The 1,114,080-nt window shown below is 36.7% G+C and overlaps 5 protein-coding genes and 4 long non-coding RNA genes across 22 annotated transcripts; 4 read left to right on the forward strand and 5 right to left on the reverse strand.

The window, feature by feature from the left end:
• Window positions 1–20,640: 20,640 nt before the first annotated feature.
• GK (glycerol kinase) lies at window positions 20,641–57,912 on the reverse strand. Of its 12 annotated transcripts, XM_085549703.1 has the most exons (22): window positions 57,678–57,883; window positions 49,153–49,226; window positions 48,419–48,525; window positions 47,799–47,876; window positions 46,729–46,808; window positions 45,600–45,737; window positions 44,755–44,864; window positions 44,126–44,192; window positions 43,262–43,279; window positions 41,613–41,648; window positions 40,955–41,022; window positions 39,331–39,373; window positions 38,573–38,653; window positions 36,473–36,551; window positions 34,503–34,599; window positions 32,763–32,847; window positions 29,856–29,976; window positions 28,644–28,787; window positions 27,565–27,645; window positions 25,980–26,066; window positions 23,965–24,035; window positions 22,911–23,078 (listed from the first exon to the last, which is right to left on the reverse strand). In XM_085549703.1, exons 1-21 carry the CDS (start codon window positions 57,753–57,755, stop codon window positions 23,992–23,994), a joined length of 1,716 nt encoding a protein of 571 aa, XP_085405829.1. In that variant the 5' UTR covers window positions 57,756–57,883; the 3' UTR covers window positions 22,911–23,078; window positions 23,965–23,991. The 12 variants fall into 12 exon arrangements, with proteins under 12 accessions (XP_015740619.1, XP_015740624.1, XP_015740642.1 ...); XM_015885133.2 differs by lacking the exon at window positions 23,965–24,035 and having other exon boundaries at window positions 20,641–23,078; window positions 57,678–57,882; XM_085549709.1 differs by lacking the exon at window positions 43,262–43,279 and having other exon boundaries at window positions 57,678–57,882.
• A 5,692-nt stretch (window positions 57,913–63,604) lies between these two features.
• On the forward strand, window positions 63,605–64,444 carry LOC107324801 (uncharacterized). The gene is made up of 2 exons (XR_001559567.3): window positions 63,605–63,890; window positions 64,042–64,444. It is a non-coding gene; the product is annotated as an uncharacterized LOC107324801 (long non-coding RNA).
• An 11,568-nt stretch (window positions 64,445–76,012) lies between these two features.
• On the forward strand, window positions 76,013–85,118 carry TASL (TLR adaptor interacting with endolysosomal SLC15A4). Its single transcript, XM_015885176.3, has 2 exons — window positions 76,013–76,219; window positions 83,168–85,118. The coding sequence occupies exon 2, from the start codon at window positions 83,172–83,174 to the stop codon at window positions 84,039–84,041; it is 870 nt and encodes a 289-aa protein (XP_015740662.1). The 5' UTR covers window positions 76,013–76,219; window positions 83,168–83,171; the 3' UTR covers window positions 84,042–85,118.
• Window positions 85,119–101,826: 16,708 nt separating this feature from the next.
• On the forward strand, window positions 101,827–120,822 carry LOC116652417 (uncharacterized). The gene is made up of 3 exons (XR_004305417.2): window positions 101,827–101,970; window positions 119,764–119,912; window positions 120,524–120,822. It is a non-coding gene; the product is annotated as an uncharacterized LOC116652417 (long non-coding RNA).
• A 46,580-nt stretch (window positions 120,823–167,402) lies between these two features.
• On the reverse strand, window positions 167,403–170,154 carry LOC146762635 (uncharacterized). Its single transcript, XR_014946886.1, has 2 exons — window positions 167,724–170,154; window positions 167,403–167,626 (listed from the first exon to the last, which is right to left on the reverse strand). It is a non-coding gene; the product is annotated as an uncharacterized LOC146762635 (long non-coding RNA).
• An 8,157-nt stretch (window positions 170,155–178,311) lies between these two features.
• On the forward strand, window positions 178,312–180,357 carry NR0B1 (nuclear receptor subfamily 0 group B member 1). Its single transcript, XM_015885190.3, has 2 exons — window positions 178,312–178,902; window positions 179,826–180,357. The coding sequence occupies exons 1-2, from the start codon at window positions 178,356–178,358 to the stop codon at window positions 180,068–180,070; spliced, it is 792 nt and encodes a 263-aa protein (XP_015740676.1). The 5' UTR covers window positions 178,312–178,355; the 3' UTR covers window positions 180,071–180,357.
• Window positions 180,358–204,537: 24,180 nt separating this feature from the next.
• On the reverse strand, window positions 204,538–208,240 carry LOC107324862 (uncharacterized). Of its 2 annotated transcripts, XR_014946890.1 has the most exons (4): window positions 208,009–208,240; window positions 207,721–207,825; window positions 205,820–206,035; window positions 204,538–204,933 (listed from the first exon to the last, which is right to left on the reverse strand). It is a non-coding gene; the product is annotated as an uncharacterized LOC107324862 (long non-coding RNA). The 2 variants fall into 2 exon arrangements; XR_001559579.3 differs by lacking the exon at window positions 205,820–206,035 and having other exon boundaries at window positions 208,009–208,209.
• Window positions 208,241–299,707: 91,467 nt separating this feature from the next.
• Window positions 299,708–952,622, reverse strand: IL1RAPL1 (interleukin 1 receptor accessory protein like 1). 2 transcript variants are annotated; one of them, XM_085549854.1, is made up of 12 exons: window positions 952,444–952,622; window positions 872,015–872,120; window positions 704,250–704,291; window positions 604,780–605,059; window positions 551,112–551,298; window positions 550,143–550,296; window positions 462,197–462,271; window positions 326,638–326,770; window positions 324,605–324,750; window positions 314,188–314,331; window positions 302,597–302,767; window positions 299,708–301,230 (listed from the first exon to the last, which is right to left on the reverse strand). In XM_085549854.1, the coding sequence occupies exons 4-12, from the start codon at window positions 604,917–604,919 to the stop codon at window positions 300,512–300,514; spliced, it is 1,869 nt and encodes a 622-aa protein (XP_085405980.1). In that variant the 5' UTR covers window positions 604,920–605,059; window positions 704,250–704,291; window positions 872,015–872,120; window positions 952,444–952,622; the 3' UTR covers window positions 299,708–300,511. The 2 variants fall into 2 exon arrangements, with proteins under 2 accessions (XP_085405980.1, XP_015740688.2); XM_015885202.3 differs by lacking the exon at window positions 704,250–704,291.
• Window positions 952,623–1,039,134: 86,512 nt separating this feature from the next.
• LOC146762636 (rho GTPase-activating protein 32-like) lies at window positions 1,039,135–1,043,108 on the reverse strand. The gene is made up of 6 exons (XM_085536246.1): window positions 1,043,048–1,043,108; window positions 1,041,664–1,041,701; window positions 1,041,389–1,041,587; window positions 1,040,716–1,040,917; window positions 1,039,875–1,040,020; window positions 1,039,135–1,039,631 (listed from the first exon to the last, which is right to left on the reverse strand). The coding sequence occupies exons 1-6, from the start codon at window positions 1,043,106–1,043,108 to the stop codon at window positions 1,039,135–1,039,137; spliced, it is 1,143 nt and encodes a 380-aa protein (XP_085392372.1).
• Between the last annotated feature and the right edge of the window lie 70,972 nt (window positions 1,043,109–1,114,080).

Raw genomic sequence — 1,114,080 nt, forward strand, 5'->3', positions numbered from 1 at the left:
TTGATTTTTGACTGGGAGCTTAGTGATTTTCAAAAGTGTTTTGAGAAAAATTGAGGGATGTGGGTGGATGTTTCTTTTTGAGTGTGTTGCTGTTATCAATACGTTGTTAACAATTAGTACCAAATTCTGATGTTAAGTTGCAAAGGTGTGGGATATCAGTGCGCCTGCAGCTGCTGGTGGTTGACTTGGCTGAAATAACATAGACTGTGCCTTTGGGAGGCATTGAACAACCATGTACATAGGTCACTCCAGAAGTAATGCCTCCATCAAAACTAGAAGGAAGAGCAACAGTGCAGGTAGGGTATAACACTCAAAACTGAGACGGATGCATAGCTTTCAAGTAAACAGAGTCTGAGGAACCTTTGATGTGTCTTTATGATGATTTTTTGAGTCCTGTCCTCCAAACAGATGTCTGTATAGACTTTGCTTTCACCAGAATGAGCAGCTATTCAGTGAAAGGCATCGGTTATCTTACGTCACCACAGGTATGGAGGCCTTGCTGATTGACTTAGTCGCTGCTCCAAGTAACTGATTGTAGCTTTATTACATCTGTACCTCTACCAGTTGTTCTTAAGCCAAATGGATATTTTGTCATTTCCTTTTTTCTTTTTTCTTATTTCCGAAAATGGAATATGACTGTGGCTCTGTTGCTGATCATCACCTTTTGCAAACTGAAAACTTCAAAGCTACATCGCCCTCTTCCAGTACCTGAAAGATTCTTACAGTGAGAGTGGGGCAAGTCTCTTCTCACTAGTGACAAGTGACAGGACGAGGGGAAATGGCCTCAAGTTGCACCTGGGCAAGTTTAGGTTGATATTAGGAAGAACTTCTTTACAGAAAGGGTAGTTAGGTACTGGAATAGGCTCCCCAGGGAGGTGGTTTAATTGCCATCCCTGGTTGTGTTTAAGAGCCGTTTGGATGTGGTACTCAGGGATATGATTTAGTGTAGGGTTGTTAGAGTTAGGGTACTGGTTAGACTGTGGTTGTACTTGATGATCTTCAAGGTCTTTTCCAACCTGGGTAATTCTATGATTCTATGATTCTACAGAGAGGAGGTAATGAGTGTATGCTGATACTCTTTGCAGTTACTGATACCTCAGGTCACTGTTACACCACACAGGAGGAACAAGAAACATAAATTACAAATCTATAATGCAAATCCTCATAAGTACGGTTTTGAAACTTGCTTCAGGCTTTACCATTACCTAAGTGAAACTATTTAAAAAATAGACTGACTGGTCATTCTGTAGAGTTTGTAAGGAACTCAGACCAATGCTACTAGTAAGAATTGTCATCTTAGGTACAACACCAGCTGCCAGAGAAAATTTGCTCATCTTGTACAATTACATCAAATACAAGAAATAATATGCATTTTAAAAAACATAATATATACATATGTATGTTACATAAAATAAAAATATTTTAAAAAATAAACAAAGCTCTGTTGGAAAGAGTCCAGCAAAGGGCCACAAAGATGGTGAAGGGCCTGGAGCAGCTCACTTATGAAGAAAGGCTAAGTGAACTGGGTCTGTTTAGCCTTGAGTAAAGAAGACTGAGAGGGGACCTCATCCTGGTCTATAAATATCTGAGGTGTGGGGGACAAAGTGGTGAGGGCAGACTCTTTTCAGCAGTGTGTGGAGACAGGACAAGGGCAAATGGCCAGAAACTGGAGCACAGGAAGTTCTGCACAAATGTGAGGAAGAATTTCTTTACGGTGAGGGTGACAGAGCACTGGAACAGGCTGCCCAGGGAGGTGGTGGAGTCTCCTTCTCTGGAGATATTCAAGACCCGCCTGGACGCCTACCTGTGTGACGTGGTGTAGGGAGCCTGCTTTGGCAGGGGGTTGGACTCGATGATCTCTGGAGGTCCCTTCCAACCCCTACAATTCTGTGATTCTGCGAAACAGATTACCTTAATCATAATTTGATTAAATAAAATACTGCCTGCATAATGTCCTCATCTATTTGTTCATGCATTAATTACAGCCTTAAGACAGGCAGCCATCTGATTTTTCGAGAGACTGATAAGATGATCCTTTTTATTTTAAATTGTAGCGTTATTAAACCTACCAGACATCTGATGTTCACAGCAGTGTTCCATCAAGTTTTCCTGGCTCACTGACCTCTAATTCAACTCCAAGATGAAACATACCCTTGCTTTACTAAGTGTTTTCCCCAGATATTTGATGCTTCCTTGACTGATCTTGTTTTCTGGATTTCAAAAATCTTCCAAATATCCACTTTTTAAGCCCCTAACGCTTCTTAGTGCAATTGATCGCCTTGCGAGCAGTGCTGCTGTAACTGAATCAGACTGAGAAGAGAAAGAGTCCAGCTAAGTTAACTATGAACCTCTGTCACCCTAATCTGCTAACTCTGCATTTGACTGCTTAACAGCCACATGCATACAGGGTTTGTCATGAAGAATACTCTTCACCATTGAGATGTTATGCTGTGACACTATTCCATCAATGGCGATTCCTGAGGCAGCTGGTATTTTGGTGCATGAGCATGTCTTCTCACCTAGATCATGTGTGGCTCCCTCTCCCAATTAAATCCTTTAGAAAAGCTGTAGTTTAGCTGTGTCACTCTGCTTTTTTTTTTTTTTTACTGTATCCTTCTTAGGTGGCTAGTTAGTCCCTCAGTTTGAAAAAGACTATATTCTTCAATCAGAGAGAATGTGGTGCAAACCTTTGGCATTTAAGATGCTTTACAGTATTTCCCTTTCCTTTCCTTTCTTTTTTTTTTTTTTTTTTCTTTTTTTCCTTTCTTTTTTTATTTATGTGAGGCTGTTTCAAATCCCAGCTGCATGTTTTCTGTATAGAATTGAGAATCATGGCAGAAAAATCACTTGAGTTGGAAGTGGCCCTTAAAGGTCATCTGGTCCAACTCCCCTACAGTGAACAGGGACACCTACAGCTACATCAGGTTGCTCAGAGCCCCCTCCGGCCTGGCCTTGAGAGTCTTCAGGGACAGACCTTCCACCACCTCAGGGCAACCTGTGCCAGTGCCTCACCACCCTCATTGTTATAAAAAACACAACCTTTTCCTTATAACTAGTCTCAATCTCTCTTCTTATAATTTGAAACCCTTTCACTAGGATGCTCGCAATCCATCTGGACACTGAACCACTGTCCACTGTTCTCTGTATATAATTGTTGTCAGCTGTGTAGAGTCATCATCCTGTATGAACAGAATTACCACCGTTTGAGAATAGAGACTCTCATTATGGTGTATCCACCTGCTGGAGAGCCAGGGTGCATGCACCCATCAGAAATGATGTAGAAACACCAATGGAGTGTCTAGGCCAATGTGTAGCCATCCTGGTCTCCTGCTGCAGAGTGTCTGAGCCTTTCATGGGCAGATCTGGGGCATGGAAGCACTGCACCTCAGCTCTGCCAGGCTGTGGGTCTGGCAACCCCAGGTAGCTGCTGGTAATGCAGCAATGGAAATTCACTTTGGGAGATACAGTAGTATCAGAAAGAGCACAGAAAATAAAACGTAAGAAAGAGGCATAATGATAACGCTGACCGCAGAGTAATAGCAGAACATCACATTAAATATGACTGAGCTATTTAAGTGTATTGTGGTTGCGACAGAAATTACCTAACCACCAAAGGAGGAAATACAGATGTTTTCACGCACTATAAAAATCACCAAGTGTGTGAAATTCCCGCATGCTGTTGCCTGGCTTTGAAAATGAAACTGGGTTTATTGCAACAGCAAATGTGGGGTGAATAAATGTTTCCCATTGGTTTTCAAAACTGTTCCTTAAAGCTGGAAGCAAAAGATAACTGCGTTGCTCATTTTCTGGCTCACAAATTCTGCTGACATCAGATTTGTTCAGTGAGAGAAACCACTTCGAAAGACGTTCTCTATCCAGGGACCTGTACCTTATCCCAAGGAAATTGCTTATTGTGTCCTGTTTTATATGAGAACGCACATGCATGCACACAAGTTTTCAATATATGTACGTCTAAATGTATATGAAAAGAACAATCCTAACTCCTCAGTTGTAACAGCAAATAATGTGCTGTGTTTCTCTGCACTGTGTCAGGTTTGTGTGAATGGCCAACAAATCTCTACAATGGAGAATCTTCAGCAGCTGGGAAAGGATGATGTGCTCTTGAAGCTCAAAGGTAAATATAGGGAGTGACCACATCTGTTGTAAAGGAAGATAAACTTAGCACTATGGGGACTGGAAGGTGGCTTGCTTTTTCTATGTAGATAAGTACTTTTGTCAGTTAATTTAGTCACGAGCTGTGTGAAAAGCCTCGCTTGAATTCATCAGGAGAGCATGAATGTCTTTATGAGACAGCCAGAGCAGTATGGGCCAAGTGGCTACATGGCTCAGTCCAACACTGAGTGCAGAAGCCACTCAATCTTCAAAATTAACTTGGAAGAAAGCAATGGGCTTGAGCCGGCTTCAAGCCACATGCTCCTTCCTAGCAATTAGGGATGTCCAACATCCTGACAGTGGGCGTATAGAGGTCAATAATGGGAATCGTGTTATCGTTTTTTTACTTTCACTCATCCGTATTGCAATTGCTATACTGAGTTGTGATTTCAGTAAGTTTCTCTGCTACATCAAGATCCTGTGTTTCATCAGATACCTTCAAACAGGTGAAATGAATATTGAAACATTAAGCCCTCCTCATGTGGACTGTCTGAAAAGGCCTGGCTAGAGAGTGCTGGGCTCTGGCATATTGCCACTCCTCTCCCTGCGGGGTTGATAGCTGTGGGGCTGTTTGTTGCCTCAGCACTAACAAATCCCCCTCCTGATCAGAGCTGACGGGTAACAAACTTACTAAACAAAAACTCAGGGAAGGAGAGATCAGCTGAAAGAATCAGAGTTGACTGTTGCTGCACAAAACAGAATGTTTGGATCTGCTTTTAATATTCATTTGCAACAAATTGCAATTTAAAGGCCTTATTTTGTCTCTCTCTTTCATCACCTTGACCTTAGTTTCTTCATTTTTTCCCCCTACATGAACAGTACAGACTGCAACCAAATGAATTTTCTGATAGTCTAGGGTTTATGTTTCTCAGACATTGACAATGTAAACATTCTATGAAGAGGTCAAATGGATTTCAGATGTATTCTCATGCAAAGTGGTGATGAAGGTGCAGTGTATACCTTCAGTTCTCCACAGGATCTATAGAATCACTGATATTGGAAAAGACCACTATCTTATCATCTAATCCAATGGCTGATCCATCATCACCGTGCCATCACTAACCATGTCCCTGTGTTTGTGAACGTATTGCTTCATGTATAAGGGGTTCATTTACAGGTAAAAGGAGGGCCAGAACAGAACCATGAACAACTGGCAGGAAAAAAATGTTTGGACAGGTGCTTCAGCGCCATCCCAGCTTTGGCTGTTAAGTGCATCTGAGGTTACTGCCCCCACAGCTGGTTGGGCATCCAGATACGGTCAGCCTACAGTACTGCTGAAGAAACAAAAGTGTTACGATGCGGCATCTTCTTTGCCGGGTCCTGTCACTTCTGAAATGGCCATATGAGCGCCCATTCCCCAGATCACTGAGAGGCGGGAGACTGTGCTGTGCTCTGCAGGAAGCTCAGTGCCCTTTGCGCAGAGGGGAATAATGGAAAGACTGAAAAAATGGAAAGCAACAGGTAAGGAAGGGACATGCAGATGAAGAACTGGGGGTGGCATTGCTTGTTTTATTTAGGTAAATGTAGTGACATTGACGGTAAAGTTTATCTCACCTGAGCTTGGATAGCTACACAACTGAGCTACTCATTTTGAGTTTTCTTCTAAAATGGAGAGGAGCAGGCACAGGAGCGGGATCCATCTAGCCAGTGTTAGCAGCCACCTGTAAAACAACACTTATTTTACCCCAAAAGTGCCTCTTTCCCTTTGTAGCAGAAAAGCAAGCCACCTATTTCTAATGAGATGATGAATTCTACCTTAAGACCAAATTTATCTTCCGGTTGCTGTAGGCTGCTTCTTCAAAGATGGCAGCAGTGAAATGCTGTGATCAATTGACACTCAATGAAGTGGCTGTGAATGAGGAGCAGAGTGAGGTGGAAATAAAGAGGGCATTTGGTTAATTTCTGGTGCTGGGTTTGTGTTTGTAGTCACCTAAAACTTAAATTTAACCACTTTTTATGGGTGTGGTAATGATGATTCATTTACCCTTGAACATGCCAGAGCAAAGAAATAATAGCAGCATAATAATACCCAATTCCTTTACTTGCCATTGCCCTCCTGTACGAACAGTCACCTCAGGCATGATATCCCTTTCTGTGCTCAATTCAGATTTATCATGAAAAATGAGGAAAATAAGTTTAGAAACTGCTATCTTTTTGTTTCGTTTTCTCTTCTGAAAAAAATAAAAAGCATTTATCTGCCTGCATCTCATTTTTCAGCAATGTTATAGAAAGAGCACTCTTCACTGCCTATTTGTACCACATCTATGAGGAAAAGTTGAGGGAACTGGGCTTGTTTAGCTTAGAGAAGAGAAGGCTCCGGGGAGACCTCATCGTGGTCTTCCAGTACTTGAAGGGAGTGTTTAAACAGGAGGGGAAATGGCTGTTTACAAAGGTGGGTAGTGATAGGACAAGAGGGAATGGTTTAAAACTAAGACAGGGAAGGTTTAGGATAAATATTAGGAGAAAGTTTTTCACACAGAGGGTGGTGACACACTGGAACAGGTTGCCAAAGGAGGCTGTGGATGCCCCATCCCTGGAGGCATTCAAGGCCAGGCTGGATGTAGCTCTGGGCAGCCTGGTCTGGTGATTTTATAAGGGCATGTAGCAACAGGATGAGGGAAAACTTAAACTGGAAGAGGGTAAATTTAGACTGGATAGTAAGAGCAAATTCTTTACTGTGGGGGTGGTGAGACACTGAAACAGGTTGCTCAGTGAGACTGTGAATGTCCCCTCCTTGGAAGCATTCAAGGTCGGGCTGGATGGGGCTTTAGTCTAGTGGGAGGTGTCCCTGCCTATAGCAGAAGGGTTGGAACTAGATGGTCTAAAAGGTGCCTTCCAACCTAAACCATTCTACAGTTCTACGAAATGGCAGGCAAGCTGAGCATAGCATAGTGGGGGGAGAGCGGCTCTTCTGTCTTATTCTAGTAGACTGTGGACTATGATGTTTGGCTTTTCACTAGCTGAAAAATCAGAAATGGAAAGTCTGTATATGAAGACACAATGTATGCTGTCCAAAGAGATATAGGCTATAAATTTCACACCATCACTGGAAACCTCATGAAACCTTGGTGACCAAATGTGCAATGCTGATTCTTATCACTGCCAACAGGTGCACTAATTGCACTAAACCTGCTTGACTCAGTTTTGCCTCTCAGCTCTGAGTGGGCTGTTGTGCTGATGAAAGCCCAGGTAATCCTTTGATATGTACCTCTTAATGATCATATTACATCTGTTCTCACCTTGCAGTAGTACAGAATTTCTAACAGGTTCATCACAAGGCCCTCTTCAAGGACTTCAACCATGTCCTACAAAGCAGCTCTATTATCACATGGTGGAATGATGGCCCTCACCTTCCAGGAGCAGGAGAGCAGGGAGAAGAAGCCAAGAGCACAGCTCCTGTGGATATGGAAGCAATTATAACCTAATGTACATTCATCTTTATTGTCACAACAATTTGTATAAGTAACAACAGTACAAACTAATCTGCAGTGATGTTGGTGCAGGGCACTTCTTGCAGCACATCATAATGTTTCGATATTGTTTCTTGCCTTCCAATTTTCATAACTGATGTTCTTGTTAACTACAATTAATTCAGTGAATTTAACAAAGAGAAGCTGCCTATAAGGAAAAATTCATGGTACAGCCCACAAGGTGGATAATCACAGCTGTTCTATTTTCACCTGCCAGCAACATATGGATAAGCACACTGTTTGGCATGGCAGAGAGCTGTGTGTGTGTGCACAGACACAACAGACAACCAAGCTTATGGCAAGCTTACAGCATAGCCCAGGGGAGCTGCACACTCATATACTTACATGTGCTAAAAAAAAGTAAGAAATGCATTATGGTGTTGAACCTATTAGAAACCTACAACAGCTGTAGTCATACTGTTTTACTGTATCACATACTGTATCACATACTGTATTATAACCATTATTAGTCTGGCTTTGTATATTTGACCAAACATACTACACTGTAGATTTTTTTCTGCTTTTGCCTGGAACAAAAAACATGTTTAAGAATTATTTATATTTGCTTTTTTAATGTTATCTCTATGTTAAATCTTTTAGCTATGTAATTTGCCACATTGTTGTGAACCACTTAAAAAGTACAAACCAGCCCTAAGTAATTGAGACAATGGTTGGAAGAAAGATCCCAGAGCGTTAGGAAGGTTTCTAACACAAAATTAGAAGCAGTTCCTGTGTGACCTCTGTAACAGCCTCTTCTGTTCAGTAAAAAAGTGCCTGGCCTTCTGGATCTGAAGGTAACATCCTTCTTTTCCTCCCATGTTTGAATGCTAAGAGCACCAAAGCAGTGGGTGGTCAGCTCCAGCTTGACGACAGCATCATTTATCAGTTATCACCAGTTTGTGCATTACCATCTGCTCTAACTTCTCCAAGTGCCCAGATAGATCTAAAACATCCTGAAGACCACACTGGTCCAGAATATCAGGAAAGCTTCCCTTTCCCACAATTCAGCCTTCCAGAAGTCCTGCCCTAGGATAACAATTACTTTTGCAAAAATAAATTTAAAAGTGTAACAAAGGGCAACCAGCACTGAGGTAATTTGTAGGAAAGTGTTATTTCACAGCTTCAGAATTCACGCAGGAATAATATTCTGTCATGGTTTAATAATTTTGTAATTTTGCTATCAGTATTCCACATAACATCATATAAAGCATGAATAATTTTACTGGATGTGCAGCTTACAGAAGAACACTACATATCCCAGAGAACATCACAGTCAGAGATAAGTCACGGGACCTGGACACTATATTATCTCGCTCCCAGGCTGGACTGATGTCTTTCGAGTTCTGGCATTCAGGAGAGCATGTGGGAGCCTTCGCTGTTTCGCCTAGAGTTTACAGTAGGCCTCTCGGTTTTGGGACTCATTCTCTCTCCTATCTTGCTTGATTCGTTAGCTTAATTTCAATTATATTTTATTATATTGTGTTATTCTGTATTTCGATATAGTATTTAGTAAATAAGTGTGCCTCCTTAGATCATTGCTGCTCTTTTCTTTTCCTAATTAACTTTTCCTTTTGGCCTAGTGGCCCTGTGGGGCCTGCGGCCCTGTCACGGACGCAGGTAGATTTTCGTTTAAACTGTGACAATTCCCTCCTGAGCATGAAAATCCATCCAGGTAACACCAAGAACAGCTGGTAAATCTGATAGGGTGATTTCCCCTCTCCTCAAGTGTCAAGAGACAAATGTATGAAACAGCTGGAAAGCATATTCAAAGTATGACAGGCACCACATCACAGCAGAAGCATCAGGTAAGTTCAGTGCAAAGCAGTACCGTCTTTCATTCTTTCCTTCACTTGTAGCAAGATTCATGAGTGGATGGAAATGCTTAACAAAGTGATAATGAATCTCTCTGAATGTTCACATAGTTTCCATCAATGCAAAGACTCTCCCTGTCCTAAAAGTTATTTTCTACTCTGTGTAGAAAAATGTTTGATTCTTCTTTTCACTGCATTTGGTACTTTCAGCTCCCTCTGTTTAAAAAGGCCATGGTTTTTCCTGTATGCAGGGTTTGCGGATGGCTTGTGCAATAACAAAATGTTGCAATTGCTGCTACAAGTCAAAAGCTCACAATGAAAAGACATCCTTGGTAGCATCTTCTTGCAGAGAGAAATGTAGCTAAGGTTACCTTCAGAAGCAGTCATCTCTTTTGCCACTGTGCTCTTTCTAGCAAAACCAGTTGTGAAACATTTGCTTTCCTGAAGCCTTCTAGGGAGTCCCTGCTTCACAGCAGATACTGCCTCGTCTTAGTCTGGAAACACACAACTACATCTTTCTCACTGAAGTCTCATTGGACATTAGAATCCACTTAAACACCTTTTCTGAATGGAAATATTTTTCTGGATCAGAGCTATTGCATCCAGCACTTTGTTCTGGGTATTATTTTTTTTTTTATACTTGCCTGCCCTGAAAATGTGAAGAAATGAACATTGTCAGTGAAAACTAAAAACTCATCCTTCAAGTTAAGGCTCAGAGGTGGGAGAATGACAGGAGGAAATAAACCTGATGACCAGAGAGAGTGCTATCCCCATGGGCCAAGAAGACAAGTTTCAATGTACAGATACTTTAGCCAGATGCTAGAGTGGGCTGCCCCGGAAGGTGGTGAAGTCATTGTCTCTGGAGATGTTCAAGAAATGTTTGATGTATTGAGGGACATGGGTTAGTGGGGAAATATTGGTGGTGGGAGAATGGTTGGACTGGATGATCCTGAAGGTCTTTTCAACCTTGGTGATTCTATGATTTATTAAGATTAAATTGTACTTAAATTATAAACTGATAAACAGTTCCTTTCATTGCATTTCTATGAAGCTTTCAAGCTCAAAAACAGCAACATAGAATGATAGTTTTGAACAGTTGCAAAGTTGAGGTGTCATATATTCACAATTAATGAAGACTTAAGGTATCTGCCCCAGTTTTTATAGTTCACCTTTCAAAAACTTATACAAAGTTCAGCTGAAATAGACAAAAGTGCCCTGAGTGCCCAGAATATACACGTAATGGTCTGTTTTCAATTATTGCTGGAAAACAAAGATATGCTTGGGCACTGTCAAACTCCTACTGAAGAGAACAAGGAGAAAGCATCATCACTTTCAGTTTTGGTAAAGGCAAGAGTAACCATCTCTTCAGATGTAGTGGTATTTGAGTCAATGTTTGAACAAGTGCTCAGGTCCCTAAATCTTCTCCACTTGTTCCTGAATATTCAGAGACGCCATCAACAGCCCACTACATAATATTTGTACTGAAGGAGCTACATAAACAGCACTTTACTGATTTTAAATGACTAATCATGGCTTGGAATAGCAATATTCTCATCAAAAATATGCTTCTTACCAGCAATTATGTACTGTGTTATTAACTGCTTCAGGGATACTGAAGCATGTAAGCACTGCTTATTAGCTCCATCAGAGATCAGAATGAAGGTTATTTCAAAACTAAAATGAATGAGCAAGAGATCAAACTCCGGGGCTGAACACTTTGGCTGGAGCTGATGGGTCATCACAGTCAACATGTAGTATATCTCTGAAGATATAATATAAATAACCCAGGTTCCACCATGCAGTCCAGAGAACAGAATAATTACAAGGATTACGTGTACTTAACCACATACTCTTAATTTGATTTCAGAGCACTCTGTGAATGTCTTGCATACTGATAACAAAGCTCTTTATCCACTGTTTCTGCTCATCTACATTAGGAAAAACAAGCAGATGAAAACAGACTTTTTCTGTCATGTAAAACATAAAATGCTAAAAGATGAAAATACCATTTTATTAAAATCCCAAACCTATCCAAACCTATTCACTGTTGATCTCTTCATTAAAACCTGGACCTTCTTTTTTATTTTTTTTTTTAAATTATTATTATTATATATATATATATTTTAGTATTAAAATCCCTGGGATCTCATCACTGGTGGCCTTTTTTGCTGGTATTTGTGGGGGAAACTTTATATGTCAATTGCAGTGTAAGCATTCTCCTGCACCGAAGGACACTCAGAAGAGCAGAGATTGGGCACCACTGGGCTTCATATTGAGGTGTATCCCAGCAGCATCTCAGTACCACACGGCCACTTGCTCACTACCTCCAAATAGGATGAGGGAGAAAACTGGAACTGAATTATAACTTGTAGGCTGAGATAAGTGCTACTTACCAAGACAGAAGGAAAAAATGGAAACAGAAATGCAAGTATAACAGCATAGATACCTGCAGTGCAGTGCAATTACACACCACCATCTGACCAGTGCACAGCAATAAATAACAGCTGTTGCTGACTGATTCCCACCAACAGTGTAAGGACAACCTCAGGGACTTTGTCCACTGCAGGTTGGCTTGGCAGAGCTCTTGAGGTGTGGAATGATCAAAGGATTGGGATGGCAGTGTTAAAAACACATTATGTTAGTACCTATCTGCTGTGGGTTCAACTTAGACCAGAGAATTGTGTCTCTGCTGGTTCCTGAGCAATGTGCTGCATGCCAGTAGTCAGCAGTGGCTGCGCTGGGCCTTCCTTCCTCTCTTTAAAATAAATGCCATAAACATTACAATGCTGCAAGAAATCTGCAGAGATATGTCAAAAGCTTTTAAGGTTCATAGACAAAGAAGTCTGTGGATTCTATGGGACCTGTGGGTCTTTTGATTACCTTGCGCTAATCAACTGGACCACCATGGAATAATCTGTACTGAATTCTTAATGCTCTGCCTGTGGATGTTGGGAACTCATTGTGTAATAACCAAACCAAAACAGAAAACCAGAACAGGAGGATACATTTCCTCAAATACACTAAAATGGATTTCCCATCATATGATTAGCTTTCTACAAAAATAGTATCTATTTGATTATACGTTTTATTCAACCCTCTCATTCTGGACTCTGTAGACATAGGATGTGTCTCACTTGAAACATTTTGTTCTAATTAGTTTTAGATCTACTCCATGATGTAAGAGCTCAGGTTAGTGCAGAATTAAGAGAATTTGCTTAAATCCAGTGCAGTGATAGCAAAAATTCACATATTTCTACTGTAGCACTATGGCGTAGGCTCCTCTTTCAATACTTCACAAAGGAAGGCAGTAAAAAAGTAGTTCCCTTCAAGTGGGATAATCCTGATGCATCCACGTCACTCTACAGAAAGAACAGAAGGTATACAGAAATGAAGATAAGCTATAGGAGACCCAAAAGACCTCCTGAGAGCTGTCTTCCAAAGCCCAGTTAGAGGAAACAAATATGTTGCCGAGCCCAACTCAAACACTGCTTGATTTGAAAAATGTAATTATTTTTGTCTTCTTCTTGAATCTGAGTGAGAAACATCTAGATTTTAAAAATATATAACTATACTTGCAAGCAATAATTTTAATCCAGAACTCTAAGTACTGTAAATCTTGTATTAAAGTAATTAGAACTGACAACAGTGGCAATGCCACTAGAATTGTAGGATCTCAGAAGGGTTTGAGTTGGAACAGACCTCAAAGATCATCTAGCCCCAACCTCCATCCATGGAGGCACTCAAGGCCAGGCTGGATGGGGCCTTGGGCAGCCTGAGCTGGTGGGGGCAGCCCTGTCCATGGCAGGGGTTGGAGCAGCATGGACTCTGAGGTCTCTTCCAATTGAAACCATTCTATGATGCTATGATTCTGTGAATCTTTGTCACACAATGTCAATGGATGCACATGTTGACAAAAACTCTGCAGAGTTGTCTACAGAGATGTAGACTGAGTCAAAATCTTGTGGAAAAACACACATTCTGAAAAATTTCAGTGCACTTGGCCACCACCACTTCTAGCCTGCCCCCAAAATTCAGATTGTTTTCCAGATTATACGCCTTTGAAACCCAGATACCAAAGAATCAAGCCAACACAAGCCCTTCCCACTGCCATAGCCTTAAGGAATGTCAGTGGAGAGGAGGGAGGCTGCAGAGCTGAATACACCAAGGTCTGGAACCTCAGAGCCAAGTTTTGTGTGTGAAAAAAGAATGAAATACAACAGTACAGCTAACACCTGATGCAGAAGCCACAGCTCCACAAGGAGCTTCATGGCGCACATCACTCTGGATTTTTAAACTGTTTTTATTTTGTCAGGAACACCTATTAGGTTTTCAAATGTCACTTGGGTGGAGGTGACATGATGTGAGAAAAGTTGAGTGAGAGTCATCTGGTTGCTGTGCTGACTAAAGGCTTATTCTTTGACCAAACTGCTTTTATCTATAAAATAGACTGTGAATGAAGGAAAGAAGGTAGTTGGGTGGGATCTAGAATGCCTGGTTATCAGACAGGTCAGCTGCAGGTTGCTGGTAGAAGACCCATGTCCTTGGAGGGTGTCTAGAAAACAGGGAGCTATCAAAGCACAGAGAGTTGTCTCATTGGGCACCCTGATACCAAAAGAAATGGCAAAGATTTAGTTGGTGTCCAGGAACTGCTTGTGTGCATGGTGCATAGGGTAAGAGAGAAAGATTTTGATGTCCATGCATGACTTATTTTGTGAATATAGAAAGGGCTTCTTTTTGTCATACTGTCAAGTAAGCACTCGTAATAATACATGAGTTCAGCTTTCCTGAGAAATTAATGCAGTCAGTCTGTCTTGTTCATTATTTTAAACAGGTGCTTTATGCTACATTTCAGCAGGGGCAAAATGTTACTAAGAAAGCCAAAACAGTTCTGTGCTCCTTTGTTCAGGAAATGCAGTTTATGCTTTAAATTTCTTGTCAGTCAAAAGCTTCAGATTTACCATAACCATATAAACATCTTTTATCCAGCCATTTTTTATAAACTGCTCAATAATTCAATATTTTCTCTCTTTACTTGTGGTGTTAATTAATGTTCATGTAGGCAGAGCTGGCAAAAGATGGAAATGTTGAAAAAGTGAAACAAATTTATGTTTGTTGAAAATGAGCGTAATAAATACTGTATCTGTTTAAATGGATTCTGAGTACTAAACATGCCTTAAATGGATAGTAAGAGCAACGTGCATGGCTAGCAATGCCTAGTTACTCAGCAATTAACAGACACCTACAGCTACATCTGGTTGCTCAGAGCCCCATTCAGCCTGACCTTGAGTGTCTGCAGGGATGGGGCATCCACCACATCTCTGGGCAACCTGTTACAGTATCTCAATACCCTCACTGTAAAAACAAAACAAACAAACAAACATAAACCAATTTCTTTCTTATATCCAATCTCAATCTCTCCTCTTTTAGTTTGAAACCATTTTCCTTGTTCTATCACCACAGATCCTGATAAAGAGTCTGTCCCCTTCTTTCCTGTAGCTCCCATTTAGATACTGAAAGGCTGCCATCAGGCCACCTCACAGCCTTCCTTCTCCTCTCCAGGCTGAACAGCCCCAGCTCTCTCAGCCTGTCTTCACAGGAGACGTGTTCCATCCCTTGGATCATTTGTGTGGTCAAACTCTGGTCACGCTCCAACAGCTCCATTTCTCTCCTGTACTGAGGACATCTGGATGCAGTACTCCAGGTGAGGTCTCACCAGTGCAGAGCAGAAGGACAGGATCCCTTCTTACAGGTACACACATCCAAATAAAGTGATACAACCATTTAAAGACCTTTTTTTTTAACCCTTGCCTGTAATTTCTTACTGATAGTCTTTAAATGTTTGTCTTCACTGAGGAGATATTACTTTAAATAGGTTATATTTATTCTACAGTGTTTAAATTAGAAGCACTCTCTGACTTGGCCTGAGCAACACGCTATTGAGAGTGTCCTGCTAACAGTCTGGTTTAATTCAAGCCCAAGTTGCCAAGGCTATGTCTGCAAATGCAGGATTTCTTAACATGCAGAAATAAGATAGCAGTAAAGCAATTTTGCTGTGGTAATGTAGAGATTTCAGACCAGTGCCCACCTAAATGGGCCCATGTTGCCAATAAAAGCACAGCATTGCCACTATCTCTGGTGTGTGGGGGTGCTAGGATACCATCCAAGCAAAGCATCCTTACTTCTGTGGGTAGCAGAGCTGTGCTGGCAAAGGGCTGCAGCGTGGGCCTGCCTTCAGCACTGGAGTTGGAACAGAGAAGGAATGTATACAAACACAGCTATACTGTGTACCATATATAACTATTTTTTTCTCCTCTTGGTCCTCCTTTCCTGGCCAGGGACCAGAAGCAGTATTCTACTATTGTCATGATGTAAAACAGACCCATACAAAATCCTACAAGTTGCTATCCTGAATCTCAGCAGACATCCAGTATGTGGACTTTAGCGCAATTCTTCATCATATTACCCCTCTGCACAGTGCATAGCAATGGGCTATGGCTGCCTGACAAGATGTAAAAGAACACCTCTGCAAAGTCAGATAAGGAGTAGAGGCTCTGCAGAATAACCCAACAACATTAATAGCCTTCTGAGTGGATGTAAAATGCCCTCATTTTTGCCAGGGTCAGAGAAGAGAGAAGGCGGTAATGAAAGACTGTGGGGAAAAAAAAAGGCTGTTTCCCACAGTTCCAGAGGGAGATGTACAGGGGAGATCAAACAGAACCTGCAGAATCTAGAGACAGGTGAAACTCAAGGAAAAGCAAGCAGCAGAGAAATCTGAAGTGAACTAAGTGTTTTCTTTTAGCTTTTTATCTCCCATAAAGTTTTAAGTTTCTGGTGTGTTTCAGTGTTAAAAAAAAAGCTGTTTTCAGAATAAAAGTCGGGAGACAAAGGGAAGAGAGAGGGGGAGGTATCTCAGAGACACCTGTGCAGAAGTTGTAGCTCAATGCAATTGCCCATGAGCCTACAGAAAAGTGCTGTGTGGAGAGAGAAAAACTAAGGGGAACCATCATCATACAGAGAATTTGTGCTTCACATACTGCAAAACATTTAACTTCACTGAAAATGTTAAAAAAAGAGGTGTGGGTCTCAGTTCCATTCATTTTCTTCCCTAGGGAACATCAGCTCACTATGAAGTCAAGGCGATGTCCAAGATAAGGATACAAGATATGGTTTAGTAGCATAGTGGTTAGTAATGGTGATAGGAGGATGGTTGGACCAGATGATCTTGTAGGCTCATTCCAACCTCGTGATTCTATGTTTCTATATGAAGATGCCAGAAGGAAAAAGAAATTACCTTGTTCTAACAGCTCTGCTGTGTCGTTGGACTGTTAAGCCCATGTATAACTTTTTAGTGCTGGAACTTTGTGACTCTGGCTTGAAAAATCAATGCTTAACATTGATAGTCTCAGGGTAACTCCTGCAAAGAGTTGCCACTCCTTGTTTTGTGTTTTTTTTTATTATGAAAGAGCTCACTGCCTTTCTTCATATGTGTTTAGTGCTACATACTTGCTGCAAGCTAGTTTGGTGTTACGATATGCAGCTTGTAAATGAGCTGCTCTTACGCTGATGTTATCTCTGTTTCTATTGTAAGGTAATATGACTGTGACTCACGCTTTTGCATCAATATTTAAATGATGGTTTCAACATTTTCATTTGGAGGACGCTGTGCCAAATATTGCAGCGATAGCTTCCAAACATGCCACTTTGAAAGGCAAGTAGGAATAACTGATTTTCTTTCTTTTACATGAATCTGTAGCAAAATCTTTCAAGATTTTCAGATTACATGGGCATTCTGTAGGGCAGCATCACCCCACTGTTACAGCCACCAGCCGTCCCATTGCTTGTTGCAGTGACCCACTGTTGCGTTACACTGGGCTCTGGCCTGCTGAAATTCTTGTGTTTCTTCTGCCTTTCGTAAGAGCTTGTCACACACATCAAATAGTAAGGCTGTACCGGGTATTCCAATATAAAGGGTGCCTCATCTACTTATCAGTTGAGATGTTTCACATACTCACTAATAAAAAGATAACACACTTCAAGATTAGCAAACGAGATCTTTCAGCACTATTATGTTTCATTTAATGAACTGATGCATTCAATATGGAGATTCTTTTAATTAACATAACTGAATATTTAGTAGCATGACACTTCTCATGCTGTATACTTCTGTTTGTTGGTCAGTGTCAGCAGGCAAACAAAAAGAACAGCAACCACTGAAAAATGATCACACGAGCTGAAATCCAAACCAAATGTGGATCAGAGAGCAATGGAATAGAAGCATCATGTTGCATGTGCAGCGGTCTAGACTTCCTTGAAGACGCCAGAACACAAATAAGACTACAAGCCTCTTTCCTGCGGGGAGTGCCCTACGGTGGCTTAATAATGTGTTTCTTGAGTTCGACAGAGACACAGTGATTGTCATTTGGAGGACAGTATTAGAGTTATCATCTCATATTTTCCTTCATGATGAGGAGGAGTTTCTTGCACATTCCAGATTGGTCAGTAACCACCTTTTTTCCCTTTCTTCATTAAAGTAAAACCAAAAAGGTTGTAGAGCAACTGATGCCGCCAGTATTTGTGATGTGAAAGCACTAAAAGCTTTTCTTCTTGCTAAAGCAGTTTTTCTTCAGAACTGACAACTGAAGAATCAATGATTCCCCTGAAGAATCAATGCTCTTACAAACCTGGCAGCAGTTTGTTCACTGACCTTTCTTGGAATCTCTTTCACAAAGCAGGCCCTGTTTTGATTTCTCTGGAAAAAAAAGGATAGACAAATGAAGAGGAATGTTGTAGATCACTTTGGGATCTGATGCCTGCTGCTATATTTCTGTGGAGCAGTGAGTTAAGTGGGTGTTGTGCTGAACAGTGTTGGAAGTACGACACACAACTATGAGTAGGGAGGCCACCTCCAGGAGCTGCCATAAAGGTGAACAAGCAGCGCTGGTACATTCATTTATAGAAACCGTTGTCCACTGAAGAGAAACTTTAGATTCTAGTTATAAGCAGATAGAAATTGAAGCCATGTATTTATAGTTTTTCAAGTGACCTTCCTTAAAGTGAGGCAGTATACTCAGCTTTAGTATTTATGGAAGTGAGGTTGATACTGAAACATGAAGTGTGTGCCTTAATATTTGTGTCACTCATCTTCTCAGTTGTAAGTGGATCCTGTTGTTTGACACACAGTAATTATACAGAAGGCATTTCTGTATTCATAGAAGCCAGTGGCAGTCTATGAGTCTTGAGCCTTTCTGTATCAAACAGCACGCTTTATGTCAGATTTTCTATAACCTCTTCACCTGCAAAGCAACATATGCAAGAAAGATGGATAGGACTGATGTAGTCAGAATATTTAGGGGGGGGAAAAAAAAGAGCTGAAGCGAAATCCTCAAAAAATCCTGAAGCTGTTTGTGAAGTATATGAAATGTGGGTGCTGTTGAGCACACTGACTCATCCATCCTGTTGCCAAAACAAATAGATGACAAATCCTTTAGAGCAGGGAGGGAAAAGCACTAGACAGAGACAGCCAATCACCAAAGTCACCTTCTCTGCAAGCTCTTTTCTAGTTGCTCAAGGACCGAGAAGTTTATCAGACGATCATCATACTGCTTGCTCTTCAGTTCTCAGAGCACTTCATCTTCACAGAACCCCACAGTAATGATACAGAAGATTCTTCTAACCAAAGTCATTGGGCTTTCACAGACAGTCAGATAGGAAACCCCCAGCTCAGCATTCCATAGATTTCAACTAAAACACAAAAATAAATGAGGGCTAGCCATAATAAAAATGTAAGGAACATGTATTTTTAGCTTTCGGCAAAGCTGCTTCTCAGCTTGTTGGTCCCCAACAGCCTGAGCTGTTGCTTGAGATTATTTCTTCCAAGATGCAGGATTTGATGCTCCACCTTGTTGAACTTTCTGATGTTCCTGTCAGACTGTTATTTCTCCAACCTGTCAGGAACAAACCATTCCAGCTATGATCCTGTGTCATTTTTGAGCTTAGGGTCACTACCCATCTGCCTGCCCTTACCTCTAGCACTGATACACATTACTTCCATAAACTTCAGTCAAGTAATGATAACTAGAGAAAAACAAACAAGCAAACAACAAAAAATAACATACTTGCACTTATATCACATCTCTTAATGGGACAGCATTCCAGTAGCTACATGCTTCAGCAGATGAGGAGGTAATGGCTTGGATGTTGATACGGATGTTATGAATATACTGTTCCATGTAGTTCCAATAATAAACACTGTATTAGCTTTTATTGAAAAAATATACATTAGAAGTATTATCACACTAATAATGTTCTTGTATCTTAATATTCCAGTGAATGAATCATGAAATTTGATTATGCTCTTGCTGAGTGCAGCTAATAGCAAAACTGTAATTTTGCCATGTGAAAGGAAGATCAGAACCTCATGAGCAGAGATGGTCTGATACTGAATAATAACACATTACACAAAGCTTCTATGTTGACATGGTATTTAAAGGATTTTTGTGTTTGTTTCTGACTCATACAACCAATGTTGATGCATGGAACTACAAATTGTGTAAAGACTATGGATGAAAGCCATATCCTTGGTATAATTAAGCACCAGCAGATATGTAGGATACAACTGGGAGCTACAAAGAGACAGAAACAAGAACCTGGCAGGCATGCTCCATAAATGCTCCCTTCACATACATGCATTCCCTCACGCTTCTTTCTTAAGATAAGAGAAATAACTGCATGATTTGAAATAGTGAAGCCAGCAGTGGTTTCTACATCATGAACACCCTTCCACCCTGGCTAATAATGGATTTATTTGTAGCACTTACCAGAGAACACTATTAGACCATGGGCCATTTGGCCTAGTGGTCCATCAACGTTGTTTGAGATCATTGGCACATACCTGCATCAGGTCTGTGCTCCTTTTTGCTGTTTCCCTCACATCCTCTTGCTTTTCCCTCAACACGGAGGGACTTAAGGAGCTGTGAGTCATTCCTAATCCAATCCTTGACACTGAAAAGAATACTGAGAGCAGAATGGACTAATGGATGTGTCTTAACTGTATATTTCAGCAACCTAAGGCATATGTCTGTGATACTTAAACAAGGGCTTTGTTTAATATGCCTCAGCATATACGAATGTCTCATGCAATAAACATTAGTGAAAATGTTTCTTAAAGATAATGTGTAAGAATAAACTGACAGTTCAGAACAATTTATTTATGGTATTTTAATACCAAGTAAATGCATTTCTCAAGTAAGAATTTATAAATCTGGCAATTTATAGAAAAAAATAAATCACAGCTTCACAAAAAGCTAACTTTCAACAGTTTGCTCCCCCAAATCCCCAACACACAATTTACATTATAATTCAACTGTTGGTAGAAAGTTAACACCGGTGTGAAATTCTTAAAAAATATTTGCAACAGCAATTGAAAATAAAATTATGATATTTACTCAGTGAAAAAGTAATAGGAATTATGTTTCCCAGTAAAGGATATGTCAGAAAAGCAGCAAAAAATCCTCCTTATGTGCTACCTTTCTCCCTGCCAGATATCACTGGCAAAGGCAGTAATCATTGCCACATTCAGTGTTTTTGGCAAGAAGTCATACTCAGAAGTCCAGTGTTTGAAACATGTTCTGTCCTCACCCTGTGTGCTCCAAAGGTTGCTGTTATTCCTGATCCTTGGTGCAAGACCAAATCGGTGACAGCTCAGAGAAAGGTAAGAAGTATAATGATTTTCCTGTGGGTTCATGTCCACTCTTTCTTCACCTCCCCAGTACAAACTGGAAAACCCAGAAATTTTAGTTGCTACACCTCACATTTGGGTACTTACATGAGATGAGGGATTTGAATGTTGGAGTTATATTTTCACCTGTGCACGAAAACCCCATGCAACCACAGAAGGAAGAATGTTCCTTCTCTAACTTAATTTAAAATCACATTTTCAAAGGTCATTGAACTTGATAATAAAAAGGCAATTCATATGCATTAGATATTAAATATATTGTACAGTCCTAAATATCTGTGCTATCCACTGATTCAGACACACACATATTTAACTTTTTTTCTTTTTAAAAGCTAAGATCCTAGTTGTAATTTAATGAAGAAGAACTTTTTAGAGAGTATTTTTTCAAAGACAAAAGTTTCTAAGAACACATACACACACACTTACACACTCCCTTTAACTCCTAGTGCATTTAAACACATCTTCGTAATTTGTTTTGAAATTCTCCACGTTGTTCACTCATTGATCTTTGCTCTCGTTCTAAACCGATCAGTGACACTACACAAGAACGCTTTTCCTCTGGTCTATCCAATAAGGCTGGCATTTATCACGCTGTTGGTACAATTGTGAAAGCTGAATATTATTGCCTCACCCCTTTACCTGCGGAGGATTTAACGTTCTCCAAGTGGACGCAACTCATTTTTCGCTTCTGTTGCCTGCAAACTCCAATGGCCAGTCTCAGGCGCCAAGTGTTTACTATCCCAAAGCCAGGGTTTGGGGTTGTCTCTGCAGATTTTGTGACAACTTGCTGTTAAAACTACAGACGTGGAAACTGAGAGGGAGATTTTGGTCCCTGAGATATACTAAATGAGAACAAGAATAAATCACCAATATTTAATTTGGAGTGGACTCTCTTGAGGGAAAACTATGTTAGTGTCAGCTTTCAAGAGTTTAACAGATAATCACTAAAAATACCCTTAAATCAGACAACAGAATGTATACAGTATTGGTCAAGAAAAGTAAATTAGAGTAGTTTTAAGAGTTATCAGTTACTGATAACTACAAATATGTCCTGTGAATAGTGTGCTGTATCAAGTTTGTCTTTAAGAACAAACACAAAAAGGTGAGAACAAGAAGCATGGCCTTAACCAAAACATCTACTTACTCCTACCTCTTTAAATGTACAGTTAAAGGACTTGGTGTCTTAAGTACTTATATAAGGCAAATTGACTACAATTCCCAGAGGCCAAACCAAACTTTCAGACTTTTCGATTGATGAAGTCAATAGTGCTCTGCGTACCATATCGGTAACCCTTTCATTGCCAAACCAGTGGTAATGTTTCTTACCGACAATACATTTTGAGCTAGTGTTTGGAGAACGTCTACCACCACTGAGGGTGTTTCAGAACAGAGGCGACTAAAACAAAACATCTTTGGCAACCACAGACATATGAGAGATAATTCACAGCAGCTGGAAGAATAGTAAGACTCTTATGAAGTCCCATAGTGCACCATTCACTTTTTGCAGTTTGTTGTATAAAGTACCCAAACGTTTGAAATTAGCTATGAAGTTGCAGGGTTGTTTTATACCAACTTTCTCAAACAGTGTTAGGGCTTGTGGAATTTGAAAGGGTGATGTGAGATAGTCCACACAAAGGCCTCCAGTGCAGTTGGAGTTGACTGGGAAGGGAGCAGAGAAGTGAAGGGTTGAAGACTTAAGTTTCAGAGTACCACTTGGACGTTGCTCAAGGATTGACAACAGATATATTCATGAATGAATTTAGTCACACAAGCAGTATCATCACACTCGTGGTGGAATCTCTTCAGACAAGAAAATCAAATGAAACAAACAAACAAACAATTCAGCTGCATCCAGAGAGTCCATTAAGCAGTCTCATTTATCTGTACCTTAAATAAGAAAGAATATCCATTAGTAACATAGAAATTACTCTGAATTGTTTTTAACACACTCTAACACAGCTGAGCTATAGGAAGAACTCAGTATAACCATCTTCTATTTTCAATTAAATCAATTATAAATTGAATTATGCAAATATAAATTAGCACTCTGTGTGTATGAGAGAAAAAAATGCACTAATAAAGACGGGTAAACTTTTAACAAGTAGAAGAATTGAAATAAGGTACACTTAAAAAATGAGCAGAGAATAAGAACTTGATAACCCAGATGCAGCATGAGATCCCATTTATAGCCAATCCTTTGGTTTCAGACCTCACTAGAGAGGTGATAATTTAAAAGCATATAAATGCTTTTCTTTCAATTTGAATCTAATAAAAATTAATGCCACATTCAGCTAACCCTCATCTCTCACAGAAAGCAAAACAAAACCAAAACAAAAACAGAAAAACACCAAACAAACAAACAAAAAGCCAGCTATAGAATATGCTGAAATGTCTCAGGTATCTAGACCCAAAACACTTAAGAGAATCCTAAGGATCCCAGCTGCTCCGTACAACTTATTTTAGTAGCTAAATGAAGCAAAATACTGTCCCCTTCTCTACTAGGGGAAAAGAACGAAGATGATAAAATAAAGCACAGTAACTGATCTGATTTTGACGTAACTATGAAATACAGTGTTGTTCTTCGTATTCAGCCATCAGAGGTGCTGCACGAAAAAGCAGTTAGTTTAGCAATTCTCTAAACAGGTTTTTGCCACGTTAGTGTTCTCTATTCTGCCACAGCAGATTTCTGCTTCACATTTCAGCAGTTGTAAAAGCATGGCTCTGACCTACAGAGGCATGTTCAACAACAACGCTGTTGCCATGCAAGACTTACTGCTGTTTCAGCACATGAAGGATGAATTCAATCCTCAGTAGATTCAATCCTCAAACTTATTATACTGATGACTGTGTTGGAGTTCCATTGTTTTGTTAAGAGATAAAATGTAACAAGTTAATTAATGGAGTCACAGTACAGAAGTTAGAAGGAAAGTCTGGTCAGCTATTTCAGGCATTTAAAAGCGAAAGGGTATTTACCACAGAAAATGTCTCAGGGGGACGCAGCCTTGCTTCAGTCAGCAACATAAACGTAACATACCATGTTCTACCCGAACTACACAGCTGAGCAAAACTACTACTCGTGGGTATCATTGTTAATGCTACTCCTATTTAGATACCACCATTTTTTGAAAAAAAACCCCACAAGAGCTGGAATTTTCTTGCAACTTCTCCTGCTCCAAGCTTTCCATGTGGAAATAAAACAAAATACTCAACAGATACTGTGTGAAAACAAGGGTAAAAAAGGGTTCTGAAGGCCACTGTTTGTTGAGATGTTTTCCACTCGTGGGTCTTAAAGGCACATACAACCTTAGGGAGAAAAAAAAAATCTGCTTTTTTTAGAGATCCCACAGTGTAAGTTTAGATACATATGCAGGTTACTGATTAGTTGATTTTAAAAAGCAGTAATCCCAGAATTTCAGTTGCCTATTTGCCCATTTAATATGGATCTTCATATTAATTCAAGCATCCCCATAGGATCCTCATCTAGAATTAATACTCAAGTTGCTTAGTTCAGCTTGTTAAAAATTTACCCACTTATTCATGGATGGCTTTATGTTATATTTCATACTCAAGACTGTTCTCATTCGCAGATACAGTCCACAGTTAGTAAATCAATGTCATTGTTCAATTTAATTTTTACTCAGCATTTGTTTAGCTTTATTTTAGTTCTCCTATGAGCTCAGACAGTCTCTTCCATGCAAGGTAAATTACAACTGAGTGGTTAATTCAGGCTGAATTGAGTAGAAACAAACACATAATAACAGCAGCATGCCAGAGTTCTCAACGGCCTGTTTAATAAATACCCCATCCCCCCCCTAAAAAAACCCCAAATAAATCAAACTAAATAACCACCCCTAAACAGCCACCTAGCATCAGTGGCTGTACTGTAAAATATTGTCCTTGGAAAGATATTCTGAAACAGAACAACAAAGAACAAATAACATCATCATATAAACTTCTTTCTCTCACCAGATGAGTATCTTAATGCAATGTTTCATTTCTGGCATAAGCACCATAATCCATATTAAGAACTTTCTTTTCAGTAAGTATATTAATAAAGTTGAAGATGCATCTTCATTGCATATGCACACACAGTCCCTATACCCAGTTTTTGGAGGTTTAAACCCCAATTTATTGGGGTTTCTTCTCTTTATACCTAATCAATTCATTTATCCACCAGAGTAAAGCACTAAAAGGATGTTCTATAGATTAAGCAGATGTAGGTTTCTAACCACACAATAACTCCAAGGACAGCAGAAAACAAAGGGTTACTTGAAGATAGGTTCCAAGAATAGAAGTGAAGTCTTCCCTTTACTTGGACCAGAGCCTCAGAATAATTAAAAAGGTTATGAGAAGAAATACAAGACAAAGGATGGAACCTACTTCTAACTGCAATGCATAATAATGCACTTCTAACTGTAGTGCAGATAATGCAAAATTCTGCTAGGTTTCTCCAATCTATATCTGTTCTATAAACTGTATACAGTCTGTATAGTTAAACAAAGGCAAGTGGTAACCTAATGTTTAAAATCCATCCAACAACTACGAATTACATGGCACGTAAAGATGAATTCAAGATGGTATTCACTTTGTTCCCTTAGGCATTATATGACTAATTAACACCCTTAAACATTTGTGTGCATGAACAACAAAAAAGCATCATTTTTGCTGAAAATAAACAGTGGGAAAAAGAAAAAAAAAAAAAACAAAACAAGAAAACAAAAAACAAAACCCAACACTTAAACTAGTGTAGATAGCTTTTTAAGTGATCTAGTTCAAATAATAACTAACCTGAGACGAACTTTGATCCGATTAACATTATCATGCTACACATAACAAAAAAACCCAAAGGCAGACTACAGAAGATACTAGTGTCACCTGATGTCATCCAGGGGAAGGTGTTTCCAGTCAAGCAAATCAAAAGAGAAATATATATATAAATTGCAATATTTGTGTTAAAAAAATCATATGAACAGCAGAAAGTAACAATAGCAGTGACATTTGTAGAAAAATTTAAAAGTTCATGCATAACCCCCCACAATAATTCAAAGCAGGATCTCAGCAGGAGATAAAATCTAAATTCTACCAGCGGAACTATCTAGGTTGAGCCCATTTTCCAGTATTATTCAATCTTAAATGCTCCAAGCAGGCAAAAAAGCAAAGTTTCAAAGCAAGATCTAAGAAAAATAACACCTTTTGCCCCAGTGTTGAAACAAATAATGACTGAGGTTATGTTCTGATAAACATAATCCTTTTCTAATTAGCTGAAGAACTAGTTCAAATTTCTGCAAGGCAGATTTTCTAACCTTCAAAAGAAAATATAGATATATAGATAAGATACACATCAAGCACTTGGGATTTCTGGAAACGTAACAGACAGTTTAGATATAAGGTGACTAAATCATATTGCAAAGTGAATCTCCTCAGTCATGCTGCTACATATTTCCCTTCCAAACAGCTTTCAGGGAACTGTTTGTATAAGCCTGATGTTAAATCAAATATATAAACCTATACACAAAATTTTAAAATATTTAGCTTCAGTTTTCAACAACAATGCAAGAAACTTTATGAATCTTGAAGGCTGCAAGTGTGGGTTTTGGGGGCTAGGTTACATTTTCAAGATTCTTTACTTAAATCTCTTAGTTTGAGTAGTTACTCCAACAAAACTGAAATGAAAGATAAGGCCCACAAATTGTGTGCTGTAGGCTGATACAGGCCTGAAAACTTAACCTGAAATAGAGCTTAAATATAAATTCAAATCATAGATCAAAGAAACCAGCAAGTTTTATTTAATTGAAATCTAACAGACAGAAATGAACTGTACTTCAAAAGAAAGATCTTCCTAGTCTCTCAAAAGTGTTTGTAAAGTTCTATATGTGTGAGCAATAAGTCTTTGCAATTCTTCACTTTATGATAACTTCCTACTCTTAGTCCTTGTGGGTCAAGCAGTTTGTGATGTTGTTATCAGTTCCTCTTTTATATGCGGCAAATAATAAAGGCAAAATACAGCAAGAAAAAATACTGGATGAAATATCTCTTTTGCAACATGAGTAGAACAAAGTTTCCAAAAATCCTGCATCATCTCTTCTTTTAGGTATGATTTTTTTTTTCTCTTGTAAAACATCACTATTCTGTGAAACTCACAGTTAGATTTAATGCCCTCTGATTCCAGAAGCCTGAAAGATATTGCTTGTATCATCATTTCAAGAGGAAGAACTATATTCCTGCTTTGTTTCCAAAGTGTTTTTAAGTAATAATTTTCAAAGCAGTGTAATAATTGATGAATGGTAGGTATGGAAAAGGTCACCAAACTCAAGATAAATCACCTAGCCTAGCTGACTAATTAATATTTGATCTGCCATAATATTTAGTTTACCATTTGAAGGAGCTTCAGATGTTTCCCAGCCCATAGATTTCATCACAGCTTTCTTCCATCTGGCATAGCGATATTCACTTTCTGATATTGAGAAAGAAACAAGCAGAAAAGTCTGTTAGTGCCTATGAATTCAAATTTAAGTATTTAAGCTTCAAGGACTACACTATTGGCTTTTCATCCTTTTCCATAATACAGTTTTTCTGCTCTAAAAAAGTACTTACAAAACATTATTTTGAACATATTGTGTTAAAAAAGTAATACTTAAAACAATAACAACAACAAAATCAGTTATGTGCAGTAAACAAAAATAAACTTCAAAAACACTTTTCTGAATGTTCAACAGTTAGAAGATATACAAGTAAGACAAAATGAAACAATTGCTATCCATGCAGAAGCCCTTCAGAACTAAAAATACTGCTCTGAAGTAGGAATCCTAGCAGTAATTATAGTCAAAATGGTAGGACAAAATTCTGCACAAGAAGTTAAAATCTAATTGAAAAGACAAAATGCATTTATCACGCACATGGGTTAATTATGTCAAGTATTCTCTTTTTGCTTCTGTAAGCACATAAGAATGATGAAAAAGTTAGCTAAAACCTTGATCAGTGTAGGCTTCTTAAAGACAAAATGGGAGTTGCCCACAAATACTTTGTCCTTTCCAAATCTGTGAAAACACTTAAATTCACGAGAGCTTTATGAGACATTCTTCTCCATTAAAAAAAACCTTCAAGATTTCTTTGATTTCCTTCCTGAAAGTCAAAAGCCGCTAAATGCGGCACTAGGTACTGAGTTCCTTTAAAAAAAGTAAAAAGAAAAACAGCTCAATCAAGTTTTGTTTTAACCTTTTCCCAATCCTACTAGTCAAATGCTCTCTACTAGACAAACAGCTCTAAATGATCAAAACAGCATGTGGAATGTACTTCCCTAAAACGAGCACTACAAAGCCAATCTTTAACATTTGTAAGTATATTTACATATAGTTGTTTTTATATGGATATGTTAGAATGCAACAAAAAATAACCCGATCTGTTGAACATTAAACAGTTTACAGATTCTTAGAGTGTATTCAAGGGTTTTACCCTCTGGGTTGATCTGTGGTTCAAATCGTTCACATGTCACTGCTGTCAAATCTCCGGGATTCAAACTCCAAACTCCAACTCCTTCTGCAGCTCCTGCTGCCATAGCAGCTCCTAGAGCTGTTGTCTCAGGCATTGATGGCTTCACTAAAGTAAATCAGAGAGAAGGCCATGATGGTTTTTAACTGAAAGTCAGATGACATCAGAACTAAAGACTTATATATATATTTATTTTTTCCATAACTGCTATAATAGCTTCCCTTAAGTTTACCAACTGCAAACCTCATTTTTTTGCCATTCACGTAGTTATTAAGTTAGTTTCAACTATGAGTCTTCCAACTCTTAGAAATAACTCAGATCACAACTTCCCTCAATACTGAGTCATGCAATTGCTCCCTTTCATATCATGTGTAAGGCTTCTAACCTCTACCAACAGTTTCTTCAGCATGCTTCTGTTAACACTAGGGTTATTTTGTTGTCCTTTCCCTCCCTAAAGCAGTAACCAGTGGCAAAGTTATCCATTTTTTTCTCACAGTCAAGATGTTTTGGTATTACAAACAGTTTTATTTAGAAAAGGCATCTTAAAACATGTTACATGCCAATACTTAATAGCTTGTTTGCTTTCTACTGTCGCTATGGAAGAACATTCAGCCCCCAAGCTATAAATCTGTGCCATTCTCTGTTTCACGTAGAGTATTCCTTAAAAGCTGACCTTACTGATCATGCCCTTTCAACTGCTAACATTTTAGTATGGACCTTGTGCATTATATATTATCAAAGGCAAGCTATAACATCTCTATTTACAAACTTGCCAATACCTCGCTATCACTGAAGTGTCTCACATGTTCATACATAAAAGCAGAAGAGGTGAAAAGCTCTGACTGATCTCTGTCCAAGACTCTCAAGGTCAGCAGGTCAGAGTTAATTATTTCATCAGTTTCCAATTTGTCAGAGGGTTAGAATTTGGTACGACAACTTCAGGGTTCAATAATATCGTAGCGCTATAACATTTCAACACAAGAGTCAACGATGTTCTAGAAAAATGAACCTCAGCATTTGATATAAGACCTAACAATCTTTTCTGAAAAGAAAAAACATAAAAAGTCCATCACTCGCCACACTGAGAAGAGCAATCTGAATGGCCCTCATTAGCCATTGTGAATGAATGCTGTTTTAAGCTTTAAAAAGAAAATAGGAGTTGTAATTTTATCTTACCTACTGGAATACAGAGGATGTCTGACTGGAGTTGCATGAGAACTTTGTTATTGGTCATTCCTCCATCTACTTGCAGCTGATTTAATGGTATCCCACAGTCCTTGTTCATTGCATCTAAAATCTTAAGTGTAATATATGTTAAGATTTAATTGCAGAAAAATCCATGAAATCCTCAGAATGTAAAATATTGATAAGTCAACATACGCTGCAGTGTTAAGCAGATAATTCTCCCTCCCATATACATCAAAATGGCAAAACAGAAGCAGTAACAATGCATTCTTGTTTCACGTACATCAAATGCATTTGATTTATCACAGAAATCCTATAGCTAGTCTATCTTTGCTTGTATGGCCTGAAAAGAACATTGAAAAAAAGCTGGTAATCACTATGAAGTTTGTTAAAACTAACAAGAAATGAAGTACATAGAATTACCCTACAATCATCTAAATACAGAATATTGAGTTTTAGACAGTTTTGTAAAAGTATTAAGTCAAATGGCTCACTTATATTTTTGCTGTTAGCATGTAATTCTTGATAAACAGGCAGTAACGATAACAGAATGAGTTTCTCTTTGTCATTTTTAATTTATTTGAATTAAAATAAAAAAGCAAAAATAAGTGTGCTTTTCTCAGCTTTAAATGACAAAGTAAAATACATAAAACACAAAAAAGGAAACTAAATGCATGTTACTGCCATTCTGTACTTCACATGGCACTCAGTTATACAGCTCTTACTAGGAAAAGTTAATCTATACAGAAAAACAAGCGGGCTTGTAGATTTTTATCCAGAAAGTAAGCCAGGAAGGAACCAGAAGTATTGGCATGAGATAAATAGTAGTTAAAAAGAAGGTAAAAGGTCAGTTTTTATTGTGGCAGAAACTACATACAGGCCCGCACATTACATTTACATTACAAATAACCTGGAAAATAGGATAAACAACAGATCATGAAAGTCTGATGACAGTACTAAGTAATACTACTCCTCACCATTTGTTTCCTTTCTGTGTACCATTTTACATTCAGCTATGCTGAATTTCTCCTGATTTTCTCTGCCATTCAGAACTTCCGCAGTGCCTCATAATCTCAGATTAACATATACTGTTGAAGGCTCCAATTTATGATAACACATCGATTTGTGAGACCATGCTGAATAATGTGGTGCACTCAGCAGAGATTAAAAAAGTGAAAAGAATGCTAGAAACGCGAAGGTGATGAAGGAACAAAACAAATCATGATCACGCTGCTGCTATTTCTATTGTAGCGAGGTTAGATTAAGAGCACACAGGTAAATTGTGTCTAATAACAGCTGTGTGCAGCTCGCAGAAAGGAAAAATTATTTTTCTACAATGCTTTCTGAGAGAAAAAAAAAAAACACAACAAGGGACATCCGATTGCACAAAGGAGGAACTTTTTGGATAAAAAAGGAAAAGAAAGTGGACGGTACAGCAAAACAAAACAAAAATACCCCAGCCAAATTTTGAGAGTATTCCTGAAGGACAGGGAAGACTTCTAGTTCAAGCGGACTTAAAACAGAATAACTTTGTTTCTGATAAGACAAAGCTAAGAGTATGTTTCTGAAAAATGTATGCTTTATTTATATCACTATGACTTAATTTCCTAATTACTAAATTATTAATTAATTTACTAATGTACTGAGTACTTCCAGAGACATAATAAGGCACTTCTCCACCTGTGACACAAGCACATTGACTAAGGAATGAAGTGCTAGGTATGTCCAAACCACTAACTTCACCTTCAGCTTGAAAAGATTTTTCCCCTCCCTTCTACTATGAGCCACATGCTGTCTCTTGTTGTGACATTTGCTACAGTCCTCTGCGAGGCAGCTGAGGTCATTAATCCAGCAAAAAAACAGCTCAGCAAAAGAGGGATAATTTTTTGCTGGAAAGTTCACTGAGCTGTCACGTGAGATGGAATGGATAGGAGGAGGGATAAGGAAAGAGCGGAGCAGACAACAAACTAGGTTATCACTTCAGTTGGCTGTAATTTTAATTTGACTTCTAGTATCAGAATTAAGAGATATAATACTAAGTTCCTTTCATGACTTTCTGAAGACTCAAAGGGTGTTAGCATAGCTTCAAAGACATCTGCCTTGCTAAAGTTTCTGGCTTTCTTTTTCCACAGGAGTATTTCTTACTTTACTCATTGTTACAAGAGAAATAAGAAGCTGTTTTCTCCCTCTTACACAGTGTCAGGTGCATACTATTTTAAAACAAATTATGTTTACATAACATCATCTTAAAAGCATGAAATCTTATTAAGGTTTGACTCCTACCCCATGACTTTCATTTTGTCTTATACTTTTACAGAATTCAAGGAGCATAAATTGATAGTAGATGGTGATAAAAATATTTTAATGCTTACAACATACTGATACCGTGCTCTTTGATTTGGTTGAAGGATTAATTTTGAGTTTGAGAATTTAGTTTTGTTTTTGCAGAATGGTGGCAAAGACAATTAGATGTGTTGTGGACAAGAAGTGAATATGGATTTCCCTTGATATGTCTCCTGCTCTTGTGTTCGGAAAGTAACATCAGTCATATCTGTCAGAGCACAGAATATAGAACGTAGTCTTCTAATCCTCCATTCGTTTTGGCACTGCCTTCTCTTTTTAAAGTTTCCCTGTCCTACATCTCATGATATTCACAAAATATGTTCACCTTATTTTAAGTGTTGAGAAAACCATAAAAATAATATACTGTCCAACCAGATCATTGTAGCTAAGTTTACAGGAGCAGTTCTTCAACACAAGCATCATGTAAATTAGCATACAAGTGTGGTATGAAGCACCTGATTTTCAGTCTACCTTTTTAATCCTCTCTTTCTGAAGACTCACAGTTACTATTATCATACTAGTTTACAAAGAATTTAACAACTAATTTGCTTTTACCTCTCGTGTTTGGAAGCAGACTGCTTCTAGTGCAGCAAAGGCAATGTGGTTTTTGTTTGTAAACTGGGTAAGGCCACAGATAATACTGTTCAACAGAGAAAAAGAAAACCAGCAGTTAGAACATCTTTTCCATAAAATACTTCAGACTTAGGCCATTTAATTCACAGCTCATTCAGTTCTGTCATATAAGGACTGCTTTTTAATGCTAAAAAGCTTGTTTCTTTTTAACCTGAGTTCTCTTACCTCTGTAAGCAGCTGTTTTCAGTGTTCAATCAACACAATTCATTGCCATAATTTACAAAGTTATTGTCAATGTGCATGCATAAGGGGTGCATATTCACTCACACACACATAAATTTGAGTGTTCTTCCCTTAAGGAATGTGTGATCTAGGATAACTTGTATATAAAAATAGTAGCAGTGGTCACTAAAATCTTAATAATTCTCTCATGCTTTCAGTTCTAAAGGAAAAGCCCAGCTGTGTATTTGGTGCTGGATACATGCAAGAACTGAGATATTAAAGGACATTTAGTTACCACCATTTCAAAGATCAGCTTATGGTAGTTAAGAAGCTAAGCACTGTGATCTAAAAAATTGTTAGAATACCTGTGTCAGAGCTTTCTTGTTCCTTAAGTACTAAAAGCATTCAATTTCTAAGTACACAACTTCCAGGCCTTGGGAACCTGATATTCTTAAAGATTTCTTTTTTCAATTTAGTAAAGTTTTTTTATATGTTTTATGCTTCTGTGACTCTCATGCAATGCTCTGATTCCAGCAACAGCAGACAAGCTCACAATAGCAGTAAGGAACTACTACTTCAGAAGGCTACTACTTCAACTAGTAAATCTAACTAGTACTAGACTGTTAAGTCTTCACAAAAGGAAGGGATTGGAAGACATTACACTGACGAGTGTTTAACAGACAGAAATCAAAGAGGAAAGGGAGGTGAAATAGGGAAAAATTTAGAAGGTTGAGTCACTTGACATAATGAATGCAACAGCTGTGGGAAAGTGAGCTCTGAAAATCACAACTAATTACTTAATTTTTCTGCTTTTGTTGCCCCACAGTTCACAGGTACACAGTACCAGAAATGCGTGAAGTAAAAAAGGCTGGCTCTTTCTGTGTCATGAATCACAGAATGGCCTGGGTTGAAAAAGACCACAATGATCATATAGTTTCAACCCCCCTGCTATGGGCAGGGTTGCCAGCCACCAGACCAGGCTGCCCTGAGCCACATCCAGCCTGGCCTTGAATGCCTCCAGGGATGGGGCATCTACAACCAATCCGGGCAACCTGTTCCAGTGCAGCACCACCCTCTGAGTGAAAAACTCCCTCCTAATATCTAACCTAAACCTCCCCAGTCTTAGTTTATGAATGATAAAACTATCCTTGTGGGTCCCTTCCAACTCAGGATATTCTATTACTCTGTGATTCTGTGAACTGTCCTCTGTAAAGCACAACTTTGTCAAAGTGTTTCCCCCCACACCCTTCCTTTTTTAAATTTTTAGAGGTGGGTGGAAGGATCATTGGCTGAGTCAGCTAGTTCTTGTACTTTGATCATTAGCAGTTGCTGTTTTGAACAGATTAAATACAAAGGAAAAACAATGGTTGATTGATGATGCTCTAGAGAATCAAGAAAAACAAAAACAATGAACAATTTCTCATACCTGAAAGGACTACTGTTAGTATTTGTAAAATAATTACATTTTCCTTCAAAGGTGGTGCTTATTCAGATCCTTACCCCCTTGCACTGGGTTCCCAGTAAGGTGCATAAAGTCCTGAAAATGCTGGCACAAAGTAGCAGCCATAAGAAGTTCCCGCTTCTGCAGCCAGTGTTTCTAATGCACACACAAACAGTCTTTACTTAGCTTTTCACAGCTACACCAGCGATAACTAAAAGATATATAACACTCAAAGATATTATTATTTGAAGAGAGAATATTTATAGTATGTTAGGTAGTTACAAAAGCAATCAAGTCATTACGATTAGAAAACACAACTAACTGGCCATCTCCTCATCTGTAACATGATGTCCACTTGCAATAATATGGACAGAAGATGGGGCATAGGAGGCTGTGGTAAATGTAAAATCAAAAACCAAAATGATTTACTTTACATTTTGACCTAGATTCTTTGAGGTTTTCAAAGGGTATCCTGTAGGTAAAGAATTCTACCTTCAAAGCTTTCCAAAAGGTCACACTTGTATTTAAGTCAAGGCAAGCATGTAAAACTGGATCAAGACCAAAGGGATTTAAGAACTAAATTCCCATTAATTTCAAATGGATTTAGAGTCCTAAATTCTTATCTTAAGAATATAATCACACGGCCAACTACAAGGAAATATGAAGTTTCTTAATATCTGAGTAGTAATTCCAGATATCTGAACTCCCCAATATTAAAACATGTAATTTTAAAAGTTGTATTAAAGCATCCAGCATGACAAATAAAGTAATGTTAGTGCTCAGCTCCTTCCTATAACAAGTAAAGAAAGTCTATTTTTTCAGCTTTTGAAAATTTCTTCTGTTTGCATTGATCAAACAATAGCAACAGAGATGAAAGTAGTATAGTCAAAAATTATTTTTCAATTGGCACTTTCATACAGAATCCACTTAAAGGAGTGAAGGAAGGGGGAGACCATTTTCAAAGAAACAGGAAACGATGATAGAAGTCCCACAAGATTTTAACATCAATGACAAAATCAAAGTTCTTGAATCCCTGACCTTTCAGAGGTCTAATGAAACTTATGAAGCCAACAGGTACCACTCTGTTTCAACAACATGCTAATTCTGGTATTCTTCTGTATACAAGTAGAAGTGAGAGAAAAGCTTTCTCATAGAAAAACAGATTGTTCTGAATTTCTGCTTAGCTTTAAGTCCAATCTGAATTCTATTTTTTCCCTACTTTTAAAAAATATATCAAAGTATTTAAAATTTTAATGAATTGCTTTTCATTCCTAAATCTCATTATATCAACCACTTTGAAACTGCTATAACGCATATGTTTGATGTCTGGTGTATTTGTAGTTACTGTGTTACACACCAGCTTGTTTTAGTTCAAGCAAAAAAAATCAGCAACACAAGTTCTAAAGGAATTGCAGCCAAAAAAGGCAGCCCAAACAGGTACCTTCCCAAGGATGGAATGGGGCTTTCAGCAAACTGGTCTAATGGGAAGTGTCCCTGCCAATGGCAGGAGGGTTGGAACTAAATGATCTTTAAGGTTCCTTGATTCTGTGATTACCCACCATTCCTTTAAGAGACAGCTTTGCAAACTGAAGTTTCTACTTCAATGGATATGAATTCTTTTGCAACAATCATTGTAGATTTAGCGCTTCAGATTGTCACGTTTATGACAGCAAAAAATACATTTGTTGGTTTAAGATCCAATATGTTTTGGGTTTCATAACAGTCTTATATACTCTTGGCTCTGGAAAACTGAATACTGTACAAATATTGCAAGTTCAGCATCTTACTGAGAATCTGCTTGCTAGGGAAAGTTGACAAAGGCTTATCTTAGTGATATGTTGTATAAAATATCAGTGAAAAATATAAATAAACAGGGGCTGCACAGCAAAATGTATGCATCTTTCAGCTCTTCTTAACTTGAATATTTTGAGTTTCATTCAACAATAACACAGCTGTCAGAATTCAACAACTCATCAAGCAAGTAAAAAAGAACTCTTGAAATTAACAGCTGCAAATTGCAAATACTCACCAATTTCCTGTGAAGTTTGAAGAATACCTAGGTTGTCCCTCAGCCAACGAACTACGGCACCAGCTATTGCAACTGACCCCTGAAGAAAACAAAATCACTACAATTACATGCAATTTTCTCCATGGAGAGGAGCTGCTTCCTAAGCAATATTCTGGGTTCCTCTAATTTAGGGACAAAACTAATTATGTCTAGGGTCTAAATACAAACAGCCAGAGAGACAGAAAATTTAGTCACTTTCATTTGACACCAAAAGTCCTCTGTTGCCTCAATAAACATCCCTGAATGGTTCCATCAGATAATTTGCATGCCTCCCATCCCACAGCAAAAACCCATTTGGGTTTCTATACCAAGCTTCGAGTGAAATGGAAACAGCATTATATTCTCATTATAAACCATTGCTAGAAGGAAACAGAGGTGTTTTCTAAACAGCTAGCACATACAGTTAAAATATACGGGTTTAAATAAAACAAAAACTTGAATCCCTATTTTTCACTCTAGAAAGTGTCTTAACCATGGCATTATTCTAGTACAGATGTAGGAGTAGAAAGAACACAGTGTCTTCTGGTGAAGACATTTTTTTCAGACATTATCATTAAAGATGACAAAGAAGAAAAGTGTGCATAAATGTTATGTGAGCATGTAGAAATAAAAGTTCCAGTTCTTCCTTCAAGGTCTAAAAACAAACCAGACCTCTCACACATACATACAAAATGAAAATCCCAAAGTTGCCCGAACATGGCAAACACAACCTCCCACATCCTGGTAACTGTATGTCATGGTTTTGAAATTTTTGCTATTGGTATTCCACATCATGACATCATGAAGAGCACAGAGAAGAACTATATGTCCCAGAGGACCTCATGGTCAGAGAGGGAAACACGTCATGGAAGTGATGCTCACTCTTAATCTCTCACTGACTAGCAGTGGTTGTGAGTGTGTTTACAAGCTGTGGCGTCTTCAATTTCAAAGTAGGTTTCTTGGTTTTTGGAAAATTCTCTCTTATCTTACTTGATTTATTAGCCTCAATTTCAATTAGATTGTATAATATTGTGTTATCTTGCATTTCAATATCATAGTTAGAAAAAATAAATTTTCCTCCTGAGATCATTGCCACTGCTCTGTTTGTTTCCTTGAGCCCAGCTCCCATCTCCCTACCCCCTTTCCCTTCCCATTTTTGGGGGCCGGGGAGCCCATGGGCCTACTGCCCATCTGTTATGGACAGAGATTGATCTAGATAACTCTGTGACACTGTAAGCCACAAATTATTTTTCCAGAGAATAAAATCCTGTGTGTTGTCTTGGTCTGTTCAACATGGAAAACATAGGCTCTCTTCAAAAGCTCAATGGTAGCAGACAATTCAATATGCATTTTTAAAAAATAACTGTGAGATCAAGCCCACAAATAATAGAAATGGAAGAATAATTCTACTGATCCCAATGAAGCAGTGGTGACAAACAGTTGTTGAGTTGTCCTGTGCTTCAGAGGCAGAGTTTTAGTATGATGAAACTTAGTTATAGGTAAAGTTATAGGTAAAGTGTGATTTCTTACAGAATTTGGATATACTCACAGTTGTGTGGAGAACTGAGGAACTAAAGGAATTGGAAACAGGCACCTATGTTTTAGCAGGTAAAAAGAGCTTAACTGTTCGATGTAGCTTGTCTCAGAAATTTGGCTCAGACTTTTAAGTTTGAAGTAAAAACCGTTAGAATGAAATTAAAAACAGAAGATATCTAGTGACGCATTTTGTTTTGCCAGAATAGCTAAAAGACTTACTCAGTATATCCTCCTTTTTAAACTCAATCTTGGTCTATTTGTTTACTTAGAACATTTATGAAAGATTTGAGACTGTGGAAATGAAACAATCTTTCAGACATCATGCTCAGAATTCAGAGTAGAAATTTTTTTTTAGATTAAGTGATCTAGATTGGAGATAAGATGGCCAAAACCACACATAAGCCTTGAGGCACAAAGCTATATCAAAAAGCCTTTTTAACTTCTGTGCAACTGAATGGTTTCACTGGAGATAACAGAAAGATCCCAAAAATCAAATGTAATCATAATCACGTATCAGTATAAAAAGGAAGAAAATATTTTACTTACTTCTAATGCATAACAAACAGGTTTGTCTCTGCCCAGTTTGTAAGCTATCGTGGTTAGAAGACCATGGTCAGAAAACACGGACTAAGGAGGGTAAGAAGAAAATAAAAAACACAGGCAGAAAATATTTACTTAAGTACATGCAAATGATTTTTTAAAAAAAAAAAAAAAAGACAAAACTGAGAGGGAAAATATATATATATATATATATATATATATATATAGTAAGTTTAAACAAAGTAAATTATCTACATAAACAGGTGAGATAAAACCCTTGAATTGCTGGTGTTTTAATTTTAATCTTCATTTGCTGCCCTGGATCTTTCCAGACTTTCTATATCAAATAACTGGGGGATTTCAGAAGATGTAAATGTGAAGTAAGCCAAAGATATACTTTATTTATTCAGCTGGAACTACAGAGAAACAAATGTGAAAAAACAAGGAATAAAATAGTCAAGACAAGAATAGAGCATGTAAGTAACACAACACTCACCATTTTTTGAGTGAGTTTAAGAATTATATACAAGGGAAGAGCAAGAAACTTGCTATGAGAAGCTCACTTGCAGCTAGGAAAGAAGAGTCTTACTGAAACACCTTAAACAAACTATTACTTTCTGTTCTTTTTTATTTCAATAAGCATTTTGCCTTACCTCAAGCAATACAATTACTGCTAATAAGTTTCAGGTTTATTTACAGTTATACTTAACTACTTAACTGAAAATTGCGAAAAACATGTGAAAAATGAAAAAAACACAACTGACCTTCTGACCTGTATTGCACAGCAAGAAACATCCTGTTCCATACCTATCCAGAGATCAAAGAAAAGTTAAAACTAGGTCATTTAAAAGATAAGCAGTTACTGCTGTTCCTGAATCCACGACTCCCCTACGGAGAATCAAGATATCACTTTTTTTTTCCCCTCAGAATTTATGTTACCATTAATGGATGATGAAACCATTCTCACACAGTTTATTTAAATGCAGCCTGAGGCTGAAAAATCTGGTTCCACACTTTCTCTCTGATCATTTATTGTACAGTACCTATCAAGGAGCAGACAGAGCTGAAAACTGAGTACGAATTCCTCTTTGCTGGCAGTGTTTACTTACTTCAGTTTATGCTGATTATGAAAGCCACTTTATAAAATAAATATTTCACAACTTTTAAACTTTTTAAACTTTTTAGTTCAAACTTTTAAAGGTGAAAATGCAACAAACTTTGTTCCTGTCACAGATTGTTGGTTTTTTTTTTTTGTAAACAAATTCAACTTCTAAAAATTGCATGTTTCTCATTTGAAACACTACAAGTATATGCACGCACATGCATACAAAAACATAGTTTAACAACATCATACTCTGTGCTCATTTATTCTAACTAATTAAGAATTGGTTTTTATGTAATACTCTGAAAATCCAAAGCTTACAAATAGTAACAAGAAAGTCTTAAATTATATTTGTAGAATAAAAAGGACAAAGTAGTGTAACAAAATGGCTAGAAATCTCATCTGATTTTTTGGCTCTAGGTGGATATTTTTCCAAGCATCTCTTATTTTATATAAATATTTCTTATAAAAGTGCTTTGTGACAAAATTGCTCAGAAGCATGTTTGTTTTAACAAAACTAACTTTGACTTGTGCAAACTTGTAAATTGACTTGTGCATAAGTATAAAAGATAACTTAGAGGTTAATTAGCAACAAGTATAGATTAATGTGTAATTACATCTATGAAAGTCCAATGCTGTGTATATATCTAGATTCATTAAAGCAAGAAATAGCAGATGAAACAATAACTTAAGCATTGAGCTTTTCCTCAAGTAAATATTTGATTACATTGCATGCCTGATTTAACTGATTAGCTTTTTTAAACAAGGGAAACTAAGTTGATGAGAACTGGGGAAAAAATCAGATTTAAAATTCCCCAATGACAGAGACACAGAACCAAAGCTAAGCACTTCAGCTTAAGTGATCTTTCCCTATCTAGCTGTACTGTGTGGTTTTTGTCATTGAAATCTATGCAATCTTAATTCACATTGCCTGTATTTGTTTTACTTTAGACCACACAATTTAAGTTACAATAGCAAATACTTTGCTCTGTGTTTTGGTGTATCTTAAAATTAAAAACTTTAAATTAAAATTAAAAAACACAGATATTTTCTCACAGTGACTCTGTTCCAAACTATACATCACAAACCATTATGCTTTAATAACTCCAGTATTTTATTTGGAAGTCAGGACACTGTTCAATTTCTAGATCAAAGTTGAAAGGTACAGCTGTAGTTATGTGGTAACTACAAAAATATTTGTCATTTAGCTCAGAAGAGAACATAATGCTAAATTTAAAACAGAGCAGTGACCTACTGTTTATCTCACAACATTCACCATAACCTACGTGTTTTTTGCTTGCCCATCTTGGAAGCACATTTGCCCAACAAGAGCAGCAGACTGGTCACCTAAGCACTGAAAAAAAGAATTATATTTTTTAGCAAATGTCTGCATATAAATCACATTCACAGACAAGTAGTATGAACAGGTATATTTAACTATAGCTCTAGCCTATTAGGAACACACAGCGAATTGAAAGTGAGGAAAAACCTGTAGAGATAACTCTCTTCCCTTTGTAAGAACTGTAAACAAAATGTGTCATGATCCTTGTGGTAAATAAAAAATATCAAAATTAAAATTTATTAAATGTGTGTTGTGGGAAAAAAGATGAGAATCTTCCTCAAATTTCTGGATTATGTATATACTGAATCCCTTTTACATACAAAGCAGAGCTTGGTTCCATTCTGTAATGCTATTCATTTCCTTAACGATTCTCAGTTTTCAACATAACTACCTATATGCATTACAGTTGACAGCTGTATTTCCACGGCCAGATCTTAACTCCTTCAGTATTAATTCAACTTCAAAATTCATTTCATGTTAAACATGAAGCTAAATAACATGGAAACCAACAACTTTCTTTGTATCAAGATTCACTCTTCTTAAAGATTTTTGCAGTGGAGTTACATCTCGATCTAAAATTTGAGTTAAAGAAGTTGACTTACCCCAGAAATTGGTACACCTGTCAAAGCTCCCATTTTCTGAATCACAAAAAGAGAAAGGAAAGCTCCAGATTAGCTTTCCATGAATACAATTTAAGGCAATCAAAAAGAAGCTCAACTTATATTTGACTGGGAGATAAAAATTTGCATGCATAAGAGAACAGATGAAGTCATACAAGAATGGATAGTCACTAAATGCTAAAGTTGGCTTTAAAGAATGTATTTTTCACTATTTCAATTCTATTAAAATTCTCTACTAAGAAATGGGAAATGGATATAAAATATTGATAAGGAAAACAGCATTCTGGAGAAAAATACTTCTGGTAGGAGAAAATTTATTTTAGGTATTTGTTGCAAAGAGCATGAAGTGAAGAGCTACAACTAAAATACATAAAGACAGATTCCTGGGAGAAAACAAACAAACAAACAAAAAACAACAAAAAACAACCCACATGAGAGAAGTAAGAAAGTAAGAAAATAAGTAAATCCTGTTATGTTTTATATATGAAAAGCAGAGATTCATAGCATAGAGTCACTACTATTCACTGTTTTAAATTAACTACATCTTAGTTAATACGAAGAATATAGAGGTAAATAAAACCCAGAGCTTTCTTCTTTTTATATCACTTTGAATAGAAATCCATTGAAGCTGGTTTAAGGTTGGTGAACGAAAAAAAAAATGTAAGGAGGCTTTAATGCCTAAAGGGTCAAATAAATATGATTGAGCTGAGCTGCACATTGGACGTATACAGCCCATGAATAAAATCAGGCAGGAAAGAGTCACATAAACTATATGGTTGAGTTGCGCACTGGACTTCAGCTTCATGCAGCTCATTCCTAAAATGTAGCAGGAATTTTACCGGTACGCTCAATGTCATCTCAATAGTTCTTAATACATATGATGTTTTTTTAAATCACAGTGTACTGAAAGCAAGATGCAGTGTAACATGCAGTCTGTGTCAAGACTAACAGTAAAGTGACTCGGAAAAAAAAGTAATTGTTAGGCAAAGACGGATGCCTCATTTTAAGATAGAGCATTTCAAGCGCATAAGAACCTCTTCCAAACACTATGACATAGTTGTTCAGTTGCATTCTTACAATAAGTATCATAATAAATATATATCTTGACAACAGTTACCTCTGTGGTAATTTTTTTCTCTGTGGAACTGTGAAAGTGAATTTTCAGTGAAGCCATGCAAGTGCATTTCCAATCTGTTTTTTTGTTTTGTTTTTTTTTCTAAATTCACACTTAATTTAACTGGATTGAAGGTAATTCAGTTTAAAAATGGACTGAAAACCCCAGTGTAATCTGATGTTTCAGTATAACAACACTTACTAGACAATAGCTCTATTCTTTATTTCAATATGAAAGTAAATATTCAGTAGCCTGCAAACTAAAGCACACACATACAGAAACATTATATTTTAGAATTGTATGTATTTTATATATAATATTTAAATATTTAATATTTTATATTTTTAAAACAATTTTGTTGTGAACAGTCACTGTAATATCTCAAATTTGGAAATACTTGCAAGTTTATAGGACTAGGAAGTGTGCTTTTACTAATTCTAACATCAGTGGAAATGCACAGCATATAAACAGAATGGATGACATACAGGTGGTCAGCCTAATAGAAGCCTTTACTCACCAGGCTAGGACAGATTTTCTAGTCAGCAAAAGGAGGAAAAGAAAAAAATAGTAGGAAGAAATGGGAAAAGAAACACAAGTACAAATTTAAAGTAACCAGCTATTCTGCTTCAGGTGCCACGTTGTAGTATCTCATTTCTTATTACATTATTGCCTAGTAGTATTTCGTTTGCTCCACTCCTTCAACTTAATTACAACTCACACTTATCTGACACTTCTAATTAGTGAAAGCCAGTAATGATTTCTAGTGGCATCTTTAATGACACACTAGTAAAATTACTTACATTTCAGGCAAGTTGGGTTTGCATTTTAAATAAAAATATTTTAATTTATCTTAAGTACAACATGTTTTTATGTTCTTAGTAAACAATGGGGTAAAATGTCAGGGAAAAAATTAGAGAAATCACAATATCCAGCTTATCTTATTCTGAAGGTTTTAAGAATAAATTAACTGTCACTTTATCAGAAGAGTTAGTGCCACATCATATTAAATCTGCAATCTCAGGCCCATGACAGAAATCCATATTTTACTCCTAAATAATCTTCAGTGCAACCTCATTACTTCTGATCTACTAAATATACCTTGCATTTTGACTGGTAGCTTCCACAGTACTTGTCAACAAAAATCAAATTTTTGTGCTTATCAAAAACCTCTCCCATCCTGTTTTATCTACTTGATACTTAACATCTGGCAGACATTTACTTTCATATAATATCTTACAGCAGGAGATATTGACATACTAGTCTAGTCCTAAGTCAAACAATACTAGTCCAGAAAAAGCCATTAGTTTGAATGAAAATTCTCTCAATTGATTCTGACATATTTTTACAAGATCAACCTACACACACGCACAAGGATACATACCATCAGGCCATAAATCTCAGATGAGCTTCGTACTTTTGGAAGTATTTCCATCGGAATATCGAAGAATCTGAACACAATACAAAATAAGTTATATATGTGGTCCGTACTAAATCAGGAAGGATTTTGCATTTATTTTCTTAAACAAGTTTAAGGTATAAAGAAAAAAAATATATAAAGGGGAATTTAAATACCTAGGATTTCATGCATCACTGTATGTTTTTCAATTACTCATAAAATGTGACACTGAATTAGAATATATTTGGGTACTTCAAAGACATATCTAACTCTTCCAACACTACCTTTATAATATAGTGATCAATAAATTTAAACTCAAAATAGAAACTCTATCATTGTAACTGCCTACAAATGAAATTAATGAATAGACAAACTATTAAATGTAATTGTTTTCATGAAACAGTCTTCTACCCACAGAAAAATTCAAGGCTCTGCTGTTAAAAATTACTTGTAATTTAGACATTTGGTTAACAACAAATCTTACATATTAACAGTAAATACAACAGTAATTGTGATTATAAGCTAGATAAGAAATTCTTACTATTGAGTGTTTTTTTAGGACAACATTTACAGAATCCACTTAAATAGCATTATTACTATAAAGCTGAGCTTACTGGCAGAGCTCAGGATCCCAATCCAAGGAATGAATGTTGAACAACATCGTTCTACTGGCATTAGTTACATCTGTACAGTGAACACCTCCATTCTTACCACCTGTCAAACACTGAATAAAGAAAAAAAATCAACAGTATTTGGCATGAGAAGATACAAATTTATTTCAACAAATTACAAACAAAATCTAAATTCACAAAGCATTCAGTTTGGGAGTGGGAACACCGATGCTTCTGCAACAACTAAAACCAGATACAGTAGAATAAAGGCACGGGAAAGATAGTAAGGGCACAGAAATACCTCCTGGATTCTTATTTTACAAAGGCAGCTAATGTATCTTTCTAAAGTTCAAGTTTGCCCAAAAGTATGAAAAAAGTTATCCAGCAACCTATAAATGGGAAGTGTTGTCATATGCGTCATGCACATATGCAAAAAATACATAAAAATAAATAAAAATAAATAAAAATAAAAAATAGTGTAATAGGGACAGTGTAAGTTTATCTTTATTAGGAATTTTAATGGAGTTTCGTTAACAGCTTATATCAACATCACTGTGTGATCAGTAGGTATCAGTGCTCTTGCTAGGATCCTAAAAGTTTGGCTACAAACTACACAGCTACAATCAGCAAGTGAACCTGCAGAACTGTAGGATGCAAAAAGTCCTTCTCTATCAAGAAAACTATGCAGTTGTTCAGAAGAGGACTGTATATTGTTACAAGCAGACAGTAAATAACTAAAATTTTGGTTTTGTCTGCAACTTTGGGAGAAAAAGTTTTATTTAGGAACTTGCAAACAGGAAATTGAAATTCATTTTTAGAAGAGTGAAAATGAACTCATAAATACATACCCATATGAGCCACGAATCAACAGTTCCAAACATCGCTCTTCCATCATCAACTGCTTTCCTAATCTCTTCGACATTATCCAAAAGCCACCGAAGTTTCACTGCACTGAAGTAGGTGCAAAGTGGAAGACCAGTCCTAAACTGTAAAATGAAAAACATAAATTAGAAAAAAAAAAATAATCAAACATTTAATATAATGCAGAGATATTTACCACAACTACTGTTGTTAAATAAAAATGGACCATAGTAAGTAAAAAAGTCAAGACTCAAAACTCGAGAAAATTCATAAGCTTTTTATGAAAATAAATAGTAAGCATTCAGTAAGCAAGTCTGAAAACATTAAACCTGAAGAACTACTGCATAATGGACAAAGATCAAAGCTGAGCTAAACCCGGATCAAAAATCCTTTATGTAGGAACAGTTAGCAGAAATCCAGAGTTATCTAGGATATCTCCATATGGCTTTACAGAAAACGAATTTGACAAGGATAAGCAGCATGCCACACAAAATTTGTATTCTACTTGAACTTAAAAGCAAGTAAGTTTATATACTTTCCTCCTGTTTGCTAGCTATAGGAAGATATATAAAATATTTGTATAAGCAATCAAGGAAAATGTATATCCAAGAATTATGACACTATTCTGCAAGCATTTATTTCCAACCTTTGATATATACTCATTAAAAATATATATATATTTTTTTAATAAAATATCTTTGCACTTTTCAGACTGGTTGCAACTGAATTTAATACTACAACATATGAGGAGAAATGATAATGAAACATTTCATATCAATTAATGATTTATGAACTTTTTTTTCTACTTGCTCTTTTTGGAAGAATGTTTAGTTATTAGACAGGAAGCACATAATGAAGTCTCACAATTGCCCATCGAACTTCTCTAGCAAAGTATTTAAGGTATATTACCAGTTTATTTGAGGAAAGTAACTATTTTCCAGTCTCAGACTGGTGCGTATAACATTATGTCCATTTTTCATTATTTGACAAGCTGGAAGCTACAACTGACTTACTTTGTTTTAGGCAATTTTTCAAGAAATACCTCATGACACAATATACTATACATTGTAGCAGTAAGAGTTCAGCTACAACTTAATATTCTGTAATCCCTCTTACCTTAAAAAAGGATTTGTTATTTCCTGGAATTCTCTTAAGAAGCCTGTCAACTGTTGACTGAGTTCTTAGGTCAAGCCACACTAGAAACATGAATAAAATAATCAAATGATCTATTACAACAACAGTGACATGAGTAAGATGCATTTGTCAGTAATTTCCTGTCTTTGTCTTTTTTCTTCTTTTTTTTTTTCTTTCTTTTTTTTTCTTCTTTTTTTTTTTTTTTTTTTTTTTTTTTTTTTTTTTTCCCCCTTTTTAATACTGAACTTATTTTACAGAGGCCACATAAATGCATTCAGAAGAACTAACGATTTGCGATATCGGACATGATTTTCCACATAAAATAATATATATTTTTCTCTGCTAGAGCACAAGTGAATGACTTATACCACTTCGTTTATAGTGGATGAGTGCTATTAATTTAGAAGGTTAAAACAAACAGTAGGTTGATTATTTACTATAATTACGAAACTTTGAACTAAAGTGCTATGCCAGAGTTATCGTGGTAGAGCTTACAATAAAGCTGTAAACGACATGTATTTAAACACAGAAAAGTCCTAGTCCTTCAATAGTACAATGCTAAATTTCCTGGCACTTGACATAAGCTGAGAGAACAATTCTAGATAATCACAATTTCTAAGGAGGCATAAGCAGAAAAGCCAAGGAAAGTAAAAAATTCAATTCCAAATCATTAAGTATTTTTTTAAACTCATAAACAAAATGTTTACTTTATGGTTAAATCCCAAGAATCCTAACCATTTAGTAAGCTCCTTCATTTAAAATGAAGTGGTTTTGCACAAGCCAGGCCTTCAAGGCTTGCTAAGATGTCCAAAACACTTCAGGAACTTTGTTTTTTGTTAAAAGCTTATTAGGTATTTTATTAAGTTATTAGGAAATAGTTGTAACAGAATGTGGCACTCATGTATATAAACACACAGCTAATGATAGATCTCAAACACTCAAAAGAAGTCAGTAGGCCAGGCCACAGCAAGATGCACACAGAACTAGGACAGCATTTTTTCTACAACACACTCACTTTGCAATATTACACGTTATAAAGTTATAGTAGTTACCAATAGCATTATAAAGAGGTTCTCCAGTCGTCTTGTCCCAAACCACTGTTGTTTCCCTCTGGTTGCTAACTCCAATGGCTTCAGGACAAAACAGAAAGAAGTATCCTTTTCAGAAGGTTTATTTTCCCCTTTTTGGGGTGTGGGAGGGAAAGGAGAGGTGGAGATGAGGGAGGAACATGTAAGGAGAAGAGGCAAGTAAATGGGAAATAAAATGCTTCCAACTTTTTCACATTACAATCTAGAATAATTACTTCTAAAAATTGAGCACTCAACTTATACTGCTTAACCAGTGCTCTAATTCCTTTTTATTTTTCCACAAATTAAGGCAACATTAACACTGACAGATAAACTAATTTTCACCAATAGCACTTGAACAGTTTACATTTCAGAATGATTTTGCAAGATTACGTAAGTCTATTCTGCAGATTTTTGCCTTGCTAACATATCTGAACAACATCTTTTCTCATCATTCCTCCCTAACAAACTACTCTCAGTGAAATTTAACATTTTCTTTGAGGCCAGGGTGAGCTGCCACCTTATTTTTTATTGACTTAAAAACTAGAGAATCTGACTTGCTCAACTATGAGCATGTTAAAGCCACTGGTTTCCTTTCAGAATACCTTTTATGTTAGTGATGTCTATGTTCAGCTGCTGTAGTTTCTCACAGGTTTTTTCCACACATTCAAGGACTGACTTTAAGATTTCATTTGGATCTTGTTCTACCCACCTAGAACAAATAGGAAATATCAGTTAATAAAATGAAAAATGCAAGTCAGAAAGTTACATTTAGAAAAAAAAAAATCAATTCTGAACTAAAATCAGCTGAGCATTTTGTCACAACCACAGCTATGGATACGTTTTACATATCCATAAAATGTTTAGTAAATTTCAAAGCCTTCTTTAAAGAGTAAATGTTATTTCATAGCAAAACTGACTGCAGAAAAAAATAATTTTCTTCTATCACAGGCAGAGGGCTTAGGGACAAATGGTAGACACATCAAAAGAAAACAAACACAAAACATCTCAGAGAACACACTAAGCAACCTCTCTGGACAAAGCTGAAGAATATGATTAAATTGTAAAAATAGGCAACTTAGCCTCTTTAAACAAGACTGCAAGTGTGTGATTGGCCAGAAAGGAAAAAACTAAGTCTTTATGAATTTCATAATTCACAATATATACTGGGTACCCAGTCTAGTTATTTTACACCATGTTTCCTACCACAGTCACTTATAGCAGATACTGTTTTCTCAGTAGTTATTCACCAACTTAAGTTTTGGTCATGCGTAGATGACAGTATATACAGTCTATCAAAATGTATGCAAATGAATAAAAAGCCACAAAAAATTCATACCCTTCCTTTGGAAATTTCTGCTGTATCTCAACTTGATGGTGACTCAGGAGCTCTGCTGTTTTTGCATTAAATACCTGAAAATAAATTACACAATTAGATTTTCTATGAACACAGAGGTTTAAACAACAATAAATGAACATTTATGATTTGGAATAAATATAGTTAAATGATAATTGATAGTTATTTACTCATCTATCATTAACAAAACCAACCAACCAACCAAAAAAAACTCCAAACAATTAAGGAGCAAAGAATATTTTGGTAAGCTTTGCTGCCAATTATGGGAAATAGCCATATTTTTCTTTTCTTGAGGAGGTTTTAGAACTTAAATTAATGATATACATTAGAATACACTTCTCAGTCAGTAAAGCAACAAACGCTAGTGATAACTTTTCTTTGGCTTCTGCTCTGTTACTCTGCTGCCACAGATATGGCAAAAGGAGAGATCACTATCACTGTGTCAGTTTTAGGAAAAGCAACAACTTTTAAGAGACAGATAATCGCAACCAGTTTAGAGCCAGCAGAAGGGATCTAATTGTGAATAATGAAGAAGCACCTAAAAGGAAACTATTTGTTTCAGTGCAAACTGCATATACAGAGCTCATAAACAATCTGAGAAGAAGAAGAAAATTACTGTGGCAACACAGTGTGTTAAAAAGGAGAAGAATATGCAGAAAGGTGACTTAGATTTGGATACACTGCAATAGAAGAAAGAGAGAAGAGAATCCTGAGTGCTATACTAATGGCCATTCTTTAGGAAACATGAAGTGGAGTTTCTGCCTTGCAGTAGAAACTGAAGCAGAAGACACAAAACTTTTCATTAACTTCCATTAACAGTGGCCTGATTCTGAAAGTAACCCACTGTGCCAAGCCAAAATGACACCAAGTAAAACATTCAACTTGATTGTATAATGAATAACTGACATGGCAATAACCATGTTCCTAGGAAAATAGCTCTTTCTCACTATCACCATTCAGAACCTTTTACCTAAAGAACATTCAGAAACCTTGGAAGTAAAATCTAACCAGAGAATCAGGTCAATTGCAGAACATGCCAGCAGGACAACACCCTATCTTTTCCCAGTAAGCAGAGTGGGATTAGATTTAGACAATTCCTCTCATACTGAAGGTATAAAATTCAGTTATACCCTCCTATTCCCTAGGATATGACTGAATCCTTTCTAAACTTGCTTGGAAATCTTCTCATTCCACAAATTTTAGTAACTTCTCTTAGAGCTTTCAATCAATAAACACTTGATTTCATTAAGATAGTACTGTCTACTTTCATAGAATCATAGAATCACCAAGGTTGGAAAAGACCTAAAAGATCATCCAGTCCAACCGTTCACCTATTACCAATAGCTCCCACTAAACCATGTCCTTCAACACAACATCCAGTCATTCCTTGAACACCCCCAAGGTCGGTGACTCCACCACCTCCCTAGGCAGTCCATTCCAGTGCCTGACCACCCTTTCTGAGAAGTAATACTTCCTAATGTCCAGCTTGAATTTCCCCTGTCGTAGCTTGAAACCATTCCCTCTGGTCCTATCACTAATGACACGAGAGAAGAGGCCAACCCTCAGCTCACTACAACCTCCCTTCAGGAAGTTATAGAGAGCAATAAGGTCTCCCTTGAGCCTCCTCTTCTCCAGGCTGAACAGTCCCAGCTCCTTCAGCCTCTCCTCATAAGGCCTGTGCTCCAGACCCCTCACCAGCTTTGTAGCCCTCCTCTGAACACGTTCCAGGGCCTCAGTGTCTTCCTTGCAGTGAGGGGCCCAAAACTGGACACAGTACTCAAGGTGTGGCCGCACCAGTGCTGAGTACAGGGGAACAGTCACCTCTCTGCTTTGAAACTATTGGCCAAACTACTGCAAAGAACAGATGATGTTCTGATTCTCCTGTTTCTCTAAGACTTTAAAGTGTATCTTTAGAGAGAAACTGAAGTTTAGAAACATTTTAGTTACAAGTTAAAATCTCAGAATACTGCAGGCCTTAGAGATTTGTAGCCACCTCGGGTACAACCACCTGCTCAAAGCAGGGTAACCTACCACACTAGACCAGGATGCTCATGGATTTTTTCCAAGCAGATTTTCAAAACCTCCAAGGATGGAAACAACACCGTGTCTCTGGAAAATGCTAAAAGCTAATATTCCCACACAGCTCCCCAGAAAGGAATTCTTAAAGAGATACACGTTCTTTATTTTCTGTTACCAGCTGGAGACATCACAGAGAAAAGCACCACTCTATTTTTTTCACTGTATTTACTTAGCTGTATTTCACCTGTAAGCTCTGCCTTGGCATGAAGCTATCCTAAGAGGGTAAGCTCTATCAGTACTACATGCTTGGAAGGAAGCAGTATAATTGGATAAGGGTCTTAAAATGCTGAGCAATAGAGTTAATAGGAGAGACTGTCTTGCATGTATATAAAAAGATAATTTTACTTGACATTCCCTTTATACCAAAAGCGTAGTAACATCTACGAAGCTTTTATAAAGACTGAAGACATTGTATTAAACACAGGTTCAGTATATATTTATCTGACCTACTACCAACATTAAATATCACTTAGTAATCATTCTCCGTTAATCACTTTAGTATTCCTTGAAACAGGAGGCAGTACATAAGGATTCCTGCCTCTAACAGGAAATAAATACAGACTCAATTAGACAAGGTCATTCATTAAATCTAGTGTATGCCCTGCAGATAACAAAGGGCGAAGCCCTGGCAGAGAAAGGCTTTTTGTCTCCTTCTGTTCTAACGGGAGTAATTTCTCAACAAAGCGAGCGTCACTACAAGTGCATAGATCTTTTCAATGCCCATAGAGAACTAGGTAAACGCTCTCCTAATCTATCACAAACAAAACCACAAACTTCTAACATATTCAACAAAAGCAGTGGACTCTCCTTGTACCTTATCGCAAGGGATTAAAAAGTTTCACCAAGAACAATATCATGTTATACTGTGATAATACAATTCTGATACATAGAAGGAAGCCAAACATGAATGAAATGTTACATTTAAACCAAGAGGAAAATGGTAAGCAACGCAGGGAGTAAGCTGAGGAAAATGGGCCTCCTGCCCCCCACAAACTGTAGCCAAAAAGGAAAAAATACATCCTTGTTTTCACTGACAGTGATAAGAGAAAGAAATTGGTGACAATGACTAATTCAGATAAGGCCAAACACACTCCTGATGAAACATGTTTGAAGTGTATTTCCATCACTGCTTTCCTTCCTTTCATATTCATTAATAACTGACTTCAATATACGATAGAGGTCTTTCAGACAATTTTGCCCTCATTGTATCAGCAGTAGTTACAGAGGAACTGCCTAGGCCATTTGGATACATGGATATGAGGACTGCTCTAAAAGTAATGCCTCCCATCCATTATGTCAGCCCATGATGTCAGAGGCGGATGATGGTGGTGTGGCAGTAGGGGTTGGACCTCCCCACCAGTATCCCATTACATGTTGTTGCTGTGTGAAAGATGGCAGCAGAGGGGCAGTCTGACACAATGGTGCCTGAAGTAGAAGCGGGCATGAAGCAGAGGCGCATCATTGAACTCCTCCATGTGGAAACAATGGCATCCGTTGACATTCATCAACATTTGCTGAACGTTAATGGATGTTAGCACACTGAGGTGGTGGATGGTGCATTCCTGCAGCAGTGACAGCAATGGTACAGATTTTTTTTGAGCACAACATGCTCAAAAGGCTCTTATTCATCACTGGTGAAAACGCACAGCTAATGGTGGTGACTGCTGGAAAACAGTATTTTGTAGCTGAGAACTTATCAAGTAGTGTTATTATGCTCTTTGTAGCTGTTGTATTTTCAGTGGAAAGTAACAGGAGGCATTATTTTCAGAGCAAGTTACACATCCTGCAACAGAGATAATTTGATGGAAGACAGTGAAAACATCCAGAAATATACTGAATTCTCTGGTGGGAGATCAAAGGAAAAGGAATATATACTTTCGTTCCACTAGCAACAAATTTATCACCCAAAGAATATGAGCTAGAGCTTTGAATCTTAAAACAACGAGGCAGAAGAAGAACACCTAAACAGCCACACTGTATGTAAACAAGCAGAAGAGCTGATCATTTAACAAAAGCTCTTTCTAGAGTCTCAAAATAATGGCACATTAAGGAGTGTAAATAGTTGCATGGCATTACATTCACTCTTCTTAATAGAAAAGAATCCATCAGTTGTAATGAATTTGAAAGAATGAACAGAAATGTGAGGCAAACAAATATAAGGCTCATACACAAGTAACTTACAACTCCTCATAAGCTTTGCTACTTAAGACAGCTGCGCAACTGCCTGCAGAAAGCTATGTTAGCCTAAGCTGTATTTTCATCAGTTTCCATCAAGCTGAAGCAGCTATTATAACTTTGATGGCAAATAAGCTCAGAGCCAGAGTTTTGAAATTGCAATGAAATCAACCCAAGTGGGGAAAAGATGACAGACAAACGGTAATTCCACCTCCAGCATTTAACTAGAATTAGTAGGTCAATTTCATGAATGAGCACAGTTTAACTTGTCTCCTAGAAATTGTTGGAAAAGCTCCTTGTTTGGAAAGCTCCTGCTGAATAGCTGCTCTCCCCCTCCACCCCTGGAAGCACTTATGATTATGGGAATAAAACCTAAACTATAATGTACTTTCAAAAGCTAAGAGTGAGGGAAATGTTAAAGCATTTGCAATAGTTTCATCCCATTACCCCTATTGCATAGGAAGTTCCACATGAATGTGTGGAAGAACTTCTTTACAGTGAGGGTGACGGAGCACTGGAACAGGCTGCCCAGGGAGGTGGTGGAGTCTCCTTCTCTGGAGATATTCAAGACCCGCCTGGACGCCTACCTGTGTGACGTGGTGTAGGGAGCCTGCTTTGGCAGGGGGGTTGGACTCGATGATCTCTAGAGGTCCCTTCCAACCCCTACAATTCTGTGATTTTAACCCTTGTTAGCTATACAATCAAATTTTGCTCTTTCCCAAAGTGCTGGGCTATTTCTGTGGACAAGCAGTATGGATTCCTCTCCACAGGGCAAGCTCAGTGGATGCTAAGTGTTTCCCTAAGAGGCAGTTTTTGCTTACTGAAAAGAGTTGTAAGTGTGATATATTTTTATTTGCAGTCTTTCTTCTGGAAATGAAGTACAGGCAACCAAGGAGGTGAGAAAAAAATATCTGTGGTTGACTGACATACTGTACATGTATTTGAACTGTGCAGGCCCTCCAGTGAATATTTCAGTTCTTGCTGCTTTTGGACAAAATGCCAGAAAGACTATATCTGGAACAAGCCTTTCAAGAAATAAGGCATGGGTTCATATGGTCATTAACTCAAAACTAAAAGATTTTTAGCAAAAGTAGCAGAAGTCACAAAGAGTTTTATGATATAATTATTGAATAAAATAAAGTAAATCAAGAGACGCAAATATTTTATGAATGCATTTGGTAAAACATCTAAATCAGAATTTAATCATTCAAGTATACATGTTTAGCCTATCCACTTCGTTTTCCAGCTTGGTTATCTTAAGAAAATCAGCCAAAGCAATTGCAATGCCATTCAGAGCACTGTGCTCTGAAGTCCAGTAACTAACACTGAACTTATTATCCATGTTCAGCCCAATTGAACAGAAATAATAATAATAATAATAATAACAACAACAATAATAATAATGAGATCTCACGCGAGTAACTACAGTTACTCTTGCAGATGAAAGTAGCTTAGAAAAAAAATCCAAGTCAAGGTGCTCTGATGGCAAGACCACAGCACGAGCTATAACTGTTCATGTGTATTATGTGTGTAAGAAATACAAGGATAAACAAGGAGCTATGGCAACAGGAATGCACTTTCCTCGGTTCTGCTGTTTCACACAGCCTCATTCACGTGAGCAGAATTTCACAAATCTTTGCTTCTGTTCATATATAGAATCTCAGCTGGAAGAAATCTCTGGAGTCATCTATCCTGACCCACTGGTCAATTAAGGTTATATTCAAAGTTAGACCAGGCTACACTGGGCCTTCTCCAGCCAGGTGTTAATGCACCTGCAAGATGGAAATTCCAGTCTTCCCAGGTGTCTGATACAGTGTTTGAGTCCTTCACAGGGAAACATTTGTACTTTACATCTATAGGAAATTTCTCTTGCTGCAACTTGTCATCATTGCATGTTGTCTTTTCCTGTGCACCTCCAAGAAAAGTCTGATTCTGTATTCTCTACAAACTGTGTTTAGATAACTGAACCAATTACAATGTTCCCATAGATTTCCCATGGACAAATAACCCTTGGTCTTTCATGTTGCATGCTGCAGCCTACAGACCATGTCAGTGACCCTCTGCTGGACTAAATGCAGGTTTTCAGACACTCTGTTCCTCTGTGGGGACAGAAACCAGACACTGCACTTTCAGTGCTGTCTCATCAGAGGCACAAAGACAGGAATAATTAGTTCCTTTGATTTGCTGGCTGCATTCTTCCTAACGTGGTTAATCTTTGCCAGCATGAGGACAATCTGTTCTCTCATGTTCAACTTGCTGTCCAGCAGGACCCCAGATCTGCTTCCATTAAGCCTCCTTAGCCTTCTGTCCCAAGTATTAGACTCTGCTGAACTTCATGATACTTCTGCCGGGCCACTTCTCCAGTCAACTGCTCCTCACAATCCATGGCCACCTGCAAACTTGAGAGTACATCCCAAAACATCATCCAGGCTGTTGATGAAAACTTGCTACCATCCTCTGTGGAACACCATTTGTAAATCAGCTTCCGTTTAGACTCTGACCTATTGATAGTACCTTAGCCAGTTTTTCACCCAGATATCTTTAAACCACTATCACAGTGAAAAGATCAAAACACAAGAAGAGAGCCAAGGAAATATCTCAGATAGAAAGAACACCACATTACATTTTGGCATAACGTGTTTGAAAGAAAGGTGTCTCTTTTGACTGTGGTAATCTCTTCTAATGCAAGATTCTCCAGGCGCATGCTTTATTATCTGATTGAGTGACGTAGCTTGTAGCAGATCCCTGCTTGCTTGGCCCTCTTCTTCCTCTCTATCCCACATTCTGATTTTAATTCAGCGATAAAAAAGCATCCTCAAATTCATGCAACTTTATTATCGTAACAGTTTGCTCACACCGCCAAGTCTAAGAGAACACCGTATTTTGAAAAGAATTTAGGGAAGCTGAGATGAATACATGAAGAACTGAAAAGACAAGAAAAGTGAAAAAGCATGGTTTCTTATTTGTGAAAGCATCTTGATATGTTTCTGTTCAAAAACCAAAGTGACAGTGTACAAACTACTGATGAATGTATCTAGTATGAGAAAGTTCTTGTTACAACCTATAAACAGTACTTGTCAAAAGAGACTGAGTATAAATCTAAGGCTGGAATTGTCCCTTTTAATTGCACTGGCGTTTTATTTTTACACTAAGAGTTAACTCAGCTGCAGATATAAAGCAGACAAAAATGATTTTCAGGCATTACAGGGAACTTTTCCAGTGTGGGTTTTTTTGTTTTGTTTGTTTGTTTGTTGTGGGCAAAGGGCTCCTGACTGCCATTCCAGATAGCCCACTGGTGTCATTTGTCAGTTTGGAGTTTCTCTCCACCCCCGGATCTGTGCTTTGTCATTTGACAGTCCCGTGAAGGTCGTGATATTGAGAAATAATTGTAACACAGGTCAGGAAGACACTCGGTCCCCTGCTTCAGGGAAGAAAATTTCCATGCAAGGGATTCACGTTCTTCTCAGATCAATGTGGCATTTTATATCTAGTCGCTATTTCACTTGCACAGCGGAAGTTATCACCGGCGTCAATATCAAATTGCTACGACTTACTGACTGGGAGGCAGGACAGCGTTTGCAGAGATTTGCAAGCAGGAAGCTTATACAGTAAATTACATACACGGGAATAACATTGCCGTCTATTGCATAATACGGAGATAGATCCTTAAGCTCAAGGGCTGTTATCAGCCATACCCTCCTTGCACAAACCGTGCCTTCCCGCAGCGCTCGGACCCCTCGGCTCACACGGGGGGAGGGAAGGGGACGGCATTAGGGCCAAGAGCGAGTACGGGATGCGCTGACACGGAGCCGCGGGCACTGCAGGCCCGAGGTTTCAGCTGGGAACTCAGCACAGTCACCGCGTGCTTTAACGCTACAGCACATCGCGGTCACCCAAAGGACAGCTCGCGGGGATCTTCCCGCAGTTCCGAGTGCCGGGCTGAGACAGCCGTCCCACTCACACCCAGCCGTCACAGAATCACACGGAATCACAGAATGACCCGGGTTGGAAGGGACCTCAAGGATCATGTAGTTCCAACCCCCCTGCCTGGCAGGGCCACCAAACGTACACATTTACTACATCAGGTTGCCCAGGGCCCCGTCCAACCTGGTCTTGAACACCTCCAAGGACGGGGCCGTCCCACTCACACCCAGCCGCCCCCTCCGCATCCCCTCGCTCTCTCCCCACGGGCAGAACGGAGCACCCCGGCACCGCCTCCGCCGCCCGCCGCCCGAGCTCCGCGATGCTCTCACCAGGAAGCGGCTGGAACTGGTGCCCTGATCGATGGAACCCACCAGCGGCCCCAGCACCATGCGGTCCGACGCGGCCATGGACCCCTTCCGCCGCCGCCGTCGCCGCCGCCGCCACCCGTCGGCACGTCAGGGCGGGTAACGGCCGCTCACGCTCCAGCACCGCCTCGCTGCCACCGGCGCGTGGCTGCCGGACTGAAGCCGGCGGGGCGGGGCGGGGGGCGCTGCCGCGCGCAATGCCAGAACGCAGCCAATCAGCGGCCGGGGCGCGGCGGGGGCGGAGAGGAGGGGGCGGGGTCAAGGGGCCGGGAAATGGGACACGGAGCGGAGGGGCGGGGGCGGGTGTCACGTGATGGGCGGCGCGCGGCCTCTCCTCAGGGCCGCGGTCAGTTGGGTGCGGTGTGGTGATGGCCGTTGGGATGGGGGTGCTGAGGCGGTTCGTGAGGGGGACTTGAGAGCAGCTCGGCTGAGAAGGACCTGGGGGTTCTGATGGACGAAAGGCTCAACATGAGCCAGCAGTGCGCTCTGGCAGCCCGGAAAGCAAATGGGATCCTGGGCTCCATCAGGAGAGGGGTGGTCAGCAGGGATAGGGAGATGATTGTCCCTCTCTACTCTGCTCTTGTGAGGCTCCATCTGTTGTACTGTGTCCAGGTGTGGAGCCCTCAGTACAAGAAAGACATGGAGATTTTGGAAAGGGTCCAGAGGAGGGCCACAAAGATGATCAGGGGGCTGGAGCACCTCCCCTATGAGGACAGGCTGAGGGAGTTGGGTTTGTTCAGCCTGGAGAAGAGAAGGTTGCGGGGTGACCTCATTGCAGCCTTTCAATACCTGAAGGGAGCTTACTCCCAGGAGGGGAGTAAACTCTTCGAAAGGGCTGATAATAGCAGGACTAGGGGAAATGGTTTTAAGTGAAAAGAGGGAAGATTTAGGTTGGATGTTAGGGGGAAGTTCTTCACTAGGAGAGTGGTTAGGCCCTGGAACAGGCTGCCCAGTGAGGTTGTAGATGCCCCGTCCTTGGAGGTGTTCAAGGCCAGGTTGGACGGGGCCCTGGGCAACCTGATGTAGTAAATGTGTATGTTTGGTGGCCCTGCCAGGCAGGGGGGTTGGAACTACATGATCCTTGAGGTCCCTTCCAACCTGGGTCATTCTGTGATTCTGTGGGACAGTGTTGGGTTCGGTCGTGTGTCGAGCATATGCTGGCAACTCGGGATGAGCCTCTCTGAGGTGGAGTCTAGCGGCTAACGCTCAGGATACAGTGGGGGGAGGCTTCTCCACCGGGGGAAGATGTCCGCTGAAGCTCAGCTGCTCTGTGGGCTCGCGGCCGAAGAGGCGGCTGAGGGCTTCAGCCGGGGGACGTGGGGTCTGCATGGCTGTGTGCAGCCTGATCCAGTGTCTCACAGAAATACCGAAGGTGTGTGATGTCGGTTGTCTTTTCTCAGTGCTTGTTGCTAACCAGTGCTTCAGGAAAAGCTGCCCGTGTTGCAAGGCCCGTGGTGGAATTGCAAAAGCTGCAGATGCTGACTAAATTGTACAAGAAGTCACCTCATGAAGCCTTGCAGTAAATGGGCTTCTGCAGACTCCAACAGATAGATGACGCTTGCCTCCTTGGAGCTACAGCATCTCTGTATGCACTGAAACTCAAGGAATTAATCTCAAGGGATCTTATCCAAGCCTCAATTCATCAGTATAATTATTAGAAAAAGTATGGGTTTTGTGTTGCTTTTTTTTTTTTCTTTTAAAGCTTGCCATATGTGTTCTGAGCTTTAGGTAAGGTACAGCTGTTTTCAGCAAAGACTGAGGTATGTCAAGATCCAAAAATATGAGGAAGCAACATCATGACTAATACTTATGCAAAACAGTAAATACCTATGTTTGCAAGTTTTCACATTTGCCTGTGTAAAATCTATGAAGATCACTGGCTTGCAGAAAATTCATTGGGGGAACAAGTGGTCAGTTTTCACAATCACAGAATGGGCCAGGTAGGAAGGGACCTCAAGGATCATGAAGGTCCAACCCCTCCACCACAGGCAGGGCCATCAACCTCCACATTTAATGCTAGATCAGGTTGCCCAGGGCCCCATCCAACCTGGCCTTGAACACCTCCAGGGATGGGGAACCCACAGCCTCTCTGGGCAGCTGTGCCAGCACCTCACCACTCTCATAGTAAAGAACTTGTTTTTGTACAGATGCTCCAGCAGAGTGTTCTCTTTATTTTCATACACCTGGAAAAGTAGTGCTGGCAATGATAACCAAGGCCATTTTTGTAACCTGCTCAGACCCTTGAGCAAGACAGGCAGAAACAAAGAGCTTTGGCAGACGCCAGAAAACAGGGTCAGTGGGAACAACTTATTCTTCCCATGTCATTCAACAGTGCACTCTATTGTTCACCCTTTATTTAACTGTTAATTTAGAGTCTGAACACTTTTATTTTTTTCATAGTTACTATTTGCAGACCTGTTAGTGGGCCCTGTGCTAAGAAGGCTGTTTGCAGGGAAGGAAAGGTTGGTGACCTTACCTTTATGGTAAGGTGGTGTGAGGCTGAACTGCTGAGATGCTGCTAGAGGGATTAGCTTGGAAATAGCAAATAACTCTTCTCAATTTCATGCATTTATTTATTTATTTTATATTTAGTATCAGCAGTATGGAGGGATATTGGTAACTAAATTCTGCTCTTTCTGGCTGGTTCTTTTGTATTGACCTCAAACTGAGGACAAAATGCAACTCTGTCGGGCTACTTCAAGCATGTGATAATGTGTGAAATAAAGAGTGCGTGCCAGATGTCCACTTCTTTCCATTCCTCCAGTCAGTGACAGATAACTCAGCAGGCTGAATGCTGCTGTACCTTACTGATGTCTTTGTGTTCCTGTAGGAAGAGCTGGAGTGGAATATTTGGAGTTAGCCCAGAGCAGGTGTACATGCGTACAGTGTGCCAGGACCTTAAGTCAGGCTGTCACATACACCCTTTTGCCTACTGGGAACGTGTATGGTATGTGTGAGTGTGCAGATGGTTGCGTGTTTGTATAAATCTTCTCTCTCATACCAGCCCAGGGAGTAAACGCAAATAGACTGTGACCTTGGGTGCCAGTGCCCTACCATCTGAATCAAGGGTTTGTAGTACCCCTATGCAGGGAGCCCTTCCACAGATATAAAGGAAGCAGATCTGAAGGAGTGGCTCTGTGTTCTCTATACTAGGCTTATTTTGGAAGGTGTCCACAGCGCTTTGTCACCATTTGGCAAGAGCAGTTTTATTGTGAAGCCATGGGCTGCAGTGATGCAATAGATGTCTTGTAGGATGTGTTTTGCTTCTGACCTGATATTAAACAATAGTTTTCTCTGAATTACATTTTATATTTAGAATCACTCTCACATTGTTCAAAGCCAAAGCAGTCCTTGTTGTAGTTACTGTTTGTCACGTGGACAGAAGTAAAACTTGGATTAAGTAAACTCACCTATTAAGACAATAAATACTGACAGCTGTGAAAAGCGGTTTGCAAACCAATAAATCTTTATGCACATCGTATAAATCAAAATGGAAAAATTGGGAAAAAATCCTCAAGACTTTTATGTAGATAATAGTAAGCATTCTTGAGAAATAAAATGGATAATTCAGAGAAATAGAAATACTTATGTATAATGGCAGGATCAGGTGAATTTCTCTATGTACCAGTATTTATTACTTTTCTATCTAAATGCTGAGTCAGAATTGAAATTCTATTGGCACACACTCCAGGCCTGTATCTCCAGCTGTGGGTATGAAGAATTGCAGTGCAGCTATAGTGAAAACACTAAGAAACATTGGTGCTGTTGCATGAGAATCTGGAGGCTATCACTGCACTGGATTTCAGCAATTTCTCTTAATTCTGCAGTAACCTGAGCTCTTACATCATAGAGTAGATCTAAAACTAATTAGAACAAAATTCTAAGTCTCAAGTGATGATGCATCCTGTGTCTACAGAGTCCAGAATGAGAGGGTTGAATAAAACATACTATTTTTGTAGAAACCTAATTATATGAAGGGAAATCCATTTTAGTGTATTTGAGAAAATGTATCCTCCACTTCTGGTTTTCTATTTTGGTTTAGTTATTACACGGTGAGTTCCCAACATCCACAGGAAGATGATTAAGAATTCAGAACTGATTATTCCATGGTGGTCCAGTTGAGTTACTGATGGTAATCAAAAGACCCACAGGTCCCATAGAATCCACAGACTTCTTTGTCTATGAACCTTAGAAGCTTTTGACATATCTGCAAAACCTCTGGCAGCAGTGTAATGCTTATGGCATTTATTTTACAGATAGGGAGGAAGGCCCAGCGCAGCCATTGCTGACCAGTGGCAACCAGCAAATGCTCAGCAGAACAGAGGTAAAGGGCAGTGCTGCCTCTGGTCAAGAAGCACTGCTCTTCTTATCCACTGCATTGCTCAGGAACCACTACTTGCATTCCTGTTGGCCTCACAGAGAACAGGGCTGAATTATCAAATAATAACCAGCAGAGGCACAATTCTCTGGGTTAAGTTGAACTCACAGCAGATAGGTACTAACAGAAGGTGGTTTTAATACTGCCGTCCCATTCCTGCCTTTGCACAATTTCTGCCTCTTGTGAAATGGGTCTGGTTTTTCTTGGATCCCTTTTTGATTTGTCTGAGCTCATTAATATGGCAGAAAAGAAAAGTAGAGAAAATAAAAGGGCATAGTTTTCTGCCAAGAAGCTGAATTGGCTTACTTACAGTGACGAGTGCCAGAGCTGGTGCAAGAGCAGAAATTGCCACAGCTACGAGAATGGGAAAGGCTAAGAGCAAGTAGCAGATGGTGTGGAGGAGACGAAGGACTGGATGAAATATCAGCAACCGCAAGCTTTATTATTGCTGCTGCTTAAGGACCTTCAACCTCCATGTCATCAAATCAAATGTTAGCTGCCTGCCAGGAAATTCTGGAGTTATGAACAGATACATTATTGTCAAGAAAAACTGAACTACACTGTCTGTTTTTTACTACACTGCTATTTTCAATTTTATGTATGTTTACATCATATATCACAGTACTTGTGTTTCTCTATCATAAAACCAGTGGAAGAGCTTAGTTTTGTCTAAAAGTTTTGTCTTCTGGAAATTCTTTATGACCTAGTTATATCTTAAGGCAAAGCAAGGATTGCTATCAGTAGCTAGAATTCCTTGGGGCTGATAGATAGTGAATGAGGAGAGGCTGAGACTCTTCTGTTTGCTCAGCTGTGAAACAAGAAGGCTTGGAGACATCTTACTGCTGTCTGTATTGAGTGGTGGGAGAGATGGAGGGGATGGGTCCGGTCTTTTCTCTGTTGTGGTAGTGGGACAAAGAAGAACAGACACCAATCAGAACACATGAAATTCTGAGCTGATATAAGGAAAGACTGGATGTGGCTCTGGGCAGCCTGGTCTGGTTGTTGGCAACCCTGCATATGTTGTCTTAAATACCCAACTCAACAATATCTCTGTATGAGAGTGAGTGTTAGTAATGGGGACAAATGCTACGTGTCAGAAGGGATACCCCATCTGAAAAACAGACTTGTTGGGCTGACCTTCTACATGTGCCTGAGTGTTGGCTACTTTGCAAGCACAGCTGCTGATAATCGAGCTGGTTTCTTCCATACATAAGTCACCAAGGACTCAGAAGTGATGGAAATATCAGTCTCAGATTTCATGATATGAAGAAATGTCTCACCAGAAGCAGAGTGTAGAAACATGCCTTTGTTTCTGTTTCTGACAACTGAGGGATATGTAGAAATTGCTAGTAGATTAGTAGTAGCTCTATTCCTCAACCTAAGCAGATCAAAATAAAGTAAAAAAAACTTGGAGCAAAACCTGCTATGGCAGTTGGATAGTACAGACTTAAGAGGAGATGTTTTTTTTTCCTGCATTTACAGCTCTAATCTCTATGCATTTTTGAGTTTTCTAGCAGTTTCCCCAAATGAAAGTTCTACCACAGTCAGGACTGAAGAAGTTTAACAGCTTGTGTGAGAAGAATCTGTGCAGTGATAGAGTCTGAGTCCTAGGAAGAGGAGAACCCCTGACAGTCCTATCCTCGATGCCAGAGTTCCTGACATCTCTGCCTTCCACTGCTCAGAAGGGAACACTGACAAGTATTTTCCTAAAAGCATGGATGGAGAGATGTGAAGTGTCAGATATGATTCGAAAGGATTGCTGACGACTGAATCGTGCAGAAAACCCGAGAATACATACTGTAAGTCCAGGGAAGGTTCCACGACCTCTGTGCAGCAGTACAAGCTGACAAGGGCAGGAATTTGCTATTAGTGATGCTGACAGATCTGTAAATAGTTCTAGGGGCTGAACCAAGTCATACACTTGGACCTTCTTCTTTGCTTCTCCTTCAGGCCTTCAGTGTTAATGGCAGAGTAGAAGCCTACCCTAGAGCCTCCTCAATGGATGACCAAAGAATTTCAAGCAACATCCAGGAGAAGTTCTGGGATGAGAGGTTGGATAAGATCTTAGCTTGACTGATGATTCCTGGAGCCAGGAGCAGAAATAGACTGATTCAGAGTACGGATCTTTTCTAGTTCTGAGGTCTGACACTGACGTGATGGCACACACCAGTAGCTATTCATGAAGCTTGTGCTCTCTATTTTGGAGTGCCCGATGTGCAAAGCAACGCTGACAGACAATTAAAACACACAGGTTTCTCCCTGAGATAGAAAAACTCACTTGCCTTCTAAGCTGTCAAAAACACCTCACTGAGGACACTGAAATGAACATCAATCTTTTAGAACTTCACAAAAAGTGTCTTGTTGTGTTTAACTGGGAATTGAATTGGATGTGAGTAGAATTGGGAAGATATTGCATAGATTTCTTTCTTATGTTGCTAATGCAGAACCAAAAAGCTATGTTTATTGAAAAAGGTCAACAGCAGAACAAACTAGAAGGAGAAGAAACTCTCAAAATTGGAATAAACTAAACTACAAGAGAAGGTAGGAAGGGAGCTGACCGACCTCTCAGTGAAGCTGCCTAACAGAAAGGTGCTCTTCAGCAGAGGAAGTTGTGAAGTAAAAAACAGGATTAGAATATCCTGAGGAGAGTGTGAGAGAGTTGAAACATATCTATAACATACCAATACAGCAAAAAGCCCAGTCACCCAAAGAGAAACTGGATGTGCAAACTGTTCTTCAAGGTCTGAGTTTGGCAGATTGATAACTTGATCATCTTCAGAGACTACTTGCTTTAAACATTACTTAGGATAGCTAATTAAAGATTGCACTTCCCTAGTGTAATGGTGGAGAAGGATGACACACAAAATTAATAAAATCATTTGTTTCTGAGACCAAACAGTTCAGCTGTCCTTGTTCCTCTCCTGCAAGCCAAGCATGACCTGCATCAGACCAGACTGAGCAGAGGAAATGACTGACTGCAGTCAAGGAAAGCTGGTCGAAACATCCCATTCTGCAGGATCCATCTGGACTGCAACTAAGCCTGAAGGCAAGAAGCAAACCGAAGAGCTTCATGATGATTACAAAATACTTATGAAGCATCATAGGGGACTAGAGTGATCAGATTTAGGTACTGGACTCTGAAGCACTAAAAACTTGTGCATCAATATTTTTTTTTGTTACAGATGCATATACACAACATAAAGATGGCTCCACCTGTGCCATCAGATACGAGCTATTTCAGAAGGTTATTATGTGGTTAGATACAAGGTCAGATTACATGACTCATGTAAGCTACCTAGAATCACAGAATCATTGAATGCCCTGGGTTGAAAAGGTGGTTTTCCAACAGCAGGTCCCTGTTTTTCTTCTCTTCCCGAAGACAGTTTTCTGCTCAAATTTCCAAGAGTAACTTTCTGCAAACTGCAGCCTGCTGTTGTCACGTGTGGTATTCCCTCATGTTTTGGGGCTTTTGCAATTTCAGTCTACCCAGCAGTGGTGCACTAACAATATATATTCCTGTTGCAGCTATTTGGTATTGACTTCTGTCTAATTCCAGTAATGCTCTTGGTACATTTTCAGAAGAGTTTATTTATGTGCATTTGGTTCTTTTCAGGTCATGACACTCGCTCTTCTACATGAGCAGAAGCTCCTTAGTGGCAGAGTTGAGAGCTGGGATGGAAGCTGCTCCATCTGCTTAGCTTGATTGGCCCATGGTTGTAATTACTGTAGGTACATTAACTTTTAGAAGCTAAGTTGATTGTTCTGCAAAATTTAATAAAATTCTCATAAGTATAAAAGAGTAATTTGTCTATATGTACTTTTTATGGAGAGTTTTAGGACAAAACATATATTAAGTTCATAGATAAAATTGTAAGACTAGGCATTCAGATGATGAACGTCGTAGCAGTGGTAAAATTCTGCAGAAATAGAAAAATCACCTCTCTAATGGCACTAGAATGTTCCTATTGTTATAAGTTAAATTCATAGCTGACTTCATCCTATATGAGATTATATTTTTTGTATGATAATACAAAGAAATTTAATTGCTCTTTTATACATTCATTTCTACCATATTATTTGAGATAGGAAGTCAGCCTGAGGCAATGCACTGCTCAGTGGAATTTCATACGCTGTGTATAGAGAGTTTTTTCTATCCCTTCTATGCAAAAAAAATTGCTATCTGGTTAATGACCAGGATAACACAAAGCATGTGTGTGTGCATCATTGCTCAATGTTTCAAAAATATTTCTAGGAAAATTCTTGCTCTCCGTGAAGTCAGAGGGAGCTTTCGCAGTGAATTTAAGAGGGAAAGAAGATGGATGTTTCTCCCATGGATGCCCTAAAATGTGCTTGGTGTTTGTGTATGCACATATTTTTTTTTATACGTGTTGCTTTATCACTGCTTACTGAACAAACTAGATTAAAGTTCTAACATCAGACCACATTTTTTCTTGGATGTCTTTTCCTACTATCTTTGTTTGTTGTATTTTTGTAAACAAGATAAGAAATGAGTAAATAGGCAATTCTACTTCCATGATGCATTTTGTAGCAAGTGCTCCGATGATTAATGGTGCAGCATGTAAGCCTGCTAGAACAGGAAAGGACGGAGTATCAGAAATCTCAGGGGCATCTGAAATGTAGGAAAGTACAGTTCTGGTTCATTCACAACTATCTGAAAAAAAGACATGAACTTTGAATATAAATGGCACCAATTCTGAATGATTATAATTGCAAGGTCCCTTCCAACCCCTACAATTCTGTGATTCTGTGAGTGCTAATGATAAACATATGTAGATATACTAAGCAGTTATAATTATTTAGTATGTGTAATGTTCATGTTTTAGCAAATAACATTACATGTATATGAAATACATACGGACATGTATTAGATTAAGTATAATAATATACTTTATCCAGACATTGTATTTAAATAATACAATATACATCAGCTAACGTGCAGTAGTAAGTGGTGGTGTTTTCTTTTTAAGAGTGTAACACCACTGATTTTCAGGGAACAGTATTAATTGAGGCTAGGAGGGAGCCCAGTACATCAGCTCATTACCCTCTTCATACAAGAGTTTTACATGAATGGACCAAGCCTTAAATCTATATTGTGCTTCTCTGAAAACACCGAGTGCTTTCAACTCCAAAAAATTCAATGTATGGATTAGAAAATGCTTTTTCTCGTTTTAGCATCATAGTCCATATATCTTAAGTCAAATGGTTTGGTCAGGAAAGTACTGAATAAACTGAGGATATTGGATTTGACCCTTCTTATTTTAAAGTACTACTGACTCTGTGATCTACAAGAAAAATAAAACTCATGTAGTTGAATAAAAAAAAAATAGCTTTCCGTTTCAGTGGTAGAAATACAATAAATTGAAAGAATGCAAAGATTGCTGATTGTTTGAACAAAACAGTACTTGAGGATACCAAATGACAATTACGTGAGCAAATGGGGCATGTCTGCAGCTCTCACTCATGGCTAATAGAAGTGCTTGAATCAATGAAAAAAAAAGGAGTGGAGAACACTTTGGAGACCTTGGGAATAATTACTCAGGCAGTGGATGAAATTGGTCAGGTATCGGAAAGCCAGAAGATACATCATAACAGCTTTTAAAACAGTACAATTGAAGCACTACAACACTTGTTCAAAGCAAAGTAGCAGTGTTAGTTAAACTTCCGAAACAACTTCAGGCTTTAATACTTTGGATACATCTTTTTCCGTCATCTAATTTCTTTGTGGTTATCCCTTGGTATCCAGACGCAACTGATGGAAACAAGATACCAGCCTCAGTACTTTTTGTAAGATTAGAAAAATCAAAAACATACAAAAAACAACAAACCAACCAACCATTCCTCCCCCCCCCAGAGTTTCAGTTATGCTATTGTTTATTTATAAGGGTTGGATTTTTTTTTGAAGCCTTCTGGAAAGACTGATTCTGCTTTGCTTTTTGCTCGTTTCTTTTGAAAATGTTGCAGTAATTAGAAGGCTGATGTAAATCAAAGAGCACCTCCCTGCCTGAACTGCTATGTTTTCCTTATACACCTCAGCAGGAGGATTTGCCTTTTTGTCATTTTGACAGCTGAGACAACGTCAGTGGAACAGGTGATCCCAGCTAACAAAGCACATTTCTCATGACAGCTTACAGGGCAGGAGAGGAAGGATTTAAGAACTGCATAACAGAAATATGCGCTGAACATTTCAGATACTTTAAAATCAGTTCAGAGCTATATAGTTTGTAGAATAAAGGAGAGACTTTCTTCTTCCAAATGGATTAACTCAAGTAAGTTGTTTTTAGCATGGAACCTCAGACTGTTTTTCAAGTGTGTTTCTAATATTGCTATCCCAATCCTGCCTTCAGCCCACACCTGGAGAGCTCTGCTGAGCCCAGCTGTGATGTAGAAGGGCAGAGCTGCCACCATGATATGCAGCAGCAGGGGGCAGGGCATGGCCACATGACATCGCATAGATATAAAGCTATTGCAGTTGGCCATGGGTTGAATGATTTTCAAGGAAGTCCCAAATATTTTCCTCTATTTTTCCCCCTTACATAGGTGGAACCACTGCTCTCCACCAGATTTTGCTTCCCTGAAAGGGCTGTATCAGTATGTGTTTGAGAACACTAGACAAGTAACCAAGGCTGCACTTCAGGCCAAGAAAGACCCTTCACTTTCTTTGCTTTTGCCATCATTTCTGTTCAGCGTTTATGGAAACCAAAACACTGGGGAGGCTCATCTAGAGCACGTGACTCTTTGAGAGGCAGCTGCACTGAGATCTCCTCTCTTAGAGTAATACTACCCACTATGTGACAGTAGTGATACTGCAGTGACATCATTGCTACTGTGAAGGAATGTATGTGTGGAAGTTGGTTGGGGGACAGATGCTGCTTGGTGGGTTGTAGGCCACTGATGGGCAGGGATGAGTCCTTGTGTCACTGGTGGGCAGGGATGAGTCCTTGTGTCACTGGTGGGCAGCAGTAAGCAGATAGTTGTATCGCCACCTGCTGCCTGTGAGGCCATTTTCCTCAGGGCTGACAAGCCTGTGCAGTAGTGGAGTTTTGGTCCTAGAAAGAGGAGAACCCTGGACAGTCCTATCCTTGATGTCAGAGGTCTCTTATATCCCCACCCTTCACTGCTGTGAAGTATTTTAGAGTTATATAACAGAATGAAGCACTGAACATTTCAGATGCTTTGAAGTCATTTTAGAGTTATGTACTTTGGCAAGTAAAGGAGGGATGTGTTTTCTTTGAATGGATTATCTCAAAGAAGATATGTTTAGCTTGCAACCTCTTTTTTTCCTTTTTTCTTTTCCCCCAAGGTAGTCCCATAAAATTTGAAGACAAGATTTATGGCACTATACAGAAAATATCTCCTGAAAGAAACAACCTCTGTGCTACTGCTGTACTATGCAAATACTCCTCACCAGGTACACTCTAACAGCCAGCCTTATGAATAAATCTGATATGCATTCACTCACTAAAGAGCAGGCTGCTGTGGAGGGAAGCTGAGACGGTGCTTTTCCTGAGTGTGTTGTGTTCTTCTGCAGGCAGGGAGGCTATTGTACGTATACTGTGCTTGTTAGTTTGCATCTGTTTGGTTGGCTAAGGTTCAGAGGCTATAAAACCAAACTCCCTGTGCATGGGAAAGTTCATTTTATAATTTTACGAGCAGTACTCGATTTACTTACTGCAGAAGGCAAAGAATGAGTAACTGGAATGTGCGCTGCCGAAGAAGCAGTTCAAGGGTGGAGTGTCTGTTTCTCAGGTAGTCTTACAAAATGTGTCTTACCTCTTCACTGCAAATCTTATGAGGCCTGAACTGCCCTTCTTCCTTTGTGCTTTTACATGCATTCCATTTGCAGCAGGTAATCCTGAGCACCTTTTGGGGTTGTGAGCTGGGGAAGCAAAAATGTAAAAGAATGATTTATACCAGTCTGAGGTAAAAGAGATTCTCAGGTATGACTTCATAGCAGTCATTTTTTTAGGAGACAAAACAAAGTTTCCCCTCCCCTCACTACTGATACACCTGTTGTTCCTCATTTCAGATGATCACATTAACAAACATCTCACTGCTTGCAAGATATGTCCAAACTCTTAATACTCATGACTTTAGCTGACCAAGTTACATAGCAAAGGAGATAAATTAGATGTTTGATTATCTGCTTCCTCCTTTCCTGCTAACCACAGCCTACCAATACAGATTAGACCAATCTGTCCCCTCCAGTGTTTCAAACTGGGGTGCTGTTATTTTTTTTCTCTTTCCTGGGCTGCTTTAAGAGCTGCATATCGGATGGGTAGTGCCCTTCTATTGTCAGGAAGAGCTGGTAAAACCTGCTCAGCTCATCCTAGAGGTCATTGTACTTGGCAGGGAAGCAACAGAACAGCTGAAACTATTTCTTTACAGCCCTCTTCTTAGAGCTGAAAGGCAGCAAGAGAGTGACCAAGCATATTCTGCTTTTTAGGAGAGCTCGTGTTTGGTACTTGATGTTTCACCTGGGATCATGGAGAGGCTGTGAGGCATAATAGTAGAGATATGGATATAAGCCCCTCCACTTGCCAGTCTTTTCTTCAGGGTGATGTACCCAATTTAAACACTTCAGTTTAAACACAAGAAAACAGCAAGTCCTACAGAGAAGTCTTTAGGGATCTGTCATCTCAGTTGACCTCAGCAGTGTCAGTATAGAGCCTGCAGGACAATAGTACCTACAACATGGCTACCTTTCTCACCCTACAGAATCTGTAAATGATCAGCATAAATGATAAGCAAACAACATGCTTTATGGGCAGAAAGCAGCTATAATCCAGAGGAGGAATGAGTTTTGCTTTGACATAACAGTACTGAGTCCAAAGTGCAGAATTCTAGTCCACAGATACATGTAAATTACTGTGATAACTGCATCACATATCACGCGTGGGTGAGTCTAGATTGTTGTGAAATATTTCCTACTTACTTTCCTGTAGTAGTAGTGAATTCATGGCAGAATGTCAATTACACTCTGCTACAAAATGCTTCTCAGTCTGGTATCTGAGTGTATATGATTATGTTATTGTCTTTTTCTTGACTGACTTTGCATGAAAGGCTGCTCAGTTTTTAAGATGACGCTGAAGCACATCCAGTTTGTGATGATTTATCTACTTCTTTCCTTATGAAAACATCTACCAAGTCATTCAGATGCCAACTACCAGTCACACAAAACTTGAACAGCAAATTAAAGGGAAAAAAAAAGAAAAAAAGGAAATGATACATATAGCCCCTACGTTTTTCAGCATTTCTAGAATACCCAGAGCAGTACGAGCATTACTTAATACTGACTTTAATTTAAACTTCTCAGTACTATTCCTACTTCTACTTTTTGGTTCCTTGATGCCAGCAGTCAAACTTGCTCCAGTAATATCTTTTGCTATGGAAATTTGGCCTATGGCTTCTCATTTTGGTTTGCTTTCTGTTAGTTTCTAGTTTTGCTTAGTGACAACTGAAATCACTTTTTGTGTAACCAAATCCATGAGACTGTCTTTTTTTTCTTGATTTTTTCATATGAGCTAATAGTTGCTATTAAATGATTTTAATAAACATATGATACCTGGTGGCGCAGTGGTAGGAATGCCGCTTTGCAACACCGGAGGCCCTGGGTTCGAATTCCCCTGTGGCACAAGAGGTAGAAGTGCTGCTCTGCTACACAGGAGGCTCGAATCCTGGGGGTTGGACTCGATGATCTCTAAGGTCCCTTCCAACCTTCAGGAGACTATGATACTATGATACTATGATACTATGATACTATGATACTATGATACTATGATGATACTATGATATTCTCACTCTAGATGCATAGAAACACGTAATAGGCAGAATAGCCTGACTTGTGAAACATCCAAAGTTGCTTTGATTATAAAAATCAACCTTTGACTTTAGTCTCTATATTTCTCCTCTGTAATTGTTCTGTTACTTCTTTATATAATTATGTACCCAGCTTTTATCTACTGCACTGTTGTGCTTACAGTCCCATGTATTTGTGTACTGTGTTGGTGCAATTTCAACGTCACTGTTCTTTTGTATTACCGTAACAACAAATATTTACAGGGAAGTATTTGTTGTCTTTTGTACTGAATGCTGTATTTTCTACCTCCTTCCTATGTAGAATCCCAGAGTAGCTGAGGCTGGAAGTGCCTCTGAAAATTGTTTACTACAGGTTCTGCACAGGGCAGGGTCAGCAAAACTGTTTGTGATTATTTGAACACCTCCAGGGGTGGGAACTCCCCTGACAAGTATTTATGCACATAAAGAAATTGACCTGAGCCTCCTCTTCTTGAAGCTGAGCAGTCTCTGCCTTTCCTCTTGTATCAGATGCTCCACTCCTTTCATTGCCTTTGTGGCCCTGTGCCGAACTTGCTCCAGTGTGCACTGGGGATCTTTTACCAGGGATCCCAACCCTGGGCCAGCACACCTGATGTATCTCACCAGGCCTGAGCAAAGGGCAAAGATCAGCAGTCTTACTCTGTCTAGCTCAGAATAGAAAGTCACTATCCTTCTTTGTTAAGGATGTATTAATGGCTTGCTTTTTTCCCCCCCATGTTCTAGATTATTCCTGAATTCTTGTATTGTTCCTATCCTACTCTTCCTGAATGTATCTTCTGCAAGTCCTCCAAGGAACACAAAATAGAACGTAGACTTTTTAGTAATGTACTGAATCTTACTTAAAAGCAAGTATGTTTGTTGCTTTCAGAAATCACCCCGAATCCATTTTTTTTTTCTTTCTTTGCTTTCCTCATATTTATGCAATTTAAAACTCTTCTGCTATCACCTTTCCTTGCAATCTCTCTTTTATTTTTCACCTGAAAAAATTTCCTTAGTTTACTATGCATATATAATTTCTTTTTTTATTTTTTTCCTGCTCTGTAGTGGCAACCATCTCATTCAAAAAATTAACTCAGCTCCCTTTGGCTTTCCAACAGCTTATCAGATGCTTCTTCCTGATCTCTTCAGTGACAACTGAAATCACTTTTTGTGTAACCATATCCAATAAAAGCCAGCGCCTGAGAAAAATACACAAGAAATACAGCCAACTGCCACTGGGTGGCTCTCCCTGGAAAGTACAGACATGTGCCAATACAACTAAAATAACCAGACTTCTGCAATACCTTGGATTTCTGCAATTTTTCGTGGCATTTTGTTACAGAATCAGAAAATCCCTTCTTAGTAGCCTGAATGGTTTCAACTTGGTTATGTTATGTTGGCATATTCCAAAAAACTACAAAAAAAAAAAAAAAAAAGAGGGGGGGGAGGGGGGGGGGGGGGAAGAGACTATCTATTGCACAACCCCACTTTCCAGATAAAATCTCTTTCCCTGATATCTTGAAGCCTCACCACCAGTGATTGACTGTCAGTAAAACAAGAAGTAGTTTAGCAGCATGAGGCATGATTTAGTTTCTTAAAACTAAAGAGTCAATAAAACTAAAAGAATCAATGCAAAATTAAAGCATGTATCATGTTCTTGTACAGGCAGGCAGTGTTGTAGCCAGTTTCTATTGCCATTGGATATAGATCAGAAGTTTTATAATTTACTGGTTCTTATTTTGGTATTACCCAGCTAATCTTTGTTTCTGAGAGAGTCCATCCAGCCACAGAAGAAATCTAATCAGTGGGAAGCCAGGAAACAAAACCTGCTGATACTGCAGAGAGCTGGTCCTGTGGAGATGAATGGTATTTCTTGTCCTCAAGGCACAGCGGACAAAACAAGCTGCTCCTCTCTACAGCTGGGAATTGCTGAAGGTTAAGCTTATTAAATCTGGAGGCCTGCTGAGAAGGGAATGAAGAGCTCACCCAAAGGCAAATAGTCAGAGAAAGGTTCTTGGGAGAAGAAAGACAAGGGGAGGAGAGAATGGCAGGCTACACCCTGCTCTGGTAACACTGGCAAAACGATGTTGGCATTCTCTTTTAGGACTATGTTGTTGGCTGTGGGAGTCCCCAATCCAGACACTGCACTATACAAAATAAATATCATATATTGAATAAAAAGTGGAAATACATTCCAAGCAGACAAAGGGGTTCCTCCTAGACCTACTGATAAGTCTTATCAGGGATCTAGTTCTGATGCCTTTCTCTCTGATATATAGGATATAATTACTTAATTAACTGAGCAGATAGGAGTAACCATTTTGGATGTGTGAAGCAAAGGATGCATTGCAATACAGTGTGTGCCAAGAAGCCAGCATTCCTGCAGTAGGATATTATCTGGCATTATGGAATTGAGATACAGACTCAAGCTTTTTTTATTCTGCAGTAGCATTTAAGTGTAGTGATCTGGAACGGCTGCTTAATTTATTTACACCCAGAAGTACATTTGCTACATGCACTGAGACTTACAAACAAAGAATGATAATGAGGGTATATTTTTCACCTTGTTTTCAGAAAATATTTATATGGTTTAGAGTGTTCAAAGAAGTTTTCAGTGTATGCAAAGCATTAAGCAAAACTGAGAGAACCTGCTCATAAATCTTCATTTTACTCGGGTAATCTGAAAGTTTAAGGACTTACAAAGGAAGAATATAACTTGGGGGAAAAAAAAGCAGGAAAATAAAAGGCACGGCTAAATATCCTCTGTGCAAACTGACTTTCTAAAAAATGGACTGGTTCCAACCACAACACAAACTCTATGGAAAAAGAACAACTGACTGATGTCTTTGCATCCTAGAAAGCTTAAAAAATGACCACAGGGGACTCTGCAAGGTGCAAACACAACAGGTATAGCTGCTGATAGCCCATTTTAGTCAAGTTGGCTGCTGAGATGGAAAATGATAAGCTCCATTGCTCAAAGAATAGGTACAGTTTGCTTTCTGAATAGCACAATGCAATTTCAAGCTGTTCTCTGCTGCTGACTGAAATGCTCTGATGTTTGACAGTATTTACTGTGTACTTCGCTCTCAGTAAGTATCTGTCTATCAATCTGTCTGTACACTGTGGATCACCTTTTATCCTCCTTATTTGAGTCTAGAGAGGTGTAAATAAAGCAAGTGACAATCAGATTTTTGTTATTGTTAGTGTTTGTTCACAATCGTCTATACCTGAATTATCTGTCAGAAAAGAAGAAAAAATGCAGTGGAATATGGATCCTCTCAAAGTCTCTTCATTTATAATTCCTTGAACAGGCATCTCACCGACAGCTGGTAGGCAGCTGGCTGCCTCTGAACTGTTTGACAAAGCAGGCCCAGGCTAAGTAGAGAATTATGCTAAACCTCTTTGGTGGAGCAGCTCACTTGAAGCATTTCTTTCTTTTGAGGATGGGAATACATTCCTGATGTGTTGGACTTGCCATTACATCCTTCAAACAGGAAATGTCCTTTGACCCTTCAGGAATACTCCAGCACCATTCACAAAACCATGGTTGTTGTTCGTTCATCTCAAGCTCAGAGAGTGAATTCCACTTGTCCAATGAATTTTAACACGCTGCCCCTGCTAAGAGATGCTATCTGCCTGGAAGTGACAGGCACTGAGGTACTGAGCACATGCTGGGTCTAACCTTCCTCAGGACAGTGTTTGCAGACACTCCAAAAGCAAAGCCACACTAACCAGCTAAGCTATGCTGTTTAGTGGAAGCTGAGATGTCAGAGGATCTGAAGACAACAAAATAGAGCTGCTGTGAAGTGCATTTTTGCTTTGACAGGTGTATTTGGCATGTCCTCCTTGAACTAGATGTCTCGATGTGTCTGTTAAAAATAAAATGATAAATAATGGTTAAAATGGGGTGTGCCACAAATAGGAGTACTTTCTCTAGCACAGTTGAGTTCACTAGGGTTTTTTGTTTTATATAATAGTTAATAAAGAGAAGTGCGGCTGCATGGACCAAGTGTGTTGCAATCAGCTATTTTAACAATGCACAGTTTCACAATAAAGTTTCATTTAGACATAAAAGAGGAAGCGAGTCAAGCATATTGAATTTCAGTCAGTTATAAAAACCCCTTTCTTTTTATACTTCTGCATTACAGAGGATTAGATGTAAAACACGCCATCTTAGAAGTGCATTTGAATAGGAAATAAAAACAGAAGGTTGTGTTTTAGGGTAGGACGGAAAGCTTTAAACTGACGGCAAGACAACCAGTATTCTGTACTGATCTGCTGCTGATCTTCAGTGGTAAGTACTAAAATATACTACGTGTTATAGAAAGTTCTGAACATGTTGCTCTTGCTTACCAAGGCGGCTTGGTTCTGTTTGTGTAGTATCACATCTGGTAGCTGGTAAAATGAAGATACGCTTTTTCTGACTGTTCTGAGTGCATCTGTATGTTTGCAGAGTCTCAGCCACCAGCTACATGCAATTTCTGCTGCCTTAGGATGAGTTCAGAGCATTTCAGACGTGCTGTCTGTCTTCAGAGCCTTGACTGACTGTGTCTGTGCATTTAAAATAAGTATTGATTGATCCTCTGATCTTTCGAAAGACTGTCATAAAGTCATACCAAAATAATATACTTCAGAATACTTTTAAAGGGAGCCTTACCAGGTGTATTGCTTTTATTACAATTACGGTATTTATCTTGGTCTTTCTTTACATGGTAGCAAGCTGTCCAAATCATCTTAGAAGTGGAGTAGTCTTTTTGTAGATGAGAAATAAAAATAGGCACCATAACTGACAAAACGGTATTTATATTAAAATATGTTCTTAGTAAACTGTTGAGTCCTTTTTGGGAAAACAAACAAACAAACAGACAACACCCTAAAAATAAAAACATTTTGTCCTCGTATTTTCCTGATTAACAGTCAGCGTTCTGGTTCAATACAAATCCACACCGTGACATGTGTGTGCACACACAATATGCACACTCTCCTCCTTTTTTTACACTCTATAGTAGATGTGATTAATGTTTCAAGGCTCGTTAATGCACTGTTTCCTCCCTCTTCTCCCAGGAAAGATGCTTCAGCATTTTCTGTCTTGCTTTACTGTTCATTCTCTTCTCTTCTAGAAAGTTTGTTCTCTTCTATGTCAGTCCCTTGTACTTCAACTGCTCAGATACTTAATACTTCAGTCCAAATAGTTCAGTCACAGCAACAGCCAGCAACTCATTAAAATAAAAACAGAAATCTAGAAACATGAAATGACTTCCACCCTGAGGAATAGCACAGTGTAGAACTACTGTGTAGTCAAGTTGCCCTTATGAATATGGAGCTTGATCTGTTCCTGCCCCAGTTTGAATTGATGCTTACAGTTTTGTCTATTAGATGTAAAACACCATCATATAAAATAGTTGGTGTCCTAAATATCTTCATGCAGGTATAGATGATTAAGAAAGGGAAGAGTGAAAAGTGATGAATCAGGCTTACATTGAACAAGGCTTCAAGGAACTTCAACTAATAAATAGAATAGATGGGGAGAGATCTACGAGCTCAAGAAGCTCTGTTTACCGCATACAGTTTTTGCTGTATTTTTATGGAAGCCTGCCCCACAAAACTCGTCTTAAGGGCATAACATCAGTCAAACAAATATGAAAGGATTTTTTTTTAAATGAGAGATGCCAGCTGCTCTTGGAGTTCAGTAGGTAGACATTGGGCAAACAAGAGCATTCAACATTACGGTAAACATATAAAATGTACTGTGTCACTGGGGAAGGCGAAGTACAGGACTATAATCCTCTCAAACTTTATTTGTTCCCCACAAAGTGGCCCATACATCCCTTGCAGGAGAGGCACTCCTAGCTTTCCTGTATCTCTTGAACTGTGGAAATGTGAGCAAAGATGGGCTGGGCTCAAATTTTCTTTTGGGAGAAGACAGAAGGACGAGCTAAGAGAGCTGCAGGGAGAGGGAATGATAGGCTTGTCTCATAACTACTGCTGTTGCTGACAGAACCCTGTGGTGCACGCCTGCAGGTTCCACATCTTCTGTATCAGAGGGGAGAGGAAGACACATGCATAGCGGGTAGCATTCCAATGCCTGTGTAAAAAGCCTTCTTTGCTAGCCCTCTTCTACTGTGAGCAAAGTAGGCCAATTTCAGCCTCAAAGAGCAGCCCCCATTACGTTTACCCAAGCCATCTCTGGGCACTGGACATAATTTTTATCAAACAGAGTTCAGAGATTAAAAATCCTTGGGTTTTGTGCATTAAAGAAAGGCTATACTTATCCATATGAACAACTAATTTCACTACCTTCTTCACTGTCCTGATTTCCTTATGCTGGCTTCCCAGGAGCTGGTGGAAGGTGACCTTTGAGTCCTGCAGGATATGCAGGCTCTCTGCTCCAGCCTATCTTTCTTGCTGGTGGAACTCTTGCATCCATGTGATGATGTTTGAGGTGGATCGCAAACCCTGATGAAGGAATCAGTTTCTCCATAGACTGTACGAGTGTCTATTGTGACTGGGGGGAAAAAAACACTAAAGGTGGATCCACAGCATTTGGGTTCCCTTGAGACAGAGACTTTAATTACAGTCCAATCTAGTAAGTCAGCTAGAACTCACTTCAGCAATACCGACAGTTTAAGTAAGCTAAACTTAAAGCTATAACTTGTGCTATAACTTGAACTAAACAGCACAACTTGAGTACTGTTCAGATTCTCATTCAGAGAGATAAAAGCCAGACATACTCCATTTCAAAACAGGCTTGTCTCTTCTGTGAGCTTACAATTCCCTCCTTTTGCATTGCAAAAGAATGCACCTTTCCCTGCTGATCTGTGATCCCAGCTGGCACCGTGCTCTTTCCATTCTCCCTAGCAACTTTTGATCATGCTCAGGGTTTGTATATAGGTCACCATTCATCATATAACTTTGTGTACGCCTCTCAGGCTTTCCTTAAGCTTTTTGCTTGTCCTGAGCCAAGAACTCCCATTCTATTTGCTTGCTCTCAGACTCTAATAGGAGGTCTTCAAGCAAACAGTGGCACCATCTCCAAGCATTATATTCTGGCAAATTTGCTGCCACTTAGGAAATAGTAGCAATACCACTATATTCTCCACATGGCTTTAAACATTCATCCTGCCTTCAGGCTTTTATTCCTCTGAAGAACTGAACAAAAACCCCAGGGAGGAAGATATGACTTTTCAAAAGCTTCTGAGGGTAATAAAGACTATAGTAACACAGCAAACACTGTAAGTCAGACAGCGTTCTCCCTGTGCTTCCACTGCAATCTGTGCTTAGGTAAGGTGCAGATAGCTCCCATTGCTGATGCAGTATCTGCACAAGGAAATACCTGTTTGTTCAACTCATACACAAAGTGCATCAGATCAATATTGTAAACAGGACTGCTTTTCCTTGTGCAATGACAGTCACGCAGTTATTTTCAGGACAAGAGAAATGAATGTCAAATTTAAAGAGCATGAAATATTGAAAGGCAGTAGATACAATTCCCATGCACTTGGAATCTTAGCATATACACACATCCATGGTGCAAAAGGGGATTAACAGAAGGGACACAAGAAAGCAGAATTAATGAGAACTGTCATCCTTATCTGATAAAGATTAAGGATGACTCAGCTGAGTGCCCAGCCATCAGCAGTGATGGAATAATGTGACATGGTTATATTATTAGGACCAGAGAGACACACGTAGCTCACTTAGCATTCCAGCTCTGAACATCGCCTATCAAAATTTCAATTCAATTTCCTTGCAGTTCTGTGAGTGTTGTCAGATGAGCGACACAGCTCTTGCAACCTTCCAAGAGTAGCCCTGTAACTCCGAGAGCCAAACATGCAATTCCTAAGCATGATGGAAGCCTAATGTTTTTGAGTTTGCTATTACTCCAGCTGCAGACTGTGTGCTCTAAACCTCTGATAATAAGTACTGCAGAAGACAACATGAAGAAATGAAACCAGCAGTTTCATTTCCTTAATGCATCACCTTATGACAGAAACAAGATACATCTGTGCAGTAGGAAAGACAGATGTGTCACATGCTACCTGAGAACACTTTGTGCATTTTCGTTAAAAAGTGAATAGGCCACGTGTTGTATTTTCACTTATTTATCAGAATCAACATTAAAAATATGTGCAGGAATAAGTGTATAGCAATTCCAGATAGCCTAAGTTGGTGATAATTTGACACTAAATCACTCTGGCACAGGGTGAGCAAGAGAGAGGAACAACCTTTGCACTGCACAAGGAGGGCAAGGAAGGAGAAGGAGGGTAAGGAGGTGGGCCTACAACCTGAGCAGCTCAAGCTCTTGGGTAAGAAAGATCTCTGTGGCGGTACTTCATCCATGTAGGCCTCTCATGTAAACAGATCATATTTCACTAAATGTTACCTGCCTGTGGGAAATCTCACACAACTTGCAGCGGTAGAAAGGGTCCAGGGTCACCGAAGCAAGTGTTTGGATACATTTAATTTTCATGATCATTTCCTTCTGAAGGAAGCTTATTTTTCTTCCATCTGCCTTCTTCATAATGTGGAAATGATTTATTTCCCCTCTGGGGAAAGTATTATGCTGACTTCTTGCCAACATCTGCATAAAGTCTATAGTCAGGATTTAGCCAACATTTATTGCTACTACAGCATTTTGCACCAGCAACTGCAACACAAGAAAAGCCTGACTAAGAAATGAAAATCTTTTCACTCTTGTAAATGAAGAATCTAATAGTCAACAACAGCATGGAGGAGTATGGCATGTGTCAGAGAGATCCCACCACCCCACTCACAGTGTGAGGTATAGTGCTCCTTCACAGCAGGTGTTTTGACAAATAACTGGGACATATGCTCAAATGCTGCACAGACAATACCCAAAAGGATTAAAATGATATGAATGGATTAAACAGCAAGCGAAAGAAGTAATTACTGTTTATACAAAGACAATCTGTTTGCTTCTCTATCACAAGGTATTTTGTACTAAGGAAACAACTCTGTATGTAACTGAGATTTGTGTTCTCTTTGCTGGACCACAAAATTTCTTGATGACATCTTTCCTGTGAATCATTTCCTTGACATCTGTTTAGGTTAAAGACACAAAGGTGGACTTAACAACAATTATATTGTAGTGGAACTGCTTAGACTTGGGCAGAACATTTGGTGACATGCAGAGACATTTCCGTTTCTGCTAGTGAGTCTTATTTGTCATTGACAACGTCCACACAGATTCTGGGATTAAACTACCAGATCAAGTACCTGGAGAGAGTCAGTGACTGCTAGAACCAAAAAGATGATTGCAGAGCTTATTGAATGCATGCCTCTGAAAAGTCTTGCTTATGCCACTGACATTTTAGCATCTAAAACCTGCAGACAATTCCATCCAGCTTATCATGGAATCATGAAATTGTTTGTGTTGAAAGGGATCATTAAAGGTCATCTAGACCAAATCCCCTGCAATTAACAGACACCCACAGCTACATCAGGTTGCTCAGAGCTCCCTCCAGCCTGGCCTTGAATGTATACCTCACCAGCTTCATTGTAAAAAACCCCAAACCCTTTCCTTATATCCAGCCTCATCTTTCCTCATTTAATTCAAAATTGTTCCCCTTGTCCTATCACTGGAGACTCTCATAGAGTCTGTCCCCTTCCTTCTTATAGCCCCCCTTTAAATAATAAAATGCTGCTATCAAATCTTCCCAGAGCTTTCTCCTCTCCAGGCTGAACAGCCCCAACTCACTCAACCTGTCCTCGTACAGGAGCTGTTCCATCCCTTGGATCATTTTACCCTGCTCTGGGTACACTCTAACAGCTCCATTTCTCTCCTGTACTGAGGACTCCACATCTAGATGCAGTACTCCAAGTAAGGCCTCACCAGTGCAGAGTAGAGGGGTGGGATCACCTCCCTTGACCTGCTGACTGTGCTTCTTTTGATGCAGCCCAGAGTACAGAGCTCTCTGAGCTGTGAGGGCACACTGCTGGTCCAAGTCCAGCTTGCCATCCACCAGGACCCCCAGGTCCTTTTTGACAGGTCTGTGCCCCATCCTTTCATCCCCCAGCTTGTACTGACAGTTGGAGTTGCCACCACCCAGGTGCAAGACTTTACATTTGGCTTTGTTGAACCTCCTGAAGTTCTCTTGGGCCCACTGCTCAAGCCTATCTAAGTTGCTCATGCAAAAGTTCTAAATGCTAATTTCACAATCTGAGAATTTTTAGTGAAAAGGGAACCACACTTGTAGTCACTGTTCAGTATGAAAAAGACAGGGTTACGCTCTAAATATGAATCTAAAATTAACTTAGTTCAGACACAGATAAACCACACAAAGTAAAAGTTGCTTCAAAGCATTTGGAAAAGGTGAGGAAAACCCTTGGATTCTGAACTGAAATCATGAGCAAAAATATGCATATTTAAGCATAAACTATTACAGAATTTATTACCATAACAAAACACTTGTTCCTCTCTTCCCAACTCACTTGCCTTTGGATGGATTATCCATACAGGACAATCACTACAAGAAAGACATTGAGGCCCTGGAACGTGTCCAGAGAAGGACAACAAAACTAGTGGGAGGTCTGGAGCACAGGAGAACAAGTCTTATGAGGAGTGGCTGAGGGAGCTGGAATTGTTTAGCCTGGAAAAGAGGAGGCTCAGGGGGGACCTTACTGCACTCTACAACTTTTTGAAGGGAGGTTGTGATGAGGAAGGGTTTGGCCCCTTCTCCCAGGCAACAAACAGGACATGAAGAAATGGCCACAGGTTGTGCCAGAGGAGGTTTAGATTAGACATATGGAAAAACTTTTTCTCTTGGAGAGTGGTCAGGCACTGGAATGGCTGCCCTGGGAGGTGGTGGAGTCACTGTCCCTGTCAGTGTTCAAGAGGTGTGTGGATAAGGAGCTACGAGAGATGGTTCAGTGGCTTGTGGTAGCAATGGTAATGGGAGGATGGTTGGACTAGATATCTTGTAGGTCCTTTCAACCTTGTGACTCTATGATTCTATGACATAACATATATAAATATATAAATATATATATATATATATATATGTTATTTTATACTTTGATAAGATTGAGTTAACATCACAATAGGGAAAAAAAAAGTTATTTCACTATGTCGCCCAGAAAGACAGACACTTGTAAATGCTCAAATTGGAAAGATATCTCTGTAGCTAGTAACAGAACTGTGGATACAGTCACCTCTCAGTTACTTGGTAATGAACTAATGATTTCTTGCCATTTTTCTGTTTGTTGGTTTCTTTGCTTTCAGAAGGATGCTGTCAGAAGGTTACCTTTACAGAATTGCCTACCTCTGTGAAGACTCTGAGCTCTGCACCAACGAAGCAGTGGAGGAAGTGGTGTATGAAATGAGTTCCATTAATTGTTCCTCCAAGGATGAAGCACAAGGAAAAAGCCTCCTTCAGAGATGCAGATCTGCTGGCAAATGCATTTCTTCAATTCGCTCTAGAGGTAGCAAACAAAGCAGGAGGCAGAAAGACAATCTCCAACAGCCTGTGCAGCACCCACTGCCTGAAGGGCAGACAGCTCCAGCTATGGATGTCTGCGAAGGACTGGCAAAAAAAGACACCTACCTGGTTCCATCCTCCTGCAAAAGCATTTGCAAGAACTACAATGATTTGCACATAGCTGGGGACTGCGTGGTGCCTATTAGCTCAGTGGCAACTGATTTTACCTGTGACAGTGGCATAGGCCCCTTCCTGGAGTCCTCAGAGATTCCTCCACCTATGGAGTCTGTGCGGGTCCCCCCAAGCGAGACGGGCCGCAAGCAGGCCCAAGGCTTCTCATCATGCTGGCGTGTGGCAAGCTTGGTGCCACACCAGCAGCCCCTCTCCGACTCAGCCCTCAACGATTACCTAGAGCAGAAGCTGATGGAGCTGTACAAGCAGTACATCATGGACAGCACAGCCAACAGGGCATCCCCCACTCAGATCCTGGCCTCAGAGCTCATCATGACTAATGTAGACCAAATCAGCACGCAGATATCACGAGAGAGAAAAATGGAGACCACCAAGGCCAAGGACATTGTCATCAGCCGCTTCTTGCAAATAGCCAGCGAACAAATATTCTCAGAAATCAGCACGCCAAGTTTGCGTATTTCCCAATACAGCAACACTAATGCATAGCATTAGAATGTCTGCAGTTAGAAAGCTCAATTCTTAGGTTTTTTTCTTTGAAGACATCTTTCTGCTTCATAAAAATTTATTTACTGTCTACCAGTTAAACCTTACAGCACATATTAAGTAAAAATATCTGTACTGCACAGATGTCCCTCTATCACATGCCAGATGATTTACATTTTAAAAAAAATGTACCCCCTAAGACTTATTTCAGTGAGCCATGGACGTTAAAAGTATTTTGGTAGAGAATTTACTAAGAGTGCATGACACTGTTCCAGGTGTTCTCCTTCTTCCCCCTGGCCTGACATCTCATTTCAACTTTCCTCCCTTGGTACCTGCCTTACTACCTGAGGGCCTGCGAGAAGCTATGGCTTACAACACTGAAAGCAAAGGGATTGAAGAGCCACAGAAATTGAGAATTCAGACTGTTCCACCTCCCTGACCCAATCAGCTGCACTTATGTCACCCCTTCAGGTGTTTTTCATAGTTTATTCTATACTAACTCTAATTATTCCATTGGTGTCTTCCTATTTAAACAGTTCTGCAAGAAAAAGCTCTTTCCAGACAGACATCATCAATGGGAGTGTGCGTGTGTAGCTGTACACTTGATTGTATGAACTGAACTTCTATGGTGGATGCTGGTGACCCGTGTCTATGACAGACAGACACAGTATTGGTCAGCAGCCTACAGTCCTGCATCTTTGGAGTGGCCACATAGGGATAGTGGTGATAACAAAATGAATTTTACTTCATCTTCCCGTCTTTTTGAAGAGAATTCCAAGTTGTAAAATAAAGGCTAACTCAAAGCCTCAGTGATTAACACAAATAATTCCTTTGACCCTTGGTCAAAGTCATCTGATCCTAATATATTTCTAATAGAAAGGTCCTTTTCTGTAAAACTTTAGAACTTAAGAAGAAGAAAACAGTAATTAGCTGCCTCACAGACAAGGATGGTTACCTGATTTGATACGTAAACACACTGGCAATGCCAGTCCATGATTCGTTGAATTTCCAAGTGTAAGTATAGTGTAAATACTAATTTATAATAAATATTCATCAAATGTTTTTATGTCAGTAATTAAACTCTGTTGTTTTGGCCTCTGTGTTTCTTTTTCTTTTTCTTTTTCCTCTTCTTTTTCTTTTTCTTTTTCTTTTTCTTTTTCTATTTCTTTTTCTTTTTCTATTTCTTTTTCTTTTTCTATTTCTTTTTCTTTTTAATGGCAATCATGCATTTATGTGTATTTCAAAACATTGTAGTGTAGTAAAAATCTCACTTTACAGTTTCTCACTTCCTAGAGGCTGCTGGGATAGCTCAGTACACTTTCCTGCTTGTATGCTGAAGGGGTATCCAAAAAAGAGATACTGTACAAACATTTAATGTGTGAATCTGGAAACCGTACATCTGTTGCCATAGCAGCCTACCCCAATACTATTATTCAGCAATACAAGATGGATAATTTCTGGCTTACAATATTTCTAGAAATCGATCACATGCAAGTTACAGGTAGGAAAATGATATTTTTAAGGGAAGCATTCAAAGTAATGTGTAGTTACACATATACACCTGACACCTCAGAGGCTATACTTGATTCTCACGCTCAGCTCGACTCACTGCACAGAGCACATACTGTGTGAACAAAGTAGCATTTTTATCATCTCTGACTCAGAAGGTCTTGATTCTCCTAACTAGCAGGGCTGTGACTGAGAGCTACAGGAAACATCTGTTTGCCACAGCCTCCATTCTGAGAACAGATTTAGGAAATAGTAACAGCACCTGGGGAACAGGGGCTGAGCGGCTTGCCCACAGACTATCATGGAAACATGGTTTCATTTACTGGGCTGACCCTTAAGCTGCTGTGTGAGTGCTGCAGTCAGGTTTGGAGCTGGGTATTACAGGGGAAGAGCTACTTCTGCAGTGCACTACAGAGCAGTGTAGACAGATTGTCCGTGTAAGAAAGACAGCAATGTTGCTGCATTCAGAGGGGAAGTTGGATACTTACATGGAATTAAGCAATCAATGACAAATCATCCCGTTCATATGGAGCTTTCTCCGAAGCAAATTGCTTTGTATGATCACACCTGCTTTCATATAAAGGTCCTACTTTGTGTTTTTGAACTGACATCTGTAAATTTTATTCATGGGAGGGTAAAAATCTTTGTGGAAACTGATTTATTCTGGAAAGAGAGCATTCAACCATTTCCTCCCAAAACATGGCTATTTTCCCTTGCCTAAAAATAAATCCCCATTTCACTTTGAGCTCTGGCATGTACCTGTTTCTGACATGAATTATGCTCCATCCCCAGTACCATGTAGCTCTTGGACATAAGGTGACTTTTGCACAAGCAAACAAATATTTCTTACTCTCCACAGTGCTCAGATGAAAGTTCATTTCAACCTCTGCTCTATTCCCATTTAAAACTAATATTTCTCTGCCTGAGTGCCTCTCCAGGTGTGTCTGTTTCCTGCTAAAAGCCCTTGGATAGCAATTAGGCTGCTATTACCATGACTCAGGTTGTTATCTAAAGCGATTACCATCTTCTCTCTCCTTCTCCCTCCCTCCCTCCCCTCTTCTTCTGCCTCAGGGTCAAACACTTAAAGAGAGAGATCCCAATTCTTGTAGTATCTCTGTTAACTAATCAGTTCTTAGCCAGAGGCACATAATTTCTGGACATAGGCTTAACACAATGCTGGTGGAGTCCCAGTGGCTGAGCAGTGTGGTTTGAAAAGAGATCATGTAGTCTGGCCTCATGGTGCTTCCTGGCAATACGACTAAGTGACTAAGGTCACTTGAGAAGGCAAAAAGAAGTAACAAAGATTTCAATAATAGGCTGGCTGGTTGCTATTTTGACCAACTGTCAAGAAATTAATCTCAGAAGGACAGTTTATAACCACCTGCAGTATATTCTAGCAGCTCCCTCTGGCATGTTTTACAGAATGCCTTAGTCACTGCTGGTAACATGACTGTTAGCATCTAGGAGTTTTATTGTTGGTATATAGTGCAACTGTGTCCCTAGGAGTCCAAGGCTACCACAGCAGGGCCACCAGATAGGCCAAGGAGCTTCCTGGAATGCTGGGCATGCAGTGTGACCGGCACAATCCTCGGGGAGGAGAAAAGAGGGAAAGGGAGGTTGTGCCAGCTCCGCTTGCTTGCTGGTCATGTGCCAGGATGCGATGGCTGGGGAAAGGAAATGGGATATAAAGCGCAGGCTGAGCTTTGTGGTGAATGTGAAAGCAAGCATTTCATGCTCTGATTGGTGTGTTCAGAAGAGAAAAAGCTAAGCACCTTAAACTGAAATACGTGAAGTTCTGCAGCAGCTAGACGTGGTGCTGGAGCTTCAGAGCCAGGGAAGCTGCTGGGATCAGGCCTGGGGTAAGATGAGGGCACCCCGAGGTCTGGCTCATTCCTACTGCTGCAGGCCTTCCACAGCCAGAGCAGGGGCAGCTAGTCATGGTCTTCCCTTCCCTGAACCTCTTCTTATCACGGCTTTCTCAGAGATGGGACCATCAGAGAGTGCCACTAGGTGTTAGTCTGGGCTTGGGGACAAAGTGGAAAAGGGACTACGTGTTTTGCTACCATGCTTATCGGAATTGCTGTAAAATGTTGTTTGTTCTACTGTGGACAGGGGAGAGGACACCTTGTCCTCCTTCAGAAGGAATAATCACTGACTTAGGGTGATCACTGTGCTTGAGTGATGAACTGCCTAAAGATTTTAAGCTAATACCCAGATATGAAAGGCCCAATTGGGAGAGCTATTGACTTGCTACAAACCTCACTAAGTGAGTGCCCTCTGTTGGGTTCAGAAAGAACACTGTGTGCCTCTGCCAGCTGCTGTGCACTCACTTTGCACCTATGCTCCCAGAGCACAACACCTCCCACAGACTGGTACAGTGGCTGTGGAGAGTTCAGGAGGGGCAGGAGCAGCTGCAGCAGCATTAACTGCATACAGTATCTCTGCCTGCATGAGTAGGTGGGGCTGGCTTCAGCTCAGGGAGTAACACAGACCAAGGGACGCATTATTCTGCATAAAAGCATCACTGTTGTAGAAATGCCTGCCTAAAAATACCTAACATGTAACAAAACAGAATTTTAGGCCAAAGTGGAATTATTCAGTGCATTCTAACCCTGCTTCTGCTGTATCAGGAAGAGCTGGCTTGCCATTTCCCTGCTGTTAATACTGACAGGATTAGGGTGACTTTTCAGAATATTAAGCAGGCTTTGCAAGAGCTGAATGGAGCAGTGCTCCCAGGGCTTGTTCTCAGACCTTCTTACATCTCTGCCAGGGAAAAGGTCAGGTGAACTACCTTGTCTGAAGTGGAAATGCCCTTAAGGAAAATTAGAAGTGGCTCATTTTGAATTAGCATCTGATTACTGCTGCACTCTGTGGTGCCTCCAGCATTACTTTCCTGCTTTCTCTCTAAAAAAGGCTGGTGACCGCATACTCCTACACTACATGCCCCCATGCCAGAGCCTTCAGGGTTCCCTGAGGCCTCCTTCCCTCCCCTCCTCCTCCTGCCATGCAGCCTTGTCTTTGTCTCTGGTGGTTGGTGTGGTCCCATAGCAGCTCAGCAGCTTCCCTGTGGCTGCACTGAAAGTAGAACTTAGGTAACTTCAGTTGATGCAGTTTAACATTTTTCATGTTTGAACACAAACTCCTTTTCCTAAAATTGGATCCCCTTTGGAGGCTAGGAGCAGAACAAAAAAAAAAACCAAACAAACCAACCAAGCCAACAACGAAACCAAGTGGTAGATATTTAAACACTCCCATTCTAACACAGGCAGCAAAATTCCAATCATTTCTAGATAAACACTGCTCATCAAAAGAAAGAAGCATATGAACATGAAAGGCAAACTTAGCAGCAGTAAGATCACCTGTTTTAAGAAAGAGAGGTTGGGGCTGTCTGTGCAAGCACTTTAAACCAATTAATCTCAAGGTGTGAATGACCTATTTAGCAAAAGCAGGCTGAAGTGTCATTCCAGAAGCACAGTGCTTGACTAAAGCAGTACAATTTGAGGAAAAAAAACCTGATCCATGGAGCAGTCAGTTTTGCATTAGTAAAGTCATATTGAAAAAGCATAGCAGATTTCTTTTAGATCTGAAGGGTTCAAGCAACACTTTGATTATTCGGTTATATGAACCTAGAATCCATTATTAGTAAAAAGCATAGTCTAACAGGCAGGAAGAAGATATAGACTATCAAAGATATTTTTTTCAAATATCAGCACTGATGGTGCCAGCAGCTGACCCTGAGGAGATCTAGGCAGTCACAAATCACTGTGAATTAAGTGCTGAGTATCAGAGTGTACATAGTAGAGTTTAAAAAGTGGTCGCTGCTCATGCATCCATCTCTGGGGGAGTGAAGTGACTCAGGAGCTGTAGGAGGGAGTGACAGCTTTTAGCCTCGGGAAGATTGATTTTTGCTGATTCACAGATGAGAAATACCCAAACAGCATCTAGAAACATCTGTTCCTGACTTCTTTAAAAATGGCACCAAGGATTCCTTGGTTTTGTCACTACGACCAGCTAGCATTTCTTCCCAGACCACAGCCAGATTTGGTACTGAGGTGCTGTGCTGCTGCAAGGCCCAAAGAGACCTTCCATGTCTGTGTGGCTCACTGGAAGCCCTCATGGGCAGCTCTTTCCCTGGGTGTAAGCTGCTCACCTTCCTAAGAGCCCATCTACATACTGAAAAATATGGATGGCTGTGGTTCTTAGTCCCAGTATCTTATAAACTCAAGGAGGGACTTCCATGTTTGACAGAGCCATGGCTCAGGACAGTTTCTTAATATTCACAGTCAGACAATGCACAACCCCTTATCACTACTGCATGCATACATCAGAAGCTCTTCACTTTCCTTCAGTAGGAAGAATCAGAAAAAATATGTGCTGAATAATGTACACAGATTATTTGGAAATATGCAAATGAAATTGCTGCAGAGACATTCCGTTTCCTATGAAGCTGTGTGGGTCATAGCAGACAATGAAACTGAGACTAGGATAGAAAATTTGCAAGGTGTTTGTTAGCAGAAAAAAAAAAAAAAAAAAAAAAAAGAAAGCTAGGGGACGTTGCTTTCAATTCACACAGTTACTTCTGCTTTGCTTCAGACTATCTTCTAAAACCCACGGTGGTAAGTTTATAGTTTAAATTCCAGTGAGGCTACCAACTCTTTGTAGACGTTTCCTTTAAGAACTTCTCTTAGTATCTTTGATCTGTCACCACTTGTTTAATTTAATTTCATTTCCCTGACGTAGACTTTTTAAAAATCATTTTTAACTTTGCACCTTTGGTATAACACTCTGACCTTACAAACTTTTAATGTGCTCTTCTTTGAAGCAATTGCACCATAGGCGCATTAACAATTAAATCAGTGATATACTGAGAAGCTCTAAGTTGGGATTATTTTTCTTCCTTCTTTTAATTTAGGCCTCACCAACTGAACTTGGGAAAGAAGCTAGAGATCTGATCATTGGAAAACCAATTAGAATGAAACAATTAGAACAATATGCAGCTTGTAGAGCACAACTGCTAATATTTCTTCTGCTAGCCTATGGCCTATTGCAAAAACATTTCCAGAGGACACACAGAAACCTTCAAGATTTGCACAGAATGTCTGGTTAGAAACGTATTTCAGCAAGCCAGAAAAGGAGGAGAATGATAGTTGCTAGAATAATATTCACTAAGTCAACTTGAAACTATTAAAATAATAGAATCATCCTTCTATAAAATAGCACATTACTTCCCAGGCAGGAACATGATTATTTCCTAATGACTTCATCATAGATCTAAAGTACTGTGTAAAAGTCAATTAATTTGATGTCAGTTGTCATTATATGCACTGTAAAGGTTATTGAACCATTTGTGTATTCAAAATAGAGTACCGTGTTAAAAGTTCAAAAGCAGTTGTAAGAATAAATAGTTTGAGGTGACATTCAGCTTGTATCCCAAATGCGTACAGTGAAATAAAGTTCATTAGTGACTTGTTTCTTCATTCTGCTCATGCCATGATTAGCAGTGTATTGGAAAAATCCATGATGCATGGTCATGCAGCCTCTGATCCTTTTCTAGGAATTGTGACCAGCATATTTTAAACTGCAATAGAGCAAAAGAAAATCAAAAAGAATATGTGATATCACAAATAAAAATTAAGGAACATCTGTGAGTTTTATCACCTTCACTCCAATTAAACAGAACTTTGATGTGCAAGTCATAAACTCAGTGGACTTAGTTGTGAAACAAAGTGCTGTACGGTTTAAGTGATGACACCACATGAAAGACTTTAGTAAAGAAAAGGAAGCAAACTTGACAAATAATTTGATCAAATAAATTTAACTGAACAGTAAGTTCAAGTGATATGTTTGTAGAACTATGTGTTTAGGTGCTCCTAATTAAAGTTCCAAATATGAGGCATCCAAGTCTTCTGATTTGTTGGGAGCATCTATCTGTGTGTCTGCTGTTAGTCTTGTTATAGTAATAAATTATTATTAAAATCCTCCATCCCTGGAGGTGTTCAAGACCATGCTTGGACATTCTGGGCAACCTGATCTAGTGGATGGCAGCCCTACCCATGGCGGCAGCGTTGGAATTAGATAATATTTAAGGTCCCTTCCAAGCCATTTTATGATTCCATGATTCTATGATTCTATTATTTTGTTCTTGATGGGTGGGATAAGGATAGACTGTTAGGAGTGACACTGTATTTATTTTTATTTGTGTTTCACGACATGGAAACAGGATAGCAGTGGAGAAATGAAGTTAGAAGAACGATGTAGTCAAAACAAGAAATTAGAAATGAAAAGGAGTTTGGGAGAAGATGTGAAAGGCAGGACGTTGTAGTGCTTGAGAATGCAGAAGTTGAGAATGTGGCTAAGAACCATGTGTATCTGTTGATGGACAGAAACTGGAAGTTGTGTGCAGAATAGAAGAGAAACAGGTGATTAATGGTGAAAAAAAGTGGAATTTAACTTTGGCTTTCTTTTTATTTTTATTTTTTTTACCCTGAGATATTTGTATCATGAAAGTGAAGAGTTAGAGAATTTCAGGAGGAATGCACAAGAAATGATACCAGAGACATAAAGCCATGGAAACGTGGAGGAGATTAAATTTTAAAAGTAAATGAAAGTGTAGTAGAATTGCAGCAAGAAAAGGTATATTGTCCTGGAACCTGAAAGGCTGAAATCTAATTTTTGAGGGGAGATGAACAACGGTTCTGTGAAAAAAAAAGATACAGGGGAAACAGGAAAAAGATGGCAAGGAAAATAACATGTCTGGAGCTTTGGTCCAATGAATTGCAAAAGCAGAGTCATTTAGTTGCAGAGGCTGAGAGGACCTGATCAAAGCACAAGGAAAATCAATGGTTATGTTATAGGAGAAGAGAAGGAGAGAGTAGGAGATATTTTAAGATTTAAAAATGTTATCAAACTGGATGAACCAGGTGGCTGTTAAGAAAGTTGTGGTAGTGTTGGTTAGGGACAGGTAGGAAAGAAGCCCAGGTGGTGACCGGACTGGAACACAGTGAAGATCAGAGAAGGATCAGCATTTAGTGAAAATAATGCTGCAGAGCTGACCAGAGCTGCCAAACATTGTGGATAAATATACAGTTAGGGGGCTGTGTGCATAATTAGCATTGGATGTGCAGGTGTGTAGGAGGCAGTGGGGAGAAAAGTGAAACTAAGATGAAAATTGAGGTAAAGACTGAGGAATTCATATCACAGAAACTGGGAGGTATGAGAAGACCTTAAAAGATCGCACTCAGGAGAGGAGAAGGAGTGCAAAAAAGGGAGTGACTGAAATAAAACCCTTTTGTGCCCAAGAAACTCTAAAAGCCTTGTGATCCAGAACACACAATGAAAATTTGCAGAAAAAGGCAGCTATGTAAGTAGCATCAATTGATAAGACATAATTCCTATAATCCCAAGCACATTTTAAAGCAAAAGGAAATATGGATACACTCTAAATGCATGCTAACTTTGAGAAATGGAGTGGTCATTCCACAGATGGTAAGAGCAAGAGAGGAAGTAGAAATGAGGTGTAGTGGTTCTGATGCAGCCTGACATAAGTCCTATCCAGGTTCCTCTTTTTTTGTCTAAGATTACCACATTTCAGTATTTCCACTAGATCTTCCTCTAGAGATTTTCCTACTGTGCTATGAATCAGAGAGACACAGTAACCAGCGTAAAGAGATCATATCACGCTAAGGTTCTCTACATACTTATGTATATGACGTAATTTTGATTTACGTAGTGAAAAACAATGAAAAGAAAGAAATGCAATTGGGTACTATACTAATTGTATGTGGAAAAACCCTTGATATGCTGTGATGGGGATTTTCTGCAAAGCTTATTTATTTATTTATCTGTTTATTTTTATCTGCACAGTAGTTTGACAATGAAAATGTGTGTAGCCCCACAGCTGACTCTCTCAACATCCCTGTGAACTGGATGAGAGCTGGCAACTTTCCTGCAAGCCTCTTTTTCCTGGGTCTCAACTCTTCTTCATCTTAAAAATGAAGATGGAGGAGAGAACAGATATAGCTAGTCATTTCTCATTCCTTACCAGCATTTAAGAGAGAACAGTCACAGAGATGTAAAAGATTTTCCTAGGCAGAATGCATGGGAAATGTTTTTTAACAAAGTGCAATCAGATATATTTATTTTATTTGTGCCACAGAATCATAGAACCATAGAATCACTCAGGTTGGAAAAGACCTGAGAGATCATCAAGTGCCATGTACCGCCTAGTGGTATATGCCACTATATACTGCATGTATAGTATGCGGTATATGTCCACAGACATACTGTTGCTTGTGTATGCTGTAGTGGAATCCAGAAACATGAGTGCTTTTGAAAATCTGGCCTGTAGATTTGAGCTGGACATTAGAAAAAAGAAAATGGGGAAAAAAAAGAATTTTTGACTTGGTTGAAGGCACACTTCTGCAGCAGCCTTGGTATCCAGTTTCATGGGTCCCAATCCAGCATGCATACGGTCCTTTAAGCCTGTGGTGTCTGCATGCTGTTTCTAACCTTTGAAGGCATGGGTTTATGAAAAGCATACATTTGAGATGTCTCTTCATCTCCAGTAACTAATATACAATCTGAAGAAAACAAAACCAAAGACATCAGGTCCAGCTCCAATTTTGCAGAAAAGGGAACTGATCTTGATTGTAAGGTAGAGAAGTCTGATGAGTCTTTGACATAATGTTCTGGGATTGCTTGGGCTGAGTGGTAAGTTAACCTAATTTTGAGATTTCATCACACTTACTTTGTAAATAAGGATCAGTATCTTTGACAGAAAGAGTGGTCAGGATTTGGTGCTTGTTGGTATGCTTCTTTGTATGTCATGGCAAACCTTGTAAGGGAAACATGTTCATCTGAGTGCTTCTGCACTTCGCATTTCTTCAAAGTCTTATAAATTGTTAAAAAATACTCTGTAGAAACTGAAGACCTGTTACAGACTCTACAGAAACAAGATGGAACTGGTCCACTGTGCCTTGGGGTCTAAAAGACTTTGGATCATTATAGGGCTCTCCTAATTGTCCAGTTCTGTTCTTGAGCTCACTGTGAGTAAAGGAAGTTGTGGAAGTTCTTCAGAAAAAAATAATAGTGTAGATGTATCAATCAGTTTCTGTAAATTCAGTTGTAAATGTAGTTTTGCTTTGCAACAGAAAAAGAAGGACAACAGCCTAAAAAAGAATGACATGAAGATTAAGACTGAGGCTTGGCAGTAGCCACTAAGGGTTTTAGTGCCTAATTACAGAAGTGAAACAGACTAAAATCCTCTTTGAAAGACTCAACGGTGACTGGAAAACTAGCAAACATTTAGTCTATGAAAGACTGAAGGCCAAGCAGAACAAGATAAAAAGCCTTTTCAGAACAGTATTTTAAACAATTTGGTTTTACTTGGGTTTGGAGATTTTTTATTGGGTCATTTAACTCACGCATCCAGTGAACATATTGAAAAAGGGCATTAATATTAAACAGGCAACAGCTGCATTGAACTTGAGAGCCAAACGACTAATTTTCAGGAAATATGTGAGTAGTATTACTCACATTAACAGCCTCATTGAATGTTGTGGCTATATTTAGGGTAGTGAAAATATATCTAAATTTATTCATTTTTGTGTTTCAATAAATTTGGTTTTAAATCCTTTTTATAAGGTTTAAGCTGTAATGCACTGAGGAACATGTTAACTAAATGGGCCTGTGCGCTGGTAACATTAGTCCACAGCTCCTGTAATTGAAACACACTATATAACATGCTTTTAAAGATGGCATATGTTTTGTCTTAGACGTGTCTTGACTGTAAGATCTGATTCAAGTCAATTTCCACTGGGAGCTTTAGTCTCAGATGGATCACAGTTTTCAAACAAACTTCTGTTCCTCCCCAAAGCCGTGTGAATCTGACATATCTTTTCATTATTTATAAGCTCATAAAGAAATTGACGTGTTGTTATGATAAATTCATTGATTAATGTGAAAGTTTGGCTGAGGATAAAATAAATGGTTGAAAATGGTGTTGATTTTAAATACTCTGTACGCCTATCAGCAATCAACAAAAAAAGAGAAGGCAATACCAGAGGTGATACATGTGCAGATGAAAGAAGAAGAGGAAGAACAGCTACTGTCGGCCATCACTCATGGCAGCGGGATGTCTGCTAAGTGCAGCTCTGAGCCCAGCAGCACAGGCTGCCAGAACAGCTTTTAAAATTCCTCTTTTTCAGTCCCTTTTGCCTTTGTAAGCCTTGGTGCTGGCCGTCTATCCTGACACAGGCAGTGTTCTCCTGGAAAGCAGACTTCCTCCTTGTCACTAAAGGCTTAGCATGCCCTGGTGCAGAGGCTTAGAGTTCATTATTTGTACAAAAGTAGCTGGCAAATTACAGGCATTCTCAGATATCTTTTCCTTTTGTCTCCATGGAAGTGAATGATGAATGGCTGAAGTGAACACAGAACAGAAAATGTAGGAACATGCCTTAGACTAAGGTGTGATCATGCAAGAACTTCCCATTAACCCAAAGAGTAATTTTTTATACAGAATGGTTGTGAAGGAAAGATTGAAACTGGATGTGGTACTTGCTTATCTGTCTGAGTATGGAGACTGAAACAATGGCTCCAAGCAAAGAAACCAGCATTACACATGTCGAATGTAAGCCAGTATCAATTCTCTTTTGATGGATGGAATAGAAAGTGAGAGAGAGAGGCTGGCAAACTGAAATCTCTCCTGTTGCTGTTTCAAATTCGGTGAATGAAGCTCAGCTGCAGGCTTTCCCTGGGGCTCAGCCAGTACCTCCACCAACTGCTCTTGTCCATAGTTCACATCCAGTCAGGCCCAGTCTCCTAATTTCTTGCTGGTTTTACCTCCTCAGTGGCAGAGAGAATGACTCATGATACTGTTTATTTCACCACAGGCAGAAAGGTGTTTCCCCCTCTCTACTTGCACATGTACTGTGGCCCTCCAGGCATGGCAACTGAGGCAAGAATGCAAAGGGGAATGACAGACTGCAGCGCATGCATGTGAGGGCTTGGAAGTGAAGGAGAAAAAAAGCACCGATCAATTTTTGAACAATTTCTGTGTCCCACTTCAAGCTGGAAGATTTGGGACTGTGCCATCCACTTACTGGCCAGATTCAAATTTCACACAAGATAATTTCCCTGAGCTTTTCACAGAATCACAGAATCACAGAATCACAGAATCACCCGGGTTGGAAGGGACCTCAAGGATCATGTAGCTCCAACCCCCCTGCCTAGCAGGGCCACCAAACATACACATTTACTAGATCAGGTTGCCCAGGGCCCCGTCCAACCTGGTCTTGAACACCTCCAAGGACGGGGCATCCACAACCTCACTGGGCAGCCTGTTCCAGGACCTAACCACCCTTCTAGTAAAGAACTTTCCCCTAACATCCAACCTAAATCTTCCCTCCTTCAACTTAAAACCATTTCCTCTAGTCCTGCTATTATCAGCCCTTTCGAAGAGTTTACTCCCCTCCTGGGAGTAAGTTCCCTTCAGGTATTGAAAGGCTGCAATGAGGTCACCTCGCAACCTTCTCTTCTCCAGGCTGAACAAACCCAACTCCCTCAGCCTGTCCTCATAGGGGAGGTGCTCCAGCCCCCTGATCATCTTTGTGGCCCTCCTCTGGACCCTTTCCAAAATCTCCATATCTTTTTTGTACTGAGGACTCCACACCTGGACACAGTACTCCAGATGGGGCCTCACAAGAGCAGAGTAGAGAGGGACGATCACCTCCCTATCCCTGCTGACCACCCCTCTCCTGATGGAGCCCAGGATCCCGTTTGCTTTCCTGGCTGCCAGAGCGCACTGCTGGCTCATGTTAAGTTTCTCATCTATCAGGACCCCTAGGTCTTTTTCAGCCGAGCTGCTCTCAAGGACAGCTCCTCCCAGCCTGTACAGGTGCCTGGGGTTCTTCCGGCCCAAGTGCAAAACCTTGCACTTTGCCGTGTTGAACCTCATTAGGTTCACCCGAGCCCAGCTTTCCAGCCTGTCAAGGTCCCTCTGAATGGCATCTGTTCCCTCCACCGTATCGACTGCACCACTCAGCTTGGTGTCATCAGCAAACTTGCTGAGGGTGCACTCCATTCCCTCATCGATGTCATTAATAAAGATGTTAAAGAGCACCGGTCCCAAGACAGACCCTCGAGGGACGCCGCTTTTCCTGTGGCTGTATTTTGATGTGAGGATTTCTGAGCTTTAGCAGCTCTTAATTCTAGTTCAAATATTAGTGTGAGACAGCCTATGGGGAGGAAAGATCTCATTACTTTTTTGTTGGGATTCCACATTTGGCAGGAGCTGTAGCAAATGAATTGTACAAGGCTGGAAAAGGGCACGTCATCATTCTGATGTGTGGTTCACACATCTCCTATGTTAAAATGCCATTACTTCTCAAAAAGCTTTTGTTAGGCAAGCAGATTTTGGAGGCTTTCTGAGTGGCTGACAAGCAGTCTCACTGATGTCTGAAGCTTTCGGCTTCCAGATACTTCCAAAAGCAGACCTTCTAACCCCCCCTGTGCTACCTTTAGGACCAAGGGAATCCAAGAATGTGGCAAGAAAACAGGTAAGAAGAAGCAAGTGTCTGGGTACTAATCAGAAATGAAAAAAAAACACAGGTAAAGGATTTTAGCAGAAATCAAGATTTCTTTATCTACTCTTGTTTTTAAGGTGATAAAACACTGAAATTGCAACAGGTGTAGTCCAAAGCAGAGACAAGGAGGAGTTATATTAATCTTCTCCAAACTCTTAGCAGGGACAGTTAATTCTCATTTGTGGGCTGTGAAAGCACCAGTTTTTATTATTTCCTATGACTTAACAAACAGAATGTGGGAGCAAAGGAAGAAAGGAAGACTCGTTTGTTTTTTTTTGACATAGAAACTCATGTTCATCAGCTCCCTTTTTCTAAGGACTCATTGAGACAGCAACAAAGTTAAAACACCTTTACTCTGCAGATCAGACATAAATATCCTCTGTTTTTTTCTCCCATGAAGTAAGAGGGAAACACTGCACATCTCTATTTCTGGAGTTATCTGGCTAATCTACTGTGTGTAAACATAATAATTGTTATGCGCTGTCGCTCAGTGATATTTTCTTCAAAAAAGATATGCAGGCAAATGAGCTCCATTGTTTCTACTGCAAATGCAAATCTGGAAATCTCCATGGAAAGCAGTAAAGTGGTGTAAATCAAGGTGAATTTGAACAGAGAAGTGTTGGGATCCCACAAATAATCACACTGCTGCATCTCCTAATGTCCATGATACAGCCCCTGATTTCACAGAACATGCCAGGGTAACTGTGTGTGTGCCAAAACAGCTGTAGAATAGGTAGGAAGGAAAAGCCTGTGAGCTTTGTAGCACTGCTGTTTGCAAGGGGTATTCTAGCACCTGGGTGAGCTGGGGTGCCAATGGGACACGAGTAGACATAAATAAATGGGAGTTGAGAAGAGGCTTGGCTGAGAGGAACTTGTCCCTTGGCTTTTCTGCACTTTCACAACAGGAGCTAGCAGAGGAGCAATGTAATCAGGGACTGGTTTTAGTCTGTGCGGTGAGCACGTTTGCCAATAATGGAAAAGGGAGGTGCAAATTGTCACATCTTTGCTTCTCCAACAAGCAATACTGCTCTTACCAGACAAGAAATCTTCCAGACACAGTGCATCTTCTGGACCTGTGTTGATGATTTTGGATTCCCCATGACTAAGGGATAGGCTGTAGCATGGGGCTCCACGGGTCATGTTGATAGTTGGACTTGATGATGTTGAAGGTCTTTTCCAACCTAAATTATACTTCTGTGATTCTATGACAAGCTGTGAAACCTGAAAGTTGGGAGATGTGGCTGGGCACATGCCAGGTTCTTACTGCAGAGCTGATGCTGAGTGAGGGGTGATATTTAGGGTTCAATGTGTGTTAGACAAGCCCTGTGATTTTGTGGATGTGCGCTGCCCACAGTAGCAAGCACTTAATGCATCATTAGATTTTGCAATAATTGGCTATCACAAGCTCCTTTACAAGAGGAGAAGTGATTTTCTTGGCACCACATTTTGTGTAAATGTGCCATCAGTCATGTGCCAGTGCCGCTATTTTTGGCTTGTTTGTTGTCTAATGTTTCAGGTGAATCCTACTTAAGATTTATCCTTTAATTTTCACCATGCCAATGTAAAACATATAGTTTGAGCATACCTTTTGCCATCAAGTTGGAAAAAAAATGCATCTCGATGCAAAAAGGGTGTAGAGATTTGAAACTTCTCAATGACAAATGACAGAGACACCAAATACCTTGTTCCTGTATATCACTACTTTGACTATGATGTGCTTTTTATAAAGCACCGTGGGCTTCATTCTTGTCCCCAGAATACCCTTGGAACTGAGGCACACAGTCCCAGCAGCATTATTATGCTGGCAAAAAAAAAAAGATTTTAATTTTTAGACAGTTATAAAATACATGAATGCAGGCATAACGTCTTAATTGCATAATGTAATACCAGGAATAGCTCACCAGTCATGTTAATCAGATCATCATTCACTCAAAATCCCAATCATCTGCAGTATCTCTTGTCTAAATGGAGGTCAGAAAAGACGCTGGTAGGTCAGTAATTAGTGTTGCTACTGAAAGCTCAGTGGATGGGACAGTAATTGGGAGCTGTATGAAACTTGAAATATTTTACATGAGTGGCTGGTACAATCTTCTTGTTGTTTTTTGTTTTTCTCTCATGTTCCTATGAATTCTCATCCACTTGACTTTTTCATACTTTCTGATTTGAATAATCCACAGACTAAAGGAAGAACTGTCTTCAAATCATTAGCTCTTCAGTCTTCTTCAGTTAGTGAAGCTGATATAAAGTCCATGTTTTCAAATTAATCCAAAGTCTGTACAGCATCGCATCTGTTCCATTCAGTTCTGTCCATTTAAAACAATTATGACAGAAATTCCTCCTTGTTGAGAAAGCTCCACACAGCTGGAGTCCTCCTGTTGACCTGTATAAAACCAATAGGCAGCACATCTTTCCTGTTAGCAATTCTGCATAGTGCCAGTACATTTCAAAGCACGTTGATTGCTAGAAGTAACATCAGGAAGACTGAAAAGATGAATAAGAATTTTGTGGGCTTTTTTCATGGAAACTATTATATTAAATAAGTGAAGAATAATTACAGGTCTAGCAGAATTGCTATTTTCTTGAATAAAGATTGTCTAAAGAACTATGCCTATCACTGGCGAGGTTCTTATAAATGTTGCGAACATCAAGAACCAAGATCTAAGAAAAAGCTGGTAGCAAAAACTGAGCTTATCAATAATTCAAAATAGTTCTGAGGGACGCCATCTATTTATGGGAAATGCCTTCCTGGAACTGCGAGGCTGCACGGGTGTGATCGCTCCTCTCTGCCACAAGGTGTCATTGTTTTACCAAAATCAGCTTTGAAAATCCACTCTGCGGGAAAATACGCGAAAATTCATTTGCCTGGCATTTTAAGAACTGGGAAACATACACAGATAATTATATAGGTTCTAGCCGCATGAGGAATGTAGAAAATGGCAACCTGTCAAAGACTAAATCAGAAAGAGCTCCTTGACACCTATTAATCTACCAGTGAGCTTTCAAGGTCTTCAGGCTGGTTTGTTTCCTCCTTCCTTCTATAAAGGCATGCAGAGTGGCCATTTGATTCCTGTACTTTGTTATATGGTAAGGGATTTTTTAAGCAATTATTTTTGTTTCCACGTTTGTGAAGAGTAGGTGTGGCATCTGGAACAGATCAGGTGCTCTCCCTCTCAGGTGTGTGTCAGACTCACAGCCACCACATCTGCCCCTTGCTGCCTTGCTTTTCCTTTGTTGCCCTGTTGACTTCATGAGGACTGGTGCTGATACGCAGCACATCCCAGGATACTGATCTGTTACAGGTAACAGTGCTGTTACAATACGGCAATGCAACTATTAAACATATGGGCTCAAGCGTTAATAAAACAGTTTTCTGCAAGAGCATCAGCCAAATAAGACTCCACGATTATTAATCCTTTTGGGAGATTTTCCAGATAGATACCTAGCTCACAAAACATGGTTAAATTTATCAGAGAAAGCCTGTAGGGGTATTCATCATTTCTATGGGGCTTCTCTAGCACAGCGCTGAGAGCTGGCTGCTCAGCCAGGATTTCCCCTCTGCTCTGAATAGGGACTACAAAGGGAGCTGCTCAGGAACTGCGTTATTTTTTCTCTATGCTCAAGGCAGCCAGAAACACTACTTCTAAAGGAGTTCATTATGCAAAAGCCTTCAGAAAAGCTAGGGGATGAAAGAGAGAGGGAAAAAGAGGGAGCAAGCTGGGCTGGCTCACAGATCCCGTGGGAGAGACCTGGCATTCACTTGCAAGGCTGGGAGAAGCCCTGGGAAAAAGGATGCACTAAGAGAGTTGTAAGGCATAGCACAAAGGAGGCAGCACAGTGGGAAGGTAGGTATTTGTTGGGATGTTCTGCCCAGGTGCTTATGCCCTTGGAGAGGATGCTTGAATTTCTTAACATCAGATGTATCTCTGAATGGTTGAGTAGGAAAGTTTGCTACGTTAGCAGGAGCCTCCTGGTGTGTTATGCAGACATTTGCCATTAGACAAAAGATTACTGAGTTCTGAGCCATGAAAGCCAAATACAGCTGACCTGTATATATCTATGTATTATGAATGAATGATCTTAGGTGTTACAACTTCTGTAGATAAGCAGTGACGCACTCTGAAGAGCATACGGGTATTTGAAGAAAGGGAATATACCCAAAGGCTTCTGCAGGATTATAGGAAGATGTTAAGGTGTGTGCTAATTATCAGTTGGGCTGCCATAGGGAGAGGCCCTATCACCTCGACTTTTCTTGTAAGTTTCAGCACTGGTGAGTAATAGATATGATATCTGAGTAGTCAGAGAGCAAAGCTCCTATTATCTTATGCACTGGGCAAACTAAACTTTACGTGATGTTTCCTATAGGGATGTCACCTCACAGAGCATGCTGACAGCAGCACCAGAGGTATGGCATGTGCTATGTTATGTCCTGGAATCCCACTGTTCTTGCTTTTAGCCTATGCATGTACACATCTTCTCTGGCAGGTTTCAGTGTCCTTGGATATTTCACTCTGCCTTTATTTATGCTTTAAGTAGTTTTCATTAGCTAGCATATGTATACTAGTAAGTATTTAACTGAAAATCAGTCTTCACAAAACCAATGTTTATAGCAGTAACAGCTAAATCTAATAAGGGCAGACTAAGACTCAATCTACTAGGACAGGAGCTAATATAAGACATAGCTGAGCTGTGTGGAATCTATTCTCCAAAATATCAAAGATGCCTCTCACCTTTGCTGATGATTCCCCAAATATGAGCTAATGATCTCCAGCTCAGATGATCAGCCATGACTGTTTCCCATGAGGTTAGTTGCTTTCTTTGTGAATAAACTGAACTTCAAACAAAATGGAAAATAATCAGTGGTAACGATGGATCTGTCTTTCACAAAAGAGCTCCAAGTGTCAAGTAATAGAAGAATCTCTTTCATTAAAAAAACACCAAAGTGGGAGCTTTCACTGTGTGCTTGACCTTTCCAGCCTTGAAGGATGCACAGCTCCATCCCTCCCTTTTGGCTCCGCATGTCTCTGCATGGATGCTCAGCCACAGCTGAGCCGCCTCTGGCAGCCACGGCAGTGAGGATGAGGTGAAGACAGGTGAAGGGCCCCTGGCACTCAGATGGCTGCACTGCCAGGGCTGCATGTCCTGCAGTGGCTGGACAAGGTTTTGGAGAGCATTCTGAGAGCATGCTGCAGCCTCTCTGAAAATGTTTTTCTGACGTTCAGAGCAGCGAGGCAAAGAAATGCTAATACTCATTTCAGGGCTTGACAAGCCTCATTTCATAAGAGTTTTCTGCATCTGCCAGATTTACAGAAGCTGCTCAGGAGCTACTTATGCAGGCACTGTTTGGTCCCTGAATACCTTCCAGGCAGTGTGTTATCATGTATTTCGTTTGTATAGCCTGCTTTTTACACAGTGGGTATTCAGTAGATTCACTGAATACAGTCAAGCTGTCATACATCAAAGAAAGGGACAAATATCAAAGCACTATTTGTCTTTTCAGAGTCCATCCAGGCTAAATAGGCCGCCTCTGGTAGCATGCAGTGACAACACTCAGTGCTCAGTCAGATCTTGTTCTTAAAATAGGTATCCTTGTATAATTACCACTGACCACAGTCAGGGCTAGCATGAGATATGATAACACCATGACAGAAATATCAGGGCACTGAGAGTACCCATTTCTGCTGCAGTCTTGATTAAATACTAAAGAGCTGTTTGAGCACTGGATGCAGAAAGAAGAGGGATGCAAAATATCTTCCAGGAGGTGGGAGAAAAAAACAACAGTATTCCATTGGACTGCCCTGGCTATCAAATGTTGTACTCACCAGACTTAACCTGCTTTTTCAGCTCAAACCAGACTGTATTGCTTAAGTGGCCAGGTGAGTCAAATCGAAGACTGTGGATCTGTGGAAAAGATAAATTGAGGAGATCCCCGAGGATAATAATTCTCAATTATTATTGAAGCTGCTTTGGAAGACCACTTAAAAAGCAGATATTTAGAAACCGAACTACTTTTTGTTCTTTCCCACCAGGTCATTATGCTAATCAAAAGAGATGCAGATGATGTCTACCAACCTCTTCTTAATATTGAGAGGCACGTAACTCCTATTTTTACCTTTGAAAATCTTCCTCCATGATAGCAAATACATCTTCTCCAGCATCTGTTCTGAGAAATGTACTCTCTATATTTAAAAATAAATAGTAATAGCCACAGGGAGACATTTTAATTTAACAGAAGCTCAGGATTGTCTTCGTTTCTCACAGCAACCATTGGGAATCCTAGAGGAAAATGGGTCAAATGAAAACATTTTATAGCAAAATAGTGGGCGGACTTACTTGTAGCAGACTTTTTTTCTGGAAGGTGACTTCGTGGATGTTAAGATGAGCTGTGTTGTACACAGAAATTTGCCTAAAATATTATAATTTGAGGAAAAAAAAAACAAAAAAACCCAACCAGACTGGAGGAATGCTTGACCCTTTATGTGTGGTGAGCAAAATGACTGGGTAAAAGGAAAGCGACAAATTATTTCAATTCTGCAAGACATTTTGGCCATGAATTTCCTAGAATCTTGTGCTAAAAACATTCAGATTTTCCTACTGAGGCACTGTCATAAAGATTATGAACTCAACGGATAGTTAGAAATTATTTATGATACAGGTAACAGCAAAACATTGATCTAGGAACAAGTTTAGGCCAGCCTTCTTTAACACCATCCCTGATTAAGTAGCATGTGAAAACCATACAGTTTTCTATTACTTTTCTTGCTGCTATTTGTTATTTCTGCACAGAAACATTTGGGAGAATCTACAGTGCTCTGGAGAACTGTTGTATGGAATACAGGGAGCAGAGAAGATTTTTTAAGATCCTTATGGTCATTCCCCAAAGACAATCTGTTCTTTGCAAGCAGTAGGATAAATTTGGTAGTGAATGATGCTGACTTAAGGAAAGGGTGAAACAAAACAAACAGGCTTTAAATAAATCAGATTCTTGGACGGAAAATGAAGTAGGATTAAATTTAGAAATATTTTTGCCTCAGAAATCAAGGGGAAATCCCAAATTTTCAGTGAAGTAAATTAAGATTGAGACAATAACGCTAGTTGAGAAGGGATTCATCGCTATAAATTGCATTCAGTAACAAGAATAAGTGTTCCTCCCGATGTTATCTTTACAAGATCAGGATGACAAAACTCTTATTTTACTTCTAGCTCTATGCATTACAAAACAAAGCCAAACATGACCCCCTCCCGCTGCTGATTCTGTTAAAAACAGATTGCAGACAAATGCGACACTGACATTTTTAATCATATTTTTGCTAAACACTTCCTCAGTCCCTTCTACCTTTGCTGTCCTCTGAAGACAGATGCTAAGGACTGCCTATAGACCTCTTGCTCTTTCCCTTTGGCAGGTCATGGAGATGGGGCAGCCCTCTATCATGGTGCCAGGCATGATGCCACAAGGCCTGACCACCTCACTGCTACAGGCCCCAGTGGCAGCAAGTGAGGCCTTGAATCTGAAGCTCTCACCCAGGCTCTCCTCATAGGTTATATCACAAACAGGCAAGTTTATTCCACTCTGCATCACACTGGTATTTGGTCCTGAGGTTATTTTCTAGGCAAAATGTAGCGCAAACAGCATGGTGTTCTGCTTTTACAAACAAACAGAAAAGAAGCACTAGGTACCATCTGTTTAGCTTACCATCAGCTATTTTTTAGAATGAACGGTGGCTAAAACTATGCACCAAGAGGATTGATATAATTTACTTTATTTTGCATTATAGTATAAATGTCGTGTCCTGTGATTCCAGCCATTGTATTTTATATCAGAATAGCTGATAATGCAAACCATATTTCCCTACTGCTGAGACCTTGCTCCCTGATCTTTCTTCCATTCATTTGGGGGAAAAAATAAAAGAACGCTGCAATTTCCTTCCAAATTTTCCCCCCCAAAGCTTTTAAGATTTAAACATTACCCCCTTCCTTTATTGTAATGTAAACTTGAGCCCATAAAGTTTTGTTAAAAGAGTATAAATCTTTCCCCTCCAGAAGTTATCTGCCATGTTTCTTCTTATCCTTTGGTTGACTGCAGTAATTTTTATACTATGCTGTCGAGAGTGTAATGTTAAGTGCTTCATTAATGATGATTTGTGCCACTGAAAAGTTTAAAATGGGCAGATCCTGGCAAGGGCCTGACATTATTTATTTTTGCTCTTTGTATTAAACTCAGCAAAGAACATTTTAAGAGCAGTTTTGCATCTACTTGGAGGTGCTATAAGCAATATTTCACATGCCATTGCCTCAGAGACAGCATTAATCAGGAGAACAATAATAATGGGTACACACATCAGTAATAAATATTTGCATTTATTTGTAATAAAAGGGATACATTTCACTGTTTGATAAGAAGGAAACAAGCAGAGAGATGCTTGTCTGCATTTGGAAGTAATGATGATTCTGGAGATTTGCTATCAGAAAAGTTAAGAAAGAATAATTGCACCTCAAGGACCCAAGCCCTACAGAGCATGATACAGCAGGGCAGTAGGCAGAAAATGTCAGCGGGACAGGTTGGCCTCCCTGGAGTGCACTTCTTCAAAGGAAAAGCACAGCATGCAGCTCACTCTGGGGATGGGGAATCACAGAATTGTAGGGGTTGGAAGGGACCTCTAGAGATCATGGAGTCCAACCCCCCTGCCAAAGCAGGCTCCCTACACCACGTCACACAGGTAGGTGTCCAGGCAGGTCTCGAATATCTCCAGAGAAGGAGACTCCACCACCTCCCTGGGCAGCCTGTTCCAGTGCTCCGTCACCCTCACTGTAAAGAAGTTCTTCCACACATTCGTGTGGAACTTCCTATGCTGTAGTTTCATCCTATTACCTCTAGTCCTATCCCCATGCGCTACTGAAGCAGTGATGCAGCACAGGAAGTAGGAAAGGACAGCTGGATGCTGTGATGTGCTGGTGGGCCTGATTCAGGACCTGCTCTTGGGCATGAGGCTGGCCACCTGGGTATTGTTGGGAGAGTGGGCCAGGGATGGAACTCACAATGAAATACAGCTGGGGTGAAATAGTAATTACATAGCTCAATGTCCCAGAACTCCAAGGCTTTCTTTTTCCATTGTCTATTTAAATAGCAGCCTTTCCTATTTTATTTATTTGTATTTTTTCCCCACAATATTACACAGTATAAGAGGAAATAGAGGCCCGTTTGCTAAGCAAAATACTTTCTGCTGAATCCCAGTTCTGGATGGTATAAACCAAATGTGTATTTGTTGCTTAACTGCAATTTTTGTCAAACATATGAAAAATATGAAGTTTACTGGAAACAAATGTGGGGGGGATGTAATTTTTTGACTACTTGATATGTGAACAGAGATTTTTCTGCAGCTTAAATTTCATATGACCTCACTTAAGCCCCAGACATAGGCAATGTTAAATGCTTGGTAATCTCTTTTGTGTGTTTGAGTTCACTCTGAGTACGTTTCTCCAGTGGCAGAGTGGTGCATAAGTGTGTATGTTAGTAAACTGGGGAGGTGAGGCTGTTTGTGAACTCCAAGATGGTTTCTGGAAACAGAGAATAAGATTAAGCTACTTTTCAGGGTCAGGAGAAAGGTTAAAAGTTCAGAGTCCCAAAAATCAGTTTTAGGAGTGGTATTAAATATCCACACAGAAAAGGAAAGGAAAAGTCAAAGTATTAAAAAGCCTGAATTAAATACCTTGGAGAAATAAAATTGTTCATAAAGATTTTTAAGGCCCCTATATGATTAGTGTTCCTTGGAACCCTGAGGGAACCAGAATTATTGTACAGTGTATATAAAATGTCATCAGAAAAAAATATTTAGTCAGCATTAATTAATAAAACATATGATCTTATTTTGCTTGACTCCATTTTTTCAGCAAATGTAGAAACCAGATTCTAGCCTCACTGCATTAGTTCACAGCTCTGCCATTCACGGTTAACCCTGTACTGTAAAAATCCATCAATATACTTTATAGAGTGAAATTTTACAGAAATTACAGTTCCCACAATAGAAATAAAAGTGCAAAGCCAGATGTATGGGCCCCTCAATGATTTCAGTAGCAAGACTTCTGTTTATTTCTGTATGACTGGGAAATAAAAAAAAAGCAACCAACCACTTACAAGCTAATGACAGCAGCATTATCTACCATCAAATTGCATTTTATTTTATACTTATCCAACAACCATGATTTAATTTCTTGGCAGAGAAGCAGTGCAGATGCAAGGGAGGCAGCGGCCCAGGAGGCATGGAGGCCACAGAAGGGAAGAGACAGGGTGAGGACTCAGCCAGGAGTCCAGTGTTGTCTGTGCCCCTTCTGATGGAGCTGAGCAGCTCCTCACTCCCCAGGCAGTGTGCAGCAGCCTGAGTACTGCTGCTCCATGGGACGACATGAGAGACAATAAAAGAAAGGAACGTGGTTAGTCAGCAGGAAGGAAAAAGCACTGAGAAGTAAGGATATTTTTTGAGCAAAGGCACATCAGGAGACAGGCCCACCTCAAGAGTTCTCCCAGCAGTGGCATTCCCAACAAATCTCATTAATCTGCTGCATTGACATTTATACCCAGGATTAGGATGACCTTGTGTCTGCAACTGCAGTTTGTCTGCAGTGTTAACAATGGCAGAACTGACGCTCAGAAAATCCCACAGTATTCAGAGCAGCGCAGATGTCATATATTCACTCCCAGTTAACAGCACAAGATGTTAACAAGCTCAGTGATCGCTTTAAAAAGCTTTATAAAGCCTATATAAATCCACTTGCCTTTTGACTAATGAAACTGCCTCATGGATTCATTCTCCCCTCCCATCTTCTCCACCTAAATGTAGGAGTTAGGAGTTTCATTTCCATTTCAGATGCTGTTGGAGCATAAAAGGAAAAGGCCTGTAGACAAAGCTCTGGATTAGATGCACTGCGCTCCCTGTGGAGTGCTGAAAACCCATTTCTGTTAAAGATTTGAGAAGTTTTCCCTTTGCAAAGAATCATTATGCAAAATCATGCTTCAGTTTGTTTGCAGGATTCAAAGTCTGCAGTCAAAGATATATTGTGCTAAGAGAAGCTAAAACAATGCTGGAAAAAGGCTAAAGCATAGGACTCACTCAGGAGATAACAAAATCACAAATAGAGCTATGTGGAGCTTTTCACTCTAAGAAAGCACTGATTTGAAATGTATCTGTAGATCAATCTAAATAATTATTCAGCACATGCTGAAATTCATGACCATTTCAGCATTCAAAACCTTTCCTTCTCTTAAATTAGTACATCAAACTGCAATTTTTTAAACCCTTTTTAGCTGATTCATCTCCCACCATTAACTTGAATCTGCTTGCGTGTTTAAACTGGCCATGCTGAAGGAATCTCGTTTATTATAATCTAATATTTTGGGGAGGTAGGTAGATAAGAAGAATCCTCATAAGGGAAACCTAGACTCATCTTGAAAAATAGCTGCAGTAAACACACTGTTTATATAAAGCACACAAAACACCCAAACCAAACAAAACAGGGTGTGTATCTCAAAGCAGGGAAACATTTCAGTAGAGTTTAGTTCCTTGCTTGTACCATAGACTCAGCTATAAGGAATTAGTCCTTTCATCAGTTTCCCTCCTCAAAGGACTGAACGCTAAATAAAACGCCCTGATGCTTGTGTGCCTCTCTCACAGACCTCCATCCACGTATGGACCACAGGTAAATACCCTGAAAAGGAAAGAAAATGTTTAGTCTCAAATTCAGTTTTTCCTGGTTTTTACTTTGGGAAGAACACTGAAAAATATTTCTTCAGGGGGTTCCAAAAATATTTTTTCTCTCTCTTTTTTTTGTTTTTATCATGAATAAAATTCTTTTATTTTCATGGAACTATGAAATTCAGAAGCTGGAGTTTTGTCTGCTTTGCTGCAGTTGGCACAGAATAGCATGGACAGCAAAACACGCCCTTTATTTTGTGGAGCTGCTATAAAGAAATAACTGTTTCCTCACATGAAACTAGTCCGAAACTGCTTCACATTTGCAAATCCCATGATCCAAAAGATGTCAACAGCTCATCATTATATTGAGCAGCCTCCAAATCTAGGTCAGCACGTGTTGAGTAAAGCTGTTCTATCAGATCTGGTTCTGCTGCTCAGATAGAAAATGGAAGAAAAGACCAAATGATACTGGTGATGTAGTATTTTAAACACCATCGAGGGCTTAGGAACACAGAACTAAGGGGGACTTTTGGCACTCACATTTTTTGCAGTTGACACATTGTGGTTTTCTACATGTTGATGAAACATTGCTGGAAAATTTTTCTCTGCAGTCTGGAACCTGATTGGCTCCATTGGTGTCCTTAAACTAAGAAGGCTGTCTGCTGGAAGGGTCACTGCCACACTGATGCTTGTATGAAAGTAACAGACAATATAGATTTTGGCTTATAGCAGAAATTGGGCAAAGTGACATCATGCCTGTCTGCAAAAGTCTGTCCTTTGTCACCTTCATGCAGAAGTCATCTATCAGTCTTAAAATTATGGAGGTTTTCTTCTTCTGACCTTACAAACAATTGGAACATTATTCTAGAGTCTCTCTGCTCTGGAAACATGGTAGAAGAGCAAGCAGCAAATGGGGAAAGCAAAAAAACCTGGTGAGTGGTCATGAAAGCAAAAGGTAAAAGTGTTGTTCTTATCAGAGAGAAAGAACGTGGAGGAACTGAGAAAGGTGCTAAAGTGTGACACAGCTCAAAAGGCAGACAAATGCATATATATATTGTACAAGGAGAAACTTCGGAAGCCAACCTTTATCTTTTAAAGTCCTTTAGAGGGGATGAAGAATGAAGCAATGAAAGCTGCATACTGCAGTGTGATCTAAACTGGATATCTATTATTATTTTTAAAGAGAAGTTATTTCTTAATTTTTATTTCCAGGGACAGCAGGGTAAGTCATTATTTCGTGGCAGTGTGATCTAAACTGGATATCTATTATTATTTTTAAAGAGAAGTTATTTCTTAATTTTTATTTCCAGGGACAGCAGGGTAAGTCATTATTTCGTGGCACATCCAGGAAGTCTGGGTTTGCCAAAATCAGTGATGACATTGCTGGATGAACTCAAATATTTTCAGTCACACATTAAAGAAGGGAAGGAAATTTATTAATGAATTTCTTTCTTCCAGTGTTTTGACTTAGTCAGTATTAATTCAGTGCTTTGTAGCAGTTTGATTAAAAATGCCATGTACTGTTTGGATCAAATTCCTATCAAACACAGAGTGTTTTTCTTATGAAAAATACATCTGCAAAATTCAAGTACTTTTCCATACTTCAGCTGTAGGAAACGTAGAAAGCCACACAGATCAAGTGTGTCAACTTGCCACACCTATACAACAACCACGTGTCTACTTCATTGTTTTATTCTGAATCGAGACTGCATTTCTATCTCCAATTACTGTGTCTCACATCAGCAAATAGTCTTGGAGGACATGAAATAGGTTCCTTCGGGAAAGTGAATGGCAGATGCTCTCCTGGTGTGTACAACAGGTCCTTCAGCTGCTAATTTACATTTAATCCATAAAGCCAGAGTAAAGCTGTCTGGCATAACCTCCTCTGATATGCCAATGGTACTTTTGTCAGGTGCTCAGTGTCCACTGGGCCAGAAGGTTTGTCATTATGCAAAAGTATTTCTCCTGAGATTCCTATGTGTAATTCTGCATTGTTTCCACCTGGCAAATGCAAAGCTCTCTGCCTTTCATAAGTCGCAGAAGTCTTATATCAAATAAACTCTCTCTCTTTGCCTCCATATGAACATACATTAAACATTCTCATACACTCTGCTTTAAATTCAAATTAAACAGGCGATGTATGAGAAGTCGTAACTTACTGTTCACGAGTACAAGAATATTGTACCCTTTTCTTCACGTCAGTCACAAATTTAAGGAAGAACATAACGAGGAATCCTTGCCCAATTTACTAAAATAAAAATAATTATTTCTTCCACTAAAAAAAAAATAAAAAATGTCTGCCTTCTCAGGTATAAGGCCTCATTTCAAGGGCTTTATTTTTAATGAAGAGAAACAGCTTCAAGGTTACCCTTGAAAAAACATGTAGTAGTTTATAATCATACTAGTCAGACAGCTTTATTAAGTGATTTTTCCCTTCACTGATTTCTAAGGCTTATTAAACTGTATGTGTGAGCAGCGCTGCACATACAAAAAACAATTTCATTCTAGACACAGAAAAAGAAGTAGGAATGCGTGCAATCATACAGACGTTTGTACTGACTCATGAACATATATACCTATACTCACATGCACTGCCAAATACCCTGAAGCATCTGTACTTTGACATTCAGGTGTGCACACAGCTACGGAAGTATCTGTGTCTGTATCACTTTGCCCATCTATATTTCTTTTTATGAATGATAAATAATTAGTGGTGTAGCTATAAAGCTTATGTATTTCTAGCCAATGACACCTTCAAGGTCCCTCTGCTGCCTACTGCTTGACCTTGGTTTAAAAGCACACAGAATAGAAACCTTGAAACCAAGATCAGCAAGATTCATTCTGACAAAAAAACAGATACAGCACAATAGAGAAAAATACACATTTAATTTTAATCTTCTTCTTCTTTTTCTTTCTTCTTTTTTTTCTTTTTTTTTTCTTTTTTTTCTTTTTTTTAATAACACTTTCCCTATTACCATCTCTTTAAAAAATGCTAAGGTACAGATTGTCCTTCACACAAGTAGCATACATTTTAATCCTTCGGTTACATTAGGCTTGGTTATCATTGTAACTACAGTAACTATAGCAGTCTATATTATTCAGACAAGGTAGTGTGAGAACACACACATTCATACCTGCAGAGATAACAAAACAACGGGTTATTGCCTTAGGACAAGTCTTCCTATTGAAAGATTCCTGACATCATAAAGATAAGATGATCCTTTTATTTCATAATGTTTGAACTGAGTAAGTTATGGCGCTGCAATATAATCAGATGATACAGACAATGGAGTGATTTGACCTTAAAGACAATGCTTTTGTCCCATGTTACTTTAAAATATAATATAAAAATATAATAAAATAAAGGACTGGTAGTATATTTGGATGAACAGAGGGGACACACTAAAAGAGGAAAAAATAGTACCTATGATGGTCTCTGTGAAAACAGTACAAGAAGACAGCGTACATATCCCAAGTCTGTACTTCATTACAATATGAAGAGATGGTTTGTGAAGACCATAGAATCATAGAATTGTTGAAAGGGACCTTTAAAGGCCGTCTCGTCCAATCTCCTTGCAATGAACGTGGCCACATACAGCAAGATGAGGGTGCACAGAGCCCCATCCGGCCTGACCTTGACTGTCTGCGGGGGTGGGGCATAAACATAAACAGGAAGATCCTCAAAGCATTTCTAATGACTTGAGTAATTAACAAATCTTAATGCAAGCATGCAATTTCTGGAGACACATGAAAATTAAGTGCATTCCTCAAATGGTTGAAGACTCATTAATAATAACAGCCGTTGATCCTACAAAGTAAAGATGATGACAAAGTTTAAAATGGCATGGAGTGGATCACTCTGACAGCTGAACTTGGTTTTCTATCTTGATGCAAGAGATTCCTGCAGTAGGAGAAGCTATTCTTTCCTTTTGCATAGGTAAGCATTACAGAGTCTGTTAATTCATGACAACCTATCTCAGTTTGTGGACACAAACAGTTTCCAGTGCACATGCACAGCCTTTTAGAAATTTCATGCATGTAGACGGTTAAAGAATTTCTGAACTTTATCCCTTCTGTGAATTACATAGGGACAGCAAATACAGGCTTCCAGATGTTTTGTACTGTCTGATGTTTTGTACTCCCTTCCTGTATTTACAGGCTTTGCAACATCACGGTTGGCCTCCCAGCTGAGCACAGAACACCTTTCTATTTTTGCCTTTTTATAGGAAAACAGTAGCTTTAATACTCTATTTTCTTAGGGATCACTATCCTCATGCATAGCCACTGAGCATCATATTTCATACCTATTTTTCATCTTTATTTCCATTCCTACACACATCCACAACATAAATTACACCTATTTCTGAAGCTCAAACAAGTCTGATTGGAAATTAAGCAAAATTTAGGGGGAAAAAGAGGGCTAACTTACTCTAGAAATATGGTTACTTCTGGCAGAATAGAGAGCTTGCCTGCTATACTATTATACATTGCTTTTTTAAAGATACATTTTCTTCGTTGTAAATTTAAAACTTTTGTAGACAAAAATACAGTAGAAAATAGAGATCTTTAAGCACAAAATGTCTGATAATAACTGGAGCAGTGAGAAGAGAAACAAGATGGATAAGAGAATAAAGACAGTGAAGGAAAGGCATAGGCTCCTGGAAGTCTGCACGAGTGTGCTATTGAGTCTGAAGCATAAGCTGTCTTTAATGTAATTTTATCCATTACAACCAAATACAAAGGTGAAAGCAAGCAGAGATGGAAGACATTTCTATGAATTATTAGTCTTACTATTTCTCACTTCCATTTCTTTTGATTCTTAAACACTTCAGATGTAATTAACTTTTCATTAAGATAATTTTGTCTTTAAAACTGTAAATGCCCTACAGTGTGTTCTTGAAGGCAAAATAAGCTTGTAACATGAGGTATGATTAAGAGGAGCCTGAGGTCTTTTCATCAGAGCAGCCTAAGAAACAGTGCATTGCAGACTTCAGCTATGATAGTGCAGTTAAAGTCAACAGCTTACAGGAAAAGAATAATCACATCCACAACCTTTCTGGGAAGCCTGTTCCAGTGTCTCACCACCTTCACATTAAAGAATTTCTTCCTAATATCTAGTCTAAATCTACCCTCTTCCAGTTTAAAACTATTTCCCCTCATCATGTCACTACCTGCCCTTATGAAAAGTTCCTCCCCAGCCTTCCTGTCAGCTTCCTTCAGGTACTGGAAGGCCACTGTAAGATCCCTCCAGAGCCTTCTTTAGTCTCCATGCCCTTCTTGTGTTGGGGACACCAGAACTGAATGCAGTACTCCAGTTGGGGTCTCAACCTGCTAGTCACACTTCTCTTGATGCAACCCAGGATATGGTTGGCTTCCTGGGTTCTAAGTGGACATTGCTGGTTCACGTTGAATCTTTCATCAATAGACACCCCCAAATCCTCAGAGCTGCTCTTGAGCCATTTTCTGCTCAACCATTTTCTGCTTGGGATTGCCCCAACCCAGATGCACTTGTCCTCATTGAACTTCAAGAGGTTCGCATGGACCCACCTCTGAAGCCTGTCCAGGTCCCTCTGCATAGCATCCCTTCACTCTAGCATTCCAACTGTACCACTCAGCTTGGTGTCATCGGCAAATTTGCTGAGGGTGCACTTGATCTCACTGTCCATGTCACCTACAAAAATGCTAAATAACACCAGACCTGTGGACTTGGCAAAAACCTTTTTCATATTTCAGCTGTAGACTGCTTCTATAATCTGCTAAATCATACAGAGAAATTTCCCCTTGGGAGCTGCTTATGTTGTTTTAGAAGAACTATTCATGAGTGGGCAGGTGTTAACTTCTGTTCTTTTGAAGTGGTGTATCTCAAGGAATCTGTTTCAGCTTTGAATTAACCTAGAGTTCTTGCAGGTAAGTGCAGCGTACTGACAACTGTATAAATTAAGGAGCCTATAAAGAAAAACTTTCTCCATACTCCAAAATGTGAACTGGTCACATAGGAATAAGAAATGAAATTCAAAATACTGAAATAAATAAACTCCATCTTACTAGATTTCTGTATCAATGTAGAACATAGAAAAACATTCTTAAAAGTCATGATTTGAGAGGAAAAAAGTATATAGCATATACATCTCTGATTTTCTGAGTTACAGCTGACTGTCATTTATTGATATCTTCTGGATCACAGTTTGGTATCAGGTTGCTTTTCTCTTTTAAATGAAGAACTACGTTAAGTCTCACATGTCATTTGAACGAAATAAGACCATAGCTTTGGCCCAGTTCCAGATCTTAAGCCAGAACTTGAATTTTTGATTTATGATTTTATGACTTTTGCAATAATTAACATATTCAAACTACAGTTTAGACATTAATTACTGTTGACTTTGTGTCCAAAAGAATACAATTTATGTAACAGTAGAAAATAAGTAAAGTCCTACTGAATTAAGTCATCGAGTAAGTTAGACTTCTAATATTAGGGAATTTTGAAGAAATGAACAACTAGAATTCATACTTGTCAGCAAGTATGTAGATGCAGTCTTTGCTACACCTCTTTAGTGACAGTGGAACAGTGATGAAACTGCTATACCAGCTGAGTTGGAAATTACAAGTAAACTATGAGGCCTGGTTTGCAGAGGTTTTTCTGCTGGTCCTTGCCAGGCATCTTCTGGGACACATAAGTTGTTCTATGGAGCTCCTGCTCTGCTTGAGAGCTTAATCAGTTGTATCTCCAATAAGCCCAGAAGAGCTTCATTACACTGTAAGACACATCCCTGGATAACTCCAGCCATGAAACACTACCAATTCGGTTGCCAAAGCAACTATATATAATAATGGCCTGAGACAGGGCCAACATACAGAGCTTCAGGGACCTCAGGTAACAGACTGTTTTGCGTGTGCTTACCTTCAACCAGATAACTGAGGGACTTGACACATGAGAATCTGTAGTTAATGGTACCATTACATTTGTTCTATATTTGTACAATAATCGTAAGTCACTGTGGGCAATCCATTTTCAGGAGATGACTGCCTTGCTCCATGAACTGAAATCTCTATTCCTTCAGCCTTGTGACTCATACCGCACCTTTAGTCATATTTTAGCCTTCAGAACTGCGCTGTCACATCTTATTGCTTAATGCATGTTCTCACAGCATCACACCACCAGACAAACCTCAGTGATTTTGTTAAGAAAAGAACGTTCATGTGCCTGATTTTAAAAAAGAATTCCCCTTAAATATGTTTAATATCATTGCTCCCCTTTAATATGAATGTTCCATTCATGCCCTTAACATGATTGTGACAAGAACAATCAGATCTGCATATGTAAGGGTAAAACATGGTATTTGCCACATGTAAACATCTGTTTTCTGAGTTTTCATCTGGCTGGATTTAATAGATTCTTTTTTTTTCCCAAATCAATTGCACTATGAAAAACAACAGATTTGGGGATCTTTCAGGAACGCCTTTATTCCCTTGAAGTTCAAGACAAATTACCTACCTTCTATGTACTTTGTACAGATTCTAGTGACATAACAGTAACTGTGAAAAGGGAAAGTAGCTCTGAAATGCAGTTGGCATTTCAGACATACCAAAGTTGATTCCGTGGCTTTACCAACCATATGGCTCTTCAAAGCCCTATTCTATGGCAAACAAACTCTCTCCTGTGCTCTTTCAAAAAGGTGAAGCTATTGAGAAATATGAGACTCCACCAGTAAAACATCACATTACTAAAAAGAAAATAGGAATCAACTTTATGTAACTGTTAAAGGTATATATATATATATATATATATATATATGTTAATTTTTCACCATTTGGTAGGTCACTCAGGGAGTGACCACCTCATCTACAGAGCATTAGGGAGCCACACCTCTAACACAAATGGATATAAGAGGTGCCTAAATCTAGTCCAAAGGAACATATCTTCTACTGAGATCTTAGACAACAGTATTGTAACTACTTTAAGATATGAACACTGTTGTTATTGCTGCTATGGCTGCAAGTGTATTGATCATAATAACAGTATAATTCCAATTACAGTAATAGTAAGAATGTATAGCAACAGTAGTAGTTGCTTTATCTGTTTAAAGACCTTATATTCCAAATATGATGACATTTATTTTTCTACTGTAGAAGAATAGATTGCCTTAACTGTAAGCCAAGATTTTTTCCTAATGGCCCTTCTAGTAAAACACTTCAATCTATTTCTTAAGAAGATGATGGCAGGTTTTTTAACTTTTGGCAATGGGATGGGAGCACTTACAAGTTCACAAGTAGATCATTTTTCTGAATTTTAGTTTCCATTTTTAAATACCTAGAATTCACTATAAACATTTCAAACATAATTATCTGTTTAGAAAGAGTACACCATATACATTCTCGAATGAAAATGGAATGTATTACAGTTTTTTAACTGAAAAATGTCAGAATAATATATATATATATATATATGTGTGTGTGTGTGTGTGTGTGTGTGTGTGTGTGTGTGTGTTTAAATAAATAGTAAACAGCTCTGGGCAGGGGAAAAAGAGCAACATAATATAATGTATTCATTCCAGGAATGTTGCTTTTTTCTCAGATAAGCAATTCTTATACTTCAGGTTGATCATTTTATGCATCATATTTCACTACATGAAATACGGAGAGATTTTAAACTGTATGTCATATTCTAAAAAGCAACAGAGGATACTATTAAGCCAAAGAGCCATTCAGACCTTCAATAATAAAGGAGAAATACAGACTCAGTAAAAAGTTTAAAGTGAGTAGACTTGGCCTTCTGCCATTTAAAATATTTAGTTTTATGCATTTCCTAATGGAGAATAAGAACATCTGTTGTATTGGTTTAGTATCAGACTGTGCTGGTGGGCCTGTGACAAGACCAGTAATCTGGGAGAAATAATCTGGGTGACACCATTCTAGTAGGTGGCCATTGCATTCCAGCCTTTTGAAGGGCACTGTAGTATCAAGTACTCTCTACTTGTCCATGTACTGTCAGGGAAGATAACATTTTGGTCAAGGTTTACCTCAAGTGTAATTACACTTTCTGATTTCTGAACTTACTCATAAGGATTTCCAATAAGAAACTCTCTTCTTGAGAGTTTATGTCAGTGAAGACCTCACTGAGGCAATAATTTTTACCACATTCTGGTTAGAGTTAATAAGAAGGTTGAGTGGGACACTAGCAAGCACACAGTTCTCTCTTCAACTGCAGCCAAGAAAAAGCATAATTAAATCTATCTGTAGTACTTCTTGTTGTCTTAGTTTCTCACCACAATTATCAGGAATGAAACCCCGACAAGCCCTTGTGGAAGTGAGCTGTGGTGTGGAAGGCTCAAATTGCATTGCTGCTCCTTGTGTTGCCAAGCAGAAGCAACTCTCAGTTACATCTTGTTTCAGTCCTGTCCCCTGTAAATCCAAATGAGGCTGCTCTGAGGAAAATGGTGATGGAGACAAAGATGGCTTCCTGGTAATGCAGACAATAGTCTCTTAGCTGAAACCCCAGTTCTGGTCATCAGAATGGAAACCAGATAGTGGGAAGACACTGAGGCTTCTCTTCTAGCATAGGCTACAGCACAGTAACATATGCCTAAAGCCAACTATGATAACCTTCTTGGTAGCCCTCCAATTAATCACAGAATTTACAAATACCTTTCTTAGCTTTATTCTGCTTGCATTTTCTCTTTTCCTGTTTCTTTAATGGACTGCCTAGACAGGGCAAGCAAGTAACAAGACAAATACTTTCAGAGTTGAGAAAGAAACAAGTTCACAGTGCAGAAATTGCATGTCCTCTACTGCTGCAGTCTGAATTTTAATTTGGGAACTCTTAAATTAAAACATGTCACCATTCATCTTACCTACCGTATATGTTTAAATTACCATTTTCATTTGAATCTGAACTTAATTTTTAAGTGCCTCTCTTCAATGCTCTCACTTGTTGTGCTTTTGTTTGCACCATAGACAATTTCAGTGTTCCCAGACCGGATTCCTTTCATCTCAAGCCAAGCCTAAGAATATGGTGTGGGAGCACACCCATAGTACTCCAACCACCAGTGGGCATTAGTGGGCTAACAACAGTGTGAAGGAAACATGCCCTACACTCACAGAGGGTGAGTTTCCAGTCTAGAGCTCTGATGGTTTCAACTTGATGGATCAACTCTTATTAACCCATTTGACTTGCTATGTGACTGGAAGCAGACGTATTAATTGTGAATTTAAAGCTCAGACAGAATAAACGGTTCTTATTCATGCTGTAACAGTGTTGTTGTGCTGTTTAGGTGTACATATGTAGAGTGAATATATATGCCACCTCAGGCTGGAGCTGCTTCTGTCAGAGACAGGCTGCTGTGAGATAAAAATCCTAAAATAAGCAAGAAAGGCAGAATTCCTGCATGGGACATTCATTCAAGGCTGCCCTGTAGTAAATTACAACCGAAGAGATTATTAGGTTTGCTGCAATTGCCTTAAGGAGAAACACTCACAACATTGCAGAGACTAGGACAAGAATAGTAGAGTGTCAAATGCTGACATTAGTTTCTCTGACCACTAATGGCAAGGCTAGAATTCGGAGACTCCTGTGTGAGATCTGAGCTAATTCTGGGCTGCCTATTCTTCTATCTTGGGCCAAAAGGATGGAAAGAAATGTACAGGAGTAACTACAGATAAATCAACTTCCTCTGATAATGGTTATCAGGGTAAAAGGCAAACATTTTATTTACAGACTCCCTGAGAAGATCATCCTGCTTGCCTTGAGCCATCAAAGAAGATATCATCCAGACTGTCTTCACATCCACAAGATATGTGAGTGCTCAGCACCTTTCAGAAGTCCAGAAGGGATCACACAACCTGCAGTGGCCTTCTGGTGATTAAATAAAAGTATGTAAAGTAGCTCAAAAATCCTCTCCAAAATCTACTTTCATAGTAGAGTAATTCTACTCAGTACTGGAAATAAGTTTTATTACTTCATCTCAAGTTCATTAGGGTGCTAATTAATAAATAAAACACAGCTCATTAAACAAAGACATAGCCAATGTTATTTCATTCAGTTTCACCTTGGAAAAAAATATCAAAGACCTTGGAAGTATGGGAAAATGCAGAAAGTGAGAACTAATGAAAATCATTCAGGTTTATTGTTTCACTGCATATCCTTCCTAACAGGAAATAGCATACCCAGAGCAAGTCTTCTAGCAGCAGTGTTAATTAAAGAAGAAGTTAAGTGTTTGCTTAGTTTCAGACAGACCTCCAGATCAGGGGTCTAAAGAGTTATTTACTAAATGGAAATTTTATTCTTTCTGTTCCACACACCAGCAAATCAGGTAAGAAGAAAACACTCACTTTAAGCACGTGCTTACATTCTTTGATGGATCAGGACTGTGATAGGGGTTCTTGATCTTCAGCAGAGAAATACTGCATAAGGGAATAATAAGTAATAAGGGTTGAGGGAATTGGGCTTGTTTAGCTTGGAGAAGGCTCTGGGGAGACCTGGCACTGGCCAGAACCGCAGCAACCAGTCCGAAAGTAGGAAGCAGTCTGTGGCTTCCTCCGCCAGGGAAACACCGAGACAACGGAGTGGCCCTCCAACTACAGGCAGCTCTGGTGAGAAAGGCTGGCCAGGAGTGAGCTGTGTCAGGGCACCAGATGCTGTGCCCCACCCTTGAAGGAGGCCTCGGGTGGGTCAGCTGCTTAGAGAAAGGCCAAGGATGAAGGAGGCACAGAGAAATGAGAGGAAGGCAGGCAAGAACAGAATGCATCATCTGACATGGAGAAAGATGGGCGCTGCAGGGCTCATTCTTTGTCTGCAAATGCAAGGCAGGTTACCTGCAGGTACTGAGCTTCTTGCTGTGACTTCCTGATCTTCAGCATCATCTCCGCTGAAGGGTGGCTCACGATGTTCTTGCAGCACAGAACCAGCATGTCACACATGTCATTGCTTCCTAAAGAGGGCTTCAGCTTGCTGACAGGAGGAAAACAGGAAGAGAAAGTAAAAAGGGCCTTTACCAGTGCTCTCCAGGCTGGTTCAGACATCAGAGTTTCTCTTAATGGACAGCTGCAAAGCCAACACCCCCAGGTGGTGCTGCTGAGCTCTGTCTTTAGTTTCAGCAGCACCCGCATCCTCAGCAGCGGTGAACCACCTCCTGCTCTGAGGGGTAGGAGATCCTAGGTCTCCCTTCTCTTCCCTGCCAGAGGACAGGAACACCAGGGCCTTTTTCCCCGCCCAGAACCTCAGTTTCACAGGGTACAACAGCCCAGCCATCTCTCCTGTTGTTGTGGCTCCTCAACTCCTGCCTGATCCAGGCCTTCAGGTGGTACCCAAAAGGGGAACCATCATCCTGCCTGGCAACCCCAGAGGTTACTTCAGGGACAGAGAACCACGTTGAGGGACACTGGGGAGACAGGTCTGCCCAAGTAATACTTCTTAAGCAAGTCCTGTACCAGAGAGACATTGTCAAAGTGGGCAAGGGGCACATGAGAGCTCTTCTGTCCATTCCAGAGACAGACACAGCTGCCACACACCAACCCCATCACTCCCACATTTCCTACTGAGTCAGTGCAGGATGCAGCAGCTCCACAGCTGGTGGACCTAGCCCACAGCTAGCTGCTTCCTCCCAGCACCCAAGGTCCCCACCAGCTGGAGTCATGTGGCTGAGGGAGACCTGTATGCCTCTGGGGAAGCAAGCATCGTGGTACATCCCAGAACTCTGTTGCAGACAGCCTTGGCTCTAGGCACTCATCATCTGGATCTCCAGCAGCTTGCCCTTCAAGGAGGGGTTAAAGCAGGCAGAATCACCCACAGCATGGAAGGCAGAGCTGAAATCTGTGATTCTCTGCACCAGTGTGAGCTTGTTCTGCAAGTCTTGAGGCCCAAGAGAGAACATTCTTTGAATAGTGGGAAGGGCCGAGGGCTGCATGGGGAACATGTGGGGGCAGCAGTAGGGGAAGGACTTGGATCTTCATCTGGACACAAACCGTTCCTGATGGACTTCAGAAAGAGAAGGCCCATCTCAGCATCCCCCCACATGGAGGGGCTGTAGTGGATTCTGTGACACCCTGGCTCGCTTTGAGCTCTCACCCAGCAGCTGCAGCTGTAGAGCAGCAGGATGCTGCTCACGATGTCTCCCTCCAGGCGGGTGAGCAGTTGTTCCTTGGAGGCTCTCAGTATCAAGCTATCATGGGCGAGGATAAGAGCACTGTGCGGCATGAGTTCCTGTGCTGCCCAGCTCCTCCTGCATGGGGAGAAATGCCTTGAGACACTCGCTCAACATCCCCCAGTGCCTCACAATGCACCTGGGCTCCCAAGGCAGGAGCTGTTGTGAAAATAAGGCAGAAGAAAGCCAAGATGGAAACGTATAATGCTTTACCGTCCTCAGTATGGAAATCTTAGCATTCCAGCCTTTGCACAGCCTGGATGCAAGCATGGTGAGTGTGTCCAGGACTGTGTGGAAGTTGCTCTGAGAAGCATAGCTGAGAAGAGAGATCATTCCCTGCACAAAAGCACAAGGGGTGGTTGGTGCAGGCCTGAACTTGCTGGTGTGGCCAGCCACAGTGGCCACGCCTGCCCTCGCCTGAGGGAAGCAGCAGCAGTGAGGAGATTGAAAGACTCAGAGCAGGGCCAGGAGAAGCCCTGTATGCCAGCAAGGGACCAGGGACATTCATAGAAGCTGGTTGGGATGGCTCCTCAGTGTATGTTTCCTCCAGGTGTTGAAGCAACTTCTCTTGGACATGGAGGACTTCCTTACAAGCTCCCAGTACTGTCCACAGAGCCTTGTACAGGAAAGACTGCATGGGAAGGGAAGAGAAGGGATGGGAGGGAAGAAGCTGAGATGTGGTAGCAGCCTGACCTACTGGGAGAGGGCCAGGTGGGAAGGACCCACACTCCCTGGGAGTCACTGAGAGCAGCTGAAGGGCTAAGCTTTAGCCAGCCCCTGGGGAGACTGCATAGAAAGGCTCTCTGGGGGGTGCTGGCTGGGGAAGCAGTGTGAGCAGCCCACGTGGGCAGAGCACCAGCCACAGCCCTAGTTGGGTACCTGCAGCTGCCCTGCTGGGTAGAGCCAGGGGGAACCCACCTTTTCTCCAGAGCTGCTGGGAGAGCTGCTCAGCCATCGGCTCAGCTCACAGCTCAGGGCCTCTGTCCAGGCCTCATCCTCCATGGTCTCCAACGATGCCCTCAGGAACTGTTGGAGAACAGGAGAAAGCAATGTTTCCTTGCTCTTTGCCTGTTCCCACATGCCCAAGTCCCTGTAGCCTTCTGGGTACAGGTGACTTGAAGAATGGGAGCAGGGCTCCTTGAGGCAGGCAAGCGCCATGCTTCCCAGCAGTGCTGTACCTTTAGCAGACGGTCCTCCTATTCTGCAGAGTCCTCTCATCTTTCCCTGCACAGCAACAAGAAGCAAATGATGCTTGCTTGGGATCAAACCACAAAAGAAGAGCTGCTGCAAATCTGGCTTGGCCTGGGCACTTGGCACTGCCAAGCTGTGTCCTGCACCCCTTCCACAATGACCTGTCCTTCCCCACAAACACAGTCCCTGCAGGAGCACAGAACTAACTGCTCCAAGACTGCTGTTTGGGGGAGACATGAAGGGTCCATCTGTGCCCTGGAATGGACAGATCCCCAGGGGCAAAGGTCCCTGGACCTCAGTGCTGTCTCCCTGGAATGGGAACAGCAGCAGAGCAAGCACTGGGCTGTAGGCAACACTTCCATCTGCAACACTGAAGAGCTGCATGTTCACTCTCCCCCTTCCCTGCCTCAGCCCCTCCCTCTCCACCAGCATTTTACCTTCAAGGCACTGCAGCAGCAGTGGGATCTCAGCAGTCCACATGGCCACCACAGCTCTGTGGGGTTTTGCATGGTCAGCAAGGCAGCAGCTTGGATTTCACTGCCTGCAAAAGGGCTCCCTGCTACCACCTGAGTGAGAGTGAGGAGAAGCAGGGTCACTTCTGCAGCAAGGGCAGCAGTTTCTCCCAAGAGGGAAGCAGCTTGGCTCTGCCCTGGTGGACAAGGAGCAGCCAGCAGCTTTGCCCATGGTGCTGCAAGCTCATGAAGAGAACAGCATCCCCAGGGGTGAGACGTGCTAGCATGCTCAGCCATGCTGCTTCCTCCTCAGGGCTCATGGCATCAGCCTCTAGAGCATCTACTTACCAACAGGTGTGCCAGCAGTGTCTGAGGAGTCAGCAGTGGGCCTGTGGGGAGAAAGAAATGCTGAGTAAAATGCCAAGACACACCGTGTCCACCCACATGCACTTCTGTTGTCCCTTCTAGGTGCTAACACAGGTCAGCAGAGCTCACTGGGACAGTTTCTGCTCCTACCTTGAAACATGGAGCTGAGGAAATGGGGATCCAGTTCTTCTATGTCCCGCACTGTCAGGTCCCCTCTCTGAGCCTGGGCTCAGACACAGCGGGAGACTGGGATCAGCATGCCGGTGAACTGGGCTGGCACCACATACAGCAGCAGCAGCGACCACAGGAGCTGTAGGGAACGAGGCAGTTGAGCATGTCAGCATTCCTGCTTCTGCTCAGAGATGAAGAGGACTCTGTGAATTTCCCTGAGCCTTGTGTGCTTCAGAGCACGCTGAAGGAGAGACCTGAGGTGTTGGAAGGGGCGAGGAACACACAGTGCGAAGTCAAGGAGTGGCAGAAGTGCAGACTGTGACTTACTTTGGTGATCCCTCTCACAGAGACATCCAGTGACCCAAAGATGTCCATACACAGCTCTTGGAGATCTGCTTCTTCCTGGGTTTCCTGGGCAGAAAGGTCTCTGGCTGCCTGCACAACAGTGTTGTTGGAACACTGCTTATTCTCAGTTCTCAGGAGCCTCTCATAGGTTCAGGTGTGGCCCCACTGGTGTTTCTGTGCCAGCCTCTGAGCAGCACGGGTCTTCCAAAGGAGGATGCTGCCCACTGTCATTTTCCTTCTTCCCGTGGTGCGGCTGAACTCACTGAAGATGAGCCCCATCACATCCCAGGCTGAGCAGCTCCAGGCATTACCACTGAGCACATCCTTGATGAAAAGCAGAACAGCCCTCCTCACCTGCCAGGAGTCAATTGTGGGTTTGATTTTTTATTTTTTTTTTCCCCTTTGGGCACACACAGAGACACCAAGAGCAGAGGAGGTGAAGGCCAAGCCAGTTGCCCCTGAGACTCAGCCAAGAGGGAAACTGCTGTGGGCACAAGGATAGGCTCCCCTTACCTGGTAGAACAGGACACTGGTGATGGCCAGAAACTTGTCCTTGTGTATGACAGACTCAACTCCCTCTAAGACCTCCAGGAAGATAGTGAGGCTCTGCAAGAGACCAGGAGGGTAAGAAAGGGCTGAAGCCACATCTAGCCACTTGGGAGCAGAGAAACTGATTCCCAATAGTTTGTCTGCTGGGAGAAGCTCCTGCACAGGCTGGTTTGTGCCCCCCTCCTTGCAGCACCAAGAGAGTCTCTCTGCTCTGAACTGAGTCTGGGCATCATTTGCAGGCGTTTCACACTCAGCAACTCTCCTCTCCCTCATCAGATGCAACTGGCCATAATCCCCCTGGATGTTAGCACAAAGCTCCTCATCCCCAGTTGTGGGAGCGGGATTGTGGAACTCAGAGACGACTCAATGTGAGTTAGCAACTGAGTACAACTTTATTATGGCGTGAACAACCTTTTATATCACCCAGCTGCAGTTGTGGCATAATACAATTGGATAACCCAGACATGGCACAACAAATGATTGGCTGCCTTCCACCCCCAACTAAACAGTTTAACAATACCCTGACACCATGACAACTCAAGACCCTCGCCGCCTGGTCCCCACTCCTCTGCTTCTCTAGGTCTTCTCACAAGGTCCTTATATCCTTGAAGCCATCATGTCCTCCCTGTTCTCTCAACCAACTCCCCAAACCCAGTGACTCCTGGCTCCCTTCTGGCCCTGTCCAGGTTGTTCCTTCCTTGACTGAAGAGCTCAAGAAGCCTCAGACCTCCCTTGAATACCTATTCCTTCTTTCTCCCAGGGCTCCCCACCTTCTGCTTCTGTCCTATTGACCTGTCTTGTCATTGGCCCTACATCCATGCAGAGCCTTGCACAACATCTCACCTTGGTTGCCCTGCAGGTGTCTTGGACCTCCTGATACTGGTGCACAAGCCAGAGGAGCTGCTCCCAGACATGCTCTTGGTGCAGCTCCTCTTGCAGGAGGACAGACATCATGGCCACCACTGCCCCAAGGATGGTCTGTTAGTCCTGGAGAGGGATGGCAGAGGCCCAGAATCAAAGACTGAGGGTCTGCCCTTCCTACAGAGAGGGCTTTCTCTTCACCTTCCTGATATCCCTGTGCCCAGCAGGAGATGAGCTCGCTCTGGAGGGCAGGCAGTTTTTCCCCACACCCTCATCTCCAGCTCTCCCTGCCACAATGCTGTGACATGCAGCTGGTCCCTGGCAGGGAGATCCAGCCCCGAGCACAGAGCCAGATCAGGGCCCTTTGCAGAGCCAGCCCACTCCTTCTCGTTACCCCTTTGCTCTCAACCTGCTGGGCACAGACAGAGCTGCCAACATGGATGTCCTCACTGCCATCCCAGGCTGAGAATGCAACAGTGATCATTTTTCCCTCCTTGCAGTCCTGCCAGTTCCTCAGCACAGAGCAGAAGAGCTGGTAAAGATTCTCACAGATCTGCTCTTTCTCTATGGCAGGCCAGGGGCATTGCTGTCCAGAGGACAAGTGAAACTTGACTCCTTCTGACAACTGCTTCACAACTGAAAAAACAAAACAAATAAATTTTGCAGCTCAGAGGGACCGCCTGCTCCTGTGCCCTTAAGACTTCCTTCTTGAAGAGCAACCAACTCTCTTGGACCCCTTTACTCGCTAAGACTGAATGCCAGGGGACTCCCCCTACTAATCTATTGAACAATTCAAAGTCTGCCTTCTGGTAGCCTTGGAAGGGCTAAGCCACCACTGTCCGCCAGCAGAACACCAGTGTGGGCAGGCAGCTCCCTTTGCCTTTGGGAGTGACCCCTCACCTGGGCTGCTGTCAGGTCCTGGGACACCTCTGCCAGCAGCCGGTTCACCACTCCACATGGTGGGTGGCTGTCATCATCTTCCCACAAGACGCTCTCCAGCTCACAGTACGGCTGCACTCAGTCACCCTGGGGACAGGGATCAGTCACGTTTTGCTTTGCCCTTGTTTCCGGGGAGCCGCCCACTGCCACCCATCACTGTGCCGATGAGCTTCTGGGGCCTGGCACCCATGGGACCGTGGCACTGGGCCAGGGCAAGGACTGATGGTTGGATATCCCCAGCTCACCTCCTGGTCTTGCAGGCGCTGCAGCAGCAAAGTCACGGCACAGACAGGGACAGGGCTTGCCTCCCTGCCTCTCCCCCTGCGATGTGTACATCTGGGCATGCAGCCCATACAGACAAAGAGACCTGGAAGGAAAGAGCAGAGCAGCTGGTATTGCTTGGAGCCAGGGCTGAGCATCCAGCCAGCTCTGGGAGGAACGCTCCTCCAGCCCCACGGAGTGGGATGGGCTGTGCTGGTATGTGTGTGATCATTAGGGAGGTAGGAGAGAGCCTTCCTGTTGCTGGGGTGCTGGGGAAACCATAGTGGGTGTCTGCGCTCAGCAGAGCAAGGTCCATGCTGCTAGCATGTTCTGAACGGATATTGGTGTCACACATGTGCTTGGGCAGCATCACGGTGTCCAGAGAGGTGGAGTGACTTCACCTTGAAGGACTCTCAGCTGCTCCATCACAGCCGGATATTGCCAGACAGACACAGTGCTCTCTCTGGGTCCTCTTCCTACACGTCCCACAGGAGACTAGCCAGAAATTACATGAGGGGAAGAAACTCTTCAGAAGAACCCCCTGGGGCCTGCTTGCTGAAACGCTTCCTGGCTTTCTCCCATCCCCTGCAGTGACTGGACAAGATCCTGATATCAACGGTCATACTATGAACCACCTCTGAACCCATGGTGGTGACTATCTCTCTTGCTTTCTATAAAGACTTCTTCTTTTATCTCTGTTCTATCACCTGTCTTTCTTTCCCCTCTCCCTAAGTAACTAGGACTTCTAATAAACTGGATGGGCTAACATTTGACCCGTTGTGTCTTAATCTCACTGTTGATTATACATATACTAAAAGAACCTTCTTTCCCTCCTATAAATTGGAGCTTAAGATCAGTGCATCCCTAAGAGTAAGTAATTGGGGAAAGGTGGCAAGAGGCCTGCGGAGATGAGCAAGGAACTCATGGATAAACTAAAAGGAAAGAAGAATGTCCGTGAACAGTGGAAGAGGGCCTTTCCACCTGGGAAGAATATAGGCATGTTCTCAGTGCCTGTAGGGATGCAACGAGGAAGGCTAAGGCCCTCTTGGAGTTAAACCTCACAAAGGCAGTAAAGGGTAACAAGAAAGGTTTTTTTTAAAGTATGTCAGCAGTAAAAGAAAGACTAGTGAAAATGTGGGATCCCTACTAGACGAGGTGGGTGCCTTGGTAACAGGGAATGCTGAGAAGGCAGAGATTCTGAATGCCTTCTTTGCTTGTCTTTAATGCTAAGACTAGCCCTCAGGAACCCCAGGCCCTGTAGGGAAGAGAGAAAGCTGGGGGAAAGGAAGGCTTGCCCTTGGTTGAGGAGGATTGAGCCAGAGAGCATCTAGCCAAAATTTATGCACACAAATCCATGGGCCTTGATGGGATGTACCCACACATGCTGAGAGAACTGGCAGAGGTGATTGTTGAACTGCTCCCTATCATCTTTGGAAGGTGCTGACAAACAGATTTTGATTGATAATTTGACAACGGGTAGTAAGATTGTGTTTATTATTTTAAAGATAGAAGGTCCTTTCTGTAGGAGTTGTGCTTTGCTGCCATAATTAAGGAGAACAGCACACCTAAAGTTTTATATAGTGGGCATGGCACTGTCAAGAACACAGCTGTAACTATAAGAAATGCTTGAAACAGAAGCTTGATGCCATGTATTTCAGTTATAAAGCCTGACATCTGCAGTACACCCATTATTTACTACAGCACAGGGTCCTCTAAGGAGTTCAGCCTCCAGGAAGGGTGTTTTTCCAGGATCCCTTTAGCAGTGAAACACTATTAGAGCACTGTGACTCCTACAGTGCTACTAACCTGCAGAACATCACTTATGTAGTAAGTCAGAAGAGAAGTTCACGTTTCAGTGGAAAGCCACAGCAAATGGCAGTCACAGCATTAATTCCTATCTATGCTTTGCTGCCCTTAACATCTCACCCATACATCCCAATTAGGTGCCTCTCAGGGCCACAGCCATGCTGTGGGATAGAAGGAAAGCAATGTAAATTGGAATGCAAAACCTTTTGGTGTCTGGAATAGAAACACACCATTTGCAGTTACAAGATGAGGTAGAAATTGGTGAGGTAGTATCAAATTTGTAGCAGTTGTCTTCATTAAAATATGCTGTTAAAGTCTTCTGTGATCTTTATATATATATATATAAAGAAACTCCCCTAAGATCTTTTTTCTTGGCACTCCCAAGTACTATGGTTTGAAATATAGCTTCAGTAATGTTCTTTACTCCAGTCAAGTACTGAGAATACACAATTCTCAGTACTCCACTGGACATAAATAAGGAGATTAAAAGGTTACTGATAAATTTTGAGAATTTTAAGGACTTGAAGAGCATTCAGGCCCTGCTTATGAGGCTAAGAAAGAAATACAGGAAGAAAAATACTTACTGTGTAAGCACTTTTTATAGGTCAGGATTATCTTCTGAGCCTTAAGCATTTGCTTGCGCATCACTTTAGCCTGCTAACCGTGGAGAAAAGGGGAAGAAGGCAAGTAGCTGACTCCCACTTTTCTTTCCCTGGAACTGACTCACTGCACAGCCCTTAGTCCTGGAGGCTGCCTGGACAGAACTCCTGCTTAGAGCAGAATGCTTGGGGCATTGACTCGGTTTGCTCGAACCTTGACTGGCAGAGTTGAGAACAAAGCCCTGGGCAGCCCCTACCAGCAGCCACCACAGAACGGGGCCAACATTGGCCTCCACACACTGCAGGTCACAGATGCCTCTGAATGAGTCTCCCAGGAAGGTATATATCCTTTCCCTAAAGGATCAGAGAAGGTTAAGCCCAACTTTCCGTCTTTTACAGCACCCTTCAGGATGTTTCTCCACCTCTGTAGGCCATGTAAAGCATGAATTTATTTGAAGACATTGCCTTGGGAGTTCCTCATGCCTGGCCCTTCCTAAGCTACAGAGGAGTTGGTCCTTCTGATTATGCACAGAAATGTTCTTTGCTAGATTACGTTTTGAGTTTGAAGTGGCAAGAAATTCAGCCTCCAGTGCACTCATAGAGTCGCACTTTCACTGTCAGAATTGTGTTTTACAAACACAGCTTTCTTTACACAAAATTCATAGCTTTACTCTGCTGTTGTCCTGATAGAAATTATGCACAGACCCACTAGTATAGTTGCAACTGATTTCTGGCAGGGAAATCAATAAACAAGTATCTGTCAGATAAACAAGACAGCTTATTCAAGGAAAAGCACGCCCACACTGAGAATTAGAGGCAGATGTACAAATGGAGGAGCAATTTACTTCAAGATTGATTTTCCACTGTACTTTCAAGTGTGGCTGCCTGAAGTTAGATCCTCAAATCTACTTTCTGTCACACAGACAAGTGACCTGGTATTCAGAAGAGCTCTGCATTTAAAATATTCCCCTCAAAACAGCTTACTCTTCAGTCACTACTGACGCTTTCAGAAATTCTGCGAGACAGACCTTTCTTTATCAGGTCTTCATAGAACTTTAACCCAGGATACTTTAAAATGAAAGGTGCCAAAGTTATGGAGAATGAAAAATACAAAGGGTTCTTTTAATGGCTACAGATCATCACCAAAAAAAAAAAAAAAAGAACTTTATATTGAATAAAACCAGCATTTGCCAGGCTTATGGCTGGTTGGTTGCTAACAAATTTGTATACACACACACACAGATGTTCAAGCAGGACAAGTGGCCTGGAGCAGCAAGTGTGAGAAGTGCTGACTTCTGGCTTCTTCCCTGCTCTGGGGCACCGGTCAGAACAAGGGCACTGCTATGGAAAGGGGAACATCATCTGGGATGTTCTGGCTCCTTGCCTGGAGAAGCAGTGATGCTGCTCTGACATGACTGGGGTCACCAGTTTGCTCTTTAGCTGCTAATGTGATGGTGCTCACGCATGTTGCCCTTCATTTCAGACTTCTAGCACTGTCACAGCTTGATCCTAAGAAAATATGATAGAGTGCACTGCAGATTGTTTCTGCACAGTGATTTTTGAATGGTAAACTCATCCTTTTAATATAGTTTTACTTGCTGCTGCTTGAATACAATGAAGGAGTCTGTCTCCCTGCTCTGCTTATCATTTTGTTGTGTTGTGTTGGTTTTTTTTTAAGTCATGTCTGACCTTGTTCATGCTATTTTGTTTAGTGGCCTTGAGCTTAGCTTTAATCTTAAATAAAAGCACAAGAAATGCTACGTTTTCAAAGACAGAGCTGAAAAGCCATTGACAGCAAATATTGTAATACTTTTATTCTGCTTTACTGAACTCTTCTACTTGTTAGGAGCTCTGATTCCACCGAGCTAACAAGGTTATCAGATTATGTGTCTATTGTCTTGTTATGACTTCCTTGGCTGAGTTCCCGCAGTAAACAATGCTGATGGGATGTTTTGTTCAAGTAGCAGAGTGGGAGGCAGCGGGAGGGAGGGGAGCAGCGCGAGGATGAGGGTCATGGAACTGTCAAGGCCTCCGCAGTGGTGGCGTGGCAGGGAGCGCTACCTGCGGTCAATATTAATCAGCCTTCAGCTTCATGTGCTCCTGTTAGTTGCTGAGAGCCTGTGGCAGCAGAGGAGCTGGCGCTGAGTCTGCAAAGCATCCTTACAGGGTAACAGAGGTGCAAGCAAGCGGGACTTTGCAGACATTGTTGAGGCTGACACATGCTGAATGTCTTTAAAAGAAGGTAAATAAAATGATTTAATGGCAATGAACTGATGCATTAGCTTGAGAATACATTTCCGCTCGCACCATCACATGCCAGAGTGCTCAAATTACAAGAGTAACAGTTTAAATAACAGTTTAAAAGGGCACATCATTGTACACTGCCTTCTCTCCTCTGTGTTAATGATATGCATTCAGATTTCCTTTAAGCCATGTTATAGACGTGCTGCTGATTTAATTAATGCATGCCACCATTGCTATTAAAATCACCATGGATGCCAGGGCAGCAGCTGCACGTTTGGAGGACTTGCACCAGCATCATGCCAATTGGCTGGTAATTCTGGTCACTTTTTAGACTGTCATAGTAGTCTGAGAAACAGAAAATGTGTATGGTATGGTATTGGTATGTAATATAGAAATAACAGCCCTACCTAATGGGACTATAGCATAATTTACAGCAAAATCTAACGTTATATTTTTCTTGAATGCTATACATGGAAAAACACAAGATCTCATGGAAACCCTTCTTCTCATTTCTGCTCCAAACAATTTTCAAGCAGCAGAGACAGAGGGAAAGAAGATGATGACGGAACCATAGAATATCCCAAGTTGTAAGGGACCCACAAGGATCATCGAGTCCAACTTCTGGCTCCACATGGGACCACTGAAAATCTGGACCCTATGTCTGAGAGTGTTGTCTAGACTCTCCTTGAACTCTGGCACTCAGGGCTGTGCCCACAGCCCTGTGCATCCCGTTCCATGCCCACCGCCCTGTGGTGCAGCCCCTTTCCCTGACCCCCAGCTGCCCCTCCCCTGACACAGCTCCATGCCGTTCCCTCGGGTCCTGTCGCTGTCACACAGAGCAGAGCTCAGCGCTGCCCCTCTGCTCCCTGTGAGGAGCTGCAGCTGCAATCAGGTCTCCACCAGCTCATCTGCTTTGCTCTGAGCAAACTAAAGGACCTCAGTTGCTGCTCATATGTCTTCCCCTCTAGACCCTTTGTAGCCCTTCTTTGGATGCTCTATGAAAGTTTTATGGCCTTACACTGTGGTGCCCAGAATGTACATCCAGACATGCCTGTTGCTAGGACAATTGTTCCTCCAGCCTGCAGTTTAAAAGAAATCTTACTGTAAAATGCTAAAAAGGGTGCTGCCATACTGCTTTTTTGGATAGCAAGGTTCTACAACTGTGTGCATATTGCGCACAAGAATAGCTTAACTCTAGCAAAAAATCCTGACACTTCTGATAAAACCTTGCTGGGTCACACTCATCTTGGGCCTTTGCAGGCAAGCGTTTAACTCTTATACTGTTTAATGCTGCTTGCTTCCTAACACTTCAGAATCTGTATCACTTTGAGGTCAAACAATATAAAATGGGCACTTAGTATTCATTACAAACAAGCATTTTTTACTAGCATTCATAGTGAGTCAAACACAACTCTTTCAAAGGGGAATGTCAGCGGATCCAGAAGTTTTTGTCTATGCATTTTTCCTTCAAATGCTTTTTTCATCTGACCTTCACCTCTGGCAATTCTTTTTGTACAAGTCAAGTTTCAGTGAACACACTTAAAACATCTCACACTTGGACTTCACCAAAATGCGTTATCCCTACAGGAGCTGGTAACTGAGTCCAGCCACTGTGATTCAGGAAATCTTTATATAAAGGGCTCCAAATGCTCCTGCAGCATCTTTGAGTTTCCAGCCCCTTTATTTTATTCACAAAACAGAGGACTATTGTGGTGTGAGAGATGCATTATAATTACAGAGATCTGTGTGAGTCATTCGTACCTATGAGTACAGAGATATAAAAAGAAAGGAGAAAAAAAAAAAAAAAAAAAAAAAAAAAAAAAAAAAGGAAGATAGAAGTACAGGAAGAGAGAAAATACCTGAGTGAGACAAAGGCAAAGCATGTATTAGGGTGCATGAACAATGCTCTTGTTTTTAAGGCACAACAACTAATCCTTCCTCTTCGTTTTGCATAGTATGAATGCAGCTGTACTGGCTGGGGACACTGTGCTGAAAACATAGCAGCTTTTGGTCTCTCTGCATCCCTCAGTATAAAGCCTCACTTTGATGGTGAGCAGGAAGGAAGATCCAGGGAACAACATGCTTGTCAGTCTAATCTTGGTCCTTGGAAAAGCTGGGGAACCAACCTTCCTAGAAGGAATTTCCAGCTACATGAAGGAGAAGGTTATTAGGAACAATCAGTATGGATTTACTAGGGCAGATTGGGCATGACCAACCTGATTGCCTTCTTTGATGAGATGACTGATGCTGTGGATAAAAAGTGAATGTTTTTCCCCTGAGTCATAGTAAAGACCTTTGAAATGGTCATCCTTATACTTAAACCAGTAAGTTATAGATGTTGAGATGAGTGGAAAATTGGCTGGAATGCTGGGCTGAAAGAAATGTGATCAGCAGCACAAAGTCCAGCTGATAGCGGATTAGTGGATGGGGTTCAAAAAGGAGCCAGTACTGTCCAATGGCTTTTTTGACTATCATCTGGAACACGTATTCAGGAAATGAATACATATTCAGTAAGACTGCCAGAATTCAAGAAGCATCTGGACAATGCTCTCAGACAGATGGTCTTAATTTTTGGTCCAGTGTGGAGCCAGGAGTTGGACTCAACAATCCTGATGGATCCCTTCCAACATGGGATATTCTCTGATGCTGTGATTCTGTGACATCTGACTGGGGAGAACAATCAATGGGGAAGAAAAGGGAAGGTTCATTCAGATGTTCTCTGACAGGCTGTAGGACTTCATGAAGTCAGTAAAAGCAAAAGCATCATCCTGAAGCTGTTGATCAGTCATCTGGTCAGAAAAGATGGAAGTGGACAAAAAAAGCATGGGAAGCAACAGGAACTAGGGAAATTCTAGCTGCATTCAAGGAAAAACTTCATTGTAAGAGTGGCCAAACAGTGGATCAGGAGCCCAGGCAGGTTCTGAAATCTCTGTCGACAGAGACTCAGACTGATGTGACTATGAAAACTGATATGGCCCTGAGCCACTTGCTCTAGTCAAACCTGCTTTGAGTGGTGGGCTGGGCCAGATGGCCTCCAGCAGTCCCTTCCAGCCCACAGGATTCTGCAACTCTATGAAAAACACTGGACTAGAATCCTTAAAATTCTACTGAACATGAGCATTTGGTCCATAGATGACAAAAGGACAATAATATCAATGTAATTTTTTCATTTGAAATTAAGACTTAAATGAAAACTAGTCACTCAGCTCGAGATTAGCATTCATTTCTGCTATTTTGCCTGCTATCTTGTGGTGTAAGTGAGCAGGGAACCTATAAGCAAATCTCCCTGATCGTTCACATATCTTAATGACACTTCAGTCTCATGTCTCCTCCCTGGCTGCTTGCCAGAGAGTTATGAGGGAACCAAAAAGAACTCTTCAATATTAGATGTTTTCCTTTGATTTTCGATTAGACATCCTTGAGTTTTTTAACCTTTTCTGTCCTGGCAACGTGTTGGTGTGCATCCAGTTTTGCAGGGGGCAGTACATACTTACTAAATGTCTACCCATTGCTGTGCTTTCCTCCTTCACTTCTGTTACAGAACAACAAACAACCTGATTTTACAGTTTCATTAAGATTATTGCATACATTTCAGAACACAATTTGGCTGGTTTGTCACAGCTACACTTAACCAGTCTCCAGGTTTCAGCAACTACAAAACTTTTCTGTGACGCAAGTTTTAATTTGAATCACAGCCTCTTTCATGTCTGATGTATCAGCAGAGTGTTGTAGAGTATGGATATTCAGGAGTGAATAACTATAGAATTAAATCTCTGCAGCATCACCGGCTTATTGAAATTATGCATATCTACCCATTGGGCATTTTGAGTGTACTGCTAAAATTCCAATGGACAATTCCACAGCATGCAATATTATTAAGACGAGATGGTGTTTTATTTGAAGTTCATGCCTGTCAGCCATTACACCGCACCTAGCACATGGCTCTGAATGCAAAATGATTTTTAAAATAATGTTTTCTCCCTGAAAAGTTTTTGAAGGACGACTAACATACTGATTTATTTGCAGCTGGACATGGAGAACATGCTTTGTCTTTATCAGTGAAGATCACTGCTCCAAATAACAGTGTGGAGCCCAATAAAATATCAGCTGGAATAATCAAAACTCTGGGTTTATAAACTGCAAAATTCTGGGCATGTAACTCTTTATTGGTAGAATCCCCCTTCCCATATCTGCCTTGCCTACTTTACCTGTAAGCTTTTCAAGAAAGGGAATTTCTCATAATATATATTTTTGGAAAAGGCTTAGCATCTTGATGCTGGTCACCTAGGCATATCAATAATAATAAAATACCAAATAATAGATTTTTTCTGACCCTATAATGTGTGAAAAGACAAATCATTCATGTAATTAGGATTAACGAACGTGTTAGGGTGGTAAAATCATAGTTCTGCTGTATGTGGTTGACACTTTATCTTGAATAAAGTGAAAACAAACAGACTTCTATGAAAAAAACAAAACAGAAATCTTAAATTGAACCACAGAAAAAAAAGTTAATGCACCCTTCTGTCTTACGATCTGTATATTTCAGAAAGCCAAAATATTTCTAGGCAGTCCCAATAGTTCTGCTTAGTGATGTTACCAAGAATTAAAATATAAAGGTAAGAAAATGAGGAAGAATTTAATTGAAATGATCTCTAGGACATCAAAGTGTTTTGATGAATACATTTAAACCTTTCAAGCCATTACAACTAAGAGGTGCACCTTCTCTGAGGATTATTCATCAGAAGCATGACGTGCAAATTTGACCCAATCACCCAATCAGCATCTTATGCTTTTCATTAGTTGTTTTTTAACAAATTACTTGATCTTAGGCTGCAAACTCTTTGGGATGAGAACTGTTTTGAAGTCTTCAGTGTTTATGCAGCCTAGCAATAAGCAATACAAATAATCATAATTTAGCCTTATCTGCGTGGTTATAAAGAAAGGTAATAAATTGTTGGGTCATCCTGTCCCAGAAATATTTTTCTTACCACTGCTGATTTGAAGCATTTTTGGCATTTTGCTATCACTTTTTTATTTTTTTTTTTCCTGATTTTGTTGGGAGTCATTTGCCTGGGAAGATTTCTTGAGAGGTTTTGGCAGCAGGATTGGGTTCTGGGAGGTGGGAATGACTTCTTTTCCTATCAGGGAGATAAAGGAATGGGACAGTATGATTTCACATCACCTCAGCTTTGTGGGACCAAGACCCGGAAGTGCGGTATTTAGGCAAGTTAGGAAATTGTAATGTGCTCTTTTACACTCCTGAGAAATGAAATAGCTTCTCTAACTTCGTATAGGGTATTAGGAAGTTGGGATGAATTAAAATACAGTACCCATGCCTATCTTTTGACGTTGGCCTTTTTTTTTTCAGTGGAATTTGATATGCTGGGCCATGACTCAGATAAAGTCTGAAACATTTAATGTGATTCAATGCAAAGACCATTTTAGTTCTGAATCTGAAGGTCTCCTGCAGCATTCTGGGATAGAGGTGTCTTAAGTGCTTTCCTGACTTTGGTGTGTAACCAGTGATGGTGACAACAGCAACAACAACAGCAGCAGCAACAAGAGAATACCTGAAAACCCAAGGAGGAGACACGTCTTCATGCTTGTGTGTTTGTCAAGTTAAATCTTCTCCCTTGCAGCACAAAAAGTCAAAGGTCAGAGGATCTGTGTACACTTTAAAAGGTGTTGAAAATGCCTATGATGTCACTGGATGAGTGGGATACATTTCTCTGAGATAACATGCTGCGGGTCATGGTGCACTGTTATACCCTTATAGACGCGTGTTCTTTTCTTTGCGATACGCACTGTAGTGCGCTATCTTTTTCTTTGTCACTTTGATTACCATGTAGGCCAGTAGAGGCAGGTGGGAGGCTAAGTGTATGGTTAGATAATAACAAAATGTTCTTTCTCATTTTTTGCTGTGTCCAGCCTTTCTCTGGGAATAGAAAAAATGGCAATGAATTAAGTTCTATCTTTTTCTTTTCTGTTTTGCACTTTACACATCTTTTTTCTCAAGCGATATAACAGAGACAGACATAAAACTTTTTTCTTCTTCCATGGTTCAAGACTCATGAATGCTGGGTACATTTAAAATCAAAACTGTTTCTCATTATAATAACTAATCCCTATTTTTTTCCAAAAACTCAAATGTAAACAGGTATTCAGCTGGAAATGCGTACAGGATTGGTATTGGGAAGGATGGAGCTTGGGGATGAGAAAAACTGTCTCATGCTATTTGAAGGCCTGTATCTCATACTAAAATCAGTCAGATTGCATCTTGAAAGCCAGATTCATACTGGTGGCTTGTATTTATCTCATGTTTTGGTGAGTGAAAGTTTTAACAGACAAACTTGACTATTTAGATCACGAGTCTCTTTAGTGTCTTGATTACTATTGTATGAATCCTAAAAATTATTTTGTTATATGTATCTTGGAAGTTGCAGAATCCTGTATCTTCCAGTCCAGTCCTGAAAGCTGAACCAAAGTACACATAGACTATTGGTGTTCATGTCACTAGCGGTATATGTTTGCCTGGCTACCCTCACCTTTTGGCAGGTTAACAGCAGCTTCATAGTGCTTCAGTACTGGAAAAAGTACTGGAAGTACTTTTTATTTATTTTGTGACCTTAAAGTCCATTCAGAATAGCATTTACTTTGGTTTAAACTGTGAGTATAAGTAAAAGGTTAATGGATTATCAGCTCACTTTCCTGCTTATGCTAAGCGTTTCAGCTTTAATTATTTCCTGCATCTCACAAGATTAACTATAAATGAACAAATGGAAATACCAAAGCTCAATATGCAACGGTGTTAAACAGCTAAGTTTCTTGTTTGTTATGCTTCACAATTTTTATTCATCTTATGAGATGGAAAATCATACAGGTACAGATGTTTAGGCATTAGGCAAGCCTATGATACGGATATTCATTCAATTACTTGCTCCAAAAAACACCTTTTGCACAACCTTAGGCTGTTACAGCATGAAGAAAATAGCACTCTGCACCTCACAGAACATTCTGAGAACGAACACATTAAATGTTTTGAGATGCTTCAAATGAATGTGGATTGGATGGGTAATGAAGGTAAATAGCCAGGTGAATTTATATATTGCTTTCTAATGAGGAAAATAACTCTTTAAAAGCATTGATTACCTAATATATCAGTAAAGCTCAGGTTCACAGTTTCAAGTGCGTGTAAAGAAACTGGGAGCACAAATTCTGCCACCACAAGGTAACAAGGTTTAAACTTTCCAACTGTGTGGAAAAACATATATTTGTTTTCTTGTCTTTCTCCCAGCAAAATGTGAAAGATGTCTTTATTGCAGTGTAAAAAATCATTATCAATTTTTAGGAGGAGCTTAATGCAATTTCAGTTTTTCTCAGGGAAGGTTTTCTATGACACCAAAGGTAGTTAAAATGAAACTTGGATTTGTGTTCCAGATCAAGGAACTGATGCACATTAAAAGGTAAACCCTGGCTGCAGATTGGAAATAAAAGATGTTTTATTCCTTCCTGCTAGCACTAAGTAGCAAAGTCGGGAGTGCCACAGGAGACCAATGAACAACACATTACGTAAAAATGAGAGTTCAGTGCAAAAGCCTAAAGCAAGTGACACAGTATGCTGGAGAAACATGATTTGTTTAAAAGACAATTTCATTTGAAGGAGTTCTGCTAGTACTGTTAGTACTTGTAATTGATTAAGTATGTCCTTAGCATATTTATCAGCAGGAAAAAACAGTAAGCTTGTTTTCATGGTATCTAGGTGAACAAGGTCAAACCAAAGCATGTAATGAGATAATACCAATCCCAGCGCAAACATGGGAACACTTCAGAGTGTAGCTAAAGAATGATAATGATTTCCAAAACTCACACTCCTATGAGAGGTTTCAAGGATATTTCTCTGCTACACGTAAGGGTACATGTTATCCACCATAAAAGCAAGAAACAGTCAATAATAAAAACAAGAACTTGTTCCAGGAATAGTTGACATCTATTATTTGAGTAATAAAGTCTATTTTTTTCTTCCTTGGAAAGGAGAAGTGCTGTTTATCACAGAATCACAGAATAGCCCGAGTTAGAAGGGACCTCAAGGATCATGAAGCTCCAGCCCCCTCGCCACAGGCAGGGCCATCAACCTCCACGTTTTAATACCAGCTCATGCTGCCCAGGGCCCCATCCAACCTGGCCTTGAACACCTCCAGGGATGGGGCATCCACAGCCTCTCTGGGCAGCCTGTGCCAGCAGCTCACCACTCTCAGAGTAAAGAACTTCCCCCTGACAGGGTTTCTTTCAAACCCTTCACATTTTATTACAAACAGTGCTGCTGTTACTCTTGCAGGGTGGCTGTTAACAAACAAAATAAAATAGGCTGTGCTGTTTCTTAACATTTCCTGTTGAGCAAGTACTGCTATTCATTAGTGTGGGAGCTGAATGAGGGGGACTGCAAAGAAGTCAGTGCATTGGCAGCCTATTGGCATTGACAACCCTGTAACACCATAAAATTCTCCCCATTAAGGTCCAGTGCCTTATTCTACAACGTCAATAATATTTGTATATATAGTATATATCATAGGGAGAGGGCTTATTTTTGAATCGTGGCACTGAGTTTATTTTCCAAAGTATTAAAATCTTAGCAAAGCAATTGTTACCAAAATTACCATCTCAGCTGCTATTCTTTGTATCCTGGAGCATTTTAAAGATCTTTTGAAGGCTTTTGCCTCAGGCCTTTTCTATTTTCTATTCACAACGCTATGTTTTCATAAAATGCCCTCTTGTCCTTCAAAACAGGAAGGCCTGGTTGGCCCTCTCTGTTCTCTCCATTATGTTGTGTATCTTGCTCATATCTTTTTTGTGCTTTCTTTTACCAAACTGGGTAATTAATGTTTTTATTCTTGTCTGAAATGGGAAATCATGTTTTCTTCTTCTCAGAGCAGCATCCCACAATCCTTTTTTTTTTTTTCTTTTTTTTAGCTTGGTTTCCTAAGACTTGCATTTTCACTCTCTTTTTGTATAGACAGCTACCGACCCTTATATGCCAATTTACAAAGTCCTTTAATTCACTGACAAACTTTATCTAAATTTGTCAGGGGTGAGAGATCTCAGGGACAATTAGTTTCCTTTAAATGACATTGAAATAAGTGGCTGAGAAAAGGTAGCAACGTGACCTCACTTCAGCAGATGTCAGAGAATTACTGCCTGGCAAGACTCAAGGGTGTCTGTGGGGAAAGCTTCATTCAGAAGAGTTTGGATGTCTGAAGCAACAGCAGCACATGGAAGCCAGTCTTGAATGAGGGGGCTAATAGAGAAGAGTGAGGATCTACCATTGGTGGCTGCTGTGCCCACTACAGAATTTGCTCTGTGTGTCAGAATCAGGAACCTGCTGGCAGCATGTAAAACCTCTGCTTCTACAGGAGAACTGCAGCAGCAGTACTGTGCTACAGGGCGAGTGTGAACTGAATGAGTGTTAGGCCTTCTTATCGTATGAAGATAAAAAGGGAATTATAATTAGGAAGACTTGCAAAGAAATTAGTGCCACCTCAGAAGCATAGATCGATTTTAGATAAGCCAGATATATTTTTTTAATAATTTTATACTGAATTTTAACGTTATACTCTGTTAATTATGTAGTAAGAATACCAATTATATTCTGTGTGTGCAGGAGAATAGAAAGTGTCCAAACACAGAAATCAGTATTGTCTAGCAACAACAGAAACAGAAATACCAGCAGAGGTCACAGAGGACAGTAATGGTCTGTGCATTTCCTAGATATAATCTTAAGGAATATTTTGCACTTCTTTTGATTCTTTTCACTTTTTTGTCTGTTATTTTACCTGTTCTGAATTTTAGTTTAGGGAATATCCCTGATTATTCCTGGTACTGCTACAGGCTTCTTTTTGTTAATGTGACGTGAGAGGTGACACCAGTAAAAAATGGGTTGGGATCAGATCCTGTGAAACAGAACAATCCCTACTCATGTATGAAACCTCAATGAATCGTTATAGCAGGTGAGTACACAAAAACTTACTGATTTCCACAAAATATTTTGTTTGCCAATGCTTGTTTCCATCCAAATCCCATCCTAACTGCACGTGGTTGTTGACAAATAATTCAGTGATGCTAACAGCCCACAATACAAACTCATTCATAGCTAAGAAGATGTTACTTTCATGTAATTGAGAAAACAAACAAACAAACAAACAAGCTTGTTTCCTCTTGAAACATACAACCTACTTTCACCATCACCATCACCAGTACTCACTAGGCGACATTATCAGTTACTAAGGTAACATGGATGAGGAAGCATATTTACATATCTTTCATGGCTAAAAGGTTTTGCCAAGTCAGCAGACAATGTTACATTAACCTGAACTTCTGCCGGACACAACAGCAAACAATCTGAATTACGTTTGGAATGTGTGCTATTAATTAAACATAACAATACAGTTTTTACTCCAGTGACATTTGCCATTATAAGCACTTGTAGCAGAGAGTGCATTTAAAACTCTCTTTCATCTATTCTTATATAGGGGAATATATCAGGGCAATTCTTACTTTGTATACGTCAGTGTATTGTTCAAGGTCTCAGCAGTCAGTTAAAAGGATCATGGTGGCCACAGTCCCCAGTTACCTGGGCAGTGTAAGAAGCTGTCAGCCCTCCATGGCCCAGCTTGTGTGCTCCTGGGTGTGCTGTGAAGAGCTACTGAACTGGAATGGTAAACTGCAGTTTGGTATTACCTCACCCATTACACAGACTTCCACTCTTCCTGCTTTTTTGATCCTAATTACACAGAAGTTTTACCTTTTGATGCATGAATGATTATTTTAATGTAGAACTTATTGAAATTCAGCTGCGGTTAAACCAAAATGGATACTTGTTTCTTTTCTGTCTGCCTATATCTCATACATCTCCACAAAGAGATTAGAATGCTCAGTTTAGGAAACTCAGACAGAAATTGTATAGCACATGCTGTATAAGAGATTGCCTTAGGAGCCTACAATGGTTTGTTTCAGCTTCTGTGAACACATGAAGCTATTACTTATAGCTGTAATAGATGGTAAGACAGCCCTATACTTTCTCTCATTATCTGTTTTTCAATAAATGTCAATGGTTTCAAGATGGATGTTTCCCTCTTGAAGAATTAACCATTCAGTACAGTACATTTCAAGTTCAGTATAAAAGTCACTAGCACTTCTAATGAGTAGGGAACAGAAAAAAACCTTATGTTCTTGCTGATATAAGAACAGTTTTGCAGCTGTTTACTTGAGAAGATTCAACTGATTTAATCTTGGAATGGTGACTTTAGAAAGGCCTGGAGAGCAACTTTGCTGTCAGCTTTGCCTGCTATGCACACAGCATGCCCCAGATTCTCTAAATTGAACAACAACAATAAAATCATATGTACACATGTTTCAAAGGCATGTTAGTCAAGATGACTCCACTCGTCTGGATTATTATTATTTTTTAATGTTCTCTTGATCAGGGGACACACTGCTGCCCAGAGATCTGAGCATGGGCCTTCCTAATAGTGCTTGTCTCTGGCTTCAAGCATCGCTCTGCTCCGGATAATAAAAGTAGAAGGAAGATATCTATTTCCACTGTGCACTCATCCTTCTCCCTGCCATGATTTGAGCAATAAAGAAGAAGAGAGGGAAGAACAGGGAAGGGCAAGGAAAGACGGCAGGAAAGTACAGCAAAAGGAAAAGGAAGGAGTGTCTAATTCTTCAGTGTTTGACTTCTGCAAAGAGCAAAAGATGACATTTAAAGTAAAGAATGCTGGAAAGGCTCAAAGTTATGAAAAGGTGAGCCAACAGCGTTCTTTCTTTTTCATTTGTCACTTACTAGGAAGAACTAGCAGAGTACTTCTTCATTGGTGATATTGCTCATCAATTGCTATTGAAAGTCTGATCAGGTCCTTCAGCCTGCAAGAAGAATTGCAGTGACAATGACTGCTTTTGGGACACAAAGTAAAATTAACTTCTAGGCTATCCCCGTCAAGGGCCATTAAGTCCTGAACTATGAGGGACACTGCGAACAAGTCATATTTTAACCTCCCACGAGCACAAAAGCAGGCAGGTTCTTCTCCTCCCCCAACAAACCTGACCTTCGCTGAAATTTATGTGGAAATGAAAAAATAAAAGGCAGCTGTAGCTCTGCCAAACTTTGATGATGTGACTCATTTTAATTACCGGTATTTGGAAATTAAATGGCCTGAGTTTCATTCGGTAGTTTGTTTCAGGAAGAATGATTTAAGCAAGCTCCAGAGTTGCAGCTCCTTTTACAGCAGGTGTGAAGTAAGGCACTCATTTTTCTTTTAGCAGTGTCCTTGTAAGCATAATAACAATTAGGGAGCTAGGTCTTCACATCAGGATCTCCTGCTCACTGTGACATTGCCTCTGTGGGCTACTTCATCACTTCTAATTTTCTCAACAAGTTTCTCAAATACAAGTTTCAGTGAACTGACATTGACCAGCATCAGAGGTACATGATTTCTTCAAAAGCAAAACACAGACAGCTGGAGCATATACCCTGCTTCTTAATTAACTGAACAGCTTTCCCTTTGAATGCCTTTCCCATATCAGCTTCCTTAGATCAGAATATCAACTACCAAAAGAGTAATTCTTCATCTGATATATAGAAGAGCTGAGGAAATGAGCTGTCCACATCCAAATGGTTTTTAAACACATCCAGGGGTGGTGACTCAACCACCTCCCTGAGGAGCCTATTCCAGTGCTTAACAGCCCTTTCTGTAAAGAAGTTTTTCCTGATATCCAACCTAAACTTACCCTGGTGCAAATTGAGGCCATTTCCCCTCGTCCTGTCACCTGTCACCAGTGAGAAGAGACCAACCCCGCTCTCACTGTAAGCACCTTTCAGATACTGGAAGAGAGCAATAAAGTCTCCCCTCAGCCTCCTTTTCCCCAGACTAAACAGCCCCAGCTCCCCCAGCCTCTCCTCATAAGGCATATTCTCCAAGCCCTTCACAAGCCTTGTTGCCCTTCTCTGGACCTGCTCCAGCACCTCCATGTCCTTTCTGTATTGAGGTGATCCGTATTGAGAAATCTAAATTAATTTTATAAAAAATAATGCAAATGATGCGTAGCATTTAGATTTCAGGTGGGATTTGAGATTTGTAAGGTTACTCAATATCCTGAAGTTACAATAGGTTTAAACTATAATTTATACTGATATTTTCAAGTTCGATGGTAATAATTTCTACTGTTTTATTACTGTGAGGAGACTGCACCAGTTCAGACTGCTGAACAGATCATACTATCAGCTTTTGAGACTATATTTTCTGCATTTGGATAACCAAGGTATTTCTAACCATTTGTTTTGTAAACTGTGCTTTGCAAGTGATAGGGGAAATGAAGTCAGGACTTTTTGTAGAGTCTTGTTGCACGTCAGACTGAAGGACAAGACTGAAAGACTGAAGTGCATATTTAGATTGTTCTTCCCCTCCTCCCCCAGTAAATAAATAAATAAAACAGAAAAACAAAACAAAAAAAAAACACAAAACAAAACAAAACCAAACATTCTTAAAAATAAATTAATAGCAAATTGGATTTGTAAATGCAACCCATGAAGAAATATCGAGAATCTTTAAATATGAGAGAGAAGGGAGTTTATTTGTCTGATGTGTGTCTTCACTTCACGTTGGAAGCCTGTTATCTTGAACATCCATCATGGCAACAAGCAATAAATATTTGGATATGGCCTATTTCAGTTGAGTGCTATAGGTGTAAAGATTGCAAAATCAGCTCATTTCTTGTATGTGAACCTGAGAACACTAAGTGAAAAAAGCTCATTAAGAAGGTAAGATAAAAGGGAAAGGCTCAAAAACGAGCTCTGTAAAGACAGATGAGGAAATAGTTCCAGAAGGTATGTTCTTATGGAATCCAGTAAGAATTCTTTATTAAAAGAAAAAAAAATTATGTAAAAACAAATACTTTTAAGAGAGCACATAGTCATCTCATTATAAAGAAGGAATTTCATCTCAGTTCCATATAGCTTACAACTCCTTTTCTTTAAATGTTTCTCAATATTTGTGAAGCATTTAAAATTACGTTCTGAAGGACAGCTCATTTGGTATCACCAGATCAGGCATAATCAGTGGAATAATACGCCTTGTACGCGGCTCCAGCAAGCTGCAGAATCTTGAAGGATACCATTTGGCTATCGTAATGCAGAAAATATAGTTTCAAAAGCTAATTCCATACCAAAATTCAGATTTACAGTTTGTCTTTGCAGTATGCATAGATTAAGGTGAGGTGCTAACAGCTGTACTCTGGAGTGGACAAAATACTTCATCCATTTTAGTGGGAGAACTAAATGGTCAGCAAATACGTAAAATGTTATAACTGGAGTATTATAGCCTGCCTCTATCAGAAAACTGTTGGAGGAGATTCTAGTTGGAAAAGGTGGGAAAAGGATGGATATTTCAGCAGTGTTTGCTACAGCTTTATTTCTGAATGTAAATGCATTTTCTGTGAAGTATAAACCAGGAAATGGGGCAGCAAATATGTCTTGAAATCATTGCTAGAAGAGAGAAGTTTTCTTCTTTAGAGAACAGACCCTGTAACTACCATCCTGTAACTACATTCATGTTTCTACTGCATTTTTGGGGCACCGATATTATACTTCTGTAGAATAAGATTTTTGGGGGGGAAGGTTAACAAATAAGCATGAACAAATACATCAAGGAAATGAGGTAAGGCTTTCGTGTGGTAGATCTTATTTCAGGTTGATGGCTCTTGACACCCAGTGAGTACCTGGTCTGCTCCCCATCACAACTAGTACTTGGGAAGAAAGAGAGGAGGGAATTAGTTCATTATCTTTTGGAATGAAGATTGATTAAGTAGAAGCTTAATTTCCTGTATAGAAATTGTAGTTTAATCATTGTTCTGATGACTCTACTTTGACAGCTGCATGCTCCGTTGATTCATATTTTACTTGTGTTCTTTGGCAGAGTGAATTTGATATTAAATTTTGAGCTGAGTCTATAGATTGGAAAGAGTACTAAGTCTAATGATTTTGTTCATATAAACATTCATTAGTGTCATTAGTCTTGTGATGTACACACCTGTCCTCTAACATTGTAACTCATCTCTCAGATTGGATAACCACAGAATCTACAAAAAGCCACCATAAAATAAGTACTGGGGGAGATGATTTCCCCTTTGGTGACTCGCAAATTAAGTCATCGCATTAAAAATCACACCACTGTGCATGCTAACATTGGGAATGTCAAAAGACTGATACATTTAGCTTTTTCTACAGTTTCTCATTACTTTAAAAAATATATATTTCAGTCCCTTTAATGCAAATCCTATCAGGAAGAAAAAGTAGGGAATGTGTCTGGCCTGTTTATTGACACCATGCTAAGATGAGATATAGCCTGTCGATGTTAGGCGCATACTTATACGGCCATCCTGATGACATGCACATGAAAAGAATGATTTTTCACATGCAGTAATCACCTTGAATTATTCAAAGTGCAGCTTCTTCCTTCCATATCTATCATATATTATTGCTAGGCCGGATAAGTGAGCGTAAGATGGTGGGGACATATTTCAGTCCAAAGTGGGCTTTTAAAGATGAATTATTAAATCCCTAAAAATAAAACAGGGGTTTATCATGGGACCTTCAACTACAGAAGCACTAGTAAGCATAATTAATACTCAGCTAAAGAATGGGCAATCTACTGCCATCTCCCACTGGAGAAGCAACATTAAATGAATTTAAATGCCTCATGTAATGAATAGGAAGAGATCTATTATTACTATAAACTCTTTCTGGTTCCATTATCTTCACCTCCAATTATGTATCAACTACCAGAGTGATACGTAAATAAGGAATACTATAGTCATACGTGTGATTGCCTCAAGAATTCTCAAAGAATTACATTCTGTGCCAAAGTTATAGTATATAGTGAGATACTTGCAGTTAAGGGTCAAAAAAGATGCAAACACCAGAAACTAATGAAAGGTTAACATCAAGGATGAAATTGGGGTAATTCTACCTGTGCTGTACAGCTTTACAGAGGGATAAAATTGGACTGGCCTTTCCACTCAAGCTACAAGGACTCTGATTAGATAAACTGAGAACGGGTAACCGGAGAAGAGCTTTTAAGATCTGGCTGAATCATAGCTCTTTGGAAAAAGCACTTTTAACAGTAAATAACTTGTACAACCAGATTTATAATAGAGGAGTATCTACAATTTGGCAACACTGAAAGTCTGAATGTCAAACCTACCTTGATTCACATCCACGGATTCCTGAACAGCGGATTCCACTGATTCCACAGCTTCCATCATTTACAGCTGCAACATCTGCAAAAGGGCAAACATTGAAGTGGATAAATATGCAGAATAAAGAACAAAGAATATCAATCATTTATTGATATTTATTCCTGAAGAGCATATTCAATATTTATGTCATACTGGTTGACTGTGTTTGTCATATATACCGTATCTCTTACAACATCAATAACTTTCTAAAGTGTTACTGTTATTTTATCATCTATTTTTTCCCCCCTTTTTTTAGGTCACCCAACACTTGAGTGTATAAAGACTGAAGTATGAACTTTGGTAGTGTTTGGGACAGCGTTCTTTTATTAGATGAGCATAACTTAACTGCAGATACACACAACTATATTATTTTTTAATTGTTTGAGTTGGAAGGGTTCCTTAAAAGTTATCCAGTCCAACTCACCTGCAATGAACAAGTAAGACCACAGCTTCCAGGGTGCTCAGAGTCCTGTCCAGCCAGACCTGACCCTCCACGGATGGGGCACCCACTACATCTCTGGGCAACACAAGCTAGTGCCTCATCATTTTATTACAGCAGTTATTATTCCTGTAATAATTCCCATTTATCCACAAATATAGCAAAATCTCTCCTGTTCGCTGCAAAAGGCTGCATGTCCAAGAGTAATTATTAAATGCTTAAAAGCTCCATTCAGGAAACTCGCTGACCATGTACCTTACAGAGGAGGAAGTAGAAATGGGCTTTCTTATGCTGGGCCTATTTTACATACTAAAAAATTTTAGAATTTTGATTTAAAAATAAATTATCGAGTCTCTTATTCCATAGTATCATAGAATCATCATAGAATCATAGAATGGCCTGGGTTGAAAAGGACCTCAAAGATCATCTAGTATCAAGCCCCCTGCCTTGGGCAGGGTCACCAACCACCAAACCACTTGTATTTTAAAATGTTAGAGCATCTTCTTGAGGGCTTTAGAAACAATCAAGGAAGAAAAGACAGATGAATATTCAGATCTGTCAGTCATCTCATGTCAAAGTTAAAAAAAACATGAAAAGCAGCAATTTCCATTCTCTTGCAGATAACATGAGAAGTGAAATCTCAGCCAGTGCAAAACTTCTGTGCTGGCCAGAAATTTAATATGTCTCTGCAGCTTTAATAAGATGATCACCAAGCTTCTAGAACTGTAACTCTGCAATGTCTTCACTAACATCATCAGTAAATGGAGTTTGTGCAAAGCCTGCTGGAGGTACCACACTGAAAAAGGTGTGCTCCATGTGCACTATAAGACAATTTAGACAAAAACATTTTTTTCCAGAACAAGTTCTATGAGTCTCTGCTATCACACAAAATATTTGGAAGTCTGCATTGGAAAATAGGAACATTTCTTAAATTGCCACATCTGAAACTTAAATCTCTTCCTTACAGCACACATGAAGGTATTAGTCATATCCTGTTACTGCCAGTCAGATCAGATCTATATGTAAGGCTGGAAACCACAGTAGAAACTATACCTGCCTAGTTGCTTCTGTAGAACAGGCGTTACATACATCCTTGGCCATTATCACAGAATCACAAAATTGTAGGGGTTGGAAGGGACCTCTAGAGATCATCGAGTCCAATCCCCCTGCCAAAGCAGGTCACACAGGTAGGCATCCAGGCAGGAATTGAATATCTCCAGAGAAGGAGACTCCACAACCCCCTTGGGCAGCCTGTTCCAGTGCTCCGTCACCATAATGAAGTTATTACTCACATTCATGAGGAACTTCCTATGCTCCAGTTTCTGGCCGTTCCCCCTTGTCCTGTCTCCACACACTGCTGAAGAGTCTGACCTCACCACTTTGCCCCCCACGGAGGCTTTAACGTGGGTATCTCAGAAGCTGTGGAATCTGCATTCTCGTAGGCTCATTTTGACATTTAAAGACAGTATTGAGTCTAATTTGAGCAGGAGACTGGACTAGAGATATCTTATGGCTCCTTCCAACACAAATGTTGCTAGAGTCAGTGACTGCTGTACATCCGTTGTGGCAGTACTTCAGAGCAACCAATGGGCCTGTGCAGATTAATCTGCTAAGCATGTGGTGTTCTATCCTGACCAGAATTATCAACACAATATTTGGCTGCCTCCATAAGTTAGAGAAGAGACTATCGTGAGCAAGGAAAATGGAGTATTCAATATGCTCTTCATGTACACAAACCATCTGACCAATAGAAACAACAAAACAGATAATCTCCCACTTACAAACACACTTGTAATCTTAGAGATATTCTGCTCTTCACTTTCTGTCTGCCTTTGCTGCCCAAGTTCTGAGTGGTGCTGGACCAACAGCCCACCCTCTACCACCCTGGCATGCAGCTGCTTCTTGTGGATGAGCTCATAAATATTACTACTCTGTGGGCTCTGCTGTGGACTGCTTTTCTCCTATCTGCTGGTTTTGTGTTGAGGTTTGTTGTATTCTTTTAACTGAGGTCATGTTTTTCTTTTATTTCTTGACATGTTTTTGAACTTCTGCCTACTGTTCCATTTTCCTCATTTAATCCATTCTGTCCTCCATCAACTGATGTGTTTGCCTTCCGCTGACTATTTCCCCCTTCCTATAAATATACATATAGTGTTTATTCAGCTTTCTTTCAAGGATTTTCTCTTTTTCTTCTACTTTTTCTGTGTAATTTTTCAATCACATCAGAATGTCAGAGAGTCAGTTACATATAAGCGTTACAAATGTAGGAAAGCTGTTGAACTTGTCACACTACTGGAAGTATATCACCACCTGTGAGAACATATTGTGTAGACCATACATAGCTGCAATACTGCTCAAATTTTACCACACTGTGGGTAAGATGCTGTAGGCCACAGCCTTGACTACACCATTAATAATGCAATGTGACAGGAGAGATGGAGAACCCTGTCATCCTTGTATTCTATATTACACATTGTCATCCTGTCAAGTCAAATCTAATATAAATGAATCACATTAATCAGAAAATGTGAATTTGTATTTGACAAGCTAAAGGAGCATAACATCTTCAATTAGACTAGCTACCTAAAATTAGCTACTGACTCAAGCACGTATACATGGTCAATTTGCCTGACTGAAACTCAAAATCAAATAAGACATATTAGATAATAGATAGATAGCCTCAGAGTGAATGCAAGGCTTTAACTCATCCAATGAGCCATGTTGACGTCACATGAAACTGAAGTGAATTCAGACATATATCCAGTTTGGGGTCATCTCTTGGCATATGATTTATAACATAAATTTCAAGCTTAAATGCTTCAGACTCTGCTCATCAATAATTCAGTTCTTTGGTTGGGAAAGAAGTAGCTGAGTTCCATCTTAAAGGCTTTTAAAGACTTGTGCTGTTCTGGGATCCAGCTATGAAAACCACATAACAGGCTTCATAAGCCTTAGGTTCCATATGCAGTGAATATATTCTACAGGTTTATTAGACTAAGATACCAGGAGGAGAGGCAAATATGAAGAATATACTGCAGATACACGTGTGCAAGAACATAAAGTGACTTGAGTGCAGAAGATGAGGAAGGATGATTTCTATCTGTACTCATGCTGAAGTTCAGGCTAGAATTTGTTCAACAGCCTCCTAAGGTAAGTAGAGGCTTATGGTCAGCTGATTGCCATGTGGCTGCCAACTACTTTTCAGAGCCATCTCCCTGGGAAGCTGTGACTACATGTTCTGTTTTCAAAAGCACAAACTAAGACCTGTTCTTGGTATCCCTGTACTCCATATGTATCAATGAGTAGATTACCCATAATCAATTACTGACTGAGGTGTGTAAATTTGCTTCTCAAAGGCCAAGTTACCTCTTGTCACTTGAGTTGCTGAAAGCAACCAAATACACACTAGATTCTTAGCAAAAACTGTCAGCTCTATTTAACTTTCTTCACAGGGAAGCCAAGAATTCAGAGAATAGCTTAATTCCTTTTTTAAACACTTGCTTTCTGGACCTTCAGAAACTAAGGCAAAGCTTAAGAGACTTAAAGACTGATTAACTTTTCTAGTTTTGAATAAAAATAATCTTTCTTTCATAAAGATCAGAACTATAATAGTTATAGAAATAATAAATATCAATTACAAACAAACCGAATAATAATAGAAACACTGAATTAATTTATTAATATTAATTGTAAAATTAATTTATTTTAAAATATTAATTAATTAATATGTATCTTTCTTTGCCAGTAAATGTTGTCACAGAACATGTGTTCTTAATTAAAGATCTCTTCACTTAGCCAGGAGAACTTTGTTATTCTTCATTTCTGACTGACTAATTATAATCAGCCATAAATACAACTCCCTGCTGCTGGCATCTGTCAAATGATCGCACCCAATGTCATCTATGTAGTTTTCTGAAAATGGGATATGCAATAATATAGGTAATTACTCTTACTTACTTAAAGTATTGAACTTTAAAAGTTCTCTTGCAATTCTCACAAACCCATTTCACATTTTATCAAAACAGACATAACTGTTTTAATAAAGTAACGCCCTAACATCAAGTTTTGATTTTCAGACTTATTAGATTGACAATACAATTAAAACTATATTAAGATAAGGAGCAGTTAAAATCAGAGCCAAGTGATGTTTTTGCATTAGCTCTTTGACTTCTATTATGCACAGAAAGGAAGGATGCTGTATACACAATAATCTATATAAAAGATTACATGCAGATTATATACAGATAAAATGCATATACCTGTTATTTATTTATTTATTTATTCTGTGTGTCAGATAATCTTCTCCATGACAGAAATGTCAAAGATATTTCTATTTTCTAATGAAAATTATAAAGGCTCTTGCAATAGGGATCTTCAGGTTTTCATTGCTCTTGGATTCATCCATTTCTAACACTTCACAGAACTGCCAGAAATGAGAAGAAATGACTATGAAAGGTTTACTTCAAATACCTTAAGTTAGCATTAAAAGAAGAAGATCAGGAAATGTTATTTTGGGGAAGAAACTTGTTAATGGTGTCATTTACTTTACTATAAGGGTAGGGTAATGAGTGCATTCAGTGTGACACTAAACAATAAAAACACCTGCAGAATTTCAGCCTGCTAAGTGATACAATCTCAACTGTACATGGCATGGAAGATCTATTACGTCTGCTGAAATCAACAAGAATACAAGGCTTGAACATCTTAGCAAATAAAGCCTCCATGTCTATGCCTTGATTTCTTATAAGGAGAAATGGACAGGCCTGCCCTATTCTAGTCAGCTCCCTATTTTTCAGCTTAAAAATATCCCCCTCCCAGAGTCTGTGTAGATTGCTTAGGGACTTTATGCCAGTTATTGTTTTGAGGAGAAAAAAAAAAGGAAAAAAATTGTTCATTTGACCAGTACTGTCAGTCACCGAGCTGTCAACATCATCACAAACATTCAGACAACAAGGGATTTGCACACCTATCTCTGTTTCACAAGTTTATCTTCTTTTTAGTAGTACTCACTACCCACAAAATTGTAAGGAAGTTTAGATTTCCTTAGCCTCCATTCCTTTAGGGATCCAGCTGAGACCTGTTCATTGATGTCTGCAGCTTTGCTATCAGCCTTAACACTTTGGCAATAAATTTTGTTAAGCAATTTTTTCCTTTTTTTTCTGGAACCTTTTGTATCTATTTAACTAGGCTTACAAAAGGGCAAGGGTTGGAGGGACAAAGCTAAAAGGCATAAAAATCTGTCCAAAGTCACAGGAAACCTGGAACACCACATGCTGATGTAAGATTACCAAATGAGTTCACAGGCTGGATGCATATAAGCCACTGATAATGCAGAAGAGATACTGGGCCTGTTTGCTAAATAAACATCACATGGAAGTCATTGAAAACCACGATTCTGCTTATGCAAACATATCTATTCGGTTCACCTTGCTCAGGAATTTTCCACAGCACGTTTACAGGAAATGGATTCATTTAACGGTCTTTCCATTCCTTTACAATATGATTTTTAAGGAAAAACAAATCTTTTTACATGTTTCATTTTCTCAGTTTATTTTCTTGAGGCAATATACCACAGAATGGCTTTCAATTCCGCTTAGAATATAGCATTTAATACATAGGAGAATAAACAGTGGTGGAAAGCTGTAAGTAACAGTTAACAGCTTACTTTTCCAAATGACAGCTTGTCTGTCTCAGGCATTGAAATTTCTCTCATCTCCTCACCCTGCAGATTGATGGGAATTGTAATGGCAGCTGCACTCTTCCTTCCCTCCAATGGCTATGAGTGCCTATACAAACACTTTTGAAGTGGTTAGAATTTATTCAGTCCTGCAAAAACAAAGCACCAGGTTGATACACGGTCTTTCTTTTGACCAAAACACATGGTTTATCTTAGAAAATGCAATGAGCCACATACAGTACATTATTTCCTAGCTCAGCCTTCTCATCATACCAGTTAACATACCATTTATCATATATTGATGCTTAGTAATTTTTAATGTGTGGTAAAGAATTTGGACCTAAGATGGAAATAGATAAAGCAGATGTTGTGAGTAGCTTAGACTATAGGGCAATAGCTGTCTGGAGATATACAGAACAATGGCATCATCAAAATCTCTGTGAAGTGCTTAAATTGTTGTTTTACTCTTTCTGTCCAGTTCCATAATTCCATGTGGAAATTCTCAAGGAAAGATTTTTAAGGAAGTAACTGAATTTATGTTTTACAGGAAGCCTATTCAGCAACTTCAGCTGCTGAACTGATCTCAGGACATTTTAATACATATGTATCTATGTCAGATAACCTCTAGGTCTATTTCATGAATTCACTTTATCCCTTGATTTTAAATAGGATGATAAAAGCTCTCACTTCTTATTCCACTGCAAGAAGCAGTTTGGTCCAGAGAAAGACTTCTCTGAGGGAGTTACACAATGAAATGGAAGACAAGTTTTTTCAGCAACAACTGAGTCTCTAGATTTGTTTCACCCGTACTACTGCATTTCAGACTTCACCTTCGTTTCTAAAGAGCAAAAAGGATATTTACTGTCTATTTACGATTTTCCATCTAGTTTCTAATGTCTTTTTTAAAAACAGGCCTTCAGAAATCACTAGGTCTTTAGGTGTATTTTATTTCCCCTACTATCACCTCATTTTTTTGTAAATTGATGTAATTCTACTGAAATCGATGAAACTATGCTAAGCTTGCTGAGGGATCATCACAAGAGCTTTCAAGTTACAGTGATTCGAAAGGAAGGAGATTACATGCAAGTAGGAAAGAATTATATGGTGTTATACCTTTCTTGTAAATAGAATTGCCTCCTCTCAAAATAGAATGTAATTTTCTTTTATGCCCTATCACATCAGACAGAGATCAATTATAAGTTCATTAACAACACATAGTACCTTACATAACACAAACTAATCAGGGTAGCACATGAGAATTTTATGACCCTGGCAAAATGCATCCTATAGTGTTTATCAACATTATATAATTGAGCAAAGGAAGAAGGCGCAAGTAACTCTTGTAGGACACTGCTGCTTGCAGGAGTCGTTTATCAGTACACGTGCAACCTATTGAAAGATAAGAATATGAAGCCTCCCACAGCACAAATATAGCAGCAATTTTTGATTAAGGCCTGGGCTAAGTAAAATTTCTTCATTATTTACTCAGTCAAAGAAAATCAATTGCTACAACATAATCCTATTGCCAAAACCTGCATGGACACATGGCCTATGAAAAGCATAAACAATTTCAACACTAAAATAAATAAGCATTCAGACCTTGAAAAAGACATACTAGTCATTTTACTTTCAGCATTAAAACACTTACTTACATTCCTACACCAAATGATCAGAAGGTTAACAAGTATTTATTTCAGTTAATTCATGAGAAAGAAAAGAAGCCTGATTCATCTCTGCTGTCCTTCAGAAATACTCCAGAGTTCGACCAAAGGATTCTTAACCCTCGTTCCTCTTACAAGGATTACTATTGTTGGTAGTACTAGTATGTGTCATGGAAAACAGGTGAGGTTATTTTTGCTGGGTGCATTCTGAAACAGCTAGCACTTTCCACATAAGAACTGTCATGGTCAGCTTCTAGAGTGGATTATCCAACACTCAAATATTTTATGCAACACAGGGCCTTGACAATGCAGAATAGCCTCATAAGTTTACAAATTAACATGTATACTATAAAATATGTGCTCATTATGCTACAGAACATAGTTTTTTTTTAAATTGCATTTATTCAGCAATCCCTAAGAATACAAATTTCAGAATTAAAAGTGCAGTATTAGAGAAGCTAAGAAGCAAGTCTGTAATTTAATCTTCAGAAGGGTAAGGTGACAAGGGCAGTGCTTCAGGAACATCACCACTGGAGATACCAGGAACACATTTGTACAGTACAACACCTGTAGAAAGAGCAAGATCACTTGGATAAGTGAACCCTGTTCATGCCCATTTAGAGACCTTTATTAGAAAGTTCTGTATCCATCTGCTGATGGATATTAGGCCAATGTCACTGTCAAGGTTACCACTCTGAATACAGATTTTATATGAATCTTACAGGAAAGAATTATGCATGTTCTCGTTTGACAAGAATTTGCTAAAATTAGAGTTTCTTTAAGGGCCTTCACAGCATCAGTGTCATTTGTTTAATCCATCTATTACAGTTGTCACATACCTATATATATTCACCCTACAACTGTCTGCCATTTAGTGCAGATTCCTTATGGACAAGCAGTACATACTCATTTCCTTAACTACACTTGTGTAGAATGCTTTTAATTAGGTAGGTTAGGAAATACCATATGTAAAAAAAAGCATCTGAAAAATATTAAATTCTCAGGTCAGTTATCAAAAGAATTTTACTTGCCAAAGATATGTTTTGTTCACAGTAATCATAATTTGAATATTATTACTTTTTTTCACTAGCACTCAGTCAGAGTGTATTTACCACTGAGTAGCTACTATGTTGAGTTTACCCAGTGGAAAAGTCTAGTTCTACGCTACTCATCTCTGGATTTCACCACATTATTAAGTGAAGTATAATAATCCACAGTGAAGCCAGACAGCTTACTTTGCAAAATGCACTGAAATAGCAAAGGTTTCGTTGCCCATTTACTCTTGTTAACCACTTTGCTTCCCATCCTATGATGCTAGGCATATGTTTCTCTGGAAAAAATACAACTGTTGTATTAAATCAGAAATGTTATATTCTTATAGTTCCAAAATGTCATAAACTTTTAACTTAAGTGCCAAAAAGGTTACTGCTCATACTGTTCATTCCATATTTTCAAACATCCTGCTCTTACTTCAGAATAATCCAGAGAAAAGCGTCAGGTTTCATAGAGTTGTCAGCTGAGGATATTCTGAAGGTCTCAGTGATGCCAGCTTTGCCCTCCCAAGGAAATGTTCCATGTTTGCTTTTCTCTAGAGGCTCTTCACTGGAGTACAAATGCTATGTGACTGGGCAAAAAAACATTTCTTAGAATTATAGAATGGCCTGGGTTGAAAAGGGCCACAATGCTCATCTAGTTTCAACACTCTTTGCTATGTGCAGGGTCGCCAGCCACCAGATCAGGCTGCCCAGAGCCACATCCAGCCTGGCCTTGAATGCCTCCAGGGATGGGGCATCCACAACCTCCTTGGGCAACCTGTTCCAGTGTGTCACCACCCTCTGTGTGAAATATTGATATATTTTAGCCTTCTCAGTTGCTTGGCAGGTCACCACACAGCCCAACTGTGTATGTAAATGGGGATACTTTTCCCCAGCCTTGATAAACATGGAAAATGAATTTTATTTATTTATTTCTTTGACATATAGTGAATAAATTTATAATAAACTATACATGTTGATTGATGCCACAGAGAAAAAATGTCTGCTGTGGAAGAACAAGTATTGTTCTTCTGCTCTTTCCTCTAACAACCTTATTCTTTCCAAAATCAAAATAGAAAACAAGAGAATGCAAAGACATTACCTATTTATGCCTGCATGCGTCCTTTTTCTTCTCTACCTGTTCCTGAATCCTCACCTGGTCACTTAGATTGCTCGTTTGCTGATGAGCTGTCTTCTTCACTCTTTTAGGAGTTCAGTGTAGTCTCTTCATACAGGATTCTCTATATATAATTTCAAGACCATCCTTTACACTAAGTAGTTACAATTGTTGACATGTAGCCCAACATTTCTTCCCCTGTAAAAACTTTTCTTATCTACCTCACATTGGGACCCTCTACTACTGCTCTCCTGAAACACCTACATGAGAGATCAACAGCACTGCATAAAGGAGGAACAGAATCAATCTGTATCAGTGCTGGCAAGTGCTGCAGTGCAGCGCAGAAGGAAGCAAGAAGCACACAGAACAAACAGGTGGTGCTGAGGACTCCACATCTATACTGTGTATACTTCTGGAGCACAGCAAAATTAATGTCAAAACCCTTCAGTTTGACATTTATCATGCCCATGTACTCTCTCTAGTATTTCTGAAGCGCAGATTGGAAGACCTATACATACCAGTGAAACTGCAAGGCTTAGGGCAGTACTATCAGAGATGACCAAGTTAGTGACCAGGTATGCAGTGTCTCTGCTTGTGCTATATGTACAATTTCACACTGAGAACCTTAACTCTATTATGGTAAGTAGTTGGAACCCAAATTCAAAAACTTCCATTTCTGGAGAATGTCCAAATAAATTCTGAAAACAAGGTGGATTCAGGCAGACTCCTGGTTTTCAGTGAAATTTTATTCCTTTCATTATTGTGCATTTTGTGGTTTTTGTTTTGTTTGTTTTGCTTTGTTGTTGTTGTTGTTGTTGTTTGTTTTGTTTTTTCTTTTTCCCTACTTAGATCTATTTGTTAAAATGAAACAATATTTTTGACAATGTCAGCCGACAGTTTGGCAAATACTGCCAACTGTTAACATGTTTTGGCGGGATTCTAAAGGTGTGAATTATAAGACCAATAGCAAACATTTAAAGAATGCCTAGGGCTATTAAAGCTGTAATAGATCTCATGTATGCAATTCTGGAAGCACTGTTATGAGCTAAAGGCAGTACTGCATCAAGGTTAGTATTCAGCTCAGCAGCTGTGATCAGAATGCACATAGAATTGAGTTGTTGAGTGTAATGTTATTTTTAATGTTGTCTTTCTTCAGAGCAGAACTGCATCTTCAACCACATTTCCTTCAGAAAGTCTACCGAATGTTTTTCTCACTGTACGTGCTCAGCTTAAGAGACAAATACCCATAAGTATCAACCAGTCATAGTATACAAATTCTAATCAGTAGAAATGACTTTAAAATTTTAGTCCAGCCCATTTGTGTGTCCTACTAGCAGCTTATGAGCAATACAAACCATGGATATCACAGTGACCCATGACATCTTTTGCCTAACTCCCAGTGAAAGGAAATTGTGGCTTACTGATGAGAGAAAAATTTACAGTTAATGAGTAACTAAGAAGGGGAAATCATGAGGTTATCCATTGTCAGCCAAATTTAGAGCATCTGAGTACATTATCTTTCACCTTTGTCCATGACAGGATACACACTGTTCCTAGATTTACTTGTAATGCTTAAAAAGAAAGGTTAATGAAAACCAAAGGTTTATAGAGATCAGTAACTGAATTTGCTATAATTAATATATCTTTTAATTTAGGCACTGTTAACACATAATTCAGAATCTTAGTTCCAGTTAGAAACCCACCCTGAAATCTGTGTATTTTGTTCCACCTTTCAAAGTCTCAGTCCTTGGTCTCAAATGTTTCAGAGAAAAGACTGTGACTTTTCATGTCTAATGATCACAAAGCAGAAAAAATCTTGGATAAATGAACCTCCTTTCCCCTCTTCTCAGCTGTTTCTAGCATGGGTTATTTCTGACCTACACTGACAGACTAGCATGTACTTAGCCCTAATAGTAACAGTGCTAAATAGAGAGCTCTTCGGCAATGTTTGAAGTCAATCATTAACAAAAAGAAAATATAAAACTTAACAGTTCATGTTTAGAGAGCAGTCTGCAAAGACACCCTTTTAGATTTTAAAGCCTACGCATAACTCCCACAACTGTTACATGCTGCTCATAGCTGCCCTTTTATGTTCTTTTAAACACGATTTATTGGTGATCCGGAGCTGATCAGCCTGAAAACAAACACACTTTTAAATTTATCATCTATGGTTTAACTTCTGCTCTGTAATTGATCTTTATGTGGAATGGTTTGCTAACGCTGTCTCCTATTATTATGACCATTAATGTTTTATACACTAACACATCTTTCCTATGCCAACAATGGCACCTCTCAGCCACTTACAGCTCTGTTCTCTGAGACACTGACTACCAAAAACATGAGGCAAAAAAAACAAAGCTGCCAAAAGATGGTCTCTCCATTGTAGCAAAATAATTGGGGGTGCTGTCTGAAAACAATCAATCAAGCCAAAACAAAACAAAAAACAAACAAAAAAAGGAAAACCTGGATGTTAAAATGCCATTGTATTTGAAGATCAAAATTCTCCACTGATGCTTTTAAAAGGCAGAGGATTTCCTACTTCAACGATGAATCCTCATCACTTGCACTAGCTACCACAAGCTTTTACACATTTCAGCATCTCTGTGTAATTTATGTGTAAATCTGTAGACTTAAAAACTCATCAGTAAGAGTAAATGCAGCTACTACTTCTCTGAAAGAGTAGCCAGGCAGTGGAAAGAGCTGCCCAGGGAGGTGGTGGATTGGGACCCTGGAGGTGTTCAAGGAACCTTTGGACGTTGTGTCTAAAGACGGTTTAGTGAGAGCTATTGGTGACTGGTGTATGTTTGGACTGGATGATCTTGTAGGTCTTTTCCAACCTTAATGATTCTGTGGTGCTGTGATACATCTGAGAAACAAGGAGCAGAAATATCTAGTGAAAATGGCTATATATATAAAAAAAAAAAAAATTTAAAAAAAAATCAGAACAACTCCTAAAAGACTGAGTATAAATATAAATACAGATGGTAAAGCTGGAATTCAGTGATGCTGTGAAGCACTGAACAAGAGCAACCTATTTTAGTAGCTTCAATGCCTCCTCCCTAGGTAGGCATGCTGTTCATAATCTATGTCACCACCGGGCATTTGAGCTGCTGAAACTATCTAGTGTCTATCTAAACCTTACAGGGTAACTGCCTCATTGACATGAATAGATATTATTTTCACAACATGCCTCTGTGTTAGGAAGATATTAGCCCCCTTTCACAGACGGGAAATTTAAGTCTCAGAAAGACTCCTTTATCCAAGGTCAGCCACAGTATTTGTTGTCCATGCTGGGAAATGAGCAGACATCTCCACTGTCCTACACCCGTATTCAGCCAACATGGCATTTAATTCTATCATTATTTTTATGTCGACTGTGACCTTAACTTAGACATGATATCAGCTTAAAATAAGCTGCTGCTTGCAAGTCTCCTTGAAAGCTTGCAAGGAGTTAACACAGCTGAAGCTAAAACTTTTAGTAAATGTCAGCTGTTTTATTACCCACATCAGGTTTTTTCCCAAACAACAAGGACTTTTAAAAATAATTAAAGAGAAAAAGTAGGTCAATGTCAAGGATTAAGAGGTACAGCAGCATAAAGTTAATCAAAGTTAGTATTTCATTCACAGTCCCATTTTGTTGTTTTCCAGACTGTACTTTTAAATGAAATACTAAAATGGAAATAGAATGCTTTCACTTCATGTCAATTCTTAGTGTTTCTAACATGAGCCACGTAATGTCGTATCTTCCATTGCTGATAAACCACATCACACCACAGGGATCTCTGATTTATACAGTACAGCAGAATGTACCAGAGTCTGAAATTTAAAAGCAGCAAATATATTGCCAAATGAAACCAACTATATGGACTTTTATAATCAGGCTAACAGTTCTAACACTTCCAGTTTGTATGGCGGTAGTTCCCATTTTCTTTGCATGAAGAAAAATCTCCATAAATATAGAAAACTTTTTACTTTATGCCTTCAGATGGTAATTATCTAGAAACAGTATCCTGGGCTTCATCAAAAGAGGAGTGGCAGCAATGAGAGGGAGGGATTGTTCCCCTCTGTCCTGCCCTGGTGAGGTCCCATCTAGAGTATTGTGTGCAAATCTGGGGTCTGCAACACAAGAAGCATGTAGAGCTGTTGGAGCTGGTCTAGAGGAGAGCCACAAGGATTATCACAGGGCTAGTGCACTTCTCCCATGAAGGCACACTGAGGGAGTTAAGCTTGTTCAGCCTGGAGAAGGCTCTAGGGTAACCTCACTGTGGCAATACTTTAGGAGGCCGTAAGTAGGAGGAGGACTGACCTTCTACACAGTCTGATAGTGACAGGACAAGGGGGAAAGACTTTAAACTAAAAGAGGGGAGATTTAGATGAGATGTTAGGAGAAAATTCTTTACCTAAAAGGCAGCGAAGTGCTGGCACAGCTGCCCAGAAAAGCTGTGGTGCCCCATCCCTGGAGGCGCTCAAGGCCAGGTTGGATGGGGCCCTGGGCAGCCTGAGCTGATAGGGTCAGCCCTGCCCACAGCAGGGGTTGGGCTGGGTGGACTTCAAGATCCCTTCCAACTGAAACCATTCTGAGATTCTATAGTTCTGTGCTTTCTGAATAATGTACATCATGGTTTTAAAGGCCACAGATGAACTTTTAATAAACAAACTTTTGTTTAGACAAAATCACTTTAAATAGTTGCACAAAGTTATGAATGTTTTTGTGTTTCAGGTTTGTTTACCTTGCAGCCAAAGCATGGACAGAGTTACGGAATGAGTTGTCTGCTTACATTTCTGAACAGCCATTTTAAATGTCTGAAAGGTAAATTCACAAAGCTAAGTAAAAGAAATCAGTAACACCAAACAATAACGAAAGTACGCACACGCTGTTTTCACTGCTGAGTTACAAGGAAAAAGACAAGTGACAACTTACCAATGGAGTCCTTATCTTTCACTGTGTGTCAAGATGATGTGGATAATGAAAGTCACAGCAATAAGCACAGCATCTAAGCAAAGCTTCATTAAAACTAAAAGTGCCAGAGTAGCCCAAGACAGCTATAATATATGCTATAAATTCTGGAGATTGGCCTACACTTTTATACATCCCAGAATTATCACACAAATTTATAATTTAACACCAATTTAGCAGTAGCATATTTTAAATATAAAACATCTGTGCTGTCAGTGACTGCTTGTTCATAGAGAAAACAATTCTATTTTGAACTTCAAATCTTGAAATTTAAATCTTTACCCTTTTCCCATTACAGCACATAAAAGTAAAAATGAACACAGCAGCGCATGCCTGTGTGGTGTACTTGAAACTGTTACACTGTCAACTAAACTGCAGTCTAAAAATGTCATTGTTAATTTGCTGGGTCACTGTCTTGCTGTGGTAACTGTGAGCTGTAACAAGTTTCCCCCCACCTTATTCACTTACCCCTGTGCACTGTGGTGCAGTCTGTAAGCACCACACTGCTGCTGTCCAATGATCATCAAGAAAGCGTGCATACAAGAAGATGAATTTCAAAGTAAAAAAGAAATGAAAAATTCACCCAAAGAACTGTATCACAAAGAACAACGGATGTATTGCAGCAGAGATTTACGTGATTCAGCATGTGCAAATTAAACTCAAAGAATAGTGATTTTATACACAGTTCATGCAGTACAGACAGACATAAAAACAAAGTGTCTTCAGCATGTAAAAAGAATTTATTTGTCTCATCTACTGCTGAAAATCCAGTTCCTAAACTAGTGGAAAAAAATGTGGTTTTAATGTCGTTCCACAGGACATACAGATTAAATTATTTGCTCTTATTTTTCAAAGACAAAGAGACTCTATTCCTAACAGTGCAGAAGCTGGCACTCTAAAGAATTTAATGATCTACTGTGAGATACTATTTGTGTGTATCTGGAGGGATACGCACTGAGAAACATGAAACCCTTCATCCTGTTGTTGATTGGCTTTTAATAGTAGATAAAACACATGCATCTATTTCTCTTTCCATAATTTGTTGTGAACAGAACTGAGACAAGACAGGCTTTACCAGTCACTCATTTACAACAATTATAGAAGGAAGTGAAAGCAATTAGCACAATGAGGCTCTGTTTTACAGTTTTGAAACACACACAATAGCAACAGAGGTGGTAGTTTGGATGTTTGTGTGAATAAAAAGAGAATTACTGAAGTATTTAACCGCTACTTGCTACCTTGAGTATTTCTTCTAACTGCAGTTAGTGTAATGACTAAGACCCTGAACCTCACTGCATTTTAGGAGGCATGCCACCCTCTTATGAATGAGCTACAGCTTTCGTTGAGCTGTGGACAAATTCTTTGCAAAAGGAATTTCATCAGGTTAATTTCGATAGGTATAGAAGACTGGGCACCAAGAAAAGCTATGTCTGTGCCAGTGCCATGTGGTTTAATGGCACTGTTGTTTCTGTATGTACATGCTGAGAATTTGCCCTTCCTTTGCTGCTGTTATGAGAAAAGCCTGACTTGTAGAAAAAGAGAAAACTAGCAGTTTCATTCTATGCAGCTGATAAGACTGTCTGAGCTATTACAGTCTATTTGGAAATGTCCTTGGAGCTTTTACTTAGGGTTCTCCGGGGGAAAGAAAAGTCCTAATAGGCCATTCTTTTAATAGTAATGATAACAAACAGAACTGATATCAGTCAGCTGTTGTATATCAGGAAAAACTGCCTTCTGTTTGTTTTAAAATGACAGAATCTAACTACATCAGCACTGTTACACGTTTTCTGGAAAAGAGTCCTTTCCCGTTCGTTATTTAGCAAGGGAATAAAAAAAAATTCATACATAAAAACAGTGGAAAACTGGAACTAGTAGCCTTGCTGAAATAATACATGGATACGCATAGTCTCATCAGCACTAGACTATTTGAGATACTAAGTTAAAGACACAATGCAATCATGTTTTAGCACTGATTCAGGATATTCTGAATTTCTCTTCATTTTCTATCAGAAGTCCATACTGTGGTATGGCAATAGTTTTGAGATGAACTGAGTGTGGCTTGGCTGAAACAACATGGGGAAATGCAACCTTCAGCAGTGAAAGGTCCGGAGTATTCTGAACAAAGAATCATAAAGGGAGAGGAGGCTGAAAATAACGTTGCTCTCCTGCACTGTTTTCTGAGAATCACTGTATCATTTAAGTCAAACTCCAGGAAATGAATGTTTGTCATTTAATGAAGAAAAAGGGAGGCTTTCACAATACCGTCTGCAAAGACCACAAACAGTATTTGTTACATATACCATTCCTGTTGAGATGATCTGGTAAAAAGGAAGAAACTTAATTACACAAACAAGTTTCCCAACAGCTACATTAACTATAGGGAAGAGCAGTCTGACGTTTTTGTTATTGTTGTTGTTTATTTTTGGGCAAGGATGTGGAGAGAACCTTTCTTAAAATTAAGAAAAATAATTAACAATATTAAGTATAAAATAATTCAGAAGAAGTCCTCTAATCTTGTTCTTATCTCTGTCACTAACACAGCATCCCATTCGTAGGGCTGAGACAAATCCTTCCTGTGGAGACATAGAGGAAAATAAATTCTCTTACTGAGTATCTCATAATTAAGCCCAGGACCCCAGGACCATGGCTTAAAGCAATCTTTCCCAAGATTTATATCCAGTAAAAATTTATTTCATTCACACTTTGCATGGAAACTAATAGAAGTATGTGGACTTTATCGTCCCCAAACCTGAAATGTAGGAACAGTATGTTTTTCCTATTTATGTACTCCATGGCAAAGTTCTATTCATTTAATTACATATTTTCCATCAGAGGAAAGGCTAAAATAAGAAAAATATATATTTGTAATTATATATCAAGAATACAAAGAAATAGTTTATTTGTCTCATGAATACACCTGGTATGATGTAACCATTGTGAGCAGACAATAAAATTGAAGGTGAAGAATACAGTATGAAAGTGAATGGAAAGATTCATCCTGGATGCATTCAGGGCTGGGCTGGATGTGGCTCTGGGCATCCTGGTCTAGTGGTCTGTGACCCTGCACATAGCAGGGGGTTGAAACTAGATCATCATTGTGGTCCTTTTCAACCCAGGCCATTCTATGATTCTACGATGATTCTATCCCAGGATACCTTCTGACTCCCTTACATCTTTTGAAGTACAAGCTACATTATGCATTTCAGAGGAAAGATATGGAGCATAGATTACTAAATATGGCAAAATCCAGCCTTTAAAAAGAGACAGGAAAAAGAAGATTTTCGATTGTGATAATTTTACAGGACAAAAACTGCAATCAGGTGGAATGGATTATCTATACACATTTACAAGTGCGTATATATTTGCATTTTGAACAAACTCTATTAACAGTTTTTAGAAAACTGAAAATCTAGTCAAAAATCCTTTGAAGAAGAACGAAGTGCTGAGAAGACAGAGAAAGGGAGCAGAAGAAAAACTGAATGCTGAAGAACTTAAAACATGAAGACAAGACAGTTAATTCACCTTTAATGAAAATTCAGCTGTAACATCAAAGAATACAGAGGAAGCTGTAGGCTTTGTCATCTGAGCTTTGAGATGCCAAATGTTTTCAAGGTCTTTAGTGTGGATACATATTCCAGCTGCATTCTGAAACCTAGACGTGGTGACGATGTATCAAGACGTAGTAATCACAAATCATCCCCGTATCTCCAGGGTCTTGATTTCTGTAGAGAGAAAATTTCAATGCATAGGCTTGATGCCTCAGTGGCACCTGAGCTCTGCAACATAAAACAGATTGTACTTGTTGCTCAGTGTAGCTACCTGAAGGTCTTGATGCCTTCTTTCCTTCTGTCCAATCTGATGTGCAGCAGAACCAAGGCAATTTGTGTGTAAAATGCAGGCCTGGATCACACTCTTGAAACTGGTCTCCTCTAGCAGTGCTACAGCTGCTGAAATCTGAAATCTCAAGAAAATGCTTCATCTCCACTCTTTTGTTCTACAATCCTATTTGTGGCAGTCCCATATGTTCCCAGTGAATTATGCCAGACCAAAATGCTAAATAAGAGATGTAGATTTTATCTATTTGATGGGTACAAAAAGGCTGATAGCAAAAATGCAGCCAAGAAATTAGGAATAAACCAAATCAAATAACCAAATACGTTTGATTCATTTTGAATTTAATTATTACAGGACTAAGTTGCAGTGTTGTGATAAAGATCTGAACTGAGAGAGAGGTTTTGTTTAATTAAGATTCACAAAGGCAAGTTTTCCAATATTCTAAGCCTGCAAATACTGTGATCAGATCAGATTTCTTGAATCCAAGGAAAATAATTGTATGCCTGACATCAGACACTGACTGAATTTTCCACAAGTTTGAGCCCTAAGTGATAAACTATGGGATATGAAACGGCAAATTAGGTAACAGCTTGACCCTAGAAAGGTTGGATGCAAAGAATAGTAGTCAAGATTCAGCTCTCCTTGACTGCTGACTGAGAACCTTTAAGGATGTGGATAACCTTTGATTTCTTTGAACAGTACTGACTCTGAATAAATGAATAAAAAACTCACTATAACAAGAGAACAAAGTAGCAACTAATTCAGAGACAACACAAACATTAACCATAGAGGAAAGTACCACTTGTTGAGGGAAAAGAAGGGATGGATGTCTCTGAGTCAAAATAATAAGAGCTATACAGCAAAGCAAAGCGCTTTTTTCCATTATTTCTACAAACTACTGCCATGTCCCCCACCCCAACAATTTCAAAATCATTTGACTTGACTAAGGGCTCCTATTTTTCAGTCAAAAGATTAAGCGCACCCCTGGAATGATGCACTGAGCTTATACAGCAACTCATACATCCAATTAAAAAAAATACTACTCCTGTAACCAATAGGAAGTGGATTTGTATTCTTATTACACATTTGTATGAAATAAATAAAAAGATACAGTTGGCAGAGAATATTGCATGAAAATTTGTAAGACTGATAGGAAATCAAATGAATATATCTTACTATGTTTCTGCATTGGAAAACTGGAGTTTTAGCTACCTCTTTCCCTCGGTCTTCAACCTGTTTGTTTATGCTTTCATTTAACTTGGGCATTTTTAACATGAAAGCTAAAATATCACTGTAGTGGTGTAAGATGAATGTGAAAGAACAGGCCCTCCTATCCATTTTTATAACCACATTTTCTTCTCCTCAGCCCTCTACCCACAGAAGTGCATGCTTACAAGAAATAAACACAGATGGGATATCTTCTATGCTTTGGAGAAACTTATTAAAATATGACTGGATTCTGAAGCTTGGGTTCCTAAAATTGCTAACATTTTCAAAGAAAAACTCTGAATTTAGAGAACAACCACCTGCAAAAAACCACAAACATACAGAAACAAAGGAGAATAAGGAAAGACTGGGGGGGGGGGGGGAGTCACTGCAGAATTTAACACTGGATTTTTTCCTGGGTAAAAAGGCATCAGACACATAATCGGGGAGGAAAATGATCCCAAACAATGAACCTGATGCTGGTAGTAGAAATGTTGTCTTCTCTATTGATGTTAACTTCCACAATTCCTCTGCAAGTGGTGCTTTGATCTAAAGCCAGCATGCCTCAGGTCTTTGTGAATAGTACTTGGATTTTGATTAAGAAATTGGATAACCTCTATTTCAACTTATGAGAGAAACAAGTTTACAGTTTGTTTCTGCATATTCACTAAAATTTATCATAATCTCTGTACTGTATGTTGCCTGTGACATTTTTATTGAAATTAAGGTGAATTGTACTAGGCTGGGTGTGGCATGGGGAAGAGAACATGGAAGTTGTAATATGTGGGATGAATCCTGGTCTTGTTAAATCTAGCAGAAGAACAGAAGAAGCTGAAATTCCACTGGTTGTTTCCCTTCCTAATTTTGTTTTGGCTCTGATAAGTAGCTTCAGGTAAATAATTTCACCTCTTTGCTTCTTACCCTCTCAGGCTTCAATTCTCTTCAGTCAATTGTGATACTCCCTCTGCCGAACTGCTGACTCGCTTACTACTAGGTACAGAGTCCTATACACAATGGTATTCTTATATCAGTCTGTAGTTATCATATTCCTACATAAGTGACAATATAAAAGAAGACTACTATGAAATACATAAGCAGTCCTTATTTTCATTGGGGCCAGATGAAGAATTGCTGGCGTTAACGATGAGTACTTACACATGTACTCTCACTGAAGAGAATCTTTGATAGCTACAGAAAGCATCACATGCCCAATACAGAAAACTACAGTATTCTGAGATACGTGGCACTGAAATCATTGCGTTGATACAGAGTACCTATAAACCAGACAAGGTATGAGAATCAAGAATAAGCTTTCACAGTGCATTCTTTCACTTGCACTTGTAGCATAGCTTACAGCCGATATGCCTGTTTTTGTCTCACAAAGCCTACTGCATGTTAACACTTAACCCAGAACAGAGCAATTTAGTATGTCAAGTGCTACTTGAAAAATGTCCTTTAACTTCCCTTAATTGTCAAACTTTAAGAGTTAGCTTAAATTTAATTTTGTTGCATTTAAGGTCTAGTTTTACGATGATATAATTTATTTTGGACATTACGGGTGACATTGTTCTGCCTGTCAATGGAAACATGAAAGAATATCATCATAATGAATATCCATGGACTCACATAAATCATTCAAAACTTCAGATATGCATGGAGATTTTACATTGACCCTGTAATGACTTTAATAAAACTGTTTCAACCTCGGCTGTGTCAGCAAGGGAGACGTGAAATGATGGTGTTACAGACACAACACCTCAACACTTAAATATTTAGGAAAAATACTGATAATTTTCTTTTAGCAGACATTATTCCTTCCCAAAGTACAGTCCCACAATACAGTACCATACGCCAGAAACACAGGGGATTTTCTGTAGCTATAATAGCTATCGAGCTGTAGCTATTACTCGAATCAAATCATTTAACAACAGATATTAGGAGTATGTCAATTCAGCAAAATGAAAGTGTGAAACTTTAATTTAGCTTTAATTTAGTCTTAGGAATGAAGGTGATATTGTTGATAGTTTGGAGGACTTAAACGGTGACTATAATTTCCATCATGTCATTGATACTCCTTCTAGACTTACTAAACTACTCATGATTAACTTCATCGGGTAGACAGATGAAGTTAAGCTTTTTTTTGAGCAATCCAAGGCAAAATATTTTTACATTAGCCCTGTGACTGGTGTATTTCACTGATTGAAGAAAAAATCCACAAATCAGGATGGAGTTCAGCATCTAGAGTGGTAAAGAACCAAACTCTTCTCATCTCTTGGTAGGTGAGACCTTGGAAAAAAAAAACCAAACACACAGTTTCAGTCATAGAAGAGTTGCATTTTAAAATTACAGCCTGACTGTTTCAAAGTGAGCTGCTTTTTGCTTACCAGGAAAGACTGTCAAAGATCTGGGAAGGCTATGACACATATAGAAACTTTTATAAAAAGTGAACTGCTTTGGGATTTGGAGGTGGAAGGGGAGAACACTGCTGAGAGAAAATGATCTCCGGGGAACTTTTGGTCTTCGTGTGTGTAAGGGATTAACCCTTCTCAAGTTTGATACAGAAAAGCACTCAAATCTTCTCTATGAGAATTAAGCAACTATGAAACACCAGATTAAATTTTCTATGTTTTATGTGGGAACTGTAAAGACAGAACACAGATAATGAAAGATTAACAAGTCAGAAGTAAACACAGGTGTTTTACACTCACGTAATTGATTAAGGTTTTAGATATTAAAATCTAGAAACAGCAACATCCTCATCTGTCATTCTCAGACCATGGTCCTGCAGTTCTGAGATTAAAAGTCCAAGGTAATGATGTGATTTACTGTCTTACAGGTATACAGAGAAAACATGTCCTTGAGAAGAGTGAAAGATTTAAACTGAACACATTTCTGGATGTAAGAAAGAGACAATGAAGTGTCAACAATGACATTTTAGGTATATATTTTTTCTCCTTCTGATCTGGATGCTCTGCACAATGCAAAAAATAACTGGAAAGCAAAAGAAATGATGGAGGCATGAAGGAAGGAATTGCTAATCTTCCTATTCCAAGACAACCATACTTTCAAAGCCAAATCCTGGAAAGATGCACCTTGAGATAACAGTGAAATCAATGCAATTAATGAAATAGTGGAATTCTAGTGAATTTGACCATAAACAGAAAGCTACATGGAGTACAGCTTCCATGAGCTGAAAGGAAAACAAGGAGTCTTTCTTCTCTAAATCCATGCTGGATGCTGGAGTATAGCAGTTTTCTACTCAGTAACTTTTCTGTTCAGTGCCTTGCATTTTTCTGAATGTACAAGGGAAACCAAACAAATAAGCAAAACAACAACAACAAAACCATAAGAAAACCCCCACCCCTGACAGATGATTTTGTAAGACAAAAAAACCCTTCCCTTCTTCTAATTCAGCATTCAATGACTCTACCTTCTCCTTATCGTGGTCACTGAAAAAAGCCACACGTATAGCATTCACCAAATCCAAATCAAGACTGAATGATTTTAGGCAGATACATAGAGATGAACAAGCCGCACTTCAGACAACAGGAGCTCAGTGTATAGCAGCAGAAATAGTGCTGTTAGGCATTGACAGCGCTAGCCCTGGGATTCTCTGATTATCAGACAAACCAAGGATGCTATCTGGCTGCAGGTGAGCTAGATTAAGATGTCAGCACTGTTCACTGTACACTGGGCTATCAATTAACTGTAACACACCAGATGTATTAACACAACTGCTGGATCACTCCCTTATCAGGTTCTACTGAAAGGATCTAGGCTGGAAAAATCCTTTATTTAAATAGTGTAAGTGAGCTCCGTTATTTTGACAAAACTGAAGATGAAATCTATCTCATATGCCAGCAGAAGAGGATGTGAAATGACTTTTCTGTTCTACAAAGAATACATACAGATTTTAGAATGGCAGTCTATGATTTAAGCAAAGGGTGTAGCCAAAAAACTGCAGAATTTACTTGAAGATCATAAATATTTGGATACAGACTTTAGATTGCACGGTGAACCTGTAATTCCTTTATTTATCTGTCAAATTCATGTAAAAAGAATGATAAAAAATGAAATGGGTATGTTTTCTAATACCAAAATGTGAACCTGACAATGAAAAATGAAATACTGCCTCAGCAGGAGGATGGTATTTCTAAATATCCAACTTGAGTGAAGAATGTCACAATTAAAACCTATGGAAAAATGTGTGCATTTAAAATACCCTCACATTGTTTTTCACATAAAATATGTGCTAACTTACAAATCTATCTGAATGTATTCTTTTTATTAGCAGCATATTCTTGCACAAATGTAAATGTATTTGTGTACTTGTCAGTATCAGATGATCAGTTACAATGACATGTATTTCTGCAGTAATTTCAACTTCAGAATTTGCATAAGTTACATAGTGTACTATTGCCACAGCAATGCTGGATTGCATTTTATTCCCACAACCTTGAACAGTGTATTTAAGAGCTTAATTTGCCAGCTTTTATATTTTATTCAACTGTTTTTCTCTACCTTTTCTCTCTCTTGAGCAAGAATTGTAGCTAAGTTCCGTAACTCAAAATTCTTTCTACACTAATATTTTACAGTACACATCTCTTATCCAAGTGTCATTGGCAAGAGTACAGATCAATTTCAGGTGGTATTTAAAAGATCGATTTAAAGACAATGACTGCTCAAAGCCTTCTGTCTCCTAAGCTCAAGCCTTAGGGTTTTGTTCCCATTGAGTGAGGGGCTCCTTGCGGTGGCTGAGTAGAAAGAAGGGTGTACAACAGTGATCTCCATCTGAATGAGCTCAGATCAGTAAACTGGCAAAAAATTACCCTTTTCTTCTTGATGGTAGAGTTTCTTGCTGATGGAAACAAACAAAAATCTGCCATGACATACCATTCTTACAGCTTTTTAAGTTAGGTGGGACCTCAGAAAGCATTACTGTGGAAAACAAATCATGGAGAACACATTGCAAAGTATCTTGTTTCTTTGCTACTTGTCCTGTAATGACTATTCCGAAAATGCTGCCAGGTTTATGAAAGCATTTGGCTCACTGGAGTCAGATGAGTGCCAAAGCTGGCACAAGGAAAGAAGCAGCAGCAAACACATATCTAGGAGTCACCTTTTTGGACTGGCTCAGCATCTCTCACAGGATTGTGACCTTAAACATGCCACACTGGCAGATGTTTGGGAGCAGATCTCACAGACTCATGCGGGTTGGAAGGGACCTTAGAGATCATCAAGTCCAACCCCCGGGATTCGAGCCTCCTGTGTAGCAGAGCGGCACTTCTACCACTTGTGCCATAGGGGGGATTCGAACCCAGGGCCTCCGGTGTTGCAAGTGGCATTCCTACCACTGCGCCACCGTGGAAAACAAAAAAGTCCTCCTGAAACCTAAGTGCATAACCTACGATGAATTAGCATATGAATGTGAAAAGATGTCTGTGATGTGTGAAGGTCTTACATTGGTTATCTGCCAATGGGAAATATGGCAGTAAAGTCAAGTAACAGTAAATCTAAATTCAGGACTCCTACTTCTGGATACAAATTGCTGATCCAAAAATAAATAAATAATAATAATCACAAGTTCAAATTTATTTAAGAAATGTAGAAAGGTTGATCATCATTATAGTTTATGCTGGATCAGGAATCACCTACTTTTCATCAGTTTGCATAAAGGACTAAAATTGATACAAACTATCATATAGTCCAGCTAATCCCATAAAAAAATGTCACCATATGCTCATCCTGATCCAAAACAAACACACTCTCCTAGATGAGCTGGCAGTAAATACAGTAAAAATTCAGTAAAAACAGACAAACAAATACAGCCTTAGAGCTACTGCAAAAGCTTTACAAATACAGGCTCTGCATCCCCTGACCATGTACAGATAAAGAGCCTTTGGCTTACATGGAATCGATCATGCTGTCAATATGTTCCACCCAATGAATCTACTACAAGTCAAGGAAGGAGGCAATAGCCCATCAGGAATACTTGCTAGAATATGCAGGTAAAAGCACTGTAAATGGTGATACTTTTCCTTCAATCCCCACTTATTTTCTAGTAAATATCCCTGTAAAATACAAAGAATGTGAATGGTTGTCATCCTGACAAACGGACAGTTGCCAAGAGATATATGTGTAAAATGTAACAATACACCCAAATCCCAAACCCTGTTTTAATGAAATACTTCTCTTATACTAAACGCATCCTGCTAATCATACACTCATAATATTTCACATTCAACTCTTTTTTTCCCCCAATGAAAATGTTAACTTTTCTTGTGCAAGTCACTGAATGGAGCCTGTTTTACATCTGATCTTAAGATCAAATTTTGTTTTTCAGCCCTTATACTGGGAGACAGTAGATTTTAGAGGATATCATTACCAATTCTCATTGGAAAAAAAGCATTCTCTCAAGCTAATGGTGCACTACCCACTGATGGCACAAAAACAAATGCTTGTTTGGTCTTGCTCTGAAACTGAAGTCCTGCCCTCTGGACAAGAACCAAATGTACTACCAGATGAACGATACAGAGACACTGAAGAGAAACATGAAAGCGTACAACTGCTGCCAAGACTGCACTGTATCACCTTCATATCCAAGGCTGTTGTCTGAGTTAAAAACAAAGCAAAACATAAACAAACAAGCAATCCTTTTTTTTTTCCTGGAAATATGTAAACCTATTCATGACTGAACAAGACAGAGCCAGGTAACACCCACCTAAGATCTTCTAGCAGAAGTGGGGAAATTTGGTTTAAGTTTTTGTTTCTAAATGGAAAGAGTTGTTGCCTTTTGTTTAACTTGAATGCTTTCCTCCAACATGAAAAACTAAGCTGATCAACCATTAAGTAGAAAGGTTTCTAGGGCACTTTTGATGCTTTAAATGGGAAATAAATTCTCTGCCTTCAATAAAAGGTCATGTATTTTGATACATTAAGAGTCAGAAAGAGAGAAATGAATGTGTAAGTGCTATTATGAGAGAGGAAGTTGATTTTGACTATATTAGTGTAATTTCTGGCACTACATAGTAAATTGGGTTTAAGTTTCAGTATAGAATACCTATGCTGGCATGGTTATCAAAGAAAAATCCTTTCTATATAACTAAGGTGAGAACGAAGAGTCAGCAAAGTCATTATGTGACAGTAGAGTTGCATTCACATTTGAGCCTTGGTTGAAAGAGAAATGCCTTGAAAAACTAAACACTTGCAACCCACATTGCTACATCAGGAAAAAATTCCATTGTAGACCTGATATAAAAGTTTCACATTGCTCTTACATATGGCCTTGCATAAGCAGCATCCTCCCATAAGAAGCAAAATGCTCCCACAAATAGAGTACAAGTTCAAAACTGCAAAGGCAATGATTTGAGTCTCAGCTGTCTCATAGTTTCGCACAGACACATTCCAGGTTGCAAACTAATAAAAAAACAAAATTAGATTTTATTGTCAGACCAATAACAGATACCTCATGAAAGATGAGCTACTGATGAGAACTGAAAGCTTAGGGGTACTTATTTTCTGAACATTTATCTCTGAAGTCAGTGAAATAAAAAAATAAGAAGGAAAAAGACAGGCAAGAAAAACCCTCTAAAATTGTAACACAGCAATGTTGAGAAAATACTGATGAATATAGCATGGAACAGTCGGGAACAGCAAGAAAATGTACTAAGCAATTCAGCAAGTATTTTCCAGTTACTAGAGAGACTATTCAAAAGACAACATTTAATATTATTAATTAAATTTGTTTTGGAATTCTAAACATTTTTTTTTTTCCTTAATGAATGCCTGGCGAAACAATGCTTTCTGCTCCAGAGACAAATCTCACCTGTTAATAACTATATACATTAGTCCCTCAGTGTAACATAACAATTCTCCACTACTGTGAAACCAGTAAAGGGCTTTATCTTATTTGGATCCATGAAAAAACACAATAAACAAGGATATTAGAGGATCTTAGACTAAAATCTGAAATTCTTGCATTAGAGAACTGCAAGATTGCTTAAGGAGACACCAGAAAAATTAATAACATGGTAATGAAACTAATTTAAATTATGTGATGCATTTCACAGGTAAAATCAAGTATAATTATAAGAATTTTGGATAACAAAATTTACTTGAGGGAAATAATCCACTTGTGCTTTATATTACACACACATATTTTATGCCTTTTGTGAAGAATGCCCCTCTTGTGTCCAATTGTAAAGAAATGTGCAAAGTGAAATGACTGTATGACTCTATACCATATGTAAGCTAATACGGTGGCACTAGCTTCACGCAGGGAAAAGAAATGGCTGAGATCTGGCCTGGGATTTGTAAGAAGTCAAAGCACTCAGCAGTACTGCTTAAAAAACCTGCTTATTTTACTGAAAGAAGTACTTCCAGAGTGATTTAAACATCCCTTGTTATTAATATTGACAGAGCAGGTACAGAAAGCTGCTTGCAACTCGCTACTTTCTCTAAAACTGTGCCAAGGTTCTTCTAGTTCAAATAAAACTTAAAATGTTTCTGTTTTGGCCCACGAGGCACAAAGATGTAACCCTCCACTTACTGTAGGGAGTATTGCACTCTGCTACACTCACTTCTAGATAGATAAGTCAGCTGAGAAAGCGAATGTGCTTTTCATTCAAGAGCAGTATCAAATCTGGGCAACCACTATTCTTCTGTCCCATCTCGGTAACTATGAAGGCCTGCTATGGTAGTTTCCTCGTTTTAGAGTCCATATGGCACCATGACAAGATGGGTCACAGAAAAGCGGAGGTGTAAGTTGAGGGAAATGCTTTAGGCAAATGGGTGGAACGTATCTAATTGTGAGATTAGAAAGATGGGCCATATACTGAAGGGCAGAGGAAGGGTAGAACACACGGGGGACAACTTTATGGATGATCCACATTGTTTCACCCATAGGATGGAACACGGGTGCCAGCCCCAAGGCATCCTGAAGAGCCCCATTCCTTGGCTGAGCAGGGGCATCTCTCCCTTCCTCGCAACAGCACTGACGCAGCATATCTACCCACAAACGTCCTCTGAACCAACAGCGGTGCCCAGCCGGCTGTTTACCCACGGTACGACCCCGCCCCAGTGCCCCCATCTCCCCGCCCCAAGGCCCGGGGCCGCCGGGCGCCATTTCGTGTCGGGCAGGATACGCTGCCTCCTGTCAGCCGGCGTCTGGCGGCGGGGCCCGCGGCTCCCTCTAGTCACCGCCGTGTCAGGAAAGGAGGAGGAGGAGGGCTCTCTCTTTTTATTATTCCCCTCCTCTTTCTCTTTTCCAGCCAGTGAAGAGTGTCTGCCCCCTTTGAACCGCACACCGGCACGCAGGCACACGCGCTCGGCCGCCGGCTATAAATAAGTTAAAAGGCGGGCAGAGGGCGAGCAGTGCTCGTCTCCCGGCGGGCCGGGCGGCTGAGCGGCCCCATGGCGTGTGTGGAGCGCTGCCACTGCTGCGCGGACGGCCGGCGGCACGGCAGCATCCTCTACAGCATCCTCAAGAGCCACGAGCAGGCGGCCGAGGGGCCGGGGCAGCGGCGAGGGCAGGCGGGGCGCGGCTGTTCGTGCGGCTCGCAGAGGCGGCTGGCCCTGAAGAGCCCGCAGGTGGCCTGCAAGGCGGCCTCGGCAGTGCTGGTGAAAACGCTGCGATTCGTTCAGAACGTGCCCTGCTTCCAGGAGCTGCCCCTGGACGAGCAGCTGGTGCTGGTCCGCAGCTGCTGGGCGCCTCTGCTCGTGTTGGGGCTGGCGCAGGAGCGGGTGCACCTGGAGACGGTGGAGAGCGCGGAGCCCAGCATGCTGCAGCGGATCCTCACCACTCGGCGGCAAGGCGAGCACGCCCCGGCTCCCGGCCGGCAGCACCCACCTACGGCCGGCGAGATTCAGGCCATCAAGGGCTTCCTGGCTAAGTGCTGGAACCTGGACATCAGCACCAAGGAGTACGCCTACCTCAAGGGGACGGTGCTCTTCAACCCGGGTGAGTGGCGGAGGGGCTGCGGGGGTCTCCCGAGGGCGGGTTAAGCGGCGGTGTGTGGCCAGAGAGCCGGCTGCGAGGGACCCTGAGTCCGGCTGGCAGCTCTCGCAGAGAGATACGCACTCGGTGGGGAGAAACAGCAGGAGCCTCCTACATAGATAGATAGGGAGCGGCTGACCTGTCTGTTCCTTATCCTGGAAGGCAGCTGGCCGGTTGTATATGGCATTTAAAATGACGGCGCTGCCACCTTAAAGCTGTGTTCAGCGCTTCTGCATTCCCGCTGTCAGACTGAAAAAGCCCAAATCTGTTTTCTCAGCCCTTCAATACCCCTAGTATCTTTCACCAGGAAACTTTCACGTACTGGACTTACCTTTCTTGCTGCTTGTCATATGGAGCTCCTTAGAAACCAGTCAAAGGATATCATACACGTGAATACTTTTGTAGGAGTAAACAAAAGCAACATTGTTGTTTGTTTTCTTATCTTTGCCGTTTACAGATTGCATTTGTCTCTGCAAAAGTATTTTAGATATGAAAAGGAGAGGTTGGAACTGGGTGATCTTTGAGTTCCTTTCCAACCCAAACCATTCTATGATTCTAGGTTTCATTTTCTCCAGTGAAAGTTTGTTATCGGTGAAGTTTTTTCCCATTTAAATTAATGTTACTACTTTCATATGACTGTTGTAAAATACTGCATTTCAAGTTTGAATAGAAAAGAATATTGACTGTCCAGAATACCAGCATAAAATGTTGAACTGTACTGTAATGTCTGGCACATTGGTAGAGGACTTCTTTTACCAAGAAGCCATTTAGTTTGTGTCATTATCTCTGATCTCTTACTTAGCATACTGCAGTTACTACTCTGTAAGAAGAAAGTTGTGTTATAGACAAAGAGTATGTAAATAAAATAACAGTATTTCTCTCTTCAGATCTACCTGGCCTGCAGTGCACACAGTACATTGAAGGACTGCAGAGGGAAGCACAAGAAGCTCTAAATGAACATGTTAGACTCATTCACAGAGGTGACCAAGCCAGATTTGCCAAGCTGAATGTTGTTCTGTCTTTGTTACAATCTATTAACGCTAATGTGATTGCTGAACTGTTCTTCAGGCCCATCATTGGATCAGTGAACATGGATGACATGCTTTTGGAAATGCTTTGTGCAAAATTATAAAGGTGTGTAAAGTAATGCAAATAAATCCAATGCAAAGGAACTCTTAAGAGAAGAATAGTGTAAAGTACTGTAAATAAACTAACTTATTGTTTTTACATAGATAGTATTTTTGTATTCAATAATAAAATAGTCTTTAAGTTCTGGAGTTTTTATTAAACACGGTGTTTTTTCATTAAGATTACGGTCATCAGATTAAAATTTAAAGTTGCGAAGAGTGTTCATATCCAAAGTCAACTGGCTATTCTTTTACCATGTCTATGAATAAAGATCATACATACTACGTTGTACTTTTGAGGTAATGCCTGTGTTTTCAAAATTAAAAGCTAGTCAAGGTTTACATTTTAACCATAGCTATCATGCAGAAATGGGAACGAACAAGCCATTTGCTTGACTTGTTTTAGTGGTGCTGGGATACCAGGTATTGTGATCACAATATCTGCTCATATTTCCAGTACTGGCTCTGAAGAGTTGGTGAGCTATTTCAATTGACTTTAACAGAACTGAAATATGAGGAGTATTTAAAGAAAAATAATAATAATTTTAAAAAGTGTTTGTTTTTTTTTTTTTGTTTTTTTTTTTTTTTTTTTTTTTTTGTGTGTGTGTGAATATTTTGAGTTTTAATGATAACTTCATGAGGCTTAGTTGGGTAACTGATACTTGTGGTAAAACATTCCATTCAGCACACGTTGGGTGCCAAAAAAAACAAGATAACTTCACTCCCCCAAACAAAAAGCAACCAAACAACAAAACAACTCTAAAAATAGCCAAAAAAAATCAAACAGTGAGGCAGGGCCAGGGGAACTATGGATGTATATTCCACACTTTGGTTTTCATTTGGTTTTCATCTTCTTATTTCCTAGCTAGGATTTTGATAGCTAGTTTCTTCAGAGTACTTACTCCCATAGAGATTGAAAATTATGTTGAATCATGGTGTGCTACTGGTATGTCAGAATTTGTCAGCTAACATGAAGATGTCAACATTAAAAGCTGAGCTTATGTGGTTGTTTTTTTTTTTTTTGTTTGTTTGTTTTTTTCCTGGCTTCTTCCCCTAAGGAAAATTGATTTAAAAAATAGACAAAATGGGGAGAATAAAAGTGTAAGTAAAAAGTTTTCTCGAAACAGAAGACAGTAGCCACTATCTATGGATAAGCCACTAACATTAAGATGTGTGTTTAAAAACTAGTATGGTTGAGGTAGTCATTATTCGTAATAGGAGGTGTGTAAGGGAGAGAGGAAAAAGCTTTCTTTTGCTGCCACCTTGCGCAGAGGATAATTACAGCTCCTGCACTTCGGTTGAGAGCAGAGTGGAGTATTGTTTAGTACCTACTTGGGTAAAACTTGGGCCCGTTACTCTGAGTAGGGTGGTATGTCCTGAGAAGAGTCTCAAAAAATCCCAAAGAATAAAAAGAATGTAAATTGAGTTCACTACCCATTCAGACCTAAGCTGGTTCACATGACGAAAGAGCAAGCTTAGTCTCTGCTAAATTAATTTTTACATTTACACACACATACAGTAAACATAGATGTATGCATGTGGTGTATACTTCATGCATAAGTGTTGTATGAGCTCACAATAGCTAATAAGGTTATCAAACACCTCTGAACCATATATGTATGTGTATGTTTCCTTCTTTCTGTGTAAATGGCATATAAGCTCACCGTGGTTAGCTTTCAACACCTGACAGCTCTCTTTTGCAAAAGCACAATGATGAAACATTTACACAGTAGTTAGGCAGCAGATGGATCTTGGGTAAAGACAAATATAAATACATTAATTAATTAAGCAGCCTCAGATTAAAACATCCTCACGTAGCACTGAATTTTTTAATATACTGCTCAGACTTAGGGATGAAAATCTATTTTCTTTCCTGCTGAGTGGTAGAAGAGACTTGGCAGTATGTAATAGCTGAGCCTTGTTAGCAGGCAAGGATTTTCAGCTGAGCAGTCACCTTGAGATGTTTTGGATCTATTGTGCCACTAAACACAAAAGTTTTCATGACTCAGGTGGAGCTGCTTATATCTCCCGGTTTGATAAGCAGGAGTATCTCTCTCTGAACAAATTCTGCATTCCATTCAATTTTCTGGAGTTGCCATGAAAAATACTGCTTCTGTGCACAATGAATTCGCCTTGAACTCACTGTGTTCTATCATATTTCTCTTGGACCAGCTATACCGTTAGTCATTTAGTTATTGATGGAAGCACCTGGGAACAGTAAATAGGAAATCTGAATGGTAAAAGCAATTTATCAAGGCTTTTTGCAAAGACATGGCAAAAATATGTCTCTTCATAGGTCAAAGGAACAGGAATGACTAGGTAAAAAAATTAAAAATGGCTTACAGGATAAACCAAGATAAAAGTTTAGGATCCAAACGGGAACAGAAGAAGAAACTGTTATGATTAGGGAACGGGATGGGAAAACAATTGATTTTGGTGTGGAGACAGTGTGCCAAGAGCTGACTGGAAGTAAATCACCAGACTAACCAGAGGTGGAGCAAAAGGATGACTGGGTGATACTCTCTGTCACGTCCAAAAACCATCACGGAGTTACAGAATCACAGAATCACAGAATTATCAAGGTTGGAAAAGACCTAAAAGATCATCCAGTCAAACCATCACCAATACTTCCCAGTTAAATCATATCCCCCAACACAACATCCAAACGTTTCTTGAACACCTCCATGGTCGGTGACTCCACCACCTCCCTGGGCAGTGCATTCCAGTGCCTGACTACCCTTTCCAAGAAGTAATACTTCCTAATGTCCAGCCTGAGTCTCCCCTGGCATAGCTTGGAACCATTCCCTCTAGTTCTATCACTGTCTACATGAGAGAAAAGGCTGACCCCAAGCTCACTACAACCTCCCTTCAGGAAGTTATAGAGAGCTATAAGGTCTCCCCTGAGCCTCCTCTTCTCCAGGCTGAGAGTTGGGAAGAACCTACCCAGGAAGCTGATGCAGAGGGCACCAATATCTCCTTCTGGTTCAGAACACATTGCTCTTTTCCCCCACTGTCAGCTGAGCTGAAGAAGGTGCCAGAGAAGCAGCTGTGCAGTAGTGAAGAGCAAGCTGCCCAGTCTTCCCCTGTGGGAACATAGTACTCAGTGAAGTAAGCAAAGCTGCTCTGCTGGCCCTTAGAGCTGTAAAGTCCAATTTTCTGCTGGGAATAAGTATTGGGACAGATCCTTTTCTGCCTCAACTTCGTCCTCTGCAGGGTGGATTGGATGTCTATGTGGCCATCTCTGTGACATGAGAGAAGATTCCTTCGGATGTCTCTGGAAGCAGGGAAAGACAAAGCTTACTTCCAGCTACACCTCATGCAGAGCAGTGCTGTGAACTCTGAGCTCTTATAGGAGTAGCACAACACAGGCTAAAACCGTGCCTTTTTCTACTATGCCAGCTCTGGGGCACTGACCCACAGATAGTGGTTGGCCTGATGGCTGCTTGCTAAAGCTGAGCACAGGTAGTTGTACACCCAATGGAGTTATGTGCCAGAGAACCACCTTGTCTGGTGCTGTGAAATTGCCAAGTCACAGCCTGAACCAATAGTTGAGCACCAGGTGAGAAGGCATGGCTAATCCAGGGAACTCAGGTGCAAGCAGTGTACCCGGGTGACCTGAAGGGGTGGAGTCTGGTTCCACCCCTCCTTACTCTCAACTAAAGATTAGCAGCCAAGGAAGTAACATCTTTTTGGGTAGAGATTGTATTCCTTTGGAGCTGTTATTGGTTGTTGGGAGGGATGCACTAATTTTAATTCTTTATCGTCTTCTGTTACTCCATAGTGCTTATGAGCATCCCAGTGAAAGTGCTGTCACAGCCTTCTTTTGCAGCACACCTGGCTTTCTTCATAGTGCTGCTCCAAACTGTATAGGAGATCTGCAAGGGGATGTGTAGGGGCAGCGTTGGACTTTGTAGTACGGTTGTGGCGCTGCTGCTCAGCATCATAACAAAGAACGGGGTGCTGTGGCTTTTCTCATCTGTTGGAGGGAAGGAACAGGAGGGGAAAGGTATTATCTCAGCTGCTGTTTCAGCAGCTTGTGTTTAGAGTAATTCAGCCCCAAGATCTGTGCTGTTCTGGTGGTTGCGGGACTGGACAGTACCACAGAATTACTGAATATGGCACTGTGATAGCGTACCTCATGCTTAATCTGCTAAATTTTGGGGCACCATTATAGACATGTAGCATCCATATATAAAATTACCTCATAACACATCCTACAGCCCTGGAAAAATTGCTTTGTGTGGGAAAGTGGCCTCCATAATCAGTGTTGTGTATGGTTTCTCTATAGTTCTGTGCCATGCGCTGTAGTTTCTGCACACTTTGTGGTTGTATCACCCAACTGTATATTTACATACAAATTTCCCCCCACCTTTTAAAAATGTATCAGTAACTTTCCAATTTAATTATAAATATGATTTCTAATTTTTAATGCATTTTCTCTCTTCGTCCCTGATGAAGAAGGGTGTGAATCTTCTTAGCACGTTTTTTTCAGTCCTCGAGTTATACACATCTGAAGTAAATGTAAACTCCCTGGCCATTTAGTTACTCAGTCCTCCTCACTACATAAAAACAGGGCATTACCAGATATCCATTCCCACCTGGCCCAGAGCTCCCCAGCACGAGCTGTCTGCACCAGAGAACCTGCAGCAACCAGCCACTAATCACAAAGCACCATTCCTACAATATCCTTTCCTCTGAAGAGATTTGCGAAAGGGTAATTTAGAAACCAGCTTGCACTTGTAGTTAATGTGGTTGTGAGTGTTTCTTTCAGATAAGAAAAAAGCATGGCTTTTATTCACTGTCTTTTAAGTTTAATATATAACCTTTGTTTAGGTAGACTTTAATAGTTTGTTTTGAACTTTGCAGCAGTTTGTTGATGTGGATACAAATACCTCTAAAGCCTAATGAGCAGTAACTCTGCTCTCGAAGGCATGGTTCTGCAACCTCAGTTTTCTCATTGTGAGATGGCTGCATATAGCCGTTAAACTGGCTGAATCTGTTATACTGTCAGTCTTTTAAAGATAGAACTTCTTCCTCTAGTGGACTTCCTAAGCATTGCAAGGAGCAGCAAAAATAAAGGAAAATAATAATAATAATAATAAAAAAATAAACAAGTCAGAAAGCCAACCAGGAATCTGCTTTTAAGTCTGTAAGGTAAGCAGTGAATACTCAGCAGCTGATGTCACAAGAGGTTTGCAGAGGAGCTTGAACTAAAACGTCCTTAAATCAACCAGCACTGTAGGGACAAAGGCTGAGGCTTGTTAGCTGGCACCGCAGGCTATAGTCGTTCACATTGCTGGTATAAATCAGCAGTCCTTTCAGTGCTTATGCCAGCAGTGAAATTGGCCAGGATTTTTTTTAGATATTCACACTGTGTCTAGATGAAGGTAAATAACCTCACAAGTGTTTTTATACAAGCACACACGGCATACAGGCACCTTTTCTTCTGTGTATACTTATGTTATTTACTGATTTTACATAAGAAAAATGCCAGTAGTTTCTAGTTCAGATGAAAAGAGCCTGTCCTTTCTTTTTATATTACCTGTCATTAGTTTGTCGCAAAGGGGGAATTCAGTCTTGCTGAAACTGAGCTGGCTGACAATTTTCCACGCAGCACCTAAGCTCCGTCTGGAGGGAGCGGAGGCGCACAAGCGCCTCCAGATGGCGTCTGATCCCGGCTCACCTGGCTGAGGAGGGAGGCAGAGATTCCTTCTTCACGGGGTAAGGCGAGACTCGGGCTGTGTGCTGTGAGCTGTTAGTCACTGCGGCTCGGTGAAGTGAAGCTTGGAGTCTGTGGTATCACCCTTACTTCCAGAAGAAAGCTAGCTGGCACTCAGTTGACCGATCTTGTTTTTGACAATGAAATCCATGCATAGGGATGAATGAAGAAGGGATCAAGATGATTGGTACAGGGACTAGGATTATTTCCTTCCCCCCACCTTCTCTGTACTAGGAAGGCATAAGAAAAGATTGCTCCGTATAGCAGGACACAGTCATCCAGCGTATGACTTGTTTGCCTAGGACTCTGGTGTCATGATGAACAAGAACTGGAGATCCTTTTTACAGGTGACTTCTGGGATGCTGGGGAGCAGTACCACATTTCTAATGTCCAGAGGGATCAGTATCTGAAGATCTGAGGATAAAGGAAATGGCTTCAAGTTGTGCCAAGGGAGGTCCAAGATGGATATTAGGAAAAAAATTCTTAGAAGGAATGATGAGACAATGGCAAAGGCTGCCCAAGGAGGTGGTGGTGTCACCATCCGTGGAGGTGTTCCAGAAACGTGCAGATAAGGCACTGAGGGATGTGGTTTGTAGGCATGCTGGGGGTGGGCTACTGCTGAGATTATGTGGTCTCGGAGGTCCTTTCCAACCCAATGATTCTATAGTTCTGTGGCTCTATGAACATCACCTCTTCCCAATTAAGGGCAAATGAGTGAGGAAGCATTTATTTCCTGCGCTTTGAGTTTTTTGTGTCTAATTTACAGATCAGCTGAACTGTACTGAAATTGAGGAATACAAGAATGAAGGCTGAGCAGGCTTTGATAAGCTTAAGAAGTTACCACTTGCAAGTTGATTGATTTGCAACTGCAAATATCACCTCCGTGGTATTTCAGTTGTGAACAGAAACCTTTCACTGACATTTGCTACAGGAAAGCTATCACAGCTCAGTTAACATGCAGTAACACTTAAAACTGAGGTAACCGGATCATACCTCTAAGATTCTTATGGGAATTGGGTGCAACTAATTACTCCATCTAGAATTTCTTCTTGGAAAGTGTTCAGACATGAAGAGCTCAGTTAGTAGAGCTGGAAATACTGCTAACGCTGCCGTCCAGATGTACGCCCTCTGCTCCACTTTCCTCTTTTTAGGAGGGAGTGAGTTGTGACTTCTAGCTGGGTTATTGAGCTGGACTACCAAGGTCTGTCATGGCACACTGCAGTGTGTGCTGCTTACTCAGTATGCATCATGAAAGAGGTAGACAGCTCTTCTGAGTACTGTGCTCATGGTTCTGTTAATCTGTGCATATTTATATTTATTGAATGTTAGGATGAACATTTAACTGCATTTGATACATTATTTGTGGGACAGACTTGGAGTCCTAATAGGCATAAAGCAGATTTAAATAGCATGAAATAAGGCACCTGAAGTTTAACTTGGCTCCCAAAAAACCAGTAGGCTTGGACTTGGTATGCTCTCAGTATTCCTTTAATGTAAGACATAGAAGAGTAATTCAACAAAGAAACACTTTTTCTATCAGTTGCTTTATTACAGAACAGTAAAGGTGACAAGAAAAAGTAATGAAGAGAAGCAGTAAAGCTGAAATAGGTTATAAATTACAGTAGGTGTATATTTAGTTCTTCTAAATAGTCATATGGCTGGAAGGGATTTCAGGTGATCATTTAATCCCCCCTCCTTCCAAACTGACAGGATGAATTATATGCGCATCAGACCTGAGAAAAGCTTGTCTAACCTGTCTTTAAAAGTTTCAGTGAAGGGGTAGAACACCCACATTCAGTCTATTTCTGTGTCACTACACTTAAAATTCAAAAGTTGTCCAGGCATTTGAGATGACTCTTATGTACTGTAACAATCTCCTGTTTTCTCAACTAATTCACCAGCCACACAGAAAAACATTATGGCAGAAGACCATTGTATAATTAAGGCTAGTAATTTTAAACCTCATTTTGTGGAAAGTTCCCTGTCTGATTTATTGCAGCCACTTGTGTTCCCTAGACCTCCTACCTCCTCTGGACACCTATTTAGCCAGCACTTTTCCTGAGCAGCAATTCCCAGATTTTCTATTCAAACAAAAAAGTGTATTATATTCCTGTACAGCCCATTTACACTGTTTTGTCATAGCTTTTTAAAAAGCATAGTGCTCCTCTATAGATAACATTTTATACTTTTGAATCAGTGTGGCATTTTCTGAAAGTCAACAACCAGCATTAAAACATATTTTCCAGCTGCAGTTCTGAATATTCTGCATAGATATGACTTGCATTTTGGTAAACGAGAGCACTTTTCTAACTTCAAGTTTATACTATGTATATACTATATGTATATATAAATGCGTATATATTTGAAATACCTCTTTGATTTTCTTTTTTAAAGGTAATCTTGACTTCTGTGGAATTTAAAATCTGGAGCGGTCAAAACACTTAGAGATGTCCTGGAGGGACTGTTCTTAAACTGTCAGTGTGGGTGGGCAAGCTCTGCGGATGGGTAATTTTCAGTGCCTAATTGCCTCCAGTCTATGAAATGCAGTGAATTACATCAGTTCATTACAGTATCAGCATGTGCCATTGTCTCAATGACCATTATTATGTTTTCCTGAAAAGAACGGGTTTCACTTAACGGTGGATTTTTTAATTTACTTCTTTAGAGTGTCTTAAAAATAGAAAAGAAAGAAAAGGAGAAAAAGACCCGTGTACTTGCATAACATAGCAGTTTTAGTGGAATTAGTATGCAGAGAATATGAAAGGAGAACAGCTAATCTCTTGTTTGCAACATGTCCAAAGAAGAATGCTTTTTATCAGAAGGAAAACACTATCATTACTGTATGGATTTCACTCTACAAATAACACAGAGTTTTATACATCAGCGATTATGTTGCAGAAGAGGAAAAAATAAAGTAAAATAATATAAAAAAGGCAGGAAGATTTAAGGCAGCATATGATGACTGTTACTGAGCCTGGCAAAATCTGCAACACAGCAGGTCTGTGTCTGCTATGCCATACTCTGTCAAAAGCAGCACCCAAATGTGGTGAAAGAAACATTAACATTTCTAATCCTGGAAACATCCAATGATGCCATCTCAGCTTCATCAAAAACCTGTAATGAAGAGCACCCAGAACACTCTATCTCACGAAAGCTCAGAGAAACACATATATTGCAGTTCCATATTTTCCCAGAGACCATCAATGATTCCATTCACAGAGAGCCAGGTCTTCCCATCACCGCCTCTAACAGCAGCACAATATTTCCATCAGCATTTTACTCTGCAGAATCACTGGCGTCGTGCTTTTCTGCACATTAAACTAGTTAAAAATAAGGCAGCAGTGAAATATCATTGCTGTGGCTGGGGAAGAAAGCAGATACTGTTCATTTGTATCCTGAGCAGCAACAGAAGAAAAAAACCCTGGTCACTGAAGCCTGTTTCAGAACTTCCTCACAGAAATGTAAAACAGCATAACCCAGAAGTCAGGGGAATTACACTAATCAATATTCACCTTATGCCCATGAAAGAGGGACTGGGATCCATGCTGACATTATCAAAAGCTTTCTTTCCTTCTCCTGTACTTATCAATAGCAGGCTTATTTCTCCTCTCTCTTGAGACTGGAATAGCCAATTAAGGTTTTTAAAGGTTTATGGATTTTTCCAGTAATCTGCACAATGAATATTAATAATTTTCTTACAGTTCTGCTCCATGGAAGTCAGCATTTTTAAGCTATTATGTTCTGTGACATCCATCTGTTTTCCTTGAAATCCAATTCTTCTTCTTCTTCTTCTTTTCTTTTTTTTTTTAATCTCTTATTGAAGTAGTATTTTTTTTTTCTTCATTTAAATATTTTACTTGGTCAAAATGTTTTGCATATGAATGTATAGCACAGTAATTCCTGTTGAGCAATACTTTCCAATATTATCCTATGGCCATGCATTCAGACAAAGCAAGTTTTTGTTAGTGTGATATTTATCCATCTAGAAGAGCAACCCCTGCTTATGCGTGCAATTTTGAGTGTTAGATATAGAAGGCATTATTTGTATGTTGCAGAACCTTCTCCCATTTGTAACTCAACTCTGCCTGGCCTTACATAATCTAACACTTAACTGACAGGATAAGATTAAGATGCATTGTTGTATTTGAATGGTTTTAATGGGAAACTTAAAGTATGCAAATTACGGTTGCCAGCACTGATTGAGGATCTCATGGTAATCAGTGGACTCCTGTGGTAGGCATCGCTTCCAACAGGTGAAATAAATCTGTCCTGTCAAAGTACAGGACTGCCTGCAGGAAAATAATCATCCCTGTTGTAAGTTGTTAAAAATTGATGCTCGTCCTATTAGAGGACAATACAAGAGCTGCTCCAAAACAAATGCCTTCTATTTTATTATAGTGCCCCACTATGTCAAGCAGATGTTGGTGGTATGGCAGTAGGGGTTGAACCTTCCTTCCAATATCCTGTTCCATGTTGCTGTCGTGTGATAGATGGCAGCAGAGGGGCAGTCTGCCATAATGGGTGTCTGATGTGGAAGTGTGGATCAAGCAAAGGTGTGTCACTGAATTCCTTCATGAAGAAAAAATTGCACAGTCATGCCTGCTGAGCATTGATGGAGACCAACCAGTGGATATGAGCATAGTTAGGCCGCGGGTGGAGCGTTTCACAAGTGGAGACAGCAGTCTGCACCAGTGGAGGTAACCCATTATGTGTGGCTCTTTCTCATGACTGTTGAAAACGGGTAGCTCATGGTGGTGACTGTGTTGAAAAATTGTGTTTTGTATCTGAGAATTTGCTCTATCAAATAGTGTCATTGTGCTCTTTGTATCCATTATAGTTTCCACGGAAATAAATGGAAGACGTTATGTTTGGAACAGCCTACATACATTCTGCTGGATCTGAAAGTCCAAGGCTGCTGCCCTATTAGTATTAGTACCCCTAGGTGCCTCCAGTAATAAGTCTGAAAATGTATGCTTGACAGACACCCACACACAGAGCACACATATGTACTAGATGCATACACACGTATACATCCAACTGGCCGCATGAATCCCAAACCAACACATGAACAGAACACCAATGGCCTCATCTTTTCCCCTTCCTGGTGGAGTGAGTCCTTCTCTGGGAGTGTGTATGCCCACGTATCAGTAGCTGGTCTTGTGCTCCCCAGCTTATGGCACTTGGACACATGAACCCCGGGGCTGCAGCCTCATTCTAGCAACTGGTACCACAGCCTCCCGGACACACATCCCACCTCCAAAGCCTTTTATGAGAAAACAGTAGTTTGTCATTGTAACACTGTAATAATCAGTGCAGTCAGTAGGTCAAGGGAGTTGATTCTCCCCCTTCACTCCACAGTTATGAGAACACACCTGAGTACTGTGTTCAGCTCCAGGGACACCCAGTACAAGCAGAACATGAAACTTGTGGAGCAGATCCAGAGGAGGCCACAGGATGATTAGAGGTGTGGAGCACCTCTCCCGTGACGACAGGAAATGAGAGTTGGATTTTTTTCAGCCTAGAGAAGAGAAGGCTCTGGGGAGACCTCATTGCAGCATTGTGGTGCTTACAGAGAGCCTGCAGGAGAGATTAGGAAGGATTCTTCATCAAGGGTTGTAATGATAGGGCAAGCACTAGTGGTTTTCAGCTAAAAGAGGATAGGTTTAAGTTAGATGTAAGAAATAAGTTCTCCACAATGAGAGTGATGAGGTCCTGGCATAAGCTAACCAGAGAAGCTGTGGATGTCCCATCTCTGGAAGTGATCAAGGCCAGCTTAGATGTGGCCCTGGGCAATTTGATCTAGTGGAAGGTGTTCACACTCATGAAAGCAGGGTGGGAACTAGATGGTCTTTAAAACTGCATCCAATAAAAACAATTCAGTCACTCTCTGATTCTAGAGCAGAGCAGGGCCAGACAAGTGCATTCGATAGTACTTGCTTGAATACAAATTAATCCCTTTATTTCCTTGTGTCTTGGTTTCCCCCAGTTTACCCTACCCAAATGACCTAAATCCCTCCTTTTTTTCTCACCTTTGATCCTGCCCTTAAACATCCTACAGTAAATCCTGTGCAATATCCCAGCGTCCTTCCCTGCATCCCATAATGTGTCCCATGTCAAGGCAGTGACTGAAGTCCAAGTTGTTTAAGAGTACTGAAACTCCCAATGTCTCACAGTAGTGAGTTTCACAACTGGATGCCATGGCTCCAGAGCTGCTGGTACAACCCTGTGAGGGTCCCAGACAGGATGCCCCTTCCTGTGAATCTCTTAGTCCCTGTATCTGCCTTTGATGAGTCTTTGATGGGCTGGTGGCATCTGGGGCAGGCCTGGGAGTGGTTTGTAAGGATACCCCCCTCCTTATTCTGCCTGAGGTTCATTTGTAGGTCTGCAGACCAGCTTTTGTCATATACCGAGTTTGTCTTGTAACTACACTGAATTAAAATTTAGTAAGACAGAAAAAAAAACAAAACTCAGCTGCAAGAAAATTGCATCCTAAATACCTGCCTTCTCAGATAAATTTGATATCTGGTGTGCTTTGGTTTTAAGTATATATTCTATATATTATAGCTCTGGCTAGTGTATTACAGATGTAATTTACATGTTAGGTCTCTTCATATCTATCTGTCAGAACACACTGTCATCGCTACACAAAAGATGTTTTCCTGTTTCTTTGGGAGAGTGCGGGATGACAACATCTTTTGAATAAATTTTGGTGGATGATAGATAATTTCATCACCAAAATTAAATCAATTATCATCCTGTCTACATTTGTTAGTTTTGGGGGCGAGTTAGAGAGGAAATGTGATGATGTTATGTCAGTGGGTGTAAAAGCAGCTTTCAATCCCTAAGCATTTCATAAAAGTAATGCTCTACCATTCAACTTCACAGGGTCATTCTTAAGTTCTCCGTTATGTTTTGTACAACTCATTTTACCTGAAAATAATGTGAAGTAAAAAAAAAATAAAAAAAATTCAATCATCCACTGTGTGATTTCAAAACAATGTCAGTAGGATAGAAAATTTAGGACAAGAAGAGACCCTTAGTATGCATTTCTGTAGCCCCGTTGATTTTTCTACAGGCAGAAGTGACTTCAGCAAGCCTTATCCCAGGGGGTAACCAGTATTTCACTAAACCATGCTGACATATCACCTGGCTCCCATCCCCAAAGATATATCAGCATTCTGAGCACCAAGCTCATCTTCCAGGTTTTATGCACAATTATAGTGTGATATAAATTGTTAGTAAAAATTTCCTTTGTAATTGGAAATCTTAACAGAATTTCTGGAAGTAGAAGTGTTGGAAGTAGATCTGAGATCCTTAGCTTTGATTGCAGAATACTGTTAAAAGTGATGAGCAAGGCATGCTGTCAGTACCTGAAAAAATGTCTTACCTACTGTGTTTCACAGTGGCCCACAGCAGTTCTTGCTCAACATCACGTCTAGTGGATTATCAACTGCTTTATAGAAGAGTGAACTGTAAGTAACCTTATATTTGCCTACGTAATGTGCTGAAAGTATGCCCAGCTGCAGTGCAGCTTGAACTTGCAATTGATATCTTCAAGTACAATTGATGTCATAGTTCTAGAAACAAAGCTTGACTTGAACTATAAGACCTGAGAAAATTTGTAGAGATTATAGAGTTTATCCTGACAAGCAGTCTCATAAGTAAGAGTTTCTCAACAGATAAATGCATGTATGTTGCTCCAAAAGCAATGCTTCTTACTTATTCCCACGGAAACTGTAATAGATATAAAGAGCATAATAACACTGTCTGATAGAGCAAATTCTCAGCTACAAAACAACATTTTTCAACATAGTCACCACCATCAGCTATGCAATTTTACCAGTGGTGAACAAGAGCTTTCATGCCATGCCCACTGCCTCACTGAGCTCACAACCACTGTTAAGCCTCAATGAACTTATTGCTTTTGCATGGAGGAGTTCAATGACACACCTTTGCTTCATCTGCACTTTCAAATCAGACACCGTCGTGTCAGACTGTCCCTCTCCTGCTGCTTTGTATTGCAACAAAATGGAACAGGATATTCTCAGTAAGGTTTGACTTCTACTGCCATATCACTAACATCTGCCTTTGATGTCTTGGGCCAGCATAAAATGGGAGGCATTAGTTTTGGAGCAGTCTCATAAAATTGAATTTCTGCACTTTGTCACTACTGCTTTTGAGAGTAAGGCCCCTTTAACCTAGTTTACCTTGACTCTCTGCAAAAGGCAGTCATAACTGTGGACATCAGTTCTAATTTGCTCCTTTTGAAAATGAAATGGGGAAAAGTCACCAGAATGTAATGCAACTGCTTGAGTTGTGAGCTAGACATTATATTAAGGTTTATATTGGAGAACTTACAGTAGGATTTGCAACAATTAAGGAACTTGATCTTATTTCTTAGCTTCAAAGGCAATGCCTCTGGCAAGTTACTGTTTCCTGCCATAGTGAAAGGGAGGGTTGTAAAGAGCAGACCTGAGGAAAGGTGTGCTGCCTGGTGAGTTACCAACACCTACACACTGCAGCAGTTAGATTTTTTTTGGATAGTATCTCACTCAGATACTATCCATCCCCATCTGTGCTCAGCTTGAGAGCTCTGCTGTTAGCCAGAGCTCAAAGCTGCAGGCCAAATTGGAGATGCATGATCTGATCAAAATTTCCTTTTATCCTACCTCGAGAATAAGTGACTGAAATGAATTCCATCAGCCCTATACATTTGTAGAGGTGTCCCTGGCGCATTCAAGCTGATTGGCTTATTGCCGTAATGGTTTCAGGAATGTAGTGCGGTATAAATGCATGAGTTCTTTGCAGTAGCACATTACAATCAAAATTCCTACACATTGACACCTGCTATTATTGAAATTGCTTACTGCAACTCCATTGAACATGGCACTTTATTACAATGGATGCTTAGCAAGAATATCAAATAGGAGGGGACAAAGGGATAAAATCTCAAGAAAATGAGATCACATAATCAAAGAAAAAATATATAACGTTTTGGGATCTCCACTGTTATCCTCACAGTATTAAATCACTCTTTTCTAGTCTATAGGGGCAGAATCTGAATCACTCAGAAACTAAATGCTTGTTTGCAATGCTGAAATAGGCACTAACAGGTGAAATCACGATTACGTAAAAATCACCATAAAGCTTCCCAGCAAATTCAGCATGGCCAGAAATTCATCCCAAGTGACTAAAAGTATCCAAAAAGAATTATGTTCAATATATTTTCTTACTCATAACTTACTCATATCTATTCAAGTCATACCCTCTAGAGAGGCAGAACATTAAAAAACATGCAATACTTTTCAGGGCTATGTAAAGTAAAATGTGTCTAAAGAGCCCATTCAACAATCCATCTGCATGAAATTTTCAACACAGAACTCTGACTCAAAGGATATCATCATTTTTTTTCCTAATATCCAGGCCCTAGTAGCTAACTTTATTTAAGATGGAACTCCTCAGTCAGAAGAGCTAAATCCTTTGAGAATGTGCAGTTCTATCAGTGCTAGAATTCCAAGAATTGTGTGCCATTCATAGTAATTTTATTGGAAATAAATGCTTTATCTTTTCTTTAAATGCCTGACTTACTTCTCAGTGTCACTGAGACAAAATAAATCAATTTTTGTTTTTAAATTTCTTGTCTAGTTTTGTCTTTATATTATAACTTTTATGAGCACCAATACGATGCAGAAAGAAATAGGTTTGACACACAGACAGCCTTATTCCCCTCCTTCTCAATGAGCTCTCTTGCAAATTACATCAAAAAAATGCTGGGTTTTGTTCCAGTTCAAAACAAAGCCAATTTTGAATTTCTCAGTGAAACAGAATTTCCGTATTTTGTGCAGTTTTACCATTGGATTTTGCTTTCACTAATGGCAGGTGAAATGTTTGGAAACGTTTGGAATGCATTTCCCATTTGATTTTTCTTAGTTAATGATTTCTCCAGTCAGCCAATAAATTACCTCTCCTTGGCCTCTCTCAGGCATTCTACTCTTGGAAGAGACTCCTCAAAGTTCCACGGCAAAAGAATTTATTTAATTTAAAACTTGACTTAATAAAGCTTCCAGTGACACGTTAACACTTAAATAATAACAGCCATCTCTATACTGCCTCTTCATAGACTCTGCTGTTTTCCAGTTAATTACCTTGCTGATTTATACTAAAAGTTGTTAGTGAAATCTAAATTCACTATATATCTAATTTCAGTGCTCTCCTTACATGGACTAGCAGAGAACTGCATGACTGTGTAATAGCCTGCTATTTGCATCTTTCTGTGCTATAATTGTCCCCTCTTTTAGCAATCTGTGCATATTTTCAGATGCATACAGGAACATACCAGATTCTTGGTATCTTTGTCACTATTACATTTCCATTTTCATCACTGTTTTCCTTGAAGACCCAGGGGCCAAAATCACTTTGCACCTGTATTGTCTATAATTCCTAGGTTGGACAGATCAGAAAGATTACAATTGTGCATATTAAGAAGAACATTTTGTTCCTATTTGGATATTAAGAGCAAACAGCAGAATATGTCAGACTCTTTCTCCATTACAGTGTAGAATCCTTCTACAGACACATTTAAACTCTTTCTCTATAGGCAATCCATATGGCATTATTTTTCATGTCTGAAACTGCTGGTATTTATACCTCAACTATGTTCAAATAATCACCCTGAAAGCTGGAATATTTCTTAGTTTTAATGTAAGTCTCCCTCCAGGAGCTGAAGTTACATCACAAAAAATGTATGAAAAATTTCTCTATTGTCTCTGCATTAAGTGAAATCTTCACTGTACTTATTCCTTATCTTCCTGCCCCACTTTTATAAGTGCTTGAGGGCAGATCAAATGCTTGACAGTTGAATTGTTTAAGCTTTGCCATGAAAAAAAGATGATACTTGTACCTGAGCAAGTGTACTTTGTGACTTGGCGATAAAAGAGGGCTGTAAGAGTGAGATCCATGAACTGCTGTATATTGTTTGAATTATGCATGCAAAATTTATGGAATACCCTATCAACTGAGCATCTTCTTTTTGTCATTTGATGCATATTAATTTTATGCTCTACTGCTTCAGCTGCTATTTCATTAGAATGTTTACTGCTGTTTAAGGTATATTACTTCACAGCAGAAATAAAAGTTGTTATATGCAAATATTCTTTTCCCCTTCAGCACTGTAGCCTGTGTAAAATTTATTCTCTTCAAAATTAAATACAAAGAGATAATAACTACAGTGTTGTAATTCTTGTGATCATGTAGGCACATTGTTTTCTTTTATTCTAAGTCTTCTTGAATCATTTAAAAATCAACAATAGGAAAAAAAATAACTCCCCTGTCTTAGAGTATGGGATCATATAATCGTAGAATGGCTTGGGTTGAAAGGGACCTCAGAGATCATCCAGTTCTGACCCCTGCAGTGGTTGTTGTGATGTGTGTTGGCAGGGTATGTTGTGATTTCTTTCTTTCCAGAAATAGAAAATGCTGGGAACCTATAGTTGACTTGAGCTAAGCAGTGCATTAACTTGATGAAAATTGGTAAGGTTAATGCATTCTGTTTTGAAAAAGTCAGGTTTTTTTGTTTTTTATTTGTTTTTTTTTTTTTTTTTTGTGTACTCATTGGTCAGAGAGATTATTTCCAACTACCAGCTCCGATTTAAATGCTGTACTAACAAACCTGCATGACCACAGGGAAATTCAGTCACAGAGTCCATACAGTTAGATGATACCTACAGTTGCGCTGTCAGTGTAACTAAAAGAAATAACAAATCAGCTACAGAAAACACATAGAAAACGCATGCAACCTGGAGAATGGAGTTTTCTGGGGGAAGGAAAGGGAGATTGTGCAGCTGGCAGTAACTGAGCAGCGCTGGCTGTGAGGGCTGTAGGGCAGGTGCCTTGGGAAGCCCTGTTACTGGGTATGTGAGCTGGGTCTGCAGCTCACCTCAGGTTGGCAGGTGGCTGACTCTCAGGGATGTCCTCCTGAACTATCTGCTGATAGGCTCCCAGACCAAGGGAAGCATCCTGGGAGAAATAATAAAACAATAATTTTAAAGACTGTGTTCTTTTAGTAGTTATGCATAAACCCAACACGAGGGAGTTTAACTTTTTGTTTTGTTTCCTTATGCAATATTTCATGACCACTTTATCTTTCACTTCACTGGAGTGCTAAAATCCATGGAAGTCTGCCTTTTCCTTTCCAGCTGAAATATTAGGCATTATACATCACAGTCTGTTTCAAAAATAAAATAAAATAAAATAAAATAAAATAAAATAAAATAAAATAAAATAAAATAAAATAAGAAAGGCAGGGAGTTTTTTTTTTTTTTATTTTTTTTATTTTTTTCTCCATCAAATACTTTTCTAAAAATAAGATTTGTGGTGTTTTTAGTCCACAGAATACCACATGGTGCTGTTGCAATTATTTTTACTCCTGACTGACTTATGGTCTCTGATGCTGTATCAGTAGTGACTATCAGGAGTAGTAAGAAAGCTGATGATCTTGTTCTGGCCTTTACACCCTGGCCAGGTGCTGTGGCTGTGACCAGGTCTGGCTGCCCAGAGGCTCAAGTTGCTGCCTGCACCTTCATGCTCCTTCACATTTCTGCCAATTGCTGAGAATGCTCCAAATCCTGTCCAGTCACTCTCTTTGAGTCTTGAGATGTCTGTTTCAACTGCTATGTCCCTGAGCACTTGCTTTGCAAGTAAAATGAGAAGATGACTTATTTCCTGCTTTGGGAAATCGAAGCCACAGTTTTTGTGGCTGAAAATTTGATTCATGCCTTTCCCTGACTGGGGAGCTGCCTTACACACCCAGCTGCATCCCACAAAAATATAGAAATGAACTGACTGTGCACAGGTGTTTGCTGCTTAAATTTACCTGCATAGAGGAACAGATAGGGATTTTTAGCACAATCTTACCACATAATCCAAGTCAGGATCTATTGAATGGCACCTCCCTGCAGACAAGCTGCCAAAGAGCAGAGCACCTGAGTGTGTGTGTGTGGGAAGAAGTTAGAGAAGGTGATTTGAGGATGTCTTTGAAATCTATGTCTAAATTGTCTGAGGACTCATTCCTGTTCAGCATCCATTTATCATCGTTATCAGAGTCTCCTTGCCTGTGAGACGCTGCACTCCTAAGACCTAGATTTAAATTCCATTGTTGTGCCCTCTTGCCAGATTGCAGACACTGACATGCCACTAAGACTCTTTCAAGACACTAGTTTTCTTGTAAGCGCTCTGTTGCCTACTGAGAATGTACAATGTGCGGTGATCTCTGCTGCATTTGTAGTAAAGAAAATAAAAATGCATTCAGGAAGTGGCAATGGAGTGAGCAGGTAACTGCTTTTGGGAAGCACAATTAAACAGCTTCCCTCCTTGTCCGCTTTGTCACAGCAGATGTGAAATGTGAAACTGACAAAATACAGTTTTTGTACCTTAGGCTGTGTTTTGAAACCCTGGCAGGTGAAAGAGACATCAGAGCACTGCTTGAATATATATATAAAAAAAAAGGGGGGGGGGGGGAGGGGGGGGGGAAGGATATCTGATATCAGTTTTTGACTGCATGTGAAGGTATTGTGCTAGTTTCAACCTGATGGCCAACTTAACTCTGTCACACTACTCTCTCACTCCCTCTGCTCAAAGGAAGAAAAGGGAGAAAATATGATGGAAAGAATAGGCTTATGAGTTGAGGTCAGAAAGAGAAAAATTAAAAAAGCAGAGGCTATGTGGAAGCCAAGAAAGAGAAAATTGTTCTCTGCTTCCCACCAGTTAAAAGCCACAATGTGGGAAGCAGAGCCTCAATGAGCGTAATAGTTGTTCACAAGGACAGGTTTTTTTCACAGGAACCCCCCTTATCCTTCCCCTTTCCCAGACATTATTGCTGAGAGTGATGTGATATAGAATGAAACATCCATTTGGTCAGTTTGGGTCAGCTCCCCCCAGCGATGTCCCCTTTCCACCTCTTGCCCACCTCCTGACATAGGGGCTTCGGAGAGAGTTTTGATGCTGTGCCAACACTTCTCAGCACTAGCAACACGCTGGTATGATATCAGTGCAAGCACAGCTCTGTGTGTGCTGCTGCAGGGGAAGTTAACTCCATTGCAGCCACACATAGTACACCTGCGTAAGTACAATTTTGAGATAACAAAGGAGCAAACAAACAAATATATCCTGAAACAAAATTTATGGAAGACTGGCAGAAAGTGGCCATTAGCATGTGCAAATGATAATTTTGCAGATGTTGTGCTGTAGCTGAAGTAAACAGTGTTATTCAAATAGATTATTTATCCATCACCTCATCTCCTCTTTACCTTTTTCAGTGCTTTTAGCTTAGTAGAACAAAACTTCTGAGCTCTCAGAAGGATATAAAATATTTCTTTGACTTCCTAGTCTTAAGACTTTAGGACATTACTCAGTATATGCAATATTACTCAAGTGCTATTGTTTGTCAGGAATCAGTAAAATATTTCACACCTCACTTATTTCTTTTTTCTTTTTTTATAAATTTCCTCTTGATTGGTCGCACTCCTATTTTTTTTTTTCCAGTTGTCTTAAAAATGGTCACTACAAGTTACCCTTTTTTTTTAATTTTTTTTTTTATATATATAATTTACTTATTACCTTCCATAGTATTTTATTAGGCCAGCTGATTTCTTTGATTATTTATCTTGGAGCCGTTCTTTTTATACTATCTCCTTCTGAGATAATATTATTTCCATATCTACTATTTAAGCTTGTCATTTTGTTTTTATATTAGCATCATGTGAACATAGAATCATCTAAGTTGGAAAAGACATCCAAGCCCAACTGTCAACCTGACCTACCAATTCCCAACACTAAACAGTGTCCCTCATTGACAAGTCCACATGTCTAATAATTCTCTAGGGATGGGGATTCTATCATTTCCCTGGGCAACCTGTTCAAATGCTTAACTACCCTCTTCAAGATGAAATTCTTCCTGATATCCAGTCTAAAACTCCCTTAAAATCTCAGAATCATAAAATCACAAGGTTGGAAAGGACCTACAAGATCTTCTAGTCCAATTGTCCTCCCTTTGCCATACCTACAGAAAACCACTAAACCATATCTCCTAGCTTCCTATCCAGGTGCTTCTTGAACACTGCCAGGGATGGTGACTCCACCGCCTCCCTGGGTAGGCTATTCCAGTGCCTGACTACTCTCTGTGAGAAAAAGTTCCTTAAGTCCAGTCTAAACCTCATCTGATACAACTTGTGGCCATTTCCTCAGGTTCTGTTTGCTGCCTGGCAGAAGAGGCCAAGCCCCTCCTCATCACAACCTCCCATCAGGAAGTTGTAAAGTGCAATGAAGTCTCCCCTGAGCATCCTCTTCTCCAGGCTAAACAATCCCAACTCCCTGAGCCGCTCCTCATAAGACTTGTACTCCAGACCCCTCACAAGTTTTGTTGCCCTTCTATGGACACATTCTAGAGCCTCAATGTCTTTCTTGTAGTGAGGAGCCCAAAACTCCTTGGTGAACATGAAGCCATTGCCTTGTACCCTATCACTTGCCACCTGAAAAAAAAGAGACTGACACTCTCCTTGCTTCAACCTTCTTTCAGATAATTTAGAGTGGTGAGGTCTTCCCCCAGCCTCCTCATCTTCAGACTGAGAAAGTCCAGTTCCCTTAGTTATGCTCTTAGTTGCACTTGTTTTTTTTAGTCCCTTCATTGGCTCTGTTGCTTTTCTCTTCACACTCTCAAGCAACTTCATACTCTTCTTGTACTAAGTGGCCCAAAACTGATTTCAAGGTGAGGTCTTACTGGTGTAAATCACGTACAAGGGGACAATCACTTCCCTAGTTCTGCTGGCCATGCTATTTTTCTGATGCAAGGCAGGGTGCCACTGATATTCTTGGTCTGTTGGCTCATGTTCAGCCAGTTGTTGACCAGCACATTCAGGTCCTCTTTTGCCAGTCAGCTTCCCAGCCCAATGATCCAGCCTACCTACATGCTTCTGCAGACCCTTGCTACTCTCAAGCAGGTCAGTTATCCTGTCTAACTTGATATTTTCTGTGAAATCACAGAGAATGCACAGAATGGTCACATACAGATAACTGATAAAAATGCTAAGCAAAACTGACGCCGGAACTGAGTCTTGAGGAATGTCAGTAGTGACCAGATGCCGGTTTCATTGAAGCCCATTCACTGTAACATTCTGAGTCTGGACATCCAGTCAGTTCTTCACCCAGAGAAATGTGCACGTGTGCAAGCCATGAGTACCCAGTCCTCCGGGAGAATACTTTGTGAAACAGAATCAAATTCTTCAATAAAATCTAAGTAAACAACATCTGCAGACTTTCTTTTTTTCTTTAATAAAGGGAGCAGAATTTGCACATACCAGGAACATTTTCACAATGCGGTAAGCATGCACTTCTGAGCAGTGAAGTAAAATGTCAAAATATAATAGGAACTTAAAAATAGCTTACCATTTAGATAGAAAGAGAAGCAGACCAACCTACAGCAATCACATAGGGCAATCACCTTGCTGACTGCCAGATTTAAAAGGCACCAATAAGAAAAGCACGCTGGGAAAATCCCTGTCAGAATACAAAGCCATACTGAAACGTTCAGTGATACCTGCAGGGAAAACTAATAAAGGAGCTGTTACTGGGGTATAGACAATCTAACTTTGACAAATTGAAAAAACTGAGATAATTAGGTCACTCTGCTCCTAGATGCAATTATGATTGTGTTGCGATAAAATACATATCATTTTTTAAAACTTCCTGGTACTTAAAATTTAGCAGCACTGTAATTCTCTTGCTTTAGCATATGAAGCTTTAATTCAAACAAAACAGAGCAAATCAACATCCTTTCCTATTCCACAATGTGCTTAAATATACTATAAAAGTACCTACTTATGTAGTGCATTTATTCAAATATGCTATAAAATTGGACTTGTCATTTCTGCAAGAAAAGACTATTTTTAATCCTTATTTCTAAATAATTATAATCATGATTAAAACTATATATATATGCATACATTAATTTACTATAATTAAGCAACTTAAAAACCTATTTTCATCAACTGCAGCCATGATCCCGAGGATCTACGCAGATGAGCCTAAAAATTTGATAGCATATTTAAAGAAATAGAGTGATGAACAAGGGAGCTATATAAAAATGAACCTTGTCATAGCAAGCTTATAATTTTTCCCAGTAAGAATAGATCTATAAAGGAAATGATGGATTTCTTACACCATCTGAACTTTTAACTTATGTTCCTGAGTATTTCAGTGCTTGCAGTCTTTATGGTAATTGGTTAGTTATGATCATATTTTTTTATGGACTATTGTATACATATGTTTTTCATGACCAATTACTGCATGGGTTTAATTAGTTCCCATCTTTTGGGAACTGTAGAACCTCTAGATTTTCAGCTTTATAGAGCCAATATACTTTGGCAAATTACTGTCAAATATCTGATCTTCTGGAGAAAAACATAAAACACATGCACTGTATGTGTTACCACATCAAGGCTTCTATTTGACATCTTACCTGTTATGCGGGCTTAGAAGATTTGTTGGTAAATCTTTTGGATATAGTAACTAAAAAAGGGGGAAAAAAAAAAAAAGAAAGAAAAAAAAAAAAAAAGAAAAAAAAAAAGGAAAGAAAGATACTGCCAAAATATATTGAGTGAGAAAGATAATAAACTTCAGCCAAGCAATTCATCCAGACCATCCAGAAAGGCTTCTTTGTAGGAATATATTATTTAATACATCCCCTTGGTACATTCAAAACCTCACCATGACTGACAAGGGTTCACACTGCTGTCTCTACTATAGTGGCCCAGCTTATAGCCCATGAACCACAATCAGCCAATGAACCTATGAAAGCACTGAGTTTATCCCTTCAGAGGCTTCAGCTTCCAAGGGGAACATTACTCTTGGCTTAGGGGGGCACCTAAAAACTGCTTTTGAAATATCTTCCTTTGTTGAACCCTGTTAGCACAGGGCTGAGCTATGTGAGGCATGGCCACATCCACATGAGAAGAAAGGGTGGTCATCATATGATACCAGACACACTCCCAAAATTGTCACCTAGTTCTTCCTAGGTGTAAATGATTATTGATGAATAACACTAACTCTGGTATAACCCAGAATGCATAGTATGCTTTGCAAAATTTGCTCTTCCGTATTTTCACATTTCCAGTTTAAAGAGAGTGAAATTCTGATGGTGTTGAGGCTGAACACATATATTTTACTTTTGCTTCAGGAGGGTGAGATATTATTCTCCCTATTTTCCTTAGGAGTACAGCTACATTCCTGTCTGGATCCAAAGTGCGGGTTTTCAGTTTAACTTTAAGATAAAATTTCAGAAAGAACATGCATTCACCCACACAGTCACAAGCACCCACACAAAACTAGTGTATATTAAGCATGATTGTGGTGTCATTTATTTCTGGATAATGAAGAACATTTTAAAGAGGGAGGTTTTCTGCTGTAAAAATGGAATTATAATAATGACAGGGGAATAGAAGTAGAAATTGATGACTAGTCGGGAACATATTTGGGTGTGGTGAAAAAGATTTGACTACCATTTATATCAAGGTTAAACTATTAAGCGTTCAAATATGACTGCATCTGACTCAACAGCATTATAGATGAATAGAAGCTATGCGATCAGAATACATGATATACCTACTAAGGCAGTCCATGAGGAATGATGCTAATAAACACACCCAGATCAAGAGAAGTGACAGAATGACTAAAAATAAAAGTTTAAGACAATGTCAAACAGCATTTTTCTAAATTCTTTATTAAAAAGCCATATTGCATCTCCCAGCATAAAAGATTATGCAAAATTCATGGCTTTAAGCTTCTGTTCCTTGTTCTGACAAAGCACCTGACTCAATTACAGCACCAAGCAAGGACAGAAATCAGGCCTCAATAGAGCTTAAATTGTCCTCCAGCACTCAATGTGATACTTCTCCCACTCTTCCCCCACTCTTCCACTTGTTCTTAGGAAGGTTCAGAAGAAGGTTGTTTGAGGCTTTTTCAGCTGATTGTAGGCAGCTGCTGAGCACTCAGGTCTGTCTTCCCTAAATGACACCTGGCGCTGCAAAGGCTCAAAAGGGACAGAATTGACTTCTACATTTTCTTTCTTCAGAAAGCAGACTCGGTAGTGGTATCTCTAGTCTGAAAGAGAGTATCAAAGGGAAATGTTTATAAGTAGGTTAATTTGACTGGTCTGAACTTGTTGGAAAAGTGCAGCAGAAGAAATGTAGACCCTGAATATTTTCTGTTGATTTTTTCTTTTTTTTTTCTTTTTTTTTTTTTTCCCCATGAATTTTCCCTTCTCTTGCAGCCTATCACCTTGTATTTCAATTGTAATAATCTTACATCAAACAAAATAGTATTACATTTAATTTGGTGTAACAGAAAGATTCCTTTCAAGTGAAGTATTCTTCCTGGAAAGTGTTCTCCTCAGAAAGTAGCATTATTTTATGAATACCAGAAACATGCATTGAAAAGTGAACAATAAGTACATATGCAGCAGGCAGTGGGATAAATCAGCTTAATTTATTACCACTTCCAGACCAGATATATACATTTCATAATAAAAAGTATACCTTGCATTAAATTTCCATGTGGTCTTAAAGTCCCTTGTAGGGACAAAACAGTAAGAGGAAAGGGTTAATGTACTCTGCACTTGTCAGCTATAAAGATGGTAATTCAGTACTACTACAATGTGATCTAATGATAATATTGAAGCAAATATGAACATTATCAGTAATGATGATAATGGGGAAGGGAAATAGGGTGGTATCTTACAAACAGTGTAAAACTGAAATATTTCTACAACAGAAGAAGAATCTTGGCATAACCCTTGTCCCAAAGTAGTAATCAATTCTGTTAATGTCAAACAGAGATAAGGCAGTAAAATTAACATTCTTTTGATTAGGAGGACTCAGATTAACATTGGAAGCTCTCTTTGATTATATCTGAGAAGAGGGGAAGTCATCTGAGAACTCTAGAGGGAATGTGATAGCCTTTAAATGAACACATTTTAGATGGAAGCTACCTGGTCTCTCATTCCTTTGAAGGCAGAAGAAAAGAAGAGTGCCAGACTGGCACTGTGTGAATCTCATACAGCTTCTCTGATGCTCACTGTGCACTTCAGGACTGCTGCCATTCTAAAGGCCATAGCACAGTGCGGTGGTAAGAAACAAAAAACAGTAGAAATCACTGATGGTGGACAGCATACCCATCTCTGTTCAGGATATGAAAAAATCCTGAGCTGAATAAGGGGAAAATATAAAGTCACTTATATGGTTATCTGTGATGACATATTTCAGTGACACTGAGAATTTGGCTTTAGTCCTAAAATGAAGGAAACCTCTGAATACACAAATCCTCCCCACAATTTTGATGAGAGATTTTCTGTCTCTTCAGTGATTAAGTCAATTACCAAAAACACACACAAGCTTAAACAGTATTGCTAAATGTAGGAAGCCTTCTGTTTGGGTTCTTAAAAAGGAGACAAAACATTCATTAGTGTAGTGTTCCTTTTGTCACTGTGAAACTCAAATTCAGCGCAATGAAATCTCTTACGTTCTGAAATCTTGTCTTGCAGTAGTTTTCCAAACTGCCAAGTTTATATGCCTGCATTGTGTTTTTTGGTGTTTTTGTTTGTTTGTTTGTTTTGTTTTGTACAGCAAAATAAACTGGTTCTTTTTTCACTATAACAAGTGGAGAAAGTCCCAGGCATCGCCTGTTATATTGCTTGACATTTGTTATGGCTTACTAGACCTATATTGGCTTTTTTGTTTTTGTTGTTTGTTTCATTGGAGATTGTAATACACTATGAGGAATGATTCCTGTAAGCATGTATGGTTATTTTCTTTTCCCCCTGGAAATATGTGTAATGGATTCACTGAGTCTAGAGAAAGTCCATTGCACTTAGTTATAGCATTCCCAGAAGAAATAAATGCAGATGTCAAGGGAATGAATACATGAAACAGTGCATAAGATCTTGCAAAGGAGCTCAGAAATTTAGGGATTTCCTAGAAAAAGAAATGAAAGGGTCCACAGTACCCTTGCTAATAGCAACCAGGGGCCACCCACCATCCATGCAGTGGTCTACAGCATTTCTGAAGCCACACAACCCAAATTCTACCGTAACCCCTGTCAATAAGTTCCACAAATCAACTGTGCTTTTTGTATATTGTTCATAATCACTGTTTTGGTGCCTTCTGGGAATGTTTTTTCTCCAGGTAGGAAATCATAGACAGTGTTACTGATTTTACATCTCACAGATTTTTATGTCCTTTCCTTCCCCTTCCCCTTCCCCTTCCCCTTCCCCTTCCCCTTCCTCTTCCCCTTCCCCTTCCCCTTCCCCTTCCCCTTCCCCTTCCCCTTCCCCTTCCCCTTCCCCTTCCCCTCCCCTCCCCTCCCCTTTGTTATGGAAATAATTATTTTCCTTTCACCACTCAAGACTGCTTCTCTCAGAGCACCCTGTTGTCTTCAGAGGTTCTGATCCACAAATGCAAAATGAAATGCTGTTCCTTCTCCAGACAAAGCCTGAGCATGTAGGCATGCTAGAGAAGGATTATACACAAAAGAAAAAGGGCAAAATGTAAAATGTGTTCTAAGCATCTGGAACAGGCACTCCAATATATACCACAGAGTGGGGAGAGAGACTATTTTAGACTACGTGACCGTGCGTGGAAAGGTTGACCACGGTAACACGTTCAAGGAATGCAGGAACACATCCTGCAGATGGCACTCTTCCCTCACTGTTAGCCTTTTCAATTGAGCCTCGATTCTCGGCCTGTAGTGAAGATATTATTTTTTCTCCTAGGGATATGTTTAGTTAGTGCATCCCGAGCCACAAACAGAAAAATGAGCTCTCCTTCAGTGTGATATTAGAAATGAAAATCCCGTTAAATCTTTAAAGATCAGTCTGGGCCATGTTTCTCTTACCTTTTGCTGCAGAATGCTCATACAGCTTTAATAAAATGGCTCTTCCTGGTTCAATGGGCTAAAGATCTTTCTGTCTGTCCAATTTAGTGTGGAACTCCTTTGTTTCTGGAAAATAAAAAAGAAAAAAAAAAGAGAAAGAAATAATAAAGAAGGCTTGCAGGAGCTCACTTTATGAGCTTACAAACATCCAGAAACATGAAGTAATCTGTGTTTCTTTAAGAAAAATAATGCAATCTTTCGAGTAATGAGAAAATAGATTAACTAATGAGGGAATAAATTTATACACACCCCAAAAAGAAAGGTAGAGAAACATGCCCTACTTCAAGCAGCAACTCATGTTTGATCAGACCTTCACTGCAGAAACACAGTAAGCTGGATGAGGAAAAGTTTTCTTCTCTATTTTCTGTGCTGTGTTATCTCAGTAAACAGTGCTGGGTAAAGTTTAACATGAGATGATGGCAAGGGAAACGGCACACTGTAGACTTTGCTAGCTGCCTGTGCTCCTTTTATTTACCATAAGTAGAGATAGCAGTAATGCTTGCAGTTAATGTTTCATTATGTGTACAAGACTAAAGTGAGATGAAGAGAGAGTTTGCCTGAGTCACAGCATCTCCAGTTCTCCCTTTGAAGAGCCCTACTGTCTTTGTTTTCCTTACAGTGGATTTCAATTCTAGCAGAGGACTCATCTTGAGGACATAAAAGTGGCCATTACTTCTGCTTGATTATTTACACTGATTGGCCAGCCCATAAAGTCTTTCAAAAGCAATGTTCTTACATGCTTAGTGGAACTCTACAGAATTGTTGTAAAAACCTTGCAGTATTCAATTTGTACTAGGCATACACTCAGCTGTACAGCAAGCTCTACAGGCTGTCTATCTCCATTTTACAAGGAGGCATAACTAGAAAGGTGCCTGACCTTTTTGTAGGTAGTGCTCAGTACTAAGGCTGCAGCCACTTCACCATGCTGCTTTCTAATGTGAGTTTGCTAAGTTCAGGCATACAGAAGGTGAAATATAACCCCTGCTTCTTTACATTTATTTCATGTCCAGTAAATTGGAACCCGCTGGCAAAATGGGAGACATGTCTGCTGTTATGGACACACAGACACTGTAATGATCACATTGTCCAGACCCCTAGTTAGCCAAGTCATCATTGAGGTTAATTAGCAGAAAAAAAAGCTAAAAGTAGCTTTACTTATCTAAGATACGCTTACTGAATCTCAGTCATTCCTGAGGAGTGGCTGGATAATTCCATCCTTTGCCTATTCTCCTCACAATCCTGCCACTCTTTTTCTTCACTCTCCTTACTTTCCTTCCTGTTTGTTTTGCTTAATGATGACTGTCATTTCCCCTGTTCCTGCTTCTTACCACGTGCAAACAAGCTCACAGTTTTCTTTCATGCTCCTGTTTGAATTTTCTTGGTGCAAATTCACCAGGAAGGTGAATCTACCCCAGATGTGAGTCTTGCTGACTTAAGTATTCTAAAATGAATCTTAGATGATTCTTCTTTGTTCTATTGTCTCTACTGAATTCATTTTATTATCTTTGTATCCTTTGAAAGAAAAAAGATTAATATTCCGTGCATGAAATACACTTGGATAAAGACAGCACCTCATGTGTATAACACGGAGATACTAATCCAAATGAAAATATGTCTATTAGACATAGGAAGACATTCTACATGTTTCTTTTTGAAGAGCTGACCTGGTCTCCCCAGCCCACATTGCTTCCCTCTGGCTCATTTTAATCTGACTCCTCTACAGTTTCCTTGACTGTCCATTAATATTCTCTGTCGACTTTTATATTTCATGCCTTCATATAGAGCAGATGAACGCTTTTTTGTGCTCTGACAGCTTTTTTTATAACCAACCACCCCTGTGGTTTTGAACAGTGTTTATCTCCTGGCAAAATGGCTTTTAACTGGATTATTTAAAAACAGAAAAGCAACAATCCAATTGCTGTGATGTTCCAAACTGAGCTTTTTAAGCGAGAAGCAAAAGGAAAATATTTAGTAGAACTGAATGGTAAGCACTTCAGGTATGAAGTCTGATTGACAATCAGATTTTGTCAGGTGTGTATCCAGAGTTGGCTTTAAGCATGCAGAAAACAGGCAGTAGAGTGGGCCAGCAGACTGAGAGTAGGAAAGAAGGGAATAGTAAAACAGCCATGCCCCACTGGTTGCTCTGCCTTGGTCAAAATTCTGCAAGTCTGGAAGATGTAAGATGTTTGATGTGGCCATAAAGAAGTAAAACCTCTTGGAAGTATCAATTATTTCCATCTCTCCTTCTTTACCTCTTCTGGTTGCAGAAGGATCCAGTTCTCCAGCACCCATTCAAATGTGACACTTCCAGAAAGAAAGAAGTTTTACCTCCAGCCCTCCTCTGAGGTTGTCCTCAGGGCTCTGCCTCTTCCTTCTGCTGCTTCTGTTCCCCTGGCAAAGCAGCCCAGGCTTGGCTCTATCACCATCCAGACCCATAGCACTAATTTGGCTCGATTCGGGGCTTAAATCTTTGCAACTGCTGTGAAAGCATTACACACTACACAGAAATAGATTTTCAAAACTATCAAGCAAAGGGCTGTCAAATGACAATAAGAAAATTAATGGCAATTGTTTGGACTTGAATCTTTCTATGTTAGAAGCCCAGAGCTGTCTGCAGAATGAGCTTTGTTTCCCTCTCATCTCAGCCGCCACTGTGATGAACACTGTGAACACAGTAACTGCCTGGCACTGAAATATTACAATGCAGACAGCTACAGAGAACCCAGAGAGAAAATTAATAACACTTTTTTTATTTTTTTTCTCTGAGCAGGGTTTTAATGACATGCAGTAAATGAGACACAAACCACTGTTACACTGGGAAGATAAATATTTAAGTACATACAAATAGGCACACAACGCACCTGTATGTCTATAAAATAGGTCAGTTACAGGACCAGCTACAAACCACCAGTGTTCCTCTGCAGCTAGTGAGGTTGGTTTTCTGTGGGAAAAAAAATAATAGCATGTGACACGTAGAAAAAAATAAAAAGATAATCATATCTGCAATATCCACAACCAGCAGAAAGCCAACTAAAATTATACAGGATACTCGGTTCTTACATCCCCTGCTCTTAGCAGTGATTGCTTTTAGTTTTCTGAGTTGAAATTGCTATCTTAAAAAAAGGGAAAAAAAAGAAAAATTATCATCTGACTGTTGCAGCCTGCATCTCTGCTCCAGGGACAGAGGCACTCTGAGCTGACAGAATTTTGGATACAGAAAAGCTATCCTCTCCTCAGCAGAGAAACTCTCAGCTAGGGGCAAGATGAGTTGCAGCAGGTTTCACAGTTGCTAGCTGATAGGAGAGAAATGCTAAAACAGGAGTCCTGCTTTCTGCTTTGAGCTCTGGGCATACGTTTTTCAGGGTATCTACTGCTCTGCTTGTTTTTGTCTAGCATAATCCCCTCTCCCTTGTCTTTTTAAAAAATTCCCTGCCCTTTACTGTCCCCTTCTTCATCACTGATGTCCCATTTTGAGGACAGCTTTTGCACCTCCAGTTCCTGGACCCCAGGATACCTATTCCTGTCATTTCCTCATTCACTGATATGAATTAAGTCTTCCTCTTGCATCTTCTGTATCTTTTTCAGTCTTTTTTTCTTCTCAGACTGCCACTTTTTCCTTGCCCTTGTAGAAATGTAACCTAATGGCTAGCATTAGACCTCTGAGATCTCTTTAGCACCTGTACTTACCTCTTGCCCTCCTGAGTTGCCTCAGCATCCTCCTGCAAGCAGTGCTCACCTTTTCCCTACTGCTCTGGGCTCCCCACTGTCACACGTATGGACAATCCCTCTGTGGTGCAGCATGGGATTGTGCCCTCCTTCCTACATTAGACTATCTTGCACTGGACTCTGAGTTAATACTTCTCAGACAACGGAAAGTTTAGGGCAGGGAAGTATATATTTTGGAATGGCATGTTTTAAATAAAATATGATAGACAGAGAGAAGAGGATACATTTTCCACATGTATCCTCATTACCTGAGTTCTCCTCCCGTTACCTGAGTTTTATTGTTCACCACTTTTTGTTCTGACAGTAGCAGAGGAATTCTAGGCTAAGCTTAGTCTGAGCCCTACTGGAAAATAAATAATAAATAACTTGCAAGTAGAAATGAGTCTTTTGATGTATGCCTATATAAAAACTTCACAAAAATGAAAATGTATGTTTTCCCCACAAGAATATGTATGTCTTCAAAATGCTGTCACAGTTTTAGACATTCTGCATTTAGTTATGTCCTCAGTGTCTTAGGTCTTTCAGTCTCATCTCTTCCAAAACATCGTGCCTTACTGCATTAAATTATAGTATCAAAGCTGACTGTGTGGAATACCACCTAAGAGAATAATATTGCAAAATCATTGCAAATCAAATTGAAATCTGACAAGTTCATAAGATTTAACCCATCTGATTTCTGTATTTATCTACCCTGTGTGCCATACGAGGTAATATCTGAATTCCAAGAAAAGCAGAAGATTTCTATAGCCTGTTCGGTCAACTATACTATGTCTAATATTGAGATAAACCTTTACTGCATTTCTGCATTGTCTGCAAATTACTTTCTTTGCTTTATCTTTAATAATACCATTACAAATAATGACACATAATATTTCTCTGGGAGAGACTGAGACTGAGAAGAATTATGTAGAGCATGATAAATTAGCCAAGTGAAAGGAACCACCCAGCTGACACAAGTAATCATTGGCCCAAATGACCTTTGGTGTCTCAGTGCTTTTGACCAGAGGATTTGACAATCGCATGGGGTGGAATGCTAACACAACCTACAAATAATGCATGTATTAAGATTCTGCAGGTAGACTATTTTTCACTGTAGAGACAATGTGTTTTGGAAGTCAGTGAGTTGATATAAAGCCTGTTGGACATAGTACACTAGTAAAAGAAAGATGAATCAGTACTTCAGTTTTTTGGGGTTTTAAAATATATTCTCCATTTCCACAGTAAAAATGTATCAAAAATTTTTTTGTATAGTTAAATATATTTATGAGATCTGGCATAATGTTAAATTTGTGTGATGTTAAATCCAGCCACGTGGTATCCAACTGCAAAAGTGATATACTTTTTAATAATGATAAGTCAGTTTTCATTGAAGTGAAGTACCACATAGTTTAGAAACAGAAATGTTGACAGGCAGGAGCTTCAAAGTCAAGATCATATGTGCACAGCTGAAAGTGTATATGGATGGTGTATGTAGGGGCTTCATAATGCTCAGAGATTTCCTTTTGGTGAAATTTATAAATAATATAGACAGTTTCTGGATAAACAAATGAAGGGATATAAAGTCAGTTCTTAGTAAAAAATTCATATCTATCCTAACAGGAAAGCTTTGGATAATGTTATCATTATATTATACTATAAGGACAGTATCAATTTCACCTAACCTTGATCATTTACTTCTGTTTTTAATTAAAGGAAGATGTGTTTCTGAAACTTGAATCAATGTTCTCAGATGCACATTTGAGAATGCACTGAAAAGATTTCTGGAGATGCATCTTTTAATCTTCACTGCTCTACAGACTAGATGAATTACCAAAATTAGCTACCTCACTTGGCATAAGTTAAGTCTGATGAGTTGAATTCATACACAAGTACATTAGTACATGGATCTTTAATGCTTGTATTTATGTGTATATACATTTTGAGACAAGGCTATGAGCAACAGAGTGTTGACATGACACTCATTTTCACCACAATACATACAGGCAGATAGAATGTAGGAGTGCTGATTTTGCCAAAATGTCCTGAAAGAGTTTACAGGAATTGTGCTGGGAAATTACTGGGGTATCCCTGTGGCTTCTATTACCCCAAAAGCCAACTGAAACCACTACTAGGTGTTTCTCACTGGAGTTCAGTTTTGGATAGACAGTGTGCTTTTAAGATTAACTTTGCGACCATTCCCTCCTACTACCTTTTTTTTTTTTTTTTTTCCTTTTCCTTTTTCTTTTTCTTTTTCTTTTTCTTTTTCTTTTTCTTTTTCTTTTTTTCTTTTTCTTTTTCTTTTTCTTTTTCTTTTTCTTTTTCTTTTTCTTTTTCTTTTTCTTTTTCTTTTTCTTTTTCTTCTTTTTCTTTTTCTTTTTCTTTTTCTTTTTCTTTTTCTTTTTCTTTTTCTTTTTCTTTTTCTTTTTCTTTTTTTTTCTTATTCACAAAGCAGACTCATCACACGAACTGTATTCCTATGGGAGGGAATTAAATGTGAAAATAAGCTCCAGGAGTGCTCCTAATGTACTCCAGCCATTACAGGGGAGTTATTATACAAGGCTGGAGCAGAGCTAGCCTGAAGTAATAAAGCACGTTCTATGTGGTAGATGTTAGCCTTAGCACCAGCTGGTTTTGCTCTTTTGCTCTTATAGAGCTATTTCTATGGGGCTGAGCCAGGTGATGATGCTGGCACAGCCATTATATACTGTAGATCATGTGTGTGCAGTCTTGCCCATTTACAAAGTTCTACTCAGCAATGTACCTGTCATTCAAGATTGTTTTACTGGAGGAAATGTGAGTAAGGAGGCTGGAGATCCAAAAAAAGCCAGTTAGTACTACTGAAGCAGTATCTTGCATTATGTTAAAATAGCATCATATAATCGGTCCTGTATATTCCACACCACCCTAAATGACACTCTTGGTTGTTCTCTGATCTGGGCATCACTGTTTGGATGCTACTCTTTCCATGGATAAAAAATGGTGTCTTTATGTGATAAACATTGACTCAATGGTTTGCCTTGGTCAACGCCTCCCCTGCTCTGTCACTCAGCTGCAAGCTATTAACCACATCTGAAATTTAAACATTTTACAGCAGATGCGTAAATCTCAGCTTCTTGCTGCCAGTTTTCTATAAAATCACAATTGAGAGAGTAAAGTGACCTGGAATGCTGTAAATCTGTGTATCTCACCTACTGTATTAAATAAATGTCTTGGCTTATATGTTGCTACTGGCCTTTGCCTTCTAGACTGCATTGTGAAATGCAGTGACATTGTAATCTGTAAGCACTGAAACATAGGAAAATGGTAATGTTTGTGTCAAGTGAGATAAAAAGTGCATCTAGCTTAGGTTTGGGCTGTGAGAAATAGGTTGCCACAGTTCATATTCCAGCACCTCCTTTTGTATAAAATTAGTCCAGGAATGCATGAACATAAGTGTATGTATAACTATATATACAGAATGTAACAGACTTAACCTCATATTTTTTAGGAATGTATAACTTAAGAAGTACAGCTGAGCCTCATTCTTCCCTGACACAGCTCAGAAACCTTTTTGCTATAATATAATTTGTTTTGAGGGAAGGGTGTATTTTTACTTTACAAACTGTAGCAAACAATAACTTTAATCTCTGAATAACACATTGATGGAACAAATAATTGCAATATCTCCATAGGAAAACCCACTGCCGTGATTATATACTTTATGTTTTCTGTGTTTTATTTTTCACAAGGACGTAGATATTATCTCAAGGCGAACAGATCCAGAAGATGTGCAATGCATGAAACATTTATGACTATTTTAAAGCAAAAAGTGAGAATTCTTTTCTTTAGGATTGGAAATGTAATTATGGTAATAGAGATTTTCAGAGAAACTGAAAATGCAGTGCACCCACTGTTACTGTCTGACACAGATATCTGCAATCCTTGTGAAACTGACCTGTTTTGGAAGACTTATGCCTCTCATTTGCTATCAGGAATGCCTTAATGACCAAGAAGATCTAAATACCTGCTAGGTATTTAGGTAAAGGCAAAACATTTCAGTTTGTGTTAAGATGGTCTCTTCAAAACTGTAACAGTTTCATTGATAGCACTGAGTCCTGTGGCACAGCTGAGATAGATCACTATTGTTAGGCTAAGAAAGCTGTTCCTCTCTCCCAACTCATATTGTCCAAGAATCATGGCCCTTTTTGTTGCCCAGTTGGCCTTACTACTTTTCCCCTTTTAGAAATATCCTGAAATTACATAAATAGAGTTAGAAAATACTGGAGTTAGAAAAAGGCTGCTATTTCACTCACTGTAGTTGCATTTCTGAATTCTGATTACTAGTTCCTCCCACAACAAATGGATTCTCTCAAATCTACAGCTGAGATTTCTTTTGGAAACTGTAAGAAGTTTCTGAAGAATGTTTGATTTTTTTTTTTTTAATTTTTAATTTTTATTTTTTATTTTTTTGCTGGTTAACCAAAGAAATATCTTGAATATTCTTCCTAGTAAGAAAAAGATTGGAAAAGACCTTTAAGATCAATAGTCCAACAGTCCACCTACCACTAATATTGCCAGCTAACCAGGTCCCTCATCACATCTGTATGCTTCTGGAACATATCCAGGGAACATCTCCACCACCTCCCTGAGCAGTCTCTTCCAATGCTTCACCACTCTTTCTGTGAAGAATTTTTTGCCTAATATCCAACTTCCCATTCAGGAGCACTCAAGTACACACCCTTTCTTTACCAAAAAGGATTAACAAGAAAATGACAATTTTTGCATGTGATTCTGGAAAGTATGGTATTGTCAGGTAAGGAAAAAGTCCTGTATACCTTCAAAGTATCTATCTTATGAGACAAGTGACAGAACAGAAGGATAATTAGGAACTAAAGAAAACCACTATGCCAGTGTTATTCCAAGCAGCAATATCTAATGAATGAGAATACAGAGGAATGCTGCAGTTGTCAACTGAATACATGACACAGTGCACAGCAGCTCTATAAATGTTTCTGAAAGATTTATGGACTTCTATTTCTATCCTGGTATTCTGTGAGAGTATTTTATTTGGAGGATAATGTAGGGGGAGATGGGATAAGAGTGAAAGAAAATGAGATCCCAAATTAGATCACAGATTAAGATGAGGAGTAAGTCTGCTCATGAATTATCGTGGTCTCATAATGGAGTTACTGTATATTTCACACCCCAGAAAAACAATACATTCTACTCAGTGCCAGGGTGCTTTTGGCTTAAAAATTAGATGGAATTCCAGCTTGGTTTAGCTAAATGACACATTCAGTAATTAATGCATATCTGGCTTTGTTACAGTTGTGAAAATGTGCTGTTGTTCTGGAAGCTCATATACTGGAATCTACAAACATGATGCAGTATGCTTTCTCACTCTCTCAAACACTGGAACAGGTGTTTGTGCATGCAGCTTTGTCTCTAGCATGATTAAGACTGTAACTATAGTATATGGATCTGAAAGATGTATTTGCTTCTTCTGAATTTTATTTCTTCATATTTCTGTCTGGCATTGACTGTCAAGTTTCCACGCTTAGCTTTGTCAGTCTTCATTTCCCTACTAAGGTTTGCTGGGTGGAATTCAGCTTTAGAAATCATCCTTCAAAACTCACTAAATCAGAGCTCAAGTTAACTATGTGCATTTGTAAAATCCTTTTTTCTTTTTTTTTCTTTTCTTTTCTTTTCTTTCTTTTTTTTTTTTTTTTTTTTTTTTTTTTTTTTGGTGGCACTGAAATAGTAGCCTAATAACCTAAATTAATTTTCCTTCTTCATGTTTCAGCTAATTACTCCTTATTATTTTACTCCTAATGACGTTAAGTAATTCCTCCCCATCTTTTGTGTTACTTCTTCTGAAGTATTTAAACACAGTTATTGTAAGTGTTCTTTGCCATCTTCCTCTCAAATGTACTTGTTAAATTCCTTTCCTGTCCCTTCAAAGATCATGCTTACTAAACTATTAATCATTTTTTGCTACCCTTCCTTCCATCTTCCCTTATTTATGCACATGTTTTTATATTTAGGAAAGACATGGTACACAGCTAAATAAAACCTGCTAAACAAAGGAAAAGTGAATATGAGATCTCCTTTTTTTTTCCCATGGCCATTATATAAAATTGTTTTGAAAGTTTATCAGGGTATTGCTTACCTAATTAGTTGGTTTTATGAGTACTGAATCACCATGTTCTGTGGCAGTATAATTAACTTGCATTAATGAATCTAATAAGTTGTCTGAATAATCAACATTCTTAATCTATCACTTAATACAAATTTTTAGTTTGGTGTCATGGCAGAAACATTCAGAAACTAATTTAGTCTCACAGATGTTGCTAGTATTGTAATCATATTGAGTTATACAGATCTTAATGGAAAGAACAAAAACTTCTGAATCGAGAAGGCTGTAGATGACACTTAACAGGAAGTGCAAATTCACAGGTGACAAAAGTCTGCCGGTGGCGGTAAATGTAACTACACCTACAGCTCTGAGGAAGCAGCCCTCATGACAAGACTGTCTTTCAACTTGAGAAGGAGTCATATGTCAGAGAAGTCTTGGTTAAAAAATAAATGTTATATAAAAGTACAACTTTGATAATCTTATTTTATATAACAATATTTTGTCCTCAGGCAGTTTCAGAAATCATTTTTTTTTGTTCCAGAAATGGTGGTTGTGCTTTAGAACTGGACTAGAACTCTAGTCAACAAGATTTCTGATCTACATCAGTCCAGACAGAGAAGAAGGGCTCTAGAAACGAGGTGGTTCTTGACCAGTTTATTATATTTTTGAGTGTAATTCAGAAGGCTCAATCAGGAAAGTGGCAACAGTTAGAAGCTCTTTTGTGTTGGTGCTGGATGCTAACATCAGAATACTCCACCGAAGAGTTTATAGTCCAACACATGGAACAACACACTGAGGACGGGCATGTGGAGAAACATGCATGTGTACTAGGTACACCTACATTGCTTTCTTGCATTTTGGAACATACTATGCTGTGTCTCTGTGTTAGCAGAGGAAAGATAGGTGGGTGCACATCTCTTCCTTGCCTTACAATCTTGGTTTCTACTGCCAGAGAGGATTCATGGAGTACTTATTGTTTTCTAGTGCTGGATCATGGTGGAGCTCAGCCAGGACAGGTGGTCTGGCTGCCATCTAGAAATGCCACTGTGCCATTGCCAAGAACACCTGCTAATTCTTCTCTTGATGGAAATTACAGTGAAGTTTGTAGAAGAGACTTCAGGGATTTCTTTTTCTTGTATTCCAATAACAAAAATGATAGGAAGAAGGAATCACAGCTTTACACCAAACTCTTTTTTCTAGTGGGAAATCTGTTGGCTGCAGAATACTTCATTGCATAGCTTTGATCTGAAAAAAGGATTGCATTTTGTACTTTATAGACACAAAATGAGTGAGAAATAATAATCAGGCCAAGTTTAGTGAATTTGAACATTGATAGAATATTTTGATAAAAATCATTGTAATGAAGTTGTTTGCTGTTTGTTTCTTCTGTTTTGAGAGAGAAAGAGAGAGAGAGAACTAATGCAGCTGGAGACTCTCACGTAGTCTTTCCTTCAGTGAGACAATAGCATTGTCTAAAAGGCACCTTTTAAAAGTGGTGCAATCACATGTGCAGTCATAGAAGCATAAAATCACTAACGTTAGAAAAGACTTCCAAAATCACCCAGTCCAGCCATCTACCCAGCACCAACATTTCCCCACTAAACCATGTCCCTTAGTACAACATCTAAATGTTTCATCAGGCCCAGTGCCTGATGACTCTTGAAGAATAATTTTTTTCTCATATCCAACCTTTTTCTTCCCTGGTACAATTTGAGGCCATTCCCTCTTAACCTATTTCTAGTTATGTGGGAGAAGAGGCCTCCACCTCACCACAGTATCAGTAGGGAGCTGTAAGACCTCCCCTGAGCCTCCTCTTCTCTAGACTGAACAATCCCAGCTCCCTCATAAGACTTGTGCTCCAGACCCTTTGTTGCCATTCTCTGGATGTGCTCTAGGGCCTCGATGTCTTTCTTGTAGTGAGGGGCCTAAAACTGAACACAGCACTCAAGATGTAGCCTCATCAGAGCTGAGAACACCCTTGGCTGGGTAAGCAACTGACTGGAGGGCCAGGTCCAGAGAGTGGTGGTGAATGGAGCTGAATCCAACTGGCGACCAGTCATGAGTGGTGTTACCCAGGGGTCGACACTGGGGCATGTCCTCTTCAGTATCTTTATTGATAACCTGGATGAGGGCATTGAGTGCACCCTCTGTAAGTTTGCAGATGGCACCAAATTAGTTGGGACTGTGGATCTGCCTGGGGGTAGTGAGGCCCTACAGAGGGATCTGGACAGGCTGGAGAGCTGGGCTGAAGCCTATAGGATGAGGTTCAACGAGACCAAATGTCAGGTCCTGCACTTTGGCCACAACAACCCAGTTGTTGTTGGCAGTGCTACAGGCTTAGGGCGGAGTGGCTGGAAGACTGTGTAGAGGAAATGGACCTGAGGGTATTGATTGATGCTTGGCTGAACATGAGCCAGCAGTGTGCCCAGGCGGCCAAGAATGTCAATGACATCCTGGCTCACATCAGGAACAGTACTGCCAGCAGGAACGGGGAAGTGATTGTTCCCCTGTACTCAGCTCTGGTGAGGCTGCACCTCGAGTATTGTGTCCAGTTTTGGGCCCCTCACTGCAAGAAAGACATTGAGGCCCTGGAGCACATCCAGAGAAGGGCAACAAGGCTGGTGAGGGGTCTGGACCACAGGTCATATGAGGAGCAATGGAGGGAGCTGGGATTGTTATATCTGCAGAAGAAGAGACTCAGGGGAGACCTCATTCTCTCTATAACTATCTGAAGGGAGAAGTTTAGTGAGCTGGGGGTCGGCCTCTCATGTAACTGGTAATAAGACTACAGGGAATGGTTTCAAGCTGTGTCGGGGAGGTTCAGGCTGGATGTTAGGAAATACTACTTCTCAGAAGGAGTGATCAGGCAGTGGAATGGCCTGCCCAGGGAGGTGGTGGAGTCACTGACCCTGGAGGTGTTCAAGGGACATTTGGATGTTGAGTTGAGGGACATGGCTTAGTGAGAACTATTGGTGATGGGGGGATGGTTGGACTGGATGGTAGGTCTTTTCTAACCTTGGTGATTCTGTGATTCTGTGAGTACAGAGGAATGATCACTTCCCTCCTCCTGCTGGAAACGCTATTTCTGATACAAGCCAGGATGCCATTGGCCTTCTTGGTCGCCTGAGAACAAAGAGTTTGTATGACCTCATTACAAAATAAATTGCAGCTTTACTCTCAAGATCACTTAATATTGCATTAGTTACATTGCCCCATGCTTGGAAGGTGACAACTGTATGTGACACTTTGTGATTCCTTAACCAAAATCCAAACTGTCATAGTTGCAAATGCTGTGCATGACATTATAGCACAATAATCATTTCACTCTGACTGAAACAATTCATTTGGGAGACATCTGCCTGTCTGTCTGCTTACTGGAGTTTGTCTGCTCAAAAGTGTATACTGTGTGTAGAAGGGAAGCAGGATGAGATTGTGTGGGTGGGACACTAGACCAATTATTTTATCTGGTTCTATTCCTTCACAAAAGCAGAAAGACCATTTCATCTAATCTAATGGCAGTGTACTGTTATGGCAGTTTGCACTCATTTCAGAAAACACAGTTGTGAGAAATGAAAAATCAACAATTATTATTGTCCATTTGAAAGCAACTATAATTCTGACAGGGCTCAGGAAATGGATTGTTGTTATTTGGAATCTGGGGGGTGACTGTGTGCAGTGTAGAGCTGAGCTATACAAGCTGTTACTCCGCAATAGCTGCTGCATTTCACACCTGGCCAGATCCAGACTCACATTAAAGAGCAGATAATTCCATCTAAACCCACGAGTTTGATGCTTCTTGTACATGTGGCATTAAAAAAATGCTCTTTGTCATACTAGAATACTTCCTGACATGACTCAGAAATTTATATCTCAATAATGTCCCAATTAGTCTTCTTACAGAGAAAGATATTCAGCAAATAGCATACCTGAAATTTTAATCCAGACTGAAGTGAAGCTCTGTAGGACTTCTGAAACTGAAGTTATGGCTAGAAAAAGATCTCTGTCATTACATTGTTTTGTACTGCTTCTAGATGCAGATCTGAGATAGCACACATCACAGAATAATCTGAAGGAAAAATCCATGATGGAGATGATGTGAACATGGCATAAAATTCTATTTAATTTTATTTACTCATCTTTTTTTTAAAATGTAAATAGCATATTTTACATGAAGACAATGAAGATTTTCCAGAACATAAAAAATAAATATATTAATAAATAAACCATACTTGGATGTTAAGCTCTTTCAGAATCATAGTCATAATTGTGCTCTCATTTATGCTCTTATCAAGGCAAATTTATAAATCCAGATTTTACAGCATATATTATTACCAGCTTACATTACAGAAGAAAAATTAGTATGATTGATCATTTACAGTTTTTCTTTTCCAATGACATTACATGGAATCCTTAATGATCAATTCCACAGTAGCATCTGGAAGTCTCAGTTCAACAAAGCAGGGTTGTGTTAGGTCCCCTACAAACATATGGCTGGAAAAAGTCCAACTCTGAAATATTTTTCACTCTTTGAAATGCTTGAGGAAGGAAAAAATAATGATTCACTTTTCGTAGGTGCAGAAATGCATCACTGAAAGGTGATGTGACTTGCCCAGGGATGTACATGAAACCTCTGGCAGAGCTGGGATTTACGCTTTCATTTTGCTGCTCACTGCCTTAATCAGAAAACCTTCATTCCTCTTACAGTCTGAAAGTGACCCAGCTCAGCTGCAAAATATTTCTAATTTGTAAGAAATAGATTGTCTGGACCTTCTGAGCTCTAGTGTACCTTATGATCAGTTTGTACAAATTCTCAGTCTCAAAATACCCCTAGATGAATTGGGCAGAATTTAAATTTGAGGGTCAGTTTGTGGGAATCAAAACACGAGTTCCTGGGGACTGAAATATTTTTGCACAACAGTTTGAGTGTATTTTCAACACATTCAATAGCTATAGGCACAGTTTGAGATCTCTCAATAAATTAGAAAAAGGAACTGAGATTGTTTTAAAAGAATTCTTTTTTTTTCTTTTTTTTATTATTATTATTATTTTTAATATATTTACTTATACGGCTCTTACTCTGTGTTCTTAGCAAGCTACCCTGTTCTTTTTTAATTAATACATTTGTATTGTGCTGAATATAACAGCTGGGTGGTGTTTTAATTATTACAGTATTTCCATTGATTACCAGCCATCACTGCGCAATGGGGTTTGCTATCATACTGGAGGTGTTGGATTTCTCTTTGTCTGTCATGCTAGAAGCAAGACTTGAAAGGGCAGATTTTTAAAACAGTGAGCAAAATGATTAACATGAAACTGAAGGGCAAAGTAATAAAACTTTAAAACCACTAACTAAGCCTGGAGGCCATGTAAGAACATTGTAGTAGAGACACAGATGGTGTGCATACAGATAAGCTGGAAGACTTGAAAGGAAGAGCAAAACTGTATGGCTAAATGGAGAATTATGTAACTTTATTGGGGCAAGAGAAGAATTATTTTCTATAGCAAAAACCCACTGTAGACAGCAAAGAGAAACATATACAAAAACCTACAGTATGCTCACTACCAAGAGAAAATTGAGGATTGAGGTTGTGGAAAGAACAAATAGCAAATGATGGAAAATAATGCTATGGCAAAGGGTGATTTGGAGGCACAGAAAAGAGATATGTACACAGTTTGCACTACTGGGAGTCTCCATCTGTGATTTCAGAATCTCTGACAGTAGCTTTGGCCCTCAGTGCATCTGTATATGTTCACCTTGCTGGATTGTCATGGATGAACGCTGAACTTCTGTAGATACCAGCCCAAGACCTCCTTTATTCTCATCTCCTGAAGCTAGTGAGATTCTTGTTGTCTACCTTTGTCTCTGAACTATGTGTGCTGATCAGTAATGGCACACACAGTGATCACTTTGGTGATAAATTTCTTAAAGATTCCTTCATTTTCTGTCCAACTAAAGAAAGGATCCATGTTATAATAGTAACAAAAGATTCTACTCTCCTATCATCTTCTATTAGTGAATTCTTCTCTGTTTTTTAAGGTTACAGCTTTTGCCACCTACGGAGACAAAGCTAACTTCAGCAGATAAAGATATAATTTTTCTGTCATTCCCCTGGAATACCTTACACTGAATCTGAATTTTCATACTAAATTTCAAGGATGCCTGCAACATTCACTGCTCTTCTACTCCCAGGTGATTTATTTTGAACTCATGCTGACAGAGAGTCCTCAGACTCCCTTTTCTACTTGAAAAGCTAAGGTCTGGATGAGAATATCCCACTGGAACTGTCAGCTGGATGTGGGAAGCTGAGCAAGACAGAATCTCAGACAATCACAGAGGTTGCTGATTAAGCATTTCACTTTTTTTTTTTTTCCCACCTAACATCTTCTGAAGCACCTTAAAAACCTCGGCTAATCATTTAAACTAAATGATTGCTGCCTCCAAAGAAAACCATCAAGAGATTCTAATTGCTACTCTTGGGTTGCTACTACTTTATCTAAGCTATCAATTGCACCACTTTGCAGCAATAAAGAATTATTTTCCTTAGAAAATGAGAAAGGATTCTCTGTCCTTCTGCACAACTCCTTAGGTGAACTGTATCTTGCTTTGCAATCATTCTTTGAGATATCCTGTTCTGGGCACCAGCTGTGTTCAGATCCTTGAAGTCAGAACCCAACTTACTTTCATTTTTCAGCTTATTGCTATTCTGCCAAAATGTAATCAATTCTTTTATCCTCGTCTTTGCTGTACAGTGCCTATGTGGAGCTCTTTTTGCATCTTCAGTTTAGAAAATAATAAGCTTTAGCAATATCACCTTCTGTTCTCAAGCTGACACCTTTAGTATTCCTTAACCCTTGAGACCATTCTGAGTTTCTCAGCTCTGCATCTGAACTCAGCATGAAATAATACTGAGCACCACGGGAAAAGGAAAGGCAAAAATAATTCGATTTCATATTTGTCTAAATACTATACTGACAGTAATTAACCCATGCCCTCGCAGATGATGCACTTGGGATCAGCAATTGGCTTATTACCTAATAAAGATGGCTCCTGTTTCATTATCCTTTAACCGTCTGTGTTTGCAAAACAATTGTGTAAGTGTATGTGGGTAATAAACAGTACTGTTGAAAAGATGCAAGAACTTTAGAGATGTCATTTCTGTCTGTGTTAATGGATATGTTTTCAGTAGAATTTTATCTGTATGTGTAGCTTCAAATTTCACTGCATTTTAGAACAGATTAGCAATGTTAGAAACATGGATGGAATATACTTAACAAGGCTATTTTGTGCCAAAACTAAATCTTTGATTCAGTGGCTGTAAGTTCTGCATTCCTTATGTATTTTAGGCAGGAAGTGTAAGATGCAGTGCCACAATGAGGCTAATGACATTTATTTAACTTTCTGCCATTAGGAAGCCATGTGATCTAAGCATAACCCCCAATCCCTGTGTTGTCAAAGTGCAGCATCTGTAGCCCTCTACCTTCTGTACATGGTGAGAGCAAAGCACACTGCACAGCAGGGACAATACATTGCTGGGTGTTGCAGAAGGTTGACAGCAAAACCAGGACATTTTCCCAGAAGCCTGCTATAAAATATAGCAGCCAGCAGTCTGAGGTGCTCTCAAATAATAAAACTAATAAACATAATTTGCTCAGTCTTTGGCTCAGAGCTTCAAGGGATAGCCTCCCTACACTGCCTAGACAGCAGTCCTGTCACAGTGTAGCGTATGGGCAGTGAGCACAGTCCACAGAACTAGTGAATGTCCCTTTCTTCCTGCTCTATTTTTTCCTATAGAGTGTATTTCTTCTGTCTGACCAGTCCATGATCAATCATGCAGACTCCTGAGGTGCTTTTGAGAAATCCTGAGTTGAACTCATTCCTGCATGCACTGCCACGTGGGAGTAGCTCTTGGAGGGTCCTGTCACCGTCTTTGTCCCAGCTCCACTCCTGACGGTGGGCTGTTTCAGCCATGCTGTGCCCTGACACAGGTTGCAAATGGGATTCCAGAACTGATGCTGTTAGGTTGCAATTTCTCACAGACAATGAGGCTTCTTTAAATGTGGAACAGAATACCTTGTGAGACTGTCTGATAAACTTGCTTCATCTTCTTCTCCCCTTCAGAATTTCTTCTTACGCTGACAATAACAGAAGCAGGCAATCATAACAATCTTAAGTGCTTCAAAGAAACAAAAGTACAGAGGGAATAGGTGCAAGTGGATACAAAGGACAAAGATACTGCATTTTAGATCGGATTTTTCTGCTTGGTTCATCCAGCTCATTCTCTTGTGTCCCTGCATGAATCTCTTTCCCAAGAGCAGCTCAAAACCATCTGCAGCCCTGACAAACTTCTCTGCTGGCGGTGGCATCTCATTCTCTGTCTTTTATTTGTCCTGGGGGTCTCATGATCGCTCTTGATCATATGTCATGCCGAGAGAGGTAGTCATAAAAGAAAGAGAAATAAAGAGCATTTAGTAAGATAAAAACTTGGAAGGAGCTGCTTCTGCCATTGCCAAAGCAATTATTCTGAGTCTTCCTACTTTTTGTCTCTGAGTAGTTCCCAGAAGAGAGAGGAGATTGCAGCAGACCATGTGAATTGCTTTGATGGCTGCAGTTCTTTTTTGGTAGTTCTCTGCTCTGGGACATTTCAGATGTAGGTGGGGATTAATAGAATTGTGAGTGGACTTTAATGCCAGTCATCATCTCTGTAACCCTATAATGGGTCCATGCATACAGAGTTCTCTGTGGAAATTGGTTGGTGCTTCTTTCAGGTGAAAATTGAACACCACTTGCCTCTAGCAGTCCTAAAATCCAACTTCTGTGTGGATCACAACCCATAGACACAGCCAAAGTTCAGCATTTTCTTAATTTGTGGGGTGTCTGATAACTACATCCTGCTGAACTTCTTAGCTGAAGAGGAACTGAACCCTAAAATAATTATCTTCCATAAAGTTGCTTCTATCGCTTAACTGTTTTCTAAGTACTTCTTGTTTCTACTGAAATAATGTAGTACATTCCCACTAATTTGCGCTATTTCACTTCTATTGGTAAGTGATGTAACCATCACTTGGCCTTCATAGGTCCTTACTTGCTAATATAAATGCTACTCAACATAATTAAAATTAAACTCAGTGTAATTCAATAAAAGCGGTATATTCCTAGTGTGTCTGTGTGTGTATTATGCATGCATCTTGTTTTCTTGATGTCAGATATTTATTTGAATATGTCAAGATATTTCAGAGTGATCTCATATTCACTTTTTAAAGAGAAATTAATGAGCCAAATAATAATCATTCTAAAAACATAAAGCACTGCAACTCAATAAAGGAATTTTTATGACTAGGGCTTTGCAGAAAAGATAAATAAGACTCGGGCTGAAAAATGTTTGTGGATCATAAAAAGAGAGAAGGAATCAAATAGGCTCAGAAATGAAGCGTGCTTACCTTCTAATTGGTCCAAATTATGTATGAGCTAACAAAACCTAACTTGCCTGAAAAGTCTACATATTTGGCATTAGATAATATTATATTCTGCCGGACACAATTACTATTTTCAGCTGGTTCATGCCAGAACTACATAACTGTTCACTTTCTCATACCTCCATTTTTTCTGTAGCTGAACTTGCAGTATACTGAATAAATAGAGCTAATATTTAAAATATTTTATGAGATAAATAAACAAATTATCATTGCTTAATTAATGTCTATACACTTACATGTAAATCTGTAAATGTTGGAAAAAATATAAGTAGTGGTGACAGGTTTGGCAATCACTTGTCTTAAATTTTATAGGGAGCATTAATGAATTGCTTACCGAATGTTTCAGTTACCTGAATAGCCTGCCACTGTATAACAGGGCAAGGCTTGAGCCTCTGCAGTTCCTATGTTCCTTTGAACAGTATATCCCAACTTAAATGCTAAGATTTAGAAAAAGCAGAATAAAAAACATCTTGAAAAACATTATTTTATGATGGCAATATCAAAAATTCCAATATTAAAACAGATAATTTCATCTCTTCATAATGAATTCACAGGTGAAAAGTGTTACAAGATGCACATTGTATATCCAAATATTTGAAGACGTATTTTCAACTTTTTTCTTCAACAATATTATCCATATACTTATTTTCAGTGTTTACCTATCACTCCCTTTTTATTTTAAACATCAGGGAATTCATCAATGAGGTTTGCTTCTCCTATGCATTTATAAACATTAATGTTAATTTCATTAATGCAATTTATAAAATCTTCAGCTTTTCACAAAGAAGCAACTCTTTAAAAGTAGTTCAGAATTATTCATAGAAGAGGAATTAATTTTCCTTGAATATTGTTGCAGAAATTCAAGCTCCTTTTGTAAGATGTTAATTATTGTTGTCTGAAATCTTTCATTATCCCTACCTTTAAATCTTATAATTAGAAAAGTCAAACCTTTCTCCCACTTCATAAGGCAAAATATTACAATCTTCTATGTTTGTGATTAGTTTGAAAAACATATCCACTTCAAAAAGATAAAGTAAGTAAAGCCAGCTCAGAAGTGTTGGAAAAATAAAAAAAACCTTGGAAACCTGTCCTGTTAGCGGCAAAAATATCTCTTTTGTTAAGAAGTTTGTTGTCTCTTAGTTGCTGAGAATCATCCCTTATGTGAAGGTAATGGCTCTGTGGGGTTTGGAGAAGGAGTGCTCCTGAGAGCACCCCAAAGGCTGACTCAAACCAGGTTTATACCTGGCTAGTATAATTTCTGCCAATGCTTCCAGCTGGGAATGGGGACTGTCAGTGTGACACAACCCACACAGTTATTCAAAATGGCCCTACTATGTGCAAGACTGTCAGCACTCCACCTGCCAGTTTCTGTGGCAGGAGCACAGCTGCCTAAGTGGGTGTATCAGGAAGAGTCATCAGTTGGCAGTCATGACAAATTCATGTAGGAGGATCTGGTCTTTGTCTCCCTCACAAGTGTGGACCTCTTCAGTAAATTATTTTGAGCAGATTTCCATAGGTCGAAGTCAGAGCTTCAAGCACAGATCATTTAATTATCAGTGAAAGCTCTGTATAATGGTGGACACTTCTGATAAAGGATTTCAAATGCAAACAGACATTGACTGCAAAATAATGCCTTGTGTGGGTCTTATGATATCCTAAAGATGTGAATCCAAGACAGAACTATTTCTCTCCTGAGCAAGTTCATCTGTGCTCCAGGGTGAATCAGCTGCTGCTGCTTTTTTTTCTGTTCTTTAGTGGAACAAAAAGCAAACAAAATAACAGACTCTGTTCATCTCGATCACATTTTTTCAGAATAAATTTAATTATATGGTAACTGCTGAGTTTATTTATGTTGCTTTATATCCAAGTGGCTACCCTGTTAAAAACAAAAGTATACTCTACATTCTTTTTCATTTAAGCCTTAATCTACCAAAACAGAAGTTCAGCAATTAAGATTTCAGTAAATTATCACACTAGGGTTTATCTGTGTTGCACTGAAAAAGTGATAATGAACTGACAAACATATATACACAGGAATACAAGCAAGGCCCGCTCCCTCAAAACCACTTACAAAGAACTGCAGAAGTAAGAGCAAATGAAACAAAGCAAAACCATCATTATAACACTCCCAGTCTGAATACAAGCATAAAACCCAATCATCCTGCTTTTTAAATCAGTAGATTTTGGTACCCTGCCAAGATAATCAAGATAATTGCCAGCTCATTTTTTTTTTTTTTCTAACATTAAAATAAAATTGTTCAGCAAGCTTCTTCATAGTAATTAGGAACACCTCACATCTGCATTGTGAAAAGGACAATTTAGAAATATTTAGCTTTAAAGCCACAAGGCAAGAAAAATGGCATTCCATGCTTCACTCATCAAAACAACAGGAAACTTAACTGAAAAAATAAGGTCATCATATCAAGTAGGACAGCTGGCCACCTTGCTCTAACATTTAAATTACCAATCTGCTTCTTAGCTTCAATATTATTAGGTAAAGACCAGGAAAATCTTCTCTTTTATTTAGTTTTGGAAATGAGAAAGCTTTGTCCAGACTTATGGGAGGAAATCTTGATATTCTCTCTTCTGACTGCTTCAGGACGCTGTGTACTTGTGGCAGGGTGAAGGGAGGGGCTGACTGATTTATCAGAAAGACCAAAAGTAGGCTTGTAAGATGAGGGTACCACCTCCAACTCAGAAGGAACCATACCCAGCTGAGAAGAAATCTGTAACTTTCTCCCAGCCTAAGGAACATTCCTTGCTGCTATCAGACATTGCCCCAGTTCAGTTTCTGATATTAGAGAGGGATACTCTGGATTTTGACACTGAAAGATGCATGAAAGGCCCACCACTGCAGGAAGACTGTGGTGTCCATTTGGCAGTTCTCCATGCTACCTAAATGCTTAGTTATTTCTTAGGTTTGTGAGGAATTCTCACCTCCTCACTCCGTATCTTGATAAATAAAACAACTTCTGGATGTAGAAGATTTGATCCCCAAAAAAGGGAGTCAGTCCTAGCCCTACTGTTTCTCATGAATGAGTGAGAGACAATCATCAGACATGCTGTTGCTGCATGAAGGCTTTTTAAAGAAATATTCATTACATTTGCAACTTTCTCATAGGAAGTTATGATTAATTAATTTCCATGTCTAAAGGACTACCAGGGCTCAGTATACTCTATATACACTATATACAGTATATATAGTGGGCTGTGGAAGGGTGGTGGGGCAGCATGGGCCTCGTAAGTGGCCCCATCCTACCAGACTCAGAGGCAGCAAGAAGAGCTGAGCTGGGGATGGTGAGCAGGGCCCCAGTAGATAATGCAGGGACAGGTGATGGATGGGGCTGGGGACGGGGCTGGCAGTAACATGGCTCTGTACAGGACTGGGGAGAAGTCTGAGCTTAGAGGTTGACAGGGTGAGGGTGCATGACAGGAGGCCAGTGGTTGGACTGGTCAGGGCCATTAAGACCAGTTTATGTATTTAGGGCCCTGTCAGTAAGCTTGGTTCAGAAACACTCATTAAAGTCATCACTATATTAAACACTCATCTTATGTGGAAGAATGATGGCAAAAGAAGACTGAAACCACAAATGCAATTTGAAATATGTACGAAGAAAAAGATTCACATTAATAAAACATGTCCTACTGAGATAATGCAGCATATCAGATTGCCTATAGGAGAATGAAACTCTCAAATTGTCTTCTTCATTTTCATGTAAAATAAATAAATTAAAGTCTTTTCAGAGCAGTATGTAAATCAAAACCTAAACAAAATCATGCAATTGCTGACCATCTGCTTTCAGAGAATAATGTTTTTGACTGTGATAAGCTGTTTAACGATGTTGCCAATGCTAACAATGCCTATAAATTAGAGGAGTCATGTGCCTTGAAACCATTTACTCTCACATGTATTTTTCTAAATACCTTTATTGTCTTCTTTAGACCTTGCCATTGGAATTAATCCAAAGTAGAGTGCAATTAAAGCTGGCTGACAGCTCTCAGAGCAGAATGTTGAGCGTGGTCAAATGAATGCTGTTTCAGGCTCTACCGATGACCAAATGATGTTTCAGAAAAAGGCAACATTTAAAGTAATATAAAGGTACCTGGTCATATTTTTACCAGGAGTCTCAGGGGAGACCTTATAGCTCTCTATAACTTCCTGAAGGGAGGTTGTAGTGAGCTGGGGGTTGGCCTCTTCTCTTGTGTAATCGATGATAGAACTAGAGGGAGTGGTTTTATGCTGTGCCAGGGGAGATTCAGGATGAACATAAGGAAGTATTACTTCTTGGGAAGGGTAGTCAGGCATTGGAATGCACTGCTCAGGGAGGTGGTGGAGTCACTGACCATTGGAGTGTTCAAGAAATGTTTGGATATTGTGTTGATGAATATGATTTAGCTGGGAAGTATTGGTAATGGTTGGACTAGATGATCTTCTAGGTCTTTTCCAACCTTGATAATACTGTGAATCAGTGATTTTGCAGTGTTGAACATGGCTTGAAAATATTTCTTTGAACCCATTATGATTTGTCTTCTGCCACGCTAACTGTAATTATTGGGTTGATCAAGTACCAACTTTGATCATAAAATTATCTGCTTCATTTTAAAATAAGCTGTAGGACATGAAGCCTTCAGCTCCTCCAGCAATGTGTAATGGAAAGGTTATTGAAAATTCATGTTATATGACCTAAATATGAACTCTTATTGTAAAATGTTTATCATGGCTTAAGTGATTAGAAAATATTTTGGGTTTTCTTGTCAAGACACATCATGAAAGAAGGTGATATTGCTGTGAACTCATGCCAGCTGTAGAAGTGAGTCCCAGGGTGGGGGACCTAACTCCCTGAGACAAAGAGGAATGCTGATTCCCAGCTTATGAACTTGCAGATAGCGCATCAGCCAAAATTCTCCAGATTAATTTCAAATTGTTCCTGGATACTTAAATTTGAATGTGCAAAATTCAAATCAGTGGGTTTTATGAAAAGGCTGGTTTCATCACAGTGTTGCTAACAAATAAGAAGCAAAGCAAAAATGAAGGATCCAGCAGAACTCTTCTCTGAAAGGGTTCCAAGGCTAACAGCATCTCAAAGGCTCTATAGTAAAGTCCTGGTGTTAATTACTTGGCTTGCAGTAAAGCTGAACAAAATGTTCCCAATAATGCTCCAAATTATTTGAAATGAGCTTGTTTCTTAAGTTTCATTACAAATGAAATCATTACAGTAGTTTTACTGAGATTCACAAAAACTTTTTGAATGAAAATGGGTCTTTGTTGAGCATAGGAGAGTCAGTTTTTATAGTAAAAGCACTGAAAAAATTCTACTCTGCCATTTGGATTTGAGAGACAGTAAAACTTGCTTGAGCTTTATTTTATACTCTGTAACACTGAAGATGAAACTCAAGAGCTATAAAGATAGGTGGAAAAATGAAATACCAGACTCTAAATAATAACTTATCACATTTCACCTTGCTATATTCCTACTTCTTACAGCTAAATTAGTAAGAGAAGAGAATTAACTAATTAAAGGGGTAGAGATGATGCCTTCTAGAACTTGAAAAATCTCATTACTTGCATACAAGATAGCATGGGCCTAATTTGCATTTATGTAAATCCAATGGAAGAAATGCAATTATACTAGCATAACTTAATGTGAAGATGAATCAAACTTTATGTCTTTCATTATAGCTGTGGTGAAAAGTTTTGGTAAGTGCTGGGTTTCAAAAAAAGCCTTTTAAGGTGAAATATAGGGTCTCTAATTGGTGGATTATTTTTCTGCCTCAGGAGAACACTAAGAAGTTCATTCCCTTCCCCCCCCCATCCCCCCTCTTTTTTTTTTTCTGATGGTGAAGTATGGGATTTACTGAGAGTTACCTTCAGCTTGTGTGCATGTTACTATTTCATATCTTATGACTGAGCGAGGTGGCCATGAAAGCTTGAGTTTGCTTGGGCTGCCAGACAGATTCTGCTCTTTGCAGCTGGTTACATCAGTCTCATCTAGGAAGCACTCAGAAATTCTAGCCCACCTGATATCCACCACATGGCATCACCTCAAAATCTGATCAGAGTCTGTAAAGCACAGAAACTCATTCTCACTGATGGGATCTTAATAAAAGTTCTCCTCAGAAGTTTACTACTACAGTTTAACTGAACAAAGCATCACCTCTGAAGGGAAATAACCAGGATTTGTCCCCATCCTTGGGCTGTCTTACTTGGCAGTAGGGATGCAGCCTTCGGTAGAGATGATACTGCCTGGAAGACAAAATGGTGTCATTACTGAAGAGGGTTCATGAGCCCAAGGCTCTGTGTTGCAGCCTGGGTGTTATAGAGATTTTTTCTATGTTGTCCCACTTCCTCTAGCGGATCATAAAAATGAAGTAGACAAGGCTTTGGGGAATCTGAGGAGAGAGAATGAAGGAGCAGATAGTAAGGGATTACTGGATAGGTGCATGTGGTTGCCTCATGCTGTCCCCATTTAAATTGTGTACTAGGATTAGGCAGAGGTGGGTATATACCCAAATGCCCTTGACCCACACTCAGCACTCCCTCTCTACTTAAAGTCCTGTTTCTGCCCTTGTTCAGAACAGCTTCTCTGCTGAACTCTCTGAGCCTCCCTGAAGGCCTTTGCATTGATTGTGGCTTTTCCTACCCCTCCCTGCTCACAGAGGTTGCTAGTGGTCTCATGTCCTGTTTCAGTAGCTCACCCACATTATCATCTCACTTCTATCCCAAGGGATATTTTAAGTCATAACATGAGTATTTATGCAAATTGTTAACTAATAAGATACAAAAAAGGTGAGGATTCCCTCACCACTACTAGTGATTTTATTAGTGTGTGGGTGGGCGATTGTCCAAGATTTTTTTGCACTAATAAGAATCCTATAATGTATATACTTAAAATAAAACAGTTAGAGAACAATAATGTTGGGATATGTCTCTTTCTTCCACAAATTGCCACTGCCAGGAACTAAGCCAAGAAAACTTTGGTCCCTGTATTCTGTTCTGAATCTTATAGAGGACTTATTTATTAAAAGAACTGTTCTTCAGGACCTTCCTTGGTATTTTTTGCTTTCTGGATTTTTTTCATTGCTGTTGTTACTTACAGTTCTATAGTTTTCTGAGGAATTTTTGATGTGATGACAGAATCAAAAGACTTATCACTCACTGAAATGTCTCTTCAGAATCAGCAAGGAAGTGGTTATCTGGAGTTACATTATTTTCTGCATTTCAGGCTAGATTTCTAAATCATCATTTTTCAGAGCAACTATGTTATCACTCTGTTAGAAGCAAATAATTCAGTAAGTAGGTTTGGCAGTGGAGTATTCTAGAAATAAGGATCAAGAAAATGGTGCGTTGTCTCTAAAAGTTGTGTAGTACCTGGTTGCTTTTCATACATATATATAAATAAATATTAGAAGTTCTTTTTTGGTAATATACATATATTACCACACATGTGTATCTACAAATACATATACACACACATATATCAAGAGTGATAAAACGGTATGTGAAAACAGAATTCGCATAATCAGCTTTGTATTAATTTGTCTTGCATACCGGAAACAATCTAGCCATAAGATACAGAGAATAATCTTTGATTTCCCTAAGCTATGTGTTTCTGACGATGTGTTATTTGCACCACATAGTTGTGTTTACAACTATATCTGTCCCTTGGTGAGGGTGCGGTATAGAGAGGTTCCATACTTTGGTACAATTGATTCAATGTATAACCTATGAAACGGAAAATCTGATTGGTTTTCTTCCCAGTTATCACAACACTGCAAATACATCCTTGAAGGTACTAGAGAATCCAATTGGAGATTTCTAGCCCTTATTACTAAATCAGACTGATTTTGAGCAAGATAATTTTAGCACGTAATCAGTCCATGGATGGTTTGTCCATGATGTTAAAGCCATAATAATGCTTATAAACATAACTAGAATACTACAGAGTACTGTAGTTAGTTGAGAATTAAATGTGGATTAAATTAAGTGATAGTACAAAAATCCACAAAAGAAGCATACAAAACAACTGATCATAGATCACTTTTACTCCATTAACTTTCCACATTATCCATACTTTGAACATATATTAAATGGCATATTTAATCAATTACTCTAGATAAAAACTTTTGTCAACTTTGTATATCCTCTTAAATTCATTTACCACTCAAATATAGCAAACAACATTATGAAATATATAGAAATTTTCTCATAGAAATTTTCTTGTTCTGCCTTAAACAGTCTGCTTTGACTTGTGAAATATGAAAATACAATGTGGAAATCTCTGTGGGAGAATAAATATAATATCCTGCAATATTATTTTTACTGCTACTTTTCTATTACTGAGATTTAAAGATCCCCTGGTTTAGATTTGTGACAGAAAGACTGTTTAAAAAACAAAATTTCTTTCTCAAAGAAATTATTGTTTTCAGGCAATTTGCCTCTTGCTACCTTGCTATCTCTCCATATATATAACAACATGTGAATAAGGTAACCTGGGAAACCAGTATTAACAGATGAAAAGGTCTATTGCTTTCCACCTTTTCCTTTTTTCTCATCTCAGGACCACTGATACAGTACATAATGCCATTCTTGCTATTGAACCAACAGATCTAATGTTATAATACTTAGAGGAGCAGAAAGGTTTCTTCTCTGGGTGTAAAGAGAAGACATTAAATACATGGGGGATTCAGAGCACACAAATCTATGCAACTATCTCAAGAATGAATAGAGCTGTTTTTAGAGTAGCAGTATACAGTTTTAGCGACAGGAAAAATGTTGGGAAATGAGGAAATAGAAAAGGTTTTAATGTAGCTGCAGCTATACTGCAATAAACTAGGGGCAGTCTGATTAGTTTGGGCACTGCACGCTAAAATTGCTCATGGATGAAAATATCTCTCTATTGATGAAAAGACAAGATTCTGGTGTCTAGGCTGAAATGTTGAATTGAACACTGTTTCAAAGACAAATGCTTTTGAATAACTAATGAATTTAGTGGTCCAAGAAACAACTTGGAGGTTTGATTGAGCGACCTCTTGCTTTCAAGGGAAGGTAGAGGGAAGTTAACAAATTTACTGTCTGATCCTCATTCTTCGCAGAGGGAAGCTGGCAAATTTACTGTTTTCCCACTCCTAGCACAGTGAATTATTCATGAGTGGAAAAAAGAGCTACCAGTTTCCTGACCTGTCCTCTTAGTGACAATATGTGTGTGGAAGGTTTCATGTGCCACAGTGAGATTACTCTGGAAGTGGCTACATCACCACAGCTATGTGCTAACCAGGATCCTTTTGCTTCTGCTCACAGTAGTAATTACCATACAACAAATGTCTGATGTCTGTGGCATTGTGTTACAGCTTTCCCCTTCATTTTTGTTGTAGGTTTGATTTCTCTTGACTGAGTGTGCAAGAATTATATAGAATTTCATTGAATTATCCATTCTTGCTGAAACATAGTTCTCACTATATATTATTTCCTGGTGAAAAAGAGTGCATATTATTTATTGTCAAGGCAATAGGAAAAGATTCAGGTAGTCATTCTGTGACAACAATTCTTTGGTAGATTTGATCTCCATAGAGTCTCTCCACGTTACAATCCAACAGCCCTGTCAACATCTTAGAGTCAAGCACTTCTGAGGCCTAAACTTATAGTTAAACAAAAGCATTCCAGTAGTAGCTGCAGTCAGAGATCCCTTTTGCAACAAAATTTGAAACAGTCCAGGAGAGAGGTGAAGTGAATATATATTGAATGGATTGTGAGCTGCGTGGTTACATGCTGAATTTGAGGGATTTCTTTTCCATATTCTTTTAGGTATGTGCTTTTTCCTCTGGTGGGAATTCCCATGGTTCTTCTACTAGCTCAGGTATGTGCATTTCCTACAGTAAGTGTCAATTGTGCATTTTTATTCAATTTTATTAACCTCAATTCCTCAGTCACCCACTGAGTAGATGATTTAAAGATCTCCTTATCTTTTCCATTTCTCCTAAACCCCACCTAATCTCATCTTTTTCTCCCTGCTATAACTTCAGCCTTATTAGAAGGATGAAGCACACACAGCTGATGAAAACAAAGGGAAAATGGAGATGAAAAACACTAATTTGGTATAATTCATTGTCAACTTCAGTCACTTAGAAACTCATCGGTGGGCAGTATATTGCTTAGGCAGAATTTAACATAATTTTCAAACTACCTTAGTGCAGCTGAGCCTCCTGAGTTATTCTGAATGCTTCCAGTACCAGAAAGGAACCAGAAAAACTAAAGAATCTCCACGTGAAGAACCTGGCTTAGTATTGACTGTGTACAGAAATGTGGAACTTCATGAATTTTGGGTCCTCTCTTAAGGCTGAAAACTGAGATGAAGGATACCCACCAGAATTCTGCTTGCCTCCTAGCAAAGTTCTGAACTTTCTTTCCATCATACCAGGAAGCCTGATTCCAAAAGAAATGGGTTTTTTTATTTGTCTTAGGAGAGAATGCTAGTCAAATACAGAGGGAAAACTGAGTTCATATAACAGTAAAATAAAAAGTACTTTGTCTTCAGTTTAAGAGTCAGACACAAATATCTGCACTGCATCTATGGACTTGATAACTGAGATTTGTTTGATGAATTATAGATAGCATAAGCAGAAAGATACAGCACTTTTAGTACCCTTCACAGGAAGAACAGGCAGCATGTATTGGGCTATGTTGTTGCAAAGGAGGCTGGAACCCCATAAACCTAGAAATCAAATACAGTACATTTATGTTCTGCAGAGTAGTGGAGAGTTTCTTTCCTTTTTGGAAAGTTAGAGCAGCTGAACCAAGCCATGAGGTGCTGTTTGTGCATTTTATTTGATAATGTGAAAATAAATGCAGAAAACCCTAAGGAAATTGGGAAATCTTGCGGTACAGTGCTGGAAGTGGGAACTACCTTTAGAATGACCATCTCTGCCCACCATTTAACAAAGAAACAAACAAACAGTCTCCTCCCTAATTGCATCTCCCCACAGAATCAGAACCACAGCACAGTAAGAGGAGGCTGTGGGAGGAAAGAAAGATCTGGTTCATGGAAGAAATAAGAAGTAATGCAGAAAGAATGGACTTTATATGTCACAATAAATATACCTCATATATGTTTGATTATATCATTACAGAAGGTTGTAAAGCAGATAAACCTTTTTTATTTGCTTGATACCACTAACTTATTAAATCAAATGGCATTAAAACAGAAAGCAGCTGCTCTTGATGCAAGCGGTGTTGTTAGGATGTTGTTCTGAGCAGAAGTGGAAAAGAAGGATAAAGGATGAGAAAAAGAAGGGATTTGTAAAGGGAACTAGAAAGATGAAATGAAATAATGAGTTTGGATACAAAAATAGAAGGGTATACAAGAAATGTATAGGGAGATTACATTACTGACACTATCCTTTTATATATACATTTGTATTCCTGAATAGGACTTCTTTTTCCATATCCACTTTTACTTCAGGTTAAAGAAATACCTCAGGTTAAAGGGAGATATTTACTCCTCTGGTTCTTTCTTGGCCACACAAGTGATTGCAGGGTTTGGACTCAATGCTTTGGCCTGATTAGCTCTTGCACAGGGGTGAATTGCATGAGTTCCTTTTTCCAAGAAAAGAATGTCCCACTCAAGAGTAGATATAGGACTTCTCCCAGTATTTTTGCTGTATGGTACTCTCTGCTGTTTTCATTTGCAATCAGAGTAGCTGACACTATGAATACTGAATAAAAAAGATATAAAAAGGGAAGATTTGTTTAAAAAAGAAAAAAGTCTAGAGTAAGGAAGATCAGGATATTTTACAGTTCTTTTCTACAGGCAATGTTGCCATTGTGCACCAGACGAAGATGCGTGATACAATGCTGATCTACCCCTATTATGAATTATAAATTACAAAGCTGACATGCACCTGGAAGGGAGCATAGAACTTGCCTCTCATTTGAGGTGTGCATTTTTACACAATGCTGTGAATAGTAAGGTGAAAGCCTCAGGGATTGACTTGTGGACAACCTCTCCAGTTTTTCAGCATCTCTGTCCCTGTGCCTTGCTACACATTCACTCCTGTAAAGGGAAGATCACTGGTCAGTTATTGAGAGAATATGCAGCATATGAGGAAAGTGGTATCTTGTGAATGTATGGTACTCATATTTGTAGTGCAGAGAACTGCTGTGCACTTCATATTAAACCAAGAAGATCTGCAAGAGCCCTACAGTCTAATACTTCACTGCATTTGCTCTGCACTGATTTGTAGAAGCTGAGAATAAGCAGTTGCTGAGAAATGGTGAATTCTATGTTATCCATGTGTAAATAACTGAAAGGATGAAATACAAATGAGAACAGGATCCCACAGCCAGCAGTCTGGATTCATTAGACCTTTGCAATCTCTACACATATTGCATTTGTAGACCTAAGACAGGCGTAGCAACACCTAGATCTTAGCTTCTATTTTATTTTGACATTTCCCTTTCAACACTCCCTGTTATCATTAGAGAATTTACTCAGTGACAGAAAGGCCTGAAAGAATCAAAGTCACCCTTACATAAAAGAAAAATTATGTTCACACAATATGTAAGCCTATAATTTACACTGTATGTGCAGAAAAATAGTTTAAAATTAATCCCAACTGAGAATTCAAAGTGTTGCGGTTAAAAATAACAGAAACTATTCTCAGAATTTGAACATCATCTATTGGATTTACACTAATTTATAGAATTTGAGATTACTGTACACTGAATGCTGAAGTTGAAAGTTATATCTTAAAAATCCCCTCTTTCTTTATTCATTCGGGATTTTTTTGGTTTTTTTTGTTGTTTTTTTTTTTTCCTCCTGGTACTGCCTGAGTAAGTATGGAATTTATATTCAGTCCTTGCATAAGCAATTTAATTTAACTTTTAACTAAATGGGTTACGCATGCTTCATGACTCTCAAGAGAAAAGAAGCTCTTCAAAAAGGAAAACATAATCTGTAGAGTTGCCTATGAATATGCCTTTTTGCTCCTTCTATTTCTCCACTCTTGTATCTGTCAGAAAATGCAGACAAATTGACTCTTCCAGTTTATCCTGTCGCTAGGGACTAGTGTTTAACAGGTGCATCCCATTCATCATATTACAGTCATAACTACCAACCCTTCTTGTATAAAACACTGTAAATTGTTGTCTTCTGACAGCTATTGGACTTGATAAACGTAGATATATTTATTACTATAGCCAAGAAGCAGGATCCAGCTCTGCTGCAGCCCTAACTGTGGGATGTGAGCCCGCTCTGTTTCCATATCCCACCACATGAGTTAGGGCACAGCCCAGTAACTACACCTCTGAACTGGGCTAACTTGCATTCTTTCAATTTGGAGTGCTCTTTAAGCTAGCCTGAAACTGAAAGCACATGCTTTTGGGGAAGAGGTTGCTCATGCTCCAGTCGCTCATACTCTTATGTGTTGCATCCTGTCAGACAGCATTATAGACTGCAGAACTGGAGAAACTGAAAAAAGCTGAAGAGATCAAGGAGGCCACTGTACTCAATTCTCCCCCATCCCAGACTCTATGTCAGTATCACTTTTACCTTAAAAACAAAGGAAAGGAAAGAAAAGGAAAGGGAAGGAAAGGAAAGGGAAGGAAAGGAAAGGGAAGGAAAGGAAAGGAAAGGAAAGGAAAGGAAAGGAAAGGAAAGGAAAGGAAAGGAAAGGAAAGGAAAGGAAAGGAAAGGAAAGGAAAGGAAAGGAAAGGAAAGGAAAGGAAAGGAAAGGAAAGGAAAGGAAAGGAAAGGAAAGGAAAGGAAAGGAAAGGAAAGGAAAGGAAAGGAAAGGAAAGGAAAGGAAAGGAAAGGAAAGGAAAGGAAAGGAAAGGAAAGGAAGGGAAAAGGAAAGGAAGGGAAAAGGAAAGGAAAGGAAAGGAAAGGAAAGGAAAGGAAAGGAAAGGAAAGGAAAGGAAAGGAAAGGAAAGGAAAGGAAAGGAAAGGAAAGGAAAGGAAAGGAAAGGAAAGGAAAGGAAAGGAAAGGAAAGGAAAGGAAAGGAAAGGAAAGGAAAGGAAAGGAAAGGAAAGGAAAGGAAAGGAAAGGAAAGGAAAGGAAAGGAAAGGAAAAGGAAGGAAAGGAAAGGAAAGAAAGAAAAGAAAAGAAAAGAAAAGAAAAGAAAAGAAAAGAAAAGAAAAGAAAAGAAAAGAAAAGAAAAGAAAAGAAAAGAAAAGAAAAGAAAAGAAAAGAAAAGAAAAGAAAAGAAAAGAAAAGAAAAGAAAAGAAAAGAAAAGAAAAAGTAGAAAGGAAGAAAGAAGTAGATCTGCTAGTCCAGAAAAGCTCAGGTGCTTTTCTTTTTCAGAAGAAAAAGAAAAAAGTATGCTTAGGTATGTCAACTTCTAAAAGAGCTCTTCTTTAAATTGTGCATTTCCTGGGGAAATGCTAGGAATTTTTAACGACTTTTGAAACTAAGGCACACAGTAATCCTATTTCAATACCTGTGACATTAAGAAAAGTAACATGGAAAATGTGAGATAAATACCGAGGGCTCGATCCTGCCCTTTGCTACAATAGCTGAGCATCACTTCCAGTTGTTCTGACAGCGTCTACCCTCAAAATGTGGGAGGCAAAACAGGAAGAACTCTTTTGGCTATGCATATCTCAGCACAAAAGGTGATGGCATTTCTTCAGGAATTGCTGCAAGTGATTTTACCTTCCTTTGTTATGTGGAAATGTGATGTCCAATTTTATACACAGCAATAAAGCCATTAAAGCAAAAAGGTAAGAACAAGCATTGTAAAGAAAACAAAACCAACCAGCCAAGTGAAAAATAGCTACACAATAAAGAATCTCTCAGAACCTCTGGAACTGTACTTATTTTCTCCCCTGCATTTTTTTTTCTTCTTCTTCTTCTTTTTTTTTTTTTTTCCAGAGATGTTGGTTTGGCTTCAGATTTCTCTTTGGCTTTCTTCCTTTTTCACACAATGCTCATTCCTGACACTGAGTTTCACAGAGGTCTGTATTTTCAGAAAAAAATATTTTAAAAATAATTCATAAGCACTGTCTATGTGTGACTTTTTATATGCCTGAAGCTTTCTTCTGTGTCTGGTTCTATTCACCCAGAAACCTCCAAAAAATTGTGTTTTTCCTACATGCAACCAGGAATCGATGATATCTATCTACTGCAAGAGAAGAAAAATAGAGTGAGGTAAAAGGAATGAATTCGAGAAGTGAAACAAGGCAAATTAAGATAGATTCAGGCAAATGTTGCTGAAAAATAATTAAAGAAATAAAGGGGAGATATATGAACATATTGTAAAGCAGAACAAATAGTCTGCTGAAAGAAGCTAAGCAAATGAGTTGAGAATCTGTTGAGGGAAAAAGAATTATGAAAATAAATGCAAACAAACAAACAAAAAGAACAACTAATAATTATTATTTTAAAAAAAAAATCCCCAAAGAGAAGCAGAAATCCAAGGACCTCTTTCCTCTTGTGTAATACTGGCAGTACTTTCCCACTGTTTTTGATGGAATAGGATGAGGCCCTTAAGGAAAAGTATAGAAATACAGTTTTATTGAAAATAAAAGAAAGGTAAGATTAAAATTCTCCTGATAACTATAATTAATTCAGCTTTTTGAAGATGTAGTGTACCCTAAACCAGATACATATTATTGTTGGGATTTGTAAAACTTACTGAAACTGGGAAACATCATGATTCAGTTTGTTGTAATGATGTACAGCAGTGTCTGCCATAGGAAAAGGGCTCTCAGGAAGCTCTGGAGTGAAAGAACCACAGCTTGTGGTTCTGCATCTTAGGAAGTTTTTTTCCTTTTGTCTCTTATTTGTGTGTGTGTGTGTGATAAGAACCATTTAAAATGGATATCACTCTAAGGAATTTGCGTGGTGTGTAAAGCAACAAGGTACTTCTAAATGTTTCTAAAGTATGCTCAGAGAGCAAGGGAGAAATACTTGCCAGTTAAAGATACTTCTCTATATTGAATCTGGAAAAAAAGATTAGACCATGATACAACTTCTGGGCTGAAAATATTATTTTTGTATTGTTTTTATCCTCCCTACTGCAGTGTGGCATGTAAATGTGATGAGGGAGAGGCACTTTGTTGCTGTCAAGAATAGCCTGTGATATTGTGTGACTGCTTCAAGTCTTGATGATTCAAAGAGAAGAGTGAGTGAAAGATCAGAGGGAAACATAGAGAAGTAAAAGGCTATACATAACTCAGTGCTGAAATGCAAAGCATGCACTAGCTCAACTCTCCTACTGACTCACGAATGTCTTCTGTAACTGTATAATTATTTGTATTTTTAAGTTTTATATATTTATACTTGTATGCTCTTATATGTATATGAAACTTCATGTTTTCCCTTCCCATTTATCTTCCCTCTCCATAATCTCAGTTCCCTGAAACTAATCACCTGAGAAGATTTGCAGGATTGCCCTGGAAGGGGAGGAAAGAAATGGGCATCAGCACAAAGGGCAGAAGTTCAGGGGGTGGTTGTGTATTAGCTGCGAAGGAGATGGAGAAGACAAAGTTTGGACCAAATCCTTTTGCTGCGAGGAATGAATATGAGCCAAATTTAATGACAACAGTATTAAGTGTAGAAGCATGTTTTGCTCTCAGGGAGAAATTACTAGATTTCTCAGATATATAAGAAAGAACAGCAGGATTTAATAGCAATACTGAAGGGAAAAGAAATGAACAGAGAAGTTTAAAAAAAGCACTGGCTTTGTGGCACTAATATCTACAGGAGATGAGAGAGCTGCCAGTGGTGACAAACAAAGGAGAGGATTTATGTGAAAAAATGAGTAAGTCAACCTCCAGCAAAATGTGAAGTATCAGCAAAATCTGGGAAATGAGTTCTCTATTAGATGATTTATCTTGCTGAGAATCATCTAAATGTTGTCATAATTAACTGCAGAATTCCTCAGCCTCAAAACATCATACATCCTTGTATTTTACTTTTTCCCTGGATAACTAACAAAACTGTAACTTAACTAATTTTGTTTTTATCCATGTGACTTTTTTGGATTTAAGTGAATTGATAAAAAAAAAGGAAAACAGTATCATATAAAGTTGAAAATGGAAAAGTTCTGTGTTGTAGAAAAAATGATTTATTTTTTATTTTAAATAAATCCTGTTGTTTCCAGTGCATTTTAATCTAACTTTTCCCTAAAAGTCAGCCTCTAGTTAGTGATTCATTTTTGCCGGGTTTCAAGTTCTCCTTGTTGGCGTCCACCTTCCATTATTCCTGTATGAACTGTTGTCTCATGATAGGAATGGAAAGGAGTTATCCAGGAAAGGCTCAAAATGGCATCCACAAGAGAGAATTTCACTAGTACTGGGTAACTGGACTCTCATGTAACAGAGACCATGGATCGATGCTTTGGCTCTGGTATGTTTCATAGCTTGCAGTGCTGGAGAGGTATGAAAGTGATCTGAAGTCCTTCCTGGATAAGATCCCCTAGAGCAGAAAATGCAGAAATAATCAGTTGCTCTGTGAAAACAGTTTTAATCAACTCTTGCCTCAGTTCACTGTTTGAAAAAAACCGAATAATAATCATAGAATTATAGAATGGTCTGGGTTGAAAGGGACCTCAAAGATCATCTAGTTTCAACCCCTCTGCCACAGGCACGGTGGCCAGCCTCTAGACCAGGCTGCCCAGAGAGTTCACCTACACTTCAGAGATACTGTGGGAGGTGAACTACTTTGAGTTTGCAAACCTGTTTTCTTTGCACTTTCTAAACAGTGTTATTTAGCTGGAATGAGAGCTTTTGTAAGCAAGTGCAACCGTAATCGTAAGACACTTTTTGTTTAATAAATTCAACCTGAGAGCATTTCTATCACCTTTACTGTTTTCAAGTACCTTAATGAAGACTCCAAGCCAAAGATGTACCTCCATCATAGGGAAAGACCTTTCTCTCCTCATTGTTGGTCTATTGTCTACCCTGTAGCTACAGTAGTAGTAATACTAGTAACAATAATAGTAGCAATAGTAATAGTAATAAAGAAAAACTCTGATTTTAATCTTCCCATTGGTTTCACTAGATGTTGTATCTAAGACTGAATCATCTAGATATAAGTTCATTAACTGAGTCACTGTATAAAACTTTGTGTAAAACTGTTGATGTCACTAGTAACATAAATTCATAATGTACAGCTTCTGAACTCTAATGACCTCCAAAGGTACCGAAAGCCAGAGGGTCAACTGAGATATTGGTTTTATGGCACACTGTGATTTCCCCCAAGCCGTCTCCTGATAACTTAGTGTTCCATAGGTGATAATTACTAACTTCTCTTTTTGTCCCACAGGAGCTGATGACCTTTTCATCTCTTCGTTTCCTCACATCCTCTTTACCTGTCTAGTGTCACCCACACTTTACGCTTGGACTGTCTAATTGAGCAGCATAATTAAATTAAACTCAGGGCATCAATTTCCAGACTAGAATGGTTTTGAAAAATCTGCTGCCTTTTCAGACATAAAAATTACCAGTTTTCCATTTTCTTTTTTTTTTTTTTTTTTTTTTTTCTCTACAGGTTTTATATGTGATATTTCAAAAGCTGTTTCCATCTTTCCTAAAAAATCTCAGGTCATTGTCACCCTAACTGTATAAAGGAAGAAAAGAAAAAGGAGGGGTAGAAGTAGCATGTTTCCACATTTTAGACTGTATTCTGAGTTTTTGAAATGTATTCTCTGTTCCCAGTTGTAGTCTCAACCGTATTATTCCAGATAAAGCTGGGAAGATTCTGCAATGTAAGTATTTAGACTTTATGTAAGGCTGACAAAAAAGAAAGTGGAAATGACTGGAGATTGACTGCCGTGCAGATGCATCAGTGAATCAGTTTAGGATGAAACCTTTAAAATTTTATACCTAAATTGAGATTTTTTTTCTTTTTTATAGAACTGTGCAATTGTGGAAAGAAAGAAATATTTAAACATTTATCTAACCCCAAAATGTTATCTCATTTTTCACCTAATTAGCACTTCTTGGAAGTCTACATGCATAAAAGTGTCACCTCATTATGCTGTATTACTTTACACATTATGACCTGAAGTTAACATTTGTGAAACCATGTACTCTGTCTCAAGGACATGACCAATAATGAGATCTGTTTTGTAAATGAATGTCGTGTCTTATATGAAGCAACTTATTTGTCTATTTTTCCTCTAATTCACATGACACTATATTCTTTTCTTTCTTTTTTCTTTTTATTTTTTTCTATTATATATCAAAATTTAAGTAAGTGACCTGTTTTCCAAGCTATGACCTTTGCACTGTTCTTCTTTGTTTCCAGGAAATATTCTTTCTGTATTGTTTCTCGGGAAGCTAAAGAGCAGAAAACAAGAAGCTGCGGTTACACCAGAGCACAGCCCCGCAGGCAGCGGAGAGAGTCTGACTTGAAGGAAACCAGTGAGAACAGTCAAATGCCAGGGAAGGACTAGACCAGGCAGTGTTTCTGCCCCATGGCTCGGTCGTAGTTCATAGGAGCTTGGAAGTGCTGCCAGCATGGCAGTTCCTGCTGTCAGCAGATCTCTCAAAATCAAAATACAGCCTTGTGATTACTCTCATTATATCTATTATCCTTGATCCAACCAACTCCACACAGGAATAGAAAAAAAATGATGCTAATTACTCCCTACTTATGACTGTTGTGGGATAACAAATTCTCTCAAATAGGAAGCCAAAACATGAATGATATTGAAAGTTTTAAAGAATATAAATTAAGCTCTCACTTCCCTTGGAAAAAAAAAAAAAAAAAAAAAAGTCTCATTCAGCTTTTTAAACAGAAAATAACAACTGAGAATCTCTGCTGTATATTTCTGCATGCCAACTCCATTTGTTTGCTTTTTTTTTTTTCCTAGCAATTGAATACCTACTAGACCTGCTTCTCAAAGATTGTTTTTATTATTATTTTGTGATTAGTCTGTAGACCAACGTCCTAATAATCATTTTTTTCAGTGTACTATAAATGATGAGTATGGTCTCGATAAGGTAGCAGGTAATTCAGATGCTAGGAAGCCCATGTGTAGCAGCTAGAGTCCTTCTTTTCTTTCACTTTTGTTACATTAATATAATTAAAATCTGTTTTGTGGAGGCATCAACATGGGCAAAACGTTCTGTGGTGTATTAATTATTAATCTATAATAGTTGCCCTGGGCAGACTCCTCTTTCATAGTGCATTTGTGGTAGCAAAGGCTGTTCTCACTCAAAGGCAATCAACTAAATGTGAATTTGTATTTACCAATGAACAATTGTGCAGATGATCTGCTTCTCTGTAAATTCACTCTTCAGCTGGCTTTGTTCATAATTTCATACAACTGACTGCACATAAAGCTTCACATCTTCATATCTCTTACCCGTGCAGGAGGGTTGCTTATGTCAGTTTATATGAGAAAGTGGGCAAGTTGCATCATTAGGAAGTACCGGTACACAGGAATTACTATATTTGCACTCAAACTGTAGAATGTACATTACTAGCTCCTTTGCTGTTGCAAACAACATAGGCTAATGCAAAGCCTGTACATAGATTGGATCTAATATATATGCTTTTGTAGAATAGAAAGTTGGTCCTCCTCCTCTGCTTAATAAGATTAATAAGATTGAATAATAGGAATTCAGATCATCACTCTAAGCAGAAAGCCCAGTGTTTGGCTTTTGAGTGGCCTCATTATTGCTGGAACAAAGATGCATTAGAGATTATTCACACTTTGTCATCTTTACAGAAATTGACTTTCATTTTTCATGTGTTAATATTTTTGTAAGTTGAAATTTCCTAGAAATTGATCCTCATTATATTACAGTAAATGAACAAACAACTAATGAGCAAGTCATTTTTCCTCACTGAAAAGCAAGCAAATAACAAATAAATTATTTCCTCTATTATTTGAAGGCTGACTAATGAACCACATTATTTGAAATGCAAACAGTTTTACACTATATGGTCCAAGAACCAGGAAGTTACTGATAGCCACAGTCCTGTTTTTAGCTGTATTGTTTAGTCTAGCAAAATGTGCAGAAATGGAGAAATATGACATTCTTTGTCATCATGAAAAAATACCAAGAGCTGAAAAATTTTAGAAAAAGTATATAATATATATATATTGCGTGTGCCCTGGTGGTGCAAGTGGTAGGAATGCCGTGTTGCAACACTGGAGGCCCTGGGTTCAAATCCCCCCTGTGGCGCAAGTGGTAGAAGTGCCGCTCTGCTACACAGGAGGCTCGAATCCTGGGGGGTTGGCCTTGATGATCTCTAAGGTCCCTTCCAACCCGCACGAGACTATGATACTATGATATGCTAATATATATATATATTTGTATATGCTTAACACCTTCTTATACACAGTAGATGCTGCTATCATTGCTAGCTACAAATATTTATATAAAGATAAATCAAGGGTACTGTGAAGTGCTTTGAGTTGCTGCCTTTGGTATGGTTTACACAGATCAGAGGAACAAGCAGTTGCATCCATGCTGAATAACTGCAGTTCTCAGTTACCTGCCCTGAGGAAGCTAATCTCCAGCCAACCCAGAGATCAGTTCAGAAGGAACTGTACTTCTGAGAAGCCTGAGATGCTCTGATATATCCAATGTGTTCTGACACTCAAAAAGCCAGGCGTGTACAGAACACTGTTGATGACAGTGGCAGGTACTAGGTACCCTGAGCAATCAGTCCAGAAGATATTCAGCTTCTCTTAGTCTTCCTACAGGTGGGTCATGTGGGACAGAGGCCTTTAATAGCTCACAGCTCTTAGAGGAACAGTTGCATTTTCTCACTGTTTCAGTTCTTCACTCACTCTTACTTTGCATTTTTGAGATGCTTTCTAACTAAAAGCAAAATAACCAACCTATCTTTCAAGGTGGCTTGTAATTTATTTGAAAGCTTTATTTCAGCTTTGCCTGCCTTGCTTGTGCTCACTGGGAGCAGTTTCAGAAAAGAATAATTATTTTATTTTCAATCCCACCATTCATATTAAGGTCAACAACAGAAGCAAGGGCCAGTGGAGGAACAAGGAAAACAGATTACGTTCCAGCTCCAGTCGCTTGTATTAATTTTTAAATTGAGACAAAATTATGCAAAAAGCTTTAGTATTGTGTGGTGTATATTAGATTTTATTGACAGAATCAAGTGCATTAAAAATGATTTATTTATTTATTTATTTATTTACTGCACTAGAAATTAAATAAATAATAGATGAATTAACCAATACTTTGTTTTGTAATCAATTCAGTGTCATTTAGGTTTAGTTCTGGTCTTCCTGCTCTTGGTGTCCCTGCTTCCGCAGAGAATTTTGACAAGATGACCTCCAGGGTCCATTCCAACCTGGACCATTCTGTGATTTTTACTGATTTAAAGGCAGAACATGAAATGAACATAACGTAACTTCTCAGCAATCCATGCAGACCTCTCCTGAACCTGCAGATGTCAGGAAGGGAACGGGGAAGGACAGTAGTAGCACCACTGGCCTCGATGAGTTGTTCCCACGGAAGTCCATGTGGGGACACTCTGATTCTATGAATGCACAGAAAGTGATGATGAGCAGTGACAAACAAAGGCTAGTAATAACAATTATGATTTTATTCTGAACAATTTTGCTCAGGTGAAGTCACTTTTCACTTCACAAAACAATTACAAATGACTGCATTTAATTATGCAATTAAGAAAGAAATGAAAGACACATTGCATGACATAAAGCCATGTTCTCTCTTTTGAGTACTGAGTACTGCCTGCAATCACACACCAGCTAATTCTGAGACAAATCATACTGAGGAATCACTCCTACAACATCAGATACTTCTCACAGTGTTTGAGGAGATAGAAATGACTTTGGACATTGAAAAAACTTTCTTTTTCCCTCCCTTTGCAGTATAATTAGTTGTTCTCAGCATGTGATCAATATAAAGGCTTTTCTGAATGCAAAAATTTATGCCATTGCTCTGCATCAGGAAAGATTTCTTGCCCCAATACATCCCCCTTGCTACACCCCTGCCTGAAGGAAGAAGTGAATGGAACAGCCTTCTTGCTTCTTCTTTCTCCTTCTCTTGCCAATAATTTCACATAAAGCTGGCACAAAAAAATGTTCTGTCCTTCATTTGTTTTTGCTCTGGGCTGTACTTTGTACCTGGATTACACAAAATGCCTTGGAACGGTGGGCAAAACACATCTTATGCAATGGGTCTGCCTTGTACAGTGTCAGGACCTACTCTCATCATAGTGCAGAGCCTGAACATAACATGTACTCCAAAAGGAAATTTGCTTCAGAAGTGGAAAACCATGTGAAAATGGTTCTTCATTAGAGCTAGTAAGCTCTAATAGCTCTCACTAAAACAGGTTTTGTTACCTCATGGCTGTTCTCTTTCTTTGACAGTAAATGCTGAATGTGCTTGAGGACTGACAAGGCTACCTGGACAGGGGATATCCAGTGTCAGTATACAGATGTCTTTAGTGTCCCAAATACACATGCAGCATATGTATAAAATCACATATATCTGTATGTACACTTACAAGAACATACATAAGAATACAACCATACACTAATGCAAACATGCATACTTGCACACTCCCTGTCAAACAAATCCTCTTATGATCAGTAAGAACGTGTTGTGGTATAACCCAAGAGCAGCTCTGTACCACAGTTATTTGCTCATTCAGTGCAATGGAGGAGAGAATCCAGAAAAAGGAAAGGAAAGGAAAGGAAAGGAAAGGAAAGGAAAGAAAAGAAAAGAAAAGAAAAGAAAAGAAAAGAAAAGAAAAGAAAAGAAAAGAAAAGAAAAGAAAAGAAAAGAAAAGAAAAGAAAAGAAAAGAAAAGAAAAGAAAAGAAAAGAAAAGAAAAGAAAAGAAAAGAAAAGAAAAGAAAAGAAAAGAAAAGAAAAAAGAAAAGAAAAGAAAAAGAAAGGAAAGAAAAGAAAGCACTCATTTGTTAAGATAAAAAACATTTACTACGACATAATAGGAATATATATATATATATACAAATATATATATATACATACACGCACAAAACAATTGCTGACCACCCCTCAACCAGTGACCAAACAGTCCCCAGGCAGTGGCTACACCCCCCAGTCAACTAACCTCAGTTTTATAGATTTTTCCACGCACTGTAATATGTCATGGAATATCCCTTTGGTCAGTTTAGGTCAACTGTCCCAGTTCTGTCCCCTCTCAATTCCTTGTGCCTCTTCAGCTCACCTCACTGGCAGGACAATACAAGAAGCTGAGAAACTGAAATGTCATAGACTCTGTGCAGCACTGCTCAGCAATGACAAAAACATCATTGGTGTGTTACTAACATTGTTCTCCTTCTAAAGCCTCAACATAGCATCATACCAGACACTATGAAGAAAATCAGCTCAGTCCCAGCTGAAGCCAGGATGGACAGATTAAACACACATAACATAAGCAGAGACATTTATCAAGTGAAACAAAGAAAAAAAGTAAATGTGTTGATTCAAGAAGAGCATCTTGCTGTGCCTAGTAGATTAGGCATTTTGTTTCACCAACTCTTCTATAATACAGCTAAGTCTCTGATCGATTTGTACTTGGAAACATCAGAGTTCATTTAAATAATGGTATAGAAGAGGGGAAAACTTTTCAGAGAGAGGATTTAAAAGATTTTACAGGATTGAATCAAAGATGATAGTAGGAGAATTGGCTGCAAAGGAAAGTAATTTCAGTTCAAACAATACCTACCATAATTGTGAAAGAGGAACATTTTACAGAGGGAAAGCATTTCTGCAGTCCAAAAAATTACTTATAAAATTGAATCTATGAAGTGTTCTGGTCTGGGAAAGTTACCTGCTTTCTGAGAGCTTTCCCTGACCTTTACTTAAAGAGGAAGTTTAGCTGGAATGAGCAAGTGCAGGTATGCATTGCATTACATTAGGAAATAAAATCTTTTTTTCATCCTTCTTTTTGTGTTTGTGAATTAAACATTTATGAAAAAGAATACCACTTGAATAGAGGTGTGATTTGTGTTTTGTTTCGTGAGAGAGACTGCAGCTCAATTCATCCTCCATAAAGCTGCCAGATTTGTTAATAGAATCTGCAAATATAAGACCCTGGTACATACCAGCATATATTTTCTACAGTGGCACAGAAATTTCAGTGATAAATTCAAACTAAATCTTCCTGTCCTGTAGACTGAGTAGATATTACAAACAAGCTGCTTAAATGCAAAGAGCTGTTTCCCTCAGGGGAACTTTCTCCAATCCCCATTGCTTAGTCCATTCCAGGCATCGTCAGAAAAACACTGTTAAAGTTTGGAAGATAGGAAACAAGCTGGCATGAAGCAGTGAACAGAATGCTTAACTGGATAACCATTTCCAACTCTTAGATGAGTTGCCATGAAAAAGATCCAGGAGAATTCACGATGTAATTAGTGCTGAAGTATATTTATTTAAAAAGTTTTAGTGAAGAAAGAGGTGATAATAGAGTCATTATCCTCTTAGTCTGTGGGTAGAAATTCAATGTAACAAATAACTTCACAACTTACACAACTTAACAAGTGTCTTGCTTATACAAGAAGTAACTTTGAGAAACATGGTGAAAACAATGAAGTGTTTCAGATTCTGTCTTTGATTTGAGATTTCGAATCTAGTAAATTTTTTGAAGTCAAAAATAACATTTTTTTATTCCACAATGTTTAATCATTCTGAAAGCCAAACATAAAAGTTTCAATATTTTACACTTCAGGTTGTGTATCCTACCACTTGATTTCTGCGGTAGTGACAGGTTTTCCCATCTAGCTTCCCACTGTGTTTCTTCTCAGATTTCCCCTCTAGTAAACATGCTCAGAGCAGAGTGGGGATGCTACTTTTGCTTCATATCGATCAGTGATTCCACATTGATTCCTCCTCCTGTTTCTACCTCAGAAACCTATAATCCTTTCCACACTAGGATCAGTATACCTTCTCCCAGGGTGCTTCCTGCATGCCCTGAGTGTGGTCACATCCTCATAGCAACAGATCTCTGCTCACACACTGTTCTTCCCTCTTTTCCAGACTGTTGCACCTTTCTGCCCCCAACTGCTGCAACCTCAGTTTACCTTCTCCAAGTTTTGCCTGCATAATTTCTAAATCATAAAATCATAGAATGGTTTGAGTTCAGACAGACCTTGAAGATCATCTACTCCCAACCCCTGCCGTGGGCAGGGCTGCCCCCCACCAGCTCAGGCTGCCCAGGGCCCCATCCAGCCTGGCCTTGAGTACCTCCAGGGATGGGGCAATGCAGCTTCTCTAGGCAGCTATGTCAGGGCCTCACCGCCCTCTGAGTAAATAATTTCCTCTTAATGTCTAACCTAATTTTTCCCTCTTTTAGCTTAAAGTAATTCCCCTTGTTCTATCATGATCACACCATGTAAAAGTGGGTGCCCCACCTGTTTATAATCTCCCTTCAAGTTTGGGAATGCCACCACAGTGACGTTGCCCTAGAGCCTTTACTTCTCTGGGCTGAACAAGCCCATCTCTGTCATCCTGCCTTCATAAGAGGGGTGCTGTATCCCTTGGGTCATCTTTGTGGACTCCCTTGAACAGTTTTGTATCCTTCTTGTGTAGCTCCAAGCCCTCAGGTTCATTTCCATGTCCTCTGTGTTTCCTTTGCAGGTGGTTACCTGTCTGGGCAGCCTCCTCCACACCTGCCAGCCTGCTCCACAGCTCAGCATGGCACTGTTGTGTTGGGTGGTCATGTATATTCCATAACATGCACACATATAGATCTTCTTTGGGATTGACTGGAGGCTGGAAAAGGGAATAAGGCTGGGAAATGTAGTATATATGCTAGCCCTGCTCTCACAGATGCTACAGGCTGCAGATCAGACTCTAATTCAGTATACTCAGCATAGTGGCCTTTTTTATTCTACTGTGGCTTTTGAAAACTTTTGGTCACGAAGAATATTAATATACATTTTCAGACCTTCCTGGAGTGCGGTTAGATGGAAAGGAAGGAGAGGAGGGAAACTGTGAAGCATCAGATACTCCCAGTCATCAGATAAGATGTGACACAGCCCACTGGAGAGGGAAAGGTAAGTTGTAGCTCAGTGGTCTCCTAGTAGATTTCTATCTACTTCCCAATGAGCTGGCACAGCTACTCTGTACCAGCCCTGCAAAACCTAAGTGACGTACACACAGGAAATTTGTCTTCATCATCCAAAGGATTCATCACATAAATTCTACTGTAATAAAATAGGGCTGATATCCTTACACAGTAAGATGTTTTTTGCATATTCTAAAATCAGGGAATAATGAGTATTAAAAGTTTGAATTAAGTAGTGCTGAGGCTGTCATCTTCACTTCCTTCATTTATTTTAGTAAACTGACATAAAATCTTTGTGTTTGTTACAGTTTATTACAATTGGTAAAATTTTCAGCAAGTTTCAAAACTTATTTTCCATCAAAGAAATCACTGATGGGAAAACTATGACCAGTCTCTAACAATTAATTTGAACTGCAAAACAAATGTTAAATATTAGCTGTAAATAGTCTAGAACAAACATTTTCTTTCATCAGCATAGAATCTACAATTGTGCAATTCTGTAAAGTGGAATAAAGAAGAATTCTCCAGATTATTATTTTTTATTTATTATCCACATACATTTTTACCTTGTTCATTTCCACACAGTCAGCTGCCCTAGTCTTTTCAACTGCTTTTGTCTTCTTCTTTCGTTATAAGAAATCTTATTACGTCTTGGTCAGTCTTGGTTTCTAAACTGTTACATTTAGTTTGGATAACCAGAGCCAAATGACAAATTTAGTGTGCTGTGTTGCAATTTAACATGAAGAATTTCATGTGAGTTTCTATGCCACTTGCAGATTTGCATGTGGATACACATGTTTTTACCTCCACAATCACAGCTGGACTGAGGTTCATTTTGAGTGTAAAATGGCTCCTTACATTCAGCTAGGAGTTTAGCTAGCTTAGATCCCACCAAATGCACTGGTGTCTATCCAATTATTGCTTTGCATTTGTCAGTGCTGAACTACAGCTGCCTCTGTGCTCCATAGGAGATGCAGAGAACAGCTTAAGGTGTCCCTAGCCTAGAGATAAGTGTCCTGTCTGACACTTGCACTGCCTCCTTGTCTGGTCTCTTCTTCAGCTCACCAGCATTGATACATATGTCTGAGAATATCCCACCTTTATCCTCTTGCTCTGCTGAAACCTGTTTTTTTTCTATTTTGTTTTCTTTATCTAGCTCTTTGCAAACCCTGATGGTACTTTGTCTTTCACATCCTGACAATTTACTTTCTTTAACAGCTTGCTGTAATGCATTTGTTCAGAAGCTCATGAGCAATATCTGATGAATCACATATTTAAACTGCTCTGAACTTGTAGGCACTGGGAAACAAAAAGACAGTCAAGAGATGAAAGTAATTTTGAAATATGTCCCTAAATCCTGAATTGACAAGGCTCCACTTGGTGCAGTAAACATACTCATAAACATGAAATGGTATCTGGGGATTATATTCTGACACTGGCATTAATGCTACAAAATTTTGGTGTGTTTAGAAGCCAACTGGAAAATATTGCACTTAAATGTCCATGTTGAGTCTTTGTTTCTAAACTTACAGACCTAGAAATTTATCTGATGAGCTGTGAAAGTCACAAAAACAAGATGGAAAACAGAAGGGAGGTTAAACAAAGTTTTCATGGACTGTAAGGCTTAGCTCTGTAGGTGTAGAATCATAGAATAATTTAGGTTGGAAAAGACCTCTAAGATCATCTAGTCCAACAATCAGCCCATCTCCACCATGCCCACTTAACCATGTTTCTCAGTGCCACATCCACCATGTTCTTGAACATCCTTGGGGATGGTGACCTCACCTTCTCCCTGGGCAACCAGTGCCACTGCCTCACCACCCTTTCTCAGAATACATTTTTCCTTATATCCAGCCTGAACCTCTCCTGGCACAACTTGAAGTCATTCCCTCTCATCCCATTGCTATTACCTGGGAGAAGTGGCCAACCTTCATCATCACAACCTTCATTCAGACAGTTGTCGGGTGTGATAAAGTCTGCCCTGAGCCTTCTCTTTTCCAGACTGAACAATTCCAGCTCTCTCAGGTGGTCCTCATAAGAACTGTTCTCCATGTATAAGAAACCAAAATCCTCTGACACGAGAAGATTTACAGAAAAGTATTAGGAAATAGAGTTACTGCTAAGGTCTTGCACTTGACTGACCCATGTAGAACTGCTATTATATACAGCACTGTAGTACTTAAGGATGTTTCTCGGAAGCCAAGCCTGTGTTTCACTATGTGCCTGTGTAGAAATATAGAAAATCAGTGTCTGGAGGAACATTTCAACCACCTAAGATTTCAAGTCACTTCTCATTCCCTTCCTCACCTGGGCACAGAAACGGGAGCTCCACACACTGTCAGGTTAAGGAGAAAGATGAGGTCACCAGAAACCAGGCTGATAAGTCATGATGATGAGTCAGGTCTTTCTTCCCTTAGTCCTCTTCACTCACTTGTCAGAGAAACTGCAGGGCTTTGGTAAATGAACAATGAACAAATTCATGAGGAAACAAAGTGCATTTTGCCATGAGGTGATATTATCTGAAATCTTTCAAGCCCATCTGTATCTCATAGACTTGAAAGACGAGGTGTCCCTCCAGGGAGTAGTGAAGCATTAAGTTCTCCTTTGCAAAAATTCCACTGTAGTTTTCTTACTGTGATGGCTTCTGAGCTGTTGCCAGCCCTGGAGTCCTCTCTAACATGTATGTGTGCTAGAGAGGGAAATCCAGCTCGCCATGGAGCCCAGGCTTCAGAAAAGGGCAGAATGAAAGTCATGTGCCCAGCTCAACAATTTTCCTAATTGAAAAGATGTATGGAATGGGGATAAATGACTGAAAATTTTCTGAATTTCATTTTCATACAAAAAGGTCTAGACTTCTGAAGGAAAGATGACTCCTTATAAAACAGTAAAACATTCTAACAGAACTTCAAGATTTACACCAAAACCTGGGTTTAATATTTTGTTCTTAACAATTTATTCTGGGAATACATTTGTCTTTCTTCTATTTATCCTTCAGGGCAATTTACAATTTCTTTTAAGCCCCAAAATAGTGTTTGTCTCCCTTCAACTGTTCCTTTTAATTTTCATGTTTAATGCTTCAGCTCTCCTCCTGGATTTTTTCCCCCTTGTTTCCCTAGTATTCATTAATACAAACCAGTATTTCCCTATTATTTATCTACAAAAAACAAGAAAGACACAGAGATGGCTGTCAAAATTATGTGTCTGCACTGGAGAGACCATAGTAGCTGAATATTATACAGACAGACCCTTAGTATATACAAAACTTGCAAGTTTGGGTGTCAATAACAGCTGTTCCAGCTGCTAGGAATTACTGGGTGAGTTTTATAATCTCTGCAGAAACTTTAGCTGCTGCTTCAGCCTCACCCTTGTCTAATGCTAAATTAATAGTGAATATTAAAGTGGATGCTATGACAGCAGTTCTAGGAGGTGCAACGATGCCATTGACCATGGTGTAGACATAACCAACAGTGAGTAAATTTGACCTGTAAGTTATGAATACAGAGAGAAACTGTTCTCACCTGCAAATTTCTATTACAAGGATGAGAGCTTTTCTAAAACATAATTTTTGAAGGATAAAAAGACAGTGGTTCCCATGGTGATGAGAAAAAGAATATTGAAATGAAAATATGGAGTATCGTGAAATAACCAGCAAATGATTAGTTACGTTGATGGAATGGTGAATAAGCACAAAACTATAGAAATGTATAGTTGAATCAAAATAAAAATACAAGATATGCACTTCTCCAAGGGGCAGGAGATACCTCATGTTCTGTGGTAGTTAGGAACAGATGTATCTTCTGTGGAAAAGCTATCCTTGCCGTAAAATAAAAAGCATAAACCTATTTTTTATTGTTAGTTGTAGCTCTATATTTTTCCTTACAAATACTTTTTTTCTTTAATTGTTTTTCTTTTAAAGAAAAGAATAATCTTACTTTTATATGAAAATGGTTTTTATTATGATATTAACAATCTTTTTTAATAACCTCTCAGAAACAACCATATTTTCTTTATTATATTTTCTTGAAAGGGATCTGATATATCGAATTTGAATTATGCATGTAGGATTTCTAGACAATATGAGTAGTAAATTATATTTAAGATCAATCCTGACTTCTTGAATCTACAAAGTTTTCAGTATACCACATTCAGACTTAATGTCTATGAGCAGTTATGTTAGCATAACTTTTTCCATAACTCTTTTTTTTCCCCCCTCAGAACCTGAGTATGTTAAGGGTTGTATGTATTTAGACTTTTTACTTATACAGCTGCAGTATGGTAAAACATAAGCTAGTTTTCAACATTTTGGACTTGTTTGGTCACCAACTTTGAGGCGTAATTAAAGGAAGACATATGAATCTATGATTTTGCCAGAGAATCTGGCAGAATAATTTGGTAAAAGAAAATCTGTCTTTAAAGGAAATGTAAAGTCCCTTCCTGTGTAGATGGGAAAATAACAGAAAAAACTGAGCAAACTGAGTTCACATTTGTACATATATAGCAGGTCAAAAATTTCACTGATGAGCTCATTTTTTGACTCTATGAAAGCTGATTACTACAAAACATACTTCCCTGTGTTGAGTCCCCAGTAATCTGGAGAGAACAGCACAGAAATTTTGTGCAACATGGCTGCTGTATTTGGCATTTTAACTGAAGTTGGATCAAAATGCAGCCTCTTTAAAACAATAGCAACTTCCTGGCTTGTCTCATTGTTCCTCTCTTATGAAAAATCCACCCAATTTTGTTCTGGGGGCTGTCAGCTGCAGATGAATTTAACCAGTGGCCTTATTCATATTCTCCTGCTTGTCTGTTGTCCAGATTTTAGGATCTCATGCAATTCCTGAGAGAGAATTTAGAGTTAAATCTATCAAATGACCTCACACAGGAAATAATCCATTTTATTCTATTTCCTTTACCATGGGTTTAGCTTGCAGACGATATACAGAATCCTCATTTTACTGTACTAAACAAGATCAAATGTGACTCTGACTCTTCCAAATTCCTTTGAAAATGTAATCTGCATCATTATGCTGTAGACAGCCTCTCTCCTAGGAGGCTTTCTTTAATGAGCCATTATTCTATGTAACTCAGGATCTGCTCAAATAAAATGAGACCTTAGAATTTTACAGTTATTGCAATTAAAGATACATCATCAGGCCACATTTTTATAAAACCATGAGGCAGAGTATTTTTTTCATAAGACATGTTACATATCACAGAATCACAGAATGGCCCGGGTTGGAAGGGACCTCAAGGATCATGAAGCTCCAACGCCCCTGCCTGGCAGGGCCACCAAACTTCCACATTTACTAGATCAGGTTGCCCAGGGCCCCATCCAACCTGGCCTTGAACACCTCCAGGGATGAGGCATCCACAACCTCCCTGGGCAGCCTGTTCCAGGACCTCACCGCTCTCCTAGTAAAGAGCTTCCCCCAAGCATCCAACCTAAATCTTCCCTCTTTCAACTTAAAACCATTTCCCCTTGTCCTACTATTAGCGGCCCTTTCAAAGAGTTTACTCCCCTCCTGATTATAGGTACCTTCAGGTACTGAAATGCTGAAATGACGTCACCCCGCAGCCTTCTTTTCTCCAGGTTGAACAAGCCCAGCTCTCTCAGCCTGTCTTCGTAGGGGAGCTGTATACATATATATATATCTGTTGTACATCTGGCGGGTCAGTTAAGAATCCTTATAGAAATACTTTAAATCTCATCGCTTCATTCAAGTGGAATGCAAGGAAAGATCTGATGGATAGGTCTTGATCCACTAGAACTGAACAAAATTTATTGAATAAAATGGCCTAAGCCATTTGCTTTTTAGCAGAGGACATTGTTGTTCATGCTAGCACTAAGAGAATCTGTTGGTCTCTTTTTTTTTTCTTTCCCCTAAAATTTTATCTGGGCAAGCATGTCTTTTTAGTTAACCAAACATGGTAGCTGTAGGTACTAAAACATTCAGAATATTGTCATGTAAATATTCATAAAACTAGTGCTTGAAAAGACAAGAATCCATTTTCTGTCAGAGAGACAGATTCCATTATCTGATTTCCTTTAAGAAAATATGTGGGTAAGTTTTCATGTTTATTTATAGCTGCAGCTTTCATTACATCTTGCTTTCCTATGTGTCATTTCATGCATTATGCAGGAGTGAAAATGAAACAAGATAGATTCAGTGAAAATTTGGCTATAGAAAAGCCTGGAATTACACCAACTTCCATCTACTGAAGGTGCCTTGTCTTTGAAAAAGGACATATTTTCTCTGGTAGGTGAGAAAGGTCTGGGGTGAGCTCAGCTGGTACCCAAGGCAGGCTAGAGGCAGAGGAGGCCACCAGTGTCTTGGATCCAGTGCAATAGAGGGCCATGTGTCATAAGGTCATTGTTATGTGCAAAAGTGCAGTAAATTTGACTCTCCAAAAGACCTTCAAGTATTACTGCATCTAATCTGATGTAGAGAATTATGCAGAATTACAGATAATTGAAACTTTCTTGGAAATACTATCAGTATGAAGCCTGTGACAGGATGTGTATGGAGAAGAAAAGCACTGAATAACAGACAAGAAGCACAAGATAACACTGACCACTCTTTCATCCCCTTTAAAAGATTATGGACATCCTTTATTTTTAGTAACTTTTAAAGTATACATTTTCCCCAACATTTTTTTCCCCACTGGATTTCTAGAAAGTAATAAGTAAATATATTCACATGCCTTATTTGCATAATGATTTTCAGTGCTTTTTAATTTTGTTAGTCTTCTGCTATGTTAAAGACAATGTTATTCTTTTAACATTTGGTTTCACTGGCCTTCTGCAACTTTTTTCTCAGCTAAGAAAACTCCGTAAGACATTTTATTACAGGTGTTAACATGACATCTAATTAATCCAGCCACCACTATAATTATAAAACCTTCGTTTAAGAAGATAATTACATTTCATTTTCTTTTGATTCAACTGTAATTGTATATTTCACTTGCATTTTAATTTTACTTCTTAAATGAATAAATAGTGATAAGATGTTTTGATTTCATTGCAAGTTTGGATATTTTTAAAGATTGCATTTGGTCCTACCAATTGGATAATCAACAGAAAAATATATAGCTGTATGTAGATAACTGTACTGTTATTGATATTACTATTTTTGTAATTCGTTACTTCCAGATTTTGGCCAAAATCCATATGAGCAAATAGTGAGCCCACTATAATATTGAGTTACTTTCTGCTACTTGGAAACACATGCTTTTGGAGACAAGAGACAATGTTTGAGGACATGGCAACCTTTCGCGTGGGCTCTGTGAATGGTGTGGGTCTAAGTGTTCATTTGAGCTGCTATCTGTTAAATTCAAGAACATTATTATTGACAACTTAGCCTAAGCAAAGTGATACAGTCACAGAGAATGATCTAATGTCTCATCTTCAATTTAAGTATTCCCACCATGGTTACCTGTATTGGGTAAAATAATGATGTTTAAATGGTATATGCACACATGGGAAATTTGGGCAGAGGCCTTAACATAACCCCCATGAAAAACGTCATGCAAGCATCATGCACTTAAATCTCTTTCTCAAGACACTTCTGACCATGGCAAAGCTTTACAAGTCAGGGATCTCATGAGACTTGATTTTTTCTGGGTAGAATTCTCAATGTCAAGAATTATTTAAAGTAGCACAATAGCCAGATGATTGATGAAAATCAGGCTGTAAGCATCACACATAAGTTAAATTTCCTTCTTTCTTTCTTTTTTATTATTTTGAAGCCCTTTCCTTTTTCCTTCTGCCTACACAATCATCTTTGTTAAAATCCTTCCACAGGGTGTTCTTGAAAAATACAAAATTTATGTCTTGGAGACATTATGGTCTCTAAATGTGCTCAGCATTAGAAACAGCACAGAAACAAAAGTACAAATATCAATGCACTGCCCTGGAAATGAAGTGTCAGTCCAACTCTGAAGTTTTATAAATCAAAGAAGTGTGAGATTACTATCCACCCTGAGTTTGTCCCTCCAGGGTACCCAAAAGCATGCCAATTAGTGCCAGTTGTGCTGACAGCTATTCATTAAGTCTATCAGAAAACTGCTCTGAGATTTAGGGGTTTCGTTAATTCTTGTAAAAGCATCAGAGCTGGTGCTTTATCCATAGTGGGAAATTCAAATGCTTTCTTTCAGAATAGCTCATGTATGCTTCAATGTGGTCAATAATATTTTCAGTGAGGGGTAGAAATGAATGAACACGCTCTGCTTTGCTCTGCTCTTGCTTGCTGAAGCAAAGCAATGATCACTTTCTGGCATGTCTGGCCCTAACAGGGCACCCTCTTTTTTTTTCTACTCATCATAGCAGAACTTTGCTATACACATAACACTCTCTAGAACAAGGTACCATCTGCAGTTTTCATAGATAAGCTCAGATCATACAGGCAAGCAGGAATGACAGGAAGGAAATTTCCACTCTCAAGAGATGTTTTATATCTCATAGAGAAGAAGCTGGGACTTCGAGACTTAAAAGGTCTCCTGGGTTTTTGAAACTTAAAAGATCTCCCAGGATTTCATGGTATTGATAGGAGTCAAGACGATTTGAATAAAGCTCCTTCTATTTCTACTTGAATGTACACTAGAGTATTATCAGAGATCAGGAATACACATCTGAAATAAACCCTCCAATTGCCCAAACTTCCCATATTCCCAATTGAGTCATGGACTTACTGTGGAATGCTCCAAAAAGGCTGCTTTTTGAAGAATCACAGAACTGTAGAGGTTGAAAGGGACCTCTGGAGATCAACTAATCCAACTCTCCTGCTAAAGCAATTTCCTTACAATAGGTGGCATAGGAAAGCATCCGTGCAAGTTTCAAACATCTCCAGAGAAGGAGACTTCACAACCTCTCTGGGCAGCTTGTTCCAGTACTTTGCTGCCCTCAAAGTAAAATAGGTTTCTCCTCATGTTCAGATGGTGCTCATATGGAACCTCCTGTGTCCCAGTTTGTGCCTGCTGCCTCTTGTCCTCTTGCTGGGTAGTGTGAATAGAGTGCGACCCCATCCTCTCAGCACCTGCCCTGTAGGTATTTATAAGCACTGATGAGATCCTCTGTCAGCCTTCTCTTCTGCAGGCAGAACAGTCCTGGTTCTCTCAGACTGTCAAAATAGAGGAGCTCCAGGCTCCTCATCATCTTTGTGGCTCCTCTTTCTATGAGATCCCTGTCTGTCTTGAACTGAGGAACCCAGAATGAGATACAGCACTCCAGATGTGGCCTCACCAGGGGAGGGATGGGGAGGATCACCCCCCTCGACCTGCTGGCCACCATCTTTTTAACATACCCCAGGATACCATTAGCCTTCTTGACCACAAGGGCACACTGTTGGCTCATGGCTAACCTTCTGTCCACCCAGGACAATCATGTCCTTCTCTGTAGAGCTCCTTCCAGCAGGTCAGCCCCTAACCTGTACTGAAGCATGCAGTTACTATTCCCTTTCAGGTGTAAAACTTTACACTTGCTCTTGTTGAACATCATAGAGGTTCCTCCATGCCCAGCTCTCTCAATCCTGTCCAGGACACACTGAATGGTAGCACAGCCTTCTGGCATATCAGCTGTTTCTCTCAGCTTTGTATAATCAACAGACTTTCTGAAGGTGCCCTCTATCCCTTCATTCAGGCCACTGGTGAAGATTTTAAACAAGATCAGGCCCAGCACCAAACCCTGGTAAACATGGCTAGATACAGGCCTCCAAATAGAATCTTGGCACTGCTTGGGGTGAAAGGTGGATCAGTGGATGGTTGGACTGGATGATCTTGCAGGTCTTTTTCAACCTTGGTGATTCTGTGACTCTGTGATTCTGCATGCTCTAGGAACAGACAGAATGTCAAGCAGCTTCTCAGATGCTCTGAGAAGTTCCACACCAGTTCTCCCTTACCAATCCCAAATGGTTGCTCTTGGCACAAGCTGGGTAACCTTACCAAGCCTCTTCTCTCCTGAAGCACTATTTACTGATGCTGTCCTAGACTATTTTCTGTTCAGGGACTGAGCTGGCTCAGTTCTTCCTAGAAATAGAAATTACTGTGGATGATTTGTTCTTTAGTTTATGTCACGAAGGATGAGAGTTTAACACTTGATACATTTCCCTGACTGACACAGTATGGATGACATTATTATCCATGCTCTAAGTTTTTTGTATGCCAGTTTTTTGAGCTTTGTCCCCTAATGATTGCATTTTATATTAGAAAGAAACTCTGAGTACAGTATGCATTTTTTACTTAATAACTTGCCATTTTTTTGTCACCACTTATTCTGTTTCATGAAATATGTACATTTTTGATGATATCTGCAATTTTATACACCTCTATCATTATATTTGCTTCACATGTTTCTCTACTTTTCTCATATGCATATTAAACAGGCTTGGCCATTGAAGTCCTACATAAATGATTTCATTCTTAGAAAATATATTTTTTCCTCTCCCTCACTACATTCTTATTTTCTGTTCTATAACTTGAGGCAGGATGATAAAACGGAAAATAATATTGGTGCTAGAAAAACACCAATAATTGATCTAAGCAACAGATCTCATTTCCATTTCTTTCTGTCTTTGCATTTACATAACATTAGAGATACAGCTTGAGACAGAGAATAGAATTTGCCTCAATGCAAATAATGTATGCATGAAAAACTATTTTTTTTAATATCAAGCTTTTTTTTTTTCTTTTTTCCTTTTCTTTTCTTTTCTTTTCTTTTCTTTTCTTTTCTTTTCTTTTCTTTTCTTTTCTTTTCTTTTCTTTTCTTTTCTTTTCTTTTCTTTTCTTTTCTTTTCTTTTCTTTTCTTTTCTTTTCTCTTCTTTTCTTTTCTTTTCTCTTCTTTTCTTTTCTCTCTTTTTTTCTTTTTTCTTTTTTAAGAGGTAGAAAAAACAAAGCATTTCAATTCAGTTTTATTCATTCAAATCTTAGGAAGCAGGTTTTAAAATGATTCCCTCTTTTTTTGATTTATTATCGTTCAAATGTTTCCAAATGGGATTAGCCTAGCTATTATTAATAACTCTAATTTTACAGCCTCCCTAATTTTTACATTGCTGTGATCTAACATTTCTGAAATGTGTGTATATATAGAAACATACACATACATGCGAATGGATTACTTGAATCCTAGAACCTAATGAAAGAGTATTTTTTTTTCTCTTTTTTTTATTTTCCTCTGAGAGTATTAGGTATAAGAATGTATCTTGATTTTGTGGTTTCAAATGTCACTGTGTCAGTCTTTGAATGCATTGTGAAATTTCTTTTTACATTGGTGGGAGCAGAATTTTTCATGAACTGAGCACTTCTGAAAATGTGAAGCTTCCATGTGTGCAGGGGGTCTAGGAGGGACTCGGAGCTTCCATTTTCTCAATTTACTAATTGCTAAGTCATTAGGTTGTTTTAATTATGATTTTTTTTCTCCCTTTTTTGATGCTTCTAACAGATTTTTCTATTGCTTTTCCTCCTGTCTGAAAAAAATAAGACTTGAGAAAACTTGTTACTGTTCAGGAAAGTATGTAAACTGATGTAATGTGTAAAGATGTAAACTAATATAACCTGGGTCTTTTCAGCCTGGGGAAAATAAGACTTTTTATGGGGATCTGCCATAAAATACTACTGGGGAGTATGAACTCTTTTCAAACTATACATAGGTACAGCTGCCAAAATGTCTTTTATTTAAATAGAATTAGAGCCTACATTTAATCATATACGTGCTTATGTGGGACAAAAAGGCTTCTGTAGTTGCACTGCCTTTCTGATCAACACTTCCCAATTACAAACCAAACTTATCACAGATAAGGAATTTTATCAACTTCAAAGTTATTAGAAAAAAAAGTATTTACAGTACTGTAAACCTTTCATCTCCTCCTAAAAGAGTAAAAAATGATGTTCAAAATAATAAAAGCTATAATTTCTTAAGTTCAATTGATAATAGACACTTAAACATGACCAGAATAACAACAACAAAGAGAGAGAGAGAGAGAGAGAGAGAGAGATGAAGAGAAAGAAAAAGAGAAAGAAAAAAAAAAAAAGAGAGAAAGAAAAAAGGAAAAGTGGATCCCTATAGAGATTTAAGTTGTCAATCTTTTATCCACAGCCTTGAATTATGTTTGTGTCCTGAGATCCTTTTGTCCCAAAGGGCCAAGAGTCAAGTAAAACTAAGTCTGCTAATAAGAGATTCTGAAAAGTGGGCACCTCATTCTGACTGTGATCCTTCATCATGAAGCAGGTCTGAGGTTTTGGGCCTGTGTTGGCCCTGTCTTTTAATGAGGTGTATATCTACTGAGGAAGGAAGAAGGGAGAGATGGGTTGAGGAATACTGCATTTAGGCAATTGTAACACCATGCTGTTTCACAGAATCATAGAATCCTTAAGGTTGGAAAAAAGTCATTAAGATCACCTAGTCCAGCCATCAATCCATCAACCATGCCCACTCATCATGTCCTTTAGTATCACATATATCTTTTTCTGGAACTCCTCCAGGGATGGTGACTCCACCACCTCCCTGGGCATCCCATTCCAATGCCTCACTACTCTTTTACACAAGCACAGATCCACTGCCTGTGTTCATGTGCATGACTTAACATAACACTATCTGTAGTCTTTGCTCTTTATAGCCTACAGGAGTTTATGCACTGACTTTAATGGAAATGGGTTTTTTGTCAGAACAAGGAAATCAAGTTCATATATTGGATTGCAGTATATCTTCCTGTAGGAAGTGTCAAATGTTATAATACTAATTCACTTCAAAAGTTTTTTCCATTCAGTTTCTGTAATCCTGTGAATATTTTTGCTTCCATTTCACTTACACTAACACATTTTTAATATCCTAATAAATATCATTTATTTATCATTTAATATCCCTAATAAATATCATTTATATCATCAGATTAAACTAAGCATATTTTTGTTTATCATGAGAATAATAAGAAAATTGGTAGTATGTATGTTTAAATAAACCACTGCTATATTCTTATGGCCATGATTTTTTTCATTACTAAATGCTACACAGTATGGAGAAATGAATGACACAAACTTTAGGTCAGATCAGCAGCTTTGTGAGTATCTCTCCTTAAAATATTAAAAACCTACAAAGTTGAAATAGTTAATGAACCAGGACTAAATGGGAATTTGTCAGCAAAGTTCCACTTACCAGTATCTGTCATTCAGATTCTAGGAACACTGGAAACACTGGTGGAGTCACCGACCATGGGAGTATTCAAGAAACGCTTGGATGTGGTGCTGAGGAATATGATTTAGCCTGGAAGTACTGGTAATGGTTGGACTAGATGATCTTCTAGGTCTTTTCCAACCTTGATAATTCTGTGATTCTGTGATAGGAGTACAGAATGTTTCAAAGTAAGATTTTGTCTTTCAGAATAGCAAAATGCACCTAAACCCAAAAGAAATTAGATCAGAAATTTTCAGGACAGACTTGTGGAAGGTGTCACTTTGGTGTTCCATTTGGCCATTTCCTTCCCTGACTTATATGTTCAGAGCTCAGGATGTGGTGGTGGGGCAGCCGCTCATGCTGCTCATGAAAACCAGAGCACTAGCCCCAGCTGACAAGACAATGTGGTAAAATCCTCTAGGATGTCATGGTGAAATTCCTGAAGATGCAATACTAAATGAAGGATTTGAATTTATACCCAAAGAAAAAAAAGCAAACACATTTTTCTGTAGGGGAAATAATAGGTCCAATTTGACAAGTAACAGTATTTGAGAAAACTTCAGTCATGAAGACCATTAGTCTGACCTCATTTACCAGCACAGAATTCACTTGAAACTGATTATTGTAGCAACTTATCTGTCATGCTCTTTTTAAATACAAAGGACAAGAAAAATTGAATCAGTGTAGTAATTATCCTAAAATTATCTTCATTTCTCATAATTTTCTATATGTTAACAAGAAAGAACAATGTAACCAATGAACTAATTACTTGTTTCTATCTGCCTCCTTTTTTTGCAAGAAAAAGTAGTTCTGAACTAATTATTTTAAAGCTTTGATTTTACTCTTCCTCATATTTTACATCTTGGAGAGCAAAAATTGATGAGTTAGTGAAATAATTAACCTAAATGCTCCCCTTTTTCTGGATGTATTCATTTACTTGGTGTCAAACAAAGGAAACAAATGCAAGTCAATAAATTTGCCAGTGCAGAAAATGGAATCTTTCTATTCTTTCCCTCTTAGATGACATATGCAGACTGGAAGAAAATATGATTTGATGCTGTTTCCACAGTGTTGTTAGACAGAGTTGCAGCTGGGCCTCTTTAGCAAGGCTTTGTATTCTGCTCCCTTCCTTCCTCCCATGAGCTGGTGCTCTCAGAGCAGAGCAACACACTGCAGGGCTTAGACACTGATGTGGGGATCCATGAATATACTGCTCAAGGCAAGTGCTCCTGTGAGCTCTTTGAGCTGGGGTGAACAGAGTTTTACAGGCTGTCGCTGGTTTAAGCTAAGGCTAAAGGCAATGTTGCTTTAGAAGAGAGAAACATGTCTCAGGAGAATGTGATGTTCAACACAGAATGGAAGCTGCTGCTTGTGTTCACTGATTGTTGAACTGTGTTGTTCTGTTCTGCGGTGAACAGAAGTCAAGCTATGGCTAAAAGTGGCATATTTTAGACTGCATTTTCACATGTAAAAACATGCCAATTTACAGCAGTATAAGACAGAACTGTAAACCATAATCTCAGCTCCTGCTAAGATCCATACTCCTATCCTTATAAATTTAGGAGAATACTGAAGAAACTGAAGCTCCTGAACTGCAATCCAAGTCTGGATGCCAAGTACCACCCTTTGTTTACCTGTATCCCAAGAATACTTTCTGGATCAAAAATGCCCTTCAAACTGCATGCCAAACCAAAACAGTTCAGCTTAAATCTGCATGTCTTCTGCTGTTAGTAAAGAAGGAAAAACTTTTCCTCTGTGCCTTTAGATCAGAGATCATTATATTTCTTTTTACTAAATGTAAGCCTTCGTCTTACCACAGTGATAATCCTAGGTATTCAGTCTTTTCTGTCCTGAACCTTACACTGAAGCTAAGCCATACTCTCTGTCTAGAAATTACTGGATATCCATTAAGTTTATTTGTAGTTTTCATCGTTTTAGCCATAAGGATATAAGGTACTTTAAGCAGTTAATATGTTTCTTTAGACATTACTGCCTCAAATCCCAACCCATATGCTTTGATGACAAGTAGTCTGCTCCTGGTCCAGAGACAGCAATAAACTACTTACTCTTCACAGCCAGAGACTTTGTCCCAGCCTTGTATAATCCAGTTTATTAATTATTTTTATTTTATCTGGATTTCATTCAAACCAGAAACTCTGTTACAATATTTATCATAATCTAGTGACCTAAACACTCTAAAAATTTAAACCTAGACTACTCCCAGCCCAGAAACAATTGCATATCTTAAACCAATAATTGTCTTTTACTTCTCTGAATGTTCTTCTCTGTTTTGACAATCAGGTGAGCATTTAGTGAGAAAAGACAAGGTCTTATTGCTGAGATACCACTCTAGAGATTACATTTACTTCAGAGGTAAACCATTCAACTTTTCAATTTGGTTAAGAAAAGGTTCTGTTCAATATGAATGGTTTCAGAACAGAAAGTCTTGCTGCCTGCTGTCTCTTTTTGATCCAGCAGTTATTCTGGTCCTTTCACCTTTTTTGCCTCACAGTCAGAGCTCTAGCCAGGCTCCTACTTAATTCCAACCACCCCCAAACCCTTTAACTACATGGGGCTAATTTAAAGTTGACTTTCTTTATCTTAGACGGTTCAACAATAATTCTAAAACTATCACTTGTTATCATATATGAGTCCTTTAACTCCAAAGCTGACTGTAGTTCAATACCTCAGGCAAATGACAATTACTAGACCAAAAACTAACTGGAACACCTTTACCCTTTATACCCTCGAAATTATAACTGCAGCTTGCAAAATTTCCACTATTTTAATGTTAACTTGAATTCTAGCCTTCAAGTAAGGAAACACCAGTTTGTTGAAGGGGAACTAATAGGCCACCACTCTCTTTACATAACCACTCAACAGATCTCCAAGGCTATATACTGTGCTGAGAAGCAAAGAGATCTTCAAACTCAGTGCTGTTCTATACCCTAACCTGGTTCCTGCTTTTAATTGTGGGTTAAATGTCAATGCCCATATATCCTGGACTGTTCCTGAATTGGCTATAATTGCTCATCTTAGTCCTTGCTTACTAGTCTTTCACAATCCCTTGTAAAGATTTGTGGCAAACCCATGGTGTCTCATGGGTATTAACAAATCCCCATAATTTTAACTTTGCTCCTATATTTCATATCAGATCTAAAATGTCTCAGGTTGAGTAGGAAACCTGCTCTCACAGGAGCTGTTTCTCACATTCAGAAGCTTAGTGAGAATGGTGGTGATGGGTTAGTGGTTGGACTAGATTATTTTAGAGGTCTTTTCCAACCTTAATGATTCTATAATTCTATGATTAAAATGTTTGTCTCGGAATTAATATTAAGCCATACAGATTTCCTGGAAAAAAATAATTACATTCTGACTCTGTGGGCCTGGCATGTTAAGGAGGCACGTGTTTCTTTTAATCCTGCTACTTCTAGTTTTAACTCTAATGAAATTATAGCACCATTACCTATCAAATCCTAACAGTGTTTCAAAACATACACCTGTGAAGAAGACCTGTCCTAGCCTTACAGGACAAGGCAACAGATGTCCCAGTGCCTTTTTGCTCTCCTGTTCCATAACTCTAGTCTTAATCTATCTATGACAGTATACAGCAGAATCTGTCACTACCTCAAGAATTAACATTAAGCCACCCATTTTAGTACTGCAACTGACTGCTCTGAAATGGTCTGAGCAATTTTGTCAGGCAAGGAGCTAGCAGAAGATACTTGCTTGTGTTGAGTCTGCTATAAGATTTAAAACAGCATAGTTGGCTGTATTTTTAAGTCCTGCCAAGATCAATAACAATTGTTGCTGACATGGGCAAATAGCTTAGGCTGAATTTGGGAGAGGGATGAAATACAATGTTTTTCATCATGGCTGGAGTCAGGTTTCTAACAGTCCTGCGCTTTTGCCTGCAAATACTACATGTCTAAATGAGATGAGCAAATGGGGCAGCTGAGGTAGAAGAATTAATGTTAAGTGTGAATTATGTATGTCATACAGAGCTAGCCCTTATAGAAATATTCAGTGATTAGGGATGGGCTATATAGAGTATATATACATATACTATATATATATATATATATATATATATATATATATATACATATACTATATACATATACATATATATATACATATACTATATACATATACATATATATATACACTATTCAGTTAAGTGATGCTTTGGCATTTGACATGATCAACAGAAAAAAAAACCAAAAACAACAAAAAAAAAACACCAAACCAAAACAAAAAAACAACAAACCATCAGAATCCTTGTATCTTATTATCTTTCCAGGCTTACTGTCTCTACTGAGGCAGATGTATTGTCATTTTTGCCAAAAAGGAGGGTTGCTGCTTGAGTTAGTTTAAGGCAGGATTGCATATGAGTCAGAATTAATGTCAGTAATTGAGAAACCAACATTTAACTGGGGGTTAGTTTAATTGCTCGCCTGTATGAGAATAAGCTAGCATTAGGTAGAACACATTGTCTTAGTGTGACTGGAAATACTGAACAATGGTGAGGAATAGATTCCTTATTACTGCTGGAGTTAGTCAATGACATTTCGGAGTATTATGTTTTTGTAGTAATGTCTTTAGTTTAGGATTAGCATCAAGTCTGGGTATGATGGTTCACTGATGGGTTCTATTAGGACTGAAAGATGATAGTATCAGTAGTGGCACTGGGCATTTCATAGATACTGGGAATGAGGAAGGATCTCTACACTTGTATGTTAGGGCAAACATTTGAAAGAGCATAGTTGGGTTTATTGAATTTGCAACATTATCAGGACTGGGATAATGTTTTAAAGAGGTCATAATTACTTCAAAAACTAACAGGTGTTGCTGCTCTACTGTTTCAGGTACGTGTTTAGAAATTGCTGTGCCAAGGAATGAAGACTGAAGAATAAAAATAGGCTTGTAAATTTCAGATGTAATATTTGGATAGGGGGATATTTGATAAGATATATATGTAGAATGCCTGCATTTTTAAAATAACATTGGAGTTGGAATTGCACAGATGATGGAAAAATTCAGACAACTTTTCATAGCATACCTTGGCATTGGTTGCATAATATTACTTCTAGTCTATTACACTTTATAGAGCTCAGACTACTCTTAAACTCCTTCACTTTAGTGCTGGAAATTCTGCCTAGCTCATATGGAACATAGCAAAACAGATTTATCCTGCTCAGGTGCAGCACTGAAAACTGGCTAGTATGCCTTCCAAAAATCAGAGTGTTGGACAGTTGTGGCTGGGCATAGGCTGGTTCTGCACCTGAGGCAAATCAAGATCTATTATTTCAGACTTAGCTGAGATTGTTCTGAAATATTCTTCTCTTGTTAAACAAAAACTTCTGGTGAGTTCTAGTGCAGGTTCCAGAGAAAACAAATACCTACATGACACAAAATTTGAAAACTCATTGCAAATTATTTAAGAAGAGATGATAAATGTATTGTGACTACCTTAACTAAAATACAAAAAGCATTATTAAAAGAGTACACAGCGATGATTTCTATATGTATGCATGTGTTTGAAAATAATAAAGAGGGGAATAAATGGTATTCAGAATATTTTTACTAGAAATGTGACTTTTTATAAATAGAACAAATATTGCTAACATCCTTCTGGTTACAAAGACAGCAGCGGCCACCTTCCTTTTAACTTTAATAGCAGCACCCACAGTCCTGCAAGGAAATCAGTACAGAAGTGTAGGCCCCATTATGCACTGCAAAATTACACTACAGTAAAAGACACTGCTACTTGATGGCCCATTAGAAGTCCAGAAGGTGTTCTTTCACTGACTCTGGTCTCATGTGAGCATCAGAGAGCTCCATGGAAGTGAGCATTTTACCTGACAACAAGTTCAGAAAAGTCTTAGTCCAACCCCCCCCACCACCAATGAAAAAAAAGAATTCCTTGCAACAGGAGATTGTTTTTATTCTGCACATAGAGATATAGAGTACCAGCTAGGCCTTCTGCAGCACACTTCATGCCTCTTTCCCATAATTAGTGCATTCATCAACTTGCAAGAGTATGCGAGTACTTTTAAGAATGTACTATGAGAGCTGATGGCGTCTACTCTGCCTATGAAACCATTTTCTCTGACATTTAATAACACCTGCAACAAAAGTGTTCCCATGAGACCGTACCCATTTAAATTAGGTCTGCATGTTTCTGTTGCTTTATGGTAAATCTACTGTTTTAAAAAGTAAATTGTAAGATAATCTTAAATGGTATAGTGCAACCTGTAGAAGTGGTAGTAATGGCTCTTCTCCAAATAAATTTGACCAATTTTATTCACTTAAGTGAAAAGTAACAAGTATATGTATCAGATAAAATCCTGATCTTTAATAGTTCCAACAGATCTTAAGGCAACATGCAGCCTTGCTAATTTTATGGGCACACATTTTCATTTAATTCCTTTCACATTAGTGTAGAATGATTGACATCGATGTTTTCCAGAGTTCACACCAGAACACAATATTTCACATCCATAAAAAGTAAAGCAACTTTTGTTGTAAATGCAAAGAAGGCAAAGGAGAGGTTACAATTATGTTCCCCAATCAGGTGTAACATTATGAGCAGGCCTAGGAAGCAAACCACCAGGTGCAGAGCACTCTTCCCCACAGTATGCGCATTTCAGGCAAGGAGAGCAAGTGGCTTTGGGCTAACTCTTGCCCATGGTCTTACCTCCCATTCACTTTTGAGGTAGATGAAGTGAGCTACTGCGGGGTATATTTCAGTGAAGTTATATTGAAACAGAATCCAGATTCAGTACTCTAAGCCACCTTTGTGATGTGAACCAAAGCATAACAAATGGAGAGCATCGGAGGAACACTTTGAAAGAGTATTCCTTATTCGAGTAAAACACTAATGCAGACACACAATGAGAATAGGCCTCAGGAAACTACTAATGGCTATAAAACAAACATTGTTTTCGCCCACTTTCAATTTTGGAGAAATAAGAGTCAATTTACCTCTCACCGTCACCAGCTGGAAAGTGAGATGAAGCAAACAAGTACCTTTCCCATTTACCTATAAACAACAAATTCTCTTAAATGTCTTCTTAAATTCTGCTCTCTGGGATTATCATGGGAGATTTTGAGACTTAGACTAACACATCTAGGCATCATCAGGCACGATGCCAAAACATATCTAGACTGGAAATACAGTCCTTGTTAGGCAAACAGCTGTAGAAATAGTCGTCTTCTTGCTGAACAGACTGCTGATGCAGAGAATCAGGCAATCAAAGGGGATATCAACAGAAAAAAGGCTAAGAGCAGCATGGAACTTTTGGACAAAACTGGTAGGCACCCACAGGAAGATTTTTTTCTTTGTAAATTGTTGAGAAGCTAATGGCACTTATTCTATTTTGTTCTCACAAATCTTTGGGGAAATCATCGATCTTATGGCAACTGAGGAAATATGTGATATAAAAAGCAGGATGTCATTTGAATTGGGTACATACCATCTTCCTGTGGAAAACAAACAGACAAAAAATGAGCAAATGAATGAATAATTTGAAGGTGCATTTAGCAAGAAACTTGTTCTTGGTATTTTGCCACTGCATTCTCTGAACAGGTAAAATATCTTCAGTTAACCACCTAGTCCTGAAAATGCAAATGGATTTTGAAATGTTGCCATTCAGCAGGCCAGCCAATTAGTTTAAATGCTCTCATTTATTTAATAGTGAGATACTATAATTTAATCAATGCATAAAAGCAATTGTTTACCATTTGTGATAGTTAGTATTGCTTAATACTGAGAACAAGTGACTTGGATAAAATGAAGAGTAAAAGGAAAACTGTAATTTGTGAATAAGTCAAGTATCAGTTTCATAAAACTGCAAAATGTTCAGAGAATAAAAGGCAGATGAAAATGTTACTTCAATCACTTCAAATGGGTCATTTCAAATTACAGGTATTTTTAAAGTATTGCAACAAGCAACAAAGAATGATTAGAATAAAATTGTTAGCCAGAGGAAAAATTGGGTTTTTATCAAAGTACAACAAAGTCTAAATCTAATGTGATAACTTCCTCACTCTAGATTGTCATTGTAAACATCAGTCAGAAATGTGCTATTTCTAATTTTAAAAGGATAAGACAATAGAAGACAATTTTGCCTGCTATAGGTCCATGAGAATATACAAATAAATCAATTTTTGTCTGAAATGCAGAGGAAAAGCAAGAGATAAAATTGTGGTTAGTGAATTTCTGATACACATTATGGTTATGTTTTTCAGGAGCTAACAAACCTGTACATTTTGCTATTTTAGGTTCAAACTTTGGAAAAAGAAATTCTTATGAAACATAAACACTGGAATTAACAGAATTCTCATTTGCTTTCTCCTTAATAAAGATATCAACACCACTTTATGGTAAGTAAACCAGTGGAACTTGGGATGTCAGCTTCTTGATAGGAAAAAAAATTGGTGGCATGGTACCAGGATTTGTTCTCAGTATCCCTGCTTCATTTAGATGTTGTGCATGTCCTTTGTAATGTGAATGGTCAAAAATGTCCAATTCCATTGGAAGCCATCTCCCAGGTGGGGTCAACAGCAGAGAAAAACAGATGGCTGTGTGCAACCAGGTATCAACCATTTTGAGGCACATGGGGTTTCCTTCAGGACAGAATACCTATGGGCTGGAAATAAGTACCCATTAAATTCATGTTCCATAAATCTAGGGCAGAGTGCTTTCATTCATATCTTCCCTGAAGACTAGTCTACAATAAATCTTGTCATAAGAACATACTTTTTTCAAAGTCTTACATATCTACTTAAGTATCATCTTTCTCTTCCTGTTACAGTTTTATCTCCAGGAAGAAAAAGACAAATGCTATTTGACAGACAGGAAAGATCATGTTTTAAGTGATGATAATAACTTAAATTCTTTTTAAAGTTGTTGTATTCTTTTATTATTAAAGTAATAATCATGAAAGCTTTTGTATAAAAGTAATTATATTCTCAATAAAAGTGATTAAATGATTACATTTAATGAAATAACGTTTTAAGCAGACTTTAAACATGAGGTTTGCTGTTCTTCTAAAAGAGATTACCAAAAATTGCTTAGGTCACATGTGAGCTATAATTTGGCATTTGCTGCAAAATTACTTTGAAACATTGAATTAAAGATGCTCCAGAAACACAATGTTCTGTTCATTCATGTGAACACAGTAATGATCACAGGAGAAACTTATGGCTGTGTTTGTCTTGCTTGTGAGGGTGCTAACTTAAGTTCTATTTTTTTGGTTGCCTGAGAATTACTCTCCATCACCAAAATGGAATTTTTCTAACTGATGAGCAGATGACATTGGCAGATATGGATTATGAACAGGGAAATGACAGACAAATCCATGTTATATAAAAAATAATGCAATTGAGAAAGAACAGACTTCTCATAATAGCCTCTCCTGAATTATTTAAAAAGTCTCATTAAATTTCACTCTGACCATATTAATTGTCTGAATCCAGTGCTCCTGGGAGTTGCATTCATGTTCATAGAATCATAGAATGGCCTGGGTTGAAAAAGACCTCAAAGTTTCAACCCCCTGCCATGTTCAGGGTTGCCAACAACCAGGCTGCCCAGAGCCACATCCAGCCTGGCCCTGAATGCCTCCAGGGATGGGGCATCCACAACCTCTTTGGGCAACCTGTTCCAGTGCGTCACCACCCTCTGTGTGAAAAACTTTCTCCTAATATTTATCCTAAACCTCTTCTGTCTCCATTTAAAACCATTCCTCTTTGTCCTATGTTCATTACAGCTGAAGCATCAACCATCATACACAGAGTGAATGTGGATGTTGAGACTGTGCACTATGGAGACTATGAAAAAGAGTCAGTGAAATTTGTGTGCACATATATTTTAGAAATAATTTTGCCATAGACTGCAATTAGGTGTCTATACATAAAGTTACTCAGATCAACGTTAAGAGTTTTTTATATTATTCAGTTATTTACCAAATGGTCATTTCATGTTTAGGCTGCTTTAAGTTGGTGCTGCATTTACTCAAATCAGGGACTTTCTATTATTTTTTGGATTTAATCTTTCCTTCTGTGAGCTTTTTGTATCTTTGCTATAATAAATTATTTCTTTGCAAGATATACTATATACTCTACATGCAACAGATTCTTGAAAGATATAGCTGAAGAATGCCGTGCTTGGGTTATGCACTGGTGAATTTTTTCTGCCATAAAATACATAACTGTCAGATCTGAGTTTGCTTGATAGCACAGAGCTTAGGCAGAGCATGTTTACAAGGATGTGTGTATAAGATATGCAAAACACTATGCAAGAAACCTAAGTCTGAATGTACTTGCTTTTCATTTCTATACTTGTGAGACCATTACAGTAATCATCATTAACTTTAATACAGTTTTATACAAGAGAACAAGAAGCTAAGGATTGTAAAAAAATAAGGATTTTTTCTGTAGACAATTACTAAGTCAGAACCCTATTCTTAAAGTCCACATGACTGTCTTTTTAATGCATATGCCATGTGTCAGGATAAGCTTTAATAAGTAATGATTGTTGTGTTTTCCCTGGTATCTTAACCTAATAACAAAGAAAATCACATTAAAATATGTATCTGACTCACAGTAAATTACAAATTATTATGTACTCATCTTCACCCACTTTAATTTATCAGTTCTTGCCTTTGTTTGTATGATTATTCCTGACACAGTTATAAAGTGTTTGTTCTTGGTAGGCATATTTTTTGCCCTTTAATCTTTCACGAAGTTCAGGAGGGGGAAAAAAACACAGAAATAAAATCAACGCCCTTAACTTCTTTCCAAAAAAAAAAGAACTACAAAGATATTCTGAGGTATTAAAGAAAAGAAGCACATATGTCAAGTGAGGGAAAAGCAGGGAAAAGTGTTTTATTAATGGTTGTGAAACATTCAATTGAGTTTTTATTTTAAAGCCTGAGCAACTACATCATTTCTTCTCAACTGTAAGGTTGCAAATTAATAAATAGGTGCATTTGCTAGGATTTAAAGAAAACCCTCTACTTCATCAAATCAGTAAATAAATTAAATGGAGGAAAGCAAAATGGTTTGAACAACGAATAGGAACACAAGGGAGAATCTAACCTTTAATATCAACTGTAAGAAATAATTCCTGTTTGAGACAAATTCTCAGGGGTACTTCTCATGAGGCAAAAAATCTCACTTTTCTGGATCCTCACCTCCAACCGAAATCTTTGCATGCTTAAGTGCCTCCTCCTTAGTATTAATCTTCAAGTTTATCCCATTCAGACATGCTGCATAGTTGTACAATGAAGTCATGAGGGACTTCTGGAAACAGCAATGATTTGGTGTCAAATCATTAAAGAAATTGTATCTAGTCTTCTTAATCTCTAAAAAGAAGCAAAACGCATCCCCTCCCCCCCCCCCCCCCCCTTCCCCTAAAACAGATGCAACAAACAAACAAATAACCCCACACAATAAAACAATGCCAAAACCCAGTGAACCCAGTGGTATGTAACATCTTGGTCTTATAGAGTTAAATTTTGCTATTAATATTAGGTTTTGGAATAGTTCATATTGGGGAAAAAAAAAACCCAACCAACCAAAAACCCATCCAAAAAACAAAGGAAAAACTAAATTCTCTGATAAAGTAATATGAATAGTGATTACCACTGAATAAAGCATTATGCTGGAAGAATAGCTTTATAGCCCTCACATAGTAACATGCTCAGGTCAATTTTCTGATCTGGTGGCCAAAATTTCATGGAATGAAACAGCAGAATACACTGTCCACTTCCTAATTGTCCTTTAAAGCATTGTAATCTAAAATGCAAATGTTCAACAGCTGATCAACTCTGAAGATATTTATGAAATTCTATTAACAAAAATGCAGGTGATAGGGATCTGTTTTCCTTTCTGGCTGAGGCAAGGGAGGCGGATTTGAAACCAGAACTATCTGTATGGAACTCTAAATGTAGGTTATGAGATATTCTGGGATCCAATGCTTTTATCTGTCTGAATGTATCTGTGAAAAAAATAGTAATTAATTGGCTGGAGCAAGTGAACCCGCAAACTTTAAGCAAAGTGGTACTGGAATGGGGTATTACCTGGAGAAGGTATATGAATTCAGACATCCTCTTCATAAACAAGCTACACACCCATAGGCTATAAAGTCATTATCTGTACACTCTCTTTGGACTACTGAATATTTAATTACTGTTTGTGAACTGGAACAGCTTTGATGGAAGAGATTTAAGATCCTACCTCAAAAATCCATACCTGACAGTGATTAAATCAGTCCCCTTGCCACAGGCTGGAAAATGATCAGCACAGAGCCTCCACAGCCCTTGAACCAGTCTGTGGTGGAGTTTTCACAGATGCTGAACTCGGGGGCTGCAGTTCTGTTGGGTACAGACAACCTATGCTGGCCTGGAGGTAAATGTCTAATTCAGAGAGAAAGGTACACTTTATTATGTGTGTTTGTTCTCATTGTTTTGTGTCCTCTGGCTCAGACGTTCATTACTCTGTGTACTATTTTCTGTGATTTGCTTTCTTAAATATGAGGTTTTCTCCCTGAACTGTGCAGAGAACATAAACCCTTAGGAAAAGCAGTGAATGCCACTAGGTAACTGTGCATCTGAAAGATGAGCCATGTCTTGGCAGTTTGCATCCTGAGAGTAATTTCACTTACACAATCTCAGATCCCTTCATGAGGACACACTGTTCGTCTGTGTTTTGGCAGATGGCAGTGAGCTTGTGGCTGAAGGATCCAGTGATGGACAGAGTGTGCTGACAAAATGGTACTTTGTTTTTCTCTCTCCATCCTACATGAGGTATCAGAGTCAGTCCTCTCCTGCCTTATTCTTTGTTCTTTGTAGCAAATGTTCTACAGGTCAGAGCATACCCTTGTGTACATTTTTGCAACCCTGCTGATATTCTCATTCCCTTGGTTACAGCTGTGTAGTCACATTGACATCATTTTATGTCAGATATGGCACCTGGGTGACCTGAGGACATTGGTAAATTGAGTCATTGCCTCAGATTGCTTTGGACTGCTGGCAGCATTACTTTAGCTATTTTTATGGAGAAGCCTCCACTTGCACTCAGCTGGAGCTGGCTCTGCTGGACTGATAGCAGCAGATGTGATAAAATCTTATATGTGCTAGCACGTTTACCAGGTATTACTCTGAGTATGTGTCAGGAGTGAGACCATTTCATAGGACAAAAGAAACGTTTTTAATTTAAGAATTTCACAGAGCCTCCTCCTTGCTCTCTGCCAAGCAGATTTCAAGAATGTGATATAAACTGACAGAAGGTAAGAAGATTTAAAATAATGCCTGACACTTCATCCATAATCCTCACTGTGGTGCCTGTTTTTTGTCCTCTTTTTATTTAGTTTAATACAGCGGCAGGTGGCAAGGACATGTTAGGCACCTTCACTTTAGATTTCCTGATTGTGTTAGACCACTTTGCTTGTCATTGGCACACTTAATAAAAAGAAACAGACTTTCTTCTGTGTGGATAGACAACAAACCATCATAAAGAATGCACAAATTACTTCTAATTTGTGGGTATGATATTAAGCAAAGTAGGAAATTAGATAATTGAAAGGTTCTTCCCTCAGCATACCAAGACAGAGATGAATGAACTGTGCATAGATTTTGCAAGTGAAGCAGTAAAGAGTTTAAAATAATTTTAAATGAATTTAGTGAATTGATATTTCTTTGGCAGTGATTATTTGGTCAATATAAAACATAAATAACCAGAATAAGCACACTTTATGTTTTCTAGAGAACATCAATCATCTTTCAACCTAATGCTGACAAAATTTTAGCCACTGAGACTCAATAAATTGACATTGTTTTCCTCAGGAGATATGCACAATGACAACTTACTAAAATAAAAATTAAACCAAAATAGGCAAGCAAAAACCAGGAAAGCTTCCAAACAAATAATAAGATATGATTTCAGATGATGTGAATGAACTTATAAAGAAAATTCATGATTATAAAGTAATATCTCCATAAGGAAAAGAAGTCTCCATGGCACTGTAGATATACATGAAATAAAAGAATATTCAGAAAATCAGCAAATCCAATCATAAGTACAAGCAAATACCTTGAGTGGTCTGGCCTCAAAACTTGCCTTGAAAACCACTAGTACTGATAACAGTTATATGAAGTAGATTCTTGGTAGCTTCACTGCAGAGGAATACCTCAGGGAAGAAGAACAACAAAAGGATCATGTCATTGTTTGGAAATTCTTTGTGTGTTAATCCAAATCAGGAACCTTCTTAAGATACTTAGATTTCTTTTCAACAGTAGTCAAATAATGTGACTAGAAAAAGATTGAATTCTTATACAATGACTACCAGGAAGAATAAATCATGTCTCAAAGAAGATTATTAGATAGAAAAACAACTAAAAAATACATGGAATGTTGTGTCAAAGGCAAAAGGCAAGATGCAATAATAAATTTCATCTTAGCTGACCTAGATAATCTCCTTTTCTCATTTATGTATCACCAGTAATAATGAATCTTTATTTCACTCTGTGACTTAGCTCAGTCTTAGCATACAATACATCTCATGCTTCATTTTTTTTTTGTTTGTTTGTTTTGAATGTTGTTACAAACCCATTAAAGCATATTACCAAATATTATTCATGTTGCTCTTTTCTTCCTTCAGTTAATTCATTAGCTTTCGTTGTATGATGTTTCACACAAGAGAGTGATGTAGACTTTGAGAAGAACATGTGCTGATTCATGTCCAGATCAGTTTTCTCTGACAAAAGCTGAAGGTTCCAATTAAATTAAGTGACTGGTTGAATTGAAAATAGACCTTGATGAAATCTACTAATAATGAAATGAGAAGAAAGCAACAGAGTTCAGAATACCATCTATGGAAAGTTTAGGGAGTAAGTAGTGGGTAATCTTTTTTTTTTCTCTAGTAGTAAATTAAGATAACAACAGAGCAACCTATTAATGAAACTGTACAACTGAGTTGAAGTATATAGGTAGCTACATCCTATATACTTTTGAATGAACACTATTTTTTCTCCCAGATAATAAAATGTTCAAATATCTATATAGTATAATTTCAGATCCTATGAACAAGGAGAATGTCAAAGATCCCCTAGGCCATCACAGACTCCTTGCTGTCTATTTGGAGACAAAATACACAATGGCCTTTGTATTTGACTATGAAAATGCAAGTGTCTTGACTGCCTAGAAACTCTTTAAAAAAAGAGCTTGCAAGGTAAATTGAGCTTAGCAAAGTTAAAGTTGCATGACATATGCTAGTCACAAAAGGTCTACAGTCTGAAGTGCTCAAAACTGAAAACCAGGGCCTTCTTGTCAAATTCACATGACATTTACTATTAAATAGGGAAATATTTCAGGTTTCTAAAACCTTAGTTTGTTACTAAGTGTTTTCCAAATGATTTTTGAAACTGTGAGGATTGGGCATCTTTTTCTAAAAAAGATGGTAAAATTACCCAAAATTATTTCTTTACGAATGTTTAAGTTTTAAGAATTACTCCCAGATGTGTGAAACTCATTAGAATTAACAACCTTCTGTCCTCTTTTTCACTGAAATTGAAGAGCCAGGGAACACAGTGAGTCATCTGCACTAGTTAATTAAACGTTGCCTGTGGTTCTCTATTACTCATATCTCACTCTCACATTGTTAGAAGGATCTTTGGCATGATTTTCACTCTGGGTAACCAAGGGCTCTTCTATTTGGTTTCTGAGCAAGTCTGTGTGACTTTTTGCAGTAGATAAATTAGATTGGACGTTTAGAGTATTGAAGCACCTGTTGGCAGCAGGGTCAAAGTAACTGTTGAATTTGGTAATTTCAAGACAACTAGTATCAGGAAGACTTGTGAAAACATATGTGGAAAAAGTGTTGGGAAGAGTAGCAGGCTCCCTGAGGAAAAAACTTCCCCAAATATAAGAAAACCAAAAATCTGTCTAAGGGTCAGGAAAAAAGAAAAAGTCACTGCAGTCATGCTCTTGCCCTGTAACACAGTAAAGAAGTAGTGAAGGTTAAAGGTGACATTGTCATGAACCAAAATGGTAGTCTAAGCTTAGCCCCTTTTTCTGAAATGATTAAGGTAACTAGCTTACAATCTCAACAGATAATGGGAAAGACAGTATAAAAATTGAATTAGTAAATCAAGGGCTGAAGAAAAAATCAATTTGGAGATTTCTATCCTTGAAGTCTAAAAAGCTACATGTAAAATTCAGATTGATTAGTAAGAACTATTAATACCTTTATCAGGTACAACCAAGATAACTGTACTTTATGGTTAAAGATTTAGTTTTCAAGTATCTACACTTTAGAAATGGGGAAAAAATGAGAATGCTGTACTTAGTTTTTTCTCTGACTTTGACAGTACGGAGGTTTCTGTAATCTTTTATAGCAGTGATAACTAAAACTCATGGAGGCATATGAAAAGGGAACCGAATAGTATGAGACTATCACACATGCATTTTGCAACATTGCCCAGGTAAGATATCTAATTTTCTAGAAATTTAAAATGATCTGATCAGTCCTGGCATTAGCACTTAGTCATAAACTTTTAATTTGATGCCACATGGAAAACTATTAGTCAATAAATGAATTGCTTTTTAGTTGGATAAAATATAGGATAAAGAAGTTTATAATGGATTATGTAGAAAAGAAAATTTAGGGAATAATATGGACCGGCAGTGGAAATGTCAGTCAGTCTTGTGAATAATCAGTGCCCTTTCTGGACTGTTCTAATGAAGAGTTCTGGCCTATAACTTTGAGATGCACTGCCAGTAAGTAAAGCTAAAAACAGGACATACTAACTACAGAAGATCTTAATACTTAACTAAAGGCTGAAAATTGATAAGTGTTTATGTCAATTGCCTCCAAAAAACAACAGCAAAAATGTTTTTGGCTTAAAAAAGTACTACTTTGGATACTGATAGAGAAGACTGGACTTGACAGACAAAAGAGTGTCATGTTTTTATACTTACAGAACCATCCTTTATTTCTACTTACTGGCATCTTCTGAGAGCTGTCTGAAGCAGACACTAAGTCTTTTTTGGACATGTCTGAGCTACTTTCATGGCATGCCATTTTTATACCTAATAGAGGAGATTAACTCTTCTACTCCACAATTTCATAATACATTTTGTACACTGGCCACAACTTATACTATTGTTGAGACAGTAAGGATCTCAGCAATGAAAATACTTCTCCAGAAATACTTTTCCAAATGAACAAAGGGAGAGAAAACTATTTCACACTCCCTCTAAAAATGTTTACAGCTGTGCAAAGAGTGAAGGTCTCTCTTTTCTGAGGTTAAATCACCTGTAAATAGGAGTGAGGAGGAACAACATATTGTATTATGCTGTTTTTGAGTGGATATCTTATTATGAAGAGTAATATAAGGATGAGCCATTGTATCAATTCATTATCTTTTAGCAGAAGGGTCTTTCAGCAAAAATAGCTAATTGCTTTCTACATTAAAATAAAGCTACATAACACATAAAGTCATGCTCCAGATTCTGCTGTTGCACAAAGCAGATTAGAAAGCAAATCTTACAGAACATCTACTTGAAGTTAATTCAGCTTAAGGCTACAGTTGTTTTTGTAAACTGGTCCACATAAGTTTGAAGGCCAGACCTCATTTCTTAGCCCCAATGGACAAGTTCTGAAGGGAAACTTCAGTAATTGGCATTTATTTTGTTTTAGTAATAAGAAAGAAATGAAAAATGAAATAACTCTCATTTTTAAGTCTGATGGCTTTTGTCAGTTTCTGAAACAAAGCCTTCATGGTATTTAATTATTTGTTTTAAATAATTTTCTCTTCTTTCTTTTTAATTAAAAATTATAAAATGTGTTATTTACCCAGGAGATTAGATCAGAGCCATTCCACCCCATTTACAACAAAGACAGCGTGTAATAAGTCCTTGAAACCACTTCTAATCTGTAATATAAATATTTATTTAATCAGTTTAAAAATGCTAATTATTTACCAGAGGGACTAAAGCAAAGTTACTATGGATGCATACATAGCTTTTGAGTTTTCAAAAATCTATATACGTGTGATGTACTTGATAGCTTGTAGCAGTTCCTTTACAAAATACTCATATCTTTTTGGCAAATAGAAATGAAAGTTTATATTTTTTTATTGTATTTCATATAACTATAAGGAGATTTTTTTTTCTTTTTTTCTTTTTTTTTTCCCAAGGCATCTATTGATTACTTTACTAACTAATTATCTGCTCAGAAGTGTACATTCTGTGACTACAGTCACTGAAAAACCTGCATCTTTTCACAGGTTTTTACACCTTCAAACTCGATTTGTTTTTCATGCCATCATGTTTATATACCCAAATAAACATACACTCTTCAACTTTACAATCACTTTTCCATTACAAGAATATCCTCTAAGATGTAGTAAAAGAAATAAGCTTTCCAACACAAGAAGTATCTTCCCGGAAAACAACAAAACAATATGATGTATTGATGAAACAGCACGAAATGCTGTGACTATGTAGAGCGTATTATCAGTAGTCACATCTATGAGATACTTAGAAGACACATATTGCAATAGGGATTGTAGAGAAGGATGAAATAGCACTCCGTGAAAGAATTCAAATGGTGTGACTCAGCACTGTCACTCCCATCTGTTTGGTGCCTGAATCTGGTACCAAGAAAGGCCAGATAGAGGCGCATCTTATTGGGATGAGATTTGAACAATCAGAGGAGGAATAGCTCTGTTCTTTCATTCTCTTTCAAGGTAAATTCCCCCTTTAGTGATTTTACATTCTTTCCAGTCAGACTAATGGTGCTCCTACAGAGTGTAGAACTACAAATGCTGGAAACAAAATCTCATGGCTGTCACTGTTGGCATACCCAGTGTTGCAGTCAGAGAAGCCATAGTTTATTCCCACACCAAATATTTGAACTTTTTGCTTCTGACAGCTGTCACCATTATAGCCAGTACTATATCTCATGATAGACAACATCTGGTTTTTCAAGACAGAATTGAGTGACATATAAAGGGCAGATAATCTGTCCTAGCTTTACTTTGGTGCATAATCCCCTATAATGTAAATATGGAGAATATACTAAACTGGTTAAGTTCCATCAGTGATTATGACTTAGTATAAGAGCAATTTGATTTTGCTGTGTGTATATCACTTTATGCTGAATGTAAGTGGAAAGTAAAGCAGTTTAGAAATCTGAGTAATTTTCTGAAGTCTATTTTTCAAATATAGATACCACATCAAATTCCTACACAGACAGAGCTTTATCTTAAAGATACAAAGTTTTTCATTAATTACCAATTCAATTACTTCTGGTAAATAAATATGAAAAACAAATAAACAACCAAACAAATGGAAACCAAACTAATATAGAAGCATGCTGGCAAAAACGCAGAAAAGAAGTAAGTACTGAGGAAAGAAGAGGGAAAATTTTTATTGTAAAACAGTAACTAATAATCAGTGATAATGATAATATGGCAATCTGGGAAAGTCAAAAAAGCAGTAGTTCCTAACATTCAGGAACTTCATTGTCTGCATTTGAGTTTCAGTGTGCTGAAGAGGAGGACTGTGTGATATCTGAGCTCATTTCAATAGAAAAGGAAACAGGAATGATTCTGTGGTTTTATCAGTCGTGAAATGTGTAGTCTCAGTGTGCCCCTCTCTATGGTGCATGTTAGGAGTCTCCAGTCAAGCTTGCCAAAAGCACTCTAAGTATTTTCATCAGAACCGGAGCTCGCTGTTTCTTTTTTTTCCTTTTCTGTTTGTCTTTTTACTCTGTATTTATTCACATTTTAGAACCAGAATTTGAGTGCCTTCCAAGAAATCTTGTTTACTTACTTTTTCCTTTTGTTGCTTCTCCTCGAGTATGCAGCATTATATGTTGTGCCTCCTCATTTACATATGTATAATGTTGGGAAAAAATATGATAAATTAATATAATTCCTACATTTGTATTCATCTCAGTAGTATGTCTAAGAGCAGTAAGGAATGCAGAGTAATGTAGTAAAGAATAGAGTCCTCTGTTATTTATTTTTTTATTAATGTCTGTTTAATAGCAATATTTTAAAAAATGTAACTAAATATACATAAAGATTTTGAATTTACAGTGGATCCCATAGTTCTGTGCACTTAACATGCTGACAGTTGAGCAATTGTAATTAATACGATGTTTAACAAAATGCTAAATATATTTCTTGCCACCATACTAGGCCAATGAATCATATTGATGTTGGTTAAACTATGGTTTTTTAATCAGATGGTCTTACTGATATTTCAAATGGCAAATATAAAAATTTCATGAGAAGTAAATGTAACAGACAGCTTCAAAATACAAAAAGGTGACTGTCTGTAGAAACAATATCCTGTAATGGATAAAAAATGGTTTTAATGTTTAAATATATGTTGACATGTTGGATCCATTTGTCATGTCTTCAAAGTCTGACACTCATAAACTAAAACCACATCATCAGATCTATGGTCTGAGCCCCTGGATCAAGAAGAATGTTATCATTTCCGCAGACTTAAGCTCTAGCTATGGTGTATGTTCAACCATTGTGAGAAGTACTGTGACCTGGTGCCTATCCCTTACTGCAGTGTTTAAAGTTCTTGGGTCACAGAGTTTCAAATGTGGAGCAATCCTCTTGGAATCTGAAAGTTTATACAAACGAAAAAATAAAATGGAAAATTGGAAATAAGTACAGTGTTTCTTACATCTTTCAGAAAGTTGAGGAGAAGAGGGTCTTGGTGGAAAAGCTAAAAAGACAATAATCCAAGTCAAGTGACTGTAAGATGAATGCTAACCCATTGCACTGAATAGCTCCTGATTTATGTCACTGCAGTAAAGAACCACAGACCTTGCAGTTTGTTCAGAAAATCAAGGATGGAATTTTTCTTGACTGAGGCATTCAACAAATTTAAAAAGGAAAAGCAAGAATTCAGGTTTTCAGTAATACCTGCTTGGATATTTTCTTGTTAGCTTTCATATGTACATTGGTAACTTTGCTGTGATCTAAGCTCATTCTGTTTCTCTACAGTTCCATTATCGCTCAGGCTCTTCCACTTTGTTCGACACAAGCACCAAAATACCTACTCACTTCCATATTTGTCTGTTCCTTGTGTGGTTCCAGAGTAGCTAAACAGGTAGAAAAATGGAGTAATGCAGATGTCCAACACAGACTTGCACTCAGTCTTTCCCTCAGAGAGTCGTGAGACTGTACTACTTCATTTACTGTGACCAAATCCATCACCCTTTGTATTTTTAATAAAATTATACATATAGAATACATACCCCATAAATAAGAAACAAAACAGTACAACAAAAGGAAAACAAAATAAAATATTAATGGAGTAACTTTTACTGTTATATATACTCTTATGCAAAAGGTCACGTTTCCTGCTGATGTAAGCCTGAGCAGTTCTATTGCATCTGGCTGAAGCTGCACCAATGTAACCCAGGCATAATAACTCATGCATCTCCAGCCCAGTATGTCATGCAAGTCAAACCAGAGAACTGGAACCTTCCAAGCCTTCCTTATTATATCATTAAATTCATATTGCTATTAGAAAAAAAAAGAAGAAAAAAAAACCTTTCAAAAAAGTTTGCATACGCAACTTACTCACATTGCTTTATTGTTTAATTGGTTCACAAAAAAAAAAAAAAAAAGAAAGAAAAAGAAAAAGAAAAAAAGAAAAAAAAATGTATTTCAAGCTGTCATAACCTTGCATTTCACCAGTGAAAGAGTAATCGTGAAAGGAGAACACTTTTTTTTTTTTTTTTTTTACAAACTGGACACATACCCTGTTTATTTTTCTCTAAAAGTTGCACACCATAAAGCAGGTAGGTTATATTTTTTCTTTGTTTCTTTTAAAACCTTCTTCAGATATTATTATACAAAAATATTCATATTCAAGTAATAAATATATTTTTTGAACATCCAACTTTTTAAACCTAAAGCAGTCACACAAAAAGTTTTTTCTTGTTTCTTTTTTTTTTTTTTTTTAAATCTAGACAAAGTACACCTTGTGCTTTAACAAACCTACAGCATCATGTGCTCATATACTCTTTACAAGGATTCTAGTAAGTATGCTCATGTGTCATTATTCATTAAATAATACAAAAAATTATATCTGGTACAGAACTTGCCTACTTTTGTGGATTTTATTTCCCTCAAATTTGTTGTGTTTTCTTTTTTTCCCCTACAGATGTTAATCGTGTTTGTATATATGTGTGGAAAAGTTAAGGCAAGTGCAAAGTTACAAAAATCAATATTTCTATTGCTAACATGTGCAGCATTCATATTTAGTGAGTGATATAATTTCTCTTGTAAGAATAAAAATTGAAGAAAATACAAAAAGTTTTAATGTGCTATGCTTGTTACAATGAGCTGTTTTGTTTAATATACCGGTCTTGTTGATTTTTTTCTGAAGGTTTACTATAAGATCAAACATGTTTCTTTTTAAAATAATATACACTGAAACTGAACATTTTGATCACACCTTTCTTGCTTCTCAGCAATGCGTACGTTATTATTACAAAAAAAGCAGTAGTTCTTAGCTATGATCCATCTAATTTTTTAAAAAATAAGTTAATCTCTTTAAGTAAAATATCTTAATATACAATATCTATAAATATAGATTGACGTGTCTCAACTTTTGTGTTTCTATTCTAACTTCAGTGATTCTGCACAAAGTTTATAAAGTTTCCAGTTTTCCACCATACCTGCAGCCTTAAAGAAAATCTTGAAAGGTATGCATACGTTGATCTGTGGTTTATATGGCAACAGTAACGGACATTTAGAAAAGGCAATGATTCTGAAATTGAAAATTAAATTATGGAATAATCAGAAATCTATGTTTACCAGCTCTCGACCTAATTATGCTGTTCTTCATACCAATCTGACACTGTATACTGTATGTAATACTCCTGATGTGTGTAGAATAATTTCTGACTTCTGTTAACCACAGAGCAAATTAGGAATGCTTTCAGAGCTCAGGATGGTACTTGCTTATTTCCACCAATGCAAAACTTTGTAAAGTTGTTGAGTAAAACTTTATACCTTTAATGTACATACAAATATTTAGCAGGAGATACAGAGCACTTCACCTACTGTTCTGAGGATGACAGAAGGCCAACAGAGCTTTTGGAATAAAGTGCTTTCCAGGTATTCACTTTGAATAGTGCACTCTCAAGAAAAGACTGTTACGTGAGTTCTATGTTGCTCTGTGCTTATGTAGAACCAGCCCCTCCTGAGCTAAATAAAACCAAGAAAGCTAAATCCACTGAACAAATTGTTTCTAGTAAAAAGATGCTGCACTTACACTAGAATCAAGTATTTCTCTAAAGATTTAAGTTTCTTTGTTTGTATTGCATTTGTATCTGTTTTGTAAAAGTGAAACTGGTGCAATATTTCTTTCACTATTGCAAGTAGGCACTTGTTCTTTCTTGTAAAGTTTTTGGTTATTTTGCTTTCTTCTGAAGAAAGTGCAGTTACAAGGGCTGCTCTGAAGGTAATGCCTCCTATTTTATGACTTTGGTTCGTGACATTAGAGGTGGATGTTCGTGATATGACAGTTGAGGTGGAACTTCCCACCAACATTTTGTTCTTTGTTGCAGTGAGAGAGATGGCAGCAGGGGGGAAGTTGGACACAATGACGTCCAACACTGCACTGAGGATGAAGCAAAGATGTGGCACTGAATTCCTCTATGTGGGAAAAAACTGACACTCACTGATGCATGCTGAATGTTTCTGGAGACCAAACAGTGTATGTCAGCGTGGTGAGATGGAGGGGTGATTTGCTTTGGCATGCCATAAAAGACAAACCACATTCTGACAGCTATATACAGCTGTATGAAGGTCTCCATCAGCTCATCTGCACTAATGGGTGGATTATGACCAGGAATCTGTGTATGGAGCTGAATATTGTCTTCAGTGCATTGGGAATGATGGTGGCAATGTTGGAATATCACAGAGTTTCCATCATGTGGGTCCCAAATATGTTCAAACAGGAACAGAAAGAATACCATATGAGAGCTTGTCAGGACCTACTGAATCACGAGGAGGCTAAAGGTGACAGCTTTCCTGGACCACATCATAACTGGTGACAACACGTGGTGTCACCACTACGAGATAGAGCCAAAATGGCAGACTGTAGACTGGTGACATGTGAATTCCCCATCAAAGAAAAAGTTCAAGGCATAGCCCTTATTGGGTAAAGGAATGTGCAGTCTTTTGACATAGGAAAGGGGCAATTCCTGAAGGATTTCCTGAAACCAAGACAAAACATAACTCTGACTGCTACATCACAATGCTGACTAAGCGCTGAACTTTCAGAATCAGCACAAAGACATCCTTTCTACTGCAACATGATAACACCACAACCCCAAAACACCAGCTTGAAGACCATGAAGCACACTGCTAATCTTGTCTGGACTGTCCTATCACAACCACAGTCTGCATTCGGCACCTTCTCTCTGTTTGGGCTGGTGAAGGACTGACTACATGTGCAACACGCATCCGAGAAAGGATGCTATCATAGCAGCCTTGAAACAGTGGGTCACCTCTGCTGGTACAAAAAATGCATAGCTACTGGTGATGACTATGTTGAAAAACACTGTGTTGTAGCTGAGAATTTTCTCTCTCTTATTATTATTATTGTTATTGTTCTCATTGAATTGTTGTAGTTTCCATGGAGATAAATAGGAGGCATTACTTTCAGAGTGATCTACATATGTATTATACATTAATAAAATATTTACCTATGAGATGGTACATTTACTTGAATTTATTGTATTATGAATAGTCACTACAGTTGTTGCTGCACAGACTTAATACTGTGCTTTATTTGCAAAATTCACGACTCAAAATTGATTTAAGCTACATCACTGGATTTAAGATGTAATGTTGGGAGGAGTGTTTAATTTTATTTATTTATCTATTTATTTTGTATGATCTAAGATTAATATTTTGTTTCTTATTATCTTCAGTTCACTAACTGTGTTGGTTGTCACACCACTGCCCAACATTGTGCAGTTACCTACTTTAATATTATTTGCTTCTAGACAGGCATAAGATAAAAGCATTAACGAGTCTGCAAATCCTCACAATGAAATCAAAATGCTGTATTTAATTATTTCTGTGCTTGCTGATGCTTAGTAAAAAGGCTAGATCAGATTTTTACTGGACATATAGAATAAGTTATAAATGGTGATTATCTAGGGCACAAGGACAGGAGGAAGATAAGGAAAAAGGTGCAAATTAATTTGGTCTAGTCTGCTATTTGAAAGAATCAGCGATGATATTGTAGGTGATCATTTATTCACCTCAAGATATAACTGATTTTGTCTTAGTCTGTGGAGAATCTTAGCAAGCCAAAAGAAGGCAGTCAGAACAAACAGAGAGAGAAAGAAATTTCAGGTTTCTCACAGAATCTTAAACTATCTGTGAGTGCGTAGCATCAAACTCACTGTGTTTGAGCCCACATGTTTTGGAGAGGAGCGCCTGAAAGCACTGTTTTCCCGTTTGAAACTTCTTTGTTGAAGTGCCTCTGAAGTGGAGAACTGACCATAGGGGGAGCAGAGGAAATACAGCAGCTCTTTTGAACTGGTGACCTATACACACTTTCAGTTCTCTGGAGCTCACCTCCTTTCTTTTCAAGGTGTTTATGCCCTTGCTAGTCTAATGTAGTGCAATGATACCTCAGTCCTTCTGTCTGTCTCCTTATGAAAAACAAACCGAATGAAAAAAAAAGTATGGAGCGCAACAAGGAATTAAAACATCGTTGCAAATAATATGTATGGGTTGTTCAATCAATCTGTTCCCAGCCCCTTATTTACTAGACTGCTCTTTTTCAAGATCCTAAAAGAAGCATATCATGCCTAAGATGAAGGAACAAAGCTGTTTTCTCCAACATTACATAAAGATGAAGTTGTCAAGTGTCATTTCAAGTGTCCTTGCTGATGCTTTTCTATCTTTAAAAATATCAAACTGTAAAAAAAAAAAAAAAAAGAGAAAAAAGAACAAAAAATAGTAGAAATGCTTTTTCATATATGGCATTGACATATTCAGAATTTGTTTATGAGATGAGAATAGTGAAAATGTAAGTGGAGAATATAGGAGATGAACCCAACAGACACTAACTATTATACATAATGACAGGAACACTGGCAGATACTCCTGTGATTCAGGTAGAACTTGTCATGTAGAAAGAGCATTTCCTACCTCTAGCAAGATTATACAAATGACTTCAGATAGCACCCAAGAAGGGAAGGAAGTACCTGAGAAATATGAGTATTTCGTGTCCTACAGGCAAAAAATGTTTGTAATGACCCATGACAGCAGGACTGGTTGAGTGTTCATCACATATCACCATGCCACGAACAGGAAAGGTCAGCATTGTGCTTCTCACCCCCTCTGTTAGCTCCAGCTACCCAACTATGTTACAGTACCACCTATCAATGATCTGGCTAAAAGTTCATCTTCATTTTGCAACATATAGAGGATATGGTTCTCTGAACAAACCGAGATGTTTGGGGCTTCCTTCAATTTTTATGAAAAAGGCTACCCATTTTATTTTGTTGCATTTTTCTATGATTAAACAATTACACTTTTAAATCCTTATTTGCAGGCAGAGAAAAGCATGAAATGTGTTTTGGGATGTAACAAATATTTGAGTGTGCCTAGTGCAACAACTTTTCCCCAGATGTCTACACAATATGCAATGATTCATGTGTTTTGCTGAGGTAGACATTGGTTGGTAATCTCAAAGAAAGCACCTGATGTCACTGAACAATTTTGTTGAAACAGATGAAGAGACAGTTTTGTAGCTGTTTCCCTCTCTGCTTTGTATTTACATAAGTGTTCCATTTTAAGTCGCTTAGGTTTTAAGAAGACAAATATCCAACACTCTAATGTGATTCTGACATTACGCACATAATACTAATTGTTTAAGTTGTCTACTGAAATGTCCCTAAGAACTTAATTAGAGTTGCAGTGTTCACCCGAGAATATTAACTCCAGCAATTTCTTCTCAGTCTGTATATTCATTGTCATTTGCATCTTAAATTTGCAATGAAGGATGGGACTTTATAAAAAAATAAGTATAATCTCCCTGTGATTTACCTGTCATGCAAGCAATGAAAAGAAAATTTAAAACTTTTTCACATAATTTCTTTACAGAACTGCAAGAGAAAACAGTCTGCTTTGGAAAAAGAAGCCCTGAAGAAGTGGTTGAAATAGGACTTAGGAATTGAATTGCTATTTATTTGTTTATTTTTATTTATTTTTTTGAGTGTCTGTTCATAACCTGGAGCTATATAGCAGAAGTGTAAGGATATTTTGAGCCTAAACTGACCTTTTAAAATCTCCTTTTCTCTTCACGGCAAGAATCAGGATATTACTTCATATGAGGTTTCTGTGGGAATGTAAAAAATGACATATGAACTGAGAGCGTATACACACATACATATATATATACTGTTTTGCTCTTGCTTTGCTTTGCTGTCTTCACAGGAGAGGAAAAATCTACTTCCTGCAAAGACTTTTCACATCTACCCCAATCTAAGGGCTCATGGCAAGCTTTGTACTTCCAACACACCCTGAAAGGCAAGTACAGCAAGTACAATGGGATGGGCTGGGCCAGGATGCTATGGGATGGGGAGCTGCTGTGAAGGAGTCCAGATCTGAGGTTACCTGCTCCACACAGCAACTACCTCTAATTGTCTTTTACTGAACTGCAATATAACCTGATAAGATAATCTCTTTCAATGCTCATCTTTGTTTTCACTCCTACAGCAAGAGAAACATGGTGGTGTATTGAGAACGTAGTTTAGTAGTTTGCCCTACTGAATAAGCATGACACCAAAAGGATCCTGTGGGTGCTCCAGATCTGCAGAGCTCCTCAGCTGTGGTCATGTGCTGCAGCCCCTTGCACCATCTTGTGCTGACTTATCCACCACCAAATGTACTAGGGACTGAGGGCTTAGAAGGCATTTATTTCATCTGAATGACTGGAGAGGAAGGAAAAGAGCTAATATTTGATTTTAAAAAAAATAATAAAAAAAAGTAATGTAGTAACACTATATATATATATATATATATATATATATATGTATATATATATATATACGCACATTTTATTTCTGGAGTAATTTTTGATTTCATTCTGTCATGCCTCAGTTGGTAAGAGATAAAGATTGTCTCCATCAAATTCCTGGCTGTGACATTTAACTTCAGGCTGTTTACCCAATACTAGTGACCAGGCAAAGTGGTGTTTGTAATTTAAGCCCAGTAAAAGGTTACCTATTTCATATATAATTTAGTTCTTAGAGAATCGTATTACTCATACTGTACCAAAATATATATTTTTAACTACTGAATGCTTCTGAAATTATTTTATCTAGGGTACTGGTTTTTTAATGTAAGAATGTTCTTGAACTGAAGATAGTTGTAGGATCAAACAGAACACTTGTCTTCAACACTTCTATTTTGCAGTGTGCTTAATTTTTAGTAATATGATCAGCTGCAGAATTTATACCTGTTTCAAACAAGTTATCAGACCTGCTTTTGTAATTTATGCTCTGACTGCTACCTAGCTCAATGGACTCTTGACCTCTCACTTAAAGTGCTTATTGGTCCAGAGCAAAGATCAGAAATGTCACAAACATAATTTAAACAAACAAGAAGCAAATAAAAACTCTTGATACCAGAAACATTTAAATTAGTTTTACTCCCCAGGGCAACAGCTCCAAGTTCTGGACCATCAAACAAAGGCCAGCTAGAGGAGCACAAGGCTGCCAACACATTTTCCTTGAGGTTGAGGTTATACCCAGAGCCAAAAGAAAATAGCCCAGCAAAATGACATCACAAGTGGCAGTTTGGTACTAAGTCCAATATGCAAACTCTGTAATGAATCTCAAATGACAGATCATGTCTCAAATGTCCATCATTCATTCTCCACTCAGTGGGATATTTAGTATGTGAAGAGCTGTGACTGATAGAAGAAGAAAAAGTTGCAATCATTATACAAGCAGATTTATTGCTGTGAAAATGCTTAGTTTTTTTCTGATTCTAGCCAAACTGATCTCTTGCTCATCTGAAAAATGGGTTATAAAAAGTGTTCTAATAACAGCAAATCAGATAGGGGGTGAGTTTGAAGGCATATAGTCACAATGGATAATAAACTAAATCTGCCATGGAGACTGTTTCTAGCACTGTCAGATTTCTGCCATCATCTCTATTATGACAATAGTGGATGCAACAGAAACTCTCTGTGCTAGACAACTGGCAAGTGCAAATCATTCAGAAGTCTATTAGGCACATGGGGATACATTTGTGTCGCTCATCTATCTGGATGGGCCTCAAAAATACCAGTTGTGTTATGTAGGTCAGCCAGAGTACAGCGCATTGCATGACAAAAAGAGCCACAATAAGTCAAGGTGGGAATTTTTACCTTTATTCTCCACTGGCCGTTATCCTATTTTTTAGCTTACTTTACTGCTGTTATTATTTTTTTTCTTCTTTGGATCTTAATTAAATTCTCCTTAGTCTTGATAGCTTGACTATTTTTAAGAATGAAAGATGTCTGTTTACCAGGACAGTTTTCTACAATCTCAGTGATCTATCTATAATTTATATGTAATTTATGCCTAATGTAAAATTTTTTAAATTTTAGTCAAGCAGGTAAAACAGGGTTTCCAATTATTTTGAAGTTGATTATCATTAATCACATAGCATACATGTGATTTTCACAGCTGTATAGTAATAGGAAAATTTTAGTTTGCATCTAAAGATAGGAGTATTTAGCTCTGAACCAGATCACATTGGAAGCGCTTGATGTTCGCAGCTGGGTGAGAACTGGGTTCACACTAAAATTCATAAGACAACTTGCAACCATGCCTTGTCACAGCCTCCAAATGAGAATTCTTTTTCTTTTTGCATTTAGACTTTTCTTTTCTCACACAAATTCATCTTTTACACTCATTCAGCTTTATTAGATTTATTCTCAGATTGCACTACTACAATTGAGAAGAGAATCAGACCTAGCAATGCAATTTGTCTTCAAAATAATTAGATTCATTTTATACAGCTCTCCATTTATGTCAAGCTGCATGTGCTGCCAGGACCTATAAACTGTTTTTTCCATAGGTTGTAGAGCTGAGTCCTTTAGTTTCACATCCAGAATTACCCTGATAATACAGAGCCTCATAAAGTGCCATATTTGTGTTAATCATGTACATAGAATCCATGTACAGATCCCAAATCCTTGACCAGCCAGAGTAAGTTTATCCAATCATCACACTGTGCAGTTTTAAAAATAAAGTGCTATTTGTTTATGGCTAAATCTTAAATGTGTCTATTGCATGCACACTTCAGACTGTAGGGTCAAAACTGGAACACCCTCACCAATAAAGGATGAAGCCTAATCCCTAGGGCAATGAAAGTTTTTAGGTTGTTTTTTTTTTTCATTTTATTTTTTGTTCCAATAAAACTTTTGTCAAACATAGAGTATGTTGAACGCACAACAGTTTCCTTCACTGTTTCCCACACAGAGCTGTTCATAGAGGAGGAATACTAAGAAGGAACATTTTTGTAGTAATTGATAGCTTCTCCATTTCTTTCTTTCTTCTTTTCTTTCCTTTTCTCTCTTTCTTTCCTTCTTTCTTTCTTCCATTTTTTAAAATTATTATTATGATAAAAGTATTATAAAGAAAATGTCTTTTTTTAAAAAAAAAAGTTTTGTGAATATCAAATGGTATCCATCATTCCTTGAATCATGCTATTCAAAGTGCTTAAATCTGCATTAAAATAGAACAGAAAAGTACTCCCCTTGTGGGTAAGGAAAAAGCTACCTAACACTGCCTAAAAATGACTGTGGTCAGATAGTTAGATTCTACATTTATTTCACATCCCAGTCTTTTCTCCAGGGCATGTAAGAGGGAGGGAAAATGGGACAATTAAAAAAAAAAAAAAAAGAAAAGAAAAAAGGATTGTTTTTAGAGGGTACTGGTACATTCGGCATTCAGTTGAATGAAGAAAAATGCCATTAGTGCCTGACAGGTGTCTGTAAGAGTGAATAAATAATAGCTTTCTTACACTACAAAGAAAACAAAAGTGCAAAGCTCTTTTAGAATTTCATCTGGCCTGGCAGCTTCATTTCCATTTTGTGGACATTTGGCGTGTGTCCAGAGGGAGAAACCATGATAGATTGTAGAAAAGGATTTGAGCAAATTGTCAGAGAAATGAACATTTTAAAGCAAGCAAAAATCAGTGCACATCCCAAAGCTCTATTGGCTTGTTATGCACATACTGAGACTTCTTGACTTTCACAACACGATCATTGTTACATCCTCCCACACTGTCAGTTCTGGATTACTCCCACAAACATCCCCCGAACTGCAGTTTACCTCTTCTCTACCCATTACTTCTCATTAAGAAGACTAAAATATCATAAACTGTACTTTTGCTGTACTTTTCTTCTTGAGACAGTTAAGATGAACAAACACAACACATTCCTTATATTGGCCAGTATCAGTCAGCTACCATAAAAATTTCTATAGCTAATTAATTGCAGAAACAGACAATCAGGTTTGTCTGCCAGGCTAGCAGCTACACTTCTGCCAGAGTCAATCAAACCCACGACTCTATGGGAGTGTGCTGCAAGCAGCAGTTCTGCCTCTGCTCCTCTGCTTCTGCTAGCAGAGACTGGCAGACAGCTTGGCCTGAATAGCTTGTACATCTATAGCAGTGCTCTGTGCTCTTTCTCAAACCAGAAAGGTCTCTTCCATTATTTAAAATATAAGACGCTTGTTTCATTTGCCTTAAAGATGACCAGTTATAAAGACAGCGGTTTGTTTCTTCCCTGGCAACCGTGGTAAATGCATTATTTGCAACTCCTCAAAGATAGAATCATACATAAAAAATAAAACTAATTTATTTGTTCATTAGAGTGAATAAACTGTTTTTAATACCTCAAAGTCTTATTTAAATATTAATTTTGTATAAATAAAGTTTATTCTGAAAACAATTATATTTGTTGGTGTTCATGTTTCTTTTCTTTATTTTTTTCTTTTTTCTTTTTTTTTTTTTGCCTGAGTTCTTACTGAAATCTTGTCAAAATTAAGCTTTACTTATCATTCCAAGATAAAACCAAATTAAATAATATTTGTTTTTCATCTAAAATATATCATTTTAAAGCAAATACAATTTTGAACATTAAAATACAAGGGGACTCTGCAATCCACTGCAAAATAATGTTTTGCTCTTCCTTCTTCAGAAAGTAATGCTTACTTTAACACAAAGTGGCAACCATCTATGATACTGCTTTTTTATTCCCCTTTGGTTTGGAAATAATCTCTGTAAATATCAGCAGGACTCACTGCATGTCAGTGCCTATTGCCTCACTTGTCTCACTCGCCTAAAATTGGAAATTATCTTATTTTCAGGGTTTTGAAAGGGAGGAAAGAAAAAAAAACAAATGCTTCAAAATAAAATCCATGACCACATTAATACTTTTCCAGGAATTGTTAAAAATAGGGTTTGCTTTTATATTTATAAAAGGGGTACAATTGACTCATTCTTAAAATAAAAACAAAAAAATCAAACCCCCAAGAAAGCAAAAATCAAACCATCTCTATTTTCTACACACTCTGTAGTGACTACTGTGAAGCAACTGATACAGATTGGGTATATTCTGTTGTTTGACAAGTTTCTACCAAGTTAAATGTTAGATGATCAGACGGTAGTGTTACCCCACATGGGGCCATTGGAAGGGCAGGGAGGGAGAAATGCACATTACAGGAGAGGAAATGAAACAGAAGCTCTCAGTGAGGGATGGGGTCATTCTAAGAACAAATATTACCCAAAACAGGTGAACTGCAGCAGGCATGGCCTTCAGGAATCAGGCTAGGCAGGCCAACAAAATGGATGGCGCTTCTGATATCAACATAGCTTTGTCCAAGCATTCCCAGGAGAGGTTAAAAACGAACAGGAAAAAAAAAGTCTAAAACTATACTAATGAAGCAAAAAAGTTTCCTATCTATACAGCAGTCTCTTTGTTTAAAAAAATGTAAATATACAAATTCCAATGACATATAAAACAAAGTCGAAAATGTGTATGGGAAGAGAACATGGGTAAAACAGGAAGACTGATGCTACAAAGAAATTGCAAAAAACGTATGTACAAGACCCTGTTTTTCCTCATATATTATCGATTGTAATGCATGTTTAACAGCAGCAGTCGAGGATGTAGTTCCAGGCACCGGACTGCAGACTTCAGCTTCTACTCAAGGGGATGGACAGCCCCTTGCATTTCTGTCACCAAATGACGCTTGATATACTGGTCTCCCGTGGCAAGAGGGGCAGTATCGCACTGTTTGTGTGAGCCTCTTCTGGATTCTGCTCCCTGTTAGTTTTTGTCTGTGGCCGCTGCCCGTTTATAAGTGTCATAGGGATGTTGCAGTAGGTATGCTGGTTACCTATTGAGGTAAGCGGCAGGGTGCCGGTAGGAGGTACATCATATTCGTAGCTTCGATAATAGTGTTTCTGGCGCATCTGTGAATGATATGTATTATGAAAGGTGGAGCGTAGATCTGGATGAGCAGTGGCAAGAGCAGTAGAAGTGGCAGCAGCCATTGAAATTGCGGAGACTGTCTGCAGTTCCCCAAAGGGTCCCTGTTCACTGACATCTAAAACCTGCTCGTGTGTGATGGGTTCAGTCCTCTTAAAAGGCATTTCGTACTGTAAACGTTTCCAGAATTTGGAATTCAACTTGTTGCATTTTGGTCCATGCCATTTAATTACAGTGAGGAGCTTGATGGTATGTTTCAGGGCCTCAACCTCCTGATAGTTCATAACTCCTCGCAGTTCACTGCATTCAATCAGTATCACTTTGATTTCTCCCGTGACTAACATGTTCCGAAGCCTTGTTTCCAGTTCAAAGATGCTCCAGCCTCTTCTTACCACATAATTTGGAGTCATGACAATGATCAGTCGCTTGCTTTGGTCTACACATCTTGCCACGTCTTCAATGTAGGCTACAAAATAAAACATTTGCTCAAAAATCAAAGCAAGAAAATATTTAATTCCCATAGGCTGGAGAGAAACATCAGAAGCAAACTCCCTTCTGAGAAAAATTCACAAAATGCTGCAAAAACACCACTTTCAAGTATAAATAAATATTAAATATTAAATAAAACTCTGATTGCCAGGACAAAGTTTTTGGATAACCTTCTCTGGGTGACTCTGCTTTAACAAAGCAGCTGGAGCAGATGTTTTCCAGAAGTCCTTTCCAACCACAAACATTCTGTGATTCAGTGAAATATTTATTTCCCCTTGGGCTACATCGTCAATTTGTGCCTATATCTTTACTGGAACAAGTGTGTCCATCATCATTTTATCCATCACCATTTTATAAAAAGAAGTCACCCAGATAGGCAACAGAGCAGAAGCTGTGTTTTATTTTCAGCCTAAAACTAAAATGATATTCCAAGGTCTACTGATGCATTAGATTCTTCTTATCCTTTCATGCATTCACAGAAACAGAGTTGCGTCCTGCAAATTAATGTTCAGGATGCTGTGGATCTGAAAATATCCATATGCTTATGATTAAGGTTGTGTTTTACTTATTTCAATCATCCTTTCTTATGAATATAAATTCAATAAAATATGTTGAACTTAGTAGTTTTATAAATGGCTGCAACTGAAGTTATGAACTGCAGCTTACAAACATTATTGAGCATAGGCTGGAATACGTTAAATACATACAAAATAGATCTACTTATTTCAGTTGGAATCAATTCTCACTTTCAATCTCTGAAAATTATTCAGTGCCTCCACTACATGTTTATCTGTAATGGATACCACCAGCAGTCTTTTATTTACTCTGCTGCAGATGTCTTCTCTTAGATCTTGCCTTAGCCCAAAAGACAACAGTTTTCTTCCTGGCTGAGTTTCTGTATAGATGAATAGTGATTATTTAGTTATTTTAAAATTACTGTGATGGATATATTTCCAGGGAAACACTTAGAAATAGAAAATAAAAACCTCTTTATTAGTTCCTAGATGGGAAAGCTCTCAAAAAATCTAACAATAAATATTAATCTCATTAATTTCCATTACATATACATGCCCTATCTGCACTGTCTCACCTTCAATGAATATAGTACACTATGTAATATAATATATAATATATAATATAATCATAATAATATAATAATATATAATATAATCCTCTTATCTAGGAAACGCACATCAAGCACATTTGCTGGCTTATCTTATTACATAAGATGATGGAGTAAAGACAGCATTCCAAAGAAGCAAGCATAGAATTAATACTTGAATAATATATGCAACCACAGCGTATGTTATGTAGGAAATACACAAACATAACATATGACTTACTTCCTGTGGGAATCAAATCTCTGTCTGGTATGAACAACTTGTATCCATAATGCTTTTCAAGCATATCTGGTAAGATCTCAAGAGCAAATCTTTCTTCTTCTCCAGTTTCTTGATTCCACTGATCAGGATCCACTTTGGTATAGGATAGATATGCATCATAGTCCTTGTTGTCTAAAGAAATACAGGAAAAAAAGCAAATTAGATTGTTTGCTGTTATTGCGTATTGGTTAGATGGTTGCCAGGAATTATTCCTCAAAGAATTTCTCAGGAATGATAAATTGTTTATATAGAATAGCAAGACTTTATCTAATCTCCAGTTATTAAACCATTCATCTTTCATGTTCCACCTAGTGGAGCTAATCCTTATTTACATGGATGCAAGGCAGAAGTGATCCATACCCATACACTGAACTCAGTTTGTGCATAAATATTTGTGTGAGGCTATGTATGAAGAAAATCCACTCAGCTGTCTGGTGGCAGCTTGTGAGCACAGAAGAAAAGTCACTAAAAGAATACAGATTGTTTCTAGATTTAAAATGGAAAAGCATCAAAATACCCGTACAAATGAACAGTTATTTCTCTTGCACAGTAAAAATGTTTCATTTTTGTCAAATCTTCACTATAAATTTAAGGCTTAAAACATTCTAAACATGTGCATAGATTTACTTGTAAAATTCATTATTTTCCCAAGACTGGGATTATTGCCAAACTTAGATCTCTGTAGCATCAGATCCCAATTACGCAGTTTAAATATCCTGAATTCTATGTACTTAAATATGCTAATTTAATGATACATTAATGTTCATTTTGGTCTTTAACAGTGTATTACTTCATTTCAATTAAGTGAAATATATGTGACTGTATCTTAAATGTGCTTGGTGTGCTTACTTGAAAGACTGAATCAAAAAAGTCATCATTAATTTTCATTAAGAGGTCGATAACACCAAGTGCTCTGGAACTAATTCAGTGGAATAAGAGGTCATGTTTTGAATTTTGTTGTGAAGGATGCAGAAAAAAATCAATGCCAAGATTAATGAAATGTTAACATCCTTCTAACTCTCTTGACAACATTCTGCCCAGGACATCGAGAATATCAATTGCTCATAAAAGAGACCTGATTGAATGCTCTACCATGTGGTGTAAGTGATGTTACACTCATTCAGTGCTGACTTCATTCTTTTGCTCAGCCAACTTTTTTTGATTTTGCATTTTTTTGTACTTTGGATGCACTACTTGGAAAAGCCTGCCAAAAGTAGGAAGGGTGCAAAGTATATTAAGCAAAATTAAAGGGCAGGCAATAGACTTGAGTTGTCCACTCTTCCTTCCAAGGAACCATTCATACTGTGCTCATTAAAATCTGCAGAAAACAAAATTAAAATGGTAAAACTTCTTTCAAACTTTCAAAACCAGTGAAACGACTGCATCCTTCACTTTTCTCTTCTACACAATGTATGTGACATTATCGGTTGGATTTTTATGTTCACAATTCATAATGAAACAGCAAAAACCAGCACCACCAACAAACGAGATAAATAATGCCTTCCTCTGATCCATTATTTCATCTTTAGGACTTGTGAAAACTTAATCCTTCACGATAAAGAAACTCCTAATGCCTCTGATATTGCCACTGAATGGATCAAATGCAAACTAGTGTGAGATTACAGAACATGTTCTGTCTCTACTTTAGGATAGTCTTAATCCAGCAACAGAGTTAACACATAGAAAGGTCAGGAGATATATGGAGAAATCACCTCAACTGACATAATGATGATGTGGTCATGCCATTTTCTTTTGTAGCCTTAGTAATGATTACAATGATATTACATGTTTTAGAGCAGCATTAATCCATTGGAAGCCTTGGAATAAGTATGAAAATGTGTCATTTCTCAAAGGGATGAATCTTAAAAAATAATGCAGCGTTCAAACTGTTTTTAAGGCTTCAGGATATTGTCTGTGAAGACAGTTTGCACATTCTTAATTTGAGGGAAACTTATTCACACTATGCCACAACTTTCTTGCACACGTAATTATGAATCTAATGCTTTTATTTGTTTGTTTGTTTGTTTGTTTGTAATATAAATTTTCATAATATGAAGGATACAGTATTCCTACTGACTTTAGCTGTGTTATCCATGATTGTAGAGAACATTCTTTCAAACATGGTTACCTAGTTTTAATAGTATTTGAAAGGCTAAGAGAGCGAGGATCTAGAGTATATATACATAGTTGGGTTCAAGCAATGATGAATTTATTTAAACTCCAGTACAGCTAGATATGCAGTCCAGTCTGGGAAACTGCTGCTCTAGCACAGTGGTTTTCCTGAGCTATTATACTCCCCATCTGTCAGCTATTTTTAACTTTGATGAAAAGTAGAAAGCTCAGTTTACAGCAGAATTACTTTATGTGGTAATTTTGTTATCTAATGGGCTGACATATTGGCATAAGCAGACAACTCTAAAAATGTGAGATGACTGGGATACACAGGGTATGATCACATGCCACCCATCTCCAGGAGAGTATTTTAACACAGAGTAGATGACCTCTCTGATCATGGTTTGTGGAACTGATGTCTATATTCTAAAGATCTTTCTGATCTTCACTTTTCGTTGTTGTTGTTTATTTGTTTTTATTTTTGTTTTAAATGTGCTGTCTCAATGGATTGAGAGAGAGAGCTTGCTGCCATTGGGCTCTTGTGGCTGAGTCAAAGCCTGGCAGCTGGGGTTCATATCTTGCCAGTCTTTTGGCCATGTCACATGGAAGGAGGAGGCTCTGTCAGGCTCTATTCCATCTCTGCCTTCTTTTGAATAACAGCCCATCCAGGCGACCCCAGACTTAGAGCAAGTATGCAGTAAATACACCATAGCTTTCTGTTTTCTTGACTGTTCACTGGAACAGATCTTTTACACTTGAAAATATTTGGTCTCAGCATATATTTTTTTCCCACAACAACCAACCAAACAAACAGAAACAAAATTTAATCAGAAATGTCCTAATCTTCTCCTAATCACAATCAAGCCACAAAGGACTTGATATTACTGTGTAATATGGTAATAACCAAACCCTCCCAGATTTGGGTACACAGTCAGTTCATATATTGTCTGGAATGAACTTTTAGCTATAGAATAGAAATGCAAAAATCCAAAAGTGAAAAAAATTTGGTAGCATCCGAAAATTAATTTTACAAAGAGAATTTTCTCATTTGCCCTTGTCATCAAACAATGAAGTGTTCTATCCAAGTATTCTCAGAGTGACTGACTGTTGCTGCACTTTCTTATTCAAAGATTTCTTGTTGTCAGGCTCTGGTGCATTAGCAATAAGCAGGAACATAGTTTCTCACTGCCTGTTTCCAGCCAGACTTAGGAAGAAAAATACCTGCTAATTATCAAATTCAGGGATTTTGATCATTTCATCTAAAAATTTATTTTTTCTGTGGAGATTCAGAGCAAATTTCTACATAGTCTTTTACCTGAAAGCATTGTTTTTCCCTTAATTACTTTGGGATTCTTTTTTATAGAAACATATCAGAATAAATTCTTCTAGCTTTATGTCTAGGTACTTCGCAGAGCTGTTTCATGCAATAGCTGTCCTTTAATTCAGTTACTGCATTTCAGTATGACATACAGTACTATACATTGGCAATACTTTTTGCTGTAGAGGGGAAGAGGCTTTTTTTTACCTCTTCCCATTCCTTGTGTATGGACAAATAATCCTTTCTGGTTATGAGATTTGTAATTGTTTTCTGCTGCTTACTAGGTATTATACAACTAGGATGGAGCTCTTCAGCTCAACAGCCTCCATTTTTGTGAAGCTCTGTTGTATTCATTAACTGAAAAGGCTGAAATGAAACATAACACAGACCTTACATGGGCAAATGTAATGAAAAATAATAATAATTCATGCAATCTTGTAAACAATTAAGAAAATACATTGAAGCTCTGGATTAGTTTAGATCAGTGAGGTCAGATATGGCCCATGCTACAGGTACAGTGCACGTCAGTCAACCAAAGACCATCTGTACTTCAAGACTCTGGTCAATCAGGCTGTAAAGCACAAACTTTGCCATAGCATTCTGATTGTTGTATAGAGTTAAAAGTAAGACCAGAAAAAATTGTTTGGATCAATCTTAGGGTTAGACATTGAAGGTGAAATGCCAGATCCATTAAGAACAAATGGAGACATGATTTCATTCAGTGACTCAGGATTTTAGCCAAAACAACTGTTGCATCATTGCAACATGCATTCTTTAATGCTGTCCATTTATTTCAGTGATCATCCAAATGTAGAAATGATCATCTTCCCTGTAACTACTAGAGGGTTAATGTTGCAGAAGTGATATAAATTTTTAGAGGATGAAGTCGTAAATGCTGGTTGTTATTCTGGGGATGTGCTCAGCAGCAGTCTTTTAAAGGCTCAAGCATAAAGCATAAAATGAAACCCAGACTCCATATACATCGACTTTCCTCTTCTGTAGGGATGAGCAGACAGATTCAACTTTTAATTTTTATTATATATGTACATATTTTCTAACAATTTGCATGTTGCCCTCCAAGGGGATGGCAGTTTGGGCCTTTGAGGTTTCATTAACCTTAAGCATTGCATCTATTTCTGCTAATGGAGTACAGAAAACTATTTATAGATGAAAAATTAAAAATAGAAAAGTACCTTCATAAAGTATTTTTTTTTTCTTATCAACCTTGTTCAAACAGTTGACAAGTCTGGATTCCCAGCTGGCATGGTATGTTTAAGCACAAGACAGACTGATCAAAATAAAGAGAAACATACAATGCAATATTTCATAGTGTCGATAGATCTGAATATTATTTTAATGAAGCTGTACACCAGTGTCAGCCCACATCTTTTTATGTTCTATAATCCCCCAGAATCATTAACAGCGACTTCAGAAATACCCAGTCCTCCAATGAGGACTGACAACACATGGGCTGCTCTGTAGCCAGGAGTAGCTGGAGACATTTCTGGCTTTCCCACATCTTACCTTTAGGAATCAATGGAAGATTGACAGCTGATGTGCCAGAGCATGTGTCAGACCTGTAAAAACAGGTACTCATCTAGGAGCAATGTACTGATTTAATCAGGTGTTTCAAATGGGGTCCTTAGAAATGACAAAATGGATTCTGCAAGTACTGCAGGGAACTGCTGTGAGGCTTTCTTTGAAAGCCCCTTTGAAAACACACTGTGTTCAGCAAGAGTTGCAAAGGGATGAGTTTTCAAAATTTCACACAGAATTCTGTACACGTTTCATTATTTGTGGGGCCACATTTAATGTTCACATTGAAACAGTGCTCATCACCCTCAAAACAATGAAAAAGATAACCCAAATTCTTGGATGATTAAAAAAACCAAATCATTGCGAGTCTTTCACACTTTTATTGTTCCTCAGACTATTTACTGTTGATTGTGATGCTCACCTTATCATTTACTTTAATTTTTGTTCTTTAAATGCCAAGTCTATTTTATGGTTAATAAAAACAAAAAACTGACAACATCAGCTTTGCCATGGTAAAGTACCTCTTAAATGGAGTATTCCTAATGATATTCTAGAGCCTCGCCTGAAGTGGGAAATGGTGAACTGAAGGGAGATTACAAATGCAGCACTGGTAAAAGGGCTAGAGAAGTGTAATTGGTTCTAAAAAGGTTCTTGAGTATTCTCAGCACACCACAGACCAGGAAAAATAAAAATGTCCTTTGCCCACAAGAGGTACATTTATATAAGTACTAAAGCAGCAGACATGCATTTTTTTCACTTCCCATTAATTTGTCAGCCACCCTTAAGGTATATTTTTCCTTATTATCAATAACTACAACTAAAATTTCTTAATAATTGGTGCATAATATTACTACTTATTTAAACTGAATAATCTGTTATTAAAGGTGATTTTTTCTTATTTACTTACTCTGATTTCTTATTTGTAGCTAAACGAAGAGGAAAGGTTCAATGTTTTTAAATCATTCTCATTAATATGGAAGTTAGTATCTAAATTAAATACTACTATTGAAGTAATTCTTCTTTTAATATAAAAAGCTGGTGCAGCATTAATCTCAAAAATTGCTCTTGACATGAAAATGCAGATGTTTATATATACAATTATCAGAATGTTAAAATTTATGAAAACTAAAACATGGTGATAGAAGATATTCTCTTGTATATGCTAGTCTGAGAAAAAATCATTAGTAGTAGGTACTGAAAGACTGAATGGAAACTACCTAGCAAGGAGTCATAGCAAAGCATAGCATACACCTATGAAAGACTCAATCAATTTTTAAAGATCAGAAAGTCAGCAACTGTCATGTCGGGTCTGAAAAGGAAGGAATGTAATTTTATTTTATGGACAAAATAAATATATTAAACTGACAAAGTGTAAAGTAGTAACTACTTGTTGTTATCCTAATTAAAAAACAAACAAACAAACAGAAAACAGCTAATTACCTGTATAAAATACATGTTTACTTGCATGCTTCTTAGTTCAAATAATCTATGATAGTGCTTATATCATGGGGTTATGTAGTGTGAAAGCTGGAGCTGGGATAGCCTTGGTGTAAGTAAAATTAAAAAAAAATAAGAAGTCTTTGTAGGTACAAAAAAAACAAACCCAATCAACCAACCATCCAACCAACAACAACAACAACAACAACAAAAAAAAACCCACACAAAAAAAACAAAAAAAAAAAAAGCAAAACACAAAAACAAAACACAATACAAACCTCAGGAGAGAAATGGCTTGGAAAAAGGTTTTCAACCTAAGATTCTAGACATTGAATGCCAACATGCTGTATTCAACTTCCTTACCTTGGAAATCAGTCCTTTGAAAACAACAACAACAAAAAAAACCCAACAAACAGAAAGCCATCAACAGCAGCAAAACAAGAAAAACAACTTCAAAGCTCAGAGGCATTTGACAGATCTGCTGGCTGAGGAACAGGAGATATCTCAGTCTTCAGTTATAGACTCTGCTTTCTTCCTAGTTTACTTTTTAAAAAATGTTTCTATATGCCATAAAACAGGGAGATAGTAAAATAAGGAAAGAGGTAAAAACAGAATCTTTTATTTGAATTAGTAAGTTTCAAGAAAGCTAGGAAGTCCCATATTCATTGGAGACATAAACTGAGATTTTATTCTTTGAACTTCTCCTCAGATGTAAATAAATAACATAAACAAAAAGAATTATGAGTTAATGTAGGCAATTATCCAACAATAAAATTGTAATTAAATTAGGAAATCACTGTTACATGACTAGTAAAATTTAGAAAGCTGAAGACCATATTTTTTTCTAAAGGTGATTTTAACAGAAATTGAAATTGATATTCATAAAGTAGGATTTCTTATTGCCACAATTTGCCAGTAGCCATCAAGAATACATACACTGTGCTGAGGCTGCTACTGCAAACTTGTTCCATGAGTCCCTAGAGAAGACTCTGTAATTGCAAAGTCACTAACTTCAGCAGTAATTTCAGTCTAGCTATACCTGCATATCATGATCATTAACACAAGCACTTCAGCAGGTGCCTAGGCCACAAAAAAAATATATATTTGAAAGTTAGCATCTAAGTCTCACTGAAGCATTAAGAATCTAGAAGCATTATCTTTCTTGGCTTCACAAGAAGTTTACTGGGGTGAAACACAGGAATCCACAGAGAAGAGTGCCTTACGTCATCTTAATTTGTGCAGTGAATAAGGTATTTTTGGGGCAATCCCATAGGCCTGTCTGTGAGCCATACAAGTCTTTTGCTGATAAATAATGGTAAAGATGAAAATCATAACCACTTAAGTAGTCCCAGATGCAACAGAGATTTCAAGGCAGAGATCATTTTATCAATTTCTTAATATGAGAATTGATTTACTTCCTCTCAGAAAACAATAAAACTCATTTTTATTAGAGTGCAACACTTTCAGCCCAGAAACAACCACTACAGATGTCATATATAGAATCCAAGGAAGATTTCCTAAATTTAAAGAGCTTAGCAATGACACTTCTCAACCACCTTAGCAACATTAATAAATATAAAATAAAATAAAATAAAATAAAATAAAATAAAATAAAATAAAATAAAATAAAATAAAATAAAATAAAATAAAATAAAATAAAATAAAATAAAAAAGGAAACAAAATGAAATCTCCAGGGTCTTGGTCCCCACACACCAAGCCTGGCTGAGTGTAGTCTGAGACCTCAGTCCCCCTGTTCTCCTCTTTTTCCTTTGCAAGTAAATTTGAGAATAATGTGAAAGACACCAATGAGAGAGCCTTGTCCAACACTGTAGAAATAGTTAATGGGAACTATATGTATTGAGAGACATTTTGAAGGTTGTCATATCAACTGTCAAACAAAAGTCTCTCTAGTTATCAGCTGAATATTTTTATTTTTATTGTTATTGCTTATAGCTCTCAAACTGGGCTTCTAGTCAGACTGATTGTGACAAGAGATATTTATGAATTTTTATTACAGAACTGTTTTCATAGCACATTTGTTCAATTTTCTTTCTAATTTCTAAATCATTCTGCTCTTGTCAATTTTAATGTCAGCCTCTTCATGCAAAATTTCTTCTTTCTGATGATAGTGCTTATTTATTCCTTCACACAAAAACTTTAATCAATTTAAACGGTTACTAACGTATCCAAAAATGGCAGTGTCCGGTGCCTGCAGGCATTTTCTACTCATAAATGCATTGTGTACTCTTTTCTCTGAAACTGGAAGCTGCAATATAAACATGCATATAAATTCATAATATAAATTTTGTTTTCAGAATATTAGTGAACATTTGAAGATGATATTTAAGGGTATCATCTTTATTATGTATTTTGTCAGATCTTAAATTGACTTGCTGGTCAAACAGGTTTGGGGGTTTCAGACCACTTCACCGATAGGGATGAGCTGTCTCTTTGAGAGGCAACGCCAGGCCAAGCACCTTCAAGTGGGAAAGTTGCTTGGCCATCGGTCAGAGAGCTTTGCTTGTGCTTCACTGCCCAGGGAGATATGTGATGAAGTCCACTAACCAAACTCCAGCACACAGTGTTAATTTGATTATGTTCTACTTCAGTAGGAAAGGGAAAAAAGAGGGCTTTCCCAGAAGACAAGTCTGAACTGAAGTGTTTGCTGAAGAGAGAAAAAGAGGAAAACAGAGTTACTGAGATGAGAGGAAATGGGAAATTCAAGGATGCAAGTAATAGAAATGAGGAATCAGCATCTGTGAATACTTATTTAATCTCCACCACTCTCAGATAAAGTAATAATTTAAATTTTAAGGGTTAAATACTTTGTTTTCAACTATTTCTCACAATTTACCCGTGCCTCTCACAGACTTGTGCATGAGAAAAACTAGAGTCTAAGGAAAAGAAAGAGGAATTGTGATGAGATTCAACATCCTGAAGGCCTTGTGCAAAAATGAAGGATTGCATTTTATAAATATTTTTAAAGGAAAATTTCACTTGGACCTCACTCCTGTAGTATTTCAAATTCTCTCTGGATACATCATAGTGAACACAAAAAGCCCTGTGACATTTTGATGTTTGCTTATCTACATGCTATCTTGAAGTACACCAGCGCATGATGTAAATGATGAATAACATGTAGGTGCTTGGCTGTGGCACTGCAGGAGTTCAGGTCAGAAAAAGATTTTACAGTTCAGCATTTTGTGTCTGTCTGTAACAGGCAAAGCCAAGGGAAATGGCCTGAATTTATGTTTACAATTTATTTCCACACAAACCATGGCTTGGCATCCTGTGGGGTATTTTCTCTCTATCTTCTTAATTCTGCAAGAGCATAGGTGAGGGAGACAGAGCAGAAGTCCAGCTGCAGTATCTTCATTGTCACAGTAGGTTTTATCCATGTTTCTAGTATACTGAGTACAGTAGTAGCTACAGTATTCTGAGAATCTGCAAGTAGTATTTCTCCCAGTGTGATACTTCAATTAAGCACTCAAAGAATGAGCTGGCATTGAACATGTAAGGAGAATCTAAGCTTTATCCTGTAAATTAAATTAAATTTGCCCAGAAAAACAAGCCAATGTTACTTTTCTTTCTCTTGAATTCCAGAACAGTTTAGTTTAAAATCTAAAATTTTGTTACTTATAATGGATGATTAAAGCATTTCCATTCGTAGGTCACTGATGTAAAGAGTGAGAGGAGAGAGAGATGGGTGTGTAACATTTGCTAAGAGTAAGTCTTCAAATTAATTGGAGAGATTTGAAGTAACAATAATTGACAGCTGTAAAAGGAAGAATTACTGCAACACAGAGAGAAAACGTTAAATTTCAACTATTTAAACAATTACTAAATGATATATATTTTTTTCTTTCATAATATGATATGATTGTTATTCAATTCATACATGCAAGTAAGCATGTTCCTATAGACTGTGGGCTGCATTTTGGATGAGGGGGGATCTCAGCTTCTGAAAAAAAGTAGAAACTGTCAAAATACTTCATGAATCACAGTCCTGATGGGCCACTGTTTCCTCTTCTGTAAAATAAGTAACCTGTTGTGTTTATTTTTTACCCACTGAGTTGCTGCACTAATATGCATTCTTTTCATCAGTCTCATAGGATACAAAATGTTCTAATGTTATGGGACTTTTCACTGTTCTGAGCGTTTTCTATTTTCAGTTCTTGTGAATTTTTACATTGGAGACAGAAGTGGGTATTTCCTTGTGATCTTATTATGGAAGCCTTTCCCTTACGTAGAGACCTTTAATTTTGCTGCCACTCTTGTCCTGTATCAGTGACAGATTTCTTCAAGTACCTCACACAGCAGCTGCTATCCACAGGCTATTACCTTGAACTGCAACATAACTTTCAGCAGTATTTCAGTAAAAAGGAAGGTTCTGTCATCAAAGATGTAGTGGTAGCACAAAACATCAAGAACTCTGACCCAAGAAACCAAATCTAATTAATCAGAACATGAAGCTCAACTGCTTTTGCTGTCCAGCAGCAGTTTTATTAACAGGCAGTGAAGACCTTCTTTGTTTATTAAAAAGAGAAGAAAAAGAACCCACATATGTACATTTGACACAGTCCAGAGCATACATTGCAGATTACTTTTGTTAAAACTGGCTTTCCTTGAACCACAAAACAATGTTAATGATCATTAGCCGCACTCCAAGTGACTAAGTAAATGAACTCAAGAAAATGGACTGTTGGGTGCGCTCCCAAACACTCAGCACAGATTATTGAAACTGATCCATTTAAACAAGCAGTATACTGAAATTCTGTACAACCTCTTACTATTAGTGAAATACAATTACACTTCCATTCTTAAGAGGAGGTGAAGCTGGCTTTCAGCAGTGATGGAAAGAAATAGCCTTGAAAGCCTCAGTGTTGGTAACTTTCATGTGGTGCTAGGAGTATGGATCTAAAAGACAAGAGTGTCACCTCGAGAACCAGAGAGCAGCACAAACATCAGCTGAGTAGTCATTGCTGCTAATGTGCTGCATGAGGAATGCATATTAAAGTCAGTGCCTAATGCAGTGGGAAATAAAAACTGCAGTTGTTAATGCATCTTGAACTGAAATTAAATTTGGGTCTTGATGTAGAGAAATAGGCACATTTAGAAGGTAAGAAACAGACTGAAAAGCTGCCTTACCTCCATCTAGTTCTTCAGCTCCAAAATGATTCCTGTAGAAGAGCATAATCTCTATCTTGTAACACTTGTAGACAGTCACTAAACAAACAAGCAGCAGCAGAATAGCACCAAGCCCACCAGCAAGCTCAACTGTATACATCAGCTCTGCAAAGAATTAAAAAATACAATAGCCACATTCCAAACCAGAAAAGATTAACAACAGACTTCATAGTTATGTTAATTACTAATATAAAATAATGAGGGGTTTTTTTGTTGTTGTTTGTTTTGTTTTTGTTTTTTAATTTGAAGATCCTATAAAAAAAAAAAACAAAAAACCTAGTAGGTAGAAATGTGTTCTTTATTAACATACTTTTTCCTTTGGTGCAGTATCTGAATTGCTCTTTGGTAAAACAACAGATATTGGAATATGTATGTGTGCACGCATACATATAAGAGAGATTTGATAACCCTCGTCCATCTCTCTCCCTGCAGATACACAACAATTCGTTTTATGCACATAAATGTTGACATTCCATTTACAATGAAAGCAGAGGTGAATGGTTTTTTATTTATTTATTTATTTATTTTGGGGGGTGGGGGGGGGGTAGGAGGACAGGTACTATAATGAAAGCATATTCCCTCCCTTACTCTGCACACAAATAAGAAAAAGCTCAGCTTTTGGATGAATTTCAGTCCACTGGCTAAGATTGTACTAGGGATTTTTTTTTTTAAAATTTATTTATTTTTTTTCCCAAAAGCAAGCAAACAAATAAACAAAAAGCAAAGAGAAAAACGGTTTGAGGGATGTGAAGATAAATTTACTCCAAAACCACACATCTCATATATCTGCTAATATCTTTGACACAGTTTCCCAAGATCTGCAACTCATCTTCTCCTCTCTTTCCACAAGCAAGGTTGGCTTATGTTTAGTCATTGCATACCATCCCAATATGTCAGTTCTGACATCAACATTCAGACCATGGGCACCCCCTGGTGCACTCCCAGCTGGAGATTGATATGACTGAGAACATGTCACGTAGCTCCCTTCCTGAGGATGGGGACTCTGATCAAATGTAGCCACATCTAACAGTAACCTTCTCAGTGGAGTCACTTATCAGTGAATAAGTAATGTATCATCATGGACCTTCATTTCTCCGTCTAAACCATGGCATTCTCAAGAAAACTCAATGTTATCCATTTTCTTTTTACTTCAGTTATCAATAGGAAACTGACAACTGGCAACAAACAAAAAGTGTGGTAATGTTAGCAATGTTGTAATTTGAACTAAGTAATAAATGGCATACCTTACAACCCAACCCCCTATATTTTTCCAATACTCCTCAGTGCTAAGGAATGCCAAGAAATCACATCTTGGAAATCCAAGTCATATAGTTTTGCTTCATAAAATCTGTGCTGGAGAAAGCTCAGTTGCACGTTGCTTTCACACCATCCTCTTCTAGTGGGCTGAATGAAGCACTATAGCCCTGATGTAATCAACTAAACCATCTAACAGGTTTTCATTTATTTATTTATTTATTTATTTATTTATTTATTTATTCATTCACTGTGGTTATGCAGACTTGACACAATATGATTCAATTAGAGAAACAAAAGGTTATAGAAGAATATGATAATTCCATTTATTTTGACTACATTTATTGAGAATCACACACTTTTTTTATTATTTTGAAATGACTGTAAGAAGATTTCATTGCTCTCTAGAAGACACTAAAAGCATAATAAAATAAAATAAAGAAGTATTTATGTCCTGTGTCATTCTTACAAAAACTGTGCTGCAAGAACCTTTGTTTTAGATATTTTTTACTCTTCTGGTCCAGAGAGGGGAACGTTATTAAAAACAGCTAACAAAAAATTGTTTGCATAGACAAATAATACAGTATTTTACAATATCAATAGAAATGGAAATTACTCTAGGCATACTATAGACTGTTTATCATTTTGTACTACAGGTGATGCAGCTGTTCAGTAGGGACTAGGAGAAAGGGTTTTAATACATTGGGTTGCTAGGTACCAAATACTCTATTTATGCGCCTGCTGTTATGACTCATTAAAAGTGAGGGGAAACTTTACAGCTGGAAAACAGAAGTTTTTGCTAAATTAATGATTTTGAGATTAGATGAAAAAAATAACTGCAGGTAGTTACTCGTTCTCTAACACTGTGCATGAAATCAAATAAATGGACTGCACCATTGCATTGCAATCACCTTTGCTATTAAAGAGGCCCTCCCAGGTGATTTTTTCCCCATGAAATAATTCAAGACTATTCTGGTACATTTTAATTGATAAAGTCCATCTGAATACATATGAACCTATCCTAAACCTACTAGATCACCAAACAAGAAACAAACTTCTCAATTCACCCCAAAAGTTTCTAGAAATTTCCTTTTTATCTGCTGCGATCACAGTCACTGTTGAGCACGGGAAGGGTAAGATGGGTCTTTCTTAAACAGATTTGTTTGCAAAGTCAGTTTCTTGCTATATGCTTTGAGCACAGCAAGCTGGTATTTTTGTCCATGCTGAGCCATGATTATCAGCACATGCTCGCCCTCTGTCTCAGGTGATGTTTATCAGGCCCTGAGGCAGAGACACACTGATTAGCCCAGCAGACTGCTCTATTCTAACATCCCACTGTGCCAATGCCTAAGCCAGCCCCCAGAGGACCACAGCTGGTACAGTCCCATCTGCATGGTGCTGTGAAGGGCACAGATTAGCCTGGGCACAGTGCAGCACGCAACTGTGAGCTTTCAGGCCTTGAGCTAGTGTTTCCCAGGTTGCTAAACTGTAAAGGGAAGCTAACAGACTTTGTATACCTCAGGATTTTTTTGAAGAGCATCACTGTGTGTTACACGGAACTGAAGGTGTCAGAAGCAGCCGGCTCAGTCCAGTCATTGGTGTTGACCCCTTGGATGGCTGCCATCATTTCATTCCCGTGTCTTGGATTTCCTTGTGTGAAGTGGGAAGGAGTACTCAGACTCCTTCCTGGGAGAAGTTATTCCTGAATGGTGCCTTATGAGAGTGATATGCATGAGAGCAAGGCGTAGTAAACATGTCATAGCAAGGACAGAGTGTGAGGCTGCCTTTGTAATAACATGGTGGTTTTTTGGTTTTTTTTTGGTTTTTTTTTTTGTGCTGCCTTATTCTGTCTTTTGCTTTGCAATTTAAGTATGACTGCTACAGTAGGCACTGCACTGCCTTTGATCTGCTTTTCCTGCTTAAACGCAGGTTTCCTGTAGTGGCTGGCTGCTAAAAAGATTCAGTTTCAGCACAATACCACATCAGAGGGAAGAGACAAAAAGTGCAAACCTTTTAAAACCCATTTAACCTCTGTGTTACGTTGCTCAAATTACAGTCCTTGCCCTCCTTAAGGAGCCAAGGCCGAATGTAGAAAGTAGTAGAGGAAAATTACTCAGCTAACCCTTAGGGGGACAAGCATTCTGTTAAACACAACAAACGAGCAAGCACCAAGGAGCTACTTTCCGAAGCACAGCAATCATTTAGTTACAGGCAATTAACAACAGTCCTCCGGTAGCACAGGAACAGTTCTACTCCAAGGGAAAACACATTGATTACTGCTGCAGTTGTAGATTGGTTTCTGAATAAATAGCTTCAATTTAAAATGAGATTTGTTACAAGCAGTTTGACCAATGACTACTTTTTTTTTTTTTTTTTTTTTTCTTTCTTTTTCCCTTATCAGGAGGCTTTGGTCTGGAAAGTCAAAAAAAAGAAACAACTAATTAAAACAAAGTACATGTCGTCTCTAAGCATCTGCATGATGCGATGGCAATAAATGTACTCCTTTTATACTGATCCTACCCTAATTATTGAGCATATCTTTGATCTTCACCTAGATTTATTTTTTTATAAGCTTCCCTTCTCTCTGACACACACGTAATGCACTTATCTTAGTTTACAAGAAAGTAAATAAAAGGGTGCCTTCAGTATTCATATCTTGTGGCTTATATGATGTGCTTCAGAGACCTTACATTTAATGATCTGTGATAATTTAAAATTAATCTTATTCTATTCATTAGTCTGTATACAGCTGAGCTACTAAGAAAAATAATTATAGTTCAAGCATCCTTTTTGGTGATTTATAACTCTTAGAGGATGTGTGATTTATAGCTATGTATTCAATTTCTGAAGCTTTTTCAAAATCCAATTACAGTCTATCTAAGCTTTCAATTTTGCAACCACGCAGATTGCTTAACTTTACGGACTATAAGTAATCCTTATGAAGTCAATGGGACTTTTTACAGAGTTTCAGGTTATCCCACACTTAAATCTTTGTAACTTTGTGCCTTGACTCATTTTCTTTCTCTGCTTGTCTTGGTCAGTTTCAGTCATAAATCTAAATACCTGCTTAGAATCAATATTCAGTTTATCTAGGTATAGGTTCTTAGACTTCGAATATTAAGTAAACATTGAGATAATGGATATAATTAGGAAGGGGAGCAGTTAAAGATGGTGCTTACTAAAACTCTCAGCTATTGTTTTCTATGAGAGAATGGAAAATAAGCAGATACTGGTTACCGGGAGCGATGAACTGTAAGATGTAGTTTTGACTGCAGAGATGTGTGTTTGCCGTAAAGGAAGGAGGAGGCCAGCTAGGCTAGATTATTCATCTGAATCTCATTTCACACTTCAGCAGTAAATAGTAGACAGATATGACAAAGAAAGAAACCTGTACTCACAGTTTGAGAATGGAGAAGTATGCTGTTTTCTTTTCCTTTCTTTAATGTATGCATGTGCGTGTACATGTATATGTATATTCAATTCCCTGTATTTTGCAAATTGTTTTCATTTGTTTCAAAGTGCCAAATAAATCTGTTTGTATTTAAGGAAACAAGATTGCTTTATGGATAATGTTGTGAGTAACTACTGACAAATGTTGTCAGAGGGTCACACAGGACAGTAGAAGTCTGCAGAATTCACTTAAGATGGGTAATTTAAGTTAAAGGTGCTTTTTTGTCTTGCTCTGGTTTTAGCTTCATTTTATCTGCTAGAAATACTGAGGCTTAGTTATCTCACCCTATTTACTAGATCAAAATATATTTCTTTACAGAAAGGGTGGTTAAGAACTGGAATAGGCTCTTGGGGAGGTGGTTGAGTCACTGTCCTTGGATGTGTTTAAAAACCGTTCGGATTTGGTGCTCAGGGACATGACTTAGCGGAGGGTTGTTAGAGTTAGGGTACTATGGTTAGGCTGTGGTTGGACTTGATGATCTTTAAGGTCTTTTCCAACCTGAGCAATGATATGATACTATCTATTCCCTACTCATATATGTATGTATGTATGAGTACCAATCCAAGACTGGAATCTTGTCAACCCATTCACTGGTACAACAGGCAGCACATCCAATGCTGTTGAGTTTCCCAGTGCTAACAAAATAGAGAAAATCACGTATGATAATGGTTACTATATTCCTAGTTATGACATTTTTTTATTCCTTCTGAGAAGTGTGGGATAACTGTTCTCAACTGAAGAATAATTGCAGTCTTGAATATGTTTGCCAAAGAAAAGACAAGACTGGAAAAAACATAGATGCTGCAATAGTGATGAAGTATACTAGATTTATACACAGAAAACTGCATTTTAAAAATAGTTTATAATTCAAACTGAAGGAAAGAAAAAAAATCATTGTGACGCTGAATTGCAATAATCTCTAGTTGGCTTACCAAATAAGTAAATTTTGTGTGACTTAAAGCATTACTGATTAGTAGTGCTTCTATTTGCTTACTGCATTACAGAAATAAAGCATCCCACACTATTACTTCTTTTAGATCTGCTGAAGGAAATGAATATAAGAAGCAACGGGAGGTGCTAAAATGCGGAGAAAATAGAGTACCAAGTTCTAAGGATATAAAATCATAAACATGCTGTTTACATTTCTTTCTAAGGATAGCATTAATGAATAATTTACATCTGTGTGGCTTATAAAACAATTTGTGACATTTAATTTTCAAATATTTTCTTCCTTGCTAATCAAAATTAGAATTGAAGTTATATATATAGACATTATATAAAAGGAACATATCTCAAAAGTGGAACAAATGCTGTTTTAAAATGGAATATGTTAAACAACCAACTTGCTTGACAGATATTTAGAGGAGAGTTGGATTTAGACACATGCTTAGTAATCTGACTAATCTTTTCAGTGGAGATGTCTTACTCCAGTTTTTAAAGGATGAGAAAAACCTTGCTGATGAAGAAAAGAGTTTTATGAATACTATCTGTCCAATACTATTCAATAGTACTTAGTTAATTTACTGATTTTAGATGAGATATTGAGTGCAAAAAGAGCAGTCATTTTTTGTTAGACTCGGGGAAAGTAGGCAGGATGTATCACATTTTTGGCTCAGTGTCATGAACTTCTTGAGTGACTGAATCTTTGTACTGCTCAGTAGAAGACATCCTGTAGGTTTCTTCAATGGCCATAGGGGAGGAAATCAATTCCCATCAAATCCAATCAAATTTCACTTTCAATACTGAAATGTAGAGAGGAGCTCATAAGAGCTTTTCCTGCTGTGCAGAGTAAAAGCTGAATGCATTATATCCTGGAAGATACATGTGTGAGGTCTTAATAAACCACGTGGATCTGAGTTTCAGAGAGGTTTTGATTCCACTGAGACTTAAGAGTTCTGCTCTTAAAATTTGTGCTTGAAATTTTCAAGTAATTAAAGGCAATTATCAGAAGCTGCATTATGACACACCTTTCTCTTGTATCTCATGTGACATGAACCATTCAGAAATTGCAGAAGCTTCTGTATTGACATTATCATACTCTGCTTCCTCTCCTCCATTTCTATGTTAAGTGCTCCCTATGAACAGCACTTGAGGAAAGTCCAGTGTCTAAAACTGGTTAGCCAACTGTACAAAAACATTGATTGTAGGTTTTACTCTGGGGCAGTCAGAACATAAGAGAAGATCAGGAGAAAACCAAGATTACACTTCCAGGGATGCAGAGTGCCAGTACCTGGGCTCAAGGAGCCCAGATCTCCCCCTAACCTGGGGCAGATTTTCTTGCACCTCTCTGTGAGCTTTCTCTTAGAACATGAGAGGCTCAGGATTTTTATTCCAGGGCTGAATCAGGGAGAAAGCAGAAGCCCCCTCACCTGGCTGCATGCTCTGGGTGCTGGTGTGTGAAGGGAACACCATGAGCTCCTGCTCATGTGTAAGATAAATGGCTGCCTGCTGGACTGACTGGCATGAAGAGGATTCATGCAGGTCTTTCCTGGGGATTCAGACTTTCAACCGCTTGCCCTTTCAGGATGTGTAATTGTAGGCATATCCAAAAGCTCAAGCTGGAATTTCAAGTTTGTGAAGAATCACAGAATTGTTTGACTTGGAAGGGACTCTTAAAAGCCATCTAGTTCAACTTCCCTGCAATGATCAGGGTCATCACAGGTAGATCAGGTTGCTCAAAGCTATCACAACAGTCTCTGCTAAAGAGTCTGTCACCTTCTTTCTTACAGCCTCCCTTTAGATACTGAAAGCAGCTTCAGGTCTCCTCAGAGACTTCTCATTCCCAGGCTGAACAGTCCCAGCTCTCTGAGCCTGTACTCATAGGAGAGGGGTTCCAACCCTTGGATCAGTTTGTGGCCCCTCTCTGAACTAAGTTCATGTCTCTCCTGTACTGAGTACTCCACATCTGGATACTGCAGGTACTCCAGGTGAGGCCTCACCAGCGCAGAGTAGAGGGGCAGGATCACCTCTCTCAGTGTACTGATTGTACTTCTTTTGGTGCAGCCCAGGATAACGTTGGCTTTCTGGGCTGCGAGGGCACCTTGCTGACTCATGTTCAGCTTGCCATCCACCATCACCCCCCAGGTCCTTTTCTGCAGAGCTGTGCTCTATCCTTTCATCCCCCAGCCTGTACTGATAGTACTTGAACAGCCACCATCCAGGTGCAAGACCTTACAGTTGGATCTGTGACAAAATAAAAGGCAGAAAGGCAGTTGAAAGGCTTAAATTTGGAACCTGAATATCCACTGCAACATTTAGCTCTTTTCACAAAAACATTCACTGTTCAGTTACAGTTTCCTGCTTTTTTTTTTTTCCCTCTCAATCTGAGTGATAATGTGCCGTGCCATGTATGATATATGAGTGATTATCAAATTTTCTTCAAGTAGATGGTGAACATTTAAGATTTATAATTTCTGCTTTTTTATGCTAGCTTAAAAAAAAAAAAAAAGAAAAAAAAAAGTGAGATCTATAACTAGAAAGCCATCCAAAATGAATAACGTGGTGTTTGAAAGCCAATTTGCCTCATTTTAGGGCCCCATTGTTCTATGTGAGCAAATAATCAGAAATTAATAAACAGCTAACTCATTCCTAGCAGAGAGTATATGTGGATCTGAACAGGGAAACCTAAAACAAAATGTTGTCATGGTAATATGGTGATATGCAGGAGACTAAGCAAGCAGTACAAAGCTCCTCTTCCTAGGAGACCTGAGAGACAAGCTTGCATTTCTGTCTGTCACAGTTAGTTTATCATTTCACCAAAACGGCTGTCAACATGCAAAGTATGTAGAAGGCTTGTAACAGGTATATTTTGTTTTTTATGGGCAGAACAGATTTTTATTCTAAATCACAATTTCAGATTCAGCCTTACTTAATCCTTTTGAGGAGCTTTTAATATTTTCACTTCTTACTATTTATAAGTGCAGATAAATATTGAGATTACTTCCTCTTTAGTATGTTGTCATGAGGCCACTGTAGTGAGTTTCGCATACCAATTTCTCTGAAAAAGTATGACCATTGCAAAATTTATGCATGCACACTGATAGATTTAAAAGTTGGTGGTCACAGAACAAAAATGGGTTATGTGCCATGTCAGTCTTGGTGTTATTGTTTGTATGGAAGGGAAATTAGGGACTAAATATCAGCAAATGACGTAATAAAAGTCAGTTAGTTAATTATTGGTTTTAAAGTAATTTAAGCTTAAAAATTCTGTCTTCAGCATTTCATGTAATTACTTTGCTATTAAAGGGCAACACATTTGATTTGAGTGGTTTTTGTTTTATTTATTTTTAAATTTTTGCTCTGAAATAGGGGTACGTGGCTACCAATTGGTAAATTTTTAAGTTCCAATTACTTAAGTTAATTTTCCATTTCAGTCCATTCAGGAAAATGTGCCAAATGCCTACCTAAGTGGAACATTGAGTAATTACATCCATATCTCCCGAGAATCATTGGGAAGAGTTCAGAAAAATAGCCATGAATTATTTCTTTTCAGTTCACTGGGGGTACAAGAAAGCCCACATGCTTAAACAGATGAATCACACCATCTTGGTTTATGGCTCCTTGCTAAACTTTGACAGATTTTGCAACTTGCAAGAATAAAAGTAGGGAAGGCATCATTGCTATGATATAAATTGAGATGCCACAATATTTTAGTACCATAGTAAGAACCTAGTTTGCTTGCCTTTACAGTCTAAAAAAAGCACAGTAATGAAAGCAGAGTATGGACACTCTTGATTACTCCTTGCTGTCTTAAACAAGAGGTATGATGCGTGATGTGTCAAGCCTAGGCATGTGAAGCACCATCTGGGAAGTAAAGTGAAGAAAGAGAATGTGGGAACCTTGCTTTGTAAGTGACTCTCCTCTCTCTATAGGAGATCTCCCTCACCATAGGATATCTCTGTGGGCATTAGGCTGACATCACAGAATGTGAGTGGTGAGTAGAAATAGGAAACAGGTGTGCAAAATGTAGAAATAGGGTGCAAAGAGAAACTGAGCCAGACTCTTCTCAGTGGTGTCCAGTGACAGGAAAAGAGGCAATTGGTGCTAAATGGAGCACAGGACACTCTGTCTGAACTTTAGAAAGTTCACTACTGTGCAGGTGACAGAGCACTAGCACAGGCTGCCCAGAGAAGTTGTGCTGTCTCCTTCCTGGAGATCTTCAGAAGTCAGTTGGCTGTGGTTCTGGGCACCCTGCTTGGGTAGGGGTTGGGCTGGGTGACCTGAGGCCTGTTCCAGCCTCAACCGTGCTGGGATTCTATCAGGTGACTAAACTGAATATGAATATAGAATTAATATTCTATAATAATAGAATTATTATTTTTTTAATCTTTGTTTTCATTTCTTACAGAAAATGATTCTGGTTTTATTAACTTCCTACGATTTTTTTTCTTCCTCTACTGTGTCTTCATTAGTTTTAAAGTTCATGAATTATTAAATGCATCTGCGATAAAAATATAATTAAAAGGTGTTACTGTGTTTATCCCAGTGACAGGCAGAATTAACAGCAACCTTTCTGTTTTATTTTGAAAGTTATATGTATGCCTGGGGAAAACAATCATTACCTATTAATATCTCAGGAAAACAAAACTAACATTTTCATCAAAAGGAAGCTTTACAAATGTAGTCAGGTTCCCCTACAATGTATCATTTAATGGGGAAGAGATGTATATTTACCCCTTTTATGTAGGAGAATACTAGCATGCCGGCGTCCATTTCCATTCTCAACATAGCATGAGTAATTGCCAAGGTCTCCTTCTTCCACAGAGTTGAGAATCAATGAGATAGAAACTTCCTGTTCCCCAAGATGCTCCTTGAGAACCCTAATAATAATAAAAAAAAAAATTAAAAAACATCATATCTGCTATTCTGTTTGTGTCACAATATGTGATTAGATAATAATGACATAATAGTGCTACTTACTATTCACAACTCTCAGGCTTCAAATTTACCTACAGTTTTATGAAATCCTAATTAAATTTTATCATGCCCTTTTCTCACTTACTTCTAATGAAGAGGTTTAGTTCTGTAAATGTTAATGAGAGCTTCATTTAATTGTATTTAAGCATGATGATGCACACTCTGATGGAGACCCTTATCAGTAGTATGTAGAGTCTTGAAACGTTAGAACAGAAAAATGTGAATACAGTTATTTTCAGGTTTAGAGTGATACTAGTAGTCTTGACCAACACATAATTTGAATACGGAAAAAAAATAAATAAATTACTTGAATGTATTATAGAATTTAGTATTGTAAGTCAGTAGAATAAGCTAGAATGCCAGATGCCACTCATTCAGACATACGATACAGAAAAGCAAAGACCAGCATAACTTTCTACTTGTCTTTCTGTTGCTTTCCCCCTTATCAAGCCCAACAGTGGTTTAAGAAACCTGGAAAAGCAAATGGGAAACTTCTACATGCTGCTCCCTTACTTCATACCTGACAAAATACGTGGAAGCCACTCTTCTGGGTCCTCAGTCCACCAAAGAAAAAAGTGGTAATGAGGTTTTTGTTATCTTTTTGTTAGCTTTCCTAAATGCCAAGTCTGCTTGAAAGGCTTATGAATATTTTTTACATAAGAAACGTAGCTGATCTAGTTGTCTTGTGCTATTTAGTGTGTTGATCTTGAAATTTATAAAATGAACTTGACGTACACTGATGAAATGTATCTCAATTTTGCCTACATCTGGAGACACAGAGACCCTGAACATTTTATGCGACCTTCTTGAATTCGGTAAAGGAAGTTTTTCCCTCAGTACAGAAGTAGTCCGGGCCAAAGCTGAAAATGCATGTGACTTTTGTCTTTTGATGAAGTAATAAACTCTTATGTAGGAGTTTAGGTGAAAATAAACTTACAGTTCTATTGTAGACAATCATTGTGGATACAATATACCTCTGATTATTTAACTTCCTTGATAGTACACAATTAGATTTCCAAAATCTCTGTGTTTTTTGTATATCTCCAGGATATACAAAGAGAGACATATACACACACAGAATTATAAATGAAAAAAATAATCTCTTTAGATCCAAGTAATTACATTATATTGGAGTTGGAAAGCTATGTGAAGTATGTTATTCAAAATACAAACTCTTTTTTTTTTTTCTTTTTCTTTTTTTTTTTTTTTTTTCCCTCAGTATCCAAATGAGATAACACTTTTAGAAACAGGAAAAGTACATGTGAATCACCAGATCCTTTCTATAACAAATATTTCAGCAGCTATAACCAGCCCACATAACAGGAGGCTTGGATCTCACAGGCCAAATAACATCCCAGGAAACTCAGTTCATTCTTTGAAGAAGAAAAGTCAAAACATTCAGAAAGAGAAGTCAGACTTCAGCATTTATTTAAGAGCCTGCGTTTTAAAATACTTATTTTGACCTACTTTTCTTGCTATATTTACTTTTCTTTATTTTTTCTCGGTTACTAATGGTAATGTTTAGTAACTTAGTGCTACTGGCTTCGGTAGTTTTCCACAGTTTGGAAAAGTCATTATGATACTAGTTGGGCAGCCATTCTGCTTTTGCAGCTCTCTTTGCATTAGGTCTTGCTATATTTTTCTGTTCTTTATGAATGAAACTGAACTTGAATGAAAATTGCAAAAAAAGGGGCCAAACCCCAAATGTTCCTGAATTAATCTATAGTAACTACTACACTAACAGTCAAAAAAGATATTGTGTAAGGGACTATGTATATATATTTTTTAACCTGATATCACTTTCCCAGACTCGACTATCATCCAAATCTTCAATAAACTTCTCCCCTTTCATCCAGTAGATTAGAGGACTGACATCTCCACTATATCCAAAGAAAGCTCGGCACGTTAGATTAGCAGAACCCCCTGTTACAAAGAAAGAAAGAAAATATGTTATTTCAAAATTTATAAAAAAGATTCGTATTTGAATCAGTAGCTGTTTTAAACCATGTACATCTCTAAAGACCCTCAGCTTCCAATCACTGTTGGAAATGTTCAAACATACCTATTTTTCTTGCAGATGGTTTTCATTGTTATTTCCCGAAAATAAAGATAATAAAATTGAGTTAAAATGTTGCATAAAAACAGAATTCAATTTTGTATGCTTTCTCAAATCTCTGAAAATATTTGAACTTTTTGTTTTTTGTTTTGTTTTTAATATGGAAACAAATGCCAGATGCTGTATTACAGGAAGATGAGTAATTATGAAACATGTCTTATCTGAAATGATTCATGATTTTCTATGAAAGAATCTGACTCCTCTGACTGGCTTGAATTCTCATGTCCACACCAGAAAAGGTGCAGAATCACATTAGAAACTGAGCTGCTTTTAATAATTTTAATAAAGCTTACCTACAGTTGGTGCAACAATATAATTTGTCAGCAATGTCTACTAAGGAGACAGGAGTATACCAGAATTTGAAAATAGGAAAGGAAGGTCTCATTCATAATCAAAAGGTATGAACCTGCATCTCTGGTTAATGAGACAATTTCATCTCATTCAGAGAAAAGTTGTCGAATATAAGCTGGAGATCTTCAAAAGTGGGCAAAAACTCTTTTAAAGATATTTTCCATGCTCCTGGGAGCAGTGGACAGGACTGCTCTTTACAAAACCATCTTCTTACAGCATTGCTTCCTGAATGGTCAGCACACCTCTCTAGAAACACAGTTCCTTGGTCACTATACAGGGACCATTGGAAAGCACTGGAGAGTTTTTGGTGGTTCTGAAGCCATTTGCAGGGAATGAGTTGATCATTATAATGAGTCAAGGGCATGAAAAATGGGATGTGATAAACTTCCCAATGGTTCTCAGGACATTTAAGTAGATGCAAACTTGCTTTCTCAGAGCAAATGCACAGCATATATAAACTATTATATACAAACATGTTGAAATGAAAAAAAAACAAAACAAAACATGAAGGATTATGAATATACTAGCTACAGTCATCCAGTCTAACGTATGTTTAAGGCTGTGAAATGCCTAGTAATTACAGCTCCAATCACTTTCAAAATGGGGGAAAGCCCCTGCATAATTAAAGCCAAAGTAGGGTTCTATGGTGTATGGATAACCCCTTGCTGACACCAGTGTCAGAAGGAAGAGTTCTATTTAATTCATCACTGCCACTTCTTGGGCTTTTCCTGAAGCTTTCCTACCAAATCAGAGTACAGCTGTAACTCTTAGAAGCTATAGGAACTGTGGCTTCTGGTCAATTTATCCAGGATTCACAGAGATTAGGCAACATGGGTCCTGAACAATCAAAGCTCTCCAGGCTATTGCAGCTAACAGGCACCCACTAAGCGCTGATTTTTATACTGTGCAGGCCTCTAAGACTAACAGGCAAATACTAACATAAGTTGATTTTTTTTTTTTCCTTCTTTTTCTTAAAAAGAAAAAATATACTGAGGGCAGAATGTGAAAAAAAAAATAATAACAACACACAAAAAGAACAACAAAACAATCTTTGTAAGATAATAGACTTTCTTAAATTCTTAAATAACTTTTCCCCCAAAATAAAATATTTGAATACCTTTTTAAACAGAATATCCAAAGTTTCCTTTCAATATGAAATATTTCACTTGAGAAATAGATTGGGAAGGATGTACTGCCCCTTAATAGTGCTGTTATCAATTAGAATCGCTGAGCAAATGCCCATTAATATGCCAGGTGTTCAGCTATAAATTACCTATACAGTCTACCTTGACCAATCTTCACAAAATGCCAGTGGGAAGTTCATTAGTAGGTCATCAAGAAAGATCCAGTGATCATTTAATGACCAGCTGTGGCCATTAATGAGGAGGTCTGTACTCTTGAGCTCACAGCTCTTAGCAGAGGGCAGTGGAGCTTACTTGCTGGAGCAGAGATGCTCACAGCTGTAGGTGCATGTAAGTAATGGGTAAAGATTTCCTGAAGAGCAATGTTATATGCCAATAGAGTGTTCTGGGAGCAGATCTTGATCTCTGTTCCAGGGCTACCCTCATATGAGTGTCACTACGCTAAAGTTTCATTTCTCACTAGAAGCACACCTTTGAAGTGAGTAGTTAGAAAAAAACTAACGGTTTAGAATGCAGTTCAGTTGTTCTATATGGGTAGTCTATTTATGAGAAGCCTGCAGATTTTTGAAAAGTGTTTAAAAATTAAGTAAATCAATACAATTGCTGCTTTGTTTTGTGTTTAAACTAATGTACTAAACAACCTGTCAGCCATTTTGTAGGTATCATTCATAGTTTACTCCAAGCAACTATTTTCCTGTGTATTTTTCATGCTGAAAAAAATCATATTTTCTAAGAACTGTAAATATTTTTTGAGTGGGTATACATAGTGCTTTTTATGCCATTAATTTAAATTTTACTGTAAATGCTGGATTACTGCAGTTTTAAAGTTCACCTTTGAAGGGATTTAAATACAAGTTTTAAATTAACTACTAGGAAAATCCATCTCTATCACCTTTGTGGTGAGATGCTGTAAAATTTTGAGAATATTCTGTCTCAATCTGGAACCTTGTTAAGTATGTTATTATCAATATTTATTTAATTTTAACAGACTGAAGTCAAGAGTCATGAGATTGGAGTCCTTAAATGAAACTTAAATTCATTCATTTATTTAAAAAGTCAAAAAAGGATAAATAGTAAAATGACACTTTGGAGCTTCTCAGTATAACTCCATTGTTTTGACCTTGAAAGAAAACCATAAAGACATGTAAAATGACACCTAAAATGCAAGCTTCAATTAAGTATTTCTCCATCATCCTTATTTCTGAAAATTTGAGTTGATTTTTGTAAAAACGGGAATAAATATTGCTAGTTCTGTTTCCTGTGATAAATTCTCACTGTCAACTCTAGCTTGATGAGTTCAAACTAAATTAACCCAAAGGTCTTCACTTTTTTAACTGGAAATAGTTTTTGTTGCACAGTCTCCTTTTGAGTAGACTGGAGTGTAAAAAAGTACTGCAACAAAATGTACTTCCTTGCAGCAAAGAAATGCCTACAGCAGGTTAACGTGCTGGTTTATGCCCATTTTTTGCTAATAGGCAGAATCTGGGGCACTTTGTAAACTACTGCTTTGGGAACCTCTGTCCAGGAGATGGCACTGCCTAGCATCTTTATTTTTTATTTTTTTTAATCAAATATTGTATAAGCTCTAATTAAAAACATTAGCTTGCTATGAACATGCTAGTTGTAATTAGCAAGAAGTGAATATTTTGTGGTTAGTGAAATGTCATCCTGTATGCATAGTTTGAATTGCACTCTTAATCATATAAGTTATCATACACTGTGATGACACCAGTTTCAACTTCTGATTCAACAGATCCTGCAAGGGAAAGGCAGTGATTTTGTGAGAAGCAGTGATACTTATCAGAAACTTTCTTCAACCTCTTTCTAAAAGAATTCTTAAAGATGTGTTAAAGAAGTGAATTCAGAGCCATGAACAACATCTAGAAATGCTGAGAGCCGAGAGAGTAGAAATGTTAAGTGTGCTTAAATATGGGACTTCCTTTTACTGCACAATGTAAAGCAATTATATCACTTATGCATAGACAATGCCTACACACTTACAAGCATTCAATGTATTTGTAATATTGACACTTCAAAATGAAATTGTGAAAGGCCAAGGCAGACAGAATCAAAATCTTTCACAACAAATACAATTATTTTTGTTCATTTCAGAGGAAAAAGTACTGATGAAATATCTTCAGCCTTCCAGGTGGTGGGATGGCAAAAATTACTAAATTCCTACGTCTGATGGAGAAGTGGATATTCCTAACAAAGTCAATGATCCACTTTGATTGCCAGTGTTATCTGCCAAGCCCAGCAGGCAGGTAGGTAGGTAGAACATATTCATGTTTTCAAAGTTTCACATCCTAAGGCAGTTTCTGAAAGCCTTGTTGTAAACATGACTAAAAAGGAAATTGAAGAAAAATAAGTGTGTACACAGCTTTCAACCATGATACTTGATCATATGGGACATGTAAATCTTCCCTTGGAGCAGAGTGTACTGCAGGGATTCCTCTAGACTGCTTCCTTGCCTACGCAAATCATCACTTGCTTCTGTGCTGCCCAGTGGTTCACATGACTATTTTCATGTCTTGATAACTTGTACTCTTTTCCAGATTGTAGCTGTCTATTCATATCTTTCATATAGTGGGTTAGACCAAACTATAAAATAAAGTACTGTTTTCTGAAATATAACTGCAAGCTGGGAACTGATAAATTCCAATCTTGTCACTTAGTGGTATGTTGTGATGTCTTTGGCAAATCATTGTGTCTTACAGAATCACAGAATTATCAAGGTTGGAAAAGACCTAGAAGATCATCTAGTCCAACCATTACCAATACTTCCAGGCTAAATCATATTCTCCCTTGCCACAGCTTGGAACCATTCCCTCTAGTTCTATCACTGATTACACGAGAGAAGAGGCCAACCCCCAGCTCACTACAACCTCCCTTCAGGAAGTTATAGAGAGCAATGAGGTCTCCTCTGAGCCTCCTCTTCTCTGGGCTGAACAATCCCAGCTCCCTCAGCCTCTCCTCATAAGGCCTGTGCTCCAGACCCCTCACCAGCTTTGTAGCCCTCCTCTGAACATGTTCCAGGGCCTCAATGTCTTTCTTGCAGTGAGGATACAATTGCAAAGGCACAATGTGCAATATTCCTCTACTTACAATTCAGTGGATGTAGATCTGGAAAAGGCTGGGTATTATCACTGCACTAAATACAAGTGTGATACAAACTGGCTGAATGTGATTACACAGCTATACCTCTTCATTAATAGGCTTGTCCCTATTCTACTATGCCGCTAAGCAGAAAGTTGATTGCTTGGGGCTTACATGTTGAATGTGTTCCTCAGGCCATGAATGTGTAAACTTAGAGTACACACAACCAGGCCTCCAAAATAAAATAAAAAATAAAAAATCTGAAGGTTTGCAAGAAGATCAGAGAAAGTCTGATAGCTTTTGAACCTGTTCTGAACGTGTAGATATTGCTACTTATCAAAAAGGTTAAAAATTACTTATTGAATTTTTTGACTCTTAGTGTTTATTTTGTTTTGGTTTTGTTTTCTAGAATAAAGCTTATGTCTTGCTCATTAGTGGTTTTCTTGTGTTTTTTTGTTGTTTTTCTTTTTTGTTTTACAGAGAAAGTAGCCCAGATTTAGCAATAGGGCTGGACTAATTTGCCCATGTGTAGTCATTCACTGTCACATGAAAAGCCTTGTACTGCACAGGGCTTCCAACTGCTGAATTACAGTTCAACAGTACAAAAATCAGTGTAGGTGTCTGTATGCCACTCCTTACATGTTGCCTGCCAGCCCTGAGCTCTTAGAGTCTGTCGTACTTAATAAGGTGCTATACTGAAATATACATGGTAAGATCTAAGATTAACCTTAAAGTATTAAATTTTTCGGACAGACTGCATCATAGCTTGTGAAGGAAAAGAAACTCAAATCCCTTTTGCTTGGAATGGAATCTTTAGCAGCAGGACTGCTATGGACAGTTAATGAGAACAGCGACTGCTACAGCAGACTGCAGAAAAAGAAGCGATCTATAGGACTCAGGGCTTAAAATACCCAGGACATCTCTCAGCTATGTACATTGTCTCACTAACCTTCATTTCACATGAGGAAACAAAACCCCTGAACCAGTAATCTTGATTTTCCGAACAGCAGGACTCTCCTAGTGATAGATGATAATGTCAGACTGATAAATTAGCTGTTCAGTAAGAATTTTTCATTCTTTTCTCTTCATAAGTAGTGTGTAGAGTGGGAGACAACTATCACAACCATAATGCAAGAATCACTAAAGAAAAGCAGATTCACCAGAACTGCTTTACAAGCTTAACTTTTTCTCCAGAAGTACTCTCTCTCTTGTTTTGTTTTTGTTTTAGACAAATGCATTTCTCTCTTTATTTTTGTGCTCTCTGCCAGATCAAATGACAATTTCAGTTTTAAAAGCTTAGCTGTTTTTAGATATGTCACAAGAAAACATCCTTTATAACAAAATATCTCCAATAAAAATATCAAAGAGGTGGCTTTAAATGTCAAACACTACTTGTTTTTCAGCTCTTGCATTCTTACAACTATTTATGCTTAAATCTTACTGTACTGTGCATAGCTTAGCATTCTTTAGTCTTTTGTTTCTTTATTCTTCATTGACCATACAGCTTTTGACTATGGTGCTACAGCTTTTGCATTTTAATAGTGCTACATGGCAAGAACAAGCTTAGATGAAGATCCCTTTGCACAGAGGAGTCCTATATGGGAAACAATACTCTGGTCTATACACTTTGTAAGTCAGGCATATAGTTCACAGATCTATGAATAACATTGTCCTGCAATGACTGTCAGTGATGCCTCTCGTGACCTTAGCTGCGTGAAGTTCCATGTAACAGCGAGGTGGTGTTTTGGGAGACTTCTAGGAGAGCAAAAAGGGTTTCCTGTTTACCTTACATTTCAGAGAGATTACATGAGGCAAATTTAAAAATAATTTGATGTGCCTCCAGTTAAAAATACTTACTGATGTTCTCATACATGAAGAGCTAGAAATTCAGATTTCATTATATGGTTTGGAGCCCCCAGGAAACTGTCAGGCACAACTCAAAGAAGATAGTTTCAACCCATTACAGCTCTCACATTTTCTTCATTACCATTGAAAATCCGAAGTCCAAACAAGAGAATGAAAGTGGAAATTAGACAGCTTCTCTGAGGCAGAACATCAGTATCGCTAAACATGTTCTGTTAAAGAGCTACTGGTACATAATGGGTAAACCTCAGTCCACCCCGTGAGTCCTGAAATCACAATAATTTTGTAATATGCTTGCAATTCTATAGCATCCTTTCCATTTTGCCTTTTTTAACCTATGCAAACATTAAAAAACAAAACAAAACATTTTTAATCTGTTTTTTTTTGTTTTGTTTTTTTTTTTTTTTTTTTACCTGAAGATTATTGACAAAACAGATGACACCATTTAAATCTCTTACCATGGAGGTTTTGTTATAAATGGTGCTCTTTCTGAACAGAATGCACTGGTTTTGCTTTGGTCTCTTGTGGGTGTTAGTCCGTATCAAAAAGCACTGAACATCAATCATGGCAGCCAGCTGCAGCACCAACACCTTCCCTCAGCCTCCTGCTCAGGTGCACCATACAGTGCTTTCCATGTGAGGGAAAGGCAAACTCTGTCCTGGATTCTAGATAATGATAAATTACACACTTTTTTTTTTTTTTTTTCCCCAAAAGAGTTTAGCTCTGGGGAACTGTAGCAAACAGCTTACTGTGTCAGAACACACTTAAACGATATCAATAGTCTTAAGGAACAGATCTGGCAATTCATTTTGCATAAAAATTATCACCTATTCAATGTCTTGTGGCAATTATAGCCCTGGACTATACAGCACTTAGCAAGCAATGACAGAAACGGAGCTTTACTCTGTGGTTTTGTAATACCTGTCCCTTCTCTGCTTTGGAAAGAGAGACTGTAGTGTTTGTGTAATCATTAGACACATTAGTGTTAATATAGCAAATGCTCAGCTTTTGAGTCACAAATATATACGTTGCTCTGAAAGTAATGGTTCTTATTTATTCCCACTGAAACTACAATCAGTACAAAGAACACAATAACCTTGTTTGAGGAGCAAATTCTTCCTGTGCATTCCTGCTTCATACAACAATTTTTTCCCTCTGGTTCCTTTTCACAGGAGCTTCTGCTCCACACAGAAGCCTGCCTAATGCTCTCATCCCCAGAAACATGCTTTTTCTTACTCTTGCTTTCTGGATTGATGAAGGCCTGTGATCCCCAGCCCAGTGGTGCTATTCTTGCACCACATGTGCCAGAGAGGGGCAGTTAATCTTGTTCCCCTGAATAAAACCTACTCAAGGTCTGTCTTTAGGTTGAATACCTTTCCTAGACAGAAAAATGACCTCACTGGATAATGGATGCAAAAGGAAGAAGCAGAATCAGATATGCCCATCAATGTTTGAAGCAGGTGCAATGCTGAGCATCTTTTATTATTATTATTTTATTATTTATTATTTATCACTTTATTATTATTAAAAAAAATAATTTCCTCATCAAGAGCAATTAATCATCTGATTATGTTTGTTTCCTGTATGTTTCTCTCGGGAGAGACATGAATGCTGGGAAACTGCAAGACTTATATAATTTATCCTTTCATAGCAGCTATGTGGGCCTATAGGCCTCCTGCATCCTCCTTTACTCACAGTTTCTACAGTTACACTGAGTAGGGTCCTACCAACAAAGATCCTGAGAGGTTTAGGGCTCCTGCGTACAAAGCCAAATATCTGAAGTTAGTAAGCAGGACAATAATCCTCATAATTTACACAGTTGTGAGTTTCCTTATTGGTTTGTATGATGTAGACTTGTCTTGCTGCACACCCACCAACACCATAATTTTTGTTTCACTTTGTTCAGTTTTGTTTGCTCTGAGGAGTATGGGGAAGAAAGTGAAGCAAAAATTTACCTTGCTCCATCAAAGCCCTAGGAATGCAGAACATTGTTACACTGACTTTTAACTATTATTGCAGGCCTCAAAGTAAGGAATGAAACCAACTATGGGTGACAGTAGAAATGTAAAGTACAACAGCTACTGGTTACAGGAACAGAGACAAATGTGCATTATGTGGTATTGCACAAATTGGAGGCCAGCATGTCTAACAGTGCAGCTTTCTGCAGAAATGGAGGGTACCTACAAACATCAGCCCCGCTACTCATCCCATCCATGCCTCCCCCATGGCTTCTAGCATGGGCAGCTCTTCATGATGGAGCTGTCAAATCGACCGTCACTTGTGACATGAAGCTGAAGTTTTAATTCAGAAGAAGAGGCTTTTTTAACTCTTGCACTAGCATAATTCACATCTATAGTATACTTTTGCAATTAAAGGGTTTGCATTTTAGTGCTGCGAAAATTTGTATGTGCTGTTACCAATTACTGATTAATTAAGCAAAGATGCAGTTTTAGAAAGAGTTTGGTATAGAGTTTACTTTCAGTCCTCTGGCACCAAAATGTCATCCTTTTTAAAACATGGTAATTACAGACATACAAAAATGAGCTCGAGGAGTTCTGCCACTGGGATATGTGATCTCTCCATGGATACCAGGAATAAGGATGGTAGTAATGATGTGTCCTCTTAGAGGCAGGATGCACCTGCAAACACAGCAGTAGCCAAGGAGAAGATTCCAGCAAAAGGTTGAGCTGGGGGGAGGGAGATATTGTTTTTTATCTTCAAAGCAAAAGCTCTTAAAATGCCTGGTGCTCTGTGTTCCCACTGTTATCCTTTCACATCCCATGTCCTCCTCCCCATCCTAGAAATTGCCTTCTCTGGAGATGGCTGCAGGACAAGCACTCCAGCAGCATCCTGCTCAGGTGACAAGTAGCCTGAACTGTATTGAGATAGAGGTACATCTTACACCTCAGCCTTGATACGAGGGCTCTGATCTGCCAGGTCCCTTCAAGACCACTTGATATTTTGAATTTACATTATCATCTAAGGAGTCATGAAGAAAACAAAGCAAAACACTTTAAATGAGATTTGTGGGAACTGGCAGACTGCAGCTGCTTTTCTTCATTGTAAAGATGAACCTGCTGCAGCTTTAAGAGTAGCTTTACAAATTAGAGCTAGCTATGAGAAGCAGTTGGCCATCCTGAATAAAATGATTCATTCCTAATATGATTAGCACGTGTTACATATTAGAATGAAACTGAAATGTAAGTTTGAAAAGAGCATTTGTTGACAAGGCAGAAGAAAAAGGTTGACGTGACATTTTCTGCATAAATGAAGACTTTCAGGAAAAAAATCTACTTTTAATGTTCATTTTCAAGATATTTCTATTGAGAAGCTATTAGTGACTCAAATGTCACTTAAAAAAAAAATAAATTCTATTGACATGGAGGATATTGCAGATGAGCTGTTTGAAGAACTGCAAGCCCCTGAGACTTACAAAGAACAGAGAACACTTAGTAATTCCTTTGACTAAGTAGGTGACTACTTAAAAGTACTACAGCAAATCACTGGTTAGGCAATAAACAAAAAATACTCTACTATGTATCTCTTACATAATTTTTACAGATTTATAAATGAACTGAGCATAAATGATTGATTACTGGAGGAAACACGCTGAACTAGAATAGGATTAAATTTCTGTAGTTTAGCCAGTGGGATGGAAGAGCAGAGATACTTAGGACACAGGATTTCTGATAAAAATGGACTACCATTCTTTTTCACAGATTTATTTATTTGTTTACTCGTTGTCCTTGTTTCATCAGTTTGAATAGCCTTGTGCCTAAAAGGTGCTAGCCCAGGTAGTCCCAAATGAATGCTGGACTGTTAAGCCAAGATGCTGGAATCTCTCCCAGGATTTGCACATCGGTAATTCAAGTACTGCAGGAGGAGGCTTGGAAAACCCTGTGCAACTTGGGTTTGTCTGTACTTCTGGGAGCTTTAAAACTCTTCATAAGGGAAAGCAACTTAGTTGAAAGTCCCAAGGTTTTATGGCTAACAAAGTTTAAATTAGTGACCTTTTTAATCGCTTCCCGATTGGAAAAATTGTGTCCAAAGGCACATCTTTCAGTATGACTTCCCTCTTCACATCTCAAGACCAGAGATTCAGCAAGATCACTGATTGTACACCAAAGCTGATTTATAGATGAAAACTGTAGCTTGACAAGAAATTCAGACTTGCAGCTTTACTGCAAAAAGTGTAAAAGGCTTTTCATGATTGTCCATATTCAAGATGAGGGCACTGTAAGCTCGAGGAACTCAACTGACTTCAATATCTAATATGTCTGATCTACTAAAATGCTGTAAAGCCCACATGATCTGGGTGAAATAACTTTTCGCCAGAAATTTCTGACCTTGAAATTTAGATGCAGTTCCATCTCTGCTACAAATTTTGTGTATAATTTTGGGATAGTTACTAACATTTCTATCCTAATTTACCTGCCACAAGCTCTCAAAGCAATTTTGTCCTCTAATCCTCTGTTTTGTTTAATTAAACTGCAAGGGCAGCAAGTCAATGTGATTCCACATTAGAGACTCCCCAGCATCAGTTGAATGAATATGTAGTCTTGAGTACACTAAAGAGTGAAACAAAGTGCAGGCATAGTAGCTAGAGCACAGAAAGCAATATAGCTGCAAAAGGTTTTATGAGGTCAGCTGTATTTCTGCAATACCAGAACTTACTCATTCTGAACCAAATCAGTGATATAACTGTAGGATGTGTTGCATAGTGTATTTCTGTCCTTACTATATCTTGTATGCAAACCAATGCAACGGACCCTCCTTCTGGTGGAAGCCAGTAAATGTCACTGTGATAACAAGTATAACTAATTACATTTCTGATTGTCATTCCTTCATTCACTATTTCTTCATCTGTTTATGAAAGAGGTTACTCATTTTGGCAGGCTACAAAAGAAGGTGTGAAGAGAAGGGAAGAGTTATTAATGTTTTTATGTAAAGGATGTCAAGTTTAACTCAGTATAAGATATAGGGCAAACTTACTTGCAGCTTATTAGGAAAAGAATAAAAGCTTGAATGGTAACATAGTGGAGAGGGTTCTAAACAAACTGCTAGTGAAACCTTAGTGAAAAGGACCCCTGTTATCACTCCAGTCTGGGCTATGCTTCTGCCATGAGGAAACTGCATAACACTTTGTAAGCTAAGAGATAACTCATATGCTTCATATTAAGCATTTTACATAACCATATATAGGCTGGAGGAATTGGATCATAAGCTTCATAGGAGAAGAGAATAATTTCTCTTATGCTTATCACATGCCTAAAACTTTTTTTCTGTATCAGAAATCGTCCTGCTTTTGGTAGAGATATCTTTGAAATTATTTTGTAGTTGTGATTTTCCTGATCTTTGCTTTCCTTTCCCCCTTCCACTTCCCTTTTCTGCTCTTTCCCTCCTGACTTGTTGTGACCACAGTGCTTTCTGCATGCTCTTGTAGGAAAAAAAAGAGAAGAGAAGAGAAGAGAAGAGAAGAGAAGAGAAGAGAAGAGAAGAGAAGAGAAGAGAAGAGAAGAGAAGAGAAGAGAAGAGAAGAGAAGAGAAGAGAAGAGAAGAGAAGAGAAGAGAAGAGAAGAGAAGAGAAGAGAAGAGAAGAGAAGAGAGGAGAAGAGAAGAGAAGAGAAGAGAAGAGAAGAGAAGAGAAGAGAAGAGAAGAGAAGAGAAGAGAAGAGAAGAGAGGAGAGGAGAGGAGAGGAGAGGAGAGGAGAGGAGAGGAGAGGAGAGGAGAGGAGAGGAGAGGAGAGGAGAGGAGAGGAGAGGAGAGGAGAGGAGAGGAGAGGAGAGGAGAGGAGAGGAGAGGAGAGGAGAGGAGAGGAGAGGAGAGGAGAGGAGAGGAGAGGAGAGGAGAGGAGAGGAGAGGAGAGGAGAGGAGAGGAGAGGAGAATCTAGAATCATGGTGAAATCTAGCTGCCTGTGGTGCAGAAAGAAATGCATGTTCTTCCATGGCTATCCAGGTGCTATTTAATGGTCCAGATATTGCAACTATTTCAAGAGATTCCAACTTCATTCACCCAGAAAATATGTAAATCTTAAAGCCTAACATCATAGTTCTATTTGTCAATGGAATAATAATAGGGATGAATTTGTATGCAAATTTTATATGCATTTTTTATTTTTGTTTTTTTTAAATTGGGTAGAGATGATATTTGGTAGAAGATGCTGATGTGAAGAAATTGAAAAATTCATTGAAGAGTTTGAATACGTATGTTTTCTGTCCAATTATAATTACAGTATTTCTCACTTCCATGATCAATGAACACTGCGTCCCCCATATATTGATTCAATTTTTTCTGTAATCTAGTGCGAAAGCTCCAAACATATACTTTAACCCACTTCTTTTCACAATATGATCCATTTCACCTCTACTTTTATGGATATTATCTTGTATTTCTGTACTACCTTCCATCTGAGCTTCTCACTGTATCATAAAGCATTGGTAAATAGCATTACAACTTTTCCAAAACTAATGATTGGCTTTATTAATTTTCACGATTGTTAGCATGATGAGAAACCAGTTGCTGAAGTACAACCCAGGCTGAGAGAAAAATTCCCATCCTAGTCTGGGATTTCACCCACTACCTTCTCAGTACTGTGGCATTCTACACAGTAATATGCCATCTGTTGATGATTGGCAAAATAACCCTCATCATTACCACTGCCCAGCTCAACAGCTGTAGTAGTGTAATGAAATACAAAGCTATTTATGGCTCCTACTGCCATGAGACAAATGCATGAGGACAGCACATTGTACTCGTCACACTCAAAGGTGTGTCACCTTGGAATGTTTTATTACAGGTTAACAGTAAGCAAATGGAATTTGAATGTTTGCATGGATTAAAAAAACAAAGTTTGGTCAACCATTCACCCATGGATCACTGAACAATTTTCAGTGACTGAAACAATCACTGACGTGTTTCCTGTATTTCTGACTTGCACTATCAAGAGAAACAACACTAGCAAACACTTCCTGTCTTCCATCCTCAAATGAGTTTTACATGACCACATATAAAAGTTGTATGATAAACAGGTAGGAGTAATCAAAGAGTAACTCCTCTGAGAGCTGAGATGAAAAGGTGAGTCTTAGTCAGCTGGAGACTCCTGGAGTCTTCTCCAAGCTTATCTCTTCCCTAACACTGCCAGTTCCCTCATTTATTCACAGGAGAGGTACTCCAGATACTCTTAGTGGCCCTCCTCTGGACCCACTCCAAGAGCTCTGCATCTTTCTTGTGCTGGATGAATGCAGAATTATTATTATTAATACAAAAGGTAGTTATGGAAATGCAGCCACTAAAGAGATCTTTCAGACCTCTAAGTCGCTGTCCTTAGTGTGGGATATAGTTTTCATAGTTCTAACCTTCTAAGTAGACGTTAAACTCTTGTTTTACTTGGAGGTTAGCCAAAAGACCAGAAACAAAACTGCATAATTATGTGAGTGATTTGGATAGATGCCAAGACAAATGTGTTTGGATTAAATACTATATAATTAGTTTTTATTCGCTGTAAAGCTTTATAATTCTCCGGAATGCATCCCCATTATTGGTAGATTGAAATATATTCCCCTTGGAGAATTTTGAAGGAAATATTTACCCTCATGAAATAAATGCTTATTCTCATTTTCTTCTGAGCTGCCTGTTAAAATAGTTATGGTAATGGTTCCTTTGCCTACTTTGTCAGTAATCTCACTGGTTTGCTTAGATTCAAACTGTATCTTTTTGGGGAGGTATGGATAACAATTCAGTTTAAATATTTATTCTTTCTTTCTCTTCTTCTGAATTCACAAAGCACATAAATATTTGAAAAGTTAGAGTGAGATAACCCCCTTCAAAAAACAAAAACAAAAACAAAAAAACATACATTGGAGGACTATCCAGATCCTATAACATCATGCGATTTGACCTACTTAGCAATACTTCTTCACTCATTCTTATCCTTCTAAGAAAACAATTTAAAGTGAATTAAAAGATTCATGTATATAAGCTGCCTGGAACTATTCAAGGATGGTGATAAAAATAGGATAAAATTTGGACCTATCTTGGTAGAGAGAGGAAATTCTTTACAGATCAGAGAAACTGGAGTTAGTAGAAGGAGGAAATACCTACTGGTCATGTAAGATAAGAGTACAAGGTCTTCTCAAAACAGAGACAGGCTGGATCTTTCCAGTGGCTAAACAAAGGGTATGTACAGTATCATTCAGCACAGTGATAGCACATCCACATCCCTGCCAGTTACTCAGAAAACTGCAAAGGACAAAATTCTCAGTTTGCCTGGTCCTAGACTGTACAGGCTATCACTGTGGCTCTCTCATTTTTACACATTTCTCTTATGGCCTCAAGTTGTGGTAAAGGAGATTCAGGTTGGATGTTTGGAAAAACAGCTTCTGTCAAAGAGCGGTCAGACACTGAGATGGGCTGCCCAGGGAGGTGGTGAAGTCATCATCCTTGAAGGCATTCATAAAATATTTGATGTTGTATTGACATGGTTTAGTGGAAAATATTGATGGTAGATGGACAGTTGGATTGGATGACTTTGGAGGTCTTTTCCAACCTTGCTGGTTCTACAATTCTATGACTCTTTACTTTGATCAGAGCCATGTTTTTCATGTTTTTTTGGTTTTTTTTGTTTTTTTCTCCAGTGAATATTCAGAAATTAGAGAAAGAAAGGTACAACATTATTTGTGAGTTCAAACAGGATTTAGCAGAAAGACTAGGGAAAAGTAGAAAATATCAATACTCCTTTTGACATTTTCAAATGAGCTTTTGCCAGTGCTTCCGATTTTAATTTGTTTGAGAACTGACCTACCCTGACAAAGGAAATGTTCTTCAAAAGATGTTAGACATTCTCGAAAGGAAATGTGACTTATTGCTTTTTGCTGAATAAAAAGAGTTGGCTAATCAAAAATGAAATATTTTCTTGCATAATTCTTGCACTAAATGTTCCTGAAAAGTTTATTTCACTCCAACTCAAATTTTCACTCATTTCTTAACCCTTGGCAGATTCAAATCACAATGCCTGAGCTTTGCTTATGAATGTGTGAACAGATTTCTTTACAGTATTAAGCTCCTCTGTCAAAATTGTACTTTCACCATCTCCTAACCTTTCAAACAAATTGTATTTGGTAGAGCAAGACATTTGAATTGGGTCAAGCGGTGAGACATAAACACAACCTGTAGAATGTTGTGTGCCTTAAAGCTCTACAGAAACATAGAGAAAATATGCAGAACTTCACTTAAAAGTGTTTTTGTTTTTTTTTTCCGACAGCTTTTTTATAATCAGATGTATTTGCTCTATCAAATAGGCTTATTGTGCTCTTTCTACCTCTTATATTTTTCACTGAAATAAATAGAAGTAATTACTTTCAGAATGACTGATGCGTGTATACATATAGATAACCACAATTATTTGCCTCCCATTGATTGACACCCAGCTAAGAGTACAACTGCCTGCTGACCAAAACCCCACCTACAGTACAAGTTCTCAAACAATGCCCAGCAACCCTAGAGCAGTGGCTGCCCCCTGGCAAACTCCCCATAGCTTTAAAGTGGTACAGAGTAACCCTTGGCCTAATTCAGGCCACCCATCCTGGCTGTGCCCTGCCTCCTGCTGCCACTCGATAGAGAGAGTGGCTCTTTCCCACCCATTGACCTGCTACTTCCATCACTCAGCAACAATGGATGCAGCAGTGTGCCATTAACACTGTCTTGGCTGAAACCAAGATAACACCTAAGCAAATATTTGGTTCAAGAGCATACAAAGAACGTGCTTTACTTTAAACATTTCAGTTCCACCTCTGATGCACTTACTCAAATTAGTTAGGCAACACAATTTTTATAAAGGTAACTGAGTATTAAGGGCTGAATTGAACTGACATCAAATGATCTGAGGGGAAAAGATCATTTTCATAGACATGATTCAGTATTGGTATGATAGTTAGCAACACTAAAGATTTATTTTTTTTCTTAAGTATATTTCACATACCTGCACTTCCTTGTAATAGTTCTTATCAAAGCTGTTAAAGTCTAGATACAGATTGTAGATGTACATAGATATGCATTTGCTTAACTTTAAATATCCAGTGATCCCTACTGATCCCTACTGAAGTGGAAGAAAAAAAAAATGTTTATTTGGGCAAGAATCTCACTTTATTGATTTTTGCTGATACAAATCCTCCACGATTAAACTATACCAGGCCTTTAATTCTAATTGGTCTTTTGGAAAGATCCTTTAATCCTTTTCTAAAAGTTTCTAAGAGTGTTCTCATTCTCATTCATGACAATGACCTAATTAAGACTAATGGATTTAAAATATTAAGACTAGAAAACTTATTCCAATAGGAAATTATACTAGACAAAAATAAATTATAGGCTACTTCCAACACCATGAGAAGTAAATACTATTTTTAAAAAATAATTCTGAGAATTATTTATTCATGAAAACATTAACATTTTTTTTCTTGTATTTTGAATTTAAATAGTGAGAAGATAGCCATGGGGAAAAAAATTAAGCATAATTTACCATGTTAGACACATTTTATATCTGAGTATAGTCAAGTAGCACAGTCTTTCAAAAGGGTAAATATGATATGCTTGGCAAAATTACCATTTTAATGATGCTCACGTTATCAGAAAATCAAAATACATCAAATTAAGGAAGTAATCTAGTATAAACCACAGTGTTCTTTCATTAATTATATTTAAGTAGTGATTACTATGAAAATATAGATAAGTAGGATTAATATTCTAACTGCATTATTGTTATTTACTACAGATTTTTATAGTAGCATGAAATTCCACTTGCCAATCACAGCCCCTCCAAACTACTCCTACTACTCCTACTGTCTACTGATGTTCATTTTCTTGAGTGGATAATAATTAACAAAAATATAATGTAATGCAGTAAGACTAAGATTTTAAAGATTCCAGATATGAGATCTAACAGGTTCAGTTCTGCCCATATTCATCCCTTTGATTGGAAATAGAAGTAGTAGATGAAGAGAGAAAGACACAGACTGTTTACATGCAAATTACTCTGAAATTTTTAATCTTTAGACTTCTGGATTTCAGGGATTAAAGGCTAAATGTTCAAGTTATTAGTATTCAAAGTGTTATTTACTAAAGTGTTATTCAAATGAATGACAAAGATTTAAAAATCCACTTAATTCTCCTCTATTCTTCCATGACATCCTGATTCAGTTCAAATAAAATATGCATATGACACCATTCAGACAACATTAGGGTGGAGGGCCATCACCATTAATAAAATTCAGAGTGGAATGTTATATGTATATTATAAAAAGGGGATTTTGGGTAAACAAATAGGAAATGTTTTCCATCACTTTAAAGTTATTACTTTTGCTGTTGCTCCATTATGTAATTATTTATTTTTAATGCCCACAATCAGGAACGTCATTGATTTTATTCTGTTATTTAAACAGAAAGTTCAAAATAGATTGGCATACTACCATAGCTACCACTACAGTTCTGCTGAGACCATGCACTTGCAGGAATGAATGGTTCTTCTGCTAATGTAATATTACATAATCTGAACACCAGATAGAGTTTGGGCAAGCATGTGCTAACCTGTCCCTTCTGCACAACACTGAGGTTTTTGAATCCTTGCCTGTCACTTTTGAGCATTTCTGTAAAAGAGTTTGCCAGGAAATAAAGACTGAAGACAGAAGTCCAAACAGTTTTTGTTTGGACTTCATTTATTTTGTCAGATTCTAGATTATGAAATTGTAACAACAAAATAATGTGGTCAGACACCGTATAGCTCATGAAAATAATTAAAAATTCCATAGTATGGAAACTAATTTTATTCAAAGTATATACTGCATAGCAATGGCTGTGATTACCTTCATTAGAAGACTTGCTAATATGGATGCAGAGTAGAGTAACTCCTTTCCATAGAAGTCTATTCAATCATGGTCAACTGAACAGAGACTCCATAATAATTTGAAATCAATTTACATTACCAGACACTGGACTTCACTGCATTCTCATTTATCACTGAATAAAGAGAGCTAATATACTGCCTTCTCAGATGTGCTACTTCAATTATTTGACATAAGTTGCAAAACCTTTTCTATTTCTAGATTTTCTCTGACCTGTCAGTTAGGAGGAATAGTAATTGTTAATACCCTGAGAATTAAGCCTTTTGAAATAAAATTCCATAAACACATAGCTCACAGAAGCTATTTATTTATTTACTTTTTTTAATTTAAATTTTTAAAAGAAAATTCTACATAGGAGTGGGAAAATAAAAGGGGAAATTATATTAAAGAATTCACAAAAAAAAAAGAAAAATAGCTCTACACTTTCAAAGAGTTGGACATTTAAAGATTTCTACAAAGGGAGAAGTCAAAAGAAAGGCAATTGTGAAACAGCTTCAGCAGTTTCTTATGTCATGAATGTAGAATGTCTAAACCTATCTATTTTTTTTCCACGTAATTTGTGACTATTTGTCCTTACCTGACATCTCTCACATCTGAAGATCCACAACATTTCATCCAATTTTTACAGCAGCCTTTTCTCTTGCAGTCCTATCAAATGTTCTCACCTACTGACATAAAATTATGACTAGCTAAAGTAAACTTATTTGAAAGCAGCTTTGAATATCAAAATCCTTTATATCTCCACCAGCAAGGACATTCAAAACTCCTTATTCAATTAGTTTTCTAATATTTAGGCAGTGTGTCCAAAATTACTCCAAAAAACAAAGGCTATCACAATCTTTTAATAAAGAAAGCATTATATAGAATCTTTTTTTTTTCTGTTGTGAAAAATATTAATAATAAAAAAAATTAAAAATCAAATAAAAAACTATCTTGAAAAGTTCTGACTGATTTCATTTATCTTGAGATTTTAGATCTTAGACGTTTCTGTGATTTTTAATTTGTTATTCTGATTGAAAATGTTAGGGAAAAAAATGAATTATAGGACACAAAAAATGTCACTTGGCCAGCTATGGCTTTTTGCATGGATACTTGATTTTAAGCAGATATGTACATTGCCACTTGACAGAAAGTGCTTTTACTACTTCCTTTTCAACTTAATCCTTCCTATTCACCAAATTAGGAGGATTTACAATGTCAGAATAAAAATGATTGATGTATTGCCATGATTTCAACTGATAGATCACAAAGGCATAAAAATACAGTTTGTACATTTAACTCTGTCACACTGTTGGTCTAAATATTTGTAACATTAAGTAACTTGTATTTCAGTTTCAAATCTTTCTCAGACAGAGTTTAGATGTGATAAAGTTTAAAAAAAAAAAAAAAAAAAGGTTAAACTTTTCAGTGAAGCAAAGGATTTGCTGGAGATTTAGAAAAAATCTATTAGACACATTATTTCATCTTTGCCTACTACTGAGTTTTCATCCTCATAAGCAAATGGATGACTGGATATAATTTTTTTCTATTTATTTATCTATCCAGGATATTTTATTATATTTGAAATTTTTTGTGCTTATAACAAGTATTTTAAAATTAAAATAACCCTTTCTGTAAAGGTATGATAATCAGAGCTTGTGAAGGGAGACGAACAGGGAGAAGGGAATATATTGCACAGGGCAGAGATGGGAAAGAGTTGCCAATTTTAGAGTAGCATACTGACAGTCAATGTTTTGCTCCTGCTTGGATTATCGGCACCTTGTAGCCCAGTTCCTAATGTCATATGAGAAAACAAATACACGGTCTTTGTTACTTTCTGAGAATTTGCAATTGACTGTGGAAGCTGACTATCATCAACACTTTCTTCAGAGCGTGGGCAGTAACTCAGGAATTAAGATAACATGACTGCACCAGAAATAACCAAGGGAAACTGGCAAAACCTGATTAGCTGTGATGAGTCAAAATGCCATTTTTCTCTGAATAGGATATTGTTAGTTTGCATGCACCTTTCAGTCTCTAGGTCATACTGGACAATCTTAGAATAAAAAAGGCGCTTCTTACCTAAATTCCTAATCTTTCAGACTCACAGAGGGATCCACCACACCATTTTTACATTCTTATTTTTCAAAGTGAAACACTGTTTGGAAGGTTTTCTTGTGAACTGAACATGTCAGGAAAAATTCCGGGTAAGCCTCCTGCTGGAAGGTATTTATCACACAAAGTATTTGGCTTCTCAGCATAGAATATCAGGTATTTTTATTTTTTACTTAAGAGGGTAGCTCTACTGGCTCAATACAGAGTTTAACTTACACAGATATGTCATGCAGAAGAAAAATCTGATTTGTTTAGACTAGTGGCTTTAAAACTGTACTGCATTCGTTATTCTGAAATAATGTTTTCTTCATAATAAAACTCACACAAAGCGCATTAATATCCCCCCCACACACCCCACCCCCTCTTTTTTTTAACATTGACTTGCAATTTGAATAAGATACAAACAGCTACATCCTGAGAAAAAGAAGAAAACTAGACGGCTTTTATATTTTACAGCACAAGTTTGAAATTAAATGTGCCATTTTTCACCAAAATATTGTTTCCCATTACTGAAGAGAAGTGATGGGCCTGAGGGCCTCATGCATTACAAATCTCATGTGCTTTAAATTGCTAGTAAATCACTTGCATTTTTGCCTTTAGTAGTTTCTGCCGAGCTCAGCGTTTATTGCTTACAGCTGAATATAGCCACCTAAATCATCCATCAAATTTTTATAACCTACTGTAGCTTTCTATTTCATATGCCAAGGAATTGGCACATTTTTAGAATAGAAATGGGTGAACAAACTCCAAACACACCAAGTTGTACTATATCTGCATTTTGATGCATTTTGTTGTTGTTGTTTCTTTTCTTTTTTTCTTTTTTTTTTCTTTTTTTTTCTTTCTTTTTTTTTTTTTTTTTTTTTTTTTTTTTTTTTTTTTAATAGCACAAGGAAGAACAGTGGAATTTTAGGCATTGGGAGCTCAGGAAGTTTGCACTCACCATTAGCCATAGAGATCCAGCATTACACTTTCCAGGAAAAGCCTTCCTCACAGTGTTAAACTGTCAGCTTTAGTGCTTGCTAGCATTGTATTGTTTGCTCCATATACTTAAACACGTCTCTGTTACAGTGGTCCCCCAAAAAGAAATAAGACAAAGCTTCATCAAACTATGATGGAAACTCTAATGGAAAACAAATACCAGACAATCATATTTGCATCTGTTTTGTATGCTCGGCCAAGATTTGGCCTTGCTTAAACATTACATTATCTTGTCAATACTCAAGCATGAGCCAGAGTTGCTCACTAGATGTGAAGTTTCTTGTGGCTGCAGACATCACAATGTCTATTGTTACCGCTTAAAGCCTAGAGAATGTAGTATCTTTGAGAGAAATGAACAAATACAGAGCTGGATAAAATTCAGCCCTGTAAAAGAGGCTCACTTATTTTTATTCATTAATGAATATGATTCAAATCATGAATTACATGGGAGTTGGATCGTTTAGAGACTCTGGAATTCTGGAGCATGATTGAGCGGTAGAATTCAGAAGTCTCAAAACCTGTGTTTTGCCAGGACCAAATTTGATGTAGTGCTCATAGATCTAATTTAGCTTCATCACTTGCTGTTGAAAGCTCTCTTGCAATTTATTTTCTTGGGATCCAGCCAAGTTAACTTTAAACCATATAGATTATAGGCTTATTACAACAGCATTTGATCCAAATTCCTAAATTTGATTCTTTTCATCCTCGAACTGCGATTTACCCTTGCATAAAAGCAGTTGAGTTTGGAACTGCCTTTTGCCTTATTACTCCAACTCTGACTTTTTCAATGAGCAAATCAGGGTGTAAATTTTTTCAGATTTTTTGTTTTTTTTGCAAACTCTATTTTAAAGCCTCATCTACTACATTCTTCATGAGATGTCTTTTCAAACTGTGTTAGAATGTTTTGGGTTTTTTTTTTTTTTTTTTTTTTTTTTCTAGGATGAGAAACTAAATGCACAGCTTAATGGAACCTTCCATGCTTCTGTTTTAAAGCCTTGATTTTTGCAAGTACATTGTCTTTTTGTATATATTTCCTTACTGAACAGCAGAATCATGTACTGTTTGCTTTGAATTGGTAAAAAAATAAAAATAAAAAAAATTCCAATGGGAATTACAGATATTTTATATCCCTTCAAGCATTCCTTTTTATTACTGTGAGAAGAAATTCAGGTCAAATCTGACTAGTTCAGTACTTGTAAATCACTGCTACATTTACTGGAATGTCTTGCATGCAGAATAGAATTTGATTTTTCTTTACTGTAATGGTAGAATTTCAATCATTTTCTAAATGTATATTTCTTCAACATTTCTGCAGTTCTGTACAACATCCATTAAAATTTAGGAATGCATAAAAAGATGACTCAGCTAGGAAAACCTTAAGTTAAATGTTACAGTACATCCAAGAAGTTAATACATTACTTATTCCATGGCTTACATCACCTTTCATAAGTCTGGGACAGCATATTTGGTCCTTAGCCAACTCCTGCTTCACTTATCCAAGAAGTGCAGCACTGTCAGGGAATGTCAGGGAATTCTTTTTTCCTTTTTTTTTTTTTTTTTCATATGAGTGAAAAAATTGATTCTACTTCACTCAAAGTATTGGTCAGGAAAGGGTTGGAAATCTGATACTCTGGAGTAATGCCTCCTTTGAAGGTTCATGCAGCTCTTCCTAAAAATATTCAATAATCAGACTTATACAAAGGAGGGATAAAATTTTACTTTATGCTATTTCATCTACCGTTCTCTCTTCATTCTCTGTGAAAGGCAAAACACTCCTTCTGGACACCAAATAATAAAGCAAAACAGAACAAAAAAAACCAATCATCCAAAAAACAGAGAAATTCTAAAGTAAAATACAGGGATACTTTGTATAGCAGATTAAGGATCACATGTTCTAACATTCCCCAGTGACTTCTAGCTTTTAAAATTGCTTATACCTATGCAATATTCCAGTGTAATAAAACCAAAGGCTCCCACCTAGTATTTTGCAATATTTGTCAAAATATTTGACAAATATTTCATAAAATTTTGACAAAAAATTGACAAAAATTTTGCAATATTTGTCCAAATATTGCAAAAACAAGGGGCTTAACTCCTTGTAAGTCAATTGATCTGTCCTTTAGATGTTATTGGAATAGATACTTAATGGATATCTCCTTCTACTGCAGGTCCATTATCAGTTTATAATCGTCATTATTATTCATTAGTCTGCAATCAATCAGTATTAATGAATCATATTTAGCATTTAATCTTGTTTACCTAATTATGAATGCAACAATACAGTGACTGCTATAGGACCAGGTAATAGTTTATAATAAATTATTTTTAACTACTTAAACCTAAAAAGATCTTTCTTCATAAAAGAACAGTTTTGATATTATTCAAAACTTATTTCACGTTTATTGTCTTATCATAATTTTAAGAAGAGAATCTCCACTCCCAACTATATTGCCTCTGATTTTTGGGTGCACAGTCTGTTTGGCAAAGTATTTCCCTATCACAAAAAAATCCCTTATCTATCTCCTTACTCCAATAGACAGAGATGCACTGCACATAACTAACTAACTAATAAATTCTAAAACCAGGAACTAAGTCAGTACTTCGGTGTTTGAGTAAAGCCTTTGGCATACTCCAAGTAGCTGAGAATCAGTTCACAAAATTCCAAGATATCTGCAGTCAAGGCCTTTCAGAAGTCTTTCTTGGTCTTCTGGCACACAATTTAATCCTTATGAATCAGAGTATTGAAGAAATATCTACAGAAGTGGTAAGGGGATACCTAAGAATTAGGATCCCTTTTCATCAAACTGACAATACCTCACAGAGGCAATCTTATGTTTAAGTGACATTGCAGATTAGTGTGTAGAGAAATAGGGAATATCTATTCTTTCTATCTGTATCTGTATCTTTGAGTGTGTATCTTAATGTGTAGAAAACTTATCAGGGAGTACTGTCTCATTTGCACCGGGCATGATAGAAAAAATAAATGTTAAGGGGCCATGCTGACTGTTCAGATTGTAACTTGTTTGAGGAAATCTAGGAGTCTTCATCAAGAAGACTTACAAGGGATAAATAGTACTATTTCTTTAGGAAAATAACATTGAAAATCATTGCCATCTTTTAGTTTGAACTGCTTTTAGTCACTAAACTTATACCAGACAAGATAAAAACAAAAGAAAAATTAAAGAAATAAGACGCAGAAGTCTGTGATTTCAAAAGCTAACATAGTATTCAGTGTTAGGAAATGTACATCAGTGCTTCACATTTTAATATGACTAATGCCATTTCTTGATACTGGAAAACTCTGAGTTAAAACAAACAACAACACATAAGTGTGAATGGTTTACTGATTTGGGAAAAACCAATCAAAACAAACTGACAAACAAGCAACAAACAACAGAAAAAATCACACACTAAATTTTCTCAAAACAAATTCTCATTTTTAGTTTGTTTCCTGCAGTAGAAAGAAACGTTCAAATGATCCTGAGCTGTATATGGTAGGTAGTTAATGACACATAAAGCAATGGAGATCATAAAATCTCCAGTTAACTGATTTCTAATTTTTACTTCAGGTCTTCTCGTTTCCTTAAAATAATAGAAATGCTACAGCTATTTTGGAACAGTTTCAGACTATGTTTCTTCATCTGCTCTTTGGATTGTCACAGCTCTTCTGGCTATATCTTCATTCAAATACATGAAAAAAAAAATAGAAAAAAATAGCCCAACACAGAAGAAATTAGCATGCCTGGTCCACAGATGGTATAAATCATGGCAGTTTCCCTGTCTTCAGTGGAATGACACCAATTTATAGCAGCTGAGGATTTGGCTCCTGGAGTCAAATAACGAGCCAGATGAGCACAATAGGATGCAAAAAGAAGGCATACTGTGGTCATAAATTTATTCAAAGGCTCTTCACATTTCAATGATAGTCTCTGTGTAGAATTCAATTAGCACTGCTGTTTCTACTCACTAAATATATGTCCTTCCTGAATAATTTTTCTTATTCTTTTACACTAATCCAGAGGCCAAATCTTACAGCTGCTACAGAGACTAAATTTGAGTGATTTTACGATATGCCTTCAGTATATAGGGTATAGCATTTGAATATCTGTACTAAACAGTATGAACTTGGAGAGCAGATTGGAAAGAATGGAGTGCAGAATACCTCAACCTCTCACAGTTTCAACTTACAGTGATGGCTTACTGCAGTTACCTTATTTTTGCATTTTATCAGTTACATTTTATTTCATGTTATATTTTATGTGCTGTTTTTCTTATACTAAAATGCATACTTGCACATGTAAAACAATATTCTGTAAAGCAATATATAAATAATATAAAGAAAAGTCAGAATCAGGTAAATATTTACCGTGTGGTAATGCTGACAAAAAGTGAATGAAAGTTACAGAAACAGCTTTCTAAATCATTAGTTGCACAGTATGTATGAATGTCATTAAAAAGAACCAGTTTTTGTTAGTATTCCATTTGCAAATATCACTACCTTATTAGAATTCTCAATAAATGTGATGTTCAAAAGTAAGAGGCAGAAATAGCAATAGGTCATTATTTTTTAATATATTTCCCTGACCATTTAGTTTTAACGTCCAGTTTGAACCAACTGACTGAGTCAACAGCTTAGGAGAAGCAGTAATTGTGACCAAACTGTTGTCCCTTCACTGTCATTCCTGGGCTGAAAAGTCATAGCAAATGCAAAGGTCAGTTTGCCTTCCTTCCTAAATACTACAATTAAATAACTATTTAGATGCTATATCAAGATTCTGTTTCCTGTCTACCATGATGATATATGTGTCCTGAAAATGTCTTTCTTTCTCTAAACTGTTCTATGTATCCAGAAAATGTTGCAAAACTATCCTGTAGAAAGTCGAGAAAACATCTGTTCCTCATGCCACTCAATTTAGGGTACATTGCATGCTTGGCCTTTTTCCCATCACAGCTCAGTTTTCATCTTTACATTCTGCTTGTGCAGCTTTCTTTCCATTTTTTCCACACTGTTCTGAAGGCAATATGTACCTGGGCTGTCCACTTTCTTTTCAAATATAAATGCAACAGCCATTTCTTGACATCAACCACAAATTTTAGCCAGATGTTGTGACAAAATTACTAAGAAATTGATGCAAATAAGACAAATATTACATTGGCAGAAGACTCTGGATATGGATCTTACTTATTGCATCAAAAAGGAAGATTATGCATCATTTTTATGTCAAATGTGTATGTTCAATCACTGTCTGGCTACTACATTTTTAGGTCAGAAGCTGTGTTGCATTTATGTTGTAAAGAATGTGGAGCTGGTTTTGAATGGATAACCACAGTAAACAACAACCAGGGTTTAGCTTTATAAGTCCCTGGGTTGGGAACATATATAGATTCCAACATTAAGATTCCAAAAGAAACCAAAAGATTTTTAGGACATGACTGGGACCCCGCAACACAGGACATTTAACTGTTAAAGAGACAACAGATCACAAAGTACAGCATTTTGTCCCTCAAGGACAAAACATTATAGTATACTGCAAAACACTTGCTTAGCATGAAAGCTTCACAAGAATGTTTTTTAAAACGTTAACTGAAAAATGGGAAAAAAAAATATTTGAAACAAATATGTATAAATAAGCATGATAGAGTTAAAAATTCTAAGAGGAAAAATAATTTAGAAATTATAGTGCAGGAATTAACTATCAAAATCATAGTAAGTTTTAAGATGAACTCAATATAATTCTGTTTCATGTGAGCTGATAAAAAAAAATTCTCAGAAACAATGTAATCCATGAATACAAACTTAAAAATAAATAAATACAAAAAATTCTGATTTGAAGGCATAAACTCTCATTTGGTTTTGTGGTTTTTAATTTTTCATTATGTCTGATTTACATTTTTTCATATTCAGTCTTATAATATTGCATACACAGCAAAACCTTACAAAATTTGCATGCTAATATATGCTAAACAAGCATTCAAAGTGAACCACTGTTTTTGTTCCACGCTGTTGACTTTGGAAGTGGCCAGCCAACTCAAAATGAATTGCAGCAAGTGCTAGATGTTTTTCCCTGGTCTGAATTTTAATTTGCTACTTTAATCCTATATCAGAAATGGTATTTTTGTTCACGTTTATGACAATAGCTGTTACATACATGAGCAAAGAGATACTTTATCAAACAAATTGGTGGTAAACGTGTTCCATGGCCTTAATTTTTCATTGCCTGTGGTCATTTAATTCTGTAATAAATGAGCATGACAAAACTGCTTCATTTGGGCAGAATTTTATCCTGACACTGCTTGGCTGACAGTTTTCAGCCAACAACAGAGAACTGAGCATGTTTTCTTCCCATCTGTTTCATCATAGAGTTAAAGTGCTCAGGTGTCTTCAAGAAAAACAGAGGGGTTTTTTTAGTTTGTTTTTTGTTATTCTTTTATTTATATATGTTAAACACTATGAATTAGGGCTAAATTTTAGTTTCCATTTCTTCATATATCTTTTTCTTCTTTTAATACTAGTTTTTGTCTCAAAAAAATGAAGCAAAAAATTCTTTGCTTCAGTTTCCAACAATTAAAGCTTTAATCCCATGCCATTCTCTAAGTGGATTTATTCTACCAGCACTGCCTACAAACCTGGGAAGAAATCACAGGAGAACCGAAGGACTGACTTTCTCTTCATTGGACAGAAAAAGGAAAAAAAAATAAATCTTTTTCTCTCAACTTGAGCTCCCTTAACTGTAATGTTTGCCAGAAGAATGTTCAACAGTCCTATTTTTTATTTTTTATTTTTTTTTAAATCTGATATTTCTAATTATTGTCTAAATTACCTAAGGAGTTTGGAAAGGCTAAAGCTGGAAAATGAATTATTTGCTGAAAGCATTCATGACTCAGAGCCATGGGAAGATCTGATTTTTATATTTTGGTGCAGGTTATCAAAAGCTGTAAGTAGATATCATTACTTACCATATTAAATAATCAAGGAAATAAAGACTTATTATTATTTATTAGCAGGGCCATAAATAATATGTCAAATAATATTTGCTTATTACAAAATCAGTTTACCATGGGTCTGCATTTTGATCATATAGCAATTTTGAAACAGGAATTCTTCTCACTTTACAAAGTTTCTTTGCATTTACTGTTATAAGTAAGTTGAATTCTGAAATGAAAATAAAGTGATCAGTTGGAGAAGGATTCTGTCACCAAAATGTAGAAATAATCTCATTTCCTTTCCCCAGAAAAGGCAATAATAATAATAATAATAATAATAATAATAATAATAATAATAATAATAATAATAAATCATAACTATTTTTAACATAAAATTTTATGTAACAAAAGCATTAACAAAGTCCTAATCTATCATTGCTATATGAGATTTTTGTATTATGGCTCACCAGATTTTAGCAGGTTTCTTTGGTATATATTACAATAAATATCTTTTAAAGAAAGCGTGTACAGACTGCTGTGCAGTTATTACAATCTACCACACATTAGAAACAGGTAAATGTGAAGCAAAAAATTAATGCTCCTGAGAAACAGTTTCTGATTAGTCATTTTTATATCCTTATTATTACTGTGGCAACTCAACCTCTCATCTGAGGTAAAATGTTCCCTCCATTCTGGTTTTCCCAGCGGGCCTGCATTTGGAGAAGAATACAGCATCTGAAAATGCCTTCTGAAGCTCATTTGAGTCCATTGATACCTCTGCAATGCTCAGAAACAGGAGAAAATCTCTCTCTGGACACCAGAGCCCCTCCCTGGCAGCTTAGAAATTGGGCCACCATGATGAGCCCCGCATCAACAGAAAGTGTCCCTGTGCAATACACAGAGTCACCGTCCCTCTTCCCCACTTCTTCACCTGTGAGCCTGTAGAAAAGCTGCTATGTTCAGAACTCTTTGTTGTTAAATTGTTTTAATAACTCAAAAATAGCTTTAATATTTTCAGCCTTGGTTACTTTTTGGTTGTCTTGAGTGGCATTATTATGGAATACTTCAAAATGTACCTGATGTAATTAATTTCTTCAGATAGAAACATTTTGGTCAGTGATTTTTTTAATTTAATTTAATTTAATTTAATTTAATTTAATTTATTTATTTTGAGCAGGAAGATCATTGTACCTGAGGGATGCATCATTCTGTATCATCTGGGATTTGAAAGGAGTATGCTTTAGGTCATGTTTATGCTTAAACGCATTACAGAAGTAAAGAATATTAGCCAGTGCTTTGCCTTTTAAACAGATTCCAAGTTTCTAAAATGAAAGAGGAATTAAATGATGAATTGATATGGGAATATTTGAGATTCTTACATTTTTCATAAGCAATATTTTTATGTAAGTATAGATAATAATTAAACTATAGTTGGTTAATCTGCAAGAGATGGTATGGGTTTAACTACAAGATCTGTGAGTTAACTAGTAACTGCTTTAAGGATTTTTTCAGTAATGTTCTCACATGTTCTACTTTACATGCTTATGTTCTCCTTGCATTTTTTGTATCCAGTTCCACAGATAAACATTTGGACACAATTAAGGCTCAGAAACTCTCAGGTCAGAAAGCAGCAACATGTAAAGCAGAAACTTCTATGTCTATGATTTTTAGTGCTTCCCCCCCCCCTCCCTTTTTTCCGTTGTTAATTGTAGACTTTTTAATGTATTCTGAGATCTTCTTTTGGAAAGATGCAGCTCAGTGACCAGTGACTATATCTTCTTGTCTTATTTATAACGCAGAGATTTCTGAAGAACAGTAATATCCATAATGTACTTGCAGGTAGTCTAATACAGTTGTCCCAGGGCACTAACATAACATGGAAATACATGAATAAATAAACAACAGATATATTGTTTCAATTCTGTTTTCTTGATGTGTTTCTTTTTCTCTTCCCTTTTCTTTTCTTTTCTTTTCTTTTCTTTTCTTTTCTTTTCTTTTCTTTTCTTTTCTTTTCTTTTCTTTTCTTTTCTTTTCTTTTCTTTTCTTTTCTTTTCTTTTCTTTTCTTTTCTTTTCTTTTCTTTTCTTTTCTTTTCTTTTCTTTTCTTTTCTTTTCTTTTCTTTTCTTTTCTTTTCTTTTCTTCTTTTCTTTCCTTTCCATTTTTTTTTCTTTTTCTTTTTCATTTCCTTTCCCTTTTTTCCTTTTCTTTTTCTTTTTCTCTTTCTTTTTCTTTTTCTTTTTCTTTTTCTTTTTCTTTTTCTTTTTCTTTTTCTTTTTCTTTTTCTTTTTCTTTTTCTTTTTCTTTTTCTTTTTCTTTATCTTTTTCTTTTTCTTTTTCTTTTTCTTTTTCTTTTTCTTTTTCTTTTTCTTTTTTTCTTCTTCTTTTTCTTTTTCTTCTTCTTTTCCTTTTCTTTTTCTTCTTCTTTTCCTTTTCTTTTTCTTTTTCTTTTTCTTTTTCTTTTTCTTTTTCTTTTTCTTTTTCTTTTTCTTTTTCTTTTTCTTTTTCTTTTCTTTTCTTTTTCTTTTTCTTTTTCTTTTTCTTTTTCTTTTTCTTTTTCTTTTTCTTTTTCTTTTTTTCTTCTTCTTTTTCTTTTTCTTGTTCTTTTCCTTTTCTTTTTCTTCTTCTTTTTCTTTTTTTTTTCTTTTTCTTTTTCTTTTTTCTTTTTCTTTTTCTTTTTCTTTTTCTTTTTCTTTTTCTTTTTCTTTTTCTTTTTCTTTTTCTTTTTCTTTTTCTTTTTCTTTTTCTTCTTCTTTTTCTTTTTCTTTTTCTTTTTCTTTTTCTTTTTCTTTTTCTTTTTCTTTTTCTTTTTCTTTTTCTTTTTCTTTTTCTTTTTCTTTTTCTTTTTCTTTTTCTTTTTCTTTTTCTTTTTCTTTTTCTTTTTCTTTTTCTTCTTCTTTTTCTTTTTCTTTTTCTTTTTCTTTTTCTTTTTCTTTTTCTTTTTCTTTTTCCTTTTTCTTCTTTTTCTTTTTCTTCTTCTTTTTCTTTTTCTTCTTCTTCTTCTTCTTCTTTTCTTTTTCCTTTTTCTTTTCTTTTTCTTTCTTTTTTCCTTTTTTTTTTTTTTAAATTTTTTTTCTTTTTTTTTTAATATTTATTTTTATGTTGTAGATCATTGGAATTAATAATCAAGTTTTGCTTCAAAAATTCAGATAAGTGTTCATGTGCACTGTCACCTCACAGAACACCTCATCTCGATCTCCACATGTCACTATAATTATTTCCAGTCAATGAGTGTCAAGTAATCTGTGTCATCATGCACCAACCCTGCACTCAGAATCTTTCACAGAACAGCTGGTTTTGATGCATAGGCAATAGTTTTCAAACAGGCTTCAAATGAACTCTAAGCTCTTTCATCTTTGCAATTATATGACACTTGTGTGATATGCTGGGTAGTTTACTTTTCCTGATGAGACATTTTATAACTTAAAATATGCGTGATATCCCAGCACCAATTTTTAGCTATAAAAGTGGCCCAAATTAAAAATCTGTAGGTGTTTTTTGTTTTTTTGTTTGTTTGTTTGTTTGCTTGCTTTTTGTTTTTTTCTTTTTCTCACTGTTTAATTTAACTTCTTGGAGGTAAAGTAATAATATATAACTAGAATATTTAGGAATAGCCTTGAAGGAAACCAGTAGCCTTGGTTTCTTTCATTATGTTGTCAGAATTTTCAGTTTCATGGACATGGACATTTGAAACCATCTATTCTTGATGTGGAAGTGCTGGATCAATTTGTGTCTGTAATAAGGAAATATATTTTTAAGGAAGTATAGATAAATGATGCAGTTTTATCTTTGATAGTTGTTTATTAGTAGCCTACCTAAGGCTATTGATGGATCTTCAAGTATTGAAAGCATTTTAATCTTTAGAGAAGGGATCACATGGTGAAGATGCAACAAGCTTTAGTAGGTGAAAATATATTTTTCTGACACATTCACATTTATATGAGATCCAATGGCCAGGGAAGAAAAAAAAATGTTAACAGGAAAGAAAATGATGATGTTCAGTGAATAACACATTTCTAAATTTTATAATGTTTTTTGTCACTACTAGTCCAGATAATCTAAAAAGAGATGTTTCTTCTTGCCTCCAACCTTGCTTAGCTCTTGACAGGAACTCTGAGATCTTATATTGTGCAGGATTCAGCATTTTGGCAATGCTTGATCTGAAAATACCAAAAATACCCCACACCTGTGGGGGTGGAGTGGTGGCCTTTTGAAGGATGATACTGTACTCCTTTTTCTTAAGCCCCTGCTTGTTGTTCCTGTGAAGCTGGGTAACTCAACCTGATGTAGGTAGACCCTTTCTTCAGGGAGTGGAAAGAACACACTTGCATTTTACCACAACAATTGCAGAACTGCTAGTTCTACCTTGGAAGATGTCTACTTCACTCCACAAAGCCTCTGGCTTTGATAACAGATTTAAAATTCAGCTTTCACTGCAGAGGATTGGTAAGCAGAACATGGATACAGAACAGAAGGATTATGGAGAAAAATACTGAAATGTATAAAAGGTCTGAAGGGATTGACATACAAGAATAGATTAAATTTTTAATATGTGTAGAGTAGCTAAACAAAAACTAAGAAGGGATTGATAGTCATGCAGGGAGTAAGCACAATAAGTTGAGGCAGTTGCAGGAAATTAATCAGAAGAAAAATTAGTCAGAGAAATATTAGAAAAAGTAAAATCGATTAATTTCCTGGAACAAAAGGGGAATTCCCAACACTTGAAGTCTTAAATCCAGTATAGAAAAAAGCAATAGAATGTTCTTTTGAGAGAATCCCTGCATTGCAAATAAATATTGCTTTCTCACCTACCAGGTGATTTTTATCACTAATTTGCCTGTGTATGCAATTACTTTTGGAAGAATTATGAGGAAAATATAACAGCAAATCCATAGAATATTGTCCCTTTATTTTTATGAGTTCAGAGGTGACATACTATCTGTGACATGCTCTGAGAGTCTTAACCTTAATCAATATTCAAATTAAATTATCTTTTTTTCCTCATCCACCCTACATTGCCACCTGTACATTGTAATATCTGTTGCTCAAGGGGTTACCCAGAAATGAGCTTTGGCAATGTATTGTCCCTCAAGAAATGTAATTAATTACTATTGTTTCCCCCAAAGGATTTTGCTTTCAGATCATTTATTTTCTAGAGTCACTGATGAGCTGACTGGGAAAATGAAACACTCGAGTTTAATTACCAGCTAAAATTACAGCTTTCTAAGCAGGTACTTCATCTCATATGCTTTTTATAATTGTCTCTTCTTATGCTATAATACACAGCTATATCTTCTGGCTTTCACATTGTTAACAATGTCTTACTATCTTTTTCAAGACAAAATGAATATATGATGATTATAAGATGACTTAAGTGTGGCTTTAGAGTGCACTAAGCATAGAACAGTTTAATCTCTCACAGGTGCTTACATATTTCCCAACATGGGTGCAGCAATGAAGGAAATTAACAAGTAAATTACGTGAAATGACATACTGACATTAAAAGCTTCAGGCCTTTTCAACTTTAGTGTATAAAAACTAATGCAAAGGAGACAAATGAGTATGAACTGTGTTATTAATTTTTGTGATATACTTCAGTAGTACTGGCACTTAAAGCCAGGTTCTCAATGGAGAGACCATACCCTCAGGAACTGAGCTTTGCATTGCAGTGTGAGCATCTTCAAGGTACAGATATTCAAAACAGAATACATAACCCTACTGTTTGCTGCTAAAATAAATAAATAAATAAATAAATAAAAATTTAAAAAAAAACAATTAAAAATGCAAAGAAGAAATATTTATTCACCATAAGTTTTATAAGACCTGACTTTGTTCCTAAAAAGAGTTTACTTTTTCCTCACTAGCTTGTTCAGGTATTTACAGAGACATTATTCTTTAAATTTCTTATGCTGGATGATTAAGTGGAGTTGCAGCTGATTAATTAGCTGAAACCCTAATTGATCTGCAGCCTTTTGACCTCCATCTTCCTATTTTGCTGCTCTGATATTATCTGGTACAGTCACTGTAGCATTATTCCTCTTCCTAGAAGATGGGAGAGGAATTCAAGTGTAGATGGAGCTGTGAAAAAATGATTTTGGAATGGTCAACATTAGAAGCCCAACTTAAAATGTAACATTTTTTCTACTCCAAGTAAGAAAACATTGATTTTTATGACGTATATTTGATGAATCACTGTAAAGTATTGTATGTATCTGAAAGCACTTCAAGAATCTTAGCCAGTAATTTTATTTTATTTTACATCTGTAGTTATGAATTAAAATTACTGGAGCTAAGTGAACTAATGTGATGGAATTATCATAAAGCTAATAACTGCATAAAGATAAAGATTTTCAGGCATGGATAAAATTTATTCCTGTTAATAACATGTGAGATTTAATGGGGCAAATACTATGATTTGAAAGCACATTTTCAATTACAGAATCACAGAATCACAGAATGACCTGGGTTGGAAGGGACCTCAAGGATCATGTAGTTCCAACCCCCCTGCCTGGCAGGGCCACCAAACATACGCCTTTACTAGATCAGGTTGCCCAGGGCCCTGTCCAACCTGGTCTTGAACACCTCCAAGGACGGGGCATCCACAACCTCCCTGGGCAGCCTGTTCCAGGAACTAACCACTCTCCTAGTGAAGAACTTCCCCCCAGCATCCAACCTAAATCTTCCCTTTCAATTGTGTTATGTGCTGCCTAAGGAGACTGATGCCTAAGAGAAAGATGTAAGACTATGCAAGTCAATTTTTTGGATGTTGACAAACCATCCAAAAACTTGCAGCTTACTGAGCTTTGACACGCACACATGTAAATGAGAACTGAAGATCTTCAGCACCAACACTGGTCATCTAAATGTCTTTGAACAACACTTGCTTGAAATTACTTCCACAAATAAGAAATGTCTACAGTGCTTACTTGTTTGCTTATGTGTCAGCAGATACACATTTTATTTCTTCTCTCCATCAGTACATAGCAGAAAAAATGCATCTGCTTTGATTCCAACCTAATTCTCTATCTCTTTCAGTCAGTAAAAACAATCTAAATTCACCAATGACACAAATTTCTCTCCAACATATTTTTTTAGTATATTGACTCACATTTGTTATTATCTTCCTCTTCTGACTAACACACATGGTCACAGGCCTGTCTCAGCAACCTCTTGAATTTATTTTTGTTGGATTAGAGCTAATAGTACCAGCTCAAAACTTTTTGCTGGAATCAGCTATCTTCAACTCAATCTCCTTCTTTCCTGTTTATTTCTTTAATTTAATCTTATAATGTTATAATTATTTCTCACAGTTTTGTTTTGTTTTGTCTCAGAGAAGATATTTCTTAAAGTTTTCATACATAACCTTTTTGTTTGTTAATTATATTTGCTAGATTTGAGACAGTGTATATTTGTTTCAAGTAAGCAAACAATAAGAAAGATTTCTCGTGGCAAATAAAGGATTTCCTGGACCTTTCTTTTTTTTTTTTTTAATTTCCTTTTTTTTTTTTTTTTTTTTTTTTTAAATTTTTTTCTTTGTAATCCCTCATCCTGACCACAATATTCCTTTAGATCTTTACTATACTATTTATTTATGGGTTTGTAAAGATTTTAAATGGTTTGAATCCCAATATTTTTTTATAATTTTTCATTAGCATTTGTAGTCTCACTTTCAGAAGACAGGATAGATAACATTATTCTAACCTTCAGGAAGCATAATAAAATGTTAAGAATTCAAAGATCCAAATTAGGAAGAGAAGAAGTACTCTGCACATGAATGTATTTAATTGAACAGAACCTCCTGAAATACAGTTTCTCAAGATACAAGATTATAGAATACTGTGCAAAAACAGTGTGTTTAACATATACTCCAGTTCTTTATCCATTTCAGCTTGATCAGGGAGGACTTAAGTAGGGTTTAAAGGACTTGAGGGAAAACTATACTTAGGTTTAGATCAGGAGTAGTTTGTGAACAGAAAAATGACAGAAATATCTTAGGTCAGCAAAATTTCTTGTCTTGTGGGCAAATAACCAAATAGTCAAAAGCCAAAATGCAACTCTGCTCTCCACAATGTAAGTAGCGCGCCACTTATCAAACCTGTTTTCTCTGTGGTGCATTATGCCAGCATCTGTTGACTCATGATTCTCCTCAATTCTCAATATGTAAACAATTTCCTTGATTATAAAAAAAATAATTAAGTACATATACATATGTTAAGTAGTGTTTTCTTAATTTAGTAAATTCAGTTTGCCAGTTTACATTATTATTATGTAAGGAGGAGAATGGGGCAAAAAGCGGCTCTTAACATGTTCATGGTATTACGAAGGACAGCATGAATTATCACTGAGCAATTCATGATTATAAAATAAGTGCAACCGGAAAGACAGAACAGTTTAATGACAGAACAGTTCATTAATAATTCCACAAATTACACATAGAACTTGAGCAGAAGGAAATCATATCTAAAACCATTTGGGGTTGGATTTAAAACACCATTTGAAAATACAGAGTAACTCTAAACTACTAGACTGAAAAGAGAATTGGAAATGTGCTTGCTATCTGTTACCAGCTATAACAACAAACATCTTTTTTTCAAGTTTGTCTAAGCCACTATCCAGACTTAGTTCAAAACTCTCAGTGTGTTTTATTCTTAGTCAGGGAATGTTCTAGACAGACAGGAATCCAGCCAAACATTATATATATATATATATATATATATATATATATATATATATATATATATATATATATATATAGTATGCACACACACATATATGTATGTATATATATATTTGTGTGAGTGTGCTTATATATATATCTTACATACACACACATGAATATATATACAGAATATTTGGCTGGATTCCTGTCTAGAGCATGCACTGTACATTAGAATGTTTTATATAATACATAAAATATTAATATATTAATATTTATTAATATTATTCAGTATGTTTTATTATTAGGTATGGGTACATTTTTTTTTCTTGTTTTCCCACTATAATGATGAAAACAGGGGGATATTAATTTCATCTTATTAATTTTACTATGGTAACTATGCAATATGACTGCCACTTTTCAGCAGTGCATAAAATCAGGACTAGGCATATTCTCTCCCTTACAATGTCTGCACACAGAATTCAGAAGCTACTAATTGGCAGTCAAATCCAATAAATTTCCTCCTTGAAATCACAGGTATTTCAAATGATAGGCAAAGCTTAGACCTAACAAATCTTTCTTTTGCCTCCTGTTTTCTGAACACAAGCTTCCACCACCTGCAGTGTCTTTCTGACCTAACTGGTTTCCTGTACAGCTCACAGAGGGTTGAATTTTCCTTATCCCCATTTGAATGTACTGCTGGCATGATGCTATATCATCCTCATTAATAATTAATTGACTTGGAGTGAGTCAGTGTTTTTTTCTTATTATATTTTCATCTCGGATCTTGCCCTGCAGAGGCAGCTAGTGAGCCATCAAAGGCAGCAAGATGTTATGAGACCTGTAAATGCCCCACAACTTTGATCTTCAGTTCTCCCTGCCACCTCATTCACACGATAAATATTTTAGAAGGGAAGACAACAGATAAGTGAATTGCCTCATAGATCCTTATTTATGAAATGCTTTCTCCCAAAGTCTCTTAAAAAAAAAAAGAAAGAAAAAAAGAAAGAAAGAAAGAAAGAAAGAAAGAAAGAAAGAAAGAAAGAAAGAAAGAAAGAAAGAAAGAAAGAAAGAAAGAAAGAAAGAAAGAAAGAAAGAAAGAAAGAAAGAAAGAAAGAAAGAAAGAAAGAAAGAAAGAAAGAAGGAAAGAAAGAAAGAAAGAAAGAAAGAAAGAAAGAAAGAAAGAAAGAAAGAAAGAAAGAAAGAAAGAAAGAAAGAAAGAAAGAAAGAAAGAAAGAAAGAAAGAAAGAAAGAAAGAAAGAAAGAAAGAAAGAAAGAAAGAAAGAAAGAAAGAAAGAAAGAAAGAAAGAAAGAAAGAAAGAAAGAAAGAAAGAAAGAAAGAAAGAAAGAAAGAAAGAAAGAAAGAAAGAAAGAAAGAAAGGAAGGAAAAGGCCTATTAGAGAAATAGAAATTTGTTTTCATGAAATTACCATCAGCCTCACACCATCACAGAACCGCTGCTGTGAGCAGCATGCAGGCTAGAACGCAATCTCCTCTTGAAGAGAGAATACTTTTCCTGTGTCAGAGATTGAAAGCCCTTGCAAAATTATTCCAGCCTCATCACACTATCTGTGTGAATAGATATATATGCCTGTCATCTAAAAATATTTTAAGAAATGCAATTTATTTTATTTATGGCTTGTATTCCTTTGTCTTTAATTAATGGGTAGATGGTCAGAAATCTTGTTTGTGCTTCAAACAAAGCTGCTTTACCCATTTGAGATAGCTGGTCTCACTCAACATGTTCTCTGAAAAACATGGTTACATTGAGAACATCCTCATGCTAAATACCATTTTTTTTTTCCTTTCTCTGGCTTTCCAAGACTTCCCTCAGATGGAAGAATTTTATTCTGCAAAATGTGCAAGCTCTATTACTATTTATGATCCGCCATGGAAACTGAATGTATTTGTATTTCTCAAATTATTTACTAGTCAGATCTAACAAATGATCCTCAAGAGAATTTCAGACTAACATAGTTTAAACCTTGTGACATGAGCTGAGTGGAACAGAATCTCTGACATATCTACATTGTGCATTGTAGAAACATATTGCCAAATGGGAGGTGTTATCTCAGTGCCACGGCTGTGTAGGGATGCTTCTAGATGTACCATAAGCATGCCAGCAGTCTGTGAAGTCTCCCACCATGAATGCTGCTGCTAATGATGCTAGCAGATTTCAGTCTGGTTCAGACCTGTTTGTGCAGATGCTGTAACCCACGGTGCAGATTTGCTCAGAGAAATGCCATTCCCAACTGAGGCTATTTGCATTGGTAGCAAGTAGTATTAATGTAAGCAACACATTTGAAGCATTACAGATTTTTTTCCTCGTCCTCATTTGGCTGTTGTCTGTGCTCCATAACATCTTTCTATCATTTGTTCCCACATCAGTCCTCTTTTTCACTGACATTTTTTCCACCTCCTGATATTCTTGGGAATCTCATATCTCCCTTGCCTCCTACCACCTTCCCTTAATTTGTAATAAATGCACACTGCACACATTGTTCATTAGTCCTGAGAAACAAGGTTACTGATCGCAGTTTCTCCCTTTGAGGTCAGTACCTCATCAAAGAACCATGCTCCTTCATTTTCTCTCTGTCTGACCCAGTAAATATTGTATTATTTCTTGAAAGTGTTACATAGTTCCCAGGAGATTGTTACTAATGTTCAGAAATCTTCAGGAGACAAAGGCAGGTTAGTGTCCAGCCCAACCTAGAATGCCTGTACTCTAGTCTCACTCCTTCCAGTGTACAGCAGCAGAGGTAAAATAAATGGTCCTATCAGCTGTCTATGAAAAGAAAACATTGATCGTTCACTGAAGTGATTCTTTTTTCTCCCTTATTTATTTATTTATTTATTTATTTATTTATTTATTTATTTAGAGCAAGCAGCTTAAGTGGCAAACTGTGGTAGAGCTTAAAGCTGCAAGTCCCAGTCTGACAGGAATCCCTCTCTGCAGCTCTGAGTTAAGTACCAAAATCTCTGAGAAGAGTGACATTTAAGTTAAATCCTGCTCTTCAGTATTCACATGAGGAACCTGAGCTAGCTCTCTGCTGCTATGAAGAGTGTAGCAAACACCTCAGTTCCTGCAGATAGGGAGATTATGGGACTATATTTTTCACTTTGGATTCTAGTAACTGAAAAATAAGCCATGGTAATGTTTAGCTCCACTATCCTTAAGTTGTTTTTGAATTGTTTTTTGAGTATTCATTACACTCTCTAATCTTTATATTGCAATCAGTGTATCCACTTATTGGTGCCACAAGTAACTGAAAAATCTCTATACCTAGTCTATCTGCTGCACCTCATTTTTCAAATCAAAATGTATTACTCTATAATCAGTTTGATTAATACAAATAATTAGCCAAAAGAAATATCCACAGAGCTCCAATTGACCTAATAATTAGGACCATATATTTTAAAAAGAATGAAAATGGAAGGCTAAGAGGCAGATAAAGAATTTAACAATTTTTTAGCTGTACTACAGTTCATTTTTCATTTTTTTTTCTATACAGAACTGAAAACAGTAGACTAATTTCCTATTGACCTTTAACATTTTACAGCCATGTTGCTAAGTAGATACAGAAGCATTATTTCTGAGAGCATGAGTTTCTAATTAAAGGATTATATTTTGTGATCGCAGATACACTCCACAGTAACTCTAATCCAGAGGATACCCTAGGATATCTGGCACTATTATGTCTACGATATATGCAATATTTCTCTATAAGCAAATTCACTGTGACTAATATTCTATTCCTACAATTCAGTGATTCATCTTTTGTAACAAGGTTTCTAAATATTAAATATATTTTAAATAATTTAAATATATTTAAAATAATTATTATTTTATATAATATATCTAAATATATTTTAAATATATTTAAAAAAATAAAATAAAATAAAAAGTGAATGAAGATCCTGGAGGTGAAAAAACTTGAGGATGGGTCTTCCAAAAGTTTGATTCATTCTCTAACTGGCTATTTCACCTGTCCTTTGCATTTTGTAAATGGATCAAAGAACTTCTTAGCCATTGTTCTTCCTTTTCAGTTCCAGTTATTTCCTTATGTATAAGTCAGTAGCACTGATGATACCACCTGAATTCTTGTTCATAATAATAGCCATTACTTCTTTATCAGCCAGCTATTTTTCATACTTCAGCTGTAGCCATTTTCCTCTATAGAATACCTTCAGTTGTAACTAGAACATGTAGCTGGAATAGCTTTGGTATTGCACTACTGTTTTGGCTAACGCTGCACTGCGCTGGCACAGCCTTAAGGCTCTCTCTGCAATATCTTTCTCTACCTCAAAGATCAGGGACACAGCCAAAACAGCTGATCCAAAATGACCAAAGGGACATTCTGTACCATGTGCAATTGTGCTCAACAGTAATATCTGTAGGGGAAGGGGGAGAAGGAGGAACTCATTATGAAACCATCTTTCCAAGCAAGCAACCACTACACTTACTGAGTCCCTGCTTCTCAAGATGAGACTGAACATTACTTGGCATTGGAAAGTAGAAAATTGTTTTTTTAACTGTTTCCTGATGACCTTTTCTTTCTCATTGCATTAAAGGGCTCTTATCTTAAACTTGCATTTTTTGTTTTTATCTCCTTCCATCTCAGTTTAATCTCATTCCAGTCATGCCAAGGAGAGGGAGTGATAGAGCAGTGGTTTGGGTGTAGAGACACAGTGCACTGTAGTGCTATGCTTTCTAGTTTTGTGTTCTCTAGCAGTCTCACCTGAGTTCTGATTCTCCAAGAGGAAGATACACTGAGATGTGCTACATTTCCCAAGGGCCTCCACTTGATCTGTGATCCTGGGTGATGGGGAGGGGGAAGCTTCCAGATTCTGGTAGTGCAGCAGGCGACAGCATGGTCATAGCTTTCATGTCTTTCTCATTTGGGTTATTAATTGTAACTCTCTTTCTCATTATTATCTTACATTCTTTTACCATTTATAGTAACTTTGTTATCTTAATTGAGTCATTTTTCTTTCCTTCTCCCTGAAATGGGAGAAAGGGGATCCTGCGCTCTGTTGTGCATGAAACCATGGCATCAGTGTATTCAGGAACTGTTGAAATGATGATGTGAAGGTTTCTGATGCCCCTTTATGGTGCTGCGGGTCTTTCTTTCATATCCCACAGGGTATAAGCTGACATTATAAACTAAAAATAGAACAGTCACTTGGATCATCTGAGCTGCACAATGAAGTAGAAAGCACTGTATTCAGATTGGACAAGGATCTTTGTTTCAGTGGTATGCAAAGCTATAAGCAAGAATAAATTATTTGTAGCCAGGTAAAATTACTTGAAGTGAAAAGCAGTACTAATAGCTACTATGACCGAAGAGAGAATGGCATCCACATTTTTGAGTCATTTAAAATTCCTTTTAACAATATATTGTTTAAATGCATGTTAGTGAAATTGGATGGATGCAACCACAAGCCACTTGGATCTGGGTAGAAAAACTGTTGTGATGTGCTGAATGGGAGAAGAGCTATGGCAAATTTAGCCTTCTCCCTCCATATTTGTAAGTTACTGCTACAACTAAAAACCGTCTACACACCAGCTGTACTTTTAGTACAAACTCTCTGTAATTTTAAAATTGGGAAGATGCTCTGCTCCTTTTTTTCCTGTGGTACTACAAGGGAAAAAGCAAGCAAACAAACAAACAAAAAGCCAGCAAACACCACAAAACAAAGCAGTGAGACACAGTGCAATGCTAGAAAGTAAAATATAACCTACAAGTGCATTACCAGTAATTAATACATCATTGTAATTTCAATGCGATATTTCACTTGAAGTATTCTCAGATTTTTGAAGGCCAGAACTGACCCATAGTTAAAAAGCTATAGGATTATAGCTGCAACTAAAACTCCAAACTAAACACGTTGCAGTTTATTTAGGGATACCAGCATGTACCATCTTGTCAGCTTTCAGACTAATGTGCTGAGAAAAATGGGTGTGGTTTTCCATTAGAGGTCTGCTTTAAGCCCGGTCATTAAGCAAATAAAATGATTGCTTAAAGATGGTACCTAAATCCTAACTATGAACTTCTTAGAGCACTGATGATATTCTAAAGTGTTGAGCACTTGGCAATCTCTTTAAAGTCATAGCTTGGTCAGGTTAAAATATATGCTTAGTGGTTTCTGTGTTGTCCAGCTTTAGCTGCCTATACAAATAGGTGCTTCTGATATTTAGGCTATGTTTATAGTTACTTAAATAATGACATTTTCTCCTTCTTTTCATTAAGGTTGTTCTGCAGAGCTCTCTAGACTACAGTTTTGTAGACTACAAATTTGCTTTCTCCATACTCAATGCTGGGATGGTCAGCTAAAAAGCCTTGTTAAAAATGTTTGGATGAGAACTCCAGGAGCTTAATTAAATTGAAAACATGCAATAGAAGCATAGTGGAGGACAACTGCAATTTGTTTCACTTGTTTACCTAATGAGATTTGAGTTTGCTGATATTCAGAATGCACACAGGTGTTTACATCTGCTTTCCAAAAGCAAGCTATAAGATCTGTATAGTGTCCTTGGTGATTATACAGGAAATTTTACAATCATATTGCAAGGTGTTTTCTGAAAGAACCTGCAGTGACAGTTAACTCAGAAAACTAGGTATCCAGATGGGATAACATGATAGCATCTCATGATAACAAGAAAGGACTGTCTGAAGGAAGCTTGGCAGTGGCCTCTGAATGCTGGGAAAGAACACCTGGAATGAGGAGAGTGAGCTAGCCAGGGTAGAGGAACATGACTGGAAGTTAAGTCAAGAGGAGACAAAACCAAGAGAGGAGGAGTGAACGTCAAATGATTGGCACCAATTGTTAGATGACTTTCTAACCACGTCAGGAACACTGGAGGGAATGTGAAGAAGAAATTAGGAATAGAGATATTAATGAGATTAGAAAAGCTTGTGACATCAAAAATGAATAACTTTACCATGATACAAATTAGTCCATAAAGGAATTCAGAAAGGAGAATTATATGATCAGAGTGAGATAGATGGCTTTGGCAATGGCACTTTATAAAGAGATTAAAATAGAAGAGGCTGGTATGAATTAAGGATTGATAACATACTCTAGATGTCCCTGCTTGAGCAGAGGGGTTGGACCAGATTAATTTCATACATGCCTTCCAACCTCAGCCGTTTTGTGATTCTGTGATTCTGAACTTCAGGGAATCAAAACTGCCACATGCATAACAGTGATATCAGCAATGTGACGTTATGCAATCAGTGACTCTTAGAGACATTAGAGGCAAAGAAGTCACTTATTCCAAGTCTCTGAATGCGTTTATACTTTAAAAATGCATTAAAAACATACCCTCAGTGTGTCTACACTTCACTGGAAGGCACTGAATGTCTATTGCAGTGATAAATTTCTTCCAAGAACCCTGAATCAAGGACATGCTACAGTCTCTCATACTGAATTCTAGTCCTCGTTACCTTAACGGGTTTAAGTCAGACTGTTAATCACATGTAATACTCTCTTTTGCTGTAATGATATTTTCTCAGTCATAGGAGGAAGATACATGTTTGGCAGCACAGTAACAGCACTACTGACCATTGTAAGCGGATTTGGTGAGTGCTGAGTCTGTTTGACATGAGCCAGAGCAGTGCAGCCACCCTCTGACAAGTACTGCTCTTCAGCAAAGATGATAAAAAAGGAAGCTAAACTCTGTTTGGTGGCTTGGAACCTCATGCTAATTCTTTGAGACCAGATTAGGGAAGCTCTGGGAGAGTTGTAGTCTTTATCTGCAAGAGGTAATGCTGCTGCTGCTACTGATTTGTGCTCCCGTGTGCTGAATGAGCAAGTCCTAGGTAACTGGCCATTGTTCTTTACACCTCAGAAGCCAGCTGCCCTGCATTGCTACTGTAGTGGGATTTATTACAATGAAAAAGACACCAAGAGAATGAGGTTAATTGGGCATGCAATATAATATTACCAGGGGTCATAACTTCTGTCCCAAACAGCAAAGCAAGTGGCATAATGAAAGTCAATGTAATGAGTCAAGTAGGACGGATTTTGATAGAGTGATCATATCAAGTGGGTAAAATTACACTCCTTTCTTTTGTAAATATTAAAAAAAAAACAAAACAAAACAAAACAACAACTACAAAAACCTAACAGAAATCTTAGTTTAATGTAATTCTTACAAAATATAAATGTGTTTTCCCTCTCATTTTTAATGCATTTAAAAACCTTTTTCCCTTCACTTCAAAAGACAAACAAACAAACAAATAAAGCCACATGAAATAATTGGTTTAGCAGGACATTTTCCCTTTCTATTCCAACAGCACATGAAGTGACTGTGGAGGAGGAATAACAATCTAACGGCAATTCTCAGCTAATGGTACTGAGTAGTTTTTGTAGATCAGGGGAAAAAATGCAGCAATACAAAGATCATCACAAAACAAGTAGCAAAATTAACATCTGAGATTTACCAATTGTATTGACAACAGAAAATACTGTCAGGTACATCAGGTAGCACCACTTTATTTTGTAAGGGACAGAGACTCAGCTGGATCCAAGGAGAAGGAGGAGCAGTCACAGAAGAGATGTGAAGTGAAACTCACACAACATTAAATAGCTCTCTGTCAGTATGCAGCATCTCATGTAAGGCAAGCTGTTCCATATTTCATACACATCTTTCCTCTCAACAGAATGAGGATATGTCTGCAGGTGAACGGAAGATTGGCTTTTGCATGCATCACTTGGTAAAAAGCAGGGCTGTTGCTGCAGGGACTCAATCCTACCAGTCGGTGGTGTGGATAGTTATATACTAGCCAGCATTTTAATGTTTGGGAAACCTCAGTGACTTAAACCATTCTGCCATGGTGTTTTGGCTCCTTTAGCTCTACTGATCTCTACAGAATATTTATGGCATTAAAACAGACTTTCTAATTTTTGAGAGTAAAATTATCAAAGCAAAACAGCAAGGTAATTTAGCTAACATAGTCTATCACTGTTGAAACAAATAAGTGGTCTGGCCTTAGCATGAAGCTACACAGGGAAGTAAGCATTTGAAATATCTGAGGTAAAGTCATTTCAGCTACAATAAATGTATGAGACCAAAGTCTTGGACAAAGCTGGCCTTTGAGCATTGTCTTGGACAATTCAAGAAATCATAGAACTTACTGTGGTAAAGCACTAGTATGACATGACTGCTTCTGTTATATTCAAATCCAAGTCAGGTTTCAAGGGTAAAACTGTATTTGTGTTCTCAGAGTTATTTTTTATCATAATTGAAAAGGTTATATCTATGAATATTATAATATGTAATCTGAAAATTTCAAATTGGTTAAAAGACAATCTATCATAATCTTTACAATGAGATGCTAACAGCTTTATACTTAAATTAGGCCATGAAAAACGGCTAGAGGTTGCCTATGAAAAAGCTTTTTTTATGACAAAGATAATTGAACTCTTAGAGAGGAAAAGTATAAGCTGAAAATGACTTAGAAAATCCTTCATGTAAATGTGTCATTATATTAATTTAAAGAGAAAATCTTTATTTATTTATTTATTTTATTTACCTATCTGTAATGAATTCATCTTTCTCAGTTCAGGCAGGCTAAGAGAATGTCAAAATGTTAATGACGAACGTGCCAAAAGTTAGACTTAACCTAGCTACATTCTGCATATGGCTGTGCAGTTAAAAACTGTTTCTAACATGCCTGTAATCATAAGGTTAGATGGTTCTTTGTGAATCTTTTTTTTTTCCATTTGTTTGTTTTTTTAAGGGTAAGAAAAAAAGTATTTGGGAAAAATTGAATTCAGATGATTTGCTAGTATTGTTTTCTTCTTATTCATATCAGTGTATAAGGCAGTGAGTATTCTAAAAGCACTAAAACTTCCACATCAGCCTGCATCTAAAATGACATTAACTATTCTCAAAAAATAAAAAATAATAATAAAAAAAAGGTGATTTATCTCCACCCTGAATATTAGTTACAGTGCACACTGAAACATTTTCCACTCTAACATCGTTCATCAATTAATTTATAGTCAGTTCTATTAATTGACCTGGGAATAAGACCAATGAGTGTTTCTTGAGAGTGAACTATAATGGAGCAGAACATCCTAAGTTTGGATGATAACTATCCTGTGCCAGATCCAGGAAACCATTAATTCTCTTTTAAATGAGTCTTCATGTATCATTCAACTTTCCCCTTAGATACTTTTCATAACAAATCTTCATTTCAGCTCTTGATTTTCTTAGTGTTTGAAGGCAAAACACCATTGAGTATATTGACCCAGTTCATATATATATAACAACCAATATATATATATAACCCATGTATTAATAGACAGAAGAATTTTTTGGATAATTCTAAAAAACTGCTATTGTCTTTTTGAGTCACAAGAAGGTATTCATACAACGAATAGCAGTAATCTCTCTCTCTCTCTCTCTATTTTCCTCCATATAACAAAATAGTTTATTGAACTTGTTTATTATAGCAGTATTCATCACTCATTAAATGACAAAATCGTTATTATTTCTATTTTACTGAAGTACAGCTTCAGCCAGAAAGCAATTCTCCTCCTGAAAATGTACTTGATAGAATTTATCCTTGCACTGGTATTGTAAATATTAGTAAAAGAAGCAGTGCATGTATCTGGGGGTTCTTAAAGTTGTCTATCTATCTTAATAATTCCATAAGCACTGCCATGTATTAAGATGTACTGTTTATTCATAAGGGAAGAAAACTGGTGCTGCTTTTGCTCTCAATTTCATTGGCTTTATATTGTTATATACTGCTTAATTCTGCTTAATTGCTCTAAGCTTAAACAAGTGTAAGTGAATGTTAAAACCCAAGTATCCATGAGTTATTTTTTTCCACTCCTACATGCAGTCCTATAAATTTCGTTGTAACCAAATCACAGCTAAAGACCTATGATACTGTTTAAGGTCAAAATTTCAGCATTCTAATGCTGTGCCTCTTCTTCCCATTTCCATTTGGGAATGAAAAGAACAGACAAAAAAATGTGTTCAGAAAATGACAGTAGAATAAAATGCATTGTTCTGGCTATGCTACTGTGGCAAAGCTGGATGCAGTGTACAGGAATTACTGTAATGATTCCATAACACCTGTATTTCTTCACAGAGAGGAAATCAATAGCTTGACCAAACCAGCTATTAGGATAGCAGAGAACAAGCTACCAATATTTTACTGGAAAAACTGTTGATCAAATATGGCTCTACCTGTGCAGTGCATGACTTCTGGGGTGGGTGAAGATGTGAATAAAATGACATAGAAATAATAGAAGAATAGAAATAATAGAATATGTCATGTACAGTGGATTTAATTCTATTGTTTCTCATTGGTATACCCAATTAAGAATACAATTTTAAACAGACAATTTTAAACATGCAGAAATAAGATATAGAACAGCACAAAAAAACAAAGACCAAACAACAACAGAAAACCACCCAATCCTGTAAAATACACTCAATATGAGAATATAAAGCAAAATTATTAGCTTGGTTATTTAAAATAGTTCAATTAAAGACTAATTCATTACCATTTTCAAAGGAGATAAAACTGGAATGAACTGAGGGCCAGATAAGTAAAATATCACAAGTATAATGTGGGAACAACTTTGATTTATTTTCATAATAAAGAACCGTGTAATAAGGACAGAAGATGTGTTGCACCTCATACTTTAAAAGGACACTAGCTATAAGGGAGAGCTAGCTGCAGATGCTGAATCAATATTCCACTGGTTTATGAAGCTAAGCTGTAAGTTAACATACTCAGACACATATTTTTCAGTTATGTATATAAACGTAAGACACACATTTAAAAATATTAATTCTGTTTATTGTTTTCATATAGAAAGCAATAATATGACTTAAAAAAACAAACTGCATGTGAAGTGAAAAAAGGGACTTGTCTCCCTAAACTTAAATTCACCCAGCATAGTTCACAATGCAAGAGAAAACCTGTCTAGTAGTCTACATCAATTCTCTTCAGTTATTCCAGAGTTATAGAATGTTTGAACTTTTTTCAATCATTTGGCTTTTTAATTAAGAAGTAAATAACCTTAATAGATTATTGTTCTTCAAGAATTAGTTCATATTGGTTTTCTCCAAAAAACATCATCACTAAAGTTACATGAGTTACAGAGACCATTCCACCAACCAAGAAACAAGAGCAAGGTCAGCTTTTATATTTTGCATTAGGTATACTTTGTTAGTTCTGTTAAATTACTTTTCTATAGATTAAATTCCTGATAAACATTTCTGTGTTTCATTAACTCACATCATTATTAATGTCATGATAAGCACTCACAAAGCACTGCTTCCTTCACTAATATACTGTCATAATGATACTCTGATAGATCTTTTCATTGGCAATCCTTCTTTGATGTATGTCTGAGATGTAGAATAATCAGAACAAGACATGAACAAGCTAAAATAACTGGAAGATGTCCCTTACACCTAAGACTTCTTTCATCAAGATCAGTACAAAAAAGATCATGAAACCTCTAACTGCCTCTCCTCTTGTTCCTGGCTTCCTTTGCTGCTGGCAGGCAGTATCATGAGGCATTTGCCTTGCTTAGACAAAATAGCTTATCAACTAAAATTATTTTTCTAAGTTAAAAAATAGGCCACTGGTAAAACCAGTTAGTACTACTGTGAAGTTCAAAATGTGATGAATATCTCTCCAGACTTCAGTGTGTTGTCTATACTTGTAACAAGTAGGTCAGACCCTGGCTCACATTAAGACACCCACAGATAGGCATCTTAATCTGCAAATTAAATAGCAATAATAATACTGCAATATCCAAACGAGTGAGACAATTACTATAAAATCTGGCACTACTCAGAAAATTTGGTAATAAGCATAGCAAAAGTACTTGAGCAGAGTAAAATGGAGCATTTATTTCTCAATCTGTTAAATCCACTGGGCTTTTTATTTTGTTTGTTTGTTAGTGTTTTTTTGTTTTGTTTTGTTTTATTTTGTTTAGTCAGAAAAATCAAGTAAAGAACACATCTGAATACTCCCAACCTCCAATCTGTTAAAAAACTGAACACAGAATAAATCATTCAATTTTCCCAGGAAGGCAAACTGTGTTTGGGACAGTCCCAAAACACTTACGGAAGAAATCACAACCTGCAGCACATCAGAACTATTTATTTAGAAATACTACGTTTCTTACAACTTCGTTAGTGACAGAAAAGATAATAGTAACTGTTAACTAATGCTCAATCCAATAAATGCACATTCCCCATATCTCTGTACAACTAACTCAAACCTGTCTCTTAGAGGAATCATTTGGACGTATTACTAACAAAGACACCTAGAAACTCCCACTTTCTTGAAACAGATAAAATTTTAAATTGGTATTTTTATGTTCTTTTATGGTTTTTTTTATTATTGTTATTATTTTATTTCTATCCTTGCTTCTTTTTCAATTCCTCATTAGCCTGACAAGCCACAGGAACAAAGGAAAGCTTAATAATATGTAATACACTAACTACAGTTATAGAACTTTCTCAAAGCACTTGTTATTCAAACTCTTTCACTGACAACTGAAACCATTGTAATCATAATTCTCATAAGTGTATTGCTTTTTTTCCTTCTCTTACTCAGATATCATGCTGACAGTCTAGATAGCTGATGCATTTTGTAGCACTTATTGAAGCTTTTCTTCTGCTCTTATCTCCTACTTTTCCAAGGGCAGCTTTACTACTTTTTCCCAGCAACACAAGTAATAATGCTTTTTCTGGCTTTATTTCAGTCATACTATTTTTTTCCAGACTTAGTAGCTCTAATTTACTGTCTGCATTTCAGAACCTTGTGCCTGTCATTCTAATCAAAGAACAGTCTTAAAGGTATTTATGCACACCAATCTTAAAATATGAATCCTGCATCTATTTGGGATAGATTAAGAGGAATTACAGTGAAGTACTACTGTGGAACTAGGCCAAAGTATTTTTGTTTTACACTTGAGGTTTTAAGAACCAAGTTCTCCATATCAGTTTATAGTAGATACATCAGCAAAGACCAGAGTGAAGTTGCTCTGAGATGAAAATCAGTTCAACAGAACACACAAAGCTTTGTTTAAGTTGTGTATTGCATTATATATGAATGCTGCTAACATTCATGTAAACTTTTCGGTAGTTTAATACTTTCTACATGTCATTATATTTCATAATGCGTAGCATAGCACTCATGTTCTCAATCTCCCTAATCCCTTTTCTTGCCCTTGCATCAACCCAAAGCTTTTAAGATAGTACAATTCTTATAAAACTTGAGGGGGAAAAAAAGAAAGAGAGCTTTTTCCAACTTTTTTTTTTTTTTTTTTTTTTTTTTCCCCACAAACTTGCATGCTCCAACTAAACATGTTTAAGCAGTAAATGCTTTACTGAATGGCCAAACAACATCTCTATCCAACTGATGATGACTTTAAGTAAGTGAATCCAAGCCAAAAAACAAGCTTATTTGGTGCATATCTCTATCATCTATCTTATATATTTAAAATAAAAATATTTAGGCTAAAATTCACATTAACACATGTTTTTATTGAGAAAATCTTTTAATTCTTGTTCACACAGTTCAGGCTTGCAAAGCATAGAGAGACCTAAGTGTAACATTGTCTATGATTCTTAAATCACTCTCTAAACATACTCTGTGACATGCATGACAGTTTGCTCATTTTCACATTTGTATTTTTCTCATGTTTCTACTTCTTAATCCACACTTGACCTCAGCCATGTGTTCTATGACTGCAAAGCAAGTTAAATTGAATAGCAAAGGAGATGCACATTACACTATACTGAAAAGAGCTTGAACACAACATTAGAATTCTTTTCAGTGTTGGATCATTCCATTATGGCACAAGGAAGTGACTGTGACTCAATATGGATGCTATTGCATATGCATCAAGCGCTATTTCAGTTGATTGTATTCAAAACACTTTATGGGATGGTGAAGTACTGAGGTCTGAACAGTAGGGCTTGAACCAAAGTTGACAACTAAATGAACCTCACAACACAGCATTATATATCATTAGTACCCAATCATTACTGAAATATTGTATGATCATTAGCAAAATATGTATCTTGGACAAAACATCTCATTAGCAGGAGATGTAGCTCAGACAAAGCGTTATGAGAATGTACCAGTCTTTCCTTGTTTAGAAGCATTATGCCAAGGCCAACTGGTACACAACCTTCATTTGTTCCTCCTTGAGCCCTGGCCAGGTTTGAGGTAGAATCCAAAGAGAGAATGAAGCCAGATGTTTCTGCCTAATTGTCATGTAAATTTGTTTATTCAACAATAAAAAAGCTGAATTCACTTGTGGTGAAGTTGGGGACCTCACCTACAAGTGAATGCACTGCATAGGACCTCCTAATTGCCAGGAAGGGCTCTCCAAAACCTCACTGCAACTGATGCTCCTCAGCAACTGCAAATCAGGATGATGGATAAAGTATTACTGCAGTTGGTGATGTATCTTTCAATCATTGTTAGTATCCTCATGTAGTAACGGTTAGATGCATTGCCTTGTTCTGTATTATTCTAGCTGCATCATTTCACTTATTATCTCATTGCTTTAGACTTAAGTAAAGATAAATGTACTTCTTTAAGTTAGTGTCTGTGACCTTTGTGCTGACCCTGTCCACTGGCAGAACAGATGGGTGGGTATGACACAGGAGGTTTTGGAGACCTGTGCCCTTGCAGTTGGAGGACAGTTGGGTCTGCCTCAAATTTAATAAAGATGACTGAATTGTTCTCTAACTATTTATAGTATCAGTAACCCTCAATTTCTTCTAAGTCAAGAGTTATAATTTTAAACCAGTTCTTCTGTTTCTATTGCAGAAATTGCAGTATTCTATTTTACCATTTCAAAAAATATGACCAGTGTCTAAATCTTCTCACGGAGGCTTTAAAACTCATCACCACATATCTTTTCAAGGAAAAGGTTCTGCACAATAAACTACAGCATACATTTTTTTATCTCTTTGTTCATTTCTGAGATACACAAACTAGAATATGCTGTAAAAGACACCAAACCACCTTTGGAGATATAGTCATTGTACAAGTGTAATAAAAACAAAACAAAACAGTATAACTGTCTTCTCTGTAAAGGACTATATTGTAAGCGAAAAGCACAGGATATAAATTATAGACAGCTCATATTCTAACAAACTTTGGCATTTCTGATGAATTTTCAGATTTACAAAGAGGCAATACTAGTATTTCACTGGTAACTGGATCTCTCCAGATACAATTGTTTTTAAAACAACTGTATAGGTTATCTTGAATGAGTAGGGCTAAGACTGTTCATGCTAGGTCAGGTCAAAGTTCCCTCTAGCTGAGTACCCAGTCTCCACTGGGGGTAAATAGACGGTATGGAGGTCAAAACTGAAGCAGAGTCTGTAGTTGTACTGAAATTAGGAAGATGCTCCAGTGCATGTCAGGCAGTGTAGGTGCTTGCCTGACCCTGCTCTCTAATTAAATTGGTTAAAGTCTCTTCTTCCCTCTGCATTTAATTTCGGATACTCTGTTTCAGTTCTTCCTCTCCTATTTATATTTGGGTGAAGAAATACAAGGTGGACTATATTAATAAACCATGAATCATTACAAAATTCTTCCTCAGGACCTAAACAAGCTGTTCAGAATTGCAGTGCAGCTCAGCAGGTATTTCTCTGCTTTATTTCATCTACCAAGTACTGACAAAGTTTGAAGAGAAGTCTTGGTGTAAACAAGACTTTTAAAGAGAGCCCCAACTGTGTATCAAAACTGCTCCATTTGGACACTTTTGAACCACAGATTATGAAGATGCCATGAAGACTTGGGGACTGGTCTAAACTTACTCAGAAGCAAAGCCTGAACAGTAAATGCCAGAAATTCAGGTCTCAACACAACCTGCCTCACTCAATACACTGGACTGCTGATACTGCATCACATTATTTGCAAAGGTAAACATATTCAGTGATTCCAGACTTTCAGCTTGTGAGATCCAGTATGAAAGTGAATTCCAGCTTCTTAAATTACAAAAATCCACATGCTGGAATGAAAACATTAGGACTGCATGCATTGTATCTTTCAACTGTCAGTATTATTAAACCATTCTAGGCACAAATATACCTTTAAAGTGCAGACAAAAAAAAAAAAAAAAAAAAGATAAGTGGAACTCTTGATGGCAAGTCATAGTAATAAGAAACGAAATGAAAAGATGATTTATTAGCTGAAGTCCTTCCCAGATTACTGGATTTGTTCTCCATTTTTCTGCTCCAATTTGAACACAAGGCACAGTGTAATTGTGCTAGCAAAGTTTTACTGGAACAGATCATTAGGTACAGATATAACATCTCTAATAGAAACAGATAAAGCTAAAATTGATGCAGAGTAGACACGGAAGCACTGAGAGAAGCAAGAAAACAGTTTAAAAGCCTATGTGTGAAGAGGTCTATAATTTTCCAGCAACATTTTGTCTAAAATGTGTAATATTCTTCCACGGGAAAAGAATGGAAAATATAGTCATTTGAAATTATAGCAGATGTCAAATCACTGGAGAAGATGATTTTCTCTACAGGAAAAAAGCACTGGCAAGAAGAGTGGATTACATGAGCTAATTCTTTTTTCCCTCTATTCTCTAATTTCTATAATTCTGTTATCAATGTATAGTTAAGGAAACAGCACTTACCAGCTTGCTGGTAAACCTGGTATATTCCAGTAAGAGCTACAGTGCACTTTCCTTCATAAAATTAATTAAGCCTTCTTAGACTTTAAGTAATTTATTTCAGTAAAAGATGTTTGGTACCTTGTGAAATAAATCCATAGAGATGCTGAAGGAACAGCAGTTATGAACAATTATGTATGGTTTAAAATAAACCATCAATATCCTGCAGAAATTGTCTGACAGCATGTAAAGGCTCATATTCCCATTATTTTGGCTGGTACTACTTCACAGGGCGACAGAGTGAGAGACATTGCAACAGGATGTTCGTATGCCCAGAGGAAAAAAAAGTCAATGTAAAAGTGACAGAGCAAAAGATCACCAAGTATTGACAGTTACAAAATGGTTTTTGAATCTCAAATAACAGCATGAAGGAGAAAAAACAGGCTGCTGTGGACCCTGGTCTCAGATTCCATCAGTAACTGAGAAACAGGAAAGGCCAGCAGAACTCAAAAATGAACAGTGATTTTCTTGGCACCAATGAAACTGATTTAAATGATATCGTTGGAAAGCTGTTTGCTTGTTTACTGTGCTGGTGCTTTGGAGAAGATGTTCAGAAATAATTCATCTTCGTGTTAGGAACTTGCAATTTAAGATTTACTGTGCTATTTAGACAATGATACATTGGTTTACTTTTAGCCTAAACATGTTAAAGCTTGGAAACATTTTTTCCATTTATTTTTTTTTTTAAATTTCTTCAAGAATTCTTAATTTTTTTTCTCTCCATTTACTTTGTGTTTCTCTTTTAGACAAACTCTATCCTCTATAAGATTGTCTCTCCTCCCCACCCCCTCCTTTTTTTTTTTTTTTTTTCTTTTTGTAAACAGCACAGCTGTTTGCTTCAGAGAATCCACAGAACACCTTTACAAAGGTGAGTTTGAGAGCAGACTTACTGACAAGTAAGTTTTTCAGCTAGGTAATTTCTCTGCAGGGTACAGTTATTTTTTGACAGTTCTAACATGGTTTATAATAACAGTGTGTGAAATTTAAATAAGTTCCATACAAACATGAGGAAAATGTTACTGCAACACAATAGAGCATTGGAACAAGCTGCTCTGAAAGGCAGTAAAGCCTCCTTCTCTGGAGAGATTCAAGACCTGCTAGAACACTTTTCTTCTCAACTTCCTATGGGGAACTGCTTTTAACATGGGGATGGGACTCAATGATCTACAGACATCCCTTCCAGTCCTATGATTCTGTGATCCTGTTATCCTGATCCCATGACTCTAATTAAGTTTTGGTGCTTAAAAATTGTTGAAGAGTCTCTAGCTAAGTCAGAGGAAAGAGAAGCCATACCTCTCAACTTATGCATTTTCTTCTGTCTTCACTCATTGCTAAAATAAATTAAAGCTACTCTTCAGACACATAAATATTCATTTCACAACACTGATACTAATGCTTTCTTTTACAAAGAATTTTGTGATGTTTTACTTTGGACTGCAGTGTTGTTAAGATGTCACAGTTAAGCCAATAGTTCTAACCATTTAAAAATAAAAGTTAAACAAAAAAAAAAAAAAAGGAAAAGACAAAAGTTACATTTCTACTAAGACACGCCAGCTAATCCACAGTATCAATCATCCATCCATGTATAGCTGTGATATGCCTCCTTGTTAGCACCACAGTTATCTCACTTTCTTTTATAATTAATATGATTTAAATCTGGGAAAAGAACAGTTTGGCATTGAGAAGATCTAAATTAAGCTGCAATGCTGATCTGTCTATGACTGTCTAATGCATGGAATGAGAGTGGGTTTATAACAGTCACTCAGAAAATCTTTAAGAATTAAGTCACTTCACCTAGGAAACCCTTTATATAGTGTGTCTATAGATGTTTTTAGGCTTTTGCTGTTTGATGCATAGACAAGTACTGAATACATATGGGATGAGCCAGCAGATTTACTATGGTAAAAACAGATGTTTAAAAGCACCAGATAGCTGAATGCCTAAATATTTGGATATCTAAGCTTATTCAGTTTCTCTACAGTGCATCTTGTCAGAACTTTCTGGAAAATAGCCCTGCCTTTTCCTGAATTTACTTTAACAGCAGCTCCTCAGTGTAAGCACACAGCATGCAAGTAGTGGCTTTTGAGCACCCAGACCATAATCTTTATGAACTCTGAAGCATTAGAATGAGTAGTGATAAAAGCTTTAAATTTAATAAATTAATTCTACAAAACAAAACTTCCTCTTATTTATTTATTTGTTTGTTTGTTTGTTTGTTTCCATTCAGTACTCTTAGCCCCTCCTAACAGGGAGGTACTAGAAAAATAATGGGTCATTCTTAATCCTAATGAAGAAACGAAAAAGAAAAAAAAATAAAAAAAATAAAAAAAAAAAAAAAGAAGAAGAAGAAGTAAAAAAGAAGAAACAAAGAAGAAACAAAAGAACAGATTCAAAATTTAAGGTCTTAGGAGGAAAAAAACCCAACAATTTAAATGTCATCTCATTACTTCATATTATGTTCAGACTCAGTAAAATTACCACTAGAAAAAAACACCACAAAATAACAAAATAATCTGAGGACAGAAAGATTGGTCCTAGAACAAAGTTCACTGTATAAGAGTCAGTGGCTCAGACATCAGAAACAATAATTACTATCAGTAGTAGGTTTCCCAGCAGCATCAGGCTTTAAAGCAGACAAATTTGGAAAAGAGACAGTAGTAAATGGCCAGCAAAAATGCTAGTCTTCCAGGCTGGTGTCCAGATGTTCAATGATGCCATGTCAAAATCAGCCTTACCTATCAACTTCTATTTCTGATCTCTGAAATCAGAGATCTCTAATTTTTAAAGTGTAATTCAAATCCTGTATACGAATAAATTTTACCCAATCTCATGTACCAGTACTGAGTCCTGTGGAGAAGGGCTGTGGGGGTCCTGACAGATGAAAATCAGGACTTGTGCCAGCAATGTGCTCTTGCAGCCTGGAAGGCCAACATTATCCTGGGCTGCATCAAAAGAGGAGTGGTTAGCATGGCAAGGGAGATGATTGTCTCTCTCTACTCTGCCTTTTTAAGGCCTCACCTACAGTACAGTGTCCTAACCAGGGGATCCAGTACAGAAAGGAAGCCAAGCTGCTGGAGTAGGTCCAGAAGGGTCACAAGGATTATCAAAGGGCTGGAGCATCTTTCCTGTGAAGACAGGTTGAGGGAGCTGCAACTGTCTAGATTGGGCAGACTGCCCAGAGAATCTGTGGATACCCCATCCCTGGAGGTGCATCCAGGATGGATGGGGCCCTGGGCAGCCTGAGTTGGTGGGGGCAGCCCTGCCCATGGCAGGAGAATGGAACTGGGTGATCCTTAAGGCCCTTTCCAACCTAGGCCATTCTATGATTCTATGATTATACATAGTATCAGGCTTACTGTAGTGTCTATTCAGACATTATCATTATCAATTCAGACAGTAAATGTGTGCTATGATTTATTCCATCCCAGTATCTGACACTATAAAAAATTTAGAACTGAAATGAAATGACAATGTTTATTTTCAAAACTATTCTTTCATTAATACATAGTTTGATTTAGCAGGCTGGTTAACTGTCTTTAAAAATCCTCCAGGCATATGATCCAAAAAAGTCTCCTCAGACATTTACATAAAATCTCCACGTGGGGAAGAAAGGAAGAGAGACCCCTGAGTTTTTAAGTCATAAAGCTTATGACTGCTTCAAGAAAAATATTTTCAAGTGCTAGGGAATATGGATTTCAATTCCTTTCACAGTAAAGGAATAATTAGGATGGGCTCTTCTCATAGAATGGTTTAGGTTGAAAAGGACCTTTAAGATCACCTAGTTCCAATCCCCTGCTATAGGGACACCTCCCTCTAGACCAGGCTGCTCGAAGCCCCATCCAGACACCTCTCTGGGCAACATGTTCCATAGTCTCACCCCTCTCACAGTAAATAATTTCCTCCTAATATATTTGTCTAAATCTACCCTCTTCTAATTTAAAGTCATTTCCCCTCATCCTGTTGCTATATGCTCTCATAAAAAGTTCCTCCCCAGCTTTCTGGTACGCCCCATTAAAGGTACAGGAAGGCTGGTATAAGGTACCCCTAAAATCTTAATTTTTAACAACTGCAAAATATATGTTTGTACTTTGAAGCTAACCGTTAATGGAATTAAATAAAAAGGTGTAAGATGGCATATTTAAGATACCAGTAGCATTAACTCCAAAAGGTATTTAGATCAGCAGGACAAAAGCAAATACCTATATTACAGATTTTTTCAATTCAGGTGACTTCCTCACCTACTTTGGATCCTAAAAGACTTAAGTGTACAACGATGACAGACTGGGGCAGTTGAGAAAACATGGTTGTGACTAGTAAATAAAACAAATAATTGCTGACGTATTCTTGGATAAGATATCAATGAACTGACACCTTGAAGGCTGCAGTTAGTTTTGTATAAGAAGCCTGATGATCTCCCTATATATCTCAGTGCCTTAATTCTTGAACCTCTTTTGAAGGAGGCAAACCTTTTTTTCATTTGTTTATTAAACTATGTTTTCATTCTCAGTAGAAGAAATAGATGTTTTTAGGGAGAATAACACTTGGTAATGTGTTAATGCAGCTGAAATGTTCAGAATTAATGATTTGGTGCTTTCTCTATCCCAAGTTATATTCTGAGACTGTTTTGCAAGCATGTTTTTACATTGCTACATGTACTTATAAAAACCGCATTGCTTAGCTTTAATAGCTGAGTTGAAGAAGAACTATAAAAATCATTCAGCAACTGGTGTATTTCCTGCTATCAGGCAAAAAATCCATTTTTATTATTTTTATTTTAATATATAATAAAAATTAGAAAATCATTTTTCCCACAGAGATAAGTATACTTTATAATTGTCACTTCCAGAGTTTGCTGTAGATTGTAAAGAAGACAGAGATGCCTCATTTGGTTTTAAAATGGATACACCAAATATAGCACATGTAGGGAAGAATTAACTAACTGAAGCAAAATGCTTTTCTCAACTGCTTCTCTCCCCTGGAAATCCCACTAGCATAGTTAAAAAACCCCTAAGTTAATGAGAAAGCCTTTTAGCTGGAAAAGAGCTACCTCTCATCATTTCCATCTCAGCTTAATATTCGATAAAACAGAACAGCCTTCCTTATCCTAAATTCAGATTGAAATATATTCTTTTCAAACTTTAATCTATTTTTTGTGTGTGTTGCAATGCACTCAATATCTACACTGGCACTGAATAACAGTAAATCAGCTCTTGAAGTATCCAGGAGAAAACAGCCCAGTAAAAAAGTTGGAGGTAAGACATAAAGAATATGAAGAGATGTGACAACAAGCAATACGTATGCTTGCCAAATATGGCATGCCAATAACCGACAATGGAAGGATAATGTAGGTGGAAGGATAATAGGAGGATCTAGCAGCAATGGGAAGGGAGAAATACTGCCAACTTCAATAGCAGTCCTATTTAGCCAAAAAAAGTTTCAGCCAGAGGCCCACAGTACTCCAGTTCTGCAAAAGTGATGCTCTTACCCTTTGACTTATGTCACAGTGTAGTGCTAGGGATAAGTTAAAAAAAAAAAAAAACAAACAGGAATTTCTGAGTGTGATATTTATATATATCATTTTAAAATTGAGTGCCCAGTTAAAAAACAAACAAACAAACAAACAACTGGATTCCCTCTGTTATCATCAGTAAAAAAATCTCTATTCTGCTTCTTGAGGGGAACTTACCCTTTCTTAGGTGCATGTAGCCTACCTTTGGGTTATATCCCTCTCCTGCCCTAACACACAAAACATTTTTGAGACATTTAACTTTTAGATAATCAAATTCAGGAAACTGAATTTTGTCAAATCTGATGAACAGGGAAGTTGTGGAAGAGAGAAGGAATGCTCTCATTAATTTTTGTATACTTCTTCTTTAGTTCCTAATGCTCAACTAATAAAGATTAATATTCATTTACCCCACATCCCCACCCAAAAGCCAGTTTGTAAAGGTTTGATTTTACACTATATTGGAAGAAACTATATCACTGAACTGAATTATTTCATTATTGCAAAGGCTGGTAAAACCGTACTTTTTTCATAGTCTGTATGCTGTTTCATTACTACTTTTGCAGTGGAGAAAGTTAATATATGAACACACTTTATGGAGTGCAGTTTCCATTGTGCATGTAGCCAAGCCTTTGATGGATAGATCCTCTTAGGCACTTGTTTGGAGAGTACAAATATCAGTTCATATTATTTTATATAATTGTATAAGAACATCCAGACCCATGGGGATTACTATTGAATTCCACTCCTTTCATAACCAGTGTTTAATAAGATCAGCTCTTTATACAACAATTTGAATATTCAGATTTATAAAATAAAGTAAGAAAAACATAAGTAAAAAAAGAATTAAAACAGCAATTTGGCTCAATACAAAAAAGATAACTTCTATACCTATGAATATATTGTATATAGATGATCCGAGTTACGCTGTTTTGAATATTACATGCAGCATTATAATGCAAACATAAAGCATATAGAAGCGAGTTAATAACATTTGTGCAATGTATTCTTTTAGGAAAATGTAGATGAGCTATTTCAAAAACACATTGGCAGTTTGCTAGTTACAGCTTCTGGAAATAGTCTCATAAAATGAGTGCAAGCTGCTCTCTAAATTATAATGTAATTTTTTGTATTTTAGAGGAAGTTAAGCATTTGGAAAACCATTTCGTTTACCATAAAAGGGGAGCAATAATTTTGTTAGATGGAAAATTTTAATCAGTTAACTTATGTATATGAATAAAATTTAACCTTTTCTAGGAATTCTTTGTAAATATTATACTACAGAATATTCTGATATTTAATCGATGAAAGCGAATTGATGAGAAGCCCTCTGCAGAATCATCCTCACTGCACATGTTAAGTTATGAATTGTATAAGAATCCTTTGTACAATCTAACATCAACTCTATGCACTGGAGTTATTTGAATCAGTGGCAAGGAGAACAATCTAGACTACAAATAATAGAATCTTTGCACTAAAGGCATTAAGATCAACTAGATGTCTTGCATCTAGTTTCTCATGTTTTTGTCTAGTGAAAGAAATAAGAGTTCTGGCCATTTGTCTGGAGCTGGTTGCAAGAATTAGAGGATTAAACCTACATGCATCTAAGATATGTTGTACACAGTGTACTTGTATGATACTGAGTAATTATTATGAATAATACACAGGTAGCCAATCCAATGTATCTTCCAAGGAATAATTAATGAGCATTCAAAGATGACCTTTACAATATACAGACAGCTACATATCTCCCCATTTATGATGGATACTTCTGTGCTTTGTGTATGTTTAAACATAAGAACTAGGTTTTGTATGTCTCAACACAAAACCCTACATGTAAGCACTGTACTGTTCACATATGTACGCTGAAAGCAGAAATATGACAATACTATTTAAAGAAGGTGAGTCACTATCCTAGTAGAATCACAGAATCATATAATGGTTTGGGTTGGAAGGGTCCTTTAAGATCCTCTAGTTCCCACCCCCTGCTATAGGCAGGGACATCTCCCAGTAGATAAGGTTGCTCAAAGCCCCATTCAACCTGGTCTTGAACGCCACCAGGGTAGGGGCATCTATAGCCACCAGTGTCTCACCACCCTCACAGAAAAGAATTTCTTCCTAACACCTAGTCTAAATCTACCCTCCTGCAATTTAAAGCCATTTCCCCTCATCCTGTTGCTACATTCCTTTATAAAAAGTCCCTCTTCAGTTTCCCCATAGATCCTCCTTCAGGAACATGAAGGCTGCTATAAGGTCCCTGCCGAGCCTTCTCTTTTCCAGACAGAAGACCCCAAATTCTCTCAGCCTGTAGGGGAGGTGCTCCAGCCCTTTGATTATCTTCATGGCCCACCTCTGGACCCACCCCAACAGCGCCATGTCCTTCTTTTGTTGGGGGTCCTATAATTATTTTTTCCTTTCCTGTTACATTCCAGATTCCCTACATACCCAGTCTTCTCAACAGATCTTGTGCTAAAGTCTGGAGGAAATGAATTTTATTCCTTGTAAAAGGGGTGGCTCACTAGCTTCAGTAACCCTGTGCACTCAGTGCCAAAAAGCTCTCTATGGCCTTTCTTCTCAGTGAGCATTGACCAAATATTTCCCTGAAAAAAGGCATAAGCATATAATGAATTAACACTAAAAACAGTACAATGGTCTGTCATAATCACAGTAAATGTGAGAATAAATTTTAATGTAATTTATTTTAATGGAATTTTTACTAGTGCTAAAACACAATGATGCTGGAAAACAGTATTCTTGAGAGCTAGAATCTGTTTCTTATATTGGACATGTAGTGCCTCTGAATTCTAAAGAGATTAATTCCAAAGGGAGATAATCTTCTGGATGAGAAAGAAAAACAGATTAGAAACTTCAGAAATTTAGAGGATATTTATCCAGAGGGAACCACTCCTGAAAATTTCAGCCACTAATTCATTTACTGAGCCTACAGCTCTGGTGGAGTTTGCATGGATCTTACAAAAAGACAGCAGGTCTTAACTTAAAAGACTTAAATGATGGAAAGAGCACCAGAACACTCTGCAAATTGTTTTGCAGTTTAATTACATTTTACTGTTAAAAAAGTCTGCCTAATTTTGACACTTAATTTACTAAGCTTCTAATTCCAGCCACTGGGTCTTCATTCTCCTTATAAATATAAGATTAAAGAGCCTTCTATTATAAAAAAAAAAACTTTTTTTCATGTGGGCAGCTGCAGACTACAAACAGTTCACCTCTTACCCTTCTTTTTATTTAGCTAAATGGATTAACTTTTTCAGGTTTTTCAACCTAACAGTATTCTTTGAGCTCTTCCAAATCATTTCTCAGCAGCTGACAACCCTTTTACACTCTTGAAATTAAAACTGTCCAAAGAATTTCAATAAATTCTTTTTCATATATCGCAGACAGCACTACTTACCTTACACCTACTTTCTACTCTCTCATCTTTATAAAACTGAAGATTTTTTTTGGCTACAGTATCATGTTGTGACCTCAGGTTCAGACGCCTTGTGGCTTCCAACCACTCTACTAGAACAGATGAAGGTACTTTTGAAATACTTTAATATTTAAACAGAGGTGTTATTGCACTTTACTTTAAACTTTCTAAAAGTGCCATAAATATATAAATATATATATTCACATAAAAATTTGAAGGCATGGAAAAAATAAATTGTTGTTATGCATGTATTATCAAAATGAAAAAAACAAACATTCTTTAGCTGAATAGGCAATAATCTCATTCTAATATTTTTATTAATTACCAATACTTGCTCATTCGATTAAAAAAGCTCACCAAGTGGTTATAAATAGTTGCTTACTAGACACAATATTTACTTGTGTAATTTTAAGGTTAAAATCAGGAGGTTTATCTGAATCTCTTACATACACAGCTCATAAAAAACTCTGTGTTTCCTCAGCTAAGCACTGAAGTATATTCTGAAGAGTTTTGAATAATAGAGGTGATAAACTACAAATGGTAGTGTAAGAAATCAACCTATGATTTTAAAATATATTTGATATCAAGAATATATCCACTTAGACTGAAAGCTTTCCTTATTCTCCAAGAGAGTAAACAAACTAAAAGCAAAGCAGATGTTCTCAGATTTTCTCTAACATGTTTATTTCCCATGTTCTGGTGCCCAAGATACTACTTAGAGTGGTTACTCAGAGCAGGGTTAGAGCAGAATGTTGATGAGAAGATAACACGTTAATCTAGAATTAAAATTTGAGACATAAGCAGAATTGGTTTTATTCCAATGACAGTGGTTTTGAACATGATTTTTACAAATACTAGTATCAGGGAAAAAATTACCAAAACAATCTAAACAACAGAAGCAACAAACAAACAAACAAAAAGCCCATTTTCTTCTACTGCAATGATTGTCCATTTTCCATAGGGCTAGCCTGAATCTTTCCAGATCATTATTTTGGGGTTTTTTTCCTCTGTCTCCCTGATTCCAACTTCTCACTCCACTGTACATTTGTCTTTTAGAGATGGACAAAAGCTAGCAGTTAGCCCTGTTACTGATTTGCATCCTATAAGCTTGTCTCCCTCTGTTAGACCTTTATCTTTGTCAACAACTGGTAAAAAGAGTCATCTCCCTTATTTTCTGTTGGATTCATTATGGACATGCACCCAAATGAACCACAATAGAAGAGCCACCACAATTATTATTCTTTCTATTTCTACTTTCCGTCTTGTTGTACAAATCCAGGAAGATCTTATGGGTTAGAGAAGTCAGGTTTGTGCTGTTCCATCCTATGCTGTTCTATACTAGCCCTCAGAGACCAACACTCAGCTGTTCAGCAGCTCATACTTACCTTCATTGTAACTGCTGACATCTTGTTATTATGACATAATCTCTTATTTCAACAAGGATGAGAGAATCTAAGGGAACAGTGACATTTGGTAACATTTCTTGCATTCTACTTACAAAGAAATGACTAGAAATTATTTAAATACCACAAAAACTGGCAAAATTCTTCTTTCCTTCCCTGTGTGTTTTGGCAAATATTTAGACGTTATTCACTGCTTTATCAACAGTTTGTAGAGCTGTGTGAATCTGAATTCCTCACTTGCTGAAAGTGGTGTATTTTGTTTTTATTTGTTTAATTTTCTTCATCAATGTTCTGCTTGTACCTATTGAGATCTGTGAAGGTTACGCTACAGAAGACTCCAAACCTCAAACAAGAAACACGCAAAGACCTGAATAGCTCACAAACCTAAATGGAATCTTAGTTCTCAGTTCCCAGGCTCTGAAGATGCAAACATGGTTGAATTCCCAAGGTCTGAACAGTCCAGAGGCCTTTAACGTTTATGATAAAAAAAAAATAAAAATTAAAAAAAATATCAGGTGATAATTATGGCTCTGAATTTTGCTAAAAGTTATCCCTTTTCATAAATAAATATGAGATTCACAACCCTGTAGAGTTTAAGGAAACCCCTGCGGCACCTATTTCGCAACTATTACTTACAGTAAAAAATAAATAAATCTCAATTAAAGGCAATGTTCTAATGGAAGAGATACCAGTCTTGACATTTCTGTTAAGAAATAACCAAAACTACTCAAGGAATTCCAAGTACAATTATTTCTACAAATTACCTATAAAAACATCAGAGTATTCTCATCTCTTTGGTGTTTTCATAGCAGTAACCAAAAGTGAATGCAAATGCTGCACTGCACTGTGTTTGGAAATATCATGCTTGTTATAGTCATAATAAGGTTTTCTTAGCCATCTATACACCTATTTTACATGGTAGACTGACCTTACAAGCTTTTCATCATGGAGACTGCAGGAAGAGTCTAGAAATTCTAGAAACTACTATATTTTGCTTGATATCTTTAAATGATAATATGTTATTTTGCTGGAAATGTATCTGTTCACATTTTCCTCAAGTCAACATTTTTAGGCCAAATTTCTAGTCCCTGTATTAAACAAATAAATACAGTGCATATTATTACTTCTTCATAGTAATGCTATCACTTTTATTCTTTCTCTATCCTGTTTCACATATCATCAGTGTATACCATTCATGTGAGAATGATTCCACCTTATGCAGCAAAAATTAAGGCAGTAATCATGACAAATAATAAAATTCAGTCCTGTAAAAAAACATAAGATACCTCCAGTCAGCAAAATGCTATTTATCCTGATGATTTGCTCAGCTGTCTTTTGAACATTAAATGATTTGTTGATGTTTCCTGCACAGAATCTTCCCCTTCATTAAAGTACCAACATCTTTTATTAGGAAAAAGAAAGGAAAAGCATTTGTGAGGGTTATCACAATTAGCTATTTATAGTTACTATGGAAACAAAGCAGAATTAAATAAGCACCAGATTATTTGTGATATTTTTGTTCATTTGACAGTGTATTGAACCATAGGCCTGCTTATAATCACATTTACTTTCAAATATTAATACAATTTATTTTGATGAATTTCACATTTGGGAATATCCCATTTAATGGTAATAAATGAAGTGGTAGAATGAATTGAATTTTGCTAGAATACAAACAATAACAATGTATAATGTAAGAAATTTAACATATCTTACAGAAAAAATAACCCAGAATAGGTTGTGAAATAGAAATTGGTAGTGTTTTTTGCAATATTTCCAAATAAAAAATATTGCTTTTCTAGTTTATGAAGATGACCTCACTGTTCTGAAAAGAAATTAAAAAAATAAAACTGCATACAGTTTTGGGGGCCACATGGATTAACAGTGTAACCAATATATAAATGATGAAAATAATACACCAATAATATTGATTTCACCAAGTTGGGAGGTAGTGTCGATCTACCCAAGAGAAGGGAGGCCATTCAGAGGGATCTAGATAAGCTGGATCACTGGGCTGAGGTGAATGGGATGAGGTTCAACAAGGCCAAATGCTGGTCCTGCATTTTGGCCATAGTAACCCCATGCGGTGCTATAGGCTTGGGGCTGAGTGGCTGGATGACTGTAAAGAGGAAAGGAACCTGGGGGTGTTGGTTGATGCTTGGCTGAACATGAGCCAACAGCGTGCCTAGGTGGCCTAGAAATAGAAATATTTTGCGTTAGAAATAGTGTGGACAGCAGGAGCAAGGAGTTGATCATTCCACTTTACTCAGCACTGGTGAGTCTGCAGCTCAAGTATTGTGTTCAGTTTTGGGCCCCTCACTACAAGAAAGACATTGAGGCCCTGCAACGTGTCCAGAGAAGGGCAACAAAACCAGAGAGAGGTCTGGAGCACAAGTCTCATGACGAGTGGCTGAGGGAGCTGAGATTGTTTAGTCTGGAGTTGAGGACGCTCAGGGGAGACCTCATTGCACTCTACAATTTTCTGAAGGGAGGTTGTGATGAGGAGGAGGGGATTAGCCCCTTCTCCCAGGCAACAAACAGGACCCGAGGAAATAGCCACAAGGCATGCCAGAGGAGGTTTAGATTATACATAAGGAAAAACCTTTTTCCTCAGACAGTGGTCAGGCACTGGAATGGCTGCCCAGGGAGGTGGTGGAGTCACTGTCCTGAGCAGTGTTTAAGCGGCGTCTGGATGAGGAGCTACGAGAGGTGGTTTAGTGGCTTGTGGTAGCAATGTAATAGGAGGATGGTTGGATTGGATGACCTTGTAGGTCCTTTCCAACGTTGTGATTCTATAATTCTATGATAAAATTGGAAGCTTTCCAAGCTATGCTGGGTCTAGAAAAGTATTTTATAAATAACTTAATCAGAATGCACTATCATTTTTAACTTCTCTTATTTAGTAGTACAAACATCATAAATGGAGCAATATATTGGGGGAACATTTCAGACTATGCTTTTATTCCAGAATACATTTTTCCTTGGCACTGAATCTGATCACCGTCTGATTGCATGACAGACACTCATGAAAATAACTTCTTAGCTGTTAATTAATAAACAGCAATAAAAATAGCATTTCTCTTAATAAATACATATTCTCTAAAAATAGGATATTCTAAAATTTGCTTTCAGATTTTAAATGATTTTTTGCTTTCTCGTAGCTTATATTCTTTGTTTATACTATATTTCTGTATAATAATATGTATTATGTCAGATTTAATTCTTTAGGTCTGTAATGTGAGTTGTCCATTTAAGAAAAAATCTGGAAATGAGGCAACAATGTGTGCCTAGGTAACCAATGGAAAATTCATCCAATTCATCTGTCACTTTCACTGATATCACAGTCTGTCCCTGATCCCACTTATCTCTGTTGATAGGGTGAGTATTTCAATGATGCAGTTTTGATAAATTGTACTTCTAGAATTTTGCAGGTTACCTGTGAGATTTGCACACAAGAATCTTAACTACAAACTGCAGCAATTGTTATCTACCAATTATATTAAAGATTGATAGTTTTAGTTTTATGCATGCAGTATATTCCCTTTCAACATTTTAGTTCTATCATAGTTTATCATGCAAAATTTTCTTTCATGAAGAAGCTACATTGGCTAATTTCAGGTCTGATTCTTGAAAGCTTTTCCTACTTGACAGCACTGAAATAAGCCCATATACTATAACAAAATATTTTTGTTGAATTGAAACATTTTGGTTGAAATATTTTGCCCTACAATATTTTCATCAACTCTTCAAGAAGGAATTTTACCTTCTAATATATATTTTTAGTGTTTAGGTAAAATATGTTATTCTAATTCCATCAAATTACGTCAAATGTAGTCATGAATATTGTATCGGATGACATCAAGCTGAGCAGTGCTTTCAACACACTCGAAGAAAGGGAAGTCATCCAGAGGGACCTGGACAGGCTGGAGGAGTGGGCCCATGAAAACTTAATGAGGCTCAGTAAGGCCAAGTGCAGGGTGCTTGGCACCCCATGGGTCAGGGCAATCCCACGTATTTATACAAACTGGGGGAAGATCTCCTTGAGAGCAGCCCTGTGGAGAAGGACGTGGGGGTCCTGGTGGATGAGAAGCTGGACATGAACCAGCAGTGTGAATGTGGAGCCTGGAAGGCCAACTATATCCTGAGCTGCAGAGGGGTAGCTGGCAGGGAGAGGAAGATGATTGTCCAACTCTACTCAGCTCTTGTCAGGCTCCATCCACAGTACTGTGTCCAGGCCTGGGGCCTCAGTACAGGAAGGATTTAGAGCTTTTGGAACAGGTCCAGAGGAGGGCCACTAAGATAATCAGAGGGCTGGAGCACCTCTCCTATGAGAAAAGGTTGAGGGAAATGTGTGTGTTTAGCTTGGAGGAGAAAAGGGTGTGGGGAGACCTCATGATGGCCATCTAGTACTTGAAGGGAGAATATAAATAGGAGGAAGAATGACTGATTACAAGGGTGGACAGTGATAGGACAAGGGGGAATGGTTTTAAATGAAGACAGGGGAGGTTTGGGTTAGATATTAGGAGGAAGTTTTTCACACAGTGAATGCAGTGGAACAGGTTTCCCAAGGAGGTCGTGGATGCCCCATCCCTGGGTGCATTTAAGGCAAGGCTGGATGTGGCTCTGGGCAGCCTGGTCTGGTGGATGGCAGCCCTGCACATAGTAGGGTGTTTGAAACTAGATGAACATTGGGGTCCTTTTCAACACAGGCCATTCTATAATTCCGTGATTCAATACTTTAATTTTTGTTTTAAGTTTTTCTTCCTGTCTCAACAATGCATATATATTTTATTGCAATGAAAGACTGAGAGTTCATATTTACAAAAAGTTAAAGCTTTTTTGTTGCTCCTTCTCACCACTTCTCCCCCAGAACAAAATAAAACAACAACAAAAAAATCCTTATATAGCACTTGGGCAAGCTAAACCCACAGAGAAACAGAAAGCTTGAAATTAAAAAAAAACCAAACAATTAACCATAAGCAGCTGCTACTTATTATAAACATTAGCTTGAGCCCTCGAATATGTCATTAATCTGAAATGGAACACGAACTATGTATAAAGAAAGAACATCTTAACATCAACCTACAAGAGGACTGTAGATTGGACTTACATGTACTGAAAACATAATATTTTCTGAGCTTTCAATTACATCAGTTTTTTGCACTCAATAATTTTAATGTCAAAATTGTAAAATTACTTTATAGCTTAAGCTGAAGATCGACAAAGGCCATGGAGACTGGGAAGGCAGCTGCTTCCAAGGATACAACTTGGAAAAATATTAGTGTATGACCCAATGTAGAACACACAGTACAACTATTACCAATTACTCACAATTCGAGTATTCCTCACACAGTGTTATTCCCTATCACTGACTGGGTCCACACAATTAGTGAATCTCCTGATTTGACCTGAATAAAGGATGTCCAGTTTATGGAAAACCAGGACAATGTCATTCTGTTTCCTTTTGCTCCAAAATATTTCTATCATACTCATTTTATGCACTATGCTTTTGCAAAATAGAACAAAATAGTAAGTAGAAAACAGCATGCAAATAAGAAAATAACAACAGCAACAACAAAAAACAAAACAACAACAACAACAACCCACATCAACTCTTATGAAAAAATACATCCATAAACCCTTGGAATATTATTTCATATTGCCCTAAAAGACAGCTAACTTTAAATAAATGATTTGGAAATCATTGAAGTTTAACATAATTGAAATATTAAAAATATATTAGAGTCAACTTACTGCCATTAATGGACCTGTTACAACAGCATCTCTTACATTTGACACATTTTTGGACATAACACACCTATTTACTGCTCTCACTATTTTTACCATTCATATTGTTGACATGATAACCTCTGGGACTCTCTACCATGAAGTAGGACTTCATTGCAGCAGGCAATCCCTTGCTCTGTCCCACATACATTATCCATCAATTTACTTTACTGAACCTTATTCCAGCATCTTAAGCAGCTAACAGTATTTCTCCTTTTTAGTTTTTCTTACACTTTTTGAAGAGCTTGTTCCCAGCACAGATAGAGAAGCATGAAGCACCAGGCTGCTGCTGCAGTGCTTCACTGTTTCTTACTCAAAAGATTACGCTATTAAAAAGACCAAGATGTACGTGAAATTTTTTTAACTACATACACAAAGGTAACAAGATTAGTAATGGAAGTCCTAATGGTAGCTTTATGACAAGAAGAAAATGAAGCTCTTAGTTTCTAGAGTCCTGCTTCTTTCTGCATCCAGAAAGATCTTGACTGCAACCTATTCTGTGTGCAAATGTTAATTTAATGCAAATTACGGTGATGGCAGTGCCATTTGAACTACAAGGTACCTGTAGGTATTAAGACTGTTATAAAGGTTTTATTTGTTTGTTTGTTTTTGTTTTTAATACTTTGGTATAAGTTATACTATACACTTGGTACTGTTGTGTAGCAAAAAGTCAGTACTGATATGACTTTGGAAGGTGTCCTGTCTCATTTCCACTAAAAAAAAGTAATAATAATAAAAAAAAGATCTTAGATTTATTTTCCTTTAGCACTGCTCCTGGTTCTAGCTCCTCAACTGGGTTTGTGATGAGTTCTGTATTTAAAGCAGTTTTTTCTGTTCAGAAGGAAATTACTTTATGGATGACATCCTTGCTCAATTTACTGCAATATTCCTCTCCCTCCATTGGAGCCAGAATTTCCTAATACAAGCTCAAAGTAATTTAAAAATGATTACTGGAAGAAGTGCAGCTTCCATAAGTAGAATTTCTTTCCAAATTCTTTAAATAATATAATGCTGCATAATTTTGAAGCAATTTCATGTAAATCTTTGTCCAGAAGAAAAAAAAAAGAGAATGAAATAGAAAAAAAACACCTCAATTTCCTATGCTGATAACAAATGTTGGGGAAAAATATGAACTTAAAGAATAAAATCAACCTAACCGTGTACCACAATCACTGCAACATGATAAGCTGATGTCATCAGTGTGCAATGCTATTTCAGGAAAATGTCATGATTTTGTCTATGATGTCTGTAAATTCTGCTTTTCCAAATTTCAGTATGTTACCTTCCTTTTGAGTAGGATTAAAACTCCTGAATTTTCTCAGGCTAAAACCTTGATGCATCCCTGTGATGCACTTAGATAAGTTTCCAGTGGCCAAGTGCTTCCAGAAATTTATTCAAATTCTTCATACTTTGATCTGGAAACATATTTTTGTTAATAGTTGACATAAGTCAAATCTGTGTGCAAATAAACTCTCTAATATTTTGGTGATATATCTGCTTTGGAAATATTGTTAACACTTGAAGAATTAAATCCTTTAATATCAGATTTTTAAAGGTTTTTTGTTTTGTTTTGTTTTGTTTTTACCAAATTGGAGATGAGATGCACATAAAGGTCTGTAATTCAGTAAAAATAGCTGCATCACTTAAGACTCTCTTCCATCTCTTTTTCACATTTGGTTCACATTTTTTTTTTTTTTTTTTTTCGATCTTTCGCCTGTAATCTCTGACAGCATCATGTTTTGGTGAAATTAACTGAGTGAGTCAGTAAGAATGAATGTGTTGCAGACTTCTGTTTATAACTCATCATCTGACTGATTTATAATATTAGAACAACTCGTCAGCTGTGCAAGGAAGCTTGTATTTGTTCACTGGATTCTTCATTTAGAACATTTCTGGTTTTGTTGATAAAAATAATTATTTTTCCAATTATTGTATCATCAAGGAAAGGAAAGAGAAATGCTTCCCCATCCTATTACAATTAAAGACAAGCTTCTGCTGCCAACAAACATGCGTTTGCTTCTAAAGGCACAATCCTTATGAAAGAATTACAATAAATACATTTTGGTTGGTTTAAACAACAGATGGCTAGCATGTTTTACCGTTTTTTGTTTTTTGTTTTTTTTTTTCCCCCAGTGATATTTTACTACCATCTGAAAATCTTGAACTGAAGCACTGCTTGCATTTTTTGTTGATTTTGCGTTAGTAACCAGACTGAAAAGAGGTAATGACATCTTTGTGATGGGTAAATATTTTGAAGCAGTTTTCTGCATATGAAGTCAGAGACAGTAAAAGAGAATAGGTAATCTGAAGGATTTAGTTTTGGTTCTGAAGCTCAGCTGGGGAGAGACTGAAGCAAAGAAAAACTATGTTGACAAGAGATAACAGGAAATGTCAGTCTACCTCCTTTCTCCTTATTGAAAAAGAATGTAAGACGTTGTAAATGCCCAGTTCTTATTGCTATGCGAAGACCTTTGACTTTAGAAGTAATTGACATTGTAAAAGCTCCTTTTTGCCTCTCTAAGCAATTTAGAAAACAGAAGATGTGATGGAAAGTGGAATACAGATAGAAAAAACATAAATAAAACTGAAATGTTTGGTATAAACTCAAAGTTTTTACAACCAGAGTCCCCAGTGAAAACATTTCAATCAGGAAATATGAAAATCTAAAACTTTTTCCTTATTAGCAAGCATTAGTAATATAAGTTTTCCTGTAAAAGGAAGTAAGGAAGTAAATCATGCTACACTTTCACCTCATTCTTCTAGCCTGATCCCAAGTGAATTCCTCAGCAAGCAGAGGTGCCACATGTCACCAGAAAACATGGGCAGCAGTGACACACTGGGCTGGGCTGCATGTGCAGTCAGGAGAAGGCACGCTGCCATCTCCATGTCCTCCCACCCCATCTTTCTCTTCACACCTCCCACTTCCTCCTTCCTCTTGAGACCACACTCAAAATGCCATACATGCTTCTCTAGGATTAAAACTATACCTACGCCCCAGGTAATTCAGCTGGATCCTGGACAAGGTTACATTGAGCAGACCATAAGCAAGAGCAGAATAGATTACTTTATAGTATAGTTAGTGAAATATTCTTGGCAAGCAAAATTTCAGCAAAATGTTATTTTTCATAAATCTGAAAGGTTGTCCAGAGATTTTTCAGCTGATGAAGGATGAACTGTTAAAAGAAAGAACTGTTCAATGTGAGACAGAGATGATATAAAACACAGAAATGTACCCACATTCTCACCCTATATGCTCATTCAGCATAATTCTGTGCCTTGAAAATGCTCAGAGTTCTTGTTTAACCTTATAACAAGTCATTTCAGAAAGAAAAAAAGGAAAAAAAAAAAAAAAAACACCTAAAAGTTGACACAAAACAGAACTGAGACTACTCATCTTTTGGACAACTGCAGTTTAAGGAGGCATCTGAAAAGAAAAAAAAACATCAGACTTTTTTGTTCAGCTTTCAAAAATCCTTTAGTGGTTTGCCTCTAGTGACATTAAAATAGAACTATTCGTGTTCAATTATGTCATCCCTTAAAACTAGAGTTTGAGAGAAGAGCTTAATTATCTTATTTTCTTATGGTAAACAATGAAGACAAAAACATCCAAGTACTTTCCTGTAAATGAAAATTAACAGAAGACTGTGTTAAATTGGAAAACTGTGTAAGGAGTTAGAATAAAATAAGACTGCACTTGAACACAGTGATATGTAGCTGCTTTCCGTTGTTTTTTTTTTTTCTCTTCCTTATTGAGCAGTGTTCCTTATTAAAGATACATGATGTTATCTGAGCTGAAGAACAAACTGGAAAAGAGCTACATATATATCATACAGTGTATGAATTGTCAGCCTCAGGGGAAGGAAAACAAGAAGATCGACACACTGTGAAGTGCTTCAGTATCAAAAATATCCATATTGATTAAATGAAAAGATATGCTAGTAGTAACTATGGTAAGTGATCTGAATTTACAACTCAGTCAGCATAGAAAGAACTATATTGGATCTGAACTGCTCATTTTTCCACTTCTCTTAGATGTATAGTGACATTTTGTAATGAAAACCAATTGGCTTTGAGGACACTGGATAAAGGAGAGCATACAGTAGAGTCAATACACTGCATCAATGTCTGAGAGGCACAATATTTTGCAGAAGTGAGGGGGAAAAAAAAATGAAATGTCCTCTTAAAAGCACAAGTGAAAGCCTCTTCTTCCCTCTTCTTCATTTTGCAGGATTTCTGTAAAGCCTGACTATTACAACAGCTAGAAACCTGGCAGGAAGCGAGGTAGGGTTCCTACTGCCAGCCATAGCCAGAAGCATCAAGGAAAAACATCAGTTTTACTCTCCCATCTGCTTCCTTCCCCAAAGTTTTTGAGGAAGAAGTCAGCTATGTTAGTAGGGAAGGCAAAGAAATGAACTGCCCAATGGACAAAGTGATAAAGTCATCTTACATGTATTTTAAGAATCAGGGCAATGTTTTGACTGCTCCATATATACACATATGTTGTAATGCACATGTATATTTTTATGTTTATTTGTTTGGTTTTGGTCAGTGGGAATTCAGGGTAGTTCCTAATGCTTATATCAGCAGCAAAGACTCATTCTGCATTAGGTTTGGGATTGTGCTAATTTGTGATAAGGGTGCTGGCATGCCTCCTTTCTTTTCAGAAATTAAAAAAAATGAATCAGCAATGGATTTGGAAGGTGTTTAGAGGTTCAGCATGAGTGACACCTGGAGGAGTGGGGAACCCAGACTGCATGCCTAAACACTGACAACATAATATTTGCTTAAAAGGAGTAAAAGAAAAAAGTCTGTGTTCATACCAGATAAACTGTACCTATGTGAAGCAACCATCGGAGTGACTGCGAAATAAAACTGAATGGGATGCCTAGAAGCAGCCCTGTCCTTAGGGACACAATCTGCTTTCCAAAAAAAGTGATGGATTTAGCAAGCCTTCAAAGAGAAGTGCCAGGACCTGAGTTTGATAGCTCTGTGCATATGATTCACTGAATACAAAAACTGGCTCTTTATTAGCTGTTAGACTTGCAACTAATTCTGCTTTCCCAAAGCAAAGCCCACTTTGCCTATATATTTCACAGCAAAACCTTCAGCTTCTCTCTTTCACCCTGAGAAGGTTCCTTAGATCATATGAAAGGAGGATATAAGAAAAAGTGTGAGGCAGCATTCTGGAGATAGTATTTCTTTCATATTTCAGAAACCATTTGGTTAAAACATGAATGCATTAGGTGTATAGTTTTCTTAATACACAACACAAAAAACAGATTTTGCAGACAGCTGAAAGCGTGTCTGCTGCTACCTCTCCCCTGATATTCTTCTGCACAACTCTGGGGAAAAAAACGCATTGTCTTGCAGAGCATACCCTTTCAGGTACAGCACTGGGGTGTACTTGCCTCCATCACCGTAAACCCAAACTTCTACCTCTGGGGTCAGCACACAGAATTCGAATTCATTTCACTGCTACCTAAGCATGAAACTGAGAAAGTGTGATAGAACATGTCATTTAAAAAACATTTTCCTTTCTTCTCATTCAAGCTCACAACTGTCCCTATTCTGTCCCTCCTAAAAAGGCACTGGGTGGAAATTCATAATGCAAATAATCTCCACTGAGATAATAACAGAGAGACATGTTCCTTAGTCATTTATTTATTCTCAGCTGCCATTCTTTCAAGTGTTTGTTTTAGAGCATGGGAAATAAGGGAGGTTTGTTTTTTGTTTTTGTTTTTTAAATTAAGTGGCTGAGACAAAAATGTACAAATTAAAAAGACATTAAAAAGTAGATACAACATAACAATAAGTACTCATGGTGGATATCCAGGGAAGGAATATTTTGATTTAGGACCTTAGAAATGAACTAAATGTAGTGTACAGAAGTTATTAAAATGATTAGTAGTAGCACACAATTGGTATTGTATTTGCTTTAGTAGTCATAAGAGACACTACGCAACGTTCTTTAATGTGAACATTATTTGCATGTGTGCTGCCCTTAATTAATTAGATGCTTTGTGCAGGCAGAATGATGGCACACCGGAAGAGTATATTTATTGCATTGGTAATAAGAACTGCTATAAAATATGTTCTTCTAAGCTTGGTGATGCTGGAAACCTGCTAACTTTGTTGAACACAGAATGCTGTCATTGCCCTTCCCTGACAACAGAGGAGAGCAATGCATTCTCTGTAGTGACTGACTTTAAATGGTGACAAGAGACATTTATGGAGTTAGGAGAAAATTACCCACAACACTTATCACAAATGACATTAAGCAAACAAATATTAGGAACAATGGGCAGATACAGGCTGTTGAAATTCATATAAATAATATCCTCACATTCCTTTCTTTTCAAGAATGAAAGATGAAACGCAGTAAGTTCAACTACACAAAAAAGCTTCTTAAAAGCTTTTGGTTCTAGGGAAGAATTGCATCACCAGTAGTGAGCAGAGGGATTGTTATATTCAAGCCATTCCTGCAGATGTAGGCTACCTTCAGAGAACCACTTGAAAACCTCAAGGAGATGCACAAAAGCTTTATGCTCTCATTCGACTCTTCAAACTACTCTCAGTTTGGCAGAAAGCATGTCAACGTTAAATTAAACATGCATGCTTACTATTACTTTGAATAAAAAGTTCACTATTATTGCATTTAATATTTTAATAAATTTCACTTAGTAAATGATGGAAAGAACATTACAGCAAATTCATTGCTGTTAATTACTCCTCTTATAAATTATGTGAGTGACACTGCTCAGCTGCCTGGCAGCAGGTAATATGACATTTCTGTATTCACATGTTAATGACTGTGCGTGACAATTTAAAAAAATGTTGATAACAGAGAACATAATTATTGCAATTAACATTACACTTTAAAAACAACCAAGGACTGAGTCAGACCTGTTAAAAGACAAAAAAGAGAAAAAATAAAAATAAAAATCCAGTAGATTATTACATGTATAATGAATGCAAAATAAAAACTTATATGGAAGACAAAGCATTTTAGAAAAAGTAAGAATATTTTCATTTGTCTGGCAATTATGTGGAATGAGGTCTGAGTGCTGTAGTAAAGATTTTAATTAGCCTGTGCTGCATACAAAATGAGGATGAGAGGCAGCTGCCTTTTCCATAAATCTTGCTTTTCTTTTTGATTTGCTAATTCTCTAAGCTTGTGAGTAGGCATGAACAAAACTTCTGTATCTGTGAAATATTTTGTTAATTCATCTTCAACAAAAAGACTGCTTAGATTATAAAAGTATGTGTTTAGTGTTTATAGTCAGAAAATTAACATGTTTACAGAGCTGCATTAATTTGTTTAATTGTTTTGAAGTTTCTTCAAATCTAATTTAAAGAAATGCAAACAGAATTTATTAAAATCACCACATTTGAATACGATGATCTCATTTCCTCCTTCATTTGATAAAAACAATAAATAAATAAATAAAAGCAGTTTTTAACTGTCAGGAAACCTATTACTTAAACTTATTTACATCTTTGAAACCCCAAGATTTTAATCATGGATAACTGCAGCCAGAGTCACCTGCATCAGTTGCCAAACAGTGAGGTTTGTTAAAAAGAGTCAGAGTCATCATATATGATGACAAGTGGTATGAAAAGGTAAATAATTATTTTCCTCATTAATCGGCTGCAGTAACATCAACTGCTTTTTTTTTTTTTTTTTTTTTTTTTTTTTTTAATTCTAAGATAATCATTTCCAATTGATCAAATAATTCACAAATAATTATTGGTCATGGGGTGAATTAACCTTGTGTGTTTGGAGGATTTTATTTTTTTAAATAGCTTTTCCTAGCTGAAGTGAACTTTTCTAGTTTTGTTTGTTGTTTTGTTTTTATTTTTTTTCCTGTAGTCCATCCCTATACATGTATAGGAGATACATGCTTTATACTCACACCCCAGTCCCACTCTGGCTCTCCCCTCACAAAAAAAAGTATGAAGTCACCATTTCTTTCTGCATCGCTCTAACCTCACCTGCATACAGGATGTCCTAATCGATTCTTACTATACCCACTATGTTATTTTGACTCATATATTATTTATAATCTAAAACTTCTGCCCCAACCTGTCTCACATTTTCTCAGTTGCCCCGTGGTACAGAGCTGTGCTGGGGCAGTGCTGGGAGAGCTGCAGCCTGTGGGAAGTCCACATGGGATTAGTTCAGGAAGGATGGCACCCATGTGGAGCATGGGCAGAGTGACCATGGAGGTGTTGCAGAGATGTTATAGACTGACAGCAGCCCTCACTCTTGTTCCTCTGTACTGTTTGGGAAGCGGTAGAAGAGGATGGGTGAAGAGGAAGTTGTTTTTACTTTGCTTTTATTTCTCTGTTTTAGGCAATTACTAATATGCAATGAGCTATATTAGTTTCCTGTGCCAAGTTTTCTTTTCTTGTGATCTTAATTGTTGAGTAATCTTGTCTTTGTCTCAACCCTTGAGCCCATTTCATAGAATCACAGAATATCCTGAGTCGGAAGTGACCCACAAGGATTGCTGAGTTCAACTCCTTGCTCCACATAGGACCACACAGATTTCACCATATTTCTGAGACCATTATCCAAACACTTCCATCATATTTTCTCTCCATCTTCCATTAAGGAGGGAATGTGATAAAATGGTTGTAGTGGATTTTAGCTATCCATTAAGGTGAATCCAACCTGAACTATGGCAGTGGCATAAGTCTCATATTAGTTTTACCTTACTATTAGTGGTATCTGACTTACTTAATGGGTTTCTAAAAGTCTTTTATTTTTATTTATTTATTATTTTTTTTTTTTGAAGACTTTATTTACCTTAGCTTTTACTGTAGATTCCTTAAGTTTGGTAAAATTGAGAACCCTTGGGAGTGGGCAAAAACGACAAAGCAATATATATCAATAATATGCTGTCAAGCTTCATAGAAGTTTCAAATGCAATGGAAAAGAAAATCAGAGTAAATTCTACTAGTAAACTTTCTGTAACAAACATCCTAAAAAGTGTTATTTTCATGTTCTGCCAAGATTGAAAGAGATCATTAGAATAGAAATATAAAAACCAGCATGTAAAGGACTGTTAGACACCTCTGCAAACAGTGCATAATAAATCAGTGAACAAAATCCATAAAGACTCCACTGTATCTGGGTGGTCTAGCTTGAAAAAGGGGAAAAGCAAAAAGAGAAAAGGCTTTTCCCAGCAGCTGAATCTCCTCATTATTTCAGAACTCAGATTTGAGGCTGCAAGAAGCAGCAGAGGGGTTATTATCCTCTCTAAGATTCAGTCTCCTGTGACAATTTTTTGACAAACTATAACAGGATAACAAGGTATGCAGGGCTGACACAGGAGGATGATAATATACTTGAGATTGACTTTTGAGTAATTATGTGATCCCAATTAAATTATTCTAGCTAAGAATGTCTTAAAAGGGAGGTCAAAAATTGGCATTCATTGTCCATCTTTCTCTAAGAGTAGAAGTACTGCTTCGTACACAGCATAACTGCCATGAAAGTTGTGGTTACAGCCTCACTGTCAGGCTTCATTACTGAACTTCCTTCCCCACATACACAGCTTATGTTACTCCCCAGATTTCTTTCCTTCAAATGCAGGAGATTATAGAAGTAAATGCCATTTATGAATTCATTAAGGTATTGTCACTTCAGAGTTAACTTCAATTTTAATTAAGCACTTGAGATATCTCTAGGAAAAAGAAAAAAAAGAAAAAAAAAGGTTACCTTTTATGCTCAATAGTTCAATAATTTATCAATCTTGGCTCTAAACAGTCAAATATACTTTCTGATGTTAATTAGAATGACAATGAGAAAATATATCCTTTGGTTAAAAAGGAATTACTTTGCTAACTTTGCCTCAGAAGAGTTTTTGCCTACTATATGCAAGAAATAATCTTTCAAAGATCTTTTCTCTGCAGGTGGACAGCACAGGTGCAGCCACACTATGCACCGAAGCAAGGAATCAGGCAAATTCCTGCCAGCCAGAAGTTGCCTGGTATCACTGCTCTCTATGTAGCAGCGGCTCTGATTTGGCAGTGGGGAGGCCAGGAGCAGTGGGCAGGGCAGAGTATCCCTCGCCACATGGGAGAGCAGCTCACCTATTTGCTGCCTTCCAGACAAAAAAATGAAGTCATGCTCTCTGCTCAGAAGAAAGCTTCTGTCAGAGAGAATGGCTATCCAGATGGAGTGCCTGCCCAAAAATGCAGCTGTTCAGGTCTCTGGCTGCTAGCAGTGCTTAAGCCTGTTGCTGCCTCACTGGATGGTGGCAGAGAAACCACTTATGTGAAGAGCAGAATGATCTGCTGAGCCTCGTGGCAGAACTTGGGAAGGTGGATAGAATAAGGAGCATCAAGAAGTATGAGCAAGGGGCAGAATGGTGGAGCAACTCCCTGCCCTACTAGAAAGGCACCAGAGGGACACACCCTCAACACTGGTGGACCCTCTGCCCTGTTGTCATCAGTCAGAGGGAGGGGACCTAAGAGATGGGGAAGAATGGAAGCAGGTCCCTTCTTCAGCATTGCTGAAAAACCCCATCCCTATGTACCTCACCTTCCCAGGTGCCACTACATAGTAGGTTGGAGGCTCTGGAACTTGAAGAAGAGTTGAGGAGACAGTGTAAAGTCCACCTAGGCAGTTGTCTAGGGAAAGGAGGTCAACTTCATGACTCAGGACTACCTCAGCCATGAAGGAACGAAGGGTAATTGTTGTGGTTAACTCCCTTCTGAGAGGAACTGAGGGCCCCATATGTCAGCAAGACACAGCCTGTAGGGAAGTATGCTGCCTCCCTGGGGCGCCTGGGTCAGGGGCATTACTAGGAGACTCCATAGTATGGTTCACTCCTCTGATTACTATCCCTTACTGACAGTTCAGGCAAGCATTGGCGAAATTTCTGAGAGAAGCCTGAGTGTTATCAAAAAAGACTTTAGGGGGACTGGGGAGGTTAGTAGACTGAGCAGGAATACAGGTGGTGTTTCCCCTCTGTCCCTTCAGTGTCAGGGAGGGATACTGAGAAGACCAGGAAAACCAACCTGAGAAAAACATAGCTAAGAGACTGGTGCCACTGGGGCAATTTTGGCTTTTTTGACCATGGGGTGGTTTGCTCAGCACCTGACTTGATATGTGCTTTAACTACCCTTTCTGGAAACATTTCCTTACAGAAAGGGTAGTTAAACACTGGCAACAATAACCCCAGGAGAGACATGGGCCTGTTGGAGTACATCAGAGGAGGGACACAAAAATAATCCAAGGGACGGGACACCTTCCCTATAAGGACAGGCTGAGAGAGCTGGGGCTGTTTAGACTGGAGAAAAGAAGGCTTTGGGGAGACTTGATAGAAGCCTTTCAGTATCTAAAGGGGACCATAAGAAGGAAGGGTACAGACTTTTTATCATGGTCTGTTGAGATAGGACAAAGGGAAATGGCTTCAAACTAAAAGATTTAGTTTGGACGTAAAGAAGGAGTTCTATACAGTAAGAGTGGTGAGGCACTGAAACAGGTTGTTCAGAGATGTGGTGGATGCCCCATCCCTGGAGACTCTCAAGGCCTGGCTGGATGGGGCTTTGAGCAACCTGATGTAGCTGTAGGTGTCTCTGTTCATTGCAGGGGAGTTTGACTAGATGACCATCAAGGATCCTTTCCAACTCAAAAGTTTCTGTAATTCTATGAAATAAGCACATTTCACCATGCAGGCATTCTTGATTACTTTTCTACATTATTCTACATTATTCTAGATTATTTGTCCTAAAGGACTGCAGCTGACAGTAAACTAGCTGTTTCATTTACTATAAATAAAAGGCTTAGCATTCAAAGTATCAGGGGATCTTTGACTCTCTCTCTTTTTACTGAGACAGTGGATGGTTTGAATATATGCATAACTGCTATGTGATTATTTTTATCAGTGAATAGTAACTAATTCAGACCTACAAGAAATGTAAGCCAAAGGTGGTCAGTTAATATTTTTAATAATTAATTGTACTTCCAATGATTCTACTGTCTTGCTTCTACAGTTCTAAAATATTCTTCTATTTAGCATCAGGTATATATAGCTTGTCATTCAAGTAGAAGAAATAGGTCCTCGAAACTGCAATGCATTTTCAGATCAGATGTCAGAGAATTGAGATGGCTCCCTGTTACTCACTGGCAGATTTGTTTCAATTCCCACTAACCACTGTCAAACAGTGGCTCACAGTCCTTTTTTTTTTTTTTTTTTTTTTTCCCATTTAAACAATGTCTTTCTATAATTTGAATTCAAAATATTAAAAACCTCTGTATCATGCCAATATAAATGTATTTGAATAATGTTCACACTTTAAAAAACCCTCAAACCTTATCCAGACTAACAAGAAGAAAGAAGAGATATGGAAACGTTACTGAAAAAAAAGCTATGAGAGAAAAGCAGAAAGCATTGATTAAAATTTGCATTAAATAAGGACTTCATGAAGCCTGATGTTGATTCTTTCTCAAGCACAAAATGTTGCAAAATTATTTGCGTATTACAAAAGCCTAATGAAATAATACCTTTATTGGCTGAGATTGCTAATGTTGTCTTCTTGGAAGGAAGGCATACTGAGCCATTTTGTGAATAATATTGTAAAGTTGACTATTTAATAAATAAAGTTGACTATATATCCCTTTATATGAAGTAGATTTCAGCAATTTATTTTGTGTATATATCTGCGTACATAGACTTATGTGATACAAACATAATTCAGCAATGAGCTCTACTGTTTATGAAATAGCTAACTATAAAGTTCACACTTCGTAAAAGGCTTTCATAGTCCCAAATATCCCATTAGGCCAAGCAAAATAATCACAGCACCATTTAAACAGAAGGTTTTCTGAACGCACATATCCAGAAAAAGACTGCATAACTGGAAGCTTATCTGAGATATATGACATAAAGGGCTCCATGACTCTGAATATGACTCACTACCACCCTTGAAAATGAATTGTCACTATTAATTTTACAATTCTGTACGAGTTGAAATCCAGAAATGAAGCCAAAGCATCTTCTAACTTCAAAGCTGTTAACAGTTGGAACACCACGTTTGGTAAGCTATTGCTGTTTACTTTAATAATTCTTTCAGTTCTATTAGAATAAATACAATGCATCCTTTTAGGAGCATGTGGGATGCTGGAATTTTGTGATTGAGAGTGTATGGCATAACATTTGAGTAGATAGATTGGCCTTTCCCCAAGAGAAAATTATAGATTTTTCAACCAATCGCAATGTAACACATAGTTTGCCAAGCTTAAAGTGCTTAGCCATATTCTTGGCAAAGGGTGATATATAATCATCTGTCAATTACACTACTGCTGTGTGAGGGAAAAATAATTCATCTTGTCTGCATTAAAATCTAAGCTCCTTAATCCAGGCCTTGGTGTCTTTGTTCTAAAGGAGTACATTCTTCTTTGCAAAATAAGATTCAGACTTCCAGATTATTCCTACAATGCATTACCTGGAAGGAAAATAAAATGTGAGGGGAATACTATTTTACACCAGTTACAATACAATAAACTGTGAGAAGTATACTTTGAATTTTCTGTCAATAGAAAAATACATCATGTTCAACGTTTTAGTCCTAACCTGGCCTAAATAAGGACATAAAAATGATATCCAAAATTTATGGGAAAAAGCTGTTATTCACATTACTGTTTTGCACACAACAGATTTTTTTCTGCCACAACAATAAAACACATTTATGCCAGAAAAGTAGCTTAGATCCTCTTAAAATTAAATAATGTTTTCTTTAACATACTTTATGCCCCTTGGTAGCTATAGAAAGCATTTTGGTTTTTTTGGATTTTGTATTTACATATGCAAGCATTCTTATGTCCACATCTCTAATAAGCTAAACTTTTTAAAATTATACTTTATGTTAAATATTCTATCAGTTGAAGAGCTTCTAATTCAGGCATATTGGGTGCTTGCTAAACTTCTGATACAACTTTTTGCAATGAAAAGTATTAATGTGTCCTCAATATAATGTCATTAAGGAATTGTGAACTCTCCTGAGCCTCCTTTTTTGAAGATTTAGATTTGTCTGTTCTAATCTAACATAGCAGTCCTTGGAGTTTTGAATTTGGTTTCTTTAAGCTTTTTTCTTTTGTGATGTCTTCTCTCCTTTTTTCCTTGAGAATCATAAGCTCTCTAGAGCCCATAGTCTTAGTCAACTAATGTATTTCAGTGATCAGAATCAAAGTGAAAAGAGCTTCTTGTCTCTCCTTCCTACCATTAAAGAGCAACAACTTCAAGAACTGTCATAGACTTTGTTCCTTGTTGCATTCTTCATTTGGTGGCTGCCTGAGTATATCTATTTCCCTCTCACTATCAAATAATCCATTTCTTTAATTTCTCAGAACATTACAGTATAACAGAATGGTTTGGGTTTTTATGGAGCTTAAAGATCATGTAGATTTCACTAGATCATGTTACTGAGAGCTCCATCTACCCTGGCCTTGAACACTTCCAGGGATGGGCCATCTGCAGCTTCTCTGAGTAACCTAATCCACTGCCTCACCACCCTCACAAGTGAAAGATTTCTTCCTAATGTCTAATCCAAATCTACCCTCGTTTAGCTTAAAATTGTTACTCACTCCCTGATAAAGAGTGCCTCATCATATTTCTTTTAGGCCTCCTGTAAGTACCAGAAGGACTCTATAAAGTCTCCCTGGGGCTGTCTCTTATCCAGACTGAAAAGCCTCAACTCTCTCTGCCTTTCTTGTTTCTCTTGATGTCCCTGGGAAGGTTTAATTTTATCAGTATTTTTATTTCCTAGAACATTATTCCATATAAGGCTGAGTTCCACTGATTAATTACATGCTGTATGAACTAAAACCTCTCATTCTAACTGTTTTGTATTTTAATTCCTTTTGCCTTTGTGTTACTAAAAGGGGTTAATAGAATGTAGTCTATTTCATTCATTATTTCATATATCACATCATGTAAGATTTTGCTTTGCTTCTCACTGCAAATAGGATTAGAATGCATAATCTCATAAAACAAAAGCTTTTGCTGCTCCTGCCTCCAGACACCAGCATTTTCCTGCAATTTTCAATACTATTTATTTGTGAGATTAATTAAATTCAAACATGTTTTTAAGCAAAACTTACCGTATTTTAAATGTGTATCATAACATTTGCACAATATTTCTCAGTTCTGTTTTAAGATGTTTGTTGGTGTGGGAGGGATGTAAGATAAAAGTTTTGTGACATTTGTTTAACTAACCAATTTGTACGTCTAAACGTCATCACAAGTTGGTGAGACTAAGTATTATTGAAATCGTGGCCTCAGATATTCCTCTCCTTTGAAGCACTCAGTTTCCAATAATCCTAATCCTAACAACTTATCATCTTTTGTCATGGACTGCCAAACTTTGTTTCACCACTAACATGTTGATTTCAATTGATCAAGGTTCAGATATAACTTGAAGAAGGAAGATATACTTCAAACTCTTTTTTTTTTTTTTTTTTTAATTTGCCTCTGTCTTTAAACCTGTTTAAAAGGTCCCTCCCTGCTGGACCTTTGGTTTAGTCTTTCCAAGATAGTGTATTGCTGGTCCTTTAACCTGAACCTTATTTCTCACTTCCTAGCTCTGAAGATGGTTCTGTCCCTTTCTTTTCTGTAAGCTTTATTTTCTGACCTTCTCAAAGAGACGACCTCACTGAACTCAGCTAAATGCTAACACCATGCAGGACTACTTACCAGAGATACGACCTACAGGATACTTATCTGTACTCAGTCACACATGCACAATTTCCATATTCTGTGTATGAAAGCTGCTCTGAAAGTAATGCCTCCTGATGCCAACATCAGATGATATGGATGTTGGTCATATGGCAGTAGGGGTTGAACCTTCCCACTAGTATTCCACTACACATTATTGCTGTGTGACAGATGGTGGCAGGGGACAGTCTGACACGATGGGTCTGATATGGAAAGGTGGATGCAGCAAATGTATGTCATAGAATTCCTCCATGCAAGAAAAATCACACCCACTGACATTCATTGATGCTATCTGAATATTTACGGAGACCAACCTGTAGATATGAGCACAGTAAGGTTGTGGGTAATGTATTTCAGCAGCAGTGACAGCAACAGTGGGTTGTCTGCTAGTACAGTTTTTTGCCAATGCAGTATGCAGGCTCTTCTTCATTGCTGGTGAAAATGCATAGCAAGTGATGGTGACTATATTGAAAAATAGTGTTTTGTAGTTGAGAATTTGCCCTATCAAATGGTACTATTGTCCTCTTTATTGTAGTATCCATGCAAAGAAATAGGAGGCATCATTTTTGGAACTGACGCAGTATCTCTACACAAACCATGCACCAGTGAGGCTGGTTCTAGATCAGTATTCACTGCATCGTGTTCCACTTCTTTGTTGGCCATTAAGACTTGGGAGATCTTGCACAATTCCAGAAAATTGTCTGATCCCTACTCTTCATGACTCAATACAATTTAAATCTGTTCTATATAAGTGCCGACATCCTAAGAATAAATTAAGTGCATATTAATATCTAAAAAACAGGTGACAATCAAATACAAATAAAAAAAAATGCAAATAATATATTAAACAATCCCTCCTTTCACAGACATGAACACAAAAAATGCATAACATGCACTAAAAATCTTGGTTTTGTCTGCAAGTAAAGCCTCCATGAATTCTGCAGCTCAGTTTGCTGCATAATTGTCTGTATATATTTACCCTATGCACTTTGTTAAAATATAATAAAAGCAATCATTATTTGGCTTTAAGTAAGTCCCAAAAGATGTTTATTGTTTCATATTCTGTCATCACTAATTTTATCCTTCAATTAATCCTCTACCATAGTTAAATGAGAAAAAATATTTGTATGAAGTCATCTTGTATAATTCATTTCATTTTCCAAGCTGAAACAGACCATCTGCATGAACATGCTGAGAGAATGAAAGGAAAACTTCACATATTTAATTTTACAAATCAGAATTATTCATACGATTAAGCTTTTTTGAGTTTAAATAACAAGCTGATTTGACATGCCCCTAATCAATTTGCATAACTGTTATCTGAGTAGAGTAACTGAGATACAGGCTGTTTGGCTGTATAAGGAATTAAATACAGCAAGACTCTCTGGAGGGGCAGAGTGAGGGAGAGGACCCGCCATGCTTTCTCATGTTGCAGGATTTTTTTTTCCCCAAGGTGTGTGGTTGCTAGGAAACAGTAAATACAACTGAAGAACTGGATTCCTTTGACCTGAATCCCACATGCAGTGTGAGAGAGCAGAATACCATGCAGTGACTAAGCTGAGGATCAGTTCCAGAAATCCAGATTTGTTCAGGTGATTACTGGACAAGCTACATGTAGCAATTTATTTTCACATCCTTTCCTACCCTGAGTTCATCCCCTGCAAGAAAGGAAGATGACTGTAGTCATCAGTGCCGCTTGGGACCAAGGAAGCATTTCAATCGCTTTCACCATATGCAGGGAGGGGACAAGCAGTTGAGTCCCTGGATGTTTCCTGCATCCCCAGCTGTACTTATACCTGTTCTGTCCATCCAGCTCTGGTTGTTTCTTTTTTCTCAGTTCAGTTTACACAACATTCATTTCCTATGCACTGGAATGGCCTCCCCAGGGAGGTGGTGGAGTCGCTATCCCTGTCAGTGTCCAAGAGGCATCTGGATAGGGAGCTAGGAGATACGGTTTAGTGGTTTTACTGTAGGTATGGTAAAGGGAGGATGGTTGGACTAGATGATCTTGTAGGTCCTCTCCAACCTTGTCATTCTATGATTTTATACCTGTCGTTCTATGATTCTACAGCTCTCCTCACCTAGTGTAGGGAAGATGCTTTGGCAGGGGGATTGGACTCGATGATCTCTGGAGGTCCCTTCCAACCCCTACAATTCTTTGATTCTGTGATTCTATGATTTCAACCTGACTGAAAGCTGCTGGATACAAAGCCCATCTCCTACCTGCTATATATATATATATATATAGTCTGGTACAATCAAGCACTGTTCTTGTTTGTTTCTATGCCTTAATGCTTCAACAAACAGCTTGTGCAAAAAAGTTTGTGCAAATTATCTGTGATTAACTGTTTCTGGTGTGAGATTATCAGTTCTTTGGGGTCATTAAAATGATTCAAAAATGTCAAGGCAGAAAAACTTCAACAAGTGATGCTGAAATCTGTGACTTAGAACTGCTCAGACGTTTTTACCTAAATATATATTTCAAAATGCATTTTAATTGACAAATTTTATAAACCAAACTTTCAGATATTCTTCTCTGTTAATTATAGATACAATTAATTTAGAAGTTTGACGAACAATAGAATTAGTGCAATTAATTAATATATATTAATTATATATATTATATAATATATATATTGTAACAACAGGTGTATGTGGAAATATATAATTTAAGACAACGTTCAAAAATATCCCACTTTTTATATTTACCTAGTTTTGAAGATGACAGTGAGAAATTCTTGTGTAATGATTCATATTTTTGATTTATCTTTGCTGTAACGTTGTAGACATAATATTCTAGAAAAGGACTTCTGAGTTAAGTAAAGTGATAAGTCTGGCTAAATATCTAAGAATACAACTACTCTTGTTCCCAGAGTAACCACATTTTATTCAAAGACTCATAAAATTTAGTTAGTAAAATTGACACAAGATAGATTAAATATCTTTCATCTTTTCAACACATATCTCTAATTTCTACAAGCCTGAGGACAAAGGGATCTTTCTGAGCTTAAAATATTTAATCTGAGAAGTGTCTAGGGCAAGTAACAGTGATGATTTTCTCCACTTTAAAAGAAAAGCTATACTAATTCTATAAGAAACCACATTTTCCAGAGAAATTGGAAATTCAAATGTATAAAAATATTTTGCTCTTCATCATTTTTAACACTAGTGCCCCGGTTACTGCACATATTTCACAGATTGTAATACAATGGTATCCTAGGGTAGATTAAAAAAAAACACAGCCAGCATGGCAAGGGAGGTGATCCTCTGCCTCTACTTTGCTTTGGTAAGGCCATATCTGGAATCTTCAGTTCAAAGAAGAAAATTTCTAGATGTGGCAGTGCCTGGAGCATGTCCTGTACAAGGAAAGGCTGAAAGACCTGTGGCTGTTCAGCCCAAAGAAGATCAAGAGCAGATCTTATCAACACTTAAAAATATCCAAAGGGCAAGTGCCAAGAAGATGGGGCAAGGTTCTTTTCAGTGGTGTCCAGCAACAGGACAAAAGCTAATGGGCACAAAGTGGAACACAGGAAGTTCATCTCTACATAAGGAAGAACTTTATTTTGAGGGTTACAGAGCACTAGAATGAGCTACCCAGAGATGCTGTGGAATCTCTAGTTCTGTCCACAGTTTTCACCCTTTCTGAACTCAGTTTTTATTACTGAGCATGGTATAATTTGGTGTGGAATATCTCCTTGGCCAGTTTGGGTTAACTGTTACATGTGCCCCCTTCCATGTAGTTATGTGAGTGCAAAAATGCAGAATCAGAAAGAGAAACTGTGATTATTGGTTATTGAAGAACTATTTTTCAATAAGGTTATATCTCCAAAATACAACATTTAGCAAATTCACCAGAAATACATAACTGATTAGTTTGTTTGCTTTTAATGACTCATGAAATGAAAACAACAAAACCCAACAAAACATAATCAGGAAAGATACATTAATGTAAAGACAACAGACAGTGGAACTTTTCCAACTGTAGAATAATCTTTTAAATTTCATTTTCTATCACCTGAAAGAGATCTTGCAATACTAGCAAAACAAAGCTGAACTGATAAACTGTACAAAACCAAGTGAAAACTAATTAGTTAGTCTTCATACCTAAGAAATATCTAAATATTTCTTCTTGCGGAAGAAAACAGAAGTGTCAACTCATTTTGCTTAGGGTATATAAAGAAACAGATCAAAAAGTAAAATAAAATATTTCCATGATCAGTATTTAACTCCACATTCTCCAGTACATTTATTTCTCCTAATTAGAGTGTTGCAATACTATCAGAATAGTAATTAAATTACACAAAATACAAGTATATCTTGTAAATAAAATAGCTGATTATGATATTATGCATACTATAATCATTAATGCTAAGCAGCAAAAAACTTATTAAAATTTTTTTCCGCTTAAGTAATGCATGCTCTTGTAAGCCCAGTAAGGAGACATTCAAGGACATAACTGAGACAGATTATTGTTTTATTTTGTTTTGTTTTGTTTTCCTTTAGGTTTAGAAGACATTTTGTTTTCATATTAAATGTTTGTTCTTTTTTTATTAAGGATTGTATTAAGTGCTACCAACCAGTTGCAAAAATAATCTGAATTATTCTTAATCATCTGGGATATGGCTAGAATTGGAACAGAATGGAAAAAAACATATGAATATTAACTCAATAATCACTGCTTGAAACCATGGGCAACTAAAAACTGACTCCAGTCTCTTTTCTTAATTTGAGAGTATGGAAATGCTCACATGAATATGCATAGAACATTCTGACCCTTCCACCAAGGCTATTTTTGTCATCAGCCTTTACAACAGAGAGGAGAAGCATGGACCTTGATGACTTCCCGTCTAGCCTCTGTGTTTTTTCCTTTCAGCCTCTATTTTGTTAATCTGAACAGAACATGCCAATAAAGAATGACACCTATGAGCAAGGTTTCTTCTACTAGAACAAACAAACAAAAACCAAACGTTTTTATATCAGCAATTTTAGAACATTTCTGGATAATTAATTTACATTTATTTTCTGGTAATTTCTTGTTTCTAAAGAAAATGATTAATTCACCTCCACAATTATAGCTACAAAATAATATGAAAGGGAAGAGATAACAATATTTTTACAAATTGGAGCTAAAAATATATTCTAAGATAGAGCCAATGCAGAGATGTTTCACTGCTAGTAAAACACAAGAAGTGTAATACCATGTAACTAAGATATTCCTTCTTAAGTTGGATATTATTTATGGAATTATGTTTTCAATTATCCCATCATTTCTTTCTTTCTTTCTTTCTTTCTTTCTTTCTTTCTTTCTTTCTTTCTTTCTTTCTTTCTTTCTTTCTTTCTTTCTTTCTTTCTTTCTTTCTTTCTTTCTTTCTTTCTTTCTTTCTTTCTTTCTTTCTTTCTTTCTTTCTTTCTTTCTTTCTTTCTTTCTTTCTTTCTTTCTTTCTTTCTTTCTTTCTTTCTTTCTTTCTTTCTTTCTTTCTTTCTTTCTTTCTTTCTTTCTTTCTTTCTTTCTTTCTTTCTTTCTTTCTTTCTTTCTTTCTTTCCTTCCTTCCTTCCTTCCTTCCTTCCTTCCTTCCTTCCTTCCTTCCTTCCTTCCTTCCTTCCTTCCTTCCTTCCTTCCTTCCTTCCTTCCTTCCTTCCTTCCTTCCTTCCTTCCTTCCTTCCTTCCTTCCTTCCTTCCTTCCTTCCTTCCTTCCTTCCTTCCTTCCTTCCTTCCTTCCTTCCTTCCTTCCTTCCTTCCTTCCTTCCTTCCTTCCTTCCTTCCTTCCTTCCTTCCTTCCTTCTTTGTATTATTCTCAGAGTAAAAACATTCAGTGGAATGTACGATGGAGAAATTAATGCATTGTGCATATGCTGCTGTACATGACTAAGTCTGGAAAAACAGTCTGTAGTTACAAAAGCAAGAGAGTGGAGGAAATAATAGACAAAAAATAATCTATTCTTTTCCTATACTATTTTCCACAATTGTTCTCAAAGCGTTACATGGTCTGTGAAAACCTGCAAAAGCTGCAGACCAAGTGCAAGTAGTCTAATAGATCGCAAACCTTTCATTTCACAGACTATCAATTGTCAAAGGTGTGGACTTGACTATAATCCTTACAAGGTGATAATTCTATTGCAGAGATGTTTTAGAAATGTGGCAATATCACCTGTGTTATTTTTGTTGTTGTTGTTTTGTTTTTGTTTTTTTCTTTACTTTGGGTAGTCTATCTAAAATTTCAAAGCTTTTCCATGATGCAGCTGTAATCAATAAAGTTTTTTGTATGGTGATCAGCAATATATCTAAAATTCATAGTACTCTTCCATGCAAGTATGCAAATGAAGTTTTATAATTATTGCAGAAGAAATAATAAAATACTTAATGAAGTGACTGGGAATCTGTACCAGGCTCACCACGCTCCCAGAGAAGCTGTTCAACAACTACTAAAATGAAAATCAATCCTATACATCTTTAACTTTATGGTCCACTGCTTCAGCAGTCTTTGAAGATAGCATCCTCAAGGGTCAGCGTATTTCCATGCAGTGTGGGTACTTCTCTGAGAACAGGCTATATTGCAACACCTAAAACAAACATTCAGGCTGTTTAAGCTCAAGACTTTCCTACTTTCTTCATTTTCCCTTCCTAGAAATCCTGAAAAGATTTTAACAGTTATATATAATAACTAAGATTAATTATACTTGATTTTACAGACCAGACTCCCAGAAGATGTAATGAATGTTCTTCCTTTTCACATGTGGATAAACTAAGATAATTTGTTTTTTACTGGGCTTCCTCCTGAACCCTTGATGAGAATTAATGGACAAGATTTTATTCAGAATAAAATAAAGCAAAAACCAAAACCAAAACCAAACCAAACAAAAACAAAAACAAAAACAAACAAACAAAAAACAAACAAAAAAAAAAAAACACAAAAAAAACCCACAACCAGATACTACTCATTCTCTTTCAGTAAAAGGTGCAGCTCAACCACAGTCAGTTTAGACAAAATGATCTTCCCAGGCACAGAGGTGACGCTCGATGGCCTTTAATTCCTAGGTCTTCCTTTCTCCTTTTCTTAAAATCTGGAGTGATATTTCCCTTGTTCCAGTCACTGGTGACTTCAGCTGACAACCATGACTTTTCAGATATGATGGAGAGTGGTTTGGCCATCACAACAGCCAGTTCCTTCAGGAACCTGGGAGGCATGTCATTGGATTCCATAGACTTGAACACATTCAGTCTTATGAAGTAGTCTTGGATTGCTCCACTCTTACACTATGAGGGATTTTGCTCAGTCCAATCTCTGTCTAGAGATTCAAGGCCATGAGAGATATGGGAAGCCTGATTGTGAGTTAACACTGAGGCAAAGAACTTGTTGAGAACATCAGCCTTCTCCATGTCTCTTGAAGCCAGATCTCCCTTTTTATTTATCAGAGACACATGCTAGGACTTTTTCATGGTCAAAGACCCTTGCTCTACATTCTGTTTATCTCTTTCACTAAAGCAAAGCAAGATAAAGTGAGATAATTGATGGAGGCATCATGAGATTACTGTACTGGTTTTAAACATTTTCTAAGTAAATAAATAAAAATTCCCTTTAGTGCATCTTTAAGTTTCTGCTTTAAATAGAATTGGTAAAGAGTTAAACAAACTATTGTTCATATCTATAAAAGCTTTTTTATACCTGTAATATTCTAGATATTTCCCAAAATGAGATTAAGTTTTTTATTTTTAAACAAAAAAAAACCCAACCCCAAATATGGAACTTCAGCAAAAATTTCTTGTCTAGGTCAAATTTATGTAGCATGTAAACACCATAAAAAACAACAGTTTTCAAAAAACTTCAATATATAAAAATGTTGGAAATTTTATAAAGGACAGAGAAACAGCATTGTTCTGACTGATAGGGAAGCATCTACTTAAGAATTAAGAACAGTTAAAGAGAGAAGAATGTTTAAAATCTTCATACAAGATTCCCCACTAGGAAATGAGTGCTGAAGTCCAGAATCTGCAAAACAACTTCTTTTCTGAAACTTAGAGTAGTCTTCAGGAGAAAGACATCTCCATGTCAGGAAGATTCAGATAGTCAACTGCCTTGACAGTTACAGAACAAATTAATTCACTCAGAGTCAAACAGAGAAGGTTTGTTAAATTAGGATTTAGAGTTCCCTGAATTTATCTGGACACACTGCAGGCATTTACATGGAAGCTAAAAAACCAATTAGACTATCAATTATCTGACTTAGTCATCTGCATTAGGATGAAATGTATTTTTTCCTGTTGACCAATTCACACAAGCCAAGCTTGGCTTTGCAGATGTTCATTTTTTGTCTGAATTAATCACATCCTTTATTTCCAAGATCACTTTCCATTTGGTACTGTTTCTCACAGTAGCTAGACATACAGTTCAGAATTGGCCATTAGCAAAGAGACTGGTTTAGACAAAGTAGAATACAGTAATATTTTTCACATTTTAAAATTTTGAACAACATATGGAACATGTTGAAATTCTTGTTCAGATTCATAAGACAATTTTGCAGATCCTGTCATTCCTACAGTCATATTGAAAACTACTGAATTTGTCACTACTATTTATGTGCTTTTATCTGTTTGCATGAGGGATGCTGCGAAGTAATGCCTCCTGTTTTATGATGTTGGCCCTCAATGTCAGAGGCAGATGTTGGTGGGATGACAGTAGAGGTTGAGCCTTCCTGCCACTATTCCATTACATTTCGTTGCTGTGCAGAGGGACAGTCTGACAAAATGGTGTCTGACATGGAAGTGTGGATGAAGTAAAGGTGTGTCATTGAATTCCTCCGTGAAGAAAAAAAATGCACTCACTGACATTCATCAACACTTGATGATTAATGAAGAACAAGTAGTGGGACTGAGCATGGAGATGTGGTGGATGGTGTGTTTCAACAGCAGTGACGGCAACATGAAAGACAAGCCATATTCCAAAAGGCCATGCAGAGATTTACAAGCACAGCATGCAGGCTCTTATTTATTGCTGGCAAAAAAATGCATAGTTACTGGTGGTGAATATACTGAAAAACCAGCATTCTGCACCTGAGTATTTGCTCTATGAAAAAGTGTTATTGTGCTTTTGTATCTGTTTTATTTTCCATAGGAAAAAAAATAACAGACACAACGTTTAGAGCAAGCTACTTATATACACTTCTAATTTAATTTAATCTGCTTTTACAAAATCAGGTTTTATCAGATTATTTTTTGAGTTTCACTAATGTTTGGGCAGTATTCCCGCACTTTTAAATACATAGATTGATACAATAGCAAAGTATTCAGTGATAACAAAGATTGTTAATTTAATGTGCAATGAAGCAATACTTATCAGACGCCTGACAAAGGTCATAGAAGTGGATGCTAAAGTATTCCCGGTTTGATGTACACAAACAAGAGTTTAGAATGTTTTGAGTGGCCATTTCAGATGTTACACAAGTATACTCCACTTTGAAACTTTCATTCATTTGAAGAATGACAGTTTGTTTGTTCTTCAGTGTCTCTGTCTGTGGAATAAATATATGAATCCTTTACTCTGTGGTACTCCTAGAAGTCTTCAGTGCTTTTAAAACATTAAGATTCTTGGGTAAGTAGGAAGATACTGCTGTAAGGCACTTTTTCCCTAACTAGGATAATGTGACAAATGTGCTACTCTGAAGAGTATTCTCACAGTTTCAGCACACTACAACAGGAGGTGAAGAGACACCCTGATGTCCAACCTATACATTTCAGTGATAGACATCAGCATGATTTATTACAAGAGCTTGAACTGAGCCTTCAGCAAAAGAGCAGTAGTTCCTGATCACTGGGGAGGTCTTGGCTGGGCTAACACCTTTGCCAGAGTCAATCACTCTTACACAAAGAATCTGTCAGGACTCTGCCAGGAGACACTCAGAAACTGTGTGGATTGTCGCAAGGACAGAATACTCAGTTTCTTTTTCTGTTTGTTGATGGTTGGTTCCTTTGTCTTGTTTTGTTTTGTTTGTTTGTTTTTCCTGGCTGAAGTTAGTAACTAGATTAATTGTATTCAGAACTCTTATTTTTCACCATGTTATCCCCTCTTTTCAGTGAATTCAGAATTTCTCACAGCATAGCCAAATTAATTCAAGTCCTTCCATGATTTTGCTTATGTAGAACTATGCAAAAGTCTTCTGGGAATGCACATACTGAACTTGTTTAAGGCACATTCACAGAAGTCTTTTTTTCCATTGCCACCTCTGCTCAGTAAACTGATTTCAGTTTAACTCCAGAAGCCAAACTTTGCCATGGATCTGGCTTCACAGGTCATGGCTGCATGAGAAACTTACTATATGGTACCAGCTACCTAGCTCTCACTACAACGTATCACGATTTTTCTCTCATTTGCCAAATCCTATGTGTTCCTCCAGTTTTTTTTTTCCTGTTGTCTTTTTCGCTTAGCAACTTCCGAATGTAATAAAATATAATTATACATAATGAGATACAAAGTACAGCACTACCACTTTATGAGGGTTGTCAAAATTGCACTTAGAGAACAGTAAGGGATGCCTATATGAATATGCTTATATTACCATCCCAGAGAAATTGGCACTAAATTTTGCTACTGATGCTTTAATGGAAAATCAAGAGATGAGATATTGAAATAGAAGTTGTATGACATCCAAGTGTTTTTAAATAGAAGATAGGGAGTAGGCCAGAGAATTTTATGCCTGAAGTTAAGAAACATGGCATTACATACTTGAAAAGTAGCCACACACAAATCTAATGAGGTTTAACAAGGCCAAGTGCTAGGTGCTGCACTTAGGTTGGAGCAATCCCAGATACGAGTACAGACTGGGAAAAGAACTAATTGAGAGCTGCCCTGTGGAAAAGGATTTGGGGGTTCTGATGGAGAAAAAGCTGGGTCTGAGCCAGCAGAGTGTTGTTGCAGCCCAGAAGGCCAATTGTATCCTGGGATGCAACAAAAGAGGGGTGACCAGCAGGGTGAGGGAGGGGACTGTCCCCCTCTGCCCTCATGAGGTCCCATCTGTAGTACTGAGTCCAGGCCTGGGGTCCCAGTACAGGAGGAATGGGGAGCTGCTGGAGTGGGTCCAGGGGAAGATTACAAAGATAATCTAAGGACTGGAGCACCTCTCCTATGAAGGAAGGTTGAGGGAATTGGGCTTTATCAGCTTGGAGAAGAAAAGGCTCCAATTGTGGCCCTTCAGAAAGTGAAAGATGCTTACAAGCAGGAGAGGGACTGACAAATTTTTTACAATCTGATAGTGACTGGAGAAGAAGGAATGGCTTTAAACTAAAGTAAGGGAGATTTGTGTTAGATGTTAAGAAAATATTTACTCAGAGTATGGTGAAGCACTGGAACAGCACTATAAAATGTGCTATACTTTCAGTATTTTACTTAACAGTTTTCTTATGTTTATTTGAATGAAAAATCATAAGATGAGAATTAACAGGGCAATTCCATAATCACTGCAAATGTGGTGCATATTTTATAATGCAAAGTGTCACATACTTGTCATGCTAAATGAAACAAATGTACCTATACAAACTTTGAATGAGTCATGATGCATATCATATTCTTGATGTTATCAAGTCATTTAAAAATTATTTCAACGACAAAAAGAGACTGTATTTTTAAAAAGCATATATTTACCCTAGAATGAGTATGAAAATGACACTTAATTTTTGCCATTCTTATACTGAAAAGTGAAAAAGACAGAAAAACTATTTAAAAGGTATTACTGATGGATTCATAAATTGTTGTAAAAAATAGACAAGTATGAATCTGCCTGAATTACAGATTACAGCCCACTGTTTCTCTGGCGAGGTTCACAGAAAACTTAACTCATTCTGACTGTAAAGAAAGGGAAAAGGAAACAATTGGCGATCCTTATGCAACATTTGCCAAACATGAAATGTGCTCCTTGCCAAGAAGTGCCTTTTCAATTTAACCTCAAAATGTCAAAATCTGTTTCCCAAGTTTCCTGATCCCCCCTTTAACCACTCAGGCCTATTCACAGAAAAAGAATGGAAGGAGGAGATTTAAACAACAGCTAAATGATCCTAAGAATTAATATTCTGACAATGGTTTCAAAAGCTTTTCTACTGTCTCATTTACACCAGTTTTATAGTACCATGTTATGTTCAGCAGTGATCTTTTGGCCATAAAGCATAAGAGCTCTGAAAATAAATAAATATATATTTGTCAGAAACTAAGATTATGGAGTACAATCTTAAGATCTTTTCAAGAGCTAGATGAAGGTTTAGAGAAATATGTTCTCTAACTGGCAAAAGTTCTCTAACTGGTATGCAATGAAATGTCAAGAACAGCATCCTGATGTCAGCAAAGATATCACATTAGTTCAAGACAATTATCTAATTAACCTTCTTTCAGCCCATTTGGGATGAAGCATTCATCCCAAATTAAGACAGGAAAATACGGATGGCAGCCAACAATGCTGTTTAAGAGTTTGTTTTGTTTATTTATTTATTTCCCTTAGTAATGAAATTGACTCTCCTCCTGTTAAAGCTTTAGTAAAAAGCTTATGTGACAGTTAATCTTCTGCACTGACAGACTGAAAAAGTAAGAAATACAAGAGATATGTTCTTAAGCATGACCCAGAAGTCATTCTGCATAAGATCTTAATTAGCAATAAATAAAAAAATGATAGACATGGCAGCTGCTGAAACAGATTTTGTAAGTAATTCAACTTTATCATTATTAAAAGATACAGCACCATATTCCTTCTGAAAAAAAGAATCTTTCACATACAAGTCTTAAAATGAAAATAGCAGAAAGTTCATTTTAGAAAGAGTTTGCATGTTCTGAGTGTAACCTGAATGTCAATGCAGTCAAATGTAACCAATATATGTTTTGTATAGATGATTAGTTTTGTGTGATGGAGCCAAATTCTATTTTTCTCTGTACTGGAAAAATAGGTTGTAGCTGAGAAACACAAATTTCAATGCATTTTCAACACTTATAACAGCTAGGAATGTCTACTAGCTTTTATTAGACTTGCAATAAAAGAGATTTCAGTATGTCTCCTTTAAGTTCAAATATGGGTCACCTTATATAGAAACATCTCTACTAAATCTTCTAAACTGGTTGTTTTTCATGAGGGATATATCATGCATATTTTTCCTAAAAGGACATTTGTGGAATGGGCTGATGCACCATGTGTCATTATTATTAGTAGTAGTGATAATTAGTGATGATTAGTGATTGTACCACCACCAATATGTATTTGTAAATCTCTGGAAAGTTCATAGTAAAGTTGCTGGATCACTAATGCAGGCCAGCCCAAATGTCCTATGGTTTTAGACTGTAGTTTGAGTTCGTGCTCTTTCCTCTAGCCCCCACCTTACCAGTTACAGTGTATGCTGGCTATATGCGGGTATTGGTGGATGCTACATACATAGTTTTTGTGGCAATAAGGAAACACCTCCAGGGGACATTTATTATCTTTTTTTTTTTTTTTTTTTTTTTTTTTTTTTTAAACTCAGCTGTTCAATCCTAAACCTCATGGATCCCAGTCATAGATTTTCTTTACAGTATGTAGGTGAGCATGAAACTTGATCCCTCTGAGCCCATGTGAGAAGCTGGAACGATTTTTGGCTCAAGGGTTGTTCAGCACCCATCTGAGATATAACCTACTTGTCAAACTTTTGGGGTTAATGGTTGTCATGAGCAAGGCGGTAAGAGAAACGTACGTGGCTGGGTGATGGGGAGAAACCATTTTCGGCTGTTGTTCCTTTTGGGCATTCAAGCTGACCATTTGCTAGGTTTTACTTACCTTTTTTTTTACTATCACCTTTCCCACATTACTTAGGTGCTTAGAATTTGTAATAAATCAATTGGATGGCATTCGGTCCCTTGCTGCTTTAGTCTTCCTCCAGGTATATATATCTGTGTCGAACAATCCTCTCCAATAACTGAAGCGAGACAGCCTCTACACTACGCCATGAGCATAAGAACTTGGGGAGCTTATGATTTTGATTTATTTTGTCCAGAAGTCCAGCACACTGGCCTCATTCTACATGGACTTTGCAGGGGTGAATTATCTTCATGAGATCACGCTCCACCATCTTTGATCTGCCTCTGATACCAGGAAAGACCCTTCACTCTACTGGGAAGTCCTTCTAGCTATTTCTCCTATTAAAAATAATGTTATTGTTAAAAATAATTGTCTTCACAGTGCTGAAGGGGTTTACCTTTCATCATTTCCTTTACTGCTTGATAGATCTAGTTTTCAGGTGGAACTCAAAGTCTTCTGTGTATGGACCTCAGGAGGTAGTATCACCTCCAGCCATTAAATAAGTCTTTTTTTAAAGCTAGTTATGATGCATCTATAATGGTGTACCTATAGGTTACTGCAATATTAACATCAGGTCTAAATAAGTTATAAGCAAATGTATGCAAATCCATGTTCCATTCCTTTTAGCTTAAAGACACAAAAAGTGTGATTGAAGATTAGCCACTTAAACTATGGCACTTCCTCTGCCTCTGCCTGCAGGCAAAACTTGTTTTTCACCCTCAGTCAGAAAGTGACTTCCTAGAAAGGAAAGCTATCTATAGTGCTGCTTCATTAACTTTCCAGAGGTTTCCTTCTTCTATGTTTTGTGGACATGTGCTGCTAAAGACATTCCTCTCATTGTCTTGAAAACAGGACGTCTGAATATAGAGCTAATCCTGGTCTCCAGGAGAAACTGAGGACTTATTCTGTCCATATGGATAGCAAAGAAAACAGAAAACTCATATTACGAACATAAAACCCTTGACTTCACTATCAAAGCACTATGTTACACTGTATAGGGCTACAGCTTGTAATATCAAATCAAGTATTGCACAGTGGAATGGAAACAAAGGGAAGATGCTGGTCACTGCAAAGAAAGTCATCTGAGAGGTGCCCACGGATCTGGCAGGTGGCTTGGTCTAATATTAATGAGATCTTATTTTCACTTCACTCTGATAAACTTTAAGTAATAGCTAGTAGTTTAAATAAACTTTTTTTTTTTTTTTTTTTTTTTTTTCTGCAGAAGCATTTAGTTTATAAATTGATGGGGAAAATGTTGTAACAAGCATTTCTCTATTCCTGTTCAGAGTTACTTATTTTTGTTTAATGAGACTACTGATCAAAGTAAAAAATGAAATTTTCCTTCACATTCCATAACAATCAATTCTGGAGAGACTATGTGCCTGAGGTTAAAAATGTGCACAAACATTCCTCTCTGTTCTCTAAGAAGCATCTTAAATCCAATGCAAAGACTGAGCACTTGGGCTGGGGATGCTGAGGTGGACTTTTTATACACTTCAGACTTAGCTTGCTTTAGGTTATGGCTTTAAGCTTGGAAACAATAGTGAAGACTATAAAATACTTCCTCAAAATCCTGCAGGAGAGGGGTTAAAAATGCATGGTCACTTAATTAGGATTCCTCACAATCACTGTCTAGAGTATCTCAGCAGATGCTCTGTGATGAAGTTCAAAAGAAACTCTCATTCCTCTGGAAGGCTAAAAAACAGTGGGAAAATTAGAGGATCTTATGACCTAGAGGAGGTACAAATATTTTCTTGCTTAATTGTGAGGTCATAATCATTTTTCTTCAGAGCAAGCTGTAGTGCTATTTTTTGACTAATGGTTTCTTCAACAGAACAAAACAAATTTATTTATTTGTTTGTTCACTTTCTTGTTGTTTATTTATCTATTTTTCAATTGCAGAGATGGAATTCTGGACAAATAAAACTCTGACACTTCATAATAGCATGATAGATTTATCTTGATTCTACTATCTCACTCCCCAAGTCTGCTCTAAAGACATTTTATGATGAGTGAATTATATATATGTATAGATATAAATTTTTTTTTGTCTTTAAACAGAAAGAAGAACTGATCTCCACATCTCACACCAGTCCTTTAAGAATGAGGCCTATGTGATGTGACATGACCTTCTCATGTTACTGTCTTAACTAAAATGTTATAAACAGCATTTCTTTCCAGTTGATGAAACATTAAAACATTTTATGAGACAGATTTCTCATTTTATATTTTCCCTTTTCAGCTCTAAGTGTAGGGAAAAATCTTTTAATCTCATCTCAGATAAATTTCAATAACCATCATTAATATAATGACTAACTATTCTAGTCATACAACAGAGCATTATCAAGACAAACGTTTTACAACATTCTCAGATGATCCAGATTTGATTATCTTAAATCTGTGTTCTACAACTAATTTGGAAGGCAAAAGATTAATACAGGCAGATGGAAAAATGCAAAAAAAGAAAAAAAAAAAAAGGCAATGGCATTAAAAATAGCAGGTTTGCCACACTAGTAAACTATTTTCCTGTTTCATTATAGTACCACAGCAAAAAAGAGTTTTAGAAGGAGTTTGAAATAAAATGGTAATAGCTTTTCAAAACTCAAAGCACCAGGACACCAGAGAAAAAGAAAGCCGAAAATACTCTCTGGATTACTTGCACTATGTAAGTGAAGCATTCAGTTGAAAGAAGAAAATACCTGAATTTAGGGCAAATGCAGGGCAGTTAGTGCATATGTAGACAAACCTACAAATTTAGATGGTGACAGATAGATGTAGATGAGCTGGAGAATGAGGCTTGCAAAAGAAACCAAAATGAGAGAGGAAACAGCAAGAATATAAAGGGTAGTACAACAGGATCAGCTTATGACTGAGGAGAAAAAAAGTCTGGTGCTCATCAGATCTGGTGCCCTACTCCTAAGCCAAAAGATTCCATTCCATCCATCACCATTTCCTATATTTAAATATAGTATTACCAGGGATACTGATGTTGCTCTGCTCTTGGTCTTCCACAGCCAGATGAAAACCCAGTCAGAATCAAATGGCAAAATATACTAGCTTACTCACTCATTACGCTAATTGCAGCTTCATTTTTTTTTTTTCTTTCTAACTTGGCACTGAGACAGCTAATGTTAGAATTCATTTAAATTATATCGAAGATCATAGTATCACAGAATCATAGAATGGCCTGGGTTGCAAATGATCATCAAGTTTCAACCCCTCTGCTATGAACAGGGTATGCTTCTTCTGAAAAGATCACACAAACTGCAAGAGTGCAGATTACATAATGTCCAGATTACATTATTTGTGTTTGGGATGTAGCTTGCCTCACAACATAGATGAGGAAAGCACACTACCAGTACCCAAAACAAGAATATCCTTTTTTTTCCCCCTCAGTTGTATGCACTAGTAATGTGACTGTGAACACTTGGCAGAAAAGTGTACAATTTGACTTGGTCTAGAGGTAGGATGATATCAGGTCAACCATTACTTTTACTCCTTAGATGGTAGCAAGGTTTTTCTTTGATTGAGTATGGGCTTACCAGCTTCATCTGAACCTGGGAGCCTTCTGCCAACAGACAGATGTGGTTCCATAGAAAATACACTATGTCCTACCTAAATGTTGATCTTCAGTATGAGAATATTTAGCGAAACTTTTTAGAAAAGCCCAAAATAGCTTCTTGAAAGAGCATTCACCTTTCCTCCCCTACTCCTTTTCTCTCTTTTCTCTCTCTCGCACTCTTATTTATTTATTTATTTTTAATAGTATTAATAAATACACTTCATGTAAATATACTTAGTGTAAATACACTAATTATACTTAGGGTAAATATGCTAAGTTAGAGGCAGTTTGCTCCCCTCTTTCATCCTTTAGTATTTACTTCATTTGGCAATTTGTAGAGTATTATTTTGAGTTCTCAGATAACACTGTGTGGATTGGAAGGACATGCAGTCAACCTTAGGGCATTATCTGGAGAAAGACCCACAATGTGTCTCCAAGGAAGCAGGTCACTGTATTACATAAGTAGGTGTTGCCACAGAGCTGTTTACAAGCAAAAGACAACCAAGATAAATTTACACGTGCCTTCATAGAGAGATGGAGAGGAATATGTGCAGAGTTCTAGAGGAAGAAATCCCATTAGATAACTCACAAAAAAATAAGCTTCCTTCAAATGCTTATAGGATGCTAATATAATAGCTTTACTGAGCAAAACAGTTTTCAGTTATACATACATAAGCATACACAAATACACAAAGATAGACTCTGAGGGTGCGGTGTTCACCATGTTTGTCTGCAGACAACTTATTTATCAGCATGTGTGAGAAGAGAAATACTCTGCCCACAGCACAATGTCTCTGTTTATATATATAAATTTTCTAACTCTTGTGTATGAAATTTGTACGTTACTTAGTAGAAACATTGATAAAATTGGCCTACAGCAGAAAGCCTGAGGTAAAGTGTAAAGAAATTTATAATTTATGATTTTCATCTCCAGTGAGATCCTAATTTACATTGGTATTTATAGTTGTGATTTGAACTAAAAAAATTTTAATAAAAGACAATGAAAAATATATTTATATACTAAGCATACTGTTAATATTAAAAAGTCTACATTTACTCAAATATTTAAGTAACTTCTAGTTTTGCTTGCTTTCCTTGAAAATTCTAATAGATGTTAAAGTAAACATATGTATAACCTGTTAATTAACACTTTGTACTCTGACTAATTCAGAGAACATTAAAAACACCTGTGCTTATTGCACACAGTTCCACTCGTATATCTGAAACAGACAGGATTAGGATACTCTAATAGGTCATAAATACTAAGAAATATTTTCTTGACTTTTCTGTATTTAAACTGTTAATTAGAAATTTTTTGCTGAATTGAAGATTTTGATTCACTTGATTTGATTCATTTTGATTTGAATACTGATTCTGTGATTCTATGATTTTACAATTTTATACACAGAGGGTTAGATTCTGAATGAAACATTTTCAGTCTTCAATGGAAACACTGGTTCTATGCACTGTCAAATCACATTACAGTTTATATAGAAGCTTGAGAGTATCTGGATATTTTGTAGATATAGTTAAATAACGAATTTAATTCTTCATTGCCCAAAGGAATCAAATAATGCCTTGCTGTGCATGGGAAGGTCCTGTAAACATTAACTTATATACTCATATAAAGATAAAATTCTTCTTACATTCTTACGCAAGTTACATACATTATCTTGCATCATTATGACCTGGAGCATTTCCTCATCTCCCATATGAGGGAGAGAACTGAGAGAACTGAGAGACCTGGGAGTGTTCATCTTGGAGAAGAAAAGGCTGAGAGGGGATCTCATCAGTGCTTATAAATATACAAGGGGCAGGAGTCAAGTGAATGGGACCACTTAACTCTTTTCTGTGGTGCCCAGTGAAAGAAAAAATATATTTGCTGTGAGAGTGACAGAGCACTGGATCAGACTGCCCAAGGAGGCTGTGGAGTCTTCTCTTCTGGAGAGATCCAAAACCCACCTGCATGCTTTCCTGAGTAACCTACTATAGGGAATGTATTTTCAGCAGGCATTGGACTAGATGATCTCCAGAGGTCACTTCCAACCCCTATAGATCTGTGATTCTGTGAAATGTATGAGATATGCAGACTGAAGCTTGCAGGTGAAGTTGCAAAAATTATGTAAGACTTCAAAGGCACAATTTATGTGAACAGCTTGTTCTTGATATTTGTCATCCACTCCCACAAACTCCTACTAAGAAAGGTGGCTGGCTTTAAGCTTATCTCTTATCAGCATTATTATGTATTACTACACGCTGGATGTCTTCCATCTCCCTTTCGAGCATTTCAAAGCTGACATCAACCATTCTTGATAAAAGATGCTCTACTGTATTCTTACATATGCCTAATTTTCTACTCTTTTCCACCTTGCCTCTTATCTCCCTCATACAGCGTGACACTGGTATGAGCTCTTTTGTGAATTTAAGTTAGCCTTTTCTAGTATGAAAGAATGGTAATCTTGCTTTAAGGCTTGTCTATAGCCAGCTACACAGACTGTAGTATTGCTTTATTCATGCACCTCCAGAGCCGAATTTCAGTCCATGGTTTCTTAGTACACCATTTTCTTTCCTATTGCCACCTTGCTTCATGTTTCCTTCACAACTCCAGTTGAAGAAACAGATTTGGCATCTGCACAACCTTTCAACTGAAATCTGATCTGACCTTGGAGCTCTGTGCAAAAAATGATGAATTCCCTCCAGCAGGTCACTGGAGGAACAAGAGATGAAGAAAACAATATTCTTTCATTTCAGATCCCTATGTAGTTTGTTCAGGATGGATAAGTAATGTGAGAAGGAGTAAATCTTCAGGCTGTTAAAGTGGGATAAATAAATAGCTGTAAAATTCATGGATTTGATCTATGAAGGGTATGATACAGGGATATTTGGTCTATGAATGGTATTTCCAGTCTGTGACTTATAATAAGAACTCAAAACATTCTCAACAGCTTTTTGAATATGATTGGCTCTCAAGGGAGATGAGCTGTACAGCGCAGAGAAGCGCAGACATTCAAAATCCTTCTTAACTCTGAAGAAGAAGCCAACAGCACACCCATGAGTAAGAGAAATGGGTGAAAAGATCACAAACCAAACACTGGATAAAAGAAGACTGAGTTTTCCTAACAGTAACACCATTCACTACTGACCGAGAATAAACCATACACTTTGCTTCCCCGAAGACATGAATCTATACATTAAAAATAAAAAGTAGATATACAGCTAGAGCTTGTGGTGTGTTTCATCTTCTGTGCTGTTGTTTCTGGCTATTCTTCTGAACCATGAAAGGAGAGACTGTCCCTCTTGCAGTATCAGCATGTCTACTTATACTCATTAACTTATGTTCTTGGACATTAACCATGATTAAATCTAAGTCCTAAACAACAGCAGTTAGACCTCTGCTAAAAAGTCACTTATAAATGGAGTTTCATTCACATACCAGAATATTGCACACTGTCAGCAGTAAAATGTTATTCTCTAATCAATGAAAGTTAAAAAATACATTTTTAGTGTTGCCAGAAATTTGTAAAGCAAGATCTCATAAAAGTAAGTTTTGGACCTCAATTAACTGATAAAATGAAATCTGATATCCTTAATGTTTATGCTATCATAGTAATAAGCAGATATTTTTCTTTTACAGTTTTGTGGTGTTGCAGGACAACATGTTATCTGGCTTAGAACTGAGAAGAAGACAATGAAGAGATAAACTGGGCTTTATTGTAAATTCTACTGATCTCTATAACTCTTCTAACTTCTTTATTGGTTTACAGACTGCAAGACATTCTTCGCCTCTAAGACTTAAAAATGTAATTTTTGATGTTATATCCATATACGCCCAAATACCTATGTGAATAGTGCTGGACTCATTGCCAAAACTGAATGCTTCAGGTTTGTCAGCTCTTTCCAGTCTCTCTGCAGGAGATGCAGAAATGTTGAATGAAACATTTTGTTTCTGTTTTGGTTTCGCTGGGGGGAAAAGAGTCTTTAGCGTTCCTAGATGTTCAGGCACAGTACAAACATTCAAGCTGACAATGATCTTATATTGTTACAGAATCGCAGAATTGTAGGGGTTGGAAAGGACCTCCAGAGATCATTGAGTCCAACCCCCCTGGCAAAGCAGGTTCCCTACACCAGGTCGCACAGGTAGGCATTCAGGCAGGTGATGAATATCTTCAGAGAAGGAGACTCCACAACCCTCCTGGGCAGCCTGTTCCAGTGCTCATCACCCTCACCATAAAGAAGTTCTTGCACACATTCATGTGGAACTTCCTGTGCTCCAGTTTCTGGCAGTTCCCCCTTGTCCTGTCTCCACACACTTAGCCTTTCTTCATAGGGGAGATGCTCCAGGCCCTTCACCATCTTTGTGGCCCTTCGCTGGACTCTTTCCAAGAGATTCCTGTCTTTTTTGTACTGGGGAGCCCAGAACTGGACACAGTACTCCAGATGAGGCCTTACCAGGGCAGGGTAGAGGGGGAGGATCACCTCCCTTGACCTGCTGGCCACACTCTTTCTCTTTTTAATGCATCTGTTCACTAATAGTATTATTGCTCAAGCCAATATTATTGCATGATGACTGCATTGTTACAAAGCTCATAGTTGCAATTGCAGTCCTCCCCAAAGGAATCTGCTGACTCTCTGTGCTTTTTAGCTGCCTCAGACCACTTGCTTAACTCTAAAGTATCAGTGGGAAACAACAGAACTTCTTGTAGGGATTTTTTTTTTATTTTTTTATTTTTTTTCCCTCCACACGGATTGCTATTTGCATCACTCCATATATGCAGAGTTCGGTTTCAATTACCTTGTCATTTCCTTTTAACTCATAATACTTCATGATTCCCTGATCCCTGTGTCATTTTTCTCCAGTTTGAAATCAAATGCACTGTAGAAAGAGTGATTTAAATAATTGTGATTTGTTTTCATTTTTAAGAGGAAATTTTTAAAACAAAGTTTTATTTCATTTTTGTCTAGAGAATAGTGAAATGAGGAAAAAGCCTTATACCAAATGATGGTATGTAACTACAGTATATTGGTTTCATTTATCAGCAAAGCTTGATCCAGTGCTGTAGTAAACACCCCAAAATGTAAGTACGGTGGAAGAAAGTGGAGTGTAGGTGGTAAATTGGCCAGAATTTAATTATCTTTTCTGAGATAATTTTCTGAGGAATTTTATTCTAATAACCACTTTGTTTCTCACTTATAAATGCAACAATTTTATCTTTGTGAATGATCCCAGTAATCACTTGCTAGCAACCTTGACAACATGAATCAGTATTTCAACTGTAAGACCAGTGAATTTTAACACGTATGCACAAGACCATGCTATATGCTGACTGTAGGTGAGTTAATACAGCACAGGCAAGAGATAGGCAAGGAATACAAATAACACATTTTAAAATAAGGCTCCATTTTGTATTTTTGTAAATTTTAATTTAGTTTCCTTCAATAATCCAGAACAGGGAAATCTCATCACAGTCACAGGCAGATATAAGATGTTCCCACGTGTGTTTGGTGCGGACTCTGAACCCTTTTAACCTTTAACACCATCGCAGTGGTATCATCACCTGGTAATACCTCTGCCCATATTGCAATGTCTTACATAAACCCTATGTCTCTTCATTGGGCTAGCTGAGGAGGCCCTTTATTTATTTATCCACTTATTTATTTATTTATTTATTTATTTATTTTTTTATTCCTCCTAGCTTTGACAAATGTACAGCTTTTAGATAAATTTCCCAAGAGGGACTGATATTTTAAAAGCATTTTTTTCTGGGGTGAAAATCATGAGTCTGCAGTCCAAACCAAAACCTATGCATTCCCTAGAAATTTGAGAAGTGCTTTTGGGGATTTCAGTGATTTGTTTGTATATGAATGGGCTTCCAGCCTTTCCCTGGAAAGGATTGCTATCAACATTATTTCTTTCTGAAATTCTTCAACAGAGAACTACAGTAGGTCAAGGAAGAAAAGTGTACTCTGGCCAATGCCATGTCTAGTTGATCCATGATACCATTGAAGGTCTAAAATGACACAGGGGTAAATAGCCACTGTGGCCTATAGTGGCAATGGGGGGTACATCCTTCCCTGCTCTTTGTTAGGTAATCACATTCACAGAATCACAGAATGACGTAGGTTGGAAGGGACCTCAAGGATCATGTAGTTCCAACCCCCCTGCCTGGCAGGGCCACCAAACATACACATTTACTAGATCAGGTTGCCCAGGGCCCTGTCCAACCTGGCCTTGAACACCTCCAAGGACGGGGCATCCACAACCTCCCTGGGCAGCCTCTTCCAGGGCCTAACCACTCTCCTAGTGAAGAACTTCCCCCTAACATCCAACCTAAATCTTCCCTCCTTCAACTTGGATCCATTTCCCCTAGTCCTGCTATTGTCAGCCCTTTTGAAGAGTTTACTCCCCTCCTGGGTGTATGTTCCCTTCAGGTATTGAAAAGCTGCAATGAGGTCACGCCACAGCTTTCTCTTCTCCAGGCTGAACAAGCCCAACTCCTTCAGCCTGTCCTCATAGGGGAGGTGCTCCACTACCCTCAGCATCTTCGTGGCCCTCCTCTGGACCCTTTCCAAAATCTCCGTGTCTTTCTTGTACTGAGGGCTCCACACCTGGACACAGTACTCCAGATGGGCCCTCACAAGAGCAGAGTAGAGAGGGACAATCACCTCCCTATCCCTGCTGACCACCCCTCCCCTGATGGAGCCCAGGATCCCCTTTGCTTTCTGAGCTGCCAGAGCGCACTGCTGGCTCATGTTGAGTCTTTTGTACATCAGGACCGCCAGGTCCTTCTCAGCCGAGCTGCTCTCAAGGACCACTCCTCCCAGCCTGTACAGGTGCCTGGGGTTCTTCTGGCCCAAGTGCAAAACCTTGCACTTTGCTGTGTTGAACGTCATTAGGTTCACCCGAGCCCAGCTTTCCAGCCTGTTGAGGTCCCTCTGAATGGCATCCCTTCCTTCTACCTTATCAACCACACCACTCAGCTTGGTGTCGTCAGCAAACTTGCTGAGGGTGCACTCAATTCCCTCATCGATGTCATTAATAAAGATGTTGAAGAGCACCAGTCCCAAGACAGACCCTTCGGGGACACCGCTCGTTACCGGCCTCCACCTGGACATAGAGCCATTGACCACCACCCTCTGTCTGTGGCCTTTTAACCAATTGCTAATCCACCGAGTTGTCCACCCATCAAATCCACTTCCCTCCAATTTGTATATGAGGATGTGGTGGGGGACCATGTCAAAGGCCTTGCTCAGGTCCAGTTAAATTACATCGGTTGCCTTCCCTTCATCCACCAACGCCGTCACTCCATCATAGAAGGTCACAAGATTAGTTAAGCATGCCACTGGTGAAGCTGTGCTGGCTGTCTCGGATCACATGCTCATTCTTTATGGGGGATTTATTTCCTTGGTCCCCACAAAGAGGTTTGGGAATGCAGGGCTTAGGGACATGAAAAAGACTAGAATCATGGACACCAGTGAAGACCGAGGTGAAGAACTCATTCAGCACCTCAACTTTCTCTTCATCTGTTGAAGCCAGTTCTCCTTTTAAATTTAACGAAGTAGGTAAGTCCATTTTGGCTTGTCTCTTCTGGCCAATGTACCTGTGGAAGGTTTTCTTACTGTTTTTCATGTCCCTTGCCAAGTTCAGTTCTTCCTGTGCCTTGGCTTCCCTGATCCCACGTCTGCAAGTCCGGACGGCATCCCTGTATTCTTCCCAGGTGACACAGCCTTGTTTCCAGAGCTTGTATACCCCTTTCTTTGCCCTCAGTTCTCTCAGCAAGTCCTTGCTGAGCCATGCTGGTTTCCTACCTCGCCTGCTCACTTTCTTATTCAGAGGAATGGAGACCTCTTGTGTCTCCAGGAGGGCATCCTTGAAGAGCAGCCAGCTCACCTCAACTTCCTTGTCTTTGAGGGCAGTGCGCCAGGGGATCTTAGCCAGCAATCCGTTGAGTAGCTTGAAGTCTGCTCTTCTCAAATTCAGTGTCCTGATCCTGCTCTTTGCCAGGCCCACATCGCTTGAGATCACAAACTCAACCGGGGCATGGTTGCTGGAGCCCAGGCAGCCTCCAACCTTGACACCTTTGATGATCTCTTCAGCGTTGGTGAGCAGCAGGTCCAGCAACGCTTCACCTCTGGTCGGTCTGTCCAATACCTGAACCAGAAAGCTATCATCAGTGGATTCCAAGAGCCTTCTGGAGCTCTTGCAGCTCGCCGTGTGGTTTTCCCAACAGATGTCCAGATGGTTGAAGTCCCCCACCAGGACAAGAGCCCGTGAGCCAGACGCCTCACGCATCTGGAGCAAGAAAGCCTCGTCAACAGCCTCCCCTTGATCAGGTGGCCTGTAGTGTACCCCTAGTACCAGCTGACCTTTATTAGTCCCATCTCTAATCCTAACCCACAAGCTCTCAACCTGTTCCTGACTGTTTCTCATAGGGAGCTCCTCACAGTTTATCCAATCTCTGACATAGAGAGAAACTCCCCCACCCTTCCTACCTTGCCTATCTCTCCTAAAGAGTCTATAGCTGTCGATGGCAGTATCCCAATTGTGGGAGTCATCCCACCATGTTTCTGTGATAGCAACAATGTCATAACTTTCAGAGTGCATCACATTTTCCAGTTCCTCCTGCTTGTTACTCAGGCTGCATGCATTAGTGTAAAGGCACTTGAGCTGGGCTGTCCGTCTCACCACCTTTATAAGGGATATAGGATCCCCTAGAACAGCAGCATCCCCAGCATCACCCTGCCCTACTCCCTCCCTTTGCACTCTGCTGTCATTGCCCATGGAGTTTGGTACAAGCCCTCGAATGACCCGTTCAACCCCAGTAGCCCTTATTTTGCCCCATTCCCCCTTCGTTCCTAGTTTAAAGACCCATCAATGAGTCCTGCTAATTCTTCAGCTAAGATCCTCTTACCCCTCAGGGACAGGCTGCTTGCATCAGCAGCCATCATGCCAGGTGCAGTGTAAATTGCCCCATGGTCAAAAAAGCCAAAATTCTTGCGTCTGCACCAGCTCTTAAGCCACCTATTTAAGATCTAGCTTTTTGGATCCTCCCTGTACCTTTCCCTGACATCACGGGCGTAGAAGAAAAGACCACCTGCACCCCAGCTCCTTCAAGTATTCACCCCATTCCCCTGAAGTCTTTCTTGATAGACCTCAAGCTTTCCTTATCAACTTCCTCAATGCCAGCCTGAATTATTAAAAGCGGGTGATAATCTGAAGGCTGAATCAATCCAGGAATTATCTTTGAAATGTCCCTGACCCGTGCCCTCGAAGGCAACACACCTCTCTGCGGGTAGGGTCAGGCTGGCATATAGGGCCCTCTGTTCCTCACAGAAAGGAGTCTCCTACAATAATCAACCTTCTGTCCTTATGAGTAGAAGCAGTCTTGAGGCTTGGGGGCGACTGCTTCACCTGAGGCAACCTTGTGGGTGAACCTGTCTCCATACTCTCACTTGTCCCCCCCTCAAATTCCAGGGCCTCAAACCTGTTATGCAGAGGCACCTGAGGAGCCGGGGATGGTCGAGATGGGGGATGCCCCCTCCACCGAGCAGGTACCCGTTTCCACTCCTCTTCCCTTCTCAAATTGCTGCTAGGGGGAAGAGAGGACAGGGGGCTTGCTGCAGCACTGTCAGCTGGCTGGTTTCCCTTTACCACCTGTTTGTAAGGTGGCAGGGGCTGACGTGTTCCATGAGGAGCCTCGGCTGTGTGCTGAGAACCTGAGGCTGAGAGGGACTGACACCACCAGTCAATCTCCCTCTCACACTATTTTATAGTCCTCAGCCTCTCCACTTCCTCCTTCAAGTCAATTATGCGGCTGAGCAAGTAGTTAACCTGGTCGCAGCGAACACAATCACTACCTGCCTCACTGAGCACTGAAAGGGCCAGGCTCTGGCACTCAGTACAGCCAGAGACCTGCACACCAGCATCTCGGGTTGGGGGCTCAGTCTGAGTCTCCTCAGACTTTTTGGTATCCTATCAGTCATGTTCAGCCTTCCTATCAGTCATGTTCAGGACCTCAGTCTGGGTCTCCGGAGACATTCCACCCAAACCATCTTCACAACCAAAATCTCAACTTACATGTAGGATCTTCACTTAGTTGCTATTGAGCAGCACTGCTATTTATGGCAGCAAAGGGGAAATAGCTTTGTATGTGGTGGGAATGAGAGAATTATTGCTGTAGTTCTAGGGGAAAGAAGAGACATACAGCAAGGCTAGCCTCCGCTGTAGAGCATGGGACATGAGTTTACTGGGATGCAAGCAATATTTTGCAATGAGAAAGTATACTACCCTTCAGGATAATTCAAATTGAAAATCACAATACCACCACATTATTGATTGATTGCTTGTCACTAGCTTAGCAGCTCTTCTAGACAAATCATAAAACAAATCATAAAATAAATCATAAAGCAACAGATTCTAAGCAATAAGGCCAAAGTAATAGGAGAGAAAATCGGAAAAAAAACGGAAAATAAACAAAGAAAAAAAACCCACAAAATATTCCAGGATGGGGACAAAACACAGTGTGTGAATTAGAAACATCTACACTTCATCCTTACTAAAAAGCTAGTATAAAAGGAACATGTTGTTACCACTTACTGTTCAAAGATGTTAGTAACTTATTTCTTAACTTATTTGTGCCTGGTAGAATGGCTCCCCGTTCCTACAGCTGTTGTTCCTGAGTGGCCATGCTGGACTTCCAATCTATTGCAGGGAACATGCTTTATCAGGGCAATTGGATTGATGATCCCCAGAGGTTCCTTTCAATCCCTATAGTTCTATGATTCTGTGACTTTCCTACCCCAGAACACTCTTTGATGCTGCAGACAGATCCTCTGCTCCTCTGCAGCGTATGTAGATTCGATGGAGCAGATGGAAGCAATTTGCTAGTGTAAGCACAACATTAGGTTCAATGAGAGTGTCAGTAGGTAGGCTTCCATGGAATTGTAGTGGTCAAGTAGAATACTTTCACTACTCCAACATGCACAAATGCAGGCAGTAGCATGCTACATTTGGTGATGGGAAGTAAGATGTTGCATTAAAGAGCATTTAAACCTGTGTTTACCTATTTGATTGGCAACCTCAGCTAGATGACAGATGATACAATCACAGTAATGTTGATTCATATGTTTTTTTCCCTTCATGTTTGCCTGTTAGTTTAATCCCTTCTTTAGTCTGGAATTAGACACAGGTCACAAGAAAATATTTTTATTACACAGTCCAGAAATATCTATAGGATTTGAGGAAATCCTCACACACAGAACACATGCAATGGATCCTTCAAGTCAAAAAGCTTTATTTAGGCTCCGCAGAGAAAATATTACTAAAAGTTAGGAGTTTTTAGCTTTACTGACCTTTGAAACCAAGAATCCAATATAAGAGAGTTATCTGTTCTACATAAATAGATTAATTTTTTTTTTTATGTTCCTGATTCAAGACACCAGAATTAGAGAATCCCTAAACTTTTATTCTGGAAGGAAAATATCTTTGTCAGTACATACAGGGAAGCATCCTGAGGACAGAAGTGAATTGTGATTTGTTTTTCCATGAGGAGGCAGCATGCCCACAGCTTCTCTAATGAGTTTCCATGCTGTTTGCCTGTTTACCCAGCATGACAAGTGAGCTCTCTAGCTCCTTCTGACTCAAGTTTTTATTGTGTCTAAAGAAGAATACATTTTTACATACTGCATTATTTAGGTGTGAATCAATAGAGAGAATATTATAGCCTTTTTTTTTTTTTCCTTAGAGAACATTTTAATTATTTATTCCTTATCCTCTGAAAATAGTGAAAAATCAGATGAGCAAACTAACTGTTAGTTATTCTACCTACACTCATTAACATGAACTTACAAAACCCATGGGTTAAAAAACAAAATAATTTATAAGTACTGAATTTAAATTTATTTTCTAATTGCTTTTCTAAATCAACTTTTTAATAAGGTAATCCTGAGTAAGTATGTATACTAAAATAACACTGCATATGCATTCTACTTTTCTGTTGTTAGTCATTCATCCATTTAAAGATATTTTCCTGATAAAACAGTGATTAATAGAAAAGAACTAGATAGTAAAACATAAAGCTTTAATGTCTTATGTTCACTTGACAGAGATCTGCAACATCCTCACAGACTACAAAGGCCTTAGAAATCTTGCATTTATAAAATCATTTTTCAAACACTTTAAAGGCTAGGAATTCACTGTTTATCTACTTATATTTAAATGTGGATGACAGAGTGATACCAGCAATGATAATATGCCCAACACACCCTGCTGTAGATCTTAAAGGTGGAAAAATTCCATTCAACAAAGCCCTGGAGGCAGAAGATTAAACAGTACATATCCATGATTTTTTGCTGTTTTGTTCTCCTCCAGTCTTTCAATTTATGTATTTTTATTTAAAAAAATATATGTTTTTATAGTGCAGGTCGACTAGCACACTTATAAACAAGCAGCATCAGTTTTCCTCCTGCAGATGTCTATCTGCCCTTGGTTTTCAGAAACCTACCATCACAACTATACTCAGTAATACACAGAATATTTTCATTACTATTTTTCAAACCAGATTATTACAGAGAGACTGAAGCAACATTTCCCATCTAATGACAGCCCTAACCCTGGAGAAAAAGCTATATGCAAGGGACTGAACTGCCATTAGTGATTTTGCAGTAGCTCTTCCTGTGGGCTCATCTATGGTGAGACAGACAAGGAGATAGCTCTGAATTCAGAGGCACTTACCTGGGGTCAGTCACAAGGCTTGCTGTGGAAGTACCCACAGCTCCTGATCCTGGCCCATCTCAGTAGGTAAAATTCATTTTCTGTATCTAATCTAAGTTTTTGCCTGTCCATAAGCACTCTCAAATAAAGCTGCTGGCTTTAGTGCTAGAGCCCATGTAATAGCCTTCAGTTATTGCGTCCCTGAGCTGGATTCATACAAGGAACTCCTAAGCAAAAAAATGTTATATATTTCTCATCTGTTCCTGTCAGCTGAACCATGCCTATAATGAAGAATTAGCCCCTGGAAATTCCAGGACTGAGGTTATCAAAGCTTTGCTAAAGTGAGGATTAACATGACAAATTGCCTGACAAAATACTTCCATATTTAAAAACCGCTTTGGTGTATCAGTGGATGAACAAACATTTTTAAAGAGGCACACTGAAGTACCAGAAGCAGACTCTTGACCTAATTATAATTTCAGAATTAATTCTGTTCACTAAAGATATTCCTGGCCTGTATGTGACAATTACACAGATTTTGCTAGCAAACACAGATGTAAGTATGAGGAATACAGATAAACCATCAGAGACAATCACAGATATATACAATACCAAATGCAACTTCTCATATTCAGTGTAGTTCAGAGAGGTGCAAAGAAGGAAGAATATCCTTGTTGAAGCTAGTGCAGAGTTCTCCTAGACATGGTTTGCATCATCCTTCACAGATTACTTTAGTCGAGTGGTCATTTTCAAAAATCATATATGACAGCAATCAGCTTTAAACTGAAAGTGAATAGATAACTTGAAAAGATATGGAAATGCTAGAACTTCAAACACCAAATGAAGACTGGCTTCTCAAAAGACAGAGCATTTGCTGAGAAACTTTTCCATATTTTTTCCCTTTTTAATTTCCAGACAGTTTTCAGTGTTTCATATTTTTTGATACTAATTAAAATCTAGTTTTATGTATAAATACCCAACAGAAACACAATTGGATAATTATAACACAGCATGGCTGAATACAATTAGAAAATAAATGTATTTCCTGCAACAGGATTTGTTTACATTTCTTTCAGTTTTCATTTAACAAACAGAAGGAATCAGTATTAGCCTTGAAGGCTAACATTAACTCAATTAGAAGATTATTAAAGAATTCCTCACTTGATGCCTATTGCAATCCCAACAGCATGAAATATATTTCAAGTTTCTTTCCACTATTCCCTTACGCCCATTCCAGGCCATCCTCAACATATCCACCCAAAACACATCATCCTTCTTTTCTGTGTATGAATGCTTCTTGTGGCACATGAGTTTTCTTCCCTCAGCGAGAATTTGTAGGTTGCTCTTTCCTCTGTCACTTGACTAGGAATACATGTTCAAATGATATTCTCCATGGTGAACTGCGGTTGTATGTGGTACATGGATCATGTATCCCATGATCTCTTTCCACTTTTTCTCCACAATCTTTGCTTGCTTTCTCTCTTACGCCTGCTAGGATCTTTTCCCTTAGTAGAAGATTTGTGTGCTTTCTGCAGTTTTACTATCTGATGCCTGTCTTTGGTTTTGAATAGCCTTGATTTTTCATTCTGTTCACGGTTTACGCCCATTACACCTGGTCTCTTATTTCTTACATTAATAATCATACACATAATTTCCGCTTTCTCAGAGCCAGCTGTTTGGTTAGAGGTCTTTGAAGGATATCTCAAATACCTTTAAAGTCTTTTTTCTGAAGCTTTGGCTTTAATTGTAATTTAAGCACAACACCAGTCAAAGTAAGATTTCAGTTCTAAACATCATACATGTCAATAAAAACCAACAGAGATAACATATAACAATAAAAATAACAGAGATAAAAAATACAAAAACACTCACAGTGAAAACAGCTTCTATAAATATAGAACAAAGCAAAAGATGCTGTGAGCATGTAAAAAGCTCTTTCATGTTTCATTGAACATTTCCACACAATGATTCTTTCCGTAACTATGTAAACTACTAATGAGGAAGTTTGTGTTTGATGTCTCATAAGCTCATGCATGCATAGCTCATTAAACCAGAGAAACTATATTGCTGGTACAAAGTGGTCCAACAAAAGGAAAGCAGGTGCAATGAATTTGATAGTATGCATTTTAACATTTTGCATCATTTTAGACCACTGCAGAAGAAAGGTAGTGCTGGAGATGGGAATATACTCTCTGTATTGCTGAAATATGAATAGGCTTTTGCCTTCAAATAATGATCATTTTGGATCAGTGAGAAGGAGAGTAGAAACAAGCACTCTCTTGAAATATGTAATTATTGCATTGTTTTTACTGCATGCATGAATACAAAAGATTTTCTTTATTTTTTATTTCTCATTAAAAATGGCGTAGATGGTGGATAAAAAATAATAGATGGTGGATATTCCCAGAAATATGGTCTGATTATTTGCAAAGCTGATGAAATAGCAAATGGCAGCTGCACTATGCAGGATATTTTTGGTTCTTAGTGCAAGAACTCCTGACAGTGTTTTCAGTAGCCAGAAATATTAAATGAATTGTACAAAAAATCACTGGATCCTATAATTTTAGAGTCTTTTGAGGTATCTGGCAGCTGTTAAATGCTTCCAAGACAGAAGGGTACTGAATAGAATGTGTGGAGACTTTTTATTTATTTTCAGAGATATTTGTACTGTATGGAATACATTTTTCTTCTTTGCCTTTCTTTCTGCTCTTGACTGGGTAGAGGGCATTGAAGGAAGAAAAATACAGTGCCCTTTACTGGATTGAGACATTTGTAGGCTCATGGAGAGGTCAACATAGTGGAGAAGAAGGGACTGAGGAATAATAACTGAAATATATTTATATTTCCAAGGAAAGGGCAAAACAATAATTATTACTGTGACAGCAGTCCCTGTGACTAGACATCAATAGTCAGGCATTGCTCTAGACAGTCAGTATGTACTAGAATAGTATATATAAAATAGTATCTATGCCAAAAGCTTACCCTTTTTGCTTCTAACAAAATGTATGAAAAAGAAGCTTTAAAAATTTCAGTTAGTTTGATCTGACTTACAATCACAAATAAATCTATTCTGAAATAAATATCTGCCTTCGCTATTTATGTCATGTGTGAATTGTTCATGAAATGTTCAGTGTGAGTGAATGTTAGAGGATTTTTTATTCTTATGTGCTAATAACTGCCTCTTGTTCAATGAATCTTCCATGACTTTCATGGAGGAACCTGGGGAAGGAGAAAGAGTCTTCTACTCTCAGAAGTGAAACTCTATAAACTCTATCAGGAAAGGAACCTTTTTTCACTACAGGAACTACTACTTAGGATGGTTATACTGCTCAAAAAAAAAAAAAAAAAAAAGTAAAATCCTTTTTCAGGTATATCTTTCTTTCTTTACTTCTAATGAGAAGTGTATGTCCCAAAGACTAATGAGAAACTGAATACTTGTCTTTCACATATACCACTAAAGACTTCTCCATCACCGGTATGTGGTCTCAGATAACCATTTGCAGTTAGAATCACAGAATCACAGAGTCACTGAGGTTGAAAAAGACCACTAAGACCATCTACTCCAACACTGAACCCATCTCCACCATGCCCACTAAACCATGTCCCTAAGCAACACAGCGACATGTTTCTCAAACACCTCTAGGAACAGTGACTCCATTACCTCCCTGGGCAGCCTGTTCCTATGCATCACCACTCTGATAAGAATTTTTTCCAGCTTGAACCTCCCACGGGGCAACCTGAGGGCATTACTTCTTATATGAGGAAGACAGCTGCTTTCAGTGAGAAATTTAAGAAACAGAATTGGAAATAGAGGGAAACTTAGTAACTTTGGCCCTTTTTTTTTTTTTTTTTTTTTTTTTAAGGATATGTATGTCAGCAAGATTGCTTGTAAATGCCTCTATCTCCAGCTGCAGGGAAGATTACTGAAGACAAAAGTGTACAACCCTCTGGAGGATAAAGACTGAGAAGGAAACGATGGACATTTTACATGTAGATTTAATAAGATGTTGAGAGTGCTTTATTTAGCTTTTTAAAGACCAACTTATATTTTATTTCCAATACAGAACTGATCTTTTGCCATCAGGTTTTCTCCCTTTCTTCCTTTCCCCCTTCCTCCCTCCCTTCTTTCCTATCTTTGCTTAAAGAAAAAAAAAATATATATATATTCATACTGATGTTCTAATTAAGTAGAACTCAGTAGCACAGGAGAATAATGAAAAATTGATCTTATTGAAAAACTTTCTTTGCTGTCTTTAGCCAGTGTAAGTTTCTATTGCAACCTTCAAACTTAACAGTAATTTATTTACCTTTATTTTTCTTATTTATCAGAAAAGAGTCAATAGATAGAACTAAGCTTCTCCTTCTCTCTTAAAACACTTTCATGGATTTTCCTATTACCATGATATAGGATGTGACTTTTCATCTATGAGTAAGAGAACATGGGATTTTCTAGGTGCTGATAGATAGGTAATTTCCTCTCAGCCTGCAATATCTGTAATTACTATAATCTGATCCTGCTTGTGTCTGTAATCTGCAAAGGCAATGATGTGTCTGCACTAGCACCAAACTTTCACCATTTATAAAGCTATATTAGAAGAGAGATTGCTGGCTTTAAAACAGTGTATCATTCTACAGTATTTTTTACCAATAGAGTTTATTAGGGAATAAAGTTGATGAACAAATAGATTTTTCATTTGGGGAGGTTCAAGCTGGGTGTTAGGAAATACTACTTCTATGAAATAGTGGTCAGGCAGTGGAATGGACTGCCCAGGGATGTGGTGGAGTCATTGACACTGGATGTGTTCAAGGAACATTTGAACGTTGTGTTTAGGGACATGTGAGATAGTGAGAACTATTGGTGATCAGTGGATGGTTGGACTGCGTGATCCTGTAGGTCTTTTTCAGCCTTGGTGATTCTGTGATTCATTATTAGAGCTGTATGCTTTTAAATTTTCTCAATCTTTGAATTATTGAATCACAGAATCACAGAATGGCCTGGGATGAATAGAAGCACAATGACCATGTAGTTTCAAACCCCTTGCTATGTGCAAGGTCATGAAACCCTAGATCAGGCTGCCCAGAGCCACATCCAGCCTGGCCTTGAATGCCTCCAGGGATGGGGCATCCACAACCTCCTTGGGCAACATGTTCCAGTGCGTCACCACCCTCCGTGTGAAAAACTTCCTCCTAATCTCTAACCTAAACCTCCCCTGCCTCAGTTTAAAAACATTCGCCCTTGTCCTATCACTGTCCACCCTCATAAACAGCCATTCTCTCTCCTGTTTGTATGCTCCTTTCAATTACTGGAAGGCCACAATGAGGTCAGCCTGGAGAATTTCTCCAAAGAGAACTTCTTTGGAACTTCTTTGTTCAATAACATCTTGAACTGTAAAACTGTAATAAGAAAAACTGGTTATAACTCTTTTTGGATTTTGTTACTTTTGTCTTCTGACCTAGCTGAGTGTTTGAGTGTGTCAAAATATGATTTACAAAAACTTCTAGTAATAATTTAAGACAATTATGCTGGTTGATTATTTTTCAGATTACTTTGAAAGTGAACCCTGAATTTTATTCGAGTATACTCTCATGCTGTACTTTCAAAAACAGTGTAAATTCATACATCCATATTTACCTCTGTAATACATACTGTAGTGGGACAAAATTAAGTAATAATGTTTCATTTATTGAAATACACCCTTTAAATATGATACATAAATTATAATACAATATGTGATGGTCAGAAAAATGCACAAAAATGGCCTCCTTTATTGAATATGCCTATTGGATAGAAGAACTTAATGGTATGATCCTGCTTTAAGGAAAACAAAAGCAATAATAATAATAATAATTGGAATGGTATTTCCTAGAAATGGAATTGATATATGATACATTGATGTACTGCTAGCAGGTAACAGGTATAAATATGAGAAATACTTTTAGATTTCAAGGCAGAGTATAACTTTTGATGTACACAGCAGCATGTGTTTGTCTGAAATGCAGCACTTTAAGTTGAAATGTTTCAGTCATTTTTAATTTATCATTAATTTATTACTAATATTTGTGAAGGAGCTCTACTATGGTACATCCTGAATAGACAAAACAGATATTAGAGAGCTAGTTAAGTGCAGATGCTGTACTCTACCTCACAAATGTGTTTCCACAGTTTAAGGACTGGCAAAGCATTTGCTGTGTCACAGTATCAGCGCACATTGTTACTCATTTGCAAAGTAAATAACATCATGTTATATTAAACTTTAGCAACATTTTCCTTTGTATTTACAATACACTAAATACAAATTTTTGTATTTGTTCCTAGTGGTCTATTACAAGGGTTCATCTGATCCTGACATCCTAATTAAGTGACTTGGGAATAACCATAAATTATAAATACATTAGAGTTTCTAACTTCAGTTATGTCTAACCAGTGAAATCCTACATTTCAACTACTACTGGCAGTCTTTCTCTGTGTATGTGGGTTAAGGCACTATAGACATTACATATACTTATCAGGCCTCCACTGAAATGGATGAATCAGCTCCATTCAGAAATTTATTTGTCTTTATCTAAATCTACCTGGGACCAAGATTATCAAAGAGTCTCACACTAGCTAACTACCACTGCTAGTAGTTTAGTTGTCAAGGATCTTCTGCTTCCCTACTAAATTAGCCTCTAGTCTTTCCCAGCTTTAACCTACAATCTGTCTGCCTACCTGAAGCCTCTATTGTCCTGAGGGTTTAGACAACTCTTCGAGATCAGACAAGCTGAACACAGAACTGGAAATAGGCTGCTTTAAGTTCTCTTATTTCCAAGAAGTGTTAGATTCATTTCAACCCTAAAACACAGCTTTCCATCTGGAGGGTAAAACAAACCTCCACTTTAATATAGCCTTTATATAAACCATGCTCTCAACCCAATGGAAAAATGCCAGTTTGGAATTGCTTCCCCACACAAACTCAGCAGTGAAATATCAGGAGAACCTCCCTGCAATGAGACTGTCAAGTGCCTGCATGGATCTCTTCATCCATAAGAGTAATTCTGAAGGCATAGTGAATTTAGGACACAAAACCTGATAAACTGCATTTTATGCCATGGGATATTATAACAGCTCAGAAAAATTGGTCCACGCCCACACTTGTTAACAGATTGCCACAAAACAAAATAGGAGATAAGGCAGGAAGACTGCATGGTATGTGGTAGATGGATCCCTGACACTTTCTTGCAATTATAGCACTTCTAAATCATGAGTAGAACTCAAAGGAGAAGACATGCAGTGTCCGGGAGATTCTGACTTCTCTTAATACAGTCTTTTCTTTTGATCTACTTCAAGCTGGAACTCTACTTACATTAAAAAAAAAAAAAAAAAAAAGGCTTAAGCAAAATGAAATTGTGATAAAGGATATCTGACTACGTTTGCAGAGAGTGATAATTTGGTAGTTTGGCACACATAGATGTAGATCATAGTAGTTCACTATAATTAATTACAAAAACTGCAGTCTTCTCATTGCAAAGAAAAGAAGAATGTGTTTCAAGCACAAACTGATTTTATTTTAAAATTACTTAGAACCATTTCCACTGATGATTGCTTATTGCATGGAGCCAGGCCAATGTGAAAATAAGACATTCCACAATCTTTAGGTTAAACATACAATAACTCTTCAGTGTATTGCATGAATAACCTAGAATCAATAACTTCACACGTGTAGACTCTATCAAAGCTAGTTTGTTTGTTTGTTTGTTTTTGTTTTTTCTCTCTGTAAGAAAGCAACATATCAAAGGCAGGAACAATCCTGAGATTATTTTTGTCATGTCAATAAGAGTAAGGACTAAAAAAGTCTGAAAAATAAATCTTCTGCCATTACAGTTTTAAAGGACTGATAATTTACAATTTTAAAAGACTGAAAATATAATCTCCTAAATCTAAAAGTCTTTGAAGTTTGATGTGCTCTGTGACTACAATCAGCCCTTCAAAAGTATTTATTACATTATTCTCAGTATCACTATTTATCATCAAATGAAAAACAAGGACTATCAACTGTGTTCTTTACTCACATAAATGAGTACAAAAGAGTTGAAGAAAGAAAATATAATAAACAAAAATAACTGAAAGTCTAATTAAAGAGTTGATCTGGCTTTTTATTTTTTCACAGTAAAATGTAGTCCTCATTTTCAAGTTTCGGTAACAGGATACCAGATAGCCAATTAAGTAACAGAATGAATCACATATAATTTTAAAGAACAATGATTAGTGATGGAATTACCTCTTGTGTTTGATCATTGAACACCATTAACACATCTTCAGTTATGGAGTCGTATTTTGATTAATTTAACAGTCACAAATACAAGCACAGTAGAAAATCTGGGCTATGCATTTCTATGGCACATTGTATCTGCAACATTTCTGGTTATATAAAATTTATAATCTTATATATAAAATGTTTTTGAAAGGTCTGTTTTAAATATTTTTAAAATCATTCACGTGTGGTACATAGACACCATTAAGGAAGATATTCACCCACACCAACTTCAAGTATGTCATTCCAGATACCTAAGCAAAAAGGCTGAACTAACTATACAGTGAACAGAGTGAGTCATCAGTGTGCCAAATTCCAACCAAAAGCCACCTTTACAGGAAGATGCAGGTATCTGTAGAGCAGTTCCACTCTGACAAAGTATGATTTATGTCATACTGCAGCCTCCATCTAGTGACTGTATTGCTACTGTGGGATGCCTTCTGTATTGACTCAGACAGTGGTTTCACTGATTTGAGCCAAAGAACCTTTATGCTTCTTACATGTCACTTCACTCCCTGGCCACCATATATTGGCAGTAAAGTTTGTTGCACCTACATGACTAGTAGTGCAGTGAGTCATTTAGCTTAAATTGGTTTCCTTTCTTCTAAGGATTATTTCTCAGCCATCTCATGAACCCCTGTAAGCATGAATGCTGAAGGTGGCTTAAAGAAGAAGAGAGTGTCAGGGGGCAGATATGAGAGCTGCACAGATTTACACTGCATTAAAGCAATCATAACACATCACATCATTATTGGCTAACCTTTCCAGATAAAACTGAGTGCCCTTGTGAGGCTCCACAAATTCAAGAACCTATTCAAGTCAGATGTCTGTAGCTGAGCAAAGATAACACTCTTTGTAATAAACAGCAGAAAATCAAAGGTATTGAGAGCAACAGAAGTTATGCTGCTAGATAATTCTGTGCATCTGACTCTAAGCATCTTTTTATATTTTGGTTCTACAAAACAGCAGGAGAAAAAATGCCTCCCCTGTAGACTTCTCTGTCGAAGTAGTACCTTGTATAGTACTTTCGCTCTTAAATTTCTGATATGCTGGCTCAGACTGCCCTCAGAACCAGCCTTCATTTTCAAGCTATCCTATTCTCCTTACTTTAAGGAAAGACTGATGCAAGGAACTCCTAAAATAAAATATCTCTGAAAAGAAAATGCAGTATTCATACAACTCAGCTGGCAGGCAGGGATTTGTGACAGGTAGCAATGTATGCAGAAAAGTCTTTGAAGCAAACTGAGTTATTCTTCATATATGGCCCTGAGTATACTAAATAATGAACACTTAAATGATATAATAAGTCTTATCTTAATTTTTTACTTAAACTAGGTTTGAGCTGTTATTGTTGGTAATGCACTAGTAAATATATTTATTATAGTAGGTAAATTTGACAATAGCTTGGATAAACTGAAGATTTTTCATTCCCCAATAGTAAATCCAAATGATTTCAGTCTTGGACTTTACCACTGTAAATGGGAGTAACTTTTTTTGGTCCTACAAAGAAGAAAATACCTATGGATTTTAGTACTCACAAGGCAAGAGATACCACTATGTATAAGCTTTTAAAAATGAATTTTACAAAGCAATGAGAAATGAAAAACTGTATCTTGGCTACTGTACTCTAAGGGCTTATAAAAATCTGTTTTGATCTTAATTGCCATTTGAGAAAGTAAAAAGAAAGGTTGCAGCTGCACAACACTGGCTGCTCCACTTGTAACTCATCCCTCCTTACATTACAATGGTATCTCTATATTAGAAGTTAAAAATGTCTTCCATCAAGAAATACTCTAACTTTTACTGGAGTGAAAGGAATACTTGGGTTAAAAGAAATTAGCAAATTAAAAAATATGCACAAGGAAACCACAAAACCTCTCTGCTAGTATAACAAGCTATAATAAACTGGTTGATGTTTATAGTATTATGAAAAGTATCATAAAGCCAGTGAGAAGAAGCCAGCTTTCCTACGACATTAGTTTTGTCTAAAAGCACTACCCAGGCTTTTAGAAGTTGTATGAAAAATCAGACTCTGGATAACTATTCAGAAACACAACCATTTATTGTATCAAATGAATTGCCTGGAAGAGTTGTTAAAGAAACCAAACACATGCCTCTCTAGCCTTGCATCTCAAATCTCATTAAATTAGTGTAAAAAGAGGTCATTTTGTAATACTTGCTATGTTTTTTTCTTAATACACTTCAAGTGGGTTAACTAAAGTAAGTGTTTCTGTAGTGAATACAAATTACAACTTGATTTGTTTAATTTCTCGATAAGTATGGCATTTTTCTAATATTGTTTTTCATACACATATTTTCCATTAATACAAGCTAGTTATTGGAAAGAGAGAAGAACATTTGTAGTATTCATAAATTTCTTTTTCAAGGATACATCAGTCAGCTGAAATGGCTGATAAACTAGAAGGTAAAATTTACTGTAGTGCAGTCCAAGGTAGATATTTCCTTATAAATTACCAGATCCAGAGGACTAAATTTAAATTCTGATTTCACTCAACTTGGATGCTTTGTCTGTTTTAACTTTCTAGCTCCACAGTTCTCAAAAGATACTTCTGAGTTCATTTAAACAGCTGTTTCTCTCCAGTTTATTTTTAGACATCTTTGTACATTTTCAGATCAGGACAAAAAGTAAGCACTTAATAAATCTTTTGTTCAGACAATATTTTATGTTCTTGTATAGGAACAAGAAAAAATAACTAATTAATCCACTGTCAGAATTCTACCTTGGGCAAAAGGATAAGATGTAAAAAGAGGACAGTTCTAGATTAGAACTGTGTTCTAAACTGCAAGAATTTATTACAAACATTTAAGCCCCCGAGCCTGTCAGTGTTGCTACACTTCCTATCTACATGTCAAATTCCTGATATTATGAAATTACACAAATTTGGATTTTGTTTTCAGAATGAAACCTGCGTACTGCACTAAATCTTAACACACTGTACATCTCAGACAAAAATGAAGCAAAACAATTAAAAAAACTGCAGTTTGATGCTGATGAAACTAAAGGGTTATATATGGAATAGCTCCACTGTATAATATGTCTTGAACACTTTAAAAAGAATAAAGAAGTTCCTAATGCATATAGCTACTGTATTTACTTAAATTGACTCAAAAACCACACTGCTGTTATGGTTGACATTTCTGACACTTCATGTCAGAATCTAGATACTATGATTTATAAAAAACAACAAAATTAACATATAAATATCATCTTGAGTAAGAGTTAGGTAAATATTTTATTGTACATTACCATACAATCAAAGGTTTATAGAATCCTTAGACTTAGAAGGGATCTGTAACGGACATCTAGTCCAAGTCTCCTGCAAGGAACAGGGACGCCACAACCAGATCAGGCTCCCCAGGGTCTAATCCAGTCTCACCTTGAACATGGCCAGGGACAGGTCACCGACCACATCTCTGGTCAACCTGTTCCAGTGCCTCACCAGACCCACTGTAGAAGATTTTTTTCCGTATGTCTAACCTAGATCTACCTTCTTTAGGCTTGAAGCCATTTCACCTTGTCATATCACCACAAACTCTGCTAAAGAGTCCATCCCCTTCTTTTCTGTAGCTTCCCTTTGGATACTGAAAGGCCACTATCAGGTTACCTCAGAACCTCTTCTTCTCCAGGCTGAACAGCCCCAGCTCTCTCAGCCTATCCTCACAGGAGAGGTGTTCCATCCCTTGGATCATTATCGTGACCCTCCTCAGATACACTCTAACATCTCTCTCCTATACTGAGGACTCCATATCTAGACACAGTAGTCCAGATAAGGCCTCATCATTGCAAAGTATGGGGGCAGGATCACCTCCCTCAAAGTACTGGTCCCAGCACTGACCCTTGTGGCACACCATTCATCACTGACTTCCATCCAGACACTGAGCCATTGACCGCCACTCTCTGGACTTTATCCTGCAGCCAGTTCTTCGTCCATTAAACAGTCTACCCATCAAATCCATATATTTCCAGTCTGGGGAGAAGGGTGTGGTGGGGTAGTGTGTCAAAGGCCTTACTGAAGTCCAGATACATGACATCAGTTGCTCTTCCCCTTGATGCAGTAACATCGTCATAAAAGGCCACAAGGTCGGTGAAGCAAGATTTGCCCTTGTTCACCAAGGGCCATGTTGCTTCTCCCATGCAACCCCTCTGTCTTTCATGTGCCTAAGCATTGCTTCCAGAAGGATATGCTCCATGATCTTTCTTGGCACAGAGGTGAGACTGATAGGACGGTAGATCCTGGGCTTATCCTTTATTTTCTTATTAAAAATGGGAGTGATGTTGCCTTTTGTCCAGTCACCAGGCACTTCCCTTGATTGTCATGACTTCACCCAACTGCCACTGATTATTCTCCAAAGTGGCTATTTTACAGTTCAAACTCTGTCTCTGAAGATATAAAATATTAAATGCATTTTCTTTTTTTTTTTTTTTTAAATTGAGATGCTGAAAACACACTTATTTTTCATCCTGCTACACTAGATGTCAAACATGAGTTTTCGTGAACCAGTCTTCAGTTAAATTAACAACTTTATAAGTGAGTCTTTCAGCAAAACATTTTACACTGAATGCCTTACTATTTGACTGAATAATTATACTAAATTGAAACTTAGTTGAAAAGTTTAAAAGTTGTCTTGTAATATTTAGGGTGGTGAGGCTGTGGCACAGGCTGCCCAGAAAAGCTGTGATGCCCTATCCCTGGAGGTGCTCAAGGCCAGGTTGGATGGAATCTGGCAATCTGATCTTGTGGGAGGCAGCCCTGCCCACAGCAGGGGCATTGGTGGCCTAGATATATCTTATTACTAAGCCATTATCTTCCTATATTTCAGCAGTATTCGCACAGGTGGGCATTTAAAGAGAATGGATATGTAAGCCTCTCTTGATGTAAAGGTGCTATTGTCATTGCGAAGGATCCTAAGCCCAATGCTTTGAAGATCTGGCTCACAGCACTATCTCAGCAGCTGGGAAAAGTTTTGATGGTTTCTTCCTCAAAAATAAATTATTATAGTGTAAAGAACACTGGAACAATTAAATAGTTTAATGCAACACTCCCTAACATCATGAAGATGTTGCTCCTTTTATGGAGTCAGTATAGCAGTTAGATTAATTGTGTACAGTTAAAAATGATTTAGGCATTCTTAAATTTTAATTATCATCCAGAAAGGAGACATATATTGCTGGTCATTTCACATCACTTTAGGTAACTTATTTATACAGCTACTGATTAGGCTAGCTAAGAAGTGCTTTTATCATTAATAACACCAATTTGTGTGGAAGATTTTTATTAAAATGTTGCTACAAATGAAGTATTATCCTACTCTTCATGAAGTATTCTCATCTTTTTCTGGAAATTTTTCATATTCTTACTTTAGAAAGAGCATATTAAAAGCCAGTTTAATGACTTTTTTCAAGAATATGTTTAGAATAGAGAGAAAGGACCAAGCTCCTAGTCACTAGAGGGTAGTCAATTCAATTTTATGTAAATAATGCTCTAGAAACAAATAAAAGACAAAACTAAACAAAGAGTAACAACAAAAACAAAACCAGATTCATTGCAGATTTATTCACAAGAACAAATTCTGGCATCGGACGATATGCCTGAAACTCATTTCATTCAGATCACAAGATGCTTAGGTACCTAAGTTTCAGGCCCATTCATATGCTTGTGGGAGTCTTTATTCCTTTTATGAAAATAATTCAACAATTGCTTTATTTTTCTAGGTGAGTTCTGGCATTTCAAATTATGGGCTTGTGCAGAATCAGAAAATATACTAAAAAAAACTGGGGAGGACATAGGCTAACTAGTTTCTGAGCTGCTTAATATCATTATTGATTTATTGTGTTTCATTTCGTGTGCATGTATTGTCATGGTTTTTGTTTGCTTGTTTGTTTGTTTTGTTTTGTTTTGCTTTGTTTTAATTCTGACCCATTACAGTCTGTTATAGAGATGCACCTGTCTTCTTAGAGATAGAGGATTGTACATAGAGATGCACAACAAAAGAAAAATCATCCCCAACAAACTGGCCAGTTGGGAGAGGAAAGAAATGAAAGGAAAATTAAAAACCAAAAGAAAGCTCTGCTCCTGCGTCTTTGCTCATGAGAAGCTCTTATTTATTGACCAAATGGATAATGGAGTGAGATTTTCTGCAGGCAGACTCACAATATGCTATTAGTTTCTTTGATGGAGAAAATATATTTTAAAGAGCTGGTGGAAAAAAAAACACATTGCCTGAATGTCTGATGAAACTGAAAAGCCTCAAAATTTACCAATACAGAAAAACAGAACATAATTGTTAAATAAACATATATCATATATGCATTTCTGCCGAATACATCTACACAGGTCTAGAATTAAAAACAAAAAACAAACAAAAAAACCACACACAAAAAACAAACAAACAAACAAAAAAACCAGAATAACTTGATATTTTAGGATTTTCATATATAAGAAATAACATCAAGTTATCAAGTTGAGAAATATCATTTCTATTCAGGTTTGAACTAAAAGGTTATCATTTTTGTTATTCTTAGAATTATTTTCTAATGTTAACGTGGTTTTCCTTGCTGATTTTGGTAGTGTGTTGTGGGTAAGAGAAAATAAATAAATAAATCAATCATGGAATGCAGCTCACTGGGGCTGCACGTGGTACTTCATTACTTGTGATTTTTCTCCCTTTAATCTCCCCTTTATTTCCTGCATTACTGCACTCTCCAGATGATGCTGATGCTGCCTGTACCTGAATGGGAAGCACACCACATCTCCTTTTTGTTCCAAGATACTTACAAGGCTGCATCCTTTCCATGATTTAATTCAACACAGTATTTTATCTGGAGATTTTTAACCAGAGTAGAAGTCTATACTGAAGTTACCACAGCTATTCAGGAATCCCTTTTCAGGAGAAAAACTCAAAAAGGAAACAGTATATTTACCCTAGCAACAGAAGTAAGTGATTGATCATAAAATTGGATGTAAAGATACAAAGAAAAAGCATTAAATGCAGAACAGGACAAGTTTGGAATTTATCTTGCTTTCCTCATCAAGGACTTATCTGCCTCATGCTTCGGCTGCCTTGTGCTGTCTTTCAAGAAAACCCATTGAGAAATGAATTTCTCCTTCAATTTCTTTGCTGTGCTTCTACTCGGGGATTTTCTGATTGCTATTCAGTGTGATTAAGACATTTTAAAGGTCACAAGATTCCTGCATTTCTCTAAGGTTGATCATTACACTGTATCCATGTTTCACGATCTTCCAAATATCAGGTGAATAGTGGGACACCTTTTCTATAACTGACCAATTTGATTACATTTAAACCATGCAAACCTGTGAGTTCAAGGCTTGAGAACTGCAGATTCTCTACCTCTGTTTTGCTTCAAGCCAAGCACTGTAACACTTCATCACTCACTAAGAGAAACTCCTTCTTTAATGTGTAGTCACCCTAGGGCTTGATAATGCCTTCGATGCAATACAATAATACAACAGCTCTGTAGTCGCATGACATTAATCTAAATTGCTGATATACATAAGAGAGCAATATATCACAGCAATAAATGTCAGGTGTCTGCAGTGCTGAAGCCAAACAAATCAGATAGATCCTGTTTTCCATCAGAACTTAGATAATTCCTTGATTTAAGATTTGAACCCCAGAGGCTCTTCTAACAACAAAAACACCAAGGTTACTGACAGTTTTCTCAGAAGTATGTCCAGACCCATTCTCAAAAGGCCTTCTAGCACTGGAAGATTTTGTGCTGAGCTATCACTGTTGATGTCTGAAAAGACCTTAGGTGAACACAGGAGAACAGGCATCTCATCATAGAATCACAGAATGACCCAGGTTGGAAGGGACTCAAGGATCATGTAGTTCCAACCCCCCTGCCTAGCAGGGCCACCAAACATACACATTTACTAGATCAGGTTGCCCAGGGCCCTGTCCAACCTGGCCTTGAACACCTCCAAGGACAGGGCATCCACAACCTCCCTGGGCAGCCTGTTCCACGACCTAACCACTCTCCTAGTGAAGAACTTCCCCCTAACATCCAACCTAAATCTTCCCTCTTTTAACTTAAAACCATTTCCCCTAGTCCTGCTATTGTCAGCCCTTTTGAAGAGTTTACTCCCCTCCTGGGAGTAAGTTCCCTTCAGGTAATGAAAGGCTGCAATGAAAGGCTTCTCCAGGCTGAACAAGCCCAACTCCCTCAGCCTGTCCTCATAGGGGAGGTGCTCCAGTCCCCTGATCATCTTCGTGGCCCTGCTCTGGACCGTTTCCAAAATCTCCGTGTCTTTTTTGTACTGAGGGCTCCACACCTGGACACAGTACTCCAGATGGGGCCTCACAAGAGCAGAGTAGAGAGGGACAATCACCTCCCTATCCCTGCTGACCACCCCTCTCCTGATGGAGCCCAGGATCCCATTTGCTTTCTGGGCTGCCAGAGCGCACTGCTGGCTCATGTTAAGTTTCTCATCTATCAGGACCCCCAGGTCTTTCTCTGCCGAGCTGCTCTCAAGGACAACTCCTCCCAGCCTGTACAGGTGCCTGGGGTTCTTCCGGCCCAAGTGCAAAACCTTGCACTTTGCTGTGTTGAACCTCATTAGGTTCACCCGAGCCCAGCTTTCCAGCCTGTCGAGGTCCTTCTGAATGGCATCCGTTCCCTCCACAGTATTGACCGCACCACTCAGTTTGGTGTCGTCAGTAAACTTGCTGAGGGTGCACTCAATTCCCTCATCGACGTCATTAATAAAGTTGTTAAAGAGCACCGGTCCCAAGACAGACCCTTGAGGGACATTTTCAAGTTACCCCTTTCACATTCATCAACAGCTATTTAGCTGCCTGAATAGTGAACTTTCCATAACCCAGCACTCAAATAATTCATCCTATTTCTTAGAACTATGAGAAATAAAATGTATTATTATTACTCAAAATCATAGGTAAAAAGCTTCTAGCCGGCCATTAATAGTTACACTGTTATTGAATGAATCTCAATAAGTACAGTTCATGAGGTGAAACACTGACAAATCCCAAAAAAAGATGTAAAAAAAAAAAAAAAAAAAAAAGAATTAGGCAGCCACTTTGCTCTCCATTTCCTAGGATTGCAGGTGAATGAAAAGATAAAATCATCAAGTTTCATTAAACACAAACACGATGTCTTCAGACACAAAGAAATTAGCTGTATTGTATTTACTGTATAATACTTTCAGAATATATGTGTATAGAACCTCATAATGTTATTTGAATACCTTGAATTATAACACAACATTTTATCAATACCAAAATAAAGACTAGTTATATTATGGCCACCATTAGCTACAGGCTCCCAAGCACCATAAGATTCTCTGTTGTTGACACTCCGAACTCATTTGCAAGTATTCTGCTATTTCTTTTTTCCTAATGCTGTTCTGCAGTTTGGCTTGCTTTCTTTTATTTTATCTGTCTCATTTTAATTTTAATTACTTTTATGGGATTAAAACAACCAGCATATTGTTTCCCTTTTTGTCTTTAATTAACATGCTCAAAGATCTATCAACAGGTTACTATTCTGACACCAAATCATAAGTCCAGTTTAACTTATTGTTGACTGCTTGTTTCTTAGAATTTGCCACCTGTCAGTCCACAAAGGAGAAAAAACTTTATATCCTGTAAGCTGTAGTAATTCAGTCACTTAATTTTAGATACTTAATCGAGTGTACAGCAGTAAGAGATCAAAGTGATGAAATATACCCATCATCCACTAGTTTGGAAAAAGTAAAAAAATGGTTTCTTCATGCATAAATTTATCTTTATTCAAACTCACATAAATATCTGTAAATTTTAAATAATCAGATTCAATTATGTTAACTTGTCACTGCTGAATAGTTTTAAACCAGTACAACTTTTATAAAAACAAAATGTATAAGTACAGAATATTTTTGCAGTTCCACAAGTAACTACCGTGTAAACTGTGTAAGCAGAATTTAAATGACAAAATCCCACTGAGCTTTTAAATTACAGTGGATATATTTAAATATACATAAAATGGAAACTTTAGGAAGAAAATCTCAGGCACGTGCATTAACAATTGAGTGGGGAATGGGAAAAAAAAAAAACAGTAAAAAATGCAGTAGTATTCAAGATTTTAGTACTCAGAATTATTATTGTTATTATTATTTTGGTGAAGAACACTCTTCTAGGTGTCATATGATACATCTCTGCATGTCAACACAGTGTGTTTAACATCTTTTTAATGAAAGTATTAATGACTTCATTTTATCATATTACCATTGTACATTTATACATCAAATATCTTCATACAATTTGAAGAGAAATTATGTGTTTACTACTTACCTAACTGGGTCTCCTGAATTGTTAGCTTACTTTCCAATGGGTGTAAAAGCTTTGGTGGTTTATCTGTTAGTGGCGCTAGAAAAGAAAGAAATTCACATATATAGTTTTCTGATAATTATTGTGTAGAAAAAAAACACAACTTGATACATTGGTTCAGAAATGTTTTTTCTTTGTTTGTTCATGCCTTAAGTAATGTTCATGCTTTAAGCAGCAGTAAATGTTTTTACTTACAGAGAGAATATAGCACCACACTTAGATTATTTCATACACTGGGGTACTGGAGACATTTGTTAAAAAAAAAATCTCTTAAGACTATCACAAAAATCCTAAAGCAATCTATAAATATGCTTTAATGCAATATTTTATTGCTTAGTATATTTAAATACATTCCTGCCAAACAGAGTCACTATCAGGGAATTAATATAGATAATCTAAGATTTGAAGGTGGACTACAATAAAAGGTGTGCAAAACACCAAAATAAAATCCAAGGGACAGACACAGTGACGTAATGGAGAAACTCCTACTAAAATTACTTCTCTCTTCCCTTTTAATATAGTCTGAAATAATTTTGGTAGAATACTGTAAATTGTAGAATAAGAGTTTTGTCATGATCGAAAACATTTTGAAGGTGCTAATAGGAACTTTGTGAAGCATGTTCAAAACATATTGCTGAACAATGTAGCTATTAACTAGATTCATCACCTCATGTATACTTCATAGAAGTGACACTGATTATTGCTACTTTCATAGTACTAACAACTACTGTTAGTAAGTCTGTTCTACTGATGTCTGACAAACAAGTTCACAATATATGAAGAGAACATTCACTTTTTTTCTTAAAATGATTAGTAAGTGTTCATGGGAAATCTCCAACTTTTAGCTTCCTGGAACATTTTGATATTTAGCTTTTCAACATTAATTCACATTTCAGTCTTTAACATAGATTATGGGCTGTCAGAGATTTAAAGTACTTTTGACACTTTGATATAACTGTATAATATTTGTTCCGTCAAACTTGTCAAATCACTACTTCCTTTCTTACTGACATACATTTACATGTGTGGATGTTTAATCTACTAAATACACTCATCTCCTGTCAGCAGAGGTTGAGCTGCTTTCTCTTACTACACTCATTTTCCTCTTTGATTAAATTATCAATGCCCTTTAATACCTACAGTACTAACACTAACATTGCATGCAACAAGTAGAGAATGAATCCATATTTTGCTGTTTCATAGATAATTTTCCTATTTAACCAATGCATAAAGCTACCCAGTTGATATCACAGAATCATAGAATGGCTTGGGTTAGAAGGGATCTTAAAGATCATCTAGTTCCCCCTGTCATAATTGCCAACTACTTAATCGATCAGGTTGCTCAGGACTTTGATCACCTCCAGATATGGGGCAAAACATTATGTTTTGATCCATCAGTGCAAGGGATGAATCAAAATAATTCTTCAGGGAAAAGACCTAGATTTGGTCTACAAACACTTTTCATTTTTCTACTTTCTATAGGCGATTATTCTGTATTAAAGACTTCAGAGAGAGCCCACATTTATTAAAGATTTTTAAACATCTTTGGGTGGTTACTTTTCTTTACACTGATGTCCATATATCTCTCACCTTTTTTTTTTTTTTTTCTTTTTTCTTTTTTTTTTTTCTTTTTCTTTTTCTTTTTTTTTTTTTTTTTTCCTTTTGAGGTGGAAGGGAAAAGAATCTAAACTGCATTTTTTCTTAAACTACAAAATTAATCATTCCCAATCTTAACTTCTCCATCAAGACTCAGAATTTATCAGCACACTGCCATTTAAAAAAGAATAAATAAAAATCATCCACTTTGAATTTAAATTTAGTTTTGCAGTTCTGTCACTCTCAACTCAATTACCATTTATCAGATAGTGTTTTCTGAGTCATTGTTGTTCTAGATCTGTTTTGAGACTCTTCAAGAAAACAAGAGTTTCTGACTGTATTAAAGATATAACTAGTTCAGTTCATCTGAATGCAACAAATGATGCTAGAAAACAGTATTTTTTTTTTCCAGTTGAAGCAAAGAAAGACATTACTTTTATGGTCCTGTACTTAAGAGGCTTCTGATTACTCAATGAATAATCAATATCATTAATATTAGCAATTTATAAATAAATCAACACAACAAGAGTATGAAGTCATTACATAATTTATGCCCAGCAAAATTTTCCTATAACTCATGATTATTCAAGTCTTCAACAAAGAATTTCACAGAAGAAATATTGTTGAAAACAATTAATTAGGTATATAACTGATATATTAGATTTATAGGAGTACATAGGCTGGAAAGATATTCTGGAGATCAAGTGGTTTCAACTCTTGCTGAAAGTAAATTCAATAGATCAGATGGTTTGTAGGTCAGTACTTCATCCACTGAAAGTTTTGAATGCCTCTATAAATGGAGAATTCACCACTTCAAGTATTTCCTTCTCTGTGATAATATTTTCAGACAGGAAGAATGAGCAACACAGATGTAGGCAAATCTATGGTTCAAGCAGTTGTAGCTCCCAGGTCTAACTCTGTCACCCATGTAGAAAACCAAAGCACGCCTGAGCATACTGCATTTCAAAGTTTAAGCTATAGGGAAACATTGAAAGAGAGATAGAAGCAAGGAAAATCACCTCACTATCTTGCTATACTTAAGACATCTGTTTATAAAATTTTAAGACAATTTGAAATGCCCACTCAATCAATCTACACCTTATGTGCATGTTATTTTAGTTATTAATCTACAAAGATATGACTGTTTTTTCTGGCAATTAAGCCATGTGAACTAAAACAAATCTGAGAAGATTTCAGCTGCCCCTCTGCATTTCAGTTTTATGCTGTCTGCAGATGCCAACATTCATAGGCAGCACAGAGCTTCTGCAATCCTTGTTTAGTTTAGAAACTCTGAAGTAGACCTGTTGTCTCCTATAGGCAATTTCAAATCCTTCAGACTCTGAGGTATTATATTCTTAACTGGAGCAACCTATCATACAAGAGACTATTCAAAATGAACACAGTCTTCAGATAGATACACTGAGGTACAGGAATCTAGTAAGTTTAACAACAACAACAACAACAAAACACAGACACAAAAAATATCTTCTCTCTCTGACTTTTTACTAAACAGCAGTAAGAACTGGAGAAAAAAACAAACAAACAAACAAAAAAACCAACACAAAACATGCACACACACACAAACCAACCACAAAACCTCACAACTACAGCATCCCTTAACAAGCTAAGTACCCTTTATTTTTTTAAGAAGAGGTGTAGAAAGGCAACCATTTTCAGATCCTACAGAAATGGTAATGATTTCAAAGTATTTCCTCTACTGTGTTGCAAGCAAACAACTAAAATTATTTTCCATGTTACTAAATAATAGAAAAGGTCCTCGTTCTAATAGGTACTTATCACATGATTGTCAGAAGGAGCAGTGCTCAGATTCCTATTTCTATTCTTTCACAGGAGATCGTCAGGTTTCTTGCCAAGAATCTTAATTCCAGGACATTATTGTCTACATCTGCATGGATTCAGTATCTCTTCTCTCTGTTTCCCTTGCACTCTTTCCTCTTTCCCTCTTCCCCTCTTCGTTCCCCTCCTGCCTTTCACTTCCTTCTGCATCTTCTTCCCCCTCTTCACCTCCTTCTTCTCTTTCCTTATTTCCTTTTCCTCTTAAGAGTCAAGAATCTTATTCCAGATAAAGTTAACAAAAAACTCCAAAACAAACAAACAAACCAACAAACAAAAACCAAGTTTTTGTTAGGTCAGCTTCTCACAAGTAAAAGCAGTTTGATCAAATCCACATTACAGTCCATCTTTGAATTCTGAACTATAACTGTAGAACGGTTTGCAAAGAAATCTGTGTCACATTTGCTTTTCACTAAAACTAATATAAAACAATTAAATAAAAATCTTAAGTAAAGTAACCATTTCTGAAACTGTATTTAAAATTAATATTTAAGTTTAAACTTATTGTTCATGTGCAGACATACTGATTGTACTCAAAGAGAAAGTAATTTCACATTCCTTACCTACTATATTGGATGTACATTTAAAATGTATTGAAATATTGCCCTGTGGTGAAAAAATGGAGAGCCATGACAATAAATTACCCATCTATAAACTACCCAGAATTTTACATTAGCTGCTTATTTCCATATTATTCACATAGTATATTATTAGTCACATAGTATATACTCTTACCATATGCAAACTTCTACTATTTGAGGAGACTGGCCACTTGAATGTGCTTCACATAACTAATGAAGATAAGCTTAATCTGAACTGTACATCAAAATATGACTAATCCTGGGTATCAAAACAATTGCATTGAATCAAAAGTGTGCAACCTTAGTTATAATCATAATTAATATAATTGATAACAATTCAAAAGATCTATGCCTGCATTCACAAATTGCTTAGATTTTGCTATGGAAATTCTGATGATTTTAGTCCTGTCTTCATTTCTTAGAGGCAGACAGGACTATGTGGAGCTGTCTACAACTCAGAAACACAGTTTATCGTCTGGAAGGACAGGAAAATTCTTGCAAGGAAGTAAGTTCACTAGAATGGTTGTCTTGCTTAGTCATTTTGAGTTATCTGCATTTTAGAACATTTCTTGTCTAGATATTTTATTGAAGTAAAACTTACTTTCTGAAGACAAAAAGCTTTCTGATCATTCTGAGAAGTAATTACATCTGTGATGTAATACAATGAGATTAAACCTTTTATGTTTACAAATTCATCTTGTTCTTAGAAAAAAAATGACTGGCATGAAATGACTGGCATGTCCCTGGAAGGTATAAACCGTAGCACTGTTCAGAAAAATCCTCCACCTTGTCTCATTAAAATTTCCATTCCTGCTTTCCTGCTGATTTTTCAGAGTTTTATTTTTTAAACCCCTGTTGTGTCCCCTCTTTATTCCGTTAGTTTGGCACAAGCAAATGACCACAGGGAGAAGATATCCCCCCCCGTAGCCACACTATATAATAGAATGCAATAAAACTATATATGTGCAGCCCGAACCTAAGTACTCAGATATTTCACTAGATAAATTATTTTCTTCTTTGAAATAAATGCGTGGCAAGATCTTTTATAAGAAGTAAATTATTAATACTTGTTTGAGACTTCTAATAAATAAGATGTCTCAGGTACAATGATTATATTTCATTCACAAAGGCATTATTTAAAATTACATCTACACTGAATTCCACAGCAGCTCTATAAGAATATTCTGCCTCACTGTGAACAAGCTTGATTATACCCTCAATCAAACAGGTCAAACTGAGGGCAGATACAAATGAAAATCCATATAAGGCTACCAGGGATGAGTATGAATAATATCAACATAAATTAACTACTTAATGTGACTTGGTTATCATAATGACTGACTGAAGATCAGATTTTATCTGTTGAATCCTTCCTATTAATCTTGAATTTCAAGACATAAATTTGGCCTCTTCTTTCAGTGTGTGCTTTTAGTGTTGTTTTCCTATTAGCACATACTATTAAAAAGCCAACACTACTGATTTGGGTATACAAATAAAACATTTTTATTTCTCATACCAAGAGTTTAAATTATGCATATTGCAAAAGGAGGAGGCATTGAAGAAATGAAGATGGTGTCATGGTTTAACCCACAATGTGGCTCAGCACCACACAGTCACTTGCCTCTACTTCCGAGTGGTATAGGGGAAAGAACTGGGGTAAAACAAGTAGAACTCATAGGTTGAGATAAACCTTTTAATAAGAATGGCCTTGGCTCTGTACAGCACTATTCAGCAACAACTATAAACATCAGTGTGTTTGTTATCAACATTATTTTTCTCCTAGAACCAAAACACAGCATCAAACCAGACACTCTGAAGAAAACATTTCTGTCCCGGTTGAAACCAAGAAAGATGGGAAGAATATTTCTTTCTAGGAAAACTTTTAATAATATGTTTTTGGCTTGTGAGTCCCCCATGATCAACAACAGGCTAAATAGTGGAGAAGAGGAACAGATGCAGCCAGGTGCTGGGGTTTTCATTATATACTCATCTCTAATTGAATATGATAGGACATTTGTATTAGTCCTATGACTTCAGAGATGTATATAGTTCTCCTTTTACTGGATAATTTTCTTAAACACAGTGGCTTTTTCCAGCAGGCTCCAAGGAAAAAGCCCTAATCATCTCTTATCATAGATGCTAAAAATTCCTGAAATACAAATGAACTGAACAGTATATGTAGTTAAAATCAGTGAGTGACATGTTAGCCTAATATTATGGAAGTAACAGTTTATTTGTGTGGCAGCTTTAGAATTCACGTTTTGAATCAGATGCTGAAGCATGGTCTGTCTGCATGGTCTTTTCAGTTTGTTCAGATTATCTGAAATAAATGAGAAGCGTTGAACATGTTTGCTGTTACTTTTGTTGCCTTAAACAAGCATGTGATACGTTATCTGTATGTTTAATTAAAAGTGGTCTCGTTAGGAGAAGAATGAAACCACACATCCAGGAGCACTTCCCTCAGTTTCACTGTTTTATAAGCCTACAGAATTTCACTCACCAGGAATTTTGTTTTGTCTTCTTACGTTACTGGCTTGTGTGAGGCCTTAAGGCCAAAATGACCATCTTTTCTCCTGGTAGAGTACCATAAATAGATTCTTATGTTTAACTATCTTCATACCTCTTGAGAGGAACCCCCAGACCTGTTGCTTGTTGCATGTTACAGGACGGTCTGATAGACAGCATCAGTGGGATCTGGCATCGCAGTCTTACAAACAGTAGCAATAAACAGTAGCAGCCTCAAACTTTTTCCAGCCTTTATAGTGGCAACTAAAAGACAAATAGTTGAAGACAGAAAAGACCACTGCAATTGTCATTTTTAATATTCAAGTACTGTGCTCCTGGTTTGAATTCTGTTTTCTCTACAATTTTTACACACATAGCTTTCTCTAAAGTGCCTTGTTTCTCTACTATTGGGCCTGTCTTGTTCTTTATCACCATATGAGAAAAGGATTAAACAAATCCAGTTGACCTCAGATAAGCTCTTTGTGCTGCTGATTCTAATACTGCTTTTCTTCCAAGACAAATGAAAAGCTTCTGGATCCTGTTTCCTAGTTCTTTTCAAGACTGGTGACTAATATAAATGACTTTTATAGGGACCTGTATGAGCTATGATATCTTACCGCACTACTGTGAGACAGTTTGAATCAATGAGAGTATTTTTATTTCCACAGCAAGTAGTCTTTGTTTATGATCAGCTATGTTGTGTGCTATAAAAGTCTTGTATAAGACTTGTGAAACAAACTGAAACATAAGCAGTATCCTTAACAACTGAGCTACCTGAATAGTTTACATATTCATGAAGAAAAATAGAATTATGTAACTCATGGGGTTTTTGAAAAAGTAAGAAAAGTTAGACTCACACATCACATCAAGTAAGTGCCCAAAAATGCACATTATTAAAATTTCTCAGTATATCATCACTGATCTCCTTCTCACATAATTCCCTTGGCTTTCTTTTTGTTTTGTTTTGTGGTTGTGGGTTTTTATTTTTTGTGTGGTTTTTTTTTTTGTTTGTTTGTTTGTTTTGGCTCTAGATTAAACTATATGGGAAAGAAAATTCTGAGAATCTTATAGTATTCTGTTCTCTATGACTAAACCAAACATGCATTTTCTTAGCAATTACTCTACCATGCTTACTGGAAAGTTTACTAAAAAGCCTTCTGTAACCATTATGTTGTCCAATTACTCAGAGAAACTCACAGTTTTCTGTTCAGCTTCACTTCTGCCCTTCTCAGTTGAATTTTCAGTTTTATTATTCATTACTTTTTTTCTTCATGATCTTTTAATGATCTTTAAAATTTCACCCTGAAATTTAACATTACTTTCCAGTTCTGCCCTGCTATCTTGTATGTGCTATTTTTTAGATTTCAAACCAGAATAACTGGAGTTTTCTGACATCTCTATTGTAGGACAATGACTTTAGGAACTTTTCCTGCCTTTGCTTATCATTGTTTTTTTTTTTTTTTTTTTTTTTTTTTTTTAAGAGAGAGTTAAAGCAGATAATTCTTGGAAATATTGTAACTCACAACCTTTGAACACAAATTTTGGATACTTTATTCTTTTTTCCATAATTAAATCTTTCTGCTGATAAGGTTGACATTTCAGAATAAGATTTCTCAGTCTCGGAGGAGGCCTTGTGAAGGGAATAGGGCTTTATGCACCCTGACCGCTTCCACCCTTCCAAAAAGCTGACATTTAAAGTCCTGATAATTAGAGTTTTTACTTATTGCACTGGCTTTTCTCCTTCATAATTTGTAGTCAACCTTTTAATTTTGTTTCTCTATTTCATAATCACGTAATTTAAAGTCCAACTTGTTCTCATTCTTTCTGTCCTGTCATGGATCTGTACATCTTTTTCATTTGTTCTCCAATTCATTTCAGTGATTTAGGTTTTCTAAATCTACCTTTGCTTGGCTAAAAATCTGGACATAATATGATTTCCAGTGGTGTAAAAATTGAGAGAAATCCTTAATTTCTAGTTTTGTAAATACTGTTGGTTTTGCTTTTTTTTTGTTGTTGTTGTTGTTGTTTTGTTTGTTTGTTTGTTTGCTTGTTTTTTAATTTTAATTTTATTTTAATACTTTGATTTGAGTGCACAATAAGTTCTTTGTCCTCTCAGGCAGCTATTTTTATATCTTGTGAGCTTACAGAATGATTATTTTTTATTACTGTTTTTATTTTTAGTAACTATTTGCACTCATAATCAGGTTTAGAAAATCCAGATGATTCCCAAGGTGTCCTAGGTAGCAGCTATATAGATGTGTTTCAAGGCAGGCTCCATGCTGAATAAATGGTATGGAATGTCTCTATAGCTTATACTAAGGATCTGCCTGGTTCTATACTGCTTGTATAGATGCTGCCATTACAACAGCAGATGTTCTGGCACCGAGGACTTCAGATTTCCTAATCTTTGCACAAATATGTATGAAGTCTAAGCCTGCAAGCTTCACAGAATCCAGTTTTTTAATGTGATTGTAGGATATTAATGTCTACACAAGTGCACAGAAGCAAAAATATGCACAATACCTTTAATGGGGAGTAGAAGGTGACTGAGAACAGTTGTATCTAGCACTTATTGCCTGATCAACGTGCCAAACTTTGAACAAAGCTAGCCATAAAAATCCAGTATGGCAGATGTTATATTAACACACATCATATGGTCACTTGGCAGTGAAGAGGGATTAGACATCATAAGCATTTGGTCTGCAGAAACATTACCAAATCTTGTGGTTACACAGTAATGATTTATTTTTGTGTGAAAAAAATACTCTACTTGATACTTTTTTACTAAATGTGTGAAAAAACAATACATCAAACCTGCAAACCTTATTGAAAAGAAAATGGAAACTTAAAACAATCAAGAAACATAAAACAATTCAAAAAACCTCCTCCTCTAATTACAAGCATGTTGAGAAAAAGGAACGTTGCTAGCAAACAAAAAAGATCAAATTGGATTATTTCTTTTTCAGATTCTATAACAGAAACAATAACACTTTTCTCTCTTTAGTCAATATTTTCTTTAAAGAATCCTTCCATTATGTTTCTTTGGGAACAGAAAAAAGAGATTGGAAAAGTTTACTTTATGAAGTAAGGAAAGTGGTACATATTAGAACATCTTGAAATTAATCTATGTATGTTTACTTTGGCAAGAAATCTATGCCACTCTATTTGCCGAATAACTACAATCATAAAACTACAGAAAAAAAAATCTTGATTAGTCAGTCTTCTTCATAGTAAAAGATCTTAGACCCAGAAGAAGTGTAATTTAGAGGCTTCCCTCCCCTAGTTTTCCCCCAAAGTTGCTATTTATTTCTTTTAAATATAAGGAGGAATTTGTAATGAAATGCACATACTGTTTACACAGAAAAAGTAAGGTGCATTTGGGATTTTTCACTTAATTATCTGTAATGGTAAGTACTATTTTAAGAAACTTTACATCTTCATTAAAAATGTCTATTTTTCATGTTAGAGAATCTAAAAAATAACTCAAATGCTATTTTATTTTTTGGAGGTTAGAATAGAAGTGTTGATAATAATAATAATTCTTCACCTGCCTAGGTTTCAGTATCTTGGTCTCTGCAGTGCAAGCACTTAATATTTCACAATATTTTTGTTTTAATCATCCAAAGTTAATAGATCATAAATATTAGAAAACCAAATTTGAATTTTCAACAGAGGAACTAGCTTTCTATGTTAGAATTACTTCATTTATCCTGGAGTTTGTCTACAAGGTGCTATTCAGAGTCATACAGAGATATCTGAGTCTCATTAGAAAGAACATACTAAAACACCATTGCATCTGGGTGGAAATACTGTATTTCAGCAGCTTAATAATCTGTGCTATTGAGCTTGTCAAAAGTACCATGCAAACAAACCTGCGCTGCTTTTAAGATCTGAGCTAAATGCTGACGTGTAATACCTCACTGTGATGCATTTTTCATAATTTAAGTGTACTAACCCAGTTCCCCAAAAATGGTAGAAGTACTTAGAGGCCTAAATGCCATGCCAACTCTCAAAATGTCATGAGTTGCAATGGATCTAATTTGTTTAACTTTTTGTAAAGTTAGAAAGAGGAAACTAAATTCCTGGAAAGCAAGTGACTTTCTTGAAAAGCTTTCATTGGCTGAAAACACAATTTTCCAGCAAATTAGATTCTTTCCCAGTGGAAAAATAAACCTGTTAATGTAAAGCATCTGTATAAAGTATGAACATAACTCATTTTGCTTACAAATAATCTACTTCTGCTTTATATGGCTGACTTCATTTGCATTTTCAGAGAAGCACATAAACTGTTACACCGGAGAGAATGTAAATAAAAGGTATTATCCTGCAGTAGTAGCCACATCTTTGTGCAGTGCACTGGGTAGGAATTGTAGACACAAAAGTCTAGCATATCTATTTAATAATCTTAAACACTCAGCAATCAAGTCAGCTCAATGTTACTATTAATATTTAGAGAGTAAACATAAGGACTCAGCACTTCCCCAGTCTGGACAGCAAGATATCATGTTTGTGGAAGAGGATTTTCTGATTTTCTGAGACAAACGAATAGATTATTGTTTCTTCTTCTTCTGCATAAATTCCAAAACAAAGTTAAATAAATACAGAGAAAAGGAAAGTAAGAAGCAAAAACAATTAGGTCACCTTTTCCTTACACATCTTAATACTACTTGTGTTATGATCCAGCTCATGATTTTAACTATTATAAGTGATATTCACTTAGATATCAAAAGTTGCTGCAGGCACTTCTCACGACTGATTCATAATATATATTCCTGGGAAGATACACAGTATTAGATCAGTGCCAAATGTAACTGATATTTCAAATCAACTGGGAAGAAAAAAAAAAAAAAAAAAAAAAGAAGCTAATTATTAATGTATTTTTACTCATTTTAGAAACATCATATTGATGTTGTTTCTCTTCTTCCTTCCTCTCTGCTCAGCTTTCCTTTGGTCATATACAAATCTATTCCAAAATAGACAAGAAACTTCTAGAGATAGTCCAGAGAAGGACCACAAAGATGATGAGGGATCTGGAGCATCTCCTTTACAGAGCCCAGGGGCTGAGAGGGGATCTCATCAGTGCTTATAAATACCTAAAGGGCAGGAGTCAAATGGATGAGCCCAGTCTCTTTTCAGTGGTGCCTACAGATGGGACAATGGGCAATGAAAAGAGACTGGAACACAGAATTTCCATAGAAACACGAGAAAAAACATTACTGTGAGGATGACAGAGCACTAGGACAGCCTGCTAAGAGAGGCAGTGGAGTTTCCTTCACTGGAGACATTCAAGACCCCTCTGGACACTTTCCCGTGTAACTTCCTGAAGGGAACCTGTTTTTAGAAGGGGGGGTAGACTCAGTGATCTTTAGAAGTTCCTTCCAACACCTACAATTCTGTGATTACATGTGATTCAAAGTCTAATCACGCTGTTTAGAGTTGATCAAGGGGGAACAGAAAATAAGGATCTGTGTGTTCTAGCAGACAACATTTGTTGCCCATGAGCCAACAGTGTGCCCTTGTAGCCAATGACATCCTGGGGTGAATTAAAAAGAGAATGGCCAGCAGGTTGAGGGAGGTGATCCCTCCCATCTACTCTGTCTTGGTGAATATTACGACCAGCTCTGGTCTCCCCAGTTCAAAAAGACAGGCATCTCCTAGAAGCATTCCAGCAGAGGGACACAAAGATGAGAAAGGGCCCAGAATATCTCCCATATAAGGAGAGGCAGAGTAACCTTGTTCTGTTACCTTGGTCTGTTAGCTAGATTTATAATTGGATCAGTATTGCTGGAGCTACAGCTCCACCTCTGTCTCCCTAAGCAGATCTACTGGTTATTCAAACAGGAAAGTCTACAGCTTCACTACTGCTTCGCCAGTCTCTGTCTCTGAGACCATTCTCAATGGGATTTCAATGCCTGCAAACCCAGCGATCCAGTCTTTCTCTGCATTATCTATTGGTAATGGGTCCTGTGAGCAAGCCGACTGTTCACCACAGATCTCCTCTTAATCAAGTTGTTGTTGTTTTTTTTTCTTTTCTTTTAAATTTCACTAAATTTGGAAGTTTAAGGTCACAGAAGAAAACAAAAAATAAAAATAAAATAAAATAAAATAAAAATGTAAGAAAATATCAATGTAAAAAGCTACAAAATGAGTGAAAAAACAAATGCTTAACTGAAACTTGAAGTAAAAAAAACAATACTAAGAAATAGAAATTTTCTAAAAATGATGGGCACATAACTTCAAAATCAGGCAAAGTATATATATATATATATGAAAAAAACCACAACAAAATCCCACACCTAAGTTGAGCTCAGAATGAATCTGTAGGAAATAATTTGCGATCTTCAGCTACATGTTGCTGGATATTTTTATTAGCAATTAACATGATTAAGTACAGTTTTCTTATCTGATTTAATTAGCTGTACTCATACAGAACTATTCTAAGTTGGGCATCAAAGATATATGACACATATTTTCAACTACATGTACAATTATTGTGAAAATGAATGTAATAGTAATTTTTACTAGCCCAAGGCAATTATAATTATGGGAAGTGCTTGTTTGGTAAAAGGTCACAATTTGATGTCTTGCATTTGCCTGAAATAGTCCAGTCACTGCACAAACTCCAACAATAAAAGCTTATTTTTAACAACCATGATTTAACAATTTAACTTTAGAACTCATTATAAGTGTTTCTGAATATTTAAACAGTAAGAATTTAAAATTATTATCTCAAAACGAATGATGGATTAAACTTTTAAATTTGTTTTTATTTTTGTACTCAGTTTATGCTTTTACCTATGGGCATACTGCTGAATAAGATAAGCCAGTTTTATGAACTACAATGATAATTTCTTAAAGCCACGTGAATTGCTGAGAACTTTTTAAATGACCCTTTCAGAATTACATTAATCTTCAAGTTTCTTCCCACTGTCTCCTGATTAATTCACTTGCATTTTGCTGGAGGCCAGCTGCATGGAGTCTTTGCCTTCAGCCAAAAGGCTGGGGAAGCTGCTTACGGTGTATTTCATATCACATCAATCAAGCACAAGCATTCAACCCCTAACCCACCACTGTGTATTAGTGACCTGGATCCTGAAGCCAGGATTCTTGCCAGAAACCTGTTTTCTAGTCCACATTGTAACACATTACAGCTGCAGAAGATGTAACATCATTTGTCAGTTCAACATTTGCTGCCAGCCAGTTGTCAAACAGCATTTGGGGAAAGAGGAAGGAGAACAGTCTACAAATTGAGAGAAATCTTAAAGGAGAAGGTTATGAATATAATTGTCTTTAAACATGATATGTCTTAAGGAGGAAATCAATAGAATGAAAATGTAAACCAAGCTGCCTCCTGTTTGAAAAACATGCAGAAATTTTTATGACAATGCATAAAGTTCATGGTTCACACAATGAATTAACAACAAACCAGCCAAACTCATTTGATGCATAAAATATATTTTTTAGGAAAAAAAATATGACATCAAATTGCTGAAGCACATCTACTGTGTGGTTATTTCTAGTAGGTTTTATAAACTGTTAAAAACAAACGTTTTAGAAGGTGTTGTAATTGCTTGGGATTTTTACCCTTTGATTTATGAATAAGAAAGCAAATGATATTCATAATTTAAAGATGTCTGTACAAGCTGCACAAAAAATGCTGAGCTATAGATATATACTGAAAAAGAATGGATTCTCTATTGTTTTCTGCACATAAAGATGAAATATATCACTATGTCTAAATGTGGTAGAATATATTAAGGCAAAGTACAGATGTTTGGAAAGATGAAGTGCCCCAGCAATTGCCTTTGTTTTTTATTTCCAGGGAGAGTTTTCACACAAAAGTACAGCTTTTCTTAGCAACAAATTCAATCCAGGGATCTTACTTACATCTACACTTCCTGAAACAGAATAAAAATATATATTATTTGCTATTAAACTAATATATCTAGCTAATTTTCTATGTGAACAAAGTATTTGTTGGTTCACAGACGTACACGCTGCAGCAAATAGAAGGCTTTTACTTCCCTGTATACTATCCCATAAATAAAAATAAGAGCAAGAAAAATATTCAGTCTTCTTACAAACATAAACGGTAATCACATCTGAATGCTTTCTAATCTTCACAAAACATATTATTTTTTCTAAAGAATATACTACTCTATGTAATGATGTATGATCTCTGTTTTGTCTAGAAATTAGACTCAGTTCATGCATGTTTTATCAAACAATTTTTGCATTTTTAGGCTGGACACCCATGACAAATACTGACTAAAGACAATGTTCATATAATTGTCACACATATTATATGTATGACAATTATATATGACAGTAAAGTAACAGAAATAAAACTACATTAAGAAAGCTGTTCAGTATTGCAAGGAGACATCTAAACACTTGAGTTCAGCTGAAATTGCTGGAGGTAAAGGTACTCAAAATTTAATTTATTTGAATTAAAAAATAGTTCCCATTTGTTTACTCAATTTTTTTCTTAGATTTATAAGAATGCAATTTAAGCTTACATACCCTAGTAATCAGAGAACAAATTTCAAACTGCATAATTAATTTGCATTAAGCAATAATGACATCTTTGATTCTTGCATCTTCATCAGGTATTTATTTTGAAAGCAAATTAATCCTCCACAAATGAAGTTTGGACATAACAAATACCACTTTCCTGGCAGTCAGTTTATAATCTTGAACGTGAGATTTATTCTTTTGCTCAGACAAAAAAGACAGTTACCAATTGAGAGCTTTGTCTTTTTTTTGACGGGAAAAAAAAACCAAAAAAACAACAACCAAACAAAAAACAAAACCAAAAAACAGTAATTACGGTTCTTCTAGAGCTGAGCTGACAAAGCTTATCAGGGTGCTGCTTACCTGTATTAAAATTTAAAACTTATTTTCATAGGCGCAACAGGTAGAAATGTCAACTGTAAATTTAAGTCAAGGCAAAGAAGCAACAAAACAGCAAACAGGGCAAATTCCTAACACACTGTCATTCTGCACAAACTCCACTCTCCATATAAGTTTCAAGAATTATAGTAGTATCAGTGCTAGAAAATATGATAACTGCATGTACATACATATCCTTAGAGTACATGGCAAACTTGGTACAAAAAAATAATTTAAAAAAAAAATCTATGAATGTTTTCATCTCCTTAGTAATAACCATGTGATTAATGAAAGGGACTCATGAATCCTTAAGAACTTTTTGATAATTCATTTATTTTATTGCCAGAAAACTGGAAAAAAACCAGATATCTACCAACATGTACTATCTAGATATTTAGAGCTCAGTTGGCTAACTATTAACCATAATTTTCTTAGTAGAAGCACTAATATAGGAGAGAACAACAACAACAACAAAAACAAAACAAATACAAAAAACCCAAAACACACCACTTTTATTTAAAAAAAAAAAAAAAAAAAGATTTACAATGCTCTGAGAGACAAAAAGCTCATTTTAAAAAATGAATTTTCTTAACAGAGAAGATTATTACAAGCAAGGTGAAGTTATATGTTGATAGAATCTTGTGCCTTCTATTTCTTTACAAATTTTCCTCAGTATGTCTCCATTCCTTTCAGATAAATATGCCCCTGACATAAGCTTTCTTGCAGAAAAGAAATAACATCTCTCTATTGCAATTCTGAAATACCATATTTTATGAATCAGATGTAAACGGCAACAAGAACAGTCATGCCTTTAATGGTCTGAAATCATAAACACTAAAAGGATTAAGTGCTCTGATTCACCACAGTGAATTTAATCAGAAATACAAAAAGTTGATTGAAATATTAAATATGCTACTATGTCATCGATGTCAGCCTCCAGTAAAAAAGTACACTGCTAATATTCTACCTCTATTCGATAACGATAAAATGGTTGAGTCTGTTGAGACTTAACTAACACTAAAGCAAGACAGCTCTATTTCCTAAACTGCACCAAATGTAAGACTAGCACTGCCTATATAAAGCCAGAAAAACTTACTGTTTTAAATCTGAGGAGTTATTTGTAACTTAGAAGTAACTAATCAATATACTGATATGCACTTTGCTCCTCCAGGCACAGCAGTCTCTTAAATGGTTCACTCCTCACAGGTTACACAGAACAAACAGGAATTAGGTACACTCTGAGCTAAAGAACCTTGTCCCAAGTCTTACAAGATGACAACACTCAATACAGTACATGCTTCAACAGATGCCTTGTGTACTGAATCCCATTGTTCTTTCTGCCCACAGGCCATAGCCTTTGCACGTGCATCTGAAAAGGTCAGCTGCCTTTCCAGATGTAAGCTGCCAAGAGATGCTGGTCACACATGCCCCAAGTGTCTAGTTGATCAGAATGAATTGTCAGTTCCTGTCTTAGGCACAAGACTGATATGTAATCATAATCACACTATATTAAGCTTCCAAAAGGTTAAACAGATGAGCTTGAGTAGTTTTAACTTAATGATCTGAAGAATGTCTCATCATGTCCTCATCAAAAAACCAAGGAGTGTTATACTGTCATTCACTCATCAACAGGTTGGGCAAGAGACAATAGCAAGTGTCTTGAATACAATTTTCCTTGACTGCTTTCAAATTTGCTCTCATATACTCCACATACACCATATTCATTTAAACAGATAATTTATGTTAGCAAACTTTGAACTTTGCTGCAAATTATAAATTACTAAGAGTATATGTCTTAGTGAAGCCTTTGTCTTTAAACATCTTTTAATCTTGTCTTTAAATGATTAAGAATACCTAAAAGGACATTATGGTTTTATCATATTTACAGTAGAGACTGAATTTCTACACAATTACATCCTATATGAAAGTCCAGGTAATAGACATTATTGTTAGAGTTAAGGTACTATGGTTAGGCTGCGGTTAGACTTGATGATCTACAAGGTCTTTTCCAACCTGGGTAATTCTATGATCACCAAAACATTTTACAGATTTTATAAAAATTCTCATATGAGAACTTTGCTATAACAATTTTATGATTTTCTTTTTTTCTTTTTTCTTTTTTTTTTTTTTAACTCAAAAAACAGTCTAAGCTGTTTATATATATGTTTATATGAAAATATATAACAGTCTAATGAGAAGTGGATGGAAGCTTGTTCTCAAAAGACTGAGATGCAATAATGTTTTACAATATTGTCCAAAAAACATTCAATAGTTTAGATATCTATCATATCAAATAAGAGCACTATCTGATCTCTATGAAAAGCATCCCAGTAAAATTTCTAGATATCCAACAACCTGTAACAGCAAGCTTTTTTTTTTTTCCTGCTCATGTTTTTCCAATTCATTTTCTATGAACAAATGAGAGCTATATCAATGATGTAGTTTTGAACACTTACATAAATAATAAAATGCTGAAATATTACAGAATTATGACCCATTTAAAGAGTAATAAATTGAAATAAAATATGGCAATCATAACTCGAGATTTTTTTGTATAGTCTGCTTATAAAGAACCATTGCTGTGCCTATTAGGAGCCTAATATAAGTGGGCTCTTTCTTTTAAATACTGTATACATAAGTAGAGAATGAGAAGCATTTAAGAGTACAGTTACCATTTTCTGTTGGAAACCCACATACATTTTCTTCCAGAGTAGCCATGAGTCTTGTCCTAAGACCCCCACTTAAGACCACCCATTTTAAATTACAGTTTTCCAGGGACTGTTCTCATATCAGACAAGACACTCAAAATAAGCTTTTCTAAACTTGCTCCTCTGTTCAAGTTTAGAAGTGCAAGAAGCCTCAGTTTTTAGTATGGACAGTCAACTTTGATGCATTTGCTTGGGCTTATTTTTAAGTGCAAGAGCATCTGAATTAGCCGCTCCCATCAACTATTCAGTATAACTGTGACCACAGAGTTTGATACTAGTAAGGCACCTTCTTCTTAACTCCTCTGCTAAACAGAAATGAAAGAGTCCTTAACATTAGCTCTCCCTGAAGTCATTCAAGCAAAACATTTTTAAACAGGATAACTCAGAAAACAGTTGAAAGAGTAAAATAAAAAAAAAAGTTAATAAAATCAAGCTGTCTTCAGTTTGAGGGAATACTCCACTTACCCAGATGAAAAAAACATTTTAACAGAAGTAAAAACAGAGTATTAAGAGATGTATTTTAAAAGCAAAAACATTTAACAGAGTATACGTTAAATCAGTGTATGTTTATCTCATGCCATAAAGCAAAGCATCTCAGAGTGGCTCAACACACTGAATTTGTGTAGAGTCACACTCTGTAAGTACTCTGCTAATTAGCCAGTGATTGTGAAGTATTTTTAAGTGGTATAAAAGAGCCAATTACCAGTATACATGTTTTTATTATAGTAATCATTTAGTATACACATATATACAGCTTTTTGTTATTGTTGATAAAAATTACCTAGTGGTTCAATTTTAAGGATGTCGTTTGAAATAGAATGAGAAAAAGGTGAAGTCCCTTTGAAAATTTTGGAACACAGTTTCACTCTGACAATTCAGATTCGACCTGATGATGCTCTTCTATGTAAATTTGTTTAAGCAGTTTACAGTACTCAATAAAATTAAAGAAGAATCATAATCTTCTATGCTACATTCTAAAGAAGGCTGAAAATGATAACATATTTGAAATTTTATGACATTAATGCTTACACCAAGAGTGAAGTTACTTTGTGAAAGCTATTTGGAGAGTAATATGTCTAATAACCAATACCATATCTATCAAGGGATTAGAGACAACAATTAAACAGAGGTAATTCAAGCTGTAAATGCTGTCCTACTAGAAGCAGATTTTTCATTTAAACCTTCAATAAGCACGACAACATGAATTATTAATTACACTTCCCAATAAATCCCCAAATCATTTACTTCTTCTGCACACTTGTATCTTTACTCTTAGCAAAAATATCACTTTTATTAGACTATTGAAAGTGTAAAACCATTTTTGAACACATGATTTAATGCATCTGAAATTATGCAAGTTTTGGGTTTTTTTTTGTTTTTTTTTTTTTTGCTAAAGTCCTTGAAGAATCAGATATTTTACACTTTCTAAGTTTCTACTGTTAGATCCGACAAACCTTGACCAGGGAAAAAGACTGCATACGTATAGGCACCATGTCCAAATATGGTCCAGTATATAAGTTATATCCAATCCAAAGAAAACAGAAACTTTTCTGTCATCACATGCACCAAACAGTTGTAGTTGGTAAAGACTTTGAGACTGACAATAACCACATAGAGCTGGGATATATGAACCTCCCAAATCACACCCCTTCAACTCAGGCCAATTTACACAACCACAACTTTAAATATATATATATATATATATATATATATATACTTTTTAGTTCTAGACTTGTAGTAAATCATAAAAATTCTTTTACTTCGTGGCTATTCAATGTTCAACCTTTTTAAAAAGTAGTTCTACTCACAAATGTTCCCCATCAAGAATTCACATTTTTCAGGATTTTCACAAAAGTTATTAATCCACATTTCATGTTACCTGAAAAAAGCATCCTGCTTTTGAAAAAATTAAGGAATTAGAAAATGTGATGATACCATATTAATGGCAATTCACATTTTACTTCACAACACATCATTTAAGGAACTCATCCCATACAGTCACAGTAATTTGTGATTAGACAATGTTGTTAGCATATCATCACCCACTTAGTTCTGAGCCTCCCATTGCAGATTAATTTTGGTGTGCGTGTGTGTAATACTTGTTGAGGTAATTAAGTCGAGATTTCACCTTCTGTCTATCAGGTTCTGGAGCATATGTTTAAAAATCAAACTAGCTCAACCAGTAAGAAAAGCACAGGATTTTCTTACTGTTTAAATCAGTTTGATATTAGTTTCTTAAATTGCTCACCAATGTTACAGAGGGGGAAAAAATATATATATAATAATAATAATAATAAAAAATCATTCCTACATGCTAAAGGAGAATTGATTTATTAAGCAGTCATCAGTCTCACAGGATGAGAATTTGGAACAATGACAACAACACTCTCTTGTACTTTGTTGTTTTCCTATCCTAAAGCCCAAGTAATGTTCATTCTAAGCACTGAAGAAACTGTAATATAAGACAGAGCTGCACACTTAGATCTAAAACATAATTGTTCAGTAATTCTCACTGCATTTGGAAGACTTGATATAAAATACTTGTGTGTGTGTGGGGGGGGGGGTGTTATTCACTGTTTGTATTTCATTATTCTCATCCCACAGCAAGAGTTTCACAACATTTTCACATCTTGAAGACATACGTAAGCTCCATCCAGAAGATAGAAACAAAGACCTTTCAAAAAACCATGAAAAGACATTATTAAATATTTGTTTTCAAAGAATAAATTATTTTTATATAACCTAAGTAAAATTTTAACATAGGAAGGGAATTAAAAATAGTATTGCCTACACAGATGTTTTAGTTGTTTCATTAGAAAACAAGTATGTCTTTCCCTGTTTCCTATTAACATGACCAAATAACTTCCATCTCCTCCTAAGAAAAGCCTTTTCTGAATGTTTGTTGCATCAAACAAAAATAATATATTTTTCCTGTGCAGTTTCTACCTATTTAAGAAACAAAAGTGCTCTGTGGAGAAGAGGACATTCAAGAAAGACCTTATTGCCCTCTACAACTGCCTGAAAGGAGGTTTTGGCAAGGTGGGGGTCAGCTTCTCCTGGGTAACGATGAGAGGATGAGAGGGAATGGCCTCAATTGCAACAAATGAGGTTCAGGTTGGATATTAGGTTACAGAAGAAAACTGTCTTCTCTGAAAGAGTGGTCAATGCTGGAATGGGGTGCCCAGGGTGGTGGTGGAGTCACCAATCTTGGAAGCTTTCAAGAAACATTTAGATGTTGCATTAAGGGGCATAGTTTAGTGAGGAAATTTAGGCGGTAGGTGGATGGTCGGATTAGATTATCTTGGAGAACTTTTCCAACATTGGTGATTCTAAATGATATATAAATTTTTCATGAAATAAAATTATCTACATTTTCTCTTCAGTGGTTAGTACAAAACATATGCTATAACTACGGTCATTGTACTGCTAGGTTTAAATCGAAGAAAAATGCATTACAAAGACACTTATATACTTTCACTGGTTATTATTATTACATTCATTGAAGAAATTTAATTTTCTTAGTTACTGTCATGGAGTTATCTAGATCAATCTATGTCTGTGATGGGGGTCTTTGGGGGGGGGGGGGGAGGGGTGGCTCATGGCCTCCGACAAATGGGAAGGGAAAAAGGGCAAGGGGTAGGGAGATGGGAGCTGGGCTCAAGGAAACTAACAGAGAAGCGGCAATGACCTAAGGAGGAAAACTTGTTTTACTAATTACAATCTAATTGAAACTGAGGCTAATAAATCAGGTAAAATAAAAGAGAGAGAGGTTTCCAAAGACAGAGAAGCCTATTTTAAAACTGAAGGTGCCACGGCTTGGAAGCACACCCACACCCTCTGCCAGGCAGTGAGAGAGAGAGAGCCAGCGTCACTTCCATGGCGTGTTTCCCTCTCCGACCGTGAGGTCCTCTGGGACATGTAGTTCTTCTCTGCGCTCCACATGATGTTATGATGTGGAATACCAATAGCAAAAATTACAAAACCATGACAGTTACTTAAATTCATTTAGAAATAATCATAGAACATTTAGCATAATGTATTGAAACTCTGTCCAAGGTAAAGACTTTTGTACATTGCTGAATTCCTTTATGTAAAAGCAGTACTAAAATTGGATATATAGCTAAGATATGTCTCAGACCTCCCATGACAAATTCATCTGTGATTTATTACAGTTTATAGTGACAGTATTTTATATCATGGATGACATACTCTGGTTGCTAAAAGCCTATATAACTTGTCACTTCATGTCTCCTAGATGCAACTGTCTCCTATGCCAGATACTCCATAAATTGCATGATGCATTTTCAGAGAATAGCATTCATCCTTTGAAAGTTTGGTAGAAAATAAATAGTAATTTCTGAATTGTATTTCTAGCTCTCTGATGCAAAGAAGCTCTATAGATTTCACATAGCTTTTCCTGTTAGCTTGGATTGGAGCTACTGATACCTACTGTGAATTAATGGAGTCTGGAGACACAACAGCTGCTTGAAAAGTTCAATACTGGGATAGGTATTTCAATAGCACTGGCATCCTGTTGGTAGTTCATCAGTTGTGTATATTCTTAAGTAAATGCAACTCTGTAAGATCAGTTTAAATGCAGCAGAAGAAATTCTACAGCATTTTTACTGATAAAAGAAATAATACTTGCCTGTGTGGCAGACATAATGGCAACATTACATTTACCTGCTACAGGTGCTTGAATTCATCGCTTTTTTATTCAAGAATAAAAACCCACTGAAGTCTGCTTGTTGTTTGTTTACATATCTTAAGCAAACTTAGGGAATTACAGTCCTTCAATAATTGAAGACATATATTTAAAAGAAAAAACAACATCATGCTTTCTATCTGTAAATGGCAGTCTGGACAGTAATGTAGATTATGTTGGCAATCTTAGTATTGTTACTCACTATAAGTCACTGAGAATGGACAATAAAACAGAAAATTAAAGGACTCCCCATGCCATCACAAAACCTAACGCTGAATAAGCTACACTGCTGGTCTCAAACGAGTTCTGAAAAGATTGAAAATGAACAATAAGCAAACATACAAACACAGTGAGATGGTATAAGTGAATACAGTAATTCCTTAAAAGGCTATCTGGAAACAGAATGGCTAAATCTGAGCATTACCTACTATTTCTACTTCCATTCCCAGCAGATCTTCTAAAGAACCTCACACTTTTCTTTCTGACCCACATATTTCACTGAGATCAGTAAAATAAAAATGAAACAAAACAAATCAAAACAGCAACAACAACAACAACAAAAAACCCACACCCTACAAACTAACAAAAATTCTCATGATACTTTCAGAGAATGCACTATTATTTTAAAACTAAGTTTATGAAATTCTAGATCTGGATTGTTTCTGTTATATTCTCAGCTTTCTTGAAGGAGACCAGTTTTCACAGGATAACCAACACAGAGGAGAGATATTTTAAAAGCTTTTAGATACATAAATTCTTCATTTTTACTTACATTAACCTTGGACTATACTTGTAATGCCCCAAATCCAGTTTGTAAATAAAAGCAACTTTGAATGTGATAACCTAAATCCAGAAACATAAATGAACCAGTTTGTCTGAGACCTTTCCTTCAGAAACATATTTAGAATTCTTTGTTTTTGAAGGGCTTCTACAATTGAGTGTTCTCATGCTGAGTCATATAAAAGATGCTCATTTTTGCCACAGTTTTAAAGATTCAAATAAATCTCAAAAATGGAGGTTCAGTACAGTCTACTAATTCTAGTGTATGTGTGGTCCTATGGTTTTTGGGATGCACTGAAACCTGTAATCAAGGCCTATATTATATAAAGGAAACAAATCAGGGGTGTGATTCCCCGTTTTATTCAGTTCTTGTGACACATTTTTCAGAACGTTGTGCATTTTACCCCAAGAAGTGTGAAAAATATGATACTATAAGTAGATGACTTGTCATAATCCTATCATACAGAACGCATTCCCTGAAGCAATTAGAGGAGAGGGGCAGTTACAGAGTTTAAGATACACATACAAGATGTTCAGCTTGGGTATCATGCAATGTCAGCATAAATATTTCTGTTTGAAAATTGAAAAGTGTAACTTTTACCAATAAACATTTACATTTTTGTGTTATCTATCGACTGTCCAATAGCCTTCTCTATGGAAAATTTTATGAGTACATGATCTGGAAAAGACATTCTTCTAAACTTTTTCATTTATAAAGTACTCCAAATTTCTCTCTTCTGCCTACTGGTTTTCTTAAAATTGATTTGACAAATTGTCACAGTTAGAAGAGTTAATCATGCAACAAACCCCACCACATCACAGGCACTGGAGGGAAACAGAAAACAACTCGATCGAGATAAAGAGGTAACTAACTCACTAAACATTTTAAAGGGATATGAGATAATACAGTATACAAGAAATTAGGGGAAGTAAAAAAAGTACTTGAACCTTCCTCTTATTCAGTCGACCAGGCAGAAGAGGAAGATCTCAAGTTGCAGCATCTTCCTCCAGGACAGGAAATCATACGGGAAGTACTGAAGCCTTTTAGGAACTGTCATTTGTCCCTTTCCCAGTGTTGCTCCCAGAAACCAGAACCTGCATGGGAGCAGCTGAAATTGCTGGGAATCAGGAAGTGCAGTATTCTTTGGTACTGATAGCTTACTGCACAATATCATGATAGATAATACTAAAGAAAATCATGAGACAAATTGAGCTGTTTTCCTGAAAATTTTGAAGGACTAATGGAATTTCAATATGATTTTTAAAGTTCTAAAGCTTGTTTTATGGGAAAAAGCAACAATTTTCAGTGTTACAATAATAATTACGTGAACAGATAAATATGTATTTTTCTGTACCTTTATAGTTCCCAGCAATGCACTGAATACCAAATTTCTGAACTATGTGAGCTGTCTCAAATCTCTGTGACATACTAATGTCCCCTGTGAGAATATCATCTTATCACAGTAATGCTTTCTGTACACACAAGCACAGAACCACCTATCATATCCTGAGCACAGACACAAAAAATTCAAGCGTGCACTTTTCAGATCTCTGTACTACATGTGAATTTAGCCTTTTTTTCACTGACAATACACCACAATTACTGAGATTCCCAGACAGATGTCTGCCAGCATTATTCTTGTCTGAGTTCCCATTCAGAAAAGATCATATTTACTGGTGCCACTGAAACTACTGATAGTCCTACTAAAGTCATTAGTGGAGAATGGTAAAATCCATGGGGAGAAAATAATAATAATAATATTAATCGGCATCTTTTTTATGCTTATGGTCTGTAGAAGACAACTTGAAGATTGCAGCCAGTCAAGGCGCTCTCAAACAAAAGACTTAACTTAAAAAAAAACAAACTACTGAACCCTTCACAGTATTCAAACAGTGTAACCATAAAAAAGATTACAAGAATCATCCTTTTGATTCAGTCTAAAAGTAGACTCAGTAACCCAAACAAGTCTTATCGTGTGAAAACCAATCACAGAAGTACAACAGTTCACAAATATTGCACATTGCATTTCATAAACATGATTTACCAAAATTATTTTGTCACCTCTACAGAGCACTCTAATTTTGACAGAATTAGAAGTTATAGAAATTATGTCAAGAAAGCCTAAAATCTCCACCACCAGAACAAGCACCTCACCTATAAATAAGAAACTAGGCTTTAGGAGAAATATAGATGTTTTGGAATAACAATTCTGTATTTCAAACTAATACTTCATCAAATATATTCATTTTTTTATGTCTGGACATCTGGACATTTGATATGCAATCAGTTGGTAAGCTACCATATCTGATTGATAGAATCAGGCCTGTACAGAATAGACACTGCTGCAGCAGAAATTGTACAAACTCCATTAAAAGTTAAAAAGAAAGCTTTCTTAAGGGAAGAAACCATATGTTCTTTCCTTGATGAAATTCTATTAAAAAGAACTCCACACTTTAACTAGCATTACCTTCAGTTCAAAAATGTTTGGTTACTGTTTTCTTCATTGCTGTCATTGTTTTTTGCTTCCCTTTTTCTCTCCCCCTCCCCCCCCCCCCCCCAACCTCTTCTTCCTTTTCCTATTTATGCTAGCTTCATTTCTTTTTATTAATTTATTTTTTAATTTTTAAATGTCCAGCATTGATACTGGCTCTCATCAGCTAAAACTGAATGTCACACACCTAGTCATGCATGTACAGTGACCATTGCTCTTTTTATGGAGCAGCAAGAACATCAGTGCATCTGGTATACTTAGAGGTATTCTAAAAGCTTGAAGCCAGTTGAGTCTTAGTTTACAGAAATAACACTCCCACAGCCAATCTGTTAGAGATCTCTAAAAACACTGGTAGAGAAACCACCGTGGGAGAGGCTGCTCTGGAGTACTAAGATTAAATTAGGTTCCCATCTCACACATTAGCCTGGTCGGTTCCCTGCCTACACAGCGGAAGGAATGAAGTTTGCATACTCCATTCTTTAGTGTGCAGTGATTTTTGAGGACACTAAACAACAAGGAATGTTCTACCAGTCATGTCTTTCTTGGAGGTCTAGGAATGAAGTTTTCTCATTGGTTACATTATGAGTTATTAAAAATAAATAAATAAATAAATAAAGCAAATACAGAAACACAGAACATTTTTAGACTAAGTACTTCTGGACAGACTACATAAATACGTCAGATTTCCCAGGATTCTGTAGCACAATTCACCACTTTTTTAAAAGTCTCTGATTTTAGTAAAGAAAACATTTATTCCTTTGTTATCTGCTTAATTATAATTTAATTATTTTTTCCAAACATATGGAAGTAATCAGATTGTTCAGCAGTTTTAGAAGTTTTTAGAAGTTTTAGAAGAAAAGAGAGCTTAAAAATAGATTCTTTAAACTATCTCAAAAACAGTATCTTAAAAACTCCGTAAAGACGCTTCTCTAGAAAAGCTTTTTTACTTAGCGTATTTTTAAGGATGCATCTATAAACGAAGGATTAAAGTAAACAAAAAAGATACAAAACAGAACCTTTTTTTCAGGTTTTACGCTGTCAGTCAAATTTATCTTTTGAAAGTAAATGGAGAAAACTTGCTTTTTTCCTTTCATACACATAGGCAAAAGTAAACCATGTCCAGCACATCAGCTAATTAATGAATGAAATAAGCATATCTTCCAAAAAGCAAGAACCAAGGTGAAAAAACAAACAAAGAAACCAAAAAAATAACCAGAAGCTATGATCAAGAAATTTATCAGTGAAATTAGAACTGGAAAGGCTGTTTATTTCCTTATGTTTAATTTTTAAATCTCTTTTTGTTGAAGTTGATATTTCAAATAGAAGGAAAACATAGGTCAGACTTCATACAGAATACATGGAAAAATTGAGAGACAGCTCTCATTTCTTAAATAAATGATTTAGCAATTCTAACTTTTAAGGAAGCATGGCATCAAAAGAAAAGAGTACATAAGAAATATGATCATTTTCAAAAAACAAATAATGTTTTTTTTGGTTTTTTTTGTTTTTTTGTTTTTTTCCTGTACAATAGTGAATGACTCTTTTTCTAATACCATATTCATTCTGTCATGCATACAAGTATCCATGAGAATCCAATGAAATTTTATACCATCCTGCATTGTTTTTATTTATCTCCATGCCTGCAATAAAAGGAATGAGCCTGACTAGAACTACTGTTACAGCAGTAACAGGAAAGAAATCCCATAAGCAGTGTTGTGTATAAGAGCTGAAGTTGAAAGTAATCACTCCTTGTTTATGCCTCTGTACATTTATACATATGTTCTTTTGCCCCGTGGACTCTCAATATATTTTACTTCTTACAAAAACAAAACATAATTCTAGTTTAATTTTTGTTTGTAAATTCACTGTCATAGCAGTTGTTACTAAAGAAACTATGCGATGAATTTTATAAATGTTATCAGTTCTCTCTAGCATTTTTTTTTTTTTCTCACATGTAGCCTGCTCCTACACTTCTATAATGATGGAATCTTACAGGGGAATTACAGAGAACAGAGTAAGTAATTTCAGTAGAGTAAGTGACAAACAAAAGGTGACACTCAGGTTTATGCCTCTGCTGCAGCTAAACAACAAAATTTTATGCTCGGAATTGATGGTGCTGGTATGAAAAAAGTTTACCACATAATAACCTGACTTTGATAGTAATTTTTCTATTGCAGTTTATCTAGATAAAACTGCGCCCCAGCTCCTGAACCATAAAACAACCTTTAGTAAGTGAGCAATACAGAATCCTCAAAGAATTCAAATAGGATACATCCTTTTCAAGTTGCATTACTACATTGTTAAAGAAAAATAAAATACCACAGTCACGTTATGCTGTAATCAACCTTGTTTAATAGCAGTGCATTATAGTGAAGTTATAATATAATAATTTTATATTATATATATTTATATTTATAATAACAAACAACAAATATTGTTTGTTATATTATTATATAACAAACTTATAGAGACAGACTTATTCCCTGAATTCAGTTATACCATTTGATTACTTAAATATAACTCACAGATTTTCATCCACATTAAAGTCATTGAAAGACCCGAGCTTGACCAGAACAGAAATTGATTATGGGGGAAAATATCATTTAATGATTTCTTTACTACATTTAATAAAGATGCTATGAAAAAAAAAATAAAAATGTTACATTATACACAGTAGGTATTTTGAGGGGAAAGAGCTTTTTTTTTTATTCAGAATTTCATGGGCTTATTTTCTTTCTTCATGGATGCTGGAAGCTGAAGAAAATCTCCATCTGTACATTTTCAAAAGAGTCAAGATTAAGCTACATATCTTTCCAGAACGTAGACACACACCATGGGACTGCCTGGAGGCACCAGCATTAGTTACATGTTTTTGCCCTGTGTATTTCCTTCTAAAGATAGGCAAAATAGCAAATGTCATGTTAGCAAAATGGCAAATGTCATGTTAGCCAGGACCAGGCTTTCACAACTAGGCCCAAAGTGCCACTGCACTGTAGCATGTGCAAGCCAAAACCAGCAGTCTGATCTGTCCAGTAAGGGTGCTTCATTAAGGTGTTGATGGAATCTTAATGAAATAACAAATATGCAATCTATATAGCATAATCAATGGACTGTCCACATTAGCTTATGCTGTATTCATCAACGAAGAAAGATTAGTCCAGTTACAGAGCTGCAGCTCCTCTTCGCAGAGGTAATATGCAATTAATTCAGATTTAATCACCAATAAATTTCATTGGAAGGAGCTATTTGTGAAAACTAAAATAATCAAGCACTTGTAGAAACCTTCAGTAAAATCAGAAAGCTAATTAAGTATTATCACATTTTTTTTATCTTACAGAGAAAACAGAAATAATAGGATATAGGTACTGATGATTTTTTTCTAGTTTTCAAGAACCAAGCTACCCTAAATTCTGCATGTTGAAAGCACTTCAGTAAATAAGTAAATCCTCACCTCAATAGCATTAACCAAATAAATTTGGATGATATATGAACTCATAGACAGCGCAACATGACTTCATTTCCACTTACATGATTCACGCTATGCATGTTTTGAACTCCCTGATGGGCTAAATCAGCACGTATGTTACACAAGCATAAGACATAGAAAATGAGATTGATATCTGTATAAACTGCAAGATTAATTTAATAAGTAATTATGATTAGTAAATAATTGCCCTAGATTCATTGAATGGATTTTTAATAGAATGTTTGTTCACTTTCTTCTCTGACGGTATCACTGCAGGGCAAAATTAAGACTTAATGTGTCTCCATTTTAGGCCTTTCCTACTTAATGAAAGCAATGGATTTTCTCAATTTACAGCTTGAGTCCTACTAATATTTGTTTTATGGGATTTTACTTTAATGGATGAGCAATTTGGTCCATAATATAAAGAGGAAGAAAGAGAAGGTTCTTATCTTTACAACATGCAACTCAAGAGCACTTATAAGGAACGTGGAAGAGAACTCCAAGCGCTATGACTGGAATATACAGTGTGAGTGCAAGCATGTTAATAACTGGACACTAGCTATGACACTGGTTCCGAGGGAGTCTGAGGCTAATTTAAAGGCAAAGAGAAGGATTTTTTGCCCTCACTACTGGTGAATTTGCTACTCTTTTCATCTGTGCATGGCAATAGAACAAGGGGAAACAGCCACAAACTGAAGCATAGGAAGTTCAGCACAAGTATGTGTAAGACCTTTTCACAGTGTAAGGGAGACAGAGCACTGGAACAGGCTGCCCAGTTAGGTTGTGGAGTCTCCTCCTATAGAGATGTTCAAGACCCACCCGGACGCCTACCTGTGTGACCTGGTCCAGGGAGCCTGTTTTGACAGGGAAGTTGGACTCCATCTCTGGATCTATCTTCCAGCCTCTCCAGTTCTATGACTTATGAGCTGTTAAAGCATTAGTCAACTACTTTTAAATAGCTTAAACTTATGTTGAAAATTTCCTAGTCACTTTCTTTTAGAGAACAATTTCTAGCTATAACTACTGTTGAATTTATGTTATATGACAAAATATAGAATTGCAATTTCTCACTTGATAACATAATTTTCAGGTTCAATAAGAAACAACCTCCCATGTCCAAGAATAATGTAATATTTCAATATGAAAGTAATGAGACACCAGTTGTTATATTTTGCTTGTAATCAGCTTCAGATTTTCCACGTCACCTGTTTTCAGCATAAAATAATCTCTTGAAAATAATAACATTGAAATAGGCACATGCATGTCAGGATGAACAGAAATGTGAAAATTGAAATAAAAAATTCACTTTAGAGTTCTAAAACTCAGCAGATTTCTAAATGAAATTCATCCAATATTCAGAATGATATGGAAATCATAATTCAAAGATATTGACTGAGAGTAATGGATGCTATGGCATGATTAAAAAAATTTTAAAAAAGTAAATTTCTCTTTGAGCAAGAGCTGTGGGCACAGAAAACACTTGACAAGTTTACAAACTTCAAGGAGGCCTGGAGAAAGGCAAGTAAAAAAAAATAACTGTATGTCCATAACCACAGATAAATAGTAAAGTCTTTGAAGTTATGTAATTAAAAAGTTGCCTATGTTACATAAATTGCTCTGACATTCCGTTGTGCATTACCACCTGTCAAGAGCTAGGATTACGACCCACAAAAAAAAGCCACATAGTTGTTCTGAGGCAAGAATATAAGTTACCAGGTTCACAATTAGTAACAACAACAAAAAATAATAGTAACTGAAAAAAAACAGTGCCAGGAAAACAACAACAAAACTAAACCAAAACTTTTGAAGACAGCCAACACACTTAAAGGATTATTCATCATTTTGTAGATTCAGATAACAATATATCACATTTATTTTACCAAACCACAGTAGTTTACTTAAATTGCCAAGTATGAGTTAAAACTGATGCATGCAAATACAGACAAACTGATTTAACAAGAAGACTGGCATATTGCTTGTCTTCAGTTATTAAGCCCTTTCAACTTTTTAATTTGCGTGAAAAAACGTCTTGAAGCAGATGAGAAAGTTTTAAATTAGAGAGAACAAAAATAATTTAATTCTTTATGAAAATTCGTTCGCAATCAATTAAACCAAATCAGGATTGTCTCCCTTAATCATAGAGTTTTTACTTGGACCTCATGAAAATAAAGGTACTACAACAGACAGGAAGAGAATGTTAAACATAATCAAAAGAAAAAAGAAACAAATTAGATGTACCAAACTTCTGCTTTTAATAAGACTTTTTTTTCCCACCGCAGATACTACTGCCAAGAACACGACTTATCCATCAAATGTTCACACTGCTGGCATTCAGTTGTTTGGTACTTATCCACAATGGGGCTGTTTACGAGCCACAGCACACAACAGTTTTCTAATACTTTAACAGGAAACCCATACCTTTAAATAGGGATTATATTATGATGCCTTTACATGCATACCATACACTGCTTCAATGCTGCAGTGAGTAGGATGATGCAGATCTTAATTGCACATAATTCAGATTTTTATTATTTTTATTTTTTTTTAAATTTTTTTTGTACAGTCAAATATTCCTCTGCTGGACTGACCTACTCTGCAGCTCTCAGCACAAAAATAACCAACAACAGGAAAACCACCAGCACTGGGACAACTTCTAATTTTCAGTATGTTTTACTGCATATTTACCAGAATACGTGTTCCTACTCCCATCTTGTACAAAATATGATGGATCTTCTATCATATTTTCATAAACTGGAAAAATGCATTTTGCACAAGATGTGTTTATCCTGAAAATATTTGCTTTTTCTTCAGCCTACAAACAGTTAATCATCTGCCGTATGTTAATGGATAACTACCAGAGAAGGTGGAGGGTGCTTTTACTCACTGATAACGTGGTAGTATACAAGAAACTGAAGAGGGATCATTAGTACATTCTTGAGAGACATTCAACCCTAGAGAGCTGAAGAATAGTTGAAGAATCAAATCATTTGAAATTATAATAAAAGCATAACACCAAAACAACAATAAAAAACAAAAAACAAAAAACAAACCAAAAAAAAACAAAACAAAACTTTTTTGCTCCACTGCCAGCCCTTAAGTGTGGTCTGGGAAGGGGTGGATCCTTGCTCCAGCCCTTCAAGTAACTCAGCTGTATTGCATGCACCTGAGCTCTGCTGAGTTGGCTTTGCCATCCTACCAAGTGCTCACTGTTTCAAGCCATGACTTAGTATTTCCACTACACTTTCCAAACACATTTTCACAGGGAACATCTAACCAGAGAGAAACTAGGAATATGAGAATCATGAGACTTCAGTAATTAGATTTTTACCAAAATAAAAGATGTTGTACATCATCTTTTGACAAACATCAACAAACTCCTTTTAATAAAATGTTTTTAATATATAGGCATCTTCATGATTTAACAGGAACGTAAATCATGATACCCTTAGCACTGGTACTGGGTTTAGAATGACATGGATACAATCAGATACAACTAATGATAGTCTGTCCACATGTTATCAGGTCATATAGTATTCTCATGAATATAGCTTTCATGAACCTAGTTCAAAGCTGAACAGAAACTAACTGAACATCTTGCATGAATAGCATGAGGCGCTAATATGATCTCAGAGTCCAGCAAGACAAGATTTCTACCTTGGAAGGATGGTGAAATCAACACATGCAAAAGTACTCAATTATTTAATCTGCCCTGCCCTGCTTGATATTGAAGAAATTTTGCAGCTATGCAGATTCTGATGTTGTATAAAATAAAATAAAATCTGGCAACAAAGTACAAAAGTAAAGTTAAAATGTCATAATCTGAGTAATAAGAAATTCAGATTGCCTATTAAAAAAAAAAATAGTTGCTTGCTTGTGTTGTATTACTTTGCTTTTCTCCTTTAATGTAATAAGTAATAATAAGTAATCTCATTTCTTGTTTAAATTTGTCTTCTCCAGTTCAGTGTTTGGATTTTGGACTCATCTCTTCATGCTGATTCTATACTGCTTTTTTGCAACTGTGGTAATGCAGCTTAACCAAAGCATGCCTGAGCCATAAGATTTCTCTTGAGAATTCTCTCAGCTTTTCAAGGAGGGAAGCTAAGTCACTAAATTTAAATGTGTTTCTGCACTGTATATTTTGCAGCATCTAGTCTCTGGAGAGACATAAGACTAAATTGGCATGAAAACAGGATTGTCACTCAATAATATCTGGAATATGTTTGCTTCTCTTCTTTGAACTGTAATCCCAGAATGGTATATTTCTGCCAATTTCATGCTTCAGTCTTTGAAAACAAAATTGTTTCAACATATAAGAAAATCAAGGAAAAACAAAAACAAAAACAAAACAAAAAAAACAACAAAAACACTTTGAAGTCTTTGTCCATTCAAAGTTGTAAAAGAAAGACAGAAATGAAAGTCCAGACTTAATAAAGGAAGAACAACAAGTAGTAACTCATAGGGATTAATTTCTTTCAGTTCATGTTTTATATTAATTGAACATCTGTTCTTCACAAATACTAAGGTGAATCTTGTCCAATACACCTGCAGGGTGAATCTAAATTAAATAATGTTTTGTTTGGAAACATACGAAATGGAATTAGGATTTAAGAGAGTATACCAGAAATGTCCAAGAGTAAGATATCCAAATAATTAAAGAAAACAGAAACCACTGAAAGATATTTGCATTATGAATAAGTGTTTTTGTTTTCTAAGATGTAATTCTCACATTCCTATGACTCAAGCTATAATTTTAAGTTCTTTTTCTAATGTACTCTGTGCTGATTATATACTGCTCTAGTAAATAACAATCATTAAACTTTCTACAAGGTAATGACATTGCTATGTCCTCAGTGCAAACTCAAATTGCCTTCAAATACTTAAATCTGATAGACCCTCCTGAAGAGTTAGATACATACACATAAATAACCATGGAAACAATGAATATGTTTATCTAGCTAAGATGTCCAAAATTAGAAAACTGTCTTCAGGAGAGAAAATGTTTTCACTCAACCCACTAGCTTGATGTTTTATAGGAATTATTTAATATTCAAACTAGAATACCATTTGCACATGCAGTCCTTACTTTAAAATATCAAAAGTGCAATGGTAAAGAGTACTAAATAACAACTGAAAACTATTTGATGCTGTTCTTGCATGAAGTGAAGAAAAAGAAAACAATGAAAGAAAAGATAAGAAAATGTTCAATGCTATGTTTACAGTTAGAGCTTTCAGAAATTACCTTTAAATATTGACAGTGCTTCCCCTCCCTTACTCTCTAAATTTCTTTATAATCGCACAGTGGAATTAATGGCTCACTTATCTTTCACATCTCTTACTGATTAAATAACACTAAACATCATAATCAACAACAACAAAATTTAGTGAAGAGCATGACCACTTCGAGTAAGGCTGAGGTTCTCAAGGCTGTCTTGACATCTTTAATAGTCAGACCAATAATTGTTGGAATACTCTACCCCCTCATATGGAAATCTGAGATGTGGAGCAGAATACGCTCACCATGATTCAGGTGGAACCAGTTAGAGACTTTCTACTACAGCTGGAAAGTCACAAATCCATGGGCCCAGATTAGATTCACTTGAGGGTACTGAGGTAGCTGGTGGAAGGGATGACCAAGCCGTTTTCTACCATCTACCAGCACTCCTGGTCAATCAGAAAGATCCCAGGGGATTGGAGGCTTGCCAGCACAACTCTACATAGTACTGGACACAATTATTCAGTGATTCCATTATTCTGTTCTTTGATTATATGATTCTAAAGATAAGGATTTTTCACCCATAAGTAGTTAAAGTATGTGTTGAACTATTGTTGACTATTTATAGGAACATAATTGTCCATTTATGAGTAGAAGGAAACTATTAAAAAGTTTTCCTACTGCTGTATTTACAGTAAAGCATGAAAATACTGTACATACAATAAATAATAACTACAATGGGTTCATTAACTCAAGAAAATTTTTCCCAAATTATTTATCTCTGCGATGTATATTTAAAAGCATTGGAAATGTATTTTTTTTTTCATAAATGCAAATCTCAGATTACACAAATATGTACATACATCATTTCCACACTGTATACTTAACCATAGGATGTCTAAATATAGTCATACAGATTTACACAGATATTTTGCCTATGCAAATGTCTACTAAAGTTCATTTAAAACATAGGAGTATCCTAATTATACCTACGTAAACAGTTCTGAGTTTATTGATTGTAAATAATAAAAACAGAATGGAAAAATTTGTTTGTATTTTCTGATTTCATAGGAAAACATTCTGTTCATCTGTGCCACTGTAAATAACTTATGTTCAGAAATACCATAAAATTAAGAGTTCAAAATACTGCAATAGGAAGGTCTACAAACCAGTACAATAAACAAACAAAAAGAAATTAAAAGTATTTAATATGAATAATATCACTGTCATAAAACAATACTAAGAGACTGAAAGAGGACTGTTAAGCACAACAAGAACGAATAATTACCCTCATACTATTAAGCTGAAGAAAACATTTCATTTCTCAGAATGTACAGCTTCATTTTATTGTTGAAGTACATTAAGAGTTATAGTGAAATAACTTCAGTATTATATTTAGTCATTAGATATTCCTCTGTCTTTTTATATGGAATTATGAAAGTCAAACTGGTCCCAGTAGTTTATAAACCTATTATGAATAAAATGTGAGATGACTGTTATTTCACATCTGTCAGAGTGTTCCATAAATTTTTGATGAAGTAACACCAAAATGATGTCTTTCCCACAGTTGCATAGTGCTTCAACATTCTTTTCTCCAATAAGACATTGGAGGATAATAACAATAACTTTCTCACAAGCAATTATATCTCCCCACGCTTGGGAGCTAGGGAAGAGATTATACCAACTTCTTGTTCCTTTCATGGATGAGCCTGCTGTTAATTCAGTGTCACTGTAGGTAAATAAAATTTTGGTCTCTTTAAACAGAGATTTGGAATGGACTCTGAACAAGATCAAATCAAATGACTGGAGTACCATAAAAACGTGGAGAAGCCTGATTTTGGCCAGTTTGTTCATAAGTTCCATCCTGCTTTTGAATAGAAAACAAACATCAAACTTCAGGTTATACTTTGTTATTTCTGGTCTGATATTTCTTTTAACAGTTATGCTTAATGAAATTACTTGAAAAATTTGCTTATGCTGATGACAAACACAACATAGCAGACATGATAATTTGGCTCAGTGTTATGGCTGTATCTACAAATAACTACTATAATAAGGAATCCTGTGGGCAGGTCTGCTCCTTTACAGATTTTAAATATTAGCAACACACTTAAGATACTCCAAATCTTAGGGAAGGTATAAAAGCAGTGATTTCTCTATTAGCCTGTCTATCTGTAATCCTTGACCCCAAAATGCAAAGCACACAGTGAAAAGATGAGATGAACCTAATCTCCCAATACAGCCTCATGGCACACCAGAGAAACTCCCTTTGACTGGAAGGCTCCACTTCAGACCTGCAGTGCTCTCAATGAGTGACACACTTTTCCACTACATGCTCAAGACAAAAGATGTCACTGTGACATATTCTTATCCATGTAAATATTTCTAGGAACCAAAAAAGGAAAGAGAAAACAATAGCAATTTCAGAAAGATATGCTGTAAACAAGGAAAAAGCAGATGAGGTAAAGCAATCCTCCTTGACTGAAGAGCCCTTCTCTCCTGTATCATCCATTTTATATTTAAGAGGTAAAAATTTAATAGAGATAAATAACTTTATTGTTTTGACAAAAAAGAAAAAAACAAAACAACAACAACAACAAAAAACAACAAAACATTTCTCAGTGCCTTGTTTAATGAAATTATTCACTTTCACACCTTAAAAACAAACAAACAAATAAATAATAAAAATAACAGATTCAAATGTTATGCGCTGTTAAAAGCATTTCCATTTTGAGCAAGTTTCTACACAAGAGAAAATTTCTACTGAAGAGCCTGTACTGATGACTCTTCACATTTTTTTTTCTTTTTTTAATTTTTTTTTTTTATTTTTCTCCAAGTGAAATAAACAAATGCAAACAAGTTACCTAGATGTATCCCATGATGAGAATGAACTACTGGGGGAACAATACTCTATAAAGTATGAAATATCTACTACTCTGATTAAAAAGAAAGCAACAAAGAAAGAAAAATAATAATGAAGACAAACACACACAGACACACAAAACAAAGACAACAGCAGCAACTCTCAAGATGATGCTTTTCTTTGTTTAGCAGAGATTTGTATACTTAGTTTCAACTTAGTAGAATGTTTCTTTCCTAGATAATTAACAACATGAGATTAACAACAGGTGAACAGAGAGGAAAACAAAAATTTCTGTGTTTCACTTTCAACAGAGATGGAATTGTTTGCTTCAGAGTGCCTGGTATCATGCTGTTCAGGCTCGAGGAGAAAAACACTACTGATAACACACTGATGTTTGTAGTTGCTGCTGAGGAGTTTTGTACAGAGCCGAGGCATTGTGAGGGGGCCAAGGAGATGGGAAGGATAAGAATTAGGAAAGCTGACTTAAACTGGCAAAAGGGATATACTATATCATACGACAACATGAAGAAGGAGTTTTGAAGAGGGTGGGAGGTCATCCGGAACTCTTCCTCCCACTAGGGGACTAGTTTGGTATTGGTTGAGAGGTGAAAATATAATGAATGTGAAAAGAATTTTCCTATAAAGAGCCAGGTAATAGGTTCAGCTGCCAGAAACAAGCAGAAATTTTGCAATAACCAAAGATATTACAGATACACTAACACTGCAAAGAAACTGCCATCAGACTTTATCAGAAGAGAAATACTAAAAAAATCACACACTAGTGAAATTCAGTGAAGACAGCCTCCAACATTTGTATGAAGAAGTGGGTGGAAAATTTCCCTATCACAAGAGGCTACACAGCTGCTTCCATCTGCAAGATCATATATGTACAGTGCCACACACCTATACAGCTCAGAAAACTGCTGCAAAGGAAAGGTGGACTGGGGATACAGAGTGATATCAGCAAGCTGAATAAAATGACAGAAGGAGAAAGATCTTACTGTCACATTGAATCAGGATTAAACCGTGGCATATGGTAACAGTACATGAGATGTTATACCCTCTTGGCACAGACCCTGAATACGCTGGGCCGTACTCTGGACTGGGAAAAGGGAACTGGACTAGAAAATTACTAGAAGTACTGAAACATACGCTTTAAATCATTCATCAGGAAAAAAGCAAAGAAGTGTCCAAAAATCTCCATATTTCTTTTTGACATCAAATCAGTAAGATTTTCGGTATCAGATTCTCCCAATCCATCTCATTTTTGATTAAAAGAAGGAAGAACAGGGAAGAAAAGAAGAAAAAAAAAAAAAAGAAAAAAGAAAAAAGAAAAAAAAACCTCACTTTTCTCCCTCCTTTTCCCAGGGTAGTGTCCAACTCAGCTTGTGCAGACTGAGAATCACTGCACCTAAGGCTTCTGAAATTAGGCACAGCTGGGTAACTGAAGCTAGCTTTCAAGAAGTGCCTTTCAAGGCGTGCCTCCTTAGCCTGGGAGGGAAAGAGCAAGTGAGATGAGAAGTGAACTAAACCAAGGTTTCACTGGACAGCCTGTTATCTCCATCTGTCTTTTGCTTAGCCACAACTACACTTTCATGTTCACTTTGGCAGTTAGGGACACAAAAATATATTCCTGTAAGAGTGAGCTCCACTGTGCTTATTGGTACAAAGTTCTCAGTAAGCTTACTCTATTTCTACTAGCCTGTGTGGCCATAACAAAATAATTTATTCAGAAAGATTAGAAAAACACTGGAAAACTAGTAATATACTCCTAGGTGTGTAGAATGTCTGAAGATAAAAGCAATAAAAAAAGATAGACAATGAATCATTGAATTGCTCAGTTTGGAAAAGACCGTCAAGATCATCAAGTCCAACCAGAACCTAACCATACTACCCTAACAACTCTCTGAGCACTGTCCCTGAGCACCACATCCAAATGGATTTTAAATGTGTTCAGGAACGATGACTCAACCACCTCCCTGGGTAGCCTATTCCAACAACAACCTTAACAACCCTTTTAGTAAAGAAGGTTTTTCCTGATATCTAACCTAGACCTCCCCTGGTGCAACTTATGGCCATCTCCCCTCATCCTGTCCCCACTGAAAAGAGACCAACCCAGCTCTCGCTTTCAGGTATTTGAAGACAGCAATAAGGTCTCTCCTGAGACCTCAGACTAAACAGCCCAGGTTCCTTTAGTCACACTTTGTAGGCTGAGTGGCTTCTAAAAGCCCTTTGCAAGCCTTGTTGTCCTTCTTTGAAAACATAATTGTAATACATGACATACTGTGTGATTTCTGTATTTGATCATTAGTAGTCATACACCTTTGTCAGCCCAGGTATAATAAAGGTGATCTTCTCTAACTGTAGCCACAAAGAACGAAGACTGAAGATATCACTACAGAGGCTGAAATGCGAAACTATAAAAAACAATGAAAGTCCTTCTGGACCCCAGAATGACTGAAAACACATGCACTTTTTTTGTGGAGGAAAAAAAAAGCAATACCCAGCACAGCATCAAATGTCTTGTTGCTGGTACTTAACACACTCTCCAGCTCTCATTTGCACTCTGTGCATGACATGAGCAAAATCAGTTTAATGCACAAAGATATGAGATTTTACACAGCACTTCTGTCTAGTTAACATTTTCAGCACCATTCTGTTTTTTGTTGTTGCTGTTGTTGTTTTGTTTTGTTTTTCATGTGGATTTTGTTGTAGCAGCCATTTGTTGCAGAGAGATATAAATGCATGGACCCTAATGGGGATACTGTATCTGTATGTGAGAAGAGGGTGATTTTGAACCCTCTCCTTAATGCTGTGTGGTGGGAAGATTGATTAACGATTCTGTTCAGCATTAGATTGAAAGTAACAAAGAGGCACCTGTGGGTCAGTAAGAGGAAGGGTGAAGAAATCCTAACAAAGAATATGAGTGCAAGACCTTGAAAAGACAATTCTTTCTTAAGTAAAATGTAATTTTTCCATTTATTTTCTAGAAATTCCAGCAGATATCATCCCCGAACTGCTATATACTAATTGATTTAAAGCTGCATTTAATTTCTGAAATGAAATATTGGCTTTAAAAAAATCCTTGTAATGACTTTATTTATTTATTTATTTAATCAGTCTTTAAGAAGTAAGGCATAAGTATTATTACTTCCATGGCATCTAAAACACAGTTATTATTAGACTTCCAGAATGACTTCATCTGTATGTGAATAGTCATTTCTTATGAACAACAGCAGGAATGTAAGATTTTCTCACCAAGATTCTTTTTCAGCCCATTTTTAGAAGAACTTTCTTAGCAAAATGACTGCAGGTTAACAACACAGATTTAAAAAAAAAAAAGAAAAAAAAAAAAAAAGAAAAAAATAAAAGAAAAAAAAAAGAAAAGAGAGAAAAAAAACACCTTAATGTACATTTAGTAGAAAACAATGCTTGATTCCTTTTCTAAGACAGAATGGAAAACAGGAAAAACTAATAAACGGAGACATAAATAAATAAACAAAGACATAAATAAATAAAGAAGGTTCTAGATCAATTGAAAATCTTTATGTTTCTATTTTTTTTCTTAAACAGAGAGGTAGAATTGAAGAGTTACCTTCCTTAGCTTTGGTTGGTTGGTTGGTTGGTTGGTTGGTTGGTTTTTGGTAGAGACTTTTTGGGGAAATATTCTAGTGGCAGCGTTTGAGAAACTGGAGTGATGGAAGACAGGCATCTATGCATATATGTTTCTATTATTTTCTGAAGTCAAGAAAATGTCTTTAAATTCAAATAACACTTGGTCATCTAAAATTATTTCTTATTATATGGATTTTGAATCTTATCATAATCTCACATGTATTTCATCAGACCCAGCTCTCTCCAGGTTAAACTGTGATCTGAAAATCTTACAGTAACTGAAAATACATTTTGAAAAAGTAAAATTAGATTAAATACAGCTCAAAGAGTAGATGAGATAATAACATTTTGCTAATAACTTTGTGTTTTATTTTTTTAACCAGCTTCAAGAATGAACACAAAACAAACACTATCCTAAAGAGTCTCAGATTTTTTGTTGAAGGTTCATCTATACGAATATTAGCATATTTGTACATCTATCTATCTATCTATCATCTATCTATCTATCTATCTATCTATCTATCTATCTATCTATCATCTATCTATCTATGTTATATATATTGTATCTATATATCTATGGATAGATTGATATATAAGTGGACAGGAAAAAAGGAAGGAAGAAAGGAGTCCCCAGCACAAGAACGATGCAGAGCTCTTGGAACAAGTCCAGAGGAGGGTCACTAAGATGATTAGAGCACCTCTCCTCAGAGGAAAGGTTGAGGGAACTGGGCTTGTTTAGCTTACAGAAGTCGCTGGGAGGACTTCATTGTGGCCTTCCCAAGCTGGAAGGGAGAATATAAACAGGAGGGGGAATGGTTGTTTATGAGGGAGGATAGTGATATGACAAGGGGGACTGGTTTTAAAGTAAGACAGGGGAGGTTTCGGTTAGAGATTAGGAGAAAGTTTTTCACCCAGAGGGCGGTAAGGCACTGGAACATGTTGCCCAAGGTGGTTGTGATGCCCCATCCCTGGAGGCATTCAAGGCCAGGCTGGATGTGGCTCTGGGCAGCCTGGTCTGGTGGTTAGCAGCCCTGTCTGTGGCAGGGGGGTTGAAACTAGATGATCATTGTGGTCCATTTCAAACCAGGCCATTCTATGTTTCCATGAAGGAAAATAGGGAGAGAGGTAGGCAGGCAATGGGTTAGAATATGAGCTAAAAACTCTACCTGGGAATAATACTTTGTATAACTACTTGAAATAACAATTATCCTTCAGCATATGACTAATTAAGATTATATTAGTGGTGTAGGGAGAGCAAAGAGCAAATGAGGTAATCCAGGAAAACAAATACAGGAATACCTGTGAAATACCATTATTGAATGACTATTTCTCTAAAGGACAAGTTTTAGAGCAATCAATAATTTCAATAAACAACTGAAAAATAAGATATAAAGTAAGAGAAAATACTTAAGTGTTTAAAATCAAGATTAGTAACTCTGGACTCAATTTTGTCATTCAGATTCAACTTGATCCCTGTTTCTTCCTAAATTTAATCTCATAAATCAACTTACAGTTGTGGGATCAGAAATAGAAAGCACATGTCTATAACTAACTTAATTGCATAACCTCCCTCTTAACTGTCCTCTGCTTTAGCTTATGTTTATATGGTTCCATGGTTAGAAGAGTTGAATGCATAAGTATTCATATTTTTCAAAAATAGTGCAAATAATCAGTGTAAAAAGATTCAACTGGATAGCTTATATGTGAAAACTGTTCAAGTTGTAGATGAAACAAAACAGAATAAATAAATAAATGAAAATATAGAATGATAACAGACTTTCTCTCATCATCCCTATTCAGTTTAGGGAATATTTTGTTTCAGAAGTTCAGACACCATAGTCATATTCTGGTTGCATCTTCTAAATTAACTGGTTAAAACATCTGGATACTCTGAAAATACATTGTTAATCTAAAATATTTTTATGTGACCATTCAACTTGTGTAAAATAGTGCAGATTACTAGAACATATTGTTTGATACTGAAGATAAAAGAATTGAGAGCAGTGTTGGTTAAACATTTATAATACTTGCTAATAGAGGGAAATTTTCAACTTAATTTTTAGATAGGTAAAGAATAGAAATTAAAGATGGTGGCTTTGAATATACCAAAGATCAAGCAAATTTAGCAGATACTAAAAGAATTTTAACTGTTCTCTTCATTTGACCTTTACCTGATCTGTCATAGTGGTATTATCTTTGTGATTAAAATAATTCACAGACAATCGAGAAGATTACTTTTGTGCAACAAGGATTTAATCATGTCATTTCACTGAACTGAACAATGTGGGTTAAAAAGATACACAGCATATAAAGACAGCAGGAAGGCAGAATGTAAAAAAAATGTCTTTTCTCTGGAGTCTGTAATTTCTAATATTGGGCTGATAAACATTTAGAAAGGACTTTATCGATCTTCACAGACATCCTCTAATGACAAAAAACCTGAAAACATTATTTTATATGTTGTCATTCAGGAATCAACATTTACAAACATTTAGAACCATTCAGAATGATGTGTCTTATCTGTGACAACCCAAGGCAACTTCACTGAGTGTAATACTTCTAAAGTTGACAGTAAAAAGGGTCAAAATGAAATTTAATTATTTTTTGAACATCAATAATGAAGATGTAGTAGGTAAGAATGTAACTAGTGGATTGTGTTAAAAGAAAAACCTTGTCATTCAGAAGAGCTATTTTATTTATTATCATTCAAAGTGCTGCCAGGACATTATTATGTTAGATACACCACATGGAAAGCTGCTTGATAAGGTCACTACAGGTTCCATAGTAATTTGAACCTGAAATCCCTAACAAAGTCCTTGGACTTTTAGTGGAACACTGACTACTTTGAGTGATAATTTGAATTAAATGTACAAAATCCCTAATTACAAAAGGATAATTGAAAACTGCTCAACAGACATTACAAACGTCATTTGTCAGGAGAGATGGGTAGATCTACCATAGGCTCTTTGTTTCATGTATTGAAAACTACATTCATATAATTTTATTCTTTCAAAACTTCAACTTTCCAAACTATATGAAGTAACATTTCAGCTCAGTTATTTAAGTCATAGGGATGTTTATGTTTCTTTGCTTTTGTTTTAATATATCTTTCAATCAGATAATATTGCACATTTTTAATTTTCCTATATTTTTTATTTTACTATGGTTTTTAGCATGAGAATCATAGTATCATAGAATTACCCAGGTTGGAAAAGACCTTGAAGATCATCAAGTCCAACTGCAGCCTAACCAGTACCCTAACTCTAAAAACCCTCCACTAAATCATATCCCTGAGTACCACATCCAAACGACTCTTAAACGCACCCAGGGATGGTGACTCAACCACCTCCCTGGGGAGCCTATTCCAGTACCTAACTACCCTTTCTGTAAAGAAGTTCTTTCTAATATCCAACCTAAACTTGCCCTGGTGCAACTTGAGGCCATATGAGGCCATATGAGAAAGCATGCCTCTGCTCTGTGTGAAAATGGACTGAAGTGTGCTCCAGAAAGAAGTGAAACTATAGTAAAGTAGGTGGTTGGATAACATATAAATCTAAAAATGGTAGCCCAGAATTCACTATAAGCAGCAACATTTGCCTTCTGAATTTAGTACAAAGATATAAGGAACAATTTGCCTTTTGCCTGATGGAAAATTCCTAACTGTACATGGCTTCATCTTAGACGTCATGTGTCTTAGTGTGTTAGAAATTCATTTCCAGCAGACCCTGAGGCCTTATTGTGCCTGAGCCCCTCAAACATTTTGTCATATGGCTACCAGAAATAAACTCTTCTTGAATGTACGAGATTTATGTATTTTATCAAAACTGTTGTATAAGGTAACTATGATCTAGACTTGTGACCTCACAGACAATTAAATATAGTTTTCTATGACCAAATATAGAATACTCTTAATAGACTTCTGGCTGATTCAGTTTTTAGAGCATGACTTACTACTAAAAATACAGTTAATCACTTTCTACTTTTCTGCAAGTGACAGACTAAATGTGACAAAGATTAGCCATGTTCTGAAGTTCCAACTGAAATGTATGATTCAGCTGCTTTGATACGGATGCTTTGCTGAAACAGCACAATTAGTTATCTTCAGAAAAGCATACAATTGAAACAGCAAAGTCTTTTGATCACCACTTTGAAGGCTTCATTAGCACAGTTTTATTCAGAGCTGCAGCTGCTTCTCTTTGGTGGTAGAAACTAATCAATCAAACTGCAGACATACTTCTGAAAGATTATAAAGCAGCATCCAAGCATCAGTATATTTTTGGTGTGGCTTTAAAAAAGACTAATAAGGAACAGCATAATTTTCTTTATAATTCTCTTTATACTAAGTTCACCATTCATAGGGATGACAGTTAATTAGCAAGTAAAACACAAAAGTAAATATTTGGCAAGATTACAACTTTTAGGAAAAAAAGTATGAACAAACTACCAGGGCAATAAATGCATGTTTCCATACTTTGTACCTGACAAAAAGGCATCTTAGATGAGATTAGCAACATATTCGTTGAATTGTGGTTTCTGTTTTCACTGAAGTAAAAACGGATTACTAACTTCTCCCCTGTGCAAGAATTCAATTTATTAACTGGAAGCTGCTCTGCAGTTTTTATCTTTTGGCTACCTTATATTTCAGGAATAATTCAGACTGACAAAAAAAAAAAAAAAAAAAAGGAAAAAAAAAAAGAAACAAACAAACTAAAAACAAACAAACAACAAAAAAACCCACCAAAAACGGGATTAACTGGAAACATATCTATAAGTTAGCATGACTAAAAAATCCTAGTGTGTTCCTTGGATGGACTAAATTGCCTTCCATCACATAGAGGGAAAATATCATATGACTTCTGTACAAATCTGATGATGATGAATGAACTTATAGAAACTTCAGATATTCCCTGCTATCAGAATATTAGACAATTGGGGTTAGCTTACTGCCGCTGTGCAGATTTCAACTCTAATTATATATTGATTAGTTCTCTGGTAGACATGAGACAGTACAGTAGTTGCTATATGACCAAATGGTGCACAGTGAGAACACACTTGTTGCTAAAAGAATATGGCAACAACTAGGGAGAGATTCTGCTGGACAAAATATGCTCAAATATAGCAATCCTAAATTATTTGTAGGGAAAATTATTTTAATCTTGGAAAAAATAAGAGGGATGGAATGAGCTAACTTCTGCTCTGCACAATAAATATTAATAGAAAGGCTAATGTAACTGCAAAGGCAATTTGCAGTTAAAAAAAAAAAAAGAAAAAAAAGAGGTACATAATTTTTTAGTCTGGTAACTGAAAAGTTGAAATGATTTTAGCAAAATCTTTTACCAATCTCTAGTGTTTGAGCTAGTTAATATTGTCAATGCACTGTGCAATAATGAAACATGGCAACTAAGTCTTCTGTAGACCTGCAGGTCACAGACCTGCTTTTATCCTTTGAAAACAAATTGTTTACTGAAGTGATTTCCTTTATGACAATTTTTCACTATGTGAAAAACATAATTTGGTGGTCATTTGTCACATGCTTTTCTCAGCTTCTTCAAAGATACCATAATATATCACCTCAACCTAAAAACCGGCTTGTGCGTATTAGGCAGTTACAATGCACTGAAAAGAGCCTTTCAAAATGGAAATGCGCAACATGAAATCAAATAATACTTTCTTGGAAGACCTTATGCAAGTCAATAGCAATTGTTCTGAAACATAGTTCAGCTAGCCCCTGGGAGAAATAAACACTCTATGACTGTAGAAAAAAATTAGCTTCTCAAATTGTTATTTTTATTTATTTAGTGTATAAATGAACAATGAGGTAACATCTCCCCTTTCTCTCCTTTGAGCCTGTTTTGAAACAGTTATTTGGTTCTGTCATAGAGAACCCAATAAAAGAAGACAAATATTTCTTCAGATACTATTACAGTAGCCTGTATAATTTTTTAAAAGCAATTTGCAACAGGCATTTTATTGTTCCAGAATTTTCAGAGATGCCAAGCACTATAAAATAATGGGCATGTTACTCACAAACACAGGCTGCAGACAAATGGTATTCTTAGAAATCCTAGTCTCACTCTGTCATTCAGAGTAAACCCCTTTTTCTAATATGTAGGTATCTATCTTCACATTTAGCACACCTTTGATCAGAAGATGTGCTGATTCAAACAAACAGCAAGAGGTCCAGCAGACTTTGACCCTTTTCACTGATATTCCGTCGAGGATAACCTAAGTAATGAACGAGGGGGATTTAATTACAAAATGAGCAGTTTCTGGTTATGCATGATTAAGTTCACAGACCCATAAAGATTAACACTTAACATTTGCTTGTTTTAACAATGCTCTGTGGGCCTTTAGAACTGTGTAAGAGTAGCAGTTTTTCCTGTAGAAGCTAGCACTATTAGAGCAGTGGATCTAGATGGACACTGAAAATTGCTGGTATGTAGAGAGGATTTTTAGGTGAAAAATTATCAAGGGAATTAAAGCTTATTCTAAGACTTTACAAGGTACTTCTTAGACCTGCAGAGGTGGGGAACAGACAGACACACAGTACAAAACAGTAGGAAGGCTTTCTGTGTCGTTCTTCCTATAATACATCACCACAACTGTATGTAATTGTGTCAACAAGGCTGAGCTATTGAACCTTTCCTATTTGTGTGGAACTCTTTGTGTATGCTAGCAGGTATTAAAAAATGCAAACCCTGTTGTTTACATGTATATTCAGGACACATATGATCAAGATAGGGGAAAAACTAGGTTGCCCTTTTTGGAAATCAACAGACACATCATATTGCTCTGTTTTATTTTTTGAGTACATTTAAGTCTACATAATGCACTATAACACATACAAATAAGAAGGAAAGAAATTATGTGCATGCAAAATCATTTATAACTTCAGAAAAAGGTACACTGTTTCAGAATTTAAAGTTGTATCCAAAAGGTCTGAAGTCAGTGTAGCATTTGTGTCTTTCTAATTCAGAGGTAAACAACTAATCTATTCTAAGCACTTAATACTAGCTAGGAGTTCTGCCTACTCCCTCCTCTTTTTCCCCCTCCCCCTCTCCCGGTGCGTGGATCTGTGTCCCCCCCCCCTCTCCATTAGTCATGGAACTTGGCTGAACTGTCCCAGAAACCATTGACAGGTTCATAGCATCTCAACACAGGTGTAACAGTTAGATGTCACAAAGCCTTTCTAGAAATTTCTAGCTGCTTCTTGTGTCTATTGAGGAATACAAAAAATTCTCTGTGTTCAACTCCCACTACACAAATCAGACTTGTCTCTAAACAGACTCAGAAAGCTTGCTACAGTGTGAGGAAATCTGAAGAAACTCACAAACAATTGGAAAGGTTGTAATTCCACAGCTTCCACAGGAAATTTCAAACTTCACGTGCAACAATAATTTAGGAATATTCAGTTCCTACAGTTGGCCGTCTCTGAAAGTCTCTGCTGCTTCAGGTGAAGGAGAAGTTCCTGCAACTCCAGCCAAATACTATCATTGTAAATAGGCTTTTCTGTGAGTTGATGAGAGCACTGCATTTTTCTTCTGAAAGCATTTTGCTTTCAGATGTCCTGAAACTGTATGTATAGATGTCTTACAGAAAAGTTATATGCTGGACTTTCAAATTTTACTATCCATATATATATTTAAAAAAAAAAAAAAAAAAAAAAAGCCAGTTACTTGGAGGAGTTCAGTTTTAGATGATGCCTGAGCAGGAATACAATGTCTTTACTGTTGTGCTTGTTCTTTACTGTTATATCTTTTGTGTGAAAAACTCTTCCTGTGAAACATGAATAACAAATATTTCTGTACTAATAGCCTTCTTCCTGACAACCTCCTTCAGACTTTGTTTCTGACATCTTCAGCAGCGATGATGCCATCACAGAATCACAGAATCGTAGGGGTTGGAAGGGACCTCAAGAGATCATCGAGTCCAATACCCCTGACAAAGCAGCTTCCCCACACCAGGCTGCATAGGTTGGCATCCAGGGGGGTCTTGAATATTTCCAGAGAAGGAGACTCCACCACCTCCCTGAGCAGCCTGTTCCAGTGCTCCGTCACCCTCACCATAAAGAAGTTCTTGCGCACATTCGTGTAGAACTTTTTATGCTGCAGTTTCTGGTTGTTTCCCCTTGTCCTGTCTCCACACATTGCTGAAAAGAGTCTGGCCTTACCACTTTGCCCCCCACACCTCAGGTATTTATAGACCTGGATCAAGTCCCCTCTCAGTCTTCTCAAGTCTAAACAGACCCAGTTCACTTAGCCTTTCTTCACAGGGGAGATGCTCCAGGCCCTTCACCATCTTTGTGGCGCTATGCTGGACTCTTTCTAAGAGATCCCTGTCTTTATTGTACTGCGGAGCCCAGAACTGGACATGGTACTCCAGATGAGGCCTTAAAAGGGCAGAGTAGAGGGGGAGGATCACCTCCCTCGACCTGTTGGCCAAGCTCTTTTTAATGCGCCCCAGAATGCCACTGGCCTTTTTGGCCATGAGGGCACATCAATATGACTGCCCTCAGCAACACAATCTATTAAGTGTTCTTAATATTATGAAGTCATTCTTAATATTAATTTTTACAAATTCCCTCATATAATCTGTTTTTAATCAGTGAAAACAAGTCAATATGATGGTAGGTTTTGAAGAATTTTCATACACATTGCATTACAGCAACATGGCAGGGATTTTGTTTCCACACATTGAATACCTTCATCCACATAACCTGAGTGAAATAGTGCCAGACCAAGCACGCTGCATGAATTTATGTATATGGAATATCTTGTACCGTTCACACTGAATTTCATATTGGAAATATTAATATGATCAGATATGAATTTTAAAGTAAGATTCTTCACATTCTAGCAGAAAAAGTTGAGCTAATAATAATGAAATGTACTGTATTCTCATCAGTTGTGTTTGCTTAGCTATCTGATTAAATGAAATGCCATCCTAAATGTACACATTAGAAATTCATAATATCTCTGAAATGTTACAGCTTTTTTGGTAGATTGTGATGACCATTAGATGGTAATATAGGAAAGCACGTACACTATTACATAAGAAATAATAGAGGAAAGGAATATATTAAATATTAATTTGCTTAAAAGTTCTCTACAGTACTGGCATGAAGAGGTTAAAAAATATCATAATTTAATCCTTAGGGAGATTTTCCCTGGATGTTTACGAGAATCAGAAGTTTGGGGTTTGGTTTAGTAAAGAAACACAGATAATCAACAGAGTATATATGTTTTGGTTGGGACTAGAGAATTGCCTGCCACATTTAACACAGTAAACATCAGGGTTGAATGCAGCATTTGCATGCTGAAAGATATTTTAAAACATATACACAGTTATTACACTAACTGTATAAAATCTCTACACAAACATTGTCAATTACTTACCAAAGTTCTGTGGGCTTCACATCAGCCTTAAACTGTATCAAGAATTTGAAAGGAGTGATCAAATATGATATGTCACTATGTACAGTATAAGTTTGGCAAATTCCTACTAAAAATAACAGCTGAAGCTAAAGAGCCCATGGAAACACAAAGGAATGCACTGGGTTGCCATGCAGAGACCAACAGGCCTGGGCTTCCCTGACACAGAGTTCTGAAAAAATCAGGCAAGATCTAGTCTCACCCTGATACAACAGCTAAGCAGACCCACAAGTGACATTTAGGGGAAGACGAGCATATGTAGCCACCCTAAAAATTGCAGGCAGGTGAACTGCGTTACCTGGATTGTGATAAGCTAATAGAAGAAATCAAGGTTAAAGAGGACTCAAATGCTTAAGATAATACTAAAGGAACATTTAACATGAATCATACTGATTTTTATAGATAATCCTTCTTAGAGAGCCGTAGAATCTCAGAATTGCAGGGGTTGTTAGGGAACGAAGGAGATCATCAAGTCCAACCCCTCTGCTAAAGCAGGTTCCTTAAAATAGGAATGCATATGTAGATGTCCAGGTGGATTTTTAAGATCTTCACAGAAGGTGACTCCACAACCTCTCTGGACAAACTGTTTCAGTGTTCTATCACACTCACTGTAGAGAACTTCCTCTCCATGTTAGTACGGAACTTTGTATGTTCAAGTTTTAAGCCATTACTCCTTTCCTATTGCTACACACCACTGAAAAGAGCCTGGCCTCATCCATTTGCCTCCCACTCCTTTACATATTTATAAACATTTATCTGATCACCCTTCAGTCTTCTTTTCCCCACGCTTAACAGACCCAGGTCTCCCTGCCTTTCTTCATAAGGGAGGTGCTCCAGGCCCTTTATAATCTCTGTGGCCCTCCACTGGACTCCTTCTAGGGATGCTTGTCTTTCTTGATCCATGGATAGATCTGGACACAGCAGTCCAGATGTAGCCTCACCCAGTCAGAGTAGAGAAGGAAGATATCCCCCTCAACCTGCTGGCCACACTCTTTTTAATGTGCACCAGAATACCATTGGCCTTCCTGGGCACAAGGGCATAGTGCTGGCTCAGAGTCATAAATGTACCAATTAAATATCTTATATAAACACACACAGACTATTGTGTACTTAACCATATTGTCTTTCACTGATTCACAAAGGCTCACAGATGAATTGAGGAAAAAAAGTAAATCTGGCTAAACAAAAGAATAAACACAGTCTTGCATGTTAAGAGAATGAGAGGAGCTACTGCATTCCAAACAAGCTGAAATGTAAAAGAGTTTCTACTTCAAAATAGAAGCTTTGTTTCCTCATCTTAGACTTAAAAAAAATAAAACCGTATAAATATTACAAAGTTGACTGTTATTTAAATATGTACAAAAATGCAATATGTACATTAAATACAATGATGGAGCTATTTTAATTTCCTTCTGGATTGGATGTACAACAGCCACAGACTATTGTTAGCAAAATGTGTTGTCACTGGGAATATGTAAGATATTTGAGCATAGGGCCTTCATTAAACATTTGAAATCAACACAACAAAAGCAAAATTCTACTTCCAAATAATAGCATTGAGAGACATATATTTCTGGAGGATATTTTTCTGTGAATTAATTTAAGAACAATTCCTATGATGAGGAAAGATTGTTTGTTTATGTATGGATGTATTTTACTCACTTGTATATAGATTTTCATATACTCCACAAGATTTCATTTTTGGGTTGCTCTGCCACTGGAAATATTGAAGATGACAAGAAAAAAAAAAAAAAAAAAAAAAAATGTGAAAGAAAAGTCCCTGTACAGAAATGAAAGAAGTTCCACTGCCTGCAATATTTAATAACTGCAGAGGACAAAACACACTCACAATATCCAAACAACTAAAATAATTCTCTTTACAGATGATTTTGATCTTATATTCCTTTAAAGAAGTGTCTTCTGACTGAGAAAAAAAAATCTGCTAGCTCAAGCAAATATGTGGAAAGTTGAGCAGATCTTAGAACAAGCTGCCATGTCAGACTATGCACACCGTATATAGACTTACATCCATTTGTATCACACATAAAATTGTATCTTCAGTTCCCTCTCAGCTCTCAAGTAGGCTCTAGGAAATCAGAAACTAGAAAAACACTTGCTAAACCATCAGCAAGCTGTGGTTGTATTGATGCGGAAAGACTAGGGAGCACCTCCTATGGTCACAGTGTACTGTTCTAAGATGGTTATGGCTACACCTTCGTGGTGACACCTTCAAGATAGGTTAAGGGTTTTGGTTCTCAGTTCTGCACCAGTGAAGGCTATTTAGGAATCAGAAAGCAAAATAGTCCCGGCCTGTCCCAGAGCTCACAGGGAGGCTTGATTACTGTACCACTGTATACTCAGGTAGGAAAGCACCCATCTAGAATAAAAGCCACAATTAACATAAGATGCAAAAGGCCATCTGCTTAGCAACCACGAGAACACATTATCCCCCCTTCTGCACACTTTATCCCAGATGAATTCAGAGATCAGCTCAGTCTCTCTGTTCTGCTATCTAAAGCCATCTGTGGTAGCTACCATTCCCATGGCAGCTATCATCTTTCCTCTTGTAACCTTTTGCTGCATTCCATCAGAATAATGAAATTGTTGACCCACAGGAAGTCCCGTGAGCACAGGGGGCAACATTTACATTTCATATAGAGCAGAGTACAACATTTCTGTCAGTAAGAGAGCAAGAAGGACTCTGAGTATCACCATGTTCTGCACAAAAAAATCTGTATTTTCAAAATGCATCTGTTCTTTCATAAGACTTTACATGGAGTAAAACCCAGCCTCATTCCAGACTCTGAAGATCAAACAATGAACAAACAAAGCTAATTTAATAGAGTGGATGCATTTCTATTAAAAACTGAGACAGCAGTATTCTCTATAATATAATTAGTCCTCTTGCATAATACAGGCCAGGAGACTTTGCGGTATCTCTTTCCATTTGAAAGAAAATGTATCTTCTCAATGTACTAACAAATCAAATCTTCCTTTCAATGGCAAAAATATATAAAGCTCTAATTACTGTCCTTTTCAGTGGAAAATTCATAACCATTGCAAGAATTCAATATTTTGATTGAGTCTAGATTCATTTTATTCCTCATGCCACTACTTCTACATAAAATATTCTCTGCCAATTAAAAGAAGTATTCAAAAATGATTACTTGGTAAAATCAATTTTGTGCAAGCTAGAATTCTAATTTACAACCCTCCTGAGCTGAAGGTTCAGAAAACATGCAGAAACTAGCTATTAAACTAAGCAAAGTTACTAGAGAAACTAAACTAAACCAGGTAGAAAATATGCTTACTTATTTATCATATAGATAACATAACTTTTAATGAAATGTGCCAGTATATATATAATTATGTAGAAACTTATAATGCAGCATAATCAGCAAAACTGAAAACATTCTAGCTTCAAAACATCAGGATGAGAATTATGTCTATCCTAACCAAAGCATTAAGATAAGTTAAAGTTTATAGTAGATACAAAGGACCAAACCTATGTAGTTCTCAAATAAAACCAAACAAAACAGAAACACCCAAAAATCACTTTTAAATTTTAAAGAGCCACACTTTATTAAACAAAAACTAGAAGTCTTGGCTTTTTTACAAACAGAAACTTAAAGCCATTAAAAAAGACAGAACTGCAGTGAGCAAAAATGCTGCATCATTCCCTTCTTGACAGCTCTCCCTCTACCATTTGGCACAACAGACAGCCCCATGTTTTCCATGTCCTGGTACAAGGAAATTACATCCAACATCTCATGAGTGGGACTTACGTCCCTGGACCCTGCTGACTGCTGACTGCTTGGGCTACAGTTTTGCTCCTTTCTTTGCCCACCATCAGGCCCACCATCACACCTACCCTAGGATTCTGTTACACAACCATGCACTGCCATTTGCAGGCTAAATGAATAGTCTGAGCTTCTATTCCTCACCTGTCTTTCAACACACCTGTTCTGAAATAGTAAAATACTGAGAATTAAAGCCATTTTTATTTTATTTTTTTTAAATATTATTACAAGATAAAATTTACTTTAAGTATAGTACATTAAAAACTGAAATACTGGACAAAATAAACATTTCCTGATTTTCATTTTGACCTATGGAACTATTTATTCATTAAAATATTTTTTATAACCTTAATATGTTTATTTACACTGATAGTGTTTTCTTGTCCAATGAAGATATAAAACATAAACACAAATGGGCCATATTATTAATGATTCGCTGAAGGTGTTTTTCATTATATTACCCATGTTTTCATTTTGCAGAGTTTCATGAGTCATTAAGTCAGCCAACAGCGCACAGAAAATAGAATGTCGAGTAAGACAAAATTATTTAAAAGAGATATAGGCTTGCTAATAACAAGAATAACAATAGAAATTACTAAATTACTATAAATCTTATCTTTTACTATCTCATCTTAACCTCATGCTATTAAATCCTTTCCTATGCACAGAACCGTCACTTATCCATGACAACATATGATGTAGGACTTCTGATTGTTGTCTCTTTTACAGTTTGCCCGGTACTAAACTGTAATCACTTTTACTTAATGAGGAAACAGTTTTAACACACATATAGAAATACTGTGCAGCAACCTAAGAATATTTTTAATTCTTTAGGAAATTGTACAGTAAGTCTGTACAATAAGCTTCAATCTAAGTATTAGCAATTTGATGTGATATAAATACAAACTGCTTAGATTAATGTAAAGCCTAGCTGCTGGCAGAGTAATTATCTTTGCAATCAACTTGCATTCTTATTTAATTTGGGAGAAGTGGTACAACTAATGGTAATTTGAATTGCCATACAAAATTTTGGAAGAATGCAGAAACAAAAATATTCAACAATAAACAGAAATTTCTGTTGATTTAATTGTTGTGATTATTTCTTTCCCCACTAATTTTAGAAATATTTGGCATATAGCATGGCAAATAGACCACAGTACTTTGTTTCCCTGATTGCATATCTATTTTAAGTATGAATATAAAATATCAGTCTCTAAGTATTCAGTGATAAATTTCTACAACAGTATTAGTGCAAATCTCCCTGCTTTCAAAGTGTATTAAATAAAGAGTTTACTATGCTCTTATTACATATAATATTTGGGGGACCTTTTCAACACTTATTGAAGGAGACTCATCACTGTGATAAGTCATTTTTCAATGTAATTCAATCATTTCTATTAAAAAATATCAAAGGTTTGGCAAGCATGCCATGATGTGGAATTCAGAATGGATCACTCCTATAGTAATTTATGTAGAGGGATAAGCATTATTTGAGCTTGGGTAAAACTGTAATAATCACAAAGACATTTAACAAAAAGTGTTGTTATACGTAAGGATGCATTTATACTCATTAACGCAGTCTGAAAGAAGTGGGTGTTAAATAGGCCCACAGAATATCTACTCATGTAAATTAGCTTAGGGAAAACATTCTGTATGCAGATGATGACATGGGAGAAAGTGCTTTGTATTTCCAGACTGATGCTGTGTCTGGAATTCTGAAAGGGGGATAAATGATATTATGAAATATAAAGTAAGTGCGTTTTCAAGGGCTTCCAATGAAAAAAGCTACAACAATTGGTGGGGGGTGGAGGGGGAAAAAAGGATAAAGTGAAGTGTTAGACAGCTATTATTTGTGACAGACAGCTGATGTTTGGGTGAATTCATTTATAACAGATACATTCCTTTAATTAATGAAAGGGATTTGCACAGATCTTGGCCTTTTGAAATCCTCTTTTTAATAATATATATATATATATATATATATTTTTTTTTTTTTTTTCTCTTAGAAAAGTCTATTTATTTGTCTGTGATTACTAAATGATAAATGTCTGAGATATAGCCTAATACTTACTAATCACATTCAGCCTGATCAGTGTGGTCTATCTTTTGGCAGATTAAAAACATCAATCAAAATCTTATAGACTACAGAGAAAAGTTACCAACATACCTATTTCACTGTGAAAAAAATGGATAAGTACTTTATGTACTTTGAACAAAAATAACAGAGGCAGTCATCACATCTGTACTACAACAAAAAGCATAGACATGAGAAGAGCTGTTGAATTAAACAGTCAGTGCTAAAGACCTTACGGTCCTATATAATCATTTCAGATTTTTGTTTTGCATGTGTGTATAACTGCCCCTCTAAAAACACACCAAAAAATGCCCTATTCTAACTCCACAGATTGAATGACCATTCACAACTGTAGTGCATTAGAGCATGTAATGCAAACTGCTACTGTTTGAAAGTCCCTAGGTAATTTCAAAGATCTTCATGTATTTCCTTCTTGGTCTTTCTCATAACTGTGACACTTCACTAAACAGAACCGGAATTGTATTCTAGCTGGTTTAGAATAAAATATTTTGGAAAAAAACAACAAGAACAAAAAACAAAAAAAAAAAAAAAAAAAAAGCTTTTTGGGGGGGCTATGATTCCATGATTCCCAGACATTATGGTATGTGCACAAATGGTAATATATCTTCAAACGGAGCCCATCACAGTGTCTATGTTTATATGATATGAAGTCTAAATACAGAAATCCATTACTGCACTTGCATTTACATAGCACTTTCAGTTCATTGCATAGCCAATAAATTGTAATTTTGCATTTCTATTTTCTATGTAAAAACAAGCAGACCTTTTCACAGTGAATTACTTTTGTCTAGCTTTACATGTCAACAGAATCAAATAAATACTTGAGTTGACTTTGTTTATTGTGTTATAATATTGCATGGGTATACATTTGTAGGTTTCTTTTCCAAGCAAATCACCAAACTTAAGAGTTAATATTAAAAAAAATAAAATAATAAAATAAAAGGGCAAGAATATAGGTAGCTTTACATATAATTAAATAGAATATATACTATTTTATTACATATAGAATTCCAATATAAAGCTCTCCTGGTACTACTTGAGCCCATTCTCTCTAGTCATATCACTGTTACCTGGGTGAAGAGGCCAACCCCCACTTCACCACAACCTCCTTTCAAACAGTTTTAGAGAATGTGAAACACACCTATTCTAAAACAAAATATTTTGTGTTCAAAAAACTTAAGTTCTGATTTCAATTTCAAATGTGCCTTTTATTTAAACAATTCTTCCATGAACTCTTGGTCTGCCGTAGACTCTCCTGGCTCAGATATCTTTCAGGAAGTAATAAAAAGAAATTAAACTTTCTCAGCCTTTCCTAGGTTTAATATTCCAATCCTTTCCTAATATGTGTCCAAGCTTCCAATTTGTGATGAAGCATAGATTCATTCCTGGACTTTGGCACTCTTAATTCTTTCCTGTCTACTTCTATAAGAAAGCAAATACAGTAAGGCTTTTATGACTTGACCATATTCTTGTGGTCCTGAGAAAGCTATTCTGGCATCCATCACATTTCCACTTCAAATGTAGAGATTAAGCACACAATTCCTTTTATTCTAATACATAGTGTTTCTGCTATTGCAGAGTAAAATGTAATGAAGTTTTATAGTTATATTTGATAATTATTACTATTTTACATTTGATTATAACAAAATCTATAAAAATGATCATGTAAAACATTCTAAAATGTCTAGGTTTAAACAAATTTGTAAATGTCTATTTAATCTTTTGGAGATGTAAAGCCTATAATAAAATATAACTTTAAAGCTGATAAAATGCTGGGATTACAAATTGATTACAATGATAACTTGTACTGAATGTGTTTTGTTGTTGCCCCTTGTTAGCCACTTCTATGTTGACTCATCATTCTGATTGTCTAACTTTCACATCAGAGGAAAAGAGAAAATTCACAGCATCGCATGTTGTTTGAGGTTATTTCCAGAATAAATGTGTTACAATGTGTTATATTGCACTAAGAATCTGTTATGAGATCAGTGGACTGCAGCTGGAAGGACAGGAAATAAAGAAAGCTTCACTGGAAATTTTTGCTTAGTCAGAATCTTGTGTCTTTTGAGAATGCTGACTGGAAAATAAGGTAAGTACACACTTCAGTCTTGACATGTCCATAATTTGAAGATCTATCTTTCACGACACTTACAGGATTGTCTTGTAAAACATTCAAATATGCTCTTTTCACTTGAACTTCTCAAAAATATGTGAATGTATAAACACTATTACAGAATAGATGGCACTTTAGCCAGACCAAATGAGGCTGAATTTCTGTGCCTATCAAATGTCAAATTGCATTTCAGAAAGATGATGGTCACTGTCAAGCTCATCCTCCCAATTTTGATCAAAGCTTAGACAGAAGAAGACAGTAAAGACTATCCAATAATTTGATGCTTACCATGTTCCTCACAGGTTTATGAGATTAAGGAAGACTGCCTATTTCAAGGTTCAATTAAACTATTGCTGTACAATTATTTATACACTGCTACATACTGCATCTATGTACTACTTATTGCTAGTCATGTCAATCAAAATCTCTCACTACATTTCTGCTAATTATCATCCAGGAAGCTCTTTTTTTTTTTTTAAGTAAGGTTTTTTTTTGTTTTTTTTTTTTTTAGTTTTTCAAGTTGAAAAAGCTAGTTCTGCTCTATGCTGTAGCTTCTGTAACATCTAGCTCTGTAATACAGATTTGTTTCTAAGCTACTGCTACCTTTTCATCATTATTTATTTTAAGGATTCTATTTGCTTGTTTGTTTGTTTTTTCTAGAAAGGAACACTGGAAGTTTTTTGTTTGTTTGTTTGTTTGTTTATGGTGACAAAAAAAAAGACTTCTTAACATTACCGCTTTCCTTATTCAGCTTCCTTACCCTCTACTTCCCATTCAAAAATACAGAACATCCCCAGATGGGCTGCATATTCAGGATCAATCTCATGGCTCTGTACTAACACATTCTAATTTTATTACTTCTGAAATAGAAGTAGTGAACACATTTTCCATAACTGACAGAAAAAAATATCTGCGCCCATCTTCAATAGGACTGTCAAATATGTGAGTAAGATCAGATAGCTCATATCCTGTTTGTTCATCCCTACCTGCCAATCAGGGCTTTCATGTTATGATGGTCTGCAAAAAACTTTGACCAATGAAAAGGCATAACTCCTACTTTTTTCAAGAGCTATAAAGAAGTGTACCACCCAGTGCGTATCCCCAGTGTTTTTAACATTATCTTGGGAAGTCACTATATCTGGCTTTCCTGAGAAATAAGCACAGAAGCACAGAAAAACCGGCTGAAAGGAATCTCAGGAGGGTCACCTTATCCAGCTCACTTAGAGCAAGACCATCACCGACTAGTGCCATCTTTAAATCAGGTAGGCCAAAGCCTTTATATATGGCTGTTGTGTAGTTGTATAAGGCATATGAGGCACAGACATACTTCATACTTCACTGAGACAGAGCAAGAAAAGAAAGTTAAGCTATAACAGCAGACACCCTGCTTGAAGGGCATCTTGCTGGTTTACATATATATATATGTATATATATATATATATATATATATATATGTTAAGATGTGAGGAAGAAGATACCTATGCAAATCTGATTTATCTCCATGGTTGTGTTCTGAGGGAGATAAAATTAACAAATCAATTGGTATTTTCCCTCATGCAATTTCCTGAGTAATTTGTGAAACTTATAAAATCTGTCTCTGGGGGATGGACCTTGGAGGTAGGAGGTATATCAAATTTAACATATAAGTCTCTTGGTTTTCAGGCAAGCTGTAAAAACAAAACTGATGACTGATTACAAAAGACTCCTCTCAACCTGCAGTTTGAAAACTCTTAGTAAATTAAAACGATAAGGATAGCCCTTAATCCTTATTTCTGTTTATAGTTCTCACTCTACAAATAAGTTAATTTTTATCCACAACACAGTTTGCTTTCACAGCTGGTATTCTGACTTCTTGTCCTCAATTTGGCTCCTGAACGGAATACTCACTTCAGATTTTTTATTTAATATTCAGTTCCTTTCCTCAACACCTATCAGAAATCAACACCTGAAAAACTAGGATTGGAAAGAGCATTAAAAAAAAAAAAAAAAAAAAAAAAAGTATTTGAATTGCTCATTAAAAGCCTCCTGGACAATTAAAAAAGACTTAGGTTCTGACATGGATGCAATAACTTCAGAGAGGATAAAAAGTGTGGAATAAATGATGGAGACTGAAGACCTCTATTTATCGACCAAAACCACCATAGTACAAGTTTCCTATGTTAGTGAGCTACCAGATAATATTGATCTGCAGATGCAACTGAACGGAGTGAATTTAAACTCATGACCTGAAGGTCACAGATTATATATCCCACTTTGAGTTCACTAAGACATCAGTTTGGCTTTGGGAATTATTATTATTATTATTATTATTTTTCTAAATAGATAAAAGCATAATGATTTTCGCATAACACAAACAGGGGATCCACAATTTTTGTAAAAATGTCTGATTTCAGCAACTTTTGTTTTAAATAAAGGGAAATTAAAATAAAAAAAAAGTAAAAAGTGTTCATTTAACACGATTATTAGATTTTTATTCAAGTGAATTATGACAACACAAGATGAGAAGTATTCATAAAGTTACCAGCTAAATTTCAATGATTTTTCATTGTGCAATTACTCAGACATACATAAAATTTTTAAAGGAAAAAATTCCAAAGAATATGTAGAATGCAAGCACCCTCAATTAAAATCATCTTGATGAATAATTATTTGGCTGGCTCAAATATACACTTTTATTTGTCTCTAAGAAGGATTTATTAAAGAGTGATGGTTTCCTTCCCCTTTTCTCCCATCATCTCACCAACATCTGTGTCTGACATTGTGGGCCAAAATAATAATACAGGCAGCAGTACTTTAGGAGCAGCCTTCACGTGCACATGAGTGTGTGTGTGCATGTATGTATATATATATATAAAACATATATGTATATATAATTAGTAAGTGTATATTTGGATCACAAAAGATCTGTCTTTCCTTGTTCTCAGCACACATTTTGACAAGCGGGGCCTCCTCATATTTGTTATTAAGATATATAAACGAGTTTTACAGGAGTAGTTCTTCAGAAATAATGAACTATACATTACCAACTCCTTGGTTATCATATAGTGTAGGAATTTATCTGTGCAAATAATGATTTAAGTGAGTTCTATCCAGTTCTGGGTTCCCCAATTCAAAAAAGACAAGGGCTCCTAGGAGTCCAGCCTAGAGCCACAAATCTGATAAAAAGCATGGAGCATCTTCCATAGGCTCAATAGCAATCGGACACAGAATAATGGCCTAACACTTGAACATAGGAAGGTCTGTACAAACACAAGAACTTCTTTGTGGTAAGAGTGACAGAGCACTGGAACGAGCTGCCCAAAGAGGTTGTAGAGTCTTCTTATATGGAAATATTCAAGATCCATCCAGAAGCCTACCTGTGTGACCTACTGTAGGGAACCTGCTTTATCAGCAAGGTTGGACTCAATGTTTCCTTCAGGTCCCTTCCATCCCCCACGATTATGTGATTCTGTGATTCAGAACTCCACACTGTTACCTTTCTTCCATTGTTACAGTTCATCATGTTCTCTTGTAGAGTCTTTGCAGAGTCCTCTCACTTTATCAAATTTTAGCACTTGACCTTGCACAAACTTGCCTATTTTTTTTTTTTATGTGTCATTGAAAGGTTAGATGAGATGATTGTTATCTTTCTGTGATTACACTGAATTAGCATATTTTAGTTGAGCAACTGCTCTGAAAACCAAGTTATTATATTCCTGCATCCAATTCCTTTAATTGGCTAAAATTGCCAGAAATCGACCTTTTTAGCCTCCAGAGAACATTCAGTACTCAAATCATTTAGTCTGCTTTATGTGAAAATAAGATAGTACCAGCTGACCAGAGATCTTGGGTCAGGTAGCTCATATTTACAATAAACAGAAAAATAAGTTTCCTTCACAAAGACTTGTATGTACAGCAAATAAGAATGACAGACAAAACTGAATAACATAACCAGACAAACTGTGATGCCTTCCAGTATTTTTGTGTCATTTACTCTTATAAACTATGTTGTTAATTAATTCTTACTTTTAAAATTTACAGAGCAGTAGAAAAGCAAGTGTTTCCTTGTCGGGGTATGTGAGTGAAAACCTAATCTAAGATGACCTAAATATTTCATTGTAATCTTCTGATACAGTATTGGTAAGATCTGATAGCATGCATTTCATTGACAAACCAGTAAACTGTCTTTCATAAAATCATAATTTCTTGTAGCCTCTTCAGCCAGCTTTCCAAGAGCATCATCACTGTAGCTTCACCAAAGCTCTGAAAATCATTCAGGGACCCTGTAAGTATCTTCTGCTCTGCTGTGGTTTATAAACACCCAGCACTCTTCTAGTGCACCAAAAACAACTGTAAAATAAAATGATTGTTTTTCTGGAGTCACTTCCTGCAGTATTAGGAGTGTTTCATAAAAGTTTAGTAATGCCGCCAGAAAAATAGACCCTCCATAGTAGCATAATATTTATTTTTCAGGATGTCTTGCAGCTTGGAAAGTCTCTGAAATATACTTGAATTTCCATTTAAGTCAGTGTTATTTCTATCATCAGAAAATAGAGTTAGAGACGACAATTTGAAGAAAAATTTTCTCTCAACTAAAGTACCTTTACGTGACAAAGTGATGAGCATTTACAGAGTTCAGCCAAAGCTCAAAGACATTAATGTCCATTAAGTAAGTGGTGCTAAAATTAGAACTTCTTACACCCTCCCAGTTCTTGGGAGATTTTTCATGAAGTCTTATATATATATGGAATATATCCCTGAATTCATTTCAAGGTTAAAATCTTTCTATAACTGCACATAAAAAAAAACAATTTAACCATTGACCATTGTTTAAACCATTGTTTAAGCACTTAACAGAAACAAAGAAGCTACAGCAGGAGAATACACATTCCTTTATATCATTATTAATGAAAGGTCAGATATAGTTCATGCCATATTTCCTGCATGAGTGGAACTGAAGAAAGAGGGATATGTTTATCCATGTACTGTGGGTCCAGCATAAGGTGTATGTTTAAATGACATACTCCATCTTTATGTAACAGAAAACCACAAGTGTTTCTTTAAAAAAAAAAAAAAAAAAGAGAGAGATGTTATATGATATTTCATTACATATAGAGGAGTCTAGTTCAGAAAACATTAGTGGTATTAAATTCATCACTGCCTCTCTGTTATCTTTAAGGGGAGGATTAAAGCAGAAGAAATATATATATATTTTTTTCCAAGCCTTATCTGCAGGTTCACAGGGAGAGGACTAAGGCAGACTTAATTACATTCACAGTGAACTCAGAGAAATGTGGTTCAATAGGTGAAATTTTCATTAAAACAATTACCCATATCTCCATATGCTAATTCATACACGGATGCTAAATTGTAGAATGGAGTTTCTAAAATATATATCAACACTATTTGAGTGTTAATGAGCTTTCTGAATACTTGTCATAAGAAGTCATGCACTCAGAAATTTGATAAAGTGACAGAGAGAGAGACCCAATCAGACAGCAAACCTCCGAACTACATTCAAAGCATGACATTTTCCTCTGTGATCTATCTGAATTACCCATTAACCACAGTAAGTGAAAACAGTCTGACACCAAATGTCATCAGCAACACGCATAAAGGTCATTAGCTTGTTAGTGTTACACTCTATACCTGTGCAATATAGCATGCTATTACTTGTATTACATGCCTCAAGAAGCATGTTGTTGTGTTTTATTAATGCCATATATGAAACGGTACATAACATTAAATATTTAAGGAGATGCTATGTTAAAGAGTAAATGCCAAATTTAGTGCTATAGGTCTGGTCACACTGGAATGGACTTGTGTGGCTAATCTTAGGGAATTTGGTCATGCCCAATGCGATCTCCTAGGATTATGGATTCACCCATAGCTGAGAGCAGCTTCATCTAGCCATGTTCAAATGGACTCGTACAACCACCCTCAAGGAGTTTGTGCACAATGATAACTCTTATAGAATACTGATCTTCATGGGAGCAATACATTACAAATTCTTTTGAATAGCTGAAGCTAAATACACTGCCTACAGACTACATATGAGTATCAATAATGTGATGACATTAAACTATAAAATAATTCTGTTGATTTAGAAGTTTCTGGGAGAAACACTCAGTATAACCAAGTGTGTGAATCTTACCTAACAGGTGTCCCTGTGAGAGGATAAGAGAGGTTAAGGATAAGAGCCTGCTGAGTGGTCTTGGAAGTCAGTAGTGTCCTCCTGACTTGTCTGTGATAGAATCCTCCCCCAAATTCCTTACATCTTTAAGCCATTTTTATATTATTTTACTACTATAAGGTGGAAGCTTGAGTGACTGTAATCATATCTGTCTTTCTTTGCTGCAAATTGTAAGACAGAAAATTGAAAAGCTGATGACTCAGGGTGGCTTCCTTGCAGTTGAACAGTTCTATAGTATGACCAAGTTTTCATCTCTGCAATCTATCTTATCACAGATTTTGGCTGTGGAGTTTTATACCTCACTCTACCCTCTGAGCCATATCTCCTAGAATCAGCAGATCAAACTCCCCTGGTGCAGCTATCAGTCTAAGGTTTTCAATTCTTATGTCACTTGGGAGTCAAGGAATGGACTTCTTGCACATTCATCGCATTGCACTGAAGGTTTCTCCAATGCTTCTCTTCTTCTAAGAGGTGAATATTGCAATAAGTCATTCCTAATAATGACTCTACATAATCCACTCATTGACTACAGTCACTCAAGCTTCACAATATTTAGAAGGAATTGAGGAGATTACATGCAGCCTTGTTATGAGAATTAGAGCTCAAGGGGCTCTCTGGCTGCTTACTATTTATGGGATGTAGCTGACTGAGTCATAGTATCAGTATTCAGCAGAACAGTGTGATCAGTCCTAAGCAAGGCCTTGGACATAAAGGCCATGCGTAAGGAGAAGCAAGAGGGAGAAGACCATCACAAGAGAATAGCATGTGACTACTTAGAAACAGAATGAGAATAATTGTCCTTAGTGTTCAAATTAAACATTTATTAGTATTTTCTTCAACTGGACAGTATTTAGTGTAATATAACATTGCATAGCAGCATATACATGTAGGTTATTCTGAAAGTAATGACTCCTGTTTATTTCTATGGAGATTACAACAGATACAAAGCACCACCATCCACATCTGACTTCTTGAGCCAACATAATCATATAGGAGGCACTGCTTTCAGAGCATCTCTCATAGATTTTTATCACATTTGAAGACCAAGTATAATAATGTTTTCTCACTGACATGACTAGGACATTACTGTAAGAGGCCATGCTTTTGTACTATTGCTTCAAAGTTTGCTGAGGATGGACAAGTCCAAACAAGTCCGGGTCAAGGGTTGAGAAATCCTTTGAGGGAAACAGATGGACAAGGCCAGGGGCAACAAGAGAGAGATAAGCTACAGATGAATGGCTGGGAAGTGGTATTTTGTGTGGGCTTATCTCAAGGAAGATGGCCGTCTTAGGGGGTGCTGCACATGACACTTACCAGAGCACCCAGGAATGTCACATAGGCAAGAAAAAGGGTGATAACAGAGGGATCGGCAATCATGAAGTTAGGTTTCTGACATGAGATTCCCCACGACCTGACACTTGCATGATGAAAAAGATGCCTGCATGCTGAAGAACAAGAAAGGTTTCTGCCATTAGATTTCTCACAACATGATGCTTGTGTGCTGAAGAACAAGAAGAACAAGAAGCCTTCAGATCTCTCACTACGAACATCCTGCCACTGATGGACCTGCTACCTGAATCCTGCTGCCTGCTCCTGGACTTACTCTGCATCTCCTTCCTGCTACCTGCTTGCAGCCCAAGGCTGGCCACGCTGCTGCGGCTCTCCCCTGCTGCACTTTTGCCTTGAACAAACAGAATGATGTGCTACGGGACGCTGCTTCATTTAGGTGGTGACAATCTCCGCTTTACGCAATTCTTGCTTTCTTCCTACCTTTCCTACTGCTCACCTTAGCTTCCCCATTACCCTAAATGATATATTCTTCCCTTCCCCATCACACTGATTAGGATTTGTAATAAACTGGTCAGACCAACATTTGAACCGTTGTTTCTTAATCTCACATAGGGTATACATAGATCAAAGATCCTTGCCTCCCTCCTATAAATTGGAGCGAGACAATTACAAACAAGCATCTTCCTTTAAATCAAATAATTCCTTCAGTCTGGTTGACAGCAGAAAATCTGTTTCAGGCATTTTCCTTTCAGTGCCATAAATGGGACAGAGTTGAGCTCTCTTGCATACTTATGTTTCATGTGAAAGTGAAGAACACTTATAAATCATGCTGAAATAAAGCAATGTTAAAAACCGTAAGAAAAAGGAAAATTTATGCTCCTAGTTTCACATTTTTGTTCAGATTAAATGTGTTTATGGAAGAGCTGAAAATGTCTGGATGATACGCCAAAGATTCCTGATGTCCTTAGATGTACAATTTTCTTTTAAAACAAAATAGCAGTTTAGAAGTTTATTTCTTAAATAACCAGTTATTTCGTACTGAAATGACACAAGCTTCTAATACTCAACTGAGTATAAGTGCCTCAGTAAGTATAGACTGCTGGTAAAGTTAGGCTTCTTAGTAACTTTGGAGAACTGAAACATGGTAAAGAAAAAAACCTGAGGTTTACAGTATCAATCAATGCCAGTTGTTTCTGATGAATTACAGAAGAATTACAATGTCAAAATGGATTGTGGTAAGAACTGCTTTAGTAAGAAACTAAAGCTGAAACATGGGAGGAAGCACCCAGGCAAATTTCAGCACAGAACTTCAGGCTCAAACTACATTTTGAATTTTTTCTCTACTAATCTTCATCAGAAGTATACAGCTCCAACTGGCTTGAAGATACAGAGTACTTTTCCCCACTAAATTTCTCTACATTCATCCCTGAAAATCAGTGGTTGATTCATATATTCTATCATCTGCTATTATGATTTATCTTGTATGGAAAATGCATTTTGTCTGACACCTGTTTTGATACACAGATGTCCTAGATACCTGCAGCCCTGTTAAGGTTATACTCATTAAAATATGAGTTTCATCAATTCAAAATTGAAAAAAAAAATAAATGCTGCTGTAACTGTGACACAGATAAGGTATGCCTCTTAAATCATGGAATGTAATTGAAACGTTGCTGGACAGGAGAGGTATTAACTATTCTTCTTGCCACCCTGAATCTCTTTGAAATGCTCAGAACAGCAATGAATCTGAAAACGATTAAACTATGTATTATTAACATGTGATAAGCAATATTTCAGTTTTTATTTAGCAATAGTTTGTAATAAAAGTAGTCGATTGCTTTAATAAGTGTACACAAATGTTCATCCAGAGAGATAGGAGAGGGAAAGGGAAGAACGGGGTAAAAAATCTTTTTCTTCTCTACTAAAATATAGCATTTTCTGGAATAAAATGAAATAATTAATAATGGTTCACAGAATTGCACAAAGCCAGAAGTGAATATTACAGCAAATTGAAAGCACGGGGGATAATTACATTCAGCAGATTGCAATTACGCATACTGGAATCCATCCAGAGCAGAGGAGCCGCCTAGCAGCACAGTCAGTCTGAAAGCTGACTGCAAAGAGCAAATGCTCAGCATGGCTATTCCGAATGCTGGCCTTCATCTCGGTAGTTATTTACTCAGGAGCTCAGGGATAGACCTGTAAAAGCCTGGCCAATGAAGCACAGTGATAAACCCAGAAAAGCCTGGCCAATGAAGCCTGTCACAGAGATGCTGCAGTACAAAAGAGATCGTCAGCTTCCATCAGGCCTTGATAAAACCTCATTTCTCTTTTTTTTTTTTTTTTTTTTTTTTCCAGTCCCATGCTTCCTTTTTGTGCATTGTCTGACTAAATGATAGCTGTCACAATTAAAATGCACTTCAGCTACTAAACATTCCAGCTGATGGATAATTTCAGTCCAGCTACAAAATGCTGTCTCTCACATAACTTTCTATTTTCCTACTGCTGTCACCAAGTTCAATGCGATTTTATATTTGGACTCAATTTTAATCTGATATTTTTAGAATGCAGCTGTCAGTCATTTATTTGTTTGTTAAGAAATTCAGGTCTTATTTGACCTTTTATGGCTGCCTAATGACTGTAAGTGCTTGTGAACTAAACAAACGATGATAAGTTCAGATATAATTTAAAGTCACGTACTATTCTACCTCCATTTATGCATACTTTCACTTGACCTGACGCAGCAGAAATTCATTAAATGAATTTTTATGAAAAACATGAAGAAAGAAGCTTGACACAGCAGGATTCTTAGCCTGGCACTTCTTAGTCACAGCTATTCATTTTGTCTCTTTTTCTTTCACTAACAGACAGATAAACAAGATAGGAATGCACATCTGCAGGTTTTCTGGTCCAAGCCTCTGTCCAAGCTAGTAAGGCCTGGTTCCTCAGAGCCATGTCCAGGGTTTTTTTCCTATATCACCAAGGATGGATGCTCCAGCAATCTGTTCCAGTGTATGAACATCCCCATATATATATTTGCATAAATTATCATAGATATACATGGGATTTCCCATGTTACAGTTTGTGACTATTACCTCTTCTCCTGTCGTTGGGCACCACTGGGAAAAGTTTACCTTTAATGGTCCTCTGCCATCAGGCAATTATACACAGGGACATAATCCCCTTAAGCCTTCTCTCCTCCAGGCTGAGAAATCCCAGCTCTCCAAAGCCTCTTTTTGTATGACAGGTACTGCAGAATGTGCTTCCCTTGACGCACTGCAGTAAGTTCATGCACCCCCCGTATTAGCAAGCCTAGCACTGGTTTTATTTTCTAAAAATAAGAAACAATGTTGATCCTGTAGAGTCACCCGAGAGCTGGCTGCAACTCAGTGTTACAGTCTGTAAACAGCAGCAATAGGCCTATAACAGTAAAATTCCTCTACAATATCAATAAAAACATCAGAATATTTTGCTACAGAATAAAACATTCTGCATAAAACAGTTCTGTAAATTTCAGTTTTTAATATACATGATTACTCATTTTGTTGCTAATTTTGTTACTTGGTGCTAATGATTTTATATATATCATTTTATATATATAATAAGTTATTCAAACTTCTCTGTTTTTCCATGTAAGAAGTTTACATAAAGGAAAGGACTTCTATGTTATTTGGTCTCAAGATATAATATACTGTGAAAGTTTTATGATTTTTTTTTTTCCTGGGATAAAATAATATTTTTAATGAACAATGAATAGGATTGTCACCTCAAGATATATTAATTAGATCATATTAATGTCTTAAGATATTGTATTTACCAGGAAATACATAAAATCAAAAAAGTACCTGCATAATTTTCTGCTCTAAGTCCCAATATTTGTTTTGCCTTTAATCTCAGATGTTTCAGTGTTTCTAGAAAAACAAATAGATTTGGGAAGTAATGATAAAGGTAAAGGGATAGAAATGATTTTTATAAAGTAGAAATACTGATGTTTTCTAAAGTATGTAAGAACAATGTGCATAGAATTACATCTCAGTCATATTTCTTTTTCACCACATTTATTCAAAAACCATCGGCAAAGGTAAATATGATAAGAACTGTACAGTGCTGATAAAGAAATAAGCACTTAATTAAAATATGGGAAGTCTGTCTTTCTATTCCAGGAGACAGCATTTTCTTTGGGAAAATACAGGAGGAACTAGGCTATGTGCTGCCTCATGCATGTAATGGGGCACATATGGTAATGTATTTATGTTAAGATGAAGCATTTTAAAACTATAGTAATAGTTTCCATTGCACGTCCTTCCTAATATCATTATCAGTATGACAAAGTGCAAGGAAAGACATTTCCAATGAAGGATTTCAGACACTTCCAGCCATTAGCCTAATAGAGGTGCTGAAGACTGAACAGCCTCACTGTGAGGCGGTTAAGTAAGAAAGTTGAAAACAAAAGCAAAACAAAACAAAACAAAACAAATAAAAGGCAGGGAGGAATAGACGATGAGTTTGTAAACTCTTCCTCTAGGCATTATTCTTAAGCATTAGGAATTTGCTGTAAAATACATCTGTAACAATTGTACAAAACTACTTGATTAAAGTAAGAAGTATTTTACATGCATAATTCAAGAAGGACAACTTAAGAATTCATGAAATGTTTCAGGATGCCATAGACTCAGTTAAAAATATGGCAGAGTGCTCTGGGTAGATTTCAGCTCTGCTCTGTTTATGACTATGTAGGTGCTGTTGATAGTATTTATTGAGTTATCATAACACTTACAAATGCTTGCTGGAGACTGCATGACCTCTGTAAGAACAGAATTGGAGTTGTGCTGCTCTATTTAAATAGGACTACCTTTTTTCTTCAGAAAGCTCTAAAATAAGATTCAAAAATGGTCACAACTCTGATCTAAAAATGCCACTATAAATCATGTTATTAAGGAAATATTATATTGGATGCATATAGTATTCCTGGTACACATTCTATTAGACTCACTGTTAAGGTCTCTGAAAATCACATACAATGTATTTGGTACATAAAGTGAAATATAATGTGCATTGAACAGAATAAAAAAATATCTCTCAAGTCCTATTTTTTTGTGTTTCATACAAAAAAATGCCATCTAACACTAAAACTACTCCTGCTCTTCCCTTTTTCTCACATTTGATACTGATTACTTTGAAATCCTTTCCCAAGAACAGCATTGATAACTCAGATTATTTTGCAGATTTGGACATTCATTAATCTCAATAATTTCCTTTGAGAAGATATACTACTTGACATGAATAGTACTTGTGTCCCTTTTGTAAAGGAAGACGAAGGTACAAAGAAGGTAAATGTCAAAATGAAAATCTATTAGAAAGCTTGAGAACACCTAAATTTCAGCCACTGACTTTTATCTATATGAGTTTTAGTCATCTGAAAATGGCTGATGATCTGATGATCTCTGCTTATATATAATTTCACTAATTGCAGACATGTAAATTTAATATAGCCTCCCAAAACTGAGCTAAGAGAGAAACGAACACTTTGTTCTTGATTTTCAACAATGTAAATTCAAATATAGAGTCCCTGACAATACTAATTAAAGTATACTAAATTTCCCCTGAACTGCTTGTACTAGTCATAAATACCTTCTTTAAACCAACATGCCTTCAAGAGTCTTAGCCTTCGAGGAGTAAAATTGACCTGTCAAGATATATGCCTAGAGAGGCTAGGCATTTATAGTCTTATGTACTATGTACATTCTTATTATTTTATTTTATCCTTACTAATGGAAGAAATGTCCAATCTCAAGTAGCGTTTGACCTTATTCCAAAAATAATTGTTTTAAATTTTTATACCTGAATGATTTTTTACAAACATTGAATCTTATCATTTTCTTCAACTTGAGAAGCAATGCTCATATGAAGAATATGTAGATAATCTGGGACTGGGAGTTATGAGAGAAAGCTATCATAAAATTATGAGTGGCCAGAAAAGCTGTGAAGAACTACTAACTGGCAAGCTTTTCTGATACAAGAACGAAAATCATCAAACAAAACTTGACATCTGTAGTGTGAGTATCTGCATAGACTACATAAATACTGTGGGTTTTTTTTTCCCCTCTTATAGCTAAACTCTATCTAAAATCACAACTAGTGTCCTGCTAGAGATCATGTGGTTTTAAATATACTATAAAGTAGTAATTAATTTCAATGCTTACAATGAAGCAGCCACCCATTAGTCACACTAGTGAGGTTTTTGTTTGCCCGACCAGTGTCCTACTACCTAAAACTGATTTTTCCTTCATAAAATGTCCAACTAATACATGCTTATCTGAGAGACAATACTTCAATTCATTTTCATAGTTGAAACACGCCACTGACTTTCATCACTTACTAAGAAAAGAACCATTATTTCTCAGGTACTGTGAAATAGTATTAAGAAATGCCTGTCAAATAATTTTCAGTACCACCCTATTTTGTACTATTTTGTCAGTATAAACACCATTTTTTCCCATGTAACGGTAATACTATACACTAAGACTCGTGTCCTTTTTTCCCCCTCTATTGGCCACTACAAGATTAATTAAACATCTACTCTTCAAACAAAGCAGTTTCAAAAGAGATTGCTTTGAAAAATTACTACACAGTGTGCTGTTTTTTGTTAAAGCTACAGTCATACTGGCCATATAATAACTATTAAGAATATTAAACACATTATGAGTTATAAAACAAACAATGAAACAAACCAAATAAAAAGTAAAATCAAAAGCAGTAAACAGATTTCCTTGACGTTTCAGTAGTAATGAACATTTTTTTGGAAATGCTTCTTTGGAGAACCTTAATGTTGCAATGATTCTAAGAACATTTATTCTTACTTCCTTTTATCTGCGTATATCCCTATCTATGTAATAGTCTATAAACCAATCAAATCAAACATATTCCAAACAGATACTGCATTATAATGGTAGCAATAGGCAGGAGCTTTCCAGGTTAGACTGGACAGTTTAAGGCTTGGAGCCTTTATTTATTTATTTGTTTGTTTGTTTATTTATTATTTTCCTTTACTTTTACTGCTACTGAATTCAAATACTCAAAACTTACAAAAAGAATGAAACCTTTCATAAGCAAAAGAATGCACTTTTTATTTCCTAGTTATCTACAGCAGATACAGGAAAAAATACACTAATATTCTTGTCTGAGAACTCCACGCCAATCAAAAAAAAAAAAAAAGAAAAAAAAAAGCTATTGCAACAAGCACTAATTGGCACCCTCACTAGCTGAGATAGCAGCCTCACTATTAGAAAGGGTCCCAAATGGACATTAGTCGTTTATTATATAGCCAAGGAGGGGTGGATAGAACTTCTTTGCTTCTCAGTTTGGTAGATACATGAGGTACTTTAGTTCACAGCATGGTGAACCTTAAACTTTTCTAAGCATTTTTCATTAGTTTGTCTGCAGCTCAGGAAAAGTAACTTTTGAATGCCTAATTCAGATATGTATTAGAATTTTATCTAGGTTCAATGCCTATCAATCATCCAGAACAAAAGAAAATAGTTGCAGGATTCCCCTGTGTCACTGCAAGAAATTTCTTCAGTTCAGCTGTGTTTTACAGACACATATTTCAGAAGCTGATAGCAGGTACTAGTTAGTAAACCAACTCTTGATAATATTCTGAAGGGATGACCGGTCTTTCTTGTTTGTATTTGAAATTCATTATTGCTGAAGTGAGGATTCTAAACCTCACTGGGTATTCTCTGGAGGTTCTGTGAGCTGTTATTTCATAAAAGAATTTTGGAGGATTAAAATTACATATTAGAAAGTTGTTATGAAATCATAGTTGATGAAAACATAATTTATTTCCTAAACTGATGAAATTGTTAACTCCTTTACTCAATTTTTTTATATTTGTTTGCTTGTTTGTTTTTTAACTGCTGCCTATAGGGCAGATTTTAAAATTAGCATTCAGGAAGACAGTTTAACTTTGAACAAACAAACACAGTAACCTCCAGCATTGCCCTGTACTGCTCATCTCAAAAAGTGAAGGGGAAATCTGTACTCTGCTGCTAGTGTTTTGTCCAAATCTAAAGCAATTGCCTTTGAATTCATGGCTGCCTTGCACTTCAGTTGCTCCTATCTTATCAGTGTTACTGGAAAACAGAACACTGGACTGGGACAGACACAGAAACTTTCCAAAGTTGGTGCTATTTCTGTGCTGCACCCATTTCTCTCTCTGCAGATTCTCAGGCTGCCCGCAGGCCTGCTCTTCAGAGACAGTGTGAAATGTTTTCCAGTAGGACCTACATTGTAATTCTTTCTCTATCTAAAGATGCCAGTGCTTTTAGATTCAGCAACATGCCAAACTGACAGTGAAAAGAGCACCATATGAAGTTGTCTATGACTGTTAAGCATTACACTGTTGATACAACAAGTGATGGTGTTGGCAGGTAAGAGTAGATTGTTTCAAGCAGATTTTCTTGTCACCTGTATGATTTTATCAAGACAGGTTGGACATGACATTTTTGGGCTAACCATTAACTTCACACTCAGTAAAAGGTAGATTTTTTTTTTTTTTTTTTTTTTCCTGAAATCTTTCCCAACTTTTCTTGTTATGGACAAACAACATTTCTCTCTGTGCTTGTTTTTCCAGTTACTCATTTTTTTCTTATAAGATTCTGAGAGGAAGAACACTCTTCAGCATATGACTCCAGACTCTGTGAATCCCATTAGATTCATAAATTTATTATGTTCCAAATTGCACATGGACATCCTCAAAACACAGCATTCACCTTGAATGGTTTAGAGCTATACCATTTTTTAAAGTTAAACCAACTATTTCAGAGAAATAATGCATTTTGAATTGATACAATTTTATCTTAACTGCTGCAGGCATACAAGAGGAAAGATATGAAGAGCTATGGGCTAGTTGATTACAACTTAATTTACTCAGAGGGTGTTGCATGAATACTAATGGAAGCTAAAATGCCTTCCTTGATATCATCCTTCATGGAGAGCTTAAATTAGCTCCTGAATGACACCCAGACCACTTCTAGAACCACGTTTTCTTCTCCTCTTGTGATAGAGAAGAGGTTGGTCAAACTGCCCTTCTCCTTTTCAGTGTTGCAAAGGCATAACATTAAAAAAAACAACTTCTGTCTCTGCCCTTAGTGTGACTGTGGGGCTAGCAAAAAATGACCTTTGAAACAGGGCCAAGTTGTTAGAATTAGAAGTCTGTAATTTCTTTCTTCAGATTATTCTTTCCTCTCTGATTCTAATTTCTGAAGGAAGATCTTTCACAGTGTTGTACTTTGGTGGAACCACTGTGCAAGTAACTTTGTTATGTTGCTCAGGAAAATGTTCTACTTATTGACCAAATAGTGGGATCTTTCATGAAACATTCTAATAATTAATCAGTATTATTAAGATTTTGTAAGCCTCATTTGCTCAGTATCTGCCATCTTTAATATAGGGCCTCCTCCCGAATTCGCCACTTTCACACAGTTTATGTTTTTTATTATATATATATATATATGTATATATATATATATACATACATACACACACACACACACACATATATATATAAATAATTTGCTTTGTTCATATTTCACTGACAATGGAGAATTGGCTCATGAATTACACAAAAATAATCTAAATAATTGTAGTTATTTTTCCTGCTTTGTCAGAGAGGAATAAATGTCCCTGAAAGAAAGCAATACATTAACAGGCAATGTTAAAAAGCCTGATTTATAATGTAAGTGTTCACTTTCTTAAAGATGAAACATGAAAAAAAAAAAAAAAAGATAAAAATTCTAGTCCTTGTCTCGTTGTCTAGTCACATTTGCATGTTCTGAACCATGATGTCTAACCCCTATAACAATGACTTGCAGAAGTGCCAGACACATGCAATCAAGTTCCAAAGGCCAGTCAAGATTATTTAAAAAATAAAAAATAAAAAAATGTTATCCATAGTTGCAAAAAATACTACCTTACTTCTACTAAAGGAAATAAAATATGCTTCCAGTTTTGCCTTGCTAAACTGCTGGACATTTGTTTTCTGTGTGGGAGTGGAAAGATGAAAGGATTACTGGCTCTGACAAGCTCTTCGTTTATTAGAGCCATAGAGAGCATGACTTTTATCCCTAAAAGAACAATCACAGCTCTGGCATTATTTATATACTTAGATTACAATGTTATTTAACATCTGTACATAACATGTGTAGATATTTCTTAAATACCTAGCCATTCTTTGCAGATAGCCAACATAACCTTAAAGAGTGGAGAAAAATAAGATGATCTACCTGATAGTATTGCTTGCTTTACTATAATAGCATTTTTAGATTAAAAGGAACTAAGCAAATAAACAAAAAAATTACAGTACATTATATAGTAATAGTTACAAACTTAATTTGGAACCTCTTAGCTATTATGTTACAAATAAAGACAGTTAGATCATAAAGACAATGGTTATAAATATTTTTAAAATGGGAAAAGCTACATAATGCAGTTGAAATATTTCATGATGTAAGGGAAAAGCAAAACTTACAGGTAAAGGCACAACTGTTCAATGGATTTCATATTACCTGTAAAATGCTAGTGAAAACTACAATTTGGATCAAATCATTATTTATTAAATAAGCAAATTATGACTACCTCTGTTTCTTAACTAATATATTCAGTGGTTAAATCCATACAGACTTTGGGCAGTGAGCATAAACAGAAGCATCATTTCAGTGAGAATTAGATAGGGTACGTTTTTCACGATCTGAATGCATGAATGCATATCCCACATAATCGTAGCATATTCATTTCACTTATAAAGTGTTCTTTAATTGAATGTCAATAATTATATAACTTCTGAAGAACTCCACTGTACCATGGACTGCTAGAGTTGATTTCAGAAGCTACTATCACAGTATCACAGTCTTGTGCAGGTTGGAAGGGACCTTAGAGATCATCGAGTCCAACCCCCGGGATTCGAGTCCCTGTGTAGCAGAGCGGCACTTCTACCACTTGCACCACAGGGGGGATTCAAACCCGGGCCTGCTGGTGTTGCAATGCAGCATTCCTACCACTGTGCCACCAGGGCACACAGTTATATTATAGTAAACATTCATGATAGCTGGCACATCCGTATTCACATAAATACCTTCCTGCCTTCTGACCACCACAGTCTTTGGTGTCAATACCATCAAGTGAAAATTGGTGCAGAATCTACTTCTCTGGGGGGAGGTGGGGGGGGGGAGGGAAAGGAAAAACTCAAACATATATATATATATATATAAAAATATATAAAAACAATCATTTTCTGATAATGAAGGACAAGGGCAAATGGTTTTAAACTAAAAGAGAGGAGATCTCATTATTAGAGAGAAACTTTTCATTTAGAGGGGTTGAGGCCTTGGCACAGCTGCCCAGAGAAAGCCAGGTTGGATGAGGCCCTGAGAAGCCTAAGCTGGTGGGGGGCAGCCCTGCCAATGACAGGGGTTGGGACGGGTGGGGCTTTGAGCTCCTTCCATCCGAAACCATTCTGTGATTTGATGATCCAATTATGTACCATTAAAACCTTTCTGAGATCCTGTTTCCTGGTAGAAATAAAGATGTTTGTCTCAAAGGAATACATTGTTGATCCAGAGTCATTTCCAATTCACAGTTTTTCTTTGCCCACAGAAAAACCAGCATCTTGTTTAGGGGAAAGAGTTTGTGCATTACTATAGACATAAAAACCTGGCATGTAAAACTGACTTAAAAAGTCACATGATTATATTTTATACTTAAATATGGAAAAAATAATCAAGTTCCTGGTAGCTTAGATGAATACACATATCGATTCTTTCAAATATTTTAACATGATAGCCCATGACTGCAGTAGGAAGGACTGAATGATTATTTTTAAATTTTTCTTTCTAAAGCCCTATATGGACAAAAATATTGATAAAATGTAGACAGTGAGAATATTTATCCACTTTGATATACTGATTAAATGCCATACTTATTCCAGTACTGGCCTAGCTTCTGTTTTAAAGTCAGAGATAGCAGAATTCATTTTTTTTCTACCCTATCCTGTAAAGAATGCTAAATGGTGTCTGACAGAATAAACAACCTTTTCCACAGTGTGCAAGCAATCCATATTCTTAGAATTTATCAGTATTTCAGTCAGTTTAACTAGATGTGATCAACTGTCATAAAACGAATTAAAAAAGGAATCGAACCCACTGCATTTTTGTTCTCTTGGGATGACTACATTACCACACTTCTTCAATTTATACTTCCATAACATAAAACAGAAGGACTATAAGCAACTTCTGCACATCTATAACCATTTACTTATTAAAAATGACTCCTTTCTGCTCACAAAATCCTTTTAAAATCCCAAGACTACATTAATCACTGTTGTAGACTTTGGATAGTCCTTTTAATCAAGTTAATGTAAGTCTTCTGTCCTTTGATACCACGAAGCGCTCTGTTTAAAAGGAAACTGGGTCAGCTGGCATGCTTTTTAGGGAAATACTGTACCACATATTCAAAGAATATTTCCAAGTCATGAAAGTCTTTTAATTAGGTCTAGAAGGCATAAAAGTATCATTTTTATCATTTTGATTTGTTTATTTTTGCTGAATTGAGTAACTTTTTCCACAACAACAGTTTTAAGAAGACTGGTCAGGAAAAAAAAAAAAATTAAAAGAAAAAAAAAAGAAAAAAAAAAGAACCAAAGTCAACATGACATTTAAAAGAAGTTACCATGTCTGTTATTGAATTATGAAGTAATAACAGCAGCCTCAATTAGTATGTAAAGAATAATATTTTCTCCATTTTGCATTAACCACAGCATAAAGTAAGAAATTTTCAGCAGTTCATGCTTCCTGTACAAGCCATGTTTGTCTTCCTGAGCAGTGTTTGTAAATCATCATTTCCTCAGCTTTATGTGCATCTCAGATCTGCTCTGACAGATCATGAGGGTACTTGTGAACTACAATGACAAGAAGCCACCCAGAACAGAAAGGTACAGAATTAAGCTTTTGAAGATATGAGATGTAATCTGCCAACTAACATTTATAATATATTAGTAGAGTAAGGCAGTACAGACAACACAAAAACAGTTTGTGAAATGTCTTTGACTTTTTGTAAGACAGAAAAGCACTTCCATGCATTTTCTCCTTCAATCTGTTAAGCCCATCTTTGTGAGAATTGTAGCTGCATGAGACTATTTTGATTCAAGTGTATGGCTTATTTGTGCACAACATTTTGGAAAACCAAATGCTATTATTGTTATAATAATTTCCAATAAAATTGATATTATCCACATTTTTCTAGTATCCGTTCTTCACTGAACTCTGCTCCTACCATTCCATTCATCCTAAGAAACTGTCATTACCAAAAAGTAAGTCTAAATATCGTTAGCTTTAAAAAAGAAAAGAGAAGGGGAAGGGGAAGGGGAAGGGGAAGGGGAAGGGGAAGGGGAAGGGGAAGGGGAAGGGGAAGGGGAAGGGGAAGGGGAAGGGGAAGGGGAAGGGGAAGGGGAAGGGGAAGGGGAAGGGGAAGGGGAAGGGGAAGGGGAAGGGGAAGGGGAAGGGGAAGGGGAAGGGGAAGGGGAAGGGGAAGGGGAAGGGGAAGGGGAAGGGAAGGGAAGGGAAGGGAAGGGAAGGGAAGGGAAGGGAAGGGAAGGGAAGGGAAGGGAAGGGAAGGGAAGGGAAGGGAAGGGAAGGGAAGAAGAGAAAAAAAAAGAAAAGAAAAGAAAAGAAAAGAAAAGAAAAGAAAAGAAAAGAAAAGAAAAGAAAAGAAAAGAAAAGAAAAGAAAAGAAAAGAAAAGAAAAGAAAAGAAAAAAAGAAAAGAAAAGAAAAGAAAAGAAAAGAAAAGAAAAGAAAAGAAAAGAAAAGAAAAGAAAAGAAAAGAAAAGAAAAGAAAAGAAAAGAAAAGAAAAGAAAAGAAAAGAAAAAGAAAGAAAGAAAAGAAAAATGGTTCACCTAAAATGATTTTTTTTTTTTCTGAAGGTGGCTCTTCAGAAAACTGAATTTGCTCATAAAAATCGAGATATATCAGAAAACCAACCAACCAACAAACCAGTTAAAACAAAATTTAAAAAAAAAAACAAAAACAAAAAAAAACCAACTTCATGCAACTTTGTGGCCCCACAGAAGCAGCAGTCGATGCAGCCTCCATTGGTGTTAGTGAGGAGGCAGTGAGGCTGCTTGGGAGCTTCCCACTGCCACCACCCATGAGAGCATCAACAAAGATACGCCCAGATCAACAATGTGCCCAGAGCCAGCCTGTGCTTTTAAAGGGCAAAGTGAGAGAGGCATGTTTGGGTCATTTAAATCTCTGGTCTTGGGAAGAAGGAGGTGTTAGGATGGTCCAGGACAGCTGTTGCTTGGGTTCCATGATGGAGCACAGGGCTTCACAGGAAGCAGGAGGTGAGTGCCTTTCATGTGATGTGTGGAATAGACCAGAAGCCAGAGGCTCCTTGCAGAAGTGTGGAACAACAAAATGGATGTGGTTAAGCACTGAACAAACATAGTAGTTTAAAATAAATATACCATTCTCTACATTGAAACAGTGTCTCTCATCTACTTATTAATAAAACATTTATTCTGTTTGCTGCAGTTCCCAAATGAAAAACTTGGTTTTCAGGGAGGATTCAAATTACGTGATGTTTAATTTCAGTTCTCTTCAGAATAGTAAAATATGAAAGTTTTCAGTGGTTTTGTGAAAACAAGCATCACTTTCAAATAATAAACAGAATGGAAAATGGTATACTACGTTACCCATGAAGCACAGTATATTCTAGTTGCCAAAATGAATAGAATCAGTAATATTTAAATAAAAAAGTATATTTATTTTGCACAGTGATTGAAGAAATTCATGCTGTGATTCTATTCTAAGAAAACCTAAATACCGTGAAAAACAATAATAATAATGTTGTTGTAGACATGATGGCTTAGACGAAACAAGGTAGGAGCAATATATTTTATTATACCAGCTGGTATATTAAGCCCCTGGGGTCTGAAGAAAGCCTTGTATAACCAAAAGCTTTTTTTCTTTTTCAGCTGTGCACATCAGTCAAAAAACAGGTAAAAGTTCTACTACAGATCTGTTATCATCTGCTTCAAAAAGCTATCATTAATTTTTGGAGTTGTTTTATAACAACAAAATACTATGTAAAGCCAGCTTGCCATTTCCAAGGGTTATGAATATAACAACTGTAAAACTGTAAAGTAGGATTCACTTATGTATTATAATTCTACATTTGTGTTTGTCACCCAAAGCTCCTTTGATAGTCATAATGCAGAAGCAGGAATCTTAACTGATATTTTACACATTGACATTAGGAGGAGACGGGCCATGCCTTACAATGCTGTAAAGGGCCACCAGCTCATAGATAGACAGCCATAAATATGAAACCTAGGTGAAAGGAATCTTACCTGGAGAAAAAAAAGCTCAACAGATATGCACTCACCATAAATAAATCTCCCACTACTTAAATAAAATTATGTGGTGGGACTGTTAAATCCATAGAGGAGTTATTTAGGACTGCGAATGATTCTAGTCCTCTGCATGTCTGGAGAATTTGCATTTTGTTTAATGTGGGAAAGATGCAGTGAGGAGAGAGAGAGAGAGAATGATTTAGAAAGAAAAAACTCGCAGGCATTCTACTTTTCACCTTTCCACTTTATAATAATAAAAAAAAAATGTAGTAAATCCACTGATTTTTATCACTCTTCAGACTTGTTTCCATGAAATTTTAATTCATATTCTTAAATTAATACAGTTCTGGATGTGAATTTAATACTCCAAAGTGAAAAGAAAAACTTAGTTAAATAAATGTAAAAACATCTTTTCTGGTTCCGTTTTTTGTTTTGTTTTGTTTTGTTTTTTTTTTCATATTCAAACAATTACCATGTATTATCAACTACTCCCATAAAATGTATGTTGGGGAAATTGTTTTTTTATATTAAGCTCTCACACAGATAAGTGAAACAATGGAAGTTAAATTATGATACAATTTTGATTTATTCATTCCCATTCCTTTTCATATACCACTCATTTGTAAAGAATTCAGATACAGTTTTCTAGGATATAATTTTATTTTTCTGACTGCTTTAATTTTATTTTAGACCTGAACTTTTTAATAAGCCAGTAGATGTATTAGCTGTACCTATTCCAATAAAAATGGGATCAGTCAGTTTACCTCTGGGTAAATCACAGTGAATAGTTTCAGCTGGATACAAAATGCTGAACTTTATTTTAGAGTCAGGATATTAAAACTCTGAAACATGTAAAAAATAACTTAAAATGCATATGCCAAAGTTTGACAGTTAATTGTATTATGAATTTAATAAACTATATATTATTGTCGTCCTCCATTTTAAATTTAAATATTCATTTAGTGTAATTGTGTACAGACTTTTTTTAAGGACATGTACATACTGCTTTTAGGGATGGGGGCAACTCCAGTTCCATATTTTATCATACTTCTACTCATTGCACTACAGTTTATTAAAATACCATGCTAGAAGACTCCACTGTACATATAAATTATCCAAAGCTTTCAAAGAAATGTTATGGAAATGATAAATGCTAGGTTAGGACAATATTGTTGGATTTAACATACTCGAGGGTAATGTAAAAGTAAAATGAAATCTTCTGATTCCCTAGCAATAATGTGAAACATTAACACTGAATGTAATTTAACTACCATTTTAAAGGTTATTTAACAGGTATCTTGGGTGTCTTAAGAATGGATTTATTTAATTTTTGTAAAATCTTAATGAACTAAGGGTTTATAGGACTTTTATGTCTTTAGGACTCAACAACATTTAATGTTTTGTTGCTTTTTTTTTTTTTTTTAATTATTTCTATGGGTTCTTTTTCTTTGTAGAATGAAGCTTATCTAGCAACTGCATCATACCAAACTGAAACTATGGGAAGCAACACCATGGTAACAACATCTACTTCAAATACTTGTATTTCAATATTCTGATTCGATTAATGATGAAAGGGAAACTGACTCATGCAAACAAACTTCCTTTACACGAAAAAAAATGGCATTTCCATGAATTATTCTCAACTAATTTAAAAATAGGGTGGGTTTTTTTGAGTTATTCTTTTGGATATTAGCTTTGAATCTTCCAAACAAAGCCACAAAAATTACAAACATTTGAAACAAAGTAATCCAATATAAATTATCAAAAAGTTACCAGGTTTCTAATAATGACAGAATAAACAGAAATAACCAGAAATGGCATCATTTTAGCAATAGTATATATGGGAACACACTACACTTGTTAAATAGTAGGTAATTTTAATGAATTATTTGTTTTCATCAGCAAATAAGAAGAATTTATCAACAAATGCATGCTAAAAACTCTCAGCTTTCACTGGCACTGTATTTTCAGTCGGGAGTACGAGACTGTAACAAAAGTCATGACTGCCTCATCAGTTCAATAGTGTCATAGTAACTATATGATATTACAAAGCTTAGGTATGTTTTCCACACATTAACACTACCAGATAGATGTGGCATTAGGATACACAAGACCAAGGATGGTTAAAATGAGCATCTTCATGCTGAATCTTACTTAAATGTGCTATACACAATGCTTTCTACTATATATTAGAATGGTATGCCTACTGATAAATTTCTGTATCATCAAAAACAAATAACAAAAACACAAGAGCTTGATCTATCCTACCAGGCAGAGAACACGTCCTGGGTTATAGTAAAGAAAACAAATTAAAATGTATAAGGAGAGTCAGCAGTACTAGCTATTTTCTAAGGGAATTTTTTATTTGTATAAGAAGATGAAAAATATAGCAATAATGAAAAATGCTATAGAAGGTGTATTATTCATGAATTAGCTTTACCAATAAAGCTTTCCTTGTTGCTGTTGTCAGTTAAGGATGGCTTTGAATAACCCACTAAACCCATTTACAATCAATAACTTAAATTAACATTTACGGAGAATGTTTTAATCAAATATTCTGATTGTTATTACTCAAATGCACCCAGGTGATTAATTTAGAACCTCGTTTTCAGCCACACAAAAACGATTCCACTATAAAAGAAGATCACTCATTTCTAATTAAAAAACCCAACACCTAACCCATTCCTCAGCCATGAATTTGTTAAGCCTACGGGATTTTATGTATTATAAAAATGCTTGGTTGGTATTTCAAACATGATGCTTTCACATTGAACCTATTGTTTGCTTTATATTTTATGTAGTCTTTGCACAGAATAATACTGGTAAATAGAATTTCACTCTGAATGTGTTCTAGAGTTGAATTAAATTTATGATGAACAAAAGGAATGAGCATCAGCTCTGATAATTATTAGGATCAGCTCTAGCAAAGAGGGGCTCGGTGCATCCAAAAATTGTTTGTCCCTGTCATTAACTGCAGAAACCCAGCAGAGTCTGTTCTCAAGCTCTAAATGCTTGGAAAACATCACTCTTTGTTCTGCAGTACTCTTCATACTTAGCACCAGCTAAAAATAAAGAAGCAAAGGCTTATTACAACACCTTTTCTGTATCTGAATGAAAGCGCAGCAGAGCTGGAAACAATCATTGCAAGCATTTTGAGGAGAAGCGTGTACGTCTGGTTGTACATTATGAAAATACAGACAACTTTAAGCAGGCTAAAACTTTCAATGTCCCTCTTTTTTTTTTTTTTTTTTCCTCTCCAAAAAAATTTGTGAATACCACTGTGTATATTATGTAAAGATAAATAATAACCAAAAGTTGTGAGTTGTGAGGCTACACTTTTTTTTCTTAGTAATTTTTATTTTCATGGTGGACTTTTCAGGAGTAAAAATAAACATTTATTGTCATTTAAGATTTTCTACTATGCTAACAAAGAATAATTCAGAAAGCAAAAAAAAGGTGAAGGTTGTGCAACATATCCCAAACATTAAGAAATTCTGTGAAGCAGACAGATAGCACTCTTTTGCCTAAACATCTACAGAAGAAAGTTACAAGTAGCAAATAGGAAAGAATTAACTGGCATTTGCAAGGTTGTTACCAAAATATTTAAACCAAATAGACTAAATTGAAATAATAAAAAAGGATCATATCAACTCATACTAAATTTACTGTTATTAGAGTTTGAAGATGCTCTAACCTCTAAATCTAAAACTGCGCTCATTCCAGAAGGAGATATCTTGAAGAAGAGCAATCAGTGAGCAAAGGCAGCAAGTGGTATCTCTGAACAGGAACCTAATGATTAGCTTCTAATCCTTCTACAACGTATAAGAACTTCTAACTTCTAACAGAATGAAAAATAAACAAATAAATAAATAAAAATCCAACTATTTATAACCAAAACAGTTATAGTTGAATTGAGTAAGTAAAGGTGATGGTGTCTGTATCATGTTAATCCAGAAGAGTATCACTGTGTGATAGTGTTGTGAGGAGACCTGCACTCTCTCTTAAACCAAGGCCACATGTCATTTGACCTAAATGAAAATCTATGAAAACTTCGTTCTTGTGAAGGTTTTAGCAGTATAAGTAGCAAAGAACCCAATATTATTAGACATAGCATTTGATGATAATAAATCACTGCTGGAAATTATTTTTATGTATGTTATTCACTGAGACTAAATTAATACTGATATCATGCTTTTAAAATGTGATCTTGTCCCTTAATTAAGAATGTCAGGTATGTTTTAATTAAAATTCCATATTTAAAAGAGAATATTGGTTATGTTGGCCATCCTGCAGACACAGATATCTACAAATATTTTAGAACACTGTAGGACCTTTTTAAGTATGTAATTACATAACCATAATCCAGAACCACCAACTATGCCAGATCTTTGAATTTAGCTACTATTTAGAATAATCAGTGCATAATTTGTATTTTGGAAACCAGATATTTTCTAAGTCAGATAATAGCAAAATAAGAAAACTAATTCAAATCACATAAATGATTGTGTATTTTCAATATGAGATTCCAATTTTCAAAAGAATGAAAAGCAAAGAAAAAGGATTTACCCTAAAACAAGCAAACAAGCAAACAAACAATCAAACAAACCAAACAAAATAACTGAACAACAATAACAAAAAAAACAAACCACTACCACCAACAACAACAAAAAACACCTGTAAGATGCATCTATATTCTAAGAAGAAATATGATTTCTTGAATGGAATTTAAATATATACTTACTCTTTGTAAGGAACAGGTATGCAACATTTGAAGATACTGTGTGTTATTTACAAATTTTGGTGCAACATTGCTGTTATTAACATGTGGGGTTTTTTTTTTTCTCTCTTTAATAAATCTTAAAATCCATTTATTCTGTACGCTCCTCAACATATTTCCAGTGCAAATCAAATTGTTTTCCATCACAGAGACAAAGCATAAGCAAGTATATAAGACCTGAATCTCTTCCAATAAAGCGTTTATAATAGTCTTATCAAAACATCATTACTAAATATGTACTACAGAGTAAAACTGTTCTGTATAATCCATCCCATAATATTATAAAAATGGTATGAAGAACCACAGTACTGTTTGAGCAGTTTACTCCTGAGGAGGTTGTCTTTAAATTTGCCAGGATTTGCATGGATGGAAACTATACAATTCTCTCATTATGAATTCACTTATTTTTAACACATCAAAATTAGCTAAGTCTCTTTCTATCTCTATCTAGTTAAACATAAATCGCTGAACTCCTACCTACACCACAAGGACTGAATTAATTTTTTTAAACTATAATTGGAAATAGCAGCACCTAGTTGCAATGCATTTTATTTCTCTATTCTCTCAGTCTTAAGTCTGCTTGAAATACTGCTGGGCAGTAGAACACCAATTTCAGAGATAGAAGGGTCACTTAAGGACTGAGGAAATATGCACTCCTTGAGTCTATACATCATATATTGCAAAAGGTAATTGACAACCTCATTCTGGTGTAAATCAAATTCTTGAGGACTCTATATGGATATGGATGTTTACTGTGAACTTAATCACTAAACAGTAATTGCCTGTCTGTACTGACCAAATAAATCAATTCTGTACAATGGAAAAATTATGAAGAGATTCTGGATATTGAACTTAAATAAACATGATTGATCACCAGAATTCTCTCAAAACAACATAAACAATATGATTTCCAGACTGATCTAATGGAAGAAAATTGCAATCCATAATTCACTTTAATTTCTGATAAGATAGAGTAAATTGGATACATCAAAAGAGAAAGCAAACTTTTCACCATAAAAACAACTTTTTACCATATAAATAAACAATTGCACAACATAACTGTGGTTACTAATTGTCAGCATACGAAACAATGTTATCTATTTAAATAGTTAAGTAAAGCCCACAAAATCCTCTAAGATTTATTTCCAGCTTTCTTTTTTTCATTTTCTTCGAGCAAAAGCTTATATTTATAAACATCTTTGTGAACTATGCATATTTATTTCACATTCAGTTTCACAGGCATATACGCTTTCTGCCCTTTTTTAGGGAAGATTCTACAGAACTTCATTAGGTTATTTTGATTGAGAAGTTTTCCTGTCTTCTAATACCATCCTACAGTTCTAGAGGTTAATTCTCTTCCTTAAGTAAAAAAGCAGATATACTCTTTCTGTGTTTGAAAAACTGAGGTTTGAGGAGTTTTGAACAAGAGTGGTATGACTCAAATACACAGAACTCAAATTACAGAATCATAGAATAGTTAGGTTTGTTAGGTTTGTTTAATCACAAAATTAAACATTTTTTTTTCTACACATAAGATATAGTAAGAACCTGTGATTACCTGTAACTGTTAATTCCGTAGTTCTTCTGACAACAAAGATTCCGTATTTTACCTCACAAGTGTAATTTCCAATGTCATCCTCTCTAACTTCCCGAATGACAAGAGTGTCCTTTATAAATCCAATACTTGATCTCCATGTCCTTGACTTGCATTCCTGTTTAAAGATAACATACAAATTCAGTGACTATGTTCTTACACTTGAGCCACTGTTGACAATGCTACTTAAACAAAGCAAGTCCAGAAAACAGGCAGTTATGAACTTTACTTACATTAAATATCTCAAAATACAGTTCAGTTAAGTAAAATTTTAAAAGACAAAAGACTGTAAAATTTTATCAACTGAAATATTCTTTTCATTCTGACAAGAAAAATTGAAGGATTTTATTTATTCAGTGATTGTGCTTTTATTTTTGATTGGGGGTCTCCTATTTCATTTAGTTATTTGCCATTACATTTAAGTATGTAATCCATTACCATTATATCATGAGTAGCTAGAGGCTGCAAAAAATTTCTCTCTTTATTTTAAACAAAACAAGAATTAAAAAAAGAAAAAAAGAATTTTTAGAAGTTTTGGTTTTTATACTGCTAAATCAAGTTATCCATTCAGGTAACTGTGCACATAGTTATTCATTTCCCATTTTTTCTAAACAGATTTTATGTCTGAGTTTCTAGAAATACAGCTTATATAGCTTTACCTTAACACATCAAACCAAACTGGACCTATATCACTTTTATTCTTTACCTCTTCCTCTTTTGTTACCAGATATATGCTAGCAGCTCGAGTTTACTAAAGGAAGCAGCTGAGTCCATCTTTTTGTAAGAGGGATTAATTCATTCTTTTCTATCTTTGATTCTGAGTGTTCTTTAGAATGCCTAAGTAGTGAAAATTTCATATAGCATTTAGATCACGAAAATCATTAGAATATCAACAGTATATTGTTGAAGGCAAAAACCTTCTGCATTTCTTACCTTGTACCACAGAATCTCAGGCTCCCTAAATGGAAACAAAAAATCCTCTATTTCAGGGCATGAGATTTCCTTGCTTTTGCTAAGTTCAGCTTTTTCAAAATATTTCATCTTTGAATTGTAGCAGAGTCCAGTGTCATTTTCACCCACTGTCAGCGAAATGGACACTTTCATACAGTAAGTCGAGTTCCTGTAAAGCAATAAAAACAGAAATAAAAGTCTGAAATGAAAAAAAAAAATAAAATTGATTTTAAGTCATAATTTTCATCCCAATCAAGAGATAGAAAACCAAACACTGTATTTTCTACATATTCTACAGCTAATGAACTGCTGAACTGTCTATCTTAGCCTGCATTCCCCACACTCAAAGGCCAAAATGTTACTTCTGCATTACCTGAAACTATCATCAGTGTGGGCTCTGTCCTGAAATTTGTTACCTTCCCCAATGACATATCAGACAGTTGGAGAGTAGAGAAAATTGTATTTCACTATGCACTTTAATTAGTTTCAAAGACAAAATTACATGAGAAGCTTTTGTTTTGTTTTGTTTTGGTCTTTTTTGTTGTTGTTGTTGTTTGCATTTGGGTTTCCAAGTGGGCAGCAAGTGGGTGTGTAAAGTTGAGCACTCTGGGAATACAGTGAGATAAGAAGATTTTGCTGTTTTGTAAATGCACTTGACCCTTAAATGAGGGCCTTGCAAAGAAAACTGAGAAATCAGTCTTCTTATTTCCATTTTCAGACTCTATGAGCTGCCTGTTGACTTACAACAGTCATATATTTATCAGAAATGGCAGGATGTAAAAGATGGTGATTTCTTCTTATCCTCTTTCAGTTCTGATATGTCTCATTTTTCATTTATAGGAGAGGTGACAGAAATGCGTAAGAACAGAGAATAAGAAAGAAAAAATTCATTAAATAACCTCTGTAGTCCAGTTTTCTAAAAACACAGATGTAAGCAGAAAGATAAAAGTTGTGAAGAAATTGTAAAATATCCTTAGAAATGTAAATTCTGGAATGAAATGACTCGTAGATATGCAGCTAATTTATCGACAATCACGGAATTTAAAGAAATAAAACACAAACTTGCTTCTTTTTTATGAAGTTATAACTCATTACTTCATTCATGAATCCATTTGTTTAAACTAAACAATGTTGTTTTAGCATTATGCAAAGCAAAGACTATATCCATTGAATATGGATCAATTGCTGGTTTTAAGCTGCTTAAGAGTAAGTCACCACTCTTACCTGTACATGCAATTCAAAACCATTCAGTATGTCAATGAAAACATTTTCAGTACTGTACATTACATTATTCCTCCAGAAATATTCTCCTGGGAGTATATGTCTGTGGCTACAGAACCTCATTTTAAGTCAACTAAGTTATTTTATTTCCAAAATGATCTCTTTTTGTTTTCTTGAAAAACCTATCCCTTGGAAATAGTGAGAAAGTCTAAACAACCCATCAACCTATTAGTTGAGAAAGGAGTAAACTATTGGATGACTGTAAGTAATACATACAAAGGTACTGATTATCTGATTTCACATTTAAATACTTCCATAAATATCATCATGAATAAATACTACTAAACTCAAAAAGAGTGATATGAAAGCCAGAGTAACACAACAATACAAGCAATGAAAATAAAGTTAATAGGCTCACATAACAGAAAAAGAGAGAACACTGAAACAGTCCCTAGCTGGGAATTAAAAGGAGAAAGATAAGGTGAGTTTGCTGATTACATCTGGAGAATAAAGGATGCAGTGGATGTGAAGCCTCAGCACACAGCAGATCCCTCTAGCAAGCACGCACACTGAAGAGGGTCAAAATGTTAGTGTGTTAGAGTTCCTGAAATTTTCCTCATGTCTCTTGCTGGAAGCACTATATTTAACAAGCAAATAAAAAAAATCCTATATCATGCGTTTAAGAAAATTTTATAAACCACTGGAAGCATTTTTACATTCTTTCTTAAGAGGAAATGCAACAAACTGTTTTCTTCCTTTCATTCTCCAGTGTGGTCCAATTTGTGCACCTTTCGCACTACTCAGCTACATTTCAAAACTTCTACCTAACAGCTACTTCAGGCAATAAAATTCAGGCAATAAAAATCTCAGAAGTTAAGAATACACTGTGGAAGACATACTAGAACTGTATATATTTCCTTGCCCTTGTCCACAAGAGAAACTTCTTTATTAGAAGTAAGAGTACACCTGCTTTACTGGTGTATAAACCATATTTCATAAAATATGATTGAGAATTCTCCATAGTTTGACATGGATTTATAAGGCCCTCTTTTCATTAAGTCAAAAGGTTTGGTTGCTTTGATAAAATATATTAATTCCAGACATGGGTATTAATGTACTTAGTCCAATATGGTATCAGTTAATTCAATAGAGAAATGTAACTACACAACATGAAAATACAATGAACTTTTACATTAGAAAAGAAAAACAAAACAATACATGTATTTTAATTAACAGAATCACAGAATCATGGAGATTGGAAGGGATCTCTAGAGATCAAGTTCAACCCCCGCTAAAGCAGTTTCCCTACAATGTGTTGCATAGGTAGGCATCCAGACAGGTCTTGAATATTTCCGTAGAAGGACAGTCCATGACCTCTCCGGGTAGCCTGTTCCAGTGCTCTGTTGCAGCGTTTGAGACTTAGATGTGAACGATCCAAATCGTTTATTACAAGTTCTCACATCCCTTATATTCTTTCACAACTTTTGGTTTTCTGTCTTTCCCATCTGCCCTTACAACTTTCCCAACCACCTTTACATGTCAACAAAGCACTATACAAACACTTTTCAACTTATTTCATTATTGTTACAGACGGATAATGAAGAGAGTCATCACAGAATACTAGCAGTTGCTAACATCACTAAAAGGCTTTGTTCCAACAATTACCACTGACTAGTGATTGCTGTACCATGTTAGCAAATGTGGCTATACTTAAAGCAGTAACAGCTCTATTTCATCTGAATTAGACTGTTACTAATAACTTTTCCACACACATATAAATGTACACTAACTCTAATTCTGTTTTATGTGATACATTCCTGTAGGACCATTACATTTCAAGGAGCCTAAAGCAACAGTGTGGACTACGTACTGATATATAAATTTCTTTTGTAGCAGTCAAGTGCCTCTGGGATAGGAAAAGTCAGTTAATATTGAGAAAGAAATGTTTTTCCATTGTGTCTAATCTCCGATATTATCTATTCTCAATCAGTCTACTTACTGATCACATGACACATTCAGAATTGTTTTTTGTTTGTTTGTTTGTTTGTTTTCCTGAACAATGTAATGAGAAGAGTTGATGACCTAGTCACAAACATTCAGGAGAAGTGCAAAAATCACTTGTACCTGTTCCCACATATAAGTTAAGCTTTTCATTTACCTATTTCATCCAACAGATTTTCAATCACTGAAAAATTCAGATCTTATACATAATACTGTAGAAGGAAGCAAGATGCGCTGAGATTTTTCTTTAAGACAGCAAATCAATTTAAATCCAATTTCTCTGAACAAAATTAAATTAGTGGGTACCTTTTCAGAGAGAAAAAAAAAAAAATAAGAGGAGGAGGAATAGGAGACACAAGGGGAGAAACAGATAAGAGAACACAGAGAATAATAGCTTCTCTAAACTTAAATTCTTAAAATATAGACATTGCATTTGAATGAACTGCCTAAAAGATTAGGTATTATGGCCTGATTTCTTTATAAAAGAAATCTCTTAATACGTTTAGATGAATTACTCTTATGAAACTGCTCTTCTTTTCTACACTGCTTATAAATTCAAACAGGTAATTAGCAATCTCGCCTTCAGCCTCGCTAGTAAGAGCTCTGTTGTGAATCCATACAGCTTGGTGTTCCTCAGGGAAGGAATGGGAAAACTGAGACTCTAACAGTTCATTGTCTACTCTGGTGCATTACCATGCATTCCCTTCACCAGGAGGCCAATGCAGGGGAGTATAGCTTATACTGTAAACATACAGTTGGCACTAGAAAAAAAGGTTATTTGGAAAGTTATCTCCACTTCCTCCCTGAATTTTAAGACAGGTCCTATTTTGTTTTGTTGCATACAGTATAGCCACAATTTGCTTTCTATGTGAAGAATCAGTTTCCATCTGAAGTGTGTAGAATAACACTATCTTCATCTAGTAAAAAATAGCAGCATTTGAAGTTGCAGTTGAGAGGGAAAATAGTCTTCTCTTGATCTTGGCATTGATGATCCTGAGATAAAACATCTTTCTGCAGTTACAAGTAAGGTGTAATAGAATCATAGGGCTTTAAGAAAACTCATCAAATGCAGCAAGTAACTCTTTTTATATAAAACAATAGGCTACATTTTTTGCATTTATAGAATTGTAGAATCATAAGAAGGTTTGGGTTGTGATCTTAAAGATCACTCATTCCAAGCCCCCTGCCTTCTCTTCTCCAAACTGAACAAGCCTGTCTCCCTCAGTCTGTCTTCAAGGGAGAGGTGGTCCAGCCCTCTGGCATCCTCTGGATTAGCTTCAACAGTTCCAAATCCTTCCTGTACTGGGGGCCATAGGCCTGGATGTAGAATGCCATCTGGGGCCACACAAGGGCAGAACAGAGGCAGACAGTCCCATTCCTCTCACTGCTGCCACCCCTCTTTTAATGCAGCCCAGGATATGTTGGCTGGAAGAACACACTGTGTTCATAAGCAGCTGAACTCATGTTCAGCTTTTTGTCCATTAGGACGCCCAAGTCCATCACAACAGAGCTGCTTGCAATGAGTTCATCTCCTAGTTTGTACTCATATCAAGGATTGCCCTGACAATCATATGCATTCCTATTACTTCTCTATCATTTGTAGGCAATATTGCAAGCGTACAGCCTGTTATGACACTGGATTATTGAAGTGTTTATTAGCTAAAATGACTTATCAGGAAGTTGTTGTAGAACAGACGTTTTCCTTCAACCTACACTATGATAGCAAATTCAATTTTTTTGCCCTTTCAGTATTTTTAGAAAAATATCAAGCTCTGCATTAATAGAAATTAGTTATTTATACTGAGTTTAGTCCATAATTATCCTATTTACCCAGGCACAGAAACTGAAGAAAACAAATAGGAGCAACAACAACAAAACACTATCTCTTTATGTTACTTATGTTACTTCTCATCTTACAATATATGTTGGGAATGTTACCTTATTTCCCAACTCTTCAATAAATTTGCATTTACAAAGAAGGTCTCTTTTGATTTTTCTTTGCAGTATTCTAAATTACCTTATGTATACTTGGCCACTTGTAACAGTACCCACTTTCAGTGGTTGATTCTGTTTAAAGGGAAAACCTCCTGCCTTTAGATAAAAGTGGGATTGTTTGAGGATGTGCTTTAAACCTTTGACCACATAGTAAGAGAGGGAGGCCAAGGTATCATACTGCAGCCAGAACTGCTACCACGCAGTGAGGTCCTCTGTGGAGTTGGTTACCTTCAGTAGTCTGTGGCTTTCAAACAATTTTTCAGGATAGCACTTCAAACTTTCTACACAAAGTTAAGGTTAACCTTTTTCTGTTATTGCTGCTGTTTTTTGACTGAATGGTTGTCTGTCATTCTGTTAACTGAAATCACAAATTGCATTTTTCACAAACCTTCCAGAGCCAACAGTGCTGTAAATGCTGGTTTAGTAGTGAGGGAGCAGAGGAAGAGAGAGGAAAAGTGAAGGGAGACAGACAGCTGCCAGCAGAAATTTTCCACTGCACCTTAGGAATTATCTCCAGCTTCCACACCCCTGAGGGCCAACCCAGTTTGAAAACTGTTTTTGACCTCAATTGAATTACATAAGCACTGATTTCCTCACTCAAGGGTCACCTAATTATATGTTTGATATTATGAAATCAGCCAATTCACACAAGCCTCCAGGACTATTTGAATAACAATGCTCTGCAAGAGACTTGTTTTAATATGTTCAAATTAGCCACATCAGGAAATATTGATCTTTCTCAGTGTCTTCTAACCCTGAAAGTGTGAAGTTTCACATTATAACTTCTAACATTTTTGGTACTTGCTGCCATCCCAAGTTCCCTTCTCCATTAAAATGTGGAAGTACATAGCTGGTGTTGATTAATGTTTTCCTTATGTAAGAGAGAGCTACCGACTGATGTAAAAGACCACTTATTGATGCTAATGACAACACAAAGGAAAGAGAAATCATTCTCTAGGAAGGGAATTTAATGTTTTTATCCTTGTAATACCTTAAAATTTTTTTTGTGAGTAAGCTAGGAAAAAAAATAAATATATACACCTTTTTATTACTGAATTTTCTGTATTATGTCTGTTTTAAAATCTAAGTGAAACTTATCCTTTTCAGTCTGGAAACAATGTGACATTGATTTCCACACTAAATTAATAAAACCTTATTTTGTTAATAAAATGTGCTTGAACAAAATTATGACAATAACCTTAACTAGAAAGTTATAATGACAATTATAATGAAGGGCAATTGTATAAAATTAACCAAAACATTAAAAAAATATTTTAATGTTAAAACATAATTGCAGATATATTTCCTCAAAATTTCAGATGAAAGATTCCAAATTCCTACAACTTAAGAATAGTAAAGTAGGTACTCATGTATTGTAAGAGTCTGTATATGTACAGACGTATGTATATATATACCAGTAATATAGGAATAGTTGAGATTCCAGCTGCTGTAAAACTAACCACAGTGAGAGTGTGAATGTAAGATAAGAAAGATGTCATGTACAGTTATATAAAGCATTTTATATAATACTATACCTATGTGTCACAGGTATTGTGAGGAAAGCCACATTTTAAAAAAAGTTTTCTATGAACATGTGTGGTATGTGAACTCCTTCAGGGAACACAATACTGAATTACACATTGGATCTGGTTAAAAAGCCAAGGGTCTATAAAAAAGACATTATAAATCATAGACTATATATGGTGAGTATAATATGGATCACCACTAGTCTGAATTTAATAGTATGCTGAATACTTTAATGCTGCTTACAAATGTAGTGCTAAGTTAGCTACTCATTTCATTTCAGACTTCCTGGGATCATTAGTGAAGAAATTTTGGGCCAGTAAGTCAAAAAGTGCTAAAATGGAGAAGTGTCAGAATGACACTGAATGTTTTCTCTGTAGTAAATCAATAAATTTTCCAAGAGGAAAGAGAATTATGAAGATATGTATGAGTATCATTTTAGGTTTCTATCAATTACTGTAAAGTAATATCTTAGCACGAAACCCCTATAGGTAGACTGCTGTATCATAATTCAGTCATCTGTTGGTATCTATGTGATCATGAAGGAGCGTATAGTTAAATCCTTACTTAGCACCATATGCCAGAATAGCAGAAATGTAGTACTGTGACTTTCTTAGGAACTGATGAGTTCAAAGAGTTTTATTTTTCCTCCCACGTGACCCATTTCTAGAAACACAGAATCACTGACTAGCTGAGGTTGAGAGAGACCTCTGAAGGTCATCTAGTCCAAATCCACTGCTCAAGCTGGAATGTCTAAAGCCATTTTCCCAGGACCATGTCCAGGTGTCTTTGGAAGATCTCCAAGTGAAGTGATTCCATAACCACTCTGGGTAACTGCCAGTGCTGTCAATCACATCATAAGAATTGTTTCTTGTTCAGATGGAACAGCCTGTGTTCCAGTTTGCGCATACTGCCTCTTCTCCTAACACTAGATGCCACTGAAAAGAGCCTGGCTCCATCCTCTTTTTACTCTTTCTTAAGGTATTAACATAAATTGAATGAGCTTTCTATAAGCTGAACAGCACCAGCTCTATCAGCCTTTCATTATAAGGTAAGTAATTGCTCCAGTCCCTTGGTTGTCTTTATGACCCTTCACTGGAATCTCTCCAGTATGACCATGTCTCTTGTACAGGGGACTCCAGAACTGGAAACAGTCTAGGTGCAGCCCCACCAGTGCTGAGGAGAGGGGAAGGATTAATTCCTTGACCTGCTGGCCATGCTTTCATTCCTAGCTGTTTGGTTTTTTTTTTGTTTTTTTTTTCCCATGCACAAGATAGGCTGGGAACTGCTAAAGTTAAATACCTTCTACATAAAATAAATAAATAAAATAAAATAAAATAAAATAAAATAAAATAAAATAAAATAAAATAAAATAAAATAAAATAAAATAAAATAAAATAAAATAAAATAAAATAAAAGAATGCACAGCCACTGACGCCAGAGGATCTTAAAACGATGGCTACCATTTTGGTGTTTGAACTAGCAGCTGTACTTACACATGTTCTGCTGCCAACAATCAAGTGTTACTATATGCTGATGACTCAGAAGGTCATCAAATTCTGGGACATTTTTAGCAGGAAATCATTCTTTTTGCAAATGCAATGCACCTTCTCTTATACCGCTAAAACTGAAAGCGTTATTGGAAATAAAGAAGCAGAATGGCTTCTCCCTTGTTCCCTCTCTTTGCTTGATAAAAACAAGGACAGCTGCATACATTTACTGCCCACAACAGCCATGTTTCTACCTTCACTGGTAGGCCCCAATCAGAATTTGTGAAGTCAGCGCAACTTCAAGTTTCAGATTTATTAAACTGCATTCCTTCATTTCATTTAATTATCAGCCATTAAAATAAGCAGCTCTGAGGTGAAAAGAAAAAAAGCTACAGTTTTCAGCTGTCCCAACAGACAGAGATGTATGAAGATAAAGCACATAGAGGTGCCAGGCACCATAACTGCATATTTTCATTTCTTGTTTTAGTTCTCAAGCTTGCTGCTACCTCTCAGCCTAAGAAGCATGAATCACCCAGAATACCCAGACATGAAAATCCCAAGCTGTGTGAACAGCAGTATGTGAATGTATGAAAGCATTTCTGCCCAGACAGTTTTGGATAATTTTATTTAATTCAAGTAGAGTGCACATTATTTTATTTGGAAAAAAAAAAATCCTGCTTTGTAGATTTTAATTCACAACAAAAATGTGAAAGGCCAATGGAACAAATCTAAATATACTTTTGACTATTTAAATTCACTTGCACTTCTTTTGAACCACGGCCTAGTCTTTATGTGTGTCTCAGTACAGTTTGGCACAGACGTGAGGAACAGGTAGTAGTCAGCTCTTTCACCTAATTTCTTGGTGATTTCACAGAAAAGTCAGTTTTATTTGTTTGAAAAGTAAAATCGCTACCCTGGCTTGTCAGGCTGCTCCATTCTGCAGCAGGGCAGTGTATGCAATTGGTCTGATGCTGTAAGCTTCATCCTTTGCTGTTACTTGTGGCCTAACTTCATGCCCAAGCTCCTCACTATCTAAACATAGGAACAGCAGCTTATTCACTTCATAAACTCTCCGTGGCTTAGAACTATGCCATCAGTATGTATAGCTGGTAGAGAATCAAGTGAATATATAAACTCCTCCTGAATAGAAAATTTAACCTGCAGCATCATTTATGCGCCAGTTTCTGTTATGTAATATTCTTTTTGCACTCTATTTCAGTAACAACTTTTTCTTCAAAGTGGGGGAGAAGAGAGGGAATCTGTAAATTTCTGTATCAATTATATATTTGGCCACATTTTTTCATGGATGAAATCTTATCTATTTACAACTATTTAAATACAAAACCAATTTGTGTTAGATATCTGTTTCCCTTTCATTTGTTCAAATACATGGTACCTTCTCCCACTCTTAATGTCTCTGTTAGAGGCAGATGAACCCAGTACCCAGGCAGATGAAAGGCTGCTTGCAGCTATGTGCCAAATGTTCAGCCAGCAGCCATGATGAGCATGCACATGCAAAAGGTGAACATGCATGCACAACTTCACATGCACGCCCATAGACACATCCAACCTCATAGAGAGACACCCACATAAACATATATTATTTGCATAAACTGCAGTGCTGGCTTGAGACAATTCACCTGAAACAGCTGATCAACTCTAAGGTCTGCTAATGGAGTATCTATTCACACTGCAGGTAACTCCAGTCCAGCAGTTGTTTCCAGAGTTGTTTCTCTACCTTCTCCAGCTGCTAGCACCTAAGCGCACAAGGCTTGCAGCCCTTTCAGTTGCTGGTGCTTATGCATCTTAACCTACTTGCCAGCCAGAGCAGCTTCAGGTTCACCCAAATGCACTAGCACCCGCTTATTGTAGACAATGCGGCCACAGGGAAGACAGAAATGGCATATAAAAAGAAGATGGAACATACAGTTTCTCAGAACTGTTGCTGTGTTGTATATATATATGTATACAGATGGACTGTCATTACTTTTTGAGTATGTTTGCTTAAAGCGGCACTATAAAAGAGACACACGCCTCTCCTAGAAAGTAACATCTAAATAGAAATGTTTGGGAATAGGTACTCAGGGCTCTTCTGGGGGCTGGGTGGTGCCTCCACTGAAACGTGGTGCACAGGGAAGCCCTGCCCATGCTTCTTGCACAGCCTGACTGTTTACCTAGTGCAAAAGAAAAGATACATAAGACAGTGAACAACTTTGGTTTGCAGGTTTTTACGCAGTTTTCAATGCAGTTATTCAGAACCTGGTATTAGAGTAAAATAACCACACTGAAATCCTCACTTTTAGTTTTGCTGAGTTCCAAGCAGCAGGGTCAGTGGCAACATTGTATATTTAGTCCCACTGTTACTAAAATTGATGAAATTACTCTAATTTTTGTCTGAGTGGATTTATACAAGCTAAGTGTACAGAAGAGTGTCACTGGGAGTAGGCTGTTGCAGAAGTTGTACACTATGATAAATAGGTGAAATGAAGGAACAGAAAGAAGCCCTCTGCTGTTAGGCTCCTTGACCACACATGCATTAGTCAATTACAGGCACACAGAGCAGCCCTGGCTTTGGGTCCCCCGCCATGAATATCCAGTGCTTCACATTAAACAGCCCCCAGACCCTTCACACAGCAGGGCTGACAGGAGAGAGCAACTGCTGGGAAATAATCTTCTTGCTGATGTAATAGCTAAGGCACATGGTTTGCTTTCAGCTGGAGGAGGCTGTCTTGCAATAATTTTAGGACACTGCTGGTTATGTAGAAAGGAAACATATGTAATATATCCATAACATAATTTAAAAAAGGAAGAAGAGGGAATGGGAATAGTAGTGACTTTCTGAGACTGAGAAGAAAATCTAGACTGAAAGGCAATTTTACAAGACTTGTCCAAGTCCCTGATCAGCATGCATGTTGTGCTTTTCTGTGGCAGTAAATCCGTGGGAAGGGGAGGCTGCAGGAGCTGGAGAGCTCTCTGCTCGGAAAACGAAAGCTTCTATGATAAAGAGCATGGCCATAGCAAAGCAACTCCATGCAGCCATTTTAAGCTGTTGACCAATAAGCCAGTAAGCCATGAGAACTCCAAAAAAGTTAGCTAACTCCCACTTGGCAAGTAACATGCCCATTTTTGGCAGACCACTTTGGCATTTTTCCTCCTGAGCCTCTTCATCCCTTACTGGCCAGGGATAGCTCAGCACTGGTGTTACTGCAAGCAAGGAACTGAGAAATTAATACTAACTTCCAGAGTAATGCTTTAGCATCAGGAGTAGCCTTGTGAATCCCTGTACATAGGTAGATGGTTGGCCTCATCTCTGGTCTTATTCCATATCATTTTACCATGATGTAGTGATTAGAAATTCACAGAACAAAATCCTCCAGGCTACTCATAGTAAAAGCTACTATACAGTAACCACATCATTTTCTTCTGTGTACCAAATGAAAATAGAATACAAATAATTATTGTACAGGGGGAGAACATCTGTTGTGAATATGATATAGAAAAGATAAATAATTGCACTAAGTTCATAAGAACAATTAATATACTACATGTATTTATGTTTGAAATCTGTTGCTGTGGTAGATACATTAATTGCTGAGTGGAAAAAGGGCTCAACCCTTTTTTTTGTTTTGTAGGGGACTCTGTTCTTTTAAAGTAAATACATACCAGGATGTGTTTTACTCGCAGAACCCCATTTCCACATTCCCTAGGCTTTTTACAGCTTCCTCCTGTTTACCTGCCAGCTGCAGGGCTCTGACAAGAGTACTCCATATCAGCCTGTTTACTGCACAACCTTTTGTCTCCTTTTCCATCTGTGCATTTAGTTTTACTCTATACTCCCTCCTTTTTTTTCCCCATTCTTCATCTTTTTCCCATCTTTTCCTTCCTCCACACAGTCCCCACAAAATGTAATGCATCTCCACCACTTAACAATATATATTTTCTAATAATCCAAAAATACTACCATACTCCCTACAGCACTCCACAGTGACTCCTGTAAGTCCGTCAGCCTAAAGCACAAGGGCTCCTCAGAAAACAATGCCTCCTGATCCTCATGACATCAGAGGCAGATGTTGGCGGTACAGCAGTAGGGGCTGAACCTTCCCATCAATATTTCGTTACATTTTGTTGCCATGTAACAGATGGCAGCAGAGGGGCAGACTGACAAAATGACATCTGAAGTGGAAGAAGACAGTCTTTCTCTTGCAAGATACTAACGCCAGACCCCATACCAGTTTGAAGACTGTGGAGAACACTGTCTCTCTTGGCTGGATTGTACCACCACACTGACTGTTTAGTATGGATAGTCTTTCCCTAAATCTAACTTGTCTCTTCTTCTCCATTGGTCCCTCCCTCCCATGGACAATACTCACATCAATTTTCTCTTTATTTTTCTATACAAGGTTAGTTGTCCTAATTAAATTGGCCATAATTTGTGAGCATGATCACTGCTACATTTGAGTATTTGAGTCCATATAATTCTGGCAGTACTGTCATCTACCGATTTATTTTATTTTATTTTATTTTATTTTATTTTATTTTATTTTATTTTATTTTATTTTATTTTTTGTATTTTCCAAAAAATTCAGGCTAATATACACAAAATATGTAATTACCTTCTGCATATTCCTAAACAACATAAAAAATGCAACATCATTTTTTAGTGAATATAGCTTAGTGTTTGGTTTTGTGGTAGTATTTCTTCTGGATTTTTCTCTCAAATTTATGATTCTCTTTGTAGACACAATTTAATGTATTTCAAAATGTATAATTTCCTTACATTACAGAATTTATTGCAAAATCAGTACAACTTCCTTATGTCACAAAACTTTGCCAAACATTTCCTTTTCTAGTTGACAAGAAAATAATAGAAATATTTATCTTCTAAGGTAGCCAGTTTTGGAGCTATTACTAACAAAATACATATAAAATACTAATTCAAATGCTAGGAGACATTGTGAGATACCATGACCTTAAATGCCACCAAAAAACAAAACAAACAAACAAACAAACAAAAAAGTTACTGTGAGGAGAGACACCAACAACATTATGAAACATTTCAGAAAAAAAACCCCAAAAAAAACAAAAAACTGAGGAGTTTTTTTGGGTTCTTTTGTAGTTTGTTTTGTTTTTACTGGTGATTGTTATGGGAAACCTCCCATCATAAGATAGAAGATTTCAAAAGAAGCATGGCCAGTCTCACCTGAAGTACTGCATCTAGACATGGAGTCCTCAGTACAGGAGAGACATTGACCTGTAAGAGTGCATTCAGAGAAGGGCCAAAAAAATGTTCCGTGGACTGGAATACCTCTCCTATGAGGACAGACTCAGAGCTGGGGCTGTTCAGCCTGGACAAGAGAAGGCTGTGAGGTGACCTGATAGTGGCATTTCACTATCTAAATGGGAGCTACAGGAAAGAAGGGGACAGATTCTTTGGGCATGTCTGTGGTGATAGAACAAGGGGAAATAATTTCAAGCTCATAGAGGGTAAGTTTAGGTGACATACTAGGAAAAAATCTTTTACAGTGAGGGTGGTGAGGTGCTGGAACAGGTTGCCTAGTGATGTGGTTGGTGCCCTGTCCCTAGAGACTTTCAAGGTGAGGCTGGATGAGGGCCCCAAGCAACTTGATCTAGCTGTGATATCCCTGTTGATTGCAGGAAATTTCAACTAGATGGCCTTCAGAGGTCCTTTACAACTCTAAGGATTCTATGATAATTATGGATCAGCAACTGCTACTCCATAAAACTGAAACTTTCTGTACAATTTCTTTCCCTTTCCTCTACTTTTTGTAACAGAAAAATAACTTACTTATAAATACTTCAGTTTCCAATTACTGAAAGAAAAAGAGCAAAACTGAAATGCTGAGATCTTGACTAAGCACAATTTGTAGTATGTCAAAGAAAGTATACAAGGAAAGGGATTTGCTGAATTGTGAAAACTGATGCAACACAAAGGTTTGGAGGAACACAGTTTTGAAGCCTTCATATTATATTCCATTTGCTTCTTCTGTTGGTTGAAATTAATGAAAGAATCTTGCTGCTATTGAGATCAGTAGCAGAAGTCCTACAAGCTTCCATCTACAGAGGTACATTTTTCCTTTATACATGTAAGTGTTGGAGTTAGTGACAAGCAAATCATATTCAATATGCTTCTGTAAGGCATGTTGATGACAGAAGTACTAATCCCTTAAGAATTTATTTGCTTGTTCTGTATGGGTCCCATAGAATTACAGACTTTTTTTCTGAAATTGTATTAAATATTTTCATTGTAGCTGTTTCCTGAATATTAGCAATTCATGCATAAGTTAGTACAACATAGCTATTAAATGAAATACATAAATATATGTATAAATGTACACAGAAGTGTTAATTGCTTCAGAAATAAAGTATATGGTACCTAAAGTGGAACAACAAATATTTTCTGTTTTACATGGGCTTGAATCTAGTAGTGAATAAGTTGCTTAAGATAATTCCTCATAACATAGTAAAAACACCCAAAAATGGCAGCTTTAAAAAAAAAAAGGCTAAAACTGAACGATATATTCAAATATATCGTGGTGTAAAAAGAACCATCAATTTTAACATATGATAGCTCTGGTAAACATCAGTATTACCCAAGAGTGCTTTAGCATGACAGCAATCCAGTCTATAATTACAAAAAGAAAACAGTTATAAAACCAAAGATGTTTTCACAGAATAAAAAAAAACACTCTTAGGGAAACATACTATGATAATAACTTTCCTGGCTTCATATGTATTTTTTAGTTTCTACGGCTTTTTTTCTGTGATTTTTAATGATTTTACTCTTTCACAATAAACAAGGGAAATAACAACAACAACAAAAGCACAACCAAGCAAACAAGCAAATCAAACAAACAAACAAACACATTAAAAAAAAAAGCACCAATAAATGCTATTAGCATACGAGTATTAGTTGTCGCAGTAATGCAGAGGCTCTATAGAAACATAATATTTGATTATTCCTTATTTCTGCTGCTTCTCATTTCAGACTATCCAGCTGAACTATATTGCTAGGATGATCTAATTTCAGAAATTATTGTTTTCGGAATCTGTTCTTTCAGACCATGCATATGTACAATTAATAAAACAAGATGTATGTCTGAAGATATTGTCAGATTGTGGACATTTCCCTTAGAAATAGTTGAGATGACCTCAGACATTAGTATTTATTACCTAGATCCAGAAATCTCTTGAATTTCAGGGGACTTCCCCTCATTTTAACGTTCGTGTAAGCTATTACATCTAGAACAGCAAGACTGAACACACAAAAAAAATAAAATAAGTCTTATGAGGGTAGATTTAAGTTATTTGAGTAGCTTTTCTCAATTTTGTAGCAAGGTAACTCAGCTTCACATAGAGAATTATGGAACTCTTGCAGAGAACAGAATGTTTTTTTTTGTGGGAAAAGTCACGTAAGAGAGTTCTGTTTCCCATATCAGTTCACTGACAGCTCATCATTTCTTTGTGACTGAAGGCTGTACTGAACGATTGGGAGAACTGGGTTTATTTTGTTGACAAAGCAGAATTTTACTGCAATCTGCTGAAATGCCTAAGCAGATTTACCACGTTTTCTAGCACACAAGTTTCTGCAAGAAAACTTCTTGGTGGTAGTTTACGTGTAGTTACTCTTCTGGCTTTTCCAAACACATCATCTATGTTGTTTCAGACTGCAAGGTGGCATGCAAGATTCAGGAACAGATGAAGGGAGTCCCTACACTGGCAAGAAGCATATGTGTATTTATATATAGATATTGAATGTTTTTAAACTAGGATAATTTTACAAAATTATTTTTAAAAACACTGCATTCATTATAATACTGTAGTGCAAACAATCAATTATTCATGTATACCTTTGTATCTCATGTACATACAGCATGCAGAAGTTGTGATTACAGAATCACAGAATGGTAGGTGTTGTAAGGGACCTCTGGAGAACATCTAGTCTGATCTTCACCTGCTAAAGCAGGTTCCCTAGAATAGTTACATAGGAAAGCGTCCAGGTGAGTTTTGAATAGTTTATTCCAAGGCTATATATAACCCTCAAAATAAATAAGTTATTTCTCTAGTTCAAGCAGAACTTGCTGTGTTTAAGTTTGTGCCCATTGTATCTTGCTTTGTCACTTGTAACCATTGAAAAGAGTAATCCACTTGACTCCTTCCTTTTAGATAATGGTAAGCATTGATAAGAGACCCTCAGCCTCATCTTCTTTAGGCTCAACAGTCACAGGTCTTATATGCCTTTCCTCATAAGGGAGATTATAGAATCATAGAATCATTACAATTGGAAAAGATCACTAAGATTCAACCACCAAATCATCTTCATCATGCCCACTAAACCATATCTCTCCGTTCCACATCTACCCTTTTCTTGAAAACCTCCAGGGATAGTGACTTCACCACCTCCTTGGGCAACCTGTTCAATAAATGCTCCAGACCTCTAATAATTTTAGAAGCTTACCTGTCTTATTCTGGGCTCTCCCTGTAAGTTCCCAGTTTGTGTTGAACTGAGGAGCCCACAGCACACCAGATGTGGCCTCACCAGGACAGAGTAGAGAAGGAGGATCATCTCCTTCAACCTGCTGTCCATGCTCTTTTTAATGCACCCAAGGAAACCCCATTGGCCCTCTTCTCCACAAGGGCACACTGATGGCTCGCAGCCAACCTGTTGTCCCACTGGGACACCCAAGTCCTTCTTTGCAGAGCTCCTCTCCAGCAGGGCAGCCACCTAATGTATTGATGCATATGATTCTTCCTCTTGTAGGTGCATGGCTCTACACTTGCTCTTTTTTAACCTCATCAGGTTCCTGTCTGCCCAACTCTCCAGTCTGTCCAGGTCTTGTTGAATGGTAGCACAGCCTTCTGGCATGTCATCCACTCCTTCCAGTTTAGTATCATCAGCAAACTTGCTGAGGGTGCATTCTGTCCCTTCATCTTGGTCACTGATGAAGACGCTGAACGAGCACTGATTCCTGGAGAAGCTGCAGGCCTCCAACTAGACTCAGTACTGCTCTTGCAATTCTCATGACATTGTAATCCTCTGGAGAAGGTTCATGGCACTCAGCGCAACAGTCTACCTGAACTGAAGTCTCCTTTCTTACCAGTTCTGTTTGGAGGGATGCATCAGACCTCTCTGGGGATTTCCCTATACAAGAACAGGTTTTAGCCCTCATGTGAGTGCTCAGCACCATAGTGGTGGAGATCAAGAGCACTTCCCATAGTTGTGAACTTGGAAGCAAGGTACAGTGCCCTGCCTTCATAAAGTGCTGTGACATAGTGTTGCTTCCAGTGGAGATAAAACAGGCTGCTGGCTTCTCTCCCTGTTTGCCATGCCTGCGCAAACTGCCACCACAGGCACTTTTCCCTGAGAACTTAGTTCACTTACAGATGAGTAAGCCATTAGCCAAGTAAGACATTAGCCAAATGTTTAACAATTCATGTAACATTCTTTTTAACGATTTCTCTAAACAGTAAATCTTGTCAGAAATAGTGGAGTTCTGAGATACAGATATGAACAACACAATGGTGAGGCACAAGGAACCCCTACGTATAACTTGTTTTCTTCCAGGGGAAAAACAAAAATAAAAGAAAAAGACAATGAGAAGATATTTCATGCTACATAAAAATCCAAGTCATTCTCCAGAAAGTTCCTGGGGCTACCGAGGGCCCTTGTACCACAAGTTAAAGCACAGGCATGGAGAAATCATGTATATCAAGTGTAGCTTGAAAGAAAATGAGTAGTTGTAAAAAACCTATATCCCCTTTCTGCAAGAATACAAAAAAATTGTTTTAGTGAGCAGAATGACAGATATGACTGCAGCACCACTAAAATATCATTCTTTTATCACTTGCCCTCATTTCAGTTTTAATAAGCTCTCTTGGCTCTCTTATCTTTTTATGTTCACTCCACAGCAATTAAATAGAAATGCAAATGCCATACCCATTTTTTATAACTGCGCCTCTTATAAAACTGCAGTAAAATCAGCAAATGATATGTTTGTTGAATTATCTATCATCTTTTTGTCAACGAAATCTAGCCAATATTAGGATAATGCTTGCATATGTAGTATATATGTGCGTTTGCATGTTGTATAAACATGAGAAGATTATTTGTCACAATCCTAGCACAGCTTCTGAGGAAGTCAGATTAGACTTGAAAGCTCAAATCAGCTAAATAAGGCAGGAAGAAAGTTATGAATATTTAGCTCAGATTTCAAAACAGCTGTTCTATTTCACCATTAAAAAAAAAAAAAAAACAACAAAAATTAAAAACCCTTTTTGATTCACTGTACACAAACACTCAGGAAAATGAGAATATGTTCACACAGATATCTGGTACCTCCTTTAATTCTGATATGTTTTCATACAGCCCTCTTCCCCCTTCAAAGGAAAGCCTTGTCACAAAACAAATAAAATAAATAAGATATATCTTTCTCTGTTTTGTTCTGAAACCATTCCACTAATCCAGTCAAGAAAAACAGAGCACAACACACAAAATAATCAACTAATCATCTGTCTTGAATAATAACAAGACGCTGTCATAGTGAGCATCTGATCAACATCACCAGTAGACTTTACTCAATGTAGGAGAGGTGCACTTTCCTACTAGACATATTCTGATACACAAAAAACTCATCCATCTCCAACCCAGGTATTTTTGTGTGACCTAAATTCCTTCCACATGGAGGAATTCACCCACTGACATTCACTCATACCTGCTGAACATTTATGGAGACCAGTGGATGTGTGCATAGCTAGGTGGTGTGTTTCAGCAATGGGACAGTGACATGAATGACAAGCCACTTTCCAGGAAGTTGTGCAGATTTTCACAGAATCGTGGCATCTGGAAGCGACCTCAAGATATTGAGTCCAACTCACCTGCTAAAGCAGTTTCCCTACAACAGGTCACACAGATATGCTTCCAGATGAATCTTGAATATTTCCATCCTATGCACCACCGAGAAGAGCCTGGCCTCCTCTATTTCCCTCCTACCTCCCTTTATAAACACTTACCTGAGCCCCTCTCAGTCTTCTTTTCCCCAAGACTGTAACCCAAGTTACTCAGCCTTTCCTCACATGGAAGATGTTCCAGACCTCTAATCTTCTTTGTGGCCCTCCACTGGACTCCTCCCTGTCTTTTTTCGAAAAGGGGAGCCCAGAACTGGACACAGTATTCTAAATGTAGCCTCAGCTCCCTCAGCTTGCTGTCCAAGCTTTTTTTAGTGCATTCCAGGATACTGCTGGCCTTCTAGGCCACACTGATGGCTCATGGCCAATCTGTTGTCCACTGGGACACACCAGGTCCTTCTCCAGAGAGATCCTCTCCAGCAGATCATCCCCTAACCTGTACTGATGTATGCAGATACTCCTCCCCAGGTGCAAGACTATACTTGCTCTCATTAAAACTTATCAGTTTACTATCTGCCCAACACTCCAGTCTGTCCAGAACTTGTTGAATGGTAGCATAGCTTTTCAGTGTATCAGATGTTTCTCCCAGCTTAGTGACACGAGAAAACTTGCAAAGGGCAGGTTCTATCCCTTCAACCAGGTTGTTGATGAAGATGTTGAACAGGACTGGACACCACCAGTTATAGGCTTCACTTTTATGTGACTGCATGGGACATGCGGGGGATGTGCTGGCACTTGTTCATCACTGGCAAAAATGTTTAGCTAATGGTGATGACTTGAAAAACAGTGTTTTACAGCTAAGATTTTACTCTAATAAATAGTGTTACAGTGTGTGTGTGTGTGTGTGTGTGTGTGTGTGTGTGTGTGTGTGTGTTGTTGTGTGTTTTTTGTTTGTTTTGTTTTCTTGAATCCATTGTAGTTTCTATAGAAATAAATAGGAAGCATTACTTTCAGAGTTACCTATATTTATTCAGTTAGACATATCTAACATGATTTTCTGTAGTGTTAAAGAAAAACAGTGGAGACAGCCAGCACAAAGGTAAAATTGTAGGCAAGACTATCACTTTTTTAAACATCACTTTTGGAGACTAGACAAGAACATCATTTTGATGTAACATACCATGTATTTTACTATAACTTTGAATACTAAATGGCAGAAAAAGATCATAAAATATAGCTCAATTGGAAAGCTGGCTTTAAAAAAAGGCTAGGATAACAATGCAGTGCAAGAGAAAATGCATAAGTCAAATGCTGGGCCACAATGCACTGAGAAATCACTTCAAAATACATCATTACTTACAGCTGGCTGAAGCCAGAGTTCTTTTCTCTACTTGTAATAATTCATTTCGTGTATAGCCCCTTAAAGATGTGTTTGCCACATCTTGACTATGATTCAACATTTTTCCTTTTTTTTTTTTTTAACCTACATTGCATCAACATTAAAAACATCTTAAATGTATTTCTTATCTATCGTGAAATGTGATGAACAGAAAAACAAACATAGAATAACATGTTTTCAGCAGTACCTTTCACATGGTTTGCAAAATGCTGATATAACAAGCACCAATGCTGATGGGGAGATAGCACAAGGTACAAATCCAAGAAATGCAGTAAATGCCTCACCTAAAATAAATCCCTCCTAACAATGGAGCTATGGAGTAACAGGAAGCATTACTGTAGATGGGACCAGCACAGAACACTTACCGATTGGGGTCCTGAGAAGTAGCACTGTTATGGTGAATGCGAACAACCTAGCCAGCTCCCTAGTGAGGAATGATTAATGGGACATGTAATTCAGCACTGCAGCAAACAGTAACAGTTATAGAAGTTTGAACTGTTGTTTTGAATGTTTTCAGTGTCTAGCTACCTGGAGCAACTTGAACATATCTGCTTTTCAGTAAGCAGGCTGACCTTTATGATCTGTTTTATGAGTGACAAATGCTCCAAGGAAGGTGCATTTAAATGTTTAGAACTGAACAGAGTTTAGAAATCTTTCTCCCTCTTAATCAGTTTAAACCCCCCTCTCGCAAATGCCTCTTTACTGAGAAGAAACTGAAATCCTGTGTTTTCCTTATAGTCCAAGTCTTAGAATTGTAATGCACTATTTTTATCCCAGCAGTGTCAAAATTCTTCAGTCAAAATGAATGGCTCCCTTTTTAATTTGCAGTGTGAAAACACAAAATAAGATGACTGAAAATCTTACATTAAAAAAGACCTTACAAAAAGAGGAGAAAGAGTGTTTAAGATGCAAAGCCATATGGTTTTTCACTTTTTTTTTTCTTGTGTATATATATATATATATATATATATATATATATATTTCCAAAATGGCAAAATAATTAAGGAAGAATGTGCTTAGACTCTAAGTGGAGACAGGTGGATCACTAAGAAAAAAATGAAAGAAGTGTTTGAAATTGTTCATATCCTGAGGAGAAGCGGGAGGTAGGCAGGGCAGGCAGAAAGGCTGTTAAGAAAGAAGGGCTTTAAAAGAAAGCTAGACACTGAGATAAGTGATCTCTTAAGCATCACAGAAAAAGATTGAGGTCACTTTGATCCTGGTCTAGAGTCAGTTGTAGTGAACAGGAAACTTAGTTAAACGGATTTGGATCAGGGTTGTTTTTTGGAATGTTTCTTTCTTGAGAAAGAAGCAGAGATGGAATAAATACTGTAAGAAGTCAGTCAGTGTGCTGCACATACATACACTAAGTGCCTTCACAAAGGTTTAATTAGATTTCCAGTGTCCTCAGCTCACCCTGCAAGAGCCAGCATCAGAAAGAGAAGCATAATGTTTCCCTTTCCCAAGTCATCTCTGCAATTTGTCCTTTATATGCCAGAGCATGGGTGCAGCCCTGCCAGCACTGCTCTGAGATAAGGCTCACATCATCACACACCCCATGGATGGGCCAGCCCTGCAGCACACAAATGTGCCCTAGAACTGCTCTTGGAGGCAATTTCTCAGATTGCTCATCTGGCGCTTCCAGTATCCTGAGGAGAAATAAATCTTGTTAGAACTGCTGCAGTGTGTGGGCATCTGATTCTTAAAGAAACTATTTCTCCAGTCCAAGAATTTAGGTGAAGCCAATATATAATAACCCCATTTCCAACAGTATTTTTGTCTGAAAAGCTAAAGAAAAAAAATGAAATAAAGAAAAACCTTAAAGTCATATTAAACTGCTTTATAAAACAATTCCAAGTAAGAATGCCACAGAGCACTACCATTTATATGCTACTTACATCTAAGCAGATAGGATCAACTGCAACATGTCATGGACAATGTGTTCCAACAAACAGAAGGAAAATATATATTTGTCTGGATGTTTGTTATAATTAAATCAGCATCTCATCAGATACAGGATAAAAAGAGATTTATACCTCTGAACAGTATGTTTATAAAATAGAAAAAAGAATACAGGGAAGGTACAGAGAAAAAATAAAATAAAATCCAGGGTAGCCCAGTTATGTGAAATATATTCTTAAATATGTTTCTGTATCACATTAGTAAAAATGCTGTGACTATACAATTTCTTGTTTTCAGAGAAATGAAACAAAACAGCTTTGAAAGCGGAGAGAAAAAGAATCGCTTTGAGAATTATTGCCTGTGTCAGCAGCTGTTACTCAGATTTCTTACATATGGTGCCAGGAAAAAATATGCTTCTTCAGACGTATTATAGTACATTGCACCATTATGTAATTTTGACAGTCTCAGAGACATTTATTTCTTCAATTCAGTTGAGTACATATATCAAAGCTGAGGAGAGTTTGAAGTTATATAAAACAAGCAAAGCTAACAGAGTAGAGACCCATATGCCAATATACAATTCCTCCCTACTTCCTCTCCAAAAAGCATTAGTGAAATCAGGCACAAAATTGTGCAGGACATACTATAAAAAAACAGTCTCAAGGGACTGCAAGCATACTATCTTCCAAGGAAAACAAAGATGTGAGCAAAAATACAGTTTTCTTTTTTTTTCTTTTTCATTAGTAGACCACTCATATGTGCTTCAGAGTTATCTGTAAAGAACATTTACATCATTTGCAGCTCAAGTTACCTCCTACGGGGAAGGTGGATAATTTCAGTAACCTGGGATTAGAGTACTAATCAGGACCATGATGTTCAGCCATGGAACTACTCAGAAATCTATGAACTAAAAACTATGGAACAAAAATTCAAAATACAGACAACCAGTACAAGAACCAGTATGTCTTTAGGTGATAAGATACAGACCTGGAGGCTGTCCTGTGCCAATTTGCTTTACACTTTTACCGAGGGTATACGGATAATACTGCTGTTTATGTAAGCAAGATCTGGTTGTATTCAAGCTTAATCTTCCAAAGATGTTCACGGAAATAAAATTCTTATGTAATAAATTCCATTCAAGTAGCATTACAGAATGGGTTACAGTGAAAGAAGCTATTTACAATAGTGCCAAATGCAGAAGGATAATGAAACTTTTTAGCTTAGGAAATACTTAATCAACTAGGAACGCAATCTCTGTAGTGACAATAACTTTTTTCCAGAACTTAAATATTCTTATTTGAAAGTAAAAATGCACTTTGCCAAGCCTTAAGTGCAGTTGTTGAAAATGATGAAAACTACACAGAAAAGAGATTATTGTTTATTAGAAGATTATTTTTCTTTGATACAGCTGTGCAAAAAAATCTATAGAAATGTGAATACAATATTTATCATTGGTTAGAAATGTTTCAGTAGGGCTCTAAGCTTCACATACATACAACCCAAACTCTTTTTGAATCCCTGAGCCTAACGTTTTTTAAAGCCAGTGAAGAGATGAAATTCAAATATATCAACTTACAGAAAATATGGTCTCACAGATCTCTAGATTTTAGACTCTAGAATTTGTTTATAGCTCTCAAATATGTTATTCAGTGACATGGAAAAAAATAAAAAAAGACAATTCCTAATCAATTTAATCTGCTGAATTTGTCAAGTGTGCCTCAAGTTTATTGCTAAGTTTAACATTTTAAGAATCTTTTACAGTTTTCATGCTGCTAAATGAGTGTTGTGTTAGAAACTAATGATACAAAGTATGAATCTTATGTATTACTGCATTAATTATACTTTCCAAAAATAAAATCTTGAAAGGAAATGATTTTTTTGCCTTCTTTCCCCCTACTTTTTATTATATGAAGCAGAGTAATTAATATTGGTGTCAATGCATCTTGCTCTTTTCATAACTACATTTTTTCAAGAAACATATAAGAATGCAGTGCAAAAGCATAATGATGCTTGCAGAATGTGACTAATAAACTTTAATGGACAGGAAAATATAACAAACTTTAAAAAGTGGTATGGATTCTTATTTTGCATGCTATGCTTTATGGCATCATTCTAGTTTATGGCATAAATAATAATCATGTTTACATGCTGTTCACTAAAAAACTAATAGTTTTTAAATAAAACAGTACCCTTTTTAAGCCATAACCAGTCACCATAGAGTATCCAATCCTTGAACTAGCAGAATGCTGTCAACAGTATAAGCAACTACTTGAATAATAAAGATCAAAGAAACTCATTTTTAAGTAATTTATTGCACTGTGGTAGGACTAGAAAATTCAGTAACTATTTTAGATTTGAACAAAGTTCGTAATAAATGTATTTATACACACACACACATATATATTCTTAAGGATTGTCATACACTTTACGATGTGGAACTTAGGGATTATTTTGCTTATTCTGAATTCAAGTTTCCTTCCAGCCTTGTTAAGTCAAAACAAGCTATCATATCTTTATAAGATGTAAAATAGAAATATATTTACAAGTGACAGATAATATAGAGATTTACACATTTGAAAGCTTAATTAAGCGTAAATCATAGTTTTTAGTCGTTCCAGTTCCAGATTATCTTCTCATGTTTACCTGTTCAGATGACAACCTAGGAAAGGCTCATAGTACCTTACCTTTGCCAACCCATTATCTTCTTGTTACTCTTATTAATAATACCTCTTTAGAAGACAAATACAGATCTTCAAGCCTTAAAATAACCTTTAAGTCTATTCAAATAACAGATCCTTCTATTTCATTACTTAATTTCCTGCACTTTCATTTTATACGTGAAAGTTCCTATGTGCACACTAAAAGTTATCTGCTCACTCCAGCTTTGAAAATCTGCATCCTTTTACATGACAATGAGCAATTATTAACTGGTGATAAAATATAAAGGATAAATGCCACTGCTTAGGGACTATTAAAAATAATTAAAGAGGTAAAACACATATCTCATCAAAGCAATATTAAAAGCTGGCTGTGAAAAAAATTAAAATTGAAGTTGATATGTTGCATGAAGAGAGAAACTGACATTTTACAGGCATAAAAATTAATGTCCAAAGAAAACTATGTTTTTTGTTGTTGTTGTTAAAATCAGTAAAATGATGAATAAGCATTTGAGACATGACAGATTTGAATAAGTTGACCCACTCAAGAAGAGTTTATAATGCTGCTTTTTTGACCTTTCCAGAATATTTCTGTATATCTTTTTTTTTCAATGTTCAAATTATGAATGAACTATAAAAGAAATACACTTTTTAACCATAAATCCTCATTCCCTTCCCCAAAATAAATCAAAGCAAAAGAGTTGCCTGTAAAGGAAAATGTTCACTCTTTTAAGGTCAGTAAAAGGGAAATGAAATTCCTTTGAACAGCTCTTTTGCTGTTATCATAAGTTGGAGAAAGTTCAGTTATAGCTTCTAATTACAAACTTTCCTTTTAGTTTTTTGTATTTCGGAAAAAACTTTTTTAAAACATTTTTTCATTTTAAAAATATTAAAATATTGTGAATTTATCTGGAACAGAATTTCCGTCTTTGGAACTGGTTGAGTGTAGGCTTAGGATTTTGGTATTGTTCAAATAACTAGAACCACAGAGACATAGAATCAGCAATGTTGAGAAAGACCTCTAAGATCATCCAGTCCAACTGTCGAACAATCACCAATATTTTTTCACCTAAACATGTCCCTTTGTACAACATCTAAATGTTTCTTGAAACACCACCAGGGATGGTGACGCCACTAGCTCCCTGGGCAGCCCGTTCCAGCTCCTGACCACTTTTTTAAAGAAGAAATCGTTCCTAATATCCATCCTGAATTTCCCCTGCTGCAGGGGGCAGTGTCTAGTTACTTGGGAGAAGAGGCCGACCCCCACGTTTTCACAACCTCATTTCAGACAGTTGTAGAGAGCCCCTTGAGTCTCCCATTCTCCAGACTAAAAAATCCCATTTCCCCCAACTGCTCCTTTGAAGACTTATGCTCCAATACCCTCATCATCTTCTTTGATCTTTTCTGGACATGCTCCAGTGTGTCAATGTCTTTCTTGTAGTGAAGGGCCCAAAACTGAACACAGTACTCGAGATACAGCTTCACCAAAGGTGAAAACAAGGGAACAATCACCTCCTGGCTCCTGCCGGCAACACTGTTCCTGATACAAGCCAGGATGCCATTGGTCTTCTTGACCTCCTGGGCACACTGCTGGTTTATGTTCAGCCAAGCATTGACACATATCCTCAGGTCCATTCTTCCACATTGTCTTTCAGCCACTCTGAAAGCCTGTAGCATTGCCTGGAGTTGTTGATGTTGCAGAACCTGACACTTGGTCTTGCTGAACTACATCCCACTGGCCTCAGCCCAGCAATCCAGCCTGTTCAGATCCCTCTGCAGGGCCTTAATATCCCTAGACAGATAACACTTTCTCCCAACTTGGTGTAATCTGAAAACTTACTGAGGGTGCCCTTAACCCCCTTGCCCAGGTCATCAGTAAAGATATCAAATAGAACAGGCTCAAACACCAACTCCTTGGGTACATCACATGTGATTGGACACCAGCAGGAATTAATACCATTCACCACTACTCTCTGGGCCACCCTCCATCTAGCTTGTTATGCAGGAAAGAGTGTACCTGTAAAACCCGCAGCCTGTCAGCTTCCACAGGAGAATACTGTGGAAGACAGCACCAAAGGCTTTACTCAAGTTTATGTAGACTATGTTAACATCCCAAGGGACCCTCCCTTCCAGTGTCCTAAACAGTCCAAAGTCCTCCCTCCAAAAAGTTTAAGGTAGTAGTTCTGCTGCCCCTCATCCTGACTTCACCAGGAATAGAGAAGTCTACCATTTTGTGGTCACTACACCCAAGGCAGTTCCCAAATTCTTCATCTCTCATCAATCCTTCTCTGTGAACAGCAGGTCCAGCAGGGCATCTACTCAGTAGTCTCTCTTACCAGCTACATTAGGAAATTATCTTCCACATACTCCAGAAACATCTTAGACTGCTGCTTTCCCACTGTATTACATCTCCAGTACATAACAGGGAAGTTGAATTTCCCCATGAGAACAAGGACTGGCAATTGTGCAGATTCTACCAGCTAATCATAGTATTCCTCTCTGATCATTACCCATAGAGACTCAAGCTTATCTCTCCCAGCCCTGAGCTCAACAACATCAAAATGCTCTCTAACATAGAGAGCCATGCCACAACCCCTCCATCTTCATCTAGCCCTTCTGAAGATATTATAGCCACCCACTGCAGCGCTCCTGTTATGGGAATGATCCTAGCATGTTTCAATAATGGCAACTAAGTCATAGTTTGGTTAATATACAGCGGCTTCCAGCTCCTCTTCTTTGTTCCCAGTGCTACATATATTGGTATCTATGCCCTTCATCTGACAAGCTAAAATAGATCAATAAAGTCTTACGCTTACAGAGTTTTAGTAAAACTATCTTAACAAAGAAAGGAGTTTTTTTGGTTTTTCTGTTTGTTTGTTTTGTTTTTGTTTTGTTTTGTTTTTGTTTTTGTTTTTGTTTTGTTTTGTTTTTTTCTTCCAGATGGAATATTGCACTAGGAACCCCCAGAGGCACTTGAAACATATTCTTTCCTCAGCTGTGAGTAATCCCTTGCAGAGGAAATTATATTAGACAGTATTTCACAGAATTATTGAGGTTGGAAGGAACCTTTGGAGATCCAATCCCTGCTTCAGTACGGATGTCCAGAGCAGGATGCTCAGGCCTATGCCCAGGAGGCTTCTGAAGATCTTTAAGGAGGGAATTCAGCAGTCTATATGGGCAATCTGTGCTAGCGTTCCATCACCTGCACAGTAAAGAAGTGCTTTGTGATGTTTAGACAGAATATTCTGTCATCATATTCTGATTTTCATTTTTTATTTGGAGCTTCCTGTCATCAGATTCAGCAAAACCATGACACAGCCATAGCCAATTTGGTGGGGTGCAACTGAGAGACTTTAGCTTAATTTTACTCAGAAAACTGTTTAAGATGCAAGAGAGTATGTGATTTAAAGTCATACGAGAAAACAAATTCTAAATGCTTGGAAAATAATAGCTAACAATTTCAAGAGGAAGTGCACTACCATGAGAAGGTATAACACTTCTTAGAAGTCTGAAGAATTAATCTCCACATTAAAAGAGTTTTGAGAGGGGAGAAAAGGGGAAGTTTTTTCAAATTCTGCTGCCATATTTTTTTCTGTGTGATTTTGAACTACTTCATTCAGATACTTTTAACTGTTTAGGCATCCAAGGTTCACACAAAGAAATAAGATTTTTGATCCTTAATAACCAAAAGATTAGAGAAAGATTCAAATGTTACCTAATGATATTTCTCCAGCTCATACACATTGCATGCATGTTATGCATTGTACTTTGAAATTTTCATGGTATTTAAAAATGGAGACCTGGAATCTCATCTCACTTTTCTCTAGAAAAATGGAGACATTAACATATGTCTCTGCTTAACTCAGTTTATCCACCTTATGCACGAGTAAATTATTATTCTCTTGAAAATCTGAAAATTGTTGTATAACAAATTACTATAACTGATGACTATTGGCGCTGGCAGTAATTATTCACCGGAATATTAAACAAAATTGTTAAGAAAGCTATGCTACAGTGTTTTCAAAAACACTAATAATTTCCTATTTTTCAGTTGCTAAAACATAATAATTAAAAAAACAAACCAAAGTAGGCAGTTCTGAGCAGTATGATTACACTGGTATTTATGTATATTAATAAAAGCTCTTAAAGATTATTTGAATTGAGATGAGCTATGAATTATTAGTATTCACTTCTGAAAAGTAAAACTTTGGAAATATATTGTATTGCCTAGAATATTATGCAACAAAGCTATTAGTAAATGAATAATTTTGTCCACTATATTTTTCTTTAGTACTAATAAAAACATATTGAGAGGTACAGACTGGTTCTACTCATTAGAACAGGTGAATGCAACTATTAGAATGAATTAAATTTGTAAAATATATATTACAAAGTGACGGAATGTCAACAGCATTAGAAAATGCCTTGATGACTGGGCTGTTGTTAATTTTGCAGAAGTCTGAGCTCCCCATATACATCAAACTATGCTGTTGAATATCGAGCTCAATGTAAATAGTTTCTTCTGCCATTTTTCTTCCTTGAGCATACACTTGTGACAGCTCCTATTGATTTTCCCAGATATGGACAGCATTCAGGCTGTATACAGATGCCTACGGATGTGACATGACAACAGAATGTGGTCCCTAGGGACCATGGAATCTCCCCACTCCTGTCCCCCCAATTGTGCCCCAGTTCTTCCACTACAGTTGGCCAGTTTTTAATATCAGGAAAAGATGCAAGAGATTATGTGCTTTTAAAGAGAAATGAAAAATAAATAAAAAAATTGAAACAAAAACCACAGAAACAACTAGATGTCTCAGAAGTCAGCAAGGAATTATGCAACAAAGTACTCAGTAGATGTTTGCACCAGAATATTCCTTTTGCTACAGACTGGGTATCAGTTAGGAGACCCTGTGAGTGACACCAGAAGTTTACATTTACTGCTCCAAAAAGATTTTTTATTTTGTGCTCCTGAGCTAATTGGCCCATTCCCTGAGCCATAGCATTCACAGAAAGAACAAATTTGCCCACTAATGGACCTGTGTTTGGATGAGAGGTACACAGGAGTGAGAAAAATGGAGCCAGACATGCATGGAAGAGGCATTTCCAAATGGCCATTTGGGAGTTGATCTGACTGGTGTCAGGTCACTAGTTAAAGAAGTTTATGTGCCCTATAGGCATGTGTGAGACATATTTTCTCTTTTAAATCCCAGGTAGAGAGGTGGAGTGAAAATTCAAGGAGGTCTCTATGTTTCAGCACAAAGGGTGGGGGATTTGGCAGTATCTTTAGTGCTCACAGTCTCTATACTGAAAAAGGATGCCCTGCAGCTGCTTCTGGTCAGCTTGAGAAAAGAGAGAAATATGGTCTCATATTTTTAGAATCACAGAATCATAGAATCACCAAGGTTGGAAAAGACCTAGAAGATCATCCAGTCCAACCGTTCACCTATTACCAATAGCTCCCACTAAACCATGTCCCTCAACACAACATCCAATTGTTCCATGAACACCCTCAGCGTCGGTGACTCCATCACCTCCCTGAGCAGTCCATTTCAGTGCCTGACCACCCCTTCTGAGAAGTAATATTTCCTAATGCCCAGCCTGAGTCTCCCCTGCTGCAGCTTGAAACCATTCCCTCTAGTCCTATCATATTTTATGGAAAATTAAGCATCACTTTAGGCTTTTCTTGTCATTCATTCTTAGTTGTCTGATCTGTTATGAATAGGGAGGAAGGGAAAAGACGAATAGATAATCATGGTTGGAATTAATGATGTTGAAGGTCTTTTTTCAACCCAAATGATTATATGATTGTATCATGAATGGATAGGGAGGAAGGGAAAAGACAGATAGATCATTATCGTTGGAATTAATGATGTTGAAGGTCTTTTTGCAACCCAAATGATTATATGATTGTATCATGACAGATCAACCAGTCAGCTGATTGATGATAGGCATATCATTACCTATTAAGCCTTTTTGAAGCACCATCACCTTAACTGTAAGTCTTCAGTATTTAAACAGTTTGGAAATGAACTGGTTTTTGCTCTATCTTTGATGTGCTAAAATCATTTATCAACACCTTTGCTCACAGATTTCATCATAGATAGGACAGATGGATTATGGGTAATTTCAAAGCTCTTCACAGTAATTTGTATCACACAGTTGGGAAAATGAAAACCAAAAGTTTAGAAGAAGTGTCCATGCAGAGCATGGATTCATGCCTGGACTTAATTTATAATATTTATTTCACTAGCAATGTATGTTTTTAGGTCCAGGTAAATAGCTTCATATAGCAAATTAAGCGTTGTGGTTTTTTGATTCTTTTAAACAAATATTTGTTGTTCATCAGATTATCTATTAAATCTGTACTGCTAGACACAATACTGAATGCAATTGTACTTTATGTTGACAGAGTATCATATTGCTCTTCTATCCATCCAGAATGTATGGTAACTAATAATGGATGATGAATATAGTAATATTTATATTTTCTTTGCATTAACAAATAAAAGAGTTTCTTTATGATTCTTGTACTGCAGTTTCTGAAATCTCTTTCTTCCACTTATCCATTGTATCAAGAATAATGATTTTTTAGTATTATTTACATTTGACCAAAAATCTTTGGGAAATTCTATCAGGGATATATTTTTATTTTTGCTAATATCATACGACTATGACTACAGGACTACTAGTATTTCTACTAGTAAAAATAGAAGAGTAAATTATATAAAACAATTGAGGTTATGCAGATCTAGATGCAAGCAAGCTTGTCCTTTGATTTCCATAAGTAGAAATATTGATTAACTTTTAGAACATAAAAAGTATCCAATCTGCTGCCATATAGTTAAGTACATTAATGTTTGTAAACAAATTGTGTTTTCACACACAGGCAGTTCCATATTATAAAGCTAGTTGTTGCTGAAACAGGCATCCCATTTCCATCACGTACTTACTTCTATGCAATTCATTGAATGATAATAATTGAATAATAACTTTAGGAGCTCTGGGCACAATGATGAAAACAAAATAAAATTAAAACAAAAAACAAAAACAAAACAACAACAACAAAATAAAAACAAAACCAAACAAAAATACAAAACATTGGAGTCATCAGTAGTAAGAGTGATTATTTTCAAAGTAGCTGAAAGATCCCAGAGCAGAACAGAATCCTTAGAATGTTGCTGTCAAATCCTAAATTAAAATCCCATAGAACAGTAACAAGAGGGAGTTAAGCTTGATTATGCACTTAAGTAAACAAATAAATTAATAAATAAATGTTCACATAATGAGAAAAATAATTAAGGTGTTAACTAAGGCCTTGTCAAAAAGTTTTTACTGAAATTGTTAGGAGAGAGAAAGACCCAGCCACACTGTAGCCTTATAGGCTATGTACACACATCTTAAGTGAAGAACATTTCAACTCACCTAAGTAATGCTTGAAAGAACAGAGATTGCAAACTTGAAAAGAGGTATGTTCAAATCAAGGGAAAAAATAATATCCGTCATAGGATAATTCCCAATACTGAGCCTCTCTCATTTTTCAAAAAACCCATAAAACTTCTCTTAATTTTCATGTTTTCTATGTTGCTCTCAAGATCAATCAATTTCCTAAGGTTGCTTGATGAATTGAAGATGAAATTGCTGCTATTGGATCCAAAATATCATAAACACACACCCCTTGCAAGTAAAGATACATGTAAGTGGTTATTAGAAAATTAATCATAGTCACTTTATAGATTTGCCCTAAATATCTGCATTAACTATACAGGCAATGTCTTTGAAAAACTACGGGGACATCATTACTTGATGCTTTTTAGAGCTGTTTTCATGTATCATTATGATGCAAAACACTTAAAATTCAGGTCTTCAGAGACCCAATGGCAATACTGTCACACTGCAATTTTAGACAATTCAATTTAGGTGCAGCAGCTGCTTTTGAATGAGATTTTGATGTTTACCCAATTTTGTTGCTGGGTTAATTGAGTCATACTGAGGTCAAGTGGCTTGTATGCAATCATCCATATGTGAGCTCAGTGAGAATTACAACTCAGGACTATCACAGCTAGAAACCTCTGTTCCCCCGACAAGGGCAAAAATACAAACAGAAATAAAATAATCATTGAAACACTATCAATAGGAAGATGTCAGCTGCCAGAGAAAAGAAGTATGTGGGTTCCTGGTATTCCTAAAGAACAATCATTAAGTAAAATGGAAGAAAATGCGTTATTATGAAAATGAGAATTAAAAAACAAAAGAGATAAAATATCTTACCAAATGGGCTTATTTTAAAACATGCTATGTTAAATCTGAGCATTAACCAAAGCAGAAGAGCTTAAATAAAATCTCACAGTTCTGCCACAGGACAGAACAATTTCTTACCAAACTCATTACACTAACTGACTACTTTGTTTGAAAGCAATATCCAGCACTGTAGGCAATGTGGAAAAACATGCTCAAAGAATGAGCTGAGATTCTCCCACCACTGCTGAACTCAGTTCCGATAAAATATTCTGGGAAAAGGGGTCAGAGGAAAAAGTCCTATGTACAGCTGCAAATCCAGCTGTAACAAGTAATTATTAAAAACGAAAAATCTTACAGTGGCACACATAGATAAATTAAAAACATATTTTCCCTGTGAATATCACATTCCCTTTACAAAACAGTATTTGAAAATGTTATGTAAGCCTAGCTTGTCACTTATATAGCCCTCATGTCAGATGTAAAATGTAAAAAGCACTGGTTGTTTTGCTTTTCACATCAATCGCTACAGCACTGCATTATGTTCAGTCAGGGATAATATTTTAAGAGCATTTAGAAGTACTTACAAAACTGTTTTGGAATTGCATGGCAATGTTCAGTCTGTAGGAGTGACCTGTGTAAGCAGAGTCCAGCACTGCCCCATGTCAGAGCAGAGCCATCTTCAGTAGCTCCAAAAGGACCAGTTGCTGCCAGAGCTGAGGTGCTTTTAGGTACCTTTTAGTTTCTTACTGCTATAGTCTGTTGGTAATAGGCAATAAATTATATTAACTTCTCTATGCTGAGTGTTTTGCTCCAGAGTGCAATTGGCAAGCAACCTTTACATCCTTATCTCAACCTTTGAGTTCTTTTTCCTCATATTTTCTCTGCACTATTTCCTTTAAGGAGGGGGAGTGAAAGAGTGGTTGTAGAGGAGTTTAGCTGACCATTAGTTGAAACGATCATAGAAAACTGAAACTGAGAAATCTGAGAAACCAGAGAAAAGCAAGGCAAAATTCTTTGGAACTTGAGACAAACATCTTTGTTTTAAAAATGTAGAAAAGGAGACATATTCACTGTAACTGTCAACATATACATATCTCTGTAACTTAGGTAGAAACAGACCTTCAGAGACCCCTGCACCTGGAAGAGGGATTGAAACTAGGTGATCTTTGAGGTCCTTTTCAACCCATGTCATTCTATGATTCTATTATCTACGTATTTGACTTTATGCAAACAACTTTCTAATCACTAAAAAACACCTGAAACCTGCAGATTTATGAAAACAATAAATGAAATGTGTATAAGAAAAGTTCATTTAAAAAATCAATTAGCTGTCTTCCACAATAAAGGCAATACATATAATCCTTTTGGAATTTCCTACGTAGCTGCAATAGACCTTGGAAACAGCACTAGAGTTCTATTCTTTAGAGACCTAGTCATAACAGTGAAATGTAAAATGTTCTAATAGCAATTATATCTTGACATAAAATCTATTTTTACTTGTTGGAAATCAACAGTTAATATACTGGTGTATATAAAGTCATGTTCAAACAGCAAGGAATAAACTAATAAAGATGAAAAATCAAAATTAACTACTACCTACATTGTGTGCATATGAAGAACCCTACACACACAGTCCATTGCCAAAATATCTACTGGAAATGGAAAGCTTAATTCTGCCCCTGAACATATTCTGAAGAGAAGGGACAGTGAAGCAATAGTGTATACTTTTTTTCATTCTCAACACTGGAACAAGTGTAAGAGATTCACTCTGAATCTCTTATACTGTACACAGGAAGGCAGTAAGAAGTAAGAAGCTAATCCACTATTTTAATTGAATGTTTTGAGAAAATAAAAGCATTTTGTAAAACAGAGCATGTGGAAGTTTAGGAAGTCAGTTATATTTATTTCATCAGTGCTGAAATGTTTGAAATTCACACTGAAAATATAAGATTTATTAGTGGGAAAAGAAGATTCCAAAGTCCTGGATTCTGTTTGCTGCATAACCCCAAACAAAATTTCCCATCTTTTTTATGACATTTTTTCTTACTTGTGAATAAGGGATTAACAATTTACCTTCCTTGTTCTGTTGTTGCTCAGATTTGAATGTCATTATTTAAATGCTTTTTTATTGTGAAACTATGGAAGTGACTTATAAATAATTCAATATTAATGCATAATATAAAACAAGATAACACATTATCTTCTTCATTAACAATCTGCAGTAAGTCCAGTGGAGAAACATTAAAATGTCTCCGAAGCCAGAACATGTGACACATGAGAAGACACTATGTGAGCTGGTTTGAGCCATCTTGAACAAGATTTCTGTAGGTGAAGGGGCTCTCTGGGTGCTGTCTTTAGCCCAATAGAGTTAACAGATATCCTGTGACAAGATAAGTATCAGTGGGCAAAAACTGGAGCAGAGGAAGTTCCACACAAACATAAGAAAGAACTTTTTGGTGAAGGTGATGGAGATCTGGAACAGGCTTTCCAGAAAGGCAGTGGAGTCTACTTCTCTGGAGAGAATCAGGACCCACAAGGACCTGCCAGGACACTTCCCTGCTCAACTTCATGTAGGAAACTTTTAGCAGGGGGTTGGACACAACGATTTCCAGAGGTCCCTTACAAACCTTATGATTCCATTATTTATAAAAGAAAGCTTCTATACTTATAGTTCTTTTAGAAAAGAGAATAGACTATTTTGGTTATTTCATTCCATTACAATTTTTTTTCATAGATAACATTTTTACTAAAAGCAAAAACATAGAATATGCCAGTATGTTTCCTTTTGTGCAGAGTTACATAAAGAAATACTGATTTCTGATGAAGTACTCTTCATATACATGTCAAATCTCATCTCTTGAAAGAGTAGCAGAATCCTATAAATTAAACTCAAATTTCCACAAAGTAACCCGAGAGATCTGTATTAATTTCCCCTCTAATTTTAATTATCAGTTGTTGACCCATTCCTGGAAGTTGGTTCACTAAACAAAAATAAATATATAAATAAAATATACAGCTTAGTTCTTTGCTTTTTTAGTCATTTGACAACACTACCTTAAAAATGATTTTTGGACTTAAACTTTGCAGAAAAGCAGTCAGGGATCAAGCCAGTTCCTGTAAGACTAAATAATCTCCCAATCTGCAACTTTGCAGATTTAAAATGTACAAATATTATTTACTTTTTTAGTTAAAGTCTAGTATTAAAGGTGCTGGAACTGTTCATTTAGATTTCAGTCATACTGTCATGAGGAAAACATAACAGGAAAACATGAGTTGTTCTCTCTCATTTTAAAGATAGTCTCTCTACACGGTAACTCAGCTAGTTCACCAACTTATTTCTCTACAGTTATTTTGAACCAAAGGCATTATGCAAAAACCTTTAGTGTTCCCTAATTTCCCTAATAAAGTTTCTTAAGTGATATGCTGTGATTGCATTGAATGGTTATTTAGAAATTTGATAAATACTGTATTACAGTGTTGGTGCTGGTACAGAAATACTCTACTTAAAACAACCTGCTGATTGCCATTTAGGTTTTTGAACTGAAAAATAGTTAGGAAGAGGAAAGATGTGGTGAAAGAAAATGATTTGTTCTGGTCATACTAAGACTAAGGAGGAAATATAAGGATTAATACAACTAATGAATCAGACCTCAAAACACCAGTAATAAAGTAAATGTCTTTACAGGAGACTCAACCGCCTCTCTGGGCAACCTGTTCCAGTGCTCTGTCACCTTCGAAGTAAGGAAGCTCTTCCTTGTGTTCAGATGGAACTTCCTGTGTTCCAGTTTGTGCCCACTGCCTCTTGTTCTGTTGCTGAGTACTGCTGAAAAGAGCCTGTCCCCATCCATGTATCTCCTGATCATTAGATACTGAGAAAAACCACTAAGATCAACAAGTGTAAATAATCATTTACAAATTGTTGGTGAAATCTGATTTTAACTAACTTAACAACATTAAACAGATTGTTTAGATTTAGAAACTGTAACTTGCAGAACTATGAAAACTCTCAAGTGCTTCTATTGCAGAAATAGATCTAATATCTCACAAGTGAGGGAATACTACTTTGTTTGACTATATCATAAATGAAAATACTGGGGATAAAAACCCATTCTCCTCCCCATTTGCATGTTGGTTACCATTAGTTCTAGTAGTTACTACGTAATTTTAAAGGTTAGTTTTCTTAAAACATTCAAGTATTGTCCAAACTAATCCTGAATTTTACTGGCTTTCTTCTGAGCATGTCTCTTCCTCATGTTTTCTACTTCTGAAACATCTTCTAAAAAACTTCACTGTAAGGTGATGAAAGTTCTTATTGGGGAACATGGCCCAAAGATCAGAGAGACAAGATCAGAGAAGCTGCTGCAGTCTTGAGATCAGAGACCGATGATGCAAAAGAAGAATTATTAGCTCTTGCTTGTTATTTAGTAAAACTTTATGGTGCAAACTAAATAAAATTTTTGAAATGAAATGACCCTGTTTTATTTTTCAGAAGTGATTATTTTCAGTTTTCAGTGATTTCTACCTACTGACAAAGAAAGCTAAAACTGTGTTATTAAAGTACTTGCACATTAAAGCCATGTGGATTGATAGGATGGTATTTAATTCATTCTTTCATGTGGAGTTAAGCTTTTATGAGAGAATTAAAAAAAAAATAGAATAGAGCATTTTTGATTAAAAAATGAAGAAAATATTGAGAAACTGCAAACTAAAATAACAGGTGAGCATTAAAAGGATGATATGGTTTTAGTTGTTTTGTTTAACAAAAGAAAAATCTGCAAAATCCCTCCCTTATTCAGTCAGGTTCCCATTTGGTGTAACACATCAGCTGCCACAGTGTATACTTTTAGCAGAGTAGGGTCTTTTCATTGTAAATAGAAGCTGCTCAGTGTCAGCAGTTTGTAAGTGCAACTGCGAGAGAAATAAAGTCTACCATTACTGGTTAGTTTTTGGCACATCTCATTAATTTCCATGATCCGTGTTATATATCTTTCTAGAGGACTCTGGAACGGTTAAAATGTTCAGTTATTTCGGATGAGAGAGGATAAGTTGCTATTTAATTTAATTTTTGCCCTTGTATCTCATGTTACTGATGCTTCAATATTTGGATGGGTGCCCCATCTTTTCTCATCAAAGTTAATTCATTAATTACTGTGTCAGAAGAACCAGTTTAAACCAGAAAATGCAATTGATCACTAATTTTAAAAATGTAGTAAGAAACTTGATGGAAAGCTTATCATTCTGACCTTGTAATTGAATGACAAAATTCAAAAGGAGACTATGATACATAGAACACACTCTGATTTTTGAGATGTTTTTTGAATTTAACTTTCCACCTACAAACCTTCCTAATGAGAGAAGATAACAGTAGTAAGGAACCACTCATATGGAGAAAAATATTCTTTTCCTTATTATGATAGTCAACAGACAAATGTATGTGCACACCAACAATGAATATACTGTCTGCAACATGTGAGGTTTTTAGCTTGCTAAATCTGGAAACTGTAGTATTTGTTTTGTCTGTTCTTGCAAGATGAAGTAATAATATTCATGTTGCTTGGGTATGCTGGGGAATAAATTGTTCTGGCAGTTGATAAAATACCAGACCAGAGCCAAGACATTTAATCAATGCATAAAGCCCTTTATTCCCTGCACATTCCACTGTCATTTATATAACTGTTACTCTAACAAAAATAAGACACTTATGAACAGCATGCCTTGTAAGAACTCCTATTTTTGAAGCTTTAAACATGATGTCATAGTGAAACAATTCATAATCCTTGACATTCACAATTCAATTAGAAAGTATCTATCTGGATACATGACACTTCCTTATCAATTTCATATTCTTTTTCTCCGTCACACATCATTTTTTCAGAGCTTACACTCACATGCAGAAAAAAAAAAACAACTTCAGACAAGTAATTAACCTCATTCTTTCCATCTACATTATTTGTTTCACTGAAGAAATCCATAGGCTATCTTGGCTGCCTGTCATTAATGTTGTCAGTTAAGCATCCTTTTTAAACAAGCTAAACAGTTTTGTATATGTAATATAGACCACAAATAACAGACCACACTAGACGTGTAAAAATGTGGCAAATAATTGTAAGGATCTGCCATAGAACTTTTGAGGTGGTTCAAATGATGTATGGAAACATAAGCTGTGTCTTGAAAATTCCTGTATTTTTTCCTAGTTATGTTTATAAGATTCTTTTTCATCTTTTGTGGCTGAAATTCTCATGTTATATGTACATCACATCCTCCTACACTGCACTACATATGTGTGCAAAAAAATGAATGAAAGAACAACGAAGAATGAATGAGAAAGAAGTAGTGATAATGCTACAGGTCACTTATTTAAAAAAGAATGCAAGAGAATAACTATTTCAGAGCGGTATGCTGTTAACTTTCTTCATGTCTACCAAAATCATTTTTAGTTTCCTGGTAGGATCTGTTTCACAATTACAGAATCATAGAATGTCTTGTATTGGAAGCCTCATGGACAATGAAGCTCCAGCTCCCCTGTTGCATGCAGGGCCACCAGCCTCCACATTTGATACTAGACCAGGCTGCCCAGGGCTCCATCCAGCCTGGACTTGAACACCCCCAGGGATGGGACATCCACAACCTCTCTGGGTAATATGATACATTTTGCGGGGAACCAAACCTATTGTTCTATTGTTAGAAATTTTGTGGGTTTTTTTTTTTCTTTTTTTCTTTTTTTCTTTATATATATGGGGTTTTTTTTGTTTGTTTGTTTCTTTGTTTTTTTTAAAGAAAGGATTGCACTGTAACCCTGCAGTTTAGCCATCTGCACAGAACATGCAATGAAAAATGTAATTTTAGTACTGCTTGGGGTGTAACACATATTTTACAAGTAGTTCTACTTTGTTTAAACTTTCCAGCAATTTAACAACTCACCCATATGGCAGGTGAGACTCCAAAGACAACAGTGATAAATGTGCAACTTGCTCCTATCCTATGCGTAATTTGTTTTCTACCACAGAACTTTGTCAGCATCCTACTGGACAACATTCTCCCTTCTTCTCTCTCATATTAAGTGTAATAGCTGCAGAAACAAAGCAGAAGCTCATGTTTGAGCATTATTTACAGTGACTCCACAGACCTTTCCAAACGCTGTACCCTGGGTGACTCATGCTCAGTTCTGCAAGTGTTAATTAATTTATGATGGGATTAAATATTCACATTGTTGAATTGACTCTGCATTATGAGGCTTAAAATCACAACATACAGCTATCTAATTTATCATCTGCCCAATGTTTCACTTGTATAAATCTTCCAGGAATAAATGTATTTTCTCTAGAAAATGGAAATCTGTGACTGACAGGGGAATGTTTAAGTTATAGCTTACAGATACACAGCAGGGCTACCTCTGACAGCTGTCTGTCTGGGAAGCTTTGAAGCCTCAGTCATCATGCTTTCCTGGAGGCATTTTGCTTATTAATTACCTCTGCCAAAGATTAGATAAAGAGTTGAATACTATTTTTTATTTTTTTTTTTCCAGGTGAACACTGAAACTGTAATTACTGAGATATATTAATATTATTTATAAAATATCTATGTATTTACAGACTTCACTACATAGATAAACTTCTTGAAAACTCAAATTTCAGCTTACTTGTAAGATCCTTGTCTGCCAGTTTTTCAAGTTTACAATAACTGTGGCTATAGCAGTGTCTGCACAACAGAGGATGGCAGAAAAATGTGGACCACAGGAAGGATTTTAAAAATAGTTTCCACATTACACTACTTTGAATGACTATTATTTACTCAAAACAGCATCATATTAATGATCAGATTTCATTTATAACATTATATTACTAGACCTTGAGCCAGATATTTTTGTTTTGTATTCATTCTTGAAAATGAAATGATTTTGAAGGCATGATTAAAAATGAATAATAATTTTTATAAAAAGGTAACCTAAAGATTATTCAAAAGCATTACAGTTATATAAAACAGTGATCTCTAAACTGTTTAAGTCACTTAGGCCACTGCTTAAATAATCTTTTATGCAAGTAATACATACTTGATGAGATTGCTCTAGAATGTTCATGTTCTTAACATGTGTATCTTCCTCTTTTAATCCTGAGGATATGTTAAGTTACTGTTGGGAGAGATTTCTCAGTTCTCCCACTGAAGACATTTATTGCTAGCAAGAAGCTATCCTGTCATATTTCCAAAACAAAATCATGTTTGTGCACACTGTCTGTTCCCAGAGTCACAAGAGTTTAAATGGGGGAGGCACCATTTTAGTGGTCTCCAAGTAGAAAATGTGTATTTTTCAGCCAATAAAGATGCATTCTTCCACAGAGATACAGTGGTAAACATAAGAATTCTCAGTAAAGATGTTTAACATTAACTATATATATATATGTATACATGTATATATACATACATAAATATATACATATATATACATACATATAAATCTTTGGAATTTTTGCTCAGTTTGAAAAAGAAGTGAAGAATATATTTTCCATTTAACACTTAGCTAAATGCAGTAATTTGTATAAAGTTTATGATCTAGCCAGAATTTTAAATATGGTAAATATGGAAATACCTTTTTGATATATTCTGCATGTCAAGTCTCCTGAATGTTTCTTAAATGAAGTGGTAATTTGCTAATTAATGAAGAATGAATAACTTAAAAAACAGACCATTCAGGACTTCAAATGAGAATTGGAAAATATGATAAGAAATCAGACAGAATGAGTAAACCACCTACATTTAATCACAGTATTGCAACACCAGTGACAGCAAAGGACTAAAACACAAGTAGGTTGCTTTATATTACAGTTTGAGTGAAACTTAGAAAAAGTGATAGCATTTCCTGTAGTTTCCTCTGTTAGAGTTTTCATGCCATAATTGCTGTTCTACTTTGTGCAAGAATATGAAGCTTAAACTCTTCTACAGAGGATTATCCACTTGTTTACTTCCCACTCTACTGTCTTAGAAGGAAGATGCACATGCTGGACAATCTCCATACCCACCCCATATGACACGTGTCATCTAAATCAATTTATGTGAAGTATGAAACAAGACAGGGACCCCCTTGTCCAGAACACCTTGACTTATCAGACAGCGCTGCAGCAGTAGGACCAGCATCTAAAAAAATGCTGACCTTAAGACAAATATATGTATAAGCAATCAGAATGATTTTGAGAGTCAGAAGAATGCCCCAGAAATATCAGGATTATAATGCATTATTTTGTACATGTAATTGTATCTTTTATTTGTCACTGAAAGCATATAGCTGTCATGATTAATCTGATTGGCATTATTATTCTGAATATAAGCATGTTAGAAGAAAGGAAAAAAAAACAACAACAAAACATCTCTGAACTCTTCTATTTTAGTTGTTTTTGTTTCATTTGACCTTTGCCAGCTTCACTCATGCAGTGAGCACCCACAAGATTTAAAGCTGTGTGGGAGGATTTTTCTTATAAAGAATGGGAAAGTACAGCTTAGAACTACCACTCTAGACAAATTGCATATCATTACATACACTGATGGCTTATTGCTCTAATTAACAATTAGGTATTTACATGAGAGGGTAAGAGTACCCATTTTTCATTCACTTCCTGCTGAAGACTCCCTGTGACCAAAAAGCCTGCTGCTGGGACCTGTACAGTTTTAGAATGAACCCCTAAAGTTAAATAAACATTCTCACAAAAATAAACAAAAATTTGCTTTGTTAAGGAAAACTGTTAATGGTGGAAAAACTGAATATGTTTTCAAAAGCAAAGAATAATGTTTTAGGCTAGAAAACTGTTCTGGTGTAACACTCCTTGAATAATGAACAGACTTGAGACTGAGATGTTCCCTGGGCCCAGAAGTGAATGTGCACTCTATTTTGGCTTCAGCATCTGAGAGTCAAACATAAAAATCAGCAACTGCAATGAGCACAAACAGTATTTACTGACATAATCCTGTACATCTTACACTTATCTGAGGAATTTTTCTACTTTAAAGTGGCAAATGAATCAACCTAACATTGTTGTGAGCCAAAAAGGGATAGAATGCAAGGGTACTATAAAGGAAATATTACTGCAGAGGGTGAAGCAGTCAGCATTCTGCCTGGGCAAAATGTGATGCATCCTCAGTGTCACCACCAACCTTGAACTGCCTGCTTGAGGGCACTGTATCCACTGAGTCATACACAGCGGCCTAAGAAAGTAATATAACCTGGAAATGGGGCTATTACACTTCACTGTTTTAGAAAAAAATTTAAGAAGGATGAGGACTCAATATTATTTCATGTCCCTACAATTCTGTGATTCTGTGATTTTGTAAATCTGAACCTGTACAATTTGTTAATGACTTTTCTACCTTGTACAGCCTGGGGTAAAATATAAAAATATAAAATTCAGAGGAAAGAAGAATCACAGATGACACACTAATTGTAACAGTGTATATATGCCCCATTAAAATTAAAACCATATAACTCTAAGAAGCATCAAATTTGAAACAACAACAACAACAACAAAAAACACTGATGCAGTAGAATAGAGTTATTAAAGTTTCCTTGATCCTGTCACCTTTGGTGCCTGCATTACAATATTATCTTTATATACAATTAATGCATTTCTTTGTTCCCATTGTTTCTGCCAATAAGTAAGCTCCTCTTCATAAACGGTACAATGGAGATACAATTGGTACGATCAATGTGCAGTCCTCGGTAAACATGCTTCGATCTTATTTTGCTTTCTATCTTACCACTCAGCATGCAGATCCTGATTCTACTTACTCATATCCTGAACTGAATACAAAGGATTTAATCTCCCTATAAAGCTTGAATATAGTTTTATCAGTGCCCTATCAAAGGTTTTAATTTAACTTTCACCTTTCAAACCGCAATATTTGACTGCAATCTCCCAGGCAAATTATTATTATTATTATGTTTTTCTTTTTTTCCTGTCCCTCTGCTGAAAACTTTAGACAAACAATGAAGAACTGTTTGTTTTACTGAAGAGGTAACAGAAAAATTCTGTTTTCAGATTAATTGTTCTCAAATGTACCTTGACTAAATGGAGCTGTCCTTTAAAAAGACATGCAGCTGAAATTATCAGCTGAAAGTATTATCTTACTCCATATGTAAGTTACATACATTCAAGAACTGAGTTCAGTTGTTTGAATGTATTACATAGTACTCCACACTACATTCATGTTAAGACTTTAACAAATACATTTCCAGAAACACTCAAATTATACTTCAAATGAAAACACTTAAGTGTAGAAGGGAATTTTAAAATCATAAAGTATCCTGAGTTGAAAGGAACTCACAAGGATCATCAAGTCAAACTCCTGGCTCCACACAGCACCACCTAAAAGTCAGACCATATGACTGAGAGTGTGGTCCAGACACTCCTTGAGCTCCGGCACTGGGGGCCATGCCCACTGCCCTGGACAGTCCATTTCATGCCCACTGCCCTCTGGTGCAGACTCTTTCACTCACCCCCAGCTGCCCCTCCCCTGATACAGCTCCATGTTATACCCTCAGGCCCTGTCACTGCCAAAGAGAGCAGAGCTCAGCTCTGCCTCTCAGTCTCCTCTACTCTGGGCTGAACAAACCAGGGTAGTTCATTTGCTTTTCACATGCTTTGCCCTCCACCTTTGATGGAGTCAGTAGTTCTTACCAATTTTGTATCATGAGCAAACTTACTCAAAATACCTTCTAGACCTACATCCAAGTCATTTATGAAGACATTAAAGAGAATCTGGCATTCACATATAGCCCTGGGAAACCTCACTAGTGACCGGCCACCAGTCTGATACAACCTCATTTACTATAAACCTTTGGGCCTGACCCATCAGCCAATTGCATACCTGCTGCATTATGTTTTTGTCTGACCATATCCTGAACATTTTCTCCAGAAGGATACTGTGGGAAAAAGTATCAAAAGCTTTACTGATATCCATAAAGATAACATCAATTGGCTTCCCTTGGTTAACTAGATGGGTGACTTTGTCAAAAAGGGAAATTAAGTTAGCTAAACAGGAAGAGTATGTTCCTAGTGCTGAACAATTCTGCAATTCTGCAATTCACAAAAGATAATAACTGCAAATTCAGGACTTTTTGGAGTTATCAACCCATTCCCAGAGACCATAAAGAATAATCTCAATCAAAACTCAGAAACTTTGAGAGTGAAGAGGTCTCAATGGAAAGCTATTTTCTGCACTTTAGTGATAGAACAGTTCTTTGTTTACTGGAAAAAATAATTGTTCCTAAAGTAAATTTCTATTTGTTTATTTACTGCTGTAGCATTAGTTTAAATGAACAATCTCAAAATGCAGTATTCAAGCTCATCTGTGAGTAGTGGCACTGAAAAATCTAATGCCAGTCAGTCCTAGAATATTGTCTATTGAGTTCTGTTGTAGTGATTTGAGTACTGATTATTACGAAGTTTCATTTAGAAACTGTTTTATGAGTGTTATGCAGCAACGTATTGCAGTACACTTCATGCTACATGTTCTTCATTTGCATTCCAGTAAGAAGACCTTGTGCTTACTGGGACTGAGAATTTTCTCTGATCATTCACTGAATGGCTAGAAAGCCTTGGAATCTAAATACCTTATTATTCTTTTTCATTCTTCACTAACTGAAAGCACATTTCCATTTCCATTAAAAGATAAGGTTTTGTATTTGATTTTTCATTTATACTCACTGTGAAATAAATGATTAAGTAAATATATTTTATAGAAACTTTTACTTTTCTAAGAATTGACAAACAGAATAATAAAGGCAAACTGCAGTCAAAAGCAAGGACATTAGAGAGCTACCTTGACTATGTAAGTCAAATAATGAATACCCCTTTGAAAGCATTTAACCAAATCTTAGGCATCAGTACTGAACTAACAATTGCCATACTTTTAACAACACTGGAAGTATAATGAATATGTGATGGCTACCCTGAAGGTAATGAGTCCCTATTTTATTATGTTGACCAACAATGCCAGAGGCGGATGTTGGTGGTGTGGCAGTTGAACCTTCCCACCAATATTCCATGATGTGTTATTGCCACGTGACAGACGGCAGCAGAGAGGCAGTCTTACAAAATGGGTCTGATATGGATGTGTGGATGAAGCAAATGTGTGTTATTGAATTTCTCCATACAGAAAACAAACAAACAAACAACAAAAACACCTGTATGTATTGACATTCACTGATGCTTGCTGAATGCCAGAGAAAACTGAAGAATGAATGTGAGCACAGTGAAGCAATGGATGGTGTGTTTCAGCAGTGGTGACAGCAACAGCAGTGTGCAAGAAAAGCCACGGCCACACACAGTTGTCACACCATGAAATGAAAACTGTTTTAATCAGCTCATCTGTGGAAATCAGCTAATGGTGATGACTATATTGAAAAGTGCTTTGTAGCTGAGAATTTGCTCTATCAATGATATTGAGCTCTTTTCAGTAGAGCAATGGAGCCATTACTTTTGGAGCAACTTACATATCTTCAAATACAAATACATATAGACATCTGTGAGTGAAGGAGAAGAGATACAGTGTTGTTGTCATATTTAATAGACATTATTTGTTGAAGCCCAGCTTCCGTGGGATTGAATGCATAATCTTAAACCCTACTATAATCCTAACAAAATCTCCAAACTGCCTGTCCTTGGCGTGAGGCTAGGTGCTACAAAGTCCATAAAACTTCTCAAAAAAGGCAGGTGAGTTAGTGTGAATACTGACACAGAAGCATACCTGAGCCCAAATAATTCACTGAGCTGCTTACAATTGTGCCCACTAAATATAAAATCCAGGCAAGACAGACACACATTTCAGGAAAGGAAAAGAAAACAAATAAACAAACAAAAGCATAAACTTGACTCCACCCCCAAAAAAACTTGTCATGAAAATATCACTGAAAATGCATTAGTTCTTACGCTCATTCAAGGAATCTCTATCATTTTACTAGCCCATCAGTAAAAGTGACACACTTTAGTATGTACACTTAGGCCTCAAAAGCCAGCCAACTTAATCACAGATATTCAGCACCACAGAAATAACTTTGCCTATGTAGTTTATCCCCTGCTGTTAAATCTCTCCAGTCCACCTTATTTTTGAGAGCAGAAAGATTTGTTAAGCAAGGAAAACATACATAACTGTCTATTATTTGTTCCTTTCAGTACCTATCGTAAATAACTGAAAATTGAATATAAAAATGTTTTCTGCTTTTCATACAGCAGCCTAAAATATCAAGCAGGAAAAACACAATTGTTGCAATTTTCCTTCTGAGACTACTTTTCAAAAAGTTCATTCATTTCTTTTTGTATACAATCCTCTAATTAAATTTCGTTATGCAAGCCCATTAAATGCATTCCTTTGGGAACATTTTAATGCTCTGACAGCAGGTATATGCATAAAAAACTGAACTGAAATAAAGCAGCTAGCCCAAGAAATAATCTTATCTTTTTATATGCTGCAAAGCATTTTAAACAACTTACATCAAGACTGGCATGCAAGGATGAAAAAAATAAATGCCAAAATATTGCAAAGGTCATGTTACAAATATTTCCTGCAGACTGATAAATGTAATTTGCATAGTTTTTATTATCAGGATATCAATGAAAAAGTTGAAAGTATGCCCTACAGATAACAAAATTTAGTCCAAAACAAGTGGGTAAAATCCATGGTGTAGCCTGAGACAGGCCAAACTGGCTCATGTGACTTGGCTATATTCACACAAGAAGTCTGCTCCAGACAGGAATGAAACCATTTCATCAGGCACATCCTGTTTACAGGTAACCATACTATCATGCCTTTAATTCTCTTCCTTATGCACTGTGCGCATATAAACATGCTGATGTGTTTATAGATAGACGCATACGGACATATTTACATGTGAGCAGTACTTCTTGCAATAAATGAAAATTAGGAGCCCCCCTCACTGTTCAGTAATGATTAGTTTTACAAGTGAAATCTAAATTTAGTGCTCAAAGGTTATATCATAATCCTTCCTGCATTAAGAGTCTGCACTAAAATCACTGAGCAGATCTTGATGTCTGATTATCATCTTCTCACCCTTTGCAATTAAACACACCCAGACCTGTTGGGTCAGTAATGCCACCTGTGAAACTAGCAAAGCCAGGATTAGCAGCCAGTGCTAATTTGACAGATGGCAGCACCAAATAAGCAACCAAGATGCAATTAGCATTAGTTTTTCTCTATAGTGAGATTGCCAGCATAACATTATTTTCAATGTTACAAATAGTTTGACTTGCCAAATTGGCTTGTAAACATTGTGTCTGGAAGATATATATACATTATATATGTAACTCCACCTATTTAAGATTACATTTGCTATTAGAATTGGCAAGAAAGTTCACTATGAAATAGTCACAACAACATGCATCTTTATTTAGGTTATGTTTACATGTAAACTCTCAATTTATCATAGCAGAACAAGAAAGAGATTTTTTTGCATACAAAGTATTTACGTGCTATTTTATTGTTTTTTGTTTTTTTTTTTTTTTCAAGCCTAAAGTATCTTTGAGGCCTGGCTAGACTGAAAGCAAGACAAAAATTTATAAACAATATTTGGAGACAATATAGTTTTGAAAATGTCTACAAGCTGTTTTAGTTATTTGCCTTTGCCTTCTTTTTTCTCAGGTGACTGGAAACACGTGATTTACTACTGACTTAAGTATTTTACCTAAGGAATTAACTGTATCTGTATCTTTTCCCTTCACCAGTCATAAAATCATACCTGTTAACTTTTGTTACGTATGTTTTTCTGGAACTGATGCTTTGTTTATAGTCACTCTCATGTATCTGAACAGGACTTGTTCACTTACATGCGTTCTCCTGTAATTACCTCAGTAATTAAATTTGTAAACACCTAAAACCAAAAGCCTTTACAAAGAGTAAACTGTTGAAAAGTAAATATTATACTCCAACCACCACTATTAAGGTTAACTGGAGGGCAAAGGTGAATTATATAATTTAAGGACACAATGTTCAAGGTATATACATTATGTTTAATAGGAGAATTTCTAGTTATAAAATAAACCTTACTATAAAATTGATTTTATAAGGAACAAAGTCACTAGTTACTAAGAGCATCTTCAACTCAAAAAGATACTTCAATTCCTGTATTCACCATATGAGGTAATAAAGATGATTTCTGAGCATTATCTAACTGACATACCAATGCAAAATTATCTGAATGAATCATAAAAACGTATTTATTTATTTATTTATTTATTTTTGCAGTACAGATCACTGTAGCACTTTAATAGATATCTGACTCTGCCTTATTCTCAGGCTCCACTCACATCAGCTATTATTATATTGAGTCATTGTTGGACATACTGTTATAAAACGTTTCCAGGCAGGGAAGAAAAGTATGAAAATTGTAAGAAAATATCACTTTGACAGAATGACAGTAATTCAACTTTTTTCATAGCACCAAAGGAGGTAGTTAAACAGAAACTAATATGCACTGAATCCCATGCCAGGCGTATATTTGTATTTATATAAGCAATTTCTACACATTTAAGTTCAATATATACCTCCTCTCTTTCGGTGGCTCATCTAGTTTTGCTACAGCCTGTATGCACAACAAGAAACTTCATGACGTTACAATGACTAAAAGACTTAATAGTTTGTAAATTCTGCTTCCATGATATTACAGGACATGCAAGTCTCAGTACAATGGTGCCTGAAACAAAGCACATTACTGTCATTCTTTGAAGCACTATGTAAGCTCACACATTTTCTACCAGTTAGATTACAGCTTGTTTTGACTTCTGCAAGCTGAAAGTTATTTCTGCCATCACATCTCTTGCTATGGGTGCGCAGCAGTTCCTTGATAAGAAAAACTGTCTTGATGTTCAGAATTTTCAGCTTCTGAATCAGCTTCTCAACAGAAGATAAGTGGGGATAAAAAAAATTAAGCATGAGAGTACTGCAAATAGTTGTGAATAAGAAGGTTATTTCTCTGCTTCTGAAGTAAAAAGAGCTACTACTATCTTCAGTCTAAGTTTACTAAAAATATCCACTCCTCCAGGCAATAAAACCTCATGTTTCAACCGCTATCTACTCATTGTAGAGATTAGTTTGGTCCACCAGTTAGTCTTTTAATATTGTTCATTTACTGGCATACAGCAAACTTTTTTGTTCATTTGTTTTTGTTTAAAAAAAAAAACCAACAACTTCCTTTGCAATTTCTCCTCTTTAGTGTTGGCACAGGTAGCAAAGTCACAGAATTGTGAAAGAAATTGTTTCTGAGGAGGAAAGAAAAAGAAAAAAAACAAAACAAAACAAAAAAACAAAAAAACAAGTATTCGGCTGTTTCACCCCTTCAAGCAAGTCTGAAATGGAAACCAGGAATTATACCGTGGCTTAGGTTTGGAAGGGAAATTGAAGCCCACCCTGCCCCAACCCCTGCCATGGGTAAGGCTGCCCCCCACCAGCTCAGGCTGTCGAGGGCCCCATCAACCTGGCCTTGAATGCCTCCAGGGATGGGGCACCACAGCTTCTCCAGGCAGGTGTGCAGTGCCTCATGGCCCTTTGAGTAAGAATATCTGTCTATAATCTAACCTAAATCTCCCATCTATAGTTTTAACACATTCTTCCTTGTCTTGCCATTATTTTAACCCACAGACTGTCCAACCTGATCATGGCTGTTTCTCAAAGGCAGCAATTTGCATTCTATTCCCCTCTTAAGATAGAAGACAGTTCCTCAACCCCTCCTGCCCAGGCTATCCCTTCCAAAGAGCTTATAGCCCTTAGCCATAGTATTCCAGTTGTTCAACTTGTCCTACTATGTTTCTGTGATAACAATTAGATCATAGTTTTCTAGTTACACCATAGTTTCAGTCTCCTCCTGCTTATTTCCTATGATGTGTGGACTAGAGGAAATTCAGCTGGACTATTGACCAGGAAACCTGGGAGGAAGAACCATTTATTCAAAGCTCAGTTCTCCTTTTCCATATTTGCTTTTTAGGGTCTATTATTACACATATGTCTCTTGTTCCTGATCTTCTTCTCAAATCGTTGAAAGGACCACACTGAACATTGGTTTGTTACTCAGTCTTTTAATTGAGCTTCTCAACTGAGTCTTCAATGTGAATGGATCATAATATAATTCTGAAGGTATATAAGGCTCTCTTCATTAAAATAAGAAAAAAAATTCTAATGTGCAAAAAATAGAAGTAAAAATTACTAAATCTCATCTCTGCCATCTTCATCATGATCCTTGACATCAATTACAGTTCTAGTTCTCTAGTCCTCCTTCAGAATCTTCTATATATTCTATCAATATTAAGGCCTAAAAAGTGATAGTAGGGCTGAATATTTTGACTTCAGTTATGGAAACAGTAAGCATCAGAAGACAGTTATATAATATGTGTAGATATTTCTATAGCAGTAACTTTAGAAGAACAGATAGAATACATAATTTTTGCAATAAATTCAGCCTTATTTATTTATTTATTTGTTTCAGATAGTATATAGTGTAAGAATCTGAAGGAACAAAGGAAGAAAAAGAAGCTATTACTCTGCTGAGAAATCTATTTTACTTATTTCTGATTAAAATACTAAATACATACGGTTATCTCAGGAACATAAGTTATTTTGTTTTAAGCTTGATTGTAAGTGAGCATCTTTAACAGTAAACATACAACACTTAAAAGATGAAGATTGTGTTTTCTATCAGTAACCACTTTGATCATGCATCTGAAAGGTTCCATGAAACAAATTTATATCTGAAACATTAGGCAAAAACTTCTCAATACTCTCCAACTAACACCTGCTCATCCCAGTGGATCTCCTCAAACTGATAGGCTTTTAACTTGTCATAAGAGTATTCAGGATCACAATCTAATCATTATTATTTTTATATTATCTCCTCACTCAACATGTAAGAACACTGACAGTTAAATATTAGGCATGTGCTACAAAAGCAGGATGTGGCTTAAAATAGATCAGAAAAAGTTCTTGTTAGTTTAAAAGTAATATGTTTAGATAAAACATGAGCACAGGTTGAAATGATGTACAAATTTTAAAGAAAGACTGATTATCAAAATGAAGCTTTTACCTATAATTTTAGAAAGGTCAGTATCAGATATTTGAAGTTTTCTTTGTCTAAAGAGTGAGAATTATTCATGGTATTTCAAATAGCACTTACGTAATTACTGACAAAAGTGTTGTCATTTTCATGGCTACTGTTATGCACTTCAGAACAGATTAATCTAAGCATAAATATTCCCATTAAGTAGCATAACATGTAATATTTTCTTAAAGAGAATGCCATCATGATCAGAAGGAGAAATGTAATGAAAACGGTACTGAAAAAACAATGCAACACAAAATCTGTCAGAAGATACACAAAGAGCTCAGAAACAAATGTTAAAAACCACATCTAGTGAAAAAATCTTTCACCATGCACAATCCAGAAAGCATAGTTTCCCTGGACCCCCACAAAAAAGAAAAAAGTAGTAAACAGTAAATATAATGCGACTTTTCAGGTGCTTTCTTATTTTCCTTGCAACATCAGAATAGCTTCATTATGCATTTCTTGCCTAGTATCTCAACTGCTTTATTCTTTCTTTTTTCAGTCTATGGTGTGAGTAGCAACACTGCTTTTATAAACAGGCTGCAAGAGTGGAACACTGCTTCATCTGTTCACTGAAGTACAACCAAAAGTTTCAAACCCTTGAACAATTAGTAGCAACTCTCCTCCATACCTGCTGGGTACAAATTCTGATTTGCATAATTTCAAATCAAATTAAAACCTTCTATAAATCTGCTAGAAATTAAGAAATTGCCTAGATAATATTTTTGATTTGAAGGGCTGGAAACAGTATTTCAGTGCAAATCATCTTAAAGGTAGAAAAGAAGCTCTATATCTGTTTTAGAAAGCAGGAAATGGAATCTAGACCAAGGTATGGTGAAAAGGCTTGATGCCTTGAAGCTTAAATACCTTTGGAAGACATCTGGCATCCAGCCTCCATTATCAGGCTAAACCAGCTGCAATTAGGTTACGTATATCCATAAAAAATTTTGAAACTTCGCCAAAATGATACTCTATTGGCATTCATGCAACTACTTTACATCCAACGGCACTTTTTATATGAAAAATAAAAAAATAAAAAAATAAAAAAATAAAAAAATAAAAAAATTAAAAGGAGCCAAAAAACCAAGTTCACATAAGATGAAATTCAAATATGAAAAAGGAACTTTTAACTCCAGAAAAAATATCATAGGAATTAAACCAGAATCAGAAGCAGCAACGTAACACAAGATTCACATATACAATTCAACCCACCTTATTATGAGCCATGTTTGATATACATATTATTAAAATGTAATATATTAAAATATAATACCTTATAACACATGCATAGAGTCCACTGTCTTGTACCACTGTCGGTCGAAACCAAATGGAATCTTCTTCTTTGCTCATTCTAGTTCCATCAAAAGCTATAGGTTCCTCAAAATCTCCTGGTCCAGAGCTTTTGTACCACATCAAGCTGAGTCCAGCACTTTGGGCTAGGGAGTAATTAGCTCTAATGTATCCATAAAAGAGTGCACATTTTATACGAACAGGTTCTCCCACTAGAACTTGATATTTCTTGTAATCCACAGACCAGTCAGTGCATCCATCAGCTGAAAGAGAAGATGAAAAGAGATCACCAAAGGCTTCAGAGACATCTGCTTATATAGTAAGTTTCATTCTTGGACAGAACTGTCTTTAAGAAAAGGTCCATTGAGTGAACAGTTGTAGTCATCTGATCACTGAAAAATTAACTTCATTTTCACACTATTAATTTAATGTACTTTTACAGGAAGAACACAGAAAGGTAGTTGTGTTAAATGTTGGTAATTTCTGAGATAACTGAACAATTGTTCTTTTTCTTTTGTGCAACTCAAGCATGAACAGTTGAGAAAAATGGAGAGGACAAACTGTGGTGATCAGGTTTGTCCAACCAAGCCCAGCACACAGTGACTGACATCAATTTACACAGAAACAAACTTTTTACACCCTTCCTACATATAGTCTATGTGTGATGCATAAAGCATTTTCATCAGTCTAGAAAACTTGGATGTATGGTAAACCAAATTGAAATCTCGATTTCCAGATCATTTAAGACTGTAGTTTTCAAAGACCCAAAGACGAATTACATTCAAAATACACTTTCAGAGAAATCTTTGGAATATTCTGTTGACAGTGGTACCTTAAAAATATTACATATTTGCAGTTAGAAACTAAACACTTGTGCTACTACCCTCATAAGTATGTAGAGACTAGAGCAATAGTTTAATATTTACCCAGACATATTAATATTAAATAAATTGAAGGGTTAGGTGTTATGTTCTAACAGTGGTCCATTTCAGTTTTGACTGGATTCTTTTCCCTTTAAGGTATTTTCTGAAGAAAGTACCTAGGGTTTCCTTTTTGAATTATGACTGCTACAAGTACATAACCAACAAAAAGGTCGCAAAAAAGAACTGTGGAAAAAATTAACCCCAAGACAAATCAGATGTTTTTATTTCAATTGTCACATCAAACAGTCTTCTTTATTATTATTATTGTTGTTGTTGTTGTTGTTGTTACTTTATTTTATAAATTGGAAAATACTTAAATAATTCAACAGCTTTGAAATTTCAGAACTGTATTCAAATTTAGTCCCTGATCTCTATTTTAATACACTGCCATTTATTGCTATACATAATCACACAACACAGGGACCAGGCTGAATATAATTCACTCAGTTATTTCCTTGAATGATTTCAAGGTATGAAGTAAACCACACTACATCACTGTCCTAATAATGAGATTGTTTTGATGAATAAATGAGCTCCTCACAGGCTGTAATGTCTGACAGGTCCTAGCACACAAAATAATTTAACAATACAGAAAGGGATTTCCCTTTCATTTTCTTCAGGATCATATGCAAATTTTTCAAGGGGAAATTCAGTTGTCAGAAAGGAGGAAATATAACTATACTGACTCCTGTGTTCACTGCCAAAACTTGGCTTCATTCAAAAGCTTTGATTCAATTTATAGGTTTCAGAATCCATGTAGATCCTTAGGTAACATTGATGGAAATCTGAATTCCTGAAATATAAACAGTTTAGGTCTGACATTAGTTGAAATCAGTCACTCTAAAGCACTTATAATTGTAATACAGTAACAGTAAATTCTTCAAAATCCAATGCATTAAATACAAAATAGAAATTACCATATTTATTTATTTTTCCCCTCTTTATCTGTTTCTTCTTTTGTTAACACAAGGATCTACACAGAGAGTTGTGCTATGTCAATGTTTACTATTTGCCAGTTGCCAACTACTTCAAGATTCATAAAAAATCAACTATTTGGAAAAAAAAAAAAGTGACACGAAAGAATATATCTCATAACTGTGGAAGATGAGTACATAAGACAGAAGGCATCAGGTCCTTGTTCTAAGAACTGGGAATTTATTGAGGAAAGCTTTAGTAAAAGCAGAAACAAGTTGGCTATAGTTAAGGAGACAAAATAACTAAATATGATAAAGTGAACAAAGGCTAAAGGAGCAATGTGGCTAAGAATGTTAGGTATGGAGGGGATTTTGGGGGCATAATCTGCTAGGAAAATCCATTAATTGGCTATTCATAGACAATCTTGCCAGAAGTTTATCAAGAGATGCATGAGACTTTCCTTACTAAATTATTCTCCAGTCACAGCTTTCACAATAATGTTTTACCACCAACATCACAAAACTAAAACTTTCACTCTGCTCTGAATTATCTCATTTCAACATGGTTATTTCTTTTTTTTACATGAGCCAGCATTAATAAGAAAAACAAACAAAGAAACAACAACAACAAAAACCAAAAACAAACAAACAACCCACAAACCACCACAACCAACAACAAAAAAAACCATTCCAAATGGACAATGGTCATTATCCTTAATATTACACTCACTGTATCTACTAAAATACTCGAGCCTATTTGCTGTATGTGACATAACACAGGTATTCTGCTGTGTGTTATTTTTATGAAGAAAGCAAAGATCGACTATTTTTGGCTTATGTATCCTTTCACTTGCTATAAAAATCAATTCCAACATAAATGAAGTAACAGAGTTAAAAATGAAGTGTGCATGGGGGGATGACAAAGAAGAATATGGTCCCTTCTATTCTTAGACCACTTAGATTCTGTACTTTCAAGGAAGCACCAGCATAAAATTGGAAGCATGAAAAATTATGTATTTATCATTAGTAGTAAAGTTTTCAAAGCACCACATCAAACATATTTTATACATTATTTCTTTTTTTTCACTAAGACTGCTATTACAGAATTGTACGTCACGATGTGGCACTTATGTCTGAGACAGCACTTTCCATTTGAAATCTCAATTTACATTCTGTATAAAACTCTCAAAAATTACTTCTTAAGCTAAAAATAAAATATTTTTATTTCTGTCTAAAACTATTTGATGGCTGGTATGAATTCATGTCAGTAAGGGAAAATGGGGGTGCTGAAGGATATTTGAAGTTGGTGGAAACATTTTAAACCATAATGTCTATTAAATAAGCTACATACTATAAATTTCAATCTCCTCAGTCTCAGCTGAGAAGCACTGTATGTGGAAGATTTATTACATGGCAAACACACAAGTCCATATGCAAAAAAGTAAAGGAGAAAGAAACTGAAAGTTTGTCTCAAGTTAATTCATAATTCTCTAGGCTTTGGCTTCAGAAGGCTACATTAAGATTAAACAAAGTACGTATACACAGATACTGTATAACTCAGACCTGAGATACCTGGTTGAAAGTTCTTATGTCACCTTTTTAAAATAAATAAATAAATAAATAACAGAACAAACCTGCAATAGGTCAAATTCAATGATAACTTTTGTCTGAATTAATGTAAATCCTCTAATTATCACCATTACACTGAAAACAAAAACAAAACAAAACAGGGAATCCAATACTATGCCAGTCTCAAAGCAAGAGATACCACATAAGTCAAATACTGTAATACTAACTCAAACTGAAAAAAAAATTACCATAGCAAGTGGTTATGTTAATTTCTCAACATTTAACAAATCAGGCTAGGATGGCTTTTGGAAAGATTTCCAAGAAAAGAGATTCCCTGAACTGTAGTGGTGTATTGTTGTATAGCAGATGGCTAATTATTTAATTTTTCCCAGAAGCATTTCTTACTCTTGAAACTGCTTCTGTAAAATTCATTCAGTAGCTTCACTTCAGAGATTATGAAGGAGATCAAGTTTTTCCCCACATTGAAATTTCAGTAGCACTTGGGAAGCAGCTGCACATCTAAACTTTTTCTTCTACAAAGAACATAGCTGCATAATCACATTTTGGAATATCAGGTACATTGAAATAATTAAACATGTAAGGATTCTCCATGTGCAATAAATACAAGAGAATCCAACAGATTAGTTTGTAATACAAGAGGATTACAGTTGATCAAATTGCCGTGTATGTAGGAGAGTGCAAGCATGTTCCTGCTTTGACTTAGCTACTGGATGTTTCTTAAGCTGCAGTAGCACAACTGTTTGACTGGGACTATGAAGAAATGAAAAGATTTGTAGTGAATGCTTCAGAGGATCTGAGACCCAAAGAAACATAATTTATTTCAACCATACTTTGAATCAAAGGATAATATTTGACTTTAAGATGTTCAAAGATTGAAAGTTCTAAGCATATAATTAAGTGTACATAGGCCACGAGGTTGCCAGCAATAACACACATTAAAAACACATATTTCTGTTTGGTTGTCTGTTCTACATTACTTTTAATCTTTTAATACTAGAAGAGAATATATTAAAAACAGTGATCTCAGACTGACGATATTTGGTATTACTTATCAAAGTATACGTTAACTGCATGCAACCCCCATAGATTTTGAAGACTATTTAGAGCCCAGAAGTAGTACTGCTAGAATCAAAATCTGGGAATGGATTTATTGAAAGCCACAGATCTGTCAGATACACATCTGTTTCTGTATCTACAGTTGGATAATGTAAAAATACAGTATGATATTTAATAGCATAAAACCGTTTTTGGAAGGTTTTTCATTTTTCTTTATTCAATCAGATAAAACTACTAACTTCTCAAAAAAAAAAAAAAAGATTATTTTTAAATAATCTTCAGTACATGTAGCATCACTGCTTCAATTTGACTAACTGTATGTTTATCTACATACAAAAAGATCTGAACAAGTAATTACAGTATTCTGGATGGTTATGGCTGTTATGGTACCAACATGTGACCTGGAGATTAGCACCACACTGGGAGCCAGAGGATTTTTCCACTGGATAAGTCAAGCCAGCTTCTGCACCATCCTGTCATGAGACTGCAGTAAATAAGTAAATAATTACTAAAATAAAAATAAAAAACAAGAAACATCCCAAAATAACCTAAAGCAAATAAGCAGAAAAACATTCACTTTGGTGTAGCCATCCTCAGGGCAAGGCACACATTTACATTAAAGCATACTTGTCATTTTAAACAGATTAATCTATTTTCTGTTGTGAGATTACAGAACAGTAGGAAAAGAAAGGCACACCTCTGCTAATAATGCTAATTTGTGTGTACTACTTTATGTATATACAAGTGTCTAGGACTTAGAAAAGGACATATCTTTCTTCACTTCAGCATTTGTTTTCATTTCCAAGGGCTGTTTAAATGTTTCTGTATGAATATCCTAGTGGTCAAAGGAATTTTTTTTTGCATTACTCTGAAACTTACTACCATCACACTATAGAATGCTCAGCTGCATAGCAATTAGAAAACATACGCTTGCCAAAATAATAAACATATCCATTGCCATTCATGAAGGTTTTTTGTTTGTTTGTTTGTTTTAATTAAAGTAGATACCTTTTATGTACAAAGTATTTTCATTTATTGAAAGCAGGATATAAAAGGCTGCAGGAAATAAAACGCAACCATGCTTGCTCTGTGCAACTGCAATGGAAGCTTACATTCATATGCAATATAGGGATCTTTTAGCATTGGATTGCTTTAAAAGAAACACATTTGCTGATGAAATAGAAATAGAAATTTAATTAAGTAACTTTTTATGGTATATTTTTTTTCCCGTAGATGCTACTAAGTCCAAAACATGATAGCTTAATGCCTATAGCAACTTCATGAATGACTTAACAGAAAACAATAATATTAACTGAACTTTAGAGAGAAAATATTAACTACAGAAAATCTGCATTCTGTGGATTATAAAAAGTCATTATAAATCTGTTTGTACACTTTTTCTTTCATTTTAGAAGAACCCATCTTATTACAGCATCTGGCCTTTTCCTTTGTCTTTTTTTTTTTTCCTTCTTTTTTTTCCCAATATTAAGATTAGAAGCTAAAGCTTACGAAGATATTAAATTTTGTAAACCTTTGCTCCCTAACTTGACATTTCCTTTTTTCCCAGATGCCACATGCTTGCCACAGTTGAGCCAGCTTAACAAAGAGGCCACTGGAGTAATATAGTAGTTCAATACTTTAATCTCATTAGATAATGGAAATAAAAATCATTACCATTTGAATTTGAGGGGAAAACTTTGCTCCTTTCACCAAAGTTTACTTTTAAGCTTACCATGAATGTTTAGGTTGGTAAATGTAAAGAAACGAAATGGGTGTAATTGAGTTAGGAAACCTAATCTCATGGGGCTTAGAGAATAAGCTCTTTCAGGTAACTATGGATTGGGTTAAGTATGCTGAAGTGCACTGAATTGCAAAGGAAAAATCACATCAGAGCATTTCTCTTCCACTGGTTATGCTATTCCCCAGACTACATCCAAAACAAAATTAAGACTTGTTAGACAAGGTAAACAAAATGCATTCGTATATTGTAATATATTGTTGCAACCTTGACTCGATAAATACAGCATACTTTTTTAAAGGAATGAAACACTGAGATCTTTTTCAAGGGAAAAACACGTTGTCTTCAACTCAAAATTGTTTTTATTTTTATATTTGGAAACATCAGAGTTTAATTAACAGACTTCTTTCATGGAACTACTTCTTTGTTATCAGGTCAGATGGCTAAGATTTGCCCTAAAAGCCACAGTTCCTATTAGTAATCTCATACAAAATCGTTTCTGGTATAAATGATGCACATCAATTTATAGCATTAGACATAGCATTCAGCATTAAACCTTCAAGGGATAAAGAGTCCGGAATTTGGACTTTCAAATTGTAACTTCCAAGGCAGGAAAAAAATATGAAATTTTATGTTGATTTATTTCAGGAATTGTTTCAACTCGTATCCACATGAAATGCCACAAACTGGGTAAAATCAACTTCAATAGATGTTTCTACTTCTCTTCAGACTAAGACTTGATAAATGTAGCAGATAGAATGCAACCTCATTAAATTACACTGAACATAATACATATATTTGTATATGTATATTTGTATACAAATTTATGTATATTATATTAATATATATTATAGATATGTGTATGTATGTTATACATATACGTGTTTATGTATATTTGTATACAAATATACATATATAATACATATATATATGTATGTATGTTATACATATATGTATTTATGTATATTTGTATACAAATATACATATATAATACATATATTTGTATATATAATATTGTGTGCCCCAGAGGTGCAGTGGTAGGAATGCCACCTTGCAACACTGGGGCCCGGGGTTCGAATCCCCCCCTGCGGCGCAAGTGGTAGAAGTGCCGCTCTTCTACACAGAGGCTCAAATCCCAGGGGTTGGACTTGATGATCTCTAAGGTCCCTTCCAACCCGCACAAGACTGTGATACTGTGATTTATGTATAGTCTCACACAGTCTTCATAGTTACATCGTACATATAAAATAGGCAAAGTGCTTTCTGACATTTCTCAAGCCAGGAAATGAAGAACTCAGCTCAGTCATATTCTCAAACTTCATTTTTTTCCTGCATATCTAACCTACACAATCTATGTTTGTTCTATACTCGTTTGAGATTCATTACATTACTTACATTGCATTTCATTTCAAATGAAATGTTACCGTAAACATGCTTTCCAGTAGAAAAGCTACAATTTCAATTTTGAAAATGCTACTAGCTTGATTCAAAGAAATTGAATCTTGTGTCTCACTGCCTTTCATGGGCTAGACAGATTTCTTGGCTAACCTGTAACTTTTTTCTAGAAAAGATTAGTGCCCCATCACTTAGTTGTTACATGGATCCTTACAGAATATATTATCCAAAGAAGCCTAGCACACAAAATCAACAGAACTAGGAATACAGCATCAAACAACACAGTGGTGATACTCTCACTCCTATCTCTCTCTCTCTTCTTTTTTTTTTTTTTCTTTCTGTTTTTTTTCTCTCTTTCTTTCTTCAAGAAAAGTTTTTCTTTCTTCTTTGAGATGCAAAATATCCCCCCAAAACCAAAACTGTTTATAATAAACTATACTTTCAGTCAAGCCTAGAACTCATATACATGCTCAAAACCAAAGCATTTGCTTTACTCCAAAGAAGCATTAGGCATGACAGCACTGGATAAAATATCTTAAGATATCTTTTTCTCTCAGTGCTTTAGTTAATTGTATATCATACGGCTGTACCTCAGTTATATGAAAAATTGAGTCACTTTAAAATACATGAGAGAATGTTCTTAACACACAGAAAAACCAATTAGTGCAGAAAAGTAAATAGCTATGTCTATATTTTAAGCTAAAGAAAGGACTTACAAGATCACAGTACATCACTGTAGTAACCAAAGGAATGAATGCTTTTATAAAGAAATTCAGTGAAGTAAGAAATGGTTGTAAGAACACCTTGTAACACAAATATTCCTCTGTCAGTAACTTTTATTGAGTAATCCTTCACTCTGATCTCTGCACAGCCTTTTTGCTACCTGAAATGCACCGAGGTAAAGAAAAGACTACTATGTTTTTCAAGATAAGGTCACAGAGCTGAAATAGATTTTGATCTGTGGTTATTTAACATTTCTTCAGGGACTATTCAATCTAGTAACTAATTCACCTTTTCTCCATCCTCAGTGTCCACTTCTGCACATGTACACACACTTATATACACATTTAAATTATTAATGAATTCTGCTCCGCAGTGTAAGGAATACTAATGAGATGGTTATCTGAGTCCAGACTGGTGCTGTGCAACCTGAGGATCACTGGTGTCACAGCCTACTACTAGTACTGAAGGCATCAGGCTACACACGGAACCTGCAAACATAGGTTCCTGTCCAAAGGACTAGAGGCAAGACTGAGGTAGTCCAATAAGCACAGATCACAGAATCGTAGGGATTGCAAGGGACTTTCAGATAGCATTGAGTCCAACTCCCCTGCCAAAGCAGGTTCCCTACACCAGGTCACACAGGTAGGTGTCCAGGTGGGAGTTGACTATCTCCAGATAAGGACAATCCACAACTTCCCTGGGCAGTCTGTTCCAGTGCTTTGTCACCCTCACCATAAAGTTCTTGCACTTCCTATGCTCCATTTTTTGGCTGTTTCACCTTGTCCTGTCTCCACACACTGCTGAAAAGAGTTTGGCCTCACCACTTTGCCCCCCACACCTCAGATATTTATAGATCTGGATCGGGTCCGAACTCAGTCTTCTTTTCTCAAGGCTAAACAGACACAGTTCATTTAGCCTTTCCATTTGTGCAGACAAACCTGAATGTATGTTCATATATCCAGATTGAAAGGAAAAAACACTAGGGGCTTTTTCTGTCAGAAAAAGGAAACCACTTGCCTCTTTTCTCCCAAACTAAGGGCAACAAAGCTGAGGGGAATTAAGTGAGGGAAACAATAGGAAAATAAATAAATTTAAAAAATATATGCTACAGGCATTAAAGGTAAATAAGAGTTTATCATCCCGAAAAGCAGAGAAAAACATAGACAAACAAACAAACAAAAAATCAACAACATAGTTAATGAAGATTTATGTGTGTTTATATGGGCTTCAGAGCATTATCGGGTTTATATTTATTTATTTTTCCTTTTGTTCCCCTCCCCACCCCCCCAGCCACCAGGTTAACTGCCTGAAATAGGGACACAGCAGGAGAGCCATACTCCACCAGGACTCAACTTTTTTAAGGTAACAGGAAAAACAAACCATTATATGAAAATATACACATATATATCTTTGAATCGTTGATTTTTTATTTACATCCTGTTGAAATATTCATACTTGTTTTGCGTGCAAAAAAAGCATATGTAAAAAAAAAAGCATATATTCATAAAGCAAGGCAAACTTGTATCAGTTTAGCCTAGCCTGAGATGGCTGGACATAAATTATCTCTGTGTTAGCACAGGATGTACAGACTGTTTTCTTCTTTGGGTTGGGAGTAACTGTGCTAACAAAACCACACTACAGCTTCCAGTCTGGAGAGCAGCAAAGTTCACGACTGTCAGTGCAGGGATCTCAAAGTGAGGTATGATTTCTACTTCCCTTTTGAAGAGCAGCTCAGCCTCTGAAAGCATTCAGAAAAGTTATCTCAACCCCTCATTTATTTTTTCACACACTTCCCTCAGGGTTTTGTAACTGGTAGTATTCATTGTGCCATTTAACAGTAATAAATTAGTGCTGTTCCCATAGCCCAGATGTCTGTTTACATCCCATTTTTAGGCACATTAGCCAAACAGTAGGAGAAGCCGTATGTGCCTCCAGTTTGAAACTGGAGTCCTATTTGACTTGGAGTTGTATAGAGAGTAAGAAATAGTATTTCTTCTCACTGTATTTTTCCTAATATCAAGGGAACCTTATCTTTGATAGTGAAATCATCTCCAGCTGAGCAACATCTTCTACACTGCTGGACAGCAGTCTCTAAGTAAACTTAGCTCCTATATGAGTTATCAGCAGTTTAATTACCACCTTTCTCTAGGCTATGATCTTTAATGGCAATAAAGATACCTGATTTAAAGTTTTGATTTTGTTTGTGGCTTAACCATAGCAAATAAATTCCTCCAACAGAATGAAGATTATAGGTTTACTGAAAGACCTGATTAATATGAATGACTGCTGTGGAAGATATTGTTAGAAAACCATTGAATGCAGTGCCAACATTTTTCTAATGGTGTATTTATTTCTAATGGTGTAACAAACAAACAGAAAAAAAAAAAAAAAAAAAAAAAAAAAGTACTATGTTGCCCAGATCTAAAAAGCACAAGAAATCTAAGAAACAGAAAACACAAGTAAGCTTACATGACCCCTGAAATGGCAACTGCAAATACATTATTCAGTGTGTCCTAAACCAAGAACTGTAGGCGAGAAATAAAAGACAAAAACAAATGCAAAACAAAAGAGTACAGTTGTAGTATGAGTGAGTATTTGATGCGATTAAGCTTAACTACTAATGATGTATTGTTTCATACATCTAGTAAACTTGAAAGAGACACATAAGTATCAGTCCTAAGATTCTCATAGACTTAATACTCAGAAGTCTCATTTTCTTCTCAGACACAGTTGTGATACAACCACAGAATCATTAATTTGGAAATCTAAGATTGCCTAGTCCAAACATTAACCCATCACCACCATGCCCATTACCATGTTCCTCAGTGCCACATCTGCACATTTTTTTAACACCTCCAGGCACTCAACCACTTCCCTGGGCAGCCTGTTCCAATACCTTACCATTCTTTCTGAGCAGAGATTAAATATGGTAATAGAAGACAGAAAGAAGGGCTATTGTTAACTGTAGGAATTAAATAATAGCAATTAAAATGCAGGTCTCAATTTATTTGGAGAAATTACATGATTATATATATATATATATATACTCTATATTGATTGACTTTTTATTATTACAGAATTGTTACTATTACCTTAATGCTTAAAGCCACATTGATATTTGGACTGAAAGTGCAAAGGAATAAATCTTTCTGCTTCAAACTTAAATTATTGAATTTGTTTTCAAGACTTAACATCTTCAGAAAAGTAGGGTTTTATTCGTTTTGTGTTTTAATCTGGAAAATGGTATATTTTAGAGGAAAAAGAAAATTATTAAACTGATATCTTCTGCACATCTATTTTAGCTGTTATGTGGTCAGGAAGACCTTATTTTGTACTTGGTAAAAATGTCTCCCCTGCTGTCTTATATTTTGTTTCTGGTAATCCTGGACCAGATCAGAGTAACAGATGCCAGTTAGCTGGCAAATGTATAAAAAGACGTATTTGCCTAAAAGAGAGAGGAACCAATTGCAACTAAGCTTAGTAAAACTGGTAAGAGATACGCTCATGAGAGTCAGAGTAGGATTTTGCTTTGGCAAAAATGTCGTTATGAATATAGTGTTGTAGAGTTATATAATTATGCAGACTATAGGTAAACAGTGGTCAAACAGATGTTTAGTTTGAAAGATTATCATGATAGAAAGATAACCTATGTTAAATGGAAAATGCTCACCAATGCTGAGGGTTCACAGTAAACTCCACAAAGGAGCAATCTCCGGAGGAAGAAACCCTGCCTTAGTGCTAATCTGCCCTTAAATGAGATCTGGATGAGATGGAGCCAAGCTCCACCCCTTTGGGTAGCACAGCTGAATTACCTTCACCTGTGCTCCCACAGCTGACTCACTGCTTGCCTCAGGTGGTTAATCAGAGGTTCAGGCTGTGATCAACAGTTTCTATTCATAGAATCATAGAATCACAGAATGGCCTGGGTTGAAAAGGGCCATAATGATCATCCAGTTTCAACCCCCTCGCCATATGCAGGGCCACCAACCACTAGATGAAGCTGCCCAGAGCCACATCCAGCCTGGCCTTGAATGCCTTCATGGATGGGGCATCCATGACCTTCCTAGGAAACCAGTTCCAGTGTGCCACCATGCTCTGTGTGAAAAACTTTCTCTTAATCTATAACCTAAAGCTCCCCTGTCTTAGTTTAAAATGTTCTCCTGTTGTCCTTTGAAATGTTTTCCAGACATACTGGAAAATTTCAGCTTGACAAGATAATTCATTCATGTGAAGGGTTTTCACTTAATTTTTGACCTTGCCACTCTCTTTTTTAAGCCACTCCCCAGCTTGTGTTTTGTTTGTTTGTTTTTTGTTTGTTTTTTGTTTTGTTTGTTTGTTTCCATCCTCAAGATAACCCACCTAACACTAACAAGGTGCTAAACACTGTAAACAGCTTAAAAAAAAAAAAAAAAAAAAAAAAGAAATTATAAGGATCTCAAACATTCTTATTTCAACTAAATATGAAAAATAAATTATGATTTTAAAAATAAATAACAATTTTGTTTTGCATACTTTGTTTCCATCTTGAAATATCCTGAAAACCTATTTTGTTTAAAAGGCCTACTTGAATATCTGAATCCAACAAGACAGGAAAATATGAAATTAAAAAGCTCTTTGTGAACTCATCCCTGCTGAAAAGCAGATATACTAAACAGCATAATAGTAAATGAAGCAATCACTGCAGATAAAGACATCAAAATTAAATTCTAAAATATTAGAAATAAAATCTTACGTAGTAAGCATACAGTGATAACAAATCATCAAGAAAATAAATAAGAAACTAAATATTTAATAAAATAATATTTTTTCTTGAGTTGCTAGTAGGTGCTTATCTTTGAATTTAATCTACATACGTTATTTTCTTTAATCTTTCAGTAGCAACTTCTTTAGATCCTCAGATATGTTTCATTAAAAATGAAAACGAAGATGGCTTTGCTTCTGAGAACCACTCGTTAAACATGCTTCCTCTCTTTTCTTAAAAAAAAAAAAAGAAAAAAAAAAAAAAGAGAGAGAGAGAGAAAGAGAGAGAGAGTAGAAAAAAAGAAACAATTTCACTCTGTGAGTACAAGTCTTCACATCTTCACACATCGTCCTGAAGCAGTTGTCAAGTAAGAATCAATTTAATCAGCCTGTGTGAAGAAATCAGGCAACAGAACCAACCCAGGGATGGGAGTCAACCTTCAATGCTCCATAGATATTCTGCTCAAAAACATTTCAAAATTCACAAAGAAACACATTACAGTGGATCTGTTTCACCCGGTAAGAAACAAATTAACATCTGTCTATAAAATGATGTTCTGTTGTACACTTCGTCCTGCTCTTCAACTCCCACTCCTGTTTTCATTCAGTTTTAATTCCTGCTGAGTTCTGTCTTTCTGAAGAGTGAACAACTCAGGGATTGCAACCCTGAACTGCATGTTTTCTAGCTAGCGGAGAATAAATGTGTTTTAGTCGGTGTTCTTGCCAAGATAAACACAATACAAAAACGCAGTGATTTTCATTACTGAGCCTGCATTGTCAGATATGGGATTTTCAGAATCCCTGAATTCAGGAGTAATATTATCTGCTATAAGAGATTAGGTAAACAAGTGCTAATTAAACTGCTGGACAACAGCCAACCTATCACTGCTAAACAAGTGTTACCTGAACAGATGCATCTCAAACAAATGCAAGAGCTACTATTTTAAACATCTGTTGTTTCACTTCACTAAACCTTTCATATAATGATATAGTCATGAAACTTGCTTGGATATTGGATTTTGTCTTTTACTTTTGGAAACAACTAATGAAAGAATTGAATTTGTGTATATATATTTATTTTAAAAAAAAAAAGAAAAGAAAAAAAGAAAAGAAAAAGAATACTCTAAATGGCATAAAACCTGCAGCATAACTAATGTTTGATTTCCATGAGCTTACTAAGTTTTTGATAGAAAACTAGTAGTGTGCCTCTTTCAGAAGTAGGAAAAGTTTTGTTTCACAGCATGTAGATCAGTGTGGTATGGTGACTATTACATTATATATATTATTATATTATGGTATATGACGATTTTGCAAGAGTCATTTTGTTACATGAATTCAGAATATGTAAAATTCTGTTTCTCCAGTGAAAACAATATAAGCTGGAGGTTGGATGAGCTCAAAAGATACAGATTAACAGAGAGAGAATCTCCCAAGTTGGAAGGGACCAGTCAAACTCCTGGCTCCATAAAGGACTAACCAAAAAACAGACCATATGAGTAAAGTGGTATGGGCAGTTTCCTGCTTCGCTCTGAAAAGCAGAAACAAGATGTAAGCAGTAGAATCATTTCCAGTCTCTTAAATGTCTTTACAGTTTTGAACTGAATCTTAACTTGGATATCTAGATCAGACCCCCACTTCTTACATGATCATTATAAATACATTGCAGTGATTCCATAACAAAAGTAACTTTGAAAGTATAATACTCCCTTTCTCAGAGAAGTTTTTCTTTTAAATGGAGACATAATTTAACATTTCAACAATCTCATCCATATTCAAAGTATGGAGCAACATTTAAAGAAAACAAATTGGAGGTACTAACTAGGTCGGTTTGTATACCTGCTCCAAAAAGAAAACTACAGATCAATATAAAAGCTGGAAAACAAAAGAGTAAAAAAAAACTTTGTCATCTAGAAGCACACCTCCCAACAGCTTCCTTAATTATGGAAATATAAACTAATTGCAGATAAAGGAAAGTAATATGATATTATACCAGAAATGAACAGGGGAAAAGGGGTGTCAAAGTGAGTATTCCTTATTATTCTAACTGGTAGAAGTAGAAAGTTGACAAAATTTAACAAAAAATATTAAAAAATACAAGTGCACAACAAAACAACAACAAACAAAATGCCCCTTCAAACTCTTTGATATTAACCCAGAGTTCTGGAAAGTACTTCCAACTTTTATTCTACTTTGGAAATAAAACATTTTACCTTTCAGGATATTAGTATCTTGATTATCTCATTTCCTTCTGAATATAAATCTACCTCATAACGTGCCCAACTACTAGGAACCCATGATACAACAGGTCCTTTACAAGAGGAATTGGAAATTAAAATCAGTTCACACATCAACAGTGTTCATAAGCTACAACTGTAATAAGGTATTCTTATTGCTGCACATCATTTTCTCCCCACCATCCACTGGAGAATAAAATATCTTAAGACAAGATATGGCACAATTTTGCTTCTCAGACAGGAAAGCTTTAAATGGAAATACTTTTTCCTGAAAACAAAATTATTCAAGATAACAGTGTAGCTGTGCAGCTTAGCAAATCACAGAACAACAGACCAGATGAGGCTGGAAAAGTCCTGCCACTTGTTCAGAGCAGGATTACAAAGAACAAGCTGCTCCGGGCTTCGTTTTTGTCTTTCACATACTGATTAGTACACTTTTTGCCCATAACAAGACTGAGTATAAAAGAAAGACTCTGAATATAAAAACAGCCTTTCCAAAGTAACTCATTCTAAAACTAATAAGTTAAAGCATGGTCCACACACTGTTTGACATTGATTTGATTTCAAAAGAGAATTAGTGAGCTACTGCTGCTTTTGGTGCCACTGCACCATCATTAGTTTCTAAGTTGCTACAGAAGACATTACTTAGCATGAACAAAATACTTATGTGCATTAACATTCAGCACTTCTCACAAAAGATCTTGTGTCATCCTACAGATTTTACTTCAGACCCAAAGTCAAATCTCCTTGTTCATTACCTCCAGACATCCACACCGGGATCAATCAAATATACTGTTAACCAAGAAAGAGAAATGTAAGATAGCCTTTGCAAAATAACACCACAACCTATGTGAAGAACACAGAACTGCAATATGCATAACCATACAGCAGATGAAGTATTGCAAAGGAGTGGTGATATCAAAATATACCACTTCTTTGATACAAAGGTTGAAATTTTGCTGGCATGGTATTTCAGGTGGACTAACAAAAGAACTCAAAGCCTTGTAATTTCTCATTAATACCTACATTTACTACATAATTCCGTGTAATAATGGTGGCCTCAGAAGTCCCTAAACTGAGTACTTATCACCCTTATATTTTGATTTCTTTCTAAAGATAAATGTCCACCTACACCTTGTATAACTTATCTGTTTTTTAAACAACAAAAAAAATAACAATTTAATCCAGCCTTTATCTGTATTCAGTTTCCCTTTTAAACAGGAGTGATTAACATTTTTCATAATTTCATATGACAAGCTGTCAAAACCATGCATTTCCCGTCCTATCTTGAAATATCTTGATTTATGTATTAAATTATTCAGAATTACTAACCAGAATATTTAGTGAGCTTAAAATAATAATAGTAAAGGAAGAAAGGCGGGGAGGGAGGGTGGCAGGAAGGAAGGAAGGAAGGAAGGAAGGAAGGAAGGAAGGAAGGAAGGAAGGAAGGAAGGAAGGAAGGAAGGAAGGAAGGAAGGAAGGAAGGAAGGAAGGAAGGAAGGAAGGAAGGAAGGAAGGAAGGAAGGAAGGAAGGAAGGAAGGAAGGAAGGAAGGAAGGAAGGAAGGAAGGAAGGATCCACCATCCACCTGTCACCAGTATTTCCCCACTAAATCATGTCCCTCAGTACAACATCTATATTTTTGTTGAACACTTCCAGGGACTGTGACAGTGCCCAACTCCTGGGCAGATCATTCAAGCATCTGACAACTCCTCTGAAGAATAAATTTTTCCTAACATCCCACCTGAATCCCTCCTGGCCTACTTGAGGTAATCTTATCCTATCACTAATTATGCAGGAGAAGAGGCTGACACCACTTCAATATAGCCTCCTTTCAGGTAGTTTTAGAGAGCAATAACTTCTCCCCTGAGCCTCCTCTTCTCCTCACTAAACAATACCAGTTTCTTCTCACACTCCTCATAAGACTTATGCTCCAGACTCTTTATCAGCCCTGTTGCCCTTCTCTGAACAAGCTCCAGGGTGTCAATATCTTTCTTGTAGTAAGGGGCCCAAAACTGAACACAGTACCTGAGGCATGGAGTACAGAATGACAATCACTTCCCTGCTCCTGTTGGCAACACTATTTCTGATATGAGGCAGGATACCATCGGACTTCTGGGCCACCTGGACACACTACTGGCTCATGTTCAGCTGAATGTAGACTAAAACCTTCAGTTCTTTTTCTTCCACACAGTCTTCCAGTCCTTTTGCCCCAAGCAGATTGTTGTGGTGGAAGGGAGAGAAGGCATGACAAATCTTTATATATTGCTATCTTTTTAATTTTTCTCCAGGCATCAGGTCAAGTACTGTAAAAATTCTCAGACTGTATGAAGACAGCATATATAGGGATCAGGTGAAATAACATTTAAGTCTCTATTTGTAAATGCAGGGAAATTGAAAAATGCAAAATAGTTCCTTTTTCAGTATTTTCTCCATGATCCTTAATAAGCTGGCATAATCTTAATACAAATGTGTTGACTTTTCACAAGTGCATCATAGTCTTAGAATGTTTCAAATTCAATATGTTTATTAAGAAAGCGTTTGAACTTCATCACTGACCTTGTTTCTCTTTTTCTCACAAGATCTAAAAAGGCTACCCACAACACTTTCAGCTGTGCCTAGGCCAGTTAAGTGCTTCCAAGCTTATTTTGCACCACGTCCTGGTCTTCTCCATAGCTCCGACTGTAGTTTTTTATGATAGCCTTGCTCTAGATGGGTTATGAAAAGAATATGTTCATGTCAGAACTGAGAAGTCCTGTATTAATATAATTCCTGAGACATTTCCAAACTTTTTTTTTTTACTAGAAAATCCAGATAATTCATACAAGTGAAGAAAAAGAATGTCAAAATAATTTGATTTTAATTCAAATTACTAAAAGTAATGTACTTTCTTTTGCTTTCCTTAAATACTCTTTCCTCACTTGTATCAGAGATGTCCTAAGACAGCTACATGCCTGTAAAGAAGAGCTAGGCTGTTCTCCAGCAAGATCTGCAGCCCTTACAAACCAAAACAACTGCAATCCAGCTCTTTCATTGGGCCATATACTTCCTATGAAGTAGCTATCACAGTATTTTCAAAATCAGTTCTAAGATTTTAAAAAACAAACAACTCAGATCAACTAAATCATAACATTCAAGCTTTTAACTAGTTACAAGTTGAAGATAATTTCTGTATTGTATACAAGCTAATAAGAAAGAATAATGGATAAAAGTGAAGTTATTTTATTGGCAGCACTCAAATGATATAAAGTGTTGGATATATCACTGTAAATAACAAGAAAATTCGTAGAATCATCCCAGAAACTTCCAGGTTGGAAGATACCTTTAAAGGTCATCTAATCCACCTCCGCTGCAAAGAAGAGGGATATCCACAGCTAGATCAGGGTGCTCAAAGCACCCATCAGTCTAACTTTGACTGTTTCCAGGGTCAAGGCATTCACCATATCTCTGGGGAACCTGCTGCAGTGCCTCACCAGCCTTACTGAAAAAAAATCTTCTTCCCTATGCACAATCTAAATCTCCACTCTTTCAATCTGAAACCATTTCCCCCTGTCCTGTCCCAACAGACACTGATAAAGAGTTTGTTTCTTTCAGTCTTACATCTCCCCTTCGGATATTTAAAGGCTGCTCTCAGGTCTCCCTGGAACCTACTAATCCCTGGGCTGAACAGCACCTGCTTTCAGCCTGTCTGCGTAGGAGTGGCGTTCCATCCCTTGGGTTATTTTGGAGGTGTTCCTCTGGGCAAATCCATGTCTCTTCTGTGATGAGTACTCCGCATCTGGATGCGGTGCTTCAGGTGAGGCCTCACCAGTGCAGAAGGGCAGGATCATCTCCCTCAACCTGCTGGTCATACTGCTTTTGATGCAGCCCAGTTGATTAAATAACTACCAGTAATTCAAGGTATTTAAAAAAAAAAAACCAACAACTTTCTGTACACTGCAGCTGAAGTGTTTTTTAACCTACAGAAAGACCTTACTAGTTCTATGAAATTATTGTGAAGCACATTTTAATGTAATTATAATCTCTGTACAAAGGTACAAAAATAATTCAAATTACACAGCTATGGTTTTGAATTTATATTATCTTCTATTTTGAAGCCCCAAGGTATCTGCCAAAATCTTACTATATCTTAATGTTCACACCAAATTAACATATTCCTGCAAAATTGATGGGTTCTTACCCATTTGAATTACCAATGGTACCCTGAATGTAAGTGGCATGACACTCTCCAATTTACAATTTTAATTTACTTAGTTTCTTTTAAAAACTCGCCACATGTATTACTTGCTGAAATCTCAACAGGTTTCTCTCTGGGCAGTGGGCATAAATACATGTAAACGTCTTTGTGACTTTCTTCCCATTTTCAAAACTTTGTATGCTAGCATAAAATACAACAACAACAAAAACACCCTTGACTTTTATCTATTTTCTCATAAAATAAATTTTATTCAGCTTAGACATACTGATATTGAATCAGGGTGAAAATTACTAGCAGAATGAGGTACTGCCAAATTAATTATTTGCAAGATGACAGGTTAACAGTGTTTTACAGAGAAAGACAGTGCCCCCTATTCACTAGAGGGGAAGAACCACCAAAAGTTGTAAATTTCAGGTGCTGAATGAGAACTGCAGTTTCTCAATAGTCAGTCTAAGTAACCTGATTTCACACTAGAGCAAAGCCATCAAAAAGATCACAGAAACTAACTGGTAAGATCTGGACTATAGTCAGAAACAGCTTTGTTTTGCAGAAAGAGACACAGTGTAAGCTTTGGTCTTCTCACGGTGATCCTATAATTGGCATCCCTTAGACAAATATTTTTCATTCAAGAGCTTCTGAAGGAAAATTATATAAACAGAAAGCATTAAATTTGATTCCCTTTATTTAAACTGCAACTAATTTTTGACCAGTAGAGGTAGTTGAACCATTTCTTTCTATGGGAGAAGGTTCTCTGAATATAAATGAGCTGGGAATACTGCTATACCACTCTTTCAAAGTAGCTTTAACTTTTGCTCCCTGTACTAGTTCTGTCTATGCTTTGCATTATCCCAAGGAAGCTAAAACATCTAGTTGCATGCAACCTGACATCCAGAGAAATAAGGATGTACTTGATGTGATCGGTACCCCAAAGGACCCCATATCTTAAATGCCACATAGTGATTCCCCAGTAATGACACTGCCAATTCTCTTACAATGCCTTCTGAAAACTTTCCAGTATCTCAGTCTGTCTTCCAACCCATTTGAAAAACACCAGTTTTGCATATGGTGAAAAAGTCCACTCTGAAATATTTACATGATTACAAAAGTATTTACCCAATACAAACAAAAACAAAAACAAAAAAAATTGTTTTTTGCTTTGTTGTAGTTGTTGTTGCTGTTTATTTTGCTACACTCAGTTATTAACGCTGCCAAAAACCAAATGGCTCTGCTTGAAATGCTATAATGTTCCATAGGAATGGCAGGCCTTTTTTTTTTTTTTTTTTTTGTATTTTATTTAGAGAGAACTGCAGAGTCTGCTCTGCTTTCCAAAAATAGCTATCTGTGAAACAAATTACTTCTACATTTATATTTTATAGCTTCTTCACAGAGAAATATTTTTTTCCTCAAAATACACGAGTTCAAGAAATGTAACATTATTATTAGTCATTTTTTTCAAAAACACCAAACATGCAATATATATTATCTAAAAGACTCTGCTTTACTTCACAGCATTAGTTTCTTTTGAAATGGTTTACATGAAATACAAGACAGATCTGTCAACCTATTTTGGAGTTTATGTTATAAATAAGGTCACTGCATAATTCAGAGCATAAAAACTTGTTTTCTGATGGGAAGAAAAAAAAAACAAACAAAAACACAAAACACAAATCTTAGTGCCATTCTATAAAGATAATTGGGCCACTGGGAACAGATATCTCAGGTAAGCAGAAACCACGGATATCTCCTTGCTACCGTGTATGGATATTAGTCTCTAAATCTATTAGTTTGGTTTCATTCTCTCTATGACAGTCATTTAAATCATGCACAAAGCTTCTCTCTAACTTACTTTATTCTAAAACCAACAAAATAAGCAAAGAAGCAAGGTGCTCTCATACAGAGATGAATTTCTCATAGGCCTGTAAAAGGCTAAAGTTACACAAAATTGTGAAGGTCTATTTGTTTTTTTCTGGATCTATTCTTCTCAACTCTAATTTCTTGAGTCTTTCTTTGTTTCTAATACGCCACAGGATAATTTCTGTAGCATGTTGATATGGTGATACACATTGCACATAATCAAAGGAGAAACACAAAGGTTATACCCAGACAAAAGTCTGGAGCAAATGCAATTCATTTATTAATTTCAGTAATAATAATGTTCCACTTTAAGCAGAAATACTGATTTTTGGTCATATCTTTTGATAAAGCTGAAAATGTAGAAATAACACAACCTAAGAAGACAGATCACTTAACCCTTACCGAGTGTCATTTATCCACACTTGACTCTCAGTGACTATGACTAAAACTTACAATTACATCATCAAATGATCTGATGCATATTCAAATCAGAAATGCTAATTTAGGCTGAGTACATATTAGGAAAGTGTTATAGTATCATGGTTTTGTAATTTTGTAATTTTGCTCCCATGACATACAGTTCTCTGAGCTCTACCTACTGATCTGACCTAATCCTTAGTTAGCTTGCTTAACTCGTCATCATTTACACACAAGCAACTTCCTGAAGAAGGAAAAGAAACCTAAACTTCATGTTTTCAACAGCGAAGCGGAAGACAGAAACAAAGATAGAGACCTTAGAAATCCTCTAAGGCAATAGGAAGGGCAGTTATATATAAGATTTTTTTTCGAAAGGACTGGCATAGATCTTAGAGCTTTTGCCAAATTATACGTTCAAACAGCATCAAAATAATATTTGTTCTATTCTTTAAAAATGTAAGCACTGATGTAAGTATTGAGTTCCTGTTCTGTGTGCAGCATTTCTGATGATAACTGTCTCAACCAGAACTTCCAATTAACTTATTAGTATGTTATGAGCTACAACCTGGAATAAAATGAATGAATGTAAGAGTGAAAATAGTAAATTGCATTTAAAAAGTACATCCAGCTGGCAAAGCTTTTTCTCCTCAAAATGTGGCTCCTTGAAAATATAAAGTGAATTAAAAGGACAGTCTGTGTAATAGAACTTAGCACTTGCACATGAATATTTATTTAACAGAAAAATATCTGTCTCTGAAGGCTCTTATGTGAACATTTGTTTTTAAGTAAATGCAATTATAAATCTTCACAGACACACAAAGAGGGATTCAAAATATTATAATAATGGATAAAAAAAAATTATATATATATTTACACACATGGGAAATTCTCAAGTAAATTTAAACAGGACAGTCCTTTTCATACATGCCTACGTAAAGGAATGCCCTCTTAACACATTTATAGTTTTTAGGTTGTTGTTGTGTTTGGTTTTTTTCCTGTTCACTCAAGTTATACCTTCTAGTGGTAAGACTGAATTATCAGACAATGAAAGTCTAGCTTTCTTGCTAGAATGTTCATTTGTAGGAAGAGGAACATTTGGAGTAATGGCATTTCTCTTCACAGGAAACTGCTGCATGTGACATTGCCCTGCCTTGTAGGCAGAATGGCTAATTCTGGGAAGCAAGGAATGAATTCTCTGTTTTGCTTTGCTTGTGAGTACTGCTTTTGCTTTACTTTGTCATTATTTCAACAGACTAATTTTCTGTTACTTCCCTGATTTTCTCCCCCGTCCCACTGTGAGGAAGTGAGCTGTGAGGGACTGAGCATCCAAACTTGTTTATATAACAACAGCTGGATACGTGTTTTCGTGTACCTTTGAATTAATGCACATTATAGAAATTAAGATATCTCCCTCCAAAAATTATTTTGACATTACCAATCTGTTTGCATCTGTTACAAAGCATTCTATCACCAATCTAAGTTGATTTTTTCTCTGGAAATGTTGACTATTTTCTCCAGCCAGCTCACAATATTGGAAGATTGAGGCTCGCTCAGTCCCGAGCCTGGAAAATAGCAGAGGATCTGTTGTTCCTGCTGAGTCAGAAAAGGTTCTTCATATCACAGGGAGGAAGTAACTGACAGCTTTATAATAGCATTCACAACAGGAGGTAAACACAAAGCTGAGGAATTACTTCATGGTAGGTACACTGGTTTGCTGATTTTGATGATATAATGTTACTTGCAAATAAAAGACAAAACTCAAAGGTGAAAAATAACCTTTCAAGATTACTGGAGAATATATTTGTGGAATGAATTATCTGATTACTAAACTACTTTCACATAAAGAAAATTTCCCATTAGTCCCTTGCTGTGAGACTATATAAAATTAAATCATGGAACATCAAGCACCTGAGGGTTAAGTCAAAGACAAAATCTTTTCACATTTAATGTTACATGGAAAGCAGAATGAATATCAAAAGTATTTTTGTCTAATTACTCAGTGTCATTTAGAATGGTCCAACAACTACAAGTTTATATTGTATCCTCTAGCAAATTCTGTCCTCTGTCAATTCTTCATAATGCCATTCCTTTTTCTCACAGTTTTATTTTTTCCCCATGCTGATTTGATAGCTATCTAACGATAGGAAAGTGCTTTCTTGAGCATGTGCACAGTGCTGACCACTGCCAGATTGACTGCAGTAATACTATGGTTATGACTTCCCACTCTTCTTCCATCCAAAATGACTTTAATTTCACAGTTCTTTTTTGTTTGTTTGTTTGTTTGTAATGACAAATTACGTACAAAGACACCTGTAACTTGCTACCAAGCTCTTGAGATAAAATAAATAAATAAATAGAAATAAAACCCAGAATGACATAATTAAGCAATATTTTGCAATTAAGAGCACAAGTAGTGAACTATGAGGAATGAAGCTCTCCTAATAAATCTCCCTCTCTATGATCTAGGGTTTTTTGTTTTGTTTTTTTCCTTATTTAGTGTACACAGCTGTTAGTTTGAAATGGATGGAATGACTATGAAATGGAATTTCAGTGAAAAGCCAGCCTATCTAAAGGGAAATAGTACTAAAAGAAATGTTGCATAACATGGATTTTTTTAAAGCAAAATTAGCTTTATTACCTACTCCTTAATTTCCTGTAATGTACAAAATCAATCTGAAGGCTTCAGCAAACTCAGCAGGGCTGGTAAATTTGACCTAGAACTGGTTTTCAGTGTTAAAATATTGTTGGATAAATGCCTTCTTATTGCTCTCTTCTTGCCCACAGAAACGATCTGTTTCTGATCTCCAAACATTGAAAAAAACGAACATGCTGTTTCAAAAAACATCTATTCGCTCATTCACACTGTACTTTGAAAGTCAACAAGAGTTGCAATAATAATAAAGACACCTCCACTCATTATCATTTCATCTTCTTTCATTTGCCTGAACTTAAAGGGAAAAAAAACAACTAAATGCTTACTGCCTTTTTACTGTGCTCATTTGACATAATGCTAATACAGAAGGGAATGATTTGTGGAAATAAGAATTTATATTTTCAATTTTCTGACTAGAAACTTCTTGAAAGTATTTATTTTAGAAGTTAACCTTCAGGCCTTCTGTGATGAGAAAGAGCCTAATGATGTGGGATTATTCACTAGACTTGATCATTAAAGCCTACTCGAAGTTCTCTTTGCAGACCTATTTGGCTACTTACGGTATTGCAGTAATGGAGTATTCATGGCAGAATTGCTATAAAATCCCTATTTGTTGGGTTCTCTTGCCAAGATTAGATTCTAACTGTACTGTTGGCATCTTGATGCTTCAGTTCTGATACAGCAATTTCTTCTTTTCCCTCACAACACTGCTGCACCATGGCAGTTGTGAGTGAAGTGATCCATGAAAATAGAGGATTATAAAAGAGTTCTCAAATACTTATTAACAACTGTTTATTGAGTCCTCAGGTGGAAGAAACTATGAATGGAAAAGTATTAACATTATACTCAGTGCTGCAGTGTAACCCAGCAGGTTGCTGTATACCATATAGTTCAGTCACTTCATTCCTTTCCAGTGGGATAGGGGAGGGAATTGAGAAAAAAATAAAAAAATAAAATAAAATAGAACTCAAGGTTGAGACAAAACAAACAAACAAAGAAAGAAAGAAACAAACACACACAGAAAAAATCCCAAAATACTATTTACTAGAACTATTTACTAAGATACAGAAAAAGAAAAGGATAATTAGTATGACAAACATATGTATATACGAATGTGTGTAACAAGCAATTGCCCACCACCCCCCATCAATGGCCAGCTAGATACTGAGCAGCAGAAGAGAGAGATTAACTTCCACCCTCTTCAAAACTCCATCCACGTGATGCCATATGGTATGGAATAACCTTTTTCCCAGTTTAAGTCAATTGTCTCAATTCTATTCCCTGCCAGCAACTTGGTGCTTTCACTGAGAACAGCCTTGGCTCTGTACAGTACTGCTAATTGGCAACAATAAACATTGATGTATTATCAACAGTGTTCTTCTCCTAGAAGCCAAACATAGCATCAAACCAGGTACTCCGAAGAGAACAATTCTATCCCAGATGAAACGAATACACAGTGCACCTTGTACAAGTTTTGGGGATTCTCAAACCATTTAAAAAAAATTAGATTCTCACAAAAAATGGAAGTGCACAGGTTCTGTACCACCTTTGCAAGTAGATTTTACTGCTATATAAATCTTAGAAAGAGCATCAGTGTTGTGCAAATCTAAATTTATCACAGTACCTATTTCTGCAATCTCTGACCTTTTCATCCTCTGAACCCCAAATAGTCCCATTTCCTTCAGCAGCAATTCTATACTTTATTTCACCAAGTCCTGATATGGTATACCCTCCTGCCAGCTCCTAGCAGTCAGGTCTGTTGTAATTCTCAATAGAGCTGCAAATCTTTTTTAAATGAGTTTTTATTTTATTTTGTTAAGTAGCTATTGTTTGGCTGATATGCTTCTCTAAAAAGAGGTACAATAGATGTTCTTAAGTTTGTAAAATTTCTCCTTTTCTTTGTTTTTTCAAGCTGCAAACCTTGATAGCAATTTTGAAACCATTACTATATCTTGTCTGTAATCTGACATAACAATCAGACTGTCTAATTTCTTCTTGATGCTACTTCGTTATTTGTTTTGTTGCTGTTGTTGTTGTTCTGCTCTCACATTTTGGACTTTCAATCATGTGGCCATGACAATCTCTTTGCTTAAATGCTTAGGCAGCAGCTACTTGAAACTGTTGACTTTTGACATTCACATAATATAAATTTCAGGGTAACAACAATTTTAAATTCTGATCCTGTTTCTTATCTAACTTGTCTACCTACATCCAGTAAAGCAGGTGGGTCATAAAGCATTTATATCATGCATTTTTACCACCATCAGTTGTTCATAAGCATACTCAACAGCATTGATAAAACAATATTAATTCAGCATTAGTAATCTTCAGGGAAGTTGATCTTAACTTCCTTTAAAGAAGAGAAAGAATACACTGATATCTCCATTCCTCATATTTCCCCAAGAATCTCAACTTCAAGACAACAAAAAAGGCATACAGATTTGTTTCTCTATAATTTGAGAGAAGCACTGACTTGAAGTGAAATTTGATTGGTTATTTTCAAAAAAGTTTGAAGGTTTCTAATGATTACACTTCTAACTGGGTTGCTGATGCAGATCTGAATACTCAGATCTCACTTGAAAGTCAAAGCCTTTTTCTGCCCCAAATTCATCTCATCAGCACAATAATTAAAGTCAAATGGAAACTACCTTCCCTCCTTACAACTCAGACTGCTAGAAAACACAATGCTTATAGCGCTTTCTCCACTTGAGCTAAGTAAAAAGCCACACATTAAAATTCTTTATTTTTTACCATAATGCTAACCCTGCAAACTGTAAAGTTATATCTGTTCATATCATATCAGTAAATATCTGTTCTACAATACAGTGATGTACTACAATTTCTCAGATTGCCAATTCTTCTTGCTACTCAAGGCTAAGAGGTAATGATACAATAAATTTTCTGTGTAACTTCTATCAGGCCCACTAGACTCAAAAATCATTTCTCTGTTTATAAAAGAAAAAAATATATACTGGAGGGAAAAAAAAAAAGAAAAAAAAAAAAAAAAAAAAAAGGCAGGTTTAGGATTTTAGCAGTCTAGTTCTAACTTGTTACCTATTCCTGAAAGATCCATTCGAAATAAATAAGTTTGATAGTTTTATTCAAATCATGTATTATGCTTTCTCTTCCTGATCATTTCTTGTTTCTTAGATACTTTACCTTGCAATCTATCTACAGTGCTGATTTTTGCTCCATTCTCATGGCACAAACTATTTCTAACATGATTACTATGCTACATCTTTTCTCAGCATCCTGACAACATCTTTTAAAATTAACACCCAGGAAAAAAAGAGACTGATGATGCAATGCATATATTTGCAATAAAGTATATGCACATACAGAAATACCTGCACAGTGCACTCTAGGCTTATCTATCACTTCATCAAAATCCCATTAAAAATTCATAGAGACAGAAGTTTTACCTGTCAACCTTCTACAGACATCTTCATCTTCTGCTAATCTGTTTAAAGTTACAAAAATCTTGCCGATGGACTAAGACTAAATAATTGATTTTTCCATAATATATCTGTAGTCTAAATAACTGACAGCTCTTTTAAAGTCCATGTGTGGAAACTACATTTTTAGCACCTATAACAAGGCTTTCTGCACCACAACACTTGGGATCATATGTCTTGAGATTATTCAGATTAACAACTGTTAGAAATTACCTTTTCACAGTATTGTGAATTATATGGAAGAATAAGTAAATAAATATTTCTTGCATAAACTTCTGAAAATATTCTGAAATTGATTTCTTAATCTCAAAACCTATCTCCAAATCCAAATTGAATGACAAAATATTTTATTCACAGAGAAACCCTCTCACCTATAGATCTAAAAAACTAATAATCAACTGATGAGACACCAGTTGTAGTAACTAAGAAGTTTCTTCAAATAGCAGTAGATTAAGTATTATATTCTGTAAAGAAAGTGAAGACAATGACATTGACTCATCCGATAAGAAAGGAAAAAAAATCTACTGCAGACTTAGGGAGCTTAATTTCGCCTTTTCCCTGGGGAAAAATATGTCTAGAAAAGAATATCTTATTGTGAATACATAGAGGCATCTATTGGAATGCTCATAAAAGAGCCATCAGTGAACATCTACAGACCTAATAAAAGAAGATAAATAGGTTATCATTGTGAATCACAGCCAGCTGCACAGGCCAACATGCGTAGAATTAAAAGGTGCTACTGGAACTATTATCATATCTTCAAAGTACAGAATAATAATTATATAAATATGTACACACACACACAACCTTTAAATATGAAAATTTTCTTATGTCTTTTAAGATGGTATGCAAAGAAGCAGAAGTACTGATTCTCTACACCCAAATAAGTCTGGATACCTAAAATTTGGCCAGGTGTTTTTAATATAATTGTGTAACACCTTCCAGTCTTCATGCAGATGCATACTCTTAACCCAAGACTGCTTTGGCCAGTACTAGGACTTTCAAAAAAAATATATTAGTATTTATTTACTTAACTATCCCAAGAAGTGAAAAGAAGTATTGTCTTCATTCAGCTATGTTACACAAAGACCAACTTACGTTATTATCCATTTAAGGAAAAAAGAAACATTAAAACAATTCACAGGCCTCATTTTTAAAAGTGAGGTCTGATGGAAAGAGTGATGTTCATGAGAGCCCATCTAACGACAGCAGGAAGGTCAGAAGCCTGTCAACTATGATATGTGCTAAAATTTTGTGTAAGAGCATCAGTTGATATCTCAAGCTCATAAGCAGTAGTTTGGACATTATATTTCCTTCGCTTACTCTAATCAATAATAGGACTTCAATGTTCAGAAGTCTCCACATGATGGCACCATATATACCTGAAAGCACATTTCTTTGAAATAAGGCAGAAAGCCTAGTGGCAATATCAAAGGGTTGATAAACCACACCTATGTTCTATGTCATTAAATCCAGCTACTTGTTAGTCCTTAACATTCTTAAATAGTTTTGAATGTTTTTTTATAAACAAGAAGCAGAGCAAGTCTCATTTTCTTTTGTTCTTTAACCAAACATTTTGACTAGAAATATATATATATATATATATATATATATATATATATATATATATATATATATCCATTATAGATAATGTAACTCCAGTAGCTGTGTGTTTTTATTGTTTTTCAATTGCTGTTATTGATCTCAAAGTATATCAACAAAATTAACAAGACAGAATAGTTTATGGGTAATTTTGTTATTTTAATTACACATAATGGTGACTGTCTTTTAAGATAAAAAAAGTTTCTAAATACTTAATTCTCATCAGATCACTAATATCTGCTGTTCATTGTAATTATTTGTACTTATTTAAAGCAGTAAAGAAGAACTACCTATCATAGAATGTATCATAGAGTGGCGTAGGTTGGAAGGGTTAAAGGTCATCTAGTAACAACTCACAGACTTGGGCAGGGCTGCGCCAGGTCCCTTCCAAACTGGCATTGAGATCCTCCAAGGATGGGGACACACACAGCTTCTCTGGCAGCCTGTGCCAGGGCTTCACTGATCTCTGAGTAAAGGATTTCCTCCTAAAATATCACCTACATCTCCTCAGTTTTATTTTCAAGTCATTTTTGCTTGCCTGCTGAATTACTTCTGATAGCAAACTTTACTATATGTAGACAATTTATATATCTGATTAGTAAGACCTTATCTGTAGCAAAAATATGTATTCAACACTTTGACAGCTTCAATTTATGAAAAAGAAAATATTTTCAAACTAAAGCATGGAAGATTAATGTATGCATAGCATGCTTCAAATAACTTCTCAGATTCACTGGAATCACAGAAATATAAAACATGCCCATAATGAGGTATGATGGGCATTTTTCAACATAAAATATATCCATCATAAATCATATCTTAAAATATGCCCATTCCAAGTGCTCAAACACTCTCTCAGAAAAACATTTCTGTAATCTTTAACCTGACCCTCTGCTAATACAGCTCCATGCTGTTCCCTCAGGTTCTATCACTGTCACCAGAGACAGTGACGGCTTGAGGGAGTCCATATCTACTTCTGAGTATCATCCACAAACTTCAACTCCTGCATCCAGATTACGTATAAAATCGTTGATGAGAACTGGCTCTAACATGGAGCCCTAGGGAACCTCACTAATGACTGTCTGCCCCCATGATGCAATCACATTGCCTATAGCTCTTTGACCCTGACTTGTACGCTATCATACCACACTTTTGTCTAGCTATAAGCTGGACATTCTGCATAGGGTGCTGTGAGACAGAGAATCAAAAGCTTTGCTGAAATCAAAAAAGATTCTATCTACTCGCTTCCCTTGGTCGACTAGATGAGTAATTTTGACAAGAAAGGAAATTAAGTCGGACTTTCCCCTCATTATCTCATGTTTGCTGTAAACAAAGCATTATCTTTCAAGTGTTTTTCAGAAACTCCCAAGATAATCTTCATAATATTATCAGGCACTGAAGTATGACTGACAGACCTGTAATTACTACGGTCTTATTTCATATCCTTCTTGAAAACTGGGACAACATTTGCCAGCTTCCAGTCAACTGGGACCTTCCCAGACCACTGAAAGATAATTGCAGAAAGAGGATAACTTTCACTAAAGTTACACATTTCTACTTCCTTTCTGATCCCAAAAGCAGCCCACCTTCCACACACATATGAGAAAGCAATACAGGTTTTTATTTTTCTTTAAGATGACATCAGAAAAACATCATCAATGGCTTAAAGAATACATATCCTACTATTACTATGGCTACCTACATCAGAAATATAAAGCATATATTTTACTTCAGTGAAGTTAGAGAGTGGTTTGAAAAATATCCAGCAAGTTGTTTTAATTCAATTTACAATTAGTAATTGATACAATGCTTTTCCTTCTGTCATTTTTGTGACACCTTCACAGGGTTGTGTGAAATTCCGTGTCAAGAAGGCTAGGTTTTTGTTTTCTCTTTTTACTTCTAGTATCATTAGATCTTTAAATATGTAGTGATTATCCTGCACTGGCCATAATGCATCTCAAGATTGTGTGAGCTTCAAAATCGAACTTCTCTGCTCATGTCCACCAAGGTTCAGAGCAGAACTCCTGACCTTCAAATATGAAGTCTACTTTAGCCCCATTTTTTTTTATGTTGAATTCTGCATGTACTATAAAAGCATACCACAGAGCAAAATACATTTTTTCATTTATCATCACTGATATACATTTTTTCATTTATCATCACTGATAACAATGTCAGAACTAACAGAAGAGTTCTCTATATATTGAGCTTGTTTCTAAAAACAAGCCTATGGTTACTTTTCTCAGAGGAACAGAGCTGTTGGAGAATGTTCATGTGGTTAGATAGAGCACTGGTTATTTAAATAATTTATGAAATAACTTACGGTCCTGTCAACAAAGCCTCAAAACATGATTCATTAGAGTTTGTACTCTGAAGATATTCATACAACTATGTAATTCTTGAGACAAACCACAGCCACAATTAAATGAAGATCTGACATTTATATTTTAAAGAACTGCAATGAGCTCCCTCTTCCCCACTGCAACAAGCACTAGCCCTACCTGTCTGTTAAGAAGCTGAGCATCTTCTACTGAGAGCCATGTGTGAAAGGAGGAAAGACTTTTATACTCTTCTAACAAGTTACTCAGTTGTTTTAATCCCCTCTAGTGCATCTGCAAGGCAATAAGTGTTTAGATAACTGCAATGTTCAGGGAATAGAAGGAAATTTGAAATGGAAACAGGATATTCATTAACTTGTTAAATATATCTAAATTAACATCAATTTGAAGGCACATAATGTATAGTTCTATAGATAAATATATAAGGAACTTTTGCAATCTATCAGTACAGAAAAAACAGTAATGACAACAAAGAAGTTAACATCAGTAATACCCGGAACACTTTATTTAAAATTCATGGGCAATTTGGAACATACATTTGAAAGGCGTTCTCTCAAATATAGTTGCTCTTGTGTGACTTACTTTATTTTTACAAATGGAACAACGTTAAGATGACATGATGATAAGTCTTTAGAAGATACATCTCTCCTTTTGAGCCTGAATTCTAATATGATTTATCTCAGTTGATATTGATTCTTTGACTAGAGTAATGAAAAGACATTCCATCTACTGGTATTCATCATCTGCACTTTCTCTGTGTTCCCAAGTATAGCAAGGTTTGTGCCACAGGGAGTACAGAAAGTGCCTCAGTCCTGGAAACATTGCTTTGTTCCAATCATTAAAGACCTCCTCTAGAGACATGGTAGTCCTCCTCAACCCCACTGGGACTGAAACAAGTAGATATAACATCCCCTCTTAACTAGAATCGTCATGCTGTCCTCCTTGCAGGAGGGTCTATATAAAGATCATCAGCCATCAAAAATGGATAGGGTTAAAGGAAGTGTTATTTTAAAGAAAATACAAACCTTTAATCATTCATTCTGAAGTAAACTAGCATACTTCCTTACCCTTTTTATTAAAGAAATATCTTTATTATTATTATTATTATTATTATTATTATTATTATTATTATTTATTTATTTATTTATTCATAGACTACTTTATTAACAATTCATTCTGAAATGTCTCCTCCAAATGTCAAAAGGCATATCTAGATTGGAAAGAAAAAAAAAAGTTCATTTCACGCACATTTTCATCCTACTCCACAAGAAGCTGAAGGAGTGAGGGAAACTGAGTTGAGACAAATGAAAGCATTTAGAAATCCTTGACTTTCTTCACACTCTACAGGGCACATGCACATCTTTACAGGATAGGGTGTAGAATTTCTTATCAAGTCAGTATGTCTAAGTGTCTTCTAGGACATTGTTCTGCCTTAAGTGGGAACAATCCATGACCTGGAAATACTGACTGCCTAGAAATACTGACTGCCTAGAAATACTGACTGTCGTCATTCTATCCAAGACAAATACAAGACTGAAACATGCTGCTGACATATTAGCATCTAGCATGTGTGCTCCAGCACTTTATTAAATTAAATGATATCACTCAACTCACATTTTAGGCCTTTTTTGCAAACACATTCAGCACAGCTCTAGTAGAAATCAATTCCTATTTGAGAAATTCTAAGTCTGAGAAGCCAAACACGATTCCTCTTTCATGATTAAAAGCCCTGTCTCCTTTCTTTACAGCATGATGAAATTAGTCAGTTCAAAGAAAAGTTTGATTTTCCCTTCATCTCCTCAACTGAAATATTTTCACAGAATCACAGAATTGTAGGGGTTGGAACGGACCTCTAGAGATCATCGAGTCCAACCCCCCTGCCAAAGCAGGCTCCCTACACCATGTCACACAGGTAGGTGTCCAGGCGGGTCTTAAATATCTCCAGAGAAGGAGACTCCACCACCTCCCCAGGCAGCCTGTTCCAGTGCTCCGTCACCCTCACTGTAAAGAAGTTCTTCCGCACATTCGTGCGGAACTTCCTATGCTGAAGTTTCATCCCTAGTCCTATCCCCACGCACTACTGAAAAGAGACCAGACTCACCACTATGGCTCCCACACCTCAGGTATTTATAAACCTGGATCAAATCCCCTCTCATCCTTCTTTTCTCAAAGCTAAACAGACCCAGTTCCCTAAGTCTCTCCTCATAGGGGAGATGCTCCAGGCCCTTCACCATCTTAGTGGCCCTCCGCTGGACTCTTTCCAAGAGATCCCTGTCTTTTTTGTACTGGGGAGCCCAGAACTGGACACAATATTCCAAATGAGGCCTCACCAGGGCAGAGTGGAGGGGGAGGATCACCTCCTTCGACCTGCTGGACACGCTCTTTTTAATACACCCCAGTATGTCATTGGCCTTTTTGGCTACAAGGGCACACTGCTGGCTAATGGTCAATCTGTCGTCCACCAGGACACCCAGGTCCCTCTCAGCAGAGCTCCTCTCCAGCAGGTCTTCCCCCAGCCTGTACTGGTGCATGCAATTATTTCTCCCTAGGTCCAAGACTTTACACTTGCTTTTGTTAAACCTCATCCGGTTTCTTACTGCCCAGCTCTCCTGCCTGTCCAGGTCTTGCTGAATGGCAGCACAGCCTTCAGGCGTGTCAGCCACTCCTCCCAACTTCGTGTCATCAGCAAACTTGCTGAGGGTGGTCACTATCCCCACATCAAGGTTGTTGAGGAAGATGTTGAACAAGACCAGACCCAGTACAGACCCCTGGGGGACGCCGCTAGTTACAGGCCTCCAGCCAGACACTGCACTGCTAACGACAACCCTCTGCACTCTGCCAGTCAGCCAATTCTCAACCCACTTCACCGTCCACTCATCTATCCCATACTTCCTCAGCTTTGTTATAAGGATGTCATGGGGGACAGTATCAAAAGCCTTACTGAAATCAAGGTAGACTACATCCACTGCCCTCCCCCTGTCCACCCAGCTAGTGGCATCTTCATAAAAGGCCACCAGGTTGGTTGAGCACGACCTCCTCTTCGTGAACCCATGCTGGGTACTCCTGATAACCTCCTTATCACCCAGTTGTCTGGAGATGGCATCCAGCACAAGCTGTTCCATCAGCTTCCCTGGGACAGAGGTGAGGCTGACTGGCCTATAATTACCCGGGTCTTCCTTCTTGCCCTTTTTGAAGACTGGAGTGACATTGGCTGTCCTCCAGTCTTCAGGCACCTCCCCAGTTCTCCAAGACCTCTGAAAGATTACAGAGAGCGGCTCAGCAACGACCTCCGCCAGCTCTCTCAGCACCCGCGGATGCACCCCATCAGGTCCCATGGATTTATGGACCTTAATGTTTCCTAGGCACTCACGGACCACCTCTTCCCTGACTAAAGGGAAATCTCCCATTCCCTGGACTCTCTCATCAATCTCCAGGGTCTGGGATTCCTGAGGGAGAGCCCTTTCACTAAAGACAGAAGCGAAGAAGGCGTTCAGTATTTCCGCCTTCTCAGCATCCCCTGTTACCAGAGCGCTGCCCTCACTTAGTATGGGGCCCAAATTCTCCCTAGCCTTCCTTTTGCTGTTAACGTATTTAAAAAAGCCTTTTTTATTATCCTTTATCTCCTTAGCTAGATTCAACTCCAGGTGGGCTTTGGCCTTCCTGGTCGCATCTCTGCAGTCCCTGACTACATTCTTGTATTGTTCCCAAGTGGTCAGACCCTTCTTCCACATATCATGTACTCTCTTCTTTCCGCGGAGCTTGCACATGAGCTCCTTACTCATCCACGCAGGTCTCCTTGCACCTTTTCCCGATTTCTTAGTCACAGGGATGCACCGATCCTGAGCTTGGAAGAAGATCCGTTTAAACGCTAACCAGCTCTCACAGGCCCCCTTGCCTTTTAGCACCCTGGCCCAGGGGATAGACCCAAGTAGATCCTGGAAGAGATCAAAGTTGGCTCTCCTAAAGTCCAGGGTAGCAATCCTACTTTTTGCTTTGCTTCCTCCACTCAGGATCTCGAACTCCACCATCTCATGGTCACTACATCCCAAGCTGCCCCCAACTTTTACTTCCTTAACAAGTCCTTCCTTATTGGTGAGAATAAGGTCCAGCAACGCCCCACCCCGCATCGGTTCCTCTATCACCTGCATCAGGAAGTTATCTTCAATGCACTGCAAGAATTGTCTGGACCTCACATGCCTGGCCATGTTGGTTGTCCAGCAAATATCTGGATAATTGAAATCCCCCATAAGTAACAGTGCCTGGGAGCGTGCTGCTACTTCCAGTTGCTTATGGAAGGCCTCATCAACCTCCTCCTCCTGATCAGGAGGCCTGTAGTACACACCCACAACAGTGTCCCCTTTGCCAGCCTGGCCCTTGTTTCTCACTTACAAGCTCTCGACTTCTACATCACTCTCCCCCAGGTTGAGTTCAATACATTCTAGCTGCTCTCTCACATAAAGAGCAACTCCATCACCCCGCCTTGCCAGCCAATCTTTCCTAAAAAGCACATAGCCATCCATGACAACATTCTAGTCATGCGAGCTGTCCCACCACATCTCCGTGATCGCAATGAGATCATGGCCACGTGACTGCACACAGAACTCCAATTCTTCCTGCTTATTCCCCATGCTTCGCGCATTGGTATAGAGGCACTTGAGAGAGGCAGCATCTCCCCACCCCTCTCCATGCCTTTTAACTCCATTGTCTGCTCCCAGCAAGCTCTGCTTTAAGTCTTGAACTGCCGCCTCAGACCCAGCAGCCCTCGTTTTGTCCCCTTCCCCCATCCTACCTAGTTTAAACACCTGTCAATAAGTCCTGACAGTTCCTCAGCTACAACCCTCTTACCCCTTTGGGACAGGCCACTTCCGTCTGCAGCTGTCATGCCAGGAGCCTAATAAATTGCCCTATGATCAAAAAAGCCAAGACTCCTATGTCTGCAATATATTTTATTTTATATTTTATTTTATTCTGGTAAATAAAGTAAAAGCAAAAATAGTGCTTTGATGATGTTCTTCTATGGCTCATAGGATTTGCATGAAAGAAAAGTCACACTTGACAGAGGACAGTTTCTTCCCATTGCATCTCTTGATTTACAGTTATTTACAGGAGACATATTGGATTCCCATACAAGAATAAAGCTTAAATAGTAGAACAAGATATCATGAATACCACCATAAATACATATTTCATTTGCTTTCACATATTTAAATATTGCTATCCCCAATCAATAAAACTTGCATTCAATTTTATGAAGTTCAATGTTTGTTCTGATTACTCATTTTTCACTTTTTTTTATGTCTCAAATTTACTTCCATGTGAACTTATTGCATATTTAAAAATTAAAAGTTTCAGAGCTACCTTAACCATTTTATATTTTTAAGACATTGTCTTCCAAACTCCTCACAAAATCCTACTGATTTTATGTTTTTATTATGATACATGTGAAAATTATCTTTGTGGGAAAAACAAAACAAAACAACAAAAATAGATCAACCACTTTTGGTTTTTGAAAAATAAACTTCAGTGATTAGTTTTTCAGTCAATATAATTATGGCTTTTATAAAAGGCTATAGTCTTTTAAAAGTTTTCTCTTTAGAGACAGGAGACATATTCTTCATGGGGAACGTTATCTTTTATTAGCAAATAAATCTTAATTTTGACAGGAAAAGAGGCACCTCTAACAACAGCAGTAATAGCAGTTCTGCTGGTGTCAGTCATCTTTCATTACATCTAGTTGGACATATAATTTCAGTTATTGAAAATTTATCTTTAACCCAGATAAGTCAAACATCAAGAAAAAAAGGCTTAACTGTTTCTGTAGAGATTGACAACAATGAGTATACAATAATATGAATGTCTACTGAATCATGCAGTGTTACTAATATGTTACCACTCTACTTGAATACAGAAAACTGAATCAAATGAGGAACAGAAAAAGCAACACTACCAAAGATAGCATTCCTCATACACTTTTACGAAGGCCATTTAAATAATTTTTAGTCTGACATCTATTCAAATAGTCAACTTCACTAATCTTAGAAAGAAATACCATAACCATGCTGGTCCAGAAAGGAAGTGAACAAGAGAAACACACCAGTGCTGAGTTGCCAGCAACCAAAAAGTCAACCCATCCAAAGAAGAGAGAAGGATAATTGGGCTGAAAGGAACTGTCAGTAGCTGGAAAAGAAGGCTTTCACTTTAGGGAAGACTAACACATCCCTAGTTGTGCTGGCCTTGCTATTTCTGATACATACCAGGATGTCATTGGCCTACTTGACCATCAGGGCACACTGCTCACGGTCAGCCAAGTGTTGACCAACACACACAGATCCTTTTGTGTCACACAACTTTCCAGCAGACACTTGGTCACACGGAACTTCATGCAGCTTACCATAGCCTAGCCATCCAGTCTATCCAGATCCTTCTGTAGGGCCTTCTCACCCTTAGGCAAATCAACACTTTCTCTCAACTGGGTGTCATCTGTAAACTTACTGGGGGTGTACTCAATCCCTTCATTCAGATAATCAGTAAAGACATTAAACAGGGCAGACTCCAAAACTCATTCCTAGGGAGCACCACTCATGACTAGACACCAGCCAGTTTTACTCTATTCAACATCATTCTCTAGGCCTGGTCATCTAGCCAGATTTTTTCCTTAGCAAAGAGTACACTTCAACAAGCCATGAGCTTCCAGGCTGTCCAGTAGAGAGACTGTCAAAAGTTTTACTAAAGTCCAGGTAAAGTCCTGTTGCTCCCCAGAATCCTGACATTTTTGTAGAGAGGCGCCAGATTAGCAAGTCTCCAGTCACCTGCCACCCTCCTTTGGATATAAGTTAGTAGCATATAATTCTCATATAGTGGAGCCCAAATCTGCACACAGTGCTCAAGGTGAACAATCCTCTCCCTTGCCCAGCTTGTACTGCAGGGTCTGATATACCCCAGGATACCATTGGTCCTTCTGACTGCCAAGGCACACTGCTGCCTCAGATCCAATTTTCCATCAAACATGAATACCCAGATACCTCTCCAGCCTTTCATCTATCAGTCTGGACATATTCCAGTGATTGCTCTGTTCCAGGAGAAGAATCCAGCAATTGTTCATCTTACATTTCATATGGCTGATGATTGTACAGCACATTAGATCTTTCTGTCAAAATCTTTCTGCGGCTACCAGCTACTCTGACCAGCTAATCTGACTAGCTACCAACCTGATGTAACCCTGCTTACTATAGCTTTTTGATCATGACCTGTCAGACAATTGTTTACTCATCGTATCATGTACTTGTCAAGCTATATGTTGGACATTTTGTCCAAAAGCCTGGGTAGGTAGTACAGTTTCTTCCTGGAAATTGGAACAGAAAACTAGTGCTGTCATTGGAAGGTGTACTCAAAAGAAATTAAAACAAATTGATGTATAGCCCTCCCTGGCACTATAACATTTGTGTTTTTTTGTCATGTATTTGTATTTTGCTCTTCACCACATTCATAATTAAGTAAACCTTAAGATCTAAGGCATAAATATCACTGGTTTAGACTCTGAAGCATGTCCAAATAGAAACCTGACCAGACCTATAACCAGAAAGGAATATTATTTTCTTACATGAAAGTAAGAGTTACTTTTTCCAAGAGAGAATATCCAAATAGAAAAATTCATATGCAACTCAATCTGCACGCTAAAGCTATAGCGGTAAGGGCAGCAATAAACAGTTAAAGACTCTGTCTTTTGCTAACACAAGGTGGGAATAAGCTGTCATATTTAATCATTAGAAAGGATATATGATAATGAAGCTTTAAATTATTATTACGTAATGCTGATTACTGCAATGGGGCTAAATTGGTCAACGTTTAAAAGTGGATTCCAAGTAGTATTTTATTTGCATATTGTCTTTCAATTGAAAATGACCAACAGATATTTCTAAAAGCCACGAACACTTGCTGAACAGAGGATACATAGCTCTTTATAGAACACTTCATATTCCAAGACTATACTGGGCATCCATCTTTATAACTTCAATGCAATATTACAGAGAACATTTTAAAAGCTAATCAATACCCCTTTCCCCCAGGGGTCGGTGCTGGGGCCTGTCCTCTTCAATATCTTTATTGATGACCTGGATGAGGGCATTGAGTGCACCCTCAGTAAGTATGCAGATGACACCAAATTGGCTGGGAGTGTGGATCTGCCTGGGGGTAGTGAGGCCCTACAGAGGGATCTGGACAGGCTGGAGAGCTGGGCTGAAGCCAATGGGATGAGGTTCAGCAAGACCAAATGCCGAGTCCTGTAATTTGGCCACAACAACCCCAGGCAGTGCTATAGGCTTGGGGCGGAGTGGCTGGAGGATTGCGTGGAGGAAATGGATCTGGGGGTACTGATTGATGCTTGGCTGAACATGAGCCAACAGTGTGCACGGGTGGCCAAGAAGTCCAACTGCATACTGGCTTGCATCAAAAGCAGTGTTACTAGCAGGAACAAGGAGGTAATTGTCCCCCTGTACTCGGCATGTGTGAGGCCGCATCTCGAGTACTGCTTTCAGTTTTGAAGAAAACTAAAATAAAATGAAGTCATCATTTTGAAATGATTTAGTTGCAATTTTATCTTAAATTGATTAAATTTCACAGCAAACTCCCACTGGTATCAGTTTTGCTAGATTAGATACTAAGTGAAAAATCCTCATTTAGCAGTCAGATTGCCTAAGTCATTTTGGTTCCTACACTGCTTTTGATCTTTATTTCTTCACTTCTGACCACTTCTTACTGACATTCCTAAACCAACAGTTGTTGTTTCCCAATCTGCAAATTGCTGACATCAGTATAGATTAGGTTTAAATAGAATTCCTCTGCCTCAGTTGCCAACTCCTTTGCTCCTCTTCTGCTGATAAACTTACTGAAGCTAGCACATGCCATCACCACACACTGCAAGGAGTCTGGGACAGTTATTTCTTCAACTGTTGTAACTTCCATTTTAGATTTGAAGTTTGTGTTTCAATGTTACTTCCCAACGATAAATCTTTTTGGTTTTATTATTTTTTAATTCTCTAGAATGGAGAATTGAGAGGAAAACACTTTCCTCACAGACTGCCTTGGAGAGACACACCATACTCTAAAAAGACAGAAATGGGAACATAAGTCTCCAATTCAGCACTTTTGCAGTAACATTTAGATAAACGTCCTCATTAGTAACTCACACAAAGGTAAATAATAATAAAAATGTATTATGTTTTACAAATATCCTTCAGTTCAACTGGAAAATTCAGACAGTTTTCAACTCAGATTTTATTACGTCAGTTCATTCTTCTTCTTTCTCGCTCCCCCAGAAACAGACTAGAAGTAGACTAGAAGTGGACTACAGAAAAAAGTGAACTCAAGAAGATTTAAGTATTTGAAATTAATTTTGAGATGACTTGAGAATCTCCCCTTGATCTAGAACATGTTTCTTTAGACAAAACTGCACAAGCATCAGATTTATCTAGCAAATATGGTATTATAGAATACATAAAAATGCTGTTTCAAAAGCACATGCTAATTATGTTTAAAAAACAAACAACAACAACAAACAAATGTAAGATAGAGACCAAGCTTTTCTTCAAGTTACACACTGTATTTGAAATTATTTTTATATATTTTGAGAATTTTTTGGGCAGTTCCTATATATTACAGCATATGGATACCTGGCTAATTTAGTCAGCAAACAGCCAGAGCTAACCCGGGGGAAAAAGATAATCTGAAGAGACAATGATTGTCAAGGAACATGGAGAAAGAAAAGGGTTGAAAAAGGTTTTAGAATATTTATCACCCCTTAAGACTTTTAGTCAATAAAACAGCTTAGCAAGTCAGCCATTGGTGATGACAAAGTGCACTGATGTGAAAAGCTAAGAAAACACTGAGCACCTTCCTGTGAAATCTTCCTTTCATCTTCCTGTGAAAGCAGAAAATGAACAAAACAAGAATATATATATATGTACATGATCAGAGACAACCAAAAATACAGAAAACACACAGTTTAAGTAGTGTTAAGATTTGATAATAAATCACAAGGTTACATGCATATAATTATTGGTATTACAACACATTCTCTGGAAAACAAATAGAGAATCACTCACCAACAATTACTGAATTACACTTAATAAATTTAGACATCTCATGGATGTAGAAGTTGACTGCAGAAAAGACCACGATAAATATCTTGTATTGTACAGAATAAACTCCCCAATTCACATCATTCAGTTTAGTATAGAAATCCTAAACTCAAGTCATCACAAAGTATTCCAGGGATTTCTTAGCATTTCACTTTTTAGAAAATAAGCTGATTTACTGTGCTGATTAGCAAGTCATAAAAACAAAAGATCTTGCAAGTCAAGCCTCTTTGCATTATTAAGCCTCAATATTTTTATTAGTTTTCTTTCCAACACTGAAAATTTGAAATACTTCTTTTCCTAATATATTCACCAGCTCAAAAAGTGTTTTTAAGACACACCATGTTCCTTCAGCTGGAAATCCATTAGTCTTTCAAAACTCTGTGCACATACAAGGAACTAAAGTTCTTAATCTTTTGTGAAGTTTCCACTTCAAGGATATATGTCAAGCATATTTATTGAAATCCTTAAGGTTGATTCTTTTTTTAATTGTACTAATTTAAACAACAACAACAACAACAAATCGCAAGTGAACAATTATACAGTGACAGGTAAATATGTTATTTTACACATTTTAATTTTTGTATTTAAACAAGGGAAAGTTGCCTGGACTTGTGTGATAACATTAAAGACTTGTAGATGCATCATCCAGGACCAAATGAAACTTAATGTATGTGATGTAGGTTACAGAGTTCACAGAATCACAGACTGGTTGAGTTTGGAAGGCACAGAAAATAAGTTCCACCAAATTTTCAAAGGAAACAGTGTTCTAGTTTTGTGCCATTTGCCTCCCTATCCTATCACTGAACATCACTGGAAAGAGCCTTTCAGGTATTCCTAGACTCTGATAAGAATCCTCCTGAGCCTCCTCTTTTCCTACTAGAGGCAGTGCACTTGCAGGCTCCCATCCAGGGGGATAAGAAGTTTCAGTTAACAATATGTCTCCTGGGAAAGTAACACACCAGGTTGCAAACAATCCAGGCTCTCCATCCTCCACGATAAGTAATAAAGCTCAGGAAGCAGGAAGCCGGTATGGCTGAGCAAGGACTTGATGTTCAAATTGAGGTAAAAGGAGAAGACAAACAGACCATGGGTGCAGAAAAGGATGGCCTAGGAAGAACACAGGGATGCCATCTGGACTTGAAGTGTCTGGATAGATCAGGAAAGGTTAGGTACAGAAGAAACTGAACTTGGCAAGAGATGCAGAAAAATAACAAGAAGGATTTCTACAGATATACTGGTCAGAAGAAACAGAAAAAGGAGAATACCTCCTCTGCTAAATGAGAAGTGAGAACTGGCTAAAACAGACAGTAAAAAGGCTGAGGTATTTAAAGTTCTTTGCCTCAGTCTTAACCATCAGTTAGGCTTCCCATGGCTCTCACCTCTCTGAAATTCTAGGCAGGGGTCAGGCAAGCAAAATCCCTTCTGGTAGACCACAGCAATTCAGAGACCACCTCTTAAGAAAGAGCGTGTACAAGCCTTTGGGTCAGATAACACATATGCCATGATCAGTTCTGTAGAGGACTTTGGTCATGGTGGACAAATGGCTGGACAGAAGGTAGCAGTGCAGGCTTGCAGCCTGAAGTCCAGTGGTATCCTGGGCTGTATCAGAAGAGGGGAGAACAGCAGAGTAAAAGAAGCAATTGCCCCCTTCCACTGTACTTTCATAAGACACTATCTGGAGGGTTTGTATCCAGGTCTGGGACTCCTAGCATAAGAAGTAGAACTGCTGGAACACACCCAGAGAAGGGCAAAAAAAAATGACCAGAGGGCTGCAGCACCTCACTCATGAAGAAAGGTTGAGGGTGTTGGGCTTGATCAACCACCTCTGAGCCTTCTCCAGATCTCATTGTAGCCTTCCAGTACTTGAAGGGAAACTGACACAGTCTGATAGCAACAGGATGAGGAAAAATGTCTTTAAACTGGAAAAGCAGAGATTTACATTAGATGTTAGTAAGAAATCATTTACTCAAAGGGCCTTGAGGCACTGACACAGGTTGCCCAGGTACGTTTTGTATGTCCCATCCCAACCATGCCAAGAGCAAGGCAGGTAGAACTAAGTGATCTTTAAAGTCCTCTCCACTCTAAGCCACACTATATGATCAATTCTCCGGTTGAACAGTTCCAGCTCCTTCAGCCTTTCCTTTCAGGAGAGGTGCTCCAGTCCCTACAACATTTTCATAGATCTGTAGACTCTTCCCAGTATGTCCACACCTCTCGTGTACCGGGTAGCCCAGAACTGAATGCAGCTCAAGCACTCAGCAGTGATGAGCAAAGGGGAAGGATCAGTTTCCTTATTCTGTTGGAAGTAACTCTGAGTAGCATTGACTTCATTTTCAGCAAGGGCACAAGAGTTGAAAGTCATACATAACAAAGAAATTTTTCAAACAGCAAGAACAAGCTTCTACTGATTTAGAACACCAGAAATCTGCTGATGACACCAATCTGTGGTTTGCAGTCAACACACCAGAGGGATGGGGTGTCACCCAAAAGGACCTAGACAGGCTTAAGCAGTGGAACCAGGTGAACATCATGAAGTTCAACAAACCCAAATACAAAATCTTGCACTTGGGTCAAAGCAACCCCTATTACCAATACAAGATGAAAGGATTGAGTACAGCCCTGATGAAAAAGACCTGGGGGTGCTGCTGGATGGGAAGGATAATAAACCAGTTATGTGCTCCTGCAGCCCAGAAACTTATCTGTATCCTGTGCTGCATCAAAAACAGAGTGGCCAGCAGGTCAAGGGAGGTATCCTGCCCCTCCACTGTGTACTGGTGAGGCCTCACCTGGAATATTGCATCCAGACATGGAGTCCTCCACAAGGGAGAGACATGAACCTGTTGGAGCACATCCAGAAGAGAGCCACAGAAATGATCCACAGAGTGAAACACCTCTCCTTTGAGGACAGACAGAGAGAGCAGGGGCTGTTCTGCCTAGAGAACAGTAGGCTCAAGGGAGACGTCATTAAAGCCTTTCATATCTAAAGGGGAGCTGCACAAAAGAAGGGGACAGACTCTTCAGGGGGTCTGTGGTGACAAAACAAGGGAAAATACTTTCTAGCTAAAAGATAGTAGGTTTAGGTTGGATATAAGGAAAAAGTCTTCAACAGTGGGAGGGTGGTCAGGCACCGGAAATATCACCTAGTGATGTGGTAGATGCTCTATCCCTGAGGGCTTTCAAGGCAAGTTCGGATGAGGCCCTAGGAACCTCCTGATCTGGCTGTGCATGCCCTTGCTCATTGCAGGGGAGTTGGACTAGACAGCCTTCAGAGGTCCCTTCCAACTCTAAAGATTCTACAGAATTACCCAATGAGTTGCACGTGCTAACTCAGCAGGGAAACAAAACTCCTCTGAATATAGCATTCACATCAGAAATAATTTCCACAGGAAAAAACAAAACCTAAAAAAAAACTCCCATTGCTTGTCTCTATCTTCTGCTATCACATAAGAAACACAGGAACTTATACTTTTTCTACTATCCATTAATTTGCATTAGAATTTTACAGTCACTCAGAATATCACTTTTCCCTGCCAGTTAATTTTTACTCTTTTAACATTACATGCTTTAGTTTATTTGACTGCAAACTTCTGCAGCGAGGATTCCCACTATCACATCGTTACTGTGATAACTTTTTTTTTTTTTTTTCCAGCCTCTCAACCTCTGTTTCTTTAAAAGACATGGGCATACTACTAATACAGAACTGAAAAATAACCAAACAGGGCATTTGCATGATTGTACCTAAGTCTCAGTTTCTCTCCTCTACTGAATTCAGCTAAATTTTAAAGTGGGATACTTGTCTCAGTACTGTTGCTGCTTATGACAACATACTTATCACCCACACTAATTCAGCAACTGTTTATAGGTACAGTTCTTTACCACACTTGCTTAGAGAACCCTTGAGTATTTTAAGTATTCAGTATGGATGCACTCTTAAACATCCTCAGTTAACTACAAATCTGGAACCATTGCTAGTACAATTCTTCAAACATGTCAGTAAAATTCTTCTTGCCTTATTAACAGCACTAACGGAAATACCATCAACTTGGCATGAAGCAGAGTTGCACCACAAATGCAGTGGTCAGAAGGTTAGAAAGCAATGGTATAAGTATCACTCAGCTCTGTGTCAACAATCTGATGGTCCAAAACAACTGGATGATCTAAAGTGAAACAATTTCACTATATGACACCATAGTATTAATATGATGTCCTGTAAGTCTCAACCTGTCTTCCATTGGTCTCAGATCACTCTTATCTGTGATGAAAAATAAACAAAAGATGCATACTGAAATTACAGTGCCACTGACAGCATTTTAATCACCATAGTATCTTGATATCTAAATAATGGTTAATGCCAGTGCTCAAAAAAAAAAAAAAAAAAAAAAAAGGAAACATTACAGTGCATACTTACCCTGAACCAGGTTTAAAACCTGAAGTGACCACCCAGTCCTCAGCAAAGTCACTAACAACAGCACAAACTTTCCTAGAATAAACCAATTTGACTACTATTTCCATCTTTTTGTGATGGAAAAAAAATAATACTGTATTTATTTGTGGAAAAGTAGTCTACCATAGATACAGCATTCAGTATAAAGAGTAGTTTGTGGAAGCTCATTGAGGAAATCCATGATTGATCAGCCACTGTTTTTAACCAAGCTTTATCTCCAAAGAATAAAGAATAATCATGTTATGGGTATTAAAACTACAATTACCTTGATTTTCCTTGAACATGTACAACTGCAGATTCAGAAAGCATAATTAAATACTTGCATAAAATAAAATAACCCAATTCTAAACTCTTTGTAAAAAGAAAAGAAAAATGGAATTAGAAATATAGGTCTGACTGCTTTAATTGTTTGGTTCAAGATTCAGGCAAGGAAGAAAATTCACTACCTGTAGTGCAATGGAAAGCATAGCAATGACTGCAGAGTTGCAAGGTGCACTACATACATCCAAGTTCCCTAGGAATGCAAAGCCAAATCACAAGATGCTCAATCTCTGATTTAAGCCATGACTTCGCATTTCCACTACATTATGTAATATTAATGGATGTAAATAACTTCTTAAAGTTGTTGCATACATAAAAGTACCTTTCAGCATTACTTAGGAAAGTAAATTAAAGAGAAGAGCACAATTCCAGAGAAGTACCCAGCTACATATGCAACATATCTGACTTATCTTTCAAATTTTAGAATAAATTAGCAAATTAAGTAATGTTACTGAAATGATGGCCATACAAACTCTGAACACTGTTAAAGCACGTGTGCTAATGAATGATAATAGCATCTTCTCTTACAGTGCATAATACCACAGTTCAACAGAGCAGGAGCTTTTCTTTTTGAGAAAAGCAATGTTCTTCAAACCATACAGATCCTTAATTTCTGATGGTATGAAATATAGTCTATCAGCATTTTATAGATGAAAAACAATGTTGATCCCCAAAATCACCAGAGAACACAGACAACACTACAGAAATCACATAACTCTGCCTTAGAATATATTACATAGACAGTGGAGTACCAAATGTGTTAATGTTAAATTAAGAAGAGATACTTTAATCATTCAAGAGATCACAAAGCTATTGCTGAAGATTAACTCCAGTGGAATAATAATTATAAATACAATCCTCCCCCTCTTCCTTTCTTTTCAAGGAAAAAAAAGCCACATAGCAATGTAAAATTGTTTATGATCATTCTTAAGCTTTCTAATTTCTCAACAAACCTCTCAAAAGTGCTGTCTGCTCATGTATATAGACAAGAAAAGCAACGACCTCTACAATTTTTCTTTTTATAACAAAGCTAAAGGTAACCTAAGATACTCAGGTAGGATATCAGGAAAAATTTACCCGAAAGACGGGTGAGGCATTGGAACACAGCATCCAGGGAAAAGGCAGAGAACTCTCTCGAAGTGTTCAAGAAACTTGAAGGTGTGGCACTGAAGAACATGGCTCAGTGGGCACAGAATTATGCACTGACCATTTGATTAGGTGATCTTAAAAGTTACTTAAAGGATAGTAATGATTTTACTTTCATTATTCACTAAATAGTATTAGGCATCTATGATATGAAAACAATTCAAAACTAGAACACAGTTGATCATCCCCAGACATTACTGTTTAAAAGATACCTGTCTGTTTACTAGCAGCTCATTAGTTGTACTTTACAAATTTGCAAATGCTCAGAATTGTTCTCCACAGGATACTAAAAACATTAGTGACAGAACAAGATTTCTGTTTAATAAGCAGGAAGAAAAAAAAAAAAATCACAAATTGTTTGGATAGGAAATTCAAACACTGTTATTATACCACTGTCAAACTAACAAAACAGACTTTTACCGTAAGTATCTCCTGAATATGACAATATTCACAGGTTAAGGTACTTCATCAATTTAATGACACCAGGACAAGCATAACCCCTGCTTGCAAATACCTTCATGCCACAAAAAGGAAAGTACAAAAGCCAACTGGGTTTGATATCCTAGTTCTTTATAACCAAGGTCTCAGTTTACTGCCAAAAGTTTTTTATCTATTGCGAATATTAATACTGTGGATAATTATTGTCACATTCTCCAGTAAAAATTCTTCTGCATTCTAAAAAATTCTTTCAAAAAATCTCAGTTTTCAAGTAACATTTGAAGGGATTCACATCAGATTTTAGATACACAAACATGAAAACAATAATCCAGGATTTAAGTGTTGCCAAACTCTAAAAGACCCAACAGTAATAAAAATTATGATGTATAATGAAAGAAACCTGATGGAAATCATCTGTAATGGAATGTAATTGTAGACCATGTCAGCAGATTTTAAGGCAAATAATATTGACTATGGATCTCCATAATAATTAAAATTGTAGCAAGACTTGTCTGTAATTTACACATATATTATTCAGTTCCCAAGTATGTTATTCAATCATTAACAGTTTGTGGTTTTATTATATATGTTTATGAGTACACACACAACAACTTCAGTAAAGATACATTATTAAAGAGACTGTGAATCCTAGTAATTAAAATAACTTGGTATTAGAGATATAATTGTGCAACCAAAGCCTGAAAGTAATTTTACAAGTATCATTACACAGGAATCTCTAATTGTCTAAAAGAAAACATTTGCATATGCCAAATGAAGATAGAAAAACTCCCCAAATTAATAATTGTCTGAAATGCCACTTTTGTAAGTCAAATTTTTTAGATATTGCTCTAATCCAGATGTTTTACAAGTGATACTCAATGAAAGAGCTTTCAGAATGCTATGATATTAGACTAATGCTAGCAGAAACACACTGAAGTCTGCTAATTGGCTCAGGATGCCAATTAAAAATCTTAATTCTACAAAAGTTGCTTTAAATTTCAATATTAAATGCTTTAACACACCTCATCAATAAAAATGCCAGAATAACTCCAGTGTGACAATTCACCATATACTTAAAGAGCAGAAGAGATGCAAAACTGTTTTTAGCATCTTACTCATTATTCGGTGAAAATTTTTCTCTTTTAAAATTTACAACTTTTTTGAAGTCTAGAAAACTGGAAGATATTTTACACAATTATGTGATTCTGTAAGTACACCACAAGTCACTGCATAGTAGTCTGCAGTGATAACCATGAGACCATGCAAATATAAATATATATAATATACACATCTAGCACAACTAGCTGAAAGCTTTCTTGAAACAACCAAGATGGCAAGAATAACCCAATAAATTAAACAATCTTGACTTCAGATTCCCAACAGTGAAGAAAGTCTAAGGTTTGGAAACAAAACCTTAAATTTTAATCTGGAATGTACATGCTACTTATACACCTTAATCAAATGATCTCTAAAATGTATAATTTGCAAATTTATCATTCAAGGAAGCAAGCAGAAATGATATGCAGTTCATTACAGGCTGATTTCCCATACTATATAACTCAAGCTATAAGGTTAGATGAGTAATATTTGATGCACAGAACTCCAAGCAATTGTGGTATCATTTACTGTGATGGGAACTAATAGGTAAGTGATATATACAATGACCACGCAGCACAGAATCTTCGCTGTGCACACACAGATTTTAAGAGTTAGTGAAATATCTTCTGCTATAGTGCATTCAGTATCACTGAAACTTGGATTTAGTATAATATATCTGCACACAATTCTGAAAATGATATATTTAAAAGTTTCTTAAAAGCTTAAGAAATGGGTATAATGCAGATAATTTATCTATTTCTAAGCTATTTAAGGAAGTCTACCACCCTCAAGCTTCCAACAATAGAGGATACAGATTTTTCCACTCCATACCATCATAGCTAAGGAAACATTAAGGCCAAGGAAAATAAATTTCATGCTACACTTGAGCTGCTTTTCAATTATGTTTTTCCACCACCAAAATATATTGAAATATATTAAATTCATTAAATTAATTAAATTAATATAAAATATAAATTAATATTAAATTCAATAAACAGAGATTGAACACAGTGTCTTTCAGAAGCAAACCTGAAGTTCAATGTGGCAATTCAATAAAAGAGAATAAAATAAAAAGTACATCTGAAACAGTACAAACAACCCAAAATATATTACATTCTCAGTCTACAGGAAAATGCAAAAGTGCTCTTCAAATAGCAACAAATGGTTCTGTTTTTAGAGCACAATCATGACACTGGCTTCTGGCATTTTAACTGCTTTATAGCTGATAGCCCTTGCTTTGAGCCACCTGTGTGATAGTTATGATTCTTATTGCTGAAGTAAATCTGAAGGTCAGACAGAAGAAAATCTCATTCAGTAAAAGGAGAGAGAAAAGTTACAAGATACTTCAAGTTGTGTTTTAAATTTAGTATTTTGCAAAGTAATTTTTCCTTAGAAGACTGTTCAAAACTTTTGTCAGTTCCAACAGATTTATGAACAGTTTATAAGCGCTTAATACTGTACCAGCATTGTTAAAAGTCCTTCTTGTTATTTTTAACTTGATTAAATAATAATAAAAAAATAAATGCAATAGAAAGGACTATAAAAAAGGAAGTTCAATTACAGAAGGTGAAAGTTACACAAGTTCCCCCCACAGGTTTACTGGGATTAAAAATGTTTTAACCTTCTAAAAAGTAACTATGCTACAAAGATCATTATTAGTAGATCTTTCAAAACTTTCAATTGATGATCCTCCAGAAAACAAACAAACAAACAAAAACCACGTACCATATGATTTTACAACTAGGACTGAATTCCATGAAAATTTCATATACTTCAAAAATAGGTGTTTTTTTTTATAAACACATCTAAGCATCAAACCATAATCACCACTAATGTCTTATGTTGTCAGAAGTATTACTAGCTTTAAAAATTAAGAGACTGAAAAAACACAGTACCTAAGTTTATTGAGAGTTCTGTATAAGACAAATTATATTCTTACCATTATCAGAAACCCATCATTTAGAAACTCACTTCTAAAATCACCTACAGAAGTAGAACGCAGATAAAGCATTTCAAAAATATGAATTTATTATTATCTTTAATCTTATTGTAGTGAATTCAAAAAGGCTAGGCTTACCTCTGTCCTGCCTCAGATCTCTCGTTAATTGACTACACTTTCTTCAATATATTGTTCACCAAATTTTGGAACCATATGTCCAAAAAATCCATACATATGTTACTATTTTACTTATTGTGTCATGTTGAAGCTGGGGCTTCCCTCTGTAACTGCTGAACCAGTACTGACATACTCTTAAAATACTAGTTAATAGATACACTTCTTTGACAGCTGAGAAAAAACAGTTTTCTTAGTTGTAAATAGATTTCTAATGTAAAGGAGCAGTCAGTTGTTTTCAGCCCCCTGCATGGCTGAGATATTATTCCACTACCAAAACCAAAAAAGCCAAATAAAACCCTACATCTATTTTGCTTTAGAAACTTGTGACTAAATGCAGTAGGCAGCTCAGCATCACACAGATGTCTGCTCCCATCCCCATAGCCCACCTAACAGGAAACAAAAAGGAACTTGTTCATAAGAATAATAACCATTTAATAAGACAGAAGATGAAAACAGAAACAAAAATTCCCTGAAAACAATTAGAATCATAGAATCACCAAGGCTGGAAAAGACCTAAAAGATCAACCAGTCCAACCATTCACCTATTACTAATATCTCCCACTAAACCATGTCCCTCAACACAACACCCAGTCTTTTGATTGATGGGCATATATATTTATATACATTTCTCTGCAATGCAATAACTTACTAAAAGCCAATACCTAAAAAGCTTCTAACACCCTTCCCAACTCTACACAGCTTCATGGCCCAGTGCCATGTGTTCTGGAATAATCGTTGGCCTTAATGAACCCACCTGTGCAGGCTCTACCCTGCCTTGCCCTGCCTACAGTCATCATGGCAACAGCTCTGCTGAGTGGCCTAGTCTCAGTCTTGCACCTGCTGCTAAGTCATAACTAAAACACTAGTGTGCTATTAGCAGTCTCAGCTGTAAGCAAGACAAAACTACAAAAAAGGTTCACATATAATTTAGAATTCCTACTGATCAAATTTCTATTTATTAGGATTTCTGGTTTCTTTCATCAGTCTTCTTAAAATAAGGAAGCATTTCATTTTCTCTAATAATAACTATGTATTGTGCTCATGTGTAACTTTATGCTGCTTGGAGGGGTGGGGGGAAAAAAGAAAAAATAAATGTATTTTAAGAAGAAAAAAAGTATTTCAATCAAACAAGTAACACAAAACTACAAGTTCTTGGCCTGTGTTAGGAGATTACATGCTGCAAATTGAAATATTTCTGTTGATACTCCCCAGCTTAAAACCAATTGTTTATAATTCCGCTCTCTAAATGCTCCCCACGGAACACAGATTGATCTATGGCCACTGGAGGTTTGTAATAAATATCTAATGAGTATAAATACACCATGTTGAGGAAAAAAAAAAAAAATGGTTAACAAATTTTTGGGGTGTTCTACATGTAAAGAAACAAGGTTTTTTTGTTATGTTTCAAGTAAGAAAGCTCAAGTCCCTGAGCTTTATTATTTTCCTATAATCGTTTATACTAATTTACTTTTGCTGTATAAATCAAACCAACAGGATAAACTTAAAAATCAAATTTAATTTACCTGCTTATAATAATTGTGTATCCAATTACAGTGGTACTTACAAATATTAAAACATTATATAAATTAAGTTGGTTTAAAAAAAAGACAACAAACATATATGTTTAAATTGTAAAACAATACTACCCCAGTAATTTCTATCTCACAACAGAAGATAATAATGCATTTTGTTATTATGCTGGTCACATTTTAAGCAACATGTGGTTTAAGTGCTAGTTTTTACCATATGATTTAAATGAGTTTTTCAAAAAGTTGATACTGAGTGAGTTTTATTTGTAGCAAAGTTACATTACTGTTTTCATTTTCAAATGTGCTTCTTGAAAGCTCCTTTCACCCAAGATCTCAGTTATACAAAACTCCTTCACTTCAGGTCATTCTATACCCATAAGAAGGTAATTAATATCAAACATGAAATGATGAACTTATTATAACTAAAGATTGCTATAGATTACTTCAAAGGAATCAGGGACAATGCTTTTGCAGTCATTTCCACTGGAAGCTATCTTAAGTCATGAAGACTGAACACAGCAGTTGTCTCAGTATATGACCAAGCCATAAAAAACAGAATGTAGTGTTGTGTGATAGTGTAGTAAAGTGGCTTGATATAATCCCTTTCAGTCCTGAATTTGCCAGCTTTACAAAAGTCCAGTTGCTTTGTGAATGAAAAGAAACAAAAACAAACAAACAAACAAACAAACAAAACAGCCTTAGGATATCCTTCAATTTCACCTGTTCGTATAACGTGCTGTCACGTTTGAAGACTGATGACGAGCTGGTCAGCTTATATCCTTTCTTGCAATAAATACTGTCACAGAGAACAAAAGAAAGCCAACTGAATTGTTCCAGCTTTTTCTGAATGCACCTCCCATTGTCTCAGGAAACACCATCAATTTTACTTAGCTTTGTAAGATCACAAATTCTACTGTGCAACAGAGAACGAGCAGCTAATTCCAGTATCAAACATATAACACTTTCAAAAGATATTTATACAAACACACATTCAAGCAGAAGAAATATACAACTTACAAAAGAGGGGAATGCAACTGCAGCTGTATATATAAAAGCGTTGCACCCTTCTACTAACAATTTATAGAGCAGAGCCTTTCTTCTATGAACCTGATGGAATAAGCCAGCTTGACAGTGAATTGTTAAATACACATGTTAAACCAAGGATTTAAAAGTGTCTAGACAGTAATAAACTTATTTCCATTTTTAAGGATCTTGGAGATAGATGGGAATGAATAGCGTAGCAATATCTCATTCAATTAAATTAATGATTTTAGAATTATAATGATTTACTCCTTGTAAAAACTTCAGAACTGATATCAGATATTTCAGCTTCTGACACTGCAGTTAATATAGTGACAACTGCAAAAGTGAGTTTGTGATACAAGGCAATTATTTTAGTTGTTTCAGAAATACAGACATAGCTTAAAACTGATTACTGCTACTAAGGATAGAATTTCAGTAAGACTTTCCTTCACTGTTTAAATTTAGAGTCATTAGAACTTTTCTTAGGCAAAATAATTTTATCCGTACAAAATTTCTATATTTATATATGTATATAAATATATATTTTCATGACTTACCATTTTATCTGTAACTTAAAACCATAAAATTTTACAGCTTTTTGTTCCTCTAGTGAATATTTATCCTACATCTAACACATCATTCTTCTGTTTTCTTCCTCTTTTTATTGGTCATAATAACTTCAGAATTCATTTTCTGATAAGAAATTTCATTCTGATATTCATAACTTTAGAAAGCTACTAAAAGGCATCTTACCAATTAGTCTTGATTACCTGTTGTTTTTTGTTGTTGTTTAGTTTTGTTTTTTAAATTTTACACATTCCATTCTCCTAAAATGTCTAGCAGTTTCTACTTATTTTCCTCACTTACCACATTTTCTGCACTTATGCCTCCAGGTTCTTGCCTAAATCAACCTTTTGAATAACACAACCTTTAATGTGATGAAAATTCTGCAAATTTCTAATTCCCTACTGAAATCCATTAACTTCCCATGTTTGGAGCAGTCACACTGCAGAGTTTCTCTTAATTAAGGTGGCCTAATTATGACAAAAATTAAAAAGAAAAATATTTCACTTTTTGAAGTGACTGTAAGGCATTTTAGCAATGAACTGATATTTAACTAAAGTATTACTGATGATTTCAAGTATTTAAGCCCACCCAAACAGTTCAGGATGTTTCAGGAGCTTACCACCTAGACATAAGATAGTTAATTCTCATGGACATAATCTTTTTACGAAAGCCCTTTAGCTAACGTTGTTTCAGTTTAAGACTTTGGGGAATCTGTTTTGTTTTAAATTAAATGAGTTCTGAAGTATTTAAAGTAGTTTATCTACTATTTTTCAGCTTCTGAGAATTCAAATTTGAGTTTCTTTAACAGCCTATACAAACTGCAGAAAAAACTCGAAATATATAGATCAAGTTTTACTAAGGTTGAACTTAAGCAAAGGAAAAATAAATATGCCCTGCCTCCACTATGATTAAATCTGACCTTTACCAATTGCCAAAGTTATTGATGTTGGATGATACCATCTACATTTGTGGAACAACAGAAACACTTTCAGCAGCGCTGCACATGCACAAACTGCAAGTATGAAACGTTTTAAAGTATGTTAAAATGAATCTAATCCATGAACTAAAATTAATTAAATAAATAAATAAGTAAAAAGAATAAAATAAATAAAATAAATTAACAAAATAAAAAAGGAGACATGATAAATAGTATACGAAGAGCAAATCTGATACTGTTTATGTAGGACATTCTTAATTAGGTCCTCAACTTTGGATCAGCTCAATTTAACACTGTGAAACTCAATTAAATTGCCTTAGCTTAGCCAAGGCTTGGAACCAGTTGAAGTCCTTAAAATGGTTTACAATTTGCTTTAAAAGTTTAATGAGTTGCATGGTAATGATTCAACTCTTCAAATGTATCTATTGACACTTGGCATTTTTCTTCTACATAGATACAATAAATATAGAATCGTCACATATCTTTTCACTTAATCAACTAAGCTAGTTTGTCTTCCTATTTATTTCTGATGTTTCTGCACATCTAAGTTGCTGATGGGAACACCAGCTGGAACCTCTTGTTCTATGAAAGAAAAGGCAAAACTGACCTCAGTTTCAACTGTGTAGGTTCACCAGTAATAGCAGGAAACGCAGGAACACAGTTTGAGGACAAGTGCTCCAGAGTTGAAACAGCATAGATAATTTGGATTGGATATCTATTTCTGTCAGAACATCTTGTAGTTTTCCACTGAAAAGGAGCAATCTCACTATTAATTTATGCAAAAAAATAAAAATAAAAAAAATTACAAAACCAAACCCACAACAATCAACCAATAAAGCAAAAATCGGAAATAAAAGGAAGCTCCTGGAGGAGAACACAATGTTTGAACATTGAATTGTTCTCTGTATCTATAAGTAATCATTAAACATGGTAACAACAGATTTAAATTTGTACAATGAAATGAATTGTAAAACAAGTCAACACAGCAAGATTTTACTTGATTGTTCTGCGAGGAAAATAGTTTAAGAACTTCACAATATCAAGTGTGAATTCAAACAGCTTTGAGCTGAAAGTCAATGACATACAGCAAATATGCAATCCCCAAAAGTGCTGTTTTAGGAAACACTTTTAGATAAGAGCTACTTGTAAGCAGGAAATGCTGTCTTAGTAGCTAAAAAAAGTACAGCATGCATTCAAAATCATTAACTTTTTCAGAGGACCTAATAAAAGTTGAGACCACAGGACTGAAAGATATAATTCAAAATATCTATGCATAAAAAGACTGAATAGAATTTTCTCCGTCTTAACTTTTCTCCCTTGAAAGCTCAGAAGTAAAGTTTCTGATACTATTTTTTCCACTTAGAAACCTCACAAGTACCTCGTCTAGAGGTACTGTAGACAAGTTCATGCCTGGAAATACTACTAATCTTACACTAATTAAAGAATAAATTGTGCTGTCACTATTCTCCTATACTGCTCTGCTTTTACTCAGCAGAGAACTTTCAACCCAGCTGTGGAAAGACAGGATAGGGAACTAATTGCAGGGATGGGCATAATACTTCTAGTCACATTGAGAAATTTCAGTGACAGCAGCAGATTGCATCTATGCCATTTCCAGCTCAAGAAATGTAGCAGTTAAGATAACTCTTGACAATGCTGTTTTGTTGAAACTATAGCACTGGGAAAAGCAGGTTGCCTCTATATCCTGCCATACTACAACCTGTTATATCGGTCATTCTCATGAAGGGCCGTAAATGCTTGCTTACATCTGCAGAGCTCTGTATAGAATCACAGAATCAACAAAGATGGAAAAGATCTCCTTGATTATCAGTCCAACCTCAAACCTACCACTGATAATCCCCCACTAAACCATGTCCCTCATTACAACATCCAAATGTTTCTTAAATACCCCAAGGGGCAGTGATGCCACCAGCTCCCTGCACAGCACATTCCACGGCCTGACCACTCTTTGGGAGAAGTTTTTCCTAACATCCAACCTGAATCTCCCCTGGAACAACTTGAGGCCATAATGGAATAATGGTATGGAATAGTAGGAAATATTCTTAGCTTTCTCTTTCCATTACTTTTTAGGCAAGGAAACTTGTCTAATTATCAGAGATAAGGCTGAAAAAATAAAATAAAAAAATCGGAGATGGGCTGAAAGTTTCAAGCATTTTTGCCTTAGAAATCAGAAAGCTGACAACCTGGCCGTACTCAGGTTATACTTTCTTTTAGTTTTTTGCTAGGAATCCTTTGGTATATGTGTGCATTTAGCTGCTGTTGTTTCTGGAAAACTTGACTAGCATTCCAGTTCATCCCTTTGGCTATTTTTATCAAATAGTGTTTGTATTTCCTTTCATTTAAACATATCTCAGAAATGCACTGACAGAATGTTCTGATCTTCCAGGTCATATAAGCAGGTATAAGGCAAAAAAAAAAGTATCCAGCATTAGGCTAAAGTAACCCAGCATTATAAAATTTAAAAAAAGCAAAGTTTATTCTTCAAATTGCATTTCACAAATAGTTGAGTACTGAAAGATTTAATTCTTATTAGTTTTTCTATTAATTCCTCTGTTTATGTTGCAATGAGGCATGCAAAAAAGAATGGAAATGTGGACAGATGCTGCCTGTTTGAGAAAAAGTAACTGTATTACCTAGAAGACAGATTTTAAAAAGCTCTAAAACTGGACAGTAAAACTACATTGTAGAAAGTGTAATTTGAAAAGGTATTCATGATTTTGTATATAATTCTTGTTTTATAGCCATTGATTGTACTAAGCATCTGCAGTTAACCAGGTCTGAAATATTTATCACTCATTTATTCCTGAGTTTTAAGCTTTAATTTATTCTAATCAAATTCCAAACCGACATAGTCTTTCTCTGCATACAAAGAGGAACAAAACAAACAAGCGAACAAATAAAAAACAACAACAAAGGGATATATATTATATTATTAATTTCTATTGTCAGGTTAACTAACTTACAAAAACTAGCTAATAAAAAAACAACTGGATTTAAAAATAAAATTAAAAAAAAAAATCCAGTCAACTAAATCATATCTTTATAATTTAATGTGTGATGAATACCACATTTTATTTTAGATAGTTGTCAGGAAGATGTTTATTTATATTGTATTCATTGAACAGTAAATTCTAAAAGGGTGGGACATATACATATACAATACTGCCATAATTAATTGGATGAGCTTACATTTATGACTTTAATGGACAGAAGATGAAAGCTTACAATTTAACATATGATGACTCTGTTAACTCACTGCATAATTTCTTTATGGTTTAAAAGTTACAGAATTTTGTGAATATTGAGTATTATTATTATTTTCACTCCGTCTGAAAAAAAAAAAAAAAAAAAAAAGGAAAAAAAAAAAAAAAGAGAAAAAGAAAAGAAAAGAATTTGTTCTCTATTTTGTCAGTATCAACATATGCGACAAAGGAATGAATACATCTGCTTCTATGCTTGGATAAGGACAGCACAGTATCTCATCATAGCAAGTTTTCAACATACAAAATTAAAATTCTATGTTTGCTTTTGTAGAACTTAAACAAGTTCCTCTCTGCCAGACTCTCCAACTGACCAGGTCTTACTGAATGTCAGCACAGCCTTCTGGTGTGTCAGCCACTCCTTTCAGCTTTGTATCATCAGCAAACTTATCTACCTTGTTGCACTGTATAAATGGAATAAAAATATAAATGCTTCAGGGAACAGCTATTTTATTTATGTTTTTTATTTGTCTTTGGCATAGGCATGCACTTATTCAAGTTCATCTGCATTCTACTTACAAAATAATAATAATAATAAAATAATATAAAATAAAATAAAATGATTTCTGACTAATTACAAGATCAAATTCTTTCATTAATTTCTATTATAAAAAGTTTGTCTCCACACACATCAAGGAGAAGAGAGGAACACTGAAAGCTAGGGGAACACTATCCTGGCCTTTCCTAAGGATGTCACAGCAAGCAAGCAATCCCACATGTCAAGAGACACCTAGAGATGTGTGTATTTGTTTGTGCATGTTGGGCAACTGTAACTGAGATGAACAAGAGCCTACTAAACTGCATATAACTGTACAGCATGTACAGTAACTGGATGTACATGTGATATCCTAGAAGGGGCTAGACCCCAGGACATGCAATTTTCTGTCACTGCTTTAAATTGTTAAATTTTCCTCAAGGGTCATGAATAAGTATAGAAAGTAATCTTTTCAAAACACACGTGTCAAATTAAAAATGCACTTTTCATAAAAAATCAGGTGATTTGGGATATTACATACTAGTAATTACATAACAGGAACCTTATTTTACAGGGTAAACATTTTTAAACTGCTGCTGCACTATTTCTGTAGCTTAATTTTTTCACTTGTGAAACAGTCACGCAAAACAGACAAATGAAGAACACTTTTTAGAAGCTGTAAAAAAAAAAAAAATTAAAAAAAAAATATATATATATATATCACAAACAAGCAAACAAACAACATTCTTGAAACAATTAAGATATTCTGTCTGTTCTAGCACCATTTTTACGGGTCCTGAGCTTTACTTTATGCATTTATTTAAAATGATCAAGAATGGCAGAATGTTGTAAGATTAAAGACATTTACGAGATAGATGTTAGGTCCTTCTGATTTCCAGGCAGTGCACTGAGTGGCAGGTTACAAAAATTTGCCACCATGAAATTGGTTCCATCAGGAGGAAAACATTTGAACCACTATGTAGTGGTCAAAAAGACTCATATTAAATTTTCCTGCATTAATGAGACGGAGGACAGTGATCTGAGGAGGGTGAAAACCTCCAAGAAACCTGAAAAAAAGACTTCGATAAAAAAATAAGCACTCCTTTTAGCTCCTCTCTCCAGTTGCTGAAGAAAAATGTGAGGGTCAATTACAGCTTAAGGAAAGGAGAATAAATGATCTCATCACTTCATCAGAGCCTATTAAGTATTTCCAGGTTTCCAAATCTCTTACTAGACCAAATCAGATGGTAACAGCTCTCTTTTTACTAAAAAGGAAATTTTTATATTCCTTCTCACTCAACCTCTGCCTCCCATATCCTGCTCCCTGGTCCTCCTTTACAGTGGCTTTCTCATGGTGATAAGATATCCTCCAGTTTTTGCTTTTTTTTTTTTTTTTCTTTGCCGTGCCAGTACTGAGATAATCTGACAATAGAACAATTTGATATTCATAAGTAATAATGAGAACTTAGGTCTGACAAAACATGTGTGCCTGTGTATACAGCACAAAGATTTAAAAAGTGAAACGATTTTTACTGTGAATTTATTCAAAAGGGTAAAGTAGATAAAAAAATGAGGTGAATATTAAGTACATTTCAAACATCTCCTGTTTCTAAAACAATTATGTATAATGCAACGGTAGCATTCAAATCACAAATTCCTTTTTAAATAAAATTGCATACTATCACAGTAATTTAAATCAGCCAGTTGTTTTGCATATCTCTTGAGAGTTTTTATTGTGTTTGTCTTGAATAGATACCATGTGCAGCTGGTTTTGAAGTTCTATTTTATTTTATGCTATGCCACAACAAATCTACTCTGGCAACCTTTTATTTTTGCTTGAAAAACAGGGCCTTTAGACTGTATTTAAGGTTAATACAATTCTACACGATGAGAAAGGTTATCATATAATCTTGTTAATAAAATATTTACAGAGTATCTTTGCATATCTTTCCACAGATTTAAGTTCTTACTGTTCACAAGTTACTAGTGTTCTGGTAACCATAAAGAAAGTGACAATGTTTTTATTTCCTTAGCTTAATAAGAACCTTTTTAATGAAAGCCAAGATGAGATTTAGACTGCTCTAAAAGGGGAAAATAATACAGAAAAGGACTGAGCAAAGGATGTGTGGGTTTTTTGTTTTAGCACACAAGAGCCAACTATCAATGTGAAGCCTGCAACAGCAATGGTTGTTGTAAACTTCCTAGATATAGAGGTTCAGATCAAATTAATTCTAGGAACACTGAAATTCTGACTGTATTTACTTTTTAAAATCCACAAGCAAATCACATAAGAACTAGTGTAAGAGTAATTATAGTGTTCTATCAGATCAAGGAGGCAAAAGGTGAAGTTTCTTACTTAAGTCATCCTTGTAGAGAAGACTTCCATCTTAACATTTTTCTCACATAAAATGCTACATATTTTAATTTCTATCCTTTATTTTTTATATTTTATTTTTTTTCCAATAATAGTGAATCAGAAATCCTCAAGTGGATTGTGATACTTCAGCCAAGTACATCATTCTCTACAACGTCTGTGTAAGACTTACATTTGTGTGTATGTGTGTGTGTATTTTACTGTACACCTTTAACATGGTCTCATGTATGTATCACTGCTATGCGTGGTGACACCTTCAACACCTACCATACTTTGGAAGGTATCACCATTTTCTTTTTAGGAGAAGACTGAGCACAGCTGTGATAAAAAAGGATAGTAAATGCCAGTCATTCCTCAGTTGTCTACTGCCTCACAAATGGAAGTGGAGCAGAAACAATTTTTCTGAAGATGAATTAGAAGTTCTGTTGCTACTTGTAACTGTCTTTATAACATCACACTAGCTGCTTAACGGTGAGGGAAGAGAATGAATAGCCTGCTTCTGCCCTTGTAGGCCTCTCCATTTGCAGAGGTATTGTCAAGGGTCACGGCCTTCAATATCATCATGATCTGTGTTAGCACACTGCGAGTAAAAAGAAGTTGCATTTGTAAGCAGACAGCAACTGCAGATGGCAGATGTATGCTTTTCAGAAAAGGCATTTTTGAAATTCTTTTATGCTTTAGAGTACAGATAGGTTTTACTGCTGTCCCAGATGACTTGTTAGCATTTCTTATATTCATTTTTTATAAGCAAAAGAGAAAATTATTGTATGGAAAAATTGAGTTTTATGAATACAGTATTTATTCCCACAAATATCTATATGATATGTATTTGCAACTGATGCTTGTTAACATCATATACATACTCAGCAACTTGGTTTACATGCATCAATAACTTTCCTGATAGGATCTGACTATGAAACAGGAAGGCTGCTATGAAGTTTCGTTGACCAAATATATATCTGGCTTTTATGCTTTCAAACTTTCTGAAGGTAGAAAATTATTGCACAGATTTTATTCTCTGTCTAGCTGACCTCTTTGCAAATCACTTTCACACAAACTTTGTATAAAGCAGGGAAAAGTTGTTCTGTCTTATGAGAGTTAACAACCTTCCTCCTCTTCAATGAATCCTCCCATAAAATAATAAATAAATAATAAATAATTAAAAAGACAAACAAAGAGCAACAAACAAACGAACAAACAAAAATGCATCATTATTGCTTAATTTTCTATGTACATTTCTGTTCTGGAGATATTTGCAAGCATTGGAATATTAAGAGTTATCTGTGGAGTCATTACATTTTAAACAGTAATTTCCTTATCAAACCTCTTTCTATGTTCATGCAAGGAAATGGAGAAATAAAAATTAAAAAAAAAAAAAAATCTGTCAAATTAAGATGAACAAATAATATCAGAGGAGCAAAAGCTTGTCTGTCTTCCATGCCAGACTTGTTACACATCTACACTGCAGCTGGAGTGTAAAAGGTGTATGGTGACACCATTGACAAATTAGACCTGTCAACAGCTACAAAGAGAGGGAAACAGAGGGGATTTCACAACATAATAAAACAATATACTTTCTTCTCTGAATTGAAATTACATGGAAACCTTGCATGTGGTTCAAAGCAAACGTGTAAACAAGAGTATAGAAACAGTCCAAAGAGAGAAACTCTGAATAAAATGGCAGTGAACAGAAAACTTCAGCTTCTGTACAAAAGCCAATCACTCTCATTCTTTACCACCAGATCTATTGAAGCAGAATACCTGCCATCTCTATAGTCTTTCTATTCTAGGCTAGAAAAAAAACATATACTACCTGACCAAGCACCAGATTCTCTAGTGCCAAACTTCAGTGTAATTATATGGACCAAAAGGAACCTGGAAAGACTGATGTGTCAGTAGTTATCAAGATCATTAAATCCAATCCCTATGAACAAAATGTTGAGTCATTTTCAGGAGGCTAAAATTGAATGGCTCCCAGTCCTTATAAAATGCATTTTGAATCAGCACACAGTCTAACTTTACTTATCATGTACAGAATCTGCTTTTATAAAAATTACAGCTAAAGAAAAGTGTTTGAGACCCTGGTAAAGAAAAGATCTGGAGCTGCAGCCTACAAGCTGATGACTGACTTGCTGGGTCTGCTCTTCTATTTGCACCCCATGCTTGGATGAGCTCATTTGGTAGCAAAGCTCCCAGGTGTACATTACTTTGATTTGCGGACCTTGAGATGAACAATGTCTGACTCTGTTTCCTGCTTTTGATATTTCCAAAACTAATGCAATTCCATTATTGTTGAAGATAAGGTCATGAAAATGTTCTGACACTGATTATAATTTCATTCTGACATTACTCCAGAATATGGACTTTAAGACTATTGGAATTATTTTTCTGTTTTATAGATGTACATATAAGGTTTCAGAAACTATTTTAAAAGTAAATTTGAGGAGAAAAAATATATATTTTTATGCACAGAATTTAATTAAAGGCATTCAAGAACCTACTGGCACATAATCATTGATCCATTCATATGCAACTGCAAATCTGAAAACATATAGGTGTTATGTGAGCAAAAAACAGAACACCTGAGTATCACAGATCAGTAGACTGCTTATTTATTTCAAAGATTTCCAATACTTTTCCTAAACATAGCAATGGCAGAATTCATGTATATTCTCTGAAATGTAATAAAGAAGGTGCTAATAATCAATTAAATTTTAAATATCACATTTTCTTATTGCTTCTCATACTGTTTTGTTGCAGTTTCCTTTCAGAAGTTTGAAGGAGAATGACCATGAATACATTTGAATGCATGGCTTCCTGTTACCCTAACCAAAATTTCACAGTTCTCAGCTTGCAAACTACAGACTTATATAAGTGTGTGCCTAACCTGAAAAGAATCCCTCAAGAAAGCCTGAAAAGAATCAGAGAGCTGAGTCAGCATAATATGAGGAATACACACAGATTTTGAGGCCACAAATGATCTGACTTATTCATGCCTCTTCTAGCATGTGCAGACAATAAAAGGGAAAATATAAAAATAAGTAAGTGCAGTAAAAAATAAACAATTGATATGACCTAAAATGGAAGCCAGATTGCCCTTGTTTCTCATGGTACATGTATCCTTCATACAGGAAACTGAGATTCTAATAGATCCAGAGAAGTTTCTTGGACATTAATCTATAAATAAAAATAACAAAATTGACAGTTACTATATATATATATATAATGGAACACATCTCACCTTTGCTAGTTTTCTAATAAGTTTGTGTCTAAAACCTTTGATGTATTTAAACTCGCCATAAAATTATGAGACAAATTTCCTAATTTACAAGCAATAAGAAGCATAGAAAATACAACTGTGCTATGGAATTTAAGAGTTTACAGCTACATTCTTATTCCTACGCTAGAACAAGCTCATGCCTTTCAACTTCCCAGTTGAAGGATAGTTTCTATGCAAAGGAAGCACAAATGTGTGCCTCAGAGAAACCTCGGAGGGCAAATGAAGATGCAGGTAAAGATCCTGAATAGCCTCCTAAAAATTTCAAGTGTTGAAAAAAGACATGGGTCATATGTAACCCATGTTCAAGTTACATTTTCTTATATGAACGTAGAACAACTTGAGGAAAGTAGAATTTCTCCAGAACTAAAAATGTGCAAGGGCACAATTAACTTTGCTCCCAAAATAAATAAAGTAAATAAAGCTTTCATTTTAAACACAGATAAGCTTATTAAGTGTGCCGATCTTTTTACCCATTATTCAATTTTTTGAATAATAAAACATTGTCACTTATCTGACAATAATATATAAATGTGCTTAGGAGACTAAGATGTAGAAAAATAGTTTTCAACAGTCAAGAAAAATTGACAACACCTGTTCCCCAATTAGTGTATCTAGTCTGTCTTCTCCTCCACAGTGGAAAGTGTCAAGATGTCATAACAATTACACATGCAGCTCCAGCAGCTAAATGCCTGGCATTTCATGTCAGTCTCTCCAATCCCTCTGTGAACTGTCTCCAAATGTTTCTTGGTCTTCACTTTTCCCCACAAGGAACCCTGACCAGTAAACACTCTTTATATTTCTTAAGAGACTTGAGGAAATAAAGCAGATGTCCTTGAAGTCACTATGGAAAAGATAATCCTGAATGCTGTATTTGAGTTCTACTCTCTGCCTATCTCACTTCTTAGCATTTCTCAATGGGTGTCCTCCTGAATCTGAAATATTACACTCTGGCCTTATTTCCATGTTTAAAGGAGAGCTTCAATATCTAATGCACTACTAATATGACAGGAGGCATTTGTGTATGCTTACTTTGAATTTAGATATATATAATATATATAATTATATATATATATATATTTAATTGATGCAAATAAGTACCATTAAGTAGCTAAATCAGTAAAGCTAAGCAAGATAAAAAGCAAGACATTTCTGACTATGTTGTAGAATTCTCATTTAGATATTACCATCTCTTGTAAATAAACATACAATAAAAGCAGCATTGATCCCTCAAGGGCCTTGCTCTTGTCCATCTTTAAACAGTCTGTAACATGCATTATGTCCTCAACTGCATAAGAAATATTCACTTACTGTTTTATCTTCTTGAAAATTATATCTTAAGTCTAGTAAATTAGCATTTTGTCAAATTGGAACCTTAACACAAAAGTTTCAAAAAATAGCTTTTCCTCATAGGCACAAATTTTATGCAAAAATTAAGCTATTGAGCTTTTAAAAAAAAATTAAAAAATGCAAAACTGAGGCCATTTCTATGGTCTTAAGAGTTATGCTATTACAGAAAAGAGAATACAGGAATACAGCAGTCTCTTGAATAAGGTGATAAAACAAGTGTGGTTTTTTTTTTTTTTTTCCCACTCTGACTCAGAGAAGAACTATGGGCATTAATCTTGTATACTATGTAATAGTAACCCAATTTCTGAAACAAAGTTTGAAGTGAACATAATAAACACTAAAGGTCAAGTTTTCATTTCTATTTTGTTCTCTTTTGTCATAGTCATTTAAGACTATTTATTGTTGCCACATGCTGTTTAAATACTCTTGGGTAATCTTGCACAACCTGAACAGAATACTGCAGCTTTTTGTACTGTATAAAACTTCTAATGACGCTGTGATACTGAATTTTATTCAATCCTTTAATCTTTCAGCTTTACTGTGGAGCTATTTTAACTTCCAAACACCTTCCTTTCCCAAACATGGATAAGGTGTGCCTTTTATAATTCTAGCAAAATGAACAATTTTGAAGTGTAAGTTCTCTTCTCATTGTAACACAAACATTCCATAATTCCTAGGGCTGATTATATATCTTTAAATACATAACTTTATTGCAGCATATTTCCTATCAGAGATTCTAGCTAATTTAGTCTGCCATTCAAATTCCTCATGAGGCTTGATACAATTTACCCACATGGCAAATTACACTGCGCTTCTGATTATGACAAACTCAGCGTCTAACAAAATATCTTGCTATATACAAACTGTCTGCTTATGGCAAAAATATTCTGTCAGATACTTGGAGTGAATGAGGAATAATCTCTTCCTTCTGTAGCATGTATTTGCAGGAAGCTCCTTCATGACTCCTGATGCTTCCTTTGACTACATTCTTTTGGCTAATTCGCAAGCACATAGCATATATATAATATCAGTAAGTACATTCAAAATCCATAACATCCATCTCTATAACTTCCATAAATATTTGTTGTTCCAAGGAGATATATCCCAGAGTTGTGAGGGAATTGGCTGACCAAGTCACCCAGCCATTTCAATGATATTTGAAAAGTCATGGCAGTCAGGTGAAGTCCCAGGTGAGTGTAAAAAAGGCAATACTGCATTCACACCCATTTTTAAGACAGCTAGATAGGATAACCTGCATAGCTACTGACCTGTCAATTTCACCTCTCTGCCAGGGAAGATCACAGAACAGATACTCCTGGAAGCTATGCTAAGGCACATGGAAGAGAAAGAGGTGATAAAGGGTAACCAGTACAATTTTGCCAAGGCTAAGTCCTGTCTGACCAACACAGCAGTCTTTTATGATGGCATCAATGGACAAGGGAGGAGCCACCAATGTCATCTATCTGAACTCATTAAGGCCTTTAGCACAGTCCTCCATACATCTTTCTCTCAAAAATTGATAAGAATTTGATACACTGACTGTTTGATAGATGAGGAACCTGTTGTGAGCTTGTACCCAAGGCATGTTGTTCAGTGTATCAGTGTCTGGATGGATTGTGTCTGGATTGGTCTGGAGACCAATGATGAGTGGTATCCCTCAGGGGTCAGTAACGGGACCGATGTCCTTTAATATCTTCATCGATGACAAAGACAGTGGGATCAAGTGCACCCTCAGAAACTTAGTGGATGACATCAAGCTGTGTGGTGCGGTCGACACATTTAAGGGTCAGGATGGCATTCAGAGACATCCAGACAGGCTTGAACAAGTGGGCCCAGCTGAACCTCATAAGGTTCACAGCAAAAAAAACTAGTGTTAAAGTCTAGCACCTGGGTCATGGCAACACCTACTATCAATACAAGCTGGAGAACACAATGTTGAGGGAGGTGATTCTGACCCTCTGTTCTGAACTGGTAAGACTTCATCTGGAGTACTATATCCACTAGTGAAGTCCTGAGTACAGGAGAGATATGGACCTGTTGGAGCGCATTGAAAGGAGAGCCACAAAAGTGATCCAAAAGGTGGGACGCCTACCCTGCAAGGACATGCTGAGAGAGCTGGGGCTGTTCAGCCTGGAGAAGAGAAGGCTCCAGGGAGACCACATTATGGCCTTTCAGTATCTAAAGGGAGCTGTGAGAAGGAAAGGGACTGAGTCTTTAAGAATGTCTATGGTCACAGAATAATAGAATCATAGAATCAGAAGGTTGGAAAGGACGTACAAGATCATCCAGTCCAACTGTCCTCCCATTACCGTTGCTTCCACAAGCCACTAAACCACATCACGTAGTTCCTCATCCAGATGCCTCTTGAACACTGTCAGGGATGGCAAGTCCACCACCTCCCTGGGCAAGCCATTCCAGTGCCTGACCACACTCTGAGAGAAAAATCTTTTCCTAATATGGTGATAGGAAATGGTTTCAAACTAAAAGAGGAGAGATTTAGATTGGATGTAAGAAAGACAATTTTTACAGTAAGTATGGTGAGGCAGTGGAATGGTTGCACAGAGAGGTTTTGGAAGGAAGCCTTGTCTCTGGAAACATACAAGGTCTGATGGGGATCTGAGCTACCTTATCTGTCTGTTGGTATCCCTATGCATTGCAGGGGAGTTGGAAGAGATGACCTTTAAGATCCCTTCCAACGCAAACGATTCTTTGATTCTAATTTTCCATGAAATTAAAGAGGTAGCTCACTCCCAGTGTTGTCACAGCAACCTGTGACAACCTATGAGTGTTTCAAAACTATCTGCAGTACTGCTTCTTTCTGTCACTACTCTTTCCTCTAATTTTCTCAAGAAACTTTACTTAGCTTAATGTACTCCTGTCTTAACAAAACTTGCCTCAGAGCTGAAGAACACCACATTTTATTTTTAGAAATGCCTAGTTCTGGCTTTTGTTTGTTTGCTTTGCTCATATTGTGTTTTCTTCTTCATGGCTTTGTTTCTATCAATGACTTTCATTCATTTCTCAGTAGTGGACCTTTTTTAACCATCTTCTCTTAGAAGTCTCTTATCAGACAGAAGGGGTCAAATTTCAACAACAAATGGACACAGCTCTAATTTAAGATCAGAGTTCTGCTCACCCTCATTACTTTTTCTGATATGAACGCTTAGCTTCCTTTCATTCTTTCATTCTCCTCTATCTGCTCCTTAATGTCAAAAGGAGGATGTCCTCTTATCTCTCTCATTAATCATCCCTGACACAGTTAGAAGCCTTATCCATGGCAATCTTTCTCTAGCACGCTATAAGCTGGGCTCACCTCATCAGAGAGGAGGACATGGATTCTTTGACACTTTGCTCTTATACACACAGTCTAGGTGCACTCTTGCTCTTTCACTGTTTTATGGGTAGAGTCCTCAGCAACTTGTCAGCCTCCATAGCCTCTGTGTGACAAGATTAAAGAACATCGAATTTGAGTGTGACAGACAGGAAAAGCTTTCCCACTGCTGTATGATGACAATGACTGCTACGACTCCTGTAATGAAATTTATCAGAGCTTTCCTCAAAGTCATTAAAAAAAATAAATAAATCTTATACATCTTTGAATGCTCTTGCATATATATATATATATATCTTCTTACAGGCGAGCAAATAATTTGTGCCAAAAATGTTATAACATATCACCTATACAGATGCTTTTGTATATGTATATACATAAATACATATGCATCTACGTCACACTGTGAGCTTCTGACAGCTACTATCAGCTTTATGAACATAAAATGAATTTTTTTGTGTGTGTGTGAAATGAAATGTTACACAATATCTGCTCACTAAAACATCATCAGTAATTAAAATTTAGTATAAAAGTTTTGGATTATCAAAAGAACACAGACACTCCTATCACATCTGATGGATAAAAATGTGATTAATCTGTGAAATGCAGGGACATGAGTTAACTTGTAGTAAAGGATAAAATAGTTATCTTAATACTACTTACTAACCTAAAGAACATACTGTAAATGTACAATGTTAATTTGATCTTCTTCACCATTTTTCTTTGTTCATGCTACAGGAAACTACTACAGAATTGGTTAATTAGTCTAAATGTTTGTAACTACAAAAGCATAATGCCCCTGGGTTGCACAGAGCATTTGTTGCAAAGCTACAGACAATGTTCATTACCTAACAGTGTTTCATGGTTACTATTAATAGACTCAAAAAAGAAGCAAATGGTATCACCTAGATGTCTTTCATATTACAAAAATGCTGGTGTTTCTTTAGTATCAGTAATTGACTATTATAAAACACACATTTTCAATGTTGAAAAATAGTACTTTTTTTTTTTTTTTTTCAAAGCAGAATTATGTTCACATTTATTCTTCCCTGAAAGAGGTATAATATCAGCAACACTGATAACTTTACCCTCTGTTCATCAAAAATAAATAAGGAAAATTATCTGCATTTAAACAAGTTCATAGTAGTCACATCCAATATTTCAGCATTAAAAAATGATAACGTGAATGCACTCAAATTATGTATAATCTTTATCAGTGCTGTTGCTCCACTGTGTTTTTTTACCAGAATTGAGCTACAGACCACAGTGTGTGAAATGCAGTATAAAAACAAATACACAAAGAAACAAACAAAAAACAACATGTGCAAAGTAATATCTTCTGAGAAGAGACTAAACTCTTGAAGGGAGTGCCAATATAAATCAGTGACATTTATAGTCTTGGTGACTGAGGGTAATCTCAACTGAGCGTGTAAAGACACAAAGTAACTCTGTGTCAGCTAACTGAAAGATGACAACGAGATGCAGATCTCTTCAGCTAGCTCTCCTTGAAATGCTCTGAGCCTGGAAGAAGGTGTATCCATGCAATACTGAACAAAAAACTACCCCTTGAACTGCACCACATCTCGAGAGATACTGCCACATCTACAGAAGGCTGTGCTGAGGGGATTTATTGGCTGAGATTGCTTTTAGCAAAAGATCAGCAGCTATTTAAATGAATCTCTTGTGTATGCACTGGAGGGAAGCTGTGATGCTTACTCAATCCATTAATTAGCCTCCCTTGTGGCACTGGAATGGACAACAGTGGAAAGCAACTTCTGGAAACACAGCAATCCACTTTCGCTTGGTTAGTGAACAACTACAAGTTTGTAATTATTCCCAACAGGTGGAGGATGCATAGGGTCACCTGGCTTTGGCAGTCTTCAATAAACACTTCTGGATGTTAAGTAAACAATATTCTTCATATCTCCATAGCATACTTCTAATGGAAGAATAAAAATACTGTTTCAAAAATCTATTGCTATGTACTGAAAAAGGAAACATAGCATTTTTATATATTCTTAAATGTAAAGGTACAGTATTAACAATGTTCATAAGAGTATAAATCATTAAAGTTTAGAGATTTCATAAGTATATTTTTCAGTAAATATATTAGTTAAGAGCTGGCTTACTGTTCCTTGTTTTAGACTTTCAGGATACGAAAGACTGATGAAAACTAATATCAGATAACTATTAATTATGACATTTACACACGTACATAATCTCTAAGGTGGAATACCTTTTTGGTGCACCTTAAAAAAGACTGTGTGTGTGTGAGTGTACGTTTCATCTAGAATTTAGGAAAGGACAAACCTGGCCTTTAAAATGGCAGAAGAAAGAGTACCAGATATGAGTCTTCCCATGATAACACAAGTCAAACTGTTTCTGATGATAGTTGAAGAAGCTCAGGACTCTTAAATTAATATGACTAGGAGACCATACTTAAAGCAAACAAACAAAGAACACGCAAACAAACAAGCAACAACAAAACACTTCTTGCTATTCTGTGTTGGCAAAGGAAGAAAAAGGTTGAGACTGTAACTCACACCAGAATTATGACTGTTGATTTCTAAACTATATCACACTGCAGGAATCAGAGAACTATATTTATCTCTTTGAAATAAAAAAATGAAGTAGTGTGTAACACAAAGTTCTGAGTCATTATGGACCTATCAAAATGTCATTAAGAACTGCAATGTAAATAAAAAATATGGCCCATGAGTATTGCAGAACTCCTCATAGACCATATTAAATGTAAAAATAATGCTGAACAGTGATACAGAATCTGATACTCCATTTTCCTACCAAAGACATAGCAAAAGAAACATATTTATCACGCCCGAGCCCCACAAATCATGAGTCAATGCATTTCTGAAGTCTTTGTGTTTTCCCAAACTAACTGGAGTGCTGTCAGGTCCTAACTTTTATTTCAGAACTAGCATCATTCAGGAAGTATGCAGTCATTTCGAAATGTAGTGACCTATGGCATACTGAATAATGATCATTTTGACCTTTGGTCTACTAAATAATACATCCTTTGTGTAATGCTTTTGGACGGTGTCTCCAAAAGTGATGTTTCCAAAGCATGAGTTTAAGCCCAGAAAACAGAGAGACTTTCTTTAAAAAAAGCTGTTATTATGCAATCTATCAAATAAGTAAGAAAAGGAAGGGGACAAGTATCATGTAACATGGAAAAATTGCTGCAGACTTTATTGTCTATAATGTAGCCATGCTCTAAGATATGATAAGTAATTTACCAAACTGAGGCAGATAGGAATGAATGTGATGCATTCAGAACAAGAATAATACGTGACAGGAATCTAAGATTCAGACCTCACATTTGAACTACTGCAACATATGCCTCAGTTACAGAAACAGAGTTCAAGAGTCCTGAGTTTAAATAGGTCAGATAAAACTTTCTGTTGAATTAATATTTTTGACAAAGCAGCTTTCATTTGAATGATGCTTTCTGGCAATAAAATCCTGTACAACATTAGCAGCATGCATTTAACAGTCTTACATTAATTCAAACACTCTAGTCTTTCTCTGAAATGACAAACACTAGTTAGTTATGGGAAAGGACCAAAATAACAAGGTAGAGTTGGAAGGAGATGTCAGCATGGTTCAGCTGTGAGAATCACATACAGGCTGTGCTACAGCACCATTCCCAAATGATTCAGACTCTCAGAAAATACTCTACAATCTGACAGAACCTTCAAACAGTTGTCTCATCAGAACCAGGTAACTTAGATATTGCCCAGCAAAATTGTTTCTATCAGGCTTATCTCAGGCGATCCCCTCAAGTACCTGTGAACATCTGGTTTGCACAGAGCCACACTCCAAGTTGGGGCTGCTCTCAGAAATTCTCTTACAGACAGGGCTTTACACAGTCTGACCCCTGGCTTTATCAATTTTGGCCTCCTTAAATTCTTGTGTGAAATATCTGTACAGGAAAATCAATATGAAGTCCAAAGATATGATTGAGTAGTATAAAGGAATTTTGCTTTCTGTGATTGAAAAACAGCATATATAATATGGAATTCTAATATTCTCTAATAGTAGAAAGGAGTCATATACATTTGAAATACATTTTTTTTGTCCCTTGTTTTCTTCAGTCCTATACTGATTTTATTATTTCTTGAAGAATTTAAGTTTGATGTTTAGTAAGGTCAACCTAAGAAGTTTACAGCGCTATATTTCATTTATTTTTTTTTTTCAAATGTTCTTGCTGGTAACAATGAAAAGAATAACATAATATGGATTGTGTTGTAGACATCAGTAAAATTTCAGTACAGTATCAGAACTTTTTTAACAGGTATTATATTTCTCAGGAAATGAAAGCAGGTGAAAAATTCATTTAATGCTTGAATCATCTAAGGAAATTAACTACTTCTTCTGTGTATAAAACATAACTTACTTTAAACCATAAATATCTCATTTGAAAGACAATGAAGAGTCTAGAAATGTGATCTCACATTTACAGATACTTCTGACACCTTACACTACCCCATTTCAGCAAACCAATTCTGCAAACATCAAGGTCTGTCTGTGTAATAGAAGTACTGTATGGAAATCTATTCTTTGTATTACTTGGCCAGCAGCTAACTGCTACTGTTATCAAGTCTGTTAACGTGGGAAAAATCAAGGAAACTGTGAAAAATACCTGTGCTTTTGTATGAAAATGTGATTCTGTAACAATAAACATTATGCTTGCACTAGATTCCCTGAGTTGTTAAACCACAAGGGGGTGTCAGGAAGACAAGCCTTTCACGTGAATAAGCCATGTAATGCCACAGGACACTGGGCACTCTCAGTGGTGGATGTCCTAGATTAAATTATTCCAGGACAGTATACCATGCCATGATAGAGCATTACAGTTCTCCAGGAAAACAGAATTAAACCCAGATTACAAAAAGGGACACAAGAGAAAGAAGAGTGTATTGAGATGAGAGTCATTTTTTTGTTGTTGTTGGTTTTTTGTTTGTTTGTTTGTTTTTGTTTTTTGTTTTTGTTTGTTTGTTTTTGTTTTTGTTTTGGTTTTTTGTTTGTTTGTTTGTTTTTAATCTCATAGTCTCTGTACTGCTTTGATTTCAAGTGTACCACTCACAAGGGTGGAGGAGAACAGTCAGCATCTTAATCTGTTGTACCTTCTCCCCTTCAGCTAGCAGAGGTGCCAGGTATGCCAGAAAGGTACACTGAAGCATGCTAGTAGATAAATGATGCTTATTGTGTACATTGAGTAGCTCTGGGACCCCTTCTGTTGTACCAGAAAAAAAAAAAATCCTGGTGGACCCATGAGACCTGCTCCATGGTAGCTTGATCCAGCCTCTAGCAGGCACAGTCTGGTACCCAAACAGCCAAGGGGCATTCAGAACCTGATACAAGCACTTTATTTCACTGAAAGTAATGTGAATATCTAATTCATAAAGAGATAAGGAGGTTAAAAAAAAAAATCCTCAAATTTTGGAGTGAATGTTTCACTTCAAAAGGTATTACATTATACTCTTTGTAAGCCAATCCACATGAGGGAAATAATGTCTGAATCATGATGAAGAAACTGTATTTGAACAGCTTGATTGCTATTGTGCACAAGCACTGGAAGTTTGGCTTTCAACATTAGCAAAATCTGGTGTGCTCTGTTTTATGCATGTAAACAATTTCCCCATGAGCACATTGTGCAAGCTGTAGATATGGCATTCTCATGTTCCGATATGGAAAGCTGTAGATATTGCACCTCCTTTCAGGGCTTACTGTTTTTCAGTGATCCTCATTTTTGTTGAAGTTTTGAAATAAATCTTTCAAATAAATTGTTATTAAAGTTGTCACAGGTAGAGAACACCATAGAAATGGATAACAGGAAAACTCAAGAAAAAACACATCTTATTTTGAAACTGCTGATGAGGGGAACAAAGAGGTGGAATAAATAGAGGGGAACAAATTGTAGGATCCAACACCTTTAAAAAGCCTTGACATATAAGGGTGTTTGTACAGGAAGAGTTTTGCTTAGGCAAGAGCCAAAACTGTATGTATGGAGTGCCGCTCAGCCTGCAGCATTAAAGTTTAAAGAAAGAGGTAGGACATGCCGAAGGAACCTGTACTTTTTTTCTAGTTCTTCAGCATCACTAATACATGACATCCTGATGCATATAATGCTCATAGAACGAAAATCAAAGGTACTTTTTTAAAGAGCTTACTGTCTCTGCCACTCTGTCACATTATTTCAGAAGCATTAGATGATTGTCATGACAAAAGTTCTTCAGTATTATGGGACTGCCTTCAGACTAAGGCAAGGAAAGTGATCTCCACTGGCACTGCTGAAGTAAAGTAAAGGAGGTTCACAGTCCAAGAGTTTGATGGTGAGAATGCATACCAACAACTGTTCATGATTTTGAGTGAGGAGTGTGAAGATTTTTCAACACCCTAGGAAACATCTAATCTTTCTTGGCTAAATATCTTCTGAAACCTGTATGTCTCTACAGGACGAAAACTGAAAACAAAACAAAACAAAACAAACAAACAAAAAGAACATAAGCCAAACCAAACCAAACCAAAAAAACAACTATATATTTCTTTGTTAGCAACATTCTGCATCGCTGTAGTCCTTCATACTCCTGACATAAAGCACAGGCCTTCAGAGTGTGGCCAGTTACCTACTCTAGTTATAAGTTCTTCAAAAAAGGCTGCATAAAAAGGTTACTTAAAAGACTCAACCTGAAAACAAGGTGTCGTTATTATCTGAGTTGTAGGATCAATAATTCACTGTTTCATATTGAACTCCTGAATCACCTTTCCTTTTTCTGTGATTTTTTTTTCATTTATTTTTTAACTTCTTGCTTTCCTTGGCTTCTGCTGTTTTCTCCTTTTATAAGATTTATTCCTAGGTGGGATTTAAACCCATCACCTAGTCCATCCTGTTGGGTGAGTATCAACTAGCCTACCCTGGGGGATATTTTTTTTCCCTTTACTTATTTTCCTGAAAACTGCTTCAGTTTTCCCTTTGCTTATTTTCCAGAAGAACTGAATAGTTTTAGTGCTCCCTGAAACGTAATAAAGCATTTCCATCACTTATCTAAAGAGTTTTAAAAACAAAAACAAAAACACACACACACAAAAAAAACACTATAATGTTATGTTATCAAAAATTTAGTATACAGTGACATATGTGACACCCTGTGTTTTATAAAACTGAGCAAACAAACTCTATGAAATAGATATCAATGTACTTAATGTATTTTGCACATATTCTTCAGAAAGAAAACAAATATTCATTTGTATATGTATGTCTGTGCCTTCTAAACAAATATCCTACAGGCACTACATAAAAGGATTTTGAATGTGCTAACACTATGTTGCCCCAGCATCTTCAAACAGCAAAATAATCAGTGATTTATGGACTGAGAGAGTCTGAAGAAGTTCCACAGAATACACAGAAGAACAAACAATGGCACAAAAGGTTGACAATGATGTATCAGTCAAGACATTTTTTTTTTCTCCATAGACAAGGTACAACCATTTTTCTTGTAAATAGGAATTTCATCATATTTCTGGACAACCTGATGATATCACCCAAGCCTTGATAAAAAGTCTATAAAATGACTGAAGAATAAGTATCGAACACTAAATCAAAGTCACTTCATTGGAGCAGACACGCACTATAAGGGAATGAAACATTTCCCAATTTCCTTTCCTATTTCTAGTTCTTTGAAATGGAGTAGATTTGTGCTGTTTTGTTGGTTAAGAGTTTTTCTTTATCTTTGCAGTACTGGTACATTTCCAGAAACTCAAAATAAATACAAAATAAATTTTGTATAAGTTTCAGGGAAAAAAAATGCAGAAACAAAAACTGAAAATAAATACATACAGTTTTACTTATTTTAAAAAAATAAAAAATACTGAAGTAACCATCCACATACTGAAGAAGCTGATGTCTGAATAAGCATTATGATCGATTAAAGTTGTGACTAATTAAAGTTTCAGGTTTGGATAATCATCTCAAATTTCCATCCTTATCAAATTCCCTTGAACTTTAATATTAATCTTGGAATGAGAAACAGAAGTGACATCTTTTTGTTCATTTCCCAGTCAGCCAGAAACAGGACCTTTCATCAGCAACTTTTAGGTAAGGAAAATTGACTACATGGGGAAAGTTAAAAAAAGTAATAGAGAGACATGCCCATAGAAATTATGCTATCCAGAAAAATCATGAGGAAGATAAAATGCTTGTGTCCTTTGAAGTTATTTGAGAAATGCCCTAGTTATATAATTAGCAACAACTGGTGTTCCTAATATGTCTATGTGCCAACAGTGGTCAGACTTAGCCTAAGCAATCAGATGAACAAGGTAAACACTCATTGGAACAGAAGACAAAAGTATTATCTCCAGAAACTGCATGTCGTTGCCACACAGAACAGTTGTAAAAATAACAAAATGCTTCCCTATACATATAGATTTCACTTTCAATGAATATTAGTATTTTTGCTAGTTTAGATATATAACTATTAAAATGGTAACATACAGTTGATAAATAAAAAAAAAAAAAAAAGCATAATGGTTTCAGAAAATGATACAATACCAAATGATATTACTTTTCAAACACTGGCAAAATAGCAAAGTTATATAAATACCCAAATCCAATTTTGCATTGGATTTAATTAAAATTTCATCAATTTCAAGTTAATGTACCACTAAAATGCATTAATTTGTTTTTTTTGTGTTGAACATTATTCATACACATTTAAAATTGGATGGGCTCTTCATCTGCCATACAAAAATAAGTGAAAGCAGATTCAGCAAAGCTCTAGCACAACAGTATTAAGGTCAATAGGTGGAAAACAGTGGTTTTAAAACATAATAAGAGAGCCCTAAGTTTGAAGTATATCCATGGAAAAATATTTTGAACTAAACTTCTGGTTAGTTTTGATTAGGTCACTGGGTAAAGGACAAAACCTTTTTATTTTTGCTATACAGAAAATGACAATAGAAAATGCAGTGGCCCTAAAGGAAAAATGGCCCAGTCGATTTCTGCTCAGTTCTTTATTTCCTCAGTACAAACACAACTATAATTTAAGTGTCAAGTAAAATTATGCTAGACAGGTTTTCCTTGTCCTTGTTTGTTCACATCAGAAAATTGGCATGTTTTTTTGTTTTTTGTTTTATTTTTCCAGTTCAGCTGGAAAGAAACAAGCAGCCTGAACCAAGGGACTCAGGTTTGAAAGGATGACAGTAAATGAAAGAGAAGTCTGTGCTGTACTTAACTGTAAGCGTCTTGAAAAAAACCCACATCTATTTAGGGATAAAGGACTACTTCAGAGTGACCAATAACTGCAACCTGAATCTCTTCCTTAAAAAAAACAAACAAATAAAACAGAACCTAAACACTTTAATTCGACCCCCTTTGTTTAAACAAACAAACAAGCTTAATTTTTATTCTGTCCCTTATTTCTACTGATATACAGTAGAAACTGGATCAATAAAACATATTGTTTCTCATCACACACTGACACAATCCGTTTCGTGGACTTCTGACACATTATTGTTTTGAGATGCTCCTAACAAAGAAATGAAACTTTAATCAACTCTCATATAACTCCAAGATAATCTCTAAGGTAAGTAACCAATCTTTCTTTCTCTTTTCTCTTACAAATTTATTGTCACTCACGTTTTGAGAAGAGTCTAGAAGGAAATCAGTTGGGTTTGCAGGCCTGAAGGTACACAACTAGCAGTAATTTAGCATCATCCTCTTGATGGATATTTTGGCCATAAGGGACCAATGGAAGATATAGCTAGAGACATCTGGATATGTGTAGAAATTAATCCAGGAGAGGTGGGGGTAAGGAAATTTAGAATTACATAGGCATAAATTAGTATAGGATGGGATTCAAGTGGAATAAATTTCTACTGCCCATATCTCTATGAAAGGACCTTCTTGCCTCTTTTCTCTCCAGTATCATACAAGTAATGACTTTGAAATAAAAAATATCTCAAAAAAGCAGACACTGCCCATGTCCTTAAATGAATGAATGTCTGATTGCTCTTCTCTCCAGTGTAAACCTCAGAAAAATGCAAAATTCAAGAGATATAACTTTGAAGACTCAGAATGGAAATGGTAACAGAACAGTAAACAGTCCTCTGGAGGATGTAGTAGTTCTTCTCTTCTGGGACAGATACCCAGAACTGGAGCATTAACTCTTTAACTCCCAGGGCACTAGATGATGTTATGATGTGGAACACTGAGAACCAAAAATCATGAAAAGTTTTTAGTATGCACCTTAAAGTGAATGACATCCTACTCTCCAAAAGTTCCATCTATTCATTAGCACCCTTACTTTTGAAACCCTAAAGTCAGAATGCTAACACACATCTTTAAAAGGTAAATTTATGCTACTCTCAAGATCAAAACTCCCATCTGCATTTTTGCTACAAACGATATCAGATAAAAAAATAAATCTATGAAAATATGCTTTGATGTAAACACTTTCCCTCACCTTTAGGGAAAGAAAAGTGTTATTCATCATAAATGCAGTCTATGAGGAAGCAATTTTTTTCGGATCAGTGCCTTTTGTTTGCTACTGCTCAAGAGTGACTTGGATTGTAGCTAAAGCATTATTTGCAAAGGTTGCTGAAGAATATTTCAGTAAGGAATATGTTTCATTTATAGACAACATTAGTTCACATTAAGTCAAACAATATTTTTTATTACCTTTACATTAGTCATCTATTATTTCAATAAAATACTGAGAACTATTAAATATTCTCACTCACAACATTGATGACTCCTGTATGATGTCAAATTTGTCATATAGAAATGCCATTCCTCCATCTTTTTAAGGAAAAACAGCAGACTATCAAGAACAACTACAACACCTTACATCAGTAAGTATGTCTGTATCATTAACTTCAGAGAAAGGCTCTCTGAATTAGGCAGTTACAAACTAGCTGTGAAAGAAGTTTCCTCTTAAGATTGCAAAACCACAGGAAGTCTGATTTATATCTTATAATTTGATCTACAGATTTGCAAATTAACAGTATTACTTCTTAACATCAGATAGATTTCCATTATATTTAAATGATTATTCCTTTTTCAAATATGCCTGCTTAGACACAGTGGCCATGAGCTGCATCTTTTGGGGGAAACATGCTTTAAAATTTTGTTCCTTCAGTCAGAGAACATTCTTTACCTTTCCATTCTACCTTCCCCCTTACTAATGTTACATAGTGTAGTCTTCCCTGTCTATATTTAATATCTGCCTTCCTAATAATCTTAGTTTCCTTTCTCTGTCTCCTACTACTACTTTTAAGTAAAGCATGTAATAACTACAAAGTATTCAAAATCATCTGTTATGTGGAATGCTGACTTTTTCCCAGATTGTCCATTGTTTTTCTGTGTGATACTGATTGAATTTACTTCAGAGGGATGAAGACTAATTTCCCAGCATTCAGTCAAACAGCGTCTAGAGGATGGGTAGATTATCTGTGCTTGATTCACAGATTCTCCCTGTCCCAAAATTACTATTAAGATGGAAGAGAAGCTCATAAATATGTTTTTTATAAAAAGGAAACATAAATAATATTAGAGCAAGGAGTAAGTAGATCTACCATGAAACACAATATCAAAAATACAGCTTTTTGATCTCGGGCTACGTGGACATCAATGTGTATAAAACCAAGATAAAACGTACACATGGAAAAGTTCACAGAATCACAGAATCACAAAATGACCCAGGTTGGAAGGGACCTCAAGGATCATGAAGCTCCAACCCCCTGCCTGGCAGGGCTTCCAAACTTCCATGTTTACTAGAACAGGTTGCCCAGGGCCCCATCCAACCTGGCCCTGAACACCTCCAGACAGCCTGTTCCAGGACCTCACCACTCTCCTAGTGAAGAACCTACCCCTAACATCCAACCTAAATCTTCCCTCTTTCAACTTAAAACCATTTCCCCTTGTCCTACTATTATCAGCCCATTCAAGGAGTTTACACCCCTCCTGATTATAGGTACCCTTTAGGTACTGAAAGACTGCAGTGAGGTCACCCCACAGCCTTCTTTTCTCTAGGCTGAACAAGCCGAGCTTCCTCAGCCTGTCCTCATAGGGCAGGTTCTCCAACCCCCTGAACTGGCAGAAATGCTTTTCTGAATTGACTTCTGCTGTTTCCAAAACCCAAAAACATCTATAAATGTCTCTAAATTCCAACACAAACATGTGTAAATTCTAATTTCATCTATAAGACCTGAAACTCTTTTAGTCAGTGTTGACGGTTATTTTATAAATTAAAGCTATTACATACAGATATCTGGCATTTGAAGGGCATGGGTAAATCTGTGACTTAAACAAGTCCTGAGGCGTAATTACTGAGGATGCTGCTGATACAAGAACAGTTTTGAGAACCACTGTCCCTCTCATTCAGTCCTGTAGGTCACAGTTCTTTTGTTTTTCCCAGCATTAAATTCTGATGACCAAATCTGAGTTCGTCCATGCAAAGCAGCTGTAAAGTGAATGAAAACCAAACATATAATTTTCGTATACCACTGAGGAAATATGCATTGACGTGTCTGAGACACTGACCAGCTTACGGTTTAGCTCTCCAAATGCATGAGAAATTATTGAATGAAATCAGAATTCAAAATGTGGGTTCTAATTCATTTGATCAGACTTTCAGAGGCTTGCAATGACGACTTCAGCAAATATCTTAACTGCCTCTAATTTATTTTCCCCATCTGTAAAATCAGGATAGCAGATGTATCATGGGCTAATTATAATTCAAATTCTTCTGAAGATCTTTTGGAGATCCTGAGGTAGAATGTGTTTTGTAACTGCAAGCATTATTATATTACAGAATAATTAGACATAGCAATATTATCTTTTTTTGCCACTATGATATTATCTTACTACAGCAGCATTTTCTTAATTAGCATATACCCTTGTGGGATCCCAGAACATAGTATTTGACCAATTGTCCTAATTATTGGGGATTCTAAAAAATACATTATGCTGGGAGATTTTTTTAAAATTATTTTAAAACTGGCTTAGGTGATGGAGCAATTATCTTCCTGTACGTAGGTCTAGTAACACTGCAAAAGAAAATCATGCCAAAAACAAAGTCAGAAACTGTAACACATATTAAAAACCTGGGGTACATTATGTTTTATTCAACTATTCTCTTCACGGACCAAGGAAAAACTCAAAGAAAACAAAGGCTAACAAAGTAGAGTATCTATAACAATGCAGAAAGTCATTCCTGTTAGCTCCAATAAACTTCAGTAACGTACAAGGGCTGCTGTAAAAATAATACCTCCTATTTTATGATGTTGGCTCATGACATCAGATGCGGATGTTGATGGCATGGCAGCAGAGGATGAACCTTCCCACCAACATCCCTGCTGTTGCTGTCTGACAGACGGTAGCAGAGGGGCACACTGACATAATGGGTCTGATGTGAAAGTGCAGATGAAGCAAAGGGGTAGAACTGAATTCCTTCATGTGAAAAAAATGGAAGTCACTGATATTCATTGACACTTGCTGAACATTTTTGAAGACCAAGCAGTGGATGTGAGCATGGTGATGTAATAAGTGGTGTGTTTCAGAAGTGGTGACAGCAACAGTGGGTTACCTCCACTGACGCAGACTGTTACAGGCAGAGCATACAGGATCTTGTTCATGATGAAAATGTTTAGCTCATGGTGACGACTGTGCTGAAAGAATAGTGTTCAGTAGCTATGAATTTGCTCTATAAAACAGTATTATTTTGCTCTTTCTATCTGCTGTCATTTCCATGGAAATAAATACTAGGCATTATTTTCAGAGAAATCTATGTACGTTTCATTAGACTCCAAGATGACTGAATAAAATTGTGTGATTTCAGTTACACATCAAGTGAGACACGACATATATTTTCTTGCCTTTTAAAATGCATGGAGATATAAAATGAATTGTTAACATTTTTTTCTGAGAGCAAGACTGTAGAATGTCTGCAGATGAAATTCTTCTTAAAGTCCTCCAAACTTCTGTTTTTGCTTGATTACAACAAAAAACATTTAAGTCTAGTACCAGTCTATCTTTGGCAATTTAAGAGTAAGGAGTTTCATTCTAGTTTCTCAGGAGAAAGATTAAAAAACAAAACAAAACAAAACAAAAAACAACCTGATGCATACAGAAAATAAATAATTAATCTTTTGATTAAAAATAGGACATGAAAATGATAAAGCTAAGTAATTAAAAAAAATAAAAAATCTACAGTTGCCTTTTAAAATACCCAAGAGCAAGAGTCTCTGGAGCTATGATACACTTGTACACTATCTAGCTGTAGGCCCTGTTTTCCCTTTCTTTCTTTTTTGCATTGTTTTCCTTGTTTTAAATCTGATTTTTAGCTCAATTCCTCTCTGTTTGACTAATGTATATAGTTCGGATTAAGCAGATCTTCCAAAAACCTACATAGAATAAGAGCTTTTGATTAAGAAGTATTGTAGTTATATTCCTTCCATTCTAAACATTAGCTAAAATATTCAACTAGTTGGTTAATTCTAATCTACTACTTCATACATCTGATGAATTATTCATAGGTTCATGCAGCTGCTGAAGTACTGCAAAAGTTTAAATTTAGCACTCAGATGGTACACGTGGCAACTTGGCAATTATTATCTTTTGGAATATGACTTTTAATTTAAATTCATATGTGATTGATGTGATATGACATGCTGAGAGTACAACAGACAGTTTAATCAACAAATGGCCCTTATGAATAATGTTGATGGTAAAAGTTCTATTCAATTTCATGTCACTTTCCTCATCCTAAAAATGAATTTCAGTTCTTGTTCGGCTCTTGACATTCAATGTGTTGTTTACTTTCATTACAAAACATCTTAAAACACTGAGGGAGGATGGACAGAAAGGCAAACAGGAAATAGATGATGATATTTATTCTCTTTTCTGAGTTCCATTTTCATTTCTGTTTTATCTTTGTCAGCTTGGACTACATCCAACATTATCTGCTGTTTACAGAAAGGTTTCAGATCAAACCCAGTGATTTATCAGTATGTATATAAATATGAGAGAGATTTGCTCTTACTGGCACATATAATTTTATTTATTGTAAGAGGTTCTAGTAATGGCTAATAAAATTCCTGAATGCATAATAGTTGAAATAACATGGAAATACAGGGAATTTACTTTTACAACACTGGAGAAGGTTTTGCTGTCAAGATATTGTGACATCAAGAACATTCTTAATAAGCAAGGCAGTGGAAAATTTTCACACTAGACTACAAACTGCTGTAAATGTTAACACTGAAATACCTATTTCCCAGAGGAAAAACAAAGAAAGAAAGAAAGAAACAAACAACAAAACAGCAGAGGATAAGCTGTAAGCTACGAAACATCATTCTACCTTTAAGAAAACAAGAAACCCATGTATTATCTTTACTTATGATACTTGCTGGAGATGCAAAATACCTCTGTTACATTAATTTTACAGTAAGACAAAAGAAAGTACAGAAAGACACCAAGCTCTATAGTTGTTTAACATATGCTCTTTGGAAGGAGGCATGCATGTTCTCTTTCTCTCTTAGAAAAAAAAATATATATATATTCTTGAATATATATATATATATTCAAGAAACTAATAAAAATGCTTTGTCATACTTTGCTAGATAAATTGTTTTTACCAGATAAATTCACACTTGAATAGGTTGAAGAATCATTCTGCATACAGAATCTTACTGAGATGTAGGGGCTGCAACCTCTACAGTAGAAATGTAATCTGTATTTGTTATATTCAAAATCATTCTATTGGCAAAAGAAAAAACCTTTTAGGCAAACTAAAGTGTTTGTTGGTAGTATAACTGAAATGTCTACTCAAATAACTACTACTAGTGTTGAATTGCTTATTATAAACAAACAAACAAGCAAAAATATCAAAACCCACTGTGCATCGGTGTGGCATCGGTCTAGGAGTAGGGGAGGCTGTAGCAGATCATCAGTATCTATACAATGATCACTAAGATGAACCATCTTAAGGTTGACAGATTCTCACTTCTTATTTCAAGATCAATTTCATATGTATCTAACACATATTTTCTACCTTATGTAGAGATGTAGTCTCTGACTACATCTGAATTTACTATTATGCTGATTATCTCAGGAGAAAAGGAGGCTGAGGCGAGTTGTTATTACTCTCCATAATCAGAGATATTAGTGAGGAGGCTGTCAGGTTCATTTGTCAAGTGTGATATCACATGAGTGAGCAGTTTCAAATTGTGGCAGTGGAGGTTTACAGTGGAAGACCTTCTCCATGGAAAGGGTTGTTTGGCAGTGGAACATACTGCCTGGGACAGTGATGATTCTAAATGATTCTATAAATCTACCCTACAAGTGTTGGATACTTGTTCTTTGTTCTTTCTATAACCTCTCAAACCTGTTTAGTCATCTGTGGAAGCTAAACTTCTTGATTTATACGTAATTGAGCAGTGATGAGTTGTTTATAGCCCTTGGGCCTCCAACATAAACCTGCGCCACCACTATTATCATCTCATGTACATACTCTCAACACTGTATGCTCTTTTCCCACTGTTAAGGACACTGCTTTTCTCCCGTGCTTTTATGCCACTACACTTCTTCACTACACTAGGATCATAAATAGTTCATTTTACACAGAATAATTACTTCTTAGTACTATCCATATAAAAATTATTGTTATGCTTAACAATTACACAAAGCTCAGCAAAAGAAAAACAAATTAAGAAATAGCCATCTGGCCGTTAGAATATTGTTGTCACAGCTAAATGATCTGAAACAAAGCTCTGGGCAGGCCAGAAGAAGTCATGACATCCTGAAAAGTCCAGAGGCTTTACAGAACTACTGTGAGGCCTGAAATATGTAATAAGCAAGGTCAAAAGGTCAATACTTCATTAACTGAGAGAGGCTGACATTTTTTGGATTGTTTCATATACTCTCAGAATACTAAGACATGTCTAGAACATATGACTGATTTTTGTAGATTAATATAAATCCATATTAATTGACTTGGCAATGTAACTGAATAACATACGACAAATAATTACTGAAGGTTTACAATTTATGATACACTGCTGAAGAAAGAATGATAACTGGATGGCTTATCTACAGTATAAACTGTATAATTATAACTGCAATTTCTGCACAAGAAAATTACTTTGATTAAAGGCCAAACTTTGCCCTTAGTTACATACGCACAGCTGCTACTGATGTCAATTGTAGTTTGTGCATGTGTATCTTAGAGAAGAATATATTTCTGAAGAAGGATGCAAACTGTATTATTATTTCCTTTCAAGAAGCAATAGCATTTTGGAGCTTTACATACTTCACATGTAGCAGAATAAATTGTTCAGTCAGATTAAAAGTCAGATGGAACAGATTCTATCACCTTTGTGGAATAGTACCTATCTTCTTATCCAGTGAATTCGGTAGAATTATGTCTATATATATTAAAAAAAAAACAACAACAAAAAAAAACCAACAGCCCCGCCCCCCTCCCCCCCCCCCCCCCACAAAAAAAACCAACTTTTTTGCAATACACTTGCAGTTTAATCCAAAGAAATCAGATACAATTGGATACAGAAATACAGACAAGATCTTAAACTTCAGAGATCACCACCATCATCATTCAAATCCAAGAGCTGTGGAACATATAGTTACTACTTGGCTGCACCTATAACCTTAATGAAAAACAATCATTAATTACAGAATCACAGAATTGTAGGGGCTGGAAGGGACCTCTGGAGGTCACAAAGTCCAACCCACTGCCAATTAATTGCCTCAGAGGCTGGTGTCAAGCCAGAAACTTTGGGTTCTTTGATCATGGGGCAGTTTACTTGGCGCCTGGTCTGTTGACCATTAATGGAACTCACCTATCTCAAAGGGGGACACTATGATTAGGCACTGAGCAGGAAGTCACCCACAGCTGTACTTTACAATTTAGAGACTTTCAGGTGTATTTTTTCCTTTGTTTTCTTTCTTCAGTATCCCTACTCCTCTTTTACACATCTGCAATAGAACTGTGGGACTCTGAAGTTACAGGAACTCTCTGTGTACTGTGGAGTATAAATGTACAGAGGTAGGAAAAAAGGATCAAGTATGCTTTACCAGCTCGCACAGTTGCATATATTTTCCTCATGCTTTTCCTACTTACACTGTAACAAATACATATGTAATAAACTGCTGTACTCAAAAGAAGAAAAAAAAATGAGATATAGCTTTACTTTGGTTTTAAGCCAGTTATGATAATGAATAAGAGCGCTTTTTGTGCTCTCAGTCCTCGTGCTCGTACGGGAAAAGAAGCTGGCTTCTGCTATCCCTTTAGTCTCCTGGGACTATAATCAGAGATAGTCTAGGACAGTTTTATGGTATTTTCTCAATGTTTCTCTGCAACTCCAAGTTATTTTTTCTCCTGTCTTTGAGTGAGAGTTTCTTTAACGGTAGTGTCATACTGCTGGAAATGAAGCAGCACTTTGGGGCTAATCCCAGCAAAGACAGAAGGAGCAATCAGAGCACTTCTAGTGAGCCATTACAACAGTTCACTGGCTTGTGGAGCTATGGTTTTAGAGAGCAATATGTCATGGCTGACATGGAATCTGATGAAAACAATAAAAATGAAGAGTGTTTGTCAAGCTGAGTTAGCTCATTCCAATGTTGTGGCTTTTATGTCTGATTGGACCTACAATATTTAAAGCTTTGACATTTTTAAGTCTCATGGGAGTGCAGAGTCACTCATGTTAGCAACCATCTTTGTCTACCTTCCAAAACTCTTGAATCAATTAACAACAAAAAGAAATGTGACTTTAGATGAAATATATGATTTTTCTGTAGTTACAGTGAAAACCTTGATGGCCAGTGTGTGCTGATCAAGGTGCAAGAGCACACTTGGTATGTTACACATATAGACAGATCCGGAATGACAAGTACTTTTAAAAAACTGAAGCATGTGAACAAAAATCACTGAGAAGAGGTACGGTAGGGGGTAGAGAAGGGCAAAGCTAAAAAGAACGTGCAAAACAAGTTTGTCATGTTATTATGGAAATATTGTTTCTATGGCAATACCTTGCTGAGCTGATCCACAGAACAAGATTTTAGAAGCAGCGCAGAGCCAAGGATGGGGTAGTTCATTATACTCAGAAATGGTTTGCTCTATCTTTATCTCCTCTGAGCTTTCAGACATGCCTTCACACACAAACAATCTAAATAGTTTACAACTTATCAACTGACCACACAAATGGAAAAAAAATAGGCTTGATTTTTACAGAGTGCCTCAGCTAAAGTTTCTATTAGCCACTGCTGGTATAGTCAGTCTCTCAAAGCAGCACATCCATAAAACAGCAGTGCCTAACTTTGTTAGATTTATATTTCCTGTTTCAGCTGCCTACTATATTTGCCAGCTAGATCACATATTCTAATATGAAACTTCCTATTTTGGAGAAGAAAAAAAAAAAAAGAAAAAAGAAAAAAAAAAGGTAAAGAAATAAAATTAGAAAAAAGTTAATCTGTGATGCATCCAGCTACCCAGAGAGAAAAGGGAGGAACTAGGTATGCAGTAACTTTTGAGATTAGCTACTAGCATCAATGTTTAGGACATGTGTATGCAAGCTGTGAATTTGGGAGCTGTACAGCTCTCTACTGGCATGCTGCTTTACAAATAATTAATTTATTTTGGGTTTAACTAGACAATGCCAAAAAATGGGTATTAGTGCTACATGGTCTACTTCATCAGGCTTCTGGAAATGTTTCTTGATGTAAAGGACATAAATTTACATAACAAAAGAGAAAAAGCTGCTTTTAACTGAACAGAAAAGCAGAATTTTTAAAAACAGAAGCTCACCACCGAGAAGAAAGTCAGTGGGCTGTTTCTGCAAATCTTCTTTATATTAACTTGTCTCCTTGCTTAGCTATAGAAAGATATAAAACAAGAAAAGCATCGACCTGTAGTCCTTTTTGGTATCCTTTCATTTCATTTTGTACTTGCCATATCTTCCTCTAGCTTTGAAAGAAAATACTTTTAAATACAAAGGGTGATCCTTTATTTACTTTTGACACTTTGAAGTAATGACTAATGAACTCACAGTGGAATATATGCAGACATTATAAAATAATATAACTACTGCAACCCGTCTTTCCCCAAAGATTTCCATATAGATTTCTAATACAAGCTGAAGTGAAGAAATGACTCTGTTCTCTCAAAAGGAAATTTAATAGAGATACTGAGTTGTCTTGTAGTAAAATGTACTTATTTATCTGATCCTGAGACAGAGTCTGCTCCCAAAAGCAAAAGTATAAACCAAAAAACATTCACAATAAAGTGACTGAAGGGTTTTGTTGTTGTTTTTTGTATACTACTCAGAGTAAAGTATGCAAATAAAAATAAAAGATCTTAGGGAAACTCTGAATTGAAATGATAACATTTGGCTGAAAAGTTGAGAATAATCAGGTTAACATTCCACTTGGTCACAAGACATTTAGGAATATCAACAAATATACTTATCTTGTTAGGGAAATTGCCTTTGCCTTGAACAACTGCTATCTTGAGATACCGAGAACAATCTCTTTGAACTAAGCTGCTTTCAGAGATTCAAGAGTCATCTAAACACAAGCACATTTAAGTGAAGAGCAAATGAAGATATACTGGATAAGCTTCTTGTGTACTCTGTAGTATAGCTTTAAAAATGGATACTGAAAGATAAAGATAAACAACAGCTGCTAGTTTTGGATGCTAAAATGCTCTAAGCAAAAGCAATAGAAATGTATTGTACTGTTCTTTCTCAGCATTTGAGTTGGAAAAAAGGAACTGCATCTCCAGAAGAAACTCCTGCTTCTCTGGGAGCAGAAAAGGAAAATTATCTAAATTTCAGCACAGCTCAAATCAGTCAACAAATTCAACAGGAAACAAAATTAATAAAGCATTTTAAGTGGAACTGTAATGAAAAAAGAATACTGTTAGCCTTTAAATGTATATCTTCCACTATTTACATTAAAAGCTACAGAAAACCAACCAACCAACCAAACAACAACAACAACAACAACAAAAAACATAAAAGTTGTAGAAAGTGAAAGAGAAAAGTAAAGAAAGATGGGTAAAACAGCACAATTAAAAGTTTATTTTGACAGAGCAGTAACAGCATGAAGTTTATCTCCCTTCATTCACTGTGTTTAGCCTCTGTTTTTGCCACAGCCATCTGGGTTTTGTTAACTGTCAAGATTTCCAGGACTTGAACAATTTGCAAAATAAAATAAAAAAAAAAATCTGTCATAAAATTCTAAAAAATCAAATAAATTAATAACTCTGGAAATACTCTGGTAATTGTTTACTTTATCACTTTATTTTTAATTAAAATATAAATAAATTCATATTTTTTCATTATGCAAACTTCCAAGACAAACCAATCAGCAGTTGCTAGAGAAAGCACTCCTTATCTTATTCCAAATTCTAACTGGCAGCTTAACGTGGTTTTGTACTGCTAAGTCAAATGGAATTTATATACATGTCTAGATGTAGATAACTTTTCTATTAGATATAATTCATTTTCAAATAGCTAGTTAAAACAAGTTCTTCAAAATTTTAAACCCTTTAAATAAGGTAATAGGGAATAAACTTTCAAAAAGAAAATAGAAAACATTTTCAAAGTACCAAATCATAGCATTCTGTGTTTATTATGCTTTTGTAGTCTTTAGCACCATGCAGTAAATCCTGTACCGGAATTTTTTGCATTCAGAAAATGGTATACATCTCTCTTTCCTTCACTGATTAGTATCAACAAGCAGGTAAGGAGATACTGCTTCCACGTACTTCATAAAAGAAATATAAAGGTGGATTGTCTTAATACTGCAAGATTTCTTTTGTCCTTAAAACTGTCTCCTAGAAAACAAGAACAAAAATATTCTTCCCCTAAAACAGGCTGTATACTACATTATTTTCCATATGAAAAACATAAACATAATGGAGAAATATTGTTCCAAAAAATGAATAAATTCTTACCTCTGACAATTAAGGAAAAAAAAAAAAAAAAGAGAGAGAGAGAGAGAGAAACAATTTTGGAATCATTGTAATAGATGAGTTGAAAATTCTCCACAAAAAGAAAAACTGAAAAGTTTTCTGAATATGGGTTTGTACATCAGAGGTTCGATGGAATACAAGTGCCTTCGAATTGTCCTATATCTTAGGGATGACAAAGTTCATTCGACATACTGAAGAACGAGCATCAGAAGTTTATACTGAATTTGGAAGTACCAAGTTTCTTCAAGCCAGAAGAATCATTACAATGATGTCAATATACAGCCATGCTGATGTTCCCACTTGGAAAGAGTGAGATGTATCTAAACCACCTCAACAATGCATAAACTGATTCAGGCCTCTACAGCAATTAGGCACAATTATCAAATGCTCAGAGGAACCACAGCACACACAAAAAAATCCTATCAATCTAACAGGCTTCACTACAATATTGAATATAGTACTAGGGACAAACAGAAAGACACATCACATCATTCTTATGGTTTCTGGCCACCAGTGGTGAAACTTTCTGTAGCTGGTCTACATGGAAAAAAAATTACAAAATACACGCACACACACAAATAAACAACAACCAGAAACACAAAACACATTTATTGTTCTTTTCTCTTTTATATCTTCTTTTAGCTTTTACTTTTCATAAAATTAAGCTCTTTCAAAATGCTTTATCCTTTGTACTCCTGTCCCTACCTGTGCCAAAAATAGTTTTTATTTTCTTATTTGAAATTAAAAAGCAAATTATGTGTTTTGGGTTTTTCTGTTTGTTTGTTTTGTTTTTTAATATACCTGGTTTACAGATACACTTTCTTGGTATTTGAAGCTCAAAGTGGGTATACCCCCTAAGCAGAAAGAGTTAAAGAAGTAAAAAAGTTAAGATTACAGTAAAACTATTTCGAATTAAAGGATACCTGGAGGGCAATATGGCAATAAAACAAATTTCTGGAGACATGAGAGGGAATGGAAAGTTCCAGGAAATTTGCTTAATTCTCTTAATATACATATTTTTTTTCTCTTTTGGCTTTAGAAACTTTCCAATTCTGGCAGGAGTCAGAAGAGCTGCACTGCTATAAAAAGCATTTCTACAGTGTTTCATACTTGACCCTAAGAAGGAAACACTATAGATCACCTCAATTAATCTCCCTAACTTTTTCAAGCTAGTTGTGAAAAGTTTCATTGAACTGGGAAGTTTGGAGATAATTAGTTGAACCTCCAAGACATGGATCAATAGTCTGAATTGTTATGCCCTTAAGATTTTTTAAAGCATTGTCTTAAAATACCATAAAGCTCTGAAGTTCTTGGTGCATAATTTATCAAAACTATTTTCTGCAAGTCTCTGTATGTACTGCAGAAATATAGAAGAGAACCATAGAATTGTTAATGTTGGAAAAGACCTCTAAGACCATCTAGTCCAAATGTCAGCCCATCCCCATCATGCTCCTCTGTGCCACATCTATGTGATTCTGGAACACCTCCAGGGACAGTGACTTCACCACTTCCCTGGACAGCCTGTTCCAACACCTCACCACTCTTTCTGAGAATTTTTTCTGAAGAACCAAATTGATGAAAGTAGTAAGTCTTACTGATCTTGACAGCACTGCAGGATCCTTATTTTGACTTCACTGAGCTGCTGTAAAAGACATCTCAGAAGTATGATGGTTTCTTCCAACTTTTTCTGAGTAAGAGAAGGTGCTTGCCATGACAGCAGGAGCTTTAATTTTTGGTAGAACGCATCCCAGGTATATTTTTTGAAACTTTTTTCCAATTGCATTAGGAGAATAAAAAATTTAAGGATTTTATAGAGAAGAAATTTCATAATTTCAGCATTTATCAGAAGTGCTTATGTCTTTATCTCTTGAAAAGAAGGAACTGTAATTATTAAACAGCTTCTGAATTTAGAAAAATGTCTTCAAAATAATGAGAATTTAAGATTTCAGTTAATATTTCCCCTTTTCAACCTGTCCTTTAATGATTCCCTTCCACTGTTTGACTACTTAGAAAATCATAACTGCTGTTTGTAATTCAATTTTAACTGAAATACTCCCTTAGAAGAGACCATATATTTTAGCATGTATTAGGAAATCCGGGATTATTTTTTTTATTATGTTTGGTTGCAAGCCAGGGAAACAAGCAAGAATATTCACTTCTGAGGTATATAAAGAATTCTATGAAGTGGCTCAGTCTCTTATAGATTTTAAATTTTCTGAGGTCCCTTTGTTCATCGTTAAGCACTTAAATACCCTCACTAACCTCATTCTTAGGAGAATAAATTTTTGTTAGAGGTAGATATCCGAGTGCTCAAGCCCCATTTATAATGGAAGGTAGTCTAAATCTCTTACATGCTACTGAAAATATGGCCCTGATGAATAGCATTAAGAGGAATTTTCTTCTATGAGAATGTTATTCAAAATTATCCACTATAATAAGTGGATATAAAAGAGATTTTCTATTTCTTCAAAAGAATCACCTCCGATTCTTGTCCCAGTTTTTCAATCAGGTTCTATACTACTTGTACTTAGCAGTGAAAATATAAGAAAGCATTTCAACACAGAATAATTTATGAAAATCAACTGGTTGTTGGATTACTGAGTACAACCTTTTCCCCATGGCAAACCTCAGTGTAGAACAGGCTTTTTCCTGATACCCATTTGGAAATTATCTTCTTACAGCATCTGGCTCTTCTTTCATGGTGCACGTCTGAGAACAATCTGCCTCTCTGTTTTCTTTCTATGTAGTTAAAGAGCCTTCTCCCAACTAAGCAAACACTTTTCACTCTGTCTGTTCTTGTCCATATGCTCCAGCCCTTGCTACCTCGGCACAGGACACAGCAATCCAGACATATTTTGCTAGTGGCAAACAGAGAGGAAAGTTTATCTCCTTCAGCCTGCTGGCTGCAAGCCAGGGTGCTGTTGGTCTACAAGGGCAGGATGCTGGTTCATGATCTTGTAGACTTCCAGGACTCAAAAGTCCTTCCCTGCAAAACTGCTTGCGAGCTGGTATTTCAAAAAATATTGGTGGTCTTTCACGTGTCATGTAATGGAGAACAGAATTGTTTTAACTGAATATTAAGGAAAACATGCAGGAAACAGTGTGTATCTTCTACAAAGACAAAACTGTGGAAAAAAAGGTTTATTTCAGTGTCCTAAGAAAAAACTGCTTTTCAGATGATCCAAACTATCATACTGCTGATCAACAAGAAGTTTCTTTCAAAGAAGCTACAAAAGAACCTTACAGAATATACAGTAAAATATAAAACTGGAAGATGATTTTCCTACCTTCATTTTGCATTCCTAATTTCAATATTAGAAAGTTAGTATGAAAAAGAAATTGCTAGAAAGGCAGAAGACTATACACTTGATGTCTAACACAGCAGCAATTTACTTTAAATCACAAACAAACTAGACAATTTCACAGTGGTTAAGAAACACAGATAAACCTAGAACTAATACCTCCGTGAAACACATTTCTTTCCATTTAACAGTTTCTGCGGTGATGCAGTATCAGCTTTATAGTTAAAGCATCTCCAGACTTTTTCATTCTTGAATTCCAGATTCAAGGGCACTTATTTAAACAGGAGAACTTATAAAAACCTTAAGAAATAAGGACATTCTGTTCCCTAATAATGAATACATGTTCCCATTTATTGCTATTTGTATTCTTATTATTTTAGTGTTCACATTATAAGTTTCATATACTCTTAATTGGACTGAAAAGGGCCCACATTATGTCATATACTTGCATGAAGCAGAGTCAAATTTCCATGCTTTTTATAGAGAAATGTATTTTCTTCCTTCCAACTGACACCATTATATATGAATCATGATAGTTGGAGATTACAGTTCTGTTGTATTTTGTTCTAAAGGACATTTTTATTTTACATTTTATTTTTATATCACTTTTCATAGTATTAGTTATAAAAGTGTTCAATACCAAGATAAACATTGCTAGTCCCATTGAACGGATGTAATCGGTACTGAAAGCTTATGGCATGAAATGAAATATCAATAAAGACCATGACAGCCTAGTAAAAATCAGTACATTCATTTCGAATTAATATACTGAGCACAAACTATTGTGGATTGACAGAACCTGGAAACAATTTTATTTTATTAATTAGCTACCGATGATTTTTCACAATAGTAACAGGTGGGTAGCCTTGCATATTTATATTTACTTTAAGCCACGTGGTAGAGATTCGTCTGTCCCTGTTCAATCTTTTTTATTAATTTGAAGAATGTCATTAAAAAAATCCAAAATAACTCTCAATACAACTCTGCACATAATTCTCTAACTAACATTGCTATAATTGTTTTGTAGTCTTCTTCCCTAAAATTCTGCACTATTTTCTGTCATGTAATTTTAATACTTAGTGTAATATTCTTCAGTAATAAGTCAGTAGAGTGACGAAAAAGTCCAAGAAGTATGATTTCTCATCATTTGTACCAAGGGATGGTAGTAAGGAAAAAAAGACAGCTTTAATGCTTTTTAACATGCTATGGTTTTAATAAAGCCTCATAAACAGATGTATCTCTGAAATTTCTCTCTCTAAACTTAAGATTTAGATAGGAAAATAGAATTTTACTAAAAATGATGGACACTTCAATCAGACTCCTATCTTGAAGCTGAAAAAAGAAAAAAAAAAAAAGAAAAGTTTATTATAAAAAATATAATATTCAGTCATTTGTGGTATATAAGCAAGGTGGGACAGGATAAATCAGAACTATCAATACAATTCAAACCTGGCCCCCAAAGAAGCCATTTCAGAAAGAAGGAATATCCTTTATTCTAAGAGTAGAAAATGAAGAAAGGGGACAATGGTTGGAAAGGCATCCTATCATATCTAAAGCTTTTTAAGAGAATTAGTCCTCTTTAACCAATTTTTGGCCTGTTGAGTAGAAGTTTTGCAGTCTGGTACCATCTGTATGAATTCCTGAGCATTTATATTGCTGAACTAACTGCAGTTAGTTCCCGAGTTACCTCATTACAGCCCTTGTACACTGTGATAGAGATAAAAACATTTTTAAAGGGGAAAAAAAACCAAAACAAAACAAAAAAAAAAAAAAACCACCTAAAAACTGCACAAGGTGCAGTTCTTAACTGAAGCCTGGTGCTAAAACATTTTGTGCAGCTGTACTGACATCATTTACAGATATACATAATACTTCCACTTATTTCTGTCCTCCCCCTTCTCAGCATTACCTTACTGCCTCAGACATTGTCACCTTTGACCAAAAGAGATATTTTTGCTAATCCTTGTTTTCCAAGTGCACAATACAAACAAGCATAAGAAAAGTTATTTGAGAAGACTGTAGTAGAATTTTAGTCTACTGCAAGAGCTGTACTAGGATAAGGAGGGAAACATAAGGAAGTTTTAGTACTGAAACACTGAATTTCTGCTTCTAGGTAAGTATATTTGTTTCTTACATGCCAGAGCAGCTGATTATAAGAAAAAAGAGTGTGAGAAAAAGTGTCTCAGTGCAAAGAAGCCTGACAACTGTATAATCACCCAACATAACAATTCAGGAAAGATCAAATGGGCTCACTATGCTTGGAAGAATACAGGAGAATATTACTAATGCACATTTATAAATGGCAGGAAATAGTCTGCAGTAGACAGCCAATTCAATGAAGTGTTAAATGTTCCTTCCTGGATCCTCAGGGAACCCATCTCTTCTTGAGAATATCTACAGAACTTCACAGAACTGAGCAAAGTAAATATAAAAACCTCCTGAACTAAAAATAGGGTATCAACTCAACTCTGAAAAGGACTAACAAAGTATAAAAAAATATAAAAGCTCTTTATCATTTGACAATTGTCTTCCTTTTAGATGACCATCAAGTGAAAATTCATTGACTAATGCATGCTACTGAGTTAAATAGCTTCACAAAATTCAGCAAAGGCAAATGCCAAGTCTTCCTATGAGAAGGAATAACTCCTTAGATGTATGGACTTGCTGCATCTGGAAAGTATGTTTGGAGAGGGCCCTGGTGGTTCTATTGAATGTCACATTGACTTGAAGAGGCACTGAATCCCTGACGCAAATAAGGCTGCACTGGTTAGAACACTGCCAGAAGGTTGAGAATTATCTTTTCCCTCTGCTTGTCCCTGATCATATGCAACAGTTCTGGGCACAAAGACGATCGATAAGTTGGAACGGAGGCTGAGAGGGCCGAGACTGCTCAGCCTGGAGAAAGTTCAAGGGGTTCTTATCTATGTGTGTAAATACCTAATAAAGTAAGAAAGAGAGAGACAGATTCTTCTTAGATGTAACCAGTGACAGGAAGTCAATGAAGCACAACAAGAAATTTAACTTTAAGATTTTCTTTACTGTCAGGATGGTCCCACAGTGGAGCAGCTTGTACAGAGAGGCTGTGAAGTCTCTATCACTGGAGATATTCCAAGCCCAAATGGACATGGTCCTGAATAAACCACTCTTGCTGACCCTGCTTCAGGCAAAACAGCTGAAAGATGATCTCTGGAGATGTCTTTCTACCTCAGCCAGACTACAGTTTTATGCTTTAGTGAAGAATTTATGCAACTCTTAAATCTCTTTTCTATAAGATTATCTCTATATTGTATCTCTTTCTTCATGGTTCCCTCACATTAAACTTGTCGGAATGACAGATGACTTCATAGTCCTAATTTTTTTTTATTTTTTTTTTATTTTCTTTACCTACCTAATGTGCACAGTACTGCATAAGTCCACATAACCAATTCTGTCAAACAGTGCTAGCTCCACAGCTGCTACACTCTTCTTGATTTCTACCATAAAAACTTATTTCACAGCTACATTAAGTGAACTTTTTCACCTCTCTCTTCTTTGTTTGGTGTTCTATTAGTTTGTTCCGACATCCTGATTGATTACTTGCAGTACATTTCTACAAACTAGAGAGAGAACCCTGGTAACAGACATATACATGACAAAAATATCCATTACTCTGATATTCCTCAGCTGATGTAGTTGTTGGAGTAATAAGAACACTGGATGAGTTACTGTCCCTGTCATGGGTCATAAGAGAAACAAAGACTACAAAAGAGGAAAACTTATGTTTCTAGAAACTCTTTTGAATATTTGAAAAATAAATATTTGTTTCAACAAATTCAAAGATAGAGATATGACAAATAAATACATATATAATACATATATACAAATATGTATCTAAGATATATCAGAGTTAAGGCAACCTCCTACAAGTGAAATTTGGAATTTGATTACTGCAGCAGGTAGAATAGCTGATGAAACAGTTTCTAAATCTAACATCACATGGTCATATGCTGGTGCTTTTTCATTTGAATGCAGCATGATTAAGAAGATCTTAAATCTTGAATGAAGTGCAAGTTGTTTCTTGACCATCTGACTGCTAAGGGTAGCCAGTATTCTGGTCTTGAGAGAAAGGTTGTTTTTTGCCAGAAGTGCAGAATTCAGCTTGATCTGATTAGGGACTCTGCTGGCTTGGACAAGGGCAAGGTAGGCTGTTCATGTGGAAATGGTCCAAGCATCAGATCAATGGGAACTATCTCGAGCCACTGCAACGTATTCAGCTTGTCCTATTTCTGGAAAGATCTGTTGCAAGTGAACAAGTCAGCTTTAGATGCCTGTTTGTTGCCACAAGCTCTAAAAAGTAAAAAAATAAAAAAAAAAAAAAGAAAAAGACAACCTAACCACTGGGTATGAGGCAAACACAGAGACAAGTTGTAAGAAATCCAGGTTAGTCAGGACATGATGATTCCAACTAGTATGAAGCTGGTCATAAGATTACCTGATTGAAGAACTGCTCACAGCTTGTCAGAACTTCAGAGCTCTGCAACAGAATTGAAATGAATATGTAGCAGCTTTCATTATACAGAAGTAAAAATAATTGACATCGACCACCTGCTGAGAGAACATCAGCACTAATGTAATGTACTTCAATTTGCAGAAGACAAAAATGCTTTGTCACAGTGATGAACAGATAATACTATACACTTGACTTACGAAAGTGTCTTGAAAAGCTGGAGTCCTTGAAAAGAACACAGAAAGAAAATTATGCTCCATGATAATTTTACTAAGCTCGCCACTTTGGCAGCTAAGATCTTCATGTCTCTTTATATGCCTAAATACGTTATTATATATATGCACATCAGACTATTCTAAATGCATTACTATACATATTTACACAACTGTGTATACATATCTATATATATGCATACACATATTTGTGAATATACACAGAAATACTGGCATATTCATACACAAACTAATGTGGTCACAGTATATATTTATCTAAAAGACAAGTAGGCAATCACAATGAAAGGTTAAGAGGAATTTTAAGGAGTCCATAGTTCCTAAAAAATCCTAAAAAATCTTCAAAATGAGCTAAAAAAATTCAAAACAGATGCATACAGTTATGTAAGTCTATGCAGAGTCTCCAAGTGCATGAAAAGTTCCAATAATAAATGCTTAAAAAACTCTGTATACTCTGATAAAAGAAGAATTCAGAGGAAGAGTACATTCTGTACAGCTCTCTAAAACTGCCAAGCAAATGCAAAACTAGCAAACCTACAAAGCACCCTTTGAAAGCTATTGATATAAATTTCTCCAGAGAAAAACAGGTCACCAAATTCCTTAAAACCCAGTCATTCCTTAAGCCAACAGCAATTAGAAGAGAGAATACACTTCATTATTTGCCTTCAGAAATCTGACTGACTGAATTCATTAAAACTTTAGACAATACTGATTAATAAATCTACATTATGGAATCACAAATAAGAATTTGAACCAAAAATGCTTAAAACATTTCAATGGGGATGAAATAGGAGACAAATACTTGTCAAAAAGTTTGTGATCTTTGAAAGCAATGGATTACAGGCTTATGTCTTTAACAGTATATTGTCATTAAAAAAGAAAAAAAAAAAGCCTCCCAGCAGTCCTGACTGTAGACTCTATTATAATAAGTGTTGAAAGCCACCAGCACTACAGTAAGCTCTTCTGAAGAAAACTAGACAAAACAAAACAAAAAAAAAACAAAAAAACAAAAAAACAAAAAACAAAAAACAAAAAAACAAAAAACAAAAAACAAAAAACAAAAAACAAAAAACAAAAAACAAACAGGTAGTAATGAAACAGAATGCTAATCGTTATTTCAACTAGCAGGGTACCTTCCAGTTTATTTTTCCTTCACCTGATGTATATCTTACCTATAAGCAGCTGCTTATTCTACTCTTAGCATGAAAACAACTTCACAGAAGACACCTTTCTTCCACAAAATTTTCATGCAGACAGACATGTTCCGTCCTTGTTTACACATAGGTAAGAGTAGACTTCGGATATGTTTGTTTTATACCAATCTTCTGTGCATATTATGTTTTGTCTCAAGGGTTTGAGTCAGTTTTTGATAGGCTTTTATTTATTTATTTATTTATTTATTTATTTATTTATTTATTTATTTTTAAACAGGAATTTATATAAATAACATTATTCTTTTACTAGATGCAAGCCCTTTTAAAAACAAAACAAAACAAAACAACTTTTAAAATTATTTTATTTTTTAGCATAGACTTTCTTTTTATCTGCATCACTGTGGATGTCTACATTTAGAGACATTCCAAATCCTTCTATTTTATCCTGTCTTTAAACCACTGTTATCCACCGTAAACATCTCATTGGGTAAGTTTGATATATGCATTGCAGGTTGTACAACATATATCTTAGATAATATTAATTTAGGAAGGGAAAGAAGATCTTTCCATCACAAGAGATCAACTGTGGTGGACACAAGTCAAAACTAAGGACTGGAGTTTTGCATGTAATTGCTGTGAATACGATAGAGCAGTGTTAGAAGTCAACAGAGGAGCAAAGATCAATACAAACATTTTGAATCTGTTTCAAGTACATACAGGCTGTCAATATATATTGAAATGTTTGGTTGGTCAATATTTCTCTTCCAAGGGAACTTCAGTAAAGAACAGTCAAGGACTTTGACTGAGAAAACCGCACTGGATTATAGAAACAAAGTATGACAGAATGGTGGAGGAGGGGGAGGACCTCTGGAGGTCAGCTGGTCCAATCACTTTGGGCAGAACTACTTGATACAGCTATTGCAGATCTCCAAGGAGGATTTTCTACAGCCTCTTTGGGTAACTTGTGCTAGTGCTCTGTCACCCACACAGTAAATGATGATCACTGATCTCAGATCTTTCTTTAGATGATCACTAGTATTGTTAATGGCCTTAGTGCATTTCTAACTAATCACTGTGAGTTAGAAAGACATCATCATTCACATTTTTAGTCAGCAAGTAAGTGCTAACTAATTTACTGCAAGTTGAAAGTGATTTACTCAAGATGAAGTAGTAAACTGAAGTCCCAATTTTGGAAATATTATTTGTCTAAAAAAAATACTTTTTTTTCAGTTATGAGTGACTGTTTTAAATTATGGAAACACTGACATATATAAATATGTGATAAAAAGAGGTTATGATGAAGCATTCTGCAATTCCATTCTGCAGATGTCTTCTCCATTTAATATGCAGTAAAGGAAAATATTTACAATAACAATTGTAATGTTTTTCTTGTGTGAAAACAAAGAAATATCAAATAAGTCTTTCATGAGAAATGAATACAAAGCTTGCATCCTGGATATGAAATCTAATATCTATATGAAGTATTACATGTCAGTTGGCTTTTTTATACTTATTACTATGCATTTCCAGCTGGAATTAAATTCTTATGTACTGTAGATGGGAAATGTTGTATGCACACTGGATCATTCAGACTTTTATATAAACCACTATACTGGAACAAATCTGTTCAGCACTCTGTTTTTAACACTAGCCAGTGCTGCATATTTCAGAGGAAAATGCAACATACCCATGGCAAAAAGTAATGGAGTAATCTAGCTCCTTGAAACGTATCTTTGTGCTCTTGTCAGTTAAAGATTAACTTGTCCCTGGAGGAGTGATGGTTATGACTTTAAGGATGAAGGACTGAAGCTTCTTGTCTCAAACTAGAATGTGTGACAAATATAAAAAGAAATATACTCTGCAAATGGGTTGTTGTGATTATGCCCGCTACAGTACTTTTTTGAAATATATCATATTTGACAGTATCAAAGAGAAAATACTAGACTGGAAGTCTGGTCTTGTCTGTTTCCTATTTCTCCTAAAATACAGAGAATTACAAACTATCCTTCAGCCATACACTGTATTATTTTATAAGTATAAATGTAGGCAATGGTGAGAAGGATTCATTTTTGGTAATGAACGACAGATTAACCATGAGCCAGCAGTGTGCCCTTGTAGCCAAAAAGGCCAATGGCATACTGGGGTGTATTAAAAAGAGCGAGTCCAGCAGGTCGAAGGTGGTGATCCTCCCCCTCTACTCTGCCCTGGTGAGGCCTCATCTGGAATACTGCATCCAGTTCTGGGCTCCCCAGTACGAAAAAGACAGGGATCTCTTGAAAAGAGTCCAGCGGAGGGCCACTAAGATGGTGAAGGGCCTGGAGCATCTCCCCTATGAGGAGAGACTTAGGGAACTGGGCCTGTTTAGCCTTGAGAAAAGAAGGATGAGAGGGGATTTGATCCAGGTTTATAAATACCTGAGGTGTGGGGGCCATAGTGGCGAGGCTGTTCTCTTTTCAGTAGTGCATGGGGACATTACTAGGGGTAATGGCATGAAACTTCAGCATAGGAAGTTCTGCACGAATGTGCAGAAGAACATCTTTACGGTTAGGGTGACGGAGCACTGGAACAGGCTGCCCAGAGAGGTGGTGGAGTCTCCTTCTCTGGAGGTATTTAAGACCCGCCTGGATGCCTACCTGTGTGATGTGGTGTAGGGAATCTGCTTTGGCAAGGGAGTTGGACTCGATCTCTAGAGGTCCCTTCCAACCCCTACAATTCTGTGATTCTGTGATTAGCGTATTTACAATCTTGGGGAAAAAAAAAAAAAAAAAAGTAAGAAGAATATGCAGAATAGTAATATGATTTTACTTGATGATATTACATATATGTGTTGATTAACTTCAAAACTATAACAACAAACACAGCCTTTGAGGGAGAAAGGGGACACTGTATTTCAATCATTTACTAAAAAGTAAAGAATCTGCAATTCTTCATTAAAGAATTTGGATTGAGGGGATGTTCTCTATTTTTACTAAGAGGTGAATTACATTGCTTCAGTGGCTTGTGATAATTAAGCAATTAAAGACAAATTTCACAGACTTAAGGTCATGATGTTTTGGTGTAAAATAGTCAAGCATTTTTTGTCCCAGATCTACGTTTTAAAAGAAAGGTTGGTGGCTTTCTTTGAACAAGTTTTTTACATTGTGCCATTTTTGCTAGAAAGTTTTCATATATCCCGAGAGTTGAAAAATATTTTTTCCTTCGTTACCTTCATATTTTTATCACTCTAGCAAAGACAGGAAATGAACTGACCTTAGAGAATCCTAACTTTTCTTTACATAACTTTTGAGCTGCATATTGCTGTTACACATAGTACATAGTTCAGATATGTGTTCAGAATATCAAGTAAAAGAAAAACAGAGGATATGTTTGGGAAAAATGTACCTCATTTTCTAATGCAAATTGTGTTGTGCTTTATTTTGTTTTTCCAGTCAATGCACAGATAGAATTTCAATAGAAATTCTGTATTGAATAGCAACGGAAGATTTAAAGCTATCTTACAGGAAATAAAGTAACATGAGAAGAAATGTACCAGAAATTCTGCAACTAACCAAGTTAGTCCACACTAATGCTGAAGATGGCAGCTGAGATCTGCATGAAGCAAACACCAAATCACATAATAAGCATCAGCTACCCATTTGGCACAAGATCTTTCAGAGCTGAGGACAGTACCAGGATTTTCCTTGTTATCACCCTCCTGCTGCCACATACCCCTGAAGAAACTGCCAAGGGGGCATACTAGAAAGGAATAAAAGAGAAGTACAGATTCTCCTTTTCTTTTCTTGCTTTTCAGCATTTTTGACCAATGACACAAGAATCATATTCTTTTTCATTCCCCCCAGGATTCCCTGAACCCAGACATGCAGTACCTCTTCCAGACTCCATTCTGCAAGAGTACCACTGTATATACAACAGTCACATTAAGGTGCTGAGACCCGAGCACAGCTGCCCAGAGAACCATAAAATCACTCAGTTTGGAAAAGACCTTAAAGATCATTGAGTCCAACCATGACCTAATCATACCACCCTAACTAACAACCCTCTCCTGATTCATGTCCCTGAGCACCACATCCAATTGGTTTTCAAACACACCCATGGATGGAGGCTCAACCACCTCTCTGGGGAGCCTATTCCAGTGCTTAACAACTCTTTCTGTAAAGAAAATTTTCCTGATTTCCAATGTAAACTTACCCTGGTGCAACTTGAGGGCGTTTCCCTTGGTCCTGTCACCTGTCACCAGTGAGAAGAGACCAATCCCGCTCTCACTGTAAGCACCATTCAGATATTGGAAGAGAGCAATAAGGTCTCCCTTAGGCCTCCTTTTCCCCAGACTAAACAGCCCCAGTTCCCTCAGCCTCTCCTCATAAGGCATAATCTCCAAGTCCTTCAGAAGCCCTGTTGTCCTTCTTTGGACCTGCTCCAGCACCTCCATGTCCTTCCTGTGGTGCACTATCCCTGGAGGAACTCAAGACCAGGATAGATGGACAGCCTGAGCTGGTGAGGGGCAGCCCTGCCCATGGAAGCAGGTTCGGGCAGTGTAGGCTTTGAGGTCCCTTCCAATACAGACCATTCTATGATTCTATGATTATCTTTGTTGTACTTTTCCATCACTGTGTAACATCACATACACTCAAAAATGCATTATATATTCACTCAGAAGTCCATACTTAAAATTTCTACACCAAAATCCCAGCTTAACTTGCTGTCTTTTAACCAGTGCACTGTCAGAGTTACAGAAACATCATTTTGGGAAAGGGCTATACTAGTACACTTCTACTGACTTGAGAGCTTAATAATTCTACAGATTGAGAAGGAGGAAAAAAAAAAAAAAAAAAAAAAAAAAAAAGGAAGAAAAGAAAAGAAAAACAGATTAAAAAGCAAAACACAACTAAAATCAAGTCTTTCTTGCATCTGCCATCTTCTCTATCTTTCAAAATACATTTACATATCCTTTCCTTCTCTGTGTATCCTCTATGCTAACTGAACTTCCCCCTTCCTGAATTTTGAATTCCTGTTTTATTTACTGCCCTTGTATTTGCCTGCGCTCCTTTTCCAAGTCCATCCTTTCTTGGTTTGCAGTTTATCTTAAAGCTTTAAGACCAGGTCTCTCCCACTTTTTGTACAACAATTTTTTTATTTTTTTTTCTTCAGCCACAAATATGATTCCTACTTGACAGTGCTCTTTTCAAATTAACACTGCCCCATATGCCTGTAGGCCCACTGGTTTCTGAACTTCAGTGTTTCTAAATCTGATATTCATCACTATCTAAACATTAAATTTTCATTTCCTGTCACCATTTAAGTTAACTCAAAAATACCACTCTGAATTATGTAGCACCCTTTCCTTGCACTATTACATTCAGAACTGCTATTTTGTTTTAAAAATCTTAGTGGTGTTACCTTTGCCCTTACTTTCTGGCCTCAGATTATAAGCATTGGACAAAAATGCCCATTTCCATCCTAACATGACCTGTTCGTTATTCTGCTCCGTACCATCAAATGTTAAAAAAGTTCTTCAGACCTGGTCTGTGTAAATCCATGAAGAATTGTTGACTGGCAGGGGAAAAATAATACTGTTTTGTATCAAATTATATTGTCAGTACAGGAAAATCAAATGTTTCTGGAATCGCACCCTGCAGAATATTCTCCATTCTCTTTTTGACCTAGTAGAATGACATGATTATTTAAGACATAACTTCTCTATGGTAGCCCTTTTATTTCATGTAGGTTATATATGTATACATATAAAGTTATTCTCATAAGAGGTTAAGAAAGCAGAGATTGTAATTAAATGTGTAGTCCGTGCTACAATTTCACAGTTCTCATGCTGAAGCCATCACACAATAGCTCACACAGTAAAGTCTGCTGAGATGCCAACTTGTCAGAGACTAAATTAGGGATTATTTTGGTGATGCTTCTGTTTCTTTAAAGAAGATTCTCTTGCTGCTTTGTCAAGTGTCTGTTTTGTTATATATTTCTGGTCTCTTCTAGAATACAGCATGAGATTTTGAGGTCTGTGATTTTCCCATTTTTCCTTACACATTAGGGAAATCATAATTACATCCTTGTATGAGGTATGCAGTCTGTGCTTTACTGACTGTACCTTATATTAGTTGCTGTCATAGATGCTGCAGACTAAAACATTAATTTTTTATTCCTTTCTCATTTGCACACCAGGAATTTTAATTCTGCAGTGCTTAACAACTTCACTGCAGATTTTCAGAGTGTGCTTAAGATCAGTGCACACTGTGAGGATCAAGATTAAAATACAAAGATGGTGTCTTTTGAATGTGTAAAGAAATAAGTCTGCAAATGTAATGGCACTTTTTTCCACCCACTTTGTACCCAGGAAAGCTTCCTTCAAAATGTGACTTGTACCTTCACATAGAGCCTCATCTTCTTTTGATCTCACATCCTTCACGATATCCATGGTACATATGACTACTACACTTCATTTCCTTCTGCATGGTTGGTTTGTCTTTGCAGAAGAATGAAAACCATTTCTTTCACAGAAGTACAAACAAATAACTCTAAGTGAGACAGGATCAATACTATTTCACTTATGCACTATATAGATTTTTCAAGTGCACACAGATTCATATGGCATACTTATATGAAAATCACAATCATGTGGGTTTCAGTACTTTTTGGCTCGAATTACAATGGTCTTGCCAGTGAATCCTATGCTTCAGTAGACAAAATGTCTTCCAAGTACATTGTAGAATAAATCATACCAACACATCTTTCTGAAGAGCAGATTGAAAGTCAGAGGATTTAACAATACATTGATTAAAATGTCTTTCTGATGGAAAAGGTGTAACATATCAAAAATCAAACCAATTTTTCACAGACCCTGACATCTCAGAGAAAGAACTGTTTCTATTTTTTTATTTATTTATTTTTTTCCTCCAGTGGGGAAGGAAGTGCTGAAAAACCCTGTGCTGTAAGTGATTAATAGACAATATTCATCCCAGTTAACCCTCATTTTGCTGTTGTTACAAGGTGGGAGAACATACGCGTAGTACTTAATAGACAATGCAAAACAGTGAGAAAGAGGATGTTACTTGTATTTCAAAAGCAACAATGGAATGTCATGTTTAAAGACGAAAAGCAGAAATGGGGGAGGTTCAGACTGCATTTAAATTAAAAAAAAAAAAATAAAAAAAAAAATCCCTCTGAGGACAACAAAGGACTGGACAAAGAAGTCAGCAGAGTTGTGTAATATTCATACTGGTAGGTTTCCACAGCCTGAGAAGACAAATCCTGGACTGAGTTGGTTCAAATCCAGTGCTCTGAGCAAGAGGCTGGACTCCTGAGGTTTCCTCTGTCTTGAGTAATTATTTGAACTGCCAGTAAAGTAAGGTGTTCATATCATTATTCATATCACTGTATGGCAAGAAGTCATTAGTTCAGAATGCCATCAGACAAGAGTTACTCCAAGACTAAATAATAAGAAAGAAAGCTTTCACTAATCATAGCATTTTCACATTTCTTTTGTTCTACAGTTGGAAAATTTTTGTTCCATTTTCCTGCTCTTTGATGTTAGCCTCACTTCCATCCCTAAACTCAACTTTTACTTGGCCATGTGCATATGACTTCCTAAGTCATAAAACGTTTGCCCACGTTTTTAAAGCATTTTGCAAAAGAAAAGACCCTTCCAAAGAAGCAAAAAACAAAAACAAAACAAAACAAAAACAAAACAAAAACAAAAACAGCTTCAACATATATAAAAAAAACAAAGCAACCAAACAAACAGTAATATAGTATTCTTATCTAGCATTATGCTTTTTGTAGTGATTTGAAATAAGTTCTGAAGATTACTGAGTTCTGAAGATCACATTTCTGTAGAGACTTAGATTTCTCTAGCACAGATAGATACCAGGCTGTTTTCCAAAGTGTCTAGTTACTAAAATTTAACAAGAATTATTTGCTCACGCTATTTCAGCTCTTCTGAAAAATATATCTATCCACTTCATTTTAATGAATGTTTTCCCCCTTTGAATTACCCTGAAAGTAACTATTGTTATTAAGGGCTTAAACTTTTCATTACCAAATATAAAATACTTTCTAAAAGATCTAATTAAAAATAATTAAAAAAAAAAAAACACAACAACCTGCTGCTGTAAGCTACTTACTTTTGAAAAGACAAATCTTAGACTTATAATTTTAAATACACAAGAGACCAAGCCATTATATATCAGCATGCTACTGTCTTCTGCTAGACAGGGCCCAGAATTTTCTAAAGGAACAAAGTTTGTTACACAGTCATTCTGTATATCATGCTATCACAAGAAAAAATGAATACACAGGGTGAGGTTCCGCTGCTTAATTCAGCTGATTAAACATGTCTGATATTGTTTATATTTGCTAAGTTAAATGGCAGACATGGCACTGTGGTAGAAGTATCTCATTTTCTGGACAGACAATTGGAGACCATAAAAGACACAGCTGAGTATCTCATATAATGTTAAATGCCTTTCATTGTTAAGACAAGTTAATCACTCTTTAGCAGCCCTTTTCCAAGAATAACACTATAAATGTAGTGTAAAATTAGTGGAACAATAGTTGACATCTTGTCTGGGACTTCATAAGTATTTTGCTTAAACTACGGAGAAAAGATCTGACCTCTGATATAATCTATGTACATGCACTACAAAGCAAATAATATGATACTGTTATAAAATAATCCTAATGGGTTTGCATAATCTTACCTGTAAATTATTATTAAACAGAAAATAATGAGAGTCTAGAACAAAGACTATTAAATGACCCTCCAATTGATACTAGCCATTCCACATATTTATCCCCTGTAGATCACATTTTACAGCTGAGAATTTTTGTACGTGATTTATTTGAGATGGTCTACCAAAGAGCACATTTAGTTTAATATTTCTTTGATTACAGAAAATTCTCTAAGAGTTTACACATGCTCCAAGGATCTGCTGCAATTGTGTCAATTTTACAGCTGATTTAATTCATAGGAAAAAAAAAAAAAAAACAAAACAAACAAAAAAAAAAAAACAAAAAACCACCCTAAAAACAAACAAACAAACAAACAAAAAAACTCCACTAAATACAGAAAAAACATCCACTATGTGTTCATCCAATGGCTAATATGTCAAATGTCATTATTTTGGAGCTGGAAGATACAGAGCTTCATGGGCTTGTACTATATGAACAGCAGTGGATGCTTTGTCATGTAGTACCATTTGGAGACATGCAATACATTTTTTCAATACATATATAAAACGAAGAATAAAGTGTGTAAACACATATCCATTATGAGTTACATATATCACACATTTTTGTAGGCCCATAACAGAGGAAAGAATATCACATAAAAATTAAATGTTATTCAATAAAGAACACAGATGTAGATGCCTTCTTCTTCACCAGCTATGCAAAGAGCAGCTGATAGCTACATTGTAAGCTTAAATTTGGAGTAAGTGAATCCTACCAACACCTTACATGATAAAAGGAAGACAAACAGTTAGAGACCAAAACCAATGCTTTGTTATATCATTATCAGGACTTTGACTTTATTGACTTGATTCATTAGTAGGTTATTGGAAGTTTAGTGTGTTAAACATGACATTAATGCAGAAAGAAAATATCAGAGTAAACCAACTGGGAAATGAAGGCAGACTTCAATGTTTGATTCTTTTTGTGCCTACCTTGAACTGCTTGCTGTGGTTTAGCTCATTCGAATATACTACAGATAAATTTTCATTATTTCAACTAGGTAGATAACCTGATGGTGAAGAATAAAAAAATTCTAGGCATTTGCACACTGTGAACACATTCTTTATAATCTTATAAAAGAAATGTGTGCAGATTGACCTTATATTCAGGTGTATAGACAATGATGAAAGGGATGTAAAAACATTTTCCAAAAAATCAAAGTTGTATTATTTCACATGCTATTGTTCTCCACAAGATTACTAAAACATCTCAATATAAAAATGTAAATTTTAGTCTCTTTTGTGTTTCATGTTAAATGAAACATCAACAAACAATAACTGAAGTTTTCAAAGGAAAATTCAATTCCTGCTATCTACAAGAAGATACAGCTGAATAAAGTTTTATCAGCTTAATGAACAAAGTTGTAACTAATGTCCTTCTAAATATAAATCAACAAAAGAAAATCTCAACAAACTGAGGACAACTCACCTACGCATTTCTATCAAGAATCAGAAATGTTGAGTTTGCCCTCTATGGAAATACAATTAATTTTATTTATGAGATACCTGCTAATATTTTTTCCTCCAGAAATTGTTTTTCTTCTAAATGTTGATATTTAGATTACATTCTGTAAATAAGATAAATATTGTTGTTTTTTTTTCTCCAGTGATGCCCTGTTTTAATTGCATCATGTTTTAATACATTTTATTTTGCTTTAAAACAAATAATATATATATATATATAATTTTATTATTATTATTATTTTATAATATATATATATATATATTATAACATATATATTATTTATATATATGTGTGTGTGTGTGTATATATATATATATATATATATATATACATTTCAAACCTAATATTTAATGCAAAGCAATCTCAGAAAAAAAAAAACAGACAAAAACAAACAAACAAAACCAACAACAACAGAAAAAAAAACCCAAAAACACAGTGATCTTTGATCTTATCTTCTTCCCTCATTGATCTGCTGGCTTCTATGAGTTACCCAGACACATCATACACCATTGTCTACTGCAACAGTGAAAACATGCCAACAAATCAATTTTCAGGGTATAAGCAGTAGCTGTTCTAACAGTAACTAAATGCAGTTGTGTGAAGGCTCAAAGAGCATCTTCACGCCCAGATGCTGCCTCTGTGAGGAAGAACTTTTACAGAGGTGACAACAGAGGTCTGTTTTTCTATCTAAAGCTTCTCCTTTCCAGAGAAAATTCAATAATAAGAAACTATTTTCCCTAAGGTTCTGTTGTTGTTGCTGTTCTTTTTACTTAATTGCTCAAACAGAGCTCCATAGAACTAAGATGTTGATTTTTTGCTTCACAAGCAATATCATTTGGAATCTTTATTTTCATATTTTTTTTGCAGAAGAATATAAATTTCTTTAACTGATCACAAAGTGAAATCTAAAATAAATATTTCAAAATGGGTCAATGATTTTTTAACTTTTTTTTTTTTTTTTTGTATACAGCACGTAGATGACTGCTAGTAATTATGTTCATTGTAGGGGACACAGTCCCACAAATAAACAAATAAAACAGTGATCTTCCTTCATTTATTTTACAAAACCCCAGACGAGAGGGATTTGGCTTGGATGTAGCATGCAAATAAGCCTCTGAACACTTCATTGCCGGTTCTACCACTGCTTTCTCAAAGTACGTAGCCCTTTCCACCTTGAAAAGAAAAATGGGAAGTGTTTCTAAATCACACAAGTTGCTCACAAGACAAAGAGTTTGACAGATGCACTTATTGTAATAACAAGTCTAGGAGTACAGAAAATCTGTTTTAACAGAGAAGCACTGATTTCTGAAGCTGTTTTGATGGATGTAAATCTACATATATTCACCTCAGTTCCAACACCATCCACTACAGAAAGCTGCACAGAACCTACAGTACCATGCTCTACTCTACATTCACTGCTTCTTTTGAGAATTATGCTTCACTAAAGCTAATTTAAAAGGAGTTCCAGCCCCTTTACGTAAGATAACAAATTAGACATGCTAAACACAGATGATCACTCTGCACACTGATACTTTTCCAGCTGGGTAGATGCTACAGCAGAGTACAAATTAATTAATTAACTTTAATTAACTCAGATAAAAGGAAAGACAAGAGAATAGTGAAAACTCAGTTCCTGCAAATTCAATCAGGCTGTGCCTGCACAGTGTCTATGAAAATTCTGGAGAGTGGTTTGGGTGTGAATTCTGCACACTGCATTATGAAGCACACCAGACTAGAAATAATAGGACTTGCTGAGATGTATCTGGAAGTTGGAACAGAGCACACATTTTCCACCCTGGTGGTGGAAAAAGTGGCAGAGTAGATGGAGAAAAATAGAAGGGAATGATGTAGGGCAGTGGGACAGAGTTATACATGGGGACAGGACATTAGCATAGATGATAAAAGGAGCATTTGTAGACTCCTGTCTGTTCCTTTCTGTTCCACTATCTGCAGTGGTTAGTCCCTGGGCAAACTGTCAGTTTTTTTACAGATTAAACAAAGCTCATGCTCTGCTCCTCCTGCAACTCCCCATGCTTAGATACTTAATTCCTCTTTCTGACTATATCTAGAGATGCATTAGTCATATCAGTTCAGGTATTACAGAATAAATTCAACCTCTAATGGTAAAGAAGCAAAGGCTACAGCTCTGAAAAGATGGATAGGTGTTTGAAAAACTAACCATAGCATGACTATAGGTAGTAATCTGTTTTGTTCCCCTTCAGAAGCATGGCATCCATGCTGTTTCCTTTCTTCTTGTCTCCAGATAACTTCATGGAGAAGGTTTTAAAAAAAAAAAAAAATAGAAGGCTGTATAAAAATGATTGCTGACAATTTGTAGCTCTAATTTTAGACTCCTGAGATTAAAGATCTTTGGTCCCTTCTTCTATCTTAGTTCACTTATGCATGGAGTATTAATGTTTTTTTTTTGTTGTTGTTGTTGTTTGTTTGTTTTTGTTTTTGCTTGTTTGTTTGTTTTTGTTTCTTACATAAAATTACAGCGCTCTCTGCAGCAGTTGAGAAGTCTTTTCAGATTTGCATACAGTGCTGAAGAAGTGCCAGTGTCTCTGATTTTAGGCACAAAGACGAGCTAAAGTTTCACACACTACACTTAGGAAAAAAATCCACAATATAATTCTTAAAGATGCTAGGAAGATGTGTTCCTGCTCTGCAATGTTAAATTAGTAGGCAGGCATAAAAAGCAAGATTACTGGTGAGATTTAAGAAATTGTTGAGCACTGGAGCTGGTACATATCATACAAATAACAGAAATGTTCACAGTGTCTGCCTACATTTTTCTATGATTCTCTGATTCCATCCCCTTATTTTGAGCTGCCAAGAAAGAGAACTGCCCCAGATGAAATTATCTTCCGATGGGCTACAATAAAGGCTCCGCTTGAGAGATGTAACTCTCACTCTGATGAGAGGGCAATAGGAGACAGCGCAGACTTAAAGGGGGTAACAGGTAGCTGTCACGGTATTTACTTGTGGACTCAGCCAGTGAGGCTGAGAAAAGAATGAGGAAGTGACAGATTTAATTATACAAATGAGAACTGTCCCAAGGGGACTTCCTTGACCATTTTGTGTGAATCACTTTTGTGAACAGAGAGAAGATACCAATCTCTTGGATTGCCATCTGCCTGGAAAGTTCTAGTACCTGTATATTAAATTGCATTTGAAACTGTTACAACAAGAAAGAAGATTAGGAAAAGGCTCACACTAGGTTTTATTGGTTTTCTCTTTTCATCCCATACTCCCCAACCTGTTTTTTTCTCTTCCCTTGGTTCTATGTATGACTTAAACAAGATGAATCACAGTATGAGGTAAATTCTGAGACACAGTTCAAAATTCCTATAAAATAATAATAATAATGTATCTGTCATTGAAAATGTATTGGATTTTATTTAAAAGGACAAAAATAGTGGCTTCACGATTCACAAGAACTCTGCTCTGAATACATTTTCAGGTAATTTTAAGTACCTGAACTCCCACGAAGACACTCTAATTTTTCATACTGAAAATATCTTCATAGTTATTCCTCCATAATCTCCCCTGTGCAGACAAGCTATTTCTTAAGATACAGTCGCGATGACCAGTTTTGAACTACAACATTCCTAGTTTCTTATCTGCTTTTTAATTTTTGGTACAAGTTTGCAACATTTTTTACTTCCCTTTTGTTCTTTACACAACCAACTTTTTGAGATTATGGCATAAAATACAGTTCAGGAGAAAAATAACATACATTACAAATGACAAGGATTTAGCAGAGATGAAAGGTCTGCACTCATTTGTATTTTTATGGACTTAATTTTAAAGTGAATATTTCATGTTGTAAATGCTTTTATGAAAAACACAATGCCAAAATACAAATACAAATACAAAACACAATGCCAACAAATAACAACACTCACCAACTCTATTTAACAGTATGTTCTCCCAAAACATGTCATTACATAAAGATACATCTTAAAATAAACTGACTAAATTTTTCTTTTAGATTATCCTCAATAGATATTTCAACCCACCATGGGAAAAAAACTAACAGTGTTACATTTTTACCTCAAAGTCATCAGTTCTAAGTTTTGCCACAGCAGAAGTGTGGATTTCTAAATCTAGGGAACCTGGCAGACAAAAGCCAGTCAGCCTCTACAAGGCAAATTAATATCATGTTACTCATATTTCATTTTGAGTGCAAAATTGAAATACTGATGAATTTATGCAGCATGTAACACATTTTACGTTAAAGGAAATTTCACTGTGTGAAAATTTTAATATTGCATTTTCTTTGCCTTTTGACATTTTGTCTTTTTTCCTCTAAAAGTTGAATTTAATGATACGTTTTTTCTTTTGTTGCACTTCAACTTCTGTGTTCTAAAATACTTTTGGATGCATTATAGTTTCTACCTTGATGGGCACTGGTCATTGACTTGTGACATTTGATAGTTATGAGAGGCATGGGATGGCCAAGAGGTAAGACACGCAGATGTGTAGGCAATATAGTCCAACTCTAAAAAGACAGCAGATGAATATTTTGTAGTGAATGTTTTCTGAAAAATATCTCATAACTAAAACAATTTGTGGAGAAATACCTTTTCAAATACTACTGGGAAAGGAAATGATTAAAGTTCAATCAAGGTGTCTTCAAAAGGGGTAGAAAAGAGAATGAATTTGAAATTAATAAGTATAATGAAGAAAAAATTAAAAAAATAAAAATAAAAGTCAAGCCACTTATAATGGAAAAATTTCTGCTCTCAGTTTAATATTGAATGAATGAAACAGTTTGACCTAGCCAAAACATATTTTAAATTAGGCATTTTATGATGCATGCACTTAAAATCATTAATATTTCTGTGATATACTTAAAACTAAATACTAAAATAATGATAATATTAATTGAAGGTGTTTGTACTCTTTAAAAAAGCTGGTAACAGCCTTTAGACAAACACTTACAAAAGCCTGTGGTTCCATAGGTCACAGCAGAGTGAAGACCAGCATTCTTATTCTCTTTACTTTACAGAAGGAAAAACGTAACATTATACAGTTTAATATAATTGTTATGGAAATCTTGTAGCTAGACAGCACTGACAGTTGTTTCAGTTGTTTCACCACAGAAAAGGCCCAGCTGACCCATCAGAGCATGGCTTTGGGCAATCCCTGTCCTCAGCAGACAGTGAGATGGCAGAAAGCAGATTCTCTCAGCTCAGAACTAAGCCTCCCTTTTATTTTTTCAATCACTTTGAGTAAAAAAAGTTCTTGATCATCCTAAGCCCACGGCTATCAGAGCGCACATGGTACCACATCTTGTAAAGATGCCGCATGGAGTGCCACTGACAACACCTGAGACACCAATCTGCTACCTGATCGCCTTCTGATTCTTCTTGAGTGTTCTTCTCCTGCTCAGACTTATCTGAGTCAGTGATTGAATTAGCCTAGTACCTACCCTAATTAGTAAAGATTAATCCACATTAAAATGGGGAAGTTATATTCTTATTAATACAAATTATTTGGTTCCCTTAAGTTTGATTAAATTAAAGAGTGAACCAGATTCACCAGTAATTTAATTAGGCAAAAACCAAAATACACAGTAGAAATTCACACTTTGTAATCAGTTCTTTACTTGGAGGGAAAAAAAAACAACAACAAAGAAAACCAAACATTATCACACAGTGTCCTTGATTTCAGTAGTTCTTCCTAAAACTAAAAAGTACATATTTCAGCAAAGATGAAAAGTCTTCAGTGATGAAAAAACATATATTTATGCATAACACAATAGAAAGCACAACAATAACAGCAAAGCCCTAGGCTGCAGGAAGCGAAGACTTGCTCAAATGCAACAATCATAGACACAGAAATAAAGGAAAGAAGCTGCTTACCTCTGGAAGACCTCAGGCACAGAAGGATGTCCAGTGAGATACCCTTGCCTCCACTGCCAATCCATTAATGAGGTTTTATGGAAAGAGTGAATCCTGGCTGCACCCCATCCCATGACTCAGGTGCACTGCAAACACCTGACTGCACCTGGGTTGGCCTTGCCTTCCTACCAGGCGCTCCAGCACTGTTTCAAGCTGTGACTTAGCATTTCTGCTGCTCTATGGACTGAAATTCCTCCGTGGTTGGTAAAGAGCTTAAACATGCTTTAAACTACTTCAGGCCTCCAGAACACCTATTTCTTTTTTTGCTGGCTTATTTGCTACTCAGAGGAATAGTGATAACATGACAGTCAAATCTCACAATTCCCACTGATTTAGTCTCAGTTAAAGAAAGTCTAAGATTCAGGAAACATAATTCTTAAGAGATGTATTACATGGGAGTATCTTCATGCACACGGAAAACCCTTACCTGGTTCAAGTCTAGTCATCATTATACTTACATAATCAAAAAATATCTGACAAACAACTAAGTGACATATCTATTTCTTTTTCAAGAGCTCAGTACAGGCAGTAAACTACTGGGGTTTTATCTCCTTACCCTTTTCCAGGAAATATCTACTACTAACACAGAGGAATTATCAAGTTTTAACTATGAAAATAAATAAATAAATAAATCTGTTATTTTAATTTGGACAGTGCAGCTTTTCACTCTTCCACTATCTGAGACTTGAGCTGCCACAAGTGCTCATTGTCAGAATGTTGTGTTTATGCCACTTTGTCCAGTTTTAACCTTGACTAATAGCAATGCTGACATGTTTCTGGTTCTGCATTCCATATTCTCCCTGAATATTTATTTTACCCTTCATTTCTCTGCAAGTTTAACCAGCAGCTTAGGAAATAATGCATCTGATCTTTCCAAAAGGGCAAGACTACAGTTTTGTTTATGCTACAGTTATCACAGATCTCAGAAAACTGAAAAAAAATGTTAATGTATGTTTCAACACAACTAGAAAGAAATAACTTGCAAACTTTATCAAAACTGTTCTCACAGATATCAATCAAACTATTAAAATGTAACATCTGACTCAGAGCCTTTTCCTCCCCAGATAAGTCAATCTTCAAAACTTACATTTTTCCATAACACAAGAAACTTTTCAACTTCTTCAACTAAATTCTAATCTGCAATTATTCCTGTTGTTTCTGCTATTTTCAGTTCTTCAAGAATTTGTTTGCACTGTATCTGCATGAATTTGAGATTACAAAGTATGAAAATTTTAGAACATATGCTGACATATTAAAACAGGAATATTAGTGAAAAAGAAAATATATATATATAACATAGTATGTAAGTCTGCACCTTCCCTTCAGTCTTCCTTTCTCTAAAAGCTCCATAGATAAAATAACTGTTCATCAAGTGGAGTCTTCTCTGTGTTGAAGGGGAAAACACAGAATTTGAGAGACTTCTCCATTCAGCCTGAGTGTAAATGTGATGGGGTGCGTGCATGAGCATATGCATGCACAAATGTGTCTGGGTGAACTGGGTGAATACGTGTCAGCTGAGAACATAAAACCTAACATTTATTATGACAGTAGTTATGTATATGCTAACGATGTTGAGGAGGGAGTATACAGTGCTGATGAGCTCTTGCTAAAAAAGATTTGTAGAGCTTGCCATGACTAAACCATAGGATAATGCAGCGCTGCACAGCTCACTATTCTCAGTATCTGGGATTACTACGCTCTTTCCTGTGATGGCTCCGATACACAGTATTTTAATGAATACCTTAAGGCATTACTGTTCTTAGTGGGATCTATAAGGAACACTAGCATTACCTCAGTACAGCATCAAGCCTTACCTCACAGATGAAGGAATAAATTTCAAATAGCAAGTAGGGAATGTGTGCATGTTTCCTGATGCATTACTAGCTCATTCATACGTCAAATGAGATCTATCCTGACATACTAAATACAACAAACTATGTAAAAGTAAATAAATGAGAGATAGTAATGAATACATATTGTGAAACAATTGAAATATGGCCAATTCACCTAAGCAAATCAGGTTCCCCAGAAGAGATTCCAATTCTATTTTAAAATTTATCAGATCACCCTTCGGTGAGAAAGTATAGGGCTTTGTAAGTCACAATATGTTCTGTTAACTAAGGAAATGGGACAATCAATATGTCTGATTTAGATTAAGTAAAAGACAACTGAAATAAATAGAACTGAAATAACATTGAATAAGGTTAATGTTAGTTGGGGGCTGTAAGATATGTCTGCAGGATGTTCTCAAGCTATTGAGCAGGTGGTAACTGAAATGAAAAAAATTCAAGAAAAAAAAGGACATTCCATCTACACCATCCCCAAAATATTTAAGTATCTAGAGCTGCTTTTTTATTGAGAATCAAGACATAATATATATTTCAGTAAATATTATAACATTGTGACTTACATGATGTTTAAACTTAAAAATAAAACATTTTTATGTTCATATAAAATAATATAATTTTAAAGCCTCAAGGAACTTTTCTATCCAGAAGTCTGACATATGGGGGGAGATGTTAACTACATGTGACATCAAATAAGCTGTTCTTTTGTTCATTTGGTAAATAAATAAATAAACACAGTTTTAGCCTTCATTTGCATGAATGGAGCAGTTATAATAAAATCAGTGGTCTAAAATAATAATCTAAATATTTTTTATCCCAGACTGAACAGACCCTGGTTACTCAGCCTTTCCTCATGAGAGATGCTCCAGACTGTTTATCATGTTTGTGGCCCTCAGAGGTATCTTTAAAACAGTCTCTTTGTAAGGTAGGGGGGTTGTGAGTAGTAAAAAAAAAAAATAAATAAAAAAAAAAATGTATTTTTAAAGGAATAGCTAGATCTCAATACAATTGCCTTGGTATCCAAATACAGATAATATAGAGCCATTTCAGATGAACGTTAGCATCCCACTTCCGTTCAGTTGTCTTTCCAGAACAGTCTGAGTCTCCTATTCTGCCTACCAAACAGCCTAGGGGCATTGCTAGTATGTCTCAGATAGCACAGTACTTATGTTTATACTATAAAATTGAATCATTATGTTTTTTACACACAGATTTAACATACAGATCCTGTATATGGGTATAAAAAATTCTGGCATTAAAATCCTGAACTAAGTCCCAGTGACGAAGTTAAAAGACAAGGCTGACTGCTTAGAATCAAATCCTTTAACTGTGACCCCTTCTCAAGGGGTCCAGAACCCTATAGGAGCAGCTTTTAGGTAGGAAAACAAACAAACAAAAACAAACAAAAAAAACACACCAAAAATCAGCACAATGACTTTCACTGAAAGCATGACAAAGAATAGAAATAGCAAGTGCAGTCTGTCTTTACCACAAACTACAGTTTGTTTAGGTTGTATGTATTGGTTCTGCTGTTTAACATCCATATGCAGCAGCAAAAACAGGGATCAAAATTCACTTTATTACAACAGTTCTATGTCTTGGCCTCACTGTCATGTCTTCTGGTGCCTCCCCTCTTTGACATATGATATTTGAATTCTTGCCTTAAGATAAATAAATAAATAGATAAAATTACCTATCCTAAATGAAAGAGCACCCTAGCTTTAGAGAAGCAAGTGTACTTTTTGACTGCTTCTAATACAGATGGTGGTGTCCACATCTCCCATAGTGCGTGTAAATGTGATGGATGTGACGGATATGGAAGCTTTCTGGTGCTTTTGGAGAGTTAACTCATTAAAGAAAAACTGTACCCATTGTGGTTTAGAGGAAAAACAATCACTGTTTCATTTCCTATAGAAGAAGCTTGGCTGTCTAAATAAGGACTAATATTTAAACTGTGAACTCCAACAACACGGGATATTTCTGTACTCACAAATTCTATACCAAAGCCCTTCAAAGAGCAAAAAGCATTAAGATGTATCCTGTATTTGACATTTCCTATTAACTATGCTGAAAATTTAGAATACAAACTGTTACAACTTCCTTTCTAAAATAATACTCCCTAGACTTCATATAAAAAGGAAGCTAATTAGCCTAACCACTTCACAGCTGTGAATTTCAATATTTTCATGGGAACAGGCTGACCAAAAGCTCCCAGAAGCCATATTCAGGAGTTATGAATTGTAACTTGAATTTGTAGGGCAAGTACAGGTCAGCTGTCCCACACTTTTCAACTCTCCCACATCCATGAAAGCTTTGGGCCTACACATTTTTGCTTCTTTTCACTAGAAACAAAGGCAGGAAGAGAAAAGATTGCATGCAATTCAGTCTTGGTTACACGGGGACAGGATGACACTTGGACATTTCTGTATAAGATATGAGCTGACAACAGCTCCAATATACAAGATGAAACATAACTTTACAGAATCACATTAAATATGTACATATATGATTACACAGATATGACTGTATTCACAGCCTAGAGTGAAATCTCAGCAATGAGAATTTCCAGGTGAAAATTCAAAATTTCAATTTGGCTGAAAATTTATCTTATATTCAAAGAAAAGGAAGGAAGGAAGGAAGGAAGGAAGGAAGGAAGGAAGGAAGGAAGGAAGGAAGGAAGGAAGGAAGGAAGGAAGGAAGGAAGGAAGGAAGGAAGGAAGGAAGGAAGGAAGGAAGGAAGGAAGGAAGGAAGGAAGGAAGGAAGGAAGGAAGGAAGGAAGGAAGGAAGGAAGGAAGGAAGGAAGGAAGGAAGGAAGGAAGGAAGGAAGGAAGGAAGGAAGGAAGGAAGGAAGGAAGGAAGGAAGGAAGGAAGGAAGGAAGGAAGGAAGGAAGGAAGGAAGGAAGGAGGAAAAAAACCAAACTAACAAACAAGGGGCAGTCACATAATCAGTATGAAAACACACTTTTCTAACAGCGTGTCTACTAGTCTTTCTAGGCAATGACAAGATTAGTGATTAGATCTCTCATATTTCCTATTGTTCATGCAACTGAGTACTAAGCTTCGCAAATTAAAATTCTCTGCCATTTGAAGAGATTAGGTCATCCACATGTCCAGTTGTACAGTACACTTATCTTCTACCCAGGAATGGAAATTTCACTACTTTCACTATTTTATTTGTGTGTGTGTTTGTGCACCCATTTGTACATTAAAACAGTCCAATTTTACATTAAATGCCTGATATTTGGCTCAAATTTACAATCATTCAGAAAAAAAATTACTGTTTTTGTTACTTTATTGCAGCAAATCACTGCACCAGAGAATATGAATTTGAGATTAATGCAAAGTCTTACAAATAATAATTCACTATAAACACTTCAGATTTATTTTTACTATTTTTTTTTCTAGTTCAGTTTCTCCATTTGAAGATGCACTGCAGATTATCTTCCTTTAAGTAATAGTATGTGTATAAAATACTGTCCACATTATATGTTATTTATGTTTTTGTTTTTTGTGTATAGCGCTACCTTGTTTAAAGTTTTCTGCATAGACCATTACTCACATTGCCTCTGAAGACTAACACACCTATTAAAAGTAGTAGGAAGCTGAATGAGATTGATCCACACACAAAAGCGAATAATGCTTTCCTGCATAGATTTTGACCTGGGAGGTTCATTATTCTTAGAAACCTAGTATCTCTGGAAGCTTGGAACCTTTTATCTTTACCACTTCCATGACTCTTAACATTTAATCAATCAGTATACTCCACAGAACAGAAAATCACAGAACTGTAATTACAAAATTGTAGGGGTTGGAAGGGACCTCTAGAGATCATCAAGCCCAACCCCCAAAGTATATAAACAGAGTTATATTTTAGTAAGTTCATTAAATTTCTTTAGGATTCTGTATGCATGAACAGATACACCTTAACATCCCTTGTTTTCATGAACACTCATCAAAATCAATCAGAATTAACTTTTAAAATTGATTAGCTAAACTACATTAAACTCCTGCCTGGGCACTCTCATACAGAATTAAAGAGGCTTGCATTTGGTTTAATTTAATTTATTCAGGATGTGAATCCCCTAATCTACTTTAATTTTGATGCTCTGAATTCACAGCTTTAGTCAATTTGGGTTAACTTTCCCGATTGTCTTTCTGTAGACAACTCCTAACACAATTTCATATCCAAACCAGGATTACCTTATAATACATTTTCTTCATACATCCAAAGCCTAATTTTATGACATCCTAGATGAATTTCATAGGCACGTGTAGTTAGAATGGCCAAGATGCATGATGTGTAGAAATCACAGTATTCTTTCAAGTCCACCAAAAATAGTTAAAACCAACTGTATAGAGGTAAATGCTTGTATCTGGAACTTGGGTGACATGGACACAGTAACTATTAGAGTCACTAATTATTATATAACACTTTTCATAGAACTAAAAGTGGTATTCCTGAGATATCCAGTGTAATTGCCGTCTATCTTCACAATAATCCTTGCAATCTCAATTGAATGCAGTACTTTGCACAGCAGTGTGAGAATCACCACTATGCACTCCTCAGCAGCTGTCACTTTGTATTTCAGTGGTGAATGCAGTGACCTTTACAGCTGACTCAAATATGGCAAGCAATCTCAGAATCCTTTTGTATTAGTGATAAAATGAAACAAAACAAAACAAACAACAACAACAAAAAAAAATCACATATTTATTTTATTTGTGATATTCTGTGAAATTAAAAGCACTACATGTTAGCGCTCAAATAATAGATTTGTTAGGGATTCTGGCCTGCTCCTTGTATCAAAATTTTAAGTACAATTATCCATATACCCCCTACCTTTACCAATCAACAGTGTGCACTCTTCTGTTACAGCACTTCTGTCTTTTTCTTTTCTTTTCTTTTCTTTTCTTTTCTTTTCTTTTCTTTTCTTTTCTTTTCTTTTCTTTTCTTTTCTTTTCTTTTCTTTTCTTTTCTTTTCTTTTCTTTTCTTTTCTTTTCTTTTCTTTTCTTTTTTCTTCTCTTTTCTTTTCTTTTCTTTCTTTTTTCTTTTCTTTTCTTTTCTTTTCTTTTCTTTTCTTTTCTTTTCTTTTCTTTTCTTTTCTTTTCTTTTCTTTTCTTTTCTTTTCTTTTCTTTTCTTTTCTTTCTTTTTTCTTTTCTTTTCTTTTCTTTTCTTTTCTTTTCTTTTCTTTTCTTTTCTTTTCTTTTCTTTTCTTTTCTTTTCTTTTCTTTTCTTTTCTTTTCTTTTCTTTTCTTTTCTTTTCTTTTTCTTTTCTTTTTCTTTTCTTTTCTTTTTTTCTTTTCTTTTTTTTTTTTTTTTTTTGTGTGTGCGTGTGTTCTGTTTTTTAAAGTACTGTGATGAGATGGACATCATGAACATCATAGTATGCAAACATTAAGAAAATTGACTAGGCAGTAGGAAAAGCTTTGATCTTCTAAATTCCTTTTAAAGGCACTACCTACCTTTGAAATTACTGCTATGAATGTCTTTTCTTTATACATGCAATAATGATGAATGCAATGCTTCTACCTGTACAGCAGATTATAGCCTGGAGATCTGAATATGATGTACAACAATAGGTAAGTAACAGACAGTACTCTGTACTGAGTAACTAATGCACAGAGATATTTACACTTTATCAGTAGTCACATTAAGTGGCTTCTTTTTCATCACAAAATGGCCCTGTGGACATAGCAGAATAAGGCACACAGTATTTCCTAAAAAAGGAAACCTCATTTTCTTATGTAAGTTTGTATCATTTTTCTGTCAAATAAAGATGCCACTGGGAAAAAAAAAAAAAAAAAAAAAAAAAAAAGGTTTAGAATGCAAATATCTTTGCATTAAGGACTTGTTGCATAGAAGCTGCTCTATCAGCAAAAAAAACCCCAGAAGATTATTATTAGTAGCACTTGCTAGCGATATGAGAAATCCTACACAGAATAAATGTGTTCCTTATGAGGGGTCAGGGTGAGAGCCCAGGAACACAGTGCAGAGTTAACTGAGAATCTGTAATTGGTCCACTGTGAAGTTTGATAAATTTCTGTACTAATTCATGTCTAGTGTCTCTCAGTACAGGTCTCACTGAAGATGCCAGTGAGAAATAACCGAGTTTAAGATCTGATATTTTGGGTCTAAATTCCCCAGATGGATGGCACTGGTCCTGTATATTTTAAAATAACACAGGGACATTTCACCTTTACTTGTCTTATTTACCGCTTATTTACCACTCCCTGTAACATCTGAAATGTTTACAAGGAAATTTTTTTAAACACTTTTTGTGTGTGTGTGTGTATTGCTCTTGAGTTTCTGAGTTCTGTTTTATCTCTAGGCACTGTATGGTGCTTGTTTAGTACCTGTTCTAAGAGTTCATAGCAAGACAAAATCCAAAGAAGAATAGCTGTGACTATTAGGCAGTGAGTAGGGCTATTAGGGATGGAAGGTAGGACTTTTCTGAACAATTACTTTTCTGTCCTAGTCTGTAATCATATAGCCTCATTAGGATATACTTTACAGATTTTAGGATACATAGAATTTATATGACATACCCCTTATTTTAATCACATCTGCAAAAGACCTTGACCATAACAGGTCTGTAAGATCCCAAGGACAGGGAATTTTTATTTTATTATTTTATTTTATTTTATTTTATTTTATTTTATTTTATTTTATTTTATTTTATTTTTTTCCCCTTAGAATAATTTTAGAAGAATGAGCTACCAAGTAAACATACTAGTATTCAAAATAATAATAATAATACTAACAATGGTAACAATATTAACAACAACAACAATAATAATAATAATATATAACTATTATTATTATTCCTGTTTTTCTGTTGGTTTGGTTTTGGTATTTTACATCTAAATTTTTATGGTATAAGCCTGCTTTAGCTGACTACATATTTACACTGGTTATATGATATCCAAGTCAATTTAAACCACAAATAAGCAAAGACAGACATCTCACTTGGTAAGATGTCCAGATTTATCTTGTGAGAAAAGCTTGTATTCGGCCTTTTGTCCAGCTATTTTAGGAGCTATTCTTCAAGGCTGGACAGATCTTCAAAATATTCATGTGTAATATCATTTTAAAATATTGAGCAATGGAAGATTGAAACATATAACTTCCAGGATATGAACTGAGTTGGCTTTGTGCTTTTTAGGTAAGGATCAGAAGTTGTTTGCAAGGTGAAATGCCCTATCATGCAAGGAAAATGGGGAAATATGTTTATTTAACAATCATATCATTGTGTTAACTCTCTAGATAATACATTGAAACTGTATGGCAAACTCACATTTCCTAGAAATTACATTGATAACTCTGAAGATAAAAATTAAAGTCACTCAAGGTTATTTTCCGGCTCATTGAAACTACCAAGAGAAAGGTTGAACTGAGTTTGTTGAATCACTGTTTTGGATTTCTCAACAATATTGTTAAAGTGCTAATTTTAACACAGTGCTATTAATTGTCTTTTAGAAGTCTGTGACTAAGTCTCTCCCAGACTCAACACAAGGACTTCTTAGGATAAATACAATTTCACACAGCTCTAGAAAATGCACTGTTCATCAGGGCAGCAGGCAAGAAGAACTGGTTGTTTAGCAATAGTAATATTGTTATATCTATATGTATGGTATTCACACCTATTTTATGAGATGCTTAATGGAAAAGAAAAAAAAACAAAAACAAACACGTAAAATTGTTAGTTCAAACATAGTTAAAAACAACACTGCTAACTAAAACCTATTTCAGTGATGTAAAAGTGAACTCATTTTTTCCTAAATAGTTCGATTTTTCTGAAACATTTGCTCATTTTAGATCTTAAAAGCTTTAAAATTATTCCCGTAATACAAAAACAAGGCATGAAATTTATAATTTCATTTTCTTTCTCCCCCAGATTCATTACAAAAAGGTGCACTTACTTCTATGCTCACAAGGTACAAGCTATACCCAAACAATATTTACATTTAAGAAAGTAACTTCAAAGGTTAGCATTTGAGAAGTCTCAGAATCAATTACTTTTTTTTTTTCTTCTTTTCTTTTGTAAAATGGTTTTATCCAGTCAACATCTTTATTCAGCTTTATTCAAATGCTGTGCATTTGCTGTAGCCACTCACTCATTAAGCAGTGACTACAGAAATCTAGACATAACGTTGCTGCTTAATCACGTGGGTTTTATAGAGATCTGTTAAATGTTTACCAGCTTGCTGTAGCTGGGTCTGAAGACAGCAGATTTTAATGCTCAGTTACTTAAATTTGGAGCTGATCTGTGGGCTGATTAACTCTGCAAAGGATTTTAATTGCTCCCTCTTCACCTGGTCTGTACTGAATGCTTTGTGTTTATTTTTTTACTCCATGATCATGGGTGCAGACAAAAAACTTATCATCCATCTAATGCCCCATGAGTCACTGATTAGGCCTTGGAAATTATCTGAGATAAACAGATTACTGCATGCTTCTAGTTTGCCCAAACTTATTGGTCAGTGACCACTTCTTTAGCAGAAGGGCTTCTAGATAAATCCAAAATCCCATATAATAATTATCTAGGGGATTGTTTTACTACCATGAGGCATATTTAAATAATTAGATGTTATCTGCCACTTTCTGTTTACTCTTTGTTAGCATCCGTTAAAAGACTAACATATTTTTTCAGGTTCGGGATAAAATAGCCTATATATATATATATATATATATATATATATATATATATATATATATATATATATATATATATATATATATATAATTATAGATTATACTAATTAATAATTGTTATTAATCCACTGAGCCAAATAATTTGTCTGCATTATTCTATCATTTTACTTGTTTCTTCTATTCATTATGCTATAGCAAAGTAACTGGTATAACCTAATTTAAATATATACACACACACATACATATACATATATATGTGTGTGTGTGTATATTTAAATTAGGTTATATATATATGTGTGTGTGTGTGTGTGTGTATATATACATATATATATATACACACACACATATATAAGACAACATATAAAATATTGTCTTATATTTAATTTTTCAGTGCTCTGTTTTATTTGCCTATAGTTTCTTGCAGGTCTCTTCTAAACAATAGCCAGGAAGTGACTGTAAAATGTTCCTATGACATACTGTCAAACACTTATCCATGATAAAGGAGCAGTAGGAAGTGAGCTAACAAGGTTATAATGACCTTATATTAAATAAATAAATAAATAAATGGAAAATTACCAAGTTGAATCTTATTTTTAACAGTGCATACAATTAGATAAATAATGACAATTTTAAAAGCATTTTCATTATTTCTTAGAGTGGAGGAATTGAGAGCGCTACAATATCTCCTATGGAGTTCTTTAAAGAGCTCATAAATTACATGAACAATTGATTATGAAATGGTGTGATCGATTCAAATAGCAACTGAAGTCTACTTTTTAGTTCTTCTACTGACCATAACTATTGCGGTAGTACACTTCATTTGCAAATTACATTTTTCCTAATGTTACAGAGGCAAAACTGAAGGAACAAGGACTGCACAAGAATTTGCAAGAGCAAAAACAGTTTTATGCATTGTTGTTTTTGTATAACGTTTTATATTCAAACTTTGATCAAAGTAAATTGAATGTTGAGTAATAAACCATAATTATATATCCAGAGAGTTAATAATAAAGAGTAAAGTAAAACAAACTGTAATCCAATCACAAGGCATGCAAATGAAACAATCAAGTTAAAGATGCTGAATTGGCAGTGTTAACAAAGATCTATAGAGAAAGAACATCATTTAGCAATGCAGAAAAAAAATCTATTTGCAAATATAATCTCCCTGATGCACTTCCTTTTTGGTACATGTTAATTCTCCTAATAACAGATCTTCTGTGGTTCTGCATTGAATATTCAAGGGAACTGAATCAATATTAGGGAATCATATTATAACCTGCCAGAAAGGAAAGAATTCATTAGAGCCCCTGAGAATTTATTTCAACAACTGAAAACAAGGATAGGATAGGATACAGTACCAAATGATACTGAATCCAAGCACTTGAGATCTATAACAGGCCATATTTTCTTCCATCTGGAAGCAGTCTGACTTATTGATTGTGTCCTTCTATAAATAGTTTTTATGGTTTGTTGTATGTACTCAAATATTACGTTAGAAAGTACAGGCAAGCTTTCTGTGTACAGTAAATCTGAGATATCAATTGCATGTTAAATTCTAACAAAGAACTACCTTTGTTCTGTTGTCCTAGGGGAAATACTATGCTAAACCTCTGGTTAAGTCATTCAATGACTGCAAAATGACATCCCTGTCTCTTGAAATGAGTAAACTAAAGCTGTTTGTTGAAAGAAGTCTGATTGATTGATTGTTTCTATGTGCAAAGAAGATGAGATCAAGTTCACTTTTGTTTTTTGGAAAAGATAAATGTAAGAATTCACTAAACACCTATGGACTATCTGGCTGAAAATCCATTCTCTTTGTCCACGTTTTTAAGAGTAGACTCTGACAAAGTCCACATAAAAACCCAAACAACAGGACCAAACATGGAACAGAGGCAATCTGGTTTATAATTGGCAAGAATGACTGGGCAGTGGTGTGTACTTAGATACAGTGATGTCTAGTCTTATTTCCACACACTGCAGTATGTTTCCCACAGTTGATGATTTCTAGCCAAAATAAACACTAATTACATTCTCAGAATGTTTCTCATACAGCTATTGGGATTCTCCCCTATGAAGCAAAACACAGTGTCTACAGCTTCAAAAACACCAGTCAGTTTTAGGCAGTGAAAGAGTCTACTCCATCAGATGCTGGCATTTTAAAGTCTGAGCTAGCAACCAGGACTGATGTACAAAATATGATTTCCAAATGTCATTTATGTCACAATTACAGAGGGAATATGATTTTAGTTAGAATACAAGTGCTTGAATCCTGAACACAAACTGACTTATTAGACCTGGCACATATCTGTAAACATTCAATCTTCCTGAGGGACCAGAAATCATACTAGATTTTCACATCATATCCAGTGCTGACAGACTACAGTTGCTGCATAAAACCTCAGTCTCTTGCCCCAGATGGGCTTCTGCCCACTACCTCATCACTCCATTGCATTTTCTCTTTTTGTCTCTTCCTACACATATATACACAACAAGAGCAACCACTTAATGCTTAATGACTAGAGAAAGGATCAGCTGAGTATCTGAAGGCACAAGTGATAATTTTTATGACTCTCATAAAGTGAGATATGTCCATCTGCAAATTTAGCTATTCAAAAACTATATTTAAATCTCCTATTCCAGCTCAGGAGCATTCCTTTTGAATCATAGAATCACAGAATGGCCTGGGTTAAAAGGATCATCTTGTTTCAATCTCCCCAGCCACGGGCAGGGTCACCAACCATCAGACCAGGCTGCACAGAGCCACATCCACCCTGGACTTGAGTGCCTCCAGGGATTGGGTATCCACAACCAACTTGGGCAACCTGTTCCAGTGCGTCATCACCTCTGTGTTAAAAACTTTCTCCTCATATCTAAGCTAAACCTCCCCTAATTTTAAAACCATTCCACCTTATCCTATCACTATTTACCCTTGTAAGCAGCCATTCCCCCTCCTTTTTATATGCTCCCTTCAAGTAGTGGAAGGCCACAGTGAGGTCTTCCTAGAGCCTTCCCATCTCCAAGCTGAACAAGCCCAGTTCCCTCAACCTTTCTTCACAGGAGAGGTGCTCCAACCCTGTACTGGGGGCTGCAGGTCTGGACACAGTAAGTTTATTGTTGTTGTTGTTTATGTAAACAATAAAGAAATACTTTGTCTTGAAGCTTGCATAGAAAATTTTGGCATTCATTAAAAAGGTTAAGAATTTTACCAAAAAAAAAAAAAAAAAGACAACACTCAAAAAATATATTCTTCTGCTCTTAGGTGACTGTTTCCTGTACATTAAACAAGATGCTAAATTGTTGTTTTTTGGGTTTTTTTTGGGGTTTTTTTTTTTTTTTTCATATTCTGTCAAAATTTACATTTCATGAGGAGCGAGGAAAAGATTTTCTGACAAAGGTCTACTTTAACGAATTCAAAACTGCAGATAGAGACCTTGCACTTTGACAAAGAAGGGTGTCACAAAAGATTTTGGTGTTTTTTTTTCATACTTCTAGTTTTATTGTGTCAACAGCTCCTGGAAGTCATTTTATTGCTATCACTATGTACCTGTATGAATGCCTGCATGTGCTTTCCACTTTTCTTTCTCGGTGGCAGAGATTAAGCTTCTGTGTTATGACAGCTCAGCTAGTTGTAGTCATCATGAAATCATACAGAGAAACACTGCACATCAGTGTCATGAACAGCATTCATCTCCAGTAACCACTTAGTTGATAAAACCGGAGCAGTACTGTGAAATCACAGAAGCAGTGGATCTGTGCAAACTAAGTTATTCTGAAACCAAGGTCATTTTTCTTACCAATAGAATATTGAATACCCTGTATTTATTCATACATGGCATACCTTAATTGTCAAAATGTATTTCTAAAAGCCTCATGGGCACAAAGGGATTTTAAAAATACCAGTCTTATGAACATGTTTACTACTGCAATTTTCACTACAAGTCTATTTTAGACAAACCAAATTTGGTTTTTGGTTCCCAAAATTTAATGATCTGCTCCATCTTTTATCCATGCCATTAACATGTTCTAACTTATACAAAATTGTAGTGAACTGGTGAGGACGTACTTCATGGAAATATTCAGTATTTCTTCAAATAGAGAGTAATCTCCATGATAATGTATTCTTTGCAATGTGTTCACTGTGCTTTAGTAATTAGTATGGTAGTGCTGTATCATGTAGTTCTACATACTGCTTCAGTACAAGATAATAAACAAAACAGAAGGAGATTCCTAAGAGATAAACCATAAAATCATGAATAATACACCTCTATCAACAAAGTAGTCTGCAAAAGACAGTAGTTCTCCATCACTGAGTCCATACAAAAATCATTCTGGAGTAACATTTGAGTTGGTACTCAAACAGTTCTGTTGGAACAAACCTAGGAAGCATAAATACTCCACACAGGAAAAGATCATGCAGATGCAATTCCATCTATGCTTTGGAGGCAACAGTAGACTAACTGTAGGACAGATTTCAAGCCACTTAATTTCAAGGCAAATCAAAGCAGAGAGGAATAATTTACTGCCTCTTTGACATGGATACAGTCAATGAACAGAGCACAGTCAGATTCTGCCTGGAAAGTGTAACAGCTGCAGCAAACATATGGAGCTGCCATGGAAGAAAAGCTGTTCGTTTTGTGGAGTGAGACCCTAATCAAAGTGATTGATGCTGGATACAATACAGAAATGTGGCAGATATCCCTTTCGAAGGAAGATACTTGAGAGAAATACAAAGTACTCTAATAAATGGGACAGGCTGGAACACCTGTAATACTCACAGGATAAATGTTAAAATCACTTGGAGTTACATTAGCAATGAATCAATTTCCCATACACAAAATATAGAAAATTTAAGTAAAACTGGATCACTGGCCATATGCTAATCACAACACCTGGATTGCAGTCATCCTGTCTTCCTACTCTGTATGTCTGTTTGTCATGGTTTTATAATTTCATCTTTAGTCTTTCAAGTCCTGGTGTCCAGGAGAGTGTGTGGGAGCCTTCCAACCGTTTCGCCTAGAGTTACAGAAGGCCTCTTGGTTTTGGGACTCATTCACTCTCCTATTTTGCTTGATTTGTTATCCTAATTTCGATTATATTGTATTATATTGTGTTATCCTGTATTTCAATATAGTATTTAGTAAATAAGTGTGCCTCCTTAGATCATTGCCGCTGTTTTCCTTTCCTAATTAATTTTTCCTTTTTCCTTTCAGGCTAGGGCCCCTGTAGGGCCCATTTGTGGCTCAACTCGCCCCCTCTGTCACGGACGCAGGTAGATTCTCGGTTAACCCGTGACACTGTTATACTATTACTTTATCATTTTGTGGTTGTTGGAAGTGATATATTACATATCAGAAAAAATGTGTGACAGACTCATTTGCTTTTAACAGGTTACAAAGGTAGGATGTACTCAGCTATCTGACATCGAAGGTCAGGTTCTGGAAAAACAGCTTGCACCAAACAATGTCATCAAAGAGTAAAAACATCAAAGCCACTGGACTTTTGCCATTAACTTGAGGGAACCACTCTTTTTTAGAACTTAGAGCAGAACAGAATAAGCAAGAATCCCTTTTTAAAAAATTTTCATTGATACGTTTTTGTTTCCTCAAACAGTTCTGACCGTCTTTCATGCTGCTTCTGCCTTACATCTTTATTTTAATTTATAATAAAAATCAGAACTAAACTTTGTTAAATTAAATATTGCACAGGTTGTAATTAATATTTGGGAAATTCATATTCAGTCAACAGTGTTTATTAGTTTCAAGTGTTGTTTTAAATAGTAATAAACTGCTATATCAGAACCTAATTAATAAGAAAATGACACCAGTTGAGGCACGCAATTAAATTAACTCCCAGTGATCTATTACTCTGTTTCCTTTTTAACTTCTGATCCTAGCTTTGTTGCAATATATCATTAAATCCAAATTCTAAAAAGTTTTCTAAAAATCTCCTCAAATCATTAGGCCATGAATATACACTGAGCCATAAAACACAACAGGAAGACAAATATAAATATATACTGGTAATTATGGAACCTTTAAAGTACACATTCTTAATACAAATTCTGGGTACTAATGGATTTTTCAGTGTAAAAAATTCATGTGAATTCCCCAAAGTCAATACAGTCTGTATTAGGTTGAAAAGTAAATGTGCAGACTTCAGTAAACTTCTAACAAATCTTCCAGTCTGATAAGTTTCACTACTTTCTAGATCATTTTAGTTCATTCTAGGTTTCAAATTAAAACAGTCAATCATTTTAGCTACCACAGATAAGAAGACTTATAATAAACACTAATGCTTCCTCCAATGCTGCTAATTATTCTAACTACATTGATTTTCTTCAATTATAGTCTATATTGGATTACCTGTGGAGGGGAAGACCCCTTTTATAAATCTGATTTTAGCCTGTATGACTGCTGTAGAATCTAACAAAAAAGTCCACATACGTAGAATGGGAAAAGACAGCCAGACTCATTTAGAATTAATCAGCTTTCAGAATAGCTTAGATGAATTCATTTAATCTAACTATTTTGTTAAGCATTTATTATGAATTGTTTTTCTAAAATTTCCCCATGCCTATTGGGGAGAAAAAAAGCTAATAAGAATTAGATAAAATGAGCCAAATGAATGTGCCCTCTGGATGTTCTGATCTCTCCTTGACTTTAAAAGATGTCTACGCAACTAACCTAGAACAGAAAAAAATCCAACCATCTCTTTTTAAGGGAGATAATTGCAAGAGTCTTTAGCCGTTTTCTGGGAGATTTCTGTGCAGATGAACTTCTCCTTTAAAATACTCCAGCTGGTAAAGTGATCAACAATAAAGTTTAGTTGTCTGTATAAGCAGATCTCTTCTACGTTTATGGTATCTGGCCAACATACTGATCTTTGTATCTTGAGTGCATTTACTCTCATTGAAGTAATTGAAAGCCAGCAAATCGCAGTATCAGTAGAGTTAGGATTGATAACTGTAATGCTCTGTAATTTCTTTTTTAGTTAAACTCAACTTTCTTTTGTAAGCAAGATCTACCATATTAAAACAAACAAACAAACAAACAAACAACAAACAACAACAACAACAACAAAACAAAACAAAACCTGTATTTCAGAAATATTCCAAGCACATAGCAAACATACTGATATCAAGCAGAGCAGCAAAGGCTTTTTGTCAACGAGCAAAGTTTTCAGATTTTCCTTGCAATACTATTACTGTATGTTCCAAGCAATTACATACAATTTAACACACGTTACATTCTGAAAAGAAAATCAATAGCTTTTCTATCTTCTGAACCTTTAAAACCTGATGAAAAATATCCATAACAGTGTCTACAATTTGGCTAACCATATGTTTAGTGACAAGACTACAAAAAGGTGAATATTATAAGACAATTAATTATTTAGTTAGGGATCTGCAGTTCCTAACCATGCCATCCATGTGCACACTCTCACTTCACCTTAACAGAGAGAAGAGATAATAACTTCCACCCTTCAAACTCAAGCAGCAAAGGGAACCTAAGTTTATCACTACTACAAATGACTCATGATGGTGGGGGCTTGGTGCTCTTTCACAAACAGAAAGGTGAAAGCGAACTAGCAAATTGCATTTTGTCTTCTGATTCGCTGTCAGGGGAAAGAGAGAGAGAAAAAGAAACAAAAAACCCCCATTGCAACAAGGATGGCTTTCCAAAGTTACTCTCTCCTACGTCCTACAAGTAGCTTCTCCTTTATTTAAGATAATGCTTTACATTCTAAATATACTCAAGGCTCTTGTAATCCTGACTACAGAACAGATTCATGCTTTAGGATGGGGGTTGCCTCTTGGATCTCTGGATCTCAAGTTATTTATTAATATCACAGAAACTTATCATTCAAAAGAAACTCACCACAGCCTCCTTTGGTGGTAGTGGTTGAGTTAACAGTCCCTGCTGCCAACACTATTTCTGATAGAAGCCAGGATACCACTGGCCTTCTTGGCCACCTTGACATCAACCAAATCCCCCAGGTCTGTTACCTCTACAGTTTTCAAGCCACTCCACCCCAGGCCTGTAGCACTGCCTGGGGTCGTTGCGGCCAAATGCAGGACCTTGCACTTGGTCTTGTTGAACTTCATCCCTCTAGTCTCAGCCTGTGCAGATCCCTCTGTACCCTTGCTTATTAAAGCAAATAGACAGTGCTACCTCAGAGAATCTTCAAGAACATGCAAATCAAAGAAAAAGGATATTTATTTATATAGCTAAGATTTTAGAAAGCACATGTGCATGAACTAAAGGCAAATAAATAAATACTGGAATGAATGCTGGTATTAGCAGCAAGCATAGTAGATGACTGGTGTTCTATTCACAAAACATAAATATTCATAAAACAAGGTAAGAAAATCTTGTATTCACAGAATTTATTTTCAAATATATGCTTTCTTTTGTTTTGTTTTGTTTTGTTTTTTTGTCTTTTTCATAGAGGTAGCAGGCTACTAATCCCCCATTTCTCAGCAGTCTCCTTTTCACTATGTGAATACTTTATTAACTAATTCACAAAAGTCTCCAAACATCAAGATGCATTTGTTGCTTTTCAATAATGTTGAATAATTAACAAAGTTGTCTGTATTCTTTTAGTGTTTTCTTGGGATGTAGTGACCATGAGATGGTGGAGTTCGAGATCCTGAGTGGAGGAAGCAAAGCAAAAAGTAGGATTGCTACCCTGGACTTTAGGAGAACCAACTTTGATCTCTTCCAGGATCTACTTGGGTCTATCCCCTGGGCCAGGGTGCTAAAAGGCAAGGGGGCCTGTGAGAGCTGGTTAACGTTTAAACGGCTCTTCTTCCAAGCTCAGGATCGGTGCATCCCTGTGACTAACAAATCAAAAAAAGGTGCAAGGAGACCTGCGTGGATGAGTAAGGAGCTCATGTGCAAGCTCCGCGGAAAGAAGAAAGTACATGATATGTGAAAAAAGGGTCTGACCACTTGGGAACAATACAAGAATGTAGTCAGGGACTGCAGAGATGTAACCAGGAAGGCCAAAGCCCACCTGGAGTTGAATCTAGCTAAGGAGATAAAGAGTAATAAAAAAGGCTTTTTAAAATACGCTAACAGCAAAAGGAAGGCTAGGGAGAATGTGGGCCCCATACTAAGTGAGGGCGGCGCTCTGGTAACAGGGGATGCTGAGAAGGCGGAAATACTGAACGCCTTCTTCGCTTCTGTCTTTAGTGAAAGGGCTCTCCCTCAGGAATCCCGGACCCTGGAGATTGATGAGAGAGTCTGGGGAATGGGAGATTTCCCTTTAGTCAGGGAAGAGGTGGTCCGTGAGTGTCCAGGAAACATTAAGGTCCATAAATCCATGGGACCTGATAGAGTGCATCCGCGGGTGCTGAGAGAGCTGGCGGAGGTCGTTGCTGAGCCACTCTCTGTAATCTATCAGAGGTCTTGGAGAATTGGGGAGGTGTCTGAAGACTGGAGGATGGCCAATGTCACTCCAGTCTTCAAAAAGGGCAAGAAGGAAGACCCGGGTAATTATAGGCCAGTCAGCCTCACCTCTGTCCCAGGGAAGCTGACAGAACAGCTTGTGCTGGATGCCATCTCCAGACAACTGGGTGATAAGGAGGTTATCAGGAGTACTCAGCATGGGTTCACCAAGGGGAGGTCGTGCTCGACCAACCTGGTGGCCTTTTATGAAGATGTCACTAGCTGGGTGGATAGGGGGAGGGTGGTAGATGTAGTCTACCTTGATTTCAGTAAGGCTTTTGATACTGTCCCCCATGACATCCTTATAACAAAGCTGAGGAAGTATGGGATAGATGAGTGGACAGTGAAGTGGGTCGAGAATTGGCTGACTGGCAGAATGAAGAGGGTTGTTGTTGGTGGTACAGAATCTGGCTGGAGGCCTGTAACTAGTGGTTTTCCCCAGAGGTCTGTACTGGGTCCGGTCTTGTTCAACATCTTCATCAACGACCTTGATGATAGGATAGTGACCACCCTCAGCAAGTTGGCTGATGACACGAAGTTGGGAGGATTGGCTGACATTCAGCGAGACCTGGACAGGCTGGAGAGTTGGGCAGTAAGAAACCGGATGAGATTTAACAAAAGCAAGTGTAGAGTCTTGCACCAGGGTAGAAATAATTGCATGCACCAGTATGGTGGGGGAAGACCTGCTGGAGAGGAGCTCTGCTGAGAGGGACCTGGGCGTCCTGGTGGACGACAGATTAACCATGAGCCAGCAGTGTGCCCTTGTAGCCAAAAAAGCCAATGGGTTACTGGGGTGTATTAAAAAGAGCGTGTCCAGCAGGCCAAAGGTGGTGATCCTCCCCCTCTACTCTGCCCTGGTGAGGCCTCATCTGGAATATTGTGTCCAGTTCTGGGCTCCCCAGTACAAAAAAGGCAGGGATCTCTTGAAAAGAGTCCAGCGGAGGGCCACTAAGATGGTGAAGGGCCTGGAGCATCTCCCCTATGAGGAGCGACTTAGGGAACTGGGTCTGTTTAGCCTTGAGAAAAGAAGGATGAGAGGGGATTTGATCCTGGTTTATAAATACCTTAGGTGTGGGAGCCATAGTGGTGAGTCTGGTCTCTTTTCAGTAGTGCGTGGGGATAGGACTAGGGGTAATGGGATGAAAGTACAGCATAGGCAGTTCCGCACGAATGTGCGGAAGAACTTCTTTACAGTGAGGGTGACGGAGCACTGGAACAGGCTGCCCGGGGAGGTAGTGGAGTCTCCTTCTCTGGAGATATTTAAGACCCGCCTGGACGCCTACCTGTGTGACATGGTGTAGGGAGCCTGCTTTGGCAGGGGGGTTGGACTCGATGATCTCTAGAGGTCCCTTCCAACCCCTACAATTCTGTGACTCTGTGATTCTTTTCATTGCCCATTTTTGTCTTGTTTTGTGTATATATCTATATTCTTTCATTCTAGCAAATACAAGAGAAGTACTGTACGTCAGATTTAGTAAAAGGCATGCATTAACTGAAGAAGATCTGCTGAAACAGGAAGGAAAAACATCAACTCAACATTTGGTCAACTTAACATTTAAAAGTCCTTGTTTCTTCTGAGTAATAGATCTCATAGTCTCATAGTCTAGTCGAGCCTCCTGTGTAGCAGAGCAGCACTTCTACCACTTGCACCACAGGGGGGATTTGAACCCCGGGCCCCGGTGTTGCAAGGTGGCATTCCTACCACTGCGCCACCAGGGCACACTTCTATAGGTTGTAACAGATAACTGAATCTTTAGGGAGCTAAATGAAATCCGTTGGCAGAGATTAAAATTTTGGGTCTACCTAAAATCTAGTTTCTTCCTAAATCAGTTCCTTCTCTTCCTTCAATCTATTTTTCAGAGTCTTATACAAACTCATGTAGCTTACACTCAACTGATTTCTTAGGTCCAAGGTTTCCCAGTCTAATGGTACAGATTTCTTTACAGATTCCCAGTGGTTTACAATATTGACCCATCCCTACTGCTCTCCAAGCTTTATTCTTTAACTTCATTAACAAGTTTCTTATCTTCAGTCAGACTTGCTTTTTCTCCTGAATTAATCTACCTCTGTCTGTTAAATCTTATTTAACCTCACAAATCAAAATGAAAAAAAAAACAAAACAAAAAACCAAAAAACAAAAAACAAAGATGATTTCTTCCCTGTAGGGTCAATTCTTTCTCACTTCATCATGTCTATTCATTTGCATCATTTCCCCATGAGGTTTTATGAAGTTTAAAGACCAATACACTTGGTTTTACAGAATTTGGAAATACTACTGTCAACTAAAAACTATTACTTTAAAAATACTTTTACTGACATATGTTAAATGTAGTTTTCAGATAAGTGTCACAATATTTTGATGCTAAAAATCCCTGTGGATATATTTAAAATGTGCTAGGATGTAGGATGACTGAAGGAAGGACTGTTTAATATGGCTGACATTTCTCAATCTCTGATTCTGCTTTACTGTTTAACTGTGAGAAGCGGAAATTCCCAGAAAAGTCTAAACTTGATATTAGAGTATTTTTATTTTTTATATCTTTCAGCAGCTTCTTATTGAATCTTTCTCTTTAATACTTACATATGTATTTTTGTTAAGTAGGATTTTAAAAAGTGAATTTTAAAAAGTTAAATGTCAAACATGATTGCACCTTCAAACTGGCATATGTTGCCTCCCAGTACTCATTCAGGTTCCAGAATACTAGAAGGCCAATGCGTTATACGAAGTATTGAACTGCATTATTTTTGGTTAAGGACTAATATATCCTTACCATGCTCTTGCTTTTATAGATGTGTTATATATGATTATTACATGCAGATAAAAAGAGATGCATAAATACATATGTATATATATATGTAAGTTCTAATAACTTATGGCTTATACTCCTGTAAAAAAAAAAAAAAAAGAAAAAGTTACTGCTTAATTTTCAAGAGGGTCACTAACAGAATGAAAGGATGTGAAACTCATACCCCACAAATTAAATGATGAAATAAATGAGGAAAGCAGGAGTAAAGACGGACCTCAGTTAAATGAACAAGACTTTATAGAGGAGCATTACGGTTGAGCATCCTATGTATGAAAACATCCACATAGAGATTTAGAACTAGGATTCTGAACACAAAAGTGAGACGATAATCACTAAATAGAGAATTACAGACATATTTATTTGCCTTTACAGGTTTGGTACAAACGACATTTTGCGTTTATAACAATCTCTTACAATGTGCAATCTATACTGTAAAACTACATAGATCATTAGCAATCAGTTTTAGCCACAAACAAAAGTCATACTTCTCAGTATTCAAAGCCTATTAATTAGTAACGCTGGCAGTTGTGTGATACCTCATTGTCATTCATGTAACAGCTTTATTTTGGTTTAAAATGACATAACTAAAGGGCTTTTTTCCTCTGTCATTCTTCATTTGCAATCTCATGTAGGGATAAACCCACACAGCCACAAACCCACACATAATATGGCCTTATTAACTGAAAGTGAATGCATCTGTAACAAACAATCTCTGCTTATAAAACAATGTTTTAGCCATTTCTGACAACACACTAGACAAATTGTTAATCTAGAAATGCCAGATGATGTACAACCCAGAAATAAGTGACTTCAATTTATGACATCATTAATTCTAAATTTATTTTAAAGTAGCAGTTTAATAAGTTCTTATTATCCAAACATAAATTCAGGTAGCATATTTTGAGTGGTTACAGTAAGAGAATCAGACACTTACTTCTGTATCCTGTAGAAAAAGTTTCCATCTGTTTTATTTACTAGTTTTCATTAGCAATTCATCATCTTACATTTTCAAAACAGAAAGAAAATTCTAAGTACAAATTGTTTTAAAGTCAAATGACTCAGTGGCTGTCAACAAAGAAAACCCAGATCTGTAAACTCAGTTCCTTAGTTTTAAGATGAAGTTAAGGATCTTAAACAATGTAAACATAAGAAACCAACATTTACAGATGCAGCATGTGCTTCTCCTAAGAATTCAACTCACGCTGAAGTCACAAACCTAAAATCTTGTTTAACTGGAACAGTAGAAACTATTGCACAAAACAGACACGTTCCTTCAAACATACAGTATTTGGTAGAAATGTAGCACTGTATTGGTAGTCAGGAAATCCTCAATAGCAATTTGATTATATATATTTTTGAGAGCATTATTCAAATGCCTATGTGAATTTATCTATTGCCACATGCAATGTTTCTCTCCCTGATATCAGCAGTTGCTCCCAGAGAGATTCACATCTCTGCAGGCTCTGTCACATGGCAGCACTGGGATGTCTTCAATATATAGTTCTGCTGCTGCATGAGAAACCCACTTCCAGTTAGTACAGGCAGTGGTCTTTACTATGACAGGGAATGAGTTGTCTAAACATGCCAATTTTATTGATTGGGTCTTCATTAATAGGGAAATTTTGAATGTGTGGCAGAACTGCAGTTACCTATGCACAGACAATTGAAGTCAGGTACATTGCTCTTGCACATTATCCTGGTTTCCTTATAAAGTATATGAGCAGATAATTTGGAGTCCACAAAACAAACACCAACATGAGCCAACGAGTCTTAAATGCAGTGAAAGTTAATAAACTGTTCATGAAGTGGTATCAAAAGTTAAAGAGAAAATGTTTAAATTTCAAGTTCTATAATACTCAGTGTGAGTACAAAATTAACAGAAAATAAAATCTTCCGGAAGAATGAATGACTTCCACATTACAGAAGAAAAACTTGCAGGAAATTACCGATGTAGTAGCTGACTAATGAAGGACCCAGGAAAGATTAATCTCTCAAGAGGTAGAGAAAGAAGTGTTATATATATTTTTTTCCTATTTACCTTTAGCAGTCTCTCAGAATGTAAGCATTTAGTTTGAAAGGTCAAAGTGGATTCCATGGTGTCTGTTTCTCCCTCATGACAGAGAAGACAAAACTTTTATTGATCATTTTAAGTCTAAAGAACAAAATTGTGAAATATCACATTAGAGGCTCACTGGAGAAGCTGGATTTCAGACAACTTCTGGTTCCAGTATATCACTAAAATTTCCCAAAGACATCTTAAAAAGAATGAATTAGTATTTAATGAGCAGTAGCACATAAACTATCTATAAAGTTAATCTGCATGTTGGATTTTTGGCTAAATGTCTTCTTTTTTTTTTTTCCCAAACAAAACTACAAATCATGTGATACGAATTCACCAACACCTGAAACAGGCATCTAAATACTGAGACACGGTTTGCAAAAGCCCTCTTTCTGTACTGCTAAGGAAGAGAATAATGTTACAAAATGCCCTGTGCTAAAAAATAAGCATTTGTGCTTATTCGAGTGGTTGTAAGAATCCAGTAGAAATAGCATTTCATTGTTCACATATGTTTAACCTATATATGGCATAAGAGCCCAGCTCCTATTTAATTGAACTCTGTGAACTGTATAATACTTCAGTAACTACCATACTAATTTTTGGTATTTCAACCAGAAATCTGTGTTGTTGTTGTTGTTGTTTTTCTCACATGGCTGTTACATTTTGCCAAATAAAATAGATTAGCTAATTAAATCCTCATGTATCTCTATCTGCCTACATTTGGCGTAGCCACTAATTATTTCAACAGGGCATAAGCCCTGTTAAATGTCACAGGCAGTTTGGAAGAACTGAAAACATATTTGCCATGACAAGGATTGCCTGTGGGCTGTGAAGTACCCTACTTCCTGCTTAAGTTTTGTCACTGTTAGTGATATTTAATATTTGACTGGGAGCTGTCATAGACCAAGATGGAATGCCTGATCCTGCACATTGACATTATACTGGCTTATTTTTGAAGATGAATATCTTGAATCTTATTTAAAATGAGATGATGTTCTGTGGCAATATATAACAGCCACTCCAGTGGACAGGTGTAGGAAAACAAAGACATCTATCACAAAGAGATCTGACTGTTTCAAGAGATAAAGGAAGGACAGCACTGATACATGAATTTATGTTCAGTAGTCCAGAAAAGCAGCACTTTTCCTCAAGTCAGAGAGTCTGACTTATTCCTGAAGTGAAACTATGATGTTGAATCATGATCCACTTCACTCTAAGCCTAAAGCACTGCATTGCTGCCCAAAAATCTACATGTTTTCAGGAACTGCCCTACTGCCCCCTTCTTTTTATTTTTGAGAGAGGAGATGCTACAGAAAAAGAGGAGGGAAGAAGATATCATTTTTACAATACTTAATCTTTTTGAAACCATTTTAGTTTACTGAAATTACCAAAATTCAAAACAGACAGACTGAGGCTATTCTGCTGTAGCTTTACAGAGTAAAAATAAAAAATAAAAAAATTAGTGAAGAGGAGGAGAAGCACTGTCACGATAGACTAGAGCATGAATTCAGAATTGTTTTCCTTTACGCGCTGGACAAGAGCACATTTTTATACAAAGCTCTGTTCATGTCCCATAGCTATTTAGGGTCTGTAGGAGGAAATGTTGACAGTGTCTTTCTTAAGCCCTCTTGTAGCTAATACTGTAGCCACTGCCAACTTGGCACTGATAGGATTCTATTGGACTCTATGTGGGATCTGTAAAGCATAACAAATCAAGCAAAAATTTGCCTTACTGCAAGAGCAGGATTTTCTCTTAGAAATTAAGTATTATGGAAGAGATGTTGCTTTAATGAAGAACATTTTCCAGCATTTAGATGGTCCAAATACCTATGGATTTGGGGTGAGAAAAATCTATACATCCTTGTGTTGGAAAAAATCAATTTCATACCTTTTAGTATCTCTGCAGGGAAAATATAACTCTGAAATGTTATAAGATTTTGAGAGACTTACAAACAAAGGAGAAGAAGCAAGTACTATTATTGATGCTACATTATGCATATTTTTACTTAAATTCCAGCATACTGCATAGTACAGTTCATCGAGGTTTATTTTTTTCAGTTTTCAACAATACAACTTAAATGGCCCCTTGAGATGAGCTAGATAATTTCAGATCATTTTAAATGTTTTAAATATTCAGCTATAGGAAAAATACATTTTAAAAATATTATCAGTGCAAGCAGGTGGGCTGCACAAGATAGAGCTCCAGAATAGTCAAGTATTATGCATCTTGATTAAGCGTAATGTTCATGAAGAAAAAGATACTTGGGAAAAAACACTGATACCACAAAACCAAGTCTCCCTCCCAGACTGGACAAAAGCAGATGTCTAAATCAGAAAAAAAAAAAAAAAGAAAAAAAAAAAAGAAAAGAAAAAAAAAAAAGCCCTCATAGCATTGTTATGTGTCAGCACTCTGCCAGCCTCCATCTCTGCTTTTCTGCAAATAAACCTTTGGTTCAAGTTTCATGAGAAAGGAATGAAAGTGCAAGGTAAGTTTCTGAAGCCATTTCAGTATTCGTTGTCAGAAAGTAATTTTTGCCTTTCTTTAACTAATGTCAAATTGGAATTGAACACCAATAAGTGATAAGAACATTTAAAAGGGAAGGAAACAGTAAGGATAAAAGCTGACTCTTGACTATGAATGCTAAAGCCATGTTATGTCTGCAGGCTTTGCAAAAGACTTGTGGAGAAACTGCAGCACTGTACGGTGGAGAAATATGGAGCCGGTGGCTCTCAGGGTGCTGCATATTTATTCATGTGAACGTTTAATGCAATACCATACTCCTGCTGTTATACTTTAGAACAGACGTAAATCAAGTCACTGAACATTGTGGCATATGGTTAGGCTGCCGATTCCCCCCAGTATTTCAGTCAATACTAGGTTACAAATCTAATCTCATGCTGTATTTTCAGCAACAAAACTGTTACTTTAAAATAATGGCCTATTGCCATTCAGAGCAGAATGTTATTTATTTATTTATTTATTATTTTTATTTATTTATTTTGAAATGCTTACCACTTCAGAGAAATGTTTGTTACATTGTATTCAGTTACACTGTATTCAAAGACCTGTCAGATCATAAGATCCTGAGCTCTTGCTTCTCATTGTCGCACCTTTATTCCTTCTTTCAAGTAAAGTTGCTGGTGTTATGAAAATGAGATCAAATCATTAGGGGCATTGGGACCTGAATTTTGTGCAGAAAGAACAGCTGAAGCTGTAACATGCCCTTGTCTCTCTTTTCACAGTGAACACTATTTATGACAAGGATTTACCTTTATATTTACTTCTATTTCCTCAGTAGCACAGTTGTTTAAACATTTAAATAGTAATAATTTGTGAACAGCAAGAACAACAAAAACAACAACAAAATGGAATTAATGCTAATGAAAATATCTTCTCCATAACATCTCTAACCATTATTGGCTCTCTATATATATTCTGTAAACTTCCAGGTGTTAGATGAATGTTTCACATCATTTGTGGGGGTTGGAAGGGGGTAGGAATAAAACAGCTTATCATCTCCCTAAACTTGGCGTCTGAATGAAGAGCCTAACTAAGTATTCTGAATCATCCACTGGAAGTGATTCTCTTTTTCCATTCTCTCTACACAAAGTTCGAAGGAATAATAGATTACAATTCAGATATCAGGAGTTGGGTGCTTTAAGTATTTAACCCACATAAAAATGCTTAGACAATCATGGTGATATTGAATAGATCCTGTAAAGTTCCTTGCACAAAAAAATCCTATTAATATTTATAGGCGTTGAATAAAGTTGCTCAGTTTACATAATACTTGTTTACAGATTATTACAGCCATAAAAAATACGAAAGAGAGATTTAGTTCTGCAGTATTCTAAACTGGAAGACTATTTATGTAGTGCATCTGAAAAAATTTTCCAGTGTAACAGTTATTTCAACATATCTAGTCAGCTTTCATGTGCAATCTGTTCTTCAAAGACAATATTTATATCATGGGAGGTCTGCTTCATCACTTTGGCTATTAAATAAAAACAATTTAAGAATGTGTAAGATCTAAATGCCTTGTAGACAGTTAATAATACACCAGAAACTTTCCTGCCTAGTATCTACCTGACGCAATATATTCCTTTAGTGTTTGTGAGGGCAGGAAAAGTGCAAAAGGTACAGCTCTTAGACAACTGCTAGTTTCATTTCATAGATAAAACAATAATAAGATTAGACAAAATATCTTTGAAATCACTGAGCTTTGGCTTCTCAACACCACAACAAATACACAGAATGTGAAACAGAAATTGACACAGACAGTGCCGAGCATCTGACATCTACGTTGTACATGTTTCCCTGGGATTTAGTTTAGATTGGTAAGGTAAGGAAATTAAAGATATTCACTTACAGATGTGCTTCTGAAATTGACTAAAACATGTAAACTAACATAACATACACTATATTTATTTCTGGCTTAGCAGTATTGTAAAATTTGCTGCTCTCACCAAGCTATTTCATTTAGTTTGGGTATGTATTTAATGAATAGGGGATTATTCTAACTAATTACATCCATAGTACTTTGTTAAACAACTCACTGATATTTACACCTCATTGAATGTGACACTTATATTACAATGGCAAAAGCTCAAGGCCACAATACCTGAGTACACATAAGCTACTTTAAGAAAAGGTGAGACGCATGGAATACCCTGGAATGTTCAAAGGCTCATAAATGTAATAGGCAAAGTATACAGGCGAAAAAAAAAATTAAAAAAAAATGTTGTATTTTACTTGTAATTCAGTCTTCTGCTTATATGCAGATTCTTTAATGTGACAATAAACAGAGACAGTGAATGGAAAGAAAAAAAAATTCCTCAGCTAAGAAAAATAGATTTTAACAATCTGAAAGCAATGATGCACCTTCCCAAAATGTGCACCCAGTCCTGTTGCAAATAGTTTTTTATTCACCTTTCTTTTATTATTTTTTTTTTGCACATATGTCATTACAATTGGAAGAATATTTATAGACACCAAAGCCAAAAAAACCAAACAAACAAAAGACCAAACCAAAACAAACAAACAAACAAAACAAAACAAAAACAAAAACAAAAAACCAAACCAAACAAAAAAACAACCAAAGCCAAAAATAAAAAGATACTTAAGCTGCAAAAAAAAGTAATATTAATACCCATTTTAATAGGAAGAAATAAATTAATGTCCAAAATATTAGTGTATACAGAATATTAGTGTATATAATCTTCTCTGAATCCTAACTCACATTAGAGAATGAAGTTACTTATAACTGTCATTTTTACAGATGTTAGCATGTGGACTTTTACACAATATAAGCACTGTCTCATATAATGAAATGTGTGTGAATTTGTTTGGGCACAGGGAGAAAAACAAAACTAACACTTTACTGAGCAAACAATTAAGAGCTGCCACTGGTAGTGGTAAGATCCTGATCCTTTCCAGTGATCAAGAGACTCTTAGTGGCATGGAGTTAAATGGTGCTGAGAGAAATGCAGAACTTAGATCAACAATTTTGGTCTGACTGTGAAAGATATTGATTATTTACAAGTCTGCATATCATTTGGGATAAGTATTTCAAAAAAATGGAAAAGTGACAGTAGTCATTTTCGTTATGCCGTAAAACTGAACATTCCCAAGAAAACTGATCACATTAAACCAGAGGGTGGGAGCAAAAGAGGCCCCAGTGAAACAGAAGCCCTGAAATAGTGTGTTTTGAGTCCCCACCATTGATCCTAACCTCTAGAATTTTAATATGTGACATACTACTTCTACACATGTGACTGAACTATAGTCATGGTGGAATTCCAAGCTCTGTGCCATGTAAATGGAGATTTATTTATTTATTTATTTATTTATGTTTTCCCACTCTGAGAATCTATGACACTGAAACCAATATACTGAAAATCTTAAATGTATGTCTTGTGCTCACAGTTCTTGAGATGCCTTGGCATAGAATCATGGAGTTACAAAATAGCTTCTGTTGGAAGGGACCTCAAGGACTATCAAGCTCCAACCACCCTGCCTGCAGCACGGCCACCAGCCTCCGTATCTAATACTAGATCAGGCTGCCTAGGGCCTCATCCAACCTGGCCTTGAACTATGGATGGGGCATCCACAACCTCTCTGGACATGCGCAATCTCTTAGCATTTTAGACTTAGAGTACAGATGATTCCCTGCTCTATCCTTCCTGTCTTCACTTAAGGTGCAGTAAAAAAGTACATTCACTATTTTCATAACCAGTTTTCCATCCCAGCTTAAGCATTTGCAGTACAAAAATGGTCATATTACACATCTCCCTTTCCCCAGGTGGAAATACTATTTGTATTATTCAACTAAAATAAAATGTAATAGGTCTAATGTTGTAGAGTGCATATAGTAAAGCATCCATAAAGAACTAGTAGTTACATTTTCCTTCAAAGTTAGATGTTACTATTCTTTATATAATTTAAATCAAAAATAACACTTTCTTTTGGGAATATAATTGTACGATTAATTCATATACATACACATACACATATTTTGCTTTCCATTTATTCAACCAAAATTCCTGTCAGCAGACATATTTATGACTCATTGTTAATGTTAAAAAAGTACTAAATATAACTACATTTGATAGTTAGACTATAACCAGGGGGAAATTAACATATATTAACATCACACACACACACTCACACACACAAAAAAAAAAAAAAAAAAGCTAAGAAACCAAAATTGTGTTTCTGTACAGTGCTGAAGCACTGTTTTTAACTATTATCTACATTCTACACAACATGACATTCTAAAACTACATTAGACTATTTAATTAAAGACAGAGGAAATACACACTTTTTTTAAATAGTCATGCATAGATTTGAAAGATTTTACAAGTTAGCACTGTAACAGTTTTATCTGATTTCCTGCTGTAATTTTTTACTTAAAATGTAACATACTGTTCATAAAGTTTCTGAGAAACAAAAAATTATTGTGTCATTGCCAGTTTAGCAGTTCTAGTATTTAATTGCTACTGAAGAAAAAAAAATCATTTTCTTCTGACAACACCTTTCTGAAGTTCTGATAATCAGATATTATTATACTGTTGTTTTTTTTAAGTGTCTTTACTCTCAGACATTTCATTTCAGAACAATCCTTAAGAAAGACATTTATTTCACTTATCTTCAGAATGCAGTAAATAATCTCTTCAGTGTCCTGTTTCTTTATTTTCATTTTCATCTGAAACCTATGTAAGTATGTGACTTCTGTGTTTTTGTTTTTAATGTAAGGCTAACCTCTTTTATATTTTCCTTTACTTGACATTATAAGACAACAGCAATTTCTTTCAATTTGTATGATATTATTTAAAGGCCCATCTCATGGTAAATAATCCTTTTTGATACTCTGAATTCTGAAGAATTAATCCACAATAAGTATTAATGACCACACTTTACATTTTGCTTTACTTTTCCATATGCCACCAAAAAAAAAACCAGCTAGTACTCAAGAAGTAGTACTTCTTGAGAATAGGAGAGGAATTACTACTTCCTTTAAGACATGATACTGGTCTTCACAGTACCTGGCTATTTGGGATATTAGTTTTGAGAGAGGTAACTGCCATAATGCCTACTTCTACCTTTAAATTTGATGATCTTACATGCAGCAACTGATAGGAATTTTAGTAATGATGTTCCATTCTAGTCAACAGCATTACTGTTAGTGACTTGAATTAGAAATGGGTTGAATCACAAATAAAATCCCACAGAAAACAACTTTTCATGTTCCACTGAAATTTATATAATGTTCTACACCCAGACAGCTGTTAATACAAAAGTTTGCAAAAAATTAAAATCCAGTGATTTTTGACACTTTTTAAAAAATGATATAGATAATTCAACAAACAAATAAGGCCATTTTTATTTAAGGTGTATAATATAAAAATCCTACATGTTCTCCCTTAATTTACAAATTGTACTCTGTTCTTGCATCTAATAAAAATAATGTTGCTTTGAAGATGTTAAATGAAGACATTCAGTACTTCAGTTTTTATTTGTGTAGAAAGAATTAAGAGCTTCATGCTCTATTTCTGGCCATTTGCAGATGCATAAAGCAGTCACTTTAGAAAATGAACTCTGTCAAATTTATAGCTGGTGTGTTCTCATTTAGTTTAATCTCTGCTGGGTCAGCAAACATGCTGCATTTGTACAGTGCCTACCAGTAAATGCACCCTAACAAATTCAGTAGTGACTATAGAATAAAAGGAACATTCTCCCTTTAAATATTAGTACATTTTATACTAGCTTAATGGTGTAATATTTGCCTAATAAAAATATCATAATAAATAATGAAAATTATTGAGCATCTCTTCATTTAGTAGCTCAGCACCTGGAAACAGAATTGTATATTTCAGAGCAGACTGGTCACCATGTTTATCTTTCTTATACTAACAAGGACATATTTTGAAAAAGTCATTAAGTAAGCAGATAATATACTGTCAATTATCTCATTCTCAGTTAAAATAGACTAGATTTTAACATCATCTTTAATATTTGGAAACTCATTTGTTAGCTCTACACTGCATCTTCATGAGTTGATTTAACTACCTATATGCTTGATGGCTCTGGCTACTTTGGAAAAGTTCTTTCAGCCTGACAGTATCAATGCTTATCAAAGACTAAATGGTTTTAAATTGTAATTACTGAACACTTGGAAAAACTTTCATATTTTAGATAATTGTGTGTATTGGAACGATCACCTTATCAGAATGCATGCTCTAACAAAATCGTTAGGCAGCAATGACATTTCAAAAGAACGTCACTGTTTGGATCGAAAGCAGATATTAGTACAAATGTCCTTAGATCACTGTTGAGCAGAGATAAAAAGCTCAGGAAATGTTAATATGCAATTGGCTTGAACTTCAAAGTTTTTTTTGCCTGTGTTTCAGGCTGTACAACTAACAACTCCTATGCTTCCAAATCCCCTTTTCACAGAAAAAGTTGCTATGAGCATCCTGGACTGAAACACTTAATAAAATTATATTTTCTTCTTTAAGACCCAACCAACCTGAAGGGTGTTGGAGTCTTCGTCCATGAATAAAACTTCTAAGGTCTGACAGCAGATCTGACAAGGTTCAAATGTAACAAAAATGTAGTTTCAAAAACAATTTGTCTCCTAGTATAAGAACATTTTATTTATTTAAGTGTTAATAAACTTACAGTTCTGATGTTCTGATGATTCACTTGCATGAATCAGAAAATACATTTCAACTTCATTGTTTTCTTTTTAATAAAAAAATCTAAAGATTATATTCTTGATTATATGAATACACATGAATACATGTGGGTAGAAGAAAATGTTAAGTTTATTTATCTGAATAGATCACAGATGTTAAAAAAACAGAAAAGAAAATGCAGGATTTCTGTTTCAGAAAACATGAACAATGAAATGTCTTTTTTTTTTTTTTTTTTTTTTTTTTTTTTTAATTCTCATATTCTGTATGATTGCTAGTCTAGAATGAACCATGGTGTTCCAGAGATGGAGTTCAGTTAAGCAAGTTCTCATTGAGAGATTCACTTAAAGGCTATTTAACTTTATGTTTCTTAAAAAACAAACAAACAAACAAAAACACCCTACAATATCAGAGCAAAAACTCACCTGTAAGCTTGCAAATAGCCATATTAACCATATGAGGTGGAATGCTTACAGAATAGGGAGAGCTGCGTGGAGTTTAAGACATTGGCCAAAACCTTCTACAGTTTTGCTCTGTGACAGCATCTTTCCCTAAGGGCAGGTGTAAAAGAAACAAACAACTAGAAAGAGAATGAAATGATTTATTAATCCAGGATGTTATGGTTCTTAATGGCCATAAGGTATTATGCAGCTCTGGCATAGCTGCAGGGGTCACAAATGATTTACTTGTATCATTGCTCATCTTGGAAGATATTCTCACTGTATATAAGTTTATAGGCAATGAATGCTTTAGAATATGTTGCATGAATACATTTTACACAAGTAAGCAAACAAATGTTAAAATTCTGCGGTATTCTGCCATCAGCTTAAGGTATATGGATATTATACCTAGCAATATCAGAGTCTTCCAACAAACACAGAATGAATTTTATATATAATAATAGAGTTTCTAGAAAGTTACTTTGTTCTCAAGCAAATATCATGGCAACACGATCTCTGAAAACTTGGAACTAACATATGAGTAGAAATATAGGAAGAAGAAAGTCTTTGTGTTAGCAAGAAATCAAAGTTGGACAACTGAATCTTTGAATACTTCATTTTGTTCTAGGTAAAAATAATAATAATAATAATAATAAAAAAAGACATTCTCCTACAGCCACAGAATTAAAAATAAGTTGGGAAGAGCCAATTAAGAAATTATTAATTGATTGATGGGAACTTCACTGTTAATCTTAAATATTTAAGTAAAAAATGATTTTACACTTTGATAAAAGAAACTAAATGAATCATTTTCTATATCAGAAGAATGAATACGTCAGCTCTTCAACACAAAAAACTTTTTAAAAAAGTATTTAAATATCTCATGTGATAGGCATGGAATCTGAATTCTGGAAAAAAAATAGCAATGTGAGTATTATTACTTTTGATTCTTAGATGAACTGCACAATATAGTCTCAATTGCACAGTATAATTAAATTTTAAAAAACAAAAACAACTTACAACTGGTCTATAAAGGAGATGCTGTGACACAGGAAACGTGATTTCTTAAAACTGAATAGCAGATCAATAGCAGAATCTCAGACTTCCAGTAACTACTAAACTTGGCAGCTTTTTCCCACTACCTATTCATTTTAGCACTGCATATTAAAAAAATTAAATAAAAGAAATAAAAACCAAATAATAAATGAATTAACAAAGTACAAGTAGTAAGGTACTACTTGATCAAAGACATCCTGTATTTACATATATATGTAAATACATACATATACATATATATATACATATACGTATGCATATACATATACATACATATATATATGTGTGTGTGTGTGTGTGTGTTTATATATATTATGTATGTATGTGGAAGGTCATAAACCCATGGTGAGTTGGCACGGGACTGCATGCTGGTGTAATAGCAGAACTGGTGAGTAATTGCTTTGTCGATATATTTGTTTATATGCATATAGAGAGGGAGTTATTGTATTACTGTTTCCATTTTCCTTTTCTGATTTATCAAATAGTCTTATCTAAACCCATGAGGTTTTGTGTTTCCAGTTCTCTTCCTCATACCACCTGGGGGGACTGAGCAAACAGCCACATGGTGCTAAGATGCTGCCAGGTTAAACCACAACAATTTAGTGCAGTACAAAACATCAAACCACCAACAAAAATATTTCCTAGAAAAACACTTATTTCACCCCCATCACAAAAATGTTCATTCTGAAACTATGAGGAATGCCTGTGGTTTGAAAAGTACAACATAAAGACAGAAAGTATCTTGGTAAACAAACCAAAATGGGCAAAATACTAAGGGTTTAAAAGAAAATAAAACACTGGGTTATTTAAGAAAGTAAAAAGAATCACTCTTAGGAAGTTTTCATCAAGTAAAATCCAGTTTTGTTCTCAAGTCTTTTAGTGCAAATTACTGATGGATAAATAAAATGTGGTAGACTAATTAAAGTGAAGTTGTTGAGCATTACCCTCTTAGTCATGAAAATACAAGTAACAGAACTCTACATAGAAATCTTTAAAAATTCATAACAGAAAAGAATGGTCCAGCTAGAAGACCTACAGAAATCTTCTAGTCCAACTGCCTGACCCTCTTCAGGTCTATCCACACATTTCGATATATCATTAACACCATTACCCAAATGCCTCTTGAGCACTGACAGGCTTGAGGTATCAATCACCATGCCAGGAAGCCTCTTCTAGTTTTTGAATATCCTCTTCTAGTTTTTGAATATCCTCATAGTAAAAAAAATTACCGTGATGCTCAGTTTGACTCTCATCTGGCCGATTTGTGCTAACAGGATCAGAGCCCATCACCTTTTTATGGTTTGCTTTCTCAGGGAGCTGCAGAGGTCACCTCTGGGTCTCCCCTTCTCCAGGCTGGACAGACCAGCCTCCTCTTGCAGGACATGCCTATTACCACTTCTGGTGCCCTCTGGACACTTTCAATGACACAACATCCTTTCTATGCACTGGAGACCAGAACTGTATTTAATACTCAGAGTGAGACCACACCAATGTGAACCATAATGAGAAAGTTACCTCTTGACCAGCTGGATATGCTTTGTTTAATGCACCCAAGAATGTGGCTTGTCCTCAAATAAATATCGATAGCTACCTAATGGAATTATTCTTTCCACTCCTTAGAACAAACTTCTGCATTTTGAAATACGAAAATCTACCAAATTGTATACTGTGATATTATGTTGACTCCAACTCTTTCCTTGGTGCACAAAAATTACACTGCTAACACAGTTGAAAGATCATTAACAGATATGCCACTATAGGTAGAGAACCTAGTCCAGTTTATGGCAGCTAAAGATCTCAAAATAAAAAGCCATGTTCTGATGACCATGTCAAAACAATAATCTGGGGTGCCTTTTATATAACACAGCATAAAACAAAAAGCATGATTCTAAGAACTTATGACTAAAGCTGGATTGCTGCAGTTATTTTTTACTACCATTATTTTTTGAGAAGCTTCATAGTGGCTTCTCCATGGTGATACTCTGTCTGCTTCTGATCCTGTTCAGAAATAATTTAGTTCTAGAACACAAACAGAATTTATACAAAAAAGCATACCTCTACCTAAAGTTATTATTATAAATGAATGGGATATTATGACAACCTGTAGTATCAGGAAAGGCTCTACTTTAAATCAAAGCTATAAGAAATACTTCTAACCACTAATTAGGACTGTCCTATAGTGGAATCAGTGTGTGTGCCCTTGTGGCCAAGAAGGCCAGTGGCATCCTGGGGTGCATTAAAAAGAGCATAGCCAGAAGGTCAAAGTAGTTGATCCTCCATCAACTCTTCCCTAGTGAAGTCACATTTAGAATACTGTGTCCAGTTCTGAGCTTCCAAGTTCTAAAAGCAAGCAAACAAACAAACAAACAAAAAACACTGAACTCCTAGAAGGAGTCCAGCAAAGGCCACACAGATGATTGGGGGACTGGAGTATGAGGAAATGCTGAATAACCTGGGTCTATTTAGCCTGTGGAGAAGAAGATTGAGAAGGGATCTTATTAATGTTTATAAATCTAAAGGGAAGTGAGAGGCAAACTGATGAGGCCTGTGGTGCATAGTGATGGAGTAATGGCCTAAAACCTGAACAAAAGAAGTTCCAGACAAACATGTGAAAAAACATTGTAATGGTAAGGGTGATGGAGCACTGGAATGGCTGTCCAGAGAGGCTGTGAAGTCTCCTTCTATAAAGTATTCAAGATCCATCTGGATGCCTACAAGTGTAACCTATTGTAGGCAGGGGGCTTGGACTTGATCTCTTGAGGTCCCTTATAAGCCCTGTGATTCTGTGATTCTGTGGAAGTTGTACACTCCTCTGCAGCACATTAAAGGTGGGTCGCCTTAAAGAAAGAACTCAAGTTCTAAAAAGAACTACAAGCAGTGGAGAAGCAGGAATTTAACTTTGTTGCGTAATGGTAAGAAAGGAGACATAGTAGCTGATACCTAGCTTCTTGGAGTAGTTTAAAATTAAATGACTGTAAATTTGTATGAATACATAAAAATCAATGTTCTTGGGAGCAAGGAGAAGAACTCGTAATCACCTCAGTGATCTAATCATAGTACTAGGAAAATGACTGACTTTAATATTCTCTTCCTAGTCTAATAAATCTTTCTAGGACAGGACAGCAAGGCAGAGGAGTACCCTTTTTTTGTAGGTATGAGATGAAATCCCACCAGAATAAAATAGACATGTAAACTGAGCCAAATGAGAGAAATCTCAAGATACTTATGAGAGTTATTTCCATTCTGGATAAAATGAAACTACAGAAAAACCTGTCATGATTATGTCTAATTGGATAATTCTAATAAGCACATAGAGTTTGGACAGTTCTTGGTTGGCATTACATGACACTTTTAGGATCCTACTGCAATATACTTAACCATTTATTTGCAGTGTATGGATCACTTCTCTAAAACACACCTTTGCATTCTGTTCTAAAGACAATAAATGTAATATTCCCATCATGTCCCTAAGCTGGGACATGGCCCTTCTCACTGAAGAGTCTGGACTTCACAATAGTGTGCTAAAGGGTGATGATGTTCCTTCTAAACACACAGTTTCATTCACTCATTATCAAAAATAAATAAATAAATAAATAATAATTAAAGAAAAAAAAAGTCAATATGACTATTCATGATTCCTGATGCATTATAGACAGAATTATACTGAATATTGAAAAAATATAGGTTACTTCAATTATTTACTTATTTAGAATATTAAAAAAAAAAAACTGAGGCATTCCTGTGCATATAAGCATAAAACCATGCATTCATTAGAAGACTGTGACTTTCTTTTTGAGTCTTAATGCTGTTTTAACCTAATTTAGGTGCTTTGAAGTCAATTCCCAAGTTTAAAGTATGCGTTAAAGGTGCCTGGATACTGCAAGATTTGACTTCCACACTGTAAATCATTACAGTACAGAACACTCCATGTTTCTTACACAACATAAATGATACATCATGGCCATTAACCTTCACCTTAGTTGCTGATAAAGTAAAATAGGCCCATTCTTTACAATAGCAGTAATTTATCTGTTCAGATAAATATTACTTTTACTGCAATAAAGTGCAGTATTTTACAGCTGCATACTATCTTTGCAAATTATAAAGTGGTAATTAAAACCGAGTACAGACAGAATGCTAAGTGAATCTTTGAAGGTAAAGGGGATGAAAGAGATTTCCAAAAACCTCCCTCAGCAAAAACTGAAGCTTAGCATGTAAGTAAAGAAATATTTGTTCATATGATTTCTGAATCCACAGCATAGTTATAACATTAAATGAATTCCTGGTGACACCTTTAATTAAAGTTGTTAATTTGATGTAGTCAAATATCTAACATACATGCCTGGTACATATTTTATTATATGCAAGTTAGCTAAATCTGGAGGCTATAACTGAACAGCTCATATAACTAAATATTTAAGTAGCTATTTTGTAAATATATAAACATAATTACAATAATAATATTAAGAATTCAATGAAATATAGAATGATATAATAATTGTTTATAATTTTAAGATTCAGGAGACATGTGTGAGCCCAAGGAGAAACTCAGGATGCCATAATAAGGAAACATGCAGGATTTACACTGCGTATTAGCATTAATACTCCTGAAAAATATCAATCCATGGATCTCATCATATAATCTAACAGTCACATGAAGTATCTGTTGGATAAGACATGAAAACAGCAACACTACTTGTCTCGTTCTAGTGCATTTTCCTCATGACAAATACTGAGAGACTTATGACTTAAACTGAAAGTTGAATGAGATTCTGCAAAGGAAAATAATAACTTCAGAAATAAATTAGTATTAGGATACATGCCAGAATACTGGTTTGTGTAACTGCTGGGAAATAAACATTCAAATACTGTTTTCAGATAATTTTCTATTTGTAAATGTCACAGTCAGCATTATTTAAATCTCACAGACCAAAATCTACTTCAATCAGAAGCTTTTTCAAAACATGAACAACATAGATTATGTGATCAACAAAATAAGAAGACAAATTATTTTTTTTTGTATTTGTGCCTCTCTTGCTGCCCACCACACAGGGCCACAGACCATGTAGAATCTCATAGTGACATACTTCACCTAAATGAACGAATCTAGAGAAATTCATAGGCTTAGAGAACAGTTTGACTGGTTTGGAAAATAATTGAGGTGACTACAGAAATAATTTCTCAGGCATTTCTCTCTAATTGTACAAACATGAGATGCTAGCATTAAGTAGAAGGCACAGTAGCAAAGGAATGAATGTTATCAATTTGCCATATTCTTGTTTTTAAGTCAAAATGAAGTAAGCCTTCTCAAAAAAAAAAAAATAAAAATTCTAATTGTAAAGGAAAAACAAGACAAAGAAGAGAAATTTGCTACACACAGACCAGTATTCAGTGGAAATGGCCTCAAGTTGCAACAGGGGACGTTTAGGTAGGATATCAGAAAAACTTCTTTATAGAAAGGGTTGCTAAGCATTAGAATAGGCTCCCCAGAGAGGCGGGACACCATCCCTGGATGTGTTTAAAAACCATCTGGATGTGGTTCTCATGGACCTGATTTAGTGGAGGGTTGTTAGAATTAGGGTAGTATGGTTAGGTTGTGGCTGGACTTGCTGATCATTAAGGTCTTTTCCAACCTGAGCTATTCTATGATTGATTCTGTGATTGACTGATTCAGTGCAAAACAAAACAAAATGAAGAAAATGTGTGTCTTTACCATTCAAAGCTATTCCAAACATAGTGTCATTATGCTACTTGTCATAGGACCAGATGAAATAAATGTAAGTGATATAGCAGCTTTCTCAGTCCTCCAGAATCCTAAACATGAAGTTCATGTGTACCAGAATTAAAATTACCATTATTATGATTCTGGCTTTATTAAGTATTCAAGTTGTACATATTTGAGTGCAATAAGCTACCATTTTCCCTGTAATTATACACTGATTTTTTAGGTTTGCAGATAGTAAATACATATTAAAATACACTTTAGTCAAATGCCACCTTCTGAATAATGCAATTGAAGGAAAAAAAAGTAATCAGACAGCAGAAACATATACATATACATATATACATACACATACACATACACATACATATACAGCTAAATTTCAGGACTGGATGTACAGATTTGTAAAGTACATATAAAACTCCCTGTCACTATTGTGGACAGTGTTAAACAGCAGATCTTGAAATGCACCAAGTGCTTGATGTATTTAGTTATTGTTTCATTCATGATCTTTCCTGTTGTTGTTTTTTGTTTTGTTTTGTTTTGTTTTGTTTTTCCTATTCCTGTGCTCTCCTTTTCTATTTTAACCACAATTTTAAAAAGTAATTTAATATTAATAAAAATATATATAAAAAACAAAGACCTAATTCTTGTTAGAAAATCTAATCGAAAAAATTGCATGCAATAATAATTGTTGGAATAAAACTGTTACAGTATAAATGTCTCCAACTACCTGAGCTTTCTTCTACACATTAACTGTTTCTGCCCATTATCCATTACATACAAGTAGCATGGGAACAACTTGGGATGTCCTTATTAATAACCAGGGACAGCTACTCTGGTATCATTAAAATGCTACAGGAAATCAGAAATTTTAGGTTATTTTAGACCAACATTAATCCAAAAATAAACTGTTTTTGAAATAAACACGATAAAACAGAAGAATCCATGGCATTTTCAGCTTTACCGAAGTCAATTTTAGATATGTAACAACATAACCACAGTTAATTCACATCATTCTCAAGGTGGAAAGAGAACTGAAGTGAAATCTACTTTTAAAAGTCTGACTCTTTTTCAATCTTCACTTCCTAGAGGAAAGCACCTGCAACTAGGCAGGACCTTTACCACTAATGATTAATTTTACATGTTATCAAAAGGCAATTTAGGAAAAACAGTTGGGAAGAAACCTAGTTTATAAAGCTAGTGACTACATTTTAGATGCCTTATGGTTAAAGGATATTGATGATAGTTTAAAATGTGAATTAAATGTCTTATCACTATTATTCATAACTAATTTCACAGACAGTACTCATAATCTTTTAACTGAAGGGATGCTTACTCATTTTTTTCATTTTTTACTCATTTTTTACTCATTTACAATAGGAAGATAATTTTCTATACTTCAAAACTAAATAAAGAAAAAACAAATCCATAAACTTTGTCATCATATTTTACTCTTTTTACCAGTACATAGAAATCTCCAAACATTTTAAACCGTTTTTGGAAGTTTTACTACAACTACACAACAGTAAGCCGGAACAGAGTAGAGAGCAAAGGCCACTAACTTAATGCTGAACTTTACCTAGTGAAACACGGCAAATTCTGCAACTATTTTCAAGAAAAGCAAAGATTTCCATTTAACAAAGTCCACATTTGCAGAAAACAGAATACTAGAATACAAGATGATCTATCCGACATAATTTCATTATTGTACTGAATCTCTTTAAAATCTCATAACTCAAGGAATTTTAAATGTATTTAACCTTCCTATGAAAAGCTTTATATATATATATATATATATATATAAATCTTTATACTGTTTTCTACAACTACATGTACATCCTTTATTATGTATATATTGATTTGTATTTGTCTTGCAACATATATTTGATTCTGATTGCAGCTCTGTAGAGATAATGAAGTTTAGCAAACACCAAACATCAAAGCAAACAATAGATCACAGTTCAGAAAATATCTCCCAAGAGATCTCTCTATTGATGTAATCACCACTTTTTTATTTTGAAAGCATTCTAATATTTATTTATTATGACAAAACTCTGATTCTATAAATGCTGATCAATAATGACAGCTATGTCCTTCAGTTTTTTCTCTTTTCTCCTCTCCTGCTTCAGCTACTGGCTGAAAAAAAACCATGGGTTGTTTTGCAAAGTTCTTTTTCTCAGGTATAAAAAAACTGTTCCATGACTGTCAGTTTACTTTGTTCCATGAAATAAGGAATTACATAGCTGTTCCATGAGTTCCCACTTTGAAGGCAAAACAAAATAAAACAAAATATTTTCCTCAAACTGACTGGTAGTAGTGTTCACTAAGAAAGCAAGCAGAGAACTAAAATGGCTGTAGCACACAGTACATTACAAAATCAATGGGATACTGATAATGAAGTATGAAATATGGGAGTTTGCTCCAAGGGATTTCTGGTATGGAGCCCCATTTTATTTTATTTTATTTTATTTTATTTTATTTTATTTTATTTTATTTTATTTTACTTTATTTTATTTTATTTATTTATTTATTTATTTATTTATTTTTTCCAGTGGCATGACAAATAAGGAAGACGTGGAATTTTTTTAATAAAAGAAAGCAAACATTTTCAAAGACATAACATACTAGTACAGGAATTAAAAATAACTTTAGAGAAGGCTCAATTTCACCCCTAGTGGTAAAGAACTGCAATGTACATAATACTAGGAGAAATCTAGAACTGGTGATATACAGTCAAGAACAGTAGATGAAGAGACCTGAAGGATTACTTAGTTGAGCTATTCCATTACCCAGTAAGATTCTCAGGACATTGTCACAGCAAAGCATAAGTCACATTTTGCCATTTGTAATCCTTGAATAACAAATCAATAATGTACACACAGTATTGTTTTTAATTGTTAGAATGATCTCAATTTGTTAGAAACACAAAATCGTAAGTTGTTAAGAATAACATACAGAGATTGAAAATAAAAAAAAAAAAAATCCACAAATTTGAATTTTATCAACACAGAAAGGAGAAAATACTTAGAGAAGCAACTTCCTAAATGATTTGTGAATAATGGGAACATTTGTATTATATTTACTGTCATTGTGTGCCTTTATCACTTTTATTGTTGTGCTGCAGTATAGCCCTTTGAAGGTCTGCCAAACCACTGCGGCTTGCTCAAATGCAGGGCTGAATTTTAATTAAGCTTAGCAAAATACTCATTGAATTCACTGGGCCAGATTAGGCCAGTCAACCTGATAGACATTCAGAGGGCATCTTGCTTATTTGTGTTAATAACTGACAGAAACGATTAATAGATTTTTGGAAAATAGTTAAAACGTGAAAAGAGAGGCTGTCATCACCTCTTCTCACTGAGAATCTCAGCTTTTCTGATACTTAACAGGGCTGCAAAAGATTTTTTTTAAGATAATTTATTAGGAACTGAAGAATAATTCAGTATTAATATTTGTGAAATGTACCTCCCAAAGATAATGAATTTTGTTTTACTAAAGTGTTCACTATCAAACTGTATCATAATCCAGTAAAAAGGAGTTTCTGTGGTCTCCAAAGAATAATGTTAAATATGCATGTAAGTGGAAAAAAATTTCTTACTGAGTTATTTTAACTTTTTCATGGAAACGATATAATCTCCTATCTAATCCTGCATCTTCAGTCTTCCCTGATGAACAAGGTCGCAAATTGGTCAAATATTCCTCTTAATTTATTTTCTCTGTGACAGGGAGAACTAAAGAAGTTTAGAAGCCAGATGGGTTTTGACATAGTTGCAATGTGACAGTAAGATATGTCATTAAGACCTAATTAGGGTTATTAAATTACTCAAGTGACCTAGCCTTTTGAAGTGGTAAAAATGTACAGTTAAAATAAGGACATTAAATTCATTTTAGAAAGTTCTTCAGTTTGTCACTGCAAGCAGGACTTAATGGGGCTAACTATCAGTAGCATTTTTCATTTTCATAGTGGGCACATTTAATCCAGAGGTTAAAAAAAAACAAACAACAAAGTAATTTAGAAGAAATGAACAGACAACATCATAATAAGGCTTTAAAAAAATATTGTTTGGCACATGGTATTACCCACTCTCTTGTAGTTAAACTTCTCTATTATTAATCATGTTAAGAACACATATATCTAGGCTGTCCTTACTATTATATAATTAACTAGAATACTTGTGTTTCCAAGAGAAGGATTTACTTTGAAGAAACATTTCAGAACTGGAAATAAATAAATAAATAAATAAATAAATAAATAAATAAATAAAAAGCAAAAACAACAACAAAGCAGGTTGAAAACAAAACAAAGCAGAACAACATTTCACTGATTACCTATACTACTCAGAGAAGTTATAAGTCTAAGGATGTACATTATACAGAAATTTTCATAACATTAGCTAATAGAAAATTTTGCTTGGGGTAAAGTATTTAAACTTAATTTTTCTGCAGTTCAATGACCAAATAAAAGAGAAAAAGAACACTTAGAAGTACTTTCACCATCATGTTCGCTATTGCTATTCATGGCATCTTCACTTTCTCGCACTTACAAGGGTCAACCTTATCCCCAGGGTGGGGTCTTAATTGGGTGAAATGTTTACTGTTCAAAAGACTGATGAAGTGTAGAAAATAATAATCATATTCCAGACTTCTACTTTACTGTGTTGTTTACAAGGATGTCCCTTTGAGAGCTATATCAATGATATGCAAATTTGATCCTGTATTCCTGCTTCACTAATATCAATCTAAACTTATAAAGTAAAACCCACTGTTGCTTTTTTGTTTTGTTTTGTTTTGTTTATTTTTATGAAGATATATAAGGTTCACGAAGCTAATTCAGCTCATTATTTCAATATTTTTTCTCATGTCTCCTTGCCACAGACATTTTATGTACTTCTCTATTTTAAAAAATCTACATAATGAAGATAAATACTACATTATGTTTTTCAACAGGCAGATCAAGGTCACACAGTAAGGAAAGTAGAAGTAACATTTACTTCCCCACAAGGCTTAACATAAACAGCAATTGTTTAGTCTTTCAATTTTATTTATTTTGTTAAAACAGACTGAAAATCACCAGTTTTTTGGACTATGTCTACAAGAGCAAGGGTATTATCCAGACTGTTTAGCAATCATTCATCAAAAAATTGTTTGATAAAGCTACAGAAAGTTACAGATATCACTGCATTACATTTTGCTCCTTCACAATTACAAATAAGTATTTTTTTCAGAGATGTTGTGAACATACATAGAACTTTTTCTTCTAATACCAACACAGCAATTTCGTTTCTTTTTCTAAAGCAGTATTGCTTATTACAATTTTTGTGATGTTTGCTAGCTAAAAGGATATTTTCTCACAATACGTCCCTTCTTATCATCCCCATTATAATTTTGGCAGGCTTCCAAAACAGTTACCTTCCATCTGCTTCTGTCTGATAGAAATGGTACCTTGAGGCCCAATTGACCTAAGATCCCATGAACTCTCTAGCAGTTTAACAGTTTTTCCTCAGTCAATTAAGTAGACAAGATATGCTGTAAGAAAGTAACTCTAGTTTTACACTTTATAATACCTACCAGCACAGTTCCCTAGTCCTGCAGTTTCTAGGATTTTCCTACTGAGAAAACTTTCAAGTCATTCTTTTCAGACTCTCCCTTGTGGCAGCAACAGCAGAAAGCCTCAACAAGAGAAGGTGATGAAGTTTTCCAAGAACCCTTTTAAAATGAATTGATCTAAAGCCTGGGGCTTACAAGATTCAGGGCTCTCTAATGAGAGAATGTGGAAATGCTGAGGTGGACAAACTCAGCCAGAGGTTTAGGGCTCTCAGGGCTCCTACTTTGCAGCCAGAGGCTTTCTCTGCTTCCTAATGTTTAACAGAACATCATCAAAATTAACTTTTATTCATAAAGAAATAAATATAAATTGTAACTGATACATACCAAGAGATTTAAGATGTGACACTATAGAAGATGAGCTGTTATTGTTCTAATTTTACAGCACATAAGGATTCTGCATGTATGACAGATATTTTCTAGATACAAAAAAAAAAATCATCTCCTAATTATTTCCATGGAAGCAACAACAAATACAAACAGCACAATAACCCTATTTGATACAGCAAATTTCAGCTACAAAACAGGTTTTCAACATGGTCACCACCATTAGCGCTTTCACTTGTGATGAACAAGAGCCTGTATGCTACACTTACAAAAATCCGCACCAGAGAGGTGCACTGTTTCACAGCTGCTTTGAGTACGACATGGTGACTGCCCATTCAGTCAATCTTTCATCAGCTGAAATAGATCACAGAATCACAGAATCACAGAATTATAGAGGTTGGATGGGATCTCCAGAGACCAATGAGTCCAACCCCACTGCCCAAGCCAGTTCTCTACACCAGGTTGCACAGGTAGGCGTCCAGGTGGGTCTTGAATATCTCCAGAGGAGACTAGACAACCCCTCTGGGAAGCTTGTTCCAGTGCTCTGTGTGTGGAATTTCTTGTGCTAAGATATTAGATAGAAATAAAAAAAAAAAATAAGAAAAAATAAAAAAAGGTTATCTTCTTCCCTTTCCTGACTTTGGAAGGTGGAGCCTTCAACTCAGTCTACATCACAATGTAGCAGTCTGAGTTGATGGTCTGTCTTGGTTCTGGGAAATCCTAATGGATTATCTATATTCTAGCCCAAAGGACAGCGCACATCTATTAACTTGGTGAGGGCTGCATCTTGAACTTTTTCAGCGATGGGGAATTCACATTTTGTCACTCCATGGACTGCCATTTTGACTCTGTCTCTTAATGGTGACAACACATCTCCTCATGTACTGATGCAATCCAGGAAACTGCCACCTTCAGCCTCCTATTGGTTCAGTAAGCCCTAAGGCACTTGCATATGGTATTCTTTCTGTTCCTACATGGGTACTTGCAGGACACATCTGGCAGAAATTGTGCACTCTCCAGAACTGCCACTGCTGTTTCCAACCCACTGAAGCTGATATTCAGCTCCATAGACAGTTCCCTGGTTATAATTCACCAATTTGCACAGATGAGCTGACCAAAACACTCTTAATGTGTGGCAGCTGTGCAGCAGCCTTCCAGATGTGGCTTGTCTTTCATACCACTGTCACACACCCCCAGTATCTCACTGTGCACACAGCCATTGGAAACAAAATGTAATGGATTATTGGTGGGAAGGTTCAACCTCTACTGCCATATCACCAACATCTGCCTCTAACATTGTGGGCCAACATAATCAAATAGGACACATCACTTTTGGAGAAGCCTTCATATTTTGTATTTATACAAGACACAGTTTTTCTACATGAATATACACTGCAGAACTCCTTTGATTTTCAGAGGAATCACCATGTCTTATGTTCAATAAAGAAACTAAAATCTAACACTTCCACTTGGGAGGTCCCTATGTTAAATTTCTGATTTGTTGGCAAAGACCAATTATTTGATTGTGGCAACATCTATTATTTGTCAATGACTGTACTAAAATATCTGGTCATCTAATGAGCCTATTTGAAAAGAATTCTATGAAAAGAAAGAACATACTAGGAAGAAAAGTTGGCTATTTCATTCTTGTCTTCTCTCTGCTAAACCATTTAGGCTCAGCAAACAAGTTAGATCAGAAAGTGAATATAAAGGCAACGGAAAGGAGAGAAAACATGAGAAAGGCAAAATAAACTAAATGTTTCATTCTATTCGAAAAATATTGTACATTCCCAGCATTAGAGACAGGTTCTTAAATAGGTTGTGTATTTTTCAGCATGTCTACTTTTTGTCTTGAGAGTATCTGATGTAGTGTAGTTCCAATTATATTGATGAGAAGCAGTCACTGACATCCTGATGTAACTCAATATCATAGTCAAATAATAAAGGAATCACGGTCATGACTAAATTGTAGGAATAATGCTGATTTATTTTAAGTAAACATTCTTGGTCTCTCTTTAGCCTACTTGAGATTAAATGTTTCAGTTACAGGAAATCTTTTCCAGAGAATTTCTGTGAATTAATATGAAGAAAAAAAAATCAGGAAAATATTGATGCTTGCACAGAACATTAAAAAGAGCCTTACAAAACTCACAATGTCCTGTAATTCAAAACCTTGGGCAACATAGCATAAATGAAAGACTAAACTTCCTAAACTCTCATTTTTCTAATCTAAACTTGTTATTGATTTTTGAGACAAGAAACTCAATAATATGTCTCTAACCTGATTTCTAACCATATATGTAGTTCATCTTGTATTTATTTTATAACAGCTGTTCTCTAACATAAGTCCTATATGTATCAAATATGGTAGACCTTTTCTAACAGTTTCAGCACTACAATGTTTGAAATTCTACTGTTCTTATTATGGCTCCTGAAAAATACTGCAAGTACCATTCCAGGGTAATTAATAACAAATGTTGACATTTGCTACAAGAACAAGTGAAAGTAAGGCCAGAATGGATAAGCTACTATTTCTGTATCCCAGATACAAATCACATTCCCATGATATATCAATAAAGTTAATGCCTTTTGTAAAAGTAAAATAAAATAAAATAAAATAGTACTTTAAGTTAGGAAAAATATTTTTAATAGTAATTCAGAAGACTTTATTCACTAATACACTAGAATGAGGACATACTAGAGAAGGCGAAAAACATAAAGAGGACAATGGTGTGGAGGCTATGAAACAATAAGTTCAAAGCAAAAAACCTTGGTTCACAGAGTGCAGAGGGTACAGGAACAATGAGACTGAAGGTATTTCTATCCGGTGAGGTCATCTTAGTGAATTACCAGGAACTAGATGGACTAGAGAAGGACTGGAAGAGGATGAGAGAGGAGCTCCAAACATCCACGAAAAAAAACATTCCAGTCACTGAAGCGATAAGTCAGGTCAAGTATGCTTCCTTTTATGACAAGGAAATTAGGATATCTGAACCTTGCAAAAGAAGAGTACTAAGACAAATACTAATGAAAAAAACTACCACAGAGAGAAGGCACAAGAAAGAGGAGCATGAAGTAAAAGACACAGCAGCTGTGTCCATGGAGAAAGGGAAAGAGAGGCTAGCAGTCCATTACTGAAAGAAAATAAGAACTTTGCAACACGTTTATGTGTGTGTTTGTGGGGGAGGGGTGAGAACACAACAGGTGAAGATACTGATTCAAAGATTTTCAATTTCATCTAGTATTTGTATTCACCAGGCCTTCAAAGGAAGTTAGTGACGAAAATAAAGTTATGTGAAACATGGAATTTAGAGTGTGTGAGCAAGCTGCTGACCAGGGAAAAAAAAAAAAAAAGAAAAGAAAAAAGAACTCTGTACCTAAATTCTAAAGAAACACAGAAATACAGACAGCAATAGTAGCAGCTCTTAATGAAATTAGAAATTATTAAAAGTGGAAACATTAAATTAAAAAGAAAAATCAATTTTTATCTAAATAGTAGATGCATGCAGTTTTATTTACTTAAAATATAAAATATAATCCTGTTTTCTGTGTTTTCACATTGTAAAAGTTTTAAGAAAATGAATTACATGGAGTGAAATCCTGATACTAGCAACATAATGCAAATTTCATGTGGATGTCAATGGAACTAGGATTTATAAGTCAGGTATTAGCAGTTCCCTCTGTTACAAATACATCTGTTTAGCAGTGTATTGTGATGAAATTGATTTTTCCTCTTCTGGGCAAAAATCATGAATAAACTTATATTTACTAGAGATAAAATAACTGTTCTCAAAGAACATTTATAGTACTGCAAAACTAATTCTTGCTTAAACATTCAAACCCTTCTGCATATACATTTTTATTGGCATGGTAGTAATGTATTCTTCCCATGGAACCCCTGCTGCATTCAGTTATATAATGAACGGTGCTTATTTAATGAGAATTACTTAACACTCATTCATCCTCAATGTTAGATCCTTCAAATCATCGTCTGAAAACAAACACCAACATCTCATTAGATTCTTTGACTATTCATAGTTATCAATAAATCAATTTCTGCACCACTATTAGACCAGAGAACACTATTCTCCTGTTGTAGAGAAGTAGAAGCATAGCTGAAAAATCAGAACTAACTTCAATTCGGGTGTTTAAAATTACAAGAAGCACTTGATATTTTCAGAGATGTTCTTACCAGTTTATAATCAGACTTCAAGATCTGACATTCATACCTTGAAAATAATGCATAAATCTTTAATAGATAGCAAAGATAGCCATGTACTCTCTGGTGTAGATGGGTTAAATTTAGTTCTTCAGGGCAATAACTGATTTCCTTAACTGTCACATCTTTATTCATTTATTTTTAATAGAAATAACCAGTGAAGACCCACAGATCTGAAGTTATTTCCATTTTTAGACGAAGGCAGGTTCTTTAAGAATTGTTTAATGATATGCCATCATTAAACAATCATTCCATGCACATGCTTACAAAATGCCTCCTCCAAATTTATTTTTCTTGCTCTTGAAACCAGATCCAGCTGACCTATAACCCATACAGAGTAGTGCTTTTACGACTGGTTAATGATAAACATGAAAAAAAGGGCAGAACTGAACCTTTCTAATGATTTCTGATATTTCTGGAATAATATTGATTAAAAGAGAATAAAACCTTTTGATTAAATGCATTTTGTATGTTCAATGTTTCTAATAACAGTAAGCTATTAAATTCAAATTAATCATGCTTAAATATATATGTATTTCATAGATTTCTAATTCAAAGTAACTGGTAACAGTAACAAGTTACATTCTACAATACATAGTGAGATAGGGCGCCTCCAGTGGCGCAGTGGTAGGAATGCCGCTTGCAACATCAGAGACTCGCGTTCAAATCCCTTGTGGCGCAAGTGGTAGAAGTGCCGCTCTGCTACACAGGAGTCTCGAATCCCGGGGGCTGGACTCGATGATCTCTAAGGTCCCTTCCAACCCACACCAGACTGTGATACTGTGATACATGCTTGAAAAAAGACTGTCCAGACTTATTTGATCCATGTTCACTTGCCTTTGCTTTCCCAAAACTGGCTTCTGCCCACAGCTTTCTTCCTGGGCACTACTTGCGCCTCTATGCTAACTTTGGTTTCAGCCCTTTCAGTCTTGGTTCAATTCGGGCTGCCCACAAACCCATCTTCTTGGATTCTTTCTTCCTTTCTCCCTTTTGCCCAAATTTCACTCAGCCTTTCCCATGGGATTTCATGGACATCTCCCGCAACTCATTGCTCCAACTCCCCTCCCATCTAAAAGGCTAAGATTGCTTCCTGTGATTTGCAGTGCCTTAAAACACTGTTCATTTTCTCACACAACCTCAGAATGCACCAGGGTGGGCTATTCATAGAATCACAGAATGGATTTGGTTGGAAGGGACCTCAAGGTTCATCAAGCTCCAACTCCCACACCACAAACAGGGCTGCCAACCTCCACACTGATACTAGATCAGGCTGCCCAGACCAGGCTTTCTGTCACCTACTGACAATCCTAGCCACACCTCAAAGAGAAGAATCATTAGAATGAGAGAGTGGAAGAGCCAGGAGTTTCTCACATGAAAAGCAGATTCATGTAGCTTCAAAGTAAACACACAGAAATGGAGTGGCTTCCTTTGAAAAATAGGGAGGCCAGGCAGCACAAATACACTCATACTGAAATAAGTGGATACAGCAAGAATTATGTAAGACTGCAATCAGCAATGTTTTATTAATAATGTGTCAATAGTCAATCAATCTGACATCATCATTATCATATATGCTGAGTGAGAATACAGATACCCTGTCTGTATAATGCACTACTCAAGACAGGAAGTTCCTACTAAGAGCACAGAGAAACCGTCTCCTCCTGATACTTGCTCCTGGTTTGGGTGCCAACTCATGTGACTCACAGCAGCCTGAACCTGCTGCCTCTAGCTCAGCATGGCCACACTGAGGGTACTGCAGAATTCCCTCTACAATTGCCACCCATCCACAACTCATGCTTTTGTTAAACTGGATGCAAAATTCCGGGGAAAGATAAGAGTGCATCCTGCATACAAAATCTGTTCCAAAGTCCAAGTCTCCTGTAGAGTATGCTAGCTGCCAGAACTATTACTTTTAAGTGGGTAAAGCTGTGTATTTTTCTCTGCTATTTGTCTTGAAATCTGCTCTCCAGTCTGGAACAAAATGAGCCAGAAGGGCCTTGAGGCAGATTATCAGTTGAGTACTAATGCTTGTGCCACACATTCCTCACACTAACTGAGAAGGCAAGGAGAAATCTTCCTCTTTACACTTCTGAGCCAATTTCATTCTCCTTGGGTATTTATTTACTTCATACACAACATTCTTGCACCTATCAAAGCTATGCATCCTTTCCAACAGTACTGATGGCATAACGAATTCAAAACCTGGTAATTAAAGAGTCTCAGGAGGTTTGATTCTAACCAGCTTTAAGTAAAGGCACAGTGTTAAATTTGGTTTCTTTCATGTCACATTTTTTTCTTCTTATAAAGGGACGTTTGGATTACCCTGAAGAATATGAGAAATGCCATGGATTTTACTTTCTTTGCTAACATGAAAATAATTAAATAGAATTTATTAGATTTTTTTTATTTAATTATTTTTCTCCCCAAGCCTAACAGGCTGTTGTCAGCACTCACAACATTAATATTTTTAATTCTTCCCATAGCATTCCCACTTCTCAAATATTGAGTACATGCTACTTGCTGAAGCATTTTTTTTTTTTTTTTTCCTAATCATCAGGCTGATTTATGTCTACAGTTCTGGTACATTTTCCTCAGTCAAACAAAAATGAAACTCTCATAATTACCCTGCTACAGATGTTTAGGCTTGCCTACTGCTCATGAAAAATGGAACTAGAAATTTTCAAAAATTTCAATTTTTGTTAATGCTTTAAAAGTTGCTTTGGAAAAAGAAACAGGTTTCCACTATCTATCCTACAATTATTTTAAGGTAATAGCCTAATATTTTGTATTTTAAAGTTGAATAATTTAAAACAGGTGAGTTCTATGATTCACAAATTGTTAACAAGTCAGAAATCAGTGATGATTAATAATTTAATGAATTTAATGTTGCTACATTTAAAGTATGAAGAAAAAAAAAAACAACAAAAAAAAAAACATGACTAGTATGTGTTCCCTATATAACTTATTACAGTAGATTACACCCAAAATGAGCAGTGATGAACGTACCTTCTCCCAGGGAGGTATCATGTTATCACCTAACAGTGTAGATGTCTGCACTTAATATAATTTTTTTCTTAAAATGTTTATGCCTCAGGGTAGCACAGGCAGTAGAGAAGGCATTGCACTTTGCTTCAGAAGATTTTGGTTGAATTTTGATTAGGTTTTCTTAAAAGCCAGAGGTTGAAAATGTCACGGTAACACATCAGTTTTTATTGAGGTATTTCCAGTAAGGTTGAGTCTCCTTAAGCTTTAGTGTTTGGGGCTTTTCTTCTGATTGTATGAAGTTTATGTCCTAGTTTGTGATGACTGGTAGCATCATTTAGAAAGACTACAGAAAAGTTAGATACAGAAAAAAATACCAAGAATAGAAATGTAAAAGGAAAAGAAGATAAAATATGTGAGAAAAACGGATATGTAAAGAAATAGCATTCATCTGGAAAAACTGAAAACTCCAGGGTTTGGATCTACCTTAAAGGTAACAGTAGCAAGGATAGAATTACTTTATCCCATTTCCAAAATACTGTAATAAAAAACAGTCAACCACAGGAAAAAAACAAACAAACAAAAAAAAACATTGTAGACAGGTAAATTAGAAAACCATAAAAGGATGTGGTTAAGAAGCACTATGCAAAAATATTTGCACACTATATGGATGTAACCACTTAGCTGACAACACTAGTTTTCTTGCAGTGGCCCTGACCAAAGATGAGAGACTTTCTTACACTGTGGAGTGAATAGACTTCAAGATATATGGCCATGATAACCTCCATTAAAGCTCTCACAGGTTACAACAACTTCTTTAGGGAATGAGGTGCTACCACTGAGTCTGAAACATTTTCTTGTTTCATGAATCAACTAAATCAGGAAAAACAAGAAGTAAATGAAAATATATATTACAAAAAATACATGGACACTTGATGACTTCATAAATAATTTTATCTAAAAGCACATTCATGTAACTAATTAAGCTGTGGTATCTTTCACAGACTAGAGCAAAACTGATGTAATGATGCTATTTTAATAATAGTTTTAAGTTTTTTGAAGATAAGTTTTCTAAAGACAGTTCACAAAACTAATAGATGTCTGTATATTTCTCTTATTTCATCATAACATGTTGATAATATTTCAACATATTCATATCAACAATATATCAACATATTCAACAGAACTGATACACAAAATGTACTATTATGGACTGCATGCACATTTATCATGATGATGGTATTTATATTATAAGGGCTATGGGTAATAAACAAAAACAATTTTTGCATGCCCATCTTTTCTAGAACAAAGTTTTTCACAAAGTGATGCCTCTACTGGAAGCTCTGTTCTGAAAAATAACCTGATTCTAAAAATCCCCAAAATAACAGATTTGTTCACATTTCTCATTAACTAGTTTTCTAATTTTCCTACAGAAAAGATATTGAGATTTTTCAGACTGTTAGATTATACTACAGACAGCAAAGAAGCACAGTGTATCTTCTTAGAAGAAATAAAGTTTCAAATTAACAAGTTGTGCTCCTGTCAATACTTTTGCAATCTCATATCAAAGCATCTCACCTTGAATTCCTAGGGTGATCCTTAAGAGTAGGAGGCCAAATAATAAAATAAAATAAAATAAAATAAAATAAAATAAAATAAAATAAAATAAAATAAAATAAAATAAAATAATAAATGTACTGCAATCTGAAGTTAAGCTGGGCAAAGGCAGTCTGGAGATACTGAGAAAAATGCTATGTACCCACAATTTTATGTCTACGAGTTCAGTAGTCAAACCACATCTTTGCTCTGATTTAAAACAGAAGCTATGAAACATACAAAGATCTGTGAACCCACAGAAATAAATTCTTTGATTAAGCTTAGGTAGAAAAATATTCCTGGAAGAAGTATTAAAGGAGACTTGGCTGAATATTCAATAAACTACCTTCAGCTTAATTTACATCTAATTGATAGTTATCTGTCAGGAAGAAGAAAAGAGTGGTTCACAGGCTCACAACAGTCTGCCTTGGTGGGTTAGAACCCATAGCCAAGCTTTGCAGGCAGCACACTGAAGAATGAAATTTGAAGCAGATTGAGAGCTTTGATGCATTTCCTACAGCTCCCTGTGCATCCACACTAGCACCACTACTTCTGCTGATAAATATGAGATATTTATTATGCAATGTTTGACTGCACAGCTGCTGCTCATTCCGTTGACTAATAAACTACAGCATTCTAAAGTGACTTTAGTTCTGAATGAGATGGTCTGCAGATGTTTAAATACACTTAAATTTATGTATGTTCACTTCATATCTTGAGTGCTTATAATTATTTTATTAGGCTTATTGACTTAACCCACAAACGTGATTCAACCTGTTTCTCTCAGTCTTGGTGTTAGTAAGACAAAGCAATGAAGTGAGTTTAAGTTTGCTCTCATCTTCAGGAGAATAAGTGCTCCACCAGCTAATCCCATAATAACCATAGCAGGTGATGTCGCAAATTTCAAATACTTGAAATACTTTCAAATACTTCAAATCTAGAACTGTGATGCCCCAAGATTAAAAACAGTCTATTTATGGAGAGGACAGAACAAAATTTTCAAAATTAAGCACACATACACACTGAGAGGAGTATTTCATGCCCCAAAAACCTTGTTAATCGAAAAAAAAAAAAAATTCCTCCTCAGTTTCTGAACTAAGTTGTTTATTATGGCATGTTAAAACTGCAGTGTCTATCAGTTACACAAATGAAAAGAGTGTATTTGTTGTTTTGGGATTAAACTAATATAACTTTCTATTACTTTATTCAGAAATAGTCTGCAAATAATAGGAAACATAAAAGACTTCACACTGCATTGACTATTTAGATAAAATTATGCATTTGATATGCTAGCATCAGGAGAGAAAATCATTTTATCTTGGTTTACCAATTCCTCTGATAATACACCCAATGTTGAGTTTGTTATTTCAAGATCATAGAATTCAGTGCAGGTGTTCTCACTTTATTTTCTTTATAGTATAAAGACTGTCCCTCAAAGTAACATCTCAAAAAACAACAAAACAACAACAACAACAACAACAAAAAACTCTTCTAAAGACTACTTGTAACTCCTTCAATAGAGTAAAACAAATTTTATGATTACTGTGAGGTTTCTGATAAACTAACATTTCAACAATAGCAATAGCGGAAAAAATGGGGCCACTGGAGTTAGCTTCTGAGTCCATCCTGCTAACCACAACGCTGAAAAATTACTGTGTTATGACTCTCAACTTATTCACAGAATCACAGGATTGCAGGAGTTGGAAAGGAGCTCATGAAGTCAATCACAGAATCGCAGAATGACTTTAGTTGGAAGGGACCTCAAGGATTACGTTCCAAACCCCCTGCCACAGGCAGGGTTGCCAGCTGCTAGATGACATGCTAGATCAGATTGTTCAGGGCCCAGTCAAACCTGGTCTTAAACACCTCCAGAGACTGTGCACCCACAGTCTCTCTCAGTTCCAGCACCTCACCTCTCTCAGTAAAAAACTTCCCCAGATGGGGCCTTCTGAGGGCAGGAACGAGGGGCACAATCACCTTTGTCTCCCTGCTCGCCACCCTTCTTTGAGAGAACCCAAGATACCAGGGGCACATCGGCTGGCTAATGTTAGGTTTTTCATTAACAAGAATCCCTATGTCATTCTCTGAAGAGCTACTTTGAAGTTGCCCAGTTTGTATAGCTATCTGCAATTACCTCGACTCAAGTGCAGCACCTTGAATAACTTGCAGCATCCACTGTTGAACCTCATAAGGTTCAGAAAAAAATTCACTTTTTGAGTATATCAAGGTTCCTGCAAGGTTCTTTTGGAACCTTTCTTTCCTTCTACTGTATCAACCACATTGCTCAGTTTGGTGTCAACAGGCCTCCTCTAAGTCTTCTTTTCCCCAGACAGAACAAACCCAGGTTACTTAACCTTTCCTCATGTGGGAGAAGCCCAAAGCCCTTTATCATCTTTGCAGCCCTCCACTGGACTCCCGTTAGAAGTCCCTCTAGTCCTTAGTCTAAAGACTTTATATTACAAAATTCCATCTTGATCCTAAGAAATGCTCTTGAGAATCCAAATAAATGAATTTATATAGATATATTGTTTGCTAGAATTAAAGTTTGGAAAATTCCTTGATTAAATCTTAATTTTACCTTCTGTTTCTAATCTCAAATAGTCTACCATAACCATTTAGTAAGGCTTAAATAAATGCAAAAGAAATAGAGTATTTCTCAATGATCATACAGTGTAATGATTCCTGCATAACATATATCATACGTATAGGGCTTATATATAATTTATAATTTGCACATGTTCTGTTATAACAGCCATAGAGAAGTTTTTGCTGCAGCACGAGTTTTTGCCAGAACAAGAAGAGTGTGAGAAATGAAGATAAAGAACTGCTGCAAAAAAGAAAAGGAATAATTTCTAAGTGATTGTGACATTTTGTTTCGTACTCGAAATCACACATGAATATAAAGATCAGACAAAGGTTAGATTACATATCTCCACAATTTTTACTGTATGACTTTCAGTTACTGGTGTCTGAATACCATCAGGACAAAGTTTCTGAAGCATACACCTGAAAGAAAAAGGCAGAGGTCGTGCTTTGCTGTTTGTTAATTATACTAGTATTACATATCAGACTCCTTTAAAGGGAATACTGGTTTCAATCTGAGATGCTGAAATGTCTATAGTTTTTATAATGAGCTCTTTCTGGAATAAAACACTTTTTTAAGGATTTGCAAGTGATGGACTAAATGATAGGAACATTTTATTTATTTCCTAAGCAGCACAAAATGTTAGCAATAAATGTCATAAAAAAATGCCAAAAGACATTTTCTTTAATATCAATTTTAATTTAAAATATTATTTGTATTATATACTATTTCCTGACATTTTGATGCATTCATTAAAAATACCAATATTTTAATTTGTGAGGGATTTTTATGTAACACGATATTCGTCTTGGATAAAGTATAGATATACTAATTCTGTAACATTTGCACTGCAACTCATTTAGCTGTGCAAAATAATTCCTTTCATATATTTTTCCTTCTTTGTAATTTGCCCTGTAGCCAGCCATCAGCAGCAGGAAGAAAGAACAACTCATTTCACAGTTGCACACTGGGTAATAAAATGTTCCAAGGAATTTCCCTCAAGGTTTTGTATTTCTTGTAAATCTTGCCCTTGATCTTACTCTTAAGAATAATCCCATAATTACTGGAATTTTTCTAATCTGTGTACCTCAGTTTTTCCATTTCAACTACTTGAGTTTTCTGAATGTTGTTCCTTTAAAGAAATTTTATTTCATGCATTATATTCTGAATTGCTTAACACCACAATATTTGAATAAGCTTTTTTTTAAACCAAAAAGCTTCTGCACTCAAAATGATGAACAGCTTAGGAAAAAAGTTTTACAGAATACACATTTGATCATATTCTGATATGGAAATTCACCTTCTGGGGAGCAAAGATATAACACTTTCTATTTATATCCTGATTTTTCAGAATGAGGCTTTGGCTTATTTTAATTAAAATCCCAAACATATATTCAAAGTTCTTTTAGATTTTCTATTGGTATCTACAGATTTAAAAATATATTAGTACATGTCCCACTGCAGACACTCTAAATGAATAAATATTTGTGGGAGAACTCTTAAGAGCTATTCTTAGTTCTGTCACTGTTCTCTTTGGCCATAGGAAGGTAAAATGTATCTTTATTTGTAAAATGTACAAATAAAATGTATCATTTTTTTTCCTACTATTTTAATTAAAAGATCTATTTCATTTAATAGTCAATATAGCCTTCCTGTTTTGCACTGTATGCAGTGATATAATACATAAGCAGTTCTAATTGTAATTTCTGCAAACTTACATCTTTCTAGCGGCTTCAAAAATATGACTTTCTTTTTGCTTTGTTTTGTGTTTGCTTTTTTAACATAGGCAGAAATTTTCCCAGGGTCATGAAGGAACTGGCTGATGTTGCTGCAAAGCCACTCTCCATCATAGCTGAAAAGTCATGGCTGTCATGTGAAGTCACAGTGACCAAAAAAAAGGAAACATCACTTCCAATTTTAAGAAAGGAAGAAAGAAATATCAGGGAACTACAGATCAGTGAGCTTCATGCCTGTGCCCAGATAAGATCATGGACCAGATCCTCCTGGAAGCTATGTTAAGGCACATGTAAGATGAGACAACCAGCATGCCCTCACCAAGGGCAGATTGTGCCCAACCAATCTGGTGGTCTTCTATGATTGAGTGATTGCACCAGTGGACAAAGAAAGGACAACTGAAGTAATCTATTTGGATTTGCATAAGACCTTTGACATAGTCCCACACCATATCCTTATTTCTGGAGAAATACGGATTTGAAGGGTAAACTTAGGTGGATAGAGGGTTGGTTGGATGGTTGCAGCCAGAAAATTGTGGTCAGCAGTCTATGTTCACATGGACAATGGTGATGAGTGGTGTATTCCAGGGGTCAGTTTTGAGATTGGTGCTCTTCAACACCTTTATGAACAACACAGACAGTGAGATTGAATGAACTCAGCAAATTTGCTGATGACAATGAGCTAGGTGGTGTATTTGATACAATAGAAGGAAGGAATGCCATCCAAAGGGTCCTACAAGACCCTAATGGCATTCTACAACACCAAGTGCAAGGTGTTCAGCTTGGGTCAGGGTAATCCTAGGTATGTCTAAAGACCGGAAGAAGAACTCACTGAGAGTAGCCCTGTGGATAAAAACTTAGATGTTCTGATAGATGAGATGCTGAGCATGAGCCAGCAGTGTGCTCTTGCAGCCTAGAAAGACAACTTTATCCTGAGCTTGATCAAAAGATGGGTGGTCACCAGGACAAGGGAGGGCCCTACCTGGATTACTGCATCCAGGCCTAGGATCCCCAGAACAAAAAAGATGTGGAGCTGCTGGAGAAAGTCCAGAGGAGGGCCATTAAGATGATCAAATGACTGGAACACTTATCCTAAGAAAAAAAAAGGATGAGACAGTTGGGCATGCTCAGCCTGGGGAAGATAAGGCTCTAGGGAGAACTCCTTGTGGCCTTTCAGTGCTTAAAAAATGCTTACGAACAGAAGAGAGACTCAATTTTTACACAGCCTGATAGAGAAGATAGAGAAGAGGGAATGGATTTTAACTAAACGAGGAGAGATCTAGATTATATAGTGGGGAGAAATTCTAAATGGGAATGGTGAGACAAGGGAACAAGTCACCTGGAGAAGCTGTGAATGTCCCATGCCTGCAGGCATTCAAGGCCAGTTTGGATAGAGCACTTGGCTGCCGGAGTTGGTGGGTGGCAGCCCTGACTAAGGAAAGGCTAAGATGGTTGGATCTGGGTGACTTTTAAGGTCCTTTCCAAGCTATTCAATGATTCTACAAAATGATACACACTTGAACTGTGTAGCACATTGTTACAGCAACAGAAGGAAGTCCATTATCAAGTTTGTTTACTGGTACTTTCAATTTTTCAAGCCAGATCAATGTGAAAATGAACGACTCACTGTCATTTGTATTTAAGGAATATGTTTCTGGTCCTTACAGAAAGGAAAGAAGCTACTCTGCAATCACAAACAAAAATAAATAAATAACTAAATAAAAGTCAATAGAAAAGAACAGAAATAGGGATGGATCAGTTTGAGTGGGAGATTTCACTGATTGCTTTCTGAATTTTACTTTGCTTTCTAAGTCTTACCCATTTAAAAGCTGTCATTTTGAGTGAATGAAAAGAATACAAACATGATTTTCAATTTGTATTCTGTTATCCATCATGTATTACCATAACTTCAGTTACTATAAATCCTATCGCTGATTAGCACAGGTAGATTTAATTATAATTTATACATTTTATCATTACTTTCTGTCACAGTTTTATTAATTTTGTTACTGGCATTCCACATCATAACATCATGCAGTATACTGGGAATTAAAAAGTTAATAGTCCAGTTCTGTGGATTGTCTATATTTCTGGGTACCTGGTTCTTAGATGAGAAGAAGCAGCACATATCACAGAGAACTTTGTGTTTCCTTTCAGAGGGAAAAATAAAACTGTTCACAGGTTACAAGATGTTCCCATTTTCCCTTTCTGCTCACCTCGGAAGTGTGTGCTCCCTACCTGTCTCATCTTCAGCATTAGAGTAAGGCTTTCAAATTTGGACACTCTCTCTCTCATTTTATTTGATATATTAGCTCCAATTTCAATTATACTTCATTATGTTGCATTAAATTGCATTCTGATATCTTATTTACTAAATTAACTTCCATCTTCAGATCACTGCTGCTGTTTTGTTTTTATGCCCATCTCCCTACCCTTTTACTTTTTCCCCTTTTTCCCCCTTTTCCCCTTTCTCCCCTTTTTCCCCTTTCTCCCTTCCCTGCCCCATTAGTCATAGAACTGGGCTGAACCAGCCCATAAACTGTTGACACTTACTAATATGAAAACAATTGCAAGCTTTCAAAAAATCATTCACAAAATAAGGCACAGCAATACATACACAGTAGCTGTCAAAATCAAGTTCTACCAATACGCAACAGACAGTATCCTATATGTTGTGATATCTTCTTAGTTTCACTATGGTAATTGAGATTTATACATAACTTGCACATACATAACAGGCAAATTGCAAAAGGAAAGAGGAACATGCATGGCTCTCAGTTACATAGGAAATGAACATCCTTAAATAAGACATATTTCCAAACCTAATTTTTAATTTCTTTTTTCCTAAGTGTACAGTGATTCAAGTATTAGGGATGTAAACTGAATCTCAAATTATACAGTAAGTCTGACATTATTTATTTCTAAGTTTATTTCTTAGCTGAACATGTATGTACTACCAAAGTGCACTCGCATATAGCTATCTTCCTTAATTTATTAGTTATCGTTATATATTTATATGTACCAAGATTTCCTCCAGAAGATGAAATTTCAACAACTTCATATTTCATGACATGCTGTACAATTCTGAAAAATAAAAGAAAGTGTGTATCTAGATTAAACATGATTTTTTATTTAAATCCATTATGTACTGACTGGAGGTAAGAAAATTGAGTGCTTTTTAATGTCATTTCAACATTAAATATTTACTGTCTATGTAATAGACACTGAACATACTCATAAAGTAAGAGAAACAATAAGGTTTTTTAGTGTCTCTGAAACTGAAACAAAAGCTTGAAGGGTGCAATTGTTTGCTAAAAGCTTTTATTTCATAGTACCTCTTTTTACCTAGTGATCAGCAAATACACAATGTAAGAAAAACACCACATAACTCATTCTAATTTATTTTACTCCTAAGTTTCCTTCTCTTATTTTATTTTTAACTTCTCTACCTCAAGGTAGAGCTTTTCTTTTTATTATTTCTGTTGAGTACCTATGTATGCTCATATTTGTTTCTTTTTAAGTATACCCATGCATGCTCATATTTGTTTCTGTATGATGGCTCTAAAGTGCCTACAGGCTGTAAATTTACTTTCTGTTTGACCCTATGACTATCTCGTTAATTTGCTATCCTTCAGGGACTTTCATCTCCTTTTAGTCCTTGTTTATCCTAAACTAATTGAAATTTAAAGTACATCAAGAATATGGAGACTGGGAAAAAAAAGCAAACCAAACCAAACCAAAAAAAAAACCAAACCCCTACATTAATAATAATACTTTCACATACTATGTCTCATCTGCGGACACTGAACAGCAAAAATTATGAAAAGAAATATGTCTCCCATCTGCTTACTTACTGAAAAAGCTTCACTTTAAAGAGTCTACAAAGACAAACCAGAAGGAGCAGAAGAGGAAAGATACTCATAAAACAACTGCATTTCTGCCAATAATTACCTGAACCACTGAATACTGAGATTATACTCAAAACTTCAGATCTTCTTCACTCTACAAAGAAATAAGATATTCTGAAGCAGAAAATTTACAAAAAAAAGATAGAAACTGTTACTTTTGAGTTGTCTTCTTGTATAACTCTAGGCCCCCTTCCAGTACCTGAGGGGAGCCTAAAGAAAGCTGGGGAGGAATTTTTTGTGTGCACAGGTAGTGATAGAATTAGGGGAAATGGCTTTAAGCTCTTAAGAGGGTAGACTTAGACTAGATTTTAGCAAGAAATTCCTTACTGTGAAGGTGGTGAGACACTGGAACAGGTTGCCCAGAGAGTTTATGGATGCCCCATCCCTGGAAGGATTCAAGGCCTGGCCGGATGGGGCTTTGAGCAGCCTGGTCTAGAGGAAGGTGTCTCTACCTATAGCAGGGGAGTTGGAACTAGGTGATATTTTAGGTCCCTTCTAACCCAAATATTTGATGATTCTGTGATTATAACTGAATCTCACAAAAAGTCTTTAAAAATAATTAATTAATTACCTGTAAATAATCAGACAAAGTTTTATATGTGAGGTTTCTGAGAAAAATAATCACATATAGAATAGTGCTTATATGTGGTGTTTTGTGCTCTGATACATTTTCAAATTTTTTAGAATTCAAAACTAAGCATGAGTGAAAATACATAAAGTTTTCACTTGAATTCCAGAAAGCAGAGCTCAAGAATTTGCCTGTGATGTAGAAAGCAATATGAACAAATACTCTCATGTTTGGAAAAGCATGCAAGTGCTGCATGTGATTAAACATTTTTTTGCAAGGGTTTGCAAGCTTCAGCAAAATCTGTGTGTCACTGATAAAAAGGATGACAACAGGATTTTCAGGGTAAATACTTCTTCACAGAAAGAATGGGCAGCTCTTCAGAAAACAAACGACCCACCATGGAACAGGTTAGAGATGCTATATGGTGTAAGTGTATATATCACAAGAGTAGAGTAATACTAACACTGAGAAGACATACATAAAGACAACTGAGCTAAACATGTATGGGGCACCAAATAATGGCAATGCAGAGAGGAACTGCAAATTGCAAGTATACAGAATATGATCATTATTGAGAGAAAGTGATGTCTCATTTTTGCTTCAATAAAATGATGTTTTCCCTGTGTAATGCATTTATATGTCAGGAATAAGCAATCTCACAAAAGACTGAAAGACAAAAGACCAGAAGAGCAAATTTCAGAGCTACATTTTGGACACCTACAGGACAAAGGGAAAAATAAAATCTCTGTGGTTTGACTGTTATTGCCTGTAACAACAGTTAGAATGAAACAGAGGAAAGTAATCAGAGATAGAAGAAAAAATGTCTGGGATGTTGTATTCTCAATCTTTTTATCAATTTAATGGAGAGAGAGCAAAATCTAAGATTTTACTTAATGGTACCATGTTATTGATTCTTGCTCTCTTTCTTCTGGCCATGGTATTTTATTATTAAGATCTCTCCCAGATAAAAAAAAAAAGAAAACAACAACAACTAAAAGAATTCACTGTAGGTACAATTCTCAAAGATCTGCAGACCTTTTAGACTCTGCAAGTTTCAGTTTCCTATTTTATTTTTTTAATACGGTTAATACAATGTGTGCCTTTAAAAAGACGAATAATACTTAAGCTAAAATCTTCTATGAAAGCCAGACACCCACAGTTCATGATTCAGAAATATCCCTCACATTCGATATTAAATCTATCTGATTACTTAAAATGTGCTATGTACAATATACAATAAATATTTATTATGGAGTATCTGTAATAAAAATACTAAAACAACAACCTTTATCCATGAAATATTCTAAACTACTAACGAACACTGAAGGACATAAAATTGATAACTTACAATTAAAAATATAGATAAGAATTAGTATGGCAAGAAAGAAAGCTAGACAGGTCTAAGATTTCTGTTTGAGGTATGTAATTACTTACTACTAAAAAGGAAAAAAAAAAAATCTGTGGAAAAAAACAAATGGATTTCAGGACTTAAATTGAAAACAAACAAACAAACAAACAAAATGTACATTCTTCAGCAGAAACAATGAGGTTTTTTGTTTCTTTTCTTTTTTGTTGTTGCTGTTAGTTTTTTATTAGGATTTCCATGTTAACCTACAATTATAGACACTGTCTCTGGATGTGTTTAAGAGCTGTTTGGATGTGGTGCTCAGGGACATGATTTAGAGGAGGGTTGTTAGAGTTAGTGTACTATGGTTAGGCTGAGGTTGGACTTGATGATCTTTAAGGTCATTTCCAATCTGAGTAATTCTGTGGTTCTATGATTATTAAGCTAACCTCTCTTTATCTCTTGAAAATCCTAAATTAAAACCTAAGAATGGTGGAGACATCAGACTACACCCGAACTTTAGGTGCTGTGGTATTTGAAAGCATGATGAAGGAAATCCAAACTAAATATTCACATATTATGAATTTTAAAAAAGACAAGTCTCATTCCCCATCCATTAAATACATTGTATATTTGAGGGGTTATTGTGGCTAGATATCCTGGAATGCAAATTGTATTTTCTTCTCACAATGTTTGCTTAAGTAGAGCTGATAATTATATTCCTGAGTAGACAAAAATTAAGCTTTACAATGCCAACAAGGCATTGCCGCAGGTGTAGATCAAGGCAAAACAAGTACTTTTTAGCCCTATTTTGTCCTTCTATATCTGGTATTCTTCCTCATTCAGCCACAGATACATGAATAAAATGCTTCCTTTCATTTCTCACCTATTCTGCAATACATAAACTAGTTTCATTCTAGTGAATGCATACAATTACACCTTTCAAATACCTCCAGGGGAAAAGGAAGTCTGACCTCTTGTTGCAAATCCAAAATAATTCCAAATCCATGTCAAGAATAAATTATTATCATAATACTCTCTACTGAGTGATTGGTGATTACATCATTAGTGAGTGCTTTGTTTGAGTACACAGTTAATACTGAAAGTAAAATTAAGATCCACAGATGTTACAAATCATCAGAGTCCCAAAAAAACAGGGAAAGAATTACCAGTAAGTGACTAGAAACTGTGCTTTTCTTGCTCCAGGTAACACCATAGATGCAAGGACCCAGCAGACAGAGCATGCTGTTTCCATCACTGGTCAGTGCCACAAACAATATGAGAACAATCATATTCAACACAACTCCAGTTAACCTTCCCAGTTTCAACAAAGACTCAGAGTCTTGCCAAGTCAGTGGTTATACCATTTGTTTTTAATATCCCCTGATGTATTACTTTTTCTCACACTAAGCTTCTTATGCACAGGCAAACTTTAGCACTCTGTGATAATATGCCTCCTGTATCTCTGTTGCATAATATCAGATCTCTGAGAATGGTAATGTGTGTCTTAAAGAAAGCAAAGAGTAGCATATTTTGTGGTCAAGAATCTAAACACAACTTCAGAAAAGCAGCAAGAAATGAATGGAAACCCAGAAAAGACTATGGCATCAAATTCAATCATTGTTAGTGACACAGTAGTAGTATAATTTCAGTTTTCAAAAGCTGCAAATTCTATAATGACAATTATGCAAAAAAAATATATATATATATAATGTGGGAAGGAATTGTATGCATATGGACGTAGTCACCATGCTTCAAGACATTTTTTGTAATATCAGTCAGTATAGAAAACTAACCTTAAACATTTTTTCAATTAAAAAATAACTCAGAATATGTCAATAATTTCTACTTAACATTTTGTTAACAGCAAATGATTGTACTCCTCTAAGACAAACTTGACAATTTTGATTACTGAGACTTCTTAAGTAAGATTTGACATGAGTGATTGTACGTAGCAATATGACTTCTAAAAACTGTCTAACATGTCAGGATCAATGAATGAAACTTACTTCTTTAAATCTTTGTTAAGCACATAATGCCATATATAACTTCAAACATATTAAAGCACGTGCAAAGGAAGGATTCAATTTCAATCTTTGTCTCCAAAGGCAGATAAATCAGCGTATGTAAGAAGACGTAAGGTGAAAAAATGAAATCTGCTCTGAATTTCAATCTTATTACTAAAAGGCTTCTATACCTACGATGGCATTGTTTGAGGACAGATGCTTTGCATTAAAAATAAACAACTTCTGTTTTAACCTATTACTTTGCAGCAATTCATCAGAGATAACTGGAAGAATATATATATCTCCTAATTTTGAGAGTGCACATCAGTGGTATTGTTCTAACTGCTAGATATTAATAATGACACTGTAATAAGATATTGTTTCTATTGTTTTTGTTTGTTTGTTTGTTTGTTTGTTTTTATGTCTTCTAGTGGATTATTATATTTGTAAATTGAACTATTACTGATTTCACTAATAAACATCATATATTTGGACTAAGTTATATTAACTAAATATTATATTATTATCTACATTCTAACCAAAAGTCACCTTCTGAAGAAATATAAGGAAATATAATTGAATTCCATCAAAATACAAGCACAGGCAAAAGCTCTGAATCTGCAAACACAAGTCTCTAGGGCTATAAACATAAATGGTCAATTTCTGCTCAATAAAGGACCTTGGAAGACTAAGTAAAGATGCTTTTAGAAGTAACTGTTAAAGAAAGATCAAGCATGCAGACAGTGGTATCAAAAGTAGAAAAACGATCCTGAGCAAATCTGTAATGGTTCACATCCATGTCATGCTCCTCAAGAATGATGAACTCAAAATTTTAATTATGTACTTACTACTAACTACTGAGCATTTTTCTACTGCTTGGAACACTCCATTTTGAGACCCTACCTCTCTCGGGAGATGTCTACTGCCACTCAGTATGATATCCAGAATAGAAGGAAAAGAGAAAGCACAACAACAGAAAAAGGATTATAAGAAATTTTGCACATACTAATTTTCACAGCCATGTTATCCGGAATAAATAATATTAATTGGATATTTTCAATCAAATCATAGAATCACAGAATGGCCTGGGTTGAAAAGGACCACAATGACCATCCAGTTTCAACCTCCCTGCTATGTGCAGGGCCTCCAACCACCACACCAGGCTGTCCAGAGCCACATCCAGCCTGGCCATGTATGCCTCCAGGGATGGGGCATCCACAACCTCCTTGGGCAACCTATAGCTAAAAAATCAGACATCAATGGTAAAAGTTTATGATCTTGTGAACTGCATTACTAGTTGTTCAGGGCTTCATGAGACTTGCGAGCCACTGATTAGATGCAGTTCATCTAGGGTGTGGTTGTTCTACCTTCTGGCTTGCAAGGCTGCATTGAGTGAATAGGAATTGCCTTGGGCCCACTCTCTATGTGAAAAACTTCCTCCTAATATATAACCTGAACCTCCCCTGTCTTAATTGAAAACCATTCCCCCTTGTCCTATCATCCATCCTCTTAAACATCTATTCCCCTTTCTGTTTATGTGCTCCCTTTGAGTACTGAAAAGCCACAATGAGGTCTCCCCAGAGCCTTCTCTTCTACAGGCTAAACAAGCCCAGTTCCCGCAACCTTTCCAGACAGGAGAGGTGCTCCAGCCCTCTGATCATTTTAGTAGCCCTCCTCTGGACGCACTCTAACAGCTCCACATCATTCCTGTACTGGGGGCCCCAGGCCTGGACACAGTACTCCAGATGGGGCCTCTCAAGAGCTGAGTAGAGGGGGACAATCAACCTCCCTCTCTCTTCTGGCCTCCCATTTTTTAATTCAGCCCAGACCAGAGTTGGCCTTCCAGGCTGCAAGTGCACAATGCTGGTTCATGTCCAGCATGCCATGTCCACCAGGACCCCAAATCCTTCTCCACAGGGCTGCTCTCAAGGAGATCTTCCCCAAAACTGCATAAATGCCTGGGATTACTCTGACCCAGGTGCAGCATCCTGCACTTGATTTTACTGAATGTCATTAGATTTTCATGTGCCAACTTCTCCAGCCTGTCCAGGACCCTCTGGATGGCTTCCCTTCCTTCCCATGTATCAACTATACTTGTCAGCTTGGTGTCATCTGCAAACATGCTGAGGGTGCCCTTGATGTCATTATCTGTGACACTAATGATAATGTTGAACAGCACTAGTCCCAAGACCAACCCCTAAGGAACACCACTTGGGAATGGCCTCCACCCCGACACAGAATTATAGCATTGGTTTCACTGAAACTTGTTTCTTCAGAAATAGTTTGGTCTCCATCTGCCTTCTCCTAAGGACTGTGGTATGGAGTCATTTAGATAAAGCTGAACTGCACACAGTAAGCACATTTCTTTGCCTTACAATTCAAATCTGTTCCTATTTGTTGATAATAACCAGAAGAATGCAAGAAGTCGTATTATCTATCATGAAGCACTGAGAACAAAATACTTCTGAACAAAGCAAAGAAGCAATTAAAGGAGTAAGAAACCCTGGACTGCAATGAAAGCTTGTCTATACACTTGCTCTCTTCAAAATGTACTGAGTCCCATAAAGCTCAGAACAATCTATTCATTTTGGACTGAAAGCACAACAAGGTCTGAAAAGTCAGAAAAATAATGCATTGCATACTGCTGTCTCCTTTTCTTCCTTTAGGAGACAAGAATAAAGAACATCACACTATTGTAAGAACTTGGTTTGTGCTAATTAGTACAGCTTAGAATAATACATACTAATAGAAATTCTTTGATTAGAACAATAGAACAATATTGTATTTTTGATTTTGCATTGCAGGTATGCTTCTTCAGTTCGCACACATTAGGTAAAATGTTTAGTCTGGTATGCTTTCCATGAGGATTGGCTTGTAAATCTGAAAGCAATTCCAAACCATGTGGAAAGCTGCAGTACCCTGCACTCCTCTAGACTCTAATAGAATCTAGCATGGATTTAGATGAGTGTCTGGATCTTAATTTAAAAATCATTTGTAATCTTGGTAGGTATTTTCTTCAACAAATATGTTCTATATCGATATTATTGGATACAAATGTGAAATACATGTGAAGTAACATTATAGAATTCAATACTGAATAGAACTATTTTAGACACAGATCTGAATAATTTAAAGTGAAAAAATGCTTTTCTACTTGTTAACAGTGCTGTATCTTTGTGTACTTTCATTCTCAAGACAAAAATTAAAGGAAATTGGAATTTAAAAATCTGAGGTAACTTAAAATAGAAGTGTTTGGTACAATTTCCGGATATACTGTAGACACTGGCCATATGTTAGGTATTTTACATTTTAAAATTTTCCAAGTAAATATATGACATGGACCCCAGTGTACGAAACATTTGAAAATTGCTTAAGAATAACCTATTTATAAGACATATATACATTGGAAATATTATTATTGCTTTCATTCTTCTTTGTAGTTAGGAAAAAAAAAAAAAAATACTTCCCCTGTAACTCAAAGCTAGCTTCACGAATGAAATTAAACAGTTTTTATTACATATATTTTATAAGAATTTTTGATTATTTATTTATTTATTTATTTATTCCAAACTTCACTGCAGGTTTCAGCAATGAATTTACATATGAAACATAATACGCACAATATATCATTTTATATTTCCTACTTCTCCTCTGAGTTATATATTTCACACAAACCTAAGAGAAGAACGTGAGAGGAGTTAAAAATGCATTCTAGTAAAACCTGTTTTTCCCAAACTGAATATTAAAAAATGTGGGAATTTTGTTGTTTGGGATCTAGTTTTGCTGTGCTTTCTTAAGCAAGTGGAATGACAGAGAATAATGACAGCAGTTCAGGTAGGAGTTGCATTGTAGGTTACTTCATATTCACATCAAAGCTGAAACCATAAGCTATCTGCCTGGCAAACTGAATTAGCTGAGTAGAACTTTCTTTTCCACTGGTTCTGAGCAGAAATTCCACTCAGGAGATCTGAGATCATTGTGGATAACTTGTTCTTTTTGAAGTTATTCATTTTTGTAAAATAAATTCACTAATGAAAATTCTTGATACACAGAGCTATGAAAGAAAACTAAATTCAACATATCCAACAAACTCTTCTGTACCACTCAGTCACTCAAGGGAGAGACTCTCAATGTACGCCGTTTTCTCGCCTACCACCAATGAGAACAACACAAAGGAAGAGAAAGACAAGACTATTTCTATCATTTAATCACAAACAGCAATAAAAACTACACACACACACACACACACACAAAGAATAAACACACAAACAAACAAACAAACAAAAAAAAAAAACCAACAACACAGAACTAAAAATAGCAACAATAAAAAAAAAAACTGGGGGTAAGCAAATTCAAAGGGCAAATTTGTTACTGTATATTTTACCAGATAATACTTTATGGACAATGAGAAATGGCACACATGACATGTAATTGCTTCTTGGGCTTGAATTAGCTATTTTATTATGTGAAGTGTTGCATCATTAGATTGCATTTTATATACATTTATAGATCATTAACTAATTACACCTAATGTGAAACATGGTAATTAAGCTTTCATTAATGACATATAATTTGGTGTTATTAAAAAGTGATAATTTTATTCTACTTAATTTTAACGCAGGAATGAAGTGTACTGTGGTTTAATTACAGCTATGTAAACAATAATATAAAACAAGAATTGTTCTAATAAGAGAACCATTTCCCCTTATAAAGGAAAAGTTATTTGCTTTGGTCTTTCTTAGTCTGAAATTGACTAACCTGTATTGTATTTCTTTAATTAATGAATAATTCAAGAAATCACACTGGAAGTAATACAGAAAGTAGTGAAGAGAAAATGTTCTGATATAATGTATTCCTTTAAGCATTTCCACTGAACAAAATTGTTCTCTTCAGTTATTTGAAAAGGAGCATTTCAAGACACTCTCCAATTCTTAGGCAAAAAAAATAATATATATATATACATATATATATATATATATATATGGATATATAATAAACACAGATAACAAAATACAATATAGACAGGAGTTTCTACACTGACATTATCATTGTTTAATACAGGGAACTTGTTGATATACCCAGTGCTGACAAAAGAATATGGTTTAATTTGCAAGGAAATTGTGTCAGTTTTTGAAGATTACAATTTGAAAGGGCACTGTATGGAGAAACCTGCTGTCAAATTCAGGGCATAACAAGGAATCATAGAATGGTTTGGGTTTGAAGGGAGCACTAAGATAATCTTGTGCCCACCCTCCTGCCATAGTCCAGGGACACCTCCCTCTAGACCAGGCTGCTCAAATCCCCATCCAGTCTGGCCTTGAATTCTTCCAGGGAGGAGGCATTCATAATCTCTCTGGGCAACCTGTTCCAGTACTGTTTGCCATCTTCATTAGAGAGCCAGATAACAAATATAATATCACTGAAGAAACAGCTACTTTGTTACCACTGAAAGATACAAGTAAGTCTCTTGCTTTGTATGAATTAGTAAGAAAATAGATTGAAGTGATTTTCTTTAACCTTTGTCTATGTATCCCGTACAGTTACCAATTCTGGTGATAGTTGGTAAAAAAGCGGTACTCACTGCACCATACGTCAAGAAAATTTATTTGCAAAAGCTTTAAAAATGGATAGCATAATGCAAATCACCATCAAATCTATGAATTCCATTAAGTCCAAGGGACTGAATCACCAGTAGTTCTAGTAGTTCCTTAGAATTATGGATGTTGTTTGTGAAACAAATATATCCTTCACTTCATAGCCATGCCTTATTTATCTCACCGCTTTCTGGCAGCGTGCATGGTTGTGAACAATTACTGTAAAGGACGAAGCATAGAAAGAGTAAAATTTCTTCAAAAATCTCTGATGAATACCTTAAGAACAACAAAACAAACCAAAACAAACAAACAACAACAACAACAGTAGTGTACATTTCAAAATATCAGAAAGTAGATATAATTTTAAAGACGTTTGACTTAAATATATTCTATATTTTAAACACAGCCTAAGACAATTACTCTTCACTCAGTGTAGCCCAGGGAAGTCAAAAGGTTTGACATACGTGCCTGAGATGAACAAATGAAGCAGAAATTAATATCCTTAATTTGGCTAACTATACCTATATTCACATGTAACATGATCTGTTAAACAGTCTGCACAAAAAGTGTCATTTTAATATTTACAATGAAAAAACATGACTACTGAACTCTGGCAAAGTGGCCTCTGTAATATGAGAAGTTTCATAACAGGCACAAATCATAAAATCTCACCATGTCCCATATTTGTCACATAAATTCAATAAAATATGCATTTTTAATAAAAGCTAGTAAGTTAATAGTAAGTTATTAATTTTATATTAATAAATTTATTAAGTCATAACTAATATATTTTAATAACAACAAATCTCATTTTTTATACAGTGCTCTGTATTGTATACTGTTTAGCAATCATGGATGAATATTCAAAAATCAGACTAAAACAAAAAAATATATTACCATGATGCATAGTCAAGCAGCCACGTTTTTCCCCTATGTCAAATGCATCTCACTGATTTTTCTTGTTTTTAATTTCAGTTCACTCATCCAACGATTTTTAGTTTTATCAGAAACAGTCTTGATAAACAAGAATTTGATTTTGTGAGAAACTTTCAGATATTACTGAAAATAAATAGCATTTACTACAACTACAGAAGGTTGAAAACAATTTGCAACATATGACAGCTGCAGTTCAAAATCTTTTCTCATTAATCAGAATCCAACTACAGTGAAAAGAGGTAATTCATTCACCAGTGTTTTAATCCAAGACTTTGGCTAAAGATTTTAGTTCTGCTAAGGATGCTTCAGAAAAGTTACTTTTAATAAAGTGGATTTTAAAAAAGCATATTCTTTTCAATGTTAAATAGGTACAAGAGATTTCTAGTCTTATCTACATTTTCAACAATAAAGTGGAAACTCTATTTCCCAGGAAAATAATTTAATCACCAACAGCTGACAAAGAAATTGTTCATAAAATTATTATCTTAATATTTAAAATGAGAAATTAAATGCATGATGCAAAGGATCTAGAATTTACCTTCCCAGCAATTTATTATTATTATTATTATTATTATTTTTACAAAAATACTTACAAGACAGACTTACAGTGCTTATCATTAAATATTTGATTTTGTAATAAGCAGTTTTTCCTGTTTCTTCAATTACCTTTGAACATTTTCTTATAATACAATTCAGTAACAGAAAATGTTGTCCTTCTAAAATCAAAATGGTTAGACCGGAAGCAGAAAGAGTCCTTCTCTCCTTGAATCAGTGAGAGAAGTTCTTATATTTTCACTGTTCAGGGCCAGTGGGCTGGAGTTTCTTTTTCCACAATGCAACATGAACATCTAATTATTTTCAGCCTGACAGCTAGAAACCTTGAACCGTACTCTAAGTCAGCTGAAGCATGGAGAACAGCAGTATTGCCAACTTATCAACAAATCAAGTGTGAAGTGTCCTCCATGCAAAGAACTTGTTGCTGTGACAGCTAAAACTGCTGAATTAACTTCACACTGTTGCAACCATATTATATTGAAACATTTTATAAACTGGAAAGGCATTCAGTTTCTCAAAACTTAATTTGCACTGTAGTCATGTCTTAGTAAATTTTGCAAGTAAAAAGATCCCAGATACTATGAAAGTGGTAAAATTTTCAGGCACAAAATAGCACTGGTAGAAATGTGTTTGCTGGATATAAAGCAGGTCTTAATGACTTAACTACTTCATTCATTTTGGAATCAACACAGCTTTAGTTCACAACATGAACCAAGTTAGAATGATTCGGATTATAGCAGGCAATACAAAATTAATCCTACAGTAACTATGGAACCAATATAACTACTTTCAAATGTACAGATTGCATTTTGGTAAATTCATTTTATTAATCAGATTTATGGGCATGTTTTGCAGCATATATTTTGGACATATCTGTAGATAAATTACTGGCAAGAAAGAATTACTTTCATAAGGAATTTCTACTTCACCTTTCTTTCCTGGACTCAATTCAGTGTACTTTGTGACCATAGGCAGACAAGTCAGGAAATAATATAATATCATCAATAAATGCCTATGTTCATACTTCCCTTTTTTGTGAAGGAAAACAGAAGTGAATAATAGGTTTTGGTATATAAATATCGGAGGTGCAGCTTCTGAACCTGTTTAGAGAGTACAGTCATGTCCAGAAATAAGACATACAAATTCTGAAATGTTTTTTCATCTTGTTACAACATATATCTTTAAAGTCATCAACACTTTTTTATCTAAATTTACAAAGCAAATTTTAAATAATTAAGAATACATTAATGTTTTTACCATGACACTGTAGTTATTTACACAATGTTCAGGTTGACTTAGTATCTCTTTGACTTCATAATATGAAAACTAGAATTGCTACAATAAGTGTAAGACTTTTTTAGTTAGCTATGCAGTCATGTAATGTGCTACAGAAAGTCATTTGAGAGATGGATCTCATCACTGTGAAAGCAGAAATATGAAACTTAAAGTTTACATGTTAAAATATTTTTGTCCTCAAACTGATAGAATAAACATGTACCTCTACAGAAAATGTATGCATGCTTACTTTATTACTGTACATATCAACAAATGATTCCTTCCAAGTCACTGTAACTGTTCCTTTCACTATAGAGAGTCTGAAGGATCAAGAGCAAGACTGACAAATATATTTAGGCACTTAATGATGCAGTTCACACACTGATGGGATTTTGAAAGTATGAAAGTCATATTCTACATATAGATGCCTGCAGGGTATGGTTACCAAAGAGACTACAGATTTTTTTTTACCATTTTCACGTGAAGCTTCAGGTATCTAAAACCTTCTGCAAGCATACACTGAAAAAAAAATGCTTGGTAATTTTAAGTGCCTAAGGTTTTCATTTTGCTCTTGGAGTTAAATTGTTTTCAGTTTGAAGCCTGAAGTCAAAGTCACTTTGAAGAAATACTGGACACAATGTTGTATGCTGATTCAGGAGTAAACGATAGAACCATTAAGAGATAATAAAGAAGCAAGGAATACAACTACATAGAATATGACATAAAATACTATAAATGCTACACTGTCTATAAAACTTAAACTGAACATTAGAATTACATGAGTATGCTTTTCATTTTTCATAATAAAACACTGGATAATTCAATGTTCTTCAGGATGGCCAACTAACTTAGTAAAATCATAAGATAACTTCAAATCAAATAAAAATAATAAAATTGATAAAACTGAGATTATGAAATAATACTTAGGTTTACAATTTATTCTGAGTATGAAATGGAATAATTAGTTATTAAGAATCATTTTCAGTACGAGCACATCCAGTGTAAAACAGATTCTATAAAAATGCCAGTAAGAGGGACTATACATATTTGCTCACACATCAACACTCCTGCAGTTTTCCCTTTCGTTATTTCATTCTGATCTAGTAAAATTTCAGATACTTGGACAAAATATAACTGTATTAATCTGTCAGGAAATGTATTTCTAACATATTCAGCTGTCATAAATATATTACATTCTTCCTGATATTATCGTTCAAGCTGGAGTGCTAAACTGTGTTATTGATAGGAATTTTCCTTTTTCCAAGAAGGATAAAATTTTATTTTCATTTGAAATATTTTTAACACCTTAAAATGGCAAAGGACATAGAGAGACTTTTGAAAGTTACTTTTAAAGTTATTGTTCTTTAAGATGCTAATAAATGATACAACTGCAAGGCTGCATACTAACAGTCCTTGGCCCTGACAGAAGAACTTAATTAATCCATCTAATTTATTGATCAATTAAGATGTGAAAACCCATCAGAGCTAAATTTAGCCTCAGTCACTCTGAGTTATGAAGCACAATTTATTACATAACTTCCCCAAGAGGGAAATTAAAAAATATATATAATCAGTCATCTAAAAGGTACTACCAAGACTGGTAAATTTGTTTATAAAAGCAACACTGGACACTGATATTTGTTGTAGTTTCTATTTCATGTCAATCTGTAATGGAAAAAGAAATGGCTAGATTAATCTACTTTCTATAATTTCTAAATGATATACGTAATAGGCAGCCGCACTTTTAGCCATGTTTTTCAGTTAGGAAGTTAAAAAACTGGTGGATGGTGGATGGGGAAAAAAAAAACCAACAAATTATGTAATGCTTCATATTGCACAATAACAGAAATGTCTATGTTACTCTTTCTGACACACCACAGAAAATCTCAGGAGAAACAGTTAAACCACATGGTCTAATACACCTTGACACTTAAATCAGAGTTTGTAGCTTAAAGCAGCTTGAACCCAACCAATACTACTTACAGATGAGTCAAATAAATTGTTGGTTCATAGCCTCTTAGTGAAAATAGGGTATTTTCAAAGGATAGATTTTATATATACATACACATTTATATATGATTCAGTTCAGAAACCTTTTCCACCAGAATATCTTAAAGCATCATAAGCAATTTTAATCATATACGAATATGTAACATATATATATATACTATATGTGTATATACACTTATGCATTACATTAGACAAGCAGCCTGCTTGTTTATGTTTTAAATAATAGCAACACTTAAATTTTTGCATGTTCTCTAGCATGATCTTTGTCTTAGTTCTTTATGACTTTCTATGCTGAAATAGAAACACAGATTAACAGAATCATAAAATCAGTACCCTCACATGAAAGGAAACCTCAAGCACAGTTCAGTCCAGCTCCTGGTTTCACACAGCACCTCCCACAGTTCAAACACTGTCTGAGAACTCTGACATGACCTTCTTGAACTCTGGCACTGGGGGCTGTTCCCACAGCCCTGTGCATCCCATTCCATGCCCACCGCCCTCTGGTGCAGACCCTTTCTCTGACCCCCAGCTGCTCCTCCCCTGGCACAGCTCCACGCACTTCCCTTGGGTCCTGTCGCTGTCACAGAGAGCAGAGCTCAGCGCTGCCCCTCTGCTCTCCTCGTGAAGAGCTGTGGGTCTCCCCCCAGCTCCTCTGCTCTGAATTGAACAAAGCCAGGGACCTCAGCCACTCCTCATACATCTAGTTCTCTGCAGCCTTCATCATCTTCATCAACCCCTTTGAACTTAATGTAATTTATTTCCCACACGGGTATTCCCTATAAGATTTCTGAATAATTTTAGCATGAATTTATCCTGTGTTATCATGACTTGAGCACTATTAATGTTTCAGCCCTATAACATACAGCTCACAGGCCTCCCACAGCAAGAAAGTTTTAAAGCACTTTGATACTACAGTCAGTCTCATATCATAGAAATTCAGATCTATATATACATTATTCTCCATTTTATGTGATCCATTGTTAGTATTTCATTAATACTAGCAGACTAACCATCTTGAAGACTGTGTCAAAACTGTAACGTAGGATAGAAAAATCAATAAGTCAACCTGAAATAAAAGACTGGTAGCATAGCACTTTCCAGCACTGAAGAAAATTCAAGTCAGCAAAATGTCTGATTTCATCAGAACTGTTTACAGCATTCAAGGTCTGTGAATGCTGTTACAGAAAACAATGCAGAATTATGAAAGGAATATATGATATTATGATATTATGTATCAGAGAATTGTATTTATATATGCATATATTTTCCCAGAAGTTGCATTAGAAGATGGGTTAGACATTTCTCAATCCCACCAAGCCAATCAGATCACAAAAACCTGAAAGCCAAGAAAGGTTATTACTTATGGTGTCCACACGTGAACAAGGTGATCTCACTCATTTCAGAACAACAGTCTACAATTCTTTTGTATTTCATTTTATGTCATTTTCATTAAGGAGACTGAAGTAAGGGGGCAGTTCCATTCACCTGATAACAGAAACTGGAAACAAATGTGTATGCAGACTGAGTTCAAGTTCAAATTCATTTAAAATGAATTTAAAGCATCTTTACAATCTTAGAAGATTAGATTTCCCTGCTTTACAATCATCTGCATTTGGAGAACAGGGAAGTGGAAAGGACAGGGCTACATAATCTTTTAATTTAGTATATCAGTTATATAAATGAAGGTAAGTAGAGACTGAATCATAAGCTATTCTCTCTGGCCTTTTTTTTTTTTTTTTTTTTTTTTTTAAATTTATTTCTCCAAAGACATCTCAAATAATAATCTGGATTTATTTAACATTTAAAATTACAAAGAAAAGAATTTTTCATTTTTCTTAATAACTATGATCTTACATTGAACATCTTTTAAAGCAAGACAAGCAACAGTTTGATAAGTTACTTAGCACTCTTCAAATAACAGGTAAAGATCCCTTTGGCACAATGAAGGACCTCTGTAGAGAAGGACCTGAGTGTTCTGGTGGAAAACAGGCTGTCCTTGAGCCAGCAATATGTCCACAAACATGATTAAGGGGCAAAGGCATCTCCCATATGAGGAAAGACTGAGTAACCTGGACCTGCTCTGTTTAGGAAAAAGAACACTGAGAGGAGAGCTGACTAATGCTTATCTAAAAGGGGGAGGGAGGCAAATAGATGAGGCCAGGCTCTTCTCAGTGGCATGTAGCAATAGGACAAGGACTAACAGCCTAAAACTTGAACATAGGAACTTCCATACAAATGCAAAGAAGAACTAATTTACCGTAACGGTGATAGAGCACTGGAACAGGTTGTTCAGAGACATTAATATCTCCATAGGAAACTCCACAAGACCCATCGGACATCCACCTGTGTGACCTATTGTAAGGCACCTGCTTTGGCAGATGGGGTGGACTCAGTGATCTCTTGAGGTCACTTCCAACCCCTGCAATTCTGTGAGGCAATTACATTCTGAAGGAGAGCCCTGCCCAGAACAAAGCCAGAGGAAGTATGCCTCTATGGCTCTATGCAGTCAGATCTCATCCATTTCTGGTGTGTTTGAAAATTTCCTGGACCTATACCAGCCACCAGAACAGCCATGGCAGTGCCACTGCATAACAGCGGTCTTTAGTTACAAGTCCTTCATATGTCAGTATGTCTGTAAGCAACTACACGTTGATGGCTTAAATGGCCAAGTCAGACAAAACTACTGTCATTCTAGAGGGAGAAAAACCTGGTGTAGAACATCAGACGCTGAGATTCAGGTATGTTTAAAGTAAGGCAAATGAGGATGTACATCTGAAACCACCACAGGTGAACCTCCTGGTCAGTTATCTGTTCTAATGCACTGTTTATTCTCTTCCCATTTCTTCCTTTATGTTTTCTTCTTTCTCAAGCCCTCAGCCTCCAAATATTACTAAATACTTCTTCAAAGTGGAAGCATTTCTGTATGAAGTATCACAAAAAGCAGAAGACATCTGCAGAAATCAATCAGCACAAACACATTCTGGATTGGTTAGAGAAGCAAAATGAACAAAAAGCAACAAGGTATAGCTGCATAGCTGCATAGAACATGATTTAGCTGCTGAAGTTGTTTGGCTATCTTCTGGAGACAGAAAAAAACTATACCTGTAACCTTATATATATAAAATGCATTCAGTCAAAGCCTCCTGAAATATGGTCTTGGATTCTGTGGTAAGAGATGGATGGAAAACAAATCTCAATCTTAGACTTCATATACATACAAACAATGAATATGATTGATCTCAAATAGAATTGCTGTGCTCTGAACAAATCAATATGTTAACAGCAGTAAACAGTACATTAATGAAGTTTTAGAATTATTATTCTAATTATTATTCTAATTAATGCACCGATGATGCCTTGGTAACTTCTATAAAGTACATAACATTTAAATTAGAATATTTTATTCTTTGAGAACAATAGAGTGCTATTTTGCAGACAAGCATTTGTCAGAATAAAGTGTTCATAGAAATGCTAGGTGCATGTCTTCCAGAATGCAATGATTCACAATTTAGATCAAAACTTTTGATCTTTGCTTCGGTATAACAATAAAGCAAAAAGGAGGAGGAGTCACAGAAAAAAATTAACAAAGGGCAGTGAGATGTTAAGAACCCATTCTGTATTTATAACTATGTGTGGATTTCATCTTCTTAAACAAGACTAATCACAAGCACCTACTACCTACTATTATAACTAACATATTACAAACCAACATTAAAACATACTACTTTTAATTTTGCCAGTCAGCTTAGGAACATCTTAAGGTATAGGAGAAACCCTAGCACTCTCCTGGTCATGCTTACCAAAATGAAAAAAAATGGACAAAAATAAATAAATAAACAAATAAATAAATAAATAAATAAAATTAAGAATATATATATATACTGCAAGACACTTTCTTAATTCATATGGTCCAATAGAAATTCTTCTTGATGTGGAGAATGAAGCCATTTAAGATTTAAATAAAAAGCTTACAAGAAGAATGGTAATTGAACACCTCTTACAGAATAACCTCTTAGCAATATTAAAAACAGTTTTGTTTTGATTTTTCAAGTGACAAATAGTATAGTAGATTGAATATTATGCTAAGCCCTTCCCCACTTTGAAGAAAATGCAGTTAAGGGAGTACTGAAGATAAACAAATGCATCTATTTATGATGGCAGACATCCACACCTACCTACACATCAAGATTAAAACGGTTATCCTTAGAGAACTGAGATGACAGATATCAAGAACACTGCAGAAAGTGATAAGCCTTCTGTTGGGTACATAGAAATTTAAGAGGAAAGAAAAATGAAAAAAGGAAGCAGTGAAAATAAGTTTGTTTTACATACCATTATTGATATGTTTCAGTTACCACAATGCATTATTCTCTCATAGAGCATTACATAACATGCATACATATATAAATAAATGTTTCAGGATAAAATGCATATATAACATGTAAATATCACATGTATTTACATTAAAAGAATATTATATACTACACATAATAAATTCGTATTATATTTTCCTCAGTATTAGTTTACTCACACTACACATTTCAGCATCTATACTGCAGTGTTTCTAATGATTAGGTACAGATTGTTATTTTAAAAAATAGAAGTGATTTTGTTTTTAAGAAAATAAAGAATTCATTACCAGTCTAAGAAGATTACTGAGGAAAAAAAAAATAAAATAAAATACCAAGATAAAGTATGTAACTGCTTCTAATTTAGATAGAATGAAATTATAATTTCCACTTTATGTGTGTGTGTGTGTGTATGTGTTAAAAGAAAAATAAAATGCAAAGAGAGAAACAAAAATACTTATGTATATGTATATTACCTTTAATATAGCAAGAAATGTACCATAAAACCATCTCTAGATAAAGTTATTCTGCGAGAAATATTCCAAGTTATTCCATTATGTCTCCCTCTGCCACATGAAGTCCTTTATAAGACAGATTTTATTTCATTAACATTAGATATAAGATGTATGAGAGTATCAATCTTTGAAGTTTCTCCTTTTCAACTCAAGTACTAATAGAAATGACCAACTCATACAAAAAAAAAAAAAAAAAAAAAAAAAAACACAATTGGTATTAGTTAGTATCCGAAATTAAACTTTAACTCCAGAAATATTCAAGTAGATATTTCTTAGTCTGTCTGATATTTGAAAAAAAAAAAGAACTAGGTTGCTATGAGGCATCTTCTGCACAGGTGTCTCACCAAGCATGTTTCTAATCTACTGCTGTCACTGCAGGTGATTACTGTAGATCACCATCACTAGCACTTCTAAAAGGCTTCTGTTGAGAGTGCATGAATCAAAATGAATAGCAGAACTGCAAGCGATAATGTACACTTATTTGTCACTGAAGATAGACACATTTTGTTTCCATTCTTTATTGGCTGGTAGCAACACAACTTAAAAGGGGGGAAAATTATACATAAATAACTTGGTGAAATAGAATTCATCCTCAACATACACTTAAGTTATTTATTTCTTCCTTTATATTATTAATGAATAAACCAAGATGTCACACAACCAGCAAGCCTAGTGCAAAGCTGCAAAGAAGGCTGCAATTCAGATTCTATCACTGAATTAGCACAGTGTATGAGAGATTTATTGTTTGATAGGCATGATCTCTACAATATGGTTTACATCAGATAGTCCCCTGTCAGTGCATCTGAATCCATAGCTGCCAGAATATTAATATAATCTGGATGGAACAACAACAGTGCTGGGATCCCAGAGCTCTGATTCTTGAATCAAGAGTCACCCATTACCCTAAACAGCCTCAGCTGAATTCAGAGAACAGATCTCTACACTGACAGACCACTGCATGCTCCTGTTCTCTTCATAAATTCTCTAAATTCCTTTTATTTGTACCAGTATTCATCTCAAATAGAACTCATTTCTCTGCAGATTTCTGTCAGCATAATTACAGACGCACGGTAATAGGATTAAGTTTTTACTTTATGTATGTAGCACACTACAGTGCCTCTAAGTATTTTTTTGATTCTTATGTCACAAGAGCACAGTAAAATCAAAGCAAAATTGGACAATAAAATAACAAATGCTTTATTTGTTTCTATTAAAAAAAAAAAAAAGAAGAAGTATTTATTTGAATAATGGTCACATATCTTTCCTCCAACATTACTCCCTCAAAATGAGAATATATTTTAAGTAATATTTAATAACTGAGGAAATGTAGTATTAATAATTTCTTCTTATTAATCTGGAGTCCTTAATCAGCAGCTGTAGATGCTTGCATACTAGTATTAGAATGGTTCCACTGTAGAGCTTTGTAGTATGAAATCACACTCAAAATATCTTTAAGTCATGATTAAACACTCACAACATCCTAAAATTGAGAAGATGATAAAGTATGAGCAAGGAAAAAAAAAAAAAAAAAAAAAGCTTTAAATATGTTTGTTTTGTTTTGGTTTTTTTGGCCATTATAAAGCTATATTTAAACAATGATAGATTGGGCATTACGTCAAACACATCCTTGTAGCAAAGACTATCATAATTACTTATCTGCTACATATTCAATTTTCAAGATTTCAGTGTTGTGAGAACCAAAAGATAGACAGGCCTTTTAAAAATCATTTGGAAACCCCTTGCCCACTTAGCTTACCCTGATACAGGAGAATCCTGTTATTTCATTCACAGAAGAAAAATATGTCAGATGCTTAAATATCTTGAATTGAAACTGATGCAAACCGGATCAGAAGGAGTGTTGAAATAATACTGAAGACAAGCCATCAGAAAAATAATATATTGTCATGGAGAAGCTTACATTAACAATTATGACCTTTGTTTTCATGCTGGGCTACATCAGAATATTGGAATGTGCCATTCTAGGTTTGTACTCTTATTATCCTTGTTCTCATATTACGACAATTTATTTGTCCTGGAGGTAATGTATCACAGTTGGGATAATGCATTCAGTTAGCTTCTATTGAGCCTTTCCCATGTCTCTGGAATTTTCTTCTGGTATTGTCCTATTTATGAAATGTGTAACAGTTCAATTTCAGAAGAGAATGTTGGCTGCGGAAATCAAAAAGGAACACCAGTAGAAAAGAAAGAAAACGAAAAGGTTTATCGGTGAGGAAGAAAGGAAAGGCAGAATAGAGACAAAAACAGAACAGCAGGATGTAGTGATACATCAAGTCATTCTAGAAAAACAAAACATGGAAGAAATATTAGACTGCCATTATAAAGTAGTACAGGAGAAGAAGGAAAAGATTTCCTGCCCCAAAGACTTTTGAATATGTAGAACTGAGTATTTCACTTAAAAATGAGCCTAAACATCACACAAAATTTTGAATTATCTACTGAGAGGTTAAACAATGGTTCTGCAAAAAGGCTTTGAAATACAAACCAAAAACTGTTTTTATAAAACACAGGATCTCTAACAACTGAAAACATATGAGGATGAACAACGATTCTTGGTCTGCTAGCTTGGACTTTATTATGGCATTTGTGTCTAGTATAACAAACCAAGTTGAAGAGACTGTTTACCAGAAGAGTATTTATATGGGCATTAATGAAATCCCAGGCTCATGTGTTATATACATACTTGTACAAAGCACTGATCTGCTATCAGCCCACACACACACTCATCACACAAGCTTTTCAGCAAGACAGTGATTAATCCAGTGTTCCTATTAGCTTTGGACTGCTAACTTCTCTCTGACTCACATTGGCAGGTGTGCATCTATTGCTGAAGGCAACTGTGATAAAGACAGGGAGATCTGGAAGGGATCGTTGAAACAGCCAGGTGTGGGACTGAAATTGGAGATTTGCAATCTGTTATTTCAGTTTCAAAGAAAAACAAATCCAAGGATGTGAGCCTGAACATGTGCACCAATTGTAGCCCTTGCAGCAGGAGAAAGTAAATGATTCAGAGTTCAGTGTTTTCATATACAAGCACAGTGAAGCTTTATTGTGGGTTTTGATAGCACAAGGAGTGAGACTTCATAGTGCTCTGCCCTAGAAGCACCTCTCAAAAGCCCTCCTGTCTCAGCTTTGAGCAATTCAGTGCTCCAGCACTCAGAGATTATCACTAATGCTGGTGATGATTCCTTGCTCAGTTCTTTAGGCTAAAGATGAAAACTTGAAGGAACTAACTGCTTTCTTTAGGATCCTCTTTATGTCTGACTGTACAAATTGTACATCTAAGGAGGAATGGATAAAAATTAATCTGCATGTGCCAATGAAAAACAGAAACACATTAACTTTGAACATGAAGAATAAAATCCTTTTAAGCAACTGTTCACTGAGAAAACATAATGTATAGGCTATTCATATCGTTCTACTCTTATGAATACACAGAGAAGAGAGATGTACATGGAAGATGATTTTTCTTTGAATTATTCTAACTGGATTTTTAAATGCAAAGACCACACACAGTTGCCTGAGCTGGCTGCAGCAAGCACTATTTGGTTACAAGGAAGACCAATGCCATGAGCAACAGCTGGAACTTGCATAGAATGTTAATCCCACAAATATTAAGTTATATCACCTTGTTGTGTGTTTCTTGGGAAACACAGCAGGCTGTTGGCATAGCAGATACTGACAGTGACACAACTTTCGCATGCTCAAGCTGTGCCTCCCAAGCCATATTTCCATTTCACAGTGAAAAAATAAACTGTTATGAAGTGCTGTATGTACAGTTAAAGAAGGCAATGTCAATGCCTTCTGATGGGATACAAACGCCAAGGAGCAATAGCAAGTTAAAAAAAAAAAAAAAGAAAATCAGCTCAAACCTTCTAATGATTGGTGGCAGCTCAAGAAAAGTACAGTTCCTATGCTGCTCCCTCAGCCACTAATCCTTAAAGGAGGGGTGAGGAGAGGAAGACCCAGGCTCCACCCCTTCAGGTCACTCAGGTACATTGCTTGCACCTGAACTCTGGGTTAGCCATGCCTTCTCACCTAGTGTTCAATCATTGTTTCAGGCTGCGGTCTGGAAATTCCACTGTAACTGTGAAACTAAAGATGTGAATTGCTACTCCATTTCTGAAATTTAAATTTTACATGGGAATATGCAGTGATTTAGGACTCTGTTTGCTTAGATATCTGAGGCAGTGCTATTGTGTCTTTAGAAATGCTAATTCAGAAGCTGCAAACATCAGAGGACTAAATGCCAAGTATGTATGCACAGCATACAGTTTGCATTCATACAAAACATAAAAATAATGAAGTCCATCAAGTTCACATGATAAAAATGTCAGAGTTAGAAAGACTCCCAGTCAATATACATTGCTGTTATACCATTACAAACTTATACTCTTTAGAAATTAATGAGCAAAATATGTTCAACAGCAACCATTTCTACACTCATACAAATAAATCCTAATTAAATCAAATCAAATCTTGAAATCCTTGCTTCTTAAATACAGGCAATTTAAATATGTATAAATTGTAATCTAACAAACTTTTAAAATAGAAATAGATTAATTATTTTCTATTCATTTTTTTGAATGTTTTTTTTTTAAATTTTTATTATCCACATAAGGAGTATGTGTGCAAATTTTTCTTTCTTTCTCTCTTTCTTTCGCTGCCTTTCTTTCTTTCTTTCTTTCTTTCTTTCTTTCTTTCTTTCTTTCTTTCTTTCTTTCTTTCTTTCTTTCTTTCTTTCTTTCTTTCTTTCTTTCATGTCCTTGCCCAAAGACAAATAAATAATCAGGAGCACTGGATGGATAGACTTCTATTTAGAACCATCAAATAAGAGCCACTAACGCTTGAAGGCATGAAAGACACCTCTGGGATTAGCACTTTGGAAAATTCTTTCACCTTAATAGACAAATGGCCGTTTTTATATATATAATATATGTAAGTTCCTATTCCACAGGAAAAGACACATAAATCCTCTTACTAAAAGAGAAGGTACATGCTTTGTACATATCCATCAGCACATTTACAAAGCATGTAGTTATTTTAAAAAAGTAGGAAAGAAGAAATGCTGTATTGCAGATGTTGCCCTAGTCTGAGGTTAGAGTTCAGGCATAGTGACTCAAAGCTTTTGCTCCCAAAATATCTTTTTTATTTCATCCGCATATTCATTGCTTACTCTGTTTTTGACATTGAAACTTATTTTCACTGTTCTCTGCTACAAAACAGCAAAAATAAAAAATAAATTAAAAAAAAAAAAGTGGAAAATATCACAAACTTTAATCAAAAGGGTATCTTGGACCTCAAATTCCTGAAGTCAAACGACCTGTAAAGAAACTGACCTGGAATATTTTGCAAAGATTGAAAAAAAACAACAACTGAGGATGTTGGTTGTTTTTTGGCTGAACCTGAGCCAAAAGTGTGCCCAGATGGCCAAGAAGGTCAATGGCATCCTAACTTGTATCATAACTAATGTAGTCAGCAGGAGCAGGGAGATGATCATCACCCTGTACTCAGCTCTGGTAAGGCTACACCTTGAATGCTGTTTTGAGTGCCTCAGATAAGAAAGACACTGAGGCCCTGGAGCAACTCCAGAGAAGGGTAAAAAAGCTGGTGTGGAGTCTGGAGCACAGATCTTATGAGGAGTAGCTGTGGGAACTCAGATTGTTTAGTCTGGAGGAGGCCCAAGGGAGACCTTATAGTCCTCTATAACTACCTGAAAGGAGGTTGCAGTGAGGTGACAGTCAGCTTTTTTTCCCACATAACTACTAATAGGATGAGAGGAAATAGCCTCAAGTTGCAGCAGGGGAGGATCAGGTTGGATATCAGGAAAATCTTCTTCTCCAAAAGAGTGGTCAGGCACTGGAACAAGCTGCCCAGGAAAGTGGTTGAGTAACTGTCCCTGGAGGTATTCAAGAAACTTGTAGATGTGGTATTAGAGAACATGTTTTAGTGGGCAACATTGGTGGGTGGTGGGTGGTTGGATGAGATGATCTTAGTGGTCTTTCCAACCTTAACGGTTCTATGATTCTATGAAAAAGAAGAGAAAAACGTGACAACTCTAATTTGACTGTGATGGAGAGACAGAAGCAGATAGAAGAGGATGAGACCAAATCACCTGCATTTGGAAATATGTGGAAATGGAGCAATGAAGATGAAAACAGAGAGATTAAACAAAACCAGTCAAAATGAAAAAAGAAAAAGGCACTTATTTAAGGCATAATGTTTCTAATCAGGACTTCAATTTCAGAAGTCTGTTATACTTAATCTACATTTCAAAAAACTATCATAAGGAATCTAGGTATTAAGAAGAAATCTGTAAACATGTTTTTTGTTTTTTGGTTTTTGGTTTTTTTTTAACATTGCTATGTTTTATCTCCACACTAAAACTGTCATCTTGAGTTTTTCCATGATGGTTAACAGTGCATAAATCCTGAAACAAAAGAAGGACCATTAATACGTCAACATATACATAAACCAAGCTTCTGGAGTTTTTCGCTTCCAATTTCTAATTGTACTGGAAAATAATTATAAGGAAAAAATAAAAAATAAAAATTCTCTGTGGTTAGTTTTCACTGTCTTTATTAAAAAAGAAAATCCATCACAATAATTCTTCCAGTGGTTAAATAATCATATCATATAAAAGTACTATTTGCTTCTTACCTAATCTGTTTTTCTGCCTTCAACATTCTGTTGTGTTCAGACTTTCAGTATTCAGGACACTCAGTAATATATCATGGATATTTGTATTATTAAATGTTAGGGTATACTGGAAAGAATGATGCTTTTAAGCATTCATTTTAACAAATTCATTTAATATTCACAGCAGTAACAGCAGTTGGAAGACATTTGTTTTATATTAATGTGAATGTCGTATCCATTTTCAAATAAACTTTGTTCCAATTTACCATTATTATGCTTTTGAAATTAGGTGCTATTGAATACTTCAAGAAAGACTTATGGCATAGATGTGTCATGTAAGCAAATCATCATCTGATCATTAGTTAAAAATGATAACACTGAGCTGTCTAAACCCTATCAAAATTTACCATCAGAAAGATATAACTGATTAATTTCTGAAATAATTTCCTAAAATAAATAAACATCATAGGCAATCTGCAGAACTGAAAATTCCACTCAAATGCTAAGCTTCTGCTTAACAAATCTGTACATCTACAAAACTTGCATATAGAATTATCAGCCTGTCAGCTTTGAAATCCGAAAGTGCAACACAACATCTGCCCTTTCATCTGAGACAGTAATGAACTCCAAAAAACCTTCGTCTCAATTATCACATTCACTTTATGAAGAAGGTACCATTTTGCCACACACATATTTTCTTAATACAACAAAACAAGCAACTGACCAAAATCTCAACTTGTTTAAAAAAAAAAAAAAAAGTTAATGGAAATGAAAGCATGAAGATAATTAAAACTCTTGTTTAAAATACCATTGAAAAGTTATGACAGATCGTTGAGATGCATTTTTTGGAGACTTTTCAGTTTTGAAATTTCTCCCAATACTTCTTCAACATATTTTTTTGAAACTCTGTCACTTAAAAAAAAAAAAAAAAAAAAAGTAGAAAGATTAAATACTAAGAGAATAAAAGGTTTTATTTAATTATCAACTCCTCAGAATGATTTAAATGTCAATGTCATGCTTGTTTTAACTAAATCTTCCACTATCACAGAGTTGGTGAAGTAGAAATCAAGTTGTAATATAAATGATGAAAAATAATAATAATAATAAAAAAAGCCCTCTACCAGCTGTTTTAATGATTCACTGTTTTGTGTTTGTTTCTTTTTTTTTTTTTTTTTTTTTTTTTTTTTTTTTCCCTTCAAAGAAAGAACACAACAGAATTTCATGCCAGACTTCTCAGGTTAACTTGTTTGTCTGAGGAGTCAGAGGTTCTCCTCCACCAGCTCAGGTGGCCCAGGGCCCTATCCAATTTGGCCTTCTCTCCTCTTTTAGTTAAGCCAGTCCCCCTTGGCGTATCATGCATAAGGTCAGCTGCCCTGCTTGAAAGCTCCCCTCAAGTACTGGAAGGCTGCAATAAGGTCTCCTCAGAGCCTTCTCTTCTCAAAGGTAAACAAGTAGAACCATGTGAACCTTTCTTCATAGGAGAGGTGCTCCAGCCCTCCAATCATGTTCATTACTACCTTTTATTACAATATACTGTGGAAGTTTTTGATTGACTAAACATCTCTGTCTTTGAAAGAACAATTTTCTCTTTGTTGAATTATTGCTATCCATGGAAATATATGGGATTAAACAAAAATTTTTTTAAGCAAGTAACTTACCTGTGTGTCAAGAGAAGCTATTTTCTTCCAGTACTTAAGATCATGTACAATTACAGAATTAGATTAATGCAGCTGGTGTGCCTGAAGTTGTTAATAACCAATGAACTTCATAAATATATAATACCTGAGTTTCATAACTGTACCATTAATTTTCCATTATTTATCTATTGTACACTGACATTCAGAATTTTCATAAACAATCCATAAGCAGCTGGAATGATTGGTGGAACTGAACAGTCTTGGCTTCAGCTGGATTAGAGTGATTTTTTTGTTCATAGTGTCTGGTATGATGCCATTTTGGCACAAAGAGAAAAACAATGTAGATAATGCACCAAAGTTTTTTTGTTGTTGTTGTTGCTGAGTGCCGTACAGCGCCAATGATCTTTCAGATTTTGCATTTCTGGCACTGTCCTGCCAGTGAGGGGGGCTGAGAAGGCACAAGGAACTGGGAGGGGACAGAACCAGGACAGCTGAGTTAAACTGGCCAAAGGGATGTTCCATACCATATGAAATCATGTGAAAAAAAAAAAACTTGAAAATCTGTGGGTAGTTGGCTAGAGGGGGGGGGGGGGAAGCTGCTGCACAGAGACTGGTTGGACATCAGTTGGCAAGTAGTAAGCAACAGCATTGTGTATCACTTTTTTGATATATATTATTATCATTACTACAATATATCTATATATGTATATATGTATACATATATATTTGCCTCTTCTTTCTTTGCCTTTTCTGTATTTATTTTAAACCGTGAGTTCTACTTTCTTTTTATTTCCCCTGATTTTCTTCCTCCTCCCACTGGGAGGGGGAAGTAAGTAAATGACTGTGTGATGCTGAGCTACCTGTCGATATATAAAAATTATTTTGCTTCCCTTAGAAATATTGATGGTCTAGCGTTTCTCCTAATGACAAAGCATAACGAATGATAAGATGGTCTGGATGCCAACATATCACATGTCCCAGATCATGGCAGATTACTGACAATCCACCAGACAGATATGTTTCAATATTAATATATACTTTTTGCAAGATCTAGGGAATTTCAGTCACAACTGATTTCCATTTAAAGGTGAATCAGATTAAAAATTAGACGAATTGATTTCTTCTTCTTCTTTTTTTTTTTTTTATTTTTTTATTTATTTGTAACAGGCACAAAGCAATAAATAGGGAAAGCTTCTTGACAGAGTACAGATCTAAAGCTAAGATGATAAGAGACGGGAACTGGACAGGACAAATCCCAAAGTATTTTCAGAACCTATCTAATTACTGCATAATTAAAAATAGTAACAAATTAAAATAATACTTCATTATTGCAAAATATTTAAAGGACACGTGAAGTTTACTAATGGCAGATATTAAACAGTGTAAACTTACAAACAATTTGAAGGTGAATGCTTTCTTGCTGCAATTTATTTTTTTATGAGGCTGAGATCTACTTTATATGCACATGCATTTGAGATCTCCAGTGGATCTCTAAACTACATAATTTCCATTGTATCTATTGAAGCATGATAGAAAAGGAACAAAGGAAACAGATCACTGTCCCTTGCCATTTCTGCAAAGAAGGGGCTAGTAAATTCTGTGTAATTTCTTTTTCCCAAAGGAAAATAAAACAAACAAACAAAAAATACAATATAAAGCTAGCACATTCAGATTTCACTCTCTTTGAAGGTAATCGTGATTCTAAAGTAAACTGGAGATATTGAATGAAAAGATGCTTTCATACTTTGCTTAAGGAGTGAAGTACTATTTAAGGAAAGAGATCAGAGAGAACAGATAAAGATACAGATGCAATGATAAACAAATATTTAAATGCAAGATCATTAAAAAGAAATCAAAGGGGACTTTCTTTTTCCTTTTCCTTTTGTTTCTCATCTCATCAAAAATAAATTATAAGACAAATCTATAGGATCCTATTAGATCACAAGTATCTAATTAGGGTGACATAAGCGTCACTTAAATTTATAAAGACACTGCTGCAATCTGAAAGACATCTGCTTATACATCAATAATCTATAATGGTACTGTCATTTTGCCAGGATGAGTGAAGAAGCTTCAGCACATACAAATGAAACCAGGTTAGACGTCAAACTTTGATACATTTGTTAGAGGCAGTGTATGGCTGGCTTCCTAACTGACAGATCTCATAGCAATATGGAAAAAATGAAGGGAGAGATCAAATGTTGGAATCTAAGTACATTTTCTCATTGCATTCTGCTTTACTTTCTGAGAAAGTTTCACTTGATAAAGATCAACTTTCTCTTTTGAGGGAATCAGTAAATCATAAAAATGCTGAGTAGTTTCTGTTGCAAGGTGAGATGCCTGGAAAGGAAAGGAAAGGAAAGGGAAAGGAAAGGGAAAGGAAAGGGAAAGGAAAGGGAAAGGAAAGGGGAAGGAAAGGGGAAGGAAAGGGGAAGGAAAGGGGAAGGAAAGGGGAAGGAAAGGGGAAGGAAAGGGGAAGGAAAGGGGAAGGAAAGGGGAAGGAAAGGAAAGGAAAGGGAAAGGAAAGGAAAGGAAAGGAAAGGAAAGGAAAGGAAAGGAAAGGAAAGGAAAGGAAAGGAAAGGAAAGGAAAGGAAAGGAAAGGAAAGGAAAGGAAAGGAAAGGAAAGGAAAGGAAAGGAAAGGAAAGGAAAGGAAAGGAAAGGAAAGGAAAGGAAAGGAAAGGAAAGGAAAGGAAAGGAAAGGAAAGGAAAGGAAAGGAAAGGAAGAATGAGATATGCACATTCTGGAGTGGATAGCTGTTTAAAGAAACAGAGTTTTGGGCTTTTGACCCTTCTGAGAGGTGAAAAAGGATACACAAGGGAAATCTGGGACATAGGAGTAATGAACCTTCCTTTGGCAAAGAATGTATGTCAAAAACAAATATGTCTTGCATTTATCAGACAGTGCAGGGTAATGTTATTTTAAAAGAACAATAGGTGATGAAATCAGATGCAACCTACCAACTAGATACTGAGAAGGTCTAATTAAATGTAAAACATGAATCAGTTAAAGAATATGAACAACGGTACAAATCCAGAGGGATTTATACGTGACTATGACCAATCAGATAGTATGTCAGCAATTAACCCTCCTACCAACTTACTAGATTGGTCCCACAGTGTTTAGCATGAGTTACATTGATAGCTACTTACAGAGACAGAGAAGCCTGTAGTGACACTGAAATGTTGCCTTTCTGAAAACGTTAACATAATTGCATTTATTTTCTCTGGAGAGCTATACTGCTATCACAGTTACAGAATCAGTTGAATACTGAATAGGTTTTAATACATTTCAGATGAAAGAACATTTGTCTACGGTTTGGCCCTGTTTTGAGAACAAATCCTCACTGCATATATAAGCTCCACATAATCACTGGTTGGAACTGGGTTAACCAAAATATCTGACTACTTAATAAATTTAACTTTCTTCTCAGTTCAAAAGTTTATGAACACAGCTTGAGAGAACCAGTTAAAATACTGTTCATTTTGTACACCTGCATGACTAAGAAACAAGGTTCAATGGACCACAGCTGGGGGACTGGGTCAGAGATGGGTGAAAGGAAAATTCTGTTCTGCTATGATTTATACTCAGGCAGCCAACGCTGTGGGTTGATCCAATAGATACGCCCTGAGGATTTGCCAGTTTCCTCATAACAAGGATTCAGAAGTCAGCTTTGTCAGAAAGCTGAGAAAGTCAGAAGCTGAAATTTTAGTATAGCTAAGACACTTATTTCCTCCTCAGTCCTTAATCTTACAGTAAAGAGAAGTAAATGTTCACATGAATAAGTAGGGACTTTGTCACTTATATTTTCTTTCAAGGTGTTATTATTTTATCCATTATTTCTCAAGGAGCCTGTACGCCTGGTCCATAACATCATATGAAAGCAAATACAACACTGTCAGAAAAAAAGGGGTGCAGTATCTCCTGTAGCATCTGAATAGTTTTTAAAGGGATCCCAGGTGAGAATCCACCTGAACTAATTCAATTACATATTGTGAATCTTAACTTTCTTCCAGATTTTCTACTAAGAAAAAAAAAAAAAAAAAAAAAAAAAAAAAAAAAAGAGGCCTTTTCACAAAGAATTAATGATCTAATCGCTGATTTTATAGCACTATTTAACATTTCACTGTAATTACATGAGTTGCAAGCTCATATTCTGCTCAAAGACCAAGGGTTTGGGTAGGACTCAATCAGCAGTGCAGATACATCTAGAATCACCTTCTTTGTATTTCAAACTCTATCAACAGGTAATGGTACAAAATCAGCATTTTTATAGAGGCACAAATTTTCTTGCAAAACCTAATGAGAGAGGCAATACAGAAAATACCAGGAAAAAAAAATTTACAAATTTCCATGTGACTGAAGTTCTACAGAAAATAGCTGTTGGAAACAAGGGTTATTTCACTGTTTAGCAAAAGCAATTTTTTGGCCCACTGGCTCTGTATACTTTATTTTATAGTTCACAACTAAATAACATAAATTTTTCCTCCTTCACAAGCTGCCCTAATTTAATATTTTGCCTTTTTTATGTCTAAGTAAAATGGCTTAGTAATTATTAGTAATAGAAGAAATAATTATATGTTTGCAACTGCTTCAGTGAATAAATTGTGATCATTGAGCTTTCTATGACAACACAATGGACACTGAGTTCTATAAACATGAAGTAATATCATGCACTCTTAAACACATGATTGCAATTCTTATTGAACAAGTAAAGGAAGTGTTGACTGGATAATCTTATTATATTACAGTTTATACCTTATATTTACAGATGAAGTAAAGCTTGCTTTCCCTATGCTCAGTAACATAAATTGTAAACACTTACTGCAGTCAATAAGGACAGTAGATTTATATACACTTCAGATGCATTGTACCCTTTTTTAAGGACTGATTTAGAACGTAATAAATAGAGGAATTTAGCAAATCTAGTAATACAGTTTAATGATTTGAATATATACCAGATTGTGAGAAAAGAGCAATGAAAACATTTAAAAAAAAATTGAAATAATGATAGATACATTTTTATTTTTTTTTATCTGAACTAAAATGTAGTAGAACATGGGCAACATTTTAGGAATTTAACTTTTCTGTAAAGAGTTTTTCTTTAAACTGTCAGATTTGAAGAAAACAGTTTCTTTTGTTCCCTACAATCTCCTTCCTTCAAAAAGACTTTCTAAAGGAGGAAACCTATTCTGTTCCCATTCTAAAATGTGGTAAAAAAGAATCAATGTATGTGCATTCTTCTCACAAAGATGTCCTTTATTACCACCTTGGAAATAGCACTTCAGTAAGTTACTTTACAGTGTACTTGGATAAATTTCTTTGCAGAGGAGAAAATATCACATACATGAAAAGTAGACAGACCTTGGTTTAATTAAAAACAAAACCTTAGTTAAGTATTTAAAGGATGAGAAACTTTTTGCTGTACTAAGAACAAGGTATTTAGACTAGGCCACAGTCAAATTACACCTATACATTGTAAGCAGTTTAATATTCATAAAGGATGTGGGTTTTAGTCTGTATCATAGAGAAGTCCTAAAATCAAAACATCTAGATTATGTGCCTACTCAACCTGGCAGTTCTGCTTTAGCAGTTCTTTCTCCTTTTCCTGTGACCTCTTTCCATCCTTCAGAATGGGAAAAAATGCAGGAAATTGCCAGCTAGAAAGACTTCACCATATTGAAAGCATAGTTTGTATTGGTGTCAGACATATTCACATAGCAGGCTGGAAAGGCCTGACTTATGTCAAGCTGGATGAGATATGTCTTTGAAGGTTACTTCTTCAGTGTAACATATTATTAAACTTACACATTTTCATGACATATGTTCAATTACTTCAGCTGTTTTCTGTGAGACACTTTCCACATTAAGCACATACTCAACTACACTTTTCACGAAATGTCATCTCAGAGAAAATACTGAAAAGTGTAATGTTCTGAATATAAAACTTCATTGTTAGATTTTGAAATCAGATTATGTGTGTTGTTTTGATGTGACTAAGAGGAGTACACATACATATGTATATACACACCTCGCTGAAAGAAAAAATCTCAGTCAGAAGACACAGAAGAGAGACTTTAGAAAATAAATAATTAACAACAGTCAAGAAGTAATAAAATATTAACACAAAACTAATCATTTCAATAATTCCTATTATTTCCCTATTATTTTCAAAGGATGTATGCATATTGCACCAGGAACTAATGGCTCTTACCAGCATTGTAGACAACACATCAAGCAGATACTGATACAATGAAATATATCTGTGATGGTGAAACCTTTTCTTCCTCCAAAAATATCTGTCACCACAGGCCTGTCATTCCTTTATATTACTATGGAGAACAGAGTAGAAATATATGGAAAGAAAAAAAAAAATAAAAAAAAAAATCTACACAAATATGGACTAGTGATAAAGTGTAAAATTCATACAGAAGTTGGTAATTCTGAGTCAAAGGTCTAAGGCCCCTATATCCTCTGAATGAATGCTATGTATTTTATAAGAAATTTGCAGATATTAAGATAGATAAAGCATAACACAAAGCAAACCACTCTTTATTTTTATTTTTTTATTCTCCCAGGCAGTATGCTATGAGTCCCTTATTAGCTTCAGAACTGCAATGGCTGAAATATTTTCAGCATTTTTGCATAAAATAGTGAGATAAAAATATATAGAAGTCATCTTTCTTCTCTGATCAGTATGGGAATGAGAGGAAAGGAGAATAGAGAAGCATTTCATCATTTCATCAAATTAAATAAAACCAAAGCCACAGCAGTGGCTGATTTTATGACTTTTGAAAAAATCAGCAAAGTTACGCAGATCAAACTCTAAAACACATAATGCAAAAAGCTCCACATAACGGATGAACCACCTACACATTAGATAATGCTGAATTTCATCTCACTGACATCCCATTGAATAGGAACACTGACTTGCTTTATTAGTTTGATCAACAGTTATTGTATAAGTACTGATTTTAAGGTTGAGGCTGGACACCAGAAATGAAGCCATTTTATCCTAACTGCTGCCCCATCGCTCCAATGGGACACTCCTAAGGAAAAAGGAGATAGCTCTGTCCTTGCAAGCAAATGAGTGTGGTCAAAATAAATAACTTCTGAGTACAGATGGACAGCATAAACTATGAAGACAGTCTGCACTGGCTATATCTCTACTGATACCATGGTTCAGTAATGCCAGTGCAGTAGTGTCCTGTGAGCAGTGGAGGAAAACCAGCAGTCTCAGGGGTGTCAAAGATAATGACAATCATATGAATTTCCTAAGAACCCAGAGGAGACTACAAAGTTTTGGAACTGAAAAAAAATACCTTTTCTGATACCTTCCACAGTGTTTTTGTCCTCCACACTTCACATAAAAGATGACCATTTCAAAATGCGGTAATTCATGACTCCATCATCTATCAGTGTTAGTAGGGTACTAACTTCCTTCATGAAGTAGACAATAGTAACATTTAACAAGTGGTCCCACTGATACAAGATGCCTTTCTCAAACAAGGGCCCTGGGAGAAGTGGTAGAATCTGATTACTTGGGAAGAATCTCTTGAAAACAGGAGCTGCAATGGAAAGTTTGCATGGAGAAGCACTTGATCAAACCTCTGTAAACCTAAAGCCCTCTTAGATATCACTGATTTGGTGATACACAATGTAGTAGCAAACACAGTGGCCTGGACTGGAAAACCATGAGAAAAACAATATGAACAGGAAAACCCTTTGCAGGCACCACTGTCATGGACAGTTAATATCCAATCCAAGCACAGTGATAAACCTCAGGTTGAATTTTCCTTGCAGTTTGCTGTATGAGTGTAATATCATATTAGTATAATAACATGCATGCAATTCTTATAAGAAAACATCTACCATCAGGATTTTTTAACAGGATCTCTCTCTTTTCCCTTTGGTTAGCACACCTATTTTCCTAGCCAAATCAGTATTTTTTTCATCTATTCATCTGCTACAAACCAGGCCAGTAAGCTGTAAAGGAAAATAGACAGGCACTAGGAAATGGTCTGCCTCACCCTAAAAGCAAGGGAATCTTTCTCTGCTAAAATTGTCTCTGTCCAGATTTCAAAAAGGAAGCTGGAATGTTCATTCGTAACAGTCATACCTCAGAAGAATAAAGGCATCAGTGCATTTGATAAAAGATCCCTCAGTCCTTACAGAAACTTTTTTCAGCATGCTTATTTGCTGGAAAGTGGGTCTTAGTAAGATCACTGTCCCAGGCTTATGTCCAAGGTTCAGTTTTTCTGTGAAATATATAATCTGCAATTATAATATTTAAGTTATCTAGAAATATATTTCTCAATATATTTTCAGACATCTGGGAAGGAAAATAAATAAATAAATAAATCTTTTCAGCATTATAACACGCATTTCACCGATACAGTGAAGCCTATTAGGAAATAAATATTCATGGCTAACTCCCACATGCTCCTTTTACCAAGCGAGTGAGAAAAAAATATATGTACATTACTGCCACAACAGTAGGCTTTTTTGAGCAGAGAGTCATGGATGAATGAAGAAGAAAATGTAAGATACCCAAAAACGGCAGCACGTAATGAGCTAGGACAAGGTCTCAAGCACTATTATCTTATTATCTTTCCATTATACATACAACATCCTTGCATATTTCCTAGTAGAAAATGAGTATAAATGCCCTTACAGTCTTAAGGTGGCATACAGAAATAATCTAAATTAATGCATGCTACTGAAAAACTGACCAGTTTGCTTAATTTTCACTCTTTAGACATACATACATTTGATCTTAGAGTGCGTTAGTTTCATACCCACTGCATAAAAATTCACTACAGCATACATCATCTACATGTGTCCTCTCAGGTACTTAGCTGTGATGAATAACAACTCGAGCCACACTTAATGCTCATAATATTAAATGAACAGTTTGTCACAAATAAAATGAAATGAATGGCATTTTATAGTTCAGGCAGGACAGACTAACACAAGTAGGTATTTATTCACAGATATTGCCAGACGTCCTTTCATCAAAAAGGAGCATTGTTGGGTTTTGTGCTTTTTTTTCCCTCCAGCCTTCTTACTTATTTCATAGCTCTTCTTCTGCAGTTTGCAATAGACAGTAAAATCATATAAAGTGCAACATGTTTCCCTTTAAAAATCATTTTGGCACAGGAAAATATATTTGCTAAGTGCAGACTGTAAACTGGCAATATATGCTTATAAAGGGGTACCAAAACATTGCATTTACACATCAACTGAAAAATACGGAGCTCAGCATACCAGGGTTTTCCTGAAGTATATAAATATATAACCACATGGTGGTGAAACAGCAGGCAATATTAGCCTCCTTTGAAAAATACTGAAAGCAACACTGGTAAAGACACTAGTAAACATATTTTGACAGTCATTCCTAACTATAGGAAGTATTATCTCCAAGTCTCTTTAAACACCAGAAATCTAGCAACAGGTCTCTCTCTTGGATTCACATTCCTGAAGGCTTTTTGGCACAAGGATTGCCAACTGCCAGTATCCAACTGATGAAAACAAAGGAAAAGTTGCTCAAATACTTTAAAAAAATAAAAATAAAAACCCACAATCCCACCCAAAAACAACAACAAAAAGTCACCAACCAAATAAACAATAACAAAACAAACAACATCAAAAACAAACAAAGAAAATCTGCAGGAAAAGAACTTTCAAGTAGTTTAGTGAATACAATCTGAAGCACTTCATTTAGCTGGCAAACCTGAACCTTAAATTACCATTAAGAACTCATGCCAAGTATAATTTTGCGTAAGTTAAAACACAAAGGAAAACGGGAGATGCCAAGCTACCTATTTTAACTGCTGGCACACCAAACAGTGCCTGTTACCCTTTTTATCCTTTTTTTTTTTTCTATATTGATTTTTAATACTTCTTTCTAGCATGGATAATACAGTTATACTTTAAATGACTGAAATCAACTAAACATTCCTTTCACAAATGTCTATAAAGACAAATAATGAAAGAAAACTTGCTTTTCTTGAGGCCTTTTCACTGAGAAAACTGCTTCCCACTTTTACCTTAAGATGTCACATTTGACTTTGAAGGGCTGGACCTTGCATCTGCTGAAGTGTACTACAATGATTTTGAACAGACTTTAGTTTAGCCCCTACGAAACTGACACGTTTTACTCACAAAGCAATCTATATAGCCAAACTTATTTATTTATTCATTTATTTATTTTTTAGAAGCATTTATTACTTCAGTAGTATTTACTCTAAGTACTTATTACTTTTCACTTCTCAACATTTCCACCTACAACCACCCCAACCCTTCACATAAATATTTTCAGAAGAAAAAAAAAAGGCAAACTGAATGTTATTTCCATGGTTAATATAAATGCCCCTCGAAATAATGTAAACAGTAACAGGACAGATTGTAAGAATTTATAGAAACCTTTGAAATATCTTTGTATCTAACTGGGAGATTTTCCAGCTAATTTCTTCATAGGATAAAATATAAATACTTAAATGTACATTATTTCTGAATATATGAAAATTAATTTAGAAAAATAGACAAAAACTGATAGCAATTACTGTTCAACAGCAGCTATGAATATCTTAAAAGTCAGTTCCATTGCTATTGTCCTAAAACAGAAAACCTGAGGTCTGGAGAATGACACATTTATCTCATAATGAGTTACCTTAGAATTTCCATGCTGCACTTTTCCACTTAGTATACTTAGTAAAGTAATTGTTTTTCAGAAACATTCAAATACCCTTTAAGATGAAGAAGGTGTCAAGGCTGAACATTAATTTTAGGGTCAAATTGAGTTTACTAAGAATCTTGTCTGAATTCTTTCCAAAGTTAAGAACATGAATTTTATCATGGACTACTAACTCAGTGAAGCCCATGAACATCTTTTTATTGGCCTCAGAGAGCAATGAAACAAATGCTTATTGTAGACTGACTTTAATGTTTGAATTCAAACATTCATGTAGATATAAAAATAAATATACTGTACTCATCATGCAGTGCATACAATTTGATCAAGCTTAACTCAAAATTTCTTCTAATGACAGGTAGCAGCTGCATTAATGTTGGACAGTAAACAAATTTATAACCATGAATGCTACAAGATGTAGCAGTTCCTGCATTTGACTGGAGAGAAATGACTGACTTGAAACAGAATGAGCCTCTCCAAGGGAACACCAGCTGGTGGTTAGAACAACAGACTGAACTCATCACATATAATGTGTAGACAGGACCAAAATCAGTATCACTCAATTTTTCTTTGAAGGCTAAATAAATACATACACACATAAAACCTGATGGAATTGAAGGCAGACCACTGATAGATTCATACCCTAATGGATACTGCCAATAGTAGAAAAATATGATAAAACAGCTTCTAGACAGTCTTTGCACACTTGAAATTAACACTATAATCTATGTTAGAAAGTTTCACATATTCAGTATTGCCACTGAAAGATATATCAGATGCTAGTATCTGTATGATGGTACTTCTGATTGAAAATTGTACTGTTCATTTTTTACAGTTTTACATTCAAGGTCAGGCTGGATGTGGCTCTGAGCAGCCTGGTCTGGTGGCTGGTGACCCTAAACATAAGGGTTGAAAGTTGGTGATCATTGTGGTTCTTTTCAACCCAGTCCATTCTATGATTCTATGATATACAATGCAGCACTTAAAAAAAAAAAAAAAAAAAAGAGCATTAAATGTTGGAAAATAATTTGTAAGCACTGAAAAAAAGTCTTCTGAAAAATATTTAATAAATATTAACAATCTTTTATTCATCAAACGCTGAGTCGCAGTTTAAAAATATGAAGCTCCAAATAAATTACAAGGAATGATAGGGATGTTGGGATTACACTTGTCTTAACATACCAAATGTTGTAACCATTTCAGATTTTCCCCTCCAATGCTTTTCTTGGTTTTTTCCTATCTTTGTGCTTTTTTCTTCAGCTTGCATGTAGCTGATGTTCTTCTTTTCTTATTCAATCTCTTTGTTTGCTTAATATTAATATTTTAGATGTGGAAAAAATGGTATCATATGCAATCTGACTACTTTGAGGTACTGTCACAGGCCCCAAGTAGCACAAGTTCTTAAATACAACCTACTCTTAAAAAAAACTCATTGCTTCCAGTTAAAAATAAATAGATAAATAAATAAATAATAAAATCAGTCATCTGATTTACCACAGCAAAACACACTACCAGCATTCAGGTTTTTCTTTAGCAAATATGTTTTGTGTACTTGTTTGTTTTCATTTTTCTATGTATAATACTATTATTAACCATACAAAAGTAACAATTTTGCTTCAGGAAAAGAAATGTAAATTTACCAAATGTTACCAATCTACCTTACATTACTGACTTACATATTCACATTTAGGTACCAGATTAAGGTCAAGGGGGAAAACTTGAGTTCTGCACTTCTATGTGTTGTTTATGACTGCGGATCTCTTTCTCAGCAGAAGGAGGTAGGAAGGCAATAGCATACCAAAGGTAATCCTACTAGGTGAGCCAGCACTGCTGTTGAATTTGCTAGGTAAACCAAACGAAAAAGAAAACGTCAAATTGATTATACAATAGTGGTCATTCTGTGGTAATCAGATATTAAAAATACTGCAATCAACACATTATGGTGTTTAAATAGGAAAAAAATCACTATGGGGGATAAAGGTAAAACACTAAGAGAAACTCTTTCCACTGCCTCTGAGGAAAAGCCTTATAGAGTAACATGAATTAATATAAGACAGAAAACTATTTACAGCTGTGAAGGATGCTATTGTTCTGTTAAATAAAATTCTCAGTATTTAATATATTGTGGCAAAAATGACAGCAACTAAAACTCTATTCTTGCCAATTAGGGCAGGGATTACGAGATTAAATGTATTCACTCATCCATCCAGATGTGTCAGAATCCTGGAGATAACCTTCTTTATCTTTAATAGAATTTTTATTGAAGTAACTTATCCTTAGTGCAAGAGGCTTGAAGAGCTCAGCTCTGCCTACAAAGAGATTATCCTGCAGACTCAATCTACTGGCAGTCAGTACATCTTTATCCACTTTATCTGGGACAGTTTAGGGCAATCTTATGTGGAGATTCCCCACTTCCTACACTCTCTAGTTCTCCCCTGCTTACTCAGAACCAGCATACACATGAGTGTGTATTCTGCAAAAAATGTGCTTATATGCCTTGTTTTCTTTCATGGAGTGTGAGACTGATTGAAGAACTGCATTTTATTGTGTGACCTTCAACCACTTCTTGATTATGCGGTATGTTCACTAGGGCTAAGAAAACACAGTGGAATTATAAAACACACTTTCATATTTACTACAAAATTAATTCATCTTCTATATTTATGTTTATGTTATGGATCACAGTTGCATGGATACAGATACATGTTAAAGAATATTTAAAAATACTTATTAAAATAAAAAATTATTTAAAATACACGTGAACAACCAGCAACTTAAAGATGTTATATAGAATATATTATATTATATAGAATATAAAAAAAGGGGAATATTTTCCAGTGGATCCAGACTGAGTGGTCTACCCAGAAAGTAAGGAGAGGAAAGAATGATGAGAAACAAAAATAAAAGTAATGAAAGGGAAAATAATGTCAAGGACTGGAAATGGAGGCAACAGAAAACAGAACTGAAGAAATAGCAAAAAAATAAATGAGAGATTAATGAATAAGTTGAAAGAGAGCACAGTCTGTGTAAAAAACGGTGGTGATTTCAGTTAGGTTCCCAGCAGAGTTTGACCATTTGATGTACAACCTGAAGAGGAACTGAAGTAATGTAAAAATAGTTTACTTGAAAGGATCTACAAGAATACAAGTCTGGCAGAAAATATTTTTACCACAGTACTTTAGAAACATGGGAGTCTGATTATGATTCAAAAATTCCAACCCATCCAAAAAAAATTGTTTAATTACTAATCCAAATGTCGTAACACAACTAAAAGCCCTGTGTAAAAGCTAGTAATAACTTCTAAAGACAAGAAGGGATTCCCAGTGCACAGGTACACTATGAAGCTGCCATGACAGTAGTCTGATTATGTGAATATATTGATGTGAAGTGTCCAATAAGAAAACTATAAATATCTGCAATAGAGCATAGTTTGATTTCACTGTATTTGAATCTTGCTGTATGGTCACAGATTACACTTCCACCTGGGGGACCTCATCGAAAAGACCATTTGTTAAAATCACAATCTAATTAGTAGTAAGCCATTCTTAGAATTTAGATACTATGACAACTGGTATTTTTAGTTTTTAAACCATGTTCAAGTCACTTCTCTGCTTTATCCAGAAGAAACTTCAGAGTTCACTTCCATTCTCTCCAAGTCAATAGTGTTAAAAGAAGATAAAAGAGATAAAGCAGGAGATATTGACTTCACAAGTGTGCTCCTACACAGTATACCACTTCTCTGTTGAAAACAGTTTCTCTTGTCCCTTTCCAATCACAAAACAATGCTTCCACCACATTATTTCAAAGTCTCAACTTACTTACATGAAGAGCTAGAAAAAGCACACTGAAATCTGAAAAAATACAATTAAATTTATACTGGGGACCAGTACTTGATGGATGGACTACACAGACAGAACTGATGAACCTACAAAGCTAGCCAACTTCTCTATCAAGAGCTTGGATGAAAAACCATCAACAGAAAATTCAAAATTTTCACACCTGTAGGACAAACTACTTCAATTTTTGCACCTCTTTAAATATTAAAGCTGGCCAAATACTTTGCTGGGAGACTTTTAACTGCTTACTGATTCTGGCAGAAAACATCTACTTTTCATCACCAGCCTCAAAATGATTCCAATTTATTTGCTTTGTAAATAATTAGTGATGTCAATTCCATCAACTTCTCATATCTCCTGGCCATGTTCCAATTAATTATATTATCCCCCTTATCTTCTTTTTTGGAGAATTTATCCACTTATTAAGAAGCCCTTTAGGGTGTCACGGTTTGAACTAAAAATCCACCTGCGCCCGTGACAGGGGCCGTGGGCCCCGGAGGGGCCCTAGGCCGAAAGGAAAAAAAAAATAAAATAATTAATTAGGAAAAGAAAACAGCGGCAACGATCTAAGGAGGCACACTTATTTACTAAATACTATATCGAAATACAGGATAACACAATATAATACAATATAATTGAAAATTGAGCTAACGAATCAAGCAAAATAGGAGAGAGAATGAGTCCCGTAACCGAGAGGCCTACTGTGAATCTAGGCGAACGGCTGAAGGCTCCCACACACTCCCCTGAAACGCCAGAACTCGAAAGACGTCAGTCTGTTCTGCGACAGAGTTAATATAGAGTCCAGGTCCCGTGACCTATCGTGTTGTTCCCTGGGAGATGTAGTCTTCTTCTGATAAGTTGCAGATTCAGTAAAATTATTCATGCTTTATATGATGTTATGATGTGGAATACTGATAGCAAAAATTACAAAATTATTAAACCATGACATAGGGAAATTAGCATGAGAGCTTACAGAACATGCTTAAAATTCTGCCATTAAATCAAAAATCATCCAATTATTTATCCAGTGTACTTTTCTCTACGTACTTTTTAAAATGTAGAAATGTTGCTTGTTTGAACTGAATTTGAAGCTTATTTTGAGTAAATACATAAATTCTGAACTATTCTGAACACTAATTCTGAACACTAGTTGCTTAAGCCTTGGTAAAGAACAAATAAAATAACGTAGGTGCTTTTTTAAATTAAAAATAATAATAATAATCTTTGAGAAGGATTCTACAACCATTTCATTGTGGCATCCGTCATGCTTCTTATATTGAAATCCTTCTAAATTCCACTACATTAATTTTCTTTCCAAAACTCAGATTGAGAAGAATTCCCTGTCTTTAGAAGATCGTTTTATTAATTCATGACAATGATTTGTTTTAAAAAGATATTTAAAATTTATAGAATTTATATTTTAGTCACTTGAATAGAAAATATAATAATACCGCTTACCTACCTCAAATGCTTCAGAACCTTTGATTATTTTGAGGAAAATAAAATCTGTCTAGTTATTTCTGTAATATCCGTCTAACTTACCTCTCTCCTCATCTCCTCACTGTGATTTTGAACAAATCCTATTTGTCCTATTCTTGAAGACAACAACAAAAGTAAAATTATTATTATTATTATTATTATTATTATTATTATTATTATTAATACTGTAAAAGAAACTGTATGCCAGTGACTGTTTAGCTTATCATTTAAATCATATAACCTTCCTGAAGAGAACAACTTGAGCTAAGATTTCAGTCTGAATATTTTTTTTTCCTGCTGTCTTCAAGGCTGTGACTCAAGTTTCAAAATTTGTATACAAAAAAAGCCTTTTTCCTTTCTTTCAACATTGTGCAAATGGCCTTGAATTCTTCCTTGCCAACATGATTATAGGTAAAAATGAGTAATGGAGAACAATGAGATGATAAGTGTAAAATTGAAAATTAAATCTCAGCTGCACTGATTATACAAAAAGCACCTCATGGCCATTAGTCTAGAATTCTCTACTTTTAAAGGAAGTTGCTTGCACAACTTTTTTGGCCACAATGAAAGACTTTTGCTAGAAACTTAACAAAAACATTTTTATACAAATTGTCACTTACACAATGTACTTCACAGTCAAATGGAAAGTTCAACTATTCCATGGAAGAATGGAACTTTATTATGCGACTTTAAGTAATTAGTAGAAGCATTAAATGGAATGAGAATTATTTTTATGTACTATTTTTTAGGATCTTAACCTCTCAAACCAATGCCTACTGCAGCACCCTGAAAAAAAATTATAGATATTAAATACTAAAGGCTAATGCTAATAACTTTCTGAAATATACAATTCACACCACTATATTACACTCCTTGTCACTGAAAAGGCTTTGTAATCTGCTCACTTTAAATCAGAAGATAGAATGTTAGAAAGTAGTCTTTTTACTCATATGCTAAAGAAATGAAAACAAAAATGAAAGTTTTCTGTAGCTTGGTAGCAGAGCTTGCCAGCCATGTTTACCACTTACTGGGCTACCCGTGTTGCTGAATAGAATGAAAACATACACATGCTATTCAAATTCCAAGACAGAACATAACACATAAAAGAAAATCTTCAGCAGGGAAAAAATTATTTCCTTTCAGGAAGGAAAGTCCAAGTGAACACGGGTCATCTTGGATTTTCAGGGGAAAAAAACAAAAACAAAAACAACAACAACAACAACAAAAAGACAACCATAGTAGCATAAACATAATGCAGGATTTGGGATTATCCTAGAGACCTGTAACCTAAAGGAACAGAAAAAGATTCAAGAACAAACCTAGTAGTTTTAAATGATTCCTTCTACCATGCTCAAAAGAAACCAAGCTTTAATGCCTGCAGATATTTCACAGGGAAAAAAAAAAAAAAAAAAAAGATTAGAAAAGATTAAAAGCAAGATAATTCCAGACCTCATATAAAATTTATATCCCTTTCTTTCCTGTTTTTCCTTGTAAATTTTACAGCACCTAGAAAATCCTTCACAAAAAGACCACAAAATGCCAGAAGAATTTGTATATCAGATACACCACCAAAGTTAGCAAAGACTTAAAGACTTCACTCTTGAGTCACTCAGCTAAAAATTAGAAATTTTCCTATAGTCACTATTTCTTTAATTCATTAATTTTGTTCTCTGAAACCATATAGGATTTCCTTTCCTCCTGGAATCAAAGCAAGAGGAATATAACACTATCTAGTTTCCATAGCAATAGGGAACCCACGTGGTAGCACTCAGAGTACCTTTCTCTTATTTCCAGAATTTTACAAATTCTTCTCTATTTGAAAAGTATGCTTATGATTTAAATATTATATGCAAACTACAAGTTAGCAAAAGAGGGGGAACAAGCTTATTCACTAATTAGCCAGTCCCAAGATCTCCCTGGTTACTCATTTCAAGAGCAAAGTAATTTTTATTGCTTCGTTCCCTTCTGATTTTCCCATTCGAGAAGGGGTAACAGGAAAAAAAGAAATTGCAGGGGCATCAACCATGCATATATGTAACTTCTCACTCTCTTTTGAAACATTTGTAAATGAAAACAATATGGAAAAAAAAAAAAATGTAAAGTCCAAATCCACAATATTTGATAGTGATTTGTAGATGAGAATCAGTGATCAAGATTAACCAGGGATCTTAAACTATTTTCTTTTCAATTAAGTAATCCGAAATATTAGAGTCAAAAGTTTGAAAACAAATGCAAAAATCACACATTGTGAATCCAAAAAACCAGTATGTTTGTAAAAACTAATGGTATAGTAAGAGATGGAATTCAAAAACAAAAACAAACAAACAAACAAAACAACAACTTTCTTCGAACTCAACCTAATTGTGCTAAAACTTGGAGTTTAAGTTTTTCAGCCACAATTTCAAACATTTCTCATTCATACCACTGAATGAGATCACATTATTATATATAATTTATTTGTCTCGTTACTGTTTACAGAGTTGATCCAAATTTAGTAATTTATTTACAATAATACTGCAGTGTGGTAAGTTATGATGTTTTCTGTCCTTGCTGAAATAAAAAATGCACATAAATATGAATGACCATTTAAAGTGATCCTAATCAGTTGTTAGACAGCATATCAGTGCTGCTTCATTTACATTCATTCTTGCTGACCTAAGCCAATGCAGAAATACCAAATAGGACAGAACAGTGCTTTTGACAGATGGACCTTTTGTTTAATAATTCAGTTTGTTTTTAAATATCAGGTAGGTTAAGTCATGCAGAAGTTGCAACGTTAACATTAACATTCCACACAAAACATGCAGAGAGTATCAAGGTAGTAACAATGAATACCAGTAATGTATTATAATCACAGGATGTTGGAACGAACCTGCAGAGATCAGCAAACCAATTCTCCTGCTAAATCAGGTTCCCTGACAGCAGGTTAAGCAGGAAAGCATTTAGACAGGTTCTGAATATCTCCAAAGGAGACTACACTGACTCTCAGGGAACCCTGTTCTAGTGCTTTATCACCACCAGAATAAGTAAGTTTTGCTTTATGTTCATATGGAACTTCCTGCACGCCAGTTTGTGCCCATTGCCTCTTGTCCTGCTTCTGAGCACCAGTGAAAAGAGACTGGTCTCATCCATTTGACTCCGTTATTTTAGGAATTTACAAGCATTGATAAGATTCCCTCTCAATCATTTTTTTCTCCAGGCTCAACTGTCCCAGAGCCCTCTGCTTGCTTGTCCAGGAGGTGCTCCAAGCCCCTCATCATTTTTGTGGTCCTCTGGTCACAGATACCATATTCATTGCATTTCAAATAATTCCATTTAAACCATCAGAAAGGATGCAACTAAAATGAATGTACAAATGGCAGAATTTCTTTTTTGTATTTGTTTTAGGTTGCAAATCTAGTAAAAAATAATAGTTTGTAACAGCATCATTAATGAATCACCACGGAAAAAAACATTCAATCTTTCTAACTTGGAGAACGATTTTCAGGACCTTGTTATTTTATTTGTTGCATTACTCATGTCAATATCCAATGATGCTGCAGATTATCAGCATGTACAGAAGTGATTATTTACCTGAACTTAAAATTCATCATTAATTATTTTGTTGGGTATATTGGCAAAAGAATTCACACACTAAAATAATATTTATTTAGTCAACAATAAACATTTCTGACTAGGAATAAATCACTATTCCTATATCAAGTCAGCAGTTCTATCACCCTGATGTAAACTGAAAGTAAAAACTGAACAATATAGCCATCAGTAATGTATGGCTCTGAAATGCCTTTTCAAAATGCATAATATACATACATACATACTTATATATATATATATGTATTTTCTAATTTTAGTGCCTGCATGGTACCTCCTAGTGAAAACTCCACGTTTTGACAGTAAAATTACAGATCATAGATTGATATTCTCTAAGGTAATTCATGCTTGCTTTACATTTGCATTATTTTCTTAAGCTTCCTTTAATGATTGTAGTTACAGGCAGATTGTGAGCTTTTCAGTATGGACAGTATGTTTGGTTTTTTTTTCCTAAGTTAACTGAGTTTCTTAACAGTTTCATCTAATTGTGGGAAATATGTATTTATTGAATACCTGTACTTTTTTAGAGCTCTGCTGAAAATAAATGACAGTAAAAAATCACATGGGTCAGCAACAAGAAACAGACAACAGATCCTCATCTGACTGTACTTGGCTAAAGGAAGCATTACACACTACATCACTGCAGGTTCACATGCAGAAATGAAGCTAGATCCTCATTTTAACTACATATGTCCTTCAGGTATAAGACAAAGTGTGGCTTAAGCGTGAGCTTTAGCAAGCACCTACACCTTATAGCCATAGGCAATGATCAGAAAGAGGAAGTAATTGCTATACTACATCCTGGTTCGTTCTCTCAAACTCCCAATCATCTTGAAAGTGAAGACTTGGCAACTTTCATTCTCTCTAAGTGCTAGGTGGATTTCTAACACTAATTAAGTATGATTTAAATCATAAGACAAGAGAAGGCATGGATTTGAGAGTCAATGAAACTCATATATTTCCAAAACAATGGTACACTAATCTTGACCTTTCTTTTCTGTTTTAAGAAGATATGATCATAGGCTCATACAGAAGACTGAGAGTGTACATTGAACACATTACAAAGGTCACTGGCAAACCAGTCTTGTTTTAGTTTAGGTCATAGATGTAATTCTAAAGTGGGATCAAAATATCAGCTTCTTTTTTATCAACTCACAAATTAGGATGTAATAACAATGGAAAACACATCACCTCTCCTGCACAGCAAGCCTCAACACTGCAGTATGAAAACAGTATTTTATTGCATCTTTTTATTTTTTTCTCAAGGCAAAACATATTTAGTTCTTAAGTCCTACCATACAATAAAGTAGTTATAAAGCCCTCAGTTTCTGGCTTCATAAAGAGCTCCAGGGTGAATACAGTCGCTGTAAACATGTCTGCTCTACAGTCTATTGGAATATTAAGAATCATAGCAGAATTTGATGCAAAAGATATTGAAAAAGACATTTTGAAGAAAATAAAAAAAACAACAATAAACACAAAGGAAATAGAAAATGACACAAGAATATGACAGCATATGCAATAAGAAACATGCTTGAAATACACAGACCCATTCAAACAATTTGTGTTAACATGCATAGTCAAAAAAAGAATCACATTTGTTTGCATGTGTATTCAGAATTTTATCTAACTCATCAATATTCCTTTTCACAATGGCAGCATCCCGTCAGATAAGCAGTGACTATGAATACGTCATCCATGAAGGGCTTCTTTGTCACAGAAGAATGAATTTTGTGTTGCTAGCTTTTGTTGTTTCATTGTTTTTTAATTTGAATGAAGCATAACAAATTCTACTTAAGCTTTCTATTTTTAAATGTCTTAGTGCTCCTCTTCTATTAAAACTGCAATTTTATTCTTTTGTTAAAAAGTATAGTTCTTTTGCAATGAAAGAAGTGCAGTTATTTCAGGTTAACATATGTCCCACCAGGACTCTTCTGGCTATTTCTTCTTTGACCTTGGGAAGCCAGAAATACTCTGAACAACATTTCAAAACAAATGAATAAAGTTGGTTAATCCCCTTCCCACTAATTTCCTAATTATTTACCTAAAAAGCAATTGTCTTGCTGAAATATCAAAGCTATAGTGTCTATTTTTTTGAAGCATTTCTACTTTAATGCATTTCAGACAGTCATATATTTGTTGCTCCATTCTTCTGTTCTGTACTATATAGCAAGTCTCCTAGGTAATCTACTTTTATTTCCTTTGTTGATTCTGGATACATATAGCTCTCCTTTTGAGGAAAGATGATTGTGTTCAGAGTAAACGACAGGGGCTAGGTGAATATGATTAATATTGAAATACAGATCCTATAAACTACACAAAATCCAATAGGACTTTTTTTTTTTTTTTTTTTTTTTTTTTTTTTTAAGTTTTGCCTGACATATTCTAGTGCAGGAGCATTTAAACACAAATGTCCATTTATATACAGATGTATAAGCAGTCTAGTAGAAGCCATGATCTGAGAAGCTTTACGTAGTGACAAGTAGTTTAAATTAAAAAAAAAACAAAAAAAAAACAAACAAAGAAACAAAGAAACAAACAAAAACACAACACCTGATATAAAAAACTAATCAGAAAAGAAATACTCTCTATCCCTTTTGCCCAGGTTGTTGACTTAGTTGTTAAACAAGATCGAACCCAGTACTAACCCCAGGGCAACACTGATTGCTGCAGGCCAGGTAGTGTCTTTAATTCATACTCAAGGCAACAGAAGTTTCTTTTTCAAATTGGCATTTGAGAGAAGGTAACCAAAGGCTGCAGAAGTTCACATACCTAGTATTTTTCTTGCGCATTTCCACATACTTCTAATCCACTTATGAGGATCTATGTTCAAGCATTAATAAACTGATGGAAACGAGACTGTGAGGAAAGAGCAATGGATTATTCTCTGTTGATTCACCTCGTCTTGCTTTCCTCCATGATACTACCTTTAACACTTCATATTTTTAAAGACCTTTACATCTTTAATCATTTTTAATAATTTATAGATGTTGAGTATTTCAGTTTTAAATCCAAGGAGTTAAATTTGAATTTTAAATCTATAGAGAACAGTAATATTGAAAAAATTTCCTCGTTACTTTACATCACAAAGCATAGCTCTTTAGTGAGAAAACCGTTTCCTTCTTGTGTGCAATATACAACAGAAGTTAGCTAAGGGAACCAGAAGTACCAACAAACTAGACTAGAATGATGTTGCCTAGATGGTGTTTGATGATGGCAGTGTGTATAAGGTTTAAAAGGCCAAGTGTCATAGCAAGATGCTGTAATTTTACTAAAAAATACTTTAGAGAAGTGTACCTAGATTATTACTATATTAGTTATTTGGCAAATCTGTCTGATTTAGGTGTTGTACATCCAGAATAAATACAAAAAGACTTAGGCCTGGGCTTAGAGACTGCATAAATGAAAGACATGAAGCTCTATTCTTGACAAAAAAGATGAAAAGGCAAACATCTTGTCTTTATTTTTGTTGTTGCATCTAGAGTTTTCATTAATGGAAAATGTCACAAATTCCGTGTCCCCAACTTTTAACCTTTCAGCTTTTAAACTCCTACATAACTCTGTTGGAAATACAGATACATTTGCATCTCAGAGTGTATTTAAATCCACTCCTGTTTCACAGATAACTATTTACACCATTTTGATCTGAAGAAACGTTTTTCTGAGATGTGCCTAACCCTAGTCTTACAATTCCCATCATTTAACTGTTGACTGGACTGCCACAAGTCCCTGGGTCTGGATGAGATTCATCCGAGAGTGCTGAAGGAACTGGCGGAGGTGATCGCTGAGCCGCTTTCCGTTATCTTTCAGCACTCCCTGTTAACAGGTGAGGTCCCGGAAGACTGGAGGCTTGCCAACGTGACTCCCTTTTACAAGAAAGGTTGTAAGGAGGATCCGGAGAACTACAGGCCTGATAGCCTGACCTCGGTGCCAGGGAAGGTAATGGAACGAATTGTCTTGAGGGAGATCACGAGGCAGGTGTGGGATGACCAGGAGATCAGACCTAGCCAGCATGGGTTCGTGAAGGGCAGGTCCTGCTTGACCAATCTGATCTCCTTCTACGATCCTGTGACCTGTATAATAGATGAAGGAAAGGCTGTTGATGTGGTCTACTTAGACCTCAGCAAAGCCTTTGACACTGTCTCCCATGCTGTTCTCCTACAAAAGCTGGCTGCCCGTGGCTTGGATGAGTACACTCTCGGCTGGGTAAGGAGCTGGCTGGAGGGCCGGGCCCAGAGAGTGGTGGTAAATGGAGTTAAATCCAGTTGGAGACCAGTTGTAAGTGGTGTTCCCCAGGGGTTGGTGCTGGGACCTGTCCTCTTCAACATCTTTATTGATGACCTGGATGAGGGCATTGAGTGCACCCTCAGTAAGTTTGTGGATGACACCAAATTGGCAGGGAGTGTCGATCTGCCTGAGGGTAGAGAGGTCCTGCAGAGGGATCTGGATAGGCTGGAGAGCTGGGCTGAAGCCAACAGGATGAGGTTCAACAAGACCAAATGCTGGGTTCTGCACTTTGGCCACAACAACCTCAAGCAGCGCTATAGGCTTGGGGCGGAGTGGCTAGAGGACTGTGTTGAGGAAACGGACCTGGGGGTACTGATTGATGCTTGGCTGAACATGAGCTGACAGCGTACCCGGGTGGCCAAGAAGGCCAACGGCATCTTGCCTTGCATCAGAAACAGTGTTACTAGCAGGAACAGGGAGGTAATTGTCCCCCTGTACTCAGCATTGGTGTGGCCGCACCTTGAGTACTGTGTTCAGTTTTGGGTCCCTCACTGCAAGAAAGACATTGAGGCCCTGGAACGTGTTCAGAGGAGGGCTATGAAGCTGGTGAGGGGTCTGGAGCACAGGCCTTACGAGGAGCGGCTGAGGGAGCTAGGATTGTTCAGCCTGCAGAAGAGGAGGCTCAGGAATGACCTTATTAATCTCTATAACTTCCTGAAGGGGGGCTGTAGTGAGCTGGGGGTTGGCCTCTTCTCTCGTGTAATCAGTGATAAACTTAGAGGGAATGGTTTTAAGCTGTGTCAGGGGAGATTCAGGCTGGACATTAGGAAGTATTACTTCTTGGAAAGAGTAGTCAGGCATTGGAATGCACTGCCCAGGGAGGTGGTGGAGTCACTGACCATGGGAGTGTTCAAGAAACGCTTGGATGTGGTGCTGAGGAATATGATTTAGCCTGGAATTATTGGTAATGGTTGGACTAGATGATCTTCTAGGTCTTTTCCAACCTTGATAATTCTGTGATTCTGTGACTCTAGAATTCAGATAAATTGAGAAGTACAAACATAAAAATTTACAAAGTAATGTGTAACAATACCATCTTAGCAGAGTACGTCAGGTCCTTGAAAATACTTTTTGTTGCCATACATCCTGGGATGCATCTTCACAAACTGTTTAGTATTGTCTACCTATGAGTTTTCTTCTTCCTATTCCCAGTCTTTGGCCATGAATTCCCATCTGTGCCTATTTTATTTATCTTGTCCTTTATTCTCACCCTATCAGATTAATCATCCTGTGTGACCTTATGCAAAATATCTGGTGGTAAAAAAAATGGGTTAGAGATGTAAGCCCCCTTTATCAAAGTGCACATTAGTTTACTTTTCTCCATACTTTCGTACTTCTTGGCTTACATATACGGCTTCAGAAGTTTGCCAAATACTTCCATCCAAATTGTAACTTTTAATTATTCACTGTCTCTGTTAGTAAATGCAAATATACACATCTGCATGCAGTATTCATTGTAGTACGTTATTCAGTCTATGCACAATAGGAGTTAGACTTGATGGGTCCCTTCTACCTTGGGACATTCTATGATTCTTCTTAAATACTAATAAGTATGAATGTACACAAGTACTAACAGGAATACCAATTAAGAGAAAATATTAGCAGATGATATGGTAAAGAGGATATACACTAGAAAAACATGAGTAATTTTTACAACATTCCTCTCGTTTGGCATATGTCCTATAAGTCTTACTAAAGACTAAACTTATTCTGTTGCCTTCAACACGTGTACATGAGAGCTACATTCAGCTTCCTGGATTCTTTCCAATCAACTGGAAAACAACTGCTTTGAACACTACTGCTTCTTAAGGCACCTAAAGGTCTTGAAAGTCTTGAAAAAAAGTCCTCTAAATCTCAAACATACACATGCTACTCTCATACTAGCATTTTTGGCATGCTATTTATTTCAGAGTTTTCCGAAAAATTCTTCTGCTTATAGGAGTATCACTGCAATTTTTATCTTCTCCTATCATCACAAAATACTCTAAGGTTGTGAAAGGTGAAGGAAAATGCCTCAAATATCTAAGCAGAGACTTAGTAAATAGAAACATATGAAACTCTTTATTTAAAGGCTTTTCAGAGAGCACTACTGGTCACTCTTCTCCTGGAATAGCTCCAAACCCCACACGATTTATTTTTTTTTTTATTTTTTTTTTTATTTTATTTTTTAATGAATCTAAAGAGGTTAACAGATAACACGAATGAGCTAACAAAGAAAAAAGATACTGAAAAGAAGAAAAATGTACATAGTATAGAATCTGCATAGAGATAAGTCTTATCAAAGAATGCTATTTGATATAACTATTGATGAGAGAGAGATGACATTTCTGAAACATCTCTTTCAGCAATCTCTGTTTTTTCCAACTGCAATGCAAACATAAAATTATAAATGCATTTTAAAGAGAACTTCACTGACTGAAGCTAATATTTATGGTGAACAATCAGTCTTCAATTTGTTTTCTTTTTACTGTACTGAAAATAATCTCTAAATGTACATGCTGTCTATATATACACATCAAAAAACCTAAGTGCAAAATTCTTGAAGGAGACTTAATACATGTGGCCATTCTTTCCATTTCTCAAGAACATTCAAAAGCATATTTTATTTATAGAATTTTTTGTATGTTGACCTATAGAAAGAAATATTGTCATCAAGAATAAAGATCAAATAGTTAGGTGTTAGGGGACAAAAACAAGTACATATAAGCAGATGGAAACACGTACAGGATTTGTGAACAGAATTCCCAGGACTAACTGTTCTGCTATAATCAAAGGAGGTTTCAGAAAATGTTTCCTTTAATACTATTGGTCAGTGAATAACTAATTGATTTTTTTGCTTGTTGCTTTCACAAGAAGCATGTGCATTTTGGTCTCCCTAATGATGGCTAAACATTCTCCTGTATAGCTCTCCAGCTTCCCTCAGCAGTACTGACTCCTGTCTGTGGAACTCCATAGATCTCATCTCAGTGTTTACTCATGCAAGGGCAGCTTCAGGACTGCCATTTAACACTCAATCAATGGGAATCGTAAAATTATAGAATCACAGAATTGTATGGATTGGAAGGGAAGTCAAAAATCATCAGGTTCCAACCCCACTGCAACAGGCAGTGTTGCAAAACACTAGATCAAGTACTAGATCAAGTCGCCCAGGATCACATCCAAACTGGCCTTAAACACCTCCAGGGATGGGGCACCCACAATCTTTCAGGACAGCCTGTTCCAGCACCTCACAGTTCTCTCTGTTAAAAACTTCCCCCTGACATCCAAATTAAATCTTCCTTCCTTGAGTTTAGAAGCATTCCCCCTTGTACTATCACTATCTACCCATGTAAAAAGTTGATTTTTGTTATGTTTATAAACTCCCTTTAAATAATGGAAGGCCACAGTGAGGTTTCCCTGTAGCCTTCTGTAAAGGATGGAACTGTTTTTCTTTTATTGTCTCAAAGCTTGCTTCGTGAGGCCTTTCTGATGATAAGACTCTGACTGGCAACTGTTAACTATCTAGGAGGGTGGATGGTGGGTGTCACTGTGCCATAGTGTTTCTGCTTATGATTGCAAAGATAAGCAGAAACAGGAAGAGCAGTCTTCCTCAAGGGTGCTGCTCAAATGAGTGGACCACTGCAGAAGGAGATAATGCTTGTGTCCAGCAACAGAGACACCCCCCCCCCCCCCCCCCCCCCACACACACACCCTTGCTGGCTTATCTATGGGCCAGGAATGCCACAAAAACAAAAGTGGTGGTGACTATCTCTATTGCTTTCTGCAAAGACTTCTTGTTTATATTTCCTACTTTTCCTACCGCCTACCTTCCCTTCCCCTTCTCCCTAAAAACGGCTAGGACTTTAACAAACTGGTTGGACCAACATTTGAACCGTTGCTTCTTAATCTCACGCCGGGTATACACATATCAAAGAACCTTGCCTCACTCCTACAAATTGGAGGGAGACACCTTCTCTTCTCCAGACTGAATAAGACCACCTCCTACAGCCTGCCTTCATAGGAGAGGCACTCCAGCCCTCAGATCATCTTCATGTACCTCCTCCAAATCCTCTCCAAAGCTTAACATCTTTCCTGTGTTGGGGGCCCCAGACCTGACACAATACTCCAGGTGGGCATTATGAGGGTAGAAGAGAGAGAGTGCTCTCCTTGGCCACCCCTCTTCTGATGCAGCCCAGGATACTGCTGGTCCTCTGGGCTGCAAAAGCACACTTCTGGTTCATGTTAAGTTTTTCATCTACCAAAACCCCAGTCTCCATAGGGCTGCTGTCAAGGATTTTCTTTCCTAGTCTGTATACATATCCGAGATTACTCTGACCCAAGTGAAGAACTTCACACTTAGCTTTTCTGAACTTCATAAGGTTTACTACATGGGTCTGTGTTTTGAATCTATCAAGGAATGCCCTGGACGGCATCCCCTCTTTCTGTCATATCAACCGCACCACTCAGCTTTGTGTCATCAGCAAAGTTTCTGAAAGTACACTGAATTCCATTTATGTTATGAGAAGCATGAGGCTGAATGCCAGTCAGCATGGTGTTTTAGTTAAACACTGAAATCAGTGTGAACATAAGAAACAAAAATAATGTTCCTATCTATCCTACAGCTGTGTATACTACACTGTAACATTGCTTTATATTTGCCAGTATAAATAAACTTACTGGTGGAGATTATTTTTAATCTAACAGCTTTTTATGCTAGCATAGGTAATTCCATATGGGAACAGTAGTTATGATGGTTTATAACACATTAATACTCATGAAAATCTTTCCATGTTAAGGCTCTTTCATCATGGAAAAAAAAAAAAAAATTACATCACTGTTTAAGAGCAGTACTTCAAATACAGAGGCTACATTAAACACAAGAAAAGGCAAGGGGCAAAAAGTTTATATGTGAACTATGAGTTAAATATAATGACTTAACACAAGCAAAAAGTTTTATACTAAGTTATTTGCTTATCTGAGTCATACTAACTTTGAAAACTAAGATCTGCCATACACAAAAATGCAGCAATAAATCCTTGCTCTTCATCTTGAAGAATTCTGATAAAAAGTCCTTTCTTGGTTGAAAAGAATATTCGTTACGTAGAAGAGGAGCCTTGTAGAGAATCATAAACAACACTCCTTGACTCTGGAAAATCTGCTGGAGGCACAGATTATCTCACAATTACAACTTTATGAAAATTACTTAAAACATGCTCAATCTAACTGTGTATTTTCTTTTAATCCTTCCAGCATTTGGGTAATCAATAACAACTTCTGGTTGGCCTACGCAATAACATCTCCAAGGTAAAAATAAAAAAATAAAAAAAAATAAATTAAAAAAAAAAAAAGGTTTAATTCTGAGGAGCCTAAGTAAAATAAATTACCAAAAAAAAAAAAAAAAAGACTGAAAACAATACCTTCACAAGCAACACCAATTTTTATATATTTGGTACTAAGTGAAGCTCATAAGTGCATCCTTTCCTGACATGCTCACTTTTTATTCATCATTATGATAATGACAACCTTCTAGGTAGAATTTTCCACAAAGCATGTTGCCAAACATTCACAAGAAACCAGAACCTTCTGAAGGATAAAATCCTAATTTGACCATGATGATCCTGAAACATCTTTGTAAATATCATAAATCCTTGAAATATATTTAAATATAGTTAGTAAGACAACATCTGCTAAAGCAATTTTTTTTTCTTTTTTTCTTTCTTTTTTTTTTTTTTTTTAATTCACAAATATTAAGTAGCCTACCTCATACTTTCTGGTTTAAGTAAAACACTGTAACCATCTGGGATGTTTGGTTTTATGGTTAAAACAAACAAACAAACAAACAAACAAATTATTACTTCCTGAGACAACTGAGTGCATAGAAAACATCAGTAAGTGATTAAAATAATTCTTTGTACAACTTATGTCTAAAGAAAACTCAGTCTGCACTCTCACAAAAAAACATCTTTGCTCTTTCCCCATTCATAGCTATGTCAATAGTATCACAGATTATTGCTCCATAAAGCTATTATAAAAATAACTCATTACAATCTTAACAAGTGAAGTAATGCATGCTTCAGGAAAATGAGTACATAAATTAAACAAGATCAGTTACAATGTCTAATTTAACTCAAATCAAAATATCACCATATGGTAAATCTAAAAAGTTTTGAAAGCCTCAGAAGTAGAAAATAGAGGACATCCCACAGCTCCCATGTTCTGCCAAAAGTGTGATTACACTATAGAAAACACCCAGCTAAAGTATACCCAATCCTTTATTTGCAGCAGTTGTCTCAGAAACACTTAGCAGGAGCTGGGGAGAGAACAGTTCAGAATTGGACATGAAGCACATTACAACAACGCCCTCTACTTATGTGAAATATAAACAAATTAATGTTAAGGAAAAACAGTTGTGGGACAAGACATCATTGGTTACAGCCAACTCTGGTTCCGAGGGGAAGATGTATGAGGAGCATACATCTGTGTTTGCTCAGCGCAAAGCAGAGGAGCTGATCCAGGCCCAAGAGCACACCAAGATAAACCAACAAAGCTGGAAAGCACACATCCTGAGGAGAAGCTGAGGGAACTGGGATTGTTCAGTTTGGAGAAGCGGCTCAGGGGAGATCTTATCCCTCTCTGCAAAGGACTTTGTAGCAAAGTGGGAGTTGGCCTCTTCTCCCATGTAACCAGATACAGGACTAGAGGGAATGGACTCAAGTTGCACCAGAGGAGGTTCAAGTTGGATATAGGAAAAATTTTCCTCTTAAAGAGTAGCCAGGCACAGGAACAGCCTGCCCAGGGATCTGGGTGAAGTCACCCTCCCTGGAGATGTTTTAGAAGCATGTAGCTGTAGTCTTAAGGAACATAATTTATTGGGCAATATGGGTGGTAGGTAGACAGCTGGACTGGATGATCTAGGTCTTTTCCAACCTTAGTGATTCTGTGATATTGGTAGTCCCGTGTGGACTCATGAGCTGGACTTAAAGATCCTAATGAGTACTTTACAATTTAGAATATTCTAGGATTCCACATAAATAATGGAAAGTGAAAATCAATTTCAGTATCTTTCAGGAACTTCGGCAACTAACTTACTTTCTCCAGTTCCTTTCATTTTTGTTCTATACAGTTTTGCTGCAGGAGTCATAACCTGACACACAAAATCTAACTGCACATTCAAATCAGATGGATTTTGTGTTTCTGGAAGCTCTGAAGTAATTGCTTCACACAATTGAAAAGAAACAAAATGAAATCTCTCTCTTTCTGAGAGCTTATGAGAAGAGTTTGTGAACCACCAGTTAATTTTCAACATTTAGAAAACAGTGAGTTTCAGTTCTTTGGCTATTTCAAATCACTTTAAACTCAATGATTTTAGTATTTCAGAGCATGTCAGTAGCATATGCTTTTCCTAACACCATACCCAATAAGGAAAGGTGCAGATTTAGAATGACAAACAAGTACATGACTTAACAGTAAAGGCTTGGTCCTATTTGCACACTTTGCAGATTTTATAAATTTAAATAATTAGACTGAACTACATCACTCCACAATTCAGAAAATATTTTCATTCTCTTATGAATTCCCATTTTTGGAAAAAAATATCTCTGAAGATTTTTTTTTAATTATTTTATTTTTTTGAGAGGTTGACAAGTTTATTTATATTTCCACTCAATTTCACAATGAAAATAATTGGATTAGAAAGCATATTGAGTATAATATGCTCATAATTAAAATTGGAAGTAGTGTGGGTTTTTTAGATTTCTTAAGTGACAAATATGAATCCCCTATTGCATGGTAGGCAAACAGAAGGACAGAAGTGACTAAGCAGACTCATTAATTACTCTAAAATAGAATTCATACCCTGATATCTTTTAAAGATATAACTTCTTTTCCACATCCTCCGCCTGCAAGAGCATTCTACCTTATCTTACTTCAAAAAACCCTGTGGTTATCTGAGGAATTTTTTTGGCTCATATATATATTGAAAAAAAGAAGTTATCTCTAATCTCGTAGTGGAAGTAATTATGTAAGGAAATTTCTTACATAATATACCCGCCCAGGTTCAATTGAAGTATTTTATAAAAATAAAATAGAAATCAAAGCAATTGGAAGAGGGAATTTAACTCATTGCTTTTATCCAAATCAAGATACATTTTGACAATACTGAATAGCATTTAAAAAGTAGTATATATGGCTGCTGAACATGAACAGAGCATTCAAGTATGTTGTGCAGCTTAAAAAAACATATATAGGTGTCTTAGCATTCTTGGATCTTTAACTGAAATCTTAAACCATCTTGACTGTTTCCATTTAATAACAGCGTTCAGTTTAGACATGCAGCCTAAGAATTCAGTAGTAGTTTAACAGCATATGGGCAGACATAAATTAACATTACCTGTTACATTAAATGCATGAAACATACTGTACGAACCTAGTAATTCTCTTATGTTCACCAAGAAGAAAAAAATACAACCTAAGTATTTCAGCATATTATCTCTTTCTGAGAAATACAGAAAATCTTGTTTGTTAAGGCAAATCCAAGCAAGAATACAGCTTCATGTCTTCAGAAAGAAAAACTTACTACTAATTCATATCTGACATATCATAATACAGTTTCATGGCACAATGTGCCCTTGTGGCCAAGGTGGCCAATGGTATCCTGGAGTGCATCAAAGAGTTTGACCAGTAGGTGGAGGAAGGGGATCCTCCCTCTCTACTCTGAGCTGAGGCTACATTTAGAATACTGCATCCAGTTCTGGGCTCTCCAATTAAGACATGGATGTCCTAGAAAGAATACAACGGAGGGCCACAAAAATTATAAAGACCCTGGAGCACCTCCCATATGAGGAAAGGCTGAGTAACCTGTGTCTGTTCAGACTAGGGAAATAAAGACTGAGAGGAGTGTATATAAATACCTAAAGGGAGGCCAGAGATGAATAAATGAGGCCAGGTTCTTCTAAGTGGTGTGTAGCAATAGGACAAGGATTAATGGCCTGAAACTTCAACAGAGGAAGTTGCATACAAACACAAGGAAGAACTTCTTTACAGTAAGGGTGATGGAGCACTGGAACAGGTTGCCCAGAGAGGCTGAGGAGTCTCCTATGGAGATTTGCAGGACCCATCTCGACACCTGTCTGTAGGTTACCTACTTCAGCTGTGAGGTTGGACTCAATGATCTTTTGAGTTCGTTTCCAATCCCTGCAGTTCTGTGATGACAAATTGAGACTTCCATATAGTGAAAAGAAATTTTTTGAGTAAGAAAGATGAAGTCACCACTGTTCCTTAAATGGGACACATCTACAGTATTTCATGAATTGACTGGCTTCTTTATTGTAAAGTATCAAAGCAGGTGTTTGATAACTGAAAAAAATTGAATGAAATGAGGTGTAAGGAAAGCGTGGGCCTACTGATGATTAGGGCATGAGACCCGATGACAGAGACATAGAAAATGCCACATCTCTCAAAGCTTTTTTTGCCTTAGTTTGGTTAAGACTGGCCTTAAGCAATCCTAGGCTCTGATATCAGAAGGGCAGAATGGAGCAAGGAAGACTTACCCTTGTTGTGAGGATCAGGTTAGGGAGCATTTAAAGAAGCTTGCGGTACTCAAGTCTCTCAAACCAAATAGGATACAACCATAAGAACATCTAGAGTGAATTAACTCCATGCACGAGTACACACCAGGGGCCAAGTGACTGGAAAGAAGCTCTGCAGAAGACAGTGAACAGTCTGGTGGACAGCAAGCTGGACATGAATCAGCAAGCAACAGTAGTATGGAATGTACATCAACTGTAGGTCAATGGGAGTGATTCATACCTTCCAACCTAGCCTGGTGGGATATCTGGTGTACAAGGTCAAAGTCAGAGCTTCCCAGGATAAGAGACATGGACAAAAACTAAGGGACTGTAACATTTGCTATATGAGGAGAGTTGGACGGAGTTGGGACTGTACAGTCTGGAGGAAAAAATTGTTCAGGGTGTCTTTTTCATAATTATATGGAGCTCTCCTCCAAGCACAAGAAAGAACAGAATGAGAAGCAATGGGCACAAACTGAGATATTCAAAACTAAGCAGGACATGGCCTTGACAACTTGGTCTCATTGACTCTACTCTGAAGGTTCAACTGAGAGTTGGACCACGTGATCTCCAGACTCTGCTTTTCAGCAAATAACCAATAAAATTTCATTTCCAGCAATATCTTAATGGCTTCAAAACAAAATCACATTGTACATTATCAGAGCATCCATACATAGAATTTAATTAGCCAGCTTTGACAGTTCGAGCACAGATCATGAAAAAAGCTGTGGAAATACCATAATAACTGGAGAATATAGTGCCATTAAACTGCATCATTTATGGCACCCATGTTATCTGCTTTAAAAGAAAATTAACTTAAGACACAACTGTGCCAAAGTCTTCTTATGTGCCCTCTCACCAAAATAAACAGAAAATATTTTTTAAGGCCAAAGCCTTAAGGACTCTTTTTCCTTTAAGCTCAGTGAGGCATTATAAGATCAAGAAAAGGAGCATATTTTCTTAGCCTTTTGAGTCATCAGTTCATTGGCTTTCTTTTCATTAGACCCCAAAAATGTTAATCATTTATGCTTTTGTCTTTTCTTTTTTTCTAATAAAGGGAAGAAAAAAAAAAAAAAAAAGAAAAGAAAAAAAAAAAAAAGATTACAGAGAATACCTTGAAAACTGCAATCTGAAAATTCAGAACCAATGGAAAACAATAACTGTAATTCTGGAAAATATATCTCATTACACAAGTCAGCAGTTGAGTACAGAACGGATTACAGTTTTACAATTTTATAATTTAAATCACAAAAGATGAAATAATCTAATATGGCCCTCCAGGTTTTACTTGCACAGATTTTATTAAAATAAATATTTTAATTTAAAAAAATGATCTAGCCTCACAAGGTCACAGTAACTTCACACAACTAACCAGAGAAAGTTATTTTTCTATTCTTCTATATAAAGCTTTTGTTATTAAAAGCAAAGTATTATCAGAGGATTCTGTTTATCAAGGGAAAAAAATAAGTTTCTCTGAATTCCTTTACCCTGCATCACTGAATGAAATAAGTAATAATAAATGCAATAAATGTATTTTGATCATCACACAAGATGACAGCAGTCTAATTAGGAGAATCAGACAGGGAAAGATGACTCCACAAGAATATTTTTCTGCATGTGAAAAGGAAAAAAAAAAAATCTATGGTCACTGCTACTTAATGAAATTTTAATTACTGAATCTGACAAACATTGCTTAAATGTGTTACTTTTAATTAAATTTAAAACAAAAAAAAAAAAAAAGGGGAGAGAGAGAAGGTACACAGAAATGCTAATGCTATTCATTATCGGTAGTAAGAGATTATATGGTCTGTATTGTAATTACATCCCTAACTTTATCCTAACTGCACTTATCAGTAGGTCTTTTCAATACTGCTGACGGGAAGATTTATTAAAATGTATGTATTGCTACAGCATGATATAAATTGCCAGTAAATGTGAAGTTATGGGATATTTCTTTACCAGATTTCAGGGAAACAACAAAGAAAGATGGAAACCATATTTCTATTTTTTATGTAAACAGATGCTTGAACCAGCCAATTAAATCATGAAAACTCACTGTACATAAAATCCTCACATAGAGCGCTTAAAATCTGAATAGTATTTAATTACTAATCACATGTAGTCAATTTTATATTGCAGAGGTAAAAGGGCAGGAAAGGCTAATTTACTACTGAACAGATCTCATGCAAACTAAGATACTTAAAAAACTGACAAATTTGGAAGTCAGTCTTATCAAAAGAACTCTATCAGACCTATAAATTGTAAATAGCTTTGATGCATATACCAGCATTTTTTGCTATCCTACATGAAAATTTCAAATAGAGCTTTTGAGTTATGCACACTGAAAAAATGCTGATTCTTGAGAAGAGAGAATCCAAAGTGAATATTAAGAAATGCAACATGTTATGATGTATCTGAGATTCAATTTGTACTAGGATAAATTTCTACGCAAAGATATTGTGATTCAGTTATCAAGTATTTCAGGACAAGCTTGTATATCTCCTTCACGTTTGAACATTGCTTAGTTTTAAAATATATTTAAGATTCTGGATTTTAACAAGTATTCACTGTGACTTGGTTCATTTATAGACTAGTTCAGGGTATCAGGCCTGATACAGGAAAATTTCTCAGACCATGCAGAAATGCACTGGTAGAACTATAGGAGCAATTTTAGGCAATACTTCTTGGAAATCTTGCTGAGTTATCCACTTTCCAATGGAAAGTAGTGGGATTTCATAGTGCAATACTCCTGAAATAAAAGTATTCTTTTAAATCTCAGGAGAGGTTAGGAGGATCATGTAGCCATACAGAACTGACTGTACATCATGTCAGATACTGTTGATGTGGGTCTGAACTTTAAATTTGCTGAGATTTTCATTTAAATTCCCCTACTACCATAAAATTACTTTACGTTTATAATTACTTACACACTATTCCTTAATTATAATTGTTTAAAAAAATATGACCAAACATTGACTCTCTATCTTTCATACCACTGAACATAACTAGAAATATCTGAAATATTTCTTCTACCAAAAGTGTGTACAATTTAATTTGACAAAGAAATAATTTCAGTAGCATCTGTACAGTTAAGACTGTGAGTTAAATTAATCCATTTATTTTCCTGATTATGCAAGGAAGATTATACTAATCAGCACCACTACAAATTTTCTGTATTATCTGAGAGTGACCCAAAGTCCTAATGAAAATAAATTGTTTAGCATCCCCACAGAACTACAAAACAAACTGAATTTCTACAACATCCTTATTATGTACTTTTTCTTTCTTTGCATTATGTGCTAGGATCTATATTTTACAGCAGCAGTTCACACTAACAGTTCTAAAGCTGACAGGAAGCCCATGCCATTTCCAAGAAATGATTTCCAGGTTACTTGTGCTTATCATTCTCCGTAAACTATAGCCATAAAAAGTGATGCACCTGAATCATGTAAAAATGTAGAATTATATCCTAAATCTGACAAGAACACAGACTATACAGACCATAAAAATTTTTATTGAAGACCTCCAGCGGTTCCTTTGGAGTTTGAGGATACTTCAGGATATGTCTTATTTTGCTACAACTGCATTTTCACTGTGATTTACTGTGAACTGATGAAAATTTATAAAGCATGTGAAAAAATATATCCACTTAATTTTCCACAGTCTGACTTTAATGGCTTCGTAGAAGGATCAGATATGCAATTGTAATGCAATTCAGAGAATTATGCTTGTATCCTTACACTGTCCACAAGCCAAAGAAACAGAAGAGCAGGAAGTATGTGATGTGAAGAATTTTGTTTCTATTTAAAAATTGTGTAAGGAAAGCAGATACATATGTTATCATAATCAAAGATTTGAAAATAGTGTTAATCATGACAACTATGGATGAAATTCGGAAATCAGAAAAGCCCAGATAACATCTCTGTTATATGACATACAGTCTGGTGAGTTTGTTTCTTTTTTGTTTCTTTTACTCTCAGTGTTCATACATGTCAAAAGCTTTTTTGACCACAAATGTTCTCTGAAATCCTTCAAGGGATAACATATAGAATTACCTTCCCCTCCCCCCACCCCCCATCCAACTAATCCCTCCCATCTTCTGAAATAGAATATTCCAAGACAGCCTGGCAGTGAAAATCCAGTTTGAAAAATCAGGAACGGACATAACTATTTTAGACAATCATATCTGGCAAACATAATTCTGTAATGCTTAGGAAGAGCTTTATCTTCCTTATTTTCTCCTTTTCAAAACTGATCAGCAGAATGAGTAAGACAATATTCAATTTCCTGTTGTGTGTTTCAGTGGCTCACTTAGAGCAATGCTTTCTTCATCTCCAAGCCTCTACTCAGGAATTTCCTCATCTCTTTTAAATTTAAGAAGCAAACACTAATGTCTAAACAAAAGGCTCTGTTCTGTGCTCATGCACAGCCAGCAATAAAAGTTCATACCCTGTGCCACAGCTATGCAGACAGAAATATTATCAGAGTGTAAAATGGGGAAAAATCAATTCTAAGTGACTGCCAATTTGTTTTCCAACAGAAGAAAAAAAAAAAAAAAAGAGAGAGAGAGAGATGAAAAAGATCTATGAAACACAATATTAAAAGTAAAAAAAAAAAATAAATAAAAAAACAACATTACCTAAAGAGTTTGCAAGAAGATACTATCAATAAAAAAGTACAACTACAATTAAAATCTTTCAATTCACATCATGGTATTTTCATTTTTTCCTACAAATGTTACAAGAAAAGACTGTTATTCTCTGTGGTTATTCTTAGGATATTAAATAGCCCCTTAAGCTTTCAGAAAGCAAAAGTCACTAATATTGAATAAAACTGAAAAGAATTTGGAGGCTGTAAAGACTGCAGAAAAATATGTTCCTATTATACTCAGCTGACAAAGATGTGTGACTGACAATGAATCTCAGAAGAATGCACACCATGTTTGAGTTGCTGAAGGGAAATACTTCCATTTGAACTTCACGAAAATTCTCCTGTGATAAGTGGTTAACGATTTAACTTGTTATTTATATAGTTTTCATCTGAGCCAATGTAGTTTACAGCTTTTATTTTACTACAAAAAGAGAGGTCGTTGACAAACACAGGATACTTTTCAAAGGGAGCACAGACTTCCTATTTTAAGTGCAGAATACTTATGGTATGCAGAATTACACTCATATCTGGTGAGCACTGTGTTGGAATTACCTTCATATTTAAAGACAGTGTGAGACAATAGGGTCAAACAGGACAGAGAATTATACATGCAGAAAAGCACATGCAGAAGGAGAAACATGGCCAAATGCAAACATCATAACAGAACAAATACAAATTCATACATATTATAAACTATTCTGATTTATAACCCTTCCTACATTAAAAGAGAGAGAGAGAGAGAGAGAGAAAGAAAAAAGAAAAAAAAAACCATAAAAGCAATGTGTGAAAAAGCTATTAGTATGTCATAGAATCCCAGAATAGTAGAACAGCCTGGGTTGAAAAGGATCACAACTATCATCTATTTTCAACCCCTCAGCCACAGGCAGGGTCACAAACCACCAGATCAGGCTGCTTAGAGCCAAATCCAGCCTGGCCCTGAATGCCTCTAGGGATGGGGCAAACCCCCTTGGGCAACCTGTTTCAGTGTGTCACCACAATCTGAGTGAAAAACTTCCTCCTAATATCTATCCTAAACCTCCCCTGTCTCAGTTAAATGACTGTATATACTCTAAGAAAGGTCACTGCTCACTCAACAAGGCTGCTGCACTCTCCAAGTCTTCTGTATACTGCACAACTTTGCAAAAATGACTTTGCATGCATTATAATTACGAGTGAAAAACTGATTTACTGAATGGTATGAATATTCATTATTGAAAACTCTGAACATTGGGTTCACTGGAAAAAATATATATTTTTTTATTCAATGTAGTTCATGTGAAAATATGAGTATACAAATGCTATTACTGAATTGCAAGAATTATGTGATTACTTTTTCTTAGACATTATAAAAAATTCACCCAATTTGGGTCTTACTATTTGAATACATAGAGTTTCATAATAATGATGGCTTAAAAAACAAACAAACAAACATCTTCCAGTCTGGTAGTACGTGTTCACAGATATAGGAGTATATATCAAAACAAAGGAAAATAAACAAACTAGTCAGTGTAGTTACCATAAGACAGTTATGAAATATCCCAGAGATTACAACTCCCAGAGATTACAGCTAACGAATAGAAAAACAAGAACACTAGAATTGCACTGACAGTGTAGAATCATAAAAGCACAGAATCATTGAATTAGCAAGGTTGGAAAAGATCTCCAAGATCATCCAGTCCAACCATCCACCTACAACCAACATTTCCCAATAAACTATGTCCCTCAGTACAATATCTACTGTTTCTTGAACATCTGCAGGGACAGTAACTCTATCACCTCCCTGGACAGCCCATTCCAGTGTCTGACCACATTTGGAGAAGTTTTTCTTAACATCCAACATAAATCTCCCCTCGTGCAACTTGAGGCCGTTCCCTCTAGTCCTATGACTGGTTACATGGGAGAAGAGGACGACCTCTACCTTGACATAACCTCTCTTCAGATAATTGTAGAGAGTGATCGGGTCTTCCCTGAGCCTCCTCCAGACTAAATAATCCCAGTTCCTTTAGCTGCTCCTCATAAGACTTGTGCTCTAAACCCCACACAGCTTCATTGCTCTTCTCTGGACACATTTCAGGGCTTTAGTGTTCTTCTCGTAGTGAGGGGCCCAGAACTGAACACAATACTCAAGATGAAGACTCACCAGTGCTGAATACAGGGGGATGATCACTTCCCTGCTACTGATTGCTACACTATTTCTGGTACAAGCCAGGATGCCATTGGCTTTCTTGGCTACCTGGGCACACTGCTGGCTTCAGTTCACAGCAGAGCATCAACCAGCACCCCCAGGTCCATTTGTTCTACACAGTCTTCCAGCCACTCTGCTCCAATTTAACAAGATGTTAAAAATCCTTGTTCTTTTTTTGAAGACTGTAAGTATTAGACATGGTTTTTTTGTTTGGTTGGTTGGTTTTTTGGTTTTTTTTTGTTTTTTGGGGTTTTTTTTTTTTCATTTTACTGTTCTATGTCTTCTATCATTTACTCCTCTGATAAGTGTAATGTTAAACACTTAAACTTCCTTGAGCATTATTCAATCATAAGCCATTCCAATGCATTTAAAAACCCTAAAGGCTCAGGTAGGACTTTCAGAACTGGTATCACAGTAATTTTCATTGTCTTGTCTCTAGTACTTATTAAGATAGGTAATACAACAATTTTGTTCCTCATTAGCATTGCTTTATAATATGTTTGTCTTGGAGCCTGACTCATCAGTAGTCATCAGATAACTCTAGAAGAGTCAGAAAGACCTTGTTAAATAGGTGCAAATTAGGAAAATCATAAACTACACCAGACTGGACTTTTAAAATATGTCCCAGTTCATTAATTTATTTGTTTTTATAAACTTTCTAAAGCTCAAAGGAAATTAAAAATTAGAAGACTAAATCTGGTGTCCATTATTACTTAATTGACATGAAAAATCTCCATATATTGAAAGAACAGAACACATAAAAAAATAAGAACTGGCAGAAAAAATAAAAAGCAGAAATGATTGAAACCTTCTTGAATATATTTAAATTCATAAGTAATCAGTGTAATTGTAAAACAAAGAATGCTTTTGCTTTCAGTGAGTCTTAATAGAATCTCTAATACAAAGAGCATACTAAGGCTGCCTGAATCCAAAACATAGATTCAAACAGTGTAGCATATAGAAAAAGACATAATATAAAGTTACATTCTATTTACATAATATCAACATTGTCAAGGGAGAAAAATTACATCCAAAGGAATAGTAAATCTACGATCATTGGGAGAATTGTGTATCATCATCCTATGCACTGGTTTTACAATATTAGTACTTCTGAGAAGACTAAAAGGATGCTAGTAGGGTTAATGTATTGACTAACAAATGAACATGAAACTTTTTTCCTTCTACTGTCAGGTAGCAAATGAATGTCTATTAAATATATATATATATAAATTACCACAGGGAAATCTCAAACAGTGTCTTGAGAGGAAGATAAATTGGCCAAAGATATATTTAAATAATATAATCAGACTCAGAAGTTACTGGAAATTATAATATGGTTTCCCCTTTTCAACACTGGTAACTGAATCGGAGGCTTATATGGAAAGTGTAATGAACATTTATATCTGAATAAATCATACCTTATTTTACTTATGACCAAAATCATATTTCAAACAGTTCTTTGATTAGTTCATATTACATTTCAAGTATTTATTATACACACAAGTGCACAAATTGTTTCCTTTGGTGACCTGCCTCCAACTAGAACCTTTCAAATTTTCTTCTGCAAAACTTCTGTGAGAGTTCAACTGCATTTTCTTTATTCCCAGATTAAGCAGGCATCAACCTTATCAAGAATTATCTTGCTGTTTTCACTCATATACATGAAAGTAGTATTCACATACAGATCTATTCTCCTAGAAACTTCAAGGTACACATCTATAAAGTTTATGTTGGGAAAAATGAAGTTAAACTTCCTATAATAGGAAGAGTTAAGGGAAGAAGAAAGATAGGAGAGGTAAAGATGGATCAGTAAAAGCCTTCTACTATTCATTGTTCTGTAACATTACAGAACTGGATTCAATATGTGCTATTTCTTCCAAATGCACTGAGAGAAGACTGTACAGATCAGAAAACACCAAAATCAACACTGTGAAGTAACATGCTGAGGATGCACAATTGACACAAATCTGAACTGGTTTAAAACCTATTGCAATTTTACACATGGTAGCACACTATGAAGAGAGTTGCAGTGCTCAGACATTTATAAACACAAGTCCTGTTTCCAAAAAAGAATGAGCTTTTTTTGCAGAGGTGGTTTATTTACCATTTTTCAGAACCAGAATTTAAATAATTCTGTTCATACAAAAACTTTGCTTTTAGTGACAACTCTGTAGACATGCTTACTTCAAAGATGGATTAATTAAGTAACCAAAGAAAAATGAAAGTGTTGACTTAATTTCTCAACCTTTTGAAGAGAACATGGATTTTAAAAATTTGAAGTCAACTTCCGAGGCTTTGAAAAACTGATAACTAAAATGAGATATTTTAAGTGATTTTGATCTTCCCTTCACTTTCTGAATACTTCATTCAAGCAAGCAGGAATGGGTGTAGGTTATTACATAATTACAGTCCGGGAAAATATCATATATTCATAGCAAGCAAACTCGAAGAACTGCAACTGAACAAAGCTACAAATGTATTTAATAGCCTATTCCTGACTGGGTAAAAGAAACAGGAAGCAACATGCAGTGCAGTCCAAAGATTGGAGTAAAAAAAACATTCATTTTTTTCTTGGAATGCTGAAATGAAATATTACAACATATTACCCAGAAAAACTTCACCATCATTAGAAGTTTCATAAAGGCAATGAATCAGTGTGACATGCTTTTTTTAAAAAAAATGCTAGTGGTGCTCATATTTCTGATGAAAAGTGAAAAGTAAGACTGAATTAACAGGACTGGTATCTGCTCCTCTCTTGCATAATGGAAGAAATGTGTTGTCTTTCCCAACAATCAAATGGTTACATAAACCAGCTAAATTTTGGAGTGTAGGAGAGCCAACCATTCATGAAATCTTTGACACTGGCACTGATACAGACTGGATTTGTTATGTGATGCTGGGAAATAGTTTGAGATGATCTGCAATGTTCCCCGTTGAACTAGAAGTCTATTGCAGAGATTCTCTTAGCCTTTGTAGCCTTGAACAGGTCTAAACTGGTCCTATGCTGCTGATAGTAGTCAACAGTACCTCCAAAAAGCCTCCACTGCTTGGCGTCCAGAGACTTTTTCTGTTGGTTTTAGGCAAACTTAAAGCATTTTAGTTTCATATGTCGTGTTGAATGTGGTAGTCACAGCAATTTTTATAAAACCACATGTTTAGTACCAAATCTATGTTCCAGCCTTTCTTATCTTTTCTTCCCTGCTCTGCTGAATACACAGTCTAAATGGTCTGGCATCTTTATCATTAGAAACTACTGTAAGGCAATTTCTTAGTTGGTGCTAATTTTATCTCCATATTACAAGTTCCAACATCAAAAAAGAATGAAATATTTCAGAGAAATATTCTATCAGAGTTATTTAAACTGGTAAGTATTCAACTCCAAAATAATATGTAACATATAACTTTCAGTATTATTAGTTTTGTCTCCAAGTATTTTGTAGAGCTTGTTTTCAGCTGAAGGATGACTGTGTAAATCCATTACTTAGTTATATAAAACTGCATAGCAACAAATTGAAATTTTGATATACTCAAGAAAGTAAAAGATTTGAAAATATCTCTGTGATATCTGAAAATCTCTGTGATATTAACACCCATTTGAAACTTGAGTCCTATTCACTTAGATTTAAGATGACAGCATTCTTAATTAGATACTATGATTTTGAATTAAACCCAAACATTACTTACAGTTTGATTACTGGCCTGCCAGTCCCCTCTGCCAACAGCCTGACAAGTTATTCCATTTTTGAACTACTAACATATTCTAGATATGTTGAAAAGAAAAAGTCAGAAGAAATAAAAGTGTCCCACATAACAGAATCTATCTCAACAAAAAGCAAAACATTACAGGAGAAAAATCTGAACATATCAGGGATGTGTAGAACAACACAGCAAAATAAATTAAGAGGTATACAACCATACACAGAGAAACAAGAACAACTGAATGAAATTTCAGAATGATTTCTGACACTTTCCATCTAAAAGGGCATTTTGCTTTTAAAGCAGTGAACTGGGCTTAGTCCAAAGCTGCACTGATTTCATGCTGTACGTGATGGTTTAGTAAACAAAGAATGAAACTTAGTCTCTCTGTAAAGATCAGAAACTGACTTAAACATAGAAAAATTGTGGAAGTTAGCATTCATCCATGATCTAGCTGAACTGCAGAGAAAACTTTGTCATTTTTTTAATATGGATATTTAAGTGTCTAAACATAGTAGAGTCTCTATTGGAAAGAGTTTAAAAGTGATGGGTTCAATCATTACTGAAGAAGACATTTTCTCAAGATTAAACTCCCTTCAGTCTTTGTGCAGTCTGTTGAAAGTTTGGATCAGGGAGCATTTCCTGGCCAAAGAATTGAAGTGGTAATGACAGGAAGAAATGGCAGAGAATGGAAATTTTGTGCTAGTAAAATTGGGCCATCAGCAAATTACCACCCTCCTTGCCCAAAGCAACAGTGACACAGGAGCTGTGACTCAGCTGTGTATCTGAATTTCTATGCCCTTAGGACATTTCATGAAATAACAGAGTTCAACCACTGTGCTTTCTGTGCTTAATAAAAGCAATACAATGCTAAAATCAATTATTGGGAGAAAGCAGAAAGTTGCAGCTATTTTGAAATATATGGATCATTTCTGAAGGCTAATCGTGGAGTCATTTGCCATTTTCTTTCTTCCTCTGAAGCGAAGGAATAAAGTGGCAAAAGAAAAAATCTACTATGGTCCTTCAATTTGAACTGTTGAGAACATATCTTAAAGATTCCTGGATAATCTGATAGTCAACAGTGGTGATCGTGAAAAAAAGTTAGAGGAAGGACAGTCTGTGCAAAGAGATCATCAAGTTGAGAAGCTTAGTGACAGCACAAAAGTAGAGAGGGAAATTTGCTAGAAGAGCTGGGTTGTTGGATAGAGGCATTGATGGATAGAAATGAGAGAAAACCCAAGAAAGGACTCTAGAGTAGATCTGAAAAATTACAGACTATTAATATACAATTAATTAAAATCTAAGTAATTATCATGATAGATTGAAAACAGAGTTTTAAGTTTGGGTTGTTTTAAAACATGTTCTTAGTGGAAGTACTAGATTTGGTAAGCTAATGTTCCCCTAATCAAAAATTTTGTGAGGGAATGTATTCACTATGCTTAACGATACTGAAGAAAATAGGTAAATTATATTTTTTACATTGTTCAAGATAAGTAGTAATGTTTCCAAGATATTCCAGCATCTGAAATAAACTCTTACAGTAACTGATTTCAAATAAACAGTAACGAGGCTGTTACAATCAGCTGATTTGAAGTAATTTCATTGGTTCTCTTCAGACTAAGGCTGCCCCTCTGAGTCTTTAAATAGTCTGAAACTATTAATGAAAGCAACCCAGTAAAGCACAAATTAAATTAATTACTTTGAAGTAATTACAAGTAGAAAAAGAAATGGATTGTAAAACTTTTGGAGGTTAACAAATCATCTTTGTCACAAGCAAAAAAAAAAAAAGAAAAAAAAAAAAAGAGAGAATTGCATCTTTTCAAAACTGTATGGCACAACAGGAGTTGCCATATATTACTAATACTTGCAACTGTGTATTAGAAAACAAGCTAAACTTGATTTTCAGTTTAAATAAAATTACAGTTCTGCTCAACAGGATTCAGTACTTAAGCACAAAATCTCCAGGAACAGCGTTTGGATAGAAGAAGGCAGTTGCTTCATTGCCTACAGTCATGCAGGAAATTATCTGTGTGAGACAGCAGTTTCCCACTATTGCTCACAATTGCCAATATCTGGTTACCTTTCAAGCCCTTGCTGAAGTTTCTCACCACTGGGACATATAAGAACCTTATATGCAACCTTATTCTATCTTTAACCTTATGTTTCTGTATGGAAGAATGGAATGGTAAATAGTCTTGGAGTATAGGGGTAATGGGATGAAACTACAGCATAGGATGTTCCTCACAAATGTGTGGAAGACCTTCTTTACAGTGAGGGTGACGGAGCACTGGAACAGGCTGCCCAGGGAGGTGGTGGAGTCTTCTTCTCTGGAGATATTCAAGACCTGCCTGGACACCTACCTGTGTGACATGGTGTAGGGAGCCTGCTTTGGCAGGGGGGTTGGACTTGATGATCTCTAGAGGCCCCTTCCAACCCCTACAATTCTGTGATTATGTGATTCTGTGATAATGAAAAGTACTTCTCTCTTTCAGCTAGCTTTTAGAGAAAGATCAAAAACAGAACAACTAAGAAACTAACCTTTCCACTAAGTTATTAGCTCTGGAGTCTTAAAACAAGGCTTCAGTATTTTCTTTGAACCTCATACCTAGGCTTATCAGAAAGTGAAATTTTAGACATCTTAAACACACAGTATATTAACAGTGAGAAAACAACTCTAGAGAATTATATGTTTCAAGAAGAGTTGGAAATAGAATCATTCCCCTGGAAAGAAACAGCATTTTTATGTATTAGTTATCAGAAAACCTAAGTGCAGCACCTATTCTAGAGTTGGAATCAACTCAGAAATATTTTAGCATAACTTACTTCAATACCAAACATACACAAAACACGTTCTTTTTCTACATCTATGACCTCACATGACCTACTCTGAAATGCAGGTATATTACACAAGTATTACTTACCACTGGCAAAATGATACAACATCGCAAGTGAATAAAGCAAGTTAAATAGCTGGTTAAATATGAAAAAAGTTTCAATTACTTCAATTTTGTCCTATGGCATGATGTTAGTCAGACAATGGAAACAACAGTCGCTTTTTATTTGAATCTTATTTTGAAGACCTTACAACTTCTCTAGGCACTGGGGAAGTGTAATGACATTGGAATTCAGTCACTGTTCTACCATCTAAAAGTTACCTTTTTTTAATAGCAGCTTATGTCTTTGTCAGCAGTGGAAGGGAGGCACTGACCTTTTGCATGTTGGTGTACTGTTGAAGTAAACTCTTATACTGAAAAATCTGTAGGTTGTTAAAATGACAATGTGAAAAAACTAATGTCTGTTAAATAACCTCATACTATTGCACAAACTTCTGATAATTTAACTCAATAATGTAAAAAAGTAATAATCAGCTAACAGAAACAATTGGTGGCTCTTTCATGGTGATCAATAAAATTTATGAACAGTTAGCAGTGCTTGTCACGGATCAGCTTTCCTTAAAAAACTGAGAAATAAAAACCAGGTTTTCTGTATCTCAGATCTCTACCTTCATGCATAAGTAATTTTCAAGTGTTTTTTATGGAAATTATATAATCAAATAACAAAAATATGGTGCAATAGATAAAAAAGTATCACCCATTCTAATCCCAAATACCAAAAGCAATGGAAACTATTTTTCTTAGAGCTCTTTTGTGCTCTCATTCTGAATTTTCTGGTTTAGTAAAAAAGAACTGTTTTTCACCTTCCAGCAACTGTTCTGTGTGATGTTGCACTTTAATGCCTAATACAGCAACAGAGTAATTGACTATTAGCAATGCTATTCTCCAAACTTCTGTTTTGGCCTCACCAAATCTGAATTCTGATAAACTGAATTCTGAAATCTACCCAGCACAAGTCTAAATACTTCTAAGTGGCGTATTAATTTAAGTGCTTAGAACTCATCTGTTAAGACTGTCTAGACTGCAGATGAGGCATGTGTTTCCAAAGTAGTTTACATGGAAAATAATGCTTATGGCTTTTCCTTTTTCCTCCATAGGTTCTTGCAAGTTTTTGTTACATTCATACTTCAATCCATGACTAAGCATTTGGGTACTATACAAGAGCTGGAAAAGAGTATGTATTCATACTTGAGGTTCTCAGAAGTAATGACAGTAGATAAAGGTGTTAAATGATGGCACAGAAAAAAATCTCACTACAGATCTATCAAGAAACTAAATTTATGCAAGTTTAATGCTCTGTATTTGAATGCATTAAGTTATGGGCAATATTTTGGCTCAGTCATTTCAGCTTGCTCCTTTTCTCCTCTCTCCACGACAACTACTTTTGCCAGGGGAAAAAAACAAAAAACAAACATAAACAAAAACAAAACAAAAAAACAAAAAACAAAACAAAAAAAAAAAAAACACCCACATTTTTGACAAATATGATTTGCCCCAATTTCTTCCATGAATTTTAGTCTTGTTGTAAATTTCTTACAATTTCATTCTTTAGCAGCCCCATTCTACTGGTGGTAAAATATAAAATGAATGCATGCGTATTTGTAAGATAAATAAAACCGATTTTTTCTGCTGAATGATTGTCTCAGAAATGTTACTGATCCTTACTCAATTTCCTAGAAATTGAATGCTTAAAGTTTGATTACAAAAAAATGTAAAATATATTTAATAGACTTCTGCCAAGGGCAAAAATAAATCTATAGTGCAAAAATGCAACTGTTGGAAAGTGCACAGAATGGTCTTACGCAGTCAGTGGAATGACAACACAACAACAGACGGCATGGAATAGCAGAAGGCGCCTTCCAAAATCCACTCCGAGAAAAAGCAGTTGGTCTTCTTAACAAATTCAGCCCAGGCCATTTGACTGCAAAGTGCCAGAGTTTTCAGCAACAGAACAAAGGGCAACAGGCAGAAACAAGAATACACAGATTTCCACAAGCATGAGGAAAAACTTTACTATTAGAGTGACAGAGGAACTGGAACAGGCTGCCTACTGAGACAGCGCACTCTCCTTCTATGGAGAGATTTAAGACCCATTTGAATGCTTTCCTGTGCAATCTGCTGTAGGAAACCTGCTTTACTAGGGAACTGGACTTAATCTCCAGAGGTCCCTTCCAACCTCTATCATTCTGTGACTCTGTTTCTCAGGGTCTCTCTCCGTATTTTCACTTCCTCTTTGTGGTGCCATACATATAAAACCACTTATGCTTAATAGCATCTCTACTGGGGCAAGGATCCCTAGGAAAAAATTGGGCCTTTCTTCACAGCAAGGATACATTTGTAGGCAGACAGGTAGGTAGGTAGAATTTGCATTGTTCCTTGCCTGTCTCTTTGTTTTGCCTCCAGCATTCACTTTGGATTATATAGTCATGGACATCTGGCAAAAGATTTGGTTTCAGGCAAGCGTACCTTAAAAAAAATATCAGCTTTCCTTCAGGGTGTAGTCTTCTGATCTGGACAACCAAAGGATGTTGCTATTTTCCTACAAGTTGATGATGTTAAGACCCAATATTTAGGGTTTCTAATATTATTCAGCCATTGTCTTTATTCTACACAATACCACAAACATAACTTAAGAGCTGATCATAGTGAGTATACAGTGAATACATAAAAGTGCATGAACATAGAATGCTCAGCAGTAGAATTTTTTCCTGCAAGGAAATATAGTGCTTCTTATATATTTGAGAGTACTATCTATAGTTAAAAATTATGTTACAGGAGAACAGTAAATCATGCAAATATAGACACTCAGTATTCCACGCAGCTTAACATGAACTGTTTATTGGCTTAAGTTTAAACAGAATATGAACATTTGTAATTTTAAAGAATTAATCTGACTGTAAAAATAAATGAACCTGAACAGGTAACCAAGCAATCTTAACTAACACTGCTTCCAGGTAAGTCAAATTTTAAAACATGACAAGAACTGCAGGTATACCCTTGCAGTGTCACAACTCTACATTAGAGCAACTCAGAAGTATCATCCTTAACATGTGATTTCCACCAGAAGACAGATAAGGCAAATCACTACAAAAGATAAACCAGACTGAATTAGGAAAATGGGGGCCATGGACTGCACTGTAGGACACATAGATATAGTCTCTAAAAGGCGCACATCAACGCCCTTAAAAAGAAAGTGCTTAACAGGATGTAGTGCTGAGCAAGCTGCTCTAGCTGACATTGCCTGCATCAGCAGGGTTGGACTAGATGATCTTAAGTCCTTTCCAACCTAAATGACTCTATAATTAAAATGGGAATTATCAGTTGGAATTATTTCAAATAGAATTGCAATTGATTTAAAAGTCTGGAAAAATCCCTCCTTTCTGCCAAGGATGAAAAAGTCATTTGTGGAAGTGAGGTACTCCATATGAATTTGCAGAGTGCTTCTATACAATTGGCTGCTTTGCATCCATACACTTGACAGTTTCCTGAAATGAGTTAAGTGTTTAGTGCAAGACATTCAATCTACAGGAGCATTCAACTTTCAAATAACATGACTATGTTGTAATTTACCATCACAGTGGGGAAAAAAGGAAAAAAAAAAAAAAAAGAAGAAGAAGGAAAAAAAAACCAACAACACAAACCCAATAGAAACACAAAAACTCTTTTGAAAAACAGATTTTTATTTTTATTGTTTTTATCTTACGGTAACGTCAGATGTTGCATATTGCACATCTGACCATAATAGGAAAAACTACTTTGAGCAAGAATGGCCAAAGAATTCAGTCCAGGAGCCTAAAGGAGAGCCTCCTCTTTTCATGCTTAGCTATTTTTGACAAGTCTTTGTGCATGCCACATGGATAGTGCTTTCTCCCTCAGTCTTTCAGAAGGAACAAAACAGTAAGCATTTTAATCTAGGATATTTCATCAATTTTAATTTGCTTTATGTGTTCCAACAAAACATATTCTAATGGGCAAAGCTTATTATCACGACTCTTATTTCTTTATTTTAATATTTCACAGCTGACTACACTTAAATAAAAAAGATACATCTATCACACGGTCATTACTTGTCCTTCAGGGTTTTCAGTCTCCTTACTCTCCACAGTCATTATTCTACATAAAAGTGACAGCATAATATTCAAATAAATAAATTTTCTGATCAAAGGTCACTTGTTCCTTTACATCTTCTAGGCCACTAGCCAACAGATGCCAATCAGCAAAACTGCTGTTAACAATTCCCTACAGTCAACAGGAACTGTGGAAGCAGAGTCATTCTAAATAGCCACTAAAACTCAAGTGAACAAACTACATAAGAATATCTATGCTGTCCTCTTGGCTTTAGATTTTGTCTTTTTACTATTATTATTCATTTATAAATATGTACAGTGTACTATAAAACACTGACCTACAGTTTTGATTCTACACAATCTTTTCACATACCATGATACTATTCACCATCTCTTCGGACTCTGGATAGTACTGGTATGGATCCCAGCAACAATAAAAGGTCATATAACTATTTTAAAATGTCAGCCATCCTGTTCATAAATCCTCATAGAACAAGTAACAGTCACCATCTCCAAAATATGAAATGCATCACAAAGGGTCTGTGTCAGTGATGCAGTCATTTCTAATCACCTAGATCCTCTAGAGGCTCAGAAGTATATTGGCTACTTTCCTAATAATACAGCTCCTAACTCCCACTTAGTCAACAAACTGCATCACTGCTTCACATCTTGACATACTGCAGTGTCCTTTCCATAGACCATGTGGATGAAGTCTAGTAGAGCCAGACTGCACATACCATAGCACACATCTGTTGAAGATCACTAACAAAACCACTGGTTTTCCCAACAAGATTATTCCTCAGAGTTGTGAAATAAAATCTATTTGTTGAAAATCAGTTCTTACCAATTGTGACATATGCAGCATTCTGTAGCAAAAGAAGCCCTCAGTATTGAAAAGAAACATTCCTTTAAAGAAAATGCACACCTTCCATGTACAACTAGCATAAACACAGAAATAAGTTTAGAACTGTACACTAATATTACTATATACATTAATTGTTAACTTCTTTCTCCAATGATTTACATACAAAGGAAAAAAAACCTGACTTTTTCCTTGGCAAGGATCATATCAAACCTGGAGTAAACCACATTGCCAGTTTTGGCTGTAGAATGGGGAGGTGGATACTTCTGCCGTCTACATAAGGTGCACCCTTGATCTTTCTCTCCCTTCTGCCTCAAAAAGAAAAGTGGTTCACTGTTTTCCCCATTCAGTTTCACATACAGAATTGAGTATTATGATGCCAATTCAAAGCAAGTACTTTGAAACAGTCTTCATATAAAATACTGTTAACTTCTTAAGAAGGTAATGGTATAAGTAAGATTGTCCTCCTGAATCCCCTAAATCCAATAAGGTATATTCATCTTTGCTTAGGACTTAACCATGCCATCTTTCTGTTTCTTGTCACTAAACAGAGAAAAAGGATTTTCACAGCAGTGATAGTAGTTTTAATTGTTCAACTGCAGAAGACTCCTCACTCATAGAAGTTAATCTTACATGTCAGATAGACATGGACAGGCTTAGCTTCTGTGTTACCACCCAAAAGGCCAAAAGACCCATCAATTAATAATGGAAAACTAACATACTGTAACAGTGTAAACAACAGCTAGAGGCCATTAATATTAATTGACACAAACTCCTGTGCTCCACAAGAAACTTGTCTCTTAATCATTGTAAATGCTTTGCTCCAACCTCAGTGTACTGGGAGTACCACGCATGAGTCTATAAATTGTGCAGAAAAAAAAACCTAAAAAACAACAAGAAATAACAAATATATTAACATCTCCTCATTTAATTTTTGAACCATCTGATTACTATTCAGTGAATATCAGATTCAATATGAACTAATTTCCTTTTGACTAGATTCCAAAAGAAAATGCTGAGGCAAACAAACCACAGCCGAATGAAAAACAGAAAGACACCACTGATAGAAAGATGCTCAGAAGAATAGAATGGCAGTTATATATTAATATGCAGTTGGGTTACCAGGTCTCAAAAAAACAAACAACAACAACAACAAAAGATACACAGATACTCAAATAATGGGTACCAGATTCCTGTTCTGGCTCAGTATTTGTGTAGAATTTCTCAAAAAACTAAAATCCAGATAACCTGGATTATAGATTTTTTTTAATTGTTATTACCTGCTTTATAATAGAATGGAGATAGTTCAAGTTCTAGGTACAAGCAATTAAACCAAACGTAACACGTATTTTTCCTTTGAAAGTGTTCTCAAGGCTGTCTGGAATATCATAGTTAAATTCATTGCATATAGCTAAGGTGATTTGTACTATGCATTTATATATTATTTATTATCAGTTGTAGAACACTCATTATGGTATTTGTCACAAGGTAAAAAAAACCTTGGCTTTCTTGATGCTAAGGCCAACATTGCTAAGATCATTTGTTCTGTTTCCAGCTAAAGGAAATGTTTTAGAAAAAGAAAACAAGAATCTCATTTGTACTGACATATTCACTATATAACTAGTATTATAAATAGACTTATGTAAGAAATCATTCCTAAAAATTCAAAGGGCCATAATTTAGTAAAATGCCTATTAATGGTTGTTAAAGTGTACAAAATCAGTCAAGCAAAATAATTACTTGATTTTTTTATATATATTTCCATTCTATTCCTCTGAATTTCACTAGTTCTACAAACAAACAAACAAACAAAAAAAAAAACTAAAATTAAGAAACCTCAACAAAGGTTGCAAAGTCGAAATTTGACTTCTTGTTTTCATGAAGTTCATAATACTCCATATGAGTATGGCTACAACCACCCATGTTCATTACTCATAGCTCAGACAAAAATATGACAAGATTTCCCTTCACATAACTGAGCACAGAATACGGCTCCTTCATTAACTCCACATGACACAATCAGCAGAAAAACAGTGGAAAACAGAAAACAGTAAGAACTCTCTACTTTTTTTGATATAAGATGACATTAAATTGCTATAAGTGTCTAAAATGTCAATATCCTAATTGCCTAATTATACAGTGAGGTTAAAATATGTAAAATATATTTCTTTGTTTGTTTTTCTTTTTAATAAACCTTTTCCCCCTCTTTCCTCCCACCCCTTTTGAAGATTATTTAATGCTAAAAACAAATCCTCTGTCTGTTCAGCAACCTTGGTAAAAATAAATAAATAAATAAAAATCACAAGATGGAATGGTATATACTAGTATTTTATTTAACTTACAGAGAAGAAATCTGCATGGATCAGTAAGAAGCTATCTCTCTCCAATTTATCAAAGGGAGAAGAAGTTCTTTGATATATGCACACTCAACATGAGATTAAGAAACAACAATTCAAAGGTTGGTTCAATCAGTTTATTACAAATCTTAATCAATCAGGGAGATGGGGAAGGGGAGGTTGGCAAATACAAATTAGGATGATGAGGAAGAGAAAGTGGGCGATAGAAAAGACTGAAACAAGAATTGCGTAAAGTGAGGATAGTCACCACCAGGATCCAGCAGCGTCCTGCTGCAAGCTGTTCCGATGGTCTGAGGCAAAAACACAGTGGGGGAAAGCAGCAGTGTGGCTGGCCTTGGGCAGCAAGCAGGTAAAGCAACAGAATAAGTCTGGGAGGAAGCGGCAGACCTCAGGTAGTAGACCCAGAAGAAGTCATCAGCAGGCAGGCATCACATCGTGAAGCATGTGATGTCAGACACATCATCTTCTTCAGCATGCATCACGTCACGAGGAATCAGATGTCAGAGACCTGTCCTCATGACTGTAAGTCCCTTTTTTTTTTTAATCCCTCTTCTACCAACTGCTGCCTGGCCATTAAGCTGTGTTTATCTCACTCTTGTTGGCCTTGACCTGCAAATCTTCAGACATAAGATTTTGCCATCTTTGAGCTAGACCTGCCTGGACTGTCCATCTGTGTCCTCAGCAAGCTTGAGACAATGATGGAAAAGAATAATATCTTACAGAAGCTCCCTTTCCTAGCCTGTTTGGTGAATATTAGGTAGTTAATATGCAAAAAAATTTTATTTGCAACTAGTTAGCAGTCATATATCACTTGGTCTGAGAAGAACAGCCTTTAAGAAACATTTTTTTACTCAGGAAGTAAAAGGAATGGATAAAATAATCCACTTAGCTCAAACTAATATAGGATAATTTGAAGAAAAATTGCAGAAGGAAAACCTTTAGAAATGTAAGCAAGATACTTCAAAAAGCCGTTAAGTAGTGCTTCTAAGTCAGTGTTTGGAATGGCAAAGCTAAAGATGAGGGATCTTTTCCTCCTTGCCTGACAAGGCATTAAAACTTAGAGTTGTGTATTCAAATAAAACTGACAGGAAAAGTTTAGATGTGTTTCAGCCTTACTTACTCGCACACTTGGATATATAGGAATATGTTTATTCCATTGTTTGTACATATTAATAAAACTATTACAAAAAGACATTTTTATGTAATAAAAAACAGTTACTAAGTACTCAAAATGTAAAATAAATCCATTTTAGGTTAGAGTCATTCAAAATCGTTCACTGCCTTATAGAAACGTATTTTAATAATCAGAAAATATCTGATGGATGTTTTGTCAGATAGAAACAGAATCAAATATAAAAGTTGAAGTGTTACATGAGTATGTCACACAACTACGAGCCAGCTAACTTAAATACGTTTTAATGAACATCTAATAAATATATCAATAATACCTTTCCCTATGCGCATGTACTATATTTAACTGATGAATACCACACAGTGGTAGAACAGGTCTGTAATTGCTCTACTGTTTATGAAAGATCCAGTTTGACTCTAAATAATATCATTCAAATGTTTAGCATAACGACAACTCTTATGACCAAATGTTTGGACCAGTGCAGCATAATCTAAACCTTCTCTTACACCACTGTTGCTTTTTCAGTCAACAAGAATCACAGACAAGAATAAAATTATGGGATGTAACTTAAATGCTGAATGCTAGTAGATAGTCAGAATTGTTATCCATTAAATAATAAACAGAATTTGAACCTGCAAATACTTTCACATTTTTGGCATGATATGAATCCTCACCAATTTTCTGAAGGTAGGTTTTCATATTTTTGACAGATCAGAACAGTGACTAGAAATGCATACATACCAGATAAGGAAACTCAGACTTATATTTACTAATCACTATCTTTTTAGTATAGCTGATAAGAACCTTACAGAAAATGACCCTAGAAGAAGAAATACAACCAGAAGTAAAGAGAAGGCATATTTTAAAGAATAGATCTCATTTAAACACAAGAGAGAGAGGTCAAATATATGAGAAACATTAAATTTGTTTCAGATTTGATATTTAGAAATAAGCTCAACAAAAATAAGAAAGAACCAGCCACAGTAAAGACAATCATTGAGAATATCAGTGCAACAACTTCTTCACTCTTAGTACATTGTTTTGATACCTAACAGCAAAAGTAATATATCTGTAAAAAAATGGCTATTATTTCACCATATTTACGTCACTATGAAAATATACTATCATAGGAGAGGGTAGAAGTGGGTGGCATGACACCATTAAAAGCAAATACTCAGTTACTATGAAAAAAAAAATAAAAATCATTATTCTAAAAATGTATGTAAAAGATATTGTTTTAAAGCCTCTACTTCTTCAATTAAAAATAACATTTACATCATGCTTCAATTTTGGTTTAGTCTTGATTCATTATACTTCCAAAATTAAGTCACAATAAATTCCAAATGAAAGGTTCACTTATGTTTTCTTGTTTTCATTCAAAAATTGTCTATATTAAAGCATTACAGTTTTCTATTTTGCTGCCATATTCAATCTTTATTAAAGAAATAGGAGAAGGACAGCTGCATTCAACTTTGAAATAAAATCACACTTGAGTCATATATAATGAGATTCCAAGAGACACAGTAAAGAATAAAAGTAAGACACAGACAAACTTTTGATCCATGGGGCAGAATGCAATGCACATATTAAATATATATAAACCTCACCATACACTGCCACTGATAGTGGCATGTTATACTATATGTTTTTTTTCCTTACATATAACTATAAGTAGATTACCTCCAGGAAGAAAAAAATAATTTCACAGTACGCATAAATGAATCTTGTTTCCTAAAAGCCTTCTTTTCTTTGTCTGAACATCAATTACATGGCTTTCCCAAACAGACATTTAAATGAATATTTAACCATTTTCCTTCAATTGGTTAATCTCAGAAAGATGATACAAACAAAAAGAATGAAATAAAATGCAAAGAAAACTTGAGTTTTTATTCTTGTCACATTGAAGTGGCAAGTATTTTATAACTGGCTGCTTTTTTGCTTCTTTTTAAAAAGGCTATCATGGTAAAAATTACTTCAAGAGGATTGATACTGTATAAACTACATTTGGATTAAGGAACCTCACCTGAAAGCTCACAAATGCTCAACTGTGATCAAAAAGAACAACATCAAATGATTTCTGTCTAGGTAGACGTCATGTTGCAAATACATCATCTCATCACCAGCTCCTTTGTTCTGCACATAGTGAACAGAATCCAGACTTCTTGAGCTTAAATATATCACAGTCTCAAGTCTTGACTGAGAAATATTTTAAGATTAGAGTAGTACTCCTTACTTTCCTTCCCTCAGTCATTAAAACATTGAAAATAGAAGTAGTTTCATATGTTACAAGTAGAATCTATTGAAAATGCAAGATGTTATTTCAACTGTTGCCCAAGATGTACAAAGATCTCCCTAAGCATCTCTTTACTATTACAAGTATTGCTGGCAGCAAACTCCAGCTGGAAACAGATAAAAGAAAAAGAAAATAAATAAATAAATAAATCAAGGCCAGACTTCTAGAACAGTACAAAAGCCATCTAAAGCAATCAAATGACAAAAGCAAAATAACCAGTTACAACAAAATTAATTAATCCTATCAACGTGGGATCAAGACATCCATCAAGGATTTAGTTTCTTTACACCCACAGATCAAAGAGTTTGCAGAAATATTAGCCAGCAAATTTTCCATTATCCAATAAAAAGAAATAGAGGGGGAAGGTAGAATTTCATGATGAAAAAAAAACAAACCATAGTCTCAATATCAAAGTTCCTTTTTTTTTTTTTTTTTTTTTAAATTTTTAAACATATAAGCAGAAACACTATGAAAGACGATGGGCAAATATATAAATATATCACCCTCTGTTGTTTTCCCAAAAAGGCACCTGTATTTTCCTTGTTTCACGAATCTCTTTTACAACGCACCTGGTAGCCCCTTCAAAAATGTTTTTTCTTATTCATTTTTCATGGTTATTAAATGTTTTAAATTTAATGTGATTAATCCTTTTTAATTATTATAAAAACAGTCTAAGCCAAAGCTATGTGAACTGCATATCCAAGAGATTCTTCAGCATAAAGTATGTAGTCAAACAGATAAACTGCTCACATTAAAGTACAGCAGCTCAATGACAGTAGCAAGTCCTTAAGTAAGCTAAACAATACTGGGGATATAATGGGGGTGGGGGAAACAACAATATTCTCTTTTAGCAGATGAACTGTTATTTTAATTTTCCATCAAGTCCATACTATACAATATAGTCTAATACATAAGTTGCTAAATTGTTTGCTGCAGAATTAGAAATCTTTTTGATTAAGCTCCAAACAACTACAACATTATAGTGTATATTAGTTAATTTTAAGGTTTTTTTCTTTCAAAACATATTATAAGAGGAGATAAAGATTTACTTACCTGATCCTCTTTTGGTCACAACCTTCAAGCTCTGAGTTAGAGTAGCATACAAGAGAATCATGTTTGGAATAGGAACTTTCATCTTCTCTCTTTCCACAACTGCTCCCTAGAGTACCAAAAAGGAAAAAAGAAAACATTAGCTTTATGTTGGTATTGAAACAACTTTGTTGTAATTAATTGTAATACTAGCATTGTAGAAACACTGAGTACAGTTCTTTGTGAGCAACTTAATGCACCAAAATGATTCATTATTGCTGAAAAGAATAAGTAAGCTGAAATCACCTAAAGGAAAACACGTACACAAACTGCATTTAAATCTAGAGCTGTATTCTAACTGTGTAAATACACTGAAAATTCACCATGCCCCTGCTAAAACCTTCTAACAGATCTCTTGAAACACTTTTGATTAATTCATCATATGAAAAATGGTGTTTTCACTAACCTTCAAAAAATAGTATCAAATTTTTTCCCTTAATCATGTAATTGCATTTCACCAAATTAAGAAAAATAAATAACGAAAGAAAATAACACCCTTCTGTACTGTTTTTTTTTCCAGTTATTCATTCTACAGACTGAGCACAAGATTCACAATGAAAAGACCCATTAATTACAAACAAATCTGGCTATCTTCTTAGGAACAGGGAACCATAATACCCCACCAGAAACTCCCATAAGTTCCTTCTATATGAGCTAAAAGCATATAAGCAAGATCAAACACAATTCGCTGTAGCAAATGAGAACATTATTAGGAAGGGCGAGAGACCAATCATGTTGTGGGTCAGGCTTCAGCTCTCCATATGTAAACACAGATTTCCATTTCTACTCATAGAGTCACAAAGACCTGTAAGATCACCTAGTCCAATTGCCAGCCCATTCCTGTGATCAGTCAAGACCATGTCCTCAGTGCCACATTTACACAATTCTCTTTCTATGGAACACATCCTCAGGGGTGTAAATTGTATAAGCAGCAGGAGAAAACAGGGAGCACACAATTTGTTAATTCCAAGGGTGCAGGGATGTAATCTAGCCATAATATTGCTCCAGCCTTGTTCTGAAATGGCTGCTAGGACTAACAACCTACATTTTAATATTTTAATTTTTTAAGGGAGCTAAGCTTTCTATCTAGTCCATCTAGAAAGTATAGTATATCTATACTCATGATAACATGTATTTTATGTAAAGTCTTATATAACAAAAGAAAGGGCTGTGATCAATGTTTCTTGAAAGTTCTAACTAAGAAAGACTCTGATGAAACTGGTGCAGTTTTGATATTGACCTCTGTTGATCACAGTACTGTACAGCAACTTTTATTCTCAAAAGGAACCACATAGTTCAAGGATTGATTTCAAAAGAGATCATGCATCTTTTGCACTTTCATTGGCAGTCAGGTTACTGAGTACCCAAGACATTTCTGAAAGCAGTATCTTAAAATAGCTTTCTTTTAGAAGAGAACAGGTTGGAAATAAAAAATAGTGGAGGCGTAAAAGAACACATTATGGGAAGAATTACTTAAACAATGATGACTCCTGAAGAATCTATCTTCAGAAGTGTTAGATTTCAAGCTATTTGAGAAGTGCAAACCTAATGACTGTGACTTTATCAAAGATGAGTGAGAAAACAGACTGAAAACAGCAGATTTTGATATCTGATTCTTGATAATGATATTTATAAACACAGAGATACAAAGAAATAATAATATGTTTGCTCATTCACTGACTGTGAACTAAATCTAGCACTTCAGCACAGCAGGTTAAAAACTAAATTGTATCCACATTCATATCCCTTAGAGCAGTTAGAGGATAAATTGCCTATCAGCAAAGGAATTAAACATAACATATAGGATTTCTCCAAGTTAAATTTGGAGCAATATGAATATTTTTAGTAATGGTTATTTAAATAAATAATGTGACCATGGGCATAATATATGACATAGAAGCTTAGCATTTTGGAACCCAGAAATAAAGGTTAATTTTCCAGGAGACAATGAATAGATATCACAAAGCGTTATGCAAGAGTTTACTGCAGACTTGAGTCAAGCATTTCTGAAATCAAAATCCCATTTCTCACTGCACTAACTGATGCCGCAGGAAACCCTGAAGCTGCTATCTTCAACCTCAAGGGTACTAGTGAGAGTCAGCACCTTGCTCTGCATGAGCCTAATATATGCTGTCTAAAGAACAACAGGAGCTTATTATATGTTTACAAATTCAGTAAATAGCTTCTGACTGAGAAAGCGGATCCAAAAACATTTTTATTGACCACCTGTTAAAAAAAATATATAAAAACTTGCTGATAGCTCTGAAAGAAATGTGAATACATACACGTACACACGTACACGTTTGTATGTCTGCATATATGTATTTGTAAAAGAAGCACGAAGCAAAAACTATAAAGCTTGAAGTTATCAAAGAAAGCGTTTGTAATATAAGAATATCATTGAGAAACATCTCTCTTTCAACTAAATTCTTGTTTTGGTACATTTATATATCAGTCATTTATTTTGTCAAGTGTATTTAAATTAAAAAAAAAAAAAAAAAAGTCTTTATAGTAATGAATTGCATTTAAAACATGGTTCCACTATACAATCCATTTACATTTATTCTCAGAGATTAAGGTCTAGCTTAAAGACACAAGCAAAATACGCTGCAGCCTACTTTACTTGTAGTAAATCCCCAGAAAGTAAAGTCTGCTGCTGTCTCTGAGATACCAAAAAGTAGTCAACAATAAAGGGTGTGAAGGAAGAAGATGGCTTTCAGCACTAGCCATTACCTCCATGAAACACTATGAGCACTAAAGCAGATCATATCCGGGTTCTCCCCTAGGGTCTTCCAACCCTTCTGTTCCCATTACCTTTCCTGCTATTCCTGCCTTCTATTTGCTGGCCTTGTCTTCATTTTAAAAAAATCAAAAATGCAAGCAAGCTAAAAATTGCTGCAGTGGAGTCTGTGCTTTATGCCTTTGGACGTCATTAAGGAAGCTGTGGAACCTAGCTCACATCATTCTCATGACTGATTCAAAGCAGGTGCTTAACATCACTTGTCTCCTGTTCCAGGTGAATGCCTCAGCAACTGACTAGTCTAGAAAATGTCACCTTGTTGAAATTGCTTGCAAAGATTAAAATAAGCAATTCAGAAGGAAATTAAAAAGAAACATCCCAAGGGGGATCTTATAATGCACAGAAAATTGTTATGCTACTGTAATGAGTATATCTGAGGCCTATATTCTGTAATGCATTACTAGGTTTTAAACTGAAAAAATAAAAGGCATAATTCTAAGAAACCAAATTCTTAACACTAACTGTAAGTGATAACTTATGAATTGGAAACAGCCCTTTTTTCAGCCATTAGTTTTTACTAGTTGTTTTCTAGTAAACAGGCAGGAAATTATTAATTAAAAAGAAAAATAAATAAATCTGATTTTAAATGGAAATAGCAGAAGTTTGCTGTTTCTGGAAGCAGTAGGCAGATATACAGATGACACGAGCATGTACAAAAGGCTTGTTTACCATTTTTTTCTGGTTAAATCTTCCAGAAAGGTAAGGCAATGTATGGTAGTTACAAACTTCATTGCTCCTTCTGAAGTTGTTTGAATACCAGTATATCTTACAAGCTCTTTGGCAACTGCCCTACTCTTCAGGTGAATAGTAGACTAACATTACATTTTAGAATCAGGGATTTTTCCTTGCCCTTTTTGATACACTTGCAAGAATGGAAGTATATTTCAGCTCTCTGCAGTATTCGCCATTTCAAAAGTGCAGAAGTGGGTTATTTGTTTGCATGAAGCACAACATGAAATCCTGTTGAATATTTCTGAATAAAGGTATTCCACACACATTTTAATTGGGCATGTTATTAATTTTAAAAATTATTTTTGGTAGAAAGTGTCATCACTTAAAACAAAAATGACATAGGAAGCCTCTAGCATCTATATTGCTGAGTATCTCAGTTTCCAGTTGAGTCAGAAATAGAAATACAGCTGTATTTCAATACTAATGTTTCTTGGGGTAATGCCAAGCATGATTTTTTTTCTGAAGTTGTCATAAATACTCACTGTGAGGAGAATGCATACCCTCACACACGTGATCCCCAAGACAGCTCAGCAGAAATTAAATTAACCACAGTAAAGCAATTCCTGATAAGGCAGTAAAATAGAAAAAAAAAGAAAAAATCTCTTTTCCTAATTTTACTTATGTTCATTTTGGGCCCTTCCCAAAAGCTAAATTATACTTAATTGATACAGGAAACCTTCTACTGGCTCAGTCTCCAACTGTAAATTTACAAGCTTGTATTTCAGTATTAGTCTATAAATGCAAGCTACTGTCCATCAGCTAATTATCCGAATATCATTCTTCCTGTGCTGCCTTTCTGACTTGGAAGGATATTCCTTTATACATGTTGAAATTTGAACAGTAGGGTTCAGGTGTCATGAAAGTGATATATTACTTAATAAAATTAGTTTGCTAATGATATGGACTCTATCCATCATGCAAGATACTGTAGTAATGATTATTTGACTAGAATTTGTTAATATCATTTTGTAATTCTCCTATGCATAAAAACATAATCTGATATTCCCAGAAGTTTCATCAAACAAAGCTGCTTTGCTTAAGCATAGATAGTAGTTAAAAAGGATTCTATAAGGAAGAAGCCTATTGTCAGAACTAGACAATGATATGGCCTACTATTTGTTTTCCATTTTTGAATAAAACGATGTCAGTGTAGCACTTGCACTTATGGTGATGGACTAGCAAACATATTTTGCACACTATCTGCATCACTTAATGTGTTCCCAATGATGTTATTAAGTGACTTTTCTGTGTCGTAGTGTCATGGTTTAATAATTTTGTAATTTTACTATCAGTATTCCACATCATAACATCATATAAAGCATGAATAATTTTACTGAATCTGCAACTTACAGAAGAAAACTACATCTCCCAGAGAACAACACGGTCAGAGATGAGTCACGGGACCTGGACACTATATTATCTCTGTCTCAGGCTAGACTGACATCTTTCGAGTTCTGGCGTTCAGGGGAGTGTGTGGGAGCCTTCACCATTTCGCCTAGATTCACAGTAGGCCTCTTGGTTTCGGGAATCATTCTCTCTCCTATTTTGCTTGATTCATTAGCTCAATTTTCAATTATATTGTATTATATTGTGTTATCCTGTATTTCGATATAGTATTTGGTAAATAAGTGTGCTTCCTTAGATCGTTGCCACTGTTTTCTTTTCCTAATTAACTTTTTTTCTTTTCGGCCAACGGCCCCCTGTCATGGACACAGGTGGATTTTTGTTTAAACCGTGACACGTAGTCAGTGGTCAATTTCTGGGTATTGCTTTTTCTAATAGGAAAGAAACAAATGGTAGCAGATTGCAGATAACTGAAATATCATACAACATATCTTTGTGCATCCACTACTGAATCAACAATTGAACTGATTTCCATAAATTAAAACAGTCAGCTGAAAATTGTTTGACATGTATGTTGGGGAACCAATGATGAGAATAGAAAGAACAACTTCATGAGAACAATATAAAATACAGTAGCTTTCCAGTGGTCTCACGTTGCCTTGTGGGATACCAGTCAGCAGGGCACCCTGCTGAACTCCAGCAAGTCCATGTCTCTCCTGTACTCAGGTACTTATTTTAACAAGGTACTCAAGCAACAGGTACTCAGGTACATACAGGATGCAGTACTCACAGTGAGGCCTCACCAGTGCAGAGCAGATGGGCAAGATCACCTCCCTTGACCAGCTGGCCATGCTTCTTTTGATGCAATCCAGTATATGGAAGGCTTTCTGGACTGCTGGTTTATGTCCAGCTCTCCATCCACCCGTACCCACCCCCAGGTCCTTTTCATCAGGGCTGTGCTCCATCTTTACGTATCCCAGCTCATACTGTTAGTAGGGGCTGCCACAACTCAGACACAACACCTTGCACTTGAATTTGCCGAACCTCACAAAGTCCCACTTGGCCCAGTGTTTGAGGCTGTAATCTTAGACCTAAGAATACAGTCTGTTTCCAGTTTAATTCTTACTCAACTCTGCCACATTAGAAGTTAGAAATGTGGTCTCTAGTTTACATTACATTTCTTATATTTGAGCTCATCTTCAGGGCTGTGGAAAGGTGGAAGCAGGTGTTTCATTTATACGTTCTCTTTCATAGACCAAATGCCAAATCCTTCAGTTTTCTCCAAATCACATTCTGGTAATCTGCTACCACACCTGGGCATGCCCAGCCTTACTCAGCTTCACCTTGAGCCTCCCTCATCCCTGAGCAGAGCCCCATGTCCAGAGCATGTGGGCAAAGGCACAAGCTGTGCCATGGCTGCTCCTCACTCATGACTTCCAGTGGAAGAAGGCAGTCAGACCTTGCTGCAGGTAGGCATCTGCTGCTCCACAGGGTCTGGAGTCCCAGAATAACTGCATTCACTGGGGTCTGCTTGCTTCCAGCAGAACAGTTGTGGCATTTTAATGCTGCAAGTAGCCTGAGAAGAAATTCATTGCTTCCCCCCAGAAATATAAGGATCGTAATTAAGTTTGCGTGAACAATAAATAATGAAAAGTCTTAGAAGCTCACAGTATTACCAATTTCTTTATCCACTATAAAATTATGTTTCAGTAAGTGAAACTCATATAAAAGCATCTGGGTAGCAAAAGTTGAGTTTCTTTACGGGATTTCATAGGCAATCTACCTCTTTAAGACCAAATAAAATAAAATAAACCTGTAACATTCAAACAAGAACAGTAAGCACCTGGAGAGAAATATTTATAAAAAGGACAAGTCTGCCTTAGCATTCAGATAAAAGATCTTATGGATAGCTATTAAAAAAAGAAAAAACAAAATCTACAAGGATTACTGTCATTAAATTGGTTTGTAAAGGAATTAAGTATTAATGACCTTTATAATGAAAACACATAGTTTTGCAGTTCATTAAAATTGTAGGAAGAAAACTTCAAAATTGGATATGACTAATATTTGTTATACCTATATAACAATTCTTCATTACTAGTAGGACTACCCAACAGCAGAAAGACAGTAGGATACTAATGACTCTATAAAACTATACTGAGATTCAAGGTCAGAAAAGGGGTGTATCTGGCCTAATCCAATTAAAACTTTTAAGTGCTGCTGAATAGTACTGCTTATTAATAACTTTTCATAGATTTGTTGATGAGAAAAAGAGGACAGTTTCTTAAGAGACAGAGCTTCCTGTACTAATAATGTATTATGACTGTTTAGCCATGAAATAGATGATATTCAGCCTTAAAACTGCAATAGCCTGACAGATAACAATGGTTATTCCAAAGCCGCCTAACATTAATTTCAGATGATAACAATGGAAAACATAAATCATGTAAAGATTCACAGATATCTAGGTCACAGGCTGAGTATTAATTACACGGTAATTGCAGTGCATTCCATGTGCTTCTTGGAATTTTCATAGCTTATAACTGTATTCATCAAAACCTTGCTTTTACAATAATGACTAAAAATAAAACACTCTCTCTAAAAAAATCCCCACTTTCCTCTGGAAGTTAAGAGCACTGTCTTCCACCATAACAGGTAAGCCTCTACCATGTCAAAGTTGGCATTTTAAATATTTTTGGATCAGTAGGAGGCTGAATAATAGAATGGTCTCAGCTGTGGTAGATCAGATGTGGGATTCCAAGCCCTTAATTGGAAGCTTTTGATCTTAAGACAGAAGAGATGTAGCATAGAGACAACAGAGAAGAGGCTAGAATCCAGCAACTCTTCCTTTCCTGAAGAAGTGCTGTAAATATGAAGCCACAATTTGTCTTCTGTTAATTCTTTTCCCAGGCCCCTGAATGTAGCATGCACAGTCTTGTTTTACTCAGAAATGATAGAGGTCACAACAATCTAAATAACTGGATAAGGGATCTGGGAAATGTGGGTTCAAATTCTTCAAACCAAGAAGACTTAGAAAGTAAAACCCCCATTTTCTAAGCATGTGCTCTAACTTCATAACACATACACACTGTGTGCTTTCAAAGGAGTAGTTTGCACTGAGTAAGATGTTATCACATAAAATAAATGCAGCAAGTGTTTATGGGTGGCTCATTCAAAACCATTCAGTTAATTTGCATCCTGTTGTATAGGGTAGAATGATTCTCATCATATTGACTACACATAAAAGTAAAGCGTTCCATAAAACTTTATCAGCTCCTATTGTGAAAGCCCTCAGGAATCTTTAAAAGCTCAGTAGAAATGCATCTCGTTTCCACAGAATTCAAAACTGAACATAAATGAATTTGTCCATGAATCCATGCTACTTTAATGTTACTTTGACAGATGAATAACATGCAGAATACTGCTGCTAATGTTTTGGCTCTTTGAAAAATAAATGTTTGTAGGTGCATTCAGAAAATAAGTACATTGATAGTTGATGTACATCCCCACGCACACTCAGGAGGAGTGTGATTTCCCACTCTCTCATAGCAACCACCACAGCCTCAGACAATGAACTGGGAAAGCACTGTTGTCTGGGTAGAAGCAGAAGCAGCACTTGTCTGCTCATCTCTTGATTGTTCATGGCTATTGTATTCACACGTATGAGAGAGTATCTGAGACTGGTAAGAAATGTCTCAAATCAACATGAGGCAATCAATATCACCTTGTGGACAATTTTACATTTGAAAACATTTCTCTGGAGCTATTGCCTTCAAAAAGGAGTGCTCAGGAGTGTTTACTGGCTGAAGACTTGGCCTATGAGCAAATAACTCCAGCTTGGCACCAGAAACTGGGAGATGATACCACTGTATACCATGAAGACAGGACACAAGCTGGCATCTTCCTGCTTCCTCTTACCTGCTGGCTTAAATTTGCAAGGTCTGGAAGACGGGAACAAAAGAGTTCCTGCTGAGATCCCAAAGCCAGAACCTGTCACTCCATAAGAACTGACTCTACCACTTTGAACTATAAATAAGAGATTGTATGATCATCGTTAGTCATCTTCAACTGAACAGCATAACTTCCAATGACCCATCTCTACTGAAGATCCACACCTGACAACACATGGTTTGATCTAGAAGCGGTGAACTGCACGGCTTTATAGATATGTCTCTCTCCCTTTTTCCCTGTTTTCTATTTTATCTTTATCTTCTTTTATTTTTTTTTTTAACTCTTCGTAGCAGCCGTTGCCTAAAATTGTCTTACCTGTAACACTTATTAGCTGTAGCCAGTTAGCCAAGTTTACCTCCAAGTAGTTGCTGTTAGTTGTTAAGAAATCTCTCACCAAATTAATGTGTATCATTCCTCTGATTCTTGGATGATTCTATCGCAGTAGTGACCCCTTGCTGACTAGGGAAGGAGCGACTCAGGAGACAGAAAAAGATTTGCCTCCCTGAAAACTCACCAAGTTGGAAGAAACAGAGGGAAAAGCAGAGGATTCATTTGCAATGTTAATTTCTTTAACATGCATTAAAATAGAAATTGTACAAAAGTTAGTTTCTTGGTTATAACACTGGGATACATAGTATCTTTTTCAGGTATTAGAAATACGTACATATAGAAAAGAAAACCTTACGACCTTGAAATGTTTCCACAGTAGCTTCCACTCAGGAAAGAAAATAGGAAGAATAGAAGAATTCAGAGTGCAGATCCCTATTTGATCTACATTAAACAAAAGATTTGAGTATAACACCTTTGTACCTTGTTAAAATAAGAACTGTAGCTTGATACTTGCATCTAGTAATTGTCCCATGTGTTCTGCTCACACAACACTAAGGTGCTGGATCAGGTCCAAATAAGGGCAAAAAGTCTGATGAAGTGTATGGAGAATCAGCCCTAGAGGAGAGACTGAAGGAACTGGGACTGTTTAGTCTGGGGAAAAAGAGGCTGAGGGGAGACCTTATTGCACTCTTCCAATACCTGAAAGGTGCTTGCAGCGAGAGCAGGGTTGGTCTACTCTCACTGATGACAGGACGAGTGGAAATGGCCTCAAGTTGCACCAGTGGAGGTCTAGGATATCAGGAAAAACTTCTTTACATAAAAGTTTGTTAAGCACTGGAATAGGCTCCACAGGAAGGTGGTTGAGTCACCATCCCTGGATGTGTTTAAAAACTGTTTGGATGTAGTGCACAGGAACATGATTTAGCAGAGGGTTGTTAGAGTTAGGGTAGTATGTTGTGGTTAGACTACATGGTATTTAAGGTCTATTCCAACCTGAGTGATTGTATGATTCTGTGCAATACCTAATATATGCAATTGCTACTTAAAAATGGACCAAGCTAAAAAAAAGCCAAGAGAGTGCCTACTTTTGTACAATTAGGAAATAATAGAAAATTATTTTAATTTTTATATTAATTTTAATAATTTCTATAATTGTGAACATGTATTGTTCACAATTGTGTGCAAATGAAATGTCAATGGAAACTAGTAAGAGAATACTGAAGCAAACAAGGGTTTAAGTGCAGAATATTAGCACAGCTCTAATCTAACTCATTACAAATTCACCAAGAATCTTTTAGCCTTATTATATATAAGCCATTAGATACAGTTGAGGTTTCAGCTATCATCTTGGATCAATTAACTAACCCGAACTTCAATTTTTAAAACAAACTCAGTCCAATATGAAATAGTTTGTTTTCAGAGCAGAGGAAATAAGAGCTTAGAGTTCTCTAATGTACTTTGTATTCTGCATCTGCTGTCAGATAATCACTGAAACTTTATTTCTAAACGGGTTATTTTCTGCGCATATAGTATATGAAGCATCTGATTAGCTCTACAGTATTTAAAACACATTAGTCTGCCATAAGGTTAATTTTATCTGTGATCTATATGTGTTTGAGCAGGAAAGATACTCCTTTTAGTTCCACATCTTTTACAAGTTTTACGTTTTATGGTATGCTTTCTCATAGAATCAAAAAGCCTTGTCAAAATGCTTTGCTGAAACACATACACACATGAGCAGAGGACAGTTCCCAAAGAGAGAAGGTATCTGTCCTTGTAACAAAATCTGTGCTGCAAATTTTTTTCTGAAGTATGTATCAGTTCAAGGCACATTCAGTGTTATGTAAGTCAAATACACCCCTTTTACAGATACTGATTTTAGGATTTTAAGTACTAATTACTCTGCCCTGAGAGCCCAGGGGTAGATGAGGAAAGTATGTCTCCTACTTGCCAAGAGCTGATGGCTTAAGCTGGACATCACTGCTCTCCTGCCCACACAGCTGCATGGAAGCAAATTAATCTACTATGATTTCCCCCCCACAAGGGGTCTCAATTGCTTACATATTGTGGATAAAGCATCTAACAAATAAAGCCACTTTACGCACAAATATCTCCTGAAATTTTGCATAAAGGACCACTTTCTCCTTCTTTTTTTCTCAAGAAAACTTAATCACAGCAGTACTGAGCTCCACTCTCTTTTAACAGCAACAGGGCCCAAGGGAATGGCATGGAGCTGCATCAGGGGTCAGGTGGGGGTTAGGGTAAGCTTCTTCACTAGAGGGTGGTGGGCATGGAACAGATCCCCACGACAGTGAGTACAGCCCCAAGGCACATGCATCTTAGGGCAGAGCCTAGCAGTCAGGGCCTATCCCACTGTTCCAGCCAGGAGCAGGAAACTGGGGGCACTCTGACAGCCCCAGAGCCCAGCATTCCTCTGGTAACAGGGATGGGACAAGGCTGGGATAAGACACTTATGCCTGGCTCAGTGGTTGGGCAGGATAGGGCTGAGGCAGCAGGGGCAGGCCCTGCAATAGTGCCCCTTATGGAAGTGAATCCCTCAGATCAGGTTTTCGCCCACCCTCAGCATCTCAGGGAGCTCTGTCATGTCTGGAACCCTGTTTCTACCAAGGGAAAGGGGCCATCCCTGGCTGTGCTTGGGGCCCATCTGCCAGGAGTACTGGTGGTCAGAGAGAATGCTCTCATAGCCAGTGGACAAGAATATGAATCTGAGTCTGCTGGTAGATTTCTGCATAAATCTGGAAAAATGTCATTCTGCCAATCTGTCTGTAGGGTATGTATACCCAAGTGAAGACTTTCATGTAAAGTAAAGGTTAAAGTAACACCACGATTTTTAGAATAACACCATATTATACAAGTCCAGAATTCACCGTTCTACAAGAGTTAGTATTTTCAAAACACATTAAAACATTATTTTATGCATACTTTTAGATAAGTAGCCACTATAAACCATAGACAGGTGTGCCCACTGAGAAATACCTCTTTTGAAAGTTATATTTGATTAAATGAATTAATACGATCCTTACTAATCAGGCAATTACTATTTTGTCCTTAGTCCTGCCCCATGAGATAGAAATTGTACCAACAGCCCTTCCAAGGATTAGTCTTACAGTAGTGTAAGAATATCCTTATACTGAAAAGTTAAAGTGCTACTTGGGACCTACATGAATAGAAGTGGTGACCACATTCCATATAGGCATTTTTTTTTCCAGCCTGTCTGCAAGTATGCTTCAAAGTACAGCATCCCTCCAAAGCAGAACTTAAAACTGTTTTTTCGAACTAAAGAACCTTCTCCCTCCTCTCAAAAATAATAGAACCTGTGAAGGCTAGGAGAAGGGATACTAACAGAATCAGAAGAGGTACACATATGGGCTTGAGGCACAGCTGCAGAAACTGAAGAATTAAGCAAGAGATGTCTTGCTCCACCACCCCTGCCTCTGGTTTCCTTGTGTATATGTATTTTGTGCTAGTTAAGAAGTTCTAAGCACACAAAAATATGTCTTCACTACTATCCTGTTACTTCCCAAAAGACATGACTAAACTCCATCAGACGCAAAAGAGATAAATGTGGTGGTATGTGGTAGATAATAAAGAAGCATTGCAGAAAGGTCTAAAGAGAGGGTGGAAAGCAACAAAGCCAGGTAGCAACCACACACTTCATTTGAAACAGCTTTCCACTGACAGAAAGCATGGCAGAAGCCAATACAAGAAACGCCACTCACATTCATCAAGTTCAAACTTGTAACTTAACATGATGAAACTGTACAGTAGTTTGACAGCTATGTACTGAAAGAAATTTCACTTAGCTTGCCAAAGGTAGATTAAAAGATTGACTTGTTAGAGTTAAACAAGTCACATCCAACATCAAGATTACAGTGTAGGTATATCCTTATGTTTACTTCATTAGACATCTGTCTTTCAAACATATTGTTGAGGGGGCCCAAAGCTTCTGTTTTACTACTTAAATTTTTCCTAACCTGATTCTACAGTTTAGTAGTTCTACTACAGTTTTTACCCCTTCCACAGTTTGTGCTCATATATAGCATACATTTCACCAAGCTGTGTTCAAGTGCTATTGATTTTTACTGCAAACAGGAAATCTCAAAGAAAAGATCAGATGGTGCAAAATGGTAAAGATGGTATGGAAGTAGGTAGTATAGCTACAGTCAGCACTGAGGTCTGCCTAGACTGTCACTGAATATCTGGCTTAACTCACCTATAGTTTATGATGCCATTCTTGCATATCACTGCCTAACCTCGCTGGAATGTCTGAGTGCAGCTTTGAGAAAGAAAAGCAGGTAAGGTTAGCATGCAGTGTAATGCATTCGTTAATTATGGAACACTGTGACTAGGCTGTGATACCAGGCAGCAATTAACTGTCTATATGTCTACGTGATGCTACTGAATCTAGACCAAACAGTCTGGAACAGAACCATTTTTTCATTTTTGAGAGTCAGACCTTCTACATAGAAAGAGCTCACCCCAAACTTGCAGGTTTTGTGAAATGCTGTTTCTCAAATGAAACAATTGAATCTAGACCAAATGCACAAAGTAATTTTAGCATGGATTTAAAGGCATGCTTAATCAGTTAATTTTTAAGCCAACTAAATGATCTTAGTTCAAAAGATCTACAGTTTTTCCATTTTCTAACTAGGTCAGACAAAGTAATTTTCAATAGATAGTGGTTTGAAGACATTTTATAGTGTTATTGAACGAGAATCCAGTTAGAAAAAATTCTCAAAGTCTGATTTTTTCAATTGATTTCTTGCTTTTAAATAAAATATTTGGTTTGAGTGGTTTCAGTAAGATGTTTAGCAATTACTCCCTGCTTATCAAACAAACATATTAAGATGGCATTTTGTGAGGTATCTGAAGTTGTTATGTTGAGAAGCATTGTAAGAGTACTGCAGACTCTCTTAAAATCCCAATAAACTACAAAACCTTTACTGGAACAATTTAATGAAATAATTTCTCTTCTGTAATTATTACTCCTGAAGGGTCACAATTGAGATGTTAAATATATGTACGTTCAAGCATTCAAGCTTTTTGTTATATTAAGTTTACTTAACTGGAACACTCCATTAATCTCTTCCTTTAAACTACCCACATGAAATGGAAGGACACTAAGCATACACACCTTGCATCCTAAGGACATCCAGTTTAATATGCCAGTTCAATAATAGCTAAAATCTGCATTGAATGCTTATTCTGGAACTTTCTCCCACTGTAAGCTTGTTACCAGTAAAGATTAGTTCTGATTTTTGTGAACAACAAACTCAGATCAACTCATTTATGTGGTTTACCATTGACACCAATTTACTACTAATTTTGTCTTCCTTCTGTGAAAATGTCAGTACTGCAGCCAAGCAATTTTTCCTTCTGACTGTTGATAGTTCAACTGATTAGCTGTACAATGTCCTCAACAAGGATAATTCTCTGTTCTTTCAGAATAAGTCTAATTGTTAGTGGGAGTTTCGTGGATAAAAGAAATTACTTCCCCTTGTACTGCAGTCTCTGTTCACTCCAGTTAGCTGAAATTTCGGACTGGAAAAGAGTAGGCTGCAGCTCTCATTTAAATTCATTAATACTGTTATGGAAACATTTAGCTGGTTTTATGTATGATGGCAGCTGCTGGTGTAGCTTAAAATAAAATGGGAAAGGACCATTCTGTTTTCAACTGAACAGTCTTTACAGGCTTGAATGTGGCAAAGACATCAAGCTATCATTTGATGACTGTTCCCTGGATGAATATCTCCCTAACAACAGATGATACTTGTATAATGTTGTCTGAAACAAAAGAGCTTCAATTTGTAATCTTGCTCTCAACACAGTTTGAGTACTAAAACAGGCAAGACGAGGCTCCAGATTACTAAATACTAATACTAAATTACTAATAAACCTAAGTTTATTACTCTAATTATATTTCACTTTAACCATGTCACCTGTTGGAAGGTTTCAGCTTAAGAACTAACACATCTCTTTAATTCCTTTCCCTTCCTCATTTGTTTATTTTTTAAAAGTCGTATTGCTTCCAAGAAGATGACAACTCCTGTCTTATTTCTAAAATCTTCATGCTTAAAAGTCTCTGGACACAGTTATCTGCAGAAAAGTCAGTAGAAAATAGTCCTCTACTTTGGTGCAAGCATTGAAATAAATTGATTTAATGACCAAAAATTCTTCTGATTTTATTTAAATGATCACCTTTTGGAACTGAGATCACAGCATCACAGAACTGTAGGGGCTGGAAGGAACCTTAAGAGATCACTGAGTCCAGCCCCCTTGCAAAGCAGGCCCACTACAGCAGAGGCTTTGCAGGTGGGTGTCCAGTCAGGTCTTGAAAAATGACAAATACAGCTGTTTTCCAGACTTTTTTTTACACTTTGTTTAAATTAGCACTCTAATAAGTAAACAAAGTTTCAAAAATATCAACTGCATGAACTGTTCTTCTAAAAAATATAGACATTTCCTTTACTCTTTATGATTCATGCATATGCAAAGTTTTCCCCTCAGGCACTAGCTCCTGTTTTTGCTTCTGAATATACTCCCAATAAATATAGCCATATCCATGTCTAGTATTCAACATTTAGGGAAAAAAACAACAACAACAACAAAAAAAAAACTTTTCACTCCAAGTTTTACACCATCTTTTTTATTAGGGTATCCTCTATCCAGAACACTAAAAGCAGACTTGAGAAGAGCATGGAACTACTGGACAGCTCAAGTTAAAAATGGTAAATGAATACACAAACAATAAAAATTTGCCAGCTTCATGCTTATTCAAATGTTGAAACATAAAGTAAAGCTCAACTGACTGCATTCCAAATGACAGAGACAAAGTAAGTTCAGAAGATTTAATAATTTTCAGAGCGGATGAGTACCATGCCAGAGAATACTTCTCTTATACACTATCACATGCCTTTAGAACTTTAGACAAAAAAAAAAAAAAAAAAAAAAAAAAGGTGAAGACTTCTTTAAGAACCTACTCAGACATCCAGTTTTCATAAAAAAAACACACTTGCTAAAAACCATCACTCATTCTTAAGCAAACAACATTATGTTATTTAGGACTCCAAATTAGAAAAGATTAGAAATAACAAAACCTTTATAAGCTGTCAGAGACTCAGTGTTCATGACTTCAGTAAGTAAGATCTTTAGAAATTCTGCTATAATGCTGTTTCGAACAATCCCTAACATTTCAACCAAATCAAATATTTATAAAAGAGTGAAGAAAATCTAGCTATTTATTTCACAATTGCATCTCTCTGTTTAGATTCTGTAATGGACATGATTTTAGTTTTTATTGCTAGCCTAATTAATACTGAGTGCTACTGCAGAGAGGATGAGAGAGGGAATATATTCTCCAAAGTTTTAATTAAATATTAGCATACTTGAAGACTGTAAAAGTACTGTAATAAATTAATGGCTACAAAACAAAACAAAAAAATATTGATTACAAAGTCTTGCTCAGATTTTAGAAATACAGTGTATGTGTGTGAACAGAAATTAAATAATAAAAGAATGTCATCTGTCACATCAATTAGGGACATAAGGGGAGGGATGTGCTGAGCCTTGCAAGGAATATCCATTATAGCACATCGTTCCCTGCAGGCTGTGCTATCATATCTCAAAGAATGCACTCTGAACTTCTTCTTTGTACCTAGCATAGCTTTGAGTACACATTCTCTTCTACAGATGGAAGATGATTTTTAGATCCATGTTAAATCACCAAACTCTGACCTCCCTTTCAGAAAGATATTCTACATTTGGAATAATAATAATAAGGCAAGTTTCTTATCCAACTTTTTATTCTGTTACTGCTTGCTCAAATGAAAATGAAAAAAAAAAAAAAAAAAAAAAAAAAAAGGTGAACAGTTTCACATGAAGGATCACAAAGGATTTTGTTTTAATTTCTTGTTAAATATGCTTGTAACTCTTCAGTTATTAATTTTTGTACTGATTGGGTTTTTTCGCCTTAATGTTTCTTTCTGTCTTTTAACAGTTTTCCCATACTTTAAGATTTATTAACCATTTCTTTAACTATGGGAAAGCTACATTTTGATCTGTTTTAGACAGGCAATATTTAACTAAAGGTAAAAATAATGTAGGTTTAAATAATAATATAAGTGTAAAAAAGAAACAAAATAAATGCTAAAGTCTCTTCTGATCTGATACAACGTGATAAAAAACATAACCATTAGCAGAAACTAGAGTGAACAAAGAAAATCTGAAGTCACATTTGACTGGACATAGTAGGGAAACCATGTCATTTTTCAGTGTTCCTTAACAATTACTAAGGACAGCGTGGTGAATCTGGCAAAGTGTATTTGTCAACTCACAGCAGCTACCTCTCATGGGAGTAAAGAATGACCTCCACAGCATACCTTAATCCTGGACAGTCTCTGCTAAATTGAAATATTTTTTTTTCTATTTTAACAACCCTCACATTCTGGATTTCTTTTTGTGCATAGGAATAAAGAGAATACAAAAATCACCAAGGAAAGCTTTCAGAAAATCACCAATGACCTACTTAATGAAAGAACACTATCACTTTGTCTTGAAATGATTGCTTGGCTTAGAAGCTGGAATAACTGCAGCAATTTCTGTAAGGAACTGAACCCACTGAGTAGCCAGCAATCATTAAAAGGTGTTCTAGTCTAATGGTGTTATTTATCTTCACGCTGTGATCTGTACTTGGCAGCACATTTCTGATGCTTAAAAGATACACAACTTCTCACAAAAAGGAGAAAATAATCTTCTAACATATGAATTGTCTAACATTTATACTGGCAGCTGTATACCCTTTCAAGGGCTGTTAGCAGAGAAATTTAATAACAAGAGCAAAAGAGTTCAGTCAGGATTGTGACATTCCATAGACTTATTTAAAATGCTTCCCTCCCCCCCCAACATACACACAATATTATATATAAAGAATACAAAATAGAGAGGAAATGATAGTCTTTTTAAGGTATAATTTCTATGGCAGCACTAACAATAGCTGTTCATTTCAAGCAATAAATAGGTTCCAGACAAATCTGGTTTTGTTCACTCCTTTTTCCAAAGACAACCATTATGTCCTTATCTCCTGGAGCAGAATAAAAATAGTCAAAACCACCCCCTGCATATACAAAAGTAGGTGTGAGGTAGCACAATCAGATAATGGTCTGGTAGAGAGGTTGGGATGTTGGGAGGTTGGGTGACTGACCTCCAAGTACTGTGTTCTGCTGGATCATGAACAAGTCTTTATTTATTCCTCTGCAGAAATAAACAGAGCAAATTGCTTGAGTGCATTCCCTTTTCTTTCACACACACAGAATCTTCCTGGGGAAAAAAAAAAACAAAAAACAAAAAACACCTGCTTTCCTTAGTGTCTATTGTTTCAGGGAAGGGAGAAAAAAAAAAAAAAAAGTTGAACTAGTCAGACCTCCTTCTTTCACCTTTAAAGACATGAAACTTTTTGATGGAGGTTGGTTTATTTAAAGGCCAATACAGTTTGAGGTTCTTCAATAATTTAGACTGTTATAAACCTGAAGAAATAAACTGTAAACATGTTTCCGTTACATGCTGTAAATGAAAAGCTGCTTCCCAGCTTCTATACTAGCAGTTCTCTTCCGGATTTTCTGGCTACATTACTTGGAAGCTGCTTTTGTAAAATGGAATTGTTCCAATTAAACAGAAGCAGACAAAAGGGTAAGATCTTGTCAAAAAGTAATATGCTCATTATATGTAGGCTTGGAAACTGTTAGTATTTTTTCTCTGGTACACAAGCAAGAAGCTCTGCATCAGGAAATACGGAACCAAGTATTTAAGCTTCTGCTACAATCCTATTTCCAGATTCCCATGCTTATACACTACATTATATGTTTACATATTATTTAACATTCTGTATGTAATGGGAGTATATATCCAGCCAGCAAAGCATAGTATTGTATCCCACTGATGCCTCACTGAATATCTGATATTCTTTATATACTTGTGTTTATATTTGCATGTTCTAGAAACTTGATAAAATTATATTCTCAGAGCACTGGCTCCCTTATATCCATTCCTCTTTCGAGCACAGAAAGAAAGGACCACATCAAATGCAGTATGTTGAATACAAATTCAGTGCAATATGTAGTAACCTTGGCAGAAGAGGTTGTACCTTTCCACCAATACCCTGTTACATATTGTTGCTGTGAATCAGATGGAAGCAGAGGGGCAGTGCAACACCATGGTGTCAGACATGGAAGTGAAGATGAAGCAAAGGTGTGTCACTGAATTCTTCCATGTGGAAAAATCACACCCAGTGACATTCACCAACACTTCCTGACTGTTTTTGGAGACCTAAGAGAGACTGTTAGCACAGTGAAGAGGTGGGTGATGTGTACTGGGAGTGGTGATAGCAATGTGAGAGATAAGCCACGTTCCAGATTAGCGTGCACAGCTTTCATGCCATGAAGAGCATCTTTACTGGATCATCTATGCAAATCAGTGGTGACTATGCTGGAAAAATAATGTTTTGTGAATGAGAATTTGCTCTACCAAATAATGTCATTGTGCTCTCCTATCTGTTTTTGCTTCCATGGAAATAAATAGGAAGCAGTACTTTTGGAGTGACCTACATATTTTTAAGTATATGAAAAACTATCAACCGTTAAACATTCCTTAATAATGTTTTCCTTTTGCACTTCAAAGATTGTGGATACACGCCACAAGTGCTCAGATATGAAATAGTGACCTTTTCTCCACTGTTTTAACTTCTGTGTAGCTTAATATTAACATTCAGTAGACACATCTGACTTCTTAAAAAGAAAAATAGAGAATGAAGAAGGGATCAGGTGGAAATAATCTTCTTCAAATGATTCTTGCAGGCCTATGATATTTACTGAAGCTTTAGAGGCCAAAAGAGGTCAACATCACATCCATTCAAACGATAAGAGTATTATTCAGGTGCAGCAAGATGGCTGATAGTCATTAAAAAATATGCTAAGACTGCTTAAGTAATACTGCTAGTCACAGAGCTCTGCAAATCTCATTTTACAAGCTATCTTGTGCAGATGATCCCAGAGTAGTTACATCAAGACATTTTCTAATACACATAAAAGACTATTTATTGAACAAACAATAAACAAATACAAGCGAATGAGACCTGATGTTTATAAACAATGTAGTTCAACTGCTCACACACAGTATTTTTTTACTATGTTTTAATCAATTTTCTGATAATAAATTCTTGATGAAGTAAATAAACTTCTGGAAGCTTTCAATTCCATGTCAAATTAATAAGTGCTTAAGACAATAAAATTCAGAGTTCTGGACTACAGAGCACAGTACAATGCAACTTAGTTCAAGAGGGCTTTATCATACCAAGAAAAGTGAGTGGAAAAACAGGAGAAGGGAGCAAGAGAATAGTGTTGCATACATACATGGAGTGGTAGAGTGCCATTTTCTCATGGCTGCCATCCTTTGTAAACTGGCAATATGTTAGAAAGGTTGTTCCTGATGTGTATCAGTACAAGATAAGAATAACACAGAGCTTCCATGTTTAGCATTTACATGAACAGACACACAAAAATTCAACAGAAATCAGTACTACAGTAAGGATAGTTCATAATGAGTGAAAAAGTGAAATAAAGCCAAGTTACAAAAAAAAAAAAAAAATTTACACTCACCTGAATAATACAACTCAGGGATCACAGTAATCACTGCCAAGAAAACCTCCTCATTTTCCAGTAGAAAGGAAAGGGAATAAGGGAACAAGATATTATCACCTTAGTACAGGAATGAAACGTGCAGCAGTAATTGCATAGCTTGCTAAATAGATACACGGGCTAAATAGCAGAAAACATGTTACATCCAGCTGATATGCATAATCCTCAGCATATCTAATGAGGTGACACAGCAGTTTAACAAATAATCGGGTCACAGGGTTGTTGGTATACATTTGCACTGTTTCGCTGACTTGCATAGGGCTGCCAAAATTTCTCTGAGCTAGTGCATGAGTTGAGGTAGATGTTCATTTTGCCATGAAATAATACATATTTGATTAAAAGATCCATATAAAGACAAAAGATGTTCTCTTCAAAATATACAGAACACAAAGTAAATCACTTAATTATATCTATTTCCATAATTTTTTGTCCAGTACACTTCTATATGATTCCTTTCAAACTGACAAACAAGGAATGTTGTTTAGATATTTCCCATCATCCTTGCAAGGTAAGGACCTAGTACTTTTCTCCATCAGCAGTGCATCTCCACCTAATACCATAATCCCATATGCTCCTTACTAGCTCCTGCCAGAAATCCCACTGTTGCTGTGGAGAGAGAGCCAGGACAGAGAACTGAAATTCCTGAAAGACAGTGCTTATTACGATAATACTCAGAGGAAAATGCTCTGAGGTTTGGCACGTAGCACTAGATATTTGCAGGAAAACCAGTCATTAACTCAGTTTGCTCAAATAACAAAGACACCCCCAGTCTCAGCATCACTTCCTCTCTGTCTCACACATATGTGCTCACTCACTCACACACAACTGTGTTCCAAAGACTTCTTGACTTAATAGTTTTCTAAGAATCATTTAATTATATTCAGCAGAAGATGAGTACATGGTTATGTTAAGTAATTGAAAGGAAGAAAGGAAACTCCATTTCTTCTTCAGTTGGCAGCTTTGTCTGAAAGTAAACCTGCATATGGGAAGCACATCAAAGAGCCAGATTATATAATTAGCTAATAGCCACTATTGACATGTCAAATTAATTTGACAGCTATCCTAAGAAAGCAAAGGCAGTTTAATGCAAGAGAATGTGCACCATCCACTCTTAAAATTTAATCATTCTTAATGTATTAGAATACATTATGCATATACACCCACTATGCATACAGCGGGCACACAGAAGTCATGACACAGTATAACCTAGAGCAGTATGCAGTCAGCCTAGATATTGCATTTCAGACACAAAAAAAGAAAATTTGTTTTGGCATTGCTGTTTTGCAAACACTTGTCTCCATTTCAGAGAACAGAATTCTTTGGTAAAATCTATGCTGTGACAGAGCAATGTTGCAGATAGTTTGGGGCCAAGTGCCAAATACAGCATCAATTCTTGCCCTAACAACAAAGGTCATTGTTAAGGCTATATTAAGAATGTTCACATTTTCTGCCTTGTCCTACCATCAGCAAGAAATCTTATAAGCCATGTACTCTTGGAGAAGAAAAGCTGTAAAGTGAGGTAAACAACAAAGTTGTAAAACAGGAAAAAGATGGAAATAATATTAAAAGCAAACTAAATCTACCTCTTCATAAAATAAATAAAAATAAATAAAAATAAAAATAATAAAAATAAAAATAAAAATAAAAATAAAAATAAAAATAAAAATAAAAATAAAAATAAAAATAAAAATAAAAATAAAAATAAAAATAAATGTTTGCCAGTTTATAATTGGCTCTCTGCTTCTTAAAACTTCAAAACATATATTCACAGCAGAGATGCATTCAGCTGGAAGGTTTCATCAGATGAAACTCAAGCTAGCCATTAGCTGGGGGGCAGAATACAATTGTCAAAATCCATGCAACCTTAAAACATGTGAGTAATTGCATTGTATCTGGGAGTTTTAACTTCAACAGGATTGCTTGTGCAAGTAGAGATTTTACAAGTGAATAAGCATTGGTAAAGTCAGTCCCAGTATGCATATTTTTTCCAAGTGTACGCTTTTCTAGAATAGCGTTGGGAACATCTCCCACACGCAGAAACACAGCATAGGTTCTTATTTTGTAACACTGAGGATCCACTAAAGCCAACGATTTTACATTAGAATAGCATGCTATCAGACACAGTATCACAGCTATTTTTTCAAACATCTTAGAAATAGTCTCTAGTGCTTCACTGTTACAAACAGGAAAAGTAATTGGGACAAATGTTCTACTAGTATTATGATATCTACAATTCCACCTTGAAGTAGGTGAGATAGCAGAGGATATAAACCAACACAAATGTTTTTTCATTCAATAGGCAGGAAATGATAACATCTAGGAGACGGAAATAAGGGTTTTGAGAGCAATTAGGGGGAAATAGACATATCTGCTTTGTATGTTACGAATCTTTATGAGACTGATAACATTGAATGAACACTGAGTAACCCATTTAATTTTCTGTGGACATTGATTTTATTCAGCTTTCAGATTAGTGTTGATAACAAAGCAGAAGATTTCAATGAAAACTGAGCTAAAGATACAGTATCCCTCTAGTGTAGAACAGAGTACGTAAACGCTTTCATTGGAAAAAGCTATGTAACTTTCAAGAGAATATAAATTCCTCACCTTGAAGCAGCAATTCAAGGTGAACATGCAGAAAAGTAAGTAAGAATTGATATAGTCAGGAGAATTATAACAATTATTTGATGAAAAACTAGTACTCACTGGAGTAGACCTCATCTTTTTTCACAGTTTTTCACAGGCTCTTACTTTCCACTTGGCTGCTGAGAAATAAAAGTTTGCCTATATACATATTTTTTTTCCCCCCAAGATCCACACTAAAACAATTTGCATTCCTTTCTCAGAGGATAAATATTTTTTCATGAAGCATTTCTACAACCACTAACTAAACAAATACTTGTCTACAGGTGACAGATGTTCTTCCCGTGACCAGGAGTATCTCAAAGGACAAATGTATTTACTCTGTTCTCTCTGATATGAACAAAAGACAAATAGAAAAATATTTCCTAAGTGAATTCTTACAAGTTCTAGATATATTCGGTCACCAAACTTTAAGAAGTTCTAAATTATGGTTATCTGTATTTATAATTTCATGAGTGACAAATCATTTTTCCAGATGCTGTCAAAACTCCATTCTGATACTTATCATTTAAACTTTATGGCACCTCCTGTTCCAGCTCAGTACAGAAGAATAGCAGAAAAGCCCATAGTGTCTTGGTGTGTCCCTAGTCTGGCAGCTCAACTCCTGCTCCCTCAGCTTCTCTGGAGCTATGACAGTCTGAGAAAGTCAGTACAGTCTAATTATGCTTTTTGCATCCTAAGGACAGGAATGACGTAGAGCTTCTCAGGTCATTCACAGACGGCCATCCACATAATCAACATAATTTATCAACATAAGCTCTTTAAAGAAAAAAAAAAGGAAATAAGCAGAAAAAAAGCATGCACCTGGAATATATTTTCAAACTGACCTTGTTGCTTCAACATCACAGCTTGCAGCCACTTGGCCTCCTTGCAGTGCCTCTCACACTACCTCCAGGGAACCCCTACAAGCACTCCCTGCTCTCAAAGCAACAAAGTAAATTGGAATTACTGTATAAACTGCAGCCTTATTACTTCAATGGTTTGGCCCTCCACGACCATGTAAATGGAGCTTGGAAGACGAAGTCTAGATATTATCTAAAAATTGTTTGGAATAATGTAATGAAAAGATTTTTCATAATTAGTATTATTAGATGTAAGTGAAAATAGTAGTTACAAATGAAGTTGCCCCACTGCTACTTACATGGGGAAAGTGGCAGATTCCCACCTCACCACAACCTCCCTGCAGGCAGTTGTAGAGAGCAATAAGGTTACCCTTGAGCCTCTTCTCCACACTGAACAATGTTCCCTCAGCTGCTCCTCAGATTTCTCACCAGCCTTTTTGCCCTTCCTTGGGCACACTACTTAGCCTCAATGTCTTTCTTGTAGTGAGGGACCCAGAGCTGAACACATTACTTGAGATGCAACTTCACCAGAGCTGAGTAGAGAGGGATGATCACTTCCCTGCTCCGGCTGGCTACACCACCTGATACAGACCAGGGTGATACTGGCCTTCTTGGCCATGGTGCTGTCTTATGTTTAGCTGAGCACCAAACAACACACCTAGGCCCATTTATCTCACACAGTATTCCAACCACTCTGCCCCAAGCCTGTAGCATTGCTGTGACTGAAGTGCAGGACCCAGCACTCGGTCATGTTGAACTTCATGCCATTGGCCTCAGGCCAGAGATCCAGCCTGACTAGATCCCTACGTAGCACCCTTCTACCCTCAGGCAGATCAACACTTCCTCCCAACTTGGAGTCATCAGCAAACTTACTGAGGGCAATTTTACATCAGAAATGCAGTAAGAGATAGTAGTACAAAGCTCTTCACAGATCTCTATCTTCTGTTGCAGTGATAACATGAATGTTGGTAGTACGTAAGAGAGCTCTTTACTAGACCTACTCACAACTCGTAAGTTCTCAGGACTTGCAAGTGTAAGTACTTCACTATTTATAAGAAGCTCTGGAAGGTAGCTCTAACAACTGAAACAAGTGGAAGGAAGAACTGTTCAACCCCTACAGTCATACAAATCTTCATATAAATACACTAAAAAGATGAAGTATGAGTATATTTTTTCAGAAGTTGAACAAGAGAAGTCAGTGTAACTACGTAGAGTATACAGGCTGATCAACCATAGTAAGCATATTCACATACTGCATGCCATATATGAAGAAATTGCACTTGCAAATTTCACGTTCCTCTTATAAAGCACGGCAGTACTAGAACATTTAAAATGAAGTGCAGTTTATAACTTTTCATTTTTAAATCTTCAGAATATTACACAGTCTTACTAAAAGAGATTTTCAATGCCAAGATAGTCTAAACCTAAGTATGTTTCTAGCTATTTACACCTAGCCTCTCAGATGTGACTGCAGAATAAACCGGAGACAAAAGTCACATTAACAAAGCAGCCATATTCAGAGGTGACATTCAAGCAGTATCAATAATTCATTAATGCTTCCTATTGTCCCCTGTTTCTAAACATACAATAAAACTGTAGAGACTTTCTTTTCCTATGAAAACATGCAGTATCAGAGACATCAAAACAATACAAATCATAATGATTTCATTCAGTTTATTGAAGCAAAGCCAATTTTTATAAGCTTCATGTAGGACATTTGCTTTAGAATATTGCATATTATAACTCCAAATCAGAAAACTGGAATCTTAAACTGCCAACATGTGGTGGTTGATGGAGACAATTAGTTGAAATTACATACAAATACAATACACGTCTCATGGATTTAAAATAAATCAAACTGTTCTCTGTATGAGAAGTCATCCACAAATTGATTGCTTTTGTTCTAAGGATAATATTACTGAACAGCATATGAATTAATACTTTAGTTTTCATACCTTATGGCCTAAGAGTTAACATCAGATTTTCACAGCTTGTTATCCACTTAGATAAATAAAACTTCGATTTTCATGAATAATGCCCTCCCCCCAAAAAACAGCCTTTTTCAGTATCTGTTCTCTTCCTACTGCCTTCACACTTTTTGAGCCTCATAGCATTTCAGGAGCCCCAAGTGTAACCACAGCTAATTCAGTCCACTCTGAAATCTACAAAGTATGGATATTCCTTCTAATTCTTCTGTGGAGGTGGAAGCCAGGTAGGAGGCAGGAAAAGGAGGAAGGCTGAGGATTTAAATGTAATGCCTTTTTTCCAGGTCAATTACCATACATTGTCTTCCTCAGTCATCAGCTCATGATTCACTGATGATTTTCTAGCCAGCTTTTTTCCCTGAAGGGAAGCACATTGTCTCCTTATCTTTGCCACTACTTTCATGCTTTCTTTGCGCTGGGAAAAAAAAAAAAAAAAAAAAAAAAAGATTTTTCTTCTAGCTAAGCCTGAAGGTTATTGCAATCTGCCGTACCCATCACTGACAACCACAGAGACTCAGGCCAGCCATAAGGCTTGCCATAAGGATTTTTCCATAATTTAATAACCTGCATAGGTGTTTGCAAATGACTGGATAGATATGCAAGCTTCATTCTTAAGGATAAAGCTTGTTTAAAACAATTTATTCTACTGCATTTTCTCTACTGCACTGTTAGAACTCTTTTCTCATTTGAGTGATTTAGACTAACAGAGCTTTATCTTAAACTGCAGCACAGCTCAGTACACACTGCAGAAGAATGAATACTGGCAAGGATCAGTAGACAGTAATAAGAGCTATGCAGTCCTCATTCATTACGAAAGCCATTCCTGCGATACAATACAAAATGGCTAGGAGAGGGAAAGCTTACACGCATGCCAAAGAATGAAGTTCTTCAGAATAACACAGAACACCCAACAGCAGCACTGAAGGCAATCGAGGAGAGGCCTTGTTATGATCTGTTGTTTTGTTGTTGTTGTTTTTTTTCCACACAACAAATACTCCCAAAGATGAGAAAACATTTCATTCCTTATTCTAACTCCAAAAGGCCCAAGTCACTGTACTTCCTACACCATTTTCTTTTCAGGTAACTTCTCCCTCTCTTGAGAAGTTCTGTCCTTGTTTCTAAGGGTCAGGAGGGAAGGAAGAGTAAGAACCATCTAAGCCTTTAGATTTATTAACATAATACATAGACAACACAGCATACAAATGTATGGCATTTTGCACTGAGTCCCTACTTTCTGAAGGCTCTCTCACCACACAAGAGATTCATACCCATAAGAATATAAGAAAATAAGCTCCGCAAGTACTCCAAAACTTGTCAGGATTTCACAGCGGAACCTAGTTAAAAAAACAGTGCAGTCTTCCTCCAGAGCTACACACACTAAGAAAGGCTTAGCTGTACCTGTGCAGTGCCACAGGCAGCGTGTTAGGTCAGGCAAGATGTCAACACAGGGAAATTTGATTCTGAGGTGATACATCAATCAGTGTTGTAAACACTGATCCACAGTGAATTGAACTGGGCATGTAATTTAGATCAGGTAATTCCGGTAACAAGCTGATTGCATACAGTCTATTGTATGGGCAACGCATATTTCAGTCTATTGAAACAGAATTGTTTCAGAATACTGAAAACAGCAGCACAGTGGAAGTCTGGCTGGGGGACTTGCTCCTACTTACTTTACATCACTGTAAAGGACAGTTTGCCTCCCTGGGGAAAAAAAATAAAAATAAAAAATTGCAAAGCTGTGCATCCTTCCTTGGGAGACACAATAAGCAGATGCCCCTTATCATAGGTAAAGTAAATCCATGTGTGCACTGCTGCTTTCCTACCGCCAGTGCTACTTATATGGACTGGAAAGGAAATGAAGTATTACATGCAAGAGGAAGACTAGAACAAGTTTACAGAGTTAATGGAAAGAAGAGATGATCCCTATAGAGCTGGAGGCACAGCATGGCATTTATGGAAAACAGAAATTCACTGCAAGTTTTCAGACGGAGACAAAGACTGAAGGGAATGGATATCGCTTGCTATGACAAAGCTGACATGAGCTAGGCTGGCCCTCAAATAGGCTATTATACACAAAGAAGGAGAAAGAAGTCCTTTAATACTTTGCCTACTCAATCAGAATTTAAAAGTTCAATAGGCAAAACAGAACCATTGCCGTCAGAATCTCCCTCACTGTTATTTAGATAAAAGTACAAAAAGAAATTGTTCTCCCATTCACTTACAAGTTCAAACTCTGCAAAGAACAGAAAAAAAAATAGAAATAATACTGTGTCTTCCCAGAGGCTGAAAAAATCAATGATTTAATTAAGGAAAAAGCAGAATTACTTCTAGTGACAAATAAAAAAAGTCTGTGTCTTTGTTAATAGTAAGAAAACATTGTTCATTGCAGTCCTGATTATAAACAAGAAAAAAGGTAAGCTTTTTGTTTCCCCCAGTTTAAATTCGGTTGTTGCTTACATTTTTTTGGTTTGGTTTGGTTTGTTTTTTGTTTTTTTTTGGGGGGGGGAGGGGGAGGTGCGGGAGGGGGGGGAAAGAACAATTAGAAGTCTGCTGCATTCCTTCGTGTCACTCCAAAGCACATTTCTGCAACAGGAAATGTACAGATTTCGTTCAGCTAGAAAAAGGCAAAAGGAGACAAATAAATTAGGCCGTTAATATAATGTAGAACACTTCCCCAAAAAAGCATCACGTCTATGAAACATAATAAAAAGAGTATAGTGCTTTCACACCATTTTATACACCAGTGCTATTTACCATTAGATAAAGTAGTTATCAGTTTAACCAATCATTTTTGCAGCTAGACTGTAAATATTATGCCAAAAGGGAAAATAAGGGAAAAAGTTATACTGAAGAAATCAAAGTAAATATGATGCTATCCATGCAGTCCATAAACTGCGTATTTTGTTCATTTGTTGATCACATTCCACTAGATTTTTTAGTTATAATTAATGGGCAATTAGAGTTCACTGCTTAATCTTCACAGTAGCTCTGAGAGACAGTTGTTACATTCTACCTTTTAAACAGAACTGCTGCTGATGACTTTTTTATTATTATTTATTTTAACTCCAAGTGGTTTAAGCAGCTTTAGTATCCACCATGCAGCAAAGCCATAGCAAGAAACGAGAATTTATGAGTCAGTGTTCCAGGGTCAAACTCATCGGGTTGCATTGCTCTAGACAGCCTTCTCAGGTCTGGTCTGCTCAAGACAATTTACAGCTGGCTGTACAGTACCTATCACATAAAAGCCCTCAGCAAAGTTATACAGGAGCTAGGAAAGAACAATGTTTTTTTGTGAGGCTGTTTGTTTTGTTTTGTTTTTTTTTCATTTTTGCATGTATAAACTATTTAAAATTAGATGCCTAGCAAAACAAACAACTTCATGTAACAGCAGTGTTAATGTTACTACTTTAAAATGTTCCGATAAGAATTATGAAGTCATAAAAACTGTAGCCAAACACACAACTTATCCAAAGAGAAGTTTGGATTTTTTGCATTTCATAACTACAGCGACATTTCCAGTTATTCCACATATCAGTTACACAACAATGCATAAAATGCTCTTTTGGGTTCAGTTCAATATCCTTTAATAATAATATTAAAAATAAATAAATAAATAAATTGTGCCTACAGTCACAGCAGATCATAATATATCCTAAAATATCAAAACTTCATACAAATTTCAAACTGAATTCTAATTTACTACCTACTTAGTAGTAATACATCTGTCATAAGCAAATCTGAATACTTGAATCCAAAGCATTATTACTGTTGTATAAAGTTATAATGTCATAGTTATTTGTTTGGGGGCTCCTGCAATATCTTTTCCCATAAATTAATTTGGCAGGAACAGAATATTTTCAAGGAGGGGAAGGGAAGAGACAAACACAACAGTCAAGAAAGACACATTCAAAAGGGATGACAACCTCGAGTCAGACAAAACATACCTAAATTGCTTTATGTGATAAACATCTGCATCCACTACTACACTTTTCCAGTATCGGCCACAGATTTATACACTTATTCAGCACCAATGCATTCAATGAAAAAAAATAAAAATAAAAAAAAATAATAATAATTAAAAAAAATTGAACTGAATAAAAAGTTAACAGACTGAAATAATCTACCCTCAATAATCACCACGTTTGAATGTGTAAATATTTCTAGAGAAACATTATATTTATTAATCATATCTGGCATAGAGGCACAAAGTATCTTCATGCTTATCTTGATTTTTAGACCCTGCTTCCTCACAGTTTTCTTCCTAGGTAAGGATAATACCCAAATCTTTAGAACTCATTCATGCAGAATATATTACACCCTCCTAATTAAAAGATAGCAAATGTTTGAAAGCACTTACACAGAGACAGTGATGCTGTGAATAGTGTTATCAGTATATGACACGCGTAGACTAAGTACTCACAAAGGCAGAACTGATTAATCCACATTTGCAGATGGTTTCTAATGCACTAGTGTTATTCTCTACTGCCATAGGAAATCAAACAAGACAATTTGTCCATCTTTAAGCTGAAACACAGATCAGGCCACATTCTGATAGGAACCTTCATCTCTTGACTAACATACCATTAATAGTGAATTAATGACTCAGAACATCTCCAAAATTAGCTTTATAGCCTTATACATTCATGGAGTGCTATACATCACAGGAACTAATGGAAGAATCAGAAATATTGGGAAATATTGGGAAACTGGTTTAAGAAGTAAGGCATTCTCCAATTAGCATACTGAAAATACAGACACATTACTCAGGTTCCACATTAACCCACTAGTATCTGGTGTTTTATGACTGTACATCCTTGATTCAATACCAACAGGCTTGGCACAGGAGCTTTTTCTGCAGCACTGCATTAGTGCATTTCACAGTCTACCTGTACTGTTCCTTTGTTCTCTCTCACCCAGACATGCACACACAAACAAGAGCTTTAAAAACCACAAGCCCCTCTGTTCATTTTGTACCTATTCTCTTTAATATCCTGCTTCTGGAGAGTTGGGGGTAGACTGTAAAATACCGTGGTCCCTAAATACTTCTTTATTTGCTTCCATTGTGCTCCCATTATAGATTTTATGCATGTAAACTGTTTCTTTCCAGTGGAATGTTACACACATTGGTAGCTCCTAAAGATTGCTACAACTTCAGGATTCAAGCTGCATCTTACCTGTTTTTGTTAGTCAGACATTTTCTTGATCACTTTTTTCTTTCATGAACCTGATTACTGTAATTATTTCCTCACACTTTTCTTGAGTCAGGTATTACCTCTTTCAGCATATGACACTCATTACCAAAATTTTATATACCACAACAAGTAACTTGCTATTTTTATTACAATAAGACGTTGTGTTTACATGAGAAGAATCCCAAAGTACTTAATCTTTAAAACAAACCAGGAGACTGTAAACTGGCATGAGTTCTTTGCCCAGTGGAGAAAACATCCAGAGGAAAATATTTGTTCTCTGCTAACTCTCCTTATTCTCAAAGACACAAGTTCTACTATGAAAATAAATTACTTTAAAGTAAGTACACTATATCAGTCGTGACCTTTCCTCTGTATGATTCTTACAAGGGAATATTTTTACTTTTGAATTAAAGGGACTTTCAAAGGTCACTGAGTTCAACTCCCCTGCAATGAACATGGACATTTATAGCCAGATCAAGGTGCTTGGAGCCTCACCGTCCTGACCTTGAATGTCCCAAGGGACAGGGCATCCACCACTTCTTCAGACAACCTCTTCCACTAGTTGGCTACCCATATTGAAAAAACAAACAAACAAACCAAACATTTTTCTTGATATCCAGTCACAATCTCCTTATTTTTAGTTTAAAACATATCTGCAAGCCCTACCACAACAGACCCTGCCAACAGAGCCCATCATATTCATTCTTACAACTCTCTTAAGATCCTTCTCTTCTCAAGGCTGAATATCCCATCTCTCTGAGCCTGTCCTCACAGGGGAGATGTTCCATCCCATGGATAATTTCTGTGGCCCTCCTCTAGACACACTCCAACAGGTCTATGTCTCTCCTATACTGATGGCTCCACATCTGGATGCAGTACTCCAGATGAGGTCTCACCAGCACAGAGAAGAGAAGGCAGGATCACCTCCCTCAACCTTCTGGACACACTTTGGATGCATCCCAGCACACGGCTCACTTTTTGGACTTTGGATTGTTGCCTCAGTCTCTAACTGTCACCCACAGGTTTTCAACTTTCTTATTCAGTCATTCTTCAGGGACAGCTCTTCACACTCTATTCCTTCCTTGATGTGGAGGGCAACTCATTTCCTTGCTTGTCCCTTCCAAAAAACTCGTAGCTATCAACAGCCACATTCCAGTCATGGGAATCATCTCACCATGTTTCAGTAACAGCAACTACATCATGGTTTTATAGTAGCACAGTGGCTTCCAGGTCCTCTTGTTTGTTTTGCAAGCTGTGTGCATTGGTATAGAGCACTCCAGCTGGACAGCTGGTCTTCTCACCTTCTTGGAGGATAACTCCTTAACTCCTTTGAACTACTGACCTTTAGTCTCCCTGCTGCCTTCATCATCAAAGACACAGCAGAGCAAGGATGCCCACCTTGTCCCTCTATCCCTTGGCAATACTATCCCACACATTGTTGTGCGCAGACTAACTATCACACCCTTCCCCCTTAAAACCTAGTTTAAATCCCTGTCAATGAGCCCAGACAGTTCCTAAGACAGAAATCATTTTCCTCTGTGACTCAGGTGTACCTCATCAGTGTCAGCCAAGCCATGCACTAAGTATATCATCCATGCTTAAAAAAAAAAAAAAAAAAAAAAAAAAAAGCCAAAAAAAACCCCAGAATTACCCAGAGGGCACCCGTCTCTTCTCCACATTTTTCTCAGATTGGTTTTCCTGGTCTTCTCAGTATCCCTCCCTGCCACTGAAGGAATAAAGGAAAACAACACACACTACATCCCATGAAGTCCATTTTGATACCACTCAGCCTTCTCTCAGTAACTTTGTCGCTGCTGGCCTGAACTAACAGTCTCCTAGTAATGTTCCTGACCCAGGCCCCAAGGAGGTACTACACTTCCCTACAGATTGGGTCTGGCATACATACAGGGCCCCCAGTTACTCTCAGAAGAGAGTCACCCACAATAATTATCCTTCTTTCATTTATTGAAAAGGCAGTCTTGAGATGTGGAGTTGACCTCCCTGCCCTAGACAACTGCCTAGGTGGACCTTAAAACGCACCCTCAACTCTTCCTCAAGTTTCAGCCTGGGAAGGGGAGGTAGACAGGGCCAGGATTTTCCAGCAATGCTGAGCTGCTTCCATTCCTCCCCAACTCTTAGATCCCCTCTTTCTGCCTGACAGTGACTAGGCAAGGGGTGCTCCACTGTTTGGAGTGTATCACCCCAGTGCCTCTCTCAGAGGTATATCAAGGAGTTGTTCCACCAGTCTGCCTCCTGCTCACAGTCCCTGATGCTCCTTATTCTCTCCACCTTCTCAAGCTCTGCCACCAACCTCAGCAGATCATCCCCCTCTTCACAAAAGTGGCATCTCTGTCACCATCCTGTGGGACAGAAACAGGCTCAGGCATACCGTGCAGCCAGAGACCAGGTGCATTTCTGGGCAGGCACTCTGTCTAGATAGATGCCTTCTTTCTGTAGAGAGCACTCTGTCTAGAAGAGACCATGGCTAGATTTGTTGTCTGGAAAGCAGCGGATAGGTGAGCTGCTCTCTCAAGTGGGGAATGGATACTCAGCCTTGCCATACCATTGTCCTTCTGATGCACATCATGCTGTTAGCTGCACTCCTGGGAGCTGTGCCCCCTGGGTACAGCTTTTGTATACATGGCAATTTGGCCACCATCAACTGCCCACTCCACACTGCATCAGCACTACCTTAGGGTTCTGCTCTTTCTACTCAGGGGGCAGAAGGTTCCCTCACTCTCACAGCACCCCTTGTTTCTACATCTTTTTGTTTCTGCCAAGGGTCCCTCAGTATGAGCCTCTGCTCCAAAGTTGATCTGTTCAAGGTTAACTTCTATCAAGTTAGAAAAATGAACTAAATGATTGCAACTAGGAGACTATTTAGCAAGGTGGAATGTAATCAACAGCATGAATAGGACCTTATTTGAAAAATGCCTTGAGAAGCCCAGTGGCTGGAACCAAGTAGCCTTTTCCTCACTAACCCTGTACATAATTTCTGCCAGGAGTCCCACTGGCTTATCACAGGATATGCCATAGAACTGTGATGTTTCTAAATTATTGCAGCTGAATATCTTTTTCTGAACATGATTGGTTAAATGCATATAGAACACCTACTACACACCTCTTACCTTCAGTTTCAATCTAAAATAACATTTGTCCTTCATTCTTTTGCATGGGAATTCAAGTGATGATCTAGATAGCTTGGACTTGTAAAATAAAGTTTAAATACTTCATATTATGGTATATAACTGTACTGCAGCTGACTTACTTGACATCTCAAACAAAAGAAGGCCAAGCATCCTATGTTGCCTGTTTGTTGACAAGGTGCTGTACTCATTTAACAGCTGTAAAAAACTTAGCCTTCTTGTCAATACAGCCTTCATAACCACAGGGTGGGAGGAAGAGACTGCACTACTAGTCAGTCTGTGATGACCTCACCAGACACACTGTTTCTTACTTAATCTCTTTATTTTCCTAAATAGTTATCTATTTTTGTCATTATATGAAAGGATATTTTCTTCTTATCTCCAGTAACTCACAAAGTTTTAGTTTGAGAGGATATTCATGCAAATAAATAACAGATTTAGTCTACACATGGTTGTCTTTCAAAACACAGCAACTGATGACCTCTATTTTCATGACAAGGATAGCAGTCATTTTGTTATATTTGCCTTTATTTTACTTGAAAGCAAAACATCTTACTGTGATCCTCTAAACACTTCTGTCAGTTTCATGCTGCTCTAAAAGGAGGATGAATCAGATTATCTTCCCTCGATCATCACCTCTCTAGCTCTCATTCAGAGATCAAAATAAGACATCTTTTCTTTTAAACACTGACCCAGAAAACTAGTTCTACATTAGAGAATTACACCTGAAATGTAGAATTTAATTTATTTTTTTTTCTTTCATGATTAGATTTCATCACTTGGACTTGCTCATAGCAGCTAGAGAGTTTCTTACATACCAAATTTCAAAGCAGTTTGAATTCCAGCAATGCAGAACTGCAAAAGTAAGAGAAGCAAATACATAGGTATCTAGTGTTAAATTTCAGTCTGCCATTACAAAGAATTTACATCAGCAGTTGAGAAACAAAGGGTAATTTACCATTTATAAAAATACAAAAAAAAAAAATAAAATTAATGTGACTTGTAACAAGCAGTACAGATCTAATTGCATCATCTCACTAAAAATTGTCCTCCCATTTTATACATTCCATCTTAAATGTTAGAGCACTGATGCTTTCAGCTATGGTGTGGTTATTTAATTTCTTTATCGTTTAACCATTACCTCTGAAACACACTACTGAGGCAGGTTTGCTTTCAACTGCACATTTATTCTTCAATTGAAAATGACAAAATTTTCTCTGAATGTTTTTATCCATTGAGTATTCCTTTCTTCTGAAAGCCTACCAAAATCTGTAATTCTATAAACAGAGTTCCATAACTACACTTACTGACAATTAAACTATATCCCCTGTATGTACAAAATATATACTAAGAAATTATTAAAATCTTAATGTGCAGAGATGGAGAAGCCAAACAAAACTGTTTATCCCATCAATTGGAAGTGCTACAATTCTTCCTTGGCTTATCAGTACATAAAGTGGACACACTGACACCCCAATTAACTGTTATTAATTTTGAAAATTATTATCATCACTGAATATTTGCATTGACAATTTTCACATGTTAGAACAAGTGCTTAATTCATATTCAGTCTAGTGAAAAATAAGTATTTGTATGAAGCTTTGCATTAGAGGACACTTTGCTTTCTGTTCTTACACGTACTTCTCTTGTTAAAAACCCCACAGGGAGAAAAATATGGCACAACACTTAAGACTAAGCAGATGAAGTGTAAAAACAACCTAAAATTATAACTTAGTTTCACACTTGAGAAACATTAATATAAATGTTTTGATAACAATTTTCAATGAATTAAAATCTGACTTTGTTTATTTAACCTCTCAGTTTTTTAATTTATAAGAAAAAATACATTTCTCCTCCCTAGAACTTTCATGAGCATGAGTTGATTAGGCAGAACAAATGCAGCAATTTCTCTTAAAGGAGATTTCAACGCACTGTCTTCAAAACTTATCCTTAAAAACATTAAGGTTGGAAAAGACCTACAAGATCATTTAGTTCGATCACTTACCCATCTCCACCATGCCCACTAAACCTTGTCCCTCAGTACCACACCTACAAGCTCCACAAACATCTCCAGGGATAGTGACTTCACCACTTTCTTGTGCAGCTTATTCCAGTAGCTACTTCACAACTCCTTTTCAGAAGAGCTTTATTGTTATATCCAAGCTAAACCTCCCCTGGAACAACAGGTTATTACCTCTCATACTATCACTGCTACTTGGGAGAAAAGGCCAACACCCCACCTCACCACAACTTCCTTTTAGTAGTCATAGAAAACAGTAAGGTCTCACCTGAGCCTCCTCTTCTTCAGACGAAACAATTCTAATTCCCTCAGCAGTGCCTCATAACACTTGTGCTCCAGATCCCTCACAGCTTCACTGCCCTTCTCTGGACACACTCCAGGGCCTCAATGTCCTTCTTGTAGTGAGGGGCTCAAATCTGAACATAGCACTTAAGATGCAGCCTCCACAGGGCAGAGGACATCAGAACAATCACTCCTCTATTCCTGCTGGCTAAGCTATTTCTGATACAAACCTGGGCACACAGCTGGCTCTTGTTCAGCCAGTTCTTAACTAACACTCAAATCCTTTTGCTCAGTAGTTTTCCAACCACTCTGCCCCATGCCTATAGCAATGTATGGGGATTTGGTACTGAAATGCAATACTCAGCACTTGGTCTTTTTTAAAGTTCATCCCATTAGCCTCAGCCCAGCAATCCTGCCTGTCTTCTGCAGAGCCTTCCTACCTTCAGGCAGATAGATACCTTCTTCCAACTTGGGGTCTCCTGGGCAGTCAGCCTGTTCTAGTACCTCACCACTCTTTCTGAGAATGTTCTTCCAAATATTCAGCCTATGCCTCCCCTGGCACAACTCACAGCCTGTTCCTCTGGTACCTACTGCTTGCTGTGCAGTAGAAGAGACCAACCTCCGCCTCGCTACAGCCTCCTTTGGGATAGCTGTAGAAAGCAATAACATTGTCCCTAATGCTTCAAGCCATACAGAAATAACAAATCCAAATGACAGTGATCTCATGATAAATGTGATATTTCCCTTTCTACAGCTGTTTTTTTTTTTTTTGTTTGTTTTTTGTTTTTTTTCCCCAGAAACTAAATATTAAAAATAACAAGTATCTCACCTACTTTAAGCTCACAATTTTCAACAGACCTACAGGAAACAATTAACAGCTTTAATGAATTGAGATTTTGCACAATAAGTGCCAAACTACATCACATGTGATATTTGATAGCAAAGCTTCTTGTTCTTTGCCGATCTAGTAACTTTGAGTATCCTTAGTTGATTTGGAAGAATTTGTGCACAGTGGTCTCTATTAAAAGAAAAACATGCAACTTCAGCTCTTAATTTAGATCACTTTACCTGTGCTTCTTTCCCGTGTACTTACTTTCACAAAAGGCTACTGCACAGCATGACTTGGCTGAGTTCTTCTGTCACTATCTCCTCAACAGGGGTTCAATGCTGGGATATTAGCAGGTGAGGGCTGATGTATACTGGTAGAGCAATGCAAGCATTAGCACTTGCATTTTATCAGGAGAAAGTTCACTGCTTTTCCAACTTGCATACGGTTCCAATAATTAACTTCATGACATTTCTTTGCTTAATGGATCTTTCTGGACCTAACTCCAAAAGCTCCTGCTATCATTAACCCTCAGCCCACATTCCAGATTAGCACATAACAGCCTTTCTTCAGAATACTGCTTCAACCAGCCAAACATATTTTTGCTGTTAACTAGCTTTTTTGCCTAGAAATCTGTCAACTATATATCAATATATATAGATCAATACAGACACATTTCCATGTCTCATTTTTGTAGCAAAGTGTTTTCTGGACACTTCAGTTTCAATTCAGGGTCACTTTGAGAGCACACTCTTATATGATGAGGATATAAGTGAAAATCTAGTATGTCACTTTTCACAGCCTTCTCATTTTTACTTTTTCTGACATGTGCCTAAAGGAGTGATCAAGATACAAACGCCTCTTTGAGGAGCACAATAGTAGTATGACACAAGTGAGAAGAGGCAAAAAATACATCAGAAATTCATCAGATAAAAGCCAAAGAGTCACACAGACTCAAAGAAGCACAAAGCAGCATCAGTACATGCTTGCCCTGCAATGAAGTAAAGCAAGCTTCAATACAACAGTGACAGCATGGAGTAATGAAAGAGTTTGCTCAGTAATGATTTTATAATTTCAACTTCTTTCAGGGAGAGTGGCTCTCCAGCTTTTCAAAACTGAGCAGTCTGCATCATCATGCTTGACTCCTTCTCCTAAAAAAGGAATCTGTTTTCTCATTCTGAAGCATACTCTTAGTCAAAACTTGGATTTTTTTAGGCATTTTTTTTCAGTTATCTCCGTACCATGCCTTTTTTTTTTCCATCTATGATGTTGAAATTCATCTTGCCTAAATACTCTTAAAAAAAAAAAAAAAAAAAAAAAAGCATGCCAGTAAATTTACAAAAATCTAGTTCAAATTATTGAACATTACTATGCTCTTCATGAATTTGAGACCATCAAGTTTAGTAGTTTGATCCTCTCCTACATATTCATCTGCTATCTAGGCTTCTTTTCAGGATTTCCTGTGTGTTTTTTTGTTGTTGTTATTGTTGTTGTTTTGTTTGTTTGTTTTGTTTTTTAAAGCATTAACACAAGCATTGTCAACATGCAAAGGCTTTCATTTAGATACCACATGACTTATCTGTAAGCTCTTTTACAGTGAAGCAGCAAGACCACAAAATGAAGAATAATACAGGGCCTAAAACACACAATTACCACAGATGAAGCAATCCATCTGATTTCTCTTCAGACTTACAACTTCTGGGAGTCAGTATAGTGAACTCACATATGAGACACCATACCACTGAGCTTTTGTAGCACTGCTTCTCTTCAGTGAGAATTTGCTTTTCTGGACATCACTGGGTACACAGCATTATTTATCATTCTCACTGGCACATCACTAATACTTTTCTTGATATCCTCCCTAAATTTCTAAAGCAAATACACTATACAAATCATTTTTTTTAAAATTTATTTACTTTAATAAATACAATAGTAGACTCAATGCCTCTGTTTGTAGTGTGCTTATGCAAACTATTTTCATGAAAACTAAGGTTCTCTAAAAACAATTTATAATTGTGTGCTAACTATATAATCATAGTAGCACCTAGGTTGAAAAAGACTTAAAGACGGTAATGTCCAGTCACCAACTTGACCTACTGAGTCTCTCTGCTGTACCATGTCCCTGAGTGCCATGTCTAAATATCTCTTAAATACATTCTGAGATGGGGAAATCCAACAGTTCCTTGCGTAGCCGGTCCCAACGGGCTAAAATGTAATGCCGTAAGATCAGAAGAAAGAACTTAAAGGGCCTCTGTATGAGAACTAAAGGTAAATGCAACAGAACCAAAGCTATATTTTGACAAAAGAAACTTCAGATTGTTGATGTATCTGCATAGACAGTGCTGCCAGAGAACACATCAGCAACTACTTATAAAAACAAAAATATTCTGCACAATTAGTTTTAATGAAAATAAAATGTCAATGAAATTTTAAAACATACATCGAATCTTAAAAAAAAAAAAAAAAAAAAAAAGCACACACACAAAAAAAAAAACTAAATCGTTGGAAAGAAAAAATGGTGTTTGTTCCTTGAAATTCTAGTGCAGTAGAATTTATGTATCTCCTGCTCATTTTGTATGTGTAGCCTTACTTCATTTATTTAAGGTTTATCGTATACTTTCTTCTATGTTCAATCAATTTTCTTCCAGCATAGAGACCAAGAGGTGAGAGAAGCACAGGGAGAAGATCCTTCACAATCACTCTCATAGTAACAGTAGGCTTAAATCAAGCTAGCATTCATGTAAGTGGGTAAAAATATGATAGATCTAATGCTTGAGCTGTGAAATAAATCAAAAGCAGCTAGGTAGAAAAAGAGTAACGTTCTTTCTTTTATACTCAAGAGATTCATTTAAGAAACAAGCCTCCAAAAAATACATTTGTAACAGTATTTACTGTAGTTTTTAGTACTATACCCTGCCAAACCAACAAGGTAGAAGCCCATTTTCTTGAGTATAAAGTCCTGCTTACAAAAATCTTCATAAGAAATTAGAGCCTTAATTTGTATACTAACAGTTTGTCATTGTTATCGTCTGACAGACAGAAGGTGGTCCCCTGTCACTTTCTATTTGCATGTGCTCAAGATTTGTTGGTTTCAGGATGTTAAAAATGCTTGTGAAGTTTGAAAAGTCTGGGACGTGAAATTTTAAGTGCTTCACTGAAACTCATTCCACATCCCTTAAAGACTTGAGGGACAATAAGCAGTTCTATTTTATTATATGTTACTGCTAAAACAGCTCCTACTCCCATTATATGTTCCCACAAACTGACTTTAAAAGATGATTTGTATATAAAGATTTTATAGACAATATAGCAAGATTTTCATCTTGGTAAGAACACCATATTTACTGCTAATTATTCAAGATGCTTATGTTCTAGCTTTTAGTTATATGTAGTTGGCACATGCTGGCACTGGGTATTCATTGTTTCAGTATAGTGTGGTTGCAATGCAAAACCACAGTGTGTACATCAAGTGCTAAACATTTAAAAACCAAGCAGATAAAGAGTTTAGATACATCTGTATTATGAGTCTTTCTGGTAGGCATGGATATCTCTCAACATCATGTTAGATTTCTCATAATTCACTTTGAATGTCTAAGGGGCTTTTTTCATTTGTAAATATGTATAGTAAGGAAAAACACCAAATCCACATTTTCATATGACCTGATTTATGTCTATATGAACATTGACCCAGACACTCACAAGCTGAATAATAGAATCTGAGGTGTGAATATACCACAGCCTGCAATTTCATGATCACGGACGTGAAGTCAAGCACTTATATACCTACAGCACACCTGAAGTACTGCGTCCACATCAATATTCCACAGTACAATAGATCTGGAAAATAATGAGGGTTCTGTCATCCTATAAGAGAGATAGATACAGCTGTGATCTCACCAGACCAGTGAAACAATATAGCCATATCACTTATTTAAAGAGAAAGAATGCAAATCCTTTTTCAAGTCAGTTCCTTCTACAAAGATATCCCTGCTATCAAATGGAGAAAACCATTTGTAACTCTCTTGCTTACTGACAGCCTTTTATCACATTCTCCTGTAAAAATTTCGAGTTCAGCTTGACCTGAAATTCCATTGAAGCCTTCACACTGAAATTTGATCATTATTTTTATTATGCAAATTATTGTATAATAATGAGAATACCATTAGACTGAGGTCAGACTCCACATTTCCTTGTCATCCTTCATAGCTCCAGTCACACTGAGTTTACAACAAATCCCCTGTGCAACAGTTGTAGTTAGTAATCTGCATAGACTACCTTAGTAAGGTGACCCTACAAGGAAAATGCCCTAGTTTGTAGCGCCTGTTGGTTTCTTAAGTGCTTTCCACTCAAAAAAATTGTTAATTTGCATCATGAGGGAGATAGGATTTGTTCAGTGGTCAATACAACCCTGTTCCTGCACATCTGACTCTACACTGACTCATCAAGATCCTCTTGTGATCATGTTAGAGCACTCTGTAAGAATCAGATCAAAGCCTTAGTGCTGCACTTCATTAGGATCCCAGCTCCTGACTGTAACTGCAGCCAAGGCAGTAAATGAGTAATACACTTTATGCAATCAGTGCTATCATTTACTGAGGCTTTGTAGAGGTACAGAATGGATGCAGGCTCCTCAGTAGCATCTTCCTGAAAATGAGACTTGTAACTATAAAATTGTGACCTATTGCCCTCCCCACAGATACCTCTCCCACTATTTTATCTATGTACTACTGTTTTTAGCCCTTTCAGTGACTGCAAATTTCTAACTGTAACATGCCACCTGACTTCTTCATATTATACCGCATAACACACCATGCATTTATTAGTACCTCATCCCCCATCACAACTTTTGACTTCCTGATTATTGTAGAGATTACAACATGGCATAGAGTTACTTCTCATCTTGGGGATAAATAATTTAAATCCCTGACAAACAGCAACCACAATAAAATCTTAAAACACAGGGAAGGAATATTTAGTTGGTCATAAGCCACCTGAGTTTACTGTTATTGTTAATGGAAATTGAAAAAGCCATACCTAAAACTCCACCAGGAGAACATCATTATAGTATCCCTATCAACTAAATATCAATTGATGTACTGACCAAGTCAAAAAGACTTGTGAGTCTTGCGCTGAAAGTCTTACAGTGAGCATCACATGAGATGATAGTACCAATTATCTTGACCTCCATGTTCCTCATGGAATATTCCTTGCGTCAGCTACTTTGACAGGGCTGACCCTGGCATTACCCACAGTGACCTACAGCCCCATACTAGCAGTTTGCTTATCCTCACAGAATTATCACCACAGAGGGTTACGTCTGTAAACACTCCTGAAAAAGTAAGAAGTAGCAGTAGTAGCCATGCAGCAAACATATGGTGTCTCAGAGCAGCTGGGAAAACACCATGCTCCAGCTTTCTTGATGGAAAGCACTTTTCCTCTGCCAACTGCATTCTGTAAAACAGTTCAAAGCCTTTTACCAGCTTTCAGGGAGCTGCTTGCCACTGGGAAGTGCTTGTGAAAGGAGTGGGCAGAGGCACCCAAACAGCAGAAGTCATAAGATATCTAGCCACACTTCCTTATCTTCAAGCTTCTTCATAGACTGCTAGGAATAATTGCTGAAAATGAAAATTATTTGCATACAACTAAACCCTCAAAAGGGGTCAAGTCATACTGTCAGATAAACTAAGCATCAGTCTTACAATTTGTGGGAATGTTATTACTAAGTCCGCCACTTTCTTCCATCATCTCTATTTTGAGCACCGAAATCCTCTTTCTCATTAGATCACCTCTCTGTGGTCAAACGCCTCCAATAATCATTACCATCAATCATTTAAGCAAATGAAATTCCTTGACAGGTCCAGAAGATCCACTGATTAGAACCCAGGACTCCCACTTAACCTCTTCCTCCCAGGAGGCCCGCCCAAAATTTGTTTCTCCACTACATCAAATCCTGCAACTGAACAGTAATGGCACTGGCTGTCCAGTTTCTTGTCCTCATTATCGTAGTTCACCTTTATACTTAAAAATGAACATTATGAATATCAAGTCTGTCAGCAGAAGTAACCAAACAGATCTGAATCATACTTGAAATATTTTCTTTAGTCTACTCAATACAAAAATATCTCATGTGGCAGCCACATTTTACCAACTCACAACAACAGCTTCACATGACAGCTGCTCCCTCAAAGACTAGAATAACAGGAAGATATACAGGACAATCCACAAGAATAATTTGTTCTTTATATATCCCAGGCTGGTATCTTTCTATTCAAGATGAGGAACCATAATATTTATTCTGAACCTTTTCTGAATATCCTTACATGTCTTACATGTAAGGACAATAAAGCATCACTCTAAAACATTAGGCATACTGATGTATTTACTGAAGAACTGACTACAGCTTCTCTATCAAAATAATGAAGTATAAAAAAGGAATAGCTTCATTATATGAAGTGGATCTTAGAAACTTGCCTTCTGCAGTCTCTACACACTCTGTATTCCAGGGAGTACCAAGATGTTATCAAAGCTCTTTGTAAAAAGAGGACAGAAAGACACAACAAGTAATTACAACTGAATTCTAACTGTATAAGAACAGCTATTTCCCGCTCAGTGCCTCACAGACTACAGAATATATATTAATGCATTTACATTAAAAATAATAATAATAATCTTGCTCTTCCACTTAGAAACTGTGGTCAGAAGATCAAGTGATACCCTTTCTTGCTTGAGTAACATCTACTAGAAGCAGAAAGTCTTATCCAGCTCCTACATTTACTCACTTCATTGTAATCCTTCTCCTCCACTGAATGGGGATATGGAGTGGGGAGGGAGGGAAGTTCTTAGCGCTGCAAGTCACTTAACTTAATACACACCATCTAAGAGAAGGAACAGTAAATCACTTCTAACCATACTAATTCTGTAAAATTATTTAGACTGTATTTTGTGGTCATACATAATATAACTTCTTCAAATAAAACTAAATGAGGAATTCTCTTCACAATTCAAGTTTTCAGGAAAAAGTACTCTTTGGTGAACAAATTATGTCCGTGCTCACAGAAGAAGAAAAGTGTATTCAAGGTGAAATTCATTCTCTCTTTAGCACTATCAGGAGTCATCATTTAGATAGGTTATGGTATGATTAGCATAAGAAAATGATATGTCCAATCTGCAAACGCTTTTTTCCATGGATGAGCATAGAAGATAGGCACATTTAGTCTTTGAGTGCCACATGCTTCAAGGAGAGCTAAACTGAGAGGTATACAACATCCACTCTGGAAACCTGATTATGCTGTATTCTTATATTTCACTAATTTTCTGATCTGTTTATCCATTTTTCCATTGGGCCATAATTTACTCCAGTACACATTACTGCAATAAAAATGCATGTTTCTTGTGTCTTTTATTAACGAAAAATATATGGAAAGTAAAATCATAAATAACTTATTTTGTGAAAACAATTGATGTTAAATCTGCTATTTAAAATGTGAATCAACAAGAAAAAAACGCTGTGGGTGAAAATGCGATATAAAGTCACAATGCTGAATCACACAAAAGATAGACATGTTTTCAACTCTGTTTCCATGGTTCCAATTTTTCTTCTCAACTTCTTTATCAAAAGCATATTCTACGTATTCACAATTCAATATAAATGTAATAGAATAAAAATATTGTACACGTACATATGCATGCAGTTAAAAACAAAACTAGAATGCAATAAAAGTATTTATTCATTTGTATACTGAGGGAGGGAGAATAGAAATACAACATATTGCCAATGAAATACTTTGAAACAAAGATTTTTCATTAGTAGCTACAAATATAATTAACTACATTGAGTGTTGAAAATAAGTGTCCCAGCTTTGGAGAGATAAACACATGTAATTCAGTACAAGAGACAAGCTGACAGACTACAAAACTTAAGTGATAACATTTCAAAGACCTATACGTGTACTTCTTCACCTGAAAGGACACACATCTACTGGCACTGAAGACACTAAAGGTTGGTGTGCCAGCTTTGGCCAGTCCCAGATATCCTATCTTCATACTGATGGCTGTATTTTGTATTTTATTTTATTTTATTTTATTTTATTTATTTATTTATTTGAGCATAAAAAGCACTGATAAAGTGTTTGGGACTATGGATAGATACCAGAAGAAGCATTTCTTATGTTTTAAGATGTCAAATCACTACTTTGAGGTTATTAAATCCTTTTTTCTGATGAAAGGTGAAGCAAGGTTGTGAAACTCTTATCCAGACAAAAAAAAGACATACATATACTTTGCCTTTTAATCTTCCCACTTTAGGATTCCATGATAAAACAGACAATAAATAGTCTCATGACTGTAATACTGCAAAGTCAGAGGACATCTGTGAACTTAAACTGCACTGAGAGAATGCCACTGTTCCAAAGAGCGTGAAAGTTCTCCAGATTTTTGAAAAAGAATGATAATCAGTTGACATAACTGAAGAAATGAAAGGCAATAGAATATCTTTTCCTGACACAGAAGTTGGTCAGGGCAAGCACTGCTCTTCTAAAGCAGACCATACAACGTATAATACCACCCAAGAGCACCTCTTTATTCTAAGGTCCTTCTCAAAGGCAACAGCATTCAGAAGCAACTTGAGATTTTTGTACTGAAAACATTCAAAGGAAAGACTGCCACCTACTGAATATTTCAATCCCTTTTCCATCAAAGTCCTGACAACATTTCCCATCCTTTCAGTTCTGCAAAGTACCTTTTTACTGCTGAACTTTAACACCTGAAAGGATAGTGCCACTGAAAGAAAAATAATTATTTTTACTGTACTGAAACTTCTATAAAGACTGCAAAATTAAATACTGGATGTGATTTTGGTTCTCCATCAGAGTTTCTCATTATTAAAATAATACACTTCAGTGTATAGATACATTACACGCTAAATATACATACTCTGATTACTTGAAGCAAAAAAAAAGTCTTCCAAAAACCACTGCAATTTTAAAGTAACTTCAAAGAGTACCTTAGGAAAAAAAAATATATATATATATCTTTATCTATCTTTATTATATCTGTATATTTAGTTTCCAAAATCAGCCAAAAGCCATTTTTCCAAGCAGAGGTCTGAAAAAACAGTTTCTGTAGCTATTATTATAACATGGCTCCTTAGTAATCAAGAAAATAGATCAAAATTTCAGGAAGGCAAAAAACACCATTAGGCTGGCTTCCATGATTGCATATATAATATTTATCAAAAGAGATTAAAACTGAAGTACAGAGTACATTAAATGTTTGTGTTAGAAAGAGGACTTGCTCTCAGTCTAGATATTACAGCTCATTTTCCAGTAATATAGTTTCAGTTATAGGTAATGTCCAGGGCTGCTACTGGGTTGAAGGAATAAACCTTGACCTACTGAACTAGTAGGTTCTTGCTAAAAGAGACCACTGTAGGCTCAAATATCCAGATCCCCATGAGTTACAGTTACTTATTCATTATCTAACACACCACCTAAAAACAGTTACTTATTATCTAATATACAGCCCCAGAATAACAAAATTGCTTCAGACTGCTTCACATTAAATTCTATAAAAACATTTCCATGGAAAAAAGGCACTATTTTTCCCAAAATATTTTTATTCTTGGCTGTTTCCACACGCTTTTATCTCTCTGATATATATTCAGAGGAAGAAAATGTTTCTTACATGGTTTAATCTGAGCTGAAGTATCAGGAAGCTTTTACCATCTTTGTTTCTATTAGCACCTAGACAACCTGGATCATACTAAATAATTTAAAGCACCATCTTCAGTCAAAACAAATTAAATAGCTTTTTCCTACTTTTTCCACCTTGCACTCATGCTCTCATCAATGCATAGTTCCTTTACATTAATCCAGACTACAAGATGCATTGTTGATGCAGAATAAAAGCCATTATATTTTTCTATAGAGACTGTGTCTCACATACACAGCTAGTAAAACCAATTTCACATTTGTGATTAAGACATATTTCTCTTCAAAATATTAAATGTTGGCAAGGAAAGGGTAGGATAGTTGTGATCCTGGAAAATGTTGAAAGATAGGGGAGGGCAACTCTCTACAGAGTTCCTAGTCAGCAACAGAATATCAGCATTTCTACTTGGTAGCATTTAGAGTAGAAAAGCTTTAAATAATAATTGCTCTTTTGATGAGGAGTATGGAGAAACTAGAGAAAGTCAGATGTGTAATAAAGATATTACTTGATAGATTTAATCTGATATTTAGGTACTGGTTCTGATAAACTAGGAAATCCTTCCAAGTCATTTGCTCCTAGAAACTATGCCTTCAGAGTCAGCAAAGATAAAGATTTTAAGAGGCAATCAGATCAGATACTGTAATGCGTTCCTTTATTGTGTTTCCATAAGATATACTGGGAGCAAGAACAACCAACTCAGCTCTAAAAGTAATAATCTTGTAAAAGTAATAATCTTGTAAAGGGATGTATGTGAAAAGGAAAAAATCCATCTGCTCCAAAACTGAGATGTAAAACTCCAATAGTATTTCAGAATACTATTTTCCCCTCTTAATCCAATGCTGCCTAAGCACTTTTTTTTCCTTCTGGGGGGAGGGGAGGAAGGAAGTGACGGGGAAGATGGGAGTGGAACATAGATGGACCTGAGAAGCTTTACCTTTATTTTAGATCCATTACCTTCAGAGAATCCCAGTCCATCAAGAAGCTTTGAAAACAATAAAAATTAAAAAGGAATTTCTGAATATTCTGGCAGGAACAGACTACCAAGATTTTTCAGTTTGACTTCTTTTCCTACAGGGAAAAACATCCACTGAGTTACTACTATATTACTGACATACGTTTTGTTGAATACAGATGTTAGGTCATTTTGAACTTAAGTACGCCACTATAGTTTTGTTACTACAAACCTGTATTAAAAGTCCTGCTTTCTCCAGATCCCTGACCAGGTAGCATGTAGTAGAAAGAAAACCAGATTATGCAGGAGAAAAATCATTTTGTGATTCCTACATCTTACTTTCTTTGCTTAGCAAACTTTCCCTTCTCATCACCTTTTCCTCCTGTCACTCCCTTTACAGAACCATTCCTGAACTTCATATAAGTTGCAGATTGGTGCTCAGCTAACCCTGAAGGAGACAATTCCATTTGATCAAGGACTTGGTCTCCAGTAGACATCTACTGTGCTGACTAGATCATTCCTGACTTCAGACTTTCCACTTAAATATAGAGTTGAACCCCATATTTACCTAATTTAATTAAGTTGGCTTTTAACAGCTTACTGACAGGAAATGGATCAAGAAGAGTTCAGGCTAACAAGCTCTTAGACACAATGAAATCACTCAACTTATTTTTTCCAAAAAAACTTGCATATTGGGACATATCCATCGTAACATATTGAATAATCTGAAAAGGTAAAAACAGAGCACTGTAAACATGTGTCCCCAAAATTTACAGTATTACAAATGATGAAGTATCAATGATTGACATTAACATTCAGTTACATCTGTACATTTCTATATCATCAACATCATACAACTCCAACAACTCTGTCAGAAAACCATGATGTCTATGAAGAAGTTTACACACATACATGATGAGCTCATGAATATTACTCTAAAATTATCCCCTTCTGTATATAAAGCACACACTTCACACAGCAAATGCTTTGTTTATGCAGTCAGAGCTGGTATTAGGAGACAGGCCGATAAGAACCTGAAGGTGTTAAGAGACGGAAAGCATTTCAGCACCATATACTCAGTTTAAAAAAAAAAAAAAAAGTGAAAGGGTGGTTTTACAAGGTCTCTTCCGATTCCTGACATTCTGTGAGTCTGCGATAATGATTATCTTCAGACAGTGACATACCAAAAGGCAGAACTAAATCAAACAGGAAGTTCAAAGATACTCAGTAGCGGCAAACTATGACATTTAGCAGCCTGCTGCCGAGCAGAGTTTGCACATCTGACTTAAACAAGGTTCCTCATCAAGTGCAAGCAGGTAATTAAGCACTGTATGCAGAAAAAGGCAAGGGAAAAGGAGCACTCTTAATCCACTCTTGTATTTAGGGGTCATATACAAGGTAAGATATTAAAGATGGATGATAGAACCTACAGTTAAGCCCCAGAGAGAACTAGGCTGATGTCCCAATCCTGATTAAACCAGAACACAAATTTTGGGTTTATATCACTCTCTTGCCACCCATCCCATAGACAACAGCAAAACACCTCTGAACAACTCCCCACAACTTTATGACCTTCCACCTGGTGTTACATGGTATGGAACAGCCCCCCAATTCAGGCCACCTGTGCTGTGCTGGCCCTGCCTCACCCCTTGCTGCCTTCCATCATGGCAGCAGCTCTGCCTCAGGTGTATTGCTGATGTATATGCCTATTACTCAGGAACAACCCAGACATGTGTGTGCTATTAAGACTCCTAGGTGAAACCAGGATAACATGCAGAAAGGCTCTGAAATGTTTGTTTTTGTTTTTGGTTGTTTGTTTTGTTTTTTTCTGGAAGAGTGCCTAAAGCATGAAGGTGTCTGTCATTTCCTGAATGCCCAGGTGAGTCATGCTCTTTATTAAAGGGCTCACAGCGAGCAGAAAATGAAACAGAGGAAGTTCTTTACAAATATAAGCAAAAGCTTTTTACTTGCTCAGATGGCAGCGGTGCAGTGTCAGCACAACTGCTTAGAGGTTGGAGAGCCTTCTCCTTGAAGAACTTCAGGAGCCACTTTGGCACCTGTTCTGGGTGTCCCTGTGTGAGCAGAGGCTGGGTTTGATGGACGCAGGAGTTGCTAACCTCAGCCATTCTGGGATTCTGGCATTAGTTATTACTGAATTTCCCATCTCTACAGTGAACAGGCTCTCTACTTATGTTTCCAGTTTTTCTAAGTTGCTGGGTTCTGTTTGGTTGGTTGGTTTGGGTTGTTGTTTTTTTTTTGTTTGTTTGTTTTGTTTGTTTTTTTTTTAAGTTCCAAGTCATTTTGCTACTTCTAAGTTATCATAGCTATATTGGTGTTATCAAAAGCTAAGAAGCATGTAGCATTGCACTGAGGTGTCTAATGTGGGATCATAGTGGATTTATCAAAAAATGAATGACAACATTTGTTACTTGTTAGAAATATTTATTAGACTTCAGTATTCATGCAGAAATATAAGAGTTAGATTCAAGAATTCTTTCTGAGGTGTAATACAAAACACAGTGTTGTGTTAAAAAATATCACAGGGTTCAGAGTAGCAGTATCTCCATTTTTCTGTACTTTGCCATGATCTGCACAGTCCAGATGATGTTTGAGCTTGATGACAGTGATACCGACAGTATATACAGACATTTCCCTATTAGAAAATACCTGAACATCACAGGGGGAATTTAAAATGAGTTTTCAAGTCAGACTATTGCAAGAAATGGGGATACTGTTGCTTTAATAGTTCCCCAGCCAGTTCTTTCTCGCTTTTAGGGTCAAAAAAGGCTGCTGCAGACCTGACTGTGATCCTTCTTCCAGTAGCTTTTCACTGTCGCAGAATCCCTTCCTATAATGGCAGGAGCTGGAATTACCAAGTTTGAATGTAATTGTGTGCTGTTGTTTTCTGTCCCCCTTGCATTAAAAGACACACAAATTATGTCTTGAGGGTACATGGCGTCTTGACATGAGTGCCAGAGACTGACACTGTCATTGCTGCTCAATGTTCCAACAATTACTTTACATGCTGAAGCTTCTCTCCTCTTTTTGCTTGCTTGCCTTCCCTCCTTTGTCTCTTCCCTTTTTTTTTTCTTTTTTTTTTTCTTTCCCTCTTTCTTCCTTTCTCTCTGTACACCTTGATTACCTAAAGGATATGCAAAATCACTGCATCAAGAACTTAATGATGCATGAAAAAGAAATGGGAATATACTTGCCTTCTGTGTGGTGCTATGCAATCACTGCTCTGCTCCTAGGCATTGCTTCATACATATATCTGCAATATTAAGCTCAGATACAAGCAGGAAAAAGCCAGAGCCCTCAAATTTCAATTGGAAAGAAAATAATTGTAACTATTTCTTCATCTCTCACAACCAGTCAAAAGAACACAAGAGTGTATGACAAAAGTGCCCTTCACATTTGTGGTAAGAGACTAAGGACATAAGTACCCGGCAGATCCCTCTCGTTCGTTAAGAAAGAGCTCTTTTCTGTTGCCTGGTTAAACATTCTGAAAGGTATTTTTCACACTGTTATTCTGAACTTGCCTCCATTTCCAACAAATGCTACATCACGCTTGCTTACAAGCTCAACAGTGACACGGACAAATATTTGGCTAGTTCGCAACAATGGAGCTGTTCATCTACTGCTATAACCATCCACAGCTGGCTGATCTGTTTGTTGAATAAAAATCAGGAAAAAAAAAAAGTTTTTGTTTTTTTTTTTATTTTAATGTTATTCATGTACCAACATTTAGTAGTCAATTCTGACTACAGTCAGTACTGTTAATTACATAGTACTACAGCTCTCAAATTCTCTAGCAGATGTGGACATCTAGCTTTGTCCCTGTCTATAGTGCAGTGTGATGGAATTTCTCATGCTTGTACTAAAAGCTGAATTTAATCCAGGATAGTAAGAACTTTGAGTAAGCATATAAAAGCATATATGTGACAAAGTAAAAAAAAAAAAAAAAAAAAAAAAAAAATCTACTGAATGGAAAAGTAAAATAGGCTCTTAACATTTTTTCCATTGTCTCAATCAATGCCTTTCTCAATCTATGTGTTTGTTTGCTTTTTAGCATTCACCAAGACACAGTCTGTTTTTAAAAATATGCCCATTCTGTGCTTCCTGCTTTAGCTACAACTTGAACTACAAAATATCAGAGGTGTATATTTCTCAACTGGCAGGACTAAAAGGCTTTTGATAAAATTTGGCAATTGGCTTCCAAAGACGTGAATGAAGAAACGCAACCATCAGAAGTTCAGTAACTGCTCAAATATGCAACATCCATTACATAAACCTGGTAAATTAACAGTCAGCTTGTAACAAACACAAACATTTAGTGAAAGGGAACAATGTATCTGTGGGCGACAGAACACTCTCTGTTAAGGGTAAATGTCGGGGAAGCACAAGAACCTGTCCGGGGTAGTACTCAGACAGTTGGTGTGATTTGTGCTTATACTGGGAGAGATGAAAAATAGTGAGTGCAGCTGACATCTCTTTCAGGAAGAAAGAATAACAATAATGATTAGATACTGTAGTTTTTTTAATGGTGAGAAAAGAAAGTTGCTTTGTTTTTTTGTTTTCCCCTAAGAATTACTTCTTAAAACAAATGGTGAAAGTTCAGTACATACATAAAGAATGTGTCTATGGAGCATAGCTTACACTTCCTCAGCTCTTGTCAGGAATTTCTTTGAACATTTAAGAGCATCCATTTTTGTAAGTGCACTGAAAAATCCTTCTGGGAGAGAAAAGAAAACAACAGTCCATAAAGCTCCTCTTGCTATCTGAAAATAAAAGCATCTGCTAAGATAATGAGTGTCTTGTTGACTCAGTGCAGTTGATCATCTCTGTTCTCACAAGCACATGCACTCCAATCAATGAAAATTATTGCAGGAAGTATCTGGGGATGCAAAGGTAATTTGTCCACTCTAAAGTTGTATTTTATTCAGTAAAGGGTGAAGTTTTAAGAAAATATTAGAGCCCTACCCAGCAAGTGTGAAATGTTTTATATCTCGCAAGAAACTTACAGAAATCTGTGTTTAAAATAACTTTGGAAGGGGGAATAACACTTGTCTTTGCAGCCTGCTTCTATTGACAGGAAACTGACAAGTTGAGTTTTGAATGTTTTAAAAATAAGATGACAAATGAAAAAGCAAAAGAATTAAGAATATAAATCAGAAGAGTAACCAGGACTCCAAACTTCTGAACTATGCATACACAGCAAGAGCTGTGTAATTAAATATCCATATCGCTTTAGATGTAGTTTATGTTTTCCTTCCAATTTTATGTAATTAGGTCATAGTGACTTGTATTTGAAAATTTAATACCTCCTTAGTCTGAAAAGTGATTAAAATCATGTTATAATGTGCTTTATTGAATTACTGTCCCTCAATATAAATTCCTGAATTTGAGAACCAAGCTGATCCTTTCCTCCACATCACCTAACCTATTTTCTTTCCCTATTTACTATCTTCTGCAGGTTTTGTAATATCAGCTTACTCAGACGATAATCTTAGAGGACTAGAATAGAACCTCACAGTTATGCCTGCGTTGCACTGCGCAAATAGATACTATGAAAAAATTACCATGAATATCCAAGAATCGGAATGATAGATACATTTCTCTTTAAAATCAACTAGCATTTTGGAAAAGCTTGTGAGATAGTACATCTTAATACCATTTGTAAAGAACCTTTTAAAAACCATGTGACTGTGTGCCTTTTTAAGAAAAAGCTAAAGCATTCCGTTGCCTAAGAAACACTATGGAGGTTTTAAATCAGTTGCTAAATATTGATCAGATTTTATGTGAACTGTAGGAAAGGACAAATACACATATTTCTGGACAGAAAACACTTTTAAACAACAGTATAATAAAGTAGGAACCAATGACTTATCATGATTATTATTTTAGTGTATGTAACTATAATTTTTCTTCTATAACATAGATATTTGACCTATTCTGCTTTCTGGCTACAGATTTTAAATGATAAATCAACCACAAACATATGCCATAGAGTACAAATACAGCAAAATATTGTTAAGATGTCTTTCTTTTTCTTGTTTAATATTTTGAATGAGTACACTTCGATGTTCGAGCTTCTTAAATATTAAACAGAATTTTTTTCTTCGTAACCTTTCCTATTATCAATAAATGCCAGTAAAATAACAGTAATAAAAATATACCAGAAAAAAAGTCTCTGTCAACTATTACTACCTGCATCGTTGTTGCATATAGTTATTCTCTGCCATGATAGGCTCTGTACAAAAAAATTGTCCTTATCTTCAAGTGTCTTTCACTCTCAGCTTTACAATTTTAGGCCTAAATAAAAGAAACCTACATTCCAAAAAAATTTAAATATCTGGGAACTCAGCCTACAATAAAATATAATACTAATAATAATCATCTGTAGAACTCAGCCACCGTGTTGCATTGATGTTTTCAGTCCAGTTAAAGAATTAGAAGAAAGTAATACTACCTTATTTTTTTCCATCTTTTTATAATATAGATGCAAGTTGAGCAACTCAATGAATACAAAAGCCGAATATTTTACTCCTACTAATTTGTGTTGCCTGAAAATAAAAATACGATTTCGTATTTACTAAATGCCATCAATTATCAAATACCTTCAGCTACAGTACTTATATAACTGTTAAAACACTTCAACTGGAGGTACTGTGTCTGTTAGTCCTGCCAGTTAATGTCTTTAGGATGGTCTTGGATGTTTGTAAAAATACTAAGCCTTGGTTCTATACTCTCTTATCCATGTGAATAACCTCCCTTACCATAGAGAACCTGATGTAATTGGCAACTTCATTAAAAATTCTTAAAACTGGCTCTGTGCCAACACACAAAAGTCAAGCTGATATTCATATGTTACTTGTAATAATCTTCACTGTTTTCCAAAGACATCAAATAGGAAGATGAACATATTTTTCTAAACTAAAAATAGACGATATGTAACAGATACTGTCTTCTATTTTAATTAGTATATTTTTACAAAATCACTCACTATGCTAAAAAGAAGATGTTTGTGTTGCGGTAGGAGGAGAAGTGAGTTTGGTGTTCCTGCAGCTCAGACAGCTGAATTGTCTATGGACACCACTTTCACCACCTCACGGTACTCTTCATCCAGCAGTCCTATTCTTCCCCTCCCACTCTGCTTTCTACTAATTTGCTCTAGTGCCTCATTATCTCTCTGTACAGAAATGTGTCTACAAAGAAAATGCAATTGCAAATATAGATATATGTGTAAGATGAATATTTCTTGCAAACTGTATTGCAGTGCAGAGGTGCTAAAAATCAGAATGAAGAATGAATAGCAAGTGTCTTTAAGAATTCTAATATTGCTCACATACCACTATACGCAACTACAAATAAAATTTCTACTGTAGGAAGTAAATAAAAATGCCAATGGTATTTAAATAAAACCTCATATCATTAAAGATATAGATCAAAGTAGATTATTTTAAGGGCCCTGAAGAGGTAAAATGAAATTGTTTGCCCTATCTGTAAAGATAGAACGGACTATTCACAACCGAGGAATTTTCAAAAAAAGCAGAAGTTATAAGGTTCGTTAATTCACAACCACTATCACCCTTAGCTAGTATTCAAAAGTAAATCTTACACCACACACAAGCACAAAAGGCATGCCCAGGCTCTCTTTTCCAACTAAAAACTTCAGACACAGTTTGAATGAAGGCAGATTGTGCTAGAAGAATACACAACCTAATCCTGCCATTTCTGTAGAACTGAACTAAAACACTAGACACTGATTTTTGACATTAGAAGTTCTGTTTCTTTGCCACAAGAACCATCCCAGTGTCTAATGAAATTAAATAAAAACTAAGGTTTAAATAAATCAGCCTTAAAAAATGACCCTAATCAAAACAAAAATTCAAAAAGTATCAAGACATCAATAATTTCATTGTCAGCAACAGCCACAAAAGCATTCATCTACTCCATTCTCAAACAGTCAATCTTGAAAATCATTTAATTGTTCATTATCTATATGAAGAAATAACAAAGCTTGTAAAACAGCATATATTGAAACATTTTCAGCAAAAGACTACAGATAGGCTCATCTTCGGCCTCAAATATATCATAGGTACAGAATGCAAGAACTTTTTAAAAAAGCATCTTTTACAAACTGATTCCAAACTGAATACCACCAAAGAAGTGTTCTTTTAATTCAGATATTGCAAGTTATTTGCTCTGCTTTGTGATAGAAACCACGAACCACCAAGTGTGTGCCCATCCTTGACTAACTGAATTTTAAGCAGATAAAGTTTTCCTGTCAAGCTGCCTAAAGCAGTACAGTAAATGAAACAAGCTTACTCTTTCTTGCATGCTAACTCTACGAAAAAAATATGATAGGACTTTATTTCTTCACAACTTTATTCATATCTTTACCCGGCAAAATTCTTCATCTTTTAAACTCCCACAACACAGACAGCCTGAAAGCTTGAGGGAAGCCATTCAAAGTCTGAGGCATGTGCTTTGTTGCATGAAAGATAGAGCACTTGGCAACTTGTAGAATCATCTTTCACATTTAAGAACAACAACAACAAAATCCCCCATTCTGTTCAATAGTTAAAATGAATCTCAGATTAAAAAACAAAAAAAACAGTTAACCAGGTATTCTTAACCAAGACATGCTGGCAAAGTGCAGAGCACTACAATATTATTTTCTGTTTCACGATTGCAATCACTTCACCACCTCTCTCTAGACTGGTCTTTTTCAAGTACAATGAATATTCATTACCCTTCAAGAATATTGATTAAGTCTGAATAGCTTTCATTGAATGGCCATTAAATATGTAAGCACAGCTTGTTTATTTTTCATTTGTGAAACAGATGAAAGAAATTATTTATGGGAACAATTCTGAATATTCTGTGCAGCTCTCTAATGTGTTTTCACTTTTATACTACAAAAATTACATACAATTCATCAGAAAAGATGAACCTTATTTTTTTTTTAAATACTCTTTGAAAACAACTTTTTTTTTTTTTTTTTTTTTTTTTTTTGTTATATTACAATGAATCAGCACTCTTAATCTCATTAGAATGGTTGTTGGGGTTACCTTCCTGGCTGGAAAAGCACTGTACTGGAGATCCAAATACCCTTGCAGTACCAAAACATTTGACCAAGACAATACAAAAAGTCTCAGGACCTTACAAGCCTGGTAATGTTTTATATTTTTCCCGAGGTAAATCCAGTATAGCTAATACAAAACCTTCCTTAGAGGACAGACAGAAATATACAGGGTCATTCTTGCAGATTTTTTAGCTACAGGAGGTAAGCGCAAATCAGATTTCCAGCAAGAGGCACAGAGGGCTGCAGTGGTACACCCCAGCCTGCTCAGACAAACTCCTGACTGTTCCTGCAATGCGCTGAGTGTACCCCTCTGCTGCTGAGCTGCATGGGAATGAAGGCTGTACAGTATCGGCAGGATTGGGCCCCACCATCTGGTTGTTTTTTGTTGGGTGTTTTTTTTTGTTGCTTTTTTTTTCTTTTTTTTTTTTCTTTTTAAGACTTTTATAGTAGTTGCCTAGGAATTTGTTCTGTAATACTGCAGTGTGGTTGGAAAGTAACAAAAAATGGGCCAAAGAAATCAAGTATAACTGAGCAGACCACTTAACGGGAGAATCGGATGTTCCATGCACACAGGGTATGAGGTGCCAAGAAGCTACTATGTACTCAGGGCTAAATAGCTTTTATTAAGGCAATAATAAAGTAAGCCTTGTTTGTCTCTGCAGCTGGCGAAGTCTCTCCAAGTCGTCGTCTTCCAATTTCTACTCAAACCTCTCTTCTCCCAGCTTCCCTTCAGTAAAGGAATGACCGTCAACTAACCTTACTTAGACAAATGGCATTTTAGTCCTCAGTAATGAACTAAATCTGTCAATAATTTTTTATGCATAAAATACCATTAATGACACTCTCTGCTTATGACATCCAATCGATTAATGCAAGAAACAAGAGCGAAAACTGCCATTTGAAAAAAGCATACATGCAATATTCACTTATTGGAGAAAAGTTAAATTTTAATATATGCATTATACTTTTACTATGAAGACAGATGCTGTTAATATAGCATTGACTACTGACCACCGTGGACCTGATTTACAAATCAATTTAGGACTCAAGGTTCAGGTACAGATATGAAATGCATAATGCAAAGAAATGCAACCTTATTATATAACTGCATGTGCACCTCCAAAATTTCGTAGGAAATCTACAGATTCTAGAAGTGATGCTACTTGAACAACAGTAAGAAATGCTAGTTAAAAGTAACATATTAATAGCAAATGTTATAGTTCATCTGTACTCAGTTTAAAGCAGCCAAAATCTGTTGTCTTTGTAGTGCTGTTATTCTGATGTTGGAGGTCAAAACCAGCACACAGCTGTTTAATATCTGAGGACTTTACTAAATAATACAGAACAATACAAACAATGAGATATGTACTGAACCAGCCTCAGACAAATGACAAAAAGGGAAAATAATTATTATTAATCCTGTTATGGATTAAGGGGCCATATTAAATAGTGAATTTCTTAAGAAACATGGCAAAATAGTGCTATGAAATATGTAAATCTACTGTTTCAACTTTTGTGGTTATTTTTTTTTCTTTTATTCTTGTGTTAAAGCATGGTTTCTGCTGCTTTAAAAGTATTTGCAAAACTGGATCAAATTCAATAGATAATTCATATATAGATAATAATATCATATTCAAGAGAGACAATTCAATCTGCTTGTCAGATTTACAAACTAGCTGAAGAAAGTAGAAATCTCCTTTAACCTAAGAGGGAAGGATTGAGAGGATGGAACTTGCATGCACAGAGTTTATGAAGGAGCTCTAGAAACAAACTTCATGCTAAACACTAGCACTTTAAAAAGACTAGCCCACATGGCAGCACTCTGTTAAAGTTTTATTTGTTCACAGATGGTTTTGCAGAGTTATGTAAACAGTAAAAGCACTTATTAATTATTACTCCTTTTCATCTTTTAATAAGAAGCTAATTTCTTCCACAGAGGCAATGATGGTTCTTCATTGAACTCACTTCACTTTATTATACCAGTCCACATGACACCCTTCATGCAGTTGCCACAATCCCCATGAATTTTCTTCTTTTCACTTCCTATAGTTTTGTATCAGTTGGTTATTCCCAACTCTCATGGTAAATGTTAAAATATTTTTGTTTTATTGGCTAATTTATTGCAATAGGACCAAAAATATAATTAGATCAAGTCATGAGGTATGGAAACCCTAATTTCTACGCTCCATCCATTGATGCATCTCAGAACTGATAAAATCTAATTCATGAAACTAGCTCAAGGATGTTTAGAGGCCAAGTCATGGGTTTCAACCCATGTGTATCCCCCCTGTGGCGCAAGTGGTAGAAGTGCCGCTCTGCTACACAGAGGCTCGAATTCCGGGGGTTGGACTCGATGATCTCTAAGGTCCCTTCCAACCCGCACAAGACTATGATACTATGATGATCTGATAGAGACCAGACCTCTCCTGGTGCTCCTGGTGCAGAAGCAGAGAGAAGTACTGGTGCACTATCCTGCAAATGAACTTGTTTGCATGCCCAAAAAGCCAAATCATGTTAGTGGAAAGAGACAGGGATTTGCTTTTAGATCAAAATGCTGATGTACACAGAGCCCAAAGTAACTGATGTATCTAAGACATTCAGCAGTAATTATGAGGGCTGCTCTGAAAAGAATACCTCGTATTTTATGATGTCAGCCCTCAACATTAGAGGTGGATGCTGGTGGTACGGCAGTAGAGGTTGAACATTCCCATTAATATTCCATTACATTTTGTTGCCATGAGACAGATGGCAGCAGAGGGGTACTCTGACACAATGGTTTCTGACATGGTAGTGTGAATGAAGGAGAGGTGTAGAAATTAATTCCTCCATGATGAAGAAATGGCACCCCCTGACATTCACTGGTGCTTGCTCAGTATTGATGGGGACCAAACAGTGAATCTAAGTACAGTGAGTCGGTAAGCAGTATTTTTCAGCAGTGGTGACAGTGACAGTGGGTCACCTCCACTGGTACATACATTTATGAGTGCATCACACAGGCTCTTGTTTATCACTGGTGAAAATGTATAAACCACAGTGCTGACCATGTTGAACAGTAGTGTTTTGTAGCTGAGACTTTCACCTATCAGTGTTATAGTGTTCTTTGCATCTGCTGTTGTTTCCACAGAAATTAACAGAAGGCATTACTTTTGGAGTGATCTACATACAACTCAGCTACATCCATCCTAACCCAGCACATGCACACACAGGTTGTCTGGGATTTTTTTATTTCTTATTATTTATTATTCAGGTCACTCCAGTCTTTGTTTTTATGAATTCCACAAAAATGATTTCTGAATGAGTAGAGCATTAATTCTCTTGAGAATCTCATGTGAAAAAAAAACAACATTGTACTTCATCTGTGATACAACAGTTAATTTTGTTTTGTGTACAAACATGGTTTAAACTTCACTTCATTGAGCAATATTGATCCTCAAATCTTTGCAAACTAGAAAAGAAATACTGCAAAATTACACTTGTATTCTATATTCTCTGGGTAGTTTGTTTCCTCTAGCGATATGAAAATGTGGAAGTTGCTTACAAAAATACTCAAAATTATGTGTGTGGTATTAAAATAATAACTTTTATTAAATTAATCACATTAGGATAAAATTTAATAAACCAACTTCTATATTTGGGTAAATTTTTTTCAGGTTGTGTCTGAGGCTGTACGCATGGATGTATTAGTAGCAAGTGTCAAAAATATTTGTATCAAGAGGGAAGGAGAGAAAGCAAAAGCCTGAAAAACTACTTGTCTTCAACTTCTGGAAACACTATTTTACCCCTGAATGGCTTCTCCACACTCCTGCAATAGCAACCTGTAAGCGAGCCTTCTATCCCCCTCTGCTTCCTCAGTCAATTATTACAGCTCATGCCAGAACTAATATACCTCTGGCTAGTTGATTAAATATGCATGAAATTAAAAAGAACAGTTTTTTCTATGTGCCCAGTACTGAAACAGGAAGGTCTGAAGGGTCTGTGAAGGTGCTTTCAGTTTAGACACATCTAATTTAGCTCTCTGTCTGAAGTAAGATCATACTGTTTCTGGATTGCTTTTTCCTGTATGTCCTTTCCCATCTTTCACATTAACAGAGAAAAACTGTACTATTTTAATGCAAAACAGGACTTGTTCCTATATTTTTAGTAATTTCTTCTTTAAAACTTTCTAATTTATTTCAATAAAGAATGTTACATCAGTGTTCTCACTGCTGTACCACGTATGTACTAGGACAACCTTTCTTTCTCCTACTCTCTTTCTGTGGCAGATTGTAATTTTGGGGGCTCTTTTTTATTATAATTAATTATAGGATGTTAGGAGTTACTAGCGTGAAGCTTGTGACTTACAAAAGGGGTATAGTTGGTGATCTGTAGCACATTTAAACTAAGTGTACATTATATCTTTGCATTCAGACACAGCCAACTTGACTGCCTGACTGCATTAGCATGAAATACACTGAAGGCAGGGGGAAAGCTCAAGCACTGAATCTACAGCTATCCTCACTGCTTTCCTAGCATCACACCCCCCAGCATAGCTGTTTTAGGTGAGCTGAAGCTCCTGGTGCCGACACCCAGGAACGGTGCATGGGGCAGCAGCATGTGGGTGGCAGAACGGCTAGAAGAGCACATGATTGTATGCCCTCTGCCCTACAGACTCCCCAGCCAGCATCCTACATGGCTTGTCACACCAATATCCCCATGCATCATCCTATTATACAACACTTTAATTTCTGCTGTGAGAACTCCAGTCTGGCAAGCCATACAAATGCTCTCACATGACAGTCCGCCCCCCTCTGAAAAAAACAAAAAACAAACAAACAAAAAAAAACAAACCAATAATGATGTCTTAGAAAAACAACCCACAAAACCCATTAATGATGTCTTAGGCAACTGGAGTCTCACAGGATTACCACTCTGGGCTGCCTAATACAGCCAGGCATCTGGCCTCATGGCCAGGGAATAGTCCATGGATCTGTTTCACTTGGCGGCAAAGGTATGGGCATGTCTATGGATGGCTTCTGACATGTTCCTATAAAGAAAAATAATCTGTTTTACTTCCACTCTTATTCCTGCACTTAAAAGCCAAACATTAAGAGCTTAACACAACTGAAAAATTTTAAATGCTGCTTATGCCAATTCGAGATACTGCAATCAAGATGGGGTGGGCGGATCCGAAAGTAAGTGCACTCTGTGTCTAAACGATGCCACTGTCATTGATGATCCTACTTCACAGTGGCTATGCTCTATTCTTACATCTTAGGTAATGGTTAATTGTATTTTAAGATGGAGAAGTTTTATTTGTCTATGTAGTTTATGCTGAGGCCATGAGGCTGAGGAACTGTGAATAAAATTAGGCTACCAAACACAATTTTCATCACAATTACCCTAAAAAAGCTAGTTTTCATTATTACTAACTAAAATTACCCGAAACCTCATTTTCATACTTAAAATCAGTCTGATATTAAGCCATTCCATTGTTTTCCTAGAACCTCTCCTTCCTGAAGTTAATACTCTTCCTATGCCAGCTGCATTATCACTCCATTTCTTCACCTTTTAATAATGAGGTATCAGAGCACTGCCTATCCTACGCATGTCATGTGATTTCAAGTCTGAAAGCAAATATCAAATTTTTCTTAGCTGCATTTGCAACTTGCATTGGAATGCCAGATTTCCTGGCACAGTTTTACAGCTGAGAGGAGGGGGTTTTAAATAGTATCTGATAACTATAGGAACCAATGAGGAATAGCCTCATTATGGTGGGATAAGACACGATCTAAAAGGCTTCTGCTTTACACATCACTTTCTGGTGATAGTGGAACATGCTCACATTCAGTGAGCAAAACTGACCTGCTCAATTTTACATACCTATATATGACTAGCTGGCATGAGATTCTGTATAATACATCCGGGAAACAGCACTAGAATCTCACCCCTTCTGGTACCAGGATACTTTTTAAGCTGGCTTAAGCTATGAACAATTAATGCAAAAAGAAAGACCACTGTTAAAAACCCTTAAAAGAACAGAGAGAGCAACACTTTTGGCTACAATTCAAACCCCAGACAGATTCTCAGCATTGAAGACATACTTAATTTAGAGTGATAAAGTGATATAGATTTGTTAGGGCAGTCACAGACACCCTGTAAAGCTGAATGCTGCAATATGCTGGATGTTAGGAATGAGCTGCAGTTTTCAGAATGACGTATCACTGAATAGCTGCAAACTCAGCATCTGGATTATTAGACAAATAAGTGGGAGAGCTCAGCATAAGGCACTAGGGAGACCTATGCTAGCATAATACAGAGGGCTTTGGCCAGTTGCAGGCCAAAAGTAAAAAGAAGACTTACTTCTTAAGAGGCATACAGGGACTAGGAGGTGTAGCTATACTGCAGAATTGTAGCTTGGTTACAGTGACCAATATCAGAGAGATTATTTCCATGTTCCATATACTGTGAAGAAATTAACACGCATAAGATGAAAAGTCATTTCAGTGAAAAGGAAGTAAATCTGAGCTGTCCAGAAGTTCTACTGGTCTTGGAAACAGAAAGCAGAGTAGAAGGAAAAGCCCAAAAGAAAACCATTTTCAGAGGGAATACTGACTGCATAACAGTAAGCACATAAATTCAGAACTGAAATACATCCTGAGTAGCAAGTTACAGGATGTATGAAACAATTCACAAAGTTTATGAAACTCTGTAAGAAGGAAAGGAAAAGGGAAAGGGGAAGGGGAAGGGGAAGGGGAAGGGGAATGGGAAGGGGAAGGGGAAGGGGAAGGGGAAGGGAAAGGGGAAGGGGAAGGGGAAGGGGAAGGGAAAGGGAAAGAAGAAAGATGATTTGTTCCAGGAATCATTCATCTGCTGAACAATTTTACTACATTTTATGTAAAAATTAGTGTGGCACCAGGAATATATATCTATAAATTCACGTGGTGGTTAGCATATGTTCCATCAGTGTCCTATTTCACACGGAAGTAACTAGGCAGAAAAAAGAAGTTAAATATACCTCGTATGTGATTTATGTTAATTCATACTAGAAAAAGAAAACTGTAAAATCTTTTTTAAGATTTATTAAAAAAAGAAAAAAAAAAAAAAAGACTTTGAGTAGCCTTTCTCTGACTCAGCTTTACTACGCAAACACCCATCATTCAGAAGACATTTTTCTACAAATTTCCTTTAGTACCTCATGTCTAGTTTGAGTCTGGCTGTTGGAGGACAATTTATAGGTCAATGCATTTTTCAGAAGTAGACATGATGATCTATGGGCGATACTTCTAATTCAATTCATTCTTTCAGACTGATAAAAGTATTAATGGTGATATACTCAGATTGTCATAAGGTGTTTCATTTGATACCACGTTATCTTTCTAATTATTAAAAAAGTAAAATGACACAAAACCTCCATTAAAAATAAAAATTCTTCAAATTCAAAATGATTATTAAAAAGTGCTTATTAAAAATTGTCTAAAAATCTAATTCAAACTTAGCACTCAAATATTTTATTTAAATACTCTGAATACTGTGTAATTATGTCCCCTCAGTGAGTTTATTTTTCTGTTTTCTGAAGTTAAAATGCTGGAATTTAACTGCTGGGTGAAAGATCTAGTTCACAGAGTTCTGAAAGGCTCACAGCAATTTGTGCAGAAATTTCTGCATCTGTTCAGAAATTATGTGACTTGGAGCAAGTTGGTCTTGGCAACTATCTATAGTTGCCCCCCACTATCAATAAAAGCTGGGGAATGTAAGGATGAAGCACAGCCCTTCTGAAAAGGACCTAGGTGTCCATGTGGATGTCAAGCTGGACACAAACAGCAATGTGCCCTCGCAGCCCAAAAAGACAACTGTATGCTGGGCTGCATCAAAAGAAGTGTGGACAGCGGGTTAAGGAAGGTGATCCTGACCCTCTACTCTGTGCTGGTGAGGCTTCACCTGGAGTACTGCACCCAGGTGTGGAGTACAGGAGAGACATGGACTTGTTGGAGTGCATCCAGAAGAAGGCCACAAAAATGATCCAAGAGATGGAAAACCTTTCCTACAAGGAGAGGCTGAGAGAGCTGAGAGTCTGGGAGACTCAGACTGCATATCAGGGAAATGTTTTTTTACAATAAGGGTAGTGAAGGACAGGAACAGATTGCCAAGAGATGTAGTTGATGTCACATCTCTGGAGTCTTTTAATGTGAGACTGAATCAGGCCTCATGCAACCTGTTCTAGCTGCGCATGTCCCTGTTCATAGCAGGGGGGTTGGATCAGATGGTCTTTACAGGTCCCTTCCAACTCAAACACTACTATGATTCAGTGCATTTATGAAGTTATCTATTGGGATACCCAAATCAAAAGCAGACTGTTGTTTCCTTTCTCTTAGGTGACTTCTGCAAGTGGTCTAGCATCATGAAAGCTAGTGCTCTTCATGCAGAGCACTCATCATTTCTCATCATTTTTGGGAATTGGCTGGTATGAGATTAAGCCTGAGTTGCTTTTATATAGCCTTCCTCAATCATCCAAGCAGACTAAAAAGGCAGTGAACTCCAACCTCTTGTCCTTCAAATCCCCTTTCTGCTGTGGTGCCTATGAAAAAATTGAGAAGGAGGTAGTAGCTGATGACTGCTGTCAGTAGTTTTGCCAAGACAGTTTTGTTATTGAATGTTCTCCCCAGCTGTTTCTATGCAATTTATGACTCCTGTAAGATGCACATAAAGGTTTTGAGTACGTGCAGCGCAGAGGGAATTGGCAACCATTCTATTATGGGCTATCCTGTAATAGAAAGAAATAATAATTCCTCCAACAACATGAAAATCCCTATCCCCATCCAAACTCTAAACACAGTGCCTACCTACTCCCACAGAAGACACAGGTGCTAATTCAAACAGGATATGTTAAAAACTACTTTTTTTTCCCACAACACTACCATAAAATATGTCTAAGGATATCAGCAGATACATTTTGTCCATGTAAAGTCACTGCATGGAGTTGTGTTTTGAGAGCATATAAAAACAGCTCTCATGGAGGAAGTCCAGCTTGGACTTTAAAGGCAATAACACTATTAATTGAAATCTGCTGAACAAACATTATCTGCTGGAGTACTAAATGCATTTAGGTTTTTCTGTAAATGGGAAATATGGCCATGGAAAATTTTGTTTTCCACTCAAATTGTTTCATCAAACCTTTGCTTCCCTGGCCCTTATTGGCAGGACAATTTGCGGGAAAGAGAGTACAGGACCCAAGAAGCTTGCAGAGCATTCCTGAAGTGCAGCTGCATGACAGGGATGCCCCAGACAGGAGCTGGGCTAGGGGCACACCTGCCTCTCCTGCCCCAATGGTGAGCACAAAGGATGAGGGAGGACAGGGGCAAAGGGAGCCCTGAGAGCTTTGCTTTGTTCTGACTGGTCTCCACAATGCACTATTGACAGGTGTGGGATTCTAGGGCTTTCCAGAGGGCAATAAAAACAAGGGCATGAGCACCTTCTCAGCACAGGAAGGGCCTGACTTAGCTGTAAGGTTAGCAGTGAGCTGAGGCACTCTAAGGAGTTAAATAACTGTTTATAAACTTGCATTTCTTATTTAATCAGATTACCTCTCTCCATTTCACTCTCTCCTTTCATGTGTGTAAGAATTCCACAATGTAATAATTAGAAAGCACCATCTGCATAACAAAATCCCCAGGAACAACTGCAGAGCCTATGATTATTAGCTCAAATTCCCAAGGAGTATAGCACACAGTAACGTTTTCCTGAAGGAAACCCATCCATCTTGTCAGATAGGAGTCTGTCTTGTGCTCTCCTCACACCACAAAACACTGTCTCTTATTGTATCTTAACATCTCAAAGTCTTTAATGCATTTATTCCCCTAGGGGATTTGTGAGGTGAAAAGCACTGTCATCCCATTGTGCTCACAGGAACCTCAGCCAGATAACACTCTCATACAGTCAAGCAGGAATCACTCAAGGCAGCTCCCTCCTGTTGTTTCCAGAACACGTGTACTGCCCAGTGTTAGTTCAGCACTGGCTTCTGATCGGTAATGGGGCTATGGGCTTCTTGGCCATGATCTGCTCTCTAACTTCCACTAAAGCTTAGAGCAGGCCAACATATCATCCTCCTTCTCAGCACATAGCCAGATCACCCCCACAAACTGCCATGGAAAAACATGCCAAGCCCATTGTTCATTTAGCAAATGTTACACCAAGGCTTAACACCAGATGTGCATCCCTATGGGTGTTGTTATGCAACCCGAAGTCACGCCAGAGGCCACTGACACATACTCAGGATTTTTTATTAAAAGCCCTTCATTAATATCCATCCAAGCATAGCTCTCACCATTCCAGCCAGCTATCACATATATATGTGGTACCTAAGCAGCTGAAAACAATGGGGAGGCAGCACTTCTTGACCACAGCGAACCTGTGGCATTCTAGGCACCCATACTCAGCATGCCACTTGGCTATGTGTAGGGGAACCTGGTGCTCCCCTGCCGGCCTGACACTGACAGTACTTAGTTAGCTTCTGGAAGAAGGCTAAGCTTTATCAAAGCCAATCTCTTAATCTAACTGCACAGCTATGCTTATTTCATCTGGATGGTATACAGCTAATTTTCTGTCTGGTTCATGAAACATCAGGAACAAGGTACTACTTTACAAGTCTATCACTGTATAACGTAAGAGATGTGCACAAAAGGGAGTCACAGTCATTGCTAGTGACCGATGTCAGTGACAGTGTCTCAACTGATAAAAGTTAAATTCCACACAGCTGAAGATAACTGATGTATTTCCATATCACAGCACTTGAGATATGGGATTGTTTGAAGGTGTGTACTCCACTATCACTTTGTTTTCAAATTTAGTGGTCACTGACAGTGAGGTGAGGGCAGTAACAGCAAGTGAAGGCCCCATTTGATCATGAAACTAACAAAACAGTTCTTGTTTCATTTATGCACTCTGGACAGTGGGCACCTTAAAAGCCGTGTACTGTATATGCCATGTAACACAATTAGGCTATTTTACCAGACACCAATAAAACCTGCTGAAAATCATGACTGGTGTCCAATGCCAACCACTGAGTGTGACTTCAACTTCTACTTGCCAAACTTAAACTTGGGTCCAGCAAACTGAATTTCATGGAACACCATAGAATTTATAAAATGTTGGTAACGAACACAGTAGTGGTAGTCTCTTTTGTAGGGGAAAAATATGTTACTAGAACATACAATTACTCTACAATTTTTTCTCTATTCTGTAATCTCCTACGAAGCAAAGTAAAAGAAAAAAAGAAGAAAAAATATCTTCCCTTATGAACTAAGAATATCATGCCAATTTGGTAGAAAAAAATACAAGATAATGCTATAGGAAACTGACTCTAGTTGCAAATACAGATATCCTCATTCATCACAATAAAGCATAAGCTTAGAAGTCTATATGAGAGCAGTCTGAAAATTTAAAATCAGAACCAGAAGTAATAATAAAAGTAAGTACTGAAGACCTACAATTCCAATAAAACAAACAATAAATTCATTTTTATGTTTCAGGTAGCACTGATACAGCCTGACACATTCTGTACTATATTATATTTACACTTAAGATTTTGTTACTAGATAAACTGCATTGGTTTTCATAGTCTTTGTCAATGTGGTACTAAGCACAACAAAATATGTGGTAAAATCTTGACTCCTACTCTAACTTAAACCTATCAACACAGCAAGCAGTTCTTGCCAATCTCTAAGATATACTGTCCACAGAGTCCTCTGTTTTACAGAACAGAATCCCTCTGTACTATTAACTGAGTACTAATACAAAGCCAACAGCCTATGCTGCACACGTCAAGATACTGTAATTCAGATGACTGGTAGCTTCTAGACTTCTAGAACTCTTGAACCAGCTCATGCAGTAATGTATGAAGGCTCTTGGATGGAAAAACATTTTTAGGTCTGAACCAGGTATGCACACGACTTTGTGCAGAAGGTCTTGGTGTTGCAATGTCTGGTTCAGGGCTCTTGAATTTTGTGAATACACACGGCCAAACACTGTAATTAAATATCTTTCCACAGTGTAAATACTGACAAAAATAATGGTAAAGGTCATAAAAAATGGCATTATGATTGGTTTTTTTTCCAATATTGAAATGATTTAATACTAAATGATACAAATGTTTGTGTATATACCTGATTATATAGCTGCATGTATATAAACATCAGTATTTCTTGAAAGACATCAAAATAATTACAGACTAAAACTACATGATTCATTTTAATGGTAGACAATTAAGATGGCTGGCAAGCCTCATTTACACGTTTCCTGTTCTTTTATATATTTAAAGAAACATCAAAGGTTTTTAACAAGACAATTATATTCTCACAGCCATAAAGTATACTCTTCTTATTGCATTACTGCGGCTATAGAATACAACTTCTTTGCTTGCTGACAATGGGCTTTGCTATGTTAATTAAATAAGTAATGTGTCTGTGATCTTTATTCATCAAAATTAATGCAATAATATCTATGCTGAAGGCTCATATTGGACTCGATCTGGAAAGCCAAATGAAACAGCTTCACTGGAGTTACCCTGAGCTTATTCTTGATGCAACACAGAACTCAGACAGGAGTTTCTGTGTGAAATCAGTTTACCCTTGCATCACTCGTTATTATTCCTCATCAGCAAACACAAGTGTCTTCAGAGGAGACAGACATGCTCCATATTAGACTGCATTATAGAGAACAAGTGATAAGGTACAGGGCCTGTGGGAGATGGAGAACATGCAGAGGCATCACCACTGAGCTCTAGGGCCTGGCTATGGGCATGAGCCATTGGCTGAAAGAAGGTAAAAAAGCTGGCACTGTTTATGGCTTATCGTATCTGGTAGCAGGACTTAAACCAAATGATAGAGATTTTCTTTGTGACAGATCTGCCAGCCTCTGGGATTATCTCCTTGAAAAGTGGCAACTGACCTGCTCCAGCTTTCCCTCCTCAAGAGTTCATGTACAAATACAAATCGTAAGCGTACAGAAGGTGATAAACCTGCACCAATCCTGCAGGCAAATGCACTGCAAGAACAGCAAGAAACTTTCTGCTGTAGTTTGAGGATTGCCCAGTCAAATTCAGTGTACACTGCTGCCAAAATCTGTGTCTCGAAACTCCCTGAGAACTGGATGAGGAATTCATGAGCAGAAGCGAACATCAGAAAGATCTGAAATTATTAATATTATTGGCCTATTAACAAGGTGGGATACAGCTGAAACATGGGAAGAAGGAAAACCACAAGCTACCTTTGATTTATTCATATAGCCATGCTTTACATAGAATTAATTTAGGCAATATGAAAAAAGAGGTAACTTTAAATTAAAAAGACTGAGTAGTGTTTAGGAAACAGGCAAATGACCCAGCCATCCCCAGCAGTATGACTCATAGTACTATTTTCATATTTGTATTATTTATCTAAAGACCTTAGCTGAGCCCTTTCCTGCAAAGAACTTGTGTTAAGTACTCAGAAATTATCTCCTCTTTCCTAATTTATTTTCTACAGAAAAGATGTCTTCATTAAAATCTTACATGTAAAATGCCATCTTTTAATTCAATATAACCTTCCCAAAAATTAAGAATTTAATATAAAAACTATTGAAAGATACTACACTGAAATCAACTCTCCAATCAACATGGAAATTGCTTCTGGGGAGGGCGGACTGGAGAAAAGAAAACAAATGCTTTTCAGTGGCAGAAAACTGAATTTCCATTGGTGCGGGGGGAAGAAAATGACATTATCTTTTCTTCTACCCCTACTCCACATACTCTAAAATAGAAATCTTAAACAAAAATTATAAACAGCTCAAACGGTTAAAAAGACAAGAGGGTAGGTGTTTTTACCTTCCAGATAGTTAGAGACAGGAAACTGAGACAAGAGAAAATGCTTTACAGGGAAGTAATACTTGGAAGTGATGTGGAATGCTTTGAGGCCTTTAAGGTCCAAAGTATTCAAGTAAACCTTATTAAATAGCAGCAGTCCTGGAAAATTCATAAGGTAAAGCAGTAACTGAAATTAAACGTTATTCATCTCTTAATTTTATTTGCATTTATCATATGCTGAATTATTTAATATTCTCTGGTAAGGACTTTTTTTTATCTTCTTAGAGCACTCAGAAAGGGAAAAAGGAAATGTAGTCACATCACAGATCCTTATATTAGCTTCTTGCTCTAAGTCACCTCTGGAGTCAAATATCCCTTGAAGAAGGCAGCCTCAAGTTACGTTAGCCTTTGTGAAAACCCTTTAACCATCTAACCTAATTATTTCTACTATTTTTGTATGAAATCTGCAAAACTAATTTTAGGATGCCCAGGAAATAGAAGGCCATACATTACAATTGCTACTATGGAAGTCTTAGGCATTAAGTACTATTATAAAAGGACACCATCCAGACAATATACTAATTTAAAAAGGTCCCTTGAAAGTGAACAGCTAGAAATAGATGCATGGTATCTGTCCATTGAGCCATGTGATTGCCCTTTAATAGATTACACATTATAAAGCATAAAGAGGCAATACAAAGGAAGATACATTAATCTAACTAAAGATTAAAGCATTTTTGTAAATTGATAAACACGCTGAATTTCTGTAACAAACTAGATCATGTTATATACTGTGTATATTTTAGGAACTGTTTTTTAAATGTTTTATGGAATCGTAGAATCACCAGGGTTATAAAAGACCCCGAAGATCATTCAGTCCAACCATTTACCTATCACCACCATTTCCCATTAAATGATGTATATCAGAAGATCTAAATTTTTTGTGAACACTGCCAGGGTCAGTGACTCCACCACCTCCCAGAGCAGCCCATTCCAGCATCTAACCACTCTCTTGGAGAAGGATTTCCTAACGTTCAACCTGAATCTCCCCTGGCACAACTTGAGGCCATTCGCTCCAGTCCTTCTGCTAGTTAAATGGGCCAACCCCTACCTCGCCACAACCTCTTTTCAGACAGTTGTAGATTCCATGGTCTTCTCGGACACCTGATTTTTCCCATCAAAGTAATTGAAAGCATTACAGCCTTACAGAATCCATTCATTTCTACAAAGAATTAAAAATATACGAAGGTTGTATATTTTTCGATGATGGAAATTGATGAGACTGGTTATGCTGTCAACAATGTTTATTGATTTCTTTTAAAGTTCACAATATTTCTTTATTCTAATCAATGTTTAACTATTAAAGGTGTTTTAATGGGCATGGGTGGGACAGGCGGACTAGATCTTAGAAGGTCTTTTCCAACCATAACGATTCTAAAGACAAGAAGTGTGCCCCGGTGGCACACTGGTAGGAATGCCGCGTTGCAACACCAGCAGGCCCGGGTTCAAATTCTCCCTGTGTCGCAAGTGGTAGAAGTGTCACTCTGCTACACAGAGGCTCGAATCCTGGGGGTTGGACTCGATGATCTCTAAGGTCCCTTCCAACCCGCACCAGACTGTGATACTGTGAAGTAGCATGAGGCTTTACGCAGCAACTAACAAAGAGTAGGAAACTGGATGATAAATACATGCAAGACTCTTGGAGATTAATCCAAAACTTACTGAATGCTGTAGGTAACTTTCTATTTTCTTCAGCAGGTTTTGAATTAAGACCTCAGAACTTAGGGCTTAAGTGTCAAATTAGATTGACCAGCAAGAATTAATAAAACGTTTACAAAGCAGTACTATAATTGTGAGATTTGTGAACTGACTAAGTAGTGAAGAACTTTGGTGACAGAATGACGCAGTTCATGTAGCCAGACAGGAGACCTTTAAGGGAAGCCAATAAGCTTCTTCCTCTGGAAGAAGCATCCTTCAGAGATCTCAGATGCACACCCATCAGTTCCACTGTAACTCTACGTTAACAGGTGGTCCTTGGGTACATAAGTTGATAGTTTTCTTATCCAAATATCTGTTACACAAGCTGATAACCTTGTCTATTACAATGTTAAATTTATTCTTCTTTTATTCGTAGACTTAATCCATTTTATCCTACTAGATGTTTTTCTTCATCGTATCATTGCCAGTAAAAGCCAAATAATTTGAATCAACCATATAAAGGAGTGTTTTTCTTTTCTCATTTTAGATTTGTCACAATTTAATTGTATTGACCATCAGAAAAACAATGTGTAAGAGAACCCTGAGTATCCTTCAGTAGCCTTTAGACTTACTTACCACGTGCTCTTTCTCCCATATCATGTTTTGCTTATTTTTCTGTATAATAAAAAACTTTATTCTCATCTTTCAGACAGGAATCTTTTCGTATGGAGGTGTTTTGTGGGTTTTGTTGTTTTGGTTTTTTTTTTTTTCCTCTTTTTGCCTTCACTCTCTTTCTTCTTTCCTTAAGAGCTTGCTGGATCAGGAGTGACCAAAGGCTAACACATTGCTCATATTGAAAATGAGAGTTATCAGTTGGTCAAGGAAGTGTTATATAATACTAAACAAATTCCCTTTATTATATAGTTTTCTTCTTCTATGTACTGAACAAATATGCTGATTAAGCTTTCCTATAATAACGGGCAGGAGATTTTTGACAGTAACTTCTGCTCAGTTGGAAACACACCAGAAACATTCAGATTTTACCTTCCAAAGAGTTGCCATATATTTTTATAAAATTACAAAAGATACCATAAACCTCCTCACTGGTTATCTCTGACAATTCTTTTAAACTGTATTTCAGTTCTGGCATTCCAAAATATGCCTGTGTTGTCTTCAAATAAGCTACATTCACAGATCACTTAAAAAAATATTGATCTGAAACAATCCATGAAAGCTACTATCATCTCATGTTAGGTTCGAATCATGTTATGCTTTCTACATTAGCATAAAAAAATAACTGGAATACCTTCTCTTTATGGCTTGTTGTGTATGCGTATGAGTAAATGCATATGTATGAATACACAGTCATGAGCAGGTACATGCATTTATTTGTACATAAGTAAATATTTAATATAGGTATAGTGGAAGGAAGTGCCACTCAGTGAACCTAACTTACACCAATTTAAGGACATCAACTTCAGCAATGGGACCCCACAGATAACACCACAGAAAGCTGGCAGTCAAGCCTTCTGTTTTGTACGTGTAATAAATGTGTAGATCATAATGACTGATATGTAGACATCTCAATTATACACATGTCTTGAAAAAAAAAGAAAATGCCACACTTTTCCAGTTGTGACATTTTCTGGGGACAAAAAAAATAAAAAAAAATTAAAAAAATAATAAAAGTTTAAACTTGAAAGGAAACAGAAAGCATTGAAGAGAAGTTGAAGATGCAGGAATGCCAAGGTGCTATACAGTAACAGCTGTGCTCTGCTCCCATCCTGAAATTCTGTGCACTGAACTGTAACCTGACAGATACAGGGCTAAAACTGTTGCCAGGGATCAGTGCCACACGAAAGCATCCCGGCCAAACACATCCCTCTTCTGACACAGTGGCTCTGTCCCAAGGTTTTCATCATACTGAGAGATCTTGGTGTAGAAATTATCCTTGAGGCATATGATCCACTGAGCTCAGAGTCAAATCCAGCACTGACGCACTGCCAAATGGATGGAGGCATGGACAAAGACAGACACAGACACCTTACAGCATTTAGGCATAGCAATTCACAGTCTGAGGCAATTGGTCTGGGAATCCAGACAGGTCACTAGCATATAAACTCATTCCTAACCTCACCAGAAACCTTTCCATGTGCGTTATAATGATGTACGTTACTATGATCTCATTTTCCTTTTTTTTTTTTTATTTTTTTTTTGCTGAGATTGAGTTTGCTGCAATTGCCACTAGCAGTCCATGCAAACATTTTAAGAGGAACTTAATAGATGAAAAAGAGATACTGAGGTTTTACTAGCTTTGTGGAAGTCTCAGTAAGAGTGTTGTGATTTTTTCGCAGGAATCTCTAGTGATTTGTGCTTTGTCAGAAAAGAAATTGGTGCATGTAAAATATCTCCCTTTTCGAAAATAGCCAATGGCAAATATTATCTTTCCACTTATTTATTATTTTAAAGAGAAGTACCTCAGTTTATCCCAAGTGAGAAATCAGGGTCTCATCACGCAACTAAAAAAAATGCATAAATGAAAAGATGATGGACTTATACTAAAGAGATTAAGTATTACCAAACCATTAGAATAGTGGGAGTCAGAAACTGAAATAACTTTGAGCATCTCAGCCTCACTAGTTAAGAAAGGACACACACACACACAAAAAAAAAGTATAATATATCCACCTCTTAAACGATAGGAGCTACATCACAGTGACTACATATTTATACATTTTCCTGCCCCTTGGTTATACCTTTCTGTTAGTGTCTGTCTTCTGCCTCTTTTATAACTCAGTATTCATTGAGACTCAGTGTAGGTCCTAGACCATGACAGACTATTGAACTGAGAAATTTCCTGATGCCATCAGCCATCCAGTCACCAAGTATTACTACCCCTCGTTTGCCTGCTGTTTGTACAGACTGTATAGGTCTTCCTGATGCATGAATTAGGTTTCTGTGTTTCTTTTTAGAACATACACTGAGCACTTCCTAAATTACCCCCAAAACTAAATATCATATAGAAATATCTACTACACATCCTGAGAAATTATGTTTTTTTCATTTTCTCCTTTCATCCACTTACACATCCAGTCAAAAATCCATGTGAAGAATTACTTAAGTTGGTGATGATCATTGAGGGACTATTATATGCCTGTGTGCTGTTCTTATAAACATGAAATTTCTAAGCGCAGAAGGCTGCAAGACTGATGTCCTTGGCTCATTTTTCAGACCTAGTTATTCAGGCATAAATAGTGTGCTATAAAGCATCATGAAAGGACCTAGGAGTACCTTTAACACACAGGTACAGTGAGACCTAGAAAAGGAAGAGTGCCCAACAAAGAACCAGATTTCCTCAGTCTTGCACAGATTTGGCAAATAGAACAAGATTTTCCCCTTTTGCAATAAGATGGAGTTCTGTATGCGAATCCCTTAAGACAGTATGGCGAGTTTGAATATAAGCATTAATAAAACACAATCTTTCATTTCTACTCATACCCCCTTGCCCCAAAAAAAGAAGCTTCCTTCTAAGTGGGACTTAATTTTAAGCTATCACAAATAAAAATCATTGTTGCATTTGTGCTGTTTTTCTTTAAAAAAATATGAAAATAAAATAAAAGTACATGATAAATGACAGGCTAAATGCCTTCTGGTCCATCATCTTATATCTACCTATATTTTAAAACAAAACAAGCATACACTTGAATTGATAAAGCACAATGGTTGCTTTGGTACTTCTGAAAGTGCACATGTAAGAACTTAAAGAAACACAAGGATTATTGACCCAACAGGCCAGAACCATAATCCCAAACAGTCAATATGGTCCCTACTGTAAATTCTTCTTATTTTATGCAGCCTTGACACAACGGATGGAACAGAGAGAGATTCCATAATAGAAATGCTGATACAACCTTATCTATAGCTGTGCAAATTGTGCTGCTATAATTAAACTTTACAACTTGAACATCACTAGATAAGTTGGTAGTTTTTAATCACATTAATCAGAGCTTCAATGTTTCAACTGCCATATATTATCATGTAGTATGCACTATAAAAAAAAAATAAAAAAAATTCCCAGCCCCTAAAGGTTACAGCTGTTACAAAACATCAAAACATGAAGGTATATCTAAACACTTCTCTATAAGTGCAAAATTACCAAATGAGAATCTCATTCTGTTATCCTTTTTTCTTTTTTTCACTTTGTTTCCCAAAACAGGGGTTTGACATAATGCCCACAGAATGTATGCTGAATACATTACCAGAATATCACTGAAAAGAAAAAGGAGCTTCATTAAGATCTGCCCCATGTGCTTCAATTTTTCCTGTCAGCAGTAAAACAAGTCGACTGCCTTCAGTGACAGCAGCAGGCAGAAGCCTGCTCTTTCAGAGGGAGGCACTGGGATGAACCTTCAAAAGGTGACCTCCCAGAGCTACCAAGGAGTGTGCAGCCAAACTCTCACTACTTTCAGTTATCCGAGATTTGGAGTCTGGGAATGATTTCTGTAAATATTTCTCAATTTATCTGAGTGATTTACAGTTTTATTTCAGCAAAGAAAAGTTTCCTCTTGAAGAAGCTATACTGGGTGCAAATTGAATGGATATTGCATTGGACCCGAAACCTTTTATTTTTACAAACTGTTGCTAACTACAACGATGAAATTAATCTACAGATAAAATTTGGTTGCTTACCATTCTCCATCACCCTAGATTTGTAAATCCTTGCATCCAGCACACCAGATCATACAAATATATCTGATGATATATGCCTCCACTGTTACATCCCAGGTTTTATAACACTGTCTCCAGACAATTGGGCTCTCCTTAAGAAGGAGAGTGTGTGATGGAGAAGGGTGTACTATGGACATTTCTGAAAATCACACAACATGTAGCAATGCATAGGAGTTGCTATAGTGTTATTCTGACCCCTGAAGGATGGAAACAGAGTTTGCTTCATAGCCATTTTTTTCCAGTTTACTCACTATATGGACATCAAACTCTAAATAACATTAGCTGGATTTATTAGTGCTTGCCCAGACTTATCCTCAAGAAATATGAAAACAGACATAAACTAATGCTAATGCAACTTTAAAATACTGATGCTTTCAGGAAAGCTCGGGGGAAAAAAAGAAAAAAAAAGAAAAAAAAGATTTTTCAGGCTAGTGCCATGGTAAAATTACCGTGAGTGCATTAAACGTGATAAAGAACAGGTATGTGGAGATCATGTTTATCAAGAGACGCAAAACCCACTCTGCCCTCACCTCTTTTTAAGTGAAAAGGTGTTAAGAGAAATTTTGCTAGAATGAATCCAGAGTGAAGTGGGAAGGACATAGGCCGGCAGTGATAAGATCACTTATTTCAGCTGTGTTAAGATTTCATCAGGCTTACATTTTTCAGAAAATGCATCCACAGGGCCTCAGCAGTGCTTCTGTATGCTTATCTGTCCTCAAGGAGCACTTTCACCCCCCAGAACAGATAGAAATAGCAACGTATGATTCCAAAATGGGTATTAAAATAAAGGCTATCTTGATACTGCTCTCTTTGTGAGCTACTCGCTCACAAAGCCCACCCGATTTAAACCAATAGGACTCTCACAGCACCTCTGCTCTTCACCTTCTTACTCCTGAGATACCCACGTTCCTGGATGCCTATTCTCCAGCTCTAACCCAAGGACCACCTTTCAGATTCTTATATCAGTGTAACAGGTAGGTTAGGCTCTTACACCTGCCAACACTTCTTCCCAAAGTCGGTCACCCAGCAGCAGCTTGCTGCTGATCCTGCTCCCTGAACGAGCCGAGGTCCCTACCGCACACCTGCCCACAGGGAAGCATCGCGGCTCTCCCCTGCAGACGGTCAGCAGAGCCTCGCCTGCGGAGGCGGCCGAGGGGGAAGGGCGAGGCGGATCAGCTTGATTTCGACTGCCTTCCTCCCCCGCTCAGCTGTCGCCGCGCTCCGGAGACGCCGCTGTGACCTTGCAGTGAGCAGGCAGCGGGCTCCGTCCTGCGGGGCTCCCCGGAATCCCGAGGAGGCAGCGGAGAGCTCCGCCCGGCACAGCACGGCACGGCCGGCAGAGAGCGGGGATCTCCCCTGCTCCGCCCGGGTCCCCGCCGCAAAGTTCCTCCAAGTGATCGATTGGCGGTGCGAGCACCTCCTCGCACTATCGGCGACTGACGCCACTGATGTAATCAAGTTACATAATCATCGTCTTTTTTTTTTTTTTTTTTTTTTTTCCTTCCCCCCCCCCCCCCCCCCCCTCCACAAACCCATCCATCTTCCTACGGGAAGATCTGCATATCTTCGCCCATCCATTATGCATGAAGCCACGGGCAGTACAGAAGGGTATAGATCTCCGCGCACGCTATGGAACTTTGGCGCTGCGGTGCCTCGCACTGGGCAGCTCCATCGCTACCCGCTCCCTCAGCCTTCCCCCATCCCCTTAGTGAGAATCGATTTTGCAGAAAACGAGCGAGGTGCGTCGCTTTAAGTCCTTACAGGCTGAAGTGCTTCCCCTGTGCTGTCAGCCGCTCGTTCCTTTCCCTTCCTCGTTCACACCACAGCCAACAGAGAGATGACTCCCACGCAGCCCCCAGCACAGATGCACGAAGCACCGCAGATAGGATCTCTGTTTGCAAATCTGCAACTCCCATGCACGTGGTCTGAGGTTCCCGCAGGTGAGTTATTGGGTGTTAAAAAAAAAAAAAAAAAAGAAAAAAGAAACCACCGTATGGGAGCAGGTGGAAGGGAGATTTCCAGCCTAGTGACACTTAGGACGAGGTGGTTTGGTTTTTTTCCCCTCACCGCCTCCCAGTTCACAGTTTCCTTGCAGGATGCACGGGAGTGGTAGCAATTCCCCACCACCGCCGGTGCCATTTAACCCCCTTAGCACCACAGCAGCGAGCCGCGGTTTACAGCGATCACCACCTTAAAGTTTAACAACTTGAGAGCCGGGATTCGCTACCTCCATTGCAGCAGAATGCCGCACGGAGTTGGAGACACTTGTTTTAAGCGGCGGGTGGGAGCCGGCTCAGGATTTAATGCATTCCGCCACCGAGAGCTTCGTTACTATCACATCCCCTCCTCAGCCAAAAATATTAAAGGGGAGTGGGGGGAGGAAGAAAAAGGAAAAACTGAAGCCCAGAGGGTGCGGGTAGGAGGGTAGAAGGGGATTTTTCCCATATCTAATTGATGGAAAAAAGCCGTCCCCGGAATCCCGCTGCAGTCACTGCTGCCGTTGGCAGGATCCCCCCGCCCCGGGCTAATGCAGCACGCACCCAAGTACCCACCGCAGCCCCACGCCAAGTTCAGCACTGCCGTTCTCTCGCAATGACCTTACCCGCAGGAGTCCTCTTCGCTGTCCCTCCGGTGCGATCCGGTCACCACGATGCGCTCCCGGCCGGAGAAGCCCCGCGTTCAGTCCCGGGGCTGCGCTCGCCACGAGTGCCGGGGACGCGGCTCCCGGCCATCCGCCGCCGCCAGCTCCGCCGCGGGCGCAGGTAATTCCATACAGACTCCGGCGCCCCCCTCCCGTCCCCCCCGAGTCGCCCCTTCCTTCCTACTTCACAAAGTGCCCGCGCCGCCGGCGGGAGGTACCATCCAGGTGCGGCGGGGGGAGGAGGGGCGGCCGGCCTGGGGGCAGCGCCGCGTCCGAGGGCCGGGGCCGGGCTGCGCGCACCGAGTACCGGGAGCGGCGGCCCGGCGGGGCTTCCTGCTGCGGGGGGCGCCGGGGGAGGGCGCTTCCCGGCTCCTCACCGCCGTGCCAACGGGGGAGGGGGAGTGGAGGGAAAAGAAAAATCTCCAGAGGGAAAAAGAAGAAAAGAAAAAAATCGGTTGTCCGCTTGCCCCGAACGATCCCAATCCCCGGCGGAGGTGCCAAGTGATCAGCAGCGAGCAGGAGATCCCGATGGGTAACCACAATCCACCCAAAATATCCTAAGGAGCGGAGAAGGAAGAGAGAGAGAGAGAGGCGAGAGAAACTGCAGTGCACGAACGATCCCAGTGCTTCTACACGAGCGCCGCGTTGGATTGAATGCGCTCCGCTGCTAGCCGGGAAGGAGGGACTGCTGCTGCCACCCCATGGCCGCTCCGGCATTCGCCGCACCTCCAGCATCACTTTGAGAGGCTGATTTCTTTCTTCTTTCTTTTTCTTTCTTTCTTTTTTTTTTTTTTTTTTAATTTATTTATTTTTATTTTATTTTTTTTTCCCCCCTGTGTTAAAGGGGGGTGGTGGGGGAGGGCTCTTCCGAGGGCTCCCGCGGAACTCCCGGTAGCGTCCCCGCGCCTCCCCCCGCGCTGCGGGCGCTGCGCTTTCCCCGCGAGCGGGCGGCCCCCGGCCCCGCGCGGGCAGCGGGGCAGCCGCGGCTCCCTCCCCCGCTCGTCGGCTTCCGAAGCGAAGTGTTGTTTCGGAGGAGATGATACATTATATCTATTCTTGGATTTTTTTTTATTTTTTTTTTTTATAAGGCAAACTGTGGGCCTCGCTGTTGCCATGGGATCTTCTTTGTGCGAACTCTCTGAACTGTGTGGGAACAGTTTTATTTCCTTCCCTTCAGATTCCTCTTTTTTCTTTTTTTTTTTCTTTTTTTTTTCTTTTTTTTCTTTTTTTCTTCTACGCCGTAACTCTTCTAAAGATATGCATCAAAATGTAACTGCGTTGTTGCCAATTAACAGCAGCTGCAAGGTGCATCTAATTAGGAATGTTAATTACTTCACAAAATAAATAGTCATTTGCAGATGTTTATAACACTAAACAAATGCTCTATAGAACATAACTCTGTGAAATACAGGTGCTCCCCCAATAAACCTCACCAAATTTCTGCACTATCCTGCTGGGGATTTGGCATCCCCTTCTCTGTAACACTAACTCTGCAAGCGCACACTCCTAGGAAGAGATGTACAGAGCTGCCCACACAGAGGTACATCACAGGATCATAGAACAGCTCAGGTTGGAAAGGACCTCAGAGCCCTCTCACCCCAACCACTGCTGTGAGCAGGGCTGCCCCCCACCAGCTCAGGCTGTCTAGGGCCCCATCCAACCTGGCCTTGAGTGTCTTCACGGATGGGGCACCCACAACTTTTCCAGGCAGCCCCAGCCAGTGCTTCACCACTCTCAGTGAAAAAGTTCCTCCTCACATCTAACCTGCCTCCCCTCTTTTAGTTTGAAACTATTCCCCATTGTCCTATCACTGTTAACCCATGTTTAAAGTTGATTTCCCTCCTGTTTATAAGCTTCCTTTAAATACTGGAAGGCTGCAGTGAGGTCTCCCCAGAGCCTTCTCTTCTCCAGTTTCCTCAGCCTGTCTTTAGCAGAGATGTGCTCCAGCCCTGATTGTCTTTGGTCCCTCCTCTGGATGCATTCCAAAAGCTTCACCTCTTTCCTGACCTGCAAGATCCAGACATGGACTCAGTACTCCAGATGGGACCTCTCTCAGGCAGCATAGAAGGAATCAATCACCTTCCTCACATTGCTGGCCATAGATGGTTGGGTCAGGGGCATTTCATCTTCCTTCAACCCACTGTGTATGCTGGGAGAGCGCATTAGAAGGAAATACCTGAGCTAAACATGTATAGTTTTATGTATGCGTACATCTGCAAGTGGTACTTTCCAAAGCGTGGAAAAAGGGATGAGGGATGATTCTGTTATCAGAGAGTCCAACATGTAGGCCATAGGGAAAAATCCAAAATACTGTACTTTTTAAACCTCCAATATGCTACAAGAGAGAAAAGGAAGAAAAGCAGCATGTGGGAAACTGTGAATCTATTATGTCTTATGGTAAAGGATAGAGGATTATCAATAGGCAGATAATGCTCTGGGGAGAGTCAGTGGATTGCCAGAGAGGTGGGAGTTGTTGTAGAACTGGTGGAGATCATGTACGCCTCCACCTCACCTCACTTTATTACAACAGAATGGCATTCTTCATTTTGGATTAAAAGCAGCAAAAATAGAAATGAATGCAAAAAACAGCTTCAAACACAGAAATTAACGCAACTGGTTCAACCAGGCATTTAGATAGCACTGTGATGAGTGATCCATATGTGTGGGTAGTTAAAAGAGGCACGGAAAACTTTATGGGATTCTCTTTGTGGATCAGTACAGGGCATTTTAAGTCAGTGAAATGACTCATTCTGTCTACTTTAGAAAGCTGGTTTGGGTGCCTGATTTAGAAGCCCAAGCATTCTTGGTTGAGAGGAAGAGAGAGAGAAAGGAAGAGTGGTGCTCCCAACTTTGTTTCTCAAAGTTTTCTTTTGAGAGAGAGTTTTTCTGTTGTCACTGACAATTGACCCCAGGCTCCTAGCGCAGGCACCTCCATTAGATGACATCAAGAATGTCATTCATGCCCAGCCAGAACAATGAGTGCTCTAGGTTGTCTGACAGAGCATAGGGAGGGGAGACTTGGGGCTAAAGCATTGGGCAGACACATTTGCATTTAGTTTCTGATGATTTTACAGATTTCTTTTCTATTGACAAGCAAGTCATTTTATTTCTCTGTGCTTTTGTTTCTTCTTCTTATAATGAGTGAGTTAACGCTGTTCTGTTTCACAAGGGTGAAGATAAAAAGGCATTAGTGTTTGTGAGGTGTTCATATGCTGTGGTCACGGTAAGTTCCCAGAGAGGCTGATTAAGGGACTGGCAGGAGAAATGGAAAACAAAAATAGTAGAAGCCAAAGGATGTGAATAAAACAAAAGCTAATTGCTAAAATCACTGAAAACAGACTAATATAAAAGCTGTAGACTGTTCACACATGCAGAATACTTGCATTCTTGGGTTAACTTTATCTCTGGGTTGAGGAATCACAGAATAATGGTTTGGGTTAGAAGGGACCTTAAATATCATATAGTTTTAGCCCCTCTGTCATGGTTGGGAAAACTTGATTTGGTTCATTTCTCAGGTACTGAATTGCTATGAATAACAATGTAGTTGTATGGACGCATAGAAGATTTTAGACTTTTTTTTTATGGGGGGGGGGGGAGGGAACTATATTTTTCTCAACCACATACTTGGATTTGGCCTCTCCTTAGTAAGCATGGCATATATATAAATAAAGTAGGGAATCTCCTTTGTCTTCATCATGACCAAAGTGTTTTCCAGGTATTACCCATAAGCTAGAAGCTAGCTGTCTAAACATTGTTTCAGTTCCGTGGTGTACTGAGCTAATAACTGAGTAGTGTAACCTGCACCTGCATTGTGTGCATCATCTTGAGGCACAGTGTCCCTTGACAGTACCAGGGGCACAACCATCAGGCAGAATGTTTAAGCTGAGTAAATGCAGTTTGCTCAAATGGGAAGTACCCAAGAGCTAATACTGTCTCCTAGGTGTATGATGTCCTTCAAAACTCTCCTGCCTCATGCTCACCTTGCTAGCAAGTCTGTTCAGGGAGTCTGAAGACTGGTGGAGCTTAATTTCTCGCATCTTATCCGTAGATTTTGGGAATTAAATAATATTCCCATCTTCATATTTATTTCCCACTTGTTTTAACAAATGCACTGGGAGAATGTTACACAAAACATCAGCATATTTACATGGCATAATATAAATAAACATAAGCATAGAACTTTTTAGATGAAAAAAAACATGAAATATTTTTTTTCTGAAATATACTTTCTCTCTCAACTATGGACACCAAACAGGATCCCTAGTCATGCAAAAATCTATACCTGAATCTCATAAACTGCAGTTGCAATCTAATTCAATCTAAATGCTTTCAGTAAAGCAAAAAGACCTTCATTTTATCTCCCTTTTTTTCTCTTTTCCCCTTTTCAAAGTACAGTTCCATTGATCTTATTAAAAAAAAAAAATAATAAAGCTTTATTTTATTCTTATTTGTCCATTTTTTGAATGATTATGTAGACTACATTGCTATAGAGAGAAAAAGGTAAACATTGAAAACTGTTATCTGATTAACTACACTGATCCTCCTTGAATTCTAGTGTGCTTTTATATTATATAGATTGTTTTTTATTTATGTTGTGTGCTGTATATTTTCTGTATTATTTATTACACATTTTTTAATAATCCAAGCAAGAGTGTTCAATAGAGCAAATATTTTCAAATGACTAATCTGTGTTGTGTGAAAAAATTATCTTCTTTACAGAAGAGCCTTATTCTAAAGAGTACATTTCTACTCATTTCTACTCAGGGTATAATACTAATTTCATAACTAAGGCATTTCATCACCAAAAAAAAAAAAAAAAGAAAATTGTGTTTATAGTCTTAGCTGTAAAATTTTCTCTGCCTAAACTATGTATACATTTCTGTAAATGTAGGCATACTGTAGTCACTGCTGAGCTATGATGTCCCAGATACTACATTTTTACACTGCTTTTCTTGTTGGTACCATTTTTATGTGGGTAATCCAGCACCTTTGTGAAGAGCGTGTCAGACAACTCAAGCTATTTGTTATACAGCTTTGCTGGGGCCCTGCTAGCTATATTTGCAGCTGAGACAAGTCCTTCCTGTCTGTTAGGCATCAGTTGTAGGTGGCCTGAACAAAGCACTACGGCACCTATAGATGAAAAGTGACATTAAATAAAAGCTAAGTATCTTGTTACTACTTGAGTAGGAGGATACTTTCATTCAGAAAGCCATTCCTTCAAAACATGCATTTCATTGATTCTTAACATTTAAGGAATATATATATACATATATAATCTTTGTTGTCTCGCAGTTTACTCCTTTAACCTTATTTACGAAAGGGTAGTATCAAGGTTATTAAATGCCCATTGCTTGCATGTTTGTTAAATTTTGCATGTTTGTTTAATTTTGTTAAAATAAACAGTCATTTTTCATTCCTCTTTTCTCTCATTAGGTTATAGCATAAACTACTCAGAACATACAGCATGCCTCATCTATCTGATTAAATACTCAAGTCAAGAAGAATAAAAAGAAGAATACAAGATGGGGTGTATTCATTTATTAAGAAAATATTGGTATGCTTCATTTATGAATTGCTTTATTTTCCTTCTTAGACTTAACAGAAGGTAGCAATGAGGAATTGTTTTTCCCGTGAGGATCCGTTTACATTTTTTATTTTTATTCAGTAATATAAATCTCATTCAGTACCTATAAAGTCGATATTAAGCTTCCTATTGCTGCAGTAGGAGCTACAACAGGACTTGCATTATTATCCATTCAAAATCACAGATTGCAGATTTTAAATATAAGCATTATTGGAAAAAATGTTTGATAAGAGCAACAGACTTCAGTTAGAGCTATAATCCATCAGAGTCAGCAGTTTTTTAGGATTCCTTAAAAAGGCTGGAGAAGAGCAAAAGAGAGCAAGAAAGAAGGAGCAAATGAAAAGCAAGACCTGACACTTCCATAATAAATCTCCCAACCAGAAACTTAGAGAAATTTAATGTCCATGGAGGATCCCACTTGATAGAATAATATATATCTTTCAGTGTAGCTCCTGCTTATCTCACAGCTCCCTCAGTGGCCAAGCAGCAGCTGTGAGCCAGATGGCTACAGGGTGGGCTGGGTTGGGTCTGGTGCTGCCCTCCAGGCTTGGTGGCCTAGCTGTCTGAATATCACAGTGGATGCTATACTATATCTACTCATATGTAGATATGAGAAAATACTCATTTTACTGTCCTGGGCATCTTTAAAAAACTGTCCATTATCATTCTAGATGCAATACTGCATTGTTTGTATGAATGAGGTTCAGGCGCTCGAGATATAGTTAACGTACTATAGTAAAAGCTTGTTTTCTTTGGCAAGAAAATTAACTTAGAGCTAAAATAACTTCTACAGATTCAGTGAAGGTAGAGAAACCAAAATATTAAGGCATGTAAGTTAGTGTAGGTCTATCAAGCAGGGTATTAAGTTGTTGACTCAGAAGGAGAATATAATAGTACAGCTGTACTATGGATCACCTATCTAAGATGTTGACAACAACTGTAACGGAGACTAGAAAGATGATGAAGGCAAGACAATCACAAAACTGCAGTTACTGAATGTGAAGTAGGTAAGTGTTTAGGTGTAACATGATATAGCAATCAAAGTTTAGGACATATAAATAGTGGCTCCTTGGAACAACTAAAAAAAATTCATGAGAAGCAGCACTTAAGTTTTGAACAGTGCACAAAACTCAGTTCAAAAGCTTTTTAGTTTGAAGAAGAAAATACAATAGGAAATACAGATAAGGTCTGTAAAGTTACAAGTAATGCAGTCTTTTCATTATGCAAGAATTATGAGGCAGGCAGTGAAACTGCAATGTAGAATGTTCAAAACAGATACATAACAAAACAGAATTGTGTTACTCATTTGTTGCCTCGGGATGTTTTGAATGCTGAAGTATAAATCAGTTCTGAAAGATTTAAATACATTAATCAAGGAGATGTTCCTTTCTTGTATTAAAAACGACCTGGTTAAACTTTCCAAATCAAGTGGAAGTACATATCAAAGGAAGATCTCCATATACTTTACTTGTTTCGTACAATTTTTACCTTGTCATCTTCTACCAGTCATTGTCAGAGACAAGACAGTGGATCTTCGTACTGACTCTTGTGGAAATGTTTATCCTTTTACGGCATATGGAATGTGAAGTTTTGTATTATTCAAAGGGCTAATGCACAACATGCAGGGTTAATGCTACACAGAATCAGGAAACAAATGTCAGGGAATGTAGCTTACCTAGCTTTAATGTACAGTGATTTTGTTTTACACTGACATTTACTTCTACCTAAAACAGGAATGAAAACTGCTACCAGGTGAGAATCCCTGCACTGATTCAATGCCTATTTTTACAAGTATAAGTAAATACATGCTATGAAGACAATAGGAAAAAAAAAAAAAGAAAGAAAAAGAAAAAAAGAAACCTGAATTTCAATTCTACCTGTCACATATTGTTAATGAAGACTGTGAGCTCAATTAGACACAGCAGTCAGTTCAAAATTGTACAAGTTACAATTTTACACAATTTCTTGGTCAGTTTAAGGCTACTCCTCATTCTTTAACCTTATTAGCAGAACTGACAGTGCTTCAGGAATGTTGAAAATGCTGTTAGTGTGATGGAAGCCTTCCTAACATTCCCTCAGGTTCAAAGTGATTAAAAAATGCATTTGTGAGTGATGGCAGAGTGGTGGAGGTTGTGTGGTTATCTGCATCGAAGGGGTTAAAAAATGCTGTTTTTCACATGTCTGTGGGGGGTTTTCTTTGCTGTCTGGATCTTTCTTCAAGTCTATACAGAAACATGAGAGCCTTAGTGGGAGAGTATTGTACATTGCTGAAATGCTGTGAGGCTACAGGACAACTTTACAGCATAAACAAATTTGAGGCTTCACACAGCTTAATAAAGATGCCAGCTTTTCCTGATGTGAATCTGTAACTAATTTTGTCATTGTTTAGCTATCCATGTCCTGAAATTCAAATTTCCCAGGCCCAGTATTTTCTTTCTTCTGTCTTTATTTCTTGTATTAAATAATCTCTTGAGAAAAGCAGCGGTGTATAGCATTACTACAATTTTAATGTAATTGTTAAAGACGTGACAATGCAGAAAGCAAGCTGCAGATGATGAGAAATAAAGAGTCAGCAATTACTAGGATTTATAAGAATACTCCTATTGAATTTAGTTATGTGTACACAGGAGAAACAGAACTTCAAATTGAACATGTAGTTTTGACTTCCTTTATCTTAAAAATGCCAATTGGCTTCAAATGTCAGAGCTCTTACTTCATACAAGGGGCACCAAGCTGTTCCTTACAAGAGCAACTATGTCAGTGTAGCATTTCATGAAAGAAGTGAGCCCACTGTCAATGCAAAGGAGAGAGTTTTGTTTTCAGCTGTGGAGAGAGATGAATCAGAACAAGAAACGGAAAAGGAAAGGAATAAAGGCAGAGGAGAGTGGCGGGATCAGAAATGAAGGGAATATGATCAGAATTTTGATGAAGAGCCATTGACAAGATGAAAGATCTCTGCTGTGCTCTTTCCTTCTTATTTCCAGTATGTAAAATCTGTCCTGTTGACACAGTTTTGCTCTCTTTTCATATCACAACACTGGAACAAACAGGATTCACAGTCAGTGGTGACAGTCCCTTTGACAGACACTAGCTGGAAGGAAGGGCTCAGCAGCTGCTTCTGGTTTTGCCTCAGTTTTTGAGATGCTCCAGTTCATGGAACAGTACCCAGATTTTAGAATTCTGTTCTGTGTAATTTAAACTGATTACAAATGAGGGATCTCTATGATGTTATTTACTTACATCTCTTTTTCTAGGGAACATCTTGTTATTTGAGAAATATTAGGTGTTTTAATTTGATGTTGTTTATGTTTATCACTGTTAGATATTCATACTCAAAGGAAAGACTATTTTGGAGAGGGGGAAAAAAAAATGTCATATTGGAAAATAACAGCTTGCTAAGTTTTAAAAAACATAAAGCAGCTTTAGGGTAGGTACCTGGAGAACTACTGTAGTTCTTGCTTCAGAACATGTTGCCACATCAGGAAAAATGTCAGCTTCCAGCCATTCAGTCTTTGTCTTTGACAGTAACTCCTTTCAAAGAATGAGAGTCTTCTAGATAAGCATGACTGTTGCTCAGAACATCATGAATGCATCCAGTAATTTATGGGTTTTTTTTTCCTCACGATGTATGTCCAAATATAGTCACATTACAGTATGAGGGTAACATGAACTTAAATGTATTGCTTTTCTATGTACAAAATATACACACTACAAAATTTTACAGTATAGATCTTTAGTTTTTCTCTTCTGTAGTACTACTGTGAAACTGTGATTTTGCTAGAATTAGTCATGAAAATCACATAAAAATAATAGAAGTCAAGGCACTATTTTAATCATGCATTCCTTTCTAAAATATATGTTCAGTTCCACAGCTAATTTGCCTAAAAGATAAAGCATAGAACTTATGTTATACATTTGTCCATGTGACATATAGGAGTCATGCAGTTTAGCTAGTTAGTACTTGTATAGATTTTCATAAAATTAAAATACAATTGTTGAATATTAGAATTAACAAGTAGGCAGAACACTATAGTTTCAGATTTGTTTGTTTGTTTTTCCCAAAGTAATGTATAGTAGGTCTTGGATGGTAGTAACTAAGATGCTTTTATCAATGCAATTAAATTGACTTTAATAAATATATTTTTACCTTGATATAAATATGTGTGTGTGTGTGTGTGTGTGTGTGTGTGTGTGTAAACTGTAATTTCAGCAGATATGTAAAAAAAAAAAAAAAACTTGCTTAATGTGCAAATTCAGAAGTAAATATGGCTGCTATGAATAGAAACTTGCAAAATTGCTAGGATACTCCAAACTAAATTGTCAGCTGGTAGGCAGTTGCCTAGAGCATCAGACTCCTGCGTACTATTAAATAGCTGCAGCCTTGCTTCCCCTTTGCCACATTAGAGCCTTGGAAAGTCAGGTTTACTTCTGATACTGTGTGGCATGGTGGATGACTGGAAGTGCTTTCAGTATGGATCTCTCATCTTTTGCAGAATAAAATTCAATATTGAAAATTTCACTGAGAAGCATAAATTTGTAATCAGAGAAACTATAGTGGCATAATTCCACCTTTGTCCTTTTCACAGTTAAGGTCAATGTGATTCAGTAGCATAAGCCCAGGCTCTTAGCCCAGTCGTACTGTAACTGAGTTACACTTGCGCTGACTAAAAGCTATGAATTATGAAAGGATCTCTTACTTTAACCTTTATTCTGCTAAGATAATCTTTGTTATTGATTGTATTTTGAAGGCAGGGGAAATACAGCAGGGAAAAAATAGGAAGAAAAATGAGGAAAAAGTAAGGAAGAAGGGAAAGGAGGGAGGATACACAGAGATACAATAGAAGGAAGTGAAAGAATGTAAGTGGAATATTTCATGCCATTTTTTACTTTTCTCCTCTTTCATGTCCCTGGATCTGTTTCCTGCAGTACCTTATCTTTCACATATTTATTTTACATGGTTTGAGATTACATTGAAAGTACAACCACTGAAAAAAAACGAATAAGATTTTACTGCCAGCCTTTTCTCAATTTCTGAATTAAGGTTGGCCAAATCTCCATGAGATTTTTAAAACAGAAATATTTATATTAAAGCTGCAGAAACAAAAAAGCAAACAAACAAATAATAATCAAAAGACCTCCACTACAAATCATAATCTATCTTAGCACATATATCAGCAATGATGGAAACAACTGCAGGTGTTTCCACAAGAGATTATGGTGAAATCTATATATACATAAGTTAATTCTAAGGCTGGGTTTCAAGGAAAATGTGAAATGTTCTTTAAGCAGTCCTTAGTTTGTTAATAGGTGGTAAACAACAAGATTTTTAAGTTTCTCAATCAGAAAACCTCACATTGCATAGTTATTTAAATTCAATTTTAAAGAAAAAAATTGTCAAAATTAATGCCAAGATACTTTTGCAAAGTATTCTAATAAATTAAATCAAATTCTCTATCACTGCCATTTGTGATGCTAGATCTAGTAAATAGGGCAGAAGAAACCTTACAGAACTTTATGCACTCAGAGGGTCATCACCATTCTGAACTCATGACCCAGACTATCTTTGTGGACACTGGGCAGGAATGGAAGAGAGGAATCTGGATGAAAATTCCTGAATCCTCACAGTCTGATCAAAACAATCTTCTGCATTACATAGCCAATAACCACTCATCCACGCAGATTTTTCAGTAGAATTCCAGTTGTGTCACACATACAGTGCATCTGAGATACCTCAGAGACAGGAGAAAAACAACAACAACGACAACAAAGTAATTGAAAAAAAAAAAAAAAAAACCCTAGTAAAATTACGGATCTTAATAAAGTGAATAAAGAAAGAAATAATTTATCCAATGTTTATGATATTCAATGTGTTGTTCTAATGGATTCTGTGGTATGTATATTTCCAGGAACCATGAGAGTGCTTACATTTTTTATTCATAATCCTAAGGATAAACAATATAATTTGTGTTCTGTTCAGAAACTCCTAGTGCAGACAGAATATGCAGCTAACACCATGGCGAGTACTTAGTCTGTTTCTGATAGTATTGAATCTGTAAGAAAGAGCTTTTCAGTCACTTCTCCATATTGAAAGGTAATTTATGACTTCCGTTCTGGAAATAGCAGCCTCAGTATGCTCATGAGAGTTTGCTAACTATCTGTGTTCTAAAAGAGCAATGGGAAAGTGGGAAACCACACTTCATTCAGTGTCAGAGAAAAGAAAAAGAGGAAGACCACTTAACAGTGAGCATGAGATATTTCAGAATCCCAGGATACAGCCCGTGATCATGCTACCCAGTAGGGTAGACGGCAGTGAAACACCTTTCTTAGAAAAAGGAGGAAAACAAGCAGTGGCTGCTAGCCCCTAGGCACATCTCAAGGTTGGCATGAGTACTCTGGTGTTCAGAGGGGTGTCCATGACCACCTCTGACCACCCCTCTCACTGTGGAGAAAAGAAAGCAGGAAACCCTATGGTAATGATTGATCTTTACCCAGCACAAAGTTTACAGGCTCTGTTTGGACAAGCCCGTGGTACTGTTTCAAACCTCTTGACTCTACTTGTTCTTTTGCAGTTTCACAAATCACAGTGCTTTAGGAAAAAGACATGCAGCAAATACCTGTGACCAGCAAATTCTTACTGACTGGATGAATATCTGGCACTAGGAATGCACCTAAAATGTAAGTGGACTTATGGTGCTTATTGGACTTTCTGATAGAGTCACAAGGCTTTTGTAGTATGTATTGTAACAGGAGTGGCTATGCCTACAGTGTTTTGGAACTACTAAGTGAATACGTAATACTAATGCAAATGGAAAGATCCAGACTGGGACAACTGTTACTGTCTTTGGGAATGACTTCATTTCCATATTCAGCTCTCTACATCTAAAACAGAGCTGAGATTTGTTCAGACTTCTTATGGTTCATTGCTTTTATTTACAATCCTGACTGCTTCTGAATAGTAGAGGAGCTGGGGACCCACATTAGTATCCCTTTCTGAACACCAAAGAAGATAAAAGAATTTGATGGCAGCTATGTAGAGTCAACTATTTCCCATGTCAGCTAAACCTCAACTAGGCAATCTTTGTTTACAAAAAAAAGGTTCAGCCATATCATTGTCACTCTCCAGCCCTCACAGTGTGAATCAAGATGTTCTAGGTCTAGCTAAGAAGTCATGCTTGCCCTGTATCAGTGGGAAGGCTGAACTCAGAATGAGTGTTCTCATTTTTTAAATATTTTTAAAATTATGAATTCTGAACAGAGGGCTTATTGCATTTGTTCGAAGGCCACATTTGAACTACCACATAGCAATGGCCTTTTAATCCTTTTTCTCCTCAATTTTTTTTTCTCCCCCTTGGAAATCTTAGTTAGGAACATACAACAAAGAGAGGATATAAAGCATCCTTCAACTTCTCTGTAAAGCAGCAAGGTTGCAAAAAATTTATGATCAATCCACTTCCAAATATTCCTCAGCAGAGCAGTTTTATTATTAACTATCCCTGAGGAAAAGGTAGCAGAGAATAAGGTAACTACTACGTAGCTTTTCCTCCCTCAAGGTGTCTTCAGAAATTTCTCGCTTAGGGGAACTAGGCCTGTGTGACCAAGACAAAATGTATGACTTCTGTTGGCTCCATGCTTTGCATCTTCACAGCCTCAGGATTCTTCCATAGCAATTTAAATTAACATTGCATTAAAATATGACAGGATTATGTTCTGTGGACTCATTAACACATTCCTCTGGTGCAATGGGAGACAAGGAGCGCTTGAACATTCAACCACCCGAGGCATGTATTAATGTGACTGACACCCCCTGTAATGTCTCAATACATTAAAATACGACTCCTGTTGAATACAACCTTACAATTTACATGCAGTTTTTCAAATATACTGTACAAGTATTTATCTTTTCGTTCCACTAGGTAATTCTTAGTTTCATGATGGGGAAGAAGCAGTTTTCTCTATGAAGCTACTTTTAGAATGTAGTCTTTTGCTCATGAATGCACCTTGCCCTTCTGCCATGATTTTCTTACCTAATTCCCATGAATTTAGCAAAGCAAACTGTGAAACTTCAGGATTTCCATTTCTTTTCCCTTGGTGCCTTTGCCTGGCTGCTGCTCTCAACAGCTTTACAAAAGGTAGGCTGAGATGCTTTTAAGCTTGTTTGCAGTTGGTTAAGAAGTTAAATGAAAAGCTGATCACTGTTTCCCATTCAGCTTTTAAATACAAACAGCTCTGTGCTTTTGTTTGTAAATACAAATAACTGTGAAATCAGCTTGCCACCTCTGAATTTTTGTTTAGCCTACAGGCAGAGGAGAATGCAAAAAATTGCAGGAACCAAAAGATACAAGCTGGAACGTGCACTTACTTAACATTCTTTTGGTGGCGCTCTTCCCTCTGGCTTAGTACTGGTTCCAGAATAGTAGAAAATGCAGAATAGTTTTGGAGCAGTCTTGTTTTAAAAATTATAAGATATAAAGTTAAGATATATTAAAGCACGAGGTCCTTACAGATGTTGAAATGTTGGTTAAAAAAATAAGGTTGTTCATGTGAGAAGCACTCCAAGTCAAAACTTTCAGGTTTCGGCAAGGATCTTGGTGATAGCAGCAAAGTTCATTCGTTATTACAATAGCAGGCTCACGCCCCCTATTGACAAGGGAGAAATTGTGCTGTGGTCAGTGAAATCCATTCCATTAGGTACTCTAAACCCAATGCAGGTAATGCTTTCCTGGCGCTCGCTCATTGGTTGAGCATCTCAGGCTCACAGTTTCCCCGATGCTGTTGCTACGATACATTTCCATATAAAGTCTGTTACCAACCTGTTGGTTTTTGGTATATTTTGTACTTTCCTATGGAGGGCAATATTTCCAAGAGTGAACACATTTGTTCTGTTCCATGTTAGGCTCTCTCTCCATCCTGCATACTTGCCTTGTCTTGTACCTCCACCCAAGTCAGAATGCCCCAAATTTTAACTTTTTACTCTGTTCAGCAACTTTCTTAGTGGTTTTGGAGCACAAGTCTAATGAGGAGCGGCTCAGGGAGCTGGGATTGTTTAGCCTGGAGAAGAGGAGGATCAGGGAAGACCTCATCACACTCTGCAACTCCCTGAAGGGAGGTTGTGATGAGGAGGGATTTGGCCTCTTCACTCAGGCAACAAACAGGACCTGAGGAAATGGCCACAAGTTGTACCAGAAGAGATTTAGACTAGACATAAGAAGGAACTTTTTCTCTCAGAGAGCAGTCAGGCACTGGAATGGCTGCCCAGGGAGGTGGTGGAGTTGCTGTTCCTGGCAGTGTTCAAGAGGCATCTGGATGAGGAGCTACAAGATATGGTTTAGTTGTTTGCTGTAGGTATGGTAAAGGGAGGATGGTTGGACTAGATGATCTTGCAGGTCCTTTCCAACCTTGTGATTCTATGATTCTGTGCTCCAAGTAGGTAGAATTTTTTGTTTCATTTCAGTTGTCTTAATTTATTACAACTACTACAAATGCATAAGGAAGCAGTTTATGATAAAATCAATGTCTTCATCTGATTCCATTTTTTCTGTTATTCCTCCATAATTGTATTTTCTTTTCAAATCACAGCCATTGACTTTAGTCAGTACTTTATGTCAAAAAGATGTGACACTGCTTGGAAGTTTCAGTCTAACTTGAATCCTAAAGATTTTCAGCTTTCATTCCATGCTGAAGATTTTTAAACATTTCTTTCTACATTTTGAAACAAAGTAATAACCTACCTTCTTGCTGTTAAGAGGCACTCTTTTCTTTTCTTTTTTTTTTTTTTTTTCAAAGATGTTTCTGTTAAATGTTTTTAAATCCATAGACCTAATTTTCTTCAGGTGTGATGAGGGAAGGGTCACATGAGCAGTCTGTAAATTCATTTGCACAAAGTCAGCCAGCTGAGTTTATATACCAAAGACTAATCTGACTAATTTGTCTGATTTTGTCTGGTAAGAGATTTTTTTCTAGTAAGGACATGTATAACATGTTCTAGTGAATGGTGTAAACAAGCAGAAATAATATCTTCATTCATCTGTGCTGTATCTTCAAGATATTTTTGCAAAAATTATTTATTTATGTATTTATAGCTGCAAATTATGTTATTCTAAAATAGGAGAGTAAAAGCTTATCTTGCCTGAAAATTAAAATTTTCCTTTCAAGAATGAGGTATTGAGTATACATTAAGAAATGTGTATAACTCATCTTAATCCATATGAAATTCTAAGAGAAGTACTTTTCTTGCTTTCTGATTCATTGCTCTACAAAGTTAAAGTTTTTGTTTTATTTCTAACAGGAGAGTTCCATTAATTTTAAAATTATCCTAATGTAAGTAAGCCTTGGTATAACAGTGAAGTTAGAAAACTCATGCCAACACATTATTTCAGTGGATTTTTTCTCTGATAGCCTCCAGAAAATTTATGAATACAAATTTTTTAAAGCAAAACCACTTAAAAGTTTTCTGCTTGCTACTCTTAATTTCTTTTCTAAATTGTAGATATATACATATATATATATATATATATTTCCAATATTCTTGCAGCTATCCTCTAAAATTTTCTGATATGTGTAATCACGGGGATTATCAAAGGTATATGTAGTAATTTCATGGCTATGGCTACAGTTAATACATTTAAATTCTAATTACAATAACATGTTTTGGTGGGTTTTTTTGAGAGTTTTTTGTAGAATGAAAATCTTGGAGCAGAGGCTGAATCTTTAATGAAGTTGGTAACAAAAGATCAAGGTGCATCTACCTTTCTGGGTGATACATAGATAAGACATGTAGGCAAATAAAATATTGATTCCTTATACTATTGTGTATTCTACAAGTATACCTTGAAGAATTGTATTACACTAATATCCAGGGGCAAAATCACTCCTTTTGTTCTAATGATTCTTGAAAATAAGTGACATAAACTTATGGCAAAAGTCTGAATGAAGTCTGAAAAGCGTAAGAGAGGCAAAAATGTGCAGGCTATGAAATACAGCAAGTATTTTCTTTTTACTTAGTCTGCTTATAGGCTTCAAGCCTTTATACCTAAATTCAGTGATTCAATGATTTGGAAATCAGTTGCATGTCCTATTAGCAACATAAAACTGTAAGCAGGAAATATTTTTTCTAATCAGTTAAGTTATTTAGAATTTATTGGATTAAGTTGTCTGTTTGGCTTCATGGATGCATACACAGCTAGTACAGTTCAATTTTGGGAATTGATACATCATGCATGCACTTCCTTTTTTTGTATTCAGTAACATAAGACCTTCATCACTCAATTCATTCTACTGGAATTCCCTTTGGAAGATGTGAGCTTACTTCTGAAGAATCAAATGATGTTGAAGAAAAGAACTATGTTGGGGAAAAACTGCTTGTCCTGTGCCTTGTCTTCTGCAAATCATGAGTGGTTATAGAATTTGTAAAAATTAACATCTGGTGAATTATTCCCTTCCTACAACCCCACCAAAATGGAAATTATTTCATCAAAGAAACTGACTGTTTCAACAGATCTTTCTTAACTTTTAGGCTATCATGCTACATACAAACAAAGAACAGTTATAAGGAAAAGCTGTATCATACAAAGCATAGTAATGCTTTTTTGTATCTTCTAGTATTTCAGTAAACAAACACATATGACTCATAAGTTACCCACATGTGTATGGATCATGTTTAATACTCATTCCAAGTTTGTTTGGAGGGAATGGGAAAGAGGCCAAAAAAAAAATTCCCATTGGAGCATATGGTAAATGTATCACATCATACATTGTTGTTGTTGTTTGTCTATCTTAAATAGCATATTAAAATATATTTGCATAATTCTGCAGTAAGGTTTGAATGGTCAAAAAAAAAAAAAAAGGTTTATTTTTGAGCTGAACATTTATGAAACAGAAATTGGCTCAATTTTAGTAATTTTAATTAAGCTATGTGGATTTTCATCAAGTGAGAATATATCCCCTCAAAAAAAAAAAAAAAAAAAAAAAAAAGTGTAATGGATCAGCAAAGTTCTTCAAGTGGTTATTTATCTTCTTGATACATTGTTACTTTTAAAGATGTTTTGCAAAATGTTTAGAGTATAAAAATGGAACAGTTTCCCCATTCTGCCTTAATGTAATCCTTAAAGGCAAGTCTGGTAGGTCAGACTTTGCTTTGGTATTCAGAAGTTAGAACAGAAGAATCTTAGACTAGGTAGCTATTTTGCCTCATTCTAACATAGGAAATAACAATATCTGTTTATATTTGTTTTAGATTCCAAAACAGTCTTTCCTATGTTCCTGAGAACTTTTACCAAGGTTCATTTCTGCTTTCAGGAGTTTTCATTTCTTTTTTTCATGGAAACTTGTTACAATAAATGAATGTAGGAACTAGTAATTCAATTTTAAAGCACTTGTAAAATTGGTCACACTACCTGAACAAGTCCAGGGGTGTTAGAAAAAATGTTACTGTGAACACACAGTATCCATCTGTACTCCTTTGTGGAGGTGATAATTTTTCCATAAAACACTTTGCCTTCATCATTTTTCTTCCTGGTTTTATTATGTCTGCTGTATCTATCCTGAATTCTTTCTCCCATCTTTTTCCAAAGACAGGAGGATAGACTTTAGTATGAAGGAATTTCTGCATGGAAAGAAGCAAAAAATGTTCTGGTACAGCATTCCATCTTCTAGTTTAGACTTATTTCATTGTGTATCCATCCCTAACTTCAATAAGTCAGATATGCAAACTTCAGATTTTTGATATTTACTTAATAAAGCAAATTGGTTAAATACATTATTTGATAACTCCAGAGCAAACCTGGCACCATGTCCACATGGCTTTGAAGATCTCCAAGGAGGAGGTATCACAATTACAATGGGCAACCTGTGCCAGTTCTCCATCACCCTCAAGGTGACTGGCTGAATACTAGTTATCTATTAGCTGAGTGATGAATGCTTGATTATAAGTAATTAATAAAAGTACTACAACTAAAATAATAAGAAAGGACATGTCAATCCCAAAACCACCTTAAGAAATTAATGGGTTTTTTTTGAAAAGAAATTATCCTTACGGCCACAGGGGATTATTACATGTCATTAGTGGCACTTTAAAAAAATAACTATTTTTATCTTCATAATTTTCATAATTCAAGACAAAAAAAATCATAGAAATAACAAAAGCCAGAATGTATAATCACATTACTGCAATCTCTTTTGTCTATGTCTCCAGAGAGATGATTAACATAAGCCTTCCTGACTGTCAGATTTAGTAGACTGCAATTTAAATCAAAACATATGGAAATAAACCAATTTTCAAATATCAAGTTTGAACATCTCTCTGCTGAGAAATCTTTTGGTGTATCTGAAGTGACCTGAAAACCCTACAATCTGTGAGCAGTCTTATTCAATTGTATAAAACCATTAAAAGATGAATAAACTGAGGTTAAAAAAATAAAAATAAAAATAAAAATCAAACCAGGAATTGTCTGAAGATGACAGAGGGGGAGTAAATAAATAATTTCAAATTAAAATCTTAGCACTTCTCTCTTTTCAACAAACTTCACTTTATATACCTTATCCAGGAGTACAATCTCTATCAACATTTCTGTATCTAGTTCATTATTATAAGCAATTAAAACAACAACAAAAAACAGTGCTATGGAAGTACACTGCAGCCTCATCTTAAGCAGCACCATTGAAGCCCCCCACTGCTCTGAACTAGAAAGTTGCTTCCCCTTGATCTCAAAGTACAGCCTTTTACATCCTCTCTTCTTTTATCTCCTGTGTTGTTACTTGCTGACCAGTGAATATGAAGAGCTTTGATAAATGTAGAAGGGAATAAAGTAGGGAAACTCTTTGTTGAATTCCGAGCTTTCATAGACTCTTCCCAACTGGTTAATCTTTGCTGAGGAGAAAGAAGGGTGCACTTCTGTCATACTTGTCTAGATTCTAAATTATCTTTCTTTGCTCTCTTTTTAGCTCAGGACCTTCTTAGGGGTTAACTTTTTTTTGGCAGCACATGCATATTTCCATTAAAAAGAAATATACAACTATAGTAAAAAGATCTGGGAAGAAAAAAAAAAAAAAAGAGGGGAAAAAGCATTTTCTGTATTGAATTTCTGAATGTATAGTCTTCTTCGTGATAATTTAGCTGATTTTTAATAGACACTTAAATTGTACTTAAAGTGTTGTCAGGATATTCTCAAAATGAAACAAATGAAAGAAAATAAACTATTTCTTAGCCATTTTTTACTCTCCAGACTTCAGTAGGAATGAAAATCTATTTCCAGTTGGTTCAAACTTTCTTGCTTTTATATGGAGCCTTTTATCTTCAGGTAAAAAAGGCCCCTTAAAAGTTGAAGAAAATGCAGAACTTAATACATTTTTTTCTTTGCTGATCCTGAATTTCAGTTGGTTCTAACCTTATTGTGTATGTGCTAAACAAACAAACAAACAAACAAAACCATTTATTTATTTGTTTTTCACTACTGCTGTGTTGTGATCTTTCATTCTCCAGACATTTTCAAAGCAAATGCATAAACCTCTTCCTGATGAGCTCTTCCTTGACCAACTAGATATGCAGATTCTGATCACCTTTTTGTGTTTGTATTTGCAATTCTGGACACAAAATGAAAAGAAATAACTATGCTGATTATAGTCTGGAGGATATTAAAAAACAAAAAAAAAAGCAAATTAAGAAGAAAAAGTTGTCTAACATGAGGAATTTTACAACTGCATTTAGGTCAATGTGGACTGCAGTGATTGACTACTAGCACACTCATTGGCAAATGGAAGGCACTACACGATAAATAGGTTTGGAGTTAATACGAACGATCACTGAAGTCTAGACCGTATTTGAGTTAGTGCCTCTTTTTTGCATAATGTGGTCTGTAGTTCTTTTTTTTTTTATTTTTTTTTTCCACTTTAAGATCTGCATTTATCTTTTAGTGTTTCTGAAAAAAACTGTATTCACAGTTTTTTTTTCCTATCCTATCCTAAGAATTTAAGGCAGAATTTTCATTAGAATATTAAAAATACTTGACCTAATTGTAATTAAAAACTAATTTTATTTAATAGATCATTAAGCAAATTTTTTAATTTCCTGCAATATCTAAATTTAAGCATGTAGTTTCTGTAAAGAATTTGGCTCTGTTCCTGGTCATTGAAACACTAAACTTTAAAACAATTCATTGGACATAGAAATTAAGACAGTATTTTTTCCGTATTATAGTTACTGGCGTTAATAGTGCCAGTTCAACAAGAAGGAAATGAGCTGGTAGCATACCTGTTACAGACAGTGATAATGATCAGCTTTTTGCTTAATACAGTTAAGATTTAAGACACTGATTTTGCCAAGTCTGTTTAGAACAATAGTATATTCTATGTAGGTAGAACAGTGTATTCCACATGAATAATGAACTGTTTCACTGAAGGCAAGTGTAACAAAAAAAAAAAAAAAAAAAAAAAAAAAAAAAAAAAGTGAAGTATTTTGCTAGTCCTTAAACTGCAATGCCAAACCCAAGAAAAAAAAAATCCTCTACCTGTTCAGTGTTCATTTGGATGTGTGTTATGAGATTTATTTTATTTTATTTTATTTTATTTTATTTTATTTTATTTTATTTTATTTTATTTTATTTTATTTTATTTTATTTACTTATTTAAGGTTAAATGCTCATTCATGTGAATAAAGGTGAAACATGCAAGGTCTTCATGTCTTCATTCACTACTTTCTGATATTAACAATTTATGTAACATTTTGGCAAGTATGTGAATCTGTTCCCTTCATGAAAGATTAAATGCTTAAAAAAAAAAAAAAGATTTTTGTTTAAAAAAAAAAAAAAAAAAAAGAAAGCAGAAATATAACCAGTTACTGCTTCTTATGGTTACATCCTATAAAGCTGACTGGTATATCCAGAATCATTTCCTTTATTCCCCAATGTCAACAACACTTCTCAAAACACACTATTCATTTTGTGTGATTCAGTTAATGATGAGCTATGGTTCAATAGTTTACTGTAGAAATTTCCTTTCTATAAAATAAATTTCTCCACTCTTTCATGGATATAATTGTAAAGAAATTTCTGAACATTTATGCATGAATTGCTTTAAGTTTCAGAACTTTTCTGGGGCCCATAAAGTGGGATGGAGTGGCAAGGTCAGAAAATCTTTCCTTGTGGTTGCTTTAACAGTCTTGTAAATTAAAACCTTAGGTAGAGAGTAGTTTTGTACAAAAAGGGCAGCACTGAATGTATTTAGTGTACTGGATCAAAGCAGTAAATATCAGGCCCAGCCTAACTCTTATAAAGGTGAATGGAAAGCCTCTGCTCTATTGCAGGAGATGTTTAATGCCCATGCTGCTTATTTCACCCTAGCCTACGGAAACATTGTCCTGAAAGTTAGCACTGGACACTGCAGAGCTCTATCTCGTTAATGAAGGAGCTCAGAGACTTGGATACACACATACTTATCCATTTGACACAGTTAAATTTATGATTACTCTCATACAGAAAATAGCTTATCTGTAAGCCTTAGAGACCCAAATTCTTCAGCAACACTTCAGGGTTATATCCCTTGGCAGGGAAATTTACTCTTGTCGTCAGCATTTGTCACCTCTTTGTCACAGGTTTACCTCAATTTTTATCTCTTCTTCATTTATATTTCTGATTTTGTCTCTGCCCATATGTCAGTTTTAATGATTAAATAATGGAAGCCCAGCTACCAGCTTTTATCACAAGAACAGTGATCTCTTATGTGTATTTTAGTATCCTGCATCAAAGAATTTCATTTCAGCATCGCAGTAGAATGCACTTGCTTATTTTTCCCTATATACATCAGTCAGGGAAGAATTCAGCTGACCTTTCTGAAAACAAAACAAAACTTAGCCCTATTAGACAAAGCCAAACACACATCCATTTCCTACTTTAAGAAAATCAGTGAGAGTAAGTCACACTAAATCTTTCAATTGAGCAGGTATTAATGGTACAGAAGTCCAAAAGATGATGAAAAAAGACTCTTAAATTACTTCTGATTTTAAATGCTTTATATTAAAGGTGCAGAAAAAGAATCTGAAGAAACTGAAGAAAAAAAAAGAGTACTACATCAAAGGAAATACATCTTTAAAAAACTACATGATTACATCTAATCTTCACTCTTGTCAGTCAGAGGTTTCTATCTACACTCCATTCTTCTCTCACATCAGTAATACTGTCATTAATATACAAAATAAAACTTCTCCTTTCTGTTATAGATATAAAAACCATAAAGATTCCCAAGTTTCAGTGAGCTTTTTGTCTAACATGTACTTACATCAGACCAACCAGGAGACATCATCACTACTTTATTTCTCATATTTAGAGCAGTCATCATGGGTTATTTTTCTCTTTCAGATGATAAAATTCAGGCAAGTCATAGCTGTAACCTATTAGATAGGTGATCAAATGAACTTAAACTACTAAGTAAAAGACACACTTTTGCTTTTTTGATTTTGTAAAAGAAATGGGCAGGAGAATCCTCATGAACTGATCTCTAAAGGGACTGCAGAGGGAAAACTAATTTAGCAAACCCAAAATGAACTGAAAATGAGCTAGACAGATCAGCATTTGTGAAACTGAATCATGTTTCTGGGCTTAAGCAGAAGCAGAAATTGAGGTGTTGGGAAATTTTGCAGAAAACATGAAAGTGTCAAGATGACTCCTCAAAGTCTCTTCCCTTCCCATGATAGAATCCATCACATGTCATGCTTGAGGCCTGCTGGCATCAAAGATGGTCTGTTTCTGTTCTCCAGGTGCAAAGTGTGTATAAAGTCAGCCTAAATTGAAAGTACAAATTTTTTTAATCTCTGCTATCAACAGAACAATTAATTCCTATTGTCATAGTCTAGCCAAATCAGTCCTTTTGCAAGTAAAAAGGAACAGTTTAGGTCCAACATATTTTGCCTTCTGAGTGATTAATCTGGTAATATGGTCTGGCCCAGTCTGCCTCATTAGAGCGTGCATTAAGTCAATTAATCATTTAAAGGAAGGAAGATTTGAGTTCTGTCTTAAAACGACAGGAACTTTTGTTGACTATTACAGAAGAGATGCCATAAGCTATACCTACCATGCTCTAGTCTTAATGTCTTACACATCTGTTCAAAATGAAAAGAAAAAAACATGAAGTTTACTTTTTTTTTTTGCCATTATGAATGGCTTCCTTATTTATGCACAGCACAGGGAAATCACCTGATAAAAATATCAATATTAATAATAATAATATAAGTCTATTTGACTGAGATACAGATGAAGTTAGTCTTTTTGTCAAAACTACAACCAAAAATCTATTCTGGCTGACTCAAGTGTACATACTGAAATTTCTAAAATATTAATTGCTGTAGGCAGCCTTTGCTCCATGCCAACAAAATGCATTAATATGTTCACCTATGATATGGAGAGTTATATCATCTTTTTATTTTTACTTAATTATTCATGTGTGTTGTCCTATTGAGCAGGAGTAACTGCAGACCACAGTGTAAAAGACTATGGCACCACAGAGCTCTTCATTGCTAGTTGTTTTGCTTTGTACAGATTAAAAGTGTTTATTGAAGAGATGCTTTTTCTGTTGTCAGCATGCATAGTATAATGTAATTAAACTGGGAATTCAGGAGAAGGAGAATACCTTGTGTCCTAGAGTTCTGAAAACTTAATCTCAGCATATTTTTTCAACCGATTATTCTTGAGCTTTGAAGCAAAATTTAGTAATACATTCCAGAGAAACAAATTATTACTTCCTTTTAATAGCAGAAAGCAGGAAATAAGCTTCTGATACATGCGTAAGTACAAGTTTTTTATACTTATAAGTACTTGCATACATACATGACTCCTTAATAATGAAGTCAATGTGATGTTTGGACACATCTTTAATTGCATTAAGATTACAAAAGAGAAAATAGAAAAGGGAAAAGGGAAAAGAGGAAAAGGAAAAAAGGGAAAAACAGAAAAATCTTTCATCATTCTTGTTGGTTCATTTAAGATTCTCAAAAGAATGCAACAGTAAAGACAAAAAGTTCTGTTTAGCAGCTTGCATTTGCAAGATATATAGCCTCTTAAGAATCAAATTGGCAGCTGCATTTAATGTAAAATTGTTGGATTTAACTATTACGTGAACAGTAACTGAAGTCTTTGAAGCTTCCAACTGTAAAAAATTGATCTCTGGGGATTCTGTACTTATTGTTATAACAAATGTCTAAGCCTTACTTCTTGTTGCATTACTAGATATGCAAATTGGGATTTGTGAGGTGATGGAATCACTCACTTCTGTAAAGCTCTGATTGAACAAAGAACTATTATTAACTTTTAACAGAAAATACTTGTTTTGTCAACTAACCAACATAAGTATCAAAAAATAAAGAATATTTTTTGCCTATATAACTTATTAAATTAGTAGACTAAACAAATTAAGGCTGAACCTGTACACAGGAGCAAACACACACGCTGCTTGAGAAAAGGGCTGAATATTCAGTTAAAATTCATAATATCACTTTTATTTTCTGCTAATAGTTTAGTGCAAATAAGAATTTCATTCTGGGATTGGTTGTCGCAATTTAAAATAGGCCTTGGCAAGAACAAGTCAGTTGCTACCAGTGCTGTCCAAAAAGCTGTGAGTTTTAAAGCAGGTGAAAATCTAGCCCTTGAATGAATGAACACTTTAAAATTTCAAAGGTAATCATGGTACTTGGATACAACCAACTTCAAAGTATCATTAATGATAGAAGATCTATGAGATAGCTTTACAATGCACTGTCAACTGGTCCTCATCTATGACATTTAATGGTGTTACTGCTGATGTTTCTTTAGTAGCTTTCAGCTGTTCTGTATATTTCCAAAGCTGCTAAAGATTCTGTGACCTTAATTTCTCAAGTGACTTCTTGTTACATTAGCAATGAGAATATATACAGGAGAAAATAGTACTCAATAAAAGCCATCAGTGAAATAGAGAATGTCATTAGTGTTATAGTCTGTGACTTTGAGGTTGTATTTAGAAAAAGCTTCTCTATGGAATTCTCTATAGAATTAAAAGTAGAGGCTTAAAAAGGCCTATCCTTGTTTTATTTTAGCTGGTTAAAAGGTTCTTTTCTATTACAAAACATGCATTTTCAACTATTGCCCTTAGAGACAGGTACAGATGGTTCTTTGGTAGGTAGGAATGTGATTCTGCTACTATTTCAAAAGTAAAAATAAGGTATGTTTTCTATCCTCTACTGAAGATAGTCAAATACATGCATGCACGTGCAAAAGATGCATATTAATAACTCCTATATTTATGTTGTGGTTTCTTTCCCCTATCGTTGTCTGTACTAGCAATACTTTTTGAATACATTTATCTTCAGACTGTCAGTGAGAACTGCATTGATTCATTTTCTACTGTTGCAGCTTCAGCTAACAGCTGGCTTAAAAAATATGCTTTTTTTTTTTTCTTTTTTTTTTTCCCTTGGAGCAAAATTTATTAGTTTTCCTTGACTTCCTTAAATTAACAACAGACAATACTGCAGGGATTAACATCACTTTTCTTCAAAGGGCACATTAATCTCTTACCTAAATTCTTTTCAGTGTTCAGAAGGGATGTTCACAATGTATATATCCAGATTAGAAGTATTTGGGAGATTTAACTGATGTTACTGATTTAACTGATGACAAAAAAAGGCTGAGTACAATCAAGACTAATGACTACTTATTTACCATGTTACTGTTAGTGTATTATTTTCTGCCTACAATATAAATAGTTCCCTTAATATTGTTATTGTATGAAAACTTCAGCAACAGTAGTTTGCCTCCTATTGTAGACTAGGAATAAGTATATTTGCATTATTGTCACTGTTGCCTAACATAGGTTCTTAAAACCCTTCATATAGTCAGTGGAGAACAAAATACTCCTTCACCTAAATGAAGCATCATCTCCTTCTGTTGACTCTGTATGACTAAGAAATTACAGTCTTGAATAAAATGCTGCAGAGAAATTAGGATGTGTTTATACGTGTGATACAAAATTGATTCTACGATTAACCCCATGAGTAAAGTAAAGGTAAAGGAAGCTATGAAGGCAAAGACCATAAATGCTATCGATTGAAGTGAGATATGCAAATCAGACAGAGGCCTTGTAAAAAATGGAGTAGGTGGATGTCATGGTTTTGTAATTTTGTAATTTTGCTATCAGTATTCCACATCATAACATCATGTAAAGCATGGATAATTTTACTGAATGTGCAGCTCACAGAAGAAGACTACATATTTGCAGCGTTTGAGGCACAGACTCAGATGTGAACGATCCAAATCGTTTATTACAAGTTCTCACATCCCTTATATACCTTCACAAGTTGTTATTTTCTAACTTTCCCGTCTGCCCTTACAACTTTCCCAACCACCTTTACATGTCAACAAAGCATTCTACAAAACACTTTTCAAATGTCCATGCAGGCACGTATCCAATCAGAGCTGTGAGACTCTTCTTCTCCTTGCAGAGGTGTTCTCCTTGGTTCTCATGCTGCTTATCTTGCTCCACAGCTGCTGCTCTGAACAGCTTTTCTTGTATTCCCACACATATCCCAGAGAACATCACGGTCAGTGATAAGTCACAGGACCAGGACACTATATAGTGTCACTCCCAGGTTGGACTTCCCTCTCTTGAATCCTGGCAGCCAGGGGGGAGCATGTGGGAGCCTTCCATCCATTTTGCTTAGAGCTACAGTAGGCCTCTCGGTTTTGGGACTCACTCTCTCTCCTATTTTGCTTGATTCGTTAGCCTTAATTTCAATTATATTGTATTATATTGTGTTATCCTGTATTTCAATATAGTATTTAGAAAATAAGTGTGCATCCTTAGAATCATTGCCGCTGTTTTCTTTTCCCTTTCCCTTTGGGCAGCAGCCAGCTGTCCCCCTGTCATGGACGCAGGTAGATTTTCGCTTAACCTCATCAGTGAAAACCTGATCAGTGAATATTGCATAACACTGAGTCAACTGTTCCTAAAACTATCAGAGAAGAAGGATCAGGCCTTTGATCCTAATGTAAAACCCACGATTATGAATTGGTAACCATGTAAACTAGCAGGTTATTGCCTAAAGATATATAGAATTTATGGAAGGCTGGGCTGAAGAATATTTTGGGATTATGAATAATTTATTATGGATTGTTTAAAAGGAATTATTTAAGGTCAGGATCACAGTGGATGTAAGGAGGAAATAAACATGTGAAAATGAAAGGCAGATAGGACAGGTTGGCAATGCGCAGACAGTATCAATGAGTGTGCTTGTCTGACTGCTCTATGTATTTCACATTTTGTTCTATCCTCTCACTAAATCTTTTTTATAACTGCCTTCAGAGCATGTGCACTGTGTTACATTATGTTTGCATGAACACTGGTGAACATGGAGCCAGCCAAGTGGTGAAGTGGCAGAGAATGTTGATTTCCATCCCTGGAGTGAGGCATGGGAGACAGCTGTGGGGCCCAGGCCAGCATCTGGAGACACCTGGATTTGGGACCAGCTACTAGGCGGGCTGCATGTTCAAAACCAGAGAGTTCCATGCTGTGTATGTGTGTTTGTATCATGGTTTTCTGCACGACCTCACTGCCAGCAGGACCTGGGCAATTTAATGTGAATTAAAAAGCTTAAAAGATTCCAGTTAATCTAAGTGTAATACTTAATTCAATTTTTCTACATTAAATGCAGCTACCAATTTCATTCTTATGCATCTCTCAAACAAAAATTGCTAAAAATAGCCTTTTCTCTCTGAATCTGAAATGAGCTATCAGGTGGGGACACAGGTGGGAAACATCCTCTGTATTGAAGTCCACTGAGTTTCAGTGGACTAACAGTAACTAACAGTAAACATCCTGCTTAGTTAGGGTCATATTGGGAAAAAACTGAATCAACTGACCTTCTTCTGACTTGAACCATTACCCAGTTTTTTTTATATTTCTCTTTCTTTAAAAGTTGTCAAACTACAAATCCTGAAAGACTAGATAGGACCAAAGGTCAATTGTTCAGACAACATAATATATCTAAAAAAGAGGATAGGAATTTAATAAAATGCCTAGCATAGTTGACTGAGAATACATCAGTCATTGGTGTTATTTAAATTGCTTAAATATTTTTACTTCTTTTTTTTACCTTTGCCTTCAGGCTTCCAGCTGAACTCAAATGCCATCAGTGTAATTATTCTGATTAAGGCACCAGTTCATCACTGTACTTAAATATACTATAAAAATTAGGCAAAGGTTAAACTGTGATGTCTTTTGAGGAAGAAACTGTGTGAATTCTATATATATATATATATCACATACACACATACATATATATATATATATATACATATATAAATAGCTTTTTTTCTTTGGATGAATATTTAGTTAGGCTACATCCAACCAGCCTCAAGTAGAGTACCTCTCCCTTATGATGTTAAATCTGACGTATCATTTCCAGAGTAAAGGTCTGTTCATTATATGAAGGAAGAGTGAATTGCATCTGAGTGAATTTTAAGCACTGCAGTTAAAACATCTGAACCAGATCTCAGTGGCAAGATATACTGTCTGAATGATTCTATGAATGATTCAAGATATACATTCTGAATGAATGATACTACTTGTATCATTTTTCTGGAAACCAGATCTAAAGTATAGGTAGTATTTCTATCCAGAACATAAAACACTATGGCAAACATTATGTTGTATCCTCTTTTGAGTCACAAATGTTGACTAAAAGATCTCATTTTCTTTTGCTCACCCTTTTTACAGTCATACATATACAAACTTGCATCCATTATCAGACTGTTTACTAAATGTAGCCTTATAAAATTTCTGCATATATTTCTGCAATGTACTTAGATTTCTATACTTCATATGTAGACTCTGTACCTATTTTACAAGGATGCTCCATAGTTTTACAATAAATTAACAAATAGACACAGCTTGAAGCACATATCAATAAAGAACATCTTGTACACTGATTACAAGTTTCATTGTCATTAAGAGGTGGAAGACCTGCACAGGAGTGGACTGATTAAAACCAAATGATGAAACAGGTCTAAGACATAACTGTTTTCAATTAATTTTTCAAAATGAGCAGGAGCCAGTAGAGTTGACCACCCATTGGAAACAACCCTCTGTTCTGGAGATTAGCCATAATTAAATGTTTTTATTCAATATTTTTTTCCTACGCTGCAGGAGCAAAAACAGACACTGCTTCTTATTCAACTTCAAATGATTTAATCTGCATTTAATCTGTAGCAACAGAATCTTTCAATTTATGATTACAAATGGACATTTTAAGTTACCTTGATTTTTCAGACAGGATGAATACTTGCCATTCATTTTTAAACAGTGTTTCAGAAAAGGAAAAGGAAAACAAACAAATATATATATATAAAAAAAATAATCTTTTGATTAAGTAATCAAACCAACTCAGACATTTATTTGGTCAGTTTAGAAATAGCTTACTAGTGTGGTTCCTGCAGTGACACTTGGATCACTTACCCAAGACAGTTCTTATCTGATGGGTTGTAGGAGTGCTCTAAGTCCAACCAAAAACAGTAATAAAAGGAATCCGTCTGCAAAAAGGCAAGTCTTATGGGAGTTATTCTGACAGTTTATGCTGCCACTTTCTACTCTTACTGTTAAAGAGGAGAGGAAGCACCCAGAATCCTCTGACTTCAAAGAAGCATATTTTCAAGGGCAAGTAAAAGCTAGGCTGTCTATCCTCTTGTACTTCATTGTTTCATACCACCTAACTGTTTACAGAGAAAAAGCAGGATGGAGACATATTCCTGTAGAACAAGGAAAGTAACAATGAAGGAATTAAGTTTATCTTATTCACTGAAATTCTTAGTTGGCAGGTGAATAATTCAGTAAAAATTACCAAAGCGAAGGCTTTAACAAAGTATGATTTAACCACTGAAGAGGAATGAAGCAGGCACTGCTAGAGTGTTCGGCTCTCAAAGTACTGGTCTGTTTCGAGACTGACTGTTAATACAGAAATAAGTAGCTCGTGTTTTCTTTTGCTTCATTTTCCTCACAGGAAAACACGACAACAAGGAATTTACTTTTTCTAAATACAGGCCATGCAGCTATTTTGTTATCAGAAGGTGAAATAACAGGCATTGTTACTAACCAAACCAGATTCCTTTGAGATACCATTTGCCCCTTCATTACAGTTCTGGAAATTTTATTTTTCATTAGTTTTTTTTTTTTTTTTGGCATTTTAAAAAGATTACTGTCTATAAATAATTTCATACTTCTTCATCTGTGACATTACTATTCATCATTGTATAGTAACGACGTAATGGCAGCATGGCAAAGAATTTTATTTGACAGAAACTGTGGCACAAGTTAATGGAGTGGTTCACAGTACATATTAAAGAATGCTGAAAGTAAAAAATACAGAACACTAGATATGGCACCAAGTTGTGCATAGGTAAAGATACTTAATTCTTGACTTAACTGAAAAATTAATTAATAAAACTAGAGATCTAATCTTTGCAAATGCAGTTACGCATGTTTATGCTTCAATGTTTATAGGCTTTTTCTTCCAATTCCTTATTTTGTTTCTGACAAACTCCATGTATAAAATCACTTTGATGGTTTGATTAAATGTCAAGTTTAGATAGTAAGCCTGTGGGAAATCTGTGTTTTGACCATATTCTCTGCTTTTGGCTGATTCTTCTTGTCTTCCTATGAACTGTGGAGAAATAGCTTTCTTTCCTAGCAGAAGGCATTAAGCAGGTGCATACTGCTAGATGTATATGAAGGAAGGTCTCTTCCTGGCATCTTAACACTTCTCAAGCACTGTTAGTCCTGTTTGTCATTATAGTGAGATACAGGCAATGGTGCAGAATGGAAATACTCAGCACTGTTTATACATTGTGACAATGTGTCTTCTGAAGTGTGAGTTCGTGCTAGGTCTAGTTCAGCCAAGCCTATACTGCCTGATGGGATAGTGCATTAGCTCATCCAGCATGTGCATATTCCTCCACCATAAGAAGTTGCTGGTGCAGTCTTAAGTAGAGGCAAAGCAAACATGTATAGATAGTATTCATGACTGAGACAGTGGCAGTGTAAGTGGTTTGAAAAGTCAAGCACGCTATAAATAATCTATCCTTGAAAGATACAAACTATATTACATCTTACTAGAGAGATGGGTAATTTGTACGTAAAATCAAATTACCTGTTCTTATTAGAGAGAGTCTCCAAATCTTAAGTGTCTTTCAGTCCATGTAATTCTCAGAGGTTCAGGTGTGCCTTAGACACCAGAAATCTTTTTGAAGTTGAAGATGGCCTTAAAGTTGAAGACAAACTTTGACCCAGAGGTCAGCTTGACTTCAAATAATCTCTTCCCTTGTCCTTCAGCTTTTTCTGTATGTGTGAATGTTAAAGGTCATAACTTCATTTATGAACTTGATAAACTTCAAGTGCTTCTGTTGTTTACTTTGTGAAACACAGAACTTCTAAATTATACATTACTTTATTTCATAGAGATTTATGTGGTAATTGACATTGTATAATGCATGAAAAATCAGTTCACTTAGCTAAAAACCTGGTTTTCTGTGTGGTTCTGATGTGTTTTATTATTAAAATGATTTTAAAATGCCCTTTGTGTATTTATGCAACAGCCACAGTCAGAGGCAATCTGAGCTTCTTCACTGAAAAGGAAATTATGTCTTTGTGGCATCTTGCATGACTTTTTCCCTTGTCCTCATATTTTCTTGTGATGGCACTTTTCCAGTACAACAAAGGAGATACAAACCAAGATTTCAACACTGCGTAACACAGACTGTTGCTATCCCTAAAGGCCATTCCTTTCCACTTCAGAACTGATTATAGAAGAACTATACAATGTCTGAATATTGAATGCAGTGCATGAATGATTGACTTTTCTCTGTATTGGGAAATGAATGATGAAATACAATGTCATAGGTACAATTTCAGGATTCTGCAATGTTTTTTATTCTTTAAAATTATTCAAAGTGCTATAAATCAAAGAAGGCTAAATGTTTTGAGTGTCTTCCTTTTCTGAAGTTAAAAAGTATACATTTTCAAGGAAGTTATTCAGTTTGTTTTCCCAGGTTTCCATCTTAACATGGAAAAGGACATGGTTCCTGTCCTCGTATTCTGGTGTTTTTTTGTGTTTTTGTTTTGTTTTTTTTTTTTGTTTTTTTTTCCAGAAATGAAGTTAATTTTCTTGTAGCTAGAATGATGTAATCATGTTTTGGATTTCTGATGAAAATAGTGTTAACAGCACACGGATGTTTGCTTGTTACTGAGCAATGCTTACCCAGAAATCCAGAGATGAGGACTTTTCTGCTTCTCATACTGCTCTGCCAGTGAGGATCTGGGATGAAACAGAACCAGGACAGCTGAACCCAGCTGGCCAAAAGGACGTCCTATTCCATATGGTGCCATGCTTAGCAATAAAGCAAGACGAAAGAAGATGCACAGAAAAATGCCTCAAAATGACAGCATGTCTTCCCAAGTAACCATTATGTGTAGTGGCCCGACTTCCCTGGAAATGGCTGAACACATACCTGACAATAGAAAGTACTGAACAAATTCCTTGCTTAAATTTGCTCGTGTGTGTAGCTTTTGCTTTACCTCTTAAACAAACATTATTTCTAACTTCAAGTTCTCACACTTTCATCTTTTCAAATTCTCTCCCCATACCACTGTAGGGATAGTGAGTGAATATCTATGTGATTCTGAGCTGCCTACTGGGGTTAAACGACAGCAGAGCAGTTCCCATCTTTTCTGAAGATAAACACCAGAAAGGGAATGGATCCTGAGAATTTTGGGAAATAAATGGCTTCTCAGACTTTTCCTTTAACCTCAACCTCTCTTCCTGAGCCACTGCTTAGAAAATACTAAAGAAGATCAAATTTGAATATTGGACAGTGACAGGAAGTAGTATTTCTGCACCTTTCCATGCTACTGCTAACTGCGCTGGAAGGAAGAGGTACCTGGCACTTATATGTCAGCCTTGCTGAAAATGAAGCTTTCTCATGCTGTGGAGCAGTGTTTCTGGCCTTCATTTGGAAATATTTTGAATTACATCATTGGTAATTACATTTAATTACATTGCTGGGCCAAATACGAGATTCCAAGCTCAGGAAAGAATTCTTAAAAACTGAAAGGCGTTCAGTGCTTTTCTTTATGTATTTATTTCTGCCTTCTTCCTGTTCTTCCCAAAGAATATCCTGAGTTATTCAGGAGTAGGAATTGAACTGAAAATTTGAAATCCTAGTAAAACTTGATGGATCTTCATCAAACTGACACAATTCAACACTGGATCTTTGTATGCATGCCTAGAACAGCAAGTAGCTCCTCTGTCACCATTCCCAGGCATAAGCTTTGTTTTTCCAAACCTTTATGAAAATGAGATTCTCAAGCTGATTCCTAAGGACTTTGAGGAGCATGCTGACTCACTTCTCCCAGCTTAGTGTAGCTAACCGTGTTTGTGTAAATTCTCTTCAGCAGTTCGAGGCAGAAAGACATGCTGGACTTATAGTTTAGAAAAAGGTTTTCATCCTTACCTTTACAGATAGCCATAAAAGAATGCTGGCTGGACTTGTGCTACTACACAAGTGAATTTGTTTCTGAGCTCAAATGGCAGAAACTGGTGCATACCCACAATACTCACCATTCAACTCTAATTCAGGGCCCCAAGTGCTGCACCAGAGCCCTAAGGTATAAACAGCTTTTTTTGAGTAGCTTTTTCAGTCCTAAGAACCTTCAACTATGTTTCGAGTTAGCAGAGTGATGTCGTGTTGAATGACACAAAAGACATGATAGGAGGGCATGCAGAGTGTGCCAAAGTGCCAGTACTGTTGGAGGACTGCACACAACAAAGGGAGCCAAATCTGGTGCATACTTGTCCAATGTGGATAGTGAGAACTGGTATCCCATTCACTGCCCCTACTGGAGCACACTTTTCTGTGAATCATAGCTAGGCACCATCCAGCAGAAAGATAGCTTACTTCAAACATGCTTGTGCTTAACAAATGTGTTAGTAATTAAACTGTAAGGATGATCAAACCTCTAGCATTCTGCATGCTCACGATTTACCTCTCACCTGCCTTACTGCTGCTGCACCTTTTGATGGTAGCTGCTTTCTCATATGCCTGTTACTGTTTGCCACAGCTCATTCTGGGTTTCACACTGCACTGCTGATAGTAAGTCTTTGCTGCTGCATGCCAAGGGTAAGGGTGGAGTTTCCTTATGTGGAAACCAGAAGGCAAAGAGAAAAGGCAAGGTGCTAGGCTCACTCCCTGCCAGGGTATGCCCCTAGAATCAACAGAGGTATGCCCCTAGAATCAACAACTGAAAGAAACATCCAAGCCCCAAAGTGTTAATACTGTCACTGTTAATAAGCATGAACCTGTGTAGACTTCTCTGTTGCCAAAAGCTTTCTGTCTTACTCTGTCATCCCCTTGGGTTTATGTTCTATTATGCATGTTAGTCCTCCTGCTTTGCTTCTGTGCATTTTCTTTTCCTAGGAAAGGAAAAACACAGGAACAGAATCTCCTAGATTAATCTGAGTCATTACTCCAAGGTGTTCACACTGAACAATGTTGCATTATTCTGTCTGACAGATAAATGACACACCTGTGACACCCAGTCAGACAACCCTCTGATATATTCCACATTGTTGCATTATTTATAACATCAGCAAATTGCTGTGAACTGCTAATACCTGGGTTACACAAAGCATTCAAGTTCCACAAATCATTAATTTTCTTCTCCAGATTTGTACTGGGTGCTTTGTGAACCACAGTGTGCTAGAGAAGTCTTGGCAGGATTAATCGCTTCTTCCATTTCCTCTAGTAATTATTAAAGTTAAGTTAAAATATTGAAAAAATCCACTTTAAAATCCATTCCTGTGCTTATGTTTCTTTCTTGTTTGTTCAAATCATTGTTTTGTTTTTCTAGATCAGCAAGTGGGCATGGTTAAGTGTTCCGCTACCACATCAGCTTGTACACCACTGGGAGGTGACCCTCTCTGGAATGCATTCTTGTGGGAATCCCCTTCCTGGGACCACAACATGCAGTCTGGTGTATTGTCATCTCTGACTAGCTGCAGGTGGATATTTCCTTAAGAAAGAAACCTTTTAACAGGGCTCATTTATCAAATCGTTGATCATTTTTAACATTGGAATTTCTCCACCATTTCATTCTGAAAAAGCCAGTTTAAATGTTATTTCTGATTGTTCAAGTACTGAAAAGGAACTTATGCTTGAACAACATTTTATCTTTTCTCAACACAAAGTGTGCTGTTGTTGCACTTCTTGTCCTCACCAGGCAAGGGTTTGACTTCGGTGTCTGGGGAATTTTCTGGGAAGAATGTTTTCGGTCTGACTGAGCACAATCTTTGCTTCCTAAGTCCCAGGATGTCTGTCATTTCCTGCAAGCATAAGCCTCTGTTCCTCTCTAAAGATTAAAATGATATTAGTGCAATATGAGAAACTCTAAAGAAATAAAAACCATTCTTATATCTTGCAGTTAGCAAAACCTTGTGAAAATCTTTGAAAGTCCCAATGAGGTGAGACTACAATAGACTAAACAATTAAATGTGTGAAACTTACCAAAGTTAAGTAAGTGAGCAGGAAAGTGTGATGAGGAGAAGCCAGAAGCAAAACTGTATAAAGTTTTGGTTTTGCCTGCACTTGTCATTCCTAAAACATGTCTCAGTGTAGTTTTACCAGCACTGGAGTTGTTTTGAGAAAATATTCAAATTTAAATAAATAAATAAATAAATAAATCCAGAAGAACACACAGAAGGTTAGTGAGTACTGCAGTGAAAGGAAAAGCATGTGAGAACTTGAAAGATTTTAGTGCCTGAAGGTTTCATGGAAAGCAGTTCAAACTGTTGAACTTGAAGCTGCTGTACATAAAAAAAAATACTTATGAGCTTGTAGTTTTCTGCTTTTCAGGAAAAAGAAAAGTTAAAGGCAGGCATTAAAACCACTGGAGCAAGAAGACAGTGACTTCTAGTCTTGATGAATTTTTGTAGAAGAGATTACTTTGGTTTTAGATTTCTAGTACATGCATGTTGGACTACATTTTGGCTGGCATATTTCACAGTCAAACAATGTTCTTTGCCTTTAAAAGGCTAAGAATTGCAATTATTGAAATATATATGTGCAAATAACTACTGAAAGAAGTCAATGTTTGCTGCAGAGCAGCTGGTGGATAGAGGCTGAAACACATAATGTCCAGAGGTCTGTTGATCATTCTATTATTTCTGTAATTATGTGATTCTGTGAATTGGAAGAAACCATGTCACTATATTTTCGGTGCTCTCTATTAGTTCAATGTTTTAGGATCCATTTCCTTAAAAAGCAACAACAACAAAAAAACATTTTGTGAAGTTGCCTAATTACTATAGCAATGCTATTACAGGCGACAATTTTATGTATAAATTCTATTTTTGTTCTGTTTTATTGTTAATCTACTATCCTCTTTTAGAAAAAAAAAAAAAAAAGAAAATTAAAAAATGCACTGCATAAAAGCAAAATTCTTCCAGAATTCTTTGGCAACTTCAGATGCTTCCATGCTTTTTGTTAAAATTTACTATATAATTGTTATTTAACAGCTTATAGTTGTCTGATTGCAAGTTTTTAAAAAAAAAAAAAAAAAAAAAATTATTATTTTTAATCGTGTTTTTCTTTTGTATATGTATAATTGGTCATGCATGTGGCTTGACTTCTGTTCTACGTTTTTTGTTTAATACAAAGTCCTATCCCTGGGAAGGCATAATCCCAAGCAACAGTACTGGCCGGGGACTCAGTGCTCAGGAAATAGGTCCACTGGAAAAGACCAGAGGGGTTCCTGAAAGAGTGCAAGCTGAACACAAATCAGCTGTGTGACCCTGCAGCAATGAATGCAAAATGCATGTTCATCTGTGTGTATCAGTTAGCCTATAGCCAGCAGATGAAGAAACGTGGTTATTTAGATACGCATGATACATAAAGTCCAGTTTTGTTTCTCCCTCAAGTTTGAGAGAGATAAAAATTGGACAGGGTGCATCAGAGGGCCACCAAGATGTCTGGAGAATGAGATATATGAAGAAAGGCTGAGAACAGTATGACTATTCAGACTAGAGAAGTGAGAGTTTAGGGTGATCTAATCACATTCTATTTAATACCTAAAGAGTAGCTACAGAGATGGAGAAGATAATTCCCATATATGGATGCGTAGAACAAGAGGCAATAGGCACAGTTTTCTTCAGGAAAAATTCAGCCTGGATACATTAAATAAGTTTTTCAAGGTGACAATGATTAAATTATAGGACAAGTTGCTCAGAGAAGGAGTGGAATCTTCTTCACTGGAATCATTTGATACTTGACTTGACAGAGCCACAGATAGCTTAATGAAGAACCCTACTTTTAATGAATTACCCAGCCAGGTGTTCTTCTGAGGTCCCCAACTGCTGCAGGCTGTTCTATGATAGTGGGTCTCAAAGTAAAGCTCAGGCATGAAAGAGGAGAGTTTGAAGATTTCTCTTGAGTTTGTATCTCCCAGAGGATGTATCAGATAATCAAGAGAAATGACTATTTAAAATGATTGGAAATTCCAGTCTGAATTACACAGGCCTCCCCGTTTATCGGCAGCACAGTATAAATGTAATTTTCTCTTGTCACATTGACAGAAAAGAATTGCTTGCACATTCTCTAGTTGCAGAAAGTTCAGTAGCATTCTTGCCTGGCTTATTTATTTGATTCTGTGCTAATTCTTTGCCAATGACAGCAGGACTATATCCCTAATTTGTACAGTATGTATAACGTTTCTTTTCCATACAATGGGAGATACACCAGGAGAGTTTCCTCAGTTGGACTGTCTTTATCACAAACACTGATCCAGCATAACTGCATGAGAGTTTGAGACCTCAGTTATTTTGAATGTGGATCACTATTTGCCCAGATTAAACAATTCTGTGTTAATAGTCTAGTGAGTAGTTGAGGAAAAATGTCCTCTTCTGTATCAAGCAAGAATGACACATCACACGTGAGTCCAAATAAAAAGCACAAATTAAGCCAAATATCCAGTGTTTTTTTATTCTTTTTTATGTATTCTAATGTCCACAAATTTGAAAATGTGCCTACAATTTGAGAAATTAGGAGAAAATATAAGACAAAATTCAGTGATACCTCGTGATATTTAGCAATGTTTGTTAGTAATGGTTAGGCCATTATTCAGCTGGGTAAGACTTTCATAAATCTATCACAGGGTCGGTAAAAAATTCTACAAAATTTTCCAATTATAAATAAATAAAGAATTCATTTAAAACAAGCATTTTCAGAGAAGCGACATATGTTTTTTTAGGAGAAATAATTAAAAACCCAACAGTCTGATTTGAAAAATCATATCAAAATCTCTTTCATTTTGCAAGGCTCTGTTCCTATCCTATCGAAGAGTAAATATTTTGGAAAGGAGCCTATGTTTTCCATGTCAATTTTTTTTGTTTGTTTGTTTTTTGTTTTCTAATTTTGGTTTCCTTTTACCACTAATTCTTCTTCTCACCTTTTTTATTCCAAATGAAAAAAAAAGTGAAAAATAAGAAGGAAGAAAAAAGAAAATCATGAACAATCTGAAACTCCTTAACCACTGGAAGCACTGAAACTCCTCTTTTATTTCCTTGCTTTTAATATTTGAAAGAACTTTTATATTTGAAAGAAACTCAGTGATGAAAAAAGAAAATAAGATATCTGTCCTTCTGAACACCTTTGTCAGCAACTGGATGCGCTTATAAAGGCTGCAGCTGACACCAAAGGGTAGGCAGAAGAGACGACTTGTAGGTTCAAGGGCAGGGCTGCAACTCAGAAAGAAGAAGTCAGAGAAATGTACAAACCTAGCAGATGAACATGGACAGATGCCAAGTTCCATTCCCAGGAAGAAAGATGTCTTAGCAGCTATGGGCTTGGGGTTGAGAGGCTGGAGAGCAGGTCCATGAAAAAAGACCCTGGAGTACTGCTGGCAGCAGTGTGCCCTCACAGCAAGGGCAGCCAGTTGCATCCTCAGCTAGTTTATCTGTAGCTCTGTAGATTGTGCAGTCTTTGTCCTTAGGGGCCTTTCAAGAAAAAAACTCCAAGCAGTCTACTCTGATTTCATACCTAACCACGCTTTGAACTCAAGGCTGGACTACAGATGTAATTAGGTCTCTTTCTATCTGAATCATCCTCTAATTTTGTGATCTGCAGAGAAAAGCAGCCACGTTAAAATATGGAAAATAGAGGAAAATATGTAAGTTTAAAATATGAACATAATCCCTTATCTTACAAAAGAAACATAATTTCTTTTTGGCCGTAAACTTATATATATGTATGTATGTGCTAATAAAAATAAAGCATTTTTTTTTTCCATTGCAACACTGTGCTTTAAATGGAAACAGTTCCTGAAGAGAAGAAAGAAGCATGTTTTTGCTGTGTTCCTTTTCTTAAAACTGAGTGGCTTCCTTGAGGATTTACACTGTACTACATAGATCTACACCAAATTAAAATCTGTACTTTTGAAACTTTTGTAAGCAGTTGTATTTGTAAACATCATTGTTATGGCATAAACTAGCTAAAAATTATTAGAATTGTAACTAAACTCATCTTTTAAATAATAAACATCATAGAGGGAAGCTTATTTTCCTTTCTTCTCTTATTTTGTTTTGTTTGCTTGTTTGAATGATATTATTTAGCTACCCAGTAAAAAATGATGACATTTCATAGCCAACTGAAAAACATCTTAAAAAAATCAAATGAAGCAGAAGGTAAAGAAAACAGTCTCATTTAAACAATTCACTTGAGCTCATTCCACTGTAGAATGCATCAAGCACTGGGAAGTTAGACAGATGGCATTGAAATGATATCTTGATATTATCAAGATATCAAGATGAAATGATATCAAGATACCATTTCACACACTTCTCAGAACCCTTTTTTTTTTTTTTTTTTAACAGAGCCTAATTTTTATGGAAACTTCCATTACTAAGTCTTTTACAAGCAAATTATTTCATTTTTACAAGAAAAGCATGCTGTTCCTATGACAATTACCTGAATATGTGATATTGCTTTCTGTTTTTGTGGGGATTTCACACAGGTTTCTATAGATACGCGAGCTCTTTATTTCCTTCTTTCCTGAGAAAATGCCTTCCAAGCACACCTCTATTTTTTGTCATTTGCAAACAAAACTCTCCTGAAATCACTACATTCACTCAAAAGCTAGAGAAAATGGAATAAAAATGAATTTCTCGGTAGATTTCCTTAGATGAGTGATTTCATACCGTTAAAATTTGTCATAGAAAGTCTTAACATAAGATTCTGAGAATTATATAAAATAACACTGGATTTCATTTAGTAATGTCCAATTTGGAGAGGAAAGATGCCCTGAGACTTCTTGTAAACTCACATATCCTACTACAAGCATTATAGTTTATTTTTTCACTCTCCAAAAATCTATAACAGAAAGACTGAAAGAAGTTCTATAATCTAAGACTGAAAAAAGTTAATCTTGTGTGACCACAGAATTCCAACTCATCTTCTATTTCTATCATTTGCCTTAGGGAAGAACTTAGGCAAATACATAAAATACAATATTAATACCTTTTAATACAACATGCTTGGAATTGTGTCTGTGCATAAATATACATCTTTGCCAAAATTTGATAGTTTATTATCTTTTACATTCACAAAACAATATCTCCCATGAATATACCTGAAAAACCTTAAGTGATAAATTAGTAGAAAATTGTCTTTTGACTTTTAATATGCATGTATTTTTCTCCATTTTTTCTTGACACTCAGTGTGAGCGTGAATAATGTGATCTAAAGTAATATTTGATTGTGCCATTAAGATTATCTTGTTTAAACCTCCCTATCTGTAGTTTTTCATCTGGCTATTAGTGATTTAATGGTTTCTGATAGTTGCAGGTAAAATTGCTTATTTCAGTCAGAGTAAATCAGATTAGGATAAGATCAGTTTATTGAATTCTTAAAAACACAGTTAATTTAATTTCAAAACAGAATTTTCATCTCTTTGTCTGCATTTGGGACAAATATTTCCAGGACAGGCACGTCCACCACAGAAAGGACAAATGAAGATGCAGTCTGGAGTATCCAGTGGGCCAGTACCCAGTGGGCCCTTACCACTGTATTGCTTCTGGTAGGCTAACCATGTAAACCTGTTAATCTGTCCATATCTTTTTCTTTCTGATCCTAACTTTAACTCTGTCATCACACAAAAAACACTTCTGAAAATCCTTATGGTTATCTCCATACTGAGAGCTGAGCAGTCAAGCAGATATTGCACTTGACTAGCAGACATTGAGTTTCAAAAAAACTTCATCAGGTCTTCAAAGTACAGTGTAATGACTCACCAGTTCCTTTCTAGCACGCATCAAACACTATTTAAAGTTCATTTCAATGTACATTGCTAAAGTAAGAGGCTTTCCATCAATTTCTTAAAAGAATGTTCTACTGTCTAAAAGGTCTACTTGTTAAGAAGATTATTTTCTTCATCTTTAGCTTAAATTTGTCACTGCATTTTACCCTTAAATCCCAGTTAAATTTCCTCCGCTACCTAATATATTCCCAAAATATTACTGTATTTTTCCCCCTTGAAATTTCTAGGGATATTGAAGGTATAACTTCAGAACTAAAACATTTATCTAAAGTAATTTCTAATTTAACTGGAATCAAGCCTGCAAGTGAACCAGTGCTTACCTTACTACAATTTAAGGTGTGTGTCTCATATTTGCTATGGTAGGGAGATCACTTTTCTAGAGGTATTTTCTATTTCATTGTAGAACCCCCCAGTCTCCTAATTTTAAAGTAAAAGCCAGACCCAGTCAGATCTGAAAGCAAGTCTTTTGGCTTTCTGACACTATTCTCTTTCACTTCTCATGTTCTTTGGGGTAGAAGAGAATTTGTTTGACATATGAAATTTAACAAGACCAAATGCAAGATTCTGCACCTGAGATGATGAAACTCTGGATGAGTGGTAGATTAGCGGATGAGAAGATAAAATGCAGTTCTGCAGAAAGGGATTTGGAGATTTTGGTTGATTATAAGCTGAAAATGAGTAAGCAGTGTAGCTCAATAGAGTAAATCTAAGGCAAGAGATTATTGGCCCACTACACTCAGCTTTTGTGCAGCCTTCACCTCAAGAAATGTTTACAATTTTAGGCTCCACAATCTTAGATGGATATAAAAATATTTGAATATATCCAAGAGGAGAACTGTGAAAGTGGTGAAAGTTCCAGAGGTCCTCTTTGGAGCTAAGACTTTGACTTGAACCTTGTGAGTCCATGCCTTCTTGGTGCATTCTGTGATTCTACTTAGACAGAAGGTGTTTTGAGTCTTGATTCTGAACATTAATTGACATGGCACTTGACATATGGAGTCTAAAGTTGAGATGTGAGACACACTAAAAATAAAGAGTATAAACAGTGCTGACCCTTTAGCTTGATTGTACTTCCAAATTTGAAATTATATTTACAATGGCTAAAAAAGCAAGTAATTAGATCATTAGATTAAATCAGCTGATGGAAGTGAAATATATGCAACTACTTCCTGTATTTCTCTTTATTCTGTAAACATTTTTTTCTCCAGAACCACTTTTCATTCCTTTTCATCTAGGTAGCTAGGTTCTAAACACCTTTCTGTTCCTGAGGCCTAAAACTCATAAAGTCCACTATTCACCATGGAGATAAGGGACAAATGATCCATAGTATAAACATCAGTAATATTGAGCACGGTGTTCCAAAGAGAGAAACACTAATATATAAATAAGATTTGTTCAAATGCCAACAAACCTGAAGCCACAGGGGACTTGTTTAAATACCAGTTGAGGGTTGCTGTACCTTCTAGTTGCTTATAAACTGCTGAATACTGTGATGTTTTATTTTCTCTGAAAGTTTCACTGCAGCTAAGTTTATCCTCAAGAGTGCTAGGGCACTTCTATATCTTCCTTGAACGTGTGTTGATCCCATAATAGAATATGCCTCTCCCCTCACACTTCCTTTCATTTTTATATTCTATAGCTACAACGAATATGCTGTTAAATTCCTCAGCAAAGTCAGACCAAGAAAATGGAGACAGTGAGAAAATGAAGGCAGAATCCACAGGACTGGGAGGGGACACCAGGAAGGCTATCAGCATCCTGACAGAGCATCATCAGAAGATCAAAGGGGCACAGCAGTGATGAAGAGACTGAATCATCAATCATATGAGAACTGTCTGAGAGAGCTTGGATCTGATCATCCTGGAGAAGAATTGGGTCCATCTTACATGTGTGCATAAATTCCCCATGGTAGGAGTAAAGACAACTGAGTCAAACTCTTCTCAGTGGTATCAATTGATAGGATGAGAGGCAAGGGGCACAAACTTAACAGGAAGAAATTCCGTCTAAACATAAGAGGAAAATAAAAAAGATAAAACTGGACACAAAACGCTTTGGAAGGCTGCATAGAGAGACCATGAAGCTTACATCCTGGAGATGGACATGGCACTAGAAACTCAATTTCCTTCACTCTGCGCTTACCAAGAGGCTGGACTTGACCTTCAGAATGTATCTTCCAGCTTCAACCACTCTAGGTGTTGTGCAAACATTTGTTTAAAATAAAGGGAAGAACACTGGCTAATATAAATAAATATCCTTCTATGAATTTGAATGTTTCTGTTATTTTACGCACAAAAGATGTAAGTTAGGAAAACATTTAGTAAAAACAAATGCAACCAAACCTTTCCTTTGAATTTCTGACTCCATATCTTTTTCAGCTAGACACACAGAGAAGTGAATTTTTTATAAACAACAAATTCCATTGGATAGAGGGAAAAAAAAAAAAAAAGTGATTAAAGTTCAAGTTGGACATTTGAGACAATGAAACTTGAAGTAAAAACATGATCACATGATTTTTGAATTTTTGAAGATTTTTGAAGAAAAAAGTCTCACCACATTTGCATTTCTTCATCTTTTCTACAAAGATGGGATTTTCTGTCATTTACATGTATTAAACCTCATACATCTTACAGTTATTATCTTTTCTAAAGACATTTTATCATCTCCACATATCTTTGCTTGTTACTTCCAATGGAAACATTTATAAAAATACAAAAGAATGTATTTTTCTTCTACATAAAGGAAATTTCAAGAGTGCCAGTCCCATTCCATTTATTTTATACAGAAAAGCAAATCTTCATATCACACTGGCATGGCCAGATTAGAGTTCTAAATTGGTGGACTATAGCCCAGTCACAAAAACCCTGTGGTAAAACAATTATGTAAAGCAGACTTGCTGCTGTTTCATTGCTCCTCTCCTATTTGAATTGCTTTAATCAAAATGGAAAGGCTATTTTGTTGGCTCTAACAAAGAAATTAAGCCAGTGGAAGTTATAAAACAAATTATTATGTGTTGATAGAGGTTAATCCACCCAGGTTGGTCTCACTTCTACATGGAGAAAGCAGAAATTGCACTTTACATCTTTCTCACTCTTGTTTCCTTCTTTCTCTTTTTTTCTTTATTTGCCTTCCTTTCTTCTCTCTCTCTCTCTCTCTCTCTCTCTCTCTCCCCCTCTTTCTCTTATCTTAGTTAAAGGTTTTTATTGTTGTTATTTTTTGCAGAGAATGAATCTGTGGAGCTGTTTCTCTAGACATCCCCCATGGTTATCTGGATTTTTCAGTTACAGTTAGAAGGACTGGATATATGAAATGAATATATGGGCATACATGGATTCCCAAGAATTTGCATGTCCCTCACACAGCATTTTGTGAGGATAGTTTAGAAAGGTGATGTGAGAACAGCTTCACAGCATTTCTTATGCTAAGTCACTAAGATTTAGACCAACAGTGTAGGGAATTTAGTAAATGCAAGCATTCATATAACATGAACATTTTGAAGATGGGTTTCATATTTTCACTGACTCCTTATGCAAGCTACTTTTCCCCATAGTAAGTGAAATATTTTCTCAGGCATGAAGGTGTGTTCAAGGTGTCCTAGTAAATGTCAGCTAGCACAGGAGTGTCTTATATGATCCCTGTGGAGAAATGATGGCTTCTGTCTCTCTTTTTTCATTTCCTTTGTGCTTAATCTCAAAAGGAATTGTATAACTTCACCAAATATGAAAGAGTAATTTAAAAATAAATATTCCCCCATATGTAAGATGAAGGACTGTTTGACCTGGTGTGTGCTTTTCATTTTTCTTCCACAAGGAAATATTAACATGTTTTCCACTGTTTCTTCTTTAAGATGTCATCAAGAATTATTAATTGTCAAGGTTAAATGCATTTACTCAGTACCTTCTTCTGTTTCTTTCTTTCTTTTTTTATTTTTTTTCCAGATTTTTGAAGACAGGAATATCCAGGCAAACTTCACTTGTCCATTTCTTGTCATGAACACAGGTGAATCACTTTTGATTTGTAACTTCCGTCTTCTGTTTACTGGTTTCCTTTTGCTGTTTCCCCCCCCCCTTTTTTTTTCTCACTTAGAAGAAAGATAGAAGAATAAAAGAACTGAAAAACAGCAATCATACTATGCTTTGTTTCTTTTTTTTTTTTTTTTTTTTTCCCCTACTTTTTAGACTCACACTCTTATCTTGAAAGTTTAGGGACGATGATAAATTAAGGATAATGAAATCACTTATGTTAGCTGTTCATATTCACTGTGCTTTGTGAATTCACCTCCAAAGCTACAAATTCCAGTGTTATGCACAGAAGGGTTCAGATTCCTACAGTCCATATTGAGCTCATCATTTCTTTTTAAACGAGTCTGGAAAATTTCCCATCTTATGTATGTCTGCTTTTCTAACCCACACACCAGAGAGCTAAGCTGGCTTTGTGTATTTGCTGAGAATTAACTTCTCTCAGTTACTCTCTCCTTCTTTCCCAGTGAAACATCTGCACATGATTTCTAGTTGTCAGTTGGCAAAAGTAAGTAATCTCTGTGACATTCACTGACAGAGTTTGTGTAAAAATTATCATGTGACATCTGCTTTCCACTGAGGACCAAAAACTAGATTAGCAGTGTTATCTAGGTGTATAGCTGGTACTGTAATCAATCATTGCTGAAGTTACAAATAACTACCCCAAAACTCTACAGTTTATACATAAGTATTACAGGATGAGAATTTCTTTGTAGGAGAAAGTATGTAACAAGAGGTGGGAACAAGGTGAAAAAAAAGAATCTGTCTGATAAAGAGTAGCATTCATGAGAAACTAATTCATGGGTATTCATTCATGAGCTCATTTTAAGCTAAAATATGCTGATGATCATGGAGTAGTTCAAAAGAAAGTTATTTTTATACAAAACAAAGCTTAATGCTGTAAGGGCCTGTGCTGGATTTAAAAGTTTTGTAATTGATATCTATGAATGATTATAATAATAATAAATGAAAAAGAGAGCAGAAGGGTTTTAGAGTTATGAGTAAATTATGTAGCATGAGAATTTTGACTGAAATGTGATGATAAAATTGAGAACGTGTTGAAGAATGCAGGTATGAAGATCAGAGTAGAGAAGCTAGAACATTTTACAAAAGGGAAGCATCCTTGGAGTGGATGATGATAAAATAGCGTACTCCAGTGACAAGGCTGCATAGCTTATCATTACTGGTTCTGCTCTGTCTGATATGTGGGTATAAATCTATAATAAAAGCAATAATGCATTGTCCTAAGAGTTTTTATCTCTGAAATAAATATTAAGCTTTCTTGCAACTTAGGTGGTGATCATTATTCCACCAAAAAAGATTGCACTAAAGTCAATTCTCAGAAGACAGAGGAATTGTCATTATTTTATTTCCTGACTCATGCAACAGGAAAAGCTTGAGAGTGGCAGAAATAATAGTAGTACTATATGCAGCACTGAAAACTGACTGAGCCTTAGTCAATTCATTTTCTAACTGGGCGGTTCTAAGACTTTAAAATTACCCTGCTAAAAGAGAATGAGCAAAAGTAAATTATACGCACTTAATACTACAGTAGTCTGGACTAGATACTTGATTTCAGTTGTTGTACACCCTTAATTTTCGGTTACTTGAAAATCTTGGTGTTTTGAACATTTGCTCCTCAGCTGGTGCTTTCTAAGACTTTGATCCATAATATTATATGTTTTCCATAATTCGTTAATATAAATTGTCAGAATTCTGATTCAAATATATTAACTTTCAGAATCAGTTATATTGCTCTGATTTATGTATGCTGCATTTGAAACTTCTTTAAAAATCCCAAACTTTAGAGCACTGATCTAATATGCGAGTCTATAAATCTTACTGTTAAATGTTCAGTTTAATTTCCTTATTTATATACAAAGGTTTTCATGCTATGTATGAACCATAATGTTGAAATGCTAATACTGTAGTTACTGTAAGAAGCATTAGTACAGTGAAATATGCAACAGTTAAGAGTTCGAGATGAAATGAATCAACAGTTTCTGCAGACCTGACCTCTAGCCTACCCTTAGCTGGTATAAGTAAAAATAACATCACTTTAGGAAGTTTCTCTGGCTCACAGCATTTCTGAAACTTAGTCTTTACTCACAATATGAAAACATAATTAGAAGCATTACACTTGGAAGGGCTTAATAAAAGGAGATGTCATGTGATAGAAATATGCTTTCGCTTTAATCTCATCTATTTACGATCTTAGTTCACTAGTCATCAAAGAAAATATACCTATCAGAGACTTACTGTTACAGATGCTCTTGCGAATTTTCTGATAGATTATTTCATTTCAGATAATTTAAATGTTTGTATAGTTTTTTTGTTTGTTTGTTTGTTTTAATTTCTGTTAATTTACATAGTTTAATTGAAATAAAGAGAGGACAGAGCATGTTATTTAGCTCCTATTTTCCATTATACTGCATTTTGTGATTACAGCCTTTTTCTGAATTCCACACAACCTTCCTAGATACGTATATTTTTCTATGTAGTCTTTAAGCAGCTGGACTGCTTTGTATGTTTCAAACGCTTGGGACAGATCATCTGTCAGGGATTTTTTTAATTATTATGCTCCTATCTGCATAAATAGGTGTTAGGGGAGTTGTATGCTTCCTACAACAACCTAGCACAACAGTTCCTCTTCTTCATGAGGAGAAATCACAGAGACAGAAAATCTTTAAGTATGGCTGTGCATGCACTACACACTCAGTAGTTAGGGTCTGACATCATGAAGACTTATCTGTTGGACTAAATTTTAGGTCCTGAGAGAAACACTTTGGAAGACAAAGTAGCCCTAAAATGCATGTGCTTTTCTCATAGAGTTTTAATCAACAAAGATAACTAAAACAGTTTGCTCACCTATTAAATCTTTGCTCTGAATAACCCATCTGAAATGAAAGACAGTAATTAAGAGTGCCCTTGTGAGTAAAAATATAAGGGGGAAGGGTAGTGATACACTTTATCAAGTTCCTTGCTTTTTTTCCCACTAGGCAGTCTTTAAATCGTCTTCTGCTTTATAAACCTGAATGTCTGTTGCATTAAATTTAGAACTTCATGTAACTACAGAAACATAAAAGTGACAGCCATGAATTGTACAGTAATGGCATTGTGCTTAGAAGGTTGGTGAGGCCACACCTCAAGTACTGTGTTCAGTTCTGGGCCCTTCACTGCAAGGAAGACATTGGGTGCTGTTTATCTTGCTCCACAGCTGCTCTGAACAGCTTTTCTTGTATTCCCACAATTGGGGCCCTGGAGTGTGACCAGAGAAGGGCAACAAAAATGGTCAGACTCTGTAGTGCAAGTCATATAAGAGGCTGAGGGAGATGGGTTTATTTCATCTGAAGAAGAGGAGGACCAGGTGTGACCTTATTGCTCTCTACAACTAGCTGTAGGAAGGTTGTCATGAGGTGGGTGTCACCCTCTTCTCCCTCATAACTCTCATGTAACTAAAGGGAATGACCTCGAGTTGTGCCAGGAGAAATTCAAGTAGGACATTAGGAAATACTTCTCAGAGAGAACAGTCAGACACTGGAATGGTCTGCCTAGGGAGGTGGTGGAGTTGGTTTAAGAGATGTTTAGGTGTTGTACTGAGAGACATGGGTTAGTGGGAAATACTGGAGATATGTGGATGGTTGGAGTGGATGGTCTTGGAAGTCTTTTCCAACCTTGGTTATTCTATGATTCTATGAGCTAATAATACAAATAACAGAAAACTTAAGCAGAAAATGTGATTTCCAGGAAATGTATATCCATAACACAGAAGTAATTCATTCTGCTTATAATCCTGTCCTATCAATGTTTTTATAGACTTAGACTGTGAGAGCATGTGTGTGTACGTGTGCATGTGTGTGTTTATGATTATGCATAACTTAACTCAGGAGAGGTCTTCCTGACTCAGAATTATGGAATTTGGGAAAGCCAAGTGTCAAAAACTCAGCATGCATGACCACGGCTCACCTGGATTCTTTAATATCCAGACTGTAATTGAGCCAGGAGCACTTTCCAAGTACCAGTCAGTCATTTAGAAACTGCTGGGTCACAGAAATCCAGGCACTGGTCATATCCAATCAACATCTACAGTGATGAGAGTGAATAGACAAGATAAGGACTAGAGAGTGAAGAATATAGATGGAAAAGAAAACAATACATTTGGCCATGAAAAGAATTAAGAGTAGAAGAGTTTCTAGAAAAGGATAAACTGAGGGGTATGAGAGATAGATAATTGGGGGAGAGGGAGAGAAAAAAAAAAAAAAGAAAAAAAGAAAAGGATATTAATAATTTGCAAATAATTTGCAAATTTTCAAGTTACCTAAGGAATTTTGTGAAGTGTATGATCACTTCTAACATCATGGAAAACTGACAATTAAACTTCTAAATATTTTTAAGGGAACACATAAATTGCCTGTAGTACTTGCCAATTTCAGATAGTCACCATAAACAAAATTCAATGAAAAAAAATATACATATTTTGAATTCTTGTTGCACTTACTTATATTCTTTTCATGCTGAATAATACAGATTTATTATATCACTACCACTGCAAGGATTTTCTTATTAAACATTTTTGATGAAAGATCAAATTTTCCCTGGAGAAAAGTAATTCTTGAATAATGATCAGTGATAATAAAGTTTTTATCAACTTTAGAAAGTTTTACTTGAAAATTTGGGTAAACTTTGAAAACTTTCCTATATAAAAATGCAATCAAACATTTTTACTTAGTTTCAGTTGTCAGGAATATCTCTCTGCCTATATGAATATATGTGCATTCTTGAGGGTGTCTTCTGTGCATACAGTTGAAATCAATATCATCAAATAATGTAATTCTAATATTTTTTTTCTGATTTTGCTTACACTTCATCTATAAGAGGTAATTCAAGATACTTATTTCAAGTTAACATGCTGTTTAAATGAGAAGTGGTTTAGCTAAACTGCATAAAATCCCTGTGTGAATACCATAATAAAAATTGAAAACTATATAATTCCATAAGTTTAATTCACTTTCAAAGTAAATTAAGCCAAATCAAATGGAATTCATTGTAATTTTCTATGAGATTGTCCAATCAGAGTTCAATACAGATTTAACAAGTCACTATAAGAACTAATACAAAATGACTTTTCTGATTGTCCTTTCATGGACAAGCTTGTTGACTTGGTTAGCAGTGTCTATCTCTGAAGGCTTCCTATGCAGGATATGTGATTTCATTGGCTCAGTTCCCTAGTGCCTCTTCAGTAACAACCACAAAATGGTCCACAGGAAGCAAAGCTGTTCCAGGAACATAAAGTTCACTTAGGATGCTGATGAATTATTATACAAGTGCTGGCATCCCAGACTAAGCTAGAGTTCGCTTTTAAAATCTGGAGACTGGTGGTATAAGGGCTTAATTTAACCTTAAAAGAAAGAAATGAATTTAGAATACCAAAATTCTTTTAAATCTTACCTCGTAATTTTGAGACTCTTTATTCTAAGTGAAGGAAGAATTGAGGAATAGTACCTCTGCACTAATAAATAAATATATAGTAAAATAATTAATTTTTCATTTAATGTTGTTTTATTCCTGACTAAGCATTTAAAAGTAGGGAAGTTGTTCCCATGGGGAAACTATCTACTTTCTATCTTTATTCTCCTTCATTAGAAATACAACTAATATACTTGCCTCCTTAAGTTTTCTCATAAATCTATATCTACTTGCAAGTCAAACTGAATGGTCAAATGCCTCTGGGTGTAATGTGGTTATATTTTAGACTGCTGATTTTGTGTGTTATTTTTGTTAGTCTGCTGAGTCACACAGGTTGGATTAGGAAGAAATACAAATGTATGCTAGAGGCACATGTAAGAAAAATATGGAAAATTTTGTAATGCAGATTCTTCCTTAATTAGAAAAAATATCTTCTGGAATATCTCACTGGAAGTTGGAAGGACTGCATTATTTAACAATTATAATAGTAATTATTAGAGATGATGCAATATATAAATATATACAGGAATGCTTAGTGCAGTGTTACTCAGGCCATTGCTGAGTGCAGCAGATGGGATAAAGCTGGGCTTGGCGAGGATTGGGTCACCAACACTGACCCCTTTGAGGGGGTTCTAAAGCTCAGATGAGGGTGTAGCCACTGCAGGTAGTGCCTTCAGTTGAGCACAGGTGTGCCTGGAGCAAACAGTCTTCCAGTACCTGAAGGGAGCATTTAAACAGGAGAGGGAATGCCTGTTTTTAAGGCTGGATAGTGATAGTACAAGGGGGAATTATTTTAAACTAACATGGGGAGGTTTAGGTTAGATATTAGGAGGAAGTTTTTCACACAGAGGGTTACCCAGGGGGGTTGTGGATGCCCCTTCCCTACAGGCATTCAAGGCCAGGCTGGATGTGGCTGTGGGCAGCCTGGTCTAGTTGTTGGCAGCCCTGCATATGGTGGTAGGGTTGAAACTAGATTAGCATTAAGGTCCTTTTCAACCAAGGCCATTCTATAATCTTCAGACTCCTTTCCATTTTTGCAAAGGAGCTGTGGAGGGCCACAAGGGTGGCTGTAGTTCTGGCTGAGGACAATCTGGCTGTTTATTCCTTTGAACACACCAATGCCCAGCTAATGTTTGTAGCCTCCTCTGTTCTCCTAAAATTCTCCTTTGATGGAGATCTTCAAAGGTGCATATAAATGGATTGGTCTTTGGATAGTCTTAGTAGAAATATCTAAGGTAGTTGGTAGAATTTTCCCATGCAGTTTAGGTTGCCCAGTAGAAATTGATCTGTATTAGATAAGGACTAAGTGGTATCCGTGTAGCAAGAATCTAACAAACTCATCTGGAGAGTCCCATTTGCTTTAGCTGAAGATGTAGCTGCAAGGGGTCTTGCAGCAGGACTCCCACTACAACCTGGACAGCAATTATTGGCCCTGTTAGGAGAGCAGGTTCCCTTCAAAAGTGGTAATGTATGAATAATGCAAATGAGTTTGTTTCAACAAAAGCCCTGTCTGTGTCTTTATGGTAGAAGCTTTTTTGGAGAAAGCTAGCCTGTTGCTCCATCTCTTCCTTATTAAAAAGAGATTAACTCTGTGTTGTGTATGTGTCACAGCAGTTGTTTTTTGGTATAGGTTTTTGACATCTTTCTATCTTCTTTCCACTTGGTGTTCTGAAGCCAGCTTTTAAGTGAGGTAGTGTAAAGAGCGCAGCTACCTCCCAAATCAAATCCAGGCCAAAACCGCGGGGCATAGCCATTGTGTAGATGGCAGAAGGGATAGGAAGGGATAGCAAGCATGTCCCCTGGATCTGTGAATGCATTTCCAAGAGCCATTTTCATAATAGGGCTGCAGACAGCAAAGTTCTGACAGTGGGCATCCTGTTGTCTTTTCTCTCAATGCCACCAATGCTTAAGCTAATGGCAAAAGAAGGTGGCAACAATTCTTTTAGTGAGATCCAAACACTATGAAGCAGTAGCAGATAAAAAAAGAAGGAAAATTGGCTTGCCCCTTCTGACATGCTCTTTTTGAGCCACCAGTCTTTACCTGGAAAGACGCTACTCCCTCAGCTGCTAATCCTTAAACAAGGGTGAGGAGGGGTGGATCTGGGCTCTACCCCTTCTGATCACTCAAGTGCATTGCTTATGTCTGAGGTCCCTGGGTTAGCCATACCTTACCTGGTACTCAGTTATTGGTTCAGGCTGTGACCTGGCAATTCTACTGAACTAAGAAATAGTTCCCTACCCTTGTTTTCTTTTCTTTATTTTCCAGATCTTCACTGATTAAGGTCTCTGAAGGAAACCATGGATACAAAGAACTTTAGGACAATTTTGGTAGAAATAGCTATGGAATTAAGGGTAATTTTTTCAATGCAGATTGGGCTCCTCAGTATAAATGGATCTGCATTAGGTAATGACTACAAGGCAGCTGGGTATTAGGAATCCAGTAAAACCATAATTTTCTATGTATGACCTGATTCATCTGATGATGCTCCTGCAAGGAGTCTTGCAATGGGGATTCCAACTGCTACCCTGATGGCAACTACACATACTGTTAGGGGAGTAGATTTGCTTCAGAAGTGTTAATTTATATAGAATGGCAACAAGCACTCTGCCTTTTTTTTTTGGGGGGGGGGGGGGGGGGGGAGGGTAATGTAGAATGTAATGTAGAAGAACTTGCATTCAGCTGTGTCTACATATAATGTATTCCTTCTCTCTCACTGGTAGGGAGAGAATTTCACTAGCGAAGGCACATACAGTGAGTTCTCTGTGATCACAGGCTCAGTCTCCTGCCCATATTTAACAACAGGTTCACAAAGATACAGACATTTGTGTCTTTCATCTGTCAGCACCAGGCATTTGGGCTGTGACCCACGGCCCCCATCCCTTTACTAGTCCAGAGCCTGTTCTTGCCTCACTCATACCAGTTTCCCTCTGTAGGTGGTATGGGAACACACTCTGCTCCTGTGGGAGCATGTAGGAGTGGAGGACCCCCACTCTCTCTAATAGTTGACACTGTGGGCCTGCTCACTCCAATGGCAGACACCAGCCTTCACTCACACACATGTAGGATTTACCAGAAGTTAGCTTATAGTCACTGCAGCACGTAAAGATGTGTGAATACAGAGAGACAGTAAAGAAGAGATTTAATGAAAAAAATAAGGAAACAGAAAAGATTGCATTGCCTTGATGCGGGCCCTGGCCAAACTATTGTTGTGACAGGGCTCCATTTTATGTGTTTAGCCCCATAACTGTGTTTGTGCATAGACAAGTAGACCTATGACAGCAGCATATATTCTATGTTTTTTATGAGTACTTTGTAAGGAGTTATAATATCCTTAAAACAGTATATTTGCCTGTATATATGACTGTATTTTTAGATGAGCTTTTCATACACTCTAAGAAGAAATCAAAACATTGCTTTAGGATGGAACTGAGAGCACTGAAAGTCTTTATTTTTTTTTCTTAAGTATAATAAAAATTGCCCAGAATTAAATGTGAGGTAGATCACAGTTACCTAACAGTAAACTTTATCTGAAACAAATAAACAAAAACTAAAGTTTTAAAATAGCTTTGAGAAAAAATATATAAATCTTAGTAACTCTGGGTTGAGTGAAATCCAGGGCTGGGCAACAGGGGAGCTCTGGCTTGCAGCCATTTAACTTAACGTGCAACAGAACACTACCTTTGCCCTATTCTAGTCCCAGTTATTTTCTGTACTTAACCCATAAATTAATGTATTCTGCTCTTTTTGGAGAACAACATGGAGAGACCTAGAAATTTTCTGAAATTTGGAACAAAACCCATGGCATCTAATGTTTCATTCCTGAAACTTATAGGGATTTTTCTACAAAGAAACTTTGTTCCATAGGGGATCCATTTTTTATTTTTATTGTTTATAGACTGGCAGTACCCTTCAATTTTATAACGTGAATATGTTTGAGTAGTCTTTCAATGATCTGTTCATTGTTACATTCAATTTCATAATAGCATTTATCCCAAATACTGCAAGCAGCTCATTACAGACAGCAGGTTCTAACTGTCCCCTAGTTGTCAAGTTTGGTTTACTTTGACTTTGTGGGCTTAAGTTTACCACGTTAACTATACATCTTGGTCACTTTACTGAGCATAGACAAGAGTGTTACAGGGTATTGCATGATTTGCATCTAGTGTATATATGGTGTCCTTCTTCTCAGATTACATATCCACAGCTCTCACTGATATTTCTAAGTGAATCCCTAGATCCAATCCCTCTAATCCCTTATCCCTCCAATCCCTCTTTGCCTCTTATAGTTATGAAATGTCATTACAAAGACTGACTTGCCAAAAGGCTTGAGCTGACTAGTTCTGGACAAGCTCAAGGGCAATGTAGGGGCTGCTTCCACTTCCAGCAAGTTCCAGAACTTACCCCAGAATAATAGATGCAGACAAATAGATGTAGTGAACTGTTCTCATCTGGACTGTATTTATCTTCAATCTATCATCTCAGAGTTAAATTTAAAGCTATTACAACTTGAAATTGAGAAGAAAACTATATTTGATCATTCCTATTTCTAGTCCAATAATGAGCATAATCATTCTTGATATATTTTTTTTAAATGAAATAACCTTACTAAGTATTTAACTTCTCATTTCTTATGTGGAATACAAATTATTCCTTCCTTCTGTACAGTTTAATAATAGCTATGTAGAAAGAAATATTAAGAAATTTCTTAATATTTATTTATTCAGTACAGAAACCATGTTTCCTGATCCAGTTTATAGTTTTTTTAAGCTAAACATTTTATTCTTTAAACATAATAAACACCATAGAATGCTATAGTATTAAAATATTAAATACAGGGATGGGAAATTGAATAATTTCAGGAGTTATTCACAGTTGATTCATTCACATGACTTGCTCAGTAAAGTTATGAGTAACATGAGCGTCCAAATTAAAAATAAATAAGTAAATAAATAACAGCCATACTTTTTTAATCAATAGAACTGACATTTAGTTTAACATACCTGTGAAAAGACACGTTTGGTGGTGGTTTTTTTTGTTTTGTTTTTTTTGTTTTTGTTTTTGTTTTTTTTTAAATGGTAACAATTATACACCATAAGAATTGGAAATAAATTTTGGCCAATATATTTTTGACCTTGAGAATCAGTTCGATTTTAATCTATCTGAATGGGGAAAAAAAGTTGGCCAAAAACTTTCTATTAAATTTGAACAAAATCTCACCGAAGCTTAAAGTATGCTGCTTCTACTTCTGACATAAGTTATCTCTCCTTTTCTTTAGATGTAAAAAACAAAGTTAAACCAGTGATCTGTGAGGAAATTTACATCCTACAGCCACACTGAAAGATTAGCAGTGCCCAAGCTCTGAGAGGTTTTGTTTTTGGTTCACTCAATCCCGAAAATCAATAACATGCTGACAGGTAGATTCACATTTGAATGCAGACATGTATTTCAACTGAAATGTACCAGATGCAAATGTACCAAACTGCAGGACCCAGCATTTGGTCTTGTTGAACCTCATCGCATTGGCTTCAGCCCAGCTCTCCAGATTCCTCTGTAAGTCCGCAGGCAGATCAACACTTCCAGTCAACTTGGTGTCATCTGCAAACTTACTGAGGGTGCACTCAACACCCTCATCCAGGTCATAAATAAAGATACTGAACAGGACAGGCCCCAGCACCGACCCCTGGAGAACACCACTTATGACCGGTTGCCAGTTGGATTTAGTTCCATTCACCGCCACTTTCTGGGCTCAGCCCTCCTGCCAGTTCTTTACTCAGCCAAGGGTGTACCTGTCCAAGCTGGGCTGCCAGCTTCTGAAGGAAATTACTGTGGGAGACAGTGTCAAAGGCTTTGCCAAGGTCTAGTTAGACTCCATCAACAACCTTTCCCTTTTCCACAGACAGGTCACTAGATCATAGAAGGAGATCAGGTTGGTCAAGCAGGACCTGCCCTTGGTGAACCCATGCTGGCTGGGCCCGATCCCCCTGTTGTCTCATACTTGCCTTGTGATCTCACTCAAGACAATCTGCTCCATAACCTTCCCTGGCACAGATATCAGGCTAACAGGCCTGTAGTTCCCTGGGTCCTCCTTACAACCCTTTTTGTAGATGGGAGTCACATCAGCAAGCCTCCAGTCTTCTGGGACCTCACCAGTCAACAAGGAGCGCTGATAAATTATGGAAAGCAGCTCAGCTATCACCTCTGCCAGTTCCCTCAGCACTCTCGGGTGAATCTCATCCAGCCCCATGGACTTGTGACAGTCCAGTTGGAGCAGTAGGTCTCTGACTATTTCCTCCCAAATCATCAGGAGTTTAGTCTGCTCCCCAGCCAAAATTACTAAGTCAGAGAGTGGAGTACCCTGAGGATAACTGGTCTGATCTCATCACTTCCAGCCTGAACTATCAATAGAGTATAATAATCAGACCAGGAAGTTTTCTAGAAATACCCCTGACCCGGGCCCCAGGGAGGTAGCACACTTTCCTACTGGTAGGGGCAGGCTGACATATTTGGCGCTCAGTTCCTCTCAGAAGGGAGTAACCTATGACTATCACTGGAGTTCTTTACTGGAGGATGCAGTCTTTAAACATGGAGCTGACCGCTTCTTCTTAAAAAGCTTGGGGGAGGCATCCTCTCACCTCATCCTCAGTCACCTCACCCTCCGGTTTCTGGGCTTCAAGCCTATTACATAGAGGCACCTGGGGAACCAAGGTAAGTCGGGATGGGGGTTGCCTGCATTGCTGAGCTGGGACCTGCTGCCATTCCTCCTCTCCTCTCAAGTTGGCTCTCTTTGTTTGACTTTAGCAAGGAAGAAGGCCTACCACACTCTGGGGGGTGCGATCTCTGTGTCTTTCTCACAGAGAGTTACACCACCAGTCAATCTCCCACTCACATTCTCTGATGGTTTTTAATCTCTCTACCTCCTCCCTAAGCTCCACCACCAGACTGAGCAGCTCATCCACCTGTTCATACCTCATGCAGGTGGCATCCTTCCCATCCTCCCCATCCTCCCCTGGCAGCAGCAGTGTCTGGCACTCCCTGCAGCCAGAGGCCTGAACTGCCACATTTCTGGCACTTAAATTTCAGTCCCCACTTTTTTCAGTTGTTTCCTCAAAAGTTCCTTTCAATTATTTCCTCAGGAAATGAGAACAAGATGGAAAAGAATATAAAATATGTACAGTTAACTTTCTTCTCCTTTTGACCTATATTGGTCAAAATATGCTCTAGTTTAAATGCTATTGATAGCTCACTTAATGCAGGGATTTGTATTGTTTTTCATTTCCAGTCTGGGCAAAATTTATTAGAGAGGAGCAATTACATGATTTCCCATTTTTTGTTCTATCTCAAGTACAGTAGTATCTTATCATGAGGTAGTGCTTATTATGATGGTGAAGACTTACAGATTAATACCTTAATTAAAAAGATGCCAATACCAAATATTCACTAAGATTTATTTATTTTTTATATGAGCTAAGTTCATTATGATTATTTATTTTCACACTCCATTTTATTTCCCTTTCCACAAATTCTTCTCTAATATTAACTGCTGACACCATTCCTTGCTGATGATACTTAATTGTAACATTTTTCTGAATAGAAAAATGAGTAGCCTGCTGAAAATAAAAGTTCATGTGAGTAGGATAACACTAAGGAAACTTACTAAACATTGCTTTCAGTAGTTGTTTCACATCCCAAGTACCCATACTTTGAAACTGCAAACTAATTGAATATGACAAAACCACCTAATGATCATTATAAAACCAATGTTAGCTTTATGGTACAGATAGCATGGCAGTCTTCCACAGATAATACTTCTTCAGGGGAAAGGATTTAGATCTCATCTTTTCAAAAGCATCAAATGTACTGCAGTATTTGTATGTAAATAAATAATAAGAGTGTAAGAGAGTCATTTTCCCACTATGTTAAAAAAAAATACCACCTTAAAACTATAGTGCCAGTACTCTAATAAAAAATATAAATTAAAGCAACATATAAGGTATTAAAGAACTTCAGGAAATCTCATTATCACCAATTTTTCAGGCATATGAAATGCTCATTTTTGTTAATTCATTAAACACAGAAGTGGTATCAAAAGGTCTGCTAACATTTAAGTGATACTGTGTTGCTCAGAGTTCTTGTACCCTAAATAGAATTTTTTATGAAAATTTAGAATTTTTTTGATAGTGAAAAGTAGAATGTGTCTACAGTCTACTTGACAGAAGGGCAAGTATAAAGAATATCATAAGTTTGAATTAAGTCAGTTTTTCTTAATTATGATATGTATCTACTATGTCCTTTTAGGGAAGTTCATCTATATCTATATCTATATCTATCTCTCTATCTGTATATATATATATATAGAGAGAGAGAGAGAGAGATATCTCAACACAACACATTAGGCAGTTCTGAAAGACATCAATTTGAAAACACACTTCTGAATAAAACTTGAAGAAGAAAAAAACACCCCTCCAAAAAAAGCCTAAGTCCTTATATTACTTTGTATGCATGATGAAACAGAACCATTGGAAGCTGTTAAAATAACAGAGAGAAGAAAAAAGCAGAAATCTTACTAAACTGAAATTAGTGTATCCCTGTGTATCTAACTATACAGAGAAATGCCTAGTGTTATTTATGAAAACAGACTCCCATCAAAGGTATATGGACAGTCTAGAAGAGAATTGTTTGATTTTGAATTGAGAAACTTGTTTAAATCCTTGCTCTGTTGATAGTTTGTTGGATGATGCTGAGCAGGAATCAAAAGAGTACCTAGGTAACTATAAGAATAACTACTTTAAATGTAGTTAAGATGGAAGTAACTGTCTTTTAACAAGTAGAAATTTGTCACCTCAAATTAAGGTATTTTGTAATAAATTCACAATCTAAATTTATATTAGTCACTGATTGTAGTCTTCTAATTGTAACCAGTAGTCCAATGCAGGTAGCGTCACTGTGTAATCGTTCTTTCATTGCATACTGAAGTTTTCCTTTTTGATATTTTGATGTAGATAAGTAACAGTATTGACCAATTTCCAGAGTCAACAAAAAATTAAAAGCCAGAATTACTGTCTGCATGTTGTTCTCAGTAATGCATATTTATTAGCACAAAATTCAAGGTAAAAACCTTTAATGAATGAAAATGTTATGAGGCGATGATAAATGAAAATAGGCAGTGATGTAGCTGGTAGAAGTGTAATAACTACATGTGTTTGCTGTTCTATTCCTAAGTGCTAATAAATCAAATTCACTTCTATGAAGATGGTTATGTAAAGAACTCCATAAATCTTTGACATTTCATACATGCTAAAGTGAATTCTGAAACATCACCTGATTTCCATTTCATTTTTTTTCAACTCTCAATGAGTAAGTATTCTGAAGAAAAACTTCACTCAAAGACAAATACTGAAATGGAATTTTGGTTCCAGATTGATATTTTGAGGCTTACAGAAATGTAACACTTTGGTTTATCCCTAAAAAATAGATATTTACAATGAAAACCGAGAGAAAAATTCTCATCACAGTTGATCACCTTAACTATAGCACTTAATGAATTATCTCCCCAAAGCTATCTATGGATATTTCTACAAGAGAAGGAAAGACAAATTTTTGTAAAAGAAGAAGGGTAACTACATCTCTGTGGTTTTGGGAGACCTTTTACCTACTTGTTTAAACTTTCAAATTGTTACCTAGATCAAATAAATCTGTACAAGCAATACAATTTCCTAGCACTAACTTAAAAAGTTCCAGGAATTCTTAGGGTTGAGAACTCTATAAATTGAAGTAAAAATATTTAAATTTGCTGCAGAGCATTTATTAGTCTTCTATGCAAATGTGATCTTCACAGGATTAAAAACTGCAGCCATTTCTGTTTAATTTATCCATAAAAGTTACTCATGATTCTTAGAGGACTGAGGAAGAGAGAGAAATCATATGAAAACCATGTCAGAATAGTGAGAGCAAAGTTCACATTTTTATTGTTTGTCTCAATTAGCCAGCTATTTTATTTTATTTTTAGTTGGTAATAAACTTTTTTTAGTATTGATAGAAAACTTGTCATAATAAAGTGCTATTTGGAACATCACATGTTGTGCTACACTGCACACTGATTTGGTATAACCCAATCCTCTGTTTTTGACAGTGACCTATAGTAAATGCATGAGCAAAAAAGTGCAAGAAAACTAAATCTGTAGTAGCCAATAATGGAATAATTTGCCAAGAGGTAAAAGCTTCTTCAACCTAATCCCTATCATTTAATAGAATTTATGATGCTTAAATTCCTTCTAAAAGAAGAAAATTATTCTTTGTGAAATAACTATGAATATACTTATTATCCACATGTGTCTAATCCTTCACTGAATCTTGCTAAGCTGTTGGCCTCAATTATTTCTCAAGAAAATAAGTCTTCAAACTAGTAGCCTTTGAAGTATTACCTCCTGTTTTCACTTAATTTCTTTTTGTCTTCTATATAATAAGAAAGGTTAAATGAACTCGATTAAGATTTACCTATCATTTTTTTCACCCCTACATCTTTATAGACCTATCTGAACTAACAATTTGGAATTAGGTAATAATGAATTTGAACAGAATTTCACTATTACCTTCATTTTCTTCACTTGCTTTGCAGAGTATGTTTTCAGAACAGCTTTACACTGTAGCATGTATTCCCTTGTGAAGAACTTAAGCCAGAATCTCAACACAGAAACAAGCATATGCTGGCTCTCTGCTGAGTGACAGAGGCCAGAAGCTGCAAAAATTTCCAGGAAAGTGGCCCCTGTCATGAATGTAGATGCAGTCTCTGGAAAACTAAAGCAAGAATGCCTGTCTCATGCTAGGGGACATTGACTTTTCCCTGACTAACAAAAATCTCTGTACCAATTAAATCATAGAATCACTCAGGTTGGAGAAGACCTTAAAGATCATTGAGTCCAACCACAACCTAACCATACTTCCCTAAATAACAATCCTCTTCTAAATCATGTCCCTGAGCACCACATCCAAATGGTGGTGCTCACATTCACACATTCAGAGATGGTGACTCAACCACCTCCCCGGTGATCCTATTCCAGTGCTTGACAACCCTTTGTATTAAGAAGTTTTTCCTGATATCCAACCTAAACTTACCTTGGTGCAACTGAGGCCGTTTCCCCAAACCTGTTACCAGTGAGAAGAGACCAAACCTGCTCTCACTGTAAGCAACTTTCAGATGTTAGAAAAGAGCAATAAGGTCTCCCCTCAGCCTCCTTTTTCCCCGACTAAACAGCCCCAGTTCCCCATCCAAAACACTGGCAGCCAGCTTCTCCACAAGGATGTTGTGGGGGAAAGTATCAAAGGCCTTACTGAAGTCCAGGTATACCACATTGACAACTTTATCCTCATCCACTAAAGCTACTGGACCAATAGCTAAATCACTAATAAAGAGAATCTAGCAACTACTGCTTTGTTTCTCATACTAGAGTAGGTGTAACAGAGCAGTCATCAAGTAAGTTAGTATACTGCTCTAGTTGCTGCAGCCAAAGGATGCAAGCTCCTTTCTGATACTTTTCTTGGAACACAGACAAAACTGAACAAGCTGCTTTGTCCAACCGCTATAATACATCATCATTTTGAAATATCAGTTAGCACCAGCAAGATACATTTTGAGTTCTATAAGCAATATAAATGTGGTGGTAGGGCCAGAACTATACTGATGCTCTGGCCACCCATGCTAAACAGTTGAAAAGAATGTGCTCTGAGTATGTCAGGAACTTTTTACAGTCAAGTAAACAAAGGTTTGTAGGAAAAATATCCCTCAGAGAACTTAAAAACAGGTGTGTAAAGAAACAGTTGGCCCTCAGTCCTTAGCTTCATCTAATCTCATGTAAACTATATGAACTACAAATAATAAAAACCGAAAATCTACCAAACCTACTGCTTTTCTTTACTGGTCTATCTACTTATGTAATTAAATCATTTAAATAAACAGTTAATGATCATACCAACATAGCCTGCATTATCATTTATTTCTGTCACTGTTGTAAACATCTCAAGCATGTCTGGAGATGCTTGAAATTGCGTCAAGGCTCAAAAACATTTTGCATTTCATCTACCACGTTGTGTTATAAAGAAGGATCAGAGCCAATTCATCCACTTTAGGTGCCGATATTTCAGAACAGACCAATGAGTACCATATTATCATTATTATCTGACTACTGTCTATCCTCTTCCTTATCTGTTATGAAATCAACTTCTCTTAACTTTTTTCAAACATAATTTTAAGAATTATGGAATGATGCCCATGTCTCTTACTTTTCCCCAGTTTCTTCTAGTTTACAACTTACAAATTTCTTTCTTGTATATCTAGACACACACTTGCCATAATGGTACTCACTCATTTCTTTTAGATAACTCCCTAAGAAACCAGTCCCTTTTGCCTCTTTCTTTCCATTCATCAGCTTTGACACTGTTCAACTCCATTTCCAGACCATGGACAAATGACAGAAATAAGTATGTAAACAACATCCTTACCACCATGGAACAAAAAGTTGTTTCCTTTTCAAATTTTGATATATATATATTTATATCTGCTATGGTTACATCTAATACCTCATATTAGACTTCATTTTTTCTTAGATAATACACTCTTCTACATTTACTCAAAGTCAGAAAAAAAGTCATCGATGAATTGTAATATTTTCTGAGAATACTCAAGTGATTTACCAAATACTACAGCAACAGGCTCTTCTTTCACTTCTCTATAAAAGACTTACTTCCTGCTTTATAGCATTTTTTTTTCTTTTTTTATTTTCAGGTTAAAATCTCCCTGAAATAGAAGCTGAAGAGCTCTGTCAAGACATTTCAGATGCAATGACAAGGCTTCTCTGATAGTCGTTATCAACTACTTTACTGAAGTGTAACTAACATGTTTTCTGCTGGCCAGCAATCATGTACAAATCTGAGTATGATAAAATGTGGATCCAGCATAAACATCATGTTAACACACAGTTTAAAGTGTAATTAAGGAGGTATTGTAAAATTTTATGTTTATGTAATAAATACATGTAAATATTAAAAGTGCTGCATCTTAAGTTATATCATTATTATGCTGGCAATAGGGTATTCAGTTATGGGATATAAATTATACAGTTTTGCCAAAGAACAATCATCAATCAAAAATACAGGTGCTAACGTTGACAGCAAAATTAGAAACAGGTTGTCAAGAGGCAAAAGAAATAATCATCAGGAAAGAAAATAAAGAAAATTAAGCCCAGTGCATAGCTATAGGAGTAATCTATCAGTAGTAATAGTAGATTGTCATTTTTTTATCTTTTCTATTGGGTTCAGGGATTTTTTTCATAATAAAGATGGAACATTTACCAAGGAATGGAATGGCTAGGGGTATATTTACTCTATAGTTCTATTTTTAACCAGTGGAAACTTGATAGAAAAAACAGGCAAAATAGAAAAGGAACATGAATGGCTGGCTAATGGATATTACTTTTCATCAAGCTCTTCAGTTGTTTCTAAAACAGTGGTAGAAACATTGCTTTTAATGGAAAAAGGAAAAATAGAAAAGTAGAAGTGCGCAACACCTGAGGCACAAACTCACATGTGAACAATCCAAATTGTTTGTTTCAGGTTGTCATGATTTTGTAATTTTTGCTATTGGTATTCCACATCATAACATCATGTAGAGCACAGAGAAGAACTACACGTCCCAGAGGACCTCATGGTCAGAGAGGGAAATACATCATGGAAGTGATGCTCTCTCTCTCTCACTGCCTGACAATGGGTGTGGGTGTGCTTCCAAGCCATGTGCCTTCATTTTCAAAGTAGGCTTCTTGGTCTTTGGAAATCTCTCTCTCTCTCTTATTTTACTTGAATTATTAACCTCAATTTCAATCAGATTTTATTATATTGTGTTATCTTGCATTCTGATATCATAGTTAGTAAAATAAGTTTTCCTCCTTAGATTGTTGCCACTGCTCTGTTTGTTTCCTTGAGCCCAGCTCCCATCTCCCTGCCCCTCCCCCTTCCCACTTTTGTGGTCAGGGGGACCATGGGCCTACTGCCCCCCTATCACGAACACAGACTGATCTAGATAACTCCATGACACAGATTCTAACATCCCTTATGTACATTCACAAACTTCCTTTTGTAACTTTCCCACCCACATTTACACATCAACAAAACATTCCAGAAACACTCTTTAACCATGCATGCAAGCGCTTTTCCAATCAGCGTCATGAGTTTGTTCCTAACCACATACTCTTCCTCCAATCAGGTTTGTTATCACACAGCCACCATGCAGCTTACTTGACTTAGTTTTTTTTCTTCTGGAGTCATCTTGGAGTAACTTGGTGTCATCTGCAAACTTACTGAGGGTGCACTCAATGCCCTCATTCAGGTCATCAATAAAAATATTGAAGACAGGCCCCAGCACCAGCCTCTGGGGAACACCACTTGTGACCAGTCACCAGCTGGATTTAACTCCATTCACCACCACTCCCTGGGCCCAGCCCTCCAGCCAGCTCCTTACCCAGCCAAGAGTGTACCTGTCTAAGCCACAGGCTGCCAGCTTCTGCAGGAGAATGCTGTCGGAGACAGTGTCAAAGGCTCTGCTGAAGTCTAGGTAGATCACATCAACAACCTTTCCCTCATCCACCAGATGGGTCACTAGATCATAGAAGGAAATTAGGTTGGTCAAACAGGATCTGCCCTTCATGAACCCATGCTGTAACTGATATAGTTCTCTAAGGTCCCTTCCAACCCACACGAGACTATGATACTATGATGATACTATGATAGTTTCCATGGAATCTCATCCTTTGCTGTCTGCCTTTCTTTTTAAAACATGAACAAGAACAACTAACAATTTTCCTTCAGAGGTACTATCTCTAATGTATTAAATTCAACTCTAGTGTTATTATACTTTTTTCCTTGTAACTTTTTCCCTGTCCTTGAAGCAATGAATTCAGCCAATTTCCCTCACACTATGGGAACGGACACCACAGTTTGGTAATATAACATGTATGTAAAATAATTTATACAACTGTCAAAATAATACTATCAAAATAAGGAGTAAATACTATTTAATTGCTTGACACTACATAATTGTTGTGTGAGCTGAAGCTGTCTTTCTGACCTTAAGTATGGAACTTGCATAATGAATTCACTAATTTTTGGTGATTTTTCTTTCAGTGATCTAGGGACTAAATCTTAGATACCTAATTTCCATTCATTTTTATTTGTATCTAGAAACTGTAACTTGGACTGCCACATATGGAATTTAGCTTTATATTTAGGGTGTAATATATGAGTTGGAAAAAAAGAAGAAAATTGGTAATCTTAATTTCAAAAGTAGATCCCTTCAAATCTAATCAATACAAGTTTAATTTAACTTCAAAATACAATATTAAAAATAACTTTTAATTCTATATAATATTGGAAATGGATATATTTAGAAAGATGCTTCAACTTTAACTCACAAAATAAAGGGACGTGAATATTTCAATAAGAATTAAATGAAGACTGATGACGTAAAATGAGACTATGGGCACGTAAAAATAGTTACAATCCACATTTCAGATTTTATTTAATGGCTAAATAGCTGGCTTCTGTTTCCCACCCCACAAGCCTTTCACAAATCTAAACAAGCATTTTGCTCTTGTTTCTTAGACGCATACCTGTAGTATAGTTCATTTCTCAGACTGGTGCATTTCTTAACTACACACTGTTTCTTTAATCATCAACATCATATTTCCCAGAACCTCTAAAAGATTTTTGGCAATACCAGGCACAAAACTCATGGGTAGACCAATAGTCACGTATAGAAATAAGAGTCACATTCACTCAGTTGGTGAAGGAGCTCTCTAGGTACATAGCACTTCCTCTCTAAAAGCAGCCTAGGCTGTGCTCTCCTTTCAGTAGCTGGCCCTCATATGAGCCTAGGGTATCTCCACCCTTGGTCCACTCCTTCTGGTCATGTGGGAAGCACAGGTACAAGCAATTTGCCCGTGCTCCCTGCCTAGCCACACCCCTTCACCAGGTGCCCAATTACCTGTTAAAGCCCTGTCCTAACAGTTCCCCTACAAGTTGTTAACTCAGCATTAGAGGAAATATCAGATGAAAAAGTGAGTGTATTAGCTTTGCTATTTATAGGAATTTTTGTATGGAGATAAATTTCGTAATGAACTTCTTTCGTAAGAACTGAATGAACTAGAAAGGGGGAAAGGTGGAAGGAGACAATGGGGTAAAGAGAAGGAGAAACTGGAAGGAAATAAAAGAAGAGGGAGGAGGGGAGAGGGAAAGGGAGGATTTCTTTAATGGAAAAGTAAATTAGAGGAAACTTAATTTGGCAATGTTAGGACTATTTTATGTGGCTACTAACTGAGTATTATGAATAGCAGAGGTATTATCTCCAGAGGCTATGAAAAATTGTAAATGCCTCAGGTTAAATTTAAAGGTAGAATTCCTTTCTTCACCTTTCTTTTTTTCAGGTTGACTCGGGAAAAAGTGTATATAGCTGGATATGATTAGATGAGAGCTATTGTTCTTGTTATATATTCAGCAATATAGCATTATCAAAACTAGTTTCTTCAGTGTTGTGTATGATTGGGGAAAAAAAATGACTTTGAATAGGAATGAAGAGACAAAAGTAATAACAAAAAAAAATAGGGAGTTAAAATGTTTTAGTAAGGTAGGTGGAGAAGCAAGAAAGTAAATAAAGAGGCATAATATATGAATTGAGAAAATGGGGAAAACTTAAAATGGTTTAAGTATTGTTAACTTTTTTAATTAAAAAATAAGATATTCTTACAAAGTACTTGTAGGGCTTAATATATTTCTATATTTTCATGCTGTAGGGGACACTAAAATGGAAAAGAAGACCTGAATGAACAGTATTAGATTTGCGAAAGCCAGTTCAGGGATCTTAATGATTGTCTGCATTAGCCAGCAGCAGTGTTTCCGTGAAGGCAGCAGGCACTCTCCATCTGGATGTCTAGTAGGATTATTTCACTCTTTAGGGACTAGGAATTTAATTCAGACTATTTCTAGTTAATGAAAATAGGCATGGAGACTCATTATGATAGCAGTAAGATGACTTGCCTTGAGATTCATTGAGATGTATTTTCCTAACAACAACGGGGAGAGTAAAAATCAGCCCCCTAACCAGCACATTCTGTACATGCTTTGTTTTTAAGGGAATTGTCTAGACTCCTGGCTCAAAAAAAGTTAGATTAGCATGCTTGTGTGCAGCCATCAATCTAATCTAAGTGTTTGTCTGTCAATATCTAGAAAATTGCAAACTAGAAACAATGGAAATAAAACAGCATAATGCATGTATAAAAGTTTAAAAAGTTCTTCAAAGCAAAAAATGAATAAAATAGTATTGTAGCAAAAAATAAATGGAGGAAGAAAGAACTATAAAGAATGATAGAAAGGAAAGAATAGAGAATGCAGTAAGAGGCAAAAACGATCCTCTGAAGCATGATTAAATATGAGATAGGATGTCAATAATTCATATACAGAAATGGCTACTTAGTGATTCAAACTGTAGCTCAGCTTGGAGACAAGAGTCAGTACACAGGTATGAGAGAAGGTCTGTGATCTGTCGGTAATCAATCAGTATTTTATAATAATTTCTTGAAAAAAGAGCTTGAGTAATTTGAAGTTTCATTTTGTTTTTAAGAAGTGAACATCCTACCTGGAAGCGGCTTTGATGATGAGCTCATGTCTATAAGAATGACGACTAGAATTAAACTAAGCTGACTCATAAAGCTACTTGCCAATAGTACAGGCAGGCATAGTTATAACTATACTTGTAACTGTAACAAGATGAAAATATATTTCCACATCTACTCTGGGCTAAGCAGAGCATGAAAGTTAACAAGAAAAATGGTGACAGTGTGCTGTTGCTGTTTTAAGGTTATGTTACCAGTGCTAAACTCGGACCTTCTCTAAACCCTTAAGTTCACAATTTCTTCACTTAACCTTTCTCTCCACATCAGATAACTAGACAGGGTCTTCTCAAAGAAGCAAAGAGTGATTTGCTCTTTAGAATAGTAAAGGGGTAATCATACTTCATAATATAAAGCTCTGAGAATATTATAAGTTTGGATGTCAGTGTATAGTACATGAATATCTGTGTGTGATATATGGTAAATCTAACTATGCTCCATATAGTCTAAAAATAGATAATTTAATACAAGGGGAAAATAAGTAGTATGTGGGATGCTCTGAAAGTAATGCCTCATATTTTATCATGTTAGCCCACAAAACCAGAGGTGGATTTCAGTGGTATGGCAGTAGGGTGTTGAACCTTTCTGCTAATATCCCACTACATGTTGTTGCTGTGAGACAGATAGCAGCAGAGAGGCAGTCTGACAAAATGGTGTCTGACATGAAAGTGTAGATGAAGCACAGGTGTGGGACTGAACTTCTCCACACACAAATTGTTGTGTACATTGACTTTCATCAGTGCTTGCTGAGTGGCTAACACTGAGACAGTTGTGGGGTGTTTCAGCAGTAGTGATAGCAACATGAAAGAGAAGCTGTATTCCAGGTGGTCAATGCACAGCCATCAGAACACGAAATGAAGAGTGTCTTAATCAGTTAATCTGCACAAATTGAGGATTACACCCAGGGAACTGTGTACGGACCTGAATATTGTCTTCATTGTATTGGAAACAATGATGACAACACTGGACTATAGCAAAGTTTGCACCAAGTGAGTTCCATAATTGCTCAGAAAGAACACCATATGTGCAGAGGCTGAAGGTGATAGGATGCGCATAGGTATATACTCACACTGACACGTGGATTGCAATAAAGACAGCATTTAATAATGAAGGATGCACAAAGTTTAAGTGCATGTGCAGGGTTAGTCATGCATTTAAATATCTTTCTGATTAAGACAATCTCAATAAACAATGTCCACAAGTATCTGTTCACCTCTTCCCTCCCCTTAGTGGCAGGAAATTACAACTATGTAACGAATATTGAATTAACCTTCTCAATTTGATAGAGAAGATCCAGAATGGGAGAAAAGGTACTGGTTTTAATTTTTATTGCTATAAATATCTTATAAATGGATAAGGTAGCTGTAGAAGAAAAAAGAGTGAACATTATGAATATAAACATTCAGCATTTGATGTGCTTTGCCTAATTAAGGGGATATATTTTTAAAATCTGTTTTTTATCATTTCTTTTTTTGTAGATGATGAAACAATTATTCTGAACTGACAGCTTGCGAATGGAGTCAGAGTATGCATGTTAACAGAGTAAATAATTATTTTTGTATTGCATATATTTCTGCTAAAGTCTTGTGTGCTTTCTCTCTTATTTTTGATGTTATATTAGAAATTTCACAGTGAATCTCTGAGTAGCAGTTTTGCAGGTGTCTTTGTTGTTGTTTTCTTTCTCGAGTATTTCTTTTGGTTATCATATGTAAAACAGGCGAAGAATACCAAGAAAATTTAGGAAGGTTTGCAAAGTGCTCATATCAGAATAGTCTGCCTTGTCCTCTCTTTTTCCCCTCTATTCTTCTCTTCATCAAGCTAAGCAGAATATAAATACATTTCATCTCCCAAATACTAAAGAATGTGACAATAGCACTCGAAAATGAATCTTCTGGAATAATTCATTTCGATAGCATCTTGAATAATAATGATTCTCTCCTATATCTCCAACTTAAATTCTGAATTTGCATATTTAGATGCTGCTTTTTATTAACTAGCAAATTTCAAGCCATCCCTCCCAAACCAGCAAGATGCAACAGTGTTTGCACTGCTGGTTTTATTTCTGGACTGAAACATGACTGTGTTCTACTGTGTATTTAAATACATTATGACATAAATATCATGAATGACATAAATATTTACTGTGTGATGAGGCTGAGATGTCTGAGTGACAGGATGCCCAGAGAGAACTAGACCAACTTGAGCTGAGGGCTTAGGTGAACTTCTTGAGATTCCATAAATCTAAGTGAAAGGTCTTGCACCTGGCTTGTTGCAACTCCACTTATTAGTACAAGCTGTGGGCATGTAAGGATAGAGCACATCCCTACCAAAAAGGACCTGAGGGTACAGGTGGATGGCAAACTGGACATGTGCCAGCAGCATGCCCTTGCAGCCAAGAAAGCCACTTGTGCACTGGGCTGCATCAAGAGGATGGCCAGTGGGTTGTGGGAAGTCATTCTGTTCTGCAGTGGTGAGGCCTCACATGGAGTTCTGCATTCAGATTTGGAGTCTCAGAACAGGAGAGATATAGACCTTCCGGAGCATGTCCAGAAGAGGGCCACAAAAATTATCCAAAGGATGGAACACCTTCCTTACAAAGAAAGGCTGAGAGAACTAGGGCTGTTCAGATTGAAGATTCTTCTCCAGGTCACTCCCCAGGGAGGCCTCATTATGGCCTTTCAGTATCTAAAGGAGTGCTGTAAGAAAGAAGGAAGGACTAGATTCTTTAGCCGTGTCTGTTGTGATTGGACAAGGAGAAATGCCCCATCCCTGGAAGCATTCAAAGTTGGGCTGGAAGAGGCATTGAGTAATCTGATGTAGCTGTAGGTGTCCTGTTCCTTGCAGAAGAGTTGGACTAGATGATATTTACAGGTCCCTTTTGATTCTATGATTCTTAATTTCTTCCATCATTACTCCATGGAGTCTTAATGCCAGATGACTAGATTGAATTCTGTCACCTCCTGAGGCATAGTTGTTTCAAGGTAATTAACAATTAAAATAAACAGAACAGGAGAAGAGCATGCAGCAGAAGTACAAGGCTCTTAACGTGTGAGTTATTATTTTGGTTTTGCTTCTGGTTTTCAGCGTCCTCAGTAGCTGCCTGCAAACATTCGCTTTAGATCAGGTTTATCAGTCACCTTCAGGGGAGGTATGCTAGGAATCATAGAATCACAAGGTTCAAAAGAACCTACAAGATAATCTAGTTCAACTGTCCTCCCATTACCATTGCTACTGCAAGCCACTAAACCATCTCTTGTAGCTCCTTATCCAGACACTTCTTCACCACTGCCATGGATGGCCACTCTACCACTTCCCTGGGCAGCCCATTCCAGTGCCTGACCATGCTCTGAGAGAAAAAGTTATTCCTTATATCTAATCTAAGCCTCTTCTCATACAACTTGTGGCCATTTCCCTAGGTCCTGTTTGCTGCCTGGGAGAAGAGGCCAAACCCCTCCTCATCACAGCCTCCCTTCAGGAAATTGTAGAGTGTGATGAGGTCTCCCCTGAGCCTCCTCTTCCCAGACTAAGCAGTCTCGGCTCCCTCAGCCACTCCTCATAAGACTTGTGCTCCAGACTTCTCACCAGCTTTGTTTCCCTTCTCTCAACATGTTCTAGGGCCTCAATGTCTTTCTTGTAGTGATGGGCCCAAAACTGAACACAACATTTGAGGTGTGGCCTCACCAGTGTTGAGTACAGGGGGATGGTTACCTCTCTGCTCCTGCTGGACACACTATTTCTAATGCAGGCCAGGATACCGTTGGCCTTCTTGGCCACCTGAGCACATTGTCGGCTCGTGCTCAGTTAAACATCAATCAGTACCTCCAGGTCTATTTCCTGTACATAGTCATCCAGCCACTCACTCCCAAGCCTATAGTGCTGCATGGGGTTATTGTGGCCAAAGTGCAGGACCCAGCACTTGGCCCTGTTGAACCTCAGCCTACTCACCTCAGCCCAGTGATCCAGCTTATCTGGATCCCTCTGAAGGGCCTCCTTACCCTCAGGTGGATTGATACCACCTCCCAGCTTGGTGTCATCTGCAAACTTACTGAGGGAACTCTCAATCCCCTCACCTAGGTCATCAAAAAAGATATTAAACAAGATGAGATCCCGTACCGACCCTTGGGGTACACTGCATGTAACAGATCACCAGCTGGACTTAACTCTGTTAACCTCTACCTTCTTGGGCACAGCCCTCTAGCCAGTTCCTTACACAAGGAAGGGTCTATCTGTCCAGGTCATGGGCATCCAGTTTTCCCCAGAGAATACTGTGAGAGACCATGTCAAAAACTTTGCTGAAGTTCAGCATCAACAGTCTTTCCCTCATCTGCCAGTCTTGTCTCCCAATCATAGAAGGGGATGAGGTTGGTCAAGCACAACTTGCCCTTCATGAAACCGTACTGGCTGGGTCTGAACCTCCGGTTGTCACACACTTGCAGTGTGATCTCACCCAGGGTGATTTTCTTCTTAACTTTCCTTGGTACTGAGGTCAGGCTGACAGGCCTGTTATTCCCTAGATTACAGCCCTCTTTGTAGATGGGAAGCCTCCAGTCCTCTGGGACATCTTCAGCTAACCAGAAGCACTCGTAGAGTGGCTCAGCAATCACCCCTGCCAGGTCCATTCAGCACCCTAAGGTGGAGCCTGTCTGGTCCCATGGACTTCTGAAAGTCCAGGTGGAGGAGGAGCTCTCTAACTGTCTCCACCTGAATCATCAGGTGTGTATTCTGTGAACCAGCCCATACTTCCAGATCAGGGCATAAAGTGCCCTGAGGATAACTGATCTGCCTATTTAAGGCAGGTATAAAAAAGGTGTTGAGGACCTCATCCTTCTCCTTATCCTCAGTGGTCACGTTCCCCGCTGTATCAAGTAAAGAATGAAAATTCTCCGTGGTTCTTCTCTTACCACTGATATATTTGTAAAAGGATTTCTTATTCTCTTTTACTGCAGTGGCCAATCTGAGTTCAAATTGAGCTTTTGCCTTCCTAACTTCCTCCCTGCATACCGGAGCAACTTCCTTGTAATCTCCCCAAGTAGCCTGTCACTACAGGAGTTGAGTTATACCTCTTTAAGGACACTGAATTCTTGCTCATCTTAGTCTTGGCATAGTATATATATAGTTTTTTTTCTGCTACTATCCATGTAAACATTTTCTGACAAGCTTCGCTTCTAAGCAAATCACTGATTTTATTGACTTCAAAGGCAAGTACTTAAATGTTATACACAATGCAAAAACTTCTGTTTCACTAAAAATTGGAAATAAATAACTTCCATTATGTCTCCACAATGTGTATTATTATTTGCCTTTCCTCCATGCACATTCCTAACCTCTAATAGGAGGGTACTTGAAAGATTAGAGTTTAAGAAAAAAAAGCAGTCAGTTCATTAGCAGAATTGAATTCATTCGTCATAAAATCCATCAGATTCACATTTGCTATTTAGCTAAACTAAAGCCTAGAACAAACAAAATGCCTTGGCATCTGCCTATTTTCTGTTAGTCACTTTTGTCCTCAGAGCATTGCAGTTTGTTTAGAATTTGTTTAGACTAGTTCTTAAATTCATAGTTTCTCCCTGACTTTCAAGGGTCACATCCTTTCAAGTCTAGGATCAAGATGACTGCTGAAATATTATGGGAGTTAAACAGTCATAGATATGGTGACTTTGGGCACTAACAACATGAAACTTCTTTTGACATAAGAGGAAGTGTATTTTACTGGTTATCCCTGGAATCAGTGAAGTTACTTAGAACATAACTTTTGTAAGATAATTCAAAATTTGAATTATCTAAAAGCATCCATTTCTTATTAGGATTATTTTCATGTTCTGTTTAGAGCATTGAATTTAACAACCCATCAAATATAAAGAAAATATTCAAAATGCCCGATGGAATAACATACTTAATACAGTATTAGAGCTTAATGTCAATAAATAATATTTAAGAACAATTACCAATCCAAGATTCTCTAAGAATGTTGTAGCACATATAGACTTCTACCATAGAATGGTAAGCTCCCAGAAGTGAATAACATCAAAATGATTTTATTATTATTTATTTTTTTGTGTGTGTGTTTGTAATTTCGCTGTTTTGAATATGGCTAGGGATTGAAAAGAGACATTATGTCCATAGACTCATTCTTTGAGAAATTAAAGCTACAGTGACTTGTGCTATTGAGTACATACACGATGAGTCCTGTGACATCACTGCAACAGCACTCCCAAAGTCTTGGGAAATGGAAATTTAGATTTATTTGAATAGTTTTGGGCAATGTTGTCTTCCTGTGTTTCTGATTGCCAATTAGACAACTGTAGTTTTAATTTCCATTTAATTTTCATCCATGTAATTTTAAAATGTCATTTCTTTTAACTGAATATGTTTGCTTGTAACTGAGTTCTAGTTGTTTAAAAACTGATTCTAGTGCAATTATTAAGGAAAAGTTTGATTGCCTAAGATAGATAGGTATAATTTTCTAGACTGTATAATGTAGTTATCATTGATCTGTTCGACATTCCATGTATATCTATGTAAATGTGCATATATGTATTATACATATAATTCAAATCTTGCTTAATAGCTGGGGATAATTAGAATTATTTCTGATCATGATGATTCATGATACTCATTGATGGGTTTCACTTGAAATTGACACATTAGTAAGTAAGCTAAGAACTTGATATTATAAATGAATACATACAGGCAACAGAGTCCTTTTTTAAAGTAAAAGCAAACTGGAGGTTTCAGTTGTATTTTTTGCTTCTTTGTTATACTTTCAAAATGTCTTTGATTTTTTATTTTGTAGTAACATGTTGACATAAAGTCTTCTAGTAATAAATCATTTTTCTGTGCCATTGTAATAATTTTCTTATAATTACAGTCATAGGTGAGAGCTCTCTTCATGGATACTGCATTCATTATTGCAGACAAATCTTAACTTTAATGTAATGGCCTGAACTGATTTAATTTGTTCATCTACTGAATGGGTGGAATTGTAGAATATTAATTTATTTTTCAATGAGGAACTATGTAAAGCTGAGCTGTAAATAGTATTTATGTGTATTCTTCCAGCCATTAATGTAACAAATGAAAAATCTCTGTATTTGAAATAACACATTTACAGATTTTGTCTTATATTTATTCTAAATTCAGGCCCAAAGCTTTTGTCTTCTTTCAGAAGAAAGCAAAATAAAGCTCTATGAGACAAATGCCTAGCTGAGGTAAAGCAACCTACTTCCATACTCCCAGGTTACATAGATGAAAACGAAGTGTTTGCAGTAGTCCAAAAAGTGACCTCAATTTTTTTAAAAACAAACGTAGAAAGTTTTATTGGTAATATAAGTTAAATATATTGAAAAAATAAATAATATTTGACAATATGTTTACTTCTTTTAAGCTCTCAGTTATAAAGACAGTGGTAACCTGCTCTAGCATCTTCATCAACATAAGCTCTAGGATTTTTATCTGTATTCTTTACTACTTTTCTGCTCCATTTCCTTCTTCATTTTCTGCTGGCATGTTAATCTGTTGCGGGTATGAGAGCTTATTTCCATAACAAAACAAACCACTTACCTAACTGAAATGTAAAGAGACTTGGTCAATTTAGTTTTCATGTAAGAGACAAAATATAGTGTGACCAAAGAGAAAAGATGTGAGCTGCTCACTTAATGATGTCTCTAATTTTATTTTTTTTAATGTAGTAAAATGCATCATTTTCCTAAAATGTAAGTGTAGTGAGTATCACAACATGAACAGATTCTATGTAATTTTCATGACTGCAGCGATGCAGAATAGCCATGAAGTTGCTGTATCTACCCCTCTGGGAATGTTTTTGACTGATTAACTGTCTGATGGTAGATAATCGCTATGTCATATTTTCAATTTCAGTCACTGATGAGAGAAAACTGTCCTGCTGAGGATGCTATTTAAATTTGTATATACAAATACATTCTTTCTTGGGCAACAATTTAAAATAGCTGTGAATAGGATGTTCCTATGTACTTAGTGATATTGAAAATATTTAATTTCATCATTTTGATATTTTCATATGATTTCTATTTGTTTTTCACAGTGAAGCTGGTCATTATACAATATATATATATACATAATTTTGTGAAGGTCAACTCTGGTAAAGGACTGTTATAATATGGTTATTGCAACAAGTTTCTGTTCTGCAGGCCCATCTTTCTGGTTTCTGCAAAGCATTTTGAATCCTGGAGCCAAAACTTGACTTTAGCTAAGCCTTCAATATAGTCATCACTTCTGTTCACATTACCAACTTAGTAAAATATTGGGAATAAAAAATGGTTAACTGTTAGATTTAAAGCTTTTTGTCAACAGAGGTACAGCAAACAACTGGCAACACTATTAATATGCTGCAAAAAAAATACTGTGCAACTAGTATGTAGGATGTTGTGCAGCCTTTACTAACTGATTCTGAAATGGGGTAACTGCTGAAGTTAAGCAATGGTAAATGCGGAGTTATATACATGAGACAAAACAGTCCTGTTCAGCTGTATAACCCAAGGCAGACTGATTTGAAAATGCATTTTTTAAAAAAGTCCTCTATATCCAACTGAACATCAAGCTTGCCATGAACTAACTGTTACCCTGCAGCAAACTGAAACAATTGCCACCCAGGCTGTATTAAAAATGGAACCAGCAGGATCAAGGAGGTGATTCTTTCCCTTTATCTAGAACCTATATGACATTTTGGATAATTTGGTAGAAGAAAGACTACTTCTTTGTATTGGAGTGAGCTCAAAGCAGGCCACTAGGCTCATTTAGTACCAGAGCAAACGAAACATGAGGAGAGCTTCAGAGAACTTGGTTTTGAGCAGTGGCAGAGGTCTTACAGTTTTAATTAGCTATCTAGAGGATTACCAATAAAGAAGGCAGTCTTCTAAGTAATAGGGTAAGAAGGAACAGATAAACAAGGTAGCAAATGTAAAGAGGTAAATTCTGATTATATTTTCAGAAAAAAGAAAATTGCATGTTAGTAAAATCTCATATAATGTGCCCATGGGGGTTCTGGGATTCTTGCAGGTACTTAAAACTCAACTGGTTAAAGCCATGAACAGTCTGGTCATGAACAACTGGACATGCACTCAGCAGGGGATTTTATTTGGTGGCCTCAGATTGTCTTCTCTTCCAATCTCACGATCATGTAACTCTTCAGTATAAAAGATGAAAATTGTCTGGGGCTAGAGTGAAAGCCAGATCCGTGAAGTGTTAATGCTGCCAGCTTAACATATGAAGGGATGTAGAAAACTGTGTGTTCTGAGATGCTTAGGGTTAGCCATCCCCCACCACAGAATTCACTTAAACAAAGCAAAGGAGATATCTCTGTCCACATTATAGATTGTGACCGTGACTTTGGCGTTACAAGCCTAAAATAATCAGTGAGAGCTCATTCATAAATATTCAGTCTCATGTTGTTGTTTAGCATTTAGAGTAGATATTCCAGAAAGACATGACAGATTCTAGGCCCTCTCTTCCCTTAAAGAATTTTAAAACTATGTTCCTGATTTCCAGGAGAATGCTTTCACTTTTATTTTACTCAGTTCAAAGCTGGATATATCACCTTTAGTTAAACTACTGTGATTAGAGAAAGGAATAATTCAAATTTTCACTGTGTTACAGAAAATGAAAAAGCAAAATTGATTGCTGAGTTATTTAGATGTCTTGACTGGAAAAGTAGTACATTAAATACATTGAGTGTATACAGATAAAATTATCGTAGGTTTGCAGATTCTTGACAGATTTACTAAATCCTTTCTTTCTTTCTTTTTTCAAAAATATGTTGTGCATCTTACTCAAATTTATCAGTGAAAGAAATATGGAATTCTCTAGGAGATGTTATCTGCTAGTTATAGAACATAACATTGGTACAGCAGTGCCTAAAATAGCTAATGCAGACTGCAGTGTAAGACTTATGTAAAGACAAATATTAAAAGGAAAATATAGGTACAATTCTTAGCTAAAATTTTTACTGATTAATAGAAAGCTGCAACAGCTCTTGATCCATATATAATTTAATTTTAGGGTCTGCTACCTTTTTATTTCTAATATCATTTATGTGTTTGTTTCTTTCTTTCTTTCTTTTTTAAAGAAATATTTTCCGTTCATTACACTATTTTCCGTTCATCCATGAATTTTGACTCTTTTCTGTAAATTCACACTCAATAATGTTTTATAACCCTATGGCTAGAGAAGGCATGGAACTACATTCTAATTATAGAGATGTAAACTTTAAAATTCAGAATCAATGAAAAACAGTAGGGAATGACTTCACTGTGCAGTCTCAGACATAACCTAAATAGCTAGCTTGTGTACAAGCAGCAGTCCTGTAGGCCTGCCTGACATGAATCTGTGTAAGCTAGTTTATTCTGCCACAGAATATATTCAGTGGTATTTAGAGACATATATACACAAACATTAAGGGACTCTAGAGAGTCCTAAGGGGCACTGAAAGTGTTTTGTGATTTCACCTAAGTTCAAGAACATTGGCCATGAAAGTAGCCAGAACAGAATTCTGAATTTTACATTAAGCAACCACTTGTGATAGTGGCTAATAGTGCAATTATAGTCAATTATAATCAAATTACAAGGTCAGAATAAGAGTCTAACACAATCTTCTCCAGCTTTCCCTTATGCCCATCCATTAAATTTGATTACAATTTTTTGGGGCATATTCAGTGCATACAATTTTGCGTAGAATTTGTGTGAGCAGGATAACAATGCAGTGGATTTTTCAAAGACTTTGTTAGGTTTCTGACTATTGGCTGACCATCTTTTCTTATACAACCATTTTCTACAGTCTTGCGATAATGTATTTCATTAGACTATTTTTCTGTGCTTTTGATTTTTTTTCAAAATACTTTGAATATGAATAGGTGGTAAGTACATTTAGGTCTCCATAAATAGCCATTTGGATTATGTGAACTCCCATCTTAAGGGATTTACAAGGGTCTTCATAAATAGAATATAAATTGCTTCTCAGAAGAGTACATTTTATGTTACTACCTGGAATTCTGTAGATGAATGCTGTCTTAACTGTCTGACTGTATACCTAGTTTTCATTTTTCAGTAATTGAAAAGTAGGTGAATTATATGGGCCAGAACTAATAAACTTTAGAGATGCCTCTTTATTTATGGAAATAAGATAACATCTTTGTGCCAGACTTTCTAATCAAATGGCCAGAGAAAAGACCACTTCTCAAGAAATGCTAGGCGATATTCTACTGCAGGAGACTAGTTAAGCAAACACATTCAATGTGTAAATATTTTATCCAAATAACACAGAAATTTCCTTAGAAACCCTTTGTGGTACTGATCTTTTCACTTAATAAGAAACTCTGTAAAACTCTGATCCAGTTATTTCATCATTTAAAGATAGATAAAGATGCGAGTACTGCTATGAAATTAACAAATATTCACTTTGCAAATTAACAGATCAGAATAAATAGGAAAATGCCCCCAAAATAAGAATTCTATGAAAAACCACACTTCAAATTTCAATCAAAACATTGAAAAAAACAATTGTAATAGTTTCTATACTGTGAAAAATTACATACCACTTCACTTTGTGCAGGATACTGAAGCAAAATAAAATGTCTAAATTACCAGAACAAAATATGAGCTCTATTTTTCACCTTTACTGTTCACAGTGAGGGGGTTGGTACAGGCTTCCCAGGTCAGTGGTCATGGCATTGAGCCTGCTGGAGTTCAAGAAACATATGAAACAATACTTTCAAAAATATGGTTTGAATATTGAATAGTCCTGCGTGAAATCAGAAATTTGACTCAGTGATTCTTCTGGGTCCCTTCCAACTTGGGCTACTCTATAACAGTTTGATCACTTTAATACTAAAGGAAAAAAATAATCCATTAATGTTAGATAGCTTTATGTTTTCATGTTATCTGACTCTCTCATATTTTACATATTTGCTGAAAGGAAAATTTTTATGTAAACTTCCCTTATCTGTATCTATCCCTAAATAGTGATGGAACAAGAGTTTGGATTTAGCACTTTAATCGTCATCTGAATACTTCTCATCTGCATTGAAAAGTCCCTCACTGTCTGTACTATTCCCAATAATTTATCTAGGCAATACATATACTTATCTCCAGAAAGGGTATTTTTAAAAAATACACAGGCCATTTCTCTCATAGGGACTAATTCAGCAAAACTTCAGATCTATCAGTAAAATTATTTCTTCATCAAATTGATTAATTGTGGAGGAATTCTCTCAATTTCTTTTATGGAGGGTTTCTCTTTAGGATGAATTTAGCTAGATCTTCAGAGTGATGGAAATTTTCTAGTCCTTACCCAAGAGGATTCTTCTTTTGAGCAACAGACCATAAATTTGGTCCAGGCTGCTGTTGTTTATGCAGCATTGTAAGTATCAAGGCTAATCACAGAAGGGAAGATTATGTTCTGTGGATCAACAGTGTGTACATATACTGAAATTTCAGCATTAGGAACAATTCTAATGATCCTTTCCAACTAAACCCTTGCTCACCCTAAGGTTAAACAAATATCTCATTCAAGAATAACCTTAGATACTAGGCATTACTAGAAGGCTAATAGAGTAATCTTTGTATTCCTAAAAGCTCTCATAAAAAATTGGATAAATATTATCAGACAGTGAATGTATCCTGCTATTTATCCTGTGTAATAAAAGAAGACAAATGCATATATAAGGACAGTATAAAAATAACAGTAAACAAAATAGGGGAATGGGAATTTACATAGCCAAAAATGTCTAAATTTTCCAATCATGGGCACCTGGGCTCAGACACCTGGTCTCCTAGCTCATCATTTCCACTTGCTGGCAGCTGACTCAAACTCTGTTGCCACAGTTTCACTCCAGCTGCTGCAGAATACCCTTTCACACAGAACAGCCTGGCTAATGTATATGAACACACACACGTGTAGACCAAATATTGATCCCACTAGAGATGGCCTTTGGCACATGTTAGCTGACCCAACAGGCCTTTTATTTTTAATTGCCTCATGCAGACACAAAAATGGGTTTCTCACCCTACCTTTGTCTCTCCAAGTAGGTGACTTGGTTCCTCTTGTCCCTCAGATAGGCGACCTACCTCTGCCATATACAGCTCCTGCACCTGGGAAGATCCCAAGTAAATTGACCTTCTATTAAAACAGTCTACCTTGATGCTCACACTGACACACATATCTTCCTGATTTCCAGTGTTGGCCTCCACACACAAGGCTCGTGCTGTCCTTAGTCCCACTCCACCAGGTACACTCAGGCACTCCTACAACCATGAGCACCCAATGAAAGGTTTAGAAATTGAGTTTAATGAGAAGACAGGATAGACTGTGCTAATCAGATGTGCTAATCAAAACTACCAGTGACCCTACTTTTATGTGACCAACACCTTTTGTCCTTCTTTTGTACCTTTATTTTCCCTCATTTATATCTCCCTAAACCATTTTCATTCCCCAAAGTGTCCAAAATCTTTATTTTCTGTCTCCATGGTGATTCTTGTTAAATACAGTCCTTGGTCTTGTCACTTCCTGAAATATCCCAGAGAGATTCTGGGGAAGAATTCCAACATACCACACTCATGTGCTTCTGTCTTCCTTCACACGCGTGGAGATGAATTTTCCAGTCATGTAACTGAACAGTAATATCTATAGTAATTTAGGTTAAGCCAAGCATCTGAGTAGTCAGAAGTATTGTGCATGGGAAACTTAAGTGCTATAAACTCAGAAGGCACAAGAGCATAGAAGAAACACGTGAGATGAGAAGTACGTGGATTATTGCAGTTGGTGCCCTGCACAGACTTTATCTATGCTTCTTGTGAAGCAGAGCCTAATGACAGATTTTTGCTTTACTGCACTTAATTTTACGATCTACAGTTTGCCAGTTCTCTGACCAGGATAAATGCATTTTTTATTATTATTCCATCTAAAAATATTCTTATTTTCATTAACTCTATATTATTCATAGTTTTTATTTTATCTTTTATCTTCTGTCCAATTATTATTTGCCTTATATTTACTGATTTTTGTGGACATCAAATAAATATCACTGAATTATTTTTGGTGTTTGTTTCTTATCTCAAATTCTTTGTCCTCATTTTTATACATCAACTGTTGCTTCAAACTTTATAAGCACTGTTATTTTAAAGTTCCAAAAATATGGGTGATATGATCATATATATATTAAGCTTAAGAGAATTTAGTGTCCTCATCAAATCATTGGTATTTTTTGGCTAATATGTCTTGCAAGTGAACTTTTCAATGGAGTTTGTTTCAATGGACTTTTTACATTTCATGGTAAATGTAAATATAAATTTAAATGCAGTATATGGATATGTAAAAGCTTGTTTCATCTGGACAGAAAAGATATGTATACAGTGTAGAATATTGACATTAGCAAGAGTTAGCAAGGTTTAGAATTATAAGGCAGAGCAAATAGAACCTCCCTTAGAGCAACGCTCTTTATACCTTGTTTCCAGTCGTCATTTCTTCCGCCTTTGCTACTCAGATGAAATTACCAATTAAGACAGTCTCTTATGAAATCTTTATTTTGGCCTATTGTGAACACTGGTAACATTTTAGGACTAGAGGGAATAGTTTCAAGCTGCGGCAGGGGAGATTCAGGATGGACATTAGGAAATATTACTTTTCAGAAAAGGTGGCCAGGCACTGGAATGGACTGCCCAGGGAGGTGGTGGAGTCACCAACCCTGGGCGCGTTCAAGGAACAACTGGATGTTGTGTTGAGGGACATGGTTTAGTGGAAGATATTGGTAACTGGAGAACGGTTGGACTGAATGATCTTTTAGGTCTTTTCCAACCCTGGTGATTCTATGATTCATATGCTAAGAAGCAAGCAGAGGCTCTTTGTTAAATCTTTCAGTGGAGAGAACAGTTGATATCCGCTTCTTCTGACAACAGAAACACGGTACCAGCTTTCCAAGCCCACCCGCCATACAGTAGGCGGACAACGCACATGTAAAGGAGCACGCACATCCCCTCTGGCATAACTCGAGCCTACAACCCACCTTCAGATCTCTGTGGATTTCTCGTGTTTTACACCGATGCAGCCTCGCTACAGCTTCATGGGTGTCACACAAGGCCTGCAGAACCTCTTTCTCCGCAAACCCCACCTGCAGGCCTTGGTCCATGAGGATTGCCACCTGCCCTCCTGAGCAAAAACAAGCAATAAGAATGAGAGCAAAGCACACTGGATTCGCCTTGGCCTGGCCCAAGCCTCAGTCCTACCAGACAGACCCTGGGATGAAAATTGCTCCACAAACCCCAGATGGACACCAGCAAACAAGAATTTGATTGGATCCAGTCCCAAGCAAGCACCTTGCCTCCCCAGAAAGCTCTTTGCCATCAGCTCCGTCATCACCTTTCCTTTCCTTCTCACCTCAATCCCAAAGTGGTTTCCGCATCTGCCAGCATGTCTTACCTGACACCTTCTCATCACACGGTGCTTCAACTGCACCAAATTTGCTTCCAAGGCCCTCCTTTAACTCACTGTGCTAACACTCATGATTCAAATTACACAGAAATCCTAGCAGAAGTTCTTGGTGAGAAGTGCACCTAACATTCCTCCTTCTACAAGCAAACAGGCCCAACACATGGTCATAAAAATGTTTTCATCAAAGAGAAGCAGAGATGACGCAGCAGGACAGACGTACTCGGTGTGCACGTTTGAAGCCATTCGAGAAACTAGTCGTTCTTGCTGCAGGACCCCTGACTTCTGTTAAATGCTGAGCGGTCTCCAGAACACTTGTATCCATCAGCTGCCACCATCCAAAACAGCCAGCCTTCTTGCGGTCACCTGGCCCAAACATCCCTTTTGCTCTACACTTGATTCCTGCAAGAGAGACGGGAGCTTGGCACGCACACCATCCTTCCAACACCCCATCCCAGCAGCGAGGGATCACAGCACTGGCACAGCTGAAACAAAAAGGGTGTGCGAGTTTCCTGTTAGCACTCAGTGTGAACAAATCTACCATTGAGCAACAGTGTGAACCCCCACTCACAGAACCACAGAACCACAGAATCACAGAATCACCAAATGACTCGGGTTGGAAGGGACCTCAAGGATCATGTAGTTCCAACCCCCCTGCCTAGCAGGCCACCAAACATACACATTTACTAGATCAGGTTGCCCAGGGCCCCGTCCAGCCTGGCCTTGAACACCTCCAAGGACGAGGCATCCACAACCTCCCTGGGCAGCATGTTCTAGGGCCTGACCACTCTCTTAGTAAAGAACTTACCCCTAACATCCAACCTAAATCTTCCCTCCTTCAACTTGGATCCATTTCCCCTATTCCTGCTATTGTCAGCCCTTTCGTAGAGTTTACTCCCCTCCTGGGTGTATGTTCCCTTCACGTATTGAAAGGTTGCAATGAGGTCACCCCGCAGCCTTCTCTTCTCCAGGCTGAACAAGCCAGTAGTTTCGTTCTGAGTTTACACTTAGAGAAGTCTAATCTGGGACAACGCAAGTCAGTGAATATTGGGCCAAATCCTTCTGCACTTAATTTTCTTCATCATCATTGTGAAGACGAATAAAACAATAGCATGTTTTCTCATTGTTTTTAATGTTCTTTTATATATACTGTACAATAACATTTACATATAAATATATTGAATATAAATTTATTTTTCCCATGAAACATTTTATAGTTTGAATAAGAACTGTGTGTGCTTTGTGTTTCTTTCCCATTTACAAAACTGAGTGCTTTTAGGTTTATGCAAAATTGTTGAGGATGAGATCAAATTTATCAGCTTGGTTCATGCAATCTAACTTGGATACATATGACCTGGGAATGTGGTCATCCAAGAAATTCTCAGGAATCAATGGAAGTAAGATTTAGGGTGATTGGGCCCTGGAACAGCCTCCCCAGATTAAGTAGTCACAGCACTGAGCTTGCCAGATTTCAAGAAGTATTTTGGACAGTGCTCTCAGACATAGGGTCTGATTTTTGGGTAGTCCTGTGTGGACCCAGGAGTTGTACTTGATGATCTTTTTGGGTTCCTTCCAAACTGGGATATTCTATGGTTCTATGATGCTAAAAGTATGTTTAGTCAACAATGCAAACCATCTCTCATACTCTAATAACAGAGCATAAGATGATTCTGTCTGTATTAGGTGGGATGAACTCAGGATATATTCTGAAGTAGGAGCAGTGTTTGGTCATATGTTATTTCACTTGGAAAATCTGGTAAGACCATACACGCCCTTCCAAAATGTGGGAACTTGTAGTGTTACTTTTGTCGTGTTATTTGCACTGGAAAACAATTGGTGACACCCACATTCTGAACAGCGTGCTTACAAATACAAATAAGCCCAACAATTTTTCTTGAAAGAAACACTCTGCTCTTTCAACCTTCAAGCAGCAACACTGAAGACTGTCAGCAGGATGACGATAATTCTGCTGCTGTTCTTTGTAACTGAACACTGGAAAATTTCTGTTCTAAGTGTTTCTTCTTCCAACACCCCATCCCATTGATTGAGCATGAGCATGCCTTTAGTCACTCAGAGAAAGGAGGATGTGAGAGGTCCATGGGAATGATGGGACTCATCCTCTGTTGTTGAGGAGAGAGTGGCTTGGAGCTCATGCTGCTGTCGGGAGCCTGGGACTGAAGACCTGACTCCAAGTCCCCCTCCAAGAGGCTCGGCTTCTCCTCAGTGACAGTGACTTTGTCCTGCTTGTAGGTGCTGCTGTCGGGGCACTCGGGTTGTGTTTGGGCTGGGCTGTGCTGCAAAGGCACCTGGCCACAGTCCAAGTTGGTGACTGTGGTTTCTGGCAGGCTCAGATCAGCTCCTTCAGCAGAGCTGGGAGAAATGAGTTCCTGAACAACGATGACCTCCTTCTCTCTGTCGCTGCTGTCACACGGCAGGCTGTCATTTGAATTGCAGCGACTTGTGCTTTTCATGAGCTCTCCGTTGAGTGAGAGCTCTCCGCTTTCACTCTCTGAGCCATCAGCACTTGACCTGGCTCTTCTGGGTTCACAAGGGCTCGATTCACCTAGGAAGGAGTGGATACACAGGGGTCAGCATCCAACTTGCTCTGTCCATGGACGCAAAGGCTTGGTGCTGCCTGTCAAGTAGGCTTCAAACAGCTTGAAAGACTCCTTTGGGAAAACAGGGGTCAGCTGAAGATGTCAGTCATGGGCCTGAATGCCAGAAGGAGGTACAAGCCCACTGAAAGCATGCATTCTACCTGTGCTTCTGACAAGCAGTGTTTTGAAAGCTGGATTTGCACCCTTACCTGCCAGGACCACGAGTTCTGCTTCGGAAGGCTCCCTGGCACTGCGCTGCAGTTGGCCTTTGGCCACAGGGGATGGTCTGCGCAGGCAGAGGCAGGAACAACAACTGCCAGATGGTGATTCCTTCCTCTTTCTGGAAGAACTTGGTCTGGAGAGAAAACAGAGCATGCTGTCAGTCGTGGTGCAGGGTGAAGGAAGAGTTGCACTGAGCCCTTGCCAATAGTTGCCCGTTCCTGGCACTGCCTGGTTTCTGCTGAAACACGGCTTAGAAACGCGCTCTGTTTCAAACAGCAGAGGACGCTTCCATTCCTACAGCTCAGTCCTGAAGTCCTTCTGGCTACATTCCTCTCAACGATGTCAAGCAAGATGCAGAGCGTGTGAGCAAAGGCTCCACAGCCGGACAGGACAGGAGCTGGCACGTGTAACTGCTTTCTGAGGAACTGTGCAGCCATAAGGGAGGCTCGAAAGCATCTTTGGCTCTTACGATAACACCTTCTTGTCCTCAGCTCACTGCCATCTTTAATTTCTAGTGCCAGTAAGTCTGACCAACAGCTCTGCTTAGAGGAGAACGGGAACTGGTTTCAGGCATGTGGCCCTGAAATCTGGAAATCCCCAACGTTTCTAGGTACAGCCAGCACAGACCAGGGTAGACGTCAGCGTGGCTTTCTGCATCTCGTGACTGCCTGCCCAACCAGGAAGGAAGGGCACCCTTGTGTGGCTCCACTGAGCCCGTCGGGCAACTTTGTGTTAGTTGAATCCTTGGAGATATAATGGACAAAAAGTAAACCAATAAAGCCCACCTGACCAATGATGATAGGGGCTGGGTAGGGAAGTCCTCTTTACCTTTCAGATGGAAAATCAATGATTGTGTGGAATCTCCCTGGTACAGCTGCAGGGCCTTCCTCCACTTCGATCTCACTGCTTCGTGTCACAGCAGGAGAGCAGCTCTGGCCTCTTTGCAGAGCCTGTGCCTCCTGCAGAGTGAGCAGCTTTCTGGCAGGAGGAGACTCGCACACAGGCTTGGGCCCAGGTAGAGAACTGTGCCCTGCAAGGGAAAACCACAGGTAAGAAAGAGGATCAGAAAGCAGCAGCACAGCCATCCCAGTTCTGCATTTTTCTCAGACTTGCTTATCCGAGCCACTGGAAGAAGAGGAGCTCAAAGTAACCGGGTGCTCGGAGGTATGCTTGTGGCAAAGGACACAGTCATAATTAAGAGCTGCTCACTGTATCAAAATTGGCATAAAAAAAAACCCCTAGAAAATGTGTCTGAGAACTCAGAAAGCTTTGCTGCCACACTTCAATCATGCTTCACCCCCATTCAAAACATCATAAAGGCAGGGATGGTTTTCTCCATGTAAAGTCTGGCCTCGGACATTCTCAGGATCCAGCAACAGGGTGCCATATTCTCATCTAAGCCCAGAAGCCTTCTGTCCCATTGAGAGTCAAAGCGTATTTGAAAGATCTTGGAGAAGGCCTGGATTGGATCAAGATCAAGCTAATGGAGGAAGACGCTCACCTGCTCCCTCTCCCATGGCTGATGTGGATTTGGAGCCAAAGAGGCCGTCTGTGTGGCTAATAAGGAACTCCACCACAGCTGTCTGCGTCTGCACTTCCAAGCAGGCAGCTCCTCCGTTGGTGCAGGCAGACAGGCTCTGCTGGGATCTGAAGAAAAGGCAGATTTTACAAGTCATTCCTTCAAGACTGTTTCCCCAGGTCTGAATTTTTGCAGCCCAAAGCAGTCAAACTGGGCTCTGGAGACTTCCGCAGTGGGCAATCAGCAATGCCACTGACGAAATTCTCCTGGATAATCAAGGACACAGCAGTCCCAGCTAAACAAGAGAGCAGAAACTGTCATCTAGAAATTGTGCCCCTGGGGTTGGGGGAGAGCAGTCCAGGCTCCTCCTCTGCTGCCAGCCACTTCTGACAGCTTTTATAGGAAAAGAGCACATTAGATGAAGAAGAAGGGAGGATTGCTTTCTTTCTGGAGAGCAGAACTAAGCGTTGCGCTTAAACAGAAAAAGTTTACCTCAAGAGGTTTGGAGCCCACACTATTGCTAAATTCTGAGCGTCCATGTTGGTGACCGAGCTGTTCCCAGCGAGAGACGCCAAATGACGCATCAGGTACTCCAGCGTCCTTGAAAACAAGAGGGGCAGATGTTCAGCACCAAAAAGCAAGCCGTGCTGCAGTGCACAAAACAAACCTCACTTCATGCTAGTTGATGCCATTGCTACCGTCCCTGAATATGAAGTAGATAAAACGTTCCCAGTGCCACCACGCTGCAGCACCAAGCCCTGCAAAGCACAGCCACAGCACTGACCTGTAGTGAGGAGCAGGCAGCTGCTGGATGGCGTCCTTCATTCTCAGCAACCGCTCCTCCTCTGTAGCAGCTCCGGCAGCGTCCTGGAAAAAGACAGGAAGGGAGTCAGACACCAGTCAGCCTAGATAGCTGCCACAGGTTTGGGAACCGTGGGGACAGCACACTGGTGGTCAGCACCGAGGCAGACTTGATGCCTTCCAAGAGGCACCAAGGGAACACCAAGGCACACAGCCTGTGTCATCAAGACCAAGCAGTGCAAGCTCTGGGGGGCTTTACTGCCTCATTGCGCAGTGCAGCTCCTCGCAGAAGGCATTCATCTCCAAGTCCTCTTTGCTATTAACCCCATTCTACCAATAGTTGGGGAACAGCAAAGGAAAGGGAATTCTCGCAAGCATGGTGAATAACTTAAATAAGCACCTCCTGGCACAACCAAAAGCGGCATCAGTGAGAGGTGGGATGTGGCAAAGACATGCCTCATGGGGCTAACAGAAATAAGACCTCAGAGCTAGGGCACTGCTGCAACCATCAGCCAGGACGCCCAGGGAAGAGGTACATATCTTTTGCAAGACATTGCCCTGTGCTTACCGAGAACTTGGCATACAGCTGGTAAGTCAGGAGAGGGTTCGGGAGCTCCCTGAAGTACATCTTACATAGGGAGCTCACGCTGTGAATGTCACGAACGCTAAGCTCGGGAAGCTGCTCTGAATCAAATTCATGGCTGCAGAGAAGGACACAGAATTGGGCAGAGGGCTTTGAGAAAGACAAAAACAAGTCCAAAGCCACACAAAATACAGTCAAGAAAAGGAAGGGGTTCCTCGTGCCCCTACTGACAGCTGTGTCAGTCGCAGCACTCTTACCGTAGTCGCTGGATCTTGGACGTGACACCGGACAAGCGGTATATCCCCCGCACCACGCCATGCTGCTTGATGAATTCAGAGCAGCTCTGGAGGACCTGGGGGACTACAGAACAAGAGCCAGTGGTTAGCTGAGCTTCTTACTCAAGTCCTGGTTCAGGCCGTGCTCTTCCCACATCCCATCCACTAAGCCCAGCCGGGCTACCGCTTGCTTCCTCCTTAAAGGAAAAAGCTGGCAGAGACAGCTGTGAAGAAACTGCACAGAGATGTGTTCTTGGCTTTCCAGAAATGCCACGACCTATCAACAGCCTGGAGAAAGTAATTCTGGCAAAGCCACAGACACTGCAAGTCCCATCACAGCTCCCTCGGGAATGGAGGAATCCTATCTCACGACCAGAAAGAGCTAGGAAAAGGATGCAGGATGCTCTCTGTGGCCAGAAGGCTTCCTACATTTTCAGGATGAAACAACTGCTGGATATGATTTCCCTTTCATCCTCAGATGCCCAACGGAGGAAGTTCTCAGGAATGGGCTGTTCCGTTCCTTACCATCACGGCCAGAGCGGAGAAGGTGCTCCCCCAGGTCACACCCAAACACCCCTTCCTTCTCTGGCTCCGGCTGCTTCACTCTCTGGGGGCGGGCCTTCACCAAGGAGCGAAAGAAGGGGAGGAGCTTGCCCCGTTTCTTTGGCACTGCACAACAAAACAAAGAAACCAGTTCATTTCAGTCTTGGATCGGTTGGACGAGGCCGAGCGCAACGCATTCGACAGAGCATGGAACAATGGGAAGAACATTCCCAACAAGGACACGCAACAACGGATTTTCCCCATCCCTGCAAGTGCCCAAGGCCAGGTTGGAAGGGGCCCTGGACAGCCTGCTCTCGTCTCCTGCTAAATGTGCAGGCTGGCAGCCCAGACTGAGGCAGGGGCCTTGGAGCCTGAGAATCATTTAGGCCCCTTCCAATCCCAAGCCATTCAAGGAGGATTCTGTCACTTCCCCAAGCCCAATAATAAACACAGTGGGATTGGGCCAGACCTCTGCGTGTTCTGATGGAGCTTAATGCAGTCCTCTTGCTAATCTTGCTCAACTTGGGCATTAACGAAACCCCTGAAAGCCAAGCTCTGACCCCATTTTACTAACCCGCATTATCAAATGTAACATGCGTACCTGGCTTTCGCAATGAATTGACCAGGGACTCAGGAACTTGTCCGCTAATGAGTTCCACGCACTCACTAGGGAAAGATCCAGCCTGTAACAAGAACAAAAAGACAGGTGGGCATTAGCCCGAGCCCAGACGCAAAGGGGAGGTCCTCTGACACTGACACAGGGCAACCGTTTGCGTCCAGAAGCCCTCCTGTGCAGGCAGAGCAGCTCCAATCTGAGATTCCTGACTCTACTGAAGTTGCTCTCTCTAGTTGGAAGCATGTGCATACCTGAAAGCCACGCTTGCCTCTCCACCAGGGGCTCAGCTCCTTTGGTGGCATATCAATAATGCACACCACGTCTCCCACCTGCAAGAAATTGAAACGTCAACCCCAGCTTCAGCACAGCTGTGAGAATAACACAGATCAAATAACTGCCTTCTTCTGCACCGCAGAATATCCTAAAGCTTGACAGCAATTGCACCAATACAGCCCCCAAGGCATTTTCCCTTCTTAAACTGAACTTGGAGGTACAAGAGTTACACAACATACACAATACAGCTGTGCAGTAGGAAACGGGTCTCAAAAGCAGCAGGCTCTCTGCCAAAGGCTATGGAAGAGCTCCATTTTAACCATGAGCATCAGTTTAGTAGGGCTTTCTGAACACATCTGCACACTTCACACCCGGTCTGCTCTTGCTCAGAGACCAGGCTCCCATACTGGGTGGGATCTGCTTGATCAAAAGGTTCAAATGCCCAATCCAACCATACTGGAGAGATGGCTGAACTCCTCCCAATCCAGCACAAGTCTAAGCTGGAACCAAACCCTCGAAGCTTCACCTCACGAGACATTCTGAAGGTGTCTGAGACTATTCCTGAGGCATTCACACCCTGTACTCTCCTGTGCATGATAACAAGGAACACCTGTAACTGCTTACCTCCAGGGAGACTTCATCTGGTGCCTGGGCGACGTAGCTCTTAATAACATGGGCCGCCGCAATCGCTGGAATGTTGAGAGATGACTCCGCACGTACCAGCTGCGGCTTCCACATGTTATCAGCCTGCAAAACAGAGCACAGGCTGTGGTCAGGAGATGAGGACAAACAAGGAGGATTTCAAGGTGAGGAGCACATCTGCAGAGAAAGCTGCAGGAAATGCATCTCTCTCTACACAGACTAATCAGCAATGGCACTGGTGCAGACAGGTGGCCTGGCCCCCTTTGGACCACTCTTTCCTGCAGGAGAGTACATCTGCGACTCTCCCTCCTGGCTCAACACAGGGAACAAAGACAAGCCAGAGCTTCATACTGTACCTCCGTTGCCGCCACGTCAGGCCCACGGCTGATCTTGCTGCACGCGACACCCATCACAGCAAGTGTGACCAGCTGGAACAGAGCAAAAACACACTTCTGTTTTCTCTATTCACACAGCACAGTATGGAGAGACTTCTTCAGATCTACCCTTGCATACCCTGTGGCATAGGCAGGTATTCAAGAAACTACCCCTTGCTTCAGACTATTCCAACGTGACAGTCTATTAGTCAGCATTGTACCAAGTTGCTATCCCTCTGCCAGCAGATGGGGACTCTGGCACAAAGCAGCAGATGCATTCACCCAGAGCGCTCTGAGAGTGTGATAGCAGGGCATTAGACAGCACCCTTCTGAGGTCTGAGCTGGAGGGCAGTGAAGAAACCCACGGCATGCAAAACGATGTGGGGGGACAAAACATGGCACGTACCTGGCAACGAGATCACCTCAAGCTATTTGCAGCAGTTCCTTGTCACTTTGCTCAGATGTTCTGAGAGCAAAAGCTACACCGAGGCAGTGAACGGAGGGTGGGCAGAGGAAAGAGAAAGAGCAGGTCAGTGAGCAGGGCTAAGACAGCCATGGAATAATGCATATAGCACAACTGTCCCATCCACTTGCTGCAAGACATGCTGAGTTTCAGGCTACGTGATGCCTGTCCTTCCAGCAACTTTACAATGCTTCCACAATTGAGCAAAGAACACAACGGAAGAAACATGGGACAGGTGCCACCTTTAGGGACACCCCCTTTGGAACATGAGTACCAGGGGAAAATTACGTCTGGTGGTCAGGAGTAAGCAATACGGTGCTGTGAGCTCCGACAGCCAGCAGTTCTCTACACCTCACTGCCCACCCGTCCTTCCCATACTGGTTCAGCTTACCTACAAGCTGCTGCGTAAGATGGTGTGAAGAAAAAGGCACTAAACGCACAAGAACAACAAGCCAACCAACCACTCCGAACTCCTGCTCACCCACAAAGGAACACAGAACGCACCGCTCCTCTCCTCATTCCAGCCGCTTATGACATCACCAAGGACCACCAGCCAGGTCCACCATGACCCTCCACAGGGGGGGAGGCAAGACCACGTGGTCACATGTGATTCCAACATGGCACCACAACATTCCAGAACTCAGTGTGGGCTTGGAATTCTATCCTGGTGTGGCAGCGCAATGGGAGGTGTTTGGGCACAGCTGAAGAGCTGACAGACACTGCAGGTTTCCAAAGGAGGGTGCCAGATTAACTCTCAGCATTCTTTTGCAGGGCTCGTTGGGATGCTTCAAACCGATTTCACTGCCTAGGTCATTTCTAGAAAGTCCAGCTGACAAATGCTCACTTTGTCTGTGTAATGCCTCTATGCATCATGAATGAAAAATAAAATAAAATGGGCATGCGACCCTATGATACTTACGTCTCTGCTCTTGTTGTCTGCCTAAGATGAGCACTACGTGGCCCTGCTCCTGACTGAAGATTCACCCAAGTCTGTGTTACACTCTGCTCCATCTCAGGGTCTAAAAGAAACACAGACAGAGATGATGAGAAGATCCTTTGTGCAGACAAAAGCTCAGGCTTCACACGTATTCTCTTTAGCAAGAAATACTACTTGAGAATCCAGATAGTTTTTTGAGAGGTAGTATGAAAGATGAACAGAAAGGAAATAGATTCATTAAAATAACTGAGTTAATCCTTTCCCCGTCAAAAAGGAAGCCACCTGGGCACTGTAAGCAGCAGTTCTGAGAACACCTTGCACCACAAATTGTGGCACATACATTTTTTTCCCACAGGCCCCTCACTTCTGTCGCTAGTGTCAGATTCACTCAGGTTAAAATACGTGGATCAGAACTGCCATTCAGTTCTGCTGAGGCAGGATCCCATTGCCAGGACATCCTCCAGTCCCATTCCCTGCTTTTCCCAGCACGGGTGGGGAAAGGAACAGCAAGTGATATCACCTACCCAGACTTCTGCAGGGTCTTCCATTCGGTCTCCCATCACAGGGAGAAGCAGGAGAGCTCTTGTGGCACAAAGCTTGAGGCTGGAGAAATCAAGGCTGCCTCTAAGATGGTGCATTCAATCAGCACGAGTAACTGGATGTAGGACTTGAAACACAAGGGTAACTTGAAAAAACCAACAGTCCCCATGGATGGGGCTGTTTGCAGAGACAACAGCTGCGTGCTTTCCAGCAGTGTGATGCTCACCCAACAAAGCACTCAGCCAGCAAATGAGTCCAGCTTCTGAGCACCCATTTTGAGATGGTTTTCTTAACATCCAAGCTGAATCTCCCCTCATACAACCTGAGGCTGTTCCCTCCAGTCCTTTCACTAGTTACATGGGAGAAGAGCAGGACAACCCCCACCCCCACATAACCTCTCTTCAGGTAATCGTAGAGGATGATAAGGTCTTCCTTGAGCCTCCTCTTATCCAGACTAAATAATCCCAGTTCCATAAGAAGCTACCCACAAGACTTGTGCTCTAGACACCTCACAGCTTCAATGGTCTTCTCTGGACACATCTCAGGATTTCAGTGTCCTTCTTGCAGTGACGGGCCCAGAGCAGAACACACAACTGAAGGTGAAGACTCACCAGTGCCGAGTACAGGGGGATGATCGATTCCCTGCTCCTGCTGGCTCCAGCCTTCTGCATTCCAATTCCAATCTAAACCATTCCTGCTGTGGTAGTACTTGAATCCTCATTTGGGACTGGAGCTCAAGAGGTCAGCACATCAGAAATAACACAACGTGCATCTGGAAGATGTGTCCCAAAGCCCAGAAAATCCAACTCTCTAACCTTGGCACAACTCAGCAATCAAGAGCCAGGCCTTGACAACTTGGCTGATCTGAGCACGCGGGTGGGGGCCAGACAGTGGACCACAACTGCCCATTTCCACTGCAGGTCCATGTAGAGAACAGCACCAATCAGCAGGCTTGAATGAATTCATTCACAAGCTGCACAATGGGTCTGTTCTTTTCATGGAAAAACAAAAACAAAACAAAACAAAAAAAACCACACATAGATTCCTGACCAAAAAAGGTGGGAGTTAATAACAACCAAAGAGGTTCCTGTTCCTAGGCCTAATCCTCTCACCCCAACTCCTGGTTGATGCCCACAGGCTTCAAGTCAGGTCTCAAATCCATCCTGTCACAGAACTCTATCAAAAAGGATGTCACACATGTGACACTTGCATACATTTTGCTCCCTGCTCCAGCAGCAGCGGAGAGGTGATTGTTCCCCTGTACTCAGCACTGTTGAGGCCACAACTCGAGTTCTGTTTCCAGTTTTGGACCCCTCACTGCAAGGAAGACATTGAGGCTTTGGAACATGTTCAAAGAAAGGCAACAAAGCTGGTGAGGGGTCTGGAGTACAATTGTGTAATATGAGGAGAGGCTGCAGGAGCTGGGAATGCTCAGCCTGGAGAAGAGCTGTCTCAGAGGAGACCTTCTTGCTCTCTATAACTTCCTGAAGGGAGGTTGTAGTGAGCTGGGGGTTGGCCTCTTCTCTTGTGTCATTATTGATAGGACTAGAGGGAATAGTTTCAAGCTGCGGCAGGGGAGATTCAGGCTGTACATTAGGAAATATTACTTTTCAGAAAGGGTGGCCAGGCACTGGAATGGACTGCCCAGGGAGGTGGTGGAGTCACTGACCCTGGGGGTGTCCAAGGAACGACTGGATGTTGTGTTGAAGGACGTGGTTTAGTTGGAGCTATTGGTAGTAGGTTAACGGTTGGACTGGATGATCTTTTAGGTCTTTTCCAACCTTGGTGATTCTATGATTACATAGTAAATACTGAAGTGTATTAGAGTAATGGCAACTAATTCCTATTCAGTACCATAGTCTTGTTTCTAAGCTTACTTTTTGTCATGTGGGTATGTATGAAGTTCCATCTCTCCTCAGCTCAAGATGCATTAAATGTTTATTCATAAATGATGCTTCCTCTTACCAGCTTATAATGTTTAAATAGTGATGTCATTTTTTTACTTTAGTTATAAGATATACCGTAGTTTGGAGTAATATATTAAAAGTCTGATGCCTCTTTAGCACAACTTGGAATCTCCTGGATCTGTTTAGTTGTTTTGTTGAAGATAATGTCAGCCTCTGGCAAAGGAGTTTCAAGAATTTATGCAACAGTTTCCACAATGCTTATCGAATGAAATGAAGAAATAGCATACTAAATTTTCTCTGGCATTTTATCTTAAAATGAAATTTTGATTTAATTCTCTTTGTGTTTCTTGTTTGTTCTGTTTTGCTTTTTGTGCTTATTTCCTTTCTCTTTCTCTTTCTCTTTCTCTTTCTCTTTCTCTTTCTCTTTCTCTTTCTCTTTCTCTTTCTCTTTCTCTTTCTCTTTCTCTTTCTCTTTCTCTTTCTCTTTCTCTTTCTCTTTCTCTTTCCCTCTCCCTCTCCCTCTCCCTCTCCCTTTCCCTCTCCCTTTCCCTCTCCCTCTCTTTCCCTCTCCCTCTCCCTCTCCCTCTCCCTCTCCCTCTCCCTCTCCCTCTCCCTCTCCCTCTTCTCTCTCTCTCCCTCTCCCTCTCCCTCTCCCTCTCCCTCTCCCTCTCCCTCTCCCTCTCCCTCTCCCTCTCCCTCTCCCTCTCCCTCTCCCTCTCCCTCTCCCTCTCCCTCTCCCTCTCCCTCTCCCTCTCCCTCTCCCTCTCCCTTCTCTTTCCTTTTTCCCAGAGCAGTTTATTCATCCTATATTTAAAATTGTCAGCTATCTCATTTACAGATTTGTCATGACTAATTTTCCCATAAAACCACAAAAGTGAGATGCAAAAATAATATATATATGTGTGCGTATACATCAATATATATATCAATATATATATATATATCAAAAAGTATATGGAATGTAGACACATTCTTCTGAGTAGTTAGATATGCCTGGCTATTTCTGAACCAGAGACCAGCTTCTTTTTACCTCTCATATGCAGTGCATTGTTTTCCCTTTTACAGGAAATACTTTGTGAAGAAGCATTTGGTTGTTAATCTGTGCACACTCAGAAATAAAAGAAAGCTCATTCCTGCATTATCAACCTCATTTCCAAAGAGGATTACTCTCATATACAGAGATCAATTGAAGTATTATTATCTTTCCCAGCCCTTTTGCTTTCCTGTACAAAGCTGATATTGCCAATTATTGAAAAGATGTCCCATTCTAATTGTAGGTGTATATATTTGGCATGAATTAGAGGAATGTTGAATATTTTTTATTAGGCTGTTCTCATAAGGAGTTCTAAACTATTTAATATCTTATAAGAAGCCATTGGGTTAAAAGGAATCACTTTAGAAACAATCCATCTCACAATCAATTTTGTGAACTATGTGGCCATTTAAATTTTTTTCCCAATGCACAGTATTTTTTTTTTCTTTCTTTTTTTTCTTATGAAACAAGGAATACATTGACCCCAGGTTACTAATATTTCTGCATTTATTCTAATTCTGCAGCATCTGAGTAATTTAATTTATCTCTTCTCACAGAAAGTGTCTGATATTATTTTCTTCTACTGTGTGAAAATAATTACTTTTGTCTAATTCACTTGAACAAATGTATTGAAATACTTATGAAAACAGAAAGTATTTGGTTTGACTTGTAGTGCATACTCAGTGTCATGTTAACTAACATGCTCAAAACTTGTAATCTGTTAAATGGTTAGAATGAAATACATCCAAAACAGGTAACTGAATTTGGAGTCAAATATATTATACAGACATGATTCATCTGCACTTCCAAAATTCTGGTTACTCTGTCTTCACTTCAAAAGTCTCATGACAAGAATCTAGTTGGGTAAGGACAAGTTTCAAAAAAAAAAAAATGCTCTACTGTGAATGAAAGTAAGTTAGTTTAGGCTAGCAAAGTGTAGATTTGACATATAGCAAGTCAAAAGTCAGAGCAGGTAGGATTAATATATCCAGATTTGGACACCTACATAAAAACTAGCAATTTGACCAATTAAAATACCAATTTGACCTACATAAAAGCTAACAATCTTACTTAGCATGGACTTTCTTTTCTATGGATTACAACTACCTATGTTACTTGCCCATGTATTATAATCATCACTTAGCACTTCACAGAATCACAGAATCATATGGCTCGGAAGGGACCTCTAGAGATCACTGAGTCTAACTCCCTTCTAAAATGAATTCCCTATAGTAGACTACACAGGAAAGCATCCAGGCAAGTTTTGAATATCCCTGGAGAAGGAGAAGCCACAACTTCTCTGAGCAGCTTGTTCCAATATTCTTTAAACCTCAATATAAATAAGCTTTTCTTCATGTTTTCACAGAACTTCCTGTTTCACTTTGTCTATTGCCCCTTGTCCTGTCCCTTGGCACTGCTGAAAGGAGCCTGGCCCCATTCACTTGACACCAGCTCTTTAGATGTTTATAAGTGCTTATAAGATTCACTCTTCACTCTTCTCCAGGCTTAACAGCCACAGGTCTCTCTGTCTTTCCTCATACTGGAGATGCTCTAAAACTCTCAACAGAGATTCAGAAGTATACTTTGCAGATACCCACATCTCAAATGTAAAAGGCAGGAGTCAAACAAGCAAGTAATCAACATTCAGCCCTCTTGCTCAGAAAAGAAAAAAAAGCAACTAAGAAAACCTACAAGTAAATCAACAACAATAATCATAACAAAGTATGGATTTTGACAATTATACTTTCATTGTATTTTCCTGATGATATTTAACTATGTATTCTCTCAGTTTATTTAATGTGGTGTTGGGATGCTAAGTTGTCTTTGCAAGGATTTATGAGTGCATACAGTAGTTCTGAGTAGATGGAGTTTTCTAGAATAGCTGAGTTAGGCCTGTAGGTTAAGAGTTTGTGGGCGGGGGGGGTTAGGTAGGTGTGTGTATAGGTTGTCTTGCGTGCATCGGGTTTTGCGTAGTGGGTGTACGTGTCTGCACGGGATTTAGGATGGTATATAAGGTGTGTGACGCAGCAATAAATTGAGAGAAGACATGATGGCATCCATGTTTGTGTCTCTCTCCCCCAGACAGTTGAAGTCCTGGGATAAGTCGGGTTAATTGGCAAATGTGTCAATCTGGCATTGCAAAACAACTTGCACAGTCCATAAAATTAATAATCCTTTCCTTCAGGAAAGTTAACATTTTCACTATTCCAGGACTGTATTTTTCATGAACATTTCCCAGGGCTTGCATGTACTGAAAAAACTGTCCAGGAGCATAAATACATTCAATAATGGCTGTCCTTAGATCAAGTCAGTAATTCCTCAGTCAGATTTTAGAATACTGATGATTCCTTAGATGAAACAGAATAAGTTTGCAAAGTGAAAATAGATACAGTGGTGAACTGATGACACTCATCTTGACATAGAGCACTCATCCTACAAAAGATGTTTCTTTAACATAGTAGTACCAAATCCATTCAGTTTTTGCTAGTTGGCAGTTTGTAATAGGAGAAGCTCTGCAGGAAGAGAAATAAAAATATAATAGAACATCTGAGCATCATAAATAAAGTTGTGTTCTACCATTTTATTCTTAAGCTAAACTCAAAAATATATAATTACTAATACTTGAGCACTGCAGGTTATATATTTAGTCATAAATATTTTTCCATAGCTAAAGAAGAAATAAAAATAAAATATCATTACACTGATGAACAATTATTTATCCTTTAAGAAATTATATCACTTTAAATTTAGCAAGTTAGTTTAATTCATGGCTTAAAACAGGTTGTCAGGAGATAACCTGTTAATTCCACTGATCCTCTCTATCTAGCAACTCTTATAGAAATTAATTGTTTCAACAGACTGTAAGATTGGATATAAAGTAAGTTTTGCCCGCTAACCTTGCAGTGAGTTTTTAAAAAGAGCCTTTCAAGAGATGAAAATTGATCTACTTCAAAAGTAAATTTTACTGGCAAGGGGAGTTGGATTTTATTAGTATATAAATTTATTTATATATATATATATATATATATATATATACATTTGAATATATTATACACCATTTCTGGTGTTATCTTTGCTGAAACGATTGCTTCTGGATTTGCACCTTTCTCTGCTTTTCAAAGGGATTCTGTCATGGAAGACAAAAGTCATTAGTTGGCTGGATAACTGAGCTACCGTCTAGGTTGTATCCCATCTCTAATGAGAAAGCAGGCATCAGCACTGAGGATAACAAAAGTATTTCCATACTTATTAGACAAAGGTTTTTTGCATGGTGTATTAAAGAAAAATTGAACTGAATAATGTTAAGTACAAGAGTATGCTTCCTCTGTTTTAAAATACCTGTAGCAGATTTATTCAGAATTGTATGAGACATATAAAATTCCATTATTTCATTTCACTTAATTTACTAGGAACTACTTTAAATGTTAGTTTAGTTTGCCTTACTTATTTGGAATTTAATTAGGTGATTTAAACATAAATTTAAACTGATATTCTATAACAGACAAATATTGCCAGGAATAGCTAGGTATCTGAGAATAGAAACACAAACTGAAATCATGGCTGAGGCAGGGAAGTGCCTCTAGAGAACATTCAGTTCAACCTCCAGCTCAGAGAAGAGACAGACAGGGCAGCTTCCAATGTGCAGGTTTGCCACTCAACAGATCAGGCAGTCCAGAGCCCTAGCAAACGTGGCCTTGAATATCTCCAAGGATGGGACATCCACAGCATCTCTGGGCAGCCTGTGCCAGTGCCTCACCATCCTCTTAGTGAAAAAACTTCCCCTTGATGTCTGATCTAAATTATCCTCATTTTAGTTTAAAACAACCCCCCTTGTCCTGTCACTATCAGACCATGTAAAAAGTCACTCTATCTTATTTATAAGCTACCTTAAATACTGGAAGTCTGCAAGGATGTCTCCCTGGAAACTTTTCTTTTTTCAGGCTGAACAGCCCCAATTCTCTCAGGTTTTTTTTTTCATAGAAAAGGTGCTCTAGTCTTTTGACCATATTTGTGACCCTCCTCTAGATCTTCTCCAACAGCTCCACATTTTTTTTTTTTGTGCTGGGGGCCTCAGACCTGGATTCAGTACTCTCATTGAGGCACCATGAAGGCATAAAGAGACAGTCACCTCAAAAAGCTCATGTCAAGCTTTTTGTCGATCAGAACCCTAAAAAACTTACTCCTAATATCTAACCGATACCTGTCCTGTCTTAGTTTAAAACCATTCCCCCTTGTCCTATCACTATCAACCCATGTAAACAGTCATTTGCCCTCCTGTTTATGTTCTCCTTTCAAGTACCAGAAGGCTACAATGAAGTCTCCCTTTCTTCAAGCTAAACAAGCCCAGTTCCCTCAACTTTTCTTCATAGGAGAGGCACTCCAGCCCTCCGATCATCTTAGTGGCCCTCCTCTGGACCCAGTTCAGGAGTTCTGTCTTTTTTGTGCTGGGGGCCCCAGGCCTGGATGCAGTACTCCAGATGATTCATCACAAGAACTGAGTAGAGGGAAGCAATCACCTTTCTCTTACTGCCGGCCATCCCTTTTCTTAATTCAGCTCAGGATATAGTTGGCCTTCCAGGCTGCAAGTGCACACTGCTGCCTCATGTCCAGATTCTCATCCACCAAGATCCCCAAGTCCTTCTCCACAGGGCTACTCTCAAGAAGTTTTTCTCCCAGTCTGTATAAATACCTGGGATTACCCTGGCCCAACTGCAACACCTTGCATTTGGAATTATTTAATCTCATTTGGTTCACATGGGCCCACTTTTCCAGCCTGTCCAGATCCCGCTGGATGGCTTCCCTTCTCTCCAGTGTACCAACTGCACCACACAGCTTGATGTCATCTGCAAAATTGCTGAGGGTGCACTCGATGGCATAATCTGTGTCAATAATGAAGATGTTGAAGAGCACCAACAGCTGGGGGACACCACTTGTGACTGGCCTCCACCCTGAGAGAACCATTCATTGCAGTCCTTTGGCTGAGACTAGCCAACCAGTTCTTACAGTCCATCTTTAAAATCTTATCTCTCCAATTTAGAGAGAAGGTTGTGGTGAGGGACCATGTTAAAGACTCTGCAGAAATCCAGGTATATGACATCCACTGCCCTTTCCCTGTCCACTGATGCTTTCACTCCATCATAGAAAGTCACCAGATAGGTCAGGCCAGATCTGCCCTTGGTGAAGACATGCTGGCTGTCTCGGATCACCTCTTCATTTTAAATGCACATTAACATGGTAATCATGAGGATCTACTCCATGATCTTTCCAGGCACAGAGGTGAGGTTCACTGGCCTATGGTTCCCCAGGTCATCCTTTCTCCCTTTCACCAGGGACTTCACTGGAAGCCATGATTTTTCAGATATGACACAGAGAGGCTTGTCAACTGCATCACCCATTACTCTCAGAACCTTGGACGGATATTATCAGGCCCCATGGACTTATATACATTCAGTTTCATGAGGAGATCTCAGATTTGTTCCACTGTTACAGTGGGATGGAATCCCCTCCTATCACCTACACCTAGAGGTTCAGGGTCCTGGCAGACATGGGGAGGAGCCTGGCCACCAGAGAAGACTGAGGCAAAGCACTCATTGAATACCTCAGATTTTTCCATATCTGAGGAAGCCAGTTCTCCATCCTCACTTATCACTCTCCTTGGTCTGTCACCTCCTGCCTGTGTACCTGTAGAAACCCTTCTTGTTATTTTTCACATCCCTTGCTAAGTTCAGCTCCATCTATGCCTTGGCTTTTTTTCTGACTACTGATTAAAATAATTGTCTATGAGGTAGCTTCTGAATTATATAGGAAAGAATAAAAATAAATGTCCTTATTAATCTTCTCCATTTGGTTATGTTGCTATTGCAACTATAAGGAAAGAGCAGTTTCTGATATTGAGCTAAAATTCAAAGGAAGCATCAGAAATATTTTTAATAAAACTCATAGTAGAATCCAGAGCTTGCCTTACCAGGCAAATTAATTTTTGACGTTGAACTTTTCTACTGCTGTTATATAAACAACACAAAAGCTATCAGGAATTTAGAAAACCATATAAAGTTAATCAAGACTTAAAGAAGATTAGAGCTTAGAAAGAAGGATTTTATTTTATTTTTATTTTTTTCAGAAAGAAGAGATCAATTCCTCTAGAACTTATATGAAGAGAAAGGAAATAAAATGTGTGGAGAAAGATTTTATTATTTTTTTTTCTTTGATCTTATTATTTGTGTACCATTTAATTTCAAGAGTCATTGGCTTTGGAACCATTCATAGAGCATAGGTTTTTGGCTTTCTCTGTTGTTTTCTTAAAGAAATGACTAGCTGTAACTTTTTTGAGTTTCTTTGATCTAGACTGAGATCCATGAGAAAGAAAGACTTATGATTTTGAATAAAACCTATATATTACGTACATCTGTACTGTATTGTATAAATTTCTTTGCAGCATTCATTTTTTCTTTCTTTCCTTCCACAGAGATTTCATGTCATCTAGAAGCACAGCAAGCGTTTATGTAGTCTGAAAAGTTTACATATTTCCTTTATGCGTGAATACTGCAGTCTTTAGCAGCCCATGCTCTGCTGCATCCTGTCCTCTTTACTCCTAGAAGAATTTTGGCAGAATAAATAAGAGAAACTCCAGGAACTTTCATACTGGAGAGCATCTCCATGCTGGATGTGTCCAAATGGCTGCAATGCAGATTCATGGATTTGTGTTAACCAAGATTAGTTGGTTTTTTTTTCCTAGCTTAAAACCTGAAACTAAGCTGATATTTTATTATGGTTGCTATATGGATTTATTATTGTTTTCTTTCACTCTTGAGTAGCTGAAAGGAAAGGTATTACTCAAAAATAGTGGAATTGTCTGCCATTTACAGCACAGCACAAGATCCTTATGCTCAGTAATGATTATAGAGCCAAGACTGCAATTTCACAGAATTAAAGGAAAGAAAAGTAGTTAAGGTTGAAAAGGGACCTCTGGAGGTCATCTGGTAATCACCATTGCTCAAGAAGGACAACTAGAGCTGCTTGCCTAAGAGTATGTCCAGACAGCTTTTAAAGTTATCCAAGTATGGGGTGTCCACAAGAAACCTTTGTCAGTTCACAATAAATAAGCATTTTGTGATGTTCAAATGGATCCTCCCATGTTCCAGTTTCTGCCCAATGATTCTTATGCTGGTACTGGTTACCACTGAAAAGAGCACAACTCCACCAACTTTTCACCTTTCCTTCAAGTATTTATAGATATTGTCAAAATTCTCTCTTAGTCTTTTCTTCTCCAGGCTGAACAGTCTCAGCTTACTCAGCCTCTCCTCATAGGAGAGACGCACCAGTCCCTTAGCCATTTTTGTAGCCTTTTGTCGGATTCTTTCCAGTTCCAGGTTCCAGTATATCCAGGTCTCTCATTTACAGAGGGACCCAAAACTGCACACAAAACTCAAATTTGGCCTCACTAGTGCTGAGGATTTCACCACTTTCAGCACTTGTGGGTGCATTCCATCAGAATTTCACTTAAAGCTCTTAAACTGGAACCAGTCAGTTTTCTGCATTCTGAATTCTCCATTCTATTCACATAGTCCCCTAGAAAGCAATTTTTTTCTGTTTCCTGTAGGATAGGAGAAAACAAAGTGTTGTCCTAAGTCTTGGATGTAGTACTAGAAGGTGTTTTAAGCAAGTTTGCTAATGACACTAAACTGGGAGAAGCTGTTGACTCCATTGAGGGTGGAGGGGCCTTGCAGAGAGATCTAGACAAATTAGAGAGTTGGACAATCACCAGCTATGTTAAGTTTAACAAGAGGAAGTGCTAGGAAGGGCAAGCCTGGCTATAAATAAAGACTGGGAATGAGATGCTAAAGAGCAGCCCTGCTAAAAGGGATTACTGGATCTTAGATGACAACAAATTGCACATGAGTCAAGAATGTGCCCAGGCAATGAGGAAGGCCAACCATACCCTGGTGTGCATCAAGTATGACATTGTCAGCTGGCTGAGACAAATGATTGTCCCACTCCACACTGCACTGGTGCAGCTTCACTTTGAGTACTATATGCAGTTTTAGGCTCCATGATGCAAAAAGGGCACAAAACTATTAAGAGTGCCCAAAGGAGGGCTGCAAAAATCATGAAGGGTCTAAAGGTAATGACATATGAGGAGTGTCTGCCCCTTGTTTTGTTCAGCCCAGAAAAGAGAAGCCTGAGAGACAAGATAAATGTTACTGTTGACAAAAAAAGGCTACATAGTTCCATAGTATCGTTCCAGTTTCTATCTCAAGAGCTCAGATTGTACTTAATAAGTCATCTGCTGTCAGTTGCAATTATGCTTTTAGAGAACAGCATCAGTGAGTGCAAAACTCAGAGAAAGTAGGTCTATTTTGTCTAGAAAATGCTTGAAAACTCATGTATATATGTATTTTGCATGAGGTTCCATCAGAATATAACATGTTACAGATGCTTACCTGAAGAGCATTTACTCAACTTCTATGTTGATTTCTTATGAAAACTGAAGGAAACATGTTTTTTTCCTCATTTTATCCAACAGGACTCTTTGTGTTATCTTGAGGGAAAAAAAACAAATAAATAAATAATTTTTAAAAAAAATTTAAAAAAAATCAAAATGAAGTGGTCACATAATCACTGCAGATTTCCTTTTTGATGGATTTCAGAAAAATAAACCTAACAACAGAGAGAATGGATAAGCAGTGCATAAAGAGTATTTGCTTTAAACCAAGAATACATGTAATAGCTAGTGAGCTTTCTTCCAACTCAACTGAGATGCTTCTATAAAACTGCAAAATGTGGACTGAAGTAATAAAAACAAGAATTTGGAAAAACAACTCTTTTAAAAATGGGAGGTAACCAGAATGACAGACTCAATTTTGATGCCTTTTTTTTTTTGTTGTTGTTGTTGTTTTGTTTGTTTTGTTTTCAAATTGTAGAACAACACTTGACATTTACACATTGAATAAAACACTACCCCTTCTGTTCTACTGTTTATTGTATACATACACTGCTTACCAATGACTTTTTCCCGTTCTTTGTGGTAGAAAGTATTGCACATCACAGTAACCTTTGAAAGTTTATAACATACTGTACTTGTTGCACATTAACTCTGGCCATTAGATCACATACCTTTCTATGTTAATATCTTTGTCCCTGTTTAGCAAAATTTTCTACTGAGACAGAATTTTGAATTTTTAAAGTAATGTATTTTTTACTTTCCCTCTAAAACTTCCTGGGGTATCTTCTAACAAAATTCCAAAATATTTGGACATCAGGTATACTCTTACTTTAAAATTCTCATTATTTTTGAAGTTTTAATTACAATTTTGCAGCAGAATAAAAGTAATTTCAAACATATTACTTTCCTTTTTCTATCCCAAATTCCTTCAAAGTGCTTGAATTTAGATTTTGACAATGGAAAACAAGCTTCTTTCTTGTTTTGTAGCAACCTGCATAAAATACGAAATAAATTAATGCTCAAAAGAACTGAAAAAAGATAGAGAAAAAATAATAATGATCTAGATTCTGCCTAAATATATTCCCATTTTTAAAACAATTCCATAACAGCTTGTTTCTATTCTTCAATGAGATGTATGCCCTGACCAATGTCTGATTTGATTTTTTTTCCATTTTCTGTAGAAACAAACTATTATTACATCTTTCCCCCATCCCCCCCGTCCCCCCCCCCCCCCCCCAAAAAAAAAAATTTCAGAACAAATAACTTTCTCAGTACATTTTTAAACAGATGGAGATCGTATTATGAAAAGACTTTCAGCTTTCACTTTACCCTCTTTACTTAACTAGTATTTTCTGCTGGCACAGAACAACATTAAGGCTTTCTAGATAGTTCTTCCTAGTAAACTAATAAGCACTGATAAGGTATTAATAAAGACTACAAAATACATTTAAGAAATAAACAAACACCAAAAATACCATATCTAGCAAAAAATATAGTATCTGTTAAAAGCATGCAAACAGTTCAAGCCCAAAATTTGACATGTAGTTTCAGTATCTCAGTACCAAAGTAAAGGCTTATCTGCTTTTCACAAGTCCCTCAAAATAGTTCATCCAATACTCCCAGTGTACTGTCAAAACTGTAACTAGCTTTTACATTTTAAAACTCATAAAAGCTTGAGGATTCCTTATAGATTTATAAAATTCCAGGAAAATCTACAATTTGCCTCTGTTTGCAACTTGCTGAAGGTTTGTGGTGTTTATTTTTTTTATTTTTATTTATTTATTTATTTATTTGGTCGTTGTTGCTGTTTGGTTGGTTGGTTGGTTGGGGTTTTTTGATAGAGAACTTCTAGGAAACAAGATAGATTTCAATTAAGCAGGCTGGTTAAGTAATGGGATTCTACATTGTGTGACATTCTCAGAAGAAAATACTCTGTAACTTAGATATTATAAGCCAATCTAACATTTTTTCCAACTAATAAAAGACAATTAAAAAAGCAATAATTAATCATACTGAATGGAAAATGTCAAAGTCATTAGATTGTTATGTCTATCTTATGCATATTTTGATAAATTTAGCTAAAGAGGTTTTTAATGTATAGTTCTTCATACATGAATATAATCAGCATAGAGATACACACACTTTTTAATTAGATAGAGCTACCATTGAAATATTAAAATGATGTGTCAATGGCCACAGCGAAGTTCTATTCAGATTGAAGAAGAACGTCAAAATTAGCTGGTGTTAATGTAAATATATTTTAAATACTAACATATTTTTTTCATGTGGTGTCTTCAAGTTAGTTTCTTTCCTGTTTTGTTTTGTTTTGTTTGTTTGTTTTTTAATCATTTTATGAAGTCTTTTACATCTTGCACATTTGAGCATAAGACCACTCATAACTGAAATTCAGTTAATCATGATATGAACTGAGTGCTATTGTTGAATCCACAGGTCACTTAAGATGACCTTGGATTTACATTGGGCAGAATGGTACCTCTCAAGGAAAATTATTTTCAGTTAGGCAGTGAGCCGTTAGCAGTAACATTGGGAATAAATGCATTTTATCAGCATTTACACAGGCACCCTACTAGGTAGCAGGCAGAGAAATGCATTTTCTTGTCATAAAAATAACTTCTTTCTTCAACTTTCAAATTCAAGTTTTCAGAAAAAAACAAAACAAAACAAAACAAAACTACTGGTGACAATGATTCATTTAATTTGTCTCTAAGTACAGTTGTAATGGCTTTAATGGAATGATGTTTTGCTAGCAAAATGGTTCCAAATATAGAAAAAAAAACTGTGTAGAAGTCCAGTTTTGGAAATGTATGTTCGACAATTTATTTTGGAAAATAAGGATTTGAAACATATTTTTGAAGATATTATTTTATATATATGTGTATAAACAATACGTTTGTATGCAGATATGTAATATCTTGTGGTTAGACCTGTTGTCCCACACTCAACTATAGCGTAAGTAATATAAATAAAATAAATAATTTCTTCTATCTGAGTGAGAAAAAAATAAATATAGAATTGAAGAATACCTATAATTTGTTGTTTCTTCTAAAACTCAATAGTATATTGTAACATGTCCGAAGATGCTTACGTAATGAAGTTATAACACAAATGATACTGAAATTCTATACAACTCATGTTTGTATACATATGTTTTTGAAAATGTCCATCACTTTATTATATGCCGTATCTACAGAAGTTCTATATTGAATTTGTTGTGTACATATTATATTTTTAAAAAACAGACACTAGGAAGCAAAGCTGACCCTAAGCATTCAGCCTCAGTTCAGCAATGTAGGTATGTGAATATTTAGTCATATCACTGTATCATGCTTTACTTATTTTGTTTTGTTGGAATTTAGTGATTAGTTCACTCCCCAGATTTTAAGTGTGTAGTGTCTAATAATTTCTGTAATATTCTCAGAGTATGTGGGAAATAAAGTCATTTGGATTCTAGAAGAATAGTCAAGTAACTGTTTATGATTTGCTCTTGTGAGCATGCTTATTAAATGTGGTGATTAGTGTTCCTGACCTGTGTATCAATAATATAACCAGATTTCATGCATTGAGACTAGGATGCTCCTAAGTAGAGTGATAAATTGTCGTATTTATATGAAAAATTGACAGCTTTTATTTTCATAAATAATATAATTATCATGTAAATGAAGCTAACATGATGACTGTTTAAATGAATGCTAGCAAATCTCTGTAATTCTATTATAAGGATCACATAAGATGCAAAATGACTGTAAGCATAAATAAAGATATTTAAGTTATTAGCAACTGGAAAATAATGGTGAATATAAAAAGTGGTGTAAAAATGTAAATTTATATTATTGCTGTTTTTAAGCCTTTTACAAAATGATGAATTATTTTGCCTAAACAACCAAACAACAAGAACTCCTTTCTATAATCACTATCTTATCTCCCATTCTGAAGTATGTTGTATTTTTGTTGATTTAGATAATAAATTGCATAATCTGTTAATTGATCCTTAAATTACTACTCCTAGAGCTGAAATGTGAGAATGTGTGAAAGAAAGCTGAGAAATTCAGAGCCTGTGTCTAACTTTTTTTAATTTTTTATAAAGCGTTTTCTGAAGAGTACCTCAGGTAATTGTAGTGGGGATTCTATTGAGTGAATGGAAATACTTCTGAAACACGGTTAAAGAAAATGTCAAATAGTGACTTTTTCCTTTCCTTTCCTTTCCTTTCCTTTCCTTTCCTTTCCTTTCCTTTCCTTTCCTTTCCTTTCCTTTCCTTTCCTTTCCTTTCCTTTCCTTTCCTTTCCTTTCCTTTCCTTTCCTTTCCTTTCCTTTCCTTTCCTTTCCTTTCCTTTCCTTTCCTTTCCTTTCCTTTCCTTTCCTTTCCTTTCCTTTCCTTTCCTTTCCTTTCCTTTCCTTTCCTTTCCTTTCCTTTCCTTTCCTTTCCTTTCCTTCTCCTTCCTTCCTTCCCTTCCCTTCCCTTCCCTTCCCTTCCCTTCCCTTCCCTTCCCTTCCCTTCCCTTCCCTTCCCTTCCCTTCCCTTCCCTTCCCTTCCCTTCCCTTCCCTTCCCTTCCCTTCCCTTCCCTTCCCTTCCCTTCCCTTCCCTTCCCTTCCCTTCCCTTCCCTTCCCTTCCCTTCCCTTCCCTTCCCTTCCCTTCCCTTCCCTTCCCTTCCCTTCCCTTCCCTTCCCTTCCCTTCCCTTCCCTTCCCTTCCCTTCCCTTCCCTTCCCTTCCCTTCCCTTCCCTTCCCTTCCCTTCCCTTCCCTTCCCTTCCCTTCCCTTCCCTTCCCTTCCCTTCCCTTCCCTTCCCTTCCCTTCCCTTCCCTTCCCTTCCCTGGTACTGCACCAGTGCTTAATCAGTTGACGAGTAGTTCTGGTACAGCATCAACATTCTCTCCAACCTACTCCACAGCCTGCTCCACAGAGGGCGGACAAGAATCAAATCTCACCAGGTAGCCAATCTAAACTAACCAAAGGGATATTCCATACCATGACATCACACTCAGAATTAAAACCTGGAAAAAGGAAGGAAGAGAGATGGGGCTTTAGCTGTTAAAACCACTGTCTTCACAAACAAGCATTATGCATATTGAGTCCTTGCTTTCCAAGACATGACCAAACAACCTTTACTGATGGGAAGAATATCTTAGTTTTATCTTTCTTTGTTTCCACATGGCTCTTGCTTGATTCCATTTCTCCTTTATTTGTTCTTCAATTAAATTGTCATTATCTCAACATATTAGTTCTCCTATATATAGAGACAGAGAGAATATTATATATAGAATATATAGAATAAATTTAAAAATATTATATATATATAATATATATAATATTATATATATATTATATATGTATATGTATATGTATATATATATATATATATATATATATATATATATATATATAATATATATATAAAAACCCATTAGATTTTATCCCCACCCCTCTTCCTTTGAGGGGTGAGTGAGAGAGCAGTCTGGTGGAGATTAGTTGGCCATCACTGTGAAACCACTGTAATATCTTGGTTTATTCTGTCCACTTTTAGTAGGAAAATGTGCTATTGTCTAGAGTGAATATGTATTTAGATATAATTATGGAATGGTTCTTTGATAAATGGAATATTAACCTGAAGACTGGGATGTTGGAATTACTCTACACTACACATCCTTCACTAAGGCAGCTCAGCTGCAGTACGGTCTGCCAGTCTACCAGACACTGCATTTGCAATATGGCTGCTCCCCACAGATAATGGATATTCGTGTACTGCAGATGCTTCTTCAGGGAATCCTTGCTATTAAGATAATAACATCTATCATTCTGAAAGATGTAGATAATGGACTTATATATATGTTAATATTGTTAATTGAAAAAATAGCACCAAAATAGTTGGGAAATCGTGAATTGTGCTGTATCTGGCATATGTAGAAGAAAATAGGTGCAAAAGAATACATTTAACTGAATGGGAAGTGTTTTTCTGAAATGCTTGCATTAGTATGTACAAAAATAAATATGAGAGAGGATTAGGAACAGTGAATAATGGTGTTCTTTTTATTTGCTTTTTTTTTTTTTTTTTTTTTTGTAATAAATAAAACCTATTTTGTGAATATATGGCTTATCTAAATCAAAGTATGCTACTTATACCTAAAAGAAAGAGAATGCAAAGCCGCCAAGTTGATCCCAAGAACTCAAAATCAAGAGAAAAAGTAACATTCAAGAATGCAAATATGTAAATGTTATATTTTATATAGGACAAATCAGAAATGTATCTGCAAAGAAAATAAGTTAGAGATGAATTTAAGTCTGAGAGAGAACAGCAAAAGTATTTTAAATTTTATTCATCATGATCCATGAATGCAGTTTATTAGACTGAAGAAAAATAGACAAGTATTCAAAGAAATTCAGTAACAAAAGTGAATAGAGAAAAAACAAAAGTGTCCTTTTTTAGCCAGAGTTGAAGAAGGTCATGCATTGGATAAACAGTGGTATCAATCAGGTATAGCATCCTGAGTGGGCTGGCAGTGTGGTATATGACCAGTTCCTTGTTTCTCCTTTTTTTCCACACTCATATACTTGGTTGTCTTTTCTACCCTTTCTTTTCTGCTCTTGGGTACATTAAAAAGAACATGGCCAACAGGTTGAGGGAGGTGATCCTCCCCCTCTACTCTGCTCTTACAAGGACATATTTTGAATCCTGTATCCTGTTGTGGGCTCCCAGTTCAAGACAGGCAAGTATCCTTAGAAGGAGACCAGCATAGGGCCACAGAAATGATAAAGGCCATATGAAAAAAGTCTGAGTAATCTGAGTGTGCTCACCCTGCAGAAAAAAAGACCACAGGGGATCTGATAAGTATTTATAAATATCTAAAGGGGAGTGGGAGGCAAATGAATAAGACCAGGTTCTTCTCAGTAGTGCATAGTGATAAGGAGTAATGGCCTAAACACGAGCATAGGAAATTCTGTACAAATATGAAGGAGATCTTTACGACAGGGGTGATGGAGCACTGGAACAGGTTGCCTGAAGAGGCTTTGGAGTCTCCTTCTATGTTCAAGACACATCTGGTTGGCTGTCTGTGCAACCTGTTTTAGGATTCCTGCTTTAGCCGAGAGATTGGACTCGATGACCTCTTAAGATCCCTTCCGACCCCTGTGATTCTGTGATTCTGTATTCTTTTTGTATGTTTGTGGTTACTGTTTTTGATTTTTACTGAATCTCCATACTGATTTTTCTTTGTCAGATGCCTTGAAGCAAGTCCTCCCTCAGGGCTGAAATCTGTTAGTTATCAGGTACTGATAATTTGTGATTTGTGTTTATAGTCTCAAGATCTGTTATGTGTCAATACGTTCAAGACCTTAGATATCATGTTTATACTCTTCGAGGCCTCTGCTGCAGTATTCAGTGCAGAAAAATAATGAATGAATACCGAATGAATATGGTGATGTACATGAAAATTTAGACTAAAATAGAGAAATACTAGCTAGGCCAACTAAACAGAATAGCAAGCCAGTTGCATTAAGTTACATGAAGACTGTGAGACCATAAAATACTCATAAAAATAATTTTATTGTCAGTTTTGATTTGTGTTGGAGTGAACATAATGCACAAATGTCTTACTGACATTTCTTCTTAAATGCTCCCATATTAGACAAGTATCTGTCTCCAATATTTCACATGGATCAGGACATAATTAGTAAAGAGTTAACCAAAAAACTTCCATTATGCATTCAGTGCACATATAGGAGTAAAAAGTAAAAAGTAAAAAGTAGAAAGAAAGAAATCTAACATCAACACAATATATAATCATGTAAAAGTAGGCATTATTGAAAATAACCAAAAGGATGAAATTCTTGCAGGATATATTTTTTTTCCCTTAGGATGTTTTAATTATATGCCGACGTTACTCTAAAAGTTTATTCATTATTTATATTAGAATATATTCTATAAATTAAACCTAAAAGATAGCATAGTTAAATACAAAATTCAGAGAGGCCACTAGAATAGATATCAAAAAAGACATATTTAAGAAAATAAAATTGAATACAAATAAAAAAATGTTGCAAATGAAAATGTAAATTGTGTAAGTCTTTGGGAAACATCTAGGAATGATGTAGAATGATGTAGGAAAATATTTAAACCTCTTATTGATGCCTTCAAACACTCAAGAAACAAGACTTCCGAGTGTTCTTTATAACCAAAAATGACATTAGGATTGTCTTTAGGTAAAGTGTGGTCAAATGAGACAAAACTGAAAACAATTAATTGCAAGTGCTCAAAAGAGTCATTATTTATTTATTTATTTATTTATGCAATGGAAGTTAATGCTTATGAACTATCTTAAATAATATGTTAGTAAAAAGAGTTTTCAAACTGACAAAATGAATAGCAGCAAAATTCCAGGAACAGATGGTACTCACATCAAATTCTAAAGAAAACGAAATATGAAAGTGCTGATCTGTTAACTACAGTGTGCCATTTATCACTTAAGATAGAATTTGTACCAGAGGAATTGAAAATGGCTAATGTGATACGATTTTTTTTTTAAAGGGTTTTAGAGGACTATAAAATGAAAAGCCTATATTTGCACTCAACAGGTTGTTTTGGCTATTATTAAGAATAAATGGATTAATATGATACAATGGGAGGTAAACACAGGTTTTGTAGGGAAGCATAATTCTGCATAAACAAGATGATAAAAGAGGATAACATTGGTTTGAAACTCTTGCAAATCACTTGGTACTGCAAAATAGTTTTGAGAAGGCCTTTTGATAAAAGAGGATGCTGCAGGTCAAGGGGAAAAAAATCTTCCTATAATTGCTATTAAATGGTTAAAGAAAAAAATAGAAATGTTTGGAAAATATGGTTATTTCTAGTGTTACTGAGAGATCCATGGGAATCTGTGTAATTCATAAATGATTTGGATATAGATGTGATGGTCACCAAGTCTATTGACTCAAATTCTTTTTAAGATAGTGAGAACTATAACACCTAGTGTAACACTCATTCTTGGTTATAATCTTACCTGCCAATAAATTTTGTTTAAACCACTTATTGGCAATATAATCTAAAGCAGCAGTCTGTTGAATCTGACCATGTTGATCATGGAAGGCAGTGCTTCTTCTTGGCTTTGAGCATCATTTCTCCTCCACCCCTTATTCACTCTTGCTAGAGAGCGCTCCCTCCTAACACCAATATAGAAAAACAACAGGTATTAAAATCACAGGAAGTAAGCCATGTGTTTTGGAAATCACAGAATCACAGAACTGTGGGGGTTGGAAAGGACCTGTGGATATCACTGAGTTACACACTTCTGAAAAAAGCAGGTTCCCTATAGTAAGTTATGCAGTAAAGCATCCAGATCTTGAATCACTCCAGAGAAGAAGACTCCACAATCTCTCTGGGCAGCCTTTTCTATTGCTATGCCATCATCACAATAAATAACTTATTCCTCATGATTGTATTGAACTTCCCATGTTGCACTTTTTTTGCATTGTCCCTCCCTTGTTCTGTTGCTGCATACAACAAAAGGGCTTGGCTCCATCCATTTGACTCAGATATTTACAAACAGTGATGAGTTCCTGTCTCTGTCTTCCTATTTTATTTTTATATTCTTATTTTTCCTTTGCTGTGGGCTGAACATTCCCAGCTAATGTTACAGAACAGCAAATGGCATCCTTACTAGAAATCTCCCTGAAGTACATCTCAAAGGGACAAAATCAACTTGTATTTTACAGTCTGAATTCAGCTTTGGACAGTTGTTTCCCAATATATCTATCGCTCTGGATGTATCAGAGATATATATGGTGAACCTGAAACATAGTGTAATTGACTTAGTCATGAGCACTTTCTAAATAAGTTTTCATTTACTTATTTCCTCCTGTTGTCTCCTTGGCTAGTATAAAAGATTAACTAGGCAAATTGGCTGTGGTACACCAAGGCCCATTCCTGTTAAAAAATTCTGCTCTGAGCATAGTCAGTTGTCAGCTCTGAGCCAGTTCCATTGGCTTTAAAAGGGACCCACTGCTGGCCAAAGCTGAGACAATGAGTGATGATGGTTGGACCTATGTGATAGTACATTAAAGAATGGGAGAAACCTCTGCACAGTAGCAACTGGGAGATAAAAGCAAGAAAATGTGAGATAAACAATCCTGCATCTACAAAAATCAGCACAGAAGGAGGGTGGGATGTGCTCCAAGTACAGAGCAGAAGTTCCCTGTAGCCCATGGTGCACCACACAGATCAGAGACCAATATGCAACCCATGGAAGAGCCTATGGTGGAGCAGGTGGAAGTGACCTAAAGGAGGCCAAAACCCCTGGAGAGCCCCTGCAGGAGCAGGTCTCATACTGGAGCTGTACCCCTTTCAAGTAGAGGTCATGCTGAAGTACGAGGTCCAAACTGGAGCTGCCACTCATGTAGGAGCAGTCCATCCCTGAAGGACTGCACCTTGGACACATATTGGATCAGTTCTTGAACTGAGCATCTTATGGGAAACCCATGAAGGATCAGTTTGACAAGGACTGAAACCCATGGGAAGGACCATATGCTGGAGGAAAGATAGAGAAGGACCGTGAAGGAATGGTGGAGGTGAACCATTATAGACTAACAGCAGCTCTCATTCCTCATCCCTTGCTCCACTTAAGGGAGTGTAGTAGAAGTGTGTGGATGGAAGAAGAATGTTTTTCAGTCATTAATCATCATCATTAGCTATGCATTTTTGCCAGTGATAAACAAGTGCCTGCATGCCATGCTCATAAAAATCTGCACCAGGGGAGGCATCCACTATTTCACAGCTGCTATGAAGACAATTTCCTAGTTTCCTAGGAAAATGTTGCCCTTGCAATCCATCTTTCATTGGCCCAAACAGGTTTAAGTCAGAAGACACCAAATTCAGATTCCAAATTCAGGTCATGCTTGACCAACCTCATCTCCTTCTACAATTGGGAGACCAGACTGGTAGATGAGAAAAAGGCTGTTGATGTAGTCTACCTAGACATTAGCAAAGCCTTTGACATCATCTCTCACACTAATCTCCTGAGGAAACTGGCTGCCCATGAGCTGGACAGGTATACCCTTCTTTGGGCAAGGTAGAGAGCTGTGCCCAGCAGGTAGCGGTTAATGAAGTTATGTCCAGCTGGTGACCTGTTACAAGTAGTGTCCCCCAGGGGTCAGTACTGGGTCTCATCTTGTTTAATATCTTTTTTGATGACCTAGGTGAGGGGTTTAAGTGTTCCCTCAGTAAGTTTGCAGATGACACCAAGTTGGGAGGTGGTATCAATCTTCCTGAGGGTAGGGAGGCCCTTCAGAGGGATCTGGATAAGCCGGATTACTGGGCTGAGGTGAGTGGGCTGAGATTCAACAGGACCAAGTTCTGGGTCCTGCACTTTGGCCACAATAACCCCATGCAGCGCTATAGGCTTGGGAGTGAGTGGCTGGTTGACTATGTACAGGAAATAGACCTGGAGGTACTGATTGATGTTTAACTGAGCACGAGCCGACAATGTGCTCAGGTGGCCAAGAAGGCCAACGGTATCCTGGCCTGCATTAGAAATAGTGTGTCCAGCAGGAGCAGAGAGGTAATCATCCACTTGTATTCAACACTGGTGAGGCCACACCTTGAGTACTATGTTCAGTTTTGGGCCCATCACTACAAAAAAAAAGACACTGATGCCCAGAAACATGTCAAGAGAAGGGTAATAAAACTGGTGAGAGTTCTAGAGCATAAGTCTTATGAGGAGCAGCTAAGGGAGCTGGGATTGTTTAGTCTGAAGAAAAGGAGGCTCAGGGGAGACCTCATTGTACTCCTCAGCTTCCTGAAGGGAGGTTGTGATGAGAAGTTTGGCTTCTTCTCCCGGACAACAGACAGGACTGGAGGAAATGAGCACAAGTTTTACCAAAGGAGCTTTAGATTGGACATAAGGAAAAACTTTTTCTCTCAGAGAGTGTTCAGGTACTGGAATGACCTACCCAGGGAGGTGGTGGAATTGCAGTCCCTGGCAGTGTTCAAGAGGCATCTGGATGAGGAGCAACAAGAGATGGTTTAGTGACTTGTGGTAGCAGTGATAATGGGAGGATGGTTGGACTAGATGATCTTGTAGGTTCTTTTCAACCTTGTGATTCTATGATTCTGTGATATGGTGGATGTGGTAAGACAGTCCAGATTAAACTGGAAATGTGGTCTATGGTTCAACCTGCTATGAGGTCTGGCATTATCATGTTGCAAGAGAAAGTTTATCTTCTCTGGCCTGACTTTGAAAGACCAAGTTGACTTCAGCTTTATCAGCATCACAATGTAGTTGACAAGGTTGATGGTTTGTCCAGGTTGCAGGATATCCAGATGCCCTTTCCTAATCCAAAAGACAGTGCACATCTCTTTACCTGCTGAATCTTGAACTTTTACTTTGTTTGGGAATTCACATTGTCATTCTATAGACTATTATAGAGTGTGATTTTGTCTCTGGCTTGTAGTAGTGACAGAGTCTCATCACCGATAATAACATGATTCAGGAAGCTGTCACTTTCAGCCTCAGATCAGTCCAATAGGTCCTGACAAAATTGCATATATCATTCTTTCTGTTCCTGCGTAAGCATTTGTGGGACCCACCTGACACAAACTTTGTGATAATCCAACACTACCACTATTGTTTCTAACTTACTGAAACCAATATTCAGCTTTCTACACCTAGTTGTAATCTGCCAGTTTGCATGGATGCGAATCAAGATGCTCTTTTTGTTGTGTAACTGCTATTCATGGATGTCTTTAATATGGCTTGTCTTTCATATTGCTGTCACCACTGATGAAGTTGACCACTCACCACCTCACTGTGCTATAATCCACTCTCTGATATTCACAAACTTTCAGAAGGCATCAATGAATGTCAGTGGGTGCCATTTTTTTCTGCATAGAGAAATTCAAGGACACACCTTTGCTTCACCCGCAGTTCCATGTTAGATGCCACTGTGTCAGACTGTCCCTCTGCTGCCCTCTGTTGAATGACATAAAAATGTAATGAGATGTTAATGACAGGAAGGTTCAGTTCATTTTGCCATACCACCATCTGCCTTTAGTATTGTGGGCCAGTACAACAGACTGATCTCACTGTCCTTATCTCAACTTATCTCTCATGAGCCTTTTTTTTTTTCATCAGTTTTTTTTCCCCCTGTTCTGTTGAGAAGGTAGAGTAAGAAAGCAGCATGGTGGAGCTGTGCTTCCTACATATGTGAAGTCAACACATGGGTGCTCAGCAGGGACACACTTACTTACCCAGGTTTTAAGCAGAACCTTCCGTGTTCCACTTTGCATCCATTGCCTCTTGTTCTGTCACAGTACAAAGTGGAAACTGGATATAATTAATTGCAAAGAACTATAGTTCCAAAATATTATAATGTAAGTTTAAGTGCACAATAAATTTAGACAGCTGTGTTGCTGCATAAATCAGCAGCATAAGGGAAGGCATATTTTAGATTTTCAGCTTCAAATGGCACCAGAATCAAATGTAGTGAGGTAGGATTCTAAAATGGATGTGATTCATAACCTTCTAAAGCTATCAAAAATAAGAACCCAGCAAAGCTAAATGTTTGTGTTCTTTTTGTATCTCAACAGTACACAAGGATAGTAGTATAAAGATTTCCACTACAGATTTCCCAAAAAACCAGTGAAATATGCTCCATATTTTTTTAATTTGTATAACTTATTAAAATGACAAACACAGTGAAATGAAAAAAAGCCTTCAACTGAGAAATGTGATATTGAAGTTCAGATAATCCAATTCTAGCTGTTTTTTTATTCTGCAATTTTCAATGTTTGGCAAAATGCCACCAGAATCCAGACTGCAGTCAGAAAGCTGTGAAAAAAAAAAAAAAAAAAGATAAAGATAAAAGAGCACTTTAAGGAAAACTAAGGTAAACCATTTTGAAAATGAAGTGTATGTGATTACAGAGCTTCTTCCTAACAACAAAAGAAAAAAGAAAAAAAAGAAAGAAAAAATCCTTAACAAAACTTTAAGCATATTTTGAAATCATTATTTTCTTCTGAGTGCTTCAAGACAATGTTGATGAAAGAAAACAGAAAATTATGGAGGCAATGTTGATTTTGATAGAGGAATAGGATGGAAATTTTTCCAGTACTCTTTATTCAATGACATTATTTTATAATTTGTATAATTCTTTTGCTGGGAGAAAATGCCTAATGTAAGAATAAACATTACTAGTGTTCTATCTTCTACAAGTTAATTAACATCTTATTACCTAACTAAATTAATCTAATTGCTATTGAATTCCTGTGTAAGTATTAGCAGATGGGCATTCTGTCATTACTGAGAAATAAATTCTTCTCTTGCATATCTCATCATACAAGCCATTTCGCAGTCCTATTTCAAATTAGATTAGAAGCTTTTGTACAGCAGCTATTAGCATTAACTTAGTAGGTTCTCAGCATAGGAATAACTTGTGTTCATAAATACGGGATCACAAGGAAAAAGATGAAGGGATAAAATACAGTCAAAATAATGTGTTTTGGTTGTTTCTGCTGTTTGTCTTATATTTTTCATGTAATGTACTCAACAGTAAGAATAGCTTAAGTATGTTCTACCTAATACAGGAATCATAAGCTAAGACAAAAAAGAGCCAATATATAACAAAAGGATATGAAAGGCACAAGTGCAATAGAAAAGTTGAAAAATCAAACAATTCCAGTGTCTTATATGCCAGTCCTGAAATGAAAATCCAGGACAAATAAGGAAGAGGGTGATCCTTTATGCTCAGAGGATGGAGAAAGACCTCATTTATGACTATAGTGTGAAAGGGGAAAATAAATAATTTTGACTCTACAGATCTGTTATTAGTTTCAAAATTAAGTTTATCAGCTGGGTATGAGAAGCCTAATGAGAATTTAACTCTTTTAGAAGCATCTCTCCAGCAGCATTTATAAACGTATTCAATTGTGAGTACCTGAGAAGAGTGAAAAAGCGAAAACTGAAATCTCCCTGCAGATGAAGAAAAGGAATATTCCATCCCTCACCAGAAACAGCTAATAAACAGTTTATAAATTAGACATTGCATGTGCAGCGATAACAATGTAACATATATAAATTTCTCTGCATGTTTTTGAAAACATTGGTGTTTTAATGAACGGTTTAAACTAAGTAATCAAGATTTTAAAAATCCACTAATGGATAAAATTAACATCATGAAGATGATGAAAACTTTGCATGTAGCATATATTTTCAGGACAGAAGGAAAGACTATATATTAATACAGCAAAAGGCAAACAGCACGTGTACCTATCAGACACGAATGTGCTTATGTCAATCATTAAACATTTGTTAAAAATCATTATGAATCTGTTGCACTTCAGTGAGAGAGGAGCTGTGGAGAAAAAAAAAAAAAAAAAAAAAAAAAAAAGTAGTTACAATCTATATTAACTTCAAAGCCTGGAGAAAACCTGCTTCTATCATCTGCTAATATCTCATATTCTGTCTGGTATGTCTAGCACTTCTTTTTCCACTCTTGACTGTCTAAAATCAACTGAGATTGCTTCTGAATGTTTTCCTTGGGCGGCTAATCACCTAAAATTATAAACTGTGAATGAAATGGCCCTCACCGTCAGTTCTGCAAATAACTCAGCTAGTGGGAGGGACAAAATTTAAATGAAAATTCTCAAGAATATAGCACTCATAAACTCATCTTTAGGAAATTTGGGAATTGAGTTTACTGCCACGTTATCAACACACCCATTAACATCTTTGGAATTGTCTTTGACTTGCATGAGAGAGACGCAAATCAGGCCTCTAATACTTGGTAAAATGTTTACTGTTCTCTTTAGAAAATGGAACTAGTTTATAACTAAACTTAAAAATTTCATTTCAACATAAATTAAGTCTAAGTTATTTTTTTTTAATTTAATTTTGAAAGGTTTTCAGAGTGGGATAAATGCATGATGCAGACTGGGTGAAATTGAAAAGAATACACTTTTAAAAATTAATCTCATAATATGCTCAGAGGTTTCTCCTTAGCATTTTAACACCCTATTTTTTCCCTGACTGATTCTGCAACAGGGTTTTACTAAATTAAATTAATTTTATCTAGACATTAAGTAATCATATGAGAAAAATAAAGGCATATTTTTGAAGTCTTATCTCAGTTATAAAATTTATCCTCAGTGTTAGATGCTACACACATCATTGGGAATTAAGTGCTATAAACTTGAGAGACAGTGAAATTTAATAGAAACAGGTACAGTACCTAATACTTAGAATGCCCTGAATATGTTTTGTGACCTTGGATATCTCAAGATCTTTCTTATTTATTTCAGTCTAGAAAAAGTGCCAGACTTTATATTCTGGCTTTTTGGATGTTCAAGAATGGTAGCAATAAAAAAAAAACTTGCATAGAGATTTAGAATATTTTCTCTTTTGAAACGTGTATTGAATTAATGGTATAAAATATGAAAGACCACCAACAAAAAGTACTGGTCATACCCATATGGTTTATTTAACTGTATGGGTACTCTAACTGTATTTTTCTAGGGTAACCAAAACATAGAACTTTTTTTCTGTGTATTGGAGAAAAATAAATGGAAGCACTTAGTATAAAATGTAAACATTATTCCAGAGAAAGACAAATAAGTTTTCCATGAGTAGATTATCTTCATACACATCTATTGGCACAAATATCTCAAATGCACCGATTTTGCAACTCATTTGCAACTCTCATGTTTTCAGAATATGTTCAAAATATGCCTAAACTGAACCATTTATGCAATCTGTGCTTTGGCTAGTGATCATCTCAGGCAGAGCAGAATTGTTTAGACATGGACATTTCTGAAATTAAAATAAGGTGGGGAAGCAGGATGAGGCAATGAAATATTGTAGAGAAATGTAAGTACACAGTTGCAATCTGGAATTCTTTGGAAAATAGAACAGACTACGTATATACACTAAATGGTGGTCAGGCACTGGAATGGACTGCCCAGGGAGGTGGTGGAGTCACCAACCCTGGGGGTGTTCAAGGAAAGACTGGATGTTGTATTGAGGGACAAGGTTTAGTGGGAGCTATTGGTAATAGGCGAATGGTTGGATTGGATGATATTTTAGGTCTTTTCCAACCTTGATGATTCTATGATATCTGGAGGTCCAATCCTGAAAGAAACTGAGCTTCATTATCCGCCACCTCCTTAAGTCAGCTACTCTTATAAACATGCTCATATCTCAAGAAACATGGAAACTTTGGTGTAAATTTTGTTATCTAAAGTGCTTTTTATTTATTTATTTTTTAATTTTTATTTTTTTAATGTTATCTGGATAATTACTATAATATGCAACAGAAGTAGCAAGTAGAAAAATATGAATACCTGGACCTGTGTCTTCAGGATGCATTCTGCAATAAATCTCCAAATGCAGTCCTTTCTAAATAATGGAAACACTTTATATTATTATTATTATTATTATTATTATTATTATTATTATTATTATTATTATTATTATTATTATTATTATTCATCATTATTATTATCAACAGATCGGATCCTTTCATATTATAGACAGTAAGAATAAGTTATTTAGTCTTCCCACTCCTATTAGAACTGTAGAAGCATAACAACTCTTATATCATAATCAAGTATCTGTCTGACTCATTTGTCATCAAGAGTTATTAAACAATGAAAGAAGCCTCAATTTGTCTGTGTTGCAACAAAAGGCAGAATTTCATAGAATCATAGAATCATTCAAGCTGGGTTTAAAAGGACCTCATAGATCATCTAATTTCAACCACCCTGCCATGGGCATGGTTGCCAGCAATCAGACCAGGTTGCCTAGAGCCATATCCAGCCTTGAATGCCTCCAGGGACGGAGCACCTACAACTTCCTTGGGCAACCTGTTCCAGTGGTTTGGGAAGGCTGTGCACAGTCATAGGGAAATGTCAGCATCAGAACTGTCTTATTGTATTGAGCAAGGTAAAAGGATCTACTAACACTTTCTTTATACCAATCAGTGTAAATTTTACTGAGAAATTAAACTGATTGAACAACCAAGAAGCGAGGTAGCAAGGAAATCCATTTTTGTTTCAATGTTTGACCTGTATCATCATTATATAGATTATTATATTTACTTTGACTATCTTAAATCTATGATAACAGATATTTTTATTTAACATCTTATAGAATCGTGGAATCATAGAGTAAACAAGATTGGAAAAGACCTACAATATCACCCAACTGTCCACCTGTCACCAATAGTTATCACTAAAGCATGTCCCTACACAACATCTAAACATTCCTTGAACACCTCCAGGGTCACTGACTCCATCACCTCCCTGGGCAGCCCATGCCAGAGCCTGACCACTCTTTCAGAGAAGTAGTATTTCCTAACATCCAGCCTGTACCTCCTCTGGCACAATTTGAGGCCGTTTCCTGAAAGGAAAATAAAAATCAGATCTTTTTTAAAAATGTATGTCCTGTATCAATGGAAGTTTTTTCTTGTAGTTGACTATGCTTTTCAATGATATAATATATGTAACAGAACGATAATCATTACAAACTCTCATAAAGCTTAGTAAGGCCTAAAATTAGAAATATTTCAATTAAACTTTTCCCAAGGAAGGAAGATAATTTTCATCCTTACTTTCAGGAACTTATAAACAGAGTTAATAAACCTTGTAAATCAGTTGTCCAAGGTTCATTCTTTCCAGGCTGCCATCTTTTCTTTCCTCTTAAATCCCTACTATTCACATATACCAACCCCAAATGAATGCAACTGGTCTTACACATCATAAAATGCATTAATGTAAGGCTAAATGCAAGGTTAGCTAGTATAGTTGGTGGAATCATGTGAAAATGGTCTTTTACTCTATATATCATCAGGAAAAGATTAAAAAAATAAAATAAAATAAATCCAGATATGTTTTATTATGCAATTAATTTTTTAAATGTCAGTAAATTAGATGCTAGTGAGTGAGAAAAGTAGATGACACTTAAAAACTTTACAAAATAGGTGAAATAATTATTTTATGGATTAATTTTCTCATGGTCAAAATGTCAGACAGGCCTTATGTTCCAGCAGAGATTTGATTCAGTCAAGTCTATGTAAAAGATGCACTTGTAACGTACAGTGAATCTTTCAAATATATATCATAACCTTTAAATACTGTTTTATCATGCCATTAATAATATAACCAAGGGAAAATTCCATACTCTGTTGACATTCGTGGCAGTTTAACTAAAAGGGAATATGTAAGTGGTCTGCATTTTTGAAGTCTGAGATTAGATGAGCTATATACATCCCAAAGAGTGTTTTTGCACAGAAATATTAATGTAAATGAAACAAATAGTTCGGATAACTAAATATAAATTTTACCTTTTTTAAAAAAGAAAAAGGAATACAGCTTATTTTTTCAAAACATCTTTCCTTTCACAGTATGGGCAGGGGTGGATTAAGTTTGAATGGACTTGGACCTAACATTTCAGTAAAAATCTAAATAAATCTAAAACAGATGTAGATACATGTGGGTGCCTGTTTGTTTTTATGTTAAAGGTATTTTATCTGACATTTCTCAGTGTAAATAATTATGATCACCATAAAAATAACAACAGTAAAAGAACAAAATTGTACAGATTACCCCAATGTTGATTCTCTGAATCTTTGTTGTTTAAAATGATCAGATAAGTAGCTGATTCTGGAGCACTGAGAAAGATTAAATAAAGGCTGGACACAGGAACAAGACTGAGAGAAAACTGAAAAATAAATGTAAGTAGAAGAAAATTAGGAAGTGAAGGGATTAATTTTTTTCTGTTACTTAACATTATTAACATGAAAAGTCAGAAACTAAATAAATTGAATACTCATGTGCATGTACTTGCATATTCTTGCCTATACATATGTGCATATGTAATCAGATATGTTTATATTTACAGATGCACTAAAATGTAAGAGTTCAAAAAGTTAACCACAGAATGGTGCAGAAGAAATTCATGCTTTATATTGGAGAAAGGAAAAAATAAAAATAATTTTCCTAAATGAGGTTATTCTAACTGTAAGAGAGTAGGTAATGTGAGTGGGTAACATGAACCAATGAAAATCAGAACAGAAAATCATAATCTTCTCAGAGGACTGTAAAAGGTCAGAGACTTTATCCTCAGGTGACTATACCATGAAGGATGTCTTTACAATCAAATTCTGAAATATTTCTTTTTTTGCAGACACCTCTGGAATTATAGAGACTACCACACTGAAAGGTAGTGTCCTTTAAAGAACTTCCAATTACTGGTAGATCTATCAAGTGTATAAATTACCACAAAAATAAAACAAACCAACCAACCAAACAAACAAACAAAAACCCTAGAAGAATAAATTGCATGAGTGTCAGAACAAATCGCTAATTTTTTAGGTACTTTTTTTTCTGCTTTGATAGGTTTTTTTTTGTTTTGTTTTGTTTTATTTAGTTCAAAAAATGCTCCTTACATAGAAAAATTACAAGCTGTGCAATAAAATGCTATTTTAGCAAAATATCAGACTGATTAAAAATACCAGAGGAACAGAACATTGTTTCATAAGGGCTTTTTTTCCGTGTGGATTGTTAGTGTGGGAGAAAATCCTTGTAATTCTTTGCACTGCTCCCACACATACACCTACACATATCATCACTTGACTTTCAAACTAACAATAGAAGCGTTAGTAGAGCTATAACCATCTGCAGAATGAACTGTGCATTTTTAAGGCTGAAGTAGTCTAAGACATTAGCAGCCATCATCATACAAAGGTAAAATGAGGAACTGCAGAGAAGTCAGTTAATAGATGTTTCTTAAGATTTTCCTATTAAGTCACAAATGTTATTTGTTCCACGTAAATAGGAGCATCCACCTAATATTGGTGAGTGCAAGGGAGTACACCACTGCAGAAATCTCTACACTCAGAATTTTAGTGACCTTGGAGAAAATCATGGAGTGATCAACCAATAAAAACTATGAGGATGAAAATTTGAGTTCTGTAAAGGATTCCTGTATTGTTTATCATCTTTTGTTGTTGTTGTTGTTTTGTTTTTTAATTAATAATTTTGACCAATCTACTGTCTACTGTACTCAAAATGAAGACTACAGATTTAATTCTTTCTCTAAAGAGCTGTGTCCTCTGGTTATTTTGGAAAGATGTACATATTCACAGCTTGAATTCTCTAACTATACACAAAATTATTGTCCAGAAGGATGAAAGATCTATTGGGCAGAATGCAATATTACTGATGTAGTAACACAGGCTACTTAAAAAAGTAGGAAAGCCTTTCTATATTGAAGCTATCAAGAAATCCTCAGAGGAAATAAATGCTGCCAAAATATTAGAATTATGCATGAAAAGTTATGCTCTGAAGACTGTGAAGAAGTTTGCATAGGAAAAAATGTCAAGAAACAGCATAAGAAAGACAAAAACCGAGACTCAAAATAACAAAGCTGGGACATATAGACTCATGTCCTGCATTCTGAAGGTGCCCAGAAGATCAGCAATGAAACTGAAAGGAAGCAGCAGTATTTAGACCTAGAGTGGAAGGAAGAGGCAGGTAGGACAATTAGGACTGTGCTTCCAGCTTCTTTTTCCAACAACTACTTTATGTCATTTAAGACATAATATTTAGGCATGGGCATGAAAAACAGTTATATAGTTTCTTTTCAGGGACCAGAGATTTCGCTCTATTTAACACAGGTCATGAAGAAAAATAAACATGACACAGTCTTTTAGAACTGTGTAATCTCTGAAACATTATCCCAGCATCCTACATAGTAAATAATGAATAGAAAATCTGGGGCAAATCTGAGGGGTATCGTCTACTGCCTTCATAATCTCTGAGAATGTCACAGATTTCTTCAGATAGTTTTGATTTTATGTGATATGGAATTTAGGGGTTCTATAATGCAGAACATGTGCTGTACTGCAGTTGTTTTGTAAAAGAATTATTCCAGGCATTTCAATGGAGATGTTAGAAAAAGATATAAATTTGTTCAGTCTGAATGCAAACTACATTTGTTTATATATTTGGTAGCAGGAAACAGCAGGACATAATGTTTTTGGCAGTGCAAAACGGTGTGGGTGAGTGATTTCTATCCTAGGACCATGTGTGCTTCCCTTCCACCATAACTGTAGCACTGATAGCTGCTGAACTGATAGTACTGTACAACTGATAGCTGCATTTCATTTGCAGCCCAGCAGGTAAGGATAATAGGTATGACTGTCTAGAATATCTGAATTTATCTAAGTGTACAAACAAATTGAAATTTTCCAATTTCTAATCATACTCACTTAAACATCCTTCTAAATGTGTTTATTTATACCGTGCTAAATTAGAAGTAAAACATTTTGGTGATGGAAAGTACTAAGATAAAACAAACAAAAAACTGGGGACTACAGGACTTTCAGATATGGGAGGCACAGAGAAGGCATTACAGGACATTCAGTTTGTAGTCAGTGCCATTTCTGCACTGTGTCATTTAAGTACTTTGTTGCTTTTTTTCCCATTCTTCCTTTCTTCCTCTCTTCCTTTCTTCTTTTATGTTATGGTTTAACTCAACAGGTAGCTAAGCGCCACACAGCTGTTTGCTCACCACCCTGTCCCAGCGTGATGAGGGAGAAAATCAAGAAAAAAAAGAAACAAAGTAGAACTTGTCGATTGAGATAAAAACTATTTACTTAAACAGAAGAGAAAAAAAAAAGTAATTGTAATAATTACATATTATTATATTATATTATATTAATTATATTATATTATATTACATTATATTATATTATATTATATTATATTAATTATATTATATTATATTATATTATATTATATTATATTATATTATATTATATTATATTATATTATATTATATTATATTATATTATTTTACATTATATTACATTATGTTACATTATATTACAATATAGTATAAAGAGAGACCCTTGAGATTCATTCTTGAAGGATAAAGGGGTCCAGAAAGGGTGGTTGCTCCTCAAGAAGGAAGTCTTAAAGGTACAGAAGCAAGCTGTCCCCCACTGACACAAGATGAGCCAGTGGCGAAGAAGGCCAACATGGATGAACAGTGAGCTTTTCCTTAGGCTCCAGGAGGAAAAAGAGAATCTTCCACCTGTGGAGGAGGGAATAGACAACTTGAGGAGGATACAAAGAAGCTGTTAGGTTGTGCAGGTAGAAAATTAGAAAGGGAAAAGCCCAGCTTAAACTCAACTTGGTCACTAGGTAAAAGAGAACAAATAACATTATTGCAAATATTTTAATAGCAAGAGCAGGGCTAAGAAGAATCTCCATCGGGTCAGGAAATTACCTGTATGTGACCACCACCAATGTAACTCCCATCTACAAGAAGGGTTGTAAAGAGGATCTGGGGAACTTCAAGCCTGTGAACCTAATCTTTGTGCCAGGAAATGTTATGGAGCAGATCATTTTGGATGAGATCACGTGGCATATGTGGGATAACTGGAGGATCTCCAGTTGATCAACCCAGTTGTATGACTGAGTGATCTGCCTGATGGATGAGGGAAAATCTGTAGTCTACCAAGACGTACTCTACCTAGACTTCAGCAAAACCTTTGACAATGTCTCGCTGTCAGTATATTCCTGGGAAACCTGGCAGTGCATGGATTATAAAGGTACACCCTTTTCTGGGTAAAGACTGGAGAGCTGGGCCCTAAGAGCGTTGGTAAGTGGACTTAAATCCAGCTGGTCATCAGTGTTATTCCACATGGGAGATTATTAGAGCTTGTCCTTGTCACTGTCCTTGGAAGTGTTCAATAAATGTTTAGATGTTGTACTGATGGATATGGTTTAGTGGGAAACATTGGTGACATGCAGATCTTGGAGGCCTTTTCCAACCTTGCAGATGCTATGCTTTTTTATTTATTTTTTTTTAAATATATATATATATATCTAATATATGCATGTATATATGCACATATATATGAGCGGTTACAACTAAATAATCTTTAAGGTCTGTTCCAACTGATATCATTCTATGATTCTGTGATTCTGGTTTAATATTTTCTCATATATTTGCTAACCCACTGTAAGAATACTAAAAATATGCCAGGTAAAGATGTGTCAATTTTCATTACATTTGTTCTCACTAGTTTGATTATTTTTTAAATAATCACATATATTTGTGTGAGTGTTCACTTTGCAAGAGTAGAAGTACCAAAGTACTAGCTTTGTTTACATGACAGTAATATTTAATAATGATTTTTATGAAAGACTAATGAATAGGGTTATATTAAATTATTAAAACATTTTTCCTGAACAGATGTAATCATCCAGGGAGATCAAAATTAACTAAGCAGTTTACCAGTAAGTTTGCAAGCATATAACCCTAAACTACTTTATGAATATATATTGGCTCAAACTCCTTGGTAGATCACTGTCATTTTCCAAGACAGTGTAGATTCCTGAAACATAAACTGAAGATTTACCATAGTCAAAGTAATTTATTGAAATGTAAATTATCTATATGTATTTATTTGACTGAAACATTCATATGAAAATGAATTACCCAGAATGTAAATTTAAGTATTGTCATGTATTGAAGCATAAAAACAATTCATATTACCTTCTGGTAAAAACAAAACAAAACAAAACAAAACAAAACAAAACAAAACAAAACAAAACAAAACAAAACAAAACAAAACAAAACAAAACAAAACAAAACAAAACAAAACATCAATTCTGAAAAATGTGAAATATTGTTCATTTGATCAGTGCACACATGTAAAAATAAATTTTTAGTTTCTTAAACATGAAATGACATTGATAATTATTTAAAATAATTTACTTTCTATTGCATATGATAAATTGTGCTTTGAAACAAATTTAATAAATGAAATTTTGTTTATAAAATGTATCAATATGCTATGAAAGTCACTAAAAGACTGAAGTATCACCCGATTCATCATAATTATTAGAAATAGTTGTTCATAAACTTTTTGCATCTTCTGATAATCTGAAGTGGTAGGATTTATCTATGTTCATGCTTTGTGATGGACTTCATTTCTAGATGTGAAAATCTGAATTTGGGTATCATTAGAGTGTCTATAAGATGAGACTGACTTTATATCTCTGTTGTAAGTGAAGATCTCAATTCAGCCTAATAGTCATTTTGTTGAATACCTAGATGTAGATGGCTGTAGATAACTGACTGTCTTTTTCTCTAGGCTCTAATCACAGCTAGGACTGGACTCCACTGAATGTGAAAAAAGTCTAGGTACACAGAATCTATGGGGAAATGACCAGTTTTGGAAATGAGAATAAAATTCTTTCAGACCCCTCAACTGTAACTTCACAATGTTCATCAAAATGAATTTTATGTTATTTATGTGTCTACATGATAGTTCTAGATATAAATCTTCTATCCCTCATTTCATTTTTTTGGTCCAAGTTACAGTACAACCATGATTTTTCTTTTTCTTCAAAATTTTATATGAAAAAGTGTCAGCTTTAAATAACAAAATTATTTTCATCCAAACCAGAAAAGGTAAACAGTAAAATAGTCAGATTGTATCTCAGCTTGAAAAATGCAAGATCATCTAGTAGACTGAGGCTTTAGTGACAAGAATTAAGTTTGAAGAGAATATTTTTAAAGTTTTGGAGTTAAAAATCATTACTGAAGTAATGTAATATCACTGAAGAAACACAATATGTCTATTACAAATTACTAGAAGCTTTATTTTCAGATTTACTGAAATTATACTTACATTAAGTATGGCTATCTAGATTTAGAGTTAGGGTTTGAGAGGAAGTATAGACTCCCCTTGTGAATGGGGTACTAAAACAGCTGCCAAAGGAAACTGAGACTACTAAAAGTCTTCCATTGTGTGTACTTATTAGTGGGAACCCTAGCTGCTGGTTTTAAGGCAATCAGTGAATAACTCCTCACTTGGAAAGGTTGGATGCTTCTTCAGCTAAATTACATTTTTTTTTATTGATTGCATAATGGCTCAAAAATGTAATGTAAGAAACTGAGATTTGGTTTACATTTCATAAAAATATTTGTATGATTTTTTTTTGTTTAAATTTTCTTTGTACTATAAGTTTAATTGCTTGTCAGCATATTTATAATTTAACATACTGAGCTAGAGGAGGAGCTGCTGTTAGCAGCATTTGAATTTGATTCTGTTTATTTGAGTCTGCTTTTTCAATCCTTGTTCATGCAAGAAATTCAGATACATAAAGGAATGCATAATGTTGTGAATTTATTGCTAGACAACTACAAATCTATGTATACCAGTTCCTAATTTTCATGTGCCTTCTTTTGGGCAATAATCAGACATTAAACTAAGATCCATAATCCAGCATTAATTTGAACAAATATATTATATGTTATGGCTGTTTATTCAGCTCATAAATTACCTAATATAAAACAAACAACAAAAACAAAAGCAGCAACAAATAAAGACCTTGTTACTTAGTGTCTTTATGATAAACAGTAAGCTTTTTATTTGTACTTATAGCTTCGTATTTCCACTTACTCTTGCCAGGAACACTGAGTGACAAGAAATTTCCACAAGTACAAGTGACTGTACACAGTACTGGACAGAAAAAAAGTAAAGCTCATTATGCCTGCTAGGTAGTCTGAGTTCCAGAATTCATTATTGTCTTCCACAATTAATTTAATCTAAGGAAGTATACTGTTGCATTTTTTTCTCTGTATTTGGATAAGCGTCTTATTGTTTGGAAAAGCTTCTGTTGTCAGGTAAGACCCTTCATATTTTAATCTGGGTGATTTTTTTTTCCTTCCCACAATATTTTCCTGTACAAAAGAAAATGTGACTGTTTCAACTATAGCAGTCATTTGGAAGGTAAGTGTAAGTAAGTAAGAAAGCTTCATTGACTTGGCAAATATTTTTGTGTTTGTATGGTTGAAATATTGGAAAGTGCTCTTTAATTTTGCTCATTTTTTCAAACTCAGTTTGCAAAGATAGAATTTATTATATCTTCTTTCACTAAACAAGTATTACAAGAAACAGTGTATTTGGAATACTATGAGAAAATGGACAGGTAGGATTGTTTTAGGAATTTAAGCATGTATATTCAGAAATTTGTTGTAAAGAACCCAAACATTATAGCGTATCATCTCTGTAAAATCCATTTGTGGTCAGTAATAAGTCACATGCCATTGGACTAACATTGATTTATGTTGCTCAGAATAATAGATAAAAATAATTTTTCACAAATTTCCATAATATATGAGTGTGACTAAGATAATAAAGCAATTTTTTTACAATGAAATATTTGCAATATAAATTTTGAAGCATTGGAAGAGACAGAAATTCTGCTGTTCTACATATCTCAAGTCATGGAAGCTTTCTTTGAAAGAAGTAGTGTAATTTTGGATTTATAAAGATGAGTGTTGCTTGAAAACAAAAGTCTGAGTGTTCTTTCAAATTATTTGTGAAATACTTGAAAAATGAGATACTTAAACTCTCTATTTTTTTATGCAAAAATACATTTTATATCTTCTTCATATCTTATTTATCTCATATGCAAATATGAAGTTTCCCAAGATCTGTTAATAAACTGGGGAGGTAACTTTGGCATAGCAAACATTTGCTTCCTTAAATTATTTACAACTATGTATAGACTTGCATTTAGAAAAATATATGTGACTGTGCAATATGAAGTACAGTCAGCAAGAGATAGGAAACTGCAGAGTGATCAGATAAGTGAAGATTTGTGTCATGCTATATGGTGGCATAACTGAATGAATTATTCTGCTATGCACCTGCTTCCAAATAAAGCTCTTTCTGCTTTGCACTGTAGATTCAAACAATTTTAGTTTTTTTCCAAACTTAGAGACTAACTGATAAAATGTACCCTTTGTAGTATACAGCATCTTTGAAAACACTGTGAGGTACCATGAGACTGCATAAATTGCAGGAATGAGCTTTAAGACAATGATTAAATGACGACATCTCTCTTAATGCAATTTTCTTTGCTAGAGTTACCTGGACATAGTTATTATAAGAGTCTTTTGAGATATGCAAGTCTGTTTTTCTTGAATTAATGCCAAAATGACATAATTGAATCAAGTGTTTTTATTTTCTCATCTGCTAAGGGGACTACTGACAACCCTTCATTAGACCTGCTGCAATTTTGAAATGTGGAAATGACTATCAGACCTGCATATACTAAATCATTTACAAATAGAGCACTAGAGATTGCTGTATAATACCTCAAAATCACTGTCATGTTAAAATTTAAATTTTAATATTTAAGCAACATACGTATAAAGGAACTTAAGCTATCAACTGACACAGTAAGTATTGTAGATTTGCTCTGTTGTTTTTTCTGAAATTCTTCTGTGGTTCTGTGGTCCACATTGGAGCAGCCATTATGTCATTATTAGCTATTCAGTCTTTTGTATAGCACAAAGGTGAATAGAGAAACCACCTGGTCAGGTAGGATAGAACTGTTGGGTAGTCAGCTGCGTTTTCCACATAGCTGACAGAGCCAAATGTACCCAGTTAGTTCAAGGAAGTGTTGAGTATAAATTTTCATGCAAGAAAAATGTTGAGCAAGCAGAAAAGTGCATTCTAACACGATTCTTACACACACCATGCCAGAATATTAACCAAAGCAAAAACAAACAAACAAACAAAACAATACACCATGGCTTTAAAAGAGGAATAAAGGGGAGAAAATTATTCTTTCAAGATATTTTTGGTGAACTACTGACTGACACTAACCTATGAGACATACTGGTGGTATAATAAGTTTTATTACAAAGGAATACGAAAGATTGTTTGAACAAAGTTTCTGTCCTTTACTTCTTGCAAGTTAAATGTGAAAAAAGGGTCAGACAGTTGATTTTTCATAAGGAAATACCTCACACAGTATTTGTTTTTTTCTCCTGTTTCTTTTCTGTTGCTGATTGTTCTGACATTGTCAGATGAAACTTCCATCTCACATTAGCGCATCCTCAGAATATCTTATAAAATAGCAGTTATAAAGAAAACAATATATTTTTAGTTTAATTCAAGTGAATTAAATCAAAGTTAAACAAGATAACAGATACGGAAGATAGTTACAAAAAGGTTCCACAGTTTTCATGCCCAATCATGCCTATCCATAATATAGGTTATGTCAAAGGTTATGTTATTGGGCTCTGGGCACTGAGACATGTACTGTTATGAAGAATATTGTACTTCAGTTTATGGTCTCATAGGAAATGAATTCATGGTATGAAATCGATTCCTAATAATTCCTTAAATTTTTGTCTGGGGATATTTTTAATTTTCTGATGGGCATGTAACCCATTTGTATCATTTATTTTTTGTTTTTAGAGTTTACATATTCTGGATACCAAGTTAAATGGTGAAATGGTTGTTTAATTGAGTTACATTCTAAAATTGGTAGAAACTACGCATTATAGTAATAGTTTTTCACAGTGACTTTATTTTTGCCAACAAATATAAAAGGATAAATATCTTCCCAGGCAAAACACTAATACTCTATGGTTTCAAATATCTATTATGATAGAAATAGCAAAGATCAGGAGCACAACATTTGTTCCAAAATATCCAAATCGTTTTGCAATATATCACATTGAAAAAGAAAATAAATCACAACTAAAGAGTTGTGTGATCCACACCAAGAGAAAAACAATTTGAAAGTCTTTGAGTAATTGCTCTGTGACTGTCAAAACTGTTCCAAATGACTGTGAAATTCTGACTGAATTCTTTCATAATCAGAGTCTGTGTTTGCTATCAGGCTTTCCATTCTTGATTTTGGCTGTGTTCTTTATCCCATAAAAGTGATCACTAACAATGAATGCTATAGCTTTCACATTGAAAGCTGTAAGGCCAGAGAAGGGATTTTAACTATGTCAGTCACCTAAAAGGAAATGTAGAAATGAGGTTTCAATGTGCTAGCTTTCATAAAGAATAATGTTTAGAAATCTGAGAAAGCAATTAAGCATAATAAACTAATATCATAAGCATGGAAGTGTTTCTCTTATGTAGTAAAATGTATATGATTTATTCTTTCTTCTTCTAATCAATTAAATTAATCACTGTTAAAGGTTTTTATCAATTATTCTAAAAGAATGTATGCTGAAGACCTGTAGCAGAGAATAAAAAAAAAAAAATAAAAAAAATATTTGAAGCTTAGCTGATGGGAAATGTCTGAAGACAAAATTCAAGGAGGTTTTGTTTTTTTTTTTAATCTGAAAATACTTAACCCTTAAATATGAATTCTGTATTTCAGCTTTCATCTCTAATTCCTCTTTCTCTTCCTATCTGAGGAATAAATATTTGTAATACTTCTAATGTTTTGTCTTCCCGTGACAGTGCAAGGAATGACCAAAACTATGTCAGGTGTCAAGGATGAAGAGTACTGAAATGTTACTCAACAGTGAATAAACATATTTCAGGAAGATATGTCATATGTCATTGGGAGAGCATATACGGCTTTCACTTCATGACCGTACTGCTAAGAATAACAGAAGATAAAAGAATTTCTCTTGAGATCAGCATTCAAAAAAAAAAAAAAAACAAAACTGATTACTGAAAGTCTTTCTTGGATTTCATTTTTACATTTTTAACAAACTCTGGCTTTCACTACGCTTCTCTGTGCAGTGGGAAAAGGAAAAATAGTCTGAACTCTCCTCTTCAACATAGATTGGAAATGATTTTTGTTTATTTATTTATTTATTTTTATTATATATATATTTTTTTTCTGTTCTTCTTAGAATCTGTTCCAGTAATCTCAGGGCTGAAATTATGTGGTATTAAGGTAGTGTACGAGTTATACACGGATAAAGCAGTTTATGAAAAATGTAAAGATGAAGACCACATTTCTAGTGGTAGTACAGAAAAATAAGCATACTAGTCTTTCCAAGTTCAAATGTCTAAACTACCACTTATTAGTAAAAGGCAAACACTATTTACAATTTTGCTTTACATTTGTGAGGAAATAAATACCTTTGTAGTAAAACCTGGAGAAAGGCAAATGCATAGTATTTTAAAAAATTCACTTTAGATAACATAGTAGAAAATGCACATTTACTTCAACATGGGAATAATACAGTTAAATAATTTTACACTACTAGTGAAAGCCAAGAAGAGAGTTCTCTGTAGTTATGAACTGAAACTTAACTTGCTTGAGAACTCTCCTTACAGGTAAATAATGAAAAACATAAGAGAAGGAAAATGGACTCTGCTGATTACCAGTAGTTTTCTCTTCAACTTATGTCTTTTTTCTAGGTTGCTTTTACAACTTCTGCAAGTTTTGGTGACTGCCTTGAAAGCCTTGATCTGTAGCCTAATGTATACATCTCAAAATGCTGAACAGGTTGCAAGTATTTGGGCCGTTTTTTTTTCTTTTCATTTCTTTTGTTTGATTGTTTGTTTCTCCTCACACAACCTAGCAATTATTTTGCAGAATCTTTTCTGTAGCAATCTGAAGAAATCCCATTGTTTCAAAAAAGGTGTTTTTAGTGTGTAGTTTGACCACATTTATGATAGGACAAGGAGAAACAGTATTACGCTAAGTTAAAGAAGATTTAGGTGAGATACCAAGAAGAAATTCTTTGCTTGAAGAGTGATGAGGCACTGGAACAGGTTGCCCAGAGAATCTGTGGATGTCCCATTCCTGGAGTTGTTCAAGTTCAGGCTGGATGTGGCCCAGGACAGCCTGAGTTGGAGGGGGGAAGCTCTCCCCATGGCAGGGACTGAATGGGCTTTAAGGTCCCTTCTAACACAAGACATTCTATTATTCTGTAACAGTAAGAAATCTAGTCACAAATTTAGTCAAAAGGAGTTATTAAGACACCAAACTATGGGATCTTCCATTTGGGAGCATTTAACATCTTAAAAAAAATATGCTCTATTTCAAATATATTTAAATAATTTTACCATATTATTATTTGAGAAGATCTTTTCACTGGAACTTATTTTTATTCTGCTTATACATATACTACCTAATAAAACTATTACATAAGCAAATATATTAAGCTTCATGTTAACTTCATACTTACAGAAATATAAGTGCTTAAACTAACATAATGAAGTATTGAATAATGAATAATGAATAATTTCCAAACATTATTTCATTTTAAAATAAATCAATAACTAATATGCATACAAGGTATATAAATACAGGTTCTAAATAAATAATGAATATTGTATTGAAATTAACACTGTCAGAATATGGCAAACACATCTATAAAAAGAATGCATTTTTTTACCAAAATAATATATGTATGGCATCTGGTAGTACAAAGGACTGAAGAAATATATAGAACAGGCTGTTCAGATATTGTGTCAGTGTAGGCAAATTGGATTTCTTATTCATATTTTGCAGAACTGCCAACTTTTAGCCAATTTTACTGCTGCATATCACTGACTATAACCTTAGGAAATCCTGTGGCCTTGTCCATATGCTCCCCAAAACTTCTTCATTGTGCTGCAGTACTCAGTCATGTCCACATTACAAAAGGCTTTCCCACTGTCCTAGTTAAATATAACAACAACAAACAACAAAATGGAATGTGTGGAAAACGTGCTCTTGCTGAGCTAAAGGTTTCCTTCAGAGGAGGCTGTGGCAGTGCTGAGGAGTCCCTGCACTCTACTTTTGCATTATGTCTTTGACTCTGTTATACATCCTTTCATATGGGATTACATCCAATACTGCCTTTGAAAATCATTACAAGGATTGTGATGACTTAATCCCCATTCCAACTACTCTCTCACATAAAAGGCAACTCAGTCTGCTCTTCCTAAAGAGCTGTGTCCTTCCACTGTATAATTCTAGCAAAAATAAGCAGTTGCATGAGTTCTCTGTGATTCTCTAAAGATCACAGATATGCATCTGTGCACAGCTCATTGTTGTTCATTTCACATGCTGCATGAATGACTGTAGAGAGCTACTCTAGCATGTTGATTTTGCAGAAAGGGATTGGGTGACAATGACAGAGCTGAGGGAATGGCATGGAGATGTGTCAGGGGAGACAGCTGGGGGTTAGGGGAAGGGTCTGCACCAGAGGGTGGTGGGCATGGAACGGGCTGCACAGGGTACTGGGCATGGCCTCAAGCTGAAGAAGTTCAAGGAGCATTTGAACAACACTCTCAGACATAGGGTTTGATTTTTGGGTGTTTCTATTTGGAGGCAAAAGTTGGGCTTGGTCATCCTTGTGTTTCCCTTCCGATACTGTATATTCTATTGTTTCATAATTCTATAGTATGCCAAGACTATTTGAAATATAAGCACCATGGTTGCAATATAGGGTTTTGGCAAAGATTTCAGCCCTGGTAAAAAACTTGGATATTCTTAAATGAGAGAGGAATACTCATGTTTTGAATTTTCCCATTTCAGCCAATGACCTATGAATATATGGCAAAATATAGTGTGCAAGTAGTAGCAAGTACTAATATTTGACACTCAAGCAGAGCTACTTAGTTGTAATTTGTATGTAACTTTTTTGATCTTCATAGAAATTAGCCAGAAATATTGTAGCTTTTTAACTAACTTATCTCTAAAGTAAAGCTTAACAGAAATATTGCTCATAAGGAATGTATTTTATATGAAGAGATCACCCCTGTAGCTTCATTTTCCATATGCATATCTTATTTTTCCACTTTTGGAAAGGTTTTGTCAATTGTTGTTGCCATATATAGTCTTCCCATGTGTAGATTTCCACATTCTCCTTTAAATTTCATGATTAACTTTTAATTTCTTATCTTGAATATTTCAAGGTTGTTGATCATCAAGGATGTAAATAAAATTATCCCTCTACTCTTTCTGCATTGATTTTCCTCACATTTTATGCTTCTCCTGCATTTTCTAGTTCTTCTAATTCTCAAGAGTTTTCTGCTAATTTTCAGCTTTCAGATTCAGACCTTTGCTTATGTTCTGGTAATACTTTTGCTTCTATCCTTGGATCCTTGCTTTTTGATGAAGAAATATTTTCACAAATAACTTTTCTTCGCACACATGAATAGCTGTACAGTATGTTCTCTTTTTCTGATTTGTCCTTATTATTTTAGATTAAGATGCTAAAGATTCAATCTATGTATTATGGAAATGTATGACATGAGTAATAAATCAATCATACAAATAATAACCTCAATTCTTTTTAGCCTTCTTAATACTATCCATTTCAGTGAATAATTTGCCATGTTTGCAATAAGTGTGGAATATATTATCTTAAAAGACAAGTCTACTGATTTACTAAATTCTATAATGGTTTAAGGTAGTTCATGTATTTCATAGTGGTACAGAATATAACATATCTAAAATGAGTGAAAACTAAGTAATGTTAATTCACAGCAAAAATAAAAATAGTCTTTTTTTTTTTTGTTTTGTATGTGTTCAGGTCTTCAGTAAATAGAACAGAAAGAAAATTATAGCCACATAGTACTAAAAAAAAATACAGCCACATATAACTAAGATGAAGAGAAAAAAACCATCTGTTAACTGTTGTTTTTCACACTTTCTATGGAATAATGCTTTTTCTATATGACAAGTAATAAACAGAATTTATGTTCTGTTCTGAAGTTATGTTTACACTGTGAAAAGAAAAAAAAATGTTGAATATATCAGAGATGTATTCCTGTATCTGAGTCAGTCAGTGTAGTTTTGCATTGATGACAGTATCCAAAGCAGGTGGAACTTCTGTGTTTCTGTACCATATCTGGGTATAAAACAGAACAAAGATAAAACAGAGTATGTTTTTCTTATGGTAAATAAAACTACATTAAATATCTTCTGAGGAAAACTATAAAAAAAAAACAGAAAAAACTATAAAATATTTATTTTGTTAGAAGAAAAAGAGTTAGATAAGTTATTTTTGCACTGAGTTTTATTTTCAGTACATCTCAGTGACAAAATTCAATCAGTAATAACGGAGAAAAATCTCATCTGGAAGACAGATTTACTTTAAATCCATTTTGTTCTCTTTCAGTAATATAACTAAGTACCATCAGAAGAAGATATTACAATTCCAGAACTTTCCTAATATTTTAAAATTATTTGTATTGCATGTATGTCAATTCTTAGCAAAGCATTTTGATGCTTTTTACTTATAGAAATCTCAGTAATTATTTTGAAGAAACTCATTTCTGAGAAAGCCATTTTTAGTAAATCTTTGGGGTACTATATTTTTAATTGCTTTCTTTAAATCAATTTAGTGGTAGGGTGAAAAACCTGTTTTACATGTCTTTGAGGCCTGTTTAATCTACCATTGCTCATTTGCCTGACATATTGTTATTACGCAACTATACCTACTCGGAGTTAGTATAGTTAGGTAAGTCTGGACAGTGTTCCAAAAGGAACCATTTTTCTTTATGATGAAGCAGTCCCTACTCAACATGATTCTAAAATCATCCACCTCTGGCTTATTTACGACTTCTCAATCGTTTGGGTTTTTTTTGTGTGTGTGTTTGCGTGTGTGATTTCCATAGCTATTTTCAACATCAATTGCAATTTATAAACTGTGTGGTGTTATTTGAAACTATAAAACTGGGGAGCTGCCTGGTGGGGGCAGCTGCTGCTTGGGTACTGACTGGGCATCAGTTGGAAGGAGGTGAGCAACTCCGTTATTATCACTAGTGTTTTTGCAGTTCTCTGTCTTGGCAAATTGTTTTTATGTCTATCATCTATGAATTCTACTTATTTATTTATTTATTTATCTATTTTCCCCGAGTTTCTCCCTCATCCCACTACAGAGAGGGGAGTGAGCCAATAGCTTTTTGGTGCTAAGGTGCCTGTTGGGTTAAACCACAATGTAACATCAGGGCTTTTGTAAGGCTTTCTGTGTTCTCAGGCATCATTAATTACAAGGAAAGGAATTGTGGTGGTTTTTTTTCTGTGTTTGTTTTGTTTGTTTGTTTGTTTGTTTTTGTTTGCTTTTGTTTTCGTTTTCCCCAAACATGATATGACAGTAGTTTCACATAGAAGCCCCTTCAAAAGAATTTGGAATTTACCCAAGGAATTTTTATTCAGAGTACTTTTGAAAAATTTGTGTTCCCTGACTTTATAAAAGAGTAGCTCAAGCTCTATTGCACAAAATGCCTATCAGCCACTGACACCAAGAGCCATAGCCAAGAGTCATTTGAGGACATGGTTTCTTGTGATGCAGGTAGACCAGGCCTTTGAATTTAAATAACTCAATGCAAAAAAACAAAAATAGATTAAACTGGTGAGGTTATACAGTAAATGCATGTTTTACTGGTCTTATGTTTGAAAAAATGCCACTTTTCAATTTCAAGTAAACTGATTAATGTCTAAAGAATTACCACCCACACACAAATCCCAATCTCAGAACAAAAAGACATTTACTTTCAGTGATGAAGAATGTATCTACATTACTAAAAAATTTTTCTTTTTTTTAAAGAAGGAGAAAGTTTGAACATTAATGTTGTTTTGTAATTAGAAATTACAGTGCATAAATTATTTCCAAGCACTTTATATTTTATCAAATTGGATTGGCAGCATGACATTGTATGACATTACTCAATTTTTGACTGATTGTATCATTGTTACCCTCAGAAAATATCAGTTAATAAGGAAATTATTAACAAAGGCCTAATCTGTTGATGCCCAAAGTGGTAACAAAAATTATCAAATTACCCTTAAAAGCTTTATATTTTCTGAGATTTAGATGCAGTTCCTCTCGGGTTAGTTTCATATCAAATTTAACAGCTCTTATTGTCTAATAGTTTCTCCATTGCAAAGACAAAGTGTTTCTCAACATTTACTATCAATTTTCCTATTAGTATAAAATATCATAATTTGGTTTTCTTTCTTATGCCACATTCCCAAAACTCTCATGAAAATGTACCCTGCCTTGCTTTTGCTTTATACAAAGATTAAAAATTCCTTTAGGTCTTTAGTGACATCAGGTTCATCTGTCATTAAATTGAGCATATATCCCTGAATTATTATTATTAATTGAGTTAGACATTACCATAATTCTTTCACATCTAAACAACACAGACATTCTAACTCCATTTTGTTATTTCATGTATCCATGAAAGCTATTGGAGATGCAGCAGCACATGTTTTTCCATTGAAATTTTCTTTTTCAACACTACAGCTACACTGAGAAAAGTATACATAAATAAAGCAATTTTCCTGAAATCATTCAGTGAATATTAAAATAAAGGAATATAATCCCAGAGGCTAAGTATCAGATAAAACTCTTTGCTAATGTCTTATTTCAGTAGCTATCATTACTAATTGTTATATATCCAGTATAAAGAAATCATGAAATAACTTGTTATACGTTCAGCTTTTTAAAATTGGATTGCAAGTTTATATTATTCTTAGTCTTTTTATCTCTTTGGATCAGAATTTAAACAGCCTTGCCTAGTATTTAAAGAGGATTTTGCCAAATATATTGCTGAATATTAGCAAGAACACTTGATTCAATTTGAATTTATTGGCATGCAGTGTTTTTATATTCTAAAGAGACCAAGAAAGACCAAGAAAAGACAGAAACATTCAGAAACAAAATTATATCTGGAAAACAAAGGAAATATGCAGAACATGTTTCTGAGTGGCAATGCATGCTTGTAACTGACTAATGATATTTCTGACTGAGAATATCCCTATGGAACCTATTCAATCATGAATTATGATTTAAAAGCAATAGGATTCTGAAAGGAAACTTAAGGATATGTGCCCAGATTACTTATATTCATTTTCTATGCATATCAGGAAATTAGATCACGTAATTTGAAGTTTGCTTACATATGCTTACACACTTATCTACTTCTATGTGAAAAAATAGCTGCAATTTATTTTCTAAGTTTCTAAGACATCATCAAAACCTCAGAGAATGGTATGGATGTGACTGCCAAATAACTTTGTCCCTAGAATCTGTTGTCCTTTGAGACAGGTTTATACTCAATAAAGATATTTTTTGAATCTGTGGCTGTAAATTGCCAGAAGAATATAGATTACCTTCAAAGACAAGGAACTTGTGCAGAGAATCCTGGAAGTAGAGACATTAAGTTGTTCAGTTACTCTCCATATACTTCTGGCAGTGTTGGTGCTGTGACAGTTTCCAAAAGCAGCTCTGCAGAAAAGGATCTAGGAATCTTGATAGGCACCAAGTTGAACATAACACAGAAATGTGTCATTGCTGCAAAGAAGACTAGCAGTATTCTTGTCTGCACTTGGCAAGGTATAACCAACAAGTCAGGTGAGGTCATCCTTCCCCTCTACTCAGCACTGATGAAGCCACTGGAGCAATGCATCCAGCCATGTCCCCCTTCCCCCCTTTCACCCTCCAGTAAAAGAGAGACCTAGACATACTGGAGATGGCCCAACAAAAGAGCACAAAGATGACTATGGGACTAGAGCATCTCTCCTAAGAGGAAATAATGATAGAGCTGGGACCATCGTCTGGAGAAGAAAGGACTCACAGGGGATCACATCAATACCTGAAGGGAAAGTGCAAAGAGAACAGACTCTTTTCAGTGATGCTGACTTCCAGGACAAGAAGCAATGGGCACAAGCTGGAACACAAGAGATTCCCTCTATACATCAGGAAGCACTTTGCTGTGCAGGTGACAGTGCACTGACAAAGGCTGCCAAGAGAGATCCTAGAGTCTGCTTACTTGGAGATCCTCAAAAGCTGCTTTGATGTGGTCACAGAATCACAGAATCACAGAATTACCCGGGTTGGAAGGGACCTCAAGGATCATGGAGTTCCAACCCCCCTGCCTAGCAGGGCCACCAAACATACACCTTTACTAGATCAGGTTGCCCAGGGCCCCGTCCAACCTGGTCTTGAACACCTCCAAGGACGGGGCATCCACAACCTCACTGGGCAGCCTGTTCCAGGACCTAACCACTCTTCTAGTAAAGAACTTTCCCCTAACATCCAACCTAAATCTTCCCTCCTTCAACTTAAAACCATTTCCCCTAGTCCTGCTATTATCAGCCCTTTCGAAGAGTTTACTCCCCTCCTGGGAGTAAGTTCCCTTCAGGTACTGAAAGGCTGCAATGAGGTCACCCCGCAACCTTCTCTTCTCCAAGCTGAACAAACCCAACTCCCTCAGCCTGTCCTCATAGGGGAGGTGCTCCAGCCCCCTGATCATCTTTGTGGCCCTCCTCTGGACCCTTTCCAAAATCTCCATATCTTTTTTGTACTGAGGGCTCCACACCTGGACACAGTACTCCAGATGTCCTCCACAGCCTATTTTGAGTGTCCCTGCTCTTAAGGTTAATCACTATGCCCAACCACTTTCTCAGTCTTGGTAATCTCTGATGATTTTGGAACAGACTACTTGCAAATAATGGGAATAATGAAGATTGTGTTCACATGCCGCTTTGCTTAAGTTCTGGAATTTGAGAAGAAATGTGTCTCTTTTTAAAGAAGCCAAGTGTAGAGATTTTGTATATAATCCATGGTGTGATTTCTGAATATCAGTGCCCCTGGAAAATGGATCAAAAGAACACTGTAATTTCCAGGAAGCCTGACATTATTTTAATATTGGTCAGGTAGAGGACTCAAGCTTGACTATTTTATTGTACTATCACTGAGATATTTAAAGGCAAAATAATTGTTTGTTCAGAGATGAACACAATATTCTGATTCCTTTTAACACGATATAGAAGAAAGCCCTTTTTGAAGTGACTGAAAATAATACATATTTTGCCTGACAGCTGAAGAAATATAAGTGATCTAAAGCATTTCAAAATCTTAGACAACTGCAGTGTGTTAAACTGAGGAGGTAAAACCTGTGCACTGCTCTGAAGTTGTTCCAGACATCAAATCTGTGGCTTGGTTTTCAGTGGTGTGAGGATTTTGGCACGCATCGTGTCACAGAGTTGTGCCACATCTCCCTGTGCTTCTCTCACACAGTCAGCTTCATCTCTGTACATCTACGAAGAGTCTTATTCACTTCATTCCAATATTTGCAGAGCAGATGGCAGGACTTCATAGTGAACAGCAGGGATCAAACCTGAAGTTCTCCAGTTTTATCCATCTCCACATTTGTAGTCAGACTGGCACTTGGATGCAATATGGCTTCACAAGATGCCTATAATTCCACCTTTTTGTTGTTGTTTATGTTTTACATTCAGTTATTTTGATCCAGATGCTACATTCTCTGAGACAGCCGATTTATTCACTGCTCTGAAACAATCATAAATGTTTTTCAATAAACTCAGATAATTTATTGCATAAATAAGTTAAATTTATGTTTGACTCTATTGATTTCCTTTCTATTATACATTCAACAGAAAATGTTTCAGAATCAAAAATTGAAGAAAATAACACAAAATAATTTAATATTAATCATATGAACATTCTCAGTCAAGAGTTTGAAATCAACACAGTATATACGATGTGTAGGAATAATATTAAAAAAAAAAAACAAAACGATAAAAACACCTACTTTTCAACTGCATATTAAATTCAAATAAAATATATTTAAAAAAAAAACTTTAAAAATGCAAAAAAAAAACAAATTTTAGGTTTTTTTCTATTAAAAGAAATCATAAAACATAAAATTTTCATTCACCCTTTCTCAATATTTTAAATAGAAAACTTAAAAAATATATATATAATGCAGGCTATGCAACTGCTTAAGCATGTTAATAATTCATATTTTTTTAGCAAATTGATTATTAATTTCTAGGTAGTGAGACTCAGACAAGTTAATAGAATTTAATAGTGGGAACTGGTGTATCCAGCTTCTTCCTGAATTGGAAAACTGCACTAATAAAACCAGTTTTCTCCTAACAAATATTTCTCTCCACTTTCCAGAATCACCTAATTCTGATTACATTTAAATTCAATTCTAGTAAAAGAGAGATTTTTTTATTTTTTTTTTAAGAGAACATGTATCTAAAAGGTATATAATTGTGGAGCTCTGTAACTGCAGTAGTCAGTAGACAGCTAATTATATTAACAGCTGGGATAAGCACATGATCTTCTGTATGTTTAAAATTTCCTGCGTATTTTCTTAGCTTCATTAGGAGAGGAGGAACATCACCTGGAAAAAAAAAAAAAAAAAAAAAAAAAAAAAGACTTGGTGTCTTGATTAGCTTTCAGAGATGATGAATATTGGAGCTAATTTCCTGAAGATTAATAAAATCCAAAATCTTGTCAAAAATCTAAAATAGTCATTGAAATATTTTGTCAAAAACAGCCACCAGAGTTCTTGCTGTTTAAGTAGGCTATCTCAGAAGACAGAACATATCTGAAATCAATGATCTTTTGAAACATATTATTCTTTTTCGTAGTCTGACTGATAAAGTTTGCAGTTTTACTTCAGACTGTGTGATCCACTGCGGCCTTCATTCAGTTAATTGCTTTCACAAGGGGTGCTCTGAAAGTAATGTTTCCTATTTTTTATGTTGGCCCAAGAAATCTGAGGCAGATGTTCATGGCATAGCGGTAGAGGTTGAAACTTCCTACCAATATTCCTTTACATTTTGTTGCTGTGAAACAGATGGCAGCAGAGGAGCTGCCTGTCAGTCAGCTTACCTGTGTGAATCTGTGGATTGCAACCAAGGAACTATGCATGTAGCTGAATTTCAGATCCAATGTGTTGGAAACCATGGTGGTAAGGTTAGAGCAGCACAAAGTTTGCACCAAGTGGGTCCCATGAATGTTGTAAGAGGAACAGAAAGAATATCATATGCAAGTATATCAGGGCTGAAGATGACAGTTTCCTGGATTGCATCATTACCAGAGTCAAAATACAAGTCCATGGAGTGATGACATGAATAATTCTCCACCAAAGGAAAAGTTTGAGATGCAGCTCTCAGCGGATTTTTTAAAATTATTTTTAATTTAATTTTATTTATTTATTTATTTATTTTAAATCTAGATTTCCTGGAACCCAGACAAGCCTTCAACTCTGACCACTACATCACAGTGCTGACTAAGCTGAAGGTTTGAACTTCTAGGGACAGGCCAGGGAAGAAAACCTTCCTCTTACAACACAATAATACTAGGCCCCATACCAGTTTGAAGACCATGAAGCATATTGTCACTCTTGGCTGGACTGTCATAACACACCTACTCTACAGTCCAGAATTGTCACCTTTTGACTTATATCTGTTCAAACCCATGAGAGATGGACTGTGTCCCTGACACCTCCTAGCAAGGACGCTGTTATAATAGCTGCAAAACAGTGGATCACCTCCATTGATGAAAACTTACAAGCAAGCATGCAAGCTCTTATTTGCTGCTGGTGAAAATGCATAGCTAAGTATGGTGACTGTGTTCCAAATATAATATTTTGTAGCCAAAATTTTTCTCTATTGGATAGTGCTATTATGCCCTTTGTATCTGTTGTATTTTCCATGGAAATAAACTAAAGGTACTACTTTCAGAGCAACTGCTATATACTTAGAGGAAAACATGAAATTACAAATTATACAAAACTGTGAAGAAGTCCCCTGTCAAGATCTGAAACTCTGAAGATATGATACCAATATTTGGTATCAGATTTAAGAAGGGCAATGCATTCCACCAGAGACTGATGATATTTATTATCTGTTTTCAAGAGGTGCAAGTACATTTTTTACATGGAGAAAGTGTTAATGGAAAAGAGGTAAAAAATCCTGCCATTACAAATAAAATAGAATTTGTTGATGACTGGTAGTCTCTTAGACTACCTCATAGACTCATAGACATAGAACCTTTCTTCTAAAGCTATTACTTTCCCCTATGAATTTTTATTCTTTATCCCAGCTGTTATTTTCCAAGATTACTAGAAACTTTTAAATATCATTAAAGAAACAAAAGTTGCAGTTTCTATTTTCAGAGTGCATGAGTGGGATTTCAGTCAAAGGTACTGACTGCAAATGAACTGTCTTTTAAATTGCTGGTTTAGTGTAGAGTATAACAGGCCAAGAAGAACAAATAAAACTTATGTATAAAACAAGACATGAATGCACCTTCTTTGTATTTCCAATAACGAGCAAGCATACTTTGATTTTGAGCTACCATGCGATGTTCTCCTGAATGCTATTTTAACTGCATACGCTGAATTTTCTTTCTATATTTAAATTATTTTCCTTCATTGTCCATCTTACATTATAAAAGTAGCACTGTAATGATTTCCACATGAATGTACAAAAACAAAACAACAACAACAAAAAAAAACAGTTCATTGACTTAAAATATCTTGTATTTTAAGTCCCAAATGTAGAAACTGTTAAGTTTTTTAACATTCTGAAGAGTTCTTAAGTTTTGGAAGTAATTCAAGAATCATAATTTGTTCTGAAATTTTATAATATTTCTTTTATTAAATATGTTGTTATGTAGGAAATTGAACATGGATCTAGCAATAAACCTTCAAGATACAAAGTCCTCTGAATGTAGGAAATGATTTTTCTGCATCTTTCAGTTTTAGACACATAGGAAGAAGCATTCAGAAAGAAGCTTAGACATAAACAGAAGATGACAAAGCTGTCTCACTGAGGCTGTATGGATAGGAAATCAGAGAGGAGGCTGAGGTGTGAGGTGTACTTTGATGATGAGTCTGTGGAAAAAGGGGATTTATAAGTTATATTTTTTGTTAAGAAAACATTCTCTTTTCTTCCTTTATTTTTAGTCTTACCAGCTGTATTACAAAAGAATTAATAATAGAAGAAGAGGATATAAATAACATTTTAAATCCTCTCTCTGATAGTTAAGCCCGTGTTAGTCAGAGCAAAACTTGCTGATGGATAAAAACAGTCAAGGAACTGACTATGTTAATAGGGCTAGAGGGAAAGAGACAATGTTCAAGCCAAAGAAAAAGAAAAAGACTTATTTAATTTACTTCTCTTTCATTCTAATGCTCTCAAATTCAATCTTGTTTAAAATGCTTTTATAGTATGGAGAATGTAATAGTTTGCAGAGTTATTGCTGTTGGCACTGAATGTGAGGACAAGAAAACAGACAGCATGTGTACTAAGAGGCTTGTTCCTGCACTTTATTTGTTTATTTATTTATTTATTTATTTTGCAAAGATGTGCTTTTTAAATATTAGTTAATTAGTAAAAAATCACAATCCCTTCCAAGAAGATTTTCAGTTTTTCAAACATTTCCTGTACCAAATTCAGAGGGACCTCAACAGACTCAAAAGGTGGGCCCTTAGAAACCTAATGAGATTCAGCAAAAAAAAGTGAAAGATTTTGCACTTGAGCTGAGGTAATCCCAGGTATGTATACAAATTGTGAGAAGAAGAACTTTAGAATAGCCCTGCTGAGAAGGACTTAGGGGCTGTGTTTGATGAAAAGCTTGACAAGAGCCAGCAGTGTGCATTTGCAGCCTGGAAAGCCAACAGTAACCTAGGTTCTGTCAGAAAAGGGGTGGCTAGGAGGGAAGGGAAGGTGACTGTGGTAATACAAGAAGAATTTTACAGAGCAGCAACTATGGTTTAAGATAAGGACTTCACAGAGCAGCAGCTACAGAGCAGGATAAACAGCATGAGAACCAAGGACACCTCTAGGATAAGAATGAATGGCTTGCAGCTTTGAAGGGGGGTTTTAGGGTTCTTGTTGCAGTAGCTTTCCTCCAAGTAGTGTGTGTGATTTTTGAACGCCCTCATCTGTCTGCTTTTAAAGTTCGGCTTTTCAGGCAATAAATGGATACAGCTATATTTAATGACATTGGTGTGTGGCTGTTTGTCCCAGCGTGCTGACCTTTTGCCTTCACGTTCACCAACAGGTGATTTTTCCCCTCTATTATGCTCCCAAGAAGCCACAGGAAGGATGTGAAGCTTTTGGAAAAGAGCACGTCTCCTACGAAGACAGTCTGAATGAACTGGGCTTATTCAGACTAGGAAAGAGGAAGCTATGGGGAGGACTCATTGTGGCTTTTCAGTATTTAAGGGGAGTTTATAAACATGAGGAAAATCAACTTTTTACATGGGTAGATAGTGATAGGAGAGGGACAAATGGTTTTAAAGTGAAGGGAGACTTAGTTCAGATGGATTGCCTATGTTGTACAAATCTAAATTAAACTATAGAATTTGAGTAGTAGGTTGAAACGGTTACAGAGCTATAAGAAGGCAATTTTAACAAATCAAAGTAGTCTATCACAAAATTGTTATTTCCATTTTATGGAAGTATTACTGCACAATTTCAAAAAAGGACATAGCAAATATGTTATAAGTTACTGAGAAAGAGTATTTTAACCAAGAGTGCTGCAATGGAAAAATTGGAACATGTTGAGTAAGCAGTTGGCATCATCAGCTCCCCTTATGCTATGAACTTGCAAACACTTACCTATTGAACAGAAGGTCCATTTGGGTCTGTGTCATGTCCTAAGACAAGACTCATTATCATTCTCAGAGTTTGTTCTTCCCTTTGAGGTTCTCGTGCTGGCTTGGAAATCCATGCAGCTAAAGAGATGGACCATCTGTAGCTTCTGTTTTATTCATGTTTGGTAGATGTTTGGGACAAATGGAGAGGCAGGAAATGAGGTTCTTTTTACCTACCAGTTGTTCGTCTTCTGGCAGTGGGGAGTGTCTGGATTCAGTAGTGCAATCATGTTTTATGACCCAAAACACTACTGTCCAGCTCACCTGTAACAAAGAAGATAGTTTGCTTCAGGCTCCAATCTAAAGCAAATTACATAATTTATTTGACAAGTAAAATGTGGTGTGGAACTCTGGGCTAGCAGGGTTTACCTGGCTACTTCATATGTTTAGAGCAGGATGAATAAGAAATGCTATGTAGGCATTTACTTTCCCTCTCTGGTGTTTGTCAGTTTATCAGTTTTTCTCTCATTCATTTTAGCTAGCTATGGGATGACTTTTCTCTACATCAGTCCAAGTAGATCTCAAACTATCTTATTTATCCACTGATGAAAGTAAAAAAGTAGATAATTAAGCTTGGGTTTAATTAACTATTAATTTTTGAACTTGCACAGCTTCAAGCTGTAGCAGCAGCTACTCTACAAATTAAAAAGAAATGTGTGCATCTGCCAGGCATTTTTACATATTCCAAGGAAAGTCTATGGGAGAGTTACCCCACCTGCTTGAATAGCTTTGAAAATTTCATGCTATTGTTATTATCATAGAATCATAGAATTGCTCATTTTGGAAAAGATCTTAAAGATCATTAAGTCCAACTGCTACCTGACCATAGTACCTTAACTCTAACAACCTGTGACAAGAGGGCTCCAAGTTCCCTTGTGTGTGACACAAGAGAGGCACAGCTCCCTTGCTGGTGCAGAAAAAAGGAGGAAGGACCGTTATTGCAGGTGCTTACTGCCTTTTATACTCATGCAAAAACAACTGGTTACATGTAGGAGCCAGGCGCCTTGTGTGTGTTCATGTCTGGCTCAAGTAATTGCTGAACTTTTTTACTCATTAGCAAAATAATGACTTTCTTTATCCCAAATCTTCCCTTTCTCTATTACTGAAAGAAAGAAGTGTGGTTCAGAAACATTAGCAGCTAAAGTAACATTAGCACACTGAACAAACAATTGGGCTCTTTAAAGTACAAACAGTAGTCCATATTAACCAATCCCAATGATTCCAGTTCACATGATTCCTTAGTGAGGCAGCTGACAAAGTGTGTTTTGTCCGTGAGAGTTTAAGACACAAGCATAGCCTCTTCCCCATGTTATCATTGTCCAACAATTCATAAAAATTAACATAGCATGCTTTACCTATTATTTCCTCAGGGGGTCATACCTGCACTCCACCTTTTTTGTTGTTGTTGTTGTTGTTGTTTGTTTGTTCCCACATTGTCTACCTACTTCACATGAACGCACGTCATTTTACAGTAAATACTGACTTCTAATTTAAAACATAGACATAGCACAGCTTTCAAACATACTTTCAATGTTGTTAGGTCTATCTTAAAATTTTATGGATCATTGAACAACTGCTACAACAGCTAAAAGGTTCAGAAAAATACATCCAATATCTAGAATGACTGTGAGTCCAAACACCAGCATACGTCTCAGCAGCAGCTTTCTGTAGCTCCTGATCCCACACTTTAACCAAGCCTGGAGATTTGATCCTCCTTCTCTTGCAGTGATGAGTCATAGGTTCAAGGTCTGCAAGCCTTGCTTCAAGTTGCTGAGCTTTGATAGCTTCCACTCCAGGGCTTTTTTGTTGTGAGTGGGATTCTTCAGGGCAAGCAGTACCTTTTCAAAGTCAGTGTTCACATTTTCAGTCGCTAGATGTTGAAATACAAAAGCTCTTGCCTGCTCATTATCAACCTATTTTTTCAGTGAGTTCTTAATACTACACAGAAATGTCATATACTGTTCTTGGGGCTGTTGCTTAATACTAACAAAAGACTGTCTTTGCTTTCCAGCCTCTGGTACAGCTCGGAGAGCACGCATTGCCAAACATTTAATTTGTTGTAATCCCTCTGCAGCTATTAGCACCTGTAGAGGAGAGGTGGATAAATCTCCCTTCCCCACCAAGACATTCATATCTAAAGAACAAAGCAGGTTTCTCTGCAGCTGTAACAAGTTTTCAGTTGCCTGAAAAAGTGCCCTACCCCTCCATTTCAGTTCCCAAATGGTGTCTCTCAGGACACTAAACAACGAAGTCTTGCACTACAGCTCTGGTCCTGGAGCCACAATGACAAGGAAAGCCCTCAACATAACCACATCTCCAGCTTTCCTGGCTTCTCCCCAAATAAATGCCTACATATTCTGTGCATTGGGGAGAAACAAATCCAGCTTTTCCTTAAGGTCTCTCAGGCCTGAATCAAAAGGGTCATCAGGACCTTTTGGGAGAGGAGGCAGCGAGGACCCCCACGGTGGTAATGAAGAAGCTGATGGCACAGAGGGTGAGCCTGACAAAAAGCCAACGGCTCCTTTATCCTTGGCTGACTGAGGGGCAACCAATGATGAGCCTGTATGACTTTTCAAGTTTCAAAAATTTTTCTCAAGGCTTTTAGCAACCTGGACACCATCCCATTACCTCTAGAGGATGCGTCCTACAATTTTATAAAGACATTTTTGGTTCAGATTTCACTTCTTCCCCCATGGTATGCAATTACCTTTGTTCAGTGAAAGGCAATCAGCTGGGGACAATAACACTTCTCTCAGTCTCGAGCTTCTTTCAGCAGGATAGTGTCTCTTCCAGCCCTTTTTTCCCAATAGAAAGAAGCCCTCTTTCTCCAAAGGGTGTCTTTCAGCCCTCTCTTTGGCCAGAGCTTCTGTCAGCCCTCTCTTTCAGAGCTTCTTTCAGCTTCCTTTTTTGTTTAGAGTTTTTTTCAGCTCTCTCTTGATAGAGCTTCTTTCAGCTCTTTTTAGATAGGGCCTCTGCCTGGTGCTTCTCAGCCCACTCCTGATCAGTCTACCTTTCATGCCCCTGTTCATCTCCTTACTGGTTTACCTCTCATGACCCTGTTTGGGTGCCATTTGTGGCAAGAGGGCTTCGAGCTCCCTTGAGCGTGTGGCGAGAGGGGCACAAGCTTCCTTGCTGGTGCAGAAAAAAAGGACAAAGGACCTTTATTGTAGGTGCTTACAGACTTTTATACCCATGCAACAACTGGTTACATGTAAGAGCCAGGCGCCTTGTGTATGTTTATGCCTGGCACCTTGTGTGTGTTTATTTCTGGCTCATGTCATTGCTAAGCTTTTTTTACTCATTAGCAAGCTAATGACTTTCTTTAACCCACAACAACCCTCTGCTAAATCATGTCCCTGAACACCATATCCAAACAATTTTTAAACACACTGATGGATGGTGACTCAACAAACTCCCTGGGGAGGCTATTCCAGTAACAACCCTTTCTGGAAAGAAATTCTTCCTGTTATCTAACCTGAACCTTGCCTGGTGCAGCTTGAGGCTATTTCACCTTACCCTGTTGCCCATGGGAACAGACCAACCCCACTCTCAATGGAATCATTTTTCAGGTATTTGAAGAAAGCAATAATGTCTTTCCTTCAGTTCCTCTTTTCTGGACTAAACAGCCTAAGTTCCTTCAGTCTCTACTCATAGGGCATACTCTCCAAACACTTCACAAGCCTTGTTGCTCTTCTTTGGACTTGCTTCAGTACCTCAGTGTCCTTTCTGTACTGAGGTGCCCCAAAATGAACACTGTGCTAGAGGTGAGGTCTCAGCAGAGCTGAGTACAGAGGCAGGATGACTCCCCTAGTCCTGCTCGCCATACCATTCCTGATACAAACCAGGATGCCGTCGACCTTCTTGGCCACATGGGCACACTGCTGGCTCATATTCATCCAAATTTCCATCAGTACACCAATGTTCCTTTCCATCAGGCAGCTTTCTATCCACTCCTCCCCAAGCCTGTAGGGTTGCCTGTGGTTTTTGTGACCAAATGCAGGACCCAAAACTTGGCCTAATTGAAACTTGTACAGTTAACATTGTCCCATCCATACAGTTTATCCAGGTCGCTCTGTAGTGCCCTTCTCCCCTCTGGCAGATCAACACTCCCTCCCAACTTGGTGTCACCTGCAAACTTACTGAGGGTGCACTTAATCCCCTCATCAAGTTCATTAATAAAGATGTTAAATATAAGCAGCCCCAGTATCAAGCCCTGAGGGACACTGCTTTTGTGACTGGCTGCCAATTGGATCTGTTTCCATTGACCACAACTTTTTTCACCATCCAGCCAGTATTTCACCCAGCAAAGCATGTACTCATCCAAATCACGGGCAGCCAGTTTCTCCATGAGGATGTTGTGGGGGAACAGTATCAAAGGCTTTCCTGAAGTTCAGGTAGACCACATTGACAACCTCACCATCATCCACTAAGCACGTCACCTTGTCACAGAATGAAATCAGGTTTCAATTAAGTTTATTTTCTATCTGAATCTGGAGTGGAAATGAAAGAGATGTTAAGCTTTTTAATTTCTGTTCTGCAGCGTTTGCTATTTTCTCTAAAGTTTGAGAGAATGTAAATTTACTCATCAGTTTTCTGCTTTAATCTGTACACAATGTCTCCACAAACAGAGAGGAAAACCTCCTTAGGAAATAAAAATCAAGTAACAGACCCTTGGGCCAAGCAAAGTTGGCTATGTATTTTTGCTGACAGAAACTAATTTGTTAAGCTGTGTGACTGTTTAAGTTTATTCTCACATCTCTATTCCAAAAGTAATTCTACTGGTGTCATGGGCATGACTGTAACAATCTGACATAAGGGAGAGAAACTCACCCTACAAGTTGTTTACAGAGAGAGTAGAGAAATGCTGGAACAGGCTGACCAGAGAGGTCGTGGATGTTCCATCCCTGGAGATGTTCAAGACCAGGATGGATGAGGCCCTGAGCAACCTGGTAGAGTAGCAGATCTGGAGGTTGCTGTCCCTGCCTGGAGCAGAGGGCTTGGAACTTGATGATCCTTGGGGTCCCTTCCAACCCAAGCCATAGTATGATTCTGTGATTTCTAACAGATGTTAATATATTTGGAGGGAGGGGTGGAGAGGGAAGGGAAGAAGAAGAGAAAGAGAGAAAGGGAGAAAGGGAGAGAGAAAGGGAGAAAGGGAGAAAGAGAGGAAGGGAGGAAGGGAGGAAGGGAGGGAGGAAGGGAGGAAGGGAGGGAGAGAGGGAGGAAGGTAGGGAGAGAGGGAGGAAGGTAGGGAGGGAAGGGAAGGGACGGGAAGGGAAGGGAAGGGAAGGGAAGGGAAGGGAAGGGAAGGGAAGGGAAGGGAAGGGAAGGGAAGGGAAGGGAAAACATCTCCCTCTAAACCATCCAAAACAAAGAATGAGCTTGGGGTTTTTGAATAACATTCATGAGTTTCCTTACAACCGTAATGGGAAAAGCAGTAAAGAAAACAGTGTTATATCAATCCTTTCTGTCTTTGAAAATATGTGCCATATTACAATGAAAACAGCTCACCAGCTGTTAATATAAAAATTATTTGAAGAAAAACAAGCATGACCATATGGCACTGTAGCAGTATACTGAGAGCATGAAGAATAATTTTTCTAGATTGCAGTAGATAATAGTCATTCTAAGTAGGGTGTCAAATAATGACAACTCATTGCATTAATGGCTAATCTCTCCTTTTATTCTCAAAAATCTTAAATTTCTTTCCAGTCTGTATTTTAGAAATGATTTAATAATCCATGATGATGGAGAATTCATTTGGAATGACAAAATTGGAATTTCACTGAAATGACAAAATATATAATGTAATGCATATGTTCAAAATATTCTGAAATTAAAATATATTTTAAAAACATTATGCATTCAATTTTGTGGAAACATGTAATTTCAGAGTAAAAAATACTACCAGCTTTCTTTTATCCCCGGAGATATAAAGTAGTTTTATTTCTCCATGTTTTTTTGGGTTTTTTTTTTCCCTTTCTCTTTAAAAGATAAAGAAATTACTCTGAGTGCTTAACAGCTAAAGGAAACCTTCACCCTGAACAAAGAGAAACTCAAAATTTCTCATTGGAAATTCAGGACAAATCAGTTAAAATCCAGTCTGTTTCCTTCCGTTTGAAGATGAAGAGCCCTTCTCCAGCTCTCCTTCTATAGTGACATATTTTGACTATTTTAGACATATATATGATGTATTAAGTGGGGTCTGAATGGTTCGTTTACTTCCTTGGCTTTCCATCACATTCACAGAAGTAGTAGCACAAGACAGCTAATTACTCTCCCAAAGTGCTGAAGCACTTCTGGCATATAAATAACACAGAATCAGATATAAGTATGTATGTAGGTATAGAGAGAAATGCATTCCCACTTGGAAACTAAAAATTTACTTCCAGGGAAAAAAATAAATAAATTGAATTTATTCTTGATTAAAAGGGCCTCAGTGAAAATTAGAGCTGTCAATATTTAGGTTCTGCAAAGATCTGTCAAATCTAGTTGTTAATAAAGATATTTACATGGTTAAGTTCTAGCTTGCCCATACTGAACAGATAAAGTACGAAAATGGAGAAGAAAAAGAACAGGTTGGCAAGAGATTGTGCTATCTTGACAAGCTGGAGAGAGAACCACAACAGTGGGACTGAGACATGTAAATTAATGAGAAACACTTTTTAACTCCTTGTTTGTGTGTATTTTATGTGCGCATAGGCACTTGCTTTCCTTCAGTTCAGTACTGTGTACTTCTAAGTACTGATTCAGACTGAATTATTTGTTTTCCAGACTTTCCCCAGGGAAGACTTATTGACTTATTCATCTGCTAAAGATCTATATTAATTTATGTGCATGTACCCCACAATCATATCATCAGAAATTTTGTGATGTGTATTTATTCAGGCATGATAAACTCCTCATATTCTCGCTCTGGTTCTTGAGGTTTCCACAGAATCCAGTACATAGCAATGTGGTTTTTTCCCCGTTCATTTGGTCAGAAATTCTGAATATTCATTTTCCACACATCACAAAATAGGGTTCTTTTGTTTCTGCGAATAACCTTTATAGCCAGAATAAAACAGAATATTATTTCTGTTGGCACAGAAAGAACAAAACAATACATAAAGCTATAATATAAACTAGTCTTAAAGGATTTTGATGGAATGATCAAAACTTAGAAAATAACCTGAATTTTAGTAATCTCAAGTGAGAAATTGGTTTCTGAATCCTCAGACTTCCTCTGAGATATAGAATAATTGGAGATAGATAGAATAACTGACTCACAGACCAGGACATTCTGCTTCCTCCATAGAGTAACTCTAATTATGATTTCAGTATCCATCTGCTAAATAGTTTTGTCTTTGAATGTTTAATAAAATATCACATCTACACCCATACTCCTGAGTTTGAAGGTTAGTTCATTAACTCCCTGATCCATTTTCACTACTTTCATTTAAATGTTTAAAGAACTGCTGAGGTTGGAAGGCATTTTTTGAGATCACCTAGTCCAGCAACCTACTCAGGTGGAGTAAACTGCAGCTGGCTAACATGAGCCAAGTTTATATGTTAATTTAAGTCCAAATATAGAAGTGTTATCAATAAAAAACTACAAAAAGATAGAAAGTGTCACTTTGAATATACAGTGAAAATCCAAGGACTTGATGAAAAAGGGAAATGAAAATTCTCATAGACAATAAGTATATTTGTCCCTTCTTTTTTACAAACAATATTTTTGCAAACAATTCTGAAGATGTAACACAATTATTTACTACAAACTACAAATGTACACTGATTTCTTTCCATTATTTTTCTAAAATCTTCAGCAAATTAATCTTATTTAAGGAAAAGGTCGCATTATCAAGACTTTCTCTAGCATTTCTTCAGCTGTTTTTAAGTGTGCTCTTTTGTACTGTTGTACCACATCCTGACATTTATTTTTCCTAAAACATTGTTCATGCCATAGATAAAGACTTTGTAGAATTCCAGCTTTTTGAGCATATTAACATTCTCTCAAATTCTGTTGTTATCCTGAGGTGTTCTAATCTTAAAGAAAAGAACTGATGCCTTTGTTATGCTCAAAAAGCTGTATTTACATTCCCAGTGTTTCAGACTGTATGAAGCTTTTGTCAGCTCTAACTAAAAGTGAATTCCTAGATTTTGGAAAACCAGATAAAGGTGTCATCCTTTATAGAGGCTGCTTATTTAGGAGGAGGGTGTTGCTTTAGGTGAGTTGGTAGATAATGCTGAATCATTACATCCTATTAACAAGAATTTTCTGGCTTTCGGCAAGACAAAAATCTCCTAAGGTCATTATTAATATCTATGTTTGGGATTCAAATGTAGGACAAGATGTAAAAGTTTTACCTTTGAAATACATATTGCTGAGAACAATAAATATCCACAGTATTTTTGTGTGTCACTTGTCTGCTAACCTATAACATGATTATTTGATTAGTTACAAAATAAATCTCAAAAAGTGAAATCTCAAAGCAAAATGATATACTTCTGTACTTCCGTACTATTTATTGAATCCCTTGCCTCCAAACAATTTACAGGAAAAATAAGGACAGCAATTACTCTTTAAAAATATTATTAATTATTTGGCAGGAAAAAAAAAAAAAAAAAGAAAAAACAATAATAAATACAGGGAAATATGCAAAAGCTGAAAGGAGACAGATTAACTAACAAAGTTCCAGGAAATTTGTTTAATTGATAGAAGATATTTTCCTACTTTTTGGGAGTTTGTTAACTATTTTTTCATACCTTAGGCTCTTCTGTTCCCCAGTTTTTTAATGTTAAATGTGTATGTCTTTATCTTAAAAAAGGTGTTTTGATCAAAGGAGAGGGTTTTTCCAACCTTCAGTAAACAAATAAATAAATAAATAAATAGGTGGTCCTGCTAAACAAGTTTTCCACAGGATCTCATTTATCTTTGCAACCATTCATAATGCAGAATTATTATCCAGCATATTTCTATTTGCTCTTCTTAGTTCAGGAGTCAAATTACACTCAAAAATAAAGAATGCGAGTGTAATGGATGGCAATCAATATGCCAGTTGCTGTGAGAAGAGATTCCAATTACTACAGGTGATTTGGGGAAACAAATAAACCAGTACTCTTTTAAAAATGGAGTGCCACACTGCAAGAATTTGGAATTCATAAAATTCTGATAAAGGAAACAGTATAGTTGGTGCTAGACTGAGTTTGACTGTACAGATAACACACTGCATTATCTTTTAGAGATAGAGACTGAAAACAAGTTTCAGAACAAAATGGTATGTTAGGCACAACAAAAGGATATCAAAATCTTTTTAGAGTAAAATTTACTATCCAAGAAATATTCCAGTGTAGGAAAATTCTGGTGCTTATCCCTTATCACTGTTCTTCCAAATACTGAATTGAATGCATACTAAAATATAATCTATTGAGAAGTCAAAGTTTCTCAGTCTAATGTTTCTGTGGAAGCCAAGAAAGGACTAATGCAATTTAGAATTCTGGTATTCAAGAACTCACCATGTCATGTATTGTTAATGCCTATCTAATTAAATGATTTGTTTTCTTCAACTTAACATTATTCTCATTATCAAGGAGAACAAGCTGCAAACATGTAAGGAAACATTTTGAACTCTTGTCATTTAGCGTAATTGAAACCAACATGACCTTTTCATTGAGAAGTTAGATAAGTAATGGTGGAAAATTACCACTTAGTTAAATGGATTAGCCTTACAATTTTTGTTGTGTTTCATGTTAACATCTTTGCTTTCATAGCCACATTGTCACAGTTATGTTGTCCAAAGCTCATGATCCTTTTCTAAATCAGAGGAAACTAATCTGATAGCACTGTCAGATAAAACAATATTTAATGCGTTCCTGCTATGGGTGATAAGTATCTGTGAAGCACCTATTCTGTCTTGTGGATGATAATCCATTCTTAGTTGTTTACTAGCCTCTTCAAGAGGAAAAAAAAAAAAAAAAAAAAGATGAAGCTAGTATTGCTCCTGCTTGAGCACTTAGAGTATTAGTAACATC

This window comes from Coturnix japonica, chromosome 1 (assembly GCF_054131305.1).
Source record: "Coturnix japonica strain WE chromosome 1, WE-NBRP24, whole genome shotgun sequence".
NCBI classification, from domain to species: domain Eukaryota; kingdom Metazoa; phylum Chordata; class Aves; order Galliformes; family Phasianidae; genus Coturnix; species Coturnix japonica.

Coding starts and splice junctions, on each gene's coding strand:
- GK (XM_085549703.1), bottom strand. CDS start 57,755: ATGGCCGCGTCGGACCGCATGGTGCTGGGGCCGCTGGTGGGTTCCATC. Junction 48,526..49,152: donor CAGAAATTTCCAAAGGAAGG/GTATGAATTTTT, acceptor TATTTGTTCTAG/GTGGGTAGAACAAGATCCAA. Junction 36,552..38,572: donor CTGTTTGTTATGCATTAGAA/GTAAGTAAAATA, acceptor TGTTTTCTTCAG/GGGTCAGTTGCAATAGCTGG.
- IL1RAPL1 (XM_015885202.3), bottom strand. CDS start 872,096: ATGAAAGTTCCTATTCCAAACATGATTCTCTTGTATGCTACTCTAACT. Junction 462,272..550,142: donor TACGGAATTAACAGTTACAG/GTAATCACAGGT, acceptor TTTCTTTTCTAG/CGCCACTAACAGATAAACCA. Junction 301,231..302,596: donor AGATTTGATTCCCACAGGAA/GTAAGTCATATG, acceptor TTTATTTTGTAG/CCTACATTGAAGACGTGGCA.
- LOC146762636 (XM_085536246.1), bottom strand. CDS start 1,043,108: ATGGCGTGGTGCGGGGGATATACCGCTTGTCCGGTGTCACGTCCAAGA. Junction 1,041,588..1,041,663: donor TGATTATCCAGGAGAATTTC/GTCAGTGGCATT, acceptor GCAAAAATTCAG/ACCTGGGGAAACAGTCTTGA. Junction 1,039,632..1,039,874: donor AGAACTCGTGGTCCTGGCAG/GTAAGGGTGCAA, acceptor ACTCCTTCCTAG/GTGAATCGAGCCCTTGTGAA.
- TASL (XM_015885176.3), top strand. CDS start 83,172: ATGCTGTCAGAAGGTTACCTTTACAGAATTGCCTACCTCTGTGAAGAC.
- NR0B1 (XM_015885190.3), top strand. CDS start 178,356: ATGGCGTGTGTGGAGCGCTGCCACTGCTGCGCGGACGGCCGGCGGCAC. Junction 178,903..179,825: donor GACGGTGCTCTTCAACCCGG/GTGAGTGGCGGA, acceptor TTCTCTCTTCAG/ATCTACCTGGCCTGCAGTGC.